The 1153433-nt window shown below is 37.3% G+C and overlaps 1 protein-coding gene across 1 annotated transcript; it reads left to right on the top strand.

The window, feature by feature from the left end:
- The first annotated feature begins 311409 nt into the window (after positions 1 to 311409).
- NEGR1 (neuronal growth regulator 1) lies at positions 311410 to 1132968 on the top strand. The gene is made up of 7 exons (XM_055339346.1): positions 311410 to 311746; positions 654037 to 654269; positions 788029 to 788154; positions 856184 to 856315; positions 942295 to 942415; positions 958725 to 958876; positions 1129041 to 1132968. Exons 1-7 carry the CDS (start codon positions 311571 to 311573, stop codon positions 1129163 to 1129165), a joined length of 1065 nt encoding a protein of 354 aa, XP_055195321.1. The 5' UTR covers positions 311410 to 311570; the 3' UTR covers positions 1129166 to 1132968.
- The last annotated feature ends 20465 nt before the right edge of the window (positions 1132969 to 1153433 follow it).

Here is a 1153433-nt window from a genome sequence, read left to right as displayed (position 1 = left end):
TAAAATGGAACAGATATAATAATATGTTATAATGAAAGTTACATGAATGTCTCTCTCAAAATATCTCATTGTAACGTACTCACCCTCCTTTTTGTAATGAGGCCAGGCAATAAAATGCCTATGCAATGGGATGAGGGGAGGTGAATGACGTGGGAGCTGTGACAGCATTAGGCTACTATTGACCTTCTGACAATACTACAGGAGGACCATCTGCTTTTGGACCACAGTTGAGCATGGGTAACTGAAACCATGGAAAGTAAAACCAGGGATAAGGGAGGACTACTGAACTCCCATGTCCAATATGACGACGAGAGGCAGCAAGGAGGCCAACGAAGCTGTAGTGGAATGAATGGCAGGCAGAGTGTTAGGAAACACACTCAGAAAGGTAACCAAGAGTCCACCTTTATATTCAAAGAAACACTCTGCCGACTGTGAAAAGAAACTACAGAATGATAATGGAAACAGATCAACTAGGAGACTATTCCATAATCAAATAAAAAAATGAAGGTGGCTTGATATAAACTACTCTGCTGGAATTTATGAGAAGTAGATATATATGGAATACATTAAATAGTCCTGAGAAAATTTGCTGATGGACTAGTTGTGGGGTGTGATAAAAATAGGGGAGTCAGATAAGATTCCAAGATGAAGGCTTTAGGATGATTAATTTTATATATTAACCTACTGAGCCGAAGGGTGTCCAGACATTTGGTCAAACATTATTCTGGTGGAGTCTGTAAGGTTGTTTCTGGATGAGATTAACATTTAAATCAGTAGTCTGAGTAAAGCCAATTGCCCTCACTAATGTGTGTAGGCCTCATCCAATTGATTGAAGACATAAATAGAACAAAAAAGCTGAATAAGAGAGAACTCCTCCTGCCTGACTGCTTCATCTGAGTTCAATTTCCCGTCCTCATACACAAATGGAACAATCAGCTCTTGGATCTCCAGTCTGCCAGTTTTCAGACTGCAACGTAAACCATTGGCTCTCCTGGGTCTCCAGCCTGCCAAATACAGATTTTGGAACTTCTTAGCCTCCATAATCATGTGAACCCTTTTCCTTATTTCATACAGGTATGAATATTATATTATCTATATAATATGCAATATATATAATATAATGGTTAATATTTATACAATATTAATACAAGAAATAAATTCATAAATATATAGCATATTTTGTTCTCTCTGGAGAATTCTAATATAGGCCTGAACAAATAATATCATAGAGTTGAAACCAATGAGAGAGAAGATATTTGGGGAAAACATATTTGGAGGGGCTGCAGAGAATTCAAATTCTCCAGTTTGATTCAGAATATGTTAAATCCCAGATGCCTATTAAACATCCAGGTTGAAAGATCAAATGGGCAGGAGGATACACAAGTCTGGAATTCCATGAAATGGTTGGGGCTCGCAATGAAATTAAGTTACCCATCAACCTGAAGCTGTCATTTAAAGTCATGGAGCTAAATGAGATTACCTAGAGATTCATATTATTAAACAAAAGACTTAAAATTTGAGCCCTGAGTACTAAATTTAGCGATCTGAACTGATAAGGAGGATATAGCAGAGGAAGTTGAAAAGCAGCAGTGAGGTGGCCATAAAAACAAGAGACCTAGATGTTCAGGCCAAATGGAGAGGAAAGACTGAGGGAGCAATAAATCCTATTAAACCCAAGTCACAAGTCTAGAAAGACGATGGCTCTGAATTATTTGCCAGCTTCAGCAATGTGGGAGTCATCAGAAATCTTGACAAGGTCTTTTACCAGAGCAGCTGAGTTAGAAATCAACCATCAGATCAAACTGGATCCATCGATGAATGGGCGAGTAGAAACTAAAAATGCCATTACAGGAATGCGGAGGAGATTTTTCTGTCAGGGAAAGGAACAACGCTCAAGGGACATCCAGGGAGAATTTTAACATTTGTAAAGTAGTAGTTCCATGCCTGTAAGTGTTTGGGAATAATCAAATAGAAGAAAATTACTAAGGAGAAAAAATGTGGCAGGAAATCCCTTAATTAAGTGAAAAGATTGGGATTCAGTGCAAGCAGGAGTGTTCCCATTTGACCCATCGTATCTAGAAAATGGAGAGTATGGGGGTTGCAGGTACAAGGAAGTTGACAGATTTGGTGGTGAAAGCCCATGTAAATCCTTCTTTGCTAGCTTCTAATGGTTTCTCAGAGGTTGGAGGGGAGACTGAGCTAGCAAGCGATACAAGTACTGGAGAACTCCGAAAGCTATTTAAGGTTTATGGTCAGTAGTTTGACGTTATCTCAGGAAGCAAGCATGTGTGTTTTCATGCACAAGGGTCGGGCTCTCACAGGGCAGGTGTAGAGTGTGCGTAGAGCAGCCTGCAAACACAATTTGCACCTTACCCATTGAGAGCATTCGTGGAAAGTAGAAATGAGTGGGAGAGGTGAAGGCATTCTAATAATGGACAATGATATTTAAATCTGAGAAAGGAGAGGAGAGCATAGAGAGACTCATAAAGAAGGAAAAAAATGGTTTGATCAAATATTGAAGACTATTTTTTTTTAATTTTTTTTTTTTATTATTTATGATAGTCACACAGGGAGAGAGAGAGAGAGGCAGAGACACAGGCAGAGGGAGAAGCAGGCTCCATGCACCGGGAGCCCGACGTGGGACTCGATCCCGGGTCTCCAGGATCGCGCCCTGGGCCAAAGGCAGGCGCCAAACCGCTGCACCACCCAGGGATCCCCCAAATATTGAAGACTAAATAGATACATGTGTCTTTGAGCAGAAAAATAATACTTTGAGTATAATCTCTTTTTTAAAATAATTTTGTTGTGGGATGCCTGGGTGGCTCAGCAGTTGAGCACCTGCCTTCAGGGCATGATCCCGGGGTCCTGAGATCAAGTCCCACACTGGGCTCCCTCCAGGGATCCTGCTTCTCCCTCTGCCTGTGTCTCTGCCTCTCTGTGTCTCTCATGAATAAAGTCTTAAAAAAATTTTTTTGTTGAGACATAATTCACTTAGCATTAATCATTTTAAAGGGTACAAATGAGTGGTTTTTAATATATTCAACTACTACCACTAATTTTAAAACATTTCATCATTCCCAAAGAAATCCTGCAGCCATCAGCCATTGTTCGCCATTCACCCTCTCTCCAGTTCCTAGCAAAGACAAATCGAATTTCTAGCTCTAGGGAGTTGTCTGGTCGATTTCAGTGAACAGATTTTTCCAAGGTTTATCTATGTTGTAGTATCTGCCATTAATTCATTTTGATGGCTAATATCCCCTAGTATGGATACGTCACATTGTATTTTTAACTCATTAGTTGATGGAGCTTCAGGCTGTTTCTATTTTTGTTTTTGGCTATTATAGATAATGCCAATATGATCAGTCGTGAACAAATTTTATGTGTATATATATTTTAAGTTCTCTTTTATACATAACTAGAAGTGGAATTGCAGGGTCATATGGTAACTTTAATACTTTGAAGAACTGTTTTACAAATAACTACAACATTTTGGATTTCTCATCAGCAAAGTATGAGAGTTCCAAGTTTTCCACATTTTGCAACTGTTATTTCCATCTTCCTGGAAGAGAGTGTTATCTAATTGTGCTTTTCACTTGCATTTCCCTAATGACTAATGTTGCTCAGCATCTCTTCATATGCTTATTGGCCATTTGTATATTATCCTTGGAAAATGTTTATTCAAATCTTTTCCCATTTTATATTGGGTTGTCTTTTCATTGTTGACTTGTATTAGTCTTTATACATATATTATTCTAGATTCAAGTCTCTCATCAGACATATGACTTGCAAATATCTTACCCCACTCTGTGGATTATCTTTTCACTCATTAAAATCCTTTGAAGCACAAATTTTTCAAAAAAAAAATTTTGGTGAAATCAACTTTTCACTTTTTTTTTGTTTGTTTCAGGTCTAATTTCTTCTAAGAATCACTTCTAAGAGTTTTATACCTTTGATTCTTAATTCACATCTATATTTTTACTTAAATTTTTTATATGGTGTGATATTGGGGCTCAACTGCTTTCACTTGCATTTGAACCATTATCAAATGGTTCTTACTTCCCCCACTACATTTTATCAGCACTTGTGTTGAAAATCAATGGACCATTACTGTAAGTGGTTATTGGTGGGACTCTTAGTTTTACTTCATTAACCTATGTGTCTATCATTCTGTCATTACCACACTATAGCCTAATAGTAAGTATTGAAGTGTGAATCCCCCAAAATTTATTGTTCTTTTTTAAGACTGTTTTGTCTATCCTAGGCTCTTTGCATTTCTGTATGGATTTTAAAACCATGCTGATATCAAAAAAAAATGATAAGATTTTGATAGAGTATTACACTAAATCTGTAAATCAATGTGGGGACTACTGCCAATTTAACAATATAGCTATAAACCATGTATATTGGCTATCCTTTCATTTATTTAGGTCTTATTTTTTAAATTCACTTATTTTTAAAAAAAGATTTGAGACACAGAGCATGAACACAAGCAGGGGGAAAGGCAGAGGGACAAAGAAAGGGAGAAGCAGACTCTACACTGAGCAGGGAGCCTCTTGCAGGGCTCAATCTCAGGCCCCTGGGCTCATGACCTGAGCTGAAGGCAAATACTTAACTGAGCCACCCAAGAGCCCCTAAAGATTTAGGGGGAGAGTGAGGGGAGGAGCAGAGGGAAGGAAGCAGATCCCCCCCCCAGCAGAGCCAGATGCAAGGCTTGATCTCATGACCCTGAAATCATGATCAAGCCAAAACCAAGACTCAGAAACTGAAGCAACTAGCAACTTCACCACCCAGACTCTCCTTTCTTAGTATTTTTCATGCTTTATAGTTTCCATTTACACTGAGTTGGGAAGTATTAACTCCCTCTTCTACTTTGTCAGAGAATTTGTGAAGGACTTATGTTAGCGCTGCCTTAAATGTTTAATAAAATTTATCTCTGAAGCCATCTGGAACTATTTTTGAGTGTGTGTGTGTGTGTGTGTGTGTTTAATTACTAGTTCAATATCTTTACTTGTTATAGGTTAATTTGCATTTTCTATTTCTTCTTGAGTCAGTTTTATTAGCTTGTTTCTTCTTAGGAATTTCCCATTTCATTTAGGTTATATAATTTGTTGCCATGCAATCATTATTGTTCCTTATTTCCCTTTGTGCTTCTATAAGCTCAGGAGTGATATCCCGTTTCACTCCTAATTTTACTAGTTTGAATCTTCTCTCCCCTTTTCTTGGTCTGGCTAAAGGTTTATAAATTTTATTGATCTAGGAAAAGTAATATTTGGTTTCATTGACGGCATTTTTCTGTTTGGGCCTTGCCTTTATTATTATTTACCTTACACTTGCTTTCGATTTAGTTTGATCTTTTCTCTACTTTCCTAAGATGTAAGGTTAAGTTACCAAGTTTCTTCCTTTTGAATATGGGTGTTTACAGGTTTAAATTTTTTGTCAATATTTTGCTGTATTCCATAAGTGTTGGTACTATTTTAGTTTCTATTCATCTAAATGTATTTTCTATTTTCCTTTATGATTTTTGTCTTTGATGCAACGCTTAAGGCATGTGAAATCCCCACGTTTTTCAGTATCTCAGTTATGTTGACTTCATTTCATTGTGGTGAGAGATTGTATTACTCAAAATTTTTAAATTACAAAATTATTTGAATGTGCTAGATTTTGTGTCCTAGCCATGTCTATTTTGGACAACTTTTTTGCGTACATAAGGATGTCTATTGTGCTGTTTTGGGGTTTAGTAATCCATAGATATTTGTTAGGTGTAGTTGATTTATAACGTTGTGGTTGATTTATAACATTGTTCAAACCTTCTGTTCCTTTGTTAATTTTATGCCTTGTTCTATTCATTATTGAAATTGAATAAATCTTTTTTAAAAAATTTCAATATTCATGAGACACAGAGTGAGAGAGAGGTAGAGACACAGGCAGAGGAAGAAGCAGGCTACATGAAGGGAACCTGATGCTGGACTCGATCCCGGGACTCCAGGTCACGCCCTGACTGAAGGCAGGGGCTAAACCCCGAGCCACCCAGGGATCCCCGTATTCTTGTTTATCTATCTCTTTCCTTTGTTTCTTCGTATATTTTAGACCCCCTTTGATAGTTGCATATATATTTGAATTTATTAGAAAATGCCTTTTATTATCTCTAGAAATACTTTTGTCTTAAATTCTGTTTTTTTGTAATGAAGGTGCTCCAACTCACTTTAGTTACTGTTTGCATGAGATATCTCTTTCCACTCTTTACTTTCAACCTGGAGAATGTCTCCTTTAGGCAATATAATTTCATCATTTTTAATCCATTCTTTCAATCTCTTTTGATTGGAATGGTTAGCCCATTCACATTTAACATAATCACTGATACTATAGTATTTACATCTGACATTGTGCCATTTTTAATATTTTATGTCTTTTCTATTCCTTTATTCCCACAGTACAGCCTTCTTTTGCTTTAAATAGATATTTAATAATTGCCATTTTAACTTTTGTTTTATCTTAGATCTTGAGGTGCTTTCTTAGTATTTTTTCTGTGGATTACAATGACCACAGTAACTTAAAACAATCAACTTCAGATTTTAACACATTGATAATAAAAGTTTGCTTCAATATATCTCTCTCCACTCTTCCTCTTTTATGCTATTATTGTCATACAAATTATATCTCTATATATCATAATTTAATCAACAGTTTTATAAACATTTCATGTAGTTGTCTAAAATAAGGATAACAGTTAAAAATAAAAATGTTTATATGGTTTTTTATGTAGACATATGTAGTTTACTTTTATTGGAACTCTCACTGTATGGATATTTTAAATTTTTAATTAGAGGGAATGCACGTGTGTGAGTGGGTGGAGGGACAGAGGGAGAGGGAGGAGGAGAGGGACAAAGAGACTCTGTTGAACATGCAGCCCAATGCAGGGCTCAATCCCACAACCATGAGATGGTGACCACAGCTGAAGCCAGGTGTTGGATGCTCAACCAACTGGGTCACCCAGGTGCTCCTGCTCATATGGATTTAAATTATCATCTAGTGTCATGTCATTACAGTCTAAAGAACTCCTTTTAGTATATCTTTTAGTGTCGGTCTGCTAGTGATAAATCATCTCAGCTTTATCTCAGAAAGTATTAATTTCTATTTTGTCTTTAACAAATAGTTTTGCTAGATATAGAGTTCTTGGTTGAGTCTTTAGCTTTCAGCACTTTGAATGGTGTTCCACTAACTCCTAGCATCCATTGTCTTTGATGAAAAAAGTATTGTTCATCTTAAAGATAGAAATGATCTTATTTTTCTTTTGCTTCTTTCCATCTCTTTGGCTTTTGAGAGTTTGATATGATGTATCTAGGTGTGGATTTTTTTATTTTATATTCCACGAAGTTCACTGAGTTTCTTAAATGTACATATTCATGTTGTTCATCAAATTTGGGAAGTTGTGTCCATTATTTCATCAAATATTCATTCTGCTCCTTTCTCTTCTCTTTTGGATCTCCCATTGTAGATGTTATACTTTAAGTATTTATTTGGAATTTATTGTATGTGGAATAAGGAAAAGATAAAGTTGTATCGTTTCAAAATAGCAATGTTTACATTATGTATGTCATTGCATAATCCAACCATCTTCCCTCTATTTCATGCACAAAAGAATTTGAATGTGATAGTCGAGCATTTGATATCTGCATATGATGCATAAACATATTACAGAATTCATTAACTTGGAACTTGACTAAAGCCTCAGGAAAAATAATCTGTCATATTGATAATAATATTAACATAGGACTTGAACAGTTAATAATGCCATACACTTTATGCCTAACCCTAAAAACATTTCTCAAATTAATCACTACAATTTCCTTTAATAAAACAGATGTTATATAAAATGCCAGCTTCCCATGAAAACCATTTTATTCTTCTAAGTGACACTGACTATTTCCCAGCTTCTCCTGTAGATAGGTGTGATCATGTGGCTTCATGCTCCCTGTTAAATTATTATGTGTCACTTTCAGGTACAGCTCAGAACATTTTCAATGAGAATCCCTCCATGATCTTAATCCTCCCAGCTTATTTAAGTAGAATGGATGATAACCTTGAAGTCACTTTTTTAAGATCCAAAGATGCCATTAACCTGAGTCTCTGAGTACCTTTTTGTAGGGAAATATTTTCCTAGCACTATGCTCTGGAGCAGTCCTAAACTAGTAAGCAAGAAATATACTTCTATCGTATTTAGTCATTACGTTACATGGGGTCTGTTTTGAGGCTGTAAAGTGTAAAGTTGCTGCAAAATAATGTAAAATTTGTGGTTTTGTCATGATGATTAGGAAGCAGAATGATTGAATTCCACCAATGCTGGGAGCCTCTGCAGAGAACGAGTGCAAGAGATGAACGTGGACAGATTCATTTAGAACTGGGGAACAGGATGACCTCTGATATGAAAGAGTTTGTCCTGGACAATTACTCAATAACTGAGAGCAAAATTGAAGGCCTCACAGATAGATAGATGGAAGGTAGTGGAAGAAGAGGAGGATGAAGAAGTGGAGGAGGAGGAGGAAGAAAAAGGAAGAGGGCGAAGAGGGTTATAACCACAGGGAACTAGAAGATGAGGAAAACAAAGATGTTAGTGGGAAAATAACGGGATCAGAATAAAAAAGGAAAACCTCAAGATGAGGGAGAAGATGATAACTAAATGGCATAACCTATTTTGAAAAATTCCTATTGTGATTTGACTGTTTTTACCATACCACACACACCCCATACACACACACACACACACACACACACACACATCAAAATCCTGCCCACTGAAACTTGTTGCTTGAGAATGAGAGGGGAAAAGTGTACTGGGGGTTGGGGGGGGGGTAGAATAAAATACTATTTTTACTGCCACTATTTCTCCCAACTTTTTCTTTGTGTCTGATTTTGTCCGTATAAATAGGGGACACACCGAGTGAGCTTTTGTTCCTTACTCTCAAAAGAGGTGGTTTGGAGGTTCTTACATGTCCTGGTATTTCCTTAGTCTCTAGAGTGGGTAGGAAGGTTGTGGCTGACCTCTGTTTGGTTTCCCCAAGCCCAGAAGGGACCAAGCACCAGCCAAGTCTTACCTCTTGTTCAAGTGCCTGTAATTTCTGCATTTCTTGTGCTTATCAAAGGCGTCCCATCCCCTGGTTCACCAAGGCCTATTTGGGCAGTGGCTGGGGACTTCCCCCCGCTCTCATTTCTTTCCCTCCCCACAGATGGTGGTGGGCTCTGCTCTGGGAGGAGACTGTCACTCTTCAGAGCCATGAGCCAGGGAGCTGAAAACAGCAGGCTTATGAATTATGAGTAAAAATGGATTTGGTCATTATAATTTAAAAAGAAGCAAACCCTCAAACTTCAACCTCTTTAAAAGATTTTTTAAAACTTCCCAATCTCGTTTTGTAAAATATTTACAATGCTCTGTTTTACAAAATGACAGGAGAACTCTTCCACATGTACTTCTGTGTTTAAACCATTTTTATAAACCTAAGTGCAGGAGACATCACTGTGTGTTGGCTGGGTTTGTTTTTGTTTTTCAAACACCCAAGCCCAGAAAAACTAACCCAAAATTGTATTTCCTTACCTGGTGGAAATCTAAAATGACTGCACTTCCTAGTGAATGTACAGTTTGCTTTCATGTCCCTCTTCTGGATTGCTTTAGAAGTGATGCGTTATTTCCTAGCCTGTGGATCATCCGCATAAAGGAACATCTGCTCTGGTTTTTCCTCTTGCCTCTTAGAAAGCCAAACTTTCAGTGTTATGTCTGTCATTGATAGATTTCAATAAATCTTTTTATCAAAAAAAGGAAGCAGACAACAGGGAAAAGAAACTTCAGGTTAGAAATCTGAGGACTTATTTTATGCGATGGCAAAATATTTTGTAGAACTACTTCCTGAGAAAATATGAAAGTTAACCAATGGGGGCACCTGGGTGGCTCAGTAGTTGAGCATCTGCCTTTGACCCAGGTTGTGATCCCAGGGTCCTGAGATCGAGTTCTGCAGCGGGCCCCCCACAGGGAGCCTGCTTCTCCCTCTGCCTGTGTCTCTGCCTCTCTCTGTGTGTCTCTCATGAATAAATAAATAAAATCTTTTTTAAAAAGTTAATCAATGTACCTATAGCTTTAGGAAAAATAGTTGGAAAAAGCCAACTATTCTTAAGTATGGATACTCCTTAGTGCCTTTGGCATGGTATTACAAGATCAAGATGAGCTCAAGGAAATAATTATTCACTTTTTAAAACAAAGACCAAGTCCACAAAAGACTAGAGAAAACAACTGATTCTAGACCCTGAAGAATATAAGACTGAAAAAGGCTTTGAACAACAAAATCTCATTAAGACTTCTTAAGACCCATTTAAATCTCTGGCAAATGTAAGATAAAGGGTTTATCTTCCCACTTAAGACTATTTTCCTTTAGATGATTTCATGGTAGTTACCATTAAGTAGATAGCATGAGAAAGTGATGGGGCCAAAAACAACAAAAACAGAAAAGCTATAAGAACTATGTCTAGGGGCGCCTGGGTGGTTCAGTCAGTTAAATGTCTGCTTTTAGCTTAGGTCATGATCTCAGGATCCTAGGATCAAGTCCCACATTGGGTTTCCTGCTCCTGTGGAGAGCCTGCTTCTCCCTCTCCCTCTGCCTGCCTCTCCCTCTGTTTGTGCATCTTTGCTCTTTTTTTTTTTTTTTTTAAGAATTATGTCTAGGAGAAAACTTTGGATTTATGTAGTTTTCAGCATTTGCATATAACTAAGAAGTAGATCAGTAATCGATCATGATTTTAAGGGAAATTGTTTTGTCAAGGAAACAAGAAGGCAGCCCCCCAAATCTCTATTACAGCTAGAAATAAATTCTGGCTTCCAAGGGTGCACCAGCAGGAAACACAAGAAAAGCTGTACTAGCCCGTGAGAGCGTTCAATTCTCAACACTCACTCCAACAGCGGGCATGGAGACTAACAAGTGAGGGAAACTCCCCAGAAGGCAAAGTGGGAGCCACCGAGGAGGAAGTTTCTCCTTGAGAGAACCTTCAGTTTCTAATCAAAGAATCTCCTTCATTGCCAGGGGATAATTCTTCCTAAAGCCTCCCTACAAAATAGTAGCATTCTTTTCTTCATCCTCACAATGTCAGTGCCTTCCCATTTCTCACTATTGCAACTTAAGTACTTTTGTATGGCTAGCCTTTCCCCAATCTACAGTCATACATTGAGTTTGAAGAAGCAGATGACTCCTCTTTCAAATGCACAGGTCTTGAGACAATAAGTAACCACATTCTGACTGAACAAGGAGACGATGCATCACACGGAAACTCGGTGCATTGAGCTAGATGTCGTTCTCTGCTTCCCTCAAAGTTGTTCTGTTTTGGGTTTTGTGGGTTTTTTCCCCCCTTATTTACAGCCACGTGAATGATATATGGCCAACGGCATGTAAGCAGAATTGATGTGTGTCACTTACAGACATGGATCATACACGTTTTGTTATTGTTTCCTTTCCTTGCTGGCTGACCAGATCATGATTGCCCCGAGCAACTTGGAAGTGACTTGCTGAAAGTGGAAGAATCACAAAGAATCCCTGATTTAATACATGTAACAGCCCACCTCCACTGCCCTCCCCAAGCCCTTATCCCTGAATTTCAGCCATGGCCCAGGGCTGTTATGTTTATGGCAATCACATGTCTGTGTCATTAAGTCCTTTTGTTACGTATTTGTTTGCAATGGTAGTATAGACTACTTAATATCTTAGTCTTCAACTAACATAAACAACTCCAAATATAAAATTATTTGTCTCCAAAGGTCACTGTATTCAACAAAATCATATCCTGACAAAGGAAATAAAGAAAAATGTCTTGAATATTTGACTATATTAACATAAGCATAAATATCTACTACATTGAGACGTGTTAGAGGACTTTATATAACATCTAGACCTTTTCCAATGCTCTGTGGATTATATTAGAATGACAGTCTAAGGTGGTTTTTGTAATTTTTTGTTATTTCACTTGAAATGATAATTTTTTTACTGACTCTGTAAGATCTCTTATTACCATTTAGGCAGTTTTATTTTATGAGCTAAATCCTTTAGCAGGGGGGAATACTTAAGTGTGGTTTTGCTTTTGTTTTTGTTTATATTCTCATTCTCCTATTTGAGAAATAACTACTATATTAGAGGTCTTTAAATGGATAGATTTTGGCATGTCATAATCATGGCTACAATCATTTCTTGTTGTAACGTCTACACTGAGCAGTTCCTGGGTCTGCTCAATAATGTTCCCCCCTCTAAAAGAATCCCCTATGCCTAATGGCATGGGCTTTAATTGCCAACATGAATGTTTTCCTCTCCATGGACTTAGGAAATGAGAGACCACTAGTTAGAGTTTTGAAGCCATAGGAGAAAGCTCTTGAAAGGCATATCCAAGTTGACTTATTTCACCTCCCTCCCACTCATCTAAACATCTTTCTGCCCATGAAGTTTTCCAAGAGAGCACATAAAACTTCAAATTAAAAAAAAAAATCTTACATTCAAAGAGTTTCTTTTACATTTATTCTGTTTTTCCTCTTATACCTAGAGAGGCTAATGCCCTTCATAAAACAATTATTTATGGGTGAAGAAACTATTTACATAGTCATCTTAAAGAAATTTCACCATGTGAAAAAAAAATACATGCAGCAAGTAAAATGTTCAGAAAAGTAAAAACAGTAACCCTTCTGTGGTATACATATTTACTTTCTTAGTGGTCTATTCTTTATTCCCTTCTTTTCCAATCCTTTTCTGTTGTAATTGTGCAGAGTAAGACTGACAAATATTGGCTGAGAATATTGCCAGGTAGATAAATATCCTAATATCTGTCTATTAGGAGGCACAGAATCACAGAGAGAAAATGGCTTTTTAATGGCACAATGCAATATAAACCCAACACATTGGAAGTTAAAACTGATGGCCTCTCACTTCCTTGGATAATATTATTGTTCAGGAATTTCTCCTCAAAAGAACTAAAGTTACCACCATAAGAAATGTTTTCAATGAAATCAAGTAAACCAGATATATACCTTTTGTTCGTTCATAAAATTCATATTATATTCCTATCACATAAAATATTAAGATGTTTAGCATAATGAATTCTATCAAGTTTCAGCAAAAGCCTCTTGTGTGTGCATTAGAAATATGATCTTTGAGGACATTCAAAGCATTTTATGACAAAATAAATTTCAGTTATTGACTATGGGACAAATAAACTAACAATTTTGCGCTTGATCCATAGATTCAAGTTCTTCGTAGATGACTTAATTCTAACAAGATATTTAACAAATAACTTAATACTGATTAGGGTGGATTTGTTAAAGGTCAGCTTCCCCTACTACTTATCTTGCAAGATTATTAATGGACCTGATTTTTTTTTAACCTACATAATGAATTGTACCACCAATGTGCTGTAAATCTTGATTTTTAAAATAAGTTCAACTTGCTATTCATTTTAAACAGTTTCTCAAAAGGAATACTTTAGGCTAGAAAATTGGATTTATGAAGATAAGTTGTTCCTTGAAAATCATATCACTTAAAAAGGAAAAGATGAAGATAATTGGTGTTATATGCCCCTCTCCCCTAAATTCATCAAGAAACACCAAAATTCCCTAGATGACTTTGAAGTAATTGGATCACCATTAGAAAATGAATGAGTGGCTGTGCTTTTATGTGATATTTAATTTAAATGGAAGACCACTTTTCTGATGTAAACCACCAGCACTTTCTTCTGAATGCAACCATTTGATAGAAAACTAAAGTAAAACTAAGCTTTGAAATTAATATTTTCCAGCTATAAAATTATGAGACTATTGGAAGAATGAAAGGTATAATGAGGTAAAGCAGCATGAAAAAAAAAAAGTACAAGGAAGCAAAAGGGAAGAATTAGAGGGTCAAATTTAATAGGTATTGTACAAAGTCTCTGCCACAGATACAGTACTTAGTGCTTTTACATAAGCAATCTCAATTAATCTTAACCACCTGAGGCACGCAGTTGTTATTAATCCTGCTTTATAAAATGACAACACTCAGGCCAACTGTAATAGAATAGAAGCTGTCTTCCTCAACAAGATCATAAAGTTATTGCTATGGATAGAAGTCAGTTAAAGCAAGCAATCATGAGATCAAAATTCTGAATCCTGAGTTTTTATTATTAGTCTCAAATCTTTTCATTTTCCTTACTCATATCTAATTTAAAATCGAGTTTTAGATACACTTTTTTGGATGCCAAATATAAGGGACAAAGTCAGGCCACCCTAAGATGGTCCACTTTGGCATGGAGATTATGTCATTTTGAAAATAATAATGGCCCTTAAGACTTAGAAGAAACTTTGACCTGTCCCCCTTCAACTGCCTAAAGTAATTTAGATAGAGGACCTGCTACAGGAAGAGCACTAACCCCATAGATAACTGTAGTAGGATATAAATTAGGTGTAATAGGGAGGAAACTAGCGAGGCCTATTTGCTCAAAGTCCTCTCTGTGGCCCATTGTTTCTGAGTGGCCCTGCCAACATTGGTTTACCAAATATTTACTCTTTTCATCTTCTTGTAAAGGACATTCCTTCCCTTTGTTGTCCCAGACCCCTACCTCCTCCTTCTTAGAATGACATATATACCTCATTTTGTCTGTTTTAGAATCTCATGTCTATGTGGATCACCAATACATACAAAATTAAATTTTATTTTCTCCTCTCAATTGCTTTCATATTAATTTATTTCTTAGTCCAGTGAAAAGAACCTTAAATGGAAGATGAAATTTTTTTCTCTCAACACTTCCATAGCATTAATTACTTTCATAAAAACCAGAATGTTTTCTTAGAAAAAATAAACAACTTTATAATAAGTAGAGTATCCAATTATATGGTATAAGGATATTTGGAAAGAAAAAAAAAAAGGACTTAGATCTTTCATCCATTTTGAGTTTATCTTTGTGTCTGGTGAAAGAGAGTGGTCTAGTTTCATTCTTCTGCATGTGGATATCCAATTTTCCCAGAAAAGGGAACCCTCTTGCACTGTTGGTGGGAATGTGAACTGATGCAGCCACTCTGGAAAACTGTGTTGAGGTGCCTCAAAGAGTTAAAAATAGACCTGCCCTATGACCCAGCAATTGAACTGCTGGGGATTTACCCCAAAGATACAGATGCAATGAAACGCCGGGACACCTGCACCCCGATGTTTCTAGCAGCCATGTCCACAATAGCCAAACTGTGGAAGGAGCCTCGGTGTCCATCGAAAGATGAATGGATAAAGAAGATGTGGTCTATGTATACACTGGAATATTCCTCAGCCATTAGAAACGACAAATACCCACCATTTGCTTCAACGTGGATGGAACTGGAGGGTATTATGCTGAGTGAAGTAAGTCAATTGGAGAAGGACAAACATTACATGGTCTCATTCATTTGGGGAATATAAATAATAGTGAAAGGGAATAGAAGGGAAGGGAGAAGAAATGGGTGAGAAATATCAGAAAGGGAGACAGAACATAAAGACTCCTAACTCTGGGGAATGAACTAGGGGTGGTGGAAGGGGAGGAGGGCGTGGGGTGGGGGTGAATGGGTGAGGAGCACTGAGGGGGGCACTTGACGGAATGAGCACTGGGTGTTATTCTGTATGTTGGCAAATTGAACACCAATAAAAAATAAATTTATTATTAAAAAAAACAAAAAGGATCCTTGGTTTTCACATATCTGAACTTGTGGCAACAGAATGGGTATTATAGAGAAAAGTTTAATATTCTCAAATATTCAGCATGCAAGAGGCAACAGTAATGGGGAATGATAGAAGTCAGTAATGAGAGCTTCTATTATAATGAAAATAGCTATTTATTATTTATTTACCTAATGATTAATTCCTTAATACATATTGTCTTTTCGATTGTTACAACCCTATGATTTCATTATACACATCTGCAAAATGGAGCGATGGCAACCAAAATATCCTCTCCAGATATAATCAACTGGCAGAGAATGGTTAGGTAATTGCTCAAAAACAGAAAGATAGAAAATTGGCAACTAGGATTAAAACTCCTACAATCTGTTTCCAAAATCTTTTTCCTATAAGGAAAATAGGGTGACTTCCAACATATTGGGCAGGGTACCCTTCATGTGATGACCATGAAATCTATCTGTCAGACACTCTAGCATGGGAAGCTTAAGTAATTGCTACTATACTCTGCAGTGCTCTGAAATCTACTTCCTTATTAAAGCCAAAACTATGCTTTTCAAGGGCTCTTCCAGCCAATGACTAAACCAGATACTAAGGAAACTAAGACAGGCCCACTGATGGAATATAGAGGACTCATCTAATGAGATGCTTCGATTCACAACTCGCTTTTTTCAGGTTCGCTCAAACGTTCCTAGAACTGCATTGCAGTTTACAACTTTCTTCCCGTTCTGCCTTTCCCTTGTCCTTCAACAGGGATCAAACATCACTGCAGACTCATGATTTTCCTATGCTCCTCCAGTTGTCTCCCTATTTTCCTCCAGTATATCCTCCAATAAATATTTTGTATAAGTACTTTCTAGTTTTAGTTTCTTGGACAGTCTGGGTTTATAATTCAATAACCCTTTTATCCAAGAAGGAGAAGAGTGCCACTAGGATTTCCCAACTTATCTGCCCATGTAGAAAAAAGCATTTCGTTGCTTGGCGTGGCCTTCCCAAGGAAGGGTACCTCTAAGATACTCATACAAGTTAATCTGCGTAAGGACTAGCATGTAATAAATGCTTCTTTCACTTTAATTCTCAGGGAGTCTTGAATTACATACATGGTATTAGTGTATTTTATTGTATCTTGTTTTTCTGCATCTAACTCTTAGAAGTTGAATTAGATCTACTGAGCCTATTTTATAAAATGGATGTAAAAAGTAGATTGAATGATAGATTGGACACTTTGAAAATGTTTTAAAACAATCACACAAATATTGGTTCATCGGAATCCCTTTTTTTTACATGTAGACATGTTCCACACCTCGATTATTAAAAAGTAAATAAATATTCTTATCAGTAGTAAAAATATCACTGGAAGAATATGGATGCTTTCTTAAGCAGCAAAGTAAGTGAAAATAAATGGTAGTAAATATCTCATACATACAGTTCTGAATTAGGCAAATGAGTCTCCAAAGCACAAAATACATCTAGCCTTAAAAATGCATATTGGAAGAGGATCGGGGAAGGACAACATGGTGTGGAAGAGCAGGGGCTTTTAGTCACAGAGTTAAGTTAAAGGGCCTGATTTACGATACATACATCTATGTGATTTCTTTGCACCTCAATCGCCTCATATAAAATTTTGGAATAATAAATTTTACTTTATAAAAATGGTGCTTACCTTATCATAGGTATTTAATAATAGTATTTTCAATCTTTTGCTGAGGTTAGGGAATAAGGGAAAAGAACTGGATCTCCATTTAACGTGAAATAATAAGGATGATAGCTGGCATTTAATATGCATCTCTACATGCTATATGAGAGATGCTTTATAAATGCTATTTAATTGAAAAAAAAAGTGATTCTATGTGATTAGCATTATTAGCTTAATTTTACAAAGGAAAAAGCCTGAATATCACAAAAATGAAGCCCAGGGTCAATCAGGAAATAATCAGTAAAGGAGTAGGGGGTAAAATTGAAACCTGGTGTTTCTACCTTAAAGGTCATACTTATAATTTTAACAGTGTATGTTCTACACAAGGCTAACAAGGGCTAAAAGAAAGATATGGGTAACATCCCAATTGCACTATTACCAGAAGAACTGGCAAGAGGAAAATGGAACATGCCCTCCATTTAATAGGGGCTCTCACAAAGTACCCTTAAGGGACCATGAAAGATTAAGGAGCTTGCCCTCCCTGGGGAGGCTGGATCATCTAAAGGCCTTCCCTTCTGCCCGTCCTCTATAGTCACCATCTGGTCAGCTTTATGAGAAAATGAAGTATAATTTTAGTTCATACCTCTATCCAAAGTCTTCAAAGTCTTACTCCTCTCCTGTCCATAGTGAAAAATCATAATAGAATCAAAATTTGACTCCACCTTCAGAGTCAAAGGGAATGGTCTGGGAGCAACACATTTTGCATTGTTTCTTCACACGCAGGTGTGATCTGTTTCCTAACACGTATAAATGGCTGGTTAGGGAGACTCTCCTAGTTGGAAAGGAGAGTTAAAACTTCTGGGATAACCACATAGATCTCTTTAAAGTGAGAAGAGAAATTGTAACTCAGAAAGAAAATGGGCCAAGAAATCCAATTTGCACAAAGTCAAGTTTGTCTCAGTCAAATTTTAGTCTTGTTTACCTGAAACTGTCCACACCTAGAGATCAGAGAGATTGGTAAGGTGATTTTCAGTGAACCGTAAGATTTCTACGAATAAAGCTAGAGCCATTCGCAATTATTATACTTATGCATTCCTCGAACAACACAGGCATAATTGGAGGCTGTGGCTATTTCTGGTATTGTTGTTTACAGCAAATTATAAAAATGCATTAGTTTTGTTTTAAAGATTTATTTATTTTTAGAAAGAGAGAGGAAGAAAATGTGTGAGGTGAGTGTGTGGGGGGGAGGGAGGGAGAGGGAAATGGGGAGGGGGGAGAGAGAGAGAGAGGGAAGGAAGGAGGGAGGGAGGGAGAGAGAGAGAGAGAGAGAGAGAATGAGAATCCTCAGGCAGACCTGCTGAGCACAGAGCCCAACTTGACGCTAGATCCCAAGGACCCTTAGACCATGACATGAGCTGAAATCAAGAGATGGACATTTAACTGACTGAGCCACCCAGGTGCCTCATTGTAAGAATTATCATTCTTAGAAAAAAATTAAAGGTCAGAGAGGTGACAAAATTTTATGAAGAACTAGGGACGAGATTTTTTTTTTTTTTTTTGTGTGTGATGGGGTTGTGTGTGTGTGTGTGTGTGTGTGTGTGTGTGTGTTTTACAATAAAGCCCATAAATTCTCAACTAGATTTAGGATTTCATTGCCCCACCCCCACACACAAATTCTACAAAGAAGCAAGGAATTTGAAGTTATTTTTAAGTTGCATATTTTGCTTTATTTATTGGAAAGTCCAGGGCAGTGTTCATATTATAGGTTAAAATCCTTCAATAGGTCATAAAATTTATATAATAGTTCAAGACCAATTTTTTCAAGATTAATAGAATGTAAACAGAATAAAGGAAGGGGATGTAATTTGGATAGCAGGGTGAAGAACTCATTGTAAATGGATATCTTAGGTTTTAAAGACTACGTGGGAACCTGCTGCATAAGTGAATTAAGAGAATTCTCAAAAGGGGAAAAATTATGTGAGAAGGTAGATAAGAACTACTATAGGAAATTTTTTAAAAGTACAGAGTTTGATATTTCTGGAGGTAAGAGCGCCTAGGATGGTAAATGTAGTTTTAGCTATAAACCCGATACTAATAAAATCTATATTGACTCAATTAGAACTAGGATGAATTATATTGAATTAGTTAGAGCTAGATCACAGACATCAGATTGGGTTACAGCAACTAGTGTTATGGCTAAAGCCAATATCTTATGACACACAGTAAAAAACAATGTTTCCTAAAGTGATTTTAAAAAAATTTCCTAAGGTTTATGTAGAAGGCAAAAGATAGGTTCTACTCCAAACATTGACAATAATGATCTCTATATTAAATGGTAACCTGTCAGAGAGAAATTTCAAACATTTTCACAGGCAGAAGAACATAAAAGATCACATAAATTGATGCTAAAGTCACCTGATATTATTCATAGTGATGTCTAACATTAAAGTACAATATCCAAAAGAATCTAATTAATTAAAATATGGTAATTTGAACAACTTTTGTGTGTCCAGATCTTGGAAACTTCTATTACCTCCAAAACAGTAAGTAACCGAATGCCTTACATTGTCCTAATGAAGTTCCTTTGCTACTTTTCTCCCCCCAAATAGTCATCTATTCAGTGTTTTTGGTTCCTCTGAAATGACCAGAGTTTAAATTTAGATGAATTTAGGTAATCAAAGGTTGAGGAGTCTCAGATAAATGTCTATGATATCAGAAAGACAAATTACATGGAGGAACTTTCCTTTATCCTCTAGTTGAGGGGAGGCAGTATTCGCTGTGGTTAGAAGTAGCAATGCTTCAGTCAGGCTGCTTGGGTTGGGATTCCTTCTTTGTTTCTTAGTTAGCTATGGCACTTTGAGGAAATTAATCTGTCTCTAAATAGAGACAATGACTTACAAGGTGATTGCACGTATTAAATTAAACGTATGCAAAGTGTTTAGAACTGGATCAACACGTTTTCGCTATTTGTTATTAACGGAACATGGGCTGTACTGAGGTACACAGATGGGTGACAAAAGAACCGAGAATTGTTATAGAGTGTGGGAATGCCCTGTCAACAGCTGTTTTCTTCAGAGTCAGGCTTAGTTCAGAACACGGCTGTTTCCAATACATCAGAAGCAATCGTGATCACAGGCAATTCGTGATCCATAGCTAAATATTTGATGGTATACGGGGGTCCTAACATGGCATGGCCACCAAGGGAACAGGTCTCAGAACTGGTAACCTAATGACTTTTGGGAAAGGGTGCAGAATTTTTTTTAACAACATTTATTAAAACGGTCTTACTACAGTCATTTACCTCCAATAAGTGCCTCTGCTTGGAGGAGCTTGTAACAGATTCAATGTGATATTATAACCAATAAGCCAACTAAGGAAGCAGTGAAAAGAAAATCATAAAGGATTTTAAAAGATGATGGAAATCATGACCTCTCCTTCACATCAGGTTAAATTCATAATCCATAGTTTCTAATCTCTTTTGGCTAGTCCCTCCATCAGAGCTCTTCATTCCATTTTTGATCAGTGCTCTAGGCCACGGAGGGTGCTCGACGGCTTCACACAGGTGGAGTTGCCCTGCGTGAAGTTTTTCAGCCTATCCCTCTAATTGAAATGTGCAGTAGCTTAAAAAGAGAAGAGTACAGAAGTGCTCTGTATGGCAGTGAAATGTAGCCTTGACCATCACATGTCTCCGACTCCCAAAAGCTGTGGTTTGTTTTACAAGCTTAAATTCACTTGGTAAGGGACTATCCAAATGCTTTCTGAGTGACACACAGACAATATTTCACAAAACTGTGACACCTCTTCTGGCCTCTGCATAAGTATCCCAAAGCAATTAAAATTTTTGAAATAGTAGCTGTAAAAAAAAAAAAAAAAAGCAAATAAATAGTTTAAAAAAACCAATGAAGAGGATTAGAATGAGCCATATCCTCTTTTTTTTTCATATTTACATTCAAAATTTTAATGGCACTTGACTCTGAAATCATTCCAGTAAAGCGGAAAATTAATATTTTAATATGTCTACCACTCCAGCAAGTAGAAATAAGTAAAGTAGAATAAGTAGTAGAGAAGAAAATGTTTTAGTATTAACTATATTTATGAATATTTATCACTCCTACCCATCAAATAGCTGCTCTTCAGCGTGCCCATTCACTGATATATACAGTAAATCATTCCAGCACCCACACTAGCAATTGTTTTACATTTTGCAGAAAAGAGTGACAATTTCCTTTTAATATTCTTTTGATTAGATTTTGTCATATTTTTTTATTGAATAAATCCAAATAAGTGAAGCATGGCTAATAAAAAAAACATTATCCAATAGGTTTTTCATGGAATGGCACCAGTCTTATCGGTTTTCATCTAGATGGGGGATAGCAGAAAAACAGGAGGAGATAAGATGGCATAAAATGGCTTTGCTGCCTGTGATATTGTCTGGAAATTTGCTTCAGGGTCAAGAATTATAAAAATGTGACCCATACGGCTAGTATGTAGATTCATTTATTTCTGGAAAGAGCAGGCTGACCAGCTCCTACTGCTCCTACAAATATGCCCATACATGTACATATACATTCACGTGTATATATACATATAAGCTCATACACATGTAAAGCAAAATATCTGTAAAATTCATCTTTACAAATAAGAAGTATGAAATTCCTGTATTTGAAAATAATGCTAGCACCTATGCTAACAAATTTTTTTTTTGTTAAAAAAAAAAAGAAATTATTCATTCACTATGAATGCAGGAAAACTGGGCCAAGAGACCACTCTAGTTAGGAAACTAATTTGTCAATCTACTCAAATATGAGAACTTTTTACCAACATTTTTTTAAAGCAGATTTGCCTTTTTATACTCTTAAAATATTCTCTATTTAAAGGGCACTCTCTCAATTACTGAATCCTAAACAGCAATGTTCTGCTTGAGAAAGGCACAACAGCCAGAAATAACCTCAATCAATGCTAGTTTAGGATCTCATAGACGTAATACAATAAAAAGAAAAATAGGAAAAGAACTGAAATTTGGCATTTACAGAGAAATTGATTAACAGTTGTGTGAGATATCTTTAAAAAGGAAGTCTTTTAGAGAACAGTCTGGAAATGGAGAGAGGAAGCAGAGAGTGACTTTAAAAAAGACCACAAGTATGCATTCTCAGAATTTAAAAAGAAGTGATAATGAAAGATATTGTCCTCCTGCTATGTAAATGATTTCTATGAAGAGAAAATTCCCATTGGTTCAAGAAGTGTTATGTCTCAAAGAACTCAGAAATAGGATGAAGTTGGATGACCCAACATATGCAACTGTAGGTAATGACAGTAATGCTAAATGTGCAGGTGATGGCATGAAAAAAAACTCAGTATATTGTGAAACGGACAAAAGTAACTGTTCCAAATTAATTTAATATTTCATATGTAATTTTAAATGCCTATATAATTAAATCCCATATTATTAATATATAAATTGCTAAATGCATGTGTTTAATAGGTCTGTTTATATATTCTTGCTAAAAAACGTTTGTGTCTGGCTAGTGAGTCACAATTAGAAGATCCCATATATGAACATCTAAAATACTTTAGAGCATACGTCATTAAACTAGACAAGTAAAAATATTTCATAGAAATATCCTGAGATTCTCCTGATATTTTTTATCATAGCAAATATTTGGTTCCCAGAAGGATGGTCCCTCTTTGGTGCTTTCATTATTTGGGTTGATAAACGTGTCATGGTTTTATAAAATAGGAGAAGATAATTCTACATCTCATCAAAAATATTGAATGTATGTCACTCTTCAAATACAAAAGAGGAATTCTAGGGGAAGGAAATAGGAGTGAGAAATAGCTCAAATGGTGAATCCATTCTGTTGTTGGTGTCACACTGCCATCCATACTAAACTATACACAGGACATTCTCTCCTAATCTCCAGGGCATACACAGGAGCAACAGATCACAAGTTACCGCATAAAAGCATCTTTTGATGAAACTGGTTCCATTCACATATGAAATACTACTGAGATTTACGACAAGATCTTAAAGTTTTCGGATTTGATCATTCTTTTCTTTGATAGCCAGAAAACTAGAATCTCAAACAACGGCTAAGGACATGACAACTTTCTCTCCGATCTAGGCTGTCGAAGGATGACACTTAGTGGAGAGGGGGTGGGTTTTAGGTGGACAGACTGAATTAGAATCTGGTCTCTGTCAATTGTCAATGTGACAGGTGGCAAAGTATTTAAGTACTTTTATAAAATAATCCAGTAACACCAACCACATATAAATGTGGTAGAAACTTCAGTTAATCATAAAGTATTTATGAAGAACCTAACATGCATCAGCTACTCTGCTAGGGGCAAGAAGAAAATATCTATAGGAGTAGAAAAGGGGAAGGGGGGAGAGAGAGGAAAAGAACACAGATGCTGTACCTACCCGTGCAGATGTAGTCTATGGGAAGAATAAATTTAAATGATTCATAGGATCAAAAGTAATAATAAGTGAAAAAGCACTTTCATTAGAGATTTCCCTGCATTTAAAGGCATTCTTTAGAGAACAGTCTTAGATTGGGTTCACCAAAAAGAGATCCGAAGGCAAGAACTTCAAGCACATAGTTTATTTGGGATAGGACTTCAGAAGGACGTGGGAAAGTGACACTGCAAAGCAAAAGCAAAAACAAAACAACAACAAAATGAAAGGTGTTCATTAATGAGGGAGTTACAGCCATGAGTAACTGCAGCTCAGTCCGACTGAGAACTGTCTGAGAAACAGTGAAGCTTGAAACAGAATCACTACACAAGACTGCTGAACAGCAGGTTAGCTAAAGAATTTTGACAAGTGACTACAACTCCCCATTGGGTGACAGTTGTTCCTGAGGATATAAACTCTCCTCTACTTCTAGGTTATACCTGGCTTGTGGCTGGGCGACTTCCTTAATATCTTCTGGAGGAAGGGATAAGGGTGTTGAGATGAGAATTTTTCAGAATGCAGGAAACTATCATAGATAGCCTTGGGCAGTTCAGGTGGGCAAAGGGCTATGGGGTAGATTTCAACAGCATGTGCTTCAAGATATTGTTGAGATAGTTCGTCCATAAAAATTAAGGATCTCACACTTGCTCCAACTGCCCTAGTCATCAAATGTATTAACTTTGTTCTTATTATTCACTTTGATTCTACACCCAAGTTAACAAAATTCCCGAGTGTCTTGGGTGCAGCTTCCAGCTCAACTGACTACTTAGGACAGTTGAGGGACAAATGAGCTGTTAAATTTCTCATTCAAGCAGCTCTTGCTTAGCCCTAAACTGCACCAATTCCTTAAAAACAAGATGTTCAACCAGCCTCCTTGCTTTCAGCTGCCATTGTCCATTTGGTTCCAGGGAGTTCTGCTGTTACCCATTCCCAAAATCTTACAAAATGACTACATGGAACAATAGCTTTACTGTCTCTCCTTATCGGCTCTGATGACAAACAAGGAGGTTCTTTTTTTTAAGGTACGAGTAATCACTCAGTGAAACATGAAGAGAATAGAGAAAATACCTTCATAGGAAACATTTATAGAGTCCTTAGTCTGACAATGTGGGGGGGGGGAGCAGATTTAAAGTCAGATGTGTCAGGTTTTGAATTCTTGCTTCTCTTCTCTGTATCTCATTTTAGGATATTAACTTACCCCTTGGAGCCCCAGTAGAATTGGTAAAACCCTAGTGAAGTATCATTGGTAAAACAGGCATGCTATCAATTATCTCACAGTGATGTGGTGGGGTATAGTCAAAGGACATGTACCATCTGCCTAGTACATAGGACACGTTCAGCAATGGAGAGCATCATCTTGGTTAATAATAACAGTTAATGGTCAAACAAGTCATTATGTTTACGTGCCACAAACCATAAAGATGATATTGGCAAATCTCCCTGAAAATTATATATCAAATAGATGATAAAACTATTTTAATTTCCCTCAAAGACAAATATTACTTATCCAATTTCTTGGCTGCTACACACCATATTTCTTTGGCTTATTATGTGTTAATCCATAGGGTTGAAAGAAAAGAAATAATTTTATGTACTACATAATAGAAAATTTAATCAAATAGAGTCCCTATCTAAATTTTAACAATGGCGGAGGTGTTAAAAATATATTCACAAATATGTGTATTAAATCCACGTGAAAGTACAGTTTCCACACAAATCCTATTACTTATTAATATCATCACCAATGTTTTTATAGCACTTTTGAACTTTTAAATATGTATTTTGAGATCATCACTTTGAACTTTGAATCTTTAAAAGATATTTCTGAAAGGATGTGAGAGTGTGACTAAGCAGAAAAAGACCAAGAATATTTAAGTCCCTCTATTTGCAAAAAATAAGTCCACTTAATTGTTTGAGACAAAAAAAAAAAAAAAAAAAAAACCTCTATTTTAGAGAGTTTAGAACTCTCTGGTTCCTCTTCGAACAGATGTGTAGTTATCCTCCATTGAGAGAAACCAGCAGAAACTTACATTCTTTTGTTATTCACTGTAAGTTATAATACTGATGCTGGGTATTAATATTCCCCTGTTAGGCAGGATTTCCAAATATAATTTTGTTTAATTCTCATCTATATCTACATCCCAAAGAGAAACACCGAACACAGAACTATGTTTCTTAAAAATCAAACAATTCACATCAATTCATGGAGGATGAATATTGGAAAGCTTTCTCTCCTTATTTGTTTTCAAGCTATCAGGGTTACCTATAAGAACTTAGTTAAAATAGGCTGCTTCCAAATGTGTTCCGGAGGGTTTCTAATCGCCGACCTATTTACAAAGCTCTTCATTCACTAGTGCACTAGTTCCAAAAGATTGGCACCTGACTTATAAGGGACATTTTTCTTGTACAGAATCTTGTAGGTTATGCACCACGCCTGTATAACTAGGAAGAGGAAAATGATTGATGAGTAATGAAAACATTACCTACAGGCTGACAGCACCAGAGAGTAAGGACCTACACTAAACTGGAGTGAAAAATGTCTTACCACTGGGGAAGGATAGGGGGAAGCTGACCTCAAATACCAAAAGAAAAAGAACTTGAAGTCATTTGGAAATAATAATATAAATTCATGCTATTCTTCCATTTGTATACACAGAACCTATTACCTAAAAATATTTTTTTCAAGGATTTCATTTATTCATGAGAGAGGGAGAGAGAGAGAGAAAGAGAGGGAGAGGCCGAGACACAGGCAGAGGGAGAAGCAGGCTCCATGCAGGGAGCCCGATGTGGGACTGGATCACAGGACCCCAGGATCATGCCCTGAGCTGAAGGCAGGTGCTTAACTGCTGAGCCCCCCACGTGTCCCCTAGAAAGCTTTTATTATGTGTTATCGGGATTTCATGATGAATAAGAAAAAAACTCGTACTTCAATGAACTTGTTCCTTAGAAGAAATCACAAACATATTGTATCCCACCAAAGACTCTTTACAAAAGGTAGAAAGTACTCCACTTTAAATACACTGTTCAACAAAAATTTCATTCATTTACAGAAAATGAAAAAAATATGAATATTTGCAATTTCTCCCAAATTTTTATTTTTCCTACCAGGAACCAAGGCATATAAACAAAAATAGTGAGATAAAGGTGTCTCTTATCACGTTATGTACTTTTCTTTTGTAGTTCTACCTAATTATTTTTTCACTATGTCATTTATGTATTTCTACTATATATTAAATACATATATTTTCACTATTTTCATAGGTTTTAATTAAGTACACTTGTTAGATCAGTTTGCATCTTACAATGGAAAGAATTTTACTGCTACCTTTCTATGTCTATTTTCTCCTTCAAGTCTATTTATTTTGTGTATCCCTGGTAGTAATGTTATTCAGGGTATAATCGTGCCATGTGCAACTTTTTATCATTAATGAAATTTTCCATTATAAAATCACCTGATTATTTTAATACATTATTTAGTGTTTGTTCATAGCTTTTAGATCTTAGTCTCAGAGATACACAAAAGTGATTGATAAAATGGCAAAAATCTCAACCTTTATCAAATGCAACTACTAGTGAAAAAAACTAATTGTAAAAAAATTAATATCTAATAATTGGTAGATTCTGTTAAGTAAACAGCATATAACTTATTCATATGATATACTGTCAGGTATATAAAGCTGTTAACACCTTAAACAAGAAATCTGGCAAGAAGAAGGGTTTAAAAGTAACTAGATTGGGAGTATGTGGGACTATTTTACATAAAGTTGTCAGTCAAAGGCGGCCTTTGTAAAGGGGTAACATTTGAATATAGATGAGAGTGAAATAAAATAATGAGCTATGCTAATCTTTAGGGCAAAAGCGTTCCAGACCAAATCACCAGATGGAACAGAGGACCTAGGTTAGGCATATACTTAGCATATTGAAGGAGCAATAAATAGTTAAATCACAGTAAGTCAGAAGGGCTCACAGGAGTCAGATAATGTGGAATCTTGTATCATATGGAAAATACTTAGCATCTTATTCTTGAAATGTAATGAGAACCTTCTGGAGAGTTTTAGAGAAATGATAGGAAATCATTCATGCTTGAAAAGGTTCATTGTAGGCTGAGCAGGGAAAAGATACCATGCAGGAAGGAAGTTGAGGAGGCTATTGCTGTACTTTAGGGCAGGGATGGTGCTTACTCTTTCCTAACTCTTGTTTTGTTTCTAGATAAAGGAAGCTCCTGGAGTGCAAGGTTTATAGTGTGTATTTACTTTCCTTATGCCTAGAAGAAGACATGCCACAAAGTAAACACTCAAAAACGCCTCAGAGTGAATAAAACAGTCATGACTTGACAACAAAGTTTTAGTGTGAGGCAGGAAGTAAAATAAGACTAAACTTTTCTTGAATTATCGGTATTTAGTCATAAATTTCACAATATGACATACCTCAACAGAAGATGAACTTTATTTATTTATTTTTTTAAGTTTTTTTTTAAGTTTTTTTTTAATTATTTATTTATGATAGTAATACAGAGAGAGAGAGAGGCAGAGACAAGGCAGAGACACAGGCAGAGGGAGAAGCAGGCTCCATGCACCAGGAGCCCGACGTGGGATTCGACCCCGGGTCTCCAGGATCGTGCCCTGGGCCAAAGGCAGGCGCCAAACCACTGTGCCACCCAGGGATCCCCAGAAGATGAACTTTAAATGAAGTGTATGTAAGCAATTATATTTCTCAATAAATCACACCATGCAGATCATGAAAGTTCTAACAAGTGAAGATATTTCCTCCGATAGACTTTAATACATCACTTAATATAAGAATCAAACTTGGAAATATTACTGATGTAGAATGATTAAAATGTGGTACATGGTATGTTACAAGATGCCCCAGAGGGGGAAAAAAGAGGGGTTCTAAAACTACCTCCAACTGGGTGACTTTGACAGAACTTTTGAGTTTCTTACTTATATGTTAGGATCAACTTCCTGTTTCTTCTAACTCAGAAGGTCATTTATTTTAAGAAGCCAATACAGTGAGATATCTGAGAGCAATCTTATCTGTTTTCAATCCTGTGTATTGTTATACCAGTGCCACCCAACTTAACCACACATCAGCATCATCTGATGAGCCATTAATACAGAATGCTGAGTCGCACCCCCAGAGTTTTGGAATCTGTATTTCTTCATAAGTTCTGAGAAATGTTTTTTTCTTGAATATTTTTATTTCCACAGATAATGTCACTGCTATGATCTTGGAGACCACTTTGAGAACTACTTCTTACGGAGATATTGACTATCTAATAGAGTTAAGGAAGAATGTTTACTTTTTTATACTGAGTTGAACTGTCTTTCAATCATTCTGTACCCAGAATCTCTCTGGAACTATGTACAACTGAGAAAATAAACACTTCTAGTGGGGAAAAAAAATCAAGTAATCAAAAGCAAATCTGAACATTTCAATGACTGACATATTCCTACCTCGGAATGATCCTGAATGAGCTAAGGCATAAATCTAAATTCTAAGTGGCAGGGACAAATCCATCTCTTACTAGAGTTGAAAGTTGAAATTATATATCCATATTAATTATATTAAAATCACTGAAGTATAAGATTACAGGTGTGGTGTCCAATATTTATATATTATATCTTTATTCAAAGAAGTCAAAATATTTTAGTATAACTATAGTTTTGATAATATATTTCTTTACTAGGACTAAAAAATAAATCAGTCAATAATTTTTTTAAGTAGCTGAAGAATCTATTGGAAGTATAAGAAATATCTGACCAAAATCCTTTTGGGGAAATCCTACAGTCACCATAAAGACAAAGGAGCCCAGGTAGAGACATACAGACAACTTTTTATGGTCCATCCTCTCAGCTTTAGAAAAATCAAAGCCACTTAATGAAATACAAGTTGAAGTTCAAGAACTAGGTTCTATTCCAAAACTTCTATTTAAATGGCATATGCCTTCGTTTCCCTCTTTCTTGGTGTAATACATTTTGATGAGCATCGACTGCTTTCTCCTTAGTATAGAAGCATGACACTGCCCTTTGGAGACCTCATGCTTCTCCACATGGGTCTACACATATGGGTCTACACATACTTACGTATAAAGAAACGAAAGTATTTTTAACATCTACCCGAGCTGAAACTTTCTATGAAGAGAAAGTTACATGCATATAAATACACACAAACATATGTGCGCACACACACGCATTCAGATATGTGAGAGAGGTGAATGAAGTAAAGACCAAAGTTATTTCATTTTCTCTGCATTCCAAAGGACACTTGGGCCTTTTTCATGCCCCACCCCAAAAGATAATAATGTCTCCTAAATTCATTTAATTTTTGACCAGGATACATTTAATTTGACAATATACCAAGTCCAAGGCTTTAACGAATAAATAGACAAAGTACAAAGTAGGAGGGCAAGAGACAGAAAACTCCATTTTAAGAAAATGGAAATTCTGTTCCTAAAGAGGGAAAATTGAGTTAATATTAAAAGATCTGTGGGAAGGGGTGTTCAGTTGTTACCTTGACTCTTAGTCCGAAGGCATATTATTACCTGACGCAGTTTGGGGTCGAAAGCTGCTACTGCTTTCCCCTTCCTTTTGGGGGCTTCAACACACCTGGCTGCTAGATTTCTGAGTGCACATAAAACCAGTGGAGTTTCAGAACCCTCACCATGTAACTAACTTGAAGAAATGCTGAGGAAATAAGTACTGAATGTCGTAAAGAAACTTAATATCATTCTCTTCTAGAAATTCTGCATAATGATGAAAAACAGCTTGCATATGCTAGAGTCTCTCTCCTTTAGTGATGATTTGCTTCAGTGGAGTTGTCATATTAACTTGGACCTCCTCTGAGAATCCTCCCCCACAAATGCCAGCATGAGTGTTTCCATTCTGGGCATGTCAGTTCTATCGGTTCAGTTTCAGGTTTTGGTCACAAGTGAGATGTACAATTCTCAGGTGCCAGAAGATGCGGAAGGTTCTAGTGAAGCTTGAACAGCCACAATTCAGTAGAGGCCAGAATGACTAATCTCAGTGCTACTTATTCAGAATTAGTTTTCCACAGGTGACAAAACAAGTCTCGGTAGAGACTTCAGAGCATTAGTATCTGCCTCCAAATGCCTGAGAGAATCGTACTTTTGAATTCATTTATAAAGATGTGGTTACCTACAATAAAAACAAGTTTTACGGTTTAAAACTAAGATAGCAATCCCTTAATAAAACCTTCACTTTCCAACCCCTATTGTTTAAAGGAACAACCAATCAAGCATAGTACATTCATTAAAACAGTCTCTTTTGAATGTGCTTTGAGACTACATATGCAAAGGTATAACTGGGAAGAAAATATGCCAATAGTTCAGCCTCTCCTATCCAGGAATAAATAGATCCAATTGCTTTATAAATTACTATAGAAAGTATCAATATAATGTATAATTTCAAGTGCTTATCCTAGCATCTAAAAATCTATAGGCATTTCCATTAGAAGATAGAAACTGTTATTGAGCCAGGGCCCCCTTGGGAAAGTCTGAGCTTGCACACCAAGACTCTTGGCCATTAGCCATGTGTCTGTTCCTTTACCCTTAGAGAAAGAGTAGGCTTCATAAATTGTCAGTAGTGTTCCTGCTTCATTGGAATCACAAACTATTTTATTCCAAAAAGATAATTTCCATGACTTACAATGAAAAAACATGAAAACACAAACCATACTAGAAAACCCTTTCTGTCTTGAAATATTATGCATAACATTTTATAATAATTCTATTAGACTAGATAGTGAGTTTCTTATGACCCCAAATAAAATTTGTAACTTGATGTGATTCTTGTTTTAGTTGCTCAATTTTAAGTAAAAATAGATCATCTTACCTCTGCAAAGAATTGACCAAGCAGTGCCCATGGATCTTAGTAATGAAAAAACATTCCCTTATTTGCCCACCAAAAACCAAGAACGGGTTAGGGTGAGATGGGGTGTATAGTGTGTATATGTATAGAGTGATGAAAAGTCCTCTCCCATTCAGACTTCTGAAATAAATAAAAGAATCTCCATGGTAGTAGTACTTGAATCAACAAGGAGGTTATTTAATTACTGCTTTGTAGAAGTTTAAGATATTTAATTGTATCTTTAAAATTTAAAAACATAAAAAAATGAAAAATATTTTTGACTAATACCTGTTATAGGAGTTTTGATTCTTGTATTCATTCCTTTACATAGAAAGATAATCAACTAATCAATTCTGAATGTAGAAAGGGGAGTGTCTATTATAGTTATTTTATGCTGTGTGGTAATCACTACAGCAGAGTGGCTTAAACTATGAGCATGATTTGCTCAAGACTTGGGAATGACTGGCTTTGCAATTCTTGCTCGGGTTCTCCCATGGGATCATCTTGAAGCTTCTTCACTTGTATATTTGTCTGGCACCTGGGCTAGGAAGGTTCCAATAGGAATTGGAACAGGTAAGCCTCCTCTTGCATTTCTGTCTCTTTCCTTTCTCTAGTCTTCCCAAATTGCAGTCACATGGTAATTAGACTTCTTTCATAGTGAATGTTTCATAGCTAACATTCTGAGAGATAGCAGGAAAATATGCATGCCCTTTGCTAATATAGAAACAACAGTGTCATTTATATCACATTCTGTTCCTCTTTGCTGTCCCAGAGCATGGCCCATTTTCAAGGAGAGGGGACATTAACTCCTCTTTTTAACAGGGAAAGTGTATCAGAAATTACAAACACCTGAACAAGCAAGATATCAAAGAAGAAAAAGGAAAGACAGTTTAAAAAATCTCGGAAAAGACAAGAATAGGAATACAACATACCAAAATTTATGGAATGCAACAAAAGTAGCCCTAAGAGGGAAGATTGTAGTGACAAATGCACACATCAAGAAAAGTGAACCTAACTTTATACCTCAAGGAATAGAAAAAGAATAAAGCCCAAAGTTAGCATAAGAAAGGAAATAATGAAGATTAGAGCAGAAATAAATGAAATAGAGAATAGGAAAACAGTAGAAAAGATTAACAAAAGCAAGATTTGATCTTTTGAAGAGGTAAACAAAATAGACAAATTTTAGCTAGACTAAACAAGAAAAAAAGGGAAAGGACCTTAATAAATAAAATTGCAAGTTAAGGGGACATTAAAACTGATGCCACAGAAACACAAAGAATCATGAGACTACTATGAATCACTATACACCAACAACTTGGACAACCTAGAGAAAATGCATAAATTCCTAGAAACATACAACCTACTGAGACTGAGTTAGAAATAAATTAAAAATCTGCATAGACCAATAATGATTAAGGAGATTGAATCAGTAATCAAAAACTTTCTAACAATAACCACCCAAAGAAGCCCAGTACCAGGTAGGTTCACTTGTGAATTCTCCTAAACATTTAAGGATTAATGACAATCCTTCTCAAATACTTAAAAAAAAACCTAATAGAAGGGAACACCCCAAACTCATTTTATGAGGCTAGCATTACCCTGACACCAAAGCCAGGTTAGGACAATACAAAAAGAGACAGCTATATATAAGCTGATATACCTGATGAATACAGATGGAAAAATTATCATCAAAATAACAATGAAACTGAATTCAACAACACAGTGGAAGGATAATGCACCATGATCAAGTGGATTCAACCTTAGGCTGTAAGAATGAGTCAACATATGTAAAACAATAAATGTGATACATCATATTAATAGAATAAGATATACAAACATATGATCATTTCAATAGATGCAGAAAAATTATTGGACAAAATTTACCATCCCTTCATAATAAAACCTCTCAACATGATAAAAGCCATGCATGGAAAAAAAAAAAAAGCCATGCAGGAGTAGCCCGTAGCTAACATTGCATTCAATAGTAAGGATGAAAACATTCCCTCAAAGACCAAGAAAAAATAAGCGTTCCCAGTCTCACCACTCCTATTAATCAGTACTGGAAGTCCTAGAAAGAGCAATCAGAAAAGAAAAAGAAATAAGGCTTCCACATCAGAAAGAAAGAAGTAAAATTGTCACTGTTTTTGCAGATGACATTATACGAAAAAAATCCTAAAGATGCCACCAAAACACTGTTAGAAATAATAAGCATATTCTGTAAAGTTGCAGGATATAAAGTCAACAGATAAAAAATCAGTTACACGCTAATAATGAGGTACCTGAGAGAGAAATAGAGAAAATAATTCTACTTGCAATAGCACTAAAAACAATAAAATATTTAGGGATAAATTTAACCAAGGAAGTGAAAGACCCATGCAGTGACAACAGTAAGATTGAAGAAAGAAATTGAACAAGATAAAATTAAGTGGAAGGACATCCATGTTCATGGGTTGGAAGAATGAATATTGTTAAAATATCCATACTGCCCAAATCAGTGTGTAGATTCAATGCAATCTCTATCAAGATTCTAATGATATTTTTTACAGAAACAAGAAAAAACATTCTAAAATTCATATGAAACCACAAAGGATCCCTAACCGGACATAACAATTCAGATAAAGAACAAAGGTGGAGGATTATACTTCCTGATTTCAAATTATAGTACAATTATAGTACAAAGCTATAGTAATGAAAAAAGTATGACACAGACATAAAAACATCTGTCACATAAACCAATGTAGCAGAATCAAGAGCCCAGAATAAGCCTTTGCATGTATTGTCAACTAATATTTGAGAAAGGACCCAAGAATACTCAGGGGTTAAAAGATAATCTCTTTAATAAATGGTGCTGGGGAAACTGGACATTCTCATGCAAAAGAATGACCAGGTCCTTATCTTAAACCACTTGTAAAAATTAATTAAAAATAGGCCGTGGACTTAAATTTAAGTCCTGAAACCATAAAACCCATAGTAGAAAACATAGGAGGGAGCTCCTTTTCATTGAGGTTGGCCATGATTTTATGGATAGGATACCCAAAGCATAAGCAATAAAATCAAAAGTAAATATGGGACTATTTCAAACTAAAAATTTTCTGCATAGCAAAAGAAATGATCAACCAAGTAAAAGGGTTTCCTATGAGATAGGAGAAAATATTTGCAAACCAAATGTCTGATTAGGGGTTAATACCCAAGATACATAAGGAATTCATTCAACTCAATAGCTAAGAAGCAAGTAATCCAATTTAAAAGTGGCCAAAGGACCCGAATTATTCCAAAAAGCATAGTCAAGTGACCAACTTGTCCTTGAAAAAAAAAAATGTTCATCATCACTAATCCCCAAGGAAATGCAAATCAAAACCACCATGAGATATCGCCTTACACCGGTTAAAATGTCTATTACCCGAAGACAAGAGATAAGTGTTAGCAAGGGTGTGGAGACGAGAACCTTCTACAGCGTTCATAGGAATGTATGTTGGTACAGTCACTGTGAGAAACAGGAGGGTTCCTTAAAAAAAAAAAATTAAAAATACAATGGCCGTATGATCCAGCAGTCCCACTCCTGGGCACCTCTCTGAAGGACACAAAGTCACCACCTCAAAGAGCTATCTGTACCTCGATGTTTATTCCAACATTATTTACAATAGCCAAGACTTGGAACTAACCTACTATCCCCTGATGGATGAACAGATAAAAACAAATATGGTACTTCAGGGCACCTGGGTGGCTCAGTCAGTGAAACCTCCGAATCTTGGTTTTGGCTCAGGTCATGATCTTATGAGTCATAAGATCAAGGTCCACGTCTGGCTCTGTGCTCAGCAGGGAGTCTGCTGGAAGTTTTCTCTCACTCTGCCCCTCCCTCCACTTGTGTACAATGGGCTCTAAGATAAAAAAATCTTTTTTTTTAATAATGGTGTACACACACACAGTGGAATATTAGCCTTATAAAAGAAAGAGATCCTGTCATTTGCAAGAACACAGATGGACCCTGAGGGTGTTACACTAAGTGATAGAAGTCAGAGAAAGGGAAATACTGTATCTCCCTTCTGTGTGAAATCTTAAAACCTCACAGGAACAAAATAGATAGGTGGTTTCCAGGAATGAGGGTTAGGGAGTGGGGAAAATAAGTGAAGGTGGTTAAAAATGATCAACTCCCAGTTTTAAAATGAATAAAATCTGGGGCATCTGGGTGGTGCAGTCAGTTAAGAGTCCTACTTGGTTTAGGCTCAGGTCATGGTTGTAGGATCAAGCCCCAAGTCTGGCTCCAAGCTCAGTGCAGAGTCATTTCAGATGTGGCCCCTTCGCCCCCCCCCCCACCCCACTAGCTCAATCTTTCTCTTTCTCTCTCTCCAAGAAATTAAAACCTAAAAAAAAGATGGATATATTCTGATGGCTTAACAATATTGTATCATACATTTGAAAGCTGTTGAGTGTTTTTGCCACGTACGCACACGCACACAAATTACGACCATGTGAGGTGATGCACATGTCCACTAACTTTGCAGTAGGCATTTCACAACACATACATACGTCAAACCATTTTGTTGTACATCTTAAACTTATGCGTGTTATATGTCAATTGTAGCTTATAAGGCTGGAAGAAAAAGAATTTACATGCATGTTTTGAGACTACCACACAGTAGTTCCCTCCAATTTCGGGCTCAAATTACCCAGAACATCTTTAGAAATAGGACTATAGCCTAAACACAGTGTGTCACAATTTTCAACTACACTAGTTTTCAAAATCTTTTTCTCTTATAATATTTATTTTTTTATTTTTTTTATTATAAATTAATTTTTATTGGTGTTCAATTTACCAACATACAGAATAACACCCAGTGCTCATCCCGTCAAGTGCCCCCCTCAGTGCCCGTCACCCATTCATCCCCCTGCCCTCCTCCCCTTCCACCACCCCTAGTTCGTTTCCCAGAGTTAAGAGTCTTTATGTTCTGTGTCCCTTTCTGATATTTCCCACACATTTCTTCTCCCTTCCCTTATATTCCCCTTCACTATTATTCATATTCCCCAAATGAATGAGAACATACACTGTTTGTCTTTAATATTTAAATGTGAAAGAAACAATTTACAGGTCTCCCTTTTTATTGCCATTAGTCATAGCATGCTCTCCGGAGTGTAGCTATAGGAGCCGCCCGGAACAGCCAGGATAATACCCCCCCCCCCAAAAGAGCTTCATGTACAGAACTGTGTGATGCAAACTCCAAGTGTTTTTTTTTTTTCAAACTCCAAGTTTTGAAAAATTATAGTTAGTGTTTATATCTGCCTGCCTCTTTCCCTAAGTATTTTAAATTAGGGGAGTGTAGTGTTCCAACAACCCTGTGACATAGTTCTTGTTATATTCATGTCACAAATAAGGAAACTGAGACCCAGAGAGTATAATTAGCTGCCCCAAGGGCACGCATTCAGTAAGTGGAGCAGCTGAGATTCAAACCCAAGCAGCTGGCCCTAGAGGCCTTAACTGTTGCTTCCCAGTTAGTAAGATCGGTTCTTTTATCAGCTGGATGAAAATGAGCCCTTGATCATAAAGTAACGTGAAAAGATTAAATACAGTCCTGCGTGAATAAGTAGTGATAGTTTTTGGGGCACCTGGGTGGCTCAGTGGGCTCAGCATCTGCTTTCAGCTCAAGTCATGATCTCAGGGTCCTGGGATCGAGCCCTGCATCAGGCTCCCTGCTCAGTTGGGGGGGGGGTTGGGTTTGCTTGTCCTCCAGCTCCCACCCCCATGCTCCTGTTCTCTTGCTCTCTCTCTCTCACTCCCATAAATAAATGAATTTTTTTTAAAGAATAATTTATGACTGGGATTTTTAGGTGATTTCCCAGTGTCATGGAGGTTCGCCCACTTGGTTCTGTTGTAGTTACTTACCTTGTACTGCAGGCAGAAGCCAGACTTCTTTGTCCATCGATCTACACACGCATGCATCACTTCTCTAACTTTTTGCTAAACACGAATGTAGTATCTATGTGTGCACCTATGTATCTGCTCTGTATCTACGGATCGATTGATTAGTCTCTATTTCTATCTACGATTCATCTGTGCATCCATTCATCCCTCTGGTTGACCTGAGAAACAGGTTCTGAGATGGGGATAGCATGCAGGAAGTTGGGAAGAATCCTCAGGGTTTACACCCATTGGGGATGTGATGAAGCAGAACTGAGCAGCAGCAGCCTCAGGTTGATTATGAGGCAGTGATGGCGAGAGCACCCATTTACTCCACAGGGAGCTCTGAAGCTATAATGGTACTGCAGAGCTGTACTGAGTGGGGCAAGGGAGCCAGGTTTTTAAAAATCCCAATATCAACTAATTATTGGATGTAGGCTGCCCTTAAGAAGGCGGCATGGCCTTGGGCAAGGCCATCTACTTTAGATAGGGGCAATGCTGGGACAGTGTGAGGTCTTCCGCAGCAGTTGGTCACTCACTTTAAATCACATACATGTACTTTCATTTGCATATTAAATATTTCTAAATTTGCGTTTTACTTTTAAAATAAAATATATAGAAGTTTAAATCTATTTTATAAATCTCAAGTTATTTTTCTCATGCACTCCCCACTTTGTAATTCTCCAGATAATTTTCACACACTTTATTTGCTCATACTACTCTTTGATATAAAGATATTTTGAGGTGGTTTGCAGAGAGGTTTCAAGAATATAAAAATGTAAAAGAGAAAATGAAAGCTACCAGGACAAAGAGGAAATTAGAAAAGGAGAAAAAAATATGAAAAAAAAATAGTAAAGCTAATGGAGTCCTACAAAAAGAAGGCCACAAGATGCTCTACATTCCAACACATGAAGTGCAAGTTTGATATTTAGCTTCGAAAAAGAAGAAAGGAAGGAAGGAAGGAAGGAAGGAAGGAAGGAAGGAAGGAAGGAAGGAAGGAAGGAGAAAGAAAGAAAGAAAGAAAGAAAGAAAGAAAGAAAGAAAGAAAGAAAGAAAGAAAGAAAGAGAAAATATAAGCTATTACCAAGGCTAACGTCTCTGAATTAAAAATACACTCAACGTGGGCCTCCTGGGTGGCTAAGTGGGTTAAGCATCCACCTCTCTCCCCCTAACTAAATAAACCTTTTTATGCATCATATATATGTATATATGTATATTTATATATATAAATGTTTATATGTATATATATATATATATATATATATATATATACACACACACATGCACGCATACACCCAATGTTTATGGAAATTCTAAGTTTTTCTTATACTGAGACCTTTGTGAAATTTTCACCTTTGGCTCTTCGTGTGGTTTATCTTCAACAACACAATGTTTACATGCAAAGCCCTACCTATAACACATGGAGAAGGTAAGGCTGCAAACTGTCGAATATAGCTGAAAAAACTACATAACGAAAGCAGTAGTGATCAATGCAGACTGAAATAAAGAAGATTCATGTGGGAGGCAGTATTTAAACTAAGCCTTGGTGCATGGTTAAGAAAGGTGACAGGCAGTGATAGTTTGAAGATATTTCAGCCAGAAAATCTATGTATAACTATATAGAAATGGAAGGAAAAAGGTAAAGCATATTTGTGAAACTAATTAGGTGAGATTCCTTGGTATCTTTAATGCAGTTACTTACGGTTGGGGAGTTACTTAAAATAGGGGCCAAAATAGGGGCAAAGGGAATCAGCCGACCGTACTGTTTAAGCATGCAATTGGTAGGACTAAACATATTTTATTTAAATTTATTTTCAAGGCAAGTGCAATACTTCAAGATGTACTAGAAAACAAATTTTGTCTTCAACATTATGAAACTAGTACTGTTTTAAAACGCTTACCATAACTTGGAAGGTAAAGAATTAGTAGCTATGTGGTGATGTCAGCCAGGCAGTACGGTCTTACAGGTGCAGAAAAGGGATAACTTTTTTCTAGAATCAAGAGATTTCGCCTTATAAAAATGATTGGAGTTCCAGCCCAACACATAACAAGCTTAGACGTGGCCACTCCATCCTAACAAGTAATAAGCTGAACGGACTGAAACATTAACTCTTCTTACATCCGACAGAGAAGGAAGGTCACAGGGCACATTGCTGCCCTCAAAACCGGAGAGAACAGATAAACCCAGAGAATCACAACTTACTGGGACAGAAACCTGGGAGCGGGAATCTTCCTGGGAGCCAGGGCCAGGGTAGGAGACCTTGGACTGTAACCGATGAATTTCTGGAGGCTCAGTGTGAAAGATACCATCTCCGGGGGGGGGGGGGGGACGACACGGTCATCAGAGAGGCCCCCACACTCCTGTGAGTTTTACCTCCTCAAGTTCTAACAAGTTATGAAGGTAAACAGAGGAAAAAAACCTCCCCCTGCACCTTCAGCAAGAGGGGAAAAGGAACCATTTTTGCAATATGCCAGGACACGTTGTTCTTAATAAGACCTGCCTTCAGGTGAAACTATTTAACCAGAACCCAAAGCACTTGGAGGGAAACAAAACCCCACCCCTAGCTAACTCTGTTTTCCAGATAGGAGAAGGGAAATAGCCAACTGCAGCCCACTCTAGCCATCCTGCCCCACAGAAAGGGAAGAGGGGCCCTAAGGAGCAAGAATGAGGCAAGCCCGTGTCCACCTAAAGCCTGAGATTTAGTCATAGGGCTATAAGACACTATTCCTGCCCACTCCCCTTAACACCACATTACTAAAGACCCCATTTAGAGAAGGGCCTTTTACCCAGTACACCATGCCCAGCATCGACAAAAAATACACACAGGATCACTGCTGAGCCTGTTTGTCCCTCTCGCCCCGCTCTCCCCCCCCCCCCCCGTGCTTGCTCTCTCTTTGAAATAAATAAATAAAATCTTAAAAAAAAAATCCATGTACCTTAAGGTTAATTTCGCTATAATCCTAAAACTGCTCTAATACATAAAGCCTATTAAAATAATGACAACAATAATAGTTTCAAACAGTTCTGTAATTTTAATACAGATTCAAAATCAATTCACACATCTTCAAGGTTCACTATAAAAGTTGTTGCCTTAATCTTCTTGCACAATCTATCACTAATTGTTTAAATGTTATTGAAATTTATTTTTAAGTATATCAGAAATAGACATGGTGCTTTGAAAAATACTGATTAGCTAACGGAACAATGTTATAAGCAAATAAAGCTAAGTGTGTTTGGGTTGAAGTTTCAAACATGATGCAAAGTAACTTTATAAAAATATATCTAAATACATGAAATGTTGTTCCCATAGAAAAAGGAACAGTTATAAAAGGCTTAAAGACTGAGTTAATAAAAGTAAAGAAAACGTTAAAATTGAGTTTTTGAAACCTTACAACTGCTAGATAAGCTGAAATCGAAAAACAATAAGAAATTTTAATGAATTATATTTTCTACCGAACAAATATTAAAGTGAGACATTACAACTCTGAAGAAGATATGACTAAACAAAGGAAAGGATATACATGAATAAACTTGGGTATTGAGCCCAACACCTAGCAGCCTACAGGAAAGCACGCGTAGAGTTAATGGACCCGCTTTCAACAGTGTTGACTACAGAAAAGATTTCTATTATCCTACAATGACGTAGTGTGCTGTGAAATATGCATATATTTTTCATTTTGATCTTGAATATAATGTGAGTCACTTTGGGGCCATTTGATATCTCTACTGCTTCTAAAACAAATAGCCATGCCCTTAAATCTTAAATCTAAGTCCAAGATTCATATATATATATATATATATATATATATATATATATATATAATTTGTATGTATAATATCTTATATTATATAAAGATTATATAATCTTTATGTATAATATATATATTATATATAATATATGCTATAATATATTGAAATAATAATCTGTTTCTACAAGCAATTAAACGGTACTGGCTAAGGTGACAAAAGGCAGAGTGATGTCAACACTCTGATTCCTAAAGCTGTATACCTCCTGTCCTATTTTGTGGGGTTTTTAAATTATTTACCAAAAAAAAAATATCCTTTTCAGTGCATTAAGAAAACATCAATTATAGTAAAGGCACCAACAAATACCTTTGGTTGCTTCTATGTTTTTTTCAGTTAAATTTTGGAGAATGCAGAATTTCCAAAAATTTTAATGAAAGTCATCCCCACTCCTGTGTCATACCAGTAATTTATTTGTTAATATGTTAAATATTATTGGTTGTTTTTGTAGATTTTTTCCATATAAAAAGATGAGATAATTTATAAACCATTTTGTTTGTCAAACTTTCTTATATCCTTATATCCTCAATTTTATATATTATGTTTTGGTAGCCTACAAAATCATTTAATTTAACCTAAAAATTTACCTTTTCAAATTATAATGCAATACACAATGACACATTTACATTTGAACACCCACCTCAGTTTGCTGTTCAAATGCAATGTCATTTAATTCAGGTTCCACCAAAAAGTTCAAAGAGTTGAGTCACTAATGAGATATTTCCCCCTTGATAATTGCTATTTTTTTCCTATCCTACTTTGCTGTAAAACACCTGGGCCGATTATGCCAACAATTAAAATGTTCTAAAACAGGTCCTTTTCAGTGTACTGTAGAATAAGGGAAAGCTGGAATACTAAAGTAAACACAGTTCTCAAAATGTGAGAATCCAGATGTTTATATTGACATTATTTTTCTCTGTACTTTTTTTTCAGAAGAAAATGTGAATTTTGAAAGGAACACATTTTAAGAGCTGTACTTCCCAATGCTCACATTCACAGGAAGGGTACTGATAGTGGCTGCAGGCTATTTTAACTACTGTCAAATTCTTTGCCATTAATGCCTCTTGTTTTCTGTCTTTTGGCATCTAAGGATAATAGTTACAAATGCACTTCTATTTTTTAATGAAGACACATTTATATTTCTATTTCCAAAAAGTGCTAGGGATAATTGTAATTTATCTTCCACCATTACGTGTATTTTACTAAATTTTTCATAATTCACGAATTATGAAAAATTATGAATTCCCTGACCTGACTTCTTACATAATGCAACTCTGAAGTTCTCATACGAGCACACCACAATCTGTTTGCTAAACAAAGAAGAATAGGATTGATTTTGCTATTTTAAAACTTTCTCAATATTCTGTCAATAATTTTTAACGGATATTGGTTTAAAAGGATCAGAGAAGCTCACATGAGCTATTTCAGTATATGATTCTCTCAAACAAAATAATACACTGGTTAAAGATAACGTTAAAACTGCAGCATTGAAGAGATTCCTAATCGTCTCTAGTAGTTGTAAATTAAGGATTATATATGTGTATTGTCCAGATGCAGAAATCTGATAAAATCTGTGGAGGACTTTGTATTTCTAAAGCTTATACACAGTCTCTACTTGCTTTTGTGGCTTAAATCCATCATTGTGCCAATCCTTCTGTTTCCTAGTGGCTGCCCCCACAGCAAAGGAAGAAATTGCACAGGTTGAGTTTCCCCCAGAGACACACAAAAGCCAATAATCCTGCCAACATTCACTCCTATAACAAAGGCCAAGCCAGCACTCTAGCCAGGTGGCCACCCACATTTTCTTGCTCTACTTTCACGATGAGGTAAATGTGTGTGTGTTTCCACTGGCAAGAATTCAGGTAGCCATTGTGAGAGGTGTGGTATCCAGAGAGGCACAGGCAATAGCAATCTCATCATTATGGTAAGATGCTCCAGTGAAATCAAATTACTCTCTACAAGATTATTAGACAAAAACAGTGTTGGGTAATAAGGAGATGTGACATCTTGGCCTTTCCCATTCCCTAAATCATCAATACTGTGCTCAAAGGCTATAAAAGTGCTCCATTTTCTAATGAAAACCCCAAACAGTCGGGAGAAGCAATTCCCTTAGGGCTTACTAAAAGGGAGCATAACCAGCTATGCTATTACTGGGGAGTTCCTCTTTTTATGCTGGGAATTGTCAAGAGGAGCGTGTGCACCAGGTGGCTACTCCTTGGGAATGCCATGTTCATGCTCACCTATCTCTAAGCCAAGTGAGAAGTTATCTAAAATATTATCTTATAGAGATAAAAAGAGCCTAATAGACAAATGGCTGACGTTTCATTCCTTTATTAAACATGCCCCATATATGCTAATCTGCCCTGAGCAGGGAGGCAAACATGGCTGTGGGACCAACGTAGAGGAAACAAGAGCATTGGCACGTTCACTAATGTAGACCACAAGAGCAAAAGATCTATCCCACCTCCGGTTTTCCAAGACCATTACTGCAGTCTTGCAGGAGAGTATTCTGTGTTGATTGATATTTCTGTATTAGGCAGGGCTCTCCAGAGAAAGAGAATTAATTGTGTGTATGTATCTCTATCTCTATCTCCATCTGCATCTGCATCTCTATCTGTCATCTATCTTTCTATGGAAAGAGATTTGAAGGATTTGGCTCACATGGTTTTGGAGGTTAGTGTATCCAACACCTGCAGGTTGGGCAGCCTGGCTGGAGACCCAGGCAAGAGCTGATGCTGCAGTTCAAGTCCCAAGGTTTTCGATGAGGAACTGGGGAGAAGTCTTTTATTCTTTTTAGGCCTTTAGCTGATTGGATGAGGCCGACTCACATTATGGAGAACAAGCTGCTTTATTCAAAGCCCACCAACTTAAATGAAAATTCTGTCCAAAAATCCTCACAAAAACACCCAGAACAATGTTTGACCACATGAAATTAGCCATCAAATAGTTTACCGTAATAGTGAATTGCGTGGCTAATGTCTTCATGGGGATATGAGGAGGAGGAAAGCGTGGCATCCACTATGCTCACTCCACGTGAATGTCTGAGTTTCCTATAAGCCGAGGGAAATTAGAAGTAGTTATATTTGAACCACTTTGTTGGCAACTTCACGAGTTGTGTAAAAAAAACACAGCAATTGGCACAGTGGTTACCAAGGATGCCTGTGCCAGAGCTCCCAAATCAGGGCCCTGTGCAGTAGGGAGGACCCATAACACCCCCGTAAGAACTTATAATGTGCTCCAGATCATTGCACGCTGACCACATGGAGAAATCTTGTGGTGCCAAAAAAAGCTGTCACGATCGACCAAGAAAGAAATCTACAGCAGCACCTGTGAATAAAGGAGTCTATAACTTTCCATCTCCTTTCGGTGCACCCTGATACCCTGCAGAACACAGAATTCAGAGAAGATGGGGAAAGGAGACATCTGGAGGACAGCCATGCCTTTCTCTCTTACCTCTAAAGGTAGAGGGCAGAGGGATGATATTTTCAGATGGCAGAAAAGGGAATCAATGTTGAAATGAGGATGAGATCGAAGACTACAACCGCACAGATTTGTCCTAATTGAAAGTGACAGGAAGTTCTGAAACCCACCCAATACATTTTTGAGAGTTAGCAAATGTTTTGCAGATTACGGTTGCAACAATGACTAGAGTGAGTAAATAGATAGATAGATAGATAGATAGATAGATAGATAGATAGATAGATAGATAGATAGATAGATAAATACCATCACCATGTTTATAACCTAACTTTGAACCACTTAATAAACCACTACACTTCTAAGGGCATAGGCAGTGCTATGTTGTCTGTGTGGTAGCTAAAGCTTCCCCCTCCACTCCAGGAGGCATTCCCATTCCCACTATTTTGGTGGCAGCAATCTGTTTCTTTGGAAAATACCTCTGTTACTCCATATGGTCCTGCTGAGACAATCAATCATGGTGCCCCCTCATCTCAGGAACAAGCCTGAACATTTGACCCAATTGGGTCAATCATAGTCCCACTGTATCCTACATAACAAATGGCCCAGAGAGACACCAGACCTGAACCTGAATTAGAATCCTATCCTGAATTTTTTCGAGTTGATTTTAGGACGTGTATCAGGCAGGATCCAGTCCTCCCATGCCAGTCCTTGAATAGGAGCATTTCGTCTAGAAATAGTTTTAACTATCTACAAATACATGGTAAAGTGAAGAAGGTAACTCTAAGATCTCACAGAGTAAGAGAAAGCAGAGAAAGCAGCTACACCCTTAGAGCCAACGGAACAAAAGAGACTGGAATTATTAAAACAGAGACTTAGAGGAAGAGCCCCAAGAGTTGAAAATTGGACTACTGAAAAGGATGCATTGCCCCACTGGGACTGGTGTCTCTGAGTTTGGAGGTGTTATCCTTGGGTCTGCAATGGGGCCTCCAAGGATAGCACACTAGCAGATGGCATTGGTGTCTCTGAGCATTGGGGGATGAGGCTAGACTTGCAAATATTGGGAAAACTGCACACTGGATTCAGCTGCTCTAATGGGCAGGCCCTGCTCTTGCTGGAAGCTGTTGGTGGGGTGATGCTTACAGGAACAGGAAGCAGTCCAGAAGCCCACAGGGAACAAACAGAAAAGTCCTAGTCCCTCTTATGCTTATAGCCCTACTGTATCCCTCTAGTGTCCGTGTTTGGCAGAGCCAGCTGACGTAGCAGAAACGTGGCTTGCCAATATCAGCCTCAGAATCACAGAATGGAATACAGAAAGGTAAGGTTGGAACTGATGAGAGACAAGAACTGAACAACTGGTATGGAATATAGCTCTTTCTTTTGAATTACGTGGTGAAATTAATTAGAAAGTTTATCGAGGAGATGCTCCGCAAGTCTCAACTGGCCATCTCAAGGGAGGAGCAGGTGCAGTTCCTCATCTCAGATCCGGAGGCTCTCTGACCAGTTCCCGTTGTTAATATGCTCAATAGAATTCTCCTGCCTCCCTTTCCATATAAATATAGAGAGTGATTCGGGAGGCTGGAATCCTTCTGCCAGAGTCCTCTCCTCTCAAGATTTGCTTGGCCTAAGTACATTTCTCTGCGGGATAATGAGAGCTCAGAAGATTGTGTATAGTCTCTCCACACTTTTTTTTCCCAATTAACCCTTTTTTACATTTACAATATATGACATTAGCCAAGTAAATATCTGTGTCATCTCTATAGGACGGCTTAAAAATTGTAAAGATATACACCCAGGGCCTTAGGAGTCATGCCCTGCCACATTAAGAAAGTTTGTCTACAATAGGCATCTGAGAGAAAAAAAAAACAAAAAACAGAGAGGTGTTATGGACTGAATGTTCATTTCCCTCATTTCAAATTCATATGTCGAAGCCCTAATCCTAAATGTAATAGTATTAAGAGTTGGGCCTTTGGGAGCTAACTGGATTTGGAGAGGATCCTGAGGGTAGAGCCCAGTTGGTGATATTAGTGCCCTTATAAGAATAGGAAGGAACATCAATCTCCTCCCTGTGAGGATACAGCAAGAACACTGCCACCTGCAAGCCAGCGACAGGGCTCTCACCGGGAACCGAATCCGCCACCACCTTGATAGTGGATTTCCCAACCTCCAAAACTGTGAGAAATAAATGCTGTTGTTTAAGCCACGCAGTCTTTGGCGTTTTCTTACAGCAGCCCGAGCTATGTCAAGAGGCAAGAAATAATGGTATAGAGGAATACTCTTAAAAACACCATTTGATCTCTGCCTGTACCCAAGTGTAAAACATGACTTGCACTAGCCTCTCCATATTGTTAAGCCTATACATACCTTTCTTGCCTAAATTAACTTGAATGGGTTTCTACAAATAGTCTTGACTACATGGGGTTGAAGCTGAGGACGTTAAAATTATCTGTTTTTAAACCGGGGTACTTCCAAATAAAATAATAATGTCATTTGTGAAAAAGTTCTCTGGAAAAAAAAAAAAAACATGATGAACCTCAACACTTTCTCCAAAACGTGGCTTATTGGACAATAAATGAGGAACAAGTACACAATAGTCATTGACCTTACATAACCATGTTTTTGAAACAGTCCTAAGTGGTAGTAGATTTGATTACTGCATTTAAAAACAAGCAATGAGCAACAAACTGCTTCCCCCTGACCCAGCATTTAGAACAGCACTCCTCATAGATATATTGCCATGGAATAGGACAAACTTTAATGAATCAAGGTTTATGTTAAAATGTGAAACTGCAAACCTTCGATTCCATCTAATTCCTGAAATGGCACTTGTTTGGAAAGAGGACAAAGTCCTGGCCAAACAGAACTAGATACCAAGCTTTCAAAGCCCCCAAATTCATTTTCCATCTTTTCAGAGAATAGTCTAATATTCATCCCTTTCCTAGTTGGAAGCAAACATCCCCCCTGGTAGTATTAGCAATTGTGCGTTGTCATCTGGTGCCCACATAGACCTTGCGAAATCAGGGCCATGCTATTGCTCAACTAATTGCAGATGACACCCTAAAGTAACCAAGACATCAGCTGGGGCTGCCTTTTCTCTCTTCAGATAATAGCCTCTTTTCTCTTTAGTCAAATTCCCAGAGACAGAACAAATCTAGATCAACCCAACAATCTACCTAGTAACTGCAGACGAGTATCTGAGAAAAAATATACATAAAAATTGTTGCCAATTGTTACCAACATCCTCAAACTCAACTGGGCCTTAAAAACCACATAGAAATTTTAAATATTTCTATAATAATTTTGCTTTGCCAGTGTCCACAATTACTATTTCACATATGCATGTACCTCAAATTTCCAGCATCTCCACTGCTGCCAGTTTTTTTTTTTTTTTTTGCTGCCAGTTTTTGTCTCTGCTTCTTGCTTTAGAGAAATTAAAAGCCAAAGAGACAAGGAATTTTTAATCTTGCCAAAACCAAATACAAGCTTCTCCCACTATCGCAAAGTAGTGCATTCATATGAAAACTTTCCTAATTGGAAATGGCACAAGGCAGAGTGTCCCCTATTCACCGCCCACTTTCCAAAAGTTTGTGTTATATAGCACTTCGCTTTTGTGAAAAACTTACAATAGTACCTGTTTTCTTTAACTGAAAGAAATCAGAAGAGGATTTTTGCTTTTATGAAAAATACCATTACCATACTAACGTAGGCCTTCTGTAAAACCAAGGGGCACAACTCTGATTTTGAGAAAGTGGGAGCGACCTGTACCCCAATTTGATTGCATCTATCACTATCTTTTCTCTTTTCTGCTCCCCTTATAATGATGAAATTATCTCTTGCCTAGGGAAGAAGTAAAACTTTCACTATTTTCAGACAACATGATACTCTATATAGAAGACATGAAAAACTGCTCCAAAAAACACTTCTAGAACTGATAAACAAATTCAGAAAAGTTGCAGGATACAATAATCAATGTACAGATATGTTTCATGTCTGTACACCAATAATGAAGCAGCAGAAAGAGAAATGAATAAATCAATCCCATTTACAATGGCACCAAAAACAATGATACCTAGGAACAAACCTAACCAAAGAGGTGAAATATCTGTATTCTGAAAACTATAAAACGCTGATTAAAAAAAAATTGAAGATGACACAAGGAAGTGGAAAGGCATTCTATGCTCATGGATGGGAAGAACAGATTCTTAAAATGTCTACACTACCAAAAACAATCTACAGATTTAATGCAATCCCTGTCAAAATAACACCAGCATTTTTCACAGAGCTAGAACAAACAAAACTAAAACTTATATGAAACCACAAACTACCCCAAATAGTCAAAGCAGACTTGAAAAAGAAAAAAAAAAGATGGAGCCATCACAATTCTGGACTTCAAGTTATATTACAAAGTTATAGTAATCAAAACAGTATGGTACTGGCACAAAAATAGACACATAGATCAATAGAACAGAACACAAAACCCAGAAAGGAACCCACAATTATATGGTCAATTAATATTTGACAAAGGTGGAAAAAATATCCAATGGGAAAAAGACAGCGTCATCAACAAATGGTGTTGGGAAAACTGGACAGCCACATGCAGAATGAAACTGGACCACTTTCTTACACCAGACACAAAAATAAATTCAAAATGGATTAAATACCTAAATGTGAGACAGGAATCCATCAAAATCCTAGAGGAGAACACAGGCAGTGACCTTTAAAAAAATTGTCTGTAGCCACTTCTTTCTGTATAAAGGGAGGCAAGGGAAACAAAAGCAAAAATAAACTATTGGGACTTCATCAAAATAAAGAGTTCTACACAGCAAAGGAAATAGTCAACAAATCTAAAAGGTAACCTAAGGAATGGGAGAAGATATTTGCAAATGACGTCTCCGATAAGGAGTTAATGTTCAAAATCTACAAAGAACTTATAAAACTCAACAACCAAAAATGAATAATCCAATTAAAAATGGGCAGAATCATGAATAGACATTTTTTCCCAAAGACATACATACAGGCGACCAACAGACACATGAAAAAATGTTCAATATTATTTATCTTCAGGGAAATGCAACTCAGAACTACAAGGAGATATCACCCCACACCTGTCAGAATGGCTACAATCAACAACCCAAGAAATAATACATGTTGGCAAGAAATAGGATCCCTCTTGCACTGTTGGTGGGAATGAAAACTGGTGTAGCCACTGTAGAAAATAATCTGGAGTTTCCTCAGAAAGTTAGAAATAGAATGACTTTATGATCCAGCAATCACACTACTAGGTATTTAACCAAAGGATGCAAAAATACTAATTCAAAGGGATACCTGCGCCCGATGTTTATAGCAGCATTATCTACAACAGCCAAATGATGGAATCAACCCAAGTGTCCATCGACTAATAAATGGATGAAGAAGTCACACACACACACACACACACACACACACACACACACACAATGGAATATCTCTCAGCCGTATAAAAGGATGAAATTTTGCCATTTGCAAAGACATGGGTGGGGCTAGAGAGTATTATGCTAAATGAAGTAAGTCAGTCAGAGAAAGACAAATACTATGTGATTTCACTCATATGTGGAATTTAAGAAACAAAGCAAATGAGTCAAGAGGGGGGAAAGAGAGAGAGAGGCAAATCAAGAAACAGACTCAACTATAGCAAACCACCTGATGGTTGCCGGAGGGCAGCGGGGTCGGGGGCATGGATGAAATAGATGATGAGGTTGGAAGAGTGCACTTGTGATGAGCACAAGGTGACCTATGGCTATACTGAGTCACTATAGTGTACACCTGAAACTAATAGTAAACTGTAGGTTAACTCACAGGAATTGAAATAAAAACTTCAAAAAGTTAAATGTCTTCAAATGAAAATCTAAAGAAAAAAGGAGATCCTTATCGTTTTTTTTTTTTTTCTAGAGTTTTGTAATGGAGCGAACAGGACTGCATTCAGATTGTTCACAGATAATAAATAAATAAATAAATAAATAAATAAATAAATAAATAAATAAATAAAAAATAATTTCGCTGCTGCAGATGCCTTGAAGGACTTTGCAAGCAACTTTTTTTAATAAACAGCAAATGCAACGACAACAATAGCAACAAAAACAAACAAATAAAAAGAATTATCTCTTGCCTAACAAAAGCTGCCTCTTGGTCAGTAGTAAAACACAGAGTTCTTACCACTCTTCTGGCAAAGTTAAAAAAACCACAAACTCATAATAGAAAAAAAAAAAAAGCAAACCCCCAAAAGTCACAATCTTCTTCAATGATGGCCCCATCTGCTTAGTTCATTTATTCTGAAGACAAACTTCTGAATAGAATTCCTTTCACGCAGTCATCTTGTCTACTCTCTTACCAGCCATTTAATCAATTTTCCTATGTTTCAAATTGTTTTCCTTAGAAATTAAACCTGTCAAGATGGAGAGGTGCTTGTATAGTTCTCCCCATCTCATTCTTTTCCCACTCTCCTCAGGGGCATCCGTTATCCTGACATTTTTTTTTTTATCCTGACATTTTTGTGCATTTCTTCCTGTCCACGTGTTTTGTATTCACACTGCAAACCACACACACATTTTTTACATTTATTAAAACTTTATCTCTTGTATAGTATCATACATTATACAACTTGATCGAACTCACGCAACTTTTTTTTTTTTTTTTTTTTTTATGTTTACGCCTGTCGGGGCATCCCAGGACTCAGTTTACATTCAATTTACCCTGACTCCTTCCTTATTCTCAGCCAGCAGCTTGCTTCTAAATGCCACATTTATTCTGATAATTCACAAATTTACTTCTGACACTTCCCTGAAGTCCACATTGATGCATACAATTGCCTACTTGACATTTCCCTTTGAATGTGCTGTAAGCTCTCCAAGCTTAAATTCAATTTTGAATTTTTAATGACTTTTCAAATTTACTCTCCCCTCAATATTTCCTATCTTTGTAAATGATAATTCCCTTCTTCCATTCACTCCGGTGAAAGCCCTTTGAGTATGGTGGTGGTTTTCCTTAAATATTTTATTTTAATTAGCTACATGCTCATTTTCAGTAGTGGCTGTCCTCCACACAAGTCTCCCTGGTCTCAGGACATAAATTTCTATTTTCTTTATTGTCCAGTTGCGAGTCTTTTAGCTGAAAAAGTCTTTTTAAAACATGTTTGATTGTGTCACTTCTCTGCTCTCTGCTGCATCAGGCCCCTGCCCCTTCTGGCTGTCTTGTGTGGTTCTCCACACGCCAGACACACACACACTCCTTTTCTAATCATTTTCTAGACTCAGGGACTTCACACCAATTTCTAGAGCGACACACCTGCTTTTTCCTGCACTCCCACCAATTCCTTATTGTCATAAACCTTCACATCTCAGCTTAAATATCATTTCCATAAAAAAGGTTGCCTTTGTTCCCTTATCCTCAGTCAGGATCTGTGTTCTACTGTCTCAAAGCATCCTGTAACTGCTTCGTATATAACTGTTAATATTTTGGAAGTTCTATACATATAGACAGAAATCTCAATTAATCTTAGTTTTTGGTTCATGACATGCTCGGTAATTTGGTCCCTGTCTTGTATGCATGTACCAATTTATAAGACAATACTTGTGAATCCACTACCTGACACTACACCAAATCCTCCAGTTTTTTTTTTCTTTTTTTAGAATGAGTCTTTTTATGTCTATAATTTCCTACTCCAATTTTCCTTTAAATTGCCCTGTGGAGACAACTATTTATAAATCATGTTTATCATTCTTATGTTTTTTTATTTATTAATTTATTTGCATTTAGTTATTCATAAGACACACACACAGAGAGAGAGAGAGAGAGAGGCAGAGACACAGGCAGAGAGAGAAGCTTGCTCCATGCAGGGAGCCTGATGTGGGACTCGATCCCAGATCCCTGGGATCACGCTCTGGGCCAAAGGCAGACGCTCAACCACTGAGTCACTCAGGCGTTCCTCCCTTTTTTTTTTTTAACTTCTACATTTATTTTTAGCTTATTTGGTTTAGTTTTAACTTGAATTTTCTTGTATTTTTACATGTTGTGATGTTAAAATGCATCAATACTATATTTTGTACCTATAGATTATTAGCTTTCAATTCTGGATAATATTTTATTGGACAAACATTTCACTACTCACTTACGCACTTTAGGTAAGTGTTTGGGTTGTTTCCAGTTTTTTGTGCTTAGCAGCAAAGATCCCATTATGCGTATTTTCTAGTCCACAAATGTGTTAAGCAGGTTTTTGACTTCTGTGAACTCTGCATGTCAGTGATACTGTTATAAGTCTGTTATATTACTTGGCAAAAAGGGTTTTTGCAGATGTAATTAAGGCTGCTCATCAGCTCAAGTTAGGAAAAATATCCTGCATCATGTGGGTGGGCTCGCATGCACCCTTCAAAGCCGAGCTCTTTCTCTGCTGCCAGCAAAGGAGGAAGTCAGAGATTTGAAGCACAAGGAGGATTCAATGTGTTGCTGTTGACCCGCAAACAAAATGGCGAGAAAATTGGAGCTTTCGTCATACGACTCCAAGTAACTGAATTCTATCAATAACCTAAAAGAGTTTGGAAATGGGATCTTAACCAGATCAAAGCTCAGCACAATGGATAATGCGATTTTGGTCTTGTGAGGCCCCACCGGGTTGAGTTACATGGTGACTAGACCTCTGACCCACAAAACTGTAAAATAATAAGGGTGGTGGTGGCTTATGCCTCTAGATTTGTGGTAATATGTTTAAAAAGCAATAGAAATCTAACTCAACATGTTTAAGTGTTTTTCTTGGAGTATAACTGCTCTATGGGTTACAGAGGGTACATCTAATCAATTCACTAGTGAATTTCTAGTATCTAATGTAGTACCTGGTTCCTTCTGGACACTTAATACATATTAGTGAATTAAATGAATAAACAAAACTGAAATCTATAAATGTTTAAAATAAATAAAATTCTTAAAAGACACATCTGGGGGCTCAGTCAGCTGAGTGGCCAACTCTTGATTTCTGCTCCGGTTGTGATCTCAAGTGCATGAGATCAAAGCCCTGCACTGGGTACTCAGCACGAAGCCTGCTTTAGATTCTCTCTCTCCTTCCCCATCTGCCCTTCCCCCTGTTTGCACAGTTGCCCACTCTCTTTCCCTCTCTTTCAAATTAAAAAAAAAGAAAAGTTACCTGACTTCTATTTAAAAAATAAATTATAAATAAATGTCTAAAAACAGGAGAATAAGATACAAAATAGGAGGGAAAATCAGATAAGTATAAAATAATGAAAACTCATGCTGCAGTATAATACTGTAAAAACTGATAGCTAATATATTTGTGAAAATATGACTTCCAGAACAAAAATTGTAAGATAAGAATTATTTGCAGTGCCCAATATATGAAAAATTATATTTGAAAAGTTCATTGCAAAGATAGGTTTGTTAGAATTCAAACCACATCTTCACAAGGAAATGATATTACAAGCGGCCAATAAGTTGCCAACATTACCTAAAAGCAGCAGATACATAACTCAATCATTTCCATGAATGATGCAGCAGAAAGAACTATTCAGCCATTTTAATAGCAAAAAGCATATATCAGCGAATGTCAGAAGTGTGGTTGGAGAGTGAAGCCAGAAAATGGAAGAAGGGGGATTATATTTGATACAACTGGAAATCAGGCATTTTTGTAAGATAAGTTGGTCTAATCAAACAAGAGCTTTGTCCAAAAATGCTGCACAGTTTAGATGGACTCAACAAATTGACTTGAGGCAAGGTCATCATTAAGTTCTTTGCATTTAATTCAACCACAAGTGAAATAAGAGTACGTTTAAGTTATGACAGTTGGAGTAGAGCAATCTCAAAGATCATCTGCATAGGGCTTAATGATGAATTGGATATCAAGATTGAAAAAGGGAAATGCTAAGCTTTTATGAATATTCATAAGAGAATAAGAATAGGTTGAAGACTTAGAAAATTCTTTATCCTAAACTTGTAATTTTCTGAAAAGATCAGGTCATTCCCTATTCTGTTCCACACAAAGTAATCTTGACAGCTTGATTTTGTGCAAGAATAATTTCACTGATTGTCTAAACATATCGTTAAATTTTCCCTATTATCTCCTCATTTTATAGTCTGCAGGATTTCCATTTGAACCTCATTCTAGATCAAGTTTAGAATTTGTTTTCTTTAGTGTAGTTTTCTATGCTAATTCACAATTATTTTGAGAAACTGGTCATACTCCAGTCTTTTTGCCTTCATTGGGTTGGGCGGCTCAGATTCTGATTTGATGGTGGCCACATGGTTAATGCTAACAAAGCATGCTTTTTGCTGCATGAACAATGGGTATGGGACCTAAATCCATAATTTTCCCCAGCCTACTTTATTTGGCTTAGCCTATACTGAATTTTTGACTAAGCTATAATTAAGCTAAGACAACTACTTACTTTGTTTCAGCATGCTTTGTAATACTAAAAAAACATTAACTCCATTTCTTTTCTTTTTTTTCGGCCTGATATATTCTATTTGATATATAAGGTATTTGTTAATTGCTTTCATCTACCATTAATACAACGCAATATCACTGGACCATTGCATTGCATATTTACACATGAGAAGCCAAAACTTCATATTTTGTCACACTTATACCACAATTAAAAAATAATCTCAAATTCCTCTATTCTTGAATTTATTCTGCAGCTTAACTTTTTTTCTTAAAGAATTTTGGCACTTAATTAATTAATTAATTAATTTTTTATTTTGAATTTTGCCACTTTAACACACACTGGTATTTTCACAAACTGCAGGTTTCAAATGCATAAGATAATTATAGCCAGTAAAAAAAATGTACACTTTTAAGATGTTCCTTGAATTTGGGGATGGAGTATTAGCTGTTTAAAAACTAATTCTCATGCTTACTTGAAAAATACTCAATTTAGCATGTTATGGTTCATTATTTATAAAATTTCTCAAGCTTATATGAAAATATAAGACAAAACTTCATATAGTTAAAAACAAGAAGGTAGTATATAGTTTATGTATAGTAAATCACTCAATAATGCTTAATTCTAATGCTAGGCTGTAAGCTCTTCAGAGAAGGAACTGTATTGTCTATATTATATAACATATAAACATATTTTTATAATACAATACTGTATCTACAAAACCTAACACTGAACCTGTACTTTAACCATGTTTGTTAAATGAGTATATGGGTAAATGCACCAGTGAATCCAATTAACACAAAATAGTCAGTATTATTAATATGAAACTAATATGAGGCCAGTTTTATTAATATGAAAACTAAAATACACTGATAAATTTTTACAATATGCAGATCCTCATAATATTTCAAATGGGGCATACATAAGAAAGTTTTGGTTACTTAGGCCATGATTATATCTCTTCTGCTGGAAAAGAGTTTGGTAGGCCATCCCTATTAAAGCACATGTTCCAAGAATTTAACGCTATTAGAATCGAAAGGATACAAAACAATGGCTTTGAAACATTACTGCTAGGGTATGATAGAATCTGAAAGAAATTAGTTTAAAAGATAGTAGACTAAGCAAAGGATTTACTACGTTGATGATCCTAGCAACTGAGACTATTAAAAATAAGTTGCTGTCAAATGATGTAGAAAGAGACGTTAGGGTTTGAGGCTGATGGGCAAGATAGAATTCTTGTCACATCTTTGGTCCAAAAGCTGATTTTATTAAAGCATTGGGACAGGACCGTGGGCAGAAAGAGCTGCACACGGGTCGGGCGGAGTGGCCCATCATATACTTTCAAGTTGGGAGGGAATTAGGGAGAGTGTGAGTCTCTAAGGAATTTTGGAAGCAAGAGTTCCAGGACTGTGAGGGGCCTACCTGTTGTTGGGGGAACATTTATTATCATCTAATAAAACCTGAGTCAGGAGACCCTTCAGATGTCTATTAGTGGGTCATATGCTTGAGGGATGATTTCCAACATGTATCTTGGAGGTGTAGAGATAAAGGAAATTTCTAAAGGAACTTTTTAATGCTACAGGATCCTGGAGGTCAGGCTAAGCTTGTTTTTTGCCCTTAGCAAAGTATTAACATGGAAGTAATTGAGTCCCTACAGGAAGGTCACACTGCCTGTTTTAAGAATTTGTCAATGGGCTGTAGGTAGAAAGGAAATTTAAATTTTTTTCTTCTGCTTTTGTTCCCACATCACCACAGAAAAATGTTTGAATTGTTAGATATCAAAGGATTTGCAATATTATCTTTTTAAAAAAAAGAGAAGGGAAATTATTCCTAGATATTGAATGACTTCATGACTTCAATAAATCTTTAAAAATGGTATTTTTAAAAATGAATCTTGAACCTTACTGGAAACAACATACTAAAAAAATCAATAGAAATGGATTCTAGAGTTAAGGTAAAGGTAATAGAATGAATCTTCTAGAAATTATTGTAGTGCAAAATCCTCATGACTTTGAAATTGGTACAAAGTTTTTAAACAGGACACAAAAAATCACTGATCATTAAGGAAAAGATCGATGGACTGGATTTCATGAGATTTGAAAACCTATGTTTATTAAGATACTTTTAAGAAATTCAAAAGACAAATGCCAGAAAAGGAGAAAATATTTGTCATACCTATATCCGTAGAAGAACTTTGATTCAATAAATCCTACAAATTAATGAACAAATAACAAACTTCTTTAAAAAAAATGAGTGAAAAACTTGAGCAGGCTTTTCACAAAAGATGATATCGAAATGAAAAAAAATATATCGAAATGACCAATAAGTATATGAAAAAGTGCTTGGGGGTATAAACCCATAGCAAACACCAATCAGCACCACAATGAGATACTGCTTCATGTCCACCAGAATGATTACAACTTAAAGAAACTCACAATACCAATTTTGGGCACTTATATGGATCGAGTATGGTCTCATACATCTCTGATGGTGCTGTAAGTTGGTACAAGTGTATAAAATTGTTGACAGGGATCCCTGGGTGGCGCAGTGGTTTAGCGCCGGTCTTTGGCCCAGGGCGCGATCCTGGAGACCCCGGATCGAATCCCACATCGGGCTCCCGGTGCATGGAGCCTGCTTCTCCCTCTGCCTGTGTCTCTGCCTCTCTCTCTCTCTCTGTGACTGTCATAAATAAATAAAAAAAATAAAAAAAATTTAAAATTGTTGACAGTACCTCCTCTAACTAAACGTTTGCATACCCTATAATCAAGCAATTCGTATGCAGCCTAGGCACGTACAAGAATGTTCATTGAGCACAATTCATAGCACCTACAACCTGGAGATAACCACCATCGATAATAGCACCGAAAATACATGTCACACCATACATTCATGCAATAAACTGCTCCACAGCGATGAAATAGAAGAACTTACTACTTCAGGCAATAATGTACACAACCCATGGACTCATGCTGAGCAAAAGAATCCCAAACGAAAAAATTACGCATCCTACATGCTTCCGTGTGTAAAAACCACAAAATGAGTTGAAATTTATGTGTGGCGATAGAAGTCAGAATAGTGGCATCTTTGGGTGTGTGTAATGATTGAGGAACAGGGCCAGGAGACACATCTGGGGTGCTGGTGATGTTCCATACCGTGATGGTGGCACTGGCTACCCTGGTATCCTCACTTTATAAAAACTCACCAGCCTGCAAACTTAAGATGTATGACTTTATTATATATATTTGTCACTTCAATAAAAACTTTGCCAAAACTATTTAATAAATAACATAATACATAAGCATCATAATCAAGTATCTATAATCACTTTTCTTAACTACATCAGACCACTTTGTAGAAGGTTGATGCACTATCCAGCTTAATAATTTGTGTCCAAAGATCGTTATATTAACCAAGATTGATGCTCTATTTTGAAGTAGTCAGTTACAGTTCATAAATCAATTTGCAAAACTTCACCTTCTTAATTTTCCCTTCTTGGTTATAATGTTACAAGATTTATAATCTAATTAGCCAATTCCCTTTCAATTTTGCATAAGGAAAGTAAAAATTTAATAGAGATCCAAATAGTCTTGATTCAATATTTATCTTGTGAGTTGATTTATTTTTAATATAAAGAAAATTATATTAACTACAAATCCACTCTTTTGCACTTACTTACATGAGTATGTATTTTATGTTTCCATGCCCCGTTATACCTGATGATAGTAGTGGCAATAATAATAAATAAAATATAGAATATTTATTACGAACCGTGCATCACAGCGAACGCTTCATGTCATTTAAAAATCACAGCACTCTATTACACAGTGTTATTATTTTGTCCTATTTATGGATAAGGAAACTGAGTCATTTTTTTTTTTTTAATAGGAAACTGGGTCTTGAAGATAAAAGGAACCTGGCCCAGGATGATACAACTGCCAGGTGCTAGTGCTTGGGTTCAAATCCAAGCTGTCCCTGCAGAAGCTCAGGCACATAACCGTTTAGCTGGATGCTCAGAAACCAGTTCTTAGAGGTGTCAGCCTTACTTAATTCCAGAGCTGGTAGCAGTTAAAGATCAATTGTAGCATCTTGATGCTGTCTTTGCATAGCTTTCTCCTATTTACTTAAGTGCTCTCAATTTGTTTCTTATGCATTTAAGTGCTCAATTATGTTAATGCTGTTCCCAGGGGATTTGCTCTTCCCTCTCTCTGCTTTTTGTTTATATGCTCCCAGGGGCTTCCCTTGTGGAGATTTGCAGGAAACTTTTCTCCCTGATGAATTTATCGTACTGTACTTTTGAGGGATGTACGCTCTGATATTCGTTTTTTATTGCAGCAGACATTGAGATCTGGGCGCCTCTCGATTTCTGGAAATGGAACGGTTCTTTTACAGAATGCTTATTAGTGGACACCCCTGGTTTCGGAGAGGTGTTGCTGCTGCTGTTGACATATACTTGATGGTTTTCACTTGGCTTCTTACAGATGTTGCTATGACCTAGTTATGTCTTTTGAGCAACGTATATCATCAATATTTAGAAAACTGTATTACCATTTAAGAAGTATTTAGTTCCTGAGGTCTCAGAATGAGAAGATTTATGCAATGTTTGCTTCCGATAGTTTAGGCTGATAATGTTTGATTTACAAACCAGATTTAAAATGCTGAAGGTATTACACACTGACGAGTTAGTGTCAGCCTTGGGTGTTTTGATTGCTGCCTTGTTTACGTACCAGGCATGTGCAATCTACTCAGTGATAACATCACCCTTTACCTTCCACAAGGGTGTAGTGCTAGAGATAGAGACGCCACGTATGGAGAGAGCAAAGAAGCCTTTATCTCTTGACTGGAAAACTAAAGCAGTGAACATGGAATTTCACCAGTTGCAAAAATTAAAATGATTACAGGTCTGGTTATATTTCAGACATGCTGTCCCCCCACTCCCCACCCCCAGTGTCATCCTACGTCATTTGCCAAAAATGTTTGTGCATCTCTTTTATTTTTTTTTTTAACAGGAGACAATTCTGGCTCTTATCGTTAAAGCTGTCTTCTAAGCATTTTTGTTTGTTTCTCATCTTTGTTCTGCCTCCATTGCTAGAATACACATCCTCAAAAATGGAAATTATACACTTTTGTATCTCTCTACAGTTTCTAATTTAGTCTAGTAACACAGTGGATGATATAACAATAATGTGCCTTAATTAACATGGTAGGTGCATAATATACCCTCATCTGACACCCTGTATACTGAACACACCTGCCACTTAATGTACATCTGTGGCTCCTCTTTCTTTCTTGCCTTAAAGCACTTTTGTTTCTCATTTGCCTGAATATTAGAGTCCCATACTTCAAGCAATGACCCAGCCAAGCAGTCTTACATGGGGGAGTGAAGTATCCCAACAGATAAGTGACTCACAGTTCTGGAGAATATAGGATGAATTAGCACCAGAAGTCTCCTTAGCAAAGCAAAGGGTTTGTGTCCAGATTGTCTCTCATCAGGTGTCTGGACTTAACCTCTGGTTTAGGTTTTGAATAGTAAAGGAAGGTGAGTGTTGGGGAAAAGAGGGGCATCAAGAGGCAAATAATATTTCAATCATAAAAGGACAAACACTAAGACAGATTAAACACTGAAACACTGAAATGAGCAGAGAGATCATGACTAGTAGACCAGTCCTAAGAGGGGCAGAGGAATTTAGAGGCAGGGCAAAATTCAGTGGCAGTAGCTGTTATCAGGATAGGGTACCAGCTGAGAATTAATCACAATTGAATCAAATACCCCCACTTTATTACATAAGTGCCTGCATAGTTCCTCAAGTGTCTCTCAACTAAGAATCAAGTCAGATCATCTAAGCAGAAGATCAACAAGGAAACAAGCACTTTGAATGACACACTGGATCAGAAGGACTTCACAGATACATTCAGAGCATTTCATCCTAAAACAGCAGAATAGACATTCTTTTCAAGTGCACACAGGACATTCTCCAAAAGAGATCACATACTGGGCCACAAATCAGGCCTCACCTGGTACAAAAAGATTGGTCATACCATGCATATTCAGACCAGAATGCCAAGAAACTTGAGAAGTCAACCACAAGAAAAAAATTGGAAAGATCATAAATACATGGAGGTTAAAGAACTTCCTACTGAAGAATGAAGAGGTAACCAGGAAATTAAAGAGGAAATTAAAAAAAAATACATGAAAGCAAATGACACTGAAAATAGGACAGTTCAAAACTTTTGGGACACAACAAAGGCCGTCATAGGAGGGAAGTATATAGCAATACAAGCCTTCCTCAAGAAGTAAGAAAAGTCTCAAATATACAACCTAACCCTATACCTAAAGGAGCTACTTAAAGCCTAAAACCAACAGAAGGGAAATAATTAAGATTAGAGCAGGAATCAATGATACAGAAATTAAAAAAAAAAGAACAGATTAATGAAACTAGGAGCTGGTTCTTTGAAAGAATTAACAAAACTGATAAGCCTCTAACTAGACTTACCAAAAAGAAAAAGAGTCCCCAAAAATAAAATCATGAATGGAAGAAGAATGATCACAACCAACACCAAAGAAATACAAACAACAGGTGGGACACCCGGGTGGCTCAGTGTTTGAGCGCCTGCCTTCAGCCCAGGGCGTGATCCTGGAGCCCCAGGATCAAGTCCCACATCAGGCTCCCTGCATGGAGCCTGCTTCTCCCTCTGCCTGTGTCTCTGCCTCTCTCTCTCTCTCTCTCTCTCTCTCTCTCTCTGTGTGTGTGTGTCTCAGGAATAAATAAATAAATCTTAAAAAAAAACAATTATAGCAGGATATTATGAGCAATTACATGCCGACAAATTGGGCAATCTGGAAGAAATGGATAAATTCCTGGAAATATATAAACTACCAAAATGGAAACAGGGAGAAATAGAAAATTTGAACAAACCCATTTCCAGCCAAAAATGGAATCAGTAATCAAAGATCTCCCAACAAACAAGAGTCCAGGGCCGATGGCTTCCCAGAGGAATTCTTCCAAACTTTAAAGAAGAATTAATACCTGTTCTTCTGAAACTGTTCCAAAAGAAAAAAAATAGAAGTGGAAGGAAAATTTCCAAACTCATTCTATGAGGCCAGCATTACTTTGATCCCAAAACCATACAAATACCCCACTAAAAAAAATTACAGACCAATATCCCTTATGAACATGGATGCAAAAGTTCTCAACATGAATCTAGCTACTCAAATCCAACAGTACATTAAAAGGATTATCCGCCATGATCAAGTGGGATTTATTTCTGGGCTGCTAGGGTGGTTCAATATCCACAAATCAGTCAACATGATACACCACATTAGTAAAAGAAAGGATAAAACCGATACGATCCTCTCAATCAATTGAGGAATAGCATTTGACAAAATATAGCATCTTTTCTTGATTAAAAAAAAACCCTCAGGAATGTAGGGATAAAAGGAATATACTGCTACATCAATAAAGGTCATAAATGAAAGACTCACAGCTAATATCATCCTCTATGGGGAAAAACGGACAGCTTTCCCAAAGGTCAGGCCAAAGACAGGGATGTCCATTCTCACCACTGTGGTTCAACATAGTGTTGGAAATCCTAGCCTCGGGAATCAGACGACGAAAAGAAATAAAAGGTATCCAATTCAACTAGGAAGAAAGCAAACTTTCACTCTTTCCAGAGGCAATGCTATCCTAGGTAGAAAACCCAAAGACTCCACCAAAAAAATTGCTAGAACTGATACAGAAATTCAGCAGTGTTGTAGGATATAAGATCAACATACAGAAATCTGCTGCATTTTATACACCAACAATGAAGCAGCAGAAAGAAAAATCAAAGAATCTGACCTATTTACAATTACACTAAAAACCATAAAATACCTGGGAATAAACCTAACTAAAAAGGCATAAGATCTGCATTCTGAAAACTATACAACTCATATGAAAGAAAATGAAGAAAATGCAAAGAATTGGAAAAGCATTCCATACGTGTGGATTAGAAGAACAAATATTATTAAAATGTCTATACTACCCTAAGCAATCTACACGTTCAATGCAATCCTTATCAAAATGACACCAGCATTTTTCACAGAGATGGAACAAACAATTCTAAAATTTGTATGGAACCAGAATAGAGACTGAATAGCCAAAGTAACATTGAAAAAGAAAACCAAAGCTGAAGCCAACATAATCCTGGACTTCAAACTATATTACAAAGCTGTGATCATCAAGATAGCAGGGACTTGCACAAAAACAAACACATAGATCAATGGAGCAGAATAGAGAACCCAGAAATTGACCCTCATCTTTTTTTTTTAAGATTTTATTTATTCATGAGAGACACAGAGAGGGGCAGAGACACAGGCAAGGGAGAAGCAGGCCCCATGCAGGGAGCCTGACGTGGGACTCGATCCCGGGTCTCCAGGATCACGCCCTGGGCCGAAGGCAGTGCTAAACCGCTGAGCCACCCAGGGATCCCCACCCTCAACTAATCTTTGAGAAGCAGGAAAGACCATCCAATGGAAAAAAAGTCTCTTCAACAAATGGTGTTGGGAAAATTGGACAAATCTCTTACACCATACACAAAGATAAACAAATTCACATAAGACCTAAACATGAGACAGGAAACCATTAAAATCCTAAAGAAGAACACAATCAGTAACCTCTTTGACCTTGCCCATAGCAACTTCTTACTAGTCATGTCTCCAAAGGCAAGAAAAACAAAAGCAAAAATGAATTACTGTGACTTCATCAATATGAAAAGCTTCTGCACAGTGAAGGAAACTTTCAACAAAACTAAAAGGCAGCTTACTGGATGGGAGAAGATATTTGCAAATGACATATCAGATAAAGGGCTAGTATCCAAAATCTATCTTTATAGAATCAACACCCCCAAAATAAATAATCTAGTTAAGAAATGGGCAGAAGACATGAGCACAGATTTCTCCAAAGAAGGCATCCAAATAGCAGACACATGAAAAAATGCTCAACATCACTCATCATCAGGGAAATACAAGTCGAATCAAAACCACAATGAGATACCACCTCACACCTGTCAGATGGCTAAAATTAACAACTCAGGGACAACAATGTTGGTGAGGATGCGGAGAAAGGGAAACCCTCTTGCACTGTTGGTGGGAATCCAAGCTGGTGCCGCCATTCTGGAGAACAGTATGGAGATTCCTCAAAGAGTTAAAAATAGAGCTACGCTATGACCCAGCAATTGTACTACTAGGTATTTATTCAAAAAATACAAATATAGTGATTCAAAGGGACTCATGCACCCCAATGTTTATAGCAGCTTTATCAACAATAACCAAATTATGGGAAGAGCCCAGATACCCGTCAATATTTATATCAATATATATGGTATATATAGCATATATATTGTGTGTATTACACACAAATAACGGGATATAATATTCCATTATTGTGGAATACTCAATACTGTGGTTACTCAGCCACCAGAAAGGATGAAATCTTGCCATTTGCAATGACACAGGTGGAACTAGGGGGTATTATGCTAAGTAAAGTAAGTCAGAGAAAAGCAAATATCATACAATTTCACTCATATATGGAATTTCATAAACAAAACAGATGAACATAGGGGAAGGAAAGTAAAAATTAAATAAGAGAAAAACAGAGAGGGAGGCAAACCATAAGAGATTGTTTACTACAGATAACAAATTGAGTGTTGCTAGAGGGCAGGTGGGTGGGGGAATGGGCTAAATGGGTGGTGGACATTACAGAGGGCACTTGAAGTGACGAGCACTGCGTGTTATATGAAAGTGAAGAATCACTAAATTCTACTCCTGAAACTGATATTACACTATATGTTAACTAACTTGAATTTAAATAAAATCTTGGAAGGAAAAAAATATTATAAAAAAAATAAAAAAGAATCAGTATAGGCAGTACAATGGGGCAGGGCTGAGCCTACATGCGTAAGGCCAAGTGATTCTAACTCTAGAGCAATTGACCCAGACTGGGGAAAATGTCAGTGCTGAAAGAAGAGAAATTTATTTTATTATTTTTTTGCAAGGATATTTTTTTTCTAAAGTTATATAAGTTCCAGGAAGAAAAATCTTAGGTTTAGAGAAAGATAAAGTTTAGAAATTGTCCATGGGTTTATTTTATCTTTGATAGCAATCTCATGATTTGGCTAGATGAAAGGTTGCTGTAGTATTTCTTATCCATTGACATATTTATCTGGGGCCGATTTTAAAGTCACGGTGAATCCCAGGCAGTGCTTTGTGACCAACGTCTTTAATATTTCCTCACCATTTTCACCTTCACCCTTAAATACTAATAGTCCATCTTACTTATATATCCATCATCATACAGCAATTTTCTGGAGTGGTGGCAATCTAAAACTTAAATAATGAGGTATTTTAAGATTGTCATAATCCCTGGGGGCTAGATGGTCTACATTCTAAGGATTTTGCTCTGAAGCTCATTTATGCATATTCCCTACAAAATATGGCTTCTAACCCTCTCAACTTTTTGACCACAAATTTAAATGCACTTTCTTGATCTAATGAGTCCTGGAATATTTGAGATGCTAATTTTATAAAATGCTTCACACTTCATGTCTGAAAGACTGGTGCGATTAATTACTTAGATTAATTTATAACATTTAATTACATCAATAACCATAATCTAATTCTTGCTTTATTATTTCTATTATTAAATAATCATTGGCAATAACTTAACAGGTATAATATTTCATATTTCTGTTACAAGTTTAATGAAGTGACAGGTCTGTACCTCCCAATCTCACTAAATAAAACAAACAAGAATGTGGCCTTATGGAACAGTGTCAAAACCACAGTTGTTGATGAACAACACTCTTAAGCTTATTGTCACATTCAATTAATTCCTAAATTACACCAAATTGTTTGAAAAATAATAGAAATTTAACAACTGATTTTATCCTAATTAACAAAAATATATTCTAAAGTATCCTTACTGAATACATTTGTGTTGTCTGCATCGGCAATTCTTAGTGAGTTTATTAGCATAAGTGTAACGCATGTCACAAATGTGAACATCATAAATCTTGTGTAAGTTTTACATCGAATTAGTAAAAACTATAATTCTAAATCATGGCATGTATCAAATTTCAATAACTGTGTGATTTTGATAAATACTGAATGTATCTATCAAAACAGTGCCCTTGCTTGAAGGGATTGTAAGCAATTGGAACATCTCCAAGAATATTTTAATCATCACTACACTTACTGATGCCAGGTGAGTGAGATGTGTTTAAAGTAACAAGAAGCAGGGGTGCCTGTTTGGCTCAGTCTGAATAGCAAGTGAGTCTTGATCTTGGAGTCATGGGTTTGGGCGCATAAATAAATACATTTAGGAAAATTAAGCAAATTAGAAAATTCCATACCCTTGGCCTAGTTGCCCATCAGTAGTGAGGTCAAACAAGGGTGGGAAATGTGCACATATCTGTAGTTTGGAACCTCTTTTTAATTTTTCTCTAAAATGCTCTAATTATACAACTTGAGAAGACGCCAGATGTATTTTTCTTAAGTCATTAACTTTTGCCTTTTTTGCATAACCTTATTCAAGTGATCTTTGTTTGCCTTACGTACATAACCACAGACACTTTACCAACTGCATTCTAGTTGCCAACTATGGGAGATTCACTCTTGTAGTGGGTATGAGTTGGTCATTTAGAGCCGTGCTGAGTGCTAGCCCTAATATTGTGAGCTAATTTTCCTGATGCCAATCTTAAACCACTCCATTACTTAACTATAGGTAATCAAGACACTATAAACTTTTTTCTTAAAGATTTCATTTATTTATTCATGAGAGACACAGAGAGGCAGAGTCACAGGCAGAGGGAGAAGCAGGCTCCCTGCAGGGAGCCTGATGTAGGACTCGATCCCAGGACCCCAGGATCACGACCTGAGTCACTGCAAAATTTGGACTCACTTCCCTTATTTTATGAGTGTTCTGAATGTAATTCCAAGATAAGATTTCAATAGTACAAGTTGCAATAACCATAGTTTCCATGAAGTAATGGAGTAACTGGTGTCTATTTTATATAATGCATTCATACATTTTTGAGTTGCTATTTGTAAACAAATTCTGCAAACAAAATATTCCTAAACCTTAGATCAGTTTCACTTTTTCAGAAAAGCTACAGATTTACATAATATAATTCTGTTTCCACAAGCCATATTTGTGAGCATGAAGTAGGGACATTACTATTTCGGAATGCTAGTAGAATTAGAGGATTAAAAGTTACTTCACAATCACAAACAGGTTGCCTAAGGTAGTCATTGGCTCACCTTGATGGTCAAGTCGCTTATGCCTCTAGGGAATTCTCAAGGTTAGGGGTTTTCAGAAACATGCAGAAGGAAAGAAAATCTTAAAAAAGGAAGCAATCATTGCTTGAGCCTTTGGTTCTCAAACTTTAGCAAAAATGAGAATGCCCTGGAGGCATTTAAATAGACATTTCTTGATCCCACACCAAAGAGTTTCTCTTTAAAGAGGTCTGGGATGGAGCCCAGTCATTTGCATTTCTAACAAGTTCCCAAGTTCTGCGTATTATACTATGCTGTTATGCCCAGCCACACTTTGAGAACCACTGGCTTAAGCAAATCAAGCTTCACTTTATTCCAGAATTTATAAAAAATCAAAAGTTCATAGTCCACAGTGAATGAAAGATAGATATGTATACGGTTATTTTTGGGTCAGGCAACTCTGGATAAGGGAATATTGAGCTCGCTTTTTTTTTTTCTTAGTACTGGTGATTTTCCTATTTTTTTAATGGTAGTGATCCTTAGCATATACTGCTACAATTTCAGTAGGCATTGCCTTTACAAAACTCATCCTTATTTTGAACTGATATTTTTGAAAGGCAAATTGCTAGCAAACTGTTTACACAGATTAAAATGCTGCTTTTAATAGAAGAAAATCAATTTCAACTTTCTAAGTGGGATCATTTTATGCCAAGAAAAAATTATGTAACTTTAAGTATGACCATATGGACTAATCCTTCTCAAAATATCAATTTGGAATTAGCAGGATTTTTAACTGCATGGGTGTAATTATTTCATTGATTTGACGGAGGTTCCCACAGCTATGTACCTTGGTCTCTGTGTGAATTCTCTGTCCACAGTAAGCTCCTGAACACCTGTCCAGGGTGGAGGGGCATACTAAATTCCAGGAAATAAAGTGCATTATGCAATTCCCTACAATCTAAAACCTCATTGTTGGGTAGCAGGTTTAAAGTTTCTTCTCTCTTTCATCTTTCTCCATCTCTCCTCACTTCTCTTAATCCTACCTCCTCTTTTCTCAAAAAGAAGATGAACAGATGCTTCAATCCCTACCAGATAGTTACCCTAGACATTTCTTTGACTCTCTGCATTTCCCAACACCCTGCTTTCCTTTATTACCCTGGTCTCATCTTTGCCTTTCCCAGTAAACCATCGCTGACTCTGATAGGCATAGTGGCTAATTGTACTTTCATGATTGGTGCAGTCAATCGACAGAGGCTGTCAGTAAGAGTATAATTTGTGTTGTTAGTTAACTAACGAATTGCCAGGTGAAGCCAATAGTTGCCCGCTGACCATATTTTGAGTATCACGAAATACATGGCAGGAAAGTAAAGGAAGGGAAAAAGAAAATGAAAAAAGAGGACAATGTCCAACATGGTAAAAGGGGACAACTTGAAAGAGTTGGGAGAGGGAAGGCAAAAGTTTTCATTCATCTATTCTTGTTCTTCAAGTCAAAAAGCTAATCCTCTAACATAAAGAATAAAATCAAAACAAATGCAAATAACTGATAGATACCAGTCTCATCCTACAAAACGTTTTAATAAGGTGATCTTAATTCTTTGGAAGAAACAAAAAAGAAAAATCACATCTAACAACACATATCATGAGGAGTTAGCTATACGCACACAAATGCATGAACACACATATGTGTATCTAAATATATAGATATATATTCACAGACTCCCACCACTTTGTGATTCAGCTGCCCCTTGGGGAACACATTAAGGTGGACGTCCAGAGATAAATATCAAGGTAGAATTTTAATTGCCTCTGTTGACTGACTGCCCCAATCATGAAACTACAATTAGCCACTACGCCTGTCAGAGTCAGCGATGGGTCACTGAATGTTTTTAGAGTAATTTGTCCAAATATAAACAGAATTTGTCATCTCCAGAACACCTGAAAACACAACAAATTAATTATACATAAGAAACATGAATCTCACATACTCAGTGATGAAAGATAAGTTCCATACAGTTAAATTTCAGTTATTTATTATGATCATATATATTACTACAGATTCGATTATACTATAATTTATATTATTAAATATTCTGTCTTTTAATCTACTACTTCAGGACTAATACAAACGCCAATGGGATAAAAATGCTTAATAGCATCCTAGGAATAAGTTTTACATAGTTACTTCTTTTTGCTATTTAGGCAATTGACTTCCCAATAACATAAAAAAGTAAAATGTATACTATTAAAACATTAGAAACAACTTCAAAAACCAGTCTTTAAAAGATAGGTATATATTAGGTTTGTGATATGTAATTACTGATATTCAGCTTTCTGGTACACAACAATTTCATATAGTTCAATCTAAGAAATTGAAATGTATTTAAGGATAGGCTATCATACATTATCAAGAATACTTTATTCAAAACAAGTATTCAAAAGTATTACAAAAAACAATGAAATGTATATATCATACTGTTAAAGAAGAAAAAAATATTTAAAAATATGAAAACATTTTTTTTTTAGAATGTTAGAATGATCTCTCCTTTCTTGGTGAGTTCTTTTTTTTTTCGTGGTGAGTTCTTCATATTTCTTTAAAATGACTGCAACTATATTTCCATCATTAATATTTATTCCTCAGAAAAATAGATATTTCCTTTTTTTTTAAGAGTGCATCTTTACTGGTGATAAGACTAGTTCAAAGTCAAATTTCAACAAAAAGACAGTAATCACATACTGTCTGCTTCTGATATTCTCTGATTTTTCTTCAACTTGTTGCAGGAACAGAGATTTGCAGAAGGAGCATTCTTAGTTCATGTGTGGGGAAACTTGGAAAAAGTTTTCTAAAAGCCATACTGCAAGTCCAAAGCTGTACTAGGCAAAGGGTTGGAGATACTGGCAATTCTTTTGTCTCTATCTAGTCACTTTGAGTATGAAACACATGTATGAGACTCATAAAGCTTTCCTGATCTGATTCATCTTTAACTTACGTAAACTCGGGGGAAGGCTTATGGTTAGTGGTACAACAATTTCTCCCCAATCTACTTCCATTTCAGAGGAAGTGCTAGCTGTGTGTGCATAACGATAGGTCCTGAGTCAGATGGCTGAGAGTCAGGTTTCTAACTTAGAGATCAAGGGAATTTCATTCTTAGGCTTCCTGGTGACTTTTATTTTATTATGAGGATTTTATCAAGTAATATATGTCTTTTCACGTAAGAGCATTCTCAAATTACACGACAGGATTCTATTTTATCTGCTCTTAATTTCATACCACATTATATTATAGACATTCCAATATTCTGTCTTAAGGCAATGCAGTTGCACACCTTAATAGAAAATTTGGAATTCTTCTCTCTAGCTTGAATTTCACTCTGGCTATTTTAATAGATGGGTTTCATGATAGCTTTCAGCTCTGAATACCTTATTCCAAATTTTCTTCTGTTTTCTCATATTACTTTGGAAAAGTTGTCTACTTTTCTACATTCTGTTTCTCTTAACAGTAACATTATATATAATTAAGCAAATTACTTTAATATACATATTTTTGAGGCTTAAGAATCCCTGAATGTAAGAAAGCATTATAAATCCCATTTTAAAATTGAGTGAAGTGACTTTACCTAGGACTCATATATTAACAATCTATCACCATAACCACATATTGCCTCACTAACAGTAAGTGTTCAGTAAATAGTTGTTGAATAAATGCCTTAATAGCCCTACAAACCATAGATTTCCTGATTCCAAGTTGTGTGTTGTTACCCTTCGTATTCATTGGCTCATTAATTCTATTCAACATTTATTAGGCCTCCAAAGAGGTTCCATGCCATAAGTCAAGGTTACAGATCCAAGAATCAACTACACAGAGGTGATAGTTAAACACACATGAGCTGAGCATATGCCATCATTTAAGATGGTCCTGTTAAGAGAGACAAGCAGGGGGATGAACGCATAACTTAACTGAGGACGAAGAGAAGTCACTGAAGGAGACTGTGTAGGACGTAAACCAAGAGCAGATTTATATAAGGAAGATACTGTCAAGGGAAAAAAAATCTTTATAAGATACAGTTTTACCTGACAGAATGCTCAAGTGGGATGAAAACAGTTAAGAGGCCCAGAAATTCTTCACCTAGTAGGTTACCGTAGCCAGAAATAGGAACAGACATTATATTCCAGATAATATAGATACATATTGGAGATGTTTGATAATTAGTTGATGAAAAAAATAGATCAGGAATTAATGCATAGTAGGATTCAGAAAATTGGATATTCCTTTTTTTCTTTTCTGAGGAAACATATTTGTAAGCCAGATACAAATTACCTATAGTTTTCATTGTAACTGAATCATTTCTCCATGAAATCAGAGAACTTACAAGAACAATTAAAATCTTTAGTTGTTTGATGAGATTCATCCACAGTAAAACATGGCAAACAAACAACATATGATCTCAACAGAGGCAGATGTAATGAAAGGGAATTATCATAAATTTGTGTATTTCAGATGCAGAATGACAATTTAACAAAAATGTCACAGTCAAGTAGTGAAAATGTAAAAAGAGATAACAGTGAATGTTCATAAAATATAAAAAGTACTAATAAATAAGTAAATATGAAAAGCCCTTTAAAATAGGTAAAAGAAGGCGCCTGTATTGTTCAGGGGTTGAGCATCTGTTTTTGGCTCGGGCCTTGATCCTGGGGTCCTGGGATCAAGTCCATTATCAGGCTCCCCTCAGGGAGCTTTCTCCTCCCCCTATCTATCTCTCTGTCTCTCTGTCTCTCTCTCTCTCTGTGTCTCTCTAATGAATAAATAAATAAATAAAATCTTTGAAAAAATAGGTAAAGGACACAAACAGAAAATTTTTAAAAACATTACCAATATGTAGACATTTAGCTTCACTCACAACTAAATGTATAAAACAAAATAAGAAATTGTTTTCATAATAAAAAAACAATAAAATTTAATTTTAAGAAAGATTTATTTCCAAATCCAGTTATTTTGCAGAAAACATTTAGCTGCCCTTCTTGTGTGCTGAAGAAATTAACAATATTTTCCAGTATAAACAGTCTTGCAATAAGCACTCTCATACATTAATAGTGGGGAAAATCATAAAAATTTTCTGCTGCAAAAAAACTTAACAATATTTGCCCAAAATTATAAAATATGAATAAATTTTTCTCGTAATAATTTTCGTCATCCACACTGCCCCGTCAAAAGTCTGCAAACATCACTATGCATTGATGTCCACTACAATTTTTATTATAGTAATATGGTTAAAATGTGGAGTGTTTACATTTTAGAATATGTGACTATATTTAACATGTATGCTAACTATATACATATCCATGACATATTATACATCATAAATATATATCATAATTATATATTATATGAAACATATATTTGGAATATCCACTATAGGAATAAATCAATTTATAGAGATGGCATAGATGCATATTTTTAAAAATATTTTATTTATTTATTCATGAGAGAGGCAGAGACACAGGCAGAGGGAAAAGCAGGCTCCATGCTGGGAACCAGAGGTGGGACTCAATTCCGGGTCTCCAGGATCAGGCCCTGGGCTGAAGGTGGTGCTAAACCACTGAGCCACCTGGGCTGACCAGATGCATATTTTTTGACATGGAAATAGGACCACGTATATTGTATTGCAGGGGCGGGGTGAGAGAGTAGTTAGAGCAATATGTACATTATTATTCTATTTTTCTTGAAACCCATATATGTCGGGCAGGGGGGCAGACAGTTGGAAGAATATACTGAGAACCATTAACAATGATTATTTTTAAGTGTGGTATTATAAGCATTTTTTCTATATTCATCTATTTGGTGTGAATTTATTAACAAGTGATTATTTTCAATAAATAGGAACAAGCAAACCTACTTTTATTGGTTAGAAAAAAAATTAACTTCCTCTCATTTGTATGACTCATTCACAAGCATCTTCTTTTTTCTATGATCAAAACAAAAAATTTTGTAATTATATTTGCAATTCATCTCAAACCATCAAAAATCATTGAAAAAACTGAGTTGAAGTTTATATGAAAGAGTGGTCATGTTATCATGTGATATCTTACCTTTGTTAAAAGACTAGTTCATCTCTGGGATTGAGTTTTAATTATTAGACATACGGAGGTTAATATTATTGTACTTAATCATTTCCAGTAGACAGTTAAATATAGGTAAGAAAAATATTGACCCAAGGCCAGTGTAACCACCTTGATTCCAAAACCAAACAAAGACCCCACCAAAAAGAATTACAGACCAATATCCCTGATGATGATGCAAACATTTTCACCAAGATACTAGCCAGTAGGATCCAACCGTACATTAAGAAGATTATTCACTATGACCAAGTGGGATTTATCCCCGGGATGCAAGGCTGGTTCAATTTGTAAAGCAATCAATGTGATAGATCACATCAATAAGAGAAAAAACAAGAACCATATGATCCTCTCAATAGATGCAGAGAAAGCGTTTGACAAAGTACAGCATCCATTCCTGATCAACACTCTTCAGAGTGTAGGGATAGAGGGAACATTCCTCAGCATCTTAAAAGCCATCTACGAAAAGCCCACAGTGAATATCATTCTCAATGGGGAAACACTCAGAGCCTTTCCCCTAAGATCAGGAACATGCCAGGGATGTCCACTCTCACCACTGCTATTCAACATAGTACTAGGAGTCCCAGCCTCAGCAATCAGGCAACAAAAAGAAATAAAAGGCATTCATGTTGGTAAAGAAGAAGTCAAACTCTTCCTCTTTGCCGATGACATGATACTGTGCATAGAAAACCCAAAAGACCCAAGATTGCTAGAACTCATACAGCAATTTGGCAATGTGGCAGGATATAAAATAAATGCCCAGAAATTGGTGGCATTTCTGTACAGTAGCATTGAGACTGAAGAAAGAGAGATTAAGGGGTCAGTCCCATTTAAAATTGCACCCAAAACCAGAAGATATCTGGACATAAACCTGACCAAAGACGTAAAGGATCTATACCCTAAAAACTACAGAACACTTCTGAAAGAAAGTGAAGAAGACACAAAGAGATGGAAAAACATTCCATGCTCATGGATTGGATGAATTAATATTGTGAAAATGTCTATGCTATAACAGCAATTTACACATTCAATGCAATCCCTATCAAAGTACTATGGACATTCTTCAGGGAGTTGGAACAAATTATCTTAAGATTTGTGTGGAATCAGAAAAGACCCTGAAAGCCAGAGGAATATTGAAAAAGAAAACCAATGCCAGGGGCATCACAATGCCTGACTTCAAGCTATATTACAAAGCTGTGATCAAGACAGTGTGGTACCAGCACAAAAACAGACACATACATCAATGGAACAGAAGAGAAAACCCAGAAATGGACCCTCAACTACATGGTTGATTCATCTGCAACAAAGCAAGAAAGACTATCCACTGCAAACAGGACAGTCTCTTCAATAAATGTTGTTGGGGAAATTGGACAGCCATGTGCAGGAGAATGAAACTAGACCATTCTCTTATACCAGACACAAAAATAAACTCAAAATGGATGAAAGATCTAAATGTGAGACAAGAATCCATCAAAATCCTAGAGGAGAACACAGGCAACACCCTTTTTGAACTCGGCCACAGCAACTTCTTGCAAGATACATCCACGAAGGCAAGAGAAACAAAAGCAAAAATGAATTATTGAGACTTAATCAAGATAAAAAGCTTCTGCACAGAGAAAGAAACAATCAACAAAAACAACCTACGGAATGGGAGAAGATATTTGCAAATGACACATCAGATAAAGGGCTAGTATCCAAGATCTATAAAGAATTTACCAAACTCAACAGCCAAGAAACAAACAACCCAGTCATGAAATGGGCAGGAGACATGAACAGACATTTCTCCAAAGAAGACATACACTTGGCCAACATGCACATGAGAAAATGCTCCGCATCACTTGCCATCAGGGAAATACACATCAAAACCACAATGAGATCCCACCTCACACCAGTGAGAATGGGGAAAATTAATAAGACAGGAAACAACAAATGTTGGAGAGGATGTGGAGAAAGGGGAACCCTCCTGCACTGTTGGTGGGAATGTGAACTGGTGCAGCCACTCTGGAAAACTGTGTGGAGGTTCCTCAAAGAGTTAAAAATAGACCTGCCCTATGACCCAGCAATTGTACTGCTGGGGATTTACCCCAAAGATACAGATGCAGTGAAACGCCAGAACACCTGTACCCCGATGTTTCTAGCAGCAATGTCCACAGTAGCCAAACTGTGGAAGGAGCCTCGATGTCCTTTGACAGACGAATGCATAAAGAAGATGTGGTCTATGTATACCCTGGAATACTACTCAACCATCAGAAGAGACGAATACCCACCATTTGCCTGGAAGTGGATGGAACTGGAGGGTATTATGCTGAGTGAAGTAAGTCAATTGGAGAAGGACACTCAACATATGGTTTCACTCACAAGGGAAATATAAGAAATAGTGAAAGGGATTATAAGGGAAAGGAGGGGAACTGAGTGGGAAAAATTAGAGAGGGACAAACCATGAGAGAGACTCCTAACTCTGGGAAACAAAAAAAGGGTTGCAGAAGGGGAGGTGGGCGGGGGGGGGGATGGGGTAACTGGGTGACAGGCACCGAGGAGGGCACTTGATGGGATGAGCACTGGGTGTTATACTATATGTTGGCAAATTGAATTTAAAAATTTTTTTAAAAAGAAAAATATTGACCCAATATTGATTTCCTTTAAGACTTATCATCTTTACATCTCCCTGAGATTATCCTCATAAAATTTATAGAAAATCAATGTTAAGAAATTCCTAATACAGTAATGACCAATAAACTATCACATTCTTGTCTGGAATCATTAAAAAAAAAGCTATATTGTGTTAATATTTCTCAATTAATGGCTGTGCGGCAGTCTTCTTATGGCCGACGAAAGCAAATAACTATCACTGGCAAGTGATAAAAAGCAGTGTTATTTACAAGGTTCAGACCATGGCATTTCCCATATATCAGCTGACTTTCGAAATGATGAGCTGCATCATTACTAGCTAATGATAAGTTTTAATAGGACATATTTTTATTCCTAGACTCACTTTTCATTAAAGAGATTTCCACACAGCTCTCCACATCGTGGGCTAGCGGAGGGTTGAAGTGTACATGCTTGTTCTTTCCATCTTCACTCATTTACTTGCTCTTTCCCAAAAGAGAAAGAATGGCTTATCAAAGCTTACTATTAGCTCCTGGGACACATTTCTCCTGGACAGAACCAGGTTTTTTGGGTGCCCTATTGTCTTTGCTACTTCCTATATCACTGTCTGCCCATGAATCATTAAGATGAGCCAACTACTTGGACTACTAATCACTGCTCTTAAGCTATTACACTCTGAGGGAGCATGTAAGTGGGCAGATCTCAAGTTTTGGCCTGGGGAAGTAGAAGACCTGACTCCAGTCTTTTTTTTTTTTTTTTTTTAGATTTTATTTATTTATTTATCAGAGACACACAGAGAGAGAGAGAGAGAGACAAAGACACAGGCAGAGGGAGGAGCAGGCTCCAGGCAGGGAGCCTTACATGGGACCTGATCCCGGGACTCCAGGATGAGTCTAAATGTGGATGCTAAACCACTGAGCCATTCCAGCTGCCCATCCAGTCTTTTACTCAAGAGCTCTCCTTTTAGGGTGTTACTAATTAGGTCCTCCCTCCTCTCTGAGACTTTTGCCCATTATTTCCCCCATCTCTCTCATTCCTTGCTTGGCCACCAACAAGTATAAGCTGTTTCTTTGGTCTCAACAGTCATTACCAAGGTATTCACGTTCTTTACTTTTCTGTTGAGAAGCTAAAAAAGAAGCCTTGGGTTGCTCATAGAAGAACAGCCTTCCTTCCCCCATAGCTCCCTATTCTCCTTCATCTGCTTTATTATTTTTTTCATAAAACTTACCATACCTGACTCTTAAAAATTGTTATATCCACCACAATTGAATTGTTTGCTAAATAATAATGAATGAAATGAGACAATGAGGGAACGATAGGATGTTGACTACTCATTAAGAAGGCAGGTAGTTTGGTCCATGTTTGCTCTCTGGCTTATCTACATGTCCTATTCAGAGACCCCTGGGAAATATTTGAAGTTTAGACTCATGGAGCCAAACAGGGAAAATGAGCCACATACCAGGGATGAGAACATGAAATGGATTGGAGGGCTGCGTTAGGGGCTGGCTTTCTAACAAGTAGATTCCTTCTGTAGAGAACAGCCATTCCTGAGGGAAGACGGAGATGATTCACGTAAACAGTAGGTGCTATCACATTCGGAAGTCATTGGCTTCATCTCTTAACTTCATGACTCTTCATGACTCAGAGGAGGATGCTAAAACACGTATGTCTGGTCCAAAAAGCAAAGTAAAGAAGAAAATAAATAATTAAATGTTTATCCTGCAACAAGTAGTATTTCTTTGTGGGAGAGACGAGAGGCTAAGCTTTCCATCATATTTAGTGGAGAAGACAGGAGGCCAGCACAGAAAGCAGGTAAAATACTGTAAAAGCACCGCTGGTTCAGTTTGAAAAGTGAGTGGAAATGACAAAGGGTAATGGAACACAAGAGGCCCCTCTCTGAATTTCCTAGAAAGCAGGAGTGTCTCACTTGCCATGTCAGCCCAAGAATATGAAAATATTTTATAAAAATGAAAATCTAGGGGATCCCTGGGTGGCTCAGCGGTTTAGCGCTTGCCTTTGGCCCAGGGCCTGATCCTGGAGACCCAGGATCGAGCCCCCCGTCGGGCTCCCTGCATGGAGCCTGCTCCTCCTCTTGTGTCTTTGCCTCTCTCTCTCTCTCTCTGTCTATAATGAATAAATAAAATCTTAAAAAAATGAAAATCTAAAGTGTAGATTTTTTTCCAAATGGGCATAAGTTAAATGGAGTCTTTCCTTGCTCATTCCTAGACATTACACAGGCTGAAGAACATCCTGGTTGGGCTAAAGCTTACACGTGTTCTTTCTCTCTCTTTTACAATCTCTCTGTCTCTCCCTCTCTCATTTACCATATAACACTATCTGTTTCTGGAATATGAAAGCAAAATTGGTCTAGCTTGGAAATATAATTTGGGAAAGATAATTGCATTTGGGAAAATAGTTGCAGAAGTTGAAATTTGCATTGTAACTTCTAAATGTTGTTTCGATGCAGAACTTGCTCTGATATTCTTATTTTTACCCTCTTCTAGAAATTAGAAAACATGAGTAATTTAGGGTTAAAGTAATTCAAGTGTGTATATTGCTAAGCAAATTATTTTCATTCTATTGGAAAAAAAAATCAGAATTCACTCTGTCTTGGGAAGAAAAATTTACACATATACTAGAAGGAGGATAACAGGTTGCTTGTATGCTTATTCATTCAGTAATTCATTCTCTCAAAAAAGTATGTTTAAGATTAACACGGAAAAATGAAACTCTTTCAAAGCATATAAGCAAGATCTGTACCTGTGACCTCTGTCTATAGCAAAAGGCCAGAAGTTCACTGTGGGAAAATGTCTGTGTCCTGGTCTTCCAGCACAAAAATTACCAATTGTCCAAGAACTAAACAAAAAGTGTAATAAAGGAAGTCTGAATATGACGCGTCCTTTCGTGCTGACGTCTACCAAGATTGCAATTGGCCTAGAAGGAACAGCAGTCAAGGGAGGATTATCAATTTTCTATGGCTTTGTAACAAATTACTCTAGGTGTAGTGGCTTAAAACAACACACGTTTATTATATTCATTTTCTATGGTTCAGAAATCCAAAACGAGGTCTCAATGGGCTAAAATCAAAATGTTGCAAGGGCTATATTCCTTTTGGGGGGCTCCAGGAGATAATCCATTTTTTTTCTTGCCTTTCCAGATTCTAGAGTCTGCCTTCATCCCGTAGCTCATGCTGCCCTTCTGCCATCTTCAGAGCAAGAATGGCTGGTCCAACCTTTATCACATTCACTCTGATACTTTCCACAGTCCCCTGTCTCTCTGAATTCCTCTGGCAATCACACTGGATCCTGGATAACGCAGGAATAACTTCTCAAAATCAACTGATTAGCAATCTTTATTCTATCTGCAATGTTAACTCAGCTTTGCCAGGTAACATGGCAAAATCACAAATTCCAGAGATTAAGATGTAGACAAATTGAACACCAATAAAAAATAAATTTATTAAAAAAAAAAGATGTAGACATCTTTGGAAAGGAGGGAATCCTTATCCTGTCAACCACAGGAAGACTGTCCACATTGCAGGGGATTAGTGTGCCTGTAGCGACAAGCAAATAAGAATGCTCTTTCCTATTTGAGGACATCAGGAGAGGTGCAAGCTAGGCACCTCAGTGATCCAGGCAGCTTGGAAAAAAGAAGCCTTTTAATATTATATAATCGGTATTGAGTTTTGCTGTGATAAGCTAATATGTAAATATCCTTTTGATATGCTGAGTTGGCCAGAGGATAAAGATTTACACAGGCTTCTAATTTTTTTAGCCTAATATATGCTTAAACTTGATGTCAGTATTCCATATAATTTAGTAATAGAGCCAAAACCGGTGAGTAAATAATGCTAGAGACAAGCAATTTCTAAAAAGGTAAAGATGCTAAAAACTTTGGGAGCCTTTAGACAGTAATCTTATATTTGATTGGTGGGATCGGTGTTTTCACGGAGGATTTTAAAGGGCTAAGTGTCATCTAGTGTTAAGTGTCATTTTTGATTAGTTCAATCAATTAAGGATCGAGAGTCGGCGTACTTTAATGGAAAGGGCTGAGACTTTGAAGTCTTAAGGAAACCTTGAGAAATGAAACCCAGCTATTCTAGTTTTAACAGATTTCTAGCGTGTCTTAAACTCCCTAAGGCTAAATTCACTTTTTCTAAAATCAGAAAAATATCTATCATCAGAATTGTTTTTAAGATTAGGGGCAGGATATACATCCCCCTGAGTAGCGACTATTATTTTAAGCTGCAACCTAAACACCCCATTGTGTTAGGTTCTTAGTCAAACACTTTCAAAACATGCATGTCTTCCACAGACACTCTTATGATCTTCTCTTCGAATTTTCATTTTTCAGATTATATACGCCTGTCATCTTCACTGAAAATATTTTTTCAAATCAGAATATGGTTCTAAGCATAAAATCTCACAAAGTACCTGATACTAGAGATGTATACTAATTTGAGTTTATATTGTGTCTATATACTCAAGATGTAAGTATATGTGGTAAAAGAAAACTATTACAGTACATATGACTTTACTACACTTGACCAGTATCACGCTAAATATATTAGGTAATTACGTGTCTAAGAAATGTTTTTAAAATACAAAAATAGGGGCCTCTGGGTGGCTCAGTCGGTTAAGCATCTGCCTTTGGCTCAGGTCATGATCCCAGGGTCCTGGGATGGAGCCTCGCATCTGGCTCCCTGCTTAGTGGGGAGCCTGCTTCTCTCTCTGCCTCTGTGATTTTCTCCCCTTTGCTCTCTCTCAAATAAGTAAATAAAAATCTTTAAAAATAAAATATAAATATAAAAGTATTTAAATGAGGAAAAAGTGGAAATGAATTGTAACATGGAACTAGAATTGCCATGGAGGGCATATGCCAAATTTTAGTAGGGTAGTTGTCTTGGAATCGTCAGTGCTTTTCGTAATGCCTGGAACATCCTAGATGCTCACAAAAAATAAGTTTGTGGAATTGAAATCAGGATTTCTATCACGTTCAATTGCTTTCCTTATTTTTCCACTTTGCATGAGTTGGTGCTTAAGTGTGGGGATTGGGACTCAACAGTCAGATTTGATACTTATATTTAACTTCTGGCCTTTGCACACTAGTTCACAGTTTGCCTGATTCTGATTCATTATTATTCTTTTACCAGTGTTTTTCAGTGTATTCATTTCCTATGTGGAATCAGGCTGATTCTCAAAACTAATAGACTTCTGGGTAAGTATTCATCAGGGTAAAGTTTAATCCCATATCATCTCTGTTAAATAAGAACATTGCAAAATTAATATTTTATGTTCTTATGTATCTTTTCTGTTCCAATAAGGGGACACATTTCTGTAGGCATGAGTAGTGTGCTTGCCTCTGAAACAAAGAAATCAGGAAATACGGTTGTCCAGCATATTATCACCTCTGTGACTGCCATAGTCCTCTTTGACACACATGGGTAAAGTTATGAGGAGATTTCTCAGTTTTTCAGGTTCCAAACAGACTAAATGAACCCATAGCTCATTTATGCAATGTGGTGTAATTTAGGCAGATTATGGACATTCTTTCTAATTTTATTTTTTTCGAGTCATGTTTTTTGGTCACTTCTGAATAGAGGGCTTCACGGTAACTTTCTTTCTCTCATCCTCTTCATTATCTTCCTATGCAACTTCAAACTGTGTCGTGGCTGATTCGTGAGGTAGAGAAAACAGGTGGCCTATGTGAGTCATGGCTTTGAAGTCGGGCCAATGAGAAAGGGGGCAAGCCAGACAATTGCAGTGGAAGGAGAATTGGATTAGGGGAAAATGTCTTGTTCTTCAGACAAGAAGTCCATCTGCAAAGCAGTTATCAACTAGGTGTCTAAAAATTTCTTCCCAGTAAGATAAAGTTTATTCCTGTCTGCAGTGTGGAATGTAAAAATGTATATAAGCACGTATTATCAAGGTGAATCATATTTCAAAGCAACTAAGCTTTTGGATTAGTATTCATTCATTTATTCACTCATTCAACAAATATTTATTTAGTGCCTACCATATGCTAGTCATTGTTCTAGCTTCTGGGGATACAAACATAACTGCATCAATGAAGCTTTTATTCCAGTGGAAGAAGAAAATAAACAAATATAATATCAATAATGATAAAGGTTATGAAGAAATGAAAAATGGGTAAGAGGATAGAATTTGTGGCTAACATTTTAGACAGTGGTTAAGAAAGTTCCTTAACTTTTATACATAACTGAAAAAAGGTCTAAATCCATATTCCAACAGATATGTTATATGCAGCCTATTTATGACTTATAATATTTGTTCACTCTTTTATTTATTTTCATAATTTTATATTTAGTTTTATATAATCTTATATACTTATACATTCTAGAATATATATACATATATATTCACTTTGAGTCCCCAGAGCTTAAAAAAATAGTGAAGAGTAACTTGGACATGCCCTTAAACCACCATACATAATATTATTTATATGGCCAAAAGTGGTAGTACCAGATTCCAAACAAAAGACTTAACACATTCAGAGAATCCAACCTGTTTGCCATGGAGCAAACTGCTTTAGAATGAAGCTTCTGAATAGAATTCTACTAAGTTCTATAAAGAACGTTGGGAGAAATAGCTACCAACAAAGCTTACACAAATACAATATCATTCTGTAGAGAAGCAAGAAAAGAAAACGACTGAATGATTTCCTCCAAACAAGTTAAAATGATAGACTGCCATATAGTTTCTCCCTCACTTTTTTCCTTCTAAAATTTGTATGGAACTGTAATATCAGGGATAAAATATCTCATAAAAAATTTAATATCATGAGTTATTTTGTAGAAAGGAAATTAATTCACATATATTACCAAATGAAAGTCCCGAATGGTAAAGCTCTTTCTGGAAAAGGTTATTTGTAATGACCAAATTCGTCACTGTTTGGAATCTTGTAAAGGTCACAATAGAAGGTTTTCACTTGTTTTAAATAAAATTCTACATTTTAAAAATAAATATGCTTTTCTTCCATTCATAGAAATATCAACGCTGTTTGCACTATAATTTACTTTTGGAGCTCCTGACATTTACCCAGCTGACTGTCTTTGGAGAACAATCTCTTGACTGAGAAGCACTCTAGGTAAGAAAACTGTCAGTTACAAATTACTGTTTGATGCATTGCAAAGTGCAGGAACTCTTCAAATTTAAAGAATGGCCTTGTTAAATACTTTTGTGTCTACTAGTTTTAACTTAAATTTTAAACAGAGCCTTTGTAAACATACTGAACAATTCGCTAACAAAAGTATCATCAAAAGAATACCTCAGTTAAAGGAATAATCATGTTGAATCAGATTTCTCACATTATCTTGAGAGAAATAGACTATATTCATAAAATGATTAATTGAAATCATAAATTGGAATGGAATGATCATATAAATTTATATTTATATATATTTTGGGTTAATAGTGGGATTGATATTATTTTCAATGATGTAACAAGACTGAATATACATTAAGATTCACGTTTTATACTTATTCTGAAAATATTCAATACATGTACTACATCAACAATATGTATTCTCCAAAAGTAAAGTAGATATTTTCTAAGAATATTTCAAAGTAATAGTTACAAAGAAAACAAGAAGCCAGTGAACATAAAGTAATTGCCAAAGATGGTTGGTCTTGTTCTTGTAATTGGCAGCACTGTAAATTATATACTTATAAATGAATGATCTAACATATAAATCTAATTTTTGCATTCAGTATTGTGTACATTTACCAAATTTTTATTGTAGCATAAACTTGATCTCCCATGTACATTTTTCAAAATGTTATATGTTTTATAATTGAGTTCATAACTTTTACCAAAAAAGAAAAAAAAAATCACTTTCGGTGAAATTCAGTGAAAGCTATGGAATGAATGATATATACATATGTATATTCACACAGGAATCCACCCCCCAGAAAAGAAACAGTTAAATTTCCTGAATTATGGCTGAAGATGAACTTCAAGGGTTGCTCGGATTTAATCAATAAGAATTTATGCCTTAAAATATGTATCTTTTAAGCCCTTTATGTTTTAGGGTAAAATAAAATATTGTTCAATATATTTTCATTTTTTAGAGAGCTGAGATAACTAGAATTTTTTCCTGGATGTTCCATGTCCAAGAAAGTAAATATATCATAGGTCTTTGGGGTATAATAAATGCTAATGTTGCGGAGGTGTTGTTGCAAACTTCTCTATATATCTAGATAGATACAGATAGTAGAGATATAAGTATATAGATATAGACTACTAGGTTATATCAGAGATACGGAAAAATACCTATACATACATATAAAACCCATTCCCAACATATGTGTGTTTGTATATCCCAGAGAGATCACGTGATTGTTCCTTTTGCATTTTTGCATCCAGTGAACGTATTATATGATTAGTTGTTTTGCAGTCCATAAAGTATTGCACCTTAACTCTACGATATACAAAATACATGTTATTTCAGAATATGATTTTACAAATCAAGGATGGTTTGCATAACGAATGCAAGACATCCGTTTATATCTTCATTAATGTATTCATCCAAAAATATTACGTTAGGTGGTAAACTCACGATTTCAAAAAGGGCAATAGTTCTATACTCTAGGAGGTCATAATTTCATTGAGACAAGGAGGTAAACAGGAAATTTAAATACCATGTAAGAAGGTAAACAGAGAGAGGCCTATTAGAGAGGCAGGCAGTTGCAGGTCTAAAGGAAGTTTCCAAGAACGTGTATTGACTTCTAAGCTAGATCCTAAGGGATTACCAGCAGCAATGGGCTAAGCAGATGGTGGGTGGTATTGAAGCAGGCCACAGTGGTATTGACAAGCAACATTAATAGTTCTGCAATGAACACGCAGGCCACATACAAAAAGGATGTTATTTGCACCTTTCCAATTCCTTTATTTCCAAAGTATTACTTATTAATAGCTGATAACCGAGTCTAAAGTTTTCACCTAAACAGGTTAACGGACTCTAGACAATGTCCACATCTAGGCTACAGTGATTCCTGCACTGGCTTGTTAGTCTCTCATTGAGCAAGCAAAACATTTAATTGGTCCTTTTGTGTTAGGTTCCTAAATCCAGTGAAGGAATTCTCAATGACCATACAATACTATAATAAACAATTCAGATTGTGATTTAAAGAACACACATTCTCAGAATCAAGATGTTGCTTTTTAAGGGTGATTGTATCGTGCCATTGCCATTTGCAAGTCGAAAATCACACATTCTCTTTCTCTGGGCCTAAATCTATATATCGCATACTGTTTCAGGGCACATGATTATTTGAGTCAGACACCTGCAACGTGTTGTGATGTTATGATCAAAACTACGTCTTCTTTCATCTATTTGTTATTCCTTGTTATTTGCTTGAACTTTCGCTAGCATAGAGGGCATCCTTATTAGAATGTTCATCAAATAGAGGTTTCAGCACTGCCTGTGTTAATAAAATCATCAAGCGTTCCTTTATAGGCATGACAGGGAGACTGCTCATCTATCATGAGTGTTTCATTAAGTGGCACAGAGCCACTAGCTCTAGGAACAATGCCAGATATATATTTTTTTAAAAAAGGTTTCAGTATCATGGAGTTTCCCTCATTTCGAGATCTATCCAATTTGTGGAGTTACTTGCCTGTGTATCCTCACAGCACCACTTGCCACACAGCATACAGCACTTTGATTAGGATTCCTTTGTATCTTCAATTTGAATGGATGAGATAAGTCAGAAAATGTTCTGTCAGTAATCTCTCCTTGTCACCCAAAAATGGGCAAAGAGAGAGAGAAAAAAAGTTTCAGTTGAAATACCTTCTGCATGGTACTTTACATGAGTATTCCTCTTTCTCTTATAATTTCATTTTTGAAAGACTTATTTATTCATTTTAGAGAGAGAACATATGCAAGGGGAGGGGCACAGAGGGAGGGAGAGAGAATCTCAAGCTGACTCCCGCAGCGCCCAACGAGAGGCTCCATCTCAGGACCCTGAGATCATGACCTGAGCCGAAATCACGAGTCAGACGCTGAACTGACTGAGCCACCTAGGCACGCCTATCATTCCGTTTTTAAGTAAATGTCCAAAGATATTCTTGTAGAATTTATAAATGGAAGGCAGTTATCACTGACCAGTTTCACCAAAACCTAAACCCCAACTTGTGTGGGTACCACCGCTTGGGAGAGCTCTCCCAGTTGCACAGTAAGACTAATACTATTTAGAAACAGATAAAGCAAATTGCACGTTTCCATGCTCTTAAGAGCAATGTTAATTACATCTCTTACCTTTGAAAGAATGCTTGTGGGCTGAAATAAAATGTTTCCCTCTCCAGTCACTGATGGGAATTTGACCATCCCGAACCCACAGATGATGCCCACAGTCATTTCCCCATCAGGCTTAATTTGAGTAACAAGATCACCTCTCCCTGAGACAGCACCCTGGATATTATTTTGAGTGTGGTCTGGAAGTAGCACCGTTGTTATTTTGGAGACAAATCCTCAACCTGGGGGCATCCCAATAGAAAGCTGATATTTCAGTGGTAATCCTTCCATCCACCGAGCAGCTGTCAAGCACACTCCGGGACAAAAGTTGTACTCCTGAAACTTAAGAGATGTAACAAGTATCTACCACTGGTAGGCTGGGGAAGTTGCCAGGAGCAAGGGGCTCATTTGCCTCCCCCCTCAGCGGCATAAAGTTATTTTTTGCCCACCCAACACCAATCTCAGGCTCTACCACCAATGCCAAAATTTTCTATGTAGGTTCCAAGCGAAAAATCAGACAAACGCTTCTGTCTTGGTCTTTAAGCTTTACATGTACTGCCAGATAAGGAAGGAGATAGCAACAAGGTGGCTGCGTAGGACTGATTCTGGAAGTCAAAGATTCCAACAAACAAAATACGCATCCGCCAGGTGTGATAGGAATTAGTACAAGACAGAAGGAGAAGAGTTTGAGGTTCCATTTTGGTCCATGGCATTAACTTAAAGTTGTACAACGTACTTACCAATTTAGAGTGCAAGCATTTAATCGTATCTTATAATAATAAATTGTAAACATTTGTGATTCTCATCACCATTTCATGGTTATAGTTTTCAGCTTTCTTTTTAGTCAGTTTTCAAAATTGAAATATGTTTATTTCTTCAATTAAAAACTAAATGTTGTATCTTGGCTGTTTCTCTGTCTATGGATGATCCACTTGTCTGGGATGGGGACCATGAGTCTTTAATCTCTGTAACCGCAGCTCCAAGCGAAGAAGGGACTGGCATGTAACATGCGATAGGTAAGGAGCAAATGAACACACTATGCCAGGGACCAACTGGTATTAAACTAAAGAAGATTTAGCCCTCAGGGTATACACAATTGTGCCCCTAGGCAGACAAGTAAATCGATGCTTACAGTTAGCAAGTCTGTGACTGAGATTTACTGCCAAATGCTCTGGAATTCTAAAAGAAATGGGGGCATCTGGAATCAGCATCCTGGAGGAGGTGATATTTGAACTGAATAATATTCAGTTTAATTTGGAAAACGTTTTGGGAAAAAAAAAAAAGCAGAAATTTGATGAAGAAATGGAGGGGCTTTACCATGGAACGGAAACAGAATGTGAATGACCAGAGGAAGAAAACAACATGAAGCCTTTGGGAAGTGATACTCAGTCACACGTAACTGGAGCGTGAGGTCGTGCATATGTGTGTTTCTGGCTTTACCTAAAGCTAGAATGATAGACAGCTTCTATCTAGGTCATGAGGGGCTGGCATTTTTAACTGAAGACGTTGAACTTAATTCTGAATGGTAGAAGAGCAATCAAAGAACTTGAACAAAGAAAAAGACATGATCTGATTGTCATTTAGAAAGACCACTCTGACTACAGAGAGGAGTAGAGCTTTGATATAATCAGATTGGAGGCAGCAAGACGTCAGAAGATTAAATGTTACTTTATAATTATATAAGGAGGAAGGTACATTTTGCTCATTCATTTTTAATCATTTAATATATTTTCATTGATGTTTGTATTAAATATTTACTACAAAATCAACAATTTGGAGGTATTTTTTAGGATTTCCTGGAACCCCATCCTGTGATAATAATTTCCTTTTTAATTAGTGGGAATTGATATCCATTTTTGTTTGATAAAAAGGCAAAGTTATATTCTCGAGTTTTAATTAGAAGTGATGATTACTATAGAATGTGCAATTTGGGTATTCGATAGACTGGATTAGATAAAATATGTAACCTTAACCAGAGCCTGGCCATACTTCTGAATTTTCTTCCAAAGCAAATTGTAAACAGTGTTTCTTTCAAATTTCTCTCACCAGTGACTTTAATTAGTGATTAGTGGTTATTGCTTGTGGTTTCTGCATCTCCTCTTAATAAAAGGTCACAAACTAATGATTACTTTAAAATGTGTTAAAATGAATCATCCCTAAGAAATAACTTTTTTGTTACTGTTTTATGCGTGCTGCTCTCAAAAACAAGATGTGTGGTACTTGGAAAATGAATAATGTTATACTGCGTTTTTATAAACCATTTTTTTCCTGGGGAGTAGGAAAAATATATTCATCAAAACCACATTCCAAAAGTGTGACAGTACTAGCTTTTTCCTTGAAAGAACTTGAGGTTTAATATAATGTAAAATGTAAATTATTAGTCAATTCATGTCAGTCTAAAAGGACAACAAAGTGACATTTCAATTTAAACAGAAACTGCTATAGCCAACCTTAATCAGATGTTCTAATAAATGAGTTGAAGGACAATATTGTATATTTCTTAATCCAAAAGAAAACCAATTGCCATGAATCTGGCTCAAATGCCACATAAAACAATATGAAAATAATCATGAGCAAAATTGAATACAAATCTGCTGTTCTAAGTTACAGATTCTACTCTATATTTATATTCTTTCAAATATCATTCAAGTATGCAAATATATATATGTGTGCGTGATATACATATATATATATATATGTGATTCTATGACTACCTGTGGAACTCTTACCATGAAAAATATACTATGTTTTTATGAGTAACATAGACTAAAAGAAGAATGTATCATGTATTCACCCCCTCATCCACCAGACATTTATTGAACTACTATTTTGTGTCAAGATCTGTTTTAGATATTGGGGATTTATTTCCAAAAAAGGAAAGATCTTGCAACTACCCTTGGGAAGGAAGAGAGATATTAATCAAATCATCTTACTAATAAAGATAAATTGACAACTCTGCTAAGTAGTATGAAGGAGACATGTGCCATACATATATGAGGGGCTATTCTAGTCAGAAAGGTCAAGACAATCTTCCTTGAAGAAGTTATACTTTAGCTGACATCCAAAAGATCAGTTAGACTTAATTTAAAGGGTCAAGGGGACAGCATCTAGAAAGGAGAAAGGAAATGGTATGTGTAAATTCTGTAGTAGGAAGAATCATAATGATCATAAAGGATCAAAAACATATCTGCGTGATTGAAGCGGGAAGGACTTAGCATGAGAAGACATCCATGGGAAAATTATTATTAGGATTTTAAGCAGGAAGGAGAGAATCTGGGCTAGAGAGCCTCAAAAGACAAATTCTGATTTTGAAAATATCCCTTAAGCTATCGTGTAGAAAATAGATAAGACTCAGAGGAGTAGGTCTAGCTCAGAAGACAAGTTCTGAGATAGAGAAGTGCGTTGGTGGTGATGAAATCCCTGAGGGTCGTTGAGATTACCTGGGAAGAGAGTATAAAATAAGAGAAGAGAATTTGAATTGAGTCTGGAGGAAGTCTAAATTTATTGGCTAGGTAGGGAAGGATGAGACTACAATAGAGACAGAGAAAGAGTAGCCAGAGGGTTAGGAGAAAATCATGTCATAGAAATGAAGGGAAGGGATAGTGTTTTAAGGCAGTGGTTAACTGTATCAACTGCTACAAAGATATGAAAAAAGTACTTTTATAGTATTCATTACCTTTATCAACATGAAGCTATTGGTAGCATTGATGAAAATTTTTTCAACAATGACTGAAGCCTTGTTGACATGAGTTGAATAGTAAATAGGAACCAAGGAAATTGAGACCTTGGGTATAGGCCACTATCTAACCATCTAAAGGAGGGAAGACAGATTAGCCTGAGTAACTGAGGTTTGAATTTTTTTTTTTATAGATTTTACTTGTTTGTTTGTTAGTTTCATTAGAGAAATTTGACTATGTCTAGGCTCTCTGGGACAATGAAGAGGAATTGTATGTATGAGACGCAAAGGATAAGCTTGTCAGAGTAGGATGAGGTGTCTATAAGCACAGGAGTGGATGGGATCGACAGACACAGGGGAGGGTTTCTTCAGACAAGAGCATGTAGAATAACTCCACTGGAATGGAGGTACGGACGCGCAGAAACAATCAGAGAGGCTTCACCTGATTGCTGCTATATAGATAAATTTTTTAGTAAAGTAGAAGATAGTCACAGTATAGAGGATTCATCTAAGATTGGTTTAAAATAAAGATAGAAGCTTTAGGGGCTCCTGGGTTGCTCACTCAGTTGAATGTCCTTTTGATTTGAGCTCAGGTCATGATCTCAGGGTCATGGGATAAAGCCCCACGTTGGGCTCCGGACTCAGCGTTAGGGGATATGAATAATATTGAGCACCATGAAGTCCAAACTAATGAAAAGAAAGGAGAGTTGAAAAGATTGAGACAAAGGAGAGTGATCAGTAAAAGAACAGGAATGCCATGATGAGATTTCAGAATCATTGTAATGATGGTTCCGGAATAAGTACTCGGAAAGGAGAGAGGTGACAAAGTCCACAGTTTAGACACAGAAAATTATCCTAAAAGATAAGGCATTGCTTCCAGAGTTCAAAAAAGAAAAATAAATCTGCAAAAGGAAGTCAGTACCTTACTTAGAGCATTGAGGACTGGACGTGCAGCGCTTTGAGTACATAGCCATGTTGCCTAGATAAAGGTTAGTGTAGGTTGGTGGAGATGAAGAAAATTCCAACAGAGGGAAACTCCTGAATGAAGAAACAATGACAGATTCTCATGTGGAATGATGATCAGTTCAGTTTAGCTAAAGCAGAGGAAATATGAAGGGAGCGGTGAAACAAAGTTTGGAAAGGTGGGTCGGGATGCAGCTTGGGTAGGGCTTTCAAGAGGGCTGGGCAGTAAATGTAAATATCTCATTCTCAAAGCTTCCATAGTAAAAAGCAAAGGCAGCAGAGGTTCCCAAAGAACATGCGTACAACAAATAGACCAAAAATAGAATGTATTTAGCCAGATATTTTCTGGATTAAAAAAAGGCCATCTGTGGGTCTGCCAGCAAAAGAATGATCAAGTGCCACAATAAAAACATCAACACAGCTACACTTTGCTTCATTAAACACTGATTATCATTGACAAGTGAACCAAAATATTGGCCTTTTCCAAATGGCATGTTGTATAAATTTCTGAAGCAAAAATCAGAAATTTGATCTTTAATGCAAAATCAGATATATAAGAGGCATCTGCTAGTTTTAATACATTTTAGTACAAGGCACAGAATGAGGAGCTGCTTTTGAAATAGAAAACTGGCATTTTCAAAGTAAATTTAACCATAGGCATTATCAATGGCCAGAATGGAATCAGTGATCCAATTTCTCTTTTTCGCATCCAGAGGGGGTTGGAAATATGAAATGGTGAAGAGGCTGAAAGTAATTCCAAGGTCTTCCAGATTTTGTCCTTAATCTGAGTGTAAGGGGAAAGGGAGGCAAATTGCAAGTCGGAGCAGGAAACTTTGCTCCTTTTGTTTTCCCTGGCAAAACGCTTCTGGGAAAAGAAATTGAAACCAAGATTAAAATGAGTTCTTGATAATCCCGAATTGACCATTTCTGACAGGTTACAGAAGATGAATTGGCACAGTAAATGCAAGTCATGTTGTTTTTTACTTTTTTTTCCCTACATGTCCAGAAAATGTCATTTTATCTCAGGTTTGGAAAGACATTGAAGGTCATTCCTCTGTTCGTATCACATGATAATGGAAGGTGAATCTATCTACATTCCATTCTCTCTCTTCTGAAATAGTTTCCCTTGAAATAGGCATTTATACATGACCATGCTGTAATATCTTTACAAAGATCCATTTCCTTTTTGTGATCAATGCATTATTTATAGAGATATCCCAATATTCACTGAAGAATAGAATTTTAACTATTGTAAAACTTTTGGAGTCCATAAGCAAATTCATCTTTACATTGTCTTTGAATAAAATATCTACTTACTAAATTAAAATATATAAAAAGCGATCTGGAATGTAAAACGTATTTATGAGAAGAAACTTCTTTCTGGTGGCTTAGAATTGCCATTTACTTATAAACAAAAAAAAAAAAAGCTCAACTCAAATGATTCTTACGCATGCAGTGAAGTGAGTTTGAAGTGTTTTAAATTAACAACACTCTTAGCCATTGGCTTGTGTTACGGTATGTACTTGAGAAGATATCAACTCTTTAAAAATCTATTTTAAAAATTTAATCTCAGTCTTTTAAAAAATGTTCTACAGTTTGTATGTTTTGTGAATTCAATTTGGCTTTACTTCCAAATTGAATTATTTGGTTCAGTTTCATTGTATCACATAGTAAGAAAAGACTTTTATTCACTAAAATTGACTTATTCTGCTATTCTTTTGAAATTGCTTGTAAAATGACAACTCTGAAATTATCATTCCAGATGAATAGTGACAATCTTAATTTAATAATCATACAAACAAAGCCAATTAAATAAATGCCTGAGATCCCTTTGTTTCCTTTGAACTACACGCAAATTTAATATATTGAAAATCAAAGTTGGAGTTTAATGAAGGAAGCCATTTAGATGTAAACACTAGCTTGGTTCTGATGCCTCAGGATCTGAGCGGTCTATCATGCAAAGCCAAGGAAACTGAAAACCACATAACTGTCGGTGGCCTCAAGGAACTAAAACAGTACAGAAAGTTGACAAAGAACCCTGCTGCCCTAGAGTTGCCAGCAGAGAAAACAGAAAGCCACTTTGTCTTCCGGCACTACCAAACTTCTCCAACTTGTCCTCGTGTTGACCAGTTATCTCTGACAGGTATGAGAAAGAAAACTGTAAAATCTCATTAACAATTTCAAATACATAACTATTCAGAAAATGATTAATAATCTGAACTCATTTACCCACTGGGCATGTTTACATCTGAATAGGCCAATCAAAGAATTATGTTCGCATCTTCAGCATATGGAAGTTCCTGTCAGAATAAAGCAATTACTACACTACACTTTTTAAAAGCCTGCTTTGGGCTACAAAAATAGCATTAGTTGATGGAGAAAGTGGCAGTAAAAAAACAAACAGACTGAGATTTCTTTGAAAATTTATTTAATTTAAAACAAAATGTTGAAAGAAATTATCTACTTTGCATTTTAGATATTCTGAAAAAATTCAGTCCTTTAAAATGTCATGAACATAAGAAGTTCTTGCTTTAAAATATTTGCCACTTATTTTCCACATTTCTTTTTCAGCTTCTAGAATTGCACTGCTTTGTAAAACCCAATTCTAATTCGAATGCCGCAGAAGACCCCTTCTAATCAGCAAAAGCAAGTTGAATGGGGGAAAGGCTTGACTCAGACATTGTAGAAGAGACATTTCTGTAAAGAACACTGAGAGATTAAGGTCATAAGGACACACACTTTATAATCATATCAGTCACTTTTTTGCACAGCAGTCTTTATATTATCATCTACATTTTTTTCTTAAAACATTTTAGGAGAAAAATGTATTCACATAAACACACATATATTAATATATTGTAGAGAGTGGGATGCCAGTAATATTCTTGAGGAAACTATGTTTATTTTATACTATAATTAGGGCCTTTTACTTTTTTCAACACAGGGACTTACTTGACCATCCAGAGAACTGACACTAGGAAGAATATCTCAGAGCTCTTGGTTATTATATAGGTTATATAGAGATAGAGATAGTGATATATATATATATATATATATATATATATATATATATATATAGATATATATAGATATATAGAGAGAGAGAGAGAGAGATGATAGAGATAGAGACAGGGGTAGGAATAGAGAGAGAGACATGGGAAGAGTGTATTTGTGAGCACTGAAAGAGAGACATTCTCTATTTGGTACTTTACCATGTATGTTCCCTTCTGTGGAATGCTGCTGGGAGGATAAGTAAGAAGGAAATGATGGCAAGTCCTTTAAAATTGAAACATGGGGAGCAGCCCGGGTGGCTTAGTGGTTTAGCACCACCTTTAGCCCAGGGCATGATCCTGAAGACCCAGGATCGAGTCCCACATCAGGGTCTTTGCATGGAGCCTTCTTCTCCCTCTGCCTGTGTCTCTGCCTCTCTCTCTCTCTCTCTCCCTTTCTGTGTTTCTCATGAATACATAAAATCTTAAACACACACACACACACACACACAACAACAACAACAACAAAACTTAAAAAAATAAAATAAAATTGAAACATGGAGGCTGTTGATAATTTTGAAGGGGGTATATTAAGCTGTGGTGGAGTCGGGAATTCAAGTGGGGAGACATTAGCAAGTGTTTCAGCATTGAATTGGAATGATGGAGATGAAGATATTAACGACATTAAATATAGAAGTTATAACGGAAGAACGGAAGACTGGGAAGGAAAGTGTGTAGGAGAGTTAGGCCAAAACCACAAGATGAAACACAACACTTATTTATAACAGGTGAGGAAAAAGATATGATATATTATGGGTGGAAAGATGAGGGAGATATGTTGTATTACGGATTCTATTTTCTAAATGACGTATAAAGGGAAGGCATTAGCATAAAGTGAAAGGCGAAGGTATTTGAGGAAGGCATTTCTTCCCTGCATTCATAGCTACCTGCCAAAGGAGAAACTATCCCATGGCTGACACTATTTTATCCAGGTCTCTTCCTACCTCTCCAACAAGAGCTTCTATCACAGGGCCACAAAGCTCCAGCCACACTGATTTTCCTTCTGTATTTTCTTTAGTCTTTGGACAGGACATGTTTTCCCCTGAATCAGGGTTTCAGAAGACTGATCTCTCCCTCATGAAATACTCTTCTATCAGCCTCCACAATCAGGTCTCAGCAAAAATGTTTCCCATTCTGGAGACATTATGGAGTGTTTATAAAGTTTTTCCCTACCCCAAGCTTTTTATATCTTTACCCTCTTTTATTATTTCTAAAATGTCATACCTGACATATATATATATGTATATATATGTTTAATAATAATGTATAATATATATATATATTAAACAGATATATTTTTTTCAGTAAAAAGACAGCCTTTAGTGTGATCTTCTATTTACTGAATTGCTTATTTCTTACTCAGTTTTTTCTGCCTTTCTTTCTAGACCCCAGTAGAATATAATCCATATGAAAGCAAGGTCTGCTTTGAATTCTTCATTCATAATTCTAGCACGAGAACAGCTCCTGGTACACAGTTTACATATCTATTGAATAAATGAACAAAATAAGGAAGAATGCTAATCCATTTCACAATGATTTTGCTAAATTTAAAGTAATGTCAATCAGCTTAAAATAATCATGTGATTTTCTCCAAAACAGTGCAGTTTTTCTGATACATGACTGATCCAGACTGGGAAATTTCTAATGAGTGAGACAGAGAAGGGAGGCAAGTGCATTCATGGTATTTGCAATGGACTAATTATAATGACTGAGATATAGGGATCAAGAGAAAAGGAGCTAGTAGAAAGTGAGAGATGGATGTGATTAAGGGACCGACATGGTCAAGGTAACCAGAGAATTATGCTGTTAAAGGTAATTCACCAGGTGAGCTAAAAGATTAGAAAAAAATGTAGTTAGAGATGGAAATATTTGAAACAGAGAACTGAGAAGTGGCACAGTTTCTGCAAATGATAAGGTCCCAATGGAGCTTGCATCATTGGAAGTGGATGGCAGAAATGAAGTGAATAAATATTCATTGGAGATAAAGAAGTAGAGAAATCGAGAGTACAGAACTTGGATGTTTCCCTTCGCTAAAGACTGAAGTCATGAAAACGGAGACAGGAGTTAAGGTACACAGAAGACTATCATTTGTAAATTTAATTCTTCATTTAATGACAAGAACGAATAAGAGGTCAAGGTAAGAGGGCAAAGAGGAAGCATGGTGGGTGACTGAAGCAAAAGGCAGAGTTTCAAAAGATTAAGAATTTTGCTGCCATTATTATTTTGATTGTTGTGTCTGTACACGTATTCAAGGGGGTGAGATGATTTCGAGGTTGCAGCTGTGAGCAAGGGGGATAAATCACTTGTCTCATAGACTGGAAATTTAGAAGATAGGAAATTAGAACCAAAAAAACAAAAAAAGACAGCCTTCACAGGAAACACAGCAGTAGGAATGGCAAGAAGGAGCCAGATGAAGAGAATATTTGATAATCGATGGTGGAAGTGAGGTTGCTGAGTGCGTGGTAGCATGAGGATTATGGTCATTGCACATTGCTGGATGGAGAGAAACAGATTTACTTTATTTATAAAGGCACAAAACATCAAACAGAAACTCAGTGCCCATCAGTATTCACATTGCCTTCAAATCTAGGAATCACAAGACATCAACAGGGGGTAATTGGTGCTGCTTCATCAAACATTAGTCCCTCTATTCTTTGCTCCCTATGCATATCCCACTCAAAGAGTAGACTATTAATACCGGCACACACCTGGGCCTCAGCAAGCATTTGTTCAATGAAAAAATACCATTTGCCATTATCTGCTATTTCCCCATTATATATTCCTTTACTTTTGAATATCATTGGAAGGGAAAATGCACATTTTCCCATCTAGTCCCAAAATATTGTTTTTCAGCTATTTTCATACACCAATAACTCCTTATTCATGTAACAGATGCTGTTTCTGCTTTGTGATGTCTATGCCTAATTTTGCTAAAATTGCTATCCATCATCAATTCTAGGAGCCCCATGGCATCTTGTGACATTTGGAGATCAATTGCTACTACAGTCAATTAGGAAAAGCTTTGTTTTAATGGATCTAAAATTGATATTGGTATTTTCTATTATGGAAGTAACTCAGAATATCTCGATCACTGTTTTCAGTCACAATACATAGAAAAGTCTTGATCTAGTCCCAGAAAACTGTTTAAATTGCTCTCTTTTAAAAGAACATTTTTTGTTGAGGTTTTGAAAATCTGAAAATTGAGAACGATGGACTTTTCTTTTGTTGAGTACAAATGGTACAAAATCTACTCAGTTTCTAATGCTTTCTCGTAAAAAAAAAAAAAACTCTTCTCTCTCATTGAAATATGAATGCTCTGAAAAGGACAGTCCACGTCATTATTTGACACTTTTCTTTTCTGTATGTCTTTGAGAAAACTGGCCTAGTGGAGCTTTGGGTACATAGAATGATTCTCTCAAGTACATTTGTTGCAGAGGGGTAAATTACCCCCAAACAAAAACCATTCATGAAATGATTGAAATCATTATCATGGTATGAAACCGTAGACTCTGTTAAGAATTAAATAGTACTTTTTTGTGTATATTTAATGAGTATTCACATTTACTAAATGCAAACTTTCTGCTCTTATGATTTAAAAGCAATACCACACAGTGCAAAACAGAAGTAGTGAAGTTTGAATATTGAGTACATTATTTTATTTTATTTATCTTTTATGTTTTTTAACATTTTAAATTTATTTGAGAGAGTGCATGAGTGGGCAGGGAGGAGCTGAGGGAGAGATAGAAGCAGACTCCTCACTGAGCAGGGAACCCCACACGGGGCTCAATCCCAAGACCCTGAGATCATGACCTGAGCTGAAGGCAGACGCTTAACCAATGGAGCCACCCAGGCGCACCATATTTTGATAATCCTGGCTAGAGATGATGGATAAAGGTGTGCACCTAGGTAATAGCCCTCAAGGATGGTATAGGGTGACAAAAGCACCAAAGTTCAGAATGAAATGGAATACCCCCAAAAGAACTGGAGTCCTTAAGGAAACCTACAAGTACCAACTAGAAAAATCACACACAGAAAAAATGAGGAGGGTGTTAAGGAGGCCAAGGTTATGGTGTTTCCGCCTTATATGTTTCAAGTCAAATCTCATAAAACACAGTGTACTGAAAATTTGTTTTTTTCACTTTGGTTGTAAGCTACCTGCTTCATAGACTATTATTGTTCAACCTCCAAATCTCCAGCACGTAGCACATAAAATGTACTCAAATTTCTTTTTGTTTAATGAATGCATGAAAATGTTCGAGCCTTGGTAATAACAAACTGTACTCTTTGCCATAAATAATATTCTTCCAGATGGACTCTCTTCTGAGGGAGGAGATACATTATAAAAATAACTTTGTAAAATTTTCTATTAAATATCTGAGGTAGAGATTGTTTTCTAACCAAATTTTCCTCACATGAAAATATTATCCTAGAAAAAAAAATAGTTATTTCCTATATACACATATGAACTTAGATTCTCATAGTGTCTGAACTGGCAAAATTTGTCATGTGTTCTCAATAAAATGGAACTATCTCTTCAGCTTTTATTCGGTACAATAAGAAATCATTTAGTAGGATGCTAATATGACTCTTTTACAATGATTTATCTCCACTCTTTGATTTCCTCTGTGTTATAAATCTCCACATTGGAGATAAGTGTAGCAGCTTTTCAGGTATACATTAGATGAGTTGTCATACATAACTCAAGGCTGTATATTTTAAAACACTCCTACTAGGATACAATTCTTAGAGAAATTTTTTCAAACAGGAAATGAAAGAAAATGCATAAAATGGCTCTACATATTATATCCCTGTCAGGATATTAATGTGCTTAGCTTCTCAGTATCTTCTATTTCAGTTTTGATTTGCTCACTTGTCTCATTCGCCACCCCCTTTTACAATTCCCGTATATTTTCCCAAATGCCCACTGGAAGTTTCATGTGTATGTTTCTCTACTATTTAGCATAGGGGATCCCTGGGTGGCGCAGCGGTTTGGCGCCTGCCTTTGGCCCAGGGCGCGATCCTGGAGACCCGGGATCGAATCCCACGTCGGGCTCCCAGTGCATGGAGCCTGCTTCTCCCTCTGCCTATGTCTCTGCCTCTCTGTCTCTCTCCCTGTGTGACTATCATAAATAAATAAAAATTAAAAAAAAAGAAATTACAGCATAAAAGATGAAACAAATACAAGGAGGTTATAAAATTATTGCCATAAATATTCTAGTTATCAAAAGAAAAGACCTGTGCTGGGAAGGAATAGTCATGTAAATGAAACTCCCTATACATTGGTATTTCGGTCAGAAGAAATGACTCACCACCAACCCCCACCCCAGATAGAAAACCTGAAACTGCGTTTAAACAGAAAGGTGAATTTTAATTCAGAATTCAGCTACTAGAATCAATTAAGAGAAATCAGGTGTAGGCCAATAAGTTGGCTTTGAAGTTACATTGGATGACACGTATATGAAGATTTAGATCTAACCAAATGTATCAGGTTAATCCCACGAAGTATCAAGCTCATCTCTAATTTAATCATCACATACCTGCTCCTAAGAATGAAGCAGTTAAAAATATTCATCCAGTGTTTCATTCTAATCTCATTTTTAGTATTTATTTTCCATTCCAGAGTACAAAGGAAAACAATGCATCTTTAAAATAAACTTATATGTGAATCTTATTTTTGTGTAGTATTTCTCATAACACCGTTCACTGAAAAATCATCTTCGGGAAACCTGTAAAATAATAATGGAAAGCTACATGTGAAGGGCCTCTTATAATAAGATGTCATTTTTGTTTATACTATCAATACGCTTACTTCAAACTCGAACCAGCTGTCAGTCAATTTAGACATAATCCCCAACCCATAAAGCTTCCACAAGTACGAAAATTCTTTGAGAGATGGGATACTATCTATCTTGTTTAGTACCTCACTCTTGCTCAAATAAGAGAATTCAGCATTTTGTAAGCATTCTACAAAAGTGAGTTTTAGGTCAATGAATTAATTAAATAGTAATAGAGCTCAGGATTTTCCCAGAATTCAAAATGTTGAAATTAACATTGACTAGTAACCTACAATGTATTAGAAATCAAAAGTAGAAGGGACCTTGGGGAAAAATAATTGATTAACCAAGTGTCTGCCTCTCATGCAAGAATCAGGAAATTCTTTATATTAGGGACAACATTCTGTTAAACTCAATACTCTCTGCTTCTAGTACGAAATGCCCAGCACGTGTAGAGTGCTATTTCCTGATCAAATCGCGGTGGGCATTAGGCCTCTTCTGATCTCCCACTTTTATAATAATACTGCACAATTATGCTTTCGCATTCTTTGAGCATGCTGTTCCCTCTCCCTGGAATGCCCTTCCGTCTGCTCTTCATTTGGTTAATGCCTTATCTTCCTGTGCCACCTCTGCCTCCTTTGGCAGAGACAAAAATGCTGTTCCTTTTCAGAGAGCAGACTTGAGAAGGGGATGCCAACCCAGCGTCTGCATACCCCAGCCCCATCTGGATCTACGTGAGGCACCGTGGCTCGATCACAGCGATGGACTAGGAGCTGGGTGCTATATCACTTCTTGGAGAGCGATTTGATTAAAAGTGGTTATGCCTCCACCACTCCTGCTCTTTCTTCCCTGTTGATAGGCTGGATTCAGAGGATCAAGCTCTGAGGCAATTGCAGGGCCATAGGAAGGAGAGGTGCTCATTTGATGGGAGCCACCCCCCGCCCCCAATCAGAACATGCCAGTTAAATTTTGTGTGTCCAAGAAAGTGTTTATTTTGTAAAGTCATTCTACATTTTGCTGTTGTTGCCACAGCAGCTATCGTGCTACCCTAACTGATACATGTGCCATGTTAGGCAGTTCTTCCCAGTCTCTTCTATCAAAGGAGATCTAACTATGTGAAGCAAGCAGCCCTATGACAAGAGTGTTCATCGACGAAGGCTATGCATCCCTGGAAATCACACACTTGGAAGGAAGCCTCCTCATGTAAGCGGAAGGAAATGTTTTGTTTTATTTTAAACTGCTTTGAGTTGCTTTGGGTAGGAGTGGTGGGTGGGAAGCTCTGAACAGTATGCACCTGTAATACAAATTCTTAAAATGGCCTAGAAAACGGTGGATCTGATTAAACACACTTTTTTGGTGTTGTTGGGAAATGCAAATTTGGGGTCAGAACTGAATTGCTCAGGGCAATACAGAGAACAAATGGTGTCCCAGGCGGTCCTCCCCAACCTGGCCCTGTGGATCACTACCTCAATGAGGATTATATATTGAATAAATGTTTTGTTATAATTTGTTTGATAGTATGCCAAGTTTGGGGACTTGCAGAGCTTTCATTTGTCTAATTCTGGCCTTGGCTGTACATACCATATGCTAGATTTATCATAACACTATTGCACACACACACACAAGTGCGTTTTCTAACCGTGTAAGAAACAAATTCAGACTTAGCACGTAGAATATTTTCTAGAACATAGTGAGTTCTGAGATATTTGTTTATTGACTGACAAAACAATGGGATCATTTGTTCTACAATTGTAGAGGTATATACCCTCCCAATAATACAAATTGGAATTAGAGTTAATAGAAAGGGTGTTATTTACCTAAAGGTGTAGGCTGCAGTGGAAAACAACATCATATAGGGCTTAAGCATTTGAACTTTAGGACAATAGATAAATCTTTTTCTCCACCCTATCTGTAACCCTTGCTTTTTGAGCTTGAGTAAATTGCATACGTCCTCACTTTCTTCAGAGTAGCAATACTTGCTGTGTCCGGTGAGACTCAAATCATATAATGTAAGTGTTTGACCTACCGAATGTTACCTTATAGACTATCAATACATTTTAGCCATAATTAATATTACTTCCTAAAGATAATTTATGGACTTCCACTAAACTCTCTGTTCAATAGATTTATTTGATAGATATTTTTTTAAATGCTCAGTTCTCTCCCCATAGACGCAATATATATATTAATATGAAAATGATATAAATTTATAAAATGGGTTTTTCTTGACCCTCACAATATGTAAACTCCATTTCATAAACTTTCATGATGTCTTCAAGTTTCTCTTCTGGAGAAAATGAGAAATGAAGATAACACATCTGTTATAGTGACCTATGCTAAAATAGATGGCCTACAAACTAGATTGCTAGCTCCACTTTTGCCATCAAGGTGCTAGCCATATTTGGGCAAGTTATTTAACCTTCCTGAACCAGTTTGCTCCTCTAAAAATGGCAATCAGTGAAATAACTCTCCTCAAAATTTGGCTTAAAGGAAAAACTAATATGAATGAGATTTTAAAGTGTTTTCTGAATATAAAATATCACATAATGTTCAGCTATCAAGAAAGACTTAACTTGTACAGGTGTATGTTTCCATTTCTAATCACTATTTGCTACAGTGATTATCAGGAAAAGTAGTTGATTGATTAATTGATTGATAGATCACTTCATTACATTAATCTAGAAGTGGGGAAAAATACGATCTTCTTTCTCACCTGAAAGACATCTGCATCAAATCCTCCTCCACTTTACAGTGCAAAAGTGTGCTTATGTTAAAGTGCTTCATTTACAGGAAAAAAATAGCTCCCTGCCAAAAAAGAGCAATGTAACATAATTACTCTTGGCTTGGAAGCCTACTATTAGTTTATTCAATGACTTTCCCAAATGGTGCTGGGAGAATTTTGACATGAAACATTTTTGTTAGAAAAAAGCATCTTTCAGCTTATGTATAATATAGACTCAGAAGAAAAATATGAACTGTTGAAATAAGCCTACATTTAACAGTGACAAACTACTTGCCACTTAAATTCCGTAGGTTTCAATTCCCCGGTTCTATTTTTGGTTGTGAGTGGCACACAGTGTCACAAAACTTTCTGAGATCAAATCAGTGGACCTCTTTTGCTAGATCATATAGCCAGTTACCTAGCTACTTAGCCCTTCTCAAATAGGGCGCAAGAATGGTACCTCAACACAAGGGAGGAGCAGCTGAGAAGGATCAAGACCTAGAAACAACCCAGCATGTAGATAAAGTGTTGCATTTTAGGGGGGTAAGATGGGGTAAGATATGTGAAGAACACGGTGACAGTTCTCAAAGCAGCAAAAGCAGTAAATGTGTTAACCTAAGATTCCTACAGATTCCTGGTAAGCAGAACTCTCTTAACATAAAAAATGTTTATGGCTCAAGACTGTGCAAGCTCAATACCCTTGATGGGGACAGTATAAACTCGTTAAAATTTTAGGCCTGGGGGTCATATGGTCATTGTTTTAAATCTTGTTTTATCACTTGCCAATAATGACTTTGGGCAATTGATTTTAACATCCCCAAACCTCATTTTCCATATCTGTAAAAAGAAATTAATAAAAGTATCTAACTCTTTGATTAATGAAATGGTAAGATTAGAAGATTTTCTCATGAGGATGGTATATATCAATACTCAATACATTTGTTATTGACATAATTGTTGGTGTCGGGATGGGGCACAGGTACAGGGCACAGTCTGATGGTTGTGCCTGTGGGTAAATTATGATGAAGTTTAGTGAGACAACAAAGGGATCCAGCAAGAGTGTGTTAATGACTAAGCAAGCACAGAAGAGAACCATTTGCCTTCTCAAAGTAGGGACTTGTGTTTTAATGCAGCAGATGGCAAGTTTCTGGAGATGCAGTTGTGCTTACAGGACAAACAATTGCAAAATCAATTTATAAACAGGATTTCAGTGATATAACAAGTGCCAAATTTTTATTTCCTTATCTTCATTTAACGGATGAAGAAATACTATGGTACAGAAATGTAATTGACTTCCCTGAAATTATACAGTAAGTATTGGGTCCAGGATTTTTAAGATGGTCCAAAGAACATATTTCTAACCACTGTGCCTTTTGCCCATTGTGATTAAAGGTGAAACTAAGAGATTCCAGTCTTGGAAATTACAAGGATAATGCATATAAAGTTAATAGTCTTCCATGGGAACAAACGTGTCCAGTAATCTCTGCTTGGAATAGAGTGTATACTTAAGAGTTTTAGTCATCTGGAAGCTCAAAAAAATACAGAGTGATGTATATTGAACAAGAAAATAACAAAAGATTACCTCTGTTAATATTCCTACATCTGGGCCGCTGTTATTATTGCTAATAACAATAATATTAATACTAGTATGACTACTACTAATGTGACTATTGCTAATAATAACAATAATATTAATACTGGTATGACTGCTACTAATAATGTGACTAATATGTTAAAAAAATATATTGCCAAAAAAAGTGAGAGGGGATGTTAGTACTGATTTCCTTCACGGTCCACTGGTAGACACATTTGAAAGAGAAAATTTACAAATTGGATGATTACCAAAAGCTGATTACCACAATAGTTAAAACTATGACACATATTGCTTAGAGAAGACTTACTTTGAGCATAGTTTTTGAAGCTTTGACATAATAAACACTTACTTAACCTATTTTGTTCTACTTTGGGGATAAACCTAGGACTAATAAGTAAAAGCTGAGGGAGAAGAAAAAAAAAAAAAAACATTGGAGTTAACCTAAATAAGAATCTTCTTTTAACAAATGTTTTCAGAAAATAATAAATAATTTAAAAACTTGCTAGTAGTGCGTATACTTTGATTTCAGTTACTTAAGTTGACAGTATAAGATTATCTGGCACATTAGAGATAGTCATTAGGAGGGTGGGGAGGGTGATGTAGAGGAGATTCAAGCAGATGTCAGTTTCTTTCCTTTGTTTTTTTTTTTCCAGGTTTTATTTATTTATTCATGAGAGACACAGAGAGAGGCAGCGACACAGGCAGAGGGAGAAGCAGGCTCCCTGCGGGGAGCCCCATGTGGAGCTTGATCCCGGGAATCCAAGGTCATGCCCTGAGCCCAAGGCAGACGCTCAACCCCTGAGCTGCTCAGACATCCCACAGATATCGGTTTCTAACCTCTTTCTAAATTTGAATCATCATTCCCTAAGTTAACTCACCAACCCTATTTATTTACCTAAATCTCAAATACTACAGAGGCACAAAATAGCTCAATTTAAAAAAAAAAAAAAGCTCAATTTTTTTGAGATCAAATTAAAGTGAAATTGATTAGAAAATATATACATAAAATATACACAGTAAATCAATAATATGACATGAATTCTTTTCCTTTCCCCTAGAGAAATATTTTGAGAACTTCTACACGGTGCCCTAGGCCAGCTTGGAGAAGCGATCCATTGGTCACTCCCTCAGTCAGAAGCACTGTCTTCAGTTTGCTTTCAGGACGTTGTATACAGATGGTCCCCGACCTATCATGCTTCAGCCTACGATGTTCTGACTGTATGATGGTGCAGAAGCTATGGGCATTCAGTAGAAACCGTACTTTGAATTTTGAATTTTGCTCTTTTCCCTTTTCCCCAGGCTAGGGATTCGCTGCACAGTCCTCTCTCCCGATGCTGGCAGCGAGCTGCAGCCCCCGGGTCATCTGTGTGGTCACCAGGGTAAACAGCCAATCCGCTGACCACCCTTCCATACCCACACAGCAATTCTGTTTTCACTTCTGGTACAGTCTTCAATAAATTACAACAGACACCCAATACTTTGCTCTCGGCAGGCTTTGTGTTAGATGGTTTGGTTCTCCTGTAGGCTAACGTGAAGCATTCTGAGCATATTTAAGGTCGGCTGGGCTAGACTCTGATGTTTGGTGGTCTGAGTGTGTTAAATACATTATTGACTTATGATATTTTCAGCTTAGCATGGGTCTCTCAGGAGGTAAGCCCACCGTAAATCCAGAAGAGCTGTACCCTGGATTATGTTTTACGTTCACTATCTGCTCCACTTTGGATCTTTGGCTGGGCACTCTTCCTCTTCTAGAATTCTATATTTTGGAGGCCCCAGAACTCAGTCCCCTTTTTATGTCTATTTACACTTATCCACAGTGATCTCCTCTACTCAGAGCTTTAATTCTTATCTATACACCAGCGGTTCCCAGCGGCGTATCACCAATTCCACCCTCTCCCCTGAGCCTAGTGGACAGAGACAACACACTTTGAAGAAGTATTTCAAGTACAGCACTCTCAAAGCAGAGCTCTGGATCTTCCCCCCAACTCCTCCTAGCTTCTCTCATTCTGAAACGGTTCCACTATTTACTCAGTTAAATTGGCCCCAAACTCAGTGGTGATCCTTTATCTTTCCCTATAACCACTGCATCGAATCCGCTGGTCCTTCAAGTCATTTCCTGACAAGCTCCTCTGACAACTCTCCCATCAAACTGGTCAAGGCCCTACCATCTCTCATGTGGTTATCGCAGCTGACTTTTGTTCCTTGCTTTCGTTTATAATCCCTATTGCCAGTCGTACCCTCAGCAACCACAGTGATAGATAAAAGAAAAAAGAAAGAAAACATCAGATTATGTCAATCTCCTGCTCAAAAATCCCCATGACTTCTCATAATCTCTCACAACTAAGGAGGGAATCCAAACCCTTTATCACACTGTGTCCAAGACTCCGTGTGATCTAGTTATCGCTTACCTCTCTGACCTCATCTCATGATGCTTTCCATTTTATTCTGCTCAAGCCACCCTGGCCTCTCTTCTGCTCTTTACTTGCAGCACTATTTAGATCTTCAAAAGGATTGCTCCTTTCTTTCACTCAGATCTTCGCTCAAAGTCACCACTTCAGAGAAATCCTCTTGTTGACTCTTTAAAATAACACACAATTCACAAACCCTGCGCTGGATCCTCTATCACCACACCCTTCTTTATTCGCCCTAATGATAGCACTACCGTTGCCCAAAGTGTATTCAGTTGTACATGGCTCGTTTACTACCCCTCCCACTAGGACAGCAGAAGAGGAGCTCCATTAAAACAGCAAGGATATGGTGTTTCTGTTTCAAACACTGTTCCATGTCTAGACGCGAGAACGGTGCTTGGCACGTGGTAAGAAAAAACAAAGAATTGAAAAGCAGTAGGAACATTTGGTATGTCATGACCTCAAACTGGATATACCACATAAAAAACTCGTTAATGAAAAATCAGGTTAAGGCGTTGCTTTCGTCTACAATGTAGTCCCACTAGTGTGGGAACCTGAAATATACTCTCTGACAATCACAGAAAGTAAAGACTACCCCCCCCCCCCGCTGACAATCAGATAATGATATTTCCAACAGAAAAGGAACAAGACTCGGAACGTGATGCAGCCCGAACCTACGAGGCTCCTACACTCCTTGAGATGCTCCCATGGTCCCTCCGGGCTGAGCCTTCTCTTGCTGCAGCTAATGTTGTGTGTTGGAACCAATGAGTTTGTGGTAGTCTTTGGCTGTTGGGATTTGACAGAGGTGGAATTTCCACCAAAATTCATCTAAGACACCTGTCACTGCAGACTCGGGCATCCAACCCAGCAACAGCGGGTGCAGCTGCCACTTCCTTCGAATCCACCTGTTAAAGGGTCTGAAACCAAAGTAAGTACACACTGAATCTGATCTCTAAACATTTCATTCAGCCCTATAACTTTCTATTTATTTTGAGGCTTTGAATTCTGATCAGATTATATTTCAGCCTTGAAAAATTTGACTGTGAGCATTTCTCTTACCATCTATCTGTTTGTACAGTTTGTCAAGTTGTGTTTGTCTATGAGAGGAAGTCAATAGTGAAAGGACAGACATGGCCACTAAGTCTCCTCCTGACGTCAGATCTGAGCCCAGTCCATCTCACTATACTAGCATGCTTTAGACAAACCTGGCCCTTGCATCACATTTGCAAAATCTTATAAGATCCTTCCTCAATCTCATCTTTGTTTCCATTAGAACTGCAGTGAATTCTATGTTGCCGATTCATGCATGCCTCACCTCTAAATGGGGCAATTTCACATTGGTGAAAGACAATTTCAAATTACAGTGAACGATTTGGGGAACTTTTAAATATAAACAGGAATAGGGATCCCTGGGTGGCTCAGGGGTTTAGCGCCTGCCTTTGGCCCAGGGCGTGATCCTGGAGTCCTGGGATCGAATACCACATTGGGCTCCCAGCAGGGAGCCTGCTTCTCCCTCTGCCGGTGTCTCTGCCTCTCTCTCTGTGTGTCTCGAATGAATGAATGAATGAATGAATGAATGAATAAATAAATAAGAAGGAAGGAAAGAAGGAAGGAAGGAAGGAAGGAAGGAAGGAAGGAAGGAAGGAAGGAAGGAAGGAAGGAAGGAAGGAAGATTCAGGTGAGAGAAGCCTTCAAACAAAAAGGAATGAAATATGGACTACTCAGTGGTCCACATTCTTTAAATAGTATGATGAGGCTTTCACACACAATCTGAACTGCAATACTGCTTCCCTAAAAGACCCCCTAGAAAGACACAAGAGACAAAACCAGTTTGACTTTTCCTGCTTGTGTCCCACCTTTCCCTTCCCTCCTCTTGCTCCAATGACAAATTTAATCCAATCCAGTGGATTCGTTATTCTTTCTTCCCCTCTCTCTCCTGAAATATTCATTATAAATTTAAACTGCTTATGAATCAGATTCTTGTGCATGGACTTCATACCCCATCACTGCATATCTTTGTGATGTTGTTAAAAATTAGCTATAGGGGCACCTGGGTGGCTCAGCGGTTGGCATGTCTTTGGCTCAGGATGTGATCCTGGAGTTCCCGGATGGAGTCCCACATCGGGCTCCCTGCATGGAGCCTGCTTCTGCCTCTGCCCATGTCTCTGCCTCTCTCTCTCTCTCTCTCTCTCTCTCTCTCTCTCTCTCATTAATAAATAAATAAATAATCTTTAAAGAAAATCAGCTATATCCCAGGATGGAAAGGGAAAAAAAAAAAAGTTTTGCTAGAGTGCTCAGGATTGTCCTGGGCATGTACATGTGAGGTCCCCCTGACCTGTATCAATTCATACACCTTTTGGTGGAGCCAGATGGTACAAAACTTTGCTTTCAAAAAGCTCATTGCAGGACCCTGAAAAGGATTTGAAATTTAATGAAATAAGCTTTTCTGTAATGAAAACTACAGGTACGTAAGTTAGGATAACCTACTTGAGGAGCTCTATCTCACGTCTTGCTAAAGTAATATGAACTCTGGTTCGATCTTAGAAGCAGCAAAAGAGTAGATTCATAGGAGACCTCAGAGATAACGCATGCCTCTAGATAACATTTAGCATGAGGCCCAGTTGCTAACATTTCCACTATTCTCTCCAACATTTTTGTAGTTGACCTAAAACCAACAATTGCTGATCTGCTAGGTGAAAGAAAGAAGAAAAAAGAAAAGAAAAGAAAGAAAGAAAAGAGAGGAGAGGAGAGGAGAGGAGAGAAGGAAGGAAGGAAAGAAGGAAGGAAGGAAGGAAGGAAGGAAAGGAAGGAAGAAGAAGAGAAAGAAAGAAAGAAAGAAAGAAAGAAAGAAAGAAAGAAAGAAAGAAAGAAAGAAAGAAAGAAAGAAAGAAAGAAAGAAAGAAAGAAAAAAATTGAATGGCAGTCATCGCATCGTATAAACTTCAGCCTTTGGCAGAGTGCATTGAAGGTATTTAGATGGGGAAAAAAACTCTCAAGCTAAAAACATGAATTTAAAAAGAAGTAGATGAAGAGAGAACTGTCATCCCCTTAAAAAACAATAAAAATTCTGTTTACCAAGACCTTTGTTGGTTTTGTGAACAAAAAGGCCAATAGAAAATGAATTGAAAAATCATTTCAATAAAAAACCCCATGTTAGCAACAACAACAAACAGAAAAGAACTAGAGGATCCTGAGCGTTAGAAAGGGAGAATGTAGCACCCACTTTCCAACGATTTGTTAAAACTATTAAATAGAAGCCGTCTCTGGTAACAGTGTGGCCTGGTAGGCTCGGGATCCCGGGTCTCCCGAGGCCTTGGCCAGGCCCAGCCAAAAGGTGTCCTGGGAGGCTCTTCGTCTTACCAAAGGAAAGAGTCAAGGGCACGCAGACTAGCAGCACAACAGGAAAGTTTACTAAAGCCAAAGTACACTCTCGAGATGTGAGGGCAGGTGGGCACGGGGAGGCTGCGCTCCCTGTGGTTTGGGTTTCTACCTTTTATTGAGAGTTGTTAAGAAGGGGGTGGGGTGTTCATTACTTGAGGTGGGGATTTCTTGGAAGCAGGGTGATGCAGGGTTTTTTTTTTTCTTCCTTATTTGGTCAGGGTTTCCTGAGTGGCAGCCCTAGGGAGGAGATTTTAGTATGTTGAGGTGGTAGGATGAAGGACTAATAAGAACTTGAGCCTACTTCATCAGCCATCTTGGGCCAGGCTTGACCCTTTTGATCTGGTTTCTCATGGTTTTGTTCTGGACTGTTGCCAGGTGAGGCCTCTCATCACTCATAATTGGCCATGGCTCCCCCTTTGCTGGCCTCTGGGCACTCTGCGAGAACCTAACCAGAAGGCCTCTCCGACAGTGGAAGGACGGGAGCAAAACTTTTTAAATAAAACAGGGTTATTCTGTTAACTACTGACTCTACCACCATTTTCACACCAGTCCTAGGAATCTCCAGACCTACTGAAGCAGTAGATTCTTCACATACACTCGAGTCTCCCCCTCACCCATTGATTGTGTGGCAATAATTTTCAGGCTTCTCGTGAGCCAACCTTCCTCCACTGTGATAACACAAACACATTTATTATGGATTCCTTTGAACTATGACTATCAAACGAACTGTTTTTCGGATAGACTGCTTCCCGAAATACCTGACCTCTCTCGCATGCAACATACTGTAAATAGGCGTTTTTCAATCCCGTGTCCTTAACTCAATCCCATCTTGATGAATTAGTTGAGGTCTACGATAACCCCCAGGCCGAGGGATCTGCTCATATCTTGAAAATATTAGAGACTGATCCCATTTAAGTAATAAATGATTGATCCAAGCTCTTACCCAGCCTTGCCTAATATCCTGTGAAGCCCAAAGCAAGGCAAAGACTGGTTCTGTTGTGGGAATACTTATCAAAATGTGACCCTTTTAGTCTTTGTGCTCGCACCTGAAATATTCCTGTGTTCCTTGTAGGAAAAACAAACAAATACGCATAGATGCAGATTTGCACAGATCTTATGGTTACAAATGAAATGTGATCCCCTGTTTCCCACTGGTCCCAAATCCAATTGTAATATTGTTCTCAGTGCTACCTAAAGCCGTCTCCTTACTATTGTGCATGGTGCTATTTCCTTCTACTGTCCCTCTAGATCCCAACCTCAATATCCATTTGTCTTATGAGAAAATCAGCAACATGCCAGGTCTATTATATGTCAGTGATTCATAGAAGTCCTCTTCTACCTCTTAATCAAGACCTAAGGGTTATAAAATTACTTGCAATTTCCCTCTTTTAGAACATATAGATGATCTTCTGAGAAGCTTAAAATACAAAACTCAAACACTGTTTCCACCTACTTATTAAAAGCATTAATACGGAGGAGATATAAAGCCTCCAAAGAGAAACTGCAATTCTACCAACAACGAAAATTCATGATTGAGAATATAATATATCCTAGGAAGGTAAATCTCTAATCTCTAAGGGACGACACATATCTAGAATTTCTCTAAATCAATTCCAAAATCAATTCTGGGAACTTGTATCACTAGTATTGGAGGTATTACGTGCCAATTTTTTCTGACATTGCATTTCACTTATGTAATCAGTCTTTTGGCCTTGAATTTTCTCTAAGGGGGAAAAAAAACGGCCATTTTTTTTGGTAAGTAAATTCAATTAGGTCAAAGGTCAACAAGCTTCAATTAGGATTTCCTAAACATTGTATATCCTTTTCCTTTTTTATCATTCATATTCTTGCTAGATACCAGATACACTTTGATGGTATTTCAAATGAGGCCTATTCTCTTAAGAGTTATTATTGCAGAGTGACACAACTTGTGGAAGATTTTGTTCTAGGCTCCCCATTAACCGTGTTGGTTCCTTTTGCTGTGTAGACTTTTATTGATGGAATTCAGCAAGGAATTCTGGTTTATTTTCTACAAAATATTATTGACTTCCTTTTTTATATATTACTATTCTTCGTTATAATCCTAAACTCCCCAATCCTCCTCCCCCCATCTGAGCGAAGAATCCCATTGTTTATTTACTGTTAGGCAATGATCTAAGTCTTAGTCAAAGCTCCTGAAATTTCTTTAGGAAAATACTGATTTCATTTTGTTTGTTGATGCTACATACCTGAAAACAAATTCTGAATTTGTCTAGCATCCCATGTTGATTTATATTGATTTACCATTACATAAAGAGCCTCTCACAGAACTTAATTCAGCTTAAATGACCGAGTTGTTCCCTTTCACTTAGGCCAGGCATTTGTTAAAATGTTCTATGAGCATATTACTGCCCTACCCTCACACTAACCACAAGAGAAATGCTAAGATTTTAAATTAGGAACCTTTAGTGTGGCCCACTTTTTAACACTTTTATTCAATCAACAAATATTTCTTAAGTGTCTACTCTGTACGATTATTTAAGCTTCAGAATTTCTATGAAGGCAGAACCTAGGTTTTTTTTTTTTTCCAGACTTTGAGATATAGTTGACACATAACGTTGCATAACTTTAAGGTAAACAACATAATGATTTGACATATGTATATATCACCGAGTGATTATATCCACAGTCAGCTTAGTTAACATCCGTCACCTCACACAGTTACAAATTTTTTTTTTTGCTCGTGATGAGAACTGTTAAGAACTGCTTTGCAAACAAATTTCAAACACACAATACAGTGTTGTTGACTATAGTCATCACGATGCACATTACATTCCCAGCTCGTCCCCATGCCTAAATTGTTTTTGCCTCGACCCACTTTCTGAAACCACAACCAGATAATCTTTTAAATGACTAATTTGGCTATCTTACTTTGACGCCAAGAACCTCTTCTGTCTGCATCCCATTCATACAGCTTTTAAATTCTGTTTTCTGGATCATGACTTATAAGGCCCTGAAATAGTCTGGTCCCTGTTTAATCTCATGCGTCTGCAAAATCCCTCTGCCTAAAGCTTCCAATACACCGAACTATTTGAAGCTCTGGAAGGTGGCCTGTTCTCTGTGATCATGCTTTTATGATTATTACCCCCACCTGTGGAACATTCTTTCTCTCCTCTCCTTTCTTACTAATTTCCACTCATTTTCCAGATTTCAACTTGTAGATCTTTTCTTCTAGAAAGCCTTCTCTGAATCCCTAAGATCTGCTTAGGAAACCAATCTATAAGCAATTATTTTATCATAGCACTTACCTTATTCTAATTATGTTATTTGTCTATGCCCATGACTACATTGTTGAAAATAGGTCTTTTTTAATTTATTGAGGCATAACTGACATATAATAATGTATTAGTTTTAGGTATATAGCACAGTGAACATGACTTTTGTATACACTGCAGAATGGATGTCACAATAAGCCTGGTTACCATCTGTCACATTACAAAGTTAATACGATGCTATTGACCATATCCCCATTCTAAAGTTTATAGACTTATTTATAACTGGAGCTTTATATTTCTTCTTTATTTATTCCTCTCCCCATCACCCAGCCAGCCTTCTCTTTGGCAACTAACAACCTGTTCTCTGAATCTGAGTTTGGGTTTTGTCTTGTTTTGTCTTTTAGATTCCACATATAAGTGAAATCATTTTAGAGTATCTGTCTGTGTCTGACTGATTTCACTTAGCTTAATACCCTCAAGGCCCATTCATGTTGTTGCAAGATTTCCTTCTTTTTATGGATGAATAGTGTTCCGTTATATCTTCTGCATCCATTCATCCATCAGTGGATGCTTAGGTTGTTACCATATTGTGACTATTGTAAATAATGCTGCAATACACATAGGGGTGCATACTTTTTTTTTTTTTTTCAAATTGCTGTGGATAGATAGGCAGTACTGGAATCACTAGATCATGTGGTAGCTCTATTTTTATTTTTGGAGGAAATTCCACACTGTTTTCCATAGTGGCTACGACAATTTACATTCCTGCTAACAGTGCACAAGGGCTCCCTTTTCTCTGCATCCTTATCAACACATGTTATTTTTTGTCTCCCTGACAGGTGTAAGAGAGTACCCCATTGTGGTTTCAATTTGTATTTCCCTGATGATTAATGACGTTGAGTGACCTTTTGTCTGCCTGTTGGCCCTCTGTGTGTCTTCTTTGGAAACATGTCTGATCAGATCCTCTGCCTATTTTTTCATTGGATTGTTTTTTTGGCTACTGAGTAGTATAACTCCTTATCAGCTATATAATTTGCAAATATCTTCTCCTTTTCAGGAGGTTACCTTTTCCTTTTGTGATGGTCCTTCAGTGCGAAGAAGTCGTTTAGCTTCATGTAGTCTTATTTGTTTATTTTACCTTTGTTACCCTTGTCTTTGGAGTCAAATCCAATTTTTTTTTTCCTAAGACTGATGTGAAGGAGCTTACTGACTACATTTTCTTCTAGGAGGTTATGGTTTAAGGTCTTACATTCAAGCCTCTAATCTATATTGAGCTGATTTTTGCATGAGGTATAAGATTTTAAATGTAGTGTATACGGCTTCCCAACACCAATTATTGAAGAGACTGCCCTTTCTCTATTGTATATTCTTGTCTCCTTTGCCAAAAATTAACCAACTGTATGTGTGTGTTTGTTTCTGGAATCTTTATTCCATTCCATTGATCAATGTCTCTATTTCTATGTCAATACTACGCTGTTTTGATTACTATAGTTTTATAGTATAGTTTGAAATCAGGGCAACTGCACCTCTGGCTTTATTATTTCTCAAGATTGTTTTGAATCTTGTTGCTATTTTTCAGAGCTCAGCTTACATAATGCATAATATATTTTTCCAGAAGAAGAGAGGGAGGGAAGGATGGAGGGAAAGAGGAAGATAGGGGGAAGGAAGGAAGGAAGGAAGGAAGGAAGGAAGGAAGGAAGGAAGGAAGGAAGGAAGGAAGGAGGGAGGGAGGGAGGAGGGAGGGAGGGAGGAAAAATAAAGAAGGAAAGATAGGAAGATGGGAAGAAGAAAAATATCACATTAGATAATGCATTCGAGCAGTGGTTGACAACTTGCCTTTAAAAGATCAGATAGTAAATATTTTAAGCTTTGTGAGCCATACAGTTTCTGTTCTAACTACTTGACACTGTCATTGTTGCACAAAATAATGCCTTGCTCCAATAAAACTGTAACTAGGTAGCAAGGCGGATTTGGCTGGAGAGTCATAGTTTTGGGGCCTATGCATTAGAGGTTTTATTTACATTACTTAATTAATTTTACCAAGTTTTTTGTGAACAATGAGCCAAAATAGATCATATAATTTGTCCAAAAGCCACAGAACTAGTAGTGATGAAGTTCTAGATCTTCTTATCTTCACAGAGAAGGAAGAAGGGAAAGTGAGGGTCAGAATACCATGGAGTATTATCCATTTTTTTGTATCCCTTTATGATAATTTAGAAATCTGTAGGTGAACAAAATGTGCTTAAGGTTCTGCAGACAGTATTAAACCGAGCTCTCATTAACTAGAGACCCAAGTTCTTACCTATTGATATGTGCTGGTTTTATTAAATTGAAATCTCTCTCATTTCTAAATTTTCTGCTCTTTCAGAAAATTGTTGATCTGAAGATTTTGTAACAATTCAAAAATTCAATGTATCTCCTGTTGTTCTTCTTGTTGATCTTTTAAATACAAAATACTGGCAAAATTAATGATGTAACTACCGCGGGAAAGTAGGTAGTCAATAAATACTGCTTAACTTTTACATTTATACAAATAGAACCATATTATGTAGCATTCAGGAAGGTGAATGAGTATGTAGAAAAAGAGTGTGCAACTTATATAGGTTCAGAGATTTTTTAATTTGTGAGATCAGAATCTTGGAGGCAAGTTTTGAATTTTTAAAAGTGGCTTTAAGAAAAAAAGTGGACGTATGGATCTATGCCATTGAAGAAAAAAATATGGAGAAGCCAAATAAAGCTAAATAACATCAAAATAAAATTGCTGCTAAACGTATTATAAATTGTACTCAATGTCTTTTGGGTTCTAATGCTATGGCACCTCTCAGTTTGTGAAAGTGAAAGATGATATATCAGAGTTAATGGCTCAGTAACCCAATTAGGAAAAAGATCTTCCAGGAATTTGTAAGGGCTGGAATTGCTGAATCTGAGTCTCCAAACTTTTAAAACTTTTGAGCCTTAATTCCCACCCTAATACTATGTATGGGTCCTTGGACAATTCATCAAACTACTCGAAATCTTGATTTCCCAATCTGTGAAAGAGGGATGGCTTTAGATTTTAAAGTTTAAATGCTGTTATAATAGAAATGTTAGCTAAATCCACTAATTCCATCATTTCTAGGTACTAATGAAGCTACATTGTTTTTGTTTTAAGTTTAATATTAGCTCAAGGCCATGGTATATTCATCCCTTGTAACTTAAGCTGACTAGCAGGTGTGATAATAAAAATTCATATGCTGTACTAAATTCTTTGGAGCAAAGTTCCATAAATAGGATTGATAGCTTTGTTAGTAAAAAATGAGATGATGGCATATCAACATAACGCCACTACTTAGTTTGAGGGGTCAGTGGAGGGGATGAGTTTTCCTATGAGTGGGGAGAGAGTTAGAAATAGACACTATATTTTCTTGTGTAACCACTGAAAGGCTGAGTTAAGAAAAAAACTCATGGTCAGCAGATAGAGCAGAGTTAATGAGAACCTATAACACTTAGGAACTATGATAGAGTCTCCTAATTAGCCACAGAAATTTTTTAAAATCATATATATATATATATCCTAATAAATAAATATGTAGGCATAATACAATTCGACAATATACTCATATAAGGCAGAAGAACTTGATCTCACATTTCCTGAGTAGTACAATCTAAAATGCAACTTACTTCTTAGAGGCTGCTCCTTTGTAGTCGTGACATTGCTATTAATTATAAGTTTTTATGTGTATGGTTAATGATGATTAACTATAAGTACCTTGGCTGTCCAGTTCCATTGTTAACTCAGGAAATTTGGACTAGATAACACTCATAATTATTTTAATATTTAAAAATAATATGTTCAATCCATGCCTTGATTGGATTTCACATGCATCACCTCCTTTAATTCTTTATTTTTAAAGATTTTATTTATTTATTCATGAGAAACACAGAGACAGAGGCAGAGACACAGGCAAAAGGAGAAGCAGGCTCCCTGCAGGGAGCCCAATGCAGGACTCGATCCCGGGTTCCTGGAATTATCACCTGAGCTAAAGGCAGATGCTTAACCGATGACCCACCCAGGCGCCCCATCATTCTTAACACAATTTATACCATATAGGTACTTTATTCCAACTTGGTTGTTGCAACTGGGGGCCATGGAACTGAATAACCTTGTTTAAGGCCACACTGCTGATATTTAATCTGGGTATTTTTGACTGCCAAGCCCTACCTCTTAACCACCCTACTGTATTACTTTAAGTAGCTCATTGTTTCAGACTTGCTGCCACTTTAACTGACATACACCCTAAGAATTTTTGTGGCTGCTATCACAAATATGCAGATGAGAGAGGAAAAGAGCTTCTGATCAAAACAATTGAACAAGCCCTTCTTGGATGATATTAGTGAGGAATACCAGATGAAACTTGATTCACCTAGCTGTCATAAATAGCTGCAACTGAGATCTGATCCTCTATTTGGCAAAATATTATATAATTTGTCTCGAAATAAAACTATTAAAAGGTGAATTATTCACCAAGAGACCATAATTCTTTTTTTCCTGTTACTATTCCTCTTTTTAGCAAACTGTCATACTAAACTTAACCATTCCTCCAAAACACGAAACTAAGCCCTTTTGAGCAATTTCAAACATTTCCACAAATGAATAGACATAGCAATGTGTCATGAAATCTTGCCAATTTACAATGCCTACATTACTTCACAATAATATATTTCTTTATTTAAAAGCTATTTTATTGCTGCTTTACAATTTTCACTGTGCATTTCTCTTCCCATTATAAAAATCAGTAATGTTCAGAGAAAGGTGTCAGCTGAAGCAGAGGCTGTAAGGGTTCCAATTTCCAGTGAACATAACAAACCACACTGATCACAACTTTGTGTGGAGAAAATCCTCTGTAAAATTACTTTTTTGCATATGTTTAATATTATTCACAATGGAAAATCTTTTCTATAGAGAAGCTTTAAAATAATATGGCTGACTGTTACCATGCGAATGCTTTTTTTTTTTTTTTTGACATAGCTCTTTATAATCACATATACTCTTTATCCTTTTCCATTTCAGTTCTGTCTTGGTAAAAATGAACAAAATACAAAATTCAGTATAATTTTACCATTCGCATTAGCAAGAGAACAATGGCAAGTGGCTTTGAATTGCTCTTCCATCTGGCATTTCAGTTACTGTTTAGATTAATAGGTACAATAGGAGTTGAAATTTTCTGGGCCAGAGTTTAATGGTGCTCAGCACTGCTCCTCTCTGAAAGGACCCATCCACCTGTGGACAAAGCCTTCTGTCTGTTACCATGGCCCTGAATAAAGTGACTGATGAGCATGTGAGTCAGTTTCAAGTTGCAAAAAGGAAGAACTTACATTCCAGTTAACTACACTGTCTCTTCCTGATACGAATTATGCCAGCTAAGATAATCAATAACTTATCAGGCTGCTGAGAGCCCATTAGCATGTGGTTAATATGCTAGTGTTCACGGCAGTATTCTTCAATGTGGGAAGTGGTCCTTTGGTATAACACACTTCAATAGTTTAAGCTCAATAATAATAACTCTTGTTTAACAAGATATTAGATTGACTCTTATAAATTAGAAGATTGTTTTCATGATCTATGTAATCTACTCTATTAATAAAAATAGAACTGAAGGCTCTTGGCACAATTCATTTCTCACTTCCACTTACAAGTGGGCTCTAAATATAAGGAATCAGGCTTGCCCAATTAATCACAGCACTGAACAACGTGTCTACCTGAAAAGAATGTAAAACCACCGCTATTAGAAAGTTTAATTTAAACCCTAGGGCTAAATTAAGGAGCTTTACAAATACAGAGATTATTGTCCAGGAACAGCAAAACACAATTATGTTTTTTCATTTCATTTTAGGAAATTATTTCTAGAAAAAAAACATAAAAAAATTTGCTAAATCATTTGGAGGGAATGGAATCTCATCGCTGTTACATTTTAGCATGAACAAGAAAAAGGCATGAAGAAACAAAATCAGTTCAATAGGAAGTATTTAAGATTCAAAGATTTTCATTTGCATCCTCCGAGTGACAAAGACAGGGTTTTGCATATGGTGTCTGTGTACTAACTGAATTTTCCAGCATCTACTCCTTAAATGCAATTCTGATTGTACAGCCTTTACAAAGAACAGCTAAGTGAATGAGCAGGATGTGGTATTTCATGTACTGTTCCCACTTTGGGATTGTCATATTGCATCTGTGGGATTAAATCTTTTAAGGAGTTGTCAAATTTAATTGGTGAATTTGCACAGTTCTGGTTTACTGGATACATCACACCACCAAGATCTTTTTCTTTTATCACTTTATGTTAACTCCATGATTTAAATATTGCCATCTGTGAACAAAGCCTACAGAATTAAGAAAACAGCTTTAGTAAATTAAAAACCTTAACCGATGCATAATTTGAAGATTTTTTAACGTTGTTTATTTGAAACGTGGCATATTTATTCATTTATTTTTCTCATGGCAGGTATCATATTTTGTACATGTTCAGTGTAGCAAAATGCCCAATAAACATTCCAACAGGCTTAAAGACTATAAAAAAAGCAAAATCTACAACATCAACAATAGACACGCAATCCCTTCAAGAATAAGGACAAATGTTTCAAATAAACACTTCAAATGAAATCTACCTTTTCCCCTACACGAGTTCTGCATCGTCTGAGATCTAACATGCCATCTCGCATTCCACCTGCTAAATTTGCTTTCACTGCCTTACACATCCAAGCTCTTCAGGTCTTAACTTTCACGAAAGGTGCACAGGGCCTTCTCTAACAACCTAAGTCGGCCCCCGCCAGCCATTCCCAATTATCCCCCCCAATTGAAGTGTTCATCCTTCAATTATCAAAAATTATAATCCTACATTTTTTCTTTGTCTACTCACAGGATGTGCATTTCATAAGGACAAAGACACTGATTTTGTTTTGTTCTATCTTTTGTTTGTTTCTGTAAGTGTAAACTCAGCATCTGGTAGAGTGCTGGCAAATGGTAGTGGAGACAGTGTTGAGAGGAGGAGGAGGAAGATCGGGGCAGGAATAACAAAATTATTGAATAATAAAAATGATACTTATAATAGCTAATGTGGTTGAGCCTTGTATGCCTGGCACTGAGTAAGGGGATTTGCATTATCTCGTTATGTTTTTAAAATAATCTTTAGAGGTAAGTGCTACTATAGTTTTAAGTTGGCAGATGGAGACCTGAAGCTTAGAGAGGTGAACTAACTTATTCAGTGTCACAAAATTAATTAATCTGGTTCTAGGACTCAAACCTTGGCCTTTCCACTCCGGAACCCGTATAAAAGAACCTGTTAAATGATTGTATGGATGTGTGAATAAAGGAGAGAAGGAGAGTAGTGAAGAAGGAAGGGAACTAGTGAGGGAGGGAAGGAAGGAGTGAGGGAAGGAAGCAGAGAAAGAAAGAAGGAAAGAAAGAGAAGCCTGCTCTCTATAACAATGGATAATATGTTGGGGAAAAAAGAAAGGTGTTTTTTTTTTTTCATTAATTCAAGCCAGTCAAATACCTACCAACTTTAATAACTTTTTAAACTATGGGTTCTGGGAATAAAAGGCTAAAAGACACACTAAATAATGCTTCCTTTTGGCAATCCCTATCAAAATACCATGGACTTTCTTCAGAGACTTAGAACAAATTATTTTAAGATTTGTGTGGAATCAGAAAAGACCCCGAACAGCCAGGGGAATTTTAAAAAAGAAAACCATATCTGGGGGAACCACAATGCCAGATTTCAGGTTGTACTACAAAGCTGTGGTCATCAAGACAGTGTGGTACTGGCACAAAAACAGACACATGGATCAATGGAACAGAATAGAGAACCCAGAAGTGGACCCTGAACTTTATGGTCAACTAATATTCGACAAAGGAGGAAAGACGATCCACTAGAAGAAAGACAGTCTCTTCAATAAATGGTGCTGGGAAAATTGGACATCCACATGCAGAAGAATGAAACTGGACCACTCTCTTGCACCATACACAAAGATAAACTCAAAATAGATGAAAGATCTAAATGTGAGACAAGATTCCATCAAAATCCTAGAGGAGAACTCAGGCAACACCCTTTTTGAACTTGGCCACAGTAACCGGAGAAGGACAAACAGCATATGTTCTCATTCATTTGGGGAATATGAATAATGGTGAAAGGGAATATAAGGGAAGGGAGAAGAAATGTGTGAGAAATATCAGAAAGGGAGACAGAACATAAAGACTTCTAACTCTGGGAAATGAACTAGGGGTGGTGGAGGGGGAGGGGGGTGGGGGTGAATGGGTGACCGGCACTGAGGGGGACACTTGACGGGATGAGCACGAGCACTGGGTGTTATTCTGTATGTTGGTAAATTGAACACCAATAAAAATTAATTTATAAAAAAAAAGGAAATAATTCTCTTTTTTTTTAAATTTATGATAGTCACACACACACACAGAGAGAGAGAGAGAGAGAGAGAGAGAGAGAGGCAGAGATACAGGCAGAGGGAGAAGCAGGCTCCATGCACCGGGAGCCCGACATGGGATTCGATCCCGGGTCTCCAGGATCGCGCCCTGGGCCAAAGGCAGGCGCCAAACCGCTGCGCCACCCAGGGATCCCTGGAAATAATTCTCTTAATAGGTGTAGCTATCTTTGTTAATAATGACCACAATGCATTGCTTTTGAGAATCAACGTTGTTAGTGAAACACCCAAACACAGGGCAACTATAAGCTATTTCCCCAAGCCATGTAATAGGTGGAGCATTTCAGCCCAGATGCAAAGAATCCAATGGTGACAATAGCTAACATGGAATTATTGTTTCTATGTGTCAGTTTTACATTATAGCACCTTACTCTGCATGTCCCCTTAACTCTTACACAGTCCTAGAAGAGGAGCACAGAATCACATGGCCTGGAACTTGGGATTCAGATGCAGACATTCTGATTCCAGAACTATAGCCCCTAAGACATCACTCTGCAGAAGTCCTGGATCATCTCTGCTGGAATCCATGAAATAGGAGGAATTATGAGAAACTATGCAGTTTATAAGTCTTCATATTGCATTGGTCACCTCAATGAAACTCTCAAAAACATGAAATTTTTCCTATTTGACAAGTGGAAAAATGAAATTCATAGAAGCTGAGTAAGTCTCTGAAGTTTCTCTAGCCAGTAAATGGCAGAACTAGGTTCTGGTTCCAGACTTGAGTGTTTACAAAACATAGGCTCATTAAAAAAAAAAAGTCATAATATTTTGTGGGACTTATCATCTACTGTAGTCTGAAGAGAAAGGAGAAGAAACCATAGTTTGCCATAGTGTTCCAACTTCCCAGTAAAATCAACTCAATGCTAATTCTGGTATAACTGAACAGCTGAATCAGCTTGATTTACTCCTTTGAGAATGGTTATTTTCTTTAGATATATGATATATGCAAGTGTAGAAACTAATACAAAATGATGATGATGCTATGCTAGCATCATCCTCAAGAGAGAATTTTTTCCAGGATTTGTAAATTGCATCTTAATGTTAAAAACACACATATATTCACTGTGAATATGATGATTCCAAAAAATATATAAACACAGTCATTATTTAACAACTAAATATTTATATATTGATAATAAATGAAGCACCACTTGAAGGAAGTTTTGGAAAATAGGAATATATAAGCACTGATCCGTAAAAATGGAAAATCAACTAAAATATGCCCTATAACTAAAGTCCTATCATACTACAAAATGGATATATGGTGTCTGAACTACACAAGGAGTAATCATTTATTGATTGAGTGGCTCATATTCTATTGTGACATGAGGTGATTAAATAGATCTTCAGCTACTTATGTTTGAAGATATTTAGTAAGGTAAAAAAAAAGGGGTGTCATGTGCTGAACATATGAAGACTCCTGTCTAGGAATGGTTTTTGAAGATTTTTTTCCCTATCATATTGGACATCAGCATAACACCAGTAATACAGTCAAATGGAGGAACCACTAATATAGAATGGCTGTGGATTATCAATAATTATCAAGGGTCTGAGCGGCTGGCTCAGCTCACTAGGATATAGAGAAGATGCACAATACTGAATTTTCTCCTTCAGGTGGGAGAGAAAGAGGTTGGGCTTACATCTAACATTCTAGTTCCCTTTTCCCAAGGGAAAGGGGCAGGTAGCTCTTAGCACGAAGCATTGCTTCGTGGATTTGGAGAAAAAGTATATTCCTGACTTATCCCTTAGAAGGAAGGGAGAGGTGTGGAATATGCATGTTCTTAAAAAATCAAGAGGTTTCTAGAATCCCTAGTGAGGCTAATAGGTCTGGAAGAGGTGGCTGCTTCTTCAAATGCACAGACACTAACACATAGCTACAAGAAACACGAAGAATCATGGAAATATGACCCTAGCGAAGGAAAAAAAATAAATCAATCATTATTAACTCTAAAGAAATGGAGACCTATAAGCTGCCTGACAAAGAATTCACAATAATTATATGAATGAAGCTCAACAAGCCACAAGAAAGCACAGAAGACTAAACAAAATCAGGAAACTCATACATGAATGAAATGAGAATATCAATGAGGAGTTAGAAACTATTAAAAAGTACCAAACAGAATTAAAATGCTAAGGAGGATAACGACTAAACTGAAGACAAAACAAAACAAAAACATCAATAAAGAGCTTGACTTGGTCAAGCAGGAGAAAGGATCTGTGAACTTAAAGACGTATATCATCTAGCCGGAGGAACAGAAAGAAAAAGGAGCAAAGTAGAACACCTAAGTTAGAGAAATAGAGGACAGCGATATTACACAACCATAGCTGGCACGTCGAAAACTGTATTACTGGAGAGCCCATCTTTCCATGAAATGTTAGTAAGTGAATACTTGTTACCAGGTAGGAAATAGGAGCCAGGGGTTCCATATTTCCCATACTCCAGAGAAACTGGACTCACACATACAATATAGGAAATGATCCAGATTCAGAACTGTTTCCAAACCACGATACATCTCGGTTATTATGAGTTTCTAAGACAGGAGGTAGGTGCATCTTTTATCATTCATTTTATAAACCTGTGTGTGGAAACATACGCGGTATTTATCATCCCACCGACTTATCCATTCTCAATACATTTTTACGTGAGATGACAAATTCTAAATTAAAGAATAGCTTAGACAGGGTTAGATTGCATCAGCATGCATCAGCGTCACCAGGAGAGCTTGTTACAAAACAGATTCCTGAGTTGCACCCCTATACCTTCCGATCAGTGAGTCTGTGGTGAGGTCTGAGAATTTGTATTTCTCACAATTTCCTAAGTGCTGCTGAGAGTGCTCTTCTGGGGACTGTAGTTTGAGTACTAGTTATATATCATAAGAAATTAAGTTGACGTTGGAGTCACATACACTAGCATATTTGCCAGAGTACATGGTGGTATTTTTAAGCTTTGCAAGTTAATTAAATTCCTCTAGAGTGCCACTCCTCTCCTACAGGTAAAGAAAGGGGCCATTCAGGATTAAATCCACTTTCCCCCCTCCCAGAAACTCAGTGTGTTAGCTGTGCCTTCTTGGCCCTAAGATCGGAGGGCACAGAACACCCCCACGTGTTCTCGTATCACGGGTAATTTTTGCCTTTCTGTTTTGCAAAAGTTCTTAACCAAGATATGAAAAGATGAATGCCTACATTTAGTTTGGTTTGTAATTTAAAGTCCTCTATATTGGAACACATTTACATATGAGCCATCATAGAATAAATTTCGCAGTCTCTGGTTCTCCTTACTGCCATTTTCTTCTGAGAGAGAGACTAGAGGGCCTGGCTTAATTATAGCTGTTCACTCAAAAGATTTGGAGGTGGCAACACCCAGGGAAGTGAGGCACACGTATCAACCAAGGGAAAGGCCCACATCCTCAAAGGACTGGCAGGAGATGCATTAATGAATTATTTGTTTCTAAGGTCCCAGGGCCTTAAGGCATGCTCAGGATCCCGACCTAAAAGCAGTGCGCTTTTGGAAACCTAAAAGTGACAGGGCGAAATCTAGATGGCTCATCACTGTCGAAAACAGGTACACACCATCTCTTTCGCTTCACTGACACACATTCTGTGCTATTCGTCGACCTTATTCTCTTCTTCTCTAGCCTAACCTTTCGGTGACAGTAAACATGACTTGACAGAGGGTCCAACACAGAAATGTATGATCTTTAACTGTTTTTGCTTTGTGACAGGTTTGGGTCACATCTGGACCAATCCATCAGGGAGAAAAAAAAAAAAAACATCTTTGGAATTATAATATGACAGTGATCTTCAGGAGCAAACAGTCACGTGTTTATGTAAAGCCCCTTCCGGTCTAAATGTAAATGAATAGGAAAATAACAATTGTCTACCTAAAGAAGCTCATTTACTGAGAGGGAAAGGACTCGTTCCCATCAAAGGATGGGCAGTAGTAGTTCAGCGCACATTTGTAAAATGCTTATGTACCAACAACATATCCTGGAAAGTAGTTTGTAAATTTAAGTCTAATGGCTTTCATATTCCATATAGATGTGTGTGTAGTAGAGATAACAAAGACACCGTAGACATGGGTGGAATGTAGGCATTTGCAAAGTTGATAGACATATATGTTGATACAAATATATTTGTACATGAGAATGTCCTTATAAATGAGCATTTTAACTATTTATTCTTGCAAAAAAAAAAAACTTGCCCGATGAAAACATGCCACTAGATATCGATGCTACTATTTAGTCGTGAAATGAAAAGGAAGAAGCGTATTCAGTAGTAAACACTTTAAGTTCTCTTATGCTCTGGAGCAAAAAACAGGTGTTTTCTAGTCGCTTTTCTTTTTTATCAGGCAAATTTGTATAACAACAATCGTATTCTGAGCTAGGAAAGAAATCATGGAAATTTAGTCCGGTAATCTCTCAGTGAGAATATGGAAAATCAGGCACTTCACTTCTATTAAACACTATGCTTGTTTCAGTGCTTTTACTCATATTACGTATAGCTTCTCCCACCGAACCACCAAACCATAGTTTCTCACATAGTTAAGGAAAATCATCCATCCTCCATCCTCTCCATTTGCCCTGGCTTTTTCAGATGGCTAAAGAAAAGACAGTTTTTTTCCATCTTTCATCCCAGGATTCAAATCCCTCTATTTCCTTTATTAGTGTGAGGTTCCTACACAGATGCTTACACTAATAATTTTAGTAACATTCTGGATGGTGGATGGAGATCATACTCGAGCTACTTAGAATTTGTCCCTCAGTGTACACCAGGGAAGTATCTTCCTCCCATGTGGGGTCCTTGGTGATGTGCGACACAGTCCCAAGCAAATTTTAGCCCAATACTTTCCCATGGCTGAAATGTGTAAATGTTCCCGTTACTGACTATAGGAGAATCGACAGGGTTCCTTTTTAATGATACCGACTAAATGACCAAATCATTTTTCCAGAGATAGAAATAAAGATGTCAATTATGTAAGTTCCTACCCTGCTCATGGGATACTATCCATCCAACTGGAGGTTTAGTTCATTATGTTCTGCAGCTCCTTTCCTTAGATGATTTTAAATCTTTTTTTTTTAATTTTTATTTATTTATGATAGTCACACACAGAGAGAGAGAGAGAGGCAGAGACACAGGCAGAGGGAGAAGCAGGCTCCATGCACCAGGAGCCCGATGTGGGACTCGATCCCGGGTCTCCAGGATCGCGCCCTGGGCCAAAGGCAGGCGCCAAACCGCTGCACCACCCAGGGATCCCCTCCTTAGATGATTTTAAAGATGTTTTTGATAATGAGTATTTCGGACTTCAGATTGCACTTCACTGTTTCAATTGAAGGCTTTGTTTGATTATGGCATTCACTTAACATGAGACACTTGTGAAATAATATTTGAGTACATGCAGAGATTTCTAAATTAAAGCTGGATTCATAAAAGCCTCTCTTAATCCATTTTTATTTAGAATTAATGTAATATGCATTTGTAAAATAATGTACTTGCTACATCCTTAAAGTCAAGGGGCACCTGGGTGGCTCAGTCAGTTGAGTGTCGGACTTGATTTCCGCTCGGGTCATGATCTCAGCCCTGCTCAGTATGGAGTCTGCTTGAGATTCTCTCTCCCCCTTCTCTCTCTCTCTCTCTCTCTCTCTCTCTCTCTCTCTCTCTCCACCCCTCCCCTACATGCATGGGCATTCTCCTTAAAATAAAATCTTTCAATGAAAAAAACTTATAAAGTCAAAATGATTTCTGAATTAACTTACAACTAGTTGAACTCTAAGATACAGTGAGGAATTTTCTATTTCGATAAAGGTTCCGTTTCATTTTCAGAATAGCAAAAGGCTTTCAGTTGTCAAAATATCTTCAGGAAATAATCTTAACGATGTGCAGGTTCTGTGAATTAGAAATGCCCAATGGAAAGCAACTGGCGTGGTATTGGGGCATCATTCTAGGATCAGCAAGAGATGGAAAAATAGCGCCTTCCCTATAATGTATCTTCAACTGTTTATAGGAAATGGAGCTGATACCCAGCTGATAGTCTCATGACTGGTCATGGTGTAAAGACTGAGGCCAGGAGGGTGGCTGGGGATTGTGTAGTGATGGAACTGCCATTTGGTGATAACATCAGCCTCAAATTAGGGAAAGTCTACAATCTCCAGGCTCATCAATCCACTGGGAGAACTGAAAACATCTCAGTAAACTCCATGTGGCACTGGGCCGTTTCTGTGGGATTCACCTTTCTAAACCTAGATTGGAATTGCACATAGTGTTGGCACAGATGAGTGAAGGTAAGATTTTGTACCCACACGAGGTCCTCTACGATTGCTATTGGACGCCTTCAGCCACTCCAAATAAACATACCTAAGTTTGCCTAGCAAACATATGTTTGAGGTCATTCTTTAAACCTACGTTTCCACCATAATCCACGTCTAGGAATATAGCTTAAGGAATTGAAATCAGTATCCCTGAGAGATGTCTGTACCCTCACGTTCATTGCTGCATTCATTACAATAGCCAGGCCACGGGAATGACCTAATTGCTTATTGACAGATTAATGTATAAAGAAAATATATACACACACAATGAGATACTATTCACCCATTAAAAAAAAAAAAGGAAAGGAAAAATCCTGTTACTTGTAACAAAATGATGGACCTTGAGGGCATATATATGCTAAGTGAAATAACTGAGACAGAGAAAGACAAATACTATATGGTCTCACTTATATGTGGACTCTAAGGAAACAAAGTCAAAGACACTCTTGGTTGCCAGAGATGGGGGTGAGGGGTGGGGAAATTAGGTGAAGATGGTCTAGAGGTACAAATTTCCAGTTATAAGACCAATAAGTTCTAGATGATATGGAATACTCTGAAAAGGTAAACAATTTTAAGAGTAGGCATCTGGTTAGAATTACTGGTGGCTGTAGGTGTAGTTTTCCAGGAATTTCATGGTATTACGCAGCGACTCAGGAATTACCAAATCCTGAATTTCTAAAGAACTTATACAGAAGGGATCCCTGGTGGCTCAGTGGTCGAGCATCTGCCTTTGATTCAGGGCATGATCCTGGAGTTCTGGGATCGATTCCCACATCAGGTTCCCTGCATGGAGCCTGCTTCTCCCTCTGCTTGTGTCTCTGCCTCTTCTCTGTGTTTCTCATGAATAAATGAATCAAAACTTTTTTTTTTAAGAACTTATACAGAAGAAAAAAAGTCCAAAAGGGGCAAATACAGCATTATTATTACTAGTATTTGCAAAGCACTCACAAAACTGCTTTTTAGTCTCTCATATTTATTCTACATAGTATTTGGTAATGAGGCTTCAGGCACCAGAGCAGTCCATAAAACACTGAGCCTGCCTTCATGGAAACCATGTTGTAATGGGAGATACAACCAACAATAAATTAGTAAAGGAACATAGAGTTCCACAGTGTGCTATGTTCTATGAAGAAGAAGAAGACCCAGGTAATATAATGCAGGTTACCTGTTCCAGAAAGGGAAATCAGGGAAGAATTCTTAAAGAAGGAGCATTTCAACCGATGCCTCAAGATGAGGAGGAGGCAGCCACAGAAAGGGTCACCATTTCCGGCAGAGCAAATGGCGTAGGCATGGATGTCCAAAGGAAGGCACACGCTGGGCAGAATTAGAGAATTCGAAGTTATCAGGGTAGCGAGAGTAAAGTGATCAAGAGAAAGAATTGAACGAGAAATAGGAAAGATGGCAGGGGTCAGATATGAAGGAACACTTAGGATTGGCATCAAGATTAAATTTTGTGTGAGTGTAAAGGAAGTTATGGAAGAGTTTTAATCAGGTGTGTGGCATAATGTGATTTATAGCCTGTTTTTCACAGAAAGGTCTTGCACCGATTTTATTCCATTTATTTCAAGGCACCTAATATTTTAAAACTATCGTTATTTTTTAAAAATATTTGGATTGGTTGCATAATGAACTGTGATTAATTTGTTTCCAGGATGTTGCTATCTTATTAGTTGGGATAGTTTGTGCAGTAATTAGAATTTTCTATATTTAGAATCATCTTATCTGCAAATATGGCAATTTTGCTCCCATTCTAATCCTTATAACGGTCTCTTGCCTTTTTTTTTAATGGGACAGGTAATAGAAGTAATAGAATGTTCTTTATGAAGTCTATATTTCCACCCTAAGTGTGATGTTTATTGATGTTTTCCATAGTCATCTTTTATAAAACCAAGAAATTTTCTATTTCTATTATCTAATATATATTATATTCTTTTTTTTAAAGATTTTATGTATTGATTCATGAGACACACAGAGAGAGAGAGGGGGGCAGAGACACAGGCAGAGGGAGAAGCAGGCTCCATGCAGGGAACCTGACGTGGGACTCGATTCCAGATCCCAGGATCACACCCTAGGCCAAAAGCATACGCTCAACCGCTGGGCCACCCAGGCATCCCTATATGATCTATTCTTTATTCCTAGTTAAGAAGGATTTTTTTTCTTATTATAAAGGGATTTTGAATTTTACCAAATACATTTTTTTTTGAGATCATGCAGTTTTTCTCATTTAATCTGTTGACATGGAGAACTTCGTTGATTTTTAAAGCTAGACTACAGTTTATTTCTTTTATAAAAATAACTTGGTCACAATACAATTTATCTTTATGACACTGAGTTGAGTAAAGTATTACGTTAAGGGAGCTAACTTGTTAAGGATTTTGAATCTATGTTAACATCAAATTTTGGCCTAAGATTTTCTTTTTTAAAAATATTCAGCTGTCAGTTTTTGGTTTTGGTGTCAAGGTTATACTATCCCAAAGATTAATTCACAAATAGTTCTGGAGGAATTTGTGTAAGATGATAATTAATTCCTGATTAACTGTTCTCATTGAGGTATCTTCAGTGAAGCCATCTAGACGTTGTGTTTTCTTTTAGAAATATTTTAAATTGGGATCCCTGGGTGGCGCAGCGGTTTAGCGCCTGCCTTTGGCCCAGGGCGCGATCCTGGAGACCCGGGATCGAATCCCACGTCGGGCTCCCGGTGCATGGAGCCTGCTTCTCCCTCTGCCTGTGTCTCTGCCTCTCTTTCTGTCTCTCTGTGACTATCGTAAATAAATAAAAATTAAAAAAAAATTAAAAAAAAAAAAAAAAGAAATATTTTAAATTATTGATTTGATTTCTTTAATACTTATGGGATTATTTATGTTTCCCAATTATGTCAGGTTAGTAGATTTAATTCAAAAAAATCTGGGAAGACAGGGTGCACCCAACTGTAGCAGTCAGTTAAGCATCTGACTCTTGATTTCAGCTCAGGCTATGATATCAGGGTCCTGAGTCAAGGAGTTGAGCCCTTGCCTCGGGCTCTTGCTGAGCGTGGAGCCTGCTGAAGATTCTCTCTCTCTCTCTCTCTCTCTCTCTCTCTCCTTCTTCCTCTGCCCCCCCCTCTCTCAATAAAGAAAAAATAAATTAAAAAATTAAGTTAAAATAAAATCTGGGAAGACATTTTCTAATTTATTGGCATAAAGTTATATCTGCTATCTCCTTACTTTGGGGCTGGGGGTTGGTATTAAGCTATTTTCTTGGAATTTCAAATAGTGATTAGTCGTTCCTTTCACTTTCTTATCCTTGGTCTCAGTCACAAGTTTACAAATTCATTATCTTTCCGAATTGTCTTGTTGAGACTCTTGACTGCACTTTTCCTATTTTATTGATTTCTCTCCTAATGTTAGTATTATATTACTCACATTGCTTTTGGAGGTTCGTGTTGCCAGGGTTTTATTATTATTATTTCATGAATTAAATACTTGGCTCATTACATTTTCAGGCTTATTTTCTAATAAATGCATTCAAGGCTAAAAATTACATTAAATATAATTAATACAGTATCTAGTAAGTCTTTATTATAATTAAGTTAAAACTATTTTTTTTACTTTCATGGCCCTGTGAATTATTTGGAGTATTATTTCAAAATAAAAAATGCCCAAACCTGTAAGAATTTTCTTAGCATATTTTTTCTACTCATGTGTAAAAACTATATCATGTCAGAAAACATTCTATGATTTAAATCCTTTGGAGTTTCTTGAGATTATGTTTCAGTATATTTTTTATAATCCATATTAACTTAAAAATGTATATTCTTCAATTTTTAAGTACATTATTCCCTGTACATTTTGCACATACAAGCTTGCTTATAATAACATTCAAATATTATATACTTTTTTCTGATATTTTTGTCTGATTACACATTTAAATTTAATAAATAGACAATTGTGCATTTTATCCCATAAAATTTCCTACTTATATCTAATTATGCTCTTTTATATTATACTTTCTTCTTAACATTACAGTAGCTTTGATGGGTGTCTTTTTGTTATTTCCATTTTATGACTTTTTATAATGTTTTGTTTTCAATCTTTCCGCATCCTTTCATTTCAGTTGTGACTCACAAACTTTTCATAGGCTGATTGATATATGTGTGTATATTTAGATTCAATCTCATAAACTTTGTCCTTTAATTAGAAAAGCTCACACATTTCTATTTAATACAACTATTGATATATTTAAATTTAACATATCTTCTTTTGTGATTTCTATTTTCCCATCTTTTTATGTTTCATTTTCCTTCCTTTCTTGGCTCATCCCATATTAGATTATAAATTACAGAACTCTGTTTTTAGCTTTTAAAAACTACTCTAAAAATTACACTATGTGTTATTGATCCGGTGATTGCTAGCTTTTTCAAGCAAAAAAAAAAAAAAATCTCATTTCTTTATTTTTTTTTTTCAGGACACAGAGTAGCAGTATGATTCCCAGACACTCTTGCATTAGATGGAACCACGTGGCTGAGTTTCCTTCAATGGCTTAAGAATGGAAATTATGTGTATCTTTTCTAGGCCAAAGCTATTAAGCAGATATCTCTTAATATCTCTTTCTCCTTGTACTATCTAGAGGCAGATGATGATAGGTACTCAGAGGATAGAAGAACCTTGAAATAAGGAGAAAAAATTCTGAGTCCTTAAGTCCCTTAGAGGAAAACTTCCCCCACCTACTAGGAATTCCTTTGAATTTTATGATCCTTGGGAATAAACATTTGTATTATTTGAGTTATTATATGTATATATTTGGGGGCATATAAGTTATAGCAATTGATGTTATCCTTCCTAATAAAAATTTAATTTTAAGCCGAGCTGTTGCCAAATATAATGTTCATGACGTTAGCTCAGCAGTCTAGTGGAGGACAGCAATGCAACAGATACAGTGAAACGGAAAACTGGACATCTGTGATTTTCTAGCAAAACAGATAAGACTACAGATGGGAATCATTTCAAAGTCCAAAAAGATGGGGCACCTGGGTGGCTTAGTTGGTTACGTGTCTGCCTGTCTTCAGCTCAGGTCATGATCCTGGGCGCCTGGGATGGAGCCCCCCACCCCACCCCTGGCCAGTCTTCCTGTTTAGTGGAGAATCTGCTTCTCCCTGTGCTGCCTCTGCTTCTGCTTGTACTCTCTCTCTCTCTCTTGCTGTCTCTCAAATAAATATTTTTTTTTAAAAAAGAACAAAGTCTAATAAAATCCTTCACAGCTTCAGGGAAATGTCAGAATGTCAGTACATACTGATTATTATTTGCTGTGTATGGAGAGATTTCGGGAAAAAGAATAATTTTTTGGGAAAATATTAGCCAGTTTTCAAGCAGAAATAATAGGAGATCTATGCAATACTGATTTTTCATCTCGTCTCCTTATCACTCTTTCTTCCTGTCTTTCTACTTTCACCGGTTGTGTGTCTTTATTTCATTTGTTAATGACTCCCACTCCCATGCTACAGGAGAGTGGCTTGGAGTGGGGGCTAGTGTGGAAGCACAAAAGGAATTGGGAAAGGATCACAATCCTAGAGATTGGAGATGATGACCACTTAGAATAAGTGGAAACAAAGGAGGAAATAATTAATTGATTTGGTATCTATTAAGGGAGGATAGTCTACGGTGTGATCTTACATTGAATTAATAACATTAATTCAATGTAATTGAATAATTACATTGAATAATTCAATGAATTATTGAATTAAATGTGAGGGAAGAAGATGGAAGCCGGAAATCAAAAGTGTCATGGTCAGGATTCACAAGAACAGCTGGGTTACTGGTGGTGCCACGTCCTGAAGGGGGAGAAAGGAACACAAGGAGAGGCATGGAAGTGAGACAGAAAACTGAGAGTTCAAGTATGGCCTACACGAGTTCTAAATTCCCTTAAATCCAAACCCAAATTGTGTTGCTGCACCTCGTTCCCGCCGTCTGTATGGTGTAGGAACCCGAAGCAGGGCAAATCGTGTCCATACAAAGGACGAGAAGCCCGAGGTGCCATTCCTGAGCACACTAGGGACTGCACCCACTAGTGGAGAGGACCCGAGCGATGGCTCAGACTCTGCTCCTGTCAGAGTTGCAAATCCTCCTGTTGGGGGAGGAGTGAGAAATGACAGAATCATCTTAAGGGGTAAGCAGAGAGGCAGGCAGAAATACCTCCTCTGCTCTGAAATCTAGGCGATTTGAGTTAGATTGGATTTCAGGGGTGGGAGAGGAAAAGGGGAAGATGAAGAGTCGGGTTGGACGCTGGGCCCATATTTGGTTAGAGCTGCTGAACCGCACAGCAGAGGAGAGGACAGTGCAGCGGATCCAGGAAAGCACAGGATTCACTTTAAAACAGGTCCCAAGATACCGTATGAAACTGTCGAGGGCCTTGGTACCGGGAGCTCCTAACTATTCCGAGATGTAACTTCTAGTTCACCATATAAATAACAATTGGGATCTAGTATATTTTATGGGTTGGGCAGAGGGAAAGGATCTGCAAAAAAAAAAAAAAAAAAAAAAAAAAAAAATCAGTAGAGAAGGACAGTAACAGGACTATGTGTGTGTGCCATAATGTTAGGAGTTGGACAGGTAGGCAGACAGGGCCACGGTCTCCAACCAGAAGATGTGGATTCCAGACAACTGAGGCAAAGCATCCTGTTTTGGAGTTTAGACAGGATCCTACTACTTTGGTTTTGAAACCTTTGCAGAAATGCTTTCTGCAAAACGTTCTACGAGATATGGGTCACTACCACAAGCAAGGGGGGCGGTTAAGACATAAGCCCCCAGATGTCAGCCCAAGAAGACCTTCAGCACGTAAGACAAATGCATGATCAAAGCCCTGATTGGCACGGCTCAGGACAGCCTGGTTGCTCAAGATAGTTCCACCAAAGAGCTCACGAAACCTCCTCACCTTAGGAACTCCAAAGGCAGCCCTCTCGAGCGCCCTCCCTCTCAGGGGCCTTGCCCTCTGGCTCCACACACTTGGCCTTGCTGCCCAGAACTCTCCCTCTGGTCTCCACCTTCATGCCCCCCAGAGGCGTGACCAAGAACCAAGGACACTAGAGGACTAGGAATCCTGTAACAATAACAACAGGCGAGCAGTTCATTTTAAGGAAAGCCGAACGACATTTAAACATAAACAACATAAAAAGCAGAAATGGACAGTTACATTCTTCCATACTGTGGGTACAATGAACCCTATAAAATATCCTTTGTTTTCATAGAACCAAAGTGATTTTTAGCAAATAGAGCTTTGTGGGGGGCAGTTACAGTCAGATTTTAATGGCCTAGTGACTTTTTGGATTCAAAAAATAATGTAAAGGTGAATGGATTGAATAAATGTTACTTCTCTTTCCTTTTTTTTTTTTTTTTTTCTCTTTCTCTCCTGGGAAGAAATAATGTTCGGAGTTGATGGGAGAACTTCCCATTCTCTTTGACTCCAGACCCTCCCAGAACCCAATCGCTCAAGTACTAGAGGTGAAGGCAAAACATTGAAAGGTAGAGAATACCTGGCTAAGTTTTTCTCAAAACCTGAGTGGGTCCTAATAAAAATGACAATTTAAAAATCTCAAAACAGATTGAATTTTATTTAAAGTCCTATAATCACAAAATCTTATTCCTTCCCTTGAAATCATTTTTTTGAATATTTTGATTCACATTGGATATCGCATGAGTTACATTTATTTATATATCTGTTTATTGCTTTCCCACACAAACACAAAAATAGCCCAGCTGTGATTACATATTACTAACTGTTTAGAAGTTGCAAATCTGCTCCCTAAAAATTCTTGACACAACTCCAGGGAGGCACGTATACACTCTGAATATTTTAATAAAAGAGACTTTCTATTGTGCATATACAATCTGCACTAGGGTTAGTTGAGGACATAAAATTTAGAGTCAGCAGAATGGCTCCATAAGTCTCTAAGGGTTTTATGGAAGATAATAGCTCAAACCACCTTATGACATTCCATTAACAGTTTTCTTTGGGATAAATTTTTTAAGCCATCATGCTTTCTTATAGGCACTTAACATCTATCTGAAAATCATACATACCCTTTTTTGCTTCCTCTGACCATGGATAATTTAATTTTAAGATGCAGCTTTTAGCATAGAAGGTTTTCAGGAAGTAATTATAAGTTTGAACCACCTACATCAGCACTTCTTATCAATTCACTGGCTTTATTTATTTTTTTTAATGTTTTCATGATATTATGTTTTCCTGAACCACCTAAGCAGGTTTAACCCAACATATAGTAGGTGCTTTTCTTTTTAAATCTGAGTAACAATCATCCCATGTCAATGAGCTCCGTTCTCGTAAGGTGTAGGATCTCCCTTTTTTCATCCTCTAAACTTACCAACACCCAAGACACTTGATAGTCTTCATTGTTCACAGAACATTTTGGCCACTGAAGGGGAAAAGTGGAGATACACTCTTTCCAGAGTAATGAGCCTGTATGAGAAGAGAATGTATTTTTGACGTATAGGGAGATTTTTTTTTAAATTTATTTTAGAATAATATAAAATTTGTCTTCCTACCTATCTTACTATAGAAAAAATTTGAATGTGATATTTACATGGTGACCCCAAACCTTTTGTTTTTGTTCATTCACTTACTTTTTATTTTGCTATATACATTTTTATGACCATTTGCTGAAAATTTTGGAACCCCTTAGACATATGGATTAATTACTCTTTCTTGGCGCCTATTTATCCCTTATTTGCCAGCAGAAGCTTCTGAATTTCTGGTGTTTTTGCTGAATGTTTTGTGAATTCCAACAAAGTGAACGGATGATTCGACCTCTTTTTTGTTAGTTTTCATGACTTTTCTCATGACAAAAGTTTATCTTAAGCCATTAATAACCAAATGTCCTCTTAATACTCCTTATCATTTTAACCACCTTGAAAACTGGATACATTGACAAATCTTATTTGAAACTTCAGTCTTGATTTATCAGTTGCTACTACTTTCTCTTGCTTGGTCTTCTAACCTCTTGGACACTTTTTCAAGTTTTCTGTTCTGTTCCCTCAACAAGGTTTTACAAATCCTTAAGATTTTTTTTCACTCAGTCTGCATTTCTCTTTCTATCGATAATTGCATCCACATCAATGATTTGATGGGCAATTATTTCTTAATTATACCTCTAGTCTCTCCTCACCCTTTTATTCCACATTCTCATTAAAGTCCAGGTACATTTGCTTTAATACTCTACCCGCATACACCTCCTAAAACTTCTGCTCTCCCTCTCTATAGTGGTGTAGAAAAAAATATGAGAAATATATTCAGGAGTGAGGGGACTTGGTAAGCCTTGCTTTTATCAGTAAAACTATAACATTTATAGTCTCTCCCCTTCAAATCTTGATTGTTGGCCTTGCTTCTTATTCTACTAAGAAAACACAAGCAATTTTTTTTAAAAAAATTAGCATCTTCTCACTATCAAGTTTATCAAAAACCATCTGTATTCATATGTCCCTGCCATCGTTACATGGTCCCTGCACAAATCATCCAAGTTTCTATTTAAGATCAACCCTCCCACTGCACTTTGGATGACATCTACTATCGCCAACTCAGAAACCTTATTTCTGCTGTTTATTGTCTCATTTCTTTTTTTTTTTTTTTATGAATTAATTTTTATTGGTGTTCAATTTACCAACATACAGAATAACACCCAGTGCTCATCCCGTCAAGTGTACCCCTCAGTGCCCGTCACCCATTCACCCCCACCCCCCACCCTCCTCCCCCTCCACCACCCCTAGTTCATTTCCCAGAGTTAGAAGTCTTTATTGTCTCATTTCTATCAGTCCACAGACATGCTCACATCTTAAAAGGAAAAAAAAAAAAAAAAAAACAACTCCCTGGATACTATGCTACTTTATAGCTATATTCCAGACCCCGTGCTCCCCCATGGAACAGTATTATCGACAGTAGCCTCTACAGTCCCCCCGACTGCCTGAATACCTGGGCCCTACTTCTCCCTTTGACCAGCCACTGGCCCACCCCACCTCTGCCCAACTCAGCTGATATCACATTTGTCCAAGATGCCAATGAGCCCATCCTGTTGAACCAACCCTTTGGACAATTCTCTTTCCCTCATTCTACGCAGATCCTCAGCAATTTTCAATGACCCAGTTATCACAGGACTTCTACTTCTGGGTTCTTGATCATGCTGCTTGGAAGATTGAAGAAGAGGTGGACCAGACAAGGAGTGGTAGGCAGCAAGGCAAAGTGTATGGAGCCATAGTATGGGTCCCATCCCTCTCTAGGAGAGGGCTGACATTTCAGCGTTCCAATCTAGGGGTTTTTATGAGCTCTTTCCTGGAACTATTTAAGCAGCCGAGATGTGCTGAGTCATGCCAATCAGGGCTTTGATCATGCATCCGTCTACTTATTATTGGTAATATTTACATGCTGATGGTCTTTTGGAGCTGACATCTGAGGGCTTATGTCTTAACTTTGCCTTGCTCATAATAGTGACAAATATTTTGTGGTTAATTGTTTTATTTTAGAGCATTTTGCAGAATGCTACTGGGGTCTTGTCTAAACTGCAAAACAGGATGTCAGTGTTTCGTCTTAGCTGTTTGGACTTCCTATTTTCTTGCTGGGGACCCTGGCCCAGACTACCTAACTGTCCAAATAACTCCTAACATAATATTTTCTTCTCAAAACATTTTGGCAAGACAGCAGACATTGAGCAATCTTTTTTTCTTTCTTTTTTTTTTTTTTTTTTTTTTTACCTTCATTGCCTTATTGCCTTATTCATCATTTCCTGATTTTTACATATAGGAGCTTTCCTGAGTTCTTTGCTCTTTCCTTCTATGCATACTTTCTAGATGGTGTCATCTAATCTCATGACTTTAATCATCATTTCTCTATAATAGTAATAATAATAACATGCACTGTTATCACTAATGTAATCCTCAGAGCTAAATTAATTTCACTTTGCAGGTGATAAAGCTGAGCACAAACCGAGAAGTTTAGTATCCTGGCTAAATTTACAAAGTTAGTAAGTACAGAGTAGTTCAGGGATTCAAATTCTGGATATTTGGCTCCCCAGCTCCTAACTTTTTATCCATTACACGATACAGATCATATATCCCCAGGCCTGACTTCTTTGCTGAGCTCCACTCTTATTTCCCAACTTCTCACACAACATCTGCATCTGAAAGCCTCACATACGTCTAAAAAGCAAACATATCAGAATGGAAACTGATCTTTGAGTTTCCTCCTAAGCCCATTTACGTTAGCCCTCCAAATACAATTCCAGCTTATTCCCCAAATAAGTTCTTTGCACTTCCTCTTCCTCTTGGAGAAACGTTCTTCCCTGAGACTGTACATGACCTGTGTCCTCAATTTATTTAGGTTTGTGCTCAAATGTCACCTCCTCTAAGAGAGCACTCTCCTGGAGTAAAATGGCCTCCTCACTACTTATTTTTGCTCCATCTTTCTCTGCCTGCCTGATTTTATCTTTCTTCATAAGATTTATCACCATCTGCAATTAAATATTTCTTTTGAGTTGTTTGTCATCTATCTCCCCATTAAAATGAAAGCCCTGTGAGGAAAGACCTCACCAAGCCATCCCCTTGCTCTGCCAAAGCATTTTTTTTTAAGATTTTATTTATTTATTTATGAGAGACACAGAGAGAGAGGCAGAGACACAGGCAGACACCTGCAGGGAGCCTGACGTGGGATTCAATTCCGGGACCCCGGGGTCACGACCTGAGCCAAAGGCAGACACTCACTGCTGAGCCCCCCAGGAGCCCCTCTGCTAACGCATTTTATTGGTCTTTTCCTAAACCCACTTTATTCTCGTAGCCCATTTCTTCCACTTAGAGTTCCTTCTCAATATTGTATTTATCTGACAGAAATGATATAATGAGGTTTTTTGCCATGAAGTTGGCCATGATTCCTCCAGTTAAACATCTATCCTTGTATTTTTATACAAATCTTCTTCTTGAACTCCCGTCGTGGGTTTTGTATCTTACTCTGCCTAGTGATACATGTGCCACTATTTTTCTCCCTCATGAAATTACATTTAATTTCCATTCCAATCAACAAAGGATTGTTGATACACTCACAATCCCTTCATCTGGTAATGATGCTATACCATTCTTATATTTTTTTTAAAGGCCTGACGTAGTAACTTAAATGGAGCAGCCTCTCAATAAATGTTCATGAAACTGGTGAACCCTCCCATTCCTGAAAACATACATTTTTTTTTCCTTAAACTGAATCATATAATATTGTTACTGTAGAATTTCATCATTTTGGGAAAAAAAATCTGTCATTTATATGGTAAAGCAAATAATGATCTCTCCTCTATTTATGCATTTTTGGTTTTGTTTTGTTTGTTTTGCTTTGTTTTTGTGTTATTGGGTTTTCCTACAGGAAGAAATGGCTCTGACTGACTTTCCACCACCATCCACCCTTCCTGGTATATTGCCGAGGGTAAATTGAAAACCGAATGATATGTACTCCCCTCTGAGGTTATATTTGTTAAGTGACCCACATTGAGTAGGTCAGATTCACAATCACTATTAAAAACCCAGGGAAGCTCGGGAACCTGCACTTCCTCTGCCTTTAGCAGCTGCTTTCCTAATCTTCTTTCCCTTAGCAATGACAGGCAGGCTGCTGGGAGGCCTCCTCTGTCCCATGGACTTGAACTTCTTATACTGACACTAGCCTCACAGATTAGTTTGGCATAAATAACAGCTGCTTTAGCCTCTTGTGATATGATTTTTTTGACAAACTGATGTCTTATCTAAGAGGCAGGACTAGAAATAACATAGGAGGGAGATTTCATTTTATTTGTTGAACTAGTAGAATCCAGGATTTGTGTATAATCCAAAAAATATCTGTCAGAAATGTCAGATGTTTGTTTGCTCTCAGAAACCCATAATTTATCTTTCCGCATTTATTATACATTCCCAAATCTCAAAAAAGGAAATGCTACAATTACTATGGTTTATTAGATCTAGATGTACACCTACTACTGTGTTTCACACCATAAAGACAGCTACAGGTTTGAAATAACACAATTATCAATTATATGTTTTTGATCCAATGATCCAAATCCTACCCCTGTTATTGTTGGATTTGTCAAGAAAAGGAATGAAAGAAATTTTAAAATGTTCCAAGTTATTTGCTTATTAAAAAAAAAAAAAAAACAAGATGCTTTGGTCTTCTAAAATCTTTTTAACTCATTAAAAAGAAGTTACTTTTATTCTACAAATTCACCCTTGGAATGAATTATTATTTTTGGTGGTTGCAACACTGTTGGCTCATACTGAATTTGTGAGCCAATACATCCTCTGGGTGGGCCGGTGTGTGTGGGTGTGTGTCCTTTTTTTAAACATAAAGTGCAGCCCAGTCAGGTTTCCATATACTGTGTTTGTGCAACTGATTTGTTTTGACCTGAATTCAAGACTCTACTCTGTTAATTTTGGTCCATCATTCTCAGTGACCAAAATTATGCTGAAATTTAGTCGTGTCACCTAATGAAATGGCCACCCCCTTCTGGTTTGTGTTTTCTAAGAGCATAATATAGAACAATGATAGCTCCCACCCGGGACTTTTACCAAATGCTAAAGTGGCAGGATTTACAACATGAAGCTTTGAGGGACCGACCACTCTGGACCAACACCAATATATACTTGCTGGATTACTCTAAAGAAACCTCCAGATTTGCTTCCACCCTTTTCCTTGATCCCTTGGCACCTGTTCTTGATCCTGAATCATAGTAACACGGGTAAAGCAGGAGTTAGAGCACGGTAGTCCCTGTTCAAAATCTTTTTCTCATGCCTGCTAAAATGTTAGTGCTTTATCACTTGGTTATGCAATCTGAGGAAATCATGGTTTGCTTGTACTGTTCGGTATTGACCTACTCTGACTCCGAGTCAATTTTTTCTCTCTCCACTTTTAATTTTCTAGGATTATAATACATCTTCCATTTCTTCATTGAGAAAAATTGGAAAAACATCTAAAAAATACCATTAAGAAGTAAAATGGGATGAGCACTGGGTGTTATACTATTTGCAAATCGAACCTCAATAAAAGAATGAATTTTAAAAATAAAAATAAATAAAAAATAGAAATGTACCTCTAATCTAGTAAAGTCAAGATACATATATATCGTCCAGTGCTTTCATGTAACACATAAAATAAGTACAAAAGGGAGAAGGCTAGAGCAATAATACCTTGTATAGTTGATTGAATAGTATTCCCCAAAATTCATGTCTACCTGAAACTCCAAATGTGACCTTATTTAGAAGTAGAATCATTGCAGACATAATTAGAGATATAGAGATAAAAATCATTCTGGATACAGTGCGGGCCCCCTAAATCCAATGACTGGCCTTATAAGGAATGGACTCAGCAAGACAGAAAAGTCTGTATTAACACCAGACAGAAATTGGAGTTATATTGCCACAAGCCAAGGGAGGCCTGAGACCCCCTAGAAGCTGAAGGGGGCAAGAAAAGATTTTTTCCTACAGCCTTCAGAGGACACAGGGCCTCCTGAAGCCTTGATTTCAGACTGTCAGAGAATAAATTTCTGTTGTTTTAAGACACCAAGTTTATGATAATATGTTACAGCAGCTCTAGGAAACTAACACACTATGTAAATACTTGGTTAAATTTTTTTAAAAAGACTTATTTATTTGAGAGAGAGAGAGAGAGAGAGAAGAGAGAGTCTGATCACAAGAAGAGGAAAGGAGCAGAGAGAGAAGCACAAGCAGACTTGGTGCTCAGCTTAGAGCCAGACACGGGGCTCAATCCCACAACCCGGAGATCATGACCTGAGCTGAAATCAAAAGTTGGAAGCTCAAAAGACTGAGCCACGCAGGCACCCCTGTAAATACTTTTAATACTTTTATATTTTTCCCACTCATGTTGGATTCCTTCATGTTGGGTCATGTTCTCTTTCTTTCCAATTCCGTGACTTTTTAAAGGCTACAAAATATAACAAAATATGAAGATATGAAGTGATTTTACAAACTCAAATTGTGGAAAATTTAGAATGTTTCCTTTTATTAATATATATAAATATTTTAAATTATATATATTATATATTTTATATATATTTTATATATTTATATATATTATATATATATACATTCCAAAATACACCACAATGAACACCTTTGGACATGACTCATTTTCCACATAAAATTAGGATAACATATTAGAAGTGAACATAATACAATTTCTTTTTGTTTATCAGTCACTGAGTCGATGTTAGAGTGTGGAATTTTGTCTGAACTGACAAGACAAAGTAAGACAGTAAACCAAAAGCCTGTAGGTAAACACTTGATGAATCAAGGAGACTTTAAGGAGACATAAGAACAGATAAGATAACTAATTCAAAAAATTACTAGTTCTTCAATCTTCATCATCTCTTCTCTAAATTTGTCATAGCCTTCAGCCTGGCCTCCTTGCAACCACACTTGCTCCTGTACAGTTGATTATTGACAAAATAGCTCACAAGTTCCTGCCAGGTAGTAGTCCGATAATATCATGTCTGTACTTGAAACCTTATTTTCTCAGCAGTTCATTCAAAATTAAAGCCCAGGTCGTGCTGCTGTCCCATCAAGGCCCGCAGGGTCTAGCTCCCCATTACTTCTCTGACCGTTCCTTCTGCTACTCTCCCTTGCTCATTATGTTGCAGGGATCTCCTTAATATTCCTCAACGTCAAGCAGCATCCCCTCAGCCTAGGCAGGAGGCTCATGGACCCTTCACCTGGCTGGAGTACTTCTATTCCATGAAGCCAACGTGTGGCTCCATCATCTCCTTCACGCCTGAATTCCAAGGTCACTGTGACACGGAAGCCATACACTGACAACTCCATCTAGAATATCAAACACTCCAACCTCAAACTACCTTTTCTACAGTCTGCACCCTTTTTCTGCAGTACTCATTTTCAAAGTGCTATGTAATTTCCTTTTAATTTTATTGTACCCTCCCTGGAAGATAAGGATTTTTGTCAGCTTTGCTCAGCTAAATGAATAAGTGCATGAATTAATTCCAGCAATGTCTATAACTAACTGTTGGAGGCAGGAAAAATCACCTGTGATGCTCATGCTTGACTATTATAAATAAAAATTAAAAATGACATGTATTGAGGCTTATAATGGGCCAAGCATTACACTATGTTCTTCATACACATTATCTGTAACCACCAATGGCAAAAAGCTGTAAGTGAGCATTTTCCTTATTTTTCAGATGGAGAAACAGACACAGAGCATAGTTTTCTTTTTGTTATCTTCTAATGAATGAACATTCCACAGGTTACATTGGATCAAAGTTAATATCTTTATAGGTAAATATTGTGGGAAGTTTTCCTCCTGATATACTTTTAAATATATGTGAATATTTTTGCTTTTTTAAGTCAATGATAAAATATTAAGATGAATTAAGGTTAGATCAGGACTGGGATTTGGGGAGGATTATAGGTGATATACCCTTGCTACATGAAAATCATCTTCTGATAGGAAGCAGGTAGATTGATGTAGATGTGGAGGGTTTTTTTTTTTAATCTATTTTGTGAATGAATATGAAATAGAGAGTGAATTATGCTTACTATTGAGTACCAAAACCAACGTCTTTTGGCGATTCTTGTAAATCCACTTAAGCTTCATTGATTTGAAAAATAAAAGGAAAAGAAGGGATGAAGTCTGGAAAAAATCAAATGCAAAGCAAGCATCCATTTAGATTAGCTTGGTCACGTGGAACTGTATAAATTGCCTCTGGAGGGGGAAAAAACCTCCTATGCAAATATGTAAGGTAGATGAGTTACACCTCGAGATGTCCCATGAAAACTTTTTGTATGTTGAGATATAGTTGAGGAAAGTCTACTACTGTCTCTCCTCCCTTGAAGGCCATTAGTATATTAGTGTGTCCTGGGATAAGTAAACTTTGGTTTAAATTTGTGCACCTGAGGGGCTCAGACAGTTAAATGTCTGCCTTTGAGTCTGGTCATGACCCCGGGGTCCTGGGATCAAGCCCCACATCAGGCTCCCTGCTTCTCCCTCTCCCTCTGCTGCTCCTCTGCTCATGTTCCATCTCTGTCTCTATCTCTCAAATAAATAAAATCTTTATTTTTTCAAATATTCATTCATTCATTCATTCATTCATTCATTCATTCATGAGAGGCAGAGACACAGGCAGAGGGAGAAGCAGGCTCCATGCAGGGAGCCCAATGTGGGACTCGATTCCGGGTCTCCAGGATCACACCTTGGGCCAAAGCCAGGCGCCCAACCACTGAGCCCCCCAGGGACCCCATAAATAAATTCTTAAAAAAAAATCTGTGCAAAACAACAGCAACCAATATCTAACAAAGTTGTCTTTTCTTTCCACAGAAAGCCTACCCGTATCCTCCAGAGATAACATTCTGAGAAATTCACTTTAAAAAACGTAGCTTTGTCTATATGAAATCATCTGACTGAATTCAAAATGTGGGCTGATCCATTTTACATTAAAATCAAGAAAATACATACATCATTCATTCTTTCAGATTCTAGTTCTTCCTTGGGTTTATATGTAATTCACAGGGACGGTGTTTGATAATACATGAGCATGTAAAACTTCTCACATATGTTTTTTTTTTTAATTCACCTTTATGTAGCAAGAGGTGACCTCTTCAAAGGGAATATAGAAAATGTGCACCTAAAAGGGGGAAATTTCAACTAGTTGCCAGTGTGCAGTTGACACAGTCCAGCCTTTAGCAGTTGAACCTTTTTTTAGAAGGTGGATTTTCCTCCTACGATCCACATAGAAAATCCCCAGGCTCCTCAATATCATGATAACTGTAAAGTTTGGCAATACTTTTCAGACATCTGAGCATCTGCTCAAATAACTATGCAGATCTTGAAAGAAGCTCTCCTTCAAAACAAAATTAATCGGAAGATTATGTAACTAATGTGTTGCGGTGGACAGCTGTGCAGAAACTACAAAGGGAAGGAAAAGCTGGGCCTCTAGGCCTAATTGTATTTATACACGGGAAGGCAACATAATGTAGTAGCAACAGTGATGAATTTTGTCAGGAAACTAGGTTCAGATTCCAGCTCTGCCAACTATTAGCTGGAAAAACTGGGACAACTTAACCTTTCAGGTCCTCAATTTTCTAACAAGCAGAAGTGGGTTGGCAAACAAATCAGTGAGACCATGATTATGTTCAGGATTAACTTAAAGATGGCATTGGAAAAAAAAAAAAAGATGGCATTGGAAAAGAAGCCATTAGCTATGCGTACGTATTGAGCTTTTTTTTTTTTTTTTTTCCGTATTTCTTTTGTTAATGGCAGTGGAAAATCTTAAGGTTAATTGTAAGAGATAACACATTTAACACCAGGACAACAGGCCTTCTAATCCTTTTTAATTTTTTTTTTTTACAATACCTCTAAATTGAATCTGGTAAGTAACATCGCATTGACTCAATCAAAAATATAACGTGTTGGAGTCCTTTGCTTCTGACCAAGTGAATGATCATTTTAAAAAGCCGCTCATGACTCCTGTTTGTAAATTGGAGAGGGAAAGAGAGAGAGGCCATTCAAAACCATTGAAGTATAAAAGATATATGTTTCTGCTAAGCCTGCCAACACCCAAATGTGGCATAATAATCAAAATGAGGAATGCAGGTAAAATAATAGTGCAGAAAGTTTTTAAATGATGTGAGGATAATTGCCTACTACGTAAATATTATTTTCAATCAACAGGGGGTTTATTACTCATATTTCTGCTGTAAATATATTATGGCTATAAAACTGGTTTTCCCAGTGGGAAAGGAATTCATATCTAAACGCAAAGTGGGGGTCTAAAAATATACAGAAAGGCTAGAAACAGGGAAAGCATCTGATCTAATTAAAACATAGCTAAAATTGTGTATTTTTGGTGCTGCTCAAGAATGCTGATTTCTTTTTGTTTAATGTTTTTAGTTACTAAAGCCACGTAAAAGAATTTCATGATCCATCTTTGAGTCTTCGTTATATAAAGAACGCACTTTGATTTGTTTCTCGCCTTCAATGAATTTATAATCTAGATACATGTGAAAAGGAGTTTCAGTAAGAAGTAAACTCATCTGAATTGTCTGGCACAGAGTTTAAAAGTATTAGGAGTGAGAGAGTAAAAGAGAAAAAGAGAGCTCTGGATTATTTTTATTATAGGAATCTAAGATCACCGATGCTTTTAGAATACTTTTGCTACTTTCACTTCCAGTCTACCTTACTGTTTATGAAAGTACACTAGTCACCAGACATGAGGTTCAGAAAATATAAGGGAGAAAAAAATAAAGGGCTAACTGTGCTGTTAATTTGTATGACCTCACAAGTCTCTAGACCCTCAATACCACCACTTTTAAGGCACTTAAAATAGCAGCATGCTTTTGCATTTATCTAGGGAAGGTCTTGGATTCTTCAACACAGTGCTTTAGGTGTATTCCTACAAGGAATCAGAGCTAGAATTCAAGATGAAACATATTTAAAAAAAAAAAGATGAAACATAGAAGTGCCTGCCGTGGATGAAGAGAGAAAAGCTACAACATAAATATCATGTATCTGTAAAAATAAATAAATAAATAAATCAATTAATTAATTAATTGATTTATTTATTTATTTATTTAATGTATTTTTTTTTATTTTATAAATTAATTTTTATTGGTGTTCAATTTACCAACATACAGAATAACACCCAGTGCTCATCCCGTCAAGTGTACCCCTCAGTGCCCGTCACCCATTCACCCCCACCCCCCACCCCCCTCCCCCTCCACCACCCCTAGTTCATTTCCCAGAGTTAGAAGTCTTTATGTTCTGTCTCCCTTTCTGATATTTCTCACACATTTCTTCTCCCTTCCCTTATATTCCCTTTCAGTATTATTCATATTCCCCAAATGAATGAGAACATACACTGTTTGTCCTTCTCCGGTTACTGTGGCCAAGTTCAAAAAGGGTGTTGCCTGAGTTCTTCTCTGGGATTTTGATGGAATCTTGTCTCACATTTAGATCTTTCATCCATTTTGAGTTTATCTTTGTGTATGGTGCATGAGAGTGGTCCAGTTTCATTCTTCTGCATGTGGATGTCCAATTTTCCCAGCACCATTTATTGAAGAGACTGTCTTTCTTCCAGTGGATCGTCTTTCCTCCTTTATTGTATATTAGTTGAGCATAAAGTTCAGGGTCCACTTCTGGGTTCTCTGTTCTGTTCCATTGATCTATATGTCTGTTTTTGTGCCAGTACCACACTGTCTTGATGACCACAGCTTTGTAGTACAACCTGAAATCTGGCATTGTGATGCCCCCAGATATGGTTTTCTTTTTTTAAAATTCCCCTGGCTGTTTGGGGTCTTTTCTGATTCCACACAAAGTCACGTCTTAGGTGCATGTGGCCTAGAAATTCCATAATGAACACTAAAGACCTTCAAAAGTAGTCAGAAAGCAGTTTCACATGCCAAAGGAAGGTTTCTTACAGGTAATAGAAATTAAGCTGAAATTGAAAGTGACTAAAGTTCAGAAAGGCAGAGAGGGAATACGAATAACACTCCAAGCAGGTGTCAGTGCCACAATGGTACAAGAAAATGTAAGGAGTACTAAATGGAAATTTACATTCAAGGTTTATCGTAGATAGTGTTTAAGCTTTCAGGCTCTGGAGACAGACTGCCTGGTTTCCAACATGGGTTCTACTGGGTGTTTGGTCTTGAATTTGCCCATGCCTCAGTTTACTCATCAGGAAAAAATGAGAAAACGGTAGTACTTATACCAGAATAAATGGATTAGAGAAGAAGATTAAATGAGATAATAATCACTTGTTTGATGCTAGCTACTATTACTTCAGGTTGACGTTTTATGTAAAAAAATCATTAAAAGTTGGGTGGATACTTGGGTTAGGTATACAAAGCTAGGTACACAGATTATGAGCTGTTTTTAATATCTGGCTAAGGAATTGGTATTTTTATATCCATTTTTTCAGTGTTTGCCATATTCTGTTTTGCTGAACAGTGGATGTTAATAACTTTACTACAGAAATTCTTGTTACAAAGATTTTTGTAATGGTGACATTCCAAATCAAGATTTCTTCAATTACACAGATATGGTTGTTTCAAGAAAAGAAATCATGAAGGGAGGATAATAGCATTGAATAAATTTAATTAAAAGCAACCATGTTCGAAACTAAATCCCCTTCATTCCACTATAAGCATCATTAGACTTTTATTTGTAAGACGGTGGGGCATGTGAGGTCACAGGACAGGTACTAGACCCAGGTACAGAGTGGGATCCAATCCCAGGTAAATTATCCCTTTCAACTGCTCTGCTGCCCAAGTTCTTGAATCTCGATTTCAAACTTCTCTTTCTATGACCATAGTCTATCATTCAAGATACCTTAATCAATCATTCTATGTATTGCTTTTTTTTTTTTTTCAATCTTCTCTCCTGACATTCATTGATTCCTTTAACTTTACCTGACCTACTAGCCTGGTTCCATCTTTTCCCCTTTACAGAGTAGATGCCATGTACTTCTTACTCTTTGATCCTTCTATTATATCCTTCTGGCCAAGTCTTAGGCTAAAACAAATCCAACTGAACCCATTTTCATTTCCAGCATTAGGGCCAAGGCCAACTTTATGCTTCCAACTTCATCTGGTCTTTGACGTGACCAGTTTCCATCAGTCCTCAAATTGCACTTTCCAAATTCTTTCCAAATCTCTATACCATCACTTCATTTCTGCCTTACTTTTAGCAACTTATCAAATATTTCACTTAGCAAATAAAAAGAGGAGAGCTGACATGGGAAATGATAGTGCTTCCATCTGCATAATCTTCCTACCTATGTCTCCCCCTTGCCATTTCCATGTATATTCTAAGACCGCTAACCTTATCTGGAATAGACTTCTTATATTATGGCTATTTTTCCTTCAAAACGAATATTAGATACCACCTTCTCAGGGGCATACTAAGCTTGAAATGATTGTCCCAATTTTGAGCTTTCATAAAATTCTTACATGTAATCCTTTTAAAGAACTTATTAATTGTGTGCGTGTGTTTGCTTTTGACCCACTCCCCCCTCACTAGTCTAAATTCAACTTAAGGGAAGGAACTATGTTTGCTTTAAACCTTTCCTTCCTTGGGCTTAGCATAATATCTGCCACACACTAGATACTCAAGGAATATTCACTGAATGAGTGAGTGAATAGATTTTGTTTTGTAAAGATTATTCTCGCATATCTGAGACAAGCTAATGGCTGTGACGACTATTATTTATAAACAATGTTGTATTTCTTCTCTTCCTTCAGAGTAGTCTCTAATCTTTGCTATTAAGAGTATGGTCTTCATGCTCTCATGGACACTATCTGGGAGCTTGTTATAATTCCGGAAAGGCAGCTTTGACCCTATACTTACTGTGCATTTTCATAGAAATGATTCATATATACGTTAAGTATTGAAAAGCATTGCTCCAAAAAGTCACTTGGGAATACCCATCAAATAGGCAGCTTATGAGAGAGGTGAGGCAAAAAAGCAGTTGCTGAGAGACCATTGTTCTCCAATATTAGGTACTAATCATTAAATCATTTTGTCAACAAATATTTCTCAGAGCCGACCAGGTCCTAGAAACATTTCTAGGCACTGTGATAAGGACTGGAAGTCAGAGAGTGAAATTAAACAGTCTGGGAACTCCTAATACAGCAGCTTTTCCCTTTTTGTCAAAAACCTCTCCTTGCTGTTTAGGACTGTCGAAGAGGACTCATAGTTTAATTAACTAGATAAAGGGGTGCTTTTTTACTTGCATAAAAGGGGTGCTTTTTAACTTGGAGATTCATGATTGAAAGTGATGGGGGTGGGAGGAGAGGAAAAAAAGAAGCCTTTTCATAATACCAGGTGTGATGATTGATTTTATGTATTTTATGTAACTTGACTGGGGTACAGGTTCTTAATATTTTATTAAATATTGTTCTGGGTATGTATGTCTGTGAGGTTTTTTCTGGATGAGGTTATCATTTGCATCAGTAAATGGAATAAAATAGATTGTTCTCCCAAATGTGGGTGGGCCTTCTCCAATCTACTGAAGGCCTTCATGGGACCCAGAAAAGGCTGAGTTAGGGATAATTTGCTCTCTGCTCAACAGTCTGAGCCAGAACATTGGTTTTCTCTTGCCTCCAGACTCAGACAGGATTAGAGCGATGCAGCATCTGCTCGCCTGGGTCTTCAGTTTGCCAACTTCAGATACTGGGAGTTCTCAGCCTTCATAACAACTGCATGAGCCGATTCCATGTATGTTATATACATACATATCATCCATTCTGTCTTTCTGGAGAACCCAGACTAATAGGCCAGGTAAGCATGGTGACTAGGTTATTTTCACAGAGAATATTGGATGTAGGATGATCAAAATACATCAGTTAAATCTCTTGATAACCACTTGAATGAAATTAACATAGGAAGACTGTTGCTTTGAGTTTTTTCACTTGCCATGCATCATCACAATACAGCAATTCATGATGAGCTAGATGAAGACAACATTAGAGAGACCATCTTGATCACATTTACATAGAAAGCTTAAATCTGTACTAATATTGTAGCTACTTTCTGTGACCATTTAGATTTATGTTTAAATGAACAAAAATGAGTAAAATTAAAAATTCAGTTCCTCAACCACACTGGCTATATTTTAAATGCTCAAAAGCCACATGTGGCTAGTAGCTGTCATATTGAACGATAGTGATAAAGAACACTTCCAACGTTGTGGAAAATTCTGTTTCGTAGATTGGCCTAAATCATCAGTGGGAGATGGACACCAACAGCTTTCTTTAAAAATGTAGTTTCGGGGACGCCTGGGTGGCTCAGCAGTTGAGCGTCTGCCTTCAGCTCAGGTTGTGATCCCAGGGCCGGATATTGAGTCCCACATAGGGCTCCCCACAGGGAACCTGCTTCTCCCTCTACTTGTGTCTCTGTCTCTCTGTGTGTGTCTCTCATCAATAAATATATTTTTAAATCTTTAAAAACTTTTAAAAAATAAAGTGCAGTCTGTTTCAAAACCTGACTAATAATCAAAAAGTCCCCCTAAATTTTTCTTGGTATGTGTGTATAAGGAAAGTGAAATATCTCCAAATATTTTAAATTGAACTGTTTTTTTTTTTTTTTTTTGGTATTTCAGTTACTCATCTTGTACATATTGACATTTTTTTTCAACAGCTTCTCAAAAGTGATGGAAGGAGTAAATAATTATAAATATATTAGCTTACCTTATTTAAACTTTTGTGATACATGCCAGTTATCAATTCTTGATAGTTTCCCAAAACTCTTTTAACATGATGAATCTTTGCCCTTTAATAATGATAGTTTTTGTATTTTAATGAATGAAAACTCAATGTTAATTCTGTCTCACTTCCTTTCTTACTCTGGCAACACAAATGTTAGAAAGTATCCCCTTCAAACTTTAATGCTTATAAAGTGGTTCCAGAGTTTGGACAAAGGAAAAACAAAGGTGTATAATAAATTATAATTTTGGGAGGGAAACTTTGGTGTCCTTTCCTTCCTATAGCATAAATTCTGCCTTGAATTTTGGAAGACATGAACAAAAACCCTATTTGGACTCTTTAAATACTCTTCTTACTTTTTTTTTTTTTTTTTGCCTACAGCAATATTTTTAGCAAATTCTTGAGGTTTCATTCGGAAGTACTATCTATTGTCAAGCAGGAAACTTTTTTTTAATTTTTTATTTATTTTTAGGAAAGTGTCTTCTAATTTAAGCACTGTTTAATTATTTATAGATACAATGATGGTTAATCACTGGAATCTTATTTTTAAAAATGCAAAGGCATTTAAAAGGAACTCCATGTCTTCTCTTTTGGGTGAGAATAGATTTCAACAATCTCTAGTTCTTTACATTTCTGGTGTAGCATGATGTATCATTGTTAATTTCTTAGCAGTTTCTATACCCAAACGCTATTTTTCCATTGCAACCGATTGGAATTCCTCTTTGTAAATTTTAGACCACAAGCCTTCCATTTATCTATTATGCAAAGCACAGTTGTAATTCTTAAAGCCATTCATTATACATTTATTATCACTGGCCTCTATTTGTCTAGACACTTAAATACCCATGCCTTCTCTCCAGCATTTCTCAAGAACTCATTACATTTCTTTTATTTGTTTGGCACATTGATCTCAATTCTGGTCCTTACTTCCAGGTTCTGCCCTTTTATTACCCAATCTAGCTAGAACAGAAGGAAGACTGACAACTTTCATTTAACTGTCAGGTCCTTCTGGGGTCCACTAGCTGCAGTAAAATGACTCTACATTGTATTTAACGAACCATGAAGATAGTAAGACCCATAAAAAAAAGTTTTCATGCCCTTAGAGCAAGAGGCTGGTCTCATCTTCTATTAAAGCTGTTTAACAGCCCACAACAACTGCCAGACATGGGGGAAAAGGTGAAGTGGCGATGTAACTGAGCTACTCACCTCCCATAATGAAGCATCTGTTCAAAAAATATAGAGTGCTCTCTCCTTCTTAGGAACTCACAAGGCAAAGGTGAACCAAGTAGTGAAATAAAGACTCAATTAAACAATACACGTTCTAATTGGAATGACAGAGGAAAAGAAGGTTAGAAAGATATAGGAAAATGAGGGGAGGTGTTTCAGCAATTTAAATATTGTTCATTAGTGGGAATGAGAAGAAGTACACAGCCTACCTACTGTTACAGCAATTAGGTTCCACACAATTTGGCTAGAATAATATTAGGCAGTAGATAAATTTTTTGTTTGTTTTGTATACACAATAAAATTCCGGTATTATTTCCACATAATGTTGGAGTTTGACCCCTCTCCCAGGAATTATATTCTCCTCCCTATGTCTGGACAAGTTGGCTATTAGTTTAAACAAAAGAAAACAATAATTCGTAAGAAAGTAGTTAGATGGTTGTGCTTTATAAACACAGATACACTCATTTTCCCAGGAATCCACCTAACATTATATTTGCCTCAAATTTTTATGGCTTTGTTCGCTTCATCTTAAAGCTAAAATAGAGTTCATTGATTTTCTCATGCACAAAAAAGGAAGAATTAATATATATTCAGTTTATATCTATATATGTTTTGATAGATAAAATGTAAATTGGTAACCAGTAGCCCTACAGCATCCACAGATCTAAAAACATTGCCACATCAACCTACCTCCATATTGAAATGTCACTACTCGTAGCTTTGATTCTTTGGATCATGAAAGTAGGTTTCCAGAAGTCACTTACAAAAAATGCTGTCACATTCAGGAGATACAACTCATTAGGCTAAGCTAACGTCATACAAGGGTACTTTGCAGAAATAAATTTCAGAAAATCACGAGTGGTATTATGTAGAAAACAGAGGTAGGCTGCAAAAGGACGAGGAAAGCCGGGCCACCGCTGGCTTGGCAACTGGAAGAGTGGATGGATTTCTGCTCATAATTGATCCCGTAGTGGGGTGTCATGAGATGGGACCCAGTCAGCACAACCTAGAATCATGTGTGGTGACCCCAGGTGAAGGGATGAGCTTAGCGCTTGAAGGGCTTGAAGACAGGCTACCCTTGAGGACAAGTGCTACCAGTGAGGCTGTGAGCTCCAGGCCTTCCTAACAGCTAGGAATTGAGGGTAAAAACTCTCTTCCTTCAGGGAGTAATAGGACAATGAATATATGGGGGAGAACAGATTTGGTAAATGAGAAGGTAGCAAAGGCTGATTTGTTTGTTTTAGTCACAATGTTGCCTGGGCTTGCTCCATGGATGTGAGTTCATTTCCTGTGGAGTTTTCACTGGGAGAGATTTTTTTGGGAGAGATTTAAAGCACCTTGGCATCCTTCAAAATGACTGTGGGCAGAGTTAGCAGAGCCTGCAAATACTAACAATAACTTGTTATGAGGTTGGTCAAATGCATTTTAACCAAACCAATCAAAGTTTTTATTTTTCTCTTTAGAAAAGCATCTGTAAAGCATCTGCCTTTAGCTTGCCAAAATACATGAAAAACATCTCCGTTATTTTGCTTATAAGGAAGCATCAATGCTTATGGCTGCATACATGCTCCATATATATTATACGTTTGCACCAAAAGAACTTTCCACGGAGACTGAGGATTGACTATCACTTAAAACGAGAGAGAGAGAGAGGAGAGAGAGAGAGAGAGAGAGAGAGAGAGAGAGAAGAAAATTGAAAGGCATTGTGCGGGTTTGCATGGCCTATGCCTGACCTTTTCAATATGTATCCAGAAGTTTCGTGGGTTATGTTGTTTATGACAGAAGCCCATCATGCCATCAAAGTTAAGCCTGACTGGTGCCTTAATGAAAGCAGATTTGACCCAAAATTCCTATGTCTATCTAAAAATGCAATGCACTTAAAATATCCGTTAGCTCTTGGTTTGGGCAATAGAAAATGTTTGTTTCATTGACTTCTAGCTATATAAGTATAATCAATGTTATTTGCCCTTTAAAATTCTTTACAAAAAAATTTATCTAATTTATCCTGAAGCATCGTACAATAGGCTCAGTGTGTAATCAACTGCTAGTACCACGATAAATAGTTACTATGTATTCATCAGAAGTTATTATTAATCACCAGTTTCTTATAATGGCTATCCTTATGTCTTTCTAACAGCTTCACTCTGTCAATTAAGTTATTGTGGACTGAGCTAAGAATTTCATTAAGTGCTTGTTTTTCAGAAGGAACACTTTTGTGAGGAAAATGCAGACATATGCATGTAGGCAATATATAATTGCCTTATTATTTCATCGCCATAATTCTATTTTAGAGCTGGCTTTAGATATCCATCTTTAAAATTAACCACATTAGAGAAAACTTGAGATTTATTCCCTTTTAAAGTGCATCAAAATATCATATAAAATAGAACAAGCTTATCAGAACACTAATTCTGCTTTAATTTGAGACTCAGTCTTTATCCCTTATAGTTGTATCCAAGCAGCCAAATGAAAGGGAAGGTTGTAAATGCCAACCAATGCATTTTTATCCAGTGAATTAATAGAGCCAATGGAGATAAGATTTTAAAAGAAAAAAACAAAGCCCTGAGCATATTAATGGAGTAAATTTAAACAAGAACAAATGATTTCATTCCACTGATTTAGGTCCTATCTTTTGGGAAATAAGGAAATGCCACTTCCCACATCATTTCATCCATGTACTAAGGACCAACTCTATATTAAACACCCTGATAGGCATTGTATGAAAAGATAGAAGATATGATCTAGGCTGCTCCTCATAACACATGCGTCCTTGCCATACACACAAGACTGATTTTAAATATATATAAGTGACTAAATAGCACTCAAAAGAGTTGCAATTTCTAAATTTAGAAATATGGGGCACCAACTGGTTCAGCTGGAAAAGCATTGACTCGATCTCAGGGTTGTGAGTTTGAGCTCCACACTGGGTGTAGAGATTACTTAAATAAATAAAACAGAAAGAAAAAAGAAGAAAAGAAAGAAAGAGAGAAATCAAAGATTATAAGAATTTGAATAAAGAAAAGATCAGTAGGTCTGGAATCTCTAGGAATGATCGTCAGTGTATGGGATAGATGGACATTGATTAATTAGAAGTAGTCAGATAGAGAGAAAAGCCCTGGCCAGACCCAAAGATTCAGAAATCAGGAATCCTTCTGATGTGAAGTGCCATGAGCAACAATGAGGCGATTGGCCAAGTCTGCAAGCAGTCGTAGGCTTGTACTAGGCACTCGTAAACAACACGGGAGAAATGGGAAGGAGAAACCTCATCCTACAGAGGAGGTGGGGAGGGTGCGGATTAGTTGCCAAGTTCTCTATTCATTTATTCACAGCCTAATTTAAAAAAATAAATTAAAAATTTAAAAATTAGAATGAGAGATACTAGTAAGAAAATACCTAAGTTCTCTTTTAGTTCTAACAATGCGTTATTTGGGATATTTTCCTACCTCCCCAATAACTTCTTTATCACTGTTTCTAATTTTTTCTCTAATAATCTGTATAGATTATTTGAAAAAATTTGATTCCTGATGCTTTTTGTTTATATTCACATTTTCTTCCTCAGATAATCTAATCATTCTCATTCCTTAAAATTTTCATTTCTACCTCTAAAATCTTTATGAACCTCTAATTTTACCATCTTAATGTATTCTCCAGTCTAAATGCCTATTTAGTGGATGTTTCAACTAGATAGGAGTCTTCCATTTGGATAGGCTATCATTGTCTGAAATTCATAAGGTAACATGAAAATTATTACATTACCTTAACCCAGTCCAACAGCCCTACTTATATATTTTGGTCAACTACTTTTTTTTTCTCCCTGATTTGTACTTTTGGACAATATTTTCCTAATCATTGTATCACCAATTAATTTATTATACCCATCCTGGTCCAGGCCTGCCTGACTCTAGTCCTTTATACACAATCATGCACACTCACGACATCATACACATTAATGGAAATATGACACTTTATTATAATGTGCTTAAAAAATTTTATACCAAAAAAAGAATATGAAAACAAAATGAAAAACCAATACTTTTTAAAGTTAATTTTCTGTGTCAAAGAAAAATATTTTTTATTTCAAAATGCGACGAAGTGAACAGCCTTGAGGAAGTCAGAACCCATAATAGAAAATGTCATATTTGTATAGCCTGCCAATTAGAGACAATCATAAACCTTCAACATAATTGAGTAAAACTAATTTTCTACACTTTGGGAAGTATTTTGGTACCCTTTCAAACTATGGTATCAACACATTTGACATACAGTTTGTTAAACAATGAACCAATCATAATCAATATTATAGACTATTTCAAAATACAGAAACATTACAGCATGGTCAAATACTCAATGCACTTGCAAAAAAAATCAGCTTTCCAATTTTTACTGCCTTGTTTTGAGGATATCCCTACCTATTTAGCAATGTGCTCTCAAAGAAACGGAGATGTGATAGTTATCCAAGTTTGACTTAAGTCACCTTCATTACTTCTTTCAGGTACCACTGGCAAATGGCAATTTATAAACACCAATTATTGGATTTGATCTTATTTTACACAAAAGTCATTGATTCTCATATTATGTTCAAAATTCTCAATGTTTTCAAATCAAAATTAAGGCTTCTGCTTAAAGAAAATTGTAATGTGTTAATAGCTTTTTATAAAAGCAAGGCTTTAAAAAAATCAATCTTATATGTAAAAGGAAAACAAAGCAAAACAAAATTTTATAATTTTTCTCCCCTCTGTTGTGTTCTTTTGTCAATAAGGTTATCTAAATGGCACATTTTATAGAAACCAGAATTTTACTGTTTATGATGGTAAACACTTTAGAGATTAAGAATGATTAATTTACTCTGAAGGTGAGAATGAACATTTATCTTGAATTTGTTGTAAATCAAGCACTATAGGAGTTCAATATGTTGAAAATATTTGAAAGTTCTCACACTCAAGACAAGTGTGGCATATTATCTATTTCTCTCATAAGTATAAAGTGTAGTACAAAGATTCCATTGTTTTTCCCAAGAGAAAAAGCATGAGATGAACACGGAAAGGTAATATTAATATGAAAGATTAGCCCAAGAGCTGAGAAAAGATTTGCTAATAAAGAACTGAACTGAAACCACCACCAAACAGTCCTTCAAAGTTACGTGGTCCCATTCTCATGGTCATCAGGCCTCCCGCACATTTGTGTATATACAGAAACATGTACCTAACCTGAGTTCCCATTTTCATTTTCTATCACCTTGGCTATGTTCTCTCTTAGAAAAATAAATTATACCTAATTCACAAAATAAAATATATTATTTAGCCTTTAAAGCTTAATGTGTTTGGGCAAATATATACTAGTTTACATTGTAAAAAATTCAATGAGATAAATGATTTCTTATTACATAAACCAACAAAACAGCAATGAGTGAATTTCAGCCCCAAAGAAATCTGCAAACCTCTTTGCCAGATGTGCACGGTGAACAAATCATATTATATTTCATCAAAGGCTGGGAAATCCCTAGCAATGAATAGAACCTCAGCAGTTTATGCCACTTATTAGGAAACAATAGCCAATGCCCCAGCTGGAAGAGTAGCCGGTTGAACAATATGACAATACAATTGGAGAATAAAGCATCTTCCAAACAAAACAAACCATGCATGTCCTTTTAGCTTGAGGCATAGCTCCCTAGTCAATCAAACAAGCTCTGAGCATTAAACTGGGATTTGGAATTAAACTAGGATGTTTACTATAAAATAATTAAAATTTTGAATTAAAAATATGAAATAGAACCTCAAGGATATAAGGGAGCAATTACAGAACGTAGCATTTCTATTAATACAATTTTACTTCGACATTTACAAGTAGGGTATTGTGAAATTATTTAGATCGTCTAGCAGAAGACCCTAAAAGGGTACTCATTATTTATTTCCAAATATAAAAGACTAGAGTAATGTTCTACCAAATGAATGTTAGGTTAATATTTAGATTTTTTTTATTTTTTACGTATACTAGGTCCTACCTCCAATACTGCCCTTGGTGAATATGCTTCTTTCACACATAATTAACTTGCCTTCAAAGTAGAAGATGAATAAAATGCAAAGAAATTTCCTGCCAAAACACATTGATTTATTAATCTCTATGACCCCTCCTATGTTTACCCTTGTACCAGCATTACTGTAATCGGCATCAGATACTACTTTGTGTTCTAATTTTTTTTCATTTTGCAATTATAGATTTTTTGTACTGTATCCTTGTAGATATTCAACATTTTTAAAATAATATATCACCCTAAAAATATACCAATAGTTACTAATAGCCCAGGACATTATCCTTAAATCTTTCTTCCTCTTACCCATGACATATGAATCCATCACTAGAGTTTTTCTATTTTATTTCCTACGGAGCTTTCTCAGATGTACCTTGTCCTGTTCATCCCCAAGCCCCATTGTTCCCCATGCAGGCTCACCAACATCTCTCACTGAGATTTCCTTATCTGCCCTTTCATTGTCTCCAGGGTCAGTCAGCCCCTCAAATCCAACCCTTGCTCAGTGGTTAGAGGGACTGTCTCTTTTATAACATCCAAGATTCCATAAATTATAAATCACAATTTTATTACTGTTACTATTTTTTAAAGGTTTTATTTATTTATTTGAGAGAGAGAGAGAGAGAGAATGAGGCAGAGGGCAAGAGAATCTGAGGCAGACTGCTCCTTGAGTGTGAAGCCCCATGGGGGAGGAAGGAGATGCTCAATCATGACCTGAGTCAACACCTACTTGGCTGCTGAACAGACTGAGCCACTAAGATGCCCCCAATCACAATTTTATTATTAAGATCCAAGGACATGAAAAACATGTTACCTATCAAATGACAATACAATGTATTGTAATCACCTAGGAAGTTGTTTTATACTGAGGTACTTTAAAGTTATTTAGACTAGAACTTTCATCATCATTCACTCCTGTGTATGAATATATATGCAAAAGCAATTGGTTACAGAATTCCTAAATCATCTTCACATTTACAGGCCAATTCTTCTGAGTCACGTTTCAGCCCACCGTTTCTGAATTGATGTTTTTCCATTTGGTATCGTTGCCCGCTCTATCTAGAGAATTGGAAGAGCAGCATTTAAATCTTAAAAATCTTAATTGAATTTTTCATGTATCAATTCTAAAATGTGTAAGGAGATACACCGTTTTTCAAAGTGCTCTTAGGGCATAACTAAGCAAATGTCAAACAAGAACAAAAACAAAGAAACAAACAAAAAAACCCACCAGCCAACTAAAAAACAGAAAATTCTACTACCCTAAACCCAGAGAACGACTGTGGGAATTAAATTTTCTTAGTGACATAGTTCCTGCCAATCCCATTTCCTGAACTACATTTTCCATTTCACCCCCACTTTGCCCAAGCCACTGTGGGACTCCTAGTACAGGTGAAGATAATCTTTGGTTTCTGTAAGGTGGTTGGGGGAAATATAGTTGCTTTTCTTCATGCAAAATGTGACTAGTTCAATATACAAACTTTTATAATTTAACCCTTATATGAGTTTGAAACTAGTTTTGTGTAACGCAGGCCCACAAAATGTCTCCATAGGCAGGATCCTCCTGTTTTATAAAATTTCGTATCTCTATTTTGAGAAGATAAATACCATGGGCCTGATCAATTCTTAATAGACATTATGCCATAAATCAACATGTATGTTACTTTGGCTAAAATGAAATATCTTAAATATTTTTATATTTCCCATATTCTGAAGCAATAGTGTCATAAGTGTCATATTCAAGCAATTTCTTCCTTCCTTGCTCTGTTAATTTCATTGGAAAATTGAAACACTTACCAGCAAATCTATTAATCTGTATCTTTTCAGATTAAACATATTTTATATGTGAAATAATCGGTGATAATTGTCTAGTAAATTAATGAATTATTAAATTTAACTTCCAAGTTGAATAAAACACCATTCACACATATAATGATAAAATTAACATATAAGCCTATGTTGCCAAGTTTTCACCAAGATCATTCAGTTTTAAAATGTTGACTTTGATATATAATACCATAGTTTAATTACCTTTAAAAACATTTCTTAACAGCTCATACAGTTAAAATTAGTAAAAATGTTTGCAAATAGCATCTGTTGTGAATTCTTAAGACAGAGAAATTTTTTTCTTTTTTCCTAAAGATTTTAATTATTTATTCATGAGAAACAGAGAGAGAGAGAGAGCGGGGGGGAGGGGGCAGAGAGCGGCAGAGAGAAGCAGAGACACAGGCAGAGGGAGAAGCAGGCCCCATGCAGGGAGCCTGATGTGGGACTCGATCCTCTGCTGAGCCACCCGGGCTGCCTTTTCATTTTTTTTTAAAACAGAATTTAAGTATAGTATCGTATTAATCAAATATTAAGTCAATCAAATATTAAGTCTCCTCAAAGACTCTGAAATTCATTATTGGATTAAATATGAAAATTGTTTTCATTACAAATGCCTTATTATTCTTTTCTTGTCTTAGCCCAGAAAGGGAATTAGAATCATGTAAGCAATTTGAGTGTTTGTTATTTTAAGACCTCATGAAGATTTTTCTGAAATACAGCATAAGTTAAATGGAAGAGAATGTGAAATCATAAAGGTGAATAAAAAGGTCATGATAAAATTAAGCGTTGGAAATAATAGTGATGTACAAACTACAATCTAGCAAGAAAAATTATGCATTGTGTATACAAATTACATGTAATGTAATAAATAAAAAGCATCAGTAACAGAAGACAGGAATATAAATTAAAGTGAAGATATTTGAATATAAGGTAAAATTAGAAGGTTAATATTCAGCTTTGGTTGTTGATGTAAGTTGTAAAAACAGAAGTTTTAGGCAGTTCTGTTTAGGAAAATTTCCCATGTGTTCAACTTTTATTTTTCAGTGCTGTGATATTCATGATTTTAATTCACAAATCTTTCTGTAATAAGGACTTTTGAATAAGAAATTTGAAAATTGATGATTCCTGAGTAGAAATTCCCAACAGAGAAGACAATTGTCATAGAAATATAGAGCAGAAGGTAGGGGCTATGAGGTTAAGGAACAAAGCCAGTCTAGTCAAATTAACAAATAAAGGTAAGAGGAAAGTTTTGGTAAAATACTGAAATCCAGAAGAAAAATAGTAAAAATGGAAATAAAGACCACTACTCTTGGAAAAGCATAGGCTCTACAACATGACAGGAATGTAACCACTCTGAGCTTGAATAAATAAAATGAGGATCATAAAGAAGTTGTTTTGAGATTCTAGCCAGGCATTCCACAAGAGCATTAAGCACAGAGCATAGTATCCAGAAAATAGACTCTCAGAAATGATTATGTTATTTTTACAGAGGGTAACTTCAGGAAAGTAGTAAAAAGTCAAGTCAGATTTTATTACCTATTATTTTAAAATTCTTAAAATACTCAAATAAAAATTGTTAATACCATTGACATTGTCGACGACTCAGATGTTTTATAGGAAACTTGTACAAGCATAAAAGCCTTTGATAGTGAGTCATAAGACTGGTTTAATACACAGAGTAGAATAGATTGGTTTAATATGCAGAATTAAACACTTAGTGACTCATATTAAACCAGATAGCTGCCACTGGTTTACCATCTCAGTAATAATAAAAACTTGGAGAAATAGAAATCAGAATCAGTAAATCAAAAATCCATCTTGAAATATTTCTGTAAGATACTGTTAGTGCAAAGATCTTGGCTCTGTGGCCAATCTGGCCTTTTAAAATTTCCATTCTGACTCTAAGGGTATTAATGGTCAAACTATGAGCAATAAACATTCACACGTATTCTTATAACTTAGAGCTTATAGAAAAAACAATAGTTTGCGATTCCTTCTCCACAACTCCACCCACAATGACTCAATAGCCTATATATGCTCAATTATTTTGCCACCATTAGGACATCATTCATTAGGAAATTCTGTTTTCTCTCTCACAACTTCTCTATCAAATTTTATTTTTAAAATACTTGAGAAGAACCCAGCTGAGCTATATTAATGACTTAAACTTCTATGTTGCATTAAGACTTGAGAGTTGGACTGAAGTTTCTCCATTTCCGTTACTTGGAAAAAAAAAAAAACACCCATCCATCATTCCTCTTATTGTTTCCATTTTAAAATTAAAAAAAAGAAAAAAGGAAGCAATCACCCTATATTTAAACTAGTTTAAATTATAAGTTATTTGACAGATGCCAACAGGTTAAAATTTAAGGATGATATGTCAGCCTTCTTCACTGTTGTGTTTTGCAATTTATAAATGATAGGCATGACATATCAAATGAGTATGCCCTTTCTTAACACAAAAGATGAACTTCATCCTGAAAAATCAGAAACTGGAATTGTGACACAGTTTGATATAAACTCCATATTTTTACATGTGTCTCTCTTGGTCATTTATCAACACTAAGGTGCATGTTTTTTTGAAGACAGGAAGTACATATTTAATTTTTAAAAGTTTTTATTTAAATTCCAGTTACATACAGTGTAATATTAGCTTCAGATCTATAATAGAGTGATTCAACACTTCCATAGGGCACCCTGTGCTCCTCACGAGTGCACGCCTTAATCCCCATCACCCATTAAACCATCCACCTCCCCTCTAGTAACTACCAGTTTTCTCATTCTCTTAAGAGTCTGTTTCTTGGGTTGCCTTTCTCTCTCCCTTTTTTCTCCTTTGCTTGTTTGTTTCTTAAATTCCACATATGTGTGAAATCATATGGTATGTGTCCTTCCCTGGCCGACTTATTTTGCTTAGCATAATGCTGTCTATGGGGCACCTGAGTGGTTCAGTCATTTAAGCATCTGGCTCAATTTTGGCTCGGTCACGATCTCAGGGTTGGGAGATCAAGCTTCACATTGAGCTCCATGCTGGGTATGGAGCCTGCATAAAATTCTTTCTCTCTCCACTCTCACCCTCTCTAAAAAAAAGGTTTAAAAATACTATTGTAGGACGCCTGGGTGGCTCAGTCAGTTAAGGCCTGACTCTTGATTTTGGCTCAGGCCATGATATCCAGGTCGTGGGATGGAGCTCCCATCAGGCTCCTTGCTCAGCTGGGAGTCTGCTAGAGATTCTCTCTCCCTCTCCCTCTGCTCCTCCCTCTCACACATTCTCTTTTTCTAAAATAAATAAATAAATCTTTAAAAAATACTACCTCCATCCATGTCATTGCAAATGGTAAAAATTCATTTTTTATGGCTGAGTAACATTCCACTTTGTGTGTGTGTGTGTGTATATATATACAATATATACACATATATGTATATATATTACCTCTGCTTTATCCATTCATCAGTTGATGGACACTTGAGCTGTTTCCATAATAGATAACAGATCATAGATAATGCTGCTATAATAAACATCGGGGTCATGTATCTCTTTGAATTAGTATTTTTGTGTTCTTTGGGTAAATACCTAGTAGTGTAATTGCTAAGTCATAAGGTAGCTCTATTTTCCACTTTTTGAGGAACCTCCACACCGTTTTCCACACAGTGGCTGCACAGTTTGCATTGCTACCAACGGTGGAAGAGGGTTCCCTTTTCTTCACATCCTCAGCAACATCTGTTGTTTCTTGGGTTGTTAATTGTAGCTATTTTGACAGGTATGGAGTGATATCTCATTGTGGTTTTGATTTGTATTTCCCTGATGATGAGTGATGTTGAGCATCTTTCACATGGCTATTGACCATTTGTATTCTTCATTGAAAAATGTCTATTCGTGTCTTCTGCCATTTTTAAATGCATTATTCATGTTTTGGGTGTTGAGTTTTACAAGTTATTTATTTATTTTGGATAATTAACCCTTTATCATATATGTCATTTGTAAATATCTTCACCCATTCTGTAGGTTGCCTTTTAGTTTTGATGATTACTTCCTTTGCTGAGTGAAAGTGTCTTATTTTGATGAAGTCCCATCAGTTTGTTTTTGCTTTTGTTTCCCTTGCCTCAGGAGACTTATCTAGAAAGAAGTTTCATTCTTTTGCACGTGGCTGTCCAGTTTTCCCACACCATTTGTTGAAAAGACTTTTTCCTATTGGATATTCTTTCCTGCCTTGTCAAAGATTAACTGACCTTATAGCTGTGGGTTCATTTCTGGCTTTACTATTCTGTTCCATATATCTATGTGTCTATTTTTGTGCCACTACCATACAGTGTTGATCAATAAAGCTTTGTAATATAACTTGAAATCCAGAATTGTGACGCCTCCAATGCTGTTTTTGCTATTCTAGATCTTCCGTGATTCCACAGAAATTTTAGGATTGTTTGTTCAACTATGTGAAAAATGCTCTTGGTATTTTGATATGGATTGCTCTAACAAGAGCAGCAAAGGAAGCATAAATTCAGAGGAAGAAATGAAATAGTAAAGACCAGAAATAAGTGATATAGAAACAAACAAAAAACCAAAAGCATAAAAAAGACAAAAAAAAAAACAAAAGCAATGAATAGATCAATGAAAGCAGGAGCTTGTTCTTTGAATGAATGAATGAATAAATAAATAAATAAATAAAAGCTCTCTAGCCAGACTTATCAAAATGAAAAGAGAGAGGACCCAAATAAAATCACAAATGAGAGAGGAGAAATCACAACGCCACAGAAATATAATTATAAAAAGATATTATGAAAAACTATATGCCAACAAATTGGGCAACCTAGGAGACATGGATAAATTCCTACAAACATATAAACTACCAAAACTGAAACAGGAAAAAATAGAAACTTTAATAGATCAATAATCACAAAAAAATTGAATCAGTAATCAAAAATCTCCCAACTAAATATAAGGCCAGTTGCCTTCACAGGCAAATTCTACCAAACATTTAAATAAAAGATAATGCCTACTCTTTTCAAATGATTACAAAAAAATAGAAAAGGAAGGAAAATTTCCAAATTCATTCTATGGAGCCTCGCATTACCCTGATACAAAAACCAGAAAAGACTACAAATAAAGAGAGCTGTAGACAACATCCCTGATGAACATGGATGCAAAGTTCTCAATAAAATACTAGCAAGTCAAATCCAACAACACATTAAAAAAAAATCATTCACCATGATCCTGTGGGATTTATTCCTGGGTTGCAAGGGTGGTTCAATATTTGCAAATCAATGATATACCACATTGATAAAAGAAAGGATAAGAAGCATACTATGATGACAAGAGATCCAGAAAAAGCATTTTGCAAAGTACAAAACCCTTTCATGATAAAAATCCTCAACAAAGTACACTTAGAGGGAACACCCTCAACATAATTAAAGCCATGTATGAAAAATTCACAGTTAATATAATCCTCAATAGGGAAAACTGAGAGCTTTTCCTTCACTATCAGGAACAAGACAAGGATGTCCACTTCCATATTATTTAACTGGAAGTCCTAATCGCAGTAATCAGACAACAAAAAGAAATAAAAAGTATCCAAAATGTCAAAGAAGAAGTAAAACTTTCATTATTTGCAGATGACATGATACTCTATATGGAATACCCAATGACTCCACCCAAAAACTGGCTAGAATTGACAGGTGCATTCAGTAAAGTCTCAGGATACGAAATCAACATGCTGAAATCTGTTTCACTTCTAAACACCAATAATGAAGCAGGAAAAAGAAAAATTAAGGCATCAATCCATATACAATTACACCAAAACACATAAAATACCTAGAAATAAACCTAACCAAACAGGTGAAAGACCTGTATTCTGAAAACTATAAAACACTGATGAAAGAAACTGTAAGATGACACAAAGAAATGGAAAGGCATCCCATGCTCATGGATGGGAAGAACAAATAATATCAAAATGTCCATACCACCCACCCAAAGCAATCTAGATATTTAAGGAACTACATATTTTACATCTGTATCCCTGGCATCTCACAGAGTATTTGTGACATAGACATATACAATGAGTAATTTTTTACAGAATAAATATTTTCATGGGAATACAAAACCTTTTTTTTTCAAGTAGTCATGAAAGCCAAGCTTAATAGGCAAATTACATAAGATTTGAAGTAATTTTTAAGTGCCACATAATTAAAGATTGTAGGTTTAAAATTGTAGATACTGATTAGTAGCCGAGTTATGCCACTTGATGGTTATACCAGGATAACAAGCACGTTGCCTCTATGAGCCTTATTTTTCTCCACTGAAATGTGGAAGAAATAACCTATGTGTTCACTTGCTTAAGGTTTATAATACCAGGAGTTATTTCTCATCAGGTACTATGCCTGAGTCATTAGCAGGTCCATCCTATCAAGGAAACTATTTTGGGCTCATTGGGCATGTGCTAACACTAGTGAGTACTCTTGGCATTGCTATCTTTATCTACTGCTTTTCTTCTAAAGTTTGTGCCTTAATCAGAAATGATATATGTGACATAAAATAGTAACACATAAGATATCATCTAAATCTGTGAAGATTGCTATTGATAGAAGTGCTTCAGGCTATTCTTATTAAGTACAAGGTGCTACTCAACCATGAGGATGAGGATTGAAAATAACCAACCTTTCCACGTAGATATCTGAAGTCTTACAGAACAATTTGATATTGAGGAACCATTAGCCTCTGCTTTTGACAAAGTAGATGCTCAGGTCAACTCTGTTGAGGAGAAATCTATACTGTCAGGCACATACACAGTCTTCACCATGGCCATTTTGTTCATGGACTCATTAGGCAAGAAATATGATTTGGGAAAAAGCGCCTTTTTTTCATTGAAATATAATTAATATACAGTGTTATATAGTTTCAGGTGTACACTGTGATTCAACAATTCTCTATGTTACCCAGGGCTCATTACATTAAATGTACCTTAATCTTTATCTATGTCACCCATCCTCCCAGCCACCTTCCCTCTGGCAACCACAATTTGTTCTCTATATTTAAGAGTCAGCTTTTCTCTCTTTCTCTATTTTCTCTATTTGCTTTCTTTCTCAAATTCCACATATGGTGAAATCATATATTTGCCTTTCCCTGTGTAACTTCCCTTAGCATTATATCCCCTAGACCCACCCACCTTGTTCCAAATGGCAAAATCTCATTGTTATTATGCCTGAGTAATATCCCATTTTGTGTGTGTGTGTGTGTGTGTGTGTGTGTGTGTGTAATCATGTCTTCTTAATCCATTCATCTATTGATAGACACTTGGGTTGCTTCCATACCTTGGCTACTGTAAATAATACCGCAATAAACAGAGGAGTGCATGTATCTTTTCTAATTAGCATTTTCATTTTCTTTGTGATAATGCTCAGTAATGGAATTAACTGAATCATACGGTAATTCTATTTTTAATGTTATTAGAACCTCCATACCATTTTCCACAGTGGCTGCACCAATTTGTATTCCCACCAACAGTGCATGAGGGTTTTGTTTTCTTCACATCCTTGCCAACACTTGTTATTTCTTGTCTTTTTTATTTGATGATGAATGATGGTGAGCATCTTTTCCTGTCTGCTGGTCATTGTATGACTTCTTTAGAAAAATGTCTATTCAAGTCTTCTGCCCATTGTTAATTGGGTTATTTGTTTTTATTGGTGTTGAGTTGTGTAAGTTCTTTATATATTTTGGGTAGTAACCTCTTAACAGATACATCAAATATCTTCTCCCCCTTAGCAGGTTACCTTATTATTTTGTTGATGTGTTTTCTTTACTGTAGAAAAGCTTTTTATTTTGGTGTGATCCCAATAGTTTAATTTTACTTTTGTTTGCCTTGCCATATGTAGAAAAATGTTTCTATGGCCAATGTCAAAGAAATTACTGCCAATGTTTTATTCTAGGAGTTTTATGGTTTTGGGCCTCACACTTATGTCTTTAATCCATTTTGAGTTTATTTTTGTGTATGATGTAAAAAAAGTGGTCCAATTTCATTCTTTCACATGAAGCTGTCCAGTTTTCCCAGCACCGTTTATAGAAGACACTCTCTTCTCCCTCATCATATATTCTTGCCTCCTTTGGCATACCTTAATTGACCATAGAAGTGTGTGTGTGTGTGTGTGTGTGTGTGTGTGTGTGTGTGTGTGTGTGTTTTCCTGAGCTCTCTTTTTTGGTCTATGGAGAAGCACACTCATCCACAAGATGGATCATCTTGTCTTCCAGATTACTGATAGCTTACACCAAACAGGATTATTTTTCTAGTGCAAAGTTAAGTGGGACACACGTGTCTCCACACTATGCCCATTCTAAAATGTCCATCTGTATTCTTATTCTCCAGATACCCAGGAGGAACAATCCAATCTTATTTTTTTCCAGTCTGTCAGGGTCTTAGATAGCAGCCAATTTATTAGCACCTCCTCATAAATCATGATAGATGCATATTTGTGGGTCATCTCTCCTTCTGTAGGAAGTTAAACATTAGGTACATTTCCCTTCACCACTGTTTTCAAGAGTTGTCACTGAGTGCCATTGTAGGCAGTGGCCATCTACTTCCAGTCAGTACAATATATCTTGGAGATCTAAAAGGAAACCAGGCTAAAACCTTTTTGTAGTCCATTAACTAATCATGGGAAACACCCCAGAGGTCATAACTATAGTTCAGGGAAAGGCAGTGAAGCAGTAGGAGCAGGTGCCATGGGGGTCTGAGCCATCTGTTTATACAGTTTATTTGTGCCTTCCCGGATCTATGTGGCCAAGTCTAATATATACCATTTTCATTTTACAATAAAATGCTACTCTGCACAACCAATTTTATGGTTCAGTGGATCAGATCACACGATTCATGATTTGCAATACAAGGTGCATAGTTGTGGTATCCCATGAACAGGTGTTCACTCTACAAACTCCCAGTAACAAGGCAGAGCTATGTTTCAAGTGAAGAATAGTCATTGGTAGACAAATACATAGGTCTATGCTGCTATCCTTATATGACAGTTTTCTAGAAGTTCCATAAAAAGCCCACCTACAGTACTTCCATTACTATTGGGTCTACTGGGTCAAAAAGCACAGGTGGCTGAGCAGTTTGAAATATAGTCTAGAACTGAACCAGAGTCTTCACTTGCTCAGAGACCAAGTCGCTCCTTTGTGTTATAAACCAGTAAATGCATAACAGTGTTCCAAAGAGCAGGATATGTTATCTTCACAATCTCTTGGTGTCTTAAACACAGGGTGAAGCAATGCACCTCACACCTGAAAGGAGACTATTTTATTTACCACACTTAACTAGACAAGTTGAAACCTTACCTATGGGGCTGGTTCCTATGGCCTGTAGAGTTCTTGCGACTTTCTTTTCATTAGGTCCTATTAACATGTTATCAGCGTAGTGAATTGATAGGATATTGAGATATTATGGAACTGAACATCTCTTCAGTCTATGTCGTAACAGAGAGCAGGGTCTCTGACATAGCCTACGGCAAGATCATTTTCTCTACTTTTATTTATGATTATCTACTATCATAGTGATGAGAGGAAAAAGCATTTTTTTTGTGTGTGGGCCAGTAACTGGGTAACGTACACTGTGAGCTGTGTTTATTTGCTCCTATAAAGATACCACATATGGAACTACAGCTGTGACTAGCATCACCATCTGACTGCATTCGAGATCATCTGTGGCCGATCCTCATGACTTATGTGGCTTATTCATGAACCAAACATGGAGAGAAAATGGGAACAGGATAGGGATCACTGCATCTACATTTGTAATTCTTTATTTTGGTACTTATCTAATTTTCCCCAGGGACAGAGTATTGCAGTCTTAGAAGGTTCTACGGGTAGGCAGAGTTATTTCAGAAACTCATTCTAGACCCTTCCCATGTCCTCACACTTGTTAGGTTACTCATGTGCTCTTCGGCCAGTTTCTAACAATCTACATGCTTGGACTGGAAATATAATCAAAAGGATTGGTCTGTAGTTCCACTAAGTACATGGTTAGACTATTAATTCCATTTATCCCCTGATACCAGCTGCCCTCAGGCTGTCCAGTGGAACACACAGTGGTTTTTCCAATTCTCTAGACAGTGACATCAATTTAGAGTCAATATTTTATATTCTGAAAATTCTGAGTACTACCATTTTCCCAGTGGGAAGTTACACTGGTGAGATGACCATTAAGTCCCTCTTGGGAAGACCAGAGAGAAGATTCACAGGATTTACTTGTGGCCAAGACAGGCAGGAATATGTTTCGATGTAACTGAATTTTATATATACAAAGACACATGTTTATTGACATATAATTGATATATGGCATTATATTAGTTTCAGGTGTACAACATAATGATTTGAACTTTTTGTACATTGTGGAATGATTACCACAATAAGATTAGTTATCATCTATCACCATACAAAGTCACGATTTTTTCATGACAAGAACTTTAAAAATCTACTCTCAGCAGTTTTCAAATACATAACACAAAATTAGTGACTAGAGGCGCCATGCTGGACATTACATTCCCATGACTTATTTTGTAACTAGAAGATTGTACCTCTGGATTCCTTTCACCCATGTTGTCTACCTCCTACCCTCTCCTCTCTGGCAACCACCAATCTGTCCTCTGCATCTGTGAGTTTTGTTTTGTTTATTGAATTTTTCTAATTCCACATATAAGTGAAGTCATACAGGATTTGTCTTTCTCCAATTTATCTCACTTACCATAATATCCTCGAGGACGAACCATGTTGTTTCAAATGGCAAGATTCATGTTTTTAATGGCCGTGCTGTATTCCATTGCATACGTGTGCCACATCATTATCCACGCATGCAGTGATGACCGCTTCAGTTGTTTTCAGGTCTTGGCTAACATAAGTAATGCTTCAATGAACATAAAAGGTGCATGTGTTTTTTTGAATTAGTATTTGTGTTTTCTTCAAATAAATATCCATAAGTGGAATACTGGACCTAAATAACAGTTCTATTTTAATTTATTTTGAGAAAACTCCATAATGTTTTCAATAGTGACTTCACCAATTCAAAGTCCCAACAGTGAACAAGCGTTTCCTATTCTCCACATCTCTGCCAACATTTGCCATTCATTCATTTTTTTTCATTCATTCATTTTTTTTGACAATAACCTTTCTGATAGGTTTGAGATGGTATCTTATTGTGGTTTTGATTTGAATTTCCCTGCCGATTAGAAATAATGTGCATATTTTCATATGCCTTTTGGCAATCAGTGTTTCTTCTTGGGAAAACTGTCTATTCATGTCTGCTCATTTTTTAAATCAAATGATTTGTTTTTTGGTTATTGAGTTGTATGAATTCTCTATACATTTTAGGTATTATCCCCTCGCTGGGTATAGGACTTGCAAGTATCTTCTCTTACTCGGTAAGTAGCCTTTTCTTTTTGTTTGATGGTTTCCTTCACTGTGCAAAGCTTTTTACTTTGATGTAATCCCACTTATTTTTGCTTTTGTTGCCTCTGCACATGGAGTCAGGTCTAAAAAGTTATCACTCAGTCTTATGTCAAGGAGTTTACCACCCACATTTTCCTCTAGAATTTGTATGATTTCATGTCTTACAATCAAGTCTAATCCACATGAATTTTTGTATATGGTGTAAAGTACTGGTCTGATTTCATGTTTTTTGTGCGTCCAGTGTTCCCAGAACTGTTTATTGAAGAGATTGTCCTTTCTCTACTTTATTTTTTTAAATTTTTATTTATTTATGACAGTCACACAGATAGAGAGAGAGAGGCAGAGACACAGGCAGAGGGAGAAGCAGGCTCCATGCACCGGGAGCCCGACGTGGGACTTGATCCCGGGTCTCCAGAATCGCGCCCTGGGCCAAAGGCGAGTGCCAAACCGCTGCGCCACCCAGGGATCCCCTCTATTTTATTTTTGACATAAATAACCATTTAGAATGAGTTCATTTCTCTTCTATTTTTCTCCTTTGATCTATTGTCTGCTTTTATGCCAATACCATACTGTTTTGATTACTACTGCTTTGTAATATTGTTTGAAATCAGAAAATGTGATTCCTCCAGGTTTGTTCTTCCTTCTCAAGATTGTTTTGGCCATTCAGGATCTTTTGATATTATTTGTTCTATTTCGGTAAAAAGTGCCATTTGAATTCTGATAGAGATTGCAGTGACTCTATAGATTACTTTGGGTAGCATGGACATTTTAACAATATTAATTATACCAATCCATGAGCACAAAATATCTTCCCATTTATTTGTGTCTTCTTCAATTACTTTCATCCATGTCTTCTACTTTTCATTGCATAGGTCTTTCACTGCTTTGGTTCAATTTATCCCTAGGTACTTTATTCTTTTTGATGTAATTATCAATGAGACTGTTTTCTTAATTACTTATTTTGATAGTTTCTTGTTGATATACAAAAACGTAATAGATTTTCATATATTTATGTGGGACTCTAACTCTACTGGATGTATTAGTTCTAACAGGTTTGTATTTTGTTTTTCTTTTTTTGTTTTTTTGGTGGGGTCTTTGGAATTTTATATGTATAAAATCATGTTGTTTGCAGATATAATTTTATTTCTTTCTTTCCAATTGGGATGCATTTCTTTTTCCTAATCATTTTTCTATCTAGGACTTCCAATAGTATAATGTACAAAAGTGGCAAGAGTGAGTATCCTTGTCTTGTTCCTGAATATGTTAATTGTAGACTTGTTATATACGGCCTTTATTACCTTCAGGCAAATCCCCTCTCTACCCACTTTTTTGAGAGTTTTTATCATACACGGACATTGAATTTTATGAAACTCTTTTTCTGGATTATTATGATGATTTTTATGCTTTGTCAATGTGCTATATCATGTCGATTGATTTGCAGATATTGAACCATATTTGCTTACAAGATTAAGTCTTACTTGATCATAGAGTACTATTCTTTTAACATAAATTGAATTTAGTTTGCTAATATTTTGTTGAGGATTTCTGCATCTATGTTCATCATAGATACTGGCCTAAAATTTTCGGTGTGTGTGTGTGTGTGTGTGTGTGCGCGCGCACGCTGTCTATATATGTTAGCTATCAGGGGAATGCTTGCCTTAAAAAAAAAAAGTTTGGAAGCATTCACTTCTCTTCAATTTTTGGAACACTTAGAGAAGGAGTGGTATTAAATCTATGAACATTTGGTAGAATTTACCAGTGAAGCTCTGGCCCTGAAAACTACAGGTAAGTTACTAGTAAGTCTATTCAAATTTTCTATTACTTCGTGATCCAATCTTGGAATATTATATGTTACTAGGAATTTATCCACTTCTAGATTTTTCAATTTGTAAGCATATAGTTATTCATAGTAGTATCTTATGATCCATTTTATTTCTTTGATATTAGTTGTAACTTCTCTTTCATTTCTGATTTACTTAAGTCCTCTCTTTTATTCTTAGTCTAACTGAAGATTTGTCAATTTTATCAGTTCAAAGAACTAGCTCTAGTTTTCTTGATCTTTGTTGTTTTGTATTCAGTCTCTATATAATTTATCTCCACTCTGATCTTTATTTTTTCTGTTAACTTTGGGCTTCATTTGTTCTTTTTCTAGTTCCTTTAGGTACAAAATTAGATTTTTTTGAGATTTTTCTTATTTCTTGATGTAGGTCTGAACCACTATAAATTTCCCTCTTACAACAACTTCTGCTGTGTTTCAAAGATATTAGAACACTGTGTTTCAATTTTCATTTGTCTCAGGTATTTTTGGATTTCTTTCCAAAGTTCTATAACTCTTATTTCTCATTTTATGTTTGTATTATTGCATTAGCTAGTACTTCCACTTCCCTGTTGCAAGGCTGTGGTGAGAGAGGATGTCCTTGCCTTATTCCTCCTCTAGGTAGGAAGCTTCAAGTTTCTCACCATGAAGTTGAAGTTAGCTATAAGTTTTTGTAGATTCTTTGTTAAGGTTAGGAAAACTCCTCTATTCCTGGTTCATTGAAAGCTTTTATCATGAATGGGTGTTGGTTTTGTCAATTTTTTTTTCTTTTCTGCATTGACTAATGTGATTTTTTTTTTCCTTTAGCCTGTTCCTGTGATAGATTGCATTAACTAATTTTTGATTGCTGAACCAGCCTTGCCTACTTGGGATAAACTCATTTGGTCCTGGCATACAATTCTTTGTATACATTTTTTATTAGACTTGCTAATATTTGGTTTTGAATTTTTATATCTATGATCATGAGTTATTGGTCTATAGTTTTATTTTCTTTTAATGTCTTTGTATTTGCTAGTAGGGTAATTTTTGACTTTGCAGATGAGTTTGACTCTGCTATTACTTCTGCAAGAGCTCCTAGAGAATTCCTCTGATTTCTTCCTTAAATACTTGGGAGATTTTACCAGTGAAATCTTGTGCTCTTTGGGAAAGCTATTACTTACTGATTCAATCTCACTAATAGGTATAGGCCTATTTAGATTGTCTACTTCTTGTGTGGGTTCTAGCAGATTGTATCTTTCTAAAAATTGGCCCATTTAATCTAGTTTATCAAATTTGAGAGCATAGAGTTGCTCATAGTATTCCTTCACTATTCTTTTAGTGCAAATGGTATCTGTGGTGATCTCCTCTCTTTCATTTCTGATATCAGCCATTTGTGTCCTCTTTTTTCCTAGTTAGCCTGGATAGAGTTTTATTGATTTTATTGATCTTTTCAAAGACTCAGCTTTTGGTTATATTGATGCTCTCTATCAATTTTCTGTTTTCTACTTAATTGATTTTTGTTCTATATTTTAGTATTTCTTTTCTGCTGTTTACCTTGGACTTAGTTTGCTCTTATTTTTCTAGTTTCCTAAATAGAAGTTTTGATGATTGATTTTATATCTTTCTTCTTTCTTTATACTTGCGTTCAATGATACAAAATACCCTCCAATTTCACTGCTTTTACAGAATCTCACAATTTTTTTTAAAAAGTTGTGTTTTCATTTTCATTTGTTTTTTTTTTTTTAAATTTCCCTTAAGATTTCTCCTTTCACTCAAGTGTTATTCAGAAGTGTGTTATTTAATCTCCAAGTATTTTTTGGAACTTTACAGTTATCTTTCTGTTATTGATATCTAGTTTTTTTTTAATTTTTATTTATTTATGATAGTCACAGAGAGAGAAAGGGAGAGAGGCAGAAACATAGGCAGAGGGAGAAGCAGGCTCCATGCACCGGGAGCCCGACGTGGGATTCGATCCCGGGTCTCCAGGATCGCGCCCTGGGCCAAAGGCAGGTGCCAAACCGCTGCGCCACCCAGGGATCCCTTGATATCTAGTTTAATACCAATGTGGGCTGAGAGCAGACATTATGTAATTTCTATTCCTTTAAATTTGTTAAGATGTGTTTTATGGCCCAATACATGATCTATTTTGGTGAATGTTTCTGTGAGCTTGGGAATAAAAGGTATTCTGCTGGTTTTGCATAAATAAGAGTATGGATATCCATTATATCCATTTGAATGATGGTGACATTGAGATCAGCTCTGTCCTTACTGATTTCCTGCCAGCCATCTGTCTATTTCTGATAGAGTGGTGTTACAGTATCCAAATATAATAGAAGATTTATCTATTTCTTCTTGCATTTTTATCAGCTTTGGTGTCATATACTTTGATCCTCTGTTTTAGGTGCATATACATTAAGGATATGTCTTCTTGGTGAATTGACACCTTATTCATTATATAATATCCCTCCTTATCCTGATAACTATCCCTGTCATGAAGTCTTCTATAAAATTAATATAGCTACTCCTGTTTTCTTTTGATTAGTGTCAGCATGGTATATTTCTCTCCATCCATTTACTTATAATTTATGTGTCTTTGTGGTCCAAATGGGTTTCTTGTAGACAACTTATACTTGCATCTTGGCCTTTGATCCAGTCTGACAATCTCTTTTACTTTGTATATTTAGATCACTGACATTTGAAGTGATTATTGATATGGTTGCAATATGTCTATCATATTTATTACTGTTTTATGTATTGCCCTTATTCTTAGTTCTTATTATGTGTTTCACTCCTTTTCTAACCTTTGTGGTTTTAACTGAAAATTTTATACAATTCCATTTCTCTCTAAACATGTGAATTATGTTTGTTTTTCTTTTTTACTTATTTTTACTGGTTGCACAGGAGTTCACACTATATATTTCCTGCTATAAATATATGTAAATAGAATAGCCAAAGGAAGGTTGAAAAAGAAACCAAAGCTGGGAGCATCACAATGCTTAACTTCAAGTTGTATTACAAAGCTGTGATCATCAAAACAGTGTGATACTGGCACAAAACAGACACATAGGTCAATGGAACAGAATAGAGAACCCAGAAATGGACCTTCAACTCTATGGTACTTCATCTTTGACAAAGCAGAAAAAAATACACTGGAAAAAAAGAGTCTCTTCAATTGACGGTGTTGGGAAAATTGGACAGCTACATGCAGAAGAATGAAACTGGATCAATTTATACCACACACAAAGATAAACACAAAAATGGTTGAAAGATCCAAATGTGAGACAAGAATCCATCAAAATCCTAGAGGAGAACACAGGCAACAACCTTTTTGAACTTGGCCACAGAAACTTCTTGCAAGACACATCTATGAAGTCAAGAGAAACAAAAGTAAAAATGAACTATTGGGACTTTGTCAAGATAAAAAGCTTCTGCACAGAGAAGGAAGCAGTCAACAAAGCTAAAAGACAACCATCAGAATGAGAGAAGATATTTGCAGATGACATATCAGATAAAGGGCTAGCTTCCAAGATCTATAAATAATTTACCAAATTAAACACCTAAGAAACAAACAATCCAGTCATGAAATGGGCAGAAGACATGAACAGACATTTCTACCACCTCAACACCTGTCAGAATGGCTAAAATTAACAAGACAGAAACCAACAAATGTTGGTGAGGATGTGGAGAAAGGGGAACCCTCTTGTACTGTTGGTGGGAATGTGAACTGCTGCAGCCACTTTGGAAAACAGAGTGGAAGTTCCTCAAAGAGTTAAAAATAAAGCTACCCTATCATCCAGCAATTGCACTACTAGGGATTTATCCCAAAGATACAGATGTAGTAAAATGCTGGGACACTTGCATCCCGATGTTTATAGCAGCAATGTCCACAATAGCCAAACTGTGGAAGAAGCCACAATGTCCTTTCGACAGATGAATGGATAAAGAAGATGTGGTCTATATATGCAATGGAATATTAGCCTCAGAAAGGATGAATACCCACCATTTACTTCAGCATGGATGGGACTGGGGGGTATTATGTTGAGTGAAGTAAGTTAATCGGAGAAGGACAATCATATGGTTTCACTCATATGGGGAATATAAGAAATAGTGAAAGGGATTATAAGGAAAAGAGGGGAACTGAGTGGAGAAAATTAGAGAGGGAGAAAAACCATGAGAGACTCCTAATTCTGGAAAACAAAGGGTAGTAGAAGAGGAGGTCGGTGGGGAGATGGGGTAACTGGGTGACCGTCACTGAGGAGGGCACTTGATGGGATGAGCACTGGGTGTTATACTATATGTTGACAAATTGAATTTAAATAAATATTAAAAATACATATGTAATATACATCTACAGCTAATCCAAGTCCACTTTCATATAACACTATACTACTTCACAGGTAGTGTGTGCCTTATAATAACAAAATAGTCCTAATCCCTTGCTCCTGTCCTTTTAATAATCATTGTCATTTATTGCACTTATATATAAGCATGAATAATACATTGTTACTATTATTTTGAACAGTTATCTGTCAGAACAATTAAGAATATGTAAAAATAGAAGTTTTTATTTTTACCTTCAGTAAAATGATACACTTCACTGTGCAGAACCTTAAATTAAAATGATACACTTCCTTTCTTATGTACATCTAAATTTCTGAATTTTCTTTCTCTTTGAGGAACTTATTTTTATAAAATATTTATTTATTTATTCATTCATTCATTCATTCACTGAGAGATACACACACATAGAGAGAGGCAGAGACACAGGCAGAGGGAGAAGCAGGCTCCATGCAGGGAGCCCAATGTGGGACTTGATCCGGGGACCCCGGGTCATGACCTGAGCCAAAGGCAGACGCTCAACCACTGAGCCACCCAGATGCCCCATGGAAATTCTTTTTCACATTTCTGGCAAGGGAAGTTTATTGACAACAAATTATTTCAACTTTTGTTTGTATGAAAAAAATTATTTCTCTTTCACTTTTGAAGGATAATTTTACAGAGAACAGAATTCTAGGTTGATGAGTTTCTTTCTCTCGACACTGTAAATATTTCACTTCACTCTCTTCTTGCTTTCATAGTGTATAGTCAAGACTTTCTAGAGAAACACAACAAATGAGATACATATCTATACATATTACATAAAAGAGTCTCTTGTATAAATACAAGGGCCTTATAAAGAATTGGTTCACGTAATTCTGGTGACTGAAAAGTCCCATGATCTGTCACCTGCAGGCTGAAAACCCAGGAAAGCTGGTGGTATAAGTCAGTCCAAGTCCAGATGTCTGAGAACCAGGCAAGATGATGATTTAGATTCCAGTCTGGATATGAAGGCCTGAGAACCAGGAGTGCAGAGGGCAAGACAGGATCAATGTTCCAGTTTAAGCAAAACAGTGAGAAGGGCCAAATTCTTCCTCCAACTTTTTTGTTGTTGTCATTATTCAGGCCCTCAGTTGGTTGAACAATGCCCATCCACATTGGGAAGAACAAACTGCTTTGCTTGGTCTACCCCAAAAGCCAGGGCACCCCACGATTAAGTCAAATTGACACATAACACTAACCGTCATGTTGATTCTGTGAAATTAGATACAATTGTTATCTTTGGTCCTTTATAAGTAACGCATCTCTTCCCTCTGACTTCTTTCAGGATGTTTTCATCATTGATTTTTTTGCAGTTTGAAAATGATTATGTCTAGTGGTAGCTTTTTGGCCCTCCTTGTGTTTGGTGTTCTTTGAGCTTCCTGGGTCTGTAGTGTGGTGTCAGACATCAATTTAGAAGAAATTCTTAGTCATCATTGTTTCAAATGTTTCTTTTGTTTCTTTCTCTCTCCTCCTTCTGAAATCCCCATTATACGTATGTTATACCTTTTGCAGTTGTCCCAGGGTTCTTGGATATTCGACCCCTCCCTCCCTCCCTCCCTCCCTCCTCTCCCTCTCTCTCTCTCTCTCTCTCTCTCTCTCTCTCCTTGCTTTTCACCATATCCTTAAGTTCATAGTACTTTTGTGGCTACATGTATTCTAATAATAATCTTGCCAGAGGTATTCCTCATTTTTATGACAGTCTTTTTTAATCCCTAGCTTTGTTGTTGTTGTTATTGTTATTCATTCTTTGAGTTTCCTTTGTCTACTAACATTATCTGTCTGTTCTTGCAGGCTGTCTCATTTATCTGTGAGTGCCCTTAGCATCTTAATCACAGTTTTATATTTCCGGTCTGATAATTCTATAATCCATTTCATACCTGAGTCTGGTTCGGATGCTCGATCTATCTCTTCAAACTGTGTTTTTGCCTTTTAGTATGTCTTGTATTATTTTCATGAGATCTGGACATGATGGTATGGGTAAACAAAACTGCTGTAATTGGATCTTTAGTAATAGGGTGGTGAAGTATTGGGGAAGGGAAAGGATTTTATAGCCCTATGAGTAGGTCTCAGTCTTTTAGTGAGTCTTTGCTTCTGGGCTGTGAACTTTGTATTTGCTTCACAGTTACCACATCCTTATGAGGAACAAAATGAATAGAATGGTCAGAATTGGGTATTTCTCTTCATCTAGTTCCATTAGGCTCTGATAAAACCCCAGGATTGTTTGACTCTTTAAATAGTTCCATTTCCCCTCCCTCTGATGGAAGCACAGGGGATTTTTCTTTGACATTCCTTTGAGAACCTGGTTGAGCTCCTACATGTAAAATTCACAAAAGTATCGGGACCCCTAATGACGGAGCTCCCCTATAATTTTTATCTCTTGGACTTTTCTACACTAAGCACCTAGAAATTCACCAATTATAGTTCAAGTTTCCTTATCTCAGCTCTGAAATCTATTAATATTTATGCTGTGGGTTTATGCTCTGTGAGTTTTGATTCTCGGTACTCATCATTTGGTCTCTCCAATTTGGGGGTCAGCGGTTTGCCCTGGGACCTCACTCATCTGAAGGATGTAGGAAGAGTTGTTGATTTTCAAGTTTGTTCATCTTTTTACTTGTTGTTAGGGTGGAGTGGTAATACCCAGCTTCTTATATGCCAAACCAGAGCCATCCATTTTTTTTTCTCATACTGATTATACCAGTGAAAGCATATTCTGAAATTTGTAGCTGATGGAGAAGCTCCTAATTTAGTAATATCTGAATTGTGGCTGAAGTTATGTATTTCTGTCACTAGTAGCTGTGACAGTTCTATGGTTGCCTCCTGAGCTACAGCTTCTTAATTGTGGTAATGGTGGCAGCCTTTGGAGGGCTAGTGCACTTATTAAAAGTCATCCCAGGAAGCTCAGTCTAGAGTTTATTTTTTCAGCCTTCCCATAATTCAGTGACTTATCTATATATCCCTAAATAATAAGCTTAAATTTGAGTCGATTCTGCTGAGTGTAAGTAAGAACACTAAATAATAAAGCAAATGTTTCTCCATCACTCCATATTCATTTGCTTAAAGGGTCAAATGTGACACAATGATTGTGCTGGCCACATGATCTGAAACCATGTTAGATTGCATTAATATTTGTAAGTCCTATTTGAATTGGTAATCAGATCTTCCTGACACTAGGAGAACATTAATAAACTGAAGGCATATCTATATAATAAATATCAGGTTGAATTCAAGACCTGTTGTTTCAAGAAAAGTTGAAAAACTGCAAACATTTAGTTTAAGAATTTGAGCATCGTTATAAAATATTTGAAGAGGTAATAAATAGAATAAATATGCCTTAAGTTTTGTGCTGATGGACAGAGAAGAATCAATAAGGAATTCAGTAGGTTTTGAGCCAGTTAAGGATAGGTACAATTTCTTATTCTTTATTCTATCCAATCATAATTCTCCATGTAGTACCTCAAATGAATGGAACTGCAATATCGGATCTGAATTAATGAGGTGGTGTACTTTTTAAAAAAAGATTTTACTTATTTATCATGAAAGACACAAAGAGAGAGAAAGAGAGAGAGAGAGGCAGAGACATAAGCAGAGTGAGAAGCAGGCTCCATGCAGGGAGCCCAATGTGGGACTCGATCCTGGATCCCAGGATCACACTGTGAGCCAAAGGCAGGCGCTCAACCACTGAACCATCCAGGGGTCCCCAGGTGGTATATTTGTGATTTAATATACAAATTGGATCTTTCAATACTTTTAGCAGCAGTTTGAGACAAACTGCTATTTCCAGAGAAGCTGTTCCTGTCACTGTATATTGTCTTTTCCTTTTTAAAAAGATTTTATCTATCTATCTATCTATCTATCTATCTATCTATCTATCATCATCATCATCTATCATCTATCTATCTAACGAGTGGGGGGAGGAGCAGAGAGAGAGGAAGGGGGCATCCCAAGCAGACTGCACTGAGCCCAGACAGATACAGGGCTGCATCTCCCAAACCTGAGATTGTGACTTGAGCTGAAATCAAGAGCCAGAGGCTTAACTGCCTGAGCCACCCAGTCACCCCATGTATTTTCACACAGAAGTGTAATCATCACTTAGTGGCGATATTTTAGAGTAGAGGCCCACATTTGGTAAGGTACATATTAGATGATGTACAAGAACCTAGAGACCAGACAACCAATTCTGTGACTCTGTACCTAACTACTGGGGATTTCTGGAATGACTGTTGTGGAAATCTTGCTGTAAGCACGCTCTACTCATAGCTTTGTTATCTTTTCACAACTCAGGCAATGAGCATCTATGGTTATCCATCATCATCTGTTTCAAACTCTCAACTGATCTATAATCTCACCCAACATCACATCGATCCTTCAAATTTGCCACTAAAAATCTCTCCATTTCCTTGACTAAAACAGAGTAATGCTTTTCTATGAAAGCAATAGTGTTTTTAATGCACACCACCGCCTGCTCAGTTCCCCAAATGAGAAATCTGAAAGTTCCTGGAGTTCTTCATATCCATTCCTCACACGTTAGTTCCCAGTATCATCTATTTTTCCCTTCTAAAAATTTCTGGATACCATCCGCCTCTCTCTAAACCCCTGAAAACATCATTAACTCAATGCACCATCATTTCTCACCTGAAACTGGTGCAAAAGGCTTTGAAGTTATCTCTCTATAATTAATCTTGCCTTTAAAAAAAGAAAAAAAAACTATCTGAAGTGTTATTCTGATGTCACTCTTCTTCAGAAATGACTCAGTAAAAAAAAAATGACTCAGTAGATATGTAAAACTGCCAATTTTAAAATGATCATATTTGATTTCGTTGTTTTTTTTTCTGTGAGAAAGTTTTAGATGCAAATGCTTTTTAAACAACCGCATTAAGATATAGCTGATATACAATAAACTGCACATATTTAATGTGTACGATTTGATAAGTTTGACATATACATAATTTGTGAAACCGTCTCAGCAATATACACATGAACAGATCCATCACCCTTGAAATTTTTATTCCCCTTTATATTCCTATCCTCCAGTAAATATATTTCTGCCCTCACCCTCTTCCCGTTAAGACACGGTAACTACCGATCTTTTATGTCATTCTCAATTTGTTTGAATTTCCTCAAAATTGTCATTAATAGCATCATACAATTGTACTTCAATGGTTGTGCTAATTTTACACAAAAATATCTTGAGATTCATGCTGCTATGTATATCCACAGTGTATTCCTTTTTATTGCAGAGTAATAGTCCATTGTATAAATTTACCATGGTTTGTCCATTCCCTATCCTTGGACATCTGAATTATCATCAATTTTGGCTGCTACAAATAAAGTTGCTATGAATATTAATATACAAGCCTGGTATGGGCATATGTTTTCATCTCTTTTGTATAGATTACTAGGGTTGAAATGGCTGGATCATATGGTAAGGATATATTTAATTTAAAGAATCTGCTCAAACTTTTTTCTAAAGTGACAGTATCATTTTCATTGTCACCAGCAGTGCATGAGAGTTACAATTCCTCTACATTCTCACCAACACTTAATATGTCATGCATTTAAAATAAGTCTTGAAATCATGTACTTTTAGGTCTCCCAATGTGCTATTCTTTTATAAAGCTGTTTTACCTAACTAAATTTTTTAACCTCCCTTTAAGTTTTAGAATATATTTCAAGGGGATACATGGGTGGTGCAGCGGTTTGGCGCCTGCCTTTGGCCCAGGGCGCGATCCTGGAGACCCGGGATCGAATCCCACGTCGGGCTCCCGGTGCATGGAGCCTGCTTCTCCCTCTGCCTGTGTCTCTGCCTCTCTCTCTCTCTGTGACTATCATAAATAAATTTAAAAAAAAAAACACTTCTGTTAAAAAAAATATATTTCAAGAGTGTTTCGTATTTTCCCAAGTGTAAGTTTTGCAATTCTTTATTAAATTAAACCTAAGTATTTTTACTAATTCTGGTGCTATTATAAATACCCTTAATTTCTTAATTTCATTTTTGGATTATTTATTTCTTTTATACAGAAATACAACTTATTTTTATAAATCAATCTTGTATACTTTTGTGTATAGACTGTGTACCCTGTTACGTTGTAAAATCTATATATAAGAATAGATAGGCCTGTGGAATTCACTAAAAAAATAGAACTTATAGTAAATGAGTTTCAATATTTTTACTCTGACGTGTCCCAGTGTCAATCTCATTCCTTTCATACTACTTGGAGTTTATTGAGATTCTTGAAAGCACAGGTCAATGTTTTTCATAAAATTTGAAAGTTTTCAGGCATTATTCTTTTTTTTCTTTCTATTCTCTCCTTTTGGTCCTCCTACTGTACATATGTTGGTGTACTTAATGCTATACCACTTTCCAATGGGCTCTGCTCATTTTTTCATTCTTTTAGTTTCCATCCTTGGGATAAATGTACTCCTGGTCATGATATCCTATCCTTTTTTTTTTCATATTTTGAGTTTATCTTGCAAAACTTATCTGTAGAATTTTTACATTCTAAGTGCGTGTGGTATATTGATCTATAGTTTTATTTTCTTGTAATGTCTTTGTAAGATTATTACAGTAATGCTGACTGCTATACTATCAAAGTATTCCCTTTTTCAAATTGCCAGAATTGGTGTAACATTTATATTTCCTTCCATAAATTAACAAAGTAATTTAGAACTGAATTTTTCTTTGCAGAACTGCTTTCAATTCTAGTTTCAGTCTCTCTGCTGGATATACAAATATTTAGGTTTTATATTTTTCTTAAGTAAATTTGGTGGTTTGTGCCTTTCATAACGTTTGTTCATTTAATCTAGGTTGACAAATTTATATGAATAAAGTTGTTCATAATATTATCGTGTATTCTTTTAATATCTATGGAATCTATAACTCAAGATATTGGTTTATGTCTTCTCCCCTCCATTTTCCCTTATTTATTTGGCAAGAGGTATATAAACTTCATTGAGCTTTCAACAAATTAGTTTTTGGTTTCATATTTTATTTTTTCCATTACATTTAATTTAATTTAATCTGATCTTTATTACTCCTTCCTTTTACTTACCTTAGATTTGCTTTTCATTTTCTAGTTTTCAATTTTTTTAGGTGCAGTTGATAAATTATTTCCCCCTAAAATAGGTATGTAGTAATATTTCTTCTATGTACTGCCTTAGATGTATGAAACATTTTATATGTAATTTTTTTCATTTTCATTATGTTCAAAATATTTTCTGATTTCCCTTTTAATTTTTTTGACTATTGGTTATTTAGCAGTGTATTATTTTGTTTCTAAATATTTGGAAAATTTGTAGAGATACGGGGACACCTGAGTGGCTCGATGGTTGAGCATCTGCTTTTGGCTCAGATTGTGACCCTAGAGCCCTGGGATCAAGTCCTGCATCATGTTCCCCACAGGAAGACTTCTTCTCGCTCTATGTCTCTGCTTCTTTCTCTGTATCTCTCATGAATAAATAAAATCTTCAAAAAAAAAAAGAATTTGCAGAGATATTTTCATTATTAATGTCTAATGTTCATCCCTAAAACACTGATTTGGGGTTCTTTTATATGTTTCACATATCTACTTAAGATTCTGAGCATATATTGGGGATGCCTGGGTGGCTCAGTGGTTGGGCATCTGCCTTCTGCTCAGGGCGTGATCCCAGAGTCCTGGAATCAAGTCCTGCATCAGCCCAAGGCCTGATCCTGGGGACCTGGAATTGATTCCCGCGTCGGGCTCCCTGCATGGAGCCTGCTTCTCCCTTTGCCTGTGTCTCTCCCTCTCTGTCTCTCATGAATAAATAAATAACATCTTAAAAAAAAAGATTCTGAGCATATAAAATGTAGTTCTGTTTTAATGCTCTTGTTTACTAATTGTAACATTTTTATTAGTTCTGAAGCAGTTTAAATTTACTGATTTCCACTACATTATGGTTAATATTTTCTTGATTCTTTGGATGTTTGGTAATTTTTTTATTGAATGGTATATGTATATTTTAATTTGGATTGAGCGTTTTTAAAGTATTTTTGAAATTTGTTCTGAAAGTTTTAAGGCTATCTTAAGCAGCTTCATTCTTCTGGGGCTTGCTTTTAGGACTTAGGAACTGGAGTAGTGTTTAATATAGACCTAATTATTCCTTCCACCAAGGAAAGACCCAATTATAAGCTCTATCCAATACCTTTTCAGTCATGAAATTTTCCTTTCTGTCTGGCAAAACAGGCAGTCTTCCCAACTCTGTGTTAGGCCCAGGTATTACTAACACATAATCCTTTTCTGTGGTTCTTTTCCAAGACTAACATGTACATCAGTATTCAGTGGACAACCTGAGAGGGTTCTTCCTATCTCCCACATTCTCTTTCTATGCAGCTGGTTGTTTGGGGGGGTTTTGGGGTTTTTTCCTGCTGCCCTTCAAACTCTAGCTATCTTTATCTCCACAGATTCTCAGTACCAACTCTTTGGCTCAAGTTTGGACTTTGCATGGGTTCATTTCTATTCCATATCCTAGAAACTACCTCATAGCAGTAATCACTGTGTCTAAGCTGTTTTCCATCACCCAGTGATCACTGTCACTCATTCATTGCCTTATGTCTAGTTTCTTAAAAGACATTGTTTCACATATTTTGTGTATTTTTGTTTCAGGCAGCAAAATAAATCTAGTCTCATCCTGTCTGGAAGCAGAAAATGCAAACAGCTTAATTGAAAAATTATAGAGAGTGATTAATTTTATATTGAGTATTTTACTAGTCAACTCATTAAGCCAATTTAACTTCTTGATCAATTTCTTACTAAGTATTATTAAACAATTTCTATTTTTTATTTTACCAACGTGTATTTAATTGGGATTTTTCTTTATGTAAACCATATGTAAGATTTGATTTATCAACTCATTTCGTCCATATCCAAAATTAGTTATAACATCTGCCACAGTGAGTCTTAGTTTGTGGCCAGTATTTATAACAAATCAGATTTTTGTATTTGAAGTTGTAGAAAGATTAAAAAGATTTACATTTTTTAAAATATTTTTTATTTATTTACTCACGAGAGACAGACACAGGCAGAGGGAGAAGCAGGCTCCTTGGAGGGAGCCTGACGTGGGACTCGATCCCAGGTCTCTAGGATCAGGCCCTGGACTGAAGGCGGTGCTAAACCACTGAGCCACCTGGGGCTGCCCTAAAAAGATTTAATACCTTAATCACTTTTTACTTATTAATGTATTTGATTAGATGCAGTAGTAACCATTGAAAGATTTGCATTTGTCATTTAATTAACATGTATCTTGATCTAGGTCAATGATTAATCATATATATATATATATATCAATATGTTTTAACTTACCCATTAGAAAACTGTCAAAATTCTATATGAAAGAGAAAAAAGATAAAGAGAGACCAGAGACAGAAAAGTGAAGAAGGGATGATAAAACGGAAGAGAGTGACAGTGAAAGAAAAACTATTTGCTACTGAGTATTGACTGCTAAACTCTAAATTGTAGACAACAGTCATATCTTTAGCATCAAAGGAGTTGCTACAACACATCTAGCTTTGGATTAAAATCCTACAACACTCTCCTTGATCTAAAAATGATCTAAAAACATAGGCTTAAAAAGATCTGTATTATATGGCTCTTTTTTTTCCCCTTTAGACTCTACTCTGATTCTGTCTTCCTTACCAGAGAATTCATTTGAGTTTCCCTAAATATGATTTCCTTCATATTCAGGCCTTGCCTATTATATTTCTTTACTTAGAACATCTATCCTATCTCTCTTTTTGTTGCTGTTTTCTGTTTATTCCGACTTAAAGCAATTTTCTCCGGGAAATAATTTCTTAACCACTATCTACTCAGAAGCCTGGGTCAAGTGTCCCCATTACATGTCGATACCTCCCATTTCTTTGTAATATTAAGGCATCACATTACGTTGCATACTGCCTGGTTATTTGTTTGACTTCCCTCTCTTGATTCTGGAATTGAAAAGGGCAGAGACTCCTCATCTTCATCAATGAAAATTAACACCTAACCCAGGAACTGGCCTCAAACATATCTTGAAAAATATTTATTCAATTTAAGTTGTTTCTCATTCTCATATTCTAAGACACCATGATTCCAAGAATAAACTCTCTCAATACTTGCATTGTTAGTATCACATTTCATTATCACTCAGTTTCTCTCCTAATTAAACTAGGTAAAGTAATGTAAAGGTTTGCCCAAAGAAAATCTATTTTTCAAAAAAGACACTTAACTTGTTAAAGGGAAGAAATAGTTCTTATTTTAATTAGTATGTCTTCTCCAGATAGCAAAGTGATCTATCAGAATACAAAGTATAGAATTTAATGAAACAGTCATTTTCAAAGGATCCACCCCTTTGGCACATATTTATTGGGTTAATCAGTGTTTCACAAAACTGCATGTATCTAACACTGTGCCATTTCTTCCCCTCTTCAACCATAGAGGTTTGTAACACTAATGAGTATCAGTAGCATCGCTATGTGGTTCACAAAGATGATGGTAATTTAAGCTCTAAATCTAGGGAAGAAAAGACCAGTGTGATTAGAAGGAACAAAATTAACTTCTCAGCTTCTCCAAAGTCTTTAGCTCCTGCCTCCTTCTGTATAAACTTTATTTTCACACACTCATAATTATGTTACCATTATTAATGAAATAATGAAGAGGCAAAAGCAATCTTATGAGTGGAAAACGTGAGAATCAGAAGGTTTGTGTTTGTGTTCAGGTATCCGTCATACACTTGCCAGAACTGAATCACTATATTCCAATATATATTTAACCCCATGTCACCAGCATTTCAAAGACCTCTGGTCTCTCTAATACTCATTGTTGAAAAAGAATCTGTGACTCAAAATCTTTAGGACCAAAAGGTTGAGGGTGTGTTTGTTTTAAATTTATAGGTATGTTTTTTCCCCATCTTTTCAATTTCACTAATGAACAAAGCCTTAATAAATGAAAAGTTTTAATAAGAAAAAGTCCAGGCACCAGCCAACATATAAGTCTTCTTTGAGGGGGCGGTGGAGAGGAGTGCTCTGAACTTTTTCTTGGTACCTCTGAAACCACTTTTCAGAAATAACTATGTTTTTCTAACACAGAAAAAACTGGCCTTTCTGAAATAAGCACCATGAACAGTGACTTCTAAATATTGAACTTCATGTGTATTATCTGTTTTAGTCAAAATGGCTGAGTTTTGGGGTGGTGGAGGGGGAGGAGGGCGGGGGGTGGGGGTGAATGGGTGACAGGCACTGAGGGGGACACTTGACGGGATGAGCACTGGGTGTTATTCTGTATGTTGGTAAACTGAACACCAATAAAAATTAATTTATTAAAAAAAAATAAAAAATAAAAAAAATAAAAAAAATGGCTGAGTTTTGACATCTGGAAAATAAAAGCAGTATTGCTGGATCCTGGATACTTACAAACTATTTTTATTATGATATTTATGGCAACTCATACTGAATGCATATTCATGGCTTTAGAAATGCTTCCTATTTCTATAGATTCCTTCCTCACTTGCAGGTGTGATTATAGATTCATGAATGCAGCTAATCACTTCTAATATGTACAGCAATCCAGCCACTGCATTAAAATTTTCCTTGAATTTTTGATGAAGCTATGGCCTTGAAGGAAGCTCACTGAACTAGTCTTCAGGAATAGTGGAAGTGGTACATAAGAGCTGGTTCATTGGGGTTTACTACTGATTACAACTGAGAAGGACTCTAGAACTCTCCCTTAGACTCCCACTGCCCTCAACACCACACCCACACACACATACACACACAGACACACCACTATGCTCTCACATATCCTACATCTCCTGCTTAAAAAAAGAAGGGATCATCCTAGTTCCTCAGTCTAAAATGTATACCCTCTTCATTTGAGGAAAAATAGAACTTTTTATCTTCCTTGGATTAACTAATGTTCTGTTTCCAAAAAGTGCAACCAAAGCTACCGCAGGATATGGGGAATATCATGACCTAAATTTATGTTTCAGTAATTTCTTAATTTTATCAAGAAAGAATATTTACTCTTCTTCTCTATGATGATCAATATGCGGATTAAACTTGATTTTGTAAGAGTAGATCTCTGAAGAAAAAGAACAGCAAAGAGGTAATTTTCCCTCTATATCCATATTGCACGTTAGAATTTCTGGAACATTTGAAACTTTTCAAATAAAACGTAGCCCAACAAGATAGAAATTTGTGCTCTGGTGTGAAAAGAAAATGAAAGAATTTTCTGTGATTGTGTGACTTTCTGACACTACAATGGACCCAGGATTTTAGAGATGTTGCTTCTCTTGTTAGGTGCTGGGCAGAACCTGAATGGCACTGCTGCCAAAGGAGTCACAGACACCCCAGATTCCAGGCTCATTAAAAGTAGCCCGAGGCAAGAGATGTCAATCCTCATAATTAAATGTCTCTAATGATTGCTTCCCCAGGTGCAGTTTTCAGTCATCTCACTTGCTTTCCTAGGTAACTCAACTTCTGTTCCTGGCTCTGTTTCTGACAAGTTCCTTAATCAAACCACACTTGTCCATGGTTTTTCCCTACATCGATGCCTCTTGGTTTCCAGCATTATCTCAGTTCTTCTCTGTACTCCTGTCTGATTTCAGTCTTCCCATATCTTGTTTTGTGCCAGACATGACACCTCCGATACAAAATCCCAGACAGCTTTTGATGCATGAATCTGTATCCTTTTTAGTTCTGAATACTTTCAAGGATTTTGACACAAATGTTGATTTTGTCATTTAGATTATTGATTTTCTCATTTCTTCCTCATATTCCTGGTGCGCAGGAAAAAACAAATATTTCTATCTTGTTATTATTACTGTTATTGTTATTATTTGGATACAAGAAAACTAGGGCCAAAAACGTTACTAATTGCGCTCAGAGACACACAGCTAGAAATGATAAAGCCAAGAATTGATTCCAGAAATTGAGTATTAAGTCATTTTCCACGCGATACATTTTTGTTGAACTCATTTCAACTGAGCTGTTGAGAGAATGTCACTAAGAAACAGAGAAATGAGTGATACTCAGAAAGGACAATAAGCAGGAAGTAAGCATCCTCAAACTCTTTCAGCAAGCAGTAACCAGGCTATAGTTACACATCAGAATCATTATTCCTGGGTTGGAGTTCTGGGAAAATTGAAGCTAGTTCCTGTTAGCAGTTAAAATCATTTTGTACAATGGTGCAGAGATTCTCAACGTTTAATATCAGACCTATTAATAGGCTCCTTTGAGGCAGTGGCAGTCTGTAATTCACCTTTATATCATTCAGAGTGCTTAGCTTTAAACTTTGTCCATGAGTAGTCGGGAATGATTGCAAACTTGAATGAATAACCAAAAGCCTGTGGTGTTAGGCTGCTTAGTACATCTCTGAAGTATACCACAAGCTGCTTTTTTTCTCTTTTATTTTACAATGTACTAATTTCAGACTTTGGAAATTGATAGCATCTTGTAATGTTTATTACTTTGATGCCTAAATGATAGAATGGAGGTGAAGGCACATGATCCCATGTATGACCTCTAAGGCAGATTCACATAGCAGGTAGAGTATGGACTTGAAAGACAGATGGCCTCGGTTCAAATAACAACTTCACATTTACTGGCCACTAATGACTTTGGGAAAATTGTTTGACCTTTGTGTCTCCCAGACTCCACAACTGTAAAGTGGGAGTACCAAAGGTATCTATCTCATAGGGTTACTCTGAGGATGAAATGTGTATATACTGTGAAGCAATAAATGGGACCATAGGAAGAGCTCAGCACATGTTATCTGTTATCACAATAGGCACAAAATAAATGTCAATTTGCTTACTTCCTTTCAGCTTAGTATGCAAAGATAAGATGTAGAAAATCTCTATAAATAGACATAAAAATAGAAAAATTCTCCAGGAGAAAGTAGCTTCTTTCTCTTATGATCATTCATAATTCTTATTGCTTATACTGTGGACTGAACCTGATGTAAGCCTGTAAAAAAGCAAAAATCTTATCTTTTGAATAAAATCAATGAAGAATTATTCACTTATCTCAATTATATGAACAATGAAGCAAACACTGGTTTAAATATCTTTCTTTGGTTCATTATTGCCAATCTTTTCAGGAATCTCCATAAAAAAATGGCACTATGCACAATAGAACATTTTACAAACTTTTATGGCTTACAGTATAGGGAAAATACCTATTTAATAAGTAGCCATATATTTCAAAAGAAAAAGAAGTACAGATTATAATGAGTGATACACTTCAGAGTAACTTCTTAAGAAAAAAAGGATATTCAGAAGATCCACACCAGTGACCATGGTAGTCACTTTTGTGTGGGGCCTTGCTTCATCATCTGTAGAACTCTCTTGAAGGTGGCAAAAGCAGAATACCCCTGAGTTCACCTCCATATAAATATATAAAGGCTACAATCACACACAGGGCAACTCTAGAGTGATCTGAAGGATAACAGAACAGCTCTTCTACAACTAAGGACATACAGGAAAAGCCACATAAAGAAGGGTAGAAAAGGCAGAGATGTGGTCTAGTTGAGAGTCAAACCCCTGGTGTAGCAAGCCCCAAGTAAGAGGGACATCACAGGTTGCAGAGATCCTCTTTGAGGAGCAAAGGGGTCAAGCCACACACTGGACACCTCTGGTCCTGAGGACCTGCACAGGGAAGACAACCTTCATAAGATCTGGAAAACTGACGCATATTGGGATGCTTGGGTGGCTCAGCTCATTGAGAATCTGACTCTTGATTTTTGGCTCAGGTCATGATCTCATGAGTCATGGAACGAGCCTGTGTTGGGCTCCATGTTTAGCAGGGAGTCTGCTTCTGTCTTTCTCCTCCCTCTGCCCCTCCTTTTGCTCTCTCTCTGATAAATAAATAAATCTTTTAAAAAATTGTTGGGTATTAACTTTAGGATAGCCAGAAGGCCGTAGGAAACTGAGACTCTGCTCTTAAATGGCCCACACAAAATCTCACTCACTCCAAGATGCAGCACAGAGGTAACATTTTGAAAAGCACACAGCCATACATGAAGTAGGTTTATTGACTGATTTTAGAACAGGTGGCAGAGGGGCAGGAATCTGTGGGAAGATTATCTAGGAATGGAAATGGTGGCAGGTGCCATCGTTCTGGCCCTTCTTAGTTTAGCTGGCCCCACAACGGCAGAATCCTGTTCTGAACCCCCATCTACTCTGCTTACCCTGCTCAACCTGCCCCAGCTCAGCCTTCCTCTGTGGACCTGCTCTAGCTGTGAGAGTCACCTCTTCAGTCACCCTTCCAAAGAGGGTAGATCAAGGAATCTCTATGGCAAAATCAAGTATACTAACAGCATTTATGGGGTTAAGAAAGAGAAGAGAGACAAAGATGCTGAAAATTATTTGAAGAAATAATAACAGAAAAACTTCTCTAAACAGAGAAGGAAACGAGCATTAAGGTCCAGGAAGCACAGAGAGCCTCCAAAAAGATTAATCCAAAGAGGATTATGTATCAAGAGATATAATAAATAAAATGTCAAAACTTAAGGATAAAAAGAATATTTAAGACTCCTTTTAAAGCAGGAAGGTAGGAGCACCTGGAGCGCTCAATTGGTTAAGCATCCAGTTTTTGATTTCAGCTCAGGTCATGATTTCAGGGTTGTGAGACTGAGCCCTGTGCTGGGCTCAATGCTCAGCATGAAATCTGTTTGAAATTCTCTCTCCCTCTGCTTCTGCCTCTCCCCCCACTCATGCTTGCTCCCTCTCTTGCTCTCTCTCTCTCTCTCTCTCTCTCTCTCTCAAAATAAACAAATAAAATCGTTTTCAAAAAAAGGCAGGAATATAAAAGCAATTGGTTACATACAAGGGAACACCCATAAGTATATAAGGTGATTTTTCAGCAGAAACTTTGCAGATCAGAAAGCCATAACTTCGATATATTTGAAGTGTTGACATGAAAAAAAAAACTATTATCAAGAATACTCTACCTAATAACATTATCATTCAGAATTGAAGGAAAGATAAAGAATTTCCCAAATAGAAGTTAAAGGAGTTCCTCACCAGTAAAGTGAACTTATAAGAAATGTTAAAGGACTTCTCAAAGAAAAAAAAAGTTATAATTAGAAGAAAAGAAAGAAAATTATGGAATAAATAATGTCACTGGTAAAAATTAACATATAGTGAAGACAATAGACCAATTATTTATAAAACTAGTAAGAAGATTCAAAAACACAAGTAATAAGAACAACTATATCTACAATAATTAGTTAAGGGATACCCAAAACAAAAAGACATATACTATGACACCAGATACATAAAACATGGGGAGGAGGATAAAAATGTGGTGCTTTTAGAATGTGTTTGAACTTAAGTAATTATCAACTAAAAATAGACTGCAATATAAATAAGGTGTTATATGTGAATCTCATGGTAACCAGAAACCAAAATCTCATAACATATATATGGAAAATAAAGAAAAAGGAACATGAGTTTAACACTCATAAAATCACAAGAGAGCAAAAGAAGAAATAAAAGCAACCATAAAACAAATAACAAAATGGCAATAAGTACGGTCTAGCAATAGTTACTTAAAATGTCAATGAACTAAATGTTCTCATCAAAACACATAGGGTGACTAAATGTGATAAGAAACAAGATCCATCTATATGCTATCTACAAGAGACTCACATCAGACCTAAAGACATTTGCAGACTAAAAATGAAAGGATGGAAAATATATTCCATACAAATAGAAATTTTTAAAAATTGGGATAACAATGTCGGACAAGAGACTTTAAAACAAAAATGGTATCAAAAAACAAAGAAGTGCATTTTATAATAATAAAAGGATCAATCAAACAAGAGCATTTGAAAACAGTGGTTTTGAATAACACATTAGACCAGATGGACTTAACAGATATACACAGAATGTTTCATCCCAAAAGAGCAGAATAGACATTCTTTTCAAGTGTACGTATAACATTCTCCAAGACAGACTGCATGTTAGGCCCAGAAACAAAACAATACATGTAGGATAATTAAAATCATATCAAGCATCTTTTCCAACCAGAATTGTATGAAACTAGAAATAAATTACAAGAAAAGAAGAAAAAATTTTCATGGAAGCTAAATAACATGCTACTAATCAACCAATAAGTCAACAAAGAAATCAAAAAGAAAATCGAAAAAATACCTTGAGACAAATGAAATGGAAACACAACATTCCAAAATCTTTGGGATGCACAAAAGCAATATATTATTATATGCCCTTATAAGAAGGACACTTTTAGGGATACAGGCCTACCTTAAGAAACAAAAAAATTCAAATGAATATTTTAGCCATACATGTAAAGGGCCTAGAGAAAGAAAAACAAATTCCAAATTTAGTAAAAGGCTGGAAATAATACAGATCAGAACTGAAATACATGAAATAGACACTTAAACAATAAAAATGATTGATGAATCTAAGAGTGAGTTCTGTTTTTTTTAAAAAAGATTTATTTATTAATTTATTTGAGAGAGAAAGAGAGAGCCTATGAGTGGGAGAGGGGGTGAGGGAGAGAGAGAATCCTCAAGCAGACTCCCTGCTGAACAAAGAGCCAGATGCAGGGCTTTATCCCAGGACCCGGGGATCATGACCTGAGCTGAAATCAAGAGTTGGACACTTAACCAACTGAGCCACTCAGGTGCCCCTAAGAGTTAGTTCTTTGAAAAGATAAACAAAATTGATAAACCATTAGCTAGACTCATCAAGAAAAAGAGAGAGGACTCAAATAAATAAAATCAGAAATGAAAGAGAAGTTATAAGTGACACCACAGAAATAAGAAAAAAAAATTATGAGACTACTACAAAAAAATAGGCACTAACAAGTTGGACAACCTAAAAGAAATACATAAATTCCTAGGAACATACAATTTTCTCAGATTGAGTCAGGAAGAAATATAATCTGAACAGATAAATTACTAGTAATGAAATTGAATCAGTAATCAAAAACTCCCAACAAACAAAAGTCCAGGACCAGAAGGCTTCACAGAAAAATTATACCAAGTACTTAAATAACAGTAAAAATCTATCCTTATCAAAATTTTCCAAAAAATTGAAGAGAAAAAATGTTTCCAATTTATTTTATGAGGCTGGCATTATACTGATACCAAAACCAAAGACACTACAAAAAATTAAAATTACAGACCAGAGATGAAAAAATCCTCAACAAAATATTAGCGAACCAAATTAAAAAGTACATTTAAAAAATTCGTTTGCCCTAATCACATCACAGGAATGCAAGGATGGATGGTTCAATATCCATAAACCAATTGATGTGATGTACCACATTAACATAATAATATATTAAAGTGTCATTTTCTCAAAAGATGCAAAAACAGCATTTGACAAAATTCATCATCCATTCATGATAAAAACTAAACAAAGTGAGTATATTGGAAATATAACTCAACATAATAGAAACCATATATGACAAGCCCAGATATAACATCATACTTAATAGTAAAAAGCTGAAAGCTTTTCCTCTAACAACATCAAGAAGAAAAGAAGGCCCACACTTTCCACTTTTTTCAACTGTGTACTGGAAATCTTAGCAACAGAAATCAGACCAAGAGAAAAGTAGAAGTTATTTAAATCAATAATAAAAAAGTCAAATTGCCATTATTTACAAAACACAAGGCACTATATATAGAAAACCCTAAAACTATACACACACACACGTGTGTATATATACATATACGTGTGTGTGTATATATATATATATATACTCCAAAAACTATTAGAACCAATAAATAAATTCAGTAAAGTTTCAAGATATGAAGTTAATATACAGAAATCTGTTGCATTCCTGCACACTAATAACTGAGAAATCAGGAAAACAATGCCATTTAGCTATAGCAAAACTATAAGATATTGATTAAGGAAATTGAAGACCACACAAATAAATGGGTTGGGAGACTTAACATTGCTCAAATGTCCACACTATCCAAAGTAATCTACAGGTTCAATGCAATCTCTATCAATATATCAATAGCATTTTTCATAGAAATAAAACAAACCTTAAAATGTTTATGGAACCAAAAAAGACTATGAAGAGCCAAAACAATCTTGAGAAAGAACAAAGCTGGGGGTGTCACACTCCCACATTTCAAACTCTACCACAAAGTTACAATCATCAAAGCAGTGTGGTACTGGCACAAAAAATAGACACATAGATCAATGGTACAGAACAGAGAGCCAAAAACAAACCTGTACTTATATGGTCAATTAATCTATGACAAAGGAGGCAAGAATATACAATAGAGAAAAATTGTGCTTGGTAATAAATGGTACGAGAAAACTGAACAGCTATATGCAGAGGAATTAAACTAGACCACTTTCTTATATAAAAAAAATCAATTTGGGGGCAGCCTGGATGGCTCAGTGGTTTAGCGCCACCTTCAGCCCAGGGCCTGATCCTGGAGACCCGGGATCGAGTCCCATGTGGGGCTCCCTGCATGGAGCCTGCTTCTCCCTCTGCCTGTGTCTTGGCTTCTCTCTCTCTCTCTCTCTCTCTCTCTGTGTCTCTCATGAATAAATAAGTAAAATCTTTAAAAAATCAATTCAAAATGAATTGAAGACTGAAATGTAACACCTTAAACCATAAACTCCTAGCAATATTTCTTTTAATCTGGCAAAGGCAACAGAAGCAAATATAAACAATTGGGACTACATCGAACTGAAAAAAACTTTTGCACACCGAAGGAAACCAGCAATAAAATGAAAAGGTGACCTACTCAATGGGAGAAGATATTCACAAGTCACATTCTGATGAGTTTATATCCAAGATATATAAAGAATTCATACAATTCAACATCAATTCAAAAAACTCCAATAAAAAATGTGCAAAGGATGTGAATAGACATGTTTCCAAAGACATACAGATGGCCAAGAGGTACATGAAAAGATGCTGAAAATCCTTAATCATCAGGGAAATGAAAATCAAAACAATGAGAGATCTCACATCTATCAGATCGCTATTATCAAAAAGACAAAAATACTAAGTGTTAGTGAGGATGTGGAGAAAAGGGAAGCCTCAGGCACTGTTGGTGGAGATGTAAGCTGATATTGACTATGGACAACAGTATGGGGGTTCTTCAAAAAATTAAATATAGAAATACCTTACAATCCAGAAATTCCCCCTTTTGGATATTTAGAAGAAGAAAGATGAAAACACTAATTTGAAAAGATATATGCAGCCTGATGATCAGTGAGGCATTATTTACAGTAGCCTAAATATAGAAGCAGCCTGAGTATCCACTGATAGATGAATAAAGATGCCACACACACACACACACACACACACACACGAATATTACTTAGCCATAAAAATAATGAATTTTGCCATTTGTAACAACATGGATAGACCTAGAGAGTATTATGCTAAGTAAAGCCAAAGAAAGACAAGTACTGTATGATTTCACTTACGTGTGGAATCTGAAAAACAAATGAACAAACAAAACAAAGCAGAAAGAGACTCATAAATACAGAGAACAAACTGGTGTTTGCCACAGAAATTAAGGGGTGGGTATAATAGGTGAAAGGAATTAAGATGTACAAAATTCCAGTTATCAAATAAGTAAACATGGGGATGTAAAGTACAGCATAGGAACATTGTGATAACTTTGTAAGGTGACAGACGGTCACTGCACTTATCTTGGTGAGCATTTTGTAATGTATATAAATGTTGAATCACTATCGTTTACCCCTAAATGATAAATTTTATATATATATAAATATATATATATACACGCACATATGTCAACTATAATTCAATTTAAAAATAATAGATAAGAAGTTTTGAAAAATATATATGTAGACTACATAAAATTCCCGTTTTTATACCAGCTTACAAAGGCTAATTATATAAAGTATTATTAATCTCTAAAATGTTTATGGATATTTTTTTTCCTAATCCTAAAAAGCTGTGAGTCTATCAAAAGAGAAATGACCCCCTCCCACAAACAGATAAACGTTAGATTCTAGAGAAGATCAATAAAATTAAAAATCAACAAATACATAAAAATTAAAATGTAAAGAAACAAGAAAGTGAGCCAGGAAACACCAGAAATTCAAAACTCACTTCATAGACCCACTTTATAATTAGGAGTTCTAAATCTATGCCTGAATTTGAAGATCTTTGATTTAATTCATTTAAAAAATGTGGAACCTTTTCTCTGTGCCTACCTTCCTGTGTTAGGCAAAATAATGGCCCCTCAAACACACACATGCTAGATACTGGCACCTGTGAATAGCTTACGTTACATGACAACAGGGACATTGCAGATGTGATTAATTTAAGGGTTTTGAGATGACGAGGTTACCCTGGAAAACCTGGGTGAGCCCGATATAGTCACAAAGGCCCTTCTCAGAGGGAAACAGGAAAGTCCAGTTCGGACACCGTGATATGACTGCAGAGGCAGAGGCTGGAATGATACAGATGCTGAAAGGAGGCCATGAAGAAAGGAATGTGGGCCAGCTCCTCCAAGCTGGAAAGGCCGAGAAATGGACTGGCCCCTAGAGTCTCCAGAATGAGCACAGCTTCAGTGACAACTTGACTGCAGCCCAGTGAGGCTTTTGGCCTCCAGAACTGTATTTTTATATAAATAATGTATAAATTCATGTTTTTAAGCCACTAAGTTTGTGGTAATTTGTTAGTGCATTAAGAGCACACTAATATATTCTCCAATGGCATGATTCCTGTTCATCACAAACAAAAGGTATAAGGGGACGAGATACGCACATGTGGGGTTCACAGAAAGTAATACAAGGCAGAAAGTGATAGTGAGGTAAACTAAATATTTTTTTTTCAAATTTGCAGGGAAGAAATAGAATATGTTTATAGTCATCAATAAAAAAGCAGACCAATACTTTATAAACACTGTAGAAATTTAAAGGTAGACCTAAATGTAATACAGGTATAAAAGCCCTGGGAGTCTGTAGAGAACTTAACTTTATCGTTATAAAATCAATTCCAAAATTTAATAAAAGCCTCAACTTACGAGACTGCAGAATAGATAATAATAAGGATGTTCATATTTTCACAAAGAAGCAGGCCTGATACTTGAATATGTCCTTTTTATACCGACAGCTGTATAAAATAGTTGGGTGTCATTGGCCGTCTGTGTCACTTCTACTGTCTATTCTAACTAAGCATGTTAAAAACACTCTTCATTGCAGTACTACTCCAAGTTCTCAACATTAATGACAACTAGAAACTGCCTGTATTTCAAATATAAAAATTTCCAAAATCTATATTAGCTTACCAATTTCTCAGGAAGAGCCCCTTCAAGTCAACAAGGATGGTTTGTTGAACACCATATTTCTTTGGGAAAAAAAAATCAATTTTTTAACTTGTAGTGTAACTGAAGCACACACAAGCATTTGGCAACAAATTGATTCATAGTCAGAGGAGATCAATGAGGATGCTTGGCAAATTAAACCAGACCATCAGTTTGAGACGTTGCATAATTTTTTATCTGATAGATCTGCTCAGTTCATGGTTTGTTGACTTGCAGAAAGTGTGCTCTATGAAGCCTCTGATAAAACTGATGGTTTGGGCAATGAAGTCACACACGATGGATGAAAATAGAAAAAATAATGTCTGCCTCTGCACCAGAGGAAAGTGTAAAATAAGTCAGCACCGCATATTTAAGGCTGATCAGCTGCTGGTTACAACTTGAGGTTTGGGGTCTGATCTAAAAGTCTTTGGATTAATACCTATAACATCTACTATTATTAAAGATGGTCTTATTAAGGCAGAAAGGATCTATTTCTACCACTGTCATCATCCCCTTTCTGAAGACCTCAACTAAGAACTTGGAAGACTTTGTCTGTCTAGTCTTTTTTGCTTATTTATCTCTCTATAATAGAATTTTAATTTGAGATATAGTTTTCAGGCTGCAGCACTATCAAAAGAATCCAACAGTAGAAGTTTGACAATAACCTACTCATTTCCTCTATCTTGGATGAGAATAAAATAATTCGTTTCTACGAATTACTCGATAGAATAGACACATTTGATAGAATCTATGATACAGATGCAGGTCAAATGGGGTTGATTCGATGCTCATAGATTCTGGAAATAAGTTTAATTTTTACTCAGTTTCTGACAAGAAATCTTTTTAAATTCATTGCTCATAATTCATTTTTGAATTTTCAACCATTATTTATAGCAGCGGTCGCTAACATCTATAAGCAATAATAGCTTAGCATTGTTAAAACCTTCTCCCATTCACATATTGCTGCGGAAATAAAATACCCAATAAAGCTCTATAACCCTCCTGGACATTAAAACACCCAAAGTCATGTATGCAAGACACAGAAAATACCCTGAGTTTTGTAACTCTAAAATTTCTCCCCATCCAACTTTGTTGTTTTCACTAATGAACTGTGTTCACACTAGTAGAGTTGTGGTGGACTACACTGTCAAAAGCAATATATTAGTAAATATGACAATTTAGTGGTTCAGACATCACTGTGGATCAGCTATCTAGACTGTTAAAAATGCAAACCATCTGGAATTTTTTATGAATTGACCTGAGCATTCTAACTTTATAAGCCCCCAATTTTTATGCAGTTTATGTTGCTAATCAGTAACACAGAATCTTTGACGATTATTTATATACAATGGCAGATTTTAAATCTCAAAGTAGTATAAATATCTAACACGCATTTAGAAAGCCCAAGGCTATAGCATATGTGATCCTTTCAACTCTTGTGGTCTTGATATTTAATAACCTGAAGTGTCATGAGTAGGACCATGAATAGACTCAGTCACTTACTGCATGGTATTTACCATGTTTTTACTTATTTCATATACTCATACAAAAAATTGGTAGTAAAATATATCCTTTTCCAAAGATATATAAATTATGTAATTTTACACATAAGCAAAAGAGACAAAAAATAAGGATTCAAGTTCAAGATTCTCTGAATTCATTACATTGTTGAGGTAAACACGTTGATGTAGCTCATTAAAAGGAATGTAGAGTGGATCATTAAAATCTTTCCAAAATTTATCCATTTATAGACAGATCCATCTGTACTGACAGTCATTCAGCTACATGTTTTTCCATCAACATGTGTAAATGTAGCAAGATTTAAATTGTTTCTCTACAATGAAAACACAATTTTGTTCTAGTTTCCTGATTGTATATTATATTCTTTCTGAAAATTTGTGTTTGGTCCTTTGAGTGGTAATTGGCATTCGTCTCTCATATGTTGCTTTATCATGTGCCTTTTTCCTGGTGCTGAATTTGGCTATAAAAAATACAAGATTTTTAGCATCCAATATTCATATTTGGGGGGGATAAAAAACTTGGAGGCATATTAATTTGTGTTTAATATGTATGTCTTGTAGCTTGACCTAATCAGTTACTTTCGTTACCTAAAGTTAGCACAGGAGACTTTCTGAAATGCCTTTGCAGTAAATGACGCTGGCATAGTTAATATTGTCATTTAAAGGAGAATATAGTGACATAAACATAGAAGGTCCCATCACAAGCTACAAAATGAAATGGAATAGAATCTTCATCTTTAATGGCTGTTATGATTTGCCCACAAGATCATTTTCTCCTTGCACAGATGGCATACCTCAGCAATATGAATCCTCCAGCTTTTGCAAATGGATTAAGATCAGTGAACCGAAAAAAATGTATATTTGCCTGAATATAGGAAAGTGTAAGAACCAATAATAACCCATTATTTAAAAAGCAGAATCTAATTATCAAAAAATACATATTATAGATAACATTTTTGCAAAAAAAATTACTTTTCAAGATTTAAAAACTGGCATGTATGTGAGAGATGAGGAGATAGAAGACATTATCAAGTAGATAAAGCATACACGAAATGGGAGTAAAAAATACAAATTATGATGGGACACTGCAAAACTGTTAGTCAATCTTGGGAAACTGATGTAGCAAAATTTGAGTAGAACTTAAACTGTTTATTAGAAAAGGCATTGGGTAATCAAAGAAATCATGTCCTTCTCTTCCATAAACCGTATTATACTTGTATAGTTGTATCAGGCTATATAGCAATTCCCCTAACAGACTATAAGCACATTCTGAGTATAATTCCTTTTTCCATTTTTAGCATTCAGACTACTTCCTTTCAGAGCAAGAGACACAAGATATATTTATTTGTTGAATGGATAAATGAATAATGGTAGGCAGGAATATTTTCAGCCACTATTGATTCTCTAAATCATGAAATTTCATAATATGCTACTATCTAGTTCATAACTATCTATTAAATTTATTGTCGAAATATACCTGATGGTACTTCCATGACTAAAACACTAGTTCTCTCTAACCAGCTATATTACATAATGACTAGATTCTGGAATCAAGGAAAATCTGAATTTGAATTCACTAATAGAATGTCGTGGAGATTAGATAGGATATTTAGGGTCTCTGATTTTAAATTTCTCAGTTGATAAAATAAAACAATGAATATAATGGAAACAACTTCAAAATATATTGTAGGATTTAAATGAGAATTATTATGCCAAATGTATAGTTCAGTGCCTAGCAATATTAGGCACATAATGAATACTAGTAGTTATTGTTTTCATTTGATATATTATCTTATTTTAGTAATTTTTACTAATGATTTCAAAAATAATGATTATAACCTCTATATATGTGACATTTTAGAAAACAATATCAAATGATAACAATGTTAGTCAAATCAGTCACACTAAAATGCCATTTAATGAGGACAGTAAAGAATATCAATAGAACACAACCAAAATTTCAGAAGTGGCTATTCCAAAATATCCAAAGTTTCAAATTTCCCCTATGAAAGTCTTGAAAAAATGCAAAATGAAAGAGCCCAAACAAAAGAGCAACTTATCTTTACTGTGACTAGAAAATAGTGCCATGAGGCCTAAAGAAGATTTACTGAATACAATACAACTAGGATCAAATAGTCTTAGGAAAGTTCATATGGTAGCTAGGAAAAAATTTCACACACATGATTCGGGGAAAATTGTAGTCTCATACTGAATGTCCTTAATTTTAAAATGTTAAAATTCACCACCAACATATGAATTCAGAGAAAAAGAGATACTGATCATGAAAAGTCACTAAATATGCAAAATGTTTATAATAATCAATTTAATATGCCTTCCTATAAATTTGACAGATTCTGAGACTAAATTTAAAAAGTGATGTTGTAAAAGTTTTGGACAACAATTTGTTTTCTATTGAACACTGTTTACAACTGATCAAGGCTGAAAATCACCTAAATAATTTTCTATTTCGATGGAAACAATGGCTCTGAACGACACAGTGGACCACATGGATTTAAAAGACCTATTCAGTATACACTCCACCCTAAAAGAGCAGAATACACATTTTCTCAAGAGTACATAAAAGATTTTCCAGAAAAGATCACATAGTAGGTCACAAAACAAGCCTCAACAAATTCAGAAAGATGGGAGTCATACCATGAAGCTTTTCTGACTACAACATTATGAAACTAGAAGTCAATTACAAGAAAAACTCTAGAAAGATCACATATACATGAAGGTTAAATAACATGCTACTAAACAATGAATGAGGCGACCAGGAAACAAAAGAGGAAATAAAAAGTACATAGAAATAAATGAAAATGAAAATATAATGGCTCAAAACCTTTGGGGAGCAGCAAAAGTGATTCCGAGAGGGTAGGAGTACAGCCTACCTCAGGAAGCAAAAAGATATCAAATTAGCAACCTCACCTTGCACCTAAGGGAGTTGGAAAAAGAACAAACAAAACATAAACCCAAAAGAAGGAAGGAAATAATAAAAATTGGAGTAGAAATAAATGATATAGAAATTAGAACAATCAACAGTAGATTTAGAAAGAATCATTCACCAAAATCAAATGGGATTTATTTCTGGGTTGCAAGAGGGGTTCAATATTTGCAATATTTGCAAATCAATATTTGCAACATCAATAAGGGAAAGGATAAGAACCATGTAATCATCAATGGATGCAGTGTAGCATTTTGAAATCTTTCTTTTACCTCTGCTTCCATCATCACATTTCCTTTCTGATCCTAACACTCTTGAATCCTGTATCCCTCTGATAAGGACCCTTGTGCTCACATTGAGCCCACCTGAAAAAGCCAGGATAATATCCCTTATTGAAATAGTTAATCACATCTACAAAATACCTTTTGTTCTGAAAGGTAACATATTCACAGTTCCCATGGATTGGACATGGACATCTTTGGGGGCCAGTTTCTTTGTCTTCTATATCCAGCATTTCTACCCCTAGTATCCACTCAAGACAAATGAAAGCCTTTGTCCATATGAACCTTGCACATGAGTGTTCATAGCAGCATTTTTCACATAATAGCCAAATACTGGAAACTATCCAATGTCCAACAACTAGTAAATGGATAAAAGGAACAAAATATTGACAGGTACTAAAACACAGAAAAACTTCAAAAACATGGTAAGTGAAAAAAGCTGGATTCAATAGAGCACATATTGTAGTTGATTTACGTAAAATTCCATAAAAGGCAAAACCAGAGGCAGAAAGTAGATTAGTGGTTGCTTGGACCTGGGCTAGGAACAGGGAATTACTGCAAGTATTCTATAATTGGACTGTGTTGATGGCTGCATAATCCTGTAGATTTGCTAAAAATACATTATATATTGAAAACAGGTGGATTTTACATTATGGGAGTTATACCTCAATAAAACAGATTCAATTTTTAATCCATTCCAGAGAAAATATTAGTAAGTTGATGGAGCAACAAGATAGTACATAGGAGTTTATTATATTCCTTCTAACATTTTTTGCAAACCTAGCAAAATACAAACATTTTTCAACTATTTAAAAAAGTCTCTTTAAAAATAATATTGAAGGAAAACATATATCTTGAAATGTGCTTTTACTTTCTGGAAAAAGCACAAAAGTTTTCTTACTAGGAAAACGTTGATTTAAATATTTAAATTTCCTGAGTGGCTAATGACATTAAAAATAAAATTCAGCAAATTATAATCACGGTGTTCGTTACAACCTGATTCTTATGTCTTGCTTTTATATTTACCTACTTGCTCTGTGCAGCCAGGGAGGGATTTGGGTTTTACTGTGCAACTGACTTAGGTAAGAATGGAATTCAGCTCCCAAGTTAGAAGTAGAGTGGAAGGGCCTGGGGTACCTGGGAGAGCACTGTTCTGCACTAAGCAATGCCGTGGCTGCGTTCTAATCTAGCAAATCAAGTCATCCAAGAGCAGCAGTGTCCAGGGTTGTACCATCTGGTGGTAGGTACCTGGGAGGCGTTCACGCAGCTCAAGCTCTGTGATGTTCCCCAGTTCTGGCAATGGTTCTGCAAGTGGTATAAACCCCTTTGCCATTTATCCAGTTACTGTTGACTCTTTTCTGCCCCTGAGCTCTGAGTTACTTTTTAGAGAAAAATGATATTTAATTTACATGACAGAGAGTTGCTATTTTTAATGTATAAAAAACTTTTAGAAATCAATAAGCAAAAGATGAATGCCCTAGTTAAAAAGAGCAATTTAGTTAAGAACATACATTTATAATAATTAAACATATGAGAAGATGCTCAATCACACACAAATAAAAAAATCAAATTAAAGCAATAATGTGTTATTTTTCATGTTTTAAATTGGCAACTTTGGAAAGAGGAATACTATCCACTATAAGCTAAACTGAAAGTAATCAGCAATATTTTACACTTTGGGTAACTATGCAGGTAGATACTAACTTGTGAAGAATTTTGGTAATGTTTTAGAAAATTTTAATGTCCAGTTTGACCCAGAAATTTATTTTTAGGAATTTATATAAAGAAATACTTCACTCTCTGGTCCCTGGAGTCTTGAACACTACACATTACCTGGTAGATACTTAATAAATACTGATTTACAATATTTGAGGAAACATTTATTTACAAAAGTCTTGTTACAGCAGAATTGAAAAATACAAAATGTGGAAATAACAAAATTTAAATAAACATGGTATCAGTTAAATTATAAAATAGTGAAATGCTATGTAATCACCAAAGCCAACCAGGTAGGTCTATATGTGTGTATCCACACTTGTTCAAAACCAGTTGTTTTTTTTTTTTTTGCTGTCAAATTCAGAAGTCATAAAGTAAACTATTGGACATTTCATTTTTTTATATTTTAAATATTTATTTATTTGAGAGAGAGAGAGAGAGCACAAGCACATGAGCATAAAGCAGGGGCAGAGAGAGAGGGAGAGAAAGTCTCACCCAGACTCTTTACTGAGCACAGAGCCCCACATGGGGCTTGATCTCATGACCCACGAGACCACAGTCTGAGCCAAAAACAAGAGTCCAAAGCTTAACTGACTGTACCACCCAACCGTCCCCCATTACATCTTAAATTTAGAAATTATGCATGGCAATAAACACATATTCAAATGTGTTCATATACATGCCAAACCCTCTCCCCCAAAGGAGAAATAAACACATAGGAATAAAATGTGAGTAACTAATTGTGATAAATATATTTGCAAAACATATGACCACTAAAGGATTTTATATCTAATAAAGTTTTATCTAGAGGTAATAAAGTGTGTAGATCCCACCAAGATGACGACACTAGTAGATGTGTCTGAATTTTTCTTCCTCCTAGCTGCCTTTTCTCCTTCTCTCTGGAGGGAGACCATCACTTGAATCGCACACTAGCAGAAACCTGGAGGGCAATTAAATAAATCCACTATTACCTGAGAGGGACAAAGACATTGAGAGATATGTTGTTCTTTTTTAATCCTGGTGGGATCAAAGGTCCTGAAGCAGAGAGGAGGGTTTATCTAGTTTTAGGACCATGGATAAAACTTTAAACAGGGACCACTATTATTCCATGAGGGATTTTCCTGCAAATAGAGAAAAGCCAGTGACATTTCTCTCTTCTGAGTAATTGCTTACCTGGAGAATCATGAGGGAGTTTTTGGCGTCTACTCATCAACTCATTGGTCATTCTTTTGCAGTGTGACTCCCGTATAATCATAAATGGTATCCTTGGGTATAAATTTACTGAAGTTGCTCAAGAGGGAACAAAGTTCCATCAATAATATTGAGAAGGCCTTCCCTGGTTTGTTTCCCTGTCAGGCTCACATCTGACTCTCGAGAGACCTGTCTCTGATGATTTACTTGTGAACACCTGGGGAAGAATCACTGGTAAACCGTGGTTCATCACCAGTCACAAAAATAGAAATTGCTGGGCTAGCCAGTAATCACTAATGGCCTGGCTTGGTAGGTGAGGCCACAAAAATTCATGAGCAGGTAAAGAGAAATAAACATAAGACATCAAAGAACCAGAAAAAGAAAAGAGAAGATGCATCCCTAGAACAAGGAAATAAAATGGACATTTTTAAATAGCTGTAAGAGGTTTCAACATTTAAAATAAAAAAATAACATGTTTATGATGATTTTTAAAGTAATTTTATAATTTAAAATTTAGTTAAACTAAAAAAAAGAAGTTGATCAATATTGAGAGTTGGTGGATTAAAACATCAAATGCAATGCCAAACACGTCGCAAAATAAAGAAAAATAGAGCTAATAAAAGCAAAGACCAAAAACCTGGAGAATAGCTTCAGAAGATATCCAAATGTGGACGTTCCAGAGTGAGCAAATAGTACAGAAGAAGTGACACATAAGCAAGTAATAAAAGATCATTTATCTTTATGATAAGAAAAAAAAAGACTGATTCTTCAGACTGAAAGGGCCCATTGAGATTCAAGCAAGATTAATTTGTTTAAAGAGATGTAGACACAAGCTTCTGAAATTCTTGAATAACAAATATAAGGAGAGAATCATATAAACTTCCCTACAGAAAGAACAAACTTGTTATCAGGGAACGATGATCAGATTTCTCATAGCAGGTACAGAAAACAAGATGATGATCAAATAACACCTACAGTCTACTGAGAGAAAATGATCTGCCTTTCAAGACACCATTCCCCTATCAAAAAGAAAGAAAGATAGCACTATGCAAATTGTAGAGAGACTGTCAGAGCATAGCTGATACGTCCTTTTAACTCAGTAAAATTGAGTAAGAACATGGATCTCAAAAATGGGAAAGAAAAAAGTCAACACAAACCTCTATACCTGTGTACGTATGTGCATGAGATTACGTCTGTGAGTGTGTGTGTGTGAATGAAGGGGACATATATTTCTACAATAAATTCCGACTCCTGTCAACTATCTTCTCACATTGGGATGCGCTCAGTCACCTTGGCGACAGTAAGGAGAAGAGGGAAAATTCAAAGTAGCCAGCAGCCACGTGGTTAATAAAGGAAGCCAAGTCACAAAACCTGCTACTCTTTCCACGGTCTTCTCTTCTAAATCCACTAGCAGTTGGTCATTTATACTGACTTGAAATGTATTATGTGAAATCCTAGAGTTCTCCAGTAACCAAGAAACTCTTGAGTTCCCAGGCTTAAAATAATTCCTCTTATTTACAACCCAAAAGCACTTTCTGATAAATTCATTCTTTGTCTGAAGCTCACCCACGTTTCTCATCGGAAGTATCCCAACATGGAGCTAGTTAGACCAATTTACCACACTTAACGTTCTGTTGTAGCGTTTTGCATGCAACTTTTCTTAACAAAACATCATTGTCACGAGGAAGAACCTGCAACCAAAGCCACTGGTGGTGGGACCTGTACTTGGACTTCCTGTTCCATTTGGCTGAATTCTGTATTCCCGACCCACCACCTACTTTTACAGGTGAAAGATTGTCAATCAATGTGACGTCCTCCCCACTGAATGCTTTTCCTAATGTCTCCTTATTTCCAATAAATAAACCTAGTATTTTTTCTTCCTTAAAAACAATAGGGAAACCTCTAATGCCTATTTGTTTACAAGAATGTCATACAACTATTTGGGAATGAGATATGTGGAAAACGATACCAGTCTGAAACTAAGAGTTTTAAATTATTTCAAGAGATGAGAGATTCATAGGGGTGGAAAAGGACATAGAGGCAGTACTCAGTGTTCACATCATTTCCTTTGGGTATAAGTGAAGATAATATTTTTCAGCCTTCCTTGCAGTAGAGTGGGACTATGTGACTAATGCAGAATGATAAAATGTTTGTGTGGATGAGGCATATTCCTTGAGTCTTCAGCTTAACCTTCCTGTACCACCGCCACTGAGGGGGCTGTGTGTTGAGATGGTCAAGCCAAAAGATGGAAACGGCTTAGATCACTGAACCCCACTTGGGGGGAGCTTCCCTTCAAAACTGCTAAAGCTCCTATAGACTTTGCATAAATGCGAAATAAACTTTAATGTGCAAAGCAACAGAGATTCAGAGATCTTCCCCCATCCTCCCCACATAACATAACCTAGCTCATTCTAAATAATACAGGATGCAAAACACAGAAGTGGGAAAGTTAATGTTTTCTAAAGCTTTTATCTTGGATTATCATTTGCTTTGATTAATATAATAAAGAAGAGAAGATATATTAAATTATGATTGTTAGGAATAGAGAGATAAGCATCACCATATTGGAAAGCGTAGTAGAACATAATTAGCAAGGCAAAGAAGGGAAATAACACAAGTATAATAAAGCCAGCAAAATAATAAAAGGAAAAAGAAAACAAAAGCAAAGTAAAATAAATAGCCAACATAAAATAAAATGCAAGTAATAAAAACAATTATATCATTTATAACACTAAATGTGAACATGCTGAATTTCTTGATTAGAAAGGATAATTGTTAGAATGGGTAAAAGCAAAATCTACACATATGTTGTTTACCAAAAAAATTTTAAAATAAAATAAAGTGATAAAAACAACTTAGAAATAAGAGATAGGCAAAAGATTCCTAGACAACCGTGAACAATGGAAATTAATCTTGAGAAACCAGGGGAGAGACTAAAAAGAGGACAGAACAAACTGGGAGAAGGTAAGTAATGAATTTTAAAACTGAAATTCATAAATGAGAAAAGAAAACGTAATAGAAAAATTTAGCAAACAAAACAGGGTGGGGTTTTTTGGCAAGAGTAATAAAATAGATAAACCTTTAGAAGCTCAATACACACACAAATTTTATAAGGGAATATCTTTTGATTAACTATTGCATGCACTAGAAGTAGGTGCTAAGCACAGAGCAGGGCAATTGTGGCAATTGTGTGCATCTCTTAGCACCTTCATAATTAAAACTATTGGCAACAATCTAAATACCCATCAATTGAGGGCTGGATAAAGCAGTGCTACAATAGCCACCAAATGCAACACTTGACCTAAAACAATATATGATACCGTACAATACAGTTATATCCTTGGAAAGGTCTTCACAATTTAAAAAAATAATAGGCTACAAACATCATGTACAATTTGTTTTTTAAATAATTTCTATGCACATAATGGAAAATTTCTGAAAGGATTTATAGATTTTTTAGTGATATTTTTGATACCTTCTTGTTAATTCTTTTATAGGATTTGAATTAGTTTCCTGTATTAATATTGCTTTTATAATGAGAAAAATACGCTTTCATTCTGAAAAAAAATGGGAAAAAAACTCAAGAATTCTGGGCATTTTTAACAAATGAGAGGTCACAAATATTGCAAAATTATATACTGGTCACTTTTGTATGTAATTCGGTCTTAGGGAACATAGTCCAAGAAAGGGCTAAGTTTAGGTTTGAAATCAGTGGATGAGACAATAGGCATAACATTTGCTTCATAATAAGTTTAGCTTATTATCTACCTGTAAAAAAATGCAAAGGGAAGGCAGGTCCTTGGTTCTTTGCAGAGTTGCAATTAGTAGCTGTATAATCACTGAGCTTGGCCTACCAAGAAGGTAATTTAATTTTGGATTCACTCAGAACTTTCTCCACTTCTCTCAGAAATAATATTTCATATTAATATGTAAGTATCTTTTGCAAAACTAGAATTCATTTTAACCCATACCTTAATCCAACTTATAATTTCAAGAAGACACATTGCAACACAAGGAAGTTGTCAAGGTAATCTGATGAGTTTAAGTTTACAGAAACAGTTGGCTGATAGACAAGGCTAATTAGAATTCACTTATCTCGTGTATATGGAAACTGTATTTCTGAAGTCACTGTTGAATAAGAGGCACAGCTTTTGTTTTCCTGATGCTAAGATAGCTCTGATTCAGAGTGGTCTCCATTTTCTATTTGAACAAGTATTCTTAAAATGGTTCGTATCTCCCAATTAATCTTTAATTTAAACTATTTTGACCTGTTCCCAGTAAACTGACAACAAAAAAATCTTCCCTGGAGAAGATAGTAAAAATCATGAGATAAAAATCTATCATTTGGATGTTAATCTAGTCAATCTAAATATACTGAGGAGCTAAAAACAAATGACTCTGTTGTGACTATTAAGAATATAAAAGGAAAGATCCCTGGGTGGCTCAGCAGTTTAGCGCTGCCTTTGGCCCAGGGTATGATCCTGGAGACCCCGATCGAATCCCATGTTGGGCTCCCTGCATGGAGCCTGCTTCTCCCTCTGCCTGTGTCTCTGCCTCTCTCTGTGTGTCTCTCATGAATGAATAAATAATTAAAAAAAAGAATATAAAAGGGAATAGACTAACTTTCCTTCAAACATCCTAATAGAAACCCGAGAACAATAATGTGAGACTCAATAATGTGAATTATAAAAAAATATATAATAATTTTGTAGAAGTACTTTTCTAATATAAAACTCCAATAAAGAGAAGTTATTTATTGGGCATATGTCTAAGGGCTTACTATGACTTAAGTACTAGGATATGTGTCTCTACCAAACAAAGTATATAATGCCTCTGCCATTAAAAGAACAAGTTAATTCAGTCAAGTGAGGCTTCAGATTCAACAATTGGCTTCTATTAGATATGGTGTCCTGTCATTCTTAGTGGGGATATACAGCTCTCCTAAATACTTATCACATCAGTGGAGGGTTTATATCTCACAAATAATTTATTTTAGGAACCAAGAAATAGTATCTGTATCAATACATTTTATACAATTTATAACGTTTTAAAATAGAGTATAAAAATTCCACCTTCTCTGTTTTTGCAAAATACCTTCTTTCAACTCTATATCACATAAGGATTGGTGGAGAAGTAGTTATGGAAAATAAGTATAATGTAGTGTTCGTTGTGGAAGGCAGAAATGCTATCTGCACACCCCCCGCCCAAGATTTCTAGACCTGTAAATGCATTGCATTTATGGCAAAGGGGAATTAAGCTGACCTTAAAACAAATAAGTTACCCCTGGTTATTTGAGTGGGCCAATTTGACAGGGATTCTTAGAAGTGGAAAAAGGAGGCAGGAAGGATGTAAGAGAAAGACAAGTAATGATGGGAAGAATGGAAAGAGGGAAGGAAAGTAGAAAGGAAGGAGGAAGAAATGAAGGGAGGAAAGGAAGGAGGGAGAAGAAAGGGGTTACCATGGATTATAAAGCATCTGCTTTAGAATCCCTCACCTTCCACTTCTGATTTATTAAGAATTCATTTTTCAGTTCAAGCGCAGCACCTAAGGTATGGCCATTATAATTATATATTTGGGACGTTCTCCCCTCCACAGATCCATTTGCATGATAATGGCCGCAGCAACAGGAGAGCAAAAGGAGACCTTTAGAAAAATAGAGACCTTAAAATGAAGAATGGAAAGAAAATGTGAATTTTAAAATCATTATACGAAATACGAGTATTCACTTCTTGAATTAGGGTAATGGCTGGAATTAGAAAATTGTTTTCAATCAAAATTTTGTCCCAGTGTTATTTATAGCAATATAGCAGCAATGTATATTGCTGTAAATAGAAATGCCAATAGAAAATGGTAGATCATTTTCTATTTCTTATAATTTGCCCAAACTCAGATTATATTCTACATTCCAAAAATTATATTTTGCTTCCTTTTCTAAGTCCATTTTTCGAGCTATGCTCTTACTTTTTGGGTTTATTTAATTTATAGTGGATGCTTATTTGTCTCAGTTAACAATCCATCTTATGAATATCAGAAATATGAGTGAGTTGAAAAAAAATCAGGATACTGACTTTGTTCATTTACATTTTACAAAATTTGAATTTTCCCATTGAACAAAATTTTCTGAACTTTAAGGCCAGTAATACTTAGATATGTCTAACACATTGCAATAGCTTAGCAAATTCATTTGCAAAGTATTTCTAAGGTCATTTTTTTTAAAAAAGCTGTTGCTTTTTATGATTTGTGATTGTATTTTAGACTTACAAAATATAAATTTATAAGAAAATAAAGCTTTACAAAATACTACTACCACTATCAACTTAAAATAACAAATACAATATTTTATACAATGTATTATATTCAAGTATATTGCTTGGTATCCTGCTTATGTAGTACATAAATGATTTTTAATTCAAACAAATGAAAATATGGACTATTAGGGAATTATGACTGAAATTTTGATCATGTTGAAGTTTCTAAGCAAATGTTTGTTATTTTTAGTATAAATTTGATTGTTTCTTATATTGACCAAAAATAACTGAATTCACAGTGATTTATTCTGTGAAATTATTTAGAATATGATTATAATAATTAAGTGGCATTTAATTCAAACACCCTCTAAGCAGGTTTTTGCTGCTTCACATTAACTGGCTCATTTGGATTATCTCATATTGTTTCCACCCATGATATCATGCATAGTGGGAGTAGTCTTGGGTTCTGAATTTTAATAAGCTCTCTACAGCTGTTCACTGAAAACGAAGTAGCTGATGAGCAAACATTAGATAAAATGGCTTATGAATCAAATATTAAGCTGAATTTTTGAATTACTATTTTCTAAATTTTTGTCAACATCAAGTATTAAAGTTGTCAAAAGTAGTTCAGCCTAAATATATTTTAAATTAAAAGTTTCTTTCTTAAAAGGAATTGATAATTAATCTTTCATTCCATGACCTTTCTTCTATTAAATCTCTTTCCATATAACAAAATCTTCTACATACTCAGTGCATTGCTATTCCAATTAGATGGATGTTTCACAGTTTTCCTCTTTTCACAATATCATCTATCTTGCAAATTTAAAAAACATTTTACAAAAAAATAAAATAAAAAAAATAAAAAACATTTTACAGATACATTTTTGATGAGAGTGCTACTGATGCCTCTATCATTGTGTACACACATACAGCTAATATGCGAATACTAAGATACACATATAGGTACTTAGGCAAATAACAATAAAAACATCTGTTCTGTTATTTAAACTAAGGACAAGATATACCCAAATCTTCATCACAATCAACCATCACTTTCTACATACTTGTTTTAAGACAAATATCATGACACTTATCTTTGCCTGGAGTTTCCTACCAAATGTAGAGCTCCCTCCCATAAGCTAGCCTGGATTCTCTGGATGGCTCTTTTTATGTATGCTTCTCAGAGTCAAAATCGTCTCTACCCCAATCCCAAACCTTACCACAGATGGAAGATAGTGCAAGTACAGAGAAGACTCATCGGTGAGAGAGGAAAATAATGGAAAGAAGCAGGAAAACAAATAGCATATACTTTTCTCAAGGCCTAAAGCAAAGCAAAGTTCATCTGTCCACCAAATGCCATCTTTGGCATAGAGGTAAGAGAAAATTAACCATTATTCTTTTCGGTTAAGGTTAAGGTTTCTGCAAGGGCAAAGTAAAGCAAGAGAAAGACAGAATAGTCTGAAATTGGAAGGTCAAAAATTTGCCACATAAGCACTTTGGCAGCGTTGTGGGACCAATTAAAAATGAGACCATACCCAAGACCTGCTAACCAGAAACAGTGGCTCCCACCAATGATGAGCCACTTACTATTGCAGAATATGATTAATATCAAGTGTACTGACTTCTCTAGGGAGAAAGTAGAAGTAGGAAATCTGATGGACAGTTTTTCTTTAACTTAGAGTCCATTGTGTTATGCAGTTCATTTTCTCTTCCAGTATTAAGTACATTTGTACTCATCTTTAAAAACAAAGTTGAAACAAAGATACATCTCTGATTATTTTATATACTATTTTATGATAAAACATTAAGAAATGGGAGCAAATGCTAATTTTCATTAATAACCTCTCACAGAACATAAGCAATAAATGATAAACTTTAAAATAATTTTTGCTTTTCCTCCAGAGTATGAACATGTGTATTTAAAGAGTTAAATATCAGAGTTTGTGGAGAAGATGGTGGAGTAGGAAGATCCCAGGCTCACCTCATCCCACAGATACACCTAGAAAACCCCCCCATCAGTGTAAATAATCCAGAAAATGAACCAAACTCTGGTAGGACATACTCTTTATAGCTAAATGTAGAGAAGTGGCCATATCAAAGAGATATAGAGATGTGGTTGGGAGCCAACTGCCCTGCAGGACTATCAGTGAGAGGGAGGGAGGCTGGAGCATGGAAAGAGGGGAAGAGTAGACCCACACCAGGCACCCCAGGCATGGGGGATCCACAAGGGGAAGATGAATCCTCATAACATGTGGCTTTGAAATTCAGATGGGGACAACTTTGGAAATTCCTAAAATACCTAGAACCTTAAAAATCAGTGGACTTGGCTCTAGGAGGGCAGAGGGTGATGAGACTGAGTCCTTACCCTTAAAAGACAACACAACAAACAGCCTTGTTGAGATACAGCATAGTAGCTATAGTTTCAAAAATGCCTGGGGTTTATGGGAGACAGATTTATTTACTAACTTCAGAGCCTATACTAGAAGGACAGAGATCTTTGAGAGACTTTACCAAGAACAAAAGAGCTGGTGGGCACAATTTCCTTCCCCTGCCACCCAGGCTAGATACACAGACAACTGTGTAAACAACACAGTGGGTACCAGCACAGCAGGAACACTCTCTACCTACTTTGTTAACAGGGCGCCCCATCCTAGCACTCTTCTGCGAATCTATTCCCTCTATTTCATCCTTGACAGGAGTTCTTCCAGGCAGCTGAACATTCTTTCTTGCAGTAGGCTGCACGGACCTTACTCAGTCCCACACCTCCATTCCCCAGTCTTCAGGAACCTACCCTCCAACACACCCTTAGTGGGAGTCTAAACAAAGCAGTGCCACAAATCTACAGTATCCAAACCACCCAACAGAGGGCAGGCCCATTCCTACCAAAGGGTAGGAGACAGGGGGAAGAAATCCCCAGCCTTATTGTGGTCCAGTGGTCATCTGGGGACAGACATTAGGTCTGATTTGAGGCCCACCCACCAATGGCAACACAGGGAATACAGAAAACAACATAAGGAAAGCATGGTGCAGTTCAGTGCTACTGTATGTCTGGAAAGTCACTGGTCTGAATTAACTCAAGCCAAAGGCAGCCAACAGATAAGCTCAGTAACAACACTAGAACCATATCCTACCCACAACAGGGAAAGAGAGCCATGGCAAATGACTAAAGGCAAAAGCGGAGACCACAATAGAAGGGCACACACGACATACATAAGAGAGACCCCTGAAGCACCAGATTCTGGTGAATAGGGGAATTTGCACTGCAAGGCACTAAAGGACTGCTTCCTCATAAGACGATTACTTTCAAGAGTAGGAGATGTGGTTTAGTTTCCTAACACATAGAAACAGACACAAAGAGTTAGACAAAATGTAGGGACAGAGGAATATGTCTCAAATGAAGGAACAAAACAAAATTACAAGAGAGCTAAATGAAGCAGAGATAATATGCCTGATAGAGAATTTAAAGTAATGATGATAAAGGTACTCACTGGACTTGAGAAAGTAGTGGAGGATCTCATTGAAACCCTCAGCAAAGAGGTAGAAAACATAAAAAAGAACCAATCAGAGATGAAGAATTCATTTACTAAAAACAAAAGTACACTAGATAGAATAAATTCTAGACAAGAGGAAGAAGAAGAATGGATCTGCAACCTAGGGGACAGAGTAATGGAGAGCAAGGCAATTGCCCTTATGAAAAGGAGAGAGAAAAATAATAATAAAAGATGAAAATAGACTTAGAGAAGTCAACAACATAATCAAGTGTATTAATATTCACCCTATAGTGTTCCCAGAAGGAAAAGACAGGGGAAAGGGGGCAGAAGATGTATTTGAAGAAATAAATAGCTGAAATTTTCCTGAATCCAGGGATGAGAATAGGAATCCAGATCCAAGAGGCACAGAGAGTCTCCAACAAAATGAACCACAGAAGGGCCGCACCAAGACACATTGTAATTAAAATAGCAAAAAGTAATAATAGAGAATTTTAAAGTGACAATAAAAAAGAAGAGTTATATACAAGGGGAACACTGTAAAGCTATCATCTGAACCAGCAAACTGTAAGAGAAGAGAAGAAAGGAACACAGAAGAACTACAAAAACAATCATAAAATAAGTAACAAAATTACAATAAGTACAAACTTATCAATAATTTCATTGGGTGTCAATGAATTAAACACTCCAATGAAAAACATAGGGTGATAAAACAGAAAAGACCCATTTATGTGCTGCCTAAAAGTGACTATTTCAGAAGCAAAAACAAAAAAAAATGCAGATTGAAAGTAAAGGGATAGAAAAGCATCTATCATACAAATAGAAGTGAAAAGAAAGCTGAGGTTGCAATACTTATATCTGACAAAATGACTTTAAAATAAACTATAATAAAAGATAAAGAAAAATGGTACATAGTTATAAAAGAAGCAATCTAACAAGAAATTATAACAATTTTTAAAAATTGTGAACAGAACATGAAAGAACCCAAATACATAAAGCAGCTAATAACAAAGAAAGTAATTAATAGTAATACAATATAGGAGACCAACACCCCAGTTACAGCAATGGATAGATAATCCAATCAGAAAATCAACAAACAGTGGCTTAGACTGACACATTGGACCAGATAGATATACTCAGAATATTCCACCCTAAAACAGCATAATTCACATTGCTTTCAAGGGTACATAAAGTATTTTTCAGAAAAAAAAAAACACGTATTAGCCCACAAAACAGGTCTAAACAAATTTTAAAAGATTGAAGTCATACCATGTGTCTTTTCCAAACACAATGTTATGAAACAAGGAATCAACCACAAGAAAAAATCTGGAAAGAATACAAATATGTGGAGGTGAAATAACATGCTACTAAATAATGAATGGGCCAACCAAAAAATTAAAGAGGAAATCAAAATATACATGCAGACAAATGAAAATGAAAACATAACCGTTCAAAGTCTTTGGGATGTAGTAAAGGCTGTTCTAAGAGGGGAGTTTTTAGTAATATAGCTCTTAAGAAGCAAGAAAAAACTCAAATAAAACAACCTAAACTTATACCTAGTTCTAGGAACTAGAAAAAGAACAACAAACATACCCAAAACTCATAGAAGGAAAGAAATAATAAATATTAGAGCAGAAAGTAACAAAATAGAAACTAAAGAAAACCTATAGAACAAATCAGTGAAACTGGGAAATGGTTCTTTGAGAGATCAGCAAAATCAATAAACCTTTAACCAGAATCAAAGAGAGAGAGAGAGAACTCAAACAAAATCAGAAATGAAAGAGGAAAAATAACAATGAACACCACAGAAATACATAGGATTATAAGAATATTATGAAAAACCATATGCCAACAAATCAGACAACCTAGAAGAAATGTATAAATCCTTAGAATCATAGAACATCCCAAAACTGAATCAGAAAAAATAAAAAAATTGAGCAGACTGATTATCAGCAATGAAATTAAATCAGGAATCAAAAAATTCCCAACAACAAAAGTCCAGGACCAGATGGCTTCACAGGGGAATTCTAGCAAAGGTTTAAGAATACTTGTTCTTCTCAAACTATTCCAAAAAATAGAAGAGGAAAGAAAGCTTCCAAGGTCATTCTATGAGGCCATCATTACCCTGATACCAAAACCAGATAAAGACACTAAAGAGAGACAGAGACAGAGAGGGAGAGGGAGAAACTAGAGGCCAATATCTCTGATAGACATAGATGCAAAAATCCTCAACAAAATACAAGCAAACTGAGTCAACACTGCATTAAAAAGACATTCAAGTGGGATTTATTTCTGGAATGCAATGATAGTTCAATATTCGCAAATCAAACAACATGACTGTCAACAAGAGTAAGGCCAAAAACCATATCATCATTTCAATAGATGCAGAAAAATCTTGTGATGAAGTACAACAGCCATTCATGATATAAACTCCAAACAAAGTAGGTTTAGATGGAAAACATGTCAGCATCATAAAGCCATATATGAAAAATCCATAGCTGTCATCATACTTGATAGTGAAAAACTGAGAACCTTTCTCATAAGACAAGGATGACCTCTCTCACCACTTTTATTTATCACAGTACTGGAAGTCCTGGCCACAGCAATCAGACAACAAAAGGAAATCAAAGACATTTAAATTGATGAGGAAGAAGAAAAACTTTCACTATTTGCAGATGACATACTATATTTAAGAAACCCAAAAGATTCCACCAAAATACTCCTAGAACGGATAAATGAATTCCATAAAGTTGCAGGATACAAAATCAATATACAGTAATATGTTACATTTCTATACACTAATAATGAAGTTGCAGAAAATGAAATTAAGAAAACAACCCCACTTACAATTATACCCCAAATGATAAAATACCCAGGAATAAACTTAACCAAGGAAGTAAAAGACCTTTGCTCTACAAAGCACTAATGAAAGAAATTGAAGATGATACGAAGAAATTGAAAAACATTCTACACTCCTGGGTTGGAAGAAAAAATATTGTTAAAATGTCCATAGTATCCAAAACAATCTAGAGATTTACTGCAATCTTTATTGAAATATCAATAGCATTTTTCAAAGAACTAGAGAAATAATCCTAAAATTGATATGCAACCACAAAAGATCCCCATAGTCAAAACAATCTTGAAAAAGAACAAAATGGAAAAAAAAAAAGAGAACCAAACTGGATCTATCACAATCCCAGATTTCAAGATATAGTACAAAGATGTAGTGATCAAAACTGTATGGTACTGGCACAAAAACAGATATTTTGATCAATAGAACAGAATGGAGAGCCAAGAAATGAACCTGTGATTATACAGCCAATTAATCTTGGACAAAAAAGCAAGAATATGAAATAGGAAAAAAGTATCTTCAACAAATGGTGTTGGGAACACCGGAGAGCTACATGCAAAAGCATGAAACTGGACCATGTTCTTACACCAGACACAAAAATAAACTCAAAATGGAAAAGGACTTAAATATGAGACTTGAATCCATTAAAATTCTAGAAAAGAGCATAGACAATAATTTCCCTGCGTGGCCCATAGCCCGATTTTCTAAACAGGTTCCTTGCAGCAAGGGAAACAAAAGCAAAAATAAACTATTGGGATGACATCAAAATAAAAAGGTTCTGCACAGTGAGAAAAACAACAAAACTGCGATGCAGCCCATGGAATGGGAGAAGATATGTGTAAGTGACATATTCCATAAAAGGTAAGTACCCAAAATATGTAAAGAATTTCTAAAACTCAACAGCACCCTCCCCCAAATTATCCAATTAAAAAATGGGAAGATAGGAATAGACATTTCTCCAAAGAAGACATCCAGATGGCCAATAGACATATGAAAAGACGTTCATCATACTCCCCGTCAGGGCAATACAGATCAAAGCTACCATGAGACACCATGAGACACACACCTCACATTTTAGTCAGAATGGCTAAAAATCAACAACATGAAAACAACAAGTATTGGTGGGGGATGTGGAGGGAAAAGGAACCCTCCTGTGCTGTTGGTGGGAATGCAATCTGGGGCAGCTACTCTGGGAAACAGTATGGAGCTTCCTCAAAATGTTAAAAATAAAGCTATCCTATCATCCAGCAACCACACTACTGGGTATTTACCCCAAAGAATAAAAAAAAAAAAAAAAAAAAAAAAAAAAACATGAATTCAAAGGGATACATGCATCCTTATTTTAGAGCAGAACTATTTACAATAGCCAAGATATGGGAGCAGCCAGTGTCCATAACTGATGAACGGACAAAGAAGATGTGATTGAGATGTATATTTACATATACAAAGTGAAATATTATTCAGCCATAAAAAAGAATGAGTGTTCGCCAATTGCCTTTTTTGTTGTTGTTGTTGTTGTTGTCTGATTAGTGAGGTTAGGACTTCCAGGAAATAACAATGGTGAGAGTGGACTTCCCCGTCTTGCTCCTGACTGGAGATGGAAAGCGCTCAGGTTTTCCCCCTTGAGGATGATACCAGCCGTGGGTCCCTCCTCCACGGCCCGTATGGTGTAGAGGTGTGTCCCTTCTCCCCCCACGGTGTTGAGGATCTTTACCAACACGCTATACATTTTTCTGCATCTATTGAGAGGATCATGTGGTTCTTAGCCTTCCTCGTATTAATGTGGTGTGTCACGTAGATTGATTTGCAAATATTGAACCCCCCTTACAACCCGGGAATAAATCCCACTTGGTCATGGTGGTGAAGGATTCTTTCAATGTACTATTAAATTTGATCTGCTAGGATTTTGCTGAAAATGTTGCATCCATGTTCAGCAGGGACACTGGCCTGTGATTCTCTTTTTTAGTGAGGTCTTTGTCTGGTTTGGGCAGCAAGGTAATGTTGGTTTCAGAGAATGGGTTTGGAAGTTTTCCTTCCTTTTCTATTTTCTGGAATAGTTTGAGAAGGATAGGTATTATTAACTCTCCTCTAAATGTCTCGGTGAATTCCCCTGGGAAGGCATCTGGCTCCGGACTTCTATCTGTTGGGACATTTTTGATCACTGATCCAATGTCTTTGTTAGTTATCAGTCTATTCAAGTTTTCTATTTCTTTCTTTTTTGGGTTTGGTAGTTTGTATGCTTTTAGGAATTTATCCATTTCTTTGAGATTGCCCAATTTGTTGGCTATCGCTTTTCATAATATTCCCTTTATAATTGCATTTTCGTGGTGTTGGTTGTAATCGCTCCCCTTTCGTTCCTGATTTTAATTATTTGGGTCCTTTCTCTTTTCTTTATGATAAATCTGGCTGGGGGGTTATCAATTTTATTCATTATGTCAAAGAATCAGCTCCTGATTTAATTAACCTTTTCTATTGGGGGTTTGGTTTGTTTGTTTCCATATCCTTTATCTCCACTCTAATCTTTATCATTTTCCTTCTTCTGCTGGCTTTAGGCTTCATTTATTGTTCTTTTTCTAGCTCTTTTGATGTAAAGTTAAGCTGTGCATTTGGGATATTTCTTGCTTCTTAAGGGAGGCCTGTATTGCTATATACTTCTTCCTCCTAACTGCTTTTGCTGCATCCCCAAGATCTGGGACTGTTGTGTTTTCAATTTCATTTGTTTCCATGCATTTTAAAATTTCTTCTTTAACTTCCTGGTTGATCTCCTTCATTCCTTAGTAGTATGTTCTTTAGCCTCCATATATTTGTGGTCTTTCCAATTTTTTTCTTGTGGTTGACTTCAAGTCTCACAAGATTGTGGTTGGAAACTATGCATGGTATGACCTCAATCTTTTTGTACTTGTTGAGAGCTGGTATGTGACCCAGTATGTGATCTATTCATAGGAGAATGTCCTATGTGAGCTTGAAAAGAATGTGTATCCTGCTGCTTTGGGATAATATGTTCTGATAGATCTGTGAAGTCCATTGATTATGTGTGTCATTCAAAGCCATTGTTCCCTTGTTGATTTTCTGCTTAGATTATCTGTTCCTATAACTGGGGTGTTAAGGTCCCTACAACTGTTGTATTATTATCGATAAGTTCCTTTATGTTTGTTATTGTTTTACATATTTGGGTGCTCCCAAGTTGGCGGCATAAATATTTACAACTGTTAGATCTTGTTGGATAGACCCCCTTTATTAGGATGCACTGCCTTTCTTCAGCTGTTATAGTCTTCAGTCTAAAATCTACTTTGGGGTGCCTGGGCGCCACAGTAGGTGAAGCATCTGACCCTTGATTTCAGCTAAGTTCTTATTTCAGGGTTGTCAGATGGGCTTGCACTGGATGTAGAGCCTGCCCAAGGTTCTCTCTCTCCTTCCTCCTCTGCCCCTCGTCACCTGCTCACACTTGCGCTCTCTTACTTGCTCAAAAATATAAATAAATAAATAAATAAATAAATAAATAAATAAATAAATAAATAAATAAATAAATAAAATGAAAGCTATTTTGTCTGATGTAAGTATTGCTACTTGAGGTTTCTTTTGGTGTCCATCAGCATGACACCATCCCCTCACTTTCAATCTGGAGGTGTCTTTAGGTCTTAAAATGGGTCTCTTATGGGCAACATATAGATGGGTCTTGGGTTTTTTATCCATTCTGATACCATGTGTTGTTTGGAGCGTTCAGTCCATTTGCAGCCAGAGTAATTATTGACATATGTGAATTTAGTGCCATTTTATTACTTGTAGTTGCTTCTGGGGATTTTCTCTGTTCCTTCCTAGTCTTTGTCGTTTTTTGGTCTTTTCTACTCAAACAGTCCCCTTTAATATTTCTTGCAGGGCTGTTTTAATGGTCATGAAGTCCTTTAGTTTTTGTTTGTCTGGGAAGGTCTTTGCTTCACCTTCTATTCTGAATGACAGCCTTGCAGGATAGAGCATTCTTGGCTGCAAATTTTTCCCATTCAGCAAGTTGAATATGCCACTTTCTTGGCCTGCCAAGTTTCTGTGGAGAGATCTGCTGTTAACTTTGTCTTCCCTTGTAACTTAGAGACGTCTTCTGCCTTAATGCTGTTAGGATTTTTTTCCTTATCTCTATATTTTCCAAATTTAAGTAGGGTATGTCTTGGTGTTGTCCTGCTTTTATTGATTTCGTGGGAGTTCTCTGTGACTCCTGGATTTGAATGGCTGCTCCTTTCCCCACATTAGGGATGTTTTCAGCTATAATTTGCTCAAATAAACCTTCTGTCACTTTTCCCCTCTCTTCTTTTTCGGGAACTCCTATGATACAAATGTTATTGCAATTTATGGAGTTGCTGAGTTCCCTAAGTCTACTTTCATGATCCAATATTTTCTTTTCCTCTCTTTTCAGCTTCATTATTTTCCATTTTTATCTTCTATATCACTTATTCATTCCTCTACTGCTTTCATCCTCGTGGTCATTATACACAGTCAGTTTTGCATCTCAGTTATAGGATTTTTAAATTTCAGTTGACTAGTTTTTAGGTCTTTTATCTCTGTAGTAAGGGACTCCCTGGTGTCTTATATGATTTTCTCAGACCCAGTGAGTTTCCTTATGATTGTGGCTTTAAATTCTGTTATATCTGTTTCAATTAGATCTCTAGCCATGACCTTTTCTTGTTCTCTCTTTTGGTATGAATTCCTCCACCTTGGCATTTTGTCTAGTTCTGTCTTCTTCTGTTGTGTTAGGAAAGACGGTTATGTCTCCTGGTTCTGAGAGTAATGGCTTTATAAAGAGGTCACTTACTGTCCTGGGCCTGGTGCTTCAGGAAATGTCTCTAGCATATGCTGTGTGCACTCTACTGCTGTATTTTGGTTGCTCTTTCCCTCAGGTCAGTCCTCTGTAGAGTTTCTCCTTACCTGTACCAGGGACAGTTTGTACCTTGTCCAGAGTGTAGTGAGTTTTAACTAGGTGTGCTCTAGCCTGCTCATTAAAAGAGACTTGATGCTATTTCCACTAAAGCTGAAGATTTATAGAACTCTATGGTTAGTAGATGTAGTGCATGGGGTGGGGGGGTGGTGATAGTCTCCTGGGGTATGGATTTGCTGCTCTGGCTCTCAGGCACACTTGCTGGAGAAAAGCAGCACCTGCAAAGCACAGCTGGTAGGGCTTGTTGTAAGCAGTTTATTAGGCCACCACTCTTGGTACTGTTCTGCTTACTGAAGTAAGTTTACAATGAGTGGTGTGGGGACAGAAATGGCACTAGCCCTCTCCTTGTCCCAGAGAGGGGAGTTTCTGCCTGCCACTATCCAGAAAGCCTTCCCAGAAGAGTGAACAATCTGCCATCATGTGTCCCAGGCATCCCTCAGATCTCTGACTTCACCTCACAGCACCTGTCCAGGCCATCTGTCCACCCCACAGCACAATGTATCTATGTTCTACCCCAGGCAAGCAGAGTTTTTAAACTCTAAACTTTAGGGACATGGCATGGTGTAGACCTGCATTGTTTCCTCTGGGGGAGGGTATTGGCAGGCTGTAATTGATGCAGGTTTGTCCCAGAAATGCTATCACACCAAAGAGTTAAGGGGTAGATTTTGGAATAAAGTGCAGCAAAGAGCTGGTTTCCAGATTAGCCTGCACCTGTGTCTCTGCACCTGTGGGGAGGGGTGGGGGAGAGTAATGGCACAAGTCAGCTATTTTGTCCCCAGAGAGGCAATGCCACCTCTCTCATATGCATTCCAAGAAGGGGGAGCCATCTCTCCCAGTGTGTCTCAGGAGATCCTCAGATTGTGCCATCTGTTCCCAGGCTATCTACCCTCCTTCTCCATAGGAGCACTAGAGCACCCTCGGGGCTCCCAACTGCTATTCCACAGACCTCTAAAATTCCAGTCTTTGAGCTCTGTTGGTTATAAAAACTCACAAAAATGAGCCTCTCTCATTTTCCCAGTCAATATCCTTGGGGAAGTGTTTTCCTTATGCAATTCCCTGTTTTCTCTCTCTCTCTCTCTCTCTCTCTCTCTCTCTCTCTCTCCTCTCACCAAGGCTCCCTCCTCTCTGCAGCACCCATGATACTTTTCTCCCCAAACTTTCACTATTTGCAGATGACATGAATCTCTATGTAGAAAACCTGAAAACTCCACCAAAAAATTGTAGAACCAATACACAGATTCAGTAAAGTCACAGGATACAAAATCAATATTCAGAAATTTGTTGCTTTTCTATACACCAATAATGAAGCCGCAAAAAAAGAGAAATCAAGGAATTGATTCCATTTACAATTGCACCAAAAACCATAAGATGTCTAGGAATAAACCTAATCAGAGATAAAAGCTCATGGATCAGAACAAATATTGTTAAAATGTCTCTACTACCCAAAGCAGTGGACGCATTTAATGCAATCCCTATCAAAATGCCATCAGAATTTTTCACAGAGCTAGCTAAACAATTCTAAAATTTGTATGGAGAAAAAAAATATCCCAAAGAGTCAAAGCAATTTTGAAAAATAAAAACAAACCTGGAGGTATCACGATTCCAGACTTTAAGTTATATTACAATGCTATAATGATCAAGACAGCATGTTACTGGCACAAAAACAGAAACTTAGATCAATGGAACAGATTAGAGAATCCAGAAATGGACCCACAACTATATAGTCAACTAATCTTCAAAAAAGCTGGAAAGAATATCCAAGGAAAAAAGACAGTGTTGGGAAAACTGGACTGCAACATGCAGAAGAATGAAACTGGACCACTCTCTTACACCATACACAAAAATAAATTCAAAATGGATAAAAGCTCTAAATGTGAGACAGGAATCCATCAAAATCCTGGAGAACACAGGCAGCAACCTCTTTGACAACAGCCATAGCAACTTCTTATTAGGTATGTCTCCTGAAGCAAGGGAAAACAAAATCAAAAATGAATTATTGGGACTTCAAGATAAAAAGACTCTGCACAGCAAAGGTAACAAAACTGAAAAGCAACCCACATAATGGGAGATGATATTTGTAAATGATACATCTGATAAAAGGTTGGTATCCAAAATCTATAAAGAGCTTATCAAACCCACACCCAAAAAACAAATATTACAGTTAAGAAATGGGCAGAAAATATGAATAGACATTTTCCCAAAGATGACTTAACAGATGTCCAATAGATACATGAAAAGATGTTTAATATCACTGATCACCAAGGAAATACAAATCAAAACTGCAATGAGATATCAGCTCACACCTCTCAGAATGGCTAAAATTAACAACATAGGAAACAACAGGTGTTGGCAAGGATGTGGAGAAAGGGAACCCACCTATGCTGTTGGTAGGAATGAAAACTGGTACAGCCACTCTGGAAAACAGTTTGGAGTTTCCTCAAAAAGTTAAAAATATAACTAGCCTATGATCCAGCAATTACACTATGAGGTATTTACCTAAAGGATACAAAAATACTGATTCGAAGGGCTACATGCACCCTGATATTTATTGAAGCATTATCAACAGTAGCCAAATTATGGAAAGAGCCCAAATGTCTATCAACTGATGAATGGAAAAAAAGATGTGAGATATATATATAACATTTTACATATTTTATATTCTATATATATTCTGTTATATATATGCACATATATATACAATAAAATATTAGTCATAAAAAAGAATGAAAATTGCCTTCTGCAATGATGTGGATGGAGCCACAGTGTATTATGCTAAGTGAAATAAGTGATTCATATAAACAAATACCATATATTTTCACTTTTATGTGGAATTTAAGAAACAAATGTGCACAGAGAATATATAGATATATAATTTATATATTCATATATATTAATATAGAGATTTATATATGTACATAAAATCTATATATGTATATATAAAGAGAGAGAGACAAACCAAGAAACACTCTTACCTATAGAGAATTAACTGATGGTTACCAAAGGGGATGGAGTGTGGTGTTGGGTGAAATATGCGATCCCCATCACATAATAAGAGTGCACTTGTGATGAGCTCTAGGTGATGTATGGAATTATTGAATCACTCTATTGCACACCTGGAACTAATCTAACACTGTAAAAAAATCAAGGTACGCTTATACCAAAAAACCACACATACAATAAAGGATTATTTTTCTCAAAAAAGTTATTCTATCCACCTGAAAATAAAAAGACTATTTTCAGCCTGTCACTGCTCTGGCATTGTCTAGAGGACAATTAAGCTTCCAGTGGGTCCAGGGTATGTGCACACTGACTGGATCATAGAAGCATGGCAGTTAGTTTCCTATTCATTTTGCACCTCTAAGCACATCCTCAGAAAAGAGAAAGACATACATTCTCCCTCTCCCCAACCCATAGTGGAGCAAATGTCAAAGGGTAACAATTCTCCAACGTGGTTAGCATCCTATTATACCATTCAATAACTGTCATTATGTCATCTTATAATTTGGATGTAATAATACCTTGCTTTACTAACTACCATTTATCGGCTGAGAAAAGAGGCAAAACTGAAATAAAACAGAAGCATTCATCTGGGGCCTTAGAATTGCAATTTGAGAGCAGAGTTAGCAACCCAAACTGTGTCTCACTAGCTAACAAAAGTCAGGGACTTTGAAAGACAAAAGGGATTGTTTGTATACACTGTTTACAAATTACTGTGATTGGTGTTGGTGGCAGAAAACTAATCTCGGTTAAACAAATGTGGCTGCTAAGGCCATCACGGAGCAAAAGTCCATTACTGTAGCAAGCTGCAGGTGTTCTTGCAGAGCTCCTGGAATTTTAGCTGTTTGGCTCTGTTCAGAAGTTCATGGTCCACCCAGTGAGGACATGTGTAAGGCCTACCTCCTTAATGACCACCTGGCTCCATTTTGAAATCCCTTGACATAAGTTGACCCCGTTTCATTTCACTCTTCACGCATTTCAAAAGATCAGAAGTCATATTTGCTATGTGTTTAGATTTTTAATATAAAAATACTTAGAATATTTGCAGTTATTAAAATTACACCATAGCTATCAAGTCATAGGCAATACTGTTTCTTTCTAATGGTCCCTTAATGCTAAATTTTATTAACATCAGGTTATTACTTATAGTGCAAATGCAGGAATGAACAGAGTAGTAAAATTTTCTATTTCTGGTATCTCTTCTTTCATTACAAATAAAATTTATATTAAAAGAAAACTAAAAGGCAATGTACTGAGTAGAAGATTTTTACAAATCATATATCTAATGAAGGGTTAGTATTCCAAAATGTATAAACAACTTATACAATTCAATTTCTACAATTCACTTATCCTTATACAATTGGATAAATAATCCAATTAAAAATGAGAAGACAAAAATAGTCATTTCTCTAAAGAAGACTACAGATAGTGAACACACATATGAAAAGATGCTCAAAATCGCTCATCATTAGGGAAAGGCAAATCAAAATCACAGGGAGATATCACCACACACCTGTCAGGATGGCTAACATCAAAAACACAAGAAATGCTGTTGAGGGTATGGACGAAAAAGAACTCTCATGCACTGGTGGTAGGAATGCAAAGTGGTGCAGCCACTGTGGAAAACAGTATGGAGGTTCCTCAAAAAGCTAAAAATAGACTAACCATATGATCCAGTAATTCCACTATTGACCACCCAAAGAATACAAAAACACTAATTTGAAAAGATATATGCACTCTATGTTTATTGCAGCATTATTTACAATAGCCAAATTATGGAAGCAGCCCAAATATCCATCAGTAGATGAATGAATGAAGATGTGAGACATACACATGAGCATACACACACACAATGGAATATTATTCAGCCATAAAAAATAATGAAATCTTGACATTTACAACAACATGGATGGATCTAGAGGGTATTATGCAAAGTGGAAAAAGTCAGAGAAAGATAAATACCATTGGATACCATTCCTATGTGGAATTTAAGAAACAAAATAAATGAGCAAAGAAAAAAAAGAGACAAACAAAAATCTAGATTCTTGCTGAAAATAAAATGAGGGTCACCAAAAGGGACGTAAGTGGTAGGAGGGAATGGCTGAAACAGGGGAATGGGATTAAGAGTACACTGAGTAATTAATAGAATTATTGAGTCACTATGTTGTATGCCTGAAACTAATATAACACTGCATGTTAATTATATTGGAATTAAAATTTTAGAAAATAAGGAGTTATATGTAAGTCCACATCAATACATTTTCCCTCATAAAATTTGGCCTGAGAGGAGAAAATAATAGCATATTTCATTCTACCTGTGTTGGTTTAGCAATTTCAGAAAACTTCTGAACAATGAAGTTTCAAAGACATTTTCAGCAATGGCCATTATCTCACACACACACGTTTGAACATACATTCAAATAACTCAAACATAATTTACTAAACTAGAGCTTATACTAAATTATAACAATTCAAAAATACATTCTTGTATTATTTTAATTAAAAACTCTAATGGGAAGACTATCCATCTAAAAAACATACATCAATAACCAAGTATGGAAATTTGCCAGACATACTTGCAAAACAATAATACACGTATAATGATAATACTAACAAACCCTGAATCTTAATGCACCTTTGAAATTTTATGTGCACATTCAACAGATATTTAAATATCTACTATGTGACAGGCCCTACGCTTAATGTGAAATTTTGAGAAAAAGTTTCGAGATTCACAAAAACATATTTCTCTGGAAAAACCTGCAACAAATTGATAGTTCATTTTAATGAGCCAGGTCAGCAAAGTTATTTTCTCTATTACTTGGTCTTATTTCATTAAGTCATTGGTAGGGTCACTCATCTATTTGACTAAAATCTACAGAGTGCCTATTCTGAAAAGACACTGTGTGCCAGGATGTGAAGAACAACAGGGGTAACTTATTGGAGAAGGCAGCTATTAGGTAATTATAAGCATAATAAGCACTTGAAAAGCGAAGCAAGGGATGTACGTAGGAATGAAGTTGGTCTGAAGATGAACAGAAATTCTCGTATCATAAGGGTAAAGAGAAGTATTTCAAGCAAGGGGAAGTAGCACTTTTTCAAAGGTCTCAAAACACAGAATAGTATATTTAAGCAACTACAAAAAAAAAAAAGAGTAATGTGCTGGAGCAGAGAAAGCACACTGAGGCCTGTGGAAGAATGTGTCCATTTATTAGGCAAGCATTTACTGAACGCCTACTCTACTGTTCTAGACGATATGGACGCAGTGGTGAGCAAAACAGAGTCCAAGCACTGATAGAACTTCGATTGTCTTTGGAGGAAAGAACGAGAGGCAGTAGAAATGGAGCAAATGATAGGTCAAATCCTAAGAGCTTTAGGGAAAAGTTAAATAAGGTGAAATGGATAAGGAAGGCCAGAGGAGGGGAGTGTGTTGCTATTTCATTGGGAAGCCACGTAGCACGGTGATTAAGAGTGCTGAGTCGGGGGAGAATGCCTAGATGTGACCTTAGCCACGGTACTTAACATTCACACTTATGAACTATGTGGAAAAGGGGCTGGTGTATAATGTTGTTGGTGCACAGAAAATAGGACTGTCATCATCATCTCATAATCATCTTCATTCATACTGTTATTTTTTTTAAGATGTTATTTGTTCATGAGAGACACACAGAGAGAGGCAGAGACCCAGGCAGAGGGAGAAGTAGGCTCCCCGTGGGGGCCCAATGGGGGACTCGATCCCAGGACCCCGGAGTCACGCCCTGGGCCCAAGGCAGATGCTCAACCGCTGAACAACCCAGGGGCCTCTCATACTGTTATTTATAATTGTAAATAAAGAGATCATTGAAAAGGGGGAACCTGAAAGGAGGCTGAAGATATACCAGGACGAAAGCCCTGCAACCCTCAGTGGGAAAGGCGGTGCGGGCAGGGGGCTCCAGAGCACAAACACCTGTCGGTAGGTAGGAGGCTGCTAGGGGAGGTCAAGGAAAATGAAGAGGCTCGTAGTACTGGCCGGGGTGGAGGATGGGTGGGCATAGAGGAGAAATGTCCAAGAGGTAGCGGCAATCTCAGTTGAAAAGACCCTTAGAATCATTACAGAGAATTGGTGTTTATTACACAAAAGGAATATCTGCGTAGTTTAAGGAGAGGAGGAGATTATCTGGTTTTTGTTAGGACCTCTCTTGCATTCTGTGGAGTGATGTGTGGGGCTACGGGCAACTATGGAATGGCAGCAATCAGTTAGGATGCCTGTAGGGGAGGCAAAATAAAAAATGTAGTCAAAAATGGTCCCCAAGGCTTTCGCCCCTGAAAGTGGAAAAATGGAATTGCTATTTGTGAAGATCGCTAATCACATAGGAGGAGCAACTTTGGTTATGCTGGTGGTTGCCAGTGTGGGGAATCCGAAATTCTGGAATTCTACTCTGCAGATACGGGTCTCCAAAACGAGTCTGAGTACTGTCTGTTGTAATCTCTTTATCCTCAGCTCCCTCACTTTCACTCCGAGGGTCAATTTGTTTCCTCAACTCACACTGAGGGAGAAAACAATGTGTAAAAATGAGACGAAGATTCTCTTTTTAGATGCATAATTATTAAGGTTTGGTCTTTCCTTCTGTGCAACTAGAAAAGATGGAGTCTGGGGAACAGAGGGAAGAAGGCTCCCCTCACAGACTGCTCACAAAGAAAGCCAGAGAGATCATCACAGCAGGTGGCCTTCGAAAAGGTGTCCTCCTCCACTTTCTAAACGGTGTTCAAATATTCCTGGACATTCCTAGGCTCTACAGAATATCTGAGAGTAGATATGGATACCTCGTGTGAGGGTAAGAGAGGGGCACTCATCGATGTGGGACACCTCGAGCGCTCTTCGAGAAGCAATGGTAGGTCTGTCTTAAGAGGCTTTCAGAAGACAGGGACAGGTCACATGAAGCCACCGTGGGCTTCTGAAGCATTTCGAGTCAAGAAGCTCTCTGTTCTGGTTACTAACAAACCCCCCCAAGTCCTAGTGGTTCAATGCAAAATGTGTTAATGTCTCATAGGGTGGTGTGGGTTGACTATTCTCAGCTGAGAAGCTCTTGCTTGGGGTCTTGCGTATTGTCCTAGCCAGATGTCAGCTGGGTCAAGACATCAAGACATGGTCTTGGAAGGCTTAATTGGACTCAGTTCACTCACCTGGTTGACAGGTGATGCTGGCATTGGGCTCAGAGTTGAACTAGGGCTTTCAACCACGTGCCTACCCCCGGGCATTCCCTGGCCTCTGTGGTTTGGGCTTCTCATAGCATGGCAACTGGATTCCAAAAAAAGAGCATCTCATGAAGTGAAAGTCCCAGGAACAACGGTTCCGAGAGGCTCAGGTATAAACTGCCAGCTCAGGTATAAACTTATGAATTCAACTGTGAGGTCACACATCATCACTTCCACATTTTATTGGTCAAGGGCAAATTACACAGACGCCTAGATTCAAGCATAAGGATCTATGTATGAACATGGGCTCGGACACCAGGAAGTATGGCTCCCTGGGAGGCTATTTTTAGAGACTAACACACTGTCAGTTAAGTATAATGAAAAACGGTGTAGTTAAAAACATAAACCAAAAATCATTTTAATGATATTGTTTTGGTTCATAAATATTTTTTCTCTGATATAAAAGCAATACAAAACCTGTGATTCCTATAGGGAATTTTGAAAATGTTGACAAGAAAAAGGAATATACATGAACCTATTAATTTCACCACAGATGGACAACTCCCACATAATAGGTGGTTAATAAATATATGTTCAATTAATGAATTGACAAATTAATTGGCACAGGCACTTTTTAACTTTGAAAACAAAGATAAAAATATGTAGCGTTATAATCGTTTTCCTAAAATTATGTCATAAATATATTTTTATTTTACTGAATATTTTACTCCACAATCATTTCAATACTGTTACAATATTTTATTATATGGAATATCCCCAATTATTATTTTTTTATTACTCAAAATCTAGGTGATCTTTAAATTTTTGCTCTTATTTTTTGAAAAGGGAACATTCTAGTAATTAAAGCTCTATTGCTTATGATTAACTTTTGTTAGAATCAAAAGTGAGACAATTTTAAGATTTTTTTAAATCTGCACTGTGAATTTCCCTCTAAAAAGGCTAAAACAATTTAAACTACCGGCAGCACTGGTGGGGAGTTTTCATTACCCCACATTCAACTATAAAAATTCTTCCAGTATGGAAAATAGGAGGATTTTCTTTTTGTCCATTTGTGACCGAATATTTTTTGTCCATTTGTTACTCAATTACTGGTAAAATTGAACAAATTTTCTGTCTGCCTAGAGGCCATTTATAGTTCTTTTGTGATTTTTCTATTCAGGGACTGTATTATCTTTCCCATTAAAATAAGAAAGAGTCCTTTGGTACCACATTAGATATTCTTAAAAATGTCATGAAAAAAGTGGATAAAATATGTATCCTAAATATTGTAGTCTGAGTTATATCTGTGACTGATTTCATGGACCAGCACATAAGAATATTCAGAAATAGGAAGAAAGAATAATTATGGTCAATGGATACAGGAACCCGCTTTTGTCACCTGTTAGCATGTATTTATTTTATAATTATTATCATCCAAACTTTGCTCCTCAAAATAAGTCTATAAGTACTAGAGAAGTCATTCATCTCCTTGATTCCATGTACTTACTGTCTACTAAACTTGAAGACAACTTTAGAAAAAAATTATATACTCTTTTAGATTTGAGGGAGTAGACAACAGCGTAGAAGTATGCACTGATTTAAGGGGAAAAAATATTTTCCTAAATAATATTAATAAATAGAAGAATAAATAACCACCATCTACACCCCTGTCAAACAGAGAACAAGATAAAAGCTTTCAGTTTTCTGACAGTTTCTCTGTGTTTCGTGCTCCATGCCAAGCCCAGCTTAGTCACTAAATTGAATGGCTATATAAAATATAAAGTTCCTTAGGACAATTTTATGCTTTGCTTGTAACCAATAGTTATCACTAATGAGAGACATTAGAATTATCATTATCAAAAACTAATATAATAATCAAACTAAATACCATATTATCTAATTAAATACATTTTCGCATTCCATCAATTCAACTCTGTAATCAACAGCACAAGAATAGAATATAGTTATTATCTGCTAGGAAAGTGTTGCTGTCATGCCTGTGATTGCAGTTCATTAAAGACACTAAGATAAATGTGTTTTCTATTTACCAAATGGTTTTATATTTTGGGGGAGGGGGTTTATGAAATACTCTCAAATTTTTCTATTATCCTACTTATCGAAAGTCCCTTTCATGCCACCTCGTAAAACATGAGAAATCACTTCTGCTATCAGAACCTGACAATTCATGCATGTAAGTCCTTTGCTATATATTATCCAAGAAAAAAAAACAACTCAATTATAATAGTAAGTATATTGTCATAGTTTATACTTTAGGGAATGATTTTAGAGATCAAAATAGGCAGCATATTAGTGAAGAAGCCAGAAGCCATCTTTGGCAGCCCAAGAATGGGCCCCGTACTCACTCATTTCATCTCATTTCCGGTTCTTGAACTTGCCTTGCTTCTGAAATCTGCCCGCAGAAGCTACAGCAACCATTCCTTGTTCTCTTGAGATGATGTATTCAAAGAAACAATAGTTCTTACAGCCTCTGGGAAGACTTCCCCACAACTGAGTGGTCAGCTTTGTCACAAAACTGTGGAAGCTTGGAAACGCAGTCTTCTTTGTGCATTCTGCCTCTTTCACGGTCTCCTTCTCCCAATTCTTTGCTTCTGGGGGTGTTTTTACAAACAGGCTGTCATCAGAGTCTTCTAGGGACTCCAGGCTAGAACAGGTTCCCAGTGACTAGATTCTACGAGCAAAACCAGGAGAGAGATCCCAAGCTAAAAGATGTTGAGGGGCTCCAGAGATACAAAAGGGGAGGAATACGTACTTGAAGCTAAAATTAGGCAAAGGACCATCACACACGCAGAAGCATGGACTCTGTCGTGAAAAGGCATTGCAGTCTTTGGAAAAAACAAAGTAACAACAATTATCTTGGAAACTTTGGAAACATCAAAGTAATTATGGGAAAAATATTTGCATTTTCAGTATTGCTCCGTCTTGGTTTTATTCCTACTCATTCTATCCTGAGAATGGCTTTTAGAACTACAACAGATTTCTGGCGAAATTTATATAAGCTTGTTTGTTTACAAATCGTTTATCTTACACGAAGGGCGAGGAGAGACCAAAGAAAGAGCCAGAGCACAACAGGAGGGTAGGTGGCAGGTTTCACAAGCAAGGGAAGTCACAGGCGAGTTGTCCTGGGAGACTGCAAAAGGAGTCAACCGCTGTACCTGCACGCCACAAGCTTAAAAGTGAATAGACAGGCTTTAACGGGGTCAAGTCACACACATATTCAGTCCACACAGTCTCAACGTCTTACTCTCTCAAGCCTGCATCTTGGAAAACAGCCCCCGCTGGGTTCGGAACACTGACCAAATGAACATTCCAAGGACAAGGTGTGGGGTGGAGCCTCCAATTGCCCAGATGCAGCTGGTGGGTCAACTGGAGGTCATGGTGTGGTCTCAATGACCTCCAACATTCTACCTCTTGTTAAGGGTTTTACAATCTCATATGCCTCCTTTTCCACAATGTGCTGTGAACTGTCAACAAGGAGTTTCATTAGCAAGAAGGCGGCTCATCTGGTGGCTATCTGGCTGAATTGGGGGTAGATAGTGCAGCAACAACGTAGGCCCAGGCAAGAGAAAACACGGATTAAGATAATGACTCCCAAAATAAGTAACAATTTTTTGCTAAGAATATCATGATCTGAATCACTGATTTATTAAATCCCCTAGACTGGGGGGTCAGTTCACACCAGTGTTTATTAGTCCTCATGCGATTTAATAAAGATAATATGTTAGCAAGACTGATTAGGTAGGAACACAGAACATTGTTTGGATAATAACACAGGTGCGTCCTTGCGAGGCAGTAACAGTATCTCAGGCCGTCTTGTTGTGGAGGACGACTTTTCTCCCCAGAGGCATTTCCATGTTTGATAAAAAACAGGCTTTTTAGCTATCACTTAAGGCTTGTTGGGTGAATTTAATAAGGGTTTCTATGTGTGCTATGACATCCTCCAGGCCAATGGCAGGAGCAAAGAAGGTGGCCAAGTGATCCTATCAGTGGAAAACAGAACATTCCACCTGGGCTTGAGGAGAGGGAGGTTAGCAACTTCAGGAACTTGACCTTGTGTACATACCATACATGTTGGGTGGGGGAAACAACACTGTCAGGCATGAGGAGATGGACAGAGACCAGGGTATTCCAGAACCGGACTCCCGTTTTCTCCCCTCTTTTGTGTTTCATTCTAGGTGTGGTTCATTTCAATATGTCAGGCTTGCAGCAAAGGGGAATGGATCCAAGAGGAGATCGAGTAGTTTCCCCTCCACCCAGGAGTTAAGAGTAACTCACCCCATCTGGGTGAGATGTCCCATTGCAAATTCCAGTAGATAAAGCTTTCCCCGGGGGTATTGGGGCTTGGTGTTCTCAGCAGAACACATTGATCTATAGTGAGAATCAGGGCAGTGGCTGTTTCCAATGACTTCTATACCTTTATAGTATTGGGGGTCTGGGTAGGGATCCCCAGTCTGGCAATGAGGGAACGGCCCCTACTGTTGATCATTCAAATGTGGACCAGTACCTTAGACCACGTGGCCAAGGTGGTTGTGCTTGTTAGTGGTTCAATCTGCTGTTCTAATATTCCATTTTCCCTTTCTATCCTGCTGCTTGCAGGTTATAGGGGAGATAGAACCTCCATTCAATTTCCTGTTCTTTTGTTTAGGCTTGCACATCACCGTCTTTGAAATGGGATACCTTAACGCTGTCTGTTTGACAAGGGTGTCCATACATGGTACTTAGGTTGTTTAATCCCGTAATGGCAAGCATCCTGGTTTGCCCTGCACGGGGAAAGCTTCAACAGGCCAGATGCAGTGTCCACACAAACCATGGCATATTTAGAACCCTCACTCCAACAGAAGAGGCCAAAATAATTGATTTGCCAATCCTTCATCAGTTGGGAACTCCAGCAGATGGCTCCAGACATTTTTGGTAGTCGCCCTGGGCATTGTTTAGAAGACGTAGGCATGCTGTTGCTGCATCAACATGTTAAAGGCAATTCAGCATCCTTGGAGAGATGCCGTCCCATGCAGGCCCTACTGTGGCCACCCATTCTGTTCCCCCAATCCGCCATACCTACTGAAGGGCCCGTTGCTAGGGCTTGTACCCAAGCTAGGGCCTCAAATTCCTGATTGCCAGGGTGTCTTGCCTTATGAGTCAGGGTGTGGAAGACAATTAAGATTATTCCAGCTCTTACAGGTGAATCCAAACGCTTTCCACATATTCTGACCCCCAAAAAGATTTATGTATGATCATCCATTCCTCAGCTTCCCATTGTCCAAGCTGTAGAGATGGTCCTTTTAAAACAGCCCAAATGTCAGGGCAAAGAGTTAATAGGGCTCATGAGTGATCAGCAGCCACACCACTCTGAGTTCACCCCATTGGGTGCTACGGTTTATTTGTTTCCATTCAGATGGGGTCAGTGTTGGGCTGAATAGTAGCTACAGCCCATGTGGACCAGTTGCCTAGACCAGGCACATAAGTATACAAGGCATCAGTGGAAATTTCCCCTATTTCCTCTCTATGGTACCCAGGGTCCACCACAGGAATACAGGCGGGGCATCTGGAGGATGCATATACTCTACAGGGCCTAGCAGCCTTGGCATTTCTAGAGACAATGGGCTTGTCGGACAAGGTATTCCTGTGTTGCAAATAGGCATCCCGCTCAGTCAAAGTGGGAATTTTGCCACAGCAGTGGTGAGTATATGAAACAAATTTTAACCCACCCCCAAGTCCCTACAAGGTCTTACATCTCTTTCACATCCTTAATAATTAGATACACTTATATCTTGTCAATCACAGCTTTTGGGGACAACTGACATCTTACCCAACCACATGACTCCAAAAACCTTGATGGAGGTGCCTGGCCCTGAATTGTCTGTCGGTTCACTGTCCATCCTCTCCCTCACAGATGCTCCAGCAGAGTCTGTAAGTCCTGCAACAGAGGCAAGTCTTCACATGTTAACATTATATCATCACCATAATGGGCCCATTTTACTTATGTCAGGAAGGAGAACAGGGACATATCTTAGGCAACCATCCCGTGACATATTGTGGGGCTGTGGAGGTAGCCATGGGGAAGCACTTGAAAGGGCCATTGTTAGCTCTCCCACATGTAGGCAAAATGATCTTATGACTCAGCAGCCAGGAATATATTGGCAAAAGCATTTGCTAAGTACAGCACAGCTTGGTAACTCCTAGGACCAGGGCTCAAGTATCTGAGGTAGATGATGGCAGCGTTGAGCACAGACACATGCATTGGAGAGGCACTACCTTGTTCAGTTCTTAGTAGTTCATGTTCTTTATAGGGTGGTATCTAGTTCCCTCTCTGGGTTTGCTTACTCTAACCTAAAAGCAAAATTTACCCAGAGAATATTGCAGAGTTTGACCTTATACCATATCAATGCCCAATATGTCCTCTGGAATCGAAGAAAAGAAAATCTCAGATTTGGGATCCCTGGGTGGCACAGCAGTTTAGCACCTGCCTTTGGCCCAGGGTGCGATCCTGGAGACCAAGGATCGAATCCCACGTCGGGCTCCCGGTGCATGGAGCCTGCTTCTCCCTCTGCCTGTGTCTCTGCCTCTCTCTCTCTGTGTGACTATCATAAATAAATTAATTAATTAATTTAAAAAAAAAGATGGAGTTTAAAAAAAAAATCTCAGATTCTTGTGAGTGAAAACATCCAGCTTGCAATGTCAAAAGGACCTTTCAGGCCATAACCGATTCCCCTCTATAACCATCCATGGCACTGAAGGAGACAGAAAACTTCTAAAGGTTAGCATGTGGTAGCATACATTTGGCTCCAGTGTCAACCTGAGCTGTCACCTTTTGTTTATTTCTGGGTGACCAGTAAATAGTGAGCTCAACACGCGGCCTCTGACTGCCTCCAGTGGCCCTCACCCATACCCAGGGTGTGGGAGTTGTCTACCCTACAGAAGACCACATCTCTAAGGCCTCTGCTGAAGCAGGTGGGGCATCAGGGATGGTAAGGGGCAGGGGGGCAAACCTAAACTGTTGTGTAGGTTGTAAGGCTTTCCACAGGCCAACCCACTGTGTTGCGTTGCCAGTCTATCTGTTCAGGTGTGGTCCTGGAAGCAATGAGGTCAAACCACATTTGCTTCCAGGTTACTTTGACCAGACCCTTTAAGCCAATTGTGAAAGCCTTTGAATTTTTGAGCGCCCTCTCTGTCTTGAGTCTTTCAAATAGCCCATAACCAAACCTAGGACTTGTCATTTTCCCCCAGATCGTTAATGGATTGCCCAACATCATAAACACCCTGTTCCATGACCGGACACAGCATGAATGTCAATGTTCCATAGCAGGTGCTGGGGGTGGGGGCAGACTGGAGTATGTTGGCTTTCATTCCTGCGGTAAATGTGCATGATTAGGGCCTTCAAAGACAAGAGCATAGATGGTCTGTTTCATTCCCAATTCCCTAAGGATTTGTTGCACCTCCTCTGCAGACTTCCACAGTCATACAGGCCCTGGGAGATTCCCCCTCATTGGGCCAAGCTACCTGCAAGCTAGGATAATCTGACCTATTAGGGAGTATCTTGAACTCCCAGAAGGCCATGTAGGTGCGCTGGTGGGCAGAGTGTTGCTCATTTTCTCTGCCTCCTGCACAGTCAGAAAAATGCCATCCCCCTCCCCAGCCATACTAACCATGCCTGGATATCTGCCCTGGCCTTTTTCTGGGCTCAGCAGCTCTATCAGTAAGCTCAGTGCGAGTATATTCTCTCATCAAAACATTTCCTGAATTGGGGGCCACCTGGCTGGCTGGAGCTGTTGCTCGCTTTTGCCTTCCTTTGGAGTAGGGAATCCAATGGCACAGAGCACTGGTCTGTTTCACTGTCAATCACCACAACATCCTCCTTTCATTGTCCTCACTTTCCCAGGGATCCTACCTCTGAAGTTCCAATCAGCCTTGGTCCTAGCACTTGGCCCTTCATCCACAGCAGCCTGCACCTTCCTAACTTGGTGGAGGGCGCGTTAAGCTCTCCACTTATTACCCAGCTCTCTCACCTGGCCTGACAGCTCCAAAGCTAGAGTCGTGGACACCCACACATCCTTTTCCAACTTCACCTCCTCATCCAACTTTCTAACTTGAGCTGCAGCCTCTAGTGGGGATTAGAAGCCAGCTACACTGTCCACGACAGAGGCCAGCCTGCAGCAGCAGCCACCCATTCCTCTTCTCTGCACTCAACTCTGCACAGTTCCTCAAACAAGTGCATTAGACCAGCTGGCGTTTTGGACGTGTCCCCATATTCACACTGCTGTCCACAAGCACCGGACATATAGGCCGCCCTCCCCACACAGCAGTTGATGGCCAACTCGGGATTTCCCCTTGGATGCCTCCTTCCCAAGGCCCATTGCTTTTGGCCTCTCTGCAAGTTCACTAATTGTTGGTTTACAAACCTGCCTCCTTACACATAATGTAAGGAGAGACCAAAAAAAAAAGAAGCAGATTGGTAGGTGGCAGTTTAATAAGCAACTTATGGTATACACTAGTCTTACTATTATTAAATTACATATTTTTATTGAGAGTCTGATGCACATGAAAGAGTTATAAATAATTCATGAGAAAACAGAATAATAATTAAATACATTTAGCACAGATTTTATATTATAAAAGAGATAAGAGTATTATCACTGCATACTGGTTTACTGAATCAAAAAAATGCTTCATGGAAGGTTGAATTAGAAAGTGCTGTAAGATTTGAATAATGGACAAATAAAGCTATAAACTTGTAGCATTTATTAATATCAGCTACATATTTAGCACTCTGCTAAGTAAATCTTTACATTCATTTTCGGATTGTGAAGGCAGCTTCATTAGGTGCAATGTATTTGCCAATTTAGAGATTAAAAAGAAACAGACACTCGATGAGTTTAAAAAATAAACCAAGTTCATGAACAAATAAGGGACAGAATTGTGAATTTCCAGTATAAAGCTATAATATTCCCAAAGTACCACTAGGTTTTGAAACAAATATTTGTTACAAGGTGGCAAAAGTCTCAGTTTGTAGATTTATTTCAGATTATGACTGTTTTGACAGCAGAACCAACATTAATGATCGTACTGATATTACATTAAGGTATTTGCTTAATAAATCCATTTTCTGACAAATTTCAGTTTCTTCCCTACTCATGCCTTCATTGAATTGTAACCGATGTCTGTGCATATGTTCTTGCCTTCAAATAATCTAGTTCCTCCTGAAATAGAAAATAGGTGAAAAACACTTGAAGACGAAAACACCTTCAAAAATCATATGTAACTTATCCTCCAAGTTTCAAACTATAATTTCACGTGCTTAATAACACAGGAAAAATAAAAATATGTAAAGCCTCCTTAGGGGTAGATCAACATTACTACAAAGTTACATTATTTTCCATTGTGTCAGAGGGTATCACACTGGTCTTCAGTAGAGAATCATTTCCTTGCTGTTTAATAATACCAAGCAGCCAGTAATCCAATAAAAAACAAATCAGCAGGGCTATTTGATGTCACATATAACTCCAAGAGAGACCATTTCAGTGAGTCTACAACCTACATCTCTAAGTAATAAGAATGTTTCATTGTATTATTCAGTACCTTGCAGGGGCCCATTAGATGTTTACTGAACGGAATTTAATTAGGAGTAAAGCCAAAAAGTCTGTTGGTAAATGTGAATATGAAATGTTGTATTAATTTCTACATACTTTATCTTTACACGTTCCAATCTCCTTGGTTTTCATAGAAACAAATATGAAATTATTGATGCATGATACCTGTGAAAAGCAATGCAAATAATTACAAAAGGATAAATTAAAGGGGTGGTAATAATTATATATATAAGCATTTTATTAAGCTTTAATACGTAGCTCTTATATTCATAGACATAGAATATTAAGTTCTCATGTTCACGCACAGAATATATTTAATATAATATCTAGTCCAACTTCCCATTTATACATTCATTTATCTATATATTTTATAATTGATTTATATATTAATTCGTATGTGCATTCACTTAAACTCCCTAATGTTTATTTGCTTTGATGAAAATTAGTGAGAATAGCACTTGCCTCTTAGGCTTTTCATAAATATTCAATGAAATAATCAATGCTAAATGTACAACATATTATCTGATAAATGGTATACACTATTACTATTATTAAATTATATTTTGTTTATTGAGAGTCTGACATGAGCAAGGCTCTGTGATGAAAAAAATGAATAAAACATGTAACCAACTCTCTAGTTACATCTTAGTAAAGAAATTAAGAAATATATCCATTTAATATTAATAAAGGAATGCGATGATAGGTTCTAAAAGAAAAAGTTTTACGACACAGCAGAGATTTCCAAAGACCAAGTCCTTCCTTCTACAGCATATATGACAAGCACTTTAAAAATTTCTTTTGGCAGATTTTTCACTGATTCACTGGGCAGCCCATTCTATTTTTTAAGAAGTTTAATTACTAGAAATTATATTCCATTATTCCATATGGAAACTGACTTCAGTATTTTTCAAAATACTATCCATTTTATTTCTAACTTCCATCAGGTAAATTTCAAGCAAATGCAAATCAAATGGGAAAAAATGCAAAATAATTTTCTTCCGTTTTTTTTTTCTTTTCACGCACAGAAGCTAGGAAATGGTAAGTGAATGATCCTATATATAACACTATTAGTTTTATTTCTGCTGACTTCTAAATAAAGTAACCTAACCAAAAGGATAAATAACAGACTGACCTGGCCACATGTTCCCAATATATCATTAAACTGCACTATATTTCCTTTGGGAAGAAATTACACTGCTATTTCCTTTACATTTTTTATATCAATAGATGTCTGAATTTCACTTGAGCTACAGAAGAGGGCTGGAGGAATAAAATTTGACAAAGTTGGATTCAGCTAATGAGAGGTAAGGGAGCTCAGAGAAGCTTGAGTTTTGCCATCAACTCTAGTTTTCATTATAGTGTTGGGGAAACAGGATATATCAAGGAGAGGGATTAAATGGCATGGGAAAGGGTGAACATAATTAGATTTTACGTTTGAAGAGGTATACCAGAAAATCTGTCAAAATCTGACACACACCTTCAGTTTTTTAGTTACAGGCAATATTGTTTCCCCAAATAAGACTATTTTTTAAAGTATTTACTCAGTTGGTGTTTTCCAATTTGAGTTAAATTATTGAGCTTCTTGTTGACATTATTTGTTACTAGAAATGAGAGAAATGGATGTGATATTTGCCTTAGAATGCTCATTCTCATATTCTGCTCTTGTGATGTCACATTTTGCCCGTCTACATTTGGTGTTGCTTATTACTATAGGCAGTAAGAGATGTGCACATGTCAAACTGCCTCTAGCTAGCAAATATATTTCTGGGAGACATAATGTTTAAACAGGAAACACAGAAACATGTCTACAAGCCAATCTGTCGACAAGTAATAAAGTATTCATACTATACCTCCAGCATAAGGAGTTGAAAGGAACCTCTTACTGGTAATATTCCTCTGCATGTATTAAAAAACTAATAATCAGGAAAAAAAAAACGTCTTTACTCCTACAAAAACAAGTTGTACAAAGTTAAATACAAATGAATTGTCAAAACTGTTAAATGAGAATTTCTATCTACGTTTTCTTAGGTCACTCAGTGACTGCATATATAACATATACTTAACGTTATTTCTATTGTAGGATTAGACTAGTATTAGTAAAAAGTGATTTACAATCCCAGAAAGTTTATTTCCTCTACTTCCTTATTAATCGTGGGTTATACTTCTGAAACTGCAACCCAAATAGAAAGTAAGAAATAAAAGAAAAATAGCAACTATCAAAGAAATTTTTCACAATGACATCTGACTTCTTAAAATATTTTTAATTTAATTTAATTTAATTTAATTTAATTTAATTTTATATTTCAGAGAGGGCACACAAGCAAGGGGCAGGAGTGGCAAAGGGAGAAGGAGAAGCAGGTTTCCCACTGAGCAGGGAGCCCAATATAAGGATCAATCCCAGGACCCTGGGATCACAGCCTGAGCCAAAGGCAGTCACTTTACCACCCAGGCACCCCACAAATGTCTGACTTAACTTCATTTAAAACTTTTAAGAATAAATTATGTTAAAGGAATACCTGCATTTAAGCTTATAGATATTAATATAATATTCAATTATTCACATTTTCTAAGTAAATGAGCATTTAAAATATGCCAGATTTCCATTTCTGGTCAAGACAGAACAACAATGACCAGATTTACTCTATTCACTGAAACAAACCACTATCAGATAGAATACATAAAATATTTATTTTTAAGTCGCCAAATACCAGAAAATGAAGGCTACTGATCCTTGAGAGAAGGTACACAAATGTTGTGAGCTCTATGTTATTCCATAGTATTGGAGAGAATAGTTCACAATGCATGGGGCATTCAGTACAGTATACAAGAGGGTCAGCTCAATAATGGGGAGTACTGCTGTGCACATTTGCAACAATTCTTATAAGCAAAATTTAAAGGACAAAACAATTTTCAAGTTACTTAACTGAGTCCCAGAAGAAAACTAAAAACTATTTATAGAAATACAAGAATATCCAATATTCAAGAGGGAACATTCACAATTACCAAGCATGCAAAAAAGTAGGAAAAAACCAATCTAGAACTACACATGTGCTAGAGTTAGCAAACATTATAAGAATTATAACAGTTCTATCCAATCTGTTCAAAACCTGAAGAATCATAGAAACTTAAAAAGATCTTAGCAGAAATAAATGAAATAGATGAAAAAGAACAAACAAGAAAGTCATTGAAACTAAATTGTGTCCTTGAGAATATTATTAAATTAATGAGCTGCTAGCCAAATTGATCATTATAAAAGGAAGACTTCACTAGACATTCTACAGATATTAAAATGATAAGAATGTATTATGAAAAACCATATGCTAGTAAGTCTGACAATTTAGATGAAATGCCAAATCCTTCCTCAAAAAACAAAAGCTCATTCAAGCTCATTCAAGCTCATTTAATTTTATCTATTAAAAAATAGAATATTTGGTCAAAAACTTGCCAACAAAGAAACAAGTCAAACCAAAATGGATTCACTGGTGAATTTTACCAAACATTTAAGAAAAAAAATAATATCAATTCTACATAAACTCTTACCAAAAAAAAAATGAAAAGAAAATAGTACTTTCCAACTATTTATATGAAGCTGGCATTATCTTGATACCAAAAGCAGTAATATATGACACAAAAACTATAGAGAAACTTCTTCAATTTGATAAAAAGTACCTATAAAATCCCTGCAGGTAATATCTTACTTCATGTTGAATGAATAAATGTGTTCCATCTAAAGTCAGTAACAAGATATTCTTTCTCCAAATAAGACATTCTTACCTCTTCTAGTTGATATTGTATTGGAGCTCCAAGCCAATGCAATAAGACAAGGAAAAAAAATGAGTACAGATTGGAATGAAAAAAGTGGAATTCTTTATTTGCAGACAACGTGATCGTCTCTATAGAAACTCTGATAAACTACTATAATTGAGTTTAACAAAGTCCCAAGATAGAATATCAATACAAAAAAATTAATTATATTTATACTATCACTCTCAGAATACAAATCAGAAAATAAAATTTAAAAATAGAACCAGAAATTTGAAAAAGCTCCAGAGACACCTAACAAAATTGTGACAGATTTGTACAGAAAAACAACAAGATGTTGCTGAGAAACTTTAAATATGACCTAATTAATGGAGAGATATACCTTGATTGTAGGTTAGAGACTCAATATCACTAAGATGAAAATTATTTCCAAATTGATCCATAGAATTAATGCAATCCCAACCAAAAATCTAGCAGGCTCTCTTTTTTAGAATATCATATGGAAATACAAAGAACAATTTTAGAAAGGCAAAACAAAGACTTCTTATTTCAAGGTTTTATAATCAAGACTGTGTGGCGTTGTCATTAATAATATCACAATTAATCAGAAGAATTGTATAGTTCAGGCATAGGTCTAACATATGTAGACAACTGATTTTTTTATGGTGAAAAAATTTATATTTAGATTTATAGCTGGCTGGACTCAGTTTAGAGACAACTGATTTTTGACAAAGATACAGGCAATTCAATGAAGAAATGATAGTTTTTTCAACAAATGGTATTAAATCATGTGAGTATGGAATATAATATAAACTTAAGTTACACAAATTATAGCATACACAACTATATAAAATGAATCATAACCCCTATTTAAAATTAAAAACTATGAAGATTATAGAGTTAATATAGGAGAAATTGGTGGTTACATTCTGAAAAAAATTATTCAGATTCATTGAATTAACATTCAATGAATGCTCTTCTTTTTTAAATATTTTATATTTATTCATTTGAGAGAGAGAGAGAGAGCACAAGTGGGGTTGGGGCAGAGGGAGAAACAGACTCCCTGCCTAGCAGGAAGCCCAATGCAGGGCTCAATCCCTCTACTCTGGAATCATGACATGAGCCAAAGGCAGATGCCCAACCAATTGAGCCACCCAGGCACCCTCAAAACTTCTACTCTTTTAAAGGAAATATTAAGAAAATGAGAAGCCACAGATTGGGAGAAAATTGCAAATAAAATATTGATAAATGACTTTTATGTAGAATACATATAGAATCATGAAACCTCAATAATCAGGAAGGAAATAATCCAATTTTTTAAATGGGTAAAAAATTTGAATAGACACTTCAAAAAAACCCTACAGATAAATTACATAGGTGATAGATAAATGATATATAGACAGCAAATGGACTCAGAGATAGGCAACATCACTAGTTATTTGGTAATTGAAAATTATAACCATAGTGAGACAACACTACATACCTATGAGAATTGCTAAAATATAAACAGACAAACAAATAAATAAGATTGAACTTACCACAAGTTGATAAGTACATAGAATTGGAATTCTCTGGGAGATGTTTGTAAATGATATACCTGATAAAGGGCTAGTATCCAAAATATTTTAAAAACTTATGAAATTCAACACCCCCCCAAATACTACAATTTAAAAATGGACAAAAGACATGAACAGACATTTCTCCAAAGAAGACATTCAGATGGTCAATAGATGCATGAAAAGATGTGCATCACCATTTATCATCAAGGAAATGCAAATCAAAACTACAATGAGATATTACCTTACACCTGTCAAAATGGCTAAACTCCACAACACAAGAAACAACAAGTGTTGAAGACGTAGAGAAAAAGCAATGCTTATTCACTCTTGGTAGGAACCCAAACTGGTGCATCTATTCTGGAAAACAATATAGAGATTCCTCAAAAAGTTGAAAATAGAACTACCTTATGATCCAGCAATTGCAGTACTGGGTATTTACTAAAAGAACACAAAAACATGAAATCAAAGGGATACATGCATCCTTACATTTATAGCAACATTACCTACAATAGCCAAGATATGGAAGCTGTCCAAGTGTCCATCGATTGATGCATGGATAAAGAATATGTGGTGTATACACACACACACACACACACAATGGAATATTATTCAGCTATAAAAGGAATGAAATCTGGCCATTTGCAATGACATGGATGGAGCTTGAGAGTACAAACATAGAGGGCAGCCTGGGTGGCTCAGCAGTTTAATGCCACCTTCAGCCCAGGGCATGATCCTGGAGACCCAGGATCGAATCCCATGTCGGGCTCCCTGCATGGAGCCTGCTTCTCCCTCTGCCTGTGTCTCTGCCTCTCTCTTTGTCTCTGTGTCTCTCATGAATAAATAAATACAATATTTAAACAAACAAAAAACAAAGAGTAAAATGAGAGAGAGAGATACAGACAGACAGACAGGGAGAGACAAAGTAAGTATAAAAGACAAACTGATAGTTACCAGAGGGGAAGGGATGGGGAGATGGTTTAAATAGGTGAATGTGATTGAGGAATACATTCGTGTGATGAACACCGGGGATTGCAAGGAAGTGTTGAATCACTGTAGTGCACACCTGAAACTAATATAATACTGTATGTGGAATCAAAACAAAACCCTAAGGTAAAAAAAATAAAAATAAAAATGAAAACATACAAAAGAAAAGAAGAAGAAAGGGAGCTGAAATTCTCATACATGGACGTTGCAAATATAAAATGGTACAATCACTTTGGAAAACAGTTGCAAGTTTCTTAAATATAATGTATCTGAAAAAACACATAACTAACATACCATCTAGCCATTCCTCTCCTGGATTTTACCCAAGATAAGTAAGAGCATATGTTCATACAAAAGGTTTGTCCATGACTGGTCGGAGCAGCTTATTTATCACAGCCGAAAAGTTTGGTAACAACCCACGTGCCAACAGGTGAATGGGTAAGCAAACTGTGGTGTATCCATATCATGTAGTACTACTCAGCAGTAAAAAGTGATAAACTATCAATGTGCGCTAAGACATGATTAATCCCAATACATTTATGTCAAGTAAAAGAAGCCTGACATAAAGAGTACACTTTCACTTATAAGATGTTCTGGAAAACCATTAGTGATCTAGACGGGCAGAAAGCAGATGAGTGTTTTACTAAAGAGGGGAGAAGCGAGACAGAGATAACTCATGGACAAAAAAAAAAAATGGTACTGACAGATATGTTCATTTTCTTACTTGTAGATATGGTCTCACCATTATGCAATGGATCAAAATTTATCAAATTGAATAGTTTTAAATAAGTACAGCTTCTTATATGACATTTATTTCTCAATAAAGTCGATAAAATATATAATTACAAATCATTTTCACAAAATAGCTCACCATGTACTTCAACATAATTTTGAGGTCGTCATTATAAACAATTGTAACCTATTCCAGATTCATAAACTCTCTTCCTTATATATTTTTATAAGACAAACATGTCACTTAACACTTGCTCTATATAACAAGTTCTAGGACATTGGAACTATACATACATATTTTTTTTTAAGTTACTGAGACAATTGGAGTAGGCAGAGCTGTGAGTTACCCCGCTAGGATGTCCTTTCTATAGATGATAACCTAAATTAGAAAATACATATTCTAATTTAACTTTAATAAAGTACAGAAAAGCAAATGTTAAGATGTATCTTTGCATGTATTTATACCTCAGTGAAACTAGTGTTGAAAGGTGCTTGCTTATATGTGAGAGTCTACAAGTTGCCAACTGCATCTTTTCATTTTAGACTATCTGAAGGAGATGTACTTGTTACTCTTAAAATAGGAAAATGATAAAAAATTTATATATGGGAGCTTCGCCTAAGCTCCAACTATAAAATGACATTGGAATGGAGTAAGTATCATAAGTTGGGTTCCCCAGAAACAGATCCTGAGACAAATATTTGAGGCAATTCTAGAAAGTAGCAGCAGGGTAATGAGGAAAGAAGACAAGAAAGATAAGAAAATCAGGGTATTAATAAGCAAATATCATTTTTTCAGCAAGTGGGACTCCGTTTCACTGGGAACATCCGGGAAACTATCTCCATTTCTATCTATCTATCTATCTATCTATCTATCTATCTATCTATCTATCTATCATCTATCTAAATTATTGCACCCGAGGTGAAAATTATTCCACCCGAGAGGCCAAGGAAGACGGTGCATCTATTTGCCAATTCTCATCATCTTTTGTTGAGAGCTGCTCCAGGGTATGTCCTGTCTCCTATACTTCCACATGCTGCATGTAGGGGGCTGAGTATACTCCTCAAGTCAGAGAAAGCCCTCAGAAAGTGTAGTACCCAGGGGGTCCTTGGGTGACTCGGCCGGTTAGGCCACCAACATTTGATTTCGGCTCACGTCATGATCTCAGGGTCCTGGGGTTGAGCCCAGCATGGTGGGGCTCTGCACTCAGTGGGGAGTCTGCTTGAGGATTCTCTCTCTCTCCTGCTCTTCCCCTCACTCTCTCCCTCTCTCTCTCTCAAATAAATAAATAAATAAATATATTTTTAAGATGTACAGAACACACTTAAACTGAGTGCCAAGTGGATATGGGTGAAAATTTCTCCTTCTGAAGGAAGTAAAAATCACATTCTATATTTCTCAAGAATTTACTAAGCATTACTGATACAAATGGAGATTCAGAAACAAGAATAAAGATGAGAGCAGTATTTAATAGACGCGATGTTTCTATACGTGTGCACTAGGTTAATTAACATTAGGTTAAAACAAACAAGCACAAGCTTCAGTCCAAAGCACCGGGACTTTGGACTATAAATTAAAGATAAAGTGAGTAGAGGCAACAACCCCAGGTATCCAGCTAGACTCTCATGAGCTCTGGTATAAAATTATATGCATTTGCAGAGATAATCCTATAAAACCTATGGAATGGTGAAAGAAGCAGTTGGAAGAATTTTATTAGCTGAGATTGTACAGATTACAATGGAATAGTGATGCAGAAGTACCTCATATAAAAGGGTTTTATTATAAAGCTACATGGAAAGAAGGGAACCCAAGAAAGTGTCACGACGGAAAAATTCGATCAATGTACACTTTGCCATTGAGGATGCAGCACTAGTTCTGGAGCACCAGTTGTCAGCCTTAGTGACCTAGTCGGCTTATTTTTCTTTCAACAGAAAACATCTAATAATCCTACTCCAGGGACTTGGCGACGGTAATTCACTCGTTCTCCTTTCTTCATTTTTGCTTCTATGGCTATTCTTTCCTTCCATTGGCTTTTATTATGGTTCCCCCTTACTCCCTCTGCTTCATATTCCAATTCCTCAAGTGATGTCATCTAATTGTATCAGTTGGTCACTCTCTAGTGGCAATCTATTACGCAGCATTCTTGTTCCAAGACAGTTTAGGAATGGTCGTCGTTGGCTAGGGTGCAGGTTCCCAGTCCAGTAGTTGTAGCATGGCAGCCTAGATAGGTGACAAAGAACCTGACCAACTGTGGAAAGGACCCTATTTCTGGTCACTCTCTTTTACATGGGAAATTGAGGGTGCCAGCTACTTAGTCATTCTTGAAATTTAACAAGAAGGGAAGAACAGACGGTTAGGCTTCCACTAAGCTTCTCTCTATGAGTAAATATGCTTCCTGTAATGGGGTAATGGACTTATGTAGTGAAACCATTAGCTAATGTTTATTATATTAGTTTCTTCAGAAAGACTCAGCAGATATGACACAGACATGGTAGCTTGGATAATGACATGGCAAATTGGATGAGAAAATGACATTTAAACCAGAGACCATCCCAAGCAGAGAAACCATTAGCACAAGTATTGAAGAACCAATGCATATGTTCTCATAATGGCAACTGGTGCCTTTTGACCTTTCTAGTATGTTCACAATTTTGCTTAAGGCAAGCCCTAACAGCCAGTAGGAATATAAAATTCCTGTTTATTTATTCAATATTCAGGACAGCACTTTCATTCTCTAAAACTTAAAATAATTAGGCGATGTTACCAAAAAATACCCCTCGTGCATTTTAATGATACTGGTTTTTTAAGTAAGCAGTTTCTAAGGCAGTTTCAAATTTAGTTGTGATTTGTATATAGAAAACAAAAAAGTTTTATTGACAGCATCATTATCAGAAGTTTAGCTAAATTAATATAATTGAAAAATGACCATTTGTCAACTCATCACAAGAAATACATTTTAGACATCTTGAATTGGCATAGCACTTACAATTAAGTTATAATATAGCTTCAAAGAGAAGCCATGGCAAAAACTTTTTTTTCGAGATGTGGCTTCAGCTACAAGGTGACTCTAATTTATGGGAATCTTTAATTATTAATATTTCCGAGAAATGTACAAACTCCCTTCCCTTTTGCCCTCAATAACAATAGCTCCTACAGATAATGTATTTTCTAATACTCTTACTACTTCATCTCTTAGCAGTTTGTTTAACAAAAAAAAAAAAAAAAAGACAATGCCAATGGTAGTAATGAAGCTGGCTGGTGAATCACAATGTTATACATCTTACGGACACAGAACGTAGATGTCTTAATAATTGGTTGTAAATGAGTGCAAAAGAGTGAAGAGATTTTACAAAAGATAATTCTTGCATATCATGTCTAAAAGCTGAAGGGAATACAAATATTTCAAGTAAAATATATATGTTGAATATTCTAATTCGTGCCCTTGTGCCAGGGGCCCTGGGTAATATAAGGGAGAATAAAACACAGTTCCTGATTACTGTGAGCTTAGAATCTGTGAAAAGTTAGGTAAATCCCAATAACAGTTCAAGATGACAAAAGAAAATTTGACGTATTGGCCCATGACTAATTTAACCTATGTAGATGATAATTGCATTAAATGCTCTATACATCATGATTTCACATTAGGAAAAATTAAATTGAGAATCACACTGACTATGCTTAATTTTAAATTGAGCTGTAGACTCAATGTTTTATGTTTTTTAATGTTTTAGTTTTAAAGAGACATTGAATTAGAGATAATATCATGCTTCTCAGAATACAAATGAAAATATTTATGTCTCAGAGTGCTACTCACTATGCTCCAAGTACAGTGAAGTAAATCAGTTAATAAGAATTAAGCTCTCAAACCCTAGAAGAAAATAACCTATGACCAACCAACTGGCTGTGATGTACAAAGCAAGGAGCCTGTGATAAGCCTGAAGTCTTCACAGAGAGTGGGGATGCTGTTGTGTCCAGCTTGCTTCTTTGGATGATGCTCCATGACTATATACCCTTTCTATAATTTTCACTTGTAAGGACAAACTACTTGAAAAAAGGGCACTACAGCCAACAAATCACAGTCCAAATATGGCCATTAATATGCTGTCTCTATCCAACCACATCTGTCATGAGGGAGATCCATCATGTCTGAACCACAGTGCCTTTCTTCAGAGGAGGCTTTATCATTTGCTTCCTTTGTCTTTTCTCAGTATATCTAATAGGCCTTTTTCCTCATTTTTTAAAGTGCCCCCTATGGAGTGTTCAAATTTGTCTCTTGTGTATGAGGAAGGAGAAGAAGCTGGATAGGTAAGTGGTAGACATGGTTTTCCTCTAATTCCTTTGGAATTTCCTCTAATTCCTTTCCTCCATCAGGGTCATTTGCAAACGTGAGGACAGTTTTAATTATCATCAGCTTGCAGTGACCAGGGGATATACACGCTAAATGTCTTACAATATATGTCAGAGCTATCCAGAATGAAGAATTTCCCCATCAAATGTGCTAATAGGGAGCCCACTGAGAAGCGCTGTATACTTGGAGGAGGAAACCATTACCTCAAAGTTAGTAGATATTTTGGGAAGTAGATGTGTTTAACATCTATCATATATATGACCCTAAGCTAGCCTGTACTTTATGCCTTAGCAGTCCTCGTAAACATAATGTAAATGTTTAAAAGATTATAGTCAACTCTATTGGAGATTACTATCTCTTCTCACTGCTAACCCAGCCCCACTAAATTATCATAGTGGAAATTATTCGGCAAAAATATTTGCAAAGATTTTTATTGCATCTAATCAAGAGATAAAACTCCAAGGAAATGGCTATATAAGTATTATTTACAATCATTAAATCATGATCAAAGATACTCATTTATATAATTTTAAGGCATGCAAACTGTGTGTGTTTACATGTTTCTTGCTAAGGAGAGAGATTGATAGACATATAATCATGGAAATTTATCTAATGTGACATGCAAATCACTCTGAACACTTCAAAAAAGAGAGAACAAATTTTTGTGACAACAGAGAAATGATCCTATATCTGCTTTGTGTACAGAATGTCTGTGTTTGTTTCTTGCTTATGCAGCTGAGGCAGTTTTAACATAAGGTTAAGAATATAGTTCAGGAAACAGACTGCCTGGGCTTAAATTCCTGCTCTGCTACTTACTAGTAGGATGACCTTAAGCAAGGTACTTAGACCCTCTGTATCTTTGTTTCCTCCATCTTTAAATTAGAATATGAATAGTGCCCCTATAAATGTTTGATATTGCAATATTTAGCACTAGGCTTAAAAAATGGATTTTTACTTTTGATAATTTTTAAATTCCAAAAAAAGTGACTATAACCATGTTGTTTGAACCAGGTTTTTCCATCTTTATTCTTAATACAGCTCAAAACAAAAAGAAACCCCCATAGAGGAAAACTCATTAAATACACAGTATTATTAATAAAGTAATGCACATTGAAAGGGGTATTTGATAGTATTTTGCAGACTTTTCGTAGCCCACCTCAGAGAATCACTGTTTAATTTTACTTTAGCTATCATGGAAATCACAAAATCCTTATGACGGTCTGCCTTGGGATTTATTCCCAATGATGTTGCCCTAGCAATGGTGATGTATTGTGTCCTTTAGGCGTTAGATCAGTATTTCTTCTTTGTTGACCAGGACGCCAGAAAACACATAGCAATTAAAAAGATGTACTGTCTAATATATTCTAATTAGAGATGATTACCCACACCTACCAATGGGTATTCACAAATTGCCTACTAACCCTTTCAGAAATAGGACTGATTCTGTATTGTTGCCATTGATTTTGAAAGCTGTACAAAAAGAAAATGAAGATTATGTTAGACACAGAAGTGATTTCTTTTGTATTTGCTTTGTTTACTTTTTCTAAACAATCACTTGGTTGTTTTCCTTTTAAAAGTTTAACACTCTTTAAAATAAGGATATAAGACATATTTCTCTTATTTGGACGATAATTTTAGCTCATGAAAGAGAAGAAGCAATGGGGGAAAGAGTTATCATTAAATAAATCATGACTATCAGGATAAAATTGGCAAATAATGAAAAAAAACAATAAAATCACACTTTTGGGAAAAGTGACTTTATATTTCATTTTAAAAATAGGAAGACCATATGAATGACCTACTGAGGTCAAACTAATCATACTTTCTAAACTAGAGAGTTAGATGCAGCAGAAAGATAATAATGGTAGTAGTAATGGGAGATGGGCAGGAGTTGGGGTATAGCAATTAAGATATTTTCTTTACAATTTTTTAATGTATTTTTAAGGCTTTATTTGTTTAGAGGGAGAGAGAGATTGCTGAAGCAAGGGGAAGCACAGAAGGAAAGGGAGAGAGAGAATCTCAAGCAGAGTCCACACTGCGCTCAGAGGGCCACATGTGGCTTGATCTAACCACCCATGAGATTGTGAACCGAGCTGAAATCGAGAGTCAGTTACTCAACTGACTCCGTCGCTCAGGTGCCCCAAAATGTTTTCTTAATTATTTTAACTCGATGTGACCACATGGGAACTCTCACCCATCCTTTCTACGAGGCATATTCCTCTCACAAATGTCATGAGCCACCATCATGAAATTGAAGCTTGAGATTTCTAATCACCAGGAAATTCTGTCTCAAAAATATATGTTTTATCAATTTCCTCTTCCTCATTTCTACACCCATCATCCTAGCTGAAGCAACTATCATAGCTGCATATCCAAGCTCTTCGCCAATTCTAATAAGTGTACATATTTACCAGAGGATCTTGTTAGAATATATATTCTACTTTAGTGGGTTCATGTAGAGCCAAGATTCATCATTTCTTACAAGGTCTCAGGTAAGTTGATCCTGCTATTCCATGAATCACTCATTAAATAGCAAGGCCTATATTACCCTCAAGGTCACCTAACTTGTGTTGAAGGTTCAATCCCATTACCCCCCACTAAGTAGAGTGATCTTTAAAAAACATAAATCAGATCATGTTACTCTTTCAGTAAAAATGATTAGTATAGGATTTTAAATGATAAATTTACTCTTAACTCACAATAGAATTTCCAAATCTAAGGACAATAGGCAGTAAGTAGCCCAACAATCTGTAGAGAGATCACCTAGAAGTGCCCCTGCAAGATATTACGAGGTACCAAACTGAATTTTCCAATATTCCTAGTCATCCCCTAATCCTAGCCTATGCAAGAGAAAGCGAGAGGTTAACAGGAATTCATGGGAATGCAGAACAAGTCCTGGCTTTTCTTCTCTTCTGCACGGGAAAGGGTAATGTTCCATTCCCCGGTAATATGAGCGGGACCCACAGAATCACTCATAGAAATTGGAAGTGCCTCTGACAAGGAAATGTGGCCTTCGCCTTATTCCTTTAGGGCACTGGGAGGATAGAATAGTAAGAAAGGTCTTGGGAATAGCTGGCATGTGTCCTCAGGGGTTTGTGGCATTCATGATCACAGAAAACGATGCCTGCTTCTCATCGACAGAAGTCAGAAGGCAGGATGTTTCGTCTTTCAAGCTGTAATAACCACTTGGCAAAAAAAGAATGGTTCTTTTTCACATGAGTCTGGAAAGGCAGCTGGACTTGGGTCATTTAAAAAAAAAAAAAAACACGTCATCTTTCCTCTCCACTCTCCTACCCACCTTTATCTCCTGCCTAATACCTAGAGAAGCCAGATGCAAGTTACTCACAGGAGGAGGAGGATAGAAAGATCAAAGTGAAAGGAGACCATGCTTCCTGCTTCCTATTGCCCTCTGACAAATTACCACAAACTTAATAGCTTAAGGGAAAATATAGTATTATGGGTCAACAGTCTGACTTGGAACCGCTTTATCCTCTGGTAAAGATATCACAAGGGGAAATAAGGATATCAGCGGTGATGAGCGAGCAGAAGGCAAGCTGAGGACGAAGCACAACCTGACACCCCACAACCCCCTCCCCCCATTCCTGGGGCATATATGTGACATTCCTCCAGGAAGCTCCCAAGTGCATTAATGTTAATGCCTTGCTAAGGTGAAAGACAACTTTACCTTGACAACGGCAAGGCCTCCAGTATCTTGCAGGTCCTCCTTAGCGCATGAAAATTCGTTCAGAAAACCTCCCCCAATTCCCAAGTATATAATCAGCCACCCCTCACCACCCCGGTGCAGCAGCTCTTTCTGACCGTGGGTCCTGTCCCCCAGCTTTAATAAAACCACCTTTTTGCACCAAAGACATCTCAAGAATTCTTTCTTGGTCGTCAGCTCCGGGCTCACCTCAGCAAATCTCATCTACATCCCAAAACTACACCAGCAGGACTGAGTTCTCATCTGGGGGCGCGGGGGGAAATGGTCAGCTCATTTTTGAAGCAAGGATTCATTCCTTTGTGGTTGTAAGTCTGAGTTGGCAGCTTCCTAGCTAGCTGATAACTGGGGGTGGTTCCTAACTGCTAGAGACCACTCTGAAGTCCTTTACATATGCTCTCTTTTACCTTCCATCAAACCTCTGATTTCTCTTACATAACTAGCCAAAGACGACTCTCTGTTTTTAAGGGTTACTGATTCAGACCCACACAGATAATCTCCCTATATTAAAGTCTACTGAGTTGGGACTTAAATCGCATCTGCAAAATCCCTTCATAGGAGGATCTAGATTAATGTTTTCGTGAACATTATGGGGTCATCTTAGGATTCTTGCCTGTCTCATTGCTTTTGACTACAGGACCTCAAATTACCTCAAACAGCCTAGATTCTCCTGGAAAAGAGGAATCAGTTGGGAATAAGAATGACGTTTTAAAATACCTCAGGTTGTCGATATCTGAAACTAAGGCCGTGTCATAACTTGATACCCAAGCTATTGGTAGGCAAGGAAGGATCTCCCACAAAGCATGGAGGGGGGTGGTTTTACATTCAACTGCTTTCCATTGCACCTTGAAAAATGTGGCTCCTGGCATTCCATGGTGTACTCCTTCCACTCTCCATCTCATTTTCACTTAAAAATGAACTCAGTTTTCCACATCGTCTTCAGAAGACCCAAGCTCTTTCACTCTGCCCACAATTCCCTCACAGGAATGTCTGTGACTAGAACATTAGGTCTCAGCCTCAACCCCAAAGCATTATTCATATGGAATCATTTACCATTTATCGTTAGGTCTCAAGCTCCAATAGTGCAGGGTCTATATTGGTCTGGACCCGCCTTATGTTCAATAACTTGTATAAAACTTAATACATAGTAGGTACCAAGAACTCTGTACTGAATAATTAGTGCTATATTCGAATTAGAAAATATATATGCCAATCAAAATAATGGGCACAGAATGTAATGTTTAAAGAGAATATAAAATCACAATTCTTGAGTTCTGGGCCAAATGTCAACAGGCTTGTTTTGTCTGAACAAAGAATGTCTTTTATAAAACTGAATGTGATTGTTTGAAACCGAATTTGAATGGTCTCTCTAGTTTGCCATAAGCTGTATCACTTCATATTAATTTTATACTGCCTCTTCACCCTTTTATGTGCGCTTCCTCACAATGCAAAACTTTTGAAAGCGTAATACTACTCGTACAGTGACAAGAAAAGGAGACCCAGTTAAGAATTCAGAAAAATGCCTATGTTTTAAGGTCAGGCAGAGAAGAAAAGGTGGTTTTTTGTTTTGTTTTGTTTTGTTGTTTTGTTTTTAAAATAAACATGCCTGGGCCTTGCCCATAACCTCCTGAATTCCAATGAACATTTTTCCCAGAGTTAGAAGTCTTTATGTTCTGTGTCCCTTTCTGATATCTCCCACACATTTCTTCTCCCTTCCCTTATATTCCCCTTCACTATTATTCATATTCCCCAAATAAGTGAGAACATACACTGTTTGTCCTTCTCCGATTGACTTACTTCACTCAGCATAATACCCTCCAGTTCCATCCACGTTGAAGCAAATGGTGGGTATTTGTTGTTTCTAATGGCTGAGTAATATTCCATTGTATACATAAACCACATCTTCTTTATCCATTCATCTTTCGATGGGCACCGAGGCTCCTTCCACAGTTTGGCTATTGTGGACATGGCTGCTAGAAACATCGGGGTGCAGGTGCCCCGGCGTTTCATTGCATCTGAATCTTCGGGGTAAATCCCTAACAGTGCAATTGCTGGGTCGTAGGGCAGGTCTATTTTTAATTCTTTGAGGAACCTCCACACAGTTTTCCAGAGTGGCTGCACCAGGTCACATTCCCACCAACAGTGTAAGAGGGTTCCCTTTTCTCCGCATCCTCTCCAACATTTGTTGTTTCCTGCCTTGTTAATTTTCCCCATTCTCACTGGTGTGAGGTGGTATCTCATTGTGGTTTTGATTTGTATTTCCCTGATGGCAAGTGATGCAGAACATTTTCTCATGTGCGTGTTGGCCATGTCTATGTCTTCCTCTGTGAGATTTCTCTTCATGTCTTTTGCCCATTTCATGATTGGATTGTTTGTTTCTTTGGTGTTGAGTTTAATAAGTTCTTTATAGATTTTGGAAACTAGCCCTTTATCTGATATGTTATTTGCAAATATCTTCTCCCATTCTGTAGGTTGTCTTTGAGTTTTGTTGACTGTATCCTTTGCTGTGCAAAAGCTTCTTATCTTGATGAAGTCCCAATAGTTCATTTTTGCTTTTGTTTCTTTTGTTTTCGTGGATGTATCTTGCAAGAAGTTACTGTGGCCAAGTTCAAAAAGGGTGTTGCCTGTGTTCTCCTCTAGGATTTTGATGGAGTCTTGTCTCACATTTAAATCTTTCATCCATTTTGAGTTTATCTTTGTGTATGGTGCAAGAGAGTGGTCTAGTTTCATTCTTCTGCATGTGGATGACCAAAAAAAAATCTCAGAACTAAACTTAGAGCACTTTAATATCTTACGACACTTAAGATGCAATGCTTTTTCTCTGTAATGACTTGAGTACACATATTATTTCTCCTTCTATGCTACTAAAATTTTTTGATAGCAGGGATTAAGACAATTTTTTAAATCTTTCACATTTCCTTATATATGGTTGGTGTTCAGTAAGTGTCTCCTGAATAAAATATAAAAGTGAGTGTTTGTACTCATGAAGGTATAACTATAAAAATTTCAAGGCTCAGACAGCTTCATTATAAAGATTATCAAACTCAGATTTAGAAATATGAGTACAAGTCCTTATTTATATGCTCATTTTGAGAGTACATTGCTTCCTTGATTACTGTTCAAAGATACTTATACTTCTCAGAGATTTATGAAGACACTTACATCTTTATACCATGCACAGATTTCTCTCATCATTATTTTTTATATACCCACCAGTTGAATTTTTGTCATAAAAATGTTGTCCCAGAAAGTGTCATACAGTAACTATGGGATACTTTTCTTCCTAACACATCAATAAATCAATGCTAGATACACTGAAGGAGAAATATGGTAGGTTTTTTCCCCATTCTATTTGTGGTTAACCAGTTGAAATGTATCTTATAAAGACTCAGAAGGTCTTTGTCTTGGTGGCCAAGTTCTTAACAATTGGGGGGGGGGATTAAAACTCACAGGGTCAAACCAATTAGAAAGTACTGGATTCATGGTCCTTGTCCTTTCATGTTCCCCTGCAGTGTCAGTATGTTTTTATACCACATCAAGGATAAGCTCAGAATTTATTATCTCTTCTTGTTGCCATTGATTCCAAAAGAAATCATGTGCAGCACTCAGACACATTCAGCCTCTGTTTCCCAATATTGAAAAGTCACATACAGAATTGTTTGACCTAATCTCCATCATATTACTCTTATCATATAATCTCCAGGTCATTTCCTTCTCTTTGAAGGGGAAAGGCAGTTGTGAGAAGGAATGAGACTTCATAATTTTCAATGGCTCTAGCAAAATTCTCCATTTTGTCCTTTCAGTTCTGCTTTAACTTCACTTCCCCATCAAGATCATTCAGGATTTGGATTATTTTGCTCGCGAGAAATGGCCAATCTTCAGCCGTCCATAAATTGCCTTCCACTTGCCTTTAATCCTTCTATTTTTCTAACCAGCCAAATGTAATACAAAGATTCAATAATTTACACTGCCATTTTTAAGGTGCACACGAATATATATATACATTCATTTTATAAAGAAATCTTTATTTTGGCGATGTCAGCATATCTCCCATCTTGTCTCATTCAAGACAATAGATTGCAATACACTAGGCAAGATTGTATTGTTCTCCTCGTGTAGAAAAATAAACATTTGCCCTGTCTTCCTTTATCAATGACTCACCGAAAAATAAACAAACGAAAAGCGATCTTTGAAAAAAAAAAAAAACATTTTCAATGTCCTCTAACTTTATACCAGGTATTCATAAGAGGATCTTGAATATAGCTTATTTCTGTAGTTGATTTGGTGGGGGTGACAGAAATAGTGGTGTGTAAGCTAATTTCTAATCTTACCTGGAGCAAATGCTTTATCTCAGAGCTCTAAACTGAATAAGGTTAGGCCAGTGGAAGTTATCCCATAAATCTGAGTAATCCAACAAGTATCATGTCAAATTTTATACATGTACATGTGACTTTCATTTGCTTGGTTCATTCCTGTGTACTGGAAGACAGCTCAAGGACATAACCAAGATTAACTATAAATTTTCCTTCAAGGATCAATTTTATGTTTGAACCAGGATGGAAGTCATAAACCTTTCCAGGTAAGTACACAATCCCAGCCCAAATTCAGTGTAAAATGATCTGCTTGAAACATGTTAGCTCTTGTAGCTAATAAGAGACTGACTTGTTATACACACAAAGTAAATATAAAGAGAACAGTAACCTTAATTTCAGTGACAACAGAAATAGAGCACATTCTCATTATGCTTTGTTTTCCAAAACTTCCTTTATTTTGATATTTACACTTGCTGGTGTAGAGTGGAATATTCTTTCTAAGTTAGGAACTGACAGTGTAATTATTTGTAATTGATACACTTTCTTTGCAGGAGTCATTGCTGAGATATAAACACATATCTTTATTCTTATTTATCATACTCAATATAACACAAATATAGAATGGACATATTTTAGTTTCATTGAATTTAGGAATGCTCTTTGGAAAAGTCCTAGCACAAGCAAAATTCTATTTAGCAAGTATTAGATTATCCTGTTCTGCATTGTGAGGTCAGTCCCATATGGTATATAGTTCACCTAAAATTATTATGCAGATGTAGATATGACAAATATTATTTTAATGAGAAACCACTTAAAACATATTCACAGCCAGGCCTCTCTTTAATGCTCAGTGTAAGCAGCAGAGGAAAACTGCCCTGTTCTCCATCTGGGCTAAATCTCAGTCTTATCTGTGAAGACATGCAGTGTTTTAAAAAACTAACTTTTAGTATCTGTATAGTTTTCAATACTTCTCATAAAATATCATCATTTCTAGGCAATTTTTACTTTCCCCCATTAATGATGGAGCCTAATGGGAATAAACATTACTTTTGGAATCAGACTGACTGACCTGGTTTGAATCTTGACCTGTGACTTACTAGGTATGCAGAGTTGCCAATATTATTTACCCTCGGTGAATTTCAAATTTTTCCTCTAGAATACCGGTATCTATTCAATTAGTACAAAGCTTGCAGAGTTTATCAGGATGCTTAAAGGAAGTAACAGTGACTGTAAAGTGTCTAAAAGCATGCCTGTGCATTGTACATAATCAATCAAGTTGTCATGACTGTATAAAGGTTTATATTGAACTCTTCTTGATTGTTTACATAGACAGTGTCTCTATTTTTCCTCTTAAATCATATCCACTTCCAAAAAAAGAAGGAAAAAAATCAAGGGGTAAATAGTTAATATTAAGGTCCTACATGAGTTATCCCAGTTAGCATTCTTAGTTGCAAATAACAAAAGCTTAATTCAGTCCACCTTTAACTAAAAAGAGAGAATTTACGGACTCCTTAAATTACATGTCAAAGGGGTAGATGTGGCAACATTCAGGCAATGTTCTCAGGGTTTGTCCATGTGTCACTCCGCTCTGTATTCCCTATGTTAAGTACTTTCTCAGAAGATCTTCCTCTGGGGACAAACGTATGTTTGAGAGTTACAGGTTTACCAGCTTTTACAACCATAATAGAAGGTCTCTAAAATCTATTTTTTGTTTGATGGAGTCCCAGTTGTGTAGTTTCACTTTTGTTGTCTTTGCTTTCCTGTCAATTCCAAAAAGTCATCGCCAAGACTAATGTCAAGGAGCACACTCCCTGTATTTTCTTCTAGGAGCTTTATGGCTTTAGGTCTTATGTTCGAGTCTTCAATCCATTTTGAGTTGATTTTTGTGTGTGGTTTAAGATAGGTGTCCAGTTTTGTTCTTTGGCATGCGTCTCTCCAGTTTTCCCCATACCACTTACTGAATAGGCTATCCTTTTCCCCATTATATATTCTTGGCTCTTTTGTCGTAAATTAATTGACCATATGTGCATGGGTTGATTTTTAGGCTGTGCATTATATTCCATTGATCCATGTGTCTGTTTTTGTTCCAATAACGTGCTGTTTTCATTATTACAGTTTGGTAATGTAGTTGGAAATCAGGAAATGTGATGCCTGTAGCTTTGTTCTTTCTGAGGATTGCTTTTGTTATTTAAGGTCTCTTGTGGTTCCATAAAAATTTTAGGATTGTTCTATTGCTGTAAGAAGTGCTATTACAATTTTGATAGAGATTGTATTGAATCTGTAGATAACCTTTGGTAGCATGACTATTTTAATAATATTAACTCTTCCAATCCATGATCACTGAATATCCTTCCATTTATTTGTATCTTTTTAAATTTCTTTCATAAAAATCTTATAATTTTCAGTGAACAGATCTTCTGTCTGCTTGATTAAATTTAATCCTAGCTATTTTATGGGATTATTTTCTCAATTTCTCTGATAGTTTTTATTAATGTATAGAAATGCAGCTAATATTTGTATATTAATTTTATATTCTGCAACGTTACTGATTTTGTTTATTAGTTTTAACAATTTTTTGTGGCAACTTTAGGGCTTTCTATGTATCATATGTTATCTGCAAATAGAGACAGTTTATGCCTTCTTTTATGATTTGGATGTCTTTTATTAGTTTTTCTTGCCTGATTATTCTGGCTAGAGCCTCTAATCTCTGTTAAATAAAAGTGGAAAGAATGGGCACATTGTTTCATTCCTGTTCTTAGAGACAAAGTTTTCAGCTTTTCAACATTAAAATGATGATGTTAGCTGTGGGCTTGCCATATATGGCCTTTACTATGTTGAGATATGGTCCCTACATGACGACTTGGTGAGAGGTTTTACCTTTTATGTTCTAATTGATCCTTTTATTGATCCTTTTAATTGTTGAATTTGGTTTGTTGATATTTTGTTGAGGATTTTTGCATCTATGTTCATTAGGAATATTGGCCTGTAATTTTTTTTTTCTTCTAATGTCATGGTCTGGTTTTGGTATCAGGGTTAATGTTGGCCTCATAAACTGAGTTCCTTCCTCGTCCTCAAACTTGGAAGAGTTTGAGAGGATTGATATGAATTCTTTAAGTTGGATAAATTCGTTTGGTGAAACCATATGGTTCTGGAATTTTATTGGAAGTTTCTGATCAGATTTTCTATTGCCTCATAATTCTGTCTTTGTTGGTTGTATGTTTCTAGGAATTTATCCATTTCTTCCAGCAATCTAGTTTGTTGATATATAATTATTCAGAGTAGTCTTTTAAATACATTGTATTTCCATGGTATCAGTTATAATGTCTCCCTTTTCATCTCTGATTTTGAGTCCTTTCACTTTTTCTTTGTGAGTTTTACTAAATGTTTGTTAATTTTATCTTTTCAAAAAGCCAGCTCTTACTTGATCTTTTCTATTGTCTTTTTCTATTGGTAAAAATTTTTCTATGGTCTTTTTTAAGTCTCTATTTCATCTATTTCCATTCCAATCTTTGATACTTCCTTCCTTCTACTAAGGCTAGACTTAGTTTGTTCTTTTTCCAGTTCTTTAAGATATCAGAATAGATTGTTTATATAAGAACTTTCTTTTTCCTTAATGTAGGCATTTCTTGCTATGAACTTTCCTCTGAGTACTACTTTTTCTGCATCCTGTAAGTTTTGGTATGTTGCATTTCCATGTTCAGTTTTCTCAAGATTTAAAAAAAAAATCTCTCTTTTGATTTCTTCTTTGACCCTGTAATTGATCAGTAGCATGTGGTTTCATCTCCACTTATTTGATCACTAGCATGTTGTTTCATCTCCACTTACTGAATTTTCCAATTTTCTTCTTGTAATTGATATCTAGCTTCACACCATTGCAATGGGAAAAGATGTTTGATATGATTTTAATATTCTTAAATTTGTTAGACTTGTTTTGTGCCTAAAATATGTTTTATACTGAAGAGTGATCCATGTGCTCTTGAAAATAGTATATTCTGATGCTTTTGGATGGAATAGTCTGTAAATATCTGTTATGTCCAGTGGGTCTAACATGTAATTAATCCAATGTTTCCTTATTGATTTTCTTTTTGGATGATATACCCATTGTTAAAAGTGGGGCATTGAACTTCCTTACAATTATTGACTGCTATCTACTTCTCTGTTCAGGTCTATTAATATTTGCCCTTAAGCTATCTTCACTTATTTTTTATTATTTTTTTCTTTTTTGCTCCTATGGTTAGAAAGATGCCACTGCCCTGTCTCTGGGTTTTCTGGTCTTTTCTTCTACTTCATTTAGTGTGCCGGAAGCCCTCTATTGAATTTCAGTTCAGCTATTGTATTCTTCAGCTCTGCGATTTCTATTTGCTATTTTCTTATATTTTCTATCCCTTCTTTAAAATTCTCATTTTGCTCATGTATTGTTCTCCTGACCATGGTGAGCATTTTTATGACAATTATTTTGAACTCTTTATCAGCTAAATCATTTATCTCCATTTCATTAAAGTCTTGATCATTCCTAGTTCATGTTCTTACTTATGTCTCTTTCAGGAAAAAACAAAAATCAGTTCATTTTTATCCTTCCTGTAGAGAATGGCATTCTCTTTTCTCTTTACTTTCTTCTTTCAGCTATTTATAAAATTTAATTGTAAGTGGCTCTTAAATCTCTTTGAGGTATAAAAATCAATTTTTAAATAGTATTTTATTGTGTGTAATTTGAAATATGTTTTCTTATCTTCTGAGATCTGTAGGTTTATATAAGACCAAATTTACTTGTTATTCTCACTCTAAGTTAATTTCACTAGAAGTCTTTAGGACTTCTAAATGTACTGTGTTGTAAAGGTGATGTTTTTGTTTGCTTATTTATTCAAACCATAGGCATTATTATTAACAGAAGATAAATGTTCTTATTTCAGATTCTAGTCATAGTCATCGCATAATTTGGGGATGGGAGGTGGGCAATGTGATGCATTTAGAAATAGATGTATTTACTGAAATAGTATCATATTATTCTATTTTTAAAATGCATCATCACTTTCTTTTTAGTTCATTACTAAATTAATATTTAGTAATATTTAATATTACTAAATTACATAATATTAATTTATCACTAATTGTTAGTTAATACTCTAATTTTCAATTATTACTATCATCATTATTAATGCTATTAACAATAGAAAATATATAAGATAATTTTTGTCAGCTATGTGCTAAACCCTTTATTTTTTAATTTTTATTATTTGAGGATTTCATTTATTTATTCATTAGAGACACAGAGAGAAAGGCAGAGACACAGGCAGGTGGAGAAGCAGGCTCCATGCAGGGAGCCCAATGTGGGACCCGATCCCAGGACCCTGGGGTCACATCCTGAGCCCAAGGCAGATGTTCAACCACTGAGCCACACAGGCGTTCCTGTGCTAAACACTGTAAATTCTCACAAAACTATTTGTCATTTTACAGTTGGAGAAATGATGCCAAGAAATTTAAGCAACTTATAGTACAAAGTAGAGCTAAGTGAAGGCCTAAACCCTAACCATTGTATTGTTCTAAATGTCTACCATAAATTACATAAATTCTCATTTCAATCTTTTTGCTGAATACATTTTAGGTACATATATTTCTTTAGAACTAAAAAGTAAATAAATAAAAAATCTATTTTTTGTTTAGAAAAGTTATAAACTATACTATACTTATTAATATGAATCTATGGGTCAATAAAAGTAATCACTTGAATAAATTAAGAGCATTCTCCCCCATAAAGTTAGATTTGCTACAATGATAGGTATACCATTAAAAAGCATGGCTTGTTTTTAATCTGAAAAATATTTACATCTTGGTAACTTAGTATCTAGATTTTAAGGCTCACAAAATAATTACCTAAGAAAATAAAAGTCTATCGACTTAAAAAATGTCCAGCATTTACTAGGACTTTATTTTTCAAAACAAAAGAAGACAATTTTAGTGTTCTCTTTAACAGTAATATTTGCATCCATAAACAAACACTCTAATGGGAATGAATAAATCAGAAATGAACAGATCGAGTCAAACCAGGGTCAGCAAACTTTGCAAGTCATTATCATAAATGCCTGTCAGGAAGCATACATAAAAGTGTAGATGTCATTGCTTGGTTCTTAATAGAGAGGCATCTACACCACAGTCTTCCTTTCACTACAGCTGGCACCTTTGACTTTACATTGCAAAGACAGATATGTGCTGACCACAGCAAAGGCAAAGGCAAGATGGAGCCAGCATAGAATTGCACAGGGTGCAAATATTATTAAAGCATTATTGTTTATTGAGCCCCCATCTGCCAGGAAAGCTCAAGTGATTACACACAATATATCTTCCTGGACATATTCTTTACCTCTCTTTTCCCTCGTCTAGCCCCAATTCTCTTTACTTCAGTAAACTGACTCTGTGTTTACGTATAGAAAATGATCCAGCTGCTGTTTAAGGCAACATACTCCACTTCTGCAAAATGAAGCAAAATGATTCCCACACCATTAACATACACACAAACCCACTGCGGGGGGGGGGGGAATGGCAGGGGCTAGGAGAAGATTTTGGTATCCAAAACCGTTTTTTAAAAAAAGTAATATTCAAAAATCTAAGTCTGTGCATGGGTAGTGAGTTGTCTGAATTTATATGTAAAATATTTGATATACATATATGTTCTAGAGAAGTTAGCTGCTTTCCATAGAAGGGGCTATCTCCTCTTCCATGACAGCGTTCCTTTCCCCCCAAAATGAGCTTGAATTTTATAACTGACTTCTTGGTCTATAGGGGACTACTCAGATTTTCTTTCTCAGTAATTTGGAGTTAGAATTCAGAGACAGCAAGTGAGTGCCTAGACTTAATATCCAAAATATAAGATATGCTTAGGTACTTTATATAGCTATATTTCACAATGTGGACACAGAAAGAGAGAAAGCTATTCCACAATATCACAGAAGCAGAGATTTAAAAAAAAAGTGGATTTCTGAGTATTTTTCATATACTAATTGAGTCCTTCCAGTTGAGATCTGGCTTCGTTGCTGTGCTTGAGTTCTCAGATACCCCAATATATAATTTGCAGATTCACTATATTCTTAAGCTGTCTCGGAGTTTTTTATTCATGCACAGTCATAACGTGCACAATTTTAAAAAGGTAGGTGTAAGAGGCCATTGTTTTGAATCCACAAGCCATTTTTAAAAACTTGCAAGGTTAATTCTCTTGACTTTGGGATAGTATTGCATTATTCCCAGTCCAATAGGCAATGGCTGATAGACTTCCTCCTTAGCCTTGCAGAGTATCACAGATATCTGATATTCTTCTGTAGAGGCCATAAAATAAGGCTTTACTATGAAAATAAATACCTGGTCTTAAAATAAGATATTAAAAATACATAATTTTACTTGGGTAAAAAACGAATACTTTGGGAATTTGAATCACATCTGCATTTCACCATTATGTATTTTGCTGCTTTCTGGGCATCAAACAATCAGTTCCACTTGATTTCTCATCCCTGAGACAGATGTTTCAGAATTAGAGTAAAATCCACTGAATCCAAGGCATAGAGGTCAGCATGTCAGAGTGTAAAGAGAATGCATTTTTGAGCTAGATGTCTCTATTTTCAAATCCCAGTCTTCTGTTAACCATATACATGATTTTGGCTGAGTTGATTATCTCTCTCGATTATATTTTTTGTCTCTAGAAAACAGGGCAAATGGGTCAATATGAGAAATAAATTGAGATAGCATTTGTCATGTAGCTTGAATGGAGTCTGATACATAGCGAGCACATAAAGCTTGTCAATTCCTTTCCCCTGAACTTATATTTGTTAACTCTTTGATTTAACATTAGAACTGATGTTAATGCACAATCAAGTTAATAAGACCAGACAGTGGTGACATTGGTCCCCAAATGTTAATGTCCTCTAACCTACAGGCCCTAGAGTCCTTCAGTGATGTAACACAAATGAAGAACCATTTTATTAATTCTACAATTTTTGTTATGTATCTGCCTAGAATATTCCCTATAACAATAACAAATGCCAATTGTTGCTCACTAACTAGGGTAGTAATCAGCTAAGCATTATATGAATTATCACATTTAGTATTCACAACAAGACTCTGAGTTAGCTTATTGCTAGCCTTATTTTAATACTATGAAATCTGAGGCTTAGAGAGGTTAGGTTTCTTGTCCAAAGTTACCAGCCAGAAAGTGTCAGAATTGGGACCAAAACCAACTTTGGTTGCAAAGTCAGTATTATAACCAGCCTCCTTTATATCCAGCCCATTGAAGTAATGGTATCTAACTTTTCAGAATTTTGTAGGAACCCAGGAGAGTAATAGATAAAAAGTAATATTGGTAATATTGCCAAACAGCATTTGAAAAAAATTGCAATTTATATGCCTATTCTTGTTTTTCAACTATTATATCATAATATCATATTGTGACGTACTTTCTAATTTCAAAATTGTACCAGTAGTCATTTCATTTTTAGTTTGCTTATTTAGTTTTTTAAAGCTTGTGAATATGTTGCTGAGCAACTCCCTTTATGTTATGTTTTTCCTTCCCACCCTCCTCCCTTTCTCTTTTTCTCTTTTTCTCTTTTCTCTCTTCCCTCCCTCCTTCCTTCCCTCTTTCCTTCCTTCTTTTCCTTTCTTTCACAATTATAACCTACATGAGCAAAGAAAATAATTACAAGTGGCCTAGCATTACTTTTCACAGCTTTGCAATTCTTATTTTTGTATCATCACAAAATAAAAGAGAAGAAATTTGAATATTATGCCTAAAATTTATTCAAATATTTGAATATTGAAAGTTTATGGAATTAAATATTTTATTTGGCAAATATTCATTAAATGTCTACTTTGTGCCAGGTTGTGCTAGATACTGGAAATGCAGTCAAAAACAAGATAAAATTCCTGCCCTAAAGCTAAAATAGACAGTAAAAAAATAATCTATAATCATGTTAGGGAATGACAAGTGTTACTTTACAAATCATGCTACTTCTCTATAGGGGCTGGGTCCAAGGGGTGATTAAGCAAGCTCCTGTTTGGTCCTCTTAAATTCTAAGCCCACTTAATCAATCTGGCCTACTCCGTTAAAATTACCACAGTGTCTTTTGAGGACCCCTGATGTCATTCTTTGTCATCTCAGCTATTTGGAAACCTAATTGAAAGTGAATTCAATCCCTCACAAAGGCTGCCAGGTTATATACATATCGAGAGATATATGTCGGGACCATTTTTAGTATTCTGGATCATTTCATTAGAACTAGCAAGTTTCACGAAGACTACATGGAAGTTGGGAAGCAGGATTCCCCAGAGCATAGAGTCTACATTATAAAGTGATCCTCATTTCTGACCATGCACAGAAGGATGAGCTATAAGAATTGCCTTTACGTGCAGTGATAAGGCAACTCAGAAGATGCATAAGCGGGATCTGTGGCTTGGAACAAAACAAAACCTGGCATCCAAAGACCAATCACAAAAGCCACGGTACCTGGAAAAATGATCATTATTTCTAGTTAAAATCACAACCCCCTATCTTAGTACAATAGTTTGTATTGTCACTGCTCCTAAAAAAACACCCATCAACACATCTTTGTAGAAGTGATTGCGTGACCCACCTACAATAGACATTTCTCCCTGACGTTACCTAAACCAATTCATTAGATAAGTACTTTAGAAGGATATTTTATCCATATTATTGCCCAAGGCACTTTCTCATAAGGACTTTGCATGAATACCCCATTTAAAGCTATTTTAAAGTTATTCACTGTCTTTTTCCATTAGCCTGATGTATTTTTCTTCATAAGGCTTTAATTATTTGAAAATATATTCCATATCTGGTGATCTGTTTGTTGTCTGTCTTCGCCCCACTAAAATGTAAGCTCAATAAAAACACAGACTTCTTATTTGCCAACATCTAGAACACTGGCTAGCACCATTCGTGATTAAATGACTCTTTTTGTTAAATAGTTAAAATACAGCTAAAGGACCGGTTGAGAATTTTGAAGCCATTCTATGAAACTCAGAGTCTAGTTGATTAAACATTTCATTTGAATATAAATGTAGATCAAAATATAACAAATGCCCTGCCACACTATGTTGTTTTTAAAATAATAACTCCTACAATTTCAGTAGTAGGAACTGGTAAACAAAGAGAACTTAATTGGTCTTCATCTGTTTTCTTTTTCCTGGTTATATATGGTTATATATTATGGATTGAAATGTCTCTTTTCCTCTTTTTCAACCCAAATTCCTATTATTTTCTTTTTATTTTCAATCTTGCATCTTATCATTGGCCAATATTTTAGGGCACATGGATATCTCCTGATGGTTTTTTTCTTGTTCATGCATCTGTCACACCAAAAATGTGGAAAACGTGACTTTCTCATGATGTTGTGTATTCTCTTAATACTTTATGCTATATATATGATTATATATATGCTATATATATATACACTTTATGCTATATATATAATTATATATATCCTTGGGGGGTGGGGGAGAGGGGAGTCTGTTTCTCTCTCTCTCTCTCTCTCCTCCCTTCTCCCTCTGCCACTTTCCCCCTACTTATGCTCTCTTTCTCTTAAATAAATAAAATCTTTAAAAAAAAGATAGTTTCTCCTGCATGATAAAAGGAAAGATATATTTACTGTCCGTAAAATAAAGATGACATCTTCCTCTGGAGCAAAGTGTTAGCAGGTTTGCTGCAAGCTCAATATGAAGACTGGGTTGCCTTTAGCTTAGAATCCCTCAGCTGTGATGCAAACACGCTGTGTGCGTGTGCACACATAACCTGGCCCTCTTGTTTCCTTAGGGGAATTGGAGCTTGCACAAGAGGTGCAAGGAAATACTGGTACTCTGGCTCCTACTAACGCTGAGAGCAGGAACTCTCTATTGTCTCTAACCCAAGAGTCTCATGTCTTTTGCTAGCATTCATGAAATCGCGGCAATATATCTTGTAAGCCAGCAAGTAAAGTTAAGTGTCAGGCTCTTCACAGTTTTGATAGTCAGCAATATTATTATGTGGTTTTGTTTTGTTTTGTTTTATCCCCCCACCCCCACCCCCACCCCCAGGTTGTATATGACTTTCTACCTTTGAGCAAGAAAGGTGTTTCTGAGATAACTGCAACCTGGATAGTTTTCCCCCATTAATCATAACCTCTTCCCCTTTCATTTTTTGAATCTCTGCACCCTTCTTACCACTTACTATAAAATATAGCTCTGGTTAGAGAACCTGGTATTAAAAACTGCTCCTGGAAACAAACTGCCCCATGCTAGTTGTCTGTTGTTTCACCATTTCCTATAAGCTACATATCAATTACCACACTTGCAGTCAATTTTCTAATACTGTAAGTTGAAGCACTTTCAATTTATTAGGATTGTGCAGTCTTCTGTGAGATTTTTTTTTCCTTTGCTGGATTTTCCTCACCCCACTATAAACTCTGTTACTTATTTTCTACTTTACAATCTCTCATGCTCATACCACATGGTTCTTAATTCAAAATACTTTATCTTCAGGTGTTTTAAATTTCAGAAAAGTAAAATATAGCCAAGGGCTGCAGGTTTCTATTTGCCATCTGAGCAATGGTGCATGAACAAAGTGAGTAATATTTTTATTCCAAGATGCCTTGATGTAACTTTTGTTTTCTTCATTTGTTTTTACTCAGTCCTTGATTTCCAGTGGGAAAGTTTCAAAACATGCTAAAAATGTTTAAATCTAAGTCATTTAGTCATTTGCTTATCAGCATTTTATGCTTCACATTTATTTATAAGCCTATCTCCTACGGTGTTTCCTGTGCAATAAACCATGATGGAGATTACCATATCCTATGGTTTCAGCAGCATTTTATTAAGCTGTGTAATAAAGATAACTCAGCATGTTAAGAGTTTGTGAGCTGTTACTAAAACAGGTGTTTTAAAATCACTAGTTATTTTTAATATTCTGTTAATAATACAACTAATATAGAATTGTTATGGCGATTATTATTACCACAATTATTTTGTTGCATTTGAATTTCAAAAACAAATTAAGAATCCGAATCGCTTCATTTGTAAAGATAGGGTTGCACCAATATTACGTAGGGTCAATCTGAAAACAAAAGTCAAAGATTTCAAAAATGTCTTTATTTCCCCACTAACATCACCACTTCCCATACCTTACACAAACAGAAGGAGCACACACCCACACCTACACACACAATTGATCCATAAACGTGATCATAATTCACAAGGGAATAACTAAAAAAATTAATAAGATGAGGGGGAAAAAGATGGAAGATGGCTCAGGAAGTAGAAAATAAATTATATTTAATTCTGTTTCTTGGAGAAAATGTAAAATACCCTACATATGATTACATAAACCTGAGTCATCTGGTGGGCCTCATTAAGTATTCAACCAAGTGAATGAATTTTGGGGGTGATTATTGTCCCCTAAACTGATCCACTTGGGTATTAATTGATCAAGTTGTTTAACTGTCATTTGAGTTTATTTTGATAAATAATGTAATAGCCAGGAGTCTAGATTCTTCATCCCAGGCTTACAAACCTACAATTAGGATAAGGATCCTTCCCCCCCCCCATCAAATTTGGGAGCCTTTTACCATTCCTCTTTATTTTCTGAATCCACTGTTTTCACAGATTTATTTTTGTTCAGTATTGCAGACTTTTTTATCCCCATGGAACATGTTTTCAGACACCTAAACTTAATATTTTGAAATAACATTTTTCTCTATAATGATCGCAGAGAGTTTACATAGTGATTAGGAACATACACGTGCACATACACATGCATACAATGTACATATGTATAAGTGTAGTTGTATACGTGTGTGTGATCTTGTGATTTATAATAAGAAATGCATAAGAAATATATATTTGGTCTTTGTCGCTGTTTCTGGCGCAAAGGTCCTAAAACTCTTGAAAATCTCCCAAGTGATAAGAGGTATAAAGGTATCTTGATATTCACGATGAGTGAGCCCCTTTCATTCACACCTGAGTATGTTTGATGAGAGAACTTTTGGGACGTACCTAGGTTGGTTGCCACAGGAACCAACAACCTGTTTAGAGGCCTGCAATTTCCTTCCCTCCCTCCTGACCTTCAGGTGGAGAGGCTGGAGGTTCAATCAATCACTGACAGCAAATGATTAAATCAATCGTGCCTGCGTAATGAAGCCTCCATAAACCCCCAAAAGGAGTGAGTTCAAGGAGTTTCTGGGTTGGCGGATACATGGAGATTTGGGGTGAGTGGTGCACCCAGAGAGATTATGGAAGCTTGGCACTCCTCCCCACACACCTTCCCTATGCATCTCCTCCATCTATCCATCCCTGAGTTATGTCCTCGTTATAATCTAGTAAGTGACATGTTTCTGAGTTCTGTGAGGTGCTCTAGTAAATTAATCAAACCCAAGGAGGGGGTGGTGGGAACCTCCTATCTACGGCAAGTCTGTCAGAAACACAAGTGATGACTTGGACTTGAGATTGGGATCTAAAGTTGGGTGGGAGTTCTGTGGGGCTGAACCCCTGATCTGCAGAACAGTGTCCTATGGGGATAGTGTCAGAATTGAGTTGCATTGTAGGACACTCAGCTGCTATCGGATCCCTTGGTAGAGTGGGAAGAGAAACCCACACATGCAGAGGTACAGTAAAGAAGTAGCCTACACTTAACGATTTTCATAGAAAACAATGCAACCTCACAAGCATTGATTTTGCATAGTTTTGAATAACAGGTGAATTCATTACAGTGTTGTGGGCAGAAAACACATGCAGTTATGGAGGGGTTCTAGCACAATAAGAACTTTTCCCTTTAAAGTATAGGAATGCCTGGGTGGCTCAGGTCATGACCCCAGGGTCTCGGGATCAAATCCCGCATTGGGCTCCCTGCATGGAGCCTGCTTCAGTCCCTGCCTCTAACTCTCTGTGTCTCTCATGAATAAATAAATAAATTAAAAATTAAAAAAAAGAAATTTCCCTTTACTTTATCTTGTCACTTCTCTCTACCAAACAGAAAAATAATATCACTAATTATTTATGAAACTAAGCATTTTCATTTAAATTATTCCATTTTAGTATCCATAATAACCTTATGAATTATTATGAAAACTTTACCAATGACGAAGTTGAGTATCAGTGATCTATTATAACTTGACCAGGGATTTTGAGGCAGAAATAGGATTCTATACTGTGCCTGCCTGACTTTAGAAAGCATGATCTATCAATAGTGAAACACTGGGAAATATGATTATTACAATATATTATCATACAGTGTTTCCTGAGGAGAATTTCAATTTTCATTCTGTCTTGCTAAGCTAACAAACAAAAGAAAAAGTGAAGTCATGCCTCAGAGGTTGAGAATGGCTAAGGCAGGAAAGGGTATGATTCCAAAGAGTCTGGATATTTTTCATTTAATGATTTTTTTTAATGTTGGTATTCCTGGCTGTTATCATATTTCATTTCATATTTGGATGAGTTCTGGCGCTAGATGCAGACAGCTTGGGTTCCTGCCATGGCTCCTCACATATTATCTGTGTGACCTGGGACTAGTGACTTTAAAACCCTCTCATCTCAATTGTTTCATATTCGTAAAATGGTGCTAGGAATTGTCTGTCTTCACTGAGTGTCGCTGAGAATTAAATGGGATGATGCATGCGAATTGCTGGTATAGGGTTTCTCCCAAGTCAATACCCAATGAATTTTACCTGTTGGTATTTTGCTGCATATTAAAAATCATTATTATTTTGTTAACCAGTTATTATTATTACTAAAGCAAGTGAAAGGACATTTTAACAACTTCCTTGAGCCTTCTGTGGCAGACATACACGCAGGGTCCCCGGTAAACCCTTCTAGTCAGGCTGGGACTTTCCAAAGAGGAGGAGGTTAGGGATGCCTGGGTGCAGGGTGGGCTAAGCGCGTGCGGCTCAGGTCGCATCTCAGGGGCCGGGGATCAGGCCCTCTTGGGCGTCCTGTTCAGCTGGGAGTCGGATTCTCTCCCTCTCCCTCTGCACACACACACACACACACACTCTCTCTCTCTTTCAAATAAATAAATTAACTAAATCTTAAAAAAAAAAAAGAGGAGGAGGAGGTTAGTGTGTGAGGTAGACTTCTAGAGTGAATTCTCTTGTGGTTCTTGAATCTAGGCTTCTGCTTCTAGTGTGAAAAACTAGACTACTAACTAGTGACTACTAACTAGTTTTTCTAGTGAAAAACTGTGTATGATTCCTAGTTTCTTAATTTCTCATAAACTGGTCATCATTTCGATATTATCAGTATGTTTTTACAGGTGGTCCATGTAGCTTTGCAGTACCTGTGCTAGAGACACCTTTTCTTTCTTTCTTTCTTTTTTTTTTTTTTTTTGGATTCTTTTTGTTTTGTTTTTGTTAATTTAGGGAGACTTTTCCATCCCACTTATATACTAATTATCTTAAGTGCAAAATTAAATGTAAAGGTAGGAGGCAAAAGAAACAGTCTGTACTCATACCATTCAGAGATAACTATTAGTATTCAGTTTTATTTTCTCCTGGGCTTATTGTTTTACATTTTATACAATTAAGTATTACAATAAATATAAATTATGTTCATGCTGCTTTCTTTTTAAAATATATCTGGCACTTATTATATGCAAACTCCTAACTACTTACATATCTATTACCCACACTGAGTACTTAACCTATTATTTTAACAATGTTTATTATGAGAACAAAGAGAAAAGTGCATAAAACACATATATACAATTTAAACAAAAATTGTAAGTTCAATATCCACTTAACTACTACCTAGGAGAAGAAGCAGAGCATCGCCTGTGGATCCGAACCTCTACTCAGTACCTTTCCCTCATCAAATCTTTCTTACTTTCCTCTCCAGAGATAGCCATCATCTTGAAGTTTTGTGCCAGACGCTTTGTTCATGTTTCCTTATATTTTTATTTTCCTTATATTTTTATTTCCTTATGGTTAGGAATAAGGATAGTGCCACAACACGGTGAATGATCTGAAATATTTCCTTGCAAGCTGACAAGTTAGCATGCCATAGTTTCATGCGTGCTGGAAAAAGATAGGAATCCTGTGTCAGAGACAATACGGTTTCCTAATCACAGCAATAGCAGTAGCCAGAGAATTAGCTTGTGTAATCCGAATCCCCTTTTCCAAAGAGGAATTTGAAGAGGGTCAGATGACACACATGCAGGGGTGGTGCATTACAGAAGAGGAATTCTGAGCTTTAAAAAAACCTACATTTGTTATCATGGACAGCAAGTATGTTTAGATTTAGCCCCAGAAGATATGAAGTTTAACATATGGGACAGTAAAGAAACTTACCTTTTGCTGGGGGGTGGGGGGTGGGGAGGTAGGAGTGGAGTGGAGACAGTATCTCTAAATTTCAAGTCTGTTTTTGCTACACAAAAATGTTTGAAGAGATAGTCCAAAGGCAGTCAGTGCATCTGCTCAAAAGACATGCAGAAAAACATGAGACCTGTAAAGAATCGTCATCCAAGAGCCAGCGCCATTTGTCGAAAAACCAGTAGCATCTCTAATTACCTGCAAGTGCACGTCTCTGCCATGTACCAAGCATCCATATAGGTTTGCCCATCTTTCTGGATCACTTCTATTCTGTTGTCTATCCCACAGCATTTGCACACTATCCTAACTATGTTTTTTCTTCCCAAATAGATTTCCTGTTTTTAGAACCGTCTCTTTGTTTTGTTTTAAAGGTTGTTTAATTATAAATTATATAAGGCAACGTCATAGTTATTTTACCATTCTAACATTTCATCTTTTAAAACGATTCTTTTAGGTTTAAAACACACTTGATAAAAAAATAAAAATAAATAAAATAAAACAATTAAATAAAAACAAAAACACGCACACACTTGAGAAGAAAGTACTGAGATCTCCCTTATATCTGTCTTCACACAGGCAGAGCCTCCTCCATCATCAGTTTAACTCACCAGAGTGGAGCACTTGTTACTACAGATGAACCTGCACTGACACATCCCACCACCTCGAGTCCACAGTTTACCTTAGGGGTCACACTTAGTGTTGTATATTCTGAATTTAGACAAAGGTAGGATGTCACATAGCCATCATTATACAGAGCATCCTACTTCTCTAAAATTCCTTTGTGCTATGCCTATTTCTCTTCACCCCCTCCACTTCTGGCAACTTCTGATTTTTTTTAAAGATCTATTTGTTTATTTGAGAGAAAGAGAGAGGTGGTGGGGAGGAGCAGAGGGAAAGAGGGTCATAAACAGATTTCATGCTGAATGCAGAGCCTGACACAGGGCTCCACAAGGGGCTCTGAGGTCAGGACCTAAGCCGTAACCAAGAGTCAGGGGCTTAACCGACTGCACCCAGGCACCCCAACCACTGATCCTTTTATTGTCTCCATAGTTTTGTTAGAATGTCATATAGCGGGAATCCTATCATATATAGCCTTTGCAGACTGTCCTCTTTCACTTAGTAATAATGCAGTGAAGGTTCCTCTGTGTCTTTTCATGGCTTGATACCTCATTTTCTTTTAGTGGTATTATTCTCTTATTAAAAAAAATATTTATTTATTTATTTTTCTTTTAAAAATATTTTATTTATTTATTTATTTATTTATTTATTTATTTATTTATTTATTTATTTATTTATTTATTTATTTATTTATTTATTTATTCATGAGAGACACAGAGAGAGAGGCAGAGACCTACGCAGAGGAGAAGGAGGCTCCATGAAGGGAGCCCGATGTGCAACTCAATCCCAGATCCCAGGATCATACCCTGGGCCAAAGGCAGATGCACAACCGCTGAGCCACCCAGGTGTTCCCAATGTAGGGAATCTGATCCCAGATCATGGGAACTTGTAAAACACCGGGGCTCGTCTTTAACTTTCTGAGCTGTAAAGTGCCTGATTTTTACCCAAGCCTGCCTTCCAACTCATGAGCTCAATAAGTCCCTTTACAAACGGGTATTAGCAACAGCATCCCCAGGCAGGGGGAGCCTCTCCCGCGTAGGACACATAGGGACACGCAGACACAAACAAGAAGCATTATGTTATCGTTATGAAATAGGAACCACATTATGTTATCGTTAGATTTTATTAAATCTCTATATATGTTGTGGCTGGTCCACCCTTTGGTTATCATCTTTGCTACTGAGTTGCAATATCTGTAATTTTCTCCACAGAAGTCTTGAACAACTGTAAGAATTACTCATAGGTATATCGTATTTTGATGCTATTATGAGTAGTACTTTTAATTTTTTGTTTGTGTAGCTGATAGGAATAAAATTCATATTATATTGATAAATATATATGTGTGCAGATATGTGTACATGTATGTATATTTCGTTGTTTTTGGTTTCCAGTAATTTTGAATCACTCATTAATTCTAGTTTTTATCCTTAGATTATTTTAGATAATATATATATCACTTAAAAATAGTGTTATAATTCAGTTATAGTACTTTTGATTTTATTCTTTAGCTTCCACCACTGGAGTAGAAGCTTGAGTAAACTGTTAAATAGAATTTATAATAATTGATATTCTTAAATTCTTGAATTCAGTGGAAATGATGTTGATATTTGACAAGTAAGTGAGATGTTTACTATAGAATTTTTGTAATCATTAGTAGGTTACATAACTATCTTCTATTTTCTAGCTTAATAAGCCTTCCTTTTAAGATCATTAATGGATTTTGGATTTTATAATGCATTTGCAACCTCTATAGAAATAATTATAAATGAGTATATGGTTTTATACTTTTAGTTAACAATGAATTATTTGAGTGATTATGTAATGTTTACAGACTCTTATATTTCTAATATAAATAAAATGTGATCATGAAATACTTTTCTATATATTGGGGGCTTCAGTTTCCAATAATTTAAATAGTATTTTTGTATGTACTTGGAGTGTGATTGAGTTTTGTTTCCTTTAAAAATTTTGGATTTTTATACAAATTATATTGGGCTAATAATATGAATTGAAGAGTATTACATATTTTTAAAAAGATTTTCTTTATTCATGAGAGACACAGAGGGAGAAGCAGGCTCCCTACAGGGAGCCTCATGGGGATCTGGGGATCACGCCCTGAGCCAAAGGCAGATGCTCAACCACTGAGCCACCCAGGTGCCGCAAAGAGTATTATCTCTTTTCAATTATCTGGAAAAACTTGTTTACAATTAGAAATATCTACTCCCTTAATCATTTGTAGAAACAAGCAAAGAAGAAATTTGACTTTAGAATTTTGAGTTTTAATATTGTTTTAATTTTTTAAAAAATTCGGCACAGTTAACAAACACTGTTATATTAGTTCCAGGTATACCATTCAGAGATCCAACAATTCTATAAATCACTCAGTGCTCACCATAGTAAGTGTAATCTTAATGCCTTTCACCTATTTCACCCATCCCCCACCACTTTCCCTCTAGAAATCATTAGTTGTTTTCTATAGTAAAAGTCTGTTTTTTAGTTTCTTTCCTTTTTCTTTGTTCATTCGTTTCTTAAGTTCCACATGTGAGTGAAATCATGTGGTATTTATCTGTCTTTGACTTATTTCAATTAGCATTATACCCTCTGGATCCATCCATGTTGTTGCAAATAGATTTCATTCTTTTTTTGTGGCTGAATAATATTCTAATACATATACATATATATATATGATTTTTACCAAACATCTTTATCCGTTTGTCAATTGACAGACTCCTAGGCTGCTTCCAAATTTAGCTATTGGAAATAATGCTACAATAACATAGGGGTACATATATCTTTTTGAATTAGTGTTTTCTTATTCTTTTGGTGAATATCTAGCCGTGCAATGGCTGGATCATATGGTAATTCTATTGTTAATTTTTTGAGGAACTTCCATAGTGTTTTCCACAGTGGCTGCACCAGTTTGCTTTCCCATCAGCAGGGAAAGAGGGTTTCCCCTTTCTTCAAACCCTGACCAACACTTGTTTCTTGTATTTTGGATTTTAGTCATTCTGACTGGCATCAGGAAATATCTCGTTGTAGTTTTGATTTGCATTTTCTGGATGATGAATGATGTTGGGCATCCTTTTCTGTGTCTGTTGACCGTCTAAGTCTTCGTAGAGAAATGTCTGTTCGTGTCATTCCCCATTTATATATTTTTTAAATTTTATTTATTTATTCATGAGAGACAGAGAGAGAGGGGCAGAGACACGGGCAGAGGGAGAAGCAGGCTCCATGCAGGGATCCCGATGTGGGACTCGATCCCCAGATCTGGGATCACGCCCTGGGCCAAAAGCAGATGCTCAACAGCTGAGCCACCCAGGCATCCCACTTTTTAATTGGATTGTTTGTGGGTTTTTTGGTGTTGAGGTGTATAAGTTTGGAAAGCAACTCTTTATCAGGTATGAGATTTGCAAATATCTCCTCCCATTTCATAGGTTGTCTTTTAGTTTTGTGGGTTGTTTCCTTTGCTGTGCATAGCTTTTTCTTTTGATGTAGTCCCAGTAGTTTATTTTTGCTTTTGTTTTTCTTACCTCAGGAGACATATCTAGAAAACTGCTGCCATGGTCCATGTCAGAGAAATTACTGTGTATGCTCCCTACTAGGATTTTTATGGTTCCAAGTCTCACATTTAGTTCTTTATTACATTTGATTTTATTTTTGTGAATGGCGTAAGAAAGTGGTCCAGTTCCATTCTTTTGCACGTAGCTGTCCAGTTTTTCCAACACCATTTGTTGAAGAGACCTTTTCCTATTGCATATTCTTACCTCCTTTATCATAGATTAATTGGCCATATAGGCATGGGTTTATTTCTGAGGTCTCTATTCTGTTCCATTGATCTATCCATCTATTTTTGTGCAAGTACCATACTGTTTCGATTACTATAGCTTTGTAGTGTATCTTGATAAATGGGATGGCAATGCATCCCATTTTGCTCTTCATTTTCGAGAATGCTTTGGATATTGGGGGTCTTTTGTGGTTCCATACTAATTTTAGGGTTATTTGTTTTAGTTCTGTGAAAAATGCTGTTGGCATTTTGATAGGGATTGCATTAAATCTGTAGATTGCTTTGGGTGGTGTAGACATTCTAACTGTATCTGCTCTTCCAATCCACGAGCATGGAGTGTCTTTCCATTTGTTTTGTGTCATCTTCAGTTTCTTTCATTAATGTTTTATCGTTTTTAGAGTATATAGGTCTTTCACCTCCTGGGTTAAGTTTATTGCTTGATATTTTATTATTTTTTGGTGCAACTGTAATTGGATTGTTTCTTTAATTTCCCTTTCTGATACTTCATTATTAGTGTGTAAAAGTGCAATAGATTTCTGTATATTGATTTTGTATCCTGCAACCTTACTAAATTTATCAGCTCTAGTAGCTTTTTTTTTTTTTTTTTTTTTTTTTGGTGGAGTCTTTCAGGCTTTCTATACATAGAATTACATCTAATGCAAATAGTGAAAGTTTTATGTCTCTCTTAGTAATTTGGATGCCTTTTATTTATTTTTGTTGTCTGATTGCTATGGCCAGGACTTCTAGTACTATGATAGTGAGAGAGGACACCCTGGTCTTCTTCCTGGCTGTAGGGGAAAGGCTTTCAGTTTTTCACCATGGAGTATAATGTTAACTGTGAGTTTTTCATATATGGCCTTTATAATGCTGATGTATGTTCCATCTAAACCTACTTGGTGATTTTTATCATGAATGGATGTTGTACTTTGTTAGAAGTGTTTCCTGCATCTACTGAAATGATCATATGGTTTTTATCCTTATTCTTGTTGATGCAATGTGTCACCTTGATTGATTTGCAAATATTAAACCACCTTTGCAATGCAGGAATAAATTCTACTTGATTTATTGGTGAATGATTCTTTAATGTACTGTTGTATTTGGTTTGCTAATACTTATTGAGGATTTTTGAATCTACATTTATCAGAGATACTGGTCTGTAATTCTCTCTCCCTCTTTTTTGTAGTGTTTTTATCTGGTTTTGGTATCAGGATAATGCTAGCTAGGCTCAAAGAATGAACTTGGAAGCTTTCCTTCTTTTATTTATTTATTTTTTTGGAGTAGTTTGAGAAGAATAGATAATAACTCTTTTTTAAAGACTAGTGAAGCCATCGGGTACTGGGTTTTTGTTTGTTTGGAGTTTTCTACTACTGATTCCATTTCATTGCGGGTAATTGGTCTGTTCAAATTTTCTATTTCTTCCTGCTTTAGTTTTGGGAGGTTATGTGTTTCTAAGAATTTATCCATTTTCCCTAGGTTGTCTAATTTGTTGGCATATATTTTTGCAACATTCTCTTAGAATCCTATATATTTCTGTGGTGTCATCTATTACTTCTCCTCTTTTATTTCTGATTTTGTTTGAGTTCTTTCTCTCTCTCTTTAACTCTCTCTCCCACTTTTTTTTTTAATGAATCTGGCTAAAGGTTTATCAATTTTGTTGATCTTTTCAAAGAACCGGCTGCCAGTTTCACTGATTAGTTGTTTTTTCCAGTTTCTATTTCATTTCTTTCTGCTTTAATATTTATTATTATCTTCCTTCTACTGGTTTTGGGTTTGTTTCTTTTTTCTTCTAGTTCCTTTAAGCATAAGCTTAGGTTGTTTATTTGAGATTTTTTTGTTCTTGAGGTAAGCCTTTACTGCTATTAACTTCTCTCTTAAATTAACTTTCAATGCATCCCAAAGATTTTAAGCCATTGTTTTCATTTTCATTTTTCTGTGTATTTTTTTTATTTCCTCCTCAATTTTTAGTTTCACTCATTCATTGTTTGTAGCATGACTTTTTAATCTTCAAGTATTTGTGGAGTTTTTTTTTCCAAATTTTTTCTTGTGGTTAATTTCTAGTCTCATAGCATTGTGTTTAAAACAGATGAATGATATGGCTGTAATCTTGTTGAATTTGTTGAGACTTGATTTGTGGCCCAATATATGATCTGTTCTGGAGAATGTTCCATATTTACTTGGGAAGAATGTATATTCTGCTGTTTTAGGATGGAATGTTCTAAATATATGTTATATCCATCTGGTCCAATGTGTTATTACAAGGCACTGCTTGTTTGTGTCCCATTGCTGTAAGTGGAATATTAAAATTCTCTACAATTATTGTGTTCATATCAATTACTTCCTTTTAATTTATTATTAAGTGCTTTATGTATTTGGGTCCTCCCATATTGTGTGCATAAATATTTACAATTATATCTTCTTGTTGGATTGCTCATTTATGTTTATATAGTGTTCTTTATCTTGTTATACTCTTCATTTTTGTTTAAATATTGCTACCCCAGCTTTTCACTTCCATTTGCATGATAAATGCTTTGCCTCACTGACACTTTCAATCTGCATGTGTCTTTAGGTCTGAAATAAGTCTCTTATTTCAGATGCAACTTGCTTTTTTATCCATTCTATCAAACTATGTCTTTTGTCTTTTTGAGACATTTAGTCCATTTACATTCAAAGAATTACTGACAGTTATGTAGTTATTACCATGCTGTTTCTTATTTTATGCTTTTTTATAGTTCTTCTGTGTTCATTTCTTTGACTCTTCACTCAGAGTTCATTGGCTGTCTTTAGTGATAAACTTTGATACTTTTCTCTTAATGTTTTGCTAATCTACCATTTGTTTTTATTTTTGGCTACAATTAGGTTTATATAACATCTTACACATATTATAATCTTTATTAAGTTGATGATTTCTTAAATTTGAACATAGACTAAAGCACTAAATTTTTACTCCTCCACCCCTATGTTTTAGGTATATGGTGTCATACTTTACATCCTTTTATTTTGTGAATCCCTTGACTCATTTTTACAGATATATTAATTTTATAATATATTATAAAATATATTTTTCATGCTTTTGTGCTTCTTACCTTTCTTACTCGTACTTGTGGTCTCTTCTTTCCACTCAAGGGGTTCCCTTTTAACATTTGTGAACTGGTTTAGTGGTCATGAATTCCTTTAACTTTCTTTGGGAAATTCTCTGTCTCTCCTCCTATTCTGACTGATAGTTTTGCTGGATAGAGTATTCTTGGTTGCAAGATTTTTTTCTGTCAGCACTTTGAATATATCATGCCACTCTTCTCAGGCCTGCAGCATTTCTACTAAAAAAGGAGATGATAGGCTAATGGTGTTTCCCTAGTATATAAGCCTTTTCTCTTGCTGCTTTTCACCTTTCTATCACTACTTTACCATTTTAATTACTGTGTGTCTTGGTATGGACCTACTTGGGTTGATTTTGTTGGTGCCTCTGTGTGCCTCCTGGATTTGGACTTATTTTCTTCCCCAGATCCAGCTATTTATTTCTTCAAATAAATTTTCTGCCCCCTTTTCTTTATCTCCTTCTGGGACACATAAAATGAAAATGTTATTACACTGGATGTTGTCACAGGTTCCCTTAGTCTATTTTCATTTTTATTATTTTTTTCTTTCCTCTTCAGCTTGATGGCTCTCCATTACTCTGTCCTCCAGGTTGCTGATCCATTTTCTGCTTCCTTTAGTTTATTCCATTTAGTGTATTTTATTTTATTTTGTGGGGATTTGCTTGTTTCAAGTTTTTATTTAAATTCTAGTTAGTTAACATACAATGTAATATTACTTTCAGGTACAGAATTTGATTCATCACTTACGTACAACGCCCAGTGTTCATTATTACCAGGGCCCTCCTTAATACTTTATCATCTATTTAACCCATTCTCCTACCTATCTCCCCTCCAGCAACCCTCAGTTTGTTATCTATACCTAAAAGTTGGTTTTATGGTTTGCCTCTCTCTTCCCGCCCCCCCCCCCCCGCCAATGTTTATGTGTTTTGCTTCTTACATTCTGTATATGAGTGAAATCATTTGGTATTTGTTTTTTTTTTCTGACTTATTTTGCTTAGCATAATTTTCTACCTCCACCCACCTTGTTGCAAATGGCAAGTTTTCATTCTTTTAATATTTTATTCATGTACTTTAAACTCAAGTTATGGGGTTATTCATCTCTTATTGATTCTTTTTTATGTTTTCTAGCTCTTTGTTGAGGGTCTTACTGAGGTCTTCCACTTATTTCTCAAGTCCACTGAATATCTTTGTGACCATTACTTTAAATTATCTATCAGACATATTATTTAGAATTTATATCTGTTTCATTTAGCTCTCTTGCTGTGAATTTGTTCTGTTCTTTCATTTGGGACATATTCCTCTGTGTCCTCATTTTCTCTCTGTGTGTCTATCTCTATGTATTAGGAAAGTCATCTATGTCTCCTGTTCTTGAAAGTAGTGGCCTTATGAAGAAGAGGACCTGTAGTAACCTGCAGTGCAGTGCCCTCTGTTCACAAGAACCTGATGCTTGTCTCCTGATGGGTGTCTCCTATGTGTGTTGCATGAGCCTTACTGGTGTAGCTGAGCTACTTTGCCTTCAGTCCAATCATCTGCAATGGTTCTCTCTGCCAGTTGTAGCAGGGTTTGGGCCCTGTATTCTTAGTGAGGTCACCTTGGGCTTATATCAGACCACCTTGGGCTTATATCAGACCAGGGGTTTCCCAGAGATATAGTAGCACCAAACTGCAGGGTGCTTTCCCTGTGTTTTCCTCTGAGAAGCTTTTATTGGTAGATGAGGCCTAAACTCAGAACCAAGGTCTGCCTCTAGGCCACTGCTGGGGCCCCATTTGGACTGGTGTATGGGTTTCTTTCCTTTTCACCAGAGTAGGAGTCACTTTGGAGTGGTGCTGGCCTCTGTCAAGACTACTTGTACACTGCCAGGCTTTTGCCACTGTTATGATCTCCAGCCAAGGGCATATTGGGAGGGGAGTTCTAGAGAATGGAAGGGTGGAGTACATGATGTTAGCAAGCTCTGTGAGGCTCTGCTGTGGGAGGGGAACTGCAGCCACCTGGGAAAACTCCAGCTGAATCTGGCTAGGTTAGAGGGATTGGATTGCAGAAGCCAGCAGGGGTGGGGTATGATTTATCAAACAAGGTGGAGAGTTTTAGCATGGCACTGGTACCCACAGGTGTCTGGGGGATGAAGGAGGGAAATCATGCCCATCAGCTCTTTTTTGTTCTCAATGTCTCTCAAGGATCCCTCCCACTCCAGCACATGCTCTGAGATTGGTAAGTAAATCTTCCCATCAGCCACAGGCATTTTTCAAACTGCTGATTCTATGATGTATCTCTGCAGGGTTGTTTGTTGTGTTGTCTCTTTAAGGGCAGGACTCAGTTGCCTATCATCCTCTTGGCTCTCCCGGAGTCAAGCCTACTGATTTTTAAATTTCCAGGAGTTAAGCCCCACTGCTTATAAGAATTATGAAGCCAAGCCTCTCTGGCTTTCACAGCCAAATGTTATACGGATTTGTCTTCCCCGTTTGAGTCCCTTGTGCCCTACATACTTGGTGTTGGGTCTGCTCTTCTCCTCTCTCCACACCCACCATATCCCTCCCTCCCGCTAGTAGTTCTGTGGGTCCCATTAAGTTCTGACCTTTTTTTCTGTCCTTCCTACCCTCTTTGATGTGGTCTGTTCTCTATATTTAGGCATGGAGAATCTGTTCTGCCAGTCTTCAGGTCGTTTTCTGGATTATTTATGTTGATTGGGGTATTATCTAGCTGTAACCACAGGACGAGGTGAGCTTAGAATCCTCCATCTTCCCTGGAATATTGCTTCAATTTTTTGTATTGTTATTAGGATAACTCAGGTTCCCTGTTTCTATTTTTTATTTTATCTTTTGTCCATTTGGTATTTTTTATTTTCTTATTTGTTTTGTTCTTTGTGGAATTATTTGGTGGCAAAGAAGGTAGTGTATGATTCTACATTTCCTGATTTGAATTCCTGCTCTGACATTTATTAGCTATGTCATTGGTTGAGTTATTTACTTTTCTATGATTCAATTAATGAATATCTAAAATATATTTTCTGGGCAGCCCTGGTGGCTCAGCAGTTTAGCACCACCTTTGGCCCAGGGTGTGATCCTGGGGACCCGGGATTGAGTCCCATGTTGGGCTCCCGGCATGCAGCCTGCTTCTCCCTCTGCCTGTGTCTCTGCCTCTCTCTCTCTCTCTCTCTCTCTCTCTCTCTCTCATTAATAAAAAAAAAATCTTAAAAAATAAGATAAATAAAATATATTTTCTTACATCGCTGATAGTAATGTACACTAGTATAAACACTTTTGAACACCCTCCTAGAGCTCTTCTAACATTAAGGTTCATATATATATATATATATATATACACACACACACACACACACACACACACACACATATATGGAAGAACATGTAGAAACATGTAGAATATAATCACAGATTATATTTATGATAGCCTAATATTGAAAGCTTTCCAACTGTCTTTATCCCTAGAATGAGTTTTAAAAAGTGTAAAATATTCATAAATATAATTCTATACAGCAATGGAAAATACACTACTAATACACATGGTATAGGTGCATCTTAACCACAGTGAGAGAAATTAGAAACAAAATAATAGAAATTAATGCTTTATTTATATTACTTCAAAACAAGCAAACTAATTTATGATGATAGATGTCAGAATAATTATTACTCTTCAGTGGGGATACTAACTGGAAAGGGCACAAGGAAATGTTCTAAAATGATGGAAGTATTATAAATCTTGATATGGGAGGCAGTTAAATAGCTTTTGTCATATGTAAACATTTATTTAGTTGTATATATTATATTTGTGTACTTGTTGTATGTAAAATATACTTCAAAAATTAGAGAATTGATAGAAGGTAGGTAATTAGAGAAAGCCTGGGTAAATGATTATTGAGAAAATGAAATGTTTTAATCAAAAGGATTATAACAGGGGTGCTGGGTGGCTCAGCTGGTTAAGCATCTGACTTATGATTTTGCCTCAGGTCGTGATCTCAGGGCCATGAGATGGAGCCCCATGTTAAGCCTGCTTAAGATTCTTTCTCTCCCTCTCCTTTCCTCTCCTTCTGCCTTTTTCCTCTTGCTCTGTCTCTCTTTCTCTAAAAAGAAAAGGATCACAGCATCCCTGATTAATCTCTTTTCTCTCCTCTCCAATATGTAGTTACTAGCTATTTAAATTCAAATTTAGTTAAAATTATATACAAGTAAAAATTTAGTTTCTCAGTTGCTCTAGCCACATTTTATGTGTTCAATAACCATACGTGGCTAATGGACCACAATACTGGCAACAAAGGTTTTAAAATGAATTTATCATTGAAGAAAGTCATATATAGCCAACATGTCCCTTCAGTCTTTGCAACGCTTGATATGCTGCAAAGGATACAATAAATAAATATATATTTATGTACATATAAAAGAAGCTAGACACAAACCTTATACTTGTCACAAAAAAATGAACTCAAAATGTATCATAGACCAAATATAACCTGGAAAATTATATAAATCTAGAATATAATGTAAAAAATTTAAGAGACCACAGGTTTGGTGATAGGTTTTCAGACACGACACCAAAAATATGACCAATGTAAGAAAAAATTAAAGTTAGACTTTATTAAATTGAAATCTTCTGCTTTGCAAAATATGCTGTAAGGTGAATGAAAATACATGCTACAAACCAGGTGAAATTGTTTACAAACCACATCTATGATAAAAGAGTTGTATCTAAATAACAAAAATTACTTAAAATTCAACAATAAAAAGGCAGCCCAATAGAGTGTGGACAAAATGATCTGAACAAACACTCCACCAAAATAAGATAAATAGATGACAAATAAGCATATGAAAACATGCTCAACATCATCTGTAATTGGGGAACAGGAAATCTAAACAACAGTGAGATGGCACTTCACACCTATCAGAATGGCTGGAGTCCAAAGACCTTAACAATACCATATGCTGGCAAGAATGTAGAGCCACAGGAACTTAAGTCATTGCTTACAGAAATGCAAAACGGTACACCAACTTCGGGGATGTTTGGCAGTTTGGCAGTTGTGCTTCTGGGTATTTATCCAAAAGGACTGAAAGCACTATGTCCACATGTCCACATAAAAACCTGCACATAGGGATCCCTGGGTGGCACAGCGGTTTAGCGCCTGCCTTTGGCCCAGTGCGCAATCCTGGAGACCCAGGATCGAATCCCATATCGGGCTCCCGGTGCATGGAGCCTGCTTCTCCCTCTGCCTATGTCTCTGCCTCTCTCTCTCTCTCTCTCTCTCTCTCTCTCTCTCTCTCTGTGACTATCATAAATAAATAATTAAAAAAATTAAAAAAAAAACCTGCACATAAAATTTTATGACACCTTCATTCACAATCACTTAGAAGCCACCAAGATGTCCTTCAACAGGTGAATGGATAAACTGTGGTAGATCCATATGATGACATATTATTCAGTGATAAAAATAATTTAGCTATTAAGCCATCATAAGGTATGTATGAACCTTCAGATCACATTGCTATGTGAAAGAAGCAGTCTGAAAGGCTACTTACTGTATGATCCTGATTAAATAATATTCTGGAAATAGACTATATATAGAGTACATGGATTAGTGGTTGTCAGGGGTTTGGGAGTTGACAGAATAGGTGAAACAAAGGGGAATTTTTCAGTTCAGTAAAACTTTTTTTTAATGATACTATAATAGATGGGTACACAATATCATATATTGGTCAAAATCTATAAAGCTTTATAGCACAAAAAGTGAAAGTTACTTATGAAAAAATTTAAAACATCTCCTTTAAGACATGGAGAGGTTCTAGGATGGAAAATAGATGGTGACAAAATAATTGACTATTTCAAATATATGAAGCAATGTCACTGAAGGGGGTGGGAAGAAAAGGTGCTGACCTTTCAGTAACTCTGAAAATGAGTGGAATTATGTGACTGAAGTCAAAGGAACTAAACATAAGCCCTGTGTTCTAGTTAATAAAGTAGTTTCCCCTGAAGGAACAGGGTAACTTCTGATACTACTATCCATGTCTATAGAAATTGAACAATTAAGTAACTAGATGCAGAAAGTGGGAGTGAAGTTTCTCACTATTTGGAGTGGGAATTTCCAGACAACTAAGAGGAAAAGTTTAGAATGACTCATATGCTAATGACATAGACTTGGGAATATGAAGATGAACTCATGCTTAGTTTAATATAGATACAAATACATATAGAAATATCTATACAAATAGAAAGATACACATGGGTTTGTGTAAACTTTACATGTATGTCTTTGCTACATCGGCTGACTTGGGCTAGAAGCAATGGCACTTTGGTAGACGTGAGCATACCTGGTGACCATATATTGGTTCCTCATATTATTCCCAAATTACACACACAGACAGACACACATACACTACACAGAGTTTTCATAGAGCATTCCTACCTCCAGGACTGATGCAAGAAATATAAAAGATGTACCTGTAGGTCTAGAGCATCCAGTAGTGCCAAACTGTAAAGACTTTCTCAGAAAATATGAAAACAAAAACCTAGATTAATGGGGGTATGTCAAAGGATCTGCTGAAAGAGCTCTCAAGCTCAAGCAATGAGCCTTGACCAAGGCTCAAGCGATTTGAGCAATAAAGTAATATTTGAGATAATCAAATTTCTGATGCAGAATTATAAATATTTTATGTAGATATTCCATGGGAGCATAGTTCTCATTTTTTACATATGGGTTGTACAAAGTAAAGAGAGAGAAAGAAGAGGAAGGAAGGAAGGAAGGAAGGAAGGAAGGAAGGAAACTGAAACTATAGGGGCGAATCCTGACAAACACCTTTGCCAGGTGATTAAGCATCAACAGTGATAAATCATTTCGATAGTATGTGCCCTTGAGAAGGTGTAACTGAAAAGGTACTTTGCCTCTGAAGTCTTTTTTCTTAAAAATGTATAATCTTAGTCTATTCATAAGAAAAGGCATTGGACAAATTTCAATAGAGGAACATTCTACAAGATACCTGATAGGTACTTCTTAAAACTGACCAGATTGGGACACCTGGGTGGCTCAGCGGGGAGCCTCCGCCTTTGGCTCAGGGCATGATCCTGGAGACCCAGGATCGAATCCCATGTCGGGCTCCCTGCAGGGAGCCTGCTTCTCCCTCTGCCTATGTCTCTGCCTCTCTCTCTGGGTCTCTTATGAATAAATAAATAAAATCTTAAAAAAAACTGACCAAATTATCAAAAACAAAGAAAATATGAAACTTTTACAGCCAAGAAGAACCTTAGATGTGACAACTAAAGGTATGGTGATATCCTAGATGGGATCCTGAAACAACAACAAAAAAAGGATATTAGGTAAAATCTAGGCAAATCTGAACAAAGTATGGACTTTAATGATAATGCATCAATAATTATCCATTAGTTAATCATTGTTCATTAATTATCATGAATAGATCATTCTAATGTAAGCTGTTAATATAAGCAAAATTGTATTATCTTCTCAATTTTTCTATAAATCTAAAACTCTTCTAACAATAAAGCCTATTTAAAAACAAGATTTATAGTTTAAAATGTAATACCCTCTAAGAATTCATTTTTAAAAAGAAAAAACATTACTTTTATAAACCTATGTATGTGCATATCTATGTATCCACATATATATATAAGCAATCTCCAAAATATGAATCACCAATGAATTTGTGAATAAATTCCAGCAAAATTGGTAATCAAAGAAATGTTAAAGTACAAGTAAGATAACTTATTATTAAATAAAAAAATAGACAACTCACATTTCTTTGGTAATAAAAAATTACATTGAAATAACTTTTTCGGAGAACAGTTTTCCAATATATTCAAAGCTATTGTTCTGGCTTGTGCTATTGGACCAAGAGAGTTTTAAGGATCCATTGTAAGGATTCATATTAATTTATTTTATGTAAAGATTTAGCACTGAATTTGCTCATTGGTTGTTTTAAAAAAACCAAAAAAAATGACCTAAATGTTTCAATAATAGATGTGTTAAATAAATTATAGCTACACAATTATGCATAGCTATGCAATGGAGTATCATTCTGGAATTAAACCGAACAGTTAGAAATATATGAATGACTTGAAAAGCTGGATAAATTAAAACATTTTTAAATAGTAAAAAACAGGGCAGCCCAGGTGGCTCAGTGGTTTAGTGCCACCTTCAGCCTAGGGTATGATCCTGGAGACCCCGATCGAATCCCACGTTGGGCTCCCTGCATGGAGCCTGCTTCTCCCTCTGCCTGTGTCTCTGCCTCTCTCTCTCTCTGTGTCTCTCATGAATAAATAAATAAAATCTTTAAAAAATATATTAAACATTCAGTTTTATGAACTCAAATAAACATATTTAGTTGCTAGCCTCCAAGTTGACTCTCATAGTGATCTTGCCTCCTGGTATTCGAGAAGGGCCCTCCCACATTGAATCACAGATAAGTTTGTACAACCATTTGTATAGGACAAAATTATGATGCATGACTTCCAAAGCTGGGTCATAAGGGCATTTTGGGTCAGTCTCCTGGATGGCTTGCTCAGAAAAAGGATCAGGGAAAAGCACATGATATGGATAAACAGATGATGATGATGATGATGATGATGATAGATGAGAATATTTATAATTTCCCTTTCTAAAAATGATGTTTCTGGGTACATAAAGTTTCCTTTGATTTCTGAATGAGTTAATGGTGTACATATGTGTGTTCTGAAATGGAATTTTGCTCCACATAGCAAAAGTCACCATTGCATTAACGTCCCATTAAGAGATCTGTTAGACTCTGTAGGTCAAAACAGGAACAGCTACCAAAGGTACACTGAAGAGAAACTGGAGTGGGATACTGGTCCATCAAGAGTCATTCTCATGGGAAGTGACTGTTTATATCCAGCTCTTCTTTATGTGCCTGGGTCCCCTACTCTGGAAAATATGTCCATCTTACAAGTGGAAAAATCTGACCCAAATGGAAGAGTATTTTCCTTTCCCATGGATGCTTCATATTCCATTGTGTATATGTTCCATGTCTTTATCCATTCATCCATTCATCCATTGATGTGCAATTTGTATTGTTTCCGTATCTTGGCTATTATGAATAATGTTGTGATAAACAGGGGAGAATATATATCTTTTCAAAATTCTGTTTTTATTTCTTTTTTGTATATACCCAGAAGTGGAATTGCTGGATAATATGGGAGATTTATTTTTAATTTTTAGGAACCTCTATATTGTTTTCTGTAGTGGTTCCAACTTATATCCCCAACAAAAATATATAAAGGATCCCTTTGACACTACATCTTCTCTAGCACCTCTTGTTGCTTGTTGATAGATGTTATAACAGGCATGAGGTGATGTCTCGTTGTGGTTTTGATTTGTATTTCCCTGATAATTAGTCATGTTGAACATTTTTTTCATCAGTTTGTTGGCCATTTTGATATTCTCTTTGAAGAAATACCTTCTGCCCATGTTTTAATTAGATTGTTTGGGGTTGTTGTTATTATTGTTATTATTGAGTTCACTGAGTTCTTTATATATTTTGAATATTAACCCCTTATCCAATATATGGTTAGCCCCATTCTGTAGACTATCTGTGACACAGTAATTTAAAAAAACAGAAACAAAACTTCTATGAATGACTAAATTATGGGTGAGCAAAAAGGAATGTTGAAAAATAGTTATTTAGGTAATAGAGAATCATCATTTTATGGTGAACAGAGATGAAGCATTTTTAATTACTTTTTACTGATACATGGTGAACAAAAGACAAAACTTTATTTAGTAGTTAGTCCTTTAAAAAAATTAAAGCTTGATATAGGCTCACTAAAAATAATTTTTGACAATATTTAGATTTGGGATATTGATTTTGAGATATGATAAGGATCTCTGATGAAAATTCAATAGTGACAAATTTATGATACTTAAAATACAGAGCAAAGAGTAATAGGCTTCAGAATTAGGTTGAAACAAAAAAGTATTCATTAAATTGCTTTAAGCTTAATACTTTATATTATAGCTATGATTAACAAATATTCATAAGCCAATATAAGTTACTTGTGTTTTTTATGCAGTTTGTTTACCAAAGTAAAAGATAATATACAAGTGTACCAAATAATAATCTATAAAAATATTTAATTAAAAGAAAACTTACCATATTTGGCATGTAAATTCTCAGTGAATGTTTGTAGTGGGTTTTGTATTGTTTTTTCCATACATTATATCTACCTTTTCTTAAATCTTCCTGTCTTGGCACCTGTATTTCTTGTTAAACTTGAGAGTGACAGTGGTGTCTCAGGTCATAAGATAATTTGGAGAAATCACTAGCCATCTAGAACAAAAATGTTTTTCAAATAAATACATTTGTGAGGCGGAATCATGATAAATATAAACGGCAATTATCTGAGAAATAATTATAATAAATATTAATTCATCATCAATTCCATGCTGCAGTGAAAATTGTATGGAACATTAGGAAATCAGTCATAATGAAATAAAGTTGGTTTCAGTCTCCAAAAGCCATGTGATCCTGCACCACAAAATAACACAGTCATTATATATGAATAATCCAGATAAATGAGTCATTTGGGAATGCCAAAATTGGATTCCGAATGGTGATATGGCCAGCAGAAGAAGCATTTGGAAAAATGAGCTAATCAGACTACAAGATATTTTGCTATTGTCTGGCCACAATCCTTCTCTCCTTTCTCAGAGAATCAGGACTAAATATTATTAAGAGTTCCTAATAGCATCTGGACCTATTTTTTGGAATATGGATAATTAGATCATCCGTAAATTATCACAAATAAGTCTTACCTTATAAATCCAATTAAAACTGACAGATAAGTGTAAGTGTAGCCCCTAGATTATAATTACGGAAATAGAGCATAATTTTATTTGTTCTAAGACCTGATCATTTACATGCCTCATGTAGAGATCGTAGGGGTTGGGAAGATATCCTTTAGACTACAGATGTTTCTCAATTATAAAACTATTTTCATGAGTTTCATTAAAATATTCTTTAAACCAATACTAGTCCCTTAAATATCCTGCATTATTAATAAAGTGTGTTTCTGCACCATGCATTTGCATGCACATGCCAGGAAAGGCTATGTACCAAGATAAAAATAAAGCATTTCTCTCCTACCACAATTTTATGTCTAGAGACATTTCAATTCTTTTAATCCTGTAAATCCAACTTTGACTCTTTGTCCATTATTTTGTGTACAAATCTGCATTTCATAGGCCAAATAAATGTTTCCCTTAAACTCCAAGAAAAAATGAGTTTATATGTCGCTTATATTGAATGATGTATGTTTAAAATATGACATTTAAATAATAACAATAATTAATAATAAAACAGAAATCAATTGTGTAGACAGCTCATATCCAATCAGCATATCCAGAGGAATTGAGAGACAGGAGTAAATCCTGAGTGCCTAAGAAGGACTGAGATGATCTGTGCTCAGGTAGCATTAATCTACACTGTTCAATCAGTAAACATCTAACTATTCTGAAAAAAATCTTAAAGGTTACATGTTATTCTGGCCCTGCTGCCTGGCAAGAGTTGGAATAGAGTCCAGGGAAAAAGATTTCTCTCTGATCCTTTACCACTAGGTAACTAAAACTTGGTAAGAATTGAGGTCTCTTATCCTCTATTTCAGTTTTCACTCCATTTATAATTTAACTTAAAAATACTGGTTAAAATTAGCTACACTCATAAAAATTTTGACTTTTTCTTCATTTATACCCATGAGGTCTTTCCCCTGTATATAGCCTTCTTCATATTTATTTATATTGTAATCAAGCTTTTCTGATTGACTTAGACAATCAACAGTAGTGACAATTGCAAAAACAAAAGACTGATAGATACATAGCCATTTCAGTGGCATCATGTAAACACAGCCCGGGTGTTCAGAAATATTTATTGGGTCAGAGAAGTTCTGTAATTAAGAAAGTTCATTAAACAGTAAATTTTTCTTCCTTAAATTTTTGTTTCCCTTGTAAACATTGTATTTTACAGTAGTAATGAAGAAGTCCAGTTCATGCAACATTCTGAGATAGATGAAAAAAATTAATGCAGTTATGTGTTAGGAAAGCTGGATTAGATGTACCTTACCCCATTCTTTCCTCTAAATACATTAAAAACTTGGCGTATGTCAAAAACAAACATAAGATGACTCTGAAAGAAGGGAAAATAAGAGCAACCGGCTAGGAACCTAAAGACCTGAGGAACAACATGGCTCTGCATTCCCTGGGTTTTCCTTTTCCTTCATGAATTAGGCCAGTCTGAGAAGATGGCAACTGGGAAATGGCAATAGGCATAGAGAAAAAACAACACAAAACAAAACAAAAAACAAAATGAAACAAAACCCTGCCAAAAAAAAAAAAAAGCCTGCCAGAAAAGGGGCAGACTAGCAAGAAGAAAGCTTTCAGACAATAATTGCTCTACTCCTGCCAAATACCACTGGAAAAAAAACTACATCCCCACACCACAGTCGCCAGCAAAGGTCCATGAGGAGAATAACTAGCTTTGCTGGACTGCAGCAAATCTTCCCAAATTCCTTTTCCTGCAAGGGTAGGTAAAGGTAAAGGGGTTGGGGGTTTGAGGGGAGGGGTGATATTAAAAAAGGGTGAGTTGAGAGATGGCAGCTATTCTTGTGGGCACAGTGTAATGTATAGAGCTGCAGAATCACCATGTTGTATAGCTAGACCTAATGTGACCTGTGTGCAAGCTATACTTCATTAAGTAAATAGATAAATACGTACAAACATATATAAATACATACATACATAACAAATAAATAAGTAAATAAAATAAATGTGGTTGAGTTGAGTGAGCAGGATTTTCATCCCCACCAGTCAGCAAGGACACACCGCTGTCCATCCCTGCTATGATGGTGTCAGAGGTGTCAGGCCTAGTGGTCGGTCAAGTTTCATTTTCACTCGTAAGGCCATTCTTCCCACTATGGTGTCAGGGGAGGCCATGTGGTGAGCAGTAATCAGGGTTCAGCTCCCCTCCCAGCTAGTGTAGTATCAGTGGAGACCTAGTGGGAACCTGATTTTCCAGAATAGCCAACTAATAATATGGAATATCCCCACCCTCTTCCTAGAGGTGGAGCAGAAAATTCCATCATGATCTGGCACAAAGAGGTGATACCCTCCTTCCCCAGCAGAAGTGTGTTAGAGGGAGACTACTAAAACAGATACTTTAAATAATTTCCAGTCTCATAAGATCATACCCAATTAATCAATTTTCCTTTTTTCCAATTAATCAATTTTCAATTAAAAATCATTCATCATAGCATGAACCACAAATATTTCAACTTGAATGAGAAAAAGAAATCAACAGATGTCAACACCAAGATGACACAGATGTCGAAAAGAATTCTAAAGCGGCATCATAAAAATGCTGCAACTAACAAGAAAGAATATGCTGGAAAAAAAAAATTCAACAAAGAAACAAGAAAGAGCGTGAGCAAAGAAATAAAAAATACAAAGAAGAACTAAAATGACATTTTAGAACAGAAAAATAGAATAATTAAAAACTCAATGAATAGACTCAACAGTAGAATGGAGAAGACAGAGTAAAGAATTAGCAAAGTCAAAATAGATAGTACCTAGTCTGAACAAGCAAGAGAAAATAGAGTGGAAATACAAAAGCAAAACCAAAAACAGATCCTCAGGAACTTGGAGGACAAGAGTAGAAAATCTAATATGTATGCTGTCAGAACCTTGGAAAGAAAAGATAAAGAGATTGGGACTGAAAAAAGTATTTGAAGAAATAATGATTGATGAGGTTTCAAGTTTGGCAGGAGATATAGCCTACAGATTCAAGAGGCTCAGCAAACCCCAAACAAGTTGAACCCCAGAAAATTCACAGGAGACAAGCCATAGTGAAACCTGTGAAAACTAAAACATTATTTTTGAAAATGGCACACAAGAAATAACACTTTACCTATAGAAGAAGAATAATTTAAATGAAAGAAGTTATCTTTTTAGAGACCATGAAGTCCAGAAAGAAGTAGTCACATTATTTATGTGCTAAAAGAAAAGAACTGCCAACTCATAATTCTATACTCAGCAGAAATATACTTCAGGAGCAGAGGAAAAATCAAGACATTTTCAGATGAAGAAAAACTAGGGGAATTTATTGACATCAGGAAAGAAGAAGTAATAATAGAAAGAGCAAATATATGGGTAAACATAATCAACTTTCCTCTTCATCTTGAGTTTTTCTAAGTTATTTTAATAGTTGAAGCAAAACTTATGTCATCTAATGTTCTCAATGTATGTAGAGGAAATACTTAAGTTAATTATAATACAAACAGAGAAGCTAAACAGTATTAAAGGATATAAGGTTTCTACACTTAATTTATAACTGTAAGATTTTGAAACTAGTAGACTATGACAAATTTGGTATATATAATGTAATATCTAAGACAACCACTATAAAGCCTACATATACAAAGAAATATACTGGAAAATACTATTGTAAATCAAAATGCAATTCTAAAAAGTTTCAACTCCGTAAGATGGGAGAAAAGAAAATAGAAACAAAAACCAAAAGGGCACAAAAACAAAAATAATAAAATAGTAGAATTTATCCTGGTTTATAAATTAGTAAATTAAATATAAATAGTGTAAATGCATCAATTAAAGAATGTAGATTAATAGAGTGAATTAAGAAAAAAATGACTCAGCTATATACTGTGTGTATATCGTCATATGGCTGGAATAGTGAAATAGTGAAAGGGATTATAAGGAGAGGAGGTGGGTGTTATACTATATGTTGGCAAATTGAACTTCAATTAAAAAAAAAGAAATAAATAAATCTTTAATTTTTTTTAAATGGGTAAATGACATGAGATTTACACAGAAAATGATTCAAGGGTGGAAAATAAGCACATGAGAAGATATCCAACATTATTAGTTATTGGGAAAATGCAGATTAAAACCACAAAGAATGAGATATGAAATGAAAATTACAGTGAGATAAAATACAAAATGAAAATCATAATAAATGAGATATTTGTATTTGATATCACTAAAGATTAGGCAAGCTAAAATAAAAACTAGTGACAATAAGAAAATGCTTTGAGGGTGTGGAGAAACTGGATCTGTCATACACTGACTGCTGTTGAAATATAAACTAGTACAGCCACTCTGTGATTAGGTTGGAAGTTTCCTCTTAAAAAAACTAAATGGACATTAACAGGACCCCACAATCATACCTCTGGCTATTTATTCCAGAGAAGTGAAAATAAGCCTGCAAAAAAAAAAAATGTAGACATGGTTTTTAAGAGTAGTTTTAAATGTAATAGCCCCAAACTGGCAACAACTAAAATATCCTAAGATAAGTGAATGGTTATACAAAGTGTGGCACATCCATTGTGCAGACTACTCTGCAATAAAAGGAAGAAACTCTTGATACAAGAAACTTGGATGGATCTCAGAGGCATTGTGGGTGCAAATAAAAGTCAGCTTCGAAAGGATACATGCCGTATGATTCCACGTGTATAACACTCCCACAATGACAAAATAGTAACAACGGAGAACACATTTAGTGGGAGTCAAATCCGAGGGGTGACTGAGAGACTGGTGTGAAGTTAACGAGCCCACCTAAAAAATAAATCTGATCTTAGTGAACTTGCTGGGCAGGAGAGGCCTATATTTGTAAACAGTCTTTCTGAACAATGCTTGACATTCTATTCAGTTCATAGGATCCCACTGGCTCTAACAGGAGTGGGTCTGTTAGTTCAAGGTAGGGATGCTCCAGCATTTTCATCTGCCCAATTAAAGTTTATTTTTCTGCTATTATAGTTTTGGCATAAAGGCATGGTATAAAGGTTTGGTATAAAGGGCTGTGATTAAAACAAACACAGGCAACTTCATTAACAACAACAAAATGACTTTTGTCTCCTGTATTCTTCATCTAATATGATTTCAGAAAAAAAAAACAACAAGCCTTTTTAATGTTATGTATTTGATTTAAACAACAAGATAATTTATAACACTGACTTGAAATTTTGTCGGAAAAGAATATGAGGCGGTCAGGGGTTGGTATCTTAATAAACTCTTACTTTAAATGGAGAGGAGGAAGGCCTACCCATCAGGGTAGCCATGAACTAGAACTAAACCACTGGGGTGGTTAATTTTATGGGTCAACTTGACTAGACTATAGTACCCAGATATTTGGTCAAATACTAATCGTGATGTTGTTGTGAAGGAATTCTTTAGATGAGATTCACATTTAAATCAATCAATGGACTTTGATTAAAGCAAATTACCCTCCAGTATGTGAGTGGGATTCATTTAATCAGCTGAAGGCCTCAGGACAAAACTGAGGTCTTTGGGGGAAGAGTTCATTCTGCCTCTAAACTATCTTTATCTGCAATATCAGATCTCTGGGTCTGGAGCCTGCCTCCCTAACTGCAGATCTTGGACTTGCCAGTATCATGACTGTATGAGCTAATTCCTTAAAATAAATCTGTGTGTGTGTGTGTGTGTGTGTGTGTTTCCCACAAACTTGCAGCCCAGCTTTCCTCAATCTGGGGGATGTTTTCAGCAAGAACATTCATACCATCATCGTATGAGATAGAAATGGAAAACATAAACGTCTGTCAACAGTATAATGGATTATAATGGATACATATATAAATTAGTTGTATGTTTATATTATGGTATGCTGCATAGATGCAAAAAAACTGAAGTGACAACAGCTGTACAATAGCATAGAGAAATTTTAAAAGATGATGTTCAGCAGAAGAGTCCAGATACAAAAAAGTATACACTGTAGAAGTGCATGTTGTATGATTGCTATGACTTTGTAAAAGTACCTAGAAAAGCAAGCCATTGTTTAGAAGAGATGCAAAACTTAGTGGTAAAATGTAAACAAACAAACAAAAAAGAGGATATGATAATCATGAAATAACTTTACTGGTTGCTTGTATTGTCTTTTTTTTATGCAAAACAAAATAGTGAAAATATAACGAAAATGAGGAAATGAAAACCATGAAAAAATTATAATGTTCACTTTTATGGGAGAAAATGGAGGTTGGCATTAAAAGATGCTTCCAGGAGGCCTCTAGGGGTGGCAGCAATTTTCTGTTTTTTTTTTTTTTGTTGTTGTTGTTTGTTTTTTTTTTAATCTGGGTAGAATTAAATGGAGGTTAACTTTAAATAGTACTGCACTAAGATACACCTTTATATTTTACGTACTTTTCTGAAAGCGTGCTGTTAAACATGTGTTGCTCATTAGAAAAAAAAAAAAGATACCGTGTACAAGGGTGGCTTTTCTGAATTTGCAAAGGTAGTTCATCTAGTCCTTTAAAGTTATTTCACTTCAAACCTGGCAGGTTTTCTCTAATCTAAGGAAAAATAATGACCCAATTCACTATGAGTAGTATCACTGCTTACTAAAGAACAATAAAGATCCCAACAGTTGCTAGAAGTAGTCATGGAATGAAATGGCAAAAGCTCTTTTCTTTCTGCTTAGTGCCATGTTTTAAAGCCATGATTTTACACCTTTGCTATGAAGACTACATTAGTAGTAAAAATTCATCCTAATTAAAAAAAATTACCAATTCCAGTCAAGACGGCTTCTAAATCTTGAGGACCCTCGCCTTCGGTATATATACAAAATATCAATACAATTATATACAGAATAAAATCAAGCCATTTAAGATTTTAAAGTATATAACAGGCCTTATGCCCTTCACAGCAATTAACTCAAAAAGGATCATAGACTTCACAAAACTCTAAAATTCCTAGAAGACAACTTAGAGGTAAATATAGATGACCTTGGGTATGGCGATGCCTTTTTTGATACAAAACACAATCCATGAGAGAAATAATTGATAAGCTGGATTTCATTAAAATGAAAAACTTCTGCTTGGTGAAAGGCAGTATCACGAGAATTGGAAAAAAAAAAAAGCCACAGAGTGAGAGAAAATATCTATTTACAAAGGACATACGGATAGAAGACGGTTATCCAAAATATGCAAAGAACGCTTAAAACTCAATAATAAGGAAACAGGGAACTTGATTAAAAAATGAGTCAAAGATTTTAATATCTACCTCATCAAAGACGAAAAGTAAACATACTCTTACATATGATCCAACAATTCTACTTCTTGGTATTTACGTGAAGGAGGTGAACATTTACGTCCACACAAAAACCTGCCTATGGCTGTTTATCGTAACTTTATTTATAACTGCCAAAACGTGTAAGCAATCAACATATCCTTAATCAGGTGAATGGCTAGATAGACTGTTGCACATTTAGGCCATGGGATATTAGTCTGCATTGAAAATAAATGAGCTATCAATTCATAGAAAGACATAAAAGAAATCTAAATGTCTTATTACTAACTGTGAAATAAGCCAGTCTGGAAAGACAATGTACTGTACGGTTGCAACTATATGACATTCTGGAAAAAGCAAAACTATGGAGACGATAAAAAGATGAGGAATGGCCAAGGGAGCGATGAATAGGTGAGAGCACCGAGGATCTGTAGAGTAGTGACGACACTCTGTAGGGTACTATCGTGGTGGCTGTCGTTAAACGTGTGTCCAGACCCTCAGAATGAATGTACAACATCCAGAGTGAAGCCTAAGATAAACTAGGGACTTTGGGTGGTTTTGATCTGTCCATGTAGGTTCATCTTTGGGTAAAAAAAAAAAAATGTCTTTGTGGTGAAGGATGCTGGTAATGAGAGAGGCTACATGTGTGGGGCGGAGCGTGTGAGGGAAATCTCCGTACCTCTGTCAATTTTGTTGTAAAACTAAAACTGCCCCCGAATACAATCTTTATAAAAATGCACATACAAGATCTATTGTACATATTCTGCAATCAGAGGCAGAACTTTTTAGGAAATAAAAGGAAATAGCATAGTAAAATAAAATATAGTTTGAAAGTGTAAGATTTTATATCCCCGATAGTCCAATAGGAAATGTTAAAATTGACATTTGAATAAATGCACTCGAGGTCCCTATAGTTCTCTTGAAAGTAGGTAAGGATAAATCTTAAATAACTAATGATAGAGGTATTTATTACTTTTTTTTCAGAACCCATGCAAATATATGATGATAGTTTGAACTGTACTCATTATCTTACAAGTGAAAACGATAAAAATGTCAACACTTTAAAAATAATTTCCACCCACCTTTATTGTACGACTTCACTGTGGTTGAAGTACTTAGGTGAAAGTTTCAGGACCATTCTACGGGAATGGCTCCAAGAGCTTTGAAAGTAGCATAGGTATTCTTACAGCCCTCCTCAAACCCACTTCTTATCTCTTTGCTTAACATTTACATTTAATAGATAAGGTGATAAAAATGCGTAAGTGAATAAATCAACATATGATTTTTACATAGAGTCAACAGTGAAATGTTTTTTTTTTTTTTCCTTTCCTGTATTCAATAGCCATTTCCTGAGTACGTACTCTGTGGCTGTCGCTATTTAAAGAACACAAAGATTTAAGTTAGTTCCTAGTGCCATTGACATTTGATGAGTAGAGGCCTGGGATGCTGCTACACATTTTCCAATGCACAGGGCAATCCCCACAGCGAATTACCTGTCCCGAAATGTCACGGGTGTCTACCTTGAGAAACTTTTCTATACCGGGATATTTTCCTGCCCCCATCCAGATTCTGGAGCTTTGTGAGTTCTCACAGCGACCTGCAAATCATTACTATAGAGATAGGTCATTTAAGTTGGCAAGGTGTTCCAGACTTAAACCAGCTTAATTCAAATAGAGAATCAATTATGGCCCAGGTTAGAGAGCTATTATTCATATGTCCTGTTTATAAGGGCTACCTGACCAACTCTCAGGGATTACAAAGTGCTCTCATTAGCTGCTTCCATTAGGTCCTGGGACCTGTCTTGCCTAAAATTTCTCATGCCTAGACAGAAATATCATGAAACATGGATCTGGGTCTGCTCACTCATCATCAGAAAACAAATGTGACTTTACATTCTATTTTTTTTTCTAATATGAATCTCACACTGTAAAAATAAAGCTTATTAAACGACGAAAGCTTAAGAAACTTCCTTATAACACCCTTCCAAGACCTCTGAGGTCTCAGGGTATGAAAAGCCGGGATGTAAGCCACTCTGGATAATGACATACTTAACACACACACATTAGGGCTCCACCTTCTCCTTCCAGAGGAACTCAAATTAGTTGCACATTGCACATTTCTCGGAATATCAGAAGTCGAGCTATGAAAATAAAATAAATGTACGTGATTCAAAAGGAAGCAGCAATTCCTTCCAAAGTCAGGTCTTAAAGACTCTGACCAAGTGACTATCCTACATCCTGCTCTAATCACTCCAACCCTGCCCGTGGAAGAAGTTCGAGCAATGCTGTTACCTTTCCTTGATATTAAAAAAAAAAAATTCTTCTAAGGAACCAGGTGCTATCTGAGCTGGCAGGTTTTCTTTTTTTCATTTTGTTATTATTTTTTTTTTTTCCCTCAGAAGCAGCCAAGAGTGCCAGAATGGAAGTGTCTGCTTGGAAGAAATGTAGGACTGCAAATGCAAATACTGGGAACCTTGTAAGATCGTCTCCGAAATCTGCCCTTAGAAAGAATGAAAAGAAAGTCCTAGGTGCTCTTAAAATCACATTCCTCCCTCGTCAGAAGGACACCAAACGTACACCTAGTAATAGGGGCTGCCTGATGTATGGGAAAATAACCTTCCCAGTAGTCCATGCATCTAGACTAGGTTTAGTTATTGCTTCCTTTGGATGGGTTTTGGGAGACTTAAGTGCTTTGTGATCAGTGAATGGCAGTTGAGATAAAAACTAGGAATAAAGAAAATCAACTCTTTGCCTTTAAATAGAAGTGGTTCCAGTTTCCTTTTACAAGCCCGAAGGGTTGTTGTACATATTAAAACTGCTGCACAGCTCCATCCCTGGTCGCAGAAATTCTCCCTCCACCCCCAGCCCCCCCCACCCCCCAGGAAGATGTCAGATCTCTGGGAAACAGCAGTTACAAAAGGATGCTTTTCATAGCTTGTACTAGAAAACGCTGGCATCCCATCCCTGCATAAAATAGCACTAAACTGAGTCACAATGCCGGAAGCTGTGCCTTCTGCTCCTCTTCAATGGGATCTAGATAATTTCTAGAGAAAATATGAAATAATATATTGCATAGTTGTTTTTTTTTTTTTTTTTTTTGCCCGTGCATGTGACACGCTGGTTCTTCTCATCTCCCGCTTGCCCTAGATAATTTCAAGCTTTATCCATCCGTGTACCAGGCGGGAGAGAGAGAGAGAGAGAGAGAGAGAGAGAGAGAGAGAGAGAGAGAAGAGAGAGAGAGAACAGTTAACAAGATGACAGTGTTATCTAGGTATTTGGCATCAATATTAGCAAGAGTCTGTCATTTGACAATTATTTCCCTGGCACGCCAGACGCTAAAGAAAATGTTTTCATTCATCTGCAAATGACTAACATTTTATTGATGTCTCGGAACGCGGCTGAACACTACTGCGCTCTCCGTTTCCGAGCCGGGTTTGGGGGGTTCCTGCGTGAAGACCGACAGCAGCGGCAGCTCCGCGCTGCAAGCCACTGGGGCAGCGGCGGGCCCGCGGGCCGGAGACGCCTGTTAGGGACCCTCGGCGCAGCCGGTGCGGGCGCTCACAGGTGGCCAGGTGGCGGGAGCACCTGCCTGTCCCCGTGCCCCCATCCCCCCCGCCCCGGGCCCGGCGATGCAAGTCACCCGGAGCACCCACAGCGCCGAGCGCAGCCCCCCCACCCCCGCCTGGTCGCGAGCCCGGTCCGGGGAGGCCGCGGGATGCTGACCCCGCGGAGACCCTGCTTCCGCGCGCTGGGCCGGGGGTCCCGCTGGCCCTTCGGGGGAACGGGTCGGGGACGGGCGGCTCTGCTGTATCCATTAACCCCGGGGGAGGAAGGCGAGGAAAGTGTCGAGAGACTGCCTAAGGGGGGTGGAGGGGGTGCAGGGCTGCAGGGGGTGGAGGGAGCGGGGTGGGGGGCGAGCCTATTTTTTTTAAAAACATTTTATTCATTTATTCATGAGACAGAGAGAGAGAGAGAGAGAGAGAGAGAGAGAGAGAGAGAGAGAGAGAGAGAGGCAGAGGGAGAAGCGGGCTCCATGCAGGGAGCCCCACTTGGGACTCAATCCCGGGGACCCCAAGATCACACCCTGGGCTGAAGGCAGGCGCTCAACCACTGAGCCCCCCAGGGGTCCCGAGCCTTTTTTTTTTTTTTTTGATTACTTGTTTCCCTCCACTTCCTCGCCGCGCTTCCCCAGTTCCTGAGCAACACTGATTGGCGTAACTGCCATCGACTCCAGCCTCAGTTCTCGCATTGATCCGCAAATGGCCCGGAAGAGCTGAAGGGTCTGCAATCTGGAAACGATAGTTTGAGAAGCAGGGTGGATGAACGGGGGGGAGGTGGGGGGCACTTGATGGGATGAGCACTGGGTATTATGCTATATGTTGGCAAATTGAACTCCAATAAAAAAAAAGGAAAAAAAAAGAAAAAAAGGGAAAAAAAGAAAAAAGAAAAAAGAAAAAGGAAAAAAGGAAAAAAAAAAAGAAAAAAGAAAAAAAAGGAAAAAAAAAAGAAAAAAAAAAAGCAGGGTGGAGGGGAGGAGGGTGCGGGGAAGGGGTCGGGGGCGGCCCCCGGCCCGGAGGCTGCAGCGGGAGCCGCTCCTCGCCGCCGAGCTGGAAAACCTGTCCCACCTGCTTTGGGGGCCCTTAAAAAAAAAAAAAAAAAGAAAAAGAAACCCAAATGCAGCCTTGTGAGTCGTTCCACCGAAGCCGCGGCCCTGCCCGCGCTCTGAGCGCGGCTCTCTACGCCCGTGGGCGCGCACGGGGTTAAGGGGCCGCTTACGTAACGGGGCAGCGCGTCTCTAAACAATTAGAGCCCCTGATTACAGCCCCGGCCCGGCCGCGTCCCTCCGCCCCCCCCCCGCGCGCCTGCGCGCCGCGCGCGTCCGCGCACCGTGCCCGCGCATGCGCATGCACGCCCGCACGCCCGCGCAGGCACGCACGCCCTCCCTCCGCCCCCGAGGCCCGCGCGCTCCCACGCGCACGCGCGCCGCCCGGGTCGGGGCGCCTCCCGCGCCCGCGTGTCCGCCGCGGGGCCCCGCGCAGGCGCACGCGCGCACGCACGCGCACGCGCACCCGCTCGCGGCCGTCGAGCATCCTCCGCCGCGCCGCCGTCCCTACCTGGTTTCCGAAACGAGGTAGAGCGGCAGCGGGTCGGCCGAGTCCCCGCCAGCCCCCGGCGTCATGATGGCGCCGGCGGCAAGTTGGAGGACTTGAAAGTTACGGTGTCTCGGGAGGTAAAGCGCCCCCGACGGGGAGCGCGGGGCGCCCGTCCGCTCCCCCTCCCCCGGCCCCGCCCCCCGCGCGGCGCGGGCGCGGGGACTTTTCCAGCGACACCTCACGGGGAGCCCCGCGGGCCCGCCCTGGGCATCACGGGCCGCCCGCCCCTGGGGTGGTTGGGCGTGTTGTTGTTGTTGTTTTCTTCTCTTCTCCTTTTCTTTTTTTTTTTTCTTTTTTTTTTACCCCTTCATCTCTCCTCCCCTCTCCCTCCCCCCCCCGCGCGCCCCGCTGCAGCCCCAGTCCCCGCGCGCGGTTGCTAGGCAACGGCCGCTTGGCAACGCGCGTGAGCCCGGGGGCCGCCGAGCGCCGCCGCGCCGCGCGCTGCCTGTGCCTGTGCCTGTGCCTGTGGCTGTGCCTGTGCCTGTGCCTGGGCCGCCGCCGCGACTGCAGCCGCCGCCGCTCGCCCTGCCTCCGCCGCCGCCGCCGCCGCCGCCGCGCCTCCTCCCTCGCTAGATGGTGTGCGAGCCGCCCGAGCCCCAGACTCGCTCCGGACGCGGCCGGGAGGAGCTGTAGCGCGGTGCCAGGGGGTGGGAGGGAGGGAGGGAGGGCCCGCGAGAAGGAGGAGGAGGAGGAGGAGGAGGAGGAGGAGGAGGAGGAGGAGGAGGAGGGGAGGCCAAAAGAGGAGAAACAACAGCCAACAACTACAGGGGCAAAGGGACAAGAAAAAAAAAAAAAGCAAGAAAGCAAGAAAAAGGGAAGCAAGCTACCCACCCACCACCCCCATCCCACCGCGCTCCCCCCCCTCCAAAAAAAAAAAAAAAAAACAACTGCACAAAAAAAAAAAAAAGAAAAAAAAGAAAGAGAGGGGGGGCAAAAGAGAAAAATCCTGTGGCGCGCCGCCTGGTTCCCGGGAAGACTCGCCAGCAGCAGGGGGTGGGGGAGCGCGAGCGGAGAGCTGCTGGGGAGTGAGCAGCCCTAGCAGGGATGGACATGATGCTGTTGGTGCAGGGCGCTTGTTGCTCGAACCAGTGGCTGGCGGCGGTGCTGCTCAGCCTGTGCTGCCTGCTGCCCTCCTGCCTCCCGGCCGGACAGAGCGTGGACTTCCCCTGGGCGGCCGTGGACAACATGATGGTCAGAAAAGGGGACACGGCGGTGCTTAGGTAGGAGGAACGGCGAGCTGCTCGCACTCGTGTGTGTCTCTCTGCCTCTCTTTCCGCCCTTCTTGCCTTTTTCTTTTTTCTTTTCTCTTTCTTTCTTTCTTTCTTTCTTTCTTTCTTTCTTTCTTTCTTTCTTTCTTTCTTTCTTTGCACCAAGTGATGACACGGATGCCGAGCTCCATCAGCATCCTAATCCAGGTGCTGGTCGCGCCGGGCCCCCGGCCGCTGGGGCATGGGGCAGGAGCAGGGGCCGGGGCCGGGGCCGGGGCAGGGGCAGGGGCAGGTGCAGGCTGGGCGCGCGCGATGCGGACGCACTTTGCGGGGACGCCAGGTGGCCCGGGGAGGAGTGAGGCGGGAGCCCCGGGAGGGGCAGGTGCGGCTCCGATGCCGGCTCCCGGGGTCCGCGCCTCGCCTCGCCTCGCCGTCGGGGAGTCTGACAAGTTTATCAGGCCCCTTTCCTTTTTTTTTTTTTTTTTTTGACTCTCGCCTGAGCCACTTTTTCAAACTGCTGGCTCCCTGCTCCCGTTTATTTTTCCCTTTCCCTTGGACACTTAGGCTGAATTTTCTGCCCCATGAGCTTGCTTGCTTTCCGCTGATGCTTTTCTCCTCTCCCTCTCTCCCCCTCTCTCCTTTTTTTTTATTCCTTCCCCCTTTTCTTCTTCCAGTTTCCCCTCCCTTCCTTCTTACTCTCCCTGTCCTCTCTTGCCTCTTTTCATCCTTTTTTTTTTCCTGTTTTCTCTGCAGTCTTCCCTTTTCTGTTTTCTTCCTGCTTATCTTCAGCACTCTCATTTCTGATGCCATGTAACCGCCTTTCCTTCACTCTTCTTCTTTTTTTCCCTTGTGGATGTCCCTATTCTGTGGTCGGGTCTCCCCCCTTTTGAGTCCCATTCCCCATCTCCCCCCTCCCCGTACCCCTTCCCATCCCACCCCTGTCACATACACCCGCAGGTTCCCTCCGAGCCCTTCCAGTCCCTTTCTCTCACACTCACAAATCTCTCCCCCTTAAACACACTCGCTCACATACTGTTTCGCACCCTCACACACACTGGCACTTCCATGCTCCAACAGCCACTTTCGTATCCACGTTCTCCTTCGCTGTTCCACACGCTGTCACTCACACGTGTGTACACGGGGTCCCTCTTTCTCTCCGTCCCTTCTTCCTCCTCTCCTTCCATATTCAGTCTTACTTCTTTTCTCACTCTCCCTTCCTCCCTTCCTTCTTTTCCCCCTAAGCTTGAGCACTGAGATGTTTTGTCATTAATGAGCATCCACAGCCTGATCCTACCCCTAAGCTACACCGCAGAGTGAGCTTCTGGAAACATATTTTTGTTTTTTCTCCTCTTGTGAAAATACCAATTGATGATCAGCGCTGCTTAGATCTAAACAAGGCTAAACACTCTCATTCCTTCATTGCCGGTCGCCCTACCTTCTCCCCCTGACACCCCCAACTGACGTACACTCCAGATCTCCCTGAAAGATCTTCTTTCTCTCCACTGGGTGGTAGTTGCCTTGTAAGTGTGGATGCACAAAATCAGTATACATGGCATGTCCTAGGTGACAGAGAGTGGGACATGTTTCTGTTTGAATTGTGCAACATATCTTAAGTCTAATGATCTGGGATCTGGGTGTGGTGTATGTAGGTTTTACACCTTCTGAAACATGCTTAGGAGTCCAAATTCGTGTGGAATGCTATTATAATTTCTGATACACACTAATAACTCATGCTTTTATAATATGTTATCTTTGCTGCTGGAAACACAAAGTGCCACTGAATGTATACAAAAGTAACCCATGATTTGTTAAGACTTAGTAACACACCTTTTCATTGCTGGTAAAAGCTATGAACTCTATGTGACATGAGCATATGAATAAAACCCACACGTATGTTCTTTATATTAAGTTTGTTTTGGAAGTTTGAACCACAGTGGAAAGCGTGAAGCCAGCCCTACCCTTAGGGGCTGCAAACACGTATCATGGGAGCTGCAGTCTGTGTGTGTGTGGCAGCCTGTGGCTTATTGGTAACGGGCATGAACACTTTCAGCCCAAAGGGTCTGATGGACTCCCTGCCTTTGGATGATCTGTCTTGGCGTTTGCCTTCTAACGAATCTAATACGTGCTATATAGCTAATTAAAATCTATGTGGAGCCACATCCTGCTTCTCAGAGACCTAGGCTTATTAGTTCTCTCATTGCTTACAACAGTGAAGCTTCTCCAGCTGGTGGGGGCAATACCTTTCCGGTGTTGCTGCTCCGGGCGCAGTCCTTGTTTACTTGTATACACTGGAGCACATCCATTGACAGGCTCTATGCTGACTTCTATGATATCTTAATTAGGGGACTTTGGACTCTTAAACTTTTTAAATAGAATAAAATCTCTGTCTCTTCTAAGTGATGCTTGTACCAACTACAGTGTTCATTCATTCATTCATTCATTTATTTTTAGTAAACAGAATGATTTTTTGCCATATGAAACAGAAGTCTGATCTGCGTTACTTTTTACCCAAAGTAATTTGTTTATAGTAATTCTGTAAATTCTCTAGGGAGTATCCCACCTCTTTACCTTTTTATACTGTCCATAGGTTTTTAAACTATCTTAACGTATGCATTTATAAGAAACTCTCTGTTAACAATTGTGGAATCCTATCAGTTATTTTTCTTGATGCTTCTGCATCTGGCATTTGCTCTGTTCGTAGACCGATACAGATAGAGCTTAAGGACTAATTGAGTGTGTAAATCAGGTGCTGTGTTTTTCATCAAGAGTAATGTCACTCATGTTTTATGTGTTTACATTTGAGACTTTAGAATCATATTTGATGTTATTCCCGAATTCATTAGGAAACAAAACAAAACAAGATTTACCCTCAAACATACAACCCCTCCCATCAAAGTACAAAAACCTGGTGCTCGAAAGAACACTTTACTGAATTGCGTGATATCACTTATTAAGATTTACCCACTATGCTCTATTTTTAATGTAATGCGTTCCTCAAAGTGTCTCTAATAAAGAACAAATAGTAGTATAACAGTTATCAAATAACTTTAAGAGCTAAAGGCCTGAAAGTGCAAACATGTCAGTCAGTGACTCTGTTGCTTGTGGTTACATTAATGAAATAGAAGTTTAAAGGTCAAATGATACATTTCTATCTCCAAAATGCCAGAATGTCTGTTTCAGAGGAAAAAAAAAATCAAGAAAAACAAAACTTTCCTTAAGTGGCATTATAGTACAACAGGGAACTCATTCTGTGATCTGCCGACTGTGTCTATCATTTTATAAATCATGTTCTCTGTTTAGTTTAAATCGTGGACTTACAGTGGAATTCCTCTTAGTAATTGCAGCATTCCTATTATTTCAATTTTGCCTTTCAAGCCAGTAAAGCAATTTATTAAGTGTCAGAAATTCCCTTACTCCTGATAATGTTCCTCCCTGATAAATCTCTGAAGGATTGACTTGAGCTATTTGGACCTTCTTGATAGGGTGTCTAATGCCGCCTCTGTGCAACTTAGGACATTTGGTAGCCCTATCACTAAACTTTGGATTTCAATACATGCATGTATGTCTTAGAATACGTTGTAATTTGCTACAAACACAATATTTTCATAGACTTACCAAGTACTGACCTCAGTTGCTGTGTTTAATACGTGTTAGTATTTTGTGCCTAACAAAATTTGTTAATCTGCCTACAGAGAAATTACCTTTTTCTCCGGTCTTCAAATTGCATCTTGTAGTACATGGAGGATAGGAGTTAATGTCTCGTGGGGTGACAGAGCAAAGAACTGAAGATGCTAGAACCACATTGGTCACATTTCAGGAGCCTCTGTTCCTAGACCTGGAGAATCAATGGATTCTCCATAATAATGCTCTGGATCAATACATAAATTTCAGAAGAGTTTTGAAATGTAGTTTTGCAGTCACTTTCACGCGAGTCAGTTGTTTAATTCTCACCAGATGAACAAACACAGTTATGTTAACATGTCCAAAATGTTTAATATTCTTTGGAAACAATACAGGGAACATCCCCATTTATATCCTCCTAGTGACTGAACATTTCTTAAACACATGTCATTTTTAAGCTAATTCTTTCAATCTGTTTCTACTTCAGCTCTTCTGTATGAATTTTGTACATTTTAAGCCGCCTTCCTGATATGAATTCAAAATATCCTATTCTCTGCTTGTCATACTTTAATCAAAGAAAGGAAGAGAGATTCTTTTCTTAAATGTGATATCTTCTTTTACCTTAGCAAAGTTGAACACAACTCTGTCATTTTAATACAGTAGGTTTGAATGGAAGTTATATATGAGATCCCAGTATGCTGTTGTAATAAGAGGGACGATTTTTGCTTACAACAGAGAACATAGAGCCCATTTCTGCAGAAGACATTTTCATTGGAAGCCACAGAACTGTCACAAGAAGATTTACAGGTGGATATGATGAGTATTTATCGCTTCTCAGAACTATTTGTCCAACACATTAGTTTTGTTTTGAAATGCCTGTTATTGGTTGTAAGAAAGTAAAGGATTTTTTTTATGGAAATGCAGAATTACCTATAGCAGAAGAAATCAATTGTGCTGTACTTTTGGAATATCATCGGATTGTCTCAGATTGTCTGTTGAGTCATTCCTACACATTGATGCATTACATATTTCAAATACATTATTTAACTATATAGGCATTTTCAATTTAGAACATCAAGCCATTATTTAAAGACTTGTATACTTATTCAGTAGTTTTGGACAAATATTTTCCAAATTCTGAGTTTTTTTCCCCCTTCTTTTAAAAAAAGAAGGGGAAATAGATTATCTTACTGAGTCATTTGGAAAAAAAAAATGTGTTCTGGAATACAGAATAAAACGCTACTCTGTTACCTATAGTGATTTGCAAAGCTCTTCAATTAGTGTGACTTATTACTTGGCATATTAATACATGATCATTTGTTATATTATAGGACAATGTAGTATTTTAGAGTTTTCTAGCTAAATTAATTTTGCCCAGTCTTTTTTTGTATAGAAGAACTGATAAACCCACGTGATTGTGTAAATCTTTGAACACATTCTTGTTGATAAAGTACTTATTTTAAATGGATTGGGTTTGCAATTAAATAGCTCCATGAGGAATACGTTCGTTCTGCAATACCTGACTTCTGAAGAGCATAGGGAAATGTTCACGTCTTGTTTGTGACAGCCCTTGACCAGATTGCGCACTCCAACGTTTGTCGTTCGGCTGCCCTTTGCTAGTGGAGATAGATGGTGGAGCTAATCCCCGAGCCTGCACTCCCCAGGCAGCCATGGGCATCCGTCTGTCTTCACGTTGAGCCCTTGCCCAATGGAGGGTGGTGGTTTTGGGAGAAGGGAGGACTTGATGAGTCAGGCTCTGCGGTGTTTCCCCCTTCCTTCCTTGCTTTGGACAGTGTCCAGCAGTGTCTCCGTCCCTCAGTGGGACCTCTTTCTTCCATCTTCTACCAGATAACTGCCTCTTGGGCTTCTGTTTACACTCTCATCTCTTTGTCTTTCTCTCTTAGGAAGAGTAGTGGCTTCCTGCTCTTCTGATGCCTGGGTTGTCTTACCATTACCTTTAGCTTTTCTACACATCTTGCAATTAATTTCTTTCATCACGTTCCCTGTTTTAAATATCCAGAATGTTTTAAGTTTTGCTCGTGGAACCCTGATTGATATATAGTGAAAGGTAATAATTTCAGTGATTTTAATTATATTTGATTAAATGACTGCTTTGCCCGTGGCACCATAAGTATTGCTTACCAGCGCTGGATATAATCCTTTTTGAAGGAGACATGCATCGAAGTTTAACCATAACAACATTGGAGCATATTACAAAGAAGAAAGATGGATTTATTTTCCCACGCCCAGATTATGGTGAGAATGATAAACCACATGTGTAAATATTTAATTAAATATACATTGGTTAACAATATTTGGATAAATATGGTTGCTAAGGGTGGTAAAATAGGTTGATGAATATATATTGGCAAGATTCAATTATTCTCTATCTTTTTTTTTTTTCTTTTTGGCTGAGCAAAAGGGAAGGAGGGCTAAACTCTGTTTGTGGCTATGGGATCAAAATGCTGAGATAATTCCTACAGAGTTGCCTATTGAAATCAATAGGAATCAAAGGCCTTTCTTTTATGTAGCTTAATACCTGAGAAACTAATAAAAATTTCCAGTTCCTTGTGAAGTATATGGTCATAACAATGCCCATGATTCTAGTATTTGACCTCTGTAGAAATTAGTCTCTCAAGCCATTTGAATCTTTTGATCAGAAATCAGATCATTTTCCTATCATATTTAAATGACAAATTAAAACATTACAGACGTCATGTAACTTACATGGAAGAGCTAAGGGAAACTTCATTAATGAGTTTTTTCCCCCCTCTTCCTAACTGAGCATTAGGTCATGTGGCAACTTCCCTTTTACTTCTTCACAGTACTACAAAGGGCATTGTGTAGGTGTCTGGCCACAAGTACTCAACATAAAGTCCTACTTTTGGTATATTTCCCCATGCTTTTGCAAGAAAGGTGAATTTAAACCCATTTATTAATGAAATGACCCTCTCTCATGGATGTTCAGGAGAGGATTTCTGAGTTGGGAGGGAAGTGGGACTTGCTGATCCATGCCATCCTTTGCAGAGTTTTGCTGATCCATCGTAGATTGTCGTTGACGCTTTCTACGTAAAAGAGAAAATAAAATTTATTGCTCTTTCTTTCCTAGGAGTATCATATTATCTGACTTTCGGCTTTCGTAAGGGGAATTTTAAAATGGGCCACATGCATTTTTGTCAGGTATTTTATGTGTTTCAGATACACCAGTGGAAACAAGATCTTCCTGTACTATTAGAGAGTAAAATTTAGGATTTTCCTAGATGGTCATAATCATTATCAAATTGGGTTTTAATTAGTCCCCTGTATCTAAAAATTTAATGTCATTTAAGAGATATTGAAGAAATTTGCTAATAGCAAAAAGTTTTCTGATGTTTTGTTAAAATGTACTTTCTGTTCTTTGCTGTATTAATTTTAATGGACAGAACACCTGGGTGTATAAGCACTATGACTCTCGTCCATCGATTCCTAGGGCCTTAACACAGAACCTTATGTGTATCAGGCTAACATCTACTATTTTTTAAATTAATGACTCCGTGGAAGGATAAGTGAAGGGGTAAATGTTTTTGTTCTTGAGTTTATTAATTGTTTCACATTTTAATGATTATAATATACTTAGTACTATGTTGGATCTGCATATTTACAGTGACTAAGAACTTTTTGTTGAATCCATATATTCCAAGTCTCTGCCTTAAGTAATTCCTGCAGAAGTTCTAGTGGGTTAAGACACATACGTTGGAATCACTCAGTATCTTTTAATTGTAGGATATAACTACTAGCGTTTTTAAAAGATTTTATTTATTTATTCATGAGTGACACAGAGAGAGGCTGAGACACAGGCAGAGGGAGAAGCAGGCCCCATGCAGGGAGCCCGATGTGGGACTCGATCCTAGGATCCTGGGGTCACGCCCTGAGTCGAAGGCAGATGCTCAACCACTGAGTCACTCAGGCAGCCCTCCTAGTGGGTTTTGAAGAAATGTCCTGGATATTTGCTAAAGGTATATATTAAGGTAAATATATTAAGTAGAATAGAAGGTATTAGATGTACTAAAGGTAAGTACTATTTGATAAAACTTATTTTATGGGTGTGTATGTGTACACACGCATGCCTATATTATGTCAAGATTTTAGATGTATTTCTTACTGAGAGTTTCAGCAGGGAAAGTTTGAAATGCAATGGTATGGTGGTAAGATTTTGAGTTGTAGTTGTAATTTTAAGAAGATCCAAGATTTTAAGGAATGAATATATTAAGGCTTTTTACTATTTCCAATCATAATCATCAGATAAGAGGGACAGTTAAAAACAGTACAATGTCTATTGTGATCTCCTAACATTTTTGTTTGTTTCTATCTCAACTCATGAGCCTTCTCTTCCTTTCTCCTAAGGTTTCAATTAAATCAAATCAATAAAGATACAGAGGTAGAGGGAACTGGCTATTTGCTATGGACAAATAACTCATTTGAAAAGTAGCTATAAGCCCCAAACCGGAGCAGAACTTTTGTATCATTCTAACCATCTCCCAGAGGTAGGTCAGCAGTACTTTATAAACCACAGGGTATTGATACTAGCTGATAGAATTTTAATGCGGTCATATGGCTTTGATTTATAACGTTGAAGAGGTTATCTATTAGCATAGTGGTTTCTAAGCCATATCAAGTTCTGAGTCCTGACAGAGGACCTTTGATGCTCTTAAGCAACCAGCTGGCATGGGAATTGGTCTTTTAATCACTTTTTCTAGGAAAAGGGGAATATAGGAAAGGAGGAATTTGGCAGTGTTGTCAGCATTAAGTGTTGCTCTTTTGAACAGTAGCCAATGCATTATACTTTACAGATAGCTGGTAATTTGTTCAATTTAAGGAAGATGTTTATAACCCTTTTTGGTCCAGAACTAAATTGTTCTATAGTGAATTTCACTGAGTTGTTTGGACACGTCCAGTGCCCATGTTCATGCTACAAGCTATTGCTCTAAAATACTGAAGGATTTTGTGTGATTTAAATGGGTCATGGGGAAAAATGTATTCTCTTGTCTTCAGAAACCCCTTTCTTCTCGTGCGCCTAAATTAAATTTAGAGATATTCAAAGGATTTAAGAGACCTTGTGAACAGAATTGCTGTAATCAGAAGACAAGGGTATTGTTTGTGTACTCTCTGCAATAACATTATATAACATTGTATTGGGATATTAAATGAATGAATCAAAGGAATCATAACATTTTCCTAATGTTATAGATAACATTTTTTATAGGTGAACATATTTAGATATATGTGATTTATAACTAACCTGTTTTCAATCGATAAAAGTGATTAGCAGAATTGATGGCATCTCTTACTGCCTAACATATTGCTTGACACATTTTAGTACTCAAAATCTGAATGTTGACTGAAGGAACTGAAGGTAAGAAAGAGGAAGGGACAAGGAGAGGAAAAGGGAGAGGAAGGGGGGCAGAAAACTGTGCTATGCTATATGAGCAAGTTCTTATCAAGTTACCTGAAACTTTAGGTCACTGGGATGACATAAAACTAAGCCCACGATTTGTACTATATAACAATAAAAATGAATAATTAAATAATACTTTGAAATAAAAATAATATATTGTAATAAAATAATTCCCATTCAAAATGAATACATTTCATTTCATTTAATTCATTAAATAATAGGGATAATCCTATACCCTTCCCTACATGATGAAGTGATGTATGTTATACAAACCAAAGTTCTAAAATCGTATTTTACATTCAGGTATATATCTTCCTTCCCAATTACTAGTCCATTTATGTTTATTTTAAAAGATAATTAGTAACTCTGGACCTTGGCCTGCAGTGGGGTCAGGGGCTAATTTTTTGGAATATGTTCACAACAGGAAATTATGTATAAATCTTTGAATAATTGCTCCCCTGTCTTATTGAGCATATGTCACTGATCGATTTTTTTTCTCAGACATCATTAATGTGAAATAATAGCTATAGAAAGCTATTTTTGCTTATGCACAGCGTTTATCTTCTTTTGCAGTTGTTTTAGTTGCATTGAAACCCGTCATGCTCCAGGGTGTCCAGAATGGAAGTGATGAGAATTTGAGTTCCTACTTCTTTAATTACTGACTGGCTATGTAACCTTGAACCAATGCCTTACCCTCAATTAGTATGTCCCTAATAGAACCACATGGATTATATGAGATAATCCATGTAAAATGCCACCACAGTACCTACGACATAGTGAGCACTACATTTGTATTGGCTAATAATTTTCTGTTGCCTTTTTCTCCTAATCTTAATCTGTAATTTGTTGGCACTATTTATTACCATTATTGGTATATATTTCCCCATTTAAGTCATTGCTTCAATTATCTGTGAACCAACTATACAGTAATCGTTGAGCATATATTTTTGCTGTGACATTTGTTAAATAGAGCCCCAGGGCATCAGATAGCAATCTGTGGTTGAACAAAAAAAAACACAAAGGAAACTGCACTAGAGGAGCTTATTACGCACAGGTCCTGGAGGAGGCACGTGGCACACTGCCAGGGACCCCATGGCGGGTCCAGGCAGAGAGATCAGCCAGGCCTGGGCCTGGAGCGCTTGCCTCTATGAGGGCCAGCGGGTGGAGTGTTCTGGGCTTCCTTGGGTCCATCCAACCTTATTGGTCAGTTCTAACCAAAAAAGAACAGAGTTTAATCTTAGGCTCTCAGAAGGGGAAGGTACACAAGGGGAGGCGGGAGAGAATGCTGCTCACAAGGACTGTTGGGAAAGTGCACACACGAGCAAAGGGTCACTCCATTCAAGGTTGCTGCTCGCTGCTTGGCTGCATGAAATGGATGTGTAGGCAGTGAGAGCCTGGAGTAGTTGAACTAAACTCCTGACAGTTTGTATTTTACAGATTCTGCTTAATGGACATACTTGTGTGCGTCTGTGTTGTTGAGCCTGATAAGCACATGCGATGACTACAAATCTGAAAGTAGAAACATACCAAAAGAGGCTTAGCAGTTACTAGGGTGCAGATCCAAGGCCCTCCGTAGCAGAGAAACCACACATTTTATGCTCAATGGATTGATGACGGTGATTTGACTCACTTAAGAGAAGTAAAAGATCACCGTAATTGGGTAATCACACGAAACATTGAGACTGGACGAAGAAATGAAAAGAGACAGAGAAGAACAAATGAGAGATGAGAAAGTACAATGTGATGGCCGTGGAAGAATTAGAGGGTGATGATTAATATTTGTGACAGTTCAGGAGAGAAGAAGTGATAACTAGTGACAACATTGGAAGAGTCGATAAGAGAGCGAGAATTAAAAAAAAAAAAAAGCCAACTGTATTCTGGTTGGGGTAGCAAATAATTATCCAGGATTCGATAGGCTCCTGTGACTCTTCAAGGCATCTGCAGGTTATGCCAAAGGCAGGAGAGTTCAGAAGCAGCCTGTATGGGCAAGAATTTTCCATATATATCACCATCTTATCCATAGACAATAAACTCAGGAGAAGCTCAGAAAATATGAATGCTTGCTTTAATTTTGCATATTTGCCAAACACACAGCAGAATGATTTAGCTTCATAATCATGATGAAGCCATCATCATCATGATTCAGATTCAACTGACAGGCACTGAGTACCTACTATATATGACGCACTTTCACAACAATATGCAGTAAGCTATTGCTTTCCCAGTTTTATCACCAAGTAAACTCAGGCTTAGAAAAATGAGGTAACCTGCCCCGGGTTAAAGGGATCCAGAATTCAAATCTAGGTCCTTTTATCCCAAGCCCCATGGCTTTTCTACTGTCTTGTGTCTCTCCCTAAGAAAAAGATCAAACGATTGATAAATTTGTCGCTTATTCATTTACTAAAAATTTATTGAGCACCAGTTGCATTTTACCTATTGATAAGCCAATGATGATTAAAAAAAAATCAAGATGTGTTACATGTTTGAGGAAAAATGTGAGATTATTTTAAATGAGATTAAATGCGTAGCATATATTACATAGTCAAGCATTTACTAGATTGGAAAAGAGGGAATTCTTAAAACTATAAATATTCTGAAATAAAATCTCTCATCCAATTATGATTTCATCCCTAATGAGTAGAAGCTACGGATAATACAAGAGAAAAAAATGAACAGCTTTTGAGTATCATTTAAGGTTAGGCATTATCCATTGCCGACTTTATTGAATCCTCATAACCGCCTACAGTTTTTCTACTCTGTAATGGAGAAACAAATTCATAGATGAATAACTGTCTGAACGTTATGTTCTTACTTATTTTTTAACTTTAATGCAGGTAGTAAATGGCATAACCAGGACTTGATCCTAGGCATGTGTGTCTCCAAGAATTGTGCTCATTTTTTTTTTTTAGAAGTCATAATATTTCTTGGAGCATTTTGACAAAAAGGAGAAGCAGTAGTTGCTTGCTAGAGTATTCCAAGTTCCCCGTTAAATCATTTGAATACTAATTCTGGCATAACTCCAAACAGCTGTACAGAGTTGATTTCATACCCTCTCTTGAAAAGGGCTAGGCAGCCGAAGGTGTTGAGCTGGTGCTTATTTCCCAAGATAGAATGGGAAGATAAAAAAAAAAAATTGAGGACTTACGTAAAAGATGTTTGTATTCTGATTTCATTAAACGTGTCCATGATGTTATTGAGTCTTGCAGTTATTGTAGTCAGTGAATAAAACGAAACCTATTGGAACTAGATAGGTTGCCTTTTTCTGCTAGCTGCTAGGAGCGTATATAGTTTATAGTCTAGTTGAATGAAAATTTGTTTTTATCTGATGGTGTGTAACTGAAGCATCTTGTGTAGTGTGTTTACATATCCACCTTCGACAGATTCTGCATGTGCACCCAAGAGGAGACTTTCGTGTTGACTTGTTTTGTATACCTAAAGCTTTCCCAAAATAAAGTCCTATTTTTGTCTCATATAATTCGAGAACATTTTCGACCTCTCTAGCCCCTTGCTACCTCTTCCTTCTCTGAATTCCAAATTCCTACACTTTCCACGTTATAATGTTTATTCCCATCAGCTTTACATTGCAGTAGACCGTTGTATGTTTGAGTCTGCAAAGCAGTACAACAGCTACTGTCTTATGTAACAGTCATTTGGCCTTTATTATTGCAAATCCTTCACAGAACTTTGCACATTGCTATTTGCATAGGGTATATTTAGTAAGTATACTTTGACTCTTCATTTTTCTTCCATTTGGGAATTTGTTTTGTATTTTTATTTTTTCCCACTCATCATATAGGTTTTTTTTTTTCCCTCTCCTAGGGAACATGTTCTTTGAGATGGTCATTCACCCATATGACAGCATGTGTTTGTTGAGTCCCCATCAGACACTAGACATTTCCTAGGAGTTTGGGATATAGTCACGATGAGATATAAGGTCCCTCCCATTGAATTTACATTCTGGTTCAACCTGTACCCTTTTAACAGTGCTGTGTAGTGTAAAGAACTTACGTTTGACTTTTCACTTTACCAACTGTTAGCTCCGAGACTGATAGTTTCTGAGACCCTGTTTTCTTATCTGTAAAATGGAAATATTGATCACTACCCTCTATGCGTACATTGAATCGTAGTAATAACACCAGTGACTGTGCCCCAGGCAGTTTTCTGCGCATAGTTGGTGTCCAATGCCCGTGTCTTCTCTTTCTCCCTTCCTCACGCTTCCTTTAATACAGCTGTAACTTAGGGCCAGGACTGTCTAGGTGAAGGAATTGTTATGTATTTAATGGTGTGCTTCCTGTTTTCTGTTTGATCCCCAATAACTTCTGAGGCTTACCTATTTTTAATTCAAGGCACCTTTCTGATACTTTTAAAAAGTAGATTTGACCTGAATATGGGATGACTATCTCAATCATCTTGTTTCTATTTCTTGGACTCATTTTTTCCTCTGGGATGTTTTGCCTCCTTCATACCATGCTCTCTTTTAAATAATTTTTGCACGTGGATTTCTCCCTAAATAAATTGTCAGTTTTTAACATATTATGAATGTCCATGAAGATTATATATTCTTCACAGTTTCTTCTTTTGACATCAAAACCTTGTCATTTGGTGTTTTTTTTTTCCCCCTAAAATCCTACCCTTTTCTCAGTATACATTCATTATGGTTTTTCTTGGTTGGAATGATAATATATGTAAGGAACACTTCATAATTATCACCTGGTCCTCTGATTAACAATTTTGAATTCTTCAGCACATGATTCTTCATTTAAATAGCACTTCTGTACTTTTGCCACTTCATTTTCTGAATTATTCTGAGCCTCCTACCCCTAATGGAATGGATGACACTTCTCTAATCTCAACAATTGATGAGCTGATTTTCTGACTTTTCCTGGAGTATTCTAAAAATTCTCTTCATATGTGACATACACAATCAATTGGTTTCTAGCAGGCCATATCTAGACTTTTCTATATCACCTAGTTTCAAGTAAGATATAGTTTAGCGTTTATATAGGGAGAATCGCTAAAAGGTTAATTCTTGTTTATTTCCTTCATATACATTAAAATCTCTATTCACCCTTTTTTCTCCAGTACAGGACAATTGTGCTTTTTCAGATTCATCCTAAACTTTTCAATATCCTCATCGTTTTCCTACTTCTAGCCTCTCCAGACGTGTATCTAGGTTAGGCCCTTAAAAAATAGTGGCATATTTCTTTGAATCATTAAATAAAATTTAATCAGGAAATTTCTTAAAATAAGCTCTGTATAAAATGAGTTAGTGATAGCACTAACCTATAGGTTGTAAGAATTAAAGTTTATAAACTCTGTGGCATCATGTGTAGTACAAAAATAAGTAAATGCTAGCTATTAGGGCCTTTATAAATAGCATTAACAGTAGATTTTCATTAATAATTTTGGGGATTAGCTGACAGACAAAATCAAGATTCTCTGGTAATGTGCTTGCTCCTATATGATCCCGCATGCCTTAGGGACTTACCTCATGAATTATCCTTTATTTCAGATGAGGCTTCCTGCTATTGCCTCTTCTCTTGTGGGACTTTCTTTTTCTTATCAGCTGATTTTCCAAAATGGCTTTTCAATAATTTCTAAGTTCTGTTCATTTTCTACGCTTACCTTAATGCTATTTTATTTTCATGGAACCTTCACTAGTTGTCCATAATTGAAAAATTGAAAGCAAAAATGTACATGGATGTATTTATATATGTCCCCAAATTTACATATCCAAATATATACATATATGTATGTATTTGCACATTTATTTCCTTCATGACTCTGTGATCCTAGTTATCTTGCATTAATGTTGGATTTAACAAAATGGGTTTGGTGAAAATAAGTAGTTCTTTCCTTGAATTTTAGTTACGTATATACATGTTTTATGAAATACCTCTATCCCACTATAGGCCGTATGAAGGCAGAATTGTTACCTTAATTGCCTTCGTATCCCTTGGGCCTTGAACAGGCTTGGTGAGTAGATAAATGTTTGTGGAAATGAGTAAATGAATCTAAAAAAAATTAGGTTCTCACAGTAGAGTCCTCGCATGTTTGGTTTGGGAGTTATATATGTATGAAATACACATGTATTTTTCTTTTTTTTCCTTTTTTTTAAAATAAATTTATTTTTTATGGGTGTTCAATTTACCAACATACAGAATAACACCCAGTGCTCATCCCGTCAAGTGTCCCCCTCCGTGCCCGTCACCCATTCACCCCCCACCCCCCGCCCTCTTCCCCTTCCACCACCCCTAGTTCGTTTCCCAGAGTTAGAAGTCTTTATGTTCTGTGTCCCTTTCTGATATTTCCCACACATTTCTTCTCCCTTCCTTATACTCCCTTTCACTATTATTTATATTCCCCAAATGAATGAGAACATATAATGTTTGTCCTTCTCTGATTGACTTACTTCCCTCAGCGTAATACCCTCCAGTTCCATCCACATCAAAGCAAATGGTACTTTCTCCAGAATAGACCACATACTGGGTCACATGTATTTTTAATTTTTAAATTCAGTTTGTTATTAACTAACATTTTTACACAAATTTCCATATGGAGTACGTGTTAAGGGGAATATGTATCTGTATCTCCATTTCTTTGTATTCATCTTAGTGTCATATCAATTAGCAGAAATTTTTTGAGGTAGGGGGACCTATTTGTCCTGTGACTATCACTGCCATGCTCTCAGAAAATGTTAAGATCTATTAACATTATGATGATAGAATAACATAGATGGGAGATATTTTCAAAAAGACCATCTCAAGAATTTACAATGTGTTACTTTAAAAAAAAATATAACAGTACCTAAAACTAAGATTTGGGGGGATTATTTTTTTGTATTTGATTAAGTAAAATCACTTGAGTTCTAGACTGAAGGGTGCTGTAGTGTTTTCCCTCCATTTTTTTTTTCTTTTTTTGAGTAGAAGCTTATTAAATAGGATATCACAACAGAGGAAGAAGAGTTAAGTTCCAAGCTGATGGGACCAAATACATGTACGGGTGGGAGAATTGTGAAGAATAATATATCATGATAATGATGATAATGCCTATGATTTCTATAGCCTGGTACAAAATAATTTAAAATTCATAAAATTAGGAAGGACACTCATTGGAGGTTTTCCATATTCTGTAAGTTCCCAGGGGTGGGCATACTTAATATTACATGCCTTAGAGATTTAAGAAACAGATCCTTAGTTTGGTTTTAAAAGTAAAAACTTTTGGTTTCTGATGCTGCAGTATATATCACCAGGCATTAGTGGGACGTTCAGTAAATAGTTTGTTTTACATTTCCTTTAACCGCTGACGTGTTATTTCTAGTAAACTAGATATGTATTTTAATTAATTGATTATTAAATATTTATTTATTTATTCATAAGAGATACAGAGAGAGAGGCAGAGACATAGGCAGAGGGAGAAGCAGGCTCTTCGCAGGAGCCCGATGTGGGACTTGAACCTGCATCTGGGGATCACGACCTGAGCTGAAGGCAGACACTCAACTGCTGAGCTGCCCAGGCATCCCTAGAGATGAATTTTAGGATGAAAATTAATGCATAATATTTAAATTAGATTGTGGCATTCATATATCAGTTATTTTCCTTAGAAAAAATTCAAAAGAAGAAGTTGGATGTATTTTGAGATTAAATGGAAATATTGAAGCTGATCACAGTTAGTACCAAAAAACTAAAGTTAAAGGCTAACAGAAATCATCTCCTTAATGGAAGAGTCAACTTACTACCTATTTGAAATTATTTTCTTTTGGTATAAACACATAGATTGGTAGTGAAACAAGCAAACAGTTATGGTCAAATTAATTAAAACAAAAACATTGTCCAAGAGTTTAGATTTGATTTTGCATGGAGAAAAAATTTGACATGTAAAGTTATATAAATTATAATGGTGTAGTAATATAATGGTGTAGTTATATAACTTTTAATCAAGAAAAATGTTTTTATGTATAGTTATTAAACTATTTTATGAAGAAATGACAATTGAATATTTAAAATTTACTTGGCATGGTGGTTTATTTAATGAATTACAAATTTATTGCATTAACATAAATACTTTTAGAAGGGACAAATATATAAGTTCTTGCTAATAATATTCCATTTATAGAAAAATTAGACTTCGGTACATTTTTTTTCAAATCTTTCTTTATGTTCAATAATAGTTTTCTAAGAAGAAATAAAATATTGGCATTTTAAATGGCGATTACTTCATTCCCAAAAAAGTCTATGCATTTGTAAACATTTTACGGATATCACGGACTAAAGTTGCAGTCATTAATTATAATTGACCTATTTTAAGTATTTTAAAATATTAGAACTTATTTTTTCAAAAATTTAAATAATTTGAGAACTTTAAATATTGCTATAAAATTATTGTCCATATTTTTTTGCTTTGAATGATAAACAATAAAAGATATTGTAGGATGATGGATATCAGAAAGTGAAAATGATTTAATTTTTTAAAATTATATTTAATCATTTAGTATTAATTTTTCTATACTTAAAAGCCCATATAGAGTCTCTGGCTATTTAATAATAGACTATAAATAATCCCAGTAAAGTAGAAATCAAAATATGATCGCAAATATATATTTTGGATTAAAATTTAAACATAGTCATTTCATACTTGAAAATAATAATTACATTTTGAGATACAGTGTCATTTATATGTTATCTTACTTAAATATCACAACAACCTTATGGGGGAAGCAGGACCAGTTTGTTAAAATTCCAGTTTCACAAAGGATTAAACACAGATTTAAATGTTTAAAGTCTTCTCGGTTATGAATAGTTACGATGTCTTTTCAAACTAAAGTTCAGTCTGAATTTTTAATACATTTTTCTTCATATTACTGATGACATGAATTGCTCAGTGTTATAGATTTTATCTTATTTTTAAGGGGCTCCAAAACATTTGATTTTGGCCTCCATATTGAATATGCGTATCATAACTAGTGATCTAACTTCCACTATTTGTGCTCCATCTCCCATCACACTTTACCCTATCCCTCAAAATAAATGTGTGTACAGTAAATAATGGAAACATCCAAGAAGAAATAAAATCACACGAAGGAAAGAAAATAAAGAATACTGGAGTGGAAATTAATGTTTCCCACTGTGAATTTATAGCCATTCTCTTTTGTCACTGCCATGTTTTTTCTTTTTGCTTTGATACCTTCTTCCCTTCACTCTGTACTCCAAGAGATGAAAACTACCAGGAGGTGGTGAATATCTCTTAATGCCAGTTCTGTAGCTAATTACCGAATGGAAAAATTATGTTACCATCTCGCTTAATTTGGGATATAGAGCTCAGAAGAAGAAAATTCTTTGCAGAAAGAAGTGCCTACATAGCAGTAGTTTAAGAGAGAGAGAGCGAGCAGATTTTTCAAGTAAAGAACTTTAAATTCTACAGGGTCCGCTTTTTGCCTATTTTGTTTTCACTAGATGTATTCATCACAAGTTTTAAAAAAATGTGTTATTTAAAGTTGTTTTTATTAGGCATATATTTCACTTTCACAACAGATTTTCTCTCTCTTTTAACTAACAAACAAAACTACTTAAATATAGAAAGCAAGAAACATTCCTTTTGGAGAAATAAAACATCAAATTTGCATGGATAATTTCCAATAGTAAGATAATAGGAGACTTTGATCAGTTTTGGTCAGAATTTCCCTAAATGGTGTCAAGGGGGAAAGTTAATCTATACAATGTTAATACAAAAGACATTCTTTTAGTTGACCTATATGTGATCAACACTCTTTATTTCTTCTAAAGATTTCCAACTGGTACCCCCAGCATGTAATAAACTTTTCTTTAATGTGTACTTGAACATTTCTTTCTGTCAGTTGAATTCTGAGATTAGCAGAATCGGTTAAAACATGTGTGATGAAAAAGAGTTTTGTTTCTACAAAAACAATGTTGAATGCTTTGAAAACACTCGATAAAGGCAATCGCTAAAAATAATTATGTTTAACTAGAAGTAGATGGAGTAACTGTAAAATATTTGTTGGAAAATAATTAAAATTTAGATGCATTCTAACTGAGAATGCGTCACAAGTATCTTTAAATTCCCATTCCACTTTGAAGAACCAGAAACAGAACGTTTGATAATCCTAACTGGAGCATTGTGTGGTACAAGAGAGGTAGTATGGTAGTTTAGTGAGTAGGCATTTTTGTTAACAAAAGAAGTTTACTCAGTCTTTTGACTGGTATATGAATATACATTTTTAAGTGGAAACGAATATGTAGAGTATGCATATAGTGAACTGCTTTTTGACTGACTGATAAGTATGATCTTTTTTTAAAGATATTTCTAAAGATTTTGCCATGAAGAAAAATTTTAGAAAGCTATGTCTTTATTTTTTTATTTTTATTTTTTTTTTCAGAAAGCTATGTCTTTAAAGAATGTGCCCTGGCTATCACATGAAGCACATACCTTTACTCCATATTCCTGGAGAGGAATTAAAATGGCATTTTATTTTATTTTATTTTTTATTTACTATTTTTTTATTTTATTTTAGAGGTTTATTTATTTATTTTACAGAGAGAGATTGAGAGAAAGAGAAAGAGGATGAGCAGGAGCAGCAGCAGGCAAAGGGAGAGGGAGAAATAGACTCCCTGCTGAGCAGGGAGCCTGATGCAGGACTTGATCCCAAGATCCTGGGGTCATGACCTGAGCTGATGGCAGAGGCTTAACCAACTGAGCCACCCAGGCATCCTTAAAGTGATATTTTAAAATAGATATTAGTGGGGATCTCTGGGTGGCTCAGCGGTTTAGCACCTGCCTTTGGCCCAGGGTGCGATCCTGGGGTCCCGGGATCGAATCCCATGTCGGGCTCCTGGCATGGAGCCTGCTTCTCCCTCCTCCTGTGTCTTTGCCTCTCTCTCTGCTATCATTAATTAATTAATTAATTAATTGATTAAAATAAATAAAATAGATATTAGTAAAGGACAAAAAACTATATATCTCTTGTTCTTTGAGGGGAGGTGATAATCATGATTTATTTATTGATACAACTAATATTTCTTGAGCACTCAGTATATGACAGCACTATTCTAGGTTCCTGGGATTCATTAAGACCAAAAAAAAAAATTTTTCCCCCATCCTCAAGCATTCTATAATCTGGCAGGTAGACCAATTGTGATAGGAAAACAATTGTAGAAGAAAACAATTATTCCTAATAAGGAAAGTAATGGACACAGTATTCTTTTCCTTGAGTGTTCAACCTACATGTCTGCTCAGGCAAAAAAAAAAAAAAAAAAAAGTAACCATTCTTGAGCTTTCACTTCAGAACTTTCAGTCCTACCAGGATTTAGAGGAAGTCATAGCCTCATCTCCCAATTCTTCACCACCTTGTTTTTTATAGACGCTGTTATTTTCACGTTTAGTGTTGCACTTGGCTTTCCCAACTTTCTGGTAGGTTAGGGAAGTAGTATTCTAAACATCTCTCTTGTCATTTTAGGTCTCAGCTTAAAAAAAGACGGCTATCTCTCCAGGAGCCTGTCGTGCCACCCAGCCTGGGGTGGACCTCTAGTCAAACATGACAGGCTTTGGACATGAGCTACCTGTCTCTCCTTTCTGATACGCTCTTTCATATGTTGTGTTGATTGTCTTTCTCTTGCTACTTTTATATAAGAGTTGGCCCCCGGCGGGGTAGGGGGGGAGGGTGCGGGGGTAGTGGGGGACCTCGCATGCTTTCTGCCAAGTTTTATCTCCAGGGCTGAAATAGTTCCTGACCCCAATGGGTGCTCCATAAGGTTTTGTTGATAGCAAAAACTAAGGCTTAGAAACAAGATTTTTTTTTTTAACTAAAAGCTTCTCACTATTTAATGTGACAATGTTAACTATTCATTTTACCAAATAGGTAGTTTTACCAAAGCTATTTTAAATTGGATTTTTTTTTTCTGAGAAGTATCTTTTCAGATCATCGTTTTGCATAGCTTAGTTTGGGGGAACATTAGAAGGCTTGCTTATTCAATTTTCTTTTTTTAAAGAGATCAAATCAAGAATATTTTTAACATACCATGCTAGGTGCTAAAATCACAATACTTGTTTCCAACTTGGTCATGAACTTAGATGTCAACATGTAGGAATTTGTAAAAAAAAGAAGTGAAAAAGTTGTATATTTCCACAGCCATCTATTTAGGCTAATAGTAATTTATAGTATTCCTTGTTTACTTTTGACATTACAGTAAAGCATGATTTTTTTCCTTGAGTAAACATACTCAAATGATATTTTCAGAACCTGCTTTTTTGTGATCCTTCTCAAATAAATCTCTATGAAACAAGCAAAAGTCATGATCTTATAGCTGTATTTGAAATCTTTCAGAAAGAGTATATTGGCATGCTCAAACATTTCTTACCAAAGCTTGTTCTTAAAATTTATTATTTTGAAGTCCACAAGGATCATTTTAATTATATTTTGCTTCTAGACCTTTTAAAAATAATATTTTAACTTGTTAGAAAGAAATGCATTTACCCAATCTACGTGTAAATGGTGGCTTTTAAGAATGTTGGCTCCATATGATGAAATACGGAATCAAATGTGGAGTTGTATTGAATTCCAATTGGAATCCATCTAAAATATTTTCCAGTTTGAGCAACTATTTCAGAGTATTTCATCCACGGTGTTTTTCATGGGGACAAGGTAGTTTGAGGAGTATTTGACAGGGTTACAGAGGCACTTTCATCTTTAGAATCACACTGTTTTGTTTTGAATCACAACTTTGCTACTAATTGTGGCTTTGGACAAATCGCTCACCCCCTGTGCCTATGCCCTGATCAGTAAAGTTGAGATAATAAGAATGCATGTCCTATAGAGTTGTTATGAGGATCTATTTATATTAATTTATATAAAACTTGTGAATTAGTTAAAACTGTGTCTGGCTCACGGTACATGCTCAGTCAGTATTATAAATTATCACATGCCGTCGATGTAGTTCATAGGATTTGATGGGTGAGAAGAAAGTTTGTGTTCAGATATATTCTTCATACCAATTAGACTTACCGGTAGATAATCAAAATGGTTTTCAATGAAACCAAGGGATGATGGACGTCTCTATAATGTATAATCACCCTTTGGGGAAAGTATAGTCTTTAAGTCCTCAGATTTCAAAGTCAGAGCAGTGTTGATTCTTTTGCTTCCTAGCTGTTGTGTGTTCAGGCAGTTTACTTAACCTTTCAAAGCCATGGTTTTGTTATCTATATAAAGAGAATGAATCCGTGCTTCATAGCGTTGCTATGAGGATCAAAAGAGGAAATTTACATAAAGCACTTAGTGCATTGCAGGATACGGAAGGCGATTAATAGGTGTTAGTTATTGCTATTATTATTACTGTTTTAACTTTATTGTATAGCTAAATGTTTCAGAAAATCACTTTAAAAGAAAAAAAGAAATCTACAAACACAAAAATCGTACGGTAAAAATCAGAATCACGACTGAAAATGAGGAGTACGAACAATAAAAGAGATGAATGATAACAAGAGATAAACTTTGCCTGCATTGCAATTTTGCCTAAGACAAAACTACATACAAGAATAGTTTTATTTGTACCTCATTATTGTCAATGAACATTTATTAGCTTGCCCGTGTTCGTGCTCCTGTAAGGGTCCATTAAATAGACAAGATACTTACCCTTTAGGAGGATATAATGAGATGTATTCTTTCTATGTATAAACTCTCTTCCTATGTACCAGGCTTGATGTGTTGGAAAACTGTGTTTTGTTGTTGCAGAATATAGTAAAAATTTCTCCTCTTGTTACAGATAAAAACTCTCCCTCTAGTTTTGAGATGTAGCCTTTACTTTTATTATCATTTGTTTTTAAAAGATTTTATTTATTTGAGAGATCAAGGGCAGGGGCAGAGGGAGAAGCAGACTCCCCACTGACCAGGGAGCTCTGTCTGGGCTCAGTCCCAGGATCCTGAGATCATGACCTGAGCTGAAGACAGATGCTTAACTGACTGAGCCACCCAGGAGCCCTGAGATGTAGCTCTTAAATACTAAAATCCACTACTGTAATTTAGATGATGTCTTCATGAGCCATAATTTGTGTCTTCAGTTGCTACAAGGAGTCGCAAAGCCATTTATTTGGTCTTGCCACGGTTCAGATCACATGATACAGACTGCAATGAACAGAAACTGATTAAAAATATATAAAGATAAAAAGCTTACAAGTCAGCATAAAAAGATTATCATATTTTGTATTGATAAACACTTTTTAGGGAGCTTCCATAGCTTACTCTTCTTGTGATCCTCATAAAGGCTCAATGAGGGGAGAATTGTAAAAGAGAGAAAATAACCAAGGTCACGTAACTATTTAGGAAAACAACCTACTTGAGATATTCTGACTGCCAATCTATTATTCTCATGAAACTGAAAAGTGGCAGGTGAATTTTAATGCATAAAAATGTTAGTGCTTTTAGAATTTATTATGTTAGATTATTTTGCACTTATAGGCTGTTTTTGCACTTATAGGCACTGATTATCCTTTGTTAATTTTTTAAGGCTAAATTGCAAAGTAAGAATCTACATTCTATATATTTGCATCATGTTCATTACAAACTTATATTACATATACTAATTTAGTAATAATACTCTTATGGGCTTCATAGTAATAGTTAATTTTATTTCATAAATGCCTTTAGCATATCTATGTATAATTAATCTTACTTTTTCGGGCCATACTTTCTCTTGATAATTTTAATAATACCAGATGACTTGGGATGCTTGGTGGCTCAGTAGTTGAGCCTCTGCCTTTCTTGGGTCATGATCCCTGGGACCTGGGATCAGGTCCTGCATCAGGCTTCCCATGGGGTGCCTGCTTCTCCCTCTGCCTGTGTCTCTGTCTCTCTTTCTCTGTCTATCATGAATAAATAAATAAAATCTTAAAAAAACAAAAACAACATGACCTAGGAATGAGGGTGAGCAGATGTTCAAATACACACAGGGCCATCATATAACTCTGAAAGCTCATTTTAGAGATCCTCAATAGTCTTGGCACTATTGACACGGTGGGCTAGTTAGTTAATTAGTCTGCTGTGGGAGATGTCCTGTGCATTGAGGGTTTGTAGCAGTATCCTTGGCCTCTATCCGTTTGATACCAGCAACACCCAAACCCCTGAGTTGTGACAACCCAGAAGGTCTCCATGTATAGTCAGATGTCCTCTGGTTGAGAAACACTAAATCATAGCCCATTGACCCAAGTTTAAGAAAACCTGTATGAATGGAGATTTGAGAATGGCTGGGAATATTAGGAGATACCTGTTTGTCTATTGTCATCCTTACCTCAGGATCACACTTTTTAACCTCATCTTTACCATAGAACAATGATAAAGACTTTTTCTAAATTAGAGAATTTTAAACATGGTCACTTTGAAAAAAGAGTTCAATGATTTATCTGGGGAAACAATTCCTAAATAAGTGACATTTCAGTTTTCATTCTTTATTCTTCACAAATCCAGATATCTTGCCTTTACCAGCTTGGTTCTGAAAAAAAGAATGATTAGGCAACTGCTGTGGCCTCAGATTATAGTTAACATCTCTGGACTGAGGACATAAAATAGGCACAAAAACAGATGCACATCCCTATCCCCAGTGAGTAACAAAGAAATACTTCAGTAGATATTTTGTAGAGGTGGATATTAGGTTGCCTTCCCCTTTTTATCTTTCAATTTTTTTGTGATGGAGACATTCCTACTTAAAAAGAAGAAAGTATGTGAATATAAATAAGTCTCAAAATATATGGAGGAGGGACATAGAATATAGGATACATAGATTAATATGGCATTGTATGTATGTATATATATAAATATTTTTATAAAAAGTGATGATAATAACAGTTCCCCTTTATTAAGTGCTTACAGTTTTCCAGGAATAGTATCAACCTACACATACATTTATGTTTTCATTCAATACTTATTCAACCTTGTAAAGTAAAATGTTACTATGAGCTATTCTTAGGTGTTTGGCTAAAGAAAATAGACATAAAGGAATTAAACCACAGACCTAATTTGGGTTTAAATCAGAGTTTGACCTACTCTATCTAGAACATACTAGGTTAACTAATCCAATTCATGGATTTTTGTATGCACATTCCATTTTTGTTTATTCTTTAATATAGATTCAAATTTCAGAGTTAAGCTCTATTATTTTTCTGATCAGGTAAATAAAATTTGATTAAAAACAGTAAATAAAACTAAAAAATTTGCTTATGCATGGAATATATATTCTAGTTTTTACATAAATTTTAGCTCATTAATTTTCTGTGAACTACGTAGTGAAATAGATGTTAGGAAACAAATTATCTTTGATATGTATAAAGTAATGAAGTTACATGGTTAGAGTAATTATAATTCATAATTTAGTTTCAGTTTCAAATATGTATTTTCTATCTCCTCATCAGTTTAAGCTACATAAAGTAGATAAACAAACAAAAAAGCACATTCTTCTTCTTTTCTGTTATGAGTGGGGTAAAGGGAAATGATCTGGCCAGCTGGTGCAGAGTTAAAATTTACAGTAAATGGCAGTGAAAACAGACTTGTTTGGAATCTCCAGCTGGATGAGCATTGTGTCAACACTTTTGTGATATTTCTTGATGATATCATGTTAGTCTGAAGAGCACTTAGCAGACACTAATTATCATCTGGTGAACACTCTTCAGATGAAAAGGTGAAAATCTATTCAGTGTGTGCAGTGCATGCACAATTCAATTGTTAACCTAAACTGCAAGCTACAAAGACTTAATGTTTTGGTGATAGTTTAGGTGTGAACAAAACATTTATTGTGCATTGTTCTGTAAAATATATGTTTCCCAGTGATTGGATTCCAATTTCTATTATTTTTATTAATGAGTGGGTCAAATAGTTTAGCTCTATTTATTGCAGTTCATGTTATTGTGCAATTACCATATAAAACTCTACATCCAAAGTTCTAGATTGCTCTTCTGTATGACTTTCAGCTCTCATTTAGCTTGGGAAAAAAACATGAGAAATATTTACTCTATTTCCCTGAAAGTTAGTTTAATGTTTTAGAATTAATATGTATTTTTGACACATCATAGTAAACATTCTTCAATAAGAAAAATTAAGTTCCCTACATGAGACAGAGTATGTTAATGCTCAGAGTAAGTTTAGGTGATGTTCTCTTTTTTAGGGGAGGGTGGGTGATTTTTAGATGGTGTGTTTTTTATTGTATTCTGGATATAATTTCATTCATTCATTTATTCATTTAATATCTATTTGATACCTATTATGCACCAGTTATTTAACTATTATTTCGTGTTTTTGTAAATAAAATAATTGGTTTTCATGATTTTGATCTGAATTGTCTATTGTTTGTGCTATTATTCAAATCAGTTGTAAGTGAAATCAATTACTTCAAAAGCAAACAGAATTTTATTATTAATGGTGTTTGTGTTAGATTAGTAGAGAAGGAGAATATTTTACTTACCTGCACTTTCTACTCAAATATGGACTTTTTCACAGGTTTATTTTTCATAAGGCTTCAGCTTCATTTCAAGGCATATTAATTGTGATAAAACCAAGTTGACAGACTGACAGAATGAAAGCTTGAGCATTTGAGAAAACAGGAAACCTGTGAATAATGAGAAAAAAACCCGAAACCACAAAAATATATTAAAATGTAGATAGAAATATATTCGATTAACTACATGTATAGAGTTGGATATGTAAGTCTTCCAAGAGGCTCTCTGAAGAAGTAGGGATGGCTGTTAAGTTTCTGGAAAGTTCCCTAGAAAGAAAATGAAAGATAGAAGTCTTTTGAAAAATAACAAATATAGTTTAATGGAAAGAAGAAGACAAGACACTTTATATAAAATGTCTCAACATTTTACTGGCTTTGAAACATGTTTAACCATATGTTGAATAAAATGCTTTTTCTTGATGTATACATGAAGTGGGAGCCAAGGTATCATTTTTGAAAACACAAAAGCTTTTAGAACTTTAACTTGATGGCTTGAAAGGCAGCAGTGTTCCTCTTACATTCATTTCATCCAGGCTGCAAGCATTCTTTGAGTGCCTCCTAAATACATACAATTTTACTAGGTATTGAGGGAAAGTCATAAAAGTGTTGTTCATTAGGGAACATTTGATTGCAGCTGTAAGAAACACACCCATGAAGGAGTTCTCGGTGTAGTAACATATCAAATGCAGTGTAAAGACAACATATGGGACTTACATCCAGAGGAGACAGAGTGCATTTGACATAGAGACAGAAAGATAAGATTTGAGATGGACACGAGAGTGTACGAAATTTACGTTAGGAGGGTTAGTCTTGGTTCTATGAGAGCATGTCATCCAACTCTGCCTTGGGAAATTCATTTCTTGGCCTTGGGGAAATCATTTGTACCCACTTAAGGTTTCAGTTGTTCATATGTAAAGATGGAGTTTTAAAAAGTCTCCAATTCAAGGTTTTCGTGTTGAGTTAGTCTTTCGTTTCAGCTTCAGCTAGTGTTTCTTTGCTGATTACGTATCTGAGATAAGTCCCCATTTCCTAGTTTCCATTTCAGTATCATGGATTCAGTTACATATTTATTATGCTCGATATTGCATCTGTTGCTGGCATACTGCTATCCAAATACTATTGCTCTTCATTTCAGTTAAAGACATTTATTGGATTACTTCTCCTGTCTTATTTCTTATATCTATTCAGTTATAAATGACTTTGAAATCTTTTATAAATACATCATTTTCATTTCTATTGGTAACACAATGTTCTGGTGTTTATCTCTTCCTGGGTGAACACTTACTACTTCCTGTATAACACTCTTAGCTTATTTTTCTGTCTTCATAGTCTTTTCTGTAGTTCAATGTAAAAAAGATCTGTGCTTGGATTTGTCCCAAGATATGGCAGAAAGCATAATGGATTGAAGTGAAGATGAGTGTTGATTTATTATTTAATCCTTCTTCAGGCTTATTGTCACTCCATAGAAGTATTCTGATTCTGTGACTTGATCTCAAATTCACTGTATGACTGACTTCCTTGCCCAAACTTCTGGGCATGTAGCCTAATGAGATGGAAGGATTTCCTAGAGAGTCCCCAAAGCATCCTGACATGAACTTTCAATTCTTCAAGTATTTTCAAATGAGAGAATGAAAATGGAACTATTAGAGATTCTTTGTTGACAAGAGGGAAGAGATGATGGATGAGGCAGTGGAGAATTATAACCCGATGTCTTAAACAAAAACCACTACCCAACAAATTCAGGATAAATTCTGAAGCTACATTCTCAGATAATTTGAAAAACCTCCACATCTTTGGGGCAATTAGAATCAATACATCCAACTATATGAAAATTCCTAGTATTCATACTTACCAAGCTATTGTTTGGGGTAAAAAAATATTGTTTAATTAAAATAACAAGCACGATTGTAATAGCAGAGTTGCAAATATATAGCCCTCTTGCGTAGGCATCACCAATTTATTGCTTTATCACAATTTAATTGAGTTCTAAGAGGGGAGGTTGGTGGGGATGTGTTAAATGGGTGATGGGTATTAAGGACATTTGTGTTGAGCACTGGGTGTTATATGTAAGTGATAAATCACTAAATTCTACTCCTGGAGCCCCTATTACACTATATGTTAACTAGAATTTACATAAAAATTTGGGGAAAAAAGTAAAAAAAAAAAAAAGATTGCATTCTAAACTTAGAGAGTTTTTACTTTTCCCTAAATGTGATCCTTTATAAGCAAAGGTCTGAAATAGATGGTGTGAGGTTATATCATATACTGTTAAATCCAAAAACCTCTATGGTGTAGATCATGTGGGGAAGGTATATCTGTAAATCCTCAAATGAGTACTCATCCTGACTAATTTGCAATGTCAAAAGAAACCATATATCAAAACCATTCTCTCTGTCTCCCTCTCACGAGTACCCACAGACCCACATTCCATACCCTCTCTACAAATTTTTAAAGTTAAAGTAATGCATAAACTGTAGAGCCTATTCCATATAGGAATTATGTTTTACAGAAAAGATTTTATCCATTAGTTAGAGAGAGAGAGAGAGAGAGAGAGAGACAGCATGAGCAGGGGGAGGGGCAGAGGGAGAAGCAGGCTCCCTACTGAGCAGGGAGCCAGATGCTGTGGGGCTGCATCCCAGGATCCCGGGATCAGACCTGAGCTGAAGGCAGACACAACTGACTCAGCCACCTGGGCGCCCCTCCATGTAGGAATTATAAAGTAACAGAACATAGTTATGGAAGAGGAGATATCAACAAATGTGTTACCGAAATGAACCAGATTTGCGATTGTTAAGCCCAAGTCATGGTGCTTGGATTTGGTACATTAATGTTCAAAATGGATTTTGAGTGCTGAGAGGAACTTGATATTAGACTCAGTGGCAATAGAATTCTTGAGTAAATTAATTGACTTCCTCAGACAAATCCCTAAGAGGTTAGATTGTATACATTTTTATGTAAAAATTCACAAATAGATGCTCTGGGAAAATACAAATAAAATGTGGTTACTGAGAAAGATGTGCTTAATTTTTCGTAATCAAAATACTATGTTATCTACAAAATGCAATATAATGTGCTAAAGTTTTTCTAAATAAAACTCTAATTTCTGATAAATCTTTTTGAGGAATAACTAACTAAATTCACCTGGATTATATTTCTTAATACAAAGGAAAACAGTTTTGAAGAAATCTTGAAAGAAAAATGTTTCTAAAAAAAAAGAAAAATGTTTCTATGTAAGGATATAATTAAATCACTCAAAATAGTGTATATTTTGTTTGTCCTTCACTTTTGGTCTTTTTGAATATATATTGTTAAGTAAAGATTTTGTGATTATCATCCATCAATTAATCTACTTTTATCTATTAATAGATTGCCAACTAATATTTATGACAAATACAACTCATAGGGTAAGAGCTAAAAAATGCATAAAAGTTTTGTTTAAAATCATTACTTCAAAAAATCCGTGTATAACCTACATAGAAAAGTTACAGTGGTCAGCACAACGTAATATGCTTTTTTTAAGGTATAGTACAACCTATCAAGATATAATGTGGTACTGGTCTTCTCTTTCTTATACATAGTCACAAGAGCATTTGTGGTAAGTAGGAGTCAATTTTAATGTCCCATTACTCCTTCCACACATTTTCTGTTTTGCCAGAGGATCTCACATAAGCATAAGAAATCCTCTGGTGAATTCGGCTGGGGTTCCCTACAAGAAAAGAATTCAGGAGTTCATAAATCCTTCAGCCCCTTCAATTTATCTGGAGAATTATGGATAGCATGCTGGGGAGCAGTACATTAGAGCAGATCATCTTGAAAAATAATGCCATCTCCGTGATAGGGAGGTGCGATTTCCCGTGGGAGTGAGCTCTTCAGGCTGTATAGATGCGGCCCCGTGGCAGCCTGCCGTTGGCAGAGAGAATCACAGTCTTCTCGGTTTCCATATTGCCTTGAATATATTTTGGTGGCTGACGCTTAAACTAACGGTGTCCAAAAGAGCATCTGTAATCGCTCTAAAGGTTCTGGCAAAAATGGGCAGAAGAAAAGAATTTCACAGTTCAATATCTTGCTCTTTATTAAAGCCCTCTAATGTGTGAAGGTGCTGCGGGATTCTGAGATCACTACGAAATATTCTGTGCTCTGCATATTGTCTCTTTAGACGCAACGGCAGAGAAGAAGGTAGTCTTCGTTGACTTGTTTTCCTTATTTTTTTTCTATTTGATTATTTATTATTTAAAGGTAGGGGTTTGTACTTCACTGTCCCCAATTAAACAAAACAGCAGCTACATTTCCAGACACTTTTTTCCCTAACAAATTACCATTTCCCTTTTGTCTGAGTGTCACAATATGCTTGTATATGTAATGACTAAAAATGATTTTCTTCTTACTAATTAGGAAAGTAATTAGTTGCAGTTCAAAGGTAGTGTATCAGAGTTCTCCAGAGAAATAGAATCTACGTGAACATCCTGTGTGTGCGTATATCTGTGTGTGTACGGATCTGTTGAGAGAGACAGGTTGATTTAAGGAGTAGTATTAAGGGGCTGTGAGGGCTGGCAAATCAAAAATTTGTAGTGCAGGCTGGCAGGCTGGAGACTTACATAGGGTTTGCATGTTAGTCTTGAGGAGAATTCTTTTTTTCTTGAGAAACCTCAATCTTTGTACCTGATGCCTTCAACAGATTGGATAAGGCCCACCTAGACGATGGAGGATAATCTGCTTTCCTCAAAATCTACTTATTTGAACGTTAATCACACCTGAAAAGTACCTTCACAGGGAAATCCAGACTGGTGTCTGATCAAACAGCTGGGCACCATAGCCTCGTCAAATTGACATAAAAAAATAACAAATATAGGTAGTAGAATGCAAGTTTTTGTCGTCTCTAATTTTTTTTTTAAGATTTTACTTATTTGAGAGAGCGTGCGCAAGGATGAGTGGGAGTGGGCACAGGGAGAGGGCGAAGCCGACTCTGCTAAGGGGGGACCCTGAGGTGGAGCTGGATCCCAGGACTCTGAGATCATGACCTGAGCCAAAGGCGCCCCACATCTCTAATATTTTAATATAGATTTCCCAAATGGCTTGAAAAGGGGCAAGCAAACTAACCTTTTTTTTTAATTGGAATATAGATATCATAGAATGTTATATTAGTGTCAGGTGTACAACATAGTGAATCAACAATTCTTTACATTTTGCAATGTTCATCTCCATAAGTGTAATTACCGTCAGCCACCATTCCACGTCATTACAGTATTATTGACCATATTCCCCATGGTATACTTTTCAGTCTCATGCCTTGCTTATTTTATAGTGGGAAGTTTGTTCCTCTTAATCTCCTTCACCTATTTCATCCATCTTCCTACTCCCCTTCCTACTCCACCTTCCTACTCCATCTTCCTACTCCTCGGGTTTGTTTTCTGGGTTTATGAGTCTGTTTTGTTTATTTGTTCATTTATTTTGTTTTTAAAATTTCACATATGAGTGCAATGATAAGACACTTGTCTTCCTCTGTCTGATGTACTTCACTCAGCATGGTACCTTGTAGGTTCATCTATTTTGTCATGAATGGTAAGATTTTATTCTTTTTTATGGCTGAGTAATATTCCATTGTAAATATGCTACATCTTTATACATTTATCTGTTGATGAGTATTTAGTTTGCTTTTATATCTTGGTTGTTGTAAGTACTGCTGCAATAAACATAAGGGTGCATATTTTTTCAAATTAGTTTTCTCCTTTTTTTTCTTTTCCTTTCCTTTTTCCTTTTTTCTTTTTCTTTTTTTTTCTTCTTTTTCTTTTTCTTTTATCAAAACCCAGAGTAGAATTATTGGATTATATGGTATGCATGTTTTTAATTTTTTGAGGAACCTTCATATTGTCTTCCATAGTGCTGTACCGATTTACATTCCTACCAACAGTGCACAAGGGATGTCTTTTTTCCATATCCTCATCAACACTTGTTAATCTTGTCTTTTTGAAGCTAGCCATTCTGACGGATGTGAGGTGGTATCTCATTGTGGTTTTGATTTGCAATTCCCTGATGATAAATGATGTCAAGCTTCTGTTCACGTGTCTGGTGGTTGTTTGTATATCTTCTTTGGAAAAATACCTATTCAGGTCCTCTGCCCATTTTTTAATTGTATTATCTTTTGTTTGTGTTTGTTTGTTTGTTTGGTTTATTTTACTGCTGAGTTGTGTGGGGTTTTTTGTTTATTTTACTGCTGAGTTGTGGCTGAATTTTGTTATTTTACTGCTGAGTTGTGTGTTTACTGCTTTCATATTTTGGACATTAACCCCTTACTGGATACATCATTTGTAAATATTCTCTCCCGTTCAGTAGGATGCCTTTTTGTTTCATTAATGCAAAAGCTTTTCAGTTTGATATAGTCCTAACAGTTTATATTTGCTTTTGTTTCCCTTGTGTGAGGAGTTACAGCCAGAAAAATGTTGCAATGGAATGAAAAGGGGCAGGTGGAGATAACTTTTATAGATTAAAATAAAGTTAGTAGGTATTATCAACAAATAGAGTGTGTAAACTTGTGTGGCTCTTGATTCCAACAAAACATGTGTATGCATATATTTCAAAACACTTGAAATTTGAATATGAACTGAGTCTTATCAGTTTTGTCTTATTTATATTTATCATAATTTAGTATTTCATCTTCAGAAAGTTTTTACATTTTACATATTTTTAGAACTTGATAGATTTGTATATTAATCTTATGGATATGACAAAATACCAACAATATTCTGATCAGAAGTTTTGATTTTTAGTGTTTCAGTAAAAATTTTATTTAATCAGTATAGAAAAATAAGGTATGGCTTCTTATTAAAATGACAATAATTTATATGTTATATACAGTTAATATAGCACTACATATTATTCAAAATGTCTAAAATCTATTAAAGTAATATGTTAACACAAAATTCATATGCAATCTATATATAATTATATATAATAAATATATATTAAATAGAAACTGAATTTGTAACTTTTTTGCCCTAATATATTCATCTTTTAAGCCAAAAAAGCTTAATTCTTTTAAGAAAAAAATAACTAATTTCTGTGATTGTTTCCTGTGTTTATGCATTTATGCCTTGAAAAAATAGGAGTAACATTACAGTAGATGAAGGGAATTTTATATATATAATATCTATATTTATATATATATATAATATGTAAGATATTTTATATATATAAAATACAATGCAGTATTTAAGATACATTTAAGATAAATATTTTATATGATATATGCAACATATAATGTGCATCATATAATATACATTTGATATGTGTTTAAATATTCTAGTTCTTCTATTAACAATCACTATCTAATTAATGAATCTTCCATTATGAGTTTAAATAATGATTATTCATTTATTCAATGGATTTTTTTTTTTTGTCTAGAGAAATTTTAACAGGAATTTCTCAGGAATATTTCTAGGAAAGCCCATTAAATGTTTTACATATAATACATGGATACTTTAAAATAAAAAAGTTGCTTAAAGTCACTATAATTTCTTATTGCTATATGAACATTCTCATGTGCTTTCCTTGGGAAGATGATAATTTCTGAGATACTTATTAGGAACTTTTAGTTATTCCTTTTGTTTTCAAGTATAGATTCAGGAATGATATAAGCTTTCCAGTAATAGCAAACGCTTTGACTTCATATCTCAGGCACTTAGCCATTGGGTACAAAGCATGCCATAGACACCTATTGAAGAAGTGAAGAGAGAGAGAGAGTTTAATAGGTGTGCTCTCTTTTCATTCCTCTAGATGTTTCATAGTTTATTCCTCACAGTAAATTAGAACATCAGAGTTCAAAGCATTTGGGGCCTTTGAGCTTAATTGCCTACAGAAATATCAACACTCACCGAAACTGAGTTTAATGTGTAACTTTTATACCAAATAAGGCACTATGTCTTGGAAACACCCAAATTTCTGTCCCCACTCAGTCTCTTACTGTTTGACAATGAGCAAATTACTTAAATTTGCCAACTCTCTTTTCTCAAAATAATACTAAAACTATACGATTCTCAGTAGGCTGTCTCTTATCCAGTTAGTCAACAGTGATTATTAAGATACTAATACATGGCCAGGTGCTAAAATGCTACTTTAAAGAATTGTTTTATAGAATAATATGCAAAGTACTTGGTCTGGAGTAAGATCTTAATAATAAAAAAATATTTGTATTTGCAAAGAGTCAAAGACAGTGGAGACTGTAGTTTATTCAAGTCTAGCTGTTATTTCATAGCAAGGGTCTAGTGACATCTGCTGCATCTTTCTCTGACCTGAGCAGACGGGGTATGGAGTAGTGATTAAGATCATGAGCTCTGAAGTGGGACTAGTCAATTTGTGTCTGGCTTCTGCACCCACTGGATGAGCAACCAGGGGCAAGTGTTTTGCTATTTTTTTTTAACTTCTGTGTCTTTGTTTTGTTTTGTTTTGTTTTGTTTTGTTTTGCAGTGAGGATGAAGAAAGTAACACCTGAATCATTTCATGCCATGAGGATTAAATGAATCAATATAGAGACAGTACTTAGAATCAATATAGATATGGTACTTAGAAGTACTAGAAAATTTTTTTGCTGTTATCTGCCCTATATTTTATTGCATTTCGTTTCTGCTCTTATACAATGCATACAGTCTTCTGAAAGTAGACAATTTGTAAATTTAAGACAAAAGATAAAAATTGAGATCACTTTAGTGATATTTGGTGAACTCATCAAATGCTTAATATTAACTCTTAATCTGAGTTTTGTTAATGTGTATAATGAAAATACCCGTTTTCTGTTATTACTAATGTATCTTTATTGAGTGGACACTGACACTACTGTTGTGTTATGTATTAAACCAAACTGACAGTGAATATGGAAAGAGACTTTTAATTTCATCTTGTCACTCAGCACACATTCATTGATCATCTGTTGATACTGTGCTAGTATTTGCATTATCAAATAAACAATACAAAGTAAATAATATTAGTATAATGGCATTCCAAGTCTTTCGGAAACCTACCCCTATACGATAAAGTCACCAACAAATGGATGTGAAAATTTCCCATCCAAAGTGAAAAATGACCCACATATTTCTTAAGGCAGGGAGGCAAAGTTTCTTAGAGAAGGCAGTGCTTGAGTGCTGATTGTCAAGTAAGAGTTCATTAGGCAAACTAAAGGAAAAGGAATTCCAAGATAGGGATGCAAAGCACAGAGATACAAAACAATAGCACAGATTGGGGTGAATTAGAGTTACTAACCTCTTGTTAGGCTGTACTGTGTGGAGGAAGCACAGAAGAGATAAGTCTTGAGAACTGGGCAAGGACACGATCATAAAGAGATTTTTAAGACTGGTGATAACGAGTTTTATTTTGTAGGCTGTGAATTGTTTCAAGCATCAGAATGATCTAGTCAGAATTACATTTTAGAAAAGCAATTGATGGAAAGAAAGCAATAAGACTAGAAGAAGTATTAGTTTAGGTTATTGCAAACAGGAAATGGACATATAAAATCAATTTGATTTTTACTGAGTGGGATAAAACACTTTCTGATAATTGCAATTCATCTCATTGTAAAGTTGGAATTTAAATATTTCAAGGGAGCATGCACTTTTGAGACATACTGATAAGTATGGTAATAAATAGTATTTTGATTTCTTGTTTCAAAATTTATATTTAATTTGTACAATGTGTTAATCTCCCCCCATTTAAGATTTAATTTTTTATAGCATAGAATTTTATGTCAATAATTTTAAACACTTAGGTTGAGAGTGTTAAGTTACAAAACAATTATATATATTAGAAGTCTAGAATTTAGAGTTGCTTTTAGATTAATGTAATACTTAGCTATTTATTTTATTTGTTTATTTATTTACTTACTTACTTACTTACTTACTTACTTATTGGGAGGGTGGGTAAGAAAGGGGCAGAGAGGGAGGGAGAGAATCCCAAGCAGGCTCCATGCCCAGCACTGGGCCAACAGTGGAGCTCCGTATCACAACCCTGAGATCATGACCTGAGCCGAAATCAAGAGTTGGACAGTTAATTGACCCAGTCATGCAGGTGCCCCTATTTAGCAATTTTGTTAAATTGAAATGGGAATGCCATATTTCATCACTATATATGCAGAAAATTTTTATGCCTAAAATGTTTTTCTCATCTAAATTTATTTCTCTTATATTTAAAATTAATATTTGAATATTCTAGAAGAGTAGCAAAGTACAGTTCATTTTCTTTTTTTTTTAAGATGTTATTTATTTATTCATGAGAGACACAGAGAGAGAGGCAGAGATACAGGGAGAGGGAGAAGCAAGCTCCATGCAGGAAGCCTGATGTGGGATTTGATCCCAGTACTCCAGGATCATGGCCTGCGCTGAAGACAGGTGCTCAACCACTGAGCCACCCTGGCGTCCCTTCATTTCATTTTTAAATAAATAATAGCATTCTAATGTATTATTTTGAAATGCTGTGATTAAATAGTTGATGGGTAGCTGACTATTTGTGAAATTTGAATTATTAAAATAGAAATTGATGCCGTATTACTTTAAATTTTCTTTGGTCTTTTAAGAATTATTAATGGTGCCATGACTGTACCATTAACTCAGAAGTTAAGTAGAACTTGTGATGTAGAAGAATCTCTTTACCTGATGGGGCTCAGATTATTCTAATAGATATAGCTTTATAAGCCTTTTAATCCATATATTTACTTAATAAATTTTAGTTTGCTTACTGAATAAATTATTTAAATCTGTTTAATCAATTCTCAAGAAATTAAAAAACAAAACAAAAAACCTCTATTGGGCTGGGTGACTCAGTATGGGAATTTGACAACATACAACAGCTGATCCTTATTATTTGTGGATTGTGTATTTGTGAATTTGCTACAATGTATTTCTAACCCCAAAATCAATACTTGTGACCCTTCATGACCATTTGTGGACATGCACAGAGCACTGCATTGGCCAAATGCATACATTCCCGTGTGAGGTCAAACAAGGTGATGATCTTGTTTCAGCCCTCATACTATAGACTGTCCTTTTTGCAGTCTATTTAGGGCCACACTTTTCACCTTTTTTTTTTTTTTTTGCTTTTTGTTTATGATTTCACTGGTTAAAATGGCCCCTAAGCACAATGCTGAAGTATTGTGGAGTGTTCCTCAGTACAGAGGCTGTGATGTGTCTTATGGAGAAATACATGTGTTAGGTAAGTTTCATTCGGGCCTGAATTATAGTGCTGTTGGCTGTGAGTTCAATGAGTTAATGAAGCCTTAACTCTTGTTAAGCCTGTGAGTTCGATGTCTTAAAATGTTAAAGGATCTTTAAACAGAAACACACACAAAAACAAGGTTATGTATTGATTAGGTGATGAAAATATCGTGACTAGCGTCTCCCAGGAATCTTAAGGTTTTATTTCCCTTAGGAGCAATTGTTCAGTATTTGCTGATTCAGTGGTTGCAGCAACTTATTAGGATACAACTACTGAGGATAATACAAATTGACTGTATTTACAATTCCCAACTGGTAACTTTGGCATTATGATAGAAGATGCATAAACAAACAGTGTTTTGCTTTCATGCATACATGTGTGTGTATTAAGCAAAATTAAAAATATATTTAGTTTCATATTTTTGAGCAGAAAACTTCTGAGTCACGTGTCCTGCTACGTCAAGTAGATAGAACACGTTTATGAAATCTAACATCTAAAACTTCTCAATCTCTTGGGTAGTGAAAATAAGCTGGGTTCTGTCAGAAAGAGAACAATCTAAAAGTTTGTTCATCTTAAAATTAATAAACAGTAAAGCTAAGGCATTTGTAGCAGCCTAGATGCAGTAATCTTCTCTCACATCCTGGAATATATATTTTGAATATGAATAAATAAGGGATTCACATATATATGGAAGGAAAAGTTCTGTACCACATATTACCAAAACAAAACAAAATGAAACAATACAAGAATGTTGAATAAAGTAAATTATTAATGAGACATAGAATTAACTTAGGATCAGGGACTAAATATGGTGTACTGGAAAATCAGATTAGGATGCTAAACTTAGATAAATCTGAAAGGATAAATCTAGCTTTCTCTATAAATCTCCTATTAACCTAAAACAAAGAGAATTTAATTTCCAATTCAAATTTAGTTAAAAACATTGATCAAGTATATACTAATAGCACAATGGTGTTTATCCAGACTTGCATCATACGGAAATTAATATACTTATTTTTAGAAATAATTTGAAGTGGCATAAAACAGCACTATAATTAATGCAATATTTGAGATTCTTAATGCATATAATTAGATAATGAGCAATAATAATTATATGTTATCCAGTAAATTTATACACTAAACAGATCTCATTTTTCTACATCATTTAATTATAGTCAATTTGTGTTTTTTGTATTATTTATAAGAAAAACAACTTTTTAAAATTTACTTAAGAAATGTATCTAGTATGAAGAGAGCTTGGATAGTAACGCAGAAATGTGACTATGACAAGACTCTGGTTCAAAATCCAATGGTGAAGACAGACACATACACCATTCCTGAAATTCTGGATTATTTACTCTTTCATCCTCATAACCACCATATGAGGTAGATACTATTTTCCCTAAATAAATGAAAGCTTACCCATATGCTTATTTAAGAGACTTACACTTCTAAAGAATTAAAGTAACCCTTTTAAGTTTAGTGTTTTTAAGGATATGTTCAGTGAATTTTAATTGAGGCTAGAATTGTCACTTTATGTTGTACAAATAATTTGATTTCTATGACCTATCTTGAGTAATACAACTAAAACATTCTCTATAATTGTAGATATAATCAGTCATACTTAGAGAACATGTTGAAAATTATTTTAAGATATATAAATATAGATATATAAATAATGAAAAGGAAAATTTTACTTAATCATTATTCATTATACTTAATTTATATCTTAGTTCATATTTTTGTTTTATTGGAATGATTAATGTGAGTATAATTAACATTACTTTTAGTAACCCTATTACATAATGGTTTTCAAATACATTATTAATATGAAACTACTTTTGCCTTTTTAGAAATATGTTATCTTACTTTATAGAAGCATAGCATCATACCCTGGGGGTTTAATAACAATATGCTATAGGAATATTTACATAAAAATTTCATTTGCCTCCAGGCAGAGTTAGTGCTCCCTTCCTGTGTAACTATAATGCTGTAGTTATGTAGGAGAATTGCAGGAATGAGACAAGAGTTTGAATCTCAGCTTTATAGTTTACTAATTTAGTAATTTTGGGCAATACACTCAGCCTATCTACTCCTAGATTTTTTTGCATCAGACAAATGGAAATAAAGTAGTTCATAGTTTTTTTTAGTAAATTAAATAACACATTTATAATATATTAAGACAATCTGAAATATAAGTACTGGGTAGATGATTTTATTTTATATACGGTATTATGAGCAAATTAATGGCTCATGGTAGCCGAAACTAGTAAACTGATCAGAGGTTCAATAAAGAACTGTTGAATGAATGAATGAAAGCTCTTACTTACCATATGGACCTAAAATGAGTCAAGAGATATTTACTAAGTAACCATGTGTCAATAAATAAATAAATAATCTCTAACTATACGATTTCACCAAATATAAAACTATTTTTCTTTAAAAAATAATTAATGCGTGTTAAATGCTTAGTCTGTGTTAAACATTGTTCTAAGGACTTTCCGTATTATATCATCTTATTAACTCTCATAATGTCTCTCGGGTAGGTGTTATTTTTAAACACATTGATAGAGAAATTGAGAAAAAAATGAGGTAAAGTATTGTGTCCTCATTCACAGTCCAGTGACTGAGTTAGAATTCAAATCTAACTCCAATATTTTAATTCTTACCACCTCTATGCTGTACTTTCTCTATTATGAACTTGCTTTATTTTGAATGATCTAGAAATAGAGGAATATAAGGATCCACTAAACTTGTATTTAACTCCCTTTGTTATCATTTTTCATGATTTTATGTAAAGGTCTACAAAATTTAGAAAGGTAAACATGATATTGCATGTTTTTAACTGTAAATTGTAGGAAAAACCCATTTCACAGAGTATTTAATAAAATGCATTACACAGATTTATCTTGTAGGTTTAGGGTTATACCCGTATCAGTTCCTTACTTGTTGATTCAGTAACACTAAACAAGTATTAACTAATGTAAAACTTGAAGTCACGTTAGATCTGTGCTGTCATTTTTGTTTTATTTTATTATAAGTGATTTTTAATTTGGATGGTTTCTGGATAAGTAACAGCTCAAGAAAAAAAATAGTTCAAGGATTTAGAGTATCTGGAACATAGAACATCACTGTACTTCATGGAATGGAAGTATTGCCTACTGATTGTAAGCAAGGCACATCTTCAGAATCTTAACATGTCTAGGCGCCCCCTAGCCTTTGGCGACTTAGTGTCGAAGAAGAAAAGTATGTATGGTCTCTGTTGGATGTATTTTGTAGAACATGAGCACTTGGTCTACATTCTTGGAATTCAAAGCAAACAAACAAATTGTATGTGTTTGTGTGTTTGTGTATAATATGATTAATTAACTCATGTTTAATTAGCCTAATTTTAAATTCAGTAGAAAGGGAAAATCAGGTATCTGGAGACCAGGGTTGTGGCCCTATCTGAATTTTTGGTATTTGAATTTAAGTAATTCACATAATCTCTTAGACTCAGCTTTTTTTCTAATGTTAAGACAAATAAGATACCATTTCTCAAGTTATATTCATGACCATTTTATAACAACAGATATGATCTAATTTCCAAATCAAGATACCATGTTATACAAATTTTCTTATATTAAAAAAGCAAGCATTTTCATAAAATTATAATGACTCATTTCCATTTCAGTTTTTTAGTTGCAGGATTTATGTGGATTATGGAGGGAAGGAGTCAGACTTTTCTCATTAGATTTTTAACTTTACTGAATACGACAATAACAACAACAGTTTTGCTGAATACAAGTCATTTCAAATCCCTTTTTGGATTCCTTCTAGCACAAAATGAGGGAAGGCTGTAGGGCTGATTTTAGGAAAATTCTATTGCTAATTTTAATATTTCCTCCTTTAATATTTTTAATATTGTGTTTGAGGAACTTTGTCATTTTTATTGAATGAAAATTAGATAGCTTCAATTCAGATTGCATCTACAGATTTTAATTTTAGAATAGTATTTAGCTACTCAAAACAATAGAAATTTATGTGAACAACAAATTAAGTAGCATAAAAAGAAAATGGTCAACAAATCGCTGCTGAGATTCTTAAAAGGTTATATATATCCTTAAAGATCTTTTGGGATGCTTGGGTGGCTTAGTTGGTTAAGTGTCTGCCTTTGGCTCAGATCATCATCTCAGGGTTCTGGGATTGAGACCTGCATCAGGCTCCCTGCTCAACAGGGAGTCTGCTTCCCCCTTTCCCTCCAGCTTTGTGTGCGCTCCCTCTCTCCTCTGCTCTGTTTCAGATAAATAAATAAAATCTTTAAAATATTCAAGCAAAACAAATACAAACAAAATAATTACAAGTTAATTTTTTTTAGAATAAATTTTAGGAAAGAATTTTGACTGAAAATTTATTTAATGATTAATTGTTGAATATTAGACCTTATTTTCCTGAGTGCAGAGTGTTGACTCTTTTCATTGGTCATTTGATATACTTAGAGATAAAAGATCACTATCATGGGAAAGGAACAAAGATCAGGAATGTATTCTTCTCTTATCGAATTAAGTTGCCAAGTGATTTGTTGACATTGCCATCTTTCAGTTTATTTGCCTTTTTTCTTAATTGAGAAATAGGGTTGGAAAAGCCATTTCTTAGACCTGAAAGTTCATGTGAAGTAAGATTTCTTTCACCAGTTTGGAAGACTTTGTAAGGTGGGAACTGAAGCTGGTGAACATTGATAGGAAGGAGAATGCAATGTAGGTCTCTCAGGAAAAGTACTTTACTGCAGAGTGTCTTTTCCTCCCCCTCTATAACTCAATCTGCTCACGAGGCTCCATGATATGAGGTATACAGTGAATGGTGTTTCCTCCCCACAGGTTTATCTCATCCATTTCATTACTTTACAAACCTCTCTGACTCACTTTGTGTAAGTTTTGAGAAGGCAAGTACCGTGTTGGACTATACCAGCATGAGGCTTTTTACAAAGAGACTGAAGAGAGAGCACCGGCTGTTAATGATTATTCCAGATGAAATGCAATGAGATCGCATCATCTAGATAATGAGGACTATAGGATATAAGGGTCTGTATCATGGTCACGTTGCTGAAAGGTGATACCAGTGTCTCAGAAGGACTGGCATTCCCAAGTCCTGCTCGACTTTCATTATGGTCCCTGAAACTTCATGTCCTTGTAGAGACTATTTTTCTTAATGCTGTCAGCCTAACTAACACCTAGCAGGTAATAAGCAAATATTTACTGAACCAATTTGATATGGGTACTTAGTATGTTTTATAGAGTGTACTGTAAAATTAAGGTGTTTTTAAAATGTGGCATGTTTAAATGGTCATTTATCCAATTATATCTTAATTATTTGTTTGCATTTCTCTCCTGCTGGAGACTGAGGTTCTTAAGGACAGGAACCATATCTTAGCACTGTTAATATTTGCCACAGTGCTAAAGAGATATCTGTTGAATGATAGAGGAGGAAAAAGGGAGAAGTCAGGGATTCTTCATAATATCCTTACCAAATGGGTTGCATAGCTAAGGTAGGGATTTGACCTTTGTCAGAGCAAGTGATGGGAATAGGCCAAGTACAGATATTCAGACATTTAAATCAAAAATAGAAACTAGAGGGGTTTGGGTGGCTCAATGGGTTGAATGTCCGACTCTTGGTTTTGGCTCAGGTCATGATTTCATGGGTTGTGACATCTAGCCCTGGGTTGGGCTCATCACGCAGTGGGAGTCAGCTTGAGATTCTCTCCCTCTCCCTCTGCCCCTCTGTGACTCATGTACATGCATTCTCTCTCTCAAAAATAAATCTTAAAAAATAAACAAAACAAAAAACCCAACTATAGGTAGTAAGACAAGAAATGAAATATGGTGGGAGAGAGAGAAGGATGAAAAGAAAACAATTATCGAGCATCTACTGTGTGGTAGGTGCTGTTCTGGAACTTTAGTAGATTATCTCATGTAATGCTTACAACCCCACATAAGGAAGCTATCATTGCATATATGTATTATTTGTAGGTAACTTGCCTGAGGCTATGTGACTACTATTTATCAAAACCAAAATGAGAACACAGGATTGATTTTAAGCCTTCCATATTTTTCTATACCATCCCATCTTCCTAATAAAATACCCTAGAAAGAAAGGGTCTAAAATAAAATTACAGACATTTCACTTTCACACTTGATATTTCTAAACTGAAAACTGATGCCTCTCATTTTGTAATATCCTAGAACATATACAAATCACATTCATTTAGTCTAATTGATATTTATTATTGGTATCGACTTAAAATATTTAATTCTGTGGTTTTAGAGTCCCCATTAGGTCATGGCTTATCTATAAACAAACTTCCCCATGTAATGTAAAGTTCACTATTGAGAGAAGGTGTGAAACCCACAGTAAACTATAACATCACACTTGGCTTAAATGATTTGTAATTCAGGATTTTACCATGCTTTTTCATATGCAGGGCTCATCTGTGAAAAATAATGGTATATGTTACCACTTTCTTTAAACATTCATGTATCTCTTTTATATTCTAACATACTTTCATTTCTGGTGTGACATAGGACTCTAATGAATCTATAGCTACTGATTATTCCCAATTTTAACCTTCTTAATTTGTGAAAACACTTAGAAAAGTTCAGGAAAGATGATACATCAAATAAGAAAATGTGAATAATAAAGTTTAGAATTTTGGATTTTATTTTTTTCCATTTCAATCTTTTACTTAAATTCTAGTTAGTTAATATATAATGTAATATTAATTTCAGGAGTAGAATTTATAACACCGAGTGCTCGTTGCAACCAGTGCCCTCCTTAATACCCAAAACCCATTTAGTCCCCCTTGCTCCCCAGCAACCCTCATTTGTTCTTTATAGGTAAGAGTATTTTATAGTTGCCTCACTCCCTCTTTTTCTTTTTTTTCTTTCTCCTCTGTCCATCTTTTTTCTTTTCTTAAAGAACATTGGATTTTTATGATTAAGGTCAGGAATGTATGTTTTATTAGAAAAATCAACATAGTATATAAAACACTTTTTAACTATCCTGAGTGAAAAGAAACTGGAATTATAACAAAATATTTTAACCCAGGGTAAGTATTCTCAGCTGCATAATACACAGTGTCACTTGTATCTTAATAGCTCTTTCTTCATGATAGAAATCTCTAGATTATTTTGTATGTGCAACCTAAAGTTATACTCTGAAATAGTAGAGAAATAAATCTAACCACATCAGAAGAGGCCTAGGCAAACTGAAACTGACTTGTTCAGTCAAAGATCCCAGTGGGAGGAGAATCAAAAGATAAATTTATAATACCTTCATTCCTCTCCTTTGTTTTTTATAGCATTAAGGGAACCTTTTCAGAGATTAAATAGCCCATAATCAATAATTAATATTGAAATGATAAAATAACAATTTACATGTACAATATAATATACAAAGGAAGACTAGTTATTGATTATTTCCAATGACAGACTAGACATCAGTTCAATATGGTATTTTATTTGAGGTCTTCCCTTTTGAGTTTTTAATCTCCATGACATCACTTTAAAAGATTGGCCTTGGGGTGCCGGAGCGGCTCAACTGGTTGGGCATAGGACTCTTGGTTTCGGCTCAGGTCATGATCTCATGAGTCTTGAGATTGAGCCCCGCATCAGGCTCCATCTGGAGTCTTCTAGAGGATTCTCTCCCTCTGCATCTCTCTCCACTCATATTCTCTCTCCTTCTCTCTCTCATTCTAAAATAAATAAGTCTATAACTAAATAAATAAAAGATTGGCCTTCATCAATATGTTTTGCTGCTTATTCTTAGTTCTTAATTGTTTCAAATGTCTCAACACATAATCATGTTTCTTCATGTGCAGAACCTAATATGCTGCCTACTATCAATGAAATTAGTTACTGGACTCTTTAGAACTCACTTTAATCACTTCCTCCATTATTTGTTGTTAATCTGTTCTAGTCTAAATAAGTAGTTCTCTTCACTGTTCAGAACACTGTACTATACTTTCTTCCTTGAGATCTCACATTTTGATCCTTCCTGAAAATCATTGAGCTATTTTACATATGCTTCCCATGTCACATTGTGCAAAATGCTTTACAAATATGATTTTATTTCGTATCTCCTTGCTACTCTCCAGTTCATCCTTCACACACCAACCTTTGCAGACACTCGATGTTCCAGCCACAGTTTATGTTGATAGACTACTAGTCAATCTTATGCTTTCCCATTTCTGCACCTTAGTTCACATTCTTCTACTGAAATGTACAGTGGTACCATTCTCCTTCCATCCTTTCTTCATGCCCTTCATATTCAATATATTCTTCTAGGCCAGAAGGAGGAGACATGAGCTCCTGTGTAAAAGTTTTCCTGGTATGAGGAGCTATTATGAATTGCTCCTTCCTCCTCAAGACTATCTTAGCTTTTACACTTTGCGTTTAACAAGAATTGTACCTTAATGTATATATACGTATATGTCAACATCTTTTTACTGATTTTCAGTTTCTTGAGGACAGAGCTATATTGCATTTCTTTATATTTCATTATATCTGCATTCTTCTGTACATAGATTATGAATGCTTGTTAAAATTTGGTGAAGGCAAATATATAATAGATATCTTTACCTATAAATCTGGATTGAGAAGTGAAAAACCTAGCTGCAGAGCCAGCTGGTTATTTTTCAAGACTACTCTGTATACCTTTATTTTTAAATTTTATTTATTTGAGAGAGAACAAGAGTGCACAAGCAAAGGGGAGGAGCAGAGGTAGAGGGAGCAGTGACTTCCCCCTGAGCAGGGAGCCTGAAGCAGGACTCAATTCTAGGACCCTAAGATCATGACCTGAGCTGAAAGCAGATGCTTAACCAACTGAGCCACCCTGGTGCCCCTGTGTACACCTTTCAATTCACTTTCATCTTCCTGCCTCCTATATGTCTCATGTCCTCCTTTTGTTTTCTTTAGAAGACTGAAAAAAGAGGCTCAGAGGAGGTTATATATCTCCTCACTAGTGTGGTAATATGATGAAATTCCTGGGAATATAAAGATGGGTAATGACCTGTGTTGTTTTAGTCATCTGTTATCTCCTTGCTTCTTCCCTGCCCACCTTTAGAGAATGGAGTATACTTTCCTTATCTTTCCAGGGATACAAAAATCCCTTGATATAAGTAAAAACAAAGCAAAACAACCACAACAAACAAAAAGGGCCCTATGATGCAATTGAAACTATTTTCTGTTATTTTAAGGGGAAAAAGTATTACTTAAAAATCTATCACAGCAGTTTTATAGATATTGTTTTTCAAGGTTAGGCAGTCAACAGTTATGGCTATGGCAATGGTTGGTAACACAACTCATTCAGCTACCTAAGTAGATTTTTTTTGTCTTGCTTTCTCTCTGAGGAAGCCAGCTAGTCTTACTTGAATGGATTAAAATGCAGCACAAATGTGGTTTATGTGTTTAGCTGTGCGTTAGAATTACCTTGAAGGCTTGTTAAAATAAGACTCTTAGGCTACTCTTAAGAGATCCTGGTTCAGTAGAGGTGAGTGTGTCCTGTTTGTAGTTTTAAAAATGCCCATCCCCCATGTGATCCAGATGTAGGCAACTCCTGGACCAGTATTTAGTAGAATCCTTCTGAATCTGTATGAGTGAGGCTGTGTACTGGTGAATTATTAGAGGATCTTTCCAAATCTATGCTATAGGGCAAGTCCAAAATCTTCCTTTTTTTTTTTTAACAGAGCTCTACCCTATTTATTCCTTCATTCCTTGTATTTGCCATTCTTCCTAAAAAATTAATTAAATAGGGACCATCTGTGTTCAGATGTGATTAATTTAACATGGCTCCTGCTCTTTACCTGTTCACAGTATAGGTAGAGAACTACACAAATTAATAAGTAAAATTATTACGTTAGGTATTTGGAATATATGTACAAAGTCATTTGGGAAGAAGCATAATAAAGTAATAAATTTTGTCATGTGGGCAAAGTCTACATAAAATTAAAAATGTTAATAACAGCAAACACATAATGCTGTGATTACAAGTTCTTTTTATATATGAATCTTTAGAACAATCCTGAGATAGGTACTATTATATATATTATATATATTATAATATTATAATATGTTATATTATAATATACATATTATATTATAATGTATATTATTATATAGTGTTATTATTCCCATATTAAATATGAGGAATGTGATACAAAATGAAGTCATATACTTGTCCCAGATCTCAGTCTTGAACGGTAGAGCAAGGAATCATATCCAAGCAATCATGATTTAGAATTTGTGCTCTTAGTTAAAGTAAGTGATGGAGGAGGCAGTATTTCAGCAGATACTAAAGGAAAGGAAAAATCGTTTCACAAAAAGAAAGGAAAGATGGAAAGGCAAATCCAAAAAGAAGCTATGAAAGATTTTAGAAGGACAGTCTTCCTTCTAAAGGAAGAGTTAGTCTGAAGGAATGAATATGAAATGAGTATAAATACTGTGACAATTTGTCACTTTCTTTCATGGCTTTACTTTCCTTTGTTGTTCCTCTAGCCAATAAGTTTCAACCATTTGTTTATTTTGATTTTGAAGTGTTATTCTGGGCAGAGCATGAATCATGATGTGGGCCCTTCTGGACACTTTTGAAATTCTTCCATGATCTCTAGAGATGACAATGAAAAATTTTAGAAATAGTAATGATTATTATTGATAAAGTTGAACCTGCTATTAGAATAGCTTAAAAATGTGTATTTATGAGTGACTCAGTGTTGAACTAAAAGGCTATATTGAATCTTAGGTGGAAGAATGTAGTTACAAGATCAGTATTGTTTCATGTAATTCATTGTTTGGGAGGCTGAAACAGGAGCATATTATATATTAAGTTCTGGATTATAGGAAATTGTACAAAGTTGATAGGATCTTGGATACTAAAAGAAATAATCTTGGACCCTAGAATATTAGAATTCAAATTAATTGTGACAGATTTGAGAAATATTCAGCTTTATAGTAGATGAATAGGACCAATTCAGAGTATACGTTGAATATAAGATGGATGAAAAGATACAAAGTGACTAGCCAAGAGTCATATTGTAGAAATTACCTGAGATTAAGGGCTAGTAAAAGGCTCTGATTGCTTCATTTATATTAATTGAGCAGAAGTCTGGATTTTTGTTTGTAATGAAGATCACCTTAATTTGATTTACATATGACTTGTGAAATATATATGAAACGTATTAGGGATTATCTGATATAGGCAAACCAGTTTCTAACAGTAAAGGTATAAAAATAACTTCATAGGTGTGGTTTGTACCCATCAGCGATACATTTTTTGAAGTTAGGTATTCGATGCAAATAATTTTTGAAATCGATTATCATAGTTATTACACCAAAGAGAATTTTTGTGAGGGAGATAAGTCAGTCCATTTATAAAGAGCACATTTTAACTTTTGGGGTGAACGTTACACTGCAATTCTTTGTTAGAATTAGTTTGGTAAATGATTCATGTGATATTTCCAGCAGAGAAATCTGCTAAGTATTCTTCCCAATGTGGTTGCTTAAATAGTTAAATCTGCAATCAGAGAACTCCCACTGAACTAGTGATTATCTGTATGATATATTCTAATGTACTGAGCAACTGTGTAAAGATCATGTGGATTGATTGTTCATTTTACTAACTTCTTAAAGGGATTGAGTGGAAAAATTACACAGTGTACCGTTCATTGTACAAAATCTGCTTTTTGGTAAAAGCAGAACGTCTTAAAAGAATGTGGAATTTAGAAATGTAATTTTCATTACATGTTGGAACAGATTTTCTTATTTGGGAAAACATCATTGAAATCAGAGGGTGAATCTAATTCTCTAAAGAAATTTTAATTTACAGGCATTTTAGAATACATTAGAAACTGTGATCATTAGTTCTCTTTAAAAACGTACTTAAAAAACAATGAGAAGATAGATTGATTAGCATAAATATGAAACCAAAGTATTTAACAAATAGTTTAACTATATCTTCCAGATTCTAAATTCCTTTTCCCAGACTTCAACACTGCTTCTGCAATAAAGATTAAAAACTCTCAATTGATAAATGTTATCCTTGTGGAAATACTGATCATTTGTGTTGAAAAAATATGAAAATTGTTACATAATTCTGGCCCATTTTAAAAATTAAATGATGGAGTTGACTCTTGATAACTACAATATCATTTACAATTAAAATATTGATTTACATATAGGCTTATTTGTGTGTGCTTGGTTATCTGACTGTAAGCAAAAAATATCAAAAAGAGCTAATTCTATAGATTCCAATATTAACTTGCTTAACCAACCATTATAGTAACATTGGATGATTCTACTTATGTCAAGACTCTACAGAGTTTTCTACAAGTGGAGTAGGGAAGATAATTTTTGGAATGTAATGGTTTTAAAAATATAAACGATTTAATTTAATATGGAAATGTAAGTCCGAACATTTGTTTATTAAATTAGGAATTAAATTTTATTGAATGCCTGCATTGCGCTTTAGAAGAAGAAGACATGTAGAGGAAGGTAGATTAAAGCTGAACACTACACAGACCCTTCTTTAGATTTTTTTTTCTTTTTTCTTTCTTTCTTTTTTTTTTTTTTTTTTTATTCTGGTAGTAAAGACATTAACAATAGGGTGACAGCAGTATACTCAGCAAAGGGAATTTTTGTGATAATTCCCTTACTCTATTTTTCATCACCCTACTTATGACCTCTACCTTAAGAAGCTAAATTGTGAGGAACAAAACTTCATTAAAACGCCACAGGATTAGACTGGTTGATTCTTCCTCAAAGAAATATAGCTGAATGAAGACATGAAAGCTTTACCCTTCACAAATTTCTGATCCTTCTTTGGTCCGTAGGTATCTCAAGACTTCCTTCCTGTGCCTAAGACATCTCTAGGACACTAGTATATTTACATCATAATAATAGCTACTGATGGAAGGTCAGCTGAGACTTTGCTAATAATAATAGTAGCCTTTATTTAAAGCTCTTTGTATGTGCCAGACATCCTTCTAAGCGTATTACATTGAATGCCTAAGACATTTTATCAGGTAGGCTACTGCTGTAATTGCTGCCATTACCATGAGAAAAGTGAGACACAGAGAGGTTAAGTAACTTGCCCAAGAACACACAATACTGAGAAGCCAATATTCTTCTAACTTAGGCAGTTGGGCTCCGTTGTGTAGATTTTTCTTCACTTGTGCTCTGGATAACACTGGCTAAAATTATAGGTCCACAGCCTATGAAATTCAAAGTATTTCTCTAGAACTTTTTGCATTCACAGTAATGCTCTTTTTTCTTTTTCTCTTCTTCTTTTTTTTTTAATGCTCCCTTCTGCTATTTACAGATATACAATTACTTATCCCTACCACATCAACCAGAGCTTCTTACTTGATTTCCACAAGAGAAAAATCCCTATTCATAACAAAGGGTTTGTTATGGTAAAGGAGGGTCTAAATTTAGTTTAGCAAAGCTGAACACTTTGAATGTAACATAAGCATTCACATTCTCAGAATTTTTTTTTTCTCCTTCATTCCAACACGATGCCCAGCTCCTGTTGCTCTACAGATTCCCCTACAGATTCCCCTGTAGAGATTCCCCTAAATATTCCCCTACATATTAGAAATTCCCCTACAAATTAGAGATTCCCCTATAGAAATTCCCCTACAGATTTCCCTTCCAATTTTGTAATATCATCCTGGTTTTCTCAGTCCTTACCTCTTGGGAATGAAATGATTCTTGTCTCACGCAAAGCAGTCTCTTTCAGTGTTTCCCTTCATGGCCTTACTTTGAGATTGCACCTTTTTTACCTCAGCCTGTCTTAACTTTTGGGTATTATCTCAAGGCAGCACTTCACACCCTTAGCTAAGGACTCTGGGAGTAGCAGTCAGAGTGATAGAATTTTAAACAACTTTCCCTACCACTTTATTAGGTGCTCATTATGAAGTGTGTGTTTTATAACATGGCTTCTCATTCTCCCGACCTTCCCATGAGGTGGGTTTTATCATTCTCATTTTACAGATGAAGAAACTAAGGTCCAAGAAACTCAATTTGCTTGTCCAAGGTTTCAAAACCATTAAGTGCAATAGTGCACATCCCGGCTCAGATTCTGAAGTCCAGACTCTTTACAAAACTGTCTTATCATTTAGGTCATGAATATTCTTAAATACGTTATTTAACCTAAGTATTTTGTCATTAAATGCTTTCTTTGCAAGCATATAGGTTCCATTTTCCTTTGAAAAAGCTCAATTCAGTAGCTGTTCTATAAAAATGAGAACGGATGGCCATTTTGCCTACTCTAATATAACAATAATTGAGCCTCCATAGCTCTGAGTGCCATTTTTAAAGTTAGAAGTGTAACAGAAAGGCTGATTTAATTAGTTTTCTTTCTCTAGAGCTCGGAAATATGAAGGTAAATATACATGAAAAAGATATTTTAGTTTCTGAATCACTTTATTTTCTGAACTTCAGAGGACCTTATGAATGAGAATACCATCCTTTTATTGAACAATAAGTAACATGAAGAATATATTGTAAACATACGTGTATATATTTATTTTAAATAGGGTAAGTTATATATGTAAGTGATATAGTAGGTTATGATTAAAGGTCAAATCAGTCTCCTAATGCAACTTAAGAATTCTGAATGTTTGAATGTATGTATGGAGTCAAATGTAAAATCTCTCTAGATAATTAGGAATTGAAGGTTGTAACGTTTGCCATTTGAGAAGATAATTATTCTCTAGATATTCAATAAAGTCTGTGCCCTCTGACATGGATGATTCAGAAGCAGGTGAATGCCCACTATGAAGTATTGGCTTTGAGGACAAAGACAGTACGTGTGTCATTTGCTAAATACAACTTTTTGTTACTTAGGTTTCTAAGTGATCTTTCATTTTTATAGACATTTATTCCTGATATTCTTATCTTTAAAAGATCTGTAATGGTGGGATCCCTGGGTGGCGCAGCGGTTTGGCGCCTGCCTTTGGCCCAGGGCGTGATCCTGGAGACCCGGGATCGAATCCCACGTCAGGCTCCCGGTGCATGGAGCCTGCTTCTCCCTCTGCCTGTGTCTCTGCCTCTCTCTCTCTCTCTGTATGACTATCGTAAATAAAAAAAAATTAAAAAAAAATTTAAAAAAAAATAAAGTGTTAAAAGATCTGTAATGGTAAAATAACATTTTGTAATATGTTTTGTAGCAAGTTTCTAACAACAAAGTTCCTGATAAAAAAATTCACATAGTTTGTACATAAATACCCATTTCCTTTTTTTTAAATTTTTATTTATTTATGATAGTCACAGAGAGAGAGAGAGAGTGAGAGGCAGAAACATAGGCAGAGGGAGAAGCAGGCTCCATGCACCGGGAGCCCGACGTGGGATTTGATCCTGGGTCTCCAGGATTGTGCCAAGGGCCAAAGGCAGGCGCTAAACCACTGCACCACCCAGGGATCCCATAAATAACCATTTACATAAAAGCTTAGATCCTGACTGAGCCAATAGATATTTTGAAGATTTGTTATTTTCTCACTCTGGATTACAATACATTTAATACATAAATTAGTTTTTTTCTGAACCTTACCTTCTTTGGTCTTTTATTCTGTAGTATACTTTTCCTTGCTAAGTCAGTTCTTCAAAATATATATTTACATCTTTTTTTTTAAATTTTTTTTTAAATTTTTTTTTATTTATTTACGATAGTCATACAGAGAGAGAGGCAGAGACACAGGCAGAGGGAGAAGCAGGCTCCATGCACCGGGAGCCTGACGTGGGATTTGATCCCGGGTCTCCAGGATCGTGCCCTGGGCCAAAGGCAGGCGCCAAACCGCTGCGCCACCCAGGGATCCCATATATTTACATCTTAATGCAACTATAAATCCTCAAGAACCTACTCCTTTTCAAAATCATCAACATCAATAAATTTTAATAAAAACGGAGTAATCTGGATCCAATTTTGTATTAGTTATTGTGAAGACTATTGTCCTCTTCACAACTTTCTTTTGTCTGTCATACAATAACTATGTGAGGTTATTTGAGAAATGATGAGTTCTGAGGAAGAAATAAAAATCACTAAAAAAATAGACTATTAAAACTTAGCCATAACCTCTTAGTAAAAAAAAAAAAAATGCTAGATGGCTATTAATGACATTGACTATATGCATAGAATGAAAAATTATAATGGCAGATATTTAGGAATAGTATTAGTTTCTTAATTATATATTTTCCTTATATTTTTGCCTTCTGTTAACTATTGCTGTTCAAAGAAATAATACGCCATAGCACAGGGTATGAATAGTAGGAAAATTTTGGTAAAAAATTTCTTTAATAAAATGAATTTTTCATAAGTCATTTTAAATATGTTAAAAATCAGTTTTTATCTTTAAGGAACGTAAATACTGACAAGATACTTTTCAAATATAGTATTAGTGCAAAAATCATATTTAAATAAAATAGTTTGCTTTACATTTTATGTAACAATCCTAAACTAACTTTATTTAAAAGGACACCCCTTGAAACTATCTCATTTAATCCTGCTCTGATGAGAAATGAACAGTTTGATACACATAATAAATCATAGTCACTTGACTCAGATAGTCCTGGGTCCAGATAGAGTTCTGTCGTTTGGTTATGAGGGGATATTTAGTAAGTGACTTTTCTGGTTCTCAGATCATTCATCTGTAAATAATAATAGACACTTCTATAAGGTTGTTGTGAGAATTTTATGAGGAAGTATATACATGGCACCTGGCAATTACAATAAACTGAATCAGTAATTGTAACATTTGAAGTTTTTCAAGCTAATTTAAGGTTATCCTTATAAAAGCCCAGTTATTTTCTTTTTTTAGCCCAGTTATTTTCATTTTACATCATTTTTATGAACATTTTCTAAAATATATTACCTATTTGTTTCTTTTAGTAGGCAAAATATATTAATATATTTAAAAATTTTCCCAATAGAATTACTACCAAGAAGATGATTGATTCTTGCCTTTTTGCTCATTTTATTTAAATATTTTATTTATTTATACGTGAGAGAGACAGAGAGAGGCAAAGACATAGGCAGAGGGAGAAACAGGCTCCATCCAGGGAGCCTGATGGGGGACTCGATCCCAGCGCCCCAGGATCATGATTGGAGCTGAAGGCAGATACTCAACCATTGAGCCACCCAGGTGTCCCTGGAATAGAAGGTTTTTAAAAAGAAATAAATAATGCCCTTATTTAAATTATAAGCAGTAGTTTTCTTGACTATATGGTGCAAATTCTGGTCAAAGGCCTCAGCTCATTATCACTGACATTTGTTTACGAGCATGGGCATTCACTTATTTTGTGCACATCTGTTGGATTTCTGCTGTCTAATGGAGAAACTAGGGCCAATAAAGATTCAGTTTTGTAATCAAGTCTTCCTTCGATGTTCAGATGTCTTCATTCACTCCCTTTTTCAAGACTATTGAGAAGATCCCAAATAAATTGCAATGCATAGTTTTAAAAACCACTGGAAAAATTGTAGCTTCTAACATGAATCGTGGTGTTAAATTAGTAACGATAAGAACCGTTCATGTCTTTGCATGATGCTGTTTACTTAGTTAATCTTTGATATAGTCTTAAACCTGGAAACAAATCGCCTTTAGAACAGACTGGATGAAGATAAATTGTGGAGTATATTTCATATGTGCTCCTGAGTTGTTGTCTCTCTGTCTCTTTCTGTCTCTGTCTCTCTGTCTCTCCTTCCAAGTATTAGAGGTAACATGGCTTAGCAGTTAATAGCATAAGCTCGGTAAAAAGAATCATGTTTTAATTCAGATTACAATACACTACCAGTATAACCGTGGGCAGACTGTAAAGTTAGCTAATTGTGTAAGCTTGGATTTATTCATACAGTGAATGAGAATAGTATGACCTGCCTCATGGGGAAGTTACGAGAATTACATGAAATATTACATGTGAAGAGCACAAAATTCAATGTTTTTGCATTTCTGCACGCCATGCGTGGAGCTCTTCTTGCAGATACTAAAGGCATTCTTTCAGAGAGAATTATCCTCACCCCACTTTATTTTTTTATCTATTTTTTCCACACCCCACTTTAAATAGCGTCCTCCACGTTGCCACTTAGTCTGTCCTTAGATCTCCAATGACCTGGCCACACATTAGAATAAAAGGTCATGGAATTTGACAGCTTTCCTAACCAGTTTTTTCTTAGAGTCATTCATATTGACATAGTTCTCAAGATAAATATTGTTAAAAAGGAACCCCCTTTTCAAAACTTAAGGCCATGTTGCATGCATACATCAGTGAGAGCCTGAGTTCTTGGGGGACAGTAACTTCAGGAGTCAATCTGGTATACTTAAAAGCCACGATAGTCTTCGAATCTTTGTCAAGAATATTTTTAATTAAACCAATTGTTATGCAGCTGTAATGTTGTCATTTATCAGCATAATGAATTTAAACTGAAGGCCACTCTCGCTGTGAGAATGAACTGATTAACTGGAGGGTCTGCACTGGTAATAATTAGTCAGAAAAGTGCAGTGGTGCAAATCAATATCTTGGTGCTGAGACTCTCCTTGGAGAATTGAAACCATAACAAAGCTGTCAAGCTGGGGAGAGATGGGGATGTGGCGGATTTGTGTTGCTAATTTATTCTCTGATACTTTTAACTTGTATACTGAATACATCAGAAAAGGGAAAAGAGGTATTTCATTTAATAAACTGTTTTTGAAGCCTTACGTGGTAAACTAATCACATTTCTTTGAAGCATGCAAGTTGATAATCAGAATTATTGTAATGTTTCGGGGGTCAATGTTTAGCATATATGCGTCGTTTTCTACTGAGTATTATAATTTGTATGCAGGCAGTTTTGTTTTCAATTTTTTTTTGCATTTTTAAGGAAAGATGATATTATAAAGTGGGAAGGACCTAATGGGATTATGGTCCTTCTATGGCCACTTACACAGCATGTTTCAGGAATGCATCGCATAGAAGAGAACCACCCCGTCACTCATAGATTTCATAGTTTGATAACTTATTATCAAAAGAGTCCATTTCTAGTAGAATTTTCAAAAGTCTCTTTCCTGTATTTTAATTTTTTTCAGCAAACCAGTCACAAAATTTTGTGCAGAAACACAACTTTTGGACTAGTTTGTTTATCTCTAATACTTGGAAGAGGCTGTAATTCTGCTTCAGAATCTGAACGCCACTCTCAAGGACATGATATTATCAGAAAACATGTACTTGGGGAAATTCAATCCATATATATGATGATTACTGTGTTAGAGGTAAGACAGGGTACTGTGGGAATGTGAGGAAGGAGGATCTCATGAGGACAAGACAGGGCTTCACTGAATAGAGGGCCACCTCCTGTCCTGATCTCTGTGCTTATGTGCATTTGAGAATTTAGGTGGTCGTTATCATTGGGATTCCCTCCCCGTGATGACAGGGACGGTGGGACAGTTAGGTGATAGATTTGTGGAAGTTTGTAGAACTTGGAGGTACCTCCAGGTTACTTTGTAATTATGTTTTATTAGGAAGAAATTGTCTCTTTGAAAATAAACATTCATGATATAATAGGAAAACACATTTTTTTTTAGATTTTCACTAAAAGTACGCCATTATATGAGCAATTTGTAAACTTCTGGACTGACCACATTTATTGGTGTCAGAATATTTCATTTTCAATATTCTTTTTCTCCCTGTAATAATGTGTACCTGGATGCTTTCTCGTAGAAAGATGACTTAATAGTTGGTAGTAACTGAAGAAGTGATTATAGGTAGTATTTCTTTTGTGAATTACGTGCATGAGTCTTCATCATAACTAATAAACTTTTTAGTAAGGGTTTTTATAATCTATATAATTTATCACCATATCAGATCCATATGTATTTTTGTCGTTGTTGTTGTTGTTGGAAAGAACAAAAATAACAATATGATCTAAGCATATGGAAAAACTGAGTCAGTTTTGCAAATGTTTTAAAAGACTCAACAGGACAAAAATACATCTGGCTCCATAAATAGTGGATTTGTCTTCATGCATTCTCATAAATTATACCCTGTTTTCACCATATACTCAACCTTCCCTCTCTCTCTGCTCCTCCATTAAATTACCAGAGTATAACCTAAACACTTACCTGAAATTTATAGCTTTAGAATTTTTTATGCCATTAACGTCTTCAACAGTGTGATCAGAAAGTTGCAAGATTTATTCCTCTCCATCAGAAATATTCCTGTTTCCATACCTATCTACCTCAAATGCCCTTGCACCCTTCCTTCTTCCCACTGCTTCATGGCCTCCTGGATTGCCTACCTCAGTTGTCTTCTCTTAACCCAGTCTTCTCTGTAGTTCCATCTCAGTTCTTGGTCCCTTCAATACACTTGATATGTAGCAGGGTCCTGCTTTTAAAAACTCTTCTTTTGTACTTTTTATGGCAACTTTATAAGTTTTACTCTTATTAAAATGTAAGTTTCAGAAAGTAGGGGTATTTTATATTTCTTTTTATCTAGCTCATAGCCAGTTCTGGTTCTCCATCTTATATTCATTACATTTTGTTGTATGGATGGAAGAATTTTAAAATTCTTTTTTTTAATTTTATTTATTTATTCATGAGAGACACAGAGAGAGAGGCAGAGACACAGGAAGAGGGAGGAGAAGCAGGGTCCATGCAGGGAGCCCAAATTGGGACTCGATCCCAGGACCCCAGGTCACGACCTCAGCCAAAGGCAGATGCTCAACCGCTGAGCCACCCAGGTGTCCCAGATTTCAAAATTCTTAATCTCATCTTTTCTACTTCCATATTTATTAATTTCTACATAACTTCCACATGGACACTGTCTATGTTGATTGTCACCTCCATATTTTTTCTACTTATCAGACAGAAAGTTCTGTAACAATTAAATGCTCAGAAGTGATAATTAAGGGTGAATATTAAGTAGTGATCTGGATTATAAGACTCTCTTCAAAAATTGAACATTTGTGTCTTTAGAAATTAATCTTGGCTTCCTTTGTTGTTGAGTTTTTGATATATTTGGTGTCCAGCTGCCCACCACCAAGCTTGGCTTCCTGAGATAATTTCCAGCCAAATGTTTTAATTTGGTCCTGTCCATTTCAGGCACCTAACCTATGAGCCATCTGCCACCCTGTATATAAGAATTACTGAGAAAAAATTATTTCAAAGCACAACATAATAAAAAAGCAAATAAAGCTTTTTCAGTTTCATTTGAGCAAAAAAAGAAAAAAACGACCATGGAATAAAGTCTAAAAATATTTTCAGAAAAAAAAAAAAGGCTCTATAACTCTGTTGCAAAGTCAAACAAAGTTATTATTTGTGTTATATGTTTTTTTTCCAGAAAATTGTTTATTCTAGAAATTAGCTTGTAGTTTTAATTATAAACTAAGTTTTATTAAATCTAAAATAAAATAAAATTACTGTCATAAAAGGTACTTTAGAACACCAAGGAGATTCTGCTTATCTGGGTTATATCTATAAACATTTATCATATTAGAAATTAACATTGAGAAATTTTGAAATATTTATTAATTCATATATATAACAGCAAACCTATTACATTTAATATAAATAACATGTCCTTATAAAATTAATACATTTTAAAATGAGATGAATGGTATTGTCTCACTTCTTTTACATGTCTCTTTAATGTCTGCCTTAATAGAAAACAGATTCTTATTCTGATTCTGCATTCGATTTGGGACAATATGATATTTAATTACATATAGAAAGAAAATCGTGCTTTGCCAATGTAGATTTGAAAGAGGATAAGTTTTTTAATAGCCTTTTTGGGAAATTGTGGTATTCTTCTTTTATACTACACCAAAACTTGACAAGTGGTGTTTTCAAAATGATTAATTAGAAAATAGAGTCTCAAACCCTATCGATAAACTCTGTGTGCCCGGTTACTTAAAAAAAAATTAATATATCCTGCATTTTGAATATATCTTCATCAGATAGAAAATATTGGTTTGCTGAAATGTGCACATATCCTACACTTGTATTAAATAATATTAGGAATCACATGTGTTAATATCACCACTGATATCATCCAAAAAATAATATGAGAACTGGAAAGCTCTCACGCTCATGGTGGTGGAATCAAGATGTTAGAAATGTTAATTTTTGCTGGTTTGCAAATTTTCAACCAAAGCTGTCACAACAGTGCTTTATTTCCAGGCACATGTCTGCCAGAAACTTTACTTTGTATAACTTTGATTTTGTTCATTAGTTATTCCTTCAAGTAAAAAATGATGTTCCATGAAAAATGTAATTCAGCTTACGTCTGTCATCCAAGTGCTTTCTTCAAGGCAACTGCTATAATTTGGAATGCAACAGAAACCCTTTATACATAACATTCCACTTCATTACATAGAATCTGAAAAATGTTCCTTCTCAAGGTTTTATTATTATTTTCAAAATTAGTGGCACACACTCTGTCACTGAGTTGACGGTTGCTAGTTTTAGGTATTTGACCTGCCATTGCTTTTGCAACATCATTGCAGAGGGTAACACAGGGTAAAGGGCAAACAACGTCTCATAATTATTATGAAAATAGTTTTACTTATGAAATAAATGACACTCAGGGACTTTGAGGTGTCTGTGGACCACAGTCTGAGAACTGCTACCCTAAAGAATAAAAAAGTAAACTTTCCTGTTCCTGCAAGTTCAGGAATATCTTTCAAAGTCTAGTGGTGCATTTCCTCAATTGCCTAATCTTTAATGCATAAAAGTGAATAATGGACATAAAATTTCAAATGCAATTCAGTAAGTATTAAATATCTGTGGTTTGATTAGTACAAAGAAATGTCCCTAAATAATAATTGACATTATTATAATTATAGGTACCATTTACTGAGTACCTAGTGTATGTCTGACACATAGATGAAGTACCTTGATTCCTTGCAGTAAATCTGTCCTGTTGGGGTAAGAAAACTTGGGACAGAGATTAAGAAATCTACCTTTAACTGCAGAGTCTGTGCCTTCAATATTTCCTTTAAAAAATGTAGGAAAAAGGAAAAGATAAATAAGAAAAATAATTCTAAATATCTCTTGGTATTGAAGAAGTGTATCTCCACAAACTTTTCCTGAAAATAGTGCCCAATTACTCTAAAAAAAGGTTTATCTATTTTTCATTTGATTTTATTACTTCATAAGATAAATACAAAAGTAAAATTTTCAAAAATTTTAGAAATGATTCTATTACTTCTGTTGTGGGGGAAGATACAGGCAAGCAGTTCACACTGTTTTTTGTTTTGTTTTGTTTTGTTTTGTTTTGTTTCACTAATGGTTATTTTAAACCAATGAAGCACCCGTTGTTTTTAAAACTCTGGCAGTATATTTTACCAAAGTAACACAGAATTTAACTGCTTAATTTTGTATCTTGTTATCATACATATGAAATTGCTTTCTAATGGCATTGAATATAAAATAGCTAGCATCTTGTTACAATATATAAACAATTAAAATATTCTAACTAAAGAAACCCTTTAAATCATTACATAATCGTCAAAAGAAAATGATATATTTCTGTTGGAAATGAGGTTGCCTCAAGAGACTGATATAGACTGTAATAATGAAAAGTGTTTTCTCATTTCTGAAGTTAGCCGTGTTTCAGAGGCAGTGCTCTTTAACTAATTATAATCTATTTTAATATGCCTATCATTTAAAAAATACCAATTCTAAACTTTCCAAAGAAGCTTTATTAGCAGTTCTATCCTAGGTATTCAAATCCTTATCCATAAAAATTATATGGGAAGAACAAATATCTGCAGTTTTTTTGTGGAGAGCTGGAAATATGTAACTGTAGTTCATCATTTGAATGAATAAATGTAAAGTAAAACAAAATCCCATTTCTATTGAGAGAGTTAATAACAAAATCTTATCACAATTTCTTGTCAACAGAAATATGTTGACATAAAAGGAAAGCTATACTTGCTTTGATTTATATGTACTATGACACTTAAAATTATATAAAGTAATATTTGAAATTTATCAGTGTTTCATAATTTGCCGTCATTTATATATATGTGTGTGTGTGTGTGTGTGTATATATATATATTCCACTCTATTTTTTTTAGAGATTTTATTTATTCATTAATGAGAGAGATACAAAGAGAGGCAGAGACACAGGCAGAGGGAGAAGCAGGCTCCCTGCAGGGAGCCCAATGTGGGACTTGATCCCGGGTCTCCAGGATCACGCCCTGGGCTGAAGGCAGCGCTAAACCACTGAGCCACCGGGGCTGCCTGAGATTGTTTTTAATTCAAGTTGATAATCATTCAATAAACATTTTTTTAAGAAATGACCATAACCAGGCACTGAGCAGGATGGCATATCAAATCATTTATATATCAGCATTTTCCCAATGACCAACTTTCCTAAAGGAAGCATAAGATTAGTATTTTGTTGAACTTGGACTTTCATATATTTATAATATTTATAAAATACCTATAAAATATTTGTAAAAAATCCTGTATCAACTTAGTACAGATGAATTCTTAATAGACATTGTTTATCAGTGATTTGGTTTTATGAAAATGTGTTTACTGGGATGCCTGGGTGGCTCAGTGGTGGAGCATCTGCTTTTGGCTCAGGTCGTGATCCCCGGGGTCCTGGGATTGAGTCACATTGGGCTCCCCGCAGGGAGCCTGCTTCTCCCTCCACCTGTGCCTTTGCCTCTCTCTGTCTCTCTCATGAATAAAAAAATAAAATCTTATAAAAAAGAAAGTGTGTTTACTGTTTCTCATTGTTTTATCCACAAAACCCTCTTCTAAATCTTTATTCACCAGCTTCCCTTTTTCCATTTCTTCTGTCCAAAAAAATGACATCAATTTTTATTTTAATCAAAAGATCAAAGCTCTGTGAGAGCACATACAATGCCGCCTGCCTTTTTACTGTGTGTTCCACCTCCATCCTGCCCCTTTTATTTTATTTTGTGGTATTATATCCTGTAAGTGCATAGTTTATTCCGTATTATTTTCTTAATCTAATACTTGCTTCTTGAAGCCATTCAGTTTCCTTACCTGCTTTATTATTATATTAACATTCTTAAGTCCATACTTTTAGATTAGTTTAGTTTTGCCTTTCTCTCTTCTCAAACTAACATCATCTTTTTCATTCTTTTACAGTCTTTTATGTATTATTTTTCATCCATTCCCTTTGCTTTTTTCTTTTTCTTTACTTTGATTCTTTATCTTTTGGTCCTAAACACCCTCTAACAATATGTGCCTTCAATTCCTCATGGACCTGACACTTGTTGGAATAACTAATTCCTCCTACCTTAATATATTCCTGTAACATCTACACTGTTGAAAACTAACCCTCTTTTTAAAATATATCTCCATATGTCCTTTGTTAGTCTTTGTGACTAACATTTTTGTGGTTCTTCTATTTCTCATCCCACTCCAATCTTCAAGTGTTTGTCATTGTTTGTTTTGTTTTGTTTTGGTGGTTGTTGTTTTGTTCCATTCCTATTATAAAACTATATATATCACCAGATCCCATCCTTAGCCTTCTTTTGGACTTTCAGAAATTTTAACCTTTTAAAGTTTGATTTTATATAAAAGTTTCAACAAATCTCTGTCTTTAACCATAATCTTTCTGGGATACAAATGCTCAATTCCAAGAGAATGTATGCCATCTTCTTAAATTCAGGTGCCCAAATCAGCCATCATTGTATCCTTGCTCAATCCCAAATTACCCTCTCTTAAATATTATAGATCATATCTTCCCATTCTGGCTCACAGATACAGTATAGGAGGTATTTAAAGAAATGGATAAAGTCATATGAAGCATCATATGTGAAAGACAATGTTTGGGGCTTTAATCATACTTGTACTGCATTCAGATAAGATGTCCACAGATGATTAAAAATGATCAATTTAACATTTGCTATTTTTCAAAAAGAGGTCTTCTTTAGGAAAGTATTTAATTGCTTACTAATGACTTGAAAATTTGAATTAAAACTAATATAAAACATTTCTTAAAGAAATTTACGTAAGAAAATGAATACAAGTACAAATTCTGTAGAACTCCTAGTGCTATTTATAGAACATTTAAACATTTTTTTCTAATGAATTTTAAAGACACATTCATTTAGAAATATATACAGTTATATACTTTCTGAATTCTTCATCTTGGCTTTTCAACTTCTGGTTAGTGTAAAAAAGGGATCCATGTATGTTACTTTTTGTTAATTGTTGAAATATTTTATTTATATATTATATATTTTTAATATTTATAACATTTTAGTATATTATACATGCTTTTCCATATAATTACCATTTTTTGAATAATGAAAATAAATACAGTGTCTGTAAATATAACGTGCATTTCATTTTAAACTTGTGTGAAACTTACTTTACATTATAACTTATGTTCGTGTTTTTACACTCAATTCAATACGTAATTCCTTCAGTACTTTGAAGTTGTTAAGGACACTACTTATTCAGGAAAGAGGGCTAATGTGATATTATCCTGAGGCCTTTAAGCAACTAAAAAGTAGACAAACTCAGAAGCAATTTTAAGTTCTTTGCACTGACAACAAAATAAAGATAAGTCACTTTAAAGCACTAACTGTAGTATTATGCCTGTATGGATGAAAATGAAAATGAGGCTTGATGAAACAAACTGTAACTTGACTTGTTTTCCCTCATTTGATGGTTGTCTTGACTATGAAGACTCAGCCTCTTTGGTCTCTAACTCATTAGTCATCCTCATGTGCTGAAAAAAAAAATCAATTTGTAGAGTGAGAACAAAGTAAAATGTCAAGGTTAGTTCATCATGAGATGTGGCCATTAAATAAGGTCAGAATTGTAAATGTAGAAAGATAGCAAGTTATGTAAATAGCAGCATCAAATTATGAGGCAGTTTAACACCCCTTACAAAATTAGTATCACTGGGTACTTGCATGCAATGAACTTTAGGACACTGGTATTTCTTGAATATTCAGTGTGGCTGTTGGTTCAGATACTTTCATAAATGTTGAAGTTATTTTTGTTTTCTTCTTGTAGCATGTTACATTTCTCAGAAAGAGATTTGTGCCAAGGCTCTAGTATAATCATCTGGTAATAATGTGTATTTGATGCTTTTAAAAACAGCATTTCCCATACACATCACAAAATTTCCTGACCTTCTTCTCTCATAGAATTAATCATGCCATCTGTGCTCACACTGTATTTAATCATACTTCTAGTATAGCATTTATCACATCACACTATATTAGAGTTAGTTGTATATCTCTTTGTCTTTTCCACCAAACGATAGGCCCTTGAGAGTGGAGAAATCTCATTCATCTCTATATCCCCAGCATCTGGCATCATGTCTGACACACACTAGACATTTAATAGGATAGTATCTTCATTGCTTTGATAAGCAATCAAAAAAATGAATGGAAGCACTTTTTAAATTTAATAAAAATTACCTGTTATGTATCACTTATGAATATGAAGCTTAGATTGTTTAAAAAAAAAGTAGTGAAAAAAGTTGAAAGACTAGCAAGATTCAAGTTCTAGTTCTTGCTGAATAGAAAAAAAAAAAAAAAAAAAAAAACTAGGCCGGAGCATGCAGTTTTAGCGTTCTTGGTCCAGTGTTATCTTCAAGGCAGTTTCTCAGTAGAAGAAGCCCAGAGAAGCAGTCCCTTTCCCTTCTGGCTCATAGAGTCTTGCTATGGGTGTCAATCCTTTCTAGTTTTCCCATATCTGGAAATTCAAGTAGGTTGTGACGATATCAGGCTGTGGGATGGGTAAGAATGGAGAAGTAATAGAGAGTCAAAGAAATGAACAAAGGATAAAAAAAAGGAGAGAGGGAGGCAAGCCAAGAGACAAGACTCTTAACTATAGAAAACAAACTGATGGTTGCCAGAGGGGATGGGTGGCATAAGTGATGGGGATTCCTAGTGCACCTGTTGTGAGGAGCACTGGGTGTCGTATGGAAGTGTTGAATCTCTGTATTGTACACCTGAGAGTAATATCACTATGTTAACTAATTGGAATTTAAATAAAAACTTGAAAAAAAAGAAAATCAAAGAACCTGGTCCCTGCAAGTTGCGCATGGTTATTTTAACTCAAAATTAATTTCAAATTATGTATTAACAATGCAGTTTGTTGATACAATATTTTATATTTTGCTAAAGAAAATTGTATTTCTGTTTTCTTCCCCGTTATGATCCTGTGACAGGAAAATCCTACATTTGCAGTATAATAGAGGTTTCATATCCCAAGCACTTAGTTTTGACTATCACTAATACAGTTTCACATTTGCTTATTGTTTTATATTGTACTCCACAGGGGCATATAACTTTATTTGTAAGCATTGTTATATGTCTCTGCAGATCTGACGACTTGATTTAAATTTGCTATAAAAAGTTGTAGAAGGGAAACTGGAATTATTTTTTAGTGTTTCTCACAAATCAGATTTGAGGGCTATAGGCTATTAGCATCTTTAATTACAGAACATTATATTTTCATTTTGTAATTGAACATGAGTCTTAATTATTCTATATAAGGACCTTAAATTGGAAATGAGAATCTGTCCATGTATGTATGTATGTATGTATAAATCATATAGTTCATTGACATTGGCAGGTTATTTTTATACAATTTTTTTTTGTCCTTGTTACCCAAACTGGAACAATACTGGAAAGAAGTCAGCATGTAATTAGTTTGGATATATGAAAAACAGATTGCATTGTTTCACATGCTGTGAACTGTGAGTGATCCACAGTGCTGTAAAAGATAGCAAGCATCAACAGTTTTTCCCCCTTAAATCTCAACATTGTTGACTTTTCACACATCACTGCTTAAAGAACTGAAAAACACAGAGGTTCTACTGATATGACGACTATTGACTGGAATGGCTGCACTGGTTAGCATTTATTGGCTTATGGCTTACTTCTTCAAAGAGTCTTTTATTCTTAAAATCAATCTTGATCTTATTTGGAGATTGTGTGCTAGAGAGGGGAAAGAAAGGAAAATGGTGAGGAAGGAGGAAATGATGAATCATTTTTCTCATTAAATGGGGAGTTTAGAAGATCTAAAGACTATCACAAAGATCCTATTGGATGGTCTTTTTTAAAAAAAATATTTATTTATTCTAGAGAGAGAGAGAGCATGAGCATAGAGGGGGGCAGAGGGAAAGGAAGAGAGAGACTCTTAAGCAGGCTCCATGCCCAGCACGGTGCCTGACTCGGGGCTCAGTCCCATAACCCTGAGATCATGACCTGAGCTGAAACCAACAGCTGGGCGCTTAACTGACTGGTCACCCAGGTGGCCTTGGATGGACATTTTGATTATAGTTAAGAAGAACAATTAGGTAATCATTTACATAATTCCAGCTGTCACAAAATTATCACTGTGTGACTTTGTTTGATACAATTTTATTCTTGTAGCATTTTTACTTCTTATCCTGACATTTCACTCTTTGGATCTTTGGTAGGATCAAGCCAGAGTTATGTTAAAATAAGGTTGGATGATTTGGTGGTTGTAACCCTTCTAATTTTCATTTCTTAAGATTTTCTATTAAAATTGGATGTCCATTAAGGTGAATTGGCCTTCGGAAGATAACTAGTAAATACATACATATACCCTACATTTCATTGATTCCAAGACACTGCTCACCCTTCCCACATATTAACATCTTTGAAATTATGACGCGTCATAAAATCCATGGAATCTTAATACTTGTGGTCAGTCAGGCAGTAGTAATGACATAGTAATGTGCACGTACAAACCTCTTCCAAGCTATTCATATTTTTCTCACTTTACTTGTTGTATTTGCATTGTAAAGAGTCTCAGTGTGGAGTTTCCTTGCCATTCAAAATGTCTTCGACTCTTACCCCAGTCTGCGATGTTAAAGAGAAAGTCTGAGTATGATGTTCTCAAAAGACATGAAAAAAAGCAAACAGTACACATTTGCTATTAGTGGGACAAACATTCACTCTTGGAGGAATTGATACGCTTTTTTTTCCGAAGCTGTAACCAAATACTTTATAAATGGAACAAGAGAAGGTACAATTAATTGAACATGTGTTCTTTTTTTTAGTTTTTTTATTTTTTTTATTTATGATAGTCAGAGAGAGAGAGAGAGAGAGAGAGAGAGAGAGAGAGAGAGGCAGAGACACAGGCAGAGGGAGAAGCAGGCTCCATGCACCTGGAACCCGATGTGGGATTCGATCCCGGGTCTCCAGGATCGCACCCTGGGCCAAAGGCAGGCGCTAAACCGCTGCGCCACCCAGGGATCCCCAGAGGTGTTGTTTCTTACTGACATATCTGTAGCATAATTGTCATTTCCACACAATGTAAATGAAGACAGTAGACATTAGCAGATCCTTTGAACTAAATGAAAGAAAGGTCAAAGGATATGGAGCCTGGTATTAACCACTCATGTATCAGATATAAGTATTGTTAAGTCAATTTATAGTTGTACGTAGGGTAAATTTTTTTTTGCTGCTGGTTCATAGAGGGAGCATGTGTTTTATGATTAAATACAATTCAGAAATGGCAGAAGGTGTAAAATTCGCTTTATCTTAATTGATTAATATTGAAAAGCTAGGTTCAGGATCATTATAACTCAGTGTAGTAGCCACTCAGTCTCACTCTGGTGTCAAAATCCTCAGCTGCCTTTAACTTCCGAGTATTTGGGGTGATTTTTAATTTTGTACTTTCTGAGTAGAAGGAAGTGATGTCATTCATCGCCTTTGTTTCATTTTCTGGCCAACAATTTCTCCGAATTTATCAAATTATTTCCTAAGCTGGCAAGATCTATTTAATCTCTTCTAGTTATTCTTTAGACAACATAAAGTAGAAAAGGACAAAAGAAGAAAATGATAAATCAGAAAATACAGTATCTTTAAGAACAATCAAATTGAGCACTTTTATATCAGGAGTAGATTTGGCCACAGTGCTAGGAGACACTAAAGAGCAGTTTGAAACAAGAGAGAAACTGATTTTTGTCACACATTCCTCCCCCACCCCCACCAGAAGTCAGCAGTCCAGGGCTGATGTGATGTTCCCGACCATCCCAGAACCGAGTTCCTTCTGCCTTGTTGGTCGGGTTGGCATTTTCTCCATCTGCAGTGACCTAATGCCTGAAGGTCCCTTCAGTTCCAATATCACACCTTATGGTAGGGAAGGAGGAAGTCACGCACTCTCCAAAGTCCCTAGACCAACTGTCTTAACCTGTTCCTTCACTTCCCATCCTAAGGCCAAAATTTAGTCATATGCATGTCCCTAGCTATGAAGGAGGCTGGGAAATGTCCTCTTGTGGGGCAGCCAGCTAAAACATGGGCATACTTTGTTATGATGAGCACTGGGTATTGAATGTAAGTGATGGACCACTGAATTGTACTCCTGGAACCAATATTGATTGCATTATATGTTGGCTAACTAGAATTTAAATAAAATTTTGAAAAAAAAATTCCTTGGGGGGTGGAAACAAAAAGTGGAGATACTTTTCCTGCTTAAGAAGAGAACTGGCTGGGGAAATGCCAGCAGCTTTTGCCTCATCCTCCCTCCAATCATAGGACATCTTTTGGCTACCAGGAGAGCAATGGCATATTAGACTTTGAAAGAGAAGACTTTATTTTTTATTTTGCTTAAAACATTGGAGATGAATATAATATTAATTTACCACCAAGGCTTCATTATTTCTTACAGGTCTTTATGCCCATTTCATATAATAAATATTTATTGATTATGAATTTCGTGCTTTGTACGGAAGGTACCACATTTATGAACAGGATCACTTACCACTCAAATTGAATATTGTGGTCCTCATGGAGTTGTGCGATGCAGTGGCTGCATTAAAACCAAAAAGGCAAACCTGAATACTCAATCAACTTTTAACTGGTTTTATTAAAATCTGATTTCTCTATGAATAATCTAAACTGACTCTTTATTAATCTGTAGCTATGGAAAAATCTTATTTTGTCTCCCCGTCATGGAATAAACCAGATGTAGAAGTGTCTTGCTCCACTTTTGAGAGTGTATTTTAATGTACTCCTTTGCTGTGGTCTTTTATTCTTAGATCTGTAGGTTGGGAATCCAAATGCTTTTTTCTTGTTTGAATATTATGTAGTAGACAGTTTTTCTTATAGATGAAAGTAGAGAAAGTTCATTTAGAAGTTCACATTGCTGCTGTTGAACTGTGCACTGACCCTGTGCTAATGAATGGAGTGGCAGGTGCATGACTACATGTTGTTAGTCAGTGTATGAATAATTACTTTTGAAAAGCTCATTTTAAGTATTTAATCTTCAGTCTACAGTAATCTACTTCTTCTGCCAAAGAGATAGCTGAGTTAAGTGATTGATCAAAACAGTTATTATTGCAAAGTTCAATATGTAAAAACACTATCTTGAAGTCTAAAACTGAGACAGTGGAAGTAGTACTTCTGTTGATTAAGGTTTTATTTTCAACCATGCCACTTTGCAAAATAAGACTGAATAAATTAAGGTATTATATGCAATTTTTGGTATTGTTTCTTAAATACTAAAGATTAATGTTTTCTAATCTTTGGTTGGTATTTTTATCACTATAATGATTAAATTAATATGAGCACTCATTTCCTTCTATCTTGACATCATATCATTTTGAGAGAAGGAACAATAAAACGTTGGCTGTTGGTGAAACATAAAAGACCCATATTATATAGCTCTTTGTACTTTCTTCAATCTCCTGTGACCCAGGGAACATCCCTAAAAATTTCACATAATTTTAGCTACATAATCTAAGTAAGATCTTGTAGTATTCAACTGTGATAGAAATTTGATGCTAGATATGTTTTCTGATTGTCCCAAATTATATGTTAAGCTGTCTTGTCTACTTGCGACTGTTATATGGAACACAAGAAAATGAGGAAAAGGTCATTAAAGTTTTAATTTTAATCTCAATTATTAAAATGACTTCTTGTGGGACTATGTCTTATTATCTCAATTTGCCAAAACTCTTTTATTATCATTACATGTATGTCATTTTCTCTCCTTCAGTGATCATTTTTGGAAGTACAGAATTACTTCTACCCCATAATTTTCACATTAAGTGCATATTTTTGTCAGTATTTCAGCATGTAGTGAGGTGAAAATAAATAAATGTTAGACTCAAATATAACATTATTAAGAATGTCCTTTGGTATACTTAACCCCTCCCCAAAATGCTTCCTTCATTGGCATCAGGCTTTTAGATTGTATCATTTGAAGGAAAGCAAAGGCAGGGAGTGGGCGAGCATGAGGGAGAGAGAATGCACTAGCAAATTTGCTGAAAGCTAATGCTGGAAGTACTTTGGGTTATGCCTCTGCAACTGCTCTCGGCTTTCTTCAAACTTAATTCGCCATCATCACAACAGCAAGAAAAATTGCAGCTTGGTTGTTGATCTTTAAGACATAGTATTTAATGCCTTATAATTCAGTGGCCGCATAGGGTATGCAATATTTTATGTGTGCAGTTACAAAGGGTACAGTTATTCCTAATTCTATTTGTATTTGTAGGAATTTCACCTAGGGTGTGTTCCATGGGTATTATGATACAGAGTAATAAAGCTGTGAAGGTGTTAGGCCTCTCTCCTCCCACCAAAAAACAAAAAACAAAAACAAAACAACACCCTCTTTAACTGTATTTTGTAGACCTTTTCAGAAATTTGCAATCAAATATTTTGTTATTCCATGTTTCTATAAAAATACCATTTTTATTTCTTAGATTTAAGTCTTTGGGTTTCTCTTTACCACATTGCTAGTTTTCAAACTAACACATTATCTAGCAAGAAAAATGATCTGAGATATTATATAGTTATTAGAAGCATAATTTTAACTAAGATTAGCATAGGTCTTTAAAATTTTAATTAACTTAGAATACATAAGGGGAGGGGAGTCGTTGGGCAGAGGGGAGGAAGAGAGAGAATCTTAAGCAGGCTCCATACCCAGCATGGAGCTTGACTCAGGGCTTGATCTTAGAACCTTGAGATCATGACCTGAGCCGAAATCAAGTGTTGGATGCTTAACCAACTGAGTCACCCAGGCGCTCCAACATAGATTTTTTTTAAAAAAAAAATTTGTGTGTGGTCACTAAAAATGTGGAAGCACTTCACGTCTGTACCCCCTGGGAAACTAATTTATCTAAACGTTGTAGTGGAAATTGGGAATGGGTTGATAGAGCCACAAGTGGTGAAATTTGAAGTTACTAGGAAATCTTGTCAACAACACTAATAGCAGGGACTTCTCACTCTCAAAGTGTTATTCTCACTTTTCTAAAGCACTTTGTTGGTGGCTGCTTAATGATGTCATGATAAGAGCCTCCTTCAATTAGGCCGTTAGCCTATTACAGTGGTTAAGCTCGGATACTGAATGCAGGGCTCTCTGTGTCCTTGAAAATTCCTTGTGCCTCATTGTCATGATGGTACAGTGATATGTTGACAGAATGATGCCATCAGATACGTGCGTGAGAAAGAATGTGCCAGATCCGACCTCCTGCACAGGTACTGTAACTACCTATGTTGAATGCATGTTGACCACTCCACACAGCACATGATGTAGCAGGCCCTCTCCCCACTGAGGACTCATCTGGATGGCTTCCAGTGCGTGGGAAGGAACTGGAAACGTGAAAAAACATGAAAATCCAATTGGGAACCCTGAGAGGTTCTTTTTTGCCATTCACATATGTGTATGATCAGAAACCAAAATCTTCAGAACGAAAGAGAGAAACAAGAGAAACTTACAAACCCCTATGTGAAAAGCACACCGAGCTTCTCCAAATCCTAACCTAATCATGTTTATTAGATGCTTTCATGATTCCAGCACCCTCCCATGTGCCCAAGTAAACAGTCTTTACCATAAGGTTGGGGAGTTCACCGTCAATCCCTGTTTACTGTTTCCCTGGAAAGTCGAATGTGTAGTCTTGCTTATGCTCTGGCTCTCAGTCATACAGTTGATTTTCATATTTTTGAGAGAACCAGCTAGGGAATCTTGGCAAGTTCCCTGAACATGTTTGCTCTGGACTTTGACTTTAACAGGGATTATTCCCTGAAAAGTTCCCTACTTATGAGACCTGAAGTTAGATGCTCAATAAAGTATTAATTTAGAATAGCATGTTAACACTAAGAATAAAAACTTGTCTCTTCTTTTATCTTGTTTTTTACTACTTTGTACATGAACATTTGGACACATTAATGCCATTTATTGTGTTCAAATACTTCCTTTGGCAATTTCAAATGTGGATTGAATTTCCTGTTTTTTTAGTATATTTGGCAGCTCTACCCTCTTCAGATTTTCATGATATTAAAATATTTACCTTGTATATTGTTTTCTTTATAGGGATGATGTTCATTGAAGTCATGAAATAATACCTTAGACCAACATCATTAATAGTTGTGATATTATCACTAGATTTTGTATTCCCCAAGTATGCCCTCATATTATGTACGGTAAACCCTTAGAGTTGATGAACAGAGCTGAGTTCCAAAGAATGAACATGGCACATAGTGGATATGTTTTCAGGGTTATAATTTGACCTAAGATTCTATATGTGATTGAAAATACATGATTTTAGCAAAATATACATAAAATCTTCTAAAATGAAAAGAATACCATATAATCTAAGAATAAATAAATCTATTACATGAAAAAAATAATATCCCTGATACTGAGTTAGAAGAAGAATTAAATAACATTTCTGGCCTTAGAATATAGTTTACCCTTTTTTTTTTTTCCTTACGAGTAGGCTCTCTGCCCGATGCGGGGCTCGAACTCATGACCTCTAGATTAAGAATTGCATATTCTACCGATGGAGCTATTCAGGCTTCCCTAGTTTTACCTGTTAAGGATCCTGTAGGTGCAATTCTTTGATGCCAAAAATCTCAGCAATATGAGCGTCCAGAAGTGTCAGAACAATATAGTTCATAAATTTTCAGTTGTGAGCCTCAAAGAGATCAACTTTAAAGAGATAATATGGATTGTGTACCTGTTTTACTGACACTTTATGTTGCATTATCTATGTATTGATATCAAACTTTTTATATGCTGGCGTTTTCTTGATTATTCCTTATGAAATTATTGAAAGATAGGCAAGGGAAAACTCACTTTGTTTTTCAGTTATGAAGCATCCTAATATCAGTGTTAAATTGGTGAAAGAGACAAAGTAAAAGAAATACATATTCAATTATCTGAAAAAATTAATGTTTCTATTGTCTTGAAATACTTGCTCCTTTTATATGAAGCACAGAGAAGTTAAGTATATCCTTAAAGCTCAAAGTTAGTGCTTCCATAATTCTCATAGAGTTCCTTCCTTACAATATCCAAAAGACATAGACTGGAAATGAATATTCTTTTCCTTAAAAAACTGTGTTAAATATTGTTGGTGTACTGAATTGGAATATAAGCAAGACAGGTGTAACCAGGCCCCTATAGCCTTATACATAGAAAAAAAAAAAAACTCTATAAAAAGCTGGATATTGAACTGAGGGGAAACTGTCCTACTACCCAATGCTTGAGTTTCTGGGCATTTATGGAAAATCTGGATAAGATAACCCCGTAATCCACAATGCTTGAGTTTCTGGGCATTTATGGAAAATCTGGATAAGATAACCCCGTAATCCACAGACTATAATCTGGTAAATCAAAAGTACCATCCAAAAAACCCACCATTCTAATTTGGCAGTACCCAATTTGATGTAATAGTGGTAATTTGTGGAATATTTAAAGCTAATTAGTTTTTTAGTTACATAAGTGAAATATTATTCTTTTTACTGAATCACTGCTAAGAATATGTCTCATAAAGACATGTGCATATGCCCTCCTAGACTGTAATTTACATTTTTAATATTTGTAATTTGCAATTAACACTATCACTTGCCTTTTATATAGAAAAGCATACTGAAGCAGTACTCTTAAAATTTTAAGAAAAGAAGTCCATATTTTGTAATGTTCTTTCTAGAGTATATTATACTGTGATGTATTTTACTATCTGCCAAAACTGCTCTCTTTTACAGCAGAAGATAAATTGTTCTTTATCTCTGAGCAGTGCCTTTTCACCATAGCCAGTGGGATTCAATACCACTGATTCTTTTTACAATCTTGGTTTAGAAAATTAAAGAAACTCAAGTAGCACTGCTGCAATCCATTCATGGCTAATACATCTTGTCTCGCATGACTGAGGACAAGTGCCCTCCAGATTAAATTTTGCTGCTCAGCACCCTGCATTTTCATAAAATATAGTCCTTACATAGCTCCATGAATATCCCGAGCATGTGGTTTAATTTAAACCAACATGCTTGAGTCACCCATTTAAATAAAATGTTTGTAATGTTCCAAAACTATTTTATAAATGCGGCTTCTTAAGATAAAACAAGCAAACGCTGTAATTTCAAATGAGATAAGACAATATCTATACTCAATGATAAGCAGAAAGATCTTCAGGGAGGATTATCCTGAGTTATTTTAGGGACTAGGCATTTGTTTCTGAATAGGGATTTTTGAAAGAGGAAGGTGGCACTGACAGCTGGGCTACAAGTCCCTTTAAGTCCTGGACCAGCCCAGCCTGGTTCCTTATCCCCACGGCCAAAGCAGCAGAGCTACAGTTGATATGAATGGCCTATCAAAAAGTTACACTTTCCTGTAATGCTCTACGTAGGCTGCATGCTGTCCCATTTTCAATCACAGTTTAAATGTGGTCTTTGATATGCATTTTGATAAAATTTATTCATAAAAATGATAATTTGTGTGTGAACGTGTCAAGGACAAATAAGAGAAAAAGGGATTGGAGAATGTATAAAGACAGTTCCCACTAGAGAGTTACTTATTGTAATATATACATGTACCGTACAGATGGTTTTTATTATAAAGAAACATACCCTGATGTCTTGGGAAGCCCTGTAGACATGTATGTGCTCAGGAAGCAAACGAACAGAGATAGCATCTGATGCTACACGTTTTTCTTGAGGGTACGTGTGTGTGTGTGTGTGTGTGTGTGTGTGTGTGTGTGTGAGACCAATCTCATAATGATGAAAAATTAGGAACTATATCCATGGAACTTTTGACCACATAGAAACAAGGACAGGACCAAAATGAACCTAAAATTTTAAGTCCACTCTCTGATATGTGTACACAAGAGTAGTGTTCTATGAATCAGTTGAAGGGACAGTGCGATCCATATTAGGAGAAAGCTAGTCCAATATCATGCATATAGGACCTAGCATGTGTGTTGGGAGTTTTAGGGGAATCACATCAAGCGATCTGTATGCATAGGGATAGGGGTTCTTAGTAACGAATTATCATGTAAACCTTTAGATAAAACATTTACTAACATGGAAAAAAACAAGATTAATTGAGCCCCTAACACATAGTTGAGAGTATCAAATACCATGGAAATGACAAAAAAATAGGTAACAGAATCTATATAAGATAAAAACTAAATAACAAAGAATAATTTAGTAGGTTGAAGTGCTTTAACTATTGTCTAGCATATGTTGTCATATATCAAAATTTTAAATGATTTTTATGAAAAAAAATCAAGTAGTTATATTCTACATCATGGGAGTAGCAGATAATTTATTTCCAAAAAAACAATTACGTGACTCTAGCTGTTTTTATCCTGCAACATTACTAGCTCTCTGTTTACATTAACAGTATATACTTTGTCTCTATCATAAGTTTAACCAAACTTGTCTGTGAATTTAACAGACATAACAGTTGATTATGTTATATTAACCTAATAGAGAACAAAATTAAATTGAAATGAATGTTTAGAAAAAAACATTTTTTTTGTTGGCAAGAAGGAAAATTTGTGATTATCTGCATTACGGATTAACAAAACTATTTTTTTCAGTTTTAATGGAGTAATAAATATCTGAGTAAATATTCAGGTATCTAAAGCCATGTTTCTATTTAAGTTGCTTAGTTAAAGGTAATTCATTAGTAATTATCAGCAAACATTTTCATATATTTAGCATTTATCAAGTCATTTCATGTAAATTACATCCTAGAATCTCACAGAAACCTGCATACAGTTATTACATTAACTATGTTCTGTATACACATATACACAGAGACCCGGGTACACATACAGAGCTGAGGTTTTGGGGGGGTTAAATACACATTCCCAAGAAAATATGCATGACATTTCGTATAGTTGCAACACGTATCTATTTATTTGGACTCTACTTAACATTTATATTTCAAATCTCCTATTCATGTGTAATTCATTCATATTGGCCAACATGCCAATGTTTTTCTTTATTAATAACATATTTAAACATTTTTAATTTATGGAGGCAAAAATTCTAAGGCAATGACTTCTTAATGCTATGAATTAAAAAAAGGAGGATTGGGAGAAGAGAGAGAAAAGAAATGAAAAGGCACAGCCTGCACATTTCACCATCTGATTGATAGCAAAGGCACAGATAAGGTCTTTAAATCAGACAGACCTGCCTCTGAATTATCTTCCTCCTCCTTAAAACCCATATATGTTTTAGCAAATGATTTGAGGAATACAGCCTTATATCATGAACAACATAATGCCAGTTCTTGTATGTCTCTCGTTATTATACTTAACCTGCTTTGTAGGAAGAAAAATATGTAAAACATGAAAATTAACATTTCTCAAGCAATGTAACTGCTGCCTTCTGATGCAGGTTATAATGTGTGGTTTCAATGATCCAATCATCGAACAAACACCATTTCTCCAAGGCCTGCTTTGGGCCTCCTTAAGACTAGTTGCTCAGGATAAAAAGATTAATACAATGCACTAAGCATTAGAGAGCCCATTGTCAAGAGTGAAAAACATATGCAGTGAGGGAAGCTTACGGCAACACTATTTTGGGAGCTCAGAACAGAGGTAGAGACCACAGAATGGGGGCATCAAGAATTCTCTAAAAGATTCCTAAATTGTACTTTAAAAAACACAGTGGAATTTTCTAGATGCTGAGGCAAAGAGCGTGAGGTTAGTGTGAACAAGCGGAAAGAGGTGAGAAATAGTGTGAAATTTCCAGCACATCGGTGGTATTTTCTAGTAAATGGAGTGTAGGGAAGAGGAAAGGGAAGAAGTGCTACATTGTCCTGCTTTTGGGAGAGAACACTGCAAAAATGAGCACGTAGTCAAAAACACGATTATATACTTAAAGAGAAGGAAGATACGGCAGTCGATTTTTATAATGTGATTAGAAAGTACAGTTTATCATTTGAATAGAGAAACTGTGTTCCTGCAGCTAAAAAATGAGGTAATGGGCATTGAGCTGGCTGTTGGCAAAGTATTAAAAGTGAATTGTCTTCCGAGATCAGACGAGATCGGGCGCGTTCAGGGTGGTATGGCCGTGTTACATTTCTAAAATATCATATTTTCAGGTCAGGCCATGAGAAAAAGACTCTGTGTAATGAACATGTATTTGTGGACCTAAGAACAGATATAGAAGAAAGACTAGTATTAAGAATTAATTCCTTTCTTGTTTTTGTTTTTAATTGCTCCTCGGAGCTGGCACTAAGCCATTCAAAATTGAAGTGCCAATTCTGACTTCATGGCCTGACTATTGTTTAAATAAAATCAAAATAATCACTTAATTCTTATTAGAATAGTAGAAATGTAGAGCTCAGAAAATTGTTTATAAATCCAAATTTAACATCACCGTGAAACAGAAGGGTGATAGCTAAAATTAATATGCCAGCAGTTGTTCTCTGAGATCTTTGTGTAACATTCGCAAATAATGTAAATTTGCAAACTTTTTCTAGAATGACTAATAGTAATTGTGTAGGACTCTTTTCTTGTTTAAGCAGAAGGCTAAAAACACTATCTCAGATACTCAATAGAAATCAATTCCATTGACTTTAAATAAAAGTCACTGAAGAAATTCATCTTTAGAAATACAGGCAGTAAAAGGAAGAATATGATTAATTTTACTCCAATTAATGAGCTGTTGCCAAGAATTAAACAATGCCAATTCCATAAGGGAAGTACCATGCAGCTGAAGTATTAAATATGAAGAATGTGAAGATTTAAAAGGATATGTGGATTGGTGGTCACATTAGAAAGAGAAATTTATGTGCATAGTTATTGAGAAAAATCCCAACTTTCTTGATCTCTATAAGTTCATAATTTACTGATAAAACTGAACCTTTTGAAAGGTTCATCTTTCTAAAATAGTTTGACTTTGAAACTTAATTATGCCATTTTCAAGCACAGATATAGTTAGAGAATGGCATAGGGCAGCTAGTGTGAGTCCCTTCATATTCATGTCATGAGAGTAAAGAGATCAGCATTTAACATCAATTTAACATTCCTTTGACTTGAGGAACCAAAACTATTCTAAGGCTTTGAATGATTTAAATATGCTTGATGGTCTTAAGCTCTTCCTTATGCATCGATTAAATTTACCAGACCGGAGTGGTCCAAGGAAACATTGCATGAAGCGTACATGTAAATTAGGAAATGCAGCATAGTAATTAAAATCTTTTATCATCGCCGGGCATGCCTGAATTCTATGGCCACCCCAACTCTTGAAGTCTCAGATACCTGTTCTTCAAAATGAGTTGAAAATAGTACCCAACCTAACAGGGTCTTGGTGAAGATTATGAATAAAATTGTGCGTGAAAAGCTGTTAGCACTCTCCTTGGCCTGCCTGTGGCTCAGTAAATGTTACTTGCTGTCGTTATTATCCCTTTAAAATATACTCTCTTTCAATTGAGTGTTATATGGAATGTTTAAAAAAATAGTGTTTGCACAGTATATATATATATATATATATATTTTTTGGTCCTGGATATTCAACAAAGAAGAATAGAAAGTAGAAGCATCTCAAAATCTTACAGCCTGAACCCAAGGAAACAGCAAAACCCAGACCACTTTGTATTATCAATTGTAAGCTCTTGTGTGTTGGATTCAGGAAGGTCCAGAGGCCTGGTCTTTGGCTTCCATTACTTTAATAAGTGGTTTTTTTTTTTTTTTTGAAGCCTTATAAAAATTAAATAAGCGTCTCCTAGGTGACAAAGACTGATAGAGCTTGTTGATAAACTTTTAAAGGTCGAAAAATTTTACCATTAAAGGCTGAACTCTATAGAGGGGTGGAAATCTCAACTGGTCAATGGCTATGGGTGAGGATAAACCCAAATAAAGCAAGCCCCCATCCAGCTAAAGAGAAAAGCACTGAGAACCAGAACGCCATCTCTTCAGTAAAAGAGGAAAATATATTTTCAGTGCATTGAGATTGGCCACCTAAAAAGACAGCATCCCAAGTCCAAAGTTTTTAGGCCGCAATGGTGGTTGCCTTTGAAGCCGCGTGAGAAAAGAATATTGACCCAGATTTTTTTCTTTTCCTATTGAAGAAGAAAGTTGGCAAGCACTTGACTTTCAAAAGAAAGGACAAAAGAAAAACAAAAACCAAACAAGATGGGTATCACTTCCCTCTAGTGGCGAGTCAAGATCCCACAAAGCGCACCGAGGAGCGTGCTGTCGGAAGACACGCCGGTCTTTTTGCAGAACATTTATCATTTTCAGAGTTCTGCTTTATGTTTCATCTCATTGACTCCGCGAAGGACCCGGTGAGGTTATGTCATTCCTCCTTTAAAGATGGGGAAGCAGACTCTTAAGTCAGAATAGGACACCATTCCAAGAGTAATACCCTAAGAATTGGGAAGCCTCAGATGAAGACTGCATTTTAATACTGATTAGCTCTTGTATTTCTTGAGGTTGTATAAACGAAGTGAAATTGTCTCCGTAGCATCTTACTGCCCCTTATAATGTTAACATTACCTCGGCTTGTCCGGTTCTATGACTAGTAAGTAGCTAAAGTGAGACTTTAGCAGTGGTCGAGTGTCAACCTGGCCCATTATTTTGTTTTTTGTTTTTTGTTTTTTGTTTTTTTTTTTTTTGCCCTGTTGCTGCCCCCCTTCTTGACTGGCGTAGGATATACCCTACCTTAGTAAGGAATTAATGCAGTATGCAAGGTGAACTACTTTTAAAGACACACATGCTCCAATACAATAAAAGCCACTTAAATTGAATGGGGGAGAACAGAATGAGTGGAAAGCAGACAATGGATATTCAAGACTTACCTGTTTTCTTGAGATACACTTAATAAGTACAGTTCTTTGAATAGAGAAACACTTGCTGAACTTGATTATACTTAAGTTTTAGAGCATCACGTAGGAAGTTATCACAATGGCCTGTTAAGCTTTAGCTAGCTTGGGACAAAACCAACAGGCAGCCAAACGAACGGAGCTGTGTTAGATGACGTGTTCCGAGTTCAATGTGGAGAAGAGTAGTTTTTCCTGGAAGGATGTTTTTTCACCGGGTGGAGACAGATCTACTAATCTTACTAAGACCAGTCTTGCTTGACCAGTTATAGGATAAGTAATAACCACTTACGTTCCTGAAGGTTGCAACTAGCATTTAGTAAATTTTGGAACCTAGAGCCTCATTACGTATGATCTGTATTCCACATTAAATCAGGGTCTAAAGAGTGAAAACTTGTAATGCCAAAATAGAGCATTTGTTTTTCCCTCATTAGATTGGATATAGTGTTTGTTAGCTTAAGTTGATCAGTGACACAAGGCTTTATGAATCATCTTGCCTGATTGGTTGCTTTGGATGCAGGAAGACTTCCCATAAATACAGATCTTCGGCACTTCTACGTTTACTGTACAACTAATTATACTAAGAAACATCCAAATAGTAATTTAAGAATAATTCCCAGCAGATACTGCTTTTCATCGCAGGTTTTGACCTAATAAAATAGTAGGTTGGATTTTAATTTTTGTCATCTGGTCTCCTCCCCTCACCGTCTGGGTGACCTCAAGTCGGAAATACAGTGTTAATGGTAGGGAGCCCTATTTAATGCATGGAAACATCTCAATGAATTCCATTTCCATTCGTTCAGTTTTTCTCCTAATCGCTTCGCCATTCTACAGCTCTCCCGGGAGAAGGCAGCTCTTATTGTTTCTCTTCTCAGGCCCTGTGCAAGTAATTGCTAAGTTTATGAAGTCAGTCACAAGAGGTATATTCATATTTGATTGATTGCTTTGGAGAGTTCAGCTCTTGGGTTCTATCATATTTTGCTGAACTATTATGCCGTCTTCCCTGTACTCATAGTTCTTTAAGGCAGAGGCAAGCAGAACTGCAGAACTGCACAATGTAATTGCTCTTACTCGGAACACTCTTTAAATTATGGTCTTTTCCTTTAATAGTTGGGTAGATATTAAGATTTATGTAATCGGTGACAAAATAATAATAATAATAATATTAGTAATAATTAAAAGAGAGATGGGAAGAGTGAAAGAGAAGAAAAACGAGGGACATAAAGTCTGCGTTAAAGGCCTGCCATGTGCCGGGCACCATGCCAAGTGCTTTGTGCTCATGTTCGCTAATCCTTACAACACTAAGTGTTGTTATCCTCACTTTAAAAATAAGATCTTCAGCGTTCAGAGAGGTTAGATAACTTGCCGAAGACAATTAAACTCGTAATAATAGCTTTTGTTGAGAACCTCCCGTATGCTATAACTGAGCTAAGCCCTTTTTTCATGTGTTATTTTAATTCTCAGAATAACCCTTTGAGATGGGCATTGTTTTTATCCACCTGTGCAGGTGAAGAAACTTCCACGTAGAGAAGTTAAATAATTGCCTAAAATCGACAAGTGGAACTGCTTGGCAGTGATTCAGAACGCGGTAACTAGTACTCAGGCCAGATGGTCTATAAAAATCAACCAAACATTTGAGGAATTTGCTTGGTAAAACTGTGTGATGTTATGATCTAAATGTGATGACTGACTTCTGTGTAACCTGCATGTGGATTTAGCTGGTCCTAAATCACATGAAGGGAAACCCAGCGCTTGGGCAGGAGCGCCAGTGCTACCGCTTGAGGTTCGTTACCTGGTTTTTCTCCTGTCCTCCCCTTCTGTCATTTTTAATGCCTTGCATGAGGCTCACCATCTCCCTCTTGAGTTACTCGAGAGGAACCACGGTTATTTCTCTCATTGGTGATTTCCTTTCCCAAACTGTAATTTGTCATAGTCTCGCTTTCAGATCATAGAGCTTATGCCATCTCGAGTATTTTCTCCCCTGCGCTCTTTGCTCAGTTCTGGTGCCCATTGCCTCTGATTTTGCCATCTTTCTCTCTACCTCTCTTCTTTGGTATTTCCTTTGCTCAGTGTCTTTCTGCTGCTTTCCTGTGAGTATCTTCTGTGCCCTGCAGTCTAAACACCCTCTGTGCTGCCAGGGGTATTGCCATCGTAGCTCCTGGCTCAGACGAACATGGAGATGAATCTCTAGACTGAACGTATTCCTTTAGTTTCTCTCATTTTTGCTTATGGCATGTGGGACCCTGGCTGCCCCTCAGCACTCCTTCCAACCCCAGTGCAAAACCTGTCCTGCCTACAGAGCCTATTGTGTGTGTGTGTGTGTGTGTGTGTGTGTATGTGTTCAGCTTTGGGAAGGGAAAGACCATTTGTCTGTTCAGACGACTAAGAAGAAAGTTTAAAGAAAGCAAATCAATAAAAATTTGCTTTTGGAAGCATCTTATCTATGGTTTACGATTATAGCATAATAGAAAGTTAAAGCTATTAGATATCCCTTTAAACATGTTGTGTACTTTCTCGCAGCTTTATCTATATTCATGTGGATCCCTCTACTTGGAATGCCCTCTTCCAACCTTCTTCCCCATCGCGTTTTCCACTTAAGAAAATATTCATACTTGAAGGCCAGTTTCAAATGTCAGCTCATTTGTGAAATCTTTTATAGCTTGTCTTTTGGCAGAAGAAGTAACATTTCCTCAAGTTCTTATGCATTTTGTAGACCTCTGGATTATAGAATTCATTAAATTTTACTGAATGCCATACAGGTAGCTCTCCTTGATACTCAATTTTGAGCTCCATAACTGAAGGCAGTTCCTACTCACTGACATAGCCTCAGCCGTGGTATTAGACGCAGTTGGTGATCAACAGGTATTTCAGTATTTGTTTCTAGCAGGTCAGTGTAGGTACTCTGAGAAGCAGGCATCAACCCAGGATTACATGTGTCAGGTCTCCGCAGTAACCCCTAGAAGGATAAAGGGGCTGAAGGAGAGGTAGACAGGGAGGGTCTGCAGACATTGACACAAGCCTGATGACTGTGGAAGGAGAGATGGGAGGAAGAAGTCCTGAGGAAGAAGAGCCTCAGAAGGCAACGCAGTTCTGAGACCACCTTGACCTTGCAAATATGAAGTCCCTAAGCCACAGTCAGAAGACACCCGCAAGGGTAAGAAATGTCCTAGCCTCATGCTTGGTCATTGACCAGAGGAGCTCAGGCATGCGTAAATACCATGGACAGCTTAATGGTGGCACACCTGGAGCTGTCAGTCGACTCTACTCCCTAAAGCAGGATCTTTAGAAGGTTTGAGGGGCCCACCCTTGCCACCTCCATGCAGTGCTTTGGTAAGAGTATTTTACTTCAGTCTCATTAAGCTGATGTATCAGAGGGAGGGGCGCTTGCCTTTAAAATCATATACCAGTAACACTAAATTAGGAGGGCAGGAGACCTAGATTTTGGTCTTGCGTTTGGTACCTAGTTGCGTGACTTTTGCATGTCATTATATATCGTTTGCCTGAATTTTCTTCTGTATGATATTATATGATATCATTTACATTTTAAAGGAAATGTGGTGCTACAAACAGGGCTATTCTTCAAGGCCACAGAGCAATGCCCCTATTTGTCCTCTTTCTAATTAACTGTGAATGGTTAATAAAACACACGCACACACAGAATGAGAGAGAGAGAGAAAGGGAGTGTGAGCACATGAGCACATACTCAGCACTCTTCTGAGCATTCGATAAGCATTTTACTTCTTACTCTTCTGTGTTTGTTATTGCCACAGAAATGCTCAGTGTAAGAAATAACTATAGAATCTCAGCAGCATTCAAAAATAAGTATATATTCAGGGTAGCCATCTCCAGAACAGTCTTTAATTTGGGACGAAGGCATCAGTTGCTCTGCCTGAACCATTGTTCTGGTTTCACGTTGGCTTATTAACAGATGTAGGGCTCTCTGGGGGATGCCTCTGGTTTGTGTCTTTCATCTCATTTCGGGGATGGCCTGGGCAAGATCTTTTCTTGGTTATGTCAAAAGTACAAGTGGGTAAATAAAAACACTGAAGGTGTTTTTTTTTAAAGTCTGAGCTCAGAACCAGCACATCGTCAACCTCGTTCTGTTGGTCAGTGCGAGCCCAAAGCAGGCAAGACACTGGGAGGGAAGCTGTGTGCCCGGTGCGGGTGTTTTGTGAAGTTACCGGGGACAGTGTGTGACCTTGAGGAGGGCGAATTATCGAAAATAACAATCCAATGTGATATATATGCTGAGGCAAGTAATTTTCTCATTCCCATTTCATAGATGAAGAAATTAAGGTACAAAATATAAAGACCTTCCCTAACTTTTAGGAAGTTTATATCTGGTTGGAAGATACGGAAAAAGTATGATTTTAACATGAACAGAACATGCAAGTACCATATGATTTGAGGAAAAATAGAACTTTCAATAACTGCTAGTGTAGGGTAGAAAAATAGTCAACATTGTGAGATGGAGAACTTGAAGCAGATTATGAAACATGGCTGGAATTTGAATAATCAGAGGAAGAAAGATGGCATTGAGGTAAAAGATAATGGGACGCACACAGCCTGATATCCATGTATTCGTAGGGCTGCAGCCAATGAAATGTTCAAGAAAGGAGATAGAGGATATCTGACTTGGAAGCCAAGATCAGTGATTAAAGTTGTGTCTTGGGAAGAACTGATTGTCATGGGCTGTGCCTAATGCTGAGAAACCAGCTTGATGGTTATTATTTTGAGTAAGTACAATATAACGAAGCCCAAATTTAGGTGGTATGAGAAATGGAAGAGCTGTTATGGGACACATTGGGAGTGAAGAGTAAGTAGTCTTGCTAACTAATCCAGTATTAGGGAAGGCCCCTGGGAATTGTTAAATTTAACCACAAGTTTTTGAGCCTGAGCATAATGAAACTGTGGCCATAAACAGGAATATTAGGAACGAGGTCTGGGGGAAAAGATGCTGATTTTGGTTTTGTGTATCTTAAGTTTTAGAGAATAATGGGGTAATATAAAGACATGGTTTTCCAGCAGAGAATTAGAAATTAGGCGCTAGCGTTCATAAAGAGAGAAGGTTGGAAGACGTAGGCATCATTTATCCTGAGGTAAGAGTTAAAGCTCTGACATAGCCTGTCGGGGAGCTGGTAGGTAGGAAGGAGCTTTGTGGGTCAGGAACTGAGCCTGGAGGAGCCGCTGCACTGGGGAGAAGGCGGCAGATGGAAAGGATGACCCTACAAGGAGCACAAGTGTGCCATCAAGGCACCAGAGCAGGATGGTACGGGGAGAGGGAGCTAAGCACAGATCAGTTTTTTGGTTTTGTTTTGTTTTGTTTTGTTTTTAAATGTGTAATTGCCTCCAATGACACTCGTGTATCTACAAAAAATGTACCAGGTTTGACTTTTTTGAGGATATTGTTGACCTGAAAGGATGCTGTTTCCAATAAATTCCAGATATTTGATTTAAAAGAAAAAAAAATTGGATGGCCAGAGAGGATACAAAGGAAAATCAAAAGAGACTGCTCAGAAGTGCACTGAAGGCAGCGCAGTTGGTGTCGGCGAGGAGGACAGGGTGGGTAGCTTGTCCCCAGAGGAGGAGAAGGTGTAAGCCTCTGAGGCTGGTCTTGGGAGGAGCGTTTGAGCTTGGCCTGCTTTCCCACCTCCACGACACTGTGCTTTCAGGAAGACAGACACTCACGTAGGTCAGCACTATCCAGTTTTGCTCATTACTAACTTCTGCGAAAGAAGAGCTACCTTGAAACAGTGTATCACAGGGATAACGATGAATTTTTAATTTTAATTATGTTTTAGATCTTATGTTAGTCATCCCATCAAGAACTTCCAACTACACTGCCGATGGATGGTAGTAGATCATTTAATGTAAATACGGTAAGGATGCAAGAAGTCAAGATTATTTAAGCTACATCTAAAATAACCAGAAAAAAATTCATGTAAATATCCTGCAATCCCTATTAGTTTGCCTTTCTGCCATTCTTTACATAATTAAATCAATAAATATTGCCAAGTTCTGAGATAGGTGCTGGAAATAAAACTGCGTATGAACAAGAGCAAGAGTTCATTGCTTCTCCGTAATTATTAGGTATGCAAAGTGTGTGTTTTATGTGCACACAGACCTAGATACAAATAGATGCACGGACGAGACGGTACTTTGTTTAATTAATACCGCCCGTAATTTAAGCCTGACTTACTGGCATGCTGTCTCATTGGATACACACACTTACCAGAATATTTTTGAAGTAGATGAGTACTTACGGAAGATGTGCCCTTTACATTCTCTTTGTCTAAACTTTTTTTGAAAATTTCATTCTCGGTATATTTTAAATCGTGAGGCAGTTGACAGTTATTTCAAACAGACAATGCTCCTAACTTGGACCATGCATGGTTCGTGTGTAGGCTTTCCATTTTTTAGATTTTTGAGCTAATGCACCTGAGATCATTATGGTAATAATATACAACATACAGTGTTGGAGCCCTTTGTAAAATTCTGTGTCTGACTCGTTTTGACAACACGCTTTGGCCTATTTCGTCAGGTGGCTGAGGAAATCCAACGCAGTCGCAATATAGAACGTACCTGGCAGGATAATGAAAAATGTAATGAACACATCTGATGAGCAGATAATTGTTAGAGCCAGGGATTCTCTTAATATAGGAGAAAAGGCAGGATTGCGGTGTTGCGAGACACCGTCTAAGCAAGAAGAGCTTAAGAGGCCTCCAGCCTCTGTGAGTCATTTGTGTCCTGATTTAGCCTCTTGTTCTTGCAAGCTGTCAACTAGAATCGGTAGAGGGCAAGGGAGGTGCTGTGACAAGGTGCCACCGAGAGGAGGACTAATTGGGATTCTGCAAGCCAGCGGCTGCCTGAGGTTCAGAGAAGTGGACCAGCTAATGGAATACTCTGTCTTTAGGGACTGGCCATAAAAGTCACAAAATACAGTTGGCCGTTGATCACAAATTCACATCTGTGATTTTAAAGTAAAATTGACCGTTGAAGGTAAAAGAATAGAGAGAAGAGTAGTCTTTGTTTCAGTGAAACCTGACAAATTGTTCTCTCGAGTCTAAACCCCTCCCTCTAAAAGACGAACAAAAACAAATTAGGAAAAAAGAAAATATTTGTGCAGTATCCTGACTGCCAGTTCCACTGCATTAAATTACATGAAATATCATTAAAAAATAGCCCTTTAAAGAGTTTTGAGAACGGGGTTAATACCGTCCTTAATTTTTTTAAGGGCCTGAAGTTCTAGAAAGGCCAGACTTTTCCAGAGCCCACAGCTGGGATATGAAAAGCAGCCGGCCATGCCCCATGTCAGTGTCATTGCCTGCGCTTCCCCACGGTGGGGGGATCGTGCTGGCCCTCCTTGTACTGTGTGCATTATGGGTATTCCACAGGGATGGTAAAAATAGCCTACGAATGGGGTGACCTTTTTAGAAGACGTAGACAAAAACAAAATAAAACAAAAGGAATGTCTTCTTTAATTACATTTAAATAGTAATTTTGTTTATTTTTATTTTTTTATTTTTTTTCAGGGGGCCTGGTTGGTTTTTATTATTCCGATGGTCGGAATGTTAATGCTTCAGGAAGGGGAAAATTAACCAATATGAGTAAGCTTTGGAAGAAATTATTATTTTCATATACTGTTGGTATAAAGACTGAGTACACATGCATTAATTCCTACAAGAAGAAAATAATTCAAAACATGGAATTCTATATGCACAATGATATTGGATTTAGTATTAGTTACAAAAATATTGGGAATAAATAAAACAAACATCAGTAATAGGAAAGTGGCTAAACTGTGGTATATACACTAAAGTGCTAAAATGAGCTTCTCACCCTCAGAGGCCTAGGATTCTAGTAAATTTAACCAGAAACTAGGCATTATCTTTGACTTTTCCTGTTTCTTCTCTTATCATACTACATCGGTATGCCTGGCTTTGTTTGAATCTTAACTCTGTCAGTTGCTAACTGTGTACCCTGAGTAAAGTTCCACGTCTTCCCCCTGCCCCATTTTCATCATCTGTGAAGGATCACAGTACTACTAACCTAAAACTCATTAGGTTAACCAAGATCATGTACCTACAGCACTTTCATCCCTGTCTGACAGATAACAGATTCTCAATGAATGTTACTTATCACTGTTGTTACGACGATGGTATGACCATTTCTCTACTTATTCCATTTTACATGTAGGATGTTCATGGAATCCATCTTGAAATTCACTTTTAATTGGTCCCAAACTTTGATTCTTTTCCCTTTGAAATCCAGCTTTTACTTTGTAGCCACTAATATCTATCCGTTTGGCCGTTCCATTCCCCAGCTCTCAGTGATCTACCCCAGTATATGTATATATATACTGGGGTAGATATATATATGTCAAAGCATGTCGCCCCCCCCCCCCCATTATTTTTCCCTCCTTGTAATTGCGAGTTCATTCTTGCCAATGCCTTCTTCTTCATTTTTTAAATTTATTGGAGAGAGCGAGAGAAAGAGTGAGAATGAGGGAAGGAACAGAGGAAGAGGGACAAGCAGACTCCGTGCTGAGTGTGGGGGCTCAACCCCAGGGCCCTGAGATCATGACCTGAGCTGAAACCAAGAGTCAAACACTTAACCGACCGAGCCACCACTGCCTCCAATTTCATGTCCTAACCATTCTAAAGCGTTCCTCCTTCCTCTTGTAGAATTCCAAGCTGTTTTTCTTTAGCCAGTGCCTTCACCCATGTCTCCTGTGTCTGGAAATACTCACCCGTACCTAAAGTTGACAGGTTAACTTCTACTCATTCATTAGCACTTAGCTCAATGAGTTTGATATTCTTCTGGAGCTTAATTTTTTTTTTCCCTTTTTTGGATTCTCAGGATCCTGAGTGTCTAACTCTATCGCCATATCTACTACCTTATATTTTAATTATCTACTGTCTTCTTCCCAAGGCAGTTTGGGTACATTGATAGCAAGTTCTTTTTTTTTTTTTTTTTAAGATTTTATTTATTTATGAGAGAGAGAGAGAGAGAGAGATTCAGAGACACAGGCAGAGGGAGAAGCAGGCTCCCACAAGGAGCCTGATGTGGGACTTGAACCTGGATCCGGGGATCACACCCTGAGCCAAAGGCAGATGCTCAACCGCTGAGCCCCCCAGGCATCCCTTGACAGCAAGTTCCTAGGAGTATGTACCCCTAGTGCTTGGCACAGTGCTCAGGGCATAGTAGCTGCTCTATAAAGGTTTTGAATAAATGAATGTGAAATTGATGTGACCGTTGTGAACGTTGTAGATGTGGTTATAAAAAATTATTAGTCAAAGGGAAGTATTTGTGATACTCTGGAAGGTGAAATAAAACAAGGGACAAAATTTTATTTAGAATTTTACTTTTCATTGTTAAAACTGTGTACAAAATTGGAGGGAAAAACATCATTGGCCTGTGGGTATCACTAATGTTGATTTTCTAATTTCCAAGAAGAATATTTAATATTTCTTTCAGTATAGTGCAACCAGCGTAACTTTCTTAGAAATAATATTTCTAAAAATATTTGCAAATAATATTTCTAAAAATATTTTGTCCTTGCGACACCTGGGTGGCTCAGCAGTTGAGCATCTGCCTTGGGCCGAGGGCATGATCCTGGGATCAGGGATCGAGTCCCACAGTGGGCTCCCCACATGGAGCCTGCTTCTCCCTCTGCCTGTGTCTTTCCCTCTTTCTTTCTATGTCTCTCATGAATAAATAACTAAAATCTTAAAATATATATATATATATATAGTCCTCTTCTGGTTGTTAACGGACTTTTAAAGCCCATAAGGTGTCTTGCACTGTTCATAAACTCTCACTTCCTCCTGTTATGTATATAAGGGTGACATAAATATATTCAAATTAATGACATAAAAGAGTTGTATTCACAGTGCCCAGGCCTCAACCCAAGGCTGACTTAAGGGGTGAAGGGTATGGAATCTTTCAGTTAATAAAATGTAAAAAACTGAAAAGAATTAAAAAGCATAAAAAAGCATTTTTCAGAAAAATAATGATAATCCCAAATTTCAGTGCCTTTGTTCTATATTTCCAAAAGTTATAATCAGTAATTGTTTTAATAGAGAATATCAGCATTTGTATTTATATACTTCTTAAGTTTATCCTCCAGTTTGAACACTTACTTGAAATAAACCCCTAGTTTTATTGTCCAACATATTTTATCTCCGCACCTTTCCTAGAAAACTTGAACCAATCATGGTGCTCTCACATTAGTAGCAATTTTAGACATTTACACACAGGAGGAGTGAACATTTTGCCATTTAGGTTACTTTTGGAAACCAATTCTGAAAGCCCAGTAGCCCTCTACTGTAAATAGAGGAAAGGACAAAATGGACAGAGTATTGACTGGAATCAGGAGACCAGTAGTATCTTTTACATAGGATTTCCCTTCTCTGTAGGTTAAGTTCGGATAAAAAATAGTTTCTGATCAATTCTTGATCATTGCTTGAATCAACTCACAGACTGTCTTTATCCTTCGTTGACAGTTGGACAAGCCCATGTAGTAATTACCGTGTTCCATTATATTTAAAAGAACTTCATAATTTACGAAGTGATTTCAGGTGGACCCCTCTGGACCTACCACATGGTTCTTAGTGATCGAAAACATGAACCACACATTGCAGATAAAGTCTTAGAAAGTTTAAACAGTTTGCCAAAGCTGAGTGAACTCTTGCCTTCTACATCTGTGTTGTGTTTGTTTGTTTGTTTTAATCCCACGCTGCCTCTCTTGCATCATGGTAATGCAATAAAACGTGTTTAAAGCTGTGGGGGAAAAAAAATCTGTTTTTTTTTTTTTTAATTTTACATGAAATTACTTCTTGGCCTTTTAATCCAACATTAGGATGTAAAGTTATAGTATTATTTGGAAAGAGTGACATGGTTTAAAACAAATGCACTTAACTTCGTAGGCTCAAACGATCTTCATTCTAATCCAAATCTAGATACTTCATTGACTTGAGGAATGGCAGTGAACTTCCCAGGTCGGAGTTTACTCACCTGCAATACAGGATGTTTAAAATGCCCCGTATAGCAAAACTATGGAGAAAGTAAAAAGATCAGTGGTTGCCAGAGGTAGAGTGGGATGGAGGGATGAATAGTCAGGGCACAGACGATTTTCAGAACAGAAAAACTGCTTTGTAGAATACTTTAAAGTTGGATACAAATCATTGTACATTTTTCAAAACTAATAGAGCATACAACACCAAGAATGGATCATAATGCAAAATATAGATTTGGGGTGATAATGATGGTGATAATCAATACAGGTTATTGATTCTAACAAATATACCACATTTAGTGCAGGATTTTCATAATGGGGGGAGGTTGTGTATATGGGGTGGGGGAGATATATAGGAAATCTCTGTACCTGCAGCTCAATTTTTCTGTAAGCTTAAAACTGCTGTAGAATAATAAATTCAATGTAAGGAAAGCAGGGCAATAAATTATACAGCTTTATACCATTAAATGTAAACCTTAGATAAAATTGAAAATTTTCTTAAAAATCAAAACGAAAACAAAAACTACTGTGCCTGTGTAAGAAGATGGTTGTGAAATTGAATGAGAGAATGAGAACCTGCCTGTTTTGATAATTATTGAGCACTCCGAAAGTTAGAATTTTTTAGCATTGCTAAGTTCTATATTATTTTCATCTATCTTTTATTATTTAATTGAAAAAGAGTAACAATCACAAAAGATATAATGAGATATGTAGCCATGGTATGAAATGGAGATGAAACCATTATCTACAATTCAGGTAGCTTAAAAAATGAGAGAGAAGGGGAAAAAAAGATCAATTAATTACTGTAGAATTTTTTAAATTAAATTTTTAAAATCACATTTTAAGGAACGGGTTTATTTTAGTTCTGTGGAAATTGCTAATACTACATGAAATTACAGTGAAATGAATTAGTCCCCAGAACGTGTGAATATGTTAATTTACATGGCAAAAAGGAGTTAAAATGTCAGATAGAATTAAGATTGCAAAACAGTTACTTTTGCGATGGAAAGAGATTAATTATCCTGAGTTATCCAGGCAGACCCACCGTAATCACGACTCCTTAAAGGTGGAGGAGAAACAGGAAGGTGGCAACATGGAAGGACTCAACTCCAGATTGCTGGCCTTGACGATGGAAGAGGAGGCCAAGAGTTAAGGAATGTGAGCACCCTCTGAAAAGTGGAAAATAGGGATACCAGGGTGGCTCCTCGAGCTCAGGGTGTGATTCTGGGTCCAGGGATCGAGTCCTGTAAATGGGCTCCCTGTGGAGAACCTGTTTCTCCCTCTGCCTATGTCTCTGTCTCTCATGAATAAATAAATAAGATCTTAAAAAAAAAAAAAAAGAAACTGGAAAATATAAGGAAGCATATTTCCCCTTAGGGCTCCCAGAAGGAATGTGGCCCTACTGACATCTTAGTTTTACCCTAGTGAGATCCATGTCCTTAATTGTGATAAGTTTGTATTGTCTTAAGCCACTTGCTTTGTGGTGCATTGGTACAACAGCAACAGGGAACTAATACATTATGTTCAGCAAGACAAGGATGGACTGCAACATTTTTTTATTGAAATTTTTGTGATGTTATTTTTTTATTTTTATGAGAAACTAATTTTGAAGCTTTGTGTGCATGAGCAGATTTTTATCTGTGGGCTTCATGGAGAAGGGGCTTCATGGAGAAGGATTATATCCTCACTTATGATTAATACAGTATTTATATTTGGATATATGGTTGTTTATAGTTAGATATGAAGTTCCTTAAAGTGTTTTTCAGTTTCATGTTCTTTTTTTTTTTTTACATTTTTTAAAATTTTTATTTATTTATGATAGTCACACACACAGAGAGAGAGAGAGAGAGAGAGGCAGAGACACAGGCAGAGGGAGAAGCAGGCTCCATGCACCGGGAGCCCGATGTGGGATTCGATCCCGGGTCTCCAGGATCCCGTCCTGGGCCAAAGGCAGGCGCTAAACCGCTGCGCCACCCAGGGATCCCCCCAGTTTCATGTTCTTATGCTAGTGCTGTCTTGTTTCCTTGGAAAAATAGTATATTTTGGCAAATAGAAGTAGGTGCCGTCATGGCATTTAGTTATAATGACAAAACTATTGAAATGCTTGAAAGAAAAAGAACTAGCATAGGTAGTTCATATACCTCTATAATATGGATGGAGAAGGAATACTATTTATAATTGTTTTATTGAAAACGAATCATATTGGGCTAATAAAAAAAGCAAAGGCCTAATCATTAATATGCTAAAATCTTGGTGACTTTATTTGTCCCACACTGCTGATGATCATTTCACAATATCAAAATAGCTTTGTTTCGGTCCACTAGTATTTCCCTTCAGTTTTCTGTTAAGACAACTTTAAAATTAATGGCCTGTCAAATATGGTGTCCAGTCATCTTTCTGGAAGTCATTTGATACTACAAAAGTTTAGCTATAGGGAACACTGGATTCACAAGCAGATCAATGTGTTAGTGACCTGATAAAAAAATGTTCAGTTGCTGAAGGTATAGTTTGATATTTCAATATGCACTTCTCATAATGTTCATAATTTTCCCATAAAACTTCCACAGAAACATTACTATTCCTGTAACAGTTCTTGGGAACATTGATTTTTTTTTTTCTATTAAAAGTGCTGAAATTGATTGTAATTAAAAGTTTGGCTGTTGATGTTTTCATAAATGACGTTTCCACCCTGTCTATAGGTAGGGTATCGCTAGTATTTGTCAAGAGTAAATGACAACAATATTCTATGCCAAAGCAAAACAAAACACAAGGACCGCTTGGAGAGAAATCAGAATAACAGCAGATAAAGAATTGGCAGTGGCGATTAACTCCAGAAGCCTCTAGAATCACAGCCTAAGTTTTCACAGGCAGACATTTACCTACCAACACTATCTCTACTTGTCAACAGCTTGTGAACTTGACCTTATTCCAAGTTTCTTTGAAAGAATCCCCAATAGATGCCCGAAAGGGCATAAGGATCCGTTGTGTTTTTTTATATATCACCGTAGATTTTTGATGCTCAGTATATACACCCCAATTTAGAGAAATACAGCATCCTAATGTGTTTTCGCAAAAATTCGTATAACTGAAATAATAGTTGTAGTCACTGTTTGACTCTATTTCTTGAATGTGCGCTTTTTCTTTTCACTTGTAATTTCTCCACATCAAATTAGCTCGGAGAAAAAGGCCCTCATGCTTATTTTGGCAGGGGGAGGGGGAAAACTAGCCGTGCTGAAATACCCTCAGATCTGTTTTACCAGAGCCTCGCTCCTTGGGCTTTACCAGGGCCTAACCCACCTGGGGAAGTCCTCTGTGGTCTTCCTGCCTCGTCTGAGGGTGGGGACTGGGGAGAGGGAGAAGAAGCAGCACTTGTTAAGGACGTAGCCTAGGGACACAGGCTCACTGAGGGATCCAAGAATCACAGCGATGATATAAAATGCTTCCCTTCTCAGCCTACCTCCCCACCACATCATAGAGCTCCCGCATAATGACAGATGAATAGAACTGCAAGAAGTTCCTATCTCAGATCTCGTTCAGTGAGAACTCTCTATGGAAACCCAAGACAACAGGGGATACATAAGCAAGGACACCAGAGGAAATGTTAGCTTCCCGTACCTACAGCATGACAAACAGTAAGTATGGAAATGAGCAAACCTGGGCACTTTTAGTGCAAAATTATTTTTTTTTAAAAAGTGCTCATCGAAAGGAAACAGAGGCTTACAAGGACTGACATTGAGAAGATTAAGTAGGGATGCCTGGGTGGCTCAGCGGTTGAGCACCTGCCTTTCAGCCCAGGGCGTGATCCTGGGGTCCCGGGATCTAGTCCCACGTCGGGCTCCCTGCAGGGAGCCCGCTTCCCCCTCTGCCTGTGTCTCTGCCTCTCTCTCTGCCTCTCTCTGTGTCTCTCAGGAATAAATAAATAAGATATATAAAAAAAATTAAGTATATTCCTGGCTTTGCAACCCCCTAAAAGTTTCTGAGTTCCAAGAATGACAGAATTTGCATTATCTGCTCTTTGCACGTTTCATTTGGAATACTTGCCATTAGTGTAGAGATCACAGCAGCCTAATTCTTCTCATGGAGCTTACATTCTACCGGTGGTGTCAGACAAAAGACAAATAAATGAGTAAAACTTGTATGGTGTTAGGTAGAAATAAGTTCTAGGAGATAAATCAGATAAAAATAATGAGTGACTTTGCAATTTCAAAGAAGATGGACAAGAAAGTTCTTCAAAAGGTGATGTTTAGAGACAGGTCTGGAATACAGATTCATGTCAATTAAAAAGTGACAAAGTTCGAGATGAAACATTCATTTTTTAATTTAAAAAAATGGGGGTGCCTAGAAAGTGTGAGACCCTGAGTGCTGTGAAGGAGCACAAAACCTACCTAAGGCAAGAGAAAGATTTCTAAACCCTGAAAAGCTTATAACCTCTCCCGCTATATATTGATCATTTTGCAAGAGAGATTTATTAAAGAGGTACTGATAAAGGAATTTTGTAAAAGTCTAAATATTTGATATTATTTAAAATACGAGGACATGCCGAGTTGAATTTTCTGGTTAACTATAAACTCCAAAACCCGTATTAATGGTCCCACACTTATTTTTCAATGTGGTGGTCTTAAGAGATCCCTTTTACTCCTTTTCTATTGAAAATTTGCATATGAAGTCTTCCAGTTGTCTTTCTACTTACCTCTGATTTGTCAGTGAACTTTTATCTGACATTGGTTAAAGTCCACTAAATTTGGAAAAGATTTTTTTTTATTTATTTATTTATTTATTTATTTATTTATTTATTTTTATTTTTATTTTTTTTTTTAGGAAAAGATTCTTAAGAATTAGGACGTGTCAGACATAATTCATTGTTAAAAACAATGGGTCAGAAGGAAAGCCTCATTAGTATACATCCACTTAATGGAGAGTTTGGTTTAAACTATGGATCACATGAAAAACCTTGCAGAAAAAAAAAAAAATTGCATGAAGATAACCTTGGCCATCTTAGACTTCATTCACCTGTTGAATTGTGCAAAAGGTCAGAAGCAAAAACAATATTAAAGACCATAAAAAAGAATTTAGTAAAGACAATATACTTATTTAATTTCTAAATTATAAGATTACATGCTAAGTCTTGGCCTGAAGCAAAATATCTTAGATAATTAGGTTAAAAATCAGAATTAAAATTCTATTCACCAGTATACCCATTATTAAATTAATATAAAATAATAAGTTATTCATTATGGACATTTGAACCCTTTTTAAAGTCCAGTAAGGCAGTATTTAATAGGATGTCCTGAAAGTTAGCATCTTGCTAATTTTCAGGGAAAAAATTGTCTAACGGTGATTAAAAAATATGAATGTGATTTTTAGGGGTCTGATTTATATTCAACACTTTCCTAATCTAGACATTATAGAATTTTGTTCAACAACACTTAATGTATTTTATTATTTTAGTATTGAATATGAATTTGTGATTCCTTGCAACTTCCTACTAATTATCCTGATATTTTTTTTAATTATGGGGGATACATTTAATTTGTTTTTCTAATCGTAGTCTTTTAAAAAAATTCCAAAAATTCTTGCCATGTCCTCCTTTTTCCCTTTTGCTTCTCCCGTTATTCTCAGTTTTACCCTAATTATTTCAGCTACTGTGCATTTGTTAAGTTCCCAAACCTACACCAAATGTGTAGATACTTTTCCCACCTCAGAGTTTCCATAGACTGAAGTCACCTCCATGGCTACTACCTAGTACAGCAGGTGCTTTCTCTCTTGGCCTGAAAAGATATTCTCATTCTATACTAATAATACTAATTCTACCAAAATTAGTATTAACCTTTTTTTAAATTTTTATTTATTTATGATAGTCACACACACAGAGAGAGAGAGAGAGAGAGAGAGAGAGAGAGAGAGACAGGCAGAGGGAGAAGCAGGCTCCATGCACCGGGAGCCCGACGTGGGATTCGATTCCAGGTCTCCAGGATCGTGCCCTGAGCCAAAGGCAGGCGCCAAACCGCTGCGCCACCCAGGGATCCCCCCCCCACCTTTTTTTTTTTTTGACAGATACACTGCAGGTCCAGAGAGAGAGAGAGAGAGAATACCTTATTTTTTCCCTTCTGATTTGTTACTTGTGTGTTCAGATAGAGAAGAGGAAAAGACAAGACAGCAAGAAAGGGGAGGTTGACTTTTCTTTCACTTCAGCATCCAGGACCCAGTGTAAACATCTTCTAAGTAATGGCTTCGTTTTTCTATATCTGGCAAAGAAGTTACTGCAAAATTTGTAAAGAGCCTAATTTGTAGATTTGGGACAATTAATATTTAGAAATAAATATATGTACACCAATCAATATAGAGTGATACTTTAGTTTGAAAGGAAAGCAGTTGATTCAGAAGTGAGAATGACAGTGTGATGTGATCCTTATAATTTCATAGAAGGAAGTGAAACTCTTCCAAGGTTTGTTTAGATTTAATTTTCAGAGAAACTCAATTAACATAAACTATGTCCCTGACAAAAAAGTTTTTGTTGAAAAGATTCAAAAACCTCAAATTATAGGATAATTTTCTAGTGACAGAAAGCACTAGAAAAAAAAATCTCATTTAACTTTTCCCCTTTCACTCTAGATGTATTTATTTAATCATTTTATACAAATTCTCAAACTTGCATACCACTATATATGGTGGATTTAACAATTATTTATTCTAGTTGGTTTACCAAAAAATTGCCTACTTAGAATATACAGTAATACTGTGCGAAATTATTCAATTCTCCATTGCTTATTCACAGTTCAGTAATTTTTAAAATATATTTCATGCATATTTTGTTTTTTCTTTAACTTCTCCCTACTATAAATAGCAGAGTAATTTTTTTAAAAAGCTTTCCTCTGTATTCTGTGAGATTTATTTTTTATCACCTTTTCTAACCTTAAAGGGTGACACCTAAGGAACCCAAGTCAAAGAAAAGACTAGAGGAAGTGCTGTTTGTGATACAGGTAATATGAGGGAACAATAGTTTGGCCACACAGAGTTCCTTTCTCACTTTTGAAAGAGTCTAGCTTTGAGGAGCTGCTTTCCACCTCAAACTATCAATGTTGTACGAGTGGTAGTGGCCATGGTTTTTATAAAATCTCGTCTCTGTACCCGCAAGGATTGGTGAGGCATTAGATTCTGACTCAGGGTGGGTCAATCATAGCACTTGACCATATCTGACCATAAAGATTAATTCAGGAGACAGTCCTTTGAACCAGATTATTCGGTTGCTATCTGGGATTTCATCTTTTTAACCTGATGCTTGGCAGTAAAACTCATTTTCCTTTTTAGTGATAAAACTCAAGATGTTAGTCCAAGGCTTCTCTGGCTCCAAATTTGAAGAGAAATCTCTATTTTGAGATTTCTCTTTTTTTAAATATTTTATTCATTTATTCACGAGAGACACACACAGAGAGAAAGAGAGAGGCAGAGACACAGGCAGAGGGAGAAGCAGGCTCCCAGTGGGGAGCCCGATGCGGGACTCGATCCCGGGACTCCAGGATCACGTCCTGAGCCAAAGGCAGATGCTCAACCACTGAGCCACCCAGGTGCCCCTTGAGATTTCTTTTTAAGAGAACAAGGAACATAGCAAATAGGAGAGAAAAGAGAGGAAAAAGTGCCTGGTCTCCAATTTTGTCAACCCTACCTGTACCATTGCCCTTCCTAATTATAGAAGCTCTTTTTGTCTAAGGCAGTTTAAGTGGAATTTCTGACACCAGAAATTAAAACAGGTCTTAAGACATTTAACCATACAAAAATATCAAGTTTCCGCTCATACCTGATGAAAAGGCGGTAGGGTCTTAGAAGGGGAGGTAGACATCTAGAAATCATCCACAGACCCCCTTTCCCCCTTGATACCTATCTCACGAACTAGCAGCACCTGGAACTTGAGAGTAGTGGAGAGGACGCTTCTCAGAGCAAGAACGATATTTTATTCAAAAACCACAGCACTCTCTTGCCAGTTTTATAAATGTTTAGATACCGAGGATGGACATCATGCCTCGCTGCAAAATCTTCTTGAGGCTTTCAAGAAGTCAGACTTGGTAAAGAAGAGGCGGAGAATGAAAGGAATAGCAGCAGAGTTGGCTAGAGAGGAGCGTAGTGAAGAAAGCAAGTGCAGTGATGAAAGAAAGGAGTAAGAAATGCTCCCCGTCCTGGTGCAGGTATGGGTAGCTAGCACCCAAAGGCGGCTGGTAATGCTGTGCCCTCCCCAGCATTTCCTGGGTGTGCTCTTGCATTAATGACCTAGGGAACTTCCTAGAGTCGTAGCTACAATAGAATCACTGTGTCTAAAACTGCTCAAGGCAATCCGTGTCCATCCCTGCTTCCTCACTTGTCTTTTTTGAACTCATATTTTATTAATATTGACATATTTATTTAATATGTTGTTTTGACCCACTGCTTCCTTACCCAAACAATATATCTTCTGGATATCAAAATATGTTTCACCGCAGGAGTATTTCCTCAACATAAGTGACCTTTCTAATTAAAACTTCTAATGCAGTGATCCATAAATCCGTTGGAGACAACTGTTGTTGATGTGTTGCTACGTCTCTTTTGAGCATTCTTAGTTGTTAATGGGTAATGGATCATATCCAGTGGATATTGTTCTGATAAATAATAATTTTTAATGTAATACCCAAAGTAAAAAAAACTAGTATTGTGAACTATGTTGAGGCTCCTACCATCTGCACCAGCCATCCTATGGACGAGGGAACGGTCATCGTAGTTAACTTAAGAAAATTACCGAGAGTCAGATTTTAAAGGATGTTTTTAAGAACAGAGAGGAAACATCTTATGTACTTTTGATTGGGAAGTTATTTATAACAATACTTAGGATAAGCATATGACATTTGAAACACTTTTCTGTTTCCTACCAGAATATCCCATGTTACAAGCATTAGTCTAACCTCGTATACGTTGAAAACTCCCAATTTGATGTACTTTATTTGGTTTTCTCTACCTTGATTTATTTCTAGACTGCCAAAAAAAAAAAAGTAAGAAAACAAGGGAGAAATAGTAAAACAATAACAGTGAGCCATAAATATAAACATTTGAGACCCCGATGGTGTACAAAATCGTAAGCATTAGGTAGTTTACAGAAAAAAGTGTAAGTTCTAAAGGCAGAGAAAATATTTAAATAGGATGTATTTCAAGAGATTTTCAGTTTGATCTTAAAGTATTTGTATGAGTAAAATGCTAGCTATTTGGAAGCTGAAAAAAGGGATTAAATGTAATTTGAAATGGGGACGCAGAGTACCAAGTAGAGAATTGGGGAAAGATCAGAGCTGGTGTCAGATGCTTATGACACAGCACTTGAGACAGATTGATCTCCAGAGTGAAGCCAGCAGGCGGAGATAAGTAGGGGTGATAAACAGGTAACAATCCCTGGCCTTAGGCCACCCAAGGATATTCCTTGCCTCAATCACCAAAAAACTTTCCAAGCCAACTGGTTACATTCTGAATGTAAGCTTCATTCTTTTAGAAATGCATTAGGTCCTCTAAGTGGTCATTTAGGATCTCAGAGCAGCAGTTAACACAAGGTAAGCTTTAGTTTGAAGGAAATAATAGGCTCCGAGCCAGGCTCAGGGGACACTTCCTTCAGCGGCCTGTACACTTGCTGAACCTGGTGAAAGCCTACCCTCACATCCACCCTTGTGCTGTCGGATTTTAAATCATTTTATTTTTACTTAAAATTAAAAAAAAAAAAAAGACAACTTGTCTGAAGATTTATGTGAGTAGAATTACTTTATACTCTTGGTATCCTGGGAGTTTTACTCCTGTGGTATCTCTGAATGTCAAGCACAAACCTGTATTACAAGAAAATGTTCACTGTCTACAGTGCTGTTTTTATTTTGTGTTTGTAATTGTTTATTTTTCACTTCCTGTTAGAAAATAGGACCCCAGGATGCAGTAATCCAAATAATAAAATATAAATAAATACATATTTTATATATGCATAAATAAATATAAACAAAAATTTAAAAGTAACACTATATTTTTACTTTCTTATGTTTAAGAATTTTTAAAAAAGGACAAAACAGGGATCCCTGGGTGGCGTAGCGGTTTGGTGCCTGCCTTTGGCCCAGGGCACAATCCTGGAGACCCGGGATTGAATCCCACATCGTGCTCCCGGTGCATGGAGCCTGCTTCTCCCTCTGCCTGTGTCTCTGCCGCCCCCCTCTCTGTGACTATCATAAATAAAAAATTTTTTTAAAAAAGGACAAAACAGTAAAAGCATATATATATGCGCATATTTGACCCAAGGAGTATAATATATCATTTGCCTTGACATCATTTAAGAGGACAAAATTCATGTTTAGAAATTTCGACTTAGCTTTTATAAAAGTAGCACCTTCAGATAATTTAATAAATCAGATAAAGAGGCCTACCTCCACTCCAAGCCTAGCTTAGCAACAAAATTGTTCTAAAATAACATTTTCAGTTTGGTTTATGTGTTCTTCCGACTTCTAGCTTGAGTATTTTCAGTAGCTAATCCTTTATAATCATATTTCTGTGCTTATGTTTTAGGGCATAGTAGGAAAAAAAAAGCCAGTAAAAGAAAAATAAGCGTAAAATAGCAACAAGAATTCTTTTAAAGTGTAGAGTTATTAATCAACAGCTTTACTGCTAATGCTGAACTTCATATCAGATCAGCTGTATAGGCTGCAGAGGCTGGGTTAGGGTCTGGGGCCCATCACTTACCAAAAATAACCTTAGGCAGGTCAAATATACTGTGTTTCCTGATAAAGCAGGAAAAATATAGTATCTCTTACAAGGATTAAGTGACAATTTAATGATTACTTAATATGTGTAATCATCCTCACATGCTTATTGTAAAAGAAACATAATCTGGAAAACTAGCGTGCTTATATTTAGGATAGCAACGCTACAGAATACTGATGAATAAGTGCGTTACACATTTCTGGTGAATCTCACAATATTTTTCTGATTCTTTTCCCAAGAAAAATTGGCTCTTATAAAATTTTATTATGTGGATTCATTTCACGAATGGAAAATAAATGAGAGATAATATAAACATCTATTTCCTACACACCAGCACCGTACCGCATTCTTGGAGAATCGTCTAAAATGTGGCATTCCTATTTTATCAGAAAACTACATCTCTCTCAAGAAATGTGAAGTTTTCATTGGTTATCTTTTAATTCAATATATACATGGGGGGGGGTACATTATTGCAATTGCTTTTTAATGTTCCCTTCCAAAGAGTAGGGACCTTTCTGTTTTAAACTGCTGTGTTCTTAGGGCTCAGACATTGCTTATTACGTTTATAGATGCAGGATTGTAAGTATTGAATGAAGCATCACTTAAATGCTTCTAGTTTCTGCAGCCGAGATGAGGTCACGCAGTGAGATCATGATGACTGTTAGCACCCAAATTATTAGTGTTCAGGCCTCCATTGATCTAATTGCTTCAGCTTGTCTCCTGGGAATTTCTGGCGTATCCCAGAGCTTCTTTGCTGTGTTTCTAAGAAAACATTTCTCATGTTCTTCTATTCTGGCTTCTCATTTTCTTGCCCACGTTGCTGTGTTTGCTGCCTGTGTCACCTAAGATGTCATTGCCGGACACAGCAGTTTTCATTGGTAACTGTCACTCTAGACTTGGGACGCTGGGAGCAATGCCTTCCCTTTGTTTCTCTATCATTTTGTTGTGCACTCAGCATCTAGTTTACTTTAACTCAATTATTGGGGCATCTGGGTGGCTCAGTTGGTGAAGCATCTGCCTGGGGCTCAGGTCATGATCCCCCAGTCTTGGGATCCAGCTGAGTAGGGCTCTCTCTGCTTCTCTGCTCCCTCTGCCACTCCCTCTGTGTTCTCTGTTTTTTTTTTTTTTTCTCTCTCTCTCTCTCAAATAAATTAATAAAATCTTTTAAAAAATTATCTCTATTCTCAAAGCTGGTTATGGTTACTACCATTTCCATGATTTCCAACAGCTCAACTAAGGCTAAGTTGTACCTTTTAATACGAGTTGAATGAATAGTCATGGGTCAGGCTGGGCAAGTAAAAAACAGAGCCATAACGCCCATCCTGCATCTAAGGGTTGGGTTTCAAAAAAGCTGTAGTATTAATATTTTTCACTAGATATTCTTTTAATATGTGCTCGCCCTATGCATTGTAGGGCATTGAGCAGCATCCCTAGCGTCACTGCTCAGGGATCTCACAGGGATCACAATTCTTTAGACACTGCCAAATGCCTTTTAGGGGCAAAACCTCTGGTTTAGATCCCACTAATTTGGGGATAAGGACCAGTTTACTTCTAACCCTTGAAATGCTCCGAGCCATCACATATCTGAGAGTCCAGATCCAAACTTCCCAAGGGATATTGGAGAGGTTCATCCTCAGTCTGAGGCCTGTCGCCGGGTATCTTCTCCGCTGCCTCAGGAATGGCCTCTTTCCAAAGCGGGGGGTCTTTGTGCTCTCCAAGTCCATCTTTTTTCAAAATCTGTCCCAGATTATGGTTAAGAAGCTCTCGGAGCTATGGATTCCCTCTATGGACAGTAGCTCCCTCTATCCAGGTTCTGGAGTTCTTGAAAGAAGAGTTCAGAGTAACAACTTACAAGTCGGTAAACATGGAATGGATGTATCCACGCTAATTGAACATTCCGAACAGCAATTCTCTTTCTTTCACGGAATTCAATCTGCCATGAAACATGGATAGATTCTTGCTATGGAGCTATTTAAATAATGGTTTGACCTTGCGGTTTTTGTTTGTTTTTTCCTAAGAACCCAGGGACTGCCAACAACAACAAAACTCCAGGTCTCGGCCTTCAAAGGCAGAGCCTGCTTGCACATTTTTATATGGCATTCTTCTATCTTCAAATGGTTGTAAATTCTAGCCTCAAAAGGAAGGCTTTGTTACACAATGGCATTTTTTTTTTTAACATTCTGAGAAAACTCCATTTATATAAAAGGCTTTCTAATGACCTTTCTGGAAAACACACACGCACGTAAAACCTCCTTTGTTAGTTATTTTCAGTGACATGATAGTGCCAAGATAGAATTTATGTATTCCCAAATTGGGAATTTGGGTTCAATTTAAAGTTCCAAAGTTGGATTTTAATGCTTGGACTATTTAATTTATTTCTGCAGCTCCTCTGGAATTTCTCTTATTGAAATATACTTTTTTTAGATTTAAAAATATTTTCACATAGAGTCATATAAACAACAAAAAACAATCCCTAAAATGTAATATCCCCTTTAAAGTCATAATTCTTATAATTGCATATTGGATTTGTAAGGGGAAGGAGAACTAATAAAACTATTGAAATATTTTTAGACCTTTTAAAGTTTAATTTGCCTTCCCACCTGGGCACTTTAGGGAATTTAAAAGTATTTTGATATAATATTCCAGTGAGAAAAGTCATCACCAAACGGTCTGTTCTTTTTAGTGCTAATATTGTTCACGCATCAACACCTGCTTCTTCCGAGATGGTAGCAGCTGTTTGAGTTGGAAAAAGGAATGAAACCTTGATAGTTTCACACTCAGTACTACTGCATAATGAGCTGAGCCAGCTTCTGAAAATCCATCTTCTCTTTTGGAGGAAAGTGAGACATTGATCACGGAATCTTTGATTATTCATTCAGAAATGAATGGTTATAAAAAAAAATCAAGTTTTCTGAAACGCATATTAAGTGAACAAACTGTATAAAATCTACTTAGTTTAACCACTTTATCTTAGTGTCAAAGAGGCAGGAAATGCTTTTGGAAGTTACCATACACCTTAATTGTAGGTTGGTTGGTAATATGTGTCGTTTGTAAGTTTGTTTTTTATTCAAAAGCTACGTTGATTCCAAAATATAGAATGTAAAGCCTAAAATACGATTCCATCCGTAAAATTGTCCATTTGCCCATCTTGGTCCCTCCTGCAGTATCTCGCTTAGATATGGATGATCATGTCCGCTCCAAATATTTAAGTTTTTATTTAAATCCCAGTTGGTTAACATAAGGGTAATATTACTTCCAGATGTACAACACAGTGATTCAACACCTTCCTCCCCACAATATTTTAAAGTTGTTGGAAAATAGCCAACAGTGTCTGGTATCAGAACATATTCGAATTAATTATGTGGCATCAGACACAAAGAAAACCGAAATATATATCGCCTAAGCGAAAGTCGGCCTTCTTCCATGTTCTTTAAGTTCACCGAGACCAAGTATTTGATTTGTGGAGAGTGGGTATGTGACACCGCTTGCAGTGTTTCATGTTTGGAGTTAGCCAGCCATTGCCCTTCCTGCTGAAGTCCTGCAATACTTCACACTTGGAGTTGTCCTTGAAGACCATGGGGAGGTTCTGTGTTGTGCAGAATTCAGTGACCCATTTACTTTACGAATGTGAACCCGATATTGCACCTGTGCTCTGCGGAGCCTCTTTTTACCTCTGAGTGATAGTCAAGGTGTTGTGTTTAATCAACCAAGACCTATATGGTTTGGCCTTTCGTTTTCTTAGAGACGAGAGTTTCTTATGAAGGATAGAGGTTATAGAAGCCTAAGGAGACTATGGGAAATGCTCTTCCTCACCTTAAAGACTCTGATCCTCTGCCAGAAATAAAAGTTTACAGGCGTGAATATCACTTGAGTAGATTTTTAAACCAAAGTAATCAAAACTGAGATGGCAATAGACACCTACAGGCACAGAAGAAAACGCTCACCCGCCAAACCTGTAGTAGACAGGATCTATTATACTAATTTCACATTATCTAGGCAAAGTGCTCACCACCTGCAGCCTCAGCAGATGTATTACCCAGCCCCATAAGAACCTTACACCTGTGTTTGATTTCATTTCAGGTTCAGTTTAACATGTTGAATTAGAGCCTCTTACGTCTCATCTTTATTGACTAAATTCTTAGACTAAATTCATGCCACAGAGTACTTATGATTTTAAAACACCCAGCAATATCTCACTTCAATTCTGGTCATCATATTTTAAAACTCATCTGAAGTAATGACCTTGGGGCACTTGATCAACGAATGTGTACTGTGGACCGTAAGTTTCTAGTGTTCGTTTTCATGATAGCTCAGTGTATTGCATGAATGGTCTTCCGATGTGGAATGTGGTGACCTAGAGAAAGGGCTTCATTTTATTTCTGTATAAACTGCTGTTTTTCAGTTCACTCCCATTTAAAATTGCTTCCGAAATTTTGGAAGTGAATGCATCACCCAGGGGCAAAAGGGGGGACTGGGGAACAGAAGGTGCAGGAATCGTTGAGTGTACTGTACATTAGCGGGTGGGGCGAGCTGGAACACAGTGCCACGTAAAATATAAATATAAAATGATCCTCTAGCACTAGCCCCTTCAACTACAACAGTGGCCAAGGGGGCCTCGCTTCCTGGGCCTGTCTATAGGGCAGCTGGGCAAGAGCCATACCAGCACTTGAGGTAAAGGGGACCCTTTCTGTTGTTTATCCCATTCCTACACTACATCATCCAAGCGCCTTCTACGTCTTGCCAGTACTACAGAATATTACATTCATAGACTATTTCCTCGGGATGTCTTTTGACCCTGAGCCAACACTTCAAAAACTCTAAGTGCCCCTCTTTCACAGATGACAGCATATGTAGTCTCTCAGGTGGCAAAGACCCCTGCCTGTCCCTAATGTGGAGCTTTTCAGATGTGCTCCTGGAGAAACATTCCAGGATCCCTAACCCCTTCCATGGCTAATCTCCACTCCACATGCTTTTTCCTCTGTAGGCCCACACTCTGGCTTTGAAGAGCCCTTGCTCTACCTTCTAGTACTTCCGTGGATCATATGGTGAAAATGTGGGAGATTTGCTCAAGCAAATAATGCCAGATGTTTACTTTGACAACAGCTACTTTCTGTCCTTTTAAGCGGGGCATCGTGTGTGTGGCTTTGTTCTGAAGTGATCACTGTATGTGGCGGAGATAACTTTGTCAGGTTGGCGTCTGTTCTCGGCTTGAACGAGGAGCGGAAAGTCTTCAAAGGGAATCAGATAGCGTGCATGTCCGTGGTGATGAATGGCGATCCTTGCAATTAATAGCACATGATGAGGCGATGCTGCCTTGGGTTCGTAGCAGGTAGTGGCTGTGATTAGGGCCCCACTAAGTTCCTTTGGTCGTTGTCTTCTTCGTGGTGACCCAGCTGCCGGGCTCACATCAGATCGCATGTGTAACCTAGCCTTGCTCAGAGTTAGCAGATACTCTCTTCATGCTAAGAACAGTGCTTTGATAGTCCTGCACCAGCTGTCCATGTAAAGGGCACAGTGGTCACACTTACAGACCCACCTGTGTGTGTGAAGCATACTTGAAAGTCACAACATGCAGAATCTGGACCTTACTGTCACAGACGTAAGTGACCAAAATGCTGAAATTAGGGATTGGATTCATATTTGCATTGAATATCTTTGTTACAACGTTTATTTTTTATTTTTTAAAATATTTTATTTATTTATTCATGAGAGACACACAGAGAGAGGCAGAGACACAGGCAGAGGGAGAAGCAGGCTCCATGCAGGGAGCCTGAGGTGGGACTCGATCCCGGGACCCCAGGATCACGCCCTGAGCCGAAGGCAGATGCTTAACCGCTGAGCCACCCAGGCGTCCCGACAATGTTTATTTTTGATGTCTGAATGAAAATATCTTTATATTTTGAAAGCATGAGGTATTTCTATTCATCTCCTATACAACAGCAACAAAAAAAGAAGACATGAGCTCCGCATTATTTGGAGTTCAGCAAGTAACCTGAAAGTGTAGGACATTTTACATCAAACAGGGTCTAGATAATTTATTTGTTATCAAGTTTTTAGAAAGCAGACAACAATGCAAAACAAAATTTTTATGTTCAAAATAAGAAAAGGAGATATTTGTCATTGCGTTGATTCATTTGTGTGACACTTTATCGACTCCCGTTTGTTCTAGTCTATTAGTGCTGCTAACTGGCTCATATTGTTATAGAATTTATGAGATGAAAGCAAGACGATCTCAGAAACACTATGGTGCCCTGGTTAAAAAAAAAAAAAAAAAAAAAGAAGTGAAAAAAGGAAAAGAAACCATGGCAATAAAGCAGTAAGAAAAAAGAGCAACAAAAATGTGATTTGTGCACTTATTAAATAGTCCATGTGAATAGAATCTGCCATAGACACAGTACAGTTCTATCAAGAAAAGTCAGTCTCTCACTGCAGAAGAGGGGAAGCAGTTTGCACAATAGCAAACTGCACTTAAAAGGCAAAACAATTTATTTACAAGAAACGAGATGGTAATTTTCTCCACTGCTTCCAAAGATACGTCTTTTTGTTCAAGACCTACGTTGAGTAGCTCCCTTGAAACCTTGAGAACAGGTATTAGATGGTCTCACTGACTCTCAAACCTCCAGATCATGGGTAAGTGCTCTGGAGCGATTTTTATATTAATTGGAGATTTACAACAGGATCTGAAATAGTGTTTATGAAACATAAACCTCTGAAACAGAAGAACAGTGATCTCACAGGTAGAGGCAGAAAACATAACATCTAACCTCTTTCACTCTTCTACTGGTACGTACATTTGTAAATAGTACCTTTGTCCCCAGAGATCCATGTCAGCTTCTCATAAGAGTAGCAGATCTTAAAAAAAAAAAAAAAAAAAAAAAAGAGTAGCAGATCTTTTCTAAGATAATTTTCTTACGTGTAAAATTCCCATATAGACAGGAGCATGCTTGTGCTCGGGTGTAGTGAGCCCTCTGCGCAGGCTTGTTGTTGGGTCCTTGGCTTGCTCTGAGTTGCTTAGTCGGCTTGGCTGGCTGTGGTTATCGTGGTTTGGTGTGAGAAAGATGTTCAGACGACTTCGCGTGAGGACACTGCTTACCCCGGGAAGTGAGAAGGTGCGTAGGGGCTGGGACTGTGCACAGGTCAGTGGCAGCTAGAGCCACAGGCTTGGCACAGAGCAAGCATTTGAAGTGTATTTTTATTTATTATTTTATTTTATTTTTTTAAAGATTTATTTGTTTATGATAGACATAGAGAGAGAGAGAGAGGCAGAGACACAGGCAGAGGGAGAAGCAGGCTCCATGCAGGGAGCCCGACGTGGGACTCGATCCCAGGACTCCAGGATCGCGCCCTGGGTCAAAGGCAGGCTCTTAAACCGCTGAGCCACTCAGGGATCCCCTGAAGTGTATTTTTAAATCTGTTAGCTCCTGTGTCCCCCCATTAAAATCGAGGCTGTGGGGAGCTGAGAATGTTTCAGTCCGACCAGCAATCCCTAGAAGATCTTAAATGTGAAATGCAGAAGTCTCGAAAGTATGCTTTATCCACTTCCAAGTTTTGGCATTGGCCTCCTCCTTATTTCCTGGATAAATCGCATGTGGCACTTCATGTAAACCTGCTTCCTCACTTCTTCTCCATCTTCCCTGTCACTTTAATGTTTGGGGTTTCATGTCAGTAGCTGCCCACTATGGAACCTTCTCTGCGCGTCGGGCGCCAGTGTTTTACCTTCATCATCTCACGTAGGGTCTGCAGTATTGGTCACTATCCCCATCATGCAGTTAACAAAACTGAAGCCTAAAATTATTTTTCCAAGTTCCATGCTCTTAACTCAGCATGTCCTTCTGCCTTGTAAAGAGCTCGAAAGCCTAACCCGACCCCGCAAATATTGGAATAGATTATTCCTGGCCTAACAAATGTATTTAAAAATGTTTTATAATTGCACTAGGTGAAAATATCCAAATCTCTTATGAATCACGGTGTAATTAATATATAATTTTTGAGGAATGTGGATTGGGATAAAGGACCAGCTCTAAAGAGCTACCATCCTTGCTAATATGTTAATTATTTCAAAAGGGAGATCTGGTTTTTTTCTTAGGAAAATTGACTAGGCCACTAGGTCGGTCATGGGATTTGGGCTGCTCATGACATTTCTTCCTTTGCAGGGTGATTCAGAAATATTATGAGGGATGGGCTTCTTCCACTGAAGTTGATAATTTTTCAGTGTCCTTTAACTGCTAACATTTGCAGAGAGCATTTTTATTACTAAAGAGAGATGCTTTTGGAACCACTACTGGGATAAGAGTCATAGTGGTTTTAGCAATAACGAAAAGGTCAGAACAATTAGAAAGTACTCATGGCATAATTGAGATGTATGAATTTCTAGCACATTATGAAATGCTTTTAAAGGATTGGAGAAAAAGTGGAATTAAAATAATCGAAGAACAATCTAACTTTAAGTCATAAAAATTCATTTGAGAATTCTCATTTTCTACCATATATATATATTTTTTCCCCTCTGGGATAAATTTGTGGGATTATTCTCTAATATTTACCATTGCGTGTATCATGTTTTATATTTATTATTATGTTCAAACAATAAAGTCATTCATAGCCGTTCCTCTAATGTTAGTCTCATCTTTCATCTATCTGGTTGAAATATGGCACGCTGACATTCATTCTGAAGGATAATTTATTAATGTATTAATGTACCCAGTGACCTGTAGACATCTAAGAACTGCCAAAACAGCAGGGCTCAGATTTGCCCTGTGAGTCATGTGTAAAAAATACTAACCTAGAGTTATGTATGATCTGAGGATATGACTCTGAGATGTCATTACAAAGTTCTGTATACACATTGATATTCTGAGTGAGGTAGATTTTTTTCCATGAAGCTCAGAGTATCTAACATTTTGTTGATGTTTGAACCAGCTCAATGTTATTTCAAATTCGGTGAATTTTTTGAATTGGGCATCTCTGGGATCTTTCCTATTATTTTTATTTTTTTATTTTTTATTTTTTATTTTTTATTATGCTTCTCTTTGAAAACTGTAAACAGCCCCATTCTGACCCAAAGGAAACAAGAGCTTTTTAGTTTCTGAACTACCTTGATGACAGAAATAAACTCCGTAAGAGGCTCTGGGAAGACTGGCTTTGACAACAATGGGCCAATCATGAACTAGAGGTCAGGAAAAATTATTTGGGTAGTAGTTTGAGTGTCAGTGAATTTGGCTGAAACAATTCCTGGATTCTCAGGGACTCCCCCTCATCCCTTAAAATGTTTACTTCTATGTCTTCAACCTGTCTCACTTTATTGCCATACTCATTGGCGTGTATCCATGCTCACCTCTTGCCAAAAATTAAAAACAACCAAGTTCACCCACCAGTCTTCTTTTGGTCCAGATCTATCCCAGCGACTGTGTAACCTTTGTCTACACATTTGGAAAGCTGTTTACACTATTTTAGATTATATGTTGGCCCTGTCCTTATGTCTTTGTTGCCGATCTCGTTAATTTTTTTCTCCATGGCCTCACTTTTCCCGTATTTCTGAATGCCTTAGGTAGATATCCCTATGTTTTCTTATTTCTTAGGTTGGATACTGACTTACTTATCTTTGCCTTTCTTCTTTTCTAATGTATTTGTTGAAAGCTATGGATGTCCCATTAAGTACTGCTTCCACTGCACTCTTTAACATTAGATATGTACTATATTTGTTATTCAAGTCTAAGAACTTGAAAAGACTCATTATGATTTATTATTGGATTATACATTGTTTATATGTTTTAAAATCTCCAAATGTATTATTTTGTTATTTCTTTTGAAAAAGTTAATTGGATTATCACGGAATATAATTTTTTGGCCATTTTTTTACATCATTTCTATACTTAAGTCCTATTATGTGGATGATTTTGTATTGCATTATATAAGCCTGAGAAGGATGAATATTTTCCATATATTTCACCTATTTACATTAAATCTGTGTTATTGATAATGTTTTTTAAAATTCTATATCAGTACTATTTTTGTTTGTTTGCTTGCTTGCCAGCATGATCTATCAATATCGATAGAAACATCCCCTGGCATCCCCTACTTTGGTAATTACTGTATACATTTTCTTCTGGTTCTGTTAATTTTTGTGCATAAAAGTTGGGCTATCTTATATACATTTTGGGGATTATTATATATTCTGGATGAATTTATTCTTTTCTCACATAATGATACTTCTATATGTACTAACTTAAGATTTTTTATAATCTGCCTGATTTTTGTCTTATTAAAGAAATCAATTCTGAGGTCATAGTAGTATTTTTTATATTTTTTGAGATGGTGGCAATGTCATTTATTTTTCTTTTATAATTGATTCATCTCCCATTCTCTTATCATATAGACTGTGACTTTAAGTACACTTTGCATAGTAGTGATAATAGTAAATGACCTTATTTTTTAAAAAGTGCTTAACATTAACTGTGAAGTGTTAACATATTATCATCAAGCATCATGCATATGTGAATATGTATGTGTGCACACGTACATATAGTTTTATACACTATTGTATTTTCATTTCCTATTTTTCTGTCCAGCTTCCTTTTCAGCTCTAAATTTCTTCAGAGGTAATCTCCTTTTTTTTCTTTTCTCTCTCTTTTAAGCAGTATGTCTCTGTTGGCTAACATAATGCCTACATGTGGCACATATTAAATAAGTATTTATTAAATAAGATGAATAAGCATATACCATCAGAAGCAAGCATTTATTTACTAAAGAATAAATGGTGAGAGAACCATTGTACAAATCTTTGATCCTTATTCTTTGGAGTTTTTTGTTTGTTTGTTTGTTTGTTTTTGGTTTTTTGTTTGTTTGTTTTGCTTGTGTGCTTCTATTTTAACAAATTATTTGTCTGAATTTGTATTTAATGAGAGAGATGTTTGTTTAATTAGCTGATTGTTGTTTTCTTTTTCGTTTTTTATATTCTCCCCCCACCCCAATAACATTTGCTAAGAGTCAGAGGAGTTATTGTTGGACCAAGAAATAAACAAAGTAAAAAAGGACAGGGGACTCATGACAGTGGTGATTATGTAAGCTTTCTACTATTATATTTTTGTTGTTCAACTTGTAGAGTGGCTGTGCAAAAATTATGTGAACAATTAAAATCACCATTTTGGGCTTTATACAACATTTACAAGTTTGTTTTATAGTGCAGACAGTAATGTGAATGTGCATAAAAGAACTAAAAACTATTAGCACATCTTAACTTTTTGCCATTTTCTGACCAGTTGTGGCTGTAGAATTCTAGGCTTTTCCACAAACTCTAATAAACCATATTGTAGAACTCTAATCAACCACATTATAGAACCATTCACTTTACAAAGTGACTGCTAACCAAATACTACCAAAAATCTCTCTATTCAAAAATTTAAGATTTGAAATAGACATAGTAAAATTTGATATATTGTCTTGGGCATTTGCTAAGGTGCCCAGTAGACTTATTTAGTTTAGTTTGAAAATTGTCAAATAATTATTGGAATTATGATTCTTACCAAATTTATTCTAGTTCATTTTTGTAATAGATTCATTCATTGTAGAAGCAAAAATTCCGATCACAGTCCCTTAATACCACATCCTTAAGAGGAAATCTCAGTCAGATTTCCTCTTTTATTATACATTCTTTTTAAATGAAGCAATGAATGGCTTTTCTTCTCAAGTCAATGTGTGTCAGTTACAAATTCATAGTACTTTTCTAGCTTGAAAGGCTTGTGCTTCATGACAGGTGTCAGGACTGGTGGTGATTCAAATTAATATTGAAGAATAATAAAGGAATGGTAGAGGAAATTTGCAAAATCTTCTCTGAGACACTCTGCTTTGGGACTTTAATGCCCATAGAAATGAATTGCTACTACGTAAATTATGAGAGAGTTGCAAGTAGTAATATATGAAGACAAAAACACAATGATATGTGTGACAAGATTTTTGAACATGAGTATGATACTCAAGTTATAAAACTGGTCTTACAGTTATTATATAAAGTTTTAGTAATTGGTAGATTTAAAATACCAACTTTGTAGGTAAGGTTAATTGTTTTGTGTCTCACTTTTTTCTGAACAAGGTTAGATGTTAAAATATTTTATTTCTCAATACTTATTTAAATGTAGTATATAAATAGCCTATGGCATAGAATGCCAGATGATTTTAAGAACTTTCTGCATTTGCCTTAGAAAATTTCACAGATATTTAGGAAATATCATATCAATGAAGATAATGATTGAATGTATATTTGAATGTACTGAATGTATATTCTTAAAATGAAGTTTTTATCATCTAAATGTGGCTTATGCCGTATACATATAAACGTAAACACACACACACACACACACACACATTGTGCTATTTCTAATCATAGGAGATTAACTAAGTCAGCCATAACCAAAATGCATTAATTAGAAGTATAGGTCAATGGAGAGAGTGTAAATCCCTGTGGACTAGAAATTGTGCATGATTGTGCAGTAGGAAATTACATTTTTCTCAAAATTCCACCATAGATTCTATTTACAAATGTAGTCTCTGAATTGTATGAAGGCACACAAATGACATGTGCTATGTGCACTTATACCACCCACCCACCAGTGTTAAAGAAAAATTAAAACAGCTTTACAGGGGGAGCCCTGGTGGTGCAGCGGTTTAGCGTCGCCTTCAGCTCAGGGCCTGATCTTGGAGACCCGAGATCGAGTCCCACGTCAGGCTCCCTGCATGGAGCCTGCTTCTCCCTCTGCCTGTGTCTCTGCCTCTTTCTCTGTGTCTCTCATGAATAAATAAATAAAATCTTTGAAAAAAAAAAAAAAACAGCTTTACAGATACAGTATTGCTGTTGACACCGTAAAAAAAAAATTGCACTGCCATGAATTAAAATATAATTTTGTGTAGAGATCTCACCCTACCCCCTACCACTACAAACCAACAGAAAAAAGAAATGCCAGGAATCACATGGCATCTAACATATATATGTATGTATATTCTGAACAATAATATTCTTCAGCTTTCAGAAAAAGATGAAAGTAATTCAATTCTGGAACGATAATATAAGTCATAGCAGATAAAATTCTTCATAGTTGAGTAGAAAATAAAATTAGGCATGTAAAGTGGGTGGAATTAGTAAAAGGAAGCCCTAATTGGAGTGACAATCATGAAGGAAAAAATCCTTTAAAAGAAGTAAAGTGATATTTTTTGCAGGGTCGTTTTATGAAAATTCTGACTAAGGAAAAAGAAAAAGAATAATGAAGATGGAGAATAAAGACTGAAATGGGATCACACAGAAAAAAAAAAAAGCCCATTTACCTATGGAGAAGCAAAAAACTAAGTTTTTATCATCCTAGCCAGTCAAAACTGAACACCCAAATACCCTACTTCATAAAGCAGGTCAAAAAACAAATCCAAGAAAACCAACACCACGTATATTTTAGAAAAGTATGGTACATGCATATTCACCTGCCAACCTAAAGCTTGCACGTGGCTGTGTCAGTGCCCCAAAGAAAACTCTCTGCTTCATACCAACGTGCAAACTCTGTTTTCTGCTCTCATGTGTAGTGTTCACAGCTAAGAAAAATGCTGTTCAACAACTCAATTCACTTGAAGTGAACTCCCAGTGATTAATGCACCTGGAATGAAAATGCAACCGCATGGGCATACTTTAATGAAGGCAGAAGAACATGCACCATATACATTTTAAGTAGTTGGCTCTGGGAATGCCGTATTTGAGCATGTGTTTCTACCTAGTATTATCTTATCCTGGTTATTTAAAGAAGTTCTTAGCATAGGTTATTTCTCAGGAAGTTTTTTTTTTCTTTTTTTTCTTTCACTTTCTTTGAGGACCATGTAGACATCTTTTTACTCTTTTATAAAACCCTCCTTTCACTGTTGTGAATGCCAATGTCCCCTATACAATTCTTTGTTAAAAGTGACAACTGCATGACTCTGACATGCTTTTATCAAGGGTTCTTTTTTTGTAGCATAATACATGCGGTTTATAGAAGGACAATGCAAGCCCTGGGGTTGAGCTGCATTTCTAGATTTGAATGAAGGACCAAGATCAAGTCTTCTCTAAAAATTTTCCAAGGTAAGGGAAATTATAAAGAAATCAGAAAAAAAAAATGCTATTGGTTCTGGGAATCATGGAGGAGCAGTCAGAGAAGCGTAAAGAGATTAAAAAAATAAGCACATTCTTCTAAAGTGTAGAGGTCTGCTCAACAATATCCTTTTCTGTATAATTTGGATATTCTCATGAGAAGGTGAGAAGCTGTTTGGGAAAAAAGTATTTGAATCTAGTTTGGTTATTTGAATATAGTTTGGTTATAAATAGAATACTATTAAGGAGTACCAACTATAATAAGACTCTAGAATATTTTTTTAAAGATTTTATTTATTCATGAGAGGCAGAGAGAGAAAGAGGCAGAGACACAGGCTGAGGGAGAAGCAGGCTCCCTGCGGGGAGCCCGATGTGGGACTAGATCCCAGGACCCCGGGGTCACGCCCTGAGCCAAAGGCAGATGGTCAACCACTGAGCCACCCAGGCATCCCAAAACTCTAAATTATTTTTGGTTTCCTTCTTTCATGTGTGAAATATGTGGATATCTGATTACAAAAGTATGTGCCCCATGCACTTGTAAGTTCTATGGTCTGAATTTCTAACTTATATCCCAGAGCAATTAGCAGTTTATGCACATATATATGGTTCATTATAGATACCTTTGAACATGAGTTTCTTACAGTTTTGTGATTATTTCTTCTTTATATTAGTAGGAAATATTTCAAATATAAATAATATTGGGAAATATAAGATAATATTGAATGATTATGTCCTTTCCCTCACCACTATGCCCATACATAAGCCCATAGTCCAGCACATGCCTGGCCACTCAACAACATATATTTAAGAAACATGAATGAATGAGATGTAATTTGCAGTACCCGCAAGACATGGAAGGTTTGCATAATTTAAAATGGACAGAAAGATGACGCATGTTCAGTAGAACATTCAACTCAGAATTAGTTATGCATTTGTTTTTCAGAATCCTATTCATTTAGGGATTTTCCTTTTTAAAAAAATCTTACTCCAGAACACCTGAAGAATACAATACTTCTCCATCAAAAATGGAATTGATGCAAAGGGGAAAGGGTAATGAGAAAGTCCCAAGTCATTCTGACAAGTCCTTCCCCATTTGAAAAGCACTGAATTGATGAATATATACATTTAAAACCATTTCCTTTGTTGTCAGTACATTTCCTTGGAATTAAACCAGAGTGACCTCAATTTATAATATAATGAGATACTAAAACATTGTCAATATCGAGTAAAATGTGTACCTGGAACATTATTTTTCTATTGCTTTTCATAATTATTTAGAATATATCTACTATTGGTAGAAGAATGGCTGCATTAAGGGATATTCTTTTGTGAACCAGACGAATGAATATTTACTCATCAGATGCAAATCCTATAAAAAGTTAATAAGGACGCCTGGGTGGCTCAGCAGTTGAGCATCTGCCTTGGGCTCAGGTTGTGATCCCGGGGTCCCGGGATTAAGTCCCACATGGGGCTCCCCGCAGGGAGCCTGCTTCTCCCTCTGTGTCTCTGCCTCTCTCTCTGTGTCTCTCATGAATAAATAAATAAAATCTTTTTAAAAAATCAATAAGAAAACTAATAAGCTAATATAATTTCTGCAAATTATACAAATTTTCGAATCCAAAATTGTTTTCATTTTATTAAGAATATTCAAGGAATGTACAGTCTAGCAGTGTTTGGCCACATTGACTCCTTATTTTCCACTCACGCTGTTGTCTCTAGCATGAAGGTATGTCGATGTATCGAAATCTTTTCCTCACCTTTTCACTAACTCTCCCTCAGAGGCAACATGATTGATTGTTAATGTGGAAAGTGTACATGGAAGTGCAAGGCCCAGATTTTTCAGGGCAAATCTGGTTGTATCAATATGACATCTTCTGGGGTTCAGAATTACGAGGCATAATTACTAGGCTGGCACATTTAACAGGTTTTCCATTTTCAGCATTAAAAATATATTTATATTCACCTGCATTTTTCTTTGCTTTGTTTTTCTGGTAGTTCAGAAATAAAGCAGGAGGGAATAACTATTGAGTCCTTCAGCTTCCACAGAAATTTTTCGGCCAAAACTTAGAAACTATTTTTTTTTTATCGTGTAAAGAACACTGATACAAAATTTATCTTCTAACGAATGTTTTAATGTACAATACGGTGTTGGTAACTACAGGTCCTGTGTGGTACAGCTGATCTCTAGAACTTTATAACCAGTGAACAACATGGCCCTATTTTCCCCTCCCCCTGGACCCTGGCAACCACCCTTCGACTTCATACTTCTTTGGCTTTGATTGTTTTAGGGATCTTCTGTAAGTGGATTCATACAGTATTTGTTCTATGACTGGCTTATTTGACTTAGTATAATGTCCTCTGGGTCTGGCCATGTTGTCACGTATGGCGGGGTTCCCTTATCGCGTTGTGTATATATACCACAACCCCTTTACCCGTGTATCCGTCAAGGGACGCCTGTCATTTCCATATCTTGGCTACTGTGAATAATGCTGTAATGACATAAGAGTGCAGACATCCCTGAAATCTTGATTTCTTTTTTGGTGGAGGGATTGCTGCATCCCATCATAGTTCTATTTGGTTTTTGGAGGGACATCCATGCTGTTTTCCATAGCAGCTGCACCATTTTAACATTCCCACCAACAATATATATCTACCAATCCTTGTTACTTTTTTTTTATTTTATTAAGACTTTTGGCCATTTATCTGTGTTCTTTGAAGACATATTTGCTCAGTCCTTTGCCATTTTGTAATAGGAGTTTTTGTTTGTTTTGGTAATTGAGTTGTAGGAGTTTCTTATATATTTTGGACGTTAATCTCTTATCAAATAGAGAGTTTGCAAATACTTTCTCCCATCCTGCAGGTTGCTTTTTCATTTCATTGATTGTCTCCTTTGCAGTCCAGGGGCTTCCTGGTTTGATGTAGTCCCACTTGTTTATTTTTGCTGTTGTTTTCCTGTGTTTTTAGTATCATATCCAAGAAAGCATTGCCAAGACCAAAGTTAAGAATTTTTCAAAAAAAAAAAAAAAAAAAAAAAAAAGAATTTTTCCTGTTTTCTTCTAGGAGTTTTATAATTGTAGATCTTACACAAAAGTCTTTAATCTTGATTAAAGTTGATTTTTGTCTACAGTGCAAGATAAAGGTCCAATTTCATTGTTTTGCTTGTAGATAATCCAGTTTTCCCAACATCATTTGTTGAGGAGACTATCATTTACCCTTTGTGTATCCTTGGCTCCTTTAGTGAAGGTCAGCTAACTGTATATGCATGGGTTTATTTTTGGTCTCCCTTCTGTTTCATTGGTCATATATGTTTGACTTTATGCCAGTACCATACTGTTGTAATTACTTTAGCTTTGTAATACACTTTCAAGTTAGAAAATGTGACACCTCCAGCTTCACTCTGCTTTGTTAAATGGTGTGGCTGTTTTGGATCTTTTGGGGTTATGTATGGATTTGAGGATTATTTTTGCTATTTCTGTGAAAAATGTCCCTGGGAATTTGACGGGGAGAGCATTGAACCGTAGATTGCTTTGGGTGGTTTAGCCATTTTAATAATATTAAATCTTCTAGTACATGAACATAGATGACTTTTCATATATTCTTGGCTTTAATTTCTTTCATTAGTATTTTACAGTTTTCAGTGTACAAGTCTCTTAATACATGAAGTTTATTCCTGAGTATTTTATTGTTTCTGATGCTACTGTTAGTGAGATTATATTATTAATTTCCTTTTTGGACATTCCATTGTAAATAGTTTGTTGTATATTTGTGTATAGAAATGTAACTGATTTTTGAATGTTCATTGTATATTCTTCAACTTCACTGAATTGATTTATTAGCTTTAACTTTTTGTGCTTGTGGACTCTTTAGGGTTTTCTATATATATGGTCATTTCATCTACAAAGATAATTTTACTTCTTCCTTTCCAATTTAGATGTCTTTTATTTGTATTTATTTATTTTTATATTATTTTATTTTTACAAGATTTTACTTATTCATGAGAGAGACAGAGAGAGAGACAGAGAGAGAGAGAGAGAGACATAGGCAGAGGAAGAAGGAAACTCCCTGTAGGCAGCCTGATGTGGGACTCTCCAGATGTCCCTATTTTTATTTTTAATTTGTTTGTTTGCCTAATTACTCTAGCTTATAATTTCAGTATTATGATGAATAGCAGTGGAGAAAGTGGGCATCTTTTTCTTGATCTTGATCTTAGAGGAAAAGCTCTCAGTTTTTTTACTGTTGAGTGTGGTGTTAGCTGTGGGCTTGTCATGTGTGGCCTTGATCGTATTGAGGTACCTTCCTTTTATACATAGTTTGCTGAAAGTTTTTATCATGAAAGGCTGTTGTATTTTGTTTTATTTCTGTCAAATGCTATTGAGATGATCATGTGATTTCTATTCTTCATTCTGTTAATATGGCCTATCATATTCATTTGTGTATATTGAGCCATCCTTGCCTTCCAGGAATACATTTCACTGGATTATGCTGTATGATCTTTTTATTATTCTGTGAAATTTGGTTTGTTAGTATGTTATGGAGGACTTTTACATCTATGTTCATCAGGGAGTTGGACCTCTAGTTTTTTTATTCTTGTGCCTTTGTCTGACTTTTATATGAGGGTGATACTGGCCTCAGAAGATGAGTTGGGAAATGTTTTCTCCTTTTCAATTTTTTTTGAAGAGTCTGAGGATTAGTGTTAATTATGCTTACGTGTTTGAGACCATTTGATCATTGGCTTCCTTTTTGGGAGGTAGGAGTGATTTTTTTTTTTTTAACCAGGGAGAAGGAAGCTCTTATTTCAATATTTTAATCAGACCACATTGCCCACAAATTTTAGCAAAGTTTTCTTTGGTGAAATTTCTACATTTTTTCATCAAGTTTTATAGAACTTTATTCTTTGGTTTTAAAAAAAAATCATACATACATATGAAAAAATATATAATGTATAAATAAAACTGTATATAGATATAGGTATCTCATCTAACTATCTCAATGTTCATCACTGGATTGATACACTCAAAGTTAATTCTGTTATGGCCTGATTTTACATATCACTAAGCCCCTGTCCCTTTATCATAAACAGTAAACTACATGACATCATATATTCTCAGGCAGAGCTGACTAAAAGTTTTACAGAGCATATTTAACAAATGCTGACAGAATGTCTTCTATGTATCAGACACATGATAAGCTTTCTGTATATATCTACTGAATTAATTAATGAATAAACACATTTTTAAAATTACGAGGTTTTTATAGACACTTGGATGTGACATGAAAGAAATCTGTCTCCTTAACAATTTGGAAAACCTAAAAGTAACAACAGAAGTTGGTGATAGTTGTTTCTTTTGCATTTTCACTTTCGTTCCAAAATTATCAAATACCACATTACTCTCTGTATTGGTGTTTATGTTTTACTGAATTTTAATGTGGCAGAATTTGAGTTAGGTGATAATCTACATGTCACTAAAAACGTTTCCAAAAATTAAAAAAAAAAATTGTAAAGGTTCACAGCAATGGCGAATACATAATTAGCTTCATATTTTTCTGTTAATTCACTTCAAGATGTAAATTTTATTTTTTGCCATTTGAAGATTAATAGCTCCAGAAATAGAACTCTATACTTCGAACTTTTTGGACATAAATTGCCTAACTCTGTATGTAATATGATTGTTTATTTTTTTGGCTAAGTATAAATCTTGCATAATATTATTTTAATCCTCACTACACTCCTAAGAGAAAGACAGTATTATAATCACCATTGTTCACAAGAGAAATGAAAGCACATAAAAAGTTAATAAATTGCCTCATAGTACACGTAAGCTTTGAGGCTGGGTGACGAATCCATGTAGTGTGGCCCTGGAGGCTGTGATCTTAGTAAATTCAAGTACGGACTCTCTGAAAAGGCTTTTGTAAATAAATGGTGTCATGATCATAGGTGAGTAATGATTCCCATCATTTTACTTCTTAGTCAATTTGTGGTCCTTTTGCTGTTGCCTAATAGATGATGAGGAAGTATTTGTTTCCAAATAATGAGCAGTATTTTAATGTTTCATCACTCATGTTTTTGATTTTATTTGTTTATGTACTTTTCACTGTCTCATTCACCAGGTGCTTCTTGTTTGCTAGTTTCTGTGCTCTGCATTACTCAGAACCAGAAGGGTGCTTGAGTTTGATTACCTGAAGAGAGAAGAAGGGCTAAGGTATATACAGAGAATGAGTTAGTCATATATTACTAAAGCTTAGACAAATTTAAAATAAAACAAAATATCATAAGCACAGGCTTATTCCACATGGTACAGAAATAGCAACATTTATGAAATTTGTCTGGTGTAGTGACCTTCATGTTTATTCTTTATCAATCATCAAATACATCTTTACGGAGCACCTCTTCTCCAGGCACTGTTCCAGGTGTGGACATAATAGGACAAAAGATGGACATATCCCCAGCCCTCAGTGAGTCTTACCCTACCGGCCATTGTTAACACATGTCACCCTCTTATTCTCTGTTCACCACCCTGTCTCTGACCTCCCTCAGCTACTTTCCTGCTTGTAGTCAGCGCACACAGTTGCCCCACAAATGCAGCCACACACACACACACACACACACACACACACACACACACGTGCGCGCGCGCACACACATGCCTTCAGTGATTGCAAACAACTCCATATATCTGGGAAAAATATAAACTAATCAGACTGTAATTAATTTGAATGTGTTAGTGAGAAATATTCTAACAGATCTTGGATCCTCTCCTTTGTAAGTTTTATGCATTTTAAGTAAAGGAATATGGTTTCATGTAAACATAATTGGACCAGGAACCAAAAAACCCTAGTGTAATCCAGATTTGGTATTTGTGTTCCTGATGCTACTAGGGTTAAATGAGATTGTTTATGTAAGGTCCTGTGGAAGATAATAGATACTCAACAAATTGATTATTTTGTTCGTATCAGAATATATCTACCTATTTTTAAACCATAAAGTGATATGTATTCTCTCTCTCTATCTTATCTATCATCTACCAATTTATCTATCAAATTATGGTTGATTAACAATTGGCTTATTTAGCTGCCTAACTGAAGTGTCTCTGTTAGTGGAAAATATTTCTTTTATGATGATACATCAACATCATAGCAGGTGGTAGACCAAGTTTTTTGGTATCACGAACTTCACTCTGTCCTAAAATTATATTCAATAGGTGGGAATCGTGTTATTAATGTTGAAGATCAATCTTACATTTTTCATATCCATATGTCTCTTTTTCCATGTGTCTCTGCTAAACATTCAGAATTACCTTTTGCCTGGGAGAAAAGAAAAGAAAAAAAAATCATTCTCAGACAGAGTAGGACCTCCCTAAAGAAAAATTAAATTATACAGTCTTAGTACCAATTACCTCCTTGGTCGGGAGGGCATGGAATTGGAGTCTGGTGAAGTAGAATGAATGATGAACTATGGGTTCCCTTCACTTTCCGCTGTTTGGTTCTGTGATCCAGAATTACTGTGTTAAAGAGATAGTTACACTATTGGTTTATTTATGATGATTGCGTGAGTACAGTGTTCATGCAGTAACTTCATTCCTTTTCTTTATTAGCTTCTGACTTTTTTATTATCATGCTTTTCCTTTTTGCTGTAAATTGTTAATTATTATCTTGATAGCACTGGGTAAAACTTCTATTAACTGTCATTGTTTGACTAACAGTTATGGAGATTTACTTTTGCTAACCCCCAACAGTACTAGACAGCCATAAACTAAGGGGCACAGTGCACTAAAGAAAAACCCTTCTCCTTTTGTGGGCCTCAGCCCAAAAGAATGTGTGTATGAGGAAGCTATTTGTTGAGGGGCTGTAGATTATGTTAGAAGGGTATAGTTAACCATCATTTAAACTGAGAGTTCCACTCATCAAATCCTTGAGAAATCTGTTGCTTTAAGCTGTCATCCTTTGACTAATATTATTATCATTGATTCACTGTAAGTTTAATAAAAGGTCCCAATGACTTAGTGGTGATTGCATTGATTGCATAATATTTTAACAAGAGAATAACTTATTCAAATTTTAGTAACCAATTTCCAAATACGTTCAAGATAATGTATATCGTAAGTCTGAATGGATGATGCTATTTATAGAATGCATGATTTTTTAAAATATCCTTTAACCTAATTCCCTGATACAAACTCATATCATGCCAACACTAGAAAATCTGGATAAAATATAACATTCATATTTAATAATTCCTTGGAAATAACATGGACAGAAATTTGCTTATTTCACAATGCTTTTTCACATTGCCCAAGGATTGGCCCGCCCATGTGTTTTCAGTTGCACCTTTGGTATTTGTGGCTTATGCTTATCTAATACTGAACTACTTCTTGGTTCCCTGAATATAATATATGAACTCATATACAACATGTGAGTTGCACAGATGAGTCTTTTTCCCTTACCCTTTTCTAACATACCATTCCTAATTTAACATGCTCCCAAGCATTTCCTGCATAATTTCACCATTATGTAATGGTGAACATTTCATTACATGCAATATTGGTGTACACAATGGCAGGGTCACATCTTTAATCTTTATATACATAGTATACAGTAGATTATCTTGCACATGTTAGGCATTTCATATAATTTCATTGGAAAAAATTAATAATCATAACTCCTTTTCAAATCCAAATATAAGTTTTCATTAGAGAGTTACACAGAAAGAATGGATAGGTAAAAATTTTCCACCTTAACTAACTGTAGTAGTTATTAATAATGCCATATCCAATTGATGACGACCAATAATTATTTTGTATCTATTACATTGCATACATAGAATTATTTGATTGCATTATTTCTTTAATAAAATTGAACAATATATTTTAGTTTATATGAAATAAAAGTTTTAATTTAGTTCACAATATCTATTGAAAAACAGTTTTTATATTGCTCAGATTACCTGGTATAAAATTAAGTCCTTTATATTAAAAATACACATATTAAAGATTATCTCTAAAAGTTTATTACTAAAAATATAAATACCTTTTTAGATTCAGAGTTAGAGCTCTGCCCCCCAAACTGCAAGTCTTTGTTCAATTCTAACTCATTTCTAGTATTATCTTGTTATTCCAATAAATTACTAGTATCATCTTACTATTGAAGGCATTCCCTTAACTACAAATCATGTGTGACTTTCCTGAAAGCAAAAGTAACAATTCCAACCATCTACTGCTTAAGCGAGAGAAAACCTATTATTTTTAAGCAAAAATATACCATAATTGAGATTACTTGCAGTATGTAAGAAAGACAGTATATAATGGAAATAAATACTGCTGTTTTATAATTTCTGCTAGGACCACATTTGCAATGTTTGTACAATAAACTGCTCATTTGGAAAATGTATGCTTTTGTATATTTGTGTGAATATATACAAGTGAAACCATCGCTGCAATTAAAATAGTAGACATATGCTTCACTCCTCAGATTTTCCTTATGCTCTGTTAATCTTTCCCTGCTATACCCACCTAGTCTGCAGCCAAACACTGATCTGCTGTTTATAGAAGAGTTTGCATTTTTTAGACTATTACGTGAATGATATTTCACAATAAGTGTTGATAGATAGATAGATAGATAGATAGATAGATAGATGATAGATATATAGAACATCTCTTTGTGAGTAAATGCTGGTCATTTGTGTATCTTTTTTTTTTTTGTTTGTTTTTTTATTTATGATAGTCACACACACACACAGAGAGAGAGAGAGGCAGAGAAACAGGCAGAGGGAGAAGCAGGCTCCATGCACCGGGAGCCCGACGTGGGATTTGATCCCGGGTCTCCAGGATCGTGCCCTGGGCCAAAGGCAGGCGCCAAACTACTGTGCCACCCAGGGATCCCTCATTTGTGTATCTTTCAAAGAATTTATCAACCTTGCTGAATTTGTTGGCATAAAATTTTACTTAATACTATCTGATTATATGTTGAATATGTTGAATCTGGAGTGATGTCACCATGTTCATTTCTGATAAATTATTGCTTCTCTCTCTCTCTTTTTTATCAGTGTGACTAGAAGTTCTTTAGTTTCTTTCTTTTTGTACATAACTGCTTTTGGCTTGTTTCTTTGTTGTTTCAATTTCTACTGTGAGCTGTATCATTTTCTTTCTTATTACTTGGGTCTTATTTTCTCCTCTTTTTTTTCCCCACAGTTTTCAGTAATACTTCAGTATAATTAGTGAAGGATAATAGGTGATGAATTAAAAAACACTTAAAGATAATTTATAAGTTCTTTTTTTATAAGTTCCATGGTAATAATCATTTAGCACATGTGGTGCCATAATACCATCTTAATTTATTCTTTAAAAGATTTATTCAAAAAAAAAGATTTATTTATTTGAGAGAGAGAGAGCAAAAGCAGGAGGGGCAGATGGAGAGGGAGAGAAAAGCTCAAGCAGACTCCATGCTGAGCATGGAACCAGTAGGACTCAAATTCATGACTCTGAGATCATGACCTGAGCAAAAACCAAGAGTTGGAAGCCTCACAAATGCACCACTGAAATGCACCCCTCTCAATTTTTTTTAAGATGGCATTTGAATGAATTTCTTATAACAAATAAATCAGTTTTACAAGATATATGTTTTTTTTTATTAAGGCAAAATTGCATTTTTTCCATTGTGTGGAAATAAGTAAACATTGCTTAATAATTTTTAAAAATAAAAAAGCGATTGTAACATTGATATGAAATTTATTTTCCTAAGTATTTTATTCAAATGGGTTAAGTATACTATAACTAATGCTAATGTCCTTTTAGAATATTAACTACAAAGTCAAAACAGAAGTCATTCTTTGTTCTATTATTTATGCGCTAATGATTGTCTCTTAAAATATTCTCAGCTTTTGCCTAAAACGTTAATATCATGTTTCTTTGCCTTTTAAAAAGTTAACTAATTTGAATACTGTGTTTAGTTACAAATATAAGTGAAATTTTAAGCACAGTGCCACTTTTTTAAGGAACAGAACGCAATTGAGTACCAACACATAAATGTGGTACAACTTTGAGTAACTAAATATGAGTGGAAGAGAAACTCTACTACTTGATACAAACTAATGTGATCTTTTTTTTTTTCTTTTTCTTTTTGAGGAACCTTCATACTGTTCTCTCTATATCGCCTGCACCAATTTGCATTCTTACCAACAGGACGTAAGGGTTCTCTTTTCACCAAGTCCTCACCAACACTTGTTATCTCTTGTCTTTTTTAATGATAGCCACTCTAACAGGTATGAGGTGATATCTCATTGTTATTTTTTAAATTTGCATTTCCCTGATGGTTAGTGTTGTCAAGCACCTTTTCATGTACCTGTTGACCATTTGCATAGCTGCTGGGTATGTATCTACAGGAAATGAAAACAAGATCTCAAGAGTTGTGTACATCCCCATGTTCATTGTAGCTCTATTCACAATTGCCAAGATACGGAATAGCCTTAGTGTCCTTAGATGAATGGGTAGAGCAGATGTGAGCTATAGAGATAGATATATATGGCAATATGGGGGCCATTTGGGTAGCTCAGTTTGGTTAAGTGTCTGCCATTGGCTCAGGTCAAGATCTTAGGGTCTTGGGATCCAGCGCCCCCAGGGCTTCCCATTCAGTGAGGAGTCTGCTTCTCCCTCTTCCTCTGCCCCTGCTCCCTGCTCGTACATTCTCTCTCTCTCTCTCTCTCTCTCTCTCTCTCTCTCTCCCTGTCAAATAAACAAATACAATCTTTAAAAATTATATGTGAGAATTTTTATACATCCCTGAAAAAGAAGAAAGTCCTTCCATGTGCAACAACATGGATAGACCTAGAGGACATTATTGATATAAATCAGACAGAGAGAGACAAATACTGTATGATCTCACTTATGTGTGGAATCTAAAAACTTTGAATTCATAGAAACAGAGAATAGAATGGGGGTTACCAGGAGCTGAGAGGTGGGGGAAATGGGGAGAAGTTGATCACAGATTATAAACTTCCAGTTATAAGTTCTGGGTATCTAATAGACAATGTGGTACTTATAGTTAATGATGCTTTATAGTTAAAAACTTGAAATTTGCTAAGTGAATGTTAAATGTCCTCATCACAAAAAAGACATGGTAATTATGTAATCTGATAGAGATAGAGGTATTGGGTAATTCTGTGGTGGTGATCATTTTGCAATAAATGTGTATCATATCAACACATTGTACACTGTAAATTTGCACAATGTTATATGTCAATTATAGCCCAATAAAATTAGAAAAAATACTACACAGTGCAAAAAAGTCTATACTGTTTCTTCCCTTTTTGTTTACCTCTCTAAAAAGGAATCTTTTATGAAAAACATTTCCTATTGTATTATTATGCTATTACATGTACAGTTCAACATCAAAAAAGTATATTTTTCATATATGAAAGAATTTTTTTATTTACCAATGCATATGAAGAGTTTATTTCCAAGCAGTAATTTAAGCCATCAGAGGTCTGTATTTTAAGCTAATCAAATTCATGGTGGATTTTTTTTTTCTTACATAACCACAGGAGTGCCAAGCCAGATAATTTAAAGGTATGGATTGATTAGCAACTCTCGTTATAAGTCTTTATTCACAAATGAATACAGTCCTGACAAAATAATTGTTGAATTTTAAAAGAACGGTACTTATGCATTGTCAAGGCCAAAAAAGTCTGTAGTTTTTCAAGACAAAAAAATAAGAGAGTTAAAATCTAGGAGAGAAATTAGCCAGGTAGGTCTCTTTCTTCTAATATATAACATCTCAAAAAAATTCGTTGAAGCATACTTCAGGATTGTTTATTGAGGTGTGTGTGTGGGAAGGGGAATTGGTCACCCTGCTTCACTCTTCACTAGGGTTTTTTGCTTCACTAAATAGATCTTTATAATTCTCTGGCCCTTGCACTATGCACTTTATTTATTTTTTTAAAGATTTTATTTTGTTTATTCATGAGAGATACAGAAGGAGAGCGAGGTAGAGACACAGGCAGAGGGGGAAGCAGGCTCCCTGCGGGGAGGCCCACACGGGACTCGATCCTGGGACCAGGATCACACCTTGAACCAATGGAAAATGCTCAATCGCTGAGCCTCCCAGGTGTCCCGCACTATGCACTTTAGATTCTGTTTTCAACTTTAAAATCATCTTTCAGTTTTATATTCATTATAAATTACTTTTATAAAAGGGTGACAGTTGCCGTTTGAAACCATATATATCTGTGTGTATACACACACACACACACACACATCTGTGATAATTACCTTTTGAAGATATTCCTGATTATTACAAAATTAATTGAGAGTAGATTATTCCTCTTTTGCTCTCTTATTGAAGTTACAAGTTGCCCTATATTAATAGTAAAGTGCATGAGTAGTGGTATCATGTTAAATAAAGGAGTAACACTTCAGAATCTTACTACAACATCTTCACCTGTATTTTTAAAGCATTTTTTAAAAGATTTTATTTATTTATTCATGAGAGACACCGAGAGAGAGAGAGAGAGGCAGAGACCCAGGCAGAGGGAGAAGCAGGCTCCATGCAGGGAGCCCGATGTGGGTCTCGATCCTGGGACCCTGGGGTCACACTCTGAGCTGAAGGCAGCTACTCAACCACTGAGCCACCCAGGTGCCCCACATCTTCACCTTTAAATTTCCTTTCCAAACGATGGTTCTTTTTGAATGGTTTGTAGGCTTAGTTGTAACAGATTGCATAAAGATTCTTAACATTTTTTACTGTAAGATTTTTTTTTCCCATAGCCCAGGTTCCTGTTTTATTATAAGATACCCTTTTCTTCCTTTTATTCTAACCTTAGGTTTGCTGTCTTCTAAACATGGCCACTTCTTGGCACTTCAGGCAAAATGACCTATAAAATGAAATTCACCCCTCTATAAAGAGAGTAAATAAATATGATTCTCTAATTCCATAATTACTTGACCAAAGTATTGAGGAGACCTCCTGAGTTCACATTGCATTTGTGTCCAATTCATATTCATGGACACTAGGAGTAGAATAATTCTAAATGGTAATCTGTTATACTAGGGGCTCACTAATCACAGGCATAGGCAATGTAGAGTGCACATGATATATTCCTAGATTTATCACCTAAGTGCATTAATATTATAAGGTGATTTTTTAAAAAAATCAATTTATTAGATGTGGTTTGTAGTTGATCTAAACCATTTTACCTGGAAGGGAACCACTAAACATCCCCAAGATATCTCTTCCTAACTTTATAAAAATTAAATTGTGCTATTTCTTCAATTACTTTTAGTCTCCAAGTTACTCCAAAACATATAAGTACTTTGTTTGAGGATAGAATATTCACGCGAGTATCATACTCTGGGCCACCGTTGTTTAGAAAGCCTAACCCCACTCAGTAGGAATTTGTTTTCTTTGTCTTAATATTTATACCATTATCTTATAGTCTCCCCTCGTGTATGTATGCATGTCATGCTCCCTGATTATTTTGTAAGAGCCCAAGGAAAGTAGGTTCTTTCCTTATTGATCTGTATAACCACAGAGTGCCAGGCATAATGTAATAAGTATATAATCCATATTATCATATATAAGTATATAATCCATAGTATCAGATATATTAAAAAATAGGCATACGTGGTAGATGATTTCTAGGTATTAAAGTATATGAAGTTGACCTTCCTAAAGGACCTTGATTAAGACTATGGGAAACTATGTCAACAAGTTCATCAGGAGACTCAGGTGACAGGATTTATAATGTAAAAGTGTTTTCCAGTTAAATGATATAAATATGACTTAACAAGACTAATAGAAAATTTGTTTTATAGAAATTAAGACCCTATAGACAGATGTTTTTTTATTGAGCCATTTCCCTATCTCTTTCCTTATCGTTCCTTCCTTTATTCTATTTTCCAGCCAGCCAGCAAATATTTATTAAGAACAGTCATCGTTAGGAACTATGTTATGGGCTAGAGATGGACTCAGGTAAATGTCCCTGCCCTGTGGAGCTGTTGGGGGTGTGAGGCAGGGATTCAGAGGTATTTAGCCATGACTGTGGTGGCCCAAATGGCAGGAATCACCTGGAGGGGAACAGGAGATGAGGTCTCCCAGGTAATGGGGGTAAGGGGAGCACAGGCTTTCCACCCACCATTGTGAGGACGTGGCTTTAACTCAAAATGATATGGAAAGTATTGCAGAGTTTGAGCAGAGGACTGCCAATGCCCAGGTTATGTCTGAATAGGATATAATTCTGGTGCCTGGATTAAGAAAGTGTTCTAAGGCTGAAACCAGTGGAACAAGGTACCAAATTTCAGATTATTGCTGTAATCCAGGCAAGAACCAATGGTGAAATTAGTCAAGGATATTAGGAAGTCATGTTAGCGAAAAGGCAATTATATTTTGAATCTATTTTGAAGGGAAAGGTAAGCAGGTAAGGGTAAGCAGTATTTTCCGATAAATCGAGTATGGAATTTGAGAGCAAAGGAGTGAAGGGTGACTCCAAGCTGTTTCTTCTGAGCAACTCTCAGTGGAATAGAAATGCCATGAACTGAGAAAGTAGTCGATATTGTTTACTTCCATTCCTTTTCATTCATTCCCTTAGACGTTCCGATTCGATTCTAGTCCAAACCCTAAAAATAAATTGGATCTCCAGACGTCTTCCTGCTTGCCTACCCTGCAGCATTTTATCGCTTGGGTCTCTTAGGAAACCCTTTTTTTGACTCTTAAATTCCAGTACATTTCTTTCTCACTCTCTACTTGGGATCCCACTTCCACTGATTTTCCTAAACAAAAAGTTACTAAAAAAGCTCTGTACCTATTACCAAGTAAGGATATTATAACTTAAATACTAACTAGATGTAGTTTTATTTTATTTTGCTCTAGGATGTACCTTGTCATTAGCATGATTACATATAGAAAGGTAAATGTATTTGGATTAAGCAACTGAATCATATACTGATCAAACAATATAAACGTGCTTTCAGAAATTCTTAGCCTTATTCAAGAAATTTAGGAATAACATTTAAAATCATTGAACATACTAAAATCAGAGCAAATTGGTAGAAAATGTGTATTTCGCCTTTTGTAAAATAATTTTATTTAAACATATATAGAATTTCCCAAACTATTTTATATTTAGCATATTGAATGGTCGCTTTTATATGGCTGCCATATATATTTCTGTTTCTGAAAATCTTGTTTCATATAACTGATGAATAGTATCTATTATTGTTTAAGATTTCACATTATTATTGTTAGTTATATCTATTTTGAGGCATCTCTGTTTGTTATACTTTCCACCCAGGGGACAGCAATTCATTTTTTTCAGATGTAAAAATTTCATGATTTATTGCTAGACTTTAGTACTGTCTTAATTGCCTGAATGTTCCACACCTGTTCTCTTTGAATATGTGTTACTCTTAAAAAAATTTAGCATCATTCAGACCCTTAATGTAATGTTTTGTCACGATCCCATGTGATTGTATTGTGTAATACAGTCTTAGCTTCTTATGTTGTTATAGTGCTAGATTCTTTGAGCTTTTAACAACCTGTATTCTGTAGCAAATAAAAAAAATCATGCTTTAAGTAGTATGGCCATGAAAGGAAGATAAAATTTTTATTCAGATAATTTTAAAGTCAAATTAAATAGTTCTTTAAGATTATGCTATACATGGGTAAGTCCACTCTTTCTTGAAGGTAATTATTTCTATTGACTTGACTGATAGAAATACATGTTCTCATAACTATTTGCTTTCTATAATACCTTTCTAGTTAGAGTTTATTAAATATCTGTTTTTGTTTTGATTTTGTCCTTCAATTATTTAGAGATAACAATATCTCGTTTCACTTTTTCTGAGATTTCAGAAAGGATGATATAGATTGTTGATATATAGTTGTATATAAAAAATATTTCCTTTCACTTTTAGTAGTAGAAACATTCTATATTTTTTAAGATTTTATTTATTTATTCATGAGAGAGAGAGAGAGAGAGAGAGAGAGAGGCAGAGACACAGGCAGAGGGAGAAGCAGGCTCTGTGCAGGAAGCCCAATGTGGGACTCGATCCCGGGACCCCGGGGTCACACCCTGGGCCAAAGGCAGACACTTAATCACTGAGCCACTCGGGTGCCCCAGCAGTAGAAACATTCTAAACCATTATTCCCTGACTCTGATCGACTATGTGTAGACGTCTTTCAGAGGCTGTTCCATTAAAGACTCGGGAGCACTAAAGATAGTTCTACTTGTTGACCTATTTATTTTGCACATGAAATGCACCCAAGTAAGGTGGCAGGCTTTGCTGAGAATTAAGAAATTAGACTGTTATCTCACCTTCAGAAGCTTTTAATTTTTGCAATTAAGTAGACAAAAGCTATGTATTAAAAAATAGTGTTGTTAACTTACTAATATTATATATAACAAATTACAATTTTTACAATTTTAAGTGCCATTATTCCTACATTCTGGCTGTCAGTAGTCACAAGATGGTGTTGTTAGCTCTCGGCGACCAATCCTTTATGGCATTTCTACACATCTTGTGGCCACTCTTGGCCTTGACCACTTTTTCAAGGATGTTTCTGAAGCAAACATACTTGGAGCAAAAACATAATATATTCCTGCAAAACGAAGGCAGATTTGTTTGAATGCAGTATAATCAAGGTAAGATTTCCCTCTAAGGCAAATGTTGGGTAGAGTTGCTTGAAACCATCTTAAATGATTGGGGTTTTCCTAAATTCAGGGATCTTCCCCTGTGGCATATGCCCACTTTTTAGATCTACATGGCTATCCAGCTTTGCCCCATGGTTCTTGGGATGGAAGGTAACTGATAAGAATATAAGAGTAATAAAATTATTTATTCCTGCCTCCAAAAGTCTAGTGTCTACCACCAGTTTTATTTTTTTATTTTATTGTTTTTTTTATTTAATTATTTTTATTTTATTCATGAGAGACACGGGGGCAAGGGGGGCAGAGACACAGGCAGAGGGAGAAGCAGGCTCCATGCAGGGACTTGATCCCATGTCTCCAGGATCAGGCCCTTGGCCGAAGGCGGCACTAAACAACTGAGCCACCTGGGCTGTCCTACCACCAGCTCTAATGGAAGTGTGGTAAGCTGACATATTAGCTTTCAAGTAGGACAAGATCTGACCTTTGGCAGTTCCTGACACTACTATTATTTTTCAGAAGAAATAACAGGCATGGGGGGGACCCCAAAACCCTAGCTCAAGGTCCTAAAAGCCATTAGTGACAGGAGAGCTTGAGCCTTAGTTCTTTGATTGAGTTATGGTGTGCATCTAGGGAGAGGAACTCTCAGCCGCAATGTTACATTTTGTTTTCCGGAGTAATGAGTAAACACCGGCAAGATTTATTGGCAGTCTTTTGGTAGTGAAGGACTTAATAGATAAAAAAAATAAATGTATTCATACGATTCAGTTACTTAAATAGAAGGGAATTTCAAAAATATTGTAATTGCTGTTTCAGAATTTCTAGTCCCGTTCTTTACGATTGTAGTTTGATTTTTAAAAAAGTGTTCTGGAATTAGCCAACATTGGGAATAAGTTGGAGGTAGATAAAAGACTTCGCATTACTACTGCTTTTCTACAAAGTGCTTTCCTAATCATCCATCATCCTCTTCTACCTCTTCCTCTTCCTTCCTTATCTCTCTAACCACACAAACAAAACACACAAACACACAAATTGCATTTTTGAAGGCTTTCAGGAGGGGGAATTAATACCTAGTAGATATCTCTAGTAGTCTAGTGGTTTTAACGTAAGATTCGGTGTTCCTTGTATATTTAACTAGAATTATTCAAGGTAGGGAAAGTGTCTTGAGGACACACCAAAAAATGTAATAAAAAATTTGGATCGAGGATTGGACAGTGAAATCTATTTTCACTGTGTCCCTGACATTGGGACTATCACTTTAACCTTGTTGTTTTTTACCTGTCGTGCTGCAAAAAACAACATGAGATTTTCATACTTTTAAATGCATATTCTAACGTGAAAGTCTTTTTAAAAAAATATTTGTTTATTAGAGCGATGAGAGAGAGCAAGCAGGGGCTGGGGCAGAGGGTGAGGGAGAGAGCGACTCTCCATTGGGACAGGGCTTGGTGGGTCCATTTCTAAGACCTGACCCTGGATCACGACCTGAACTAAAAACAGAGTAGATGTTAACATGAGTCTACCAGCGAGCCAACAGTGAAAGTTTTTCGATTCTGTGTGAGAACTCTAAAAACTTTCAATTGTAACAAATGTCTTACTAATCTATTATATTACTTCACGTGTCCTTTGAACACAGTAGGCATTCGCTGCTATAGTTGGTCTATTCGCTATACTGTATGCTTTACAGCTATTCATAATAGTCATGCTCTTTTCTTACTATTTTCATAAAATATAATGAAATTGCCATTGTCTCTCAGTACTGGAATTTCATCATTTTATTTACAAACAATTTATAGATAGAAGCAGGTATATATAATTCAACATATAATTTATGGACTAAATTTAAATATTTTGTTTGGCTACATTTTTAAAAAGATTTTTATTTATTTATTTGAGAGAGCAAGAGAGAGCAAGAAGGAGCAGGAGCGAGGGGAGAGGTAGAGGGAAGGGGAGAAGCAGACTTCCCACTGAGCAGGGAGCCCGATGTGGGGCTCGATCCCAGGACTCTGGGATCATGACCTGAGCGGAAGATAGAGCCTTAACCGACTGAGCCACCCAGGTGCCCCCTGGCTACTATTTTTATTGTTCTTTATACCTTAGCCACTTACTAGCACCACTTCCCTTGGTGCTATAGTAATAATAGTGCTATGAAAATTGTGTTTTTATATTACTCTTTTTTGCTATTTGAGAGACTGTGAATAAGTTCTAAAAGGAAAATTGGTTTAGTCTTAAAAAAGTGAAGTTAACTGAAGTGCATAAGCCACTTCTTGTGTGCTCATGTGGCCCTTTATTTGGGACATTCGGTTCTTCATTGTAAGGACTAAGGTTTATTCCACTCTTTGTTTTGCTTAGATATAATATGAAACTTGAAGAAAATGTGATCACAGGAGTTCAGTTAACAGTATCATTTTTGTACCGATGTGATTCCTTTTAACCTGTTTCCTAAGGTTGCTATTCAGTGACATGTAAAAACGAACTTCTGACTTTAAACCTTAAGCATTTTATCATTATTAATAAATATTTTGGTTAAGGAAAAATTAGTATTCATTCTAAAATGTAACTTATATGCTATCCAAAAGGCAAATTATAATGCCTTAGCCATTTATTTTACCCTGAATGATATATTTTTCAAGACAGATTATTTGTATCAGTATTTTTTAGTGAAAGTACTAGCTCAAGTTTAATTTCACATCAAATCTCATACACTTATTAGTAATTTTCTGTAAAATCCAATCTGATTCTACGAATAAAAAGTATTCAGTGCCAAGAATGCGTTAGCACCTATCACTTCTATCACTAGTGTATTTAAAGGTGGTTATTAATATAACATGGTTGGGGCAGTAGAATTAGGTTTCTGTCATCTTGTGTATCCATACAGGCGACCAGAGTTCTTTCAGTTAAATTAATCCCGAATCTGTGAGCCATTTGGTCTTTATTTTCTGCTTACATTGTAGCTAAGTATTGCTGGGTTTCCAGTTAATTTTATTTATCTTCCATATTGCTCAAGTTTTATTGTTGTTTTTCTGTTTTGCTTTGTTTGTTTTTTAAAAAAGCAATTTAAATTTGTCAGCCAATCTTAAAGGCTTAGGTAGCTCAGTACTTCTCTTCTTTTCACTTCCCTTTCACTGTATTCCATGGGTTTCCCTGGAATTCTACAAGGGCAAGTATGGAAGGAAGGGTGACCGTAATAGCAAGAGGAAATAACCTGGAGAACTTACATTGAACCTGACGTTAGCGGAAAGCACTTTTTTTTTTTTTTTTTTTTTTTTTTTTTTTTTTTTTTACTTAATGCATGTTCATTTAGGAGTGGGAAGCGTCCTAGAGATTACGGCAGAACTAAAGACTGCCTTGGTGATGGCTTGTAAATACTTTTTATCCCCCTTACTTTGTTGCTGTTAATCATCAACAAATCTCAAGGCAAAAGATTTGCCAGGCAGCCGCTTCTGCGGTTGAAGGGAGAAAATATGTTTTCATTCCCTTTCCAGTTCCTCAAACATTACATCTCAGATTATATAAACTCCATAAATGATAAATGTCTATTTTCAAAAAAGATGATTTATACATAACTTTAGAAGAACATCTATTTCTTAAAGTGGCTGAAGCAGCACCAGTAGTAACAGAGGCTGAATCATCCTTCTGGGCCAATGTTTGCTTTTCACTTCTGTAATTTTACATTTGCAGATAATACCAAATAAATCAATCTTTCCCTTCTGCTGTTACAGGTGTTCAAATGCTCACAACCTCAAATCCAGTATCATAATAATTTTTTTTAAATTCCATCTTTAAATCAATTACATAAGAGAATATGTTATCTCCTTTTAGATAATGATTTGTTCATATTTAAGAATAATTGATTAGGCTGAGAATTTTACAAAAGGATCACGGTTTCTTTGCCTATGTCATGTGCCTTTCTAGAACTTTTCCTGTTGCTTGAAAGCTGTGACAAGCTCTTTGTACTTAAAATTTTTACCTTTTTTTCATAAACTTTAGACAGTTAATGCATTGTTTAGTATTGAATTTTTCACCCATGCCAAAACATTTGCCTTTTTCACTCATAAATGACCACCTATAGTTAGAGTTTATTGTTGCTATGATCCTAGGGCATTTTTAAAGCACTTTATATACTGTGGTATTAAGCAAAAAGTATTTCTGGGACTGCTTCCATGCTTCTAGGGTAATTTTGCCTTTTTACTTATTATATACACCTACATGAATTATGCTAATGTAATCTCAGGATTATATAATGCAAACTTAAACATTGTAGCAACATTTTATTCTTGAATATTTCTTTTGCTTATATGGCCAAAATCAACCTGTAAAATAAAACTTTCTTTTACTGCAGCAGAAGATGCATGGCAATGAATACTCAAGGGTAGAAGCAATTACAACAGAAGAATTGGGGGTCTGTGATCCCAGTGATGAAGGAAATGGTTATCAGTTTCAAGAACTTTGCGTGGAGATTGACCAGGGCTCCCTAAATAAAAATATCCGACATGATTTCATACCATGTACAACAAATAACAAATCTTTTAAAGAGTGTTCCAAGAGGTGTCATATGTCCTCAAAGTATGTCTTGCATTATTTAGGTGTATTTACAATATGTCCAGAACCCACAAGTTACCATTATGGAATATAGAATTGTTTTATTTTATATTTTGAAAATAATATGTTTCAGTGTAATCACAGGTTAACTTGCCCTGTACCTCCCTGCTTTGTGTTAAAGTTGTTACGGGATTGCAGAGAAGAACCCCACTCCAGTTGGGTAAGGGTTCGTGACATTCGCTACTGTAAATATGTTCTGGTATTTACCTGCAGTATTTTAAATTATAATATCCTTTATTAGGTGCCTCAGTGGGAATGGACCACTCTGTCCAGCTTAGTTTCCCTCCATTTCATATCATGCTAATATTTTCTGTAATTAAAGAGTTCATTGCATAAGAACTGCTGTTAAGATACATTTATTCCACATTAAAAAACGACATATAACCATATACAGGCATACGTAGACACACACACACGCGCGCACACACACACACACACACACGTATATTGTCTTCATAAATATGCCCAAGGTCACAAGTTTGTATATGTTTTTGTATGTGAAAAAGCATAAAGTTACTAAATGAATTGGGAATAAAATTCACGGGTTTTCTGCCAAGTATGAAACTGCACATTTGTGCATGTTCTTGCAAAGGCCATTTCTTTACAAATAGGGTCCTAGGGGATTATTAACACTAGATGAAGCTTCCTGTTTATTCATCCGCTCTGGGATTTCCCATTTGCCAACACTACAAATGCATTGTAGTATAAATGAGAACAGCTTGTTGAGAGCCGTGGTTTAATGTTTTCTGGAAATAGATGAAGACAACATGTTCTGAGATATTTGTAGCAAAATCCAGTTAGGAGTTTATTGAGTACAGGGAGGCTTTTTATGGGTTTTTTTGAACACGCATAGGAAATATGTTCTTGTAGGGGTATCATTGATAATTACACATTCTTCATAAAGACAGTAATTATGCATACTTCAGAGTAAACCTCCTTTTAGGAAAACAATTGGTATCCAGTTTGGTATCCAGGTAAACAATATTTACATAAAAATACAAGAACATTATTTGCATATGAACCTTAAAATTCCTCTGCATTGCCCCACCAAAAGAAGCTAAAGTAGTAATAATTTGTTTAATGATTATAGAGAATTGGTAAACCTTCCTTATTCCTATTTATTTATCTTAATGGATTTTGAACAGTATCTAGGTAATTATCATTTTTCCCGGAAAAGGGGAGGGGGGGTAAAATCTACTCTCTATGACCTGCCACAGATTATTTCTTCATCTACCTTTACATTTTTATTTCATAGTCCTAACCTAGACTTCTGTTTTTTGAGAGGTATTTACTAACAACCTTAAAAAAGTTGAGTTTAAAAGAGTTTTAAAAGTATCTTCTCATAGATAGACATAATCTAGATGCTTGCATATGATATATTTATTATAGTTTTAGTACTTGGCTGAAGTAGAAACTTGAATGTGCTGTGGTATACTTATTATACTTACATAATTGCCTTTTTAATACTTTGGGCTTAGAGCTCTATGCAATTTTTTAAATTTTCAGCAAGTTTCAAGAATGTCGGGGGCAGTTTAGATATTTCCTAGGTGAGCCAAAAATTGATGTGTGCTGGGAGGAACGATTTTACCCTACCCTTCTAAGGTTCTTCCAGCCGGCCTAAGAATTAAATTGACGTGTTACAGATCACCAGGAGAAAATCAAATTTAGTTTCATATTTAGGGGAACCTCACATGTAGGAAAGACTCAAAGACAGAAAAGTGAAGTAGGTAGATAGACCATCCTGAGCCAGGGAATGGGATGGGGCCTCAAAGGGGAGGAAGGCACTCCACAGGGAAAAAGAAGAGCAGATGTTTGGTAATTAGATATTTGCCCTGCCATGCAATTGGGTCACTGAGACAAAATTTGTCCCTGGTATAAAACTCTCATTCTGGGCAATACCTCCAAAGTAGATTCTACTAGATAGTTAAAGGGAGGAGCAAAACATTTTTTGAGACCCAAAGGTCTTGATAGCCTTTAGCTCAAAATAGCTCATGTGCCACAGTGGCACATTTTGGAGAGACTTGTCCTTAATCCTTTCAGATGCGTGTGGATGTGGGTGTAAGCAAGTGTGTGTGCAAATGCCAGTGTAAGAGGTGTATCAAAATATAATAATAAGATTTCGGGTATATCAGCATAAGCCTAAATAGATGGAGTTATAAGTGAGACAAAGTTGATTTATCGTAAATTTTAGCAGCGTATAATGGTGAGGAAAGAGTAATAATCTTCCGTCTACTCCTCTCTGTTCTTGGCTGAGATCCCTATAATAAAAAGATAAGTTAACGGGAGAAAAAGGGAAGTTAAATTACGTGTATACCTCCCGTACATTTGGGGAGAGACCCTAGAAAACTGAGTAATGTCTCAAAATGACCTAAGTCACCACTTAAATAGCATCTCTCGCAAAAGATAAACAAAGATGTTGGGAGGTGGAGGGGGCAGTTAGGGGAGGTTCCTGGAAAAAGCACAGTAAAAAAGGGCACGGTTGTTCCGAAGATTTAAGTCATTGCCTTCTAGATAAAGAGTTTCTGGAGATTTAGAGTGATTCTTCTCTGCTTGGTACAGAGAGGGAGACACTCGTACAAATGGAAATTTCCCTTGTAAATGTAAATATCTTTTTTTTTTTTTTTTACAAAAGGGTAACTTCTACTCAGAGCTTTTCCCATGTCTGCTGCTTCATAAAAATAATCAGCCTAAAATAATCCTTATGCTAAAGAGGCATATTTTGTGACGGTATATTCTGTTCTGCTTCATAATGAAAGTTGTTTATATTAAAGTACATAATAGAAATATAAGAAAATGACTAACTGTAATGTGTACACCCCAGAATTTAAAGTTTAAATACAACCTTGGTATATGTACATGTTCAAAACATTTGTTCTGACCTTCTGTAGTTAATCATGTTTCATCAGGATAGGTAACCTCCATTACTGATCATTTTTTAAAAGCAAAGTTTTGTATGACAGTATTATATGTTAAAATGAACAGTAAATATATTTTAAGTCATACACCTTCAAAATGATACCTAGTCCACTGCAAATTGCAAGGGTAAGGAAAAATGGAATGTGTTTCTAAGAGACCTTAATTTCATCTTTTTAAAAAATAGGGTTTGTTAAACAAGCATCTTAAGAAGTATTAAATTATGCATAGATATATAAAACATTAATAGGATGTTATATGGGTGGCTAATTTCATCCTTAATTGCTGAGCTTATATACAGGTTAGATGGTTATTATCCCGCTTTCCTATCTTTTCACTTCTACTCTTGAATTACTCAGCCATTTTTCGTAAAGGACTCCATGGCATTAGCAAATCACACTTCCTTCTCATTAAATGTATTTTGCAGATTGACCTTTGCCTTTTTGCATTGCAGTCAAAATGCTTTTTAGATATAAAGAAAACATGCCTAACTCTCCTTTTCAACTATTCCTTTTACCACATTCATGCGCAGCATTTTTTCTTCTTTATTTCGAAGTTTAGCATCTTTTAAATTATGTGTGAAATAGGAGATAGGACAGTGCACAAATCTGAAGTGTATACAGCTCAGTGGCTTTTTACATGTATGTGAATCTGAGGTAACTATCCTCCAGATCGAGATATAAAATACTCCCCTCATCTCACAATGTTCTCTCTTGCCACTTGACCCGCCCATGCAGGGGTATTCACGCCTCTGGCTGCCGTGAACATCAGTTCCCATTGCCTGTTCTCGAATGTGATATGATGGAATCAGACGGGTTTATGATGACTTTGTTTGCTCGACGTAGCGTCTGTGGGGTTCCTTCACGTTGTTGTGTGTATCGGTAGTTTTTCTTTTCAACTGATTGTTGTGTATTCCACCAGAGGAGTGAATACGCGGTAGACTGGCAATCCGTTTTCCTGAGAGGGGGCATCTGAATTGTTTCTAGTTTTTGACCACGTTGGATAAGCTGCTATCAACATTCCCGAACGTGCCCTAGGTTGGGCATGTATACTCCTTTCATTCACATACCAGAAGTAGAACTGCAGAGTCACGGAGCAGGCTCATGTTTACCTCTAGAAGATACCGTCTAACACTTTCCAAGCTTACGTTCTCATCAGCGATTGTAGGAGAGTTTCAGTTGCCTCACGTCCTGCTCAGCACGTGGTGTTTTCAGTCTTTTAAAATTCAGACTTTCTGGTGGGTGTGTAATAGTATCTTGTGGTTTTAATTGTAATTTCCCTGATAAATAATGATGCTGATCATCTCTTCATACACTTACCGGACATTTCGATGCCTTGATCTATGTGGTACTTGTTCACGGTTTGACTATTCTTTAAATATTTTTTATTTGACTTGCATGAGCTTTTAAAAAATATTTTATTTATTTTTTCATGAGAGACACTCAGCGAGAGGCAGAGACACAGGCAGAGGGAGAAGCACGCTCCCTGCGGGGAGCCCGCTGCAGGACTTGATCCCAGGACCCTGGGGTCACGACCTGAGCCAAAGGTAGATGCTCAACCACTGAGCCACCCAGGTGCCCCCGACTTCTTTGAGTTTTTTTTAATTTTTTATTTTTTTTTCTTGTATGAGTTTTTAATATAGTCTGGATATAATCTAATAGGCAGATAGATAATGTGATAATTCCTAGAATAAAAGATATAATTCATATCATATAATCTTACATGATATATAATTTTTACATGAATTTATATGTCATGTATATTTTGACTAACAGATACGTGTTTTTCTGCACGGCTCAGCTAATGTAACAGGAGACACCGTAGTAGTTTTCAAAACAAAGGGGTTTGATGTAGGAAAGTGGGTCATGTTTCCAGAAGAGCTGGAGCATCAGGCTCTAGGCTGGGCCTCCAGTAGCCTCCTAGAGCAACATTCCTAGAACTACTGCTTTACCGCGATTAGAGAGAAAGGAAAGCAGAGTACAGCTGTCCTGACGCCAGGAACACAGCACCCTTGCCCCTGCCACAGCTGTCGTCACCTGCCACAAAATACCTGCTTGATCCTCACTATCACAATGAAGCCCGCAGGGCCCACCACCTCCCTGTACACTTCCTAACTCTGATCCGCAGCACCCAAGTCACTGCTGGAGTCTTAGCTGCAAGGGGGTATGGGGAATGTTTTCGATTCTGTGTCCTGGGCAGTACGTGCAGCACGGTGCCAGCGGAGATGGGACGACTGAGGAACCCGCCCCGGGTGCCCTACAGTTTGCAGGGTACGTCCGTGCTCTCAAAGGTCGCATCCAGCTGGTCGGCTGCCTGAAGAGAAGGCTCGGCAGCGCTCGTGGCTTCCTTCCAGCCCTCTCCAGCCAGCGGATGCAGGTGACTTTCTAGAGTAAGTAGCTGCAGGGTTCAGATGGTTCTCCCTAGTCACAGGACGGCTTTGCCATACTTGATGCCCCTTCTCTTAGATAACATTTGGCTGCCGCTTTAGAGCAGGTGGCGCTTGAGAATCAAAAATACCTTGAAGCAAATGAACATCCCTCTGCTTACAGTCTGGCCTATATAAAGAATGTTAAACTAGCAGGTGTCCACCCCCGGAAACATTCTGTCCGCGCACCAAAAAGAGACATTTCTTTTCCCTTGGGAATATATTTCAGGCTTTGAGGGATCGGGGGACAGAAAAAAAGTCCCTGAAATATTAGCACCATTAGGGACACGGCACGTGTAAGCGGACAGGCTGTCCCCGCTTCCACCGCCTTGATGCTACAGAGATGCTCTCTGCCTAGGCACCACGGGATTCGCCTTTTGTTTTGTTTTGTTTTGTTTTTGTTTTTTTGTTTTTTGTTTTTCATTCGACAGAACGTGGTTAGAAATCTCTTTGTGGATGTTTTTCTTTGTGCCTAGAATGCCGGCAGGGTAAAGCACAGAGGTCAGTGTGAGCTGCTTCCTCCGACAGGTAACTCACCGCTCTTTTCTGAGTGCTGCCAATATGAGCAATAGAGGAACACAAGTTCCTCACCACTCAGGCTCACCACTGAGCCTTTTTTTTTTTTTTTTTTTTTTAAGAAATCATCGAAGAGAAAAAGAAGCCCTGCCAACATCTCTAGGTCGAATAAAAAAAAGGGAACAAGTTAATTCAACACATCCTTAAAAACCAACACGGACTGTTGCGGGAGTGTGCGTCCTAGCATGTGAAAACAGTAGGGTTTCCTTGCTCCAGTATATTTTGATATTTATTAGTAAAACTCACCTAGTGGAGACGAAGCTAAGAAGACAGAGGGAAGACAGATATTCAGCTCAGCACGGTTTGCGATAGTGTCGCTGGTCTGTTGGGTCAGAGCCCACAGAAAACAGCAAAGCTCTCGCCTGAGCTTTTAGGGCAGCTGCAGTAAATGAGGATAAAAATGCTTTCCAGGGGCACATGGCAGTAAGCTAAGAGGGAACTCCCTTAACGTGCCCCTCATGAACACGTTGCAGTTAATATTCTTGTTACCGGGATCCCTGGGTGGCGCAGCGGTTTGGCGCCTGCCTTTGGCCCAGGGCGTGATCCTGGAGACCCGGGATCGAGTCCCACGTCGGGCTCCCGGTGCATGGAGCCTGCTTCTCCCTCTGCCTATGTCTCTGCCTCTCTCTCTCTCTCTGTGACTATCATAAATAAATAAAAAAATTCAAAAAAAATATTCTTGTTACCAATATCAGCGAAAAAGTTTTATTAGACATTTCTATGGGTGTGGATGTTAGAGGATATTTTACTGTTAGTAGATTGTTTCAAAAGAAATAACTGGAAATAAACATTTTCACCGGCTAGTCATTCGAAGATTTAAATGTTAATCTTTATTTATATAATTAAAATGTATTTTTAAGTTTTAAGCTGTTATTTGAAAGTCAGCATAAATTGTCTACTTAAGGCAAATTAATCAAAGTACGCTTTCCATTGTTAATAGACAGTAAGAGATAAATGTGTGTGTGTGTGTGTGTGTGTGTGTGTATCTGTACGCGCATGTGTGGCAAGAGGATGGAAGTCGTGTTGGGATATTTTATTTTTATGAGGTGGGAATTAAAATAACTGTAATTAAGACCACTTCTATTTTCACTCAATAGATATTTATTGATCACTTTCTATATGTACAACAATGTGCTAATGATTATCTAGTTAAATCATTAAGGCTGAATATGACTTTAATGAAATCCAAATTGCTAAATCTGAGGTTGCAAATTGGATGTTATTATTCACAATTCAAAGGGATCTATGCTTTGCAAAGCAATTCTCTTAAAATGCTGTCTCTAATGCATTTGCTGCTTTACAGATCATAGTTACTTTTCAAAGGGATTTGATGGATAGATAAATACATTTTAACTTAAAGTCTGTGGCTCTACTTTTTTTTTTTCTAAGTATCTTTTAATGTGCAAAAGTTAAAAAATCAAAAAGGACAGAATGCTATTACATAAGAAATAAAAGTCTTACCCCAACACCTCCTCCACTGCACTCCCCAGAGTGGGGCTTTTATTTCCTGTATCTGTTTTGAAAATGGAAATTTCTGTCATCTTTCTACTCAACTTGCAGACGGAGGGCCGTAGTATGATTCTGTCCAGGATTGTTTGCTTGCTGACCTAGTACGTTCCTTATGTTTTAAATCGGCCGTTTGACGTCTGCTTAATTTTAAATTCAGGGTATCCATGGAAGCATCTCAAGGTTAAGTGTAACTCGGAGGTTCTTAAGTCCCATCATTGGTGGAATCCGAATCGCTCTGTTGATTTCACGGGCCGGCCTGTGTGCGATGAGCCCCTCTCTGTCCCCATCCCACCGTGAGGCTGGCCTGGGGGAAAGGAAGAGCCAAGACCCGTGCCTTCCACGCGCGGCCTCCCAATCTGCAGGTTCCTGCCGTTTGGTGGGTTGCCCAGGCTTGATTTTAGGTTAGTCTGTCCATTGTCATCTGGGGTGCTTTCTGCATATGGCAGGAGTGTTTCATCTTGGGCACCCTCAGGAAGTGCCTGGGGCCCTCTCCAGCTGCCGCAGAGCCCCCACCCTCCCGACTTCTGCACATGCACGTTCCAGGTATTACTCCCGTTTAAGATCCGTTGTGAGGCTGCAGTCTGCTCAGGCCTGCTGCGGCCAGAAGCTCGCCAGTACCAGATTTTCTGGAACAGGTATTATCTTCTGAGTCACTGCTGCTCATGGTCCATTGGCCTTAACAAGATTACAGACCCCCACTGTTGAGGTCAGACTGAAACGTCGGATAAAACTTTCCATACGTAGAAGAGAGCTATAAAATGGGTGAGCTTTAAACTTGATATTAGATATCTCTATGAGGCCTAATATCAGCCGCATTTTTCTGGGTCTATTCAGGATGTTTCCTCCGTCCCACCTCTGATCTATGACTCAGGGTGGGGAGTCTCCTCCTTTTCAGGGAAATATTCATCTCAATCCAGAGCAAGGCACATTATTTTACATGCTCAATGGAAAAATCATATAAAAATGTGAAAGGCCCAGGGGACCCCTGGGTGGCTCGGTGGTTTAGCACCTGCCTTTGGCCTGGGGCGGATCCTGGAGTCCCGGGATCGAGTCCCACATCGGGCTCCCTTGCATGGAGCCTGCTTCTCCCTCTGCCTGTGGCTCTGCCTCTATCTCTCTCTGTCTCTCATGAATAAATAAATAAATAAATAAATAAATAAATAAATAAATAAATCTAATATCTATATATCTATATCTATATATATATCTATATATATATAGATATATATATATATAGATATATATAGCCCAAATCAATACACTGTTCACAGCTTCTCAGAGACTTCTATTGCCTTTCACTGGAGCTTTCCATGTTTGAAAAGCCAGCTTTCTCAAGATTCTGCTGATCTCATTTTGGCATGAAAACCAACAGTGATGTATATGATACTATATATTTTTATAAGACTTAACTTGGTCAAAACCTGAAGCTTTTCCTAAGTCCATCAACTTCTCTCTTGTAATAAATTGCAAGTACAGTGGACTAAAAATGTTGCTGCCCAACGTGACCAGTTGGCTCAAAAGAAGTATGTGCTTTTGCACCTGTGGAAGATGGGAAATAGAATAAAGTTTGTTTTGAGGGGGATCCCTGGGTGGCTCAGCAGTTTAGTGCCTGCCTTTGGCCCAGGATGTGATTCTGGGGACCTGGGATCGAGTCCCATGTTGGGCTCCTGGCATGGAGTCTGCTTCTTCCTCTGTCTGTGTCTCTGCCTCTCTCTCTCTCTCTCTCTGTCTATCATGAATAAATAAAAAAATAAATCTTTAAAAAATATATCTATAAAAGTTTGTTTTGAAACCTTTCTTGTTTTCTCTCTCTAAAAAACAAAACGAAACAAAAAGTAGGGTCTTCCAGAAAGCTTTCTCACAACTTGAAATACGACAAGGGAGTGAAAATCTCCCTCCCAAGGAAGAATCTGGGTTTGTTTGTGAAATCATGTCAAGTACTGGTTTTAATGTTCAGTGTCTTAATCAGGGTTATGGATCAAACAAACTCAATAGGAGGTACCTAGATGTATATCTAGATCTGTATATCTGTAGATTTCATATATGATCTACATTTTTGGGGTGAAAAGGTAGACAGCTGTAGGGAGCTTGAAGGCTACGGGGGAAGGATGGAACATGCCAAAGTCTGGGGTGGACTTCATCCTGGGCTTGCCTGTTTGCGCTTTCAGTTTGGTTCTGGGCCTGGCTTCTGAGGGAGAAGGGCTTACTATCTTGGGGGGCAAGGAATTCTGTTATGGAATAAATTTTTATTTATTCTCTTTATTTATTTTATTCTCTTTATTACTCCTATGCTGTATTGAACTGATGAAGACCCGACCGTGTCGTAAATAGACGATTTTTTTTTTCTTGTTAAAAATTGGAGAGAAAGGGAAAGAAAGAGGTTTATTTTAAGGAATTGGCTCACATGATTGTGAAGGCTTGGCAGGACCCTCATCTCTAGGGTAGGCCTAGGGAAGAGTTGCCGTTTGAGTCCAAAAGCAGTTTGGTGGCGCAGTTCCTTCTTGGTTTTGTTCTATTAAGGCCTTCCAGTTATTGGATGAAGCCCACCCACACCATGCAGAGTAATGTTTTACTCAAAGTCAACTGACTCAAATGTTAATCTCCTCTAAATAATAATAATAAAAAAATACCTTCACAGAAAATTCTAGAATAATGTTTAACCAAATATCCGGATATGTGTCCGGGCAAATTGGCACATAAAAGTAGCCATCACATTCAGTTCCGAAACCTTCAAATATAAAATTACTACTTAAATTGTTTTATGATTCATAAATGATAACATGACATTATCCGAGTGTTTGGAGGTGGAGAAATAGGGGCCGTGGCTCAATGGGGGCGATACGGTAAAAGTATAAGCAATAAGATAACGGTGGCAGTGCCCTGGTTGGTAGAGCAGCCTGTGTGGTGCTGTCGTTCACAGGAGTTAAATTTAGTCTCTTAGTGCTGGGTTGTACTGACTGAGAAACCGGCTGCCTGATGGCATTTGCAGAAAATGAAAACCACCTCCGTTTGAGAGGACAACGGAGTGTCTATAGGAAATCCAGGATTAGGGGAAGAAAGATCCCGTCTGAATCTGCTTAAGAAAGACTAATGCAAAATACTTACCTAATGTAGGTGCAGTGCCTCAGCGTGGCTCATCCTTTACCACATTTCCCCCCATGCTCTTACCTACTTCTCCACTTACCTTCTAATTTCCTTTTCCCTGATGTTGCTTCCCATACGCTCCTTTTCCTAAACACTCGCACACCAATACAGACACACACGTGTGCGCACACACACACACAATCTCCTGTGACAGCCCACTCCCACTCCCACTCCCATCACAAAGGATAGCGCCTGTAAATTCTACCCCATCGAGTCTAATGTGCAGTAATTACGCTTTGCTTTTCTTCATCTGAGTTTCTGATTTTGAGATGGCATTCGTTTGGGTTGGCTATAGACCCGTTTGTTTGTTTGTTTTTTGGCCTTCTGCTGCTCCTAAGTTTCAGAGTCTTTTGTAGCACCATGATTCAGGCCATTTGTCCACACAGCTTGCTAGTAATGTTAGGTGCATCATCCTGGTCATCATGAAACCCTTGGGTCTAGTGGCTCTCTGTGCCTCTCTGTGCTGGGCTGGCACCTTGACTTTATGCCTTCTTGGTCCCATCTTCCTAGATGCATCACGTGGCAAGGCTGAGTGTGCAATACTGACGTCTTAGGTTGCTGATGGATAAATACATTAAAATACAAAACTCTAAGTGAAGTAGGTCAGACACTCCTTCTGATCACTGCCTCAGATGGCTTCTTGTCAAAAAGAAATATGTATTCAAGAAAATATTGGCGGGTAGCCATGGAGGTGATGCTGAAAGAAAGAACCTGAGGAAAAGGGAAAATAAAAGAAAGCAACACTAGGAAAAATAAGGGGATAGGAGTTTTGGAGGAAACTCAAATTCCCCACCAAGAACCTGCTTAAGCCGGAAGTTGAAAGGATGAGGAACTATGCCTCGCCAAGGATGGTAGTCAGTGAGGAAGGTGGGAAAAGGATGATGATTTTCACTGAGGACATCATGGAAGTCTTAAAAAAAAAAAAACAAAACAAAACAGGAGCAGAGACATATTAACCATATTGACTACAGATATTCCTAAAAGCTGAGATCTAAAACCTTTACTTCAAAAAAAAAATAAAAAATAAAACCTTTACTTCTTTTCTGATAAACCACCCCACCCCTAGGTGGGTGGAGGGCTTTTTTCAGGTGGAGAACAGAGGAAGCAGGGGGGTGGGGGATGACAGGCAGAGGTTCCAGTAGTGACATTAGCAGCAAATTGAGAATAAGATATTTATATGTGCGTGTAAATACACACACACACACACACACACACACACACACAGTTGGGGTGTTGCATGCTGCCATGTTCTTACTCCTGAGAAGATGGTGTAGATCCATTGTCTTAAGTGACCTATAAACTACTCGCTGTCTCCTCTCCCCGCTGCTCTCCAGTCTGGGGAAATTATTACTTTTTCTCTCTGTTTTTCATCACCCAACATGTCACTTCATCTGTGTTATGTCATTTCATGTATGTGGGCCATTCCTACTGAATTATTAATTAGGTAGGCCTCAAAATTGTTACTAATCATCTCTGTCCAGAATATATTAGACCTTATAGAAGCAGTGTTCTCTGCGTGCTGTTCTTTTTGCAGCTGCCCTTTGCTTGTTTAAATGGCAGGATTAGATATTGTTCAAAAGAAGGACCAAATTGTATATTGAGGCGACGGAGCTTTTGTTCTTCCATATTCCTATATAGATGTGTCATTGTTACTTTCTTTTATACCTACACTATTTTTTTCATTCTCTTTGCACCACCCTAGTTCAGGTTTTAAATTACTTAATGCATTAGTGTCTTAAAAAAAAAGATAACAATAGTTTTTTTCTGGCTCTATTGAGGTATTATTGACACATCACAGGTAAAGCTTAAAATGGACAATGTGATGATTTGATGCACAGATATGTTGCTAAATGATTACCACAATCAGGTTACCTAACATCTCCATTCTTTCACATAATTGCTTTCTGTGGGTGTGTGACCGTAACATTTGAGATCTCCTGATAACTCTCAAGGATATAATATGGTACTGTTAATTACAGTCACCATGCTGTACATTAGATCCCTAGAATTTATTAATCTTGTAGCTGGAAATGTGGAGGAAGCTATTTTTTGGTCAGGAAAAATTGTCTCCCGTAATGTTAGTGACCAAGACTCATATTCCTTTGACTCAAAGAGCATAAACTTAGCCATTTGCTTCAATACAGGGGGGAAGAAATCAAATCATTATTAATGTATCATAATATTAACCAGGCCGTACAAATAATATGTCAACTCCGATCTGACTGATGATTAGAAAACTAGAAAACGCAGTTTTAGAAGGAAAAAACTGGGATCCCTGGGTGGCGCAGCGGTTTGGCGCCTGCCTTTGGCCCAGGGCGCGATCCTGGAGACCTGGGATCGAATCCCACGTCGGGCTCCCGGTGCATGGAGCCTGCTTCTCCCTCTGCCTATGTCTCTGCCTCTCTCTCTCTCTCTCTCTCTCTCTTTCACTCTGTGTGACTATCATAAATAATAAATAAAAAAATTAAAAAAAAACAGTTTAGAAGGAAAAAACTAAGCTGATGGAAACAGCGAATATGTTATATTCATTTCAGAACAGTGACTATTTTATTGAAAAAAAGTGGATTATGAAAAGGGTAATGAAGAAATGAACTATACTGAAGATAGGACTCTGATTATCACTTTGCATTTTCAATAATTATATTAGAAAAAAATCAAAAGGTAAATAACAAGAAAAATAGTAAGACTCAGAGCATTAATATTCTAACCATAGATAAAAATTGAAAAATTGTAAAGAATTGGGTCTATTTCAACAATGCTCGGGTTGGAGAATGAGAATGGAGAAATGATGTAGGCTGTCTTGTGTTATGGATAGACCATAGGAATGGAATAAAACAAATGAATTTAAACTTTCATTCTGCTTTTTTGTCACTCTGTGGCCTCATATTGAGAACACTGAATTCCATTTTTTTCTGAGAATTCACAGAACTAGGTTACTAGTTTACCACAGAACTGTGAACTAGATTACCACAGAACTGCGGATTACTCTGAAGACTTGATCATCACCATAATCAAAACAACCCAGCCCGTGGTATATGGTCCGGAAAAACTGATTTACCTTCTTGTCACTTACCTCTTGTAGGAAACACAGGGATGTATGTGTGTGCAAATTCCTGCCACAAACATTTCAGGAAATTGGACAATAATCCTTACCATTCTCTGCACTTTTTCTTTGTCTGGCTCTCAGATCTCTCTTGCAAAATCAGTAATTCTCTTGGTCATATCAGTAAGGGGGTTTTGTGGAACAAAAGGTTTCTTCAACTTCAAGGTGTGAGAACTTCCATAATTTGGATTACAAAATAAAGTGAGATTTTTAATATATTTATCATTACTTGTTTGTCATGAATGTCCTTTGTCTGTCAGTCACCATTAAATTCTGATGTCTTTGCGCACCCGTGTTGGATCTTACTCGTCTTTTCATATCATTCTATTTCTAACACTGTGCCTAATACTTATTAAAATTTGAGACAAATTGACTTAATAAGAGTACTTTATGCATGTTGGTATAATTATATTAATGAATCACTTTTTTCTCATGATGTTAAGTTCATGTTCTGCTAAGCTTTGAGAAGAAAGAGAAAAGAAACGAAGCCACGTAGTTTCTATGAAACCCAGTATGAAAAGCCAAAATAAATCTAATAATTATAATTATAATAGCTAATATTCTTAGCTCCAGCTACATGCCAGACACTGTGCTACCTGCTTTTCATGGGTGACCTTACTTAATCCTCACAACAACTCCGTGAGATAGGCATGCATTGTACAGGGAAAGCTAAAGCTTAGAAAAATTGAATAACCAGCCCAAGGCCATGTAACTCATGCTCAGTATACAGTGGAGCCTAAGAAATCTGCACGCTGCTCCATACAGTTACCAAATTTGTGTAACTACCATTGGCTCCTACTCGAGAAGTCAAAACTAAATCCACAAAACCAAATAATGTACGCAACAGGATAGAATAACTAATTTATATATTGTGTTTCTATTTTTTCTCATATTCCCAAAGATAATACCTATATTTTTGCTGACTATATCTTGATTATGAAAGCAGATTTCTATCCATAATTAACAAATTATTGGAAATAACTTATGTATTGAAAAACCACAGATCTAACATGTGCAATATAAAGTAAAAATGAGGTGCAAAGATTGGAAAACCAGGTATGAAGGGTTCTTCACATTTTCTTAGATCTAAGCATGTTGATTCATAGGTTAAACAATACCCTTAGGTTTCTGAATTAATAGAAATCCTGTTTGAAGTAATTAAGCCTTGATTATATAGCTTTTGATTGCAGAGGGAAAAAAAGCTGTTCTACTGGTTTGCAATATTTTTTTAATTGTGCATACACTAAATTTTTAAAAAAAGAACTCAGCATCAAAAAGTAGCAAATGCTGGAAAATAAATTTCTCCCATAGAGAAAGTTAAATTACCATGGCTACCATAATAAATAAAAAGTTAAGCAAACCTGAGAAAGATTTTTTTTTCTATTCATCCTTTTATATTTGGTACTTTCTTTGGTTTGTACTTTAGACCTATCAGTTTAAGAAGTATATTTCCCTTAGTGACAAGGAACACATCTGTGATTAAAAGAATTATTCCCAAGTGTCATAAAAACAGACATGTAGAATTTTTCTCAAATCAGGAAACAAGATTCTTGTGTGTTATATATAATTTTTATACACATGGATCTTAAAAGTCCTGGTGGAAATTGCATGTGTAAAATACCTCTTTATCCTAACAGCAAACTGAAAATTAATCTCCTGGTGTTTTAGAGTTGAATTATTTCACATGTTTCCCCAGCTGGAGAATGGACAAATTCTAGAAGTATTCATTTTAAACCCTCGATTCCTACCAGTATAAATAACGGACATTGTATATTGTGGATTCCTAAGCAGTGATATCTATGTTTTCATTCTGTTGTCTATAAGCTTGATAGAAAAGGAAGGGTTTTCTGATTATAGTTTAAGAATTTCTAATAATATAAGTAGTCTTTTACAGACAGGCAGACTGGTCCAAATTTTCCCCATTGTCCCAATTGTCACATTTTCTGGCTTCAAAAACATGAAAATAAATATGTGTTTACTCCATGCAAATTTTGAGTATGATGTTTAAGTTAGGTGCTAACGTTTGAAGTCAGTGTTTTGATTTTCTCCTAGTGGGTCCTAATCTTAGGAAGGAACTAAAGACAATTCTCAAGTTCCTGTCTTAATACTAGAAACAATGAAATTTCTGAAGCAAATAGAGAGATGAAGAAGTAATAACACATATTTATAGTTTTGGAAGATAAAAGGAATCTGCAAAAAAAAAAGCAGTGACTATGTTTGTCTCAGAAAGACTCTATAGAACCAATTGAAGGTGGAAATGTTTCTGTAGCCACTTTTCAAGGACATTTTTTATTAACAATACTTATTTCTGTAGGTATTAAAAGAAAAAGAATAAATTGTAGATTCATTGTACTTATCACATGTTGAAAATTAGATGAAGTATTTTTATTTATGACCCTTCCTTCTTTTCCTCTGAACCATTAACCTCAATCTTCCTTGGAATAAAATGAAAGATTCAGATAAAACAGTGAAATAATAACATAGATTGTGAATTTTTTTCTTGGCATTGCATTTTAATATTTTACACAATTTTAAATATTTAATATATTTACTACTTTTCTGTAAGCTTGTTATTCCAGGCTGGATGCTGTGATGTTAAGGAATTTGTCCAATTAGGTTGTTTAATTTTTTTTTTTACTTTGTTTAGGTGAAAATGTGAAAATTTGGTTGTTTAATTTTTTTTTTTACTTTGTTTAGGTGCTTATGTGAAAATGAGGTTAAAGTAATAGAATTACTTTAGAATTGTAGACACCAGCTTAGAATGACACCAGCTTTCCAGATATGATAACCTTGTCTGATAATGTTGTTTGTTTACCTGGGAAACTATTGGTTCATGGCAACCATGAGAAAGAAGACTTTAAGTTTAGTTGGGTTTTAAGTGGGGCGAAGAAAATGGATCTAAAAAAAGGCTAGAAATAGCTGCTTAATTATGACGTGCCCTGGATTAAAGCGAATACCCAAAGCAGACAACCGGAGGAAGCACAGAAAAGGGCAGTTCACGAAGAAGTACGAGGCTTGGCTCATGGTCTCAGTTTTGCCATTATCTGCCTCTGCGGGGCTTTGGACAGCCCTCAGAATTCTTAAGGAGGTTGAAATATCTATTCTTTTAAAAATCGATTCTAGTTCTAATCTCCTATAATTATGCTCTCTTTGGCTTATTACTCTTCATATATATTTCTGAATTGCATAAAGCATTTCTCTAAACTATCATCTATTTCTTCTTAGAAACATGTCTTATGGGCAACCCAGGTGGCCCAGTGGTTTAGCGTCACCTTCAGCCCAGGTCATGGTCCTGGAGACCCGGGATCGAGTCCCACGTCGGGCTCCCTGCATGGAGCCTGCTTCTCCCTCTGCCTGGGTCTCTGCCTCTCTCTCTCTTCTCTCTGTGTCTCTATGAATAAATAAATAAGTAAATCTTAAAAAAAAAGAAACATGTCATATCATTGCAATGATATGATACACTCCTTTCGCTAAAATTTTATGTTTAAACGAATCATATTGTTTTTATATAGCCTCAGGCTCTAGTCTTATAAGTTGTAAATAGAGTATTATATATCTGTCTTGGGGATGGTTAAGCATATTGCACATAGGTCGTATTTGCCAGTGTAATGGTATATATCTGAAAATAATCAATTATGAGACAAAATATGAAAAATTACAAGTAGAAGAAAGGTCTTACTGAAGATGCCTCAGATGAATTTAGGAGAGAATATTAACAGTTCATAATATTGAAATAGATAAATAAGGAATGGACACAATGATTAGTCATAAAAACAAAATATTTCTGAATCTCTTTGCAACAAATGTCTGATCTTACGGGTGTGAGAGTGCATATAGGGAAATATAAGGTGTTTTAAAAATTATATTTAAAAAATAAAAAATAAAATAAAATAAAAATTATATTTTTAATACTATGCTCAGCTTTTTTACTTGCTCATTAAGATTTCCTGACACTTGTTTGGCTGTAGGTTTCATTTTTTGACCCTTGAAATTTTGGTCTTTACTGAAAATTGTTCTCCCTTTTGTAGAAATTTCTGCTGCACTAAAAAAAATATTTTGCACTTAAAATATTAGATATATTTAGCAGACTGAACCACAGATTTCAAAAATAGATGAAATATGATAAAAACTCAGCCCAATATACTTTGCTAGCCTTGAAGAAAAATTGTGTTTATAGAATGAAACAGTCTTATTAGAGGAACCAATATATATGTGTGTGTGTGTGAGAGATCGAAGATTCTGTTGATATAATTATGTATTTAAATAGATAGAGCAATATAGCTTTAGAGAAGAAAGTTTTAGAGATGTTATGAATAAGTAAACATTTTTAAGTCCAAGGCACAATGGATATGACATCTTTTTGCCTAAAAAATGCTAAATTTAACTTTTCTTTAAATGAGACTAGAAACCAAGCCAAAGGAAACATATCAAACTTTGGTTTAAGTAGGTAAAAGTGTTTAACATATTTTAAAATTTAATGTAAAAAGTTTCTTTAAAAAATTGCATTTATGCATCTACCATACTTTTCCAAGCCCATTTTTTTTCATATTGTTAAGTACTGTTTTGTTTTGTTTTTTTTTTTCCCCAAAGCAAGGCCTTGTTCTTTGTTAGATGTGCTGAAATATATGTAAGACTAATGAATTTTTTGGAATAGATCATTCTATTTATAAGTATGGTTTCACAAATCTTTAGTGTGGTAATTTCATATAATGAAATTTATAATATTCTTAATGTAAGTTAATTTCCTTCCTATGTTATCATTGCAGAGCAGTTCTGCAATCAGTTGATTCATTGTAACCTACTTTTAAGATGTGTGATTATTTCCCACCTTAATGATATTCCATTCAAATCATTGTATGTAGACTTAATAAGAAGAGAATTTTCTTAGCTGAAAAAATGGTTTCTTGAAGAAGCTGTATAAATCAAGCTTGAACCTTTTATAATTTGAATTTTCTTGGGTTGTTACAAAGCAGCTGAATATCTCTTACCATGACAGGAAACAAGAAAATTTCATATATCTAAGCCTGTATTTATAGCTATACTCTAATGATACTTTTGATTTTGATAGAGAGGGAACACCAGGAATACTGAATCCCAATAGATACTTCATCCACAATTGTGTCTAAAGATTTATCCAATATTTAGAACCTCAAAGTTGTAAATTAATCTCTACTACCTTTGCTCTCGGTCATTCAATCCTTCTTTGTCGAAAAGTTTGATGAGTTTCTTATTCTAAATGCATTGCTGTCTTCCTTAGTCATATTTTTATTTTAGTTTTCCATTCGAGGCAATGGGAAGAAATTTATAACCTGTCATTTTAGAGGCTAAATCCAATCATCCTAGAAATCAAAACCTTATTATTCAAGTCCATTTTTTCTTCCTCTCCTAGCCTCCCTGTTTCATAGTTGGGATTGAGAACTAATATCTGAAATTTAATATGAGTAACTTAAACTAACATAGTTAGCAATATCTACTGAACTTTTCCTACATAATGAGGCATGCCTGTGAGCAAAGAACTTTGGGGAAGTGGACAGTGAAATTTTCACATTGCATATGCCTGGGTCACTGCTTTCTCAAATTGAATTGGAGTGCTCCAATGCATCTCGCTTTTCGGCCTACAGCGTAGAGTAGCAGGGAAAGTTAACTATGAATTTTCAAATCTACCATTGAGTTCAACTCCCATTCCTTTTATCTAGTAAGTTTCTGATGTTGTTTATAAGTAATGAGTCTTTCTGCTTCTATGCTCTGGTTACCTTTCTTAAATGTTCTTTGTACCATCATTATTGCTTTCTTACAGCTTAAACTCAGCATTATCAGCTAGTACTTATCTTTACATTTTCTTCATCCAAATGCGATCACTTTAGAAAAATTGTAACCTAAGTATCTTTTTCCTGTTCAAAAATATTAAGTTTAGATCCTACTTTTTCAAGGACAAATTTATATTCATCATTGTATATAGGTTCTCACTGTCATCTGGCATCTTTTACGGATCTTCCCTTTTGTTTTCCATTCAACGTTTCCAAAAATCTTCTAGTCTCTGCAAACTTAATAACACTACTGTTTCTTCTCAGTTATGAAAGAAATCTACTCTCGTAAAGTAAAGACCTTTGATACAAATTTCCCCCTGTCTTAGCTATGGAATGTCCACCTCCATTCTTCTTCCTTGGTTTTCCTTTCCATAACTTCATCCATACCCTAATCTTTTTCTATTATTATCACCTGTGTAATTATCTCTCTCTCTCCATGCTTAGAAATAATCTTCGAGTTTTCTACGACCTATGGGACCCTGCCAGTCCTTAAAGTTATTTTTATTTTTCTGTTGATTTTTCCTTTATTTCAAACACCCTCAGTAAAATAGTCTGTCTTCTGCCAAAGTTTTGTAATCACTCACTCCTCATAGTCACACTCCTGCCTGTTTTTGAAACTGTTCTCTCAAGTATCAGTGGTGACTTCATAATCAAATCTGGTGAGACTTGGGATGCCTCGAGTATTGTATTTGTCTCCTGTGAGTGCATAACATATTTTGATGAGTAAATATCTTTGGGACAAAGTAACTACTACACCTAATTTTAAAAATTTGTCCAGTAGCCTATATTAAGTCCAGTGTAACTACAGATCTGTGATGAACATGTATTTTTATGGGTGCACAGATTAATTAATTAAATGCTGATTCAAGGAGGAATCAATTTTTGTCAGTTTAAAAAATACATTTCCCTTAACTGGAAACAAAATGTGAGATTATAAAATCAAATATATTTCTATAGGGAAGCTGTTTAATTGTAAAATATAAGCAGCTATAATGTTGATTCTCATCAGTAAACCTGCCTAAGATGTGTATATTTATCAGGTTAACACATTTTTTTTTTAGGTTAACACATTTTAATGAAATTTGTCAAATAGGTTAGGTGCATCTAAACATAGTCATATTCATTTAATATCTCCTGGAAAATGTTGAGTGGTAGACAGTTGGATAGGGAAAATGTGAAAACAAAATGAAACACATAATTTCCAACATCAGGCATCCACTGTCTCCTTCAACATGGGAGGAAATTCAGGAATATTGTGAAAATAATAGACCATGATAGAGATACGTATAAGGCCCAGGCTTGCTAACATTTCTAGAGGGGGTAATCAGAAATATTCTCTGAATCAATGATGTCTAGTGTGAATTTTAATGGGTAAGATTTTAGCCATAGGAATGTATAAGATAAAAGGGTAAGATAAGTCAAGACATTCTAGGAAGCTCAAGAAATTCAGTAAGCCTAAACATATAGTGCTGGTAAGAGTGGAGGGAGGGAACTAGAGATAGGCTAAGATTGAAGGAAGGGCCACATTTTAAAAATTCACGTATGCCTATACCAGGGAATCCGGGCTTCATCCTTAAGCAAAGTAGACCACTTGAGGAATTTAAGGATAGGAATGACATAAAATCAAATCCAGTTCTGGCCGTAGTATGAAGAATAGACTGGAGATGGGAAAGATTAAATTTGCTATCCTTGAGTGCTATGATAAAAAGTAAAAGAGAGAGACAACCTTTAGTGTTGCTTTTTATTATGCATTTACAACACAAAGTCTTGTAAGAAACCTTTATTTAAACTATTTCTTATGTGAATGGAACGCTATCTTCGACGGAGTGAAATCAAGGCACAACAAAAGCCATGGTCCATAAGCTACTCTTTGAAAAGCCCAGAACTTTTAAATTTTTTCTACTTGTTATAATTACAAATAATAGTTATATTTGTTTACAAATGACAGTTTGTTTTCGTAATTAGGAAATTTAATGGTGTGCTAAACAATGAGATACAAGGACAAAAAGAAAAAAAATGTTTTTGTTTTTATAAAACTCAATGGGATGATGTAAGGTGGAGAAATTCAAGGTTCCTAAAAGATTCTATCGAATAAGTTGTGGGTGTGATAATTATAAATGAGGCTGGATGAGAAGAATGCATTAATTTCGTCCTGTTCCTGTACCATATTACTAAGAGAATAGTAGCTTTAAACAATATCTGGAGGTCAGAAGTCCATAATCAGTCTCAGTGGGATAAAATTAAGTTGTCAACAGGGCCATATTCCTTCAGGAGGCTCAAAAGTTTAATCTACTACTCACCTCTCTTAACTTCTGAAAGTTACCCTATTCCTTGGCTTTTGGTCATCTTCCAGCTTCAAAGCCAGCAGTGGCATTTGGACTTCTGCTTCCATGATCACATCTCTTTCATTAATTTTGACCTTCCTGCCTCCCTCTTATAAGTACCCATCGGATAAATCAGATAAATCAAGATCCTCTCCCAATCTCAAGATCTTTAATTTAACTACCTCTATAAAACTGCCTTTGCAACACAAGGCAACATTCTCAGGTTCTGGAAATTAGGATTTGAACCTCCTTTAGGGAGCCATTATTTATTCTACCATGAAAATAAACCCAAAATGTATACTATCCTGTACTCAAAACTGCATGTTCTCCCTGGAAGAAATCAAATCCAAATAAACCAAAAAGAGAAGAGGATGGATGTGTTTCATTGAAAGAAAGGAAGAAAGGAAAAAAGGAATGAAGGGAGGGAGGACCCAAGTGCCAACTCTTGGAACACAGTAACAAGTCTTAAAGTCCTTAGTCCTTTATTAAAACATACATATGTTGTAGCTTAAAATCAAATGTATTAATTTCTTAAAAAGGATTCTTGATTTAACTTCTTCATTTAACTTACAATTTCATCCTTATAGCACCATGCCCTATTGACTTACAATCATCTGCTAGATGTAGAGAGGATGAGCTAGCTTAAAAATAGTCCCCTAAGAGTTTCCTATTCATTATCACTCCTCTCCACACCCCACCTCCTGCCAGGGCTGAGTCAGACAAAGGTTCTCAAGGGTGACAGGGAAAGTGGAAGAAAAAGAAAGAATATAAACAAACAAAACAAAAAAAAAAATAGAGTCACTAACCACTCTCTCATGTCCCACTGCAAAAATTCCAGCTTGAAGCAGGTCTGAGTCAAAGGAGTTGGTAACTTAACAGTAAATCAAGTCCAGACTCTTGAGTAATATATTAGACTTGCCATTCTTAGTAAGTTGAGAGGGTGACCCATGAGTGTCTATTATCTATGAATGAGCAGGAAAGTCAGGAATCATGCTGGCTATATCATCCATGGGCAGAGGAGGATTTTCCCCATTAATAAGGCATAAAGAATTTGGTGGGGAATAGAACATAAAGTCTGTATTTTGCTTACATAGTGATCTTTTTTTTTTTAGTGAATTATTATTTTTTAAGTGAAGTCATTCAATATGTTCTATCAGCATACCATATTAGGAAAGAAGGATTGGACCCAAGAAGAAATGAAGTCTGTGTGCTTTAAAATTTTCTTCATTCCCTCTTTACTCAAGTAGACTTAGTGGAACATAATACAAAGTGAGAAGCAAGCTCATCGAGTTTTAATACTTTTTTTTTAATCAGTAACTTTTGTTTATCAAAATAAGTCTTTAAACGTGAAAAGACAAGTTACAATCTGAGAAATGCATTTCACCATATATAAACCCAACAAAAGCAGACATCAACAATATTTGAAGAATATTTACAAATCAACGACGGCATAAACCACCCAAAAGAAAAATGAGAGGGTATGACTGGATATTTCATGGAAATAACTGATTATCATATGAAGAGATGTCCGTAACATCAGTTATGGAAATGCCAATCAAGGCCACAATATAGTATCATGTCACAAACAAAACTTTAAAAAACTTGAGAATATGAAATGTTGAAGGGGATATGTAAGCACAGGATCATTACACATTATTGATTAAGAGTATAAACTGGTGCAACCACGTTGGAACATAGTTTGGCACTGTTTGCATTAATGTTCATATATTCTATGAATTGACGCTTTAACTTCTAGATTTTTACCTACAAGAAAAAGTTTCCCATGTCCATCAAGAGGCAATATGGATGTACATCTCAGAATAGTTTACACGGGCAAAAACCTGGAAACACTCCAAACACAGGAAATTTAGCGAATAAACTGAAACGGTCAGACAATAGAATGTGACAGTCATCAACACAAAGGAATTAGAGCAACACTCAATAACATGGATGATATGTGGTATGATGCAGTTAACTCGCTAACACATCACACGTGGCCTTTTAAAACATCATAATTTCATACACTTGCATACTACAGATACACTCACTTCTAGAAACACGTACAGACGTCACAGAACTCTATAAAACAAGGCAAGCAGGAGAATGAAGAGCACAGGATTCATGGTACATGATGAACAGAGATGGCATGTGGGAAGGAGGACAGAGCATGCAGCAACACGTAGCTTATGACTGTCTTGCCTTTTGTTTCGGTTATTGAGTTTAAGGAAAATTAGTAACATGATTAAAAATAATAGAATTACCCTTTTTTTAAAGTCAAACTTGCATCAACTTTGCAATAAGAATATTTCATAAGATCATGGTTGATCCAATTTTATGCACCAAAGATTTTAAAAGATACCTATACATTTTAACCTATAGCACGGATAGAAATTGTAAAACTCTAGAGGTTCTAAACAGACTCATCCTTTGACAGGTAAATCAACTCCTTAATTTTTTTTTAAAGATTTTATTTAGTTATTCATAGAGACACAGCTAGAGAGAGAGAGGCAGAGACACAGGCAGAGGGAGAAGCAGGCTCCATGCAGGGAGCCTGATGTGGGACTCGATCCTGGGTCTCCAGGATCACGCCCTGGGCTGCAGGCGGCACTAAACCGCTGCGCCACTGGGGCTGCCCCTCAACTCCTTAATTTGACCAAAACTGTACAGATAGATTCACTCATATATCCACTAAGTATAGTGGGCCAAGCGTCCATGGTCAATGGAATGGTTTATAGAACTTTACTTTGTAGCAAATACTGAAAAGATAGTATAATGTTGAATATTTTTTAAAAAAGCATTTTTAATAGGAAGACAAAAGATAAAAGAAAAACAGTTACAAGCAATGGTGGACATTTCACAAGAAGAACAAGAAAGGGTTATAGTGATTGCTTTTGTTATATACCTTTCCCCCCCAGCTATTCACTTTGTTTTGATTGAAAGCAATTGCCATTCAGCAAAAAGCAGAATTTTCTCTTAAAAATCATTTCGTATAGTACATCTGCCGCTGAAGTGATTCGCCTCATAATTTTTTCTAGCGTTTATTGAGATGTGGATTCATTTGACTTCCTATAATACTGCTTCAGCAATGAAATGAGCAATAATTAGGTAAAATTACTATATCGGTAAATGTAAATACAGCCATAATATCGAAATATATACATAAAAGTATATGTATGTGCATATATATGTTTATATATGTATGATCACACAATATCTTATTTCTTTGTTACATAATGAGATGTGACACTCCAGTTTGCTTTAGTAAGGATTCATCTAACAAAAACCTTACTTTAAAAGCTTTCCAGTTACAACCTCATTAGCAGAGAGTTATATAGCTACCATGTTTACAGACTTAGGTGGTTTTTAGTATCTTCCAAATGTGAGTAGTTCATTGAACTTAAATGCTATTTTCTCCCATTTTATAGGTGCAAGGTCACAACTAGAGCATAGGATATTGCCTATAGCTGAGTTTCTTGTAAAATAGCAAGACTGCAATACTTATGCAAATTGGCACTTTTTCAATTTAGCATTTTAATTTTGAAGGTCACACTCATAAAGACCATGGAGACTTTTTACCATAAAGCTTCTGAATTTTTCAGAGCATAATTGAATTGTCTGGATGGGGGTGGGGGGAGATTGAAATACCAGCTATGTTTTCTAACTCGACATATTACTTACACAGAATATTTTTCATGATGCTCATAAAACTTTTTACAAGTATGGTTCTTTCCTGAATTGATTATAGTGTTCTTTGTAAGGCACACTTCATTCGCAGTTGTTGAGTAACCTAAATGTGTCTTTAGTTTTTTCTAGAGTAACCGATTTCTCCTGACTGTTGACAGGCTCAAATGTTGCTTATTAGAGCTGAGGGTCAGCACAGCAGTTTAGATGTGAGCCTCAGGAATAGATGAGAGATGGAGAATGATGGTCACATGGACAGAGAGTCATTGAAACATATGCAAAGGCCTAAACTATATTTAAAATAACAATCTAATGTTATTAAAGCTTAATTAATACAAAGCAGAATGAAAACCAGCTATAAAAATTTTAGCTATTTCTAACTTGACATAAAGCATTTATTATAATAAATGCCTACATTGAGGAGTGCCTTCAACCCCTTTAATTCCTGTGGCCATAGTCAGCATTCCCCGGTCTTTGCTGTTTGAAGTGAGCATTTTGCTGGTTCTAGAGAAATCTGAAACAAAGCTTTCAGTTGTGTGGTTCATCATTTTGGTTTAAGTATATCTCTCTCTTTGAACCTTTTAAAAATCTATATTTTCCTTTTCTTATTAATTCTTGAAAAAGAAAAATTCTCTCTACACCTGGCCTTCAGTTCTGCTGAAATCAGACTGCGTGAGCTTATTTTATGTTTTTTTTTTAAATTATTTATTTATTTATTCATAGAGACACACACACACACACACAGAGAGAGAGAGAGAGAGAGAGAGAGAGAGAGGCAGAGACACAGGCAGAGGGAGAAGCAGGCTCCATGCAGGGAGCCCGACGTGGGACTCGATCCCGGGTCTCCAGGATCATGCCCTGGGCTGAAGGTGGCGCTAAACTGCTGTGCCACCAGGGCTGCCCGAGTTTATTTTATTTTGTTCAAACCTTCACCCTTAAATACAAGTTGAGTTTTACTAACTTGGATTTTTAAAGTGCCAAGCTTAGTTTGATATAGTCATCACATTCAAAGTTTACCATTTAGCAATTATTTTAAAGGTTTTTCTTTGTAGGGCACCTGAGTGGCTCAGTCACTTGGGTGCCTGCCCTCAGCTCAGGTCATGTTCCCATGGATTTGGGATTGAGCCTGGAGTTGGGCTCCCTGCTCAGTGGGGAGCCTGCTTCTCTCCCCTTCCTCTGCTCTTGCTGTCTCTCTCTCTCTCTCTCTCTTATATAAATAGAGGAAATCTTCTCTTTTTTTAAAGTATTTCTTTGCTTTTTTTCATGTTAAATATTTTATCATAAGACGAGAGAACTATTGCAGCTGGATACCTCTTCTCCTGCTGGAGACTCCTTTAGTGTCTCTGTTTATTGTGCAACAAGTTTTTCTTTTAATGGATCTTGTGTTTTTATTTTGTATACTGTTATTTTTGTTGAAACTCAACTACACAGATGCCTTTTACTGAGTTTTGTTCTTTAAGATGCTTTAGAGGAGAGGAGAGAGAAAGGTAGGGTCAAGTGCATAAGTGCATAAGTTGTACTTACGTATTGTGATGGAATGAATTGACTCTAACCCCCATTTGCTACTGAGGCCCTGTCTTCCCAGTGTGATAGCATTTGGAGATAGAGCTCTTGGGAGGGAGTTTGCATTGGATTTAGTCATGAGAATGGGTTTTTTTGGGGGATGATACTGGCATACAGAGGAAAGACCATTGAGGGCACAGAGAGAGAAGGTGGTCATCTGCAAGCCAGGAAGAGAGCTTTCACCAGAAACCAATTTTTTTGGCTCTTTGATCATGGACTTCCAGCATAGTTCCAAGAACTATGAGAAGTGTAAATTCTGTTGTTTGAGTTACCCATTCTGTAGTATTTCGTTGTGGCAGCCTTAGCAGTCTCATAAAAGGATGCGGTGTGAATACAACTGCAAAAACTTGGTGTGTAGGTCTTAGCTTATTTTGTCCTCCGTAGATGAAGTTCCATATCCTATGAAACACACAACAAATAATTCTAAGTAAGAAATATAATTTAGAACTGTCTATGCGTGTACGTGATGAAAACCAGGCCATACTACTTCCACAGCTGGAACATATCATTAAATTGCTCTTGATATTAATATGATTACAGTAAGTCAAGTTTAACTATGTACTCAAGTGATTAGATTCTAGAAAGGCACCAGAACTCTGAGCTCTGTAATACACTGATGAATATGTGGTTAAACAAGGTCTCGTGCTGGCTCCTTTTCATGAGCAGAGACATAATGAGTTAATAGTTTTGGGTGATTGTAGTAATAAAAAAGAGGAAGTATTGAAATTGGATAAAATCAATTGTAAGTAAGAGCAGGTTGCCCATGTATGTGGTTTTCTCCTCAGGGATTGGTATAAAAAGTTTATATTTCTAAAACTTTCCTTGTGGATGTTTTAAAATTAAGTATTGATTTGGTTTCTAGTTACTCACTTGGGCCCTTGGTGATAACTACAATTCCACTGTTGTCTCTTTATTCCTCAGAAATAGAGAATCAATCAGAACATTTAACTGTATTTTAAAGAGTTATTTTAGCCCTTAGAATCAAATCAGATCATTTTATTTTTAGCATCATAGTATTTAAATATCATGTTGGCAATGCCAAGATCATTATTATTGCTTTATTTATATTTAAATGGTCAAGTAGTGTGATATATGAGGACATTTGACAGTTAAGATCCAATTCTAGATGGTATTACACCTATAGAAAGATGTTTGAATTTTTATTCATTAAAGTTGTATAAAGTTATATCGACTAAAGATATTTTATGAACTATTTACAGAGGCAAAAATAAAATGGCATGTATCAGATAAAAAATAATGTCTAAGGGTGCCTGGATAGCTCGGTTGGTAGAGTGTGAGACTCTTAATCTTGGGGTTCTAAGTTCAAATCCCATTATTGAGTGTAGAGATCACTTAAAAAATAAACCTTAAATGATAATATCCAAGTTGTATTTTATCATCTATAAAACAGTTTGAATGCTAACCATATCAGCAATAATTAAATTGGTGACAAAATCAAAGTTATAATGTAAATGAAGGGCCAAAGCACTGTGCAAAATAAACAAAATATTAGCTCTGAGAGGAGAAAAGTTTTTACTAAATTTACTTAACAGACTCAGTGTGAAGGGTAAGTCATTTCGTATGTATCACTAAGGAGAAAATTCCTGGGTGTAAAGACTTTTTTTCATTTTATAACTTTTTTTATGTCATTCAGCTAGGAAATCAACAGGCTTAAGGCTACCATCTGTTTACAAATATGTTATTTATTTTCTTGAAACAATTTCCCTCTTTTCCATTTTCTACTTAAGAAGGAAAAAAAATCAAAATCTTCCAAATTGCAATTTCTTTAGTAGTCAACAGGACATAGTTGTTTTTTTTTTTTTTTTTTTTTTTTTTTAGTGTCCCACTCATATTTAAGAAATAAAATGCACTCGGGATGCCTGGGTGGCTCAGGAGTTGAGCGTCTGCCTTCAGCTCAGGGTGTGATCCTGGGGTCCTGGGATCGAGTCCCACGTCGGGCTCCCTGCATGGAGCCTGCTTCTCCCTCTGCCTGTGTCTCTGCCTCTCACTCTGTGTCTCTCATGAATAAATAAATAAAATCTTAAAAAAATACACTCAACTATATAATCAATGTATACTAGGTTACGGGAAACAGTCATTGTGTGAAATATAATCATCTTTACTCTTATTCATAACCAAGGGATTTTAGAATATGTAAGAGTGAGAAATAACGGAGCAGGAAATACTATGGAAGTTCACTATTCAAAATAGTCCTAAACTCCTGAAAATTACCCCGAGAAACCTTAAAACATAAAATTGAAAGTAAAATTAAAGACATCCTGTAATAATTGTGCATTTTCTAGTTTAGAATAAATTCTAATAAAAATAATATATTTTTAAAATCCAGATAACATTACTGAGATGAATAAGAACTTAAAAGACTTGAAAAGAATCTTAAGATTAAATTCCAAATCTTGAGAGGGAAAACATAAAACAAGATGAAATCAGAGAGGGAGAGAAACCTTAAGAGACTGTTGTTAATCATAGGAAACAGGGTTGCTGGAGAGGAGGTGGGTGGAGGGATGGAGTAACAGGTGATGGGCATTAAGGAAGGCATGTGATGGGACGAGCACTGGGTGACATATGAGACTGATGGGGCACTGAGCTCTACCTCTGAAACCAATAATACAGTATATGTTAATTAATTGAATTAAAAAAAATAAATTTCAAGTCTTATATTACTGCTAATTTGAAAGTGAAATCCTTCAGGAAGTTTAATCAAAGTTAGGAGATTTTCATTTCACTTAGTTTTACTTTTTATTTTTTGTTGTGTACTTGGAAAGGGCCACTTCACCCACAGAAGCTGAATTTTAACACAAACAAAGAACTAGGAGAAAATGCTGTAGCTCTAAATAAAAGGTTACATGTTAGGTTGGCAGAAAAGGAAACAAAGAAGAAGAAGGAAGGAGAAGAGTTATTCTATGACTTGTAATAAACCACAGTCAGGAAAAAAAAGAAAAAAAAACTTCTGATATAACTCTGTTACTTACAATTTATCTGTTATTACTAGTTATTGTAGATTTCCCATAAACTACTAGAAAATCTTGCTAATCAAGCAATGCTAAGATAATTAGATTTAGTTTAGTAAAGGGGAATATTGCTTCCATAGATTCTCAGTAGATAATCCAAAAAGGAAAATCAGAAAGGATTATTTAAGATTTTTGTTTCTGGACTGGGTGACTTCCAGGTAGGTCTTGCAAAGTAAATAATTGGTTGGGATTGGCCAGAATTATGAGGTTAATGACTTTAGATTGATGGGCTCAGAAGAGCCAGAGAGTAATTCTTAATGAGCAGTCAGTTCTATCTCTTAGAAATAAGTGTAGCCAGAACTATGATTTTTTAAAGTGGCCCCAGTATTTGGAAGAAGGAAAGAAAAGTAGAGTCGTCCTCTGTATTGTTGAACGTAGGGCAGGGGACTATGACTGTTCCTAATGCTGTTTCCTACAGCATGTGGATTACATTGTTTTAGGTCTCTCTTTTTTTTTTTCTTTTTGATCATTCTTCAGCCTAAAATGGACAGTAGACCATCGTGGTCCCAGGACATGTTCAACCCAGGTCTACACAGTTGCTTGATGTGTCATAGTCATAGTCGGATATTTTTTGAAGATAAATATTCCACATTTTTGTTTTAAAAGATTGATTAATCTACCATTTTACAAGACCATTGCTGTGCAGCAGCCTTTAAACTCTGGAAGTCACATTCGACCTTACAACACAGACAAGTACTAAGAGAAGGAATGTAATCAGGGTTTTTAAGCCAGGGCTAAGAATGAGTCAGCTCATGAGGTCAATATTCAGTGTAAAGTGGCTTGCACAGTTCCTCCTTTCAGGCGAGGCATTCTCTAGTCCTAGTGAAATTGTCTGGAACTCCTGTTATTCTCTGAACCACAAAGCATGTAAGATTCTTCCCACTTTCCTGGCCTTTTGTAAATCATGAAATGGAAAAACTTTGGGGGTAGAAGCAGAACACAGTTTCTCTTCAGTGGTTAAAACTTTTGAACTCAATCAAGGCCCAGCTAACCTCTTTTTTTTTTTTTTTTTCTAATTAAACCATTTAAGACCCCTTTGAAAAGGGAAATTGGTGCCCTGGAGGCATCAGAGGTCTGTGCCCTAAAGGAAAATAATGAGACAGGGCGGAGAAAGCTTCAGGCTCTTCCTTTGACAATCTACATTATTAAATAATCTGGATAGTTTAATAGTGAGCACTTGTATTATACTTTGGGTGGGTGTCGGATATTTAGCTGTTTTTCATATTTACTCAATACTCACGGCAAACCCGAAGAGAGGTACTGTTATAGTCTTCACCTTGCTGAGACAAAGTGGGTTAAATAACTTCCAATATCTGTTAGCTAGAGGTGGGGTTGGTGGTAATGGTGGATTTCAAGCCCAGCCTTAGAGGAGTCTTCACTTTTAAACCATCATGAAATATGACCTCTCAGGTCATGAATGTGTTAATTAACTCAGTTGTGAAATCCCTTTACAATGTGTACGTATATCAAATAACCACAGTCTATATTTTAAATTTCTTAAAATTTTGTCAACTATACCTCAATAAAGCTGAAAAATAAAACAATACCACATCTAAAGCCAGTAAAACTTGAAGAGAAAATAAAAACTAAAACTAAACAGCTCCGGGCAAGACATTATAGAATTTTATTTTGCCTAAAATTTTAAAATAGAAAGTCTTAAAATGTTTACCTCGTACAGTAGTTCCCCTTATCAGTGGTTTTGCTTTTTGTGGGTCTTTTCCGCTTTGATCTGGAAGCAGGCGACCCTCCTGATGTCGTATCAGAAGGTCATGCTTACAGCACTCACCTCACTGCATCTCCTCTCGGGGGCATTTTATCACCTCACATCATTACAAGAAGCGTGAGTATGGTACCCTGAGGTCATTGAGAGACAGAGTCCATGTTCATATGGCTTTCGTTAGAGTAATTTGTTATAATTGTTGTTAGTCTCCTCTTGTGGTAATTTATAAACTAAACTTTATCATAGGTCTGTATACATTGGAAAAACAGAATGTATAGGGCTTGGTCCTATCTGCAGTTTCAGGCATCTTCTGGGGGTCTTGGAATGTATCCCCACAATGACTGGCTACTGAATTATGGACTTTTTGAAGATACACCTTTTACATACAAATGATTTTCCTAAATGAATTCGACTGTAAAAATGTCAGAAAATGTAATTAACAGGTTATTTAGTGACCATGAGTTTTTCATCTATATGAAAAGCTATATTTTAATACGGAATGTTATATTAGGTTACGTTTGTTTGGCTCCTTCTAATGTGAAAATAAAACAAAAGAGGCAAAATCCAACAGCTTTTAAATGAGTCGAACCAAATTTCACTGAGTTGTCCAATTAATTCAACTGATTATTCCATAGTAAAGTTGTTTTTTTTTCTTACATAGTGAAATAATTTGAAATAATCCTTTGCTTTATTATCTTATCTGCTCAGTTTCTGTTTACTCAAGGTCTGGGGTCTCCATAAACCAAAGCCTGGAATAAATGAAGCATTTGCTTTTTTAAGAACATTTAAAATGAAATGAAGTTCAGGTTCACCTTGAAACATCAAACATCATTTCTAATTATTTGGTGTTTTTGCAAGCTTAATTGGAAAATTGATCATATAAGACTAGTATTTGAAGTGTAAAGAAATGTGATCCACAGAGAGAAGAAAGTACTACAAGCCGGGTTTGAGGCCTTGTGAAAGTCTTAGCAAGATGCTTAGTCATACTTTAAGAAACACATAGTTTAGATCACAGTTTAGAGAAAAAGAAATTTCTAATCCATTATTTTGGTTATTAAATGTGGGAGCAGGGGAAGCAGAGATAAGAGGTGGAAGGGAGAGTTGGAAGCAGACATTGCAACTGGCCAAGTTGGAAAGAAAAGACAGCAGTTCTGTTTTCACTATAAATAAACCCTAAGAGGCATTCATAACCAGAGATTGGCTTGGGGTAAGACTTGCTATCAAAATGGCAGCGGTTTTGGAATTTGTGGATTCCAAAATTTTACAACCTATTAAATAATTGTTTAAGACAGAATTGAATTAATAATTACATACAGTAGCTAATTTTAAAATTATTAGAAAAAAAAACCCACCATAGTATAAGTCAATGGGAAGGATGTGCTTTGATTTTGAGAAATGCAACCAGTATGTTGAACCTGGCACTCACAAAAGAACAGAACTTGATCTAAACAGGGATTTTTATTACAAAGAGTAAGTAGGGGATAGGGGATTCATTCCTTAATATAAAGCATTCAGGGGAAAATTACCATACTGCTCAATTAGCAGAAGTGTTCCTAAGTCTTTGATTGATTTCTACTATAATAAAGTTATACACTCTTACAAGTAGCATAATTTTGGGCACCTGGGTGATTCAGTCAATTAAGCCTCCGCCTTTGGCTCAGGTCATGATCCCGGGGATCCTGGGATCGAGTCCCACATCAGGCTCCCTGCTCAATGGGGAGTCTGCTTCTCCCTCTTTCACCTCTGCCCCTGCTCACACTCTCTCTTTCAAATAAATGAATAAAATCTTAAACACACACACACACACACAAACAAGTAGTATATAATTTTGCCTGAAAAAATACCAAGCCAGGAAGTTCTTAATAAAGTAAGAAAAATATGACCATTCTTGTGGTGGACAATAGTTTTCTTAGATTTCCAAAGTAATGTTTGTGCTTGAGTACAGGAAAAACATATGAATTATCATTGAATTATTTGATGTAGGATTTTAATGCAAAGTCACCATTAATCTATGTATGTATTGTAAAATGTGAATTCTAAGGGAGATTTATGTAGATAATATAAAGGCAAGTTTGAAAAATGAGATGTTCATGCATTTCATCTTCATATCAGATAATTCAATTTCATTATTTTTAAATTGTGCTTTCTAGGTTTCAGGCATTGCCATAGGTAGAATAATTTCTTTTGTATATTCTGATGGTTGGGAGAATACTGGAATCTGCTATATTAAAAGAATAATTCACCAGATGAAGGTACTTGATGCTCATAAATGACCTTTTGCACTAGCATACCTTTGTGAGTTATGATATTTTTACGGTGTATAAATCCCAACATTTTGTCTATTTCATCAACTTACTTACATCACTTTTATTCCACTCTATAGGATTATAAATGTTCATATTCCCTGCTAATATTGATATATTTTCTAACATTAGCTTTCTTTAAACATTAGTACCTTTCAAAGTTAGATTGATGAGTCTAGTAATTTCTATGGAGACATTAGTATGGAATAATTGGGCTGTATGGTTTGTTTGGTTTCTTAATTCTTCAATGTTTAGGCATACTCAGAAGAAAAAAAAATAATAATAATTCTAAATCCTTTCTAGAAGAAGCCCATTATGGTTTTTAATAATGTGAAAGTACCGAGAACATTCCTTGAAGACGGTGAACATGAATGCTTATTGAGACATCTCATGGAAACGGATCTGGGGTTAATTTCTTATTCCAGTAGCTTGAATTTAATTAGTAAATATATGTGTGTTACACGTGCATGAAGACTGAGGGAGAACCCTCGTTTTGCAAGGACAAGAAGAAAAAGATAGAGGAGAAGGGCTGGGCAGGCCAAGGAACAGAGGCTAACACAATCCGACAGCTAAGTGTCTGGAGTGCGTGCTGGCACCCAACTACAACTACACGATCAAATGCTCATGGGGTAGATGTTTCAGAGGAAAGGTGAAGATGCAGGTAGGAGGAAACAGTGAGTTTGTTGAGGGAGGCCTTTTGTTTCTTACGCTAGCATGCTGTTATCTGTGTTAGAGTAGCTCCAAGTAGAGGAGTTCCAATACTAAAGACATTTATTTGTGTTTTTCTTTTATAGAACGAGTTATTAAAATTAGTTTCAGAAGCAGTTCTTTTTAAATGGGGAAAATAGGATTAGAAAACAGCCAGTGAATTTCAGAGTTTCAATGGCAAATTGTCTTTTTTTTTTTTTTCTGGAGGAATTTCAGAAGTAAAATATTCTCTAGCTATAAATGTAGAGCTAGACAACTTAATTATCATTGAGAAAAGTCAGCCTTTGATTCGATTTGGCTTTTGCTCAAGGGTAATGGCCTTTCTTTCTTTCTCACCGGAGCAACAGCATCATACCATTCCCTCTTTTCTTAAAATTCATATCACCGATAAACAAACAACACACCATGCAGACAGAGTAATTGTGATGCCAGCCTAATAAATATTGTCTGGGGCTTTTCGTTGTTGTAGATGAGGGTCACAACATGCTTTCATAATGAAAATTGAGCTTCATAATTAATCAGTCCAGTTACTGCCAATTCACATTATGAAAACTTACAGCCTGTGTGAAGCATCTGTACTCATTAAATGTTTCATTGAGATAGAAAGAGCAGGAACCTCGCTTCTGACTCAGCTCAGGGCCTTTGCACAAGTTACTCTTTCTGTCCAGCATCCTCTTCTCTTCTAACATAACTCTGATGCTTCCCTTCATAACCCTTCCCGTACTTCACAGTTACAGATTTGTGAGCTTATTTTTCAGTTCTAGTCTCCTCTATGTTTAAGCACCAGAAGAGTACCAGACTGACACTATTTTAGATTATATAAGGCCACATCTGATCTTTTATTCAAGTGAGAGGGCACACTATTAATTATTAAATAGTAAGAAAAAGGGAGGAAAGAAGTAAAAAAAAAAAAATCTCCGTACTTGCAATGCCTTTTTGTTACTGACTTTTATACAATGAAATTCTAACTAAACTTATTATATTGCTTAATTCTTTAAAAAAGATGAATTAATCGCTCTGTGATTTCCTTTCTATTTTGAAGCTAGATATTTATCTTCTGGGAAATGCTAGAATTTATGCTGGTTGAACAACAGCATGCTAATTATCTCTAACCTTTTCTATTACAAGGAGCCCATTAAGAAATCAGAACATTAAGTTGAGAATATTTGGTGACAAGATTGATAAACTCGATCTAACCAAGCTGTGGTTTTAGTGAAATACTGGTTTATAAGTAAGGACTTACATGAATCTCACTATTTAGCAAACATCTTTCTACGTAGAAAAGTATGTTAACAATATCATGCAGAATTAGAATGTTCTCAAAGATCCTGAGGTTTTGATATGTAAATATATCACATAAGCCCCTGACATCACAAATACATGATGGTACAGAATAATCTTCCCTTTACGCCTCTGTAAACAACCTCTGACTTGCAGATAGTTTCTTCGAGAAATTTAGAGTCAGAAGCCAAAGCCAAAGTTTACTAAGATAGATAATGTGAAATGGTTACCCTTATATCCCTAAAATGTTTTACTTTTCGCTTTGACATTTGAATCTCTCTTTTTAAGGAACTTTTGTAGTATGGACACGGCTTTCAAAGTATCTGCAGTAAAATTAAAGACTCACCAGTAATGATAAGAATTTGAGGTCACTGTACATTGTAGTGCAGCAAAGAGGAAGAGCTCGTCTCCAAGGCATTCATTATGGATTGGAAATGAGAAGGAGGATAATTGTATTTTACTTGTCCGTTATGTCAACTGTATTACATAAAACTTTGCTAGGTCAATGAAAATTTATGGCAACACGGGTTTTAAGGCATATTTCTTTCGGAAAAAAAAAACAAATCCTCAATATATAATATATAATTATATTTTTCATATAGCTAGAACTCTAGCACCTAGTGTGTTGCCAACAAGAAGTGGGACACATCAAGTCAGAAAGCCTTTTCTCTGGTTGGTAGAGGTGCATATGGGCTAGACTGAAATTTGCTGATAGTCTTTGCCGAGGACCATCACATGGGCTATTCCCTACTTCCCTATATGCGGGATGCCAGTGTGCCGGGGAGGGTATTTCAGGCTAGTCTTTACCTTTCCTGACTTTTTCCTGATCCTTCCAGACGTACTACCTGAACCCTAGTTGTGCTGTCTGCATCACCCAGAACTTTGAGCCCTCACCCCTCTGTCACTCACATAAATGATACAGAATTCATTTTCTTCTTCATCAGTGTTGGGATGGAGTATGTCTTCCCAAATTCATTTGTTGAAACCCTAATCCCCTGTGTGACTGTATTTGCATAGGGGGCCTATGAGGAGGTAATGAAGGTTAAGGGAGGTTAAAAGGGTGGGGCCCTGACCGGACAGGATTAGTGTTCTTATAAAAAGAGACAGCAGAGCAAGACGACAGCCCCTACAAGTCAACAGAAGACACCTTAGAATGATACCTTCCTGGCTAGTCCAGTGATCGTAGACTTCCAGCCTCTGGAACTGTGAGAAAAGAAACTACTACTATTTTGATCAACCGGTTGATGGTATTTTGTTGTGGCAGCCCCAGTTGACTAATATAATCAGTCTGATTATTCTACAGAACTAAAAGAAACCTCTGTAAGAATTCTGGAGTCCTCCCGACCTTCCACCCAAGCAAAATTGGTTCCTCCCTGCTTTGTACTTTCATGAGACTTACATGTCACTGTAGTATGAAAATGCAGTGTCCGTTATTGTATGTATGTATGTATGTATGTATGTATTTATTTATTTATTATTATTTATTTATTTATTTATTTATTTATATTTATTAATTCCTGTCTTTCCCATGGAGTTGTTCTGTCCATGAAAAAATCTAGCTCAGAGTCTTGGGGTCGTCTGGGCGGCCCCGCCAGTTAAGCATCCAGTTCTTGGTTTCCAGTCAGGTGGTGATCCCAGGGTGGGGATACCAAGCCCCGCGTTGGGAGTGGAGCTTAGCCGACTCTGCTTAGGACTAGCTCTTCCTCCCCCTCTGCCCCACTCCCCACCCCTGTGCTCCCACCCTCTCTCTCAGATAAATAAATACATCTTTTTAAAAGAATAACAGTAAAGTCTGACAGTCTCTTACTGGGGCAGGCTATAGCTTTGTCTTATTCCTAGGGAAACTTCTCTAGGTTTCTTGAAGGACAGAAAAGCCTGGTTGATACCATCTTTTACAATTTGTGGGGAGGATGTTGACCAATAGATGTTAAATATTTTAATATATCAGAGACAGATAAGGACACATGTTTTTCCCAAAAACTCCATAGTTGAGAATTACAGCTTTATGGACACTGAGAGTATTAAAATTATCTCCAGGAGAATTCCTAAAAAAAAAAATTAAGGATACTGTGCCGTTTCATAGAATATCAGCTTGATAGCATCTTGGAGATTTGCTCAGCCCCTTATTTTTCAGGTGTGAAAACTAGGACTAGGGGGTTCGATGACTTACCCAAAGCCCCACGCTCTCTGGTTTACCCAAGGACAAGGCAAGCAGGCAGCTGTTCTGACTCCCTGTGAGTGGGCCTACTGCCCGCTGAGAATGTGCTCATTTTAATTTTCATGAATCTAAAGTTGTCGTTAGGCAAGCTTAGCAAATGTGTTCAGTGAGCAAACTTGCTTCCTGTTAAAAAAATTATCCAAATTATCAGGTAGATGATCCTGGAGTTATTTTAATTAAAGGCAATGGAGAAAAAAATTAGGCACTTAGATAGGTTCCTTGGACTCATAAAATTAAAGAGCCTCTTCTGTCAATATGTAGGTTAGAGGTAATTCCTGTAAATGTGAATGTAAATTAACTGTGTAAATTCCCATGCATATTAATTACAAAATAAACCATCACTACATTATCCTTTATTTCCATGGTTGGAGCTCTTAATTTTTAAGGAAAAGAAGGCAAGAAGAAAGACCGAAAGGAAGAAAGAGACAGAAAGAAAAGAAGAAAGAAATTCTATGTACTGAAGTTGGAACATGTTAGCCTTTCTCTCTCTCTCTCTCTCTCTCTCTCTCGACCCTCTCTGGCTCCAGACACCCAAATATATAATTACTCTTTGATGAATCATTTGCCTTAGGTTATTCCATTAATATAATGGTTATATACCTAAAGGACTCCCAAGTGGCATCATCTTGAGGGAAGTAATGAAATCTTTAGGGACTCCTGCTCCTACATATATTTAAAGAAAGATGTAAACGACTTTTTTAATATGAAAATTTGAGTTAGCTCTTTGGACAGTCAGGAATGATTTTACATTTTTTTATCCAACTTTTTGATTGAGGTTAAAATCTAATGAATGGTAAGCTGTTGGTCATCTGGCAAATCCCTAACTTCCAACTTTAATTTCCAATTTGACCACTTATTTGATTAAAAGGCTCATAAAATATAGTTGTAATCATTTTTCTATTTAAGAAATTAGGAGAATGTCCAACCACAAATCCCCTATGTTAGGTATGATTCAGGATTTCTTATCTCAACTAACTATGAAATTAATCAGTAGACTAATTAGTTACATATATTTAATAGTCCATAATTTAATTTTCTGTCTTTAGGACAAGAAACTATTTAAAGTGCCCCACATGGACGTTGGGTATAACTAATGAGATGGAGATAAAGAAAAAAAAAAAGACTATCGGGGGAAAAAAAAGGTACAGATAGAAGTTATTGATATTATCATTGATGGGGTGATGTGTAAGCACTAAGAATATGTAATTTGATCCAGGAGTCAAACAGTATTTCTTTAGAAAGAAAACCTTTTTATTCTGTTAATTTAAAAATTATACACTTTTTTCTGTAGGATATGTGGCTTCAAATGCAATATTTATATGTTACTTTATATGAATTAATCCCTTGAAATCATGCTTAAAAATGACTGATTCATTCATGTAGTGATAGGTAAAAATTTTTGATCTAAATATTGAAAGCTAAAAATTAATCGTGTACTTATTATGTATACGACACTGTTTTAAGCATTTTGTGTATATTGACTCATTTAATACGTCAGCCATTAAAAGATAGGCACTATTCCTAGACCCATTTTACAGGTGGGGCACAGGAGGATTTGCTAAATTGCTTAAACTCAGATGATTATAAGTGGTGGCGGGTGGCCCTGGTCTGACTGCAGAGTTGGTCCTCTTCAACTCCATGCACTTGCTACACCACGTAAGGTCCTTGGAACAACAACAGGGCACGTTTTAAATGCAGATTGCAGATTCTAGACTTCACCCTAGACCTAAGGATTCAAGATTTGTATTTATATTATTTATTTATTTATTTATTTATTTATTTATTTATTTATTTATTTGCTTATTTACTTATTTATTTATTTATTTTTAAAGATTTATTTATTTTATTATTTACTACATGGTGCGGGAGGGGCAGAGAGAGGAGAAAGAAACCCAAGTAGACTCTGCGCTGAGCACAGAGCTTAACTGGGGGCTCAGTCTCACAAACCTGAGATCACAACGAGAGCCAAAATTAAGAGTCAGTTGCTTAACTGAGCCACCCAGGTGCAACCTCAGTATCTGTATTTTAAAAGATAGTGTAGATGATTAAAGTTTGACAAGCATGACTTTGCAAATACTGCCTCTTAGTAAAATGCTTCTTTTAGAACTCTGCTGTATATTGTTTTATATTCTTAACTGGTAATCCTATGTTTCTGTTTTCTAAAGGAATTAATTAATTTTTTTAAAGATTTTATTTATTCATGAGACACACACACAGAGAGGCAGAGACACAGGGAGAATGAGAAGCAGGCTCCATGCAGGGAGCCCGATGTGGGACTCGATCCCGGGACTCCAGGATCACGACTTGAGCTGAGGCAGACAGACGTTCAAGCACTGAGCTACCCAGGTGCCCCTTTTAAAGGAATTTGAAAGTTCCTAGGGATCAGCACCTTTAAAACTGTATGTAAATTAAAAACCAAGATTTCAGATGTTGAATCAAGAATTATTATTTTACTATTTGCTATTTAATATGCTTAATGGGAAGAATAAAGGTTACACATTTGAAGTGTTTAAGGGAGTTCTGGATTCACTTGTTTCACTCCATGCTTGCTGATTGACTACAAATTCCCTAAGCTTTATTTTCTAATCTTTAACATTTGTGAAATGAAATACACTAAGCAGCTGCCTTCTTCATCATCCATAATGCCAGCCCACTGTGATAATCTAAGCCAGTAGTTCTTTAAATTTAGACTGTATTAGAATCCCCTAGAGATCCTGTTGACCACCCTCTCTATGCTCCAAAGTTTCTGATTTTAGCAAGTGTGGGATGGGATCGAAGAATTTGCATTTTTTAAAGCTTAATTTATTTATTTGTGAGGGGAGAAGGGCAGAGGGAGAGAGAGAATCTCAAGCAGACAACCCCCTGAGCACAGACCCTCCACCCCCAACACCAGGCTCTGTCTCAGGACCCTGAGACCATGACCTGAGCTGACACCAAGAGCTGGACACTTAACTGACTGAGCCACCCAGGGAACCTCCCCCTTTTTAAAAGTTTAATTTATTTATTTTAGGGAGAGTGGAAATTTGCATTTTTAACACACTCACAGGCGATGCCCTTACTACTGGTCTAAGGACCATGCTAACAAGTCACTTGCTCTCTGATTTCATCTACATTGATTACCAACAGTATTTTCCAAATTAGGTTAATTAGCCATTAAGGAAGGCTCTAGGCTATCCTAATCTCATTCTATACAAAACAGCCCCAGGTCTGGAAATTAGTTAGTGAAGTGATTCTTCTGAGCTGTGTAGACTTAAAACCCACTTGGTGAAAACTTAGGAACTTGAGGAATCCATACTATTCTCGACACAATATTTACCGTTTCCCCTCTGTCAGTTATTTTGTTTATTGTGGCATAGAGGCATCTCTTCCATATTAAGCAAAAATCTTCTCATAAGGTTGTACTCGTTTCTGCAAATGTACTTCTGATAGGTAAATGCCATTCTAGTATTCAGTGCTTTGAATACAAGCCCTGCATTGTGCAGATGACTTTTGTTATACTGAAGTTAAGACAAAATATTTTAAGTATTTGTAGATCATAGAATTTTGAGACCCTTCAAATTTATTCTGACCATTTTATTTATTTTTATTTTTTAAAGATTTATTTATTTATTTGAGAGAGATTGAGAACGAGTGGGAGGTGCAGAGGGAGTGGTACAGAGAATCTTCAAGTAGACTCCCCGCCTCCCAAGGGGAGGCTGATGTGGGGCTCGGTCCCATGACCATCATGACCGGACCCAAAACCAAGAGTTGGACACTTAACTGACTGTGCCACCCCAGCCCCTTGACTGTTCATTTTAAAGATGAATAAGGTCTGAGGAGTCTTACCAACAACCACACAGCTCATCACAGCACTAAAATATAATGAGATAGTTATGACTCAGACTTCCTAGGCTCTAACTATGTGTTTTTTGTTTTTTGTTTTTTGTTTTTTTACTGTGTTTTTAATCATACTATAACTTGCTATACTGAATAACAACTTGTTGGTGTTAGAAACTGGTTTTAATTATCTTTAGTTTGAAAATTATTAAGTATTGAAACAAAAGTTACAGTGTTATTATTGATTAAATGATTAAGATTAGAAAAAGTGAAAATATAGTAAATAAAACTGTGTTCATAATAAATATCATAAATGGCTCACATAATTTTAAATAGGCCTGTCAACACATTCCAGATTCAAGAATTTATGAAATTAACCCGAACAGCCCTAAATATAGAGGAAACCAAGCAATCTGATGTCACAGTAGTACTTGCTCAGTTAAAAAGAAGCGCAGCACAAGTAGTGATAGCAGTAAGTTCGACAGGTTAGGTGAGCTCATGTGCTAAACAAAATTTCTTTTCATGCTATGAATAAAGTCGGTGCTCAGTATTTTAGACAAGAAGGATGGTCTAGGAAAGAATCAGACTCTCTTTTTCTTTTGCTCTCTCTCTTTCATTTTTAATTTTGTAAAGTACTTTAAGGATTCCTAATAGTAATTTCTGGAAAACAAACAAAAAAAAGGCAAAACAACCAATTTTGTAAAAAATCACCATTTCTGTCCTTATGAATCTGGGGGGAGGCTAGTGTGGTACAGTCTGTCTTGTGCTCATTTGAAGAAATCATAACATCAGCCTCTGAAGAAAACACATTAATTGCTGTGTTGGCAAGAATTACTCATGACTCAGTGATAGAACTTGCAACTGGTCATTCAAATATTTTTATTTCATTATCAAAATGACTAAATGTTGTATGGATGATGAGAAGTGCACGCCGTTTTTGTAGGTGACTTAGGAGAAATGATTGCTGCTGCTCTTCTAAGTGTTCAGTGTTGGAGATGAAGGCCTCTGATCTGAATTCTTATTTGTAAGAACATAATTTGTTGGCAAATTTAAAATTTGAAGGAAAATGTTAATATTTGCAAAATGTTTTAGTTTATGATTGGATTATGTGCAAATTGTTCAGTAGCATTACATGGTAAGGAATACGGAGAGAAAGCAAAAGCTAGAATTGCTGAGGGAATTGGTTAAGAGAGCAAAGAAATGTGCAGTATATACCTGGTCTGACAACGGCAACTCAAGGAAATAAAATTGTCTAAAGCTTTTTCAAAACCGAAACTACAAAGTAAGCAGTTGTTAATTGGTTATAATAAATATTTCTAGCACCTGCCAAGACCAAAGTTAATATTGGCAAATTGTTTAAAAGATTTTCAAGACTGAAACTGCAAATAATGCAGGCCTTTTCTGCAAAATCAAACCTTCCCTGTCACTGTTATAACAAATGCCAATCAGTTATATATCTATGGGTGAGTAAGCCTGTGTCTGTGTCTTGGTGCAGACACTCACTATTGTGCATTGCACTTATTTCACTTAATGAAATGCCTTATCTTTACTAAAACAGAGTTGCTAATACTAAATAATTTAAATACAGTTCTTTGTTCTTTTTACCCCTTGGGGCAATCTGGAAGCTGCCTAAAACCAACTGTGTATGAAAACCTGAAAATCTGCTCAATCCAACAGGTGTTTCATTTTGTCTGTGAATCTGACCATTCCACAAAAGGTGACCTAAAGTACTTCTTTTGCTTTCACTGAATTTAATGTCCGCTTTTATAATTGTTTCCCTTCATTCTAAATGTAGCTGCATTTTCACTCTATGATTCTTATTAATATGTACATTTTTATTTATTTATTTTTATTTATTTATTTTTAAAGATTTTATTCATTCACTCACGACAGACACAGAGAGAGAGGCAGAGACACAGGCAGAGGGAGAAGCAGGCTCCCCGCAGGGATCCTGACACAGGACTCGATCCCAGGACCCTGGGATCATGCCCTGGGCAGAAGGTGGCACCAAACTGCCAAGCCACCTGGGCTGCCCTAATATGTACATTTTAACAGAGATTTCAGCTTAAACATGATCAGTTTTTTAATTTTACTGTTCAAATAATCCAATGAGTTTTTTTAAATATGCAAAATTAATTGGTCCTTAATTTAGAAAATGTTGTTAAATCCTAGTATTCTTTCAAAGTATTATTAGGAAAAAAACAACAACAAAGTATTATTAGGCCCACATTAAACATTTTTTGGTAAATATTCTTTTCCTGTAATCAACACATCGTTATTAAGCAGTTATGTTCCAGACAATAATATAGGCTCTGGGATATAGTTATGAATAAAGTAGACCAAAATTCTAGCCCTCAAGAACTCACTTTCTAGTACAAGAATATAGACAAAAAAATAATAAATGCAAGTATAACAGTATTTTGGCATTTGATAATGACTATTGGAAATAATGCAGGAAAGAGCATTAAAGGTTATGAGGAACTGTTTACAATTTTGGATGGAGTTTCCAGAGGAAGCCTCAACAACAATATAAAATTTAAATAAAGCCCTGAGGAGAGAGCCATGTCGCATGTAGAAGTGTGAATAGCTTGTGAAGAAGTCTAGGACATGTGATGGGCTCCTTGGATGAACTCATCAGGTGTTGTCGTTCTTACACCCCAAGGCCAAAAATGAGTGGGTGAATTTCTCAAAGGAAAGTAAAAATACCGCTGAAATGTCTCCATAGTGTATGATTCCAATTATATTCCATTCTGGAAACAGCAAAACTGTGGAGATAGAAAGATTAGTGTTTGCCAGGGATTAGGGGAAAGGAGAGATAAATACACAGAACACAGGATTTTTAGGGCAGCAAAATTGTTCTATATGATACTGAAATGGTAGGTAGGTGCTGTTATTTAGTTGCCAAAACCCTTACAAGGCACAACACCAAGAGTGAACCCCAATGTAGACTATTTACTTTAGCTGATAATGATGTGTCAGTGTAGGTGTATCAGTTGTAGCGAATATATCACTCTGGTGGGAGCTGTTGAATGAGGGAGGTTGTGTATTTGTGAGGACAGAGGGTGTGTGAAAACTTTGTACATTCCCCTCAGTTTTGCTCTGAACCTAATAATGCTCTAAAAGTATTTAAAAAAGCAAATCATAGAAAAAAAATCCCTCCTCGCAAAATCCTGATACTAATGAGAAGGGAGGGAGCATTTGCTGAGAGACCGTTAACAAATGCCCACTATTACTAAAATGAAATCAGATAATTTTTGTATCCAATCTGATTCTAATAGTTCCTTTTGTATATCTAATTTTAAATTTATTTTTAAAAGACAGACATAGACTCTCTCACTTTCTAAAGTGCTCTTCCTTGATTGTAAATACATACTAAATATTTTAAATGTAAGTAAATATCATTGGGAGAGCTCACATCATTGATTTGTGTCTATAATCCAGAGATATTGAACCAAAATTTAAAAATCATGGACTATTAGTATTTTAGTTGATTTTAATTCACTTGTTAAAGAGAAATTCAGAGCATGCTTCATGTTTTGAGTAAGATGATTGTTACAATGAAGGGATGACCACTTATAGGGATATAGCACATGTAGCCATATAGCCCTGTAGCAAGGAGACACTGCATAAGATTAGAGTCTTCTTGGTAGGATCCATTCATTTATTTTTTTTTAAATATTTTATTATTTGTTTGAGAAAGAGAGAGCATGATCAGGGTGGGGAAAGACAGAATAGAGAGAAGCAGACCCCTGCTGAACAAGGAGCCCAACTCGGGGCTTTAATCCCAGGACTTGGAGATCTTGATCTGAGCTGAAGGCAGATGCTTAACCCACCAAGCCATTCAGTTACCCCAGGATCCATTCATTTTTTATTTTGTTGTTGTTTTATGAGCATACATTTTGCCTTTTGCCATGCACAGTATCAATGTTCATCTTTTTATGAATAACCCAGTGAGAAGTTTTGCTGAGAAAACAAAATACCTGCTTCTGTGCTGTGGTTGAAACAACAGCATAACAGATTGATAGTTTCCTTTTTTGACAGTTTTTCTTCCTTTTGTGTGTCCTTAGATAATGCAATGTTTTCTGTCTCCAAGATGGAATTGTGGTTGAAGAAAATAACAAATATCTTTAGATGGAATGTGGATTCTTATGTGGACTCAAGGAATAATAAGTAACTTCTTTTATTTAAGTTAATATATTCATAAAAATGACATTTGAATTACAATAACATTATTATCCCTTTTCATTTTAATGTCATTCTTTATTGTCAGTTTCTTAAGAAACATCAAATAGTTACTGAAGAGTATGCATGATAATAGCTGTCAATTTCCAAGGAGAAGACTATTAAAGAGGTCTTTCCATTCCTCTTTTCCTAAGTCCCCTCTCTCCATTCCTATTCTAATCCTTGCTGGTTAAAGAACTCTTCTCCTGGGAGAATCTAAAAGGCACGTGAGGTCTCATTATATTTTCATTGGTAAATGGGCACATATTATTTTGCACATATTATTTTATTTCCATGATCATAGGATGAAGAACCTATTTATAGTTTTAGACAAAATTGTGAAATGGACCAAGCTAGTGTTTAATCCTATTTTTACCACTTACACTGCTATCCCCCTTGCTAAAATCTCCAAATTCAAATCTTCTCTGAGTCTCTCGTAAAATAGACAAAACGTGTTCATATATTCGTTTGCATGAAGGTTTTAGAGACATGCAGTAAGGTCTCTTGAAAAAGTGCTTATTACAAAAAAGGTGTCAGAGAGAATGTGATTAACACATGGTCATGTACTGCAACTAGGATAAGGCAGTAGATTACAATAAAAAAAAAAAAGCTGCTTCTATGTGTGCCTGGGTGGCTCAGTAGCTTAAGGATCCAACTCTTGATTTTGGCTCATGATCTCAGGGTCATGAAATTGACCCCTGTGTCCAGCTCCATGATAATGCTGCTATAAACATTGGGTTGCATGTGTGGTTCGAATCAGTATTTTTGTGTCCTTTATGTAAATACCTATTAGTGCAATTGCTGAATCATAGGGTAGTTCTGTTTTTGACTTTTTGAGGGACCTCCATGCTGGTTTCCAGACTGGCTGCACCAGTTTGCATTCCCACCAACAGTGTAAGAGGTTTCCAACAAGGAGAGCCCATGGCCAGGGAGCAAATCAAAATAGATATAAGTTATATGTCTGAACTTGAATTTATTTTTTTAACTATTTATTTATTCATGAGAGACACAAAGAGTGAGGCAGAGACACAGGCAAAGGGAGAAGCAGGTTCTCCATGAGGAGTCCAGTATGGGACTCAATCCCAGGACCCTGGGATCACAATCTGAGCCACCCAGGTACCCCTGAACTTGAGTTTAAAACAACAATCACAAGGATACTAGCTGGGCTTGGCAAAAGCATATGAAGAAAGCAGAGAGATCCTGACTCTAATATAAAAGACCTAAAAACTAATCAGGCCAAAATAAGAAATAAAAAAAATACTGTAACTTTGATACATAATTGACTGGATGTAATGACCACAAAGATGGAATAAGTAGAGGAACAAGTAAGTGATGTAGAAGATAAAATTATGGACAATAATGAAGCTAAAGAGAAAAGGGAGGAAAAAATATTACATCACAAATGTAGACTTAGGGAACTCAGTGATGCTATAAAGCATATGAACATTCATGTCATATGAGTCCCTGAAGAAGACAGGGAAAAGGGGGCAGAAGGTTTATTTGAGGAAACTATAGCTGAAAAATTTCTGGGGAAAGAAACAGACATCCAAATCTGGGAGGTACAGAGAACTCCCATCGAAATCAACAGAAGCTAACCAACACCAAGACATATCATAGTAAAAACTGTAAAATATAGAAATAAGGAAAGAATCCTGAAAGCAGCAAGGGAAAGGAACTCCCTAATCTACAAAGGAAGACAAGTCAAGTTAGCAGCAGACCTATCCACAGAAATCTGGGGAGTCAGAAGACTGTGGCAGGATATATTCAAGGTGCTGAATGGGAAAAATCTGCAGCCAAGAATCCTCCATCCAGGAGGCTGTCATTCAGAATAGAGTCTCCCAGACAAACGGAAACTAAAGGAATTCATGACTGCTAACAGCCCTGCGAAAAGTAATAAAGGGAACTCTTTGAGTGGGAAAGAAGTACCAAAAGCAACAAAAACTAGGAGGGAACAGAGAACATCTCCAGAAACAAGGATTTTACTGGTAATACAAAAGCACTAATTCATACCTGTTAATAATCACTGAATGTTAATGTACTAAATGCTCCAATAAAAAAAAAAAGCACATTGGGTATCAGAATGGATTAAAAAAAAAAGCAAGACCCATATATATGCTGCCTACAAGAGACTCATTTTAGACTTAAAGACACCTCCAGATTCAAAGTGAGGGGATGGAGAACCATCTGTCATGTTAGTGGACTTCAAAAGAAAGCCAGAGTAGCCATACTTATACCAGACAAACTAGATTTTAAAACAAAGACTGTAACAAGTGTTTAAAAAGGTCAGTGCATTTTATTTATTCTTATGATGCTCATAGTACAGTAGAGAGAGATTGATCAGGCAGTTATACAGATATGTAACTTTAAAATTTCGTTAAGGGCAATGAAGACAATTTGTGCAGTTTGAGAGTATGTAATTTCTGAGGTGTCTCGTTTATAATTTTACGGAATAATAACTGTAGAATTCTTGATTGGGATTTTGGGAGAGATGGGAGAGGTTTTGAATGGTGGGTTGGGGTAGGGAGACTTCACTGAGCCCCTATTATTCCATTCTTGGGGCAGGCAACCTTATTTTTGCCTTCAGGTACGGCAAGGCTTAATTAAGGAAGGCATGCTGTCTCAGCTTTCTGTTAGTTGTATCTGTTTTCTCCAGAATGTCTTGAATTTAAGACTGAGGATTACACTGCCCTTTCTTTAAGACTTTGAGGAGAGACTTCCACGTCTCTTCTAAATCGAGCCCACGTCCTATGTTTTTCTGAATAGCTAGAACCTATCCACGTTGAATCATTTCATTGATACCATGCTATAGCCTCACGAAACTACAAATTGTTTCTTTGAACCTACATTTTCATGTTTCTGTCCTTTTTGCTTTAACTCATCCCTTATTCTGTAATACTACCACTGTCAGTCAGAAATTCATTTGTTCATTCATTTATTCATCCATTAATTTCAGGCACAGTGCTAAGTACTACTAAGTACTAGAGCCCAGATCATCTACTAAAACTTGCAAGAAACCTTCCTTGATTTCTACAGGAAATTTTTTTAAAGATTTTATTTTTTGGAGGCAGCCCGGGTGACTCAGCGGTTTAGGGCTGCCTTTGGCCCAGGGCGTGATCCTGGAGTCCAGGGATAGAGTCCCGCATTGGGCTCCCTGCATAGGGCCTGCTTCTCCCTCTGCCTGTGTCTCTGCCTCACTCTCTGTGTCTCTCATGAATAAATAAATAAAATCTTTAAAAAAAAAGAATTTATTATTATTTTTTTTATTCCAGAGAGAGAGGGAGCACAAGCCAAGGGAGGGGCAGAGACAGAGGGAGAAGCAGACTCCCCACTGAGCAGGGAGCCCAATGTGGGGCTTGATCCCAGGACCCCAGGATCATGACCTGAGTCGAAGGCAGATGCTTAACCAACTGAGCCACCCAAGCACCCCTCTACAGGGAAATTTGATAAGAAATAGCATGCATTTTTTTAAATTTTTATTTATTTATGATAGTCACAGAGAGAGAGAGAGAGAGAGAGAGAGAGAGAGAGAGGCAGAGACACAGGCAGAGAGAGAAGCAGGCTCCATGCACTGGGAGCCCGATGTGGGATTCGATCCCGGGTCTCCAGGATCGTGCCCTGGGCCAAAGGCAGGCGCCAAACCGCTGTGCCACCCAGGGATCCCAAGAAATAGCATGCATAAAGAAAAGAAAAGAAAAGAAAAGAAAAGAAAAGAAAAGAAAAGGAAAGAAAAGAAAAGAAAAGAAAAGAAAAGAAAAGAAAAGAAAAGAAAAGAAATTGCATGCATTGAATGCTTTCTATGGTCAAGCATCTGTGCTGAGGACTCTTCATTCTTTCATTTCATTGAAATCTTCAACAACTCTGAGAGATACTTCCTCTTATTATTTTTATTTCACAAATGAAGAAATTGCACCCATAGCTGATAGATAGCCAAACCAGAATGCAACTCTAGGTTAGTGATTCTAGAATCTCAACTGTGAACTGCTTCACTCTCCTTCATTTTTATAGCACTTGATTCATTATCTCAGCATAGTGCTTAGTGTTTATGAATTCATTGTACTTTTTAAAATTTAGATATCTAGAGAATATACTTTATGAATGCATAAATTAGTGAATCTCGTATGTTGTCTAAAAACCTATACAAGTATTTAATTAGTGCAGTAGGTTTTGAAAACATATTTCTAGATTTAGTCTTTATCTCAATAAGAAACTAGACATTTGCACATAAATGGTTAATGCATTTGAAATACTGAAAGTTGATAAAGATATAAAGTTACTTCCAATGTGTCATGTTAAGTATTTTATTTAAATTTCAAAAACACTTGATGTTAAGCCCTAGAAGCATGTCAGGTGGATAGGTTACATCTCAGCTGCAAAGACAAACAGTAATAGTACCAACATATGAATATCACGGAGTTTAGAAATTGTCAGAAAAAAAGTATCTCTTAATAGGAGGCTGCTAAATAAAGTAGTTGGAGTGTTATTAACTCAAAAAAAACTAACAGTTTTCTATCTGGTGAAAGAAGCATAGTAATTGTTAGAAGATAGCTCTTCCAACAAGTAGATAAATACCAATCTTGGATCTTATTAAGATAACCAAAAGGAGAAATGGAATTCAAAAACCTAGGTTTTTGTTCAGTGATCTCCAGTTTTTAATAGATAAGGTTTTAGATAACTATATATATAGTTATTTAGTTATATATATTTATATTTAGCTATATATATATATATACACATATATGTATAACTAAAGTAAATGAAACAATTTCATTTTGAAACTATTAAATAGTACATTTTAGTGCCTGGATACATATTTCACTACTCCAAAGCAGAGTTTGGGATTCTCTTTGATATAGATGGAAGACTGTAGATGTGTATGTATTTAGGTCTTTATTTTGGTCCTTAATGGCTTTGAATTCAAAGATAAATTGATTGCCCCAAATTCTGATAATTTTGAAATAATTCACAACTAGCATATTTTACGTATATTTGTGTTGACTGAATATTGAATGTGAAATACATGTAAACACATATATTGTAATGATTGACATTAATTTAGTTATCAATTTCCTAAGAAAAAATATGTATTTCTCTTTAGTTAATTATCTCTTTGCTTGTGTACTAAGATTGTTAAGTAGGACTTATTTATCCTTATATCTGATCCTCCTTTTCATTTTAAAAATTTTGGGGGAAAAATAATTACCAGTTAGCATAACATTTTCCTATGGGTTTTAATAACTGGGACAATGACTTAATTGGGTATATTTTTCTTCCCACTGGTGTATTAATTAGGTGAGATTTACTGTAAATTGGAATTGATGTGATGTTGTAGAGTTGCTTATGAAAGTAAAACAAAAGTAAAATATGATTATCAAGCAACTATATGTCACTCAAAATCACTTAGGAAGTATATTCTTAAATAAACTAATGAGTATTAGGAATGCTGAAATCACTGTCACATTGAAACTTGAATTTATGTCATTTTAGTCACAGATATATGAATATTACCTATGACACCCATTTAATTTGAATATATATATATATATATATATATATATATATATATATATATATATTTACCTTGCAGTTGGTAACCTTTGACATGTATCTATTAACTGCACTAAGGCTTGTGATCTAAATAATTAGTTTCATGAACTTATTCCAATTTTATATGACCATAAGTTTATTTATAATTTGAATTACTGTTATATTCAGAAGTTCTCTATCTTGAAGGGAAATAAAATTAAAATTAATATGTAAGTTTATGGGAGGGTATGCTAATAAAATAACTCATACATAGAAATATTTATATCCCTTTTATTTTAATTTATGGCTACAGGTGGGGAACTTTCACACTTAAGTACATGTTCTTTCTACTGATGTCAGTGGAGGCAAGAGTAGATCCATAGAATCTATAGTCTTCAAGATTGTGTGTGTGTTTGTGTGTGTGTGCACATGTGCATGAATTTCTAAAGAACCATGCATGACTTTTAATGACATTTTTAGCTCAAAGGTAAAAGATTGAAAAATAACAGTGGTGTTCAGATTAGTTTAAATCATTTTTTTGTGGCCTTATAGTGAAGTAAACTCACTGAAATGTTATAATACTATAGCTGCCTTTTCTGATTTGACATTTGTACACCAGTGAGCTGCATTTGACATCTCTGTTGTATATGATTTTTGCTGTGACATAGGTAAGTCTTTGGGTTGAATTAGGGAGTAATAAAGTGCTGCCCATAGTTGATCATGGGTGAAAAGGTAGGCTGTCTAATGGACGGGGATGTCAGAATTCTTTTCTTTTGAACCAAGTCATTGTTAGTTCCAGACTAATAAATAGGGAATAAGCGTTTTTTCAGCAGGGTGGCCATTTGTTGTTGCTTATTTCCATTGTGTTCTGATTATTTGTAATTATTTACTGCATGGTAATAAAGAAAAAAGACTTAAATCAATAGTTGATTTATCCTAACTTCTAGGGAATGTTTACTATTAATTTCTAGTAATATCACTTTCAATTCTTTGTCATTGATTTAAAAAGAAAAAAAAGCAAACCCACAGTTCTAAAAATAATCATTCAGTAAGTGAAAAATAACAATATGTTATTTTTTAGATTTTATTTATTTATTCACGAGAGACACACAGAGAGAGGCAGAGACATAGGCAGAGGGAGAAGCAGGCTCCCTGTGGGGGAGACGATGCGGGACTCGATCCCAGGACCCCAGGATCATGAGTAGATATTCAACCACTGAGTCGCCCAGGTGCCTCAGACTTCAGTATCTTTAAAAAAAAAAAAATTAGTAGAGTTTTTATGTGAAGGAAAGGAGAATTTAAGTGGCTCAGCTTGCATTAGGTCCAACTGCAAGTGATAAAACTCCCCCCAAAAGCCGTGGCTCTTTCTACCATCCCCAACACATGGCTAATACCTCATAGTTCAATGTGGCTGCTGTATTTGCAGACATTACATTCATGTTCCACTAACAGACAGCAGAAAAGAGTATGAGAAAAGCACAGTTTATTCACAGTTTTTGGAACTTGAATACCGGTTCTGCTTACCTCGCATTGGCTAGACTTTGTTATATGACTGCATTAGATGTGAGCGATTCTGGGAAATATGGATTATTTTTCAAAGTTAAAAAATTTTTCGGGATCCCTGGGTGGCGCAGCGGTTTGGCGCCTGCCCTTGGCCCAGGGCGCGATCCTGGAGACCCGGGATCGAATCCCACGTTGGGCTCCCGGTGCATGGAGCCTGCTTCTCCCTCTGGCTGTGTCTCTGCCTCTCTCTCTCTCTCTGTGACTATCATAAATAAATAAAAAAATTAAAAAAAAAAATAAAAAGCTTACAATAGAAAAATGGGGAGAAATAACCCTTGTGGTGGGGAGAACCAGCATTTTTTTCCACAGGGTATTACCACTCTTGTCAAATTTAAAAAAAAAAAAAAAAAAAAAAAAAAAACACTAGACTAAGAACTAAAAGCAAATTGCAACTTAGGTAAGAAAATACTTTGTTCAGAAAGATTGATGCAAGAGAAGTGATGGAGACCTTTGCAATAAGGGGATTGAGAGTTTTGAAATACGCTTCAACCATGCAATTTGCAAGCATCTCAAAAGTCAGGCAGATTAAGGGCTTTTCTTTAATAGGGAAAAATAAACAAAACTAGAGAGAACCAGGTGTGGGAAAGTGGAGTGAGCAAGAATGCTGTGATACAACAGTAGATCAGAAGATATTTTAGGTCAGCCAATTCCTTGGAGTTCCGTGTTGGCTCTGGTGGAGCGCAGGTCAAACCCAACAACAACCTGTGGGAAAGTTTGACTGACAAGCATTTTGTTCTGATTGAGCAGTGGGGACAGAATAATTCAGGTAATAATAGGAAGAAAAAAAAAAGAGAGAGAACTTGAAGAGTCTGTATCTGGCCATGCTACAGGTAAATAAGGGAGAACAGCCATTTGTTTTATCTGAATCATGTAGGGAAAGATGTTTCTTTGCATTGAGCCTTTTTCTGAAACACAAATTGTTGAGGGGATTTCTTTAAAATTCTCTGTTTACCAAGATCAGAGGCTTTGGGTAAAAGTCCACATTGTCACTGAAATGGACCCTAAGGTTTAAGTCTGCTCAGACTAGGATAGATCTTGATACCGACAATGGCTCAGTGGTGAGGCTAGTTAAACTTACCCTACTGAAGCCACTGGTCCAGTCATTTCTTCTGGGTACATTGGAATGGATTATCTCCAGTTGTTACTCATGAAGGTGAGAGACTCATCTGTACACAAGGAAACCGTGTCCTCAAAAGCAGAACTTGGACATGACTAGGAACTGTTTTCTCTGTCTTTGACTCATTCTTTTGAGTCTGAGCATTCAGTTTATTCTTTAACCTTCAGTAAAATTTAGAGATGGTCTCTGACTAGGAAGGCAGGTGGGGGTTTAAGCCAAGCATGCTCGAATGAGCTTATTTTGAAACTAAATTATCTAGTGACACATTGCCTTCTTTGTGTATTCCTTTTTTGCTACTTCCAAATGCAGTAAGGCTTTTAAAATTTGCAAACCATTTCTCAAACTTAGACTTTCCTGGTATAAGAAAGAAGCTACCGTAGTGGCGGTTGCAGTCGTTAGGAAAGCGTCTGGGCCATGATGTCCATCCGCCATTCCCAATGAAAAATACTTCTGCTTCTTCACTGTTGTTGATGTGAGAAGTTATGGGTGAAGAGTTATCTGCCTTTCTTGAGAAGGATATTTTATTCATTATGCCTTGGCTGACTAAAAACGTATCAATAGACTGTATGAGGAAACCAAATATTTTTAACCAATTGAAAAGTGAAATTAAAAATAAGGTAAATGGGGTTCAAAATTACTGATATGGTCTAAGTTGAGTTAAAAGGCTTGCCCCTTACCTCCTTGGAACATTTTATCCAGGGATATGGATGGAGAGGAAAGGAATAAGAGATCCTTCTTGAAAAGTTTTAATAAACAAAATATGCATAATAAAAATGTGTATGAATAGCTGTTGGCCACTATCTTATTCTATCTTCATCATCATCAGGGTCAGTGCCCTGCCTTCTTTTCACATGGCGCCAGTGCTCTTTCATAGTTACCTTGCAGTCTCACGCATTGTGATATGGTAGGCTCATCTTGTACATTTTTTTTTCATCTTGTACATTTTTTTTTGACCCAGACTCAAGAATAAGCTTTTTTTTTTTTTTTTCCGAATGACCTTGGTTCATTTTAGTAGCAAATTAAATTTGGAGACTACAACTAGATACTAGGAGTGGGTCATTATTTTATCTTTGGTCAGTTTAAGTACTCATGAATGAGTGAGTCTTAAAACTATTATATTTTCCTTACACAAATTATTTTCCTTTTACATTATGTTACCCATTTGAACAAAAGAATAGCCACAATATGGCAGACACATAACTCATAATTCATGAAATGTTAATATTTGTCTTATTTGCCTTATATTCCATAGAGTGAGATATGTGCAAAAGTGACTATCTAGAAGTTGATGTGGATCATAAATAATAGAATATATGGGTGTGTTTTATACTTAAATATAGAGAAATGGCATAATGAGGTATGCATACTTCCTCAACTTGCTTTTTTAGTCAACATGCTATTTTTGAGACTTTTCCCATGTTAATATGAAGATATACTTTGTGGTATAGTGTTACGTTGAATGAATAAACAGCTGGTTAATTGTCTACTCTCCTACTAAAAGACTGTTAAGGTTGTATTTTTTTTTTTAACAGTACTGGAACAAAACATTCTATCACATGTCCCCTGTGCTCCTATACAAAGATTTCCTCTAGAGAAGATATCTGCAAGTGGGATTTTTGCTTTGGAAGATACATACATGTTCATTATTACTAAATATTAATAAATTTCTTCTCCAAATTGGTTGTATAAGCTTACATTCTTACTAGTGTGTTTCTATTGACTTAAGTCCTTTTTATTATTTGGAATTGCAAGATAATATCTGTAAGAGTAATAAGTTTTTAATTTGTATTTTCCTGATTACCATTAGAGTTCTGAAGTTTTTTAGAAGTCCATTTGGCTTTCTTCCCCATAAGTTACAGGACTAGTCAGGTTTTCTTTTTCATCACAAGTCAGTTTTGGTAATTTATTTCTTCTAGAATATTGACTTAATTCATCAAAATTTTTACATTTATTTGCATAAGTTAGCTACTTATAAATTTAAATATAGCTATTTATTTTCAGTCTTTCAGTGGATCCTTGTTTGGCCTTCCCTATCTTCTCCTCCCCCCCAGCTTTACTGAAATATAACTGACAAATGACATTGTGCAAGTTTAAGGTATACAAAATGATGATTCGATACACATATATTATAAAATGCTTACAACAATACAGTTAGTTAACACATCCATCACTTCAGATAATTACTTTTTTTGGGGAAATATTTTATTTTTATATAATCCCTACACTCAGTGTGAAGCTTGAACTCACAACCCTGAGACCAAGGGTCATACACTCCACTGACTGAGCCAGCCAGGCACCCTGGTGATTACTTGTTTTTATAATGAGGGATTTAAGATTTACTCCTGTAGCAACTTTCAAGTATATAATATAGTATTATTAGCATAGTATAGTCACTGATATACATTCTCAGAATTTGTTCATCTTGTAACTGGAAATTTGTGCCCTTGGACCAACATCTCATTTTCTCCACTAATGTTCCTTGGGAACCAGCTTTCTACAGTTTCTGAATTTGGCTTAAGTTCCACATATAATTGAGGTCATACAATATTGTATTTCTCTATCTGGCTTATTTTGCTTAGAATAATGCCCTCAGGGTCCATCTGTGTTGTTGCAAATAGCAGAATTTCCCTCTTTTTTATGTCTGAATATATCCCATTGTATATATACCACATTTTATCCATTCATCTAGTGGACATTTAAATTGTTCCCAAGTCTTGGCTATTGTAAATAATGCTGATGTAAACATGGAGGTGCTCATGTCTCTTAGAGTAAGTTAACTTTTTGAGATACAAGAAATTGGATTGCTGCATATTAGTTCTATTTTTAGCTTCTTGAGGAACCTCCATACTGTTTACCATCACAGTCATGCCAATTTACAGTTCCATCAACAGGGCACAAGCATTTCCTCTTTTCCACATCTTCAGCAACATCTATTATTTCTGGCCTTTTTTGATAACAGGTATTCTAACAAGTGAGGTGATACCTCATTGTGATTTTGATTTGAATTTCTCTGATCATTAACGATGTCAACATGTTTTCATGTATCTGTTGGCTATCTGAATGTCTTCTTTGGAAAAATGTCTATTTGAGTCCTTTGTCTATTTTTAATCAGATTGTTTTATTATTATTATTTAGTATTGGGTCATTGAGTCACTCCTATGACTGTATATCTCATAATTAGATATATGGTTTGTAAATATTTTATCCCATTCCATAGGTGGCCATGTCATTCTGCTCACCATTTCTTTTGTTGTAAAGAAGCTTTTTCTTTGATGTGGTTAAAGAACGTTGATTTTTGCTTTTGATGCTTGTGTTTTTGGATGCGTATCCAAAAAAGTCATTGCCAAGACCATTGTCAAGGAGTATCTCCTCTATATTTTCTTGCTTCTGTCTCCTCTATGTTTCTATGCTTCAAATATTGTATCTGTTGGGGATAAAATTAATTAAACCTGCATTTTATGGTTTCAGGGTGATCTTTTCTATTTTCTTGGTCAATTTTACAAAAGTTTATCAACATTATTAGTCTTTATAAACAAGCAGCTAGAACTTTTATTTATTGTTTTATTAGGTTGTTTGATTCAGTTTTTGTTATCAATTTTTTGACTACATATTATTATTCCCATTAAGAGGTGGAGACCCTGGAGTTCAGAGAACTTTAGATTTGCCACATACACAGTATAAACAATCACTCCAAAACACACACACATGCACACAAAACTAGGAAACGTGTTAAATTCTAACTCAAATCAAGTATTCTGACTTTAATCTTAGTTCTTTAGCCTGTTTACCAGTAATCAGGAACTGACAGTCTTGTTCATAGAGTTTTCGGAAAAATAACTTAGTATGTACCAGAGAAATTCTATGTAGTACATATCCAGGCACATTTCCATTTTTCCAGCATGTTGACAAATGGACTTCCTAAGGATCAACCAAAATATATTTTTCCATAGCAGCAGGCATAACTTCAACTTCTGTTGAAAGGACCTGGCTAGTCATCTGTAGCATTCATTCATCCAGATGGTCAGCACCATAACAATTTGGATGAAAATTAGTATATGCAGATGAGCTGTAGATGCTTCACAGCTTGACACTGCTGAAATGATCTTTAAAAAAAAATGTGCCTGAAAGCTCAGTTTTTCTTATTTTGAAACAGAGAAAGAAGTTGCCTTTTACATATCAATTGTTTTAACTCTAGTATATAATTTTAATAATCAAACATTGTGTAATGTTTAAAGGACAATTGTTTTAAGCTTTTTTTTTTATAACAGATTTTAGAGTAAAAGTAGTTTACCTCAATCAGACTGACTTGTCTATTTTCTGTAAAACGATAGGGAACCTTTCTTTGAAACAGGATGGAAAACAACATTCCTTGAAGAATTCATCAAATCTGTACCCTTATTTGCTACCCAGATAGTTTTTTAACTTTAATTATAATATGATATGTAATTTGTAAAAATAAAATATTCACTGAACTTCTCTATATCTATTTGGAAGCTTGAAATACTGTAATGTTCCCCAAAATATCTATTGTTTAAAAGTAGTTTACAGAGAAAAAATAACTCATTTTTTCCATGCTTCTAATATTATATCTGTTGGGGATAAAATTAATTAAACCTGCAGTATTTTAACTGAAGATTCTTCTGACTTATGTCCTTCAAGTTGAATTTGGAAGTGTCAGGAAAAATATGCACTATATGTATCTGGCCCTGAAAAGAATTCTCACTTAATTAAATTAGGAACATTAAGAAGAAAAAGGAGGAGGAGAAGGAATAAGGAGGGGGAAGAGGAGAAAGCCTTATTGGAAGTCACAAAATCATAACTTCAGAATAAAATATAGTAAGGCCAAAAATGGAGAAATCATTGTGTTTTGAGTTTTACAATATGAGAATGATAATCTACCTTTGTAAATGCCACGCTGTAAAAAAAGGCTTATTTGAAACTATAGAATGAAATAAAAAATAAATAAATTCTAATGCTTATTCACAGTTTTAAATAGGTATTCTAGGAGTTCATTATATCATTCCCAAATAATGAAAGTCAAATTTAGACTTCCTTATTATCAAAAAGCTGGTACTCTTTCAGTGCTGTAGGGGTAGCGTAGGAGAAGCATAGGAGAAGTTCCTTTTTACTGTCAAGACCCAGTGGGAAGAATAATAAAGGATGCCTTTTAAAACCTGAAATAGCAGAAGATGGAGATATTTTTCCCCATTATATATGTGATACATGTGCACATAAAAATGAAAGTAAAGAATAATATTAATAATAGGATAGATAAACTGTATAAATTTTTCTGGGGCATGTAAAGATCTAACAATTATTTTATAGGACTTCTAATATGGAAAACTATATCTTGAGTTATAATCAACTGACCCACAAATAAACTTTATGTGTATAGGCATACTAATTCGTAAAGTTGTCAGACCCATTTAATCTATTTTCACTTTTATCACTTTAGGGGCTAATACCATACCTCATCAAATCTAAGATGTTCTTTACATATTTGTTATATTAATCTGATCTAAAGTATTGTTTCAGGCCTGTGATTTCTTACTGATTTTCTGTCTGAATGATATATGCATTAATGCAAAGTGTTAAACTTTTTACTATTATTGTATTGCTTTCTATCTCTATAGATCTGTTAAATTTTGCTTTATATATTTATGTGTTTTATATATTTATATGCTTTATATATTATGCTCCTATCCTGAGAGTTTAAATATTGACAAATGTATCCTCTTGTTGGATTAATCCCTTTATCATTATATAATAGCCTTCGTAATCTCTTATTGTAGTTTTTGCTTTAAAAACATCTTTGTCTGATATAAGTGTAGCTATCCCAGCTTTCTTTTTGCTTCTGTTTATATGGAATATTATTTTTCCTTTGTCCCCCTCACAATTTTAGTCTGTGTATGTCCTTACATCTAAAGTGAGTTCCTTTTTTTTTTTTTAACTGCGTTTCTCATAGGTAGCATATCAGTAGGGCTTTTTATTTTTAATCCATTTAGCCAGTCACTCTGTGTCTTTTGATTGGAGAATTTGGTCCATTTACATTTAAAGTAATTATTGATAGGTATATTCTTCTTGCCATTTAGTTGTTTTCTGGTTGTTTTGTTGTTTCTCTGTTCCTTTCTTCTCTGTCTTTATCTCTTCCTCCTCCCTTTCTCTTCCTTTTTGCTTTGCGGCTTTCTTTAATAGTATGCTTAAATTTCTTTTTCAATGTCTTTTGTGTATTGACTATAGATTTTTGCTTGATGAGGCTTAGTTATAACATCTTATAACAGTCCATTTTAAGTTGATAATAATTTAAGTTTGAATGCATTTTAAAGCTCCACAATTTTACTCTCCCCCACACCACATGTTTTTTGATATCACATTTTATATCTTTTCACCTCGTGTATCCCTTAACTAAGTATAGAGTTATTTTTACCCCTTTTGTCTTTTAGCCTTCATACACATTTATATGTGATTAATCCATTACCTTTACTATAAATTTACATTTACAATCAGATTTATTCTTTCATATGTTTTCCTGTTATTAGTGTGATTTATTTTCAGCTTAAAGAAGTATATTTTACACTTTTTATAAGGCCAGTTTATTGGATGGATTCTTTTAGCTTTTGTTTGTCTGAAATACTGCTTATTCCTTCTTCAATTCTGAATAATTTTGTAGGGCAGAGTATTCTTGGATGGAAGTTTTTTTGTTTGTTTAGTTTTGTTTTGCTTCATTTTTTGAATATATCCCTGGAGAGAATCCCAGTAGGACTCTGCCCTCCAGCAGACACGTTAAGATTATCAAATGAGTCTCCTTCAATATAGTCAGGGCACTATTCAAACTGCTGCTTCTGCACTGGACCCTGGGGCGAGTGAGTCTACATGTAGCCCTCTCAGGAGTGATTCTCAGTTCATTACAGCTCTCTGGGTATTGTGGACACAAACTCTGATGTGGTTTTCAAAGTCAGATGTCTTGAGGGTATGTCTCTGGTATAGATCTTAGTTGTTGGGATGCCTAATGTGTGGTACAAACTCTTTGCTCTCCATGGAGGAGCTTGTGAGATCCCTACTGATTGTGGGTTGCTGCACCTGTGGTGAGGTTTTTGGTGAGGCCACATCTTTGCTTCTCCTACCCACCTCAGTGTGGTCTTTTTCTCCTTTGCTGATGTGAAGAAGCTGTTCATCTAGTTTTCAAATCTTTTTTAATGGGGGGTTGTTCCACAAAAACCTGTAGATTTGGCTGACTCATGGGAGGAGGTGAGTTCAAGATCTTCCTATTTCACCACCTTGGACAGTCTCTTAAATGTTTTTTTTTTTTACTTTATTAATTTATTAACAGTATCTGTTAAGAGAATGAAAAGACAAGTTATAGGCTGAGAGGGAATATTTAAAAATCACATATTTGGCAAAAGACCTTTATCAAGAATACATGAAAAATTCTTTAAAAAACTCAATAGCAAGAAAACAACCTAATTTTAAATGGGCAAAAGAGTTAAATAGACACTTCATCCAAGAGGATATACAGATGGCAAATAAGCACATGCAGAGATGTTCCACATCATTAGCCCCGGGATAAGTGCAAATTAAAACCCCCATGACCCAGCAGTCCCACTCCTGGATATTTACCTTAGAGAAATGAAAACTTACATTCACACAAACAGCTATACAAGCGTGTTGGTAGCAGCTTTATTCAGAATCATCAAAAGTTGGAAGCAAACCAGATTGGGAGAGTGAGTAAATGAACTGTGGTTCATGTATGGAATATTATTCAGCAGTAAAAGTGAACAAAACAATTCCTTCCTTCCCTCCCTCCTTTCTTTCTTCTTTCTGTAATTGATATACAATATTCTTTTAATTTCAGGTGTATATCATAGTGATTCAATATTTTTATACTTTATGAGATGATCCCCCGATAAGTATAGTTACTGTCACCATACAAAGTTATTACAATATTATTGGCTATATCCCCTATGCTGTACATTATATCCCCATGACTTATTTTATAACTGAAAGTTTGTACCTCTTAAGTTCCTCTGCCTACTTTGTCTATCCCCCCTTAAATGTTATTTTAAGTTGATATATCAAATTGTTTGTATATCACTTGGGGACACATGGCTGGCTCATTTGGTAGAGCATGGACTCTTGATCTCAGGGTCATGAGGTTGAACCCCATGCTGGGGATATAGTTTACTTTTAAAAAAGGGGGGGGGTCCCTGGGTGACTCAGAGGTTTAGCGCCTGCCTTCGGCTCAGGGCCTGATCCTGGATCCCCGGGATCGAGTCCCACGTTGGGCTCCAGGCATGGAGCCTGTCTCTCCCTCTGCCCGTGTCTCTGCCTCTCTCTCTTTCTCTCTCTCTCTCTGTCTATCATAAATAAATAAAATATTTTAAAAAAAATTTTTTTTTAAAAAGCTGTCACCATAAGCCAGCCCTACAACTAAAGCTCAAACTTTAATCTCAAGATCCATCCCTAGTTTAGTATTATCTAAAATGAAGCTGGAAGACATAGTAAGAATAAAATAAAAATGTATTTGTAAAAAGTAATAAAATAAATTTAAAAAATCATATATCATTTGCAGTAATTACAAAGTTCTTATAATATTGCTAACTTTTTAAGCTATAGACTTCTCTTTATCTCACTTGAATAGTTTAAGATAGATAGATAGATAGATAGATAGATAGATAGATAGACAGACAATGGGCAACATAGTCCCAGCATAAAACAAATAAAAATTTAGTAACTGTGGTTGATATACAACCCATGTGATTTTCGGGAATAATAGTTATTCCTCTCATTCCTTGGAATGCTGTTAAAATATGGCCCATCAAATAAATAAATAAATAAATAAATAAATAAATAAATAAATAAATAAAATAAAATAAAATAATAAAATATGACCCATCAAAGAAAGCTGCCTTGTTCAAAGTCAGGCATTGTTCTGTGGTAGTCTGCATCCTGTGATTGATCATCACAGGACCTATAATGTCCTGGTGCCTTTGACCCAAGTGGAAATAAGTATGAAGGGAATAACTATGAAGCCATCAACTATAACTATGATGTCATCAGAGTTCTTCATGGGGTTGGCTGAGGTCTTTGTTTAGATTGTATCACTGCTCAAAATTTCCCTATGGTCAATCTTTCCTCCCACTCCTATGTGTTTAGTACCAAGAGCATTCCCTACTAAATATCCTGCTTTCAGATCTCCATTTAGGAGTCTGCTCCGTGGGGAGCCCTGCTTGGACAGCAAGCTGATCTAAAATTTACAAATGAAGTATGTAAAGATTTTTCTTCACCGAGGGGCATATAACACAAAGTGGACATATTTTGTGATTATTGTATGTAGAGGTAGAAACCGCCAGTTATTTAGTAATACTTGAATGAGGCTGTCCCAGCAGGTTGTGCTATTAGCCGCACAAAGGAGATTGTCTTTCCATAAGTTAGTGGACAGAAAGCGCCAACAAAGGAGCCCAGATTGATGCATTTGAGAATGTGATGGGTAAAGTACTCAGGTTAAAAACATCATGTTAAGATGCTCAGTCTTTGTTTTATCCAGAAAGCCTGAATTCAGTGCTTTTATAGGCTACATCAAATCCATTATTCGTTCTCACATTTTATTCTGAGGCAAAGATTATACGCAAAGGAATGTAGTTTTATCTCCAGAATTTTATTTGTGAAATTGTTCTCCTAAATGATTGATGCAGGTCTGTGTGCAAATAAACTTTACTTGTAAATTGCATATTTTGTCTTTTTTAAAAAAGATTTTATCTATTTACTCATGAGAGACACACAGAGAGAGGCAGAGACATAGGCAGACAGAGAAGCAGGCTCCATGCAGGGAGCCCGATATGGGACTCGATCCCAGGACCCCAGGATCACACCCTGAGGCAAAGGCAGACACTCAACCGCTGAGCCACCCAGGCATCCCAGCATATTTTGTCATTTTTAAAGACTATTTTATTAGCATAAATATCTTAACAGCTGTATCTTGGCACAATAAACCATTTCCTATCTAATCTTCTATGTTTCGGCCACTATCCTAGGTATTGGAAATTCAGTGACGATTATGACAGTTCTAGTCTTCAAAGTATTCAGACATACGGGATGGAGTTCATTTATTCTACCTACAAAGCAGTATAGTAAAGGTATATTTGAGGGATATGCAAAAACACAATTCAGTGTGATTTTAAAAAAATATAATAAACTCAGACTGGTTTGTTGGGGTTTCTTATAAATAAGGGGATTGTATTAGAACTGGACTTAGGGGAAAAATAGGAATTTGCTGTGGATGGAAGGAAGGAACTCTATCAATGCTGAGTAACCAAGGTTAGTAAAAGCAGAATATATTCATAGGAAGGGGTTTGCTCTAACAGTTCTTGGGAGGAATTGACAAGAATATAAAGAGTTTGGACTTTATTCTAGAATCCGCAGGGGCCATCACAAGTTTTGTAAGCAAGAGAGCATGATATTTAAATTTGTTTCAGAAAGCTCATAGCTCGGTGGAAGATGGTGGTAGTAAAACTAGAGAGTGAGGATGATAATGTCAAGGAGACCTTTTAAAACACTGGTTGTAGAAAGAAGGTTCAGGTTTCCAACAAGGGAAGTAATTGTGGGTAGGAAAGGAACAAAGGAACTTCTTGAAGGGTACTTCGGGGGCATATTTAAGTGAAATAAGAGAATAATCTGACACAGTGCAAAAGTGGGATGAGATAGAAAGGAGAGGTAAGAGTGACGCTCAGTTCTTGACTTGATGAAGAAGGAGACTTTATAAGGATCATCATGGGCAGCATGTGCATAAAGACAAACTCTAATGGGGATGCTGAAAAGTGGGCCAAAAGAACAGCTCTTGTTGAGAGATCTTGATTTTTCCATATGCTAACTCCTATTCTATAAAATTAACCACATTTTTGTTTAACAGTTTTAGTAGATAGCAGAGAACAAAGTTAAGGATCAAAGTTGAGTTGGATGGGTTTGTAGGATATATGTTGTCTTTGATGTTTTGGTAGGGTCCAGGATTACGAATACCAGTGGTTCACATCTGTGCATTAGTCTAGGCTTTAATGTTATACTGCTAGAGAACTTAATATAAAATACCTCATATTTTCGTATGTTTATTTTAATATTTAGATGATTTTAGAATCCATGCATTTTTATTACTTCCTACAGGTCTCTCTGTTTTTTATTATATCCAAAACTTTAGCTACATGAAGCAATAAAATTGAAACAGAGGAAATTGCATTACTAAATATAAAAACTTGCTTGACCAAGTCACCACTGATATCTAATATTCACACAACTTCAAATGAGAATCTTATGATTCTTTGGGGAAGATAGAGAACAAGTTCAAGAAACATAGCCATTAGGAGAGAAATTTCAATTTTGCAAGTGCAAGGGAAACAACATCAAACTATGAGTTTTTTTTTTAAAAAACTATTAGAGATCTCTAGAAAGCTTGAAGCCAATTTAATTAATGCAACCAATCTACTTTCCTTTGTACGCTTTTAAAAAAATAGATCTGTAATCTAAAGATCACCTTTCTAAAGTTTATGGAATTTAGCAATATACATTTTTTAAACCAAAATAAATTTTTGTTTTCCATGGAATTAATCTTAGTGTCACCCCTCTAATGTGAAGTCCACTGTTAATTTTCCTGGGTTATAGATTATGACATTAATAAATCATCACCTCATTAATAAGAACCGTATGTGGCCATATGAAAAATTAATACAACCTATTTTAAAAGAACTAAAATATAAAGGTAAATATTTGAAATTATCTTCTGGGTTTTGGAATCCTGTAAAGAAAGAATGGCATTATCAAAACTGCCAGATAACAAACAGATTATGCAATTCTGGAAAGACTAGATCATTAACGTGCTGCAGGTATTCTGCATGTATGATTGGTGGAGTGTTCAAAAGGCCTTTGTAGAACAGTTGCAGTGTTAACACAACAGGGCTCAATTATAGATACAAAATGGATTTATTTTAATAGGATACTATTCTCCTTGCCCTATAGAATGTTATTTCAGTAGGAAATTCTTGGAAGGTGTAGGGAATAGAAAAATAAAAGAGAAAAAAAGGAAGACAGAAAGACGGGGGCAGGAAGGAGACAAAGAGACAGACGGATACTCTTGGGGCAGGTAACTGAAGACTTATGACATGTAGACACAATATGATATAAACCATCTTGATCAAGATTCCTTCTTATAACAGACATAAATAGTTTAGACATTTAAGTGGATATAAGAAAATTATTTTAGGTGGTTACTGACTAAAACCTGGAGGTTTCTTTATTAACCAGGATATTAATCAGAAACTATGATTTCCCTAAAAAAATCATTTTTCCAATAATTAATTGACCTACATATTCCTGGATTAATATGTCTTTGATTTTTCTTCCTGTCAAGCAGATACAATATTAAAGGGAAATATCTGTTTCATTCAATTTAAATAACTAAATATTTCACATACAATATATGCTTATATTTAACAAATTCCTTAAATATAATCCCAAGCTGGTGTTTGGAGATGAGCCATTTAATAAGATTATTGCATAATCATTAACAATAACTATTAATAGTTATCAATGCAGATAAAATATCTTTAGTCTACTTATACTTATACTTTAGTCTCTTAAAATAGCTTCATATTATATATGGTTATTTACTTTAAGAAGTTGTGTTGCCTTATGCAACCTTTTGAAAACCCTAGGGTAGAAGGTGTACGTGCTAAAATTCATGAACTATCCATTCTTCCATGATGCATCCATTTGTCCATCCACATAATGTGAAGTATAAAACAATAATTAGTCAACTGCTAATTGCACTTTGTGATATACTAAAAAGGGATGACCCCCTCTTGTAGTACTGGTTTTCCTATACTTGCCAGTAAGGATTTCACAGCGTAATGTGTCAGATATGAAGGAACAATACTTTGATGCCTTCTGGTTGGAAAGTGTTCATCAAATACTTTACGACAGTTATAGTCTTCGATAACAATAGCTATCGTACTCAGTTCAGCTAAATTTGAAAATAGACAACAGCTATTTCCTCCCATGTCTTAAATAGAAAAAAAAATCTGTTAAACACTTTAATTCAAATGATATATTTTAAGGAGTTTCTTCTTCCCCCCAGAACATCATGTCTATTTAAAATCCACAAAGCTGATTATTATGATGCACCGCTGACTATATTTCTTATTGTAGTGGACAACACAATTGACGAGCTAGAGCATAGATTAGGAGAATCATTCAGTGTAAAACTATAGTTGAAGCAGGATTTAGCGCAAGTAAATTGTCTGTAAATTATAGCACCTTAACTTCAAAGTTTTATAAATTGAATAAGTTGTACTTCCTAAAATTGGAGTAGACATCTAGTCAATTTCTTTTTGTAGTAAGAAATGGTTATGGCGTTAAAGTACACATTTTATCTTCTGTTTGGTGCTTGAGGTATGACAAGATGAATCTCATCTTTACATAAAATCAAAATGCATTTCACACCGTGAACTTTTTACAAACCAGTTTGAGCAGAACACTCATTAAGAGTAATGGAAATTGAACATATACAGACACTGTTACACCACAACAAAATTTAAATCTCTAACGTACAGGGTATTACGAAGCATGAAAGATTCATGAGTTGAGTTGGGATCTTAAAATTAAAAGGTATATAATTTGGTTTACAAATCAAATCCATCTCTCCCGTGTTTGCAGAACTTGCTATTTTGTCACCAAATGTTGCTACAACTAGAAAAGTAGTTCTTTCCTGTTTTAACCAGGTGCAATATCGCTCCCAAAATCAGAGTAAGACAAACGGATGCATGTGTGATCATACTGAGAATTTATGGCAAAAACTTAAAATGGTTTTTTGTTGGGGGGTGGGGGGAACTAAAATGTATCCTCTCCTGCTCTGGAAATGGTTCACTAGCACCCTAACTAGTTTTTGTAATTATTTCTTAGACCTCCTCTCTCGTACCTTAACTGTTCTTTCATTGCCAAATTGATATGTGAGTTGGCCAATGTCTTAGTCAACTAGGGCTGCCATAACCAAATGCTCTAGACTACGTGGCTTAAATCACAGCAGTTAGTTTCTCACAGTTCTGGAGGCTGGAAACCCAAGATTCAGGTTCCAGCAGAGCTGGTTTCTCCTGAGGCCTGTCTTTGGCTTGCAGGTGGCTTCCTCCCCGCTGTGTCCTCACACGGCCTTTCCTCTACACACTCATGTCCCTGGTGTCTCTCTCTTCTTATAAGGTCAGTGGTCCTATGGGATTAGAGCTCCACCCTTACAACCTCATTTAACCTCAGTTACCTTCTTAAAGGCCCAATCTGGAAATACAGTCACATTGAGGGATAGGACGTCAACCTGTGAAAATTTTTTTAAAGGATATATTTATTATATACATATATATATATATTATATTTATATTTGAGAGAGAGAGAGAGAGAGCAAAGTGAGGGGGAGAGGGAAAAAGGGAATCTCCAGCAGACTCCCCACCGAGTGGGGTGCCCACCTCGGGGCTCAATCTCATGACCTGGGATCATGACCTGAACTGAAACCAAGAGTTACACGCTTAACCAGCTGAACCCCCAGGTGCCCCTCAACCTGTGAATTGTGAAGAGAAACAATTCAGTGTGTAACGGTCATTATATTATCTTTCTCTTGTGACCCTGAAAGTTCAGATTTGGTTTTAGTTGTAGCCTCTATGGGTATTAGATTATGTGTATTTAGGTCATGTTTTGCACAATTATTTTCTAGTAGGAAATATTTACAGTGTGGTGAATATCAGTAAGTAGTGTAGTTTAGTAGCTAAGCCCTTTGAACTGCGCCAGGCTGCCTGGATGTATATCCCAGCTCGACACTTGTTGGCTAAGAGACCATGGGGAACGTTACTTACTCTCTTACACCTATTTATGTATAGAATTGATCTAAATGCCTTAAAAGCAATTCACAATGCATTAGAAAAACTCCAGGCAAATAGTGAATGCCTTACAAGTATTAGCAATTTCGATTATTGAGTATATTTTTCTGTATACTTCTAATATTTAGAAGAATACTCTTTTTTAAGTAAAGGAAAATCCTAAAATTCTAAAAATGTTTTTAATTGCAAGTTGGTGGGGTGTATGGACTGGTGTCAGGCTGCCTTGGTTTATATTTTTGTATTAAAAATAGCACTTCATAGGGGTGTTGTGAACGTCGCATGCAGCAACATAGACTTAAGTATTTAGAGCATTGCTTGGCACGAAATAAGAATTATTGCTTTTATGGCTTTTCACTTATAAAAATATGAGTGTAATAGTGAACACCCTTTAATGTAACTGTTTACTTAGTGTCTGTTTCATACTTATTATTTTTTAAATTCAGCCAAACTGAAAAATAGCCCTAATCTCCCCAACTGCCACTGCTGTGATTTGCTTTCCTTCTACTTCCAGGGGCAGTTTTGAGTAGGCAAATGGAGAAGGTGCTCAGCTCCCAAAGCAGTCTCTGCGGAGTGATTTTGTTTGTTTGTATGTTTGTTTGAAGTTTGGGTAGATACTGAGCGGAGCCAGTGTTTCATGTCTAAATCTGTGAGAAAGAAATGCCTAAGTAGCTACTGTATTCCGATAAAATAGATCAAAGTCATCCCATTTAGAGCCATTCCTTAAATGACAGGTGCAGTAGAGGAAAGCCCTGCAAGAGAATACAAGATTTTAAGGAAGAACTGGGCGATTTAATGGCAGGTCAGTAGCCTTATTAGATTCCTTAGGACCGTGCCCATTTCTTCAACTCAGAAGTTACACATCTTGTCATTTATCCTCTGAAGGTAACAAGGCAAGTTGCAAAATGCATATATGAAGATATCCTGTTAAAACATTGGATAAGTAGCTTATAGCCTTGTATACTTACTTGTATGCTTGTTATCATTGTATATGCATATGAAAATACACAGATGAATATGTATCTATATATATACATAATATATACATTTATATATATATACACACACACACACAATACACACACACCAAAAAACAGAGTTTATCTTGGGATGCTTGGAATTTGTTTTATTCAGGATGTTGATATTTGATATTGAATCTACAGTTAGATATGCAGCTTTGTCGTCATCATCATCATCATCATCATGACATAATAAAATAGGACCTGGGTTCGGCAGTAACTTATAATTCAGAAGCTGCAAGTAAGAGTCATGACCCTAGGCCAAGTGATGTGCGCTCTGTTTCTTACTTCCCTCATTGATCGAAAGGAAACAAGAAAACAGGCTTCTATCTCATAAGGTTTCTGTGGGAGTAAGCAAGATGCAAGATATGAAAGTTCTTTGCAATGTTGAAAGAACAATTTAATTGTCAGATATTAGGGTTAGTGGCAATAGAAATAATGATGATGATTCTCATCCCACATGATTAAGAGACGCAGCTTTACATTTTGCTTTTTTTTTTTGTTTTGTTTTGTAAAGCATATTCTTTGGAAACACAGATCCCATTAAAAGCCCATTCTCTGCAGAAATTTAAACTAAATGCATCATAAATTGACAAGAATGACTGTATTTGGACACTGCCGATGAAAGAATGAGGCCAGCATAATGGAAGCCGTGGTGCTCAGGGCCAGTGTGCTATAGTTTGATCCCAGCTGGCCGAACCGCGGGAGCTTTTGCACAGACACTATCAACATATTGCTTGTTCAGTCAGAGTTTATCTTGCTTCAGTTATTGGGGCTCTAACAAAGCTGTGAAGGTAAAGGATCCTCAGCTCCTCTACATGCCTGGAGAGAGGATTAGAGGGTTTCTTTTCTTTAGGTAACTGTGTCTGGTTTCTGTATTTGGAGGGCTTATTTTTAATAACTGAAGAGAAAAAGGTGAAGTGAATTTTTTTTTCTGAGAGACTGGAAAGGCAATATGATTTGAGATAAAGGCTGCTTCTTTCTATAAAATGAATGACACAGATTCAATTGCCCATCACTTCTGTGCATCCGACTTAAAGCCCGTTCCTCTTGGCCTGCACAATTTTGAGTAAAACAAATGCAAGAAGGAAGGAATTTCCTTCTTCGTCTTCATCATCGTCCATGTTGTCATCTTCTTTTTACCTTTTAGCATTTCTTTTTTTTTTTTTTTTTTGGCTTCCATATAGGAAAATGTCTGAAATGCATCGCTTAAATTGTTCTTTAAGCTGAAATGGAGCCTGTAACACCATCTCATCTCTAGGCATCATTTTATACGGCGGTGGCTGTCAAAAAACTATGTTAAATCTAACACGTGGCAGGCTGCCTGTTGGAGTCTGTGTGTCGTAAGAGGAGCATGTAGCCAGGTACTCAGTGCTGAAGTATTAGCTTTGCAGGTGGTCACTGCACTGAAGGCTAACAGCCATGCTTCCAGTTGTGCACATATGCACATGGTGGGTTGCCCCCAGGATACTACTTTTAGGATGGCACATAAGGTAGTTTTATGAGCAGCTGAAATGTTTAATCTACCTATTTAAATCTGCATACTTATAATAGAAACCATGCCCTAGATTCATACTGTGCTGGAATAAAAGTGGCTTTGGGTTCAGGTTCTGGTTCTGTCACTTACCGGGAATGACCTAGGACAAGTGGATTAAATACTGTGAGTCCCAGAATCTTTATGTTCTCTACTAGGGCATTTTGGAAGATTAGAGAATATGCATGTAAAAAACGGTGCCTTTTAGTTCCTTAGGATAATAGATAATCCAAGGAGAGTATTTAGTGTCAAAACTTACAGATTTATCGTATAAATGATGTCTACTGATCTAGACTCAGGAGTAATTTGGGAGTGAACAAAGCTTATTTTGTTTCAAAAGAAATACTGTATCCTGATCTAGTCTACATTTCCAAAATAAATGCACCTTTGAAAGTACAACATATATAAAAAAAAAGTACAACATATAGAAAGAACATCCTTCTTTGCCTTTCCTCCCACTTTTTAGTACTGTTGATTCATAGTTACACTCAGCTTATATACTAACGTGTGTCCTTTGGATGGAGAAAGGAGGATGGAGTTGGAGGTAAAGTCTCTCTGAAGGTGGCTAAATTGATTAATGAGACTCCGTGGGCAGGTTTCTCTTCAGTGCAAGAGGTTATCTTGATAAAAATGTTCTGTCTCGGTGAAACATACCTACTTGGGGTTTGACCGGCGGAGACCACTGTGGTCCACTCAGTTGACAGGTCCCTTCCTGTCCCAGGTAATGGAGAATCAGTGACCCTGTGTTTACTTACGGTCGGAAAGCTACTTGCTAGTGGGAGACTACTGAGACGTGTGGTGTGAGCCCCGCTCTGTGACACGGGGAGGAAGAGACTACAGGAGGTTGCACATGTCTGCTGGGACTTCATCATTCGAGTCACTAGGCAAAATACGTGTGTCCCCAAAGTCCTTCGTAACCACTTTATTTCATGCTCTATTTATATTTATTGAACTCCTTCTGCATCTGCGCACGATTATAGAAGCCAGGAGTTTAAGGTGAACAAGGAGAGTCTTTTTCCTTTCAAAAGAAGGAGAGGCATAAAATACATGAAGTGCAAGACACCGCACCTAATAAATATTACTAATATTGGATGTGGTAGGTGCTATCTTAGAAATACATACCAAACATTATGGTGCAAGACAGAACAGGAAGTATTTAATGATGCCTGGAGGGTTCTAGAAGGCTTCAAAGAATGGGTGATATTAGAACTGGGCTTGCTGATTGAATATAGAGGATTGAAAATCGGAAAACATTTTGTAGACGGAAGACCCAAAATAAAGGCTGAGAGATAAATTTCTAATTCTTGGGAATATCCTAATAGGCAGACAGTAATTAGACTTTGTGTAGAGTTGCACTTCAAGCAGATAAAGTTGGGACCCATTTGGAGGAGATCTTGAATGATGTGCTGAGTAGCTCGGACTTTATTCCTGAGGCGATGAAATGCTAGCTATTTGGAAAGTGTCATTAGGGAAAGGCGAAGATAACATCATGTTGCCGAAAATTACCTCCAACAGAGATGTGGGAAACAGCCTGCAGTTGGGGATTGGGCTAGGACGACACTGCAGGCAGAGTCCATCATAAGAACCGTGAAGTATTGAACATGTAAATTGCCCTGGGTAACATTGACATTTTCACAATATTAATTCTGCCAATCCATGAGCATGGAATATTTTTCCATCTCTTTGTGTCTTCCTCAATTTCTTTCAGAAGTGTTCTATAGTTTTCAGGGTATAGATCCTTTACCTCTTTGGTTAGGTTTATTCCTAGGTATCTTATGCTTTTGGGTGCAATTGTAAATGGGATTGACTCCTTAATTTCTCTTTCTTTAGTCTCATTGTTAGTGTATAGAAATGCCACTGATTTCTGGGCATTGATTTTGTATCCTGCCACGCTACCAAATTGCTGTATGAGTTCTAGCAATCTTGGGGTGGAGGCTTTTGGGTTTTCTATGTAGAGTATCATGTCATCGGCGAAGAGGGAGACTTTGACTTCTTCTTTGCCAATTTGAATGCCTTTAATGTCCTTTTGTTGTCTGATTGCTGAGGCTAGGACTTCCAGTACTATGTTGAATAGCAGTGGTGAGAGTGGACATCCCTGTCTGGTTCCTGATCTTAGGGGAAAGGCTCCCAGTGCTTCCCCATTGAGAATGATATTTGCTGTGGGCTTTTCGTAGATGGCTTTTAAGATGTCGAGGAAAGTTCCCTCTATCCCTACACTCTGAAGAGTTTTGATCAGGAATGGATGCTGTATTTTGTCAAATGCTTTCTCTGCATCTAATGAGAGGATCATATGGTTCTTGGTTTTTCTCTTGCTGATATGATGAATCACATTGATTGTTTTACGAGTGTTGAACCAGCCTTGTGTCCCGGGGATAAATCCTACTTGGTCATGGTGAATAATTTTCTTAATGTGTTGTTGGATCCTATTGGCTAGTATCTTGTTGAGAATTTTTGCATCCATGTTCATCAGGGATATTGGTCTGTAATTCTCCTTTTTGGTGGGGTCTTTGTCTGGTTTTGGAATTAAGGTGATGCTGGCCTCATAGAATGAATTTGGAAGTACTCCATCTCTTTCTATCTTTCCAAACAGCTTTAGTAGAATAGGTATGATTTCTTCTTTAAACGTTTGATAGAATGTCAATGTTACCCAGGGAAATTTACACGTTCAATGCAATCCCTATCAAAATACCATGGACTTTCTTCAGAGACTTAGAACAAATTATTTTAAGATTTGTGTGGAATCAGAAAAGACCCCGAATAGCCAGGGGAATTTTAAAAAAGAAAACCATATCTGGGGGCATCGCAATGCCAGATTTCAGGTTGTACTACAAAGCTGTGGTCATCAAGACAGTGTGGTACTGGCACAAAAACAGACACATAGACCAATGGAACAGAATAGAGAACCCAGAAATGGACCCTGAACTTTATGGTCAACTAATATTCGACAAAGGAGGAAAGACGATCCGCTGGAAGAAAGACAGTCTCTTCAATAAATGGTGCTGGGAAAATTGGTCATCCACATGCAGAAGAATGAAACTAGACCACTCTCTTGCACCATACACAAAGATAAACTCAAAATGGATGAAAGATCTAAATGTGAGACAAGACTCCATCAAAATCCTAGAGGAGAACTCAGGCAACACCCTTTTTGAACTTGGCCACAGTAACTTCTTGCAAGATACATCCACGAAAGCAAAAGAAACAAAAGCAAAAATGAACTATTGGGACTTCATCAAGATAAGAAGCTTTTGCACAGCAAAGGATACAGTCAACAAAACTCAAAGACAACCTACAGAATGGGAGAAGATATTTGCAAAGGACATATCAGATAAAGGGCTAGTTTCCAAGATCTATAAAGAACTTATTAAACTCAACAGCAAAGAAACAAACAATCCAATCATGAAATGGGCAAAAGACATGAAGAGAAATCTCACAGAGGAAGACACAGACATGGCCAACACGCACATGAGAAAATGCTCCGCATCACTTGCCATCAGGGAAATACAAATCAAAACCACAATGAAATACCACCTCACACCAGTGAGAATGGGGAAAATTAACAAGGCAGGAAACCACAAATGTTGGAGAGGATGCGGAGAAAAGGGAACCCTCTTACACTGTTGGTGGGAATGTGAACTGGTGCAGCCACTCTGGAAAACTGTGTGGAGGTTCCTCAAAGAGTTAAAAATAGATCTGCCCTATGACCCAGCAATTGCACTGTTGGGGATTTACCCCAAAGATTCAGATGCAATGAAACGCCGGGACACCTGCACCCCGATGTTCCTAGCAGCCATGTCCACAATAGCCAAACTGTGGAAGGAGCCTCGGTGCCCATCGAAAGATGAATGGATAAAGAAGATGTGGTTTATGTATACAATGGAATATTCCTCAGCCATTAGAAACGACAAATACCCACCATTTGCTTCAACGTGGATGGAACTGGAGGGTATTATGCTGAGTGAAGTAAGTCAATTGGATAAGGACAAACAGTGTATGTTCTCATTCATTTGGGGAATATGAATAATAGTGAAGGGGAATATAAGGGAAGGGAGAAGAAATGTGTGGGAGATATCAGAAAGGGAGACAGAACATAAAGACTTCTAACTCTGGGAAATGAACTAGGGGTGGTGGAAGGGGAGGAGGGCGGGGGGTGGGGGTGAATGGGTGACGGGCACGGAGGGGGACACTTGACGAGATGAGCACTGGGTGTTATTCTGTATGTTGGTAAATTGAACACCAATAAAAATTAATTTATTAAAAAAAAAAAAAAAGAACCGTGAAGTAATCTGTGGAAAGAACTCAAGAAGGTAGACCTTGCTTGCGCTTCAGCTCCTGCTTTGTAGGAAAGGATTTTGTTGACTGAAGAACATTAAGAATCTCCATGAGGCAAGAAAATTTACATCAATAACATAAACAATTCTATGTAAGTTACTTGGATAAGGTTGAAAATTTCTGTGCAGACCATTTATGAAAATTAAGCTTTTAAAATTTATTTTCCCTTCCTTCTTATTCTAGCTAAGTGTCGGTGGGTTGGTAAAAGTCTGCTGATTCAATCACATAGTCAGTCCACCTTCCGTAAGTGTTTATGGATTGTCTTCATATGTTAGAATCCATGCTAAGTGCAGGAGATGGGTTAGGTACAACCACTGTCTATTAAGGTCTCGTTGTTAAGTGACCACAGAGAAATGATGCTATGGTCAGAGAATAGCATTATGATTCTATGTTTCACGATTTTATATGTGATATTTTTGGAAAAATCCCACCTAGATACCCGAATAAATCCACTTGTTTTCAATAGATCCACTTTAAAATGTAATTTTGGGACACAATGTCTCCATTTCATCTTGAGGAAATAATTGCACACTGTTGGTAATGCAACAGATGACACTGGGCTCAACCATTGGTACAGTGAGAGCTTAATCAGGTTATTGTGTTCCTATATTCTGGATAATCCTGGACCACAGAAGACATCTGTTCACCTCTGTCGTCCATCTGTAATGTAAATGCACGATTTTCCTTTTCTTTCCTTTATTTATTTATTTTATTGACATAGGCCCTTTCTGCCAGATAAAACCAGAGTGCCCACAATAGTTATCCAACATTGTATTAGGGGTAAGGATGTATGTAGCTATGTCGTTGGTCTAAGCCCAGAGTGAGGAAATTCAGAAATGACCATTTATTTCTTATTTCGGGACTCGGCATATTTACCCCACCAAAGCCTCTGTGCTGCAGAAAATACAGTTTGGGAGTAGGTGAACATTTGAGAATGTGCTATGGAAAGCATGAAGGAAAGTTTCAACAGTTCTGTTTCTGACAAAAAAAAAAAAATATATATATATATATATATATATATATATATATATATATCTCCTTCAATAACTATTTACCTATAACGTAAATCATTAAACACACACGCGCACACACATACCCCAGTCTTGTCAAAATGGGCCTACTTAATGGCCAAGAGAATGGAGTTTGGAGAATATAACATAACGGATGGCACTAAGGTATCCATCTTAGTTAATTACATGGAAACTTTTGAAACTCGAATGCTGTTTATTGTTGATGTCCATTTCCTGCTGAGTGCTGCTCCAACTGAATGTCACCGAGTTTTATTTACCCTCAATTTGAAAAGAGTGTTCTGTAATCCCAGAGCTTATTGTATTAACTCCTCCTCTAAACAAGGGCAGAGATGCAAATAAAGAGGTTATTAAAACCGGCTGTAAAGACATAGATCTTTCATTAAAAGTTTCTAGACAAGCAGAAACACATAAGCTTAACTCAAGGAGATTAACATGGTTAGGTTAGAGGCTAATTGTGTTTTGCATCTGAAATGTAATAAAAGTTTGTACCCTTCGGGGGAAAATACAGCTAAGGTTCATCAATTTTTACCATCTTTAATTCTGCAAACCTTGGAAAACTAATTCAGAGCAATAGTACGGCTAGTTAAGATGATAAATCTCTAATTAAACATGGAGCTATCTTCTTAAATGAATAATCTGTATCTAGATCTCAATGTGTCTCAGCATATTTAACTGTATGTGGGAGAAAAATCAAAGTAGGCCCATAATTTTCAAGGTAGAGAGTTTGAGTTATTTTGGAAATGCTATTGACATGAGTGTAAATTATTAATATCATAATTTCCTAAAAGCAATTTTTGCCACTTCATGAATATGAACTTTATGAAAATTTTATTATAATTTTTCCAGCCAATTACTTTGTCAGAGGACTACAAGATGGATTCTTTGAAGCCTGAGTTTCAGTCTAAATCATGTTGAAATCTGAATGTTTCAGGGACTGTTACGGAAAGGCACCGGTCTTACGTGTGAAGCAAAGATTACAAGTCAAGAGGGAACATTTTGTTTTCCGAATGTGATTTTTGCTGTTTGTTTTATGTTTGTAAAGTAGCTTTTAGTAAAAATGTGAGTTAAGATTTAACATGCATGATTTATAAGGTTACTAAAAAGTATTTGATTTTATCATCATTATAACATGTTTGTGAAATGAATATTCATGGATAGTTCAATCTGCAGTAAAGTTGAGAATTTTGCCCAATATATGAGCAAAACCAAACAAAAGGGAGGAAAGTACTGTTTCACTTTGTTACACACGTGCGCGCACACACATACACACACACTATCATTCAAATTGTCTATTAAAATCTGTATATTACTCCCCGCCCCCCCCAAAAAAAAATGCTGGCCAGGTTACCTGTGTGCTTATAGTTGGTTGTATATTGGATAGCTAAAGTCAGCGATGCTAAAGAAAATAAATAATTTTAAATTTTGAACAGTTATAAGGTGGAATGAATAAATAGGGTTTCATTTGAAAATTTCTGTATCTGGGATCCCTGGGTGGCTCAGTGATTGAGTGTCTGCCTATGGCTCAGGGCGTGGTCCTGGAGACCCAGGATCCAGTTCCACATCGGGCTCCCTGCAGGGAGCCTGCTTCTCCCTCTGCCTGTGTCTCTGCCTCTCTCTGACTGTCTCTCATGAATAAATAAATAAATAAAATATTTAAAAAGAAAAGAAAATTTCTGGATGTGCTAAGCAACAACTTGACATGTCAGGGCAAAGAAGCTTTTACCCCCATGGCTCCCAAAGAACAAATGTTCTGTGAGTCTGCAAAGGAAGGATCTGGAAGAAAAAAAAAAAAGATGGAAGATCTGCACTGTTAAGGATGATTAGACAATTTATTGTGGACTTGAACTGTAGACAGAATTGTGTGACTTTATTTTTTTAAAGATCTTTATCCATTTATTCATAAGAGACACACCCACAGAGAGAGAGAGAGGAGAGAGAGAGAGAGAGAGAGAGAGAGAGAGAGGCAGAGACACAGGCAGAGGGAGAAGCAGGCTCCATGCAGGGAGCCCGACGTGGGACTCGACCCCGGGTCTTCGGGATCTTGCTCTGGGCCGAAGGCGGCGCCCAACCGCTAAGCCACCGGGGCTGCCCTTGAGTGACTTCAGATGCATAGGCTTAACACTAGGAAATCAAGGGCCCTAGTAAAGAAGACTCAGGTTATAACTAGATGCTAGCCTCAGTGCAGCTATTTGTTGACACTTTGCCCTATTCGATTACTGAAGTTAGAAGTAAAAGAAAGGAAGTAAGAAAAACGGAAGTAAAACAAACAAACAAAAAAATTGTGTTGCAGTAGGTCTTGGGACCAATCTGAAAAGATCGGCTTCTGGTTGTATTTCCAATGTGCCTTTTTCATTTTGTGATGTTGTAAAAATAGGGTCTTCATTAGATACCTCTGGTGTTTACAATCCCCACAATAGAAATAAAAAGGAAATGAGATGTTCCATTTTTAATATTACACATACAATCGTTTTAGAGTGTGGAGGTTAATTCCCCCCACGAATGTGCATGAAAGGAATTAAAGGGAACAATTTGAACATTTTAATTCTTTTCATGCATTTCAAGGAGAGGAATTAGGCACCAAAACACAAAACAATTATATGTGTAATTTAAAATACATATTGATTTTTTTTTCAGAGCAATAGATAGGCAATAGCACTAAAGTGTAAAGCTTACCTTGCATAAAGGAAACATCTGTCTACATAATCACACGAAACTAAAAGGACAACTGTAGGAGATGCCTCACTCAACAAGATGATATTGATGGTAACACGAATCCTAATCATTATTACTTAGAAGGAACACCTGAAACAAACCAGACATAGATAAAACTACATCTAAAAATTTCATCCCAACTCCCTGTTAAATCAGAAAATTTACTGCCATGTTTATTTAGAGACCATTTGAATCCCGGGCAACCTTTGGTAGAATCAACAACCCCCAAGTCCTTCAACTTGCTCTCAACCAGATTAAAGGGCAGATATCATAGAAACTCAGAAGAACACGCTTTGAGTCCTAATGTCAGAGATTATAAAGAAGGTTCTTCTCCTGCTACTCTTTGGCAAGCTCCTCTGCTTTTGGCACTTACGCGTGCAAACATTTGTGGGCTCCATCAGCGATGATCCCTTCATTTCTTTTCACATTACAAGACTGAGTCTTAGTATACGCGAAGATCCATCCTGTATTGGGCGCAGCCAAGTTGCATGTGAGGGGAAAGCCCAGAACCTGAGCTCCAAAGGCAGATGTGTTGTGTGAAACTTCAGTGGGTGTCCTACTTGGTGAGTTGTGTTCCGATGTGTACAATCAAGCCACGAAATATCAGGGAAAGAAATGTGAGGGGAAATCAGAGCCTGTGTATGTGCTGTGGACTGAACTGTGCCCCACGGAATTCGTATGTTGCAGCCCCAAACCCCGAATCCCAAATCCCCAGTGTGACTATACTTGGAGATAGGACTTCTAGGAAGTAATTGAGGTTGGATGAGGTTATAAGAGTGGGGCCCTCATATGATGGGGAGTGTGCCCTTTTGGGAGGAGGAGGAGAAACCCGAGGTCACACTTTCTCTTTGCCAGGTGAGGGATAGTAGGAAGGCAGCCATCTGTGAGACAAGGAGAGGGCCCTCACTAGGTACTCGACCCGCTGGCTCTTTGATCTTGCACTTCCAGTCTTCAGAGCTGTGAGAATATGAATGTCTGGTGTTTAAGGCACGCAGTCTACTTTTTGTGATGTTTTACTATGGGAGAGAAAATTGAGGTGAAGGAGGGCTCTACTCGAGAGTTGTGCAGAACTTATGACAATACCTCATGCTCCTCGGGGCGCAGGCTTCTACCCATACCTCGTGTCCAGGGAGTGAAGAATAGAAAACCTTTCTTTAGTCTTCTACTAAATCCTAAGCTAAGTGCGTTGTGAAACTGTTCCTTCCTTGAGACCATGACCTAAGAAAACTGTGAAACTGTGGTAGATAGGAGCATTTGAATATTTCTAGAGAATCCAGCCACCTGGACTGGTACAGAGTCCATTTCGGTACCAACCTAGCGTTGTAGAAAACTAAGTGAATGCCTGAAAAAAAAAATCAAATTTGAATTCATTATCTCCCAGTTATACTCCATCTGAATTATGTAGCCAAGAATTTAACGAGGAATTCCTTCTTCCTGAAGTTTAGACTGTGGTAAAGTAACTTTTGTAATATATTATTTTACCCATCAATTCATCCCGCCATCCAATAAATAATATCATATACCAGGCATTTGGAGAACTAATAGGACACTTTTATGAACTCTCGGCAGTGGAAGTGGTGTGGTTGAGGTTGGAGTGGGGAGGGTGGTGGCTTTAAAGAAGAGTGACATTGCCGAGGTAGGAAGTGTGTACCAAGGGCTGTGGGAGTGCAAAGCACAGGGGACCGGCTCCGCCTCCGTGCAGGGGGCCTTGGCAGTGAATCCAGCTGCAGGAATGGCAGGAGGTGGACGTAGAAGGATCCATGTGTGGTTTACCTGCGTGGAACCAGAGAAACAGCTCAGAGGCCAGGTGCATAGAAATTGATGACTAGTTGGACATATAAGTGGGCAAATACAGAGAGTTTGGTTCAAATAGACTTCAAAACAAAACTTAACTTTTACATCCTATTAGTTCTTACTTAAAACACTGCTATGTGTAATGAAAAGGAACTAATTCAATAAAAATGAATTACTGGCTACTGTTCTACATTTTAAATATAATCAAAGGACATAGATCAGTGAAAATAATATTATTAATGGGCAGAAGGGGACATTTGTTTCTTAAAATAGTAACTTAGTTAGAATCCAATAATATTCTTATCACTTCGATGAGCTTCTAAAGTAAATCACTGTAATTCCGGCAAGAACTTCACTTACTAGATAGATTACTCTAATTTCAATTTTCACCATAGACTCTGGAAGGGCACTGACAATACTAACTCTGAAAGGTTCTGAAGAAAAAGCTGTTCTCTTATATTCTTACACAAGCCCAGCCAAGAATATCTTTTGATCCTCTGTGTGGCCATTAGCAAAGTAACCCTCCTTGAACTGCCAGATTTTTTTTTTTCAATAAATGAATAGTAAATAAATTTCTCATTTTCTTTTGGGCATGTGCAAAATTAAAGTCTCTCTTTTCACTCAGACTCTCCCCTGAACCAAGAAAGATCCACAAAGAGGAAAAAAAAAAAAAGACAAATCTGATTAACTCCTTAAGAGTAGTAGATTATTAGCTAAATCAGAACATCAAAAAGTATTATTGACTCATTATACATAATTACTCTTTTGGAACTGAGAGGGATTCAAATCCCACATAATACATACTCAGATCTCTCAAAGAGCTTACCAACTTACTAGTGTGGTGAGAATAAGAAATAGGAACTAAATGGAGAAGCAAAAAAATATGCATTCAAATCATTTCACAGAATGATTGCGACCAAACTGTATTTTATTTTTCCCAAACACATCTGAATCGGTATTCATTTTTCTGCGTTGTTATATTTTTGCTATAAACATTTAATATATTTAAGAATAGAATAGCACCCTTTTCTCAAATAAAATAGTCAACAAACGGTGTTTGGAGGTTCTAAATGTTGAAACCAAAGCATAAGCTGTGTACCAGCATATTTAGCCATATTTCATTTTACTACCATTTTTGTAGTAAAGTTAAAAAAAAAAACACCTACATTTTTATCTGTAGAGAATCAAGGGGAAGAATACATTTAAGCAGCAGAGAATTTTGGAATCAGTCAAGTCGATCAGCATTGAGAATCACAGTGGAGAAGGTAGAGATAACAGTAAAAGAAGTAATTATTTGCTTAGCACGGGGTAAAAAATTTCATTCCACTGTGTTAACTGAAACTAACTGTAAATGCCTTGTTCGAAAGCCCTGGTCTGTCTCACTCAGGACAAAGATAACGTAAATTTAATCTTTAATGTAAACTTTTAAGCTTTGTTAAATATTCTCATAATATTAGTGAACCTGAGCTGATATTCACAATGAGCACTAGAGATAAAAATTTGTAGTATTTGGTATCATCAATGAAAAATACGTACTGAGTTTAGCATAAGCACATTGTCATGTTTTTAAAAAATAAAACACATGGTCCACATATCACCTATTGAATGTGTAATCTTGGTAATTACTTAATATTTGGGAAAAGTCTTTGAAGATGAGGAGTGCCATATGTGTTAATATTATTTATTATAACCTCCATAAATCAAATGTATTTGCAGATGAGATAATGTTTCTTTGATCTCTAGGGATAATTAGTAATTCTTGGTCTCTCCTAGAATTGTAAATCATAACTTCTCAAAATTTATATTAGAATTCCATCCTACTAATGTAGAGAGAGAACTCTCTTTTTTTAAATATAGATATTCAGGAGAAAGTTTTTATTTTGTGTACCGATAAAGAAAGGACAAGATACTAAAAAGTGGTATTTTATTTGTATAGACAACATGTGTGGAAAATAGAATACCATAGCAAATTAATTAATGAAATACTATTTTGCTTGCAGTGATCAGAAAACTGACTTTACAAGATAAGTCTGTCATCAAAGAAATTAAATAGATAATTATTGGTAAATAGAAAATCATGGTGTTTATAGGTATAATTGGATGTATTGGAGACAATTTTTTTTAAAAATAAAATTGATTTTCAGAAATTAGTTGTTTGAAATCATGCATCTTAGCTTGTAGAACTGAACCAGGCAAAATTGAATACTAAAATATTCCAGAGTTTGTGGTCTAAGACTGAGGGTTCCGAAAAGGGTTCTAAGAGGAAAAAAAAAAAAAAAAAAACAGAAAGAAAGGGAAAAGAAAAAAAGAGGTGGGGAGATAGAGAGAGAGAGAGAGAGAGAGAGAGAGAGAGCGCACAAACAGATGGAAAGTGTTATGATATCGCTATAGATGTAAATAACCAGAGAATCAGATGGTCAAGTCATCTCTGTTCACGGACAGGGACCCTCTTAGGGGCTTCCTGTAGACCAAAGGGTTTCTGGTTCAATACGAAAAGGCTCTGATGATTTACTTTGCACTAGGATACAAAATACATTTTCTTTACAGTTTTATTTTTGCCACATGTTCTATTTTTTATACAGAAGATACTTTGCTGTAATTTTCTCTAGCTAATGTACCTATTATTTTAAAATTACTCCCCAGAGCTAATTAACTTCAGCGGGTTTAGACCTTATCATCTTACCTTATGGCTTTATATTGTTCTAATTGCTTGAACAATGCTTTATGTCAGGAAAGATGGTTTCATTCTGAATATTTGGAGTATTAAATTAAGTTCAACAAACATTTAGTTGAAATTCTCATATGCGTAAGGTATAAAAATCCTCAAATAAAATTAAGATAGAAAAAATGTTCCTGTTAATTTTAGAGATAGTTGAAATCTCCTGATATTGAAATTCTATTGTAAATACAAAACATGAAACTAGTTTATAATTAGATATATTAGGTAAGTCTCTAAAGGGCAAGTAGGGATTGAAAATAAGGGCAGTATCTAAATAATTCAGCATTTCTCATGCTTCCTTAAGTTATATGAGTAATTTAGCTAATTATAGAAAGAATTTGGCTGAAGATATGTAGCCTTTGAATTTAATGTTAATTACCTTATCATGGTTTCTGGCAATACATTTTAGAGAATGGATCAAGTGACTTGTATCTAGAACCAAGTGCAACTTACGTGATATGAAAAATTAAAAGGATGATTTTTAAAAATCGTCATGCTGTATAGATTTTTTAATTTAATTGGCAAGAGTTTAATTACTATGTTTTTTTTTCATATATGGCCAACTAAGTCTAATTTAAACAGTGTGTTAAGTAGACTTTTTTTTGCAATTTCAAGGTGACTGTTTACTTGGTATTGGGTAAAATCAAATGGTCACATGCCATTTGTTCCCATAGGATTGGTCTTACTCGGTTACCAGATCACTTACCTTTACTAACAATGGAGATGAAAATATCTTCCCACGAAAAATGATTTATCCTACAAACACAGGCTCCTGGGGGGAGAAATCAAAACAAAGGGCATGTTTATTTGCATTTATTCACTTATGAAACATTTTGCGGGCTCCTGTCATTTCCAAGGACTTCCTAATATATGTCCTGAATGCAAACATGAATATATACTTCCCTTCCTGAATAATTGTGATATTTCACAATCTGGTGACATGAGAAAGAAAACTGCCATAAAACTGATGAGCAGAAAGTAGGAGCAAGAGCGTGGTGGGACAAGAAGGGTGGAGATGCTGACTTGGCCTCGCTTTAGAGAAAACTCTGCCTAAGAGGTGACGAGCGCGGCTCCTGATCCATGCGGCCATCACATCCTTGGAGAATCTGCTCAAGCCCAAAGAGGCCTTACACTGGAGAAACGCAGATATAACATAAATGCAAAAACTGTTCATAAAATTTATGTAATGCATTCACATCTATTTTATCCATACACCAAATTAAACTCTTCACAAAATGTCTCACTATTTTTATGCAAAAGTTAATGGTCCAATTCTATAAATAAGGGAAAAAAGAGCGAGAAATAGAACTTGTGCAAATTAAAAATAAATTAAACTTTAACTCTGCTCAAAATTAATTTCCTTGATAAGGCAGCTGCTTGAATAAGAATTTCAATGCGTTATTTTTTTTTAAAAATGTGGTTATGCACACATCATCTTTGACATAAATTGAGGTTGTCTTCCTTTTGATTGGAAATGTTTCAAACCTTACCAGTGATACCAAAAGGAATCCGGGCTTCTGTAAGTCAGCTCTGTATGTTAGGTTTTAGCTATTTTCTGTAAGACTAAGAGTTCCCCAGGATTCTTCATTTGAATTCATGTGAACACGTTGTTGGGATCAGACCACGGATGCCTTTCTGTTTTTTGTTTTTTTTTTTTTTTTTTTTAGGTCAGTGTCAGAATTTTCTAGCCTGTGCTCAATTTAAAAGTCGTTTCAGCAGAACCATTAATCAAGAGTTCTGTGGTGATTCCACGGTCTAAAGATAGTTCCTGGAAGGATGGAGCAAGGTTTCGTCACTATTAACTTAGTCCTAGAGAAGTGCTTTCTCATAACATGGGAAATTCACGTAGTTGGCTACCTCTAAACTTCTCTCCCTCATTAGGGAGCTGAACAAGGTAACCTGACATTTATTATCACTCTCGAAAATAGCATCTCAAGGGCCTGCATGAAGAAAGCTTATTCATTTCTGTGGCCAGGAATACCCGCCTGGCCGGGCAAGCCACAAAGAGGCTCCGTGAAATTATTCTGAGGATGAGCTTTCTTCCTCGTGAACTTTTTACTCCAAGTTCGATCAGGGGTTTGGAACATGTGCTCTGGCAACTTGGCAAACTTCTACGTAGGAGAGGATGAACTCCGCATCCTCTTTTTGTCTTCTTGACATATTTCTTAAGAAGGCGGTGATTCAAGACCCTGGCTCTGATCAAGTTGAAAACTTTCAGGACAGCAGACAAAAATCCTCTCTGGGTTTCTGGCAGTGTTTCTTATTGTCAGTGTATTCCGACTCAGGAATCAGTGAGTCACGGTCTTGTGTGGAGCTCCTTTCCTCACCAAGGCAGCAAAGCCACGGATGTTGCCAAGCCTCACAGGTGCTCCGTCTGTGCTACGAGTTCCCAAGCCTCCTCTGCCAAGCTGAGTTTTCCTTGGCAAAGAAACTTTTCACACTTTTGGGATGTCAGTGGCCCTTATAATTTTCAAAGAGGGCGTTTCTAGAAAATAGGCAAACTTCTTCAATCCTATAAAAATAAGATATCATAATAGAAATGTCAACAGCTTTTTGGATACAGTCACTGACAGTATTTAATTTTGCTTCAAAGCACAAATGAGCCAGGTTCTTTCCAGGGTTCATAGCATCATCATGGTCAGTACAGAACAAGTGTTTCTTAATTTGCTTGTAAATGTAACATTTAAAACCAAATATATCTATCTTGGGGGAAAAACAGATTAAGTACAGATGCATTCCTCTCATTATCAAGTTGTCTTCTCATGACAGTAATTTTGATTGTGTTGTATACTTTCATGATGGACAAATGTAAGATGCTTCATCAAAATCGTTGGCCTCAGACTTCCTCTCACTAATTTTGCTCTATATCACACGTTAATTAAGTATCCTATGAAATTTGAAGTATCAAGGAGCAGACATTAACATTCAGAGAAGGGTTGGGCTTAAAATGTCTTGGGAACATCATATATAAAGGCAAAAATTACAAATGACTTTGCAGATAGTAGGTGGTTTAATGGGGTGAACGTTTGGGTTATTGGAGGCCGAGAAGAATTTTTGAATGAGTCTTGAGGGTCCATGCATCAAGAATGATGACAACAAAAGCAGATCCCTTCTACTGCATTCTTTTAACCAGGAAAAATAGTTTTGTGGCGAATGAAGACAGGCTGTTGCTTCACGGTCAACCAGTGTAGGCTACCAGAGGTTGTCATTATTCAAGGTCAGACCTGATGGTTTGATTGTATTTAAGGAGCTGATTCCAAGATGCCGCACTCAGGTGACTGGCAAATGGTGCTGGCTCTTGGGAGGAGACTTCAGTTCTTCTGCATGTGAACCTCTTCTTACTGCTCTGGAAGTAGCCTCATGACACAAGCTGTCTTCAGAGGAAACCATTCATGAGGGCACCAGGTAGATGCCAGAGTGACTTTTGTGGCCCAGCCTACAAGTCCCAAGTAGTCCTCTCCCCGATAGACCTCTCCGGTAACAAGCAGTTTCATTCGGTGAGGGAAGGCACCGTCCAGGGTACCACTACCGGGAGGCAGGTTATTGAGAGCTGTTTGGGGGACTGACGGCTATATCCAGTGATACTCCATTGCTATCATCACACAAGTGGACCCTCTGAAATAGTCACCCGTGGATAAGAAACAGCAACGACAACAACCCGTCATTCCTTGTTCCGTGTCTCTTAGAATCGAGGTGGAGAAATGATTTAAGACAGTTCCCCAGTTCTTTAAGGGATTGGAATGAGTCAACTAATAGACCCAACAACATATTTTCAGAGAAATGTCACACCGAAATCAATTATTCATTCCTTCATTTGATATTGCATGGATCATGCCATTTTATGACAATTGTTGTTCCCAACTTAAGATTCAAAAACAATTTAAATGGTGCTCATTATATATTATTATAGAAATATCTTTCAATTCCAGTGAAAGCATTATGTATATCAAGTCATTCATTTATAATGCATTTAGTTTATTAAAGAATTATTTATTTTCCCAATATAATTTTAACATTGTTACAATTTACTTTATATACTATATATTAATTCATTTTAAAACATTGATGGCTTAAATTTTTTTTTTGAATTTCCCCCTTTTAGAATATGAAAATACTACTTTGTCTAGAAAAGCAGTGTGGACTTGAACAGAATCAAATATTATAATGTAATTGAAATTCATTTTTATCTTATATTAGCAGCCATTTTTCCCACAACAGTGCAAAAACACTCAGCTATTTATACAGAAAGTCTTTTTACCAGGTGTAGCAGCAAAAAATATAAGTACTTTTCTCCCTATTAGCCAGGGGCTGATGTATATTTTGCCTTGGTCATTCAAACTTGCTGTTGTAAATCATGCTGAACTTTAGTCCAATTTATGAAATACAATAAAATTTAATTCAGCACCAGTTCAATTTTTATGAATGCCCTGGAATACGCTAAGAATTGGAATACAGGATGGTTTAAAGGTGGTTCTTACCCACAAAAAGTTCACCTTTCAGCGGGGGAAACTGACGTGTCCGAAGTTAGCCAACTTCCTGGCTGCGGATGCACGTATTAGCCTTGTGCATGCTGCTGGTGGGAACACAGAGGAATGAACTTGAGGCTAAATGCTCTGTGTAGTGGTGCTCTTCTTCCAAATAAAAAATGTGTGAAAACAACTTTCTGTTGTATACTATATATGGTTGTTTCATTTTAAACCATGGAAAAATTCGACTTCTGATCCATAGGCCAAGCTATCACATGTGGTCATGTAAATATATCTTTGCACTATTTCCTCAGTGCAATAAACTTCTCAGATTCTTCCTGAGGCTGGTTGTCATCTCCCTTCCTCAGTTTAAACGTATCTTCCTTGCATAAATCTTAAATCCCACTCTATCTAAAATGCGCCCCCAAATTATTTTCTAATTCATCATCCTATATATTTCCTTCATGATGTTTAATTCTCTTGCCTACTTCTGATTAACTTTGCAGGCTCCATCATTAGAGTGGAAAGTCAGTCTATGTGATTTTGAGCAGGGGATATAGGGATGGTGCCGGGAGCATCCTACTCCCAGATAGTTGTTTGTTTGTTTGTTTATTTAAGGTTATTCAGTTGTTCAATTTGGTTTTTCAGGCCGTCTGAAGAATATAGTAAGAGCAGAAAAGAACTAGCCTTCTGGATATGCTTTCACTTTGACAATGTCATGGAATTAACCACTGCAGTTGGGGGAAAAAGACTAGAAGAGCATCGTAATATTAATAGTCTTTATCCTGTCCCTAGAGAATTGTGTACTCCCGAGTAGAATCAAGACTTGTTCCTGCCTACCCCGCCTCCCATTCCACCCCATTCATCAATTATTTAAGTTTGCCCTCTATAAAAAAGTTGCTGTGTAAGTATATATTAAGAAAATATGAAACTTGAAGGAGCTTATCTATTTAAAGGAATGATGAACTCCATGCAGGTCTATTCAAAGAACAAGGTAGGAAAGGAGACAAGCAAATAGAAGGTATGCAGTCCTTTTTTATCTTTAATGGTATGCTCTTAAGCTTTTCGTTTAATGCAGACTTCAGTTTTCTGATGTGCCAAAAAAGAAAAAAAAAGGTGTCATGGATGAAATTACCTCTAAAGTTCCTTCACCTCTAACATTCTGTATTGTAATAAGTGTCAGAACATATAAAAGGTCCTATGGGAATTCGGTGCTGTTCATAGCACTTCTAGAAGGAGATTTAAAAAAAAAACTTAAAAAAAGAATTTTGCGTCTGAAAGTTCTCAAGAATGCATAGGGTGGCTATCTTATCAACACTTAGTAACGTGTAAGAGGAGAGATGGGGAAGGGCATTGCAGGTGAGTAGACAGCCAGGCGGCAAAAGCAAGAGTCAAAGGAGTAAGGAGTAGTTGATCCATTTAGGCTCCTTCGTATGTGGCATATATGGCCTTGAGTGGCTGGCTGTGCAGATTGGATTTTCTTTCTGTGCAAGTGAAGAGTGTTTACATATTTGGTGCAATATTCTATACAGAACATTTCATCCACCTGAGGGGATAAATAAAGACTTCATGACCACCGGTGTATAATAAAAATTACAATTATTGAGTGTCATTGGATAAGTCAGATGCTTATTAAGATATTAATAATAACCCTGGCTAGTACATATAAATTTTTATAGTTGAAAATTTTATTTTCTGTATTTTCTGTGTTTTTAATACGTACGAATTGAATGATTGCTTAAAACGGAAATATTCCTTGTGAATTTAAATAAGTACTGATCAAACTCAGCCTTTCAAAAAGAAGTTTACGTTAGCATCGCATATTATTATGAAAGACTGGAAAAGCTGTTTTTAATTTTTGAGTTCTAGTAGTTTACTGATAATTTTATGAAATTCATATTTACTGATATTTGAATGATGAATGCCATCAAGCTATCATTAACTTTTATATTAAAATGTGAAAATTTCTTTAATTATTGATCAATATATGTTATTTAAAATCATGGATTGGATGTGATTTAGAAAATAGAATTACCTAGCATAATTACTCATTAGAATAAAATGACCTTTCTTCAGATTTTTATGTGCTCCAATTTTTATGTGCTTACATACTGGGTTGCAAGAGATACTCAGATAAATACTGAAATTGTGTTCTAGGGGTTTAACTTTGGATATTTTATTAATATTAAATTCATCCTTCTGTGTGTTTGAAATGCTTGCTGAAATGGTTGAGTAGATATTAAAAGGCTAAGAACAGATTGCTGGTATGGAAAAAGAGAGAGAGAGAACTGCAAAAACTAATCTTTAAAATGAACTTGGGCAGAGGCCAGGAATATGAGAATGCTCAATTTAAAGTAATCTGAGCTTTTTGATGCTAAGTGTGGGAGGGTGGTTAATCTTTCTTACAATCTGTGTACCATTCTGCCTATTTGAAAATGATAGATATTTGAAGCGGATGGATGTTTATAGGTCACAGACTGCATCCCAGATAGTCTGTAAGATAGCATTCTGATATTTTTGCCCACAATATTTTTCTTTGTTACTTATTGTAGACCTTCTGACCATTTTTATTAGGATTCATTTCTTTTGTACATTGAGTTTCTTTCTGGCAAATGTCCTTATGTTGAATTAATATTTCCTTTCTCTAGTGTCTGGCATATTTGAACTGTTTTTATCCTGGTACAATAAACCATGCTACACGTGGAATTCTGTAATGCTTGTATGAAAGTATTTTTCTTTCATAGTTTCAAAAGGTTTATATCTTATTTTCCTTTTTAATGTTTTCATCTTGAATGGTTAAAAGTTTTAAACAGCTAAAGATTTCATTTATTGCTGACTAAATTGAATCATTTACCTGCTCTGATCTATTCTAAAATAGATGCCTGTTGCTTCAGGTCATTTATCTGACTATAATCTAGAACCTATAATTGTTTTATCATTTTGAAGGATTGCAGTGACCTAAACCCAATGTAATTGTATACAAGAGTCATCTCTTTCTGAAGGCAGCTTATTGTTCTTTGTATATTCTTCCATAAGAAAATTATTTTATTTTATTTTTATTTATTTATTTATTTATTAGAAAATTATTTTAAAGTTATAAACTTATGTACCTACTTCAGTTCTTTGTCCTCTTGGCTTTATTCTTCTTGATGTATCTTTGAAACACTTAATTTTTATCATTTCATCCTTTAAGTGTCAAATTCACTTTCCTAGATTTTCAATATTTACTCTCTCTCAAACCTTACCTTTTGTTCAGTTATAGGGCATTTATGTAGGACTAAGGCTAATAGTTATATATGTGGGAATGAACAATGTGGTTGAATGACTTGTTTGATAGTTAGAAATACAGGTTTCCCAGAGGCAGCAAAGACTGGGTGACAGCACTGAAGGGGTGTAATGATGACTTGTTTATAGCATTTTTGAAAACGTGTCTTCACTGGGACCCCTCTGCTCATTTGACCCCAAGCATTAAGATGTCTTTGGCGGAGCACCTGGGTGGCTCAGTCAGTTAAGCATCCAACTGTTGATGATTCTTGATTTCAACTCAGGTCTTGATCTCAGGGTCATAAGTTAAGCTCCTTGTTGGGTTCCATGCTGGGTGTGGAGCTTACTTAAAAAAAAAAAAAAAAGAAGAAGAAGATGTCTTTAGATCTTTGGATTAATAAGTATGTGCCCAGATCGCTTACCATTGAAAAGGTGTTGGACAGACAGGTAGTAAATCCTTCAAATGCTTTCCAGGGACTGGGTTCCAAACTGCCTCCATTTGTCAGAATAACCAATAAGCTTAAAGCTAACTCAACGTCAGAAACTAACGGTGGTCAGAAACTCTGTGCAGTGTATTGCTAAAACTGGTTAGCTCATAGACAGTGCTATGCTCAAAGATGAATATGTGTATATTTTTAATTATGTTGCAAACCTGAATGTGGGAAAAAATACAAGCCCATTGGTGGATATGTTTTTTGTTAGACTAGATTTTTTTAAGGTTTTATTTATTTTTCATGAGAGACACACACACAGAGAGAAGCAGAGACACAGGCAGAGGGAGAAGCAGGCTCCGTGCAGGGAGCCCGACATGGGACTCGATCCCAGGTCTCCAGGATCAGGCCCTGGGCTGAAGGGGGCGCTAAACCGCTGAGCTACCCGGGCTGCCCTAGATTTCCTTTTTTAACAAGGCGCAAAATATTTTTTATATGACCATATATATATATATATATATATATATATATAAAAGGCCAACTCTTCAAAGGCTAATTACCTAACCAGCTTGTGTTGGCCATCTTAGAATATACATTAAATGACTTTTTATAGTTTCCCTCCCAAAAAAATACAGGTTTTTTTTTTTCCTCCATTAATCTTTCTCTTTTCAAACACTGAATCTATTTTCCCTATTAGGTCATTATCTTTTCTACTGATACTTTTCTTTCCTCTCAAGTGTCTTATTTCAGATCGAACAGGTTTCATTTATTTCCCAAAGTAATTTACAACATTGGATGAAATCATATTTTCTCACAGTCTGGGAAAATCTACCAGGACAACCCATGTCATTTTAAGATATTATTTCAAAACCTTAGTAGATAGGTCTCCACAAAATTACATAAATTTCCTTCAAATCTCTCAAACATTCTTCTCTTCAGGATCCTCCACTTTGGGTATTGAATTTGTTCTGTTGCTGGTAATTGAGAAGCTTATGAAATGAGACCTATTTAGATGCCCTACAAATAGGCATGAGGATAGACACTGGCTTATCAAACTTGTTTCTAGTTTTAAAAAGATTATTTGGTGTAATATTAAATATTTTCTCATTATTGCTGCTACTAGGATGTACTTTCAAGTGGCCATTATTATATTTTACAATCTATATGTGATATATAGAAACCACTAGAGAAATTTGGAAGAACTTCCTTTCTATTACTTATGATGAAAGTAGATTTCAGTCTTAAAGCAGTTATGTTATGCTGAGCAAAGTCAGAGTTATGTTGAGAAGGTAAAAAGAAAGAAAAACTCAAATCGCATGTAATTACAAACATGTACTAGGATGGTTCTTAGCAGTGCTGGTACAATTGCTGACTTTTTGATATTGACTCTACAGTTTATTTTAAGGAATGTGCTCAATTTGACTTTCAGTTTCCTTTACTTGAGTTAAACTGATTTTTGATATTCATTCTGAAGTCATTTAAAAATTATGAATATATTTGAATATATATTAATATATTAATATATGATATGTAACCCAGAGTTAGCATATTCGCAGGGCTCAGTCAGGAAACCAAAAGCAATGCTAGTTATTTCAAACAGAGAGCATTTTTTTTATTTTTTTTTTAATTTTTATTTATTTATGATAGTCACAGAGAGAGAGAGAGAGAGGCAGAGACACAGGCAGAGGGAGAAGCAGGCTCCATGCACCGGGAGCCCGACGTGGGTCTCCATCCCGGGTCTCCAGGATCGCGCCCTGGGCCAAAGGCAGGCGCCAAACCGCTGCGCCACCCAGGGATCCCGAGAGAGCATTTAATAAAGGAAGCTGTTTATGAAATTATTGAAAAGGCTGAAAGAGAAAAAGGAAAGTATGAGATAATCCAGAGATTACTATATACAGGGGTGGGGGGTGCAAAACGTTGTGAGGAAAGCTCAGGAATGAATTCTGGGAGGAGCTGGGGACAAGCCTTCATGGCCTAAAGGTTCGGTGACATATGGCCTGGGCAGCTGGTACTTGTTCTTAGGGGTATGTGGCCCAGTAGGTGGCCCCCAAGGGATTCACATGTAAATGACTAGCTATGCTTTAAAAAAGTGACACTCTGGAGTCCAGCACAAAACAGTTTTATTTCTGTCCCTGTCCCTCATGTTTGTCCGAAACTGCTACAGGGAACAGGTAAATTGGACATTACCTGGCATTGATCTTTTGAATTTTCTGGATGGTCTGGAGTAATGAAAGTCCCGGTTACTTACCGTTAGTCGGAAGTCACGTGTGTGTTAAGAGCTGATGTGTCCGCTACTTCTAGACAAGTGTGACGGACAAAATTCCAAATTTTACGCAGCCACCTTTGACATGTTCTGAACTTCTAGACTGTTGTGGGAAGGAGGGTGTGGGATTGGCAGGTAACTTCCATTTCTCTATGTTCTTGTCTGGTGTTTATGTGATTTCTAAACTCTTTAGTGTTGAAGAGGGAGAGGAGGGGCTGGGAAGAGAGAAGCAGCAAAGAAGGTATTTTCTTTTTTTTAACCTGGGTCATTGTAATCTGCTATCCAGGGTTCTTTTTTATTTGGCAGATGTTCAAAACTAAGACTCTCTCAAATGTTTTTCCTAGAATTTTCTGCACCAGGAATATCCGACTGCTTTTCTTATGCAAGATGTGCATTCGGTGGCTCCGTGCTGCTGATTTCTTCCTCATTCTCATAATTTCTGCAGGTTCACCATGACCCAAGAAGCAGTTTCCTAAGACGAAATGCCTCTAAGTCGTCCCGGGGTGGCGTTTTCTCCATCAGGGTGCACAAATATTGCAGGTGAAATACTTACCCCTTTGCTCTGACAAGTCCAGGGAAATTCCTCACACAGCCTTCTTACCTCCCCCTGCTGTTTGGGAAACAGGGTTGACACAATATCTTTCCTTTGTGTCTGCGGCTCAAAGACCCCTGGACTCTGACTGTGGAAGACCCTTTCATCTGACATGAGGTGGAGATATACCCCCACAGGCCTGCAAACATTTCTTCCAAAAAAAAAAAAAAGAAAGAAAAAGTTCCCTCTCCCAGTCTTTTCAGTATCAATCATGTTATACCTTCAAGGCCTGGGGCCACAAAACCAGTATCTGACTACACTCTTGGAAGCAATAACACCAAAGTGACTTAGCACCTCACTCTGGAACATTGGGGTGCCTTGCTATCTATCCATGTATTAGTCTTCAGTCTTTGAATGTGCAAATAATTCAAGAAGGAAACTGTCCGAATTTGATGGAATGTGTAACTTCAGAAGACCCGGAAACAAAAACAGAAACAAAACCAAACAAGACACACAGAAGGGAATCCCTGGGTGGCTCAGCAGTTTAGCGCCACCTTCGGCCCAGGGCGTGATCCTGGAGACCTGGGATCGAGTCCCACGTCAGGCTCCCCCTGTATGGAGCCTGCTTCTCCCTCCCTCTCTCTCTCTCTCTCTCTCTCTGTGTGTCTTTCACGAATAAATAAATAAAATCTTTAAAAAAAAACACACAGAGAAGAAAAGAGAAGATGTGGGTGAGAAGTTATGCAAACAAAAACTATAAAATCTTTGAGTATTTGCAAGCAAGACAGGAAAGTACCAGGGTGCCTGGGGGGGCTCAGTCAGTTAAGCATCTGCCTTTGGCTCAGGTCACGATCTTGGGGTCCTGGGATCCAGTCCCTCATCAGGCTCCCTGCTCAGTGGGGAATCGGCTTCTCCCTCTTCTTCTGCTTCTCGCCCTGCTTGTGCTCTCTACTCTCTCTCCCCAAAATAAAATCTTAAAAAACAAAAAAGACAGGAAAGTACTATCGTATATATATATTATCCAGGCATCAAACATATATAAAGGAAATCTAAATCCCTGCAAAACATTCTAGAAGAATACATGAAGGGTCAAAGGCCTGGGAAAATAGGATTGGGATTCAGTGTATTGCAAACAAGTGCAAAAAAGAATTGACAGCTAAAACTCATCTGATATACATACAGTATATTTATAATTATTACACGATTAGTCTTTTAGATGACTTTTTAAATTTTTATTTATTATTTATGATAGTCACACACACACATGAGAGAGAGAGAGAGAGGCAGAGACACAGGCAGAGGGAGAAGCAGGCTCCATGCACCGGGAGCCCGACGTGGGATTCGATCCCGGGTCTCCAGGATCGCGCCCTGGGCCAAAGGCAGGCGCCAAACCGCTGCGCCACCCAGGGTTCCCCTTTTAGATGAATTAAATGCTACTTCATCTATATGCTGTCAGGCAAATGGCTCTTTTGTAACAAATCCCAACTAGAACCCCCCAAAGTGGCATAGGCTCCTGGAAACACACTGGCCTATGGATGAACCTAAACAGAAACCAGATAATGATGAGGTCGGTGGCCGGACAGGGGATAGACTCCTTTGATGGGGACTTGCTTAGCCATGGTCTGTGGTGGAGAGAGGAATGTTGAAAATTATGAAAATGATGTCCTAGAAATAGTTGCAAGAGGTAATTCGAGTTGGATTTAATATTTAACCAAATTTAAAGTGGCTGTTTTTCACAACCTCAATTGGAGGTTTCTTTGACATTCATCATAATCTGCATGTACTTAGTCACATATTTCATTACAAGAACCTTGTAATAGTCATTAGATCTTCTTTCTTTCTTGCATACATATGCATACACACACGTACACACACGTACACACACACACACACACTCCCAATTTCTTTCCTTTCGGTGAGGTTCAGAGTTGATGGACTTGTTCTCTGATTTTTTTGTCAGCGCTCTTACCGCACTTGCCAATTTAACTGGCGAGGGTTAGCCGGCTGACAAGTTCATCATAATCAGCATCTATTCCATTTCCATTTTATACTCAGGGTCTATTGTTGCCAATTCATTCAAGGAGGTGTTTTTATTTAAGTGGTGCTTAAGTGCTGGCTTCTGTGCACTGTGAATGCAGTCCTCAGAGGGAATGATTCTGTAGAATGGTTCATTCTGTGTGATTCTGGGCCACTGTGATGCTCTTGTCTCGTGCAGATTCATCTGAGAATTTTCTTCCCTCTAATGTAACAAGTGTTTATCTGGCTTGTTATTATTCTCCGGCACTTTGTGAGCCACCATGTGGGATTCAGGGGAAGACTTGGACAAAGCCTTTACCAGCAAGGAGTTCCGAATCTATTTTGGACTCGGCAATTAGAACATGCATTGCACGATCTATAGATAGTTAATAGTCAAGCGTAAAATATATGGTTGAAGTCAATTTTTCGGGAAATGGATTTATCGAAGGTTTTGTACGTGTCCTGATACCTTACTCTTCAGCTGCAATATGTGCCCAGCGATTAGGTTTCACGGCTGTGTATACTGAACACTACGTGTTTCCCTTTCCTCGGGATATATGGGAAATACACTTCTGACTTAAATGCCCACAGCCAGCATTTTATGTCATCAGAAACTCTTCTAAAATATATTTCCAGAATTACCAATGATTGTCAGCAGAAGTAAAAACCTGAACAAGTCTTTAGACCCCCTCTGGTCATAAAAGATTCCCCTATTTCGGTGAATCTGAAGATCTCTTCTCTACATCCTTGACATGCTATTGGTGTTGTACTTAGTACGAGAAGACAGTCCTTGAGGATCTATTCCTTGCCGTCATATTCGTTCCTCTTATCAAGTTGCTGAGAGTTTCTTTATTATGCTTTATATCCTTCAGGATTCTGCGCAGTAGAAAATGCGGACTCCTCTTGGTCCTCTTGATCACAACGTTGGGCCAATCTCTGGGAGCACGAAGTATTTTGTTGTTGTCGTCGTTTTTGATTTTCTCTTCGACGCTTAGATGGTCCTTATTGTTGAGTAGATTAATATTGGAAGGTTAGAAGCCTGGAGCAAGGTGATTCTTCATTTTGGAGCTTTAACAGGAGCCAACCTCTGAAGTATCGCATGTTTTCTGGTGCTTATTTTCTCGTCGTTGCTGGCATGATTTCACGTGACGTCGTCCGACAGGGCCACGCCACACTCGCCCAGCCATTCCTTATCTTGCTTCTACGGTGTCCTCTTTGAAGTGAAGACATGTGCATGGCACTTTCTTGATCCGCAACCTCCGTGGCTTCTCCATACCTACAGGAGAGGAGCAGTCCTCTGGCCCGATGTTCACATGCCCTCGACGTCCGACCGTCACTGTTCTCATCTACTGCTGCCCTCACATATCCTGAGCTGGAACTCTAGTGCATCCTTTGCTGTTTGGGGGAGCTTTTCACAGTCTGTGCTACCTCCACGTCCTGACTCATTCTGTTCTGCTTGCCTGGAGTGGCCAACCCTGACATTGTTACCTGGACAGGTGCTGATTCTTTTTCAAAGTCTAGGTCAGACTCTCCCGCCCTCATCCTTTGGGAAAATTTCCCTGTCGTGGACTCACAATTTATTTTGTTTATATTCATATTACGTAAATTATCTGAACCTGACTCATATGATTGTTACATGCGAATGTTCTCCTTCTCTCCTACTCAACAGTAGAATCTTCAGTGACTTGGATGACGCATCCCTCACGAATCTCTGTGCCTTGTGTTCAGTGCCTTGTATTCAGGGTTATATTGGAATCTCTTTATTTCATTAAAATGTGTTACTCATGGAACATCCATAATGACACCTTTCCTGTATTTTTCTGGTGTTGTTTCTTGGCGCACAGTCTTTGCATGCTTTACTTCACTTATCATCAGAGCTCACTAACGAGTGATTTAAAAGATCACAAGCTTTTTGAAATGATATATTTTATCAAGACCTTTACCAGAGTTTTTTGAGCAGAAATCATTGAGCAGATAGAAACATTTTTGAGCATATAGAAATATTATATGAGACATCTCAAAAAGATACGCCTGAGCTTGTCTACTCAGCGGCAGGACACGTCGTCTCAGCTAGTTCCCTTGACCTTGAAAACTACCTATTTTAGAGGCCTACAGCATGGTTTTGTGGAAGACATATGAACTTCCCATGGGACTAGACCAACTCTAATCATAGGTTACACATATAAATCTGTAATTTATTATTTAAAAATACAATCATATGATTTATGTAAATAATGTTTTACCACCTGTTGTTGTGGTGGTTTTTTGTTTTTTGTTTTTTGTTTTTTTTTTTTTTTTTTTTTTTTTTGGTCTTAACTCTATGTCACGGATTTTTCTTTCCTCACCAGCATCTGTAGAACTACTAGCTCATGCTTATTTGCCACTGCAGGACATTCAGTAGTATGGATGTAAAAGACTTATTTAAAGATTTTCTAAAGAGGAAGGCACTATAGAAGAGTGGTTAGCAGCTTTGATTAGATTCATACTTTAAACCTCTTAAACTGGGATCCCTGGGTGGCGCAGCGGTTTGGCGCCTGCCTTTGGCCCAGGGCGCGATCCTGGAGACCCGGGATCGAATCCCACGTCGGGCTCCCGGTGCATGGAGCCTGCTTCTCCCTCTGCCTCTCTCTCTCTCTCTCTCTCTCTCTCTCTCTCTCTCTCTCTGTGACTATCATAAATAAATAAAAAATTAAAATAAAATAAATAAATAAACCTCTTAAACCGTGCTCTGCTACTTAACCAGTATGCACCACCTTTGCTAAGGCCTGACAGGCGGGGACGTAGTATTTAGGATATAGCAAAGAATTACCACCACTAGAATGTATGCTTAGCGAAAGAAACGTTAGCTCTCTTATAATAAGGGACTATCACCAGCAGGTGGCAGCAACTTTGAGTGGTAATCATCAACACCGAAAATGGTGCTTTGCTAATTACAAGATGGTTCAGGGAGCAAATAAAAATAAATGACCTGGCAAAAATTACATCCTGAAAGCACACTTATTGATAGAGTTGTGTTGCATTGTTACGTATTGCTCAGTATCGCGTAAAAATGAAATGATATCTGTGCTGCACATGATGAAAATGCATTCAGATGTTTGCAGTGGTGCAGGTTGCATCAGTTCTGTACACAGATCTCCATGAAATAGTTTGTGGCCTGATTTCTAAAATTAATTCCATTCTTTCCTCTCTGGGTGTTAATAAAGGAAGTAAAAAAGGGGCAAAGAGTGATAACAAAGGGGATTGTAGTTTAAGTGGCTTTTTTTTTTTTTTTTTTTTTATGATAGTCACACAGAGAGAGGCAGAGACACAGGCAGAGGGAGAAGCAGGCTCCATGCACCGGGAGCCCGACGTGGGATTCGATCCCGGGTCTCCAGGATCGCGCCCTGGGCCAAAGGCAGGCGCCAAACCGCTGCACCACCCAGGGATCCCTGTAGTTTAAGTTTGACAAGCAGACTGTCTTCCAAAGAACTGCTACAACAGACCCGGTTTAACAGAGTAAAAAAGTAGCCTGGATCTGCCGTGTAATTGTCTAGGTTTAAATCCTGGCTGTAGGGACGCCTGGGTGGCTCAGTGGTTGAGCATCTGCCCTTGAGCTCAGGGTGTGACCCCAGAGTCTTGGGATTGAGTCCTACATCGGGCTCTCCGCAGGGAGCCTGCTTCTCCCTCTGCCTGTCTCTGCCTCTCTCTCTGTGTCTCTCATGAATAAATAAAAAGTGTTCAATAAAACACAGCAATTATCTTTTCTAATACGGTCTTAAACCAGATTCTGAATTTATTTCTATGAAATATCATCCTTATATCTGGTTCAAATTCTTATGTATTCAAATCAATCTCACTTTTTGTTTGTTTCCTGGATTTTATGCTTAAAGCATAAGAGGTCATTTTTTAAAAACCTTTATGTTTAAGGCAAATATCCAGATACAAATTCATTTACTACAAAGATATATGTTGAAGTGGCAGGATGCAGTCCTAGGGATGAGCACAGAGTCCCAGCACTGCCATCACCCTTGTTCCATCAAATAGATCTGAAATGTATCTGAGAAATAAGTGATATTTTTGGTAAGTAAAAAATAAAGTTTATTGTGTGCATTTAAAACAAAATCTTATTTTACTGTGTTTTTCTCTATTTGGGTGCCACACACTTTAATATATGCTTCATCATACCCTGCCTTCTTAAAAAGCAAACAAAAAAATTAACTACATCGTTTTTTTTTTGAGTTATTTGGCCTATTTACAGTTTGCTTAATATTCATCTTCTTAACTAGCTTTACAGCTGAGAGGAAACAGTTTAGAAATATATTTTTTCCTTTTGAACATCTTAATGTGATAGCATAATAGAACACGATTTTTAAATAAGTATAAATATTTAATTTTCCATCTTTGTAATTTAATGTAGCTTTTAATTGTAACTGTAGATGCCCACATTTTTTTTGCTACCATAGCCTGGGAGGACATAGAACCATATAAACATTTGTGACATTCAGAAATGTTAAATGCTTATTGGGAATGCTTCGCACTTTCCTGTAGAGGTTTTACATTTCAAGATTAAACTCATTTCTATATAAATAAATAATTTATATAGAATATCTAAGTAATCAGTCTAAGAAGACAGATCGCTCTAAAGGATTCTCTTCTCACGGCGTCACATCGGGGCTCACTCAGATGCGCTTATGCTGAATCAAAGTGCTGTTTCAGAAGCTGTAAATTGTTGACATGGTGTTTGATAGAACCGAGCAGTTGTAGTATCTGAGAGGACAACTTTTGAGGAATGCACCTTAAAAAATTCCAAGTAGGATGCACGTCCCTACAAGGACAGCGGTTCCTAAACGTGTCCGTCTGTGATTTGTGAGACTTGCAAGGCAGTGAATGAGGCCTTGGGAAGAACCCTCCTGGGGGACAGGAGAAGTGGGAGGCTGTCCCGATTCGACCACTCAGGGGCCACATGACCTTTCATAAATTATTTTAACTTTCCGGTTCTCTTTCTTCATATGTGAAACAGGGGGGTTGTAAAAGGACCTAAGCTCGTAGAATTTTTGTGGAGACTTAATGAAATCATAAAGTGCCAATCTGGCTCAGAGACCTCCTCAATTCATGTGAGTGATTTTCGTTTTTAGAGAAGCCTTTAACCCTTCACATGTTTTCTGTCCGAGTGCCCTTCCCTAACCTGGTGCCTTGGCTTCCCCGCTCCCACCCATCCATGCTCGCTTCTAAGTCACTGCGCATAAGAATGACCCTAGACATAAATTCTAAAAAATAAGTAAGTAAATAAATAAATAAGCTCTTGGGCCTGAATTCCATGATTTATTAGCTTTTTTAAGAAAAATGTTCGGGGGGGGCACCTGGTGGCTCAGCAGTTGAGCGTCTGCCTTTAGCTCAGGTCATGACCCTGGGGTCCTGGGATCGAGTCCCACATCGGGCTCCCTGCATGGAGCCTGCTTCTCCCGCTGCCTGTGTCTCTGCCTCTCTCTCTCTCTCTCTCTCTCTCTCTCTCTCTCTCTCTGTCTCTCATGAATAAATAAATAAAATCTTTATTTAAAAAAAAAAAGAAAAAATTTCAAGCTTCCGGAACCCCATCTCCATGTGCACAGAAGAGGAAACTAGGCTAAATCCAGTGAGATCATGGAGGAGATGTAAGTCTCCATCCTAGTGATGTTGTGAATATCATTTGTTGTTTGTGTTTTTGTTTGTTTGTTTGTTTGTTTTTTGATCATTTGTAATCCATCATCAACTATTCTGAGATGTTTTTCCTTTTAACTGTCATTCCACAGTAAGGTTCAGAAAAGGCCAATGCCTTTGCCGACCGATCTGTAGGCCTGAGTCAAGGAGGGCAGTTGCCCACGAATCTTCCAGTTCCTTAGGGACAGGAAATATTTCTTACCTGCTCTACTTGACATTCTGTTTAATGCAGTGTCACCAAAGAAGGTTTTTGTGGAGGAGAGGGGAAGTGGGAAACATTTACCAGAAGAAAGAACCTGAGGTACGTAGAGGTTGTGATCTCCTGCGTGGACCCCGGAGTCCGTTAATGGCAAGCTAGGAAGTAAATGCTCAGTAGCCCTCTTCCCTTCCCTTTCCTGCTCACTTACAGGGAGATACAATTTATGCTCCACAGTCGGCGCTCGCACCTGCATGCACAATACAACCCCTTCTGGTGCTTTCTAAGGGCCAAAGAAATAAAACAATGCGACAAGGAAGTAACACACCTGTGTGCTTTTGGCCAGGACCATTATATTATTGTAAATGGCCAAGTGTTTCCAAATAAGAGTGTTCTGAAGCTAATTTTATATAAAAATCAAAAAAAAAAAGTGTCATTTCATTCCGTGTGTGTTCGAAGGTGTCTCTGCTACCCAGCTGCTGTGCTCATTTCATTATAAGAAAGGATACAAGAAAATAATACCGCTCAGGTTTGTTCCACCTTCCTGAAACACATGCAGTAATTGAGGTTTGCATTCTTTAACAGAAAGAGAGCATTTCGTTGCTTTTCTTGTTTAACGTAAAAATACGAAAATTAAGCAATAAATCATGGCAGGCCAATGTTTCTGTACGACTATAGCACACCTTAGGGGATATTTTAAAGCGTGGGTCCGCACGGCTTTGTCCTCTTCAGGGACATGGAATAATTCCCCAGAAAAGTACTGCCTGGAGTGTTATATTATTATTATGAAATAGAATTTATACATTAAAAAGGAAATCTATGTGGATCTGTGCTGTTATCTGGCAGTATACACATGGCAAAACATTAACCGAGTTTAAAAATGGGGGACAAAAATGCTTGGTCTGTGAACCCGGTGAGATGTCTCAGATTGTTGATGACTCCAAAGTTTGGCGCATTTCTTAAAATCAACGAAATGATTAAAAGCAGACAATCGATCCTAAGATGATTGCCTTTGTTAACGCGGTTCTAATTTAAGGTGTATGGATTTACTTGAAAGTGAACTAGCGTGAAAGTTGATGATTAATGTTTCATACTTTAAGAAATGGCATCATTTATGGAAATACACGGTATCAGAATAAAATTCTAACCTGTAAAAGCTTTCCTTTTAAGAGTGCTTTAAAGAAATCTTTCCATTATTGCAGGGTAATAGCTTGACTATAATGTCTCCCGTTAAAGGAGCAAGTGCCTGTACAAATATTAATCTTACATTATTACTGCTAAATATTCAACTGATTTGAATATTAAAATAGCCCAAAGGCTCTTCAATAAAATATGTGATTACTGAAATAGTGCAGTCCCTTTTATCATGCCAGGCATATTCCATACATATATTAACGGATTTCATAGTTGCTTAAGTTAAGTAAATATGTTAATTTATAATAGTGGCAAAGCCTGAAGTTTAATTTTGTGCCTTTAGAAATGCTCTTCCCGTTACATTTGAACTTATCTAGTACATTGCAATAAAATTTTGATTCTGCGAGTACAATTTCACCATTGAAACTTTGTACTATGTTTTTATTTATGGGAATTCTGATAAATGTTTAAGCATATGTTTCTTTAATAATAATAATAACAATAATAATAGCTGACACCTATATAGAAACTGTTATATGCCAGGTCTTATTCTAAATACTTTGAGTTATTAAATTTTTTAATCCTTGTAACAGACCCATCATTATTCCCATTTTATAAATGAATAACTTGAGTCTGAGAGAGGTTAAGTAAACTGCCCAAGGCCGCACAGCCAGGAAGTGAAGAAGCCAAGAGTCTAGTCAATGTGGCCGGACGTCATGGTCTATTCTCTTATTGGCTCAAATCTATTTAATGAAGACACATGTTAAATATACAAGATGCTCATTTTAAAAGAAAATACACACATATCACTGTGTGTGTAATAACACTTTGTGAAAACATTTCATACGTGTCAATTGGCCTCTCCATTTCTGAGTGTGAATAAACCCAAGGAGACTGATGAGAGTCAATTATGAGCTTGAGTCCCGGCGTCCTGATTTAGAACGTGCATCTTACCATCTAGAACTGATTCATGAGTACAGGAGAGCTGAAGACCTTACCTCGGGCCCTTAGTCCCCAGCTTTCTCTCTGCCATCCTGCGATGAGAGGCACCGCGAGCAAGGACAGGTCGCTGTAATTTTACAGGTGGCAGGAGCTCCCCTCCGTCCCCCGCTCCACTCCGGCTCCTGTGCACCTGGATCCCCTCGGTCCCTGCTCCCTCCGTTCCCAAGCTTCTGGTCTTCTCCACTTGCATCTCAGTTATTTAGAATTCTTACAATCGCTCGCCCCACAGTAGCCCCCACCCACAGAACCTAGACGTTAGGGGTGTGTGGAGTTATCAAACCCAACTCTTTTAAAAACTCTTGACTCCCTTATAGACACATCTATGAGAAGTGAGTCCTCTTCTGCGTGCAGGATGCTTCCTGTTAACGTAGGTGAGCAGTGTTTCGAAGTAAGACAAACCTGAGTCTATTTTCCAGCTCTGGCACTTTTTAGCTGTGTGAGTTTGGGTAAGGTACTTCGTCTAGCCACATCACGTTTCTTATTCGTCCAATTGGAGGAGATAGTGGATGCTATTTTCACTGGGCTACGGTGATTGATTTTTTAATGTATGTGTTGTGCTTACCCCATGGTAGATACTCCAAAATGAAGCTCCTCTTCTTCTTGTTGAATGTGCCCAGTGGTGGAGAGCATGTGGCTTTATGAGACATTCCATTCCAAAGGATGACCTTGTATTAGGCCGTCCTCCTCCCTCCAGATCCTTTCTACCCTTTCCTGGTTCCCCCCCCCTGGATCCTGACTCATGTAACATGATCTGAGTCCCAGGACTTTTCTGGACCTCACGGTTCTCACCTGAAAATGGAAGGATTTCATATAAGACATTTTTTAGCCTCTTCTTAGCTTTAAAATTCAGCAATACTTTGTTATACCCTCAGATTTAAGTCTTTCCCTTTTGTTATTCAGTAACTGTGAAGCTAGTGACAATGTGAATATAGTTTCCCTCTCCCTAACTTGTCATTTGGGAGGGGGGTTGATTTTAGGGAGATAATTCGGATGATAATGTTTAAGGCAGGCAATGCATTTCTTGTTCAAGCAAAATCTTATGCTGAATGTCAGCATCTAATACAATTGGAATAACCCCTAACTAAAGTAGGGCTGACGATAAGGAGCCCTGCTTGGCCTCCTGGCTTCCTGGGCCTCAGATCTATTCCATTGCTACCTCTTCCTTATCGTCAGTGGCTCTTAGCTTCACTAAGACTTTGAAAATTTCGTGAAATACAATTTTAAAACCACTCCTTTAAGTCCAGAGGTGGTTCTTACAGTGGGTCTTTAGTCACTCTGACAGCTGGTGTAAGCACCTGTGCTGTTGGGGCTTCTGGCCCAGGAAGGGTCTAATTTCCAAGCAGCCTCTGGCTGCTGTATTTTTCTCTCTCCTGAATCTCAAAGGACTGGTTATCCCAGGAGTTCATAGGAAAGCCTTTTAGCATAGTCCATCTCCAAGTTGTTCCGTGAAAATAACAGAGAAAACACAATATGTAATAGAAAATATTACGACTCAATTTTAAGCAACAGTTCACAAAACACGATTAAGAGTACCGTGTGAAGAGTCTCTCTGTCGGTTGGTTTTCTTCCTGTGTCTGAATTCATAGAGTTGATAGGATTACTCTACTACTCCGTGAATAAATATAACCACATATCATATGTGATTATAATTTTAAAATGGTAAAATCCCGTTTCTTCTAATGAGACATATGCCAGGAATTAGTGTATAGTCTTCTGTCCTACATATGCCTCCTCATAGACCCCTGTTTATATTTTTTGAACCTCCAACAGATGATGGTACCTAAGTACTATCCCTGGTTGAGACCTTACATGTGACAATTTTACAACCTAGTTTCCAACTTGTCTCAAGTAAACACTAGAGGATGCAGATTTGACATATTTCGCAGCTATATGAGGACTGGCTTTATATTTTTTTACTACTGTTTGCAAAGCTGTAGACAATTCTCTACATTTCAGCTCCTTTTTAACATTTCTTAACACTTAAGAATTTTTGGAACATAGAAAAAAGCCAGTAACAATTTTTATAGCAGGTTTACATTTTTCAGTATGAATATGATTATATTTTATTCACATACTTTTTATCCATAAACCTACTTCAATTTCCAAATTAGACAGGGCATAAAGACTGAACAGTACACTATATTTGGACTTTCTGACTTATTTATCTGTTACATCTTATTATTCCTTTAATTAATCATTCATGGACATATTTTCTGCATGTTATTGAAGATCTCTTGAAATACGCTTTCATCCTTAGAATATTTCCATATTATTCAAATTCTTTTTCCATTTTGTTGTGTATGGTTTTTGAGGCATAGAGTATAAAGCTTGCTTTTTTTTTTAACTTGCGCATTGTTTTCTATTTAAAAGCCCATATTTTTCAATGTAATATGTTTACATTCTATAGGAGACAACACTGCTTGTCAATAAGCACATTAAAATGACTCCGTTATAGGCACACGGTACTTGATAGACTGTTAATGATCCATCCTATAAGTGCCATAGACTTAATGATCCAGAGCTGCGAGCTCACACAGCCATTCCAGTTGCTAACTAGCCATGCCTTTAGCTCACTTTTTCTTGTGTCTTGACAGCCTACAAAGCAATACTGAAATTGCCTCTGTCCCCCTACCTTTTCTTCTATCTCTAAATAAACGTCTTTGTCATTTTTTTCCCTTTCTCCTTTACACCAGTCTATTTTCTATAGGTTCTATATTTTCAAATTATGTGTTTTGGACTCTGAGAATTAATCTTTGCATATCAATCTAAATAACTGATTGACCCAATGTCTTCCTTTACCAGTCAGTTTGACTTGGCACATTATTCGGAGTTTCATTCTATTTAATATTCTTAAATTTCTGCTTTTATGATTGCTCAATTCTTTGTATCTTTCATTTCATTCATTTATTAAACACTTTATTGAGCATTAGGCACTAAGGGATATAAGATTTTTTTTTCTTTCAAAGATCTCATGGTTTAATAAGGGAAATAAACATCGAAACTCATGCAATTTTCAAACCATACAATAGAGATGTGTGTAGGATACAGTAGAGAATATAAAGCAGAAAGTGATGAAGTTTGTCTGAAGAAGGTCAGAATAATTGACAAAGTCAGAAATATTTGAGCAGGCTCTTGAAGGTTGAGTAGACGTATTTCTGATATGAAATAATGAGAGAAGTGTCACCTGGGTGGTACAGTCAGGTAAGCATCCAGCCCTTGGTTTCAGCTCAGGTCGTGATCTCAGGATCATGAAATCAAGCCTCGTGTTGGACTCTGCACAGCATGGAGTCTGCTTGAGATTCTCTCTTCTTCTCCCTCTGCCCCTCATGCTGTGCTCTCTCTCTTTCAAAAAAAGAAATAAATCTTTTAAAAGTAAATCAAAGAGTGGGAGAAGGCATTTTAGGTAAAGGTATCACTGTTTTACAAAGACAGTGAGATGAAATGACTTAATGCGTTGAACCCAGGGTTATGTGTTAAGGAAATAGCAATCTGTGGCTGAAGTGTTAAAAGAAGTATGTAGGTACTAGGAGATGGAGAGTTTATCCTATAGGCAGAGAGAAATCGTTGCACACATTTATTTTCATTCATTTATCAGATCTTCTGATCAACAGTGTATTTTCATGTGGATTCTGTTTATGCTTATGTGAAAATAGATACTTTTGTGTGAAGACCTTCAATCAGGAGAGTATAAATAAGATTTGTGCTTTTGACAAAAGGCATTCCTATATAGTGTGAAAAACAGAATAAGGATGACCTAGAGTCAATCTGAAAGCCACTGAGAAAACCAAGTTAAGAGGTGATGAAGGTTTGGATTATTGCTATGATGTGGTGAAAAGAACACATTGGAGGACCATTTAAGCTGTCAGTGAAGTAGGATTCAGTGATTGAACGTGGAGAGTGAGGAAGCCTCCAAAATAACTGATTGGATGGCTGAGCGGATTTGTGGAGCCCATAATAAGGATAGAAATTTCAGGAGAAAAAGTTAAGTGGGAGACAGGGCAGAGAGGGAAATGTTGACTATGGTGGAGGGAGAGTATTATGAGTGCAAAGTGTTGATGGCAAATCCAGGTGGAAAAATCTAGTACGACGCTTCACAAAGCTTAATGTACATACAGGTCACCAGGGCATTCTCTTCACTTGCAGGTTCTAGTTCAGTAAGTCCGGGGTAGGGCTTGAGCTTCTGGAATTCTGACAAGCCCCTGAGAGATAGCCACACTGTCTATTCCTGGACCACACTTTACATAATAGCAAGGATCTAAGAAATAGTTGGCTTTGATCCTCAACAAAAAATGTGAACTGGGGGTATAAGTTCACAAGTTCTCAGCATATTGGTGGCAGCTGAGGCCAGGCTAGTGATTATTTATCCAGCTTAAAAAGAAACTCTTTCCTATGAGACCAAAATTTGAGAGAGTAATACAAGTACTCAGATAGTACTGGAAATGATGCTGTTCTTTACAGATTTAAGATGTTCTATAAAGTATAGTCTTTTCATTAAATTCTGCTGTTTATTCATTCAACCTATCAACCAGAGAAGCTCATATATACAGTTTATTTAGGAAGAAATTTGCATGTATTTTACATGGAATCTCATGAACTAGTGAATCAATAATATGGTGCTGCTAAAGGTCAACTCCTTTTTAAGTGAGAAAGATCCTGTCCTTAAAACAATCATATGAACCTTTCCTAAAATATGATAAAAAAAAATTGGCAGGAGAGGGAACCCAAACATTCAGGCCAGTAGTGCTTGAAGGATACATAAAAGGGGAAGCAGAATAAGGTTGATCCCTGTGGAGCCAAGAACAGTTGAGAGGCAAGTAGAGAAAGGAGCCAGCTAACACATGGAGAAGAAATAGAGTCAGGAATTCATCAAAGTATTGCAGTCAAAAGAAAAGAATGCTTCCAAAAAGAATTGGTCAAAGTTATAAGCTGCAGTGGATGCAAGTAAGAGTTCTTTGTACTTGGGATTTTTGTAGTTATGCAGCCGATGGCCATTTCGAGGCAACTTCCATAGAGAAAGATCAGAAGAAGGCAGACAGCCATGGCTTGAGGATTGAATTGGGGGGGGTGAGGAAACAGAAGGAATGAAGAGAAATAGGTTTTTGTTTGTTTGGTCGGTTAAGGAATTTCATTGTGCGTAAGTGTCAAAGAGAGGAGTAGTTCATAAAATCTCAACGTTATCGTATCTTAATTTCGACATTCAGTTTTGCTGAAAAAAAAACTGTTTTTACTCCTTTTTGATGTGGAAGACTCCAACACTTTGGGAAAAGGAGTAGATTGGAAGTAGAGACAAAGGTTTTAGTTTGTCATGAATAATCCATTCAGTAGAATTGGAAAATAACTCTTGAAATCAACCATTCTGAATGCTGTGTTCCCATCTCTTCCCCATCGTACAGCTCTTAATAGTAAATCAGTTGAAATGAGAACCACTTCACAGGTTGTGTAGGGATAATATTTTATTTGATCCAGTGAACCATCTGCTTTAACTATGTCACTTCTGGAAAGTGGGGCTCTTTTCTCCAGAACTGCAACTTAGTTTTTGGCACAAAGTACAAAGAAAGACAAAAATTACCCAGCCTCTCCTCGGTGCTATTTTTAAATACTGCTAACTGAAAAATCAGAATTCAGTACAGGATCCCAGGTAGATCACAGAAATTAAAACTTTGCTTTATTCTCTCCATTTAACCCTGGGCATGTTTATCTCTCCTTCAGTCACCTTTTCTGTCTCGGTGCCACTGACTGGTTTTGGACTGATTGTGAACTCAAAAGAGTTTGGACGGTATCTTCTTAACTTTTGATTCCCAAGCATTGGCACAATGCCTGGAAACCTAGAAGATGTTCTCAAGATATTTACTGGGTCAATCAATAAATGACTATATTACTTAATAAGGGCCTTAAAAACCACGCGAGTAGTAGTAGTACTAAGCCACTTAAAATTGCCATTTTTGTGAATAAGTTGGTGTGGCTAATAGGCACTGTGGAATCACCTAGTTTCCAATATGGTAAGAATATCATGAGATAATTTTGACTCAGTATCTATATAGGTCTTCTCCTCATTTTTAAAATGTTGTAAATACATAGAATTTGAGCAGCTTCTGGCTTTGTGTTTGTGTGTGGGGTCAACGCGAAGGTTGTATTATATGAGACGTAAAAACTTTGCAATATGTTTTATGAGTTATGTTTTGGTGTCTAGAATGAAAAGTGCTCCTTAAAAGTTTAATAGACTTTCTTGATTTTTGGAGCATAAATCATTTGTGGAAAAGTGAAATTGGATTGTTTCACTATAATTCCCAAGTGGCAAATCATTTCAAGAGCTCTAAGAATAGGTGCATTTGCCCAATCTGATTGGCTACCCTAAAGGCAGAAGCAATTATGTTATGCTAATGTGCATATTATGCTCAGAAATATGAATTTACTCTTCTAATACATCAGTGTATATTGTCTTTTTAAAGAGGTAAGCTTATAGCTGTCAAGTTTTGTGTAAAGAGGGGTTTTAAAGATTAGCGATTGTCAGCTTTAGGGAGCTTGAAGCATTCTTACATTTCATGATAATGATTGAATCTTTCCTTTGACAGTAAATACAGAGCTGAATATAGTGATAACCTTGATTAAGTATAACAGGGCTGTGGAAACATTCTGGAAGAGTTTTTTGCATCTTTATGTAAAATGTGTAACAACATGAGGAAAATTATTTTGAAATTTACTCATTAAGAGCTTCCCAGAAAAACATTTTGTTTGCATTGTTGGATAGAATGGACTAGTGGATGCATACTTTCTCCTAAGGCATGTAGTTTATGGTCAAAACTGTTGTGATGCTTTTGTGACACCACTTACCAAGGATTTTTGTGTATTTTATTTCATACCTCTTCAGAAGGCTTAACATGGAGAATTCCCTTTACAATTGAGTAAACAAAAGAAGATGCTAGATCTCTTGCTTCAACTAATACAGAAACATGAAAACAGAGTAGCTACTGTACAGTTTTCAACTTTTATTTTAGATGGAGAGAAAAATAAACAATTTGGTGGTTAAAATCTTTGGTACCTAGAATTTGTCTCAAATAATCTCTGGCCTGTTTTTCAGTAATAAGTCATGTAGCCAGATGGCTGTATATGAGAAATTACCTGTGTAAGTCAAACATTTTATTCTAAATTTTAGCAAGGGTAATTCCATGAATCAAAGAGAATAACTTTTAAGTTAGAGATGGCTTCTGAATGGTGATTTTCTCTGGAAATATCATAGGTTATATAATGCTTTTTGAGTTCTTTTCTTAATATAATTAAGGTAAGTGATATGCCCGCTAGCTGTAAGCGACCCGGTGAGTTCATGTCTTTGTTTATACCAACGGTTATTCTTTTGTTTAAACAATACGTTATATCAAGACAGGAGATGTGGCATAATTTGATATGAGAATATAATAAAATATAATGACATTTACTAGTCCCTAATACTCCTAGAATGTTATTTTGTTAGTTCATTAAACAGTTTTCTCTTTCATTTTAATGTTTATTGATCCCCAGTGAATATGAAAGCCTTTACATAGCTCAAGTCTTTAATTTGTTATTTCAGTAATTATTGTTCTTGTATTATTTGTTAAGTTTTTTTCATTAAAATGTTTTAAACATGAAATGTAATCTAGCAGTGAAGCATTATATTAACTTTAAAAATTCTTAGCTTTAATTTACAAGATATTTTCTAATCTCATTATGGGGGATTTAGCAACATAACTCTCATTTACACCAAAACAGGCTGACTGGCCTCTCTATGAGGGGGATTTGCATCTGCATTTTAAAGCACTAAGCCTTTTTAATATACTCCTGATAAATCAGCTTTTAGGACTCATCCAGCAAATGAGTGTGGGGGAAAAACTGTAAACACTAGGTTAAGTGGTTACAGATACATAAGCAATTAAAATGAGGTAATTTTATTTGTATGAAGGGTTTAGGCTTAATTTGGAACAGAGAAGTGTCAGGGGCTTTGCTCAGGTTCCAACATCACCACAGCAATAACAAAAAAAAACCCAATAACCTTTGCCTGAACAAAGACATAAAAAGGAGCTAAGAGTTGTGTCACCTTTTTTTTTTTTCAAAAACTTCTGCTGCAAAAAAATGACAGTGATATCACTCAAATGTGAGGAATCGAAGAAACAAAATGCTCTTTATTTTTTTTTTTTTTTTTTTTTTTTTAAATTTTTAATTTTTATTTATTTATGATAGTCACAGAGAGAGAGAGAGGGAGGCAGAGACACAGGCAGAGGGAGAAGCAGGCTCCATGCACCGGTAGCCCGACGTGGGATTCGATCCCGGGTCTCCAGGATCGCGCCCTGGGCCAAAGGCAGGCGCCAAACCGCTGCGCCACCCAGGGATCCCCAAAATGCTCTTTAATGAAAGAGATTGCATATATACGGATGTTACTCTTCTTCAGGTGCTTTTATTACTTTTTATCATTGCACTTATATTCAATGATTTATGAAAATAAAATAACATTTAAAGGCAGAAGTAGGATATGCAGAGATTTTAGTTTTACTGCTTTAAGTATTTCCATTGTTCTCCACTGTTTTATATTGTGAATCTTTGGTACCTTTAAAAATGCAAATAAACAAACAAATAAATAAATAAATAAAACATTTTGTTTTATTCAAAATATTTTAAAACAGATTTATTCTTAGATACCTTGTATTTTTATTGTTATGTAGGCAACTTAAAAAAGATAGGTTCTGAATGTTTGCTGGTAGTACATAAAAATGTGATTCTGTTATGTTGATTTTAGATAGAACAAACTTGCCAAACAATTGCTTAAACAATTGTTGAATTTAAATGTGAATTTGCGTATTCTTTTGGTGCCTCCATGTGGGTAATTATATTATCTGTGGAATCTGTGGATAAGGACAATTTAGATAAGTCCTCAATAAGCTATAACCCTTATTTCTTTTTCTTGTCATATTGTATTGGCTAAAGTATGTTTTAGATTTCAGAAGTAAGTCATGGTAACAAATATTGTGTCAAGTTCCAAAAGGAATGCATTTCGTTTTTTATTATTGTCCAAATTTATTATAATCTTCAATATATGTACTTTATACATTCAAAGATTTTTCTATATATCTTTTTTCAGTTTGCTAAGCTTTTTTATAAATAGGTATGAATTTTATTGGCATCCATTGAAATGATTATTTACTTTCTCTTTAATCCATTAAAAAGTAATTAAATTTTTGAATAAACAGAAGCACAACGTGGTCAAATGACATTATTCTTTTTATGAAGGTTCAGTTTGCTTTAGTGTATTTACTTTTGTATTTATTAATGAGTTTTGTTTATAATTTTCTATCCTCATAGTTCCTTTGTCTGGTTTTGGTAATTAGTTTGTAATTATCTCAAAAAATGAGCATGGATTCTTTCCCTCATTTCTATTCTTTGAAAGAGTTTAACATTTGGTTAGCAGTCCCTCAAATAACTAAAAGAATTTCCTATAAAAAGAAGCCCTGGTGGTCTTTAGGCCATGATGTCTTTATTAATAATTTAACTTCTTTAAGGGGTAAAATAATATTATCAAAGTCCTATTTTTTTTAATGCTGCCATTTTTTAATTTTTAATTTTTATTTTTTTTAAATTTTTTTATTTATTTATGATAGTCACAGAGAGAGAGAGAGAGAGGCAGAGACACAGGCAGAGGGAGAAGCAGGCTCCATGCACCAGGAGCCCGACGTGGGATTCGATCCTGGGTCTCCAGGATCGCGCCCTGGGCCAAAGGCAGGCGCCAAACCGCTGCACCACCCAGGGATCCCATCCTATGTCCTATTTTTTGAACAAGTTTTTCTAGGACTTTTATTAGTATGCGTAGGTTCTTAAATGTTTTGGCATGAAGTATTTCAAAATACCATTTTATTGTCTTTTCAATTTCTATCTCATCTGTAATTATGTTCCCTTTTTCATTTATAACATGGTTTTATGACCTCTTTTTTTCTTTATTAACTTTGCTTGATGTTAGTTAATTTTACTAATTTTCTTGAATTAACATTTCATTCTTTGGAACATTATTATCTTCTACATTATATTTGATTTTCTAATACATTAATTTTTGTTCAGAATGTAGTCATTATAAAATTTTTGAAGGCTTTAGTATGTATTTAATATCTGTAAGTGTTTCAAAGTTTCTTAGAAAGATGTGTTCTTTTAACTGTTGGGAACAAGTTCATTTATGACCATTATGTCAGTCTCATTAATTAACTTGTTTACATCTTCAGTATACTTTATTATTTTTTTTCTTTAAGTCTACTTGATCTAACAATTATGAAAAGAGTTGTGTCAACACCTGCCACTATAATGATATATTTATTATTTTATTCTAGTATCAATTTTTTGTTCAAATGTTTTGTAGTCATCTTATAAGTCTATCTAAAATTAACTATTTTATGTCTTTCTGCTGAACTTTCTATCGATTTGTAGTGACTCATTACGTTTTCTGCTTTTTTTTCCATTGGTTTGATTTACTATTTTATTTCATGATTTACTTTGATATTAATATAACTATATTAGATTTCTTTTGTGTAGAATTTGCCTGACATATTTTTTCTGTCCTTGGACTTTGAACTAAGTGCGCTTATGTTTTAGACGTTTTTTTTCTTGTAAATTGCATAAAGCTGGGCTGTGTTTTCTTTTATCTAATTTAATATTTTTTATTTGATTTGGCCTATTTATAAGGCCCCAAATTAGCAAGTATTCCTACTCTATCTTTTTTTCTGGGAGGACTGTTTTTCCTGGTTTACTTACCAGAACTGTTGCTTTTGAGAAGTCTAGTATTAATGGAAACTAATTCTTTCAACCTTTCCTGGTCCCCATGTTTTATCTATTGACTTCAAGAGTGGTTTGAGATATCCAATGTAAGCTACTCAGTATAAGAGATTTACCCATCTTTTATCAGAAAGAGTATTTAAGTGAGAAATGCCTTTAAAGAGGAATTGGAAGTGATGATACAAACTGCTAACGATAGGAAGAATGATTTAGATTAAAATGAATAGCTGCAAGTTTACAGTGATGCATGGAACAAAATGAAGAGAAGCAATAGTATATGGCAGATTAGCTACAGTGTTGGAAGTTCAACCGTTATTCAGCTTTTATGGAAAAGGAAGTGGCAATGTCAAAATGAAGACAAAACCATTCTAAAAATGCCTATAGTGTCTCAAAGCTTCTACTTTGTTGAAATTTATTCATTGATCTGATCAAGGCTTTCTGTCTGTCTTTGATGGTACTTTCATTTTATTAGTTCTACCTAGCTTTCATTACTCAGAGAATTTTCAGGTTCATGCTGATGGAGCCAAGATATCACAGAGCTGCATTATAATGCAATATTGTCTTCTATTTTCTTTCTTCTGTCACTGTTTTCTAGCCTAGAATAAGAAAAGGCTCTTTAGACTCGAGACTGTTTTATAGTAGTGCATGTGCTTGTGCAAATATGCTTGTATGCTATGTCCATATGATTGGGGCTATATATACATGGGGAAGAGGAAAAGGATTCTAAATAGATTCTTTTACTATCCTATTTTAAGGCACTAAAACCCTGCCTTTTTATCTTTTCAGTTAGATGGAAATACATAAGCATGAAACATCAAGAGTTATGAGCCCAGCACTGCCGTTCACTTTATTGCTTGAGCTTAAAACTCCAGAATCATCATTGACTTCCCTTTTTCCTCACATCATATTCAATCCATGAAGACATAGCCTCATTTCCAACCCCAAAATACATATATTTCGTGATTTCCAGTGATACTGTCTATCCCAAGGCTACAATCCTCTCTTGCATATCCTGACTTGTCTTGCTGCTTCTACTCTTGCTCTTCTATAGCATATTCTCTATAGAACAGTATGATGGTTGTCTCTGAAATCTGTGTCAGATCATGTTATTATTCACTAAGATTTTCTAGTCCTTCCCATCATACCTAAATGAAAGCACAAAATCCTTATAACAACCTTTGACTATTCCCTTGAAAAAGTGTACTGTGCTCTGGTTTGCTTCATCCCAGCCAGACTGGCCTTCTCTTGGCTCCTGAAATGTTCTCTCCTAGATACACACAGCCTTGCACACGGCCTCTGCAAGCCCCCCCTCCCCTGCTGGCTTGTGTTACTTTTACTTCATATCACTTATCATCACCTGACATTATATTTTATCTCCTTTTGTTTATTGTGGTGGTTTTTTACCTTAGCTCCATATCAGAATTGTTCAAGAAGTTATCAAAAATTCTAAGTTATACACACATATCAGAATTACTTAAGAAGTCATACACACACACACACACACACACACACGTAGACACGTGTATATATTTCATTTGGTGGGGTGGGGGTGGGGAGGAGAAGTATCCCGAAGTGTTGGTAACTTTTAAAAACTCTATAGCTGGAGTTGAGAACTGCTGCATGTTTGTTTTGTTTTGGTTTAGTTTTCTTCTCTCAGACTATAAAATCAATAAAGGCAAGGACATTTTCTGTTTTGTTCACTGTTCTACCCCTAGCTCTCAGAACAATACCTGCCACATTGTAAGCTTTCAATAAATATCTGTTCATAATTTTAAAAATAATTAGTACTGCCCACCTAGAATATACAAACAAATATGCACCATCGGCTCTATATAATTCAGTAAGCTCTATACCTCTCATTTTTCATCAATTTGTTCACTCATTTAAGAAATACTCGGTTCGTTCTATGAACCAGACAATATTCTAGGCTGTCAGAAATCAAGAATGAAATAAATAAATATATCTGCCCTTGTGGAGCTTACATTCTCATCCTAGTGGTAAATGTGTAGATGATTGTAGCTTTAGAAATTAAAAAAAAAAAAACTAAGTTCTTGTAAATAATTTTTCATTATTCAGTGTGCTACCTTGAAAAACGCCACTAAATCCCTTTGGGACTAGTCATAAAAACATTTCAAATAATCCTTCTTTAATTCAATGTAATTGGAACTGTTATTTTTATGCTGCTGTTTAAAACAACTTTGTAAAGTCATTTCAGAAGATTCTTTCTTTCTTAAACTATGACTCATTAAAAGAAAACCAATTTTCTGCAAAAGAAAATAATTGGATTGTAACAGACTTACAAGACCCACTACATCTGTCTTAAGAAATCTCATAGTCTGCAGAATAAAGCCAGCCGGGGTGATAGCTCTGGGATATCACGGATGGTGAAAGAGTGGAAACCATTTGTAAGTTTGTTCCAGTTTTGCACAAAATGATCATTTATTTTTTTTTCATTCATTTATTCAACAAACATCCCTGGGTGCTAAAAATTACTAGGGGTTTTGCCGAAGCATGAGGTCATAATACATGTTCTCTGCTCTTAACAAGCTCATTTTATAAATACTCATTTTATATAGAAACAATTGCAAATATTATGACAAAGGGAACATAAACCATTGCACACTGGAAGGAAGCACATAGAACTAAACTTTGGCCCTGCCCTGAGTAAGCTCACAAAATTTCTCCTTCCTTTGATGTTCTATAGCATTCAGCTTTTTTGTCAACGGACACAGTCTGCTTTTATTCTAGTTATTTACCTACTGATGCTCTCTATTCCTGTAACTGCCTTTGCCTTGTACATGTATATTGCACATACACTGTATTTTTATATATACGCTGTATATCCTACATATGTATGCATTCATCTTGGGTGGGATACCACATTCACTTGATACGTATATTTAATTAAATTTAAATTAAAACCAAGGATGAATTAAGATGCCTGTAAGAGTTACAGCCATACAAATTTAGAACAAAATCCAGTAAATCCAAATGCGTAGGAAACTCCAAGCTTCCCAAAGAACCTAAGTAAATTCAAATAAATAACTGTGCTCAGGTATAAAACAGAAAGAACCAGAGGTTGGAATTAACTGGGTACAACCCCAGAATTCCTAGAAAGATCAAAATGTTGTATAGTATTGTAGTGGCTGCATTGTAAGCACCATTTGGTAAACCCCACGCCCTGCCTCTGAGATGGGGGCAGAATGGTGGCTCTTAGTATGAAGCCAAGCACTTGAGGCCTTGGTACCTGGGCTGTTAGGAATTGCTGCGCGTCTTCTTCCAGGCTTCCTGATTAGGATTTTCCGTGTGCACGAAAGCAGCATTTAAGAGGAAAGCCTTTTGGGTTCAATCTTATTACTTTTATCCTGGATGTATTTGGGGCCCAGGGGCAATTCCAGGAATTTCAAAAGTTTACCAATTTATTGCCTATGCTTTCTTGGGTTGTTTCCTGGCTTTTTTTTTTTTTGGGGGGGGGGAGGCAGATGAGTGTTTGGGCTCCAGAAGCATACAGGCCAGAATTTCAAAATAGGTCTGTCACTCACAATTGCAACCACTTTAGAAGAATGAACTCTAATCCCGTTTCCCTGTAAAATAGGAACACAATTTATACCTCACAGGTCTTTTGAGTGATGGCATTAGAAATTCTTGGTAAAAACAGATGTTAATTTCTTCTTGCACCTCCCTTGCTTGCATATTACGATAGTTACTTTCAGTTTAATTATCCCTTGTTCTTTTTATTTAGGTCAGATTATTGTTGGTCACTCTGGCTTAAGATGGGAACTAAGATTCAAACTGATCAGTGATGCAAGAAATGTATTTAATAAATGAGGGCGTTGAAACACAAAAATGTAAGATGGCATGATCCCAGAATGAAAGACAATTTCTTAAATTGGGAAAATTTAACTTTATATAAAAGTCATGGCACTATTCTTGCTCTTCTCATTTCTCTTTGGACCAAACAAAATGTCAGTCCGAATTTGTATTCATGTTTAGAACGGACTAAATAACTTCAGAGGCCTGTGTTTACTGTGATATTCTTTGAGATTATTTTGGTCCTGGACACTGGACTTCCTAGCAAATTACCTAAAAAAAATATAAATGGTGACTTTATCCATGTTAAAAATCTAAAGGAGAAACTTGTAAATGACTTACAGGTTAACTATTTTTTGTCCATAACAACCTTAGTGGAATAGTGTAGATAGATACTCAAGCAAATAGAAAAATAAAATGTGCATTTTCTGTGACTGCAAAATTTTAATTCATCAATGTGCTTGCTTAATGAAACGATAAAATGTCACAATAAGTACTTTAAAATTAAAAGCAAAAATATCAGGCAAAACCAATTTTAATTAAAAACTAATTTTAATTATGCTTGGAAAGCATCACAATGGTGATAAGCTCTTTCAAATTCAGGTAGACTTTTTTTCATAAAATATTGAATTTTCTTTTTTTTTTTAAATACTATTTTCTGGCTTAACTCCTATTAGCGCGCCTCTCAAAATACGTTACCTGCAAGTTAACAATAATTGAAACAAATAAGGTGTTAGCTGTAAAATTATATGGAATGTGGTCTTACTTACTTGAGTTTCTTAAAATAGATCCTTGGAAAATAGCCTGTAATATAATTATAATGACAAGCAAATGCTTGAAGTTTTTGTGTATTACTTGGTGAAAGAATAATTTCATTTAGTATATTCCAGAGAACTCTTGATTGTCACATTACTGCTCACACTACAGATTTGTGAACAATTGTTAGGAAGAAAGCTGCTTTTGTTGTAATGGATGAATAAGGAATAAGTATTTCTGGCTTGATAGGTGTGTCAGTTAAATGAAGAGCTACCTTTGAAAACTCAGTATCCACACTGGTTTAATGAGAATATAAGATGGTAGTATTGCATTTATAAACTGGAAATTATTACTTGACATATTATTTAACTAAATCTTGGTAGATAAATATGGCACTGTTAATATATCTGATGAAAATCCACTGCTTTAAAGGTTTCATAAATATTTAAATAACCTTTATATATTATGCCGTGTACAGGAATGACTAATATAATTTAGGAAAGCCTTAAGAAACCTGAATTTTAAAGTGAGGCTAGTAGGAATAATAACGATAATGTGACTGGGAAATGTTACATCAAGTGTCCCAGAAAGCATTTTTCAAGTGAGTTTAAAAACAGAAATTCTTTGTAAGTAACGTGGTATTGCACAGTGCCTGAGTATGTAGTTTGTGGGACTCACCAGGCCCAGGTTTAATCTTTCTTATGCGACTTAAGATTTGTGGAATTTCAAGCCAGCTCCTCTCACAGGCCTTGGGTTCCTCATATCAGAAGAGATAAAATAATCCCTAATAAGATTATTAAACAAGATAATATTTGTACTGCACCATTCTTGGCAAAGAGTAAACAGCCAATAAATAATAATAGTACTGCGATAATAATGTTGATACATATCACTTTAAAATTCAAAAAGCTATATATGGTCACACAAATTTCAAAAATGCTGCATACAAAAAAGATGAGCAGTTTTTCCCCTCCTTTGGCGGTCCTCAGAGCTTTTAAGATGCTAATGAGCATTGTGAGTCTTTAAAACTTCTACAGTTCCCAAATTTAATTAACTATGGAGCCACTTTCCCCCCCCCCACAGAACATCTCTTGGGACTAGTGTTCTTCCCACACATTTTCTTAAATTATTTCTTAGGTAAACACCTACCTATTAATCATAATCCATGTAAAGTTAGTATTACTTAGGTTTTCAACTGCTTGAAGTTTTACAAAAAAATTTAAATACTAAATGTCAAATGTCAGAATAGTGAATGTTTAAAAAACTTTTCTCAAGAACATGCCAGTCTGATAACCAGAATTTTAAGAATGAAGTTTCCAACTGCACCAAAATTAGTCTTTCCATTCTAGAACTGTCCATTATCGCCAGAGCATAGTATTCAATCCATACCTTCTCTTATTATTAATTGTTATTAATAAAGGAAATCTATTTACCTATAGTTACCTTATGTTAGCAAAAGTATTACATTATAGTGCTTGAGACTATTAACTGTCACAATTCTGTTTAGATTGCAAGTTTCCGTGTTTCTAGGAAAATAATTTTAAAGATTAAGAAGTATTAAGCTGACTTTTATTTTGCCCTCCCCCCAAAAAATCATGGATTATTTATGTAGCGGAGTATAAAAGGAGGCTGTTGAAAGGGGCACTAGTTATATATGAGATTGAAATTTAAGCCTTGGAATTTCGAATACAAGGTTCAACTTGCATTATATTTGGTCTAATTGGTCTGCCTGCGTGCAGTCTGGAAAATACGCTCTCGGATTGCATCAGAGGGATACACTTTAATCAAAAGCTGACTTCCCTTGGTTTTCAGGGAAACTCTTTGCCACAGCACAAGAAGAGCCTCGGCGGCCTCGCACATGCCCACTCCCCATCGCCACCGCAGCTCCCACTGTGCACCTCCTCACTTGGGGCTCCCTCACCTTTTCGAATTCTGTAGGTCCCTGCACACTTTCCATTATTTGCCTGCCTCCCCTCAGCCGTCGTGTGTTTTGTTCTCACTGGCAGCACACTGCAGTTCATGCCGTAAGGATCCCTCCTGGACGCCTCTAGTCCTAGAAGCATCCTCGAACTGCTGAGTCGAAGACTGGGTTTAAGGCCATCCACCTCCGTCCCTGTTTCCCAGTATCGCCTCCATTCTTCGCAGCGGGCGTTGCTGTATTTTACTAAAGCTGTGACTGCCTGAGAACGTGAGCGTTTTGAGGGCAGATATCGTGGTATATTGATGTCTGGCATCTCATTGGTACCTTGCTCATTGTGGTGGCATGTGACCAACTTCACTAAGTATTAAGAGATGTTTCCAGCAGCGGAATTAACCCTGAGAATTCGTGAACCCTCCAAGTTTTCCATCTAGTCCCTGAGCGTGTTTGATCTACTAAGTCAGATTTCCTAGGTGAATGCTATTATATAACATTGAAAGATCGTCCTTTCAAACCCTAAACTTGCCTTTCCCAAAGATACCAGCTCACCCACTGATTTTCTGAATTATTCTAATACCAACTCCGTCTTATTCAGGCACTTGCTGGTAATGAACTTCTCAGACATGCTGAGCCCAGGAATGTCCTTTGAATTCTTATGTTCTCTCTCAGCCCTCTTTCTGGGTAGAGTCTCAGAGTGTTCATCAGCCCCCATGGTGCCTCAACTGATCTTCATTGACATGACCAAAATCATGCAGAGGGTATCATGTTAGATAATTAAAAACAAAAAATACAGGAATTTGAAAGGAATGTTAGTTTTAAATATGTACTTAATTTTTCTCCTGTTGCATTCTTCAGGCTGAATCAATCATTTTTTATGGCATCACCGATCCATTTTCCACTGTCAATTGCACTGAAAGGCTATTTGGGGGCCTCTTTTATTTATTTTTATTTTTTAAAGATTTTATGTATTTATTCATGAGAGAAGCAGAGACACAGGCAGAGGGAGAAGCAGGCTCCCTGCGGGGATCCCTATGCAGGACTTGATCCCAGGACCCTGGGATCACACCCTGAGCCAAAGGCAGATGCTCCACCGCGGAGCCACCCAGGTGCCCCAAGTTTAAAATTATCTTAAAAAAATCTAACCGAGGTCATGTTTATTTCGTTCCAATACTTAAGAAGCCCCTCCCCCCCCACTCCCATCCACCTGGTCTCCTCCCAGGCTTTCATTGGCAGATACGTGCTCAGGACCTTCTGCACTTGGGCCCACGTGACCCCTCAGTGTCGTGGCCAAAGTCGGGGAGTTCCACACAGTTCTGCTTATGGAGAATAAATCCTTTCTTTCCACTGTTCTGGTTCGAGTGGGCCAGTGGGGAAATGAGGGGAAAAATAGAATATAAATAGGCAGAGGAGAATATCGAGATGCTTCAGTTGAGCCTGGCAGGTATCTAGAGTTGTACACTGCACATAAGGGCGAAAGCTGTCATTTTTCAACATTTTCATCACATTCTCTTCAGTGAGCAGAAGGAGGAAAAAAGGAGGAGTATGACTTTGTACTAATTAGAAAAACAAAGATAAAAATGGACGTTTTGAAATTGGACATTTTGTGGGCACCGCTTGTTCTCTCCTTTTCATGTGTTTGCGTCTAGTACGGCTTTCCTTTTGACTTTTGCCCCGGCTTGCATCCTCAGCTCATTTCATCAGCTGTCTTTAGCTGCATCTGACCCATCTCACAGGCCTGGGAGGTGGCAACCACAGGTGTCAGCAGCTCTTCACAGCTGGCGGCTCCGTGCTTTCACTTGATTTCCCCCCATTAAAAAGAGAGAGAACAACAACAACAACAACAAACACCTGTTTTGACTCCTCAGCCTTCCTTTTCTCCAGTTGCAAATTAAACTGACAAGCTGGCTGGACAGTGGCAGAGGGGACTTAGTTCTCAGTCAAATTATTTATTTCTCTTTGTTGCTCGTGTATTTTTTTTCCTGTCACCTCCTCCATGTATGCCTGTGACAGCTGGAATTATTTTTATTGTGCATTCCAGTCTCTGCTTTTCACAGCTTGGATTTTTTTTTTTCACTTTCCAGATTTAAGTAGCCTAGAATCGCTGTCTGATCCCAAAGTTACCAATATCTCCCCATGGATTTCATTCATTATTTGAGAGCATAAATGTCCATGATTTGCCAGTGTTGCCAGAGAGTGAGGCCCAAGGCGTGAACTACACGTGGATCCCATTAGTGACCAGTTCAGTGAGTAACGGGCAGGTGCGCACAAAAAGGGGGACTATGCAGAGATGTGGGGAGACACGTGTGGAAGCCCAGAATGGGTAATCCCTGATGCTCCACCGTAAATGGTCACAGAAGGTTTCCTGCCGTGAGCATGAGGACGCCACTTGTATGTTTGTAGATGGGAGTAGGGTCTTTGAGGACTACTTTGTTCCAAGAATTTTTTTTTAATCTGGAGACTGTGCTTTTTATAAACAAACAAAAAACCTTGCATTTAAGAGTAGAATGATTTAAAAAAGAAGGAAGGAAAACATAAGTTGAAGAGACTATGCTAATTTTGGATTTAAATGAATCCAAATTAGAATATTATATAAGGATCCATATGTTAACCTTCCCAAAGATTGGGAGAACTTAGAAGAGGAAGTGTCCCTGAGATGTAGAGGGATATAGAATGCTTTGGGGAATCTCCAGGCCACTTTCTGTAGCTGACGATAAAGGAAATGCCTTCCATTTGAGCTCTGATTATTGCTGTATGGAAGATAAAGAGGAGGATTCGGGAAAGAAGCGTTGAGTTCGTTGGTCATCTGCTACAGAACAGTATCATTGCATAAAATATTATGACAAAAATATCATTTAATCCATATTACAGTTCTGTGAGGTTGGCATTATTAATACTACTCCTTTTTTCCTCCCTTCCTTCCTTGCTTCCTTCCTTCCAGATGATAAGTAGTTCACGTAGATTTAGTGATTCTTAGTGGTGATATGTGCTAGGACCATATTTTAATGCAGACACGTTTGACTTCACTCTTTTCACTCAAGTAATTTCTGAAACATCTGTGATATGACCCAGGAGTGTGCATTTAACAGACGCTACAGGCAATTCTAATGAAGATGGTAAAAGGAGAAATATATGTTTTGACTCATCTTTTGTTTCTATCGTCACCTACCGTCCTGGGCAATGTCTATTAAGCACTGACTCAAACATGACAGTGTGAAGTGTTGTGCAAAGGGCGTGATAGAGGCCAAGGCTCAACTTTCAGTGAATTTATTATCAGAGATGGTTATGGAAATTCAGAATAATAAGATTTAAAAATATATGTGCACTTACTGTATGTCAGGGCCTATAGCAAGTGCTTTACACAGACTGTGTCTTCATTCTTCAAATCAGAGCTCAGATGGGTTCCATTTCTTGAGGTACCATTGAGGTGGGTACCATTTCTAGTCTCATTTGCAGATGAGCAGCTTGAGCTTAGTATGGTAAAACAGCTTGCCGTGTATACTCGATTTATGTACAGGAAACTATAAATTTAGAGGAGGAAAATGTAGCGATGCATACTACGGGATAGAGCGCAAACAGAAAAAGTGCAGGCATTCGATTAGGGTAAAAAAAAATAAAATAAATTAAAAAATAGATAAATAAACCCCCATTTTCTTTGTAAAATGATGAGAGAGGCTCCATAGGAGTGGATTGGAACTCCCGAAAGGAAATTTCTAACCCTTATTTGATTAATCTATTTATTAATTTTGTGGCCTTGAGTACATCATGTCTACTAAATTCAATTTGCCATTCTATAAAGATGAAGAAAATAATTATTGACACCAACAAGAAACACCGATGAATTGTATATACACACATTATATATTATTGTTGCCTCATCCGAACAAAAGTGATGTTTGTGTTCTTTAAGTTCCAGAGGAAAACAAATATTTATTCAAGCAACAAGTAATACTGAGACCCACAGACTTACTTTTTTAAAATTCAGGATTTCATTATATCCCCTCTAGTTCTTCATAGTCCAGAACCAGTCCCTGTCTCCTTATCTGCTTAAGACAGTTCACTTGACAGATTTTCTTGAGAAATGAAGAAAATATGAGTCAGGCCTTTGATAAAGCATTAATGTACTTAGGAAGAAATAGCTGAAATTATATAGTAAATGATAAAACAAAACAACAAAAGATAGAAAATGGCCTTCAGCCTCAGAGTTTGTTTTGTAGAATCAAATTAGATTTTCTTTAAGTTTTCAAATTTAAAACACGTAGTTTTTGAACAGAAGAAAATGATAGTAAATGCTGTATGTTTAAGAGTAGTAATTCGGTTTTATGTAGGAAGCTGTAGTTTTGCCTCTCTATTCTTTTTGTACTGACTGGCTGTAATATGCGATTTCTTAAAAAAAAATTTTTCAGCTGTTGGCCACAGCACAATCGGGACCCTCGCATAGCTGAGATAGAAAAAGAAAAAAAAAATCATAGCAAGCATAGAGAATGACTTTCTTCAGGAACACCCTGGATCCCCCTCTGCCAATCCACTGAGCTCTCAGTGTGCTCGACCCAGGTGACTGGTCACGTTAGGTCAGAAAGGAAAAACTTTATTTTTCTTCTTATTCCTCTTTTTTTTTTTTTTTAAGTGTCCTCTGAACTTAGAAGGAGGAAAAAAAAAAATCTTTAAAGAGGGCTTAATGCCTGAGTTTACCCCAGGATGCTAATTTCAAAAGATTTCCAAACTGGGAGAAATACATGAGAAGTCACGAAAAGAAATGGCCATTTGTCGGTGAGCCCGAAGACATTCATGATTGCAAGTGAATTCCTATCAGCATGTTTGCTTCTGGGAATAAACCTGAGATTAAGTGACACCCTCTCCTTTTTATTTTTAAACTGACCCCATGTTCATGTTTATTCTCCTCCCTCATGAAAGGAAGAGTTACATATTTTTACATAGAGATTTTTGACCTTTGCAAGGAAAAGAACTAGGCCTCTAACAGTAAAGCACTAGGTGGGGAAATGCACGCTTATTAAAGCACATGAAAAAAAAAACACAAGTCGGCCTCCTTGAGTTTTTGACCTTAATCTTTCACTTTACACGCTCATGGACTTATCCCCACTGTGCTCTGGGAGGCAGGTGAGGATGCTGCACAGGCTCTGACGTTGGGCCGCAGGGACTGTTAAAGGCTCTCTAACCTTGCCTTTGCAAGCCCACCTCATTGATTCATTCATTCGTTCATTCGTTCATTCGTTTGTTTATTTATTTATTTATTATTTATTTATTTATTTATTTATTTATTTATCTGTTTATTTACTTATTTATTTTTTATAGTTTTCACCGCAGTAGATCATGAAAGTACTTTAGAAAGGGAGCCTCACCTCCACCTTGGGGTTGCTACTATTGTTATTTTTAGTGGGACTTTTGGAAACACTTTTCCCCTGATGTGGACTGCCGTGTGTCCCCGCATCACATGGTGCAGTCAGGTGCTTGGCCCATGACTGGGCGCTTCATGTCAGGGGTCGGTGAATGCAGCGCTTCACCTGCCATCCCAACCCGCCAGCAGCTCCAGGCCGTGTGGTGCCCAGGAAAGAATGGGGGGACAGCTGGTCCGGCGACACTGGTTTGTATAGAGGAAAGGACATACCATTATTGTGCTAGGACACATATTGCATTTCGTGGTGGAGAATTATGATCACAGGCATTTCAGATGCATGGAATGTTTCTGCTCTACCTACGTCGTCCAGGCCGCCTTTACACGAGGCTTATTTACTCCCAGAACTCGGAATCGACCGTGTCGTTTTAACACGTTCTTGGGGCTGACAGAGCTGGAGATACCCTCACAGGCTAATGGAAGTGGACACACAGAAGTGCCAAAGTGCATTAGGAAAATGGAAATCTACTCTGCTTCACGGTTGAATTTACCCTTCTCCAGAGACTGAATTTATTTGCATATTTTACTTCAGATATATGTGAGTTACACGGAAGAAGGTCTGAAATTAAATAAATGCCACGATTAAATGACAGACGTAGCGATGGCAAAGAGGGTACCCTCTCCTCAATTTTTCTTTTCATAGGAATTTAAGCCTTTGTTACATTTTGGTTAAAAAAAAAAAAGGACTCTAAAAATGAGTGAAATTTTATTGGAAAGGTTGGCCACTGAAAGGTATATTTGATAATTGCTATTTGTATTAGTAATGCATGAAAGTTGAAGGATAAAATGAATCGAAATATATAAAGGTGGTTATATTGTGGATTTCCTTAAGTGGCTCTTTTGACTAAATGTTCTTTCCTGAACCTGTGCATGATTGTTTGCTGCGGAATATTTCGAAACATTGAAGTCACTGGGAACATGTTATAGAAGATCAACTTAGTACTTGAAAGAAATATGAAAAGTAACTAAAAAAAAAAAAACGTTTATTATAGCCATGTGTTTATTATAATTCAACTGAAACTCTTTAAAGCAATTCTTTTCCAAGTCTTTAAAATAATATTTTATACATTTCAAATAAATAACAAATCTGATATATTTAATTATAAAATAGGAATGCTTAATTTAAAAAGAATATTAGGGCAGCCTGGGGGGCTCAGTGGTTTAGCGCCGCCTTAGGCCCAGGGCATGATCCTGGAGACCTGGGACTGAGGCCCACGTCGGGCTCCCTGCATGGAGCCTGCTTCTCCCTCTGCCTGGGTCTCTGCCTCTCTGTGTCTCTCATGAATAAATAAATAAAATCTTTATTTTTTTAAAATAAAATCTTTAAAAAATAAAAAAGAATATTAACAGTTTGATATTTTACCATATTTTTAATAAATATAATTTATAAAGAAAAAAAATATTTCATCAATTAAGATTTGTACTTAGGGCTTAGAGACAGACATATATCTTCATGATTTCTTGATTGTGTGCACACACATAAAATACACAGGCACACGCAGAATGGATAGGCATACAATGAATCGAGCAAAGGCAAAAGAAAAGAGAAGAATAAAATTGTGGTTTAAGGTAGTTGTTGGTTGTAGGGAGGTCATTTACTCATATTGCTATGGATTAAATGTTTGCGTGTCCCCCAAACCTCCGTATGTTGAAGCCCTGGCATTTGGAAATGGGACTTTTGGACAGAAGCCCTTCTGGTGGGATTAGTGTCCTTATCAGAAAAGAGAGCTTCCTTCCTCCTTCTCTCTGCCATGTGGGAGCACAGCAGGAGAGTTGTCTGCAAACCAGAACGTTCTCGCCAGAAGCTGACCATCCTGGAACCCTTATCTCATGCTTCTTACCCTCCAGAATGGGGAGAAATAAATTTCTGTTGTTTAAGCCACCTATCGTCTATGGTATTAATTATAGCAACTGAACTAAGACCTCTATTTTTGCTGAACTTCTTTGCTCCTCAAGGAAGGAGGCATGCTGATCTCACACACACACACACACACACACACACACACACGGAAGAAAGTGTATTTTTTTTTTTACCCATTTATCTCTAAATCATTGATCTGTTCATTAAGCTCTCCCTACATACAGCATGGCTCACGTAAATGAACTGTAAATTTGTGGTCCTGGGTTCACTATACAACGCTATAACGAAAATAAATGAATTATGTGCTTTATAAATATAACATTTTAGTTCTATTTATTCTGCTCTTTCAGGTTTTGCTTGTATGGAATTAGTCCTGGAAAAGTGAATGCAGTGTATATTCCTTCAACTTGATGTTTTCATGGAAGGCTTTATATCATATTTTGTACCATGCTTATTTACATAAGCTCAATGGGATAAGGAAAGCCTATCAGTATAACCAAGTTCAGTTAATATGGCCTAAAACAAAATTTAATCTTATCTTCCAATGACTTCATGGCTTCCTTCATGGCCATTTTCAAGTTCCCTGTTTTTCTACCAGCTTAAAAGTATCCAAATATTACCTGTTTTTTTTTTTAATGTCTTTATTTTTGCAATGTCACTCTTCTCCTCCTTCTCGTGTTTTCCTTTTCCACCGATATTTCCTCTTTGCTTATTTAACTTTCTAATTAAATTCTGTCAAGATCCTTTTAGAGTGGTATCGAATGTTTGCTGACAGGCTGCATTTGCTGTGCTGCTTCAGCTTCAGTGTAGGTACAAAAATGTTGGTATTTACAAAGCTTCCTATAAAAAGTCAACATTGCACCAGGCATGGCAAAACAACAGTTGAATTGTAAAGCCTAACCTGTAGCCCCAATATTTCAGGTAAGGTTCAAAGACATGAAGGTTAAATGGATATTGCAGGCATTTGAGTAAGTATTTTAGGTCACGTCTAAATCAGAAAAATTTCTATGGAAGCAAAAATCTGAAGATAGAATTTAATTTCTTTTTAGCTTTTCTTTAAATCTGTTTTTCCAGTTGTGATGTGCTAACCTTGAAAATGTCCATCTGAACATTGCCTATTTTTAAGTGATACTTTCAAGCCTCTTTACAGGTTAATAACAGGTGTCACCTCTTAAAATGTTTTCATTCTTATGCATTTAAATTGTACCCCATTAGCAGCGATTATTTTTAGTAAGCTTAGAAACATGGAGCATTTTACATTTGACGTGTCCTTTGCATTGATTTAAGGATAACATAAGAGATCAGTGGTCAACTCTTTGGTGTAATTTGTAAAGAATAATTAATGAATTGCTGAATTGCATTTTTGAAAGTTAGTATTGATTTACTTTTAAGAGTAGACAATCCATATGACATTATTGATTAGCAATATGAATACTAAATTTTTATATCATTTCCTCATGTTATATGGTTCATTATCCCAACACTCCTCCACCCAAATCTTTAAACTCTTATTGTACATTTAGTCTATAGGCTATAAAATGAAACTCTACCAATTATGTGCTTTCTTTTACTGTTCTCTAATGATCATATCTATCACTACAATGGATCAGGGGCTCCTTGAGGCTGCAGATTCTATCGCATTGCTAATACACACCAGGGTTTGAGCAGCTCCTGTTAATTAGTTGGCATTAGAGTCATCATTTTATTTTCCCAGGTAGCACTGTTGAGCTGTGCTTTGCTCATTCCCTATAGTCTGGGGACTCTTAGGAATTCAATAGGAGGAACTAAAGAAAAATATGCCATTGGAAAAAGGCAATAGCTATCACATTGCTGTACTTTAACATTTGTATTGTGTTTTTTTTTCTGATTTTAAAATCACTTTTTTAAAAAGATTTTATTTATTTGAAAGACAGAGCACAAGCAGGGGGAAAGGCAGCAGGAGAGGGAGAAGCAGACTCCCTGCTGAGCAGGGAGGCAGATGTGGGGCTCAGTCCCAAGACCTTGGGATCATGACCTGAGCTGAAGGTAGGTGCTTGACCAGCTGAGACGCCCAGCACCCTTTTTCTGATTTTATAATAAACTTCTTAAATCATTATATAAAATTTTATTAAAATAAGTAATGAAGAACAAAAGTTACTTCATTACTAAACTCGCAACTTGCCCCCCGCCCATGTCCCCATGTCCCTTATTGTATTATAACATGATTTAAAGGCACAAAAGAAATGAGCTTAAGTCCAGGACCAAATTAATTTTCTTCCACAGCAGTTTAAGAATTTTTACGTGTGGTCAGAGAACTGCGTATGTTAAACTTAGGGAAGCAGTGTCAAAAAGAAAACAAAAACAAAACAAAACAAAACCACCAGAAGACTGGAATTTGACTACTATCCCAATTTCAAAAGAAAATAAAAGAAAGGAAAATTCTACACATAGCTAGGGCTGGGTTTTAAGGCTGATGACTTCAAAGCATAAGAAGGGTCATTAGCAGACAGTAAACAAAGTGAAAGGTACATATTTGTGGTGATTAAAAGTGAGTACATGGAACACCAGGGCTCAGAATTGAAAGTAAAGAAAAAAAAAAGTATATTGGTCCAAATGCGAATATACCTTGAGGAGCCCAGGTTGGCACAGTCAGTTAAGTGTCGACTCTTGGTTTTGTTTCAGGTCGTGATTTCTGGATTGTGAGATGAGCCCTGAGTTGGCTCAGCACCACTTAGCACAGAGTCAGTTTAACTCCCTCTCCTTCTGCCCCTCCCCTGGCATTCTTGCTCTCTGTCTGTCTGTCTCTCTCTCTAAAATAAATAAATAAATCTTAAAAATATGCACGAAATGCAAATACCCCAGAATCTTGGGAATGGGACACAGTATTTCTTAGACATTTTCAGAAGACAGAATCAACAAACCCGAATGAAAATGATACTTTTAAATAGATGAGGAGCTTTGGTTCTGAAACCAGGATCCATCTGTCACAGTCCATGCTTATTCTGATATATTTAACTTTCTTAAAATCTTTTGGTGTTATGTCATCTTTCCAGGCAGGAAAAAAGAAAAATAAGTGGAGAGAGAAAAAAAAAAAACTCAGTAATGCTTCAATTACCTTGAAATATAGTCTCAATCCTGTTTGTGGGAGTTAATAGTGGACATTATTAAACACAGAAGGGTTGAGTGAAAGGGGCAAGTTGTGAAATCCTATTCAAAATTGAACCCTTTGAAAATAGAAGATATTTTTCCCCCTCATTGAGTCCTGGAGTGGACATTCTTATGTTCCTTTTCACTCCTATAATTTTGTGATGTCAAAATAATTGGTACTCAGAAAGCACATTTTAGAAATTGATATCTGTCAGTGAGGCAATACTGAGAACCAGTGTAAGCCTGGCATCTGTGTATTTCATAGATGATGAAACATAAGCCAATTCATTCAATCACATAGTCATACATTTAAGAAAACTGTATTGATCATTTAATATGTGCTAGACACTGAGCTAAGATACACATCTCAGAGCTTATGACTTAGCAGAAGAGAGTTATGCACCTGAGTTATTATAATTCCAACTGTGTATGTTTTATATAACTTTACTTAAATATAATCTATATATACTTGAGATTATATATTTGTATATATTTATATGTTCTGTACATTTATTCAAGTTTATGGGAGTATAGTAAATGAAGATATTTTGGGGGATGTGATCTTCATTTAGGCAGTATCTTGAGATATGACTAAGACTCTGTATAGGAAGAGAAGTAGGAAGCAGGAAGGGCATTGTAGGGAGAAGAAAAGACATCAGTCCTAAACGTGCATAAAATATCTTTTATTTGGCCTTAATATACCGTGTGTGAGATAAATAATAGCATAACATTGGAATGGTTGATTAGCCTTCAATTATGGAAGGTACTGAATTCTAGTCCACTGATTTTGGATTTTATTTTGTGAACTGTAGGAAGCTATGTGAATTTTCTACGCAGTAGAAGATCATAATTAGGACTGTGTGTTAAAAAGATAAGAGTGGCAATAATGGGAAGCAGTAGGATTGAAGTGTTTAGAAAGTTATTTCAGTAGTCCAGGTTAGAGATGACAGGAGCCTATACTGGGGTAGTGGCATTAAGAATGGGGAACTGAGAACTCAATCATTGAAGATCTCATGAATTTTCATAGGGATCTTTCTCCTTTTAAAAGCTGACCTTTGTTAATTATAAGAATTCAAAGTTTTGCAGAAAACCACGTAATTGCTCTGATGGTTCTACCTTATTTCACTCCTTGTGTGCTGTAATGACACATAAATGGGGGCTTTTTTAAAATGATAAAGCCAGAAGAAATTGCAAAGGAATAATTCCAGAGTATTCTTTGAGAATTAATTTTTATGAACTGGCCTATAATACAGGTATATGATAAAATTATTTTCATTGAAACAGCCTCCTGCCTAGAAAATGGGGAATAAGATAAAATTAATGAATAAAAATACACATTATTTATTGAATTATATGTATGCCACAAGTTATAAAGAACACATTATATGCATTCTTTTATTTAATCTCAAAATAAAAAAAAATGACAATTTAAGATAAGCCCCATTGAACAGATGAGCTCAAAGAAATTTAGATAATTTAGGCTCACTGCAAACACAGGTTGTGGATTAAAAATCCAAGTTTATCCCTGAAGACTTTTAGACTTACCATTCACAGTTAAGACTTTTGGGAATTTCTTTTTGGAAAAGAAAAACTAAGAATTCATTTCAAAACTGTTAGTTTTTACAGTCAAAGATAAGTCTGCTAATGTGAAGAAACATCAATGAAAAATCTTTTTAAAAAGTTCATTACACCTGGTATTGCTTCCGGTAGGAAGTAGAACAGAGACAAACATCATATAAAATAGCAGGGAAGGTTAAATATTTGATAGACAGCACAAAGATTGATCTTTGCTCTTTGGTGTGTTGGGAGAACAGTTTTCCTCTACCCTTCTAAGATTCTTCCAACTGGTCTAAGATTACCAGGAAAAAATCAAATTTTTTTTTAGTTTCATACTGAGGGGAACCTCACTCACAGGAAATAATCAAAGAAGAAAGGTAAAGTGAGGTAGACATGCCATCCTGAGCTAAGGAATGACATAGGGCCCTGGAGCTTCAAAGAGGAGGAGGGCAGTTCACAGCAAATAGGAGCAGAGGTTTGGTAATTAGATGTTTGCCCTACCACACAGAGGAGTCATATAGATAAAATATATCCCTGGTGATATCTCTCATTCTGGGGAATGCTCCCAATTTAGGTTCTTCTAGGTAGATAAGGGAGGGACAGAAATATCTCTTGAGACCCCAGGGTCTTGACTGCCTTCAACTCAAAATAGTCCACATTGCAGTGTAGCACAGTCAGGGGACACTTGATCTGAAGCCTTTCAATAACATGATAATAACTTGTTTCAATAAAAATAATTTTTGGGGATCCCTGGGTGGCGCAGCGGTTTGGCGCCTGCCTTTGGCCCAGGGCACGATCCTGGAGACCCGGGATCGAATCCCACGTCGGGCTCCTGGTGCATGGAGCCTGCTTCTCCCTCTGCCTGTGTCTCTGTCTCTCTCTCTCTCTGTGACTATCATAAATAAATTAAAAAAAAATTAAAAAAAATAATTTTTGACTTCTCACAGCTCTATTTGGCTGCAGGTAGGTGAATGGACATAGGTAATTATTATATTGTCAAAAAAAAATCCAAAACTCAACTGAGTAAATGTAAAGATCTACTTGGCTTTAGCCAGGGATTCATTAATTACACAGCATCCCATCCGGAAAATAGGAGCTCCAAGGAGTTGTACAAAATGGAAGGGATTTTGGGGGAAAGGAGGGAGGGTGGGGGCAAGGAAGGAGGGTGGGGGCAAGGAAGTTATTAGCAAAAAAGAAGGAAGTCAAGATCACTTTGCCTTAGGAAGCAGAGCAGAGTCTTGAGCAGATTATATCCTGTAGGTGCTGATCGGGAAATTCCAGACTGATTAGCTTAAAATTCTACTGGGAGAGACTAAAACTACAATTAGGTTAGGTATTAAGTCTTGGTGACTTAATATAAGTAACTCCATGTTGGGCCTATTTCTTTTTAACAACATGAAGAGTTTTAAAGTGTATTTTGTAAGATGCGAGCAAGTTGGCTTGATCTTTTACAGCACCTGTTTTTTAATAACGGTGTCATCGTTACTGCAATTTTATTCAACACCCAAAGGCACAAAATGCCTACAAAGGACTATATAGAAAGTAGTTATTTCTCCATGAAGTTTCTAACGTGGTGTATGTATTATTATTGTTATTATTTCCCATCAAATTGCTTTTCCCTAATTCTTCGTACAGTTGCAAAGTTAACAGGTGTACACACATCCCCATATATGGGGATATATCCCCATATGTACTCCCCCATATGAAGTATCCCCAGTTCTGAAGGAAATTCTTTTTCCAAAATAATGCCAAATCATGTAACCTCTTTAACAAAGCGAGCTATAGGAAAAGCAAAGGAAAGGTTTTAAAATCTCATGAATGCCATTAAAAGCAGAAGTTCAGTTAATCTGACCTGGAAAGTTGTTCTTGGATATCATGTTTGAGTTATAACCAGTGACTGATGAAGTGACCAAAGAAGGAAAATGTTGATTGTCCATTTTTTTTTTAAGTTTAGGTTTCTCGTGATTATGCACACAAACAAAGCACTGGTTTTCAGCATTTCCTTGAAAATGTTTGAGGCCTACGTGATAAAGTACGGCAGGAGAGAAATCAGGAGGAAATCAAGATGCGTTCAAGGTCTGTGTGGTAGACTCTAAACAGACTAATTCCAGTTGGTTCCTAAGTACAATGAAGATGATAATGGGAAAAGTTTTAAAATATTAGAATTCCCACTTTCTTCAGCTTTGTGATTATTTAGCCTATTAGTATTTCTCTGCTATATTCGCATATATCCTGATTTTTTTCTCCCATGTTGTCTGACAGTGGCTTCCTAGGCATGTTGTACATGGTGTATTCAAAAGGCATAGGATTGTGTGTCCATATAACCTCCATTGGCTGTTCTTAGGGGCACTGGACAAGGGGCTTAAACCATCCATGTCCTTCCTCACACTAATAAAGCTGAACTTTCCTTAGTTCAATTAATAAAGGAGTCTGTTTAATTCTGATATGTATAACTACCCTTAATTTATTTTAAGGATTTCACTTATTTGAGTGAGAGAGAGAACATGAGTGTGGGGGGGGGGGGCAAGAGCGGGGCAGAGGGAGAAGCAGATCCCCCAGTGAGCAGGGAGCCTGATGCGGGGCTCTATCCCAGGACCCTGAGATCATGACCTCAGCTAAAGGCAGACGCTCAATGGACTGAGTCACGTGGGTGCCCTGTGCTTACCCTTTTTAACCAAGGATCGATGCCTACTCTTAAATCTCCAGATCCAGCTGTGACTCAGCTACTACCATTGAAGGTTTTCTCTGCAGGTAAAGGCATGCCTGGGATTTGGTGCTTAAACATTGAGCTCATGAATTACGTTTCACTTTAGTTAGTCTTGTTTTAGAAAATGATGGCTATTTTTGGAGGATTCCTCAAACAGGAAAGCTGTTTCTTCTTGTAATTTGGGGGATTTAGAGATTCCCTGTGCCTATATGCCTCTGCCATAACTCCCGATGCCTGGCAGGGAGGGTGGGTTTAGGTGTGAGATGCTGATGGTGCCACCCTGGAATTCAAAGTATGGGTGAAAGAAATGAATCGTGGTACCGTCGATCTCTGAGGGGCTTTGACATTGCCCTAACAGGAAAGTCACAGAGCAGAATTGTTTTTCTAGGTAGTGAGCTCTGAAATACTCACACAGCCTATGTTTACATGATAGGGGACTTCTTCCTCTTCCCTTTAAGTGTTCTAGGAGGTAGCCCTCTGGGAAACAGAGTGGTCTGGGAACTTTTATAATAATACTAATAATTTTTTACTGCTTAACTTCTTGGTTCTCAGCAAGCATGAGAATGTTGGATTTTTAATGGTAAGATATGTAGGCATTTGGTTTTTTGGTATGGGTTTATATAGCACATATAATGTCTACGGCCTTTAGCCTCATGGTTCTTTTTTTTTTTTTTTAAGATTTTATTTATTTACTCATAAGAGACACACACAGAGAGGCCGAGACACAGGCAGAGGGAGAAGCAGGCCCCCTGTGGGGAGCCCGATGTGGGATTCGATCCCTGGACCCCAGGACCACGCCCTGAGCCCAAGGCAGGTGCTCAACCACTAAGCCCCCAGGTGCCTTAACCTCATGATTCAGAAAGAAATGGATACTGTCTCATACATTTGCTCTTTCTATATTAACAAGCTAAAGACTCATTTTTGGAAGTGATCAACAGTACTCTACATGGCCAGCCTCATTCATTCATTTGTTCATACATTTCTTTAGCAACAGAATCATGCTGGATGTTCTTTTGGCTCTTGGGAATGTAAAGGCAGGCTTCCTACTACTTATAGAGTTTTCTACATAGCAGGTCATAGGAGAATCGAGAAATTATAATGCATAATCCTAGGAGCCAGATCAGATGTGCCCAGATAGAAAAGAAGGACTTCTAAGAAATGGTTGGATTTGGGAAATACTCTAAGGCTCTATGGGTAGCTTCTCAGATAATAACTGTGGTTAAGATCATGGCATTGGAGGGACGCCTGGGTGGCTCAGCGGTGGAGCATCTGCCTTTGGCTCAGGGAGTGACCCCAGGGTCCCAGGATCAAGTCCCACATCGGGCTCCCTGGAGGGAGCCTGCTTCTCCCTCTGCCTGTGTTTCTGCCTCTCTCTGTGTGTGTCTCTCATGAATAAATAAATAAAATCTTAAAAAAAAATAAAGATCATGACATTGAAGGTGGAGACTTTAAATCCCGAATCTGCTGCTTGCTAACTGCACGACATGGAAGAAATTCTGGATTCCCTCTTACGTCAGTTTATGCATCTGTGTGACGCCTGCGTTATAGTGAGGCCGTGAAGAATAATTTAGATGATGCATTTAACACATTTTGCGGCACCTAGAGTGCATTTAACATATGGTTGTTCTCACTATTATTATCATCATTTCTTAAATGCTCCCCAACCTCCATTTTCTTATAAGCAGAGGTATTATCCACACTTCCCTTAATAATGCAATCCATTTTTGTATAACATTAGACTTTTCAGAGACTTGAGCGGCCCAGGTTACGTGAGTTCTACAAGTACACTCTCTCAGGTAAATAGATGAAGCGTTATCTTCCCAAGTTTGGTCCAGTGCAGCGTGAGACACAAAGAGGGTAAAGTGGCTTATGTGCATGGCCGGTCGGTGGCCAGCTCCAGCCAGAAGGTGGCCTCCCAAGTCCCCACTGCCTTCTCTTCCCATTACGTCATGTTCATCTGCTTAAGAAGCGTTACTGCCTGCAATGTTCTCTTAGACATTTTAAGAAAGTTGTGAAGGGAGCCCATAATATTCTAATAATTTAGAACTCCAGCTTGTGACTGGGGCCCGGGGATTGTAAATCTTCAGCTGAGGGGAGGGCGAACTGCCGGAGTTAACCACACCAGATCTGGCCGTGAAGTAACCTGCTGAGCAATTTTCCTCATTGAATAAACCATCTACTATATTAAAAACTGCCTCCAGCAATCTCTAGTAGAGGAAACTGGCCCTCAGTAATGTGCTTTCAAATCTGCAGTCAGGATGTTTTGTTCTTTTGGCTTTAAATGACGATAATGTGAAGGGCAGCCCCATCTACCACGTCCTGAGTCATCCTTATTTTATATGGAAGATATCCCTCCTGGTGAATTCTTTTAAAGTAATTTCAGATTCACTTTGGTCTTAGCTATTCCTCAAACAAACAAACAAAAACAGGTTTTTCTAGCCATAGCTCAAGATTTCCTTCAAAGCTGCAGTTGAGCTGATCCGTCATGGAGTGAATTTAAACCTAACAATTCCTGTGGGCCTCCCAATCCGGTAGCCACTAGCCACAGGCCGTTGTTAGACACTTAAGGTGTGACTATTCTGAAATGCAATGTGCCATAACTTTAAATTCACCCCAGATTTGGAAGACTTGGTGTAAAAAAAAAAATTGGAATAAAATTTCATTAGTGACTTCACGTTGATTATGTGTTGGAATGATAATATTTTCACATGTTTAAATAAAATACATTATTAAAATTAATTTCATCTTTTTCTTTTATATTTTTTAATGGCTACTAAAAAATTAAGAGTGACATAGGTGGCTCCCATTATATTTCAATTGGACAGTACTATCCTAGACATATAATTAAGGATACCTTCAAGAAACCATGCATTAGTGATTATTTCAAATGTTTAAGAAGTTTTTGGTGGTGCAAGATTTAGAGTCTTACAGTAATGTGTATTTAAGTTCTAATTCTCCACATTAATATTCATTTTCAGGTATTTCTGAAATATTACCACTAATTTAATTTCAGTAGTAAATAATATATGTATGCGCATGTGTACCCATGTATACATTCTAGAGTCTTGTTCTCAAATAATTTATAACCTAGTAGATTAAACAGACAGGTGAGTATCAGTGAGAATGTAAAGAGATGCACTTTGACAGGAATAAACATAAGTTGTTGTGAGAGTACAAAGAGTAGGAAAGTCTTCCCAGAGGAGTTGATGCTGTGTTGTCAAAGCCCCATAGACCAATTAATGTTTATCAGATGAAGAAGAGGGAAGAGCATTCCAGGAGCAGCATTAGCCAAGGTAATTATTAGGAAATAAATGTATTTTCTATGGCTTAAACAAAGGGTGCATTTGTTCTTGGCAGGAGAAAGTAGGGGCTGAAAGTGAAGCGAGTAGTGGCAAGAGCTGAGGTTGGGACCAATGATGCTAATATACGTGATCCTAAAAGTAGGAGATCTGTTATATAATATTAAGGAGTATTATGGAGGGCAAATTTTCAGCTCATGAGCGAACTCGGACAGATTACCAGAAGGTAAATCTCAGGAGGAGAAGAGCAGAGTTGAGGGAGTCAATTAGGAGGTTACTGCAGTAGTCTAGGCAAGAATTTATGACCATCTCAGCTACCGAATTTGTGTTCTATAAGAAATAGGGCAGGGAATAAATAAAATATAGACATCTAGGCTAGCAGTCAGGTTTCTGTCTTAGATTACAGGATATCACTTTCAAAGATAGGAAATAGAAGGAAACAAGCAGGATTGGTGTAGGGAAAACCTTGTTCAATTTTGAACACATTGAATTGGAGGTATCTGTGACTATCTAGTCATTAATTATATATATATGGGCCTGGATAGAGATTGAGAGAGTCATTTTTTAAGAAATAGTTCTGTTAATGTGTTTGTGGGTTGAGCTCTCAGAAACGAGATGCAGAGTGACAAGAACAGAGGCCCAGGGACTAGTTAAGTCTTTTGATGAAAATGAGGAGATATTAGAGATGTATCCAGAGAGAATTTATATTATGCATTTTTCAAAATTACTAATATAATCTATGGCTTTGGTAGGGCAGGACTGTTCTAAACACAGATGTTCTATAATTTCACTAAATTATCATCATTTTACCAGTGATAAATGATGGGAACCCATACTGCTATTCAAAATTGTATAAATCAAGTATAAAAAATACATTTCTTGGCAGGCATTTTATGGCCGTGACCTACAATTTGCTCAGTATACCATAACCGATATTAACGTCAGATGTTAAGATGCTTCATAAACTGACCTCAAAGAGACAATGGGATCCCAAGGAAGGTATCAAACCCTAAAGCCCTCAATTGTAATGGTCACTTACAAAAATCTAAATGAGAATGGTTTATACTGTAGAAAAGAGCAGAGCTTTTGTTCACGGATATTAAATAACAATCCTGTTGAAGAAACCGGAAGCCTTAGATGTTTCAACAAACCTGAACCTGAAATACTCTCAAATTCTGGAGAGTATCTGGGGAATCAGGTGGCTGTGACAGGTGGAATTCAACTTCTCTGTATAAGATCAACAACTTTTACAAATCCGACCTGCTCTTTGTAGATAAAACTAGTGTAACTATTGTATTGCAACCATTTGGATTCTGTGAGGAAAATAGTACTGCACATGGTAAGGACAATTTTCTATTGCCCTTCAGTAGTTAATAATAATAATAAAAATGCTTTGTGCATGAAGAAAAGGAAAAGTTTTATAGTAAAATGGCATGATGACTCCATATCACATGATGCATCTTTGCGATACATGGTCCCAGTTCGATTATTTGATTTTAAGACCTGTATTAGGGATCAAAAAGGTTCAGAAAAAAATAGCCAGCGTAGTTAGAAATACATTAGGATTTACATAGGATGAGTGATTGGAAAACGATGGCAATGGTATATAAATGAGAAAATCTAGACAAGGAGTTTTGGTTGAGAGACTCGCAAATGTGAAAGCTGTGATAGAAAATGACTTCCGTGCCTTCTTTATTCTGCTTTATATTTTATAAAAGAAAAAAAAAAGATGGAGGCTTTTGGTTGTTGAGGTTGTGAGAAATATAGTGACCTATACAATTTAATAGAAATAATTAGTAGTGATTTCAGCAAGGTACTTACTGGTGCAATTTGTGGTGAGGCTCTATCTTCCCAAAATTTACAGAACAAGCAGACTGGCAGGGATTTTTTTTTTTTAATGGACTTGGGTCATTTTTAAAGATGGATTAAAATCATTAATAATATTTGCAGTTATGTAAGCTCATGCCATAAAATGCCATTACTCATTTGTCCTACTTAGGCAACACAAAATGCAGTTGCTGGATTGATCAGATCTGCAGCTGGATCACTTACTGGCTCATTAATTTTTATCATATATTGAGTATTCTGACCGGGTACATCAGCTTTGGAAATAGCCACTTGTCTTCTTTCCCTGGGCAAATAGCTACAGGATGCACTTTAAAAATGTTGATCTAATTTATTTTGTTCTCATTGAACATCTGCGGGAGGGAGAGCTGGTAAACATGTGTGTAGGCTTACATGTACTCGGGGACTCATACCACCTCTGCGGAGACTCCTGCAGAACCGCCTTAGGCAAATTTGTTTAGATGGCAAAATAGGCCTTCAGCATTTCATCGCTTTTCATTCCACTCTCCCTTCTCTCAGCACCTACCCCAGGCATTTAGTTGCCCCTCCTACCAGCTGGTGTTCCCAGAGAAACTAAGTAATTCGGATGTTTGAGATGGGGGGAAACAAACAGACTCGAAAACCCAACGACCAACGTTGTAATAATTAATATTCTTCTCCTTGGGGGCCTGGCTGGTTTACACAACCCTGAGGGTCGTGAGTTCAAGCCCCACATTGAGTGTAGAGATCCCTTCTAGAAGAATAAAATAATAAACTAAAAATATATATTTATTCTTCTCCCTTCATAAATCTTGTACATCTCTCCAAATCATCTCCAGCACACAGAAAACCATTTCCCACCCAACATGATAGAGCCCGATGCCTTGACATTAAGAATCCTCGTCCAACGTATTCATTCCCTTCACCAGGAGAGTCAGAGGGCCAAGGATGGCAGTTCTGTGCTGTAGCAACCTTCACTCCCTCGTACACTGTTTTCTTCTCTTATGGCAGCCACTTGCTACCCCTTCCCAGCCCCAGTCTTCTTCTTCTGTCTCCCAGATTGATTCACCCTGGACTACTACTTCCTTGGACTAATGGGTTATAAGACTCTGAACTGGCCGCATTAGGGCCTCCAAAGAGGGCAATGCTTAATGCAAAGATGACCAGTGTGATTTCCAGTATCACTCGTCCTCCTGCAGCAAGGCACGGATACGTGGCTTTTCCTTGCGCTCCAGCTCCAAGTCATCTGTGTTTAGCTACATTATCATTGCCATTTTGCTTGTTTTCAAACCACATAAAACTATCACAGACGTGATTCCGTATGCTAGACTATCCTTGTATGTGTACTGCTGTTAAATTCATACAGATACTCAACTCCCCTTTTCACTTTAGCCTCTTTCCATATTTCTTCCATTGTATGTTTTCCTCATCTGAAAAGTTTGTAATTCTGTAGCCCCCTTATTTTTTTTTATTCTTCATATCATCCCCATGACAGTTTTTCCCCATCCCTCCCTTATTCTATGTCTCTGGCCTCTCTATTTTTTTTTTTTTTAATATGTGTATATGTTTGGCAGGGAGGACCCATCTCTAAGGAGTTTAGCGACAAAAAAAAAAAAAGAAAGAAAGAAAAGAAAAAAAGAAAGAAGAAAGAAAAGAAAAAGAAAAAAGAAACGAAAGAAAAGAAAAAGAAAAAGAAAAGAAAGAAAAGAAAAAGAAAAAAGAAAAAGAAAAAGAAAAAAAGAATTGCTGATGTATGGCACAGCTGCCATGGTGTGTCAGCGACATCATGAACTCCCCTGGGCATGGACAGGACAGTGTCAGTAGAGTCAGGGGCTCTTTCTCCACATGCTCATCTGAATCCCTGGAATGGTCTTAGGGAACAAGAACTGCCATGTTTCTTTATTACAGACTTAGAGCTGGAGAGACTTTTCCAAATGATGTTAAAAACCACCCCAAAACATCCCCTATGAAGGGTTGTCTTTCAAATTCCATATGGCAACACTGATTATTTTATACACATCCACATCCTTTCAGTGCGTTAATTGTATAGAAAGGGAACTAAGAAGAAGAGACTCAGAAAAAATAAATGACTTTGAAAAGGCATATTTTACAAAAATCCACCAGTTTCTTTAATTCATCATAATATTCCAGAGATTTTTTTTCCCCAGGCCCTGAATAGATGTAATTTTCTCTTTTGTGCCACAAATGGGGGTATTTATTTTCCTGCTGCTCAATGGTAGCTGAAATGCTGTGGGGAAGTGTTTCTGTGGTATCTTCCCCAATGTGCTGTACCCCAGCATCGTCAAATAAATTAGATCATTGAATACAACTAGGTACATTCATGTTGCAGCAATAGTGAGTGAGAGGGTCAATGCCTTGCATTCTGTTTCTGCCCCTTTCTTTCATTGCTCAGCAGTGTACTATTTGGTCGACATTATTTAGTCTTATTTCTGTACTCTCTCCCCCTTTGCCTACCCTTTCCATAGATCACTACTAGGTGAGTGGTTTGTATTTCTCCCTGGTAGCTGTTGCTTCCCACTCCCTCTCCTGCCTGTCCCTTTATCTCTTCTTTGTGTGCCAGACATGAAGCTGACACCAGGACTTGATTGAAACCCTCGAGTAGCTCTTTCACCACTTGCTATTCCTACATCTTGTTTCTTTTATCTGGATTCAGTAAGTGAGAGTTATAGAACATACAGGATTAAGTAGGTCTGGGAAAGAATTGGACATTAACTCTTTAGGAATTCCAGCGTGGCTGATGAGACCATCCTACTGAAAAACTAGGTAGTTACTTCCTAAGAAGCTTGATTCCAGAGACAGCAAAGAGATAAATGTCCCTTCCTGGAAATCTCTTGCTCACAAAACACTCAAAAGTCTGCTTTTCAAGCATTGAATCTTCGAGTTAAACGTTTCTACTTTAAAATATCAAGGTAGACATTGGAGTGTTTGACTTTTATAGATTGTTGTAATGACCTCTAGTTTCTGCAATTCCCTGCTGCAAAATCATCATTTACTTTTTGCTCTCAAGAACTTTGTACTGGGGCAAGGCCAAAGGACGGAAGAACTCTGAGTAATCTCTACCAGGGGAATAACTAGAAGGCAGCACTTTAAAAATACCGGTGAGAATGGGCCCTGAAAGTCTGACACAGGCCAATGAAGCTACCTATGGCAGATCAAGATACCAGGCATGGGTCTATCATGTTATAGGTGGCCCAGGGAGACCAGACCCTAAGAAAATATCTTGAAACATCAGTCTTTTTTTTCCAGACCACCTTTGGGAGAGTCACATCATGGAGCCTCTCTGCATGTGTCTGGAATTTGGAATCGCTTCATGGTATATGTTCTTGGAGGAAAGCACAGAAAAGATGGAGATCGGGGGTAGTATGTGAACAGGGTGGAGGTGGAAAGAAGGAAAATTACAATAAGGCACAGAGAAGCCGTGTAGGATGAAGGCTAGGTCATAGGGCCTGGCCAGATAGGGCAGGACATCTTAGAGTTACTGAGCTGTAGAGTCTGAAAAAGTGGAAAAAGGAAACTTGGAAACATTCATTTAGCCAAGACAAATGTTTCCTTTAAAGTTTCATAACGTACTATTGTGTGGAACATATCTGGTAGATTAATGACCAGCAGTAGAGAAGGCCTAGAGCCCAATTTTAACCCAGTGATAAATATTTTAGATTTAGAGGTTTAAACGTTTTTTAGGAGAAGGTAAGATATATTTTATGAAATGATAAAACTAATTACTACGTACAGAAATCTCACACACTGAAACCAAGTTTAATTAGCTGTGTCTTTCCAGATGAGATTGGAGGACAAAGAAATATCAATATAAATACATACGAGCATTTTCAGTTTCGTGTACTGAAGGTTTCGCCTTCCTTTCCCTTTTACTGTATTTGCTTATGTATTTTCTTAGCTAACACATTTCAAGTGCTCTCTTTTCCAATTTCCTTCTCATGAGCAAAGTTATCCTCATTTCAAACATGAGAAACCCTGATGGTTGGAGGAAATTATTTCATCAAGTATAATGCACTTCCAAGTATGGTGAAACAATGTGAGTTGTCTACCAATTAGAGAGTGAATAAACAAGTCTGTCAAATACCCTAATTTTCTAGATAGTCTGGGGAGCCACTGATGTAAAATAAATGGAATTCTTAATGGATTCAAAGAGATAAAGTAATTTTGCTTCTTTTCTATGCATTACTCCATGGTTATCATTTCTAGAAACTGTAAAACTGTATATGTGAGTAATCTAATATATTTATCTATATATTTTCAAAGTTATTACATGAAAAATCTAGGACATGAATATACTCTTCCCATTTCCTCCAGAAACTGTGTAAAGTACAACACATAGTTATGTGGACTCCAGTTTTGGGCTGCCCACATTCAAATCTCAGTTCTGAGATTTATGTGTGATATAACCTTGGGCAAGTAACTTAACCTCCCTCTGCACTCCAGTTTGCTCATATACGACATCCCTATGAAGATTAAATGAGCTATTACACATAAAGTGCTTACCACAGTGCTTTGAATGTTTTTATTACATAGAATTGCAGAGAAATGTTTTCATGACTTGAAAGGCACACTGAGGAGAAGGTTCAAGGAAAATTCACCCCATCTTCATATTTTTTTCAGTATTCCAAACACTTTAATATATGTGATGCTTTGCAAATTATTACGATTTATGCTTCTTTTTATTTATGGTTATGATTTTGCCTGTGAGGAAGAGATTATTCTTCTTATGATATAGCAGAGGAATCTGAAGCTCACAGAGATCAGTGCCCTGTGAGGCAGAGGTTAGGAACCCAGGCTGTCTGCTAGAGACACTGCCTGGTTCTGGCATTATGCTGCCACTTGCAAGCAGGGTGGTCCCGGATGATTAACTTCTCTGAGCCTCCTGTTCTTCATCTATAAAATGGGGATAATAATAGTACTTTTCATGTATGGTTGTAAGGATTAATTCAGGTATAATATACATGAAAGGCTTATTAAGTGCTTAGCTCGTAGTAAGGGCTCTATATGAGTTAGCTTTTATTTTATGTCATTATTGTTATTATTAAAAGGATTCTTAATTTTATATAGCTAGAGAACAAACAGTAAAGACAGATCTAGAATCCTTGCCTTGTGAAAGAAAATATTTGTGTTGCTATTAGAATATTAGGAGTTTCTCTGAAAAATAAAAGAAGACATTCACTGAGCTCTTACTGTATGCCAGGAATTCTTAATTTGATCTTTACGTACATTCTTTCAATTATTTTTCATCACAACAATATAAAGTAAGACTTTTTTTTTTAAAGTAAGACTTCTTATTATGCCTACCTTATAGATGATCCAACTGAGACCATGAGAAATTCAATTATTTGCCTGAGCTCTCCAGAATTCCTGCAAAGATGATCTGACTCCAGAGTCTGCATAACATTTGCAGATTTTAATTTTATTATTTTTCTCTGTGATTTCCAGATTTTCCATGATGAGTATATGTTAGTTTTACAGGTAGGAAAAGTGGATGTTAAAATCGCAGATTTTAATTTTATTATTATTTTTCTCTGTGATTTCCAGATTTTCCTTCATGAGTATATGTTAGTTTTACAGGTAGGAAAAATGGATGATAAAAGTTATTTCAACAGAATAACTGTTCTCTTAAGCAGTAGAACCCTGAGGGAATTGTACACAATCGGTGATGACCAAGTTGTAAACTCAGAGCAATTTGGGATCATGTGCTTGTGGTTGGGTAGGAGGCAGTAAAGAGGAAAGAAGGGGAAAGGGAAAGAGAACCAAAGGTAGCAGAAAGATAACTGAAATGGCAAACTTCAACTTCTCAAAGCTTTTACTCGGGGCCAGATTCACATCATAGACTGTAATGGCACAAAATGTTTCAAAGAGATGCATTTTATGATAGTTGGATTAATGGAAGCATTGACACCCCTTTGACATTGTGATTCTGTGACTCATAGAAGAGTTTCATAAATGTGTTAAGTCCCAGTTATTTAAGGAAGAGCTGATTATTTTCAGTTAAGAAAATATGTTGGGGACATTTTAAAGTTACAGATAGAAGAAATAACCAATTGCGATAAAAGCAGTTTACTCCAGCGTGCCTCCTCTGCAGGCATTCCTACCGTTGGGATCAAGGGACTCCATCCATATTTGTGGACACATACTCCTCACTTGCACATGCCCGCATCCCTTTGTCTGACCTCCCTTGTGAGACTCATGATCATTTGTTCTTTAGAGGTCTTTTCTTTCTGAGGCTATAGTTGCCTGCAATGCTGTCTGAACTTCTGAAGCCGTAGCAAGAGCAGTTGGAGAGGAGTGAAGTGTGTTTAATTTGATTCTATTTGCTGAAGGTAAAACTGACTCAAGTCAAGACCCTGTGGAGGGTGCAGACATTTTTGGAAAGTGGTGAACGATGTTCTGCTCTGCAAGTGTAGGCAGCGCCCTCCTCCGTTACATGCTCCAAAGGATTAAATGATGTCAGTTAAAAAAAAGATCCTATTTTAATTGTCTTTACCATTAAATTAAAAAAAAAACTAATTAATCTGATTTTCCTCTTAGGAAAAGAAATCTGTTTTCCATAATTTCATTTTTTCAGATATCATTGTGTAGAAATATTTATATCTTCATCGACGTGTAGAAGTAAAATTGCTCTCCTTAACTTATTAAGTTCTGTCATGATTAATAGTTTTAAGAATTTGAAGTTTCACTTTGAAACAGTATTTTTTTTCTTAGCTTTTGCAGATATAGCCTGCAATAGGCAAAACAATTTAAAATGCAAAATGATCTAAACGATTAACAAGTGATTATGATTCAAGCTATTTTCTCTATGACTAAACTATTAAACATAGTTTAAAAGGAACAGTTTTTATCTTAAACTTCTCAAATCTAGCTACCATGTACAGAGATTCTGTTCTATGTACAAGAACTACAATGGCGCAGTCACATGAACACCAAAGAGAATTCTGGAGGAGAAATATTCCCAGTGAAATGCGCACACATGAAATAGAATGCAGTTATCTTTCCGCCTGTGCTGATAGAAGGAGGCTCGTGATTTTCTTGATCTTAGATGTTTAGCCCCTCAAGGATTTCTCCCCTTAGGAATAGATTTTTGTGAATTATACTTCATTTGTACTTGTTGATATCCTCCTTAATTAATCTTTGTGTCAGGCACTCTGTAATTGAAATCAGTTTAATTAAATAATTTTGCTTTGTCTGTCCCTCTACTTGAGTACCTGAATCCACTCGGAGTTTTAAATGTGTCCAAACACTCTGTCGTCTGCTCCATGTTAATCAGTCAACATTTATCGAACCCCTGCTGTATGCATTTTAATGAAATGAGTGATGTGGATTTACTTCAAGGAAATAATAGATGCAATTGCTAACTATATGCAACTCAGAAAGCAGCTGGAAGATAGGAGTCAAACATTTTGAAATCAATAAGTTATTTTTTGTGGGAAGAGAGAGTTGAACGAAAATTAAAGAAGCTGGAAATCTAGGCTGGCTGTACTGAACAGTTAAGATACTGTTTTCCGTGCTGTGCCAAATAACTGGGGAAAGGGATTGTACCTCTTTGAGCAAGAGTCAGTGAGGATTAATGAGAGATTTGTGTGTGTGTGTGGTATGTTGAAAGGTGCTCAGAAGAAAAAGAGCCATGTACATTCCCACGGGCTTAATATTGAACTTGGATGGTTAAGGATTCAAAGCCAACCCATTTTTATACCTGGGCTATAGTTTAAATTTGTAAAACCTAAAGATTAGGTTAGAGAGATTGCATTTTTGAAAATCAGGGTTTCATTCACTATTGTATTTTTTTTTTTTTTTGCTTAAGTATCTTGACATTTTTTTTCTTCTTTAAGTTGAAAGAACCAGATAGTAAACATGTCACAAGTTACTTGTTTATGGGACATTATTCATCAGATGCAAAAGACATAAGTCCTTAGGCATATTGCTACCTCCGCAATATATGCAATGTGAATATATGGTTTGTTCTTCCCAATGAGACCTGAATGGTTCTAATCCAGGCGTGGATTTAAAATTCAACAGATCACATCATGAATATAAACTGCAGAGCAAGTTTCTTTTTTTCTTTTTCTTTTCTTTTCTTCTCCCCACCCCTGCCCAGTGATCCATGAAGCCTTTAATCTCTCGAACCCTCTCACATCTCAGGAGACGATCTCACTTTCTATTGACTGGAAATCCTGGAGGCATCAGGCGTAATCCATAGTGTTGTCAGAGTGCTGTATTCTTCAGACACTGAGATTCAAAATCTTGGATTCATAGTGACATTTCCTCCTCATTCACGTTATTCTTCCCAGTAAACCTTGCAGAGCCTATTACCTAATAGGTCTTCATAACCTTACTTTGTTGTTCTCCACTGCTCTGTCGTGATACTTCCATAAATACCTTTCAACAGCCACCTTTCCGCTGCCTACTCCATTTCCATCAAGTGTGCATCTGTCAAATACTTCAGGTACCAAGCCCTGTACTTCCATGCTCTGGAACTAAACCTCCCACCCTACACATTCACAAAACTGAACTAATCTTCCTTGGAAGGAGACTTGTGCTTGCTTCTGGCATGCATAACGCTTTCTCGTATCCTTTACTGGGTAATCTGTCCTCTTTTTAAATTGTGTAATCCGTGCAGTGATGCTCTCCTCTCACAACAAATCCCCTCTGTTACCTTCTTTCTCCAGACACTCAACGAATGTTACCCATTTCTCATGGTAGCTTATCAATCTCTGTCTAGAACCGTGGCTTTCCGTGTGATTTTTCTCTCTACTATTAGATGCTAAGCTCTTTACGGTAAGGAACACTGTCATTTTTTCCCCAATTGCTGTTGAGGTCTAATGAGAAGTATGACAAAGTCTCTCACAGACAAAATATTAGCCACCTGCGTGTAAGTGACGAGAGAGATGAAGATCCTGTTGCTACAGAGGCACAGAAGAGGGACATATAATTCAATCTCAGAGTTTGGAAAAACTCCTAGGAAGGGATCACACATAGACTGGAATATAATCACTGAGGGGGGCACTTGATGGGATGAGCACTGGGTGTTATTCTATATGTTGGCAAATTGAACACCAAGAAAAAAATAAATAAATTTTTAAAAAGACTGTAATATAATGAAAAATGGAAGTGAATGAAAAAGAGGAAGCCAAATAAAAGAGGATGGGAAGAATATTTTTGGCAGCGAGGATAACGGGGGGAACACAGGAGTATTGAGGCATGACGCTCCAGTAGACACTGGTATTTACAGAGCAAAGTGTATGGGTGTGATGTGCAAACAGGTTAGACTGTTGGAGCCTTGAGTTGATAATATGTGACCATAACATGGCATATTTGTGATGCTGGAGTGGAACCTTGGATGATATTATGTGATATGCTGAGGTCTTGGACTTAAACATTTTGTGGATGAAAAGAAGCCATTGAAGGCGGGGGTCAATTATGATAAAGGGATTTTGGAAGCAGATGCCTGTTTATAGCGTAGCTTTGCCACAGGCTGTGTGCCAGTGGGGGTGAAGAGATGGTCCTCACTTGTAAGACATATAGGATAATATTCGACTCATTGGTAGAAGAGTTAAATGAGATAATGTAGATATGGAATCCTATGGGATATTACTTAGATATTGTATTTTTCTCTATTGCCTAGAATACATGTTAGCACAATAATCTTTGTGAAGGAACCACAATACTATGCATAGAAAAACACCGTTGAGGGGCACCTGGGTGGCTCAGTAGGGTAAGTGTTGGCCTTCAGCTCAGGTCTTGATCTCAGTGTCCTGGGATTGGGCCCCACATTGGGCTCCCTGCTCAGCGAGGAGTCTGCTCTCTCTCTGCCCCTCCCCTCTACCCATGTGTACGTACTCTCTCTGTCAAATAAATAAAATCTTAAAAAAAAAAAAAAACAAAACATAGTTGCCACTGTGTTGCCAATGAAAATAATGCCTTATACTTGAATTTTTCTTAGTTGTGCTTTGGATTGATTTTTATTTCCATCAAAATAATGCATATTCATACTTTAAAAGTCAAAAAATAATACAGGGTTTCCCACTACTGTGTCAGAAGCAACTTCTTAACAACTGTTACAGCTACTTCTTCCAGAACATCTTTTTTCAAAATAATATGTCTATTTCATTATTTGCAGATTTTAAATCTGAGGCATTTCTTATGAGTTACAAATAGAGAAGGTGAAATTTTAGCTCTCCTACCCCCTTGTGCCTATATGTATTTTCCCACTTTTTTCTCTATTTCTCTCTTTTACTGATGACCCTTGAACAATATGGATTTGAACTTCATGGGTTCCCTTATAGGTGGATTTTTTTTTTTTTTAGAAATACAATGTATTACTATAAATGTATTTTCTTTTTTTGTTGTTGATTGTCTTAATATTGTCTTAATATTTGCTTTTCCCTAGCTTAGCTTATTGTAAGAATACAGAATATGTACTGATCAACTATTTATGTTAGTAGGGCTTTTGGTCAACAGTAAGCTATTGGTTAAGTTTCAGGCGAGTTGGGATCCCTGGGTGGTGCAGCGGTTTAGCGCCTGCCTTTGGCCCAGGGCGTGATCCTGGAGACCCGGGATCGAATCCCACCTCGGGCTCCTGGTGCATGGAGCCTGCTTCTCCCTCTGTCTGTCTGTCTGTCTCTCTCTCTCTCTCTGTGTGTGTGTGTGTGACTATCATAAATAAATAAAAATTAAAATATATATATATATATAAAAAAAGTTTCAGGCGAGTCAAAAATTATATGAGGCTTTTCAACTGAAAGGGGGTTTGGTGACCCCAATCCCCACACTGTTCAAGGGTAAACTGTGATTGTATCCCATTTTGAAGTTAAATGAATAATCACTGACCACAATATCATGACTGTAAAGATTGTTCACACCTGAACTGTGTAGTGTACCATGATTACATTTTCTTTCACTTACGGTGAGATTTTTAAAAACTATTTTTTATTTCCACTTGTATAGTTTTTGAACACCTACGTTTTCATCGTCTGAAAACTTTCTAATTTAACATTCCAGATGTTCTGTTTATTTTTTTCTTACACACTTATATTGTTTTTAGCCAGCAACTTTTTGTTGCTTCATGATTGCAGTATCCTCTTTTACTCCTCTAAAGCCATTAATGATGTGGGGTTTTCTTTTCCCCCTAAATGTTCTGCTTTCTATATCACTCTTATTTTCTTAGTGTTTCTTTGTCAGTTTCATTATTTGTCTCAAATGCTTGATGATCCCTTCTGTTTAGTCATATTAAGGAACTAGATAACTGGTAGAGCTGTGTGTAGGACTAGTTGACTTCCCAGTGGAAGGATTAAGTGTATGTAATTCAGTCATTTCTTTGGGGACTCCAAATACCAAAATCTCTTGATGATATCTTGGGGTGTGACACAGTGTTTTCTTAAAAGAAAAAAAGAAACTGCCTATCACCTTCCTGGGATGGGATGAGAGCCTGTTTGGCAATTTTCTGGTAGATGCCCAGGGAAAAAAGCTGTGCATTTCATTGTTTTAACTTCCCATTTCTATGCATGTTTTCACTATGATGTCTTAACCATCGTTGGGCACAGTGTCCCCGACTTTTGAGTCTCTGGTTTAATATTCCTGGCTTGAAAAGGCAGAGACGTATCTAGGTTTATGCCAATTTGGAAGCAATTATCTATTTATTCAGTTTCACTCCCCACTTAGACTTTCTAAATGTTGTGCTTCTGATTTTTGAACTCTTCTAAGGTTCTGTGGCTCAGATTGGTTTGTTGGGTTTTGGTGATAATCTCAGAAGGAAACTAATTTCCAGCCTTTTCTACTTTACTAAGTCTATAACCAGTCATCCAGCAGCTTCCCGGCATCTAAAAAGTTTCTATCTCATTGATTCTCACTGTCCTTGTGGGTTATCCTTTATTGACATTTGAATGTGATTGTGGGAGTAATTGATGAGGTAAATGTATTTAATCTGGAAATTCAACCCCTATTTGAAAATTTCAAAATGCTTTTATATTGAACATCTGATGTGATTCTCACAACATCTGGAGTGTTTCACAGATGGAGTAAGTATTATCTCTGTTTTATAAGTTGTGGAAACAGCTTCTTGAGTTGGATTTGGTTGTGGTTATGTAGCACGTTTAGGATCTTAATGTGGTTTTCTCTTCAGTGCTCCTTTTGGGAAATGACAAAGTCCAGGGTAGCAAACATTGTGGGCATAATATTGGGATCCCAGGCATAAATATAGGAAATGGAAAAAAAAAAAAACTTTTAACATCATGGCAGAAATAAAAGATCCTTTAAATATCTAGAGAAGTCTACATGATTTTTACATTTAATTATTCTTTACTCAAAGAGGACAAAAGATTTTCCATATTTAAACTAAGTGATGGTTGTTGCTGAACCTCCTTTACGTGTTTGGCAGCACCTAGTTGTCAGTTTTTTTTTTTTTTTTATTGGAGTTCAGTTTGCCAACATATAGCTTAACACCCAGTGCTCATCCCGCCAAGTGCCCCCCTCAGTGCCCATCACCCAGTCACCCCAAGCCCCTGCCCACCTCCCTTTCTACTACCCCTTGTTCGTTTCCCAGAGTTAGGTGTCTCTCATGTTTTGTCACCCTCACTGATATTGTCAGGGTTTAGTATGACCTATATCTTAGGACCATTATGAAGATGCACTTGATTATGAAACAGAAGGCTCCTACTTTATTAAATGTTGGAGTTCACATGAATGGCTCTAAGGAGAACTCATCTTCTCTGAAACACACTGTTGAAGATGTAGGGTTATCAATTTAAGAAATGCTCATTACTAATAAGTTGAATATAGACCACTTGCCTGGACTGTGCTATTGGTAACTCATTCCTCAAACCTTCCCCACCTTACTTGAAGCAACAACAGCAGCCACTGAGAAGACACTGTGAAGAAATAAATCCTGGTAGCTAGTGATATTAGATATTAGCCATTGAATTATGTCTTTTAAGGATGCTATCTTTCTCCTTTTTTTTTTTTTTTGCTTTTCCTAGTTCTATATCTTGAACTATTTCCTTTTATTTTTTTTTTTTTAATTTTTATTCATTTATGATAGTCACAGAGAGAGAGAGGCAGAGACAAAGGCAGAGGGAGAAGCAGGCTCCATGCACTGGGAGCCCGACGTGGGATTCGATCCCGGGTCTCCAGGATCGCGCCCTGGGCCAAAGGCAGGCGCCAAACCGCTGCGCCACCCAGGGATCCCGAACTATTTCCTTTAAAAAAAAAAAAACTTCGTCACTATTTTCTCTAGTATTTTGTCCAGTATGATTTTTAGAGAGGAAAATATTCTTGTAAAATTTTTAGTAATGACAAGACAGTAAAAGTGCAATCTGATATGTGCCATGTGTTACATATAATATATATGATATATAAAACACCCTGTATTATATAAATACATAATAAGCATATATGCATATTCCAATGTATATCTTATGTTTCACAGTGATAGCTTTAAAAAATGAAGATAGTTTAGACTTAGGTCTTTTGAAAGGAATCATTAAAGTGGTCAGCTAGACAATCAGTTTTGGGGTTTGGTCTTTCACCATTTTGAAATGGCCTAGTATCCCTTCAGGCAATGGATGGATCTCAACAATAGATCTTTAATATTTCATAGTCTTTGAAATCCAGGAACAAATAAGCCCTTTCCAGTTTTATTTTTTATACTGCAAAATACATAATCTTCTATAATTGTTATATAGATTTTCCAGATTTAATTTGGTTTGAAAAAAATCTCCAAATAAGTGAAATACAGTAAGGCACAAAGCCGTCTGAATTAAATGTCTCATAATTTTTAAAAAATTAAGCATTTTACATAATCGCTATACTCAATGTTGTGAATTTGAGTCTCACAATAAGATCAAGAGTTGCATGCTCTACTGACTAAGCCAGTCAGATGCACCTTGTCTCACTATTTTTAAATTATTTATGTGAGCTCTGCAATTAAATTCATTGAAAAATGTACTGAAAATAATGTCTTTTTTTCCCTTGCTGATGTTTTATTCAAAATATATCTGTAGCTTTTAAAGGCAATGAGATTGGGGCACCTGGGTGGCACAGTTGGTTAGGTGTCCTACTCTTGGTTTTAGCTCAGTTCATGATCTCGGGGTCGTGATCTCAGGGTCATGAGATTGAGCCCTATGTAGGCCCTATGCTCAGCACAAGTGGGCTTGGGTTTCTCTTCCTCTCTCTACTCCTCCCACCCCCACCCCTGCCAATGTTCATGCACACACTCAAGTAAACAAATCAATCTTTAAAAAAAGAAAATAAAGGCAATGAGATTAAAGTATTTGGAAAGAAAGATTTCTGCCCTAAATGCCTTGGTCCAAAGACAAATGCAAGTTCTAAAAGGAAATTTTCACAATGATTTGTTTTACTTACAAACTCAGAAAGCATTTGTTCTCAAAGTAACTTAAAACAAAGCAGAACAAAACAACTATACTAAATCCCAAATAGTGAGAGATAATTGTCTACGGTTGAGATCACTCAAAAAAATGCACCAGCTCTTATAGCCACCAGCCAGTCTCCCTCAATAAGATTCACTTATCAGGTGTTAAAAATAAATGGAATGGAAATCCTCTGGCTGGATTCAATATATTCCAAGTATGCATATCCACAGGAAATCTTCCAGTAAATCATAAAATAAAACAATAGCACTGATATTTCAGAATACCGTCAAAGGCACTTGCCTCATTACTCTTTTATCTCTTGGTTCATGTACATATTATATAAGCTGATGGGATCCGCATTGCATCACTGATCTACATTTGGATGGATTCTTGTAACTGTGCTTCAAGGTTATGATGTGTTGTTGCAAGTTTTTGAAGTAAGGAAAAAAACAAAACAAAACCCATGAAAATATAAACTTTCCTTCTGGGAGTTTTAGATGAATTCATTCTAGTTTCTGTGCTTATGCCTGTATCTTATAAATGTAAAATGTTCTATTTTTATAATGAGTAAATATGATCATGGAGCCTAATACTGAAACACTAATAAAGACTCAATTTGTTAAGATTTTTCTGTTGAAAACTTCATGTATGCTGAGCAATCTGCTTGATGATGACCACAGAAAACAGTCAAAGGCTCTGCACTTGGGAGGATCTGAAAATAAGTAATTTTCCTTTTTTGTAAATATTGGGTGATTAAATTCATTGATACTCTCTTCCCAAAAGAGATGACTTTGACTGCATGGTAATAAATCTAATACTTAAGTTTTGAACTAGATGGGATTTTAGAAATTATTCCAGTTAAAGCCTTTGTTTTATAGAGAAGAAAAAGCCATGAAGAACTGAAGGGACTTCACTTAGTCACATGGCTAATAGGGATCAACAAGTAGGACTCAGCCCATTATACTGAGAGGATGTGAAATTTAGTGTCAGGCATTGTTTTCTTTTACAGAGAATATGTTTTGAGGAAAATTATGGACTCTTACCTAATATTAGATCATGCTTGTGTTGATTCCATTGTACAGATCTAGGAGCTCCCGTGAAAGTAGTGTCAGACCTTGCTTCACAAATACTGTTTATTTCCAACTTTTGTGTGAGAAATGGACAAAAAGAATAGTTTGTAGAAGTGGCAGAGATTTAGGTTAATTCCATAATATTGCTCCTATTCCACACTATTGCACCTTTCTTAGCAAATTCTCTGCATCTGTTTAAGTTGCAATATTTTTAAGTCCTAAGACACAGCTTTGGCATATTAACACACTTCAGGGAGCTGTGAGTAAAAGGAAAAGAAATATAAGAAGGCAAAAGAGAGAAAGAAAATAGCCACTATGCACGCCTCCACACCTCCCAAAATATAAGCTTACATTGTTTTCCTACTTCTAAAATTATGTTGACTATATCCTGCCTTGCCACAGGAATACATTTAACATTCTTTATATAATTCTTAAGAAATGTCTGGATTCCTCTTTGACATTGGTAAGGCTTGTTCAATAAGTGATTTAACATGTATGCATTAGGAAATAACCCTTTCTGGAATTGAGAATAATGGCTAAAGAGTTGCTGTGTCTTCTCCTAATGTTAGGTTTTTCCACCAGACTCCTGTTAGCATGAAGCCTATGTATGAGCACCAAACTGATAGGGAAGTGCATTAATGAAGGAATCGTTGACACAAGGGGAGAACATTCATTCTCAGTCTTTTGAGCTAGTTAAAGCTTCTGGCAATTTTAATGGAGCTTGATTAAAAGATGGTGAAGCACCATGATTCTGTTATATACCTTTTAATAGATTGCCTGCATTATCCTGTTGTATTTATGGAATAAATAAAAGATACCGATCTCTGATGTTGAATAAATAAATTCATATGTAAACATTCGCAAAATAATATATCATCAGCAGTAAAGGAACCTGATTAAATAATTAAATAATTTTAAAATATTACTAGTGAGTCAGGACATATGATTATTACTTTCATTAATTTTCATGATTATTTCATTAGTGCTATATTCAAAGCTAATAAATGGTATGTTTAATTTTATGTGTATGATAACTTTATGTGTATAAATTTGTGGAATCTTCTTATTTTGAATAGTAGAATAGTTTAATTTAATAATCTGTAAAAAGTTCAAAGAAAGAAACCCCAGATTTAATAATATAGCTTAAAAACTACAAAAATCCAAAATGTAGAGGCGTGACTATTATTTTATTCTTTTTAGTTACTCAGATAATAATACCTGCTATTAATTAGGACCTAATCTAATTTGACTAAAATATTGTTAAGAAAGGAAAATCCTAAACCCCTTTTAATGTCAAAACAGTGAATATTTTTATAGAGAAAAATCAACATGTCGGAATCAATAGTTAGAATATCCTGGAGAAAGGTGGTTAATGTTCAATGGGATCTGTTCTTTAGACTAGATTACTGAGGCAGTGGTGTGAGTGTCTGCAGTGAGAAGATAAAGAGCTCCAGGTGAGTGGAGATGATGATTTTGCTAAGTAACCTACATCCTTGACTGCATTCTGTAAAAAATTAAATTCCCCTGGTAAAATTTCTTTGGGACAATGAATGAATCAAATAAAAATATCGGATGAACAGGAGAGTGGGCTCCCAAGGTGCTCTAGAAAAGAAGGAAGAAAGAGATGGAGGGAGGGAGGGAGCAAGAAGGAAGGAGGGAAGAAAAAAAAAAGTAAGGAAAGAGGAAAAAGAGAGAGAGAGAGAGAGAGAGGAAGGAACAGAGAAAAGGAAAAGAAAGGAGAGAGAAAGAAATCATCCCTTAACGATGCAGACACAGGATACCATAGACAAAGCCTCCACCCTGGAGCCAGGCAGTCTTCAGGGCATCTTCTTAACTTCTGTTCCCCTATTGTTATGTCCTCTGCATATCCTTCCCTTCCAAATAAAAGTGAGAATTGTCTCACTCATATTTATCACAAACTTGACATCTGGTTTTATCATCTCCTGTGATATGTATTTTGCTCAGTAATGGGGAAAAAAGATAATAATCAATCATTCACTTTTTCCCCTAAGTAATTTTCAAATATTGTTTAAAGATAAATGTTTTAAATAAGATTTTTTTTTGTTCTGTCTTTTGGCATGGTATGTTAAATTCCTAGTGGTTTCTGAATTAAAATTAAAATGTGTATTAGTTTCCAAATGTGGTGGCTTAAAACAATAGAAATGTATTGTTCCATAGACTAGAGCCCAAAAGTTCAAAGATAGGGTACAGTTAGGGAGTGTGCTTCCTCCCAAATCTCTAAGGGAGATAATGTCCTTGACCTCTTCCAAATCATGGTAGCTCCAGTTATTCGTTGGCTTCCAATCTCCACCTCCTTTATCACTTTGCTTTCTCCTCTTCCGTCTGTTAAATCTTCCCTTTATGTCTCTTATAACAACACTCATCATTGGGTTTAGGGCCCACCTGGATGGTTTAGAATAATCTCTTCATCTCAAAGTCTGTAACATAATTATATCTGCAATTAACTTTTTTTTCCCAAATAAGGGAACATTATTAGGCTCTATAAATTAGAATAAGAATGCATATTTTGGGTGCTAGATTTTGTTTGGGTTTGTTTAAAAATCTTCCTTTTTGTATGCAGTTGAATAGAGATGTAATCAGTGTAATCATTAGAAGAATTAGAGCAAAAATACTGAAAACATCAATTGCAGAATGAGATGGACCTCGATTTGAATGATAGTGTCTATCACTTAATAGGTATGTGGCATTAGGTACATGATTTCCGACAGTAGAAAAAGATATAAAATACAGTATTCCAGGCACTATGACAGTAGTGCAAAGGCTTCAAATCTGGTACAAATACCTGTAGAGTACGTGATGTTCTAAGGGATGTTCTAAGGGCTATGTAGGCACATATAGTTTAAAACAGTTTCTTGGTCTTAAATTTTTGTATGTATTATTTCCTAAAAGTCATCTGATGGAGAATAGGTCCTGTGGGCTCGTTCCGGTTTCTATCTCACAGAATTATGGTGACAATTAAAATAAGATAATATAAAATCCCTAGTACCATGTCTAGATACTAAAAATGGTCTGAAAAATACATTTACAGCAGTATTACAGTACTTAAAACATGTTAGTATTAATATTTGTTTTTTATATTGACCCATTCAAAATGGCTTAGCATCTAATTTGAGTGCATGATCCTAGCATGACATACATTTGTATTCTCTCACACTTTTGTAACTAGAAAATTACCAGTTTTTGTTGATCAAAAATTTAAAGTGTTAATAACATCAACATAATCAATTGGGAACTGCAGAGGTAATACAGATTTCTATCTCTTGAAATGTTGGAGTTGCCAGAGCTCTTTTAGGTATTAAATATATTATTAAACTATTTTTCTATAAATATTTATGGGACACCTGCTATTCAAGATGCTGTATTAAAACAAAGATAGGAGATGAGACATAGTCTCTACACCCAAGGAACTTATAAAAGATAAGATGTACTGGGGTGCCTGGGTGGTTCAATCAGTTAAGCATCTGACTCTTGATCACGACTCAGGCAGGTGTTGATCTCAGGGTCGTTGAGTTCAAGTCCCATGTTGGGCTCCTCACTGGGCATGGATCCTACCTAAATTCAAAAAAAAATGAGATGCATTAATATAGACAAACGAAAATATGATCAATAACAGAGGTACTACATACCTCAAATCACGAAGAAATTTATTTTAATATGGTTTATGAAAACAAAAATATTAAAAATTACTTACAGTCCTATAGCATTTTGTATCTTAAATATTATAATTTCTTACTTGTTAAGTCTTTATCTTCTTTAAGCAGTATAGCTTCATAGAAAAACTGAGGGGAAGGTACTGAGGTTTCCCATTTTCCTTTTCTGTGCCCAAGACATGCTAACCACTTCCCGTTATCAACATCCCCATCCAGAATGATACGTTTGCTACAGTGGATGACCCTGCATTGGCACATCATTATCTCCCAAAGACGGTAGCTCCATTAGGGTTTACCCTTGGTGTTTGGCTTTGGACTATGGGTTTGGACAAGTGTATAATGACATGTTTCCATTGCTGTGATATCATACAGAATATCTGCACCACATAAAATCCTCTGTGCTTATGCTTATGCCTTTGCCCCCCAATCCAACTTCACCTAGCCACGGATCTTTTAATTTTCTGCATAGTTTTGCCTTTTCCAGGATGTCAAATAGTTGGAATTCTGTGGTATATAGCTTTTTCAATTTGGTTTCATTCACTTGGTCATATGAATTTAAAGCTCTTTTATGTCATTCCATGGCTTAATAGTTCATTCTTTTTAGCACTGAATAATATTCCAGTGTCTGGCCATACCACACCTTTAATCATCCATTCACCTACCGAAGGACATATTGGTTGTTTCCAAGTTTTGGCAGTTATTTATTTATTTTTGGCCTCAGTCTTTTTTTAGTTTTATTTTTTTTAAATAATTAATTATTTAGTTATTGCCTCAGTCTTTTTAAAAAGGAATATTAATTTATTATCTTACAGTTATGGGGCAGGGAGGTCAGAAATCCAAAATGGATTTGCAGAGCTATATTACTTCTGGAAGCCCTAGGGGAGAATCCATTCATATCTCTTTCCCAGCTTCTAGAGCCTACCTGCATCCTTGGCTCATGGCCTCCTCTTCCATTTTTTTTTAAATTAAAAAATTTGTTTAATTATTACTCTTATTACATTTTTTATTTTAATTCCAGTGTAGTTAACATAATGGTATATTAGTTTCAGGTGTACGATTCAGTGACTCCACAATTCTATACATCATTCCTCAGTGCTCATCATGATAAATGTGCTCTTCATCCTCTTCACCTATTTCACCCCTGCCCCTACCCACCTGCCTTCTGATATGCTTTATTTTAAATGAGTCCTCTCTATTAAAGTTATTTTTTTCAGGAAGAACATTTCTTACTTGAAGCATACTTCAGAATACATAGTTCCAAAAGCTATATATAAAACATTCCATCTCAGAAAATATAGAATACACATTTTCCTCAAGTACATACAGAAGAACCCCCCTGGTTAAATCACATGAAGAGTTATTAATAAAACTGCTATATACATCCATGTGTAAATTTCTGTGTGGATGCGTTTTCACCTCCTTTGGGTAGATATCAAGGCGTGTGATTGCTGGATCTTATGGTAAGAAACCACCCGACTCTCTTCCAAAGAGCCCATACATTTTACATTCCCACCAGCAGTAAACCAAGTTACTGCTGTGGCGCATTTGCTATTATCGATAACCTGGTTGGAATATTCCAACACGTTTGTAATGATATTTCATTGTTGTTTTAATTTGCATTTCCCCGAGCTAATATGACGTGGAAGATCTTTCTATATGCTTATTGGCCACTTGTATGTCTTCTTTGGTGAGGTGTCTGGTAAGGTCTTTGACCCATTTGGATTGCTTGTTTTCTTCTTGCTCGGTTTTTAAGTGTTCCTTGTATATTTTGAGCAACAGTCCTTTATCAGATAGATGTGTCTTTTGCAAGTGTATTCTCTCTGCCGGGGGCTGTCTTCTCATTCTTTTGACACTGCCTATGGTAGAGGAGAATTTTTAATTTTGAGGAAAAGCAGCTCTTATCAATTATTTCTTTCATGGGACGTGTCTTTGGTATTCTATCTAAAAAGTCATCACCGTATGCGAAGTCTTCTAGGTTTTCTTTCCATGTGATCTAGGAGTTTTACAATTTTGTGCTTTATATTGAAGTCGGTGACCTATTTTGAGTTAATTTTTGGGAGGACTGTAAGGTCTGTGTTTAGATTTTTTTTTTAATGTGGTTGTGCAGTTCTTCCAGCATCATTTGTGGGAGAGATTATCTTTGTGTCATTGCATTCCCCGTGTTGTTTCGTCAAAAATTAAGTTAACTAATATGTGTCTGTTTTGGTGCTCTTCATTTTGTTCTGATGATCTATGTGTTTATTCTTTGACCAAATACCACAATGTCCCGATTACTGGAGCTTTAGAGTAAGTTTTGAAGTCAGATAATGCCAGTCTTCCAACTGTGTTCTTTTTTTTTTTTTTAGGCTGGCCATTCTCGGCCTTTTGCCCCTGCATATATACTTTAGAATAAATTTGCCAAAAATTAGCTAAAATTTTGATAGAGATTGCATTGGATCTATAGATCCAATCAGAAAGAACTGAGATCCTGGAAATACTGAACCTGTAACATCTCTCCATTGATTTGGCTCTTAATTTGATTACTTTCACCAGAGTACTAGAGTTTACCTCTTAAAGAGTTTATGCATATTTTGTTAGATTCACACCTAAGCATTTCATTAATGAGATGCTAATATTTATGTTGTGTTTTTAATTTCAAAACCCACTTGTTCATTGCTTGTATATCAGAAGGTGATTGATTTGTGTATATTAACCTTATATCTTGCAACCTTTCTATAATCACTTACCTCAGGAGTTCTCACATCAATTCTTTTGGATTTTATACTTAGACAGTCTTTTCATCTGTGAACAAAAACAGCTTTATTTCTTCTTTTCCCAGTCTTTATGTATTTGATTTCCTTTTATTGTCTTATTGCATTAATTTATTGTATAAGACTTTCAGTACACTGTTAAGAAACAGTGGTGAGGGCGGAAGATTTGCCTTCTGCCTCATGTTAGTGAGAAATCTTTAAGTTTCTCACCATTAACTATGATGTTAGCTGTAGGGTTTTTTTGTAGTTAGTTTTTATCAAATTAAAGAAGTTCCTCCTTGCTTCCTATTTTACTAAGAGTTTTTTTTTTATCATGAATGTGTAGTAGATTTCATCAAATGTTTTTTTTCTGCATCTATTGATATGATCATTGTGATTTTTCTTTTTTAGCCATTACTGTGATATATTACATTAATTGATTTCTGAATGTTGAACTAGCCTTGAATACCTGGCATAAATTCTACTTGGTCATGTGTATTAATTCTTTTTATCATTGTTGTACTCAATTAGCTAATATTTGGTTGAGGATTTGCATATGTGTTCATGAAAGACATTATTGTTTGGATTTTTTTGTTTGTTTGTTTGTTTGTTTGTAATATCTTTGACTAGTTTTGGTGTTAGGGTAATGCTGACCTCCTAAAATGAGTTGGAAAGTATTCCCTGTGTTTTTATCTTCTGAAAAAGATTGTACAGAATTACTGCAACTTCATCCTTAAATGTTTGGTAGAATTCACTAGTGAATCCATCTGGGCCTTAAGCTTTCTGTTTTGGAAGATTTTAACTATTGATTCATTTTATTTTATAGATATAGGCCTATTCAGATGATCCATTTCTCTGTGTGAGTTTTGGCAGTTTATGTTTTTCAAGCAATTAATCCATTTCACTTAGGTTTCAAATATTTCCACATATTTAGGCATATGAATTGGGCATAGAATTGTTATATTATCCTTTATTAACCTTTTAATGTTTGTGGGATCTTTAATAATGGACCCTTTTTCATCTGATATTAGTAATTTGTTTCCTTTCTCTTTCTTTCTTACTCTGACTAGAGGCTTATTAATTTTATTGCTCTTTTAAAGGAATCAGCTTTTGGTTTTATCGATTTTCCCTATTGATTTGCAGTTTTCAGTTTCGTTATTATAAGGTAGGCTTGACAACAAATTACCTCAATTTTCTTGTTGTAGGAAATCAATTTCTTCACTTTTGAAGGTCAGTTTCACAGGCTAAAGAATTTGGTTGGTAATTTTTTCTCTCAGTACTTGAATATTTCACTTCACTCTCTTCTCACTTGCATCGTTTCTGAGAAAAAGTAAGCTGTACTTATTTTTGTTCCTCTATTTGTAAGGTGTTTTGTTTATTTGTTTATTATTTTGTTTGTTTGTTTTCCTCTTCTGACTTATTTCAGGACTTTATCTTTGGTTTTCTGTAGTTTGAAAATGGTATGCCAAAGTATAGGTTTATTTTGTTATGGGTTTTTTTTTTTTGTATTATTTTTCTTTTTGTTTTTGCATTATCTTGTTTGTTGTTCTCTAAACTCCCTGGGTCTGTGGTTTGTTGTCTGACATTGGTTTGGAGAAATCTCAGTTCTATATTCCAAATATTTCTCTTTACTTTCTCTCTTTCTTCTTTTTTTAGTATACCCACAATTCATGTTAAACCTTTTGTAGTTGTCTTATGGTTGCTTGGGATATTCTCTTGTGTTTCATCAGTTTTGTTCTCTACTTTTCATTTTTACAGATTTCCATTACTATATCTTCAAATTCAAATATTCTCTCCTCAGCCACGTCCAATATACTAATGAGCCTATCAGAGTCATTCATTTCTGTTATAGTTTTTGTTGTTGTTTTGTTTTGTACTTGATCTCTAGCATTTCTGTTTAGCTCTTTCTTAGTTTATTTCTCTCTGCTTATGTTGCCTATCTGATCTTGCGTGTTATTTACTTTATCCATTACAGCCCTGAGCATATTAACCAGTGTTGTTTTAAATCCCCCCTCTGGTAATTCCAATATCCCTGCTATATTTGGGTATGATGCTTGTTCTGTCTCTTTAAATAGTTTTTTTTTTCTTGTCTTCTAGTATTTCTCATATATATTTTTTTCTTAGTAGCCAAAGATGGTGTAATGAGTAAAAGTAACTGCTCTAAATAGGCTTTTAGAAATGTGGTGGTAAGGTATGAAGGGGAGGAGGAATCTTCTATTGTCCTATGATTAGGCTTCATTTTTTTATTGACCCTATGTCTCTGGACTGTGAACCTCACAAATATTTCTCAAGGTCTCCTTCTCACCCTTAATTAAGGTGTAGAATATTTAGAGTGATGTGAAATTGAGTATTTACGTTCCCCCACGTGGAAGGCTAGAGTGGGCTGGAAAAGAGTATTTATCTTCTCCTTCATCAAAGCCTACGGCTGGTTGGTTGGCATTTCCCTTTCTCCATATCAGTTTCTGATAAAACCCCAGGGAGGTTAGGCTCTGGTTAAATTAAAATTCTTTTAAGGGAAGACATTGTTAAGAACAGCAAAGTGCTCTGGTATATTTCACAATGGTACCTTTTCCTCTCTCCCTGTTAGAATCACAAGATAATTTTCTTCACTATTACCAGAAGAAGCTGGTTGAGCTGCTGGAGATAAAGCTCACAAGAGAATGAAAGTGTTCTTATGACTGGGTCCGCCTCCAATTTTTTTACTCTCAGACTGTCCATGCCAAACCTTCACCAATTTGTCAGTTGCCTTTTAGGTATTCCCACCTTGGTACTGGTTTCCCCAGTAATTTCCATCCTTGAGTTCCTGCTCCGGTGACCTATGACTCTTTGTATTCACCTGTATGTCCCTCCAATATACAGGGGGCAGTGGTTTGCCCTTTGTCTTCACTTTCTTCACAGCTGCAAGGATAGTTGTTGATTTTTTAGTCTGTTCAGCTTTTTATTACTTGTTATAATGAAGTGGCAACTTCGAAGGTCCTTATAGGTAGAACTGGAGATGCAAAGTTATACCATAACATGTCTATATATTTTTAGCAAGAAAATATTGAATTTACCAAGAGAATGCATCTACATGCTATTTTAATTAAAATAAGGTTCATAAAAAAAGTACTTTTGGAAACAAATTTTAAAACATAATAACTGTTTGTGCCAATAGTTGATTTCTTGAAAAGTTTTAAAATTAATTTTAAGAAATAAAAGCTTCCTCAGCAAAAGCCTTTTTATTTTGGCATGTACCTATTTATTTGTGTCCAAATAATAAGCAAACCTACTCAGAGAAATCTAAAACAGTTTATGAGAAACTACATAAGGGCTGTAGGGCAAAAGCAGAGTAATAAAAATAATTAAAATGTTAGCTTTGTGCCTTTCCTCATTTTATTATAGTTTGAAAGAAAATGATATAATATATGTTTTAAAAACTTACCCTTTCCTGTATTTTTTGATATGTTCACTCACCTCTGCAAGTGAACCTTATAATAACTCTTGAGACTTTGTGAGAAACGCCGTTGTTTAGGATTGTAATTTAAAATTATGTTTATTGTGTTTCCATTCTCAAAAGAAAAAAAAAAAACAGCAACAAACTATATATCTTAAAGTGAAGAATCAACTGGGTAACAAATATTACCTAAATCATCTATATTCAATTCCACCTCATAAATTAACCCTGGGTTCTGTCATATCAAAAAAGAAAAGAAAAGAAATTTCATAGCACCCAAGCATAAATAGGAACTGACTAAATATATAGTATCTATGGGTTGGAGCATAAAATTGTAGTTGTTTTGTAGATTTTGAAATCTTCTCTAGAGAGATAAATACTAATACTTTCAGCCAGTGGAGAGTGTCCTTTTACACACATCAAAAAAGCAACATAAATAAAATTTCAGATATAAAAGGAGAGGAAAAAATATAGCTAAAGTTAGGTATGCCCAAGTTCTTCCTAAATAAATATAAAATACACTTAAAATGGCAGAAGTATTTGTGAAGAAAGACCATATAAGCAGAAGAGGTTATGCTGGTCTTAGTTTCTGCTTCTCATTCACCTCTGTCTCTCTGACTCTCTCTCTCTCTCTCTACACGCATATGCACACGTACACACACAAGGGAGGTGGGGATGGTGAATTATCTGTATCTTTAGGTATTTTACTTTGTAGATATAGGTGTTCCAGCTTGGTGTCTATTTATATACCTGCCATTTCTAATTTGAAAAGCTTTATAATACACCAGTAATAAATGCATTCATAACCACATCTTCTCTAATCACTACAGTGCCTGTACTGCTATTTGGCACTCATTAGCTGAAACTGCCATTCACCTATAATTTATGACTAGCACACAATTATGTGCTAGCACTACTCCAAGTGATTACTACACTGCGTGTTTTTCAGATAATGGCATGCAACACTCCATGATAAATTGTACTGCAATGGATAGTTCATTTTTTGTCATTTACTCTATTATTTTCCTTAAAACAATCCCAAGAGAATTATATTGAAATGTGAGTACCTTCTTAAAATAAGATTATTGGGTCAATGCTCTTCCTACACAAAGATGGGAAAACTGCACTTAGTGAGGGAAGCCGACTTAGTTTTAATAAATTCATTTGAAAATATTCTAATAAAAATGAAATATGCAACTTTAAGGACAGAATTTGATTTTTTTTTCCTTAAAGTGTATGATCATATTTTGATTAAAGCCTGGCATATTGTATTTAGTAACTCTACCACAAAGTTAAGTATTTTATTATTAAAGATCATGGAGTGTGTGCCAATGGACAATTGAAAAACATTACAAAGTATATGTTTGGGTACAATGCTTTACAAATTAAATATTTTGAAACTTTTAAACATTTTCATTGTACTATGTATCTATAATTTTCATTTTCGCAGTAGTTATGAGAGCTAGCTTTAATTATTTACTCTGCATCAAGCAAAGCACTGCTTTAAGTATTGCACAGATATAATCTCTATAATTCGCATAGCAACTTGTAAGTTAATTATTACTATCCTAACTATACAAGGAAGGAAATGAGACACAGAGAAGTTGTGTAGCTTACCCAGGAGCTCACCACAAGGGCATGATCGTGTTTATTTTCTAGGGCTGCCATAACAAAGTACCACAAGCGGAGTTTCTTGGAAAACAAATCCAGAAATGAATTATTCTATCAGAATCATGGAGGCTAGAAGTCAAATTCTAAGCACTAACAGGGTCAAGCTACCTCTGAGAGCTCCAGGCAAGAATCCTTCTCTGCCTCTCTCAGCTTCTGGTGGCCCAAGCACAGCTTGGTTTGTGGCAGCATTTCCAGGTCTCTATGGCCTCCTTCACATGTCATCCCTTATATGTCTTTCTGTGTTCTCTCCTTTCCTTATAAGGATGCCAGTTATCAGATACAGCCCCTCACCACCCAAGTCCAGGAGGATTTCATCTTAAGATCCTTAACTATTTATATCTGCAGGGACTCCCTTTTCAAATAAGATCGCATTATGAATTTCTGAGTGGAATTGAATTGTGTGTGTGTGGGGGGGGGCACGATTCGCTCCACTACAATGTAGAACAGGAGGGTTTATTAAAATACAACCATACTCCAGAATCTGTTCCCTTAAATACATGTGATTGTTCCAGGTTCTGTACCTAAAACGGTTCATTTAATAACTCTTCCAATTATCTACATAATGTTCCATCTCTTTTACATGTAAGAATACCCAAGGTCCTGTGTCACGGAGCAGCATAGTTTAATTTCAGAATGAATTTTCTGAAACAGACTTGCGTCGTTACCCAGCTGAAACATGTGCTTATGCCTCCTTGTTATCTTCAGAAGAAAAACCTAATTCCTTGAAGTAAGTTTTAGGCTCTATCAGGATCTGGCCCCTACCTTCCTCAGCCCATGTCTGCTTCTCTTCTCCTAAACCTACTTACTCATCCTGGCCTCCAAGCTTTCTCCAGCGTTGTTCCCTCTGCATATAACACTTCCTGCACCCTTTTGCCTTGCCTACTGAGTTCATCTCACTTTGCCACTTCGGTTGGGCTGCCCCCCCCCCCCACGGTGACCTGTAGCAGGCGTGCTGAACCTCCCATGGGACTCCATGGCAAACCAGGTAGTACCTGCCCTACTGGCCGTTGTGCCTTGCCAATGATTACTTGTTTAAGAGTGTGGAGGTTTCTGAGGGCAAAGCCCACAACTACATTCTCAACTGCATTTTCAGTGTCTAAGTAGAATGACTGACACTCAAAAGCGTGTTGAAAGAATACACAAGAGTGATGAATGAGAACATAAAGGCAGAATGTTTTTATGCCTGGGATGAAGCAGCACCAGAAAACTGCCTAGTAATTTATGACTCAGTGTCTTCATCTTGTTCCAGAAAGGTCTATTCTAATTTCCTGGTGCACTGTTCCTCAAGAAGGAAACACATCTGGGCTTCCAGTACGCAGCTGACTCTCAAGTAATATGTCTATATTGTCATTTACTCCTGCTTTTTTTTTTTTTTTGGTATTTTTTTTTATTGGAGTTCGATTTGTCAACATATAGTATAACACCCATTGCTCATCCTGTCAAGTGCCCCCCTCAGTGCCCATCACCCAGTGACCCCATTCCCCTGCCCACCTCCCCTTCCACCACCCCTTGTTTGTTTCCCAGAGTTAGGAGTCTCTCACGTTCTGTCTTTCTTCATGAGTCTAGAACTTCCTAATCATCGTCTAAGGTTTCAGATGGAATACTTACATTGCTATTCCATTTGCCCCCACTTCAGTGGTTAAGTGTTGAAAGACAGTGACAAAGGTGTGGAGGCAAGTAATGATTTCAATGACAGGAGAGTCATGACTGAAAAGACAGTTGAGTTAGTGGCTTGCCCATAGCCCTGTGTCTGCAGCCTGGGGTTGCACCAAACCTAAACTCAATCGCATGCTTCCTACTGTACTTCTCAAAGTCACATGGTGACAAAGGCAGGGGAATGCTAAATGCTATATAGCAGTATTTTGCCCGGAGAAGCTCAACTGTGAGAATATGATGATGTATATACGCCACCTGCAGGATTAGACGCTTGCTGCAGGCACCCAGGCGCCATGCTCTTTTAGATTCACACACAGCCACCTTGCCCTATGGCACAGGGCACCACCCTGAAACAACATGGTAGGTGCAGCTCAGAATGAAGTTTTCCATGAGAAAAACATTAACTCACAACAGGGCCTCTGATCGATTTATTTCTTGCCAATAAATAATAATAACTGCTACCATGCAGTGTCTGAAGCTCCAGTATGCAAATTTGTGTGTGATGCGACCTAGATGTTTCCAATTAGAAAATACATCAGATTTAGAGAGGAGCAGACTACTTTTTTCCCCAAAAGTGCTTTTAGAACATTCGGTCTTTATTTAGCAGTTGACTTTGTAAACTTTTCCTGTGCCAAATTTGGTAAACCTTTCTTCCTAGTTGCATTGTTAAGCCGGAGAATGATTATTCCACATCTCATGAAGATTTGCAATTGATGAACTGAATGTCAGTTCCGTAAGATTTCTGTGTGTTCTGTTCGTTGGTATGTCCTGTGTCTAAAACCAGCCCATAAAAGGTACTCCTTAAATATTTAAATAAATACAACATGCATAGAGAACAAATGTAAAGAAATGTACGATGGGTTTAAATTCATTCACCGACCACCAGAAGTCAGATATCCCAATGGCCTTTTTAAAAAAATCCTTCATTTTTCATATCAACTTCAGGATCTATTATTCACCACTTAAACCCAGCATTACACCTGTTATTGGGGTGTTGTGTCACCCGTCGATTGAGGAGTGAGTCACTTCAGACGTTTTTGTTTCAGTGAAGGATTGAAATGGAAGGTCTAGTAACAGTTCCTGTTTCCTCCTCCAAGTGCAACATGGATTTTTTTTTTTTACACAAATTTGGTTTCTACAGGGAAAGTTGATAGAGTTGCAGAGTTGTTAGAGCAGATAGTTGAAGTGATTGGTAGCAGGCTGAAGAGTGAAAGTGGTATCCTTTAAGGCATACTTGTTTAAAACATGACAATTTGAGAAATTAGCTTGGCTTCCTTCGTGCTGTTCTTGATAGTTACAAAGACGTGTAGTCTGGCTATTTTTCAAGTCTTCGCCGCCGCCGATTGCATACATTACAACAAAATGGTTTCCTACTTCAGCACATGAATCTTTTAGTAAAACAAAAAAACAAAATTAGTGTGTAATTTGGAGGAGAGTGCGCACAATCATTGGGCATAACCTTTTGCAACCACTTCTCTTCCAAACACATGATTTTTAAGAAAATAGTATAATGTACCTGCCAATATTTGCTTCATTTGCTTTATGGAGAAGTGTAGTCACCTGTGGATTATTTACATTGGAAGTAAAAGGTTGAAAGAAAGGAGACATAAGGGGCTAGTGCTACACTGTGACTGTATGCCCGTATTCATGTGTGTATTGTATTTTTTGTCTCTCTTGGAATTCATCAAGCCAGAATTGTTGATCCTGTGGATATACTCTTCATTTTTAGATGTATATTTATTATGGCAGATGAACTTGCTTTGAGATAAAACTCTAGATTTAAAAATTGTCATAATGTATGATTTCCAGTTATTCAACTCATCCATGTCATTAAAGACTCCCTAGTAAGATAGGATTGTGTTCCTTTAAAATTCAGACTTCATGATTTCTCCCTTCCTACAAAGGCTGTGGTGATATAAAATTCATATGCACCATTGTCTGGGAGTACCATAGAAGAAAAATTATTGGTGCTTTTGGATGATGGTTGGGTTGAATTGCTCTATTTTCTTTCCTGGACTGCTTACTCTGAGAAGGAACACCCAGCATGGACTCTTCTCACCGTCATAATCCATTTATTACAGAGTTGTGGCATTTATTTGAATTTTGCAAGTATAATATCAGTTCTTCATTCATTATTTTTTCATAAGTGCATCCTAGTGTAATAATCCTCTGCTCTCTGCTCTCATGTTTTTGTCAGAACCTATTACATCAGTAAAGAAATCTTTGTTTTTTTTTCCTTAGCTTTGAACATACTCAGAGCTCATTTAGGTTTTCTAAAACTGAAACAAATGCAGCTAATTATTCCTTGACCTGTATTAACAACCCAGCTGGTGGAGCCCAAATTTAGCCTTCTGAATATAGAATTATAATAAAATTGACTTGCACCCTTCCTCCAAGTTGTGAGCATGTTAAGTATTACGAAGAATTTTAAAAGCTGCTTTTGGTTGTTGTTCCTTAGATATGATCGACTATTTTTCTATGGTCTCAAACCGTATGTTGCTTTTTAACTCCTTTAATAACTGTTTCTCTGCTACAGAGCAGAAAATCAGAGGGGAGAAGTTACCATCTGCATTGGCTGTCATCACCTGCAGGAATTTTTGACTTGCCTGCTAAAGTGATTGAGGCAGGGTTGATTTTCAGATGCTTTTGTTTCACTGAAAACTCAGTCCTTGAGATCTTGTATGCACGTAGCTCTTTAAAAGCCATTTAATTCTTTTAAATAAGTTGCTAACAAAAAGAACTTTATAATTTGCAGAAACTCTTGGAAAACCAAGAGGAAAGCATATTTAAAAACTAGCTTTTGAGGAATTTTGCAAAGAGTAGGTGTAGGCAAATGAGAATATAGCTCAGATATACATGGGCAGCATTAAATAGCCATCTATTCAGTTCGATTGAAGGAACACTTGGATTTATTCCCCTTTTGTCATAGTATGTGAAATTTTAATACATAAGACATTTTTAAGGCATACACATATTGAAGGAAAATGGATGCTCTAGACAAAGGGCATTGTTAATTATTTAATATTTAAAACCTTAATGTGGGCAAGCTTGATAGGTTAACTAGCTTCATTTGAAGAGGCAGTTTGGCTGTAAGGGAATAAAAAATATCTACATTTGATGAACTACTAACAATCATGAGGCATCATTATTTTTAAACTAAAAGAAAGCCTGGACATGTATTTTTGAAACTGAGACTGTAACGTTATTTCTGGGATCTACTAATATCCAGTATTATTTGAATGCTTGGAGGGAATTATTGAACTTTTGATGGCATAGTTATTAGCATCAATATTTTGTAATAAACAAATCAACAAATGCAGTACTGTAAGTATTCCTAGATTGAACATTTTTATCACGTGACATACTATAGGAGCCCAGAAAAACATTGATGCTGTTATAACCTCTTATTCTCTAACCATGCTAAATGAATATTGCTTTCTTTTCTTTTTGTATTATCAGGATCAAATGAACCTGATATCTATGGGGGTGAGAAAAATTAACCTTGCAAACCTTTTCCAGGTGATTTGGATCCGAGTTCAATATTTATTTCCCAAATGTAGCTTTCTAAATGCTAATTTATTATATTGGATTCTATTTGGAAGGTTAATATATTCTTAATCAAAAATGAATCTTTACATTAAATGTAAGAAATAGTATGTGAAATCTCAAGTTGTGAGAGAGAATGGGAATATGGACAGCATTGGTTTTCTTTACCAGTTCTCCATGAATAAATAAAGCTCATCACCCTGACCAAACTTCCATTCAAAGCAGAGATCCTAGGTCTACAATGTATAATCAATCAAGAAGCTTTGGGGAAATCAGACATCCCTTGAAAAGTTAGGAAAGAGACTCCAAAGCACTTTCCCAAAGGAGATTTTTTCATATCAAAATATCTCTCCAAAAGAAAAATATTGAGGGAATTTCTACCATTAAATTGTTTTTGGAAACCCTTACTACTTTATTCCCCATTGAAAATTTAGAATGTGCATCAGCCAGGCCACTACATTATACGAATCCAGTAATATTCACATCATAGATTATGAAGAATTGACTAAGTGGCCGTATGGGGAGAGTAACTTTGTCTAAAGAGAAGCGTTTATAATACATTCAGCTGCAAGCAGCAGAAAACCTCACTGAAGCTGATTAAATCATACAGACATGCAGTATCTTGCAAAAGATATGAAATATGTGATTCTAGGTTTGTTCAGTGGCTCAATGAAGCCATATCTATGTTTCATTTCAGAGTTTCTAAAGTTCCTTTGGCATTTTGTTCACAAGATAGCCACAACTACTTCCAGCATCAAGCCTCAAGTCTTTGTATGCAAATTTTAAAAGCATAAGACAATGATAACCAGAATATTGGAAAATAACTCTCTGTGTGACCCTTGATTATTTTATCATGGACAGAAAGTATTTACCTGAACTTCACCATTGGGTCTGAGTCTGGTTTTATTGGCCAGAACTTACATACACATCTACTGCTAAACCAATAACTTAGCAAAGAGAAGAGAATGACCAGGCTTGATTTAGACCCATTATTGATCACCATCTAGAGCTGTTGGGCAAATAACTGACATTGTCCACTGTGTCCAGTATTTCCTCAAATTGAACCCTCTTTCATAAACTCCCTATTACTCAACACACTTAGACTATTTTTTTCTTGGGATAATTTGTAAATGCAATAGATAATAGATAAATATTATTTCTTCTCACAAATATAAAACAGTCTTTCAGTGATCTAGCTATCAATTACTTTGTTACAAACCACCCCGAACATAGCGGCAAAAATAACAGCCATTTTATTTTGCCAAAGGATTCTGTGGATTACGAATTCAGGCAAGGCATAATGAGGTTGGCTTATGTCTGCTCAGAAATGTCTGGGGCCTTGACCAGGAAAAATTGAATGGCTTGTGGTGACTTGAATGACTGGAAGCTAGAGTTATTTGGAGGCCTCTCATATCTGATACCTCTACTGGTAGGATTCAAAGGCCGAGCTCCTCTAGGACTGTTGATCTGATCATCTATACATGACCTTCCCCTGGCAACTGGATTAAAAAACAAACCCTAAGAGAAATAATTTGGAAAGTGAACTTTACAAAAGAGCAAAGCAGAATCCATATGGTTTTCTTTGATCCAGCCTCAGATTTCCTGTCTCATCATTTTCACCACATTCTATCAGTTAGAAGCTAATCACTAAGGCTAGCAAATATTTAAGATAAGGGAGCCTAGACGCCACCATTTGATCAAGAAATGGCAAGGTCTTCATGCAGAAAAGTGTGTGGGCTGCAAACTCTTTTTGCCATCTTTAGAAAATATAATCTGCTAAAAATATGGAGGTAGAATGGATAATGGCGCTATGATTATTCATATTTAAAAATTTTCAGGGGTAACCTTTGCACAACTTGAACTTCCAATTCAAGGTGTATTTTAAGGAGAGAATAAGGGAATGCTGCCCCTCGTCATTTTGATGTTTAATGAATCTGCATGTAGGATGAAGTCTGATGTAATGTGGAACCATAATTCCTGAACAACATGGCTGTATAAATCACCAGAGAGATTTACGTTATATTGTCTTGTGGTTTCAGTTCATATTTACTGCATTATAAATTCTGGTGACAAATTTCCACAATATTTTTGTAACAAATCTGGTATGGTTCAAAAAAGAGGAAATGATTACGAAATATGCTTGATAAATAGGATTATCTTTGGGATCTTTTCAGAAAAAAAAAAATTGTATCTCCAGACCCAGTCACAGAAGCTCTAGTTATGTTGGTTTACAATGCAGTCTTCCTCTCCATTTTATATATTTATATTTTTCACTATTAATACCTGTAATATATGTTATATATAAATGATAAGTATATATAAAATATTCCCACCAACATATATAAAATATTTCCACCAACACAGGGATGGTGGGAGTATTAACTAACACAACATTTGAGAGGGCAGTTTGGTAAAATTAAGGATGCATGTAGCCTTTGACCTCGCAATTCCACTTTATGAATGTATGCTTTAACTGTACCTGCACTGTTAGCATTCAAAGGCTATTCATTGCATCCTTGGATTAGCAAAACATCTACCGGAGGTAACTAACCATCTCCACATAAAGACATGAAGGTGAACAGTGCTCTGTATTGTCTCTATAAAATTAGAATGATTGCGATGAACCCACTGAGCTAGTAGGCCCTTTTCCCTTTAGTACACCTCTCAGTCTGATTAATGAATCATGTATGTCTCCTTTCGTAATTAATTCATGGATAAGCCTTCAAGCATTTAAAAGAAGAAGGATCTACATACATGCAACACAGAAAGATGGATATTTTATAAAGCTGAGCAAGCTACTCACAGTATATTATGTATAGGATGGTCTTATTTATGTTAACAGAAAATTTTAAATAGATTTAAGTATGGAAAAATATTCTTGCCTATATAATTTCTGGAAAGACTACAAGAAATAGTCAAGAATAACTTGGGGTAGGGACACTGGGGGTTTGAGAATAAGAAATTACTATTTCTGTATGATTTGTTTAAAATCATGGGCATTCATTGTATTTGAAAACAAAAGGATATTATATTTGTGTTCTTGTGTTTAAAATGCAACAGAAATGATTCTGATATCTATCTGTGGTTGAGAACAACTGTCACTTAGGTGATTCAGGGTTTTTTTGAGGTGGGGGGAGGGGCAGGTGAGAGTCAGGAAAAGAAAAAGCATACTTGCAGAAAAATACAGAAGGAATAAAGTAAAAGTCCAAGATTTCTCTACCAGTGTATTCTGTGAGGGAAATCAATAGGAGACATCTTTTATTCTACTAAATTAGCATTTGTAAATGCAATAATGAGATATGCTTTAACATATCATTATCCAGGAAATAGGTGCATCTTGATTTGTAAAGGATTTTTAAGTATATTGAATAGAACCAACTAGGGCAGATTTTCATTATAAAGCAATATCATTATACCAATGATTGCAGGCTAATTCCCCACTTACACAATCTGACCACTGACCATGCTAGATCAAGAGGGTTTAATTTCCTTTATAAATGTTCATTCCTTGTTCATTTTACTTGAGAGCAACTAAAATGGTAGTTTAATAAGGGAAGAAATCATTTTTAAATGATTTAAATGTAAAAGCAAATGCTGTGGATTTTGTCACAATAATTATACACTTCCTTTTGCCATCATCCCCTGACATATCTGTGTAAAACCAAAAAGAAATCATGTTTTCTGATTTGTTTCCAATAACCTTTTAAATGATGCCCACGATTGTATTGACCTTTAATGTTGACAAGAGCACATTGGACTGTTGTCTTCAGGAAATAGGTTGTAGTAATAGATCCTTTCCTTCTGTCTCATCTGACATTTTGGCATTCATCACTTTTTAAGATTGTATTGGATTTTTTTTTTCTTGAAAGCATGACTATACTTTTTTTTTTTGAAAGCACGACTCTATACTTGCCAACTGTCAAGTTTGTCTGTCATTTCCCCCATCTCCAAGAATTCCTTAAGAATAATAAGAACATGGATATTAATAAAAATAGCATATTTAGATATTGCTCCCCAACTTAATATTATTTCATTAATTCTAGTGAAAACTGATGTCAGATTTATTACTCCAGTTTTACAAGTGAAAAAAAAAATTCGAGCTCAGAGAAGTTATGTCACTTTCCTAGCTCACAACTGAGTGACAAAATGGGATTCCAAACTAGGTCTGTTTGACCCTATATCTTTGTACTTATCCACATTTTACTTATAAGGATAATATCTTTGCAAAGTTCTTTACAGTTTACCAACTATTTGTATAGAGACATCATCCCATCAGTCATAAAACAGCTCTGAAGTCTGTTATTAATATTGAGATTATCAATATTGAGATTTAGCGGTATAAAGGATTGAGAAATAAAGTAAGATTCTCAAGAGATAGAATCAATAAATGACAGACCTGGAATTTGAACTCTGGCCTCTTGATTCCCATGACTCTCTCTAACATGCTTCACATGCCTTAATGGTTTTATACCCAATATAGCACCTAATTTAATCCTCAATACCACCTGTATGGTTGGTGAATTTGTAATCTTGATTTTATGGCTGAGAAAACCTGATGTTCTGGGAGGTTAAGTGACTAGAAATAGTAAGTGGCACTGCCAGCGGCTGGATCTCACATCTACAAGCTCCAAAATCACTTCTCACAAGAATGCCTCTTATTTAAGCCTTATCCTCTTGGCATTTTACACAGGGAACAAAATTAGTGTTATCTATAAATGTAGAATTTCGGTTTGTAATTCCCCTTTTAAGCCAGAGACAAATAATATTCAATAGAACGTGTATCATGGTTAACTCCAGCATTCCACCTCAGGATGTAGGAAGGGGAAATGCTTGACTTAGAATCATACATGAACTTTGGGGATGAAAGTACTAAACAATGAACACTTCCTGGATTTGAGCATAGCCATCTGCTCACCCATAACTAAAGTTTAGTTCAAATTGTGGACTTAGTAAATATCTTAGTCCATTGGACTGCTATAACGAAAATGCCTTAGACTGGGTTGTTCATTAAAAAAAAAAAAAAAATCTCCCTAGTGCTAGAGGCTGGGGAGTCCAAGATCAAAGCACTGGTAGATTTGGTGCTTGTGGAGGGCCTGCCTCCTGGCCCACAGATGGTTGTCTTTTGCTATGTTTTCACACGGCAGAGGGGGTGAGTGAGCTCTCCGGGGATTCTTTTCTGAGGTCTTTTATCCCAAAGCCCTCATCTAATACCATAACATTGGGAATTAGGTTTCCACATATGAATTTTAGGGAGATGTAAACATTCAGTCTGTAGCGATACATGAGTGATGCTTCTTAGAGAGCATGATCAGGGAATTGCTTAGGCGCTATGAGAATATGATATGATCCTCCCCTGTGTGTGTTTGACAATAAGTCTGGTATATGGGCATTATTGTAATTTGTTTATGGAAAAGTTAGGAGTCATCAAATTATACAAGCCATGGAGTTAATAGTATACTAAATGATGCCTGAGGAAAATAAGCATAATTTTATTTCATATTCTGGCATTTAAGGAATTTTGCCTCAACAGGGACATTTTTGCATTTCTACAAAACGTATAGTTCATTTTAATAAAAGGTAATTTTATAAGAGCTGTTTCCAGACTGAGTTGAATTTACTACTATGACCTAGGCAATAAAATTAACCAAAATTAGATTTCTGCTTATTTCTAAGTCTGGGAAAAGCAGACCTTAATGATGGAACGAATGTTTAGCCCTGCGGATTAACTCGGAGCCTCCTAATGAGCCACTAATGTTCATGGGAATGCTGGACAGAGTTTAGGATGGATACAAGAAATGAAAGCCTAATAATAGTAAAATAATTAATTTGAGAATCTGCTCTGGCCATTAAAAATCCAGCTTTAATAGGAAATAAAGGAAACTTACATTTTCATTTTATGCTATGATAATTTTCTGTTCAGTATAAAATCTCTATAAAATTATATGTAGTTGCTTTTTATCAGATTCAAATTTGTGTGGCAATAAACCTTTCTTTAAAGGACCTACTTTATTAACAAATATCTTCTTGTGACTTGTTACATAATTTTTTTAAAAAAAGAAAAGGCACAAAGAAATTGGTAATATTATTTATAATAGACAATTAGAAGAATAATTTTATTCAAGAACCAAGGCCAAAAGAGGGTTCATAAGGCAAACACAAATGTGTTACATAGGAGGTGGTCAGTAAATGTCACTGAGTTAATTTGATTGAACGAGATACGTGAGATTTTTTGAACATCTATATAAGCATAAAACATACGCATAGACTATGCTTGAAAAATGTTTGAAAGTCCATTTTGTTAACCTAAAAGTCTAATGCCATCTTTTAATACCTTTCAGAGTGCCTACCCACAGAGGTTATTAATTTAAGACTTGGGGACAAAGGGATGTCTGTGTGAATTTACATTGTTGTCATTTCTATGATGTACAATTTTCAGCACAACTGGTAGAGAAAATATATAGTGTAATATAATTTGGATTAAACTTCCGTCTTTTGATGATGCCTTGTTTTGGGTTTTCTTATATTATTTATCAAAATTTCTGTAGAATACACTGAGAAAAAATGTTTTCATATGTGTAAACATTTTCAATTTGGAATGTGTCAGTCAAAAATAAAAAATGAGGTGACTTGATGGACTTCTGTTGTGAAAATAATTAAAATAAAAATTAGTATGAAGAGATAGGTATGAGATTTGGAAGCACTGAGGCAACATGAAAAATTAACTATCCACAATTACACTATTAGGAAACACATATGTCAGGGAAAAGATGACTAAATTAAATAGTTGCTTAAGTTTTTTATACCCCAAATAGATTTCAGAGACACATAAAACTGTGTTGGAAAGGGAGATATTTAAAAACTTTAGTTTGGGGATCCCTGGATGGCTCAGTGGTTTAGCACCTGCCTTTGGCCCAGGGTGTGACCCTGGAGTCCCAGGATCGAGTCCCACATTGGGCTCCCACATTGGGCTCCCTGCTTCTCTCTCTGCCTGTCTCTCCCTCTCTCTCTCTCTCTCTTTCTCTCTCTCTCTCTCTGTATCTCTCATGAATAAAGGCTTTAAAAATTAAAAAAAATAAATACTTTAGATTGATTGAAGTTTATAATATATTTTACTGTGTACTAGGGATAGAGGGGGGAGGAAGAAAGTGTTAACCCAACTAAGTGGATAGTGCTACCAGTTGGCAAAAATAGTGAAAATAGGAAAAAGTGAAAGAATGATTCATTCAATTTTAAACAATTCAGTTTGAGATGTGGATGCTTGGCCCCAAAGGTCTGGAATTCAGGAGAGGGGTCTTGGCTAGTTTTAGATTTGGGAATCATCATATTATGAAAGTGATAATAGAACAGTGAAAGTGAATTAGATCACTTACAGTGGGGAGTTAAGTTACTTGTCCTCTAAATAGTTTTTTGCGTTGGTATAATGAGTGAGATTCTAATGGCATAAACAAAAATACTGAGATAATATCAATAACAGATTAATTTAAACTGTATGGGAGGAGATAAGGAAGATTTCATACAGAGGACAACATGAAGACCAAGAGGTTAAGTACTCTTACTATATACTAATTAAGTATTCTACTCTTCAAACTTTTGAAAATGATGAATCAGTATTATATTCAGAGTGAGTCTTAGGAGTAGTATGATTCCTTGGACCATGAGAAAGTCTCCTCTTAGTCCTTTCTTGATCTTCATTTCATAGTTTATAATCTAGATTTTTTTAGTGGAGAGACAAAAATTTCAGTTTTCACTTATAAATTAGGCTTAACCATGCAAATGTCTGATTAAGGTAAAATTGGCATGAATAAATATGCATTTTTAAATCTGTTCACTCCTACTTTGGGAAAGGGGTTATTAAATTGGAAATTTTTGTGATGAAAATGCTATAGTTCTACTCAGGATGTGGGGACAAATACAAAAATTTTTAAAAGCTCCATCATGACCTACATTAACTGCTTTAGTGAAAACTCTGTTCATGTGGGATGAAAAGAAAGAAGAACTTCAGAGAGGGAATTTACAGTGGATGTTAAAGGATGGATGAGGTTCTACAATGTGGTAAATACAATGGGGGTATTTCAGACAAATTTATCACTAATAGCTCATTATAATAAAATTGTTTGTGAGGAAAAAGAAAAAGAACCGAGGTGCCTATTACCCTGTGGTCATATATGAAGGTTGTGGGAGAAATGGCTGGAAAGTAGAGGTCATATTATAAAGTATCTTTGACTCCAAGATAATGTCCTTGGACTTAATTCTGTGGGAAATTAAGAGTTATTTGATGATATTAAGCAGAAAATTGCATAATCAATGTAGAATTTGAGAACAATTAATTAAATAAAAGTAGATAGAGTGGTGGTAAGGTTATTCTATAAGTTCTCTGATGGCGAGGATTTTTGTCTTGTTCACTGAGTACCCCTTGCACTTGGTAGAATGAATTACATTTTTTTACATTTATTGATTTGCCAGCAATAAGTTTTTATTCATCTGGACATTTGGTCTATGTTAAACAATTTTACAATACAAATGAGATGGATAGATATGCTGAATTGATTCCAAAACCCAAGTGACACTTTAATACAATTATTAGTTAAGAGTGATTATTGAGAGATATTTTGGTCGCATACAAAAATAATATCTTAGAAAGAACTTAAGCAATGCTTTATTCTTCTCAGCTACAGAAACTTAAGCATTTTCTTGCTACACATTTTAACAATTTGATATTTATTATTCATGAATCACTATATTGATTTGTATTTATCCATATAAATGCCAATTACGTATCTATCTGGTTCGATTCATTTTTATATAAAGCAAACTAATTCTCCGCACCTAGGATTGATTTGATATAATTTCGGTGCTTCTTAAACTAGATTTTAGAGCTTCAAATTACCCAGGTAGTCAAACACATGATGATATCATGCTATCCTTGAATTTAATCATACTATTGTTTGCATTTAGGTTTCTGCTCTATAGACCAAGTCTGTAAATGAGCCAGAGTGACTAAAGTGAAGTTCACTGAAACAGTCACTAGAATATAGGCATGATTTTCCGTTTGTCATCCTTTTTTGCTCTCTGTGGAATATTAATTCTGCAAGATTAATCTTGGACATGGTGTTTAGAGACAAATCAGTGTGGGGAGACCTATGTATTATCTCTCTTGGAGTGTATGAAAATTAATAAACTAAATGTTCGGGGAATTCTTGCAATAAGGAAACCTGATTATTTTAATTCATTTATATGTATACACGACTTTATTTCAAAGGTACATAGGGAAAGGAAATAGTTCCATGGAACCCACTTTGAAAAATATTGATTTTACTTCATAAATGAGGCAACTTCGATCTACAAAGACTAAATCAATAGCAGTTGATTAGTCATTATTAGAATAAAAACTAGAGTCCAGGTCTTCAGATTCGATTTTCAAGCCCTTTATACTAGATTATGTTACCAAGAATCCCACATGCTCTGCTGTTAGAATTTAGACCAAGTGTACTTACATGACCATTAAAATTCACAGAAAGTAAAACAGAAATACTTCCTGCTGATATGACTGAAATGTATTGACAAAAAAAATTCACATTGTATAGCTTTTAAAGTATCAGTGTTAAAAACATTGATTTTCATTTCTCACTTTGACTTTAGTAATAAATTTTTACTGATCAAGGGTATGGTTATTTATTTCTCATTATTTCTACCATGTATGGAAAGAGTTCTCCTTTCCCCATACTACCTGCAGTTTTAAGCAAGAAATATATTTCAGAGAGCAAACTGAAAGGTGAGAATTTAGTTTTGTAAGAGGATACTACTTCATCATTATTTCTCGGGTTGAAGATGTGTTTTTTAATCCTCTTTAATGAACCTGGGTATACTTGTAATTTATGTTATTAATAGTAATTCTAAAAGATGACTTACTTAATTCATGATTTATTCAACCAATAATTGTCGAGCACTTGGTAGGTGTCCAACACCGTGATAGGCTCTGTGAATATATATTGGCAGCATTTGTACTTAAGGGGTTGGTAATCAAGTTTCATATTGGAGATACGTTTGGTATTAAAATAAATTAGGAAAAAAATGACTTTGTTACTGTTTGGTGACCCTAACTACACAATAGTAGCTCTGAATTCTTAAAATATTTACTTATATTCTTTTTTTTAGAAGTAGTTATTTATTTATTTATTTATTTATTTATTTATTTATTTGAGGGGGAGAGACAGAGATAGCAACAGAGAGCACGAGTGGAGAGGAGAAGGAGAAGACTCCTTGCCGAGCATGGTGCCTGATGTGGGACTCAGTCCCAGGACCCTGGGATCATGACCTGAGCAAAAGGCAGATGCTTAACTGAGCCACCCAGGGGCACCCAGTTGCCCCTCTTTATATTCTTGAGCTATGCCTGGTTTACTGGTAAACACAAATGAATAGAAATGGAACTTATCCATTTTAATGCTGTCTTCAGCACCTCTTCATTTATAAAACAGAGCAAATGTTCTGTATAGACAACATGTGAACATAACCCTCCACACAGAAATGTGACTTGTTTACAATCCATTCTTTCCTCAGCAACAGCATGGTTAACTGGTTCAGTTAGGTTTAGTTTCCACAGGCTGCAGGTTCTGGTGAAGCTAAATTTCATGCCCTCAAGCACAAAGGCACAAAGGAGGATAACGTCAAAGATGTGTATCATGACCCACGTCACAGCTCACCTACCACTGAGGTTTAGTTACAAACATTGACATAATAATTCCCACTGGCAATAATTCCCTAATAATTCTTGGAAAACATGGAGATGCAAAATTACAAACAAATTAATAAAATTTCCTCATTTAATGCTACAGCAGAAGACTGATTGAAAGCAAATGATGACTGGCTTGCACTGGTTTACTAGGGAAGATAAAGACTTGAACTTTATGCATGGTCCCTGGAGTACGAAGAAGGGAGCAGACAATTTTATGTAAGACACAACCATATAGGAGCACCTCGGTGGCTCAGTGGTTGAGCATCTGCCTTCGGTTCAGGGCGTGATCCCGAGGTCCCGGGATCGAGTCCCACATTGGGCTCCCTGCGTGGAGCCTGCTTCTCCCTCTGCTTATGTCTCTGCCTCTCTCTCTCTCTCTCTCTCTCTCTCTCTCTCTCTGTGTCTCTTATGATTAAATATGTAAATCTTAAAAAAAAAATGACATGACCGTATAAGTGAATAGAGGCATTCTTTGTTCTACAAGGAGGCCTGCTTGACCTTTGGTGGTCAAAGCTGTCTTCAGGGAGTTTGCAATCTATTGTAACAGAGGATCCCAGAGCCCTGAGTTCACTGCCACTTATATCTGTAGGGTAGGAAAAAGAAGAATTAGTATTCAAGAATTTATCCCCTACCATGTATGAATTGCTTTTTATGCAGTATTATTTGCTTCCCTGTTCCATTACTAAACATGTCACTAGGCCCATGTAGGAGCTGACCATGGCTAATACTAAAAATATTATTTATTTCCTGGACTTATTTACATAATTCTTTGTAACATACTAAGATAAAAAGGGTTGTTCAGTGGTATATGAGTAAACTAGTTTCATAATAGTCTGGAGACTCTGGTAGAAAGGGCCAGGAGTTTGGATTCAGTTGAATCTTGATTTCAAAACCCAGATGTAACCATTTCTAGTTTGTAGCTTTGGGCTATTAATTTCCTTGAGGTTCATCTTATTTTCCTCTAAAATATAGCAACAACAGGTATATTTTAAAGTGCTTTTGCATATTTGATTAGTGTTTAGTATATATTTAATGATGAAATGGTGGTAATCATGATTTGATCATTTACAATGTGTGGCTGACAGCTACAAGACTGCAATGGTTTTTATTAGGATTGATTGTATTATTGGACTTTGTATTTTCAGCAATGTGCTCACAAGGATTTTCATTTTTAAGATCTTGATTCCTCCAATTGCCTTTTTGGAAGACAGAAAAGCATGGATTATTGAAAATAATTGTGATTATTCCAACACTTCCCTCATCCTTGATTTTAATGTTCATTTAATATTGAGGTATTATCTGTGTGAATTATCCTGATAATTGCCTAGGCCAGTAAGATTTTTTAAAGAGTCTACTATGTTATTTAGGTTTGTATCCAACTAAATTTAAAATATTGTCATTCAGATTTTCAAAGCCTGAATTTATGACCTAAGGTACACAGTCTTTCAGAAAAATAGAGAAAGAAGTTGGATCCATGACAATCAGTATACAGTAAATCAACTTATGTGAAAGCCTTTTTTCCCTAAAGTCATTTCTCCCTTCCTTGGTTTGTCTCTGCTATCTGAATATAGCTGGCTATAAAATAGCCATTTTTGAATGACAAGAAACAGGGATATACTGTTTAAAGATTACACCTACTCCTCCCAGAACATGTGGGTGGCTCAGTCAGTTAAACATCCGGCTCTTGATTTCAGCTCAGGTCTCATTTTCATGGTCCTAAAATGAGCCCCAGCGAAGAATCTGCTTAGGATTCTCTCCCTCTCCCTCCTCCCTTCCCCAGCTCAGCTTTCTCTCTTTCAAATGAATAAATAAATAAATCTTAAAAAAAAAATACCCCTCCACACACAGTAATTGAAAATGTAATTATGAGAAGGAAATAAATGATCTAATAAGCATTTATATTTTTCTACAGTCCTAAGTGAGTAATAAGAGTGTCAGATGCTGTCCCACAGTCATACATTTAAAATCATACAAATAAGTTAAATGAGATGGAAATAAAGAATCTAGTGATTATATTATTTTTTGGACAACAATATTGATTAGACTATAAAGAAACTTTAGTACAAAAATATTTGCTGAAGACAGACTTTGAATAGAATTTTATTTTTATTTTTTTATTTTTTAAATTTTTTTAAATATAATTTTTAAAACACAAAATTGTTGGCAGTTGAACGATTCTTGCCAATTTGGTGATGACCAGATAGGGAGAATTTGTGATTTACGCTTTCAAAGGCTATAGGTTCTGGATGTACATGACCTAATTGGTCAGTTTTATCTCTGACTGAAGGCAGCTGTATATAAGTAGTAAACTAGGAGAAGAATACTTAGAGACATTAGATGCAATGAGATTGAAATAACAGGAAGATTGGGAAAGCTCCTGAAAGCTTTATTTTTACATAAATCTAGTTCTTGTAAAAAGAGTATGATTGAGCACTGATGAACCTACAGTTCCTGTCGGTCCTCATTCTCTCTCATAAACCTCTTGAAAAACTTACTTCCTTACATCATCATCACTCTAATGAAACTGCTCTCTGTAATGTCACTGAGAAGTAACCTAGTTGATGGCATGTTTTCGGTTCCCCTCTTTGACTCCTCTGTAGTGTTAGACACTTAGGAATGTTTTGTTAAAACTTTCCTTGGCTTTCATGTTAAAATATGTTTGTTTTCCCTACTTTCCTGAATATACGCAGGGTTTCCAAATTTCCGTCCTTCAGACGCTATTCGTAATATCCTATAGCATGACCATATATAATTCTACTATGAATAATTCTTAAATATGTCTTTTTCCTAATGACTGCATTTATAATCACTTGTTGCCCACCTTCCCTTGGTGATGCTACCTGTGACTCAAGTGTAATATGCTAAAAAGAAAGTAATTATTATTATCCAGTTCATAGGTGAGGCTAAGAAAAAGGATCTCTTTCCGGACTTTTTCAGGAATATCACTTATCTACTCTAACACATCTTTATTGCCTACAAAAACTGTTCCAAAATCTTTAGGTCGGTATTTGGAGTCATCGGTCATTCACCTCCAGAAGAATTTTGGAAACTTAATCCTCACTTGTCTCTTATACTCCTCTTCAGTCATGTCAGAGTGCATGTAACTCCATACTTTCCCTATTTCGTACTCTTTACCTGTGCTTCCGTTCCTTTTCTTTTGAGGACAGTTCCATTGACGGCTCTTATCTTTTTCCTTTCTAACTTTCTGAACGATTCTTGTCTATAAAACAGACATCTTGCATCCCGATCTTTGAGTAGTTTCCCTAATTATTTTAATCCAGTGAGGTGCAATCTGTACCTTCTTGAAGTTCTATAAACCACTGTACCTACTATGGTACTTATCTCATGGCTATCGTGGTGTAAATATTTTGCATATCCTCCATTCTTTTTTGTAAACCTACTGAAAGCAAGGAAATATTCTTTTTATTTGTCTTAATTTTCTAGCATACCTGCATAGACAGAACTAATACGAAAATCTGTTGAGGGAGTTGAAATGGGAATTGGCTCAGGCTCTGCCTCAAAATAGCAATTTTGAATTCATTATGAAGTGTGGTTATTTCCCAATAAGATATATCTGAGTCTCACCTTGTTTTCTGTATTTAAGCACAAAGTGGAGTTTACTTAGTGATAGGTACTATCGGTGATTGGCCTGCTATAATTGCCTGCTCATTAATAGCTGATTGGGATGAGAAACTCATTTCACAAGGGTCACTGGGAATTTGTTAGTGGCGACTTTCAACCATTACTGAAGATGAAAGACAAATGTTTCTCATTATTTGTAAGGAAATTTGGTGTTTGGCAAAATCAAAAGTACACTTTGCTGAAAATGGTTTCTTCTAATTATTGGACCAATGTGTGTTTCAAAGGAAAATTAATACATTCATTTACTTACGATTTAGTAAAATGCCACTTTAAAATCTATTAGGTCTTCATAAAGTACTATATTTATTTCATAACTCATTGTTTTTCCTTTTGTACTAATACATGAAAAGTAAAGTAGGGCTTTAAAAGAACTGCACAGTGTTGATTTGAAATCCTGAAAATATTTATATGATAAACTGATACTTTACAGAAAGTAAAGAGAACTGTGCAATAGCTTCTTTCAAAGGCTCATAATTAGAGGCCAATTAGAGAGAGAAAAAGATGCATGTGTGTATGTGGTCCGACGTATATGAAGTCCTTTTGATTCAGACGATAGTCGTAGATGAAGGAGCTCAGGAGACAAGCAAGCCAGGAAACAATAGCCCCGTGTGCTCAGTATTGATTGCAAAGACAATTGTGAAATATTGGTAACAGAAGAAGAGCTAAGGAAAGTGTGGCTGTATTTCTAACATGATTTTTATAAGGCAGTTTGTGCTTAACTAACTTGCAGGGCCGCTTGGAAATAAGGCAGTGTGAAAGATAAGAAAAGTGGACACAGTACACTTCGATTTTCATAAAGATTTTGACAGCTTCACATGAGAGATTAATGGCTAAGGTAGAGAATCACAGAATAAACGGTAAGAAGTTCCTTACATAAGAAACCAGTTCAAGAGTAAAACAAAGTCTTTGAGGATGAAAATGTTTGAAATACAAAGAATTCCAAGGGTAGTAAGCCTCAACATTTTAAAGATCATTTAATTTTACATTTCTAATTTTATTGTTTTTTAATTTGTTTCTATATTTCTATTTTTAAAAAGCACTCAATGTCCTTTATTTTCTTTCTCTAATTTATTATCGCCATACATGTATTATGTATAATTATATTCCCCCAAATATATATTGTGTTACCTACAAGTTATACTAAAAGCAATTACTATTGCATTCATCAGGAAAGTACAGATAAATTTAAGGAGAGTAAATGACATGGTTATCTTTTGCTAAGAAGTGGAAGACTTGCTGCCTCGAACTAGAAACTCTGAACTAAATGACATGAACATTAATAATATTTAACCAAGAACATATCTATAGATCATCAAATGAAACTTTACAGACCTATTTTTGCATTTATAAGAACAACTATTAAAAATGTCATGTTGTCTGATCAAATGAAAACCAAATGAGTAAGGCTTTCCCATATTTAGACAAAATATTTCTTTATTAAGTACACTTTCATTGTGACTACTTCTCAACCACTTTTTATCGAACCTGCCCCCACCCCCAGAATTTTTCTCACATGTTAAAGAAATTTAGGAAAGAAAATATCACAAGATGAGCTTCCATTAGGTTTTTCTGAGACAAATAGCATTTCTGCTTTCAGTGCCTGAAAGCTAGATTTCTGTATCACGATTATTTTTATAGTACAATGGACAAGCAGTAAACCCTGTAGACAGTGGGCTTGCCCATTTGTTCTAGATGATATAGTCCATTCTGAACCCTAGAGGCAATCCGGAGATTTCTGTATGGGTTTCAATTTAGGATGACCAGGAGCAAAGGAATTAAAGAACAACAGGAGTAAGGAGTATGCGCAATGCTACTACCTCTTGTATTTAAGCCTTTTTCCCCTGACCTAGTCTTAAACTCACTCCAGTTTCTGGCAGTTTATGATGTCTCCTCTTTTATGCACCAGTCAAGCAGTATTTTCTGTAAGGTTCCCATAGTATTCAACACACACACACACAACTTTCTGTTGTTGTTGTTTTTTAAAGCACTAACTATGTGGCAGACACTAGACGCATTTCTGGGCTTCACCATGAATAAGTCAACCAGGGCCCTTAATAGTTTAGCAGGGTCAATAAATGGTTTAAACAAGCAGTTTTACAATGTGGGTTAGTAAAGCCACACGGTTAATGTGCCGGGGGCAATGCAAGCTTTAAGAGAGTTCCATTAAACTTGTCTGAAGGCTTGGGATAGGGATGTCAGGATGAACTTCCCAGAGAAATAACATCTGAGGTTCAGTGTTAGGTCTTGTCCTTGGGACATTTCAGTTTAATCCTCATAAAATAGCCCTTTCAAGTATATGTTACTATTTCCATTTTAAAGAATTAAATGTGAAGGCTTAAAAAATTGAACAGTGCCCAAATTTCTAAGGCTAGCAAGTGTCAGGAAGTATTGTGATTCAACCCCACGTTGTTCTAAATTCGGGGTACAGTCATTCTTGGAGAAACCGTATCAGCATTTCCCCAGATTCCAGTTCACCTGTTTTTAGAGAACAGTACGGTGGGGGGTTTGCTTCTCTGCTCTTCGGGTTTACTTTCAGAGTGACTTGAGGAAGTAATGGCAAAATCACAGAATTCTGACCTTGAGAAATGATTTATTCATGGAGATAAGAAAATATGCAGCATTCCAGCAAGGAAAGGTCCAGCCAGAAACCCATGGCTGAAATTTCAGCTTCGCCTAAGTCACAGTGGAATTTTACATCCCTTGGAGGCACTTGATTTTCTGCGCCAGCCAGGCACTGAGATATGACGGGGCCAGCTGTCCATTAGATGCTACTGCTGGATGGATTCTCAAGCAAGAAACGCATTGATATTTGGGGAAGTTCTGGTACTTTCTGTAGGAAAGAGTTCAGATGAAATGAATATAAATTGTATGTTGGTTACATATTCAAATTTTGCCATCATTTACTATTCTTGTAATTATAAATATTCACTTTTATTTCTTATTTATTTTAGCCCCAGATGTCTTCTCTCTCTCTCTCTCTTGCTCTCTCACTCTCTGTCCCTCATGCACTTGTACACACACACACACACACACCACACTTCTTGAGGCACACACGTATCTCTTAAAGCAGCAAAAATTTAAGAATAACAAAAGAATTGATGATGATAGAGAAAAGGTAAGTATATTTTAGGTTTCTCAAGAGATTACCAACACATATATTTTAAAAAATGTTGAGCAAACAACAGCAACAACAACAACAAAAAATAAGTTTATGGGATTTAACAAAACTAAGACATTATTATTAGTATTAAGAGACAGGATATTTTTAGTTTACTGATATATGCATGGGCAATTATAATACAGGCTGTCCTACCCAGGTTATGTCTTTAACGTATTTCTAGCAATTTAAACATAGAATTAGCACAGCGGGAAAAGACTTTTTTAAGCAACTATACTTGAAAAGTAAATGTTCTTTATAAAGAATGTTTTTGGGACGCTGTAGTTGATCTGTAAGCTAATATTCTAATAATTCTCACACAAATTCTGATTCCCCTAACCCTGTGTAGATAGAAACTGAAGGCTAAAGGTAGAAAAATTAGAGGCAAATAGTCTTATAGTTTTAAAAAAGTAGTTAAATAGCTTAACAGTAAAAACAGTAATATATATAATATATTATAATAATTAATAATTAGCTTTTAAAAAGTAGTAATATATATATATATCTTTTAAGAAGTAGTTAAATAGCTTAACGGTAAAAACATATAAAATACAATATTAATACATCATATTGTGTTACAATTGAATAATATTATATATATTAGCTTTAAAAAGTAGTAAAAGTAGTTTTATATATATAGCTTTAAAAAAGTAGTTAAATAGCTTAACAGTAAAAGCAATTTTATATATAAAATTTTATATATATATATGTTAAAGTGTTCCAGGTACCAGAAAGTTTTAAACTGTAGTAAAAATATCCTTAGGGGTTATGATTATTTTTCTAAGTCTTGTGCAGAAACAGAGAGGTTTTAAATATTTTTTCTCTTAAATTATCGTATGCATTCTTTCTTAAAAGTCACCTGCCTTGGAGTAGGTTGGATTGGTAAGCTCCTGCTTTCACCATTGTCTTTCCCAAAATCTTGTGAATGTGCAGACACATCAAGGAGCATCACTCAAAGTGCAAATCCTTCAGTCACAAAACCAAGAGACTAAAATATTGCTGTTGACGTAGAGACAGTGAGTAATTCTAGAGTCTGGCAAATCCTTCCACAGTTTAGGCAATTCCCACTTTGCTTCCAGCATGTCTGCAGAAAGATCTAATAGTTACACACTGATAGAGCATTAGGAATTATAACAGAATTACATCACCCTAATGGATCTAGGGATTTGAGTGGTGTCACTATAACGGGACTTTTTCCAGCCTTATTTAAGAGAACAGAATTTCTCAGAATTGATTCTAGACCTTGTCTCGTGTAAGCAAATCATATGCTCATTTAAGCAAGGAAGTTTGTTCATGTATCTTAATAAAACCGCCTCATTAAGACATCCATTATTAACTATGTGAAGTAAAAAAACGTTTAAAAAGATATATATCAAAATGTGACATATATAATTCACTCCTAGTAATTGTAAAAATACACTCCTAGTAATTGTAAAAATAAATCCATCCAGAATATTGTTTTGAACTTAGATTCTTACAGTCATACAGAGCTTCTTGTAACCACTTTTTATATGTTTGGTTTTATTGAAGAGAAAATAAAGTATCAATAAAATACTTGAAAATGTTTTTTTCAAATTGGCTTAGGATCAAACTCCATGGCAGAAATAGAATGGAAATACGAGTTAGAGAATAAAAAGAAACAATATAGCATTTCTTTTAAAGTAGAACTTGTTCATTTTTTTTTGCTGTTCATTTTTTTAAATGGATGATTTAAATATCCAATCACTATGCTATTTAGATTTCCTTGGACACATTTAAAAGTGAGAAATAACAAGTTTATTATAAAATAGCCATATTTATAATAACCAGAAATTATAATTTTTGCAAATATATAAGATTATGTTAAAAATTTCAGGTGGCAGTTTAAAAATTAAAAGAGTTTACATAGGATAGAAAATAATTTCATGGACCATAGGAGTAAAAAGGAAACAGTAACCTTTTTTTCATCTCACCGAATTTGGGAACATCATTGTGCTCATGTAATCTCCAAACAGAGATTCGTATAACCGTGGTCTAGAATTCTGAGGGAAGTTAACTCATAAAATACTGTAATATAAAATATTTACAGTTATATTTTGCTTTATAACTTTATAAATCTATCTCCCATGCACAGTCTCATTTGATCTTATTCCAAAATTGGAGTTCTTAGTCCCGGTGGCACTGTTTCCTTTTTGCAAATAAGTAAAGCTTTAATAGAGATTGAATTACTTGCCCCAAACCATAGTTAGTAAACCAGGGAGCTAGTTTCTAAACATAAGTGTTCCATCTCAATATAATTATATATTTATTTATTGAATATATATATATATATATATATATATATATATATATATATATAATACCAAAGCTCTCTTTTTCTGTATATTCTGCTTATAAGTTATAAGATAGAGAAATAGAAAGGAAAACAAAAAGCCTTTCTGGAAGTTCAAGAGTGATAAAATAGGAGAGGTACTTTAAGGTTGACTCATTTATCTGTAAAATTATTTCATGCGATCCAGCACTTTGCTATGACAGTGTAGATAATGTTTTACAGTATCAAGCCAGACTCTCCAAATGCCTCTTTTCCTCTTCTTTCTCTTATGCTTCATATCACAGGGTCATCTGTTGGTGGTGATGGTGGTAGTAGTTGGTTTTGTTTTTAAACAGAGCTCACTGGGTGTTATGCTATATGTTGGCAGATTGAACTCCAATAAAAAACATTTAAAAAATAAACAGAGCTAACCACAGGAAGGTATTTTAATAATACTTGCTCTTTACACACTAACCACATAACTGTCTTCATCCTGAACACCTTAAACAAACTAATACGATCATCATAACAATCTTGTCAGATGAATTTTACTAACCCCCTTTTACAGGTTAGAAAATTGAGGTAAATTAAGTTGTTCAGTGTCCCACAGCTGGTACACATGAACACTTGCATTTGAACTCCAACATAAACTATAATAATTAATCACTCCACTGTGCTTCCTCTCAGCGACAAATAATTTGTCCATGTGATCTAACAAAAAAACTTAAATTTAAGACTACCTTTTAACATCTTTTTGAGGAAATATAATCAGTTTAAATTTATTGGCAGGAAGCGATAGAAAAAAAAACTACTTTTTTTTTCCTCTGGGGCATATTCCCTAATTTATATTTTAAGGCATAGCTCATACTGAAATATGGTTTAGTCAATTTTCTCAAGAGAGGACAGATAAATATGGATTAATGGCTACTTTAGTTAATGATTGCAAGGCTGGCTTTAATTAATTGTGCTATGTAGCCATTCTTTATTCATAAAATAAAATTTGTGCTCAGAATATTTTAGGAAAAAAATGTGCAAGAAGAAAAATCCAGCAGTGACCAGCAGCATGTTTAAAGACCAACACAAGCAGAGAGAGCGCGGGGGAGAATAATCTTTATAATTCTTTTTGTTTTCTGAATTTGTGCATTCACGGATGCTGTAAAGAAGCAGCGTATACTGATAATTAGTTTGACCGAAGAGATACGTTCAGATTTTCTGTGTACCCATTTGGTATATTTCTGATTTTGTCATCTGTATTTACGTGCACATAGAATACTTTCTAAATGACCTAAACAGAAAGCTGGTTGTAGGAAGAGAGTAGAGTAGCTGATAATTGTCTTTAGTACAGAATTCCATTTTATTTTTCCTCTTGTTTTGAGAATGAGGTGTCTGTCCCTGGCTCCATCCCAAAGAGGCTGTAATAGAGAGGCCTGCCTAGGCCCCAGAGCTTCCTCAGCCACTTCTCCGGGCCTGACTGCTTTCTCCCTCTCTGGTGCTGCTATTTTAAACGTCTCCTGCTTGCATTTTGAATGTAGTGTTCATTCCCTTTATAGCTCCTGAGGTGAAAGTCCAACTTCTCCAGGAAGCAGCTGCTGGGGAGGCAGTACTGCAGACAAATTCTCCCCACAGCGGTTCAGAGCACCTGCCAGTTAACAGAAAATTTGAAGTCCTTCCAGATCCAAATATCTCACATTCAAGTCCATGTGGGAGAAAGCAAGCTGGTTTAGTTGAATTCGAAAGCTAAAAAAGTGGCAAAGACAAAGAAATTTTCAATTTGATTCATGGTTAAAACCATTGGAGCCAAGCTAGTCCTCAACTAAATTTTCAAATATGTGGCACCTCTTCCTGTTTACGTTCTCTGCCACCCTCATCAATCCTGCACTCATGTAATGCAGGGAGAGTAGGACCTACCTAACTCGCAGCGTGGTTTTGTTAGTTTTAAGTGAGACCATGTATTAAAACGTTTCCAGAGTCATCATTCCGCAAGTGGGACTTACTACTATTATCAGAGGATGATGATTAGACCTCAGTAGCGACTTTCCTACTTCTTTTAGTTATAATGTACCCAGGCTCTTTTTCACTCTATCTATACTTACCTTATGTAATAAATGAGAATTTATATGTTGAGTGATTTACAAATAGTGTTTTGAAGAACTCTAAGCATAAGCGTCCTTAGCATTGACCCTTCTAAACACATATACACCCAAAAAGTATTATTTACAGGTCGTTCCCCTCCAATTTACAATATCAAAAATATATAAGTAGTTTGGGAATTTGGTTGTATAGGTAGATAGTAGCTGATAACTTTCAATCTCTTATTCAAGGTATTTTTTTAATATAGCTGTATTATTGAAAAGCCGTGCTGGAATGAAATATATAGGAAAGAGATTTATTTCTCTTGCAAAATAAGAAAGCAATGTTATTGGATATTTTGTTTATAAAATATGCCCAACATGACATGATATCCATTCTAGAAATAAATGTACATGTGTCATTAATATTACTTGGGGAATGTTAATTAGCTAATAAGTGCCTAGATATTTAATGCAATTGTTTCATAATAAAGATATTTCCATGCATTACAGATGGTGATAAGCAAGTCATCTGCAAGTTACTCACCCTCTCTATACCTCACTTTCTCCTTTGTAAAATGGGCATTGTGACAGTCCTCGACTGGAGCTATTTTAAAAGTTCTTTGTGAAGAAATGTATGCGTTGGGCTTACAACAATATCTGGCCGTCGTGATAGCATGTTATCATAGACGACATGCAACATTACTGAACCATTACCTGCAGAAGTGCATTTTCACCTACGTATCTCTTAAAAATATCCATTTATTTATTTATTTATTTATTTATTTATTTATTTATTTATTTATTTTTACGTTTTTAAAATATTTAAAAGTATAATTCTCATCATCTCTAGGGGCGAGTACTTCACCAAATTACTGAAACTCGTTTGACAAATTGCTGATTTGGTGGATTTCCCTTGACAAAAATCTCACACTCCCTGCACACGGGAAAATAGAAAGATAATAGAATTTGTTTTCTGCCCCGGGGCGGTTTCTACTGTACTAGTGGTAAAGGAGATCTGGAAATATTAAATCAACCTAATGTTACATATAATATTATTACCTAGCAAACATCATGTATTATATAATGTAGATATCCATAAGTATGATATTACCTAGGGAATGACTATCATCAAAGACATTAAGAAGGCTGTGCCTTAAAAGCAAAGGCAGGTAGGAAAGGGAATAGAATTTGTTCTGGTCTGTTTAATCTCTGCTTTACTTCCTTTACTTCGTTTCGGTCTGGAAGCCAGGATATCAAAACTCTTTGTAGGAGGAATTAGCATGGCGATTGTATGGGATTGTGAATTATTTTTTCTTTTTTCTTTACGCTTTTGAAAGCTCTCCTGTCACATTTAGAACTTTGTGATACAATGAAAAGACAGCTGTGAAGGTAGCTGGCCAGCTCCTTCATAGGAATATCATTTTCACATGGTTTAGCTTTGATTCCAAGGGTAATAGCACTTTTCTTCTTTTATTAATTAGTGCCTTTAATAGAAGCTTTCATTAATCAACATGTCTTATGAAAAGCTGGTCTCTTTCCATAGAGCTGAATAAATCCTGCTGTGTGGGGTACTGGTAATGGTGCTGAGGCTTATGTTTTTGGAATGTGTTATGGAGAATTAGAGATATGAAAGAAAACGAAATCAATCCTCAGCAGCCATAGGCTTTTTTTTTTTCTTAATAGAGCCTTAAGAAATAATAAATAGCCCCAATATGCTAATTTCTGCCAAATTTTCTGATATCCACCTTTCAGATTTAATCATCACGTGAGGTATCATCACAGAGCCTGTTAGAATTATTCCACCATCATTTTGATCAACTAGCAGCTCACCAAATGGGACTTTTTACCCCCCCAGATCAGGGCCTGCCTAAGAGTGTGTAGGAATGTCATTTCAGAAACAGCAATGGCATTCTTATTAAAAAACACCCACTGCCTTAAGCCCAGGTTTATATAATTAACAACCATGAAACAAAATTAAATATCCAGGTTATTTTCTATACATTTTCTGGCGACCGGATGTTTGGAGCTATGATTACAAAACATCCAGATGATTGACTCAAAATGTAAGTATTTGTCATGATATTTGGCATGGTGTTAACACAGCTTATGGGGAAGAGTGTATTTTTGGAGCCGCTTCACTCATCTCCCAATGAAGTGTAGGTAGTCTAGCAGGTTTTTCAAGTGAAAAAACCCTTTTTTTTTTTTCTCAAGAAAAGCCACTCCGTACTCAATTAAAGATATATTCATTATCAAACATTTTTTTTATTCAGATAATGCCGTTGTCTCTACTTCAAAGGGATCCTAAGATCACTAGCTGTTAAAATGTTTCGTTTTGGGAGTCCAGAGGGGAAAAAGCATCTGAGTCTGTGACCTGAGAATTGTTGTTCCGTCCAGCCTGTGATCTATCTACCTCACCAACTGGTCCCTCATGCATTAATCCCTCCAGCACCAGTGGGACAATCCCTCACCCTGGGAATGTCTGACATAGTCTAGCCCAGGGTTGAGTGTAGACCAACTGGCTTCGTTCAAGACACAATCTCTCAGTCCCTTTGTTTCTCCATTATTAAAACGGATAATAGTATCTGGCTTGTATAGGGTTATGTGAAGATTAAGTAGGATAGTAATTGCAAGTGCCTAACAAAGTGCCTAGCACATATAAGGAGGATATTCAGTGAGTTAGAGGGGTTCCTGAAGTATAGGGTTAAATGCAGTTCGTTTTATTTCCAGTAGTTCTGAGCCCAGTTCACCTCTGCCCCATACCTACCACTTTGCTCTCTTCACTGAGCTTGGTTCCCCCCCGCACCTGCTGTCTCAGATCGCTTAGTTCATCCTGGGTATCCTGCAGCAGTTACTGTTTGTACCGCATTTATTTGCATTTAATTGTACGTTATTGTACTTTAATGTGGGCATGGCTTTGCTTTCCTGACGAGGTTGCACTTGGGAAGTTTTCGTTGACCTTATCATCGGGTTCCTTCTTCTTCTAAAAGTATCTTAATTTTTGCCTTCATTCCTCCATTCAATAAATATTTATATTTATTTTCAACTCTATGTAGGCCCCTGGAATACACAGAAGTGACCAGATAGAGGTCCTGAATGCTATTTCTAGCAGGAGAGACAGAAAATAACCCATCAACTAAATAGATAATGCATCTCATGGGACTGTGACGGTGGTGTTATTTTTGCTTTAATAGGTAAGAACTTCAGTAAAGACCTAAGGAAGATAAGGAATAAGTTATACAGATCTCTGGGGGAAGAGAGTTCCAGGCAGGAGGAACAGCAGATGCAAACTTCCTGGGGCAAGACCACACAGGACGTGGAAGCGCAGCTAGGGGACCTCAATCTGGAACAGAGAAAACTGGAGGAGGGGTAGCTGCTAAGGTCAGAAGGGCATCAGGGACAAGATTACGTGAGATCATTGACCACTGTCAGGATTGGAACTTTTCCTATGAGGGAAATAGGAAATGAAATAAGAAGGGTTGTTGATGATCTGATTTAAACTTTGCAAAGTTTATTCTGTTTATTGTAGAGAGAATAAAGGATGCTCTACAGATGTCAGGGGCAGAAACCCGACACTCAGGCAATTGCAATAATCCAATTATAATAACAATGGAATTATTTATTTTTTACTTCCTATTCTGCATGATGGGGCTCTTCATGAATGCATTTTATCATCCTTCCTAAATTATGAATTTTGTATGGGCCAGGATTCCAACACACTTATATCTTTAGACATTAGAATTCTTAAAACCAGAAAAAGAAATTTTTGTGGTGCCCAAAGAGTACAAAACAAAGTTATCCCCACTTGCCATTCTTCTTCCATCCTTCCCCACACACCTACCTTACTTGGTCATGCCCTGATTATCTTCCTTCCAGAATTCCTTCTTAATACATTACATGCTTGTCCAGCAATACCTCTTTCTATTGTAAGGGAAAAAAAAATAGGGTGGATGTGAAGAACAAAGAGGAGGTAGAAAGAAGACATAGTCCTTATAATTAGGAAAACTTATGCGTGTGTTTGACCTATTTCATATATTTGATAGAATTATCTCATGGTTCTCCTTAAAACTATACATATCTATGTAAAGTATCTTATGGTTTTATAAAAAAAAAGCCATTCCTAGATTCTGCTATTCCTAATTCATAAAATTCCATCTATGATAATTTGAGAATAATGCTACAGAAATTGAAAGAAGTAATACCAAAAAAAAAAAAGTTTTTGGCTTTTGTTTTTCAGTTGAGTCTCATTCAAGGATCTTCATAACGTATGTCTTGGAAAGCTTTGGGTCAGGACCAATAGCAATTGTGAGATATACTTATCCAAGCAAGGAGACATAGAAAGCTCCCTTTTCATTTTTTCATGGGGAAGAAGTTAAATTCTATGATGATCCCAGAACAGAGGAAATAGTGCTTATGCTAAGACCAGGATTTATAACCCAGATTTGGTCTATGAACGCTCAGGTATCTAAGGGCTAGTTAATCTCTGTGGTCTTCCTGATGATACCTCCCCAAATAAAGATAAAGCTGTTTCTGTCTCAAGGGAAAGGAAAATGCCAGGCCGAGGGTTCTAAGTCACACTTTCACGGTAAAACGTCCACTAATAATTAATTTTCTGCTTCCTTTAGAGTAGGACAGGTTAAACAGTTGGTCATATTCAGTAAATAAGAAATTACTTGCAGTAATTTCTGCAACATTCTGATCATCTTCCCATTTCTGAAGCCTATCTTAAAAGTCTTTGATCTACATCATGGAAGAAAGGATATCGAATAATATAGAAACACCAGGCTTGATTCTGAATTCCACTTTGTCACCCACTGACAGGGTGGTTTGGGCAAGTCATTTGACCTAAACATTCCATTTATTTTTCTAGTGATGAATCGGGCACAGCAATCCATACCCCGGAGGGTTGTAATGAGCGCCGGATAGGATGATGTGCCAAGGCCGTGAATGCAGAGGTCACAGAGCAATCGCTTGATGGACCCATATATCACCTACAAGCCTTGTAATGATCAGAGTCCTGGTAGCGGTGATTCCGTGTTCTACGCTATGCCAGGGGACACGTGATCTTGTGAAATGGGAACTATGTCCCCTCTATCTTCTTTCCGCACGGCATTAAGGATGACAGTATTCCATAATTGTTTAATTATGTCATGAAAGTGGGTTTTATTTTCTTCATTAATTACATAAGGAAAAGCTTTTCAATTAACAATGACCTTTATGACTTTCCTAGTGTGGATTCTGTAGATGGTGAAGCTGACTGCAAATTAGATTTTGCGGCGTAACTTGTCCCTTATTTTTTCCCCCACTGATGAGTTTTATACAGTTGGCAGCAGCCTACCCTGTTGCATTCAGCCTGCAGTTTTGTAGTAATCTCAAACCCTGTGTTCAATCCCCGGAGGTGTTCTGTAGAAATCCTGTCAAACTATTTCGATGTATGTGTATTTTCATTCCGTAGATGTGCTTTGTACTCATTTAAGAAAACTGGTCTTTAATTTGTATCAGGACGTTTTCCAGATGAAACACAGAATTCCAGGCCTCAGCAAAGTCATAGGACCGCAGCCTTCTTCTCCGCTGAATCATGATGTCTGACTTCTAGTAGATACAAAACTGTGTTTCTGAATCTTGTAATAAATATGCAACTCTGAATAAATGGCTTCAAAATTGGCCTTAAAATCTACTAAGTGTCCTCACCCCTGCTGTCATCATCTGGCTCCAGTTTCCCTTTCCAGTTTCACCTCTCGCCCCTCCCACGCCGCACTCCTGCTTCTTTGTACTTCCTCGGCATGTGTGGCTTTCTCCCTCTCACCTTCCCCTGGTGTTACCCACAGATGGCACCTCTGTCTAAATGTCACGGCTCCCACTCCTTACCTCTTTATCCAAGGCATTCCTTGTTCCATAAAGTCTTCCTCGATACCCCCAACGGCTCCTTCTGAGTCAAATAACTCTCTTCCATACTTTGTGCCTGATTTAATCAAACGATCTCTCTGTCTAGTGTTGATTCGCTTGCTTCACTCTCTTCCTTACTGGACTAAAAGTTTTGGAGAGCAAAGGCAATACCGTTTTTAAATCCACAAATAGTAGATGCTCCCTGGATGTTTGTGGGTTAAATGAATGCTTCCTCGAGAGACTATTGGTTAGTTTATTGAAAAGACAGCAAGAATTTGCTCCTAAAGGTAGCCTGTAAGCCTTGTCTTCCTTAATTACGACAGCAATATTTTCAGTAAAATGCAATTTATAGTTTCAGTGTACAGGCTTACCACTCCTTAAAGGCATAATTTTAAAAATAAACATGCTATGACTCTCTATTCTCTGCTTTCTATCTAGTATCTGGTCCACTGTATTAGAATTGGATGTGGTTAAAACAAGCCAACTCATTGACCTTTCCTACTTCTAATTCCAGAGGAAAAATGTTTTAGTGTTGAATATGGTTATTTGAATGAATTTTAACTTTATTTAAATTTACTTGTCATTCAGACAGAACAAAAAAGGGTTTTGACTGGCTTCAAGTTAAAACACACACACACACACACACACACACACACATCCCACACACATATTTAAAACAGAACAAAACTGAATATACGTATTGTTTCACAGTTGCGTTGGGAATGGAAGATGTAGTGGTGTGTTCATATGTTCGCATTTTCTGCCTTTCTGTCCGATGTTTGCGTCGGATGCAGTGCTATAATTCAGCATATGGAAATGTACTTGGAACAAAGATAATGTTGTCTTCCATTTTCATTTTGATTAATAGTGTCCTATCCCTGGTAATTTGTAGGTGTTATTTGGAAGATGGAGCTTCAAAGGGTGCCTGGCTGAACCGGTCAAGTATTATTTTTGCTGGAGGTGATAAATGGTCAGTGGATCCTCGGGTTTCAATTTCAACATTGAATAAAAGGGACTACAGCCTCCAGATACAGAATGTGGACGTGACAGACGATGGCCCCTACACGTGTTCTGTTCAGACTCAACATACGCCGAGGACAATGCAGGTGCATCTAACTGTGCAAGGTATGCATTTCTGAAACTGCGATGCTGTGAAGGGCTAAACAATGTTCAATATTTGGGTATCAGAATGACTCAGAAGTAACTGACAGTGTTGAAAGGTACGTTGCCATTGTCTTCAGGGATTTATGTTCCTGGATTCCATTAAGTGCAACGGCTATTATAGACATGCAAATCCCCACTCGCCAAGATCAAAAATTATCCATTAACACCACATTATGATTTTTTTGTATGTATGCTTCACTTAGTATCTTTCTTTGAGTCACCCCTTCAATAAATCTTTGAGAACCCATGATTGATACATTAAAATTAATGTTTGATAACCCATCATGGATTCGTTAAAATATTTGAACTTTTTGAAATATATATAGTAGCTCTTTAAAAGTAATCCTGCAGATTTCCAACACTCTGTCTCAATCCAAATTCTGCTTACTTTGATTTGAGTCACAATGGAAAGAAACAGCCTTCTAGAATTACTTTGTTTAAATACAGAGTAATTCAAAAAATATGGTACACAATGCTTTATACTTTGATTTACTTTCAGTAGATCATAAATCATTCTAGCTAACTTACAATCTCCAAATATGAACAGAATCATCAAGTTATTTTATTTTTCCTGAATACTAAAATGTAACAGCATATTTATCCCCAATATAAATACTTCTCAAGAAAAATGCAATTATAATGCTAGTAGAATAGAAAATGTATATTCTTGCCCTTTTACATTATTTCCTTGTGCTTTACAGATTAATCATGTGGTGGTTGCATAGAAATATTATGCTGTGGATCTCAAAATGACATCGTAGCATTTCTAAGTAAAATTAATAACAAATTATATGATAATGTGGTGCCGGGGAGTGCATGTTTTATTCCTAATAAGAAAGCTGAGTGAGCAAGCTAGTTGTTTTATCTCTGAGTTTACCCTTCAAAAATTAATTTAGGTACCTGGCTTACATCTGGAACTTTATTAACTTACATCTGGAGCTTTATTTCCTTATATAAAGGCAAACCTGGATTCAAATACAGCTTCAGTTATAAGGTAAATATTTTAACTCTGTGATGAAGTTTAAACATATTAATTAAATAATTAACTTTAAGGAGGTGAGTATAAGGTAAACAATAAGTCCAGGAATCCCCCGTGGTTTTTCTTATTACAGACCATTGCACACCGCAGTGATGTTCGTATGAGAATATAATAAAGTTTTTGCAGAAGTCTATCTTTATTCAGAGATTACCAGGGATTCTAGAGGGCAGGAGAGTTTGTCCAGCTTCAGAAACTAGCATGGGATTACAAGTCAAAAACACATTTCTTCTGTTATCCAGGCCTAATCTTGTTCTCTTGTTTAGTCTGCGCCCTTTGACTTGACTCTCTAGCTCAAAGACTATGAAAGATTTTTATTGGGTGAGAAAAAAAGTACACTTGGATAATAATTATATTTGAGTCACTGGAGATATAGATGCTTTGCTTCTGATAAATTTAAATGATGTATTTCTGGACACTAAATATGTCCTTTTTTCTTTTGCCCATTGTGTCTTCTTCCATAGTAGGCTTATATTTTTAAACCAGACTATGGATATATGGATATATGAGCCATGGGCAGGCTCATGTTAATTTCATAGCATGTCTTTATAACTTTATGCTGCAGAAATTGTTTGACATTGTCCAGATTTTTAAAACCCTTACACGCCTTACTATGGCATTCTTTTCTGTTGGCCATTTGGTGATGGTGAACTTTTGAACTCCATTTTAGGAAGTGCATTGTAGGAACATACTTACTGAGTGTTTTATCACTATGATATTTTGTTCTTCTAGAAAAAGAAAATTCATGTTACTCTTTTGAAAGTATGTGTTTGGGTCAAATTAAAAGCTAATAATTTTACAGTATTTATGAACATAATTACTTATTAGAAGTTGATTGACATGTGGGCCGTTTTCCAATTACTTTAATAAAGTTCAGGGAATATATTAATAGGCTTGTCAGTCAATTCAAGAACTAAGCAAATGTCACAAAAAGTCAACCTCACTTAAGCTACATTTCCTCTTGATGAATGAAAATAAGCTGATGTGCACATCTCTCCGGTCTTTATATTTCCTAGGTTGCCTGATACTCAGGTATATCTCAATAGTTTTGAAGTGTACGCTCTTTGCCTAACAATTTGTCAAGTCTTTATTCACCAGGATAAAGAAATTTAGCAACTGAGAGAAGATTGTATTAATCACTGATGTCAAACACATGCATGGGTAGTAAAAACAAAGCTTGTCTTTAATTGTTGCGACTCTATACTCAAGGAAGCTATTTAAAGAAATCATTTGAGAAAGGGGATAATAGAAGGGATATCTTGCCAACACAGACATTGTGCACTGGAAATTTGTTGGTGCTTTGATTTCTTAAAGCTATTAATACCAATGATTGGAACAATGGGGGAAAATACTGAAGTAGGAGTTGGAAAACCTGGATTCCAATTCTGAATTTTCTCTCATGGATGGGTAATTATCAAGCCTCTCTAAACTCTAGTTTTCTCATCTGAAAGAGCAAGACTTGGGTTAGAAGATCAAATGGTGCATGCCAACGAGAAACAAAAAAGATGATGATAACAACAATCACACACAAAAAAACAACAACAACAAAAAACAACCAAGCCAAACAAAACAAACAAACAAATGAACAAACCAAAAACCACAGATGATTTGCAAGGGAAAAAAATGTTATCTAGGTTAAAAAATGAAAAATATTCCATAATACTTGTGTGACACTTGCAATGAACACAATGCAAACTAAGTTTGACATAGTAGTACCTTTCAGTCTATATGCTGCAAGTATGTTCTCTTCTGTTTTTTGCACTTACCAATTTAGCAGAACAATATATATAATGATGGAATGTGAAGAATATGTAGAACTGGAGTTTCGCTTCAAGGGCTTAGAAATAGACTCAATGAGAAAATAGCGCTTTCATTGCCTATATATAATATACCATGATAAATGAAGTGACCTAAATATCCAGTGTTTTAAATAATGTGGTACAGCATTTGCTAAGAGTAACATTTCTTGTTCGTGAGTGTGAGAGCGTCCAGGGCTGGAGGGCTAGTATGAAGCCACGGCTGCCTATTAACAATCCTGCAATAACAGGGATCGTGGAACGTAAATACTGCACACTTGAGAATATGATAGAGATGGCTTCTACTTTGAGTCCATGTCTGAGGTCTAGGTTGTTTTTATAGCACAAAGTAGACACTCAGAGATACTGTGTATTAAACACACGTAGACCCAGTAGCCCCCGATAATACCTTGACTACAGCTTTGTGAGACTATGGACAGATGACCCACTAAGATGTACATGGGAAGAAAGTGAGATAATAATTGTAGAGGCAAAGATTTGCCCGGCTCACATGACTCTGTGACCAAAATAACTTCTTAAGGTGTTTAAGTTAACTTCCCCCGGTCGTTCCTATTTTCTCAGCCTGTCTGGCTTACCTAGAGTATCGGTGATCGAGGGTTTGGTGCGCTTCCCTTTCCAGGGATGGGTTTGGTTTTCTAGCTGCTGGGAGTGTTTTCAACAGACGGCAACATTGAGATTCTCATGAATAAATAAATAAAATCTTAAAAAGAGAGAAAACGAGAGAGAGGCCCCTCCCTTTCAGCCCAAAGTAGGATAACTCTGATGAGTCATTTTGACTCCAAAACAGTGGACCAGCTCTACTGCTGAACTTTTTGCTCTCTTCCGTCCTATTTCATTCCTCTTCCTTCTCCAAGGATTTACATAGGGGTATTCCCTAATAAATACCCTGCATTGTAGACTCCTTCTCATGTCAGTGTCTGCTTCCCAAAGATCCCAAACTATGACAGTGTTATTAGCCCCTTGTCTCTGGCTTAGTCATTGTTTGGAGAAGGCCTTTGTAAAACAGAAAGACAACACATTCAAACACCATTTATTATTAACATTCTGTTTTTACATCGGAAAGGATTTAAAGAGGCTTATAAAGAAGTAGTTAGTACACCAGGATAAATAGAAGAAATTGGAGGCAATGATAGATAACAAAGCAGAGTGGGATGCAGTCTGTGGTGAGGTTAGAACATAAAAGTTACGTCGTGATTTCCAAGTAATTTTCGAGCTCGGAGGGGGGGGGCAAGTTAGCTCTAAGATTTGTAGCAGCCAGTACATGGAGAGAAACAGGATTAATTATTTATTCCATGATCCACAAAGTTAACACTTATATTTCTTAGTATCCTGGTCCTGTCACTCAAGACGGAGCAGCATCTCTACTGTGAATCAGCCCAGAGAAGCACTGTGAGCTGTAAGGGGCATCTCAACAGTAGCTGTACGGTACTCCCCGCACTCGTTGGGAGACTTGTTCTTTATAGCACCTCTTAATATAACCCAAAGTGCAGGGGAGTAAAGAAAAAAATTAAAAACCTGGAAGTAAATTCACAAAGATACCAGTTCAATAACAGGAAGATAGCTTTTTGATTATTACCTAAATCTGTAAGTAAATGTTAGGACCTGTCCTTTTTTAGTCAAACTTCAACAAATATTATTTCTCTCAGTGGGTCTTTGAAAAGGAATTCAGGTACAGATATTTCAAGATTAGACCTGCCAATGAGTATCTGGAGAGCAATTATTCCATGTGGCCACAATTATAGAGCTGTATTCTTTAAAGTGCAGCACACTTTAGTATATTGTTAACATTCTTTTTATGAATATTAAGGCCTTGACGAGGTACATGGTGGAAGAGAAAGACACCACACTTCTGCTCCAGGTTGAACTGATGGGCAATAACACAGCATCACAGATCATAGACCTGCCTTCCTTGAAAGACCCACAAGCTATGATGGTCAAAAAAGCATGTTAAAATACCACATGCATTAGAAAATTCAAGTTGGTCTTCTGCAACAGTAAACATTAAAATTTTTTCAATAAGCTACAAAATGAAACCAAAGAAAAATTGTCAGCACTAGGGAAAGTCTTACAGAATCCACACATGTCAAAATAGTCATTGCTTGAATGCAGTAACAGCTCAGGACAAGGCCCGCAGACTGCCTGCCACTCGGTTTTATTTAAGCTCCTTTTATACTTGTTGGGGAGATTAAGATTATACATAGAAACCCAACTTTGGACGTGCTGTCAAATGCAAAGAAAAGACCCAAAATCTATACCCTTAATAGTTTTAGCATAGAAACAAATAATAAGCCACCTGAAATAAAAATGATCCTTACAATCATGATGTTTCATTATCCCATCTGAAGAACCTTTAGCTTTAGGGAAGGTAACTTCATTCCCTGTATACGTAGAAGATAAAATAGTTATAAAAGATAGTCTTTAAAAAATATTACATAGAATTGACATACAACATTATGTTATTTTCAGGCATGCCATGTACAATGAGTCGATATTTGTACATATTGTGAAATGATCACCACAATAAGTCTGGTAAACACCCATCACCACACATTATACATTGTTTTTATGGTTGAGAACTTTTAAGATCTATTCCCTTAACAACTTTAAAGTATGTACCACAATATTATTAACTGTAGTCCTCATGATGGGCATTCTATCCCCATGACTTACTTTGTTTTATAGCTGGACATTTGTACGTTTAACCCCACCCCTCACCCATTTTGCCATTCCCCGCATTATCTTGCTGTTGGCAACCACCAGTTATCATCTCTGAATCCATGAGGTCATTTTTTGGTTTTGGTTTTTTAAGGGAGAAATTAAGAGGAATATTTCCCCAAAATAATATTAGTGTCTTGTACACAATCCATATCATTAATGTATTAACTATATATCAGAGACATATTTCTAAGTTCACCTTATATGTGATAATAAATATATATTATCTACCTATAAGAAAACATAGTTCACTCTCTAAAATTAATTAATATCAAATTATTAATATAAAACTTACATGGATGGGGTGTACATACTCATTCTCAATCCCTCTACAGGGAATTCCTACTTGCTCTACCGCAAATCATTCTTTGCTTGCCCCACTTCTCATTATGGTGAGAGCCAAGAGGAGCCAAAATACACAGAGCTCACTCAGACTAATGAATATCTGATAACTGATCACTGGGTCAAAAGTTGAAGAAATAATGTAAATAAGGGTCTATTAGTCTAGTAGTAATGATGGAGCCATACCTAAAAATATGCCTTTTTCTATTTCTATTGGTTTAAAATGTCCAGATTTGCAATTTATGGAAAAATAACTTATAAGCATTTTGGAGCATATACCTTATTATTTAACTGGACTGTCATTGTATTCCCCTGGTTCTTCATGCAATGGGAAGTACTTATATTGACATACATGAGGTACTATTTATTGATGTTCAGATAGATAATGATGTGGAATCTAAACAGTGAGAACAATTTTGCCTAATTTGTGAAACTTTGGAAAAAAATAAGTCCTTTGGGTATCATTTGGGATGTAGACTTCAATAAAATTGTTCCCTCAAGAATACCTTCACAAACTCTGGTCTGCTCATCTGGATTTATGTGAATAGGCTTTTTTAGGCAGTGCATATTAACACAGTAATTTTTTTTTAAATAATGCATTGTTTCTGGTGGGTATTTTCAGTTTTTTTCTTTTTTCAGAAATTCCAGTCCAGCTGGAATCATTGTGGTTACATGGCAGTTGGCAGTGTGTATCAGGCCAGCTTCTAGGAAATCTTTACCTTACTTCTACCTATGAGTGTCTCGACATTGATTAGGTTATTGGTTTAACTATTAGAGTCCATGAAAAATAAGGTTAATTGAGCTATTTTTTAGTGAAATTCTCATTTGAATAATGGCACTTCTTCCAGAATAGACACTTTCTTCTCTTCTAAATATTCTTTTTTCTTTTATAATCTTTAGAAAAGGTTATTGGCTGTGATTTTTCTGTAATTGAAGTAAAATAAACGTAAAGAGAAGGTAAATTCCAATGAAATAATATTTTTCTTTGAAAAAGATTTTCTCAGTGAGGTTAGTAATCCCCTTTTCCTGGCCACAAATTAGTACATGAAGTTTTATGTACGGTCAATACAAGATCCTATATTAAAACAGTTTTGTAGATCAAAATGGTGCAAAAATCCATAATGTACTGCTTCCTGTACGTAGAAGGAATGAGTAAGTTGATGGTATTTCTGATAAACTTTCAATAGGCTGTCATTTGTGAATGAGAGAGAAATGAGAAAGAGAAAAAAAAAGTAATATTGATAGATATTGCACACTGTTGGCTTCCGTCTGAATCATCCCTTTTTCTATAGAAGGAACTTTCATGAAAACTGCTGAGCTTCATAATTGGAGCAAGAAGGATAATATTGGAATTTAAATAAGCATCTTTGCTTACTAGTGAGTTGTGACAAGGAAGGTTCTTCTTCGGTACTTCTGATTTGCTCATGAGTTGGATCATTTTTTGAGGTGTGGCTGGATAGGGGGCAATGAAATCAAAGGGTTGAGTAGTTTGTAGCCCGTCCTGTTGAAAAGAAACTCTGCTCTGACATGCTTTGTCCTTGCTTTTAAGTTTTAAATCACGTCGGCAAATAGTAATTAAAAGGATATCTAAGAATGGATGTATAAGAAGTAGGACAATATTTATCACTCATTTTAAGACTCAGTAAAGCAGTACTCGCTTTTTTTTTTTACCACACTGTTCAAAATACAATGTGATAATATTTTAAAGGAACTAACCCTCTAAGCAAGATCTGCTGCCCTTTAAAAGTCCCTTCAACAATTAATGGATATTTATTCTACTTCTTGAAACACGTATTTTGGTTAAGTATCTAAAAGCTCAGACTGATGACATTTTTATTGTCTCGGTTGTAATTCTGAGTTGTTTTGTGTGTTGAATTTCAGAATAGCTGCATTTGTTGCCTATCTCGGAGTATCTTTATTTTTTCCCCTAAAAAACAAAGAAAATAACTATGTAAGTAATACGTGTCAAATCCCAATGCAATGTACACTATCAGTATGAAAATCTCTCTATAAATAAAAGATTACCAAGCTTTAGCTGGTCTGCTTATTTTGAGAAACCCTGCAAATAAAATGAGAGCCTGGTGAAATAATTTGTCTTCTTGGAAGTCATTGCAATACGATCTTATCTACGAAATAATTTTACTGTTTACTTCCCCCAAATTATGTGGATAGTTAAGGAATTACTGCCAAGATAATTAGGGTTTTGCTGTTTCCATTAACTAAATTCTAAATGGCATACCCCTTTAGAGCCCTTATATATGTCAAACTTAGCAGAGTAGAAAATTTGGATCTCTGAATGCTATTGTTTTACACCTTATGATTTGCAGCAGAACAATAAGAATTAATTATGTGTAGGGCCAAGAGGAAGATAGGCACAGTGAAGGCTGGTGGCAAAGTTCAGTTTGCAGAATCGTAGAGTGGCTCCACGTCCTCGCGTCTCTCTGCCCCACACCACTTACCTCCCCATCCCTTCAGCATCTTCTGGTTCGTGATCTCCCGGGAGCAGTAGAGGCTCAGAAAAGGTAGCGTCTACTCTAAGCTGTCAGAACTTCCTCACCCACACTTGTCTTGCATCCAGACCAGTGGTCCTTACACATTTTTTTGTGGTCACAAACCCACTTGAAAATCTGATGAAAATTGTACACCTGGGAGAAAAAATATATATACCGTTAACATTTTACTGACTACTTTATGTGAGCAGGATGCACGCGAACCCCCTCAATCTGCGTGTGGACTCCCATTAAGAACCCCAGTGAACTCCTTGTAGGGAGGGCTGAGTCTTAACCCTTTTATTTTTTGATTCCTAAATATCCAGGAAAGTGCCTGACAAATGTTAGGGACTCAATAGCCATTTATTGGTTGTACGCACGTACATACTTCTTTCTCCCTGGCTTCATGCCAGTCACTTCGCTTAAGCTGTGACTTAATGTATTGATGCTATCTTTAGGGCCTAACATCAGGAATGCTGACATAACAGGAAAAATTTTAAATTAAAAGGATTAGTTAGGCATTCATGACTTAGGTTGCTTATTTCCATTCCAGGTCATAGCATCTTTATCCTCTGCTAATCCCCATGTTTTTACAAGTGCAGAATAGTGATTGCATTTTGTAGTGAAAAAATAATAAATGGGATACCAGCATTTTATGAATATATATAGATTCATAATTTATGGATCTATATATAGAGCAGTGTTATTTTGAGAAAAAAATATATATGTATGAGACAGAATTAGCTACTAAGATAATAGCCAAGGGTTCCTTGTCAGACCAAGTAAGAGGTTAACTTCTTAAAAGGGATAAGAATAACACAATTTGAATTTCCTCTCAGATATTTCACTCAGATATTTTAGGGTTTTGATTTGAGCCAGTTGGTGGATGGACACATTTTAAAATGACATATTGAAGAGTTGAGGAGGGATAGATTTCAGAGCTATTTGAATTAGGCAAGACGTGTATATTGTTTTCCCTTTGCTTATGACCTTTTCATTTAAAGGTAATCATTTTAAAGGGACATCTAGGATTCATTCAGCTTAATTAAAAAAAAAATACTTGGGTGGTCTCACTTCAATTCAGTACCAAGTCTGTGCAAATAACTTTGCTAAAAGTTGCACATGTGTTCTTCCTTACGCTACACAGAAGGGTCCCTAGAGATGACCATGTCCTCATTTCTGGAACCAGTGAATGTGTTAGATTACATGGCAAAAAGGAAATAAGTATGCAAACCACCTAACCTGAAAACGGGGATGGTATCTGGGATTACCCAGGTGGACCAGATGAAGCCACTAGACCCCTTAATAGTGGGAGAGGAAGGCAGAGGCGAATCAGAGGGATATACGACTAGGGAGGTAGGTCAGGGCAATTGATAGAAGGAGCACTGGACGTGCCTTTACTGGCGTCAAAGACAGAAGATCGTGACTTGAGCAATATGGGTAGCCTCTAGAAGCAGAACAAGGTAAGGAAGTGGATTCTCCAGTAGAGACTCCAGAAGAGAATGCAGGCCTGGCAATACTTTGATTTTTGCTGGGAGAGACTTATAACATCTAACATATAGAACTGTAAGACCAATTTGTTTAAAGATAAATTTATTTTAAGGGGCGCCTGGATGGCTCAGTCAGTTAAGCATCTGCCTTTGGCTCAGGTCATGACCTCAGGGTCCTGGGATGGAGCCTCTGCTCAGTGGGGAGTCTGCTTCTCTCTCTCCCCTATCTCTCCCCTTCTCCCCCAACTTGTGCGATCCCTTTCTTTCTTTTTCTCTTTATCTCTCTCTCATTTTCTCTCTCAAACAAATAAATAAAATCTTCCCCCCAAAAAGAAAATGTATTTTAAGCTTTTTAGTTGGTACTAATTTATGGCAGCAAATAGAAAACCAGTGAACACACACATTCAAAAATAAAGACAACTTCTTATACACCTCAAACAGGATTTCTCAACCTTTGCACTATTGACATTTTGGACCATAGTGTGTATGTGTGTGTGTGTGTGTGTGTGTGTGTGTGTTGGAGGGGGTAGGAATGACTGTGTATTGTAGTATGTTTAGGAGCAGTCCTGGCTGCTAAAGATTGTATGCCCCCAAACCTAGTGCCCAACGTGATGGTATTTAGAGGTGGAATCTTCAGGAGGAGCTTAGGTCACAAGGGTGGAAACCTCATGAAGGCGATTAGTGCCCTTACACAAGAGACCCCTGCAGTGACCGCTCACCCTTCCACACCATGTGAGGCTGTAAAAATGAAAATTTGGGCATCTAGGAAATGGGTCCCCATCAGACATTGAATCTGGTGACGTCACGATCTTGGACATCTCAACCCCCAGAACTAGGAGAAATAAATGTCTGCTGTTTATAAACCACTCCGTTAATGATATTTTGTGATAGTAGCCTGAATGGACTTAGCATACTGGCCTCAACACCAGAGACACCAGTAGCATTTCCTGATTGTGACACCCCACAATATCTCAGGACCTTGCTGGGGTAAAAATCACCCCAGAATGAGATACTACTAAACTAAGAGAAAAGATAGAGAGAGACGCGCTTTAATTCTTCAGTGTGTGGCAGACTGTGATAAGCTCCACGAAACTATAAATCTCATTCATCTTATTGCCTAACCCTTAGTGAATGGAACAGGGGCTGGCAAGTACTTGGGCCTAAAATAAATGCTGTATACACAGTAGAGCGACCGAGTGAAGTTCCTTAGGAGTAGAAGCTAGCTAGTGACCTGAAAAAAATCCTCCAGATTTGTTTTTTTCTCATTCAGTAATGATTTGGGCTATTTCTCCCTTTGAATCTAGTTAAGACCAGTGTTCTCCTAAGTAGTTTAGTGTGGCGTACGTATTAGAGGGCCCGCAGGTGGCAGTCCGCTCTGATATGTATAAAGTAGATGAACTTAAGTGTCTCCATCTTTTTACAACTCATTCTCATTCTCTGAGAAGTAAAAAATAGTACTTAATGCTCTGGTTTGCTGTGAATTTTTAAAAAAAAAACACAATTAGGCATGTGAACAAATCCTCTGTCTGATTCAGAGTAGATATTTAATAAATTTTACCGTCTTCCTACTCCAATGAACCAATCGTGTATAGGCAGATCCCTTCCTCTTTCCTTTTTTGAATTAGGACGTAATTGAGATTGGTCTCACTATTGATTCCCAGTGACGTCTGTTGAAGAATATAGATAACAGAGTTAGTTGTAAAATATTAATAAAATTGATGATTTTTCCTTCCAGTGGGCAAATTTCATGTGAAAAGATATGATCGGTGTATACCAATGTTAGGTATACCTTGTTAGGTATACATTTTGAGCTACAATAATTAGGATTCTACATTTTTTTGGAAAGCTAATTACTACCTAAAATTAAGGAAAGGTACAGCAGTAGTCACTTTTGCCCTATTGATTTCAGAGTCATGCTTCGTACCTCTTCTGCTGTGCCCTGGATAGTGGAATTGGCCGACCCCGTGGGCATGTTCCCAGGCTGTTACCTTCTCTGGTTCTGATGGGCTCACCCAGTAGGAAACCCCGGCAGGAGGTCAGGAAGGAGGAAGTCTCTTGGCTGCAGGCCGTGTGTTCTGAGAGCCCTTCTCCACCTGGGCTCCAGCTCCCACTGGACAGCCCGTCCTCCCGTTGGCACAGCTCATGCAAGGCCGGCCCATGCTGTGGCTCTCCTCCCCGGGAGCGCTCCCGAACTCTGGGTTCTGATAACCGTACGTGTTTGTAGGAGTTATGAGTGTCCTCTCCCTGCTGCAAATCTGAGTCTCTCTGCTCTTACATGCTTTGGTTTGTTAGCCCTTTATAACAACTCACTGTATTAAACCAGTTTTTTATTTGAAATACTTTTATTTGAAATACTTAAATTGGTTTCTCTTTTCCTGGCTGGATCTTGACATTTTTTTTCCCCTAAAATGTCAAGCGTTTCCTACTTGTAAATACTCTCAAGAGGTATGTTTTAAGCTCTATCGTCTATATAGGTAACCATTTTATATAATGATGATTACCTCTTTATATTCTGGGAAAAAAATTATATCTCGTTCCTGAGTATAAAAGAAAACAAATTTAAAAGCAAATTTTAAAATTAATTACGCATACATTGGGATCTCAGATTTACTAAACTAATTATCAGAAAGTAAGATAAATTAAGGAGAAAAGATAAAAGTATGCATAATTATTAAATGCTGGCATTTATGTGAGCCTTGGGCTCCTCTTTATTAGCTTTTTGGGTGCAATTATCATTAACATTTCAGTTGCATCTTTAATGAATATTAGAGCTACAAATACACAATGGCATGAGTGGAAATGGCAGTCTTTCATTATTCACACAGATTGTAACTTTAAGAAAAATAACCTAAAGAGAGGCTATAGAGCTGTGGTTGTGTATTTACCCTGGGAGCTATGAGCTGTGCACCAATATCCTGGGTCTTGATTTTTACAGCTGCCCCTGTGCCTTGTGGGGAAACCAGTGAAGCACTTTGGGACTTCTTCTCTCGTAAACCAGTCACCTAACTTTGGACACCACTTCTAAGGCAACCTAGGCACATTCCGTAAGCATCCGCCCTATGCTCAGCATTGTTGTAGGCGTTATGAGAACGAATATCCACAAATAAGGACTCGTTTTTCCCTTCAAGGAATTGTATACAAATCAGTGGGACAATACTGTCATGAGGCAAATGAGTGCACCAAGGCTAGATGAGGGCTGGGACACATATTTACCCAGGGTGCCTATGAAGGAAGTGGCCCTCTTTTGACAGGTCACATCTAACTTTCGGAGTGAGGTAGTTGGGAGGTAGAGAGGCTTGAGGTTTGATTACCATGGGGGAAGTGATGGTCAGCCATAGGGAAGTGCATGGAACTTCCTCTCTGTGTGCACGACAAATCACTCACAACTGAGTGAGAAGCTACTTCAAGACCCAGCAAGTGCTGAGGAAGCAGTTAAAAGTCTGACACCACATTGGCTTGTTCCATAAAGTGGAATGAGGGTTGGGGGATGGGCTGTTTGGGAACAGGACCAGCTCTTAAGATTGGGGGAATGGGGATCTCTGGGTGGCGCAGCGGTTTGGCGCCTGCCTTTGGCCCAGGGCGCGATCCTGGAGACCCGGGATCGAATCCCACGTCGGGCTCCCGGTGCATGGAGCCTGCTTCTCCCTCTGCCTGTGTCTCTGCCTCTCTCTCTCTCTCTGTATGACTATCATAAATAAATAAATTAAAAAAAAAAAAAAAGATTGGGGGAATGGCTCCATTAGAGCATTGCCATGAGACATCCTTTAAAGCGGTGCTGACAAAGAAATGCTCGAATGTGCAGCTGCTGGGGGATCAAGATGCTGTTGGAGGTTGTTTGAGCATGTGAGAAGCAATGGAACTCTTGGGGAGCAGCTGTAGGAGGCTGTAATTGCTGGGCTCGACTGCTGACTGGAGCCATTCATTGCTGAGAGGAGCAGCTGCCGAGAGTTTAAGCAGGGGTCCCCGGGGAGCTACGGCTGGGAGCTTCCCCAGATTGAGAAGCTGCCACGGGAAGCGCCAGTCATGAGTGGCATCCTGTGGCAACTGTAGAATCATCCATCCAGTCCCACCATGGCCTCCTGTTGGCCATGGTTGAATCACAGTCCTACGTACACAAAGAAATGATGAGTGAATGAGTCACAAGATTGACAAAGTAGGTGTGAGGTTTTTTTTTTTTTATGATTTTATTTATTTTCCATGGGACACAGAGAGAGAGAGAGGCAGAGACACAGGCAGAGGGAGAAGCACGCTCCATGCAGGGACCTGATGTGAGACTCAATCCCGGGACCCCAGGGTCACGCCCTGGGCCCAAGGCAGACGCTCAACCACTGAGCCCCCTGGGTGCCCCAGTTTGAGATTTTTTTTTAATTTTTATTTATTTATGATAGTCACACAGAATGAGAGAGAGAGGCAGAGACACAGGCAGAGGGAGAAGCAGGCTCCATGCACCGGGAGCCCGACGTGGGATTCGATCCCGGGTCTCCAGGATCGTGCCCTGGGCCAAAGGCAGGCGCCAAACCACCGCGCCACCCAGGGATCCCTGGTTTGAGATTTTTAAATAACAAATTTCCTCAAACTCTGACCCAGGCATCCTTGGCTGATGTGCTGTGACATTTTGTTTTTGTTTATTTGTTTACTGAGGAACATTTTCACCCTGAAGACTGTTTAGCTGTTACACCAACTAAAACAAGGAGATATGACTCTAAAATGAGGGATTCTTTAACCATAAAACGTGTGAGAATATATCTAGTTTGGTACTTTTTCATATTTCCCACCGCCCCCCCCCGGGGGAAGAATAACTGTCATTTTTATCCTGTTCTTAAAGTTCCTGACACTAAAATGGGTTAAGACATTTGCATTAAGAAGCCAGAAAAGAAGGTCAGCCATGGAGAACTTGGTAACATCTGTCACCAGCTTATCCACACACGGCACTGTTGTTGGATGAATTTGTGTTATAGTCACGTTAGCACGATCTAGCATTACTATGAGACTGCCCCTTTCAAATATTTTGTGACATAATATACCTTGATGCATTAATGATTCAATTTGCATCTTTGGGAACCAATATAGACTCACTTAAATGGGGTCAATAAAAGCAGAATAACAGATTCTTTCTTTCTTTCTTTTTTTTTTTTTTTTTTTTGAGTAAAAGAAAGCTATGGTGTAAGGACTTGAGAAAGAAAATCCAGTTGGGGAAGTATCGCAAGAGTCCGCACTTGAAGAAGCTCTGAGAACTAACATGGATACTGGGGGAGCGGAAGGGATGACATGAAGGGGGAGATGTGGACATTTTCATCTTATACTATATCTAGTTATACGGTTATCTTCTTTAAATCTTGCGGTGTTGCTGATTTCTGTCAAAATCATTTCATCTAAAAAAACTCCATGTGGATTAAGCCACATGAGAGTCCGTTACCCTCACTTACTAGATACTTCATTGCCGTGGGTTTTAATCAATAAACTTGACCTTCAGTCCTTGCCCATTATATAATCTGTACTGAGCGTACAAAAACATGAAGGGAGGTGAGTCAGATTTTGAGTATATTAGTGAATTGGGGTTTGAGGGACCGAGAATGCAATGTCAGAATAACAACACAAAGGAGAAAACTCTTTTTTTTTTTTTTTTTAGGTTTGGCATACTCATTTTTTTTTAGGTGCAACAAACCATATTCCTTTTTTTTTTTTTCAAAAGACCATTTTTAACAGGAAAGCTAAGTGTATTTTTCAAAGTAAATTTACCCTTGAAGCTTCTGACCTCCTAAAGACTCTTGGAAATAGTTACTTTAAGTCTTATCTGGACAAATAGAAATTGGTCTCAAGGTATTTATTTAGTGAATGCAGATGCCTCGCAGAGCATTTGAACAATTGTTTGAAGGCAGAGAACGGTCCATGTGGCTCTTCAGCTTTGCGTACCTTGGAGCGTTTTTTTTTTTTTCCTCCCCCCCCCCCCATCTCCAAAGGAGGCCCTGCCCCACTTTCTGAGACTTGGCATGTGGTTGGGATTACTGGGAGGCTTTTGAGCTTGCAGTTCACACAGCCCACTTGTCTTTGACAGTATGATACGTTCCTCTTTTAACTTCGCAGTACACAGCAGCGAGATCTCCCTTAAAGGCAACCTAACTCAATCTGTGCTTTCTGAAGTGTGGTTTGTCATCCACTTTGGCTGCTGCCAAAGTATAATGTGACTTACTTTTTGCATTTGCATATAGTAAAAAAAAATGGTGTGGCCTTATCAAGATCAAGGGAGGGAATGCATGAAATCCCTGGACACTTTGAATTCACAGCAACTTCTTGGACCACACTAAGGCTTAAAGTATGGTTTTAATCAAAATAGGAAGAGCTAGAGATTTCAGGAGCACAATTGTCCTCTACTTTGTTTCTTTAAGATAGGGGTAGGGGTCAGCCTTCTGGTTCCTCACCTTCTGAAAGAAGAGGGGTTATTTTTAGATTTATTTTATGTTTATTATTTAATGTCACGTTACTATCCAAATGTTATGTTACCACTCTGATTTAATATGCTGCATAAATTTGAGTCCTGTCCTTGTCCCCCTCGCTGCAGTACTTGCCATTCCCTGTCATCCTCAGAAGGATACTTAAGAGTAGCCACGTACTGTGCCAAGCATGTCCTCAGTTGTCTCGAGTATCACATACAGGCGGAAACGTTCACCTGGCCAGAGACGTAGAGGGCACACACACACACATGGAGCTTACCCCAGCCTCTACCTTTGTTTCCTGGGCTCCTCTCATCAATGAAATAATCAAAAGTTTTCCATCACGTGCGGCTCCAGGGCACCCCCTTGTTTGAGTCTAGCCCGACAACTTTGCATATGGCTTAGATAAGACTCCAGCCTTATCATTTGGAGTAGCCTCTCTGATGGAAATGATACTCCGTATTTGGGATCAAAAAGTCTCTGTGTTCTGATATTTTGAGCTGCTGATCCTACATGTCGTCTTTATATTTTCAGTGTTTCATGACGAAGGGGTATTTTTTTAAGGATCTCCGGATGATCCAGAACATTGCGACCAAATTGGCAATTGCTTACAATCCTGATGGTTACAAGAAAGAATATGAGGCTCTTGGTTTCTAATAACATTCATTATGTTTTTCACTTTCTACTCTGATTTTTTTCAGTCACAAAATTAATAAAGACTTATATGAATGTCAAATAATACAGAGTCGGCCTCTAAGTAAATGATTAGAGTTGGAAGTGCTCTCTCTGGCAAGAAGTATGGCCAGAAGGACGAGCAAACCCTTCACTACCTGCTTCCCCCAATGAAACAATCCTTACCCAGCAGGTGCCGCCTTGAAGAACTCCGGTGTTTCACACCACTGGGTTCTTGTTCTTCCTTGACTTTCTCCTTTCCCTCCAATTAGAGTTAATCACCCTTTCTCTCAGTTGTCCTTGACCCTCTTCACTTCTTTCAGAGTTTATTATTAGTTAATGTATCTTGTGTTTCTGGCTAAGATGTAAAGCACATGAGGACAGGCAATGTGTTTCATTTGTACTTAATAAATATTTTCATAATGAATTCATGCTGTCAGGATTGGTGTGCCTCTGGTCCTAGGACCATGTTTTGTAAAAAATACAAAAACAAGAAACAAAAAATAGCTTCTCCAGAATTATGATGCTATTACAGGGTTTAGGCCATGGAAAGGGCTAATGTGTTGGAGCCTTACCTGAGCATGTGTCTTAGCTCTCATGCTTAGTAACTGTGTGAATTTAGGTTTAAGACACTTAATCCCTTTGAGGCTTTGTGGATTATGAAATCTAGGTTACACAATTACCTTAAGAATTAGAAGATGAGATATGTTAAGTACTGGACATAGAGTCAGTACTCAATAAATGATGCTATTACTATTTGAAGTGCAGGTCTTCTAAAAGATCTTAATGTATGTTTATAGTCAGTTGAAAAGATCCGTGATTTATTTAAATGCTTCAACTTCTCTTCTGTGTTGCTCTAACTTCTTATTTAATAGAGGTATCAAAGAGAATCTTTATAAATACTAGCTGCCTATTTCTCTAACTTCCTATATTTTTTCTAGGTCTTTTCTTTTCTTTCTTTCTTTTTCTTTTTCTTTTGGAGGGGAGATGACCACTAACATAGGAGACTGCATAGGCCGAGACATTTTTCAACTTCATAATGACAAAAAAGGCTTTCTTGTCAAAACTAAATGTCTTAAAATGCCACCCAAGTGCTTTATTAGAATTGATGAAATTCTTGCCAATCTTTTTTTTTAGACCCATTATCTCCCAGGCTGACAAATAAAGCTATTTAAAAAGTATATATGTTTCATTGTGTGGCCTCTAACTTGCATAATGGCAGACTAATTACAGACCATATTAATGGGAAAACTTTTGGCGTCAGCTAAAGGAAGAGATTTCCTTACGAATCTTATTTTTACATTCCCATGTCTACTGAGAGGTCGCCTACGGAAACTTTGGTGATATACTTTGGAAATCCAGAGGCAAGTGGTATTTCTAGTTAATTTGTTCATTTGCAGCAATAGTCTTGTGCCTCATGTACCTTTTCTGTGAAATACAGTGGAAGAAAATTTGAGTGGAGGGAAAAAAAAAACAGAAATGATAGGGTTGAACATGTATAAACATAACAAGCACTGACATTTTGATTGTTGAAGTCAAGGATGAAGTCTGTCAGTGGTGAGACTGGCCCCAGGGTCCTGCATTCCCATGAGTGTCCTGCCAGTGTCTTCTTACAGGATACAGATGGTGGCCTGGGTTTGTTCAGAAAGGGTTAATTCTCACTCAGGCTTGATGTCTGTGAGTCCTCTCTTGGGTTGACCATAAACTCTGGTCTCAAGGGCCTGATATACCTCACAATCTTCTCATATTGTTCAAATTAGAATGCTTTGGTTTTAAGTTTAGCATTTGTTATGTTAATGGGAGAGAACGTTCCTATTGTGATCAATTCTTCACGTAAGAGTTTATACCAACTGAGGGATTAGAGATATGCCCAGAAATACATTGATTGTCTTGCTTAAACCAAAGGCTATACTTAGTTATCAGTGATTTTTCTTCCTTTGTCTTCAGAGAAATATTTTGTGTCAGAGTTTGTAACCATGTGTTAATGACTATAAAATAATGAAATTCAGGAATGGCAGCTCTATTTTTTTTCTTTTGTGTGTATGTGCCATCTATTCTTTGTTATAAGAGATTAGAAAGTGCTGAACAACTAGAAAGAAAATAATTGGAAATGAAATCAGGGTAAAATGAATAGAAAAAAATTCTAATCAGTTGATGAAAGCATGCCATTTGGCATTGGGTCTTCTTTCAGTTCTAACATATTGTCTTATTCTTCAGAATCTAATCTCTAAGACTGAGAAATCCAAAACTAGGAAAAAGAGGAATATCACACAAAAACCATGAGTTTACAAGTGACATCATGCAGGCTTCCTTTTTTGTTTCTTTGCCTATTCTAAATAAGACTGGAAAATGTAACGTAGAAAAGGGTTGCTTCTGTATTTTAGTAAATATACGTGGCTAGAAATATTTGAATTAGGGCCTATTGTGAACTTTTAAACACATTCAAACTGATAAGGATTTCCTCTACAGAATTACACTGAATCATTTGTATCAAACAATTAAAATTAGTGCTAAAGATATGTCAGAAAAAAAGGGAAAATTACTTCAAAGAGTAAAATTGGAAATTACTATGAAGTAATCAAAATATGCAATCTAATAGTAAATTTTACTTATTTTTATTTATTTTATTTACACATATACACACATATATAACAGTATGCATATATGTATATATACATATATATATATATATACAGGTGCATGTAAATGCTTGCATACACACTCGTGTGTAAAATCGTAATCCATTACTAATAAATGCATTGGAGATAATATGGTAGAAGTATGATAAATACATCATTGTCTAAAGTATATTCTTTGGAGCAATAATTCCAAATAGTAGTCTGTAAATAAAAGGTTTCAAATAAACTTAAAAGCTGTAATTACTATACTCTTCTCTAAAACATATACAGAGTAAATGTGTATAAGATTCTTTAAAAGCAATTTTTCATCATGGCATCTGTGGTAGTCAGAATATTGGCCTTCAGAGGCGTTCATGTCCTAATCCCTGGAGGATGTACATATGTTACCTTAATGGTAAGGAGTAATTAGAGTTGAATATGGAATTAAGGTTGCTTATTAATTGAATTTAAAATAGATTATCCTAGATTATTGGGTAGGCTAATTGTAATCGCAGGTGTCCATGAAAGTAGAAGAGAAGGATAGAAAATAGATCATAATGATGTGATGTGAAGACTAACCTAGCTTTGAAGATGGAGGAAGGAGCCATTGGCCACTGAATGTGGACAACATTTAGAATTTTGAAAAAAAATAAGGAGAAACATCACTCCTAGAACATTCAGAAAGGAATGCAGCAGACCTGCCTATGTCTCAATTGTAGCCCTGGAAGACTGTTTTTGAATTTCTAACCTACAGAACTGTAAGACAGTAAGTTTCATGTTGTTTTAAGCCAGGAAGTTTCTGGTAATTTGTCAGAGCAGCCATAAACAACTAATACATGGGTTGTGTCTGTTGGATTATTTACTGTGTGCCACTCTCTGTACAAAGTGCTTATTATATTATATGAAATCAACCTCAAAGGAGATAAAATATAAATATTATAATTATCCCTATTTTATGAACAAGGAAATTGGGGGAAGGAGCTCATGTAAGTTTGACAAATTATACAAAATAATACAAATAAGAAATAGCAAATCTAGGGCTCAAATTAAAGACCAACTACAGAATTGGTGCTTTACATCTCTTATCGTTCAACTTTTACCAAACTTACTTGACACTAAAACTTTCCATTTCTCTCCAATATGCCTGTTTATTTTGGGAAACTCTACTGTAAGTGGAAAGAGACTATATTTAAGAGACAAAGATCCAAATTCCAAATTTGCTATAAATTCCCATATAATTTTGGCTAAATAATCTTACAGTTCTTGGCCTCAATTTATTTAGGTATTGATGGCCCACAAACACTCCTTGTTCTCATGGGACTGAGTCCCTTCCTTGGATTTATTTATACCTACAGTTAAAAGAATTTTGTATCCATCAACTTATTTGCATTATTTACAATTCCCGAAGGGCCGATGAATAGATACATTTTTCCCATTTTATAAATATGAAAAATTGAAGTGCAAGGAAAGTTGAATTTCTTGCTGCGGATCAAAGAGATAGTAAATAGCAGAGCCAGGTCTTAAATGGATGTCATCTGTCTCCTAACCAAAGCTCTTTCCACTGTAATCCATTTAGTCATATTTTAATAAACATCGCAATACAAGATTCTTACCAAATGCTTTCTTTCTATACCCATCTAAAAACAGATAAAATTAATATACTGCCAGCCAATGTATACTTTAATCAAATCCATTGAGGAAATGTCACTAACAACATACTGTCTTAGTTTTCCTTTGCAAAATGTTTAATATATTTACATCTAGAGAATAATTCCAATAAAAGAAAACAAACAGAATAATGTTACTCTTACCAGGGTGGTGTCAGTAGTTGGAAATATTTTTTTAAAGCTCCACAGGATACTCTGACTAAAAGCCAAGGCTATAAGAAAAGCTTTAGATATGATCACGTAACCTACTCTAGAAGCTTAGAATTTTGCCAAATAAACTGCATGCTACTTTGAATATAATTTTACTTATTAATTGATGAGAATGTAGGCAGAGCTGTAAATCAGAAATAGAATGGAGTTTTTAAGTGAAATTACCTAGATTTCAATTCCCACTCTACCGTGATTAGCATCATTTCCTTTCATGAAAAATGTTAAGTTATATAATCAATGAGGGTCAGTTTAATCAGCTGTGAAATGAGGATAATCAGGCCTGTCTTTGAGGGTTCTTCTCACCTAATAGGTATGTAAGTATTTCATTTCATTACTGACACACCTCTAAAATCAGTTTGGACTAAGAACCTTTTCAAAATATTCCAATATTTAATGTTCAAACTTCGATCGTAGTTATTTGTTTGCCTATTTATCCACTGGATTCTAAGTGTCTCAGAGATTAAGATGATGTCTTATTTACGGTTTATCTTCAGCTTCTAGCATGTGGTCTGTCCTCCAAGAGACATTCGTTAAATATTTGTTGAATGAATGAGACTCTTCCCTGACTATTAATTAGCTGACTTAGAATGTCTGACTTTGTGGAGTTATTTTTAAAAATCAGTGATAAGGAGGGAAAAAAGCTTAAAACGAAAAACAAAATGCACTTTCCTACTCCATCTGTCAATTCTAACTTTTTCCTTTTCTGTCTGTAAGCATCCAATCATATGATAGTCTCATTTGAATCTGTAACATGTTTAAGTAAATCTCTGTACTATATATAGAGTCTATGCATAACTGCAATTGATGACTTTGATTAAACATGTTTAACATATCTGTTGCAAAATTTGCTATCTTTTTGTGGTTAATAAATCTTTCAAACACCTCCTCAATATTAATATATTGATTCAGTATTCATAATGTTTGTGAAGTCTGATTTATTTTCCATATCTGGCCAAGAGAGACTTACATCTAGAACTAACAAGATAAATCTTACACAGATTTGTGTAAAGTGGAACAAAATAAATATTCAAAAGACTTCTAAAATCACATAAAGTCCCCTTTCCAGTTTAAAACTGACAATTCATTACTCTTTTAAATTGTGGGTACTTGAATGGGATGTCAGTTTTGGTTATAAAATTAACTCACTCTTGCCAGCCACTGTTATCATCTTGTCCTAGCTCAGAACAAAAAGAGCAAGATAGAAAAAAAAAAAAAAAACTGCTTTTGAATTTAGAAGTGGTTTGATGAGATTAACCAAACAATAACAAAGCAATCATGTTCAACAAACACAAGGAACATTAAAAGGCTATGTTTTATTCCAGGGTGTGTCTTTGAAGAAAGACAAAAGTGAACTTTCAGAATCATGCCCAGTAGAGAAACACTCTTCGGTTTTCAGTCCTAGTTTGCCTGATTTTGGGGGCCACTTCATGAGAGAAAAGCCAGAGGCCATTTCAAATGGGCTCCTGCAGATACGCCCTGCTATGTAGCAGCACGAAGCAATCCCTTCTCCAAAGCGTCGTCTCTGTGAATTAACCATTACACCTTTCATCTTTAGGATGGTGCCCACAGAGCATTGTAGCAGAGACTTAATTGTTTTGAATGCCTCAGAAGCAATCCAAAGGGAACTCTCCAAGTATCTCAGCAGCAAGAGCCCTTAAAACCACTGGTACCATTGGAAATTCCATATTTAAAAACCTGAATGTTTTCAAATGATTTGCCCTATGTCAACAGTTAAACTTTACCCTGTTTTAAAACTGCGCGTGTATTTAAGAAATAAGGAAAGATAAGTCAGCTCATTTTCTTAGACTTGAGAAAAGAAGGAAATAGAAAATAGGAAATAGAAATATTAACACAAAAATTAATTTGGAATAGAGACACATGGTGGTTTAGATGCTGCTGTAAGGGATTAATAACTATGACCACTAATATATTTTATATGTGGAAGATGTTTTGGACATCAAATTGAAATTACCATAAGGGTCCCAAGACCCATTGGAGTTGAGCGATTTGATAGGCCATAAAGGTAGTAACAAAAGGAGTCAAGTAGATCTAAGTTTAAAATCTGTTTCTTTCCCAGTTGGAGGACCTCTTAGAGCCTCCTTTCTTCAACCTTTTGAGGTGAGTTGTCCACCTTCTGAGGACGTTATATAGTACTGAAGCATCTGACTGGGCTCCTGTCACACTTCATGTTGGACTGTTCGTTTTTTTTCTCTTTCTGTTCTTCTCTTTGGAGTTCCAGTGCATTTGCTAGAATAGTTCAGTGTTTGAATTAAAATTGTCATAATTCAGACTTGTAACTGTGGTTAAAATTTTGGACATGTTTGCATTAAATGAGGATGAAAGCTCTGCTGGAGAAGATTTAGAGGCATGTTATAGAGAAGAGACCAAGTGACTATTTCAGCTGGACCTAACTGGTGTCTTTTTCACATTCTGTCTCTGCTATTTTTTTTATCTCTTCAAATACATTATTTCATGCTTTTAACAAAGGTTAAGTCAATGTATTGGCCAGTTATGTTCACGTTAAATTGGAGTCACTAAGTGCTATGTAGTTTCTAGACAACTACTTTGGAGATACAGTAATGAACACAGAGACCAGACCTAGAATTTGCTTTTAAATCTTTATGAAAATGTTCTCTTTTTATGTGTTTCATCTGCATTGAATTAGAAATAGTATATTCTCTTATAAATATTGATCACTTTTGGTTTAAAGTTTTTCAAATAAAGTACTGATAGAGAATGAAATAATGCACCATATGGCAGAGACAAGAGGAAATTATTTCCTATCACGTTTTTCCCTAGAAACAACTGGAGTTACCTCATGGGCTGGTAATTAAAATACGAATAATAAAAATAAGAAAATCCTAGAGGTGAAAGTAAAAGGGAGAATCTTTCTGATCCTCAGCTGACTTACTAAAGACTGTCTTTACTAATTGCTTCTTGGAAGTAGGTAAGAGTTAAGCATAGCTAAGAGATAAGGGGCTGCCTCTAGGAACACCTTCTGAAATCCAGGTTATCAGGATGCAAAATACACAATTCACCTAATACTGTATTGTGTTGTTTAGTATTGTGTTGTTTAGTTGGTTGGATGGTTTTGATAGAAAGAAAGAGTTAATAGACCGTATATTACTAATGAGGCTTCAAAATGTCATTTTATTAAATCATAAGTGTATTTAATGTGCTTGTCCAATCTGCCTGTGAGAATAATGTGTTAAATCTCTTATTATATATGGATTCATTTCTTTGGAAAGCAATTACTATTGGATCCTGTTTTAAACATATTCTCTTTTTATTTTACTTTCTAATTCTTTTTTAATCAGAGAGACTATCCTAGACTATAGTTAAACTCAGAAAGTAAATTTTATTTTATTTGTTCCATCAAGAACCTGAAAGACGAGTTAATGGCCAATGGGTCTCAAATTGTTTAATTTAATAAGTAATCTTCATGATTTTGATTTTTGATTATATTTACATTGTTCTAAGAATTTGATTCTAGATCAGAGGAAAACTCCAACTAAACAGTGAACTTCATTAATATGAGTAATATATAAATGTAAAGAAAACTGTTTATCTAAAAATACAGGAATAGATGGGAATTTTACATTTTAATTCATCAAATATTTAATTCAACAAAAATATTATGATTTTAAAGTAAATAAACGCTATCTAAACACACAGTTTCAGTTATAGTAAGAAAAAGTTAACTTTTTGTTGTTGCACACAGAAGCATTAAAAACTCATTTGAAAATTGAAGCTAAGTATTTTTTCAAATATCTCAACCAAAATATTGGATCAAATATCTGTATTCTTAAGACAGAGTTACATAGTGAGAAAAAAACAAGTTTATTACACAAGAATGCCCTGATTAAAGAAGAAGAAAAAAAAACCTTCCATAATCCTTTGGGAGCATTCTATTTCTGCAAATACTGAAGGTTGCTGCTGTAGCATTCATTCAAAAGTTGTACTAGGGATAGACTGAATTACTGAGCCTGTATTGGAAGCTTTGTATGGAGGAGGCTTGCATGTTTGGTATGGTACGTAGTAGAATCCGCACTGCTGACTGTGGGGTCACACAGCCTTGTTCGACACAGATGTGTGTATCAGGAGTAAAATTGCCAGATGCCTGTGTTGTCTTGATTTTGAGTTCTTTCTGGACACCGATTGAGTGCGTGGATGCCAAATGAGTAGAAATTCTAATAAATGTGACCATTCTTCAGTGAGTTTGCTTGCAGAAACAGGAAATTGTGTAAGGAATGGCCTATGCAAACTCTAGTTTAAGTTTGTTCCCAGCTGCCTTCATGCAGACAGACATTACTTCTTAAGAAGAGACTGCTAGCTAGTCTTGGGCAGCCCTCGTGGCGCAGTGGTTTGGCACTGCCTGCAGCCTGGGGTGTGATCCTGGGGACCTGGGATCGAGTCCCATGTCGGGCTCCCTGCATGGAGCCTGCTTTCCCTCTGCCTGTGTCTCTGCCTCTCAGTCTCTCTCTCTCTCTGAATAAAATAAATAAATCGTAAAAAAAAAAAAAAAAAAAGAGAGACTGCTAGTCTTGCCAAGCCCTATGTTGGAAGAAACACAGAGATAAATCCTGACTTACAGTGTTCAAAAGTTTAAGGAACATCGCTACTACATTAAGTTTATAGTACTTTATGAGACTTTGTGTCTATCATGACAATTGTAGAATGAAAAGAAAGTCAACTTGATTATTATTTGGAGATCATGCCACAGACATCAAACAATTATGTCCAGTCATTTAGAATTGGCACATAAAAGTTATTAACCATGCTATTTTATAATGTATAATATAATTTCTTTGTTAATAATATAAATTAATTTCATTAAGTAGTATCTCTTTGAAATAATGTTATTTTTTTAAGAATTTATTTATTTATTTATTTATTTATTTATTTATTTATTTATTTAAGAGAGAGAACACAGCAGGAGGAGGAGCAAAGGGAGAGAGGCAGAAAATCTCAAGCAGACTTTGTGCCAAACCCAGAGCCTGATGGGGGATTAGGATCCACAACCCTGAGATCATGACCTGAGCCAAAATTAAGTCAGCACTCAACTGACTGAGCTAACCAGGTGCACCAAAATAATGTTATTAATAAACATACCCAAGCTCCCTCTTTTTCTCTTGGTATGATGCTGATAGATGTAGCTGCTCCCCTTAGCAGTGGCATCACAACTGCTTTTGTCCCTAAGGCACTGTTTTGTACTGGATTTCATTTGGGCTCGATAAAAGATAGACTACAGCACTTTAATATAGTACATCAGAGTGATGAAGTCATCACTGTAAGCTCTTGTACCATGTAAATAGTAAAAGCAAAGTAATAAATCAGTTGTTATTAAATGAATAAATAAGACTGATATAAATTATAAGACCAGAAATTGTTTCTGCACACTAACATTAAAGTCAATAAATAATAGCATGCATACCACATATCTGACTGATTAATCGATAGGAAAAATATTATTTATATAAATATATATGTGAAATCCCTTAAAGAGAGAAAATGTGTAACAGAAATGTGTTTGAACACATACCAAAATTTATAGATGATCAGTCTTGTCACATGATTAAATGCATCACCTTAGTCATGGGACTTCCAGGACATCTCTAGATGAGAGATTGAGGTCATAATGGGGCTCGTTGACTGATTTAAAACTAACAATACCTGACATATTAAATATCTTAGTTGAAATGCTATCATCATATAAAAATCTTTTGTCAAGTTTGGTTAATATTTTATAAAATGAAGTGCAAAGAAATAGCATTGAAAATAAAATTCCTGCTTTAATTTTGCTGGGGAGCAGAATAATTTTAAGCCAAATAAGATTTATTATTTTAGCAAATATACTAAAGATATGAACGGACATTAAAAAGTGGTTATATACCATCACAGTGGTATCAAAAGTCAGCAAGGCTTGTATTGGTGCAGAGAAGTAAATGTGGGCTTGCGTAATAGTAATATGAAGACAACTTAGTTTTATGATCTTTTGACTGTGATCTCTGGAGGTTTACATATTTTGGAACAAGTTTCTTCACCTTTATTTGATCTACATATCCCTATTCTTTAAAAAAAAGATTATTTATTAATTTGACAGGGAGAGAGAAAGAGAGAGAGCATGCACTAGTGCAGGCGGAGAGAGAAGCAGACTCCCGGCTGAGCTGGGAGCCCAATACAGGGCTCGATCCCTGAGCCGAGGGGAGGTGCTTAACCAACTGAGCCGCCAGGTGCCCCAGGATATCCCTATTCTTAATGTAACTAAATTTCATAGATAGATTAAAAACTACAAATAGGAAACTGATAAAGGAGGATTAATGATAGCATTTTAATAATTCATTGGTCTATTCTAGCCTCAAATAGTTTATCCTGGTCCCATAATATAGCTAATAAGTAATTATCACAAGGAAACATGAAAATATAATCTATAAGTGAATATGAATAATATATATTAGAAAGTGTATTTTAGAATTAGCAATAACATCTTGTTGCTCATATTGTACTTATTGTGCTACCTAAATGCATTCATTAAAAAATTTATAGGGGTGCCTGGGTGACTCAGTTGGTTAGGCGTCCCAACTTCTGATTTTGGCTTAGGTCATGATCTCAGGGTCATGGGGTCGGGCTCCATGTTCACCAGGGAGTCTGCTGGAGATTCTCTCTCCTTCCACCTCTCCTCCACACTTGTGCTCTCTCTCTCTCTCTCAAATAAGTAAAATCAATCAATCAATCTTTTTTAAAAAAGGATAAATTATATGTGCTCTAGTAGAGCACTTAGCGATGAATGTTTTAAAAATGATCATAGTTTCAGTCATGACCACACAGATATTGGGTTAGAGTATGAAAAGGTAAAATGTATTAAGTTCTGAAGTGCTAGATTTATATTTGAGATAAAAGAACAACTTATAAGAGGTTTAGGTCAAACTTGAATTGAAGAAGTGGGTGGATCCCACTGTATAGCACTGAATTTTGGGGCTGAATAAATAAACAGTATCTGACCAAGCAAATCATCACATAGAGCACAGCTGCTATGAATACAGTGCCTATAATAGGTTTGAGCTCCTCGTAAGAATAAATGATTCTGAGTATCTTGTGAATTAAAATGAACTAAGATATTTTTCCGTAGTAACCCTTATGGGAAGATTCTTAAGAGCTATTAATTTCTAACTTTTCTGAGGGGGCAATAAAAATACATAAACTGACAAATGCCCTTGTATTAAACAAGCCTTAATGAATGCATCTCTGGGTTCTTCAGGATTTAAGTATTTAAAAGCACACTGATCACATACTGCACTTATATTTTACCATCTAGGAAATAAGTACTGGAGCAGTGGGTCTTGGTGCTGTGATATCCAGTCTTGTCCTTACTAATGGGTCCTTAAACTTATATATACTTCTATGTCTGCCTCTTTCAGTTTCTAAGAAAAAGGAATGGGAAGACCTTTTCTTCCTTAATTTGCCTGAACTTGCAATTAACAATACAAATATTTGTGATATTTTGAAGAGAAATAAATATTATGATAATTATATTATTTCCCCGTTTTTGTGATGTTATGGTTAAAAATCAAATATAAGATATTATACCTCGGGCAGCCCAGGTTGCTCAGCGGTTTAGTGCCGCCTTCAGCCCAGGGCATGATCCATCCTGGAGACCCAGGAATGAGTCCCACATCAGGCTCCCTGCTTGGAGCCTGCTTCTCCCTCTGCTTGTGTCTCTGCCTCTTTCTCTCCCTCCCTCTCTCTCTCTCTCTCTCTCTCTCTGTGTCTCTCATGAATGAAAAAAAAAAAGGTAATGGGCTAAAAAAAAAGATATTTATACCTCATATTTAAGAAAAAGTTCTTTGAAAAGACTCTCATCTAGTGTTACAAGGCCCTGCATTGGTTAGGAGGCAACTCCTATCCCAGGGTTCCATCTTGATGATTGTTCCATCTTCTGTAAGCCAGTTTCCTACGTTAGTAATCAATGAACTTGGCTGTTCATTCAATAATAGTATTTTTAGCACTTAGATCATACCATGTACAGTAGGACCTAGGGATTCAGCAGCATTTAAGATAACCTTTGGAAGTTGTTTTCATGAAGTTTACATTCTAGTTGAAGGGAAAAGCATAATAAATAAGACATGTATCAGGTACTAATAATATTACCAATATGTCAGAGGTAGTTAATAAAAGATACTTATTATTAGCACTAGTAGTAGCAGTAGGAGTAGTACTAGTAGTAGTAACGATATAGTAGTAGTAGTAGTAATGATAGGTTCTTAGGGAAATAAGTATCAAGGTCATTCTTTATTTTTGGATCATTTTGTTTCTACTTACTATGTCTCAAATTCAAATGTTATTTTCAGATTTCAACCACACATTAATATAATGTTTTGGACAGGTCCATGTGGCTGCTTCATTGATACCTCAACAAATACAGATCACATAGCTAAGATTAATGTCATCATCAGATGATTTTAGAGTAGAAAAAGGTTGTTTTAAGGTTTGATGGGTTTATGTTCAAATCATTTTCTTATACATTACGTGAAGATTAAATAGGAAATATTTTTAAACTCTTTTACACTTTTTAGCTATGAAGATAATATTGGTGATGATGATTATATATTTTCTTTCACTATTCTCTATTTCATACCTACACACAATTAGAGCCTGCATTATTTCTCTGTTTCAGTCTCTTCCATTCAATGTATCTTTCCCAGGATAAATTAATATTAACTAAGCAAAACATCTGCATTTTGTGTGGAATAATTCTGTACATACTGAGAGATGAGTTGAGCAAATAAATGTGCTTTCCATCTCTATCTTCTGTAATTGTGGTTACAGCTTAAATCTTATGTTTCCTCTTAAAAGTTATTAAAACATGCAAACATTCTTTTCCCACATTAATTGGAGCCCTGCCCTCATTTTCCAGTCCATAGCTGGCTACCCTGCAAGTTAAATAACTCTAATTATTAAGATTCAAAACATTACATGTATCAGTGAAGGCAATTAAGATGATTTGAATATTATTAAATGAAAATGAACTATTTCTGTTTCAAAAAACTAAATAAATATGCTTAGGGATTTTTTACATTGTTAAATTGCCTCAAAAATAATTGGACAATTCAATATAATAAAGTGAATGTAATAAATAATTTTAATTCATAACAATAAGTAATGTGCTTATTTGCATGACTAGGATGAAGAATGCATGTGTAAATACTAAACCGGAGACTAATAGGGGAAAGCATGGGTTATTTTACTTCTAAACTTCTGGTTCACGAGTTACGACACTGTACTGTGATGAAATTTGGCCTAACTCCACTGTACCATCCTTTATAAGAGTTCTTAACCCCCTCCCATGTACCATGTGATAAAATATCAGATCAAAGAAATTGCATAGGCCTTTCCTTGAGCAGGATTTCACACTCAATGGCATAATTGTTTGGTGTGATGTAGAGAATGGAAAAATACTTAAGCAGTCAGTGCATCAGCAAGGGTTCTACTGGTCGTGTATAACTCAGACATTTTCCTTCATTAGTTATGTTTTCTCTGTAGGCCTTTGAAAAGACTCAGGTGTTCCCGATGGCTATCTTATAGGAAGGCCATAAGGAGAACTGCGGGGCCAGAGGAGAATTTACACCCATGAGAATGGACCCTCGACTCATAGTACCGACATTTTGGATAATTGATAAAAGCCAACAATAGTTCCTGTTGGATGAGATCTGGATAGTAAGAGGCGAATATGGAAAATTTCAGACCAACCTGCTTTGAAACGAAAGAAAATGGCTTCTTATCTAAATAAAGTGGTTCCTAACTATGAATAATATGACCTTGGATTAAAGACCTTTTAACCCTAATTAAAAAAGCTTTCACACATGAATTTAGATCACATTTAATTGGAATTATAAATATTGGTTTTAATTTGGGTAATTGGGGCCACATGCAGATACTATAAAACTGAAATGCAGTTGTGTAACATTTTAACTGTTTCAAGGAGTTGGGGCTCCTAATGTTTGTGCTCTCAGTAATTTCTTCCTCAGTATTTGTTCCTTTCCATTGTAAAACTATCCCTGCTCAAGGACTCTCTCAAGGCTTAAATCCCTATCTTCTTTTCCCAACCATCTGGTATCAAAGAATCTCTGTCGACTACTTGTTGATCCTTTGAGCAGGTCAGCTCCTACAGATGGCCTTGCTTGCACTGTCTCCCTATTAACCCTTGGATGATCCTCCATTTCTGAAATTCAGAGGTCAGTACTGACTCAACGTGGAGCTTCCCCCTTTCCCGGGTCTCATTTTTAAGGTCTGCGTTCTAAACTTTTATATATTTACGTAAGCAGTTCAGAAGCCAGTGACAAATAACTCGGTGCAACTGTTTAGCAGGCATCCAAGGAGGGTCAATGGTTTGATTTTCCAGTTTTCTGAAAGAGATGAAAAAAAAATAGACTTTTTCCCCATGGAATTTTAACTTTGCACACATTTTTCCATGGTAGTCCTAGGCATACATGTAAAAGATGGCTTTTTTTTTTTCACTGAAGCAGAACGTTTGGATATCAATTATTTCAAGATATGTTTTAAACTTCAAAAGTTTATTTAAACTTTAAGGGAAACAAATTGTATAGTAATTTTCTCATTAAAAAAATGTTGATGTCTATAAACATTTTATAGGATAAATCTTAGAGAGGATAAAAATTTATTAAGAAGAGGGATCCCTGGGTGGCGCAGCGGTTTGGCGCCTGCCTTTGGCCCGGGGCATGATCCTGGAGACCCGGGGTCGAGTCCCATGTCGGGCTCCCGGTGCATGGAGCCTGCTTCTCCCTCTGCCTGTGTCTCTGCCTCTCTCTCTCTCTGTGTGTGTGACTATCATAATAAATAAAAAATTAAAAAATTTTATTAAGAAGAAAACAAATGGGATGCTCAATTGGTTAAGCATCTGGCTTCAGCTCAGGTCATGATCCCAGGGTCCTGGGATCCAGCCTCATATCAGGCTCCCTGCTCAGCAGGAAGTCTGCTTCTCCCTCTCCCTCTGCCTCCTCCTCCCCGCTCATGTTCTGACTCTGTCTCTGCCTCTCTCTCCCTCTCAAGTAGGTGAATAAGATCTTTAAAAAATAAAACAAAAAATTTTAAAGAAGGAGAAAAAATCAAAAGACCCTGACTTACCGCTGAGAAAGAACATATTAGCCTCCCTAGTCACTGATACTATAAACACCAACCAGACTGATTTTAAAATGTCATTGAGTGCCTTTAGTCAGTCAGACTTGGGAAGAAAAATTATTTACTATTTATAGACTCTCCGTCATTCCTGGTTAATGAGTCTTATGATTAGTCATGGTACACTGGCCATTGTGACGTTGAAAACATAAAACTTCTCAGTTCGTTCAAAAAAATACTATCTCTAGACCAAAATCCTCTTCTGACTTTGTGAATGAGTCAAAACTATTATCTTAACATTTCTAAATTGAAAATGCTTTTCTTCCTCTGAACACATGAATAGGCATGAATAGGCTATGTCTCATTCTTCTGATCACTATTAGGTGAATATACTGTTAAAGTGATTAATTTTAGATTAGTATTCCTCAATTTTTTAATACGGACTTAATATCTAATACCAAAGAGATTGACCAATTTGACATAAAAAAATACAAATACCCTAAAGTTTTAGATACTTTTTATACTTTCACTGTAGAATTTCTTTGATTTTTATGCCATCGGTAAGTTTTTATTGTAGGAAATCAGTCTACTCTGTATTTTAAAATAGGGCTAATATGTTTTTTTCTTCCTGTGTATAAATATCAAATATAAGGTTTTTGTTTACAGATTTTATTTTTAAGTAATTTTTACATTCAACATGGGGTTTGGACATACAAGCCTGAGGTCAAGAGTCACATGCTCTACTGACTCAGCCAACCAGGCCCCCCTTCAAATATAAACTTATAAGCTGTATTTGTTATCAGCCCTAAATAACGTCTTTCAAACTAGGGTCACAAATATAGGAACGATTTTAGATATTTTAGACTAGTATTTCAGATTTCTCCTTTTGCAGGTGAAAAAGGTTACAACAAAGCGGTTGCAGAATTTATCAAGGAACAAGTAACTAACTAGCTGCACAGCTGGGATCTGAGAGCTATCTTTTTTAATTTTAAATCCAATGTAGAACATCACCTTTTTGTCCTGCTTATCTGATTTTATGTTATATTGGGGTGTGGGAGAAAATCTGATGTTTTTGCATTTATACATGTTTTCGAAATGGAAAACAGGGGCATAATACTTTGAGTCATAGAATATACACAGTGATACTGTACTTTAAATCTGAACAAAAAAAATACTCAGCAATTATTTTATCAGCTGAGAAATTCAAAAGAGAGTCAGTCCAGGATGGATCAGTGTAGATGGTATGTGTAACATGGCTTCAGAAGTGCTTAAGGACACAACGTTTGCAGTCAGTCCAACCAACTTTGAATCTCAGTTTACTAGATTGTTACCTTTGACTTTAATCTCTTCACGCCTCAATTTTCTCATTTCTAAAATGGAGATAATCTAAATTGAGAATCCAGAAATAAACCTTCATATTTATGGCCAATTGATTTTTCACAAGGATGGCAAGACAGCTCAACAGAGAAACAATAGCCTTTTCAACAAATGGTGCCGGAACTACTGGATATCCACATGCAAAAATATTACACTGAACCCCTACCTCAGGTTATGTCCAAAAAAAAAAATGAACTCAAAATGGATTAAACACTTGAAGGTCAGAGCTGCAACTATAAAACTCTTAACAAGAAAACATAAGAGTAAATCTTCAGGGCCTTAGGTTAGGCAGTGGTTTCTTGAATATGGCACCAAGAATACAACATTAAAAGGGGAAAAAAAGATAAATTTTACTTACTGAAAATTTAAAATGTCCTTGCTTCAAAGGATCTCATCAAGAAACTGAAACAACTACAGAGTGAGAGAAATTTGCAAATCATGTCTCAGGTAAGGCACTAGTACTAAAATATATAAAGAATTTTTACAAGTAAACAAGGAAATGACAATCCGATTAGAAAATATTCAAAACATTTTGAATATATGTTTCTCTAAAGAAAATATACAACTGGCCCATAAGCACATAAAAATATGTTTAACACGATTCAATAGGGAAATGCAAATCAAAACCATAAGATACCAATTCACACACACTGAGATGGCTATAACTAAAATGATGACTGATAACAAATATCGGCAAAGATGTGGAGCAATTATAACCCTCAAAACATTACTGTTGGGAATGTAAAAAGGTATAGGTGTTGTGATAAACAGTGCGGTGGCTATTCCTCAAAAACTTGAAGAGTTTACCATATGACACAGCATTTCTACTCCTATGTATATATACAGTAGAACCAAAAATATATGTTCACATAAAAACTTGTACCTGGGTGTTCTAACAGCATTACTGACAACAGCCCAAAACTGGAAACAACTCAAATGTCCATTAACTGATAAAAATATGAGCAAATGTGATATATGTGATTATGGAATAGTATTTGGCCAAAAGAAGGAATAATGTGCTGATATGCTGCAATATGGTTGAATTTTCATATATTATAGTATATATTATATTAAGTGAAAGAAGCCAAAAACAGACAGCCACATAATTTATGATTCTGTGTACATGAAATGCTTAGAACAGAAAAAATCCCTAAGGTTGAAAAATAAATTGGTGGTTGCCAAGGGCCAGAGGGAGAGGGGAATGAAAAGTGAATGCTAATGGATGGGATATTTCTTTTTGGGGTGATGAAAATATGGGGATGGTCGCATAATCTTATGAATATACTAAAAACCATTGAACTGTGCAAATAAAAGGGTGACTTTTGTCGAATTTGGATTATATCTCCATAAAAATGAAAAATAATCATCTGCTTTAAAGGACTATTGTGAGAATAAAATAATATATGAAAAAGGAAGCACTGTACCTAGTAAATAGTAAGTACCCTTTAGGTTATATAATAATGATGATGAAAATAACAAAATCTTGGACCATTTGAGACATACAAAAAAGATACACACTAGGACCTAACTTAAAACCTAATATACCTATTTTCTTAGTCTCTCTTGTACAAGGTTCCAAAATGTCCTCATGAGGGCAAAATTGTAGCTAACGCCGGAACCATGCCATGAGTATGCTTGGAGACCATAGATGTTTCTGATATATTTTAGTAGAATATGTATGATCTCTTTCCTAGAGTTCATCCGTCCTTCCTCCTTTTATTTTTTCTTTTCTTTTCTTTTCTTTTCTTTTCTTTTCTTTTCTTTTCTTTTCTTTTCTTTTTTTCTTTCTCTTCTCTTTTCCTTCCTTCCTTCCTTCCTTCCTTCCTTCCTTCCTTCCTTCCTTCCTTCCTTCCTTCCTTCCCTTAATGAGACTCATTGAAGGACTTTAGATTTTATTAGGGAAGGATATTTGTCTTTAGCAAATTAGCTAACATTAGTAATCAAGATCCTCTAGTCTCAATCGAATCCCAGACAGTATCCCAGTTACTTAACATCTTTGGTTTTATTTTCCTTACCTATAAACCATAAACTGAGGATAACTCATATATCTCAGTGTTGTTTTAAGATGAAGTGATATCATGCGCTTAAAGCATTTAGTATAGTACTTGTTGCATGGTCACTGCTAAATAAATAGAAATATTGTTATTATTAATTGTTATTAATTCTAGCAGGGTGCTTCTAAGGACGCTTACTCCTGCTTGAATTTACCTCCTTTTATGCTTGAAGTATTTAGGATATTTTGTGCGGGTCTAATTGTAGGACTCAAGAGAATACCAAAAGACCGTCTGTACTTCTATTCTAAGTCAGTTTCTTTTTCTATTCATAGAAAACTCAGAATTTAAAATGATATAGCACATTGGCTAACCACTCTGGGAGAGGAACAAAATGAAGAATAAATTATGGGACTGTCCGGCTATTCAGACATATGTTTGTCATTCTAAAGACATGTAAATGTGTAGTCTTAGAAGTTTGAGCTCCCTGAATTTCTCTCTTACTAGCCATGGCAGCAAGATCACAGCAGCAAAGGACATGTGAATAGTATTCGGGTATGGCATGTAAAGATGGTTAGACTGTAGGAATTCACACAGAGAAAGTTTACTTCCACCCGAGTGTCCAAGAGAATATATATTTCTTATCCTTGGGAAACAAAGAAATGATGTAGAGCACAATACAGGGGAGCAAGAACCATGGCGGTAAAATAAAAATTAAAAAAAAAGAAGAAAATCCTAAGAAGGGGGAAAAAAGTAAATAAAAGGCTTGAATTTTAAAAAGCTGTTAAGGGGAACACCTGGGTGGCGCGGTGGGTTCATCAACCAACTCTTGTTTTTTTTTTTTGTTTGTTTGTTTTTTTTTGTTTTTTTTTTTGCCTCCGGTTGTGATTTCAGCGTGGTAAGAATCAGCTAGTGTCTGGCTCCCTGCTCAGTGCAGTCTTCCTAGGTTTTCTTCTCCCTCGCTCTGCCCCTTTCCTCCTTCAAATAAATAAGTAAATCTAAAATGAATAGATTTAGACAGATAGATAAAATTTTTTAAAAATTGTTAAGCTTTCAGATAAATGCATTAATAGTTTGTGCCCTAAATGGAATCTTGTCTTAGCGCTGGTCAATATAAAAGAAGCTAAGTGACAAGAGTAAGCTCTGCTCATTCCTCACTTGTTAGTATCTCCCTGCTTCAGAAAACTAGTAAACATAATATAAAAATATAATAATAAATAGCTCTCAAGTAGTGTTACATCTGGTTTATCTTCACTGAAGATATTGCTGCCTGTTTAAGGCAAATTGAGGAGTGGCTGAAATGATATAACAAGTGTAGTGTGGCTCGCACAACCTATCATTCCATTGCAGAAGATGATTAATGTTAAAAAGTGAAGATAAGTCTAGTACCCAAAATAAAATAAAATAAATAACTTACCGGATGAGATGTAAAGAACTATGGACTCATTTATCTGTCCCACCCACAATTTCCCCTCCCATCTCTCCCTTCCTTCAGTATCTTTTCCCCCATAACCCTTGACTAAGCATGTACTCTGCACACGCCCTTGTAGTATAACTGGTGGCCACGGAGACAGATAATATAATATCCAGTAACCGTTGCCATGGAATCCCCATGTTAAGATTAGGGAAGAAGAATGCAATGTAAACTTTAGGTCTTAATTGTTCTCAGATCATCGCTGCTACAGGAAACACTAACATTTTTGTTTACTGTCCTTACTAGGACATAACTAATCATCGTCATTCTCAAAAGAATATGTTTATCAGGTTTTGACTTCAAGAAACTCCCCTGGACTGGTCCAAGCCCTTTGTTAAAGTTTTCAACACCTCTTGTTCCTTTGTGTATAATTAGCAACTCCTTTGAAAGCCTGCAAACGTTAGAGTTCAGGTTTGTCATAAGAACTGTTAATTGTTTATGGTCTTTTTTCAGAGGTGCATAAATGAAAGAGCTCTCTTTTGATACAGATACTTCATCATCAGATTTGGTTAGCATTTTAAGTCTTTCCAAAAAGAAAAAAAATCTGCTTATTGAAAGCATGTTTACATCCTACTCATTTTATAGTTGGTGAAGAACATATTTTGTAAGTTTTTATGCTCAATGTAAAGACCCCATGTATGGTTAAGAAAAACGTCCAGGTAAATATTGAACAGATGAAAGTTCAGAGAGAAACATATTTTCCTAGATATTTGGATAAGTCATAATAATGCTAATATGTATAATCAAGGAAAGACTCCCTACAATATTAAGTGCTTCCCTATTCTCTAGTGTTTCTATGCATATTAAAAAATCATGTTCAGTGTGATTATTAATGTCTTGTGAACCATTTTCTAGGAAGTTTGGAGATTTTATTGCATATTCCAGCCTCAGTGTGTAAACTTCATGTGTTTTCTGTTCACCCAGACCCTCTTACGTATAGTTGCATTGCTAATTTTGTGCTTTACTGAAGAAGTTTTAAAAAGTGCTAATGTGAATTTTTTTTCCTTATACTAAAAAAATCTTTAAAAAAATCTAAACAAGTAGAAATCTTGCAAGAAACATTGCTACGTGAGTCAGGTCTTCTGGGAGAATTGCAAGCTGGCGTTCGGCCCACTTATGCAGGGTTTCTTAATTTGTTCTACTATAAAATATTGTGAGTCTTTTCCCTAGCCATAAGTACCTCACCAGTTTGAAATGCAGAAATTGTAATTAGACTTGAAGTTGAAAAGGAAGGTACCGTGGAGAGTCCTGGCTCTTATTAGCTCTAGAGCTGGGGACAAACAGATGCCACAGACTATTTGAGAGCTGTTTCTTGGATGATGCTAATTGTTTATTGTGCTCATTATTCTGTGACATCCTTAGAATCACCCAGGTGCAGAGATGTTAGACTAAAATTACCAGTATCTGTGCTAAGACAAATTCACCCCTCCCCAGTTTAACTCCATTTTGGCCAAGGCCAAGGGATTCAAAAGCCATTGTGACTTTTATCAACAAGATTAAGAAAGCATTTGACACTGGCCTTAGCATATGAAAGTGGAGCCCTCAGTAAGTTGTTTTAGATTCTTTTGCATTCCTCAAATATATAGAGAAATATGTTTACAAGAAGAAATAGGATCAATTATATAGAGAAATATATAGAGAAATATGTTTACAAGAAGAAATAGGATCAAGGACAAGTCCAACTATTTTCCAGGTGAATTTAAACTAACAACTAGGGAACTGCTTTGATTCATTACAAGTTATTACCTATTGACAGGTATGCCAGTCTTATTCTGAACAATCACTATTTTTTTTAATGCAACTTTTCTTTGGTGAACTTGTTTCATGAAAGTGGTGAGTGAATGTTTCATCTAGTTCTCAGTTCCCCACATGCCAATGGCAGGTTTTTGCATACCATAGATACAGTATAAGAAATTCAGTTTTCAAGTTTTGTGATTTTAATCATTTTTGGATTTGGTTTTGTCAATCCACTTATCAAATTATCAAGTAGAAGAGAAGTGTTTTATAAACCTATCAATCAAAGGCACTAATATTTGAATGTTTCACCTATACAGTGTTCAACTACAGTATGAGTTTAGACCGTGGGTCTGTATGTGTGGGTGTGGTCCAGTTACACAGAAAAGTAGATGACTTGCAGAACAATTGGCATTTCTTTGAACAACTTTCATATGCTCTATTACCAAGAAATGAGGCAAAATATCACTCTTAAAGCTAACATGATGAAAAGCAAGATATAAGCTGCTCAAAAACCAAGATGGAGGAAAGAATAGTCAATTAACAATAGTGTTAGAGAAGATACAGAATAAGAAAGGTATAAATAGAATTACTTCCAGTACACTTTAAGAAGACTTTTAGAGAAATCGAGACATTTGATTTTCATTGATTTGAGTAAAGCATAAAGACCATAGCATTATAGTTAAGGACGCAAAAGAGTCATAATATCAAGAGAGTAAAGAAAATGATTTTAAATAGCTGTTGTTAACTCTTCTGTTTAATTTTCAAGACTTTTATTTTGTTACATATTTGGTATTGTTTCTAACAATAATAGCAAACAATTTGTGTTATGTGTGTTGATCAAGTTGAGTCAATCTTAACTTTGCAAAAACACTTTGTTTCACTGCGAAAAGTACATTTCAATAACCTATAATCATCACTATGCTAGACAAACTATATCTCCTCTGGGATGTTTATTAAATAGTGAGATTCTCGTGTTGTATTATCTGTGCTATAGTTTTAGTAAATTATGGAAATAATTTTTATAATTATGAATAATGTATAATGTCATAAAATCAAGATGGAATTTTATGTTGTCAAAGGAATTTAATTGAAGACATATACTTCTGTAGTAAGTAAAAAAATTAATAAATCCTACAGTAGTGGTATTGATGAGGTGAATGAGGCAAATACATTAATAAATCCTACAGTGCTGGTATTGCTGAAGTAATGCTTTATACATAGAAGAAATGAGGCTCAGAGAGACTGAGGTTCCAAAGCCAAGCAGTAACAAATCTGAAATTATACCTTTTGAGTTCACAAATATTGAATTGAGTTAAACCAAGGTAAATATTGTGGCATTTACCAAATGATTACAAAGTATCATTTAAGTACTTACCATTATGGTAGATATTTTTCACAAATTTTCTCCAATATTTATAACCCACAAAGTGGATAATATAACTCCCAAATGAAACAATAAAACCTCAGAAGGCAAAGAAAATTATCCATAATCACATAGTTAATAATTGTTGTTAGCAAAAAGTCTTCCTGTGACCTCCTCCAGATAGAGATTGAGAACCACTGAAACTAAGTCCTTGGGAAGAGCTCAACTCAACTTGTGTTTTTTGTTTTGGTTTGTTTTTTTGTTTTGTTTTGTTTTGTCTTGTTTTGTTTTTAATATCTTGAAGATGATTTTTTTTCTTTTTTCTTTTTCTTTTTTTTTTTTTTTTAGTGTGTGGAGCTGATAACCTGTTATCACAAGGACTGGGGGATGAAAAAAACAGGGCTACTAAAGATAGGTCCCTTTTAAGCCTTATTAAATTTCAGTGTCTCTTTAATTTTTAAGGAACTAAAAATTTTACACATTGTGTTTGCAAGAAAGTCAGCCATGAAAGATTCAGTGTTCTTATGGGAAACATTCTCTTCTCTAAATGAAAAAATAAATTCCCTGTTAACTCTCTTGAAAGGTCTTCTAATTGAGGAAGTCCATTCTTCCCTCAAAGCACGTGGGCAGTTTCCATTAATAATAAAGCCCTTAGGAGAAAAATAATTCCCTAAGATGCTATAAAATGCCCAAATAGAATGAAATCTTCTGCCAAGGTTTATACTGACTCTGAGTTTTGATATAAGCAACTAACGGTGCCTTCCACAGGACTTGGAGAATTTTATCAGCAGTTATACAACTAACTGAATTAAATGGAAAGGGGCAAATGTGAAAGTCAACAGATTTAAATTGCACCCTCTAACTACAAAGCAACGTTTGCATCTGTTTATTTAGATGACAGTCCATCTTGGTGCCGTGCCTTAGGATCCAAAAGTCTAGGAAAGTGAGATAACAGTGCTCTTGAATTCCACAGGAAAGCAACATGTTTGGAACAGAATATTCCCAAGCTGTGTTAATAGGAAAACATCTGTCAGTTACAGATTAATTTTCTTCACAGATTTTCTACCTTTGGAAACATCTGCAGCTGAAATGCATTTCTCTAAAATGTAGATTACAGAGGTCAACTAGTTTATCAGCCATTCTAAGAACTGGCTGCTTTCTACAGTACACAGATATAGCTGAAATAGCAAGATTAAGTGCATACCCTTAAAATCACAAGCAAAAAGCAGTTGGGTGAAAGGGAAAGTCTTTTAAAAAGAGCATATTAATACTAAAATAATTCAGCTGGGAACTTAACTTGTAGTCCGCCACATTTTAATAAAGTTATGTGATACTCATTATATCCAAGAAATATTTACACCAATCTTGTCCACATGGATTTTCATAATAAAAACATATCACTGCAAATTTAATAGTTGATAATCAAATGAAAATAAATAGAGCAAACATATGCACCTTGCAGAATCTTTGTTTTAAATGGTTTATTTATAGCTTCATACTTAGTTTATTTTAAAATACACATGCCTATTAGCAAGTTAGGGAAATGTAAATGTATAAATCTGTGCAAACACCTAATTGAGGTGAACCCTGCCAAACTATTAACAGTTACGGTTTATTTTAGACTAAGATTTAAGTCTAGGGAACTTACGTGCAAATGCCAGAAGGCTTGGTGATGTCACAGATATTACAAGGAAGAAACTGTCAATAGTGTTCTTATTAAAAGCTGAATTTGCTGCGAAGCAGATGGCTTCCTTTTCTCCTCATCCTCTTATCGTCTTTCTTTCTTTTTTTTTTCTGATACCTTTCTGCATCAGACCCCGATTGTCCCAAACGAAAGCCTCTCATAAAACATCTGCATATTTGGGGATCCGGTTATCTACATAATCTTTAGAAGAGCAATTTCCTTCAAGCTTGAAACATGCTGCATTGTAGAAAGGATTGAAACTGAATAGAATTCTCTTGAGAATCCTTTATAGGTAAAAAGTGTGAGATACCAAGACCAGGTGGGTCCATAAAATAAATTTCTTATACATAAGAATACCACCCATCTTTTGTTGTTCTGCGTATTTACCACTGTTATTATAACTACTAGATATGTTGCCTGTCATTCCCATGGAATTCCAGGAAGTTTAATTTCAGGCTGAAAATCTAATCTAAATATTCAAGGTTAATGATTAAATAAATATTGATCCCCCTCCACTATTAATTCTTTATTGTGGCAAAATGTGAGGTCTTAAGGGAAATTCTAGCGGCTGTAAGCATAGAGCCTTTGTCCGAAGGTCTTAACCTTTTCTGAGGTGATGTATTTGTGGGTAGGGAGAAGGAAAATATTTATGCATACAGTCGGAATTGAAGGCAGTAGGTTATCTTGGTAGGGAGTTGAAAAATAATATTTTACTAGGGGTAAAAGAGTACTTTGAAAAGCTTCATTGAAACTATCAGTATCAAAATGCTTAGAGCTCATTTCAAAGGAGTTAAAAAAAGTCTACAAAAAGAATATTCACATGGAACCAAAGGTTGTCTTAAATTTGAACGGAGAACAGTTAATGAAAAAATATCAACAAGAACTCTTTGTTCGGCCAACACTGGCTTGCATATATTCTAAAGGATTCATTTGGGTAAGTAATTGGAAACCACCACTTTTGACTCTAGAAATATATTTTTAAATGGATTAAAATGAGAATTTTATTAACCCTAGGAAGATTTGATACAAAAAGCATTCAAAATACAGCCATTCTTCTCTGAAATATGAACAATAAGAATAGTTTATTAGGAAGGATATCAATAAAAAGTTGAAAGATCATAAAATATTCTCTATATAAAGTAGTCAAATTTTTTATTATTATGAAAACATATCCTTATGGTTTGCTACCCTTGATACCTGGGGGAGTTTTGAAATATAAAGCTTTTATCTTTCCATTATAAAATCCTAAGGTTTAAAGTTAAAATTATGCACTTCTAAAAATCCTACTGTAAATTGTTTTTGTATCATTAGCTATCTTGATAATCTTGAAATGTTTCAAGACAAGTTGTACTAAAGTTACCATGTCTGGTGGCTATGAAAACGTATTTATTCTTATATAACTCACACAAATGCTTCAATTTCTGAAGCAAGTGTTGGAGGTAATATTTTACTGATGTTTACATTAGTCTGTTTAAAGTTTCTAAATTGGGCCCTCAGAAAAGAGATTTTTAGTTCTTTTACACTTTGTCTTTAAATAAAAGATTTTCACTTAAAAAAATCTGAAATTGTACTCAATACTCCATCTAAAGATAGGGGGGAAAACTATATAGCCCCAAGAAATGTTGTGAATGCCATGTTAAAAACTTGGCATTTCTAAGATTTTTGTGAAATGCGTTAGTAAAGATCACGAAAGTTATCTTAAGGTATTTTTCATAGAGAACAAAGAAATCTTTTTAAATTTATGATAAACTGGAACATTTTGCATGTTTAGAGATTTTTTTAAAATAAAACACTCGACATAATTTTATTGTCAACTTCAGCAAATAAAAAATATGTATCAATTATAAACTCTTGAATAAAGGGGTTTGTTGTGTAATTATCATGGTGCATTTAATTATCTTCCCACCTACAATGTCATCAAAGGGTCATCAGAAAAGTTTACATTTCCATAAATGTCTCCTGTGGTTGATTGGCTTCACTAATAGTTGGGCTTGAGCCAGCTTGCGTATGGGTCTTGTCTTCTTGAAGGCACCTTTAGTCTTTAAAAACTATTCTCTTGTCTTAGGTACTGAAGTTCTTTGTTCCTTTTACTATTCTTTTTATATTGCTGAATGGGTGTCGAAGGAGCATATTTTATCCTCAATTTATTCCTCAGCCTCAATTCCAGGGCAACAAGAAAAAAGATACCTCACCACTCATCATCCTTTACACATTTTTATAATTTACATGATGTCTAATAGTTAGGACGTGCCTATGTTATACTTGTTGCTGGGGGGGGTGTTTTGTTTGGTTAGGTTTTTTTAAGATTTATTTATTTATTTATTTGAATAAATAAGAGAGAGAGAACTTGATTGACAGAAGGGGCAGAGGGAGAGAGAGAGAAAGAATCTCAAGCAGATTCCCCCCACGCTGAGCGCAGAGCCTGACAACCAGGCTGTACCTCACAACCCGGTGATCATGACCTGAGTTCAAATCAAGAGTCGGGTGCTCAACTGACCCAGCCACCCAGACGCCCCTACTTGTTGCTGTTTTTTTAAGGTTTCAGTACTGGTCCCTATCTCATCCATTGCTATGTGGCAATAGAGATATATATTTCATTGACCCATATATAAATCAGTTATTTGAGGAATTCATTGGTAGATATGATTTTGATCTATATTCCTTTTTATTTTCCTCACACTAACATGGCCAAGCAACATGCTTAACATGGTCAAGCAACAAATATTTTAAGACCTCTTAGAGTTATTAACCCCTTGAGTTGGATCTTGGTGGTGATACTGCAATTAATTCTATATCTTCTAAGATACCATGCATTTTATAATCGCTTCTAGAAATTTTTTCATCATTCATAATAGTGACTTCAATGAGTTTCTTTGGTTAAAACTATACATTTCCATGATGGAAAATATATTCTCAAAGTAAAATGGCATAATTTGATTCTTTTTTTTTTAAGATCTTATTTATTTATTCATGAGACATGACATAGAGAGAGAGAGAGAGAAGCAGGTTCGATGTAGGGAGCCTGACTTGGGACTCAATCCTGGGCCTCCAGGATAAGGCCCTGGGCTGAAGGCGGCACTAAACCGCTGAGCCACCGGGGCTGCCCACATAATTTGATTCTATAGTTACAAACAGTGGGGCAGAGGTTTCCAGAGAGGTCCCTGCACCAGCAAACTGAGCTGGTTAAAAACACAAATTCTGAGGCTCCACTCCAGACTATGAATAAGAAACTCCAGGTGAGGTCCAACCATCTGTGTTTTAACAAGCCCTCCAGGTGATTCTTATTTATGTCAAAGTGGAAGAACCACTGCTAGGTGCTTTATCCATAAATGGATAATTTTGCTAAACAACTTTATGAGGGAACCAGCTTTTAACTTATATGTTCTAATTTTTGAGTTAAAGAATACACTGACTACAAAAATTGTCCAAAATTTATTTTGGATTATTTATTGATTTAAAATCATTCACTCAGGGTACTTCTCTATTCTCCACTCACCAAACAAAAATTAAATAGTAAGAGTAGATTTTTTTTCTAATATTTGAAATTATGGTCAGGAGAGGATGATTTTGAAGTTATTTCAAATTTGAATTAGGAAGACCAAAAACAGTAAGTGTGACATCCCTGACATCCCTATGTGAAGCTTAAATGAAGTCCAGGCCATGACAGGCCATGGCATATTTTGTTGTAATCCTTACACTACCATGTAAAAGATGGAGGACCATCTCCATCAAGGACTAAGGAGTCAGTCTTTCATGCTGGGGCAGCTCAACAGAATGTTCACATTGGATACGGACTATCTGCAGTGGCAAATAATCCCTAAATAATGTTTTATTGTTTTCTTCTTGTTTAAAAAAATATTTTATTCATTTGAGATAGAGAATACAAGCAGGGGGCAGAGGGAGGGGGAGAAGCAGGCTCCCCAAGAGCAGGGAGCCCGATGTAGGGCTCCATCCCAGGACCCTGAGATGGTGACCAGAGCTGAAGGCAAAGGCAGATGCTTAACCGACTGAGCCACCCAGGTGCCCCAATATTGTTTTTATCTTACAAAAATAATGTGTAGTGGATGGTGAACTGATTTATGTTTCTCAGATTGTTAGCTTAAAATCATAGAATCATCACAGTATAGAACTGTATTGGACTCACACACACACATACACACACAAACCCTCCTGTATTATATACAATAGCTGGTTATTTTTTAGGGTCAGCATGTTTAAGAAATGCTCAAGGATGCTCCCCAAAAGAATCTAGAGCTTCTTGTTATCTTCATTAGCCTAAAAAACAGAGAATCATAAGTAGTACTAACTTCAGAGAAGAAGCAGAGAAGAAGCCACGTGGAGGCTTGTCTAAATCAGAAAAATATTTTAACACTAGTGACATGGAAGGGTCTCATTTAACTGAGTCTTTCCATCTATTTAGTTGTGCCTTAGAATAGGAAGAAATCTAAGAACAATATTTGTAGAAAGTTATTTTCTAAAGAATGGTCCTTGTTAGCCCAGGTGTTTAGGTGGGTCCTTTACTAAAATATTGGTTCTTCTTCCAGGGGCTCCTTGGTGGCTCAGTCAGTAAAGCAACTGACTGTCACTTTGGGCTCAGGTCATGATTTCAGGGCCCTGGGATTGAACCCCGAGTCAAGCTCCACACTCAGTGGGGAGTCTGCTTGAGGATTCTCTCTCTCTCTCTCCCCTCCCTCCCCTTCCCCCACACTCTCTCTCAAATAAATAAATACATTTTTTAAAGTCTTGGTTCTTAGTGCTGTTAGTATTTAAACTGTATGCTCTGAAATGCAGATGTTTCCAGGTCTCTAGGATCTAAAACCAGGACTGCAGCATGCCACTGTTCAAAAGGTTCCCTGCACAGGGATGCCTGGCCAAGAGAGCAAGCTTGGGCTCAAATCCAGTCCACATCTGCTCACCAAGATGTAATCCCTGGCACCAGTCTGCTCCTTTTCTATTTAATATGAGGACATTTTCCTGATCTTCCGCAGCACTGTTGAAATCATTTGACATTATCAACTGCCACCGTCATTATTGACAGCATGAATTAGCTAAATTCCAAAGACTCAGAATAACTAGAAATCTGCTTTTATAGAGAGAAAAAGGATTATTCTGGAACCAAGTTAGGAGTTTTAGTTTAAGATTTTTTTTTATTATTAATCAGATACTTGCTTTCAGTACAATTAAAACGAATAAATGGCAGCAAAGAAGCTTTCAGTGCAATTAAAGCAAATAAATGGCAGCAAAGGAGATGACAAATTGTGCCTAGGATTTATTTTTCTTAAAATTCATTATAAGACAGTATCTACTAGATTGTCATTTTTAAGGCATACCAATTTATGCATTATTTGTCTTTGTGATTTAATAAAAGCATATTTCATGTAGAAAAGAAAAAAAAAACACTGCTGTGGAAACCGTAGTTTCCCGGGCAATCAATATGCAGAATATTTATTTGTGATGTTATAATACTGAATAAAACCCCGAGTTTTCTAGTCTTGAACATCTTTTAATTGAAGATGCTTGGACCTCTAGGGGCCTAACACACATAAGCAGCAGGCCTGGCAGCTTTAGCCCATTTCAGTGAAAGCAAATCCACATCCTTTCAATATTTTTCAGAGCAGGCTAATTTTAATATTAGGTTGATATACTTAAAAGGCAGAAAGTAATGATGGAGAAGACACACCATAAGGTAGAAGAATCGGACGATGCGAGCTTGTGAGTATGAGAATGGCCACCGGGGATGCAGTTAAAGATGGAGTCTTGCAAACCTAGGTAGACAGGAAGAGAAAAATGACAAATTGGTGCATAAGGATAATAAGCACTATAACTATTTTATACTCAAACATAAGGATCAATTTTTGTTTTATTTCCTACCTTGTACATCATTCCAGAGTAGTGTTCAATTCTTCTATTTTCACCTATTAAATAATGTACTTTCATAGATGCTTTGAGATCCTTAGATGAAAGGTACTAAGTGCAAATTAGTGTCATCTAAAAGCTGTCTTAATGACTTCATAAACAAGAGTGGAATGGCTTCCAATTTAGTTCTAAATAGGTGTAAATCATTTCATGTGAAGAACCAAGTGAATTAATTGCAGAAGAATAGTTCAGCATGCACCAAATCTATTAGGATACTTGAACACAGCTGCAACTCAGAGGATAAACTAGATTAGAATACTGTTTGCAGAAAATAGCAAATCGAAGCCCTCTTTGAGGCAATTAACAAAATCAGAGCATCCTTTGAAGCAAATAAGCATGAAAAATGCCTTTCTTACTCTGATTTTTCCAATTGCCTAATTTTGCTACTGTCTTGAGTGTCTTAGATTATGTTCAAAGCCCAACACAACAGAGTTTCTGTCATACAGATGAGATTTTGTTTTGATGTGAACTAAACAACCACAACTAAATGCACATTTTCAACCATAGCAATGATGAATATGAACTATTACAGTAACACCCACTACAGCTTGACTCACTGGTAGCATTACCCATCATATTCTACTTATAATTTTTCCATTGATTGTGCAGGGGGAGGGAAAACTAGAAAAAATTATTAACAAAACAATAAAATATATTCGCTTATGTAGATTATTTGCGATATACAGCGTCTTTGTATACATTATCTTAATTGTATGTAGCTATCTTATGAATTAGTAGGGCAGATGTTGTTGTTTTTTTTCTATATTTGAAAGAAAAGACAATAATAATCCATATACATTAATTAACTGGTGCATTGTCAAATAGTGAGAGAGTTGTACATCAGGGATTTAACCTAATTTTTTTTTCGAAAACCTTTCTACTAACCCATGCTACAATAACATTTCTTCTCTTAAAATTTTTTGTAGTTATTTTTTTCTTGCTAATAGATATTTCAGCTACTCCACAGGGGGGGAAAACATTGGAAATAGTGTTTTGCCATGGGCTTTATTTACCTTATATATTTTTTCTATATTAAAATGTGTATTTTGTTTCAAATCTGAAACTCAAAATACTTTACAAATATAAATATTATTCTGTAGAAGTAGGTAAATAATTCCTGCATTAATACCAAACAAACAAAAATCTCAAAGCATCCTATTTGACCTTTCTCTTCTACAGCAGGAATGCATAAGAATTGAGAGATATGGGAAGAAAGAATATGTTTCAGGCATAAAATGTAGGTTATTTTGTCTTCAAGTGTGAAACATTGGTGAAGCCTAAGGGCAACCCATCTTCCACTAACCTCCTGAAACATTTTTAGGAGGAAAAATAAAGAAGAAATGAAGTAGAAAAAAACAGGCAAAATATCCACGTGGGAACAAATAAGAATAAATATTTGTGGTAATGTTAGTTTATTTATCAAAAATCTTATATGCCATAAATTGTTGCCTCTTCTGAGCCATGTGGCCAGGAGTGTACTACTGAAATTTAAACTAGATTCAGCCTATATCTATCAGAATGGGCTAAATAAATTACATCACAATGTTATAATTTTCAGTGACTAAAACTTGTTTTGTATTTTGCACATATTTTATGTCTGTCATGGTAGATTGAGGCATGATGTTCATGATAGTCACTAAGAGATCGAGGAAGACAGAGAGGCAACAATCTTGAATGTTATAGTGTTAAAGGGAAAAGAAAATGCTTTGGAAAGTCCCACACCAAACAGGAAATGACATATCCTTCTGCTCATTATACTTCCTGGGACCCTGGTAACTGGTTTTCCATAAAAATATTTGGTAGACAGTGCCAATGTTTATAACACAACAATACTAGTTTAGTTGTTAGAATAATCCATAAAATCATGTCTTGGAGAATCACAGAGCCTAAGAAGACAAGTGGTTAATTCAGCAGAATGTATCACAACTATCTCACAAAATCACAGTGTACCACTTACATGAACCTAGAGGAAAACATCGTCAGCTCTCTATATGTTACACCTCTTCAAAGCAAGTTTTAGACAATATTTAATTATATGATTATTTCAGAAAGTCTTTACCAATTACAGGCACTACATGTTTTTTATCAGTCTTTGACATCTCTGATTATTGCCACCATTTATTTTGATGTCTACTATATTATTTAGTGGGCCAGAATACGAATGTTAAAGACTGCACAACCTAAAAAACCCTAATGTGGTGTTTCTGAAAGCATTTGCTTCTATGCAAACCATATTAAGAGGGGCTGCTTTGGGTAATGCTTTCCACACTTCGCAGAAAGGACAAATTGATGTCTTTCTTATTCCCAAATAGAAATAGATCATTTGAGCTAAAGTTAACAGAAAACTCAATTCATGAATTAAACCTAATCGAAAGAGAACCCAGATAGGTAGTATGGAAAATAAATCTCTTCTAAAACAAAGGGAAAAATTTGAGTCTGAATAAAAGCTATTTTGTTGACAGTAAATAAGGTAATGAGATTAAAGCCTTCATTACTGGTTTTATGGTTTCAAAGTCTGCTAGGTTCTTATTTGTCTAGTACAAATTAATTAAAATTGCCATGCATCGGCATGCCAATATAAAGCATGTTGTTTTATGACTGACAACAAATGTACAAGGTGTGAAAGGTGCGTGCAATTTACAAGACTGCTTAATATGCATTCTGGACTTGGAATGAACATAAAGCTACCACAACAATGAAGACACATGAAAAGGTATGTGGTCCTGTCAGTCACTCTTATTTTGACTTTTCTCATGATACTTGAAATGCTGACCTTAGAGGTGCCTTGAAGAGCAAAATGATCACAAAACATTGCAACCCACACACACAAAAAGTCTACCAGATATACTGTTCCATCAATTCTGACTCTGAGGAGCTATTGCAATTTTAGAGATCCAAGATTGAGATAAGACCTTCCAAATAACTAGGTCACTCGCTTCTGAGCCACTCCTAGGGCTGTGTCTTTCATGTGTCAGCACAGTATGCCATCTACAGTCATAAACCTACATAAGTAACGCTTTACAAGATGCACTCTACACTTCCCAAGTCCCTGAAACATTGATGATAAATAGTAAAATACTTGGTATTCTCAACATACAATAGAGTAAAAGCTCTAAGAGGAAGAGAACTTCTGTACATCTCTTCTACTTAATGCAATCCTGCAATAGAATTTAACTTCTATTAGACTTGCTTCTCACAGCTCTCTTATCCCCAGGTGTTCATATGAAAGCTGAGATTCTTACAAACAAAATATTCTAGCCTTCAGGGTGAATTTTCAAAATCCTGCTTAGGCAAGGCACATACAAAACCTGTTTATTGCATTTTGGGTACATGTTGCCTCTGTAGTGTTTTGAACATTCACCCCTTCAGGTTAACACATTCATTAAAAAACATCTCATGACTGTGATACGAACTCAAATTTGAGCACACAGATTTGAATGAATAAAAAGGCACTTACAGAGCCAGATAATAGTCACATTCATAGGTCTGTGATTTTTTTCAACCTAGCTCTAGGCCAACATAATTTCACACAGTGTAAAAGAATGAACAGTAAAGTTATTACCTAATCTTTAAGACAGCACAATATGAAATTCTGAAATTAAAAATATGAGGCAGCTATACTTAATTGTTCCCTCCCCTCCACAAAGTTTTAATCATAATGTTAATAAAGTATGAATTTAATTTAGGTTAGATATGTGTGTGTGTATTTTACATCTTCAACGAATTTCTGAATTTTAAGATGTTTTTCTTTGACCACTGGTGATTTTTTAAAACTAATATCTGCTTTTTCACCAAAGTCCAGGGAAGAACCTATTAAATATTTAATATTTAATAATAAATCAATTATATAGTGCTCAAATATTATTATGCATGAACTATTTTAATTACTCATATTTAAATTAATCTTTAAAAATTATAACCTTTTATAGCAGGTTTTTGTCAATATAATAATACCTGTGTCTGAAAATGCTCAAAGTGAGTGTTGCGTTTTACAGTGCTGATGCATTAGAATGATCGGTTAATGACAATACTTCACAAAAATGTCCTTATATTTTGGTGAATCCATTAATATATATGAAGACTATTATTACATATCAGAGATTATTGGAAAAATGCAATTATTATATTATTAAGTGAAAAGGAGGCAAAATCAAAACATTATTCTTCAGAGCTGTTATATTCTTTTGACCTGACTACATATTCCATATGCTTTTTATTATGTTTCAATTTTTATCTACACAAATATTGGCTGGGCAAGTTTCCAACCTCCACTCTGTTTAGCTTACCTTTTTCATGCTACTCTGTTACTTGAGTAACAAGCCTTGTATAGATAGCACTTCCTGTGTTATCTAGCAAGTAGTACCTATAATATTAAATAAATGTGAGACTAATTGAATTTCCCTTATGGACTATCTGTCTTTCAGAATTTTGGTAATCACTTTTGCCTGCTATATTTTCCAGTAAGACTTATTTTATACCATAGAACTATATTCTAAGTTTTTTTCTTATCTTTTTCACAATTATTCATTTCTTTTTCTTATAATACTATAGATTTACTTTATGGGCTCACTATATTTATATTTATCACTTTCCCTCTCTATATATATATATGATCAGGGTTTGGAGGACTTACATCAGTTGTAAATATTTCATCTAGAATTCTTTTCTCACATCTATTCACTCATTCAGCAAATATTTACTTAACTATTTTAATCCAGAACTCTACTTGATATTGAATATTAATCTATAAACATGATATGGAAGTAAAACATAGTGAAGGATTCAGATAAGCTAATAAGAGTTTTGGTGTAGTGTAGGGAGAGTGCAGTGTGCTGACAGCACTCAGGAGGGGTCCTGGCTAAGATTTTGGAGATGAGGGAATACTCCTAAGATATATTGATGTCTATGCTAAAATACAAAGGATACGGAGAAGTGAACCAGAACCAGACAAGAGGGCTACCTTCTTGTGTGTGCATGTGTGTGTAACAGAGAAGAGTGCGCATGTGTGTATGCTAGGGTGTTATTAGGATAAGGAGCAAGAGAAGTAGAAATGCAAAGTGAAGCAAGAGTGGGAGGAAAGAGTAGAAGTGTGTTTCAGAAATAGAATACAATTTTCGGTGAACTAGGAGAAGTCTGATATGGCTAAGATAATACTGGAAAATGCCTAGAATATTGTTTGGCAACAAAAATGGATTGCCCATGAAGCTAATGAAAGTTAACTTCCAAGTGTCCTCTTTTGTATAAGCATCTTCCAAAGCCTTGGGAAGGACAAAAGCAACGTGCTTAATTAAATATGTAAAACTACACTAATGAAAATAAGGGATTTTACCTCAATTGATCAAGTCCCCTGTGTCTTTCTACACTTTCTCCTATGTCGGGAGACATTGGAGAGGCTCCCTGAAAGAAACTGGAGTTGGGGATTCATTTGATTGAGGCATAGTGGGATAATTTTTTGTGATTCGCAATTACTTCTATGTCGCATAGTTATTTTTTAGTTTTACCCATGAGACTATCATCCAGGAAAGTCTCTTCTGAGTAATGAGGAGTGGATTAAAAAATACATTGGAAAAAATTTAAATTTCTGGCTGATTAGACGTGAAACAATGACATTAACACAGCTAATATAAAAATCACTAAATACAATATAATTGGGGGGGAAAACGTTGACCACAAATTGTTTAATGATGTCCTCAATTAGAAGAACAAAGACTTGATACCAAACATATTATATCTGAGATACAATTGATAGAGCTTTTTCCAAATTCATAAAAATTCTATTTTCAGCACAAAACTATTAATGAATTTGCGTGCTGAAATATATTTTCTTAAACTAATAAAGTGAAGAAGCCTGAACAGTGTTGCTAAGGGAGAATTAGAAATAATATCTTTTTCTCTATAGAAAATTTAACAAAGTAATTGTCCTATAAAAGGCAAAAATATCTATAAACACCTTGTAGGAAAAATCATTATAGAGGTGAATCAGACAAACTAATAAAGATATTATATGTTTTCTGAATTTTGGGTGTTTCTAATATGTGTCAGGTTTTAAAAATTTGTAATCTATTTTTGTCTGAATTTTGTTCTCTCATTTTTTTTAAAATCATTTTTTCTTACTGGAGAGGAGGTAGTGCTGAAAATGTAAAAAGCCCCTCAAAATCCTGGACCTTCCTCTGCCTGGCAAACAGTTATGCTCAAAAAATGGTAGCTGTATTTTTTGAAGACCAGATGAATTCACCAAATCCATTAATTCTTCCCTCGGTGTCACTAATTTTGGCACTTCTAACAATTTCTCATTGTAGGACCATCGTGCTTTGCATGCACTTTGCACTTGGTAATTTTTTATTGATAATGGCAAACTCATAAACACAAATCTGGATTCTCCAAATCTAGGAAAATTTCAGATTGAAGGTTTACCATTACTTCTTTTCAAAGGAAATCTAAGCACTTTAATTATTTCAAGTTATCCTCTCTCTGCTCCTTAATTCTGGTTATTTCATCCTTAATCATCTTTTTCAGTGTTGATATAGTTGTATCTTTGTACTTGACCCTGAGTTTCAAATAGAAATCATCTTTTTTTCAAGAAATCTTATAAAAACCAGTATCATTTCATTTCATTGTCTATACAGAACAACGACAATTGAATCACTTACTTTAATTTGACCTGTGATGATATTTCATTAACTATGCATACTGTCTGGTTCAAACCATCATATTCCTTATAATTATCCAAGAGATCATTGCTAGTTGATTTAGAATTTTGCAATTTAAAGTTGACTTTCATTTGGATTTTTGAAACTAAGTAACAAATAGATTTTTTTTTGTTTTTGTTTTCATTTTAGTTTTTATAGAGAGATGGGCCTCCCCAAATAATGTTTCTTTAAATCAGTCTGTGTGTTTTCCTTTATTTCCTTGTGTATAAAATAACTGACACTCAGATGTGTAAAATCTACAAAAAAAATGAGCAAATGTGTTTCTGTGTTGGTATTATTTGATGTACATGTTTGAAAGGATCAGAATGAGAGAAGATATTTGCAAATGACATATCAGATAAAGGGTTAGTATCCAAAATATATAAAGAACTTCTAAAACTCAGCACCCAAAAAACAGATAATACATTGAAACAGTGGGCAGAAGGCATGAGTAGGCAGTTCTCAAAAAAAAAAAAAAAAAGGCATGCAGATGGCCAACTGATACATGAAAAGATGCTCACCATCACATCACTCACCATCAGGGAAATACAGATCATGCATTTTCAAGTTGGGAGGGGACTTAAATGTCCATAGCCAATAAAATACTTTTTTCTGTTTTTAGTGTGGCAGTTTCTCATTCACTGGTAATCTGTTCCTGTGGAGACAAAGTTATAGTGTCTATGTCTGATCCCAAGAGCCTTAATTAACAAATTAGTCCTCTCAACACCATAAGAGAAGGCCACCCCTTTTTCTATTTCACTAACATTCAGATATCTTAAAATCACTATTGACTACCTCTTAAGTATTTCTTTCTCTAATTTAAACAATCCCAATTCCTTCATTATTCTTTATCTGTCATAATAGTCAAACAACTTGGGTTCATTCTCCCCATTCCAGTAGATTTAAACCCCCTTTAGGATACGGATAAGTTACCTATCTTTTCAGTATTTCCCCTTTCCAAAGCACAGGTACACTGATACTTACCATTTGTATGATCTTTATGCCTTACAGATAACTGCCATTTACACTGTCTTGTTTAATAGTTACAATAAAAAGGAAGTAAGTATATTCCCATTTTTCAGTGATGAAACTACAGTTCAGAAAGGTTAAATGATTTACCAAATTCATAATTCTAGATGTAGAGCCTTATCTTCTGACATTGCATCCACAGAGCATCCCCATTACATTATCTCTCCATACCACGTTTATTTATAAAATATATAATCGCTGTTAAAATATACTAGATTTTTCTCTCATAAACATGATTTATTAACCATAAAATCAGCCACAAGTTAAACATAAAAGTAACCCTGTGCTCTCGGGATGAATCCATAAACTACCAGTAATGATGTTGAAAGTTGCTAAACAGTGCAGAATATTTAAAGGGTCAAAATATTGGAGGGAAGTTTTGATGAAACAATTTAATATCTCAGCCATTTTAATTAAAATGTGCAAAACTTGGTAGGGTCAGATATTTGTGTCATTATTTAAAGTACAGCTTACATTATTCACAATAGCTATGGCCTTTTATCATTTTTTAAATATTGAAATATTAAAAGAATTAAATGGTTGGGAAAGTGTCTGCTCTTCATTATTATTTGATTAGCCTATTCTTACTGACATTATAATGGATGAATATGATATGTTGTGGAACATCATGTCAAAAACAATTCCAACATTGCCTCTGAAGCCAAAATTCTTTTTTCTAATAATACTTAATGGTCTAGTTAGGAGATACTTTACTATTCTTCCTGTGTTTTTTTAAAAATTTTTCTATTAGAGATTTTTAAATTATTTAAATACTTTTTTTCAACCCAAGAGAGAATACCATTGGCGTTTCACTTGCCGCTTTTTTTTCTTTTTCTCCACATCTTCCATTCCTTTAAGTAAAGCTGTTTGCAGCCTTTTCTGTGTATGCTTACATGGTAAGGTGTTTCTACCTCTGTTGGGAAAATGTGTGGGAAGTATCAGAAAGGGAGACAGAACATGAGAGACTCCTAACTCTGGGAAACGAACTAGGGGTGGTGGAAGGGGAGGAGGGCGGGGGCTGGGGGTGAATGGGTGACGGGCACCGAGGGGGACACTTGACGGGATGAGCACTGGGTGTTATTCTGTATGTTGGCAAATTGAACACCAATAAAAAATAAATTTATCATTAAAGAAAAAGAATTTAAGTAAAGCTGTTTGCAGCCTTTTCTGTGTATGCTTATATGGTAAGGTGTTTCTACCTCTGTTGGGAAAATTGTGGACTATTTTAAATGTTGGCATTTTAAAAATAGTGCTTTGAACATCAAAGAAGAACAATAGGATATAATAGTATGATTCATAAGACATGTTTAAGATGTAAATTTTTTGTTCAGTACAGGGAAAACGAACTATTCAAGATATTTAAAACCCAGAGGGATTTTTATCCATGGGATTAGTTGCTTACACAATTGTTGGAGATGCTCTATATGGAGCCCCCAGCCATAGCTAAACATATTTCAGGTCTGTTCTCCCAGGGAACTAAAACTGAAATAAGGAAGATGGAAAATCCAGAAGTGACCACTGGGAAGCTCTGAACATTTTATTCTTCCTATTGTTTTCCTTTTTTTTTTTTTTTTTTAGCCACCATGTCATTCCTTGCTAAGGTTATGCAAACATCAAATCAGAACTGACCTCGAACGTCTCTTCATTAAAAACCTACTAGAAATTGTCCTCTCGAAAAAATGACCCATTGAACTGTTTTCAGTGTATTGCTTTTCTTCATAGGAAATAGTCTATATGGTCCTCCTGTTCTCAACATATTCCTAAATCAGCAGCCCTACAGGAAACGGTTTTTGTTTCTCGTATGATATTCAATAGTATATAAAACCATGTGCACCTACAGCACTGTATAAATAATAAATAATAATATTTATGTCCTTCAGGGGAAGACTGGAAACTTTCCTACTTTAATTGAGTTCTTGTGTTTGTGCTTTTGATGTTTTATTTATTGTGTGCTTTGTTGGAGGGATTTTTCTGTTTATCGTGTGGTTCCTATTCTATTTCAGCACTGGAAATAGCTCCTGTCTTCTGTTGCCCTTTTCTTTGAAATTTTGTTTAATTTCTGTCAGATGAAGGTGCTTTGGAGGCTGGAGGGCACTTGTGTCAATAAATTAAGGATATAAAAAATGTCATCTGCTACTTTTTCACCTACCCTACAATATTTATCAAGGTATCAGAAAAAATCACTTTAGTCACAATTTCCTCACAGAGATATTTATTTTCTTGTTTTCCTCTGATGACCTTCTAATTTTTAAGTGTAATCAAATTCTAGCGAAAGCCAGTAAATTATGCGCATGTGATTGTTAAGTTTAAACTCTAGCCACTGCTAGAGCATTCGGGCCATGGCACTACAGCTCTAGGGACAAAGTGGGGAATGGCACAGACTTCCTGTTCAGGGAGCATCTGTGACAATAAAAACCCCTGCATGCCTGCGCCCTCCAACGGAGAGAAGCTGCACGGCTTCACCTGCAAGTCCCTAAGCATGAGCAATGTCAAGAGGTCATATCTTAAAACCTGTGGGACCAGGTGGCCTTTTGCTACTATGGCTTCCTGGAAATGTGGTCAATGCATCAGTGCATGCAGCCCACCATGATGGAGGGAGACACCAGGGAGAGAATATAAGTTAGTGTCATAGGGAACCAACTTTGTGTCAGAGAGATGCGAGGTAGTATCTGAGCTCTCCTGTGTGACTTAGGGTATTTTACTTACTTTGCAGAAAACTGAAAAGTTTTCTCATCTATAGAAACAAGAAAAAAAATCACCTTAAAATGCTGTAGGAGGATTGAATAAGATGACATATATAAAGTGATTAGCACATAGTAAATGTTAAGAAATGGTATTTTAATATCCTATTAATAATGGACAGTCTTCCTGTTCATTAGCTATAATCACCACTTTGGGTGGGTGCCAGACTAGTCAAAGTTATACTCCCTGAGGGAATCTGGAAGGTTTGCACTCTCTATTTCTGATTGAGGAGCATCCATCTGCTTTGGGATCTTAATAACCATGTGAAGGAACTCTAATTGGGGAAAAAATAGTGATAACTAGTGTTGTCTTCATTGAATCACCTTCCTATTCAAATACATTTTGTGAGGTATATGCTCAGCATTGTGCTAGCAACTGAGTCACTAAAGATAAATAAAGGTATGGTCCTCTTTCGAGAAGCACACAGTATGTGAAGAGATTGATTTTGGTGCAACATAACCTAAAATAAAAGGCAGAGTATACAAAATAGAGTGGAGAGCCACCGCCCTTTAGTGGAAGTACAGAGCAGAGGAACCTCATGCAAAGCCAGGATTTAACTCAGGAAGCACGTTGAATTTTTTTTTTTTTTTAATCCGTAGGCCAGGACAGTTTTGAGTAAGAAACATCCAGGAAGAGAGTGAGAGAAGTTACCTCATGCTATTTTTTTTTTTAATGGTGAATAGTGGCGTAGTGGAAATGAGCATGGAATGGGAACTTGAGCATAGCTTTGTAGCACAGTTAGGGGCGTGAGTTATAAGGTCAGTACATCAAGACTTCTGTCTTCTGCCCTCTCTTCTAGCTGTATTCTTCATCTCTTTCTGTTTGAGTTTTTTTTTTGTATTTAGTAAATTTTGCAAGGGCATTGTGAAGATTAAAGAGATTTTTTTAAGTGATTAGTAGAGGACTTGCATATTATTTTTAAAAGCTGATTGTTATTCATATGAAAAAATAACCAATATTATGAACTACACATAATGCAGGGGAAAGCATACAAAAGTGCAAAAAAAATATCTTAAATGTTAAGATACATTCTGTCTTCTACCTTCAATAACTAAATCCTGTCTTAGGATTTTTACTGCGATGTGTGTTAAAACCTACATAAGGTCCTAAAAGAGGTGGTAGGATTTTCAGATGATATCCTGGCAGGGTATACATTATCGAAACACATGGTTTCTCTTCTTGTGGAATAAAATCTTGTTCATTCAGTCCAACCCTGTGAAATGGTTAAAGAGGAAAAAAAAAAAAAGGAAACAGTGATAATTACTCACTAACTTGAATTAATGTGACTGCATTATGCCTTAATAACTGCAGTTTACTCATGTCTCCCCTGTAATAATCTGAAATTAATTTCATTTTATGCTTGCAAATAATCAGTTTATTTATAAAGGTTAGCCATCTTTCTTAGCAAAGTTATTCCTTTCTCATTACTTGCTGGATTGTGCTAATGAAAACAAGCCTACAGATGCAGACAAATCTATTTCTCCTGTTCTTGGCGTGGAAGGAACAGCGTGGGTCTGCAGACAACTGGATTTGGGGCCTAGAAATATCATTCCAGTCTCAATCATTTGCAATATATATATATAAACACTTCAGTGTCTCCTAACATCTTCAGTGGAGGAGACCAAAACTGCCCCTGGGGTGGCACAGAAGCACTCCAGACTCTCTCAAGGAGCGATGCAGCCCACCTCCTCAGATATTAGTAGTAGTGCAGAGGCTTTTTGTATGCCCGGAACTCTTCTAAGTGTTCTACACTTAATACTTACAGTGATTCTGGGAGGTAGGTGCTGTTATTATCCTCATTTTATAGGTGGGGACACTGAGCCACAGAGAGATTAAGGAACTTGCCCAAGACTGCGCAGCTATTAGATGTTTAAGCTGTTATTCTAAGCCAGGCTGCTGGCTCCAGAGTCTGACCTCCAAAACATGAAGCTCTGTGACTTCTCAATATACAGGACCCACAAAACATCCTATTATTTACAGGTGCTCATCTGTTTCCCTATTTTAGATGAAAGACAAGAATAAAGTTCTTACCTTTTGGTAGTTTGCAAACTAGCAACTGTCCTCTCCACGGCCTCTTTCCACTTTGGGTTTCGTTGGATGCCCAACTCTACTATTTTAATTTGATTAGACAGACTTGCTATTTTATAGAAATAATCTTCAAATTTTTTGTGTGCCCATATGTTCCCCATTCCTAAGCACAGAGATGCTTTTATAACTTGGGAAGTTATTTATCCTTTCCGGAGCTCGGTTTCTCCATCTGTACACAAAAGTCAAAGATAAAACTTAAATCTCGAAAGACTTTTCAACTCTAAGTGTTGTCCTTCTGTAGTTTCATGAGTGCGACCGAAGTCTCCTATTGTTTTGCTTTTGGTATTTATCCATCCCAGGAAATTAAGTTCTTTGTTTTGTACATACGGAATTTTAAGTAAGTCTCTCATTTTGGTATTTTGTAATGATCTAAATTCTACTCTCGTGACCTTTTAAAAACTACTTTAATTAGACATTGAGGTGGAAGGGTTACTCAGCCACACAGGAAATTTCAATCATAATATTCTGAAACCTAATTTATTGTTGTTGTTCTGAAACTTTGAAAGTTCTAAAACAGAACTGAACGTGCCTGGACAATACCAGGTGGCACGTAAGACCTACTGGGCAGGCATTGAATAGGCTGCTAGAGGAGGCATTGCAAGGATCTTGTGATAAAGAGAGTGGCTGCATTGTGCGTGGTCCCCCCCCCCACACACACACACACTTCTTCAAAGACGTGTGAAGTCCTGTTCTCAGAAGTACGTGCTAGAAGGGAAGAAAGAAACAGGACCTTGCCCTTCTCAAGCTTCCCCTTCCGAGATAGCTCAGGACTAAGTAGACTTTCTGTCCCTCTACTCCAGCCACCCATGAGAACATACGCCACAGGGCTACCAGCTTCACGGCGCACCCAGGATAACAGGGTCCTGGATGACCCAGATTGGCAGATTTTGGAAGGGAATGCTCAGGCATATTGCAAGAATTTGCAGAGCAGTAGGGATCTGGAAACAGCCTGTTGGCAGCTCCTCCTCCTTTATTAATCATCACAGGTGTGGCAGATGGTCCTTCTGTTAGTATCCCAGAGAAGGGGGAGCAGTGGTGTGGAGAGAGAGGGCCTCCTCTTCTACTGCCCTCTCTCAAGAAGGTGAGCTATTACCTTGAGATTTAGGTGGATAAGTCAAAAGCATTCACTGAACAATTGATTTATTGAATGTCACTTATGTTCCAGATACTGTCGTAGGTTTTGGTAACAGAGCAACGAATCAAACTCTTACCTTCGTGGAGTTTGCATCTAAATTGTGGCAAGAAACAGACGATGGACAAAATAAGTAAAATACATAAAATACAGTATATTCACTGTCAGCAAATTAGGGCCTTTGCACCAAATCTACACCACCAGATGGTGATAATGTTTTTGCAAATAAAGTTTTATCGGAACATGGGCATGCTGGGGCACCTGGGTGGCTCAGTTGGTTGGGTGTCTGACTCTTGATTTCAGGGACCGAGCCCTGCATGGGGATCCACGCTCAGTGGGGAGTCTGCTGGGGAATCTCTCTCTCCCTCTCCCTCTGCCCCTCCCACTTGTGTTCTCCCCCCTCCAAATAAATAAATAAATAAATATTAAAAAAAAGAAAGGGACACAGTCCTGCTCCTCCATTTACCTATTGTCTTTGGCTGCTTTTGTGCTACAGTGTCAGTGTTGAGAGGTTACAACAGACTATCTGGCCTGCATCTGTCCTTTTACAGAAAAGTGTCTCTGACATCTGGATTAAACACTAGTAAGTAGTATGGACAGAAATAAATGCAGGAAGGAGGAGAACAAGGTGTTTTTGTGTTTCTGTTTTTTGTTTTTTTAGATAGAGTGACCAGAGGACAGGCCACTGGGAAGGTCACGTTTGTGTAAAGCTCTAAGGAAGTGAAAGAGCAAGTTGTAGAGCTTTTAAGGAAAGATCATGCTGGGCAGAGAGAACCACAAGTTCACAAGCTCTGAGCTAGGAAACAGCTTGGAATATTCTAGAAACAGCAAAGAGGCTGATGCTGGAACGGAGTAAGGGAGAGGGAGGTTGGAGATCATGTCAAGCGGCAAAAGTGTCAAGTAGTCACGTAGGGCCTTGGAGGCAATCATATTCAGAGTCAGTTGCGAACCTTTGGAGGATTTGGACCAAGTGACTATTTGACTTAGATTTTAACAAGATTTCCTGGTGCCACTGAGTTGAGAGTGCATAGACAGGGAACAAGGAGAGAGCACGGAGAACTTTGGATGAATGCAATAAGGAGTGGAGTTGGTGAAAAACCTCAGTGATAATAATTGAGACCTGATTTCCAATTAAATGCTACTTTTATTTAGTTTAGGGCAATAAAATGATGTCATTTTGAAATAGAATAAAATATTATCTCTTATTTTCATGCAAATATATTTGTTTTGCATAGCTTTTGGTTTATATACAAATGCAGGGCTAGTCATGCGATGTTTACTAATTAGGATTTAAGGGTGTTTTTGTTTGTTCATTTGTTTTTGTTTGTTCATTTACTTTCCATAAGAATGTCCCATTTTGAACACGCACGCAGTCTGAAAGGGGGGATGAAATATCAGCTACGTTCCTTTATATTCTCTTTCCTTTACTTTTCTTCAATTATCACTGAGAAATTCAGCAATTTAAAATAGGACTCTCCATCACTAAGATGAATTAGCAAGGTTCCACTGTAATAATTTCCCATTAAAATCCATGAAGTTCAGGTTTTACATGATGAGTTCAGAGATGGCTACAAAAATTTGTTGCTCTCCAGGCAGTCTGTTTAATCTAATGTAAAAACTATCATGGCTTTTAAAACTTACCTGCAAAAATAGCTGGAAACCACAGTCTGAGGAATAGAGTCCTGAGTTTTAGAAACGAATATTAAAAAAGAAGAAAGAAAATAAGAAGAGTGTATTCCACTTTGAGCTTTAGATGGTCGTGTGAGAAAGACATCTCAATAGTAGTTCTCTAGGCTGTTGACCTGAAGGATCCACTAGTCAAAAATGTGTCGTGCTGCTGCAGAGTGGTCATTGATAGACGAGAAACTAGAGAAAATACATTTAGAAGAATGGAAATTGGCATAAAAGAAAATGAAGGCCAAATTACAGCACTTGGTGTTCCACAGTGGGAGGGAAAAATTAAGTTTGCCAAATTCAGTGCCCTAGAGAATATTCTGAGGGAAAGGAAGTCCTGAAAGATTCTTCAGCTTTTCATGGAAGGAAAGAAGAAAGATTTTCTACAGTATGCCTTTTAGAAAAATCATCCCGTCTTTCTCCTTTCTCCACATCCTCACCAACATCTACTGTTTCTTGTATTGTTGACTTTAGCCATTCTGGCTGGTGTGAGGTGATGCCTCACCGTAGTTTTCTTTTCCATTTCCCTGATGATGAGTGATGGTGAGCATCATTTCATGTGTCAGGTGGCCAATAGACATGAAAAATGTCTATTCATGTCTTCTGCCCATTTTTGATTGGATTATTTGTTGTTTGGTTATTGAGTTTTATAAGTTCTTTACATATTTTGGATACTGACATTTTATCGGGTATGTCATTTGCAAGTATCTTCTCCCCTTCCTAGGGTTGTCTTTTAGTTCTGTTGATTGTTTCCTTGGAGAAAGGGGAACCTTCTCACACTGTCAAGAACGCAAACTGTTACAGCTACTCTTGAAGACAGTAGGGAGGTTTCTCAAAAATTGAAAAATAGAGCTACCCTATTGAAAAATAGTAGCATTTGTACTACTAGGTATTTACCAACGGATATATAAATACTAATTCAAAGGGATACATGCCTCCCAGTGTTTATAGCAGCATTATCTACAATAGCAAAGTATGGAAACAGTCCAAGTGCCCATCAACTGATGAGTGGATAAAGGGGTGATATATATGTATATACACAATGGAATAATTACTCAGCAATAAAAAATGAAATCTTGCCATTTGGAATGCAATGGATGGAACTAGAGAGTATTACACTAAGCAAAATAAGTCAGTCAAAGACAAATATCCTATGATTTCACTCAAACATGATTTCTATTCATTTGTGGAATTTAAGAAACAAAACAAATGAGCAGAAAGAAAAAAATTGAAAGAGAGAGAGAGAGAGAGAGAGAGAGAGAGGCAAACCAAGAAATAAATTTCTACTATAGAGAACAAACTCTGATGGCTACCAGAGGAGAGGTGGGGGGTGGGAATGGGTGAAATAGGTGATGGGGATTAAGGAGGGCACTTGTGATGAGCACCAGATGGTGTATGGAAGTGGTGAATCACTATGTTGTACACTTAAACTAATATTATACTATATGTTACTAACTGGAATTTAAAAACTTAAAAACAACAGAGGGAAGGAAGAAACAAAAAACAAAAACACACTTGCCGTTGTTAATTCTCTTCTTTGTTTTTTTTTTTTTTCTTTTCTGCCATTTTACTTTATTGGACTTATTTGTTCTTTTCTAATTTCTTATATCAGTGGTTAGCTCATTAATTTTTAGAATTTTCTTTTTGATATAACCATTGAGGTATATAAATTCCCCTCCAACGACTGCATTAGCTGCAGTAAATAAATTAGCATTCAGTTCTAAAAAAAAAATCAACCCATTAATTAATTCTTTACATATTACAGGGCAGCACAGAATTTATAGAATATTTGAGATAAAGGGAAAAAATGTATTTTGTTGAAACCAAACTGGACAGAATTAATTTATCATGGTCAAGAGGTACGTAATAGCACCATATTATTCTACAGATCTTTATAACTTATAAAGCATTTTGAATACACTCTCTCATAAAACCAAGGAGGATTGTGGAACAGAATCTTTTCCAAGGGATAAATCTTACTTAAATTAAGTGACAAAGAATTTTGGAACCAGGATGACAACCCTGTTCTTTTGAGTTCTAACAGGACATTTTCAATATCCATGTTTTCTTTGAAATCAATGAATATTGTATTCAAATACGATATTGGACTTTTATCATCACCTAGAAGTTAGAGGGAGAGAATCATTAGCTACCACCTTTTGTCCTAGAATTTTCTCTCTGCAAGTCATTCCTATAGTATCTCATTTGCTCCTTCTAATTTTCCCCATGAGGAAACCAAGTCTGAGATACTTGTCCAAGGTCGTCAATACAGGAATGATAATGGAAATCTGGCTCTTGTGATTCCAGAGCTCTTGCTCTTTCTATTACCCATTACACCACAAAAACCATGCACAAATCATATGTATTTATTTATAATTACATACCTTTAATCTATAATATATTTATAATTTATAAATATATAATTATATATTTATAACTAAATCTATATCCCGCCTTAAAAAAACTCATGATAATGTGAACCATATGCCTGCAGATCCTAATGACATCAACACTAATAAAAATAATTCACATTACCTTAAACGTTGCTGTTAGACTGTGAACTTCCCATAGAGGAGCTGACATTTGAGCTAGGACTCGGAGATTATTTATAGAGTATTTTACAAAACTATTAGCATACTGATAATAAATATTAAAATGGACAAAAGAATAAGCGGATGGATAGATGGATGATATTTGTAACAAGTGTGAAAGTTTTTTTATCTCAATATTGAAGAAACTTTATTTGAAATGTTTGAAACCTTGGAAGCCTTTCTTGACATTGCCCTGCCCAAGCCGAGTGATGGTACTTGCACATCCTTGTGCTTCCACAACACAACGTGAGTTCTATTAGACTGTTAGTTCCTTGGAACAAGGAATTTTGCTAACTACTCTATCTTGGCAAACCCTAAGGACACATATTTGTTAAGTGGATGAATATAAATAGATGAAATGTTTGAAACAAATGGTTAAGTAAGCGGTACAACAGTTCTATTGGGAATCATGTCCCTCCTCACAGAACTTCCATGAAATTTTCCCTCATATCACCTCCTCAAGCAGAGCTTTGCCCTTGTGACCCTGCATTATATTATGGAGGCCTCTTAATGAACGTGTGTGTGTGTGTGTGTGTGTGTGTGTGTGTGTAGCACTTAACTGAGTAGGTAGCAGTCTTTACCTTAGATGGAGAACTCCATGAAAATAAGCACTATTTCCTACTCTTAATTTGACTTAAGTATTTTGAAAATAGATACTTTGTAAGTATCTGCCTTTTTAATGCCTCACCCTTACTCTCAGCCAGAGGGCTTGTAGGGATAGGACTAAGAAGGATGGGATAGTATGTGGAGCAAATGCAGCATGCCAAGACGTGCCAGGACATTCCAGGACGTGCCAAGAAAATTGTACAAAGGCATCTGGTATAGGTAGAGGGTGTAGGTGGTGTATAGCTGCAGACCAGAATGCAATGATATTCACTTACCAGAATCATGGTCCATAGTCCATATGGTCCATATCTTTAGGCATGAAATTCCCAGCATGAAGTACTTAGAAGATATTTCTGTAAATTCAACCATTTTTAACAGAATTTATTTCACCTTGTCACCTTAATTATCTATTGAAACAGTGTTTATTTTATGATAGTATAAATATTACCTGTGTCTTCTAAAATGTTTTGAGTACCTTAAAGAAGAATGTGATGCAAATTTAAGAAGGCATTATTAATTTTAAGACTCTTTAAAAAAAAATATATATATATAACTTGAAGTTGTTATGGTGCCATAGGATAATTAAGCATAATCGAGATAATAACTTTTTTCTTCTTAATACAGTCTAGGTCTCAAAATTAAACATCTTTCCAATTAATTTTCAGCATCTTCCAAATGCCAATGTGCATATCTTATAAAGGACTTTTTATTTTTCTTCTAGAGGTTAAATGCCTATGGCAGCTTCCTCCAGAGTTGGGTTGACTATTTATGCTCCATAAATCAACTGTTTTTCTCCTAGGACTGAGGAAGCCTCCAGATTCATTTATTCCATTTTGAAAGAAAAAAAAATATTATTAAGGGTCTTCCAAATAACCTCACTAGCGGGAAAAAGAAAAAAAATGAAGTTTCTTCAAGGTCCATCAGGGAAAACCAGAGATTATACAAACATTATTTGTCAGCAAATACATATCGATCGAATAAAAGTTGTTTTGCCTTCTAATTGCCACATTTCCTTACAAGGAACTTGGCAGGTCAGGGATTTGAGTTTATTGAAAGAAAATGAAACGAGTTGCAGTTTGACCTGACAGCCTGCATATGGGAAAATACGCAACTGAGTTACATTTTTCGAAAGGGACTTTGAGCAATGAAAGTGATTTAGAGAACCTCTGCATCCCTAAACTTGGTGTTCACCGGGGAGTATTTACTGGTACAAAGCGTGGAAGAGCTTAAACTCAAACATCAAAACTCCTGGGTCAAGAAAAGGGTAAACTCAAAAACAGAATATGGCTGATGTTGCGCTGATACAATCTCACAATTCTTAGGTCTTGATTCCAAGGGTCAGCAGCCTTTACAACCCTTATCTTAATTCTCATAATTCTCATTACCTCCCGACTGATGAATTGATTTACAGTATTGAGATTAATCTATTTTTATTGAGTATTTTAAAGTATCAGGCACTGTTTTCTTTTTTTTTTTAATTTTTTTAAATTTATTTATTTATGATAGTCACAGAGAGAAAGAGAGAGAGAGAGAGAGAGAGAGAGGCAGAGACATAGGCAGAGGGAGAAGCAGGCTCCATGCACCGGGAGCCGGATATGGGATTCGATCCCGGGTCTCCAGGATCGCGCCCTGAGCCAAAGGCAGGCGCCAAACCGCTGCGCCACCCAGGGATCCCTCAGGCACTGTTTTCGATGTTGGGGGTACAGCATATGCTTTAATTCATTTATTAATGCCAATATACTTTTATTCATTCACTCATTTATTCAACATGCGTTTACTGAGAACCTACTGTAATGCAGGCCCTCTCGTAGATTCTGGAGATATAGAGATTAATATAATTTGGGCCTGGACTACGAGAGTTTACAGAGCAAATATTTCTAGAGCTCACAGGGGAAGCAATTTCTAGGCAGCGTGCAAAGTACAGAAATAGAGGTCTATGAAAGGTACCAGATAAATTTTGAAGGAAGGAATTAATGAAAGTTTCAAAGAGGTTGTAAGGGCTCGAGATGGGTTTTAATGAGTGAATAGGCATTTTCCAGGCCGACGAGGTGTAGGACAAAGGAGAATGAGCAAAATACGTAAAGACAAAGAGATAAAATCGATTAAATTTTCAGAGAAAGCATTCACAGAAAAAATTAGGTCCTCAACAGACCAGAACACAGCATCAACAGCATCAGCTGGAAATGGCTCTGCCCTTTGCAATGTGGGCTGAAAACCACAAGTCTCCTCTCACGTTTAGTGATTCATTTCGCGTATTTCATGGCTGCTCCATTTTGCTGTGAACCAGACACATTCATAGGAAAACAGACATACAGCAACGCTGACAACCAGAATGGGTACGGCCTCACGAATGCACTCTTCTCTCAGTGACAGAGCAGACGACTTTTGGTACTTTTTACACAGAAATTTTAGTTTGTGATACCAGAAAGCTCCTTTCTTTCTTTCTTTCCCTGTCTCCTTTCTTCCTCTCATTCTTGATTCTTTTCTGGATCCAGCTGTTGTGAACAGTCAGCCTGTAAATTCAGAGGCACAGAGGAATGAACCAAAGAGAATCAAGGTATGTCCAGTTAACCCTCGATCTTGGCCGCTAGGAACTCCTCATTCCAGCCTCTTTCCGACTACTTTGAATAAATGAAATCCCTGGTGTGCTACGTAGCTCACTCTCAGGCCAGAGGCACACTTTGGTGGAAGTGCACTCGCTATCAATGATGCTGTTGTCTCTATGAAAAGTTTCACACCAACATGTATCTTTTAATAGCCTTCTAAACATGGCTCAGAATCCTTATAATTATCATTCATCAATGTCACATTAAATTCATATATGTCATTACTGCATATGGAATAATTTACAAAAGTATGTAAATCTGTGTGTCTGAGACTCTGTTAGGCTGTAGATTTTAAAATGGCCAAGTATTATCTTTTAATTGCAAAAAAACACTAGTAGATCTGGGAAAATATGCCAGAATTCTAAAAAATTGATAAAACTTGTATGTACTTTCTATAATTTAATTCAATAAATATTTATCATGCTCTTTGACAAATCTGGAGATTACACAAAGAGAAATCATTTCATCCTTGCCCTGAAGGCTCACAATTTATCACTGATTAGGACCTGCAGACATTTCTGAGGGTCAGCATAGATTTTTACCATGAGTCACGACAATGGGAAATTTCCTTAAATTTTCTTAAGTTTAAATTTACATTGGAAATTCAGGAGTATGCCCTAAGTTGAAATTTCTGCCCTCTCTAGTCATACTCTGATTCATTCCATTTTGATTAAGGGCACTAACCATCCTTTAGTAAGACTAATCTTTTTTTTTTTTTTTCCTGTCTCCTTCTTTTCCCAACTAGTTACCAAAGTCTTCTTGATTATACCTTTGGAATAACTTTCACCCAAACTCTTTTCAGGCCATTTCTGTATCTTAACCTCTATTTGTTTCTTGTCTATACAATTGAAAACCTTCTCTTTACTTACCCCCAATCTCATCCATCCCCTACTCAAATCTGCAAATTGAAGAGACATAATACTCCTGAAAACATCTATACAAAACCACCCTCTGTTAAAGTAAAATCAATATTCGATTATCGTCCTTAAGGTCACAAAATCAAGTGCCTAAAAAGACCAAGTAGGGAATAAAATGAGTGAAGTGGGTAAAGTCAAGGCAATAGAGAATGGTGGAGGCTCTGGCATGCATGGGTTCCAAATAAGAACTTAGTTCTAATTGATTGTTTTTGTATTGGAATATGGAGTTATTTTTTTGGAAAATTTTAGTAGAAAAAAACATGTGAAATTTTGTAATTTTTAAGACATTGTGTAGACCAAACAAAATATTCTATATCTGTAGCTGTAGTTCTCACACACTCCCCTCTTGGCTATGGAAGGCAGGCCGATGGCGCGTCAACTCTGGTCTCTAGAATTACTTGAGTTTGTGTCGCCTGGATTGTAAGGCTCTGCAGAGTTAGCCCCGGTGTCTCTTTCCAATATCATCTCTTATTATTACCTGCCATTGATATTATACCGCTTTTATGGGTATAATGCCTGGTATTTGCTCCCTAAAACCACTTAATGCAATCGGGATTGTCATGCCCATTTAAAAGATGAGAAAGTTATGTTACCGAGAAGTTAAAATGTTTAACAGTAGCTACCTGGTTAGTAATTGGTAGCTTTTGATTCAACTAAAACATTGTCTGATTCCAAAGTCTATGCACTTCACACTTCGCCGTTTCCCAGATACATTCATAGTAAGGATAGGTGTCCTCCCAAGAAACCTGTGAAACAGGAGCTAATTTTGTCCTTATTTTACAAGTGAGGGAAGTGAATTACATGACAGGTCTAAATTCATGAAACTGCTAATGGGAAGAGCCAGGATATAAATCCGGAGTTTCAATCTAGTGTCTCCTTTCTTATTAAACTTTATGCTACACTAAATTAATAGAAAAATGAATAAATAAGAAATCTTATTTTGAAAGCCAGCTGAAATGCCACTTTTCCTACAATAATTTCCTTGTTCCTCATCACCTGAAGTAATCTCTTTCTCCACTGAGCTACCATATTACTCCACCAGTATTTCTCTCGTCTACCACATGTTCGAAGGTGCATACCCATCTTCACCTCTTTCACAAGACATGTTAAAATCATGCGGAGCCCCTTGCTCATAGCTGGAGCTCGATAAAATGGTATTGAATGAAATCAGAAACTTGCAAATTAAGCATTTTTATATATTTCTTGATGCAGGAAGAGTGCTGTGTCTAAATGTAGTAAAAATAATAATTAAAAATAAAGTGCCGTTTAAAAGAAAACTCGTATGTATTTCTCAGCATACCTCCTGCTGGCAATGCTTAAAAATCTTGGTTCTGTGGAAGCCATCGATGCCATTTATTAAATTGTGTGGAAAGTAAGATGTATGTGTAAAATATTAGGAGGAAAAAAAAAACTCATTTAGTAGGGAAATAAACTAGGCCTTATGTGTGGGCAGTAGTGTCAACATGCAACCCAATTCCCCTGGTAACACATTGCATAAAAACATTTTGTTCAAACCAGGGTGTCATGCTGTGTTGTGTAGTTTCCTGCCAAAATGTTCCTTTGCTGTCATGTAGATAGCCAAAACTATCTGTTAGGAGAGCTCCCCTCTGTACTCAAACAGGCCAACTCAGCACTTCCAAGGGTCTAAAAGGAAACAGACACTCATCTTGAAGTCACCAGGGATGGTCAGGGTAAGTACAGATAGCCTGTCATATAGTCCAAGAGACTCCCCTCTCCTAAACTCTGACTCAGAAATGACTTAAGCTATAGCCCTCGCTCTCAGGGAAATCTCAGCCTTGAGTGCTCCAGGATGGGTTTATTTTTTAAGTGTACTTTACTAAGGAAATTTCCTAAGAGCAGGGCTGGGATCTTTACAGATAACTGTGGTACTCAGAGATGGTAAACTAGACTACATTCTCTAGACGCCCTATAGTTTAATTAGAACATCTGAATGCATGACATGACGCCAAATTTTTCCCACTTCACTGCTCTCTTTGCCATATTAACACGAAAAAAAATCACTCTAAAATCAAAAGGATAAGCATTTAGAAATAATCCCCCATCATTCTGCTCCAAAACAAATAAGATAAATAAATAGCATATAGATGATAGCATCTATATACAGACCCACTTAGCAGGAATTCTGATTTGTCCGGCAGAGAATGTTCCTAAATAGGGCTGGGCACTACAGGTAATGAAATTCTCAGTAGTAATTGAGATAGTCCATCTCAGCGTATCAGAGGAGACATCGTGAGTCTTCACTCCCCCACTGTAGTCAATATTCTTAACCCTGGGGTTCCTGATCTGGGATCCGAAGCAGACTTGGGTCAAGTAGTCCATAGTGAGGGAATCGCGGGTTTTGCCTGTCGATACTAGTGAAGAAGAGGGGTAATATGTGGGAAGAAGAAGGAGGAGGTATTCATTTTTGAGAGTAGGGTACAGGCCAAGAAGAAAATGTTGAACGGGATGTTAAGAGAGTACGCGGTGTAGAAGGAAAGAGCGGACAGCTGGAGAGGGATACATGTAGACTGCTCCTGGGGGTTGTGGGGTGGACATCGAAAGATGAGTGAGGCAGGCAGGAAGGTAGAAAGTGGCCATTGGCTAACTCTACTCTTTGCCCACTTTTCCTGTCCCAGAAAACATACTCAAGAGAACATGTCAGCGATCCTAGTTTAGTTAAATTGTGTAGAAAATAAGATGAATTCTTCAAAACTTGAATGCTCACCATTAAGGTTTAGATAATTAAAGATAGTTTTGAAAAGTGGGATCCCTGGGTGGCGCAGCGGTTTGGCGCCTGCCTTTGGCCCAGGGCGCGATCCTGGAGACCCGGGATCGAATCCCACGTCAGGCTCCCGGTGCATGGAGCCTGCTTCTCCCTCTGCCTGTGTCTCTGCCTCTCTCTCCCTCTCTCTGTGACTATCATAAATAAATAAAAATTAAAAAAAAAGAAAAGTCTTCTTGTTGCAGAGCAAGTGTGATTTTTCTTTTTTCCTTCTTCCCCCCACCCTTTATTTATTTATTTATTTATTTATTTATTTATTTATTTATTTATTTATGTCTTAACTAAAATGGCTGTTGATTCATTAATACACTCGTCTCCTTTGTGGAACATTAAAGTGTTATAAGCATCAGGAGGCCCTGATTTGCACACTGTGGTGACTCAGACCCAGGTTTTTATGAGGAGAGGCCTACTTCATAAAATTCTTCCTTTCTGCTCCTTTCCCCGTTGAGGCGTTACGTCTTCGTTAAGGGATGGTTACATCCATAGTTCTCATTAGTTTGATTAATGGTGTACCTCTAATAGAGGCCGCCACCTGACATTTGGGGGAAAAAATACATGGCAGGTAATTTTTAAAAATACAGAACCTGTCCCCTTAACCTAGTTTCATTCCCTTTGGTAAGGGTGGCAATTGGATGTGACACTCATCAATGGGAGCAGTCTGACATCTTCTCTTCCCTCCCTCCCCAGTTCAATTAAAAGAACGATAGCCTGGCTTTCTGGCTTTCTGGAGAAACTGAAGCAAATGTACGGAGAGAGCTATTAGATATCCCCAGTGCAGTAGGTGCTGGGTTTTCACGTCCACAAATTTTAAACTTTACATTTCCTGTCAATTAGACACGTTAAGGTTTCACTAGAATATTGAATTAATGGAGCGATTCTGTTCGTAATAGATAATGCATCTCATGTGCCTTGCTTGTCTTTTCAATTAGAAAAACAGTGAGGTGTAAAAATAGGCCAATTCCAAATTTTTCAGACGCGGAGCTAAAATTTGTATTTAAAAGTCTTGGCTTTCGAGCTAGCTGTGGGTCTCACTAGTAAGACTACTTACTTCTCTTTCACCCTTCAGAGTTATTTCAGTTGTTTCTCTGGTCCTGATGGTTACTGACTGCCTCTACTAATAAAAGGATGTGATGTTAGTTTCAGAATTTATTTTGTTCTGAGAGAAAGCCCCTTTAATGCTAGGACCTACAAAACTCGGCCATGGCCAACCTTGTCACCAAGGCTTGGCTTGGTCACTGTGCTCCTCCTAGAATCACCCCGTTTGCTTCCATTTCAGTGCACAGTACTCAGTACCCCCCCCCCAATTTCTGTTCTCTCATGGCTTAATGAGAAAGGGGTTTATTTTAAATTTCTTGAAACGAATTGCAAGGTTCTTCTGTTGGTTTTTATCGCCTTGCTTTTTCACTGAATGCAGAGTTTCTGTACCTAAGCCTGTCTCCCTCCAAAGAATAGACAGCCCCTGTCTCTGAGCAACAGTGTAAGCCCTTCCCCGTGCCCACATGACAAACAGGATGTTGCTTCAGCCTGGGAGCTGATGACAGCAGCTGTCCTTGGGCATGGATGTCCTCTTTAATCAAAGTGAGTTCCCTAATGGGTCCTATAATGACATTCATTTGCCATTTGGATGTACCTGATGTGACACTTGAGGCAATGCCACGATTACGTTCCCTTAAAAATGTGAAATAATTTTACAAAATCAAAAAGGCAGAAATACGGCCTAAAGAAGTTCAGTTAAAAAGAAAACAACAATATTATCATGGATTTGAGAAAGTGCTGTAATCTTCCATCTCGCAACTGATAAGAGGGTCATCTCCTATTTAACTTGGTAACAGAATTCTGTGTTTGAGGATAACAGGTCTTTTGGTTACAGACAAATTAGTCCATAGACTCCATAACAGGATGTGCTGAGTTAAGATCCAGGATAACAACAGTAATTTAATGATAACATTGTTAGGTGCATCCTAGAAATCCAACGTTTTACTCTTGAATTTTAAAGGTGTTGAACAATGGAGGAAATCACCCTCCACCAGAACTCATATTTAGAACATTTAGAAAAGATCTAATATTTTCAGGTTTCTTTTTACACGAAATCTCCAATACTACTGTAGCTAAAATGCATGCAACAGTTTGTCCCATGAAGAGCTGAAACACATGTTTACTAGTGGACATGGACACATCTCTCCAGTGTGTCTATTCCTATAGTATTTATTAGCTGCAATGAGAAACATTTTCACAAATTTTAGAAAAATGCTTTAATAGTTTCTTATTTTGTTGAGATCATAGACCTGGGGATCTTCAAGAATCTTCAGAACATACACAATGTATCTTCAGCCTCCTGAAAAGGCATCGAAAGGTAGAAGCTGCCCATGAGGAGTTTGTATCTTGTCCAAGCATGATGAATCTAAAAAAAAAAATTAAACTCAAAATATAGTGTATTTAGATTCACCAGGGAAGACCCTTCCATAACCTTCCCTTTTACCCTGTTTTGCTGCCTAACAAGCCATAACAGCCAGACTTCCAGCTCCCAAAGTGTGACAGAGCCAAACCATCAAGCAGCATAAAAAGGAAATAAAAGGACAGACTATTGTGGTCGATGGCAACTTCCCATGTGATTTTTGGAAGTAACAAATGCCTGTTACCAAGCATCTAATAGGCAGCGACCGTGAGTTGCAAAGCAAAGTGAGCCCTTTGGGTTTTGACCTGAGTTAAAGGCTGACTATTGTTGAATTAGCTGTGTATGATCTCCAAAGCTCTTATGCTCAAACCTCGGTTTCCTCATCGAAAAATGGGGATAACAGTAGTTACGTTGAAGGGTTTTGTGAGAATTAAAAAAAAAAATCATTCAGGCATGTCATAAACACACAGTGATTGCTTGCTATTATTTTTAGTTATTGATAGACCAAGTGAAAAATGCTGAGCCAAGTGACCCGTGGAAATGTATATGAAACTCCATCCGTGCTCTTTAAGGAGACTAAAAGCAAGAAATGGACTCCTGCAGTTTCTGTGGAAAGTGCTGCATTTTGGAGGATATGAGAAAGAGGTGTTGTTATTCCAGTTCTACAAACGAGGGACCTGAGGGTTTGAGGATTGATTGCCTAAACTCCTAGCATCGTGACCCCAGAGTGGGTGCTCATAACCTATTATACTGAATAGTGCACTGTCTCTATAGGGGAAAGGACAGGTACAAACAATCTGTAAAACAGAGTAAATGAGGAGATTTTTGTTGTGGGGCACAGAGAAGTGCTTCTCTGTCTCAGTCTTTCAAATTTAGGAGTTGACACCGTGGTGTACAGTGAACTAATAAACTGAACCTAATTTTTGGTCGTACACTTTAAAGAGCTGATTCTTGAATCCTGGAATGATAGAAAATGTCCATACTTTTTTTTTTTCCCAAAAGGAGTCCTGTTTCTTCTGAAAATGAAGGGTTTAATTTAAATTCACACTTGATGTTTTCATATTTACATGGAAACTGAGGGAGCATTTATATTTTACATATTCCTCTTCACCACGGATTTCCTGTATAACTCCTTGTTCCTTCTGTTGAGTGGGTACCTGGAGGCCATGCATGGTGCATTAGCCAAGGTTCTACAGAGAAAAAAGAACTAGTAGGATATCTAGCTATCGTCTATCTACCATCTATCTATCTATCTATCTATCTATCTATCTATCTATCTATCATCTATCTATCTATCATCTATCATCCATCTATTGATGTCTTGTAAGGAATCTGCTCATGCAATTATAGAGGAAGACAAATCCCAATTCGGAAGGGTGGACCAGCAGGCTGGAGACCCAGGGAAAAGTTTATGAGGTAGTTCAAGTCTAAAGGTCATCTGCCAGCAGAAGTCCCTTTTGCGAAGGGAGGTCAATCTTTTGTTTTATTTGGGCCTTCAACTGATTGGATGGGGCCCATCCACGTTATGGAGAACAAACCTCTTTACTCAATGTCCACCGATGTAAATGTTAATCTCATCCTGAAATATCCTCAGAGAAACATCCAGAACAATTTTGACCAACTATCTGTCCGCTGCGGCTCAGACAACTTGACCCATAAAATTAACCACCGCAGAGGTTTTGTTGCAGCACAAACCTACCTACAGTATTCCAAATGTCCCCATGCGGTCGTTCAGCCCCTGGAATACTTCAGGTTTTGACTACTGCCTGTATTGTAACCTTTATCTAGTAGACTGAGCCCTGTTTACTCTAAGTGAGCTTTACTTTTGAAAATAAAAAATGAAAATAGGTATACCAAATCGTTTATTTCTCAATGTGACAGTGAAGAAGGAGAATAGTTAAAGCTTTAGTTTTCATGCTGAAATAACACAGAAACAGTGTAATGTCCCTGAAAAGGGACTCAGTTTCTTGAATGGACTCCCATTACACTGTAAATCTACTTCTTAGGAGTCTTCTCATTTATTCTTTTAAATTCTGGAGATCAAATGAAGAATTGCTTTGGAACATATATAAAATACTGGTTTTTAGCACCATCTCATGACATGGTAATTCTGAACATTTTAGAGTAATTATGATGGCAAACCTCTAACCCTGCTTGCAGCAGTTGAACCATATTTTTACTCACTATGCATAATCCTACAGATGTTGATGTACAGTGTTTCCTAATTCACTTAAACCAGGTATGATAAAGAAACTCAGACTGAGCCCACTTCTATGATCCTTCCATAAAACAAGCTTTTCCAGGAATTATATTTACAGAAAAAGAGAAATCTGCTTGGAGATAATGCATATAATCACATTTGCTAAAAATGGAAAAGCCTTATTACATTCTTGTTTGGTATCTATTTTACATCATCACCTGCAGCTATGTTCTGTGCTAGTAAGAAGAAATCGCCACTAAGAACCTCAAAATAGAGGACTTACTTTGTAAAGCTGTAATTATGTAACTTGGACTTCACCATCTTCAGAGAATAACAATGTGAAGGCTCTAAGACTATTGCAAAAGAAGCACTTTCAAGAACCTTTTGTGGACATATTTTCTCCAAAAACAAACTCAACTCTTTGCAGAAACAAGGGTGAAGTTTCTCTTATGAAGAAGTGATTAAATGCCTTGTTTAAAAGTAATCCTCAAAAAAATAAATGAATAAAAGCAAAAGCAAATCCTCTGGAATATTTGCAAATGATAGACTCAGTTTTGCTAATGAAGAAACAGCGTATTTTCTAAGCCTTATTTTTCTGTCGATCTTGATTTTTGTGTTTCATGGTGTTGATATTTTTACTTCTTTAGAAAAGTTTTCTTCCTTTGAAAAGTTTGTAGAAAATTGTCAACAATTCCGATATCATTTCATCCTGCTGTACTTCTTTTTCAATCTTTTTTTCCTAAGGATTTTTTGTAGGATCCTAGTTCCTTCTATTGGATAGATGTCAGACATTCATAAAGGTCCTGTTAAGCACAAAACATCCATAGCATTTCAACTTTTCTGTTGCAGTAAGTCATCAGCCACTAGAATTTTTTAGGTGGTGATTACTATGAGGATTTCATATTCATTTCTATTTTAAAATAGTTTGCATTTTCCCAAAGCCCATTACAGAATATCAAATCAACTTTATATTAGCTATTGGAAATACCTCTTTATTGAAACCAATTTTTAATTTTATTTCAACTTTTATTGGATCTGTTTTTTAATCAAATACTGGCCTTGCAATTGAAGATTAAATCTCATTTGATTAATTTTGGGCTTTTTTTTTTTTTTAGTCTTTTCGTATTATATTATATGATGTTTCACTGCTTGATATTCTCTCCCATCTGAGAATTTAATTAATGTCATTAACAACCAACTGCAGATCATTTATGAAGATGTTTAACAGAGTAGAGTTCAAGTCTACTCTGAATGAAACAAAACACTTCTCACTCACTGCCAAAGACTCTTAATATGCCTCTATATGTCCCGTTTGGGTCATCGGTAAATGAGATACAACCCTTTATTATGACCTAAATAGTTCCCAGTGGGATTTTCAGTATCTTAACATACCAATAATTTTACCTTCATCAAAACTAAGGTTTTTTTCACTTGGCAAGGATAATGAATGCATTTCTTCTGTATAAAAGGTTCATTTGTAGTGTTAAAAACTAATTCCCAAAAAGACACCTAGCCCCAAAGTATACAAAATCATGTGTTTTACTTCTATGGTTCAATATTAAAAATAATTTTTGATGCCATTTGACCTGTGTGTTATATTAGAATTTTTTTCATTCAGTGTCTAACCTCTGGATTATTTGTATTATCCAAGTTAATTTTATTGTAAAGTGAGTACTTTGCTTAAAAGTATAAAAGTATATACTTATGTTTAACTTTTTAACCAGATTAACCAGATAACTTTTACGAATATGTGTTTTAAGTATATACTATCTTGAATTTAAAAAAAAAAAAACAAATGAGACCAAAGAACCTGGAAAAATAAGATCATATTTTTTTCATAAATGTACTTCAAGTAATGCGAATGAATAGGATATAGTCTAGGGATTATAGAACTTTTAGAAAAATAGATCCTGCCAGTTTTATTTAATAGTCTTTTGTGACATTAATATATTTAGAACATCAAGGAGAATCCAAATGCATTTTGCATGTTCTTCTATTGATCTATCCAGAAAATAACTGAGGAAACTGGAATATATAGGTTAGTATTTCTCTAATTAGATGAATGCCCAATTGTGAGTGATTAACAATAACTCAATATCTGTTTCATGGACCTTACTTGACTGTTTTAAATGGATGTTAATTAAAGCTGTCCAAATGGCAGGGGTGATTGCAGTCATATATTCAGAAATATTAAAAGTACATTTCATGTAGGAAACATAAGGTTATCTACTCTTTTTTTTTTTTTTTAATATAGGGTAAGTAGAGTGCTGTGTTCAATCAGGGATCCATTAGTAAAAGATAGACTGTGGAGAGTTTAAACAAGAAGACCACAAAAATGAGTGAATGTTCTGGGAAAGATTAAAGAACGTTGTATTTCAAGAAGCTGAAGAGAAATACAATGTCAGTGTTCAAGTATTTTTACAATAACAGCGCGTAGTCTGGAATTAGAGAAACTTGTGTGTGAATAATAAGTGTTACTCTTGTTGGCTGGCTGGCTTTGAATCTCTCCTATACATAAAACTGGAATAGTATCTACTTTGCTAGACTACTGTTAGGAATAAGGGTGATCTAAGTAAAGTGCCTAGAGTAGTGTCAGATATATGTAAAAGTTCTTCTGTAAAATATGGTTGGTGTTATTTCCGTTATTTGTATCAGAGACTCCTCACAAGCAGTTGCAGGCTGTGTCACAGGGGCTCAGTGGAATTGCTGACCATCTAGTGGCCTGGTACTAGGTCAGCAGTAGTACTGGGGAAGGATGGAGAACCATAGGAAGAGCCTGGTTGACCATAGGACAAGCTCTTTATGGAACATACTAATACACAGATAAATTTAGCAGAATTCAAGTTTTGCTGAATACAATGAGGTATGACTTTGGTTTCTGTTTTTTCTCCCTCATTCCTCTCTCCCTTCCTTCCTTTCTTCTTTCCTTTCTTTCTTAGAAATGTTGCTAAATACAGCTGTGTGCCTCTGCAGGGGATTCAATCATCAGGTCTAATGTTGCCATATTCCTTTTTTCAGAAGTGTGGTGTAGGGTGATAATGGCAGAAAAGTAATCAGGTGTTGGTTGGATTTTGTTTCTTCTTTGTTTGGAAACAGCAAGGGAGGATGGTGCCTGGATGACTCAGTTAAGAGTCTACCTTTGGCTCAGGCTATGACCCCATGGTTCTGGGATCAAGCCCTGCATCGGGCTCCCTGCTTGAGCCTACTTCTCCTTCTCCCTCTGCTGCTCCCCTTGCTAATTCTCTCTTTCTCTCTAATTAATTAATTAATTAATTAATTTTTAAAAATCCACCAAACATATACACATACACAGGCTCACTGTATACCAGGCAGGTGTAGATAGAGAAATACATAGATATATACATAGACAGGATCTCACCTAAATTTCTCAGTAACTCAACTCCATTTTAGAGACCAGAAAAGTGAGGAAAAACGCACAAGGCCACATAGCTCTAAATCGGCAGTCGTGATTCAAGACAAAGTACCTACTAGAGACTGTTGTCCAACCATTATGCCTTTCTTGGCTTCAACAGTGAATTGGAAGATTCAGAAACCAGAGGAGTAAAGAAAATTACAGAAGCCATCCCTTGTAGGTATTGGTTGCCCTGTGGGGGAACTGACTGGGGCACCGGGTGGATAGCCAGGTGGTTTCCTTCATCAATCACCCTCTTTTTTTAGAGCTGTGGAATTTCACACATAAAAGAAATGAGGTGAGAGTGAAAGAAAAAGGCTACCAAGCATAGACTCTTGGTTAATAATAACAAATGCTATTTATTAAACACATACATGCATATACTATGGCAACATTCTTCTTTTATGTTGTGGGAGACTACAAAAATGGCGACGAGTCTCTACTGTTCCCTTTCTCCTTGCCTCTTTGCAATGTGACTTTGCTGTTCCTCCCATTAAAAGATAGAATCTCTGTCCCAATCCTTGAATCTTGGCAGCCCTTGTGACTTGTTTTGGCAAATTGAATATGGCAGAGGCAGCATTGTGACAGCTCTTGAGTTTTGGTTTCAGGAGGACTAAGGGCAGTCATTTGTTCTCGGTCTTGAGCTTCTGCCTACCACAAGAAAAGGTTGATAGAAACGCACGGCTCGGTTACCCTCATTGCCCTGGATGGCATTTAGCCAACTACCAGGCAAAAACCAGGAGAAGGTCTTGCTGAAACCAGCCAAGCCTGGCCCGAATCAATGGAGCTTCCCAGCTGTTCCACACACTTGAGAGCAAAAAGGGATAAGCTGAGAAGTCTGCATGTTTATTTGAGCAGCAAATATAAGTGTTCCATGCACGTTGTCTTCTCAGTTCAAAACAACACTATTTCGTTGATATTTTTTAACATTTCAGACATAACAGAGCTCTTTTTGGTAACCTAGTTAATGGGAGAGGCCAGTCGTTTCTCTCAAGTTGCATGACCTTATGTCTAGGTCTTGTCTTGCTCAGAAGAGAACAAGTTAAGTAATTACCAGTTAATGAAGCTCTAGATACACAGCTCACTTCTACTCCAAATCTCTAAATCAGGAATCAAGTTTTGTGAAGCAAATTCCAGTATCCATGGAGGTGGCTTCGCATGCCAACACAAAGCCCGTTTATGTGGTTAACATTATAAAAGATAGGCCACAATCCAAGATGAAGCAAAACTCATTTATTTATTCCGTAAACATTTATTAAGTGCCTGCCATATGCTAGGCCCTGTGCTTGGCACTATTATGCAATTAATTCAAAAAGAATCTATGATTTTAGAAACAACTCTAAGCTGCCTAATTTAAGGAGAACAAGGCAAGTTACTCATAAAGATGCAGAGCAACTGGAAATGTCCTAGTTTAAATGCTATACTTATACTGCAGCGAGAGTGCTATGGACCTAAAGGGAAATGCATATAAAGTTCTAAAACAATTTGTCAAAATAATTATGCTTATTAAGAAGGGGACTTGGAACCAGATTTCTTCAATGCACCCTGCAGAGAACACAGGATAAATCTGGTGCGACTGCTTGATAACACTGGGTCTAGTACAAGTCAAACACCGAAAGATTGACGTAGCTTTATAGATTGCCAGAGACGGAATAGGGAATCACATCAAGGACCGACATGCTAGAGCCACCAACTCGGAATGGCATTTGCCATTTGTTTTGTATGCAGCTTTGCTTTCTTCTCCATTGCCTCTAGCTCATAAAAACACTGGTGTCTTCCAGAAAGATTCTCTCTGTAGAGAATTCTAGGCTTGACCAACCATGGAGAAATAAATTTTCTTTTCTCTCACAGTGTATAATTTTCTCGTTCTAACTCCTGAGAAGGAACCATTGAGAGGAGTTAACGGTATTTGCCTTTAGAAAACAATAGGGTCTGACTCAGAATTTTACAAGGCCTATTTTATTTTCCTATTACAAAGAAAAGTTCCAATACTTTTTCGCTGACAGCTGCATGGAATACTTTCCTCAGGTTATCAAAAAAAAAAAAAAACCCACACACAAAACAAAACAAAAAACCAAAAAACCACACGCACACACACAGTTCCACTGTATTGGACTTAAATTTATATTACTGAGAATAAATACATATTAAATAATAAAAATTCTATTTTCTGATGATCTCAAAGATGGTAAGCTATGTTGATGAAAATACATAATTTCTTTTTATTGGTTGACGTAATAAAAATCTTTTCCCTCTGTATCACGTCTGTGGATCTGTTTTCGTGATACTTTTATCTCCCTGTATCTGTGTGACCCGAGAGCCCAAGGGAATAACTGATTCTTTCCACTTTGACTTTACAGATACGTAGATAACTCACTTAGTTAATAACGCTGTATGTTGTAAACATGTTGTTTATGATCCAGACCACTCTGTCAAGGCCGACCATGCAGAAGGTCAGAAGGAATCTAATTTCCAGAGATGATGGGCTTCCTTGATTGAAATTCTCCATGGAGTAATTGCAACGCACTTGACACTTGAGTTTTAGAAGAGGCCACCCCATTTTGCCTAACTGGGCGTTGGCTTTGTAATTTATTAAAGCTGTTCTTTTCTCCACATTGCTTGCGTGGTGTGCAGTGTTAAAGAGTTAGACCTAATCCCCACTGACTTGTTAACCCCCTTATCCTCAGTCCAGTTCAGCAAATCTTTATTGAAAACCTACCAAGTATTGTTATTTGATGTTTTATTATGGTTTATAGGTGACCTGAATGAAACTTCACAAGGAGAATGTGATGTCTATTTGCAGTTTCAAATTGTATAGACATCAGAGCTGACCCTCACTCTGTGGGCCTTTAATTTGGTTTGACACATGAGGTCACATCAGCTAGTGCCTTAGAGGACTTCTTTTTGTAAAGTTCATCATTTACCCATATACTCCTGCGCAAGAAAAATCCAGAGACAACTTTCCTTTCAGCTTTGTGTTTCTGATGAAGAGCTTTCAGATACATGGCACAAGTGGTATGTCACTTTGATCGCCTGGTTGTCAGTTCCTAGTGCTATGTTGACTCTGTCCCTGGTATCACCATTCTTCCAGACTATCTTTTACTCTTCCCTCTCATTCAAACCTAGTATTCAGGCTGTCATTGCATCCTGTCATTTCCTCCTTTGAACTGTCTTTCAGTGCCTGCCCTCCCCTCCTTTCCCATTACCACCACGCTAATCTAGACTTGTCATTACTGCAAGGGTGCTCAGGTGATTTTCTCATTCTAGTCTCTACTATCTCTCATCCATCTTGGGTATTTATGCCGGTCCAGTGTTCCTAAAGCCATACTTTCCCTCTATTACTTCCTGTTCAATAACCTGGATTTTTTTTCCCCTCTTACCATTTTGCAGACACGTTCTAATGGGCACATCTTACTTTCTTCAAACCAGGGCCCAGACTCCCAGGGCACCACATGGACATCACACTTATAAATACCATGCTTATCCCTGCCTCATCTTTCCTCTTACGTTTCTCTTGTAAGCCCAAATTTCCTTAGCATCCTCTGTCTTACAATGTCCTCAGAGACTGACACAAGTTCCAGTTCTCCCAGCATCTCTAACCACTTCAGCCCATCCTCACATCCTCTGATTCTGTAGGTAATACTAATCAATACTCTGTTGCAGTACCCATCACAGTGTGCTGTAATTGTGCACTCACAGGATTATGTCTCACACTCAATAATGAGCCTTCTGATTACAGAAAACAAACTTTCATGTTCCACCTTATAACCCTGTGTGCCCAGAAGTGTTTGACTTATAATAGGTTCTCAGTGAAAATTTCTCAAAGTGTTTAATCTCTTCCTTCTAGAAATGCTTAACTCTAATAAGCCAGGATAGAAGTTTAGCAATATGCCAGGCATCTAAAGATAAGGAATGTAGTAAATAACATCCATGATCCCTGGATAAAGGAGCTTGTATGGACACAAGCAACCTGTTGTATTTGTAACTGTTTTTTTTTTTTCCTAAAAGCTCTTTAGGGGTAGAAACCCCGTCTTTTGAGCCTGTGGATCCTTTGCTAGTGTCTAGCACAGTGCTGATAAGTAAGAAGCTGGTGACTTGGTTTTTTAGGCTTCTAGAACACATTTTCCAGTGTCTATCGCAGCAACAATTGGCTGAGATAAACCATTTTAAAAGAATATTGATTTTCTGTTTAGGAAAAAAATACACACACGTATATATATTATACTCACAGGAAGAAAATAAATATATATTTATAGGGGAAAATATACATATTAAAGTGTGTGTATATACACCTAGTTTGTGTGTGTGTGTATATACATATATATATAAAATATATTTTACTCACAGGAAAATATATATATATTTACAGGGAAAAATATATATATTAAAAGTGTGTGTGTATAGACACCTAGCAAATATTATATATATGTATATATGTGTATATATATGTGTATGTATATAAATATATAAATGCTTTCTAATTAGCAAATACTATATATAGTATAGTATCTAGCAAATACTATATATATATATATGTGGATATATATGTGGATATATATATGTGTGTGTATATAAATATATAAATGCTTTGTAATTTAACAGGTTAAAATGTCTTCAGAACTTCTAGATCCAGACAATGCTAACAGTACACAAATTGTCCCTGCAACTATGATGTGATCTTCTTAAAGGCAATTTGGCTTAATCACTCATGTTTTGCGATAGCATGTGTATTTTGCACACAGTAAATACTAAGCAAATATTTGCTGAGTGAACAACTGAACTAAAACAACTAAGCTAATCTTAGTGACCCGAGAGGGATATCTCAATACAGAATAAAGTAGAGAACTATCCTAATGGAATGGTATTTCGTACCTTCCCATATAAACATTTCTTACCTTCCTTTGTGTTTTCTTGAACGCAGCCACTCCCATTGGATTGCATGCTGTCTGTGACTGTTGTAGTGCTATAATCAGCAGAATGAAATTGTTGCAACAGGCACTATATGGCCCCAAGAGCCAAAACATTTACTATCAGCTCCTTTACAGAAATGGTTTTTCCACTCTTGATCTTAGAGCAATGCCTGACACCCAGTAGATATTCAGTAAATGTTATTTGAATAAATAAAGTGATAAATACACGAGTCACAAATAAAACTCAGATAACACCCCATCATACCTTCAAAAGTCCTTTGTGTGTCTTGAAATATTTGCAGGCCCTGAAATAGATGTTCAGACATATTCCCTGATCTATAAGAGGCCCACAGTCCTGTGGAAGAGGATTTTAGTTTAGCTTAAAATTAGGATTGATTTATATACACCTTTTCTCATGGGCTGGTGTCTTTAAGGAAGATCAGATTAGAGGGAAGGATGCATGAGATTACTGAAAGAAAATCACTATTGCGTAAAGAGATCTGGTCATGTTGGGTTGACTGTGCATGGAACTACTTGGAGAAACTGGTTATTCTGGGTAATGAAAGGCCGTGTCATCTCCCTACCCTACTAACTTGGGAGAGATTGTGCTGCAATATCAAGAATAGAACTAGATTTCACTGTGTGCCCAAAACTGGACTGTGAAGTCCCTCTTCTTGGAAGAAATATGCCAAAGGGAACAGAGGTTTTTCCCTGCTGGCCAGAGAGAGAGGGAATTTTTGTATCTTAGTTCAGGCTACTATAACTGATGTAGGCTAGGTGGCTTATAAACAACAGAAATTTACTTCTCGAAATTCTGGAAGCTGGAAGTCTCAGATCAGCGCGTCAGCCTGGTTGGATTCTGGTGAAAGCTCTATTTCTGGGGTGTAGATGGCTGTCTTTCTTGTATCCTCACACGGCAGAGAGCAGAGAGAGAAAGAGAGGAAGGAAGCTCTCTACTGTTTCTTCTTATACGGGCACCAATCTCAAGTCTCAATGCCCTTCTTATAAGGGCACCAGGTGGGCTCTATTTTTATGACCTAATATTCTCCAAATGGCCGCACTTCCTAAAATCATCACATTGGGGACCGTGATTTGAACAGGTGCCTTTTGGGGGAGACAAACATTTGGTCCCTGACATTTTGGTCATTACTATTTTGGTGGAAACGAGCACATAGTTAGGGGTCAAATCACAAGTTAGAGGTCAAGAGGTCAAAAGGTGTTTGGAACCTCAGAATCCAGAGCTGAGGTATTGCAGAGCTGCAGGCAGCAGCTCTGGTTATAGATCAGAATCCCCTGCCAGAAATAATTGGAGTGTGGTATCTCTGAAAAAGACTAGCTGTCTGCCTCATCAAGTTGATAGGAGCTTATTGCATTGAGATTTGGAGTATTGCTGGAAATGTAGCAGAGTCTTACTTACTGGTTGGCGATGCCAGAGATATGCTGCATCCAATATCTGTTCAACCTCAGAAGAAATAATTTCTGTTTAATTTTTCATAGAAAAGAAACTGAAAGGAACTTATATCGTGACCAAAAAAAAAGGGGGGGGAGGATTTAATTCTAATGGATTTAAGTTTGATTTTACATAATGGCCAAATCCAGGCAAACTCCCATCTCCTCCAAACTCAGGAATCATTTTTAAAAATTACCAAGTACACTGAAAGCTTGTTTCCAGCGTAATTTGGATTCAGACTTCAAGTAATAGCAATAGACTGTGAGAAGAAGGCTAACCCATACGTATGTTGTACAATTTCCAAATGTGATCATTTCCCTCCTCCCTTTCAGAGAATGGAACCTGCCCTGAAACATATACACGGGGCCTGGACTCATCTAATTGCTCGGCTGTCAGTAGTATTCATTGTGCATTGATTGGGAGGAAAACATAAGCCAAACCTTTTTTCCTTGAAGGAGCACAGCTCACACTCAGGCAATAAATAATGACACAGAATCAGAACAAACAGCTTCTCCTGTGGAGTGCAGGACAGCAGGTGTACTTTGCTAGAAAGTTAGAAACTCAAGAATTTGGTCTCTGATGGCAATAGGCATAGGTTACTGGGAAATATGAAGCGATGTGGACTTGTATCCCACAGACATGACCAACATACTCATTAGAAGAGTGAAAAGACAGAGTGGAGTTGTGGGGAGCTGTGTGGATTGTATAGGTGAACAGCTGAAAAAAAAATAAAGTGAAGAAAGAAAGGAGAGAAAACCTATCTTTTGTAGTGAGAGAAAAAGAAAAGGTCAAAAGTATGTGTAATGACAACACGGTGTGTTTCTCAATTGTGCCCTTGAGGACCCAAAATACAACTGCTCTTTTTTCCTTATTATGTCCCTTTTCTTTGTTTTCTGGTCCTACTCTACTTTCCATATGAAGGGGTAAAAAGACAGAATTCAGGGCTATAGAAATATTTTAATCATTTATTGAGCACTAATAAAAAGCAGAGAAGTGAATTAAATAACATTTCACACACACACACGCACACAATCTTGCTCTGAAATTCACAGTCTAGTTGGAGAGTAAGAGAGATAAATAATTATAATACAGAGTAATAACAACCAATTAGCTATTGCATCCCAATTGCCACGAAATATTTAGTCCATATCTTTATTAGTGTACTTATTACACAGTATTATAATGGTACAATTCCATAATTTGAACACTCCTCTGGCTTTAAAAGCAATTGCTGCTATTTATCTGATTCTGAGATTTCAAATGTGTTAGAAGGAATTAAATTCTTATAGAAACTGTTGGAAATGGAGTATTTATTTCCCGAACTTTTAACCCGACTTTACATTTGGTTCCACGCTTTCTTCCCCCTCATTTTTACATGTTTAGAGTTGACATGGAATTTGTATTTTTATCTGAGTTAGTTAAGATAAAGAGAAAATCTTGAAGATGGTTTACTGACTTTTTTGTTTTGTTAGTTTGGTTTGGTTTTAGTGCATGCTTATCTCTTAGCATAGTTATATAATGGTTCTGATCCAAGGAGCAAGCGCAGTTTGGGAAAAACAAAGTACAAATTCTGTGGTGCTTGTTTTTGTCGTCAGATAGTTAACTTCAGAAACAAATGTGTTAGAAAAGAATTCTGTGTTATCACGTTTGTTTAATTTCTGTATTTTCTGAGTCACAAATTGAGAACAGTAAATATATATACACTCATATATATATGTATGTGTGACTGACCAAAGGGTTCAGCAAGTACTGGTGCTAGTCATCCCTTTCTGTTGGCATTTACCATGGAAACACTGAGTCACAAACTGTAGGGGAAAATGTATGGCATCCAAAATTGAAGAATGATTATCTACAGTCTTTCATCCTCTTGACTGATTGAACAGGGTCACATTAAAAAATAAGTGTTGGGGAGAGATGTACACTCTTCAATTTACTTGAAAAATGGAAAAGCAGTCATTCTTATGAGAATTTTCAGCAGCCTATCAAACTTTACCCATCAAAGTTAAAGTTGGGATTGTTTCTATCTCTCAGTAGTAAAAAGCTTTATGTATTTCTCAAGGAAAAAACTTTTCCTTTTCTTCTCTGCTCCATTTCCTGAATAAATAAAATAGGAAACAAAAAATAAGGACTTGTAGAAAACTTTTCTATACAATTATTGGATATCTACTGAGCAGTCACACCAAGCGGGATGTCACCATTAGTCTCATGTTTTCAGAAACTACTGTCAAAGGAGAAAAGCCAAGAGTGGAAACTGCTCTGAGCAAAAGTTAAGCATAAAAGCAGTAGCTTGCTAAAAGCCCTATTAATAAAAGTTAGTTGTTCTCACCTTTCTTCACTAAAGGAATGTTTACTGTCATTATTAATAAATGTTACTTATAGACAAATCTCCATTTAGTTTTAATGGATGTTCCTTTTGCCTTTGTCATTATCCCTCAGTCCCACTAATGCATTAAAAAGTATTCCATAAAGAGAGTCATTTTATTTTAGTATGATAGAAATATAGTTATGTAGGTAACTAGCTAACCCTGTCCTCATCAATAAGCAGAAAAATTTAACAACTCGAAAAGAATTGTCCTTTTTCATCTGTATACTTTCAATACAGATGCACAACAGAGGAATCCTGGGAGGTTGAAACCAAGATTTACACATTAGTCTTCACAGAAAAAAAAGGCAAAGGGAGGGGGATCTTTTTTCTTCATTTCCTATAATCTTAAGAGAATGAAAATCTACTTATCCCTCTTGTTAGAAAGTGTAGGTCACGTTGATTACAAATTACTCAGGTCCAGGAAGGAAGGCCCATAGAAGTAGGGAGCTTTAGCTGACTTACAAGCAACAAAAAAGCAAAACAAACAAAATACCGGAAACTAAAAGGATCTCAAATACGGAAAACCCATGTTTTAATTTAAAAAGAGAGTAGATTTAGTGAATAGAATGATTAGTAGGTAGAATCATGGTTACTATGGTAGGAAAGGTAAACTTTATGCTGATAATCAAAAATATCATTATGGGAGTGCTAATGGAGTAGAGCTATGCAGATACGTAGATGAGAAAAACAACCTGAGGCAGGCAGAAAGAGAGAAGGTGCTTAGTAGTATATTGTGTATTGTATGCATGAAGGGAAGGGGAGAGAGAGCTGTGAATCCAGAAACCAGGACCCAACAGTTTTAGATGTGAATATCAGATGGAAAACAGGGAACTACGGGAGGAGGCCAGAGGTCATCCATGAGACTTTGCACTGGGAGGTAAACCACTTGACAGAAGCACACCGTCTACAGCCTATCATTTACGTGGTTGGTGAAAATGGAGAATGTCGAGACCTGGACAATGTTTCAATCTACAAAAGTGCTTATAGGTTTGGGAAAAAGGCAAAATAAAGTAAGAAAACAGTTTGGAAGAGTATCTCAAGTTTATTATTGAATTGAACAGTAGTAGTAAAGGGGACATATCAAGATAGTAGCATTAAGTGCTATGATTTGTTTAGCTCATTCATAGTGTTTTCACATTTTATCCACTCTTCTTGTGTGTACTGAGTGTTTACTATGAGGTTGGCAGGATAGTAACCATTTTATATGCACCATCATATTCGATCCTCTCCACAGAACTATGGGATAACTATTATATGAAGAATCCGAGATTTAGAGAGAGTGTATAACTTGCCTCAAATTACATAGCTAGTAAGTCTAAACTAGTATCCAAGATCTAGTCTTCTTTATTTTAAAGTCTGTGCTCTCAGCTATTATTGTGTGTTGCCTTGTTATGATCTAACAAAGATCAGTAGTATAACAAAACCTGTCACATACCTGGAGCATAATCCAGTGGTTCGTTTGTGAATCAGAATCATATTTCTAGCCCTTATGCCAGATTTTCCAAATTAGAAAGTATGTAAATAGGGTTAAAGCATATGCGTGTGCGTGTGTGTGTTTTAAAATTTTTATTTATTTATTTTAGAGAGAGAAAAAGAGCATATGCAAGCAGGGTGGAGGAGCAGAGGGAGAGAGACAAGCAGACTCTGTGTGAAGCGCTGAGCCTGATGCAGGGCTTGATCCCAAGACCCTGAGTTCAAGACCTGTGCCAAAATTAAGAGTCAGACCCACTGACTGAGCCACCCAGGCACCCCACATGTGTCAATTTTAAAAGCTACGTAGGTGACTAATATAATACCAAGGGAAAACTAGTTAGTCTAAGTTCTATGCATTTTACATATGTAAGGGAGCTTAGCCTCAGTAGTCATCTAAGAAATAAAAGTTAAAACAATGAAATGATATTTATACTTAGCAGAATGAATAAAATTAAAAATGTCATAAAACCAAGGTTGGTGAAGATGGGGAGTCTCTAGAACTTCCGGTGAGAGTATGAGATAGTAGCACCTAAAAAAAAAAAAAAAAGGAAAAAAACAAAAACAAAACCATGCTAACACAAAAACAACATAAAAACAACAACAAAGGGATCCCTGGATGGCTCAGTCATTTAGTGCCGCCTTCGGCCCAGGGCGTGATCCTGGGGTCCTGGGATTGAGTCCCACATCGGGCTCCCTGCATCGAGCCTGCTCCTCCCTCTGCCTGTGTCTCTGCCTCTCTCTCTCTCTGTGTGTGTCTCTCGTGAATAAATAAATAAAATCTTAAAAAACAAACACACAAAAAAGAAATAATACCACCATTTTGGAGAACAGCTTGGCAGTTTCTTATAAAGTTAAGCACATCTATCCTGTAATGCAGAAAGTTCACACCTAGACACAGACCCACGAGGAATGAAAATGTATGTACAAACGACTTGTACATGGATGTCCACAGCAACTGAACTCATGAGAGTCAAAAATTGAAAATAACTCAAATACCCATAAACAGAAAAATAAATGAATTGTTGTATATCTGTGTACTGGTCTGCTCCTCAGAAATAATAGAGAGCAAACAAGTGGTGCATCCAGCATAGACAAAGCTTATAGCCATAGTGAGCAAAAGAAGCTAGAGAATTCTATTTATATGAAGCTCAAAAATAGGCAAAACTAATGTTCGGTAATAGAAATCAGAAAGTGCTTATTTGTATGTGGAGGGGCCTGGGGATAGATTGAAAAGGAGTGTGATAAAATTTTCTGGTGGGATGGAAATATTCTGCATCTTGTTTCGGAGGATGGGTTACACAGAAGTAAAAACTCATTGTTTTGAACACAATGTCTGTGCATGGAAATTATTGCTTTCTTTGATTAAAAAATATGTATATACACTTTCTAGTATCATTCCCTTTCCTCTATTTACAGAAGAGAAAACTGCGGCTCAGGGAGGGTAGGTAAGATTGTACGGCTCTCACATTGTAGAACCAACATCAGAATCCAGCTCTTTTTACTTCCAGCTTCATGCTTTTTTCCAATAGTTCTTATATAATCATAAATCTCTCCTTAACAACATATCTATATAACAACCCCCAAAAATACACCAAACAGACAGCAACATTTTTTTTCAACAATAAACGTGTTAAGATGAGAAAATTGCAAAGGCTAATGCATCAGAATTAACTAGTTTGGGTGCTTTTCTGGACCGATGCCCATCACCAACTCTGAAACTGCCTTTGTGCAGATGACAGTAGCCCCGATGTCCAAGAGGAACCAATTGCTCTTTCCTGAGTACCACAGTCTATACCTCTGGAAACAACCAGGGAAGAGGACTTGGCACCTTTCTCAGGATTACATTTTATGTTAAAGGAGTCCCCCCTACGCTGGTAAATGTAATGAATAGAGTGCATTCCATTTCATTGAATCGCTTCTGTAGACATTCACAAAAGATCAGCTTCTGTGCACTTCAGTCAGACGTGCAGTTATGAAAGTGCCATAAAACCTGTGTGATCACCACCTGCATGCAAAAAATGCCAGCAATAACTTACCAAAATATTTCCAGTGAAAATATGACTTTGACCCAGATGGCAAAATAGGCTGTGTTGGCCATAAATCTGCAGGCAGTAAATGGGCAGGTGGTAAATCTGCTATCATTGCTACTGTTTTCTCAACACTTTATCTGTACAGCCTTTTCCTAAGGAAATAAAAATTCTGGAAATATGGAAGGAGAAACAAAGCACTGACTGCAAACTCTAGTGTGAGGCTCTAAGTGTCTTGAAATTTAGGAAACCTGTCCTTCGAGGGAAGCTCGGGTCTGAGACTGGAAAGTAGAAAATAAAAAGCGTTCAGAGAAGGGAAGATAAAATACAGAAAAGGCCTGAGGTTCATTCCCTATAAGTTTGGTGACAAGGATCACCCTGGAAATGCGAAGTCTGTTGTCTTCTTCAAATTGTTTTGGACATGGGAAGACCTTTCATCTTAGAGAGAAGAGTAAACATTCCTTAAACACTCAGTACTGTTGTTTACCTCCCAACCTCCATCCCGTATCACAGTTGCCTCCACCCAGCGCGGGGGAAAGGGTAAACAAGGTTGCTGTGAAGATGGCGGAATAAATAGAGTCGATTTAGGAATAATTTGTGATTATCTAGGGTAGATATCAGGGCAAGATTGCACCCTATTAAGTGGGGATTTGGTTTTCATCAGAAGAAAATGGATTTGTTCATTGCCCATCGTCCTATAAAGAGGAGTTTAATCCTGGGGCAAGAAATGATGCAGAAATCTGGACTGTGGAGGGAAACACATCCATTACCCTTTAGACTTGAGATATTTGAGCCTGAACCCGAGGCCTGCATTCCAGCGGTCAAGGGGAGCTTTCGTGTTTACGTAAAGTTACATTAGGATCAAGTTATTCTATTCCTACCCTCTTGACTCCTGGACCTGTGACTTATTCCAGACGGCACCGTATAAAGGGCTTGATTCAGTGCATATTCTGGCTCCTGGAGAATGTACGCCGTCTTCAGAAAAGTACCTGCAACTTGGCATTTACTACAGCGGGCCCTTGTGACGCATCGTAAGGTCAGCAGTTCAGGCGAAGGATGTGATACGGTTGGGGGATCACTTGGTGAAGGGCACATTCCTGTGCCTCCTTTCCTGTAGAAGGGGAACCCTGGTCCGTGCGATTCCAGGCCTGTGGCTCAAGTGCACTGGGAGCCTTTGACTAGTGGGGCTGACTAAGGCCCGAGTGGCGGGGAAAGAAAACCTATCTGGGGAATAGATGCCTTTGCCTATGAGAGCAAAACATCTGTCCTTTCTGGATGCGAGGGAAATGAGGTAGTCAACTAGTCTCCTCGGGAAATGCCACATCCGCTGCTCAGCACTGGCTGTGGTTACAGGCAGCTTGCACACTTAGCAGCAGCGGTAGCTCGATCAACCTGGGGGAGCGGGAGCTGAAGCTGTTGGACCCACGTGTAATATTCGCATTTGCCGTCACGGCTACTTGTTTATACGCTCGCTGTGCCAGCGTCTATGCAGCCAAAGACAGGAGTCGTTTTTATCTACTTGGTCAGATCATTTTATCCACGTGGTTTTTTGGTGCCTCCTCCATTACTGATTTTCTCTAGTGGTTATTAACAGGTGGCCATATAAAGAGCTTCCCGCTCCGTGCCCATTCCCTCGGGGCCGTCCACTTGCTTCTCCCTGGCTGCTCCCTTCCTATGATATTCCAAACTTTGACTTGCAGGCCATTTGAGTAGGCGACCTCTTAAACACTTTTTGAGCCTTGTCTCCTTCCACAGGATGTAGAAGGCCAGTTTCCCAGCCCGAATCTCCCACTCCTTAGGAGACTCTCCCTTGGCCCTGTCTTTTAAGGGTATCCTGAGTGTCCCAAGTCTGTAGTGCAGTCACTATGTGTTTCTGACTCGTACATAAAGAGAATCTTCCACGAACTGAACTGGGACTCTTTCCCCCACTATCAGTCGGTCATACCCCATCCCCATGTGGGCTGAAGATGGAGGAACTGTTACAACAGGCTGGGAGTCATGAGGTTCCAAGCTATCTTGTGTCTTCCCATCCTGCTCATCGTCCCATACCAAATGAATGACGGTTGCAAGGAGGGGTACAGCAACAATCCCAAGGACTTGGTAGATCTGAAAGGACCAAGCTCAGGATCACGTAACTTCTGACAGTCACTATGCGGTGTCTCATGCTCATGACTAGGTGCTCTGTCTCAACCAGGACCCAGGAACACGCCAAGAAGTGTTCCTCAGAAAAGCATATTGTGCTTCCACTGCAAATGGCATGGCATTCCTTCAGAATCATAGGGCCCCAGGTTGTGATTCTCCCCCTGGGCCTTACCACAACTTCTGGGTGCCATCTTTTTTCCACCCCTGATGGCTCTAAGACCACAGGGTCTTCCAGGTTTATAACCCACGGGGTGGGGCACCTTCACCTTACCCCGCACCTGCTGCAAAGCTCTTTTCTGCACGGGGCTTTACTCAAATGTCTGTCAACTTTGTGTGTCAACCAGTATATTTCTAGGTATGGAATGAATCTGTACTGGTTTAGGACCTGAAAAGACCCACTAAGACGTTGTGTTTCCTTCTCTGTGTTAGAAAGTGCAAGATGAAATAATTTATCCTTTACTAGGGATCTTTCAAATGGCTTTGGACATGGGAAGACCTTTCCTCTCGTTAGGTTTTTTCTCACTGGAATGCACGTGTTCTGTGAAGGCCTCTAGAAAGCCGGCTACCTCTTGCTCATCTGGCATGATCAATATAATGTCATTGATGCGATGGTTAATGGGAAGTACTATGGGTTGTCCAGATGGTTCAGATCTCTTCAGACTAGATTATGATAGAGGGCAGAAGAGCTAATATAGCCCTGGGGCAGAACTGTAAATTACTATTGCTGTTCAATCCATGTGAATGTGAACTGTTTCTGATTGTCTTTTCTGACTGAGATAGACAAGAATACATGTTCCAGAAAAATGGCTTCCTACCAAGTTCCTGAGGCCATATTAATCTGCTCTAGCAAATATACCACATCTGGCATGGCAGCTGCCAAGGGACTATTACTGGGCTACGCTTGTAGTTATCTTCCAGGATTTATCTTGTTCCTCTAGGTTTCGGACTAGTGAGTTAAATGATGATGTTATGAGAACAAATCCTCCTGCATCCTTTAGATCCATACGATGGCCCTTTTCTCTCCAACCCCTTTTCCCACTCTTAGGATTCGACAATGTTTTCTTATTCCCTATTGTCTGGGTATGCCGGGATCAGGCTTAGGGGCTTTCACTTGCTCTTACTCAGTAGTATAGCTATTACTCAGTGACCAAAGATCCAATAGCACTTTTCCACCAACTTCTGGGTGTCATTCTTGCTTATGCTTTTAAGGAAAAGAGAAATGACCACTGGTGGAGATACCATAGGTAGACATTGATCGCAACTCCATTTATTCATTTATCATTATGTCCCCTGTGCCTTCACTCTAACAGGAAGGTCATGAATGCTTGTTTCTGGATATCAATGCCGATTCAGATCCTGTATCCAACAGTTGTCAAAATATCTGGGTATTTTCCTTTCTCAAGTAAATGGTCATAATCCCTTTGAGGAAGGACTGGAGGAATCATGACCGTGTACACTTGCCATAGAATTGTGAGGTCCTTCCACCTCAACATCCTACCACACCTTCAGCAAATGGGTCCTCCCTCTGGAAACTGTGCAAGGATCATGAATTTTTATCCATATGGCTACCCTCATCATCCTGGGAATCTAAACTTGAGTTATTTTGCTAGTGCAAGTTGAGTAGTATTGCTATTCTTGGCAGCTTATCGATTTTGGACTTAAGGATGCTATATTTCATTAGCATCTTTACATTCATCTTTGGGTCATGCCCCCTTAAATGCCAATCTGCTGTTGCATTCAATACAAAAGAAAAAGGAAAACCAACCCTCTTGGATTCTGGGAGTTAGCTAAGCACTGAGTTGACACTCAGTTTCAGTTGGTTGGGGGCTGTATCATCCATACTGATATCAGTGGGATCTGTAATAGCCCCTACTCCTTCCAGCCCTATCCAGAGGGTTACCACTGAACTTTTACTGAAGCTGGTGTCATCCCATTAGTACATTTCCCAAGGCCTTAGTAAGTAGTATGTCCTCTATCTTTCATGAGGAGCAAAATCAGCTCCTGGGTCTTCTAGCCATACATTGAATATCCATTCCAGCATTTCCTCAAGTCTCCGAAACCCTCCCTCCAGAGATTGCCATGGCAATTCTAACATATCAGCTTTGCTCCGTGTGTGCCACCACTGCTTCTGTTGTTCTTGGAGTCATCCTATGAGGGATTTTCTGGGGTGGATCTTGGGTAGTTAAACCCAGTACCCTGGGAAGACATACTCAAGGCAATAAATCCTTCCCTATCCAATTGTATTTTCTAGTCCCCTTGAATAAACATCCTTAAAATCAAGTCCTTTACGCACTTACCCAACCCCAGTTAATACCTGCTGGTACTAACTAGGTGTGGCAGCTCCTTTAGGATATAGGCCGTTTCATCCCACCTGGGTTATGCGGTGACTTTATTGCATTTGAGGCCTAGTGCCAGGAGGGGTGGGAGGGCAGGTCTTAAGGTGGGTACTTATTGCTTTGGATAGGAGAGGACTTTGTCCTACCTTCCAGCAGGGCTGGCATCACATGCAAGCTCTCAATAGGGTTAGATAGGGCATATCACTGTCTACCAAACTCAGAGAGTCTGGGGAATTCTTAATTCTTAGGGGCATGTACCCAGATGTCCCCATCCTGCCCCTGGCCTTTGTTGGTATTTAAACTTCTTTCATGTTTGTACAATCTGACTATAAAATTCAGAACTGAGCCCTCAGCTTTCTCCAGCCTCTTACTAGAGCAGATGCTAACAACTTTATATAAAACCAGAGAGGCCCGCTGGCTGCTATATCTAGTTTTCAGCTTCCTGTTACTCAATTTCAACTGTCTTATTTTGTTTTGTTTTTCTGTAGAGCAGCATTTTACATTAGAAATATAATGTGAGCCACGTTATACTTTCAAATATCTCTAGAAGTCACATTTTTAAAAAGTAAAACTAGACAAAACAAAACAACATGAATTTAATTGATCTATTTTATTTAATACAATATATCCAAAGTATCATTTCAACATGTAATCAGCATTAAAAGGTAATGTGATTTTTTTTTATAATAAATCTTTAAAATCTCATGTAGTTACCTCAGTTTGGACTAGCCACATTTCTGTTGCACAACAGCCACACATGCAAGTGGTTACTATACTGGGAAGCATGGCTGGTGAGTACCTGGGGTACTTGGCTATAGCCACCTAATCCTGTTATGCTTCCATCTATTATTTTCTCCATACATTTCAACAGCAGCAGTGACATCAGCTGCTAGTGTATGTCCGTGCATCAGTATATACTCGTGCTCTACCAAATTACCAAAGGTGAAAATTTCAGTTGGATGGACTTTTTGTCCCAGGTTCCATCTGTATTCCCTCTTACCAATGATGGGTTGTCATTACCTACCAGAAACATGCGATCCACTTTGCAAAAGCAAACCCCATCTTACAACCCACCTTCTCAAATTGCCCCTGGTACTGACTGTCACAGGGTGAATTCTCTCGAAGCAGATACTGAATTTGGGTAGAAGACATTTATTAGGAACACACCTATGAGAGGAAGGAGGAAGGAAACAGGGCCTGGCAAAGGTAGATGTCACTCTGCAATGAGCACCTGACAAAGCTTTGGCCATCCTGGTGGGGAAGTTCTAGAGCAAAAATGACCATGAGAATTGTTCTGTGTCAGCACAATGGCTGGGACTTTATATTCCTCCCTTGCTCAGCCATTGAATGTTGGCTGTTCAGAAGAGGCACATCTTTGCCCCTAATGCCAACTAGGAAGAAGCTGATGGCTAGAGGTAGCCTGTTCACCGCACTCCCTCACAGCTGCACAGCAAATCCTTTATTAAAGAGGAGGGGGGGTAGCACACTCCACATCTATGCAGAGGCCATTGGTAACCTTCAGATATGGAGTCTCTGCTAGAGCGATGGAAGCAAAAACCCAACTGGAGTGGGTTAAGGAGAGAATGAAGTTATAGAAAAACTTGGTAAGTTGGTCTGCTATGAAGGCGAATAAAAGATGGGGTATGGATGGAGGGGATTGAGGTGACTTTTGTCATTTTTTTAAAGGATATAACAAAAGATGACCCTCTAGAAAATAAGAAATAATACTGCTGGTAAACAAGGGATAATTTGAGAAGACAATCTCTGCGAAGCTATAGTAGATGTAATATAGGCCCTATTTGAAGAGCTGACCTTTGATAGAGTCAGAAATAGTTTATCAGGGGATGATTTATTCTTTCGATAGACTCAGGAATAATAGTGAAGTAGAGAGTATGGATATAGATGCAGATTAATTAATAGATTTGGGGGTGAGAAGAGGAGAGATTTCCTATTTCTGTATATAAACAAATATTCCACTAAGGTAATGAAATGGAGGGGCAGGGGTAAGAAGGGAGAGAAATCATACACAATATTTGAGGAAAGAGAAGGCATAGAATTGTTAAACATAGGAAAACAAGCAAGCTAAAGAAGTCATTTGGATTTCATGTATTACTATGATCTAAGTTTTGTGGTCATGAATTTGAATTCAAACCGTACACCGCATAGCTAGGCAAATATTTTGCTTTTACTGGTTTCCTGAGTTTCCCAGATAAGTACAATAAAGAACAATTGAAAAAAAAAAGTAAAAGAATTGAAGTGAGTTAATTAAGGGTGTCTGAAAGGAATTAATCGTATTGATACATTTTGAAATCCAACTTGAGTAAAGAGCAAATGAAGGACATGAGAGGGGTCCTGACTAATAGTGGAAAACTCATAGTGCAAAACTCCATGAAAGAATAATAGGTTGAGTCTTTTATGACCTGTAAGTATGGTCCCATTTATCAAAGATCACTGGCTGACTTAACTGGAAAGAAAAAGCGATGAATAGAAAAAAAGAAGGAAGACGATGCTGATGATGTATTTCACCAGTAACACATTGGATTAGAGAGTTTTTTCCTTCGGATCTGCAAGGAACAGAGACACGGATTGGAATCCTCAGATTTAGAGTATCTGTAGACAATGTGATGTGGTATAAAAAGAACATTGGATATTTAAGAAAAAGACCTGGATTTGAATGCTGACTCTATTATTTCATTCATTCATTCATTCATTCATTCATTCACACATGCATGCATACACTTATTCAACAAATATTAATTTTGCAACTATTAAGTGCCTGACACTTTCGGAAAAGCTGAAGAACAACAATAAACTAATTGAAAAGATTTCCTTTCATGGGCTTACCTTCTAGTGGAAGGGAGAAAGACCATACACGAGCGAATGAATTAGTGAATGAATGAATGAGGTAATTTCAGATTGTAAGTACTACATAAAGAAAATAAAATGAAGTAGTGAGATACTCACTGGCTTGTAGCTGACCCTGTACAGTTACTACTGAATTAGGTGGTCAAGGAAGGGCTGCTCAAGGAAGTAAAGACTTGAATGGCCGCAAGGAACCATTTATACAAAAGAAATACTCTGGTCAGAGGGTTAAGTCGCTAGCTTTATCATCTGCGATGAGGAAATGTGACATTGTGAGCTTTAATTTCCTCATTCATAAATAGTAATAATATTCTTTTCAAGTTTGCTCTAAAAATATAGAACATCTGGCCCAAAGTCGAGGAGATAGTCAGTAATCACTAAAATGAAATTTGCCTCTTGTGTTTCTTCACAGAGATGGTAAATCTCTGAAAGATTGAAGGGTGAATCTGATGCACCTTTTGTGCTGACTCCTTCCTTCCATTGCTGAAGTTCCTACAAGGTGGTTCACAAAGCCTACAGCGGAAGTTCTTGATGTTGCATCCGTTGTTAAAAGCCACCAGAATGTCAGTGGAAGATTTTCTTGACACTGAGGCCTAGGGATGTCCCATTTAGGGGAAAGCAAATTTGCGAACTCCGTATCTTAATAAATAAGAGTTAACAAATTTGACAAGTCTGGTACAATATCCCTGTTTCAGTAAACTCATTAAAAAGCTTTTAATGTGTTTCAATACTGTATGTTTGATATGGTTTTAATCCTGCCTCAGTTCTAGCCATGGTGATGATTAGATTACCTGACTGGAAAATTGTGAAATTAACTCTAAGGTGAGTGGCTCAAAGGCATGCTAGAGATTGTGGAGGGAAATCTCATGCTGTTCATTCCAGTCTCGTGTAGAACGAAAGCTGGGATTTTAAAAATATCACCATAATATCATTGGACATGATTTTTGAAAGTTTAAAATGAACAGGAGAGCTGTCGTCAGGTCCTAGAACACAAAGGAAAGCGCACCCTCAGTGTAGGAACCCTCTTCCCAACCCAAAAGCTGCTCCTCTGTCTATTGCCAATTGAGTCAGAATTGTAATAACTCTAAATAGTACAGATTTCTAGCTTGAATAGATGGAAATGTATTATTTCCTCTAACATAAAACAGCTCATGGCTCATAATCAACTTTATTTGGATCAGCTATCTCAGTTTGCTGACAGTAAAACCCTGCAGAAGATCCTTTTCTAGACAATCACCATTTGCCTGAGATGGTTTTAGTTTCCCTCTGTACGCAGCATTTATGCACACATGCATGCATGCGGTTATTCAACAAATATTAGTTTTGCAACTACTAAGTGCAAAATCTTCTCCATCTTTTTTTTTCTTCTCCATCTTATGTATTATTTTTTTTCCTTGACTTGCTCAACGTAATTTTTCCTGACCTACAAATATTTCAGGATCGCAAGAGAGCAGAAGCCTTTGAGAACTCATATGTCACGTTTCTGTATCTGCCACCCAAGCCCCGCTGGCGTCCCTTTAAAGCGTTAAGCATACTCGTGCATGCACACTTACGCACACACACAACTTCTCAGTACCAATTAGACATACCAGCTTTCTGTCGGCAGAAAATTACATGCCCTAGATGATAAGGATATTACCATGTAAACTGGGAGCATAGTTAATAAATCTCTATTTTTATTTGCTGTTGTTATGAATACCTTTGATGAAGAGGAGAATTTTTAGATGTGGGATGTTTAATTAGTACTTTTTGATCATCTAGATACGTTACATTGCTAAGACTCGGAGGGCAGTCTCCATTCATCATCGTGGCCCCGGTGCCTAGGACAGAGCCTGTGAAATAGGTGATGCACAAGAAATCGTTTGTGAATGAGTGAATGAATACTTAGGGTCGCTGTTGTTGCACCATGTGGGGGGCACGTAGATCACTCTTTGGCAAGGGAGCTAAATGAGATAGCTAGCTCGATTTCCACAGCACTGCGTTTCTAGAGATGAGACTTAGAGGTCTCTTATATCTGTTTTACTTAACTATTATGTCTGTTTACTCACCCGCCTGTGTAATGATGCTGGGAGAAGCGTGAGGATAAAGGTTAATCAAAACCTCCAAAAAGCACAACTTTCGACCAGGGCCCAGACGCTTCTGCAACACCAGTAAATTGGAAACAATGAGTGGAGGCCTGGCCATTTTTCTTTCCTCTGGAGCCATCACTTATCTTGTCACTCCCCCTGCTGCTGCCGCTTTTGCACACATGGAGATGTATGTTTAATAAGCAATAGGTGGAGATCTTTAAAGGGACGCTCTTCAATCACAATGCTGTTAAGGATCTAATCATGTAAATGGCAAAAACCACATACACACTCTTATTAGGTTTTGCCAGCCCGTGATGAATGGCCATATATAGAAAACAAGCTACAGCTAGACGGGCATCGGCGTCATCATTTTTATTTGCGTCGAGCTAATTTGGTGTGCGTTGATTTAAAAGCTGTAGATCATTTACTGGTAGGGGAAGAAATCACACCTCCTTTTAGGGTGACTACCCCTCTGCCAGATCTCTCATTTCTCCCCATTGTTCTCCTTTGCCGAAATAACGATACGTAACAGAAGTGGGAGGAAGTAATTATGCAAAAGATCCTATTCATTTTCACTTTAGTGCTTTTAGAAGAACGAGGCCACCTTGGATCCCGAGGCGGCGAAGCACGTTGGTTTGTGTGTGCAAAGACTGTGCAGCCGCAGCACTAAGGCCGGCAGGCCCGCTGCACCTGCGTGCGGTCGAGCTGCAGGCCCGGGCCAGCCCTGGGGCCTGCGGGCTCCCGGCCGCCTCCTCCAGCGGCTTCCTCACCTGCCCGTCGGGAGGTCCTCACCTGGCCCAGTGAGTGTGGGAAGTCAAGACCACGAGGCATGTAGCTGGCCTGGCCCACTGCACCTGGTAGGCCCTGCAGGGTGTCCGCTTCGCACGCAGCCTGGGCACAGGGCCCAGCAGGCTCTGCCTGGAGCTGACCCAGAACCTGAGAAATCAGGAGCAGCTAATGAAGAAGTCAAAGTGAGTACCAAATTTCATAAAGTCCGAACGATTTTGGCACATAGACGCCTCCTTGCGCTGGATTCAGGTCCTCATTTTAGGTGATTGCGTGTGGTTTGGCCTCATCCGAGTTCTAACTTTTTGCTGTTTGATGGTGGTGCGTGTGTGTATGTGTGTGTGTGGGGGGGGGGGGACTTGCTTTACTTTCCCCAGCACAGAGCTGTATCATGCCGTCTGCAATTTTATGCTTTAGGAGCCAAGATCTTTTCTTATAGTCATCTATCTCTGAGATGTTCGGTTTGATATAAATAAATGAAGTTTTTTTTAAAAAATTAAAGACTAATATAAAAGAATTGAGGATAAAATATTTTCGAGTAGAGCGTAAGCAGTCACGGCACATGACCATCTCTTTATATTTTTTCTGTTTATGAAAAGAGGGGGATAAAAAGAGCCTCCCCAAAAATCTCAGGGCTTCTGGATGGGACCCATTATTTTCCTCTAAGTTGCAGACGAGCTTCTGTAGCGTGAAAGTTATTTATGCGGGAAGTCAGAATGAGCCTTGTTAAGAGAAACCACTTACTTGATTTCTCCCCCTCTGAATTTCGGAATTATGTTGCCAGTACTCAGTTGGGTCTCCTTGGTTGCAATGTTGATTTTCAACATTTTGAAATGGTTTGCAAAGACATGGATGGAGCTAGAGAATATTCTGCTACGCGAGATAGGTCAGAGAAAGACAAACACCATATGATTTCACTTATATGTGGAATTTAGGAAACAAATGAGCAAAGGGAAAAAGAGAGAGAGAACATTCCAACCCAAGAAACACTAACTATAGAGAACAAACTGATGGTTACCGGAGAGGAGGTGGGGTGGGGAGGGTGAGATAGGTGGTGGGGATTGAGGAGGGCACCTGTCCTGATAAACACCAGGTGATGTATGGAGGTGTTGGATCACTAAATTGTACACCTGAAAGTAATATTACACTGTATGCTAACTACCTGGGATTTGAATAAAAAGTTTAATTTTTTTTTCAAATGGTGTGTTACCTTAGACTCCGTAGATGTAAAGAAGCAGCGTAAACTGTAACTAAATCTGTACCATAGAATAAGAATCACATAAGGCATCATTCCGTAGTTGAAAATGAAATTTTTTTGTCCAGTTCCTCTTCACAAGGAATTCATTAAATCATTAGATTTGTGACATAGTATGTCACATAGTATTGTCCTTATTTCTATTTTTATCCATTGTTACTTCTATTTATCCACTCCTAGTAGGTCCACTTTCAGGATGCTTTGTTGTTATTATTTCTTTGTTTAATTGATTTATATTTTCTTACCTATATGGAAAGGGTTCAATCTCTCCATAAATGTTAATGTTTGCATTTTAAGCTGAGGTCTTTATTAGCCATATTTTGGTGTCACATTATGAAAAAAAATCAATGTTACCTGCTTCCGAGTAATTCTTCAAAATGCCCCGTATAATATTTCAAAAGCAGAGATGGACATGACAGTGAGGCACTTAAATTTGTGTGGCATACGAGCATTATGGTGATTAAGAACGATGATTTTAGTACCGAAGGACATCCAAGCTCAGCTGTGCTATATACTTGGCTCATAACTGCGGCAGATTATTTACTCAGTTTTTAAAATCTGTCAATTAGGAATAATAAATATATCACTTATAGGGCCACTGTGAGGATTAAATGAGATAATGTATACCAATTGCTTTCCATATTCTGGAAAAATAATGTTAGTTTTAAGTATGAACTATTATTTATAATGATTTTCTGGGCCAGTTTATGGCCTTGACATGTGGAAGCTATAGCTGAGGTGAGAAAAATACCTGCCAGATTTTTTTTTTTTTTTTTTTTTGGTAGGAGGAGGCAGTAGGATTTCCAAGAGGATTTTGAGTTGCAATTATGCCTTACATTGCATAGATCTACACACTCATTTGATACTTCTTATATTACAGTATTAAAAATCTTTATTACCTTAGGGCTTTACTCTGACCATTTTAAGCCCCAAATCATAGGGATTCCAACTTCAGTATGAAAGAGAGAACTTTAAGATCCTTTAATTCAAATGGTGCTGAGCTTCAGGAGTTAGATTTGTGAATGTCTTATGTGTTTTCTTTAAAGATTCTCAATATCATATTCACTATATTTTCTTGACCAGACTGAAAAAAAAAAAAACACCAACTGATGAAAGGATTAGGCCAGGGAACTAATATTGTCCAAATGGGACATGTCCAAATCACACATAATGTGATTTTTTTCATGGCACATGATTATTTTGATTATTTCTCATCCATCCCCAAATTGAGACTCTTGAGTTGCAACTTCCTTAACTTTAGAAATAATAATGATTTTTTGAGGTAGATGGGTGGCAGTTATTTTGCATATGCAAAAATAAATAATAAATTCTTGTATCATTTGAGACGATTTTCGGTCATTTTTATTTTGATCACGACAGCCTGAGAGATTCGCAAAAGCAGAAATTTTATAGTGATTGTTTTTTCGTTAACCTCTTAATTTCTGCTTGCCTTTCCAATGTCTATAACTGAGTACATGAACAAAAAATGCTATTTAAATCAACCAGGTGCACACAGATTCCACTTCTCCCCCTGTCATACATCACAGCAGGCAAATAGTTAAGCATTTTACACAAAGAAACATGAGAAATTGTAAATATTGTTTGCAAACTGCAATGAGCTTGCAGTGAAATCTCTAGCTATGCACAACATTCTCCAAAATTGTGCTAGTGTGGTATCATTCAAAGTGATATTCAAAAAGAGTGTAAAGCCATCTCTGTGATTCCACATGTGAACCTAACTTGGATGATGCCTACGTATGAATATGTACTTTATTTACACTGTACTGTGAAGCCAGCCTCTGGACCGTGGCCAGCAGATCTCTTGGAACTGCATTGCATCTGTTCTTACTAATTAATTCACCTTGTACCGTTCACAGTGTCGGGAAGATTGGCTCCAAGGCATGTGATTGCTGTTTATTATCAAGTTTATACCACATGAGTAAACAAACATAGTGCATAATAACTCCCGTATCGTTATTAATCATTTACAAATAGTCCATAGAAACGTTCATATAAATATCAGAAGTGATAGAAATGGTCGGGTTGTGATTTTCGATTCCATGTTCCTCTCCCTAATAGCATCAAGCATTTAGTCTCTCACTTAAGGCCGATGCTTGATTTATTGCTTTGTTTTAATTCCATTTTGTATTTAATAAGATGTAAAAAAAATTCAATATAAAATTTAGTATTGTATATTCACCCCATAGGTGCTGGTGATACAAAGATGAAGGAAGTATTTCTCTATCAGAGAAGAAAATCTAAATATAGTTCAGTTAGTTTAATAAATGTTTATTGGTTTCTGTCCTGTTCTATATAGGCTCTCTGAGATGGCTCCAGGCCCATGGCATTTTTCAGGGGCTGCCTACCCGACTCAAACCCAGGAGTTGCCTCCTCGACTAACACTGGAGGAAGCAGCCTCGCCTCCTAGGCCTGTGTGTGCTCCGGACCTCCGCTGGCAGTGGCAGCCATGGTGATCTCTGGAGTCTTCAGGTTCCTTTTTTTTTTTTTTTTTTAAGGACAAAGCATACTCATAGCTGAATAGCTCTACTGTCCCATCCTGGCTTCTGCCAAAGGGACAGCTGATTAAACCCATGGGTAATCTGTCTCTTTATGGAGTGATTAGCCAGCCACATCTTTGGTGTTCTCTCCAGAACAGGCTTTCATCTTGTACAGTATGAACGGGCTGAGAATTTTTCCAAATCTTTAAGTTCTGGTTCCTTTTTTGCTTAACAGTTTGTTCCTTAGTTCGTCTGTCTCCTTTCTCTTTCAACTATGAGTAGTCAAGACAACCCAGCTGCAGCTTCAACACTTTGCTTAGAGACCTCTTCTGCTCAATATCCAATTTCATAGCTTGTAAGTTCTCCCACAAAAGAATAGATCACAACTCAACCACGTTCTTTGCCACTTTATAATAAGAGCCACCCTTCCTCCAGTTTCTAATAACATGTTTCTTATTTCCATCTGAGATCTCACCAGAAACACCCTTAATGTTCATATTTCCACTAGCATTCTGTTCGTGATGATATATATCTTCTCTGAGATGATAGGAGTTTTTTGTGTGGCTCTCTTCTCTTTCCTTTCTGAGCTCTCACCAGAACTGCCTTTAGCACTCATATTTTGACCAATAACACGATTCAGTCCACAACAGGCAGAAAGAAAACTATCGGAATGTTTTGAGCAGAATAACAATGCAACAGTGCGACCTGATTTATTTTATTGGGATTACTGTGGCTTCTATGTTGAGAATTGATTGCAGAGGACAAGCGTGGCAGCGGGGGAAACAGTTAAGAGACTCTAAAGACAAAGTCAAAAAGAGTCGCTTCCATTGGATGTGGAGAGTGAGAGAAAGCAAGACTCTAAGGGTGATTTCAAGGATTTTGGTGTGAGCAAATTGGGAGTACCTGTTATGGTTAATTGAAAATAAGGAAGACGGACAGCAAAGAACATCTGAGTAGCGAGAATGGGTCTTGTTGGAAACGTTAGGGTTGCGAGATGTATTAGACACCACCACGAGCTGAGCGGGAATTTGTATACGTGTGCCTGCAAGTCCGTGGAATGATTTGGGAGAGATCTCTACCTATAATTCAGGAGAGAGTTGTCTGCTTTTGACTTCGTATTTAAAATGATGAAATTGGGGATGTCTGCAGGGCTCAATGGTTGAGCACCTGCCTTCGGCTCAGGGCGTGACCCTGGGGTCCTGGTTTCGAGACCCGCATTGGGCTCCCTGCATGGAGCCTACTTCTCCCTCTGCCTGTGTCTCTGCCTCTCTCTGCGTGTCTCTCATGAATAAATAAATTGAAAACATGATAAAATCTGATGAAATCACTGTAATAGTTATGTAGAAAAAGAAGAGGTCCAAGGAGCCATCCTTGAGATGCTCTAACATCAGGAGGTTGGTGAGACAGCAGCAGAGCTGACTGGGGGACGAGGCCAGTGAGGGAGAGAACCAGGAGAGTGTGATATCCTGGGGACAAAGTGAGAAAGGGTTTCAAGGAGAAGAAAATGATCAACTGTGTCAAGTATTGGGTAGGAGGTTAAGTAAAAGGGGGACTGAAAATGACCACAGGACGAAGCAGCATGTGGGTCACTGTAGGGTAACGAGAGAGGAGATAATGCATAGGAGTCGTGGTGCCCGAAATCTAATGAGTGTGAAGCCAATGAGAAGGGTATTAAGACCATTGGAACTGGGAGACTAGAAACTATCCTGAGAAACTGTCCTGTAAAAATGGTGCAGTATTTGGAGAGGGAAGAGGTCTCAAGAGGTTTTCTTGGTATATTTCCATTTCTGTGTGTGTTTGGTTTTTTTTGTTGTTGTTTTGTTTTTTGTGTTTTGTTTTCTGTTTTGTTTTTGCCTTTTGTTTTTTTTTTTTTTAAGATTGAAGAAATTGCACATGTAATGGGAAGGATCCAGTAAAGGTGGAACACTGGGTGATAGAAGAGAAAGCCAGAGAATTAATGTGATGAATCCCTTGAGTAGTTGAGGGGATTGGGGGACTCAGTGGTTTCTTCATAGGCACAGAGGGATGTCTTCTTTAACACAGAAGAAGTTGAAGCATAAGGGCACAGGGGATTGTATGTAGAAAGGAAGCAAATAATTTTGATTGAAAGTGGAATGTGGAGGGGAGCGTACATGGCTCGGTCATTTAGGAATCCAACTCTTGATTTCAGGTCAGCTCATGATCTTGGGTTCATGAAATTGAGCCCTGGCAGGTTCCACACTGAATATGGAGTCTGTTTAAGCCTCTCCCTCCACCCCTCCCCACCGCTCACATTTATGCGCATGCTCACTCTCTCTCTTAAAAAATAAAGAGTGGAATATGAAGATGTGAATAATGTTTTTGGGGGATAAAGAAAAGGAATGAGGAGAGGAGTGGACTAGGAGTTTTGAGCACCTGCAAAATATCAGGGATTTTGCCAATGACTGAGAACACAGATCGATGCAAGACCTTTCCCCTGTGCTCCAGAGGCACACAGTCGGGTAAATCAGGCCAGTGAGACAGGGGTGTGATAGCGAGGGAGGGAGATGTCTTAGGACAGGAGAGCGGCTGCTTGCATGGACCGCATACGTCCCCGTCAGGAGTGCATCCTGGGCAAAGCCACCACAGAATGGAGAGGATGGGAAGGCCAGAGGACCAGCACCTTGCCCTTGCGCTCCGAGTGCTGGGTTTTCTCGTGCAACATGCTTCTCTTCTCAGTTTGCTTGACACACGTCTGCTGCTTCCTCTGCTGTTGCCTGTGTAGACTCGGACGCGGAGATTGGGCTGAAGTCACAATCAGCCAGCTCAGCGGAATCCTGGAGTCCCAGTTAAGAGCCAAGCTATCAAAAAAAAAAAAAAAAAAAAAAAAAAAGGAGCCAAGCTATCCAAGCAAGTTAATGAAACTGCCTCAGTCTCCCCATCAGCAAAATGGAAATGACGTCTCATGTAAACACTGTGAAGATGGACTTCCCTTGTATAGACGAGTCTTTAGAAGCGTGACAGGCATCCAGGGAACTGTACTCCGTGTTAGTCATTTATATAGCCTGTGGTTTTATTGCGTGTCAGTTTTTGTATTTTCCACCCGGTGGCTTAGCTTTCTTGGCCATATATATAAATAAAATATAAAATCTTTTATATATATATATATATATATATATATATATATAATATATATATATAAAATCTTTTTTCTTGCTCTTGAGTGGGGAGTTCATTTTTTTTCTGTTGACTCTTTGCACCTTTTATTTCCTACTTAGGATGAGTCCTCATCTTAACTTTCTCTTTAAGACCAACTCTTTCTGCATCATTATTATTATTTTTTTTTCTGTTGCTGTGTGTCTTTGGGCTAACCGTGGGCATTCTCTGCTTCTCCAGGGCTGGTCCTTCCTGCTACAGGGGTGGGGTCAGTGGCGATATCAAAAAGCTGGTCACAGCCTCAGGAGAAGCTGTGCTGTTTGCTTTGTGTGAAGCTTCCAGCTGGGGCTGGAAGGGTGAGCATGTTGGGTCTTTGTGTCCTTTAACCTTGGCCCTGGATGGGCTAATGTTAAAGACACATAGGATTTTTTTCTTTCTTTTTCTTTTTTTTTTTTTTTTAAGTGACAAGGAGTGACACCTAATGGGGAAAAAAAAAGATATTTTTATACTTGAGCACATTCTGTAACTAGATACTGCCGCAATTCACATTAAACAGAATAAGGCCTGTTGGGTTTTTCTAAAGATGCCCTGTAAAGGCTGGGCACAGAGAGAACATGCACGACAAAGCTCGGGGCAGGCGGCCTGATGGTAGAAGAGGAGTCCGAACCCAGGAAGTGTTGGTAAAAAGGAAACAAAGACAACCAGGCATATGAAGAGAAATGTATACGTTGTCCGGAATCATTTTTTTTTAATTCCCCTGGAAAATAACTACAACGTGATTGCTGAAGCTGTTCAGTGGGAGAATATTTAATTCTTGTATGAAGGTAACGTTTATCAAGTGTGTCGTTTAGGTCGGGTAACAGTCTAGTTCTGTACACCTTATGTCACCCATTCCCTCCCTCTCCCCCCTCCCTCCCTCTCCCCCTCTCCCCGTCTCTCCTCCCTCCCTCTCCCTCCCTGTCTCTCTCTATCCTTCCCTCTCTCTCGCCCCCTCTCCCCCTCTCTCTCCCTCACCCCGCTGGGGTGACCAGCCCTCCCCGGGTGCTGATGCCACTTGCCCGGGCCCCACCGGGTGACCAGCCCTCCCCAGGCTCCTCCACCACCTGCCATGGGCCACCTGATGCCACCTGCCAGGGCTCTCTGTCACCTCCTGCGGTGGGGACATCCCCGGGGGAGCAGAGAGGAGACAGCCAAGTGCCGGGAACCCAGGCAGGGGTCACCCCCCAGGTTGGCAGTGACACCCCAGATCCCAATTAGCGCGCAGTCAACAAAGTGAAGTCCACCCCTTATTGCTGCAAAAGCGACATTTTCACGACCAGAAGTTGGCTTCTCGGGGACCTACGTGCATCCGCAGAGATGCAGCATTTCTCTGGGACCGAATGCACCTGCACAATGACCTCCAGGGGCCAGCCTGGGTGCGGGTTGTCACTGCCCTTTATTTCACAGGCAGCACTGCTCCCTTCCTCAGGAACATGATCGTCCAGTTTCCAGGTAATCGGGGGAAAGGACATCCCTTTAGTATCCTGACAGGTGCCCTAGAACTTCCTAGACATGAAGCCAGCCCCTAACTAATGCTTTTCCATGGGATGTCATATTTTTTTTCACATATTTGTTGCATCTGTTTTGATTTTCAAGGATCCAGCTGGATCCCAACACCCACCATCCCATTAGGTCGAACACATTAATTCCCTGACAGAGGGAAAGTCTTTATCAAAACTCGAGGATCGTTTCCTGGCATAACTGCTACATGTCACCCTCAGAATGCGTCTCGGGAGAAACAGGAAAAATGTACAAAAGGAGACGGGAAGCAGGAAATGTGCGGATTACATCCCGAAGCAGTAAGCAAGTAAGGATGAAAGAGAGGAAATAGGAAATGGAAAGAATAAGGTAAAGAAAAACGATGGGGGATCCCTGGGTGGTGCAGCGTTTGGCGCCTGCCTTTGGCCCAGGGTGCGATCCTGGAGACCCGGGATCGAGTCCCACGTCGGGCTCCCGGTGCATGGAGCCTGCTTCTCCCTCTGCCTGTGTCTCTGCGCCTCTCTCTCTCTCTCTCTCTCTCTCTCTCTCTGTGACTATCATAAGTAAATAAATAAAAATAAAAAAAAAAAAGAAAAACAATGGGGCGGAGGATTAGATTGAACCGCCCCACAAGATGAAAAATCCTAAAATTTAGGGAAAGAACTACTGGAAAGAAGGTTGGTTATAAGTCTGGAAAATGATGGATGCTTTTGGTCCATTTTATAGTGATTTTTGTGTTCATCGAGCAATAAGGTAATATTTGTGATTTTGTCATAGTTTCTATCAAAACACTTTTACTAATAATGCCAGTGAGCACCAAGGTCGCATTCCCTTCCTCCAAGCATCATGTCTCGTTCACAGATTGGCCGCAGCCTCATGAAACGCGGGCCCTTTTAATTGGGATTTTGTTGGAAATTTTATTGTTTTTTGAATCCTGAAAAGTACAGACACCTTAAAACAACATGAGCGTCAATATACCAATACTCACACTCAACTACTTAATAGTATTGATTCCGTTGACTTAAAAAATGGAAATAACATGTGAAGCCGAGCTAACCATTTCTTCCTAATTCCTCCCATGTTTCCTCTCTAAGTTAGTGGGTATCTCACCAACTAAAAATGTCTTTGCATTTTTATTACATATATGTTACCCTCATAATTTGCAGAATACTTTACATATTCTAAGTATTTTTGTTAATGGTGTCGCACTTTCAGGTTGCGTAATTCTTTCTCCGCTGGTGTTTTTTTTTTTTCTCTCCCTTGAACATCTGTTAATTTTGAAATTTTGTAAGATGAGTAATCTTCTATTTATATACTTCTATCTTATGTTGCTTTGTATTTTTTTGAAAATTGATTTCTTTATTGGAGAGAGAGGAAGCACGCACACATGAGCCCAGCAGCGGGAGGGGCCGAGGGAGAGGGAGAGAGACTCTCAAGCTGACTCCACACTGATGATGGAGACCAGTGGGGGCGGGGGGGGGGGCTCCATCTCACAACCTGGGCTCCCGACCTGAGCCGAAACTAAGAGTCAGATGCTTAACTGGGTCACCAGGACTCCCCTTATTTTGTATTTGCATTTTTTTTTTTTACTTTTAGGGCAGGTTTAGGTACGTGAAGGGGAGTGACAACCACATGTCATTACCCCCTGCCTCCCCCGTCATCGACACCCCTGAGCACAGCGGTGAGGCTGTTCCGACCCACGAACCCACATGGATACATTGTACTCACGCTCGGCCCAGACTTCACGTTTCGGCCACCCTCAGTATTGTCTGTTCTGTGCAATGACGTGCATCCATCAGTAGGATGCCATGTAGTAGTTTCATAGTGTTTACACTACCCTGAACGTCCTTCATGCTCTTCCTCTTCATCCCTCTGCCCACCCCTTTCACCCCTGCCTGGTAAACTCCTCGCCTTTTCCCTGTTCCCATATTTGTGCCCCAGCCAGAGGGTCATGTATGTGGAATCGTGGTGCGTGTGGCCCTCTCAGATCCGCCCTTCCACTCAGAAATAGGCATTTGAGCTTCCTCCGTGTTTCTTTATGGCTCAGTAGGCCAGTTCTTGTTTGCAGTGAATAATATCCCATCCTCTGCAGGTACACGGTTGGTTTATCTGCTCACCGACTGAAGAGTATCTTTGCTGCTTCCAAGTTCAGGCAATAATGAAGTCAGCATAAATATTTGGGTGCAGGTGTTTGTATGGACGTAAGTTCCCAAATCCCTTGAGTGGACCCCGGAGAGCATGTCCTATGCTAAGAGGATATTCAGATCTGTAAAATAAGCCAGAACAACACCATCTGCCTCTCACAGTGGCTACGCCGTTTTGCTTGCCCACCAGCAATGGCGGAGGGTTCTATTTTCCCGTATCCACTCCAGCCTTTGGTATTATCAGTGTTCCAGTTTAATAGGTGTGTAATGGTATTTCATTATTGTTTTAATTTACATTTCCCCGATGACTTATAATGTGGAGCAGCTTTTCATATGCTTATTTGCCATCTCTAAATCTTCTTTTGCGAGAATGTCTGTTAAGGCCTTCGGGCTCATCGTTTAATAGGGTTGTTTGTTTTCATATTGTTGAATTTTCAGAATTCTTTGTATATTTGGGCAACAGTTTTAACCGGATGTATCTTTTGCAAATATTTTCCCCAGTCTGTGGTTTGTGTTCTTATTCTTGTGACACTTTTCTTTTGCATTGCAGGGGTTTTTCATTTTAATGAGGTTCAGCTCATCAATTATTTCTTTCATGGATTGTGCCTTTGGTGATGTGTCTAAAAAGTCCTCACCATACCTAAAGTCTTCTAGGTTTCCTTCTATGTCATGTTCTAGGATTTTTAAAATTTTCATGTTACATTTAGGTCTATGATCCGTTTTGAGTTGATTTTTATGAAAGATGCAAGGCCTGCGTCTGTATTCTTTTTATTTATTTGTTTTTTAGCATGTGGGTGTCCAGTTGCTCATTGAAAAGACTATCTTTGTGGGGTGCCTGGGTGGCTCAGTGGTGGAGCGTCTGCCTTTGGCTCAGGTCGTGACCCCAGGGTCCTGGGATCGAGTCCCACATCAGGCTCCCTGCAGGGAGGCTGCTTCTCCTTCTGCCTATGTCTCTGCCTCTCTGTGTCTCTCATGAATAAATAAATAAAATCTTTAAAAAAGAAAAGACAAGACTATCTTTGCTCCATTCTGTTGTCTTTGCTTCTTTATCAAAGTTCATTTGACTATACTTATGTGGGTCTATTTCTGGGCCCTCTATTCCATTCCATTGACCTATTTGCCTATTATTTGGTCACCAAGTGTCTTTTTGCACTCAATGTTTTATTTTTTAGAGTAGTCAATATTAATACATATAGACCCAGTTCAAGCATTCAGTCTGCAGTTCAAGGTACTATTGTCTAATGTAAGAGTTTATAAACCTATGGCCTTTTAGGATTTATCCAGATTTTTGCTTTTTTCGAATTGTATTATCTTTGATAGATTTCCTTGTGCATATGTGAGATTTTCTCTAGCACAGAGGTTCTCAACCGTGTAAACCTAGTGAAATCATCTGAAAAGCTTTTGAATACTATATATAAATGACAATTCAGTTTGTCTGGAGTAGAGCATTGGAATATATTAAGAACATCCCAGGTTCTCCTAATGTGCATCCAGTCTTGAGAACTACTATTTTTGTCTAGGACCATGCTTCTTAAACTTTCATATGTGTCTAAGTTTCCTAAAGATCTCATTCAATTGCAGCTTTTGATTTAGTAGATCTGGGTGCACCTGAGAATCTGCATTTGTAACAAGCTTCCAGGTGCTGGAAAACCACACTTTAAAGCAACAAGGCTCTAAGATATGTAAATACTTAGAAATGAATTGTAGAGATATATGTGCATCTTCAGTTTTATTAGCTGTTTTTAAGTTGTTTGCAGACTTATACTATTTTCATCACCGTATGACATTTCATTTTTCGATATCCTTATCACCTTGGTTGCATTTAATTTTTAAAGTTTTGCCAATATTATGAATTTGAAATTATGCTGTTTTAACTTAATCTTTTGTGATTATTCATGAAGTTCTACTAGTCAAAGAAGGGGCCATTAAAGTTACCTCTTTTATGCATGTCCTATTTATATCCTTTATCCATTATTTTATTTTATTTTATTTTATTTTATTTATTTTATTTTAAAGGCTTTATTTATTTATTCATGAGAGACACACACAGAGAGAAAGAGAGAGAGAGAGAGGCAGAGACACAGGCAGAGGGAGAAGCAGGCTCCATGCAGGGAGCCCAAGGCAGGACTCAATCCTGGGACCCCATGATCACGCCCTGGGCTGAAGGCAGACGCTTAACCGCTGAGCCACCCAGGCGTCCCTATCCATTCTTTTAAAGACTTATTTATTTTTTAGAGATCATCAGAGAGCACACACACACAAGTAGGGGAAGGACAGAAGAAGAAGGAGAGAAGCAGATTCCCCGCTGCCTGTGGAACAAGACCAAGGCCTCATCTCATGACCCTGAGCTCATGACCTAAGCTTAAATCAAAAGTTGTTTGCTTAAAGACTGAGCCACCCAGGCACCCCTCCTTCATCCATTTCCATTATACTGTTCTTTGTACTTTTTAAAATAATTGTCTCCTGAAGTTCTTTATATATTCATGATACTAATCTTTTTGTTTATTTGCTTGCATTCATTATAAATACTCCCAGAGTCTGGAGTTTTACTTAATTTGTTTATGGTGTCTCACGTGTGCACAACCAAGTACATGCTTTTAAATTTAATAAATTTAATACAGTCACATTTATTGATTTATGATTGGGATATGTTTTATATCTTACTCTTTCTAGCCTAAATGTAATATAGTTTCTTCTTATATAATGTTTACTCTATAGCTATTGACATTTTTATATATATATATATATATATATATATATATATATATATATATATACTTCTCATTCAATCTGTTTCTGTATTAAGTTAGTATATTGTTGAAAAAAACACCAGTCTGGTAGTAATGCATTTTATATATACATATATATATATATATATATATACACACACACACACACACGTATACACACACACATATACACACACACATACATACATAAAGATATATATGTATATATATTTGAATTTCACTTAATTGGTTCAGTATTATAATCGTATTTTTTCTATGTTCATAAGTGAAATTACTTGTATAGTTCTTGTCCATGTTTTTAAATATCACATTATATGTCATATAAAATGAATTGGTGATGGTTTGGCCTCCTGGGTGGCTCAGTCAGTTGAGCATCTGACTCATGATTTTGGCTCAGGTCCTCATAATCTCAGGGTTGTGAGACTGAGCCCTGCCTTGGACTCTGCACTCAGCTAAGAGACTGCTTGAAATTCTTTCCCTCTCCCTCCACCTCTGCCCCTCCCCCCGTTATAAGCATGTGCTCTCTCTCCCTGTCTGTCTCACATGAATAAACAAATCTTTAAAAAATAAAATGTACTAGTGATGTTTTTAATTGCAGGAATAGGTTCTATAACAGCAATTACTTCCTTACATTTTGTTTCTTTAATCTGCTTTTGTTATAAAATTAGCTTAAAGTTATAAAACATAGAGATTTGTTCCTTAAATATTAGTAGATCTCTTTTATGAAACTGAGCATATTCTTTATTTCTTGCTAAAGAACATCCAAACCATTTGTTCCTTATGGGCAGGCTGCCTTCTCTAAAGACCAGTTCTCTGTCTTGTATTTCTGTCATCTCCAGTAAATGATTTTCAGTTCCCAAGGCCCCATGCACAGCTATATATGGGGAAATAACATGGAGGAGCATCAATGGGAAGTTTCTGTGGGCCACATCTGGAAGTATCGCGCATCACATTGTTTAAAATCAGCTACGAATAACAGCAAGGGAATCTGGGAAACACAGTCTAGTCATGTGCCAAGAAGAGGAGATCAATTTGGTGATCAATTAGCAGACTTAACTGCACCCACGAAGGAATATATTAAATTTCCCTACTACAAAAGTTTTTTTTTTCCTCCTATAAATTCTGTTGAATTCCCCCTTCTACAAAGCATCATGTAGTATAGCAAGTGCACAACTCAGTCGTTTAAGGTGCCATTTGAGTGGTACAGCTCTCAGCCTGATAGAAACAGTTTGATATTAAAATCTTAGCACAGTGCTATCGACTTCCTACCATAAACCACGATGTTATATACATAACAAATCCGCTCATCAGCTGGCGACTCTGCTGTCACTTGGTACATGTTTTCTTCCGTAAAATAACTGACTGGAAGAAACCAACCATAGCCACTGCTGTTTTTGCAATATGTTTGAAAGGCAGGTGGTCATCCCATCTCTGGAGATTAAAAGCAATTCAAAGATAAATGTTGAAAAAAAGAGAAACCAGGGCAGAAAGTGTGTGGGTTTAGGTGTTTGTTGAAACAGGATGAGAAGGGCTCTTATGTTACTCATCAACTGAGAAACATATTTCCATCTGTTTACACTAACACGCTGATCTGGATGCATACACTGTGACTGCTGTAATGCACACAAACTAAAAAAAAAATGTGCTTAGGTTTAAACACGTGATATAATACTCATATTATTTTGGCAAAGGAACCTATGAAATTGGCCAATGGAGTTTTCAGATAGCAGAGAACAGTTTTTTTCCCCTACAAAGATATTAATCAAATATTCTTTCCATGACAAAAATCCAACAAGAACTTACTCGGGCCTCTTATGCTTGAAGCACTGAAGGAAACATAGTAAATAGCCATTTATCCAGGCCCTTTAACATGTCCATGGTGTTTCACCTGGATTGGCTTCCTCATATGTATTCAGTACGGAGAAGAGTCAAAGGACACGACTGTTGAAAAGTCCCAAGAGTATATTTGACCCACGCACCCACTCCATGTGGTAATCCTTTCTTTGATTCTATTGTTCATCCACATTCTCTGAGACCCTCTTGATGATAGAGAACTTACATCTTTATAAAATAATCTCTATCATTGTGAGGACACATTTTTTTTTGTATACTTCATTATAATTAACTGAAATCTACCATTGCTCTGTTTACTGGAACAAATCAGAATAAATTCACAGATCAATCCAAAAAAAGTCTTTCCCTACATTTCTTTTTTTCTTAAGATTTTATTTATTTATTCATTTGAGACACATAGATAGAGGCAGAGAGACAGAGACCCAGGCAGAGGGAGAAGCAGGCTCCATACAGGGACTCGATCCCAGGTCCCCAGGATCAGGCCCTGGGTCGAAGGCGGCACTAAACCGCTGAGCCACCCGGGCTGCCCCATTTCTTACCTTTATCTACACATTCTTAACCCAATTTCTTATCTTTATATACACATTCTTAACTCCTTACATGGTGTCCTTACATGTTTATTGTATCCGGGCACTTTACTTTTCTAACTGACTTATAGTTGTGAAATAACACATCAGTGTTTCACTCTTAAACTGTAGAGACTATAATTGAACACATGACCCTTGATATAATTTTATCAATAAATATGCTTCCAGGAGTTTTATCCAAATGGTTTAAAATTGAGGAGTGGAAGGAGCCAAGCACAGATTCCTGTGGTACTCTTCTAACATTCCCCCCATCATACTGACTGAATCTACCCATCAACATTGGTTATAGTGGCTTAACCAGATAAGAGTCTTCCTGGCTGCGTGAGCTCCTTGTCCACACTTCTCCACTTCTCCATTATATTGCTTAAAGTATCATTAATGACTATCAAATGACTCCTGAATATATGTATATATATATATATATGTATATATATATATACATATATTCATTCTATGAACAGTTAGTTGACCTACCCAAAGGGTAAATTTGGTCATTTTAACGTGGTTAACCTTACTCTTCATTTCTCTCAATGCTCAAAACAAAAATTTAGATATACTTTCTACTCTTCCAGTATAGTAGTATCTGTGAAAAAAAGAAAGTTATGATGGGTATAGGCAAAAAAAAAAAGAATGAAAGAATTAATGTTTATTGAGTAGGTTATTTGAGTTTTCCAATTTTCAGGAAGAACAGGGGATTTGGCTTATTTTTAGAGGATTTGCCAACTGATAAGACTGGAGTATTCAAAAAAAAGAAAGTTCAGTAGGTAGGAGAGGTAGTTCGGAACACTCATGCACAAGGGAATATGCTTTTCAGTCTTAACTGCATTTTTAAACTCTTAAAAATATAATATGACATTATCTAGGAAGCCAAAATAAAAATGTGTGATACTTTTTGACTGAGATATGAAAATATGTGAACACCTCATACCTTGGAGAAGCTAAATTAAACCAATGATTTTTTTTTTTTTACTTAATACCCCAAGGAGTTTACTCACAATGTTCTTTAATTCAAAAAGGAGAAGTAGTAAAATATTTGTTTTTCAGAGTGTTGTAATTAACATCAGGGAGAATAACTTTTTAATGAATGTGTTAAAGATTAGCTCTCCAAATAAGAAACATTTAGAGCAGATGAAAACATTCTTCGGACACCTGGGTGGCTCAGCAGTTGAGCATCTGCCTTTGACTCAGGTCATGACCTTGGGGTCCCAGGATCGAGTCCCACATCAGGCTCCCCACAGGGAGCCTGCTTCTCCCTCTGCCTGTGTCTCTGCCTCTCTCTGTGTGTCTCTCATAAATAAATAAATATTAAAAAAAAATAAAACACTCTTATTCAGCACTTTCTGAGCACTTATGATGTCCACGTGTGATCCTATACAGTACTCAAGGATCAATATAAAATAGTTCCTTCATTCATGTTACTTTTCCAGAAATATGTAAGCAATAAAAGAGATTTGTTCAGGTCTTGAAAGCAAATAAAGGCTATAATTTGTGTTGTGACCAGCCAAGTCGTTCAATCAACTATTGCAACCATGATGATGGTCTATAAATGGACCATGATAATTTCCCAGCTCTGTGCCTTCATACATGTGTCACTCAACTTGGCATGCACTTCTCCAGATAGTTACAGCTTATTATCCTAAAAATTGTATCTTTGTATCTTCATCACAACCCTTCCATCTCCATCTGGGTTGGGTGATTTCTTCTTGGATTTACGTAATATTTTATGCACTTGTCTCTCCTATAACTTTATATAATTATATTTTTAATTTACCTCTGTTTGTTTCTTCCCATAATATATAAGCTACTGGAAAGCAGCAATTCTATTTTATTAAATTCTAAATCACTAGCACCTAGCATAGTCCCTGGTGCATAGCAAGTGATAAATAAATATCTTCTAACTAAATGAATAATATATAAATCTGTAGAAAGAGACCTTTTGAGGTTAGCCTTCCTATAATTACACTTGCTCCTTTATTATCATATTCTGGCATTAACAAAGGCATGTAATGATGTTAAAAGATACATAAACACATAAATACACATATCCAGTATAATGCATGCCCCCATTTGACAATATTCATGCATATACCCATGTATATAATTTATATGTGTGCATATGTATATATAAGATATATGATTAACTGGTTATATAGATTTCATATTGTATTCAAAAATAGTAAATGAAAGAAAGTCATCAAATTTCACTATTTTTATATGGATCCTTTCTATCACTTTATCATAACTTACAAAGAACTACCTATTGGATATTTTCCTTACAAATGCTCAGACTAGTTTAGACCAACACCTAGATACAAGACAATTTGTAATATTTAATACACTTGATGGAAATCAATGAATTAAAGAGACAAACCTTTTATTCAATGCCAAGAAAATTATGAGTATCTGAAATTTCCAGAGTTTTTGTGATTCATATTTAAATGTAAGTCCCAGAAGCTAGCCCCAGTATAAAACAATTTCTGGCAAGGGACTGACTTTTTTTCCAATGAATAATTTAAAATGCAACTTTTTCCATGTGAACTGTCTTATATCTTGGCAGTAGGCATAGGATTTCAATAATTTATACAATTTTTAATATAATACAGTTAATGCCATAAAAGCAATTTCTTTGATATTGAATTATAAGAGAATGCACTTAGGCCACTGTGACTAATGATCCAGGAGCCAGCAACATGGCAAATTACCTTTTAACCCAATTTTAGAAGGAATCTGTACATGTAACCATAGGACTGTGCTGAGATCTCCTGGTAGAGTCACATCATAACACTTGGTTGTTACATTCTAAAAACATAAATAAAGCATTATCATAGAGAAGACGAGTTAAAGAAACATGATTTTTTTAAAGGTAGATGAAAATTATTTTGGTGGGAATAGAACATCAATAGGAATCATGATTTGTTTAAAATTTCTAAATAAAACCTATTCTCAGAATATTTCCTAAGGCAAGACTATAGTCACCCTGCAGATCTAATCATGGTTATTCCATGACAGGTGAGCAACTGCACATTTGTGTGATAATGTATGGCTTTTATGAGAAACCAAGCCATGTAATGTGAAAATAGATTCCTTGGGTCCTCCAAGGCAAACGGAGAGGCTCAGGGCTTGCCAGGATGTAAGGCAAAACTGGCAAGATTAAAATTCCATGACTGAATCCAGACTGCACAGGGCCTGCAGGGCATGGTCAGGATTTTGTAAGTACGTAACTCCATGGTACTGTTTAGTTTCATAGACCATGTAGAGTTCTACATCATGACAATTTTCATCACGTGATGATCAAGTGTCTCCAATAAGTGTCAAATGTTTCTAATTCCCAGGATGGTCCAATTTGAGTCTATGCCAGGAGAAATCTACAGATATTTTAATGTAATGAGTTTTTTTTTTAAAGGAAAATTTCATGTCTAAAGATCTGGCAAGCCTGGACTTCCATTTTCTAAATGGAAATTATCAGTGATCATTGCCCTCTTCAGACTGGTGCTTCCACTAGGCCCCGTCTCTCGCAGTGTAAAGGTGCACATTTTCTCTTGACCTACATTACTCACTCATGTTTTAGATATCTTAGTTTTTAGTCAAAGTCATCAGGGGTTTGATCCTCAAGGGAAGTTTTCTCATCTATTTTTGGAGTCTCCATTTTGTTCCACTGTCTATCTTGATGCAACGCCCCACTGTCTTTGCTGTAGTTTTATAAGAGTAAGTCTTGAAGTCAGATGGTGTAAGTCTTCAAACTTCCAATTTTTTTTTTCAAGACATGCCTGAACTGGGTGATTTTAAACAACTACATTTATATATTTTACTCACGACACTGTGTTGAGCACAATATTTGGAGTCTTACTGGTATGACTGGAAGAGCTAAGAGCCCAGAAGAGTTAGCATGTTTCCTAGGTGCCCTTTTTGTTTCTATTGTCTCAAAACTTCTCCGTGTGGGGTCCATGTATAGGGTCTCCATGTGTCCTGTCCACCGTGGTGGCTCCAGGGGGGGTCAGTCTAATTATATGGCAACTCAGACCTCCAAGAGTGAGTGTTCTGAGATGACAGGCCAAAACACAAGTGGTACCTTATGATCCAGTCTCAGAAGTCACACAGCATTACTCCTTCCCCAACTCTATTATTTTAGGTGGCCAGGAACCTACTCAAATTATAGTGAAGGCACTACTAGGCCCTCACTCATGATGGAAGAAGTGGTAAAGAACTGGGGGCCATGTTATAAAATTGCTGTATGAGCCAACTCACAAAATAGCAGGTGAGTGGGGAGAAGAAGAAATTGGGGACTGAACGTAGAGAACTCTGCCCACGATAGACCCCACCCCTGTCAACAACAATAAAAGTGTCATTAAATTCTCAGTACGTCACAGATAGTAAATGTCTAATAAATATTGACCTTTGCTGCATGTATCCTTTTGTTAGACATGTTTCCGATAAGAAAGGGAAGAGAACCATGATGTCCATTTTTTTCTTTTTTAATCCTTCTCCAACCACTTTCTAGCTCAATTTCCAGAGGACGTATGACTTAGATAATCGGGCACTGTTATTTGCCAAGGCTTAACACAATTTCTTGGTGAGCTCGTGGGACTGCATGGAAATCTCTGGGATCTATATAAAAATATGGTGCATAAAAAGGCTGAAATGAAACACAGGAAACTATTTGTAGTGATTCTCTCAAAACTGTGAGATTATATTACACTGAATGACATGAAAGCATCGGCAGCCATCTGTTTGTAACCTACCAAAGGACAATTTTGGATGTTTCAACCTAATAGGTGATGTGGGGGTTGCTTTCCTCCTACCTTCATAATTAGGGGAAAAAAATATTACAGTCAAAGAACAAAGACACCGGAGTACTTTAGAGAAGGCCTTATTTTTCTGATTACGCTGAAATGACACATCTCCTCTGCAAGTACAAAAACACAGCATAGCAGCCTTTAGATACAAAAATCTGCTAAAACAAATTTATAGAAACCTCAGCCTAACAAGGAAAACTCACATTGAACCCGAACAGGCTTTACCTCGACGAGATCAGGAGCCAGGTGTTACATCATAACTCCATGACTCCAAGGGTAGACATTGGGCTTTCTTGTGTTTCAGCAACACTAAAGCAAGCTTTTAGCTACGGGAAATATTTGCTAAGAAGGCAGCTGGGTTGTAGCATGGCACAGCTGGGCTGTTGCCTCTGTTTTATGTGCAGGATAATTCAGCGCCAAGGACGAGGCGAGAAAAGTCCACCCCGGCCATCGCAGAGGGCACTTTGCTGGCACATTTTCAAACAGAACAGCCGAGCCGGCCCCCAGGTTTATGGCAATGGTGACTGTACTGAAAGAAGTTACCCACTTTCCTTAAGAAAATTCCTGGACGGTATCATTAGCTCACTAGGCCGGAATTTTTTTTGACGTTCTTAAAGCACACTGCCAGATTGTTTCCAGGAAAAAGCTCATGATGAATTCTTAATAAAATGTGACCAGGTTTAAAGATAAGGCATTGGTTCCCTGAGAATTCTGTGTGCCTTGGTATAGACACCTGCACGTGCGTGCTCCAAGGAATCTCCGTTGCGATGCTCTTCCTCTGTATCTCTACGGGGGAGGCAGGCATCCCGGATCCTTGTGACATAGGCCCCGCCGTAGGGGTGCCCCAGCGCTCCTGCTGCTGCCGCCTGAGGGGGGAGCTGCTCTTATGGTCCTGATTTTAAGCAGCATTTTATATCTTTGAACCATGCAAGTAAGCGCAGCTGAAGCCAGCCTGAGGTACAGCAGGGATTTGAACTCTGGTGTATAAACACTCGTGTAGGAGAGGCCAGCTACTGATCCTCTAGCTGAAAATGAAGCAAAAATAAAAATCTCCACGGTCCAAAATATCGAAACCCTTGCTATAACCATATTGAGCTTTTTCTGCCTTCAAAATGTTTATCTAGCAGGGGAGAAAGTTGCCATCAACCAAAAATTTAAGGATCATTAAATAAACGGTAGCTTACCAACAAGTGATCCTTTCCAAATCGGTACCCTTTGTTCTTTTATCACGTTTAATCCTCACGTATGCTAAACTGTCTTAATACAACCTATCTACGTGTAAGAAACATAGATTTATTTTGCCATGGAGAATCTATTTGGCAAATACACCTTTCTTCAGTGAGGGGATCTGTCTTAAAATTAAAAGATTCCTTGTGTCCTTCTGTCATCCTTCTGATGCATAGCCCATGGATTAGGTAATCAAAGTCAGAGGGACAGAAGGGAAGAGAGGGAAGCTATTTCCACGTTTTTTTTTTTTTTTTTTATAACTCCATATCCTGTGAGGTTTGTTCCCCTCGGAGGTTTATTTCCTCCCTCACCTTGCTCACTCCCATGCAGAACCAATGCTGGGTTTTCCCAAGAGAAAATTACAACTGGGGAAAAAGGTACCCGTAACATCTTTCTACCTTCAGTGTGGAGTCCTCTCTACAGCCCCCATGCTGCTCCCAGGAAGTGTGAAAATAAATGCAAGCTATTAAGGCATCATCTCTTCTAGGGGTAGTTACACTTTAATATTAAGCCCTTGAAGGCAGATAACAGCTCTGGAGATATGAAGGAAGGCGTCTGGAATTACAATGGAGACTTTGGATAAATAGGAGGGAATAGTTTATAGAGAAGGCTTCCTGTTGGCCTGTGAAGCAGGGTTTCCAAAGTCTATAGATTTTGGAACTCACTCTACACTTTTTGGTCTAGGATCTCCTGAATCAGCCCTCCCACTGTCCCAAGATTATAAAATATGCACCAGGTTATGCTGATGCTTAGCTGAGTGCAGGAAACTACTGTTTTAAACCCTCAAAAGTCCACTCAGATCCCATCTGTTTCATACGGCCTTATCTACTATCAGTAGCCCACCTAGTTCTGACTCCCTAGGCAGAGGTAGATTTACTACCTCTTTGTGTTCCCAAAACTCCTTATATTACATGTTCCACTTTGTAGGATTTATGATTCCACGTTGTAATTAATAACGTTAGGTCTTTCACTCTGTGGACATTGACTTCTTAAGATTAGTCACTTTAATCAAGTCAGTGCTCAGAAATATTTGTTCAATGAAGGGATGGATGGATGGCTTAAGAGAGGTTACCACCTGTTTTGCCATTTTATATCGCTGACCTCCTAAAGGTCGATTGAGAAAAACTTGGACATCGATTTTCTAGAAAAGGAAAAACACTGAGTTAAGTAAGCAATATGATTCAAAATTTGAACCCAATTCTGAGAGATACATTTTTCCCCTCAAACGTGTTCTTTGCCCCCCAAAGTAGTACTGGCATGTTCCATCAGTAGGTAGTCACAGATCTCGCAAGTTTGCATTTACAAGTCACACTTGGGTTATTTTTTCCTCCTATCACTATCTGAGTGATGGGATGAGAGGAGAAGCCATCGAAATCTCTGAAATGTCATAAGCTATAAAAAGTTGGTTTTAGTCTATGAGCTGGAGAAAACAATGTTGCTCGTTAGATGGAAGCCAGGAAACCATCAGGCACCCACAAGCAAACCAATTTAGGAAAAAAAAAAAAATCATGAAACCATTTCTTCTCTCAGTTTGAGAACAGCACCTTTTCCAGGAGGTTTGTTATGTAACGTGGATCCGCTTTCCCTTCCTGGGGGCTGGCCAAGACCGAAAAGGGAAGTGCCAGCCTAGGGAGACGAAGACTGTTCTTTTGATGCTGCCAGCCATTACCAGACATGGGAGCGCACAAAAAGCCAATTCTCCAAAGATTTATAGTTGTGTCTAGCTTGTTGACTCAAGCAGTTTGGAAAATCTTCAGAGAGAGAGTTTATTCGAACTAACCTACACTCGACGTCTGTGGAGAGGGGAAAAAAGAAGCAGAGATAATGTGTACAGACTCTTAGAGGCAAATCCTGTTGACCCCAAATTTACAAACCTTTTTAAGCAAAAATAAATAAATAAATAATACTCCTAACCAATGCAAACAGTACTGCCTAAGATGTGACGGCCTGTTCTGTTGAATATAAATGCATATGATTATTGTTATTTCTTGGAGTTTGCAAGGCAAAAAAACTATGGCAGGGAGTGAAATAGGAAAACACTGTGCCTTTAAATGAGTTAAAAAAAATATGAAATCGCCCAAATTGGAGAATCCTTGAAAAAAGTCACAAAGGACCCTTGACACTGTAATTGCATGTTCACTGTATTCTCAGAACTTATAGTTTATCATCCTTGCAGTGGTATGAAATCCTAGGGGAAATCCTCATTACGAAGCCAAGGAATATTAGCTCAGCCGTAAAAGAAGAATAAAACAAGTATTTGTGGAATATCTTCCCCGGGGCAGGCCCTTTCCTAGGCGTTGGCGACCGGCTGTTGAGTAAAGTAAACCAGGTTCCTACCCAGGGTCTTTACTTACGTCCTATGAGGAGAAGGGGCGATAAACAGTGAAGTAAATATCAACGACACTGACAGATTTAAAAGGGGTGGTAACAGGGAAACTGCAGAAGGAGCAGTGGGGCGCTACGGGGAGAGGCAGGTGCACGCGGTCATTTCAGCAAGTCACACACCTGGAAACGTCTATCTTGCTTTAAGATGATCAAAGCCACCCGTGACCCGGTGTTTAAGATGAAATTTTAACCCTTTAACCTTCACTCAGAAATTCCCATTTCAGTTTTCCTTCTTTGTAGTAAGTTTTTAGGGGCAGAGGATGTCCCTGTGGAGAAAGGTAGGTGGAGCAGGACACCAAAGAGATGGAGTAACTTTTTTTTTTTTTTTTTAAATCTCGTTTGGCCTAGTGGACGCGTTGGGAGAACAGATCTAGTGACTGTGTGCCTAATTCAACTAGATGTGCCAAAAGCTTTAGGGGGTTTTAGCAATAGCTTAAGACATGGGAAGAGTGCACTTGCCCATACAACACTGCTGTGATCTTTTATGCCCTAAGGAAACAAGTGGGTTTGTGCCCTGAATGTCATGGCTGTGATAAATACCAAACTGATACCACTTTCAATAACCTGCGAATGTTTGGGACCAGATTAAATACGCACTTCACCCACTTTTGGCCCTGGCGATCTTGAAGAAGTCTTCCACATGGATTCGAGTGTGCTGTGGTCTTTCATGGACTCTTTCAACTTAAGAATTCGATGGGGCATTTGGTTGATTGCAGTGAGCCAGTGCAACTTTCTAGATCCAAACATTCGGTGTCTTGCCCTTGTGGTTAAGATAACCATCAGCTAGGTCCTCCTAGGGTTTTCAGTGTAATGGGTGACCCGGCCTCACATCTGATGGAACTCCCTACAGGTGTGAACTCTATTGTATCTATTATTTCTGAAAATCATCTGCACAGACATTTAATATAACAAAACACTGTGTTCACCGGATTCCTGTGATGTACAGATTAGTCATCCTTATGTTGACTTCTCAGATTCTTATTGGTTATGTTCCAGACTTCTAAGATGGGTTCTTTAGAAGAAATTTAAGTTAAATCTGTGAAGGCTGCTCATTAAACAAACAAGCAAAAAAAAAAAAAAAACCTGATGCTATTTATGTAGATTAAAAAAAATATGTACACGTGAAAAAAACAGAACAAAAAGCAGATGAACCCACTCATAAATTCAGTTGCACATCATGAGGTAAATGGTGGCAAATAAACCCAAATGGTTGGTGGTATAAAATCGTTAGTATTTCTCTAACTTATTTCACTTATATGTGGAATTTAAGAAGAACAGATGAACATACAGGAGGAAGAAAAAAAGAGAGAGAGAAGAGAGAGGGAAGCAAGTCATGAGAGACTCTTAACTATAGAGAATCAAACCGAGGGTTGATGGGGGGAAGAGGGTGGGGAATGGGCTAGATGGATGATGGGCCTTAAGGAGGACACTTGTTACGACAAGCGCTGGGTGTTATATGTAAGTGCTGAACTACTGAACTCTATTCCTGAAACCAATATTGAACTGTCCATTAACTAGAACTTAAAGAAAAGATCATTAGTATTTGGTTTTGATATATATTGTACGATTTTCCCTACTGATACTGCCCCCTTCCCTTCCTGAGGACACTGTGATAGATGACTGAACCGAGAGAAGGCAGTCGGGGCAAGTCAAACTTCACAATATTCAGTGAAAGTGAAACCAACAAGAAATTTAAATTCTAACCTTTAGTGAATTGAAATCCAGAGATACATCCAAATGTGTGCATCATCGTCTCACCGTGGCATCCACTGAATAGGAGTTGAGGGCAGAGTAGTAGGTAGTTGAATTGGAGGCCCGCAAATAATTAAAGGCAAAACAGATTATCAATTGGAGGGTCTAAGAGTGATTTTTTTTATTTTTTTTAAGAGTGATTTTTTTAAATGCATCTGGGAGTTTAAAAAACATTCCTCCCCGACACAACCTTTAAATCCTCTTCCAGCCTCTGTTGTTCAGAAAGTTTCCAGTGGCTTTCAATCTCTCTGACCGGTAATATAGATAATATAGAGCGATTTATTATGACTGCCGTTGTAAAGTCCTGTATGTCCCCAATTAGGGTTCCATTAGGAGATAGATATTCTGTGATTTGTAACGAAATCTAGAACTTCCACCCTTCATTTTTTTAAAAGATCTATTAATTTGAGAGTGGGTGCACATGGTGGGTGGGGGACGCAAAGGGAGAGAGTCTTCAGCAGACTGAGCTAAGCAACGAGCCTGACGTGGGGCTCAATCTCCCGACCCTGAGATCACAACCTGAGCCAAAACCAAGAGTCTGACACTTAACCGACTGCACCACCCAGGCGCCCCCGCCCTCACTGTTTTCACATATGGTGTCATGCTGCTGATGATGACAGTGATGATAATGTCACAGTAATTACTTCCTGTGAATTAAACAAGTCTACATTTAGATGAATAATTTATTCCTTTATTATTCTGCTCTAAGTCATAAATACTTAAATATGTGCACAGCAATTCAAAATATTACTAAAATCTGTGGTTACTTAGTGATTTAAAAAATTGTGGAATTGGCTGAACACATTCGCTCCTTTTCAAACAGATTCATTTTAAGCTAAATTTCTAAATGAGAAGAGTTTGAGGAAGTTTAAAATAAGGTGTACGGAAAAGGAACCTACCCTACCATAGTAAGGTACCTTAGGTCTCCTCATTGTTCTGTCTTCTAGGCAAGTGCATAGGGGATTGGAAATACCATAGGACGTGTTGCTTTGTTGTTCCCAGAGCTCAGTAGAGTCCTCCGACCCGTGTGCATTTATGATTTATGCACAAGCTATAATGTAGGAACAGCTACCAGAGCCAGATGGTCTTCAGATGCCGGAGACGTTACCGTTCTTCCCCGCTCATGTCACCCAGAGTAAAAACATCTTTTTTTTTTTTTTCTATTCTGTTTTCTCCTAGTCGAGTGCTCCCTCAGATCACACCGAGTCCTTAACCCGTACCATACCTTATTCTGGATGCAGAGTTGATAATACTTCTATTTCGGTCATCCTACACTGAGGTTATTCATGGTTTTTCTCTATTATAAACAGCACCACACTGAATAGCTTGGTGCCTAAACTCTCCTGCATGATTGAAGAAACCAAGATGAAACTAAGGTTTGCTGATTCGAACCCAGAAGGCATACCTGTTAGACATGTGTTACTCATGGGAAATGGAAAGGGAAACATGGAAAATATTTGTCTTCTCTTAGTTACTCACCTGTTTGGCTCCCTCTTTTAATTTTAAGTTCTTTGAGGGCAAGGATTATGCCTTGAAAATTGTACATTTCCTGTGAGTCCAGAATTATTCCCTCCATAATACTCAAAGTTTGCAATCTTGAACAGACTATGAAATGGCTTTGAGTAGTCAGCAAGCCAACACCTGTTTTTGCCTCCACAAGCTGCGATGCGCGTGAAGGATTTCACTGGTTCTCTTTACATGCAGCATCTGCTGCCAACAGGTGATGCATTTTAGGGAGAAGAGCCTTGCCAGAGGGATTTTCCTTTACTAGCATCCTCTTTCCAGATGTTTCTTCCCTGTAGTATATCCTGAATGATGAGGCCCCGGGAGGCAGTTGCCATCCCTGAGATGACATGTCACACCCGGACTTTGACACTCTTCCCCCAACCACACAATTTCCCAAAGTTAAATGTCAAATCTAAGTTTATTGCTAAGGGACTTGGTTGTTTCTCTGTGAAGCCAAATATCGTGCTTTGTATTAGTTTACCGCTCATGCTCGCCACTTTAAATACAGGTAGACGTGTAAAGATGAAACTAAACTATTTTTAAGATCGGATTGAATTGACAAAATAATATAGAAGATAGCATTCACGGTCTTACAGCCCTCCATCATTTTTCTTGAATATACATACCACTGTTGAAAATTGAGTCAGTTATATGTTTGGAATATGTAAATAAACTAGAATGATCTCTGTGTGCTGTCTTCTGTATGAAGGAAGAAACTACGGTATAACTTTTTTTTTTAAATAATGGGCGTTGGTACGTAATTGTGTGTATGTATATATGAACATATGTACACATATATTTCATGGTTCATGATTTCTAACCTGTACCTACGCCCACATATCCAGATGGTGGTTTTTTCACGTAAGTTGATTGTTATGAACTTTCCTATTCACCAATGAGTCATGCACACTTTGCTCTACTTTCCTCATAGGATATCTTAATGTCTTTATTTCTGTTCTGTTTCAGTTAAGCTGAAAAGAGTCTTCTCTTTGGAATGGTTTTTATTTTATTTTATTTTGCTTGGGAAGAGCTCACTGAAGAATTTAATGATAATATGTTTTAAATGCCAATTAGGGAATGTCAAACAGTCACAATGGTATATATTACTTAGGAATAAGCTTTTCTTCAATCCTAACAACAGTTACATATGATCAAATACTTTACATTTACAGTCAAATCATTCTAGGGTTTTTTGGTGGTGATGTTGTTGCAGGTTTTAGTTTCATTAAACAAAATCAAAGATGAGGGATCCCTGGGTGGCGCAGCGGTTTGGCGCCTGCCTTTGGCCCAGGGCGCGGATCCTGGAGACCCGGGATCGAATCCCACATCGGGCTCCCGGTGCATGGAGCCTGCTTCTCCCTCTGCCTGTGTCTCTGCCTCTCTCTCTCTCTGTGACTATTATAAATAAATAAAAATTAAAAAAAATTAAAAAAAAATCAAAGATGATATTCAAAGTATAGATCATTTAATTTATCCTTGTAACAAATTTTAATTACCTTTTTAAAAATAGCTATGAAAATATATCTCTTGTATAGGAAGCCTAAGAATGGAACGATGAAAAGAATTCCAGTAAAAGGCATATTTTCTCTAAAAATGATCTTGATCTCTAATTGTGATTTATTAGTTTCAACCTTGAGTGTCCGCATACTATAATTTGTATGGAGGAAACGAAAACTTATGGCACAGGCTGGTCTTATACACTAACAAACTGATGAAGTGATGAAAGCGTGAGAAAAGGGCAGTACTGAAATCAGATTCAAAAATCATATATGTGTTTTAGGGCATCTAATACTAATAAGCCAATACTGATGCCAGGGACTTTTCAAAATTCTTTAAAATATCCCAGCTTATTTAATCCTCATAGAGGCTATATGGGATCTCCCATCTTTCAGATGAAGACACAGAGCCTGAGATATATGCATACCTTAGCCCTGGGTAATACAGCTAGTAGAGAACCCAGGATTCACATCCATGCCATTTGAGGATGACGTGAGACCATTTGATATTTGAGAGGATGTGAACGTTTTAATTGGAAGCGCATTCAGAGATTTTCCCATACGGCATTCCCAAAGTGCATTCCGTGGTCACTAGTTTTATCAAATGCTCTTGGATAAAAGCTTTCGTCTTCTAGTATGTCAGAAGAAAAAAACAGAAACAAATACAATATAAACTTTTTCCCTTTACTTGGGGAGATTCACAATTAGCATAACAAGGTTTCTAAGAAATCCCAGGATGAAGAGATCTATTTTTACTGGTGGTTTGCAGCCATCACTGACAAAACAACATAATGAAGACACCATTCAAGCCCTTAGGAAATGAGTCCCTTCGGATATAAATGATTAGAAAGTCCAGCCCTACTAAGGGGCAGATAGAAAACTCAGGTCGCAAAAGCCTTTGTACCGCTGAAATCTCATCCTCCTAATCTCACACGTGTTTTACCTCACTCAGCTCTTAAAACAGCATGTTGGCATAACTGTTCTGCTATTTAAAGTTTCGTTCAGATTTTGATTTTTTATTACATCATCTCACCGAGGAAACCATCATTATAGTGAAGGTACATAGAACAAAGAGTAGATACATTCTAGTTTACTTAATACAAGTCCGCACAATAAAATTTTAACTTAAGTAATATCCGTGTTTTTCCGGTTACTAAACATCCCATTTATCTTGAAGTGTTTAATATCTAAAGGTTAGAGAAAAATAAAACCAACCAATGAACAGAAAACTCTAGGAGAGTCCTGAGGATCTAGAGAATCTATCTTTGGAGTGTTGACCATGGACCACAAGTGGATTTCACCACCACCGTTTGCTGTCTGTCGTGCAGTTGATCATATATATTTCAACAGAATTTTGTATGTGTCTTTCTGACCACTGCGTGTTTTGCTATTTCAGTTCCTCCGAAGATATATGACATCTCAAGTGATATGACCATCAACGAAGGAACCAATGTCACCCTTACTTGTTTGGCCACTGGGAAACCAGAGCCTTCCATCTCTTGGCGGCACATCTCTCCATCAGGTAAAGTAAAAATATATCAGTGTCATTTGTGCTGCTGTTCAACAGTCCCCCGTAACCTCACGTGTTCAGAACCTAAGAACCAGCTTATATTTTTTACATCTTTTTCACGAGATAAGCGGGGTGCGTATTTTTATACTTAATCTTTATACCTAAAGGCACTGCAGTTCACCAAAGTTAAATGAACAGTTTCTGTCAGAGCCCAGGAATAGAATCTATGTCTCTTGATTCTCAGTCAAGGTTATTTTCATTTTAGTGTACTGGATAATCACAAATCAATAGACAAAGAGCTCAGATGGAAATATCACAAGAGAAATATCTTCATTTAAATGTGTAAGGCTTTTATTCAGTCGTCATTCACATGTTAATAGGCCAGCATGAACTGCTAAGGTAATCAAGAGAGAATGAAATTATACAAATTACGAGGTTGCTGGGTCTAATTTCAAAATGCAGTTCAGAATCAAGGATTTGGCAGTTAGAATTAAATTTTAACTGATGAGGGATCTAAAAACCCAAGACTTTCAGTAACTTGTACAAGATCACGTAGCTAGGTGAAGTGAAGGGATATAGCATTTCCAAGGGTTTCTGGCTACATGCACAAAGTTGGGGATAATCATCTTCAAAACAAGGCTTTGCGTGGTCACCCGTCACCGAATCACCAATTTGTGTCAAGTTTCAGCACTTGAATTATAGAGCTTTGCGTCGTACCCTGGAAGTAACAGTGGTAGTTTTAATGAATAGGATCCCGTGATGTTTCCGGTAAGTGAAATTTGGTTTTATTTGTGTTATGCAGTTTTGGTGGAAATAGCTCTAATAGGGCTAGTGTGATGACATGGCTTTTAAAGAAATCAGAAAGGCACCTTTACGTAGGTGTGGAGAGAGTACAATTGCCACATCCTTTTTATCTGCTAAGGGTTTCTTTAGCATCACTTATCCTTAAGTGTCTTTCAGTTTCCTCATTTGTGCAGTAGGTCTAATGAGACCTACATCACGTGCTAAGTATTACTATTAATGTGAGAAAAAATCGATATAACAGCAGTGTACACTTACATAATATGCATTATGGCCTCTATAGTATTTGTGAGGCATGAGTGTGCTCTTGCCTGCCAGTACTCCACTCCTTAGAGCAGCTACGGGATCATAAAACGGGTAGATAAGCACTGGATTAGTGGCAGGACTCTCCGTGGGGGTCTAAGTGAGACGATTGGAGCAGTCAGGATACATGCGCTTTGATCTCAAGGTCCTCATACATCAATTCAGCCAATCCTACTGCAAATCTCGTAGCCTCAGTTACCCTCTGCTAGTTGTCTACTTTCCAAATATCGAGCGATAAAAACCCCTAGCTATTGTGAGACTCGAAAAAGAGAATGAGCGTAAGCGTGCTTTAAAAACTATAAGGTGATATGCAAATGTATGGCTGACTTTTAATCATCTTTCCAGGGATTTAAATCTGATACGGCAATATAATTTTTGTAAGAATGAAGCACATAATCTCCATCTTCATATAATTTAAGATTAATATTTTGGATTGAACTCTCCCGCTTTGCAGTGCTTGTTATTATGCATATTCTTCTTTTTTAAGTGCTTGGATACATTTTGGTTTAATTAAATAGCGTGAGTGTTGGTTAGTAAAGTTATTAGAATAATGATAATGGATAACATCATGAAGCTGAAAGAAGACAGATTGGGTTTATAAGTTAAACTGTGCATGGATTTATTTTTCTGATCCTGCCATACAGAGTAAATGAGTAAAATTAGCATAAATATTAACCGTTATCCAATGAATAGCTAGACATGGCTGATATATTTATAAATGCTTCCAATAATTTCAAATTATAATTTAATGATCTGTATTCAAATGCATACCGCTGTGGAGTTTCTGCTTTAAGTAATGTGTCTGATAATTCTATTAAATTTCTTCAACTTACATATTTATATTTGAAAGCCAAATTATAAATGTCATTGATCTGTCTATATTTTACCTAAGAAATATCAACATTTTGTATACCCTCGTCTTCTGTTACATCACAAAAGAAGATGTGTCTCAAAATAGCAGTCACCATATGAACAGTGGAGAGTGTTAAAAACAGATCCAGATACACGCCCTGTCAATTCGAGAAATATAAAAAAATAAAAATAATAAAAATAATAAAAAAAAATACGAGAAATAATGGCTAGTTTGGTGCATGGGTGATTCGTCTAGTTTTTTTTTTTTTTTTAAACCAGTACTTTTGTTAGTTCTTACTGACTCGGTCATGGTCTATATCAGTTTTAAAAATCAATAATAAGAAAAAAAAAAGTCTGGCCCCAGGATGATAGCTCCACAGAGCCTCTCCCTAATTCACACAAAAATTAGGTTGTGGGTTCCAGCATATCACCAACATTGCCTGAACTAACCGGAGGTGTCGTTCTACTTGGTCATTCAAACTGCTCAGTGTACATTCTGCAAAGACGTCTTTCTTGAGAAGTTTCTGGATATATGAGCTTCCGTAGGGTTTGCGTATACGGATGATTTATTTCTCCCTGCATTTTCTATTCTATATTTAGGAATTAATTTCAAATTCGTGTAAAAACTGTTAGAGAAATAATACAGTCTATGCCCTGTACCCTTTACTCGGTTTCGTCCATCGTTGTTTCCCATTTGCTTCAACATTTGCTCTCTGGAGAGTATGTGGAAATTTATATGTTTTTCCATCGAGTCATTCGAGAACAATCGGTGTATACTGTGCCCTCTTCTTCCTAGTTATGTCAGTGTGCATTTCTGAAGAATAAGGACAGGCTTTTATATAATCACAGTGCCGTTTTCAGCTTGTGTACGTATCATACTTTTGTCCCATTGCTATCCTTATTTCAATTTTGTCAATTGATGGAATAGTGTCCTTTACAGTTTTGGGTTTTCTTCCCCTCTAGTACAAAATCCAAGTATCACATTTGACTGTCACATCACTTTATTCCTCTTTATTCTGGGGTCTAATTCCTTGGTCTTCTTTGTCCTTTCCAAACATTGATAATTTTCAGCAAAGCATGCGCCACCCCCACCCCTGCCTTTTCAATAGTATGTTTCTCATTTGAGGTATGACTCCTGTTTTCTCATGATTAGGTTCCAGTTATGCTCATCTGGGATCAAATAAGTGAAGTTATAGGCTTCCCAGGGAATGATATCCAGAGGCACAGGCCATCCATCTGTCCCTCATTTGTGCTGTTAATTTTGATTACCTAATCAAGGTGTCTGATTTCTGCATAGTGTAGTTCCTTTTTGTTTTTTCCTTCCCCATGCTGCCAATAGGCAATAGGGAGAAATTTTAAAATCATAAAATACAAATGTCTGTTACTTGTTAACCCTCCCGCAGATTTTACATTCTCCGTGATTCTTTTGTGAACTAATCTTTACTCTGATGATTATGGAGTGATGATTTTTCTAGCTTGAGCAATCCTACTTAAACAGCACTTGGCCTTCTACTAGAAATAAGAACCTTACTTCCCCCCATTTCTTCCTCGTTTTTTCCTTTTATTCCTTTCTCTTTCGTCTTTCTCTTTCTTTCTTTCTTTCTTTCTTTCTTTCTTTCTTTCTTTCTTTCTTTCTTTCTTCTTTCTTTCTTTCTTTCTTTCTTTCTTTTTCTCTTTCTTTCTTCTTTCCATCTTTCTGTCTTTCCATCTTTCTCTATTATGGCAGAAGCTCATAGATTCCCAACATTTAAAAAATGTTCATAATTCATTACTGTCTTTGGTTATTTTGATGCTCAGATTGTTCCTTATTTGGGGAGTGGAAGTCACTTCATCCTGATTCTTATGTCCTTGCAATGTGATCCCCCTTTTTTTTTTTTTTTTAGCACTTTTGCACTATCTGGCATGACAAAAATATTCCAGTTTCATCTTGTGTTTTAGCTGCCCTGTCTCTGGAATCAGCCATTTTACATTACTTTGATGACTGGATACTCTATATGTGGGGTTATGATAATTATATATTGGCTTCAAATATATAACTCTAGGGATCCCTGGGTGGCGCAGCGGTTTGGCGCCTGCCTTTGGCCCAGGGCGCGATCCTCGGGACCGGGGATCGAATCCCACATCGGGCTCCCGGTGCATGGAGCCTGCTTCTCCCTCTGCCTGTGTCTCTGCCTCTCTCTCTCTCTCTCTGTGACTATCATAAATAAAAAAATCAAAAAATTAAAAAAAAAAAAAACAAATATATAACTCTAATCATCTACTTTATAGTAAAATTATCAGAAACTCAGACACCTAGACTACTTCTTATGATAGTCTATTAAGCAGTAGAATTTAAATAACTTTAGTGCAAAGGATTAACCATATTATATTTGGTTTTATCTAACAATAATCCTGGAATAAGGCCTAGGAACCGGTCGGTGTGCTTGCAGAAGATGATTATAGAATTAGTAGTAAAAAATATTTATATCTAGCAAAATATAAGGAGGCAATTGATCTATCGTGAGATATTAGAAAGGTACATACATCTTTATTTACAAGAAATACTGCTTTAATCAATGACTCTTTTCTTAAATACTTAGGAAATTTTGAAGGTTTTCTCAAAATTCAACTTATCTTATAGCTTGATTCCCTTCATTTCTACCTGTAATTTCTTAGGCATCACATGGTACCAATATAGTACAGTAATTAAAATCATGAACTTTATAGCAGTCAGAATTGGGTGTGAGACCCAGATCTTCATCTTATAAACTGTAAGATCTGAGACAAAATTGTTAACTCTTTTAAACTTTAAATATACGATAGTAATACTAAGTGTCCCCAATTCACAGAATTATTATGAATATTAAATGGAATAGTATAAAGCTTTGAACAGAGTTCATGACTTACCGTAACTATACCATAATATTACCTATTAATTGGGATGCCTGGGTGGCTCAGTGGTTGTGCATCTGCCTTTGGCTCAGGGCATGATCCTGGTTCAGGAATCAAATCCCACATCGGGCTCCCTACATGGAACCTGCTTCTTCTTCTGCCTGTGTCTCTGCTTCTCTCTGTGTGTCTCTTGTGAATATATAAATAATATATTAATATATATATATATTAGCTGTTAATTTACTAATAAATTGTGTTTACTAATAAAGTGTGTTTCAGATTTTGATAAAATGGAATCTCCAACCCTGTTTCTAACATTGAAGGTCCTACTTATAGCTGTTGAATGCAAGTCACATAGCTGTTCTCAATGAGGGTATCATAAAGCTAAACTCCTAGAGAACATTGACAAATTACAGAAGGCATTTGATTTTTAATATCAATTAATTGATTATTTATTTATTAAAATATTAATATTTTAATATTCAAAATAAAATTCTTAATCATAAATCACTGTATTAATATATCTAGATAATAATAGATTACAAAAAATACCAGAAAAATACAAAAGAAAATAATAGATTACAGACAGATAACAAATATGGAGGCATTTTGAAAGCCTCTATCAAGTTTCCACTTACTCATTGCTACTCATCTTAGTCTTTGCTTCCTAGGTCATTTTTATACTTTGAGATCTGGAGTCTCCAGGCATGTTCTCACTCTACCCTGCTGGTGTTTATTAGCTGAAAAAGATATTCTTTTGTCTCTGGAGCTAAAATATGATCATAAACACTGGTTTGTATGTCTTAAACTCTTTTTTGTCTAGTTTCCATATGCTTCATTCTGTTTGACGGAATATATCACTCATATATGACTCCATAGGAGTTAAGGCCTAACTCAAAATAAAAGACTGTTCAATTATGTCTCTTTGTCCTATTATGTTCTAGATTCCCTTCATTCCTTCATATTTGTCAGTTCCATATTCTGTTAAAATCCTTTCTCTCCTGCATCTTTAACCTCTTCCCCTCCATTGACTCCATCCTGTCCACAAACTCAAGTTATTCTTTATTGACATCAATCCTTCGGCATTTTTGTTTAAATCAACAGCTATTGAGCATGCAAAAGGAGATTGCAAACAAGTAGTCAAAGATGTAGGAATAAAACCAAAAAGCCATAATTTCAAGAGACCAAAAGAGGAAAAGCATTTCTGGAATGGTGAGTGATAAACAATGCAAGTCAGGTCAAGTAAGATAAGACCAAAACAGTTACTTTCTAGATCAGGTGGTTTGTTGACCATTATGGCAATTCAGTGACATAATGGTCCAGAAACCCGGTTGTGGACAATTAAAGAACAAATAAGAAGTGAAGAATCTTGACATGGAGACAAAACTATGCATCCAGTTAGTCATAATGGAAATTTGGTTTCTCCACTTTTACACATGCTATTTCCTCTATTAGGAGTATTTTTTCCCCTCTAGACAAGTGACAAACTCCTACTCATCCTTCAAATTTTGTAAAATTATTCCTGAGAAATCTAGGAAAAATTGGGTGCTTCTTCTTCCATAGTTACATTGTACAGTATGCCACCACTTGTGTGGAACTAATTCTCTAAATTATAGTCATTGGTCTAAATATAGTCATTTATTTGTCTGTGGCCTCAGGGAACAGAGAATTCCTTCTCCCAGAAACTGTTCATCTTTGTAACTCTTGGCTTAACTTAGGGCCTGGTACAAAGTAGGGACTCCATAAATATTGAATAGTTAATGGATGCTTCCATTTGTCCTTGCTCCTCCCATAGCCTCTTAGAACTTGAGATTAAAATTTAAAGTAATAACAGTGTAATGACACAAGCAAGTATTTCTGTTCTTATATTTCCCCAATCCCTACCCCTAATATAAAGACTCTCATACCCCTAAATATAAATCAGTCCTTTACTTTTCTTATAGTTTCAGTCTGGCTGCACGTCTGTGATATTGTGATTTATCATAAGAAATATATATTTGGGTTTTGTCCCAATTCTTGCGCACAGCTCCCAAAACCCTTGGAATTTCCTATGATGAAACCAGCAAAGTTATCTTTTGTTATGTTAATGAAGCAACTTTGGAGACCTACCTAAGGTTGGGACTGGGGTTACCATGAGAACCAACCAAGAGAATGGAGATTTGGAATTTTCAGTCTCACCCACCTAGACTTTGCAGGAAGGGAGAGGGACGGGAGGTTGAATTATTCACCAATGGCTACTGATTCAGTCAATTGTGTGTACATAATGAAGCCTCCATAAAGACCCAAAAGGACCAAGATCAGAGAGCATCTGGGTTGGTAAACAAGTAGACACTCAGGGAGGATGGCACACTCTGAGAGGGCGTGGAAGCTCTTCATCATTTCCTCATACTTTGCCCTATCCATCTCTTCCATCTGCTGCTCCTGAGTTGTAGCCTTTTAAAATCAACTGATAATCTAATAAGTAAAATGTTTCTCTGAGTTCTCTGAGCTGTTCTAGCAAATTAATTGAACCCAAGGATGGGATTGTTAGAAGCTCTAATCTACAGCCAGTTGGTGAGAAGCAATCTAGATTGCCTCTGAAGTAAGGGAGGAGGGCAGTCTTGTGGGACTGAGCTTTTAACTAGTGGCAGAACTGAGTTGAATTGTAGGACACCCAGCTGGTCTCGGATAATTGTTTGTTGATATGGGAAACTTCCCCACTACATTAGAATTGGGTTCTGAACCTTGACCGCATTAACATATAAAGAGCAGCTTGCACCAAAATAATTTTAGCTAGCAGGGTTCCACTAAGATGTATTCATTACCATCTACACACAAAGTGGAAGGTTCTTGCACAAACATGTCCCATTTAAACTTCAAAAATAAAATGTGAAGTGTATAAAATAACATGGCTCTCATAGTACTTACATAAATTACCCCAAATATGAATTTTTTTTTTTTTTTTTTTTTTTTTTTTTTACTTTTTGCTCTGAAAAGTTAGAAGCTTATGGGAGGTTACAACATTAGTACAGAGAGCTTCCATCCATGTATCTGGTTTCTCTAATTGGTTACGTTTTATGTACCTATAGTGTGACACCAAAGCAAATGGACGTTAGTGCAATACATGCGTGTGGTTCTATATCATTTTTATCATATGAGTTGATTTGTGGAGCCACCACCACCACGATCAAGAGACAGAACTCTTCCCTCAGCACCAAGATTTGTCTTACGCTATCCCTTTGTAGTCACATCCACTCCTTATCCATCCACCATCCCTAACCCGTGACAACCTGTTTCTAACCTCTTCCTCTTCTCTATAATTTTGTGATTTAAAGAATGGATGTAAATGGAATTATCACTTGAGTGAGCTTTTGAAATTGGCCTTTTTACTCAACATAATGCTCATGAGGTTTATCCAAGTTTCGCATATATCAGTACTTTGTTCCTTTTTATTGCTGAGCGATACCTAGTGATGTGAATGCACCATAACTTGTTTAACCACAAACATACCCTAGCATATTTTGGTTTTTTTTTCCCAATTTTTTGCTATAACAGATAAAGCTACTATGAACAATCCTGTTTCTTTTTTCTTTCTATCCTTTTACTTTAAACCTACATGTTGGATTATATTGTAAGCGAGTCATTTGTAGAAAGCTTATAGGTAAGACTCTTTAAAAAAAAAATCTACTCTGACAATCTCAGTATTTTGCTTGGTGTATTTAGGCCATTTACATTTAATTTGATTATTGATTACTGGCATCTTATTTTTTTTGGTTCATATTTGTTCCTTCTAGTTTTGTCTCCCTGTTTTCTTTTTCCTGACTTTCTGTGGGTTATTGAGCATATTTTGAATTCTGCTTTGTTTTATCTATAACGTTTTTGAGTGTGTTTCTTTACATAGGTTTAAAGTATTACATTGTATAAGCATAACTTATTGTAGTCTATGGGTACCCACATTTTACTTTTTCTAGTGAAGTATGGAAAACTTACCTCCCTTTATTCTGCTTTTCAGAGTATAATAATCTTAAGTTTTTTTCTACATATGTAAGAACTACCTCAGATAGTGGCATAATTTTTTTCAACTGTCAAAAATATATTAGAAAAGAAGGGAAGTGGTTTGTAGTTATCTATTCTTTTACTCATTCGCTTGTCTATTAGAAAACTTCCTTTAGCCATTCTCCTATGGTAGGTCCACTGCAGACAAATTCTTTTAGAGTAGTCTCTGAGAATGTATTGATTTTGCCTTTTTTCTTGAGAATATTTCTGCTTGGGATAGAATACTGAGTTTAACAAAACATGCACTTACTTAATATTCAAGTAACCTTAAAGTGGCCTAAAGGCAACATTTGGAAATCTTGCAGATTAAAGTATAGAACCTTTGAAAACTAAAGAACAGTGTTTTCCATGCTTTCCATTAAGTATTTCTATAGATTTAACATATAGCTATAACATATAGTGTAAACTGTCCATTAAAAATATAATAGATATGGGGATCCCTGGGTGACTCAATGGTTTAGCACCTGCCTTCCGCCCAGGGCGTGATCCTGGAGTCCTGGGATCAAGTCCCACATCAGGCTCCCGGCATGAAGCCTGCTTCTCCCTCTGCCTATGTCTCTGCCTCTCTGTGTCTCTCATGAATAAATATATAAAATCTTAAAAAAATATATGATAGATATTGCCAAACTAAGAGATTTTAAGGACCTTGAAATTGTCAAATGAGAGCCATTTCAGAATAAATAAAGTCAGCATTTATTAGGCCATGGATTAGCAACCTAAGGCCTATGGGCCAACTGGCTTACTGTTTATTTCTGTAAATGATGTTTTAATTATTGTTGTTGGAACGTAGCCATGCTCAAATAGCCTATCACTGCTTTCTCATGCTACAGTAGAGAGTTGAGTAGCTGTAGTAGAAACCATATAACCCACAAGGCCTAAACTATTTACTGTCTGTTCCTTTAAGAAAAAGCTTCTGACTCTTGCCTTAGGTATTTTAAAAGAGGTTTAGGTTTTAAATATGATTTCCTAGCTGTAAGACATACAGGTTTAGCCCATTAAAATTTCTATAATCTTTAAAGAGAATTAAATACAATCTTAAGACAGAAATGTTAATTATGAATGATCAGCAAAAATAGAAAAATGTAAAAAATGGAAATTACTAACCAAAAACCATGTAATACCATTCAAATCTATCATTAAAAATAATTCTGAAAATAATTTGAGTCTGTACAGGTACAAACTGGAAAGAATTACTTTCTATTAGTGCTCTTGATTCTGTTGTCATTTCCCTCTTGTGAGAGAAAGTCTTCTTTGAAACGCCTGAGAGCTGGGCCAACACCGAGGGTGATATGATGAAGAGGCTGTGTGTGTGATCCTTGCAAGCTGGCAGCCTGTCGCCCAAACACTGTAATTCTTTAGGAGTCTTTTCGTAGGTTTGCAATCCTGACACTGCACTTTACTCTTTAATGTTAGGAAGAAAAATTTAGTAAAACTAGCAATTTATGCTGATGACATTCCAACAATACCAGATCTTCAGATTACAAGCTATGGTTCTAGTTCCATTGTAGAGTTACACTCTATGTGGAGCTTTTGTGAATTTCCATAATGGTTTAACAGAATGGATAATTATATAATGAATGAATCTACATAATGATGGCAAGTTAAACTTTTACCATAAGATTGCACACCAATAATTTATACATGCAGTTAAAAGTGCCTCTTTGTTCTGAGAGTTTTCTTTATAATTTTAACTTTCATTTGTCTGTTCCCAGAGTCCTCTCTACTTCTATTTAGTTTGTGGTGGTCTATGAGAAATTGTTTGTATTCAGAACTGTTAATGCCTGCTATTTGAATTTAGAAAGCAAGAAAATTTTCATTATTTTAAGATATATGTAAGGCTAAGCAATGAGTCTGATGATATGATGAATCAATATAAAAAATAATCCACTATTCTCAGAGGAAAGTGCTTACCCTATAAAACAGAAAACAGGAACCATTAAGCATTTCAAAGCATTTTATAAAAGATTTTTTTTTCCTATGAAACTTGGTTTTCTGAAGGAGATGGGCATTAGGAAAAAAATATACGTATATACATACACACTGTACTATGTCTCCCCTTGGTGGACTGAATTTGGGCATGATCGCTTACGTATATGTTTACATAAATTTTTAAAATTTAATTTATTTTGATGAAATTTAAGCATAATTAACATGCACTTTTAAGTTAGTTTCAGATATTCAGTATACTGATTCAATAATTCTATACATTACTCAGTGCTTATCATGATAAGGTACTTTTAATCCCCTTCACCTATTTCACCCATTCCCATACCCTACTTTTCCCTTCTGGTAACCATCGGTGTATTCTCTATAATTAAGAGGTTTTTAGTTTGTCTATTTTTCTTTGTTTGTTTCTTAAATTCCACAAAGGAACAAAATGATACAGTGTTTATCTTTCTCTTATTTCACTTACCATTTTGCCCTCTACATCCATGCATGTTGTTGCAAAGGGCAAGACTACATTCTTTGAGGCTGTTTATATTTTAGGAATTAGATTTTTCTAGAGTATTTTTTCAGAGTGATTTCAATGTCACATTACATATGTTAGGAAAGGGTGTTACATAAGTGTATATATTTAAATAAGTTAGGAGCTTGTTTATATTATTGTTTATAATCTTAGAAAATGCAGCTTTTAACTTGGTTATAAATTCCATGCTAATTCATGCTGAGGTGAGACACCATGGGTAAAAATTTAATTCGTAATACTGTATTAGATCCTATAGGGATCCAGGAAGACCACCAGTAGGTTGTGTGAATATGTAGAATGAACCCAGCTAATATGTACGTTAGGTACTATTTATTGAGCATTTGGTATGCCTAGGCACTGTTCTAACATATGTTAGGTTAACATATGCTACTATTTTACATGCAAAGTTTTATAACTTCCTGTACCACATTCATGAAGAAAAAAGCATGATGTTCATTTGAAGCCAGGTTGTACTAATCTTTGAGCCCCAGCAGTCAGTGAAGATACAACTTGGTTTTATAACCCATAAATATAAGATCATGTCCATCAAGTCTGTATGTATATACAAACAGGCCCTACTGGAACTTAATTGCCATTTCTGATGTATTAATAAAATATATGTAAGCAAGAAAAAGAAAATATGTTGGCTCCTTAGTGGCTCAGTGGTTGAGTGTCTGCCTTCAGCTCAGGGTGTGGCCCTGGGGTCCCGGGATCAAGTTCCACATCGGGCTCCCTGCATGGAGCCTGCTTCTCCCTCTGCCTATGTCTCTGCCTCTCTCTGTGTCTCTCATGAATACATAAATAAAATCTTTAAAAAAGAAGAAAATATGTTAATGATTTTTAAGAAAATCATTATTTTTTAAAAATCAAAGTGTCCTTGATAGTTATAGACATGAGCATATGGTTGGCTGGAAATAAATTAGAGGAGTTACGATTTCTAGTGTAAAAGAACACCATATCCATTTTTCTTCACTCAAAATTAATATATTGCTATTGAATTTTAATTATACTCCACCTTCTTCTAAAATTATATTTTTCTTGATTAACTTAACCATAATTAGGAATAATCAGTACTAGTGGAAAATTAAAATGGTTTTAGTAATCTTGGATTATAGGTCAATAAAACTGAAAAACACGTTTTATTCTCCCTTTTTGTGGTCTCTTTATGACTCATGATTCAGACAAATATATCTACATAGTAGGCATTCAATAAATATCTGCTAGAGAATATTTTAGAATACTATCAATTCTTTATATGATTAATAAATGTATATTTACTAATTAATGGATTCAAAATTAATATGATTAATCATTATTTTCCTTATAACCTTTATGAATAGATCATTCCCCAAAGAAGTTATAGAAAAAGCTAATAACATTTTTTTATAATTATCAAGGTCCTATTAAACAAGACACAATAGCATAGCGCTGCAAAAAAACACTATTCTGCATGTGTTAAACTGAGCAAAATTCTTAAGCTCTCTGTGCATCATTTTCTTCATCTGCAAAGTGGAGATGATAATAGTAATAAAATACCACAGGGATGTGATTTAAAGCAGATGTTATAAAGAGTTTGAAAGAATACTCAAGCAAAATTAAGAGCACCAAATTCTTAGCTACTATTATTAAATTTCTTTTATAGTTCACTTTCAGATGAAAATTGCTTGAGGACAGATGATAAAAGATGGCGATGAGACATACCAATAAATACAATGTTCTTATGTGATAAAAATCAGGTAAATGCAATGTAATCATTGCATTTCTAAATTTGTGAGATGTTATTTTGTATTTAGTTGTTTCCATATAGGAGATGGAGGAAGGATTGCTTTCCTGAGCAACTACCACGATGACTTCTAGAAACAAAAGTTGACCCCAGTGGTGGCTGGGCCATGAGAGGAGAGGACAAGAAACACTATGTATTAGAGTAGGAATACATTTGTTTACTTTTATTCTTTGCTGTAGGAAAAAATCTATAAAAATCAAGAATAGAAGAAAAGTCTTTCAGGCATTTGTAGAATCCTAAGAAGTTGTCCTCTTCTGTGACCAGGAGACCAGGACTTATGGTACCCTATTTTGCTGTTTATCATTATTATTATTTATAAATTCCCTAATTCTGGTTTATTATGCAACCCAATTTCAGGCTGTTAAAGTTCCCCAAAATTTTATGGAACATTTTGTATCAAAAGACAGTACTTTCACTCTCTGTGAAAATATTACGAAAGTAATTTTGTCCGAAGGGAAGAGGTTCAGCATTCATGAAATGTCTGCTAGTAAAATACATAATGAAGATGTCTTATCAATGTTGAGAGACTAATTTTGCCAGACTGACAAAAGAGGCAAAATGCAACATTTATTGCATATAAACTTTGTGTGTAAACTTTGCCTGAGAGATTAAAACTAAAAAGCTAAAATCATTGTGTATTTTTGTCTAACTAAGGCTATGTTTCATTGTAATCTTCAGAAATTTACAAAGTATATCCCTGCATACATTTACAAATTAATAATGGACCATAGTAAAGTCTCAAAAACTCGTCTTTAAAATATACAAGATTAAAAAAATAATAGAAGAATAAAACATATAGGATTGTGGAATTCATTAAAGTGACATTTTTTATTCAGGGTTCTTTTTTTTTTTTTCACCTTCGTTGTTAGCCAATTTTCAAAAATGTTTCCTTTTGCATTAGGTTTGAATTTAATCCAGTACCAGCTGTATTGTTTCTGGACAGTGCTGAAGCTCTGAAGATGTATTATACCCATGCATCATCATAGCATTGTCATTCTGAGGATATATTAGTGTAATACATCTTCAGAGCCCTCAAATGAGAAGCTGTCTGGAAGGAATGGGGCGAGGAGCAAATTCAATTCAATTACAGGACAAAAGAACCAGCTGAAGAGAAGGAGAGAACTCTCAAAGCGGGATTCTCAGTGGAGTTGATTACAACCAGGAATTTCATGGAAGTATATTCCGTTTTTCCTTTTGTGACATGACAAGGAATAATTATGGATTTTGAACACACATCTGTAAAGATAAAATGGCTTCTCAACCCTGTGCTTGACTCAGGAGCGCCCGATGGCTTTTTGTGAAGCGTTCAATTGATTTTTGAGAAAGTCGTTATAAGCATTTGTGTTCATTTAACATATAAACCTAAAGCATACAATCAACTTACAGTTTGGTTTATTAAAATGCGATAAGTACAAAGGAATGTTTGCCTTTCTAATAAAGTCTTAGTTTATTAACTTTTTAAAATTTTCAGACATGAGAGAGACAGCAGCTAACTGAAAAGTGATCAACAGGCAAGAAATGAGAAAACCACCTCTTGTTAGCCAGCGCTTGACTATTCCGACTAGGTTGGGCTGTCTGGAGTGATCAATAAGTCTTATTGCTAGGGTAAATTTTTCTTGGATAGCTCTCGTATGTTAAAAAGTGGAGAGTTTCTTAATTCTGTCATGGTACAGATGCATTCAGCGTTCAAAGTGTTCGGTCGCTTACAAAAATAGATTGCTTAGGAAAAAAATCTCTAGCTCGTTATATAACGGTTATATTATGAATATTTATTTTACATTTATTTCCTTAAAAACCATCAATTAAACACTTACAGGCCAGACGATCGGCAAAACCCTGAGTACACAGATGTAAGGGGAAAAAATATAGCTACTCCCTCGGAAGAGTTTGCAGGGGCGTTGGAAGACACAGGCGGAGGGGGAAGTAGTTGCCCATTGACTAAAGACTTTGTGTAAGGTCATCGAGACCCTGAATGCAAGAAGGTATCTTTGAGAAGTTGACTTTTAAACCAAGCCCTGAAGTTGGCAGAGGGGAGACTGCTGCGTGAAGCCGCCGTGCGAATGGCTGAAGGCGGGAGACAGGTTGGTGTGTGGGCCTGGAACCAGCAGAGAAGAGGCAAGAGAAAAGCTTCGGGTGAGGGTGCGGAAGCTTAGCTGGGGGTGGCCAGGTCACCAGGGGTTGGAGGCCACGTGAAAATAGGAAAATAGGTCTTTATTGTTGTCGTCGGATTTTTTTTGTCTATATGCAGAGGGAAGCCTTGGGAGCATGGGAGTGACCTGATTTTATTTTACTTTATTTTTTTTAAAGGTTTTATATATTTATTGGAAAGAGAGAGAGTGAGAGAGAGCATGAGCTGGGGGAGGCACAGAGGGAGAGGGAGGAGCAGACTGGTGCTGGGCTGGGGCTCCATCCCAGGGCCCTGGGTCACAACCTGAGTTGAAGGCGGTTGCTTAGCCCCCTGAGCCCCCTGAGCCCCCTGCTTGCCTGTACCGGGCCAAGGATGTTTCTGGTCCTGGGCAGAATATGAATTGCAGGGAGCCCAGAGCAGAAGCGGGAGAGCACCCAGGAGACCAGGGCGACCGTTGCAGAGGGGCACGATGCCACCTTCACCAAGGGTGCTGGCAGTGGCCGGAGACAAGTGGCCGAGTCCCTGTTGTGCAGGTAAAACCAAAGGCTGAGGGTTAGCAGGTGGAGAATGCCTGTAGGTTTTCTGGTTTTACCCACTTGGAGAACTGGGCATCCTGTTAAGGCAAGCTAGGCCAAGCGGAAGAGAAACAGGTTTTCAAGAAGAATCCAGGTTCTCCTTTTGGCCACATGAAGGCAACCCGCGTGGTGGCCGTCGGGGATCCGTGAATCCTGGCTCGGTGGGGCTCGATCTCACGGGCGAGGCCAGGGCAGAGGTGAGACCTGAGGTCAGGAGGGTGAGGGAGTCCAGCCCGGAAGGCAGCAGCCAGAGAAGGTCCAGGACCACGTCCAAGGCTTGGGGGGGTGGGGCAGAGGCCTGCACAAAAAGCCAGCGTTGCTAGTGTGGCCGGTGAGGACGGCGGAGTCTGTCATGGATTTAAAAATAAATGACACTAGAAGTAAATGCACAGCACAGAAAGGAGAGGTCTTAACAATTAGAAGGACAGTTTAAGGAGTTGAACTGTAGCCAAAGGTGGACCAAGACATAGGGACAAGTGTCCGTTGTGTTCGGCAACAGGGAGACCAGCCCTGACCTTGATGAAAGCCGTGCTGTGACCCTGTTGGAAGCCGGAGCCACGCCGGGTGACCTAATAGGGACCCCGGGGTGGGGGACGCTCATCTCTCTCGGGAAATGTCGTGGTGTGATGGGGAGAAGACGTGGTGTGATGGGGTGGGCTGCGGGTAGGGTCCAGGAGAGGAATGCCTGTCTGCAGAGAGAGCTGCTAGGACCCGTCCGCCCACCCCTCATCTGGCTTCAGCAGTCATCAGGACATGGCTAATTCTGCTCATCTCACTGTCTTTCCCCACCTGAATGAGGATTTTTATTTTCCTTTTCTTTATTTCACAAAAACGTCCAGGTTAAAAGACCACAGTGGCGCCCTACCATAGGAATCGCACGACACTTAAACTCCAGCGGATCGCAGAACAAAACAGAAATAGTGGCAATTAAAAAAAAAATAGCATCCCCTTCTCTTTTATGTTTTATTCTTAAACCCACGATGTAGAGGCTCCGGTGTGACCAGCAGAGAGTGTGCAAGGAGCCGAGAAACTCTCAGGAGCGTATCGTGCAAGCTTCTTGCCCTCAGCTCCTTCGTTGGCACATTCTTGTCACTGAGAGGGACACAACGTTTCTCAGTTCCAGCTCTTTCAGGAAAGCTTCTATTTTCCTCTTTTTTGATAACATGCTCTGTCCCTTAGTTCTGTTCCATTGCTTTGCCCTGAAATCGTGTGTGCTTTATACCCAATTCATCACCCCAGGTGTCTGCTGCCCTGACTGGCACCAGCCTGGAAATGTCACCTGGCAGTTTATTGCTCAAAGGAATCACAATCCTTTACCTTTCCTTGTGGTCTGTAACAGGAGGTGCAGTCTTCGAAAAGTCAGCCTTTCTCTTCCCAGGTGTTCTCTTGCTCTGCAGCCATCACATATTGCCAACTGTTCCTATCACCATTCTAAAATGTTACAGAGCATATGTTGGATCCACAGAGGTAAATCAGGAAGAAGGAAGAAAGTGGATTGATGTCGTTTCTAGATAGTTAGGGGGGGGGGAAATGCTTCTATCGACACACCTGTTGAATCTGATTTGTCCAATAATAGGTGTACTAACTCACTCAGAATAAGAAAACACTCAGTGAACATAATTTGAGCCTATAAGCCAAAAACACAGTCTTTAGATGATATGTTCGATGAGTTTGTTAGACTCTGAAATCTGTGTTGGATCTGTCAAATGCTGCTTCTGTGATACACTGAGTCCGTGTTGTCTAAGCCTGTAATCTAACAGGGTTAAGGTGGAATTAAAATCCTGATTTAGGTAGTTTGGTAATGGAATTGGAACTCAACCTTTACTTGGCTCCGGTATGCAAATTTATCCTCTCTAGGATTTCTTCCTACAGATGGTGGGGTAATCAGATGTAAGGGGGTTGAATAGAATATGATTTCTCCAAACCCCACTAAAGCAAAGAAGGACACATGTTGAGCTTGTTAAGGCCCTGACATAATCATCTTTAATCATGATGTCTAGACTACACATCAAACATGTCTAGATTAAGATATGCAATTTGGATTGTTGTTCAGCATCAGTTTTCTTATACATCACCTTCCAATTTCATTATTTTGGAATTATTCTCTTCCTTTGTATCTCCAAAACACTCACAAATCTGAAATGTATCAATGAACAGGGATATATTTAGTAGCAGGCCATCCTCAGAATACAAAGAAGGGTGTGTGTATAATGGCTGGAAAATCAGAGGAGGAATCTTGTTAACAGTTCATAGGCCGAAGACAGCGTCGATATGACCGATTTCCTATTGTTAATGTTGGAAAGGGCAGCATGCAGTCCTACGGCTGCTAATAGGGAGGTGTATACGTCATTCTGGAAGTATTCAGACTAGTAGAGAGGTGTATACGTCTTTCTGGAAGTATTCAGACATGGGTAAAAGACTCCTGAGGTTTAGCAAACCCACTGACCATGACCCACTTCTGAGGATTCATGTGGCTACAGACAATGCCATCTTTTATCTCTGCTAGGATGTAAGATCCACAAGGGTCAAATCTGCTTTTTATCCTGACCGTTGTGCTTGCAATATGATGAGGGCCTAAAAATATTTTTGAACGGAGAGTAAAACTTAAAATATATTTTTGGTGACTTTGGGAAATGGTTTGATCTCTTCTTCTATTAAGATTGGAAGCTAATGGTGTCAATAGTATCTTTTTGTGCGGACTTATTATCTGCCAGGTAATTTATATTTATTTTCTTAATTAAACTTCAGAAAAGTCCCTATTTTGTAGGCGGTGTTTGTTATTTGCATATTGGAGCCAAAGAAGCTAAAACTCAGGATGCCTGGGCGGCTCAGTGGTTGAGCGTCTGCCTTTGGCTCTGGGGTTGATCCCAGAGTTCCTGGATCCAGTCTCAAATTGGGCTTGCTAGGGAGGTGGGGGCTGCTTCTCCCTCTGCCTGTGTCTCTACCTCTCTCTCTGTCTCTTTCCTGAATAAGTAAATGAAATATTAAAAATCAATCAAACAACCTAAAACTCAGCATTTAGCAAATTTACGAAGAACTAAAACTAGTATGTATTAGGGTCAGAATTTATCTATCTATCTATCTATCTATCTATCTATCTATCTATCAGAATTTACACTCAATTTTGATAGACCCCAAAGCCCAAGCTATTAGCCATCACTAAAGGTAGGCTATAGGGTATAAAGTCTGGCTATGTAGAGATGTCAATAATAGAATTAGAAATTCTGGTTCATGTGTTTACTACTATAGAATGATATTTGTCTCAAAATGGCCAAGATTTTCTGGAACAATTTCCAACAAAGAAAGGTATCGTAAAATAGAACTGATACTCTATGTCTTAGGTAATAAACTCCCTATCACTGCGGTAATAATAAAGACTGCATAATTTCTTATCAGGAATGCTGCCTGTATGAACTCTGGCACTTATGAAAGTGAGAAGGTGCTCTAATGATTGATACCATTGTCTTTTATTACAGACCAGTGTATTAAGGTCCTCCAGAGAAACAGAATCAGTAAGTGAGAGACATAGAATCAACTATCTGTTTTTACGTAGCACTGGCTTTTATTCTAAATGTATGTCCTATATTCTTACGTTGCACTAATATATTTTTACAAAACAAATGTGAGACCAAATGACAAAATTTTGTTTAATTTACATATAAAAATATATATCATCTCTTCATTAACATTATAAAATTTTGTTTAATGTGTCTATATGTCCATTATATTTTTATTAAGTTTTTATTTTAATTTTAGTTAACATACAGTGTTATATTAGTTTCACGTGTACAATATAGAGATTCATCAATCCTGTACAACAGCCAGTGCTCATCACAACAAGTCCGCTCCTTAATCCCCATCACCCATCCCTTCCACCATCCTCCCCTCTGGTAACCATCAGTTTGTTCTCTATAATTAAGAATCTGTTTCTTGATTTCTCTATTTTTCTCTTTTTTTCCCCTTTGCTCATCTGTTTTGTTTCTTAAATTCTACATATGAGTAAAATCATATGGTATTTGTCTTTCTCTGATTGACTTACTGAGTTTAGCATAAGGTTCTCTAGATCCATCCATGTTGCTGCAAATGGCAAGATTTCATTATTTTTGATGGCTGAATGATATGCCATCATATATATGTATATGTATAAAATATCTGTATCCAGTCATCAACCAGTGGACGCTTGAGCTGCTTCCATCTCTTGGCTATTATAAATAGTGAGGCTATACATCTGCGGTACATGTATTCCTTTGAATTAGCATTTTTGTATTCTTTGGGAATATTTGTATTCTTTGGGGAAATACCTAGCTGTGCCATACTATATTGTACGGTATAACTTTTTGCGGAACCTCCGTGCTGTTCTTCCACAGTGGCTGCACAGTTTGCATCCTACCAACAGTGTACAAGGGTTCCTTTTTCTCCACATTCTCACCAACACCTGTTGCTTTTTGTGTTGTTGATGTTAGTCATTCTCACAGGTGTGAGGTGATATCTTATTGCAGTTTTGAATTGCATTTCCCTGATGGTAAGTGGTGATGAGCATCTTCTCATATGTCCGTTGGATATAGGTACATTTTAAATGAAATAATGGTGAAGCCAAATGGCAAAATTTTATTTAATATATATATTATATGTACATTAAAATCATAACATTTTGTTTAGTATATATATGTGTGTGTGTGCACGTAAAACACCATTTTGCCATCTGATCTCATTATCATTTCATTTAAAAAATGTGTTAATGCAATAAAAGAAGACAGAGCATACATTCAGAATAAAAGGCAGTCCTTGGTAAAAATGGATAGTTGGCCATCCTATTAGAATCCCCTCTTTATCAGTTTGTTTGTCTTTCTAGTCGATTAAACCCAAACTGTATATTTCCTGTTGATCGGGAATCAGTAAACTACAACCTGTGGGACAGATTCCTTCTGCTGCCTGTTTCTGTAAGTAAAGTTTTATTGAAACACGGCCTCCCCCATTTATCTTGAATTGTCTGTGGCTGTTGTCACGTGGCAACAGCAGAGCTGAGCAGCTGCAACAGAGAATTTTTGGTCTGCAGGTCTGAAAACATCTACCATGTGGCCCTTTAAGGACAAAGTTTACTGACCCTTACTGTAGATTATAAAAATATTCTGTCTCAAGTATTTCCTTTGCAGTATTACGCTGTATATGGACAACTGCTGTATCTTTAGAAGGTCAATGGCATTTGATTTCATGGTTAGTACTTCTTAGACATTAGGTAATCTCAATAGAGGACTATTTCTACATTTTTCCTTCAACTAATTCTCCAAGCATATTCCTTTCTTTTCTTCATTCTGCCAAGTTTCAGTCAAGCAGTGAACCAGATGACCACTGAATTTTTCTCAAATTCTCAGAGTTTAAAATTTCACATTCTCATGTTGTTATAGATGTTATTTTCACACAATTTCCTCCATATCTATGCCAAGAAATTTTTATTACGGAATTTGGAAGGGATATATCCTTGTCTGCATTGTTCCATTGACAGAGAAAATGTGTCTCTAGACTTCTCTCCAGGAAGAATGCTGTTCTGAGCCAATTTATGTGGCCACTTTTGAGTAAGGCAGGATTTTTTTTTCTTGGAAGAAGGAGCTGATAGCTGGCACATTTGCCCAGGGGCCTGCGGGCCTTCATTGAGTGACAGCCACAGAAGCAGCTCTAGGCTGAATATCTCCCGCCTAGTAAGATAAAAGTTGCTGTTTGATCAACATCCAATGGGTAGAGAAAGCACCAGAAACAAACAGTGGGGGGAAAAAAGTTGTCAAGTAAAATCAATAAGGCCTCTGTCTGGGATTTGGGAAGTCAAACAATGGGAAAATGTGTGATTTAATAGTATTGATCTTCAGAGACATCCTCAGCAGAGCCTCTTATGCCCTTAACAGGGATTTGTTGTGTTAAATGTTGATCATTCACTGTGCCAGGAGTCAAATACATTTCTTGATGTGTTCAAATTATACTGCAATCTAAACCATAATAAGTACCATCTCTGCACTTTAGAGGTGAAATAAGTAAACTCTGTTAACAAATTTGAAATAGCAGATGAAGATAACGCATCATGGGATGCTCATTACTGGCCTCATCTAAGAGGTCATCTTTTTTTAAGGAGGAGGTAAAACCTGAAACCCCTGAATTTTTCAATCCCATTGGATATGAGGTTGTGTTGGAGAATACAGGCTAAAGAAAACAAAAACAAAATAAACAATGAAAGATTAACACCAGATGTTTTACGGCATTCTCATGTAATAGTATATATTTCTAGACCAAGGTAACGTGGCTAATGAAATGAGGAAAAGTCATAAATTTAAGCTCTGCCACCTTACTATGGGATCTTAGGCAAGGGCCTTAACTTCCTTAAGAACACAGTTTTGTCACCCCTCAAATGAAGGTTTAAGAGAATCCCTAAGATATTTTCTGTTCCAAAATTCTTTAATTCAGTGGATCTAGTTATAAGCTGAGCTCCATAGGTGGGGTATACAACCTTCGGTCTCGTTACCTTGTCCTAAAATACAGATGTATGAAATTTCCATACGGGAATACACATGTACACAGAGTCATACTCTGACTATGAAAAAACAAAAGAAGACAAAACCTTGGAGATACAATCAAAGCAAAGCTTCTTAACAAGATCTGAAAGACAAAAATGAAGCTACAGACATGCTTTCTGGGGAAAGAAATAGCAGCTCGGTAAAAATGTAAAGTCTGAGCTACTTGGCACTCAGGGCAAAAAGAACTGCATGATGGCTCGTATATGAAGCTTGTCTGAAAATGGGAGCAAACATTTCATCAGGAGAGACTGATCTTTCATGAACTTTGAGAAGAATTTCTGCATATGTCTGTAGTATCTATAAATGTAGGACACTAAACAGTCAACAGGACTCTCATGACTGTTTTCACATTAATCTTTGGTCAATATTAAAAATTAGTGACTATTTGAGAAGGGGGAAGTGATGTGGTCCAAGTGTGTGTTACTTCACAGCGTTCTGATCTAACAGAGATACAGCATTGAAATGCTGGAGGAAGAAATGATCAGCACAACCGATTGTCTCTTCTAAATTTTGCACAGGAGCTGTTCTTCAGAAACTTTTAAAGTGAGGTTGCAACCATCTGGTCCGATGCTATGAGATGGAGCTAAAGCTGAAGCAGAAAGTTTCTTCCCAAGGATAAAAACAGCCACAGTAGGATGAAGAGGGCGACCTCGTCCAAGGACAGGAAATACGAACACAAACTTGAGGACCCCGGGTGGCAGTCAGAGATAAGAGTCTGAAAGTATAAATAGCTATCCTCCTGTTAATATTTATATCACGGCAGGTCCTATGCTAAGTGCTTTGGGTAGGCTGTATTAGATATCCTTGTAACAACGCAAAGACCTGCTCTTACTATCCTGTGTATTTTACTCACAAAGAAACCAGGTTTAGAGAAGTTAAATGAAAATACCAAATTAAAAGAAACCATTGCTCTATAGTTAGCCTGTATAAATTTACATTGAAATAATACTGCATTCGGTGTGTGTTCGTGATGAAATTAGACAAATGGTAATTCAGTGAATATGTCATCTCCCCATAGTAATAATAAGAGGACAAACTGTTCCTTCGTTATATCTTCCTCCATAGTGCCTCAGACTCTATCCCAGATGCTGTTGCCTTGAACAAGTGTCTCGTTACTTTGGGGTCATATGAGCATATTTCAGGAGCACATAGTGAAAGTATCCATCTTGTTTCAAATCAACAAACTCTTATGAGTTTCCAGAAAACCAATAGTATTATGTTCTTGGTATAATATTTATGATGGACTCTTTCTAATTTGCTTCCATTCTCCCAGTGCAACCTTTGATTCAGTTTTCTTCAGATAATTTTCTTTGATCAGTCTCAATGTTTTTTTTTTCCCTCCTCTTGTGTGAATCATGAGAAGCATATTAGAGTTCTTTATAGAACTCAGTCCTTCCATGTGTTAGAGCTTCAGAGACACTGTTCATTTTTCATACCAAAATGAAGTTGTATTTATTTCCTTTCGTTTCTATTAAATTATGCCATCGTGTAAGAACTAAGTGCTCCCTGGGCATTTTTTTCTGAAAGTGATAATAATTCTTTAAAGGCAGAACATGCATTTCTTTGGTGTTAGTCACGTAAAAACTAATAAACCCACTCAAATAAACATACAAAATCAAAACCATAGACTTTGAACTTTTCATCTATTTTTTTCAGGTCGCAGGTATCATAAGTCATTGATAAGGTCTTGCTAGACCATCATATTTCTCTCTTTATCTGGAGACTGGCATTGGTTTGAAACATAACAAAAGATCATTTTTTTTAATTAAAACAAGAACAGTAAAGACATATATATCTCCTCAATGAGTAAATGCAAGACTGCTTGTATTTTTCATTAGGAAAGAGCTTCACATTTATACATAGGAAAACCATGTTATAAACTACCATAAACAATTATCAAGAAACTTATAAAACTGACATTAGAAAGAAGGACTCTCCTTAAAAGGCTAATTATACACTGTCATTCATTTTGTAAGGTGAGGAAGGAAATTGGAAAGAGCACTGTACTGGGAGTCCAAAGAATAGTTTACTCTCAAAGCTCTGCTATTAATAGACTTGTGCCATTAAAAAGATGTTTAACTCTTTTGGAATTTAATTTTTCCAGCATTAACTTGATTTTATTTTTTTCAGAATGAGGAAAGTTACATTTGTCCAACTTGTTTATTTTAATGACAAGATGAACCAATCAGCACAAAAACATTTAGGGGCAGCCCGGGTGGCTCAGTGGTTTAACGCCACCTTTGGCCCAGGGCATGATCTTGGAGACCCGGGATCGAGTCCCCCATCGGGCTCCCTGCATGGAGCCTGCTTCTCCCTCTGCCTGTGCCTCTGCCTCTCTCTCTCTCTCTCTCTCTCTCTCTCTCTCTGTCTCTCATGAATAAATAAATAAAATCTTAAAAAATAAAAATTTGAAAATCAGAAGTCTTGAACAAACACGAGATACTAGCAGACTTCCTGGGTCCCATAAAACCGGGTTTGAAGGGTTGTGAATGCTAGGAAGTAGTTTCAGTTTTCCCAATTCTCTCTCTATCTCTCTCTCTCTCTTTTTTTTTTTTTCCTTCCTAACACTTTGTAATCTAGATTTCACTGATAAACCTAGAATGTAAAAACCCGGGGTGAAGGTCGAGGTATGGATAACATAGCATTCAAGGTAAAACTGTAGGAAGGAGAAGTCAATCCATCCCACCCCTTCTGTTAAATGGTTCTATCATTACATAAAGATGATGAAAGAAATTTCTCCCCGGCTGCTGTTTTCACTCAGAAGCAACATTAAGTGATTTCGACATTTATTTTTATATGTTTTAATATTGATTCTATGTGCTATGCTGAGCTGGATTTAATGGAAGAAGGTTGGCTGACGGCTCTGCCTAAGATATCCCGTCCCTTCGTGTAAATATCAATAGAGGAAATACCTCATCTTGTTTTTTCCTTTCTTAATGAGATTTATATGCCTTGCTTCAGAGCAGCTCTCTTCAAGTGTGTCTATTTGTCACTAAGTCAATTGCTCCTTCGTATGATAAAAAGCTGATGCATTTTACTACTCACTAGAGGAAACAGTCTTAAGGAAGATAGTCGCCCTCCTACACTCCATTTAATTGTCATTTGAAAGCCAGTAATGCAAAGGAATCATTTACGCTAGCTATATCCTTTATTTTCGGAAGAGGGTTGGAAACTTCAGTGACCCTCAGAATCAGATAAGCTTTTTACATAATTGAGCCGACCGATATCCCATTTTTAATGGCTAATACTCTGGTCGACGGAAAGGCGTTTTACGGAGGGAATCTTCCATGCAATTAAAAAAAAGGGAATGGGACTGCAGAAAACATCCATGAATTTCATTTTGGAAAATTTAGAAGCCTCTAAGTGTATATTACAACACACACACACACACACACACACACACACACACACACACCCCTATAGGAGTGTAGACGTGGTATTTTTTTTTTTTCCAGATAAGGTGATGCTGCACCAGCATTGCGAGAGAAGTGATGGAACAGAGACCACACGAACTGATGTATCTGAAAATTTCAAAGTCAAGTTCCGGGAAAAGTTAGCAGAAAACACACACACACACACACACACAAAAAAAAAACACACAAAAACAAAAACAAAACACTGGGTTCAATGGTAGTCACTTGAGAATTTAAGATGATACGCAGAAGAAGATAACGGGCGCGTCCTTGCATTAAAAACTTTTGAATTTTAGGGTATTTAGTAGCTTTCAGGTATAATCAGATAATCTGGACAAGTTATGTGTTTCAAGTTTACGTCAACAGACTGTCGGGGTTTGCTCTCCTCCATCAGAAATCCCCCTACTTCCCCCAAGTACCCTTTTGCTCTTCACTCGTGTGCCTCGATTTCCGTGACTCCGTGTCTCACGCCGCACAGGCCCGGTCACAGGCCGACCCAGGGCCCACCGCAGGCCTTTGCCGGCTGAGTTTCTTTTCCCCTTGGTTCAAAGCCCAACCTCTGGGAGCTAAGGTGACATTATTTTCACTGTCCCGTTTTCTTTCCCTCACAGGCATCCTTTCCCCTTACAAGTCTTGGACCCTGGAAGCAAGCCTTCTTGTTTTTTTTATTTATTTTTTTTTCTTTTTTGCCCCTTTTTTGCCTCAAATCTTTTCTCCTCTTTCTAGCCCCAGCGAAGCCGTTCACTCCCTGAGATCCAGGACCACATCCTCCCCGTAACGTGGGTTTGAGTGCATGACACCATCTCTTGCTAGAATATTCTTCTCAGCAATCTCTCCTTTTCGCCTGCCTGCTGTTGGCTCACAGAAGACTAGGCGAATTAGAAAACCAAAAGAAGTCGGAAGTCGTTTTCTTTCTGAAGCTACTCTTGTTTTTAATTAAATACAACTGGTCCTATGAAATATCTTTCCAGCATTCAGGCTAAACCTGTTTCTTGCTGGTTAGGAAGTAGTTTAGACCTTTTTCCCACAAAGTGTTGGCACGTGCTTTCTTTTTAAAAACCTGATGAAATATGCTCGAACTATTTAAAGTTTAATTCAAATGTGCTTCAGTTCCATTTGGTTTTATTATTATTACTATTCAATTTTTAGAACCCTCGTGCACAACATCAAGATAATGTTGTTCTTCAGTTCATAGCACACGGTCATCGGTCATCGGTCCGCACAGCCCCTTGTCTTTTACTTTTATCTTTCAACTTTTATTCTCAGTCCCCTTGTCCTCTCCTGGCTTATGTCACCCAATCTAATGTGTTTACTATAGATTCATGAACGTGAATGTATTTTTATTTATTTTTTTTTATTTTATCTATTTAGTCATGAGAGACACACGGAGAGAGAGGCAGAGACACAGGCAGAGGGAGAAGCAGGCCCCATGCAGGGAGCCCGATGCGGGACTCGATCCCAGGACCCTGGGGTCACGCCCTGAGCCAAAGGGAGATGCTCAACCGCTGAGCCACCTGGGTGCCCCGTGAATGGATTCTTATAATGCATGTAGACTTATTGGGGCTTTTGAATTCATAAAAGCGCTCATGTCTTAAAAGTTTCCACACCCCAACTAAGTTTCCCCCTTGCTGAAACTTAGTGTTATACAACTTTGTGAATTTTGCTGATCTTATGGGTATAAAGTGATATCTCATTGTTTTTTAATTTGAATTTATTTGATAACCAGTGAATTTGAGCATCTATTCACATATATTAACTACTCAAATTTCCCCTTTGGAGTATTTAACAGTTGATTATTTCTCTGTTTTTAATTTCAGTGTTTTTAATTGATGATTTAATGATATTCTTTGTATATCACTGATGTTAATCTCTTTGTTCTAGACATCGTTAATAATTTCTCATATTCTGTTAATTTTGCCTAAACTATCTTTTGTTGGAAATCTCTTATTTGTCTTAGGCATTTTAAATAATCCTCCCTGCCTGTCACTGTGTCTTAATTTAGCTTAAATTTTCTTTTGCTGAACAGAAGTCCTTAATTTTGATGTGACTAAACCATTAAATCCATCCTTATATTTCTCATTTTTTACTTTTAAATCACAAATACACTCTGCTATACTTTTCTCTATTAGCTTCGTATTTTTTATATCATATTTAGTTATTTAATCCAGCAAGATCTTTGTATATAGCATAAGGTGAGGGATCCAACAATAATTTTCTCCATATGGTGAACCAGATTCCCCAATGTCATGTAACAATTTATTCTCTCCTTATTGATCGGTGGGGTGCTACCTTCTTCTAAGTGAGTGATTCTCTTCCATTAGTATAATTATCTCTTCCTGTACTTCGGCCACACTTTTTTATTAAAATGGCTTTATAGCAAACCTTAACTGTGGTAACACAATTATACTCTGCATTTTTTGTTTTGTTTTGTTTTACCAACTTGACTTAGCTCCCTTTGGATTTTTATTCTTCTGTGTAAAATATATGTAAAAGTTTTGAATAGTTCTTCGACAAAAACAACAGCCAAAAGCCCACAGGAATTTATGGATTTATGACTAAATAGGAAGCACGTTTTCAACATTAAGCCATCTATCTAAGGGCATGATAGATTTCTTCTTTTTTATAACAATCTTAATTTATCATCTTAATGAAATGTTTAAAATTTCAATATAACGATTATAGACATGCAAATGCTGATAATCAGAACCTGTGATATTTCTCATATGACTTCTTACATGTTATCCATGAAATATCAACACAAAATCTTCAGCCAATAATGAGGATAAAAAATAGATATCGGAGGTTGAAAGAAAAATTGAAGGAACAGAAAGAATTTATCTTGGTAAGTGGACATGAGGTTTTGGATTTTGTTCTACTTTACTTTGTGGATGAGAACTGTCTTCAAATATCAAAAGGTATTATATGGATAAGACTTTTAATTGTTTTTGTGTGATTCTAGAGGGTAAGCAAGGAACCTCTACATTCTGGAAGTTATAGGAAGAAAGACTTGTTTTTACTTTATGTAAAAAAAAAAAGAACATTTTCTGTTACAGCTGTAAAAATACAACGAGCTTACATCGTGGTAGTGACATTAGAAGTGTTCAAAGAGGGCCTCTTACTTATTGGGAATCTGTGAGGTATGCTAGAGCGGCAATTCAAGCATAGGTTAAGGGTTGGACTGAAAGTCCTTGCTAGTCACCTTATAAATACAGTTCTACATTCTAATAATAAAGTATTTTCTTTGAGAAATTAAAATAATAATTTTGTGCTACCTCTGTCGGCCATGCAGTTGCTTTTGGACAGAGTCAGCTTTTATGCGATCAAATAAAGTCATTAAAAAATAACGTACATCATCTATTACCATCGAGTCTTCAGTTAAATGTTTTAATGCAAAAGAGAAGAAAGGACAGTTAGGATAAAGGAAATCTCTTTAACTCAATCTTTACTTGTCTTTTGAAAGAAACCCTTATATACCCTCATTTCTTTACTAAAACTCTTTCATAGATAGGCATTTGTCATTTTACCAGTTCCTAAATCCAGGAACATTATGTTGGAGATACATGAATTGGAAAATTTTGTGTAAAACTCTCAATGATTTAGAATAGGGTTAGCAGTCGACTTGGGCTGCTATCACAAAAATACCATGAATGGGGTTATTTGAACAGCAGGCACTTATTTCTCACAGTTTTGGAGGACACAAAGGTCAAGATAAAGGCTCCAGCAGATTCTGATTCTGGTGAGAACGAGTGGTTCACAAATGGTTACCTTTTTGCTATGCCCTACGTGGCTTTACAGGGCAGAAAGGGCGCTCCTGGGTCTCTTCTTTAAAATATATTCAAATCACTTATTTTTGAGCAGTATTCATTTCAAACAAAATTAAGAGAAAGATACAGAGATTTCCCATATGCCCCATACCCAGCATGTGTATGACCAACCCTGCTACCAGTATCATTCACGAGAATGGTACATTTGTTACCAGGGATGAACTTATATGACAACATATCAGCCAAACTCCATGGTTTACCTTAGAGTTCACTCTGGGTTTTTATATTCTGGGGGTTTAGATATGTGTATAATGACATATAGCCATTATTATAATATCATATAGGGTGTTTGCCATGCCCTAAAAATTCCCTACTCTCTACTAATTCGTTCTTCCACCCTCCCTCTACTCCTGGCAAAATCACTGATCTTTATATCATCTCCTTAGTTTTTCTTTTCCAGCATTCTGATAGTTACAGTCATAGAGTAGATGGCATTTCAGGCTAGCTGCTCTCACTTAGTAATATGTTTTTAAGTTTCCTCCAGGCCTTTTCATGGCTCGAATAGCTCATCTCTTTTTAGCACTGAATACTAGTCCCTTGTTTGGATGTACCACAGTTTATTTATCCATTCACCCACTGAAGAACATCTTTGTTGCTTCCAAGTTTTGGCAATTAGGAATAAAGTTGCTATAAACATCCATGTGCAGGTTTTTGTGCGGACATAAGTTTTCAGCTCCTTTGGGTGATTACCAAGGGGCACAATTGTTGGATCATATGGTAAGAGTATTTTTAGTTTTGTATGAAGCTGCCAAACTGTCTTACAAAGTAACGGTTGTACCATTTTGCATGTCTACCAGCAATGTATGACGTTGCTCCACATCCTGGCTAACATTTGGTGTTGTCAGTGCTCCAGATTTTGGCCATTCTAGTGGGTGGTAGTGGTATCCTATTGTTGTCTGAATCTGAATTTCCTTGATGATGTACCAAACTTGGTGGGGCCTTTTTTTTTTTTTCCTATTCTTATTTGACATCAGTATATCTTCTTTGGTAAGTTTTCTATACAGGTGTTTGGCCCATTTTTCTTTTTTAATTGGATTGTTCTTTTTTTTTTTTTAATATTGGTCCGTTTTCAAAGTTGTCCGTGTATTTTGGGTAAGACTCCTTTATCAGATGTGTCTTTTGCAAATATCTTCTTCCAGTTCACAGTTACCTTCTCAATTCTCTTGACTTGTCTTTGTTTGTTTTTAATTTTAATGAAGCCCAGCGTAGCAATTATTGTTTAGTGTTAGAAGGGTTCCCTTTTACAAGGGCTCTAATTCCATTTATGAGAGCTCCACCCTCATGACTTAATCACCTTCCAAAGGCCTCACTTCCAAATACTATTACAATGGAGATTAGACTCCAACATTTGAGTGTATGGATTACACAAATATTCAGTCCATAGTAGTCAGGAAAGTATATACAGCTCTCTTGCCAAATCCAACCCACTGACTCTTTCTTTAAATAAAATGTCTTTGGAACATAGGCGTATCCATCATTTACATATTCTTTTTTTTTCATTTACATATTCTTGATGGCTGCCTTCATGCTACAACAACGTAGTTCCAGGTTGCAACAGAGACAGCATGTCCCATGAAACCTATAGAAAGTGTTTTCTGACCTCTAGTTTTAAAAATGGAGATGAAAAAAAAATAAAACATAAATAAAAATGGAGATGAAAGATGAGGAGGTGTGGCACTAATTAAAATTGCCTGCCATGGATTTGGATGTATGATATGAGTGTTGACTTAAAGCTACATACCCTGTTATCATCATTGCTGCTATTTGGAACACCTACTATATACTGCATTTGCCAAGTACTTTATAGCCTTACCTCATTGAACTATCATAAGCATTCTATTATTATTCTTTCTTTACAGAGGAGAAGTTAAGGCTAAAGAATAGTTAGGACTTGGAACCTGACTTTATAATTAGAAAATACATGATCTTGTTCTTTATATTATAATCTGAGGCTTAAAATAGTCATAATAAAGTCCAAATGCCATCTGCATTGTCTTAGTTGACAACTTTGCCTCCCCAGACAGAGAACTACATCAGCATCACTCTTTCTGATAATGAATGCCACAATCATCTAAGACTCCAGTGAAAATGGATAGCAGAATTAACTAGAGGGGAGGGCTAAATAATTGCTAGACAGATCATATTTCCAATTTTCAACAGAAAAGATAAAATTATTTTATATGTAATTTTCAGGGTAGAGATGATGCTTGAATAGAGAGGATCTAAGAGGAGAGTCTGCTGCTTCTATTATCTAAGGGAGGACAATTCAATTCATAGGACCTAAGTGTCAATTAGCTAAATGAGAAACTCAAGCATGATACTCAGCTGCAGGGCAGAAAGACACTCAGCAAGGCAACAGCGCTCTTCAGCTGCAGGCGGATCTTCAGACACACCCACACAGAGACCCTGGGCAGGATCTGACCCATTGAAGATTATGTAGCAGCTTATTAGGGCCCCTGAGTAGGGCACCTGAGAGAGCAGTGCCATTTAAAGAGAGTCTATAAATAACATTCCATTCGAACATGGAGGAGATTATCTTTAATAATACCATACTGAAATGCACTTTCATATTCAACATATTAAGCATTAGTTAAGATCAAGATTCTTTGCGAACAAAGAGGTGGCTGATCTGGTTATAAAAATTTTAGAGGAAATTGTTCTCAAGCTGAAGAAATCAACGACACTGTATTTTAAAAGTATCCATCCAAGGCAAAATTTTACCCACAAAACTAGGTAGCTGCAATTGCCTGGACGACATGTACTGTCTGAACCTCTGTAAAAACCATTTCATATGTATCTTCAACTATGTCTTACTTTCCTGGAGAAAGATAGTTCTGCATTACATATTTTGATCCTCCATAGTTCCTAATTTAAGAAATAGTGACTATGGTAGGTACTTGGCATATGCGTATAGGGAGGATGAATGGATACTTGGAGAAACGAATGAGTTTTCCTAAGAAAATGAACCTGGAAGCACTAAAGCCTAGATTACTTACTTTTGAAATACAAAACTAGAGTGAATCGAGGAAGTGACTACCAGATGACTTAAAAACTGACTGACTCATAGTGGCAAAAGAGGCTGAACACGAAGGTGGTGCTTACTGGCATTGCCAAGATGTTTGCACTGCTCATAGCTGCACAGAGCCTCATGTCATTGGCAAGATATTTCCTGAGCCCTCATTTTCGTGCAGCTTTATACCATGTTCTGCAACTACAGTTGTGGAACCTCCAGCCCAGAAGGGATTCACATAGAGAATTAACAGACCAACCCAAGATTCCGGGTGCCTCCTCCTTAGAGCAGTAATGAATGTGCTGAAATGAAGTATAAAATGAAATCAAGTGGTTGAGCGCCTAACTGGGACACAGTAAATGGAAGAAATCATTAGTTCAGATTCTCTTTGTGAGTAATTTAGTTCCCATTTTCTGAAGGGAAATCAGGCAATTGCGGTAACCTCTGCAGGTGTCTCTTTTAGGACACTGAGTCATACTGAAGTTGAGCAGCAGCCTCACCAAATAATTCCTGAAAATCGATTTTCACTTGTCAACTCTGAAATGTCCAAGGGCCTAACTTGACAATAGAATCATTATTTAAAATATCCCCATCACTTTAATATAAAGGTAATGCAAGGATAATAATAAAATGTGCCTGCCTCCTGGTTCCAGAAGGAACCAAAGATGTGGTCCCCTGAGACTTGCCGTGGCTAATGTGAAGTGATATATCTTATAAATTGCCACTAAATCTAAGTCTCAGTCACTCAAGCATTTATTTTATTTTCCTGTGTACAGCGGGCGAGCCCCTCTACTATTGCTCCAGGAAGCATCTTTGAGACATGAATAAGCTCATTTTCATTCCCTTTAATCCCAATATTTTTTTCCTAGGATGTAGGTTTTTTTTTCATGAGGGAAATTAGGCTTCATAATTTTTAGTGGGCTAGATATTTAATTCCATTGCTTTTGTGTATTCCTCTCTAAGATCCATATATGGCATAGAGTAGAAAAGCAAAAGAATAATACAAATATTACATAGCAATAATGGAATGATTCGTTCACATTTTTTGAGAACCATTGACATTTCATGCTCTAATATTAGAGGCCCAGATGATGAAGAATGATTGAAAGACAGAACAACACTTATTAGCTGCCATCAAAAGTTTACAATGCTTTAGGAAGACAAGGATATGAGTAGCTGTATTATAGAAATTAATGTTGTAAATTTCTTAAGAGAAATAATAAAATTCTAGGTTGTCACAAATGAGATAGACCATATCTAGATGGGACAAGTCTAATTCTGATATCATGAAGTACTTGAACTTGGTAATAATCACCCCACTGTAGAGATGGGGAGAGAGGGGACAATGTCTGGAGTGGAGCGTCATGAGCAATGATATGCAAGGCTTCTTTGGGGAACAGCATGAGTATGGACAAATGGTAGGGATCTTAGATTTTATTTTTCATTGGTAAACATTGAAAGCCATTAAATATTTTTGAGCAATGAAATAACATAAGTTGAATCATCCTTTACAGAGATGTAATCTATGGGGATATGGAAGCAGGAAGACAAAAATCTATTGATGCCACAATGGCAGTGATTTTTTAATCCCTTTGGTTCACTACTGAACTCCCATCACCTAGACCTTAATATGTGCTCAGTAAAATTTCTATTGAATGAATGAGTCAATTGCCTGATTTTTGTGAAGATCACAAAAGAAAAGTAAACTTTTATTTGAGATACTCTTAGATTTCATTGGAACAAAGGCGCAATTGCATAAAAATGGACTATGAGGGAAATATCCAGCTTTTAGAAAGGAGTAAGAATGACCTAAGAGGGTTTTTGGCTTTGGTTTTTTATTTCTTGCTTTGGATCTGTGTGTATTTTTGTTTAATTGTCCTTGGGCTCTCTTTAGTCTAATAATAAACAAAGAGGTAATAATTTGAATTAAATAAGGAAAACAGGGAACTCATACTATGCAATTCTGTGAATTCTCAATAATTAAAAGGACATCCTGAGGTTCATAAAAGGCTTTGCACGGAGCACTGGTGAAGTCAGGAGGGTTTAGATGTCTACTTCAGAAGAAAATAGATGGGATATTAATAACCCAGAAAAGGAAGAGCATTGATAAAAAGTCTTTACTCCAGGATGACCTCCTGCCTCTATAGCTATGTAGATAGATGGGACTTTCACCTGCTAGAAGTAGCAGGGGTTGTCTCTGGGCAGAGGCGTGGTTGCCTAAGTGGACTGTAACTTCTGACAACCACGTGGGAAGTAAACCAGAGGGACCAAGAGATCCCCATAATGGGTCAGGAATGAGGAGGGGGGTATTACTTGTGGAGGAAGCTATTAAATCCAACTTTTTTCTTCATAGTAAATACCACTGTAAGAACGTTAGTGGGTTTGCTGCCTTTTTTTATTTTTTTCAAACTTCTTTTTTTTCCTGAAAGGATAAAAAGTAAAAAGGTATAAATATGTTTTACTGTCGGATTTCCTTTTCATGTTTATACCAAAGAATTCTGAAAAGTAATGTCATGATAAATGACCAATTTGCATACTGAAAGGGTTCTCCTCTCCACTTCATTACTTACTTCTTTTATTATTGTTGTTGCAGTAACAATAACATTTCTATACTTTAATCTCCATTTTTGAGAGCTAGAAAGAAGAAAGACCTAGGCCTTCAGACAGCATTAGTGTTCTTGTACAAAAAAAAAAAAAAAGGTTATTTTCTTACCTCCATCCCAGAGGTGTTTAAATGTGAAATATGTAGAAAAATCAAGACCTGAATTTGTAATTCTAGAACTGTTGAAAGACTAGAAGTAAAAGGTCACACTTTACCAGAATTTGGGGATATAATATGGTTGAGCCTGTTTCATATCCTTTTTTCATGAGTTGAAAAATCAAAAAGATTTATCTTAAAATTCAGATTACATCTCTACTTTTGCTTGGAGCTTATTATAGCTGAAAGACTTTTTTTCACATTTTTCTTTTTTCTTTCTTTTTTCAATATTTATTTATTTATTTATTTATTTATTTATTTATTTATTTATTTATTTATTTATTTATTTTACTTAAAAGATGCATGAATGGTTTCTGATTTCTTCTCATCCAGATATTAGAGAACAATTTTAGGAAGCACCCAACTTTACTGCATTGCATTCTCAAGTGTTCCTTCCAGTCTCCTCTCACAGAGCCCATCCAAAATGTGCCTTCGTGTTGTTAAATACCACTTGACATTTTTAGTTTGGTTGGAATAGAATTGCAGAATTTTGCTTTTCGTAATTGTGAAAGAGGCAGATAGTTATCCACATTTTTTTCTCCTTCAGCATGTCTAAAAATGCATTTGATTCTTCGGCAAATACTTAGTTCTATTATTCCAGAAACTAGAAGGCATTAACCTGAAGACTGATTATAGCAGAGGTTCCTGGTTGTCAAATAATCTGCAGAAACTTTGGTCTAGGAAGGACTTTTGATTCCATTCAACCAATGTCCTGGAGGCAACCATTAGATGACTTTACCATTTGAACCACTCTGAGAGGCTCAGACAGGAAATGCACCTTTTCTAGAAACTGTATTCTGTGCCAATTACAAAGTAATTTAGGAATTACTGATTATTGCAAGGCATTACGATTTTCTACAATGCTGCTGCTTAACCTCAGAAAGAGAAAGTACATTTTGACGGTAATTTAATGGTGAACTGCAAAATAGATTTTTAAAACCAAATGTACTGCTGACATTTTTTATAATCTCTGAATGTATCCCTACAAAAGAAGAAAATAGTTTCTATGAAGATACATATATGTGTTTATATGATTCAACAGAGTCTTTAAATGCCAAAACCCAGGTTATTTTGGACATAAAATTCATCACAATATTTTCTTTTTATTTAAAGATTTTATTTTTTTATATATTTATGAGAGAGGCAGAGACACAGGCAGAGGGAGAAGCAGGCTCCATGCAGGGAGCCTGATGCGGGACTCGATCCCAGAACCCTGGGGTCACGCCCTGAGCCGGAGGCAGACGTGCATCTGCTAAGCCACCCAGGCACCCCTCATCACAATATTTTCAACAGATATCTAAAAAGTGAAAAGTATCTAATAATATAATACATGATTAAGCCAACAGAAAATAGCCAATAAAAATTTATTAAATATAACTTCAAATGTTAGAAGGTAGTATTTTCTTTTAAGAAAAAAAAAACAGATATTTCATCTAATTAGCTAATATGGCTTTGGTGAATGTCTCTGATAATTTTGAGCTTCTTACACTGAAAATATTGAAACAATAAAAATCTAGGGACATTGTGAGGCACATTGTCAGGAACTCGATGGGCATTCTCTTTCTCTGAATATTAATCGATTATTTCAATAGAATGTAAAAACTTTAAACCCTGAGGCAGAGGTATAAAGTAGATGACTTTCTCAGTCCTTCCTAGCTCTTTGATTCATATGTAACAATTTAAAACTAATTTTTTTTTTCTCAAATGCCCTTGAGCACACAATATTATTCTAGGATGAATTATCTTCGGTTGTTGCCTTCTGGTACTAGTCATCACAAAAATAGCCCAGGTGATGACATATATGAAATACCATGCAAATCATATTCTATATATTGCACGCACTTAATCACATATATGTATAATTAATTATATAGTTTAACATTTATAAATTTAATTATATGTATACACATTATATATGAAAATGTATATGTAAATATTTATTTTAGCAGTCCTTATCATAGTCATTAGAATCTTCTGCTCCAACATCTGCAATTGTACTACGGTCGTATGTTTTGTACAAATCATGTAATCACTATATCTCATTTACCATTTCAAGAGGTAATGTCTTGCTTTACATTCAGTCATCCAATTCGGCAACCTATTCATTAGATATCATATTTTTTGTTCACCCTGTCATTTCTGAATACTTTGATAATTATAGTGGTATGTTGGGCTCTCAACAGCTTACAGTTAGTGGTGGTGGGTTAAAACTGATATATAGATAAAAATGACTATAAGAAAGAGACTCAAAGATTGAAGTACTGGTAAAATTTTACTCAGAGCTCTTAGAAGACTCTATAAAGGCTGTTCTGTTTGAAGAATGGTTTGAAGGATGAATACTAAATCTGGCAGCATTATAATGGATGAATCAGAGAATCAAGAAATGGGAAAACACATGCTGAGCTCAAGGTGCTGATGGGGCATCCACATGAAACTGTCAACGTAACTAGTGGCTGAAAATCAGGAAATAGGTTACATCTAGTGAAGAAATTTGCAAGTTAGCAAGATATAACTTAGAGTAAAAGAGATTCCTAAAGTATATGGATTGAGCTTTAAGATGCCAGTGGTGTGGAGGCTTAGGGGAATGACTCTAATTAAGTGGCACGCGGAGGGAAGAACTACTGAAGCGGCTGAAGAGGAGCAGGATTCCCCAACAAGGAGAAGGCATGTAAGTTTACCCAGGGCAAAGACGTCAAGACTAGGCATGGGTCACTGCACTGATGAGTGGGAGGCCGTGGGTGAGTTTAGTGAAAGTGTTTCAGTGGTACCCCAGCAGTTAGAGTCAAATGACAGAGGTTTGAGGACAGATCGCATTTGGGAGGAATGAGGGAGGCCAGGCATTGATGAACTGTGGCAGGAAGAGAAGGAGAAAGATGGGACGGTTGGAAGCATGAAAGATTAAGTTGGAAGCATGATTCATGAAACGCTTATCTTCACACTGGAGAAATCTAACTAAAAGGGAGGAGCCAGTGCAGAGGAGAGATTGACAGAGAAGAAAGAAACCCAGGCCTGTCCGATTCCAAAGCCCTCCTTCCTAACCTTGCTAATAAGAGTAATGGCAATAATTATTTATTAAGGCATTACTATATGCTAGGCACTATTCCAACCAAGCATGTTATGTAAAACAGGCCAATATATTCTTCCAACAATTCCTTAACATAGATCCTATGATTATCCCTATTTTACAGGAAAGAACACTGAAGCGTGGTTTTAGTGTCACTTGCCCACCTTTCCCAGCTGGGAAAGGATAGAGATACGACATGAAGTGAGGCTATCCTCATCAGAGCCCCAGCTCTATAGATACACCAGTCTGTGTCTCTTATTTCTTCAGCTGCTAGTTAGCAGCCCTGCTCTTTTTGTGAAATAACACAATTTTTAACCAGAGAGGAAAGTCCAACACTTCTTTATTCTCTCTATGCTCTCCCATCGTTCCGGGCTTTGGTTCTGTTTGGGCTACATCAGCCCCACTCTTCCCAGACTGCAGTAAGCAAGAGGAGAAAACCTAGGAATCACAGAAAACTATGAGAATTGTCTGATTATCTGGATATCAGTAGTGAGACACCGAATACTTTTCAATTTTAGAAGTTTCAACATAGTGGTGAGAAATGCATAATCAGTCGTCTACGGTTGTAGGGGCGGATGGAGGGCGTATGACCCCTCTGGGTTCTCGTTTGTAGGAAACTGTCGTTGACCTGTCCTGCCCTTGGGGAAGGGATACTATACGTACAATTAGAGGCCACATCTAATCCTGCGTCGTTTGACTTTGGGCAAATTAGTACATTACTATCACTTGATATGCTGCCATTTTAATAAATGGGCTCTGGCTAATTTGTCAGTATTTATGCTGACTTTTCCTACATCTCTCATTCCTCACTCCCCTTGTCCTAACTTCTCTAGTCTCTGACTAATTTCTATTAGGTTCGCTTTACTGAAAAGTTCTTAGAGCCTTGGGCTCTTCAGCCAAAAGTCTGATGTGAAGTTGAAATATAAATAATGCATCAGATCTACTTTACTAACTTCCACTCAATCTGGGCAAGTGACATTTACAATTTTAACAAACTGGAGGCATGGTGGTGAATGAGAGAATATTTGGAGCAGAGTAAGCTGCAGTTCCAAAGTAGACTAAAATTTCTAAGAAAGCTTTTCTTTTCATGTGGCTAATATATATATATATATATATATAATTCAAGTTCACTGGAGGAATGTGACCACTCGGATGCTAAAAAGCACATCTGCAAACTGTTCCCACAAACACGATCTGAATGCCAGCCACCCTCAGACCCTCCCTGATTTTTATCATTTTCTACAAAGATAGTGTTTTTGTTCTTCCAAAGAGCAGCAGATCTATCAGATGCTTGAGTATTAAAACGTAGTTACCCTTGCCTTTTAAATCTCTGTCTCATCGCTGGAGCTAATCAGCATACCGTGCAGCTTTTACAACGTGTTTTCTTTGGAATAATCACTCCAGTAGATGATGTGTGAGAAGAAATAAACAAAACCTGTCCTTTGACCATATTGAGTTGAGAAAAGCTGAGCATACCTGTCGTGGAGATTCACAATGCACGTCAGAATATTAAAGGCTCTAAGAAGTCCAGGAAAAAAAAAAAGAGGTCCAAGAATAGAAATATGTATCTTCCATTTAATCCAGTATTTCCCGAGCTTAGGGACAAATAGAAAAACATTTTCTCCATAATCCAGTCAGGAGAACTGCTTATAAAATGGACTTTTATTGATGGTGGATGTTTTGTGGTCTCCTACAAATTCCCCAAAACACATCTTATGTAATCCTGCAGTCTCTGATTGTCCTGTGCTTTCTGGTAGAATTGGGATAAAGAGAAAATTCAACATTCTCGAGTATTTCTGTATTAGTCGTATAAATTCATACTTTAATAATACAAAATTCACAAATCTTCAGGAAGTGTCAGAAAAGTAAACTTGATTTCATCTAAAGGCGCTGTGTCCTCATAGAGCTTTGTAGCTAACTAGCAGGAGACACCGTCTTACCAATGCCAATGCACATGGCTTTAAAAAGAACTATGAAATGCAATCTTATGCAATTGATACCCATTTTTTTTTTACTTTTCAGTGAAAGAATGTCGTGCTAAATTTTCCTCCCACGTCTCTCTAAAATTACCAAGTATTAGGCTAAAGACAAAACATCTGCAATATAGAAGAAAAACAAGCATATTAATTAAGCAAACACTTTTTTACATGCTTTATATTTTGAGTGTCTAACATGGAAATTGGGGGAAAAAAGACAGTCTGTGTGTTTAGTGTGTCACTAATAAATAAAAGGTAGTAATTGAGGAGTATAAAATTGAACACTCTGAGCCTAAATCTTTGATATAAAATCAAGATTATCTTCAATTTATATATACTTATGAAATCTAAATATTTTATTATTCATTGTTGATAAGCACCAATGTAATAAAAACTAGAAGCTTTAATTTAAATTAATTAATGTCTTCACAAAGTGTTGATAAAAGCCTAATGAGTGATGATCATGCTTATTGATTCTCCCCTTTTTCTTTCATTTGGTTGTTTATGAATGGGGCAGATATCAAGTTTTCCTAGAAGTATTACTTCAAAACTTTAAACAGCCTTAAAATTAAATTTCATCAATTTTATACCAGTTCTATGTAACGTTTATGTGCTAGTTAAGCACTAGTTCAGAAGATGCTGTATATGAAAACATTATGCCAATCTCATGTCTTCTTCTACAGAGGAATAACAGAAACCAGCATTTTAAGCAAGTCCCACTTTGCCTGTCTCACTGGTTGGGAGCCAAAAAGAAGCAGTGTACTTTTTAAATTAAATGTGTACAAAGAAAGAGGGAACTCGTGTCTCTACGGTCCTTACTGGCAAGGTTATCCTTTCCCATTTGCATTATTGTTCTTACCAAAAGAATTATTTCTAATTAGCAATACTGTTGTTAATTTATATATGTGAGATATATATAGATTTAGGTATATAGATATATAGTTATATAACTGAATAATATATATAAGTTATATATATAACTAAATTCTCTGTTTTTTGTTTGTTTGTTTTTTTAAATGAACTCACATCTTTTTTGGAATGTTTGATTTGGAAGACCAAAGTGAGTACTGACACTGAGTACTAATCAAGAGAGTTGGGCCCCACCGCCTCGTCATGCTGCAGTGATGGCCATTTGACAGTACTGCTATTGTGAATAGAGGGAGTTCCTTGCAGGGCAGTGCTCAGAGTTGAGTTGTATGTATCTTATTCTACAAAATATGTCAGATGTCGGTTTAAAAAGGGAGGAGAAAAGCTGTAGAATACATACCACGTAAAATTCATCATATAGAATTTACTTTTCTGACATATCATCTCTGGTTCACAAAAATGATCTTCTTGGTATGATCTCCATAAAATTGCTGAAATCACTAATCCATAATCCATGAAAGACCAAAATCCCACTACTTTCTTTTCTTGCTTTCTGAGCCTTAAAGCTTACCAGAAAAAAATATATATAATAAAAAGCCTAATGATGACTACATTAAACCACTTCTTACCTGCTATTTATTTTTCAGTCTTTTTCATGGTCATTTCTTTATAAAAAAGCACACACAGAGAGACACACAGACACAGAGACATTGAGAGAGAGAAAGAGAAAGAGAGAGAGAAAGAGAGATCGGTGCTTCTGTATTACATGCACCCATGAAATCAGTTGGTAGTGATAGATAAAGAAAACTCCTAGAGTTAAATGCTGAACAATTTGGCTACAAAAGCTGAATTAAAACAGATGCTTGTGAATATTAGAAAGAATTTTTTAATTACATTTTGTCTTTTCATAACTAATTACGGATGGTAATTATCTATTTGATAGTGTTTCGGAAAATGTGGCAGTGAATCTAAAATGCTTTCCAAAAATATGTTTTCAGAATTTGGAAAGTCATATAATCTTCCCAGATAAGATTGCAAGGTGTGCAAGGAGAGCATACAATAGTGTGCATCATATATGACTTGAAAACTGTCTTTCACAAACCTTAGTCGAGCACAAAGACTTGTAAATTTTACCAAAATAATTCTGGGGTTTGGGGGAAGAGTGTTTTCTTGTGGTTGTTGTGTTTTGTTTGTTCATTATTTTGTCATGGTCATCAATACTGTCATCTCACACACGTTAGACATGTAGACCTATTTCTAGACCTCTGAATGCTCTCTCTTCTTCCAAATCACTTCCTGGTTCTTCATTATTGCTGTTATCACTTCTCGATTGGAGTGAAAAATAAGCACTTCAGCAGCTCCCTCTGATGCTCAGGTGGTCTATCCCCTTACTGGGCCAAATAATATTTATTTACAAATAAGTTTTATGATTACAAATCATATTTATGTACAGAAATCTGTACACAGATAAGTTACTTTACACATATAAGTTACTAACTTTACCTTACACATATAAGTTACTAACTCTGGGTATTCCGTATCTTCTTTTTGTAAAAACAAAACAAAAAACCACATTTTTTTAGGAAGCTTTCCATACCCCTTGGCATTAAAGTTTGTATTTGTCACCAAATTCACTTTCCGGATCCCCATTCCAATTACCAGAATTAGCAAAAATGTCCCCATTTTTAAATCACTTTGGTTGATTTTTGTCCAATTTTATTTCAAAGTTAGCTTTGGATTCCCTCTCATTAGTGTGATCTCCCAATCAAAGAAAAAAAGTAATTAATTCTTTTCTTATTAAAATTCTTCAACCATACCTCTTAATGAGTTCTGTGAAGTTGCTAATGTACGTCTCTCAGACTTATTTTGTAAAATACAACCTTGAAAAATAAATAAATACATACATACATACATACATAAATAAATAATAAATGAATAAATACACACATACATACATACAACCTTGATTAATTCAATAAGTATTTATTAAGAGCTTACCATGTGCTAAAACTTGGGATAGAATAGTGCATAAAGCAGTCAAAAGTTTCTTTCTTCATAGAGTTTTCATTTCAGTAAGGAAGATGGACAATAAATCATAAGTAATCATGTAGTGTGTTAAATCATGGCATAATCAAATAAAAAGGGAATAAAGTAAAGCTTAGTAAAGTGGGTTGGGATTGCTGGAGCAGGGGAGAAAGATGCTGCAATTTAAATATGGTTGTCAGGATAGGCACGCAGAAAATGAGACATATGAGCAAAGATAGGAAGGCAAAAAGAAGAAAGAAGTGGTGAAGGACTGAAGGAAACTTGAATTAATGAGCATGAACTTGGCATAGCTTTGCGCTGTTTACTAGGATATATTTTGCATCATCTAATCTTCAAAAGTCTAAGAAGCAGTCATTATTGTTTTCAATTTTATAGAGGAGTAGAATGAAGTTCAGAGAGGTTAAATAAATTGCCTAAAATGACACAGCCACTCAAGTCTACTCTCAAATCAAGCGTTAACAGAAGCAGTTATTAATTCTGATGAAAGATTTTTTTGGCAAGAATATCAATAAAATATTTGTAAAGAATATGTAAGAAAAGATAGAAAATCAGAATATAGAACTGCTCTCCTGTCTTAGGTCAGTGGCCTCCAGCTTACTCGTATCCACATTTTAGTCTAATTCTGAAGGGCAGTAAATAAATATAAACCTCACAGTAATTTTCTCAGTAGCAAGATCAATTCTGCTTCTTGTGTCCTCATATTTTTTTAAGCTTTTATTTATTTGAGAGAGAGAGAGAGGGAGGGAGAACACATGAGAAGCAGACTCCCCACTGAGCAGGGAGCCCAATGCGGAGCTCGAACCCAGGACCCCAGGATCGTGACCTGAGCCGAAGGCAGATGCTTAATGCACTGAGCCACCAGGTGCCCCACATCCTCGTCTTTTTAACTCCTTCTTCTAGGGTCCCAATCTGTTGTTTTATCTATGTCTGTGTTTGTATCTATGTCTCTGTGTCTCCAGTTATTTGTTTCTTCTTCCAGAATCTAGTTGTGTATTTGTTGAAATGAACTGAACTGAAATGAAATGAAATGAAATGAACTAACAGTCTACTTTCCACTGGCTCCTTGGAGCCTTGTCTATGCAAGCAACCCACTTTGGTCAGTGCCCTCCTCTCTGACTGGAAACTTCTGGTCATGGTCTTCCTGTCTGGGCTAGGAACTTTTCCTCTGCTCTTTGGGATTCACTCCAGGACCTTATATGCCATCCTGACTGCATGGTTTTTATACATCTGTCCTCATGTCGAACGGCTGAGAGTCCTGATTCCCTGCTTATTAGCTAGCTACTCACTCTGCGTCAAGCTTTGTTGCCTCTCTCTAACATCTCATCCTGGCTGCGAAGTTGCTTCCCAACTTTTTATACTAATAAGGCCTCGTACCCATGAGTAGTTCTCAGGGCGTGCCCACTGTTGGTTAGCATCAACCGAAAATACTGCTCAAGGAGACTTAGGACTACTTCTTAACCATCTCTATGTAGAGGAAGATCATTCTCGCCTCTGAAACTTTTTTTTTTTCCTTTGCCATTAACTAGAAATGCCCTCCAAGAATGCACATCGTTTTTTTTTTTTTTTCAGACTGCAGGAGTCTTGATTTTCTCTCAAAAACATCACTGAGTGATTCACCCTATGAATTGCTGTTATATATAATTATTATAATTGCTGACCCCACAATACATGAGAGACAATTGTTCTTTCTTATATTAGGGTTTTAAATGCTGGCATATCCTCTGAATCAGACGGCGGTACCCTGGAGAGCTATACGAGTGTTACCTACTTCTCTTGATTTGTTTTTCCTTCACCACCTAACAATATATTAGTACCCTAGCAAATTCTTACTGCCTGTAGTGTTGACTGTTAGCAATGTCCTTTATCAAAGTATTAGCCCTTCAGCCTATACCATGTTCATGGATCTTGTGGCATATCTTGAATTCATTTTATTGATTTATTCAAAATGGTTGTTTGTTTACCTCTCCATGTGACATATTAAAGTTATATACCCTTAGAAATGACCTTAGGGGCACCTGCATGGCTCAGTCAGTTAAATGTCTGGCTCTTGGTTTTGGCTCAGGACGTGATCTCAGGGTCCTGAGATTAAGGCCTCCATCAGGTTTCCACTCAGTCTAGAGTCTGCTTGAAGATTCTTTCCCTCTGCTCTTCCCCCAACTCGTTCCTTCTCTCTCTCTCTCTCTCTCTCTCTCTCTCTCTCTCTCTCTCTCTCTCTTTCTCAAAGAAATAAATATTTTTAAGAAAAAGTCCTTAAAATTTTAACAGCAAAACAAGTTACAAGAAATAGAAGAACGTCTAGATAAGAAATTGAAAGGAAGTGGATAGGAATAGAGAGAAACAAATGACAGTTTCTGTACCACAGTGCTACAGAAAATAAAGCCTAGCTTCTGATAACAAATGGTGCCTAGTTGGAGCTCTGGATGATTACTAAGGAACAGAAATAAATAAGACAGCAGAAAGCCTAGCATCTTGCAGATCTTCTAACCCTCAGTCCTGTGCTGACCAGAGTAAAGGTGTCCTATTCCTTGGACCTAAGAGGATTCCAGCTGTACGCTCGGGCTTAGGTATCACAGAGTAAGACATGTCACAGAAGCATGCCTGGGGCATTAAGAATAGGTATTTGTTCCATACGTATGCCCAACATTTTTTCTTTCTCCCCTGGTAATAGAAGTCGGTACTTCTTGAGAGGAACTGTACTAGGTTGTTATAGGATGCTGGTTTCACTGTGTCTCCTCCAGGATGAGTGTGGAAGGAAAACTTCAATAGTCCTATTCCCTAATTCCCTTTGCTACGCTCACTGCTCTAGAGATGGACATGTGACCCAAATTGTTTGGGTACTAGGAAAAAAAAAAGAATCTGGATCCTTCAGAGATTAAGGGCATTGAGGACAATATAAACCTGTAGGTATGGGGGCTGTTTTTACTATCACACAGAAACCTGGCTGAGAGTAAAAACAACCTAAGAGAAAACATCACCAAGAACTGTAGATCTTGTGAATTCTGATGACAAATGCCTGAGTTCCTGCTTCTGCTCTTAACTTTGGACTCTTCAATTACCTAAGACAATAAATTTCCCTTTCTGTGTAGTTTAAACTGAATTTCTGTCACTTTTTGAAAGGAAAAAAATAATGACTTAGTGCAGTTGTCTGTGGTACCCTTAGAGCAAAACATCGTTGTATTTGTGAGATGAGAGAAAATCAGAAAAACCATAATTTCTCTTTCTCCTACTCACTCCAAACTGAATGGGGACAGAAATCCATACTTTATGATTACTTGCAAAAAGTATAAAAGAAACTCTCAGAGTCTGGATTTCAAAGAAAAAACAAAAAAAAAAAAAACAAAAAAACAGAGATCCCAACTAATACTTGACAGTAACAGCTGTACTTCAATAGGATCATGTAAGTACTCTCAAAGTTTTCTAAATACTAATTCCAATAACTCACAACAGCAGCAATTTGCCATCCAGCATTCTTTGCAAGAATCAGTACCAGGAAGCTATCTTTGATCTGTTCTTCAGTCCACTTGCTGAAGAAAGCATATTTGTTCCTTTTTTTTTTTCCAACCAGAAACAACAAGAACAAATACTACTTATGTAGAAGTAGAGGGATCCTCAGCGGGTAGTCATTCCTTCTATCACTGAGGAGCAGCAGTGGCCCTGGGATATTATCCTACCCACGCTTCTGACTTCAAAATAAATACTAGCAACTGTGATGTCCCCAAGACAGAGTAAGAAGTATATTGAAGAAAACAAAAAGAGAGAAAAGGATGGCAAGTTTAGTTCCCTTAGAATATTCTCAAACACAAGAATAGCAATAGCAACAAAGCCCTGCCTGCAGAGATTTGCTGAAAGTGGACTCTGGAAACAAATTCTCTAGAGATTCTGAGAAAACTAACATTGTGTTTTGAACAGTCTGTGTTAATTTGGAGATGCCATTACTTAAATAGAAAATGATTAATCTTGAAGTTCAGCATATTCCTTTCACTTGTGATGCAATTCCATGCTCACAACTGAAGATTAAGGTTGAAAACTAAAAGGGCCACGGAATTAAATGGTGATAACGTATGTAACTCATTTTCTCAGTCTTCGTCAGCAGGGATGAAATTTAAATCCTAAGGCTCTACTCAAAGACATATCAAGGTGAGAGGTCTATACCCATAACACTTCCCATAAGATATAAATGGATGGAATAAGTGGTAGGGTAAGGGTCACAGAGAGAAAATGCCATGTACCTAAAGAAACTAGCATAGGTCCTTGTATGTAGAAGACTAAGAATAAAAGTTTGACGCAGAGTAAATTTCAGCTATTACTTATTGAGATCCCTCTGTGGGTCAGATCTTTTGAAAGCATCTTGACTTCTACTTCCAGTAAGAAGTAATGGAGACTAGATTTCCTCTCTCAAAGACACACCAAAAAGAAGAAAAAAAAAAGAGAAAATAAATGAAACATTTTGGAACAGTTCCAAACAACAGTTTGGAAGATGCTGGACATTGGACAATGAAGAATGGTTATTCCTCAGGGACAAAAAATAAATAAATAAATGAGGAAAGCCCTACAGTTGCCCCAGCTTACTGCTTTGAGATGGTAACTAGGCTGTGATGTAGGCAAGTGAAACCCAAGCAGAGTGTGGCTGATGCACGGAGCTGAGAAGATGAAGTGGAGAGTCCAGGGAGCGCAAGATGGTGAGATTCAGCAGCACAGAGTACCCGAAAGTAGGACCCTGAAAAGATAGGAAGGAGGTGGGGAGGAAGGAGGGAAAGAGAGGAAGGAGGCAGAGAGAGAAAGAGGCAGAGACAAGTAGAGAGGGAGGAAGGCGAGAGAGAAGAGAGAACTCAAGATCTGCAGACCTTGAGTACATGCTGGAGAAAGAATCATCCAAAACCTTTAGTTAACAGTGTCTGAAACAGTGGAAATAACTAGCCCTGGACTGAGCACTGTGCTGGTCCCACCCACCTAAAAAATTCTTAAAAGTGAGACTAGAAAAAAGTAAAAACATTTTCAAGTAACTTAAACGCATCCAGGAAGAAGGCTTGGGAATATTTATAGAAATGCAAAAATACCCACTAATCAATTAAGCAAAATTGATAATGTATGCTCCTCAGTGAAAAATTGCCAGGCATGCAAATAAGCAGGAAACCATAACCCAAAATGCGGAGATAAATCAGTTAATCAAAGTGGTCTGGCACAAATGTTAGAATTACCAAATAAGGCATTAAAATAGTTTTACATCTGTATTCCGTATTTGTAAAAAGCTCGGTAAAGACATGGAAAGCTGTCTGTCTGTCCGTATTCTTAAAAGAACCTAAATGAACTCCTATAGACTAAAGCTACAATGAATCATAGAGAAAAAGGGGGGAAAAAGAACCTTAGGTGCTTTTTTAAAAGTAGATTAGATTGTATAAGAAAGTATGCTTAAACTTTAATATATACCCATAGAAACTATCCAAACTGAAACAGGGAAAAGAGAATTCTTAAAATGAAGCCAGGACCAATAAGCTATGGCACAGCTTCGAACAGCCTCGTCTTTCTGTCACTAGATTCCCCAAAGGAGAGGAGGAGAGAGGGATAATTTTTAAGGGATTGAGAACCGTATGGAAAATTCCCAAGTTTGGTGAAAACTCTAAACTCGGAAGTCTTTTCTTCTCCCCCGACACCAAGTAAGCGGTGCCTTTCCAACCCCACTTCTCCAGTGCTGACCGGACGCTCAACAAGTCCGTGAAACTCTGACACGTTGACCTGGAGCTGGTGTCAGCTCATACAGGTAAGGGTCAGTCTCACAAAGCTGCCTCCCCTTCACCCCCCACTGCGGGCAACATTCACAAGTCTGAACCCCCCCCCCAGTCCTTCTGAATGCCTGGCTATAATCGGGGGTTCTAATGCACCCCTCCTTGGATTCACTAAGTTTCTAGAACAACTTGCAAAATTTGGAGAGGAACAATACTTATGTTTACTGGTTTGTGATAGGGATACAAGTGAACAGCCAGACAAAGAGGTACATTGGGCTCAATCCAGAAGGGTCCCTGAGCACAGGCACTTCTGTCCCCATGGAGCTGGGGTACACCACCCTTGCAGCATATAGATGCAGTCACTAACCTGGAAGCTCTCTGAACCCATCATTTAGGGGTTTTCATGGAATTTTCATTATATAGCTGCAATTGATTAAACCATTGACCATTGGTGATTAATTCAATTTCTGGCCCCTGCCCCCTGGATAGAGATTAGGGGATGGAGTGAAAAGTTCCAAACTTCTTTTTTTTTTTTTTGAACATTTTATTTATTTATTCATGAAAGACACAGGTAGAGAGAGAGGCAGAGACACAGGCAGAGGGAGAAGCAGGCTCCCTGCAGGGAGCCTGACACGGGACTCGATCCCGGGTCTCCAGGATCACACTCTGGGCTGAAGGCGGCGCTAAACCACTGAGCCACCTGGGCTGCCCAAAAGTTCCAAACTTCTAATCAGTTTTGGGATTTTCTGATGACTGGTTCCCATCCTGAAAAAAATCTAGGGACCCAGCAAGTCAGTTCACTAGAAGAAAGGATGCTCCTATGACCTGCATGACTCAGGGAATTTCAAAGTTTTAGGAGCTCTGTTCTAGGAACCGAGAACAAAGATCTTTCTATGATACCACACCCAGAGACCAAAGGTCAATGAAATCCAAACCCAAGAAGGATGAAGATAAATAACTACACCAACGCACGTCATAAAAAAAATTACTAAAAGCCAGCCAAAAGAGAGAAAAATCTTTATAGCAGCCAGAGAAAAAATATATAGTATAAATGGAGGACCAAAGACCAGGACGACAGATTTTTTTTGTCAGAAACTATGCAAGCAAGAGTATGGTTTTATTTATATAAAATATTAGAAAATACAAACTAATATATGATGATAGGAGAAGTTGTGGTTACCTGGATATGGGAGGACAGGGGGTCGGGGAGCTGGAGGGAAGGATTACAAAGGTTCATGAGGCAATTTTTGAGGGTAATGAATATGTTCATTATCTTGATTGTGGTTATGGTTTAGAGGGTGTATTCATGTTAAAACTTATAAAATTATATTTAAATGTGTGCAATTTATTATGGCAGTCATAACTGTATAAAGCTGTTAAAAATAAAGTGCATTAAATGACCAAATTTTTTCTCATAATTGATATAATACCATGCAAAATACATAGATCCTGTGTTTTATAGCGAATCAAATCAATCAAGCAATGTTAAAAATATTTGACCAAGGCTAGTTAAAAAAAAAAAAACACATCTATCTGACTTTAGTGGCCATTTATTCCCATTATTCTTCGTTGTCATACAGATAAACAAATTTTAAAAGATCTGACTATAGGAGACAAAAAGTATAAGCATAATGTATTATCATTGAAACATTATACTCGTGAAAATTTAGCTCCTAATAACAGAGGTCATCTTTTATTTCTTAAAACCCTTAAAGCAGCTTAGTGTTATCCAGTAAATAATTAATAAAATAAGTGTTGCATTAATAAATTAATGGATGGAAAATTGTGTCCTATGAAAATAGGACAATTTACTGCATGTCTGAAGATAGGAAAGAGAAGAGATGGTCCATACTCAAGAGAAGGGAATGGGAACAAACACAGAAAATGTGTAAATTCCAGTCATGCTTCTATGTATAGTCTTGTATTTTTAAAAATTATGTTTACAGGTAATAGAAGCCATTATCACCTGATTTTTTGCTTTTGTTACCTCCTAAGTAGTCTTCCATCTTCTGCATATGCCTCTTCAGTTCATTTTCCAGACAGAAGCCAGAGAGATTATTTTTAAACATCAGCCAGCGGATATCACTTCATTGATAAAAACCCTCCAATGGCACCTCCTTATATTTAGAAGAAAATAAAAACTCCTCACCTGGAGGAGAACCGTATGTGAACTGACTTCACCCGTCCACTGTCATCTCACACTTCCCTTCCCCTTCTTGGCATTCTTTCTATCCCTCAAACCTGTCCCCCCTTATTTCTGCCTTGGAGCTGTTACACTCACCATTCTCTTTGCCTGGATTGTTCTTTCCTAAGTCTTTGCATGGATGGCGCCTCCATGACTTGAAAATCTCAGCTTAAATGGCCTTTTGGGACCATCAAGTCCCATCCATCCAGCGACTAGGTGTCACTCTCCTGTCACTCTACTTACATGGTTCTCAACTGGTGACAGCATGGCCCCCCCAAGGGATGTTTGGAAACACGTGAGAAAAAAAAAATGGAGATAGGTTCTCTCGGGGATAGAGGCCAGGGAGGCTCTAACCATCTTGGAGTGTACAGGATATCATCCTTCCACACAAGGAATCATATGGGCCCAGATATCAGAAACTGGTGCCAAAAATCAGTGTCAAATTTCAGAAATCTTGCTCTATTTTAATTCCATGCTCATCATATATAAATTATCTAATGTTCTCTTCTGTATTTACTTTTTTCTTTCATTTTTTTAATACTTTAATAGCCTGAAAGTCCAATGGGAACAGGAATATTAGGGTATGTTGTTCATCTTTATATTCCCAGCTCTTAGAGTGATGGTTGGCACAGGATGTTTTGTCAATAACTATTTACTGAATGACTGAATGTCACTGAATGCCTCCTCTGAAAGCATATTCTGTGTGACTTGAGTATTTCTGCAAATGACCTCCATCATGAGCTGAAGACATGTTTTCTGCAAATGACCTCCATCATCAGCTGAAGACGTGTTTTCCCCAGAGTATGTTTCGAGACTGTAAGACAGGGGAATCAACTTTCTATCAGTTTTAAAAAAGGAAAGTGACGTGAGTATCAGAAATCTTCAGGGAAGGAAAGTTGCCAAGCACACATGATTTTTTAGTAAAGTTCTTTTCATAGCCCATGCAACAAATCTACTTTCCTAAACCCTGGCAGGGTCAATGATTTGTGTTTAAATGTGAAAACTTGTTGCATCTGTGATTTCTCCTCTGTTGTGCTATAAATAAATTAACACTTTTATCCAATCTGACTCGCTTCCACCTGTTATATTTGGAAGGCTATTGCAGTGCTAGCTGCTGTTTTCTCTGAAGAAATGACTATTGACCTCACTCTTCCAAAGTAAAGGTAATAGTTTTAACTGTTGATTTCCTGCAGGGAACGAGTTCCCAGGAAGCAAGGATTGCGAATAGTGGTGCTCACATTTAGGCAGATTATGACAAAACTGGGCACGTGAGAGTCATGGAAGCATCTATCTCGTAGCTTCTATAAAACAAACAAACATACCTGATTCCACTTTATACTTTTAAGGATTTTATTTATTTATTTATTTATTTATTTATTTATTTATTTATTTAGAGAGAGCGAGCGAGCATGAGCAGGGGGCAAAGGTGGTAGAGGAAGAGGGAGAAGCAGGCCCCCCGTTCAGCAGGAAGCCCAATGTGGGGCTCCATCCTGGGACCTGGGGATCATAACCCAAGAGAAAGGCAAATGCTTACCCTGCTGAGCCACCCAGGTCCCTTCTACTCTATTTTGCCCAATATCTCCTTCTCTGTCTGGTAGCTACTTTGGTATAACGAATGTACCAAAGACAGAAATCATGGCTGTTGAAACGAGATCAGATAATCCGCTTAGACTTAGACTTACAGGGTGATAGAAGGAGGACTTGACGTTAGGACCCTTAAAGAAATGGGTACTTATAGGTTTAGATGTTTTGCTTCTTAAATGTTTGCAATTTAAGCAAGAGTTTCTATGAGGAAAATAAAAAAAGAAGTTTTCAACTAAAAGAATAACTGACAATGTTGGGAATTTCAGGCATTAGGAAAACCAGCAGTGGATGTGTTTGATAGTTGGCAAAGCTTGCGATGCCCGTCAGCACGGCACGTCACCGTGCATCTGCATGGCTCGTGTATACACTACCCTCTGACTTAGCTACGGAGACACGGGCATTTATGGCTTTCCTCCTTTTGCAGAGACGTAGCACGGATAGAATCAAAAGATTGCATCACTTATACTGAACCAATATATTCCAATCACCCACCAATATATTCCTCCATTTACTGACCCAACATTGTACAATAGAAACACTTGGGTTTACTTGTTATTTTAAGAAAGCCATTTAATTGCTTTTGGATAACCATCATCTCTGCATTTACTTTTTCTTCAATACAGTTGTCATTTTCTTCTTATTTTCTCTTATAATCATAGGGTAATATCATCAAAAGGAGAATGATTGTATTCCGTTATATACCTTTATCACAAGGAACTTTTCAGCTTAGCTGTTTTCTTCTTAGTGAATGGACGCTATATAGTCATCACGTTGAGCACATGCTCCCTTATGGGTTCATGATATTTTATTTTGTAAAACTAGATTTTTTTTAATCATAAGTACTCTAAAGTTTCTGCCTTTCTCACTTTGGTCTTGACATTTCAAAAATAGCGGGATCTATCTAGGCTTTCCAGAAATGTTGGAAAGATAAGGGAATGCAATGTTGATAGAACGTTTCTCCATCACGGATAGCCTGAGGTCTCCAGAAGATGGTGATAATAATTGCTTTGCTTCTATTTTTCTACATTAATTCCAGATCCACCAGGAAGAGGGTAGACGATATTGGGGTTGGGGGAGAGGTGCAGTGATGGTCAACTCTGGGAAGGCGAGGCAGTTCATTACTTCGTATATTCATTCTTGCTTCATTCTATCATTCTTTCAACCATTTGCCTCTCATTCTTTAACTTAAGAAATGTAGTGGGGGGATCCCTGGGTGGCTCAGCAGTTTAGTGCCTGCCTTTGGCCCAGGGCGCGATCCTGGAGTTCCGGGATCGAGTCCCAGTTCGGGCTCCCAGCATGGAGCCTGCTTCTCCCTCCTCCTGTGTCTCTGCCTCTCTCTCTCTCTCTCTCTCTCTCTCTCTCATAAATGAATGAATAAATCTTTAAAAAAAAGAAATGTAATGAACATTTCTCTATATTAATAAGTCAGAACTTTCGAGTTCCCTAATTTTCTAAGTTAATGGCTGTAGGGAGTGTAGGGAATCAAGAACAGACGCTTCTTATTAAACCTTATGCATCATCATGTTGGTTTGCATTCAGCAAGGGCTGACCCAAACAATACTTTTGCAGAAAGCAAAGTTTTGACATGTTTGAGGCAAATCATGAAGGACTTTAGAACTCTTTCCCCAGACAGTAGCATAATAAAATTGGACAAACTCAAACTTTTTCCCATGTTACCTTGTAACACAAATACTTACTTTATCCCTTTTCCCAGTACCAACCCAAATATGAGGTAAACAGTATTTGTTTTGCTCATAACAGAAAATCTTATGGATTTTTTTTTGAAGTGCTTTAAAAGAGATTAAGGGATCGGAACAAATAGGCAGATTCTTAAATATGCAGAAAGGGATACCTGGTTTACTGGGATGAGAATGGGGTATAAGAATAGAGAGGGATGCCTGGGGGACTCAGCGTTGGAGCCTCTGCCTTCGGCTCAGGTCGTGATCCCGGGGTCCTGGGATCGAGTCCCATCTTCTCCCTCTGCCTGTGTCTCTGCCTCTCTCTCCGTGTCTCTCGTGAATAAATAAAAAAATAAAAATCTAAAAAAAGAATATATAGAAGCATATAAAGGGAACAGAAAATAAATAGTGAAAGGATTACAGCTTTCATTTTTATTTTACATGCCACAAGTGTTAAAAATAAATGACAGGCCCTTACATATATCCTGTGATACTTTGTATGCTGTTTGAAGATAAGTAAGAGAAACAAATACTTAAAATTTGTAAAAATCGAATGAAAAGCCAACCAATAATAAGAGGCAATGTGTCAAATTTCAAGCATTTTTTTTTTACGATTTTATTTATGTATATCAGAGAGAGAAAGAGAGGCAGAGACACAGGCAGAGGGAGAAGCAAGCTCCAGGCTGGGAGCCTGATGTGGGACTCAATCCCGGGACTCCAGGATCATGCCCTGGGCCAAAGGCAGGTGCCAAACCGCTGAGCCACCCAAGGATCCCCAAATTTCAAGCATTTTAAATATAGCTAACTTCCCTGAACAGACAAGATCTGTTTTTACTGCCTTCCTACGCCATCTGTGTTAGTTCGCTAGGGCTGCCATACCTAGTACCTTAGACTACGTGGTTTAACCAACAGACGTGTATGTTCTCACAGGTCTAGGGGTACCGGTCCCAGATCAAGGTATTGACAAAGCTTCCTTCTGAGGGCTCTGGGGGAGGGGTCCGTTCGCAGCCCCTCTCCTGGTCTGCTGGATGGCTGGGGTCTCGCAGTGCCTTCACCGCATCTTCCCTCCGTGCCTGCCTGGGTCCAGATGTGTTCATTTCATACGACACCAGTCTTATTGGATTAAGGTCTCCCATTTTTGACTTAAATTCCTGCTTTAAAGACCTCATCTGCAAATATGATCACATACCTGCAAATATGGTCCCGTTCTGAAGCACCGCAGGTTGAAACGTCGACATCTGTACGACTTCTTGGGGTCACACAGTTCAGCCCATAGTGCTCAACAATGTTAGTGAAAAAGAATTTATTGAAGAATTTTTTTTTTCTGGAACAAAACTTCACGCTAAGTGCCGTTTTAAAAAATAGTGGTAGATTGAGTCTTTGGTCTTGATGAAAAATTTAAAATATATAGATACACACATAGAAGAGTTATGGCACATAGTTTGGGTTAGCTCCACAGATCAACGTAGGCACCGGGCCGTCTCACATGCCGGAGAAGCAGAGTGTCCATAACTGGAGTTTACTCAACAGGAGCGATACTAGGAACAAAACAACTCCTATTTTGCAGATGCAAAAATGAGGGACAACTATGTGGAGGGGCATATATATAAAACCATACGGTGCGTTCAGGGCACAGCGGAGGTGTGCGCAGTATTTCATGATACCCAGTTGACTCTCCCATGACTGCAGCTCTTTCTTGTCACTTGGGGAAGGTAGTTTTAGTAGACGGTAGCGTACGGTGGCGCGTTCATTCAGGCAAGTTACAGTGCTTTCAAATGGAACAAGTGGAGGCCTCCTGGGTGCAGGCTCTGTTCTTGGGGCCCCGAATGAGACAGAGACCTATGGCCTCCACCCGGTCAGAACAGAACCTCGTTGGTTCTATGGTTGCAAACAACCATATTTATGGGAACAGCCTGTCCCTTCGCAAGCCCTGCCTTTTGGTAGTGCACCCCCCTCTACGTGTTAGAGGCAGGGCTTGGAGGGAGACAGGGGTGCAGTGCTCCCCCAGGATAAACTACAATGTGCTATCTCCCCTTTCTCTTTTTTCTTTCCTTCCTTCCTTCCCCTTCCTTCCTTCCTTCCTTCCTTTTTTTTTTCTTTTTCTTTCTTTTTCTTTTTCTCTTTCTTTCTTTTTTCTTTTCCTTTCTTTTCTTTTCTTTTTTTCTTTTCTTTTCTTTTCTTTTCTTTAATTTGAAAGGCAAAACAATGACTAACCTTGCCACTGCCAATGGAATCACTTATTTTCCAGGGAAAAATGCATCTCAAACCACCAAATACAGGGAAGCCAGAAAAATCGTCACATAATCCAAAGTGCACGATGGCAGTTAGGAGGGATCTGCTAGTGCTATGCTGAGTGAGTAAGAGCCCTACCCTAAGATACCCTAAGATGATAAGGGCCCTATATACGGGCATAGGCGTATATATGTGCTGTGTCTTTTACTTTATTAAACTGCTTTCCTGGCCCTGTAAGCTTTGGTTAACAAAATCAATTTACGTTGTGAGATCTGACACAGAATTCTTACCTCTTAAATACAAACTCTATGGGCACTGAATAACACATCATAATTTCAACTCTATTTTTATTAATAATTTTTATCAGTAAAAATACTCATTTTGGATACCGGGGTGGCTGTCGGTTAAGTGTCTGCCTGCAGCTCAGGTCGTGATCCCGGAGTCCTAGGATCCAAGACCCGCATCGGCTCCCTACTCAGCCTGCTTCTCCCTCTCCCTCTGCTACTCCCCCTGCTTGTGCTCTCCTCTCTCTCTCTCAAATAAGTAAAATAAAATCTTTGAAAACTATATTCATTTTACTTTTATTGGGATTTTGCACCAGGCTTTATACATATTCCTTTTTTTAGTTTCAATTTTTGTGTTTGCTTATTTATGTATTTAGGGGAAGAGGGAGGTGGGGGGAGGTGAAGATGGAGAGGGAGAGAGGGAATCTTAAGCAGGCTCCACACCCAGAGTGAAGCCCCATGAGGGGATAGATCTTACGACCCTGAGATCATGACCTGAGCCGAAATCAAGAGTCTGATGCTTAACCAACTGAGGCACCGGGCGCCCCAGCTTTATACATATTCTTATATTCAGTGGTCATCGTAGCCTTGTGAAGCTGGTATTGTTTTCTTTGTTTATATGACAAAACTGACCCAGAGAAAAGTTAAAAATGTTGACCCAGATCACGTGAAACCTAGAGCATCTACTTTGAAGCCTGCATTCTTAATTACTTCCTTCTCTATTATTGTTATAAAATATCTTTTTTTCTCTTTTTTCTTTGTGTATGACAAGACCACCCCTATGAATACATTCTGTGCTAAAGGTGGGTATTTGTCTACTTCCTCAGGATGCTAAATCACTTAGAAGCGTCACTATGATTATTCATTTAAATGCTGTTTGATGCTCTTGAGGTGGTGTCCCAATTACTCTAACTTTCTTATTAAGACACCAGGCTTCTTTGTTTTCTGTATGCTGAGCAAATATTTCAGCTTGTACACAAAGTAAGATCCAAAGGCTCTGTGGTAATATCTGATAGGAAATCATCTAATCTATTTGATTTTAACACAGTTCTGCTCCATTATATGTAATATAGCTATTTTCCAAATAGCTGTGGCTATTCTTATTTATGATGTCCTGATCTGTCCACATATTACTTAATGATCCTCAAAACACCATTAAGCATAGAGACATCAAAAGTATATTTTCCTTTATCTTGGTTTTAAATTTCCTAGCAGCCTAGAAAAAAAAAAAGAAAGTTTATAAGATCATGGATCATAATATCAAAGCAAATTAAGATGTCAGAAATAGAGCTTTTCCTGGTACTAAGATGCACAAAGAATTTCTCCCATGGATCCTCAGAAAGTCAATACATTGATTATAACAGCAGGACCTCAGTAACTTTTCTGATAAAAATGTAACAGGAAGTTTCATATGGCCTTTCTTATATTGTCCCTCAGTGAAGACTTGTGTGATAACACCAAAGCAAGGGTTGGTAAAGGAAATTCAATAGAAACCAAAATAAAGTGGTGAAAATGTACAGTTTTTTTTTTTTTAATATACTGGTTTTACTCTGAAAAGAAAAATTTTAAATAGCGACAGAAATGAATGAATTTCCTTCAGGTAATCTTTTATGAATACTATTTCTGCATGTGAACTTGTAATAATAATTAAACACCAAAGAAGTCAAAGTTCTATTCTCTGGCCAGACCTTAGAGTAGAGAGTATATTATTCACAGAAAGCCCTAGGTCACAAAGCTAATATAATAAGATGCTAAAATGGAACCTTCAGCTGAAATCCTAAGGCAACAGATAGCAAAATGAGGTGTAATTCACATCACCTCTGTGGAACTTCTAAAATGTGATTAACCAAGAACCAAATTAGAATACTCCCAAATTTCTCTCCTTCCCTGTAGGACTCTAAGCACTGGAAAAGAGGGATTTTGATGTGCCTTCTTAAGAGAGGGCTGCGCGACATGCTCCAACCGTTACCCATATTTGGTATCGCAAATCTTTTTAATTTGTCCATTTTAGTGGATGTCTAGTAGTATGTCAATACGCTTTTGTCTTTAAATTTACATAAAGTAAATAATCACTTCTTGTAGTATAAAATTTTATGGGTTTTGGTAAATGCGTCCTCACGTATCCATACCCATAGCCAAGATACAGAACCGTTCCATCTCTCCAAGAAAGCCCCTCAGGCTGCCCCTCAGGTCAACCAGCCTCTCATCCCCCAGGCCCTGGCAAAAACTGATCTATTCTTGATCTCTGCAGTTCTGCTGATTCCGGAATGTCTCGTACACGAGACCATGCATGTAGCTTTCTGAGTCTAGTGTCTTTCACTCAGTAAAATGTATTTGAGATCCAGCCGAGTTACGTATATATGAATAATTGTATTGGCAAATGGTATTGCATTATATGAATCCACCGTAGTTTACCGATTCACTAAAGTGACATTTGGGTTATTTCCACTTTTTAATAATTGTCAATAAAACTAATGTAAACAGGGATGCCTGGGTGGTTCCACTGGTTAAGTGTCAGACTCTTGGTTTCGGCTCAAGTCATGATCTCATGGGTTGTAAGATCGAGCCCTGCGTCAGGCCCTGCGCTTGGCCCGGAGTCAGCTTGAGATTCTCTGTCTCCCCACTCATGTGTGCTCTCTCTCTCTCTCTCTTAAATAAATAAACAAAATCTTAAGATAATAATATAAACATTCGTATACAGGCTTTGGTGTGCATTATTCTAGGAGTGAGATTACTAGGTCACATGGTAAATGCATGTTTAATTTTATGAACAACTGGTAAACTATTTTCCAAAAGGACCGTACCATCTTTCACTCCCACCAGCGATGTTGGAGAGCTATAGATGCTCTGATTCCTGCTAGCACTAATCAGTTTTGTTTGTTTTAGCAATTCTAATATATACACACCAGAATCTCACTTTGATTTTTTCCCCTCATATTCTTAATGACTAATCATGTTCATGTTATCTTTCGACATGCCTATTTACTATCTAAGTATTTTTATGTAATAAAGTGTACTTAGATTTTTTTTTGCCCATTTCTTTATTAAGTTCTATGCCTTTACTGAGTTTTGAGAGCTTCCTATATATTTTGGATACAAGTCCTCTGTTATTTACACAGTTTTCAGTGATTATTTGGCTTGCCATTAATTAATGGTGCTTTTTGCACAGCAGACATTATTTACTTTTGATGAATTCCAGTTTATCAATATCTTCTCATATGACTTGTGTTCTTGTTGTCATATCTGAGAACTCTTAGGCCAGTTCAAGGTCTTAAAGATTCTGTTTTCTTCTAGAACGTTTAAGGTTTCATGATTCTCATTTAGGTCAGTAGTGATTGCTAAGTTACTTTGTGTATAAGATGTGTGATATGGGTCAGAGTGGACAGTCTTGCCTTGACCTTCATCTTAGATGGGAAACTTTTTACCCTTACGTCATTAAATATGAAGTCAGATGTAGGGTTCTCATAAAAGTGTTTGTCAGATTGAGAAAGTAGCATTCAATTCTGAGTTTTCTGAGACTTTTTTATTTTCTCGAATGAAGATAGAATTTTTTCAATGTGCTATCTGCATCCAGAGACTCTCATATATTTTTGTTGTTGTTTGTAATACAGTGAATTACATTTTTTTCCTTAGTTGTACAACTAGCCTTTCAATCCTGGGATGAACCACACTTGGTCATGGTGTATTATTTTAAATATCACTAGATTCGTTTACCAATATTTGTCAAAATAGTGTCTGTTTATGAGGATTTTTTTCTTTTGTCTTTATTTTGATATTAAGGATAATGATAGCCTCATAAAATAAATTGGGGAAATTTCCTCCTCCTTCATTTTCAGAAAAAATTTGGATGTGTGGTATTCTTTCTTAAAATCTTAATATACATGATCCTGAAGTTCCTTGTTCATAATTTTTTAAATTATAAAATTAGTTTCTTTTAATTGAATATATATTGACTATTCAGATTTTCCTTTTCTTCTAAATCAGTTTGAAGATTCATGTATTTCAAGGAATTTGCCCATTTCATCGAAATTCTTGAGTTAAATGGTAGGTAGTTTTTCTTCTTAATATTTACTTAGTAGCCATTCAGTTGCTCTTATGACTATAGTAACGTTCTCTTTTTTATCTCTGATAGTGGTAATTTGTGTGGTCTTTCTTTTTATTCTTTATCAGTATGGCTAAGTTTTATCCCTTTCAGTAATCTTTTGAAAGACTGGCTTTTGGTATCATTGATTCTCTCTATTGATTGTCCATTTTTAACTTTGCTGATTTTCACTCTTTATTATTTTCACAACTCTATTCACTTTAGGTCTTGTTATTTTTCAAGCTTCTTAAGGTTGAAGCTTACAGGACTGATTTTAGACTTTTATTCTGATGTTGTTGTACTGTTGTCAGCTGGATTATATAGTTTCAGATAAAAAGTCTGAAAAATACTTATTTCTCTTTCTTCACACGTAGTGTGTATTTTGTCTCTGGCTGCTTTTTGGATTTTCTTCCCTTCTCTGATTTTCAGAAACTTGGTTATTATGTGCTTTTGAGTAATTTTATTTATGTTTATCTGGCTTGAAGATTTTTGACTTTTTGGATTTGCCATTTTATTGTACACATCAAATTTGGAAAAAATTCAGCCTTTGTTTCTTCAAATATTTTTTCTACCCACTTCACAGGGCCCCAATTCCATCTATAATAAATTTTTATATTGTCCCATATGTCACTGAGATTTCTATTTAATTGATTATTAATATTTTTTTCGCTCTTTACTTCAGTTTGGATATATGCTAAATACTCTTGCTTTCAAGTTTAATAGTTTTTTCTTCAGTGTCTACTCTGTTGTTAATTTCAGCCAATTAGTATTTCACCTGAGATATTTTGTGTTTCTATGTCAAGAACCTTCATTGGATTGTTTTTCTATTTTCCATTCTTTTCCTCATTATATCCACATTTTACCTTAAATACTTGAACATAGTTATAATGAAGGCAATTTAAATTTTTTTGTCTGACCTATCATTTCTATCATTTCTAGATCTCTTTCTATTGACTGATTTTTCTCCTAGTTATTGTTCACAGTTTCCTGCCTATTTGAATATATAGTCTTTTTTTTTTTTTTAACTGGATACTGAACATTGTTTCATTAGCCTGTGGGTTGTCTAGGGTGTGTTTCATTCCTTTAAAAAGTGTTGGACTTTTTCTTACATGAACCTGTATAACTTATAATTTTGGCCCATTGAACCTTGTTTTTAAGCTTTAAAGAGCAGATCTAGAAGGGTCTTTACCCCAGTTTTTGTTTCGTTTTGTTTTGTTTTTTGTTGTTGTTGTTTTTTGTCCTTACTAAGACATAAGCCCTCTGGAGTCCCCACTGAATAATTACAGAGGCCTGCCCATTCTGGTCAGAGATCAAATGTCAGCTCAGCTTGTTCAAACTCTAGGGATTGTTCACCTTACAAATTCTCCAATTATTCTTTTCCTAACACTTTGGGATTTCTCCCTATGCGTATACAGCCTAATCTGCAGATAAGGAAACACCTGTAGATATCTGTGGTATTTTTTTTGTCACGGCGTTTCTTCTGTTTCAAACTCTGCACGACTATATGTGACATATCAGAATTCCAGTCTTTCTTTGCTCAACTCAACAGTATCTTTGGGCTCAGGGAGGCGAAAATTGCCTCTGGAGAGTAAGTTACAGAGATCAATTGTAGGGCTCACCTTGCTTGCTTCAGGGGTCACAGTCTTGTGCCGCCTGTTGTCCAATGTCTGAAACGAATTGTTTTATATAGTTTATCCGTTTCTCTTGGCTTATGGCAAGGAGGTAGGTTTGATCTTTATTCCCAAATGTAAATGGGGGCAGAATTCCAGGGTTCTCTTTAAAATATAATATTTTAAAATATTCAATATTTAAAATATTCAATGTTCAATATGTTAGACTCTTCTACTTCTAGCACTGTAATTATTCTTTAAGTTAAGGGGAAAACATAGTTCTTCAGAGGCATACAAGGTCTTCCACGACATGAATGCTCTGGCCTGACCAAATTTTTCTCTCTTTTTTTTTCTTGAAGTCATATCAGCACAATTATGACAGCATAATAGTATCTATATTTACTTCAAATATACTTAACACTTTACTGAAATTTCCTGCTTATACTTTTGTTTCCATTGTAAACTATTGGCTCTTTGAAATGGAAACAGTTTTGTTCCCTGGTCAGTGATCTTGGCTCAATTAATGTCATTTGAATGGAAGGAAAGAAGCCAGGCAGGCAGGAAGGAAATGATTGTGAGCTGACTTAAGAACTTTCCTTCATTAATGTCTGGTGGACTATTATATATGGGTAACAAAACCAATCAAAATGCTGAGCTTTTTATTTACTGGTTGCTTTTGTTTGCTTCTGAAACCTCTGTTGCAATCATTTCAGTAGGTGGCTTCCACAATTTTATCTGCCCATACAGCTTCCTCTCATTGCTCTCACTTCTGTGCTCTAACAACACTTCTTCAAATCACCTGCTAGGTTTGTAGTACATTCTCCTGAAAAGCATTTGCTTCCAAAATAATGTCTTAATTAAATTTATTTTTCTGAGCTTCACTCATATTTTTCAGAGGTATTAATGAACTCAGCAACTTTATCAATTCAACCACACATTTTCTTTTCCTGCTGTCTTTGAAAATTATAGGCAAATCGCAGCACGTATGTGTGAAGTAACTGCAAGTTTAATGAACAAATCTAGTGGGCGGAATAATGGCCCCCACAGATGTCCACATCCCAATCCCTGGAAGCTGTGACTATGTTACCTCACATGATAAAAGAGATTTTGTAGATGTGATCAAAATTAAGAACTAAATAGGAGAAGATTATCTTGCATTAGGCCCAAATGAATCACATGAGTTCTCAAAAGTAGAAGAGGATCTTTCAGAGAGATACACCTGGAGAAGAAGCCCTGAAGATTCAAAGTGGGAAAGGACTTAACCTACCATTTACTGGCTTGGAAGATGAAAGAAGGAGCTATGAGTCAAGGAATGAGGGGAACCGCTAGAAGCTAGGAATGGCCTTCCACCAAGGAAATGAGGTTCTCAGTATCATAGCAGCAAGAAACTTAATTCTCCCAATGACCTGAATGAGCAAATGAGCCTCCATAAAGGAATCCTGTGCTGCTGACACTTTGATTTTAGTTCAAGGAGGCCCTGTTTGAGTTCTATATTGCTTCTGTAACAAATCACTACAAAGTTAGTAGCTTAAAACACTTCTGCTTTATACTTCTAGAGTTCAGAAATCCGATACTGGTCTCACTGGATTAAAAGGAAAGTATTGACAAGCTGTGTTCTTTTTTTAAGCTCTGGAGGAGAATCAATTTTTTGCTGTCAGCTGAGGGCCATTCCCAGTTTCCAGAGGACACAGCTTTCCTTGGCTTGTGTCCCACTTTCTCCATCTTCCTCACATCTTACTGACCCACTCTTCCACATGCTACACTTAAAAACTCCTATGATTAGACTGAGCTCTCTGTTATCGTCTATCACAAGGTACTTGACATTTGCAAAGTCCTTCTTTCCATGAAAGTCACAGACTCCAAATATTTGGACATGAATATCTTTGGAGGACACTTTATTCCGGTTACCATGGACCTGTTCTGGACTTCTGACTTACAGAAATATAAGCTGGTAAATTTATATGACTTTAAACCAGCAAATTTATGGTCATTTGTTATGGCATCTATGGAAAACTAAGAATTCAGATATTCAATTATCCATATAGTGGATAGGCCACTATCCATAGTGGATAAATCACTATCCATATAGTGATTTATAGTTGTAAAAGCAAGGATTACATATATATGGTCTGATTTAGTTCTTACAGTGAATAAACATTTTCATTATTACCATATTCTAATGAGAAAACTAATACAGCATTTCAATGGTATATAAATCAGGCATGTGAGTTTTGGAATTCTGACTTTCATATCTGTCACTGGGTCCATTAACAAAATATCTAACTGCTTTAACCATATAGAGTCTTATTCTATATAATGGAATACCTGATGCATTTATCTAAGGTTAACTGATGAATTCGTAATGAAAAGCACTTATTGGGGCACCTGGGTGACTCAGTCACTTAAGTATTCAACTCTTGATTTTGGCTCCGGTCATGATCCCAGGGATGTGAGACTGAGTCCCGCATCAGACTCCGCACTCAGTGGGGAGTCTGCTTGAGAGTGTCTCTCTTCTGCCTCTCCTCCTACTTACACTCTCTCTAAAATAAAGGAACAAATTTAAAAAAAAAAAACATTTATCATGGTACCTTACACATAATAAGGAATCAATAAAAGATAAACATTATTTTTATTTATTGATGTCATGGGTAATAATTGAATAAGAAAGCTAATCTCTAATGAAATGTCATATTTCCTGGACTTTCTATCACATTATTTTTCTTTAATGATAGAGTCAACAAATGTGCATAGAGCCCATATTAAACATGGAATAAGATGTAGCCTTTATTATCACAGAATTTTTTAAAAGATGTATTTATTTATTTAGGAAAGAGAGCATGGACACATAAGCTCGGAGAGGGGCAGGAGGAGAGGGGGAGACTCTCAAGCAGACTCCCTGTTGAGCATGAAATCTAGCACCAGGCTTGATCTCAGAACTCTGAGATCGTGACCTGAGCTGAAACCAAGAGTCTAAAGCTCAACTGACTGAGCCACACAGGCATCCCTATATCACAATATCTATAGTATAACAGAAAGATGAGTATTTTTTAAGTCGGTAATAATTAAATAATAGTGAATGTGTCTGTGCCACATAACATTAGTGCAGGCTTTTTGGTTTTATTTTTCAAAGTATGTAACATGGAGCTACCAGACTGAATAGTCATGAAATAAAGAAAGGTTCCTCTGTGCAGATATTGCTTAATCATACCTGGGAGATGAGAAGAAGTTATCAGGGAGAACTGAAGGATAAAGAATCCGGGCAGCAGAAAGAGGAACATATAAAGAGAAAGCAGCGTATGAGGTTCTATCTCAGCCTGTGATCCCTATCAGAAACTCAAAGTTGAAAGCTATCTTTCAATTCTGCTTTAGAGTAATTATATATATATATATATATATATATATATATATATATATATATATATATATATATCCATCCCCCTCCATATCCATCCCCCAGGGACAAACATTCAATAGATATTAAATAGGAATGTTCGTGTAACATTGTAATACTGAAAATAAATTAGACCCTAATAAATTTATTTTTACAAAGTTTCCCACTTTTTTACCCTTTTACACATGACTAACTTCATTTTTAACTACATTTTTTACTCCATTTTTACTTCATTTTCAGCTATTTTTTTCAACCAGGTGATTTAATCCTGATATATCAATTTTACCCATACTTTAATTTTCATTTGATATCTCCTGACTTTATAATTCAAGTTACACTTTAAGAATTCTTGGATGTGAAGAAGGATTTTGTCCTCCCCATATTTCACTAGTTTTTACAGACACTAGTAAGCCTAGATAATCTTCATTATAAGGGTGAAAATAAGATAAAAAAGAAGGAAACAGTAGAAAATCAATATTATATTAGTATCAGGAGTCAGATAAGGGTATTAGGTTGAGCAAAGGAAATAGTTATAAAATCATATTTTAAGAATCTGAATTTAAGGACAATTGCTGCTTTTGTAAGCTCACCTCTGTGTACCTGAAATAGTGTCTCAGCCACCTATCATCTTGGAAGTATAACTTCCCTGTCCACAATTCAGGAGCAGCTAGTCAAATGGAGAAATGGCATAGTCATCTATATTCTAAACACTCCAGGTATCAATTAATGAAGTCAAAGCTACCTGAGGGCAAACAGTGTGGTGACTAGCATTGGCCCAGAGAAGAGAGCCCACAGGAAAAATATTTTTTGTTGCTAACTGACAAAGATTTTAGATTGGGAGCACTGTAACTAAATTTCATTTTGCTTTATTCATAGGCAATGAAATCCTCTTACGAGCTTTCTAACTTCTACGGCATTACAGTAGGTTGGCAAGAGAGTAAGATGAAAACAAGAATAAGGTTGACTTTTCAAAATATGCCATTTAATGGAATCATTGTGTCATTTTCCAGTTCTCTTTGGTATGATTTTTCAAGACTTGGTTAAGGAGGGAGAAGAGCCACTACCCCTGGAAAGTCACATAGGCCCATTCTTTCTCCATAGCTCTGATGATCAGGATCCTTCCTGCCTGAGGAGTCTCTGCTTTCAAATAAGTAAAAATTCTATCCAGAAAAGAATCTTTTTTAAAGAATTTTGTTCATTTGCAACTATTTTTTTCATCTGTGATTATGTCTTTATATTTTTACTCTAGTGCTATTTTTTTGGTCAAAAAAAGAATATTTTCCCTGGAATATTAAAAACTAAGGACAATTTCATTTTTATAACCACTTAACTTTTAGTCTGAGAACGATATTTTTTTCCTGAAGCTTACTGGATCAGTTATATATAGTAAATACAGTGTGCCTCTCTTAAAAAAATTAATAACTTTGGGAGCCAAAATGCAGCAATGGTTTCATGTAGCTCTATCCTCTTATCAAGCCATCTGGCTTGAAACCTTGAGAATGAGCATGAGATTTTCCCAAAAGAAAAGCAACATTTAGTTAGGTTAAGTGTCAACTTGCTAGCTTACACTGTATAAAAGTCAATATGTACCAAGCCATATTAGTGAGTCTCATCTATACTGCGAGAAGGTTGTTGAACTCAATTACAGAAATGTGCAGAGCTCTATTTGATGTGTGACGAGGTTAGGAGACCACAATCAATTAAAAAGAACACATGTATATCCTGTTCTGGGGAAACGGTTGTTATAGTATCCCTTGTTCAGTTTCTGCTTTTTTCTCTGACTTTTCCTCTGAACATAGGAGAACAAAGGGTTTAATAATTCCCCAGTTTCATTTGGGATTGTTTTGTCAGCAGTACCTAATAGGAAGACATGAGATTGTTATTTTATTTGAATGAAGCCTCAGGCGGCTACCATTAAACATACTTTTCTTTCTTGTAGCAAAACCATTTGAAAATGGACAATATTTGGACATCTATGGAATTACAAGGGACCAGGCCGGAGAATATGAATGCAGTGCGGAAAATGATGTGTCATTCCCAGACGTGAAAAAAGTAAAAGTTGTCGTAAACTGTAAGTCCTGGAACCTTTTATCAACATAACTGTAGAGGAAAGATGAACATCTGAAATACACTGTCTGAATTTATGTTGCTGTGTTTTGAGAGGTGCTCTTATTGATAAAGACCCCCTATTGACAGTGAAAGTGTGTACGTGTTGGAATATTGATCGCATTGTTTTATGTTACGTCAGTTGTCCCAAGTAATCCCAGAATAATTCAGTTTGATGTGCAAATGGAAACATTTCCAATATCACTGTAGTCCGCGGCATTCTAAACTGTGGTATCTTTATCTCTAGAGCACTATAGGCACATGGCATTTCCTTTGTTCTCATGGGTTTCACCTGGCGTATATTCTGATTAAATTTAAGTGTGAAACTCCCAGTCAAACCTGATGGAAATTAAGTACGCTGGTCTGTACTCAAAGAGAAGAGCTGTTGCTGTGACAGTTTTATTACTTGGGTTATTCAATTCTATTTAGTCAGAAAAATATTGAGAAAATTAATAAAGAATGTTTCCAGGAGCATCATTATTAGGAAGTTAGAATAATAAGAGAAACCTGCAGAACTACCAACATTACACCCTCTCTAAATGCACCTCAAACACTGATGTAAGATATTTTTCACTAACATCTTATTTTATATCTGATGATCCCAATAGCAATGAATGAAATAGTCTGTACTTTTCAAAAATGCCTCATTAGTCTTTCATAAGTTTTCATATTAACGTATTCAAATAAGATACTTTTAGGATAACAGTATTTTACCAAAAGTGTTTATAAACTAAAGATTCCTATTTCTTCATTCACTTAGATATCTTTCTGTATATGGCCATTGCTAATAATATACATATCATTAGAAGAAGGAATCATTCCAAATATATCCCAAAATGTTTAAACCAAGTAGTTTTTTTTTTCGTACTAATATGAATCTTTCAATTTCATGGGCCAAAAATTAACTATCAAAACACACCTGGCAGTTGAATGTCTGCCAGGGCAAATCGCTGCCATCAACTAACATTTGTCTGTGACTTATCTGTGTATTTGGGGTTGAACTATCTCTTTGAGACTCAAGGGGCAGTTTCTAGTTTCTCATATTCTGTAGACAAAGTTTAGCAATTTGACCCAAAAAGCTCAACAGGAATGGAAAAATCAACTCTACTAAATCAGAATCTTTTGGGTATATGACCTGGAAATTTGCATTTATAGTAAGTTTCTACTGATTCACAGGACGCATGTTGCAGGGGGCCACTGCTCATTCCTCTGGAACACTCTGAAATAAGAGATAATAAGCAAGTAAAAATTCCTGATTTTTTTAATCCAGAACTGTATTTATCTGAATATGAGCCTACTGGTTTTATTGTTAGAAGGTTGGAAAAAGGGCAGCCCAGGTGGCTTAGCAGTTTAGCGCTGCCTTCAGCCCAGGACGTGATCCTGGAGTCCCGGGATCAAGTCCCACGTCGGGCTCCCTGCAGGGAGCCTGCTTCTCCCTCTGCCTGTGTCTCTGCCTCTCTTTCTCTCTCTATGTCTCTCATGAATGAATAAATAATGTTTTTTAAAAAAAGGTTGGAAAAAGATATAAAGAAGTAATATTTAAGTAGGGAACACTAAGAAAGGAAAAGGAGAGTCAAACTGTCAGATCAGCAAGGCCCCTCACCCAGTAATGGAGTCCCTCCAGCCCCCAGACTCAATACTCTAACGGGGATAGACTTGAAGACCCAGCTGTTGTATGGATTCTCCTGGACCCATACTCCGTGTATAACCTACACTTTCCCTTGTATTCACACTTTCTCTTTCATCCTTTTTATCCCTCTGTCTTTAATTCATGCCACTTATCATTTAATCAGATCCTCTTTTTTTCCCAGAGAAGTGGGAACCTTAGACAAAAAAAAAGTCAACTCAGGAGGCAAACATGGGGAGAGGAACTGAATTAAAAGAAAAATAGACCAACTCAATGAGTCATCATCTAAAGGATAAGAGTGGAGAAGAGAATCTACTTACAAACCAGAAACTGGGGAAGAAAATGGCAAGAAATGTGAAAGATCTGCCACAATTTCATGGATGCTGGCAGAAAGCAGAGACAAAGGGTAGCTTATTACTCATAGTAATAGCAGTAGCCAGAGTATCGTCATCTTTTGCATCAGTTCCCCAAACTCCACTTACTACAGGGTGACGTGATGAGGGCCAGCTGACACCTATATACACCGTGGGTCTGTGTCCTAAGCTCCTTGAGCTTAGGAAACCTATTTTTTTTTTAATAATGGCACCAAGCAAACCTGTCCTTTGCTACAGAGGGAGAACTTATCTTTATTATTATACTGGACTCTAACGTGCTCTTTGCTCCAGAGATAGAACTTCTGTATTTCAAGACTCTTCCCTATGCAAACATTCTCAAAAAGATAGTCAAGAACAAAAGCAAGCATTTCGTGTTTCAGCTTCCAAGACATGCATAAATAGGAGAAAGTTATGGAGAATTGTCTTTTGATACAGGACAGGAGCAAAAAAGTTTGAAGGAGAGCCTAGAGATATTCCATCAGCTGGAAAGGGTGCTTCAGTGGCTTTCGTAGGGTTCCAGACACCTAAGAATAGGTAGGAAAGAAGACTTTGTTAATTGACTTTCATTTAGGAAGGAAAAGATGAAAAGTTAAAAAAAAAAAAAAAGCTAAGAAGGTGCTTTTTAAATGATAACTACAGGGGCACCTGGGTGGCTTAGTCAGTTGAGCCTAGGACTCCTGATTTCAGCTCAGGTTATGATTTCAGGGCAGGCTCCAGGTGCAGCAGGGAGCCGGCTTGGGATTCTTTCTTCCTCTTCCTCTGCCCCTCCTCTCTCTCTCTCTCTCTCTCTCTCTCTCTCTCTCTCTCTCTCATTCTCTTGCTCTAAAATAAATAAATAAATAAATAAATAAATAAATAAATAAATAAATAAATAAATCTTTAAAAAAATAAATTATACCTCCAGGCTATCTTTTTAAAGAATTTTCAGTTAGATAAAGTATGGTCATAAATGGAAATATCAGTGCCCACATAACATTAACATAGCTCACATCTTTTAAAAAAATAAACCCACCAGAACTTTTTAATGATTTTAAACAGTATTGTCTTCTGTTCCTTCCCAAATTATACCTCTGATAGCTCACCTTTCCCCAAATGTGCTGTAAAGAATTGGGTTTAATACTGATTAATTAGATTCATACCTATGGAATCAATATTTTATGTAAGAGATGAGTTGTGTTCAGACTTCTGGTCAAGACCTAAATTTTGCCTTAGTTTGAAATAGTTAGGTCACACATATACCAGCAATTTCTAAGCCGTGTAGGTGTGTAAGTGTATGCCTATATATGTTCCTGGTTATGCCTGCCTTTGGCCCAGGGCGTGATCCTGGAGACCCGGGATCAAATCCCACGTCGGGCTCCTGGAGCATGGAGCCTGCTTCTCCCTCTGCCTGTGTCTCTGCCTCTCTCTCTCTCTGTCTCTGTGTGACTATCATAAATAAATAAAAATTAAAAAAAATATTTAAAACCTTCATTTAAAAAAAAAGACCTAAATTTTGCCTTAGTTTGGAATAGTTAGGTCACACATATACCAGCGATTTCTAAGCCGTGTAGGTGTGTAAGTGTATGCCTATATATGTTCCTGGTTATGAGGAGGTTTGGAAAGTGTTAATTTTGTGAATTTGTCCCTTTAAAAGTCAAAAATCGGGCACTATCTATGGATTTCACTGAGCTGATTTCCCAAAGGAAATTAGCCAAAGCCTACTGAATAAACTTTAGTTTGTCAAATCCCAAAATTGAGCACAGTGGTCTATGTTACCAGCACGGAACTGCACATCTCCTGATAACCTGAAGATTCCCTGAAGATAGAATCATGCCAAGGCGAAGGCAGAGCTTCTTTTCACTGTTATTAATCAATATGATGTGCATATAGAATTGCAGTAGCTTTGTGAGTTATAATTTGAAGAGAAACTTTGTCCCTTTTCCCAGGTGGGGTTCAAGATGAAATGTAATAAATTTTCATAAGCTCTGGTAGATTCAGTTATGCGGTAAGTTAATTTGAGAAAGGGATTTAGGTTCTCTTCAAGTTAGAAATGTTTAATATTTTACTATTTATCTAAAATGTCTGCCCTATTTAATACACACACACACACACGTGTGTTGAAAAACCACACGCATACAATAAATAACATATTTGCCACATACTTTGTACCTATAGTACCTTGATGTGGATTTCTATCCAATTTAATTAAACAGTGATATAGTGAAATCACTAGGATAGACTTATTTGATACAGATTGAATGAGGTGGTTGCTTGAGTAAATCAGCATATTTTGAATTATTTACAGAAAGGCTTACTATAGATAGGAAGAAATCTATAGGATAGGAGGATTCTGTGCAAAAGCTTGTTTCTGAGTAGGGAGATTTTGTGGGTGATTATTCTCCTTACCTTTATGTGTATTTTCTCTTACTCTTTTATATATGCATGTAAAGTTATATACAGATGTATATATAAAAATTTCTGTGTGTAAACATATTCACATCTACATACATACGTACGGTAAGTATGTGTACATATTTCTTGTCAAATTGAAAAACAAATGAAAATAATAAAAAAAGGAGTTGTGACCTTTATCATAGCCAGACCCTGAGAGATTTAAAAAGCACATACACACACCAAACAAGAAAGAACAAATTTAAACTGGTTGATTAGCTAAGCCAGAGGGAGCTAGTGGATTAGATTTGAACAGATTCTGTTTTTAATTGCATCCATATTCCATTCCTAGAAGCAGCCTAGAAGAGTCTAGTCTCATAATTTTAATTGTTAACTAAAAATAGAAGAGTGGATGAGTTTCAGAAAGCTGAGGTGGGAAAGACGCAACCGGTGAAGATCTGGTTCAGAAAGAAGACACCAGAGTCTAGAAAATCAGCAATGCTAACTCATTGGAAGCCAAAGCTAGAATCTGGAAAATTTAGAAAGTATCACAGACTAATAAAGGAATGTAGATCTCTATAGGGAAGCAGAATCCTAGATATTAGAAATCAGGAAAGCCTGTAAGACCTAGCCCTTTGAGATGATACTGTCAGTAGAAGGGGGTAGAGTTCTCTGCTCTTGTGACAAGCTGTTTGTTCTACACCCTATTTATGTATATTCTTTCAGATAATGGTAACTGTTTGGGAAATAGTGGGCCTTACGGTCAGAGATTACTTACTTGAATACCCGTTGTCTCATTTACTGAATTTTCAGACCTTGGGAAACCACATCACCTCTCTGAGTCTCAATTTTCAATTCTGTAACTTAGGGCAATAGTACGTAATTTTCACGGTTTGGGTAAGGGTTAAATGAAATGATGGACATATATGGTGTCTGGCTCACTGCAGGCAATTGAAAAAAATATTTCTCTCTCTCTGTCTGTCTGACTCTCCTTGTATATATTTACTCTAGAATGCAAGCTCTATGTAGTAAGCGATTTTCCTTTCCTTTTACAATGATGTGTTCTTATCACATAGACTAGCACCTGGTCCATAGGAGGCACCCAAAAAAGTAGCCTTTGATTGAATGAATTACTAAAAAGATTGGTGTTCTAGTGAATCATTCTGCTAGACAGAAGAAAAAAAATACTATATTTGCTCCATGATTACATTTTTTCTCCCAAGATAGTAAGTAAATAGATGTTGAGTAATTTACTTTCAATACAGATTTTTAACCAAATTTTTCAGTGATAACCTGACATTTATATAGTGCTTTCACCCAAAAAGAGGAAACACTAATTCCATTTTTTTACACCTAAGAAAACTGAGGTTCAAGGAGATGAAAACATTTAATAACGTCCCTTCTTTTCAAGAAAAAAAAACAGACATGAACAAAAGAATGTTAATTAACCAGAAAAAATAGAGGGTCAACTGGATTAAGGTAAAAAGAGGTCTCAATATTACTTCAATTTTCACTGATGACAGTCAGATTTTATATTGATTATTTTATTTGGTATCGGAAATTACTTTGCACACACAATTTCTAGTAAAATAGAATTGAATATTGTTCCTATGGTCAAACAGTAAAGATATTTTTGGGTGTACTGTGAACTAAGTTTTCATCCAATAAATCATAGGCACATATTTGTGCATTATTTTGCATCTTATACATATTCATTTATGCAAATGTGCACTTTATCTTCCAATACAACTAGCTCCAAACATGTGGGAAAGAATGTACCAATTAGTGTAACTTAGTACAATTGTATCAAAGCTTGAAATGAGGGGCCGCTGGGGAGACAGAGGAGGAGGCTTTCTAGGGAAATGACCAGTTTTTTTAGTCTATTCACAAGTTTTCTCCAAAACCTTGGAAGTTGGACAGACATCTCAGACTTAGGATTATAAGAAATTGCAGATGACAGACAAGAACATATCACCTCAAATAAAGAGAAATCCCAATTCAGAGCTGGAATATGTAAGATACTATTGCAGGACCAGAAGAAAAATGAGTATTATTTGAATTCATAATTATCACATTAGCTTTTATTTCTGGTCCATTTTATGCTTCTACCTTTACATTTGCCTCATCTTTCACATTTGCTTATGATTTAGGCCACTGGCCTATACTTTATATTTTATTACAAGCTAATTAACATTTATCTGAAATAAGGCAGATAGAAAAAAATGCATATTGTTGTCTGTTCAATAAAGTACTAGTTCATATGCCATTTCTAGAGTAATAATGAAGCACTGCAATAAAGCTGCATTTATATATGTATTTATTTACCTATTTACTTATTACTTACCATGACACTATCAAGGTTTTAGGGCCTGGGATACTGATCTCCAAGGAAAGGAGAAAGACAAGAGAGATACATAGAATAGTGTGGCAAGTGCTTTGATAAACCATCATTAAGTACTACACAAGGATATCAGAAGAGCTCCAGACACAGCCTTGGGGTATCATGGAAGGCTTCTAAGAGGCCTTGACCCTGACAGAATAAAATTGAGTTTGGCAGATTTTTTTTTTAAGAAAATCAAGAAAAAGGGAGTCTCACACGAAAGCAGCAGCATTTGCTTAGCCCCGTAGGAGTCAGGGACAAGGCACTGCTTGGACTGTTGCTGCAGTGAGCTGGAGGGGACCAAAAAAGAGACCATAAAGAGGGGCAGGTACCTAAGAGGCTAGAAGGCAGGGCACCCTTAGGTAAGAGTTCATGGATTTTCATAGGCAGTTATAGATCCAGCTTCACAATCAAAGAATAGCTATGAGATGATGGAACTATTCAGAGATACATCTAAATACTAAGAGATGCAATGAAATACTTTTATTTCCTACACCTATGGGGTATACTTCAATGATTTCCATTTTGTCACGGAGAGGGCAAAATAAAGGCTTAAAATAATATCAACTCTAGCTAACGGAGGTCTGAGGAGCTAAGAAATTTGAAAGGAAAAATCCCTACATGTATTGGACATTGAATATCAGAAACATATGGATAATCACCCAGAAAATATATTTTTTATTTTAATTTTTTTCAGAAAACATATTTTTAAATAAAACATTTCTCCTCAATAGGCTATAAAAACCTAAGAATGAAACCTGTTCTTTTCACCTTGGGATTTCCATGGCATAAGAAGTTCAGATTTAATTTATGGTTTATGTAATTCCTCAGTTGAAGTAAAACTGTGTTATTAAACATGCAGTTAAGGAATACATGATTTCTTCTATTGAAGGAGGCATAATTGGTCCTTTGTTTTAAATCTTAGACATACACTTCAATTAATGACTAGTGTGCCAAGACTATTTTTACTTAATGAGGCTATTTTTACTTAATGAGTGTGCTTCCCAATTTAACTTAAATGTGTCCTCCCATACTCTTATCTTAGTGCTGAGAGTTTTAGTGTTAAGGGTCTCTGAGTGATCTTTTACCCTTTCGTTCATGGAAAATCAAAACGCATCTGCGGTAAGCAAGTGTGCATATTTTTATTGTTCCTCTTTTTCATGAAAGCGAAAGATGGAACAATGTCCTTGCATTGAGCAAACACATGAGCGAAACTTTCTGCTAGATGAGACTCTGTTTATTTCTAAGTTGACATTTATCAGTTCAAAATATATACTTGTGTCTGTGTGTGTATATATATAAAGCGAAAGCAATGTTTCATGTGTATATACATAAAACAATAGGTATAATAAGAGTTTGACTATCAGCCAGTAGTAAGAAAGCAGTTTCTTAACAGGATGAAAATGCTTTAGGTTGAAAATGATACCATGCCAGACTGATGGAAAGTGGTGGCGGTCCGGAAAGGAACAATTATGTGTACTTCCCTGACTCACTCATCCAGATTCATGCCCTAGGAAGACCCCTAAGGCAAAACTCTGAGGACTACAGGGTGGCCTTTTCAGAATATATTCTTCAAACTGATCGTGAAAGTTCAAACTTTGCACAAACCTAACAGTGTATATAGACCTATATTTATTTAAATCCAACATTATCAGCGTACTTCCTCATGAGCATGCATCTCAAACAAAATAATATGTAATTCAATTATTGTTAACCAAACACAGAGAGCCATTCATAGAATGGGAACAACTTTAAATTAGGGTTTTGGGGGTCAATTTTCCCTGTCATTAGGATTAAACTTGCAGGAATTGTCATGAGTTTTTAAGTCTGCTATTGAACATATTCGTATGTTGTGTGCAGATGTAGGTGTGTGTGAAAAGACCAAAAGAAGAGTGGTTAATGTTACAGAGATGGTATAAATAAAGACAGGTTGGTAGGCACCTCAGTGGCTCAGTTGGTTAAGCTTTGACTCTTGATTTCGGCTCAGGTCATGATCTCAGGGTCGTTGGGCTCTGTGGTCAGCATGGAATCTGCTTGAGATTCTCTCTCCCTCTGCCCGTCCACATGCTCACCACACACAAGTGCTCTCTCTCTTTCTCTTTCTAAGTAAATAAATAAATCTTAAAAAAAAAAAGGCAGTATGTAGTAGAGTCGTGGGAAACAAATTTGGAACAAAGGGGAGTAAATCACGGGAAAAGTTCCTTTGTACACTGAAGCGAGTCCTGCCACCTGTCCCCACTCATTTCTTCTTTTTCATATTCATTCTCTCTTGCTTTCTCACCATCATTCACACATTACTACTGTTTCTCATTATCTTTATTTTTATCTTTTGGCTTCCTCCTCTCTCTTTCCCCTTATTTCTACTTATGTATATGATCGTAATAAACAAATTTTTGAAAGAGTTTCTCATGTATATAAAGGGAATCAGCAGTGGGTCTTATGCAGTCATCTTGGAAACATTTTAAATATACAGATTCCTAAATAACCACTCCCCATCCTCAGTTTTTCAGCCTATATTATATTTACCTAAAAACAAGTGTGTAAAACTTTTTTTTTTGTAAAACTTTTTTTAAAAAAATTGTGTTTATGTTTGGAGATGACAGGGTGATGAGTAGAAGGCAGAAAGGTAGAGGATCTGAATTCTGTTTTTTTTTTTAACCCAGTTACTTAACTAATCATATAACTTTGGACAGAGAATTTAAATTTCTGCCTACTGATCCCCTTATTTGTAGAATGAGGGTATCATATCTCTAGGACATCCCCTAGTTATGAGAATCTATGTGCTTCTCTAATCTAAGTATCCAAATTTTAGGGAATGCATGGATTCAGTTCCCAGCAGGCAGGGAGCAAAGGCTAAAAGCAACTGTCTGGCCTCTAGGTCAAATATTCTAGATAATCTCATTATTTTACTTTGTGAATTCTTTGAGAAGTTACGAAGGATGATAATTTTGTTCTCTCATGCACTCTTGTCAAATTTGGGCCAACATTTTCTCTTTTACTTTAAATCTTAATTTTGTGGAGAGAATAAGTACAACAATGGAGAAATAAACTTCAGAGAATTTCAAAGTAAGGATTCTCTGTAAGCAACGCAGTGTGATAGAGGCCAACAAAAATAGGATTTGGAATTAAACGTGATTTCTAATCCCAGCTCAAGTCACTTTGGAGTATTGGGAAAATTAGTTAACCTCTCTGGAGCAGTTTCCTTACATTAAAAAAAATGAGATAATTATAGCTACCTTCAAGCTTTGTTCTGAGGATTAAGTGCTCTGCGTAAAACGATGAAGTGGGTAGCACGAGACAAACAACTTTCTATACTGTGAGTATTTATGGGCTGCATTTATCACATTGCCCTATATGTCTACATATCTACCTTTCTCTGTGGCCTGCCAGCTATTTGAGGAGGGAGGCCCCTCCTACTCACCTTTGTGCTTCAAGTAGTACAGCGCGGTGGTTATGAGGACAAGCCCTAGAGCTGGTCACCCTGACTTTGAATCCTCGCCCTGCCACTAACTACTGCTGTGTGAGCTTGATCAAATTATTAAACTTTGTGGATGTCAGTATCTTCAGCCATTAAGAGGAGCAGTACAAGGATTAACCCAGTTAATATATGAAAAGATTTAGGATACATTATTATTACTCCCAATACTCAGCACAGTGCCTGGTAATAAATGTCTGTTTGAATGGGTGAATGAATGGGTGAATGAATGGGTGAGTGAATGAATGGACACACGGACTTCTGTAGCTGATAATGACTGTCATATCACCCTGACTCCCTGGTCCTATGGGTATACGCGTGTGGGCCAGACAGCTTTGGAAATTAGATCACACAGTTTACAGAAATACTCTGAGTGGATTCCTGAAATCCTGATTCTAGATCTGAGGCTCTTTTATTATATCCTCCTGACTCCATGTAAATCAAAGTGGAATTTAATTATTTTCTGTAAATTGTGCAAACTCCAGAGACCTTCAGAAACATAGTGTAGTCTGAAGGGTAAGGAGACAGGATCACTGTGTGCAATGAGGGGAAGATTTGAAAAACCAGAATATGCACAGGTGTTAGCTGTCAGAATGGCTGACACTGAAATAAAGTGAAGAACCGAGAAAATTAGGATTCTCGGTGCAGAGATAAAACAATCACAATAAATAATCCTGAGGAATGATGCTGCACTCGAAAGAAGTTTGTTCGCATATTGTCTGAAATAAGAGCTTTTGTTTAATAGTGAATGTAATGAAGTCTCAGTGTCATGTAGCCTGTCTGCTTGCTGCTACACGGTAAAGTTAACAGCAGTGCAAAACAACAAGCAAATAAAAACAAAACCAAAAAGAAAAAAGGGGGAGAAGAAAGCCCACCACCATGCTGGGGAATTTAAACAGTGTAGTTTTCATGGATAAAATGAATGGTGATAAAACTTCATTTAAACACGAATCACTCTGTTTCACTACTCGGCTCTTACAGCCATGGGATCAATAGTTCATCCCAGTCTAACAAAAAGTTAAAAGTAGTTTGATGGCAATTCATATCTTAGACCCGGTTCCCAGTTGTTTCCGAGGTAGAGTTAAAAATTTGGATAAACTTTTTAAATTTTTATATAATATAATGAAACATATTAGCTTAGTGCATATTAATTCGTTTCTGCAATAAATCATACTTTTTTCCTAGTCTACACAAATAGGCCCTCTGTGTGGCCTAGAGCAGATATTGAGAATGTTTCCACATTTAGTGCAACCAGCTAGCATACATTTACATGATAGGATGGGGGTGAGGGGGTTGTATCAGCCCTTAGGTTGAGCTTCACAAACGCTCCATTTGTTGATGCTATTTTACACTTGTGAACAGGCTGGTTGTGCAAACCCTACTGTTGCTATTGTTCTTTGAGGATGTCAGGACTCTGAAGCTCGGCAATTCACGTGCAGATACGATCTCTGCCAAAGCCTCTCCTGAGGTGTTCGGCACAGCCCAACAGGAAATAGATGAATCTGATGATTTATGAATTTTTTTGGAGTCAAGTTACATAACTTCAAGAGTCCAGTGTCCTGAAAACAATTTCTAGATTGCCCATGTGATAGAAATGTCCAGTTATTTATCAAAATCAGTGTTTATAGCCTTCCTTCATCCACGGCTTGGACTGCAGTGTGTAGCAGACTTAGGGGTTCCTTTTGGCCTGTGACTATGTGCCAGGGAACGAAATATGAGCACATAGGACCTGGGCCACTTACACGCTTGTCTTATACGAACTTGCTCATGCAAACATCCTTGCTTGGTCCACTTTCTGGCCAACAGGGTGAGTAACCCTCAGGGTGACCTTGAAAGTTTCCATTGAAGAGAACAAAGCTACCATGCATGATCTTGAGCCCCTGACTGATTGTATGCAAAGGCCACCCTACTCTCTTACCTCATTTCACTCCTGGCCTTTCACTGGTCTGAACCATTATGGACTATTAGATGAGTGAGAATTGAACTTGTTGACTCACTACAAGTTTGGGTCTATTTGTTACTGTACTTTAGCCTTTCCTAAAACATTCAAGTCTATAAGCTCTGTATAGAGTAGGAAGTTTTGAATCATATCTTTCTTTAAAACAAATCTAGCCCGGAAGCAATGATTAAAAGCTCCCTGAGAAGAGTAGGGAGATAATGGATCTCTCTTTCTTCCAAGGTGAAGCATAGCCAACTGAATTTATATTTGGAAATTTTGTCAGTCATGGTGAGAAAAATAATCTATGAATATCATGCCTTTGAGGCTTCATATCATTTTGCTCAGAAATACAGTTAGATTCAAAAATAGCACATGGCCATCAACCTTTGACATGAACTTTCCTAAAAAAAAACACGACTTGAAGACAAAGAACAATTGCTGCAAAACCTCCAAAACCTAAAATAGACCCAAAGCCAATATTCCGAAGGAATGTCCACAATAAAAAGCTCAAAGAGCCAGGAAAAGGCAAGCAAAGAAGCAAGAAAACACACACACACACACACAAAAAAAAAAAAAAAAAAAAAAACAAAGTCACGATGATGTACCTAGCTTAGTTTCAAGGAAGAAACAGCCCTGCCTTCCTGAAAGAAAACAGATAACTTTGTCTCCCTCATGTCTGCTTCTTGGCTCAGAAACTTCCAGAATCTACAAAGGCAAAACTGGACAATCCCCCCTCTGTATTCGGTTGCAACTTTTGGAAGCAGTTAGAGTATTAGTCCCTTGCTTTCATCCTAGCCTCCTTTAGCCACTGGTCTGTTGCAGTTCAAGGTGTATGTTTTTACAATTTAAAACTTTATATGTAGGGGGAAAAATGAGAGGAATACTAGAACCAGACCATGTTGGGGACAGCTTTCCACTGGCTCCAAGTATATAGTATCAGGGACTAGAGGTAGAGGAAGAACTAAAGTAGATCTTGCTAATTATACTTGGTTCATCCTGCTAGACACAGGAAGGAGGAGGAAGGTTGTGACCAGAGACATGCTCTGCACTTTGGCCCGGGAAATGCATCCAGTCAGAAATCAGGGAGATAGTGAGTAGAGTACTTGCAAACTATGTGCCTGGGCGTTGGGAAGCATCAGTTCATTTCAGAGAGGAACTTTGCACAGTAAGAGATCAGCAGTTGGGGGCAGGGTTGGGGAGCTAAGCAAATTCTCAGATACACGCTAGAACAAGGGGGAAAAAAGCACATTTAAAAATAAAACTTGACGAAGAATATATTATTTAAATGATTGGCGACAGCAAAACAGAGAAGATGTTAGAAAATGTTTTAGCATATTTAATATGAAACAAGAAGACATTTCCTTCACAAAAAAATGGTATCACAAAATTACAAAGAGAGAAGAGGCTGAGATGAAGAGACAAGAGGAAAAACAATAAGGTGCATTATAAAGATGACCAATTGTGATGCAAAGAAAGCTGGTGACATCTTATTTCCTACCATCAAACATGCCAGATGTGTAGAAAAACCCCTCCTAGTATTAAACACCTAAAATTGCTAGAAGCTAGATAGACTGGAAAAATATGTTGTTGACAGCATGGCTAAGCTTGTAGCAATATAAGAAACACAAACTGGAAGTCTGACTGCCAAAAAATGCTATTCTGTGGGACAAGGTGCCCTGTCCAGCTACTCTCTGAAGGTGTGGAATCTGGTTTCACCTTGCCAATCCTAGAAGTCTGGACTCAAAAGCTAGGTCCCATTTGGTATGGGAACTCACATTAGTAAGTTATAAAGGTGGGGCAAGGAAAGGGTGACCCCCTGAGGGATGAAGCGGGACACAGACAGACAAAAAGCTCATCCTGCTGTTCCTATCCCCCTCTTGGCACAGAGTAGTGAGGCAAAGGAAGAAAGTTGTAGGAAAGAAAATTATTTCTGAGAAGAAAAAGCAATATTCTGTGTAGAAAACAGTTTGAATGCAGGCCTCAAAATTTTCTTTAAGTGGTGTTCAAGAAACACAAAATCTCAATCAAAAATCCAGTGCACAAAAGAGAAAGCAAGCATCTAACAGAAAAACAACAAACTACAATATCAGATACCCAAATATTGGAAATATCCCAAATAAAACAGTAACAAGATGTTAACATACTTAAAGAAATAAAGAGAGAACCAAAGTATTATGAAAAAATATGATGCTATCCAAATGGATCATTTTTCTTACAAAATATCTTAGCAAACCAGAAATATATTTAGCTGACAAAGAGCACCTATGAGAAGCTACAGCAAGTATCATACACGTGGATGAAATGTTAATACATTTCCTTTAAAATCAGCTGAGACAAGGATGACCCCTTTCATTACTTTTCCTGGCAAGGCTAGGACAATCAAACCAATAAAAAATTAGCAGTAAAATTATTTGACAAGAAGAATGAAAAATGCCATTATTCCAAGATGATGTCATCACCTATATACCAAATCCAGAAGAGTGTATAGATAAATTAATAGAATAAGTAAGAGTTTATCATGATTCATAGATATAAAATCAATATACCAAATTAAATTGTATTGCTGTAACCCACCAAAAAGAGCAAATCCAATTAGGAAAAACAATGATACTTAGAATATCAACAAAATATAAATGTATTGAGGATAAACCTAACAAAATATACATACAAATTATTTAAATACATTTAAGAAGACCTATTTAAATGGAGAGGCATGACATACTCAGAGATGTTTTAAAGATGTCATTACCCTCAACATGAAAAGACAGATTCATTAGAATTTGAATAAAAATCAAGCTCAGTTTTTCATGAAACTTCATAAGTTAGCTGTAAAACTTACAGTGATAATATAATAATTTTCTAAAGAAAAACATCAAATCAGGGATCCCTGGGTGGCGCAGCGGTTTAGCGCCTGCCTTTGGCCCAGGACGCGATCCTGGGACCCAGGATCAAATCCCACGTCGGGCTCCCGGTGCATGGAGCCTGCTTCTCCCTCTGCCTGTGTCTCTGCCCCCCCCTCTCTGTGACTATCATAAATAAATAAAAATTTAAAAAAAATTAAAAAAAATCAAATCAGGTGGGCAATATACACCATCAGATATCACAATACAACTATAGAACTATTATATATATATAATTATATATACATGATACTGTATATAACTATATACGCATGATACCATGAAACAGTGCAGCAATGGACAAATATACAATTAAAGGAAAACCCACAAGCATATGGAGTTGTGGTATATGAAAGAGAAGATACTGCAGATCAGTAGGGAGAAAAATAAACCTTTAAAGAGATGGTTTGGGAGCAATTAGTTTTCATGAATAAAAAACAAAAGGAAATGAAATTCTACCTCACAACATAAGCAAAATCAATTCCAGATAAATTGAGGATGTAATTATGAAAGGCAAATCATTAAAAACCTCTAAAATACAATGTAGGAGACTATCTATCTGACCCGTGGTAGAGAAATTTTCATTAACCTAAACAGGAAAATGAAAACCATAAAAACAATGACATATTTCATATCATATTAAAATTAACATTTTTTTAACAAAGGAGGGCAAACTGAAAAGCCACAAACTGAGAAAGGTATTGAAATGCATAAAGTCAACAAAGATTAAATATATAGAAAAGATGAGGAACATCTATTTAAAAATGAAGAAATCCTATATCATTTAAAAAGATGCATGACAGGCACTTCACAAAAGAGGAAAGTCTAGTGGATCATAAACATATAATAAGAAGTTCAATGTCACTTTTGTTATGATGCAAATACAAATTAAAACCCTAATGTCATTTCACATGAATGGATCAGCAACAATATAAATTTTAAAATATGCTTTTGTGAGAATGTGTAAAGAAGAACTCTCACATATTGTTGGGGAAAATATAGATTGAAACAATAACTTGGGCAGCCCTGGTGGCTCAGCGGTTTAGTGCCACCTTCAGCCCAGGGCATGATCCTGGAGACCCAGGATCGAGTCCCACATCAGGCTCCCTACATGGAGCCTGCTTCTCCCTCTGCCTGTGTCTCTGCCTCTCTCTCTCTCTCTCTCTCTCTCTCTCTCTCTCTCTCTCTCTGTGTGTGTGTCTCATGAATAAATAAATAAAATTAAAAAAAAAGAAACAATAACCTAGGAAAACAATTTTATATCACTAACTAAAGTTGATGATGTACATGCTCTACGACCTGGCAGTTTCTGTGTGAGGTGTACTCCCTGCATGTGCATACATGTGAGTCAGGGGCTAGGTGCAAGAATGTCTAGAGGCATTCTTTCTAGTAGCAACAAAACTAAAAACAAGGAAATGCTCATCAACAGTAAATTGCTCACCATACACTAAAAATGCACATAAAAATATCTACATGAATCAGTCTGGATGAATCGCAAAAATATAGTACTAAAGAAAACAATAGAAAAAGATATAGAACATGAGCTTATTGATATAAAGTTCAGAAATAAGCTACACAAAATAATGTATTGTTTAGGGGTGATTATTTACATAGGTGAGTATACCCTCCACAGATTTGTGTAGCTTGCAGTTGATAGGTTAACATTAGTAGCAATAGAATCAAATTCCTGACAATTGTCTTTGAAACCAGCTAAGTACAGGTGTGATAATTCCACACAATGCCATACACGATATTTCATAAATTACTTCAAAAAAGTTTGGCATTAAAATCTGTATAATATAAATCTAGGATTTAAATACAGAAGAACTGATATGAAAACTGTGGTCATATTCTGTAAACACCAGGAATGGACAGGGATGTTGAGGGGAATGGAAGAATGGAGAGCAGAATGGTTAGGGAGGCAAGAGGACCCATAGAGAGGCAAGAATGCATGTTAAATGTTATCTGTCATTTGTCAGAGAGAGTGACATTTAACTATTTAATCTAAGAAACATAAGTAAGTTTTTTTAAAGACTAAAAGCAAACCCTGATAAAAAAATACATGCCGGAAATGTGAATGAAAATCTCTTCTAAATAGAAATATATTAAGGGACATCATTGAAGCATAAAGATTTAAACTCGCAGACAAGAAAGAAAAGAGCAAATGAAAGCATCAGTTATAATAATAATTAATGTGATTAACTCTCCCATCAAAAGGAAAATAATATTAGGTTCATATTTAAAAACATTCGTGTTTAGGGAACCTGGGTGGGTCAGTCAGTTAAGCACCAGACTCTTGATTTTGGCTCAGGTCATGATCCCAGGGTCATGGGATCCAGCCCCAAATTGGACTCCATACTCAGCGGGGAGTCTGCTTGAGATTCTCTCTCTCCCTCTCCCTCTGCTTCTTCCCTCCCACTCATGTGCTCTCGCTCTCTCTCTAAAATAAGTTAATAAAACTTTTTTAAAAACTCATGTTTATTATATACTAATACAATAAGCAATAATACATTCCTTACATAAGACAAATCTAAAGAAAAATAACAAAAATATTAAAGAATGGATAAAGATTTATTAAAGTGATTGAAGGGAAACAAAAAAAGGAGTAAAACAATTTTAAAATACTGATTTTGAGAGAGTGCAGTACATAGTCTAAGAAGTTTCCTTCATGTATTTGGAACTGAGAGAAACATTCAGGAGCTTGACAAATGGAAAACCTTCCCCCTTTATTTACAGTATGGGCTAGAATCGATGAGTCCTTTGGGAAAGGATGGCTCTAAACAAAGAAGGTAACTAATAGAACATGACTAAGTCCACCTTTCAATTCAACATTCCATTAGCTCACTCTTCCTCCCCTGGGCATGATGAGGCCATCCAGGAGAATTATCGTAGCAAAAGACCTATCTCAAGGACCAATGAAGCCAGGGAAATGGAAGTTTCCTAACAATCCATGCCAGTAAAGAACAATCAAATAACATAGAATAAAGATGTTTATATATATATAAACAAATATAGATGTATAAAAATATGTACACATAGATATAGATTTATACATATATACATATATATCTATACATCTGCATATTACATATGTATATACATATCTATCATCATCTTAGGGGGAAAAAAACAGAGGAAATATTTAGAAATTTAAAAATGCTTAGAGAAACTTTGATTTAAAAGTTATGAGGACATGTAGAAATGAATAAGAAAATAAAAATTTTAACGATAATATTAGCAATATTGAATTAATATACATATTGGATTGTGCACCCTGAAAGAACAAACTATGTTTCAGGGCAGCCACAGAAATTTTATAAATAGTGTTTACCTACCAGGCCACAGAAATTCTCAATAAATCTCCAAAAGCAGAAATTGTATAGGTCATATTTTCTGATCCAACTTCAATAGCAAATGTTCAAATCTTCAAACCACACTGACAAGATTCCAAACTTCTAGGAAAAAAATCTTAAACTTTTTTTTTGGGGGGTGCCTATATTAAAAAATAGTGAGAACAAGTACATTATATAGCAAAACAGGCCAGATTCAAGAAAAACCATACTCAGAAGCAACTCTATAAGCTCAATAGTTTTCAGCTATGAAAAGAAAAAAAAGAATGCTAGCAAAGTAAGCAAGTTATCAGCATGAGAAGTTAAAAAAATAAAACCTGAAGGATATTTTTCTCTGTTAGAAGTAAGTGGGTTAGATAGCCAAGAGCATAGACTGAAACAACTAGAATGCTGGATAAAATTTGAAAAGTGTGTTTTAAAATACATCCTTGTATTTTATTGAATAAAAGCAAAAAGAAATGATGAGCCCTAAAATTAATTGAAATGAGGACTACTAGAAGAGTAAAAAAAAAAAAAAAAAAGAAAAGAAATTTGCAAAAGTTTGAGATACTGAATTTCAGAAATAGAAGTCAAAATAAGCAGTGGTGAAGCTTGAATATGAGTAAGGAGTAAACAATTTTGAATTAAAAATCCAGATATGAAAATTAGAATAAAAACAATTAAAAACACCACAATCAGATAAATGGGTTATATATAGCTAAAGATAAAATTGGTGAATTGGAATACAGGTCTGAAGAAATAACATAAAAAAGAAATTTTACATTTCAGTGATACTAAGTGATAGATTTTAAGAAAAAGATATGAAGAGTGCAGTATAAATGTCTAAAAGATATAAAATATAATTGATAAGGACATATTACAGAAAACAGGGAAGTGGGTAATAGGCAATATTTTGAAAATGGCTTAGAATTTTTTCAGAATTATTGAGAAATATTTAAAAAAACATAAAATCATGGTAATAGGTTTAAGGAAAAAAAATCAGTAAAATTCAACATATTTAGCACCTAAACTCAGTCAACTATAAAGAGAAGGGGACTTAGTTAATCTGACGAGAGGCAAGTAGAAAGGTTTTACATCAAACATCTTAATACTGAAAAATGATATGCTTTCTCTTTCAGATCAGGAAAAGACTTGAGTGTCAGCACCCATATTCAACATTTCAGCAGAGGTTCTTACTATTGCAAAATACAAAGGAAAAAAAGATGTACAAACTTAAAAGGAAAAACAACTCACCAAATTACTTTTATTTGTAGATGTTAACATATCCTATATCATAAAGCCAAAAGAACCTATGGGAAAATTATTCAAGTAAGAGATTTTATCAATATGATAAGAATGATCTGTCAACATCAGAAACTAATTATTTTTAAAAATCCATTTATAATTGCAAATATATATATATATAATTATATATATACATTTATAATTGCAAATATATATATATATATATATATAATTATATCTTAGGGAAGACTGTGTAAAGCTTTCATGGAGAAAAATTACCAAGTTTATTGAAAGACATTTAAGAGACTTTAAAATGAATAGACAGGTATGGCATATTTTTCACCTGAAAACTCCATATTGTAAATGTAGTAAACAAATTAATTGTCCCCAGATAGATCTATAAATTAAATACAATTCCAATTGAGATTCCAACAGATATCTGTCAAACTTGATAAGCTGATTTTAAAAATTGACCCTGGAGGAGCAAGAAGCCAAAACTCAAGACAGTCCTAAATAAGAAAACAAATTGGAAGTATACCACTATTATAATTTAGGCAATTTGGTGTTGATGGAAGGAAAGAAAAATAGAGCACTAATTAGAGAGGCCAGAAACAACCTAATGGGCAAAAATTGCAGCAGACAGATCTATTGGATTTCTAGGCTCCTCCATGTGGCTTCCACAGTAATTTTTACAAAATACAAATCTCATATTTTCACTGTCCTACTTAAAATTCTTCCGTAGCTTAGCATGCCTTTAGGTCTGTGGCGGTCCCTGACATGGCCAACTAGCCTCTTCCTTATCTGACCTATACCTGCTTGCTCACAATTCTTCCAGAACCCCATTCCTTATTCTTCTTAATATGATGTCTCAGCGATTCAGAGGTACTCAACCATTTCCTGAATTAACCATGTCTGAACACATCATCTTGAAGATTCTCTTTTCTCCCCTCCTGCTGTTGCACTGATGTCCACCCTGCCCTCAATACTGTGCCTTGGATCCGACGGCTAAGCGTTGAATAAAATGTTCAACCAATAAGACAAAAATGGCACATTCCTGGCAGCCTGTTCACCTGGGAAGGAAATTCCCACACATGAGTGTTATATGAACTGAATTCTTGTTAAGGGCATTACAGGAGACCCTTGCTCTGGGTGGACCTGACAGGCAGTTGGTAAGAAGACAATATGAAATCGATGGTCAGTCACTCAGAATGCATTCAGAGGTAAGCACTGAAGGTAAATCTTGAATAAACACTTCATTAGTCCCTGCATTATACCAATTTTGTTATAGAACAAATCACATTCTTACCATGCCATGTAATTGACTGATGAAATAGTCGCTGGGTTTCAATACAACACAGGAGGAAGCAAAGCTTTTAATATGAATATTCATTTTATCATATATCATAGCTGCTCAGTGTTCCACATACACATAAGGAAAGTATCCTGTTTAAATTACTTTTATCCCCTTTTGATTACTTTCAACTAGACATAAACAGCCAATTCTCTATCTTTCCTCATAGTATAAATATAATAATGTGTACACTTTCCATCACTTGTTTACATAAATTGTTTTTAGAGGCGTGTGCATTCTTTTCCTTTTATTACTATACTTTACAAATCTATCAGTAAGCATCTGCATGTGCTCTGTGGAAAAAAAAAAAGTAATAGGATCTGAGGCTCGGTCCATATCAGGACACAAATTTTGAGGCCAATTTTCAAATGGACTTAAAATAGATAAGTTATAATCCAATTTCCTGTCACCAGTAAATCTTATTAGCATTTTTCCATTACATTTTATAAGGCAAATGCTGATTTATGCTTGATAATCTTGATTTTTTTCCTTCACAACTTGAGTCTCAGATTAACAAGATTTTAATGTCAGAGGAAGCTAGACTGCAAGTTAGATATACATTACTCCAGCCCCACTAACTTTCTCATTTGTAAATTATGTTTAAAGACATTACTAAGCACCAGAATCAGTGTGGTCATGCTGAGACAGTGAAGAATGAGACACATGCTCCGTGAAACAGGCTTTTATTTTAATTTATGTTAAATTGTCAAGTCCTAAATTAATGAATAGCAAATGTGAGTTTCCAAATGGGCTCATGTGGAAATATTTCTATTTGTGGTTATTTTTAAACATTATATTAAGGATTTGTTTTTTTTTGTGTCTGTAAAATAAATACACTTTGCACCAGAACCCCATGATCATGCAATGAGAATACCGCTGATATCAAATAAAAGCAGCCATGCAACTAAAATTAAAGTTCAATATCATTAATTTAATTATAGTACATAATCATTTGACAGTGCTTCGGATTGGATTTAAAGGATGATATTGTAATTGATTGTTAATCGTTAAAAAGCATGCAATAAAGATAATGCTGCCTGGGTGGTAGTGAGTTACGATTTTATCCAATCCAGGGACCAGATTGTGGGAACAAATGGCTCCTATCACCATCAATGAATCATGGAGGATGGAAATTGAAACAGAGGTCTGCCATGGAAGCACGCAGGGCAGGGTGATGACCACCATGATAGACGGCTAACAACATACCAGCCTGTAGCTAAATGCTTTATGTACATTAGCTCATTTAACCTTTACAACAATTCAAGGGGGTAAATACCATTATCTCCATTTTACAGAAGAAGGAAACAAAGTCCTAAGAGTTTTAAGTCACCCACACATGGTCAAACACTCCTGGGCAACGTGATACTGCTCTGATTGGCAAGCCCAAGCTTTGAACTGCTATTTACGCTCTCTCCAGTGAAACTCTGCAAAATGTGCTACCTGCAGTCTTAAAGTGCTTGGTGCTTGCTAGTCATGACATTTATAATTTACATTCTAACAGATGTTTGCTGGGAATGTCCTCATTCCCTCAGAATTCTTTCACGTCTCTCCTCCTTTTTTTTTTTCCTTCATGATTTACAAGGGGAAAACAGTAAAATCATCTTACTTTTTGATCTTTTTTATCAGACAGCTATTTCTTATAAGAAAAGAACGATCAGAAAGGTCCTGTGATACACTCTTTGGGTTACACTGAAAAGAGATAGTGGTTAGGTTAGCAGGGCAGTGGAGATCACTGGCTGCGAGATTCCTACCAAGCAATGCACCCAAGGATTGAAAAAGGTGCTGATAGAGAAGAAACATCGTACTTCATGGAAGTTCACTCAGAGTTCATTGTTGCTATTTTCCCTGTCTAACAGCAATCATTTCATTGTATGGCCACTGCATTTGCATTTATTATAGCTCATTGGAGCTTGGGACCTAGAGAAAATATGATATGGGGCCAACAGATTTTTTTTTTCTTACTAGATGCTAATAGTCTTAGTCGACAGATAAAACTTAGAAGACAATGACTTTCCTTATTTTCATCACTAAGCCACAAAACCTTTGAGGCATAGTGGAAGAAAAATCAAAAACTTTTTCCTTCTTTCAAAGCACTATTGTAACTGTAACCCAGGTTTTGCCATTCCTCCATTTTTTTTCCTTCCAAAGATGACATTTCCTAACAATGGGGCAATTTGAAGGTTGCAGTTTATGGTATTTCCTCATAATTCTTCCTCAGTGTCTCCAGGTATATAGACCTCTCTGCTATTACCAGGAACAAACATATAAACTACATTACAAGATAGAGTCTTTTTATGCTCTGGAACAACCCAAAAATGATGTGGAGTTGTCCTCACCTTGCTCTATCATATTGACCAATTGACCTCAGTTATCCAATAAACATAATGATGAATATATAAATTTATTTTACTGCAGAGTTAAAGTAACAAAATGTAAACAGTAAGGATTGATATTAGCACATTAAAATTTCAGTTTATTATAATTCTCCAACTAGGTTGGAATACTTTGTGATTTACTTGTGCTCAGATGAAACACGAGAAAAATAGAAAACTACCAAAGAATTATTTAAAGAGTTGCATCAAAGTGTTCCTGAGGCAAATATTTGTGAGGGGGGGAAATTTGTGAGTTAACATTCTGCAGCTCCTTTATTTCAGGCACCTGCTGATTTAAAGTTCAGGGCAGGAGTCTGAGAACCTAGATTTTTCTTGAGCAGAGGGATAGTGTCATGGAGAAGAAGAGGAAGTGGGGAGAGGAAGAGGAATTATTTTTGTAAATATCAGAGAGATGAGGAGGCAAAATGAGGATTTAAGGGCTCAAGATCCAGGTGAGAAAAAATAAGTAAATTATGAAGTTGGACGATAGTCAGTTTCCCTCAAAATATATGACAGTTCTTAAGATATACACAACAGGAATTTAAAAAACTAAATGGAAAGCCTCAAAAACAAAACAAAAAAATAGAAAACACAGTAGAGTTTCTATCAGTCTTTCTTTACTGAGGAGAAAAGATCTGGTATGTCAGACTTACAAGGCGTAAGGGCCCTGGTAAACACCCAGGCTTTCATTTGGAACTCAAAGAAGGCTATGGCCTTGAATGGGGCCAACCAGATATATGTAGGCTTTGAAAATTCTCAGCGGAAACCTTATTGAGATCAGTTACATTTGATTAAAACAATCAGTTCTCCACTCTTTTTCTAGAAGAAAGGTATTTTCTTGAGGAATTTAGCATAATCTAGAGCCTCCATAATTTTTAATGCACTATGTAGGGCATTCAGTTTAAAAAATGCCATACCACACACATAGGCACACACACATACACAGACAGCATACCAAAGACAGAAACAGCAAAACCCAAGAGATTAAAAATAGATAATAGGTACAGACCCACATACATATAACTGGAGTTAAAGACAATACTAAAAGCTATTTATAATGAATAATTTCAAGGAAATAGATGAATGATAATCTCATCAGCTTCAGAATCAGTAGAAAAAATAATCAAGTAGAAATTCTAAAACTGAAAAATAAGATATCTAAAATTAAGAAATCAGTAGGTTTGATAGCATGCCAAACATAGCAGAAGCAAGGGTAAGTGAATTGGATAGGCCAATAGCAAATACTCAAAGTCAACCCAAATTAAAAAACAAGACAGGGGCACCTGGGTGGCTCATTTGTTGGGCACCTGCCTTTGGCTCCAATCATGATCTCAGTATCCTGGGATAGAGCCCCATATTAGTATCCATACTCAGCATGGAGTCTGCTTGATATCCTCTCTCCCTCTGTCCCTCTTCCTCCCCTTCCTCTCTCTCTCTCTCTCTCTCAAATAAATAAATAAACAATACAAATAAGCAAATTAATGAACAAGACAAAGAGTAGAAAAACAAATACAAGTCACAGTAGACACAATACCAATTATATATGGATAATTGAAGTTCCAAGAGAACAGAGAAAAATTGGACCAGAAGAAGAATTTGAAGAAATAATGGCTAAGATTTTTCCAAAACTGATGAAACACATGAAGTTATCATTCAATAAATGTATGAGCCACAATAAGGATAATACAAAGAACTTTATGCTAAATACATCATAGGCAAACTTCTGAAAATGAAAGACAATGAGAAAAATCATAAAAACAGCCAAAAAAAAGCAGTATCTTCATAGAGCATCAACAGCTAATTTTAAGACAGCCAACTTTTCAATAAAATATAATAAAAGGTAAAAGGTCATAGATGGATAACTTTGGTTGCTGAAAGAAAATAACTCCAAACTAAAATGTATACTCAAGAAGATATTCTTAAAAAAATAAGCAAAAGAAGACTTTCATATAGACCAAAGTGGAGATAATTCATCACTGGCAAATGAGCACTAAAAGAAAACCTAAAAAATGTTCTTTAGGCAGAAGAAAAGTGATTACAAAGGGTGATACAAAAATGAAGGAAGCAATGGAGAGCAACAAAAAGGATAAATGTGCAGTATATTTAAATGAATATTGACTGCATAAAATCTCTTAGAGTACTAAAATCATATTTGGAATTAAAATAGATGATGGCCACAACACAAAATATAGGAGGGTAATAATGAAGATATCGTGTTTTAAGGTCTTAGCATTATAGGTAAAATGGTAAAAGTAATCATTTAAAGTAGACTGCAGGGGCAGCCTGGGTGGCTCAGTGGTTTAGCACCACCTTCGGCCCAGGGCACAATCCTAGAGACCAGGGACCAAGTCCCACACTGGGCTCCTTGCATGGAGCCTACTTCTTCCTCTGCCTGTGTCTCTGCCTCTCTCTCTGTGTCTCTCATAAATAAATAAATAAAATCTTTTTAAAAATTGTTAAAAATAAAGTAGACTGCAGTAACTCAAGGGTGCATGTTTTAAAATCTAGGAAATACACTGAAAAGATAGAAAAATATTGTAAACTAAAATGATAGAGGAAAAATAAAATAATAAAATATTTAATTATTCTAAGGGAAGAAAGATAAAATGGAACATAAAATAATAAGTTAAAACAAATAGTAAGATGGTAGATATATACCCAAATATATTATTAATTACATTAAAAGTTAAGTGGAATATATACTCTGGATAGAAGACTAAGGTTGTTCAGTTGTGCCTGGCTGGCTCAGTTGGACAAGTCTGTGACTCTTAATCGCTTGGTCGTGAGTTCAAGGCCTACATTGGGTATAGATTACTTAAGTAAAAAAAAAAAAGAAAAAAAAAAAACTTAAAGACTTAAAAGACTAAGGTTGTTCAGACATACTTTAAATATAAGGCTATGTCATTAGATACAAGATGGAAAGAGATATACTGTGAAACATGAACCAGAAGAAAGTCAGTGTAGTTTTACTGATATCAGACAAATTAGATAATAAGAGGCTATATTAGAGATAAAGAGGAACATATCACAATGATAGAGATTTACTGCTGAGAATATATAAAAATTATAAATCAGCATGTATTCAGTAACAGAATCAAAATATATAAAGAGGGGATCCCTGGGTGGCGCAGCGGTTTGGCGCCTGCCTTTGGCCCAGGGCGCGATCCTGGAGACCCGGGATCAAATCCCACGTCGGGCTCCCAGTGCATGGAGCCTGCTTCTCCCTCTGCCTGTGTCTCTGCCTCTCTCTCTCTCTCTCTCTGTATGACTATCATAAATAAATAAAAATTAAAAAAATAATATAAAGAAAAGATTGATGTAATTAAAAAGATATGGGCAGATCAACAAATTGTATGAGAAACTTTAACAAACTTCTCTCAATACATAGCTGATAGAACAAGCAAACCCCAAAGTAACAACACAGTAGGTGAGAAAAACGTGTATGTTGTCACATATGTGACCTAAAACTTGTCTCACACAAAACAGGCTGCTGACTGGAACATTCCTTCCATTCCTGGCCTGGCCTTTCATCTTTATATCCTAAGCTATAATCACAGGGATGCCTCTCTGCAAGACTTCGCTCCTTCCTTGAGAAAATACCAACTTTTCTATACAAGGTATTCTCATGTTTAGTCCTTTGTTAAGTTTCCAAGACCAGGTGTCACCCAGATGACCGATGTTTTCAGGCTCTAGGTGAAGGATGGATCTAGGCCCCAAGCAAAAGTGATATGCTAGGCCCCCTTATCACTCCCCCCATGGTCAAAGGTAACCTGGAAGCAGATGATCCTTCTGACATACCGTCAGGAGGTCAATGGTAGCCTGAAAGGCCATCACGACACCTGTGCCATTCAACTTACATAGTTCATCTTATCACACAGGCATCATATTGTCTCCTGTCATCCCAAGAAGAGTACAGGACCATAAGTTATTTTGAGAGACCATATTCACGTGACTTTCATTACAATCGTCTATCACAGTCTATTGTTACAATACTTCATTATAGGTATGTTTTATAGAAAAAAACATAGTCCGTATAGGTCTCAGTACGATCTGCAGTTTCAGGCATTCCTTAGGGGTCTCGGAGCAAAACCTCTGCAGATAAGAGGAACTACGGGGTAGGTCCTCTCAGTTTGGTTCTCTTTTCCGACTAGTGAGAACTGTGAAACTGCTCTTTTCGGGACTAATGACATCTTTAATGATGTGTAGCCCTCAAAGACAAATCCTCTATCGGTTGAGAAAAGAGTTGTTATCCAAGAATGAGCCTCAACTCTAACTTTTAATCATCCTGTATTCTCCTCATTGTGTTAAGGAACACTGGGCTCTTTCCTTCTCTGTCAAGCCCAGCAGTCACAGAAAAATGACACACTAGCTCTCAATGGCAGCTTCCTCTGCCACCCTGGGAATGGCACAGGCTTTAATTACCAAAGTCTTCCTCTAATAAAAGGAGAGTTAAAAGAGTTTCAGTTTCCTGTGGTCAAATAAGGATGCATTCTTCTCCCATGAGAAGGGAGCAAGGGTAATGGGCAATTTACCAGCTGAATGAACCTCTGTGTGACACTCTGAGAGCTGTTCAAACATGTCCAGATGACACCCAAAAAAGATTTTCTTATCAAGAAGAAATATTTTTCTCAATCCAACTAAAATAATGATTTTAACAATTAGTGCCTAGTATATTAAAAAAAAAACTTATGAAAGGAGGGAAAATAGTAAAAAGAAATTCTGTACTTCAGCAAAAGGGGAAAAGGGTAAACTGATGGATTAGATATAATCCCTTGGGATTTATCGCAAAAGTTGGTATCTATGATAATAATACTAACACCTAAAATTTACATAGTGGCTAAACCCTATGAAAGCATCGTTCTAAGCACTGAACAATTATTAATCCTTTGCAACCTACTGTGACACTTATTTTAAAGGTATGAAAAATGGCAGCAGGAGAGGTTAAATAGTTTGCCCAGAGTCACAAATCTAGTGGGTATATGAAGGAATTCGAACCCAGAAACTCTGGTTTGGGAGGCTGTGGCTTATTTGTATTTGCTATAATAAATTCAAAGGTAAAGGATGAGTTTTAGGAAAACCCTCATTAAACAATGCATTGTTGATACACCTTATTCTGGCTTCCTTTTTGTCCTCCGCAAAAGAAAATTCTCTTTAAGCCTTCCTCAGTAATCCTTCCGCACTATACTTCTCCCTATGTAGACAGCTGCCTCCACCACATACCAAAGCACACAGGTGGAGCTAGAGAACCCAGACATCCTGAACACAACCAGGCCACCATGACAGCAGACCATAATGCTGATTTTTCTATCTGGCACCGTATTTCTGGAATTCTTATTCACATTCTCAGATGTGTGTATTCACAGACTTTGATTTTATTGCACAGTTACATAGAAGAGCTTCATGCATTATCGTCTAACAAACCAGTTTTTTGTCCTCGCTGTGGCGGTTTGCTTTGAATTACTCAAAACATTCTAAATTGATTTTTCAACTGACTTACAGCAGTCACAGTTGAAAACTAAACTTTTGTGATTCTAGCCTTAAACCTAGCAAGGAATAAATTAGATTTTTGCATTGGGTCAAATTCTATTTACTCAATACCCAGCTCTCACCTTTTCTGTTAGGGGACACTTAACATTGGTGAAGTGTGCGTCCTTCTGTGTACCTGCGTACTCTGGTTTCTTTTGCCTTATGGACTTCAGTTTATGACCAAACAATATAATATTTTCCTATAGAAAAGTACACTATAATCATATTAGAAATGTTAATACCCAGCCAAATATTTGTTAATGCCCCCAGACAGATGCCTTCGGAATACTGGATATTAGTTTGTTGAATATGAGGTCGTGAGACCTTCTTCTATAGGCTCCTGGAGTTGGGAAATAATAGAATGACTTCAGCAGCAAAAATAAATCTTGGGTGGGAATGCGGTTTACAATGCAACTTAAGAAAAAAAATTGTTCGAAATCATACTTTAAAGGATGATGGAATGCAGAATTTACTCAGCCCTGTCTGCAGAACTTTCTCTGGTATGTTAAACCTTTCAAGTAATAACAAGAACTATACTTTGGCATAAATTTACAGAACAAAAGGAGAGTGAGCTTTTACTACCGAGTAGGTATATTGCTAGACAGAGGATTTGTAGTAAATCCCAACATAATTGCGATCCGGGCTTGAAATATTTCACCATGGATGCGGTGCTTATGTCTGCGAAAGTCTTGAATGGCATTTCCAAAGATAAACACTGCTTATTCCGTGCCCCAATCAAAATAAAAGGTCTGCAGTAACAGATCCAGAGTGGATGTTAGGATGTTTCATTTCCAACGCTGATTGAGTGCCTAAGCTTTGGCTTCTAAAAGAACTGACTGTTCTATTTCCATGGTGGGGCTTTATTTTTTTTCCACACTTTGCAATCAAAGGTAGACAAATAAAACCCCCTCAAGGCTTTCTTAGCATGTGGCATCCATGAAAGAATTATTTATGGCTTGAGATCCATGCTTTTAATGCAGATGGGCATTGTCAGGAGTGATCATGAAAACCCTAAGGAAGTATTTTAACTATTTTCAGAACAGGAAAATGGCATAAAAGATAAGATCATTGCTTGGGAGTAGATTGTAAATAATGTACTTGAGTGACTGAGAGGTGTAGATGATCAGGTTCTCTCAAGCATTTAGTTTTATTTGTGCATTTGCATTGAGGAGCAGTGTTAGTGGGAACACAGATGAAATGAGATTGATGGCCGATGAACTGTTAACCTCTTGAAGGCAGAGGCTATCTCTGGTCTGTCCCAAATAGTCATAATCTGTAAAATAAACCTATTTAATATTTTAAGGAATAGATGAACCTGACATTAGAATCTGAGCTCTATCTTGTAGGCACCAAGTTACCCCACAGAGTTTCAAATACAACATAAGACAAGATAAATGCATACCTTAGAGGAGGATAACTAGAGAGTTAAGAGGTCTGGAACACACATCCTATAAGGGACAGTTGCAATAATTGGAACTATTTTGCCCAGAAAAACAAAGATCAGGACGGTATAATCAGTCTTCAAATATATGAAGTCCTACTCCATGAAAAGGGGGATAGACAGCTATGTAGTTCCAAAAGAAAGAATTGGAATCAATGGGTGACAGTTTAATGAAGAACAGTAGAGCTCCATTTTAGGGGGGAAATATTTTTAAATTAGTATTGTCTAACACGGGACAGCCTACCCACTGTGAGTGGGTGCACGTTGCTGTGAGTGTTCTACCAATGTTGAATGTGTATTCCTAAAAGGCAAGGCTCATGCTGTATCCTTTGCTCTGCACGTATCAGTCCCATGGTAAGATTCAGTGCTTTGGTAGAGAATGAACATAGCAGAGCCTCACTTGAAATCTCGCAGGAATAAGCAAAGTCCTGCTCATTTTCCCTCTGTTTAACCTATACATCCGTTTAGTTTGCAGAAGCCCCTATAATTTGAGGTCAGTAGGAAGTACATTGAACTTAAGAACTGAAATAAAGCCATATGTATTTTTGTCCCCAGACTGCTGAGATGGATGAAAATTGGGTATAAAGGAAACTATTGTTTTGGGAAAGTTAGTTTATTAGTACAGAATATTGTACTTTCTGCTTCCTAAGTATCCCTCATTTGACACATGAAAGTTAGCTTATTTTAAAGTGTTTCATATATTTTCATGAATGATTTAACTTTTTGCAAATAGCTTTCGTAAATATTTGATATGCTGTTATTAAATTTTCTTTTGCTGACCTAACCTTTTGACAGTTATTTTACTTTGGCCTGATCTTGTTGGATTTAAGTCATTTCTACATTTGGATAGTCATTCCAAAGAAAGATTTGATAGAAAATGTATGTTTATACCTTCTTATTAAAGGTTATCTATCCCAGAAACTTACATTTTTCTAGATAAAGTAAGTCCAAATGGCAGGCTACTCTTCTACCACAATAATAGGATAAACTTAAACAGATCAAGGGGAAAGTGTCAGAAACACAAAGAGATATTTTGTACAATATACCCTAACCTTGTCGGGGAGATATGATCTTTTTTCTTTCTCTGTAAGAGGCCAAATAACACAAGGCAAGGTTTTGATTGATAGTGAGAAAAAGACCATTGAATTTTCACAAGGTCTCATTTTAAATTATGTTCAAAAGCAGTGTAATTGATTTAATATTATTTACTTTAGTAAAAATAACAGAATATTTAGAAACTTCTTTTCTAAATTCCCACTGGAATTACAAAAAAAAAAAAAAACGTTATAGACATATCGGAAAGAACTTGTGAAAATCATAGTGGTCTTAGTGAGAAAGGGAAGGCCCTGGCAAACTGTAAATTATGAGGAAATCTTAGAAGACGAAATATTAGTCAGACTGAGAATGCAGTGGAAAAGAATCAAACAGCAAATACAAGAAAAGGAGTCGTCTTTTCCAAGTTCAGAACCATCATGTGCCAGTTTCGGAAGTGAGTCTTCTGGCAATCATCAAGGTTATTATGAAAAAATTACTTCTAGAACAGGAACTGGGAGACTCCATTCTTTCATCTCACTGGCTTTCATTCAGCATATGGATGAAACCCAACTATTCTATTCCAAGAAGATAATTTTTTGCAACCAGTGAACCTATGATGTGGATATGCAGAATCTAAGAAAGATAAGGAATAGTTTTTGAAAATGCTAGGTGTTGACAGAGGACATGGAGAACATAAGCGGGAAAACGGTCAACTGTACTTACGTGGGAAATGCACTAGAGTTCTCCATCGCTGAGCTAAAATGGAATCTTATTTTGACAAGTAAGGGTCTCAGCATGGGTAACATACATCCTAAATCGGAAGTGGCCAATTGGTATATATTCAGTGTACCCACTGGTACAGACCCCCACAATTATCTCAAGAAACATAGTTCCTTTTCAACACAGCAGTCTGATAGAGAAATAGACAACTTACAAACCTTCAGAAAAAAACCTATGATTGCTACCCAGGTGAATAAACCTAGTCCTTTAGTAACCTGCATTTACAACTAGGAAAGTAATACTTTGGGACCTAGAAGTCCATACAAGCCAAAGTAGCATTCGTATGTGAAGGCAAAACAGAGATTTTCAAGTAGGCAAAGACACAGAGTTTAGCTCAATTTCTCAATGAGTTCCTCCAGTAAAATTGTAAAAGACCACCACAAAGAAGATGGTAGGAGATAAATTAAAAAGTGAGTAAACTGAATAAACTGGAAGCAAAGAAAATTCAGAAAGTCATTAAATGGAATCCTAGTTGGCTTTGACGTTTTGAATTTACTTCTAGGAGTAGGGGTTTAATGACAGCAAAACACAATTTCCTTTTGTAATTAAGAATATTTATTCCTAAAATTACAAGGATTGATTTTGTTGAGTTGAAATTACTAGACTCAGCATATAGGCAAAGAAGACTTAATTACAGATAATAAAATAATAAGCATGTTACAAACATTGACAATATAAAATGATAACATGACAAAAATTAAGGTGTAGGAAAGTGAGGAGAAGAAATGAGGATTAATTTATAATCTATTCATCTTTCATGTTCAGGATTCAATATGTATAATTTAAGTGTGATCAGCAAAAATAATGTACTATTTTAAGTTATAAGAGTAGCCACTACAAAAACTGAAAATCAGAGCCACTAAAAGTAATTAATTCCAGAGAGAAGGTAGATAGTACTAGATAGTGATACTTGGATATTTTTTGAGGTGTTTCTGTATAGATGAAAATTTTGTCACATTCAGATATTACATTAATAGAGTAGAACCAGTTTTAATTCTTTTTAAAGAGTAAGCTATGGGATCTTGAATTTCAGATGAATATAATTTTTATAGAAATGTTTTAAATGTGTTTTCCATTTCTACTTTTTAATATAATAGCTATATAGTCTTAGTGAATATTTTCTGAGGTTATAATCACATACCCCACATGCAAAGTTCTGATGTATGTAGTAACTATGTGATATATCCATTATTAATAATCTAATGTTTTAGGTGAAAAAACAGACTCAAAAAACTTAAATGTCTTGTTAGTGAGTGGTATAACCAATTCAGTCCGTAAATCTGGGACATGGTAGTCGCTGCATATCTCTCATTATATGCTACTTTCCAATAAAAGGAGTGAGCTATACTAAAAGCTGCTTTTCCGTCCCATGATTCACACAGAATCATCTCTAGCTTCCCTTAGATACTATTGGATTTCAGAATGGTAAGAGCAGAAACATCTATGCTTTATTGATAACTTAGAATGATACTGGCACTGTGTTAATTAAATTTGATTATTTAATTCTTTCCCAATTACTTTGAGAAGGGACTGATATTAGTCTCATTTACTGATGAGGAAAATGGAAGCTTAAAGTGGTTGAATAACTTTTATGGGGTCTTGCACCAAGTCAGCGACCAACTTGACATTCAAACTACAAATTCTTTCAGACTCCAAAATCTGCACACTTAAGCATTAGACTATATTACTTCCTATAAAAAAGGTTATTGTCCATTTATTATGCGCCAGGCATGGCACACTAACAACTCTACATATATTATCTCATATAATCTTTCCAACAACTCTTAAGGCAAAGGTATTGCCATCATCCTTGTTCTACAAAGAAAGCATACACAATTTTCACAATGTCACACAGTTGTTCAGTGGCAGAGCATATTTTAAACCCAGGTCTTTGGTCCCTAAGCCTAAAATATTAATCTCCAATGCTAAATTTCTTCTAAGCAATTAGCCAGAAGCCATCGAAGAGCAGAAGAGGGAGAAATATTTTTAACTCTATTTATATTAAAGTCAAGGTGGTAGGATGAAAAGTAAAAACGTAGAGCTTAACATCAGGTAGATTTATGTTCTGATTTTCATTTTTTCACATACCAGCTGTCTTGCCTTTGAACATTTACTTCTTTTCTCTGAATTTCATTCTCTTCTGAAATGGTCATAATAATAATTATATGGAAAAACTATCATGAGGATTAAAGAGAGTATTTATGTGATATATGGGACATTTGGTAGATGGCCCATAAATGGTAGCAATATCTATTATATTTTCATTTATCCAACCTTTGGATAAACATTGCTACTAGAATTCATTTAGTGATTTACATAATGAAAAAAAAATGTTTGCATGACCCATAGAATATTTATCACTTACATTATATGATATAAATTTAAAGCATAATTAGTTGGTCCACAGTTTGGTAATCCATCTCCTATAGCATGCACTACATAAAAAAAAAAAAGCACATCAAAAAGTCAAAGATGTTTACAATTAATATTTTCTATGTATGTGGAATTTTATAGCTATGGATTTTGGTTTGTTTTTCACAAGCAAGGCCTCAGCTTGCCTGTGTGGTAACTTTGAACTAGAAGAAAGCTCTTGTTACGGGCAAGTGCAGCCCTGAAGATCTAATGGGCAGTAAGCAGGATACTCTGATAAAAACAGCGTTCCTTCTCCTCAAGGACAGACCCCAACGCCAGGACTTGCAGTTTGGCTGTTGAAGAACAGAATGGACCCTAAGCCACCTGTTCTCTTGTATGGGTGCTTTAGTGTAGCACTCACAGTCCCCAACTGACTGTGGTTGCTCTGTTCAAATAACACTGAGAAATTTAAACATCTTCTCTGGTGGTTATAAACTGAACTCAGAAAGGCTAAGCACTTAAGTAGGGTCCAGTGGCCACTAAGTAAGAAAGTTGAAGGACAGTAAAGACCCTCCAATATCAGGTGCAGCGAGCTTTCCAGGATTTGACTTCCCCACCTCATGGTAGGGCCAAACCTGTGACACCAAATCAAAGAGGTCCTAGCCCACATAGTTGTGATACAAAAATAATCATCAAAACCTTTATGTCTCTCCTTATTAGATGAGACTTCTTACCTCACATTCTGGTTTTGTTGAACAGCTAGTTTGAGTATAATTTTGCAGCCTACAATAATATTTTCACACTAACTGCCAAGCATAGAACTAATGAAAATAGAATATATCCAAAAGCCTAGCATTCTCTAAGGATTTTCAGCTTTCAATTTTAAAAATTGCTCACTTAAATGTGCATCTTTGTGGATACCCTAGTTAATTTTATGTTCTCTAATCATTTATTATTATTTTATTTATTTAATTATTAAATAGGCCTACATCTACTTAGAGTCCTTGTCTTAAAAATGTTCTACCCAGAAGAAAAAGTGAGTACATGTATGAGACAGAGGTGCAATAGCCATCATTTGCCATAATAAGCCATTCAGCAGCTCTTTAACACATGGCCCATATTAAGCAGTTGAGAAGTCTGGCACATTTAAGAGGCATTTGGCACAGTATTGAAAACGCAGGTTCCTGAATTCTTTGGTGAAAAAAAAAAAAAAAAGAAAAGAAAAAAATGTAGCTTGTTAGCTTGTTCCTACACACATAAAATGATAATTATCGCCAAATTAATGAATAAATCATAAAGCAAGTAGGCATCACAACGTTCATATAAGTATTTAGCCATATATTCATTTTTCTCTCAAGAAAAACCTTAACGTGTGTCAATCTCTGGGCATCAAGCACCCTGCTGAGTCCTGTGAATCTGAATCGATTCCTGCCCCCAAGGAGCTCACTCTCTAATATAAAAGTAAAGCACACACAAAGTCCTTCCAGTACAGTCAGAGGGCACATATGCTGTTTTGCATATGCACAGACTAAGAAGCAATTAGGCTTTGGATGGGGCTGTGCAGAGACCCTGGAAGAAAATGACATTTGAATTGTGACTGAAAAGATTAGACATTTGGTGGAGAAAGGAAGAACGTTTAGCCCGGGGACTTTGGACGAGTCCCTGAGCCTGTTCCGGGTAAGGTTACTGCACCAGAGGACAGGAGTAGGTGGTTGTAGGCCCTACGCCCGTAGCTATCACCTTAGTTCTCAATCTAGTCTCAACGTTTGAAGACAACATTTCTTTTCTCTACTGTGAAAGCGCTTGCGATGCATTCCACACAGTTTGTTGTAACAAACTTCCTCCTCATTATCTGTGACCAAAGGAGACCATCAAAGCTGGCATACGTAAAGTTCAGGCCCAGGCTCCCCAGCCTGCTTTTTGTAAGCTTGTTTTCGTACTTGTTGGCATCTGCTCCCTTCTCCTGCCAGAACCCTAGTGTTGCCTTTCGATTTTATCTTTGCCATTATTAGAATCCTCTTTCCTGAAAGATCTCCTTGCTTCTAAATTAGTTTCTTCATGTTGGACATTTCTCATGAGAACAAAACCGACTGTTTCTTTCTGAATGCAGTAGCAAAAGCAGGCATCCCATGTGGCTTGAGATTTGGTTTTATGGTAACGTAAGTCAACGTACATATTAATGTTGTTTATCGTGTGCAATGTTTAGAGAGAATATGAGCATTTGATTCACCAAAGAGCAGATGTTTGGCAGAGAATTTCATTTTATTCTTGATCTCCAGACTTTTTCCAACACTTATTACGGATTTTGTAAAGGTCGAGATGGAATCCCTTTGAACCATTGTTAGAGCCCATTCCCGGAGATGGTTCCTGTGAAGAAACATGAGGTTTTGTTTGCCTTTTAAAGAATTCACTAGTTCTTTATACTATTGTGATTCACTGTCTGAGTGTAAAGCTATTTCAAGACATTCTTTGTGGACTGCTGTTTCAGATCTCCTTTATCAAACTACAGTGGCCCATGGGGTTCCTTGCTCAATACTCTTGCATCTTTCTATATTCTGTGTGACAAATCCTAGCTATTATTTTTGAAGTGAACAGTATTATTAGATATCTACCTAGCAATATTATGACCTTGGGGCCAATTTGGGGACACCCATTTCGTGTGTTAATAAATGAATTAGAGACATGTTGCAATTGCTTGGAAAATCCAGGTCAGAATCTTCCCCAAGAACCTAACCAGATATGTCTAGATAATTAAGACTCAGAAGGTTTTCCTTAGATCATCAATAGATTCAAACCACCAAATTTTCTCCTTTATGAGGAAAATTCCCCTTATGTCAGGGCTACAGAAGCTAATTAATAATAAGAATTAAAAAAAAGTTCATAATTAACAGGGATAGACGAAGCTTTAGTCCAACCTCTTATTTTATAGATAAACCCAGGCTCAGAGGAGTTTAAGAGATGCTTCCCAATGCTAGAAGGGGTGGAGGGGCCAGGAGCATTGTTTTGCCTTCTAATGGGAAATTCTTCCTTTTCAGGACACCATGAGGGTTTAAGGCTAATGATTCCATTTTTATGTTAATGCACTAGATGTTTGAAACCAGCAATGCACCTAATTGGGAGGGCGGGGCCAGAGTGAGAACTCAGGTGCGGTTCTTAAATATTCTGAAATTGGGCAAGTTTTCTTTATTTCCTTCACTTTTAAATTGGGGGAAATCCCTGGGGTCCTATGTAGTTTAACTGAGATGTTATGTATGGTGCTCCAGGCTTAGGGTTCTGGGTAAGGTAGGCACTTCAAAAAGGTGATAATGTAATTGGTGTAACAATAGTGGCACTAGATGTTACTAAACTGGAGTTTGGTAGAGTAGACATTCAGGAGACCATGGGGTAAGAATTAAATCATACTTCCTAGTGGACCATGCTGGCGGCTTTTCCTTTTCCTTGGTGGTACCTCTCACAACTTAAACAGTCACTTGTGTAATAATTTCTTCCGTGTCTTCTACACGTGCAGAAGGACAAGGATTTCTCTGTCTTGTTTACCGTTGTAACTGGCACAGGGCCTGGCAAACAGCCAATACCTACGGGCATTATTATCCTGGTTTTCAAGCTCTGAGATGGCAGAGGAAGAGTGGATGGGAGGAAGAGGGTCTTTGGAAGGCCAAGCTCTGGGTCACAACTGCAAAGCTACACCCAAGGCAAGTAGTGGAGAGGAATTTGAGTGAGTTTTTGTGAGACCTTCCCAGCCCCGCCAAAAAGCAAGAATTAGTGTTTCCCCAGAGACCCCGAATACCGTAGGGCTGCAAGACCGCTTTATGATACAGCTACTCAGCTTTTCACCTCCTGCAAAACATATATTCTGTTTGTATACATTTGCTAGGAGATTCCTATTACTGAAGAGTCATTCACTTTAGGAAGAATGGGAGTCCCCAGATTCCTTAAATTTAGATGCATATATATTTGTTTAAATGTGTTTATGCAATTTTCATTCTAGGAATCTATTATTTTAAAGTTTATTATAAGGCTGCAGACTACAGATGGTGCCATTTCCATATTCCTCCCTGTTGAGTACATTTGGTCTGATCACCACTGTGCTTCAAATACGTCCGTACGCAGGGCCTTCCCTGTGTCTGCTGTAATTTCCTTTGCTTAAGATATTTCTTCAACTTTTTGAAAGCTTCTTAATGGTTCAGAACATCACGATAATTTCTTTTAAACCTCCCACTTCAGCAATTAGTTCTGGACTCTGCCAAAATGAAGACACTTAATAAATGCTTCTTGAATAAATGAATATAAGCACACATAATACATTCTTCTCTGAATGGAATTAAAAGTGTGTGGTTTTGAGTCCAGAGGAGGAGTTCCAGTTGGATACAGCCAAAACAGAACTGAAAATTCGACTGGCAAATATGCAAATTCAAATGTATGTAGACTAGCTGTGTCGGGCCGTTTTAGTAGAACTTTGAGCCCTGACCCTCATGATATAAAATGTGTTCATTTCTCCATCACCATTTATCTAAGGGATTTTTTTTTTGACAGTGGGAAAATATTTAGTATTCTATCGTTGAACTTATGTGTTAGAAAATCCCCTCCCAAATTTATGTATTCATTGAAAACCAGCACCCCATAATGTCAAAACTTTATTTATGCTCAGAATGTATCCACTTGTGTTAAAAGTATCACTTGTCGTCTCTGTCAGAATGGGTTCAGAAATTATCTATCACTTGACCTATTTGATATTAACCTACAGTAAATCTCGCATCCTATCTCCTAGCTGGCCCGGCCTTTCCACACCCCACTGAAAATGTTCAGGGTACGGAATAGGCACTTTCAAAAACAGATACTGGACAAAGGAATGGAGTTAATGATGAGTGAAGTCACAACCGTATTTGTAGTTTATTTTATTTAGTAGACGTTATTAAAAAAAAAAGACTTTGCTTTTTGGAGAAGTTTTAGATTTATAACATAAAGAGGAAGGTAGAGAGATTTCTTATATACCCCTGCCCCAATGCTTGCATATCATCCCCCAGTTTCAACAGCACTCACCAGAATAGTATGTTTGTTACCAAAGATGAACCTTACGTTAATTAAGGCGCATTATATTAATTGAGATTAACACATCATGATCACCCAAACTATAGTTTATCTTAGAGTCCATTCTTGGTGTTGTACATTCTATTGATTTGCACAAAAGTATAAGGATATGTATCCGTCATTATAATATCATACAAACTATTTTCACTGTTCTAAAAATCCTCTGTGCTCTATCTGTTCATGTCTACCCCTACCCCACCTCCCCAGAAACCACTGATATTTTTGTTTTCTATAATTTTGCTTATATAAAATGACTTACAGTTGGAATCATAAAGTATGTAGCCCTTTGAGATTGGCTTCTTACGCTTAGTAAGATGTACGTAAGTTCCCTCCGTGTCTTTTCCTGGCTTGACCATTTATTTTTAGCAATGAATAAAATACTCCATCTTCTAAGTGTACGTGGTTTGTCTGTTCACCTACCTAAGAGCTTCTCGGTTGCTTCCAAACATTGGCAATTGTGAATGAAGCTTCTATAAACATCCATGTGCAGGTTTTGGTGTGGATAAAGGTTTTGAATTCCTTTAGGGAAACACCAAGGACCATGACTGCTGGAACTCATAGTTGGAGTATGTTGAGTTTTGAAAGAAACCTCCCAAAGGCACTTGGTGATTGTGCAATTCCACCAGTACGTGTGTGAGAGCTGCTGGAGCCCCACATCCTCAACAGCATTTGATATTGTCAGTGTTGTCAGCATTCTGGATGTGGGCCATTCTATTTTTTTTTTGAAGTTGAATACAAACTTTTTATAACTTCTTGAGATAAACCATTAGCATTCAGGGAAGTTTTGTAATTAGAGTTAGTCCATTTGGGCTATAGCCCAAACTTCTGGAGGGCAAGTTCATCACTCTTTTTTTTTTTTAATTTTTTATTTTTTTATTGTTTTTATTGGAGTTCAATTTGCCAACATATAGCATAACACCCAGTTCTCATCCCATCAAGTGCCCCCATCAGTCACTTGACGAGTCACCCCCACCCCCCGCCCACCTCCCCTTCCACCACCCCTTGTTCGTTTCCCAGTTAGGAGTCTCTCATGTTCTGTCTCCCTCTCTGATATTTCCCACTCATCTTCTCTCCTTTCCCTTTTATTCCCTTCCTTTCACTATTATTTATATTCCCCAAATGAATGAGAACATACACTGTTTGTCCTTCTCCGATTGACTTACTTCACTCAGCATAATACCCTCCAGTTCCATCCACATCAAAGCAAATGGTGGGTATTTGTCATTTCTAATGGATTTACCCCAAAGATACAGATGCAGTGAAATGCCGGGACACCTGCACCCCGATGTTTATAGCAGCAACGTCCACAATAGCCAAACTGGATGTGGGCCATTCTAGGAGGAGTGTAGCGATATCTCCTTGTTGTTTTAATTTACATGTCCCTGGTGATGTATGTTGTGGGACATCCTTTCATGGGCTTGTTTCATCTCTATGGGATTTTATACTTAAAGTGGGTTTCTTATTGTGGAAAGAGTTGTGTTTGGGGATCTACTGTGACAATCTCAGTTGTGCATTTAGATGTTGAAATTCAAAGTAATTATTGATAGTGTTGGCACTTTATAGGTAGGATGAGCACCATATTACAAAATGAACCTAACTCCTTCCTCTTATCCCTTGTATCATTACTGTCGCTCATTCTATTTATATATATGCATACATAAGCATACATACGAATAATATACATAAGCTTAAAATTTTTGGTATATTGTTGATATTAATTTAAGGAAATTATCAAAAAAAACCCAAATTATCTGTTAGACCTCTTACAAATAAGAAAATTAAAAGTTTTTACCTTACTTTCACTTATTCCTTCTTTGGTAGTCTTCCTTTCTTTACGTAGATCCAAGTTTATAAACATGCATTATTTTATTTACATGTATTGTTCTAAGGAACTTATTTTAATACTTATGACAAGGCAAATCTACTGACAAATTCCCTCAATTTTTGTTTAACTGAGAAAGTCTCTACTTCTTCAGTTTTGAAAGCTAATTTTGTAAAGTATAGAATCCTAGGTATTGTGGTCTTTTTGGAGTTTTTTTGTCTTTTTTTTTTTTTTTTTTTTTTTTTTTTAGTGCTTCAGGTATTTTACTCTGTTCTCTCCTTACTAGCAATGCTTTTCTTAGGAGAAGTCAGACATAATCTTTATCTTTGTTTTTCTGTAAGTAAGATTTTTTTTTTCCCTCTAGCTTCTTGCAGGATTTTTTTTTTTAAATTTGATTTTCTGTACTTTGAAAATGATATGACCAAATGTAGTTTTTTTATATTTTATTTTATTTTGTATTATCAGGTTTATTATTTTTCAAGCTTCCTAGATCTGTGACATGGTGTCTGACACTAATTTGGGGAATTTTCAATTATTGTTTCCAAAAACATCCTCTGTCCCTTTTCTCTTCTTCTGATATTCCTATTGTTCATATATTACACCTTTTGTGGTTGTCCCCCATCTTTGGATATTCTGCTGTATTTTTTTTTTTCTGTCTTTGTTCTCTTTATTTTCCAGAATTCTGTTAATCTCTTCTACCTCAAAGATTCTTTTCTCTACCATGTGGTTCTTTCTTAGGATTTCCATTTCTCTGCTTTTATTGCCCATGCTGTCTACTTTATCCCATAGAGGTCTTAGCATATTAATCATAGTTTTTTTTAACCCAATCAATAATTCCACCCTCCTTGCAATGTCTAGTTCTGTTGCTTGCTCTGTCTCTTTATTTTATTTTTATTTTTTAAATATTTTATTTATTTATATTGAGACAGAGGGAGAGATATAGGCAGAAGGAGAAGCAGGCTTCTTGCAGGGAGCCTGATGCAGGACTTGATCCTGGGACCTGGATAACATGCCCTGAGGCCCTGAGCCTAGGCAGATGCTCAACTGCTGAGCCACCCAAAGATCCTGCTCTTTGTCTTTAAATTATGTTGTTACTTTGTGGTATGGTTTTGTTTTGTTTTGTTTTGTTTTGTTAGTTCTGCAGGAGGGATAAAAGGAACTGCTATAAATAGGCCTTTAGTAATATGGTGGTGAGGTAGGGGGCAAAGCCGAAGTGCTCCATAGTTTTATGATTAGATCCCAGTTTCTAGTGAGTCTACACTGCTGGACTGTGAACTTTACAAAATTTTTAAATCCACCCTTTGCTGGGACAGGATAGATAGAGTGGGCTAGAATTGGGTATTTCCCTTCCTCCAGGTAAATTAGGCCCTGATAATACCCCAGCTAGTTAAGCTCTGATTAACTAGTTTCCCCTAAGGCAGGCCTTGATAAGAATGAGTGCTCTGGTGTATTTCAAGATGGTTCCTTTTTCCTTCCCCCTACTGGAAGCCCAGAGAGATTTTTCTCAAGTACTCCCTGTGGGAATCCAATTGAGCTCCTGGAGGTAAGTCTCACACTATCATGGGTGCCCACCCTCCCACCGCCCCCCGCCCCCATGACTATGTCTCCCTCTGAAGTTTTTAACCCTCACAGTTGTAACCTCTGAACCTCCAGCAATTTGTTAGTTATAGTTTAGGTTTTCCTACCTGTATTCCTGCTTCTCTGGGTGGTTTCTGCTCATGAGTCTGTGCTCCTGTAAATTGAAATTGCTTATTCTTCCTTGTCTTTCTCGCCAATCTTGAGCAAAGCAGTTTTCCCTGTTTTAGGATACAAAATGAGTCATTTGTCAGTCTGCTCATTTTTTCACTCACTTGCAGGATTGAATGGTGACTTCCAAGCTCCTTACATGCAGAACAGGAAACCAGAAGTCCTAGACTTTTTTTCTTAGGGCCAGCATTAGGTTCAGAGCAAACCTGTGCAGAAATTACTGAGAGTCCCCAAGTATCTCCTCCACCTCTCCTAGCACCAGTTTCCTCTATTATCAACATCTTACATTAGTGTAACAAATAATTGTTGACAATTGAGGAACCAATATCAATACATTCATATTAGCAAAGTCTATAGTTTACATTGGGGTTTGCTCTTGATATTATATGTGTTATGGATTTGGACAAATGCATAATGTCATGTTTTCACCATTACAGTGTAATACAGAATAGTCTCATTGCCCTAAAGATGCCCTATGCTCCACCCATTCATCCCATCCTCCAAACCCTTGGCAACTACTGATTTTTTTTACTATCTCCATAGTTTTGCCTTTGCCAATCATGTCTTATCATTGAAATCATGCCATAGGTAGTCTTTTCAGACTGACTTCTTAGCAATGCATGTATAATGTTCCCTCCTGTCTTTTCCTGTCTTGATAGCTCACCTTTCTCAAGTGCTAAATAATAGACAGACTATTTATATAATGATTGTTTTCTACTAACAAAAGGAGTTATCTGAGGTGTCATGTAGTAGAATGGGACTTTGGAGCTTTATAGCCAGGGGTCTTAAAAGTGGCTTTGCCATGTTTTAGGTATGAGCTTGGGCAGTTTAATAAAGATCTCAGAATGCACTTTTGTCATCTCTTAAAGTATTATTTCCCATGACATGGCATTGATAAGAACGTAACATGTACAACTTTCGCACAATTCCTGGTTATGCTGGCGGCAATGGCGGCTGCAGCTATGGTGATCACCGAAGTAGTAACAACCAACATACAAGTCCTTCCAGTGATAAATGTCTACTTTGATAGATATCACTTGTTTCCTAAATACAGATAGACTAGTACAATAATGATTAGCAATCAGACAAGATGTCTAGTCAGTTGACAAAAAATACAATAAATGAAAACCAAAAGGGTTTCGTTCTAATACAAAGAAATGAGCAGCAAAATAAAGGGAAAATAAGATGGGAAAAAAATTTCTATTTACTGCATCCAGTTGGAGAGGGATTTCTGAAATGGAAAGTTTTTTTTTAAGTTGTCAGTGTAATTTTCAGTTTCAAGAAAAAAGTTGCTGCACATGAATATTAGGCTTCTGAACTATTTTAAAGTTACTTCCTATTTACAAAGTATATGTATATGTATATAATATGGCTTCAAAAACACTCCAAAGACTGTCTTAGTTAAGTCAAAGACTGTAGATTAAAAGGAGAATCAACAGTTACAGAGTCACAGATTATATTTACAGTCACCATAATCCCTCTTTATTCTTTTAGCCTTTTATTAAGATTATAATAAATTATGAGCCTGAAAATAGAAAAATTGAAGAAAGCAGATTATTCTTATCATTAACTTTGATTATACTTTGTATTTGAAGTACCTGAGACAGAGCCTTGAACTCCAAGACCTGGCATCAGTGAATTTACTTTGCTGGGGGGCGGGGGGAGTGGGTGTCAATGAGTCAGTGAATTTCTACATCTGCCAAGATGATTTAAAATGCCGAGTTTAGAGAGAAGGAGATAATTTACCAAAGATAGGACCGTAAGATAGAACCCATGATGATTTAGAATAGAGGCTGACAAATTTTTTCTGCAAATGGCCAAATAGTAAATATCTTAGGCTTCATAGGCCCTATGTAGGTCTCTATTGCAACTACTCAAAATGATATTGTAATGTGTAAGTAGCTACAAAAATATATGTACTATACATGCTTGCATATACAGATGAATATGGTATATTTCAAAAAACTTTATTTGTAAATATCATCAGATTTATGGATTTTACCCTAGTTTCCTGACGTCTGGGTTAGAAATAAGAAAAAAGAGTGAAATTAACCTCAAAACATTTTATTCAGATTACAAACTAAAAGGACTAATCAACTTTTTTTTTCCCCAAAAACTGACAGATTGTGTATGAGACATGTACATTCCTAAGTGGATTCAAAATGTGCAGGATAGAATGTGATAAATGCTGTCATGGAGATCTAGAAGTTTTATCTGACTGAGGCCATCAGAAAAAGATTCATTTGAGTTTTCTGGGTCAAATGGATTGTGTTTTTCAACTAGAGGAGCTGAAAGATATTCAAGATAAAACAAAGGATGAGAACAAGGAAGAAAAGCAGGAATTTGATAGGCATGCGCAGTAAGCAATGACTTAAGATGATACTCTTTATAGAATCTACGCATTTCTTGTTCAGCCCTCAAAGCAACCCCATGTGCTGGACATTATTATACATAATTTGTGGAAAACAATCTGGATTCGAAAGATTTAATGACTTTCCTAAGGTCACACAAGTAATATGCTCATCCTAGAACTCCTGTCATTCCTCCCCCGTAGCCAATCAGTGCTATTACCGCTGTGCCTTACAAACCCTCTAAAAGCAAGTAGAGCTAAGTGGCAGCTTCTTCCCTTTTATGTAAGTAAATTATTATTCTTGATGCTGTAAATGTTTTTATATTTCACATTTCATTCATTAATCATAAATATTTATATTCTTACATTTCATTTCCTTCTGCATCCAAAAAATCCCTTTTGAGTCCCTATCATGTGCCAGGCACTATTCTAGAGGAAAGCATAAATCAGTAGAGAAAACAGATAAAGATATTTATTACATAGTTATGGGGTTTGTTTGTTTTTATTTTTGGAAAATTATTTTTAAGATTGACATAAGAATTTATTACTAAAGCACTGTTAATATTTCCCTCAGAGAAAAGCACAAATCCATTTGTTACCGAATTATCATCCTATTCTCCTAGAGGTATTAAAAAAAACTGATGTCTCAAAGTCCTTAGAAAGCAAAATAAGATCCCCATATGGTTGATATGAGCAATTTTTATTTTATTTTTTTATTTTTTTTATTTTTTATTTTTTTATTCATTTATGATAGTCACACAGAGAGAGAAAGAGAGGCAGAGACACAGGCAGAGGGAGAAGCAGGCTCCATGCACCGGGAGCCCGATGTGGGATTCGATCCCGGGTCTCCAGGATCGCGCCCTGGGCCAAAGGCAGGCGCCAAACCGCTGCGCCACCCAGGGATCCCGATATGAGCAATTTTTAAATTTGTTTTTTAACACTAAAAATCACAACTCTTTTAAAGAACATCATGATATTATATTTATTTTAACCAAAATTTAGAAAAGTACAACTGAAAGAATAAAGCTTTTTCAGTAGAAAGTTTTCTTTCTAGAAAAATATCAAAAGACAGAAAGTACTCTCGTAAGCGAGCAGCAGGGAGAAAGCCTGCATGATCTTTTCTCAATAACTGCAATAAAAATACAGGCTTCATTTATGGTAAGACAGACACAAGTTTACATTTCAAAATTTGTCATTTCTGCGTGTATTCTTCACAGGTTCACAATGCTCTTTAAAATGTGAAACTTGTGCAAACTCGTTTTAAGGCCTACAGTTAAAGATGCAGCTTCCATGGAACAGCTGGATCTAATTAGAAACCAAAGTTCTGATTCCACTTGATCTGATTTCCCCATCTGTATGGAGTCATTACACCATAAATAGTGCAAGCTAAAACTTCCAGTTCAAACCAGAAAGGAACTGGCAATCACAGCCCCTGTTATGCACGGGTCACTGAAATTTCTGTTTAACATCACGGCATTTCCATATGGGCTGACTTAATCACTTAGAACTTTTCTACCAATAAATGAATAAGGGAGAAATAAGTTTTCTTTTTCTGCCATACACCTCTTCAATTTATTTTAATTTGGAGGTCCTTAAAAATCTGAAGCATCAGACTTAGTATTAAAATATTCTCTGTTGGGATCCCTGGGTGGCGCAGCGGTTTGGCGCCTGCCTTTGGCCCAGGGCGCGATCCTGGAGACCCGGGATCGAATCCCACGTCGGGCTCCCGGTGCATGGAGCCTGCTTCTCCCTCTGCCTGTGCCTCTGCCTCTCTCTCTCTCTCTCTCTCTCTTTCTGACTATCATGAATAAATAAAAATTAAAAAAAAATTTAAAAAAATAAAATAAAATATTCTCTGTTATCACCCATGGCATGTTGCATACTTTCATAGGCATTCATTTTTGTTTCCTGTTTTGTGCGTAAGAACAAAACTGTCCCTATATTTTTCCTCTTGTTTCTCATATTTTAAGGATTTTAATGGGCTTCTAGATTAAACAATTGTTAAGATGGTAAAAGAGATCATCTTTTCCCAAACACATCATTTTAGAAATGTGGAGACTGAAGATCAAATAATTTGTCTGACTTGTCTTCTCTTCACACACGGGGGACACAGGAGTGAAGCCACGGACTTCTGAGTTCCCGAGTCGCATCCATCTCAGTATTCAAACTGACTAGAGTAGGAAACCTTCCAGGAAAGACATAACATGTCTCCACATTTATAGCCTGGCTTCTTCTCATTGAGTAATACGTGTTCATCGTGGGTTTTACAAATCAAAGTATAAAGAGAATAAGAAAACTCATCCAAAATCAATCACTGTCCACGTTTTGAATTTTGTATTTCCCTATACTTTGTGCATACAGTTTTGCGCCCTTCCCATTTTGATATATCTTATCCTGTTCCCCAGATAATTAATCATTCTTCATGAACATGCTTTTTAATGGCCAAATGGTATCTTATATAGATATACCACAATTTAAAACTAAGTTTTGTTGACAGGTTGTTTGCAATTTGGTAATATGATAATACTGTGATGATAATCCCTGCACGTTGCTCTTCGGTACATCTTTGCTTTTGTCCTTGGGTTAAACTCTTTGCATTGGAATTCTTGGGTTATAAGATATGCATTTTAAGCCTTCCAATATGTGTTGTCAAATTAGCCTTCTGAAAAGGCTGTACCAGTTTACAGTTACACACTCAGAAAGTGAAAGTTCTGTTTCTCTGCACACGCAACTAACAGTGTATGTTATCATTTCCTAATAATTTAAGATTTGGTTAGAAATATAACATCCAATTTTAATTTACATGGATGAAAAGCGAAATCGGACACTTTCCACGTGCTTCTTAGATATTTCTACACATATAAAAATAACTACAGAGAACGATAAAACTTAAAAAACCCTGGACAAGGAAAGGAATAATCAATTTCAGCCAAGAGGATCTGAGAAAGCATTTAGGTTGAGTCTAGAAAGCATCATTGGAAAATCATTTGAAGTGTGGAACTGAATGGAAAAAATAAACTGAAGTGAAAGAAGAGTGTGGTGCCATCAAGAGAAGGTAATGGTGAAAACTGAACCTGATGGTGGTCCATACTGAACAAGCCAGAGAAACCCAAGTACGAGTTTTGGGAATGCAGCCCTGAGAGTAATCGACTGGAAGGGTTGTGGCCAGGGCACCATTACAAGCTCACAGAAAACAAACCAAAGGAAAGAGAAACAATTTCGGTGATTGAGTCATGGCTCTTCGGAGTTGGAAAGGACCTCTGGAGGTGTTCCAGCTCAACGCTTTAGTTTCCCCATGAAGAAACTGAGCAGTTAACGTGTTTTGTCTGGGGTCTCATCTTGTTAAAAAAGTAAGACCCAGCACTCAGGCCTCCTAATTCCAAGTTTAATGCTGTCTGGACAATTTTCCCGGACTAAACCACCTTCAAACAGAGTCACCATGTCATGTGTGTTCCTTAAATGAGTCATTGAATCTCAGAAACTCACTTTCCTCATCGTTAAAGTGGGAAGGCAGGGTCCCCTTAGCATGAACATTGTTTGCTTTTATCATAATTATTGGATTTTGGCTCCTTGACACTCAAGCTCTTTATTTTCTAGGCCATGCTAATCTTTTTTTTTTTTTTTCCTCTTGAATTCCTTGCGTATATACTTTTAGATAGCTGGATTCTTTTTCTTCTTCCCTGTGGTCAGGTAATTCAGAAACTCTTCTGGTTTTTGTTTTAAATTGAATTTTCTGAGCAAAATTGTTTCTTGGCCAAGATGATTTATAAGGTATTTTAGCCCCCAAAGCATTATTTTAAGGAAGTTATAAACAACCGTGAATGGAGACAGTGCCAGTTGACTACATATTTTTCTGGCTCAAGAAAAACCAGTAGGATATATTGAATATTATTTTTCATTGGAATTGAAAGAGTTCTCCATTGCTTTCCCTCATATATATTTTTTTCCTTCTTTCCTTCCTGCATATGCTTTTATGGATAATATTTGAAACAGCCATGACACAGCAATTTGGTTTTCATGGAAATGTATCAGTGGCATGGCCACATGCACAGAGTACTAAGTGTAGATACTGTCACAAGCCAGGTTGTTTGATGTTTGTAGGTATGACATGACTGCCATAGATCACTTGAGTGGTTTTAATAAGGCTGAGGTCATACATTCAATTCCTGTTCTTTGGTTCTCTTTCACCCCTGGCTGCAAGTAGTAATATTAGTCATAAAGATGAATAAAGGAGAAAGTGTGGAAGACTCAATATAAATCTATCTCTACCACAGGAAAACTAACAAATGAACAGAAGCTCACACATGGGTCATTGAATGGTCATCGGAGCTTGTCGGGGGAAGGAGGAAGGAAAAAGGAAAATAGATCATTGTTCATCTATTAGCACAGAATCAAAGTACTTAACTGTGTGACCTCAAATGTTTACTGGGAACTCGTGACTATTTCTTCACCAATTGTGTTATAAATAAGATTATGAGAAAGATGCATAGCTCTCTTTCCATACCAGGGAAGTGATGAGGCCATTGCAAATTCTGTGGGTTTAGTGGCATTTTGGCTGGTTGAATTTTTTTTTTAAGATTTTATTTATTTATTCATGAGAGACACACAGAGAGAAGCAGAGACACAGGGAGAGGGAGAAGCAGGCTCCCTGCAGGGAGCCCGAAGTGGGACTTAAACCCAGGAATACGGGATCATACTCTGAGCCAAAGGCAGGCGCTCAGCCACTGAGCCACCCAGGCATCCCTGGTCAAATTTTTGAAAGTCGTTTGGAAGTCTAGGCTAATGGACACCTGGGTTACAGAAGAACCACTGCATACAAGCACTTAGAAACCCTACAAAAGGAATCAAGTTTCAAGCCCAGTTGGTTCCCAAAGACAGAAAATGTTGGGCAAAGAAAACTGTCCTATGGCTTAGACTTGGGACTGCATAGAGCATAGGAAGAATGGGGGTGAATTAAGAGTCCTGAGAGTGTTTGTTATAATATAGAGCGTTCTGTTCGTTTTACTTTTATTGGATAAAGACGCTTATTCCTCTGCACATCTTTTTATTTATTTATTTATTTACTTACTTATTTATTTAAAGATTTTATTTGAGAGAGAGAGAGAGAGAGAGCAAGCACTAGCAGTGGGGTGGGGGGAGGGCAAAGGGAGAAGGAGAAGCAGACTCCCTGCTGAGAAGGGAGCCCGATGCAGAACTCAATCCCAGGACCCCAGGGTTGAGGCCTGAGCTGAAGGTAGACGCTCAACCCCTGAGCCACCCAGGCGCCCCTCTGCATATCTTTTCAAGTAAAGCTAACTTAATGTGGCTAGAACCAACACATTCTAGATATTAAGATTATTTTCCTTAAAGTGAAATACCATGACCGTAGCTAACTAGTTTCTTCACATAATCACTCATATTCTGTAGCTTTAATAATAATGAGTAGATATATTAATATATGGAAGGGCAGTATTTTCAGTTAGAAGCATCAATTCAAGAGTAGATAAGTTGTTCTGTTTTGGCCTCACTCACAACCTTTCGATATTTCTGTCGGGACGTCCCCAAAGATTTTTCTCAGCAATGCACCAGCACAACAGATCAGCTTTTCTCTGAGATTCAGATATTACCTCTGGTCAAGGACAAACAGACTCAGTTAAGCCTCACTTTGAAATAATATATGTATTTTTAAACATAAAGAGAGAAGCCATTTTTCAAATGCGTAGTGCCCATTAATTATACTATCATCCTGTGAACAGATTGCCTTGCTCTCTGGGACACATTCTAGCTTCACAGAGCCAGGATGAAACAATGTGTTAGGTCTGACCTAAAATCAATCTTTCTCTTAATCATCATCGTTCTATAGTTCTCAGGGAAAAAAAAAATCAGTTAATTTCTTGATACTGCTGGCAGATTTTCCTAAGTAATGAGGGTTAAGGTCAATTATATTACTGTTAAATTTCTAGTATCTGATCCTCTTCCAGAAGAAATACTAAGCCAGTTTGGGGCCACCTACCAGTTTTTACCTTAGGAGACCACAGGGAAGAAAATGAAATGCTGCTGAAAAGATTAATTTACAGCATTCATATATATATGAATGGACTACTATATATATATATATATATGTAGTATATATAAGTGTGTATATATATGCTCATATATAAATATATATAAACGGACTCATAAATATATATATATATAAATGGATTATATATGTATGTGCATGTAAATACACACAGATGGAATTGGCAAAGAATCCATCCTCTGCGAAGACCAAAATATTCTGATGGTTAACTTTCACATCTGGTGGCAAAGCGCCAATACTATTTCCGTTTCTGTAAGGTAGTGGGAGCCGTAGAGGAGCAGAATAACATCCTGAGATGCAATTTTTCTTTCCTAAGGGTGCTACAATCCAAAAATACCTGCCTGGAGTTCATGACCTATGCAAGGCAAGGCAGCCAACCAGTGATTAAATATGGAACTTCCCAATCATCACTCAACCTCTCACCAGCCCAATACGTGTCTGCTGATTAACCCTGATTGAAATTTAATACCCATGTTCCCTATTCTACCTAACTTGTCAAAGAACTGCGGACAGTGTGGAGATAGATATTAGCCTCTTACTTCCGGTAGATCCTTCAAGTGTCCAGAAACTTCAGGCGTAGTCATTTCCTCTGAAAGAAATTAAGCCTTACCGTGGGCTTCAAAAATGGTTCTACTGAATATTTTACAAAGCATGAAAAGTCCTCAGGTAATGATTTATTTCGCTCATATGTTACTTCATTATAAAAATAATTATTGAGAGACTGCTATTGTTTGCTGCTGTGGGGATGAGAAAAACCACCTACATCAGGAATAGGCTGTCTTCCTAAAACTGTGTTATCTAAACAATACTTAACGTGTGATAAATAGTGCCATTACTTAGTGCTCGCGTGTTTTCTGCATACAGGGATTAAGCTGTTTGAGGGTACACTGCTGTCCCGAATAGTCAGTATATTGAGTGTTGTGCTCAAAATATATCACAGTTTTATTTACCTAATATTCAACAAATACGCATTCGATGCATACTGTGTGCAGAGCACTCTAAAAGTGCCTGCCTTTTTCAAAGGTCATAAAAGTGCGTGGTTGCTCTAAAAATAACTCTGAACTGGAACATAATCTAAGATTCCTGCTAGAATTGAAAAAAAAAAAAAAAGAAAAACTGAAAGGGCATGATCCAAAGCTGACTTATTACATGGGTTGGTTCCTAATTTGGGCTGGAGGGGTGAGGTGATTAGAGCATGTGTTAGTACAGCTTGTCAAGGTAGCAGGATTGCGTGAGATGAAGAGTTGTATAAGTGTATAAATGGTCTGAGAACAGCCGGTAAGAAAAACCAGCAGGAAAGTGACTAAAGATGGAAATCATGCGAGGGGGACAAAATAATTCTTTCTGGCAGACTTCAGAGACCTTCATTAACAATATATGAGCAGACACTAGTCTGGGAGAGTTATCAGAACAAGCCCCCGGGTCAAGACAACTGTGCTACAGAAAGTAACACGGGAAGATGGAGAAGGTCTTTTAATGCCAACAGTGAGGATGTTACCTCTTCTGGATGTTGTTAAACATGGTGTTGCTTGTCTGGAAAACTAAGATTGGGATGCCTGGGCGGCTCAGTGGCTGAGCATCTGCCTTCTGCTCAGGTCATGACCCGGGGTCCTGGGATCGAGTCCCCCATGGGGCTCCCCACAGGGAGCCTGCTTCTACCTCGCCAGGCTCGGTGGCGAACACATTAATACCCTCCTGCTTAATCCTCGCCACAAAGGACACTATTTCCACTTAAAAATGGAGGCATGTGTTTCAAGTTCCTTCCCAAGATCTCAACACCAATTATCTTAATTTAGCAACTATGTAGGGACTGCTTGTCACGTGGCAGACGCTGCCTTGGAGTCTTGAGCTACATGAATAAATGAAACAGGAGCTGGCTTCGTGGTGCTTCCGCATTGGCAGAAGAAGACAGGTAATAATTGGCATGAAAAACGGAATTATGTATTAGGCTGTGATAGCGCAATGGAAAAAAAGATAAAGAAAAAGAAGTAGAGACGGTAGCGAGAGATTGGGTGGGGGTCAGGGATTGTAATTGTGACAGAGTTCTAGGTGGAGTCCTCTTTGAGAAGGTGACCTTGAAGCAAGGACTTGAGGGAAGTGAAGAAATTGGCCAGGTGGTTATCTGGGGAAGGGTGTACCAGCCTCAGGGAAAAACTGCTGAGGCCTACAGGTGGGACAGTGTATCCTGAGAGGAGTGACATCAGAGGAAGCTCATCGGAGGCAGAGTCCCGCGGGTCAGGCTGGCGGGCCAGGTTAAGGGCCAAGGTCTTCGTTTTGACTTGCGCTCCCAGTGGAAAGAGGAGCTCCCTTGGGCTGCTCGGATCCCTGCCATTTTCCACTGGATAGAAGAAGCTCTAAACTGGGCAAGAAAGAATACTCCATCACTTTGTGTTCCCTTCCCTGTGATGGTGTGAGTTTTTTCTGCAGTCAATGTAACGTATTTCCTGTAAGTAATGAAAACTGCCATCAGTTGTTTATTGTTCATCTAAATTTGATCTACTTCTTGCAAAATCCACAAGAAAAGCTAATTAATGATTTCTATCCACCGCTTCCAGTGCCAAATCCTATCAAATACCAGTCCTGAAGGCCTTCTATTTACCCCTGAATGAGTCTGGGTTGTTTCTGGGGTCTTATTGGATTTAGGGAAATTACAATATGTCTGAGCCAGAATTTGGAGAAGCTTGGAGTTTACAAATTGTAGCAACCACGCACACGCATAAGCGTTTGTATTTGGATCCTGATTGGAGGAGCGGCAGTTTTAAGGATGAGGATATCCTCTTCTCTCCAACGTACTCACTCTCATCTCTATGGATCCTGCTTCCTAAGAGTTGAGTCTTGGAAACTTAAGAGGCGATACAAGAGGCTGGTGTATTTCCTTCGGGGTAAGGTGAGCCCAGTACAGTTGAAAAGCAAATAAAATAGGCATCCAGTGCAAACCTTGCTACGTGACCTTGCAGTGTATTCCCAGGTCTAACCACCAGTTTCCAGTGGCCCATTCGCTGGGGGCGATCCTACAGTCACTGTATCACCAATACCACCATCATCACTCAGAAGGCATGTTGCCCAACACGTAAAGGCTCTTCTGCCGAAAGGGTTGCATTAATGTCCTGTGGCCATTGTATTCGATAGACTTATGACAGGGCTCAGCATGGGAAGAAGGGAGGAGACTTCAGGTCAACTCAAGGAGAAGGCAAGGACAGATATCTGGGGGTAGGTGTCCTTTTGTATCGTCTCATATGACACTGAAGAAGAGGCTGCCTTCATCAGGCGACCTGTTCCCCTAAAACAGAACAGCAGTTGTCTCCATTTGAAGAGACTGGCAACACCAAATTCATGGTTTTACTCTTTATCTGGCCTTGTTCACTTCCCTTCTTTATTTCTAACCCTTCTTATTCACTCCTGAGTGTATTTAGCCTTGCCCAAAAGTCCCAGTGGGAGAAAATAATGAAAATAATAAAATAAAATAAAATAATAAAATAAAATAAAATAAAATAAAATAAAATAAAATAAAATAAAATAAAATAATAAAAATAAGTAAAATAAAATAAAAATAATAAAAATAAAGTAAAATAAAATAAATAAAATAAAATAAAAATAAAATATAAAATAAATTAAATTAAATAAATAAAATAAAATAAATAATCAAATAATTAAATAAAAATAATTAAATAAAATATAAAATAAGTCCCAATGATACTTATCAGCCTAATCTGAGGTTGAACAGCAACTGTGCACCTGCCTGGGACTCCTGCAGCTACAGACTCTCAGAAAAAGAAATCCTGGAAGGGAAGAGGGGGAAACACATTTGACTTTAATGGGACAGATATTTAATAAATTGCCTACTGTAAGCTCTAATAAACATTTATAGATTTCCCACTGCATACTAAATAATGAAGCGAGAACACTGTATTTTTTAGTCCTGGTGAATAAATGAATGAACAAATTAAACAAAACAAAAAACTACACTGCCCTAATTGATTTGTGATCTTACTCGTATTCTAAAAATATTTATACACGAATGACCTCCTTCCTTCTTGTTCTTTCTTTCTCCCTTTTTCCCCTCCCTCCCTCCCTCCCTCTCTTCCTTCCTTTCTCCCCCTCTCTCTTTCCTTCTCCATATTCACTCAATTACGCTTTACTCCTCTTTCTCTTAAAAAAGAAGTGGTCCACGTTATGACTTGTCTTTCCTCGGTGGTTTGAGCAGTTCCCGGCCAGCCCCGGTGCTCCCCGCCCGGCCTGCAGGGGGTTGGTCGTTCTGATCCTGTCTCTCACTTGTAGAGAGGCTAGAAGCTCTGCCAAGTGATGTGATGGTGACAAATGGGAGCTTGGACAAAGCTATCAGGTAAATGCATTAACTCGCCCTACTCCCTGAGGCCCCAAGCATATGGATCATTCCAAGGAAGAGCTTAGGGAACATAAATTAGTGAACCTTGCAGGGAAGTCCAAATGAGTGAATCTGGCGCTTCCTGTTCCAGTGAAATGTCATTCTTGTCACTTTTCAAGTAACCCCAGAACATCTGAACTATTCTTATCCCCACATTTCCACTCAGGCAGAGGCCCTGAGCTGCTGAGACAGAAGCTTTTCAGCATCGAAGGACGGCGTCAGGTCTGTGCTCGGTGGCATCCGTCGCACTTGGCCTGATTATGCACGACTGCTTCTGCCTACTAATGTCATCCCCACTCTGCTCCCGGTACTTCCACCTCAAGTTCAAATGTGGGAAGGGAGTCCCCACCCCCCTCCCCACATTCATGCTGTGACAGCCCCGAGAGTTAAGAAGCCACGAGAACGTGCTTCTCCCCAAAAGCTCTGTCTTCCCATTGGCCTCCTCTGGTTGCAAATAAGAGTCCTACAACGGGAAGACTAATTTAAGACAATGCACAGAAAACCCACCTACGGGGTCACCCGTCACGCTTTCACATGCACTTTGATGGGGAGGTGAGGGTTTGTGTGTGTTGTTTTTTTTTTCCCCCATAAGCAAACGGTGGTTTATACGCTAATAGCCCTGCTTTGTAAGAACTTCATTCTTTTTTAATGTAGTTCATGAAGCTGTAGCTTCTCCACCTTTCACGGGTATTCAGCAACTGTCTCATTTTTCATGAGATACATATGTATATCAACTCTAACACACTGTCAGTGAACAGTGGTTTTCAATCAAACAGGCTGTCAGTAAAGCTGATTCACTAACAAGAAAGCTGTCAAGCTGTGACAGCTGCTGTCTTTGCTACCCAAACAATCTGTTCTGTGCTAATGGTGACTTGTGCACTCTCATTTATTATACAGTCATAATGAGCAGTGTCCTCGGAAACACAATCTGAATTAGTGCATTTACATACTTTGTTGTGTGGGTTCTGCAAAATCAACACCAGAAGAATTAGCAGCTGGTTTTCCACAAAGACTTTGGAGGAGCTTTTTTTGTCTCAGAAGTTTTGGTGAATTGTCCAATGGGGAGGAGTCGCCCGGGATGCATCCCATATAAGTATCTGTTGAGTTTGTACCGTGTCTGGCATGCGTCAGTGTCAGAAATACAAAAAGAAGTAAGAACAATGGCTGTCATCACCCATGCTTTTCAATCTATTAATAAAGCGGGTATCTGGTCACTCCGGGTCAGACTAGTTGGACACTGTGTTCCAGAAGTTCCCAATTCTGGGTAAATACTAAAATGGCTTCTTAACTTTTCAATCTGAGATTGAATACGTGAGCTCTCAGAGAGTCAGCTCTTGAAATCCTTTTCTCTTCAGTTGATACTGAATTATTAATGAAGAACTTTATTTTTCAAGTGATTGTCTCCTTGGGAGCGATGTGGATTGGTGGGAATATTTAGTTCCAAAGACTTAAAATCTACCAGCTGCTCATTATGTTCTATCACTTTTGCTAAGAGAAGGAGCTTACTATCATTAATAGGAGCCAGGGTATTTCGCTCATGTTGTTTTCCTGGCTTGAATCACTAGGGGGGACTAGAGAAGAAGGTGAAGGGGAATAATTCAGTTTGACACCCTGAGACATTTTTTCCCCCTCTGCAATGTACCTTTTGAAGCCAAGAGCATCGTTTTAGTTTCAAGGGGGCTCAATGTTCCAGGCAGATTAGTGGTCTGACTCCACAAGTCCCTGCAGAGCCAAATTTTGCATACCACACAGCTTTCTCTACAGCCAAGGTTTCTGCTTTCGTTGTGATAGCAGTGTGGCCACAAATCATCCGAGAGAGAATCCCAAGTTGCATTGCAATCTCTTCCTGCACAAGGTAACCCATACGGTAAACTGTTGACCAGACCGCAGTTTGTTCATGTTACAAATGTCACTTGCTCTCAGAACGTAATAATAGATGCTACATAGTAGGCCCGTAATTGTGGTAACGAAACTATGACCTGCGAGGGTAGGTCATACGTAAAGAAAGCTGCCATGGACCATTCCAGAAAAAAAGCAGAGCTGTTCCGCCTTGACCCATGGATGTCTGTATGCAAAAAGACGAGCCGTCATCCTTAGGACCGCAGTGAGGATAGATGTGTGCTGAAGACAAGTGACCTGATTTCTCTCCCGGGATAGGCTTATCCCTATGTGAACGTGGCTGCACGTTCTCCTGTCCCCTTGCTCCATCCCTCTACGGATATATTATGAAGACACCACCGATGAAATGTGCCTTTGCATTCATGCTGCCTCTGGTACACAGGTGCGTGAGTGACACGTGCTCGAAGGGCCCACCCCGTATTAGTTGGCAGGTCACGGATGCCTGGAGCCCACACACAAGTGAGTAATGGTTGGTGACTCTGATTTTCCCCTTCACCAGCAGTGCCGTAATTGCTCTGAGTAAAGTTTTTATTTATTTTTTTTAAGGATTTATAATAAGAGTGTCCAAGGACTATGCCTCACCTTTCAACTTCCTACACACACACACGCACACACATTCTTCTACCGAAGCACAGACCACCGTACACACCAACCCACACACGACCTGCAGCAGAGGCTGAGAAAATATTGACAAAATGTTTTCAGCAAGAGCAGCAAGAAAAGAAATAGGAATACGAACCTTTGTGATGAAAGGGGGCTTTGTTGAGCCAGTCCTTTGTGGCTGCGCGCTGAAGAATTGTGAAAATCCTCAGTAATTGCAACTCTTTCTTTCTGCTGATGAAAATCGTAAAGCATCAACTCACCTAGTTGGTGAAGCCCGTGATTGGGCATGGAGAGCTGCTCTATGCCCCGTCCTCCGCACCCCACCCCCAAAGCGCACATATATTCATCTTCAAATATGCAGTAGCATTCCCTGCAAAGATGGTCTCTTTTTTCTGTTTACTCACACAGTACTCTGAGCACAGGCATATATGGCAAAGAAAAGGAACGTGCATTCCCCTTGACACCGTGCTCCCCGCACACGAGAGGCTCCAGCTCTCCTGTGAAGATGCGAATGTGGAGTAGAGCTCATTTTAACTCCTGGTGTATTTTACTCCTTCCACCTGTGACAGGTGAAATGAAGATGAGGACCGCTGTTAAAAACTAGAAGTCATCTTTTCCCCCTCAGTATTTAGGCACTGTGGTATTATCTAGGAAAAGATTCTGAATATGGGGAACAAAGGGATTCGTAAAGGTTCCAGAAAATACTAACCGCTATGCCTGGTATGTTAATAATGGCTTTCTCTGAGAACATGAAGGGTTATAAAATGCAAAGGTTTAGCACCCGTAAGATGGTAGCCGTTAAGGGTGTGACCTCAGACACCTTAGCTCTCTCTGTCTCAGGTGCAAAATAGAAATCATGATAAATGGTTATGGAATTGTGAAAGTCAAACGAGTTGGCATATGAAGAGGGCTTAGCATAGTTCCCGGCTTGGAGTAAGTGCTCAGTCTATGCTAGTTCTGGTCATGCACCTTGTCTTTCATTGGGGTAGGATATAATTGGCTAATTTTTAATTTTCCGTCCTCCTATGGGCTGGCTCGTCTGGGTAATTGTGAGAAGATGAAGAATGACTCTGTTCTTATCACCGTGTAACGTACATCCCTACTCAGAGAATCGAACATCAAACAGAAATTCTTGTTTCTGAGTTCCTTTCTTGAGCCAGACACTTGCTAAATGCTTTATTTTCATGATCTAATCTTCACAGCAGCTCTACGGTGAAGGTGTTATTCCCATTTTACCAATGAGTAAACAGGATTATGGAGGTTAGGGAAATTGCTCAAAGACTCATCAAGAATTTAAATCCATCCCAAAGCTGCATGATGTGGTCCCAAGTGCTCACAGGTCCCAAGTGATCCACAAGATGAGAACACGCGGGAGGGAAGGAGGGAGGATGTCTTTCTGGAAGGATTTAGCTGGGCTTCAAAGAAGAAGTGGTAGCTTCGTTGAGATGAAAAGAATATTCTCTCATGATGAAATTAATTGAGCGGAGATAGCCATGTCCAGACTGCTTGTAGAATGATCTATGTTTATCTATGTAATGAAAATGTCCGAGTCCCACAGATCTGCATTTGAATCTAATTTGTCAGCTAAGTGAACTTAGGAAGGTTACTTAACCTCTCTAACTGCAGCTTTTTCATCTGTAAGATAAAAATAAAAAGGCATCAGACAGTGTGGTTCTTAAGTAAGATAAAGCATTTAAGAACTTTGTTGTCTCCGACACATAGTTTATGCTTAATTTAGATTAATTACCATTATTAGTATTTGTCTGGGGTCTGTATGAGTGAGGAGAGATTGGATTTATGAGGCTTGGAGACAGTGACTTCTGCAAGTCTCTACCAACCTTATTATTCGGCGATTCCTCCTTTTTTTCTCTCTCTCTCTCTCTCTCTTCCCTTCATCCTCGTCCTCTTCTTTTTTTCTTCTCTTTCTCCTAGAGAAAGATATATATATACATATATATTAAATATTGATTGACTATATTGACACCAATGGGAGTGCTTCCCTTGTTTTAACTTCATCGCAATTAGCATTACATAGGGTATGTGAAGTTTTATTGAGAGTTTTTTAATACGGTTTCTATGGACAGTGAACATTTAGATTTTTCTTCTATTCTTACTACCATGCTATCGATAGAAATCAGAATGCATAAAACCAAATTACATACTTAGAGAGAGTCCTCACCCTGAAGTCCATCTCATTTAAAACAAGCACTCCTTTAATTTTATATTAGGATATTTTATTTTTGGATGAACATGGATTGTTGAACATATAATCAAACAGTCGTATGGGAAAGGCCTAACTCTTTGAAATGAGCAGAATTTGTTCTGTTAAATCTGTAAATACCCTAAAGTTCTGTGACATATAAATTACTTAACAAATATTTTTTTTCTAAAAAACTTGGAGCTTGACACTATGTAGTACTGTGCCGGCGTATTGGTCAGTTTAGATATGCTCACGAGGGGGAGGCCGTATCAAAGCAGGTCACATCAGTGGGATGTGTTGAGATTTATCCAGTCTGTTACTAGCATCCCATGACTTCGGGGAATGTTGGAAAACCTTTGTTTCTTTCTCCTCTGTCATAAAAAGGGAGACCTAGAACAAATCTCTATTGGTACTCCTCATTCCGTGAGATAAATGTCTCCTTAATTACCCTGCTCCTGTTCCCCATATAAATGCTTGTAAGGACCTGTATTCATGTCCCTGACCTCAAAGAATTGGGCTACTGTTATAGAAACAGGACCTTGGGTATATGATAAAAATCACTAAAGAGCTCTAAGCACATGAATACTGTCCAGCCTACTGATGAGTAGAACACGTGTAATTTTACATTTGTGACCCAAATCTCCATAACATTCAGTTAAAAAAATAACTATTTTTGTAATTTTTTTTTAAATGACAAACAATATGGTGGCCAATTCGAAATAGTGTAGGCATTCTATAAAATCAGATACAAATATATTCTGATGCAATGAAACGCCGGGGCACCTGCACCCCGATGTTTCTAGCAGCCATGTCCACAATAGCCAAACTGTGGAAGGAGCCTCGGTGCCCATCGAAAGATGAATGGATAAAGAAGATGTGGTTTATGTATACAATGGAATATTCCTCAGCCATTAGAAACGACAAATACCCACCATTTGCTTCAACGTGGATGGAACTGGAGGGTATTATGCTGAGTGAAGTCAGTCAATCGGAGAAGGACAAACAGTGTATGTTCTCACTCATTTGGGGAATATGAATAATAGTGAAGGGGAATATAAGGGAAGGGAGAAGAAATGTGTGGGAGATATCAGAAAGGGACACAGAACATAAAGACTTCTAACTCTGGGAAATGAACTAGGGGTGGTGGAAGGGGAGGAGGGCGGGGGGTGGGGGTGAATGGGTGACGGGCACGGAGGGGGACACTTGACGGGATGAGCACTGGGTGTTATTCTGTATGTTGGTAAATTGAACACCAATAAAAATTAATTTATTAAAAAAAATAATAATAATAAATAAAATGGACTAAACTGAAAAAAAAAAACAAATATATTCTGAATGTCTGGAAGGTATTTTTGATGATGTCTCTCAGAAAACATTGAAATCTGATAGAATCTTAGGGAATCTTCTCTCAAAATAGAGAAGCTTGGCTTTTGATGACAATGATTTAGTGCTATTTCCTGTCAATCCATCATCCCAGGGTAAGCCTAGTCTTAACAGTAATTCCAATCTCCCATAGTTTCACTCCTCGCATGGAAGTCAATTTACCTTTGCCTTTCAAACAAAAAAAAAAAAATTCTACCATTTTGATAATAAAAAATAAAAGATATAAAGAGAAAATGGTTTAATAAAGACTAGAAAGGTATGAAATATACATAAAAGAACTTCCAGATAATTAATTTCCCTGAAACCAGTTAGAAATCGAAATGATTTTATGTCTCTTGAATTTTTTATTTCTTCTATTATTTAGTTTCTCTTTTGACAAAACCAAAAATAACCATTCTCAGAACTGAGTATAATACACGTTAAACAAAATATTTAGTTGTTTCCATGTCTACCGCAACGCTACCAGTCCACGAATTTCTATTCAGAAAATATTTAAAGGGTATGAATAATTCATCTATATTTGTGTAATACAGATCATTATATGTACATGAGAAAGAGGAAGAGCACTTTTAAGATACCAGTTACTTCTTTTTTTTAAATTGTATTTATTTACTTGAGAGAGAGAGAGAGAGAGAGAGAGAGAGAGAACACAAGCAGGGGGAGGGCAGAGGGACAAGAAGACACCCCGCTGAGCAGGGAGCCTGATGTGGGGCTCCATCCCACGACCCTGGGGTCATGCCCTGAGCCAAAGTCAGATGCTTAACCAACTGAGCCACCCAGATGCCCCACTGATTACTTTTATCTGTGACTTGATTTGTCCCCAAGTGTTTGTTGGCTTTTTCTTTTTCTTTTTTTAAAAACAGTTTCCACTTTTATACGATGTTATTTTTCCTGGGGCAAGAATGTAAAATATTTGTTAGTAACCAGTATACTATTTGAGTCATAGAACTTACTCAATATGAAAGATTCATAAAGTGCATTGTAACGAAGTAGGAGACACCAGTTTTTTAAAAGCTGCCTCTCAATCCTGCAGTCTTAGGCCTTTCCATGGCATTAATTTGCACCTTTGACTCCAACATTCATCTCCCAGGCCAGCCTTCTCTGGGCCCTAGACCTTTCTGCCCATCTCTTCATCTGTTAGTGATGCTTCATCCGTTAGTGACATTTCAAAAGCGTCTCAAACTTGGTGTGTTCCCAAACTGAACTTAGGTTCCCATGCGCCTTCTATCATCACCCATTTGCATTGTTTTCTTCTGTCACGATCATCCATCCAATTGTGCTGGCCAAAGATCCAGGAGTAATTTTCAACATCCCCATCTTTCTCTCTCCTCGTACCCAATCTATTACTGACCCCGTCCATTTTACCCTCTCAAATCGTGTTCTCAAATCCTTTCTCATCTCGCATCTCTACCACTGGTAGGTAGTCTACTTCTATACCTTGACCTTGATTACTATAATCCGTTCCCTACTCTTCTCTCCCATCTTCTCTGTCTCTCCTCCAATATTAGATTTACTCCACAGCCAAAATGATAACTTGTTTTATTTTTTTAAAGGGGTAACAGGAGAGGTGCTTGTTTTGTTTTTGAGCTAGAATAACTAATGCACGTCTCCCTTTTGTGAAGTCCTGACTGAGAGCAGTTGAAACCAGGTATCCTTTTCTCCCCTAAATCACTGTCTTTAGGCTTTCAGTATGCCATGTTCCTCCTTAAGATCTATTTGGATTTAATTAGCCTGGATTCACTTTTTTTTTTTCCTGCTTCTATTCACCCATTGCTCCTCCATTATGATTGAAACAAGTATTTTGTATCCTTCCATTTTTTTCCCCTTAACTTTGCGAGCAAACCCAATCAATCCCTTATTTCTGCCCAGGCCTTTTTAAAACTGACTTTTTAAAAGGCAGCATTGTTATTGAATTCTTTCTCTACCTCCATCTAAGAAGATATAGAATATTCTCTTCATAATAAAGGTTCTGATTTCTTTTTATTCTTATTTATCAATGAAATCTAAGACTCTTCTCTGGATGAAGCAATGATTTGGATCTCAGCAATCCGAAGGCATTTCCTAAGCCTATTTTAATGATTAATAATTAATTAATAAGTCCAGACTCAAGACAGTAGTGGGAAATAACCCATAAGGACCTATGGACAAGCCTCGTGTTTCAGAGGTTAGCCCCTTCAGAGTTTCCTCTTTTAGTTCTGACATAAATTCAAAATGTAAGAGAGAAACGATATTTGTGGCAGCTGAACTAGCAGTTTCTACCTATTTGGGAATTTAGGGTCTCTGCAGTCAAGAGGATCTGGCCTTTCACCTTGCATACTTGGCTGAAAATCACATTAGAAGTATGAAAGATGCCACCTTATGAATGTGACCAGACTACTTGGGTTTGTTTGTTTGTTTTTGTTTTTTAAAGATTTTATGTATTGATTCATGAGAGACACAGAGAGAGGCAGAGACGCAGGCAGAGGGAGAAGCAGACAACCCAGAGGGAACCCGATGCGGGACTCGATCCCAGGACCCCAGGATCATGACCTGAGCCAAAGGCAGTTGCTCAACCACTAAGCCACCCAGGTGCCCCATGACCAGGCTATCTTTGCCAGTAGAGTTCAAAGTTAAGCCTCAGCAGGCTACACGTCGTAGCCAGCTTGGCTGGTGCCTGCCAAGGCCCCCTAGTGCTGCCTGTGTTTGCCATAGTTGGCCTGGCATATTGCTCCAGCACTTGGCTAAGGCCACCCACTGGGCCCACCTGCTCTTTGCTTAAATCCAGTCACGGTCTGCCTGTTTACTCAGGCCACTCATGTTAAAAATGGCTCCACTATATTGATATTTCTGCTTTTCCGTATCATAAAAGTCCTTCTCCTAGGACAAGTATCTAGGACAAAGGCCCACAAGCTGATTATGAACATCCCATATGACCCACACCTAAGATCTAAGTCTGCATTTTTTGGTCAGAGCAGTTCAAAGACAATCACATAACTATTAAAAATTACCCACAGAGTTACCTGTAATTCCAGGTGCAAAATAACGTGGCCCTTCCAAAAACCTCTTTATCTGAATGCTTATATTGCTCCTTAAATCCATCTAGATGTCTGTTCCTCAAGGATTCTAGCCCAATGCCCTGGATTGCAACCCTCACAAAAAGTGAACTTATCGCCACTTACAGACACAACTGGAAAATCATAGACCTCTCCACATGGGCTGCCTGCTTTTGGAAAACTCCTTCATGGAGTTACTGAGCAGAATATTTATGTCCTGCTGAGAGACAGCTACCCAAGGGTAAGGGGAGAGAAGCGTCAACTGTAATCATTCCTCTTCTACGCTTGGAAATTTCAGTTACTCTTTCTTCTTTGTGTGGGAGTGAGCATGTGGGTAGGAAAAAAACAAATATACTAAATCGAAATCCTTTGTATGAGAATGAATATTTCTTTCCAATTCCCAGTTGAGTTAATCCTTTCTCTTAGGACTTCCCATTCTTCTTGAAACTTCCATAGTTCAACCCTTGACTACTTTCCATTTTTCTTGAAACTTCCATAGTTCAGCCCTTGACTGCTAAACTGAACTGAGCCAGTTCCTACAATTTTAGACTCAAACTCCTCCAGTCCACCTTACCTGCAATATAATTACTCAAGATTCAACTAGCACCAAAGAAAAAGTGCCAGCAGTACACGTAATGGGCCTTTGAAATCACTCAGTAAAAGTTTGAAGCACAACTATCAGATCGTTGACTGCCCAGGGACTTTAATATATATTTATTGAAGAGATGACAAAGCATTTCGGTGGCATCCACCAGTGACAGGGAACCCCAGGTATCAAGAAGCACTGAGTACATCAATGAGTAAGAGAACAGACACTATACAGTTTGTCACAAGCTCAATGTCAGTTATTTAAGATTTCAGAATTAAATCTTGTTAGAAATATTTTAAAAGAGGTTTGTAGTTATGCTTATTTCTTAACCAAATATCTTATTAATTAATTCATGAAATTAAATAGTCAGAGAATCTTGTCATGAAAACACTTACTGGGTTGATAGGAAGTTTCACCTGTCAGTTCATTATGTTCCCTTCCCCCGCAGGCACAGCCTACAAAACGAAAAATAATCTCGAAAGAGCTTTCCCATAAGTCAATAGGCTATACGGTAGGCAAGCTATAATTCACTCATCTATTCTCTCAGATTGCAAAGATTTATTATGTATAAGGCATAGTTCTAGCTACTAAGGCCATAACATAGTAAGTGATGTACAATAAATACTCAATAAATATTTGCTATTTACAGAAAAAAAAAGATAACTAAGGAATAAATTCTACCTTAGAGACTATAATGTACTAAAGGAGATAGTAGCATTACTTTTGAAATAATGACACACTATATTACTACATAGTATGCATATTTTTCTATATATAATCATATAACTTGCATAAAATAATACAATGACTTTTTATTAATAATACTCACAGAAATTCAACAAAATCAATTAATATGTGTAAATAAGTGTCTTACAAGTCTATAGATGATTGTTTTCATAAAAGTAATTCAAAGAGTGAACTACTAATTCCAGTGCATGGTAAACAATGAGATAGTATATGAGATCATTATATCTATATCATAAGTGGTCAACTAATAGAAAATTAATGGTTTTTAATTTAAAAATAATTTTCTAATTTTTTTTATTTTATTATTTTCAAAATCTATGCACATGTATACATATATACTTATATATGTATAAGTAAATGTATAAGTAAATTTAATTTTCATTAAATAAATGAAAATCTAATACATATATGCCTACATAATTATATATGTACATGCACACAAACCACATTTATCAGTGGATAAATTATACTGGAGGACTTTCAAGAAGATAAATATTAGCTACAGACATTGCTCTGCGAAAATAATCACTTTTGGGGTCCCTGGGTGGCTCAGTGGTTGAGCATCTGCCTTGGGCTCAGGTCGTGATCCCAGGATCCTGGGATCGAGTCCCATATCGGGCTCCCAGCAGGGAACCTGCTTCTCCCTCTGCCTGTGTCTCTGCCTCTCTCTGTGTGTCTCTCATGAATAAATAAATAAAATCTTCAAAAACTAAAAAAAAAAATCGTTTTGAATCAGAGTGGCAGTAACATTTGTGTGAGAGTGTCTCACATTTTTAAATTTTCAAATGCTCTTTATATGCCAGCTTTCCTTGTAGTCTTTCTTTATATACAACTTCCTCCTTGGATTGCAACAAGTCTTTGAGGTAGAATGTGTCATCCCTGTATACAGAGGAAGGAATTAAGGCTTTAAAATGTTATATTTACTCAGCATCCCTCAACTAGTAACTGGTTAAAATCTAAGATCCTAAATGAATTCTTAACACAAAGCTCTTAACTGCTACACTATATAAAGGAATTTTTCAGATAAAAACCTCCTCACTCATTCTTGTCTGATCTTTGTCTTTCCGATCCCCCTTTGTTCTTTGAAAGTAAATATTACCTGGGTGAGGAATAAGACCATCTAGAATCCAAAAATATAGACTTCATCTGACAAAGTGATAATTTCATTCACATTCAAGTTTTTGTTATCTTTATTTCCCTCTAAGTGAATGTGAATTTTTACAAGAAAACCTTATTACCATCCTAATTATCAATTAACATGTATTGATGGCCCACTTGAAACAGAGCCCTGTACTAAAATTTAAGGATGGAAATTAAATCTGGAGCTACTGTGTTTTGATTTTTTTTTTCAATATGAACTATTTGGCAAAGAATTAACATCTAAGACTTGTGGAAATACAATTTGCCAAATGGAAAAAAAATTCTTGTTGTTGGTAGACATTCTATTCTTAATGTTTACAAAATATAACAATTATTATTTTTTAAATGCATATCTTTACATTTAGGATATGCATAAGGTAACATTTCCTAGCTATTTGTACCCTAGCAGAAAGCATCTGATCATCTGACCTTGGGCTCCCTTGTTGAAATGTCTTAACAGGCCTAAAATCTTTTAAATAATTAAGAAAAATAATAATACTTTAACATTTTTAAATGAGCTTGTCTAGCTATGAAATAAGTTAAGAAAAATAAAATTTGATGAAAATTGGCAAAAAAGCAAAAACGTGGGCACCGTTCTTTGTCATTTACAATTAATTCCACACAAATATTTGTTTAATCAGACAATGTGGTTAATCACCAAGGTGAAAATGAAAGTTACCAACACTAAATGCTGGTATAAAAGTTAATAAATTCAGTTCATAATCATTATGCACATGCTAGTTATAATAATTTACTGTCCATACCAAATCTTTATAAGCATTGTAATTAAATATAAAATGCTCATTAGAATTATAATGAGTAATTAGGGCAACATAACTAATATGCATGAAAGTCCCAAAGCTCATTAAAATGTTAAAAGACAAAACCTGCTCTACCTAGTGTTTTTGCATATTTTCTATAGCTAAATGAATGCTAGTAGAGTCTGTGCATTGTTTTACCATTTTTGGTTTTTATGAATTATGCATTTAAAATGCCCTGGAAACATTTGGTTCAGTTACCAAACGCAGACTTATTTCCATTTTGGACGGAGCTAACACCCAAACCACCCATGCACGCACACACCCCACAAAATCACATTGAAATAGTTTTATTTAATGCCATTACTAAGCCACCTCATAGGATTACTTGAGCAAGAAAAACATAATAACTGTGATGGGCCATTATTTTATGGGATACCTAGTGGGATGCACTGGAAGGAGCTTGAGATAATAGACTCAATGGGGAGCATTATCTTGACCAGTCTTACACTTTTTACACTACAATCATACTCATCTCCCACTGTGAATTTCCATTTTAAAAAATAGTGAACTCAAATTCAGGCAGAAATGCTAAACTGAGCACTTAGCCAAGATGACAAAGAAGCAGCATATACTACTACTTCTAATATCGTTCTGAAATCCGTCTGCCCTGTGTCTCTTATAAACAGTGTCCAGTATGCCCAGTATACACAGATCAACTTTCTAGTCTAAATTACAGTCCCCATTCATCTGCAGTTTCACTTTTGAGGGTTTCAGTAACCCATGGTCACCCATGGTCTGGAAGTACATGATCCTTCTTCTGACCTGTGATCAGAAGGTCTCAGTACCTTACACTAGATCACATTACCGACATTATTCACCTCACTTCATCTCATCACAGAGGCATTTATCATTAATAGGAAGAATAGTGAGTACAGTGTGATAAGTTATTTTGAGAAAGACCATATTCATGTAACCTTTATTACAGTATTGTCATTACAGTTCTGTTATTATTTATTATCATTAATGTTTTACTGTCTTAATTCTTAAACTTTATCACAGGTATGTAGAAATGGGGAAAAACATAGCCTACTTGGGGTTCCATCCCGTCCAAGATTTCAGGCATCCACTGGAGGTTGTAACATGTATGACCCATGGATAAGGAGGGATGGTACTCAGATCTTGCAAATTATACAAGTGAATAAATTATCTGGACTCATATATGTGTTTCACATTCAACTAATAACAAAGACTTGAGGTCATAATAAATACTCATTTCCTTAGCAAGTATATCCATTTATTTGATCAAAATAGACCCCTTTATGTCTAGAATGTACAACTTCTTCAGAGAAATTTTTAGTGTCAGATTAAATTTTAGGTGAAATATGCCCAGAATTTTTTCTATTTCCATATCCCTACTCACTAAACATTAATTTATTAAAGAAACTCTTTAAGAAATGTACATTTTTAGGAAATGCCATTGATACCAATATTTGGCCATGTAGTATGTATGCGTTTAAGCATCACTTACGTACTACGTGAACATAATAAGCCCATTAACAATTAACACCGAATGTAACTCATTAAAATTTAACTATATTACATTGAAAAAGCCTAGAGCGTAAATTTTAGTAATATCATAGAATCACAGTATTCCATAGAGTTCATTCATTCATCACATTCATTTATTCAATGAACATTTTTGAAGTGTCTCATTTTCCTCCTATTAGGCTAGGCCTTGGAGAAACACAAAAGTTTATGACACTTTATTAGCCAGTTCCTAATTTCACTAGAGCCCTGAGCTTCTCTAGGAACCATTTTAATATATTCCTTGACCAATTGCAATGAGTGTGTTAATGAATAACAGAACAGACAAAAACTCAGAATAAATATTGAATCAGGGTGCAGGTGTCCCGGCGTTTCATTGCATCTGTATCTTTGACTCCTAACTCTGGAAAACGAACTAGGGGTGGTGGAAGGGGAGGTGGGCTGGGGGGGTTGGGGATGACTGGGTGACGGGCACTGAGGTGGGCACTTGACGGGATGAGCACTGGGTGTTATTCTATATGTTGACAAATTGAACACCAATAAAAAATAAATTTATTAAAAAAATATTGAGTCAGTGGATGACATATGACCATGGAAAAATCTCTCCCAATTCTCAAACGTGTCTCATTTTCAGCAGCTGAAGAAGTCAGGAGTCCTTCTCTGGTGGATCCTCCATATCCACCTTTCCGGGAGATCTAATAACGCCTTCCTGACATGCTGCCTTGCCACGGCACTTGGTTTGCGTAGTACTTGACTATCCTTGTGGTTTCCACAGCAGCTCTGCTCTCTGCCGTAGACCTTCAGTCCGATATCCCTCACGTTAAATCACCCTGGAATCCACGATTCATTTCAGACCACTCTCTTTCCTTAGCAGAAGATGTAACAGACTTTCTTTCTCCAGGCAGACCCATGGAGCTCTCTTTAGCTTTGGTATGAAAGAGACCTGGAGCCTGAATGGCTTTGGAAAATTCTACCTACAAGTAATGGTCTGGATGATTCCTTGGCAGTATTTTCTCCCATCCTCCCCTGAACATAGGTGGAGTATTTCCCAGCCCCATTGACGACAGCCTTGACTATATGACTGCTTTGACTAATGGGTAATGGGCATTACAGATACAAAAGAGAGTAAGACACATGAGGGAGAGATCGGTGTTGATGCTTGTCACTAAGTCGTAGTGGTTGTTACACCGTATTACTGTGGCAATGGCTGAGTAGAACAGGGCATAAGCGTAAAGTTTATCTGTGATGGTTTTCTGAATCACAGTATTTGGGGGGATGTGATAGAAACACTGCTTAGTTGAATTTTTTTCTACAACTCAGCTGCCCAGCTGTATTGTATTTAAGTGCTGAGTTGTATAATGTTGCATGCGATACTGCATAACATGTAAAAATGAAGCACTAAAATTAACCACTTAATTTCAGACAATTTATTATAAATCATATCGAAGTACTCTAAAGAATACATTAAATTTACATATATAATATATAAATATAGCACATTTCTATATATACCATATAAGTATATAAAACATATTTATTGTATATTAAATATATATATATATATACACACAGTTATATATTAACCTAATTCAGTATGAAAGGATGAAAAACCAGAAAACCACAAGGTATTATTATATAATAAAACTTACCAAAAACATTAAGGTGATATATTTGGACACATTGCACTGTTCATTTTACAGGCACACAATATTAGAGGTATTTTTAAAAGATCCTATTTATTTGAGAGAGAGTAAGAGAGAACATGAGCAGTGGGGAGAGAGAGAAGAAGCAGGCTCCCTGCTGAGTAGGGAGCCCGATGTGGGGCTCGATCCCAAGACCCCAGGATCGTGACCTGAGCCGAAGGCAGCCCCTCAACCAACTGAGCCACCCAGGTATGCCCCAAATTAGAGATTTTAAACATAGAAATGATAACGGTACAGAAACTTTCTACTCAGCAAAGAGAAATGACAGTAGGACACCTGCCTTGGCTTACATCAAGATAGACCATATTTTTGTAACAGAGAATTGAACAGTTGTTGTAGTTTTTACTCATCCCATAGTGATAATACAACTTTTTTTTTTTATCGAGTGCCTACCATGTGCCAGCCACTAGTCTAGGATACATCGTTGAACGAAACAAGACTGTTTACTCATGGACTGTACCCTCCAGGGAGGAAAAAGAGACGCTCAGCAAGTGGAGAAGTACATATATACTATGTCAGAGGGAAATTGTCGGTACAGAGCCCAGGGAGGGTGGTTAAGAAGGAAGGGGTTGGAGGGTGAGGGGATGGTAGAGCTACTTTATACAGAGGGACTGGGAGGCCCTCTTCAATGTGGGGGAATTGGAGGCGATGAGGATGCAAGCACAAAATGAAGATTGTCTGAAGGGTGAGGATTTCAGACTGAGGAGTACCAAGTAATAAGAACCTAAAGCAGAGACATTGGTAAATGTTCATGACCATCAGGGGGTTCAACGTGGCCCGAGAAGACCGGGCAAGACAGGGAGTGCACAGAAATGTGGTCAGAGAGAAGGCGGGAGGATCAGATCATGTAGGGTTTTGGAGACCACTGTCCTGAACTTGACTTGTATTCTGGATGGACGTGGACGCCGGGGTGTGGTTGTGTGTGGGAGTGGGAATGAGGACTTGGCGGGTGGTAGCAGAAACACGCCGGCTGCCCCACGGAGAATGGCCAGCATGGGGGGCAAGGGCACAAGCGGGGGGCCACTGAAGAAGCCTCCAGTATCTCCAGCCAGGGGGAGTGTTGGCTCGCACCTGCAGGACAGCTATGGGGTGGTGAGGAGTGATAAGATGCATTTTCAAGGTAGAATTTACAAGATTACAGTCTCTCGAGGCTTGGAAATGTTTCGTAATGACATTGATGAAACGGCAATAGTAACTGTTCATCAAATGCACAGATAAGCTTTGCAGGATGAGAGCAATAAATAGCGAGAAATCCAGCGATTTTGACATAAGAGGCAGTAAATAAGATTGAGATTATAAGGAGGGTATCAGCTGCATTTTAGGCATATATATATTTCTGAGAAGAGGAAAGAGCCTAAACATTTTCTCTAATAATTTATTTATGTGCTACTCTTGCTGACATGGAATTTCTTATTTGTCAGTCAGACTTTCCCTTTCCTGACACACCCTTCAGTTGTCAAATTACTTTTGCTGTTAGGCAGAGTTTTCTCACACCACGTTTTATTTAATCATTTTAGGAAGGTTGACATTTTTTCCCCCTTGTTAAACATTCTTAGTTTCAAAAACATCCATACTGTTGTTCCTGAAAATTACAGTTTTTCCTGCCATCCTCCTCCCATATCTTCTTACTTCTCTAAGATGTATTATTTGTAGGTAAATGTCTCTCCTACTTTATGTCTTCTTATTCTTCTGCTCTTAGGTACTCCTTACCGTGTTTGTTCTGATCTAGCCTCCTTTCTCCGTAAGTAGAAGTGTCTGAGACTGTGTTTTTCAGATGGGAAGAAAAATTACCTCTCAATTCTGCAACGAGGATCACTTCCTGCTCTGTCGTTTTTCTCCTTGTTCGTCAGTTCAGAGCAAGTCAATGGGTAAAGCACATCTGCTTCACAGTCATGACCTCCGTTGCTTTACTCGTTGAACCATACCGAAATTCTAGAACGGTACAAACTCCAGGATGCAGGCCTGAGCACACAGCTGATTACCACTTCAAAATAGATGGCGAAGTGGAAGTGGTTCAGTTTCGTGTTCATTTCCTTACTAGGGAATCTAGACATATAGTTTTGAAAATGTCATTCGCTTAACACACTCCCTGTAGTCTTGCTAGACTTCCAACATTCACCCTCATGCATTTGAGGGCATCAGGCAAGAAGAAATGGGTAGTTTACAACTAGATTTCTCTAATACAAAGTTTGTCTCTTAATTTCCCTTTTTTCCTTTTTTTTTCTAGCTACTCAGAGCCTTTCTTTTCTCTTCCTCCAAGACAGTGTGTTTGGAAAGTAATCCTTTGGAATACATTAGCAATATGAATTATTCATTTTTCAGAACTAAATAATTTTAATAACTGAATTCTAATCAACTTTTTTAATGTGCTATTTTAAGATTATTGAAGGCTACAGAAACAAGAAGAAATAATAAACCATTTAGTCAACTAAGAAATAGAATCCAGTGATTGTTCTGCAGAGGGCAGAAGTCATACCAGCCCCAAGGCTCCCTGGTGCCTTCAGGTTCACTAGTAGGTTTTTGGAGGAAGCTGGCCCTGAAATCAGAAGGAGACTTGATCTGGTGAGAATTAGCCTGAGGAAACCCTCCACCCGTGTTTTCCCCACCGATTACCAAGTACAGCCTTTGGTGTCATTTTTTACATTGATTGGCTGCAAAAACCATAAATTTATATATGTCTAGTTTATTTCTATTCTGACAGATTGATTCTAATCTTTGAAAATGTACCATGACTTAAAACATACCAATAAACACAATAGAAGCTTAAGTAACGTATCTTGACCGATTCATCGAACAAGAAGGTTTTCCCCATGAGAAAAAGATTCCCAAGAATATTTTCATGTTTTATAAGTAATCTAAAGACAGCATCAGAATGCTTCTAATCTTTGTTTTGGAGGGATTCAGCAGGACATGATCTTTATATCAGGAAGTTCATAATAGCTTCAACATGAAAAGAATGCATGTGCACATTTAGGGACTCAGAAAGTTTGTGCTGATGGACAACTTGTGTTGCAAGATCATACGTGCTGAGAATAGAGATGCCTTCGGAGAGTCCCAGCTTCAAAATTCTCGCAAACTTGTCCACTGTATCCAAATCAATCACATTCAGCTATAATTTCAGCATGACTGACAACAGAGAAGAGATCAAATCATGAATAAAGTCTAAAGAAAGAAAGTTTGGTGAACAGCTAGGAAAACAGTGAACCATTTAATTCCTATTGATACAGCTGGTGGCCCCATAAATCTCAGACATATTTTACAGTGGATGCATCACTGAAGTGAGCATTGCTGACTATAAGGGGACAGCTACTTCAGGCTGTGATTTCAGTGCTGCTGACCCTTGCCCAAAGCACGCTATGAGTGAGTTATGCCGAAGCACCAACAAACTCCTCATTAGACAACCCTTTCTTGCCTTATTGTTCTTTTATCTACTTCTTCATGAGTCACAGGCCACCCAACCATCCATCCTTCAAGGCCTCTTGCAGATGTGTGCTCACAATCAACACAATATCAGAGCATTCACACCACCATATAAATGACTAATGCAACCTTAAATATAGTTAACCTCCTTGAAAGCGTGAAATACTCTAATAGCATTAAGCCATGACTTTGGGAAAAGAATCCCTTATTTTGTACTTTTAAACAATGCACAGATTGTTCTTTGCCTGTTTAGGGGGCCAGTGCAAGCGCCTTCACCAGTGCCCCTAAGATCAGACTTCATCTGTAGCTGTATGTCTTAGCTCTGGAATTTTGTTTACAAAATACTTCGCTTTTTATGCACCTGTGCAAAAGCAAGGGAGTCAGAGATCACAGTTTAGTCAACTAGGATGGATATTGAGCCTTTAATGAAACCACTGAAGTCAATTTTGTGTGAAGTTCATGCGAATTTAATGTGAAATTCCACTTTTCATTGTCTTTCATATGAAAGACAAAATGATCTCATCATAAGCTTAACTGAATCGACACATTGATCTTTTATATGCCCTAACACATAATGTATGTCCACAATTGCATATTTTTCTAGAAGGAACCCATTTGATGTTTTAGCACATTATCGAACCTAAGCCTCTTACTTGTTGATCGTTGAGAAATTAAGATGAGATCTACCACAAATGTCCTTTTTGGTTAACTGCAATTAAAAAGCAGAGTATGGATGGAATTCTGGGAGAGTAAAAGTTATACTGATATAGCTTTTATTTACATTAATCAGTCACTTGCTTACAAGACAATGAATTTCTGAAAAATTAGTTCCCTTTCGATCCATATCTTATCATGATCTCATGTTCTTAAAGGGAGTATAACTCTCATCTCCTATCCACTGATAGTAATACCTGTTTAATGGTAGCTAATGTTTTTATTGGCTGCTAACTCAGTGCCAAACAAGGTAACACTTTTCATGAAGTTTTTTTGTTGTTTTTGTTTTTAATTCCAGTGTAGTTAATATACAGTGTTCTATGAGTTTCAGTTGTATAATTTAGCAATTTGAGAATTCCATGTATTACTCAGTGCTTATCAAGGTATGTGTGCTCTTAATTCCCTTCACCTATTTTGCCCATCCCCTACTCACCCCTCTGGGAACTATCTCTTTGTTTTCTATAGTTAAGTGTCTGTTTTATTGGTTTGTCTCTCTTTTTTTTTTCCTTTTGTTCACTTGTTTGGTTTCTTTAATTCCACACATGAGTGAAATCATATGGTATTTGTCTCCCTTGACGGGCTTATTGACTTAATATTATATTCTCTAGCTCCATCCATGTTGTTGCAAATGGCAAGATTTCATTCTTCTTTGGCTGTATAATATTCCATTATATATATATATATATATATATATATATATATATATAGTCCATTTTTTATATATGTGACTATATAGAAATATATTCACACACACACACACACACACACCACATTTTCTTTATTCATTCATCTATATGGCCATTTGGGCTGCTTCCATAATTTAGCTATTGTAAATGATGCTGCAATAAACATTGGGGTAAATGTATCCTTTTGAATTAATATTTTGGTATTCTTTAAGGAAACATCCAGTAATGGGATTCCTGAATGTCAGGGTAGTTCTATTCTTAATGTTTTGAGGGGGCTCCACACAGTCTTCCACAGTGGCTGCACTAGTTTGCGTTCCTACCAGCAGTGCAGGAACGTTCCTTTTTCTCCAGATCCTCATCAACACTTGTTTCTTGAGCTTTTGATTTTAGCCATTCTGACAGGTGTGAGATGATATGTCATGGTTTTGATTTGTATTTCCCTGATGATGAGTGATGTTGAGTGTCACTTCATGTGTCTGTCGGCCCTCTGTGTCTTCTTTGGAGAAATGTCTGTTCATGTCTTCTGCTCATTTTTTAACTGGATAATTTGGGTTTGGGGTGTTGTATGAGTGCTTTATATATTTAGGATACTGACCCTTTTTCAGATATCATTTGCAAATATCTTCTCCCATTGAGTAGGTTGTCTTTAGCTTTTTTGTTCATTTCCTTTGCTGTTCAGAAGCATTTTGTTTTGATGAAATCTCAATGGTTTGTTTTCCCTTGCCTCGGGAGACGTATTTAGAAAGATGTTATTATGACCAATGTCAGAGAAATTACTGCCTGTGCTCTATTCTAGGATTTCTTATACTTTCAGGTCTCCAATTTAGATTCTTAATCCACTTTGAGTTTATTTTTGTGTATGGTGTGAGAAAGTGGTCCGGTTTCATTCTTTTGCCTGTAGCTGTCCAGTTTTCCCAACACTTTGAAGACACTACCTTTCTCTCGGTGCATATTCTTGCCTTCTTTCTTGACGATTAATTGACCCTAAAATTGTGGGTTTATTTCTGGGCCTCTATGAAGTGTTTTATGTTGTCTATACAGCCGTCCCTGAAGTAGGCACTATTTATTTTATGGATGAAAAAACTGGAACTTAGAAGGGTTAAGTAACTCAGATAGTGAATGTTACAACCACTTTTGTTTGACTGCAAAGAAAAGCCTTTTCACTGCACTATTTTGTGACTGTGTAAATGTTTAAGGTCTTGGGGAAGCTGGAGGTACATTACAAACTGTATTATTTCCCTCCCCTGTGAAAACTGGGCAGAGGTGTTATTCAATGTGAAAGTCCTTTAGGTCACAAGGATTGTTTTTTCAACTGTATTTCAGTGGTTTGATTTTTTAAAAAATCTGACTGCATAAACTATTTTTTTTATTTTTTTTCTCTTAGCAATAAGATGGAGTTTTTAGCTTTCTTTAAGATACAATTAGTCCTTAAGGCAAGGACACATTTGCTTCATGGTAAGGGTTTATTGACCTTGTGATCCATTTCTGTGAGATCTATGACAGCCTTTGAAAGATTGTCATTATTCCTACCCTAAGGTGCAACCTGTCTTCAAGGAAGACATTTTTCAACTATCATCATCCTCATCTGTACAAATTGTGTATTGAGCACATCCTATATGATATGTTCTCTGGTAGGTACTGGAAACCTTAAATTTTTTTCAAAGACTGTTTATTTGATTGAGGCTTCTTTGGTGTAGCTCACAAGTTCTAGAATTTCAACCAAGGTCAACATGCTTATTTACCACAGTGTTTTCCTACATAGCTTCTGTAGGACAGACTTCCTCACGATTTACTTATCTTTACTATTCCTCACTCTTATTTTTTGCTGTAATTCTTTAATATGGCACCTTCGTCATTGTCCATCATTTTGAGGGAGAGGGATGGTGTCAAATTTGTTTGCCTTTGGAACTATAAGGTTTCATTTGAACTACCTTAATTCACTAAGGCTATTGAAAGAATTCTTGGATTCATTCATCTTTTTGATAACAGGACTTTGTACAAAGCCAAAGCTCCCACTGAGAATGACAAGAGAGGAAGAAGGTCTTTGTGGCTATTGTCATGTAACTAAGAAAACTTGAATCTTGATTAGGCTTATTGGGTGCCAAGTGCAGAGGTTCTGTTGCTTGCACCTGCAGAGCCTGGAGTTTTGGATGAAGAACCTTTAATTATCTTCATCCTGAAATGACTGGCTAAACAATGAATGGAAATAATCCCACTGAGTAAATGAAAAGGGAAGACTCCTCTTTTATGAGCATCTAATCACACAGGTGTTAAATACCCCTTCTTGACCCTTTCACTGCTGGCTTTTCCCAACATCCGTTCTTTGCTGTTCCCCACATCTATCTAGTAATACTTCTCTAAAATTAACTCATTTCAGTATACAATTGCTTCAGCTTACAGCTATATACAATTTGATATAAGGGCAGTATTTTTGAAATTTCAGCAGTACACACAAATCCATCTATTCCAAAGGATGCCATTGTACTTAGGAATTTGAGATGCTCAAGTAATCAGTTTCTTTGCTACTTTGGTGTAATTGAAAGAAGTTGCATCTGAGCAAAACAAAAATGGTCTTTCTGGAAAGAAAAACAGTTCCAGAAACACAAACGCATGCAGATGCCTACCTGTACACTCCCATTCCCTGTAAAAGGAACTTATACTACTGGGTCTTGGCCAAAATTCATAGAGCAATGGGGTATGATGGTAAAAAGAAATAGGTTCTGGGAGCAATCATTCAGATTTTACCATTTGGTTATCTCTTCTAGGAAGGGTTCAATATGATTTCTTAAAACAATATTTTTTTGGTGGAAAATGAGTGTTTTGTACAACTTAGCTAAGCATACTTATAATTCATTGTTATAGCTCCAGTTTGAGACTTAATTAATCATAGTTGTTGTAAGGTATATATTTCCGGCAAATTAATGACTATATATTTATGATGCAAATAACTGCGGCCTTTTCCCCACATAAAATTCATGAGTACATTATACCTCATGAGCACATAGAAACCTGTTTAACCAGGGATGATTGTTGACCTGAAAAGTAATAAATCACATAACATAGGATGTGGACTAGACCTTAGACATCTACAAGTCCCACTGTCCAACATACCCAGATTATATCCAAAAACATATTAGCCCCACAGGACTTTAATATAGAATCTTCTACAGGGACACTTGGGATGGCTCAGCAGTCAAGCATCCGCCTTCAGCGAAGGGTGTGATCCTGGGTCCAGGGATTGAGTCCCGCATCGGGCTCCCTATGAGAGCCTGCTTCTCCCTCTGCCTGTGTCTCTGTCTTTTTCTCTGTGTTTCTCATGAATAAATGAATAAAATATTTTTAAAAAGCTTCTGCAATTCCATGGTCTCATAAGTTTGGAAAAAGCTTCATACCAAAAAATATTCATAAGACATACATGTACGTCACAGTCTCTGAGATGTGCTCTAGAAAAGAAACCTGCTGGGTATAATCAGACATTTTTGTCTCCATAGAATTCTTCTATTTATACAAAGTAATAGAGTTCAGAATGGTATAAACTTGTGGAATTTCACTAAAAATGTCCTGTCACTGCCAGTTAACTAAAATGAGTTGACTCAGGTCCAATGTGACCAATGATCTATTTAATTAAATTTTCTCTAAATTCCTTCCTTTTTTATGGATTGGCCAATGGCTTTCTCATCATCCTAAAAATTACTACAATAGCCTCCTAGCACTTCTGCAGTTCTGTTTCCCTTCCTGCCTCTCTGCAGACCAAGATCTACTCAGCAGCCAAAGAATATTTATAAAAAGTTAATCAAGCCATGTCTCTCTGCTCAAAATCTCCAAAACCTCATCTCCTTGGAACAAAATCCAAAGGCTTTACCATGGGCTACCAGACTCTACAGAATCTGAGCCCCAGCTGCCTGCCCAATTTTCTCTTCTGGATTCTTCCTCTCACTTATCTGCTCAGGCCATGATGACTGTTTGCTGCTACTTAAACCTTTAAGAATGTTTCCATCTCAAACATGCTCTCTCAACTCAAGGCCTATCGCTTTTCTGTTTCCTTTTCATATGTTACTGCAGACAACCGCATGATTCCTTTTCTCTATCATTCAATTCTCTGCTCAAGTGTTGCCTTATCAATAAGGAGCTCCGTGACCGCACCACATAAAACAATATATCTCAGGATTCCTTTTTCTTTTTTTCTGCTCAATTATCATCTTAGTTCATACAGCTTTTTTACTATTTATTTATTTACTTTCTGTACATGCATACACACATACACACACACACACCTCAAAAATGTTAACCCTATGAGGCAAGAATACCATTTTTTAAATTAACATAGTCCCTAATAAAAAATATTTAATTGATAAAGGAATGAAGAATAGATAGGTGGATGAATCCACTTTTTTTTTTGAATAGTCATTTTTAAGAGAGGTAGAAGAATATGGATAAGGGCTCATTCATGTCTCCAAGAAAAATCAATAGAGCCTTCAAGTTCAAGTGTATAATTTTAACCTCAAAATGAAATCTACATAAGACTCCCCTCTCTGTATTGATTACCCATATCCCTTTAATTCACTAACACAAAAAATATTCTTAGGACTTTTTCTTACAAACAGTGTTAATTCTTGACTCATTCTTCATGTATGCTTCCATATGACATTTTAGGTATCTTTCCATTTTCAGTGTCCATTATAGCAGCCTGTGAACCTCTAGACAACAGGATCATGTCCCTTTAACTTGTGTGGTAAAGCACCTAGTGTTGAGCCATATGCACAAAGAACTGCATAAAAGCCTTTTAATGACAAATTAGATTTTATTTCGGTTCATTACGCATGGGTTTTCAGGCAATGTTCCGGATTTCATGGTTTTGTTTATAATGAGTCATGGCCCCCTTGACAAACAAGAGAGTAATTAAACTAACCAGGTTATCAATAGAAGATTGTGATGGATCTCCTGTTGCATATGGTTATTTCATCTTCAATAATAGTTGGATATTATAAAAGATTATGGCCTCTGAGTGCGACAGGGAGAGAAAGAGATTAAAGCCTATGAGAGCAAGAATGGAAATATAATCCTACCTATGCCTCTCACAAGCAAAAATGTGTCATAAGAATTGACAAATAAGTGGGGTTTTATTTATAGATGTCTTTTGTATATTTTATAGCCTTTTATGGGGAGATGTGATTTTTGCTTTATAAAGATAATTAAATTTATTAAATGACTGCTTATATGAGACAGTGTGTGTGTGTATATATATATTTGTGTATATATATGCACATATATACACAAATTCATAGGCCTATACACATACAGATATATATACATATATAATATATATTAACATATCTACATATATATACTACATATATAAATATATAAATGGGCATGTGTATTATCTCATAGCATTTTCTTCAAATATGTTTGGCAACATTTTTTATTATTTTTTCATCAAGTTATTAGCAAGCACTTTAGTAAAAATAATATTTCTTTGCAAGTTTCTTTCCAGAACTATAAACTGAACTTTTACTATTAAGAATAAAAATACCACAGAGAAATAGAGGTGTTATAATTTCAAAGTGAAGTATCACCTTTAAAAGAAAATGATGAATTTCCTAGAGTGTTTTTAAAAGGAAAGGCAATGTTCTGTTGTAAGGGTGTTTACAGTTTTCACATTCACTGCATATTGAAAAATCATTAAACTCTGTACTTTTTTATTGCTTTCTAGAGGAACTTAAATATATCCAGGGTGCACACTTAACTCAGGTCCTTTGAATGAATTAGTATTTGCATTTTCAAGGTTCCTGTTGTGTTAAACACTTTCCTATAGTGTTATTTAAAATATGTAGTACGTTAAAAAGATGGATAGAAGAGAAAATATTTATGAAAATAGATATGCATATAAAACTCCTAGAAGATAACAGAGGGGAAAATCTAGATGACCTTGGAATGGGTGATGACTTTTTAGCTGCAACACCAAAAGCCATACATAATCCATAGAAGAAATAATTGATAAGATGAACTTCATTACAATTAGAAATTTCAGCTCTGTGAAACGCACGTTAAGAATATGAAAACATAAGCCACAGACTGGGGGAAAGTCCTTGTAAAAGGCACATCAGATAAAGGATGGTTATCCAAAATACACAAAGAACTCTTAAAGCTCAACCCAATTAAATAAGAATATAAACAACCCAATTAAAAAATGGGCCAAACACCTTAACAGAAACTTCTCCAAAGATACACAGATGGCAATTAAGTATATGAAAAAATGTTCCACATCAAATATTGAGATACCACTACACAATTAATAGAATGGCCAAAATCTGGAACACCGATGACCCCAAGTGCTGATGAGGTTGTGGAGCAAAAAGAGCGCTCATACGTCGCTGGTAGAAATGCACAATGATAGAGCCACTTTGGAAAACAGTTTGTAGTTTATTATAAAACTAAACATAACTTTGTCATGTGATCCAACAATTGCACTCCTTGGTATTTACCCAAAGGAACTTAAAACTTACATATGCAAAGCTTGTGCGTGGATGTTTAGGGAGCTGCATTTCTAATTACCAGTGCTTGGAAGCAAACAAGATAATTTTAAGTAAGTGAATGGATAAATAAACTGTGGTACTTCCAAATGATGGGATATCATTCAAGTGCTAGGAAGAATTGATCTTTCAAGCCGTGAGAGGACATTGGAGGAACCGTAAATGCATTACACTCAGTGAAAGAAGCCAGTCGGTCAAGGTTACATGCTCTGTGATTACAACTATATAACAGTCTGAAAATGCAGAACTTTGGAGACAATAAAAAGGTCAGTGGTTTCCAGGGGTGGCGGGGTGGTAGAGATTAATAGGCAGAGAACACAGAAGATTTTTAGGGCAGTGAAAATAATTTGTACCACATCATAATGACAGATATATGTCATTAAGTTTTTGTCTAAACCCATAGGATATACAACCCCAAGAAGGAGACCTAATGTAAACTATGGATTTTAGATGATCGTGAGGTGTCGATGTAGGTTCATCAGCTGAGACAAAGGGACTGCTGTGGTAGGGAACGTCCATACAGAGAGGCTAGGCATGGATTGGGGCAAGGGGTATATGGGATATCTCTGTAGCTTCCACTCAGTTTTGTGTGAACAGACATTGCTCTAAAAAATAAAATCTATTAAAAGACAATGACACCTGCATACAGCTCCTAATGTTTCTCTCCCAAACTCATCAACTAATTATCTTACCCATGTCGGGCAAAGGGTAGTCTAACCTTCCAGTGAAGCCAAATGAAGTCACCCTGAACTCCTGGTTTTTGTTTGTTCATTTTTTACTACGTTAGAAAAATCCCATTGGCTTCAATTTCACAACAGACTCCAAAGCCAGTTACTTTTCCTGCCCCTAGTGCTACCCCCCTAATCTGAGCTACGGGCATCACTTTCCTTGCTTCCTGCAACAGCTTCCTGTGAGAGCTCAGCTTCCCTCCTGGCCTCACTATCGTGTTTTCTCAACACAGCACCCAAAATACCTTTGAAAAAAAAGCCAGATTATATCTCTCTTCCATAGTCATTCACCATTTTGCTCAGAGTAAAGCCAAGTCCTTAAAATGGCCCTCAGGGTCCTATCTGATCTTCTATCCTTTGGCCTCAAGTATTAGTCAGGGTTCTCCAGAGAAACCGAACCAGTAACCTGTGTGTGTGTGTGTCTACGTCCATATAGAAATAAGTCTATATATGGTGTGGATGTAAACATATACTTATATGCATAAAACCTACAGATGTCTAGATAGATACATACACATTTACACGTATCTACCTACTTTCACACACACAAAGAGATTATATTATCAGGAATAGCTCACATGAGGTTGCGGAGGCCCCTGAATTACTGTCTGCAAGTGAAAACTCAGGTAAGCCAGTGGTATAGCTCAGTCCAAGTCTGAAGGCTTGAGGACCAGGAGAGCCAGTGGTGTGAATCTCAGTCTGAGAGCAGAAGACCAGTGTTTTACCTCCAACGGTCGGGTAAGGAAGGGGGGGATTTCTCCCTTCCTCTGCCTCGTGTTCTGGTCAGGCCTTCAATGGACTCTGTGGTATGCATGCACTTCACTGAGTCCACTGCTCTGAATGTTATTTCCTACAGAACCAGACACACCCAGAAATAGCAAATACCCGAACGCTGTGACACAGTCAAGTTGACGCAAATTTAATCATCACACTCCATCTCCCGATAATCCTCCTTCTTTTTTCTTTCCTTCAGCCACATGGTTATCTTTGTTATTTTTCAAGCAAGTCAGGCTTGCCTCAGCCTCAGGGCCTTACTGCAAGCTCTTCCCTCTTCCTGAAAGGCTCTTTCCCTGGATATCCACAGAGCGAACTCACTCATCTACATCTAGTCTTTACGTAAATCTCACTTTCTCAGTGAATCTTCCTCAAATTACTCTACATAGAACTATAATCTATTCCTTGCTCAGACTCCTCTTATCTTGCCCTATTTTTTTTATCATCTCTGTTATCACTGTCTAATGTTTTATTTGAATTACTTATTTTATTTACTGCTTATAATCTGTCTCCCCTTCCCTCCCTCCATCTAGAACATAGACTTCATCACATCAGGGAATTGCACTGCTTTGTGCCTTGAGAAATGTCTGGTGTGTGTTGATGGCTCAACAACTATTTGATAAGTAAAGGAGTGGCTATATTAGAAAGAAGCTTTTTAAGCATCATTTTGTGGGTTTTGATTTCTGAACATGAACCAGATACCCTGCCTTCAGGCAGCTAACAAGCAAGCCTGACATTCCCATAAATAATTACCATACAAGATGGAAAGCAATGGGACGAGAGATTTAGATAAACTATTTCGAGACTGGAAAGCTATTTTCAACCGGAGCAGCAGGAAAGAGAATGGAGACACCTAATTGAGCCTAAATCTGTAGAAATGGAAAAGAATAGCATTCCAGGTAGGAGAAAAAATCCCCCCAAAAATCACTAATGTGCTAAAGTGCAGGAAGTAGGCAGAAGAAAACACAGAATAATGGAAGAGCTCAGGCTTTGAGTCAATGTGCCTAAGTCAGTATGCCCCTACTAAGCCCAAATTCTTCAGCTAAGTAGCTGTGTGACGTTAGGTAAATTATTTAACCTCTCTGAGGTTCCAGTTTTCACATTTATGATGTTGGGATAATCCCATCTAGTTTACAGTATTACCCTGAGGAAATCCTGAACATAATGCACCTAGCCCAGTGACTGGCTCTCAGTGATCACTCAATAAATGAGAGCTATTATGGGACTGTAGTCTGACTGGAGTACAGATGAAGTGTTCCCCTCAACAATGCCATTTTTCCAACAGGAAGCAAGGCCAAAATGTATTGCATTTACTGTGCACTCCTTGGGAACATTCATCTATTGTCCAACTTGAAAAATGAAGCTGAAAATGACTAGTCTTGTATTAGAAGCATAAAACACTGAAAATGTGATGCATTGGCCTATCAGGCACAAGATTGCTTTGAATATAGAAGGAATAAAAATATATGTGTGTTATATTTCTGCTGCATATTAGTTCCACTTACCCACTGGTTTCTTGCTTTGTTTGTTTCTTTTTCAGTCGCTCCTACGATTCAGGAAATTAAATCTGGCACCGTGGCCCCGGGACGCAGTGGATTGATAAGATGCGAAGGTGCAGGTGTGCCGCCTCCGGCCTTTGAATGGTACAAAGGAGAGAAGAAGTAAGGACTTTGTGATTATTACTGTGTTTCCAGCACTTTGAGCTAATGTGTTTGTGTTTCAGATACTTACTTGAAACCATTTTTTTTTTAAACTGGCTTGAATGATTCTCAGCAGCCTCCTCGAAGGCAGGCAAACCAAAGGGGCTCACCTGGGAGGGAGGAGTAGCTAATAGCATCTAGAAGAAATGTCCACTTTGGTTTTCTATGATCTCAGGAAGGCCACTGATGCATTTTGCTTCTTCTCCTCCTTTCGGACCCAGCACACGGTTGCTCTTGCTGGCAACCATGTTTACTTGGGAAGTAAACCAGCTTTTAAAGGACTTGGGCACAGCTTTCCTGAGAGCACTCCAGAAGCAATCAGAGCTGCTGCCTTTGCCTCGCTTCCTTGAGAAGTCTCAACCCTTTCACCTGCCTTACTCTCCCGCAAGGCGTTTTAACATTGCATTGTATAGAACGCTGTGTTTTAGATATTTTATCACTAAAGGGCCTGTCGAGAAGATAAAATACATGGTTAAAGGACTAACCAAGGGGATTTTAGGGCCACTGTAACTTTAGCTCTCTATGATTGTCCCCTTGAGGAGCCCCAGGACAAGCCTTGACAAGAGCTGTTGAACAAGAGAAGACAGGACTTGACTACTTTCTCTTTACTTTCAACCAGTGGGCTCCTTCACACCTCTTCAGCTGCTCTTATCAAGCCATCAAAGAAGAGGGGGACCCCTGCGGGTTAGCAGGAAGATGTGATGCAGAGGGGAGGATGTTATCTGGAACATATATTTTTTGCCTCAAAACTAGGGAAGAGTGTGTTCAAGAAAATGTTAGGTTGGACCATATGCAACTGCCATTTTTAGTCAAAAAAGCTCAATATTGGTGATTCCATACTGTTCGACGTGTACATGCGTGGGGTTTACTTATTTACACCGTGGCTCGTGACTATTGTCAGCTAAATGTCTGAACTGAAAACTAGTGAAATGAAGTAAGAGCTGAGATGTTGCCGTAGTGGATGACAGTGGATAGGACGTAGCAGGTACTTTTTCACTTAAACTGTAATCCAAAGAAGATTTGTAGAAGAGCTTCCCCCTCTTCAACGTCAGCCTTAACAACCAAGGATATCCCATGACTACCTCATTGGATCTGAGTAACTGACTCTGCTTTTGTCTACAATTATTTGCAACTATTTTTATGCAACCTCTTCTACAATTTGAGGTGCTCAATTTTTAACTCTTTTGACTATTTAATGTTTTTACTAATTCTAAATCTACCTCTTTGTGGCTTCATTAGAAGCCCCATTTTTTACATACTTGGAATTAGATAAACTAGTCTGCAGTCACCCTTGTACTATCATACAATATTGTATATCAGCCAATATAACCTTTCTCAGATTCTGATAATCCAGATTCAGAAGTTCAAGTTTGGGATTATCTATATAGACAAACATCTAGAAGGGTGGTTCCCAATCCTCTGAAAGTCATGAAACCCTTTTTTCAAATACAATCTTATGTGGAAGCCCAGTAAGTAATATCAATGAAAGCATGACTTCTCTCTCAGTAGATGAGAGGTGAATGGAGTTTCAGTTCCATGGTCTCAGAGCCCTCCCTTGCAAGCCCCCCCCACCCCCCCAATTCCTGGTTCTTCCACAAAGCACAGTTTAAATAATGACAAACTACTTTACATATCTCTCAAAGTCTCTTTTGAATCCATGTCATACCTTTCTTACAAGCTAGCAGAATTATCCCCAGTAGTACAAGTGAGAGCTCCTTTGTTAAAGTCCTTTTGGTTTCCAGTGTTTTGTGAAATGATGTCCTGAATTTTTTTTTTCTATTTCTCTCTCTCTTGTCCTTTCCTAAATTCAGCAACCATTGTCATAAAAGGCTGCCATAATCCTTAGTCGACTTTCTTGGCCTATAGCAAAAACAGCAAAGGACCCATTGGTGTCCATAGTCATAACTTTAGTGACTTTTTTTTTTTCCTACTGGAGAGGTGGACTATAGCTTTTATTACATTTTCAAAGGAGTTCAGAACCACTGCTAAAAAAGGTAGATTGATTCTCCCCAATCAATGCCCTTTCCCAACACACTCATACACCTAGAGAAAATCTGAGAGCTGTGAAAATCAAATGCACCGGGCAAAGGCAAACATACTTTCATTTCAGAGTGAAGTATACATCTGTCATTTGTTAAGGTTTTATTTGAGGAAATACTCAAATTATCAAATACCACAAGAGTATATAAAATCCTCTCAAAATCTCAGTGAAGCAAATTTGAGAATGTGCAAGGAGTAGGAAAGGGAAGGGTTCTGGTTGCTGAATGATGGTTGTTTACCTTCTGGGCCCAGGCCATTCAAATATTTATCTCATTAAAATGAAAAATGATGTAAAAAACCTGCTGTTGGACAGGCAGTGTTCTAAATTGTTAACAGACACTAACCCTTTTTATTATATTTTCACACTTATAACTTCTAAGATAGATACTATAAGTATTCTTACCTTTTGCTTGGGGGAAACCAAAGCACAGAGTGTTTTTAATTTGCACAGGTTCATAGAGTAGTGGCAGAGCTGGGATTTGAACTCAAGAAGTCTCGCAAGTCTTCACGCAGAGTCCCTGCACCTAGTGTAGGTCATGGCACTTCAGAGACTATCAAAAATAATTTGAAATGTCAGTGTTAAATGGCAAGGGTAAGGGCATTGCAGGTCATTTATGAATTAGCAAAATAAAAGACTGCACATACAAACACTCACACTTTCTGAATTTACTTAGTCAAAGACACAGAAATAATGGAATCAAGACAGACACACAGAGAAGAAACAGATACAGCACGTTCCCAAGCTGTTTTCTTGACCTCCAGGTCACTAACAGAAACACGAAGCTGTCAGAGACCCTGTCAAAGTGTAGCAGAGTTTTTACAGGATCTGGAGAAGTTGTATTTCCTCAATATATTTTATACTTTGAGCTTACAAAAATATTCAGGAATAACTTACCCTCTTCACTTCTACTTAAGAGAGTGTTTATAAAAACTCATTTATTTTAAATTAAGATCTTCAAAGCCAAAGCTTTATTCAAATAAATATAAACAAATAATTTTAAAAAGGCAGTACCTGAACATCCATAGTCTCATCTCTGCCTCTAGTTCTTCCACAACCTATAAAGTCCATGTCTGTGTGCTGAGAATAATCTCAAAACCTTAAAACCTTGCAAAATAGAGCACATTAAAAAAAAAAAACGAAAGAAAGAAATGCTTGCTGAGGACAAATCACTTTCCAGGTTCTTTAAATTCTTTTATCTCACTTATTCTTCAGACTTCTGTGAGACACAATTTATTGCCCTCAATTTACTGATGACAGAACTGAGGCACAAGAGACCTAACCTGTCCAAGAGCACTCAGCTTCAAAGATGCCATCACGACACATTTTATCGTTAACCTCTCAGTCCAAATTCTTTCCCCTGTATACCCTGCCATCCTTAGTTATCTACGGCCAAGTAACAAATTAACCCCAAACTTAGCAGCTGAATCCAGTAAGCATTTACTACCACAGTTTCCGTGGGTCGCAGTGGGAGCAGCTTAGCTGGGTAGTGATGACTCAGTGTCTCTCATCAGGTCCAGTCAAGTGTCACTGGTGCTGGTCATCTGAAGGCTCGACTAGGGCTGGGGGATCTGCTCCCAGGGCAGCTCACTCACATGCCTGGCAAGTTAGTTCTTGTTATTGGCAGAAGGCCTCAGTTAATCACCACTAGACCTCTCCCTAAGGCTGTTTGTCATCTTGACGTGGTTGTTAACTTTTCCCAGAACTAGTAATCCAGGAGAGAGCAAGTTAGAAACTGTTTATGACCTAGTCCCAGAAGTTATGTTCTAGAATTTCTGTAACATCTTCCTGGTTAAACAGGGTGACTCTGTTCAATGTGCAAGGGGCAAAATAGGGACACGAATATCGAGAGCTGAGAATCATCAGATGCTATCTTCAAGGATAGCTTCCATACGGTCTCCTTCAGGGATAACCTGGATGACAATAAAAAGTACATATATTTACATTAGAAATATTAGCCATTTGGGGATCCCTGAGTGACTCCGCAGTTTAGCCTCTGCCTTCAGCCCAGGGCCTGATCCTGGGGTCTGGGGATCAAGTCCCATGTCAGGCTCCCTGCATGGAACCTGCTTCTCCTTCTCCCTGTAGCTCTCTCTCTCTTTATCTCTCTCTCTCTTTATCTCTCTCTCTCTCTCTGTCTTTCATGAATAAATAAATAAAATATTAAAAAAAAAGATATATTAGCCATTTGACCTTTAGTTTGTTAAACTGTTTAGATAAGCACCATGAGAATGACTAAAGTTATATACTTATTATTAAAATATTATCCTTTGGTATAAAATGGTTACTTTTTTTACACTACAGGCCCTTTTAGCATTCCTGGGAGGGACAATGCTCACAGACTTAATTTTATCCCATGTACATTTTAGTATTAAGAAAATCAGGGTTCAGAATTCAATGATATGGAAAGCAAAAAAATATAAACTTTTTTCTTGGTAATAGAGAAGATATATAAAAAAGAAATAGATTCCTTAAATCCAGTGCAGGGCACTTTCAGAATAGGCAAAGTACTATGAAGCAAGTAATATCTTTGATGACATGAAATTAGGTTAATCTATGGCTTGAGAAGAAGAGTGTATTTATTTAGGATTAAGACTAAAAGTATAAGCTAAATTGTAATGGACAAATGTTTAAATAGGCATTGCAAAAACTCGAGTTTTGTATTTTTTTTGTGAAGATGGCATTACTATCTTGTAGATCAGTGGTAAACAGTGGTCCACGACATTTTCAAAATATATATCCCTATGAATAAAACTTTAAACTTAGGAAAAATTACCAGTATATGCATACTTATTTGTAAATTGTGCATATGCACTTTTGAACTAATATTTGGCCAACATTAAATGACCTACACCAGATAAAATTTAAAAGATGAGATACAGTTATAATATAAATGGGCATTCTATTATTTTCTTTTCAGCTCCAACAGATCACTTGGTACCCACCTTGAAGCACTCACCCTACATTTTGGAGACTCTTGTAAAGTATGTTAGTTTATTTACAATAAGGAATTTTAAGGGATTTTCAAGGGCAATTTTAATGACATGCAAATTTTACCGTACATGCTGACTTTGCAATCTTATAACACATATAGCTCTCTATATACTCTCCCACGCATTCCTCACACAATTCTAACTACATTTTTTAAAACTTAATTTTATTTTAGAGACAGAGTGGGGAAAAGAGAGTGCGTTCATGAGCAAGGGCAGGTGGAGGAGCAGAGGGAGAGGAAACAGAATCTTAAGCAGACTCCATGCTCAGTGCAAAGCCCAACATGGGGCTTGATCTCATGACCCTGAGATTATGACAGAGATGAAATCAAGTCAGATGCTTAACTGACTGAGCCATTCAGGCACCCCATACAATTCTAACTAGATTATACCTAAGGAAAAAAATCTTTATCCCATAAAGGTAAAATGACTTGTTTAAGAGAAGTAAGTGGGAAAGCTGAATGGGAAGTAAAATCTAAGTTTAAGGAAACCTTTGTAGTGGGTGATAGATCTACTTTTGGACTTGGCAGTGATGGTTTCACAGGTGTACACTTACCCCAAACTCATTGAGTTGTATATATTAAATATGTACATCCATGTATACACACACACATATACATGTACACACACATATACATATACACATACTCATATATATATATAAATCATATCTCTACAAAGTGATTTTCAAAGATTTTACTTATTTATTCATGAGAGATGCACAGAGAGAGACAGAGAGAGAGAGACAGAGACACAAGCAGAGGGAGAAGCAGGCTCCACACAGGGAGCCTGACGTGGGACTCGATCCCGGGTCTCCAGGATCACACCCCAGGCTGAAGGTGGCATTAAACTGCTGAGCCACCGGGGCTGCCCTACAAAGTAATTAAAAAAAAAAAAAACAATTTCCTGAGTCTTGTGTCAAGATATCCCTTTTTTAGATTTTATACAACTTTGATTATTCAGAAGAGACTAGAAATAAATTAATTCTCTCTCTCTCTTTTCCATCCCCTTCTTTCTCCCTCTCTTCTCTTTTGCAAGGCCATTCTTACAAGATTAAGCAGTTACATATTTTTATTTAGAAGGGTTCTGGAAATAACCCATTACCATCCCATGTTAAAAATAATCTTCTTTGATGACCTGGGATTTTATGCATTTGTTAAAAAAAATATATGCATTGGGCACTTAACTGTGATATAATTGTAAAAAGACTGAAAATGAAGTAAATTCCTGCACTGAAGAAACTTCTTTTTCTAATGTTATTTCACTGTCTATGTATAATTTTATTCTGATGCTATGTCATTCTTTTTTTTTTTACAGCCTAAATCTTGTCAGTACAGTTTTGTTACCCCTGTAATGACTTTATGATCATAGGCTGGGGAAGAGATAAAGGCTAAATATATGAAATAAGTGAGAGCATTTCAACTCCGAGAAATGGAAAGCACATGTCCATATAAGACAGACATGCAAATTATTGTATATAAAACTTTGGGCCAGCCAAACAAAATTGAAAGTGGGCTACCTCAGTTTACATTCCCTGACTTAGAGCTTACAGTTTGTCATAGAAATCACCAAAATGAAATAATGACCAAGGAAGAAGATCTTAAAGGAGCCCTAAGTCAAGTCCAGAAAAGTGCACCGCAGAGGTCCTTCACCTCAAATCAGAGCGTTAACACATACTTCAGGGAAAAGGTAGCTTTTATGATTGATACCAATGAGCACTATTTCCAAACATTGCAAGGAGTCAAGAATAATCATAGGCAAGGAAAGAACATGGTCAATGTGATGTAGGCATTCTGTGGAGAGAGGTATTTTTTTATGCCTTGAGGTAGAGGATGTGAAATCAGATGTAATAGGAGGTAGGGTTAGAAATGCATTTTAGGGCAAGACTTAGAGCATTTTATTTGTTCTTTTTTTAAATTTTTTTTAAAAATTTAAGTTCAACTAGCCAACATATAGTACATCATTAATTCCAGATGTGGTGTTCAGTAGTTTTCAGCTGGGTAGAACACCCAGTGTTCAACACATCATGTGCCTTCCTTAATGCCCGTTGCCCCATTACCCCACCCCCCACGCCCCTCCACTCCAGCAACTCTCAGTTTATCTCCTATCGATAAGAGTCTGTCATGGTTTTTCTCCCTCATACAAATGGCCAACAGACACAAGACTTGGAGCCCTTTGCATGTCATGATAATACATTTAGACTTGATTCAACAGGCTCTGGGAAGCCACTGAAGGACTTTTCAAGGGTAGTAAACATATCCATTCCCTGTCTTCACAAAATGTTTCTCAGAACAGTTGGAATGGGAAATTTACAAAATATGGTTTAACTAGGGTATTAGTTGTGAATTAAAAAGCAAGAGAGGAGGGGTACCTGGGTGGTGCTTTCGGTTGAACATCCAACTCTTGGTTTCAACTAAAATCCTGTTCTCAGGGTCATGAGATCCAGCGGCACGTAGTAGGACTCTGTGCTCAGTGCTGGGTCTACTTCACATTTTCTCTTCCTCTCCCTCTACCCCTCCTACTTGTGTATGTTTTCTCGCTTGCTCACTTGCTCAAATAAATAAATAAATAAATCCTTTAAAAAAATAAAAGCAAGAGAGGAAAAAGTTAATATTTGTATACTTCAGTGATTGGTCAGATACACAAGGAAAGGACCATGTGAAGATGATTTTAAGTTTTCCAGCTCAATGATAAGGTGAATGGTGAAGTCGCTGAGTCTGGGAACATAGGAAAAGAGATTTGGGAGGGGTTGCACTGGGTCTGGTTTAGAACATCCTGAAATCGAGATGTTAATACTACACACACAGTCCACCAATAGCTAGATTTGGGTTGTGTTCTTTAAAATTCACAGCAGTATTTCCAAAATAAACATCTGGTCTTGTCACTTTATACCTAAATCTCTTCAAGGATTCCTGAATGTCCCTAGAATCAAGTCCTAACATCCCAGTTCGGGTATGGGGGGCCTTCATATCCTTGCCCCTATTGACCTGTCAGGCTCACCTGCCATGTACCATCTCACAATGGCGTTAGAAGTGTCCTAAAATATTTTAGTTCACAAACTGTGACATGACCTTTATCTTTACGGCCTTTTCATATGTTGGCCATTTAGCTCATAAGCCCCTCCCCCCCACACCTACACACACACACACACACACACACACACACACACACTCACACACTCACACCTATCCTGGCCTCCTTGGGCTGGCTGCCTTTCACTGCTCCTTTAGTCTCCATTCAGATATCACCTTCTCTCAGAAAACTACCCCGACCCCTTTCTACACAGAAAGGAGTCTGTCCAGATGAACTGCCACGGGCTTGCCTCTATCAAAGCATCCCTGAAACTATACTCAACTTTGTTACCCGTCTCTCTCCTCCTGAGCTATAATCTACTACGAGCGAGCATCCCGCCCTCTTTGTCACCGTGTTCCCAGCCTCTAACATGGTGCTTGAAATACACTCCGTTGCAGAAATGAGGTGTGGCCTCTTAATCACGATGAAGGATAGCCATTCTTATTTTAATTCATTTTCACGCTGAGAAGACAATATTAGTCCCATATTCGTCTGTTACCTTAGATTGCAGGGTACTGTCAACCCACTCCGTGACTGCAGAAAAGAAGCTGCTCCCCGTTGCTCAGTTCTGAGGCCCCAGGATCTCTTTTTTTGTGGATGTGATCCCTGCAAAACGTTGTGTTGGTATATTGTGGGATGAAATTTGACATTAAAATCATGAGCACAGGGATCCCTGGGGTGGCGCAGCGGTTTAGCGCCTGCCTTTGGCCCAGGGCGCGATCCTGGAGACCCGGGATCGAATCCCACGTCGGGCTCCCGGTGCATGGAGCCTGCTTCTCCCTCTGCCTGTGTCTCTGCCTCTCTCTCTCTCTCTCTCTCTCTCTCTCTCTGTGACTATCATAAATAAAAAAATTAAAAATATATATATAAAATCATGAGCACATTGATATTAGAAAAGCAGTGCAAGCGGAGGGGACGTATCTAGTCACAGGCCGGGTTGTCAGGGATACAAGACTCAACTGCAGCCAGAGGAGGATTGACACTTGCACTATAGCCTTTGTTCATTTGATATAAAGTTAAAGGCAGTCTCTTCCCTGCGTGAATCAAACTGTCACGAGTAAGGCAGCCCAAAGGTCTCTAATCTAAAATCATTAATTTCATTAAAATTGATAAAGTAAACAAGACATACATTTTAAATAGCCTAATAAAGTCTAAAATCATTAAAATGTCCTAATATATTATAATACATTAATTTATTCAAATGTGCAACTAAAGATAGATACCCCTTGGGGCTGAGACATTGATGCATGATATTCCTCAGTCTGTTCCTAGGAATAAATGATATCATATTGTATTCAAGCCTTAAGTAGCAAGCAACACAGTAAACCAGTAGGTTGCTATAGCAGCATGTTCACATCAATTTTCATTTCTTTCTGCTATCTAGCAGTTCTTACTGCTCCTCCTTTTTACTCTTATTTATTTATTTTTTTATCTACCGGAACATCTGTGAAAAACCTAGATGAGGTTGATAATACACAAGTAATTGAGACTGAGTTTGGCACATCTTGAAATCATGATGCTCTGATCTTTCCAGTCACTCTCATAGATCTTTCCTTTAAAAATAATTTCCTGTATTTTCAATATTTAATATTTTGCTGCCATCTGAGAGGAAATGTATCTGTTCTGTCTAAGAAACAGACCCCATCATTGAACAATAATAAGACCCATCATATTTCTAGTGCCTACTGCATTTGATATATGTGTGTGTGTATGTGTGTGTATGTATAGATATTGCATTTTATGCATTTAAAAACCATTCTTACACCAACACTTTGAGACTGGCTTCATTTTTTTCCATTTCCCAGATGAAAAAACTAAGCAGTACAAAAATGTAAAAGCATAATTTATTCAGTCAAGCATACAATAACTACTTAACCACATACCTATTAAGTACCAACATTATGCTCCGTGCTTAAAACACAATGAATAGCAAAAGCTAGGAAGCTTGCCTAATGGAGTTGCAATCTAATGGGGAATATGGATGGAAATCAAAAATCATGCAAATGTATGAAGATTTGTACCTGAAATGGTGTGGTAAAGAGAAATTTTTGACGTGATGATGGTTTGAGAAACTCAGAACGGACACAGTAACTCCATAGCATCACCAGGACTCAAACTTTAGAGGCAGTTTTGAACTTACTTAAAATTATTGTGTGCTTGCCACTCATCTAGGTTATGTGTTTTTTTTTTTTTCTGCCATCCTTGACTATATTCCACATATACGTTATGGAAAGAGATTTACTACAACTGAAATATTTAATGAATGCAGGGAAGAAAAAAAAAACAATAGTCAGTGCTGAGAGTATGTGTTGTCTGGCAGGTAGTTTGAGGTGGAAAGAGGGCAAGAGACCATTTCATGCTTCTCATCTTGAGCCTGAGTAGCCTGAAAGGGTGACTCCACTGGGAGCAAAAGACAGTTGCTGTAAGAGACTGATGGGCATAGCTAAGCCCCACATAGATAGTTAAGAGGCCTCTGGCCCAGGGAATCTGCAGATAGCTAGCTGAACTGGACCCTAATTTTTTTTTTTTTTTTTTTTTACTTTCTATCCCATTAGATTCACCCCACAGGTTGGGCCTGCCTTTCCTGGCACATATTACTTGGTTATTTTGCTCTCCTGGTTCTATTCCCTGGCTTGACTTAATTTCCTTGAACCATTCATGATTTCTGACGTGTCTTTCCAAACTCAAATACAATATCCTAGTTTCTACTTAATGATTTGAATACCAGTTGCTACTTTGGGACAAGACCAAGAGTCAGAAGCTCTGGAATTTGAATGTTGGTTCTACCACTTAACCAGATGATAGATGATAACTTAATCTCCCTAAACTTTTTTCCCCTCATCTGTAAAATGAGACTAGTAATGCTTACCTCTTGGGCTTGCTGTGAAGATGAGTTGATACGCATTTGGAAATGCTTAACTGTTTTCTGAATGTCAGTTTCCCACACTCGTCACACCAAACTTTTTGTACAACGTTGAAACTCTTTAAAGTTACTTCAGTCATAAATATGTTGAGTATAGCTAACATTTTCCATATACATAAAGCATTGCTGCTTACATTGAAAAGGCTAGAAATACAGCCATGATTCAGAGCCAAAATATATGTTAGCTAGAAATCTATCACCGGGAGAGGCATTGAGATGTGTTGTGCAAAGACCTACTTGCCATCTCAGTGTCATCATCACATTTTTAAGTGTAGCCAAGTCCTCAGACAGAACTGTGTCCTATTTATCTTTTTCCCCCTCTGGTTCTTACATCCAGTACCTTCAGGCTGGGAGATATTTAATCATCATTTGATGACCAAGTAAAACTTCATTTTCATTAAAACCATATCACCTGTGACTTTTTTACCATCAACCATGAGTTTTTTTTTCTAAAGCTCTTTTTTTTAAGTCATATTCTTAGCTCTAACCACCTCCTGGAACTCGGAAGCCTGCAATCCACTGTTGGAAGTTACATTCCTTCTCTTCATACATAGAATTCTTATGATTCAAGAACTCCTTCTGCCCCCTACTGTCTTCCATCTCTGCTATGCTAACCACCCAGAGATCAATTAATAAGACAATGATAATCTTATCCAGTTATATGACATGATATATAATTACCGTATTTCGGTGTAATTCTAGTTCGATAAGAGATCTATTACCATTTGCGAACACCTCTCCCACTCCTATTTCAAGTTACTTTGATATCTTAAATGTTGTTATCTGACAGACTTATGTATGTTTCCTCTGTGAGCAATGAAGTATTTCAGGGACTATGCGCACTTGAAAGCTTGTTTCTCTAGAATATTTATTGTTACTCCTGACCTGGAAGGGCAGATAGTAAACAAGAGTCCCAAACTGTGTCATGAGGCTCGATTTATATATAAAATGAATGAGGCCTGGTATAGCTGTTCATTTATTTTTGCAATCTTAACAATCAGTGCCAATGGCTTTGTTGTCGATTTTGCTGGTGGACGTTGCAGTGGACCCACCTGTCCATCCTACTTACTGCCTGAGAGAGGCTCTGATTGTAACGTTCGTGAACATTTCATGAACCAGATATATGAGTATCCTCAGTTATTAGCATGCTTTCTCTGTGCCACTTCTTTCAGACTGACACTTGAAAATATACGGGACTGTTCTAATTCCAAACTAGTCATTTGGTCAGGCTGTGCTGTTTACGAGTTGCCTGCAGCATCTGCTGGCAGGGCATATAGCCTGCGGTTCACAGATTTATGAAGCATTAGTGAAAGGCAGAAGGAAGAAGAATGAGGGCAATGGTCCTCAGTATGTGTCTCCATCCTTCTGGGCTGCTATAACAAATTCCATGGATTGGGTGGTTTTTAAACAACAAAGTTATCTCATAGTTCTGGAGGCTAGAAGTCCAAGATCTAGGTGCAAGCATGTCCTCTTCTGCATTACTAACCTCTTATTGTATCATCAGATGACCAAAGGGGCTATGGGAGCTCTCTGGAGGCACTAATCCCATTCATCTTGGTTTCACCTTCATGATTTTTAAGCCCCTTCCAAAGGCCCCACCCACTAACACTATAATCTTTGGAGCTCAGGTTTTCAACATATGAATTTGGGAGGACACAAACATTCTGATCCTAGTGGCATGCAACAAACTACCATAGGTGGCAGAGGGTAGAAGACAGCAAGGTCCACAATAATAGAAGGATCTCATAGCCGAGGGGTCCACTGAAAGGTAAAAACACAAAAACTAAAAATGCTTGGGGATTTCTAGGCAAGCACCAAATGCTGCTGATCTACTTCTGAGGGAGGGAATACCATGTTTAACCACTAACTCAACAGAACTGTTTTCTCTCTTTTTGGGGGAGGGGACTATAAGAAAACATCTCTTATTCTCTAATCTAAGTCAATACAAGAATGATTCTCTTAGAACTTGAAAGACTTATTTAGGGAAAGGAGAGAACTCCAAATAAGGCAATATTCCAGATTTAGTTCTCTGGTTTTATTGCAAGGTATATTGTGAACTATTGCTTGAATTGTCACTTCAAGATTTCATATCACTGATGTAAGGAAGTCTGGTTTCAAACAAGTCTGAGATGGATATAAAAAATTCAGTGGGGCCAGGATCATTCTGTTAATAGGCTGATATGCGCATTTTTGAAAGCTATCAAGGAATTTCTTTAACACAGAGTAACAATTAAATTTCTCATTTATATGTATTAATACAAATGATTTTCTTTGTGGAAAATATAAATATATCCAACCATTTGGGAATAAAACTGTTTCATTAAAAAAATCATCAATTAAGGAGCCCTCTTATTATTATTTTTTTAGTCAAAGATTGAAATTATATTACAGACACACATGATGGGACTTATAAGTGTGGTTTAAATTTCAATAGTCAGTAACTAAGGATAGAAGTATTCATCTCAACAGAGTCCCCATTGTGACTAAAATAAACCCAATTGTAAATGCCTGTTTATATATCTGATTGATTCTTCTCTTCAGCTCTGACCTTCTGAAGGGCCTTGAAAGATCTTCAAAGACATGTGCTGCCCAGCCAAGTCCCTAATCACCTAAGCATAGGATTCATCTTTGTAGCAATGACAATTTTCAGAATTGATTTGAATAGCTAAGAAAGGCCCTCACCCCATGTACCCTCAGGACTCCGTAAGAAAATCATAGAAGTAAACCTCCAGAGATATATACCATCTCAGAAGGCATTTCCCCTCAAGCTCGGTTTTGGAAAAGCTGTCTCAGCCAGCTACTGGGTAAAGATGGGTTCTTTCAAGGGTATTTGAGGAGTCAGCATTTATAAAACTCCCAATTCTACAAGAAAGTAAGTTTTGGACTCCTCCAGTAATCTCAGAAAGGTAACTTCCTCTAGAGGAAAGACAATCCCCCCAGGGGAAGGTACTTCTCTTTTTTATTGGCCATAATTACTTGCCAGACTGAGTGGAGCAGCAGGAGTTGCTGCTGCTGCTGCTGTGCCATTGATGTGCCACCCAAGAGTGGGCCTACACATCCAGAGCATGGATAGGCTGCGTGATTTAGCAACATCTGGGACTTTGCCTTCAGACACATTGAAGGGCAGAGAATTGAAAGCCAACTCAGAAAGACAGCCCAGAGGAACAGAAGCAAATAGTACCATCAAGTTACTGACTATACTCCCTTGAGAGTTTCTCCCCAGAGTCAAGCCAAATGAAGACCCTGACTGATTTATTCTTAACTCTTTAGCAGCAAAATGAATCTGAGTTTTGGTAGGTGGGGCGCAATGGAGATTTAGTAGTCCAGGGAGCTGGAGAACGTGTCCATAGTGTAGCTGTCGGCAGATAGATTTAAGCCATAATGCTGAAGCTTCCTGCACAATGAGGCTGTGGGTGTTTATACATAGTGTTCACTAATTTGTTAAGAATAAAATTACTAATGTGATGCAGAAAAATATGCAATAATCATGGCAATATTTTGGCAATAATGTTGATAGATTTGCAATATGAGACAGCGGAGTAAAAATTACTATATCCTTGATATTTTATGACCTATTTTCTTGTGTCAGAGTTGCAGATCATTAGGTTTATTGCTCAAGTTAAAGTTTTTCAATGTTTATTTAACTCAAAGTTTTATTAATCTGATTAAAGTTTGAGTTTTGGATAAGTCAAATTCAGCTACTACCTGAAATATAACTAATTCCCAAGGTAATCAAGCATGGCTGCTTATTTTAATCTGCATGTAACTACAGTATATTTTATCTGAATTCAGATGCAAGTCACATAATGTAATGCAAAGGAGTTCAACCTAAACTCTCAGGGGAATGCCATTTATTAGCATCTTCGTGATTAAAGAAATATTTAGTACTAAAACTTGAACATATTAAGAAGGAAAAAAACACCATGCCATTTGGGCTGTGAGCTTTCATAGCCCATATTGTGATCAGCACGTCTTTTCATAGTAGACTTTGGGTTTTTTTAGGGAGACATTATCATCTGGTTGGCATCCTCATTATTTCAGAATTCATCTTTAGGAAGAGAATTTCTTGAGGAGGCTTACCATTCCCCGTGATGTGGGGATGTGATCCTAACTCCGTTGATCTATGAACTATTTATCGTGGACCATTAAGTACTATGCAGGACTCAAATATAAAATAAAGTATGTCCATATGACCTTGCCTTTTGAGGAATTTAAAGCAATTGAACTTCCTTGGGTTAAAGAGACCTGTGTGCACAGAAACTACTACAGAGCAGTTTGGTTTCATAAATCTCACAACAATTTTGAGAAAAACATGCAGAGAGAGCGAGAGAGAAGGAAGAGTCATTTAAGGAGCACGAGAGTAGGAGAGATAGGACACAGATCAGACCTGAGCGAGGAGGGAAGGTTCCAGCTGGCAGAGATACAAGGGGCTGATGACCACTGGATGCAGATCAGGAAAAAGAAAGCAGAGGTGGGCATGGCAAGCCCTGAGGATGGTGACCCTCTTCCAGCCAGTCTATCTGAGAATGAGGCCTCTGCTGGTAAGCCTGGAGACAGATTGTTGGGTAGTCAGAGTGGAATTGGGAAAAATCGAATCTTATATGGAGGCCCAGAAAGGTTAGAGGACTCTCCCAGTCATATTCCTAAAATGTGGTCAAGGTCAAGACTCAACTTGAAATGCTCTCAATGCTAGACAGCTGCTTTTCTTCCTAGGGTTACCAGCAAGTCACCTGTCCGGGTTGTACATAGCAGCAGCAAAGCAGTGTCAGCCCTAGATTCAGAACTATCCTGTCACAGTTGTGGGGTTAACTTTCACCGGAGTGTTCCAATAACAGCAACTGAAATGGCCTAGACGTATTCCAGGCAGCTTTTTGGAAACCATCAGCTTGTGTTTTTTAATAAAATCATTATATTTAATTTGCTTTGCTCTTTCTCCACTTTAACAGAGGAGGTGCCATGGCTGTGGTGTGTTTAGTTTTCTAAAATATAAATCAGTGTATGACTAGGACATGCAGAAATCTAAATTCAGTTTGTTGCAGAGTACAGATAATCCCGTAGTAACAATCTACAGCTGTCAAACAGCCTCTCCTCCCCGGTACCTACTAACGTAAAGAAAATATAATTGCACCATTATTACATTATGTGCTAACACTTGTGTGGCCAAAACTGTCTTTGGGTTGCCATGGCAACGTCAACTAAGGTAAAACATGGTATTCACGATGCATATTTACCTATTTTGTCTTCTAGGCTCTTCAATGGCCAACAAGGAATTATTATTCAAAACTTTAGCACAAGATCCATTCTCACGGTTACCAATGTGACACAGGAGCACTTCGGCAACTATACTTGTGTGGCTGCCAACAAGCTAGGCACAACCAATGCGAGCCTGCCTCTCAACCGTAAGTAACACAGTGTTGCCAGAATGCTCCCAGGGGCCCCTCGGCTCCTGTCCATCAGCAGAGATAAAACATGAGAATGGCCTATGTTCCTTTTAGAACTCAGCCCGATGGGACACATCCCATACACAGAGGAAACCTGGCCCCTAAGTGGTATGAGTGTTTGAGAATTTTTTAATCCCTTCTGAAGTCTACATGTGTTGAGACAAATGTCTTAGAGCTGAGAAAAGGGAAAAAAAATCCTAAACAATAGGACCCTCTGAAAAATGTCTTCTGACTGAAGATGGTTTGGTGGGCTTTTGTTTGTTTTTGTTTTGTTTTTAAAAATGCATGACATTATCCTTGAGCATAGGTTAATTTCAGTTGAGTTTGCTCTTGGTTGGTTTTCTTTAGACATTCATCTGGAAATAGTGAGAATTTCACATGCCATATATGATATGAAAGAGTAAGTAAATGATCATGGACAGAATATTTTATCCTATATGATAATGTTTTTACCTAAAACTGTATTTGAAATACAATTTAAGGTTTTGCTAAAGTAAGTACTATATTTCTAATATATCTTGGTTCCTAAGGACTAGAAATGGAACAAACTTGAGGATTAGTTGAAGAGAAACCTGAGCTGATGTTTTCTCCCACGATTGCTTTCAGTGCTTGTTGGAAGCTGAATAAACCACACATTTTCATAACCATAAAATATTCCTAATTTTGAAGTGGAGTGTTTCTCAAAGTGTTCAAAGATTACACAGCATAGACTGTCTTTTCAGTTCCACAAAGTTATCTGAATCGTCCTTATCTTTTACAGTTAATATTTTTATAGTAAGCTGACATACATATATTTGTGTTATCATCTGTGATAATAAGCCGTCTCTGAAAATTGTGAATATTGTGTAATTCATCACAGACATGATCATGTCTACTTTGCCGATGTGAAGATGGGACATATAATACTCCTACTACTTAAAAATATACTATACGAAATTTCATGATTTATGAACTTTGAACTACCACAATTTAAGAACTTCTGATTCTAGATAAAGCATATTGGTTGTTTGTAGAAAATAATCATTTGAAGATGATTTGCCCTATGCACACTTTAAAAGCAACACATCACATATTATTCCAGCTTAATATTATTTAATATTTCTTAATGCCCCCACTCTGAAAAATGCTACTTGCCATGCTAGAGCCATGGCATAATAAACTTGCTTAACTTTCTTCCATGAGGAGGATTTATTTAGTGTAATTATGAATAATATAAGCCATTAAAAATATTACAGCAGTGTGAATTTCAATTTAATGTAAATATTGATACTTCTTTGGTGTACTATTAATATTTTAAATGATTTAAATATTCAAGAACCTGAAAGAATGAATGAATTAAAAAGGCAAAGTAAAGAAAAATTTAAGGCTTAATAACACATTAACTTTTTGCTATTTGAATTTCTAAATCATATCCTGATATTTGAAACTGATTAATAAAAGTGAGAAATTAGGAACAAATGACGCTTACTTAGGCATTTGTGGTACTCTGGCAACCTTACCACAGTCATCTGGAGATAATGCACTGCTGAAAGGGCTCCTAAACATGGTGTCTTTCGAATGTAGTCTAATCATCTTCCTTTGCCACTGGCTTCCTGTATGTAGATATTAGTGCAATTTGATTAATTTGTCAACAAAGACATACTATGCAAATCTTGTCTGCAATTATGAGCATAACCATAGAAGTCTGGGAAAATGTCTATATATTCAGAACCCTTATATAACCTCATCCGAAGCTCTTATTGCACTGAGCATTCCTGTTTTGTACAATAATTATTTTTATAAATTTTTCATCTCTCTCCACCAAATTATGTTTGTTAAGAATATAGAGTCAATACCTGATTCATTGCATTATCTCCCATATCACCAAGCATAGCGTCTGGTATTTAATAGGTAATCGGGAAATCTTTAGGGAATAAATGAATTTGTTAAACAGTGAATGAGTGATTGAATGGCTAATGAATAGGTGAATGAATGAACTGGGGTTTAGATGTAAAATGTGCATTTGTAATCTCTAGATATGCAAGGCAATACCAGAAGGATTATAAGTAACACTCCTTGTGAGCTTACTGTAGACCAGATCCCATTCTAATCTCTTTATATGAATTTGTTCACTTAATCCTCATGTGATCCAAAGAGGTAAATTCTATCATCGCCTTCTTACAGATGAGGATGAGGAGAGATTGAGAGCTTGGCCAAAGTCTAATGGTTAATAAGTGACAAAGCAAAACCCTGCATCCCTACAGATTGCTGCAGAGCCCAAGTTTTTAACTCTTACCTTTCCCTGTCTCTTGCTTTGAATATGAAAACATCAGTGGAGTGAAAGATAAATCGCATCACTTGCAACATACTCTGCCAAAGCTAAACCTCCACATACAACATATTTGTCCTCCTTGTGTTTTTTTATCAACTTTTCTTTAATAATATAGGGTGCTATACTTCAACATATAAAACTTTTTAAAATAAGTGTTTAGATGTAAACAACATATGCCAGATATCTAATTTAAGTATATGAAAGATGAATGGGCTGAATGTTTGACTAAAAGCTTATACAAAAATGAGACTCAGGGACATTTAAACATACATATTTATGACAAATTTTAAGTCTCTTTGGATGGCACAGTTACCCGACACAGGCATTGTGAATCTATAAACTATATTATGGGGAAAGGCAGCTTTCTTAAAGTTCATGTGATGCTAGCTGGAAAGTGCACTGTGTCACTGTGAGAAGAACTTTTATCAGAGCTTCACAAGGTCTATGAATGGGAGGGTCTTCAACCTCTAAATTGATCCAAGACTAGAAGCCAATCCTAAGCTGGTCTAGTATTGGCCTATGACCAACTGTTAAAAATCTATTGCTGAAGATCAGCCCGTCCTATAGTTAAGGGAGTGTGTAAAGCTAGCTTGCCCATATTCTTATCCAGGAGAAAAGAAATAGACTCTGGGAAGTCTGCCACTTGTGTACGTGTTAATATTTGGAACATGCCATGAATAAGAATATTTTCATGTTTTCATGGTTTGTATCACTAAATAGTTCATACACTCAGAGACAGGGTTATCAGAAATGTGTTTCCTAGTATAGTGTCTATACATAGCAAACACCCAAACTGACTGCTTTCTAACAGCTTTAGCCACTAGGAATCAGTTCCCCATCCATAACCATTTAGGATGAAACTTGGACTGATAGAGTCTACTCCTGGTTTGTGACAACCTAGATCACCAAGAAGACAGAAAACAAGAAGCTATAATTTAGAGCTTTTCTATAACTAAGACCATCCAAAAAAGAATGCAGCATTCTTTGGGCGGGGGGGGGGGGGTGCATGCGTTTCACATAAAATGAGTCAAGGAGGCCTTGGTTTGAATTCCAGTTTTACTACATATCAGTTATGTGTGACTTTGAGTAAGCAAATGCTAAAGGCTCAGTTAACTCATTGATAAAATGAGGATATGATAGGATAAAAATTAAACGGGATAATGCATGTAAAGCATTTATCACTCAGCCTGGAACAAAGTAAACAACAAATGTTAGCCATTGTTATTATATTATATCCCCTAACAGCACTCATTTCAAAAAACGATATATAGATGGCTGACCTTATTTGTTAACCCAGAGCCCAACACTTTACTAAGGATTTAGAGGGTAAAGTGTCACTGGCAAGCCAGGGAGAAGTCATGCAAATCTGAAATAATGCCCCAACTCTTGCTCATAACTTAACCTCATTCTTGGTCAGTGAAGGAACCAGACTTTGTGGCGCTAATTCCAGATTAAATATGATGTTTGCTGCATCGAGGTTCAGACAACTAGAAGATTCAAAGAGTAAAGGCAAACTAAAACTTTCAGGCTCAAATAATTTATTGAATAGCAGCCTTCATTCATTAGATAGATGATAGATAGATAGATAGATAGATAGATAGATAGATAGATAGATGATAGATAGATGATAGATGTATTTGGATATGTATATTGACTGCCTACAAGGTACAAAGCACTGTGCTCAATGTTGAAAAGAAAAGAATTAATAGATCTAGAAGACCAATCCTCAGAGAGTTCTCCGATGGATGAGAGGAAAGGAATTAGAAACAGACAACTGTAATGCAGTACAGTAATGGTGGCAACTAAAGCAGAGAAGAGGTTCTTAATCTGGTCTTGAGGGCCATGAAAGGACTGTCAACCAGAATAGGCAATGTCAGTATGAGAATTATAACCAAGATACAACTCAAAATACCACCATTGGGTCATTTTCAAAGGTCGAAGTTTGCAGGGTTCATTCAAGAACAATCATGAGCACAGTGCACAGTGACACAAACGAGAGAATGATCAACTCAGTCTCAGCAACTGATGGTGAGCTATAGAGATGACCCTTGAACAAAGGACGTGATAGGATTGAGCCTGGGTGTGAAATTGGTGGGGTTGGGGGTGGGGGTGATAATACCTTTATAGGATTGGGGTAGAAGATGGGAGAAGAGAGTATTGAGAGATGACTGGACAAGTTGGTAGAATTAGGACAGGAGAGGCTGCACATGAGCTTGGACTTTATCTTTCTGGTTTTGGAGAGCTGTTGAAGGATTTTTGATAAAGGAAGGATCTGATCAATTTACTTCCTGAAAGACGTTCTTAGGTAATGTGAAGGCTAAACCCAGATATTAGACTTATAAGAAGAGAATTGCACAAAAAGGGGAGCAGAGGTGAAAGAGTAGAGAGAGGAGTTATGACTAAATGTGGAGAGAATCTAGACAAATCCCACCACTTAGTTGGGTGAGATTAACCAGGATAGAACATGAGAGGAGGATTAGCATTTTCAGATCTGGGGAGAAGGTAGAGGTGGAAAGAAGAAAAATGACTTTAATTTTAGACATACTCAGTTGGAAGCAATCTCCAGAATGGAGATATGAATTAGAAGTTACTAGAATGAAGGTGGTAATTTCAGTTAGGTATGGCAAAGAGATGAGCGAGGACCAAAATCCAAGTAAAATCAGCATTGAGGAATGAGCAGAAGGTGAAACATCCCGCAGAAGCTCGTGGATTCCGTGCAGGCAGAGATGCCCTACGCAGATCAGTGCCATGGAAGCCGTAGGAGGAGAAAAAGGAAGGTCAGACGTGTCCAATGGTACAGCAGATCGGAGACGTCTTAAACTCCATCACTGTCCCCGACAATTGGCAATTATTGGTGATCTTTGCCAAAGCAGCTTCTGTAGCAAATTGGGGGTAGAAGTCACGATGCTGTGGATAGAAAGGTGAAGGAAGTAGGTGAGGAAGTAGAGACATGGGCAGTAAACTACTGTTTCCACAGGCGAGGGTGTGAAAGGAAGAACGTGGCCTGAAGATCTGCTTTGATGCCTCAGGGCCTGGTCTGCACCGGGCCTCCTTGCTCAGTAATAGGCCCAGTGGCCGTGCGAACACCAAGCGCTCCCTGAGCGGCAGAGATGCGACACCCCAGTCATTGGTGATCGTCCCTCCTGTGCTTCTTGCTCTTCTGCAAGCCTCTCTCATTCTGTTTGTTTGCCTCTTTCCTCACATCTTTCTTCAGTCCTAGAGAAGCAACAAAGGGCTGATTAAAAATGAAGTCACCTTAAACCCCTTTGCCTTCCGTGGCCTGTGGACTTTTAGACTGCAATAGTCAGAGGACATCCCATTCTGAGCAGTAATGTTAGTCATCTCATCAGTAGAATGACTTTAGGTAAATAATACATAGTTTCTCAAGTGAGGGCAAAGCAGAATTTTGTAGGAAAACTGTAGGAAACCTAGTATACGGTGAATCCCTCACCTTCTAGACCATCTGTCCAGAAATCTCTGAAATATAACCTGCCTTGAAAACATCTCTTAAAAAAAAAAAAGAAAACATCTCTTAGTGTGTGTGTGTGTGTGTGTGTGTGTGTGTGTGTGTGTAAGAGAAAGAGAGAGAGAGAGAAAAAAAATATTCTGTGGATCAGTATAGACCAGCCGCAGGGAACAAGTGCTTGAACAAAATTAATAATAGATGACAGCATGCCAACTATTCATAGCAAAATTCCTTAAGTAAAAAATGTGGGATTCAGAATTATTTGGGATTTTACACTATTTTTCAGTTGTGGTTTTTATTTCCTGAACATGAGCAACTGAAAGAGATGATTCCTTTAAGTCTTTCCCTAAAATGATGTGAACGGAATGATCCCATCCTGCCATCTATGGGTCCAATTCATCAAATTTACACCATTATTTGATCAGCAGTTCAGTAACTGATCGAATTCATTTCTATAGGCAAAATATGTTGTATATGCTTTCTTTCCCACCTTCTTTAAAAAAAGAAACCGGATATTCATGACAGGACCCAAAGAATCACACTCTAAAGGGAAAGAAAGAAAATTAGTTAAGAAGAAGAAAATCTTAGCCATATGAACAAAGCGCTTAAAATTCACATAGCTTTGATTTAATACACGCTTCTCCTGAGACCCAATCCATGAAAATATTGGGGACGAGTCAAGCTTTAATAGTAACTGAGTCCTGGCATACAGGCCTGCATAGACAACGATGATACTGCTACAGTCTGTGGGCGCCAAATCCCTGTGTCGTGTGTGTCCAAAAGTGGGGTGTCAAACCTATTGTTAGAATATAGGTCCTCATGATGCCATAAGGACTTCTCTCCTGTGTGTGTGTGTGTGTGCGCGCGCGCACATGCATTTATTCAAACAACAAAGCATCTGCCTCAGAAATATTACACAAAATCTTCGAAAGCCTCACCATGACTTTGTCTTTTCCCTGCCTTAGCGACCCTGTGGAGACAATAATGAAGTTCCAATTTCAAATGTTTTATACAATCAGGGCTATTTAACTTTCTGGAAAATCTCCTTTCATGTTAGAGGCTCTTTCTTCCCAGTCTGTTTAATTTGATGGACACCTTCTCATTGAGATTAAAAAAAAAAAAAAAGTCAGTAGCTGATACCCAAAAGGAAAATGGAAGAGGCTGTTTGAGAAAGTAAGAATGTGGCTGGCATAACAGTTTTTCCTTGTTTAGATCTGACTGAGGCAGGCAAACGTTATTTTTTGACTGATTTGTTGAATATGGAGCCAGCTGTGCCCTTGCAAGTAATATTTCGGCTCTCTGCTTGCTTCAAATGTCCCCACATGCCAGTAAGCCACTGTATGGGCTCTCCCTGTTACTTTTGTGTATTATAATAAACCCTGATTCCGTGTGAAAGGTGATACCACAAATTTGAATGATTCATATTTTAGATTGAAATTGATCTCCCCTCCTGGAGCTTAAAAGAGATAGGAATTTCATTTTGGTTGAAAGAGGCAGTAATAAATTTAGACATGGTGATTATTGAAGACAGTGTGCTACGTGAGCCAACTAGCTTTATCCCCACAGCTTTAAGATGTTAATGGAAAGCCTTTCCTGGATGTTCTAGTAATAAATATTTGACAAAAAATCAGGTTTGCAGTTGCAGGTAGATTTTGATAGAGCTGCACCAACCTACTGAATGGCACTCTGCTGGACTGGAATCCACAGACGTAATCGTCATACAAATAATGGATGTATACAGATGTGCTGAAATGCAGTAGGAGTGGAGCGAGAAGATTTTTTTTTTCCTCCCTGACCTTATGCCTAGAAGCTTTGTGTGTTCTCGAGAAGCTGGACACAAAATAGTCATCCGGTGCCATCCGTGAGAGGTGATACCCAACAGGTCGAAGCACTCAGAACAACTGCTGGAACCTATGATGCTCCCGGTCACCGGATCAGCACGAGTAAGAGCCAGCCCAACCCACGTGCTAAAGATGCGCTAGTGAAGCCACGTCAAAAGACAGACCCTTAGAGCAAGAGCAGTCTTGGGTAGTACCTGGTTTTTTTCCAGCTCTTTGAAGCAGTGGATTCCTTTCTTTCCTCCAAATAAGACCTGGTGCTCATGCCCTTACTCTGTAACAACGATGAAGTTGGAGTTCATTTGCCTGATGGGCAGGGAAGCGTGGAAAAGCCTGTCTGTTCCCTCCCTCGCACGCTGCACAGTGACCCCGGGGCCTGGCCAGCAGCCATGGGCCTGCACAAAACCAGGTTTGAAAGCTTTCAGTCTAGGAGTCCTTTCCATCTGGGGGTGCGGGAGCTCCAAGTTGCGTATTGTCACAGCAGATGGAAAGCTGCAGCCGGCTCCGTTTCTCCTGCTCTTGGTGCAGTGCTCTTTCCACCACACAGGCCAACCACCGAAAGCTCTGGAAGCAAGCGGATCGTCGTCGCCCGTGCAGGATGTTGGTCGGTTCCTGCAATCCCCGTCTTTAAGCTTCCTTGTCTCACCTGATTTTTATCCGGTCGTTGTGAAGATCAAATGATACAGGACACGTAAAATAGCAAATACGGTGCCTCATTAAGTGTCACTTTTCCTTTTCTTTCCTCTCCGGTACGGATGATGCAAACACTGAAGGGTAAAGCAGTGGAAACCCAATCCCTGTAGCCCCAGGAACAGTGCGGCTTCATCTCAGTGGAGGTTCCAGGACGGCGCTGGTCCTTCAATTCATTTATTCATGTACTTATGTATATCGCTAGGATACTGTCTTTTTTATTAGAATTATTAATTAAATCAGCCATGCACATAAGCATTCACTTGTAATGATGTAAAAAAAAAAGTGGCCAGGTTGATAGAGAGGGTTGTACAAGATTAATTACTCTACTGATGTGTTTCCTTCAGGTTAAGAGGCAATTTGACAGCTGCATCCTCCAGCTCCTGAAGCTACACGTGCCTCCCGATGGCTGACGAGGGGTCAGTAAATGCCAAAGGGAGGATGGAGCGTTGCTATTTGCTGGTGCCATTGATCAGCCCCGAAATGTAGCAGGTTTGAGGGAATTAGGTACCAAAAAGATATTGAAAAATCAAAAAGAGTTTCAAACTCAGCCATAAAATTTTACTAGGGGTCCTAGGCTGAGAGGCAGGCTATTTAGGTTCTTGCCTTTCCTTGGAGAAGTCCTTACTTCTGAACTGAACTTTCTGGCCTCAGTTTCCTCATCTATAAAATGAGGGGAATAAAATAAATAGCCAAATTCTCTTTCGGCCATAATGCTTCAAGAGTCTAGGAAAAAAAAATCTATGTATGTTTAAAAGAAGTAGTATTCACGTATTGACTGATATTAAAAACAGTTACACTTACCCCTCTACATAGTAGAAAGGCTGCCAATATTTTTCCCTTCTGTACGTTTTTGTCATTGAACCCGAAATTATTTTTTATTGACAGGGGAAGAAAAAAAAAGCATTTTAATGTGTTTTGCTCTGTGGCGAGTTTCCATAAAGTTTAGCTCAGTAGCACTGCTGGCCTAATCATTTTGTCATCTCTACAAAGAATTTTACTCTCCAGGGAAATTTCCTTTATGTTCACAGTTTCAATTCTGTCGGCCAATAAACCTATGGAAAGGCACGAGAATAGATCTCCCTGCTTGCTATTTCACAAAACTCTGACCCTTATAACAAATCAGGCCAAAATGTGACCCTGTGTATATGGGAGTTGTGGCTACGGAGATTTTGTAAAAATGAAAAGGTGCCAGCATTTCCAGCTTGGAGAAGGTATTAGCAGCCTCTGGCTTCCTGAGGGCCTCAGCTGGCCTCCCCCCGACGGCATGGGGGGCCCGGGAGCGATTCCCCTTGCGGGGACTTCTCAGGTGGTCTCTCCAGAACCCTCGCCCAGCGTGCAGTGTGTCCCCGGTAGCAGGGACGGGATCCGGGGCAGGATCCAGTAGTGTGAGCACGGCTAGGTGGCGTCGGGCACTGCCTCCCACCCCTACTCTGGGGCTGTGGTGTCTTCTCCTGGGAAATGCTGAGTCCGAGAGAGAAGTGAAGCAGAGGATCATCCCCAAGTGCCAGTCTTATGAACCTTCCCGTTTCTCCTCAGGCCACGCAAAGTGCAATTAGTAGAGCACATCACCATAAAGGAAAAGTAAAGTGAAATTGGATTTTTTTTTCCTCCCCTGTTTTGATGTTCCAAATAAAGGAAAAAAAGAGGAAGAACTAATTGCAAAAGCAATGATATTTCAGTGGGCCACGCTTGCTCTGAAGTTCTGTCAATTCTGCTTTCTTAGCCGTAAAGTGGCTGGGGAAGTGACTAGAAATGGCACATCCTCATTGACTGTGTCTATTCAGCATGGACTGGATTTCCCTACTTATAAATATGATTCAATTGAGATTTCTCTCCGGAGACACAAATGAGATATCTGCACGGTACATGTTTAAGTAAGATTTGGATAAATCAAGCAAGACTTGCTTGCGTGGAGATGTTGTTTCACCTCTGGCACGGCCAGAAATTCTTAGTAAGTTGGATTTTTCCAATTTTATCTTTTTCTTTTTTTTACAAGATTTCTCTTTCGATGATTTTAAAGCAAAGAAATAACTCGAGTAACCCAGCTCTAAAATGTGGTATTAGGTAGGTTGCATGCACTTCAGTTTCCTTTCTTTGATTTTTTAAATCAATCCAATTAGTGCATATGTGGAACAGCCTAATTAGTGAGGCAGATCATAATTCTTGTCAAAGAACCGTTAGAGTCACCACTCGGGCCACTTAGAAAGAATTAAGTTTTCTAAAATACTTCATAAGACAACATACAGCAATGTGCTTTTTCTAAAACTGGCGGGATTATAGTCATGTTTTAAGGATGAGTGGTCATACCTATAAGGAAAATTCATATTTACTCAAAAAATAACAATTTCTTGGGAGCCCTATAGCTTATAATAATATGCTTACCCAAATGTAGACAATATCTATACTTGAACTATTTAACTAAGCAAACACATTTTTAGGAAGACTTGCAAAAGCTATGAATGCACAACTCTGTGGTCTTGACTCTGCTGGAAAAAGATAAAGCAGAAGTGTTTATTTCTCTCAAGCTGGCGTATTGCTGTTGGAGTCCATATTTGACATCCTTTCTTACACCCATTTCACCTCATACTTCAGAACCACCTGTATTTCCCCAACATCCCTCCTGCCAGCAGCACCTGAAGGAATGGGTCTCGTATGCCAAAATATTCTTAGACTGCCACACATCACCTCCATTCGAATCTTCTGTTATTTACTTTTTTTTCTTTGTTAGCATATTCCCTGATTCTTCCTCCTTCTTATTCTTGTTTTTATATTTTCTGAAGGACAAAAGACATGATTACTCACATATTTTAGTTCTAGATTCACCTGCTTTCTGGATCATACCCTCTTTTTTTTTTTTCTTCCTCTCCTTCTTTTCCTCGACTCCAGGACTTCATCATCACCAAAACAGATAAATAGATGCTTCTCTAACCAGGAATATAAATTTCAGAATGGCAACAAACAGCCCCAGAATGGGCAGCTCAAAAATTGCTTTTGAGAGCTTCATCACCGAAAATGTAATCAAACTTAGCTTACCCAAAATTGATTTAAGTTGCAGCCTAAGGCCCAACCTTTGACCAGGGCAGCGTTCGTACTTGCATCGATTCGGCCCACAATTGAATTACTCAGCAATTCTGCGCACTTTCAGCTCCAGCCCTGAAGTGCAAATGGCCAATTTGGGAAGCAACCTGGTTGAGCTTGAAATTTGCAGGAAGATTTCCTCATACATTCCTGGGAAAAAGCAGGCTTACTTTTTAAAAATAGTCTTAGTCACAGAATTGGCTGCCCAGACCATCTTTTGTTTGTTTTTTATGTTCATTTTGATGTAAGAAAACTGCTTCTCCCAGAGAATCTCTTGACTGAAAAGATGAGTTCAAATCTTAAGATATGTGTACTAAAATTTGGAGAAAATGAAATTAATGGTGTTAAAATAAGGCAGTATAATATTCTAGTAGATAAAGAGAAAGGTCGTGTACACATTGTATTTTATAGTTCTAGATGCGGCAGTTAAAGAAAAAAGCAAGACATGGTTTTTGTGATGTAAGCAAAAGAACCTTCCACAGGTATCCATCGAATCATATTCTATGAAACGCATCACACCCTTCCTTTCCAAAATATTTTATAAAATTAGCACAAAAAATTATAAATACTCTTTCTAGGATATGGCAGGCTTTTGTTATACATTTTTATTTTTCATATTTACCCCGTTGTGCTGTAAATTAGTTGTATATCATCTGTCATCCTCATAGAGCTCCTTTTATTTTCACATAACCTTCCTATCTTTATGTGCTTATTTTACATATTTATAATTATAACATAGATTGAATTTTATACCTTGCAAAAACTTCCCCATATTTCTATTCAGTATTACTTAATAAAAATCGTATGGCTTCACTATTATGTATTCAGTGAGTGGTGCAGGGGTAGAAATGTAACTGCAACAAAGAATGCGTATCACAAAATTTACAAATAATAATAAAATGTTATTTTATCCCATCTAGCCAATTCCCTCTCATAGAATCCTTTCACTGATTCTGGCCAAAATCATGCATCTGTGGCCAGCTATGGCTGCAATTCAATCATGATTTGACAAGTGGAGGTGTATCCCAACTATGAGTGTTATTCTGATATGAGTTTCTGCTGCTATTTTTATTTATGGTGGTAAGATGAAGGTAACCTCCTTGCTAAAACATATAACGGTTTTAGATCCTGAAAGAAAATCCTCTTAATTATGTTTTCTACTCATGATTTAATGGCTACATTCAATACACTTTTATGTTTAAATTCCATTACCATTTTCACAGTCATTTTCTTAAGTGTCAACAATCAACAACAATAATGAAAAATCAACCCCAAATTTGGAGCGTTTGCCAATCATTCTCTCTTTGGCTTCATGGGATTAAAACATTACAAGATAAGCATCCCCTGTGGCCTCACAACTTTGGTCTAAAATGTTGCTTAAGGACTAGTGTAAAGTAGGGATGAGGCATAGGGATGGAGTCATGGGAAAAACCTGAAGATCATAGATCATAGTATTAATGTCACAAAATAATTTTGAAATAATGAGTTTTGAGGAGCTGTGACATGCTTTTAATATCATTTATTTAATTGCAAGCTTATAAAATTTCATTTTAACAAAGGCAACATTTAGCAAACTGCTCACATTCCTTCAGGTTTAACAGCCGGCTCTTGTGACCTGATCCAAGCCAGTTTCAATATGCCTCTACTGACCTGAGTGAGTATTAAGGACGAGTAGCTTCCTTCCCCATCTACAAGCTGCAAGATTCTAGGCAAACTACGTAACCTTTTTTATCTTCAATTTACTCATGAAAAATGGACTTAATCATACTTTATTCACATGGAAGTGAAAGCATCTTATATATTAAACAAGATACGTGTTTATAGGCACTTGGTGCATGGTAAGAATTCATCCATTTGTCTTTCCTCCACCTCTTATATAACTCCAAGCCGCCTCATTTTATCTCTAATTTCCTTAACTTTACTGTGAGGTAGGGATGACTTGAGACAATATCTCCAAATCAATATACTGACCCCTGATGGAGGTGAGACTTTTTTCTGTCTCTGTGATAAGCTCATGCACCCCCGAATGCCCACACGTGCATGCAGCATTTCTTGTTCACATTTGCTGCAACACAGAACGTTTCCCTCTTAAAATTGCCTCCATCCCTATGCCTCATCCCTGCGTTACACTAGTTCTCAAGCAACATTTTAGACCAAAGTTGTGAGGCTGCAGCGATGCTTATCCTGTAATGTTTTAATCCCATGAAGCCAAAGAGAAAAATATATCACCGGGTCATAAAAAATTTTCAGTATTTCATATTAACATCACAACAAATTCCAGATTTTTGAATATAACCAGACCAGGGTCAGGGGACAAGGAATACATATATTGAGTTGCTTTGAAGTAGGTGGAATCTGTTTCCTTTTATCCCCCCAAAGTATCTTAAAGTGTTTTGTTTCCTTGCTCTTCCCACCTGTTTAAAGCAAGAAAATTAGTGTGTAGGCTGCATACTTTGGGACATGAAATTAGCCAGTAATGTCATAATTTTGAAACTGCAGTATCTATTCACTTATTCAGCTTACTGACTATCTTAAGTGCCTAGCCCCGTGCTGTGTTGGGAATACAGAGGTGAGCCGGTAAGACTTGATTCCTAACCCTTTGAAGACTGCTATTTTTGACGGGAAGGCTGGAGACAGAAGCAGTTGCCACAGAATGTGGTAAATTCCTGGAGGTGAGACACAGAATGATGATGTGAAGCAATAAAATAAATTTCGTATGGCTGGAGCACAGAGGACAATGAAGGGAAAAGCGGGCAGACACAAGGAAGGAAAGAAAGGCAGCACTAGCTTGTGAATAGCCGTGTAGGCATGTGCTACCATGTGTTATACATATACTATACTATTGATCGCTTTTAAAATGTGAGTGACAATTTCAGTAATAAATACTTATTACTGAAATATTGTGATACTTTGGTCCTTAAGAAGTCTCACCATGCATGTGCAGCAACCCCAGTCCCTAACATAAAGACTACTAAAGATAAAGTTACTAAGATAAAGGCTACTTTTGGTCCGAACTTTAATTCCTCTGACACGTGTGGCCATCCTCAGACACATATAACCTATTTATCACTTCCTCATATATTTCTAGAAAAATCATATACACTTGTGCCAACTTGCATTTAAAGGAAGAACAGTTGCTTCAATCTCTTGACACATTATGCTGATCCAATAGTAAAATAATTAGTACTGAACTATTTTTTCTAATATGGTCTTCCCTAACTTTTTTCTAGGACACTGTTAATCTGTTCAGTAAATCAGACTATAATTGTCTGGTCTCAGATTACACAGGATGTTGCAAGAAGCTCTCCAAAGATACTTTGGAGTAAAATCTTTCATCTCTGACTACTGTAATAAAGTCAAATACTCTTGCCCCTGAATGAACCCATGGAGAACTTTCCTATATAGATTTTTAACACATTGTCTCCTGATTAGAAAATCACCTGACTTGTAAGGTCACTATAATGATTGATAGCCAAACATTAAAAAATTATTTCTGTGTCCTGGAAAATAGCCCATCAAGATAGTTCTACCAATTTAGTTACAGTCCACTATATGCAATGGAATGTCCAGCATAGTATGTACTTTCTCCAGTCCCAGACCAAGGAAGAGTTAAGCTCTCTAGAACTTGCCTTTGTTTATCTATGTGTTTTGTTTTGTTTTGCTTTGGTTTTGAATAACTGATATCTCCAGGCCCATCTTTCAACTGGTTATGATAGGAACTGGATGAGAGAGCTAAGATGGCTTAGTACAAATCCAGCCCCACGGTTAATCAGCAAGTCAATACAAATGCCTGTGTACACCACGCTGTACTAATGGCTGGAGGGTGAGGATGCGAGGAAAGGGAAGTGTGAGGAGAAAAGTCTAGCAGCCTCTGTTCGGTACAGCTGGTAGGAGATCAGACTTAGTATCTAGGTTCAATTAGAGAATGAGGAGAGGCAAGATGTAATGCAGTGTTCTATCTAGATAAGGTAATTATGGCTTCAGGAGTTCAGAAAAAGTGAGTATCAAGGTGCTGGAAAAAGATAACTCCGAGCCAGGATTCTGCTGATGGAGATTCAGAAGCATTTTCTTCAAATACAAAGACAACATTATTATCCTTTGTGATTTACAGTTGTTTAATTCAATGTGAGATAGGCCTGACTTTTAACAGTTTTGAAAAGTACTGTGTTCTGTTCCTGTTGTTATTGTTGTTTAAGGAAGAAAGTGCAGCAAAGTAACAAGCTTGCACAGAGGACAGTTTCAGACTAGAAATGGTGCCAATTACCACGTCGGTGGAAAATAGAAAAAATCTGGAATCTATTATAGTGATTGGAAACGATTCTTTTAGCTATGCATGTGAGTGTGTGTATGTGTATGTGCACGCGCGCGTATGTATCCGTGCATAAGACTGAATTAAAAATCACCTAATAATGATTTCAGTTCTTCATGACCATCATTATGTGTACTGTTTATAACCTCTCCATCCTAAAAGACCATCAGATGCATGGTCATTTAAGTACTTACTCATATTTGTCATTTTATAGGAGCTTGGTCGTTCTCCCAACATTGTTGGTAGCTTATTGGTGGTTGCCACCATGCTGTAGGCTTCTTCATCAGGGAGCCTTTAAAGCTATAAAATTCTAACATTCGTTATTTAAAATAACCTTTGAGGGGATCCCTGGGTGGCACAGTGGTTTAGCGCCTGCCTTTGGCCCAGGGCGCGATCCTGGAGACCCGGGATCGAGTCCCATGTCGGGCTCCCGGTGCATGGAGCCTGATTCTCCCTCTGCCTATGTCTCTGCCTCTCTCTCTCTCTCTCCCTGTGTGACTATCATAAATAAATAAAAATAAAAAAATGTTTAAGAAAAATAAAATAAAATAAAATAACCTTTGAAAAATGTCCAAAACAGAAGTCTAGGAACAAAAGCAAATTATTTTATCTATATTCTACTTTACCATTAAAATTCTGTTGAACCAAAGTGCTGAAGGGCTGTATTCCAAAAATAATTTATCAATGCTTATTCATTAATATTAAAATCCTGTGAGACTTGTCAGGAATGAACACAAAATTTTAAAATCTGTGAATAACTTTCTAGATAAGTTTTCTAAAGCATCTGTTTTAGGATTAGGGAACAGTTGCAAGTAATGAAACCCAAAATTGACTTAAACAAAATACTTATTTCCCTATCACATGGAAGCCTGAGATATAGATAGTCCAGGGCAAGAATGGCATCATAATATTAAAAACATAGTCTCCTTGCGTGATTTTGTTCCACTTTGTACCATCTGTTCCCAAGTTATGTTACGGTCCCAAGTATCCCACCTAGTTCAAAGCGTACTATCGGTACTTCAGCCTGTGGGAAGAAGAATAGAGGGGTGGGGATCTTACTCCTTTCTTTTATCAATGCTTCCCCAAATCTGAACACACTATTTACGTTTTTTTTTCCATGTAAGGCAGTGTCTTTATTGTTTTTAAATTAAAACCTGTATATCCTTAAAGTGCACAACATGATTTTGATATATATGTATACATCACTATATACATTTCACTATATTCGCACATATATTTAGTGAAACAGTTACTCCAGTCAAGGTAATTACCATATCTTATTATCATGTAGTTACTACTTTTTGTGTGTGTGATGAGAGCACCTGATACCCACTCTCTACTCTCATAGCACATTTCCAGTATTTAACACATTATTATTAAAGGCGCCATGCCGTACATTAGACCCCTAGCATTCTTCCTACATAATTGCACCTTTCTATCCTTTGATCAACATCTCCTCCCTGTTTCCCCCACCTCCTAGCCCCTGGTAACCACAGTTCTACTCTTTGTTTCTATGTATTTGATTTTTTTTTTAATTCCACATGTGAGATCATACCATTTTTTTTTCTTTCCGACTGATGTATTTCCCTTAGCATAATATTCTTGGTTTGTGAGAGCTGAATTCTCTGCCAAAACTGTATTTTTTTAATATAGGAAAAGGATACATGGCTATTGAGGGACAACCAGTAAGTAGTATTTACTACAGTCTATCTGTGACTCAAATAGCCAGGCATGCCCTTCTTCCTCTAAATAAAACATACCCGTTCCTATCAAAGGTAGATGATCACAGTGCTCTATCAGATGTTGGATCTGAGATCCAAGACCTCTCGGTGATGCACAGTCCTTTCTGTCAGCCTGAATGTGACACATCGTGTGCAGCTCAACTTGGGATTCAAACAAACATTTTCTGCCACATACGGGCTGAATGTACTATGGTAAACTAAAACACTGTAATAGCACTTCCGTTATAAAAGGGGAAAGGGGAAACCCACAACAGCCATTATCACAGCAATGGTCAGCTCCTGCCCGTTTGAAGAGTCAAGATCCCTTTTTCTGCCTGTATTATATGTTCCTTACGTAGAACACAAGGCAGCTACTCATTCTCTGCTCTGGAAAGAACTCCCAAGTCCATTGTCCTCTGTGGCCCTTGTCTTTTTCCTTTGGGAACTCTGGATGCTGGTCTCCATGAGTCTATCTGAGGAAAGCGTTGGGGACCGAACAAGCTGTGTGGCCCACTTTGTACTGGGGCAGATCGACGACACAGAACTCTCTTTAAAGTTAACAACTACGATAGGAGACCAGGTTTGTGGTTTACTTTGACAAAACCATGTGCCCTGAAACTTAATTGGCTTCCAGTCTAGTTAATCTAATTTGTTAGCAGCCTTAGGAAAATGTTTTTGGTAGAAAGAATTTTGAATACTGGTAGCTTCGATGTTTTACTTACTATCATCTTTGTTCTCTCTCGGTAGAACATGGCTACATTATTAAGGAGATCAAAAATGGTGGGCTTGGTTGGAAAGACAATGGTCATAGTTTTGTCTGTGCTCTAAGGCTCACAGACTTTCCATGACCACTTTGTTTGATGTGGAGGTTGATGGTTTGTAGCTACTTCTTGAGTGCTTTAACTGGGGACAGAAGCAATTGGCTTTTCAGTGCTGCACGATATGTTACCAGACTCTCCATCGCTTTAGGTTATAGGGCGCAGGCAGCTCCTCCTTCAGCAAAGGTGTATTCCTTCCCATCTCTGTAGACCAGCCAGCAGTACAATGAATTCACGATCTCAGAGTGCAAAGGGCAGGCAACACACATTAACCCCTTGAATTCTCCTATTGTTCTTTCTTCTTTGAAAATCATATGTGTAGGCTCAATGTCAGAAGAATTTTATATTACATATTGAAGAAATAGTTGTTCTTCCAAAGACACTAGAATACCCCAAGTGAGTAGGGTCATGAAAATTACCAAGATTACACTGAACCAGAGATAATGAAAGAAATTTGTATATTTTGAGTTCAATGAAAAATGAACTATCTTCACCAAATGAAGCACCACGTATGCAGAGAACACAGGCCCATCATTTAAGGTAGAATGAGAGTGGGTACAGAAAATAACTTATTAAGCTTTTCTAAGACAGTATCAAGTCCCTATGGCTAAATGAGAGCATATATTTACTGATATCACCAGCATTCAAAGAAATGTCTGATTCTTGGGATAACAATAACAAAGAATTCTTATGACACGTACCTTGCATCCCTTTCCCTGCTCCCTTTACTTTATACATGAAGAAATCATTCCAGAGAAGAGAGGTAATAACTATTCTTCGGCATAACAAGTTAACAGTAGAACCTAGATAAGAACTCAGTTCTCCTAACACTTTACTTTTTGCAATTGTGCAAGAAAAACAAAAAAGACTGAAGAAATATGTGACAATGATTGTGAAATATCTGAGATTATCCTACTTATAAGTTAATGTTAGCTTGCCATAGTTTCTTTAGCAGAAAACACAAGACCCCTGGATTGGAGAAACAAGATTTTATTACTCAGCAAGAATGATAGCCCTGGAGTCAGTACATTTGCATCCATTCCCTGAGCCCCACATTCCCACAGAGTCCATATAAATGGCCCAGATGGGTGCTCGTGCATGCCATGGGTTCTGTTAAAGGGGAAGAACACTGAGCTTTGGGAACCCGGAGTTTCTAGCAGCCAGTAAGCAAGCCTGCCCAGGAGACACCACCTCATCCCACAAGAAGTGGCCTGAGTAAAGAGCATGTACTCTTTATTATCTACGGAAGACTTACATTGTTGGCATTCCCAACAAAAAAAAAATGTAGCGGTGTGCAATACCCATGAAGGAGTGGCTCCCAATAACCCAGATAGAGAGATACAATTTGTGGGTGTATCCCCTAAAACAGCACTTCTTAAATTATATGCTCAAATATACTGAAACCTTGATAGAAGGCAGACTGATTCAGTGATTCGGGACCAGAGGCTAAACTTCTGAATTTCTTCAAGTAACCAGGGATACTAATGCTGCGAGACAAAGGACCACTCTACATTAAATAGAAAGGCTATTAGGAGAAGTCTGGTTGGGTCTGGGAATGGCTTAAAGGTCACCATATTCTAGATTCTGGACATCTATCTCAAATGTGCAGTCTTTCTAGTCCATTGCCTAATCGTGTGAGACTGACACTGACTCTAAACTCTATGAGACCACAGCATACATTCTGAACGGACCCCCAAATACTGATTTATTAATGTACAATAAGAAATTGACTTGGACAATAATGTTCATATTGGCATCATCACCTCGTTCTGGTCCTAAAATGAAGCAACATGAAAAGCTACATCATAATCAGAAGTTGTCTTATTAATTCTTCCTAAGAAATCACTGAGGACAGAAAATACTTGAAATCCATAGGATCAGCCATTCTCTCCCCTGTAGCCAGACCTGCGTTAGACACCAAATCACAATCAGCAGATTGCTTCGTGGTCATGGAATCTGACAAGGGGAGAAAAATAAATCAAACGGTAAATGGCATCAGTCTACAACCAGCAGCCCTTCATTCATCTCACCAAAAAATGGCAATTCTAGCAGTGGCGGAAAATATGCATAAAGTTCAATGATTCTGGCTCCCTTTTCTCCGAGTGGTACAGACATCCCATCCATCTCTAAACCACCCCCTCCTGTCCTATTCGGCCCTGTGATTTTGCTGTGCCTGCAGCTGACCAAATCCTGGATCTCTACCTCCTTCCTCTTAGGAGTAGCATATTCTTTGTTTAGATGTGTTAATGTATTCAATCAGGTTTCTGTCAAGTTCTGTTTGCTGTATAATTTCTTTTGTCTTTAAAAGGTAATTTTGCATATATCTGTTCTGATCTGTTGCTTTCATAATTTAACTCTCAGAAGGCAAGCTAATTTCCCTCATTTTCAATTCTGCAAGTGAGATGGGGGCATAGCCCATCCAAAAGGCAATTCATTCAGAGTCCAGCCAATTATCTCATTGCTTATTTATTCAACTGATTATTTGATACCCTGTAAAAATAAGAAAAATACTCTCAAATAAAAATTTTTAAATGAGCTTTTCCTTCTCCTTGAAATATTTTTAGGAAAGTTGCCATTGAAGACCATATGTATGAATTATCCTACCAGTGTTCAAACCACATTAAATATTATGCAGTATTCCTCTTAGTTTCTATGAATAATACAGTCAGAGCCTATGCGTACTTAGCAAATTTATCTAAAACCTACTATTATGAAAAGGCTTCAGTCTTATATACAAGCTATAGCCAAACTACCTCCACACACAAATAAACCGTGTTCCATTGGGAAGTATTGCTTTATTAGCCTATTATTTGAAAACTAGAATATCTTTTCCCTACAGAAACAACATTTCTTCATGTGTTCATTCATCTTTTCATTACTGATTCTGGACTCGGTGCCAGGATCTACATCTGTTGCTGGAATACAATGGCAATAAGGCAGACGCAACCCCAATCTTCGAGAAATTTATAATCTGTGGTAGATATCAGCATGTTATCAGACAAATAGAACATGCAAGGGTCAGGCAGGACTTTCTGAAGAAATTGATATTGAGTATGAGACTTGAAGAACGAGTGAATGTTAGCAAGGCAAAAAGGAGAAGCGAGGAGATTTCAGATGAAAGAGTATATAAGAATTCCCAAGGCAAAGGAGACTTGTTTAACCCACCATACACTGAAAGTGGAATCACAGATTGATTGAAATAAGGGAAAGAGAAGAGATCTAGTTGTTGAACCTTAGGTCTAAAGGTATTAAGAGTCTTAAAAAGTTCGTATTATCTAACACACAGCATTTTGGTGGGGGGAAACTGAGGCCCAATAACTAGCCTCCCACATTCTCCTGAGGGAGAATATCACCTGATTCTCCCTACAATCACTGCCTCCAGGATGTAATTAAATACACATATGCCTAATATGATAGGCATCATTTGTACGATTGTATTCAGAGTTCTAATTCAAAATAACATGAATTCCTAGCATTATGCATTAGACTCGGAGACTTCAATCAGCACCTTCTTAGGTGAGCACACCTACATTTATATGCTTATGTATATCTGTTAGGGATTAAGCTCCATAGCACTTAAAGATGTTTGCTAAACGAGGTCTTAAACAAATTGGGAGCTTTGTTTTTCTCGTGTAACTAAAAGTCTGGAGGTAGGTAAACTGGTCCGCAATGTTGGCACCATAGTGTTAACAGGGACCGGTCTGTCCTTTTAATTTCCCTTTGCGTGTCCTTGTCTCACTTGCAAAGGAGGGCAGAGAGCATTCAAACGTCACCACCATATCCCAAGCGGGAAGAAGAGAGGGGCATAGGATGGCTGGACTTGGCTATCTTTTGAGGAACTTTCCCAGAAACTTCACCCACTGACTGCTACTTGCACTACTTTGCCGGAGATGTACCGCATAACCACAGATGTGAGGAAGGCTAGGAAATATAGTTGTTTTCTCGTTGGCCCCACTGATGCCCCAACATGACCAGCTCTTCTTGTCTACATCAGAAGCCTGTCCTGGGACTCAGGACAGGTTACTTCTTTTCCTGGTTCAGCCATTTCCTTGATCTGTGACTCTGAGCAAGTCACACCATGCCTGTGAAATTCATTCTCCTGACTCATGAAATGGAGTGGGCTTGAATAAATACAGTCTAGCAAGTTCCGATAAACTTGCATCCTCTGGTCTTTTATTGTAGCTGGCCATTTTACCCAGAGATTGGCGAGGAAGAAAGGAAAAGTCAAAAGTGAGTTCAGGTCCCTTGGTGGATACCTTGCCCTCTTCTGTAACTCTTGGAACCTTCACCCAGGACAGATAGTGAGGCGTGGGGCAGAAACACAGGCCGAGAGAAGCAGATCGGTCTGGCAGGCTTGCTGGTTTACACGATACATCTCACAGCGTTGGATGTCATTGGCTGATGAACAGCTAGCCACAGAGGCCTCAACCAAATCTTTTAACCTTCCAAATGGCCATCAGGAAGACGGGGGGCCTGAATATCCCAGTGTCTGAGCTCTTTGCCAACATGCAGCAGTTCTTTCTGTTCACGTAACTATGATCCACCTGGGTCTCACTTTGATATAAACAGTTGTTCATTTCTAGAAAGAACACTCTTTGCATTCCTCTTAGGTGGCATGCAAAGGCTAACTCATATTTTATTTGTTATACATCCGTCTAGTTCAACAAATTTCCTGATTTCAATCACAGGCTATTTACGTTCTTAACACACCATAATCCACACCCGTATTAAGCAAACCCACAATATTCCTAAACCTGAAGCAGTGTCACTGTGCGCCTTCATATGTGGAAGGGGGTAGGGGGCCTCCAGCAAATGAGAATGCTCCACAAAACTCTTATCTGCTACAAGAACTCAGACTCTGGAGGTTCCCTTCAGCCTTAGGCTCCTCCAAGGGCACTTTCTTTGCCAGTCATCTCAGGAACTGAAAATTGCTTTTAAGATGATATTAGCAAACCAATCTAAATGGCCATCCTTTTTCAAGTGTTCATTGATTACTCCTCTAGAGGTCCCTTTGGGGATGTAACAAACCAGAAGCCAAGGTGCCATATCTATCCATTTATTAGCGTCTAGCCCAATGATATGTGCAGTCAGACATTTATTAAGTAGTGTTGTTTCCATAGCAATGACTCCAACCTCGAGGAGGTTAATACACTTAGACGTTTGCAAAAACACAGAGAGATGTATTTAAATGAACATATAAGTCTGATATTTAAAGTCTCTAGACCTCACACACACATGTCTGGACCCTGTGCTGGAAATCAATGTTTAAGCAAGAGTTTGCACCGGTGGTATAAAATGCCTGTCAATTAGCAGCAACAGATGCTTTGCTTTTCTCAATAGTGAGAGAGGAGTTAATGTGCAGGATACTGGTATTGAGCATATTTTCTCCTGTTCAGAATACTGGAAAAAAAGTATGGATTATGAGCTTGTGCTCACCTCAAACAGCAACAACAACAAAAAACCCCTTTTAAACAGTAATGGTAATGAAATGGTCTTGGTCCAAACAGAGCCTTGCATTTCAGCTGTTTACTTGTCCTTTTCCCTAGGAGCAATTAGAATTTCCCAGAATCTCACCGTCCTGCTTTCTGCCTTTGTTTAGACTTGCTGGATGTTGCAAGCTTAATGGGCATTTTCAGTAGTTGTGATTAAGAATAAGGAATGGATATCAGGGAGGTCACAAATGCTTAGATGGTTTGTTAGAGTTTTAAACTCTAATGAACAACTTGCAACAGAGCTAAATAAAGCCTATTTGGGGCCCAGATATCATCAGCACTCTAATATAGGAGACAAGGGCTGATGCCCAGAGTTATTTTGAAAACTTAAAGCTCCCACATATGGTCTAAACATGGCATGAATCTACAGTACAGAAAATTGCCCTGCCCCAATCCAGGCTCAAATTGGATATGATGTGAAAATTAGCTGCGTTGTAGGCAAGGCATATTGTGTGTGTGCCAGCTTTACACCCTTGACTTTTGACAAACATGTGCTCTAAAAAGTCTACTTTGAAGATATCAGCTTTATATATAATCATCTCATTTGCTTCGATGTGGATGGACCTGGAGGGTATTATGCTGAGTGAAATAAGTCAATCGGAGAAGGACAAACATTATATGGTCTCATTCATTTGGGGAATATAAAAAAATGAGTGGGCAATACATTTCAGATTTTTAAAGTCTTTTTATTGTTTTTGTTGCTATTAGTTTTGTATGTTTCAGCCAATTATTTTGCCTGACCTGGATCTTGGCAAAATCGATTTGGTCAATCATACAGAAAACTACTATTTATTTTTAAAAATGGTAAATTCACGATGCTGACTCAGACTATGATTAACAATAGATATATGTGTGCTTCAGGGAATTATGAGAATAATATTGTATTGATTAAATAATGTAATGGCATCTTTCCCAAATACACTTTGTGAGGCAACTCAACACATGGTGACTCCTCTATCTTGACTTTCAGAAAACTTTAGATGAGTCTGTCCCAAAATATATTCATGACTAAGAAGGAAGTAATAATAAAATGCTATTCTGGACTAAAATGTGTCCCAATTTCTAATATGAATGTTCACATATATATGAGCTCTTCGCTCATTAATGTATTTGTGTGTTTCATTCAAGGCTCAAAATGGAAACTCCCTTTACTTCTTGACCCATCATCAATTTATTTGGCAATTAGCTAACATATTAGAACATCTTAGAATGTTAGAATCACAGATAGACATCACCAAAACCGTCTTTTTCCATAAACGTAAAGCAAACGAACGAGCAAAAGCCATACTAGCACGACAAAAACAACAGCATCGAACAATTACAGAAGCTCTGAACCAAGCTACCGTCTACAAACTAAATGCTTTATTAACTCTCTAGTCTTTCAATTTCGTTAAAGCTTATAAACATTTTAGCTAGTTTTCCTCTGGGGACTCTGATGATTTGTTCTATGAAATTTAATCGTCACGCCTTCGTGTATTAAACAGAAGGAGGTGGCTAGAGCCGTACAGTAATATTTCAGAACATTTTCCTTTAAAAAGTAATAATAATAATAATAAGTGCCCAGTATAAACAAAGTTTATAAGTACCATTAAGGAAAAATTTTACTGTGCAGCATAAAATAACTTGACCACTGGAAGTATGCATTTACAAGTAAGAAAAGTATTTATAATACAAAGACTTTTATATTGTATCTTTTAGCTGAAAGGTACATTTAACTACTGGGTAGTGGCAATATGTCACTTTCCAATTTATAAGTGTAGGTAATTCTATTACTTGTAAAGCCATACAGATCCAGTATATTATTCAAGTTAATGTACCAGAGCTAGTGGGAAAAAAAAAATTCTATTCAAGACCCCCAGTGAGCTATCCATAGTCTTAGGCTGGGAGGACAAATATAAAGGTCCGTGAGAGTATCTGTGGTATTGGGGTACAAATGTCACTGTGTGCCACTTGTCAAAGAGACTACCATGTATAAAAAACCCAAGCCTATGACAGTAAATTAGAAATAGCTTCTTGTTTTAAAAATTACAAGCTATTCTCTCCCTTTAAAACATGGGCTCGCGGGGATCCCTGGGTGGCGCAGCGGTTTGGCGCCTGCCTTTGGCCCAGGGCGCGATCCTGGAGACCCGGGATCGAATCCCACGTCGGGCTCCCGGTGCATGGAGCCTGCTTCTCCCTCTGCCTATGTCTCTGCCTCTCTCTCTCTCTCTCTCTGTCTCTCTCTCTCTCTCTCTCACTATCATAAATAAATAAAAAAATAAAAAATAAAAAAAAATAAAACATGGGCTCCCCTTGGAAAACTCCTCTGTGTGTCAACGGATTATGAAAATCGATAGATAACATTGTCTAAATTCCACTAAATATTTAAGATGCTTCATCTGATCTTCAGAATGATCTTGCACAGGAAGCTGTCTGGTTCATTTTTGTTTGGGGGAGGGTTTTTTTTTATTTTAGATTTTTTAGGAGGTTGAAGCACCAAGAGATGAAGTAAGTAACCCAAACTCACAGAAATAGTGGGATTTTACTTTGTTTTACAAAGTTTAGTAGTACTTGTTACACTACAACCACAGCCGCCAAAGAAGAAATAGTGTTTAAGCAAGATCGGGGAAGGTAAAATGACCCCCGCCCCATTGGTGAGCCACCTGAGTGTCTGAACTGTATGAGGGTCACCTGAAACATGACTCAGGTCACCAGCTTATAGCTCACCTGGGAAGAGAAATTCTCAGTGACCTCACATACAATGGTGTTTTCTGTCTCATTTGGTCAAGGAGACACATTGCAGCTTTCTCTTAACGTAACCCAAATAAAATCCAATCATCAGATATTTATGACCTCACCTCTGTGCTTAGTGAGGGCAAGAACCATGTGTAACCCCAATAAAATTGGGTTATCTTATTTTGAAATAAGTAAATGTGACTTTAAAAACCTTAACACAATAATTTAGATCATTGCTGAAAATTTTCTTAAGGATTCAGGAGAATTACCAAATTATTCCAACAGCAGCAATAAAGATCAATCTGTTTATTTCTCTCCAGAATGCACTAAGCCTCCTGGTAAGTGCTCATGTATAGGTTTTGTGGGTTTTTTTTTGTTTTGGTTCAGTTTTGGTTTTTTTCTATCTCTCTTCCAAGCTCAAGCTGTGCTGGTTTGCATTCTTTCCCCCTCCTTTCCTTCCTCTCAACCCCTCCTTCTACCACTAGGTTATTAATTTTTCCTTCTTAGTTCCTTTCTTGTGAGAAATGACATATCTAAGATTTTAAAATTCATGCATTGCTGTTAACAACAGATAACAAAGGATCCTTACCCTCTAGAAAATCTATATGCACACACACACACACACACACACACACACATAGATAAGTACACATATAAAAAGATTCTTACCCTTTTATTTTAGGGTGCTTATTCACATCTCCACTTATATGTTCTTTTATTTATTTACCTTTGGAAAGCCAGTTTCCAGCACTAGACTCATCACATAGTAATTTCAGTAAATAATTGACTGACTAATCATGAACAAATTACTTTTTTTCTGAGTTTGCTCATCTGGGATATCCAAATGACCCGAGGGCCTTGGAGGACTCCCGGAAGCCCAGCCCTGTTTCTGTTCTCCCAAGTTTTCTCCCTGGGGTCTCTAAACAGTCTCTCAGGGGTAAAAGAATAGAATCAGTGGTGCAAGGACTAAACATTAGCAGAAATGATTCTTCACTAGAGCGCATCATACTCTCAGGCCTTAGGACCCTTGGGTATGGAATGCATATCCCTCGTCAAGGAAGCTTGGAGAGGTCTTTAACCTGCAAACTTCATAAACACAGGTGAATAAAACGACTTCCCCGAAACAACCAAGGAAATCCATAATCTAACAGGCAATAAACAACAGTACCTATTCTCTTGAGGCACCATGTTGATTGAATGGGTGGGATGGAAATGCTATCATTTTATGAATCTTCGAACTTACACATTGCATATGCTGATATCCTTTATTGTGAGCTGAACAATGACAGAAATCAGTTACAAAGTGAAATCCAGAATGAGTAACAGAAAACTGTGAATCCTCACACGTCTTCATTACGTGGAAATCAAGCAATGGTTAGAGCAATTGTGCAATTTACCTGAATTTTATTCTAAGTGTAAAGAAAGCAGAAAAGTAGCTGCATATAAACAAACATTACTAGAAAATGTAAGTAACTGTTCAAAAAAGCACAGACGATTAGACTAAAGTATAGGTAATAGCAAATGCTTATCAATTCCCATATATCATTTCTGCCTTTTGCTGGGAATATTATTTTTAGAACAATCTTCCCTCAAGTCATTTTTCTAATACTCAGCTACTACATTGATAGCCGACTCTATATAGAAAATACACTTTGGAAACTGCACCAAACTCTGCAATACTTAATAAAATTTATCTCAAGTACACAGTTTTGGAATATGATGGAAATGGGGATGAAAGCAGGAAAATCACAATGAAAAAGCAAAGAGCATAATGTTGGTGGGTCTGCATTTCTCTAAAATTGCGGCATCTCCTTGTCTCCATTTTAGTCTCAAATTGTCCTCAAGGAATCAGAAAGCTTCATGGGACTCCTAATGCTTAATTCTTTGATCAATACATGATTTGATTCAATACATTACTGTATTCTCTCTTTCTGTGTTAGTGACAGTTAAGATTTTAAGTGATAGATTGATTGCCTTACATTTAAAATTTGAAATGTGATTAAAGAGAGAGAGGAGAGTGCTAAACCGCAGACTTAGGGTATTAACAAGGGGCACCACAAAATATTCCCACGTCTCAAGGGTCACGTTCGTTCATCCCACCTCCCATAGCCTCCGATGGAGGAGACTGGGGACGTGACTTTTTTTTATGGTTTTACCAGATGGCCTGTCAGTGTGGTGATGTGGTATCTACATGGAGAGGAAAGGAGCCAAGAGAGGACATAAACATCTCTTGCTCCATCTAACATTTAGTTGTGTTGTGCACGGTGATGAGCCTTGGGAAAGATCATGTGGAGAGCCCTCCTGCAGGCAGGTTGGGGATCCGCTGGCTTATGCCTCCGTGAAAGGTATTCTGAAGTCAGCCTCTCCACTATCAAGAAGAAAGCTCAAGTTTGCCTCCTGGTCCCTTCAAAATTGCCATTTACTGGTGTCTCTCCAGGGTCCGCTCCCCTGACAGCTCCTAACCTACTTCCTCTCCATTCCCCATGGCAGTTCTTTGGCAACCCCCTCTGGATCAAGGCCCAGGTGACAGAGACCTAAACTGTAACATTCTCCCTTGTTTCTCCTCCATATGGGCCAATCCAGCCCCATTGTGGCCTCTACCCACACTGGGTTTACCCTTCTACACAAAAACTTTATTCACTTGGCTTTCACAGGAGACCTTACTGGCCAATTAAACTTGACTTTAGAGAGTGGAGAAGAGGGGGCACCTTTGTGCCATAAGAGAGATACTTTCCTTCAATTTTTTGAATTTTCAAAATGCAACGAAGAAATTTAAAGCCAAAGATTTGTTTCTTGATTCGAATAAGTAAAATTGTTGTATCCTAATAGAGTATATTCTACGTTTAACTTCCCAGGACTTTTTCATGGCTGGCTCCTCCTACCTTGTTATTGTTAAAGCAGAGGTCTGTAAACTATGGCCCGTGAACCAAATCCAGCCCCTACCAATGTTCGTATGACCCGTGACCTAAGAATGGCTTCTACCTTTACAAATGGTTGGAGAAGTCAATAAAATGATGTTTCATGACATATGAAAATCACATGAATTCAAGTTTCATCGCCAATAAAGCTTTACTGTCAATAGCCTTGCCCGTTTGCGTGTGTGTTATGTATATGGCTACTTACGAGCCGAGTTAAGAAATCACTAAGATCTTCCAGCCTACGTAGCTGAAAGGGTTTACTATCTGGCCCTTTGGTGACAAAGTTTGCTGATGCCTGTTTAAGAGCATGAACATAGTTAGACTAGAAAGACTTGGGTTCAAATCCAACTCTGTTACTTAGCAGCATGTTACTTAATCTGGAGGATGTGCTACCCATCCGACAGTATTTTCTCTAGGAATAAATAAAAGGATGTGCAAAGACCACCATAGCAAATTGCCAGATGTAGAATAATGTTAAAAATGTACTTAAAAAAAAAAAAGCTGGCTAGCAATTTTGTTACAACTTGCTGCCTTCTCTGTGCCTTAGTTTTCTTACCTATAAAGTACAGAAAATATAGAGTTAGAAAATTTTAAAGGATTACAGAAGTCTGGGAAAGAGGACGCTCCTACCCACAGTGTTCCTAAGGACATCGTCTTCTCTAGCCTAATCAGTCCCCTCAGTGCCCTCAATAGGGCATCTCTGACTTCACGTGCCCCACCGTGTTTGTTTCGCGTTCCTTCCTCCTCCAAGCTTCCGTTGCTGTGTCTTACTTTCTGTCTCTCTGTACCTGGTGAAGAAACTCAAGAGTCAGCTGGCACTCTCTGCGTCTTCCTGTCTGCATGCCAATACTTGTTGCTCTATCCTATTTAGAGGGCCTGAGTTCTTGATGAGGAAATATGCTCTGCACAGAGACCAGTACAATGTTGGCAATCATAGGGAGAGACTTATTTTCCCTGCTAAGCAAATAGCTTATTACCGAAAACCACTAAGAACCGTGATGAAGTCTGTATACAAGAAATGACATGAATCATAAAAGTCTTAGTCAGGCTTAAACTATTGTGTATATATATACATAGAAGCATGCACAAGCACACAAACCCCAGCTGTTTATTTTTTCCTTTTCTTTTCTTTTGAATATGCCATAATTCTTTAGTAACCTCAAGCCAAGGATTAAGTCAAGTAGGATCTCAGTGGGAATCTGATCCAGCCCTGTTTCTGGGTAGAATTCATAGAAAGGCTCAACGCAGTAGAAGCATGGCTTCCTCCCAGGAACCATCGGGAGGTGTTCTCCTTACTACCATTTTATTCTATCTAGTTACCTCTCAATAAATGGGCCATTGGCCCACGTAAGGAGATACCAGTGCTGGCTCTTCACCTGAAAATACTATGCAAGATTTGTGTGCTTTCCCAATTATTTCTAACTGGCAGGTGCTCCTGGCTTCTCTTTAGAGGTCATGTGATATGTAGTAGAAGGAGGTGAATCCCAAACTAGGAATCAGAAGACCTGAGTTTTAACCATAGCTCTGCAATAAGAGAGTGTGGAAAGTCACCTGAGGTCTTAGGACCTGGGAGAAAGTTATCTCTAAATCTTCTTCTGAAAAAATAAATAAATAAATAAATAAATAAATAAATAAATAAATAAATAAATAAATCTTCTTCTGGCTCTGAGTCAATGATTATATGATCTGTGAGTTCCGGTTTTATCCTTGAGACAGATTTATAAGTAGTCTGTAGTATCCACATAGTATTTGTTGCCTTGGAATTTTATGAAAACTATTGATATCTAGAGCTGATAAAACATAGTTATTCCTAAAAAAAAGTTTTCTTATTTCTTTGAACTACAGAAGAAAATATAATCATATTTTTCCTTTTTCCTTTTTTTGGGGGGCGGGGGGGAGCTGGAGTACATCTTTGTACTTGTGAGTTCTAAGGGAGAAGAGGGAGATGAGAAAATGACAGTAAAGGGAGCACTGAGTTTCGATTGTAGAAAATTGAGGTGCTAAAGAAACAAGAGTTTCTATTTTTCTCTGGTTTTTAGAGACAAAAACTAAAATAAGGAAACATGGCAGAGTGAGGGAAATAAAAGTTACCCGGTCACTAGTTACCGTGTAGAAGTTCTTGCCAAATTTATGATCCCTGATACTAAGTGCCCTAATTCTTAAATTTCAGAAGCAAAAACATGACTATATGGTGATAATTATGTAAAATGACACACATACCTTCCCCAGCCTGGAGCTGGTCGTCCTAAAGCAGTATTTCTCAAAAATCAAAGTCCATGAAAATCACCTGGGAATCTTGTTAAAATGCAGATTCTGATCCACTAGGCTATTGAGATGGACCTAAGATTCTGCATTTCTAAAAAGCTCCCAGGTAAGGACAAAGGTTTTTGAGTGACAAGAGTAGAAGTTTTAATAAATGTGGAGTGCCTTTGCCCTTCATTTTTCCCCTACAAACATAAGTACATATTTACTTTGAAATGATAGATTGGAAGGTTGGTTTTAGTTTTCTTGTTTTGTTTTGTTTTTCTGATCAGCATGCCCATTCCGTATCAAAGTCATCTATCACCTACAGTCAGGACAAAGGACACCGACAGTGTATCATTTTCAAGTCATCTTATGTCAACCTGCTGGGACAAGTCCCCCACACTTTCACTCAGCACTGTGATTTTTTCTTTCTTTCGGCTACCATTGCCAGTTTTCAAATGCTAAAAATTATTTATTAAAGTTGTCACCCTTCTTTACACGAGAAAAGCAGTGTTCCCTGTAAAATTCTATGCCTGTGCTTATATCAAGCTTCCCTCTATTATGAAAATGTAACAAAAAATAAATAAATCTCACTCCTCCGGTCCTTCAAGCTCATGGTTTTACTATTTTTGATACTAACTTATTTCTCCAAGTGATAGCAAAAGGCTTAGCAACCATTTACTTGTCTTTCTAGTTCTTTCAGTAAATAATAGAAGATAATTTACTCTCCCTCTGTATGATTGGAGCATATTTTAAATTATCCATTTAAGCTTGGTCTGTAATTAAAATTACATGGGCATTTAGGACATTATTCTGCAAAAATGCTCTGTGGGCTTTCTCTGATCTAGCTCATAGAGTCAGTCCAGGTGCAAAGCAGCAAAAAAAAACATTGAGGAAAAAAATCAACCATATCTTGGGTTCATGAACTGTCCATTTATCTACCAGCTTCCAGGCAAAAGCCATAGATATGTCTTTCCAGAAGATTAAGTATCTTCCAGAGTCAGCAGGAAACCTGAAATCTTCTTTTGCTGCACTTAAGTAGAGGATATTATTCCTGCCCCAATATGTTGCATAGAGCAAAAGCTCTCCAAGAAACAAGCAAACAAAGAAGTATATGCCTGTAGAAGATAGTATTATTTTTCATAAATAATTTTTCACCTCCCTCCTGTAAGCCAATTATATGACTCTACCCATTTTTAAATGATGTGCAAGTCTTCCCTACCGTCAACATGCGAGGCTATGCGACTTGCTCTGGCCAATGAAATAGCAGAAGTGGTGCATTCCGCATGTAGACAGAAGTCCCAAGAACTGTCAGTAGTCCTTTCTCAGACTTTCCCTCAGCCATGTGAAGGGCCCGTGTCAGGTGATAGGCCTTGGACATTGCCTTAAAACAAAGAAGACACATGGGAGAAGGGTAGTGTTGCAGTTGACCTACAATCAGCGATTATTGTGGGCAAGAAATAAATGTTGTTGGAATCACTGAGATTTTAAGACTACTGCCACAGTATAACCTAGCAAAAGATGCTGTTATTCAATGATTGAAGGGAGAGGGGAATGAAATCCCTCAACTGGAGAATAAAAAGTAGGCTAAATATCTGAGTAATTTTCTACAGCAGTTCTTAAAGGTGAGGGAGAACTCAAAGGCCTTGTGCTTGATGAGTAAATCTATACTGGAAGGGTATTTAGATTTCATCTGGATTCTAGTGCTGCCTACTTGAATGCTGGAATGCAAATAACTGTGAGGTATGTGGGGAAGATATCCAGATGATTAATATTTGCAGATATGCGATGGGAGTAATGGTAAGCACTGCAACGTATTTGCTATCCTTGTCCTAGAACCAGGAAAAATACCAAGGTAAACCTGAAGATATATACGCAGCATTTTAATGAAGGAAATAAGATTTTTCTATAGTCTAGGGAAAATTCATTCCTTCAAAGAGATGTCAAAATAACAACAGAAAAGTTAACAATGCAGAATAAGTTCTAATGAGAAAGTTTGCTCTTTTTACTCTCATTATTTTTTAAAATTTTGCTAAATAATCTATATGATTTATTCATGATAATCTGAATCAAACCCTTGGCACCTACATTGCAACTAGAAAGATTTGTAGCCACAAGGGAATAAAAAGAACTTTAATAATTCATCATTAGTATATCTTTATGCTTCCATTTCACTCCAGCCCACAAGCCAGCAGTGGAACCAATTCAGAAAATGACCTCTAAGTAAGGAAGTGTAATTACTCAGAGTCAAAAGTATGGTTAATCATGTTTTTTTTAAACTCTAGCAAAAATGCAATTTAACAGTCTCCTACATCTCAGTGATTCATGAATGCTATATTTATGCATATTCATGAAAGAAAGATCTAAAAAGAATACTTTGTCACTTTTTTTTTCTCTTTTTGATAGAGGCAGAACAGATACTAAAATGACACCTAAACCATCTGTTCAACTCTGAAAACTCTAGAACTCAACATGATTGGTCACACAGGACTCTTAAGTATCTGTGTTTCCAGGATTTGTGGTTGCTTTTAACTATTTGAACACCAAACTACATGGAGAAACAATGATATTGAAAATTTGGGATCTTAAACATTTCTACTTAAAATGACTGTTTTAGTAGCTTCTCTAGAGGCGCCTGGGTGACTCAGTCACTTAAGCTTCTGACTCTTGGTTTCAGCTCAGGTCATGATCTTATGGGTCAAAGGATCAAGCCCCACATGGGGCTCTGCAATCAGCGGGGAGTCTGCTTGAGGATTCTCTCCCTCTGCCCCTCCCCACTCTCTTTCTCTCTCTCTAATAAATAAATAAATCTTTAGAAAAATAGCTACTCTGTTGTCATCATATAAAATGTTTAGGATTATCTGTTCAAATCTGTCTTATGGTTGGCATCTATAAATTCAAGTGGGCACATCATTTTATCTAATTCAGTATCTTCTGTTTATCTTTAAGGAGAAAAAGAGGAACTAGTGAATGCAGAAGAAAAATACCCTTTTAAATAGTGTGATCATGTAGCTTATCATCCAAATTAAGAAACGTCTGAGAGTAAAAGAAGGCCCTGTTAAAAATTACATAAGGATCATCCCGAGCAAACTAGGATGTATGATCCTAGTTATGGTTATGGAACCATTTGGAAAATAAATGCTGAATCAAAAGTAATAGGACCATTGATCTTTGTTAGAGGTTTGCTTTGGTTATGCTCGTGCTAAAGTTTTGAAACTTGCACACTTTGTTGGCTGACAAAAAGTTGGGGTGGTTGAAATGGGTTAGTGAGATTGAGAGTTGCCTGTCCTAAGACTTGATCCCATATTTATAGCCAAGATGTACTAAGGACTTAATGTACAGCCTAGTATTTCATCCTTCCTGCAACATTATGACATAGTTCCCAATTTTACAGAACATCAAATTGAGTCTCGGAGCCATTAGGTAGCTTGTCCGACTCCATATTGCGAGTACAAAGTGGACCGTGTTTCAAATCCAGTTCAAGCCAGTTAGCAAGAGCTACACGCTTTCTTGTGGTTCCTGACTTAGATCCAGCCTTCAGAGAGCTGGGAAACTAAAGTCAGGAGAATCTCTCCTACTTCACAGAAGAGAATGGATATCAAGCTCACCCTTGTATATAGTGCAAATCCTTTCTCATTTAGCGGCTATTTGAATCTCAGCTAGTCCTTCATGAGACCCAAAATGTTTATCTTCAGGAGATAAAACATTGGGTTTGAGGGCTGAGGGTAATTCTAATCACTCTAAGAAAAGTCTAGTGTGATCTTGTGGAAAGAAGATGGAATTTGTGCTCAAGCATTTTGAGATTAAAACCCGGTAGATGACTTTGAGAAAGTTGTTCTTCGTGTACTTAGAATATTAGTGTCTTCATTTGCTAGTATTTACAGCATTGAAAGAATGGCAGTAAATTGGATAAGACGGAATATTAACGCAATGCCTGGCACACATTAAGATCATACGTAATGAATGTTGATTTTATTACATCTTCCCTTTGATAGTACTAAGGGGCTTCAAAATAGATAAGGGAAAGGATAAGAAATATGAAAAAGAAAATCTGAGTTCAAGCCCTAGGTCTGCTATTTATCAGCTTTATAGCCTGGAGATTATCTCTGAGATTCAATTTCCTCATCTTTAAGTAGATATGATAATATCTCTCAGGATCATTGTAAGTTACATATGAAAGTTTTTTTTTAAGATTTTATTTATTCATTCATGAAAGACACACAGAGAGAGGCAGAGACAGGCAGAGGGAGAAGCAGGCTCTATGCAGGAAGCCTGATGTGGGACTCGATCCTGGTACTCCAGGATCATGCCCTGAGCCAAAGGCAGATGCTTAACTGCTAAGCCACCCAGGCGTCCCTGAAAGTTCTTTATAAACGTGCATGTAAGGGGTGCCTGGGTGGCAAAAGTTGGTTAAGAGGCTGACTCTTAGTTTTGGCTCAGGTGGTTATCTTAGGATCCTGGGATCAAGCCCCATGTCAGGCTCCATGCTCAGTGGGGAGTCTGCTCCAGGATTCTCTGTCTCTCTCTCTGCCCCTCCCCACTAAAAATATGTCTTTTAAAAAGATGTATGTAAAAGTTCCTTATAAATGATAACTTCTAAATATAGGCATTATCATCATCATCATCATAATCATCACCAACCCCACAACCACCACAGCCTCTCATGACTAGGGCAATATCTGTGTAAGTGATAACCATGGACCTTGAAGTTGAAGTGAAGGTGGTGCAGCCTGGTCTTCAGACGATACTTTGAAAAAGTACTGTGTAGAATATAAAAGGCAAAGAAAGAAAAGGTAGGATATAAGGTTGAAAAGCAGGTCCGAGCTGAGATCTTGGGAGTCTTTTTCAGACTGAGAAGTAGGCATAGCATTTGGAATCCCTGAAGACTTACTTTGCCAGAATGCAAAGTGTGGTGGGGCTCTGGGTGGCGCAGTTAGTTAAGTGTCCAAATCTTGGTTTGGGCTTAGGTCAAGATGTTGGGGTCCTGAGGTGGAGCCATTCTCTCCCTCTCTCCCTGCCCTTCCCCCCAACTTATGTGTTCTCTCTCACACACTCTTCTCTCTAAAATAAATAAATAGGGGATCCCTGGGTGGCGCAGCAGTTTGGCGCCTGCCTTTGGCCCAGGGCGCGATCCTGGAGACCCGGGATCGAGTCCCATGTCGGGCTCCCGGTGCATGGAGCCTGCTGCTCCCTCTGCCTATGTCTCTGCCTCTCTCTCTCTCTCTCTCTCTCTCTCTCTCTCTCTCTCTATCATAAATAAATAAATAAAAATTTAAAAAAATAAAAATAAAATAAATAAATCAGAGAGAGAGAGAGAGAGAGATATTAGTGTGGAAAAGCGAGTGCATTTGATGGTATTTTTCTGAGTATTAGGTTCTTTGAAAATAGTGGGATCTGTCTGGAGCCAGTCACAATCCAACCTGGCAGGTACTTCACATACATATTTTAGGAATTCAATTAAAAGTGTAAAGTGCTTTTTCATTGCTATTATTGTTTTGTTCATTTGTATCAAAATATTTTTTTGGAACTTTCGGGATGCTGTGATACTATGGTAGTGGATACACAACTCTATGCCTTTATGAAAACCTACAGAATTGTGCACATTAAAACACAACTTTATTGTATACAGATTTTTAAAAATCAAACAGGGTGTCAGGAAAACCCAAGATGGAATGCATACTGTGACAAATGAATCTAACTGTGTAGCAAATGAATCACATAACCACACTGAAACGAGTAAGGAAGAAAGGAGCTGATTTAAGGAACTTTATAAAAATTGTCTTTTGATTTGATACTGTAAAGATAAAAATGAGCTATACTCCCTTTGGCCAATTCATCTCTCATAAGATTATGGTTAGTGATTCTGAAACTAATATTGCATGTATACTAGGGTTAGCAAATAAGTAGATATATTATAAATATGATGAGAATCAACTTTCCCATAGTCTAAGAGAGAAATTACAAATAAGCAAAGGTAAAATGCTAGAATTAACCATGTGGTCTTTGATTGGAGCTGAGAATATCAGTATGAACTCAAGTTGATTTTAATGTATATACAGAGAGATTTAGAAATTAAATTAGATGTGTGTGTTTGTATGGGTTAATATACATGCAAACGTTCTCTAAGACTGCCTCCTGACAAGCCTAGAAACACAGACACCCCAGTAGCAATAAGCACTCCAGAGACCCAGATCTTGATTTTTAATCCTATTCTCCAATAAAAGAGAGCAGATATCCTTGGAGAAATAGCGGATTCTAGGAGAGGGCAGGGAAAATACAAGATAAGCCTAGAACATATTGGGATACGAAGATGTAGGGAATTAGGGCAGGGAGGAGATGAGAGGCATGCCAGAAGGACCCAGGAAATATGCAAAAGAGCTCCGGATAACCAAAACTGGAGTAATTTGAGCTACAAAATAAATATTGATAGTCTTGGACTATAATTCATAAAATAAATACCCATAAGTCCATACTGATATAAAGAAATTAGTTAATACATATACAAAAGAGGAAGACAATCCTTCCTTAGAGAATTCCAATTATTAAACATAGGAATGAAGGAAACAGAAAGCCACCATCAAAACACCTTAGTAGTTATTGCTGCAGGTAAAATCTGACGTATTTTAAAATAAGTGGAACAATTTTAAATAGGAACAGGATATCTCATAACCTCAAAGTAGCTGCCCCAAAATATGTATTAATTAGAGTGGTGACCTGAACATATAGTCACAAATTGTTCAATGCTCTACCCTCTAGAGGTGGAGTTTAATTCCCCTCGCCTTCATATGGACTGGATTTAGTGACTCACTGCTAATGAATGGAGTATGCAAAAGCACAAATAATAACTTTACAGTGGAGATGCATGATAGAAACTATTGCAACTCAGCAATTAAAGTTAATGTCACCAGTAGTAAGACATATTGATATAATGTATGGAAGAGATATGATCAAAAGAGAAAGGGGCATTGACTCTGTGGTATTTTTCCCCCAAAAATATATATTTAGTCTAACTAATCATGAAAACACATGAGAGAAAGATAAATTGAAGGACATTCTGCAGAGTGTCAAGCAGTACTCTTCAAAGTGTCAGGGTAATGAAAGACACTGAAGGACTATTACAGGCTGAAGAAGACTAAACAGACAGGGAGACTGAATGCAACATGGTACCCTCAACTAGATCTTGGTATGGAAGAAGAATATTAAAGGAAAAACTGGGAAAATCTCAAAAAAGTTTATAGTTGATGGTGTTTTGTGAATGTTAATTTTTGGTATTAATAATTATAATGACTATTGGTAATTGATACTTGATTATTGTCTCATGGCTCCATAAGATTTTATGTTAGTGGGAGCTGGCTGAGGGCTATATATATGGATTCTCTGCTCTGTCATTGCAACTTCTTTTTTTTAAGATTTTATTTATTTATTCATGAGAGAGGCAGAGATACAGGCAGAGGGAGAAGCAAGCTTCATGCAGGGAGCCCGATGTGGGACTCGATCCCCAAGGGATCACACTCTGAGCCAAAAGCAGACACTCAACCGCTGAGCCACCCAGGCGTCCCTGTCATTGCAACTTCTGAGTCTAAAATTATTTCAGATTAAAAAGTTAAGAAAATGTATGTCAAAATAAAGACTTTATTGAAGTCATGAACAAGTTAATTTTTAATGGAATCAAATAATTAGAAAGACTAGAGAAACCTGATCAATATTTTCTTTCTTCCTCATTTTGATGGGTGTCTTCCATGTATTTGGCATAACTTCCAAAACTGTTTGAATTTGACATCCCCCCATCCTGTGCCACCTCCGCTAACATTCATCTGGAATAGAGCCAAATTTCCCTGGTTTCCCCCATACTTAAGAACCAGCAATTCCAAGCCCTCACATACCATCTCAGTATTTAAGACTCTGCTACCTTCCATTCTGTCTATGATTTCTCTCGGTTTTTCACACAGTCCTCAAAGTGGTTGTTCTTCACATGTGCCTGCCCAAAGGTATTTGTGTCTTTCAAAAAGAAATGTGGGAGATGAACTATATCTACCTTAAAGAACTAATTCTTTAACTACAATCAGATGTCACAGCATTTAAGTGTCTGCAGTGGGGTGGGGACAGTCTTTCCTGAATTCTTCAATCCATAGCACGTTTCTAAAACCATTCGAACCCATAGCTTTCCTAATGGAAGGGCTTTTCATGCTTTGCAAAATGTAATTTTCATATTCCTATTCATTTCATGTAAAATAAAGATTATACAGCTGCCGAGGTGTTTTTATTTTGATGTTTTACACATCTGTTGTTCTGTACTCCTTCTTATTAGGAAGATTTGTCACCATACGTAGTCGTAAAAAAAGGACATGAGAAATAGGTTAATTGAACATTTATGTCCACTTCCGAAACAGAATATATATCCCTCCCTGCATGTTTGTTTTTTAACTCTCTCTCTCTTTATGTTTCATTTCCCCTGAGTGTGGGTTTTGTTAGTGTGAGTTTGTGTGCGTCTATTCACTTGTGTGTATAATTAGGAAGTGACTAAACTTCATTTTCAAACATTGTCATTAAGAGGATAGAATGATAAGTTGTTACACGTTAATGATTTTTTTTCTTAGAATTTTGTGTATATCCAAGATAATGTGTGCACCAGGATTTATACGTTATCGTAGTAAATGCTTCTGGAATTGCTAAGTAAACCATAACATTCAATTCGACAGAATGGCCACATCATATTAATTCTTCAGAGAGTCCAGAAATTCTCTCCTATCAACTAACTAATAGAGCTTTGTGGGCCTCTTTCTTCAGCAAACACTTCCCACTTGCTGTGCGGTCATTCTCTTGAGTAGACAATGAGAAGACTGTCTCAGGCACATAAGGCAGGAACGTTTTCAGAATATTACATGGAAATATGAATTCTGTGTTTCAAAAGCTGAAATCCAGCAGGGGAACCCTAGGTTTCAATGCAATATAGAGACTGCTATTGTGCATTAAAGTTTGATGAATCTGGGCTTTCAAAGTACATCTAAAAACTATTTTATTTTCATTTAAGGGGAAGAGGTCTAGCAAGTACGTTTTATAGTACATTAAATAATATTATCTAACTATGTCAAGTTCAAAACTCTGTACCATTTTTCATGATCTAGTCATATCAGGTAGGAAACGAACTATATTTATATTTTCTTGGATTACATGACTTCATAGAAAATACCTTTTACTAAGTTTATTGGCTGAGATATAAGAACATTATCAAGTAAAAATCCAACAAATCTGGAAGAATGTCTCCAAGATAACATCCTCAGATCTATGAATTACTAATAGTCCAGTGAGGGTAAAGGATATTTAAAGATATTCTCAATTCTTAGCATTCCCGGGAGCAACAAAGGGGCACCAGAAATGATTTCCATCAAAGACAGAGTGCATCCGGTCTTAGTGGAGAATATTTGTTTTCCTTTAAGGTGTATCTTTGTTGACTTTCTTAGGTCACCTCTGAAGGGAATAGAATTTGGCAACATATTAAACCTCAAACATTGAGGCTGACTCTTCCTATGCTGTGTACATACTAAAGTGGTATTCTTGTCAAACTCTCAGTCCTGGTCACTATTTAGAGGAACGGGTTAATTTTCTCCTTCCTTGTGGACAGAGAACAAATATAGTTCATCTTTACCTATAGGTCCTTTGAAAGAAGCAAACATTCTAAAAATGTCTGATCTTATGTAGCAAGTGATATCATGAACCAAGATTCAGGAAGGAAATTCTCTCTCGCTGAGGCAGGAAGGGTGGCATGGCATGTGGGCATCTTCTTCCCCCGTCACTCCCCTGGCAGACATTGCTGATCAACCTTGGCCCTATTTGCTATTTAACCAATCGCAGCCTCCAGACATCCGCCACCAACCATCAGAGTCGCCACCGACCATCAGAGTCGGCAACCCGGAAATACAGATTTGCCTAGAGATAGTTGAGAGTGGCTACTGTTTAAATTGGGGGATGATGTAAAATAAGTGTCATCTGTAATTCGAGAGTGACGGGAATGCAGAGCAGCAATATTCAAGGAGGGCCTCTCAATCCATTACTCAAAAGGCTAGTCACTCTTTGTCTCAAATTGAATTCCAAGTGGCTCCTCCTCATCTATTAGAGGGAAAATCAATTCCTTTGAAAGAGTATACTTTCAGAAGGGATAGTAAAGCAAAACTGCTGAGAACTTTCAGGGTAACTTCTTGGAGTTTTTCACCAGAGATACCGAAAAGATCTTAAGTTTAAGATTCTTGGTTTCCTGGGACACTGGTGCTCCAAAGTGTCCTCTTTAAATGCCTGAACGCTTCTCTCCCAACCTTCTGGCAGGCTCTACATGCAGGGCATCTTTGATTCTGGCAACAATGCTCAAAATATATGTTGTAACTAAGAGAAATGATAAATTAGGCTGTGAGTTTTTCCTCTTAGATTGGCCAGATACTTTTACCAAGAAAAGGAGAATAATGGGGTCTGTGAAAGAGTCCCATCCCAGAATAGAGATTTAACACCCCATGTTGTATTTCTTGGAACTTGAGAACAATAATAGGATGCAGGAGGGTGAGAAACTCCAAATAACAGATGATTTTCTGGCTGCAAACTCTTCACCTTTTGAACAATTAAGTGACTCATTCTTCCTTAACACACAAATTCTCTATCTTGAAAACTAAAGAACATTCTCTCCCCAGGCTGAACAGGTCACTGCCTCATGGATAATTAAATGGCCTCCGCTAACTGAAGTACTAAGGGAATAATACAATAGTTTGCTTTTATATTAGTATTCCATTCTTTAAAAATATTGTCTCTAATTAGCAGCCTAATACTGTCTAATTAGCAAAATAATATGATCTACAACTAACACTTGATTGACACCTGCCTCATTTATGCTTGATTAGTGCCCAGTTTTTCAATAACAGAAGAAAATGAATATTCTCAAAAGGAAGCCTTTTTAGGGCTAAAAAGTTAAGTAAAGTTATTTATATAATGATAAAACATTTTTTTTTGCCTACTCTAGCATCTAGTATGTCTGAAAGGCATAAAGATGAAAGCTAAACAACAAAATTATTTTTATTAATTCTCAAAAGTATTAATTAAAGCAATGAATCCTCATTTAGGATGCTGACTTGGTTATTGCAATAAAAAGTCCTTTTTCGCAAGCCTAATTTACTATTAAATCTTACTTTTAAAATGTCCTGTGATGAAGATATTCAATAGTAACAAAAGGAAATGTGTTAAATAAGGAAAGCAATTTTGTACCAAATTAAATGCAATTATTAGGAGTATGCTAATAGTATAAGGACACTTGGGCTATATCTACATACTCAAATTTGAGTTCAGTCAAATAACAAGTAATCTTGAAAACCATCAGCTGTCAGACTTTTTTTGACAGATTAGCTTGTATGTGTAACCACAGTCTTAGGTAAAATTTCTAAAGACTATGCACCAACAGATGTGTTCAATTCCTACAAAAGGATCAAACCTTTCAGCAATATATTTCAGATGGCTTATGTCTCCGCTATGACTGAAAACTATCTCCATCGTACCATTTCTTTTCAACCTTTTCATCCGAAAGTTTTATCTTTGAGTTAGATTTCTTCACTGATGACACATCCTGATAGCGTCTGGCCTACTTCTACAGCTTAAAGAGTGTTCATTAAAATGAAATACATTAACATATAAGCCACAGACAGGGAAGATGAAATTGCCTTAAATAACTACCGAGGAAGTAGGCGTAAATGAAAACAGTTATAAGTTGAAAATTAATTCAGGCATTAATACTTTGATACCAGGCGGATTTCAGGCTAGGCAATTAATTACTCATTTTGAAATGCTTGAAATAACCTCATTATTTAAAGATATAGGAAAATTTAGAGATGAGACTGGTCATTCAAAAAAGAGGGTAAGTGTAAAATATAAGATACTATGGCATATGCTCTTAAGAAACATACCCTATGGGAAGGAATGTAGTTCTAAATATAATCTTATTTCTAGAAAGTATATATACTCGGTAGAATTTTTAATAATAGGAGTAAGAGGGATCCCTGGGTGGCGCAGCGGTTTGGCGCCTGCCTTTGGCCCAGGGCACGATCCTGGAGACCCGGGATCGAATCCCACGTCGGGCTCCCGGTGCATGGAGCCTGCTTCTCCCTCTGCCTGTGTCTCTGCCTCTCTCTCTCTCTCTCTCTCTCTCTCTCTCTGACTATCATAAATAAATAAAAATTAAAAAAAACTCTAAAAAAAGATTTATAATAGGAGTAAGAAAAGAAAAGCAGGAAATTACATTATAAGTATATGTAATTTTTACAAGCTGACTCAATTCTTATGTAGAAGGATATCGAACATACATAAAATCTGTGTTACAAAAAGATAAGAATAGAAATATTACTGTGTGTCCTCATATTTAGGTCAAATGCAAAGAAACATCTTTTCCTGATAATGCTAGTTTTCTGTGTTGGCAAGGAATCAGGGGAGTTTCCATTGCTGAATTCTCCTGAGGCTGTGCTGCAATATAAAATGCATTTTTTGCCAATTTATATGCAGTGTAGTCTGAGAGAAGAAGAAGGAATATCTGTGATTGAAGATATACAAGTTTACATACTTTTAGCACTTGTTTTGCTCTTATGCACATGAATGTGAATGAGTTATCTTCAAGCTCCAAATTCTTTCAATATGAAAAAGAAGGTACATATATTTTTAAGGATCTTACAGAAGGAATAGTCATGGTCATCCGCCTGAGATGACCGATGGACTTTATATCAAGTGTGAAATCAAATCAATTGGAGGTGTTGCCTGGAGCCTAGTACTGAAAAGTTTGGAGACTGCCACCCTGGGCAGCAGAAATGAATGTCCAGATAAATTAGCGATGTCCACCACATGCTGGAGAAGGGAAATTAGCATACATGTTCTTTGCCCTGATTTAAATTTTTATTCGATAGCTCACTAAACAAAGTTAAGTAATTTGTCTAAGATCTTAAACATGAATACGTGCAGAAAAGGATAAGACCTCAAGTTTCTGGCTTTCTAATCTTTCTTTTGTATATTACACCGAATATACCTGAATATGTGCTCCTTGTGTACTTAAGCTTGTGTGTGTGTGTGTGCACATGTGTATGGGTGTCTGGATATACCTTTAAAAGACTCAGCCAGGGATCCCTGGGTGGCGCAGCGGTTTGGCGCCTGCCTTTGGCCCAGGGCGCGATCCTGGAGACCCGGGATCGAATCCCACGTCGGGCTCCCGGTGCATGGAGCCTGCTTCTCCCTCTGCCTGTGTCTCTGCCTCTCTCTCTCTCTCTCTCTCTCTCTCTGTGACTATCATAAATAAATAAAAATTAAAAAAAAAATTCTTACCAAAATAAAATTAAAAAAAAAAATAAATAAATAAATAAAATAAAATAAAAAATAAAACACTCAGCCATAGGGGTGGCCCATCAGGCAATGTATTTCTCAGTTTCTCTTTTTCAGTATTTTTTGGAAAGCAGGCAAAATTTGTTTGAAATTTCCTCAATAAATTAAGTCATGATTATTTTTTTTTTAATTCACGATTGTCTGTACTGGGATCTGATCTATTCTCAGAAAGTTTCAATGTTCAGATTTTGTAATAAGATCACTGTGAAAGAATAATGTTACAAATCATAAAAAAGTAATGCTTGCACTTTTACATGGAGGTAGGAAAAATCCCATTGGCAATCCTGATGGAGTATGCAATATCATTTAATTAAGTACTTATAAACAATATCTATAAAAATTCTTCTTAAGGGCATAAAATGTAGAGTGCCATACTATGGTATAGTAAATTCCTTTTATAATGCCGGGCTCTGCGACAACATAATGCCCATGATGTAGGCATTCGATGTTATACTCAGAGAGATGTATTATACACTTAAAACAGTAGGCACATGTGTAAGGCAGATTTCATGGCTTTCCTTGGTGGTATATTTCAGGATCCTAGAAAGGGAATAAAATTCCCTAAATTCTTTCCCACATGCTGATTGTTGCGCTTAATACTGCAAGTAGATTTTCCTGTACCGTAGAAAAGTGCGGTCCAATTTCTCCTACCAAGTTATTTGGAGAAAGAGCAAAAAGTGGATGGCGAGGGGCTTATGGTAGGCTTGGCTGTGGTCTAAGGACCTAGAACAGAGGCTGACCCAGGGATGCAGGGTATCATACAGAAAGGGGTAAAAATTTGTGAGCTCAACCAGTGAGTGTAGATGTCCCATATCTGTGGTCACCATGTTCCTGCATAAAGGGCTGGATTCAAAAAAAAAAAAAAGTCGCGTTCACAGCAGTAGACAAAGCAATTGGGTCAGTAGCAAAAAGTCAGCTGCAGGATCCTGATAGAAGCAAGTGTGAGCTCGAGCCTGGGGAGGTGTCTTAAAGCCATGATTGTTCTAGGAAATAGCAGCTCCAGGTCTTAGGAGAGGAAGGAGTTCTTAAGCACCTAGCGTAGCAAGGCCCAGACAGTTTAAATGCTATGACATTTATGCATAAACATCTGTGAAAAAAAAAACGCTGTGAAGGACTAGGAAGGTCACCTGGCCATGAGAATGAGAAGAATAGCGATAGGTGGAGAAGTTCACATGTGGAGAAGCCCGGGAGCTCCAGACAACACACACGGGTGGCAAATGATGGGGAAGCCAAAAGAGAAATTCAGACTGACTGAGTGCTCCACCATTTGGCCTTGGAGAGGAGAAATGATTGTCCCACAATCCTGCTACGCTCACGGAGGAGCAGACAACATATATTATAGTTCGATTTACTATTTTACTAGGTGAGTGAGGAAGGGGGTGTCGATTACTGGGGACATCCACAGGACTCCTGCTTTGGGAGGGGGCTGTCTGCATCCTGGCGTACAGGACACGAGAGAGCCCGTGGCACAAGCCAGGCGTCCAGGCCATAGATTCCAACCGCGATTCGCTGGACGCTTGCTGCGTGCCTGGCACCGTCCTATAGCTTGAGCTTTCGGTGGTGGGCAAAACCGACACGGGCCTTGCCCTCATCCACTTAGGGCTTTTGGAATAAGTAACTGAAATAATCCACCCAGCGCCGTCCCCCCGCCTCAGGTGCATGGCCGGGCAAAGCCACGTGCCCTCCCTGGGTCACGGTTTTCCACATGCCAGCCAGCTCGGTTCCGAGAAAGGATTTTAGGGACGTAGGACCCAGATCGGGTTCTTCTTTCCTTGTGGGTATACAGGAAGGCTTGAGGATCATGTGGCTTATTTCAACCACATGACTGAGAATCAGTGAGATTCTGAGCAGCCTGGACGTGTGGAGCCAACACATAGACGGGGAGACGGCGAATGACGCTCTGTCCCTTGCCCCCCAAAGCGATCGGTTGCTCTTTTCCCAATGGTGGTGGGGTAGCCAGCGGGTCACCCTGAGCTCGGAGGCACATAGAGACGCCCGGGCAAGGCAACGGTGAGGTACTTGCTGCGCTGACTCCTCGAGGTCTCAGGCCGCTTCCTCCTGCAGCCTTGTCTCACTTGTCCTGGGTCAGCCGGCGCGTTCGAAGGCTTCAGATTGGATACGGCAGGTGGGGTGCTCAGCAGAGGCCGGGGACCCGGTAAGTACTCGGCGCAGGCTGCCGTGGCTCTAGACACCGAGGGCGTCTCTGAAAAGGTTTAGCTGCTTTGTGTGGTGTCCAGGAGGATGAAGTTTTTCGACATGTGTCGTAGTCTAGGCGCTCTTCTGTCCTCGGCACAGGGAAGCTCTCAACCTCTCTGCACACAGGCTCCCCTGAAATGACTAGCTTCTTCTTTTATTTAAATCACTGTACGTTGACAATATTTGCTGTACCAAAGGGGCTCGTGTTATTCAGCTCTACAAAGTCGCAAATAATATATATTTGAAAACAAGTGGTAGCTGATGTAAGCACCAGATGGCTCAAACATAAAATCAAGGGAGCTGCTTTTAGCTCTACCCCAGGGCTCTTAAAGCCGCCTTCTCGGTGCTCCTTTATATGTTGTAGTTTATTTCTGAAGTGACAATAAAATTGGGAACAGCAGAATGGAAAGGAGCACCACAGCCTCGGCATGTTTTAACAATCTGCTATGCATATGAGATGAAACGTTGCCATCACTAGAATCAACAACATCTTGACACATGATTCAAACGTCAAGAATATCCAAGACTGTAAGATGTCTTTGAAACAGTGACAAGAAGCTAAAGTCAAATCCAGACTGGAACCCAATGCCTGAAAGGATCTTGTCTCCTGTCTCCTGAAAGTTGAGAGATTCCAGAGCACAGCTTTGGCCTCGAGGGACCAAGCTCCGCGGGGTCCATCCTTCCCATCCTGTGCCCCTGCCCCATGGAGCGCGCCTCCCCGAGCGGGCAGGTGTGTCACGGCTGGGCCCAGGGCCGCGGGAACGTCCAGCGTGGCCCGGGACCACAGGCCCAGGAGGACTGTTCTGGTTATGTTTTGCTGCATGATCCATTGCCCTAAGTTTATCAGCTGAAATATTACCCAGACTTCTCTCTTCTCAGTTTCTGTGGGTCCGGCCCCCAGGTGTGCTGTAGCCAGGTGCTTCTAGCTCGGAGTCTCTCACAAGGTGACCGAGGAGGCCGGAGTCACCGGAGCCTCCACGACTGTGGAGGATTTGCTCCAGGATGGCTCAGGGTGCTTGTTGGCGGGAGGGTCTCGGCCACTTGCCGTGTGGGCTCCTCATCAGAGTGGGTGAGGGGCTCGAGACTAAAGCTGCAGCGGCCTTTTAACCTGCAGCAAAGTGACCCCCAACCCTGCTGCCCCACGTTGTTGGTGAATCGCCCCAGCTCTGGGGCGATGCTGTGCGCCACAACAGCCTCCTGGAGGCCACCCCGAGGGCACCTGCCGAGAGGCCGAGGCTACAGCACACCTGGCAGGACAGAGTTCCCCCTAGGCCCTCCCCTTTTCTTCCAGGCATCGATTTTCCAAGTGGTGTGTGCGGTCCTCACTGCTGTCTGGGACCACACTGATGCACATGAATATCCTACCTACGAATCTCATGTGGTCAAAGTATCTTTCACTTGATATAACCTTTTTTTTTTTTTTTTTTTTTTTTTTTGGTGATGGGCCATCCTTGTTTGGGTCCTTCTCCGAGAGATACTAAAGCTGCAGAGCTGTGACTCCAGTTTTTAGAAGACCTCCTCCCAAACAAGAGAGACACAAGAATAGACCGTGAGTGGCAGAAACAACCTCTCCCCTTTCCACGCCAGTGACTCCTAAATTGCAAAATACACCTCCTCTCATTTCCAATTAATTATCCCCAAACAGATATTTCCCAGTCCGTCGTCTCTGCGTCTTGACAAATGAGCAAGTTGGATGGACAGTATCAGACAACAAGGGAAGGGATTGTTGCTTCGAATTGGCAGCGAGATGAAGATTTAAACAAAGACGCGTCGATGAAAAGAATAGGAGAGCTATTCAAAAGCGATTTTTCCACCTCTTACTTTAGCTCTATGAAAACATCAAAAACATCAAAACACTCTGGAAGGAGGGAAGTTGGCAGACACAGTTGTTGGTCATAATAGAATATTTGTTTTAAAAATATAAGCAACGTTAGCAGTGATTGGAGTGTCAGACCAACCTGCCAACTTCCCTCTAGTTTTTTTTTTTTTTTTCCCCCAACTTTCTTCTGGTCAATCTAAATCCGTGGCCTGATTGACTGGGCGCTAGAAATGATTTACAGAAGCAGCCACCGACAGAGCGCTTCCTTATACAGACCGGCCTGATAACAGGTAATGGGGGTCTGAATGCATATCACGCTTGTCCCCTCTGTCCTGTCCCCTCTGTCCGTCTTTTCGACCCAGTGATACCGAAGGCCGCTCCTTACCCAGTTCATTCTCACGACTGTGGGCTGAAGTGCTAAGCGCATGGGCTCTAGGGTCCGGGCACACTGGATTGGAAGTGTGGCCATGTCACTTCCTTTCTGCGTCACATTGGGCGGATGGCTCCATTTCTCCATTTTCTTCTTTTTAATAATGAAAATAATAATAATAATAATAGTAATAATAATATCCACTTCCCTGGACTGTTGGGAGGATTTAAAAGGGTTAATATGCTTAAAGCACTTAGAACACTGCCTGACAGTTAACATCCACGCTGCTAAAATCACCATCCTAAAAACATATCTGCCTTCTTTGTTACCTGGAAGCGATTAATGTTTTCCGGCATAGGTGATATCAATTCTATTTTAACGACGTCGTCCCACGTGAAAGCAGGTGCCGTCATGTATGTTTGTAGTCTCGGCACAGGGTATAATTGGCACATAGCAGGCACTCCGCCTTTGGGGTGAATGAATGAACAGATACGCTCAGTAATTTTATCTTTATTTACTTTATTTTATTCTTCACTGTGAAATTTTCATTTCCCCCTCTGTTTAACGAATGAGAATTTCTGGGAATTGTTTTTGCCGCAAGCATTCTTTATTTACAGGAGTAAGAAAATTTTGCTCAATTTACCTTCATACCGACTCTAACCAACCCTCGTCAACTAACTTTGCGTGAACACTACTGACCCAAGAGCTGTTACGAAAAAAAACAAAACAAAACAAAAAAAAAAACGAAGAGCTGTTACGTTAATTCTTTTTTTAATCTTTAAAAGATTTCTTTTGTTTTTGGTAGTTTGCTCTGATACGCTTATCAGATCCAAAGTCCTCTTCACGTGGGTGACCACGTGATCCGTAGAATCCCCCTCTTTTCGAGGTGGATTGCATCGCGGCTATCCTATGTTCCGGTGGCTAATTTCACAGGCAGGGGAAAAGCAAATGATGTCAAAATTGCATCGCTAATCAGGACCCTAAATAGAGAAATCTATATGAGAAAGTAGCTGTAGTACCAGCCCTAACATCGTGCCTCAGTGGGCCACTTCTGGACACTCAGCTCGAGGCTCTACTCCCAGGTGTGGGCTGTGCCCGTGGAGGCACCTGCCAGGCCGCCTGCCCCGTGTGGCTTCTGAGGCTCACGGGAGACACAGGCACAGGGAAATGAATCCGGTTTACAAGAGCGCCACGCCTCCCATCCAATTAAAAAGGAAAGGGGAAAAGTAGAGGCGGGAAGATGGCAAAAGAGAGACAGAGACCGGAAAAAAAAAAAAGAGAGAGAGAAAGAGAAAAGATACCAAAGGCAGGAAGGCATCCAGGACACGGGGGCTTAAAAGGGACAGTAGGAGGCGGGAGTCAGCAGAGGGCATGGGCTCTTGAGGGCCTCTAATCACCTCCAGGCTGGAATAGTTCAGGAGAGATTTTCTTTTCTGGAAGAGCTGCTTGGCGGTTGCCGTGGAAACCAGCACAGCTCAAAGCAAAACGCCCAGAAACCAGAAGCACGGCCGGTGCGCTTCTACCCGGTAAATATGAATCGCTCTTGGTTCCTTCTGCGAACCGGTCAAAGAGGGACAGACGGACCCCGATCTGGGGCTTTTGAGCTCGTTCGGGGTTCCCCACTTGGGCAGGGCACCCACCCCATGATGGTCTGGCCCCCCTGGGCCCAGGCGCCTGGGCCTGCGCCTCTGGCCCCCAGTGGAGCCCCCGGCCTGCAGCAGGGCCTAGGCCTGGGGCGGCCCCGAGGGGTCAGGTGTGGGAGCACCTGAAGGGATGGAGCCGGGCCTGAAGACGGGGGACTCGAATCCTGACTGGCATCGGCTGACACTCTGACGTCTGGCATCAGCTCTTGCCCTTCTCCAGGCTCCTGCCCCCTTTCGGATTGAGGAAGCAGCCCTGGAAAGTTCCCAGGCCCGGCCCAGGGCCGCCGGGTTCCCAACCCTAGTCTACTTCCTTCCTCCCAACCTTGCTCGTGCCCATGAAGTAGATGAGTGTGAGCGGAATTATCGGGGAGACCCACTGGCTCAGCCCCCGCCAGCCCGACGGCCCCCGCCTCAGCCACCTGCCCCCCAGGCTCTCCGTAGACAGACGACGGTGACGACTCGAGTACTCACCGGGTAACGTGTCTAGAACGTATTTAAGTGGAATTAACGATTACTAACGTTTTTTAGTGTCCAGTAGGTACCAGGCACCATGCTAAAATTCTTGCAGAAATCATTTAACTCGCACAATGGCCTTAGGAGGCGAGTCGTCATTTTCTCCATTTTGCAACCAGGTAGATTGAAACCGAGAGAAGGTACTTGGTGCAGTCAATGCTCCCACCGTGAGACACCCGGAAACTTAGATAAATGAGCCCTAAGCAAGTAAGCCACTGAGAACACGCCGGTTCAGTGGACGGGAGGGACAGTGAGTGAGCGAGGAGAGAGAGGGAAGCCCACGCATGAGAGGGAGGCTAAGGACTTACTGAATTTCACAAAAAAAAAAAAAATAATAAGTAGAGTCACAGATAAGGTTGTTTGCCGACCGTGACCCCAATGTGGGCACCCCCCCTCCCCGTTCACCTGTGGGGAACCCCACAAGTCAAACAAGTGAGGCACGCTGGCTACGCCGCGGCCCTGACTTCACACGACGCTGAGACTGCCCTGTGGCTCGGGTGACTGACCACCCATGCGACCTCCCCATCCGGTGCTCTGCCCGCATCGCCCTAGACTTCCATCTCGGGCCAAGAGAACGACCTGCCTCACTGCAATATGGGACTTGGGGTCAAAGCCAGCCGCACCTGGCATTCTCACATTTTTAAACTTTAATTTTCTCTGCGTCTATCAAAGGTCTGGGTATGAATAATATCTTCCAGAAGATCCGGGCCGAGGAAGATCTCGGTGCATGGAGCTGGAAACCAGCTTGTTCTCTAAAACCAAACCTGACTCAAAACCGTATGTGTTTCCTTTACGTACACGTGGGGGATTGTGCGATTAGAACCCATTTCTGTCCAACGCCTTATGCCCGCCTGCCTTATCTGTCTCTTCTTCCTTCGTGATAATGAAACATTTTGCGATTAAATGCAGGAGCATAAAATATAGAAAAATCATCATATGGTCGGGGCAGCAAGGATCTTGGTCAGACTTTACTATTTCAGTTTGCATAGTAGTAACTGCCTCACTCCTGCCAAATTGTTTTAAGAAGTCTTAAAACAAATTTATATGCCCACGAAGCTAAAACTTCCGTTTGGACTCAGTAATAGAACTCCTCTCATCCTGAGAACGTATTTAGACTCTAACCTTAAGATGTTTGGTTGGAGGCTGTGAGTCACTGCTCCTCACAAGTCCTCCTGTTCCAGCAGATCTCACGGGGTTGTCGCAAGTGCATAGCATGTCCGTGGCGTCGGTGTCACCCCAAAACACTCACACGTGAGCAGAGGTACCCACACGTTTGCAATCGTGCGCATGTTCTTTCTTTTATCTAGTAAGCAGGCATGGAGTATCGAGTGCGTGCCTGGCAGTGTTCTAGGCACTGAGAATACATCGGCAAAACAGGTAAATCTCCTGCCTTTGTGATGTTACAGTCTACCTGGAAAGGGAAAAAAATGTTTATCGTATCAGGTATGTTCATGTAAGACACACGTACCTGTCCCTAGATACACACATGTACATGTATGTGAGTATACACACACTTACCTTACACTCTGCTATATGCGTATATATGTATGTGTATGTATTTGCACTTTTTAAAGTCGATTTAAGACAAAGTAGGAAATTTTTCCGAAGCCGGGTGTGCTCCAGAATTCACAAGGTTGGACTTTGATCCCGGGGGAATTGCTTGTGGAGTCCTTGATCATCAGTCACTTGCGCTCCCTGCCCCAGGTGGTGAGGGCCAGATGTCCTGACAGCAATGGAATGACGGTAGCACGTACCCTGGCACGCCACTAGGAAGACTTGGCTCTCGTTGGTTTGCCACTTCGGGCCCCCTGTTGTCGGAGAGGGCATCGCAAAGGTTTCTCTCTTCTTCGGTGACCCTGGATTGGGAGTGGCAAGACTGGGTCTCTGATCCCATCTCTGTGACCTACCGGCTGTAGGAGCGTTAACGTATCGGTGTGGTCCTCATTCTCCTTACCTCGTGGTGAACCAGTAGGATCAGGATAGCCTTTGCGATGGCTTCAGGCTAGTGTCCTCTGCTACCAACCAGAATCATTTACCTCATTACTTTGCTGCTGAGAGAGCACATCACGTCATACCCTCTTGGCGTCTCATATTCCAAAGAGCCTTGCTCAGTGTAGACTAAGCCGTAGCTAAACTAGTTGTTGGCTGACACTGAACCTGTATGACGCCCCCTGTGTGGTTGTCTGTCGCCAGCTTCGGCCAAGCACGTAGTTCAAATACGCAAACTCGAGCTTAGTATGTCAGAGCTCAGGGCGTTCTCCCCTTGCGGTGTGTCCGAGTTACGTGATGGATTCCCCCGACACACACTCCGAAAGCACCTGCACTTATTGATCGTCCTTACTATAGTGTAACCCAACCCCTGTAATGATTTTGTTTTTATTTATTGTCAACCCACCCTACAGTATGTTTGCAGAGAAGGGACTTTGTCTTTTCCGCCACCGGGTCAACACACCTTGCGTAATGTCCAGAAAACAGACTGCATTCGAAAGGTGCATGAAACAGAAATTAAATGAGCCCCTAGGGAATCCCATGTGTCAGTGTGGCAGTGATCGGGTGACGCTTCTCCAGGAAAGCCTCTGTGGTCACCTCTCAAGGCTTTGCCCTTGGCCTTTGGTAGGTTGCCTCACCTGCTCCTTGGCAAGCCTGGTTTTCTGCCAGCACTGGTCCCCCCGGAGAGCTGCATCCTTGCTACACGGCTTCCAATACAGCATTGGTGCGACTGTAGTAGCACGTCTCCTGCCAGCCTATTCTGTTCCTGCTGTTCCACGTAAGACTTGTGCTTATCACCTGACTCAAGGAAGCAGCGACCGTGACCTCCCTCAGTGCCCGTAATGGAGCTCCCATAGCATCCTCCTCTATGAAAGAGTTTGTCACTGTAAACCACGTCACACTGGCCGACGGGTGGCCTCGTTTAGCACATCTTCAATGGAGCCAATATTTGTCCTCAAGCTGCCTTTTTATTGCCAGTTTTCAGGGATTATTTCTCCTATTCTGCATTTGTTTACAAATATATTGCCTAAGTAAGGCCTACGAATAGCTAGAGATGAAGAGATTTCTTCCGTGACGTCAGAAATGTTAGATCTTGATCAGAGACAAAGGATACAAAAATGACTATCTTCCCACTTGGGGCCAGTCGCTACGCCAGGCATCTCGCGTTGGTTGTTCCACGTGAAAAACCCATCTTATCTATAATCGTTAACTTGTAAAAGATCGTGAAGCTAATGCATGGCGGACACTTGAATCCATTTCTGTACGACTCCAAGGGTATTAAAGACATACCTCGCGTGGCTCAATCTCAGTAATAGCGTCAATTTGAATTCATCAAACTCCCTTTTAGATTCAACAATTCGCACTGATGAGTAATATGCTAATGCAGCGAAGTGGGTATCTCAAAAGTATCTGGTCATTTGCCAAACCCTTGGAGATCCCCTGTGCCAACAAGAATCTGGAGGCAATCAAGAAAAGCCATTCCTCCGTACAGTCAGTCATACGTGGAGAAGGGCTGGACAGGGCTCCCAGGCTACAACTCCGTCTTAGAAGTCATCAAGATTTTGTAGGTTTAAGACAATGAACAGTTCAACTCTTAATTACCGGGCGCCTAGGCCCTGCATTTCATTGCATGACGTCAGTACAATGGACTTTTATAAATATATCGATGGTTTGTAAATATGCCAGGGGTTAATAGTCCTCTTTTGGGTTCTTGCTGTATCCCTAACTACCTCCCCTTTATGTGGATTTTTCCTTCTAACTTGTATTAGGGAGGAAACCAAGTATGTCTGCTGAGGGCTGGGACACTTATTATTCTGTGATTCTGGGAAACATGTTCCAGAAATAACATCGTACTCTCATCAGACCGTCTCTGGGGATTATCTGTATAATGATGAAAGCCACACAGTCTCTGGCTTGTGCCATATAAAAGAGTTGCTAAAACCCAACATTCCTCAATGGCCTTTGGAGTCCATATTATTTTTGCTGAAAGCTGGTAGTTTCTGTCGAAGAAGTCTGGGACAGACATTTCAGTCTGTGGTCATCCATAGCATGGACCAAAATTCTTCCAAAACTCTTCCCTCAAAATCTCATCCAGTAGAGATCTATTGCGGAGCCACTGTGAATAGAAGTCTAGGAAGTTATTTTTTTAATATCGTGGTACGCATACGAATGTGCCACTTGTTATTAGTGCCCCTTTGTTAACACAGAAGACATTTTCCTCCTTCCGAACAGGCTTTGGGTGGACTGAGAGAATATTTTGTATCCAAAGACGTAGTTTTGACAAGGTTAAGTACAGACGGTCTCTAACTTGTGGTGGTTCAACTTAAAGATTTTCTTTTTCCTTTATGATGGTGCACAAGCAATACGCATTCAGTTGAAACCTTACTTCGAATTTTAAATTTTGATCTTTTCCCGGGTTAGGAGGCTTCCTCCTGATGCTGGGCAGTGGCAGCGAGCGCGGTTCGCAGTGAGCCGTGGGATCACCAGGGGAACACCCATAAGCGTAAACCCGTTCTGCACCTGCACAGCCATTCTGGTTTTCACTTTCAGCAGAGTATCCAATAAATTACATGAGATACTCGATACTTGATTATAAAATAGGCTTTTTGCTGGATGACTTGCCCAACCGTAGGCTGACCCGGGCGTCCTTAGCGTGTTTTAGTGGGCAGGCGGGGCTAAGCTATGATGCTTGGTAGGTTAGGGGCATTAAATGCATTTTTACTTATTTTCAAATTATGCTGGGTTTATCAGGACATACCCCCATCATAAGTCACCCCCAACATTTATACCACCTTGGGACATTTACCAGGATGTAACAGACATGCATCTTTTTTTTTTTTTTTTTTTTTTTTAGTTTCAGGTAGGGCTTTGTCTGCAAGTGGATGCTGGAGGTACACAAACATAGATACTTACATCAACCCTCTAATGCTTATGCCTCCGTGAGCCCTGCGTTATCCTACCACACCTCACATATCCACGCTCAGGTATCCGCAAGCAGTGACTCCACGTGGGATATTCCTTTCACTAGGCCCAAAGTTTCTCCTCCCAAATAAACGCAGACTAATTTTGTGCACGTGTAAAGTTATTGCGTGTTGGTCATTGAGGGCAGCTGATGTCAACCTGTGGGCTTCTTGTTGTAAACATTTGGAAATGTTGTTGCCACCGTTTGATTAATAGAAATGGTTTTTCTTAAGAGGAACATGTTTTAAAGTCGAATTACGGGTAGTCTCTTAGAATGACACCAAGTGTTGAAAGTGCTGTGATGATTTTAAAGGTCATTTATCATAATTTCAATTAAAAAGTAAGTTAGCTTTTATAGAGCCACGTGTATTTATTTGCCAGGCAGTTGTTGTGCGAAGTGATTTATCTCCGCCCTCACTACAGTGTGAACTTGTAGATACATCACTATCCCCAGTGTATTAAATGTGCAAACGGAGGGGGTGGCGAGTGGCTTCCAAGTACTGCAACCAGGATCCGTCCTGGGTAGGTTTCCCCCAGAACCTCTATCAGTGACCACTGTGCTCAGTCCCCTTTTTAACCACAACCATGTGATGGAAGCAAAAACAGCCCAGTGACATGTGTAGGCAAATCGTTATAACTTCTTAATGATATGCTAGAAAAGTGAGAATCCAGAACTTGAGGTAGGGTCATACCACCTAGGGTTGGCAGAGGGGGCGGGACCTGTCCTCTGACTGCCGAGATACCGCGCAGTCGCTGATGTCACCTGCAACCCCAAGAATGTTCACAGATGATGAACATTCTTCTCCGGAGGCAAGAGTGTGATGCCTGCATGGTCCTCCCTGCACAAAGTCTCCGCTGTCCGGGTGCCTAGCAGCCTGACCAACAGGCTCGGGGCCTCCCCCATAGGGGTAAACAGGAAAGGGTCACCTTTTTTTTTTTTTTTTTTTGACCTCCTAAGTCCAATCTACTCGCAGTCTGCCTTCCGTCAGCCCTAACCTTGGTCGTTCCTGGGCAACGTCTTCTTCATTCTCCTGTGAAAATGACATTGCTTCCACTCCACAATGTTGGAAGTCAGAGCTTTCAGAGGAAACCATGGCAACCAAAAGGATTAATTTCTGCCGTGTCTCAACACACAGTCATGCTCTCTCTCCACGGTCTAGAAGATCACTCACATGCATCGTGGCTGTGTCATAACGTGCAGATAGAATCATCCAGAAACCAAATATGAACTCCAAAACGCACAGAAGTGCAGGGGGCTGGTACTAGACAACCCTAACCACCTACCGTGGGTGCAGGGTGACAGATGGGACACCAGTGAGGCCCCTAGAAGGGGCTGTTACACGTGGCTCCTCCCCAGAGCACCCTCTCCGCCCTCAGTACCTTGCTTTAATAGCATTTCCTCCTGTCCTAGCCCAAATCACATTTACTAACAAAGTCAAATCTTGTTTTACCCGATACCTCCTTTTTTTCCACATAGAATGTTGAAAATGTCCTTCTTGGTGAACTTCCCTTCACCTCTGTTTTATGTACAATTAAAACCACCTCTTTGGCGGGGCTGGTCCCCACAGGGCTACAGTTGCCCACGATGACAGATGCTGCCCTTAGCCCCGGAGCGCTCCCTCCGATTCTCCACATAATGAGACACGTAGGAGAGTCTCACTGAGGACTTTGACTGTTGCTCATCAGGAGAGCCCACTGGGCACCTCCTGAGGAAAATCTCACACTCACAAGTTGATTACTAGTGCAGTGGAGCAGCAGCCCACGTCGGATCCGTGTCCAGCGTTCTTAAAGTCAAGGGATATCTGGGGTCAGACTACCGTGTTGCCAGAGGGGGAGTTTACAAGTTCAAGATTCCCCGTTGATTGGGTAACCCGGTTGTGATAATGTCCTCTGAGCTGTTTGGAGAACAGACCCTCGGTGGCATCAAGGCCTGTACAGAAGCAAACAACTCTAGTTGGTGTTGGCTGAATGAAATATGGGGACAAGATCGGAAAACCATGTGTTATAAACCATTTTTCTCCCATGCAGAGCCCCATATGATAGGAGCCTCCATTAATTAACATTGAATTTGCCTCTCTTCCATTTTTGGTGACACAAGCCACTCACTTATTAGCTGACTCTAGCAGAAAGACCCTATTGTCGGGTCTGGTAGAGAGTTGTAAGAGCCATCACATAGGATTGTCCTATTTAAGCAATTCTAGAAATACTGCAAGTGAGCAGGCTGTTTCTTCCGGGAGGTGAGGAAATGGAATGCTAAGATCCTCACCAAAGGCTTTCCCATCTCTACTCCTTATTCACTGTGTGGTTATGAGCAAAATAGTTGACCTCTCTGTACTCCAATATCTCATCTGTAAAAGGGGAATTAATAATAGTATTCACCTCACAGGGTTTTGGGGAGAAGGAAGTAAGTCAATACATGTAACGGTGTCTGGCACATAGCAAGAGTTCAATAAATGTCAGCGATTGTAATTAATATGATAATAATAATTACTGTTGTTATAGCAACTGTTCACAAAGTTGTTCCGGAAAGATTAAATCAGTATCTGAAGAGTATAAGAAAATCTCTAGGAGCTTTATTGGCTCCAGCCAGCTTCAACTCTTACCCCAAACTGTATTTTGAAGTAATAAAATATCATTATTTTATGGGAAAAGAACTTGGCTATATTGAGTAAATGGGGTCATTCATATTTGTTTGACAACAGGAGGAGGAGTGTATTTTTAAATACCTCTGTGTATGTTAATACTAATGCCTATAATTTGGCCCCGTTTTGAAATTGAAGTGTGTTCATTGTCACCAAAATCGTAAGATCTATACATTCCTACCCTTACTTAAACCAGAACTGTTAAAAAGTACTTTGGATCCTGTAGTTATCTTTTAAAATCCAGTACAATTCCCAAATAATTACCCAAAAGCATGATATATTAACCTTTTGAATAAGAAAAAAAATCGGCATCCACACACTAGGTGGAATTTTGTTATTTACATATTTCCGCTACTCCTGATATTCTCCATCTTTGCTTCTCCTCAGTAAAGTTGTCTCCCCAGATGCCAACAGTCTACTTAATTTTCTCTTCAGTGATTCAGATACCAATTTTTCCATTCACTTCTATAAGCAATAACAGAAACTACTGCTGCTACTCACTCTCACTTGGTTGTTTATATAAAGGATCTTTAATCCTACCAACAACCCTACAAAGTAGGAGCTATTATCTAAATTCAATAAATGAGGACACTGGGGGGTTGGAGAGATTCATTAGCATGCTCACCATCACGCAGCTGAATAATGGCAGGTTGGAGATTTAATCCCAGTTTTATCTGGCTCCTTTTAACTTCCCAAACTATCTCGCTTCAAGAAATCTAGCTGACTCTCGTTATCCTCAACCCTCAGCACCAGCTTGCCTCACTCTTGGTACCTTGACCTCATTTCCTCTGCTTTCTCCTCTGCTTCCTGCCCATCTGGCCCTATGGGTGACCACTTATTATTTTATAATTTGGAATCTCCAACTCAGTCAACTTCTCTGGTCCTGAAGAGGTTTTACATAAAATTACCTCATTAGGGCTTTTCCTGTATTTTGGCATAGTGGGAAAAATATCTTGTATTGACTACAAAATTAAATTATGTATTGACTATGAAACTAAACTAAATTATGGAGTAGATGCTACATGCAACATAATTTGTCATGCACTAAACTCCTGTATTCTTTTAAAAACCCTTTCTAGGAGACAATGTGGCTTTACATAAGTAATTTAGCTCTACATAAGCAAGCACAATGAAGAGCTTGGTTCAATAGGATAGCTATTTGTTTCTACATCCTTCCACTGAGATGAAGTTGTTGTTGTACGCCACGCCATCTCTTTCAACGAAGTCTCAAATCAGCAATAAGAATTCAGAACAACAGAAGCTAAACAGTTGAAGAAATTAAAGTTCGGTTGTCCAAATTACTGAACATAGAAAACTCTGTTCACAGTCCTACTGAATTTAGTTTTCCTGTGGACACACATTCTGATTAAGCTTCTACCTCAAAAGTCATTTTATGCTTTCATTTTGCTTTTGAATTATAAAATCCTTTTATGTGGGTTATACACTCCTGATGTATATTAATGAGATTTGCCATATTGCATTAAAATAAGTTTAACATAAATCTTCATTATTTTTAAAGGAGATTTTTTTTAATAGGACAAGAGCATAAAAATGTTTGGGGGTTTATGCCAGCCTAACAAAAGAGTAGTTTTTAAATTAGAACAGTGTTTCTCTATGATTTTTTATTTCGAATTTTAATTTTCTATAAATATTGGCATTTCGACATAAGGATTGAATGTGCTAATATTTTAAAGCCCTACATTATATAGTCCACAGGCTTCCTGAGACCAGGTTTCATTAACTGCTATAATCCTACTGTCTAGAATATTGCTTAACACATAGAAGGGATTGAAATATTAATGGTGAATACATATATTTATATTACATATATATATAACTGAAATACAAGTGTATATATATCTCCTTAGAGAAGGAAAACAGGAATATTTCCACATTTTTAAGTAATCTAATGCAGAGCTGTAGAAAGGTTCCACTTCTCAATAATACCAAATCACATTGTCAGAAGAATGACTGGGACTTTGGAATTTTCAGTCATGGCTTGTTACCTGAGTAATTATTTGACTACTTGAGAATGTCTCTCTCCGAAAGTTTACATTCCCCCATCCCAGATCTCTTGTAACCTAAGCCATAATCCTTGTCAACTGCCCTAAACATCTTGCCTGGTCCATTAGCTCTGAACACTCAGGAAAGGACCCAGGAAATCAGCCGTGCAGACCAGGACACACACAGACTTTAATTACCCAAATAATAGACCCCCCAAAAAAATGTGTTTTGCAGGTTCCATTTCATAACTGTTGTTAAATTATGGTTTTATTATTCAAACAAGTAGCTGAGCTAGATGGTTAGTGAGTTCACTATTGAATGGAATCGAGAATTGCCATAGCTTTACCTGTGGAAGAATCAGTGAAAGACAAGAGGCCCAGTAAGGTTAGCAAGTTAAAAATAAAACAAAAAAAAATTTTTTTGGATCTCTAACATCTTTTGTAGGTTTTTGGGTACCTAGCTGAGCAAGGTGGGAATTCTTGCTCAGAGATATGATTTTGTGTGAAAGTCTCTGCTTTTACTTCTCACAGCCACACTCACTGTGTTTGACCATAAGAATCTGAACTTTATTTATTTTTACTATTATGGGAAATACTTATTAACTCAGTTAAAAAGCAGCAGGTTACCTGTGTGTATTTAGTACTGAAAAAAGTCTCTCCAACCACTGTTATTAGAGTTCCTCAAAATGTCATGGTTTCCCGATATTTGCATTCTTCCTCATTAAAAATTATTCATATACTTTAGGATTGCTAATGATGGTGTTTAATCTTTGTAGTACTATTATTTTGTTTTAGGGTGTTTTTAAGATTTTTTTTATTTATTCATGAGAGAACACAGAGAAAGGCAGAGACACAGGCAGAGGGAGAAGCAGGCCCCATGCAGGGAGCCCGATGCAGGACTGGATCCCAGGACCCCAGGATCACGACCTGAGCTGAAGTCAGACGCTCAACCACTGAGCCACACAGGCGCCCCTTTATATTACTATTACTTTGATGATCACCACTCTTTAGTACTTGAAATTATCCTATTAAAAGTTAAGTTAAAATGGAAATCTTAAATAAAATTATTATTTAAAATGCCATAGAGTTTATTATTCATTAGATACTTGCTGGAAAAGCTATATTGATAGACCAAGGATACAGTTAATGCTTTAATTATGCTTACACTATAGCCAGCGGTGCGTGTAGATATGCAAATATATTTCAGGTAATTAAAAATGTGTACATGTCTGTGTATATGTGTGGTGTGTGTTAACTTTTTACATAGAGACATAAAGGCAGACGTGATTGGTCCTTTAAATGGCCAAATTCTGTAGAAATACTTGTAAAATAGGAACTGTATCTTCAAAGAGGCATTTTTAGGTATATGAATTTTACCCATGATTTTTATTTTAAATACATACTAAGAAACAATAACTGGTTGAATGAATATAGGGAGTGGCATCAGCTTTCTTAGAAGTCATATTATGTGCAGGTTTTAGTGTTTTTCTGGAAGGAACGCTTGAAAACTTGCTTGAGAACCCTGGGGCTGGTCCTTAACCTTTGCTCAGCGAAAGTTGATGCTCCAGACCAGAATGGGAAAGGACTCCTACGTGTTGGCTCGAAGACAGTGGTGGGGTGTTGTGTAAGCCCCAGAGACTAGACTCTGTTCAGTGGTTTCCATGGTCAGGGAAGCCTTCAAATGAAAGACCTCCTGTGTATATGTTGCATGACTGTTGATTGTCTCATGAGTGTTTGTCTTTTATGTATGATTAATACACAAAATGTTTTTCTTTTCTTTCCTTTTCCCTTTTTGTAGAAATTATTGAGCCTACTACCTCTAGTCCTGTCACAAGTCCAGGTCAGTATCCACATACATTCACAAAGTATGTTTGGGTACTTTCTCCATTAAACAAGACCTCTGCATTGTCGTAGAAATAAACCGATTTGAATATGGGCCGCATGCTTGCGGTACCGCTCTAATGTCTGTTACTTGTCCTTGTCTATCTGTGATTTGTCCTCCCTTTAGATTTTGTGATCTGACCCTGATCTGAGGCCAGTATCTTTTACTTCATTCTCCAGGGCTTATGCACTAAATCTGTGTCACGTTGTGTAATAGTTGCAAGGTGATTAGTTTCTACAGTATCTCTGCAAACAGAGCTGCAGAGAGTGCACAAGATTTTCTGAGTACCTATTAAAAAACTATATACTTTGGTTTGGTATCTCATTGTTATAAAATCATTATGAAACAGGACAGCGTTTAGTGCTTCTAAGGGGAATAACTGAGGGAAAACCTATACTTGCACTCTTGGAATATGATAGTGGGAGATTTTGGTCTCTTGAAACTGTCAAATCAAAGGACTTATTTCAGTTGTGTTTTATTTTCAGATTGTTCCTAATTCAACCACAAATACTCAGTCTGAAAAGATAGCCCATTGCTATAAGTGTGTTTTTAAGTGTTGTTTTTAACTGTGAGCATTTCTGGGTGACATGAAATCGAGATAAAAGCTATTGATATTAGAAACAACCTTTATCTTGTTATATAGGAATTTAGCAGTTCATTTTGAATGTTGGCTGCTGGCTATTTAAAGAAGAAAGTGGAGCTGCTAAAGTTATTTAGCTTTGAAAAGTTCATAGGGATTTCTTGTAACTGCTGAGTTAAAGGATTTGTTGATGCTGCCTACCCATAAAGAGGTATAAGTTGGTTAAATAGTTGTTTCTCCTCTCATTCCAGAAATGGCTCTAAATTTTAGTCTAAAACAAGATTTGCTGATCTGAGAAACTGAGTGTTTTAGAAATGAAAAAAAAATTCTATCTCAAATTGTAATCAATCAAAAATGCTTAAAATTACTTTAGATGATTATGAATTATCCCCACCCCCTGAATGAAACAAGTTTGAGCAAGTCTATGATTATGTATTTAAAGAATCTCATATTATAACACTTTCTGGTCAAATTATAGAATACGTTTCCATAACCTCTCAAACCAAAGCATATCTGGAAGTCTATTTTAAATTATTTCATAGTTGATGCATACAGGGTTTAAGTTATATGGTTAGGAAAACTTCTCCCTCTCATGGATAGGTTTAATAGCCTCCCAAGTTTGAGTGACATGTCAATATAATTAGAGCTATTAATCATTTAAATCTGATTTTTCTCTTAACTTATAAAAAGACTCACTAACTCTGATTCCTATGAATACCTAGGGCCTCCACAGAGGTATATATTCTCACATTCATATGAGATCTTAGAATTATTAATCGTGTTAGTAAACTTTTTGATCTCTTTTTCCATCAATTTTAAAGAGGATATTAAATAATTTACATATCACTGTGTCACCTAGTGGATTGAAGTAAAGATGAGATAAGTATTTACTTTTCTTCTCAGGCCATGCTCTAATTATTAGATGAAGTTTTCATAAATTAAAAGGGCAGATTACCTTCCCTTTGTATTCAGATAAAGAGTGGAATGCCAAATGTTTTAAGAAGTGGTGTCTGGTGGCAGTCAATAATAGTACTGCTGACTTTATGTTTTTGGAGAAAGTTTTATTGATTGACAATAAGCATAAAAAGACTCGTTTTCAAGAGGCTATCTGTATCAAAAGTTCTTTCAATGGAAAAGATTCTTACAAAAAAATATCCCAAGTCATAAAGCAAACAAATACATTGTTCTTACCTCTACAAAGATTCATATGTCTTTGAACAATGCAGAGCACAAGGGTTAAGAACATGGCCAACTGCCTGGGCTAGAATCCTAGCTCTGCTACCTGTCAGCTGCGTAAACTTAATTTTTTTTATTTATTTATTTATGATAGTCACAGAGAGAGAGAGAGAGAGGCAGAGACACAGGCAGAGGAAGAAGCAGGCTCCATGCACCGGGAGCCCGACGGGGGATTCGATCCCGGGTCTCCAGGATCGCGCCCTGGGCCAAAGGCAGGCGCCAACCGCTGCGCCACCCAGGGATCCCCTCAGCTGTGTAAACTTAATCAAGTAACTTAACCTCTCTCTGCCTCAGAGTCATCCTTTAGTAAATGGGTTGAAGGTGGAATAATAATAGTACCTACCATGTAGCGTTACTGTGAAAATTGAGTGAGTCTGGTAAGGTTCCTGTAAGAGTACCTACTACAGAGAAAGTATGATAAGAGGATAAGTTAAAATGTGAGGGAAAATACACACATATATAACATATTAGTATATAAAATATACACATATGTAGCATATATATGTAGATATATTGGGCTATATATCAATTGGACTATGTGGCCCCTCAAGTACTGTGTGACCTAATACTTTAGCAACTTTCTCTAGATTGCCTAAGGCAACAGTCATTCAAATGGTCATATGGTCAGTGGCCCCAAATTGGTCAATTCATTGCCAGGATTCAAGGTTTCAAATCAGTGAAACATAAAAAATAGTTTAAAATCGAATTCCTTAGCACTGCAATCTTAGGGGGGAAATCATGTAAGCTTTTTCTTTAAAAAAAAAGGATTATTGTAGAAAGATTAATAAATGTAGGTTGAATTGAATGGGATTGAAGGGTAGAAACACAAAACCAGCTTTCAATGAAACTCATCCTTCATTAATTGTGAATTTGTTAAAGGCCTCCAGAGAATGGTTTGGTTAGTCAGGGATTTGAAGAGCATGTGGTTATAGCAGGATTTAAAGAGTGGTATAAATGATAAACAAAAGCTTTTAAAAGTATGTGCAGTCTGCTGTGCAAGATACAAAAGAGAAGAATTTGGCAACATATAACTAAGCCAAAGATCATTAAAGGTAGATGAGAAAATAATTTACCCTATGAATAAAGCCAAACTATTAAAAGTCCCAGTTATTTAAAACAAAGCTTTAAAAACATTTTATTCAATAAAAAAAAACAGTAAATGAAAAATTTCACAACAGTATTCAGGGGTAAGAAGTCTCAGATTTTCAAACTAGTTCACTTACGGCTTCCACAGAAGTGGAAAAAAAGAATGTAAAATAACTCAAGACAGATTTCATATTTTGTAATATTACTGTCAGAGAGTTAAAGCAGAGATAAAGTGGATATAGTTATGAAAATGTTGGACACATTGAGAATATATTGAAGAAAGTAGATTTATATCATTTATGTCCATAAGTTCTAGAGAAATGAAGGTCCTGGAGTTATAACTTATATTTTTTTATACAGTCATGACAAGTCAGATTCTGTTTCAATTGAAGGGAATGAAAATTGAATTATTAACATCATTATTCAAGAAAAGGCCATGAAATATAGTAAGTAACAAGAACAAAAGCAAACTCTTCTTTGATCAGTCTCAGAGTCTCAGAGTTTGAAAGGTAAGGGACATTTTTCATGGTGAATGAGATATGCAGTGAATTTGAAAATTTAGACTACTATTATTGTAATTACCACAATAGACCCCATGCTATCCTGGGCAATGGTCATCTGGCTTAAAAATGACTCCCATTAGGCCAATGACAACACCACCCTGTTAAAGCAACTTAAACATTTACATTCATTTTTTAAAAATTACATTTTGTAATCACCTTTGATGTACATCGTAATATTAATATTTGACTCTTATTAGTTAAAGGATGGAAAAGAGGTAAGGCTGAGGTCTGTCTACCTTATTCAGTATAAACCATTGAATCTGCCATAGCAATCTGCTGGTTTGCTAGTGCAGCCTGTGTCTGAATTCCCTATACACAAATTACTCTCTCCTGTGACCTTGAGCCCATCAAGTGAAGGCTGAAGTTCCTAGTCTGGAATCAAATTTACAATGATGCTTAAATTCTGGTTTTATATTCCTAGGTTATCACTGTCTACAAAGTGATCATCAAAAAAGTGAAGAGTCCAGCCATTTATTCGGCTCCCTGTAGACTCACAATAATTAAGTAAACATTAATTTAGCCAACATTGTTTAGTCTGTAGGCAGAAGATTAAAATTGGGGGCAACGTATTACAGATTCCCCCCACCTAATATTCGTCTTTACTTTGTCCCTAGAAATAATCTTTATCAGTCATCAGTTAAAAATTATTATTTTGTAAATACTTTAATTGTAACTGCATGCCATTGTTATTTGTAGTAAAAATGGCTTCATTTTATAACTCTAGACAACTGGAAATGTGGTTTAAAAATGATGTTTTTCATTTCTGAAAACAAACAACAAAGTCAATGCAGACCCTTGAGTTGGACCTGGGAAACCACCATTTAAAACTGGTTATTGTTAAACACTTTGTATTTATTGGTGTTTTAAGAACATATTAATAAGTCCATGCAACAAACCCGGTTCCATTTTACAGTCAAATAAAAAGGCAAAATGAATAGTTCACTCAAAGTCACTCAGCAAGTATATGGCAAAACCAAATTAAAATGCCCAATACTTAGTCATCAAATATATGTGCCTCACTTTAAAGAGCAGAAATCTCTTGTGGAAAAAAAAATAATGTTTATAAACTGAAATCATTTCTGTTCACCAGAAGACACCACAGTATATAAAATCCCACTTTAAATTGAGTAATTCCTGATTCATCTACTTTGCAAATAATATTTCACTTCTCTGGTTTCCTGAGTTTTCTTACAAAGGAAAATGCTTTCATTCAGCCTACCCCCAGGAAGCCCCATTTCCTATTTGGAGGCTATTGTTCATCATTTAGCAAACATTTATTGAGTAACAACTGTATCAGACACCAATCACTGAGAGCATAAGTTTATTATTTTAAAGGGGTTTATAATCTATTAAGGAAACAGGCATATATGTAACTAACCATTATTCAAGATAATATATTCTATAATTTCTGTATAGAGAAAAGGCAGACAATTCCGCCTAGATGAAATCTTCATATATATGGACAGCATCATAGATTAAACTTAGTTGGCAAGGAATATGGGTACCATCACAAGCAAAGGAAATGCGTAAGAAGTCAAAGGGGTACAAAGTATAGAAAATGAGAAAAATCTGATTGGATTTCTGTATCTTTACTGTCTACCACTGTGCTGGTCCTTAGCGGGTCCTCTATGCATGCCAGATGGTTTCAGCGAAAATACCAAACCACTAAACAAAGCATTTGAACTGAAAATTAAACACAAGAATTAGGAGATTTCCTGACAACAAACTATATCATAGCTTTTGGGTTATATTAGGTCATATCCAACTTCCAGCATTTTTTAAACCCCTGTAAAAGGAAGGTAATAAAATAAAAAACACAAATTTACTACCAATTAAACCAAAACTTGCTCTCTTGAATCAGTTTATAGATATTAACAGTTCCTAAAAATACTTTTTATGCTATCATTTTTATGGTAATTGAGAAAGGGCATTAAGTCAGTTTTTTTTTCAATTGCATTATCAAGTTTTATACTAAACAACAAAAATGTCCACTTTTCAAGGGTTTGCCTTTTCTCAACAAATGAATGAATGAATGAGTGTGTGAATGGCTTAGAAATTCATATATAGTCCACAGAGCTAGAGCGTAAGGAGAATTTTATAAATAACAGTAGTGTGCTTCAGTGAAACTTATTTAGGAATAGAGAAAATAATCAAAAATCAAGTAGTTACATGATAGCAAGGAAAGACTGGATAATTTGTTTACTTGTTTACTAAATAGAAAATTTAAAAATATCAATGCCTGGATCAAAGGAATATACCTAACTACCCATAGATGGATGGATGGATGGATGGATGGATGGATGGATGGATGGATGGAAGAGTGAATGGGTGGATGGATGAGTGAATGAATGCATGGATGGATGGGTGTGTGAATGGATAACAAACATGTAGTTCATAGGGCTGCAGCATCAGAAAAGCAAGGAAACTGGCAGAAATTATAAAGGTAAGACAGCTGGTGAAGTTTCTCTGAGTTCCCAAGAACAGCTTAATGGGCGCCGAAATGTGTCAGACCTGCATTACCTACTGGAGATGCAAGTGATTGGCCCGCCGCTTGTCTTTTAAGAATCTCACATTCCTGGGATCCCTGGGTGGCGCAGCGGTTTGGCGCCTGCCTTTGGCCCAGGGCGCGATCCTGGGGACCCGGGATCGAATCCCACGTCGGGCTCCCGGTGCATGGAGCCTGCTTCTCCCTCTGCCTGTGTCTCTGCCTCTCTCTCTCTCTCTCTCTCTCTCTCTCTCTCTCTCTCTCTCACTGTGTGCCTATCATAAATAAATAAAAAAAATTTAAAAAAAAAAAAAGAATCTCACATTCCACTGGAGGAGAAAGTCATGGAAACAGAAGAAATAAATATAAGGCAGTAGTTTCTATAATACAGATATGTGTGATGCACTCTGAGAACTCTGATTCCCACCTGAGGAATGTCAGGAAAGGCTTTCTGAAAGAGAGTTGATTTCTGAATAGTTTAAACAGAGAGATAAAGGGGGAAAGCCATTCAAGACAGAGAGCTCAGCATGGGCAAAAAAAAGTAGGGGCATAAAATAGCACAGTGTGTTTGAGAGAGATTCCAGATTAGCTCTAAAGTGTAAATTGAGCAGAGGTTCAGTGGGACTGTGGATGAACAGGGCAAGGTCATGAAGGGTGTTGTGTAGGTTGGAAGTTTGGTCTATTTAACCCTAGGCATAGGCTGATCATTAGGCTTCCTATGCAACTCTGTGGTTCAAGGTAGAGAATTAATTGGTTTCAGAAGACTGACACTGGAAAATATTCTTATATAATATCTGGGAAGAGATGAGAGCCTGATGTAGGACAGTGTTAGTAGCAAAGGAGAGAAGGGAATCTGTTCAAAAATTATTTTTTTTAGAGATTTTATTTATTTATTCATGAGAGACACAGAGAGAGAGAGGCAGAGACACAGGCAGAGGGAGAAGCAGGCTCCCTGCAAGGAGCCCGATGCAGGACTTGATCCCGGGACCCTGAGCCGAAGGCAGATGCTCAACCACTGAGCCACCCAGGTGCCCTTCAATACTTACATAAAAGGAAGATTTATCAGGGCTTGTCACTGATTAGAGGGACAAGGAGAAGGTCAAACAAGGATGACTCTCATCTCCTTAGGCAGATGGTGGGACACCAACCACGATAGGGAAAAGAAACCACTTGTCTTTGCCAAATGGTTTGGACTTCATCCTGTTGTTTGGGAAAGGATCCAGTGTTTTGTTTTATGGTAAACTGGGGAATAATATTACTGTGTATTCTGCAGACATAATTCTCTAAGAGTAGAAAAGTGAAGTCTCTGAAATCCCAGTCCCTACAGGTTTGTTGCCATCTCTTAAGAAAATGGCCACCTACGCACAGAAATCTCTCTGCAAAGCTGGTAATGAGTTCTAGAAAAAGAAGTATAGAACTTGTGGTACTATTTGAAAATGTATTTTAAGGTCTGTGGGGGTTTTCCTCCTAATTCAAAACAATCAGGCTTCCATTATTCTCTGATTGTTAGAGTGTAAAGAGTTTAAGACAGCTCAGAATATATTTCAAATTCTAATTAATATGCCTGAATATAATGAATTCAGATATTAATTATAATTATCCATAATTAGTTGATTAATTTCCAGATAAAATATAGCAGAAAATCTATGATGCAATTTTCTAATATGATGACCTTTTTTTTTTACAGATGAAGAAAGTGGGGTGCTCTCTACTCTCACTGCTTATTTGGTCCTTTCTTCCTTGACATATATTCAGCTTTGTCTCAAAATATCATCTTAGGCTGTTGGTCTTTTGGGTTACTCTGGGTTCAGAGTATAGCACTACCAAAGATTTAGATCAAGGCCTCAAAGTCAAACACCACACAGACTAATAACAAGCCTTTAATATGTTAAATCAAATGATTAACACATAGCAGAAGTATTAAGATTATTAATGATTACCGTGTCTCTGCTTTACATACATAAAACAAATGGACTTATGAATGTGACCTTCTAATAAGTACTTACCAGGTACATACTAGTACGTTATATTATATAAGAAATCATGGAGTTCTTTCACAATCATCAAAGGTCTCAATGCCTTGCATTGTATTTTGGAGGCCTGTGTCTATCACAGCTCTAGACGGTAAGGTCTTTTATAGAGGGAGATAAGTTTTTGTTCCTTCTTTTTATTTTGACTCTTTTTTTAAAAAAAAATCTATCTACAGCGTCTTGAAGAGTGACTGGAATATGCAAACTTGCCGCGTGAATGCATACATGAATGAGTGAATTGACACGAGGAGTTTCTCAGCAGCTTGGAAAATTAGAATTGAAGTGCGTGCCTTTATATTTTATATTTTAAAAGAAATAAACATGCATTTTTCCAAGTCCACCATAGAGCTTAAATCCATATAGGGATGGAGTTCCCATAATATATCTGTTCAAAAAGAGAGAATCAAAAGGTGATGGAAAGTGAAATTTCCTCCCAAAATCCTTACGAAAGGGGAAGTTTACTTCTCATCTCATCATTCCTGGTTTACCAGTAGAAAGAAAGAAAATAAAAGTTGCCTCTATTAGCTAAACACTGATTAGATGAATGTGGCAATGTCGTGCATTTCAGAGACGTGCAACATTTATTGAATGCGTGAACAGACGGATGGGTGGATGATTTCCTAGGCATATCAGGTCTTATTGCTGCAACAACAAATTGCCGCACGCATAGTGATTTAAAACAACACAGATTTATTATCTGATGGCTCTGGAGGTCAGAAATCTAAAATGAATCTCACTGGTTCACATCAAGGTGTCAGCAGGACTACATTCTTTTTTTTTTTTTTTTTTTTTTTTTTGGAGGCGCTAGGGAAGTCTGTTTTCTTGCCTTTTCCGGATTCTAGAGGTTGTCCACGTTCCTTTATTTGTATTCTTATTCCAACTTCAAAGCCACCGATGGCCATTCAAGTTTTTCTCCTATTGCGCCGCTGACTCTTGCTTCGCTCTTCAACGTTTAAGTGCCCTGGGATTACATTGGATCCACTCAAGTAATCTAGGATGATCTGTCTATTTTATAGTTACTTGGTTAGCAACCATAATTCTATCTGCTACCTTAATTCCCTTTTGCAGATGATGAAATGATTTTTCTCTACATCTAAGATTTTACCTCAAAACCTACTAACCCTTCTTGGATTTTCCAATATTCAGGTCATGAATTTTTTAGAATACTGATTACACGAACATTGAATTTTACATTAAATGTTTATAATCACCCATTTCATTGTATAAGAGGTAAAAATACCCATTAAATTAGTCCTGTTTGTTAAGCCACATTATGACCAACAATATTACAATATTTCATAAGAACAAATAAGCTGATACTACACACACACACACACACACACACACACACAAGACTAAAAGATCTTAATGTAGGAGATAAATCCCAACTGCCCAGTGGTCAATTAGAGAAGGAATCCATACAGGAAAGAATCAGAAATGCTAGTAAATCTTGAAACAATTAGAGTTAATGACTTTTGGTGTAATAAGTGATTATTCTTTCAATAATACAGGTAGGAAACAGTTCCTTTGTTCTTGGACATATGCTCCCATAAATGCCAACAAACAAGTGCTTATTTGTTGATTCCAAGTAGGAATTCATATATTTTAAGTTGGCTTTAACTTTAAAAGGAAGAAGGTAGGTTTTTTTCATTTAGGAAAATAGGAGTAAAACTGCAGGGAAGGTAAACCCTCTGATTTTTGCTTTTCTTGACAACTTTTGGAGAACACAATTTTTACTTTCGTGCTTCTTGCCTCCTGTAGAACATCCGTATCCTCAGTCATTCCTCCCAGCCCAGAGATTCTCACTGTACCAGGAATACTTATAGTTGGAAATGAATGAATTTCAGCCTGTTTTTATTAATGGGATCAGTTGTTAAACCAATGCAGGTTTGTATGACACTCTTAATGAAAAATAACCTCAAATACACAGCCTCCTAGGAGTAGTTGTGTTTTTATTTTTTTTAATTTTTATTTATTTATGATAGTCACAGAGAGAGAGAGAGAGAGAGAGGCAGAGACACAGGCAGAGGGAGAAGCAGGCTCCATGCACCGGGAGCCCGACGTGGGATTCGATCCCGGGTCTCTAGGATCGCGCCCTGGGCCAAAGACAGGCGCTAAACCGCTGCGCCACCCAGGGATCCCAGTAGTTGTGTTTATAAAGGCCCTGCCTGCTTAACCCTAAATAATTTATTTCTAATGATGGAAATTTCACAGTCGATCGTGCACGTTAAGAGGATATTATTGGTCAGAAGAGCCTTCCTGTTGCCATGTAAATCACTAGATCCAGAGATCCAAATCTTAGATCTCTGCTGATCATCCAGTCAGGTTTATTTGCCAACTTTCATCTTTGTCACATTATTTACCATAAGTAGACTAAATAAGGACTTCACAAATGCAAACAGACAGGGCTATTTTATACTTTGTTTGAAAATGGCGATCTTATAACTCATATTTCAACATGAGTTACAGTTTTTCTCAGACATCGTCTCAAAATAGTCTCGTGATCTATAAATTACTTGTCTCAACACTTTACAGGTAAGGAATGTGAAGTGCAGACAGGTCAAACGACTTACCCAAGGACCCACAAAACCAGCAAACATTTTTTTTGTATTTTCCTGCATTTTAAAGGGTTTTATTTCTGTTCTCTTGCCACTGTCACAACAGTCTAGCAACCCAAGCTCATCTGCTGACCGACTTCATAATGATCACCAATCTGAGCTGTCGTAGATTGGGAGGCCCTCGCTTGGGCCCTTTTATTCTAATAGGGATGCCAACTAGTCTTCTTCTTGAAGTGAACCAATACTCTTTTGTTCATCTAAACAAACAAAAAGAAAGTGCCATCCATTAATGTCACATCTTGTGTCTTAGAGGTTTTGAAAAGAGATGATGTTAGTAGTTTTTAAAAATCCATTTATTGGTTTATGTGCATATGGACTCTCTGCCTCTAATTATGCAGCCAGACAATGAAAATCTTTCCAATTCATGAGCTGCCCACCACATTTACTTACTGCTTTTTATTGTATAAAAGTAGAACCAATCAATTCAGCAGGGCATTACAGTTGTTAGGCAACCACACATGTCAACGTGCGAGCCCGTGCCCTTACTGTGAGACCTGATTTTAGAAAAGTATTGTGTGGGGGGAAGGGAGAGAGACAAAGTAAGAGAGAGAGAGGAGAGAGAGGGGGGGGGGGGACAAGGGCACCTTGTATACTCATTTTGTAATTAATAATGGCAACTTGACTAGAGCCTTATCGTCAATAAGTTAATCCTATCAGAAGTGATTTCTGCTGCCAAACAGAAGTGGTGGTACATCTCACCAATCCTCATATTTCATTTATAGCGCTTTTTTTTTACCCTTTTCTGACTTTACTTCCTCCTCTACCATTCTCCTCAACTTCAGAGAGATTTCAGGATTTCTCTTAATTTCAAAATGAGATCATACCCGGATATGAGTTGGCTGTCTTACTATTGATCATCTAGGTGGTGAGGACAAATCAGCCCTGTCCACTTTCCAAGGTAACATGAGCTCACTTGAAACTCCTTAAGTTCAAGGATTCATGTAGTTATCCATTCATTAATGCATGCACTCATTCAACATCCTTTATCGAGTATCTATTATGTGCAATACACTGCGCTAAATAAATCGTAGGGACAGCCCTAGGATATAATAGTGGAGGCAGGAATGTATTCTACTCTTTTTATCACATCATATGTTAGAAATTCTGCTTATTGGGTTTATCTAGAACTGGTGGTACGTGCACCCAGGAGAAGCAAAGCACTTTGATGAACATCTTACACTGTTTTGTCTTTGTGCTATTTAAAGGCTTCTAGAGAATTCTTCAGTTTATCTTCTGAACTTGACAGAGCAGAGCAAATTATGAGTAGACACTTTGTATTATAATGTATTTGCAGATGACCCAAAGTGTAAACAAATCCCATTCTCTGTGCTAACAAATCTGTACTTTTCATAGGCAGAAGAATGCAGTCACTAGGTGGCACCTCGGTGCCATATTCTCTACTGAAGACTTAAGTGTCTTTGCCACATACAGAGGGTCCTGGATTTAGAATGGTTCGACTTAAGGATTTTTCAACTTCAGAATGATGTGAAAACAACATGCATTCAATAGAAACTGTACTCTGAATTTTGAATTTTGATCTTTCCCCGGGCTAGCAATATGCAGTACAGGACTCTTTTTGGGATGTTGGGCATCAGTAGTGAGCCACAGCTCCCACTCAGCCACGTGATCACAAAGGTAAACAACCGATAAATTTACAACTGTTCTGCTTTTCCCTGTCAGTACAGTATTCAACAAATTACAAAGATTTTCAACACTTTACTATAAAATAGGTTTTGTGTTAGATGATTTTGCGTAACTGTAGGCTGATGTAAGTGTTCTGAGCGTATTTGAGATAGGCTGAGCTAAGCGATGATGTTCAATAGACTGAGTGCATTAAATGTATTTTTGACTTAAAGGTATTTTCAACTTGTATTATTCAGGGTGTAAACCCGTCATAAGCCAAAAAAGATTTGTGCTGATTTATATTAGAATTTTACGTCTTTTCCCCTCCTACAGTAATATTGACCAAAGTGTGATTTGCTCTAACCCCTTGAGCAAAGATCGCTTCTATAGACATGAAAATAATATATTGAAATTGTTTGTATCCTTGACCACCGAAACTGAAAAATTCAATCCTGTGGCCTGGTTGTTGAAGCACACTGTGCAGTACTATCTTTTCGCATTTAAAATTTCATTTGTTGGGGACTGAGTGATATAGGATAATCTACTTACACAACATAGTACAGTGATCAGGAGGGCACTGTTAATTATCCAAAAATGCCTGAGAAAACAAGTCAATGATGAGTTTAGGGGCTTAGACTTGTCTCAACTCATTCAAGAATATTGATGATTAAGATGTGGCCCCTGTCCTCAATGAACTCTCTCATTACCCTGAGAATATAGGTTCTATAAAATGGAGTGGTTGGGGTAGATGATCTTAAAGTTTGCTTCCAACTCTTAAATTCTATGACTTTCCTATAAAGAGGATATAAAAGGTCTACGGGTCTAAATCGGCTGTGAAATTGCTTTGGTGTTCCTTATGAGCTTAGTTAAATTGACTGTTTCCCAGGCAGATGGGTACATAGCACTTTGTGAATATAGTTTATTCTGAAATATCTGTGTTGAACCCAGGAATTTAGAATGAGAAAGATTCGGCTCAGACATAAATCTCCGCCTCAGGTCAGAGAACTAAGCTGGAACTAAGCTCAGTAAGAGAAAACAACTCTGCCAACTCCTATATTATCAGGCCACTAATTAAAATTCTCAAGAGTGATAAATCACTACTAACTTGTCCTTCACTCTGGCAAGTTCCAGGAATGATGGGTCTTATGCAAATGCAAAAATTTCCAATGTGCTCATCTAACCGTAGATCAATGAACCCTTCAAAGCCTGCTGTCGTGGGATGGAGCGACAAAAAGCTCTTGGTGGCAAGTGAAAGCAGGTGACCTTGTACCTTCTTGAGCAGATTTCATATCACCTTCCCATGTTCTCTGTCTGTTCACCCTTGTTGCCTTTCCCTGCCCCACACGTGCCTATGACCTTGAAGAGGAGTTAATGGAGGAGGTGACTTGACGTTTTTCACACCAGTTATCTTTCATAGTAGGTAGTACACAGGAGCCAAAATGAAGTGCTACTTTAAGAACTTGGCAATAGGGGATCCCTGGGTGGCGCAGAGGTTTGGCGCCTGCCTTTGGCCCAGGGCGCGATCCTGAAGACCCGGGATCGAATCCCACGCCGGGCTCCCAGTGCATGGAGCCTGCTTCTCCCTCTGCCTGTGTCTCTGCCTCTCTCTCTCTCTGTGTGTGACTATCATAAATAAATAAAAATTAAAAAAAAAAAGAACTTGGCAATAGAGCTACCTTCCAAGCTAAGACTTAACACGTTGCCTTAAATACACAAACAAATAAGCAAAACATTGTTCTAGGTCTTTGACTTCCTTATAAACAGTTGACAGATCTTAACACATCTAATTGAAGAATGTAGGGTATGAATTGGTATCCTGCCAAGGGAGTCACGAGATAAACCATTTATTGTCCCTCTAAGCCCTGACCAGGAGAGATTTCTCTGGCAGGCAGAGGCGAACTGGATCTGCCTAGCAGGGAGCCATGAGTGCTTGGGACCGAATCTGATTCCAGGCTTAATGAGCTAGCGATGATACCCCAGGAAGGAGGTCAGAGTGTGTCTGAGTGGACAGCGTTGGGATGGAAATACGAATCATAGTCATTACACTTATTGAGCAATTACTCTGTAGTGGACACTGTGTTCAATAATTCTAAATACATTATCTCAGTTAACTTTTATGATAATCCTAAGACTGAATATTTTCATCCCAACTTACAGAAGAAACTGAAGCCAGGAGAGCTAATGAGTGAGCGATGGCAGTCAGGATTTATCTGACTCCAAATCCTGTAATCTTAAAAATTGAGCCACTTTTTCGGCTGAGAGTCTCACCCATCCTCTTAAAGGCCCATAAATTCTATGAGAATTTCAAAGTTTTGTCTTCTCATTTTCTGTGATAATCCTTAAAGAACCACTTTTACCAAATATATATTTTTTAAAAAGACATTTCCTTATTCAGAATGATGAACAGGTTGTGGTTTTTTTTTTTTTTTTTAAATCCTTGGTCCATGCCCATAGTCTCAGGTTGACTAGATCATAACATCTCCTTTAAAGGAATTTGGACAGATCTCGATTGGAAAAACCCACATCAAAACAAGCTGCCTAAGACCTCAGTTTGAATCTGACTTTGTGTTTTTCCATCTGTGTGTTCTTAACCACGTTGCTTAACTTCCCCGAGTCTCAGTTTCTTCTGTTCATTATTAAGGGAAAAACAGATATCTATTAGGACTTTGAGCTAGTTTAGAAAAATATATATAAATTCCATTGTACCTAATAAAGGTAGGCTGAGTGTTAATTTTGGCTTGCTTTCAGGAGAAAGATGCTGATCAACCAGTTTTTATTCTATGCTTAGAAACTGGTATCTCTTCTTGAGCTTCTTCTGAATATATTGAGCAAGAGTTCCTCTCCTAATCTTATCAACTAAAAACATAGGAAAAATAAGTTTCTGCTCTCACAAGAGTGAAAGCCAGGACCTAAGTGTTGGCAGATTTGCCAAGATACTAAACACTCCATGTGCTTTTCCTCATAACTTACTTTTGGGGGGGGGGTGTGAAGGTGGGGGCACATTTATTTCTGGGTTCAACAGGAAGTAAGTAGGAAAATATTTCAGTGAACTAGCACGCATAAATATGCCCAGTTAACACAAAGAAATGTCCCAGACTTTAACTTTTTGAATTACTGTGGGAAGTCTACTTATAAGGTAATAAAACTGATTTCTACAATATTCATCTAAATTCAGTCTTTGTAAATTGTATGTATAATTAGATCTATAATTCTTCTATAGGAGAAATTGCGTAATCTGTCACATTTATTAGTTTTATTCTCTATATCGTATTTCTTGTCCATGTTTTATATAGCAGAACTATCATATACAAATAGCAAAGCCATAGCTTCTTGATAATCCTAGTTTCCAGTGTCTTATTCTTATAGCATTTTTATTGACACAGTCTTTAAAATTATCTTAGTATTTGTTTCCTTCCAAGTACTACTTAATTTATGATACCATGCATAGCTTTTCTGTAAACAGATATCACACAAATTTTGTGTCACTGGTGTTTAGTCCTCATATAAACTGAACTCAAATGCCACAACATTTAAAACTTTGGAAAATGCAACATTACAGGGTACAGATTATTTTTCCTCAAATACAGTCCAGGTATCACAAATGTTTTCATTTTTACCTTTGTTTAGTAAAGCATTATGTTAAAATGTTTCTGTTCATATACTGTATATTATGTATGGGATGGGGGGGTGGTTTAGAAGTGCTTTTACATTTAATATTCCCAACAGAAAAAAATTCATCTCATAAAAGATTTCATTTAATGTAATTGACAGTTATTTTAAAAATAGGATATTTTAGGGGCACCTGGGTGGCTCAGTCAGTTGGGCGGCTGCCTTTGGCTTGGGTGGCTCTGGAGTCCTGGGACTGAGCCCCCCCATGGGGCTCTCTGCTCAGGGAGTCTCCTTCTCCCTCTCCCTGCTTGTGTGCTCTCTCTTCTCTCTCTCTCTCAAATAAATAAATAAAATCTTTTAAAAATATGAAACACTTGATTCTACAAAACAGAAGGAATATTTCTATTTTGAAAGGAAAATACTGGTTTGTGTTTGAGAATAAACAATAGCAGTACTTCAGTTTAAGCAAGCTATTATGGAGTTCCTCATGCATCATGTTTTATCATTTATTTACATCTAGAATCCCAGTTATTCCTACTTTTAACACATTTTCAGGGAACTAACCTATGTTTGCAGAGTATTATCATACTGCGGATATTACAATATGAACCCTACACTGGATGCATTATTTGAGGTTTTTGTTTTTGTTTTGTTTTGCTTCGCTTTTTCTAAAATCCTGATGTAGAATTAGGCCAATTTAGGTTTAGATATAAAGGAAGAAAGATAGGCTCATTATGTGCTCGTACTACAAGGTCATTCACATCTGTTATATTTAATATTGGTTCTGTGTATCTTTGACCGATCATCTCAGCACAAACAAAGATGCTGATATTTTGTGACCCTAAGAATATTAATGAAGGAATATATCTCTCTTTGATTTAGCTTACCTCAACACAACCAGAAACGTATTCCTATCAGATGATTTATTTTACAACATCCTGGCATTCATTGATCTACACGGAATCAATAAGTAAAAATAATGCTTCTATTCTGTGGAACTTCTGTGGAAGTCTCTGGGCTCCTGGGAGCTAAACTCTGTCCATTTTGTTTAGCTGAGGCCTCTGATGAACAATTAAATGTAGCGTGATATGTAAGAGTGAAACAAAGGCTTTTGGAGCAAAGGGGAATTTATATACTTCACCGCAAATACTAGTCCTGTGGCATATTTTGAGACAAAACGGTTCTGTTGGTCAAATAGATTTGATGACTCTGCACACCATGTCATTGCCTTGAAGACTCAAGCTATGCGGTCAACACACTAGAGATTCTGAAAAACCCCGCAATAGAGAAACCGGTAAACTGTTTAATGCAGGATTTCCGAAACTTACTTAAGCATGAAATACCACTCCTCCTTTTTTATTAACCAACACTCAGCGTTGCGGAGCATATTATGCTGAACATGCTGTCGATCGCGGCTAAGGTGCCTGAAAAGCCGTCAAAATGCTCTGTCTTCATTCCGCTCCTTCTTCTCAAGTCACACTCCAAAGGCTCTTTGTAGCCTGGATCTGCAAAGTCATCAAGCCAATTCCAGAAGTCAGCCCTGGACTTGGTGAGCATTTCAACGTTGTTTCAGGCCACAGGAGTTTTACTGATTAAATAAATTATGCCCCAGGATACATTTCACAACGCAAGAGAATTACGTGTACGCTCAACGTTACAACCTTCAGGTCTTGAGCGTATCTTTCTTTTCCAAAAGATCTGGCTTCTGGCCAGATAATCATAGGGCATCCCTAATTACATATTCAAATTTTACAATGAACCTGAAGGTTAAATAGAGTCACTTTTGATTCATTGTTGATTATTTCAGTGTATTTTGTCTTCTGAAAGTGTAGAACTCCATAGACATAGGACAGTGCTGATCAATGTTTAACTTTTGACTCTATAAATAAATAATGTTTTATTTTAACAAAGCGTTTTGGTGTGACTTACAAGAACTATAATAGACTCTATTGAAGGCAGATATATGAGTAGTTCTTACATTTTTTCCTTGTTCTCATTCCCATTTCTTATTATTTACATTTTTATAAACCTTGTCTTTTCACTATCACATTCTGCATCTCGGCTTTCTTTGACGTGTTACCAGGGAGTGGACTTTTTTGTATCAACACAGAATCATTGGAGGTTTTGTTGCTATTGTTTTAAAGGTCCCATGGAAATCACCTACTCCTCATTTTATAGATAAACTAAGGTTTGTCAGGCTGAAAGAATTTTCTAGAGTCGTATAGCTCTTAGAAGCAGAGTCAGGTGATAAAACCTAGAATTAATGTTTCTCAATTCAGGGCAAATCTGTTTCATAATGTGGAAAACGGATGGTTGAGACTTTCAGCAATATTCCAGATTGTGGGATCGTTTATACCTCAAATGACATTAAAAATCATGTTGAAAATATTTACTTTGTGATAAAGTTAAAATTCATTTTATTCACTGAATCACCACAAATGTGTCGCAAATGATATTTTGTTTATTTTTTTGAAAGATTTTACTTATTTACTTATTTTAGAGAGAGCACATGCATGAGGGGGGACAAGCAGAGTGACAGGAAGGAAGAAAGAATCTCAAGTAGACTCCGTGCTGAGCATGGAGCCCCATGTGGTGCTCAATCCCATGACCCTGAGATCATGACCTGAGCCAAAACCAAGAATCGGAAGCTTAAGTGACTGTGCCACCCACATGCCCCACAAATGATATAATTTTAGAGAAAACATGCCACCATTGTCTTAAAGATACAAATCAATTATATATACATACCAAGTGACTAAAAAAAATCACATCTTTATTGGACCCACTCTATTATTATTAGGTTTCAAATAGAAGAGAATGTGTGTGCACACTAGGGCATGTGTGTATAGAGTAAGTAGATAATAATAAATATGGGGCCAGTAATAAATACATGGAAAAGCTGATATTCACTCTTTGATATCATTTGCATGCTAATGCCAATCCTACTATGGAGTGAGACAAAATCTGTAACATTTAAAATACCGCAGAGCAGTTACACTATCCTGTTTTTAAATCAGCATATTTAAATGTACTATTATTATTATTATTATTATACACATTAAATACTGACAGATCTTAGAGAACAGTTTATTGCAGATGAAGGAGTACTTTGAGGATAAGGTGGCACTTCATCTGATCTTTGGAAGTTCAAAAACATTTACACAGGCAAAGAAGATGAGACATCTTTGTGTAACAGATGTGAGGAAGTTGGCCCATTCCAAAAGTAAGACGTTACCTTTGTCAAAACTGAGTCTTCACTTTAAAACCTGGTTAGGAAAAGTAAAACCAGGGTTCTAGTGAAGAGTTCAGGCAAGGATAAAGTGAAGAAAGTGATTATTGTCATTTCCTCATTTAGGTTAGTCCTATAAAACAGGAATTTGGCCATACATGGCTTTATTCATTCTCAGTTTGACATGAGCCTGGTAAGTGGAGCTAAAACTTGCTTAAATCAAGATGTCATTGGCGATAAGATATTTAACACAGTTTTAGCCATATTAACTTATGAAGTGGTGAGTTAAACAAAACTTAAGCACATTTCATGTTCTTGGAATACGTTTCTATACACAGAAGAGGAACCATGAAGAAATTGTACAACTAATTTTTTGGTATTATGTTCCATTTTTTTTGGTTCATAAAAATCCCTGTGTTAATAATCTGTTAACAAATAAACCCTTTAAAATGTATTTCTAAAATTAAAGTTTAATTCATTAAACAGAGAGTATTATGCTAAGCGAAATAAATCAGAGAAAGGCAAATACCATATGACTTCACTCACATGTGGAGTTTAAGAAACACAACAAGTGAACATGGAGGGGAACAAGAGACAAATGAAGAAACAAACAGACTCTTAGGTGTAGAGCACAAACTGCTGGTTACTGGAGGAAGGGAGGAGGAGTTGGTGAAATAGGTGATGGAGATTAAGGAGGGCACATGTGATGAGCACCAGGTCTTGGATGTAAGAGATGCATCAATGAATTCTTCACCTGAAAGTATCACACTATATGTTAGTATTACACTATATGTTAACTAACAGAAATTAAAATAAAAACTTGGGGAAAAAATCACATTATTTGGCAATCTAATAAGACTCAATGTTGAGAAGTGTAGGTTAAATAGTTAATGGCCCATACGTTGATCTGGCATTTATTATGGCTTAAAGGTTTTGATTCAGGTGTTTCGATATACTGTGGTGTGAATTTTTTTTTTTTGTAGCTAAGCTATTTCTCCATCACTGATAGACCATACTAAGTCAGGGACTACTAGTAGTTCTTATTCTGCGTGCCTACTCTTCTAGACAGATAGTGACTCTCTAAAGCAAAGGTTGCAAAGGATGCTGTGGCTGTGTCAGGGCTCAGGAAGAAATGATTTTGTGATAAGGTTACTGATATTCCTAGCCCCACTAGAATATAAACACCTTGAGGGTGGGAAGGTTGTCTTCTTTTTTTTCTGTTGCACCTTGACTGCTTATAATAATGCCCAGCACATAACAGACACCATATAAATAAGTATATATAGATTTATATTTATTTATGTTATTGATTTATTTATATGCACACACACCAGTGGGCTATACCCAGTGAGCAAAATAATAGAAACAGGGCAGTCTGGCAGACAGTAACATGTATATCACGTACATATGTATGGAGAGAGGAAGGAGGAGAGCAGTATACATGGTGCATCTTTGCCTTCTCCGCATTAGGTGGTTGTGTACTTCAGGCTCTATAAGACACGGTCCCTGGGTATGTGTTGAACTATACTGATCTAGTCCACTTTTAAAAAGGAGTTTTTTTAATATTAAAAATCCAAACAGTAATTTCTGGCCATGGAGAGTTATCACAATCCCAAAAAATCCCAACAACAGCTCTGATATTTGGAAGACCTGTTTTTTTTTATTTTGATACCCAATGAAAGTCTGTCTTGCTACATGGAAGAGATTAAACTCTTGCCAACAACTAACATTACTATTAAAAAGAGAAGAAGAAGAAAAAGAAAGAAACCTTAATCCTGAAGTATCCCCAAGGTTTCTGTATTTATCCTGCTGCCTCAGCAGTCAGTAGTCAACAGAGGGTTTCTCACTGATAGGGAATGGATTTGCCTTTGAAGCATCTTTGGATAGAACTGGCCGCATCTGAGAGATGAAAATAATAAAAGCCAAGAGACCTGGCAGGCAGCTGCATAGTGGGCAACCCCATAACCATCTCCACTGAATATATTCCCTATGGCGGAGTAACGACCTAGAGGTCTCCTATGATTAAGGCAAATAATCTTATGAGTGGTCATGAGTATGCACATTGATTGGGTTTGGCAGATTGCATAATCAACTGCAAATTAGCTTTTGGAAATGACTGGCTATACCCGGTGCGCAGAAGAAATAGAAGCAAGGGGATCTGGCAGGCAGCAGGTACCCATAGCAGCTGCATGAGTTGCATTCCCATAATTTACTATTGAAGAGAGCCAAGCCTGGACATTTCATAGCTGTGCTTTTCATTTTTGGTATTTGGAGGGACTGCAGGAGGTTGCTCTGCACTCAAGCAATTTACCTTCAGAGTAGCAGTAAGGCAGTGAGAGTTGTCCTACTTACATTGGTACACCTCTCGAAGCATGATATGCACATCCCTTTTCTTTATACCCAGCAGAAAAGCACAACATCTGCTCTACTGATAATTGGATACCAGCCTCATCTGATGAAAGGATATTAATTTTCACTTCATAGATTAATAGACCTTGGAAAGTCAACTAGTCCATCACACTATCTTATTGCAGGATACTTCCCAACCCAGAAGGACGTGTTCGAGAGAGATAAAGGCGTATTTTACAATGGTATGATTTCGAATGCAATGAACTTCATTCTCCATATAGACGGAGAACTGCTTAACCACCCCAAAGAAAGGAGGGTTCTCGGTGACCACTACCTCTCAGTTGTTAAAGCAGTTCATGTTTTTCTGTTTGTATATTTTATCAGACAGGCCCAGGCCCCGACTTACAGAAACAATATCCATTTCAATAATTATTAATGGACTCATGTTGAGTGTTGAGTACTGTGCTAGGGACCATGGGGGCTATTAGCTCATAAATTTTAATCAGCATACATTTGTTTCTGTAATGGAAAAAGGTATGAGATGACTTCTCATCTTGTTTAGCATCCTATCCCGACTGAAACACCGAAGTTACATGATTTAATATCTTATCCTGAGTAAAATAGATATTGACAAACGAAAAAAGTTCTAATCATAAGAAACATCAGTGTTAGGCCCTATTTCACCTAACATGTTTTGTTTGATATATAACTATGGAACATATGACATATGTGTTTGTGATATATATATCATATATATATATTCATATATATATATGAATATAATATATATATTCATCTTTCCCTATGCTGCATGTATTTACATCTGTATATTGTATAATTACATATTTTTTCCTCATCATCTCTATACAGCTTTTTAAAGAAGTAGGGAATGTGTATTGAAAAAAGTATATCTGAGATCTTAAACCACCACAATTTAGAGAAGCAACAAACCAAATCTACCCTGGGGAATCAGCTACCTTGAAAGTAATTTATTCATCTGATCTCATAAAAGAGATTGAAAACCCTCAGTTTCAAAAAGGTTCTCAAATTGTCTTGAGAAAAGCATATTTGGAATTTTTTTAAACTACGGAACAAGAGTAAATGTTTCTGTTTAAACGCGAGTTACATATTTTAAACAATTCACAGGGTTACTCCGGGTAGTTCCAAATACATTTATAATACGCGTACACACTCAGTATTATTTCACAAAATCATTCGAACACAGAAAATCATAAAGATATATGTTGTTTGCTAATAAATGCGCCTCTTTCAATCAGGAATAGTAGTTTGTCTTTACTTAATAACAGCATCATTTGTTGATTGATCAGCATTTATCAGCCCAGTACATAAAATACTAGCTAATGTCACTTCAATTAAACATGCATCTCTTATTGGAAATTTCAATATTAATAAGCTCTTCTCCCCATTCTTTCTAGCATACTGGAATCAGATAGCAATTATGGGAACTGGATGCACAACTCTTTACTTATCTAATTCGTAAATGCTCGTGTTTCAAACAAAGACCAGATTAAGCACATCAAAATCTAGGGCATTATTTTGATTGATCTATTTTCCAGTATTGGATGTTAGCAAAGTTGCAGGTGGTGTAGCTGTCCAGGAAAGTGTCCAGTGGAATGGGGATACGGCTTATAAAGTAGGGATTTGCACATGTATCCCGTTGATAGGTTATCATAGCACGCTAGCAGGTAAATAGTGAATTCCTGTCTACTGCACATCTCCCTAGCTCGGCCAGGATCTGTAGTGTTAGTCGAACAGAACAAGCAGATAATCAAACATTCTGTTTGTATAGAATTGTCCCAATTTAAGGTCCTTCAGGATCCTCCAAGGTGCCTATTTGAGTTTTTTTTTTCTTTCTGAAAAGCATTATCTTGGGAAAACACACACACACACACACACACACACACACAATGTAGTCTGTCATAATCCCGACCCCAAGAAATGTGAATCCTGGCCCCCTAACACAAATTCGTTCCTAAAGAAGTAAAAAATAAAACCAGGAAAGCAACATGGATTATATTTCTATAAGGCAAGGATATCAAACTTCTGATTGATGTGTCCTTCACTCTTCCCATCCCCTCTTCCACCACCTGCTGTTCTACTCAAACCAAGACTCAGTTCATCACCATTTCTGATCTTAGGACCTGTCTAAGTTTCCCTGGATATCTTCCCCCAGACTAGTTACAGACGCCAGTGTGAGCCCATTCCTAGCCCTTTAATTCCCTATTCCCCATGGCTTCTTACGCTGTTTCCATATAGCCCTACGTATGTGCTGCTCATGACCATTCTTTCTATTTTGGAGTCTCTTACATTACCGGGAATCATCCCTTCCTGTTCCACTGGGCAGGAGCCCTACACTGACCATTAACGTCGTTTACATGACAGAGGAATAGGCAAAGGTTATCAGGAAGAGATGAACCTCCAGTCCTAGGCAGCGAGGATGGAGACAGTAGTCCTCAGCTGAAACTAGAAGATGTGGGAAAGGCAGAGATGGACTCCAAGGCCTGAAGCCTCTGGCACAATCTTCTGTCAAACCAAACCCAACGCACACCATGTTGTAATGTTATCAGGTAGCTTCATCAAGGAGCCCTCCTGGAAAGCTGGTGTCGCCTCTTCAGTGCCTAACGTGTGCTCAGTGTGCATTGTCAGAACCATGGAACTTTCTTTAATGCAGCGATTCCTTGGGAAGCAGCTGAACGTCTTCTTCCCGGCATCACTACCATCTCCTCTTCCTTCCACCTTTTCACAACATTACATACGTAGTCTTTTCTCTCCCCTTCCTTTACTTCTCCCTGACCCCAGAAGCTACGAGATCACTACATTTTCTCGGTCACAAAAATTCCAACCTCAGCTGGTAATAATCATAATATCTGCTTACTAACCTACCTGCAGTGCTACAGGCCAGTGACGGATTTTGCGATACTCGATATAAATACTATAGGTATTTAGGAGAAGAGGGCATGGGTGAGGTAGACTGCACTTGGAGGATGCTTCAAGAAGGAAGTGGCTCCGCGATGAGTTGAGCCGGCTACGGCGTGAGGAGGCAGTGCCTGCAAGTCTGCCCTCATTTCAGATATAAGGTGAATTCATGAGTCCCCAGGACCACTTTCTTTTCAAACCAGCTGGCTGTGAATTCAGACACCCCCACAGTCCTCCTTGGGTTTGATAATTCATGGGACTCAAGAACGCACGGCAAGCTATTACACTTGTGGTATGATAACTTTATAAAGTTTTATAAGACTTTTTTTAAATTTTTTATTTATTTATGATAGTCACACACACAGAGAGGAGAGAGAGAGGCAGAGACACAGGCAGAGGGAGAAGCAGGCTCCATGCACCAGGAGCCCGATGTGGGATTCGATCCCGGGTCTCCAGGATCGCGCCCTGGGCCAAAGGCAGGCGCCAAACCGCTGCGCCACCCAGGGATCCCAAGTTTTATAAAACTTAATAAAAAAATCAAGTTCTTATTAGGGCTTAATCACATAAGGCCCATGTGGCTTCCTTTTGATTTCCAGCCACTCACAAAGGTCAGGCTATATTTTGTCATCTGTTCCCCCAGAGGTTAGAAGGGACATGGCCTGGCCTCCAAGCCCCTGTCATACATCACATTATTAGATGCCTGGTGATGGTCAAGGCCCTCGGGCAAACAGAGACTCCTGTCAAACAGAGTCTGGAGCCTTAAGATCTCCTCCCAGGTGCCAACAGCAAAGTTGAGACTCCTTACCTATAGTCTGGAGGCCGTGCTTCTTAGGAGATAGTCTGGAACGGATGTTAGGGCCAAGAGATTAAGATAGGTAGAATGGAGATAAGTAATTTCAAACAAAAGGATAAATATAAGGAAAGGCTTGGATGTGTGAACAAATGAATGAATGGGAATGGGAATGGGAATGGGAATGGGAATGGGAATGGGAAGAACCCCAGTCCAGCTAAAGCATAAGATACTTTAAGAAACTTAGGATAAATAAATTGGGCTATAACTGTCATGTATAGCTCAGGAGCTGTGCTTTGGAGCAATAAAAACTGGGAGTATTTAAGATTCCTGAATTTGTGGGGTGAGTCGAATAATGATCATTCAGGGTAGAGAAGTTTCAAAGTACGCTTTTTAGTTCTGGACACTACATTTTCAGTCGTGCTAGCAATTGTAAAGTGCTAACAGGAGCACAATCAAGATGGTGAGGGCTAAAGTTTTTATCAGACTCAGTTATGGGGGTGTATATTTAACCAGTTTTTAAAAGGTAGAGCTTAAAGAGACAAAATAGCTTTCTTTAAAGGTTGATGGAACTTATATTTCAGATATGCAAAACTAGAATTCAAGGGAGAAGCATAGCAAAGAAATGTGTAGACTTAGCAATATAAAGAACATTTTTCTATCAATCAAAATAATCTATAAATTTAATAAGAAATGTTTTGGGGAATTGAGTTTCCATCAGTAAGTATGTGGGTAATAGATGGCTATTCACTTACAATGCTAAATTAATTTGTACAGACTTTTGCATTGGAGGGCAATGCCTCTCCCGATTTTAGGATTCTGTGGGGTTTTTTTTTTTTGAAGTACACGGGATGATTTAGGTGAGGGAAGGACTGGATCCAAAGACATCTGCTAGGAAATGGCCAGAACATAGGTATAAAGTGATCCAATTTTGGACTAGGGAGGTTGTAATGACCATAGAACAGAAGGATAAAAGAGACATTTCAAAAGAAAAATGAACAGAACGTGGTGAATGGCTAGATGGGGAGCATGAATCTGAGGAAAATGCAAAGAATACGCATCTTTCAAGCATGAGTGACTAGGCTAACTGTGAAACTGCTAGTAGAAATAGTCATCACAATGGAGAACAATTTTTGGAGGAAAGCTGGTGAATTCTCTCCTAAATATGGTGAGTCTGAATTGAAGGGAGAGGCTCGATAAGCAGTAGGCGGGAGACAGTTTACGTTTAGACTCCAGTGGGGAGCCAGTTACTTCTATTTTCATTACTTGAAGATTTCTGTCACGGCATTTATCACAGTGTGTCTTGTACTGGAGCTGCCTCAGTGTCTGTCTCCTAAACTCGATTCTGAGATTCTTGAGAGTGGGGTCAACATTTTATGCATCCTTTTACGTTACCAAACCAGTTTTGCGTCTTGCACACTTCCAGTCAATATTTTTGTAATAAATTCCTTAGAGACAAGAATCTGAGAGAAACCGGGGCACCTGGGTGGGTCAGTCGGTTAAGCGTCTTCCCTTGGCTCAGGTCTTGATCTCAGGGCCCTGGGACGGTGCTTAGCCGGGGAGTCCACTTCTCTCTGTCCCATTGCCCCTTCCCCCAGCTTATGCTCTCACTCGCTCACTCTCTCTCTCTCTCTTTCAAATAAATAAGTAAAAGATTTAAAAAAAGAATCTGAGAGAAATCAATAAAGGTAAAAACCCTTAAATAAATATAGAGAAAAAATAGAAAGAGGTTACTGACTGCTTGGAGAAGGGAGGGGGGCAAAGCTGAAGTAGGAGCCAGGGAGCTGGAGAAAGACCGGGCCCTGCACTGTGGTGGATACTTGAGCGTGAGAGCTTCCAGCTCAAATGCTTGGTTGTGAGATCTTGATAACGAGAATGGAGAAAGGGCCTTTATGTTTTTTTCAATAAAGGTTTAATTGATCATTTTCAAGCGGTACTGACACTATTGTAAATGGTTTAGAACTTCTCATTAGAAGGAGAATTTATCCTGTGCCTAAGGGCTGCTTACGCAAGGACACGGCTCTCTCCTTGTGAGTGATACGCTCTTCGCTCTTCCGTGTTGAGCCTCCCTCATCTGAAATCCTTCCTTGCATTTTAGTTTGTATTTTCCTCTCGTCCAATTAAATGAGTCTTCACAGGACAAGTTTCTCTCTCCTGGAAGCTGATAGAAGGAACAACCCATAAGCACATTGTTCTGCTTTGTTTTAGAGTTTACACGTTTGGTGGCCGTCCTATTTTTCCATCTTGGAAATATGCTATTTTCCCTATGGGAAGGAGAGAATGTTTACAAGTGTGGTGCCTGGAGGCTAGACGTGTGGAGGGGCCAGCCTTTGCCCAAACACTTGAGTGACATTCACACTCGGATGAAGGCTGAGGAAAAACACTGGGTTGTGAGTTCATGTTTTCACTTCAAGAAAAGGGCCAAGCTCTGACGTGGTCCCTAGAGGTTCTAAAATGTGCCTTTTCCCCCATCGTGACGCTTCCATCATAACCACTATTTCCTTGTAGTCACCCTCATTATCATCGTCCTTAGCCCAAATAAATCCCGATTCCTTAATGTTTCCTCAAGTCTGTAAGGTAACATTAACCTCCTTACATTCATCATTTATTTGATAAATACTACTGGAACACTCTCGATGGACCAGCGATTGTACTCAGATCTTCTCTGAAATGCTTGCTACATGCATCAGTTACAGCGCCTTGGGCTTCACGTAACCGAACACCCCAAGTCAGATTTGCCTACAAAATAAAGAAACATTATTCTCTCATGTTATAAGACAGCAGCTCCAGAGTTCGTTAATTCAATGATTCAAAGAGTCCACCCCCCCCCCCCATTTATGGGCTGTGTGTTCCACTAACGCCTCTTGACTGCTGCTGTTCTAGGCTTTCCATGCAGACATATCCACGTCCAAAGGAAACGAAGGAGCCTTTTTTCCTTCTGGGTCTCTTTTCATCAGTGAGGAAACATTTCCCAGAATCCTTTAGCAGTATGTTAAGATGGGACTCAGTCCTTGCCAAAACTGAGTCTCATGTCCCTTCTTAACCCAATCACAGTTGAGAGGAGCAATATGACCTGGACTGGTGGCAATAAGAATATGCCTGTTTAATCTGTGACATTATATATGTACAGATGTTGTATTAGAAGATAAAGCATACCCATGGAAAGCTGGAGAAACAATGCTTGTCTAGGTCACGCTGTGTGTTTTCCATGGAGTATCGTTGGCCATGTACCTTGTATCCTGTTGTCTTTGAGTAAGGACAATGCAGTTTCCTATCCAGTTATGTCGGTAACAAATACATATTAGTTCTAACTTTGTATTTCAAAGTTGAAGTAAATATCTGATAGAGATAGCTACCTTTGGCTCAGATTTCATAAAAATTTTGATATGAACCAAAAGAACACAGTCCTACAAAAGAATATTTTAGAAAATCGTACTTCTTTATTTAAAGATATGAAATGTGTGAGGGTTTGCAATAGACATCACATTGGCAGTCCTAGGATTATTTTATAATGTGAGAACAATACATAGCATGCATCTATTCAAACTCTGAGTCATACATTTAAATTTTAAGTAGGTTATATAGATTAGTACATAAGTGATAATGGGATTCAATTTAATTCATGGATTAACATAAGGTTATTGCTTTATTTGGGGGTGATGACCTATTTTTTTCTCTTCGGAAGTGCAATGATTTCAGCTATCCCATTTTGGTGCCAACATGTAATGAACTGAAAGCAATGTAGCAAATCCTCCTCCCTTACAACTGTATGGGCTTTTGTTTTCTCCCCTTCCTATTTTAAAGTAACTCAAATTGGCTTGAGTGGAGGCTTCCTGGGTTTACTCCAGGGAAATAAGACCAGTTAGACAAATCCGAGCTTAGGAGTCAGCTCTGTTTAAACAGAAACACAGCTTTTACTGGGGTTTTTGCCGTGTGAAGTGCCCGATCTAAATAATGGCTTTACCACTTACTAGCTTTGTGACCTTGGGTTAGTAACACAACCTTTCTACAGCTTAGTTTCCTCTTTCACAGAGTAGGAAAGTAATTCTCTATCAGTCAGTGTTCTTTATAGGAAACAGCAGAAACCAACTATGAAGAACCTAGATAGAAAATAACTTATTGGAAAGATATCTTAGGAGCTAAGGATATCAACAAGAGCCAGGGGAACCTTGCCTGAGAATGGATCAGGAATGATGGAATGCTCCAGAGCCAAGAATTGGAAGACTGGAAACAGCATGAAACTGTCTGGGCAGGACTCCGCTGCTCCTATGTAGGTCTCTTGACTATATGTGCTGTCAAAGCAAGCACCACCTTGGTCTCTTTAATGAGTATCCTTCAGTCTACCTGGAACATTTTAAATCTCAGGAAAGAGCTTCCTATTGCCTATGTAGCCTAAGGCAGACAAAGGAAATACATCCCCACTTGGGTTTGTATGATAGAGCTTGTTTCTCTATAACACTTCCATATACAAAGCTACACGTGATGGAGAAGAAGTCATCCTCCAACAGGAAAAACATGGGCAGCGTTTATGTACATACACTTCTCACTAATCTTCCCAAGAACTGTAGGAAATATTTGAATCTCAAGGAACAGACTAGAAGAAGTTAAATAATTATTCCAAAGCCACACCAATAATAAGGAAAATGGTGGAGCCAGCTTCCAAGTTCAGATCCACTTGTTTCCAGATTTTTATTATGCCGCAACATCTTTGTGTGTTGGGGCTGGGGGGAAGAACCTCTGTGTTGTTGAATCGTGAATAATACAATCTTTCTGATTGCAGACAACACACATTCAAAGATAGGGCTCAGAGATGGATTTTCTGAACGGTTTGTATGTAAGTCAAGGGAAATCTGTTCATAAGAGAAGAGAAGATACAAAATAGATCACAGTGCTTGGTAGCAAAAGTGGAGATTTGGTTAACGGAGCCAAAAGTCGACTGAAGAATCTGCTTCTGTGAGTTACTAAATGACCATGTGGGTAGAAAATTATGGAGTAGAATGGTGACTTTGGAGAAGCTTCAAAAATATTCAGTGCCTTGAACCTTCATTACAAGACCTCAGGCTTGAATTAGTGAGAGTTCGTCACAAAAAACCACCCTAGATTCATAGGCTGAAAGCTGCTGTTTAGAGGAAATAGGCTGACAAAATTGTTTGAGAGAACTACAGTAACAGGCTGTAGGCTGGCCTTCAGGCTCCCCGAACAACACTGCATACCTTTCCACCCAGAGGGCTACTGTTCCCCAAACCAGGAAGCTGAAGTATTCAGGAAGTCCTTTATAGAACTATGGCCTCTCTGGAAAATTCCCGCCTTAATGAGACTCTTGAGATCAGCAAGGGGTAGCCGGCACCGTGAACTCCAGACAGACACCACCACATCTATAAATCTCACATGAGCAAAAGGGGGGCCCACACACCACTGCTTCCCTGGTCAACTGTTAGAAGTTCTGATTTTTAAGTTTTGAGCATATTCATCTGATTTTCAGATTTTAAATCGCGCCTGGAAACCTAACTCCAAAGGAGTCAGAGAATGTCATTTTTAGCTTCCCAGCCTCTTCAGTATAAGAAAACACATCAGAAGGATGTTGAGGGAAAAAAATGCCAAGTAAGCTAATTTGTTCTACTTAACACATCATTAACATGTTTTAGGAAATGTGTATTTCGAATAGGAACGTGGTTGCTGTAAATTTGTTACATTACAATGAAAATTAATGAGCAAATACGACTCTTTGCATTTCGAGGAAAAGCATATTGGCTTACAAAAGGAAACTTTTACATCATTTCTAACAATTTTCTTGTTTGTTTTGGGTTTTTGTTGTGTTTTGTTTTGTCTTGTTTTGCTCCATAGTAGGATATGTAGTCATCATAGCAAACTACTTACACCAGAAGTAAAGTTTGTGAGCAAAACTTTGTCATTCATAAATCAGTATTATTTACTCCTCAGCGAGCTCATTATTTTCATTTTGAACCATCCTGGGCAGCTTTCATATTAGTCATTTTGGCTAATGTCAGAAAAATGGGGGCAAATAGTGTAGAACAGCATGTGCAAACTCAAAGGGGTTTGGAAGACCTGCGTTATGAGCCAGTAAGTGACTCGTGGAATTTAGAATAACAATGTGTAAAAGGCCTGAAACTCTGGGACCAAAATAATCAGAGAAGCTACAACTTAAAAGGGTTCAGAGAACAAAGTACACATCAGGAGAGAGCTCTTGAGCAGTTACAGGTATTATCCTAAAACCACCTGCCCGGGAGACAGCAGCGAGGAAAAGAGGGAAGGAGGTAGGCCCTCGGCGCATGGAGGGGACTGTGCATCTTCAGATGTCATCGCAGCATTAGAAGAGCATTAGTATGTACAACTGTTTCATCAAGAACATTCCTGATCTGCTCTGCTGGGCCCTCACCATGACAACTGGGGATTCCTTCCTAAAACGGTGGTGTGGCCGTATAAAGACTGGATGTTTTAAAGATACACCTTTTTTCCCGTTTTCAAACAACTTGAGAGGTGAAGAAAATTCTGTGTTTTCTGTGTCTTCCTCTTAGTGTCTCTGTCCCCACGTGGAGTTCAAGGAGGCAAGACCGTTCCAGCTCCGTATCACCTTGCTGTTTGGGCCAATTAAGTAAACGCAGCTCTTTACCTGCCCAGTGTCTCAAGGCTGTTGTACAGAGCGTTGCAGGGGCAAAGTAACAAGCAGGTTGGACACTGTATGATTTTACATAATAAAAATAGGGACAATGACATTGTTAATTATAACGTGTTGTCAATATTATCATTGGAGGCATTTACTGACCTATTAAGCATCGCCAGGAACCGTGCTAATGACTACATTACGCACATTAGCTTATGTGTTTTTATCTCTAGTTCTTATTTGATTTTCATTCGGGGCGGGGCGGGGGGGGAAGAGGGACCCTGAAATGTCTATGTGGGAGTCATACACCCTCAAAAATATTCCATTACAAACCAACTTTCCAACAGTAGAAACTTAAAATAGGGGCTAAAAGGACCAAGGCCTGTTTTGTTGCCTTCACAGGCTGTGGTTGAGTCTGAATGTCGCTTTGTTTGGGAACATGCTGAAGATAGGTGCAGTGTCAGCTGGGTTATTAGAAAGGTAGGTCCTGGGGCATCTGGGTGGCAGAGTCGGTTAAACAATGGACTCTCGGTTTCAGCTCAGGTCGTGATCTCAGGGTCCTGAGATCGAACCTGACAATGGGCTCCATACTCAGCAGAGTCCGCTTGAATATTTCTCGGTCCCTCTGCCTCTGTGCCCCATGCCCCATCCCTACTCCCACTCTCTAAAATAAATCAGTCAAAAAAAAAAAAAAAAAGGAAAGAAAAAAAGAAAGGTACCTCCCAATCCTTCCTCTCAAACCTAAGGAAATGGGCTAAATTTTGCTTTTCTTTTGCCATGAAAATCGTATGGTAACTGATATGACCAGGATGATAAGAAGTGGCATGATTTTGCCATTCCTTCCGCTTTGCCTTTTCTCCTTTCCCCATCAGCTCCCACGTTTATCCAGGAACAAAGCAAAGACTAAAATTACCAAGGTCAGAACCCTGTCCCTCATCTACCTGGAATGGCCTCGATCTTACAGACAGTTCTTTAATTAGTCATTTTTTTAGCTGCTATTAGGAAAAACTCTGTAGAATATTTTCATTAGCCAAAAAATATCAAAGCTGGGCTATGACCTCCACATAGAGCAGATTTATTGTGCTCTGTTTGATTATAGGGAAGCTGGAGATAGAGTGTTATATGAAGAAAAGTCAGATAAAATTGGTGTAATGTCATGAGAAAAATTCTTAGTGAGTTAAATGAATTAGTTTCTTCTTTCTTTTTTTTTTTAAGATTGTTAATTTATTTATTCATGAGAGACCCAGAGAGAGAGGCAGAGACACAGGCAGAGGGAGAAGCAGGCTCCCAGCAGGGAGCCCGACGTGGGACTCGATCCCAGGACCCCAGGGTCCTGGGCCAAAGGCAGAGGCTTCAGCGCTGAGCCACCCGGGGGTCCCAGATGAAGTAGTTTCTTGTCTTTGTTGTTCACTAGCTGTTATTCACTTTCTGAACCTCAGTTTCCATCCCTGTAGTGAAGGAACAGGACTGGAAGATTTGATTTGTATAATCCTATGCTGACTTTCTCAGCTATAAAAGGGTGGGAGATTATTAATACTACTGGATAGAGGCTGGTAATATATTTTTAAAGGGAAAACCTACATTAGGAACTCAACAATAAATCGTTGTCTTAAAACATTTAAGTTGCACATACTTTCTGGTAATATCCAATATATTAAAGGCCATTTGTAAGGCTTCCATATCTTGATTTATTTTAGTCTGGGATTGCTTTCTGAAGGGATAATCTCATTTATGATATTGCCTTTTTAAGATGTAGCAGCATTATACAGAAAGATAAATTTGCACTGCCTGCTAAATGCAAATGATGGCTGTTTTGAAGAAATAATTTCAAGGCTTTATTTTATACAGATGTGTATGGAGATTCTTATATATTTAAGGGCTATAGGCAATAGCAATAAATAAAATTAGCTGACCCTGGGAATGAAAAATATAACATTATGTGATGCAGGAGAAGAGAGGATAGCATCTAGCTGGTATTTTATCCGTGTGCCCGAATGGAGTCACTTCAAGAATGCTTAAATAATCACAAAAATTGGCGTACATAAGTAAGGCCTATTTGAAAAGCTGGAATAGGATAGAAGGCTGACATCCTGATGGAAGGCCGGCTCCCAGCCTTGGCTCCAAGGCCACAGTCGTGTCGGGAGAACAGGGCAGCAGCTGGCCAGCATGCCTCAAAACCCTGTGTGGGTTTCGATTTTATATTTCTCAAGAACAGACCAGTCATTCTCCACGGAGCATAGAAACTGACCTGGACATTTTTGCCCTTTGGTCCTAAGGAGGAGAAATCTAGGTGATGGAAATTCTTCGTGAAAGTGCCATTTTCAAGACCTTTCTAGATACCGCTTCGCCATTGTCAGAATCACTGTTAAATGCTAGGCACTTTCCTTTATCTTATGTGGTTTTCTAAAAATTTTTTTAAGATTTTATTTATTTATTCATGAGAGACAGAGAGAGAGAGAGAGAGGCAGAGACACAGGCAGAGGGAGAAGCAGGCCCCACGCAGGGAGCCCGATGCAGGACTTGATCCCGGGACCCCGGAGTCACATCCTGGGCCAAAGGCAGCGGTAAACCGCTGAGCCTCCCAGGAATTCCCTATCTTATGTGTTTTAGGCCAAAAGGAAGCCCTCCCCTGCTCACAGTCCACTAGTGAGAGTTGCCCCCGGTGGAGGTGAGGCGCCCAGCCCGCTGCCAGGCCCACCTGACGGCTGTGGCCTCGCCCTGGCCCCGTGGGTCCGGCCGAGCTTCCTTCCCGTCCATCACCTCTGGCAGCCGAGGGGCCAGGGCTGTGCTGGAGATAAACCCTACGGGCCGTGCCCGGAGTACGGGTTGTACACGCGTGTGCACACACGCACACCCTGACTGTGACCACTCGTCTTGGAGGCTGGGACACAGGCTGATACCTTCCCCTCCAGCTTGGGTTGGCGCAAAACTCCCTGAGTGCTCCCCACGCTGTTCTTCCCTCACCTGCAGTCTATTCCCAACTTCTATTTATGTGCTTATGTATGTATGTATGTGCTTGATTTTTTAAAAGATTTAATTAATTTATTTATCTACTTAGAGAACAAAGGGGGGGGAGCAGAGGGAGAGGGACAAGCAGACCCTGCCCTGAGTGCGAGCCTGACACGGGGCTCGATCCCGCGACCCTAAGAGGATGACCTCAGCTGAATCCAGGGGTCGGGTGCTTATCAGACTGAGCCGACCATGCGCCCCTATTTCCGACTTTTAAAGTATAAGTCATATCATCTCATTGTTTCCCCCTCAAAACTCTTCGGAGCCTTCCCTTCCTTGCAGGAAAAGCCCAAGAGCTTATCGTCGTCCTGCTAACGCTGCATGACCTGGCACCTGTTCCTTTACCCTGACATCATCTCTTAATTTTCTTTCTTTCGGCCGGCCTGCTTCCATCAGACTGACCTCGGTGCTAGTTCTAGAACGTGTCTTGACACACGGACCCTGCCCCGTGGCCTCTCCTTGGCTTCTTCACGGCTCTGCCCAGGTGTCCACTCTCGCCGGCCCCCCCCCACCCCGACCGTCTTTCTGCTGATTACGCTCCACCCTGACATTCCCAATCAACCTTTACTGATCCATTTATTTCTTTATCTCATTGATATTAAATAAATAAGTCTTGTAATTTTTTTTTGATTTTTTTTTCCCTCCTCAATGAGAATGTAAATTTCACCAGGACAGTGCTTGATTGACAACGTTATCCCCAGAAACCGGGGCAGATGGCACAGAGTTAGCTGTTAATTATTCGTTGAACTAATGCCTACATGACTCAATGAGTTAAGAACAGTCACGTCCACGAGGACTCAGAAAGGTACGGATGTGAAGTAGGCCTTGAGATAATCCTGATAAACGCGACTTCTGTTTCCCGGGTCCAGTTTGGAGATTTGTTACGTGGGAGCTTAAGCATGAAAGATATTGGAAAACATTTTTATTTCGTAACAAACAGCCCCAAAGTCCTGTAATGGCACAAGTTCCCATGAAAAGCTACATAAATGAGAATTAAAAATGGGAAGGCAGGACACAAAAATTTCTTAGTCCTATTATTTGATCCTGGAGCTTCTTTAAAGTACTGATACCTCTCTTGACAAGCATAAGGGATTTTTAATCGGAAGAGGTTTTATGAATTAGGTAAACATATTTCGTCACTGTCTCTCACCACCAGTTTATTCTGTTTTGTTTAGAAAGATGATCTGTGGCATTTTTTTCCCTCCCACGTTGAAGAAAAAATTGCATGTATGCAAAATGTTTCTCAGTGACTCAGCCCAAAATACCTTTTTTGCTCACTGTTTCCAAAACTAGTCATTTATTATTAATGTTACTGTGCTTTGGCAACAGTGAGGATGAACAGCTCTTCGTGGTGTGGATTGTTTCCTTCTCCTGACTATTTAGCACGTAGAGCTATCAGTATGAAGAGTCAATGGCACTTTAAAAATTGAGCAAGACCGTTGCTCCTGATTCGGTGTTTCATCAATATCAAGAGACCTGGTTGGGGATCCCTGGGTGGCGCAGCGGTTTGGCGCCTGCCTTTGGCCCAGGGCGTGATCCTGGAGACCCGGGATCGAATCCCACGTCGGGCTCCCGGTGCATGGAGCCTGCTTCTCCCTCTGCCTGTGTCTCTGCCTCTCTTTCTCTCTCTCTCTGTGATTATCATAAAATAAATAAAAATTAAAAATAAAAAAAGACCTGGTTGTGGAAATAAGAGGGTACATTAGTCCTAAAGCTCAGTGGTTTGTAATTTGCTGCAGAAATTTGGCTTCTAAAAAAAAAAAAAAAAAAGAAATTGGGCTTCTAGTCTTCAGGATTAGGCTAATGTCCAGAAAATAGATGGAGAGAACGAGAAAAACAAACCTGGGCTGGTGGGGGGAGGGGAGGCAGGGGGAGGAAAAGGAAAATTAATAAATGTTAAACCAGAGGCATGAATGTAACTTTTACCTCCAAAGTGACTAAAGAACATTTCTTCATCGGGCAACAATTAAAGTTCGTACTTATTAAAATGGTCTCTTAAATAAAACCTTTTTGTAAAAGGGGGAAAAAGAGAAAAAGGCGAGAAGGGAGGATCATGACAATCAGCGCCCAAGATTCCACGTCACTGTTACTAATCCGGTTTGCGAGGGCGCCGGGCTGGATCCGTCAGTGCAGCGTCTGCCCCCCGCTCAGGCCGTGACCCCGGGACCTGGGGTGGAGCCTCCCTCTCCCTCTGCTGCTCCCCCTGCTTGTGCTCTCTCCCTCTCCCTGTCAAATAAACAAAATCTTTAAGAACAAGATTTATGGAGTGATTCCATCATGAAAGAACGTACAGCGAATAATTACGGTCCTCTTTATCGGTAGAAATATCTGAAAACCATTCCTATAAAACTGTGCTCCAAGGAATGCAATCAGCTCAAAAGTTGTTGTTTTTTTTTTTAATTTTAATATTCGGTAGACCCTTTTTTTTTTTTTTGCCGTTTGTGCCTCTTTGGAAAGGTAAACACGAAAGGAAGCAACATGCCTCATCTGTGTAGACTGATTAGATGTGGACACCATCAAGAGAAGGGCTGCCTTCCTGCAAGGGATGCAGCTCCCCCCAAAACAGTCATTGCTTGCAGAAGGAGGATTGTAGTAAAAAGAAAGGCCTAGGATTTGCAGAAGTATTTGGGGATAGAAACTGCATTTATGACATACTGTTTTCTGATCCCTTCAAGCAGGTGGGCACCGCTCCAGCCCCCGCCGCACCGAGCTGGGCAGGACTCAGGATGGCGAGGGCAGGCCCGGCTTCGCTCTGAGCTGCATGGCCTCGGGTGGGGGCCACAGCCGTTTCCTTCCCTGGCGAAATCTTAGCGGTGCCTGCCCCTGGGGGTGTCAAGGGAAATTTATTCCATGACGGAGGCATGTAGGACCATACAAGGATGCCGCCTTTTACTAAGCGTCAGCTGCTGTTACCGTCTGACATGCGGGAACTCGGGCCTCATAGGAGTCCAACCAGACGTAGGCTCCAATCGTTTTTTTTTTAATAATAAATTTACTTTTTATTGGTGTTCAATTTGCCAACATACAGAATAACACCCAGTGCTCATCCCGTCAAGTGTCCCCCTCGGTGCCCGTCACCCATTCACCCCCACCCCCGCCCTCCTCCCCTTCCACCACCCCTAGTTCATTTCCCAGAGTTAGGAGTCTTCATGTTCTGTCTCCCTTTCTGGTATCTCCCACCCATTTCTTCTCCCTTCCCCTCTATTCCCTTTCACTATTATTTATATTCCCCAAATGAATGAGACGATATAATGTTTGTCCTTCTCCGATTAACTTACTTCACTCAGCATAATACCCTCCAGGTCCATCCACGTCGAAGCAAATGGTGGGTATTTGCCGTTTCTAATGGCTGAGGAATATTCCATGGTGTACATAGACCACAGCTCCTCTATCCATCATCTGTCGATGGGCACCGAGGCTCCTTCCACAGTTGGCTACTGTGGACGCTGCTGCTATGCAATCTCTGTTAGTCGTCAGACTTGGGTCGGTCCTTTGACCTCTCTGAGCCCCCGTTTCGTTAACTCTAAATAAGAAATAAACATTCTTCCCTTCAAGGGTCCTGGAGAGAATTAGAGATTAGGGACGTAGAATGCTAATCCCGATTCCAGATGTGGCCGGGATCCCTAAGTTACTATTTTAAATATCTCTTCTTGCTTTTCCATAGGGCACAGTTCCACTTGCTGCCCGTTGGCTCTGAGGCAGCAGAGTGTTGGGGATAAATGCAGGGACTCTGACGATAGATCCCCTGTTTTTTTAATATTGGTGCTGCACCTTCATCCCTTCCTCCCTCCCTCCCTCCCTCCCTTCCTTCTTCCATCCCTCCCTTCCTTTCTCCATCCCTCCCTTCCTCCATCTTTCCTCCCTCCCTCCCTTCCTTCCTCTCTTCGTTCCTCCCTCCCTCCCTTCCTTCCTCTCTTCCTTCCTCTCTCCCTCCCTTCCTTTCTCCATCCCTCCCTCCCTTCCTTCCTCTCTTCCTCCCTCTCTTCCTCCCTCCCCCTCCCTCCCTCCCTCTCTTCCTCCCTCCCTTCCTTCCCTCCTCCCTTCCTTCCTTCCTTCAGCACATCGGTACCGCCTACCCTCTACTCCATCAACGTTCCAAGCCTGGGATCCAGCAGTAAATAAACAAAAATTCTTTCCTTCAAGGACAGCAGATAGAACAGTTTTACTCAGCAGTTACTTATTATTCCAAAACCTTAAGCAGGTAACCTCTCTGTTTGCCTCTCAGTTACTTCTGAGAAACGTCTCCGTTTCTTCATCTGTGAAATGGGGGGAAAATACTGCAAATAACAGGATTGGTCTGATGAACTGTTTCCTGCAAAGAACTTAGAAAAATGCCCGACACATAGCAAACACTCAGTATGTATTGACTATTACTGTTGTAGTTGTTATTAATAGGAATTAGTTGGGGAAATAAGCCCACTGTAATTATACGGGTTGACTGAACTGTAATCTAGCAAATTCTTTGTGTTCAGGCCATCCCAATTATTCAGTTTTCACTCTCCAAAAAGCCTGGAAATGTGAACTGAGCCATCCTCAGGAATTTCATAACCAAGTAAAATTTAGATAAACCATGTAAAAGAAGTGCAAATATTCAAAGCATACTAGACAATTGTGTTGCTGTGACCTATTTACATGCAAGCAATCACAAAGCTACTAGGAAACTTTAATAAGCACCAACACCATTGTAGATAACAAAATCAATGACAATATTAATTACATATTGGCAGGGGGATAAAAAGATGCCCTACCAATCAGAGTCTCTAATTTTCCCATGAATGAGAGAATACAAATAGTTTAAAGTATATCCACTACCTGTAAATAAATATTTTAAGCAAGAGATATTTAAGCTATAACTCAATTGGACTGGGATTGGTGTGAAAATAGTTTCCCAGAAGCGAAGTTTTCTCCCTTACGCGTATATTTACCTTAATTGCCCATCACAATGCAGGATTGGGTGTCAGAAGGACCTAATAAAAATGAATAAATAACACCTGGATTCTTATTAAATATTTAGCCTGTCTGGAAGAGAAAACAAGCAAGTGAGTCATACTTTTATAATGACTTTTTTTTTCCCTACTGATTGATTCTACTGGATAGTGAATTTATCTGGACTGCATCCAACCAGCTAAAATGGGATGCTGGTTTTCTGATTGTTTTCTCCGTCCCACGTCAGGGCAGTGCTGGAGTGGATAAGTGAGTAAGAGGGATGCAGCAGGTGAAGAGAAGAGCAGGCGGGGATAAGACCGCAGGAAGCTGATCCAGGCCGACTAAAGAAACACGGTGCAAATCACTAGAGCACATTCAACTGACCAGCGCTAATCAGCCCAAGGATAAGTAGAGTGAAGACTGGGAAACTCCTAAATCTCAGGTTCTACATATTAGTTTTGTGTTAGTAAAGTAAAATGATTATTTCTGCTTAGTTCATATGAAAAAAAAAAAAAAAAAACTGTAGGGACGCCTGGGCGGCTCAGCAGTTGAGCGTCTGCCTTCAGCTCAGGGCGTGACCCTGGGGCTCCCAGATCGGGCTCCCTGCATGGAGCCTGCTTCTCTCTCTGCCTGTGTCTCTGCCTTTCTCTGTGTGTCTCTCATGAATAAATAAATAAAGCCTTTTAAAAAAAGAAAAAAAAACTTTATTAATAAAGAAAATTTTATACTTAGATTATACGTTTTGTATGGCGTAAGCAGCGCTTTGTAGGACTGTAATGTTTTAAAGCATCAGCCAAAGACTCAGAATAGCTTAGTAAAAATAATAGATCGGTTCATGTAACTGAAAAGATTGGCTTCCGTTAAGTCGTTCCTTGGTGGTAATAGTTTTGCAACATACACGTGTATCAAAGTTGTGTACCTTAAACGTATGTGATGTTGTATGTCGATTATATCCCCGTGAATCTAGGGAAAAACAGATAAGATGTAGCCTTTAGGTCAGGTTCGATCTAGCTGCTAGAGAATGTCACTGACCCGTTATACTTCCCATTTGTCTATCTACCCAGCACCCATGATACCAGTTCTGTCTTCTGGTGCCTCCACTAACAATCAACAACTCTAATTCTCTCTCTGCAGTAGCAAAATGATTCATAAGTTACGGACCTCCCGTTCTCACACAATATCATCCAGGGGGCCAAAAAGCGATTTCTTCTGGTTGCTCCTACCTATATTCTGGGACCTGCTTTTATTGCATGGCCCAAAGCGCTTCATTAACTATCTACTACATCCAGAGGAATAGGATAAGCTGATGTGTAGAATCAAGTGGGGACTCAATCCTTTTTTTTTTTTTTGGGGATTTTCTTTATTCATATATTTATTATTCAGAGAGAGAATGCAAGCAGAGGGAGGCACCGAGCTGCAGAAACACAAGCAGACTCCATGCTAAGGACAGAGCCTGACGTGGGGCCTGGTCCCACAACCTGGAGATCATGTCCTGAGCTGAAATCAAGAGTTGGAAGCCCAATCGACTGAGCCACCCAAGCGCCCTGGGGTCAATCCTTTTCAAACTGAGACCAGGAGAAGAATGTAGTTTAATATCAAGTTACTGTGGGCAGAAGAGAAGGAGATAGATGCTGGGAAGGCAAAATTAATAGACATTTAACTAATTATTATTTTCAAAGGCTCAACCTATTTTCTACTAAAGATGTTTTATATAAGAGTAGAGCAGAGTCACAAAAAATCTTCATAACTGTGAACTCTAGTTCTTGAGACTGGCCTGGGGGGGGGGGTGGCGCAGTCCACAGGCCACATCATTTAAAAACCATGCCAAGGAATCTAATCTTCCCTTGCTACTGAGAATTGTGAACGATTTTAATCAAGGGAATAAAATATTCAGGCTTTACCTTCTTTAGAATGGTCATAATATTTTTATATGATGCACACGTGCATGTACACACACGTCGTGAGTTTGTCACCGTGATGGGGTCTTTGAATAGCGGAAGAAGTCAGTAGTATGAGGATCAGTCCTCAGATAACAAAGTAGAGAGAGTGGAACAAAGGATTAAGGCATACGTTCATCTTATGAGCAACCTATACAAAAAAAAACAACAAAAAACAAAAAAAAAAACACACACACACAATTCAATGGAGACAGCCTTTGATTTATTTGAAAACACTGATAAAATGATACAAGAAAAGTATCAGATCACTGTGAGCTTTTTTGTTTTTGTTTTCGTGTTTCATTTCTCATGCCCTGATGTCTCCCTATAGGTTTTGATCTCCAACCCTGTGTGTCATAAATAATAAATAAATAAATAAATAAATAAATAAATAAATAAATCCCAGACTGAAATATCATCGCCTGACTATTAGGATGTCTCTTCAGTCTCTATGAGACCTCGAGTTCGAAACCGAAAATGTATACTGAAAATACATATAACGAAGCACCATTGTGTACTAAGGGAGCCAAATGCCTGCAGCGGAAGGGTCACGGAGTTTTGAGCAAGAGCTTCACTTTTTCCTAACCCTGCTCCTCCTCAGAAGTACCACCCTGCCCAGCTGGGACCCACCGCAGCCACTGGGCTCCGGGAACTAGACACTTTCTCCCATAAATTCAGTAGACAAGCATAAGAAAAAGGTGAAAGAGGAAGTCCCAGCAAAGCAGGGAAGGTGGCAGCCAGCCACGCTGCAGGCATAAACAGTGCATTTAGAAGGCAAGAAGCATGGACTCCAGAGGAAGCAACAGTCAGGAAATGCTAACTTGCCTTCAGCTCTCTGGCAGCCCCAAGGGAGACAATTAACGCAGTGTCACCAAAAGCAAACCTCAGCCTTTGACCAGTCCCTGTGAAAGGCAAAAAATAGCTTTTCATACACAGTTGTCAAGAAACCCGCTGAACAAAAGCATCTGCCAAATTTTCTGCCCTAAAGATGGGTTTCCAGTGAGTGTCAACAAAATTTGCTGCTAAAACACACACAAAAGCAGCCTTTGAAATAACTGCCAGTTACTTCATATTGTTGACATTAAGCAAGGCTGCCCGTTTTTTTGTTTTGTTTTTTTTAAAAAAACACATTAAAACTGCACGGGTTAAGCAGCTTACTAATATAAGGAACGGTCACCAATAGCCTTGCTTAGAATTAAAACTGATTCACAGAATCAGAATTCTCCGTGTACGTACCACGCCAGTCCTCAACTATGCTTGCTCATTATTGACAAGTCATGGCGAAGGAAATAAACTTATGATTGCGTGGCTGAGCATGCGTTCAGCACTTTTATTTTACCTGGTACCAGCTAAGTGCACCCCCAAAACCTCCCTCAGTTTTCCTAATTCGCCAGGAGGACTCCACAGAAATCACTGACCTCGATTGCACCTCTGATTGCTGTCTATGATAGCTGAAGGACACATAGGACACTCAGCCAAGAGAGGAACGTGGAACCAAGTCCAGGACGCATTCCAAACATGGAGCTTCCACTGTCCTCTTGTTCCCCTTGGAGTCAAGACCAAGTTCTTTTCCCTGGTATTGGTGGGTAATAACCTGTCGGGGAAGCTCACCTGAACCGTAGTGTCCGAGGCCTTCACTGGGGCTCTATCCTGGATACACAGTTGACTGCCCACCTAATGGGTCTGCTGCCAGGCCTTCAGAAGGTAGAGCTGATGCCACGTGACCCAAAGCCCCCGCCCTAAGTCACACTATGGATGTGGCTCAAAGCTTCTCCACCACGTTGTTATTCTCGGGCTGGGCCAAGACACCCAATCCATCCAAGACACCCAAGACACCCTTCCTATCAAGCATGGCATCTTAGAGGCCGAGGGGTCACCTCCCAGAAGCCAGGGGCAAAGCAAAGACCTCTCCTGGGGTGACCTTAAATTCCTCACTACACACCTGATAAAATACGGGTGGCCGTATATTGCTTTTCTGATTTCATTTTATTTTGATTTGTATTGTCAAAAATGACAGTCGAACGGTAGAAGAGAAAGATGTGAATCAGGAATTGCCTCTATAGACCCCAATAGTCTTCCTTTTCATTTTTTTCTTTCCTGTCATTTAATTATAAGCCAATCCAGTAACTCCTGTTTTCTCTAGATAGATCATTTTGACATAAGGAAAGATTCACAAGAGGCTATGTAAAATATGACACATATTAAGGGTTTTAAATATGCTTAAAAAAATGTACTTTAAGCAGTATTGGGAAAAATAGAAAAGTCGTCTTACTACAACCCCCAGACAGAACTCTCAAGGGAGAAATTGAACTTTATAAACACCAATTGGATATTACTAGGAGGTGATGCTAAATGAAGTCTTGTAAATTAAAGGCTAAAAACTTAAACAAGTGAACATAAAGGAAATAAAGAATAATTGAAGATATCATACTCTCTAGAGAAAAACAGTATGGGAATAAAATATACAACACTACATTATTAGAATCTATATTGAATAAATCAGATAATATCAAAATTTTATCAGATAGGAAAGGAAGATAAAAACGGTTAATTGAACTTTGTGAGAACACTTTGTATTCTAAATTGCAGGCCAGGGTTTATTTCCCTAACTCAATTGAGAATAATAATTTTTTTAAAAAGATGTTTATATTCGTCCATAAAGACTATATGTTTGGGGGTATTGTGCTTCTAAATTTACATGTTCTTTTTTTTTTCCTCTTTACCTGCCCTCTGTTTCTTTTTTCACACTTTTTCCTCTGTTAATTTGAATGTTAAATCTTTATGGTACATATTTCATTTCTTTTCCGTGGTTTCTCTTACATTTTTAACATGCAGAGTTAGCTACAAATTTTTCTAGCTTGTTTACATTTATTCAGTAACCTCTTCCCAAAAAGACAAGAAACTTAGTATGATTTACTTAGCGAACAAACTCCTCTCATCTGCACACACACACACACACACACACACACACACACACACTTGTACTGTTTTGAATTTTTATTCTGCTGTTTAGTCACACGCAAACACAGACACCTATCCACGGTTTTCGTTATGTTTTCTTTCTTTGATCAATAGTTCATTAACTTTACCAAAATGCACAACTCTCTTTGTTCACCATTGTTTCTTTAGTAGCGTCCTTCCCTCTGGGTTAACTTTTATTTTTGTTAAAACGTTTTTAGTTTATTCAGTGTGAGCCTGTTGGTGGCAAGCTCTCTTACACTAGGTAAGCTTGAAAATTTGTTCAGGATTTTTGAACGATAGCTGTATTAACTCAAAGAGTTGAATTGTCAGAGAACATTGCAGCACATTATAGATCTTACCCAGCACCGAGCTTTATTAATGAGTCCAAGGATATGGGCAAGCAGTGGGCTGAGGCAAAACATTCATTTCCTGCAGGAACTCAAGACCGCCATATGCAGCTTCCAAAAATGTTTCTTTTCCTATTTTAGGAGGTGTTTTCATTTCAGATAGACAAAATCCTGTTGGGCAATATATGCTAAATTATTCAGAGAAGAAGCCATCAGGGATTTGGAGCTCTTTCATTTTATACTCTGATAATTACAGAGACGGGGAAAGTCTAGATGACCACCCCCCGTTCTCCAGCAAGCGGTGCTCCTTACATCCATAAAGTCCAGGCTTATTTACAATAAACTATCTAGTTACACCACTTATATCCTATAAAAAAAAAAAAAACATTTTCTACACAAAGACTCCCTATCTGTAAGAAATACCGTTGTCAGACTGCAAAGAGGTCTGTTCAAAGCCATTGACATGTTTATAAGAAAGTTCGTGAAGGTTATTCACTACTTCTCTTCTCCCCCCACCAAACCAGGACCCCAGTAGGGAATGAGTGTGTCACAGGCCTGGTATTAACCCTTCTCCCCCCTCAATTGTTTTATGAAATGTCCAATTCCAATTTCAGGGCTTTTGTTTTTGCTTTTTGTCTCTTCCGTCAGTACTTTGAAGCTGTCATTCATTATCTCCTGACATCCACTAGTTACCCCTGAGAAATTTGCAGTCAACCAAATTGTTGCTCCTTTGTAGGTAAATCTGTCCTCTATTTCTATTTGCCTTTAAGATATTCTCCTTATTATTGTCCTGTGCGGGTTCAGTGTAGCGTCACAATTTGTCTGAGTATGTACTAAACTTCATTTATCTTGACTGCTATGCAATGAGCACTTTCAATCTCAGTACTCATATGTTTATTTGAGTCTGAAAACGTCTCATCTGTTTTGTTGCTGTTGTTTTTTTATCAAATATTTCTTCCATGTTATTCCCTGCTTTCTTCTGCAGAAATTCACTTCAGACATTTTTTGGAAGGAACCCTTCAAATCATTTTCTGTTTTCTTTCACTACACACACACTCATCTACACATTTTGAAATCACTTCATCACTCTGGCTGTGAATTTCTTTTATGGTTCACTTTTTCTCTGTTCCACTGTCCCAAAGTAAAGTTTACCACATCTTTAGTCTTTTATGTCAAGTCTTCACTTATAGAACATCTAATGTATTTTTTCCCATATTTAAATCTTTTGTTTCATTTTGAACCTCATTTTGTTTTATAATTTTCTCACCTGCTCCTCCTCATCCTTATTCTTCCAAATGGATGTAATAATGATACTTGGGTCTGGATTCTCACTTAGAGAATATAAATGTACTGTCTTTCATGAATCAGAGTGAAACAAAAATAGTGTTTTTTTTTTCATCACCAACTCCCAAACAGTCTAAGGAAAGGCTTCCCCAGTGTTCCATTCTTTCTAAACAAACAGAGACCAGTCAGCTAGGGATGAGTCAACTTGGCTCTACTGCCTAAAAAGATAATGGGCCTGCAGATAAATGAAGTTGCTTCCAATTTTGAAGTCCCTAAAAGATCTTGGAGGACTAAGAAAGAATCAATACGTCTTTATGAAGCACACCTCACTAGGCCAGTTGAATTTCATTTTTCACAGCACAATCAGTATCCCAGAGGATGAAGAATCAAAAAGTTCATATACTGAGATTTCAAGAAAGCTTTGTTGAGGCAAACTCAAACCATGGAAGAAAGAAGTAAAATCCCAAGTTTGTAAATATCTCTAAATTAAGAAAAAATAATAGCTCCTCAGGTTATTTTGTGGTGCATATATCACTGATCAACATACTTTCAGCCAATACTTCTTCCATCTCTCACTCCATGTATCACTGATATTACAGGTTCCATGGTAGATCTAAAGTAAAAAGAGTCAAAAGGACCTTAGAGGTCATCTAATCTTAGTTGTTTAATAGTATTTTTAAGTCTCCCATAAATGTTAGTTCTAGGGAAAACCACACTGAAGGGGGATTTCAGTATGAGGGAACAGCAGGTAGTAAGAAAGATTATGAGGTCCGCAAAGAGTAAAGTTTGCCCAGATGGTCCGGAATACAGGGTAGTTAAAACAGATGGTAAGGATAAGGTAAGGTGGCTGGAGGTCAGCTTGTGCAAGATCTGGAATGTCAGGGTGAGAAAGAATTCTGGGACACCGTTCTGTTGGAAGAAACGTCGAAGACTGGCTTCTCGGATGTCACTAACACAACATGTTGGTAAGACCGTGCTGAGTTTGTTGTTCATGTAGGTGACTAAGAAGACTTCCTCAAGACATTTCATAGTGTCTCAGAGGATGAAGACAGGTTTAGGTTTTACTGAGAACTTGACGTTTGGTTTGAGTCAGCCTTTCAGTGTGGAACTCGGTCAGGATTGGGGAAGGGTAACAATACAGTAGCTTCCTGAGGATTGGCAGACACGGCAGGGAGAAGATCTTGAGGTGAGAGGGTTAAAAAGTCTTAGGAATAAATTGTTGATGCCTTCTATGGAAGAGTGGATGGGTGTCTCAGAAAGTCTGTGTAGTGAGCAATACATTTCATTTATATACTGATCAAGAATCTACTTTGATAATAAAGACCACGGAATGGTAATGCCACGTTAACATAACTAGTAAACTGTGTAGGGATAGATGGTTTCAGGTCTCAGCGCCATTGGAAGTTATTGAGTGGAGGCATAATTTGATGAGAACTGTTTTACCAAGATTTTCCTAGCATTTATCAGTGGAATAAAAAGACCTGTGAGAGGAAGAAAACAGCATGAGCTGGGAAAGCTCTTCAACGGCCATTAGTAAATGTGCCTGCATACATGCAACACAATGAGGAGAAAGAAAAAGGCAATCAGTGAAGAATGAACAGCTGGGTAGGTTGGTAGTGGTGGGGGGAGGGAAGGTTAAAGGGCAGGGTGTTAGGAAGAGGTAGAAACTCAGGACAGCGCCCAATTTTAAGTCTGAATGACTGTGGGATAATTCTAACACAAACAGACCTTTCCCATTCATCGCACATTACTTAAATACTGCCTGTGTCAGCCCAGTGCTTCGTAACCCTGGCTGCACATCGGGATGTAAAGATACCGATGCTTGGTCCCTACTCTGGAACAATTGAACCTGCATATATGGAATAGAGGCTAGGCATCAGAATTTTCTAAAAGCTTCCAGATGATTTTGGTGCTCTGTGAGCGCATAGACCCCGACGGGGAATGGTTCTTGTCTGCCAGGGACTTAGTTGGAGTCAGGGAGTTTGATTCTTGGTCAGTAAAAGATCTCCCTTAATCTGCAACTAAGGGCGCAATTCCCTTAATTGCACACAAGTTTGTGATATCGCGAAGCCCTTCAGGGCAACCTGAGAGTAACAGGACTGGAAAGATCTTACTCTCCAGGTTCAAAGTAAGTGTACATCCTAACATATTTTTGTACTTTTGGTTAACAGATGTGTTCCTTGTTGGGCAATGTCACCGCTGTATCAGTGTAGGAAGAGACTGAGCATACTGCTTGACTTGAGCCCTCGCACTCACACACACACACACACGTGCTAACTTTTTAATGACTTTTGGGCACTGAAATGAATATATTTAACACCTTCCTTTCCTCCAGACACACCTTTCTTAGGAGAAAAGTTTGATGATCTCTGCTATTTCCTCAATAACTCATCAGTTGTCCCCTTCCCTCTGTCCCGGGCTACCTCAGATCATATTAACCAGGCCGCAGACAAGGTCTCAGCTGGGTCCGCAGTGATGTAAGTGCTTCTGCTGGAAGAGTTTTTTCCCCCAGATAATTTTAATTCAGCCTATTGCTTTTCGCTTGAAGCCCTCTATTTTCCTGCAGATACGAAATTCGGCTAGAGGATTTTCTCTTCTCAGAAAGTTCAACATCTGCTAATGAAAAATGACCAGAAGTAAAGTACTTATTAGAATTTAATTACAGAGCAAATTATGTTTTTTTAATAGTTTACAATGTGATCCTGCTTACTAAAAGTGGCGTACTCTATTTTACAAATCTTCAACTTTATCCCTATGCAACAACCAAATTATCTTAATGGGTGTCCAAGTGACAAATTAGATGAATGCCTTCCCCCTGAGTCATTTTCTGATAAAGACACATCGTTTAGTTGCAAGATGACAAACTATGTGCTCAAAGTGACAAATCATTTAATTAAAATTTACAAGCGGTTAAATACTGTTTGACCCAAATGGAGGCTGTTATCATGAATCAATTTCAGAGGAGGAACAGGCCTTTTAGAAAAATCAATTCCAAATAACTCTCGCACTTTGGACATATCGTACAATCTCTTTACAGTGTTCTCGAACACCTCTTCAGGTTAGTGGCAGTTTTTACCTGGTTCACAAAGAATTTCAATCTCGTTGAAAAGAATTTGAGTTTTACTTAGTCCTTAAACTCTTTTCAGTTTCATGAATATTTAATATCACGTTCAATGTTCAAGCAAAACGCTCTTCTATCTTAAGAGAAAATAGCTAAAATTTTGATGAGTTATGGTTTTTTATTGCATATACAGGCCAATGGAAATTGCAATCATCTTTCATGAAAAGGCTGGGTAGTTTTTATTGTTTGAGAATAAGGGTGGCCATTGCATTTACTTACTAATACAGTAAATGTAAAATTGCTTAAGTAACATGCTTTATTATTTATGCTCCCAACCACATAATGTGAGGGTAGTTTCATAAAAATTATAAATTAGAGAAATTTCACATGCCAGCAGGCTGTAGATCTGTTTTATGGCTCTGACTTAGCAGGTGCCCTTCTATTTTCGTTGTGCCCTGTAATGAAGTACATATTCAAGCAGTATTGAAATGCAGATAAAAATATGATGCATATAAGGCGAGTCAGTTCCCTTCTCCAGAGATGCTGTACTTTACAAGCCCCATCATTAGTTGTGCACGACTTCGGATACTTTTCATCAATTCAGCTGAGCTCTTTGCTCTTCCGCTCTGCACCAAGGTTGATGAGGTCTTAGGAAATGTATTTGCTCAATTTCGGTAGTAGGACTTTTAGCATTGAGGGAGTCATCAGACGTGGAAGACTCATCTATGAATTCGTCAGTAGTCAGTGTGAGACGTAGCCTATAGCTCCGGCGTCTAAGCTAACGCAAAATATAGAAATGGTCGGTGAAACATCAAAATAATCATCTAATCCCCCAGATGATTCAGTTTGATCATAAAGAAAAGGCAGATGATGCTGCTGGGCCATTATTTTAAGTTGTTAACATTACATTTGTGTACCTAGAAGCTATTTTGTTTTCTTGTCCATGACACAAAAACTTAAGCTTTTCACCTTTAGATATGCTAAGAAGAAAGATAATGAAACCTGCTGAAAAGCACAGGATTTTCACTAGAAGGTAATAACAATTTATTATTTGCGATATGCTATATTGCTCCATTTAAAATACACAAGGCCAATGATTTTTTATTTATGAGGACAATTATCAATGGCTACCACCAAATACTTTAAATGTGCTATATGAAGTCAAGAGCTTGCTTACAATACCAGGTCTCAGTTGGACACATAGCTGTAACTTGGTCAATTTTTTTTAAACAAGAGAATATTTTATAAAAGGTCAAAAGTATAAAGTGTCTCATACTCTATTGAAATTAATGCTCAGCTACTGTTTATAATGCTGTTTGCAGCATTCTGAGAAAACATATAACCCCTAATTATCTATAGTAGTCATAAATAATCGTCAAAAAGTGCAAATGAGAAAAATTCGATCGAATTAAAATCATCAGTTCACTAGTTAAAATTTCCTCTCATATTAAAACCTCTGACTTTGTAAAATGCGACAGTGAAAACTGAAAGGGTCCTTTAGCGCACCGTTATTGGAGCATTATTGAAATTCGACTCTGAAATACAAGCATAAATGACAGATAACAAGAGCGATGCAGATTATATAATTCTCTGGGCATTCATTTATTACCTTGTTTTCCACATTTACACCATGACACCTGTTCTAGCAAACTAACAGACCTCAGGCGTGCTTCTCTCACACCTTAAACACAACACAGCCTCAGAATTCATTCATATGATTCCAGTTCTAAATTTAACTTGCTGATTAACCTAATGAAATAGTCCAGCCTCAAGCTTTGTGCCACACGGCGTGACCTCTGAGAAGGCACATGCCAATTTTCTCTTATTTTCCTTTCACTTATTAATTTTGCAAGGTGTAGTTTATGAATGCATGGTTTGAGCATTACTACCAAAAAGGCTGGCAACGGATAGGGACTAGATCTTCTGGCCATGGCATGTAAAACAAAAAGCCATTAAAGTTACAAGAAGAAGCTTTCCAGATTTTTTTTCGAGATGTGGCTCAGGGGCAGCTCACCATTTGGACAGCAGGTTGGCCAATCTTGTGCAAAAGAGCGTATGACCATAAATAAACAAAAATAAAAATAAAAAGGGATCCCTGGGTGGCGCAGCGGTTTGGCGCCTGCCTTTGGCCCAGGGCGCGATCCTGGAGACCCGGGATCGAGTCCCACGTCGGGCTCCTGGTGCATGGAGCCTGCTTCTCCCTCTGCCTGTGTCTCTGCCTCTCTCTCTCTCTCTGTGACTATCATAAATAAATAAAAATTAAAAAAAAAAAACAAAAAAGAGCGTATGGATCTTTACGATGCACCGCAGAACTGGATTTAGACTCTCCCCTGCCCCAGCCTGAAGCTGGATCAACCGTTGTTGAAGTGTGGTGTGTGGACCCCTGTGGACTCCACCCCTGCTGTATCTCCATACCGTACCCCCCACCCCTTCTCCCTGGCTCGCTCCACTCCGTGCACCCTGGCCTCTTGTCCTTGCTGCACACCAGACGAGCTCCACCTCAGGGCCGGAGAGTCCTTCTGCCTGGCGCGTTCTTCCCCAGATATCACATGCTTCTCCTTCCCTTTCCTCGCAAATCTTTCTGCACTTCCCACCGTCTCGCTGAGTGAGGTCAGCTCTGGCCATGTCTGCACACTGGCTGTGCTTCCCCGACTCTTCCTCTCCCTTCCCAGGCTCTGTTTTTGCTTAGTGCCTCTCACCTTCTGTCTGTAGTTGGACTACTCGTCATGTTCACACTCTGTAACCTCTCTACTCGCATGGAACGTCAGCTCCAGGAAGGCAGCTCCCAGAGGGCTCTCAGGGGTGTTAAGTAAATGTGTCTTTGGGGCCCAGGGCGATGAGGGCCAGAAAGGAAGTAGTCAGTAGATACCTGCTGAAAAAATGAGTTGAAAGTAGTAAACGGATACTTCCGGTCCTGAACACTGAATATGCATAAGGATAGAGCATCTTGGTCCCACTACTACCGCTATTACTTCTTGAACTGAGGGCTACCCGCTGTGCCCACGTAAGGTGTACCAGCCGACATTGACTGTTTCACACAAATCATCATAATTCTGTCCGATGCTCCTATTACTTGCATATTATTATCATCACCATTTTCCACGTGAGAAGGCTGAAATTCGGAGGGGTTGGGTGGTCACACAGCGAGGAAATGCAGAAGTTAGGAATAGAACATGTCAGTCTCCAAAGGTTTTCCCATTAATCATTAGGCGACACGTAAAATTATCGTCTCTATTATTAATTTGGTAACAGTTGGTCATGATAATCAGTTGTTCTTAATATCGTTTATATGTACCCTCTTATTCAAGGACCTATGACTTATCACATGGACCCAGATAAAAATTTCCCAACTAACATTCCCCTTTTTCTACTCCAATCCTTTCTATATTCACTGCGAGTTTAATCTACCTAATTCACAGCTATAATTATGCTACTTGTTAATCTGATCAGAGGCCGTCGGTGTGTTTCCGTCAAGTACACACTTTTCATTATATGACTTCAGTGCATTTATTACTGGTGCAGCTTTCTCTCCCCAGTACCCCCCGCCCCCCACCCCAAGCAAGCTAGACCTGAAGAAACTCGCATGGAGATGAGCGCAAGGATCTACAAAGCTGAAGTTAACAAGAAGGTCACGAATATACAAGTTTGCAGTGACCCTAGTATCTTTATGGTCTTCAAAAAGATTATCACTCGTTTCCACGTCAGCATGGGTGCACACTGTTTGTCACCTGGGTCATTAGATACCCAGATATACCCGGATTATAATCACCTCAGTAGCGACCAGAAGACAAGGGGCCCGTTGTCAGCAGGTTGTGTACCTTCCTGCTACTGAAATGAGGAAGTAGGTCACTTAGGGAGCCTGCTGGTAGCCACTGGAGAACTACAAGCTCCCCGGGGGTAGCGCTGTCCTAGTCACCGCTGTAGTTCAGCGTCCACTGCGGCAGGTGGCACAGGGTAAGATCCAGTAATACTTTATTGTTTTCAGAGCTCTCGTTCTCATTGAGGCTCTAATTTTTCAGTCTTTCTCTTTCCCCCCATTACGTGTACTATGGTTTCAGTAACGTTGCAGGAAACACAGGGATTTGAAGTCTTCAATGAAATAAATGGGGCAGATTCTAAGGAATACAAACATTTCCCAGATGCTCCCTCCCCCGGGAAGGAAGGATCTGAAGCGACTTTCCCTGTTGAGCCCCTAATTGTCTTTTGAAGATAACTGGTGTGAGTTTTCTTAAGAGGGAGGGAGTGGCCCAGCTTCCCTTTCTCCTCCAGAACTGCCTTTGCTGGCGTCTCCACCGTGAGGGCGAGGTTGCAGCCGGTGGCGATAGGCCTCTCCGCCGGGGGACTTCCCTCAACACCCGGATCCTGCAGTTCACCGTGTGAACTCGTCTGTCTGGTCAACAATATACATACGACGGAGGCAGCGTGTTTTTATTTAATTACGGAAAACGTACTTTCCCAGGCGCATCGGCTCACAGGTGCTCTTCATTTTCTGTGCTCGGCTGGGGAGAAAGCTCTTTAGTTTATATACGTCGAGGTTTGGGGTGGACTTGATTCTGCAACACAGTTGTATCCTTGGGAGGATATGGTACTTCGTAATGAAAAACTCAATCTTTCATTTTTCATTTCTGACAGATTTAAAAAAAAATACTGGTTTAGTTAATTTGGCAAAGTTAAATCAAAAATGGGGATGGCGCTACTGTGAGTGAAGCTGTGATTTGAGATGTTATTCACTGCTTCTTCTGTTCTCCTCCTTAACCCTTTCCTTTGGTTCGTGCTCTTTAATTATTTTTATTAGGGGATCCCTGGGTGGCGCAGCGGTTTGGCGCCTGCCCTTGGCCCAGGGCGCGATCCTGGAGACCCGGGATCGAATCCCACGTCGGGCTCCCGGTGCATGGAGCCTGCTTCTCCCTCTGCCTGTGTCTCTGCCTCTCTCTCTCTCTCTGTATGACTATCATAAAAAATTTTTTTAATTATTTTTATTAGTTGATTAGCTTGTCCTTTTAAGCCTACCACATTGCTGGTGATGCCAAAAATCACTGCACGCTCTCTCAGTGTAACAGGTGTGCCATATTCTTTAATCACTGTGAGGCACACTTAAGTAAAACCAGAGATGTACGTGGCCTAGTAATAGTATGTGATGCTTTTATAACCTTGACCTGATGATACGATGTTGGGTCGACTCTGACCTGAGATTCTGTTTGGTTTTGTTTTTTGTTTTGTTTCTTTAGTGAAGAGCTCAAATAAGCAAGCTTTTGTCAGAAGATAAGAACTGGACTCTAATCCACTTTTATCAACTGCACAGAGCCTTTGCAGAGGTCTTGAAACCCAACTAGGCTTTAAGAGCAGAAGCAGCAGCCCAGAGAAGAGATGAGTCTAGCTCTTTCTCCTGAACACATGCCCCACTTTTAAGATACGCTCCGCTTCTGAGTGATCTGCTCTCCCCTGGATCCCTGGCTGTACCATTAGCCTAGCATAAGCGCCATCTATTTATCTTCAGCATCCTTCTGGAGCCTTTCTCTCTAATTAGACTACAAATTCCTTGAGGGTTAAGGCCAGAGTCTAGCACAGAGCCTTGCATAAAATGCGTAGTTGCCTCGTTTTGTCCCAATGTGGGATTGCTTTTAATGAGCTACCAACTTACCGTCAATACACCACAGTAGGAAGTGCAGGTAAGAAACTCTCCCAGTGAACTTGTTCGCTGCATCCCCCAGGTTCTTCCATCAGAGGATCTGTTGACAGACATTTGTACACTAGGGGTCTCATGCCCAGGAAGAGAGAGTGTACATTTTCTGAGGAAGGATATGAGCCAGGTGACTCCTATAAAACAGGGTTCAGCAACACTTATCTGTAAAGGGCCCTGTTGCATTTTGGGCTTTGCAGTCTCAATCCAACTATTCAACTCCAACACGACTTCTCAGCTCCGTTGTTGTAGCAGGGAAGCAGCCGTAAACGATACATTATGAATGCATGTGGCTGTGTGCCAATAAAATTTTATTTATAGGCACTAAAATTTGAATTCTCTGTGATCTTCATGGGTCACAAAGTAGGGTTTATCCTTTGATTTTCTTTTTTCTTTCTTTTTTTTTTTTTTTTTTTTTTTTGGTGATCACTTAAAAATGTAAAAAATTATTCTTACGTCACAGACCATCCAAAACAGGTAGGGGCTCAGAGTTGGCCTGTAGTGCACTGAGCCCTGCTCTGTAAAGGAGGCCACCGTTCCACATTGTCTTCCAGTGCCTGAGAAAAACACAATGGCAGCTGGGCTTTAGCACCTACTGAAAATTGACTCTGACCCTCTGTTCTTCTCAGGATGAGCAGTAATAGGGCGTAACAAATGGCCAGCACGTCTGTTTCTTGACCACATTGCCTGAGCATCAGCATCAGCAGAGGGAGCCGCTCCCTGTGCCCTTAACCACAGGACTCTATCACCTCCATCAGCTAGTCGGGGATTGCCACGGGAGGGGAGAGGACACTCGGAGAATCACCAACTTTTCTTTAAGATCTCTGTTCAGCTGTGGCCCTACGTGGTTTCCGTTCCCACTCCACCGGTCAGGGTGAGTCCCACGACCCCACCGAAGTTCTGCAAGGTCGGGTTGTGCAGTCATATCGTGTACCTGGAAGGAGATGAACAAGACTGTACTGAATCTCCTTAATGACCAGAACACCTGCCCGGTTTGAAACAGTAATAAGCGTCTCTCCCAGCATTCCCCAGTGTCCTTGTCACTGTACGATTCCGGTTCCATCACTTTTGTCACCTGTTTGCATACAATGTGTGCAATTTACGGAGGTAGGATGTTCCTCTGTCCCTCTCACCCCCGTCCAGCCTGCACTGTAACGTGCATGAGGACGGGAATTTTTATCTTTTTTGTTCACTGCAAACACTCTAGTGTCCAGAGGAGTGTCAAGTGCGTAAGAAGCACGCAATGAATATTTGTTGAATAAATGAGTGACCCAATAGAAGAATAAAGGCACCACACGAGTCCTTACAGCACACATACACCCACCTTCATCTGATTTTCCTGCCGTAGCTTCCCCTCCAATTTCCTTCTACGCTTACAGTGTCTGATGTGGTGACGAACACACATACCCACACACGCACGCACGCACACGTTTCTAAGTCTCCTCAATTTGGTTATCGTGAATGGATTATTCCTTCTGCAAATCACGGTGCTAAATGGAATTTGCTACCAAAACTTGTTTATCAGTTGGTTGATTGATTGACTGTTTTTAAATAAGCTGCTCTCAAAAGATGCAAACAAAAGTTCTCCTCATATTCTCATAAAAGAGTCATTGGGGTTATTGTTTTCATCGTGGCTGGATGTCTCCTCTCACCGCACTTCTAGTGTAATCTCTGGTTTTTAATACAAAAGCCTCCGGCTACACTCCCACGGTAAAATCATTTGAAATCTCTTCTTCTATGATTGGCCTGCAGCTCACGGTCACCAGACAGGTAGGGGGCCATCCTGCTGGGCTCAGGCCCCGCTTTCTAAGGCCTGCTTTGCACTACAAAAGGGAATTACCTTGAGAGCACCTATTAGTGCTTGATTTTCCTCTTTGCATCCCCATTGCTCTCTAACCGGCACACATCATGAAAGGGCTCTTCTTCTAAAAAAGGTCTGTTGAATTTCCCAAATACCAGCTATTAAATTCTTACTTGATCTTAAAAGAGTTGTCCCATCCTGAAAGAAGCATAAAAGGCCTCCCTAACAAACTTAGGCCATTCTCACTTAAGGAACAATTACAGGTTTCAGGATAATGCTACTGAGTATCCCCCCACCCGACCCCACCCCGCCCAGTAAAGTAGGGTACATCGTTGATTCTACCGTAAGTAGATTTTATGTAAAGGATCCGTATGCAATTGTCTGCTGCTCCAGCAATGCTAACTAGTCTATAACACCTAGTTTTAAAAGGATAGTAGGCAGGCTAATAGGTTAATGTAGCCAAACCCACGTACGACTGACTCAGCGGTTAAAATCGAAAACCCAGAAATGAAGACAGACAGACGAGGGTTCGAATCCCATTTCCTCAGCGGCTAAGGGACCTATGAAGATGAACTAGGAAAAATCATGCAAAGCCTTTATAACCATGGCTAGCACATGGCCTCCAGAAAGAAAATGGCATTGGTTCTATTTTCCTCAACAGCATCTTCACTTAAAGTGTTTCTGAATAGGGAGGGATCCCTGGGTGGCGCAGCGGTTTGGCGCCTGCCTTTGGCCCAGGGCGCGATCCTGGAGACCTGGGATCGAATCCCACGTCGGGCTCCCGGTTCATGGAGCCTGCTTCTCCCTCTGCCTATGTCTCTGCCTCTCTCTCTCTCTCTGTGTGTGACTATCATAAATAAATAAAAATTTTAAAAAAAGTGTTTCTGAATACATGCCTTTTTTCCCTCAGACTTTTATGCTCTATCCATCCCCTGCATCCCAACAGTTTCTTGCAAGCTAAAAATTAGTCTTCTCTAATCAGTCCTATATGTAGATTGTCTCTTCCTAGGGCCATCTTATGGATATTTGACATTGGACATGTGTCCGAGATTCATTTGTGACATTTATATAACTCAGATGGGAAGATTAGACATAAGCAAACAGTGTGTCCCTCTATCAACATTTGTTCAGCCTTCTGTGGGAAATACCAAGAGAACTTATTAGAGTAATTTGCAAAATTTTCTGGGCCAGTTTGCTTATTCAAATTAGAAACTGATTATGCATTCAAGCTTTATAAGAGAATAAATTAATTCAAGCTTCTTCAACAAAAATGGAAGTAAGACCTTCAAATTTGGCAATCATGACCAAGTTCAGGATGTTAATTTAGTTTAGCTAATTATGCAAATCTTAAAGACAATCATTTAGAAGTGATCTGTCTTATTTTAAAAAGTATGCATTAGGATAATGTATGATTTGGGAGGAAAAAAAGCTTTGTGACATGATAGATTGGCAAACATTTTTTATGATATTTTTGTTAATTTAGCCAAAGACTTGGAACAGCTGTCCTTTTTGGAGAACAGCAATAGACAATTATGTTTTTTATACACTAAGGAGTTTCTCACATGATATTTTAAATAGGTAATATTGGATGAACACCCATTCATTGGAAACAAAGCAGCAGGTTTTTGGGTGGTTTCTTTTTTTTTTTTTTTTTTTTCATAAAGAAAACAAGCCCTGAGTGGAAAGTTCACTGTCCATGAGAAAGACAAGATAGGTTTGCTTCATGTTCAGATACGAGTCAGACTCAAAAAAATTTATTTGGCGATGATGTAGAACAAGTTTTTAAAAAATTATACAACTAGAATTAAGCTAAAACCAAAAACCCCAATACTTGTTTTTATTGATAGCATGAAAGTTTCCAGGCCTGGGCAAATCGTGAAGTAAGAAAATGAACTTGTGTCTGGCAGTTTTCTACTCTTCCTTTATACCTGCTGTGTATATATTTCTTCCAGCTGTCTGGAGGGCTTTCTGATTTCTTTCTCCAGATAACTTCAAAGTGTTATCCCTGCTTTGTGATGCCATCCAAACCTACTCTGGGTCTATGACCTCAAGATTCTACTCGAGGCTGAGTGACCATGGGTAATAAAGCTAATTAACCTGTTGAGTTGTTCTATACACCAGGAATCTTATCATACTGTCTCATATAACATCTAAAACAACCTTAAAGCGTGGATGCTGTTTTTTTACCCTCACTTTATAATTGTGAGAACCAGAGCTCACAGAGGTTAAGGAAATTGCCTTCAAGGCTTGGAGGCTGGGGTGAAGAAAGCAAGGTACTTAGGATGCAAAATTTAGACTGGTAGACACTCTCTGAGCCATGAGTAAAACCCTACTCAAATTTTCTACCCTAGGCTTGGGTGCCTTACTTGCCTCACCGTAGCCCAGGCCCTTTTGCCCATAGACCCACAAAGATCATCTAGAAGAACTGAAGCCTTCCAACTCCAATACCTGTGCTTGGCCTCTTCAACAAACACTGATCGGCTCAGAAATCCTGCTGGCCTCGATCAGTTGACAAATCATTCCTCTTCTAGGAAACTTCATCCCCAATCTGAAATAGAGGATGTGTGTCATTCATTCATTTATTCAACTAACATCAATTAAGTACCCGCTACGATCCAAATACTGTGCCTAGTTAGGAACGTGTCCACTGATGGAGCAAAAGACTTGCTGGTGACTTGCTCTTACGACCCTAATAGTTCTAAAAAGAGAGGCAGACAGTAATGAAGTAATTATACAACTGAAAGCAAATTACGACTGTGACAAGTGCCATGAACAAGTACAGCGTATTGTGGATGACAATGATTATAAAAATAAAAATAGTTGCCCTGGTCAGGTTATTTTTAGGAGTCTGAGGGTGAGGATTGAGCTGATATCTAAAAAAAAATGAAGAAATTACGAAAGTGGAGGAGAGTAAGGATATTCCAGGCATGGGAGCAGATAAGGAAAGACACCTGGTAGGTAATTCATATACAGTGCAGAATGTGACACATTGTGCAAAGAAATCAGCATGAGCGCTCCAGGAAGGATCTGGGCTAGAACTCACTCGGGGAAGCCCCATGGAAGAGTTGGCCCTTAATGGGAGGATTTGGACATGCAGACATGGGGCAAAGGGAAGCATTCTAGGCAGAAGGATGTATTAAGAGCAAAGGAACAGAGGGAAGAAAGCTTAGCTGGGGACAAAGAAAAATTTGCCAGGACGTGGTACGGTGGATGCAGTATAGAGTAAATTAGGACTAGGTCATCTGAGGCTTTAAATGCCAGCCTAATGTAATGGGCAGCAGAAAGTCTTTGAAGAGTATTGAGTGGGAAAGTTACCTAATAAGACCTGTAAAATGAGGTCACTCTCATCCCAGGTGAATGAACCCTTTGGAAGATGCGCTTACTATCTATAGGGAGACTTTGTGTTGTTGTTGTTGTTGTTGTTGTTTTTTCTTTTTTCTTTGAGGAGGGTCAGAGGAGACATGATGGAAGGGGAAAATCTCAGAGCTGATCTTTTAAACTTTTTTTAAAGTTAAGAATGGCTACGATGGGGAGAAAAGTCATCCCCGAGTTGGGAAAAGTGTGTTTCAAAATATGGACTAGAAGATGGAAGGGGGGAGTTTAATTTTTACTTAAAAAAAAAAAAAGATGTTTAAAACAATGAAATGAGATAAATGAGACCAAAAAAAAAAAGAATTAGCCAGCACCGATAAAGAAGTTGACACTTGCACTCTGTAATTTGGTCTTGTTTTGTGTGTCAGGGGAGGGTTTTGAGGAATGAGATGACATGATCATGGCGGCAGAGGAGAGATGACTTTGTCAGAGACGTGTGGGGCCGATAGAAACTGGGGGATACTAAGGCATGAGAGCCATTAAAGACAAAGTCAAACTCATTTAGGAAACAAATGGCCACGTTCAGAATCCAGAGTAAGTCCCCATTGAAGATGTACAGTTTTGCTTCACACGGTTTCAGTTACCCACCATCAACCACAGTCCCGAAGCGTATGACCCTCCTTTTTACAAACTATCGGTCAGGGGTGGCCTAACACCACGTCACAATGCCTACAGCACCCACCTCACTTCATCTCATCATGTAGGAGTTTTTATCAACTCCCACTATCACAAGTAGAAGGGTGAGTACAGTGCAACAGCATATTTTGAGAGAGAGAGAGAGACCACGTTCACATAATCTTTATTACAGTGTCCTATTTTATGATTGGTTATTGTCCTCATCTCGTACTGTGCCTAATGTAGAAATCAAACTTTATCATAGGTATGTAAAAGAAAAAATACATCTATGGCTTCAGGCATCCCGCTGGGGCTCTGGGAATGTATCCCTGCGGAGTAGGGGTTAGTTGGCTAACATTTGGAAAAGGATCTACCAAACGCATCCCTCCTTACCCTTAGGAAGTCAGAGCCCCTAAGTCAGTGATTCATCCATTTAAGGAGTATGTGTTTTGTCACGTGCACCAAATCCCATGATAGGAGCTGGGCTCACAAAAGTTGATAAAGTGGGGGCAGCCCGGGTGGCTCAGCGGTTTAGCACTGCCTTTGGCCCAGGTTGTGATCCTGGAAACCTGGGGCTTCCTGCATGGAGCCTGCTTCTCCCTCTGCCTGTGTCTCTGCCTGTCTCTCTCCTCGCTCTGTGTCTCCATAAAATAAAATAAATAAAATAAAATAAAATAAAATAAAATAAAATAAAATAAAATAATAAATAAAATAAAATAATAAATAAAATAAAATAATAAAATAAAATAAAATAAAAAATAAAATTTGATAAAGTTACCGTGCCAACTTTCAAAATACTTTTGGCTTACTGGTATGGCCAAAGCCATGTCCAAATTGAGCAGCAAAGAGACAATCCGGATGCAAGTATGCAGAACATAGCAATGCAATTGGGCGATCAAGTATTTAATACGAACTTGGTCTGTGTGAAGTCCCAGTATGGTGGGCATTCCAGAAGCTGTTGTAAAATACACAACTCAATCCCAGTCAGCAAAGAGCCTAAAATCTCTGAGTCTGCAAGGCACAAACGCACAACAGATGAAAGGAAGACAATGTTTAATCTAGGGACAAAGGACCGGTGCAGATAATCAGAGTGCATAGAGTCTAGAGACTGCAGTGACAGCAGGGGAAGAACCGATGGAGCCCACACCTTGTCTGATGGAGTCTGGAGTTCACCAGACTGTGAACTGCACCTTGATGGGTCCATCGGATTTGTATCCAGCCCAGCCAAGGGTCTCACAGGATCTAGGAATGAATGAATGAGCTCATCAGAGCAGCAGTACGCTATAAAGGAATAAGACGGAAACTTTCTGGTCAAACACGCAGAGTAAACCACGTATCTGTGTGATACGTGGTGTTGTTTCTCTGAGCCTCAGTTACCTTTCTTATAAGGTAGGTGAAGTCGGGTCCAAGCATGCACGCGTAAAATGTTGGTGTCTCCGCTGAGTCTGCAATGAGGAAAACTTCATCGACGGCAGTTTACGTAAGGATAGGGACCCGTCTGTCTCGTTTCCTCTTTCCCTGGGACCTAGCACGATCCCTAGACCACGCAGGGACTATAAATGTGTGATGAATGACCGAAAAAAATTAAAAGTGGATTTGGATCATAAGTAGATCTGTTTGTGTGCCAGAGTTCACGTCAGAAAGAACAGAGAGAAAAATACTGGAAATGGAAGTGGGAGGCTGATCCTGTCCTCTGGATTCTAGCTCTATCTCTGATGCAGCGAAGTATCACTGAAAGCCCTTCAGCAGAGGAGCTATGTGACCCGGTGGCACATTACAATACAGTCCTGGCATCCAGGCAGTGGGGAGAAGGGCGGAGGACCTAGAGCAGGAGAATGGAAGGAAGGAAGAGGGTAAATGGAAGGCCTCGGAAGGAAGAGTCCCGGGCCCTGGTAGCTGAGGAAACAGATGGAAAGACACTCAGAGGAAGGTCCCGGTGCTTCCGACAGACTCCCATCGAGGGAGGGACATCCCTTGACCAGCCATCCTGGTTTGCCCACATCTGAGGAGTTTCCACGGGCTGGTGACCGTAGTGCTAACACCAGTAAAGTTCTGGGCAAACTGGGAAAAGTTGGTCATCTCTTGCACTTCATTCACCCAGTTGGAACTTCATTCCAAATTGTCGGTGTGCCAAAAAATAAAGCATCTCAAGAACCGGCCAGAGGGGGGGAAGGGCATGGGGCGGGGGGGAGAAGTTGGCATAAGAAAGGGAGAAATTTAGGGGAAAAGAAAGAAATGAGACTTATGGATTCCAAAGTACATGGTAAAATGGTCATGACAGGTCCACTGAGGGTCCTTGTTGCTCTTCTACTTTTTAGAAGTAAAAAATATCTACAGGATTTTCAGAATTGCCTCTGCCTCTCAACTTTCCATGGTTTTGCGTACTCGCAGCCTAGGAACAATCCCACAAATATGGAAGGAAGCTTTGCCGTGAACCAGCCATTGTGGGGAATAAAAAATGATGAAAGCACATTTAACAGCTTCCAAACTGGCCGGGCCCCTCCCAGCCTACACAGGCCGTGCATGCCTCATGCCTCACGACGCGGTGCTCTCCACCTGGGCTGTGAACAGGGGCCTAGCAGTCGAACCCTCGACACTGCTACCCTTCCTGAACCCCAGCAGTGGTTCCCTTTTCTTTCATGGGTCAGATTTTTTAGAGTCCCTCTTTGCCCAGAGTGGCTTAAACCATGTCTCTCTGTTGTACGGGAGCAAATACATAACTCTAGCATCAAGCCTTTGAGAAATCTTAAAAGTTGTCTCGTTTGACTCTAGTGTTGAATTTTGGTTGTGTTGCTTTTCCATGATTACCTTTCTTACTCCTATTTATTGAACACTAATTACAGAGTTACATGCTTTTGTTGAAGAAAAAATGTCTGTTATAATTAAGGAATCTTTCTCCATATTTTTGAAATTCCAAACCAACTGGCAGCAACACCCAATACTTCATCTAGTGGTAAATCGTACATACACCGTAACCTGAAGTTTCACGTCTTTGGGTTTATGAGTCACAGAAGGTGAAAAGGAGATTAAAAAAATATATTTATGATTCAACGGGGATAAATTATAAATTAAGAACTTTAATTTGGGGGATCTCTGGGTGGCGCAGCAGTTTGGCGCCTGCCTTTGGCCCAGAGCGCGATCCTGGAGACCCGGGATCGAATCCCACGTCAGGCTCCCGGTGCATGGAGCCTGCTTCTCCCTCTGCCTGTGTCTCTGCCTCTCTCTCTCTCTCTCTGTGTGACTATCATAAATAAATAAATAAATAAATAAATAAATAAATAAATAAATAAATAAATAATTTAAAAAAAAGAACTTTAATTTAGTGACATAAAGAGGTAAAAGACTGCAGACAAAAGCACCAACTTGATAGTGAAAAGATCTTAACTCAAGTCCCACCTTTCCTGAGAGCTACCTGGATGAACTTGAAAAAGCTATTTTTTTTTTTAAGATTTCATTTATTTGAGAGAGAGGGGGGCAGGGGGGCACAAGCGGAGCTCCATTCCAGGACCCTGGGAACATGACCTGAGCTGAAGGCAGATGTTTCACCAACTGAGCCACCCAGGTGCCTCAAAAAAGCTCTCCGATCATATCATTCTTCCATCTGAGCACCTACGTTCATTTATTCAGCCATTTAGTCATCCCACTAATGCTTATTGAGAGAGTTGTAATGACTGAACGATTATATTAAATACCAAGCACTATACGAACCTCCAGAGCAAGGTTCCTCAGCCTCAGCACCACTGATAACTTTGAGTTGAATACGGACTTTCTCCGGAATTGTAGGAAATATTGAAAACCTTGTCTTTGCAAAAGGGTAGAAATCAATTCTTAGGATCGACGTCGTAGAGGACAATGGATGGCTTCTTCAGAAAGCCATTGTTGGGTTCAGTAAGGCGCTGCCAACTATTATTCAATATTTAAGACCCTGGCAGACGGTCTTATTGCCTCACTTGCGTCTCTGCCTTTCCTTAAAGCAATTGATGTGGGATCCCATCGGCCAAACTTTGATGATAGTATGACTGTCCTCAGGGTAGGGCTGAAGGGGACTAGAGCCAACCTCACTCAAACTCCAGGTTATGAAAGGGAAAGGGTGGTGTCCTCAGAAAGGATGCTGAGCAAGAGAAGACATCCAGTGGCCACTCCAGTGGTTTAGAAAGCCTCTTTGCATTTATCACATTTGACCCCTGGCTTCACTCAGTGACATAGGCTGAGCCAATGGGACAAGTGTCTTCATTTTGTACATGTATAAAATGTATGTGATGCCTGTATAATCTTTCACCTTCTTTTTTCAAATAAAATCTATTTGGGAGCTTATTCCATATTTGGTATAATATATTCACACTTACATAGTATTCCTGTAGAATATCTGTAATTTTTTAAATCTTTAATCAGCCCCCTATTGATGGAATGAAGATAATTTTCTCCTGAGTTTACTAGTAAAAATTGTGCTACAATAAAATACTTATAATCTTAAACAACAGCAAAAGAAGAAGTGTCTTCAGCCTGTAAACAAGGCGAGAGAAAGGAGTGATTTGTCCGAGCTTACCCGGTGGGTGGCAGGGCCAAGACCTGGACATGGGTCTCATCACGTAGAAAAGGGGTCGGATCCAGAATTAATGACAACAGAACCGCATAATCTCTCAGGAAAAGGAGAGCTGGAAATTCGCTCTAGTTAGAATTCCTTAAATGCAAAAATGCACAAAAAAATGCTGAAAGTCAGTGAAAACTCTGATTTGTCGTTTATGCGCTCTGGACAGAGCGTCGCTGCGGAAGGAGGTGGAAAATACATTGGCTGTGGACGTTCTCGAGAAACGGAGAAACCAAGGCCGTGGGCTGAGATTTAAGTTCAAACACGGGAAAGCAAGCTCACGGTGAAGGCGGGGGAGAAGGCGAAGGTCAGAGGTTACTGCTTGTGTGTGCAGTTCTGATTTCTGACCTGCGACCGCTGAGTGGGGCTTTCTCCAGCAGTGCGGTCCCTGCCCGCTCGCAGGCACCCGGGTTCCACGTCGTCCTCACCGGCCCTCACCGGCCCTCACTGGCCCTCACCTGCCCTCACCAATCCTCACCTGCCCTCACCTGCCCTCACCTGCCCTCACCAATCCTTACCTGCCCTCACCTGCCCTCACTGGCCCTTAACGGCCCTCACCTGCCCTCACCTGCCCTCACCTGCCCTCACCAATCCTCACCTGCCCTCACCTGCCCTCGCCTGCCCTCACCTGCCCTCACTGGCCCTTACCGGCCCTCACCTGCCCCCACCTGCCCTCACCGGCCCTCACCGATCCTCACCAGTCCTCATTGATCCTCATCAGTCCTCACTGGTCCTCATCAGTCCTCACGATCCTCACCGATCTTCACCTGCCCTCACGGGTCCTCATCGATCCTCATCAGTCCTCATTGGTCCTCAGCGGTCCTCACGGATTTTCACCGGTCTTCACCGGTCCTCGTAGATCCTCACCCATCCTCCTCGATCCTCCTGGGTCCTCAGCGGCCCTCCGGGACCGTCGCGGGCTCTGCATTCCCCGGGAGTCCCTCGGCCCGGGGCAGGTCTCTGCAGCCACAGGCGCTCCTGCCACACGAGACAGCACCAAGGCCGACAGCGCTCCCTCGAACTCCTTTTCCCCGCATGCCCTGAGAGCTGCCCGGATCACTTCAAGATCTTCCTCCAGCTTCGGCCGACTTGTAATCCCACCAGGTGACAGGCCGATCCACCTCCGGTTTTCCCATTTTTTCTTGGACTCTTGGCATCCCACGTGGCCTAGTGTCTGTTGTCCCGGCCCGAAGCGGCACACCCGCCTGTGTGTCCGCGGGCGCCAGCGAGCCCCTAGGGCGAGACTGACCAAGTGGATGCGTCCCCCGGCACAGGGCCAGCCGTGAGGATGACACATGCCACGGCCGAGGCTTACCCAGGGTTGCGGCCTGGTCCCCCCAAGCCACAGACGGGCTACTGCAGGAGTAGGGAGGGCCTCGGGGCCGGGGAGCACAAAGATGACACAGAACTCGTAGAGCATGAGTGGGCACGTAGCCTGTCCCCCGAATCCATAAAGCACGACTCTGAATCCCAGCCCATATCATCTGCCCCTAAATGCATAAGAGCTGCTTCAGTTTCCAACTGCCACCGCGTTTCTGCACCTTCGGAAAGCTATTGAGACACTTGGGGTATGAAAGATGCCCTATAAAACCAAATTTAATTCCGTACTATTCCGGTAATTGGCCTCATAAATACATCTTGAAGTGGTGAAATACTTTCCGTTATAGAAATAAAACTTACGTACTCATGACCCACGTATTATTTCATCTCCTTGGAAGTCAAAGGACTCTCCCAGTGTTTATGCTACTGGAATAAATCTGCTGTAGGTATTTTTACAAAGGTTGTTAGTACAAGTGACACTGTTGGAGCTGGCACTATTGTGCGTTGTATCTCCCTTGCAATTAGTTTTTATGCACTTTTCTTAGTTTTTTTTTTTTTTAAGTGAATAAGGCTCCAAGTTTTCCTCATTAATAACTACTTTCATCTTTCTGGAACTTTATGATTTGAGAGGTGGTAGGGAGTGTTATTGTGATCTGATGGCCAAGAAAAGGCCATGGAGGTGGGGGCAGTCAAAATCATGACTGATGAGACAGTGTGGACCCTATTTGGCTTCGGGACAGGGGCATGGATTTGATGGCTGCTCAGCTTCATGGCTTCCCCCCACAAATCGTGTCTTCACAAAGTTTTTTCTCCTACTCTGACCGCTGTCTACAAACAATCCTTTTATCTCGTCCCTTTGGAAGCCAGTGCTAGATCTGGAACATCAAATGAGATACTTCAGCACGTTAGTTATAAAAGCCAGAAATTGCTTTAAGTAGCAATGTAGATTGCTGCTTTAACAAGAAGGCTTCTTATAAAAAATCAATAATAATAATAATAATAATAACGCATTTTGTGGCATGCTATGTGTAGTGATATCATTGAGAATAATCCTTCCATCTCTACACTAGGAACATGTGATGGTAGAGTAGGAGGATGGTGCGGTATGAGAATTAGCCATCCAAATAGATACTTAAAAGAAGGAAAGAAAAGAAAAGGAGGTTCATGCTAATTTTAAGTATGAGTATATGTGTGTGTGTGTGCGTGTGAATACGAGATGGTTTATAAAGTTGCACACTTTATCGGGTGTCAGAAACTACTATTCCCCTCATAGTAAAATCACAACTGTTTGCAGTGTAACCTAGGAGACTGCTTCATGATGTTTGAGTGGAATCCATTCGTCCAATTCAGCTGATAATTTTGCGTGCTTCCTGATGTCGGGGAATAGGGTATGGGTGTAAATGGATGGTGAGAAGCGGACCCTGCCCTAAAGGAAGTCACAGTCTGGTGAAGATTACATGGTCAAAAATAAAATCCCATTTGTGACACCTTTTTTTTTTTTCAGGATAATGTACTAGAATATAGAATAAGGTTGTTGAGTATTTTTAATGGACATGGTCAGATTTTAAAAATCCTTTTTCGAGGGAATTCTAAATAATCACCTTTATAAACTAGTAACATGGTTTTCACACAGTCTCTTCGAGGACAGGGACATGGGCGTCGTATTAGGCTCAGGATCAAGATTCTAGGTTCTAGAATGAGCCGTGGTACCACTTACTGTGAAACCTGTTGCTCTTACTGGGTGCCTTTTGATTCTACTGGCTCTTTCCCGGGATCATTTTTTCGCTGTATAATTGACTAAAGAAAAGAAACTCAGACTTTGGTTAGACTGGTTCTAGAACAGGTTTAAAAACTTCTGCTGTTAAAGCTCCCATCATGAAGGGGCAGATCTGACCCACCGGAGGAAGCTGTCTTCACACTCCCGGGTTAGGAGGGGCATCTTTTCAGGGCCCAGCTGGTATAATTGGTTAGGAAGTGAATGGTAATTTTTGGTCTGGAGAAGTGGTGATAACAATTGGACTTTTCCCTGATTACACTAGTAGTTAGATCAGATCAAAGATCTAAAAATAACCACTATTGACACTAAATTCACTTTGTATAGGATATATTAATAATAATTCTCGAAAAATGCCTCATATTTTTGTTATATGCAGTATTTACAATTTAATTGATATGTAGCATCCTACCATGCTATGCCACAGATTTTGCTTTTCACTAAATTGTTAACAGAAAGGTGTCTTGCTGCTAAAAAAAATAATCCTGTATTAAAATTTCAATAAATTCCTAAAATTTTTGAAAATAGACAGCAAATATAAAAATGATTTTTTAGGGATCCCTGGGTGGCGCCGCAGTTTGGCGCCTGTCTTTGGCCCAGGGCGCGATCCTAGAGACCCGGGATCGAATCCCACGTCGGGCTCCCGGTGCATGGAGCCTGCTTCTTCCTCTGCCTATGTCTCTGCCTCTCTCCCTCTCTCACTGTGTGCCTATCATAAATAAATAAAAATTTAAAAAAATGATTTTTTATTTTTTTTAGATTCTATTCCAGACTTGGGTTAATCAATAGGAATTCTAACAAATATGAGAGACAGGGCAGCCTGGGTGGCTCAGCGGTTAAGCACCTGCCTTCAGCCCAGAGTGTGATCCTGGAGGCCCAGGATCGAGTCCCACGTCGGGCTCCCTGCATGGAGCCTGCTTCTCCCTCTGTCTGTCTGTCTGTCTCTCTCTCTCTTTCTGTGTCTCTCATGAATAAATAAATAAAAATCTTAAAAAAAATAAAGCAAGAAATATGAGAGACAGTCTAGATGGAGACAATGATGTTCTGTAACGAGGTTCAGGATTTAGAGTTCTGAGACAGAGCCTGAGTCCTCAGTTCACTGAATGACCATAGAGTCCTGAGCACACTGGTGAGCCTCCCTGAGCCTCAGTTCTACCGCCTATAAAATGGGGGAAATATTAAAGCTTGCCTAAAAACTTGTTGTGAGAATTAAATGATATAAATGTACGTGGAATTGGGTTATAAACTTGAAGTTGCTACTCAGATGATGCTAGCACTAGTTTAGGAAGCTGGACTTAACATTATCTCTTGAATTTAATTCCTAAAGCTGAATTATAGTTCTCTTTGTCTGTCATCACATGAGGGTTCATCACAGAACCTAACTTAAAATTAATACTACCAACAAGGCCCGTCTTCCAAGTTAAAAAATTCAGAGGTGACTTTGAGGCTCGGATTTGAATATCAGTAGGCTGATCCCATTAATCCAAATAACAGTCTTGAATGCAGTTTTATTTTTCCCATAAAAGTGATTGTTCAAAATCGATAAAACTTTAAATGTAGATACCACCGAATATAGGTTTAGTCAATGTGAATGGTGTCAGACATGATGGTAGGAATTTCTAACAATAAAATCTCCATATGGATGGTGGAAATTTTGCATTAACTGTCCTCCCTCTCCCAGCCTTGATATTGCAATAGAGAATATGAATTGTGCTGTGATCAGGGGAGGGTTTGCAGAGCGGAGGGGAGCCAGTGAGCGTGTGAAGCATCTAACATCTACATCTCTTGGATAACGTGGATTATGGCATGACACTTCCGTGTGAATAGCACGCGGATGAGGTGTGAGAGCATTAAGCTTTCAGACTATCGCTGTGACAGCCTACGTTACTCTTTGACAACTCAAATAAATTTGACAAAGACATAGCATCAAACCATATCATAAGCCTCTTGAAAGGGGGAAAAAAAAGAAAAGTAATGAGATTTTTATCCTATGCCCTTGTATTGTACAGTTGTCTCCGTAATCAAAGATCCCAGAAAGCTTTTCATGATGTAACTTACGATGTTTACTACCATCCAGCTGGAGCCAATCGTATCAATTGCATCTAAGTTGGGGATCACCTTTACCGTCTTTGTGATTTTGTCAGACTGTGTTTGTTGTAACCCTGCCCTGCATCTACTGGGAGACCTTGCCCTACCACCTGCTTTCAGAGTTTTCTGCTTCTGGAATGTTACATCACCTTCTCTAATCTCTCTCAGCCTGTTCTTACCAAGGACTCCTCTTATCTGACAGGTCACAAGGAATAATGGCTTTTTTTTTCCCCCTCAGCAGGTACTGCAAACCCTCTCTTTCTTCTAAGCTCTGTTAAGCCTCCCTTCTATCCTTCTCTTTCAACACTGACCAAAGACACCAACTACTAAAATTTCTAAATAGCCTTTCAATGACCGGTAAACAGGGCTTTTCTTGGCCAGGCAGACAAAAGGAAAAAAGTTTTTACTGTCCTTCTCTTGGGTCATTCTGTTCTTGACCGTGGGCTTGCCATTTAGGACTGTGAATGTGTCAAACATGCAAGTTTATTGAAGTTTCCTCCTCAGCCCCCAAAGCAAACATAAGCCTTTATTCTTTTTTTTTTAATTATTCCTTATGACAAGAGACATAATTTTTATGATCAAATTTTATTGATATTTTTAAAAGTATTTTTGAAAGGGAAGAAAAGAACTTAGAGAAAAGCACGGTTCATTGATTTACTCAATGAATTCATACCAGACATTTTTTGGGGTCTGTTCTAGGCATTGTGCTCTCAAACACGAGTAGGATGTTGGTCTCTGGCTGAAGCTCCACAGTCTCAGAAAAAAAAAATTACTAACGGGGAGAGAAGTATGTTATGTTCGAACATTTGGGCAGCACAGATGGTGGAATTAACTGTGTTTAGGAAGGTCAGGAAGGCTTTTCAAAGGTAGTAAACTATGAACAGAGGTTTAAAGGAGGAGCCAGAGGTCAGCAGGGCTGTACTCCCCTGTTGTTCAAGGAGCTACAGGTAAAGCCAGGTGATAGGCGGTGGGGGTTGGGGGGGGCAGCAACCGTCTTCTATCATGGCCTCATCTGCTGCTCCAAGGGCTTGAATTTACCCAAAGGCTTTGGAATATCTTGACCCAGGAAGTGACTGATGTCAGTATGAAGATGTCTCTGGTAGCAAGAAAGGGCAGAAGTAGAACAGACGCTACAGGGGCACTAGTTAGGAGAGTAACAAAACACAGCAAGCTCCAAGGAGTCACATATGGCGAAGGAAGAAGTTGGTGGCATAGGAATACCGGGTATGACACACACAGACTCATAAAGCCAGTAATATATCATTATTTCTACTTTCCATGATCTTCAAGACTTGTGTGCATTCGTTCCTATTTAAAATTTCAAAAGGCTGTATTTTAAATATATGAATTTCAGTAATTATAAACCGAAACACTGGGAGCAGATTAGTTTGATGATTCAAAAGGTAGAGCACATGTTATATAGCCTGATTTTGTACATTGTGCCTTTGGGGTGAAATTCCTAAATGCAATTTTAGAACATGGGCTGATATGCAAGGATGCTGATTAAATAGATCTTCCTATTTGGGGCCTCATAAGACACAGACACACAATGTGTTTTACTATGATGGGTGAGTCAAAGAAAAATAATAATGGAGATAATATTAAAAAGTGACAATGTCTTCATTAAATAATGTGACGCAAGACATCATAAAACATAAAAAGAGAGACCACAGTTTTGGAGAAGATGTCTGTAACTTGGGTGTATATCCAAATTACATTTCGAATACATAAAACATTCCTATAAAAATAAGATTAGGCAGGGACGCCTGGGGGGCTCAGCGGTTGAGCGTCTGCCTTAGGCCCAGGGTGTGAACCTGGGGTCTTGGGATCGAGTCCCACGTCGGGCTCCTGCTTCTCCCTCTGCCTGTGTCTCTGCTTCTCCCCATGTGTCTCTCATGGATAAATAAAAAATATAACATTAGGGCAGAACATTTAACAGGACACAAGTTTAAAAAAACGTGAATAAATACTTCACAAGAGAGTACATCATATCATCAATAAAAGTGTGAAAAGACACTGAATGTCATTAGTCGTTAAACGAGTGAAAATTAAAACTGTAATCTGGAAGTTCTGGAGACCCATCAGAATGGCTAAAATGGAAAAGACAGAAATGTCTGGCTAGGATCACCCCTACCTTTGGGTGGGAGTGTAAATAGACATAAGCCCTGGGCCAAGTGTTAGACATTCTCAGCGTAAGCAGAGGACTTTCCCACCGCGTGACCCCCCCCCCCCCGCGGTTCCACTGGCAGGGAGGATGCCTACAGGAACGGGGCGTGTGCCTGGAGTCACACGTGCCCCAGACGTGCTCCTGGGGGCCCACAGCCAGAAACACCCGCAGTGTCCTCTGCAGCACACCGTGAAGTATTGGGCAACCGGGTGAGCTGCAGGGCGTAACAGGCTGTGAAGGACTTGCACAAACTTAACCCTGAAAGCAAATAAGCCAAACATCACAAAGTATACTCGTAAATGTGATTCCATTTATTGAAAGTTAAAATAATAATTGCCGCAATTAGCAGTCAACAAAGTGCTTACTCTTAAGAATTGGGATATTTACACTAGTAGGGCCACAGTGGCTTCGGGGGGTGCTTCTGGATCAGAATGCCAGTCGCGTGGATTTATTTCCTCTGAAAAGTCATCAAGCTGGACGGTTGCAATTTATGCCCCGTTCTGCTCTGCTGCAATTAAAAGTTTACACTAAAGAGAAAGACAGAAAAAAGGAAGGTGAGTAACCAGACTCTGTTATGAACATGCAACAGCCTAACACTGTCGTCTGTAATTAAGATGTAAACGTGCCAACTAAAATTATAGTCACTTAAATTGGTCACAGGGACGTAATCCATGGAAAACATGCCAGTTTGGAATTTTTTTCCCCTTCCAAAAATATTGCGTACAATTCTTAAAAGTCAATCTTGTCTAAAATAATCCATCTTACCTTCTCAAAATAATAAGCACGTTGTAAATTTTATGAAACAATTTACCACTTGATGACATTTAGGAAAATCTAGCTTTTTCCTCCCCTTCTGAAACAACACGAAACCACCCCAGCTTTGTTTTCTGAGACAGTGGTCTCAGAATAAACTAAACAGAAATCTATTTGGTACACAATTGATTTGAAATGCCTCCTATTTCCTCTTCCTCACGGTTTTCCGTGAAATGATTTCCAATGAGTTCATCTCAAATGAGGCAACTTGGCTTCTAGCAAAAGGGAAAATATCTTCTAACGTGGTCGCAGATGCTCTAAAGACCGCAGGACATTCCTCTATCCCTCTAACCTTACGGCGATATGATTCAAGTCTTAGGTTCTTTGTCTTGACTATTTCGCAAACAATATGAGCGTCTATTTTAATGCCCTTTTGACAATCCCTTATGAAAGAATATTCTAATAAGTAATGCAAAAACATCATGGCAAATTTAAAATAAAAATGCGATATAGGCTCTTTCCCCTTTTTTCCTTTCTTTTCCTTCTCAATTCTTAGAGCAGAAAGCTAGGAAATTCAGTGACAGAGGTTTCACCTTGGCCAGAGCATCTCCTCAATGCCCTTGGGAATGCCCAGGAGGTCACACACCCGTGACTGTGACTTTGGACCCAACCATCGCACTTCTCTCAGGCAGGTTCCCATCAGGAAGCCGACTGCTTGCTGAAACATCAGAAGAAGCGTATTGGGGCTTTCTATTTTTATTTAAAGCCATATACATTTCCCAGGTTTTATTCCCCCACTGTCATAAATCCAAGTCCTCCCAGGTGTCTGCGGCGTAGATCGAAGTTTCTTACTTTGAGAACTTTGCTGGAGTCAGAACATTCAGGAGTCAGTGTGTCAGATCACTTCCGCTATGTCCAGTCATCATTTCTAATTCAGTTTTTTATAGCCCATCAACCTCCTCCTCTAAAGCTATAAATCCTCGGCTAACTTCAAGTGCAACAATATTTAGAGATTTTTATCTCTAGAGCTCCATAGAGTATTCCAAATTTCTCTAATTATATTGTCCCATTATCTATAATCTTTGCTTAAAGACAGTTTTGATAGCCTAAGCTGGTTTAAAAAGTACACTGAGGCTGTCTTCACCTTGAGCTTATATTTTCTCCTTGATTTATCGCAGTTTCTGAGAAGACAAAGTTTAAGCTTTTCCTCGTGTCATTAACCCCCACTAGAGTTTAAACGGGCAGGCCGGGAGCATCCAGCTTCGAATAACCCTGCAAGAGGGTGGTTGGTATCTTCTGTCCTTTCCAATTTGATTCAGAAGCCGGAAGTGTTTGTGGAAGTCGTTTTGACTGCACTTATATTTACGCATCGTGTATACCCATATTTATGCTTTATCGTGCGGTTCTAATCCAAAAATGTAAATTCCATGAGGGCAGGAATCATTCCCATTGATCAGCCCGGGCTGCAGTATCGCCGGTGCCTAGAATAGTGCCCTCGCAGGGTAATTGCTCAAAACATATTATTTGAAATGTTCCTGCATATTAGGTTAGGCTGTTTGTTGCCCTTTGGGAGAAATTCTGTCTCACGTTGTCCTTCGTACGGCGTGTCATTTGAACACATATTGCTTTTTGTTGGAATTACGTTACTTTCTAAACGAGAGATTGGCAAACTTTTTTTGAAGGCCAAGTCAGATGTCGTTTTGGCTTTGTGGGCCTTATTGTCTTTCTTACAAGTACTCAACTCTGCCAGGAGAATTCAACTCCGCGGTCGTAGCACACACACAGCACGTAAATGAATCAACAGGGAGCCCCCTCCTGTTGTAGGAGGCCCTTGAGCTAAAAATGGATTTTTATTTTTCAGTTATTTTTAAATATCAAAAATACCATGACACTTGAAAATTATATAAACTTAAAATTTCCACGTTTAGAAATAAAATTTTATTGGAACACAGCCATGTCCATTGACTTACATTCTGTCTAGAAATGCTCTTGTGTTCTAATGGCAGCGTTGAATAATTGCAACTATAAAATTAGCAGCACTGAGGGGGGCACTTGACGGGATGAGCACTGGGTGTTATTCTGTATGTTGGTAAATTGAACACCAATAAAAAATAAAAAAATATTAAAAAAAAAAGAAATGGGTAGGAAATATCAGAAAGGGAGACAGAACATGAGAGACTCCTAACTCTTGGAAACAAACTAGGGGTGGTAGAAGGGGAGGAGGGCGGGGGGTGGGGGTGACTCGGTGGCGGGTACTGAGGGGGGCACTTGACGGGATGAGCACTGGGTGTTATTCTGTATGTTGGCAAATTGGATGCCAATAAAAAATAAATTTATTATTTTAAAAAAACCTGCATTCTCACTCTGAAAAAAAATAAAAAAAAATAAAAAATAAAATAAAATTAGCAGCAGAACAGTTTGAAAAAAGAGAAATAGGAAGTGACGCGGAATTTGTCCTTGTCTCTTTCTCACCTCTGATGATAACAATCTCCATATCTTCAAGACATGTAAAAAGTTTAAAACTTTAATTTTGGAAGCCAGGTTTCCTATAATTAAAACGTAGTCATGATTCAAGAGAAAAAAAAATGTTATTTCACACCTGCTGGTGAAAATCTGTAAATACAGAACACAATTTTCAGCAATAATTATTGATTCAAGAATCAAATGTGTAAATGATGTCCACAGGTGATGTTAAAGAATCACACATATCAATATGACCAGGCTTTTCATCTCTCCGTCAACTTTACAACAATTATTTACAAAAGAAAAGAAAAGAAATTAATTTCTCATTTTTATTCTTCAACACAATTGAAGGTGTTAATGAAAAATCTAGAAAATCTGTACATCAATTAATCAAGAGTTGACTATAGATTACCATCTTCTGTAAATTGTAAGCATCAAATGAATACCACTTAAATCCATTCGAAAAAGTAAGCTAATACATGTTTTGCACAAATTATAAATAAAAACTATTAGCATTAGATGAAATTCATCCAACTTATAAAAAACCAAGGAGAGGAGCCTTTTCTAATTGGAATAGGAATTTCACAAGAACAGGCCCTATATAATTGAAAGAATTAATGAATGATGATCACAAAGCCACTTACTCGTTCATGCATCTGGTCGATAAATACGCATTGATGGCTGTTCTGCACCACGTGTTGTGGGGACACAAGGATAGATGAGAGTCTGTGTCTGCCCCTCAGCAACGCTTGAATTGGGGAGAATAACACAGAATTAATGAAAGTAGACCTAATGAAAGGTTTTAATATAGATTTTAAATAAAAGGCCTTCTATGGAAATATCTTTTTAAAGTGTCAAATAAGTAATACAGGAAATAAAAGCTGGAAACCTTTGTAGGGAGAAATGGATCATTGAGATCTAGAGTGTTCAGTGAAGGCTTTTTGGTAAAGGAGAAACTTAAAAGGAATTTTAGGAGTGATCTAAGAGGTAATTTTTTTTTTTTAAGTTTTAAGAATGAATAGACACCCAGGAAACATTTGATGCATAAATAAGTAAGACTAAGACTCACATAGCTGAAGAGGAAGAAAGACCCAAGTAGGTAAAATTGCTAACTTTCTGGACCCCCGTTCCAAGATTCACCAGAGGTTTGAAGAACTCAGGGCCAGACTCATCAGTTCTGCCCCAATTCTTCCCCCACCTCCCACTGCTGGCAGGATGGTAGAGTGTACAGGTCGGGGATCAACCCAAACACAGTAGGGTCCTGAAAGAGGAGATAAAGCAACATAGAATTTTCCCTGAAAACTCAAACTCTTTCATGTTTGGAAGACGATCGTCCATGGCAACATTGAACTTTTTCTAAAAATAAGTCAGAGCCAGCCATCACCTTCTACCCAGATGGGGCCCGTTAGAGGGCTTCCTAGTGTTGTGTCAGAACTCTCCCACCTTTCAGTTCCAAGCTTTTCCAACTATGAATAATTCCCATTACCCTGGCCTATTGCCATTGCAATTTTAAAAAGTTGCTAGGATTGGGCCATGTAAAGTTAAAATGTCTGTTTTATGATGGCAGATTTTTTTCCGTTGTTCATTGAAGATAAAGAGGCATATAATATCCAGTTTTTAAGAAAGTAATTTTAAGCTATTAAAAGTATTTTCAAACGCTTCATATTTGAATGTTCATGTAGCATGTGGAACCACTCTTTGCTGATGCATTTATGTAGAGGTAATTTTTTTTTTAGATTAATCATGGAAATGTGTTTCCTAACATGGTAAGTGAACACCTATATTTTTATGATATGGTATCTTTTTTTTAAGATTTTATTTATTTATTCATGATACACAGAGACACAGGCAGAGGAGAAGCAGGCTCCATGCAGGGAGCCTGATGTGGGACTTGATCCCCAGACTCCAGGATCATGCCCTGGGTGGAAGGCAGGCGTCAAACCGCTGAGCCACCTGGGGATCCCTGATATGGTATCTTTTATAGAATGTAAATCATCAGCGGTTTTTTTTAACATATTTACTTACAAATTGCATGTACCCATCCCAGTTACCACTTGACATGCTTACCAAATGCCCTTGTGCTTACACGGAAGTATTCCCTGACAGATAATATACAGTCCCATCTTCAAGGAGCTAAAAATATAGTAAAGCTATTGCAGCTAGATTGCAGAGCAGAGTGGAGTTCCTTAAAAATCCATCGTCACTAAAAATAAAATCCAGTTTTATTGCTGTTGTCTGCAGGACTCTGAATGCTTTGACCTCTGCTCATTGCTTCAGCCTCACTTTATGCACTCTTGCTCATCGTGGGTCACCAAGTTCTTTTGATGTGTAGGGTCAGAAGTGGCACAGTGTCATTTCTATCTCATGTCATTGACTGAAGCAAGTCTGATGGCTAAACAAAAGTCATGAGGCAGGAAAGTGCATAGTCTCCACAGCGGGTGGGCTCTGAAAAGTAATGGCAAAGGGTATGGACACCGGGATGGATAGCTAAAGGTTTGGGTCAAATAGCATGATCTACCACACTAGGTTATGTGCAAACTTATGATTTTGTGTCTTCCTACTTCCTGACTCTTTTCAACACCCAGCCACACTGATTTCAAACTAGTTGATATCCCCCTTTTACTTCTCAGTGATTTTTGGTCACCCAGCACATTGATCGTGTGGTTGACCACATTTCCAGACGTGGTCATGCATTTTGCCTGGGAGAAGAATATCCTGGCCTCGTTTGTACGATAATAATTTTGGACATACGTCTCCTACGTTCTGCTGCAGGTATCTTAAAACACATCTTCCAAGAAATATATTCATTTTTGAATATATTCAAAAGAGAGCATCACCTAGATGTCTGCACACAGTGAGCGTCCTATACATGCGACCTTTTAACTGACCGCTCTAGCTCATGTCAAAATATGTGTGACCAATATATTTCTATGATTCTGATTATATAGAAGCATTAATATTCAAACCCTTACTAAGCTGCTCACCTGCATCAGCCAAGCTGATTGAGGTTGTAGGATCAATCAAAAACAGACACAACAAGACTTTATTCTTTCAATTCTATAAATAAGATATTTCTAATTCCAATGACAGAAATAAAGGCCTAAGGTAGGCCCTCTCAAACTTTAATGTGCATTTGAATAACCCAGGGATCTTGTTAAAATGCACATTCTGATTCAGTATTCTGGGGGAAGGTTTGATAGTCTACATTTCTAATAAGCTCCAGCTGATGTTGATGCCATTGGTGTTCAAACCACATTGAACTGGTAAGGGTCTAAAGGATTCAGTAGTGTCCTTTCCTAAATAAAATCCTTATCCGTGAGTCATAACAACCGCATTTTTAAAAATAAGAAGTGACCTCAACATATAAATTATTGTAAGATTTTTCTTCTTTTGTGTATCAAGAGGCCAGCTATGCTTCTGCGTGTGTGCTGAAAATGAATAGAAATTATATTTGGAGACAGATCCATAATCAAAATAAAATTATATTCATCATATAGCAACTATTTGATGCTCTATCACAGGCCCTGATTATTGGCAATGAATTCAGAATTACACCTGGACAAGTAAATTGGACTAATGCCCATGAGAATTCACTGGTAATTATTTCTCACTTCATAGTAAGTCATCAGTTGTTGTGTTAATCAATTTACGAAACACATTCCTTTACTTCTAGAATAAGGTGCATTATGTTTTAGATAAAGATTCTTATTTACTCAAAAATATTTAGCACCCCATTAGAACATAACATAGTGATAGGCAGTGTATGAAATAGTGATGGACGACACGTGACACCTATTCTGAATAGGCTTACAAACCAGGGAACAGATGTGGTTAGTCAGATAACAATAAAACAATGCAGGAAGCATGAATTTCCTTAAGAAATGAACAGAAGTGCTAAGGAAGTCCATAAAGGGAAAAATAGGACTCTTTCAGCTAGACTCTTGTTTAGAACCTGTAATGAAGCATGGTAAGGTAAGCATAGGGCATCAGTCTTGGGTGGGAGTATTTGGTATATTTTTAAATTTACCAAAGAAAATGTAATAAATATGGTGAAATTCCATTTGAACCGTAGGAAACCAATCAATAAATCGTAGTCACACTTTACATTTTCACTCCAACCCGAACATTCAATTTTTCCCACTTACCTTTCTCAGTTTTTGTTTCTGTAAAATGAGTTGATCTTTTTTAAAAATATTTCTTTATTTTACAGAGAGAGAGAAAGCAGGAGGAAGGACAGAGAGAGGGGGGAGAGAAAGAATCTCAAGCAGACTCCCCACTGAGTGCTGAGCCCAGTGGGGGGCTCAATCTCAAAACCCTGACATCATGACCTGAGCTGAAACCAAGAGTCAGACACTTAACTGCCTGAACCACCAGACACCCCGTGGGTTGAGCTTCTAATACACACACACCGAGTCAGAATTGATTATTGCTCTGAATAGCATTTTAAAGAAATGATTAATTGGAGAAGAAAAAAATAGAAAATGGAATCGAGAGTAAAGATCAGAGAAAATGGGAGTTAGGGAGTTGTTCACTTGGAAAACTCTACAAGAGAACTTTGGTTTTAGTGTGAATGTTAGATTCAGGATAGTGAACAGCTATTTGCTGGTCAGAGCAGGACAAAAAGAAAACTACTCTAGCCAGACGCATAAGTGAGCACCTGTCCACATGTGTTCCTGGCCTCACAGCCTGCTACTGCTGTGAGCATACCAGGAACAGGCCAGGTTGCCACTGCTCCACCAGTGGCCAGGGACCCTTGCCAGTCTTCCAGATCAGCATATCCAGGCTCTGGCCATGACAGCATCAGATAGGGCCAGGTGCTCTCTCAAGAGTGCCTGGCCCCATTTCATTTGTGATAGTCTGTATGAGAAGTCTAGGCTCCTGTGACAACCAAAATTATGAGCTTGGATTGAGACCAGTTCATCACAGAACCCTAATTCAGGGCCATCTTTTGTCTGGTGGCCCCAGGCCACTACAAAATACCATTGTGCCTCCGTACATTTTCAACCTAAAAAACAAAACATTAACAACAACCTTTCTTTATTGTCCTGAAAGTAGTGCATCATTCCTCTTTTCAGTGGGATGAGAAGGTAATTATGTTTGTTTAGAAAGTTTATTATTATGCAGAATAATTTTTCAGCACCACACACACATGCACGCACACACACACAAATGCTAGGATTCATCACAGTTGAAGTATCATTATAATCTGATAAAAATGCTTCACAATACAGAAATATTGTAGGAATTTGGGTATAAGCACAGATATATTTTTCACAAGAAGCAATTCTAAGTACCTCTGCATAAGATCATTAATTCTTGGTGCAAAATTTAAGCATAACCTCAGACATCAGAACACCTGTTATTTTGTCATTTGTACACACTAACCTCAGCAATCTTTGACTAAGACCTCATAAATAATATTTATGCAACCTCAAATCTACCCAAACAGTTTACACAGACATAGATTGAATGAATTGCTATTGTAACGCCAAGAGCATTGTAATGTGGTAGGCAGCTGGTTTGAACCATGGATTAGCAGCTATTGCTAATAGAAAGAGATAGAAGAACCGTGTCCATGAGGGCATGCAGCCCCGTGAGAAAGTCTCTCCACATAAAAAATATTACTCAATAATTAGAATTCTAAGAAGCCTCCGAAAGGCAGTGTTGCTTTAAGAGGTACATGTTCATATAGATCTCCTTCTTTGGACTTTCATACATCCGCCTGGCCTGGGGCACGCCCCTTGCCTGAAATTTACTATGGGTATTAAGGATACTTCAAAAAAAACCTTCTAGACCTGTCTTAGACAAACACAAACTCAAGCATTTAATTTCCATGGAGCAGCTAATTCATGATAAATGATACTTAATGAATACTTTTTTTCTTTCTAAGGCGTTCACGCTCAATCTGAGCACCCTTCTCCCAGATTTTCCCAAATAGCGAACATAAGACACACAGATGACCATAACTATTCATAAACGGACAGAGTGGATAGAAAGTTTGTAATCCTTCTCATAAGATGTTTAGCACAGAAGCACTTTAATTTCTTGACTCACTGATATATTAGCTTTTTTTTATATTAACATGGATTTATGTGACCATTGCTTTATATGGGTAAGACTTCATCCATCAGTTTTATCATCACTTTTTGGATAACAGCTTTATTGAGATATAATTCACATACCATACAGTTTACCCATTGAAAATGTAAAGTTTAATGGCTTTTAGTGTATTCATGGTGTTGTGCAAACATCAACTCAATCAATTTTAGAACATTTTTATCATCTATAAAACAAGCCCTGTACCCTGTAATTATCATCCCCCACAGCCCCATCCCTCTCAGCCCTAAGCAACCACTAATCTTCTTATACATTTGCCTATTCTGGACATTTCATATAAATGGAATCATAAGGTTTTATAATTATTTTTGCTGATTGATTGCATGAAGGTAGATGTATTTCATATTCTAAGAAAATTACTTTGTTTTTCTGAGCCATATATTTACAATGTCATGAACCTATAGTTTGGTAGTACAACAATTACAGCTTGTTAAAGCTCTGTGAATGAACACTTTGGCCAGCCATTGAAATAAGACTTATTTTTTAATTTGTTGGCTCATGACCGATTCAACAACCTCAATATGTCTTCAATTAAAAAAAAAACAGATTTTATTAAATAACACTTTTTTTGGTAAAATATATTTCTCATGGTTTCTATTTGCTTAGGAAGTTGCTTTAGAATATAGAGAACTGCCATGTTTATTACTAGTAACGACATTTAAGTTTGTACAGAAAGACAGTCTCTCTGTCTCTCACGTACACCTGGCTCCAGGTGTCATACTTCCTTATTGCTCGGGGAAGTTGCTAGGTGGTGATTGGTGTCCACTTTGAAGATTCCTTAAAAGCAACAGCTAAAACATATGTTCCACTTGGACTGTTGCTATGGACTCCTAACTCGTCTCTGCAGCCTCCTGCACTCCCTCACCTTAATCTCTGTACCACAAATGGCCCCAGCGATATATTTAAAACTGGTCACTTCTCTGCCCAAAACCATCATCCAGTAGCTTCCTGTCTTTAGTGAGAAATAAAATCCAGAATCCCCATGGTGGTGTGTATGATATTGTCTCCAGTTCTATAACCTCATCTCTTACAATCCCTCTCTCACTGGACTATCCCACTGGACTCCAGCCATTCTGATTTTATTGCCATTTTTCAACACACCAGGTGTGCTCCCGCCTTGGGACTGTATTGCTAACTGGTCCCTCAACCTAATACAATTTTCCCTCAGTTATTTGTATGGCTCGTGTTGTTACTTTCTTCAAATATCTAGACAAAAGTCTCCAAATTCTTTTTTTAGAGGGGAGAGAGAGCATACGCACACAACTGGGTGGTGGAGGGTGAGGTGGGGTGGGGAGAGAGAGAGGGAGAGAGACTCCTGAGCAGTCTCCATGCCCAGTGTGGAGCTGGATGCAGGATCCCAGGACCCTGAGGTGATGACCTGAGCCCAAACCAAGAGTCAGACACTTAACTGACTGAGCCACTCAGGTGCCCTAAGTCTCCAAATTCTTAACAATACATAAGAGAGCACCCTGCTCTTCCATTCACTTTCTGTTCCCTTATCCTATTTAATCTTCTTAACACTTATCACCACCTGACGATTAGTTGGTGGATTGTTTTTCTCCATTTTCCTGCCCCAGTGCAGGTTCCCTGATAGCAGGAAACTCATTTATCCGCTGCTGTTTCCCTAGTTCCTAAGAAGCACTTGGGTAATAGTAGGTATTTCATGAATGTCTGTTGAATGAATGCGATGGATGAATAATTGGACAAATGGTGAATGAATGAAAGAAAGAAAATATTGACCCTTTCTTTGGATAAAATACCTCCAAAATAGAAGTGTGGAATTTCTACAGACTTTTATTTTTTCCAAGTACAATTAAAGTGATTAACTCTGTTTTTAGGGCTTTGAATTAGCCTTTCGTCCTAACATTATTTCTGACGTTGCATAGCATGAGTAGAATCCTGGATGGATTCAGTCAGGTAAAAAGAATGTCTGATTTGACTTTGACCTAAAAAAGAGTTTGAAAGACCCAAAAAATAAGGGAGTTTTCTATTCAGACAAGATAACTATAAACCCAGTTTTAGAGCTGACATTTTATAGTCACTAGGTGAAATATTAGAAGAAATAAGAGGCTTGAGCACCAGTGTTGTGCCACTGGGTCTTGCATAGACATGTTTCATCTCTTCCCTTTCCATAAGTGCATGTTTTACTGGAAAATTTGGAAGCTTATAACCATTTTTTACTTAATCCAAACTGTATTTTTTGTGTAGTTAACACTAAATAAGCTGAATTCATGATTTGTGGCTGCATCATATTTTCATATGCATTTTCATTTGCTTTCAAATCAGTATTTGTGGGTTTTGAATACTGCTAAACAATGCCAGGGAATATGTATTTATTGTCTGATCACAAAAAAATAATTGCTCCTATTTATATTCTTATATGGGGAGTCAAAACTATAAAAAGCTATGACACACCATTTCTGAAAATTCAGTAAAATGTGTGAATTATACACTTTGTGTATTAGCACACTAAAATTTGGATGTTTTATAAGCAACTGTGCTGTAAGTACTTTGGCACATCTGGATAATCTAAGAGTTTTAGAGTGAAAATATAGTATGAGTGCTTTAACGACAAGAAATTGAATTCCATTTTTAAAAATCTAACACATGAGATTTAATTTTAAATAGACAAGGGGAAAAAAGGTGCGTTATGTTTCCCAGTCACCTCGTTGATCCCCAAGACAAAAGAACACAGAGCCATAGACGAAGGGTATCGTAGGGCAAAACCAGGGAGAAGGAGCCAGATTCGAAAGGAGCTCAGGTCCGCATGAGACCAAAGAGCCAAAAGCAATGAGGAAAAGTATCTTGAAACCTGGAGTCAGAAGCTACAATGGCCAAAGTTTGCCAGAGGTGCCAAAAATCGAAAGTTTAGAGCTGAGTTGCCCAAGTAGGTTGGAAGGCCTTTGTCTCCTTCAGGTATGGCAGGAGGAGGCCGCGAATAGGGGGCCTTGGTGCTCGTGTAGCATTTGCTTCCCCTGTCCTACCAGGCAGGGGGCACTCTGAGAAAGGAGGCCAGGCTGGCAAAGAGCCTCAAACATAGGGCAGGCCGTCAACACACCTGGTTGCATAAGAAGTGTGAACTATCCTTCTCCCTACCCCCCAACCCCCGGGGAACGCTTCATAAATAAGCAAGGGTAAGCCACAGGTGTATTTTTACTTTCAAACGGAATCCATCTCTTAAATATTTCTCTTACAGAGTCACTTCAAACTGAAAGCAAACACCAAGTTTCCCATGTGAAGGATATTTGGGGAAAGTTCTAAGCATGACAAAACAGTGGTTTTTAAGATGGAGGAGGCCTCTCGACCATACCACAGTGTGTCATCCCTACCACAAGGCTGCAGTTGCCCCCATTTGTGTGGCTGCACAGTAAGGAGGTAGGGACGGGTCTGGGGCTGACTGGAGAGCTCTGGACGAGAGCAGAAGTACGCACCATACGGGGGACCTAACGGATGGAAGGGGCCTCCCATAGATGGCCCTCCGGACTGAAGGCCTCAGAGGCCAACGGCTCCGGGGGGGGGGGGGGGGGTTGGCTCAGGCTCTTAACAAACAGAATTTTGTCTTTGACAGCCTTTCATCAGTAAGGATTTTATTGTGCATTTGAATTAAAAATGAAACACAATGTAGAGTTTTCTTAATTTTTGGACCTTTTTTTTACTTGCTTTAATTTCACCTCAAAAATAATTTTTAAAAAAACTGCTGTGGTACATAGCGATGTTTATTACTGACTTGTAAAATAATTCATTTAAATAAGGGGTGGTATTATTTTCCTTCTTTAGAAATAGATTTTTTTTTTCACTGAATCTGAGTTCGTCGAAAATAACAGGGCCGTGCTTGCCAGTATCAGCTGTCTAGTCAATGTGGTTTATGAAAAAAATTCTAAAATTACCCAAATCTTATGTCTTAATTATAAAACCAAAAATTGTGTGCTGATCATGCCAAGGTTTCTCCTTACTTCCTATTGGTTTGTTTGTGAAAGGGAAGTCTTTAAAAAGGCTTTATAGGTGATAAAGATTTTTAAGGAACTTTTCCTTTTTTTATTGGAGAAACTCCTGATGTAGTTTTGTTTGTTTATCAGTGGCGAATCTTCTAAAATGTTTTAACCTTTATAATTTTGCTTATCTCCGAAGAGTACGATAGTCAAGTGGTTAAGGGCAAAGATCTTAAAACTATGGAGACCAGATTAAAATAGATGTCTAACCCTTACCTGTATCAGTTTTTGCCTACATATAAAGTGTGTGTGTGTGGGGGGGGGATATAGGCTATTGTGAGGAGTAAATAAATGTATATACACGAAGTTTTTAGAATAATACACACAGTAGGTCTAGGTAATATTCAGTTATTCTTTTTAATATTTTGTTCTAAGTCCCGAGGTCCCCAAACATACAAATTATTCCTTCTCCGTGAGCTGTGTGGTTTCCTGATAGCACACTGACATTATATCCCCAGAATTTGAAGTTATCAGGGCTCACACTCGGTACCTTAACACCTCAGCCGTGATGGAGGCCTTTCAGTAAAGACAAGTCGTTTTGTTTTTGTGACGTTTTGGTTTGAGCATCGTTACCACATGTGTGCACTTGCAGGTGGGGCCTAACACACACTGCCTTGAGGGCAAGTGTGAAAACTTGCAGCCCGTAGGCTGAGCATGCACATCTGCTTGATGTCATCTCGACAGAAGGGCCAGCACTGAGAGCTGTGAAGATTCAAGAGGGTATTTGGTCCCTTGGAGCATTAGCCTACAAACACGGATGCTGGGCTGTCCTCCTCCCTGCCCATAATTTTGATAATTCTCAGTCTCCTCTTGCCCTTTCAATGAGTGTCTAGATGACTCTCCGAGCCATTGTTGTGTGTGTGTGTGTTGTCGATCTCTCTGTGCTCTCACGCGTGGCTGCATAGCTCCCCTTGAGCACATCTTGCATTATTTGTCCTGTCGTCTTTCTTGGCCATTGTCTTCGTGCAGCTCCTACCACATCTTAAGTGCGGCATTCTCCATCTTTCTTCACTCCCTTCATGTCATTGTCTCGGGTTATTAAAGTTCCAAAATGTTAGAATTCAAATGGAGTACTGACTTATTTTACAGTTAATACAATTCCTTCATATAACACCAAACTTTGTATTTTATTGGTTACTGAAGTTATGGACTATATCTCATTTGCTCAACATTTAACTATGTTAGGAACTGAAAATAGAGTTTGTTTTCATTATCCTCATTTTTTAGAAGCGCGTGAACTACTGTACACTTCTATTAGCTAAAGCATAGCAATTTATTTTCTTTTTAAAGATGTGTTTATTTCAGAGAGAGAGAGAGCACGATCGGAAGGGGCAGAGGGAAAGAGAGAGAATCCAAAGCAGACTCCACACGAGCGTGGGGCCCGAAATGAGGCTGGAGCTCACAACCATGAGATCATGACGGGATACCAAGAGGAGGGCTAAAACATTGCAATTTAGGTACCTTTTAACCTATCGATTTACTGCCCCTGGCCAAGTCCTCATAGAAAAAGTAAAGGATTTCTTCCCTTGCTCCAAACACAAGATGGGAAGTTATTGGTGCAAGAATATATAAGATGAGACATATAGTTACAAAGAAATCAAGCTACGGGAATGCCACTCAATGCAGATCCACAATATGAATGAACTTAACCAATTAACCTTAACATCAAAGGATTTTCTTCTTAGAACAAAGAAAGAATGAGGACCGGCCTTTCTGTTGGCCACTGACTCGAGATGCCCGTGCCATCTGGCTCGCAGGCTTTGTCTTCTTACACAGACAGAGCACACTGCAGTTCAGGGGGCTTCCGCGTCTGTGAGGAAGATAATCTCGGAGTTTTGGCCCAGATACATACCCAACTACTTGCATGTGCAAACTCTGTGCCTCTGCAGCCTCAAAGCTGGGCAGACATTTTTAGGTGAGCTAACAAAGTCAACAGTTTTTCAGGCAATGCACCTAAGCAGGCTTACAGGAGAGGGGGTAGGAACTGGTGCAAACTAAGGAGTAGATGAAGAACTTCGACGACGTGGCTGGCTGCCTTCTGGACTTCCTGCTCCTCGCTGGCATTTCTTTGATATGTGATTTTCAAAGCAGGTGTTATTCTTATTGCAATCACATTGTCACACTCCATTATGAGGAAGCAATTAAGCCCATAATAAGTTAAGAGGTGATGTCTTGTAATTTTTTTTTTTATCTCACACAACTGTTGATTTGTTAGCTTTTGAAAACAGATAGGAATTTTTCAATTACATCCTGCAAAATACCTTTTTTCATTCTGAGTGTTTGAAAGGCAAATGTATCTTGGATCCAATGCTTTTGTGTTTACAAATCTGGATATGATTTAGTAAGCTTTAAAGAGATAGCAAACGCATAGTAAGGAAATCAGATTTACATAATTTTCTGCTTGCTTACAGAACACAGCAGTTGAGATTATCTTTTACATTTTGGAAGACTGTTTTAATATGATAAGATGAAATACCACCTACAGAACACTTGATCTTGCTAGTTTGACTTCTTAAAATAAATTATGGGCTGATTTGTCATAGTGACTTTTAACATAAATTGCTATTATAATCTAAAGCAGCAATTCTAAAGGAGACTGCTTTTTCGCTTCATCTACATAAAAAGATTTAGGTTATTTCTACATTTATTCTTTCCTCCCTACAATCTATTTGCTGTAACTTTACATGGCAGGAACAACAAAAATCCATGCTTTGTTCATTCCATCCATTCTTCTATTCATACATGATAAGTAAGTAGCAAATGGCAGCTTAAATGGAGAAATGGCACAAGTAAAAAAGCATGTTGGCTTTACCTTTTGTATATAAAAAAGCGTTTTTTTGTTTTGTTTTGTTTTTAGGAGAGCACGTGTGTGCCTTTTTCCCCACTGGAAACACAATTAGATTGCAAAGTCGGGGAATGAACCCAGGGCTTTACTCTTTTATCTTCTACACATTTATTCACTTCCTTATCCATTCGTTTGTTTATTTATTTAGGTATTCTTGCAGCTTCAGTAGCTACGGTAAATAATGAGTGCTATGGTGCAAACATCTTTCAGCTGGAGGAGTGTGAATTGCTAGAAAAAGAGGAGGTTACACTAAACCCAAGGACTCTAAAGTCAGACCCTCTTATGCAATCAGGAGCCTCTGGGGAATGTTTGATGTTTTTCTTCCTGATTTTTGCTTTATGTTTTGTGAGCATTATGCTTGACTAAGCTTTCTGTCACTGTCTCTAAATTCTATTTGTCTAAATTTGCCATGGTGCCTATTTTCTGTATCATCTGTATTCATTATTTGACCACAAAGGAGTTAGAAAATAAGCATGGCTATGTGCTTAGTAGGATTAGTTATTCATTGATAAGTGTTCAGATTTAGGCATTTTACATTTAAAAAGTGGGGGGTAGGGGGAGGGAAGTGCTCACAGGGCTTCTGGTCAAGCTTTTTCTCTATACTCTGGATGCAGATTACATATATGTACATATTATCTCATTCAGGGCTCAGCATGAATTGGAGTAATCTTGGATTTATAAGTAGCTCATGATTATTTCCTTTCAACTGAAAGGAACAATAGTCCTGACCCCCTGGAGTCTCTGATTGGAGGCTTTGTTTTTATTGTTTGCAAAGGTGAGGAAAGGTTTGTATAAAACATGGAGAACAGACACAGCATAGGATTGTAGAGTGTCATCTGCACAAAAACTTGAAGTAAAGACAGACATACGGGTTCAAAGACAGATTTGTTTGAAATCCTAAGCAGAAGTCTGCCCTGCCAAACCTTCCCGGGCCCTATGCACCCCTGCTCCAGGAAGGACTCAAAATACGGTGAAACGTCCTCTGGGAAGTAAGAGCATGTACGTCTGCTGCTCGTTTGATGCTTAGTCATTTCACCTTGACGTAGTATCCTTTGGTCTCCCATTTCTAACTTGTGTCTCTTTAACTCTGTCATTGTTCTTGACACTTTACGTGATGTGTCCAGGTATGAAAGGAAATCATTGATTGCGTTCATTTCTCTGGCTATGAAACAAGTGCTGCAAATGTAGTGGTTTCGAGCAACACTTACTAGCTCGCAGCTCTGTAGGTCTGAAGTGTGGCTCAAGTGGATTGTCTGTGTTTGATCCCACGAGGCTGAAGTCAAGGTGTCTTGACTTTCCAGCTCCACAGAAGAACCCACTTTCAGGTTCACACAGCCTGTTGTCAGGAGTCAGTTCCTTATGGTTGTTGGACTGAGGTCCTCATGGCCTTGCTGGCTGTTGGACAGAGGCTGCTCGCTGCTTCTAATGGTCACTTGCATTCCTCAACACATGGGCCCTTCTGAACTCAAGCCCCCTGTCACCCTTCTGGGTCTTAATCTCACCCAGAAGGGTGACAGTGAAGAAAACTAACAATGAAGAAACCTAACTGCCTACTTTCAGAGGGGCTCATGAGACTAGGCCAGGCCCACCCAAATCATCTCTATATTTTGAGGTCAATTGACTTTAATTACATCTGTAAAATTATTTTATGGCATCACCTAGGTTCCTGTTTGATCCATCAACCAGGGGGCAGGAATCTTGGGAGGTGAAGGAGCACCTGTGACACCCAGGCAGTTCTGCACGGAGTAGATACTACAGAAATGTTTCATAAATGAATCCACAAATGCATGAATGAATAAATGATAAAAGAGACACTTTTAGAAGTCAGATATATCACCTTGCCCATTACTAATAGATAAAACTAAACTTTAGGTGAATAGAAGTTTATTTCACCAAAGTAAGTAATCTTTGGTCATTTACACTTCATCTAACAACCATGATTGAGTTGATGGATCACTTGAAGACATTCCATTCTTGGTTTAACAAATGACAACAAATTTAAGAGGGATTTTTTTTTCCCCTTAAAGACCCAATTATCAGCCCTGGACCCACATTGCTTGTATAAACTGATTTATGCATCACAGAGCATGGTCACCAACATCTTCTCCTCTAGTACTCACAATAACCCTGTTCTAGAGATGGAAAAACCAAAGCTCATGGTACTTAAGTATTTTGTTGAAGGTCTAATTCTTTGTACTAAAAACTTTCTAAAAGCAATTAACTTTGGGAAAAAAAATGGGGGAGGGAGTCATAATGATGATGTAATTATAGAATTAAATAAAGAAATTTTTAAAAAACACTCTGGGCAGTCCTTTACATGCCTTGCCCATATGTTTGATAATTATAATGCGATTGTTATTCTACTCTATATTTAACGCTGGAAATACATCTTCTCAGGAATTAAAATAGTAAGTCATCTATGTCAAGTACAAGAGTCTAGTTTTTTTTCCAGCATTGTCTAACCAGCTGGAAAAGGACCTCTCTCTGTTCTTTACCTACTAGTGAAGTGATGAAAAGGTAATATCTTCAAACAAACAACATGCAATTAAACGCCTCTAATTGGCACCTAAGAAATAGTGACATTTGATTTTTCTTCCAGGGTTTTGTAGTTTTTCCTTATTTAAAAATAACTTTTTTTCAATCTATTCTTTTCATGATTCAGTGATCTGGCAATCAAATCATATTAACTGACTCGAGGTTTCTTTCCTTTAACTTAAACCCCAAAGCAATTCAATGACATAAAAATGAATGCATGAATGAATGAATTGAAAATGAATTAATTGGGACACCTGGGTGGCTCAGTGGTTGAGTGTCTGCCTTTAGCTCAGGGTGTGATCCTGGGGTCCTGGGATCCAGTCCCACATTAGGTCCCCGCAGGGAGCCTGCCTCTCTCCCTCTGCCTGTGTCTCCTCTACCTCTCTGTGTGTGTCATAATGAATAAATAAAATCTAAAACAAAAAAAGAAAGAAAGAAAATGAATTAATTGAGTATGCATTTTAGGATGCATACTCTAAGGATATTGGGATTGCTAGACTCATATAATTTAGTAAACATACGTAGGACTAGAGAAGGACTCCTAATGCCCAATATGAAGAGATGTATTTGCAAGGCTCCAAAGTGAGTACCTTTGTGTTTCTGCTGATATTTTTAAGCAGGGGATCTCCCTAGACCAGTCTTTCCCCCAACATTGTTTAAGTTTCAATATCTTTTCCAACACTCACCTTGCTGTGTCTCAGCCACTCCCTTTCACTTACAACATCCTTTTCATAAGATGTCCACATCGTTTTCACTTCATTGTCATCAAACAATGAAGTAAAGCTTCCCGTGGTTTTTCTGTGGCTGCTAAACCCAGATTTAGTCCGAGGTGGCTTTCATAGTTCTATACGTGACTTTGAACTTGACTCAAGACCCTATTCTTAGCACTGAACTGTGAGATTTCACAGGAATCGTCACCCTGTTTTTTTATGAAATAAAAACGGCATTATGACTGTCTTAAAGAAGAAAAACACTCGCACAAAAACCATTATGACAAATTGAGGAATATTGAACCAGTCAATTTGTGCATTTCATTGAACATTCTGAACCATACAAATTTGAATGAAGCTTTCAATACACAAATAAGCCAGTTCTGTAACAATAGACACTGCCATTGTATATCAGACATTATGCATTGTGCAACCAGCTGCATCAAAAAGATGGGAGAATTGGGATTTGTTTTCACTGTTAAATGGAAATCCAAAAAAAAATTTATTGTTGCTCTGTAATAAACAGGAATGCTGCTTAATGAAAAACTCGATTTGTATTGGTGAGTTCTTGTTCCTAATACAGACGTGAAGGTAAAGCTGCTCTATTACTCTTTATAAGCTGGTCGCTGCCATAATGCTTAAACCCAGCAAAGGATCATCTTGTTCATATGTGAAGAATATCAGAAGAACAGTTTAAATAGGATAGACAAGAACTAGTTTAATATAGGAGGAGATTCTGGTAAGATTAGTAGGAACATGCATAGTGCTTATTGCTTCCTTTTTATATCCCTTTATCTTCAGGGGGAAAAAAGTGTAACAGTGAGATATTAACGTTTAATATCTTTTCTCTTTCCAGTGAAGGGAGAAAATAATCATCTGCCTTTTCTAATTTTAAGATTAAAAGTACACCCGAGTACAGTTATATAGCCCAAACTTTTTTATAAGATACATTTCTAAGAATACACAAGAAAGGAAATGACTTCATGGTTGCTTTCCTTAAATCTTGCACATAAGCTTACAGGAAATTTTAGAAATTCTCTTTTGACTGTTAGAATGATGCTAAATTTCCTTTATAATTGTGACGATAATTAAATTTAGTGTGAAATGGAAAATGCATATTAGAATGCAGGCATTTAAATGTGGCTCTCTGATTTCACTAGCAATTCCTCTTAGGTATTGGTGTAGTAGGAAGGTCAAGAAATGTTACTGCAATAAAACCAAATTGACATATTTGTATTTTTTGTGTGTTTGGGTTTGTTTTTTGTTTTGTTTGTTTTGTTTGTTTTGACACATTTGTTTTTAAACTAGGCTATGCTCTCTAAGAATCTGTGGTTTCTTTAATTCCTTTTTCAAGCTTTCAGGTCCTGACTTCAGGTATAAATATCAAATGGACATGGATCCTTCTCGTGAAAAAACAAACTGCATTTTATGCAAAGATGCTAATTTGGCTAATTTCCAGATTTCATGTGTACCTTTGAGAAACCGATGAATCCAGACAGTTTAGATATATATGCAGAATGTTATAGATACCTATTGTTTTCGTGCCAGGCAGCATTCTCACTCTCCTTGGTATAAATTAAAATTAACTGTTCATAATATAAGCTAATATGACAATTATTCAAACATCACTGATATTTTTATTAAAGATTTTATTTACTTGAGAGGGAGATATAGATAAAAACCTCATTTTGTGCTTTGTTGGTTGAAATCACTAAAGTGGTATGTAACTGTGACATAATTTGCTAGACTATGAAATTTTCTTGATCATTTTATATTTAGAAAAATTTTAAGATTGTATTTGCTATATTCGGTATCGATACACAGTAGGAGTTATAAAAATCTGAAACAAGATACTAAATAAATTAATGTGGGTAATGCAGTGTGCTGGATAGGACACCAAACTCAGAAGTCTAGAGAATTAAATTAATCCTCTGTGTAGCTATTCCCTCTCTAGACGTAAGTCCCTTCTGGCTTTAAAATGGCATAAACCTGAAATGTCTTTCTCTAACAAGATTCCAGATTTGATTATACTTTGACAAAAAAGAATAGAGTCTCTCAAAGTTTCTTTTAATCCTGGAATTCTAATAATATATGAGTTAGTGAAAATGAACCCTTTTCTTCTAGATAGTTTTGTTCCTACTTGACATTAAGTTCCTGAAAGCCAAGGCTTAGATCTTATTCATCTTTGTAAATTCAGCACTAAGCACAACAATGTCTAACACACAGTAGGTGTTCAGTAAGCATTTGTTGTGTGAATAATGTGATTACCGTAAAAACCAGTTACTCCTAATTTACTCTTTTTCTGACTTACCTAAGAATAATTTTCCAGCTTGAGAGTTAAATGTGCATATTTTGGCTAGGATAATAGAAAAAAAGCATGTTAAAGTAGAGGCATCTCTAACAAACTAAGGTTTGATCTAATGAAATAACAAGGCTTCTCATGATTTGTGATCAAAGAACTGTGAATATAAATTTATCAGCTGATCGGGGCACCTGGGTGGGTGGCTGTCTGTTAAGCATCAGACTCTTAGTTTCAGCTCAGGTTCTGATCTTCTGGGCCACAGGATCCAGCCCTAGGGCTGTCTCTGTGCTCAGTGGGGAGTCTGCTTGAAGATTCTCTTCCTCTGCCTCTTCCCTCATGCAGGTGTTGGCTCCAGCACTCTATCCCTTTCCCCCTCTCTCTTTCTCTCAAATAAATAAAAATAAATCTTTAAGAAAATTTATCAACTCATAGACTGAAAAACTTACTAATGTGATCCCAGAAGTCATATTTCAATTACAGTCAAAACTCTTTTGAACAATAAAATAAGTGGCTAAGTTTATAATATCCATAAAACGAGGTAGAGGTAAGGTGTTCTGATGTGACAGTTTAAAACATTCCCAACCCTCTTTTAAAAATGCCTTTAAAAGGTGCCCAGAAAAATTATGAGCAGTATATTCTTTCCTTTTGGGGAGAAGAATATTACTAACATCCTTAAAAATCAGTATGAATCCAGACTGAGTAATGCATTCAGTGGTAGGATCACTATGCAAGCATATTGGTCTTTTTTTCTTTTCATCCTTTGTGGGACCACCCAACATCTGACTTTTGCATTCATGTCCCCACGTTCCTTTCATAGAAGTTGTATTTCCCATTTTCCCATCTTACAAGATGGATCACTTTAGGCAGAAAATGTAAGGCGGGCTGGAGCTTTGAGGAAAGAGCATTTCAAGGTTGTGGGGAGAGGGGTATTTTATAGTCGAGATCATAATAAAAATATAAGAACCATGAGTGCTTTTAAATATTTAAGAAATACAATAGGAGACAGAACTTTCATTAGGCGATGTTGCTGGTGTAGCAAAAACCAAAATGATAATAGTGTAGAGCAGTGGGTAATATTCCTGGGATAAAATCTATGAGGAAAAAAAATCAGATTTAATTAAGATTTTAAGACCTCTTTTACATTATTAAGGGGAGGTGCCTGCTAACAATGTAATTAATGCAGACCTCATAAAAGTGATGCAACTGAATTATCAAGAGCCAAGAAGAGTAGAGGCAAAGAGGTAGGATAAATATTGACTTTTGCTCAATTTATGTATCCAAAACTAACTTATTGTATACCTACTATGTGCAAAGCACTATCCATGGGGGGTGCAGGGCATGAAATTGCCCTAGACACAGTACTTATAACCTGTTCTTCTCTTCTTCACATAAGAGTGTTGTCTTTGTGTGGATCCTCGCAATTTGAGCTTCTCACTAATAGGTGATTATTTTGGAAAGGAATTTCAAGGAGCACTGGTAGGAGATTGGAAAAAGTTAAACAGAGAAAGAGAGAAAGCCAGTCCAAGAATGTGTTATTGAGCTGGTCCCTGCTATGGGTCACTAAGCACCATCCCACTGGGAACCCTGTGAGGAGCCATGTGGAATATATCTCAGAATTGTTTGCCCTGCATGCAGCTGGTTGTCATAGCAGCAGCTAAAGTAAAAAGGCAACGGAGGGGAGGGAAGGCAAGACACAAAAGGTGTGTGAAACAAATATATTTTGCAAATTTATCTCATGTGGAGATAAAAAGGGAAGTTATTTATTAAGCCCTTATTATGTGCAGTCATTGTGCTAGCCACTGGGGAAGGGAAAAAGAGAAGTAAAGAAAGATGAAATATCAAGGTCCCTGTTCTTTAGAAACCCACAGTTCAGGGAAGGAGGCAAGTCAGCAAGCAAGGCCATGAGAGAGGAGTTTGAATTGGAGTTGAACCTCAAAGGAGGGAGCAAATAATGGTTAAAAGGGCCAAGTAAGTTATCACAGAAGCGACCCTTGAACTAAGTCCTTAAGAGAAACTAAAAGTAGGGCAAATGGAGCCTGGAAATTTGGGAGGAAGTGGAAGAAGGTGATTCCAAGTTGAAGAAATATGAATTGTGGGCCAGGGGGGTTACGAGTATGGTTTGTTCAGAGCACCGTGATCTACTTGGAGGAACTGTAGGACTGGAGTCCAGCGCCCAGAACGGTATGCCGAGTATAGTAAGTGATCTATAAGCATCTGTAGCTGCTCAAGCATTACTTGTGTGATGAGTGAATTTTCTCATCTGCGTTCTTGGAGCTGTCCTTTCGAAGGAGAGCATTGCTGGCGTGGTTGTTATCGTCTCAAATGTATAGAATTTTGACATACACATTGCCTTATTCCAGCAAGATACTTCTTCTTGGGCCGAAGGAAAGGGCTTACATTGGTGCTTCTTGCATAAATACTAATCCATCTTAAAAGCTACTGTTGGGTGAACACTTAACGGAGCACTGTGCTAAGCATTTTACTCAGCTCATCTGCTACTCACTCATAACAACGCTACCAGGAAGACAAAACCAGAGCATAGAGGTGCTAAGCTAACATGTGGTTACCAACACCGTCTCCATCTCTGACCAGCACCTCTAGCTGGGAGTCCCCGACAAGAGCGATTCTTCAGCAGTTCTCTGGGAGCGTGTGCAACTCTGTAGGTCTGTCATACGATGTCTCCAGAGACATCCAGGAATACGAGGTTCTTGGTTTCAGTAACATAGAACCAGTGGTAGTCAATGTTCCCAAATCCTGAAATCTCCACTGGTGATATGACCTTCCCTATTGTGCTCCTTTCTTTTATAGTGAAAGCTCATTAAACTGCAGAAATTAAAATAATTCATCTGTAGTCCTCTGTAATAAATATTTCGAAAGTGCCAACTACTTGATCAAATGCTCTGAATAACACAGAAGTAAATTAAATATAATTCTTATTTTCATGAGACTCAGACTCTATTGAAGTTGATGAACGTGAGAGTGGTAAAGTGTAGGTAAAAGCAAATGGCTAGTGGATAAAAAAGAGAAATTGGCAGGTTAATTCCAATTAGAGTCAGATATTAATGCAGGGAGGCTACCCGGAAAGGGAAGCACGGAGAACCAGCATACCTCAGCTTGAGCCTTATTTTTACCTGTGACGTCACCACATCATCCATCTGCACCTGTCTCCTCATCCATACCATTAGAGGGTTGCAGATGACCCCCGAGACCCCTTAGAGTACTGACAGGCTCTATCTAACTTTATGAGCAGGTTGCATTTGAGCTGGGCACTGAGTGATGGGTACATTCCAGCATGTAGAGATGCAGAAACCCATCTCAGATGAAGCCAGAACATGAGCAAGTACACGAATGGAGCAAAGACCCAGGCATGTCCTGAGAACGTAGAGGCCTTCCTGGCTGGGGCGACTAGCGCAGCCCACGTCAGACAGCAGCCCGGGGAGGGCTGGCAAGGCAGCTTCAGGAAAGCTTACAGCGGGTCTTGAATTCTATACAAAGTCATTTGGATTTAATAAGGTTTTTTAAACAGCCAAAATATAATGGTAATGATTAGAGAATCATTGAGAATAACTGAAAATCAATCTGGAGCATAACAAGTGGAACAATTTAAGTAAATCAGAACTACAGGGCCAGATAATCACTGGCCTTTATTGCATTTGAAAAGCTAAGGGAAAAAAAATTGGAAGGTAAAGGTAATATTCTAAAAAACGAAAAGGATCATCAAACCTTATGAAATTCTGGACCCTTAATGCTGAAAGAGCAGTGTTGTAGAATAACACAAGAAGCTGCTTTAGGATAATGTGCCTAACCCAAAAGAGGTAAAAAATAAAATTTAACCAATAAGATAACTCGATCATTAAAGCCCCAAGTTTAAACACTTATGTAAAAACTGAAATCATTTCACTCCCACCCATATAAAATCTTAAAAACTCATTCGACTTGCAGAAACGTTTACTGGTTTGCAATGTCTCCCGCTTTTTACCACATGAGCAATGTCACATTGATGATACAGCTGATGGCAGTGACTATTAGTGACCTTAAGAACACAGCTGGGTTTCTATTTTTATTTCTGTAAAACCCTCTTTTCTTCAGCTCAGTGGTGCCTTAAAGGCCCACACTAAAATCTGTGTGGTCGAGGCAGTTTGTATCATATGTTTATATATACATTTCACACAACAAAGCCGGCTTTTGAAACGCTCATACGCACTCCCACACACGTACACACGCATGCTCCGAAATATGTAATGATGCTTATATAGAAACCTGTTTTCAAACCAACCAAGAATAAATAATCTCTGCCCAAGTTCAAAGAAGCATTGAGGGCTACACAAAATTACCTCTGTTGGCAACGCGCTTCGAAACGGAGCTACTATAGAGTCACGTAAACCACTTCTGATCTGCTAAAAACAGAGTGAGCAAAAAAAAAAAAAAAAAAAAAAAAAAAAAAATTCCACACATTTAGAAGATATTGATGAATAATCTGGGCTTTGAAACTTTTTTTCAATGACTGTGGAGGACAGAAAAAAAGGCTGCAGAATTTGTTTCTATTCGGGTGATTGCTTACTTATTCTCCTTAGCTCAAATGAGAGGTGATAGTCTTGGATAGTTTCATCTGGCATTTGCAGATAAAAGTATTTATCGGCAAATAGGCAGATTTCTGAATATGGGTAATAACAGAGACAAACATATGTTTAAAATTCCTAATGTAGTTGATGCTGAGTAAATAGGATTGTATAGTGTGAACTTTGGCAGAATGGCTCTTCAGTAGGCAGAAAAGGATTCGAGGATGGTGGTCTGCCGGAGAAATAGCTTCGGATTTGCTCACAACAGGCCGGCAGGGAAATACCACGAGTCAGAAAGAGGAAGGAATCGTGTGATTTCTCTAGCCATTCTCCTCATTGTTCATAATATAAGATAAAGGCGCTTTCTGCGAAAACAGTGTTGTTACATTTTTATGCTTGTGAAGGCTCTTGTCTGTAAAAGATGCTGGCACTTCCCGAAGACAGGCATTCAGTTTTTGATCAAATGAAAAAATAAAAAAATCTAAAATGTAAGCCTAAGTATCTACGTATGGATTTGCTATAACCTTAGGCCTTGGTTTTGAAAAAAAGTGCACCAATGCACACTTGTCAGACTGATTACGTCTAAAGAAGATAAAAAGAAGGCTGATAGGCAGGAATTCGAAGCCATTTACCAACTCCTACTTTGTCTCCCTAAATAACTAAGCGAAGCTCGCTAGGCAAGAGGCTCATAAATTAAGCCTGACTCTACCAGACGGAGAGCGGCATGGAACGTGGGCCACACTTACCTCTCTGTATTCTAGGAAACAGTCGATGGCATGATAAGGGTGTGCTACGAAAAAGAGAATCCGGAAATCCTCGCATCGTTAGCTCCACCACACCATCACCGTGCTACCCAGGCATCCTCAACCCTAGAGCCCGGGGAAGGAGGCCTTAGAGGACCTAGTGCAAGAGCACGGGTAGCCACACAACCCTACCTCTGGACCACAGGTGGGAGATGGTACATGAGGAGACGGAGTCTTTAACACAGCACATCCAATCTTAGGGTCTGGGCCACTTGATTGCACAAGAAATAGCAGAGAAAGGAAGAGTGAGCTGATGTCACCTGTGCTGAGACTTGCGTGCTTCTTCTAGACACCATGGCCCAAAGTAGTAAAGCAAATCCCATTCTTTTCCTTTTCCTCCCCTAAACTTTTCCTCCCCTAAACTCCATCCAGTATTTAGGCTGAATTAAATGATCCAGAAAATATGGGTGTGATCTGAATCCAGCTATCCCCTCCACCTGCTGATGGTGGTGTTAAGGGGTGGGTTTTGCTAACGAGAGCATTAAAATATCTTTTGAGCTGACGCCTCCCACAGTCTGTAATAAAACAGAGCTGTGCTGTCTTTTTGGAGAGAATGAATGATGCATAATTTCTCAGTAAACTAATGTGCAATCTATTTTGAATCCACATTAATCACCTTCTTTTTATATGAAATCTAATTTAGGTGTAAATCATTCACTTCCCAGGTACAGGCTTTCTCAGTAAAACATAAGTTGAGGCCAGCTTTTTCTTACGGAGGCAGAGTTAATGTAACTAAAGTAACTCCACCTAAGATTTTAGCAAGAATCTTAAAAATATGACTCAAAGCTAGTTTAGTTAAAGCTTGAGTAATTTAAGGAAATTGCCTAGGCAAGTAATTGGTATTATACCAAAACTAAATATTTCACAGTTACATTTGCTTTTGCCTAAAAATAAAAACTGGAGCAATACAAGGGAAAACTGCCAAGACTGAAAATAATATGCAGCAGCTGTAAGTAATTGGGAGTGATAATCATAATTAGACAAGATGTAAGACGTGTGTTAAAACCCAGATTGGATCTTCCTGTTGACAACTGGGAGAAATCCCAAAGGCCTGGACTCCACACCTAGCCCAGGCACTTCCACTCCCTGCCTGAGAGCCCCAGAAAAGCAAAACTCAGCACTAGATCAGTCATGAAACGACTCTCTAAAGGCCAGGCCTCCAATGGGGGGGTGAGGGTGGGAGGGTGGGAAGGGGTCATACTCCCTGGCCTCAAGGACTCTGCAAACCAGGGGGAGACTGGACAATAATCTAGCAGTAAATGACATTGAATAAAAGTCCTCCAAAAGAAACCAAGATACCGAAGAGAAAAAAATAAGAAAAATAAATAGATAACATGGAGGACAAGTTTGTAAGACAAGAGAAACATTGATTTGATCAAGTGTGGGTTAACAATGAAGTAAAACATTCTTGTTCCATGGAAAACATCTCAAGCTAAAGAGAAAACTTTATAGGGGCAGGAACGATTCCTATTTTGCTCAGAGAATGGCTCGGAGAATGCCTAGCACATCGCGCACACTGACTTTGCTAGACAAGCGCGTGACTAGGTGTTTGGATGATACTTGAGGCGGTGCTCATCCTGGTCAGATGCTGTGCTGGGTGCTTTCAGGGCAGTGACACGTTTAGTCTTCGTGGTAACTTCGGAGATAGACTCTTCATTTGCAGATGAAGATACTGAACTAAGCACAGGTAAGAAATGTGTCCAGGTAGGAAGAGGTGGAGCTACACTTGGAACCAACACCATCCGGATCCGCGGTCCATAGATTATACATATTTAAAAAGTAGGACGCCTTTAACCTTACTAAGAAAGTGGGTGGAACGACAACCTACTTTTCCGGTTATTTGTTTTAAATTCTGACTTACAAACTACACCAAAGGATAAAACGGTGAACATGAAGGCATCTAACACATGACTTGAAGGCTGTGTCTTCTCTCTCTCTCTCTCCCTCTCCTCTTTTGAATTCTTCCCCCTTTTGTTTCTCCTTTTTCTCTTCTTTTTTTCTTACTCCCTTTCTTCACAATGCAAACCTCTTGTCCTTTCCACATTCTTCTCCTTAAGGCCAAAGACAAGGAGCAGCTGGGGGGCTCATCAGTTAAGTGTCTGCCTTCAGCTCCGGTCATGATCCCAGGGTCCTGGGATCCAGCCTCACATCGGCTCCCTGCTTCTCGCTCTGCCTGCCGCTGTGCTCTCTCCCTCTAGCTCTTTCTCTTACTTTCTCTATCAAATAAATAAATAAAATCTTAAAAAAAAAAAAACAGGACAGTTAAGCAGGGAGTGGGAAAGAACATGGAATAGTTTTCCTCTCACATACTTTGCCTTCAATGCAAGAAAGCATAGGGACAACGGGTGTTGTATCAGAGTTGTCCTGGATTAGACAAATGAATATTTAGGAATATCTTCCCACATTTAATTTGACAAACATCTGTTGAACGCATTCGATATAAGAAACAGATGTACGCATTATAAGGAGGACTGTTCTGTAACTTCAACATGCTTACAGTCCAGTGGAAGAGAAATACATAACTTATTATATAAATTCAAGAAGAACTATTTCTGAAGTCAGATAAAAATGGGGGACAAAAAAATGGGGGACTAAATATTCTTAGATTGGGGGGCTTCATGGACTAAGTGGTATCTTAGGTATCAAAGTAGAACTTTGGTACGTAGAGAAGGGGAACCGGAAGGAAGGTCGTTTAAGCTTCTGAATATGGCAGATGCAAATGACAATGAGGAATGACAATATTCTATGTGCTCAGAAAACGGCTGGCAACTGGAGCTAAGGGCCTGTATGAGTCTGGATCAGTTGACTAGAACCAGATAACAGAGTCCCCTGAATGCTGAGCTACGGTGCTTTGGCTTTCCTCAGTAGGCAGTGGAGAGCCCTAATGGCCTGGGATTAACAGAGGCTTCTACTCTTGCCTTCAGTAGTATGACCTATTTTCCACAGACTAGCCAAGTGATCACTTAAAAATGTCAGCTGGCCTCAGAACTCTCCTATGGATTCCATATCACTCAGAACAAAACCAGAATTCTTACCATAGCACCGCAGCTCCTTTGATCATAGGCCGTTGGCCTCCTAATTTTATTTAGGATGAGCAGCAGTGTGATATTCACAGAGAATACCCAACAGATCTGACCACCCCAGAGGCACCACTCCAGGTCTCCTAGGAAATTCAGGACTGTGTCTGGGCAGCGTGGGTTCATCTAACATTCTCTATTGTTTGCTGCAAGAGAGTGATGCTCAGAGTTTGAGGCCTGCTCTTCCTCATAATCAGCCTTATGATCTATCTTCTTGCTCAAGCGCCGAAGGGAGGTATTCTGACTCTGTGCAGGTCTTAGGAGGTCCTAAGTCTCAAAGTAGGGAGGGAAGAAAGGCAGTGAAACATGAATGAGGAAAGACAATATTCTTCTGAAAAAAGAAGTCAAGGTATTTTGTCCCTTTATGTGTTTATGGTAATAGTGTGGGAAATGGGTATTGGCGTATGAGACGTTATCGAAACTTTTCTCTTTTTGAAGTAGATGATATTTGAACTGAGCCTTCAAGCTAATACCTAATAGTGAACAGTTATTTAATTTATTAGCATATTCTACAATTTCTCAAATAGCTGGTTGAGATTTAACATGCCAAACAAATCTAATTGGCCCAAGGAGTACTGAGACTCCTAACGTTAGTACCATTGGCCCGGTGCTCTGAATCACCCAGTTAATGAATCACACACACTACAAATCCGTAATAGATATCAAAGTTACACAATCAGACTAAGGTTATATAATAATAGGGAACCCCCCAAATAAAAGGACTACTATGCCACCATTTTCAAAAGTGAGATATCTATGTGCTCATGTGTGTATCATCGCATATTGTAAAAAATACTTGTATTTGCATCTGCTCTCTGGACTGCTTACCTCCCATGACTCCTTGGAGAGCCCTCCCATGTTCGTTCATTATTCTTATAATTATATATATCCTAATGTCCTATATATGCCTTTTTATTTATACCTCCAACTATAATAAAACCTTCCTCCAAGATTGAGTTTTATTCATCTTATTTAATCCCCAGCACATGAAACATGCTCAATTTATACTTAAGGAGTGTGAATCACGATACATGACTTAGCATTAGATATCTGACTAAAAGTTCCCTTGACTAACTTCACTCTTTGTTTTTCTGGCTTACTAATTATCAATAGCTATTCTACAGTCCATTTCCTATAATAATTGCAGGCTAACGATGCAGCAACAGGCTCCTACTTTATTTTAGGACTAATAGAGTATTGCATTTACAAACAACTTAAGAGCACAGTGGAAAAAAAGATATACTCTCTTAATTAAAAAGTATTATTTAATTTTAATTATTGACAAACCTTTGTCATGTCTAAGACAATAGGAGGCTGAGTAGAAGATAAAGGCGCACTGGGGGAAGAGGTGGGGTATATGGAATTAAGTAACAAAAGGACCATCTCTACCTTGTTAGCTAGTGTATTCCCAATGTCTGGTACCTAATTCAATAAATATTTCTAAATGAATGAAAGATGATGTATTGTAGGTTCTCTGGTCTATATATGCAAGTGGTTTGCTTCAGAAGAGATTCTCTTTTGTAGGAGAGAAATACCTTTAACTCTAACTCATTCGTTTGGTTAATGGAATCATTCATTAAAGAGACATTTCTTGAGCATCTACTATACACTAGACTTTGCCACTCTCTGTGCATGGAAACACGGAGACAAATAAAACATGACCTAGGAGAATTCACAATCGGGTGAAAAAATATATATGTATATGAATATTTGCAATGTAGTATGATAGTCATAAAAAGGAATATATATGGTGGCCTAATGACACAATAGAGTCATCTACACAGCTTGCTGGAAGAGGAGAGGGGATTCAGGAAAGAGTGACCCCAAAAATGCACTTTAGAGGAGGGATTAAAAAAAAGATAAAAAAGGGATAAGGAGTTTTCAGGATTCTTTATACTTTACCCACTTAATGTACTATTTAATTTGTCATGATAATAAAAATTTTATCTTTGCTTTGTATGCTTGACTTTTAAGATCTATTTCTTATTTATGAAATCATTTTATATGCTTTGCTTATTATTAGTCCTTTACCATTATACTGGTTTTACTGCATTCAAGATTCTTTAAAAACAACAGCAAAATAACTCTTAAATAGCTGTCATTGAGAAGGTAACAGACCAATTAAATATTTATTTATGTTTTAAAAAAACAAAACACTTTTCTAGGTCTTGAACAAGAGAAAATAATTTAAGGAGTTTCATGGTTTTAAATTAGACTTCTTATATATCAAAACTTCAAAATCTTTGTGCTTCACAATATGCTGCTCCTCTTCACTGTCTCATTTTTTAAAACTCATTTGTGATGCCAATAGAACCGTTAAATAGTGGATTTTGCTCTGTGTTTACTAAAGAGTAGTAGTCTCAGCCCTTGAGCTTCATTCAGCTGGAATCAACAAGTGTACTGTCAAGGAAACTTCCCGCTGCAGAGGTTAATGCATCTTTCATTCCCTTTAATTTCTAGAGATATAAACAACACAATTTATTCTTCTTGTAATATGGAAATATAGGCATTGGTGAAAGTTCCATTAAAAAACTACCTGCTGGTAATTTAAACTCCGTGTGACTAAAACTGCTCCTGGGTTTGAGTTATGGATTTGAGGATGAACTAGTATATATATATATATATATATATATATATATATATATATTATTACACGATTCATTTTCTATTAGAAAACATTGCTTGAAATCCAAGTTTCATTAAGAAAGGGTAGTTAAAGATAGGTTGGTGGGGTTTTTTATTATCACTATTATTTTTATTGTGGCAAAGGAGAGTCAGTCTCAAGCAAAGCTGAGAATGCCTGCAATATCCAACTTCTGAAACACAGTATAATTCACATTCAGAGAAGCAACGGTCCTCTTGTGAAATGAAGTGGAATCCATTCAGTCGACTCTCGAAATATTCCAAGCTTTGGTGAATCTCTAGGTGAAATCTCTCAGTGAAAATTTAACATGACTCTTGGCCAAGTACGACATAAGCTTCTCTACGTATGAAACTGTGATCTTTCCAATGTATAAAAGTAATCATACGATTCAACAGCTCTAAATTCTTTAAAAGCTCCTTCAGTATAAAAAATTAAATTCTTTTTCCTTACAGCTGAGGTCATGTTTTATCTGCCTAGAGTTCCAGTTTCAATTCCCTCGACTCCAAGCCTCAAACTTCATGGTCCAGCAAGACTAATCTACTAGAATATAGGCCATGCTCTCTCCTTCCCTCGTCCTTTTGAATAAATTGTTTCCTCTACCCAAATGGCTGTCCCCTTTGGTAAAACTCTGTTAAATCATCCCTCTCTTGCCCAGGCAGATTTAAATACACAATTTTCTGTGTCACTCCATTACAATTGTTTGAATATCTTTCTTCACCTCACCCCCTGACCCACTCAAAAAAAAAAAAAAAAGATTTTGGAAGAGAGAATCTCTTGTTTTGCCAGCATTTAGCACAGTATTTGGCCAATAAAAAAGATCCACAAATATACGTATGTGTATATGTATGATATGACTTACATGTGAAATCTAAAAAAGCTGAACTTGTAAAAACAGAGCAGAATGGTGGTTACCAGAGGCTGGGGTAGAGGCATCAGGGAGATGGTGTTTGAATGTACGAACTCAGACCTGGTGAGCAGATGACTCCTGGAGAACTAACACACCGCACAGTGATTGTGTAGACAACAATCCTACATTATAACCTCCAAAGTTACTCTGAAACTAGATTTTAATTATTTCCATCACAGAAGGGAAATGATAAGTATATGATGTGCTAGACCTGTTAGCCCATGCCGTGGCGGTAATCCTGTTTGCAGTTCATAAAGGCACCAAATCAACACTGTTGAACACCTTAAACTAGCACGATGTTATTTGTAACACGATGTCGATTACACATCTCAATAACGATAAATGTTAAAAAATGTACGCATGAGCTACGCATTATCCACTGACCCAAATAGTAACGCCCCATATAGAAGGAATAATGAGCAGAGCGGCTGTGTGCGGACTCCTTAGCATGTGTCCAGCCCAGTGCAGTGTGGCCTGTGTGCTTCCCCTCCAGTCCACACTGCAGCCCTGGCAGGTGGGTTGTATTATTTCTGTCTTGCCCTCGAGAAAACTGAAGCTCAGAGCGGTTAGCTGAAGAGGCCACACATTGTCACGGAGCAGAACCAGATGTGAACCTAAGTGTGTCTGACTCCAGTGCACCCAGCTGCCTTTTGATGATTGTTAAGATCCTGAAAGACACAAATTAGATTTTGATTTAATCTTTTCCATTTCTTTCCAGCTCCAAGTACAGCCCAGTATGGAATTACCGGGAGCGCTGACGTGCTTTTCTCCTGCTGGTACCTTGTGTTGACACTGTCCTCTTTCACCAGCATATGCTACCTGAAGAATGCCATTCTACAATAAATTTAAAGACCCATAAAAGGCTTTTAAGGATTCTCTGAAAGTGCTGATGGCTGGATCCAATCTGGTACAGTTTGTTAAAAGCAGCGTGGGATATAATCAGCAGTGCTTACATGGGGATGATCGCCTTCTGTAGAATTGCTCATTATGTAAATACTTTAATTCTACTCTTTTTTTGATTAGCTACATTACCTTGTGAAGCAGTACACATTGTCCTTTTTTTAAGACGTGAAAGCTCTGAAATTACTTTTAGAGGATATTAATTGTGATTTCATGTTTGTAATCTACAACTTTTCAAAAGCATTCAGTCATGGTCTGCTAGGTTGCAGGCTGTAGTTTACAAAAACGAATATTGCAGTGAATATGTGATTCTTTAAGGCTGCAATACAAGCATTCATTTCCCTGTTTCAATAGGAGTCAATCCACATTTACAAAGATGCATTTTTTCTTTTTTGATAAAAAAGCAAATAATATTGCCTTCAGATCATTTCTTCAAAATATAACTAACACATATCTAGATTTTTCTGCTCGCATGATATTCAGGTTTCAGGAATGAGCCTTGTAATATAACTGGCTGTGCAGCTCTGCTTCTCTTCCCTGTAAGTTCAGCATGGGTGTGCCTTCATATAAAATACTAATTTTCTCTTCGTTTCCAACTAATAAAAATGTTTTGCCAAATCCTAAAATTTGAAAGCAAAAATAAATCACAAGATAAAGTTGAGCTATATCCTATTTCTAGAGAACGAAGGAGCTGTTAGACTATAAAAATCTCATCCCTCCTTCCCAATGGGCTGTGAGGATTTTGCCCCACATAAACTCAGTTTTGTGATGAAGACAATTTAGTTAATATAGTACAGGTAAATTTATTACCATCTGATTTCTTTAGTTGTAGTTGAATGTTGGATCCACTTTGGGAAACAGTTCCCCTTAAGATGACAGCACAGTCCATCCTAGAAATCGCCTAGCAATACAGCATCACTATTCCACGCCAAAATTTTTAAGATGGTTTGTCAGAAAGAACACAAAGTCCGATCAACTAATATTACATGGGTTGATGAGCATTCCAAACTCAACTGGCTCTGAGGCAGGTAAATAGTTGGAGTGCTCCTGTAGACAGGGGCATTTCGCATATTCCCCACCTGAAAACATCACCCAGTTGATAGTTTGGTATATGTGCTGCCGAAGCAAGCACTCCGTTGATAGTTTGGAATGCGTGTTATATAAAAGAAAATGTTCCAGAATATATTATAACAGATATTCCATGCTGGTATGCAGCAGATCAATCCCTGAAATAACTAATTCTGCAATAAAATCTCTGTAGCCATGTCAATTCAAGCAAGTAAAGGCAAAAAACCAAACAGAAGCAACAAAATTAACCGTGCTTTATTTCTTTTTACGTGGCATATATAAGATGTGATCAAGTGAAGACAAGACACCAGTGATTAGAATATCTAAAGATGTATCATTAAATTATCATGAATATTTCATTGTTTCTATCCTAAAGAATGAAAACTACACTTTTGAATGAACATGGAAGTATCATATTACAAGAGTATTTTGATGGTTTTACTCTTTACTAAAGAAAGACCATAGACTTGAAAGCCATTTTCCAAGTTTGATGAAATTAGCCATTTCACTACATAGAGAGATTTCCACACATAGTTCCCTCTTGCAAGTCACATTTACAACAAAAAAACCTACTAATAAAGTGAGACACAAGATATTTCATGGAGGTTGTACATACTTAAGGTATCTAATAGTTTGCCCCAAAAGCAATGGCTTGAAAATCATGACTTTTTTTTCAAGTAAAGCTTAGCCCTGAAGTACACCATAAATCTATTTTAATTAGAAAAAATGAATCCTAAATGAGGAGGCATAAATATACAGTGTTTCCACAAAATGGCAATAATATGGCATAATGCTATTAAATTTACTCACCATAATAATTCATGACATTGTTTCGCCGGATGTATTAAAAACTTTTTTAACACACATGGCATTTTAATTTTGATTATTACTGATTTGCTTTTTAAAAATTTTTTTGGTGGAATTGGTGAGTAAACTATATATATATTTTTTTTTTTGTATTGCAGCTTTAAAGTGGCACACTCCATAATAATCTACTTACTAGAAATAGTGGTGCTACCACAAAAAGTGTTAACCATCAGTACCATTGTTTGGGAGAAAGAAACAGATCAAGAATGCATATTATACAGTGACCGCTTTCCTAGAGTTAAAAATACCTCCTCTTTGTAAGGTCTGTAGGGTAAATGTGAGGTAAATCGAGGTATAAACTATGGATGAACCAAATAATTAGTTCAAAGTGTTGTCATGATTCCGAATTTGTGGTCTGGTGTTTTTCCCATAGAATGTGACAGAAGTACAGTCATAGCTCAGTAGCTATATGTATTTGCCTTTATGTTAGAAGAGACTTTCTTGAGTGACATTTTAAATAGAGGAGGTATTCACTATGTTTTTCTGTATCACAGCAGCATTCCTAGTCCGTAGGCCCCTGAACAGAGTGAAACCATGAGTATTTATGAGTTCAATATTGTTCAAATAAGGCTACAGTATTTGCTTTTTTGTGTGAATGTATGCATATAATGTTCAAGTAGATGATTTTACATTTATAGACATATGAAATGTCTGATTACTCCATTTTATCAGTCCTGACTGTACAAGATTGTTGCAATTTCAGAACAGCAGTTTTATGAAATTGATTTATCTTTTGATCTGAAACAATTTTTTCTAGGTATTCATTTCAGCGTTATATTTCCACAAGTTCCATTTGTGGGACTCCTTTGGTTGCCCCTAGTTTTTTTTTTTTTCAAAGAAAGAAAAATAAGGAGCAGTGGAGGAAAGAGAGTGAAAAGAAAAGAAAAAGACAGAAAGGGTGGAGGTAAAGAGAGAGGGGACAAAATGGAGGCAGGAAGGACGAGAAGAAGGAAGGAAGGGAAGAAGGAAGGGAGAGAGGGAAGAAAAGAACATTAGGGTAGTTGACTTAATTCATTTGCATTCTTGGTTTAACTGCAAGTGGTGTAATTATGTTTTACAATGATCCCATTTGAAACGTAAGTCCTGTGACACCATTAAGTTCCTATTATGCAGCAATTATATAATGAAAAGTGCTGCCCAAATTATAGTATTGTGTTTTTCGGGAAACACTAAAAGATTCGAGAGAGAGAATGTCAAACTTAAAACCACTTTTGGGGGTGTTTAAACTTAACTGAAAAATTAATGCTTCATCATAACATTCAAGCTATATCTAGAAAGTAGAGACTGGAGAACTAAGAAAATTACCCAGGTAATTCAGGACTATCTATCTATCTATCTATATATATAGATATATAGATATATATATAGATGTATGTATGTGTATCTATGCATAGATACACACACACACACACACACACACATATAAATACCCCAATGTGTGAACTCAGAAGCCTCTGAGAATTTTATCAAAGCCAATCATCTATATTGATCAAATTTACTGAATAATTGTTAATTTATCCATTGTGCTTAGCTTTGTGACAGCCAAAAGTTACCTATTTAATCTTTTCAATAAAAATTGTTTTTTGAAATTCAGAAATGATTTAAAAAGAGGTCAGGTTTTTAACTATTTATTGAAGTATGTGGATGTACAGTATTTCAATAGATATGAATATGAATAAATGGTATGCCTTAAGATCCTTTGAATATGTATTTACTTTAAAAGACTGGAAAAAGTCCTTCCTGTCTTTTAGTAAAACATCCATATTTCATAATCTGATGTAAAATATGTTGTACTGTTTCCAATAGGTGAATATAAAGTCAGTTTATCAAGTAAAATATGTATTTGACTCATTTTAAATATTCTATTAGTTTAAGAGAAGAAGGAAGAAAATAATTTAAACATACTTCTGCTATCCCCTTCTTTATTTTCTGCTGCATTCACTGTACCACACTCGCATCTCTCAGGTGCCCCAACCCAATATAGGCTGAAAATCGTAGATGCTACAATTTCAAAGGGTTCCACAATGCAGCCTTCCTTTTTGTTGCTGATTCCCAAAAGGTTTCACAGGTTGAACTACGTGTCGCCTAGAGAGGCAACTTTCTGCAGAGACTTTATTTTCAATGATTTAGAATTTTCACCTGCCCAAATGCAGCAGATAGCCACAGAGACTGTTCGTCAAATCTTGTTGGTTTTTATAGGCCAAACATCGAAATACTCAAATACCTGTAGGAGTGAGGCATGTGATTTAATTTCATAAGACAGTTGGGTATAAAACAGGGAGGACATATTCCACCTCAAGGCGTTCAGAGATGATTTCCTTAAAAACACCCTGCTCCCCAAACAAAACATGATTTGGCTGAGGGCCCTGCGTTTGTGACTGCTGCAATACCCACGTGAGAGATACCCCAAATGAATGATCTAAGCCATCTTCTCCAAGTCTGTCCATCTATGATGATCAACCAAATGAAATGGAACAGTATGGTAGATGAACAAAAGAACAAACCATGAAAAAGATAAGATCCACTTTGTGTAGTAAGGTCTTTTGAGATATGGGTGTCATTGCTCTTCCAGGAAAACTATATCTACTAAAACCCTCCTTCCCCCAAAATGAAAACACATTAATAAACACCTGATTTTCCAAGTGGCTCATCACTTCTCCCTGTGTAACTTCTACCCTGTACCCAATCACATGGGAACAGAAGCACCAAGTCTCAGATCCTCAAAGGTGGCATATGAAACAGCTATTCTGTCCCTGAACATGAAGGTCAAAACAGAGAAACGCCAAAATGACATCCAGGTATTTGGAAAATAATCACCTGCATTAGCCTGTTAGGCAGAAATTTATGAATTTTCAAAGAAAAACTTCTAAGAATTCATTCAAGATAATGGAATTTGATTCAACCACCAGAGAGTTGATGCACTTTTTCTGAACTTCCCAAGAAGCATATGCTTTCACGTTCACATGCACTTCGAATAATTCTAAATTCACTGAAAATATTTAAGAATTGACATCTCTAGTGGATGGAATAAAAATTGGCAAATGAATCACATAAATACTTGCCAGTCTTCCGGGAGAGAAAAAAAGAATAAAGTTTTTAGTCTTCTTCCTGAAAGCTCTGCCCACAGTCATACTAAAGTTAGCATAACTCACCCAATGCCTTCAATCTCAGAAATGTGCTCCACCTCAGAGACAGCTAGAATTACTGGTGGCAGCTAGAATTACTCCTGAAAGGTCACGACTATCTCTACCATGCATTTTACAATGGCAAAGCACTTTAGCAGACATTGCTACTTTGACTTTCACAGTACTTTAAAGTGTTATTATTGTCATGCGTTGATGATGAAAACAAGATTCAGAAACCTTAAGTCACTTACTAAAGATCATACCTCTACTAAGTGGCGAATTTGAATCAAATAGGCAATGCAAAGTACTCCCAAGTTGTTTCTGTTTTTATTAATTTTCTTAGGAAAAGGAAAAGGAGATGATCATATTACTAGCTTCACAAACAACTATATGTATATTTATATTTATAAATAAGTAACTTTGTTTTTACATTTTCTTCTTTGATGCCATCCTTTTATTTTCCAACCCTTCCAGAGCATTTGTGGCTTAAAGGCAAATCACATTTTACATTTCATCTAAAATTTAGGGGGAGTGGAACATTGAATAAATTGCCTTTGACAAGCAGGCTTAATTAATATTAGATCCATCACACCAAATGGAGGATCTTGTCATAATCATATGTATCTTTTCTATACAGCATTTTGCAAAAGACCTGCCAAGTTTTGGATAATCCATTAAGATTATTTCCCGGAATTCTTAGGAAAATGGAGACCAAAATATATATATATTTTTAATTTACAATAGAATACCAATGTTAACCTTGAATGATGTTGTTTGGGCCAATTTATATCAAAATACTACTTATATGTTTGTGCTGGGGCAGTAGGACAAAAAGGAGATTCTAATTTTAGAAATTTATACAACCTAAGGAATACATTTGTATATTATTGTCAAAGTTATAAATGTAATGCAAATCCTGTGAACTTCACTCTAGTCAGAAAAAAATGAAGAGCATGCTTTCAGACCATGTAACGTGAACATATTAATCATTAATGAAGGTCTGAGTAAGATGCTACAACCAGATAAAAGGAACAGACACATTTATAGATTGAGAGTATTGAAATTAATATGCTAATGGGGCAAAACTGACTTTTTCCAGAGTAAGGAAGAGTAATTCAATTCACCCAATTGAATCTTTAACTAAGAGAAGTTATTTACATGCCTATAGACAAGAAATATTTGGCCTTCGCCTCCCTTATCTACAACTTGTAAGATAGTTCGAATACAATGAATGATAATAGACTCCCCTAGAAACGGAATCAGGTGACCTGAAAAGGTGTACTTTTGCATGGGTATTTTACTGCAAAACAATTTTTTTCCTAAAATAATGAGCTGTAAAAATCTTTAAAACAGCTGAATTAAATGCGTTGACCAAGTTATCTATATATCTAATAGTCTACATTCTCTATACTCTAATTGTTCATTTTCCTCCTATTCCACAAATCATTACCTAACAGTTTGGGACATATAGACGGTGAAGTAAACCATTAAACATAACAAGGACCACCTTGCTTCAGCAGTGTACCTTGGTGAAAATGAATATACTTTGGATATTTGTAAAGAAAAAAAATACGTTTGTCATTTGGAAGGAGAGCATTTAGTTTGTGGGATAACAGGAATTTTACATGAACCACAATAAGAAAAATAAAGTACCAGTTGAGATAAGAGTATTTTATCAACCAAATACAATGATAATGGTGAAAACGTTGCAAGAAGCTATTGCAAGAGCTGAATGGTCTGCTTCCACTTAATGCTAATGAGCCTAGTCCTCGCACAAATTTTGGTTCTGTAGAAACTACAGGAGGTAGCATGGTTCATTAGGCTTTCAAAGCTTTAAAATGTTAAAGGGGGTTTTCCTCCTTCAATTCAAGTGAATTGCTAAAAGCATTGGGATGTTCCTCAGTGGAACTTTGAATTTGCTAGTTTCTTCATTAATTTTGACCTTTTTTACATTCGAAAAAGTTAACTTTACACTAAACTACAGTAGACTTCTACCTCCTGCAGTTTTGAATTGTGCTTAAGCAAGTACTCCAAGCACATGGAATTTCCGAAGAAAATTGAGGAACCATATTTTAGAAAAGGGCTTTATAAAATAGTCTTTGGAGACTATAATATGCTAATAATAATAAAGAACAAGAGTTTCTTGATTGCTATAAAATACCTAGTAGGGCCCACAGAACTCTCACATCGTTTTCTAAGTCGTTTCATGGATGTGGAGGGGGTTGCCCTGAAACGCGACATCACCCATTTGACAAGTGACCTGGCAAAATGTGGTCAATAGCTCATATGTGACACACTCCTTAAGAAATTGTTGCCAGAGATTTGAACTGCTTCAGCTGATGTCTTTCAAAAAAATACACACACTCACATACGCAAGTGCAAAATCACGTTGCTATCAGTGATCTGGAAAATAAGCCTGCAAGCCAGCCACGTGGAGTCCCGGATAATTCAAAAAGAAGAAATGACAACAGCGCAGGCAACAGTTTCTGTTTAAGTCTTATTTGCTAAGATTTTGAAATAAGTAACATCTTGCGTTTAATTAATCAGAGGTTGGCACCTGCTCTAAATGCTGACATAGAGAAAAGCAGATTTTTTTTTCTTAATTTGGAGTCAGATTTATTTCTGGAAATACATCTCTCCTGTTGATAGATAACTAATTTATGCCTTGGGAAGTCTCACTGTCTAATAACTTTAAATGTTAAAGAGAAAGACTGTTGGGTTGTTTTTTTTTTTTTTTGAGAAGCATTTTTTCCTAGAAATGTATATTTCCAGTTTATGGATAGGCAAACTCATATGTGTGTTCAGAAGTTCTTATTCTAAAAAAAAAAAAAAGAAGTTCTTATTCTCTCATAATTCAATTTTATCAAGATATTAGAAAGATTCTATGGCTTAACATATGGCAAATGTAGAAAAGGAAAAATTTTCCTCTGTCCATCAAGGTTCTTCTAACTGAACTAAGAATTAAATTGACATGAGACAGATGAACAGGTGAAAATCTAATTTTTTATATACAGGAAACCCACATAGACATGAAATCCTAAAGACACTCAGGCAAAATGAGGTATTTATGTCATCCTGGACGAAGGAGAAGGAAGAATGGAAAGACATAAATGTTTTGGTAAACAAATGTTTGGTGGCCTTTCAGAAGCAATGGGACATAGAGAGGATTTTAATCAAATAGGCCTTGCTAAGATCCTCCCCATCTGCCACATTTAGTTCATATTATCACGTGTTATCTATGGTGGGAGCTCTCTCTTCCTGGAGCAAGTCTTCCATCTAAATTAGAGGGAAGGTCAAGTTTCTTCCTGAGTCTTTTAGGCTTTGATCAGTTTAATAAAATATGCATACCAAAGTGGCACATCTTGGGGTGGCCTACCCTTGACCCCTACACAAATATATATCTTTTATCAACTAACACGAGAATTCATATAGTGATCTTCATTTTTATGTTGAGGTACATTCTCAGGATTATGTCATTTCAAGAAGAATCTGTCATCTGTTGATTCTGGATATTTTATAAATCAAATTTAGTTTAGACCAACAAGATCTTTAACTTTGTCAGATAACTTGAAATGTTCACATGACATCCATCCATTCATCCATCCATTCATTCATTCATTCACAGGAAAGTGTAATTAGGCAACCTTCAAGAGCCACCTCAAAGGATTGTCTGGTAGAGTTAATTTGGATGCCTAAAAGACAGTCACCATGCTAGAGAAAAAGGCATCTATTTCTCTAACCCTTACTCTAAACCCAACTTGGCCTTAAATATGAAAAAGAGAGAGAAGGAAAAGAAGAGGGGGGGGAGGTAGGGAGGAAGGGTTGGTGAGAGAGAGAGAGTAATTAACAATGTACATAAGTTTCCCCCAGGAAAAATTGTAGGAAAATGTTGCCAAACACTTCCTTCGTGTGTGTGTGTGTGTGTGTGTGCATGTATGTGTGTGTGTGTGTATTTCCTGCTACCTGGATCTACCATGAAATAGATAGAAAAATCTCTGCAATGTGACTTCAATTTCCCCATTTATATTTAGTAAATACAGTGATGTGAATAAAGGTTGCTTTCTATGTTTTCCAGAGTTGTCACTTCTCTTGTTTCTTTAAAGGTTTAATTTTTATTCCTCTAAAAATAGATGCTGAAAGTAGTAGTATATCATACCCCCTTTCTAAAAAAAGACAGACAAGATTGCATTTCATCACATAACATAATGAAAGAGATAAAACTTGCATTGCTATGTAACTCTGGTAGTTAACAAAGAATTCTCCCAGACAATTGCTGAAATTGCTTAGAAAGAAAATAAAATTGGAATTTGAAGAGGTCATCATTTTATAAATATGCACAATAAAATAATGACTCAGACCATCTGTGATTGTCAGGTATAAGCTTTTTTGTGATGTTTGCACACACACACAAATCCCCAGATTCTTGAGAATTTAACTCTTTGGATTTCAAGCTATCAGAAACATTGCAAAATGTTTTTCAAAAGCAAATAAACATTTATTTTAGTGGGTCTCAGCTTTATAAATCTGTGATATCACTATATTCATATGTCATACTCTATCGGTCTTGCTTGCAAACAACAGAAACACACTGGCTAACTTGAGGAGAAAAGGAACATTGAAATAAACATTTATTTTAGTGGGTCTCAGTTTTCATAAATCTGTGATATCAGTATATTCATATGTCATACTCTATCAGTCTTGCTTGCAAACAACAGAAACGCACTGGCTAACTTGAGGAGAAAAGGAACGTTGAAACAATTGTGGATAGCTCTCTGAATGATGGGAAACAGAATGACACCAGACTGGAAACGTTGGGCGCCTGGGTGGCTCGGTCAGTTAAGCAGCTGCCTTTGGCTCAGGTCATGACCTGGGGTCCTGGGATCCAGCCCGACCCTGGCTCTCTGATCAGCGAGGGGTCTGCTGCTGCTCCCTCTCCCTCTGCCCTTCTCCCCTGCTCATGCTCTCTCTTTCACATCCTCTCTTTCTCTCAAATAAATACAGAATATCTTTTTTTTTTAAGACAGAAAACGTAACTGAAATTGCAGCCAGTAGACAGCCAAACATACCTCTATGGTCACACCCAGGTAAGGACACCACCTCTGTGGACACCTGTCACCTTTACTGGATCTCAGCTCTACTACTGCTATACTGGGTAATATCTAACTACTCCCATATCTGCATCACTTGCCCAGGATCCAAAGTTCTGAGCAGCTGGCCAAACCTCAGTTTATATGCTTAAGAACTAAGATGCCAGATACAAGAAAATCTGCCCTGCTGAGTTCTAGAAACAGGAAACGGGGCCCTTTCTTCCAATAAGATCCCTTCACTGAAGATGTTTCCAAAGAGGTAGAGCATTCAGATACTATTTAACATAAATAGGAAAATTGTCCATGCCGTTTGTCTGTAAGCAGGTGGGTTTGTAGAAAGTCATACTTGGAAAGCCATTATACAATTGCCTTCATGCTAATTCAGTAAACAGTCTCTATTTTAACTATAATCTCAGAAAACAATTCAATTATGCCTGTATATTTGGTATAGGATCTTCTACATCAAAACTCTTTAGCTGCTCATTAAAATGAATCTAATGAGGGGCACCTGGGTGGCTCATTCAGTTGAGTGTTCCACTCTTGAGTTCAGCTCAGGTTATGATCTCAGAATAGTGATATGAGCCCCTGAGAAGGGCTCCAGGCAAAGCACGGAGTTGGCTTGTCCCTCTCCCTCCTCCTCTTTTCCTTCCCTCACTCGAGCACATGCAAGCTATCTAAAAACAAATAAATAGAATGTCTTTAAAAAATGAATACAATGAACAATTCATCAGAATTTCATATTTTATTTGATGTAGTCTTGAAAAGTATAGTGGAGTTGATATAAATTCTCGTGTTAATATTTCGTAAGGACTGGAAATTCAATTTGGGAAGACAGATTTTAGATAAGAGTAGTAGATGGATGACAGAGAGACAGATGAAAAGAGAAAGAGAGGCATTACTTTTTTTTTCCCTTCATGATGGACATTTCCTAGTAGGGAAAAAAAATGTGCAAGAATTTCTTTGCCTATAGTTTCTTTTTTAAAAACAATCAAAAGAGACAAAAAGTCTTACTCATTTGTCTGATGTTATCTGCAACAGAATTAGCATACTGATATGAACTTGTACATTTCTTTCCTTTCAGTGCATGGTTCAAGTAAGGGGTATATTACTGGTAGTTTGGCTTCCATGACAATTATTTGTTTAAAGTATAGAGAAGCATAAAAGATTTTATAGACATATTTAATATTTTAGTTTTAATAGGCTTTTTTCTTACACTCTAATTCCGTGCTTCAAACAGGATCATGTGTGTGAGCAAGCTATAAAACAGCCCAATTAAAAATTAATATCAAAACTAATCATCCTTGGGAAAGCAGCTTTACAGAACAGCCCAGTATTCCAAATCAGATCAACTGTCTCTCTTTTAAATTGAAATCATAGGACTGTTACTTTAAGCACTGATAATCTCTGATGACAAGGAAATTTTCAAAAAGTCTATGGACTTAACTCCAGATTTCTATTCCAGAGGGGGGAAAAAATTTACCTAGATTCTATTATCTGTAAAGGTATTAAATTAATAATTTGAATAATGTTATAATGAGAAAAAGACTTAAAATTTGGGGATCTGAGAAAAAAAATAAAAGCAGAATAATTAGTTGAATGGCACATTCATGACGAATTGTTCTGTAGGGCCTTTATCTCATAATAGATGCATGTCTACATTCCAAGAAATAGGTGCCATAATTTCCCTAAAATGGCAGACATCAGATCTTGAGAAAAGTAAATGAGATCTTGTACTTGTTTATTGTCCTTAACATCCAATAAACCTCTTATTTCCATTGCCCTACATCATTTAGATTGACTTAAGATAATATTCAGTCAACACATTTATTGAGTGCATACTTTTACCAAAACTCTGTGTCGGTATGTAAAGATGAGGGACTCCCAACGTAATGGGACAGACAGACACAGAAATAAATGATTAAACACAAAGTCTGCAAATGCTGCAACACAATAGTACAACACAAATATTGCAAATGCATTTATGAAGTGTTCAGGGGCACAAAGAGCACAGCAACTAGCTGTACGAGGGAGGCAGAAAAGACTTCACAGAAAAGGTGACACTGAAGCCTAATCCTGCAATATGACAGTTTCATGCTAATTGTAAATTGCAATAAATATTTGATAAGTATGAGCCTGAGTCCTCATTTGGAGCAATGTACATCAACATACTGAAATTTACTGTAATTTATGACCAAAACTTTATCACTTGTATCCATCAAATGCAAAGCTGATACCGCCTCCAACTATCCCTTTCCCCTGTCAAATCCACTCCAATCCTCTTTCTGTCCCCACACTTAGGTAAAATTGTGCCATCGATGACCTCCACATTGCTAAATCTAAACATAATTTCTCAGTCCTCCTTTGACTTGACTTGATTAATGGATAACTTGCTTCGACGTGAAACATTTTCAGTACTTGGCTTCCATGAGACCGTATTTGCTTCATTTTTCTCCCCTCTTTCTGGCTACTCCTTTTCAGATTCTTTTGAAGATTCTTCCTTTTCTTCTAAATACTAAATGTGAGGGTACAGTCCTCAAATTGTTTCTTTTTTTCCTGCTACGCTTGATCCATAAGTGATATCATTCAATCTCTGAGCGCTGAGCAGTATCTATGCGCGGCTCCCTCGGTGCACCACCGGCCCTAAAGTCTACACTGAACTCAACACTTAAATACCCAAGCACATGCTCAGTAGCTCCACTTGGAATATCTAGAAAACATCCCGAACTTAATTATGTTAACTCTGGTCTCTTCCTATTTCCCTCTGAATTCGCTCCTCCTGCTCTCATCCTCAGCTCAGGAAATAGTAATTCCATTCTTTCAGGTGTTCAGGGTCAAAAGCTTGGCGTCATCGTTGCTTCTTCTCTTTCTCTCAGACTCCACATCCAGTCCACCATTCAATCCTGTCAAGTCTAACTGCAAAATACAACTAGACCGTGAAGACCTCCTCACTCTCGCTGCCCTGGTCTGAGTCACATCATGTCCTGCCTGGATTTGTGTCGTAACCTTCGGACTGGTCACCCTGATTCTAATCCAGGCTTCTTCATTCTATTTTCAACACTGGAGCCATAGTCATTCTGTTAGATCTGCTAAAAAGCCTCTCAGATTTCCCCATGTCACTCTGAGTGGACTAAAACTTTTGCTATGAATCACAAAGGATTTTTTTAAAGATTGTATTTATTTATTTGACATAGAGAGAGAGTGAGCACAAGCAGGGGCAGTGACTGACAGAGGGAGAAGGAGAAGCAGGCTCCCTGCTGAGCAGAGGGCCCGATGCTGGGGCTCGATCCCAGGATCTTGGGATCATGACTTGAGCCAAAGGCCAACGCTTAACTGACTGAGCCCCCCAGGTGACCTGAATCACAGTTTTATGTCATTGAACATCTCAATGCCCCCTAAAACTCTTGCCTCGTATCCATTGATGCCAGTCTCACCTGCCTCCTTACGGTTCCTCACATAGGCCAGGCGTGCTCCCACTTCAGGTGTTCACACTTACTCTTCCTTCTGCTTGGAATGAACTTCCCTGTGGATCAGCATGGGCCAGATCACACCTTCCCTTAGGTCTTTCCTCAATTTTTACCTTTCCAGTGAAATTTGATTCTTCACTCAAAATTTTACTCTTTCTAAAATTGTAATTTCCATCCCAATAATTTTTTTCCTTCTACTTGTTTTTTTTTCTTTTTAGCACTCATAACCAACACTATGTAATATACCCACTTACCTTTTTAGTTTTCTGTCTTTCCTCTCTGCTCCATGATGGCAGAGATTTTTGTAAGTTTTGATCACTACTGTTTCTCTGATATTTAAAAGCAGTGCCTGACACATCATTGATGCTCAATAAACACTTGTTAAATAATAACAAGTAATATACAACAGGAGGATTCAGGATTATGAAAATTAGTACCAATACTGAATATTTAGTCACCTGTGTCCTGAGGAAGTTACTAAAAAGGAGATGTGAATATGTATATTTCTTGTCATATCAGAGGCCTTTTTGACTGGGAGGAGAAGGGGAGCAATACACCAAGGCATGGATCCCTGTCCCAAAGTCTCCACTGATTTCTTCCCAGGCCAGAATCTCAGCTGAAAAGTTAAGGTGGTGGCAGTTCTGAAACTGAATCTTAATGAATGCCAGCATTCTTGCGATTTCTCTTCTGTTTTCCCAAAACTTACCCGGTTTTAACTCTAGTCAAAGACTCATTTTACATTTGTCCTGATGTTTCAGAGTGGAATTATTCATTCTGCTGAAGAATTTGCTAATGTACAAATAGTCGACCTTGTGTGCAATATTGTGATTTTTGCAACCAACTGTTCCGTTTCTTTCCCCAAATTTATACAGTGTTTCCATTGGAATATAAAAAATTAACTCTCTTGGCTTCCCACGCCAATAACAGCAATGTGATTGAAAACAGAAGAGTTGTTTAGTTGTTGAGATGGGAACATCATCCAGACTTTCATAATTTCATACACAATCTCAACTGAAATCAGCAATAAGCTATTCTGGATTTCTTAATCTTAAAAAAAAAATACTATTTTTAAGGGCCCCTAAGTGGCTTAGTTGGTTGAGGGCCTTATTCTTGGTTTTGGCTTGGGTCATGATCTTGGTTTTGGTTCAGGTCATTCTGCTGGGCACAGCATCTGCTGGAGAGTCTCTCCCTCTGTCCCTACACCTATTCGTACACACTCTCTCTCTCTTTCTCTCTTTATATAAAATAAATAAATAAATCTTTTTTTAAAATACTATTTTCAGTGGGACTTTTAAAAAGCTGTCTATTTTTACTATATATATTTTTACCCACCCTAACTTTCATATAACAGATAAATGCTAAAATCTCAGTGGCTTATCTCAACTGAGATGTATTTTTCATTTATGTCCTAACCAAATAGCAGCAAGTTTGGGGAGGGGGATTGTCCTCCTTGCAGGGATTCAGGGCCCAGGCTGATGAAGCCTCTGCCATCTTTAAACAAGGCTTCTACAGCGAACTTAGTCATTATGTATGCAATGACAAGGCAAAGGAAGAGAAAGAGTAGAGGAACATGCAAGAAGTTTATGTAGGCTGGGCTTAGACGTGGCATATATCGTATTTACACTCCATCAGCCAGCACTCAGACTTTAGGCTTTAATCTAAGTCAAGAGAGGCTGGAAAATGTGTGCCAAGGACAAAGGGGAAATGGATTTTTGCTAAATTTAGCTAGTTTCTGTTTTCAGTCTTATCTTTTAGACAGTAATTGTTTATTTTTCTTTTGCTCCCACATACAGAACTCATTCTTCCACCCCCCTAAAGTTTTCCCTAATCATTGCATCCAGCAAGAAGTCCAGTATCTTCTGGTGATGCAAAACCTCTCCAGTAAGTCCAAATGTGGTTCTTTTAAATTAGCAACCTTGTGAATATGAAACAACATATTTCCATTACCTACTTCCCATCTATATGTATACCCAATGACAGAGGTAGTGAAAAATAAGAAAATCACAATAGAATCTTCCATTCAGGAACAAAAAAGCACCTGTGGCAAGAATTTATGAAATCCTTCAGAGCAGATATTTTGAAGGGCCCCCTACACCTCAGAAGGGGGACATTTCTTGATTAGACTCTGAGTTTAATTTCTTTGAACATCTCCCTTACCCAGTTTTCTCCCTGGCCCTTTCCTCTATCCTATGAAAACTTCTCTCTTGATCACTATCACCATACCTGAAGTTGGTGTGGGAGATCAGATATCCTTTGGGGCTGTAGAAGCTTTGGAATCGTGATTCCCACTTCCGTAGGAAGGTCACACCCTTAATCTGATCTTTGTCACGAATCATTGGACCCTCCAAAGATACTTCAATTTTATTTCTTATTTTTAGGAGCGTAGTGATAGCCATCTACATCTTTCATCCCTTCAACTCCCAAATCTCTGGACTTTCTTCATCGTCTTTGATTTCTTGAGCCAGGCCTCAAAGTAAGATATATCAGGTCTACTTACAATCCACAGACAGGTGAACCAGACATCAGTCAGGTGACCTCACCCGACTTCAAGAAAAGCAAAGCTTTTCTTTCATTCATGTCATTTTAGAAATGAAGTCTAGCTGTGGACTCAATGCAGAAAGGAAAACGAGTTTGATTAGCAGCAAGCTAATATCTGCCATGACTATTAAGTTCGAAGGATCGTTATAATTTGGAGAGTGGATTTTCATTTTGTTTTGTTTTAAAGTTTCATGATAGAGATGGTGATGATGACAAGAAAGTCTCAGAACTTCTGTGAAATATAGAAGATTTATGAGAATTCTATTTTCTGAGAACTCATGCTCTTATATTAATGCAAGATTTTCTAAAAGTGAGAAATGACAAATAGTATAAGTTTGAAGAATTAAAAATTCACTCTGTCCTGGGTTTTGGGGGCATAGGTTTAGAGTCCTGCATTTTGAACATGCATCTTCCTCACTCACTCTTAGCTCATGCATCTTCCTCACTCACTCTTAGCTCATGAGAGGGAATTTTCAGTTATAGACTCACACCAATCTTGGTAAATGTTCCAGACTCAGGGAAACAGAAGAGGATATAAATACATTTTTATGAATTTTTTATAAATTAACTAATAATTTATAACATCACCGAGATCAACAATGTATCCTTAATGAGATGTTTAAGCATTAGAAGAAACATGTTTCCTATGACGACAGAGTTTTTCTTCAGTGAAAGTTATAAATCATTGAGTTAAATTATCTCTTTAGTTTATGTATGAATTATTAGTACACAGAATTTTTCATGCAGAAATTCCAGGATGTTCTTAGGATGAAGACAGATGTCGCAGGGTGTTGGAGTCCCTTATATCAAGTTCAGGATAGGCTTTCCCATCTACACACCACAGACTGCAGCTCCTAGTAGTAGTTTAGTTAAAAGCATGATTCGGGACAGGGATAAAAATGTGAGCTTACTGGGAGGCTTCCCATACAAATAGAATTTTCCTGATGGTTAACGATAGAACCGGGAGCAGGAATAAAAATATTACAAGTCTATCTCTAGAATTCCTTGATGGAGTTTTCCCAGGACAAATCAACAAGTAGTAAGATGGGTCCATATATCTCAAAAGGAATAACTTAGATAATTACCTCATTTTAAACCTGTAATTATTATTTTAACCTCTCCATTATTAGTTTTAATATCTCATAGGTGACCTAAGCTAACGGCGTCTTTGTGAACCACCAGGAGTTATAATCACCCGGTTACAGACTGACAGATTGTGTCCCTCGCCCTCTGAATTCATGTGTGGAAATACTCATATCCAATGCAGTGGCGTTAAAAAGTGAGACCTTTGGGAGATGATTAGGTTATGAGAGTGGAGCCCTCAGGAATGAGGTCAGTACCCTAAAGGAGACCCCACAGAGCTCTCTCGGCCCTTTGAACAGGTGAGCATGTAGCAAGAAGGCTGCCGTCCATGAAGCAGGAAGAGGCTCTGAATCCGTCAGCACCTCGACGGCGTTAGACTTCTGAGCTCCAGAACTGTGAGAAATAAGTGTTCTTTATGTAAGCCACCAGTTTAAGGCAATTTGCCTAAACTAAGATATATCCACAGGAGCTACGCTCTTGTCTGTGGACATTTTCTCAGGTTTCTTTTGGAATGCAAGAAAAAAACCTCTTTGGTATTGATGTGAAGACACAGAACTTCTTACTCTTCTGCCCCCATGAAAAGCATATATTTTCTCTCAATTACTCAGCCAATCCTATTTCCTTTTCTCCCCTGAATAGCAGGTGACTCAGTATTCTTTATCATATATATTTATAATGTCTACTAGAACTACTTCTTCAACAATTTTTCGTCTCTACGCTACAAATTGAATAGAATCCTAAATCATCAATTGAGATGATTAACAGTAATTTTCTGTGCTAAAATGTGAAAAGAAAAAAGAAAAGGGAAAAGTGAAGAGTTTTATTTCTCTTTGACTAGCGTGGACCTAGAAACTGAAGTTAGGATATTTTTTTTTTCCTCCGAGTGATTAAAGCTTGGATTCTATCATCCATTTAATTTTATCCTCATTATACATTTTATTTTCACCAGTTACCACAGACTTAATGGATATAAATCTATAGTTCTGTCAGCCCAGGACATTTGCAATAAGCATTTTTTCTTCACCTTGATTATGGCATAGAAAACCTTGAGCGAATTACACAAAGCCTATACTATTTATTCCATTTTTAATCCATCCCTCCAAATTAAAGGTTTCTATTAATTACACAACAAAGACTGAAAAGGGAAAAAGTGGAGGGTGCAGTGTTTTTCATCTAAAGGTGCAGTGCTGTAAGAGATGTTAAACAGTTGAGCCAGATTTTAATGAATTCTGAGATAGGTTTTAATTAGGGTTGACATATGAACTGAATAGTTCTACAGTACCCTATACATGAAGGGTTCTTTTAAAAACTAAAACCTAGAATTATTATATGTAATTAGTGTTATAAATGAGAAGATATGAATGGCACATTTTTGGTGCCAGGAGAATACTAATGCAGCCCTCCCTCCTAACAGGCCTCCAGCTCACACCGGCTGCCATTTCCTAACTGGGCCTCGCTTCACAAGAGTCAACGTTTAGACATCCAGTCAGTAAACAAAATGTACAAGAGCAATATATCTGTTGTTGTCCTACTGGTAATTTTAAGCTCCAATTAATTTAATTTCTAGATATACATGATTTTTATAGTTCATGTAGTTCTTAAAAATATTCCGCATGTGCTTATGGACAGATCCAACTTAATCTGAAAGGTGGTCAATAGTCTCGATAAGCACACAGTTCAGGTAAACGTAGTAGACGGCAGCGCTGTAGATGAGCCAACTGGGCCAACTCTCATGCAAGCACAGGACTGGTTAATTAGCCCACAAATAATGACTCACTTTAAAGAGGAAATTTATCTGGCCCATTGGACAATGAGCTAGAATTCCTGTAACTCTTTTAATTTAATACCAAAGAGACAGAATGAGGTTACTTTAAAAATTACTGCGCTCCCCCCCCCCCCCCACACACACACTTTTAAAAGCGTTCGGGCAAAAAACTCAAAATCGTTTCCAAGGTTGCCTGATAATTTTTTTGGTCAGAGAAAATGAAGGCCGTCTGGTTCTTGGAGAAAAACCTATTTTTAATTCATAAACCAAATTAACAATTTGAAACATGACAATACTCTGTAGAGAAGTACAGTGTCAGAGGACCGAAGGGCTAGCCGACACCTTGACACAGCCAGAAATGTGACCTGGAAGATTTTCTAGTCAACGGGAAATTATAGGTCAGGTGACCCGAGTCCCAGGAACGTGCCCGACCACATTGGCAGCCTACTGCGTGTGGCCCAGGGTGTGCAAGAGGGAGACCCGCTGTGTAACCCGTGCTGTTGGAAAGACGGGTCTGGTCCCATTGAAACTAGGGTTCCTCTGCCTCAAGGGTCAGCATAACTTTTCTCTAAAGACTAAAACAGTAAATGTTCTAGGAAATACGTTGTGTTTTTGCCACCACAACGTGATAGCAGCCATACACGATTTGACGGGACCATGTTCCGATAAAGCTTTATTTATGGGCACAAATTATTTTGTATGACCTTCACATGTCATGAAATATTATTCTTCCCTTGATTTTTTCCGACCATTGAAAAATGAAAAAAAAAAATCACTCTTAGTCTCTGGGCTATTCAAAAACCGGTGGTGAAAAAAAAAAACAAACAAAAACAGGCAGTGACCTGGATTTGCTCCATGGGACAGAGTCTTCCCAAGGCAGTCCCAGTTTGCATCTGTTGACCTGGCGTAATTATCAATAACTTCGTCTTTCAAACTCAAAAGTGTTCTGGTACGGACGACAATAAATTATATGGTCGCTCTAGATGTGGTGAAAATGTATGGAGACAAAGAACCAACAAAGCATGTGACATGCCCAGCTTTATAGCAGAAGGACATTATGAAAAGCATTTTCCTTATAAATGCCAATACATTAGCATCATCGAAAGTGTTACCTGACCGACACTGTGTACATTTGAAAGCATATAATAATTGAGTAAATGAAGGAAACTATTTAGCAGCTAAAGAAAGGACCCACCGTTTGAGAAAAGTGCATACAACAGATAATAAATAGGTTTGTCTGGGATCAGCCAAAGGAGTGTTGGGACGAACAAGGAGAAAGGAGACCAGCCCCCTATTTTTATTTTGATAGGAGATTATTCATGAAATGCCATGTTCTGACGTGGGTCGAGCAGTCCTGTTCATGTTACTAAAGATAAGGTGAGGCTTGACATGTAAGCTCAGGAAAACAAGTTTAGCCTGAAATTGTATTATTATTATTATTATTATTATTATTATTGAAATATAGTCAACACAGGATGTCTTATTAGTTTCATGTGTACCACATATTGACTCAACAATCCACACATTACTCATTGCTCACCCTAATAAGCTTAGTCACCATCTGTCACCATACAACACCATCCGGTATTATAGGCAATACTGCCTATGCTCTATTTCTCATCTCCATGACTTATTTTATAACTGGAAGCTTGTACGTCTTAATCCTCTTTACCTTTTTTATCCATCTCCCTATCCACTCGCCTTGGGCAACCACCAATTTATTCTCTGTATTTAAGAGTTTTGTTTTGCTTGTTTGCTTGTTTGCTCATTTGGGGTTTTTTTGTTCTTGGTTTTGTTTCGTTTTGTTTTTTCAGATTCCACATATAGGTGAAAGCATATGGTACCTGCCTTTCTCTGATTTATTTCACTTAGCATGATACATGCTAGGTCCATCCGTGTTGTCACAAACAGGCCTGAAATTGCTTTTCATGAGTTAAGTGAGCCAAAAACTGGAGGTCTAGGCACGTAATAGAGAAATAACAGAAAGCGAGTCTTTCTGGAAGCCTCACACATCAAGAGTATTTTCATCCCAAGACTGCATGATTAATTCAACTCTGATTTTACAACATCAACCTAATGTACAAGCTACTTCTTCCAGACTCTGCAGTCTGCGATCACGTTTGCTGGGTAGACCCAAGGCACCATTACATTTTCCCTAGGAAGGTTTCATTTGTCACTAAGACTGACCAATAATGACAACATGAATTTTAGGTTGACAGTCACAATTTCATCAAGAGGATGCACAGTTCAAAGAACGTATTTTCTTCTTCCAGCTTATAGGTTCAGACGTATCGTGGCAGATAAAAGCAACACTTTGTACCCCATGAAGACAGGAAATAATAGCCATGTTTATGGAAAAACATGCTATGGGGTCTTGTAACCTGTGGTAAAAGCTCATTGACAACCCCAGGCGGTATTGTGATGACTCCATAACATACCCTTCCTCTCTGGTGGTTGGACAAGCACAACTCCGTAAAGTGGTTTTCTAATTATAAGGGAAAAGAATTTCTATCATAACTTCTCTCCCACAGTCTTTTTATTTTTTTTTCTTCATCTACACACCAGGTTCTCTTGGAACCTGTATCACAGAGGGAGCAGATCCTGAGAAGCCCAGCAGGATTCAAGGTTATCCTGGACCAAGAGGGCTGAGAACCAGACTTCCCTGTACAAACTGCATTCTGCTGGTTCTATGACCTCATTCTTTCTTGGCCGTAAATCTACCCTAGGAAACCATGCTTTAACAGTGACCGAATTAATCAAACATGACTTTATAGAAGTATATTATGAAGAAAAGACATTTAAGAACATAAACCAAGGGGCGCCTGGGTGGCTCAGTCCTTTAAGCATCTGTCTCCAGCTCAAGGCATGATCCTGAGGTCCTGGGATCAAGCTTCGCTTCAGGCTCGTTGTTCAGTGGGGAGCCTGCTTTCCTCTCTCTGCCTTTGCCCCTTCCCCCTACTCATGCTCTCTCTCCTTCTCTCTTTCTAATAAATAAATAAAATCTGGAAAAAATAAAATAAAAACATAAACTGACAAGTCAATAAAAGAAAATCAATCCCTATGATAGACCAGGGAATAAGATTTACAGCCTAATCGAAAGACAATGGAAGGATGAGTAGGACACCAAGATCGCGTCTGGGCAACCCATTCCTTGGCTGAGAATAATTCACAAAAAAAGGGACCGTTCCCTTTACTTTGAATCTTCCAGTACGTTCTGCCTAAGTGCCCAGATACTGGAGTCTAATCCCTGCCAACAGATGCCTCCTTTCAGCGACTTCCTGATGTGACGGACAGGCAGCGGACATGTACTTGGAAAACCATCCACACTAGAAGCTGGTCTCAGTGAATCTCACTTCCTATTTTGGTCCAGTTTTAAGTGTTAAAAATATTTATACCTGGCACCAGAAGGAATATATTGACGGCACTACTGAAAGTCAACTTACATAAGCAAATGTGGTTTTAAATGAAAGTTAAATTTAGCATGAAAATCAAAATTTTAATAAAAGGAACTCTTCAAAGTCTGTAACACATATTTGCTTATTAAACTTTTAGAACATCTCCTGTCTTTTGCTGACTTCTTTGAGTATTTTTTACATATGATTTCCAATTAACAAAAACCATGTTTGTTTGTTTCTTTCTTTCATAAAGTTTGAAGACTAAAACTTGATGTTGGCTTAAAACCAGGATATAATAGAATCTGCTTCTTTTTCTTGGACTTCCTTAACTGTAAGACAAATTTATGATTTTTTTTCTTAAGCATAAATTTGAGTATCATATAATTGAGATTAAAATATCCACAATAAGCTCAACCCCTATAGAGTTAATATTCTGGGATGTTTATCCAGTGCAGGCCACTTGCCACCTATTTCACACTAATTATCATATATTCTTCACAGTAACCCAATGGCATAAAGCTATTATTTTGCCTATTTTGCAAATGGGGAATCTGGGGCACAAATAGGTGAAATAACCTATCCGTTGAGTGATGGGTAGAACTAGGTTTATTTTTATTTATTTTATTTTATTTATTTTTTTTTAGAACTAGGTTTAAAATAAAGTGACCAGATTTCAGAGTCAGTGCTTTCAACCATCATTGTACTGTACTTCCTGCATCTTATTTATAAAATGAACTGTTTGCAAATCTTCAAAATCTAGGACATTACAGTGACTGATACGATTCACTAAAATATACGAGGGCATGAACCGTCTGTGTCAATCTGTGTGCAAATTGTCACTTACACGAAACTCATTACATTTACTGTATTTGACAAACAGACATCAATTAATTTCATTTAGGTATTGAATCAATGTAACTTCCCATTATTGGGAGTTGTCAGACAAATTGCAAATATCTGCACTTGTACCACACCATCTCTCTTGAGGAATGCATTCATTACTTTCACAATCTATTGAGGTCATAGGATTTCAGGAGAGTCACTTGCTCTTCTCTATCTTTTGAATCTATTGCTGATATCAGGAAACTATTGGCTGAAATTTCATAAAAATGACAGGGTTACTACTTCAGCAATGCTCTCATTATGTGTGACTTTTCAGGTCGACATCTTTGGAAAATACAAACAAGCAACTTTCACTTACGAGATTTCAGGTTGCAGCAAGAATATGGTTCAGTAGGGTCACTGAGTTTCTCCTCTAATATCAGTAACTCGGGATGGGACGATTTGTATTTTGAGCTTTATTAGGGGATCAAATCTGAAACGTTTCCAAAACTAAAACCATAGTACAAATGTCCAACCGCTGGATCTCATTAATCTTGTCTCATCACAAAGTTTGATAAAAGTATAATTTTAAGGCAAGATATTGTATTAAAATATCATCCAAATAGCTAATTCCTTTCTGTAGTCTCATTGTAATGTTATTTAAAAAATCAAGAAGGTAGCTTTTGTTAGCCCAGTAAGGCCCATTTTGGACTTCTGGCCTCCAGAACTATGAGAAAATAAATTTGTGATTATTACGCTTGTGGTAATTTGGCACAGCCATAATAGGAGACTAATACATCATCGAATTTCATTCTCTTTCTATTGCTCTCATCCTTGTGATTCTATATGTAAAGAGAAAGAGAGGAGGGGAGAGAGACAAAATAGGAGAAACAATGAGTTTTCATAGTCGGGCATGTGTCAATACCCATCCTTATTAGGTAGATTTTAGGTTCCTACGCAACTGCTTTCCCTTTGGTCTGATAAATAATATGCAATC

The sequence above is a fragment of the Nyctereutes procyonoides genome, unplaced genomic scaffold, assembly GCF_905146905.1.
Source record: "Nyctereutes procyonoides isolate TBG_1078 unplaced genomic scaffold, NYPRO_anot_genome, whole genome shotgun sequence".
In the NCBI taxonomy this organism is placed as follows: Eukaryota; Metazoa; Chordata; class Mammalia; order Carnivora; family Canidae; genus Nyctereutes; species Nyctereutes procyonoides.
This window is presented reverse-complemented; position numbering and strand designations above follow the sequence as displayed.

What these genes read in the sequence shown, in the direction of transcription:
- NEGR1 (XM_055339346.1), top strand. Translation starts at nt 311,571, where the DNA reads ATGGACATGATGCTGTTGGTGCAGGGCGCTTGTTGCTCGAACCAGTGG. An exon ending in GGGGACACGGCGGTGCTTAG is followed by an intron (nt 311,747 to 654,036) that starts GTAGGAGGAACG and finishes GGTAATTTGTAG; the next exon opens with GTGTTATTTGGAAGATGGAG. An exon ending in AGTAAAAGTTGTCGTAAACT is followed by an intron (nt 856,316 to 942,294) that starts GTAAGTCCTGGA and finishes TTTCTTTTTCAG; the next exon opens with TCGCTCCTACGATTCAGGAA.